The sequence below is a fragment of the Rhyacophila brunnea genome, unplaced genomic scaffold (genome assembly GCF_057557595.1).
Source record: "Rhyacophila brunnea isolate RB1 unplaced genomic scaffold, BYU_Rbru_1.0 scaffold_16, whole genome shotgun sequence".
Classification (NCBI taxonomy): Eukaryota; Metazoa; Arthropoda; class Insecta; order Trichoptera; family Rhyacophilidae; genus Rhyacophila; species Rhyacophila brunnea.
Window position 1 is genome coordinate 30,210,476 of NW_028232816.1, and position 923,345 is coordinate 31,133,820.

Genomic DNA, 923,345 nt, shown 5'->3' on the forward strand with positions numbered 1-923,345 from the left:
GCTTGATTAATTTCTGTATGTTTGTACAGATAGTAATTATTTATGAATATTTTTACAATAATATTTATGTTTCACTTCTGTTTGTACAGACTGTCGAGAGGTATAAAAGATCACTAGATAATATTACACTTTTAAACCAGTTGCCATTTTTTTTTTATCACACAATAACTCATTTAACAAAATGAGAGTAAAAATATTCTTTCTTTCGACCATGTCCGATCCTAATAGGATCATATGGGCCCCCATAGAGTGGAGGTTTGTATTAACAGATTTTATTTTTACGGGAAATGGATGTCACCCACTTGCTCAACCTATTAGGTCCATACTCTGACTCATACACAAATTGAAAAAAACAATATGTCGTCACTGTTCTGGCAGAAGACACTAATTCGAAAAAATGACATATTGAGTTAGTTATACCAAAATGTTCCTTATTTCAAACTTTAGGTACCGTCTGGAAACCTTCTTAATAAATAAACAGTCTTCATTTTAAAGTCATCCTTTTTACGATTACTTAATAAACTCACATGATAGAGTCTGATAGACCATTTCAAACATTTTAACAACTTCAAAGTCAAATGACTCAAAACTAGTATTCTCCAGTTAGTGTGTTCTGCCAGAACAGAGACGATGTGTACTTGCCAGACCCAGCACCGCGATTTCCTAACTATCGACTCGTGTGTTAGCCGACGACATGACGTAATTGTGACGTCAGCCAATACACGCTCGTGGCATGCCGCCCAGCACACAGTGCTCACCATAGATATTATTATGATGAAACACTTATATGTGTATGGTGACAATGAATAACGCCACTGTCTGACCAGCGTTATTTTCTCGAATGCTATTATCACTCCGGTAGTACGTCACAATGATGTCATATGACGTCATGTCGACCGGGCGGCTTGCACTCGCAAGTTCTAACATAGGGCCCCTGGATTCGAGCCTGGGACCCATTCGACACTATAGACCGGTGCTTAAGCCACGCGACAATCGTGGGTGTAAAAAATATGTATCTCCCCAAAAAATATACCACCATGATTGTGTTTACTATCGTCTCAGGTAGATGACTTGCGTGCAGAGCCCTTGAAGTAGGTACCAAGTTACGGAGAGTGAGGAGTGGAAACCACGCGCGTATAGATTAATTTATTATGCCGAGTAGAATAAGGCCATACTTCAGCTGATGCATGGTCTAAGTCTAAATCTAAAAAGATCGTGACTACGCGACGCGCAGATTGTGCAAACGACGCGTGCAGAACAAAACATAATTTGTCATAAAAATTCAACATGCGTCCATTTAATGTTATGTTTATTGTTATATTAGTAATAATAATAATATATTCATTGCATTGTTTTCTTTTTCGAGTAAATGCGTAACGTTTTTAGTCATCTTTAAACGATTTAAGAATATATTCCTCCTACACCATCAAAACAAATTGACGTGTTCACAGCTCGACTATCGCTCTCCGATCGGCAACGAGTCCGAAATTTCGTTCCACATATTGTTGAAAATTATTTCCCGTTTCACTGAAGTATACTCTTAAGGTTACAGTGGACACGTTAACAGAATAGGTAAAATGCGTTAAAGCAAATTTGAAATAATCACCCTTATTGCAATGAAACTTAAGTTCACGAACAATGGTATAAACGGGCATTTAGTACAAGTCGACTAGGCCGATATAAATAATATAATAAGATAACAGATGTTAAGAAGATAAATATGCCTATAGCGCTATAGCTTGAGCACGAGCCAGTTCTTTGTTTCAAAAGGTTCTCGGTGTTTGGTTTAGTTTAGAGTTAAATGTTATACGTACCAACTTTGTACGTGTGCAATTAAGTGCACACTGCGTGCGTAATAATTTACGGCTGCAAGAAAGCACACTGTCCGCAAGCTTTCGTCCCACCATTGCAGTGATACAAAATCGTTTTCGGCTGCAACACTAAATATGACTAACAATAATCATTACATAGATACATTAAATATTGGTAACTACATTAATATGTACCTACCCCGTTTACATGTGCAAGGATTTACTGTTGACAGTACCTACGTATTATCACGGCCATAACAAGAACATGCACATGTAAACATGTATTATCCTGCAAGTTGTAAGATTGAGAATCAAAAAAGTTTGGGACGTGGGAGTTGTTCTATATCTGCGCCTGCGCAGTAGAACACGGTGGCGAACTCGCCGGAAATGTAACGAACTACACCGCGCAGACTTATTTTGAGATTAACCGATTTTCACGACCTTTCAACTATTAAATAAGTACTATACAATGACAAACCTTGCGTCTCTCTTGAAGGATGAGATTGGCGAGACAGTCAGTACTTTTACGTGTAAACAGTTATTATCTCGATAGTTTAAAATACACACTATTGGTGCAAGCAAATCCATGCACTGTACAGGCGCTACAACTCTTAATTGCATAGTGTTGCCTTTCAGCAACACACTGTTAATTTATAATAAAATAACATAACAGTATTTTTTAAATTAGATGTGTTTTTTAGAACGCTACAATTCTTGCTATAAACATACCGCATAAACATGAAGTTCGATAGTTCTGACGGAAAATATGACGTAGTTAGAGCGACACCTAGCGAGAGAAAACGATGCAATTGGCTTCATACCTTTTGTAATTCATGCATAGTAGAAGAAAACACAATCTGCGACATTTCAAGGTTAACTAGTTGTTAATCTGTATCTCCATTATCGGAATCGGAAGCTTCAGTCGATTGTTTAACTAACCTACCGTTGCTGATGCCAATTGGGACTGCAATAGCTACGTTAGACTAAATTATTTCAGACATCGATAAGCCACTTACCTACACGAGGGTAAATTCAGATGGAAGTATTTTTTTGTTATTTGTTCCTTTTTTCATGAATTTCTTCATACCTAATGTACTAAATCTAAAAAAATACTATTTTAATGCTTAAATTCATTTTCAGACTTTGTTAGTAATTGTAAATTGAAATTCTAGCACTAAATGCAAATTGTGAAACTACAATCAAAAGCGAGAGTGGACTAAAGTAATTATTTTTACTGTTACTATTGTCGACTGCACTTACATTAGGCATATTACATAATGCTCTCCCTCGTTCGGCGCCCCTCCGAATATGTCTAGTTTCGTGCCAAAACTATCAAACCTCACAATAATGTGTGCAATGCTTGCCTATCACTGCTGTAGTGGGCAAGTTCATGCGGCGATTGTTTTGGTTGCGTTCGGTGCTTTAATTTCGTGAGGCAATAATGAGAGAAGTCTTCACTGCCAATAAAACTTGGCCATCGTCCAACTCCTCGCTGATAGGAGATGGTCATCTGCATCAGGTACAAGAATAATCTGATGATATAATCTTTAAATTATCATTACCTCAATAGATAGCTAGCTTAAAAACCTGCTAGGTTAATAGTTATGAATCGATTATTAATATCAATTACGAATACAAACCAATCACAATCATCACTTTGGTATAAAAAATAGTGTTCTATCTAATACCGATATGTATAACATGCCTAACAATACTAAAAACATCGATATATTTTTCGATAATGAACTTATTCATCTTCTGATCTCCAAGACAAGTTTAGGTGCGATTGTATCACCTTGCCCGACTCCTTTGCTAATATAGTAAACAACTTACGTGCTCCGTTCCCTCAATTATATAAATGGTGAACATATTTATTTATCATTATTTGACTAAAAGAGCTTTAGCTCAGGGCTACCGAATTGGTAGGGGCCCGAGATCAGAATAAAATGAAAAAAAAATATTTTTAGACATGGTACGAAGCAGCGCGTAAATGAATTTGCATGGCCCAAAAGCTCTAAAAAAGTAGGTAGATATTGTCAATACCCAAACCAAAGCCAACGGAAAAAATGTTTTCCTTATGCGCCGGCCACACGGCAACGACTTGGATGCGCGGTTTTGCCTGTGCAAAAAAAAACTGAACACTCTCGTATGGCCACACGGCACAAGTAAAACTGCGCAAACCTCATTACGTTACTCAAGTCGTCGTCGTCGTCGTGAAAACACTGTTTTTCGGAATCGCAGCAATGTCGTCAAGTGACGATTTGTTTTTGTCACAAGCGTTTTTCTATTGTTTATTGGTTAAAAAAGAGAAATAAATCCAAGTGGACCAAACAATGGGTATTGAGAAGAAACATACACTCGCATATAAATCAGCATTTTTTGCTTAAATATAATATACGTATACTAGTGGCGAAGGGTGGAGGTACGCTGTTAAGATCCGCCATAAATGGTGTACACTAAACTTTGTCAGTCATACGTAGTTGTTTTCATTGAAATAAGACTACGATTTACAGATCGTGTTGGTTAGTTTTTAAAATTCAATTAAATTCTGCGAAAACCAAGCCATAATAGATAATAGTCAAAAAATACTAATCTATCTATAAATAGTTAAATTTATGTAATTAAATCATACATAAATATGAATATTTTATAGATATAATATTTTTTTATCTATTGTGATTTGGCCTTTAGACATATTTGTATATTGGAAGCCACCTTAGTGTTTAATATTATACAACATTATGACAGGCAGAAATCACTATATTTGCATGCATAAGTTTAAAAAAATTGATTAGGTAAACATAGTTACTGCCCTCCCAATTGGTATTACCTAGGGGCGGCATGGTATATGAAAGTATGGTGAAGCCGGCAAGTATGGTGAAAAAGTATGGTGAAACAGGTTGGTAATCAATTTGCGGCAAAATTTCCACGTTAACATTATATTATATGGGTACGTTATACTGACGAAAGTAAATCCTCCGTGATGCCCTGCATTTTTTTTATCGCGTCGCCATTTCTCGTGAGTTATCGGCTGTTGTAGCCATGCTTCATTCAGTTGTATGAGGAAGCCAAATCGTTGCCTATCTCTACTTTTAATACATCTATGGGTATTACTAATGGCAGGTTAGTTCTGCACCTTAGGAGAACAAACAACAAAAACCTAAGATAAGAGACACACAATCCAATACCAACAAGAATGGCAGATTTTCCATTTACGCCGCGTGTAAGACGAACAAAATATGTCAGACTGGTTGTTTCGAGGTCCCCTTTTAAATCTACTGACGAATCGATTGCGTCATCTGCGTTAAAGAAAACCGCATATGCCCACGGGAAAGCATCTTTCACATAACAGTAATGAAGTTTTTAATGGCCGGCCCGCTTTCGATTTCGGGCCCAATGTTATTCATCTCGGGTCGATTTGATCCCTCGCACGTATCTATTACTAACTCTATCTATTGAAACAACATTACGAACGCTGACAGACTAAACGAAAACCTACTCGATGTGTTATTCAATATCTGGTAATAAATAATAAAAAAAAACGAGTTGGAATATGAATTTTGCGACCGATTTATTCAAAACGAGGTCATTTTTATTCCAATACTGTAAACAAATAATGGAGACCTTAAATTTTACATTTTCCAGCAGTTTTCCTCGCATAAACTCATCAACGCGTCGTTCGTTACAATAAACCATTAAAAAATGTTTTCAAATCATTTCTCTTTCATTCTGTTTAGGTAGGTAGGTGAGGTAACTAAAATTACATTAGGTAATAACGAGTACCTACTTTTATATTCTGAAATCTTTCGGTATGTACTTATTATTTCATTTTACCACGATTTTATTAGCTCGTATTCTTGTTTGTCCGGGACAGATTTTTTCTTGTTTGGCCAAGATTTTTAAATAACTTCCCGACTAGCTAGACATTTGAAACTTTTAGAATATATCAGAACACGACGACAATGCATTCTTTTAATATTTTTGGCCTTCTTTAAGCAGAATTGAATTCATTTTCAGATAATTCTGTTTTGTATGTTTCGGAAAAAAAACGTTAAAAGTAATATTTACTACTCACTATTATTGGTTGCTAAGTGGGTCTTGGCAACAAAATTATTAATATACACGTGCGTTAATTTGGAAATCAATATGAAATGTCAAAATGACATTTCTGTATTCTATATTATTTATTCAGTATTTCTATCAAGTACAATAAAAAGTTATTATTAATACATAGAATTGTCAAGTTTATAATATGATTCAACAGAAAATTTAAAAAAGTGGTGTATAAAAAGTAATTTTTATCTTGTAATTATTTTAAGTACATCGTTTCTTACGGTACCTACACAGAAAAGATAAATAGAATTATCATCAAACGGCAAACGTAAAAATATGATGCCGGATTTTACAAGTGTGAGTAAACCAGTGGCGAATGGTGGAGGTAGGCTGTTAAGATCCGAAATAAATATTGCACATAAAACTAAACTGACTAAATAGGGTTAATTGAATTTTAAAACATATCGACAATAGGTACTCGTATCTACACATTGTAGTCTTAGTTCAATTAAAACAAATACGTTTGACTGAAAAAGTTTAGTGTGCACTATTTATGGCGGATCTTAGCAGCCTACCTCCACTCTTCGCCACTGTCACATACATCAAAGGATGTGGGACACCACAGACATTTTATATTGCCGTATTCACAATGTATTTTGGAAATGCGACATAAATAAACTGTTTAATATTTATATAGAATGTAGATGTAGATGTAGAATGTTCACCAACAAATCCTTGGTATTCTAGGATATGTTTGTAAGATGTCATTGTCGACAGAAGGAATAAAACAACTTAATCTAGATTTTACATATTATTCAATTTCATTATGTATTAAATCTAAAAATATAATGACGTATTAATTAATAAAATCTGCAAGAATACCAACTTTGAATTGCATAAAGTGTACATGTTAATTATGTTTATTTTACGCTTTAAATTCTATAGATATATCTGAAATCCTGGTTAAATACTGTTCGTTTATATGTTCATGAAGACAGTGCTAATAGTTCAACTCCTAGGAATTTGTAAACACCAGCATCTCTACCATATCTATTTTTTTTAAATTTTACATATAAAATAATATGTACATATTTACAGATATTTATACTTATACATATATTTGTTAGATATGTACTTTTTTACATATATTTCACGATTACCGGTATTCAATAGGAAATACCGGTATTCTTATTTTCATTCGGTATTGCAATCCCTAATAGGCACCCTTAAGCCTTTAGGCTTTGCTACCATGAATATATCAATACGACTAGGTACATATTAATATACTATTTAATAGTAATCTTCAAACACGATTACCTACGTAATGTAAATTCTAAATTGTATTTAAAAAGCATCATATTTCAATTTCTCATTATACGTTCGTAATACAGTGGCGTAGAACGTATGTACACGTTTTCCGGATTTTCCCGGGCAAAATTTGATAGAAATTTTGTACTGCTTATCAGCTATTTATGATAACAATATGTATATTAGTTTCAATTATGTATAGGTAAACAAGCATGTCGAGTACCTTTATCATTGAGTAGATACAATTTCAAGTGGTCGTAAGTATTCGTATATATCTGAAAACGATAACATTGCGAGAATAATATTTACGTAGTGCAGCAAGTTATATTTATGGCAAGTATTTTTCTAGAATATAAATCCGTACCGGATAGTGTTGGTGTCATAAATTTCGTGAAAAACATTATCTTTTCAGTCGCGCCAAAAAAACTAAATTATTTTATTTAAAACACATATTATACCATTGAATATACCTACCTACATACTTTTGAAAACACTTCTGAGAAAATATATTATAGCATATATTATACTATACTTAAGTAGTTTTTCATGGTGGAAAAAAGGTTTTTTAAAGTTTTCTAAACAAATAGTTTTTAAGAATTCTATTAAAAAAGTTTAAAAAATACAATTGAGTTCTTGATATTCTATCTTTCATCGTATTTCTAGCCGAAGGCATATATTTTATTCTTCGAATATTTTTTTCCTGTTTTCAAGATTCTCAAAGAGATCGTGAACGCATTTGAACCATTCTTCTTTCATATTATCTTTTCCTTCACTCAACGTTTTTCCATTTTTAGAGATTATGTTTGAGGCAAAATAACAAGCACTTATTATATTTCAATGACGGCCGATAAGGTTTGTTCATCGAATATTTTTTTCTAATTGCCCGATCCCATGGACCGACCTATGCAATTGTATATAGGTATATGTTTACATTAAACGTAATGATTATTCTCGAAAAGGATTTTCCTGCTATTTTTTATACAATGCGATTTGTCATTTATGCATGAATGTCGTCGTTTCGATTGTTAAGAAAATACGCATGCCTATGTGATTATTTTTAAATACATATTATATAAGTACTTCCTACTTATATATTTATTTGTAAAAAAATATATAAAAACATTTTTTAAATATGTATAAAATGGTAATTTATTTTCTCTTCATAATAAAACATTCGCGTGTCATAGGTTCGCCATCCCTGGCTATAGAGTCAACAATCAAGATGGTAGGATATTGTTGCTAACGCTTGTAATTTCAGTGATCACCATCTTCGGTAATGAGGTAAAGGATGTAAAGAATGCTTACAATAAATCATATACTTGCCACAATTTAATCGTCAATTTGAAACGAATAACTATTTATATTTTTATTTTTATTATTTCATTTCATATTATATTCTAGGTACTCTCAGGTACGGAAATATTGAAATTACCAATTCTCACAGTTTTATCAGTAAATCAATGAACTTGGCGCTTTATTTGATGTTATCCGCTTCTGAAAATCAACTAAATGACTTGATTATCGGAAGAAAATTTGTTACATAATCGAAAATAGTGTTTCTGGTGAAAAATGAACGCACCCAACTACTGAAGCTTTGTTCTGCCCAGTACGGTCCCTACATTATAATAAAAATGGACCAAACCACAGGGGCGTTCCGGTTAGATCGCCATGAACTGTTACACAACATTGCAAATTCACAAACACAATATTATATTATATTTGTGTTATAGGACAGATCAAGAGATGAAGAAGTGTTTTATAGAGAGTTACATGAGCATACTAAATGGTTTACCTGTAAATTTAAGCTTAACTATCTAACTACTATCAAAAGGGTGGTAGTCATGCTAAAAATTACCACATTTTCGATCAATTTGTGCCCTTGTTTAAAAAAAAACACAGGAATATTTGGAATACCTACCATTTTTTAAATCCCGGTATTGAAGCGTTGGAATCGTGGGATTTAGATATTACCTTTTATAAGATTTATGACAAAATGTTGTCAATTAAATAAGTGTTTATTTCATAACTAAAATATGGTGAAATCTATGAAATTTATCACTAATCTACTAACGTTTAAGGAAGATCGGGAAAAATATGCGAACCGTAAGAGCAGTGATTAGATTACCAATATATTTTGTTTTATAAGGGGAACCCTGGGACATTTTCTAAAATCTCTTGAAACCCGTACCTCCTGTTCTATAGATATTTTGATCCAGATAGGAAAATTACAAAATATAAATGTGTACCTACAGCAGTAGAGAATGACATGCAGAAGCAAAGTCCGGCTCAGTAACCCTTAAAACACTGTCTCTTATTATTTTTACACTCAAATACAAATTCTCCTGTGTAAGGTCTCCAGTACCCATCAGGTTATTCAATACTCAGCACTCCAATTATTATTATAGGTTTAAATTGGTTAATTCAGGGTCCTCAGATTGATAAGTACCCAAAGTCAAACATAAAATATTTACATAAGGCTACATATGGCCAGAAACGTACATCTAAGGTTAAATCTATAAGATTTTGATGTAAATACTCGACCACTATCTACATCTACAACTCAAATTGCGACACTAGCGCCAAGGTCATGCCCAAAGTAAGTTATAAGTAGTTGATGGTTCATAATATTAAGTCTAAATTATAAGAAAAAGAAAATTCAAAAATAAAATTTAATTTTTTGCGTCTATTCTACTTTCAAAAAGTTTGAGTACTTAAGTAATGTTTATTACAATAATATTTTTAGCTTTCATACTATTGTAATTCGTAATAATGCTTGTACAATTTGTGTATGTACTCGTATTGTAAGTTACCTACCTATTATGTTTTTTAATATTTGAAAACATGCATTATTCACTGCTTTTACCTTGCACTTTCAAGGTTTGTTTACGATAATTAGCATCAATTTAAGCCTAATATCTTTTTTGGATATTTTTTTGCAATTTCAATTTGTGTGGTTGGGTAATTTTATTAAATTAATTTAATTTATACGGTAGGAAGTTAGATCCGTGAAATTACTCAATAATTAAGATAATTTTATGGATGTAAGCTTGCCCACATCATAATTTATTATGCTGTTTTAACAGTTATGTTTTATGGCATTAAATTAGTGTTATGTAACTGAATTGTAGTTGTGTAACTTCAGATGTGTTTTGGGTAGGTAATACCTACGGTATCCTGCTAATCAGGGCTTCGAACCGAAGATCACGTTAACGCGCGTGTTTGAACATGTACAGAACCGAAAAATCTGATTTTTTCCGGTTTTCGTTGACAAAAATAGCGGTTTTCCGGTTCGAAGCCCTGTTGCTAATAATAAAGCTTGGTTTATGTATGATGGATATTATGTAAATTATTGCATTTATTTACTTCGCATTGTATTCCAATGTTTTGGTTGGCTGTAAAAAGTTTTATCTATTATTAATTACAAAAAAATTAAACATTAATTGCTACTTTCTTAATTTTCATTATAGACAATTATTAATTTATTATTATCTTATATTGTCACTATTATAAAGGTTGATGTGTTATTAGCATCATTTATTTAGTTTTTGTGGCTGTGTGAAACAAGCTGAATTTATGTGCAATTATTTTTATTAATTTAATTTCCTAGTACATAAGAACTTGCTTTCTCTGTACTATTTTTATTGTTCTGTATTAACTTGTTTTCATAATTAAATATCATTTATTTAGTTCACGTTTACTTTTCATTTTATGTTGATTTGGCTAACAACATACTGTAGTGTCATAACTCATAATCTGTTTTCTAAATAAATAAATTATTAAGTATTGTTGTTTTTATTTAATAAAACGCAATTTTTTATAGTACTTATTCCACTTTTAATTAGTATATTTGGACCGGTTTCGTCCGCCTCAGTGGGACATTTTCAATGTTGAAACAGTTGAAAATGTCCCACTGAGGCGGACGAAACCGGTCCAAATATACTAATTAAAAGTGGAATAAGTACTATAAAAAATTGCGTTTTATTAAATAAAAACAACAATACAATGCAGTTCCACCATGAATTGACAGTTAACAAAATAAAAGAAATTAAATTATTAAGTACTTACCTATATAAAAACCAGAAATGTGTACCTAGCATATTTCTTAGGAATATACTCAAATCTATGCATTGTACTCAGGATTTAAATAATTCATAGGTAACCAATCCATACTGGGTAAATAAGGTATCGTTCTATTATTACAAATCTATGAAATTAATATTGATTTTACTTTATTTTTGATATATAAAGGGGCGTACAATTCTGTCAGAAAGATATTCAAATTAGATACTGCGATGGAAACAATACTATATTACAGTCGTTTTCATTGTGTGTTTAAACCAATTCTTATTAATTATAACTTTCCATATAAAGCAGTTGTACTTAATCCCTTTTCGCGCATGTGTTGGGAATGATGTGAATAAAACAAATTGCCACTAGGTAATTCATTTTATCATGTCATTAAATGTAATCCTCCTGGCCCCATTATAATCCTACTAAATCTGTAACATCTTACGACATTATCATTTGAACTACCAGATCCATGGGCTCCCAGCAAAATAACTAATATAGGTAGGTATTTACCAACGTTGAATGTACCCACATAATAATATGTTCCAGTGTAGCAAGTAAAATAAGCAATAAGGAATAAAAAATATATAAGGAAAAGACAGTTTTTACTAGTATAAATCACTTTATTTCAACTTCCTCCTTCCAAGTATATAAATATTCTATAATATCGGTATAAAATTAATTCTTTGCGATATATTTTATATAGAGAAATACATTAATTTTCTTCAGAGCAATATTTTTTAAATCCATTTAGAAAATCAATATGCCATATTTTGTTTTTATAAATCTGTGCTATTTTCTATTTACTCCAAAATATATAATTTTTTTTTTAATATAAATAGTGGATTCATTAATGGATCAGGCGAATATTTTGTAATACTTGAATATATTATTGTGACATATTTTAATTGCAAATAAGGCCTGCTAATATTTTTGGTTAATTCTTATATTTGTATAAAATACATAGTCAAAAGTGAAAAATGCATCTTTAGTACTGTAATGTTCTATATAAATTATTAATTGTAATTTGTAATGCTTGCAAAAGATTCGTAGGTAGGTATGTAGATTTCAAACAGAAATAATTTATGTATTCATTTTTTCAAGAAGTTTCTTTTGAGCGACATGTTTAATGCATGACAATGTTCATTATTCTATTAAAGTATACATGGCAACACTGGAATATGATTCCATTATAGAGACATAAAATACAGCGTGTTTTATTTACAAAATTATTACACTGCATTTATGGATAATAATTACGATTTATATGCAAGGCTAACTAGCTTTGATTGACTGATTTGAGAAAGGCACTCAATGTAGACGCAGAACTTGAAGGAAGTTAGACTTTTAATAAATATATTTCTTTGGCCAAGTTCATAATCAGCTATTAGGTATATTTATATAGGTATATTCGTAAAAGATTTTTTTCGAGATTTCTATAAGGCCAGCAATATAATATAAAGCGTCAGCTAATGTTGTTTCAATACGAAGCATCCAAAACACGTTATAAAAATGATAGAAAAAGCATTTTTCATATAAAAATATGTATTATAATATTACGAAAAATGTACAATATAAAATAAGTAAATACAGACTATCTTATAAAAAAGGTAAACGACATTAAAAGTATCTTTAACTGTATACAATACATACAAAATAACGTTATGATCACATGTGCTTTTTATAAAAAAAAAATACTATTCACAATGTTTCACATGGTAAAGACTTTTTAATCATTCCGTATAATATTATTCTTATCGGGTTGCCAGTGCTGATAATTTGACTTTTATGGCTAGTGTGATTACGATTATTATTCATAAGCAATGTTGTCGGTAACACATGGATAGTGAATAATATTAAAATACGTCATTTTTTTTGTGTAAACATTTACAGCACTGGGCCGGATTTATTAACGGCCCAATTATTAATTAACAGCGAATTGTTTTTAACAAGTTGGGAATAATTTTCCCACAAGTTGCACCACAAGAAAAGTGATTCAAAAATGGAACCCTGGCAAACGTCAAATAATAATAACAAATACGGGAATAATGTAATTTCTTAATGTGGTACAAAATAAATAAAAAAATATCTTTAATTCGTATCTCTCCAATTGCGTCGCGAAGTTTAACCCCTAGACAGCCCATTAATACAAAAAAATGACGATTCTTCGAGAGCTGTGACTAGATGCAAACAAAAACACAATGTAAAACATAAAAAAAAAAAAAATCTCGAAATATCAACAACGCAAACTTATCAAAACTTCAATGTCAATTCGTGGTCCAGGGAGCGTAAGAGGGTGAAGAGACCGAACTGTTTAGTACACTACAACTTCCAATGGCACATTCTTCTTGCAAACACGGTGAAAATTGTGATAGAACATTAATTATTTAGATTTAGAGGCACAGAATGTTCCGTTGGTAATATCGGTCGCTGGTGTCTTCTGCCAGGGGGGCTTCGATAATCGGCGGGCCGTTCAAGGAAAACTTTGCGGCCGTTAGAACAAAAAGTAGAATCGAACCGGGCGACCTCGAAACTTCGAAGCGGTTCTGTGTTTACTCAGGCACTCGAAGCCACAATATAATAAAACGTTGTTTTCGCAACCAATCGGCGTGTCGCAACTCAGACCCGACGTTTTGAAATATTAATTCGCTTCTCTTTCAATAAATATGTTGTTTCAAAAACCACATTTTCACATTTGATTCACGTATAGTTTTGCTTGTGTGACACGTCAATCGTGCACATAGTGAAATTGGTATTCTATTCAAAATTGAGCACACTCGATGCGGCAGTCCAAGGAGTCGTACGAGTGCGGGGTTCCAGCCCGTACAGCATCCAAGAGGTTCACTTCACATACGATCACCGAAGGCGGGTCGGCCTCTTCGCCGTCGGATCAGAAACCGTTCGACATGATCTGACAGCCGTTGTTGACGTGTTCCATGACTTGCTCTTTCAGCAAGCACACGTGCTCTTTTAACTTCAACACAACAGTACTGAGTTCGGTATTTTCTCCTTTCAAAAGCTTCACTTTATCTTCTAGTCTTGAGATTCTCTCGAGTTTTCTCCTTCTGCACTTGGAAGCGGCCACTCGGTTGCGCTGCCTCTTCCTTTCAAGTTTGATTTTCTCCTGACACTCCATGTCAATAGGGGAGAGGGGCGGTGACGTCGATCCTATGCTTGGAACGGTTTGAGGTTCGTCCTTGATGATGACATTGTTATCTCCGCTGAACGCGGAGCCCAATGGGTATCCTTGAGATGTGGGGAGATGGTCGAGATTTGTGTAGGTGGCATTGTTTCCTAGAACCGATGCACCTTGGTGTTCGACGGGCTGAAGGGCACCTTGCGAACTATCACTGTGATGGAGTTCATTGAGGGCATCCACGAAACCTCGCGCGTACATCTCCTGCTCTTCGGTAGGGTTGGACGACGGAAATAAAATTTGCGTCGTCGGGGTGGGCGTAACCAGGCTGTTCTGCGACATAATGAGCTTTTCCAGTTCAGGCGAGCCCAGTTTCAGCATGTTGAGGTCCGGAGAGGACAATACCGGAGCGCCCGATATCGAGGGGTTGAATTTCTGTCTCTTCATTTGAGCCCTCGCAGGGTTGAGATCCAAAGTCATGGACCTTTTCAGATGGTTGACGTTGTTTCCGAGCGGGTGGTACGAACGATCGTCGTAGAATGTTGTTTCCATTTTGGTGGGGGCACAGTTACGAACCATGTAGGTGAAATAATCGGGCCGACGGCGCGACCGCTGACAATTTCACAGATGTGTTTGTATTAAAAATGGAGGCGCGGCTGAGAAACACTCACTGCGGAAGACGATCAACGACTGTTAGCCGACCGACCGATAGCCGGGTTTAATACAGGGATGAAAATAACAACACAGATGACTCACTGACACAACTAGATCAATAGGAGACGTTAACTGCCAAAGCTTATAAAAGTGACACGCGGCGAACACGACCTCCCTCTTTCAGAGCTAAACGAATTCTGCGAGACAAACTCATTTTAACACACTTTATATGCCGTGACTCACAAAATCTATTTTTAGATATGAGCTCACTTCGCCGGCGCGCGATTGGTTCGATATGACGACATTGTAAATTTCAAAGCTTCGAGCTTTATCGCTATTGGTCGGCCGCAGTGTTGTGACGTTGTTGTATTTCACAGAAAGTGTGGTAGGGATATTTTATGATATCGTGTATTTTGCACAGAGGCACAGCTGATAGACGAAGCCAAGTTTTTATTTGAAATGAAAACTAATTTTCAGAGATAATACAAAAGCCTATGCCATAATATTATTTTGTTATCATTTGCATGAAAACATACGGAATTCAAACTACTTACATCAAATCTTCGTATAGGTACCTGTACATTTTTCATTTTAAAATTAATATTCTGGACCATTCTATTTCTATTCTAATTAGAATAGGTATTATAATAGCCGGGTTTGTAAGGTATATTCGATACCTTTCTAAATTGTTCCAAATGAAAATGAATAAACAACTACCCTTTATCACAATAATATTAATATTTTTTGCCTTTTAATGTGCCTGAAATACCTACATGCATATTATTCACAAAGTAATGAAAGTCAAAAAAATTTCAATATGTAATTAATATGTTTCTTATAAGAACATTCTATTTTGCGGATTTATAACAATCTCATATTGTTTATTGTGCAAATGATCTACCTAGAACAGCTGCAGCTGTGTCAAACTATAATCAGGTTTGGACCTAGACGTTTCCTAATTATAATTTATTTTAAAGAGTAAAGTAGGCACCCATGTCGGTACATGATCATCATTGTAATATGCGATTACCTACCGATTATGTAAGTAAATAAATTTAATGAGATCGCTGAAATTAGTAGGTACTTACGTAGGTAGTTATAACAAGTGAGTTTCCTCACCAGTTAAATCCAGAAAATTCGATGGTAAAACTGATAAACAATGGGCTGACCGAATTTGCGGTTTATTCAATTCCTACGGAAATGATATCTTACATAAATTATTGTGTACCTACCTACCTTAATAAATATTGTAATTTGTATAAAATATTCATGAAAATAGTGTATTTAGAAATAGAATAGGTACCTAAAAATTTTAAAATATTAATTTATAAAGTTTGCGAAGTACTTTTACTAATTTATTTTCGTTTTTATTAATTTTTTGTTTCAACAAAGATGCATGCAATACCATCTAGCGATAAAATAATTTTTATCGGACTCTGATAGCAGGTAATTTTACCTGTTTTATCATTTAGTATCTTATTACACCATTTTGTTGACAGATGTCAGTGTTTCAAGCTCTATATTCCTCTATATTCATTTTTTCTGATAACACTATTAAATTTTATTTTCTACTCTGCAAAAGATCGAGAAACATCCAACCAATGGGAATATTGAAAACTCAATATGTACGAAAAATATTTTTTCTTTATTAAACAACGCATTTTGGAGGTCCATTTTGTGGAGGTAGATGGGAAAATAATAAAATTATTAACAATTAATAAAAAAAATATATATGAAAATTATTTTAATTAATACATAATACTTAAATAATATATACAATGAAAATTTTGACAAAAAATACAATAAGTAAATAAATAATTTCTTTAAAAATATATGAACCTTCTGACAAACAGATAAATACCATTGTTTTATTCGAAGTATCTACTACGAGTAGAATGCAACGTGACAAGAATATAAAATTGGTGTTACCTTGGTTACTCTAGGTCAGGGTTGGTGAACCTTTTTATGTACGCGTGGCACAATTTTTCTACTATCTGACATGCCGAGCAGTTTTTCGCGGGGAAAAATAGTTTTTAAAAATTCTATAAGTATACAAACTGATGATTTTATAAATACCACTCACAGAACATAGCACACATATAGCTTTATCACTTTTTTTAATTACGCCATACACGAATTCGGTCCACCAATTTTTGTTTCTTATTTGGTGCAGTCATTTATTGCGGGTAGATTATTTTTTTTTTGTAAATGTATTAATTAGATTGGTTCTTTATGCACAAATTGGCATTCTGTCGTTACAGTTGTCTCAAGCATTGTAAATCAATCAAAATTAGAGGTTCGTGGCGCCGCATCCCCCGTCGCCTGATAATGTTAGGCTAGGTAATATGTGACGCATAAAGCCTAAGGACCGACCTCAGCAATTATATATTTACATTAAACATAATGCTTAATCTTGAAGAGTATTTGCCTATTATTTTTTATACAATGTGATCTGTCATTTATTATTATTATAGGTATTTTTTCTCTGCCATACAAAATCATCTCGCGTGCCATAGGTTCGCCACCACTGCTCTAGGCAATTATTTAAACCTTAAAGTAAACAAGGTACAACAATTCAATAATTCTACTCACAGTGGGTACTTTGGAATAAAGGCGCATGGCTCCGAATAGAGATATTTCTGCCTCAAGTTTAATCTTAAATCTGGTTTGATGAGAATACATTCAAAATGAGGCACGTTATTTATTTGGACCATCACACAACAGAATCATTCAAAAGTTGGTTGAACAGGTAATATTTGAATGACATGGTTTGTCATTCGAATATCTTTTATGCCTCAACTTTCTTTTTCTGTTTCAACTTTTACCTTTGTTATTTTTGCCTATTTCGCGAATTTTCGAGAATCTTACTGATGATATTGCGAGAGAGATGAGGATGCCCGAAATTTCAAAAAATTAATTTCTCGAGATTTAAAATTGATTATTTATCACAACCTCCACCTAGTTCTACACAAAAACAGTAAATTTAAAGATACCTTTCGATGTACAAAAATTTCCTGTAAAATTTCAGTAAAGAAACAAGTGTATAGTACAGTACACTCTCAGTAATCCGCCGCTCGATTATCCGACAACTATTACAATCCGCCGTTATTTTTACTAATTGAAAGCACAAAATCAAGCTCTCAAATTCAGTAGTCCGCCGCGTACAAGTAAACAACGCAGATGAGACGGGTTTATTTTGGAAACTTCTTCTTCGTAAAACGTACGTTCATCGCGAAGAAAGTAATGTTCATGGGAGGAAAGTGCCCAAGGACCACATCACAATAATGCCGTGCTCCAATGCAACCGGGACACACAAAATGAAGCTTTTGATCATAGGGAAAGCCAGGAATTCAAAGCCATTCAAGAATATCTGCCTCACTGAACAACTGGTTGTGTCAAGTGATTTATTGTTTAATATTTAGTTAATAAACTTAATTTATAAATATGTATAATTTAATACGTGATTTTAATTATAAATAAAACCGTAATTTTCTAGTACAAATTTCTCAAAAAAAACTATTTTTACGAAATACCTGTTTTAATTTTTACCATATTATTTTGTATGTATGCACTTTAATCCGCCGCTTTCACTAATTGGACAATTGTCTGGTTTTTGGGGTGGCGGATTACTTAGAGAGTACTGTAATTTATTAAATGTGTCATGAAATCACATACATAAACCTTTCTAGGATTTAATTCTATACGAGAATATCTGGATTGATTGATTCCGTTCAATATGGAACTGTACAATTTTATTTGTCTGAATCAAAAAAAAAACATAATTCACTCAAAAATCAAGATTTCAAAATTAAGCCAAAATTTCAAACACTCATTTTAACTAAGAACAATTTTTTTCTAGTTGTTTTTCTATTGAACTTCAATATTGTTACAGTAAAACCTCGTTAATAAGAACACGGATAATTCGAAATTCGCCGTAATTCGAAATTTTCGCAATTTCGAATTATTTCAGTCCTGGCATATAAAAATATTCAATAAAACGTAATAAAGTACACTATTTCATGAGCCAGTCATTGAAAATTGTGACAGACTTTTCTTAAAACATCATAAATTATTTATTTTAAGAAGGTAATAAGTATAATGCTGACATTTTATGACCCATTAACACACACGGAACTGGAAATTTGGTAGGCACATCTATGGATCTATGATTGAAAATCAAATTTTTTTTTTTCAAAATTTTAATGTTTTCCCATACATTTCACAGTCCCAGGTCCTGTGGAATTCGTATTAACGAGGTTTTACTGTATGTAGAATTTATAATTGCACATCTAACTTTGATGTCGATTTAGTCAACTTGATGGACCATCATTTTCCTCAATTAATCTGCCCTATTCATATCATTCATCATTCATGGATAATATTATTATATTAAATGCTCGCAATTAAAAAATATTGTAAGGTTAACATGAAATAATCAAGTTATCGCTAATGACGTATATATACATGGGTAATTAATTTATGTGACTGTCCACATAATCCTTATTGTTTATTTAACGGTCACAGAAACAATCCTGATGTCATCGTACGGCTTGTCAGTCTTGGGATTGGTCTTGATGTTGCTTATGTTTTGGACGATCTCCATGCCCTTCACCACTCGCCCGAACACAGTGTGCTTGTTGTCCAGCCACGGCTGAAAGTTTACAAAAAAATAAAATAAAACATTGTTACACTTGGAAATAATCATATGATAGTACACAATCAGATTGTACAAATCTGATAACATACAGTGAAACTCCGATTTGACGTTTTTGAAAGGAAAACTTAATAATTGATAATTTGTATTGATTGTTTAATATTGTTGCAAATAGAATTTTGAGGTAATTTCCAAAAAATTCCCCAATCCCTGATTTACGTAGAACACAATGCTATTTTTGACTTGGGACTTTGTCCGATTAAATATAATAATTAAATTAAATTTGGAACAGCCACACATTTTAAAATCCTTCCTTTTCTGACTTTCTTACAATGTAATAACACCTGTAGTACACGTGCATAGATTTACTTGCACCAATAGTATGTATTTTAAACTATCGCGATAATAACTGTTTACACATAAAGTTCTGACTGTCTCGCCAATCTCATTCTTCCAGAGTAAGCGAGACGTGATGTCGTTATTTTATAGTACTATTTGACAGGTTGTGAAAATCGATTAACCTCAAAATGAGTGCGTGGTGTTGCTCGTTTTTTTACTGGCAGGTTCGCCGCTATAGTTCTACTCCGCAGGCGCAGATATTAAAAAAAAAAAAAAAAAACTGTCGCGTGAAAATTTCGAAGTTTCCAAACTTTTTTGATTCATGCATGCAATCTTGCAACTTGCGGGATAATACATGTTTACACATGCATTTTCTTGTTATGGCCGCGATAATATGTACTGTCAGCAGTAAAGCCATCCTCTTGTACGGGCTATAATGCCAGCAGCATATTTTTGTTCAAAAGGTTTTCTTTAATCAGTATATTTCTGAGAAATGTTTGAATTATACTATATTGATCATATCAAAAAAGAATGATACATTCTTAAATTTTGTGAAATATTTGTTGAAGTAAAAATTAAAGATTATAGTGTGTACAAAGGTATAAAAATTATATTTGTGAAAAAACTATAGTACAGGAATCCTTCCAAGTTATAGTATTTGTGGCATATTTGGGATAAAATTATAGTATTTTACATTTTTCCAGGAATCAAAATAATAGTACGGTTGACAACACTGGTTAAGAATAAAATCTAGAGATATCATGACGATAGTAATGAAGGTAAGTACCTATTTTAATAGTTCCTTGATTTAAGCCACAAGAGTCAGTCGCCAACATTAGTGAAATTTAAAAAGTGCTTCATTTGCACTATATTAGTTAATTTCGTTGTAATCAAGTATGGCGCGGGTGGCTAAATTGGTAAATCACATTGGACAGAGTCCGATTGATGCAGGATCAAATCCTGTCCGGTACCATATTTTTTATAAACAGGTATGGTTTTGAATTGTTTCAGAATTATCTATTAATGGTATCGTATTTACTCAAGTATGAACCGGATGTCTGATCAAGTTGACATGATATAAGAAAGATTGCAACTCACCGTCGGAGCTAAAGTGACGAAGAATTGACTTCCGTTGGTGTTGGGGCCAGCATTAGCCATGCTCAGCGTGTAAGGCCGGTCGTGCTTTAGCGATGGTTTGAATTCATCTTCGAATTCTCCGCCCCATATGCTTTCACCGCCAGTTCCGGTTCCTGAAATAAAAGACATATTCAAACTATTAGGGCTTGAAATCCCAGATAAGTATTTTCAACTTAAAAAGGATTAAGTCATTTTTGAGAAGTACCCACCATGACTCAAGACAGGTTAAATGGTTTTTAAATGTTAATAATTATTGATAAAAAAAAATGATATCGTCAATGTCGGACTTCAATATTTTTTGTGTAATCGGAGGATGGAATTCTTGCATAAATAGGTGAGTCTTTTTTTGTACTCCCTAATATTCTTGTCATTGGCCGCCACTGGTAATAAAAAAGTATGTCAAAAATCAGTTTGACTTTCATTATGATATGATGAAAGGGAATAAAGCCAGCTACAGATGTAACTGCATACTTATGCATTTTTTTTACACAAGTATACATTAATGAATGTGTTATTCCTTTGACTGTACAAGCCACATGGAAATGTTTGAATTTCTATACTGTATACTTGCGCAAGACTGAATCAGTCCCGTATTCAATTAGGTTTTCAACACGGTTTAAGTGTCAACTGAGTATAAGACACAAATATGCAATTACGACTATGGCTGGGTTAAGGCATAGGATATTTCATTTTCAATAAAACTGTCATTAAAAATATGAATGAAATTAATAAATAATTATCTCATAAATGAAAACTTTAATGGGTTTATTAATTCTTGTGTGAATAAAAAAGATAAGTCTAAAATCACTACTTTCCAGGAGAATCAAAAATAGATTGGGTTTTGAACGACTTTTTATGGGAACTTCTATGTTTCTGTGTGAAATATAAAATATTATATAGAAATATTATATAGAAATAGAAATATAATGGCATCAATTTGATTCGTCCCTTTTCTTCTCTATGCATTATGATTAATTTGACTTACCAGATCACCTAAAAGAAAAAAATAAGTAATAATCCCTTTACGTTTTACATACAGAATTAATGTTGTAGGAGTGAAGTAAATCACAATTTTAGTTTACTGACGACCAATAGTATTCGACCAATAGACATCAGGTATCAATTTTTATATAATTTTGCCTAGTCTTTGACTCCGACCAACTGTTGTAACGCCTTGTCTCGTTTGCGTGACGATCCGTTATTCAGGCATTCTTTAACTACTTACTTTACAATTTTACAGAGGTCATCGTTTTCCCCGATTTCGTGGCGCATTCGAGTTCCTCAGTATTCTCAAATACATCTGCAAGTCGCAGCTCTACTAACTCTGTGTTGCTTAATTTGGGGCATTGTACCGCCATGTGTGAAATTTCCTCCTAAACATCACATTCATTGCAGAGCTGCGAATTGCTTCTCTTAAAATCAGTGCCACAGACGAGTTAACTCGCCTAAGCATGTATGTCGCGTCAGGCCACGGACGAGTTAACTCGCGGGTTCTAGTAAACGTCATAATTTCTGAATAAATTATTTGTGTATAGTTTCTAAACAATATTTATCATTTTAGCGTGAAAATATTCACGATTAACTCGAGAAACATGTTGATTTGGTAAGTTTTCACAAATATTTATCATTCTGTTCCTATTTCATATTTTTTAAGGGATTTGTTTTATTCCAAAAATAGCTGGCCTACAAAGTGTCCACCTAGTAAAAATTGGCTGGCAGTGATAAGGTTAATATAAGCTATATTTTCTTTATTTCACAAAAATTACAGGTGAAAATAATATGAAAACTAATTTCGAAATCTCGTGATTATGGGACAAACAAATCAAGCGAGACATTGTGATTGCAAAACCCTACCACCGCCTAGCTATGACAGTCAGCTCCGTAACAAAATGTAAAACAACTAATTCGCTGGTGGTTCATACCAATCTTGTAAGACGTACCTGTAGGATCTCCAGTCTGTATCATGAAGCCCTTGATGACTCTGTGAAATATATGTCCATTGTAGTATCCGTTCCTGCTGTGGACGCTGAAGTTCTCCACAGTCTTTGGCACTTCTTTACCAAACAGTCGGATGTGAATGTCGCCCAGCTCTGTGTGCAGGATTGCCTTGTCGTACAGTTTCTGCACACCTGAAATTTGAAGATATCGAACATATGAAGAGAATTTTATCAGGAACAAAGACCAATGGAGGGACGACAACTGTCTTCTTCAGAATTATAAGAATACTTATCCTATTACAATGCTTCAGTAAGAGGTGTAAATTGATGTATTAATATGGTCGCGAATTATAATTTTTTTATATACATAACATCATTTAAATTTTTTGGGTTTAGCAAGGACTGAACAAAAACTAACCATAAGTGCGAGTGAGAAAGCATTCGGCACACTATACTCTCCGCAATATGTATTAGATTAAGACAGAATAATCAACTTAGTGAAGCTAGAAGGGTAGCCGGTAAATATTTGTTTGACTTATTGTGCTTAGAAATATATAGTCTTTTTAATGCAAAATATAAAGTTATTGGTCAATATTTTTAGTTAATTTAGGAGAAAAGACGGTTAATTGTGTTGTGTTTAAATTTGGTAGCCATACTAAGAAGCAAGATGATGGTATAACGTTTTATAGGTAAGTAAATAATAATATAATTGAGGTTCTACTGTGCGTCAAACGCAAAGAAATCGGTTTCATATAGACGGACAATATCCTCTCTTTAGTATTATTAGGGGTTTAGTGTATAGCACAGATTAATAATATTAAGATAAATAAAAAAATAATAAGATAAGTAAAAATAAGATAAGATTAATAATATGATTACAATAGATTAATAAATAGAATTCCGATAGGCTATATTGATTTTCCTAAAAATTTAATTATATAATGTATTCAATACACTCCATTTTGACGCAGGGTTTTGAATGTGAGTGTCCTACGAAAATGAACTACGCATTATGGACGTGCAGTGTGTGTAATACACGAATATTAAATGAGCTTCAATGCATAAACAAAGAGCAGTTGTCAGTATTCTTGACACGTTTTAAGTTTATCCCGTGTTCTTTCGCACTAAGATCAGTTGCCTGCTACTCCTTAGCCGTTAGGTATTTCAGTTCCCATTATTTCTGAGTTTCCAGGTGTAGAGTGTGAGTTAAAAAGTTTCATATAATTGCCATATATTGTACTGGAAACCACAGTATGAATATATTATTATCTACGTCATAATTATTATATAGTTTAAAAAAAGTAAAATGGTTGATGAATAGTATGAACAGATTCTTTTTTACCTGACTTAAACTTAAACCATGCGAGACTTCGTAAACGCATGCGTTAGAATTTTAATTAAACATGTAAATATATCCCATCATTGCTTCTGAGGGTGGCTAGGAAATGAATTCCTTAGCCGCAACTATAGCTTGTAATATTATTGTATTACCTGTGTTTTATAATAATTTAATATTTTTTTATTTTTATTCGGTTTTATTTTAATAGTGAATTCGTTAGTCAGAGTAAATCAGAGGTCCAATTTAAAACATTATGCCAGCTGAGAAAATCAAACTGATTATCTACAATTTAAAATCCTACATTTAACACTACAGTGCATGGTTATTACCTATACCGGTAACACGCAGTTAGCAGAACACGGAAGTGAGGTATTAAAGTACTTTCATTATGACAAGTTTACATACAAAGCGGGTGGAAATGGGAAAACTTAAAAAAAATGACTATTTCCACCCATTCGCTACGGGGCCTTTGGGTATATTAAGAAGCCAATTCATCATAGAATGCTAGTAATAATAATTGTATATCTTCAACAAAAACAAAACATGACAAATTTGCTCAGAGCACATTTTTCTGTTACCACCCACTAGATGAATCACAAAATAATGTCAATGGAAAAAACTCATAGGTACAATAACATTATATTACGTGTATTTTAAAATAGTAATAAAATAAATATTATGGAGAGAAGTAATGATAATTGTATTCAAGACTCATTTAATAAACAATCTTTGAATATAATAAAGGTGGCCCAGAAGTAACTTTAACATTTTTATTGTTAATTTTTTTTTAAGTGAAACTTTTTTTAGGTAAACACGAAGATTCCTAAAAACTGTAATGATTTATTCGATAAACAAAAAATACAAATTAAAGCAATGGGTGTGATTGATTAATAGACATGTCAATTAGCAGGCACCCCACTCTGCCGATTACGCTAATCCGGCAATTTGGTGACATAACAATCTATAGGTACTAGCAAATATTACCCGTTGCCATTCTTATACGTCTTCTCCCTGTCTCTCTCTCTTTCATACGTTTACGTGTATGTTCCGTCTTACTGTCCTTGTTCTGGTGTTTCAGCCTCAATTATTTATTTGTCTGTGAGCGACTGCATCAGCCTAGCGGTATTTTTGTATCGTCTCCTGATATTGCCGAGCATGTCGCTAGCTGAAATCGTCCATTTGTCAAGCGGCGACGCTTAGCTGATGGTTCTTCCTCATCTATAATATTTCTATTTTTTGATCGATTGTGTATTGCCTAAGGTTACAGTAGGTTTACTGCACCCTATCCCTATTATCCTCTACCTAAACCTCTACTCTGTGGAGGCCCATATGATTCTATTAGGATCGGACATGGTCGAAAGAAGAAGAATCCCTATTATAATTAGTCATAAACCTCTTGGATACCAAATAATTTCTCAGTATGCTATTACCGGTTTATTATCATTTTTTTTCTTTCACGACCTCGTTAAAATAAACGATTCCTTCAATTTTTCAAATTTAGAATTTGCATTTGTAAGTTTAATGCGTTTTCTCCCTGTTTCACTCTTACTCTTACACATTTTCATTGTGAGCATTTTTATCGGAAAGAGATGACCGTAGTATACGGTCTCCAATTTCATTAGATTCAATTTTCATAGCCGATTTTGGCAAAATTCATGAATTCAAGAATGACAAATAATCCAATATATTGGCTATTTTCAAGATTTGTTTGCTGCCGGCTTCCAGTAAAGCGTAAACCGACAAGAACTGTGTTTTATTTGGACATGAATTTTATGTCAGTACTATACGACCCAAAGAGATTGGACGGTCTTTAACATACGGCCATATATTTCCGATACAACATTTCACAGTGAAGTGTGATACTGCGAACTGCATACGTACAAGTTTCCGGACACGGTTGTCTCTAGTGCATTACAGATAGTTTAAGGCAAATATACCTGAAATGATTTTCCTAAAAATTTAATTATATTATCCTAACACCACAATATATTATTATACGTCATGTCATGTGAAAGTACCAAACCTTGTTGCTGGAAATAGAATTTCTCTATAATAAATTTCCACAGAACATATTTCCAAAATCAGTATCAAAAATTGAAAAAATATTATAGTTTTTTTTGTTAAAATTTTAAATGGCAAAGTGACTTTTGCGTCACCTGTTTAATTAGGTACTTCTACATGTTTTTTGCTACTTAGACTTATCTACATTAATTACCTGGATAATTACTGTTAATTTATAAAGAAGAATATTGCATGGAGCTATTTATTTAATTAGTCAGACTGTCTATTTATAAATAATATAGTATGCAGCTGCAGACTGAATCATCGCTTCGTAGCTTCAATTTCATCATTTAGCTTATCCTGGGGTTGCTCCTCATACAGAACATTAATTATCCATACAAATGACAAGACACAATATTATTATATGTAATAAATTATTTCTTTTGTTCAATGAATAATTCAATGTAACATTCTATATATTATTGAACATACCTACATAATTTGAAAACATCCCATGCATATACCCACTAGAAACAATCTTTTTTTTTTATAAAATACGACATCCGACGGGGAAAAGTACACAGGCGCAAATCCAGCGGTTACAGGTTCAAGTCCCATCAGGTATCGTGTATTTTTTTCTAAAAAAAGATTTTTTCTAGTGGATATATGCATGAGATGTTTTCAAATTATGTATGTTCATTATTTTGTTTTCTCCTTCATTGATGGTGTTGACTATCAATTCATGGTAGAAATGCATTGTATTAACACAATGCTTACGGGCCCTTTTAATTAATTTTGTAATTAACGTGTTAATTTGCATTTGAAAAGTAATTAGCAAAAACACAATTTTGTGCGGCCCGTAAGCTATGGGTTAATAAATAAATAAAACTCAATGTTTAGTAACTAATTCCACTGTTTTTTTTAAAGTGGAATTACATAGTAACTAAACATTGCATTTTACTGAATTATTAATATGTGATTTTGCATACAGATCAATAATATGTAAAATGTTGTCTCGACAAATTGCTATGACAATTAATAATAATATAATGCAACATTACAGTAATCCAATGTTGGGAATAAAATGCTAATTGCTTTTTGTAAACCAGTTACATGTTTGAATCCTGTTTAATGCATACATATGTATGTGTTGCTTTGAAAATTGCGCCTCACTCATTTTTCAAATAAGTATTCTTGTATTCCTGTTTAATCCCCAGTCACTGAATGTTAAATGAATAAATTTGAAATATTATCTTCTTGGGGAGCGGCCGTAACAAACGCATAAAGAAAAAGATTGAAAATATTTGCGTTTCACACGATGTTAACTTATCCGGGTAAATACTGAGTCAATAAAATGTAATAAAAATGATAATAAATCCTTCACGATAAAAACCTTTGAAAGTTTACATACTTATGCTAACATTTCAATAGAAAATACTAAGAGATGTAGGCCAAATGCAAATTTGATTATTTTAGAAAATATACCCATATCATAAATTCATGACGCCAAGGATAAAAAAATGGTTGAAAAAAAATCTTACTTACTGCGGCAATATTAAAAGAAATGTTTTCTTCTAATATTGCCCTAAAGACGGGACAGTGCAGCGCAGACTACACAAGCCGACACTAAATACTCGTGCGTTATAATTAGGACCGTGCCAAGTGCACACGACCATCAATCGTGGGTGTGATTCATAAATGAGTATCCCACCCATGAACGTTCATTATCAGAATCAAAGTTCGGAGTGTCTGGGTATGGGGAATGTATCCGAAAAGGTGCAGGCGTCCTCAGTGGAAACCAGTGGCACTGGCTAGCTGTGAAATTTTCCGAACAGTGTATTAATTTTTGCCTGATAATTTACAACCATTAAGGAGTCGCAAAAAAGGGCTTCCAAGACAAGTTTTCTGGAGTATCATTATATCGTGGAAACAAAGAATAAATAACAAGAGGATTCTTATTCATTGTGAGGAAACGAAAACTTGAATTCTGTGTTCACATCGTGCGAAATGATAAATATGCGCTGTTTCAGTTAAGAGCGTACTTCAGTGAAACGGCAAATAGTGCAATGAAATTTCTCACTAGTCGCCAATCGGAGACTGACCGTCGAGTTGTCCACACGTCGATTTGTTTTGTCATGGCGTCGGATGAAAATATTCTTAAATCGTGTAAAGATGACTAAAAAACTTTATATATTAAGGAAACATGTCAATGAATATACTATTATTATTAGTAATATAACAATAAACATAACATTAAATGGACGAATGTTGACTTTTTATGACAAATTATGTTTTGTTCTGCACGCGTCATTTGCACAATCTTCGCATCGTGTAGTCACGATTGTTATAGACCGTGCCCCAACTGAAGTACAGCCTTAACCATACAGTAGAAGATAGAGGCCGAAAGAAAACCAGGAAGAAGACAAACTTCTTGGTTTAAGTAGCTATATCGGCTGCTTAAGGTCAACAGTTCTGCATCGCGCTCTCGATACAAACAATAATCAATTAATATCATAAAGTGATAAAAAAATTGTACACATCAATAAAATAAATATTGCTACACAATATTTGAAATCCAGATATCATTTATATATCGGAAACAGATTTCAGATATTTAATTTTTTTAAATTTCTAAATGTTTTACATAATTATACATGATAGAATAATATGCAAAACTAATATTGAATAGGTACGTTACATACAAATATTTGTTATAAATTTACCATATTATATAATTAAGGTTCGATAGTTTAGGCAGGAAACCAGAAATAATGGAAGGGGCACTGAATGAGGTAATCTGATACAACATGCGCGATCTAAAAACTGTCGGCGATAGCAACCAAAGGCAATAAACACATTAATCTCGCCTGCTCTCTACGCACAGGAAGTAGGCGGGGCTAATGTGTTATTTGTTTACAGTCGTTATTGCCGACGCCTTGGGTAGCTCGGTGTTCCCTGCTGTTTCTTATTCCACAAAACGGGCGTGAAAGAGTGACATATATACGAGAAGGTTTTAAATTATTTAATGCCTTCATAAGTTAACATCGACAGCATTTAAAAAAGGAATATAATAATTTTTCTATCTACTCCATGGTAGGCACAAGTCAGTAAAGCATTGTAGAATGTTATAAACTGTTTATCGGTTAAAATTGACAGCATTTATATATGAAATCGATAAGTAGGTCAAAGGAAAATAATACTTTTTCTGTCTTTTTCCAGTTCATCCAACGTGACATCCATGGTGCCCAAGTTTTTGCTCTTGCAGCAACAGCACATTTTTTTAAACATTTTGCTCCGGGAGACGAGCGTTGCTCACAAAGGTTAGTTGATCACTGAATTACCAAACTAAATTCCGCATGGACAGACAATGTTCACATCGGGTAGAATTCACTGAACTGATTAAAAATAAAAATATCACCAGTGCACACACATAAAAAAAACACGGTAGTTTTCATTCGAAAAAAAAAAACACATTAACTAGTTTGACAGTACCGAAACTTGGCAGAGAAAACAATGTTTGTGTGCCAAATAAAAAACAATACGTAGTTAACACAACGACCATCGGTTGGAGACTAATATTGGTTAGGATACATAGCAGCCAATTGCAGTGTCCTTCATGACAGTGTGTAAATAAAAACGAATTAGCATTGGCTAATGATTCAAGCAAGTTTCACTATTAAGGCCTTCTGTCATAATGAGTGTGTTCAAATAATGTTGTTTTTTTTATGTAGATGTCATCACTTATCTCGTAACCATGGCAACCAGTAAACATTGCCAGTAGGTAGAAATCTAACCATGATTAAAAATTAATAGACACATTTTTATGTGGATAGGTATGAATTATTAAAAATAATGACATCTACAACTCTGATCATAGACAATAATAAAATAATGTAATATTTATGATTATTGATTAGGCACATGAATGACTACAAGGTGTTAGAAAGTAATTGTGGCCTTCAATAGAAAAATAGTGTCATAAAAAATAATATTAAGCATTAATTACTGATTAGGTGATAATCAATTGAATTAGAATTTACTTAGTAGAATACCATTTTGCAATAGAGAATTATTCTTTTGAAATATATTTCGACAAGTTAAGGGGCTCGGAAATACATAATTAATAATAACATGAATAAGTTGTTGACTACTTATTAATTGTTCAAAAAATCATATTTTTGTTACAACCAAACAAGATACAATAATATATGTACCTAAGTGTTTTGATTCCAGGTAAAAATATCTCAATTAGTTAAGCTCAAATTACGTTGGCATATTCTCAGGCCGTTTGGCACGATCATCATGAAAAGTCACTTTGGTTGGTACCCTGGAGTCCTGACCAAATTGGAAAAAATCCTATTTATTGGGCACGGTCCTGTTGAAGATTAATGAGAATGTACAACAATATCCGAATTGACGTGATATGTCCTGTCTTGCGTTTGACATAACAACACAAATTTTACATTTACATTATGAAGGCTGCCTGACTATTCATCATTTTATCAGACAATAATAATACAAAACAAAAATAATATCCTAGTAAATACAATCAGTAACTTGTTACCTACTTGATTCCAATAGTTTCCATTGGCTTTTAAAGTAACAACATAATATGAGGGAAGACTGTTTAGTGTAGCCACCAAGCTGACCAATTGGTATATCGTTTGCTTATTGTTAACACGATCGAGTTGGTAGCTAAGTCGTTCCGTATAATTGCTAGTTAAAGTTAACAAATGCTCAAGGCGATCGTGGAATCTTTGGATCCTTTTGGAAAATTAATACTAACAACTTAGATTGAATTTAAATTCTAATCGATGAGAGTACTGCACTGTACTGCATATAAATCATCATTCATTCTTTATTTAAAAAACACTGACATGACTGAAAATGTTTAACGTGCATGATTTATGTCAGATTTCAACAGCCATCCTTCGCTACTAGTATAGAGTGTAAAAAATATGTTTTATTCATATGAATTAATATTGTTTTTGTGGTAAAACTAAGAAGTGCTAAGTGATCCACTATTACTATCATATTTTTACAAATGACTCCTTTCATGACTGTGTAATCAAAATCCGTAAACGTCACTACTTGCAGTGAAACTGGGTACAAATATTACATTGGAAATTAGACAGTGAATTGATTTTCCTATCTAGACCGATAAATCGCAAGTCAATAATTTTATTGTAATGTGTTATTTAAAAAAAAAAAATTAGCACTGAGCAATTCGGAATACCCTGTTATTTGTTTTACAGCATGTATGTATGGGCAGTTAGTATTTGTGTCAATGACAGGTACTCTAAAATATTATGCAAATTTAATGATATTCAATAAAATTTCAATTAAACCAATTGAAATTCAATGCAAATTTAACAAACAGGTGAGTTTTAGCAAATCAATAATTATGCGTTGGAATAGGACAGCAGCACTGTCATCTATCTCTTATATCCATTAAATAAATAGGTATAGGTAAATCATTTTACAGTGGCACCATGAGTACAGCAAATGCGGCTTGCAGTTGTAGTGGTATTGTTTACTAGCATTGAAACAGGCATTGTCGCAAGCAATTCAATACACGCGCGAATCGCCTATGGTGCCACTGTAGAATGATTTACCTATACCTACCTAATAAGAGTTAAGGCTTGTTTACACGAGCTTATTGCTAATCATTAGTACTCCCTACTCGCACTAATACCACAAGTCGTGACAGTAGCTTATCATACATGTTTAATATAAACTAGCGATCGCCTGCGACTTTGTCTGCGTGAAATATGCAAATAAAAAGTGGACAAATATACACAATGACATGGGCTCCTCTGTCTTTCTGTTCCATTATATGAATATCCACTACATGCCTTTAGACACGTATGTCAGTATCACACACGAGTGAGGCCGCATGATCGACGACAGTTGCATGCAATCTCGTAACCTCACCTCACCACTTCACCGCTGCTATTTGACCACTACCTATTTGTGCATTATTTTCGAGAAGTTTTATCTTGTAACTTCAGAATCTCCTGAGAGATCGAGACAAAAGTCTCCTAAATTGGAACTATACTATATACCTAGTGATAGTCTATATTATATAAGCTTTGCAAGTTTCATCAATATTGGTCTGGTAGTTATAGCAAACCGCAGAGATGTAAATTAAAAAAAACAACATTATGTGCTTAGGTATCATGGAAATAATTAAAACGTTGATAAAAAACAATATTTCAAAATGACAGTGATACAACACTTAAATTTTAATATCAGTAAAGATTGTCACATTGATAGTGAATAGATAAGGCCATTTAGAAAATTTTTTAATAAATAAATAAAAATCACAATTCAATACCAAACGATTTTATTTGGTCAAATAAAAAGAATTTAAACATGAACGGTGTAGGCAGTTCAGCGCCAAAGGGACGGAAGCCAATAAACGGACACATGCCCACCCAGCCTAGTAGAGTGGGGGTGCGCCTTCGTGAGATAAATAAACTTTACCGAAAGACCACTAAACGGCCACAGGGTTATTCTAAAACACGCTCAATCAACAAACTAGGTTAGCCGACAATATGTAAAAGAACCGAGAGAAATGGAGGCAACATGAAAAGGCCTTCATCGAGCATTGGATCGCCCTGACTGATGATGACAAATCATTTGGCTGTCGGGTCCCCTACCTTTATTTAACATGTTATTATCTTATCGCAGTTTTAACCCATTTATGATTTCATAGGTAAATAATTGTCAATAGGTTGTAAAGATTAATTTTACCACCGCTATTGGATTTCAGCACACATAATTTTCATTGCCTACCCATACAAAATAACATAAGCCTCGACGGATTGAATAATTTAAGATTGAAATTATACTGCCTCCAATGTAAGTCTTGATTGGTTTATGGCAATTCGCATCGACCCAATTCAGGAAGTTTAATACACGGAAGGAAGAAGAGAACATGAAAATCGATTATCATCCATGCCATTGATATACATATAAATACCCGTGTCTGGAAATTTGAACGCATGCAGTTTCCCTTATCACACTTCACCGTGAAATATTGCATCAGAAATATATGGCCGTATATTAAAGACCGTTCAACCTTATTCGGTCGTATAATGCTGACATAAAATTCCTGTCTAAATAAAACACAGTTCTTGTCGGTTTACAGGAAGCCAGCATCAAACAAATTTTGAAAATAGCCGATATACTGGATTATTTGTTAGGCCAGGTTGTGATCTAATAAAATTGGAACATTATTGTCTTCAATGCTCTACGAACAACGCATAATTTTTTCATCTCGGTACTATAAAGATAACCGTATAGTATACGGTCATCTCTTTCCAATAAGAAAGCTCACGGCGAAATGTAATACGTACAATTTACATGTAACTATAAATTTGAATTTAAGGTCTAGCTGATCCAAGTTTTATACTGTTCCATGAGTGGTTTTTTGCGGCCCGGATTTTGCCTTTCGGCATCTTCAAGCACAAACCGCACTCACCAATGCATACTGCCAGTGTAGAACGAATTAGAATTTTGACATACATGTACACAACATTGACTTCCAGAAAAGTCCACCTATATCAAACATTGTTGATAATGAATATGTTGTATTTTTATCTACAAAATGATATTTTCTGGTGTGTATATGCACGAGATGTTTTCAAATTATGTATATTCAATATATAGAATGTTACATTCTCGAATCTAGTGTCTTATTCGTTGAATAAAAAGAAATATGCTGCTAGCGCTATGATTCAGAGACATGGCCGGAGATGAATAGAATATTGAATTACATTGAATCAAAACAATGTCAAAATGCCATGCTACTAAACTAAACTAGCTACTACTAAACTAAAATTACAGCTGCTTAAAAATTGAGTATTCATAAATTAAGTTGGTTTATATAAACTTTAAATTATTTAATGGTTACTTTATCAGTGTTTTCATCTATAAATGCATGAAAAGTGATAAAGTATACCCAAAATGTCAAGTGTAGATTTTCATTGACACGGCACTAAATTATTATATCACATTTTGTCTGTTTAGTGCAGGGGTAGTCAACCTTTTTATACCTACCGCCCACTTTTGTATCTCTGTTAGTAGTAAAATTTTCTAACCACCCACCAGTTCCACAGTGATGGTGATTTATAAAGTAGGCAAATAACTTTAATTTACAAAATTTATAAAGCAGAGTTACAGAAAGAAATGTTGAAAATGTTTTTAAAACCCTTACCGCCCACCATGAAAGCTGGAACGCCCACTAGTGGGCGGTAGGCGACCAGGTTGACTACCCTTGGTTTAGTAGAAGCCAGCAGCAAAATTTTGAAAATAGCCGATATACTGGATTATTTGTTAGGTTATCATTCTTGAATTCATAAATTTTACCAAAATCGACAATGAAAATTGCCGCTGTTTCCACTTGGCTTCCAGTAAACAGACTTGTACCTTACTAATTTTCCTTTGTCAGAAGTAAGTAAAAGACACTATTTTTTTAATTTCTGGTTAAAAATTACACATTTTCAGGTTATCTGTCAAGTGCGTATGTCAATATTCAAAATGGCGTTTCATGTTTATGTTATTACATGCATGTTAATATTGTTTACTAGCAGGGAACACAGAATTAATGGGAACTGAAATACCTAACAGGAGTGGAGTAACAGGCAACCGATCTCGAGTGTGGAATAATATGGGATAAACTTAAACACGTGTCAAGAATATGTCATTCTAAGCTTGTCTTTCGTCTGACAACTGCTCTCGGTTTATGGACTGACGCTCATTCAATATTGGTGTATTTGATGGCTGCAACACACACTATTGCACGTTTATATTGTGTGTTTCATTTTCGTAGAACACTCACACATTCAAAAGCCGGCTTCAAAATGTAGTGTATTGGGGTATAGCCTATCTGAATTCAATTTACTAATCTGTTCTGTGTTTACTAGTGCTAATCGACTGATAAACGGCTAAATAATGTATAGAAATTTGTTATATTCTATGCATATCGGCTGTAGACATTAACTGTTGGTGATTCCAATAGTTATAGGTATTTCAGCTTAGAATCTTCAGAGAGATCTTTCGTCACACGCATACACTCCAAAGATTCTAAAGCTAACAGCAGGTCTGTATGCAATAAAACATAGTGAACAACAAAATTCTTACCTTGGCCTTCTGTTGCCGAGATAATATCCTCTTTAGACGGCTTCTCATTGAAGATATCCCTGTCTGCTTCGAGGCTCTTCAAATCATCAGGCCCTCTCCGCGAGAAAATGTAGAACCTATTCTTCTTGAAGGCAGTGCAAAAGAGGGTGGGATCTGGAGGAACCGCAGCCAAGGCTGGATTATCTGACGCTGCCATCTCAAGTGATAGGCTCCCTTTCGATTTATGGCCCCGGCCCTAAAGACAAGAGAGAGAAACAATACAATATTTTAGCCACTTACACTATTACCAAATACTCAGTCTCGAATACCGCATCAGGCATTTAACATTAATATCAAAACACCTCCCCAACTAAAAGGTTGCACAGCCCTACCTCACAAACATTATCTTCCAAAACGACGATGCGAATCTCGGGTATCCACGGTCACAAAGGGAAGTACCTGCCTACGACCAAGGGTATTTACGGTCGCCCACTCCGCACTGAAAAATACCGTAATTCGTGCGAGTTTTTGTTAAGCAACTTCATCCCTTACCCCGCGAGGGGGAAGCGTCCCTTGAAAAAATAGTTTTTGCGGACAGTTCGAATCTACCTACAACGAAGTGATGACATAAAATCAGCGTCACGCCGGCGGCGGTATCAGCCGTGCAATGGCGTGATCAACCGTGCTTCTAGCCAATTACCAAACCAATTTTTAATTATCAATAGACATTGTGATGAATATCAAAGTGCCCGCGAAATTAAATAATGTGCAAACGCGTCCATGTGAAAAAGAATGCAAAGTGAAGTGTTGTCTATTCGAACGCCGCGTGCCCGCTGGCTACCGACATACTCCGCGTGGTCCCTGTTATTTAAATGTTACTTTATCTCAGTCATGCTAAACCCTTGTATTCCTAACCTGTATAATTTAGTGTAAATAAACCGAGCCTGCGCAGGGCTATTGGATCAAAAAGTTTCTGTGTTATAATTCACCCCGTCAGTAATGACGTCACACACATCCCTCTAACCGATATGATACTGGAGGAGGTTCTACCACCGACATACATGTGAGCCCTCTCCATTCTTCCCGGTATCAACACTTACCAATTATGTTCTGGGTCTAAACATTAAAAAACAACATGAGAATTTTCCAGACCTGGGATTCAAATCCGAGACCCATCACTTCATAAGCAGATACATTACCACTCGTCTATCAGCTGTCAATAACTACTGCAAAAGGACATTCTCATGAGGCATGTATAGAATGTATTTTTTCATCTACTAAAATGAAACCATTTCTTTTCGAAGTGAAAGCATAGAGTTTATTTAATAATTTTGTGTTTAAAATTACAATTAATTGTAACTCCTTTCCAAACCACGAAAATCAATGATATATTAGGCCACATGACTCGGAAATGTGTAAATATGCAGAAAATAAAAAAACATTCTATCACATGTGAGGTTGATGGTGTGGCATGATAACCGTGAGGTGGCCTCAGTGTGGTTCTGATACATTTAAATACCAAGTAAAATGATATTTCACACTTTTTGTTTGTGGCGCGAGTGTATTGTGAGCTCATGTGACATGATTATTTTTTTGTACAGTAGAACCTCGATAGAACGGTCCAATGCGGGTGAGGTGTGTCCGTTAAAGCCGAAAGTATGTTATATAAAAAAACAAACAAAATCCTGTTTATCCGTCTTCAGATGATATATCCAGACACCTGTTGTGGAGTGACGTCAATGTTCGATGTTGACGCGCTTGCTTTCGGTAATCCAGCTTTGAAAAAAGAATCAAGTTTTGTTTGCCTTTTTGAAGTTTGCTGTTTTTTTATTATTAACTCTTTAAAAATGCATGTAATATAGTTGAATATCGTTTTCTGACGAATAGTGAATAATGTAATTAGATCATCGAGATGTGATCTGACTGGTAATGCTAATTGGGAGGGCGATAACTATGTTCAACGAAATTGCTTCGGGTGTTGATATATTCCGCCTACGTGAGAATGAGTTTAGGTGGACGTTATTTTATAAATTCTGAAAATAGGGTCTGCTTAACTCATCCGGTGTACTTCCTTGTACCTATCTAATTTATCTACTGATCTATCTCTTTTTTTATGTAATACTGTTATATTTATATATCTTCGTTTCTAAATGTCATGCTGTAAACGTCTTAAACTTATAATTTGTAATGTTCACAATATGTTAAAAAAATAAATAAATTGAAAAAATCTTATCACTGATCACTTTTGTTTATGGTCGTGTTGTTTCTTCTTCTTCACTATCTTTACGTCCATGATTATTTTCCAAGAAATCATCTGCTATTTCAATTTCAGTCATGATGTGATGCCCAGGGTCACCTTCATCTACATCCAATCATTATATACTTATTGAATGGAGTAATAAATGCATTGATTCATTTTGAGTAAACAAATAAAATTACGGTGCAGCTGTGTGAATTAGTGGCCAGCGTCGTAAACGTTAGTGCTACGGTAAGTCTACGAGCTGGACGGCATTATGACTTGAATTCGAGTACGAGAGGTATGACGTGATTATCATGCGCAGAACATAGTTTGCAAGCGGTGACACTTTGATTTAAACATGTATAGTATAACATTAATGGGATCTTTTTAACAATTTTCACATTTGACCAGATATTTTGTCCGTTATATCAGGGTTTTACTGTACTGTTATTTTATTTGTATTGTATTAAATATTCATTGTCGTTGTGGTAAACTTCCCATTTTGCAAGATTCTGGAGAAACGATAATCGCAAAATACCATAAAAAATCTTGATAAAAGAGAATCATGTTTCCACAACCTCTAATAGTGCCTAATTGAAGTTGATGTATGACCCTTTTAATAATTCACCTGTTTCATTTAAACATGCTATCTCAAAAATTTTGTATAAATAGATATATAATGTATTTACTTATACATATATATTAATTCTTTTATTTTTTATGTTACTTTTTTATTTTTCTTTTTTATCTTTTGTATATTATTTAATTATTCATTATTCTTCCTCATTTTTCTCATGTAATCTTCTTATGTAATTTCTTTATATTTATGTTATTTTACTCTCTATCTTGTTAGGCTTAACTATAATATAATGTATATATGGAAACTTTGCTGGTTGCATTAACTTTGTATTATTATATTATAAATTTCTGTAATCAATATGTAACTGTTTGTTTTCCTTAATAAATAAAATAAAAATAAGTATTTTGTGGTAATTGTTATACCTGAAATAACGCCAAGTTGAGGGGTCGCAGATTCTCTGGTTTTCCAATCATTTTCACACATCTATTTGTGACCAAATTCACCAATTTTACACCCAACAACGTTGAGTATAGAATGAAGTGACCACTTTCGTCAAACAGTATATTTGCTAAATGCATTGCGTCTGACTTCTCCAAGTCTCTCTCGGATGCCATTCTGTAAAAGAACAAAGAATGATAAGTGTCCACGTACTATATCGAGTCATATTATGAAACACTAGACTGTGATATGTTTAAGAAGGGCGGCGGTGGAGCTAGTGTTATCATGGGACTATTGCGAGAATTTTAATAATCCATGAATTAACTGTTTTGTGGCACACCAATGCATTCGGGTTGCCGACCGCTGCTCTAGAGTCTAGATAGAAGGAGTATAATACACAGTCCGTATTAGGAATTTTAAAGGCAGTTCCATTTTCGAAAAAAAGTGAGGTTATATTGGTAACAAGTACATTGTTTTCTTCTTCTATTGGCAGCCCCAAAAACAAAATGGCGGCTCGCATTCTGGTCTTTATTTACATAATCTACGTACGCATTTCTCGGTGTTTCACATGATTATTCATCTTAAAAATAATGGTCATTGTGTTGCTTTTCGCTGCCTATATACAATTGAAGAGAGAGTATCTTTCCACGGGTATTTATAGCTAAATTTTGTATTCAAATGTCTGCTTTGATATGGCAATATGTGCGATTCGTGAAATGTCAAATTGAAGTCAAATTTAATTATACACTATCAAATCCTATGAATTTAAATATACAAGGCCTATTTTGGCAATATTATATGCACATGGAATCATCTTTGTAATTAACCAATTGGTGAATCTGAAATTATAGTAGAATTTCATAGTAGAAGTGTGAAGTTATTTGTAGTTAATTTAATCAGATCAGAGATCCTTTTTATTGCTTAAATTTCATACATTTACTCTATAGTTAACGCTAACGTTTTTTTCAACGTCTTTGATCACAACATTTGACAGCAATTTCAAAACGATCTTAGTATGGAGATGAATTATTGGTAACCAAAGAATATATATAATAATACAAAGAAGATATAACTATAAATAGAGCCTATGTGAAGTTACGATAAGGACATTTCAGTATTAGTACCTTCTGCCGAATTCCATATTGGGCAACTGCTGTGTCTGATGCTGGAGTTCCGTAAACCTGGCCAGAGCCTCATCGAACACCCGCGACAATTTACCCGTCATGAAATTAAACACGCGAACTTTTCTATCGACAGAGAGAGCTGCCATCTTCTTCCCGTCTGGCGAAAAGGCCAAACCTGTGGGGAACGTTTTGTTCTTAGCAAACTCGAACAGATCCGTGTCGAGTTTCGAGTCAAACGCCACATTCCTCGGGAACTTGAACTCGTGTTTCGGGCCCGTCCAGTATTCCAAGATTCCTGCCCGGTCCACCGATACGCAGACGTCGAATTTGAGATTGTATTTGATTACTGCGATCGGCTGTCGGTGCATCGTTTCAAAAACGTGTAACGGTTCGTTACTGCTCTGAATTCCATCATAAATATATATTTTACTGGATTCTGACCTGAAATAATAATAGATAATAATTCTTTATTGAAAGGGAATTTTCATTAATAATTAGAGACCTAATTGTGTTAAAACTGACAAAATCCACATGGACAAATAATATTCTCATCGAACGCCACAGCATATAACCCAGGGAAAGTGAATGAAAAAATTAATAAGCTTCATAGATACAGAGTTCGATATTATGATATACAGTAGGTACTCGGTAATTCGGCGTTCAACAATCCAGCACGTCCAATAGTCCGGCATTTTGCAACTCAGCTTTTCTACTCTATAATCCGGCAGGTTTCACATTAAACTGCCGGATTACAGAGCGGAGAGCCATGTTTACATAAACTAATAAACTAATAAAGATTTTTACTGTGCAAATCTGTGAAAGAATTATTTCCTATAGAAATCCAATAATCAGGCATTTCCGACAATCTGGCATAGGTGAAAAAATATGGGTGCCGGATTACCGAGAAAAAAATGATTTCCACATTCGTTTATTCAAAATTTTTAGGAAAACTATAAAATTTAGAGGAAAATTTTTGATATTTCGTTTCCGGTAACGAATAAATATCTTAGTTACATTCACTAGTATACATATCATTGGTCTATCTTATAAATCTCATAAACCCACAAGTTATTTTCAGGATACAATGAAACCCCGATTTTACAGTTTTCAAGGGACCCTAACAAAACGATAAATGCGGGACATATATTTTTTTTTTAAAAAAAAAGCTCGTTTTTCTCCTGGATTTTTTTCGACGTCTTGAATTATTTTCAGTTTCTCAGCTGAGTTCTAGTTTTTTCATGGGGGGTATTTTAGTTGCGATTTATAAATATTCGTGATACGAGATGCGTGGCAAGCCTGAGCGCCGACCGACCTGTGCAAACAAAGCGACGCGAGTGAAAGGTCTGTGTGTATCATAAACAATTCTACGAAAGCGAAAGAATATTCAACAAAAAAGGTCAATCGGGATAATATTTGTGACGGGACCATAATATTCAGATGATAGATCGAGGAAAACGATAAATCGGGGAACGGTTAAGCATGCGCGGAGTCGATATTGGTCGATATCGACATGCAGGCTCTGGCACAATGCAACTCGACGCATGCGGCAACAACATATTTCTTTCATGCGTCGCAGTTGCATCGGCCAATCTGCGAAGCTCCATTTAATAAAGTTTGTTTCTTGGTTTACATGACGTCGCATCGACGAATTCGACATAAGACGCATGCGGCGAGTTCTGATGTGCGAGCCCACTAAGTGAAACAGCAAATAATTTTCAACTGTATGTAGAATGAAATTACGGCCGCGTTGTCATTCGGAGAGCAATAGTCGACGCGTCTGCACGTTGATTTGTTTTGTCATAGCATCGGATGAAAATATTCTTAAATCGTGTAAAGATGACTAAAAAACTTTACGTATGTACTTAAAAAAGAAAACATGTCAATGAATATACTATTATTATTACGAATATAATAATAAACATAACATAAAAAGGACGCATGTTGAACTTTTATGACAAATTATATTTCGTTCGGCTTCCGTAATTTGCACTCGCGACCCGCATTCCGCGCATCACCTAGTCAGGAACTTTTTAGACCATGCCTCAGCTGAGTTATAGCCTTAATGCGGGATTATTTAACATTGTTCTTATGGGTGTTTGGCGGGACTTTCAAAAATGAACGATCCGTGCGGGAAAACGATTTATGCGAGAACGGTAGATCGGGGTTCCACTGTATAGAAAAAACCATCTACCAATCATTTGAAAAAAAAAAAAATTTAAATCTTTAAAATGAAATTGAACAAAGTGTATAAGATTTATGGTGTTGACCAAGTTTGCAAATATTTTTGTTGTATGGACACGAATTAAAAGGGTTTTGTGGATTGATTTTAGAAATAATTACATGGATAATATTATGTTATGGATGTAAAAATCTAATACAAAGGTAGACAGAATATCTTATTATGAGTATTCAATTTTACTGAAACGGAATTTACGAGTTTTATAAGATAGACAAACAATATTCTACTATTCAATTCCATTTAAATATCTGAGTTATATGATACAGTAAAACATTCCAGCGACAGGGTGTCCATTATAACCGAAAATTCATTATCTATATTTAACTATTTCTTTTATTCAACAAATAATTCACAAGATTTAAGAATGTATCATTCTAATTATTGAACATACATAATTTTGAAAAACACTTTCTGAGAGAGTATATTATTATAACCAATAGATAAAATCTTTTTTGAAAAAAGTAAGCCACCCCGACGGGGAATCGAACCCTGTATCTCCCGAGTTTACGCCCCATCCGTCGCATTTACCAATATGCTATGCAGTGACATACTAATTGCGACAAATTTTAACTATTGGTCAATTTTAATACCTACTCATAGCGCTCTTCCAAATCAAGCTACTTTGGCAATCGATTTTTGTTTCGTAAATCAAAGTAGATACCTATTACTTCGATTACTAACCGACGTCGTGGATTTCTCCAATATTTTTTATGATGTAACATAATAATATTATTAATAAAAAATATTGGAGAAATCCACGACGTCGGTTAGTAATCGAAGTAATAGTGATTTAAGAAACAAAAATCGATTGCCAAAGTAGCTTATGAATAAATTATGTATGTTCATTATTATCTATATAATAATGTAGGTTTCTTAATATTATATTAATTAAGTAGTTAGTTTAAATGTTTTTAATTACACCATGATATGTATATAACTAAATAAATAAACAATGCTTCTAAACAACGCAGAGTTTAAATTGAATGAAAACACATCAGAACATCAGTCGACACACGATAAAACTACTGCAGAAAGTGACACTACTTGAACCAATTATTGCACACAACACTGTGAGATCACGAACCTAGGGGCGGCAGGCTATATAAAAGTATGGTGAAGCCGGCTAGTATGGCGAAAAAGTATGGTGGGACGGGCTGGTAATCAATTTGTGGCAAAATTTGAGTGTTAACATTATATTATATGGGTACATTATAATGACCAAAGTAAATCCTCTGTGATGCCCTGATTTTTTTTTTTATCGCGTCGCTATTTTTCCTAAGTTATCGGCTATTATTGGCCTGCTTCATTCAGCTGTATGAGAAAGCCGATTCCTTGCCCCTCTTTTAATTTAATATCTCTATGTCACGAACTAACCATGCCCCGAACATTGTATACAAACTGAATACGGACTAGAAATTTTATCTGTTAAATCCGAAGTCTGTTTTACTGTATTGGATACGTGGACATGTTTCTTTTGACGTAGACGGTTTCGTCATAGTACAAAATTAATCATAATTTTATTACTTACACTGCTAATGCATTTATGGCATCTCCAGAAGAATGAATCCATTCGGCACAGTATGGCTCGTAATCCAGTTTAATCATATTTATCATATCTAAAAAGAAAAATCAATAAATTATAATTTACAATATATGATAGAAATAATATATCTTTAAAAATAAGTGCTCTGCATAGCCCATAGACCCTAGGCCTGATAGCAAGACTCGGGAAGAAGCAAAGAGACTGGAAAGCGACGGAGATCATTTAAGCAGTGGAGATTCACAAAGAAGATGAAGATATAATACTTTGAATACAGTGTATAATAGAGCGGGGAAAATTAATATTGACGAATGAATATTTAATGTTTGCCAGTAATAAAAGTCGTTTATCTACCAATCATCTTATAATACTTAACTATAAAGCTGGGTAAAAATATAACAGCATACTTGAGCAACTATTTGGCACAAGTATGCATGACAGCCATACGGCACAATTAGTATACAATATAAAAATTCAAAGATTTGTATATTGTTTGCAGTCAAAAAAACTTATGCAATAATAATATATATGCTCATGTATACATGCGCAAAAAATGGTTAAGTATACAGTAACGTTTGTAGCTAGCTAAATAGGTGCTTAACTCTATGCCACCAATTAGTTCATTGGCGTTATTAACGTAAGAATTGGTGTAATTACGGCCGTGTAAACGCGTTTTCGGTTGTTAACCAGAGAACCAATTGGTTCAAACTCAGAACAAGTGTTCTAAGTAAATCTGCCTTTTTAAAAAGTCATGTATGTAGGTATTTAGTTTTCCCTAACAAAATAAATTATCTAAAGGTTTTTATTTATTTATGTCCTATTAGACGTCGTTGAAATTGTTAATTTCAATTGTGTATTTGAAGTTTTAGAAATTCTTATTTTTATACAATGGTTAGGCTATTTCACTTTCATCATTTAATTTAGCATTTAATAAAAAGTTGGCTTGTGCAATTTTTCAAATAATGAAATGTTTCTTTGAGATTTTAAATCAGAATATAACTTAAAAAAGCAAAAATCGTGGCTTGAGCCGACTGCCATTCAATAATTATTTTTTAGATTTTCCAGGACTCACCAAAGTTGATAACGTCAAATATCTTCACTGACTTATCGGTGGAGGCTGTACACAGATATGATCCATTACAGTTGGATGTGAGAGCAGTGATAGCTCCCAAATGACTTCGGAAATGCTTTACAAATTCAATATTATCCTCCACCTTCTTCCAGAACTTCAAATGTCCATCACAACTTGCCGTTATCACAAAATCAGTTTTGGTCACAACTACATGAGTAACAATGTCTCTGTGCATGTAGCTTTTTTCGTACGACTCTGAAGAGGGTAAATTATCCAAGTAGAGATTCTCGTATTGTAAAACTAAAACATAGAAAGAGAAATAAATAATTATTCATCCCAATGTAATTCTATGTCCTAGGTCTGATTTTGACGTTTCGTTTGAAGGTTACCTTTTCGTTTTTTAACTTGCGGCTGTACGGCCTCTGAAGGCAATGGCCCAACCCATTCATCGTCAGATTCTTCCTTTTCATCCTGTGCAGGTATTTTATTGTCCGAATCTGCCATTATTAGACGATTTTAAATGTTTGTCAGAAAACAAAATATTATGTTGGAGGTTAGGTTTACCAGCCGATAAATTGCTGTGGTATATTGTACACAGATGGCAGCTATCTCAGAATCACAATAAACAATAATGCAACGAGCAACGCTATTATTAAAGTGAAGCATCAATGAACAGGGCAACGCCGGATACAGTTTATGTAGTGATGGGCAGCAGCTGTTGTGGATATTCAATCAGGAGATTGCAAACAAAAGAAAATGAAAACCTATTGGTAGCAGGATGATTTTAATAATCAAACCACATAAACAATCAGAATTTATCAAATATTTTAAATAATCATCAAACAGCCATAAAAATGGGACGGGGGTAGATTTTTCAATAAATTATTTAGAAAATCACATACAAGAAGGATACTATTATAGTGGAATAATAATTTAACCTTGAACTTGCGCAGATGCCATCTCTTCTAGTGCGCATGACTTACACAGTCTACCATTCCATCGCTTTCAAAAGAAAGTAAAAACTCGGCGCCGCACCGACTACGGCTTATGTTCTGTTAAAACTATCAAACGTCAAGCTAATGTGGTACGGTATGTCAATGGATATTATTATGTGCACAATAATATTATAAAAATTAAATAAAGAAATAATTTTGCCTTAAATCATATTATAATATATTATACTAAGTACATACGCCCGACGCGGCCTGACACTATTACGATTGCAAATTATAAAAAATGATATTCAATAAATACAAAATAAGTATTATTCCATACCTAATAATAGGTAGGTATGTATAATAATTTTAGCATGTGATTGCAGTTTTTATTATGTTACATAATTATCATTGTTGAAACCTAGGTATATCTAACAGCATAATGAAATGTTTCAAAATATTATAACACGAAATTACTCAGATTGTCATTATTGGCTAACGCCATTTATAAATTGATAATAATTATTATGACACTTGATACAAACATGTAAATTAAAGCGATTTTTGTGATGGAGATAGGTAGGTAGTAATACATTTATACATTGTCTGATTTAGATCGACAGTAAATAATAATTACCGAACATGTAAATTTTAACGCATTCCGTATACATACACAGCTATATTGTAACTTTTGCGACTGTTTTACAAAGATTGGTTGTCAGCAGCACTCGAAATGGAAAATTTTACGAACCGGAGCGCTCGAAAATTTTACGAAAATATTTACATACTTATCTGACTTTATGAGTAGGTATTTTATAAAAATAAGTGTGTTAGATTTTGGCTATGGCCAATTTCGCTCAGACGGTCAAATTATTTTTTCCACGTGACAGTAAAAATTTTGAGAATTTTATGAACCGGAACGGCGCTCCAGTGCGTTCCGGTCCATTTCGAGCCCTGTTTGTCAGTTGTTCGTTCTACACACTGGGGGAGAGCAGTGGACTAAGCCACTTGATAACAAAACAAACTTTCTACCATCTACCTACCTATCGTGGGTAGAATGAAATTATGAAAATAATAGTGTAAACAAATCGTTACTAGAAAAAGGACAGATTCTTCTGAAATTGCATCCAAGACGAAACCACTTTGGAAAGGTGTAAATGTCATTTGAAAATAACGATACTAACACCTAAACCAGGGGGGGGTAAACTTTTTGGATGGAGGGCCAAATTCAAGAATTCAAAATGAGCGGCGGGCCGCAAGTAAAATACCATTTTTAGATATACCTACACTATTTATTATCACGAAAAATAAACATTACAAAAAAATTAATGAGAAGAATGAAACTGTTGTACATTTTTAATCATTTTTTTAAATTCAGGTGTTAATTTTGTAGTTGATATTCTCAAAACTGCTTGTAAATGGGCATCGGAGATATTTGATAGTAAAGAATTTTTATTGAGGTTCATGATCGAAAATGTTTGTTCACATAATATATAGGTTGATCCAAAAATAACGAGCATTTTTCATGCATAATCTTTAAGTCGGTCGAATTTGTCTGAATTAAGGGCATTGTAAAATTTGAAGATTTCTTCGCGACGATGCAATTCTCTTAAATCAGTGTCACACTACAGATCAATAATCTCAAGTTGTAGCTCTATCGGTACATTATCAATATCTATTGAAAATGGATCGCGTACTATTGCTAAACTTGTCTCAATTTTTCGGAAGTCACCAAATCTTTGTGAAAAATCGTCATTCAGAGCTTTAATAATTTTACCATATTCTTCAAATTTATATTCTGGTATATTCAGCAACTTCAAAGTTGGAAAGTGGTCCACGTTGTTATTCGATATTTATTTTGTCGAAGGAGTAACTTGAGTTTTAATTGAAATCCATTCAAACTTTTTACCATATCATGGGCATATATTTTTTTTCCTTGCAATGCGGAGTTAAAAGTATTTAAATGTGTCACGATGTTCAACGTAAAAAATAGTGGTTACATAGTGTGAGACGAGACGCAAGGAAGACGTACTGAGATAACACATATACGAAACAACAAATTCTTCAAATTTTAATCTATTGTCAATATTTTTTAAAAAAATTATAAAAAAGTTATTCGTAATCAGAAGTACAATTAATGAAGGCGGGCCGCAAAAAAATACCCGGCGGGCCACATGCGGCCCGCGGGCCGCAGTTTTCCCCCCCTGACCTAAACTAAATAAATGAGTTGCCTACCTACACTGCTAAAAGAATCTGACACCATTATATACATACGTATACATTGTAATGATAATATAAATAATATAAAATAAGGAATACATATTTTTAAAAATCATCAACATCAATTAATATAGAACTTAGGTAAATAATCAGATGGAGTGTTTATTTATAAAGAAATGCTACAAAATTGTTGGCCAAGAAATTTAAGCTAATTCGAAAGACAAAATCTGTGACAACGTCGAAACAAGCATCGTAGTATTTTTTAATATAACTTGCCACAATATTCTAATAGATACACTAGAATCCGTGCTTAATTAAGAGCTAAAACTACGCAACCTGTATGACGAGAGATTAATATATTTAAAATTTGTACCTACTCATTAATTTACTCGTATAATGGCAGAGTGTCAGTGACAGCATGGATATATTATTTAAAGAAAGCCACTGTGATAATACCTTCAATTAATTTAGTGGATACTGACTGCTTGAGAATATTAATGCAGGAATAGTAAAAAAGAGAATGATGTCAACGCCTTTAATCGTTAAAATTAAGTGTACAAAGTTTGAATAATGTAATAATTATGAATAATGTATAAATGCATGAAAATATTTTTGAATACTTCGATCTTAGGACCACATATATAATACTTATATTCATCGGACCATCTCTATTTCCAGTGTGGTGTTCACGGATGCGACGGGTAGAAACAGCACAGCCATGTTTGCCGCGCATTCATATGCAGTCTTCCGTCCTTTTACGATTTCGTAGTGGAAGGTAGCAGGCGGTCTTGTGAGCAACGCGTCTTTATTTCGGTGGTGTAGTTATATTAGCACGGTTATTTCACTTTTTAACCGCTGTCTTTATTATAAATCTACAAGTTCTGCCTCAGGCCGACGACTGTTTTCGGTAAGTACGCCTATTTATCTGCTTTTTGTGATCGGTGTTTCTCACCGGTATAATAAAACACGTGGTTCCTCGGTGCGTTTGTTAGGAACGCTTTATTTTTTGCATTGGTCCCTTCTCCTCGTCATAAGAGCGACTCTCGTTGTATTAAATATAGTTTGTGCCCTTTTACCATTATCGATCTTAAGTTTTTTTTATCAATACTTTGGCAATACGTGCGAAAGTCGTGAGTCATTTCAAAGTCGCGAAGCGGCCGCGAGTGCATTCCTTTGCTCGCGTTTCTCACTGTTGCATGCGTTTACTTTTTTAGTTCATTTGTGAATCCTAATGTGGACGCGCTTTCTCGACTCCATCTACCGAAGAATCGCTTATTTCTGAATTATCCGAATCCCGCATGCTTTTCGGCTAGGTTATAATTTTTTATAATAATACGATGGTCACTAATTATTTTTTGAACGTATCGAATGTAGAAAGTCTTCTAGAATGCATGCTTTTGTTTTATCACATACGTCATATTTTTCGTAGAGAAATAAAAAAATGTGCCAATTGCAAATTATACCGCCTTATTTTTCGATACATCCAAATTGCCGTCAAACTACGTATGCAATTTTCTTATCTACATAAGTAATTTATTTAACGGAAAATGTACTTATATCTATATTACAACGAATGCATATTTTTTTACTGTTAATTTATCTTACCATGTTTTATGAAAGTGACATATTTATACAATCTTCCAAGTTTCAAAGATTAATTTTATAAACAATATTCTTGTTATCTGCACATAATTCACCATGCTCGCCCTAAGAACTATATCCACACTTGGTATTTTAATCCTAAATATTTAGATTTATAAATCAAATCTCGCCATTTATTATTTTGTTAAGATCTGTAATCATTCATTTTATCCCATCTTCACATCAACAATTTACCCTTTTTTGAGAATATTGTACCAAATTTCATATCCATTACTAGGTATTTCATTAAAATATAGCGATTTTTCACCAAAATAATAGTTAATTGCCCTTTAAACATATGGTCACGGCCACATGCGTTTTTTGATAATTTGAATATTATGTCCAAGAAAGTTCACTTAAGAAAAGTCTCATTTTGAACCCATTCATTGATACATATATACCTAACCTACCTATATTTTTTTGTAATAACTAGGTTTGCAAATCGTACAAAAAGAGTGGTCAAATTAATTTCATTAATTTTGTTATCTTGAAATGTTCACAGTTCAACTATTTTGATAAAAATATTTATATGATTCATATTTATATAAATTTGAGCTAGATTAAATCTCATGTAGAGAATTTAGATAAAATGTTTTATTGGTATCTATTTAATAGCCATTTCAATATAAGAAAAATACTTCTGACTTCCTGAAGAATAAATAGTTGCTTTTTTGAACGTTGTTTCTTTTGTTCAATTCAAATTTCCCGCCAAATCTTTAATTTTGATTCTGATAACAGAAAAATCTATGTAATTTTAAGTGTATGTTTTGCTCCAAAGGATGTATTTAATTTGTAGAATGGCTAACAACTGTTTCTTGTAAAAATCTGTTTGGGAACCTCCTCGGGGTGGCGGCTAAGGTTTTATAATATTGTAGAGACAGTGAATAATAGGATTTACTGTGAAGTGGCAGAAAGTTTAAATTATATTCTGACATACTATTCAATTTAGTAGGGTAGACCATGTTTAAAAACAGGTTTTACAGCTATAGTACAAGAAAAAGTCACTTTTACAGTGCAGTAGAGGTTAGAATTATTACATATTTTATCTTATGGAGTCGAATCATGTAAAATTTATGTAGTTTCAGAGTGCTTGTCTGCTTTTTTAACTGAATTACTCTGTTGATTAATACGGAGGGGGGTAATATTTGAAGTTCTGGAGCTTTTCTGTATATAGATCTGCTGAATCTATTAAATAATTTAAAACAATCCCAAGATTCAAATAATTAAAATGGTTGATGGCCATTCAAAATTGCATTAGAATCATTATGCACACGATTTTTAAGTTTGTGGACATGCCTGCCATATAGAGTTTAGCTAATTTCACATGTAATTTGACAGTTTGTTCGTAAAGCGAGCAGGGTGGTTCACTGGCCGGCCTATTGGCATTATGCGGTATGCAGTCAACCAGGTGTCAGTTGATTGGTATGAATTGCTTTTCAGCCAATGTTTTATCTCTGTGATGGAGGCGAGCCCACACTGAATGTGGATTAAGATTTTCATTTGTAAAGACATCTCAATAGCTCGGCGAAAAAATTAAACCGCTATCGTTATGACAGTCAGGGACTGATGGCATTGTAAAAATTACTGTGTTTTTAATCAATCGATTTATATTGTAATTTGCAAGTTATTTATCCCACTACAAGTTGATGGTGTTATGGACAAAGTCATTTCCGAACACTATCTTGGTGGCTATGATAAATATTATTGAATTAGTCCTCAGTGGATAATTTTTTTTAATGTATTTTTGTGTTTTGTTTTTGGCAGGGTGTGTGGTAAATCGATATGAGTACGAGTGTTTGCTACAAGTGCGGACGTCGCGGTCACTTTGCTCGCGAGTGCTATCAGGGAGGAGTCGGAGGAGGAGGTGGGCGGGAGGACATGCCGCGTGAACGTGATGTAGGAGGCGGTGGCGGAGCCCGCGGGGGAAGTGGAGGAGGCGGTGGTGGCGGCGGCGGTGGTGGTGGCGGCGGAGGAGGAGGAGGAGGCGGCCAAGACGGCGGATACACACGCGGCAGGGAAAAGTGCTACAAGTGCAACCGTCAGGGACACTTCGCCAGAGACTGCAAAGAGGAGGCTGACAGATGCTACAGGTAATATTATTTTCATTGTAATATTATGTAAAAAAAAGCCTACGGTGGTCTGCCTTCACAGAAAAATTATTAATTAATTTACAGTTTTAGAATTCAGTTTAATGTTATGAATACACGCAACTGTGAATTGGGCCTGACGGATATGATAATTTATGTACAAAATCTACTTATTTTCAGCAAAATTGGACTTTCGATAGGCTCGATTACGATTGGTTCCGAGCTCATGGGTTGTCTTCGTCTATTTACATGACATTTTTGAACATGGTTAAAATGGTGTTTCAATGCAATGTTATGAGTTTGTTGGTTTTGACATTCACACCAATATCTCCTTCGTCACATCTTGTATCATTGTTGCAGACCCCCCCTTTGGGTGTGCCATGGATGACTCCTTATTCTGAAAATGGATTTGTATACAGTAGCATGGCAAATTTAATTGTTTTACATTTCTGTGTTTGTCCCGTTTGAGGGACAGTCTTTATTGACCAAACATGAAGGTAACCTACATTCTGGCTGTCTCTGAGGGTGTCAGTGGCACTTTGTATGAATGCAGTCAAATTGGTAGTGACAAGATGTCAATTTAACAATTGTAATTATTAACGTTTTTACTGCCGGTAGGTGTATGTATGGCGGTACCTTGCACGCTGCGAATTTTATTGCAAAAACAAAAAAAAAAAAAAAATTTAAGTACGTTTCAAGTGGTAAAAACGAATTCTGTTTTAATTCTGAGTATGTGACGATATTCCCAATACATGTCGTGTGTTCAACACATTTGTATGTTTAAGATAATTGATTTACGTTAGTAAAATCCTGTTTGAAGCGGGACGTCCAAAGACGTCATTTTTGTATGAGCGGCGTTCCGTTCACGGAAAAGTTTGCGCCTTAAGACGTTATTTGCAGCCATCCGATTAAATGGTATTTAATTGGTAGCAGGAATGTTTTTTTTGTATGATTTAGTAAAGCAGTTACGTGTAAAGTTTTGCAAAGCCGATTTTGTGGATAAAATTTTATATTTCAGTTGGGATTATGTATTACTATTGATATTTAGCTAAATTTAGTTAGTATCAATCAGTTTTTTTTTGAATTGTTCAAAACACGTCTTATAGAACCGGTTATATAAAGTTTTGCATATTCATGTAATTTTCACAGAAAATCTGAACTCACTAGATCAATAAATTGTTTTGTTTCGGACCGAGTTAATGATATATATATTTTCGTATAGGGCACAGTGAAATGAAGTTTTAAAATTACTAAATCAACAAGAATGTTTATTGTTTCGAATCGCAAATAATAGCAATATAACATGTAAAATTATAGAAAACAGTTGAAAGTTTCCATTACATCGTTTCATTGTTTACTCTAATGTAAAATACTTTCTGCAGCAGTTATGGTTAATGGTATTGATATTTTCACAGCAGAAATGAGACTGCCGCTGTAGACTTTAAAAGTTGATTTATTTCATTACTTAATGTGACTTCTTTACTCAGATGATATATTCTAACTCAAAATTTTTTTCTATGCATTCCTCGCCAAGGTAACATTTTTATTTAATAAACAAGTCAATTTTTATTATCGCTTAGCAGAAACTCGAATTAATTAATGTGATGATTTATTTGTGGTATTATCGGTGTAATCGAAGGAATCAAACACCTAAATGGTTTTTAACCGATTATTTTGATTTGAGTGAAGTAACTAATGCGCGGATGTTGGCTTTCCAGATGTAACGGGACAGGTCACATTGCCCGTGACTGCACGCAGAGCGCGGACGAGCCCTCATGCTACAACTGCAGTAAGGTGGGGCACATCTCGCGCAACTGCCCCGAGGGCGGGCAGGAGCGGGAGGGCGGCCGTGCCAACCTGTCGTGCTACAACTGCAACAAGGCAGGGCACATCTCTCGCAACTGCCCCGACGGCACCAAGACCTGCTACAACTGCAACAAGACGGGCCACATCAGCCGGGACTGCGACCAGAACGAGCGGAACTAGCCTCCGCGCCCGTCCGTACACTGTACACTATAGGGGTTCCGGTATTTCTTTTTTCAAAGCAGATCGATTGAATCAAATGTCGCCGAGGGGACGATCGATTGTATAATAATAATATAAAAATGTTTGTTTGGGAGCGGCGGCGGAGGTCGAGCGAACGAACCGCGACCCCGCCAGGAGCCGAAGGTGTATCATAAGAAAATTTCAAAGTTATGTTTTTATCATATTTTTGTGAAATAGACGGAATGGAGAACAATGTTGTACATGTTGAATTGTGCACTGCCCCCCCTTGTCCTGTATATATCCGTTGCGTATTTATATATTACTGTATATCTATTATTGAATTTTTATAAATTACGAGGTTGAGTCGGTCGGGGCGTCGATGTGAGACGGGGGATATCTTTTGTTATGTTAATGAGAGACTTAATAGCTTTACAATTTATAAAATTACAGAGTATATTTATATTTTGTACAAAGTTTTTTCAAAAGATAAAATCAAATTGATTTGTCTCCGACACTCGCTGTGTTTCACTCTGACGGTGGCAGGAGAGATGTTGAAAGGAGTTATCAAGGTCCCTACTTATTGTCTCACAACCGATTTCATGCTTCCCTCACAAACACGATCCCATATTTGGAGTTTCCTATCCCCAGAGGAGGAGTCTTCACTTTGCTTGGGTTTTGCCAAATATTTTTTTTATTAACATCGCTCTTATTTAATTTTTTTCATTTGTTATTCGAGACAATCTTGACTTTTAATATTTTTTTCTAATTGCACAGTTGTCTCTCTGACACCTGTGTTTGAACAATTTTTTTTTATTATTTATTTCAACAGTAAAATAATACAGAATCTTTGCATGGTAATAATATGCTTTCAAACCAAATAACCTCAGAATAATTCTTACACATTTCTTTCTAAAGAAAATTACTTTACTTTTTTTATTATTTTTTTTTCTTTAAATTATCATTTTTGGCAGGAGAGGCATTGGAGAGAGATCGTGAGAAGCAAGTTCCCAGCTTAGACTAATTGATTCATCTAATAACACTAGTATGTAATCTTCAATGTCATCTGACGCACCCGGTATGGGTTCTAATTCTTGATGAATAACTTTTTTAAAACTGGACATCCTTCTGGTATAATATACTTTTAACTTGGATCTTGCTTCTCATAAAGAGTTATGGTAAGTGAATGAAGATAAGTCAATGAAGGAGTAAGTATATTAACACATGGAAAGGTTTGACTACATTCATAAACAGCAAATTGCTAAATATCACCAAATCTGATTGAATTTTATCTCATGAGTATGCACATCAATAGGTTTTACATTATTTCCATATTGAATTATGGATGCGTGTCATTAAGTAGGAGATTCTATTACCTACTCTCAGAATAGCACCACACTGATCTGAACCAAATGCAATCACATACAATCAATCGCGTAGTTCACTGCTTTATAATTATTAGATCTTGTGACTGGTCGAAGGTTACATGTCAATTGTATGTACACAGTTTGCCCATAGCACAGTATGCAGCGGGCTTATATTATAGAGGACTATCGTAGAGATAACAAAAATTACATGTGCTTGGGGGCATTTTACAGTGGACTAAGCTGTACATATTGTGTTATGAAACTGTTTTGGAATTTAGATAGGATGTTTGCAGCCAGGATGATTCTATTTTATATTCAATAAACATTAATTTGTATCAAATATCTAGCACTTATGACTTTATACTTTCAAGCGCATTGAATCTAGGCCCTAGATACTAGCATACTTTTGAATCATTGAGAATTCTATAAATTTACATATACATAATTAGAATGTGATTGCATTTCTTAATTGATCTACTTATTTTTCCTTCTATTCTGGTGATTTTTATTATGTTTTATTTAAACATTAATCTGATACCAATACTAAGCGGCCATTGGTTTCTGATCGAACTGCTCATGGCGGACTGCATACTTACATTTTTCTGAACATAACAAAGATTCATGGAATCAATTTAGATTGCATTTTTTTTCATACTTAAGGCTGCAGACAGCATTGCAGTGGACGTGTACCAATACTAAGCGGCCATTGGTTTCTGATCGAACTGCTCATGGCGGACTGCATACTTACATTTTTCTGAACATAAAGATTCATGGAATCAATTTAGATTGCATTTTTTTTCATACTTAAGGCTGCAGACAGCATTGCAGTGGACGTGTCGGCGCAGGTCTTATTTGAACCTAATTGCACCGGATTCAATTGGTATCATATAAGACACTGCGTCTACTGCAATGTTGTCTGCGCCCAGCTAACTTGAGGTGGGCATTAGTTGAGTTGAGTTGCAAAAGACCAGACTATTGGATGTGCCGGATTACCGAGTGCCTACTGTACCCGAAAGAATTTTTAGTGATTTTGCTGTAGTTCATTTGTAAGTTATAAGGAGTTTGCAATTTCTAATTTTCTCAAATACCCTGGAATATTGTGTGCAATTGGAATAGTCTTGTTTATGATTGAATACTTTTGAACCTTAGCTGGTTCGCATCGATGTAATATAATTATTAATCACAAAATGCACATATAGATGGACCACACTGCTGGAATAGGCATTTTAGTTATAAAAAAATCTTATGCGACTACATCTGCAAGTTAATCACTGCTTGCGTCAGTTATGCATACGCACCTTATGAATTGGTCATTCTGGTTTAGGTATCAACATTCACGCTGTCACTGCATCCCATACATATCAACGTTTTAGGAGGTTATGTGGTCTTCATAATGCAACATTGGTGCGATGTTCCTATAAGGTTTGATTTATGGTGCGGCCGATGAGGTGAGTCAACAAGAACAGCTTGTTCAGATGATGTGTGCAAGTGGACAGCTCAATGAGGTCACATGTTCCCAGGACATGTGAGGCAAATTGCGCTATCTGTACAAGGTCTCCCAACATTGTCAAATGTGATTTTATATTGCACTTAAAAAGTCTGGGCTAGTCCAAAGCTTTGGGCTGCAGTTTTAAATTGCACCTGGCATATTTACATGTTCACATAACTAATGGGCTGACAACCATTCGTGATTGGGGTCAGCATATCGAATAAATGATGCTTGTCCATGAGAGACCTATTTCTGAAAAAAAAAAGATTAATACATTTCTGGCAACCTTACTGAATGCACATTGTACATCGAAAGCCGAGTGGTAATGTGTTTGCTTATAATGTGGGTCCCAGGACTTCCAGGTTCTAATCCTGGGTCTGCCAACAACTGGGGTGACAAACATACATTTCTTGTAAAACCTTCACTGTTGGATCATGGTAAAAGAAAAACTTTGGAAACACCATAGGGGAGGGGCACATTTTTTGTATGCTCTGCTTAGTTTTGAGGTGAATATAATATGGAATGGTAAATTTAAAAAAATAGGGTACGAATCGGTTATGGGGAAGCCAAGCGGGAACCATGCTAATTGACTAGCCAATTTTGGCAAAATTCAAGAATGAAAACCTAACCTAACCCAATGATACACCCCTGTTGCAGGCGGGCTTCTCCCGGTGTAAAATAATCATTTAGTAGTCGTATGTCGAAACGTAACCCTGACCTCTAGAAACTGCTTCATAAAACATCTAATCTGATTCCTTTCTCAACTACGTAATTTAATTTTCTTTTATTCATTAGTAAAGGCCTTCGTCCGGTGCGTGAAAATCAGTTACTGGGCGGAGTACCAACCTAACAAATAATCTAGTACCTATACAGTGCTCGAAATGGAAAATTTCACGAACAGGAACGCTGTATAATTTTCCGAAACTAAGTACTTATGCTAATCCTTTCTTTACGTACGTACGTACTTTTGATATAAAAATGCAACAATAAACTTTAAACTTCTTACGTGGATCTATATTGGGCAGGTTGGTAAGGATTGTCAGCGCCGCAGGCGAAATAATCTTGTTTTAACAAAGTATACCGTCAAAAATTGTATTATTCTTTATTTTTACTTTATCTACCACTATAACCAGTGCATGATACCTCTACCACCACTCGTCACTGATTATAACTTACTGTCTCATTTGGGATAGATAAATTTGTAATTAATTAGTTATAACAAACAACATATCCACATAAGTGCCTTATAGATTCAAATTAAAAAAATATTTACGTACTTATAGAAAATTTTACAAATTCCATTTAAATACGAGCACAGAATATCAAACATCAAGAAATAGTATTAAAATAGTGTTTAAAAAATAAAGAAATAGTATTAGAAAAAACAGTAAGTGCCTACCTATACCAAGAATTTATAAAATAGCGTTCACATAAACTCGTTCTCACGCAGGTGGAATATACGATTATCCGAAGCTATTTGGTTGAACATAGTTATTTCCTGCCCAATTATCATTAGCAATTATTGCAACTTGGCAGAACAAACAACTTAGATTATCAAGAAAGTTATAAAATAATATATAATAAAATCAATACTAAGTACCAATAATGGCAGAGTTCTCATTTGTACTGGGTAGATATAAGTTGGAAAAAGTACGTAGCCTAAATACCTAGCTCTCTTTTTAACTTTCAGAATACAGTATGTAAGCATACGTCTTGAGAAATCAATCGGATAAAACCATGGATAGTATCCACTATCCACACAGCTTTAAAGGATTCTCAAAGATTTATTTTGAACCTTCTCCACTATAAGGGGCATAAGGCCGTACCTACATCTAATAAAAGTTTCAAGTCATCCAAACAACGTAAACATAGCATTATTTGTAATTAAATTACCAATGGTGTGTCATTTTCATTTATATAAGATAAAACATGACGGAAGGTGAAACTCAGGTTGCTAAGCGCGATTCTTATAGAATAATATAAAATTGTCATTAATTAGTACCTACTATATTCAACATTATAAGGACTAATATTGTATTGTATGCATGTTATGTTACAATGGTGATGCTTTGGTTACCATTATTGTAATATACATCTACCACCGTATTTATTTAATAATCTATGACTAACACCACCTAAGATAATTAGATGTCCGCACTGGACACATAGGTACCTAATTTGTTAGTACCTACTTATTCTAAAGGTTTCAATCTATCGTCACCGTTTTAGCAAAACCATCTATGTGTCACTTTTATCAAAAATGACTTTTAAATACCAAGTCATTCCTTATTTTTTTCTCTATAGGCCAGTAAAATGATCTATGTGTTGGGTAAACTCGCTCCGAAGTTATTTCAAAAAATAAAAAACAGCTATGTGTAAGGTTCAAAAACCACGGTTCACAAAAACAACTATGTGTATATTATAGTAACATATAGATGGTATTTTGATATCGAGAGTGTAATGTTTTTTTACAGTTTGGCTACACATAGTTTGTTTCTATGTTATATGCTATGCATTATGGTCTTACACGACGGTTTGAAAGGTGCTTTCTCAAAAAGAGAGACAGGAAATATTCAATAATTTCTGGAAGATGCCTACATGGTCAATAGGGTATAGGCGAGAATTAATTTAAAAGTTGGATAAACAACTACAAACGTCTCGATGACAGTGGCCAATTGAAAGCAACAATGACAGGTAATAAAAATCTGACTGAAGATAAATAATTGGTAGTGCAACCAAAAATCAAAACGGAGAGATTTGTGGAAAAATGTTACATTATGGTTGGATCTAATTCCAAAGTTCCCAGCCATTATTGCAGAGAAAATACCTCCAGGGTGTATGTGGAATCGTGTTTCCGATCCAAAATACAAATGCATGATGAATATAAAAAATGGTCTCTGGAAAATGGTCATAAAGCAGCAGAATATACTCCAGTATATTTACCACCAAAAAATCAGTATCCACCAACCACGTAAAGATCAGTGTGCCATCACTGCCATCTGCTGTAGTTATAAAATGAAGAATGTTTCAGAAATGAAATACAATAGCCACATTATTAAAAAAAAAAAAAGATGCTAGAAGACCAAAAATGAAATGAAGGAGAGTACCAGAAGTATTACTGGACGGTTAGTAATCACAATGGATCTCCAAAGTGTGCTGCTATGTCCAAAACACAGGCACAAATGTATTATAAACAAATGCTGCAACTATACAATTTCACCATATACATTCTTCATAATGTATCTTCTAATGAATTTGTCTCATCTCATCGAAAGCAGGACAATACAATGAAATAATTCTAATATCGGATGGGTGTGGATATCAAAACCGAAATAAATTATTCGCTACTGCTCTAAGTTATATCTTTAGAGAGAAAAAATATCGAGATTCAACAGTTTTTTCTGGAAAAAGGCCACACCATGATAGAGGCCGATAGTGCACATGCCACCTAAGAAAAGTATTTTAAGCCTCCAATATATTCACCATCTGATTATATAGCACGTATGCGGCTAGCAAGACCAAAACAACCTTATAAAATTAATGTCATTGATTTTAAATTTTTAAGAATTATGGATAAGATTAAATCTGGATTAAGTTCAATCAGACCAGGAAAACGAATCGGAGATCCTGTTGTATATGATATTAAAATGTTACAGTATCTTCCAGATGGAACAATCTTTTACAAACTCAACTTTATCAGTGCAACCGTTTGACTGCCTTTGTAATATATATAATGAATCATTGCCAATATCGCAGTCGAAATACATACATCTTCAGGAATTAAAAAGTGTAATAGAGAAAGATCACCACTATTTCTACGATAACCTAACATTTAAACTAGCTAATAGAAAGTAAACGAACTTATAAATATAATATCATCTCAATATTGCATTAATAATTAATAAAATGATATTGCAATTTATCACTAACGCACTATGTAATGTATATTTCAACTATTATTTATGTAACAGTTTTTCATGAGTTTATTATTATTCACATTTTGATGAATAAATTAAACTATGTGTATTTACAAAACGATCAAAACAACTTATGTGACATCACAAACTGTATTTTTATTATTTTTGTATTAAAAATAAAAGATTTTTGTAAACAAAATAATAATCTTAGACCATTTTCTGATTATAATAAAGCATTCTTCATAATTTTAATGTTTAAATGTAACATTATTTTTTTATTCAGTTTTATCCTTCTCCTGCACAATTTGAGAAAGTGCACATAGATGGTTTTGCTAAAACGGTGACGCTATGTTGTTTGTCCTTCCCTACTCACATTATTATTGCCATGGAAATAATAATAGGTACCTACATACAATACAGATATTATGATAGTCGTACATTTTTATTAAAGGATATTCCTATATTTTTTTTAAACAAATTTACAAACAAAAATTAAGTAAAAGTTCTCTCCACACTACCTATGTATTATTTCTATTATTTTTAAAGTCACAAGCTACAATGCATGTAATAATAATTGTAATACAATAGGAACGTCCCAAATAAATAAACTCTGCAGAAGGCTATTCAATATTTTCTGCCCAAACCATCAATGGCCCAAACACATTTTTGTAGAAAAAATCATTCATTATTCATTGTGAAAATTGGGGTTTACGACTTATCATAAATATTTTTTTAACACAAGTCAAGTTGTTGAGATGATAATAATTATTGAATAACAGAACAGATGTTGCCACTGTATTGTCCACCGGAAAGAATTCCTAATGTTTTAGCAGATTTACACGAAGTACCTACTACGTAATTAAGCCTTCATTATTTTTATAAATATCCACAAAATTATCAAATTGTGCGTGTGGCCAGAATTATCTTAAATCAGTTTGGATACCAGCGACAATAGTATATATGTAATAATATAATTATGTAAAAATGGCGAATTTGTATCCCACAGGAAAGTACTTATTAAAAACGATAATTGTAAGGGTGATTATCCACTTAGTGTTACGAAGAAAAAGCGAATTTAACATAATAGACTTTTTAAAATATTATATTATAAAGCCTATTATAAGGAAAGTATTCATCCACAGGTAATTAATAAATAAATGTCAAAGGTTAAAAATTCTCCTCCTGTAATAGTATTTTGGTTAATTCGCCATTTTTACAATACACCGACGATATAAAGGTATTCGTATCGCCTGCTGAGAATTTTAGCTAACTTTTAAGAGAACAAATTGTTATTAAAAAATATGTTCAACACAAAGTTAAAATTAAAACACAAAACTTACCAGAAGCAACAAAATTCACTTACAAAAAAGTATACTCATCATGACCTATGGCAAATAAATGAATGAATGTAGTAGTTATATCACAAGATTTATTGTACTATAGTCGCAATTCAACAATAATGTAAATTACAAAACAAATGTAAACATCGTAAAAAGAGGGGTTTACGACACGTCATAAGCTTTTTTTTAACAAAAGTTAATTGTTGAGATGAATACCATCTGTTGCCACTTCAATGGTTATTGGAGTGAATTCCTAATGTAATGTAATGTGGTTTTAGCAGATTTACACGAATTACCTACTACTTTATTATACCTTCATTATTTTTATAAATAACCACTCAATATCATTTTTTAAATGATCAAATTGTGTAGGTATGTGGCCAGCGTTACGTTACCTGCGACAAAATATTTTTCAATAGTTTCGGTTAACACGTTTCGCCTGATGACATTTTTGACCAACTTTTAGAACAATTTTTTATTAAAAAATCAAGTTAAACACACAGTTAAAATTAAAACACAAAACTTACTAGAATGTAGCAAAAAAACACCAAACTAATAATATAAACAATTTTGTTTAGAAACGTATTTATATCTTAAATAATACAAAATATTTTAAAAGGCAACTAATAGGAATATTATAGCGGATTGCACGAGTCAAATTATCAAACTTTTTTGTACTAATTTAACCATCGAAAACACAATTCATTCACCCGAAAATAAATGGCGAAGTAATAATTTTTGTCACTCCGAATAAAATAATATAATAAATTAGTAGGTAAGTAAATTAACAATGCGTAAGTCAAAGGCAAGATTGTATTGAGATTTGAAATGTTTCATCCTTTAGAAATTATTAAACAATGTATACTTTATTTTTTAAGAGTTTTCAAATAGTGTCAGCAAGGCACATTTTTTTGGGTAATAAAGTAATTTACGCTTGCAGCTGGTTGTTTCTTGTTATTTAGACAATGCATTTAGGCATGGACATATCGACACAAAATAAGAAGGTTGAAAGAAATTTAGGGATGTCATAATTTTTATTTTTAACCCTTGCACGCCCGGCATAACATAACTTCGTTAATTTTTAATTTTGAGAAAAACTTTAAAAGATACATTCATATATAATTATCTCAATCTAACGAACCGCAACGCAATTTTAAATGAATCCACGAGCCGGAACGGTATATTTTGGAATTCCACGAACCACAACGGCGCTCCGGTGCGTTCCTGTCCATTCCGAGCGCTGTACCTATATCGACTATTTTAAAAATTTGTTTGTCGCTGGCTTCCTCATAACTGACTTATACGAAAAATAGTTTAGAAAAAGCAATAAGTTTCCACTAGCAAGACTAATGTCATGGGTGCTGAAGGATCTTCGCTGACGGCATAAATTTCTTGTTAACCATTGGTTTATGACTCTGGATTTAAATACTATTCGGATGTGTAATGCGACTTATAGGTGAAAAGGGAAGCTCCATAACATACAGTGCAATAATTATTATAATATCCTTATCAAGGCGACTCATGGTGCAGTGCATAAAGCGCTGGCCTTTATCAGGGAGATGGGACTCGATTCCCCCGTTGAGGACAATAATATATTTATGTGATTTTCTCAATGATTGTTCAAAATTATTAACAACCACCTTGTACGAAAGAGCAAAGGCATTGTTATTAAAAATAAATATCCTTTTCAATGAAAGGCTTCTTGTCTTCTTCAATGACGATTGATTTGAAAACCAAACAATTCAAAATATTGCAATGATTACTATCAAATAATTGATTCCACTCGTGACAATATACCAGACCCAGTATGCGGCAATGGCAAGATAAGTATGGGACAATTTTTTTTGTAAATCCACAAGTTGAAAGGAAGAGTATCAGTCACAAAATGATACTTGTGTGCGAGGGTTTTATTGAATTTCTAAGAAAAATGCAAAATTAGTATCGCCATATAAAGAAAGTATCAAATTATCAATAATTTCACAGTGCGATTTCTATACTTTTTAACAGCTTTACATTATAACTAATTCACAGATGGCTGAGGTTACGATGAATGAGGGTTACCTGTATTAGTATAATGAAATTTGAAAACTAGTATCTAAAAAAAATGTTCCTGTTATCTTGAGGAAATGTTTTTTTAATTATCCAGCTGTATTGTATGAATCACCTTCATCCTCGGTCAGGCTAGTCCTGACCGAGATACATTGGTTCATGAACAATGAACATTGTGTGGAAACTGTTTCTGAACATTAGAAAAAGTTCTGATACAATTAATGTCAATGTATTTTACAATTGGTGGAAAACATTGTTCGTGGAATAAGCTTCAGGATAAGTCAGGTTCTATTGTACCATGGAACATGTGGAAGGAGACTTGCGAGTGTCGATACCTTTTCTTTCAATATGACTTCCGTAGTTGTGACCATTTTGATAGATCGCCAATGGATAGTAAATGATGGTGTTTGCACGATCAAGAAGCCAGATGGTGAAAACAGATTCTTGGAGGAGTGGAAAACCTTCGTTATAAAGTAAATACTATTTCAAGTTTCCACTCCGTATGGAGTATACAAAAGGACTCAATTCATTCAAATTATTGGGTCTATGCCCTGAATCTAGACATCCATACGAGGCGTTAGGACTGGTTTAAGGGTAATTGAACCAATCTGGCTGCGAGCATCACAAGGGATCAGTTAGTTTTGATCAATTAGAATAAACATTTATTAGGTAACTTTTATTTAGAAAATTATTGAGCGCCGCTCCGATTCATAAAATATTCCATTTCAAGCTGTGAATACAAGTTGACACCAGATGAAGGTCTCCTACGAGAGACCACCTTAAAGGGACTGACCGAACAATCGACTGTCCCACAACCCACAGCCTACTTCTGCCTTACCCTCGGCCGAGCGGAGCCCGCCTCCCCTCTAATCCGAACTTTCAAATTCGTTCACGTTCCCCGCCAAAATTCAAACAGACTCGAGACGCAAAGCTACCAAAAACGACCACACGAAATAGCGCCGCCACTAGACAATCCGGCGGTAAAACAGAGAGGTTTGCAACCTACAGACGAACGCCATGACGCTGCGTATCCCACACTTTGATGCGCGCGGAATGCTCTCGCCTCGGACGTCGAACAGCAAGCATCTCCAGCCAGCAACACCGCGTCTACAACCCGCCTAAACAACAATACCCTGCATAACTACGATATAATAAACTCCTGCCAATTGACAACGTGCGTTTCTTTCAATTCCACTCCGCTTCTGGCCTGCTAGTGATACGGCCTTCACCATTCTCTTGACAGAGAAAAGCCGGTATCAAAGTAGTACCTACGTTTCTCTTTATATGTTTTGTTTTTTTTTTAATTTAATACCTCTGGTTCTGTCTGTCGAGCATCACGTGATCACAAAAGTTTTCTATTTTGTTATTTGCATGTATATAGAAATATAATATTATGTTTGCCATCTTTTGGTATACCTAAGCATTTATTTTTGTTTCATATTGCTACAATAATCCTACATTCAATTTAATTTGAGAATTCATAGCCCTAGGCCACCTGTACACGACAACCACTAGTGGTTGCGATCAGTGGCGCACCCAGGGGGGCAGGGGGCCCTGGCACCCCCAAAATATGAAAATCATCAGAATGATTTTACCCATTGAAATTTAAAGCCAATAAACTATACCTTGGGCTTAGACAAATAACACGGCAAAAAAATGTTTTGTAATTCTCCAGCACCCTTTTCAGAAAAATGTCTTAGATTTTAATTTCGAAACACTAATGTCGGGTTTTTTTAGAAACCCGTTCCCTAATGAACTGTCAAAAAATTCTCGGTGTCCACCCGAATTCCAGAGTGGTGTAGGTCATGGCTGGGGAGGGCTGACAGGGCTCTAGCCTGGGGGCCCGGGGTGTCGCGTTGACCAGATAAGTGAGATAAACACACATCATAAATTAGCTTTAATAGTAAAAAAAAGTCACCGCGCTATTATACTTCATGACCATGAATATTTTAAATTATATAATTGTCCAATATATTTTCTGATTATTATGGGTCGATATTCGACAGCTCCAGTAGTTGCTTAAAGTAGATGTATTGAAAATCGCCAATAATTCACTGTATAAGTATCCTTAATTTGAACTAAAACACAATTTGAAAAATGTTAATGTAAACACTGCCTTTAATCTAAGCGATGGATAGGGGGCCCGTCAAATACCCTAGCCTGAGGGCCCGTTTCAGGATGTGGGGGCCATGGTGTAGGTACACCGAGTGCAATAGACAAAAGACCGATAAATGAGATATTAGGCTGTGTTGTGTTGTGTTGAGTAGGTTGTGTATAAGTTAAATGCAATAATACTTTTTTTTGTCCGTTTTCAATTAATATTTTAGAACCTCAATATTACAAAACCAAAAATCTACGATAAATAATTTGGTTAATTTGGTAATTTGGTTCCCTGGTTATTAATTTTAATCTGAGATGCGGTTCCACACCATGAAGTCGGAAAAGGCAAGATGTATTTCAGGAATTTCTCTGTTAAAACTGGATACACATGTTGCATTTGCAACCTAAATGATGTTTAAGTACACTCCTTTTTTGCAAGAATCCGTCTGAAGCCAAAAATTCCAACAATTGCTCTTCTTCCGCATGCGATAAACCTACTAGCATGGATGTTGTATTAATGCTTGTTGCACCAGGCGCAGCCATAGCCCGGTGCAGCGCGTACCCCCACCAAACTCTTCCCGTACCCCAGGGGGTACCCGTACCACACTTTGGGAAACACTGCTCTAGACCAAGCGGGTAGCACAGCCGATATTATTTGAGTAATGTTTTAGCATACTAGGTGCACATGTCCAGCATGGTCGCTGTTAGTCACTTCCAATCCGCCAGTCGCTGATGACACGCTCAACGGTTAGCGCCACTATGCCTCCAATTTAATAAAAACTAGGAGAAACTGTACAAATATATCGCCATGTATTGTGAAAATATGTAAAAATAATTATATGAAGAAGAAAAAGAGCCTATGGGATTAATTTACATTCTCCTCATTGGGCCCCCCCCAATATTAAATCCTGGGTGCGCCACTGGTTGCGATAAGTTGCCACGATCTGAAGTTTTAGTGGTGTTTAGTGTTTATTACATAGAGTATAGACCAGTTGCCTCCAAACTCAATAAGGATGTGAGCTACTTTCAGAAATTGAAATTGTCTGATGAGATACTTATACATAATCCTTCTTTAAAGTTTTTATCATAGTCCTTTATCATACCCATGGCCCCCACATCCTGAAGCGGACCCCCAGGTTAGGATCTTTGGTGGGCCTCCATACCTATCGCTAAAGATAAAGGCAGTGTGACGCCCTACAGTAGGTGTACCAAATGGTGTACGCGATAAAATTAATAATTTAATACATCCATTTGAATTATGGAGTTGTCGACTATCGATACACAATTAAAAATTAAATCGTAAAACCACATAATTTAAAATAATGTGACTTTTTTTTACATTAGAGAGAATTTGTGACGTGTGTTTATATTACTTGTCTGGTCGACTCGCCACGGCGGGCCCTTCCGGAGCCCGGACTCCCAGGCTAGAGCCCTGCCAGTTCCCCCTTTTTGTGGGGGCATATAACTTATAATCAATATCTTTAGAATTATCTTCGTATGTGTTAATCGTGCCCATTTTTTGAATAATAAAATGCCTAATTCTTGTCAAATTTGGGATTACAGAGATTATAAATATAATTTTTTATAGTAAATATTTTTATTATCTATTAGTCAACAATTTGACTAATGGTTTTATAAATGCGTTTAAAAATTAATAAACCTAAAAAATCTTAACACCACTGCACATGGATGTACTGAAATATGACTATATTCTGAAACATTGGATCGAGAGGTTTAAAAGAATACTATTTTATGTAATAAAAATACTTTATGCAGTCATCAAATGCTTAAAATAAATTTAAAATTATATAAATAGATTATCTACAACGTTTAAAGAATGTCCAGGCTTATGCTCTGAAAATACCATAAATCTCAATTTTCACCTACGTGGCACACGTGGGCTGTTCAGCAGTTGATTTAATAAATTATCATATTGTGCACTACTGTAAGTGCACTCCCGCTTCACACATTTTGGATAAGTAGGTAAAATAACAAAACTTTTAATTTTTTTTTTTATAAAATATATATTTGAATTGGTATTTATAACATACATTCTATGTCTATATGATAGGGATCTGGATACCAGGTACATGAAAATACATACAGTTACAATCATTATGGTACCAGATGCCAATAATTTATTTAGAAATTCGCTTTATTATTCTTTTCTTTTGCCAAGAAAAGTTTTGTTAATAATTTTTTTATAATCTAAAGAATAATGGCAATAGTTGCCGTATATATAATATTATTTAAATAAAGGAATAATACGGCACAAGTAAGCTTACGCTATTTTTCTCAACAAACATCATTCATAAAAATAATTCTGTCTTGAAATACACATTTTAAATGAGTTTCAAGAATATAAATAATGTTTAATTTGAATTACAATATAATAATCTGCACACGATTTTTAATCGGCCATACAGATGACGGATCCATAGACATATATTTTTCAAATACACCAAATAAATAACACTAATTAATAATTGGACAAATAATTAATTATTTTATATCAAAATACTTTCATATTATTATTAATTTATTCCTACAATAAAAAAACGCAGGGTAGATAATATATTTTTAAAAATGAATATAATTAAGTACGGGTACCCAACCGGTTGATTTTGCAACAAATAGACAGGTGACATTTTGATTATTATATTATCAACTGTGACTAATTATTACCAATATCTCCTAACTTAATAAAAGTAAATTTAACCGGAGAGAGAAAACATCTTCTCATTGTCTGTTTTTAATAATTCGCGCTTGGGACAGTGGTTTTCCAATTTGTTCACCATGCCTTCGCATCTAAATGTTTTCTAACGGCATCCTAAAATATACTGATATGGATGAACCTGTTTAAATCCCATGCAGGCTCACAAATCTTGAAATCAAACTAGATAAACAGTGACACCTAGGCAAAGTGCCACTTTTCAGTAGACTTAAAATTTCACTCCATATTAGTTTTAGTATTAGATATACATCGACATTTACCTTCTCGGAATCTACTCTGATAAGTTGTAATACTTGCATTCCTTCTTTAATTCAGTACCTCCAAGTAACCCATGGCCTCCTAGCCATAGGGGATGTTACAGCAGCTACTCTAATTTCTCTCACATGTTGAATCCATATGAATATCTCTGTACTATCATACATCTTCCAGAAAGTATTTTTGTAACCGTCTGCTGAGGTGAGATAAGCGCTGTGTAAAACAATTTTATGTTGTGAGAGTGGGCATCAAAGGTCACAAACTGTTACTGATACAACAATGGGATCTATCATAGTGTTCGTGCATTAGTCGATTGTATTAATCCTTTCAACACGGACGGCACACCTGTTGTACACTAATTAATTGGCCATTCGATATAATTAGCATGTGATTTAAATGCGGTAATTAAATAGTAATTAAATGCTCCGCGTTCAACAAGTTAAGATTGTCAGGAATTATTAAATTCAAACTGCTTGCGGTGAGTGCTAAGATATGTTATTTTGTTTAATTTTTTTTTTATATAGATACATCAACAATTTTAAGATCTTTTAGAACATAAAAAAATTGGTAGTTGTATTAAAATTGTCAATGGTTATAAAATTACTTTTGTAAAAGATTAGGATTAGCAAAAATCGGTAGTTTACGGTTGATATTTAATTTATGCCACAAGAGCGTTTACACACTCTACAAATCCGTGCATGCATAGCCGGTCATAAAAAATGAGCATGTATACACACTTTACTTTACACTCACTACACTATCCCCGGCCGGTTGTTTTAAATAAATTAATATATTGTATACAATATAAATACTGCCATCTCTTGTAAACTTGGTGACATTCTTAACCAATATACAAGTCTTTATGATATAATTTTAATATATTTCTAATAATAATAGTGTCTCTAAGGTTTTATTTTTAATATAAATTTGTGGCCCACCGGTACCACCAATTAAAGTGTTAAAATTATCGAAGATTGTTTTGGTATTATTTGCATTTGTAATACGTACATAATTTGAGATTTTATTATGATGCCTGTTTTCAGCTGGTGTGATAATGATATTAAAATTAAATTGTTTTTTTTTGTTTCAATGATTTGAAAGAGATGTTTTGCCTCCATAGATCAATCGAGGAGCTGAGAATTGGAGAACTGGTGACCATAATTTGGGTAAATCAACTTCAAAATTAAATATGCGATTGTAAATTCTGTAAATCACTTTGAGATTAGGTAATTTTAAACTGTACATATAATATGCCTAAAATATAAGTATGTTGATACAATTTTGATAAATTTAAAAAAATAAGTGGCAGTTCACAAAAATCAAAAAGGTTGGACACCCGTGCCTTCCATAAATAGGGTTATAAAAACATAATATACAATGTTCAAAACCAAAGGTATAATTGTGAGTTTATTCTTAGCGTCATTAGCCTGACATATTTCTGAAGGTGGGTCATCATTTCAGGTTAATTTAAATATAATATTGTGGTAGAGTGGAAGGGTCTGATACAATGTGGTGATGGGGATACATTGTAGTATATCTGACGTAGAAATATCGATCGTCCAGTTCATTAGTCAGACAATTCCAAATAACTAGTTTTTAGATAATAGCAAAAGCAATATTCTAATGGTCACCAAAACATCAAATATTATTGATTTATGCCCGAATTTTATACATTTTATCAACAGGTGTTTAAAGATTAGGTACTTTTACAGACATTTAGAGAGGACATTTAGAAAAATTCTTTTAATGAACCAGACAACATCAACATTTCGTTTAATTCCTTAGAAGTTTGCATTTTTTTGGTGGCATTTCGGAGATATCTGAGTACTGAACCAGATAGTGTGTAAAATTTTACACAAAACTGCATTTATTTAACTCAAATTTCATTTTTTTGGAGTTGTCTGACTAATGAACTGGCGATCGATATGTAAGTTATATAAAATTTTATATGTAGATTGTATTATGACGAATACCGTTTACAGTAAGTTTATCATTTTGACATTTTGAAAATTACAGAAACTGACCAGAAACATCGCTAGATTTGGTTGGGCTCGGTATATTATTTTATGTTAGGTTTTCTTTGGTTTCAATTTTTTATGGCTTTCTATTGCTGATATTTTGTGTAGTACATCACACACCATATATTTAAGAAATACATCCTAAAAAACATAGCCCAAGACTTAAAAAGGTATTCATCAAAGTACTTACTTTATAAATGCACTATTGACACAATGACAAATCTGTATTTATGATGTGGCATTGTAACATGAAATTTTATAGTCAGTAGTGAATCTTCATTAACAATTTTTGGAATTGTTTTGTAATACAAAGTTTTCAATAGACTGACTCTTATATTAGTCCAATTTCTTTGGGTAGGTAACACTAATAAAAAAACAGATTCTTACTTCACAAGAAGATATGAAATGGCCAGCCCCCCTTTTATAATTTAGTTTTTATTACTTTATTATTTACGTTTTGGTTAGTATTAAATATTACATTAAAAAAAGGTTTGAAGATTAGGCAAAATGACACTAAGAACGAAACTACTAGAAAGTTACACCAATACAATAAAATAATATAATAATTATAGCATAATTTATAAAATGGTAGTCACAGAAATGTAATACGCCTCTTTCACACATATATTACGCAGTTGTAACATTAAAATGCGTGAAAGTGAAATATTACATAGGTACATGAATAAACCAAAATTAGATTACAAACCGACAAACGGGTGAAACTATATTTCTAATAATTGTACTAATAATTACACAAACATGGTACAATCTTTTGAGAATAATTTATAACACATTATAAGAATTATGTCATCTTTAAATTTTTAATTAGGTTATATAGCTACCATAAAAGAAATAACTGAAAAACAGAAACAGTATTTTATATAATAGAAATAATTATAGACAGTAATTAAAATTATAATAATAATTGTATATTATTATATTATTACATAGTTTATTTTACAAGAAAAATTGTGTATATTTAAACATCAATAATAATTTATATTTATTTTATAGTATTGTAGAACACCAAAACTTCTAAAAATAAGTACATCAAGTATGTGTGGATGTGGAAACGACATGACAATAATATGATTTCATTCTAATCCTACATTTTTAAAACATTGATTTCAACATTCGGAAAGGATTGACATTCGTACAGTAGTAATATCAAAATTTAAAATGTGTAGTGCTGTCTCATTCTACAGTTATTAGTATTATCATGAAAACATAAAAGACAAAAAGAATCCTACTTGCCCTTTAAGTTTTTAAGCAAAGTATCGGATTTAATATACATCTAATAATTCTTTGAAGACATTTTAGTATTTTCATGTTACAGATTAATTTATGAAACTGTTTTAAAAATTATTGTAAAGTATTTAAAGCTTTCTATGTACACTGCGAGGTGGCCTTTTTTTGGATACAGATTAGTTGCACACGGGGCAATGTCTTTAGGATAAAGTTGAATCAGTAAGCGCTTGGCCACAGTGACGGGCGGGCGGGCAACGGCGTCTTGCAAAACACAAACGTATAACCGTGTGTGATATGCCCCAAAAAAGACATGGTCTACGAACATTTCACACACGGTTCTACTCTTGAGTTGCGCAAGACGCCGCCGACCACTACGTTCTTGCACTAAGGCAGCCTCATAATGTGTATACATAGAAATATAGCTGGAATTCACAATTGACAGCACTCCAATAGTATTATCATTACACTGTAGTAATAATATTTTGAAAATTCTAAGCAAATAGGATTGCAAAAGGCTCACAGAAAAGCTAGAGTAGAGGAAACCAAGGTTCGGCTTGAATAATTGTAGTTTTAAAAATAAAATAGTTTTAAATAAACCTTTTTAAAAAGGTATAGTAATAATGAATGAGTAGATTTATAAAATGATTTTAAATCTATACCCCTAAAACCCCACCAGTCTTCCAACAATAATTAACGACAATGAAAAGTTACATTATTAAAATTTATCATCAATATATTATTGTAATTAGTTACACACAGTTATAATTTAGCTGAAGGATCACTTTGCTGCTAAACAAATGTACTGTGATACATAATAATTGTTTAATTAATTATTATTACAAAATTAGTTACGATAAAAACTAGCACTCCTCTTATACACTAGGCAAAGTAGGTGAAAAATAATATCATCCATTATTGGAATTTATACAAAAAGTGTTACATATTTAAGTCTTCTGTATTTTATTCTAAAATTTTAGTCTATGTTAAAAAATGTTTTCTTTCTCAAAAGCAGTTATAAGGGGAGAGAGCCTTTTATATTTTTTGAAGTTATACTTCTTTTGGGGCGTTTGGTAGAGAGTGAAATTGACAGCTGCGCGCGCACACCGTTACGAAAGTGCATGACAGTATGAAGTTAGCTGCGAATCAGTCAGCTGTATACAAACACAAGTTTGATAGTAGAATTGTTCCGAATTTATTATTGTCGGCCATTTGCAATTCCTTACGTAAACAAACGATTAAACGTCAGAGTAACAGTTGTTACTTTAAAAATAAAGACAACGAGAAATAATTATATTATAATTTAGTAATATAAGTTAAAGTGTATAGAAATAAACCAACGGCGCCTCCAATAAGCGGCCCTTTCCTTGAGTGTGTAATTTAACAAGATAATTAAGAGCTAGTCGAAGAATCTAGGTTATCACAAGTTCTGTTTTTGTTTTGTTACGCCAAAGAAGTATAACTTCTAACGCGTGTACATAAGTACACGTATCGATTTTTTTTTCAATAGTGTCGATTTGTTATAATAAAACATATTGTAAATAATACAGACTTCAAATATGTATTAGAGACATTAAAAACTTAACTATCTTCACATTGATTGTGCTTTAGCATTGGTTTATCAGTGTAAGATGGCTTGCCAAGCTGGGTTTTTATTATGTGGATAAAAATGAGACAAACAGCATAACAGAATATTAAATACTCATTAAAATGTCAATTATTGTAGTCCAGTGCAGCAAGCAAGCACGAAAGTTATACCGTCCCCCATCCATAGCTTGAGTATTTGCATGTAAACACAGATATTGTATTAATGCTAAAGTTCAAATTACATTAGCAGATTCTCACGCCGATCGTCTTCCCCAACTATCTGCCACGATCGCAACGATCATGAAACGTCACTTCGGATCATTCCTCAGTGTCGTGGCTGAAATAATTCCTATTTTTAGTGTCCAACTCACTCACCGATTGGTCGATAACGTATGACAACATCCGAATTAACTGTGAGCTTACGAGTAGGCACGATGTGTGTCCTATCTTAGTTTTGACATAACGGAAATTTGACATTGATATAACGAACAGTGCGTGATTATAATAATTATTTTAATAGACATTTTAAATAATAATTGATGAGGAAAGGTCTGTTTAGAGTTGCCACTAAGTTGTCCAATAAATATTTTTTTAACACTAAACAACTGAGAGTAAATTATGAACAAATAAAATCAAGTGTCAACATGATCGAGTTGGTGGCTGAATGGTTTCCTGAAGTTAAAGTCGACGAACGGTGTGGATCATTAAATCTGTGTCTCCTGGTGTAATTAGACCTTAAGATTTTCTTTTAGGCTATGTTCAAAATGACAGAAGGCAATGAAGAAAAGGAATACAGAGTTACATTCTTTGATGATCAATTTGATCATTTTGATTTGACGATTGATTTAGCAGAAAAACATCTGTACGTAGCAAAATACAATAATACTTCACTTTACGGCTGAGATACAGTCAGACGTCGGATCGCGAGCATAATTCATCCCAGATATATGTTTATAATCCAAAGCACTCGTATATCAAAGTGAATTCTCTATAAAAAATAATGAGATTTTCATTCTTTGTTCAAAATCAGAAAGTAGTTTTGACAAGTCCTTCAATATTAATTGTTGGCGGATTAGTTCTTGTCGCGGCATTGTTATTCGTTGAATTTTATGACCTAGGTGTTCTGACTCATTATTCTTTTGATATAGATTATAGGCGCTTGGTAATCCAACACCCATATTATTTCACCTATGCCGGATTGTCGGAAATGCTGGATTATTGGATTTCTATAGGAAATAATAAATAATCTGTCAAGGTCGGGCACCGAACTGCCGAGCGAACGGCTCTCCGCTCTGTAATCCGGCAGTTTAATGTGAAACCTGCCGGATTATAGAGCAGGAGAGCTGAGTTGCAAAATGGTGGACTATTGGACGTGCCGGATTGGTGAACGCTGGATTACCGAGCGCCTACTGTGTATGTATATTTTTATATATTGTCTAAAATATATCAGATATTTTCTATGGCTATAAAAATAACAGAAAAGATGTCTAACGACCAGCCATATAGTGAGGTAAAAAGTGTACTTTTTGACACTGTGATGTTTAAATATGTAGTTATAACGGTTAGTGTCAATAATCCATCTGTCCATAAGAAAATTTATTTAAAACTGTATAATCGTGCTTTAATATTCCTAGAATTAATAATCTGCTAATATCACAGGCAGATAAACAATTTTCCAAATAGTTTCAATGATGGACCGCAAAGTTTTCATTATTTATAAGTTGTATAATTCTTAACAAGAACTATATTAAAGTTATAGTACATATTGTGGCTTCTAGGAAACCAATCGAAAACTTGTAACTTGAAAATACAGACAATAATATTATATATTATTTAATTAGTACATTAGTAATTATTAGTAAAACAAAGGATCATGAACGTCACTGGTCCCTTTTTGTGCTCCATTTACTGTTTTTTGTGAAAACCTTAGGGAGAAAGCCCACAGGAGGCTGCGTGGAAGGGTGTTGAAAGTTCAACATGCACAAAAAGCAAATATCTACGCTTGTAGAGAAATAGTAAAATTTTTGTAAAAATTATCACAGAAAGTAAATCGACGGCATATTTTATTTTTTAGATTTGTATCTGGCAAAGATTTCGAATCGATTACAAAAAAGATAAATAGCGTTTAACCAAGCCTTGTGGTCGCACTGCTTGCAAAATTGACGCGCGTGCCGTTGCCACGCCACCTTCTGTGGGTTTGCGCCTTAAAGTGTTTTTAAGTTGAGTAGGTACATATTGCAAATATAATATTTATATAGATTATAGCAATCTAAAATTCTACACACATTTTTGTTACTTATTACGAATGCTGCTTAATAAAAAAAAACAATTAAATTATATAGAAACATTATTTTAACTTACATTCAATATGATATAATGTCTGTACTCGAGAGATAGTGTGTCTTAAGTCCAAATATAACAATTTCAGGAAAACACAATTTAATATTATTATGGACTTACGGCATGGTGTTTCAGGTTTTTCTCATGAATATGTTCAAAAGGAGAAGACACACTGGGCTCTGAGGTACAGAGTGATGCCGCTATATGGGTGGCAAGTGGGTGTTACTAGTGTGTTACTAGTCATATAAAACATAAACATTCATGGGTTTAGGATGTTGAAACATTAAGTGTGTTTCTACCTTTAGTTTAGTCAATACTACACCATCTAACAAATTAATTAATTGATAATCTTTACCTACTGATAGATACATTGATGTCTTATATTCTTATTATGGCTTACTTGAGAAATATTGTATATCTGGTACATCTGTTATGACATTTACAGAAATATAACGACGCGGTGTTATTGGGTGTTATAGTGACCTGTTGTTCAAAAACCAGTTGGGAACCGCTGCCTAGAATATCCAGTGAAGTGTGTAAGAATGACGTGGAATTTAAACAACTGTTTCATTATATTGAGTGCATGTGCCTCAGGGAATGTGTTATGGACGCAGCTGGCAAAATGAGAGTTTATAAAGTTGTCTGTCTTTACACAGGCGATACCTAATAATGGCAGCAGACATAAATCTTGCAAATAAATAATTTGAAAACATATTGCACAGAAGTCCAGATACTCTATGGTTTGTTTTTAACCTATTTAATGGTGATCTATGGTATAAACATCAATCGACTAATGTTCTTTTGGATGATTTCACTAATTTATTTTTATAAAGGAAAGAGAAAATGGTGTTTAAAGAGAGACAGGGATATTGATTTCTAAATTGACAATCAAACTAAACACCAATTTTGAGTTGAAAAACTACTTACAAATCTTTCGTGCGGATTAATTAGCCATTTTACAAATTTTATAATATTTTTGGTAAAATGTAAATGTTTCATATTGAATTTGAAGGTAAATCGCGGGTGGGGGATGAAAACATACGTTAGAGCTGTCAAATTTGAAATTGAAAAATATGGTGGAGAAACGATTTTTAGTTTAATTTTAAATAACACTTTAATATCGGATATACTACCAACAATAGACTATTCCCAAAAAACCTTTCTGACACGTTCCATGGCAACCAATAAATGTGCTCATTAAAAATAAATAGTAAAATCTCAAAGAAATCTAACATTAAATAGTAAATATCTACTAAATACGTCATACATAATAATTCTGTTGTTTATAATAAATAATTATCTACTTTTTATAATAGAACGCATTTCAATCAAAATGTTAGACATTGTATCTAAAGTAGTAACCATAATTTTTCAGTGGCATGGAATAATGATCATTAAAATTTCAATATAGAGTCATGCAAAATGGTTGTTAGTATTAATGAAACTGAAACATGTTAGGGGAATGTCATCATTATGTTTGTTCATAATGTTAATAATTTATTAAATTGATAATAATTTTCAAAGTATAACCGTAAATACACTGTAATATGTTTTATTACAAAACTATAATACAAAACAGCTACAAAACCATGTTTACAATAAATTAAAACATGGTTTCGTTCATGGAGGTGTCTATTGTTAATACGAGAGTATTTTATGTAAATATTTAAATTGGCAAAGTGGTTTTGATGTCAGCCTATAATAATGCCTAATCTACAAGTGTTCACACAAGGGAGAGAAAAATCGGGACCTCATTACTGAGGATTGTGATCCGGATGATTTGGCCATTGAGTAGCCTAAAGCTTAGACTCTTAAGCATGTATTTTACGGTTTGGTGGTGAGAATGAAAGAACACTAGCTACAAATTTTATTTTAAGTTTGTATGTAATCATAATAACAATACGCTACTCCAATTTGCAATAGCTTTTTATACCTCCATGGTTCCATTTCATATTTGTTTTGTCAGAATCATGGATTAATTATTAATAATGCATTCAGAATAAACAATAGGTATAACATAGTCAATTTTAGGTAATTGTAGATGTAAAAATAGTTAATTGGATAGGACAATTAATTTGGCGTTAGGATAAAATATTTTAAAAAACAAGTCATCCTAAAGAGGTTGAATATTGTTGAGAGATTTTATAATTATATTGTCAGTAATATTGGATTGATTGTAATCATTCTAATTTGCAAATGGTGGATTTATTTTTAAATTCGACTTGCTAAATCAGCAATTTTTAATTGTTTTATTGTATATCCTGTCTATATATTACTATGAAATTGATGTAGGTATGATTCTAAAAATAATATTGTGTGACAAACATTAAAAATAACGGTGACAGATCACTGCATTGCAAAGCGACTTGATGCAAACTTCATGTTTGACATTGTTTGTCAAATCCGGATTAACTTTCTGTAGGTATATTTATTTTATTAGTACAAACAAGCTTCTGTACTTCACTTATACTAAAATGTTGAATTTAAGGTTCTTGTCGGTTTAAAGGAAGCCAGTAGCACACAAATTTTGAAAATAGCCGATATATTGGATTATTTGTTAGGTTAGGTTAGGTTTTCATTCTTGAATTCATGAATTTTGCCAAAATTGGCTATGAAAATAAGCGCGGTTCCCGCCTGGCTTCCCGTAAACTGGCTTGTACCGAATTTAATTATATTAAAAATAAATATTCTACAACAGTAACATTAAATTATTGAATAAAAAGAATGAGTCAAAATAACAATATCATGCAAGAACAGAGTTAGTCATTCTAAATTGTCAACATTGACTGTTTTCAATAACGATCTACAGTAAGTTAGGGGTTTTAAAAACCAAATTCACATTTAAGGTTGGAAGGCACTACAGCAAATCTTGTTAGTTCATGTGATTATTACTTATAATTAGCACAATGAAGATTCCTTCACACAATATTATAGTTAGTACGCGGTAAAGACTTAGTTTGGTTAATTAAAACACTTATTTATAAACATGTATAGATCACGGTTTAGGTTACTAGTACATGAGTCGACGCGCATGGAGAGTTCCGCCATATTTAATATATATATTTAAAAAAAAAACGAGCAAAAATACCTACTTTCGGGCAGTAAAAAAGGGCACTGAATATAGTTAATAATTACCTCTACGGCCATATAAAATTTAAAGACATTTATATTACAAATATCTATTAAAATTGTTATCGGAATGTCACCCGAGTTATATAATATAATAATAATTATTCGGTGACATTTACAATATTCATTTTGAAGTATAAAATTGACCCTCATATTGTATGTACAACATTTTATACAAACATTTTCACTGGTTCTTATTATATTACGGAATAATTAAGGTAGGTATACACAGAAGTCTTTTATGTAGGATTTTGTATTTATATCAAAGGGGAAAACATCTTGTTCTCCGGTGTACGGCTACCGTGCTGGAGTCCCTCACTTTTTTAATTTTAAAGAACATTGACTTGTCCCGTTTGCCGGCCAGCCCAGGTAAATCGACGACTTTATCGTAGGGTTCGGTTACCTTTTCAAATTTATCATTGTCAATGGTGGTAGTTTCTACGTTTTGAATACTGGCATCACTGTTGCCTGACAACTTTCGGGGATAAAACGGTTCTAGTTTGTGCATTGAAGGCCGACTAGTTATAGCGGCGCTCTGGTCCGGAACGTTCAACGATAAATTCCTACTGCTAGGAGAATCCGAGAGATTAACAGAATCAGACTTGGCTTCCAGAGCTTGTTCTATTAACGGAGAAAGAGTTCTCTCCGTATAGTCATAACGACATTCTGTATTTGTATAATCCATACTTAACTGATCGAATTTTTCGACAAATATTTCAGGTATCTTGTCATTCGTCACACTTGGCGGTTCTTCTTCGAGAGTCGTAGAATCACTCCGCTCTGAATAATAAACGGTTTCTTCGGGTTGAGATTTTTCTTTTGAAGCGGTGTCACCATGTTTGGTAGATTCTTCTCTCGAAGAGTTCCTTTCAGGTGATACGAAGACAGAATCCGAATAATAACTTTTTGAATCAAAATTAGTGGGAATTGTATAATCGGGACTAGAAACGGACACAAATTTACTGGTATTTGGACTCTCGTCATCGATTGGTCTGAAATCTAAATTGGTCAAATCGAAGACCGGCCTGTTCCTATATATCAGATCTCTCTTTATTGAAGATCTTTTTGATCGGATGCCGGATGAGAAACACGGTTCATAATAATCTGACAGACTAGTTCTATCAGAGTGAGGTTCTTCATATAGAGTCAAATTTCTTGTTTCTGTAGCATCCGATGGTGAGTCATCAGGATTAGACAAATCTTCATTTTTAGATACGTCAGGAATTTCAAAAACAAACTGAGTTCCTTCTCTGTCAGGACTCAATAGCGGGGCAGACTGCGAATGATCTTTAGCATTTAAGGATTCTACTGAGTCGTCAATTTCATAATCTATTATATCTGTAATGTTAGGCGGCAATGAGAACGGTATATCGAAACTAAAGTGTGGTCTATAATGCTTATCGATTTGGAGACGGTTGCTAGGAGACCTCAAAGAAATTTCTGTCGAGTAATCGAACTGTTTGCAAGCGTGAATACCGTCCATTCGTCCGGGCAAGTTGGTCTTCCTGATCGCCCCCAAGCTGGCGTGGCTGAGAGACATTTCTCTTTGAACGCAAGACGCGCTCCTTCTTCCGGGGCTACACCGTTCATCGTGGATTATCATACTGTTCACCTGCATTGCCAGTTGAGAAGATTCTAACGATTTGCTGTATCCGTAGTCGTCTATTTCGCAACATGGATAATTACCGTTGTCGTTTTCGTGGCCGTACAAAGACACAAAATCCTCAGAGCAGAACTTCTCGAAGAGCTCTTGCGAACTGAGTCTCGCGGATCCTGTCTTATTGTAGAACGCTTCCGTGGGAGACCTGTCGAACAGAGCGTTCGCACTGGATCGTTTGGATCTCTCCAATTTACTAAGTTTATAAAATTTACCTAAATGTTTTTCAAAAAGACCTCCGGATATCGCGCCCCCGGACTCGCCGAGGGAGCTGACACTCGTCTGGTCGTGTCTCTTTTTTGCGATGATCCTATCGGACGAAGTACCTCTCATGCGCGTCGATCTGAAGGAGTTGTGTTTGTCGTAAGTCTGTCTGTCGGCGCCGTCGGCGGGCCGGGGTTCTACCGTGATCACACTGTGAGTGTCGTTAGTCGCGGACAAGCAAGATTTATCACTCTTACATCTAGGGTTAGCTCGGGGGGGTTCGCACTCATGCTCGCATTGGGATTCGAAACTGCTCCGGCAGCAGGGCTCCGCGTTGGAAGAGGAGGACCCCCAGAGGCTCTCCTTTCGCTCTCGGCAGGACTCAGGGGAGGTCGGACCGGCGGGGCCCTCGTCGGAGGACTGCCTCTCCGTCGGGTAGACGGACTGGTCGATGCGGATGGACTTTCTGAGCGGCGGGCGCGTTCTCTGGGGCGGGCCGGCTGTGAAGCGGAACTGCGGCGGGCAGTCGAGCGTGGCGCTGTGGTGGAGCATGGCGCGGTGCGGGCGGACGGAGCGGGGGTCCAGAGACACGCCCTGGCGCAGAGGTCGCCGCCTGCCGGCGCTGCCGCCTTCCTCCGGCGTGAGCGGCAGGGCCGCGCCGCGTCCGAATTCGATAAACCAAAGCTCGTCCTTGAGGTCGCACTCTCACTTCTTCTCTTTCATGTCCTTGTTGAGGTAATGCAGGACATAGTGGAGGACGAGGTCATAACAGTACTTGTATTCAGTCTGAAATCAACATCAATATAATTAGGCACCTAGTTCTTCTCAATCTCTTATGAATAATGAAAATCTCACTTGGGCTTTAGGGCCAGTCTATACTAGCTGGTGAAGGTGAAATACCGATGATGGTTACGGGCTACCAAGCGCCTCTAAATTTTGAAAACCACACGTGACTGAAAAAGTTGCTGATTTGAGCACACATAATACAAACACTGCAACAGATTGTGACGTTACTGGTGCAGCAGGGCAACCGCTTGCTAACGCCTCCTGACGCGTTCCGAGCTTCGCGCCCGCTTTCCGAACGCGTCTTTCCGCGATCGATAAAATGTTTGTGGGCTAATAACAAACCAATGGTTCTATTGTCCCGCGGCGGTTCACCTGCTCGTGTAGAATAGTCGTAGAGATTAATGAACAATTTATTTATGGTCATAAAATGGTGATTCTTTTCCCATTCTCACCATATTTTCAATCAGCTGAGGCCGATGTCTTCTGACCGTCTTCACAGCCTGGAAGATGTCCACTTCTCCATGTTGAATGACCTGCTCGATGCAGGCGTTCGCCGCGCAGTAAACACCAGCTCGACTGCGCCCGTCACTGAAAATACAATTTCGACATCCATTTATGTACGAGTACCATTATCATATTGTTGTACATTGTACCAATATAATATAGGTATGACTATCTTAGAAATCGGGGGCATCAGATGTTTGTTCTCCTGAGGAGCAGAACTCACCTGCCATGGGTGATGCCAATTGGGAGGGCAAAAACTCTGTTTTACCAAATCGCTTCGGATGTTGATATATTCCACCTACGCGAGGATGAGTAGGTATAGGTGGACGTTGTTTTATAAATTCTTAAAATAGGGTCTAATTAGCTCATTCGGTGTGCTTCCATGCTTTATAATATATATTTTTTGTACCTTTTACTTTACTTTTCATACTGTTTTTGTGATAGATACTGCATATCGATGGTGCAGATCACAAACCTCCTTAGTCAAAAAATACAATTTTACAGGGGAAGATTAAAACTGATTTATTTGCAGCATAATACGATGAATATGACATAGGAGTTTTAATTAAAAGATCAATAAACTCGGCTATTTTTCTCTTTGACATAGGAGGTAAAGTTCAACAGATCCGTTAATTTTTTGTTGATTTTTTGATACCATAAAGTCCAAAATTATAAAATTTGACATAGAAGGTTTGTGATCTGCACCATCGATATTATATTTATTTCTTGTTTACACTGTTTCTTTGTTTTTAAATGTCATGTTGTGAACGTCTTAAATTTATAATTTGTAATGTTCACGGTATGTAAAAATAAATAAATTTGAATTTGAATGGCTATTCCCAATTTTCCTTCCATATACTGTCTGAGGATGATAATGAGTTAAATTAATCAGTGAAAACCCTAAGAAATGCTGCCCCTAAGCATAAGTGTTTTACATTTACCATTTTTTTCCAAATTGTTTTTTTTTCGACCATGTCCGATCCTCATAGGATCATATGGGCCTCCGCAGATTAGAGGTTTGTATTAACAGATTTTGTTTTTTACGAGAAATTGATGTCAGCCACTTGCTCAACCTATTGGGTTCATACACTGGACTCACACACAAATTGAAAAACAATATATGTACTTGCCAGACCCAGGATTCGAACCTGGGACCCACGGCGTTATAGTCCAACGCTTAAGCCGCGCGGCCACCGTGTATCTTAATAAATTACCCACAAATTGTAGCTTAGCTAAAATTCAGATTTGGAATAAATAAGAGCTACATTACATCGTATTGTCACCTGAACTACTATGTAGTAATAATATCATGAGCTGGTCAAATTTTATAGATTAAATAACTTACGGAGAAACGACACAGACGGGTCCATAGTCAGACCTTTGCCTCCATCTCTCCACCATGTTCATGAGCTCCACCAGCGAGTTGGTGGAGGTGGGGACCTTATGTCCCATCGGCCAGCAGGTCAGCTGGAATAGTTGCACAGTCTTCGGGGGAGCTTTCACTCCTGCCATCAGTTCGGTCAGGGATACAATCTGAAAAAATGAGGTAGAAGTGCTTACGAATAGAAGAAGAAACTTATTATTTATACACAAAGTTTAAGAATTTAGCACTGTTGTTATTAAAAATACATACAATACACTTCCAACGCCTTAAGCACGGCTGGCCATTCTAAAATATCACCTAACTCCAAAATCAATGAAAAAAGTGATAAATATAATACTTATGTCGTATTCGGGTAGTTAATTATCCCAAGAGGATATCTATATGTCAGAGATAATATTTCTTAACACGGCCGTACGTGACCGCGTTAACCGCGATTTGTTAATAATTGTCGTTGAGTATCACAGTTAACACGTCTTACTTGATTCCAAATGCATCCGATTAGAATCTCCAATTTGATAAAATAAAGTCTAGTTGGAGATTCTAATCGGATGCATTTGGAATCAAGAAAGATGTAGGTAGGCTGTTAAGATCTGATTGAATGTAGAAGATACAAGAATATTTTTTATTGATTGTGGTTTGGTCTAGGCAAGGCTTAATGAAATTAGAAATTCGCACATAGAATACCTACCCAAACTACTATGGTTTGGTTTGCAGGTTTTAATTGGATTTTATAAAGTTACCAGCACCATCTACAGATTGTATTCATAGTTCAATGAAAACAAATAAATACGTATGACTGACAAAGTTTAGAGTGCATTATTTATGTCGGATTTTAACAGCCTACCTCCACCTCTCACCACTGGGGACGATATAGTGGCAAAGTTAATAATATTAGGTATATGTGAATTCTCATTTTCAAAATTTTCTCTGATCTAATCGGCTTTCCCGCGCTTATTTCATTTGTCAAAAATACAAAGGAACACTGTTCATAATAATTGGTTGCCCACCTTTTTACTAATTCTGAAGACCCACGTTTTAATGTTGGTGTAATGGTTGTGGGAAACGTGGTCAATCGTGAAAACTGGACCGTATTTCTTCGGATGCCTCGTGTCTGGCCAGAAGGATGGAAACGATTGCTGAAAACGATAATAAATATATATGTTTTTAAACATTCATATTTTTATTTCTTTAAGCAGCTAACGTAAAAGCAGTTTTAAGTCGTTAGTCGTTGCACTTGGTTCGTATTGGATCCCTCACAGCCTGTCGCAGGAGGAAGAGAAAGAGAATAATATTCTACACATATTATGTGAGTCCCCGCGCTTTAAACGGGGGCGTACAGTATGATAATAGTTTGATGATGAGTGCAGCGAGTAGGTACCCAAAATAAGACCGAACTTATTATTTTCACGACGAATGTATAATTGACTTAAGTATGTATATCTTTATGAATTTGAAAGACAAGTTTAGTGATGTTGTTAAATTTGTATTGCCTCAGTGTCCTCACCCAAATACAATACGTTTGTTCAAGTTTCCCACATTGCGCGGTTTTGACTCGCGCGCATTATAGGTAGAGTTGGGTTTCGGGAATTCTCGAGAAATTTTCGAGATTTTCCATGCCGAATCTCGAGAATTGAAATTTTTAACATTTCGGGAAATCCCGGATCTCGAGAATCTTTTCTCGGGATTCGGGATTATCAAATATTAATTGAAAAAACGATTTTGTATATTATGAAAAAAGTGGACAGAAACTCTAAACGTTCAAAGACTGATCGGGGCATTTAACACAATTAAGCCAACGTCGACTCAAAATGAGCGCAATTTTTGCAACATCCTGGAATTTTGTGTCTCAAAAGCGTACGCTATTGACAGTCTTATTTTTTTTTAAATTCTATATTAATAAGTAATGTTTTGAATTATTTTTGTTTTCCTACTTCTATTTCGTTTGTCTTCTTACATAAATAAAAAAAAACATATTTTTTTTGGAATTTGTCTGTTTTTACACTGATTTTCAGATTTTTACAGTTTTTTTTTAAATTTCCCGATATCTCGAGAATTCGCGAGAATTCTTTTCTGGAAATCTTGAATCTCGAGAACTCAAAATTTCATCATTTCGGGAAATCCCGAATCTCGAGTTGAGATTTTCTCGGGAAATACCCAACTCTAATTATATGTACATGTGACCTCATTCAGCCGTCCACAAGCTCTCCTCATTGAGGTGTCCACATTCATTTGCGGTGAGACACGCGCCATTTGGAAGGCCTAAGAATGACATTACTGCCAGTTTTGATACTGGATGGTGATCCTGGACATGCCGGCTATATGGTGAAATCAATGGTCTCACCGAACTAGTTGGAGGAACGCAAAGCACCACGACAGCGGCGCATTCATAATCGTACACCAGAGACCAGAACTCGCCGCATGTACTCTTTAATGGCCACTCCGTCACGATGTACTCCCGCGGTTTTGTGTAGCCCTGAAAGTAATTGAAAAACAAACCATTTTAAAAACATACAATATCAATTCAAACCTCATATTTTCAGTGATTCCCAATCTTATTTTTATTTAATTTTTTAAATAGTCAATCCGGTCTGGTAGCTCTCCAAAACCCCTCAAACATACACCGACTAATATAAGAGACACCTGACCAAACACTATCAACACAGCTCCGATATGAACAAACCCTAGATCCCTCTGGATACTAAGTCATACGGCGATAGTTAGATAGCTACAACAGACAAAAGATTTTCAGCTTACACATAATTATGTTACCCTAAAAAATATTGTCATCTCCGCGGAATTACTCTCAAAAGTTATATTATTCAGATTACCTACTTATTTAATTCGTCGCCCATAACATGCATGGCTTGCCTACCCTGAATTAATCAAATCTTATCATATTTCAAAATTGTCTAAAACTAATGAGCAGGCCAATAAAACACGCAACATTTTAGTTTACTAGTATATATCAGATGCGATTTCTTCTAGTGCGCATACAAAAGAGCGAATGTGATTATTGTTACGTTTGCTAATGCCTATTGCATCGCCTTCTCTAGCTGGATGCCATTCCGAGTAGGTATATTGTCTAGTTTTTCGTCAAAACTATCAAACCTCACGCCGATGTATTAAGTTTATGGCAATACACCAATCCTGTGATAGGTTGTGATAGATACTAACCTTTATTTGTTACGTTACCTTGCAAATTTCAAACGTTTCAAGCATTTAAGCAATACAATTAATGGTGCGTAGTAGGTGGCGATTTTTATTCCTGGCAAGCGAATTCTTCAGTTTTTATTCCATTATTCCTTGCTACTACCTAAATATAACAAATAAAATAATGTCAAAAGTAAAACTCTCGCTAACTAGTTAACAACTATGCCTGCGATACCCAACAATGTTAAACATTCAAAATGTTACATTGTTTAAATTCACCACAAGGTTTCCAATTATAGGTACTATTAACATGGAACATGTTTTACTCATGATTTCCAACGCAAAAGCGTCACGAAAAATAGACGTAGAATAACTATAGACGCGCAGCCAACCCGCGGCCCACGCCCCGCCCCGATTACTTACGCACGCCGATTATTTTCATTTTACGTTCAGTAGCCAACATTATGTGCGACGTATTAATTGTTCGTCTGTTATTATTACTTCTTTAGTTTTATTACTGTAATTACTTACATAATTTTCAGAAAAGTAAAGTTTGAATCCTTTGGAGTCGGTTACTTTGACAAATATTTTTTTTTCGAATTTGGACAACCAGCATTCAGAGAATCAGTAGGCAAAGCATGTTCCATGTTTAATAATTTTAGCCGTCAAAGTTTAAGTAACCCTCATCTGAGGGGCCCAAGTATTTACGAATATCTCAGATACTTAATCAATTTCAAATAATTAAGCTAGGTCTACTACAAATGACTATTTGGGATTCAGAATATTAAAATAATATTATGCTCCGAGTATAATATAATATTAAATATTGGTTTTTTATTGTTTGCTTTTTATATTATTATGAATGTCGTTTTCCAGCGTGTGACCACACATAAAAGGTTGAGAGGCGTTGGCTCGACGCTTGAGTGACAGGCGGAGGCTGCATTGAGTGAGAGAAAATAATGCAATTTTTGTTTTTCATACGCAAATGATTTATTAACAAGTTTCAATTCAAACGGCGGCGAATTTGAATATTTGAAAATTCGATTAAACTCTAGAGCGGGAATTTTCGAATAAAGATGTGGAATTTTCGAACACATAAATATTTACACACACTAGCATCATTCCGAGTATAGTCATATCAAGTAACTTAAATCGAATAAACTAACTTGACTAATACACGAATAGTTAGTATGCAAAAGCTTTCAAGCAGAGATGTATAACCTTTGAAATATGATTACGCATAAATAATTAATTCCTGAAAATATACATTCCTGTGCCGAATAAGTCACGCAAGGAAGGAAATGTCTACATTGACAGAGTTTCACAAAGAATAAATTAATGTTACTTGCATTTTTAATGAAAGAATTTTATCCACAAAATCGAAAACAATGGGTAAGTATCAGCGCTCGAAATAGAAAATTTTACGAACCGGAGCCCTCGGTAATTTTACGAAAATATTAACATAGTTATCTATCCAATTGTATGTGTATATTATAAAAATAAGTGTGTTAGATTTTTCATAATAATTATGGAATATCTAGTTCAGACGGTCGAATTAATATTTCCACGAGAAGGAGCGATAGTTTTGGGGATTTTATGAACCGGAATGGCGCTCCGGTCCATTTTGAGCCCTGGTCTAATCTACGTACTATTATATTGTTTAGTCTACACCACAGGTTCTCAAACTTATTTCGAACACCGCCCACTTTGAGATTTAAAAAAAATCTAGTGCCCCCCATATTTTTTAACTTACCTTTTTACATTACCATCTGTTGCGTATCGTAAAAATAGTTATTGCAAATATAATTTTTAAACATATATGGATAGCATAGATAGGATGTGACCCATATCCTATTTCTCAGATCAAAGAATGTTTCAATGAGAGGAAATAAAACTCATACTTAAACATATTATTATTAACATTAAAAGAAGGTTTTGAACTTAAAATTTATCTAATGTGAAGGATGAATGTGATGCATTTCAACGAGTCGTTAATATCAGGTTAGAATTCACCTAAAAACAGCCATTTTTTATGAAAAAAAATATCGAAATCACAGACAACTTTATTTAGTTAACTTAACCATGGACTACCTTACATTAAATATAAAGCTGCATCCACATTATTACATGTGTAAGCGACTCTATTTTAACAGTCTATACGGGACTCCAAGCATTCGAGTAGTAAATCGCATCTCAAGTGGTGTCGTGTCTAGATTCCGTCGGATTTTTATAGATATAATTTCTCTGCCGTCGCCCCTCTAGATTTCCTTAATGCCCCAAATTTTTTTTGAGCCTTCTACTGTCCCCCTGAAAGCCTCCAGCGCCCACAAGGGGGCGTTATCGCCCACTTTGAGAAAGACTGAACTGAAGACTGAAGACTACACTTTACAATATTTTGAATAAAGAATTATAACGGAGTGTATTAAACTATTAAAGTTTACATACAGTCAAAGAAATTTAAATAATACACGGGCGACTAAATGGTTAAATAATAATTGTCGTATATTTTTATATGTACAGCTTACAAAAGCTTATTTTGGATGAAAATCGTATGAAAGCTAATTAAAAAATTCAAGAATTCACACGTCATGTTCAATCCCGGAGTTTTGTGATCAACAAATCGAGCAGGATTGCAAACCCTAGCAATAATAGTATGCCAAAGGTCGCGTATATCTGACACAACCACGTATCTCCCCTTTATCCATTTCACAAATAGACGGAGCCTAACTCCCCAGAGTTATCGAATTACTGCAACTTGGCTGCGCTAACCCACGGAAATAATTTCGAATATGTGATAATACATTGGAGTCTGAAAGCACTGTAGGAATTCCAAGCTTTGGCGTTCCCGGAAAATTTGCAGCTACGATACCATTTACCTTGGGGCACTGAATGAACAACATTAGTATTACATATTATACAAAAAGAATGTGGGAGTAACGAAAACAGTTAGTATTACAATCATGGCCCCCACAACGGGGGGGGCAGACAGGGCTTTAGCCTGGGGGCCCGGCGTGGTAAGTCGACCAGATATTTGAGATAAACACACATCACAAATTTGTTTTAATAGTGAAAAAAGTCGCCTGCGGCGCTATTCTACTTAAATAGTATTATTATATTAAGATATATGGTTGTGTCATACAATTATTCATTGTGTGTCGATACTCGGCAAGTCCATAATTCAAATGGATGTACTAAAAATACACATTAATTTTACTGAATACACCATTTAGAAAACACTACTGTAAAGCAGCACACCGACTTTACTCTTAGCGATAGATAGGGGGGCCCGCCAAAGATCCTAGCCTGGGGGTCCGCTTCAGGATGTGTTTACAATGGTTGGTAGCGATTTCAGAACGATTTAGTGCTACCTATTTTTAATTCATCGCCAGCGCATCTATTCTATACACAAGACTGCTGTCGGATGCTATCTATCGCCAGCTATCTTCGATTTATATCGATTTATATATAAGTAGTTTTTTAAATTTATTTATTTATTTAGAAAAAGAGTATTACGGCATTACAGCGATTGGCCAATGCGCCATAATACATAATAAATACAAAATTATAAAGATATCTTAATTACAAATAACAACTAATATAACAAGTTAGACAGCATGTGTATATTATGTAAATATTAAAGAAACATGATAATATATACAATTATATATTTAACATATTTAACAGGTCGACAACATTATATAGTTCATAAAAAATAAATCAACCTTTATGGTGCCATCAAATAAGTTAATTGCACGATACACAGCATCATGAAACATAACACCTGTCCTGCGACGAGGTATCTTGAAGACCGTAGAGTTACGAGTGATATTGGTGGGAACATGAAAATTAATATTTGCCAGTATATACGGATTGTAAATGAACCCACGAAGAAGTAAAAAGAAATGCTTTAAAAGAGCAATCACTCTTCGGGTGGACAGGGATTGCATTGATAGTATACCCAGAAGAAAACGAGTCGGGAAATTCATTTTATTATCATTATCATAAGGAAAGAACCCGAATGTTCTTAAGTAGAGAAATCTAAGAAATTTATTGTGGTTATTACTTATATTATGTGTATTACTTATATAAGTATTAGTACTTATTGTAACAATTACAATAAGTTAGTTGTAATTGTTATAATAAGTGCTTTATTTTAACAGCACCTCTTTTGGCTGCGGTACAATTTAGAGCGAGAAAGACAATTTTGACTGTTTAGCTGAGACGTCTAACTTTTTGCAATATATATATATAATATTTCTATACAAACATATGAAAAACTACCAGTCTAACCAATGTGGGCATCAGGCGGCATTACTAGCTCTACTCCACAGAAAGGACACGAGCATTAAGCATTAAAAAACTACTAATATAGTATAATATACAGTTCCATGACAAAACAGAACAGTGACAAAACAGAACATGACAAAACTGAACATAAAAAAACAGAATAGTGACAAAACAGACCAACGATAAATATAACTATGACCTTTCAGGAAAAATATAAATTTAATATTGAAATTGTCCTATTTCTATTATGTTGATAGATTTTTAATAGCACAGATTTTCAATACGCCATAATAAATCAAATTGTATAAGTACCTAATTTCTGCATTCCTAATCGCTAGAAAGCCTCAAATAAACGGGACTTTTCCGGCAAGCTTAGGATATCTCATCTTAATCAATATAATATCTTCAAAATGATTGGGTGACTAGGTACAACGAAATAATGACCTAACGGTTAGGTTAGGTCCTAACCTAACCTAACCTAAATAGATTCCACAAAAATTAATGTTTCATTTTTCCCTTAACTGTTCTGTTTTGTCATGTTCTGCTTTATCCGGTTACCTAATATACGTAGGTATAACAATATTATCATTATAAATAGTTATAAAAATTCTCACGTCTACGAAAACGGCGTTGATGTAGTCGGTGAAGCTGTTCCCCTGGAAAGACGTCAAATAAGGCCGGAAGTTGTCAGCTGAAAAGAAGAAGAAAAAACATTAGTTAATATATTGAATAGGTTCTAGATTCTTGTTATATATTTAAAACTTTATACTGTCATCTATAATTTAGGAACGCGCGTCATGTAAAATAATAGGAAAATATTTCCTGAAGTCCCCTTATACAGTTGGTACAAAATTCATATTTTTTTACCAGCCAAGGAAAATATTTTGCGTATGTAAAAGTGTTATGTCCACAATTAATAATTATTAATGAAGTCAGCCATATGGCCAGAATGTTTTGCAAATTGTAGGTATACTTTAATTAATATCTATTTTTCAGTGTGTAATGGAGAATGGCAGCAACACTATTTTTGTTTGTTTTCTTCATCTGCATCATTTGAGACGCGTGCGCATTTCAGGCTTTAAAATTTGGATAATGCAGCCGCGCATGGCAATGGTGTGACCGGAGGGTGACGGTCAAATGTAGTATCATGTAACAGGCGATGTCCGGATGTGCCTAGCTACGGAGATCTAGTGCCACTGCAACCCATCGCACGCAGGAAGATATTTCTATACTCTTAGACTAATTATTATGCCCGATAGTGTCCTCTTGCATCATCCGCGCTGTACTGTCCTATCTTTTATACATGCCACACGGCAACAAACTCTGATGATAAATGTGTGTTTTTTTTTGTTCTGAGAGGCAGGGAGGGAGAGTTTGGTCTGGAGACGAGGAAAATTAATTTTGTCGGACTTTTTCGATGTAATTTAAAGCATTTGTACCAAATTTAATATGTTTGTTTTGTTGTCAAAACAAAACAATAGAGCGGAAGCGTTCGTCGGCATTTCCGCAAGCATAATCTAGATAAATAGCGTTTATTATAATTTGTTAATTGCGATGATGTCTCTTGTAATACATATAGACAGCATTTGTATAAATAACAAAGACGATCCGTAACTCGTCACTCAACTCGAGCCCGGTCACTCGACACAGTCAACCGTCTTTCCACTCGAGTCCAGTCTTTCGGTTATATTAACATCTCGGTACATCGCCATACAGCCAATCTCATCAGTACATCTGTACCCGCGATTATAACAACACTCTGTCATCTTTAACATTGTATTTATTTATTTGTGTATCGATAAATAAACTTTCTTCTCGAGTTATTCAAGCAATAACAACTTTATCTTCACACATCTCATCATCCCCGGATATTTTTATAACAATTCGAGATGTTATAAATATAGCAGGTGTATAAAACATACGAATAATATTTTACAACTAGTTTTGACGTAACTAATATTAATAGAGACCGGATTATATGCATTTGCATATCTGCATATATGCAATTGCAAATTTAGCCCATTCTCACCGGTTATTGCATATTTTACCTAAAATCTAGTGATGGTACATATTTTCGCTATATTTTATATTTCGAGGCCATCAAAGGTGTAGTAAATGACTTCGATAGTGCAGAAGCTATGGCAGTTTGTCAGTCCAAGGAGGTATTTAACGATTCTAGTACAAAAAAACATAGCTGTGATTAACACTAATTTTTCCCGCATATCTGCGAGTATTAAAAACTTGAAACTCAAGGTTTGGCATTGACTAAGGGTCGTATGGATGAGATTCCCAAATACTTTATAGGCTAAATACTGATCATTTGTATGCATGAGTGCAAATGTAATCCGCTGTTTAGCGACGTCACGATGTGACGTCATAATGTCTCATGGCGTCCATATAATGGCAAACTTATAAAATTTCATTCCCCGACCATTAATTTAAAATTTTGAAATTGTAAATGTGTCTGAAAGTGTGCGAACGGTACCATATAAATTTAATAATTATAAATGAATAATTATTATGAACTTTAAATAATTTGTCAGTTATTTTATCACATTTATTTTATAATACTACTGTACGAAAGGATATAGTATTCTCAGTAAACATTTCCATTTGGTGGTAATACATACAGTCATAATTATTATGACTAACTCACTTCAATCACTTCTATTATGAGATGTCAAAACGTAGTAAGAATAAATGACAGAATTGAAAATGGATTTAGATAATAATATGTAATGATCTCTGTATAATATTATCATTTATACCAATCACCGTATGACACTATTGATATTTGTTGTAATGAATGCATTATTAAAATGACATTTGAAAGTGACAGATGAAGCAGCCATTTTGAATGACATGTGACGTCAGATTGTTTACGTCACAAACAGTGATATACGCTAGATGGTGGAAAATCGGTTAAATAGCTTATAAAGAATTTGGTAATCTCATACATACGGCCCTAAATCTATTCAGTTAATGAATAAAATCCACCGAATGGCTACGTAAACTTTGAAAAAATTTTGAACAATAACCCAGGTTTTGGACCTTTGTATCAAATTGATAGTTTTATTAATGGGACGGGTGAACTTTTGCCAGAAACAATAAGTGTATAACATAGCACCCAAATTCAAATACTGCCCAGTTACCACAGTGGATGTGGAACGGTCCTTTTCCACTTATAAACATATTTTGAGTGATAGAAGACATATACTTACGACCGAACATTTGGAACAGTACCTGATTGTTAACGTTTACAAGAGTAACACAATGTTAAATAATTGTTAATTAATAATTATCGTCGATTTGAATTTGAAATAAAAAAACTAAAAATTAGTATCTTTTTATTATTTAATGTTACATATTTTAGACACTTTTTGATACTTTTCATGCATATTTTGAGCATTTTTCATGAATATTTCAAGCTTTTTATGTTGCATATAATCCGGTCTCTAATTATTAATAATGATACTTATTATCATATATGTAGGCTCAATACCCTACCATCCAGCATGACTTGGCAGGAAACCATTAATTTATAACTACAACGTATCTTGCAACATAATATTGTTAAAATTACAAAACAAGCGATTTTTGTGAGTCAATCAAATTTCAACAGAAGGCTAATTTAGCAAAATAATATAATAATTCAATCAATCAATAATATCGCAAATTAATAAATAATGCTACGTAAGTTTACCATGATATGCACAACAGTTGTTTGTATAAAAATCAATCTTGCGCAAAACTGCATAATTGTTCAAATTAAAATCAATTATTTATAATTTACAAAACGAATCATGCATTTCACAATAAACCTCATAAGCATGATTATCAAAAATATTCAAGGAGCCGATAGCAGCATTTTATATTGTATCGAATCAATATAAAACACTCAGTAGAAGAAAGCATTATGATCTTTCAGTCATCAAAGGTTGAACCGTAAGGTTATCGTTACGCTTCGCCCGATCGGATCTCGTAATCCATCAGAACGCATACTCGTGATTTCACTCAGCTAAATTATAATCTGTTAACTTATCTGTAATAATTAAATCAATATTTATTTGGAAGGAGATAATAAAACCAGGGTTCATTTCATTCACGCACCAAATTCTGAGTTATTCATTTGGGAGTCAAACCAACCTACCCTGCCTGTTCCTTATTTCATCTCCTAACCAAATATATATAATATCATACACACACACACATATATATATATAATATCAATAATATGATGATAATTATCACAAAGCAACTTCGCGTTCAGATGAAACATTATGTTAGCCAAGAGAGTACACAGTTGTGCGGTGCTATTTTTATTTGCAATAATATTCAAATGAGAAAGTTTTTCAATTTAACAGCCAGCAGTCCGCTAGAACTAACCTACCTGAAATTTGTTTCGAGAAGTTTTCATCATAAAACTACATTATTTAGTTTTGCAAAGCGTCGTCCAAACCAGTATACATCTGCCCGCAAATAAAAAAATTCACCGTTATAAAAATGGAAAACCATTTGTGTTTAACCCAAACGCGTATCGACACCAGCAAATATTGCTTTTGAAACATACCCATCAACTCCATTTACAATGTATGAGAAGACTGGATTTGTGGATCTATGGGAGGCTTTCATCAGTAGAACAGTAGATCCCCCCGGCTGATGGAGACGATGAATGAATGAGAAGTACCTACTTATAATATTAATACTATCGAGCGATGGTATTTGAATTTAAATTCTAATGGATTAAATTTTTGTACTATTCCATTTGAGTCGTTTTTTGTGACACGGGTTCCGCCTTTCGGCATCTTCAGGCACTATGTACACTCACCAAAAGGCAAATAAACACTGGCAACGAATACTATTAACTCTAACTTATATAACTAATTAATACAATAAAATAGGTAAAAACTCCATTACCAATCAAGTCAAGGGTCACAATATTTTTTTTTCGACCATGTCCGATCCTAATAGGATCATATGGGCCTCCATAGAGTAGAGGTTTGTATTAACAGATATTGTTTTTTACGAGAAATGGATGTCAGCCACTTGCTCAACCTATTAGGTCCATACCCTGACTCACACAAATTGAAAAACAATAATATGTGTACTTGCCAGACCCAGGATTCGAACCTGGGACCCACGGCGTGATAGTCCAACGCTTATGCCGCGCGGCCACCACAAACAAAAAAATATGAATAGTTGAAGTGTTGAAGTGTTAGTAAAATACATTAATTATTAAAAATAATGCACTCGATAAGTATATTATAATAAATCGACAAATCCTAGTAATAGATCATTAGTAATTACCTATAAACAAGAAAAATACTACCAACACTCAAGAGGTGTAAAATCGTCCATTATTACTAATATTTTTTAAGAAAATGTACCCCCCCATGTCATTTTTTTGTGTGCGCGCCACATTAATTATTATATTTATTTATTTATGTATTCATTCATTAATTTATTTATATGTTTATTTATTTATTGAAGTTATACTTCTTTTGGGGCGTTTGGTAGAGAGTGAAATTGAGAGCTGCGCGCGCACACCGTTACGAAGTTAGCTGCAAATCAGACAGCTGTATAAAACGCAAGTTTGATGGTAGAATTGTTCCGTTGTTCCTAGGCAACGAATTTATTATTGTCGGCCATTTGCAATTCTTTACGTAAACAGACGATTAAACGTCAGTGATAGTTATTACATTAAAAATAAAAAAAACAACGAGAAATAATTATATAATTTAGTAATATAAGTTAAAGTGTATAGAAATAAACCAACGGCACTCCAATAAGAGGCCCCTTTTCTTGAGTGTGTAATTTAACAAGATCATTAAGACTATTAAGAGCTAGTCGAAGAATCTAGGCTATCACAAGTTTTGTGTTTGTTTTCTTACGCCAAAGAAGTATAACTTCTAATGCGCGTACATAAGTACACACACATTTTTTTTACTATTTTAAATACATTTTCATACGACTCTCCATTTGCAGAATATATCACAGAACAAAATTACACGTTGCATTTTAATTATTAAACTCCAGTGAAAAAATTCATATTTCTCGCATATTTTTCTAGCTTTAGAAATGTGCAACATTTATTTTCTGTCGTCTGTGTAAAGCAGCGATTCCAAACTTTATCTTTATTTGGCAGAATCCTAGACGTATTTCTTACGCAATATAATATTATTTTCACATTTTAATTTACAGAAATACAGATGAAAATATTAGTTTTAGTGCCTACATAATTTATTTTCATCTAAATTGATTACTTACTTACTTCATTGATCCAAAACATGAATTCAATAATCAATCTATTAGTGAACTAAATTGATAAAGGAACCACACACATTTTGACAAAGTTGATCAATTTTATGTTGAATTAAATACAGTTAAACTCTACATTTAGTCGATTCAACTATGTATATATTATTCGAGTCGATAACGCACCGGCACGTGTAAACAAAACTTGTTTGATTTGAAAACGATTAGTTGGTGGTTATGCCTTATGAGTAGGTATGGACATTACAATGCTTTGGAACCAGTTAAAATTTAGGGAATTTCTATACTTAATATTAAGCTTTTCACATTATTTTATTGTATTAATTTATTTTATAGATGAGAATTTAACTTTATTCTGTGTCAGTGTGAATTTGCCATTGGTGAGTGCGCAGTCTGAAAAAAAGATTCAAATAAAATAGTATAAAACTAAATCAATTAGAATTTAAATTCAGTCGACAGTTTTAATTTTATTAAATACACCATTGTTTGAGAATAAGTCACAATAAAACTTTTGGCATGGAGTGTATTTGCAAACAACTCAGAAGACCTTCAGAACAGGATGCAGGAGCTTGCAAATGCAAGCTGCAAAGCAGGTTTAAAGATAAATGTCTCAAAGACAAAAGTAATGATAAACTGCTTTGCTGAACCAAAAGCAATCCTCGTCAATGGTACTCAAACCGAGCGAGTTAACAACTACGTCTATCTTGGATAACAAATGTCAATTGACAGTGGTATGTATGACGAGATTTCTCAGCATGGAGTGATTATGGGCGCCTGAATAGTATCTTAAAAAGTGACCCTCCATGGTGTCTTAAGCATAAAGTGTTCAACCAATACGTGCTACCACCGCTCACGTATACGTGTGAAACATGGTTTCTTAATGTAAGAGAAATCCAAAGAAATAGTTGTAGCGCAATTAGAGTTGGATATTTTCCGAGAAAATCTCAATCTCGAGATTTGGAATTTCCCGAAATGTTAAAAATTGCAATTTTCGAGGTTCGGGATGGAAAATCTCGAAAATTTCTCGAGAATACAATAGATAAGGAAGCAGATAAGAGTGCGTGATGTGCCAGGCGTCGCTTAGCAGATGAAATAGAATGTCGTACGGTGAGTGGAAAACCGCTAGATAATTGTCGTCATATAGTGGTACACTAACTAGTGGGAACTAAACACCCACAGGAACCCCCTGGATAGAAGAACTCATAATGTTCGGTGGATGGATGTACGTGGCATCAAAGAACTGGGGATCGGGTAGAGGGACTAGAGGAAGCAGCAGTGGGTTGACCCCAGCTGATGGTGATGATGAAAGATTTTTCACTCGATTACCAAAAAGTTTAAAGTTAAACTTTTATCGCAAGCTTTTGCGACACGGGACGCGAAACCCCGATGAGAATCACTGGTTTGTATGAGTATGGAAAGTTATGGAAAAGAGAGATTTAGTTGCCGCTCAAAGAAAATGATTTAGTTTCGAGTTTTGCGATTTCAGGTGTATAGCTTTATTGCCAGATACTATTATAGAGAACTGTGACTTTTAGAAAGAGGTAGTCTATGGAGATCAGAGAAAAAGAGCACACTTTGTCAGTAAAACGAATTTGTTTTCATTGAACTAAAGCTACAATGTGTCGATACTGTTTACTAGTTTTTGAGATTCAATTAAACCCTGCCTAAATAATAGTAAAAAAATATTTTATAGATAGAAGAATATTTTTTATCAATTATGGTTTGGTTTAGGCAGGGCATAATGAATTAAAAAAACTAACCAACACCATCTGTAATATGTATTCTTAATTCAACGAAAACAAATAAGTACCTATATGACTGAAATTTTATTTTAATTATATTATATTTTATTTGAATTTATTTCATTTTATTTTAAATAGTGTGCACTATTTTTGTCGGATCGCTCATGGTATACTTAAACTATTATGGTTTGATTTAGGCAGGGCTTAATTGATTTTTAAAAACTAACCAACACAACACCATCTGTAAATTGTAGTTTTGTTCAATAAAAAACAAATACGTATGACTAATAAAGTTCAATGTGCACAATTTATCGCGGATCTTACAGCCTACCTCCACCCTTCGCTACTAATACCTATAGATATGGTGTAAAAACAAAGTGTGAAATGACGAAATGTGGCATACGATCCCGCGACCCATGGCCACAGCGATGGACATTTAGTCACTACTCTGACGCGTGTGTCAATTAGTTGGATTGATTGTGTGTCGAGTGCTAATACGAAAGTTAAAACAACAAATTTCGATTTGACAGATAAGAAATTTGGAATTTATCGAGAGACGAGATTGAAGTGTTTTTTTGTTTAAAAGTTTTTCTTGGATATATTAAAAAAAAAAAACAATGCCGTTGAAACAAACCAAGCAGGCCATTTGTAGGGAGGCGGGTTGCTCCCATAAGCAATTGCATTTCTTGCGAGAAATAATACTTACAGAAAGAAATTCTCCATCTGCCATTTTGCTAAACCCTTTGACGCGGCGGAGGCAAATCCTGTACACGTTTTAAATAAAAACAAACTTTGTTTGCAGAGCAGAGTGCCAACCCAGAGATGGAATTTGAAGAGGGAAAAAACTTTTCGTGTTTAAGGAGGAAAATTGGTTTTACATTTTCACAGCTGGTGGGATTTCGTTAGGATTAAGTTTACTATTCCTTGGTCATACGGAAAGAATACACAGCTCATCATCATTGTCATATATTGCCCCCTCTAGTGTCTTCCAGTGATCTCAGAACTTCAACCTGGCTTGCCTGTTGTTCAAGCCAATTGGAGGCCGCTATATACTATCTATATAATGTATACGGTGAAGTTACGAGATGCTGGTTTGACCTGGAACGATGCAAGGGGACTGGCGAGCAACAGGGATTCTTGGAGGCTCCTCGTGGTGTCCATATGCTCCAACTAAGGGGCGGATATGGCCGAAGAAGATCTCTGTGTTTATGAGTTACGATGTCATATGTTTCCCAACGAACTTAATCGTAATTATGCCTGAAGCTATTCATTCATTCAATCCAGTTTCCCAGGGGCGCACACAAGATAAGGAATGAAAAAAAAATCAAATTATTTAGGTGAGTGGAATATTACTTCTTTATCACGAACTCATGAATGAGGATCGTGACCCGCATGATCTGGCAGTATAACAGTCTTTTCAACGAGTTGCCCCTCTCCTCTGGGCCATTCTACGACACGCATGGCCACAGTGCATTCATGCAATTATTCAACATTCTAAGCCATCAAATTTAATGTTTGCTTTGAAATTCTGACGCGGCACGTCTAAAAAACAAGACAGCGCGGACGATACAAACGGATACTAGCGATCCTAATCATTATGACATGCATTAGATAGCCATTTGTGGATGTGATGGGTCGCAATAACACGTAGACTATTCCAAGACTCACAGTGCGGAGTACCTAAGTTCCCACCACCCGTCATTTATGTACAGCCGTGGATATTCACGGCCGCCTTCCATGACACTATGAACGTGTCTGACAAAAGATATTTTAAGTGCTCATTCCGTTCCGACACGGAGCCGCACTACAACCATGCACCGTAGTGCTTAAATAAGAAAGTAAAAAAGGATTTTTTTTGGACTGGCTCTGCTGTCCTCTGACGGTAAGCGCCCTATGTATCCACATACTGAGTGTCATGAGTTGAAATGGATGAGTCTACAGAGGAGTCGGGACAATCCCGCTCCCCATACGATGCTGCAAATTTCTCGAATGCCGCAAAATTGGCCTCGGTTGCTATCAGATCTGCGTGGCCAATTGGGTCAGTGTGAGGACGGAACCCGCTAAGCAGCTCCGCTCGTTCAGGTTCCATAAGCGGGCAATCCCAGAGGACATGTTCAACGTCCTGATGGTTATGCCCCCAGGTACAACCCGGCCCATCTACTATCAAGTCAAACTCGTGGAGTTTGGCGGCAAAGTTGCCATGGTCGGTGAGGAACTGGTTAATCCAGCGCGAAGGTTGGAGTCTTGTCTGAGTATGCGACGAGAAGCTATAAGTAGTAGGCGGGGTAAATGCATAAGTCAGTGACACCTGCTAGATTTTCTTAACTCCGCCTCCTCTCACTGCCTTAACAAAATCGAGAGCTTTTTTAAGCTCTACCAGCCGAAAAAAAATCTTTGTGAAATTTTACAGATTTCATTCTGTCACTTTCCTGTTCTGATGTCAAAACTTTATTTTACCGGTGATTTCTTTAAGTCCCGGTTTCGGTCGGGAGCTAACCCTAGTAAGAATTTCTCGACAATCTCATTGATGATTGCGAATTTTAGAGGCGAGATTTCTCATTCACAACCTCTACTTACGGGGTACGCGAACCACCGCTCGAGGAACTAAACTAACTTAAATCATAAATTTAAATAATTTTCACTTACGTGGCACGACCAAGACATCACGATTCTTATCCCGATTGTCTCCTCGGTGCCCACCAGCGCAGTCTCCGATGGTGAACCTCGGGGTCTGTCTACAGACCTGGGCGTACTCTTTCTGGTACGAATTCAGTCTGGTGGCCGTGTCCCGTTGAGATTTTTGCTTGAGGCACTGCGACAACTCCTTGACGGGAAACCAGGACACTCCGCAGACAATGTGCTCCTCCAGGGTGTCGTAGATGAACTTGTATTGGTCCTGAAACAATTGATAAAATACACTGAGAAAATATGGAATATTTTAGGATATTTTCACATGTAAACATTATATACCTGGTATTCAATTTTCGGGCGACGTGTATTGGAGTGAGTTATTTTCAATATTGTAGCAATGTGTAATCAAATAATATAATATGTAGATAGAAGCACTTTAGGAATATTCTTGCGTAGAACCATAAAAACCAAAGTGATAAAACTAATTAGCCATGGGGCAACCTACAGCCATAACATCTCTATATATCTAAAAATCTCGTGTCACGATGTTTGTGGTCGCACTCCTCCGAAATGGCTCGACCGATTTTTATGATTTTTTTTATGTATATTTTTTAGGCATGATAATAGGTCAACAAGTATATTTTATATCGCTAGGTGATTGAGGTATCTCTATCCAGAAAAAAATTTCTTTTATTTTTTTGACAATTTTTTTTTGTATTTTTTTTATTATTTGGCATCAAAAATGCTTATAACCCCAAATTTTCACCCTCCTACCCCCACCCTTAGACTTTTTAATCGCGATTCTATTATTTTTGTATGAAGAAATTTAACCGTCGTTCGTATTTCAAACAGAACGAAATTATTTATGTTGTTGAATGACAGATGGCGCTACGTCCGAGAAGAATTCAAGAGAAGCGTCGCATCATTTTGACATTTCATTCGGCATATCACAACGCAGTGCGTGCAAAATTTTGTACGATTTATTTTAATTTATCTATTTTTGTGTGCGTGTATAACAGTGCAAAATGCCAGCAAGACGCAAGGGGGGCCATTTGGGCCGTCGAACGAATAAAGCAACAAACATGCGAAATAGTACAGCAGAAAGAACAGAAGAACAAATCCAACAAGATAACAAAAACGTGCGTGTGAGCATGTCGCAATTGCGTGCATCTCAATCACAAGAGGCGCGAGCTGAACGAAATCAACAACGAGAATTAGAACGGAGCCAAGCGCGCCGGTTCGTAGTTAAAACACGCAGAGCAAATGACTGACAACGCCAACATGTACATCGTGCATTTACATCCGCTTCGTTCCTTCGTCTCGCTTCGATTACGAGCCAACTATTGAATATTCCGCTCATCCGAAAGTGCTGATTGGTGCTATGGACAAAGAATGTCCCCATTGTCATGCGCTCAAATTCAAACATGAGTCAGCCGGGATGTGTTGCGCATCAGGAAAAGTGCAACTACCAGAAATTGAGATACCACCAGAACTGTTGAACGGCTTGCTCATCGGCACGGTTCCAAATTCAAACCTGTCCTTGAAGTCCATTCGCACATTCAATTCATGCTTCCAAATGACTTCGTTCGGAGCAACAGAAATAGTTCACAATACTGCGGTAAACAATTCCATTCTACGTTCAAAATCAAAGGTCAAGTATATACCACAAAGTAGGCTCATTGCTGCCAATGCCAAACGAACCACACAATTTTTTACAAATCTACTTCATGGGCGGTGAGGACATCAATCGTGTGGATGCACGTTGCGGCTACAATAACCTCAATTCGCCTAATGCCAGGCGCATCGTCGGCGAACTGGACGCCCTATTGAATGAGCACAATGAATTATTGAAATTCTTTAAAGTACACATGCACAAATTGCAAAGTGACAATCACGCTATTGTCATCAATCCTGATAAAACACCAGCTGGAGAGCACGTGCGTCGATTCAATGCGCCTGTTGTTGACGACATTGCTGGAATCATGGTTGGCGACCACACATCGACGGGAGAAATCGTGATTCGAAGAAGAAACAATCATCTGGAGTTCATCGCTGACACACACCGTTCATGCGACGCTCTCCAATATCCGCTAATTTTCTGGAAGGGACAAGACGGATATTGCATAAACATTAAACAACGAGATCCTGTCACAGGTAATTCATTCATTATGAACATCATTACTCATTTTGAATTGAGAAAATGAATGGTTGTTGTTTTTTTGTTTTTATCGGCGGTCATCGTCTACAGAGCTCCATTCCTCTTTCTGTCATAGATCCCATCCCACACACTTACGATACATTCGTTATTTTTTATTTAACAACCTAAAATATTCACTAGCAATAATTTATATGGCAGAACAACGTTTGCCGGGTCAGCTAGTATTATTATAATTTACGACCCATAACCATGCATTTCATGATTACTTTCGAATGTTGCTTTTATTACAAATACACGCACTACAACAGTGGCGTAGGGTGGATGTAGGCTGTTGAGATCCGACATAAATAGTACACAATAAGCTTTGTCAGTCAAAATTATTTGTTTTCATTGAACTAAGACTACAATATGTAGATAGTGTGTGTTAGTTTTTAAAATTAAATTAAACCATGCCATACAAGCCATAGTAGATACCTAATAGACAAAAAATAATCGTTTATAATAATATTTTTATCGATTATGGTTTGTAAGACAAGGCTTAATGAATTTAAAAAAAACTAACCAACACCATCAGTTATAATGAATTCTTAATTCAACGAAAACAGACAAGAAGTATGACTGAAAAAGTGTGCATTATTTTTGTCGGATCGCCCATAGCATACATAAACTATTATGGTTTTGTTTAGGCAGGGTTTAATTAATTGAATTTTAAAAACTTACCAGCACCATATGCAAATTGTATTATTAGTTCAATTTAAACAAATAAGTATCACTAACAATGTTTAGTGTGCACTATTTATGTCGAATTTTAACAGCCTACCTCCATCCTTCACCACTGCAATACAATACAATAATATTTTCGGTGACGTACTATGTATTTTGTTTTCGAAATTTAATTTTTCTGTATATATATATTTGTATTATTATTATTATTTTCTATATTCTCTTCTTCCCTCTTGTGAGGGTAATATTTGTTATAATGTAAATTTCATGTTGTGTACGTCTTGAATTTAGATTTGTTATGTCCACAGTGTTTTCTTTTCTTAAATAAATAAATAACATTACTGCAACCAACAGCACAGCTTTTATATTGTGATCATCTAAAAACAGCAGTTTGGTAAAGCTTTTTTTTAAAAAATATATCATTAAATTCTCACTAAGCATGTTTTACTTGTTTCACGAAGACACAAAGCTTAATTTAAGATAATAAGTTTTCCCAGGACTCACGGATTTGCTTACAAGCGGGCGAGTCGAGACAAATTGGCCAGTACGATCATTGTGCGCTAAGCCGTTTAATCTGCTATAACGTCTTAGCAAATTATCGAGATGCTGAGAGTCAGTCCTAAAGCTTGGGTCTGCTTGGGTCGTTATTACATCTCGGTTCTCGCTTAATGGTCGGATGCACTTTGTCATTTTTGTTACTGCATACATACCCTGTTCACATTTTCACTAAAATGTTACTAAGTGAAGAGCATTTAACGTTGTGAGAACTGATAGTAAATTGCGAGGATGAGAACCCAAATGACACAAGTGACAATTGAGAGAAAATGATTTATTTGTGGAATTGATTTGTATGAAAAGTTATAACTATGAAGAAAGATGAACTAAAAGAAGGGACAAGTGGAAGGCTGACAGGGGGCCCGGTCTTAGAGGGCCCCGGCGTAACGGGGTTACCAGATAATTGAGAAAACAAACATGACAATTTGACTGTAATAGTAAAAAAAGCTTTAATAAAACGCTTAATTTTACCTTGAACACCTTGTGAAAAACGCTAGCTAAAGGTGGAGGTAGGCTGTGGATATCCGACATAAGTGTGTATTATTTTTTTCAGATTTTCACATCACCCCTCCATTGTTATCTTTTGGTCTCGGCAGGTTTAAATTCAATTTTAATAACTAACCAATGCAATTTGTATTCTTAGTTCAATGAAAACGAATAAGTATGACTGACAAAGTATAGTGTGCTATATTCATATTGAATCTCGACAGCCTACCTACATAGTGTCAAACTGCCGTTAACTTTGGTGATAGATAGGGAGCCCGTCAAAGGTCCTGGCCTGGGGCCCGCTTCAGGATGTGGGGGCCATGGTCACAATAATACGATTAATTGCAGTCGGATACAAGAAATCATACACAGAATATTTACAGCAGAGGTTGGTTTTTGATATCACATTTATAATCAAGAAGAGAGTGGCGGGTGTCATATTTTCGTAAAGCATCATTGAATGTAGACATTGAAGTTAAAGTCCCTCCACCAAACCCGCCCCGTACCACCCTCGGTCTTAATCGAGAGTATCACGGGACCCATCAATTGGTGATGTGAAGCATCTAAGAATTGGCCTGGGAGTGTCCTGGGAGAAGATGCCCAAGACTTAGATTGCTACGCTCAAAGTGAGCTCTGACTGAGTCTGAATGTAGACAACTGAAATAATATGTTGCACGGTGAAATTATCGTCCGTCGTTATTCTGGTCCGCGCTCTTAAAAGTGGTATTAACTTTGACGATCGCCAATCTCATTAGGAATCTTCTTCTTCTTCTTCCACCCTGTCACATCCCAACATTGGGGCATAGGGCAAGCACAAGTTGGCGCCACTTCCCTCGGTCCATCGCCAACTTTTGCGCCTCCAGCCATGTCAGACCTGTAGCACGTAGGTCGCTCTTGTAGCACCGCTGCAGGGTGAGGGAGGGCCGGCCACGCCGACAGAACCCTTGAGGCTGTGCCACAAGGGTACGAAGTGCCGCACTCTTTGGCGGCATCCGGAATCGTGTCCCAGCCACGTCAAACGTCTCTTCGTGATAACTTCAATCATCGAAGGCTGTTGTGTCTACTCACGAACTCGGGTGTTTGTAACGCGGTCGTACCAATGTACCGCTAAGATTCGACGGAGACATCGATTCTCAAAGCTCAAAAGCCGAGACTCATTAGGAATACCTTTCTCAAATTTTTTGTTTTTTCTCATAAAAACATGGGTGTTTATATCTGATTGTTTTATAATACTATTGTAGGGAGGTCAATACCCTACCATCCACATGATTCGGCAGGAAACCATTAATTTATAATTACAATGTATCTTGCAACATAACATTGTTGAAATAGCAAAATAAGCGATTTATGTGAATCAATCAATTTTTAACAGAAAGCTAATTTAGCAAAATAATTCAATAATTATATTAATCAATTTTTTATAATTTACAAAACGATTTATCATGATATGCACAAAAATTGTTTATATGAAAATCTATCTTGCTTAATTAATTAAAAAGTGCATAATTGCCAAAATTAAAATCAATTATTTATAATTTACAAAACAATCATGCATTACACAACAAAGCATGATTATCAAAATATTCAGGTAGTGATAACAGCATTTTCTATTGTATCGAATCACTATAAAAACACTATTATCAGTCAGTTATCAAAGATTTAACCGTAAGGTTATCGTTCGCTCCGCCCGATCGACTTCGGAATTCGTCAGAACGCATAACCGTGATTTCACGCATCTAAATAATAATCTGTAAACGTACCTGTAATAATTAAATTAATATTTATTTGGAAGGAGATAATAAAACCAGAGTTCATTTCATTCACGCACCAAATTCTGAGTTATTCATTTTGGAGTCAACCAACCATGCCTGTTCCTTATACCATCTCACTTCCGATACTATTATCATTAGAGCTGATGGCTTGTTGTAGTGTTAAAAGACGTCAGGCAAACGACAGACATTCTTGCAGACCCCGTGTGGTGTTATTTAACTTTGAATCTCATTGAAACATCTTATTATTGAATATGTGCTCACTCTCCTAACAAACATGTACAATCTGTCAAAGCCCCCTTTGAAGAATACCTTGGAGTATTAGAAGTACCTACAGACCACACCATTGACGAACAAGAACTTCCTGACCACGTGTTAACACTGTGAACTAACAATCCCCTCCAATGAAGTTAATCGCACTACCGCTTTCAAATGAGAAACGCCCCAATATGTATCATTTCATTGTACGTAACGATCAATTTTACGCAATTTGAAGCTTTTATAATAAAAACATGTCTAACACGATCAGGAGTGTTTTTAGAATTATTATTAGTAAGCTTTTGGCATATTGCGAAGAAGAAAACGAGAGCAGATACATTATTTAAACATGCTTCTAGCACCTATTGCCGCCATGACAGGTACGTCACTGAGAACTCTTCTACATGCGACTACAGCGACTTCCCGTTATCGCCGATTTCTTGTTGTCGGACAATATATATTTAATTATGTATCGATGTGTAAGAAATCATTCTAAATTTTATTTTGTTTGCGTGAGGTTTAAAATATGTGACTTAAAAACAAAAAAATAATTACAAGATAAAAAGAACTTTTTATATACAACGTTTTTAAATTTTCTGTTGAATTATTATGCTCAACATGCTCAAACTTGTACTTGATATGAGGTAAATAAAAAAACAACAAACAAACAAATATAGAATACTGAAATGTCATTTTGATTTCCATAGCACCTAACGCACGTATATATTAATAATTTAGTTGCTAGGATCACCCCCTCAGCAAGCAACTAATAATAGTCTTTTACTTTTTACGGAATTTTCTGAAATAACTTTCTATACAAAAAAGAATTAACTGAAAATGAATTCAATTCTGTTTAAATATGGCTAAAAGTATTAAAAGAATGCATTGGCATCGTGTTCTGATATACATATCCTAAAAGCTTCAAATGTCTAGCTGGTCGGGAAGTTAGTTAAAAATCGATTCCAAGATTTGTACTGGACAAACAACCACCGGACAAACAAGAATACAAGCTAATAAAAACGTTGTAATAAACAATTATGTATAATAAATAGGCAGGCATTTCATTTATTATTAAATAAATGCCAAAAAAGTATTACAATATATTTTTTAGATATGTTTTGGCTGTATTAAAAGCAAAGTAAACTAAACAATTACGCTGGTATGTTTGTTTTTATTTTGCAGAAGAGTGCGGTAGGAAAAATGTAATAATTTAAAAAGTTTCCTTGTAAAGTAGACGATGAAAAATAATTATCCCTCGGCGCAATGTAAGTATCATCTTGCTTGAACGTGCCTTGGAGAGTCGTTCTTTCAACTCTGTTCAGTTTTCAGAGAAAAAAAACTGCAATGGGTTTATTTATATCAGCGTATTTAAAATTTAATGTGGCTTTTGCTTTATGTATGTATTTTATGTACTAACCAGTTGCAGGTTTAAAAACGTGTAGACCTGTTGCATATACTGATTTTAAGACACGCCACGATAAAAAATAAAAACCTAACAATGTTTTATATTACTTGCCTTGATAATATGTCCAATAAATCAAAATATAAACCTATTTACACAGATACCTAGCAAAAATATTCTTTCATAGAATCCTATGAAATCCCGTGGGGGTAGGTAAGTAAGTATTGCGTTGTACAGGGGTGGGCACATTAAGGGCGGCGAACGATGACTACAAATATTACAACTTTTGAGAGCAGTGGCGGTTTTCCATGAAGCAGACGATGATGTCACTTCATTTTAGAAAATATTGCCATCCAAAGATGTACCAAAAAGCACCACAGTTTGATAGTAGGCTTCGTGGAAATGCTCTAATTCTCAGTAGATGGTGTATATTTATGTAAATTTAAAGATTTTTTGTTTATTTATCTGATCAAATAAACAAAAAATAAAAAAAAAAACGTACGTAGGTTTCCAACGAGTTTTCAGACAATTTAAAACTAAAAATGAAAAGAGACGGAATTGTAAGTTTAAAGTGAGTGGTATTACCGCTCAAAAAATTGACATCCATGACGATTTTTATGGGCTTTTATAATCGGAGTTAATCAAAAAGTTGGTTGAAAGCAAAGATGTTGAAATTTGAAAACCTCCTTCTCAATATTTTTGCTAGATAGACGGAGCATAAATGTATTAGCATTTAAAGGACTACTGATATACTGATTAAATTAGTTGCAAATGACTTTCCATTGCAGATTAATTTGCAGAGAACTTCACACTACTGCTATGGCATTTTTATTTTTCAATTTGCAGGGCGTATAAAAAGACGATTCCGTCCACGATGAGTAGATAATATGCAGCCAGCAGTGGCGAAGGGTGGAGGTAGGCCGTTAAGATTTATGTTAATAGTTTAATAGTTTAATAGTAATAGTTTTCGTATGTTATAGGCGATAATGCACACTTCTTCATTCATACTTATTTGTTTTCGTTGAATCAAGAATACATATTGCACATGCTGTTAGTTAGTTTTTTTTAATTCATTAAGCCCTGCCTAAACCAAACCGTAGTAGATAAAAAATATTATTCTATCTTTATATGGTTTAAGTGCATAATTTTAGATATTTTATAGATAGACGATTATTTTTTGACTATTATCTATTATGGATTGGTTTTCGCAGTGTTTAATTGAATTTTAATAAACTAACCAACACCATCTGTAAATTATAGACTTAGTTCAATGATAACAAATACGTATACCTGACAACGTTTATTGAGAACTATTTATGTCGGATCTTAACAGCCTACCTCCATCCTTCGCCATCGGCAGCCAGTACTATAACACTTCGGCATTATTATGTGAAATATAAGAAATACAAGAGTAAGTGTTATGTAACCACCCACGGTGGCCGCGCGGCTTAAACGTTGGACTATCACGCCGTAGGTCTCAGGTTCGAATCCTGGGTCTGGCAAGTACACATATTGTTTTTCAATTTGCGTGTGAGTCAGGGTATGGACGTAATAAGTTGAGCAAGTGACTGACATCCATTTTTCGTAAAAAAAAATCTGTTAATACAAACCTCTGCTCTGTGGAGGCCCATATGATCCTATTAGGATCGGATATGGTCGGAAATTATTATGTTACGTGAATAAGAAAATCGGAATGGCAACTACGCAATGTTATTATTAGTGGAGTTTACTAACTTAACCTTTGGTTAAAAGTGTACTTTTTATGCGGCCACTAGAATATTCGCTTGAATATCAATGGATTAGATTTAATTTGAAAGATTGGTGTACGCGCAGTGTTGCTATAAGCGGCTCAATTAAAAGTGAAAACAAATTTGTTAATTCCACTCTAAACAAACAGCAATTTCAACAAGAATTCGTGGAGAATAAATTCAATAAACTCAAATTTTGAGAGAAATAAAATGGTTTTATCCCTTCGCCACGAAATTGTAGAACTCAAGTGGATAACGTTGAATAGCAACTTAAAGTAGATCGACGGTCAACGTGTTACACTTGCGATCTGTGGGTTTAGGTTCAGCGTTCACTAACTGATTGAAATTGATCTGTACGCAATCTACTCCCTCGTCCCAGAACCAATGACATTAATATGGACGAAGCATCTAGAAAATAAAATGACACTCACTTTGTGTCGGGTCTGCCGGATGGCGAAATTCATATTTTAATATCGGTACCCTACGCTCAAACGAACATTCTGCTTGCAAGCGGTCTGGCGACACCGCTGGGTCTGCCCATACAAAATTTCTGACTGTCAGGTTTCGACTCCACCGTTATTGTTGTGTTACAAAATGCCAATGTGCCTAGTTAAAAATTGTAAAAAAAATCTACTAAGCACTCCAAGAAAGATGGGATATCACTTTTCATGTGTTAGTATTATTTATTATTGATAAAATGCCATTTTAAGATATTGATGAATGTTTATTCAATGCAATGGAATGACAGAAACCATTGGACAGACGCCTGTGATGCGCTGGGCTCACATGCGTCTAATCTCTGAGAAGTCGTAAGTAACCTAGAATCTGTTTCTAACGTAATGAGTAATGACACTAATACGCCATTACAATAAAGGTTATATTACTATAAATTCTCGAAGCTTGTATCGCATAATGGAAATGGATACGTCATATGGTCACGTGACGTCTACCTATACATCTGTAAATGACTTTCATGCACAATTTCTCGTGCGCGCCGATATGAAGTGAGTTGTCCATTTAATATGTCATTGCCCAGAACGGTCGACCAAGTCGTCATAATTATTATGAATGCCAAGATAATGCTGTTTTGATAATTATCCGCTAGATGGTGTCGTCGTTTTCTATACAATATGTATTCTAGACTATCTTTATCTATTCTATTTTTTTAATTAGCTAAATAATAATAATAATATTATATTAGATATAGATACCACTGATTAATAAAAACTAAGACACCTGTATTAATTAAATATATTTAAAATGTTCACAACATGATATGAAAGAGAAATTAAGTACCTATTGAAATGATATTCTACATTTATTACTGACATCAGTGTTGCCATCTTTTCAAAGTGGAATTATAGTACAGAATCTCCAAATTATAGTATTTGGGGAAAAAGTATAGTACGCGTTGTCATTTATTGAAAGTGTATAGGTTTTTTGTTTCTCAGAAAAAAATAACGCAGAATTTGAGAAACTCCGAGACCCCTTTTTATTTAGTTAAGTATCTCTTCCGACCAAAAATACTTACCGAAGAATAATTCAAGAAATTTCATTTTAAAACAAAGTCAAGGGAGTTTTTTACGTTTTTTGAGCAATTTTTTTCCAAGTTCTTCAAATCTTCTTATATTGCGAAATTATAGAACTTTGCACTAATTTATCGAACGGTGGTTGGGCCATTTATATTCCTATTCCCATCATTAGTTCCCCACCCACATCATAAATCCAGTAGTGTTGTCACAAGAGCAATTGCGGGCAAAAGACTACCGCAATTGCAAAGAGACTGGCAGTTACGACCAACCAGCCGACGCGAGCGGGCTTCTGACAGCTTACCGTGGCTAGTAATTGATTGAAAACTCAGGAGTAACTCAAAAGATATTCGTTCAATCATACATACAAATCATTATCCTTCATCAATATAATAATCATCCATAAACTGTGAAACAAGTGCGCGAACAGGGTGACACAAAATAACCAGTGCGTGTGTGTATGATCTGGGACCAGTGCCAATGAGCGCCAGCCCTCATCTCATCAAAAGGTCAGTACCACATCTTCTTGTTCATCACCCCCTTCCCCTATATCCGGAATTCCCAGCATCATCACCCACCAATTAATACAGTCCGCTGCGAAAAGCTCAACCAAACGGAAATATCGAAATTTTAGTACTTTTTACATATTTTTTTCCGATATTCAAAATTATAGTATTTTGGGCGTACTATACCTGTTTTATATCGTACACAGTACGCGGACCAAAATTATAGTACACATACTATAATTATAGTACGGTTGGCAACACTGACTGACATATAAATAAACCACAATCTAAACATAAATATCGCGCTATATCTAGTTGCCATATGGAAAGTATTGATAGAATGAATAAATACAGAATTCCAACTCGCAATACTTGTATTATTGACTGCTGACTAGATAATTACTTTTTAATTACCACATTTAAATAGCCTGCTAATTATATCGAATGGCCGCTTTAATCGTGACGCGCTGGAGTTTTAGACACTGACTGTATAGCTTCTTACGAGTTTGTTAAAATTTCTGAATGACGAAAAAGAAAATAATCCAAAATGGCGAAAGTGAAAATATAATTGCATCTTGTATGTTGGTAAAAGCTCTTAGGTAGGTATGCCACTCCAATTAGACAAACATAATAATTTTATTAGGTAATTAAAACTCCATTAATGTAGCGACATATTATTTCGTTAATTACGTTTCATAGTTTACAGGAAAATATTGGACGAGATTGTGAAGGTGGGGGTTTATAAAATAACAACATGGGAATTTCTGTTTCACGTTAATAGGGCCGTAGTAATTATATTGTTCCTGAAAGCTGCTTATTGGAAGCCTTAGCAGCATCAATGCGTATGTTTGTTGAGTCAGGGCCTTCCATTTAATATATTCCAAATCAGAAATAAAAGATTTGTAAGCTATGCAACATTTTTGAAGTTATACTTCTTTTGAGGCGTTTCGTCGAGAGTGAAATTGAGAGCCGTTACGAAAGAAATTGACAGTATAAAGTTAGCTGCGAATCCATGCGCTGTATACAAACGCAAGTTTTTTTTTATTTATTAAGGGCGGACGAGCTCAGCGTGGGTCAAAATGGAGCTTTTTTTTCTATTTTCAAAGCATGATCCTAGACATACCTTAAACGTTGTAGATAATATATTTATATAATTTTGAAGCCTTATTATTTTTTATATTTATTTTAAACATTTGATGACTGCATAAAGTATTTTTATTACATAAAATAGTATTCTTTTAAACCTCTCGCTCTAATGTTTTAGAATATAGTCATATTTCAGTACATAAATGTGCAGTGGTGTTAAGATTTTTTATATTTATTAATTTTTAAACGCATTTATAAAACCATCAGTATAATTTATATCGACATTATTATAGTGAAATATTTACGATAAAAAATTATATTGATAATCTCTGTGATCCCAAATTTGACAAGAATTAGGCGTTTTATTATTCAAAAAATGGGCAAGATTAACACATTTGAAGATAATTCTAAAGATACTCATTATAAGCTATGTCTTTGACCATTGAAGTGTGATAAACGTCGTATTAATAATGATTGCTTTAAAATAATTATTGACCTAAGAATAAGGTAGTGTTTTTTTGAAATACGCCATTTCTTTTGGCATTCCCCAGTGGTTAAGCTACAACATACGGCCGTAGCCATAAATTGACAAACTATAATTGAAGTAGGGAGTATAATGTTGTTAACGCGCGTGTTTGAACATGTGCCGTTTAAAAAAAAATCGGTTAGGTTAGGTCTTCGCCTCCCCCTGTAGAAGGGGAAACGCGTCGATGGATATTAGATACCTACCATTTAATTTATGAATAAAATAAATATGACTTTAACATATTAGATTTTACTTCCGTAATTGGAAAACTTCTACAAGCGATCAACAATCATAGAATCGTTATAAATAAACACCAAGTATATTGATCAAACATAATTCTGAAAACACCCATGAGAAAATATAGCCAATAGAAAAAATCTTTTTCGAAAAAAGTAAGACACACGGCAGGAATCGAACCTGCGTCTCTGCGTTTCGGGCCCTGTGCATTACCACTATGCTACGACTGCCATGATTAATTGCGACAAATTTTAACTATTGGCTCTATTAATACCTGCTCTAATACCTTGTTTACTCAATTTAGAGAGCGCTTATGAGCAGGTGTGTCATTAAGTGGCCATTTACCGTTTAAAAAAAATCGGTTAGGTACATGTTCAAACACGCGCGTTAATACCATTTTACTCCCTACTTCAATTATAGTTTGTCAATTTATGGCTACGGCCGTATGTTGTAGCTTAACCACTGAGGAATGCCAAAAGAAATGGCGTATTTCAAAAAACACTACCTTATTCTTAGGTCAATAATTATTATAAAGCAATCATTATCAAAAAAATGTCTCAAATTCCAAGCTTCGCATTTTTCCGCTAGGTGCCTCTTTAAAAAAGGCTCAGTAAAGGCATCACCTTAATTGAATGTTTCATAAATCTGCTACTAGATGTCCGCGGTACTTACAACTCTTACCTTTACATAATTATTGAACGAAGTCTTCTACCATAGACAAATAAAAAAAAACAACAAATCAACAGGGATTGTTTTTCACTTTAGATAGCGCGAAAATTGAATCCGAATCATGGGCATTATTGAAGTGCTGTGAAACCAAACTGAATTCAAAACCCATTAAGTGCTGTGAAATCGAAGTGAATGCGAATCCGAACTCATTTCCAAAGCGCCATAGATCGAACCCGTTTCTAAGCCCTGATAAAAAGCTTTCGTCTGTAGAAAACATGTTACATAATTTATGAAGCAGGGAAAGGAGCTTTGGAAAGAAATTGACGTGGAATTTTTCCCCAGTGACAAATCACTGACAAATTTGATCGAAAAAATAGTTTTACTTATATTTCTCTCTTTCGGAAAAACGTGTATTTTTTCGGCAATGTAATAAAAATTCATATAACTTATACCAAAAAAAGGGAACGTGAATTTATAGAATAAGAAAGTTTATGAAGTCAGTAATTAATATAGCCGCATTCTCATTAAACCTCACTCTGTCATGTTGTACCCTTTTTTCTTTTCGTTTTAGGGAAAAACATACTAGGTATAAAGTGTGCGTAATATAATTCATTGTGGTATTTTTACTTTGTTTTTTATATCAATCTAAATAATCACTACTGTAAATTCAGTAGCCGGGTTGCAAGTCGTGGGTTCGACCCCGCATCTAATCATTTTGCTTTTCCGTCCACCACCCGCCACGTCTCCAGACCCGTATGCCATGGCGTAACGAATGTTAGGCGCTCTTCAAATTTGTGCTGAAAGTGTCCTAGGAGCAACTTCCTAAGACCTTGGTTATCGTGCACTAGAGTGTGCGTGATTCTTACTTCGATATAATGTATTACGGTCAAGAAAAGACCTTCTCGCTCGCCGTAAAATGCCGCAAACTTTTTAAAAGCTGAGAAATTTTCCATCGTGGACACCAAGTCGCAATGGACATATGAGGACACTCCCAGAAGATGTGATCGGCATCCTGCAATTCGCCACATTAGCAAGTCGGATATTCTATTAGACCAAGCTGACAGAGCTTGGAGGCAAAACCGTCCGAGTCCGGTTATGAGAAGTCCAATAGTTTGGAGTCAATCTGGTTATCTCCATGCGCCACTTTCTATTAGAAAAAAACAAGGCTCATGGATATCCAAGATCTGAAAACGGCGATATTAAGATGCAGCTAAGCAAAAAAAATGCATGTTAGACTTTTAAATAGGTTGGGCGAAAAGCTAATAACAATAATTAAAACTTTTAAATATAATATTACCGAGGCTTTGACTGGGACCCACTGTAATATAGTCCCCCTTTCACTGAGTGAAGATTCATTATTCAGACCCTCTCTCCAATTCTGTCAAAAAAACTTAAAAAATAACCTTGATTAGCTATCATCCCTGACGCCAGGGGTTTGTGCTCATTAACGTTCTCAAAGACAGGTTTTTGCAGGTCAAGTTGCAGTTATATGACTTTTGAATGTAAATATCATAAAGCCTGGTCGCATATACAAAATTTTCTCGACTGCGGTATGGTCTTAAATCAAAATTCCCGGTAATATTGAAACTCTCTTCTCCGCACATAGGCTGCGAAAGTGACTTTACGCGGCTAGCCGCAACGAATGAATGACCGCGAACAGCAGCATCTTCGTATGCGCCAATGCATCATTTCGATATTCTATACCCTATACCCAGTAGGGTCTACGACGATTCGGCGCCGGGACAACTGGGCACCACGCAATCGAATGAAATTCGAAAATAAACAGACGTTCGTGAATTATATGTACTTTTAATACACAGATTTAATATTATTATTTATATTTAAATTATTATATTATTATTTAATACTTGGTGAGAATTTAAATAATATGTAAGTAGGTACACGTAAATAATGATTTAATTATGCATATCTTTAAGTTCCAACGAGAAGAAAGTTATTTTATTTTTATATAAAGCCTAAATCCGCAATAAAACATTATCTAAATAGCAAAATTAATTAAAACTACTAAGTAGTAGATAAGAACTGATTGAAATTCCTCGTCTACTTTATGTATATAATCATAAAAAACGTCTATTTATTTCATTAGACAACGCGGCGCCCAATTGTCATGTCACCCAGTTATTCCATTCCCGGCCCAGTACGCTTAGTTACTTTTTTTTTGTGAATTTGTAATTTTTGTGAATGTGAATTTGAATGCGAATGTGGATTTGTTTTGTGAATGACAACAGAATCAAAAAAAAATGACTTGTTGCAAACAAGATGAGTTTGTATGTGCGACAAGGCTAACGTGGGTAAGTTGCCAAAGTAAAGAAAGAAGAAAGAAGAAAAATAAAATTAATTTGTATACAGTTAATCACATTTACAAACAATATTAAAAACGTCTTGGAATCACTATCAAGTATTGTAATTTGTGAAACAAACGGTTCGATAGAATCTCTTTATGTCAATATAAACTCTAGTGGTCAATTAATGTAGGTACCTACCCATGGAGAAGGCTAGCCAGGGTATAACCAGAAAGAAAAATAAAAAGATTCATCTCAAATTCTAACCATTTCATAGTTACCTGTAACGTAACCATTCTCTCAGAATATGAGCGCCCCTTACAGCTTCGTATAGTGGTTTTCAAAAGTTTTCGATTCATGCACCCTTAGGCCATCCGCTCACGCAGAAACTAAAATCTGAGAACTGGTTAGTGATGGAGCTCATAAACTGGCCAGTGACTGATGCTTCGGACACGGTGCTACTGAAACCTAATAGTCTCATAACCTCAAACTGTCAAACCCATTATCTTTCCTACTTCATTCTAAGCTTTTTCCGTAATATCTTTACGGGAATATTCTGGCAGCCTGTAGTTATACAGGCAGGAGTATTTCTCAACATATGTGGTATCGTTACATCTAACATCAATATGCGTGGTCGCAGCCATGACCTATTTTGGGTGAAAGCTGTTTCCTCATGTCAGGCTCACCAGGCACCGATAGCGAAGGCTGTGCGGCTGGTCAATGCACTCCCTAAAGATGTAGACGTTTTTAGCGATGCATTATGCATTCTATTTTTAAAATTCTATTTTATTGTTTAATTAGTATTTTTTTTTTTGAATTATTGTTGTTTTTTATTTTATTTATGTTCTATAAAATTATTTTTTTCTTTGTTTTTTTTCTGCCTTGATTTTTCTTTAATTGATTTAGTTTTTTTAAATAGATAAATAAATCTACCACACATTTGAAATTAAAAATCGGTTCGCCCATCTTTAACTTTTGACGTCTTGACTTATTATTGCTTGTTCAGTGTTACCAATTTTGGTAAGAAAATATGATTTTTCATCGAATCTACTGATAGATTGGTACCACTGTTTTATGGGTGACTGGATACTGAGTGACTAGGATGCCGCGGACGTTTTGAAACTGAGAGATTCCAGTCTTGCCGTCAACGAGCCGCCATTGAAATACATTAACTAGATACTGGAGTTTCAGTCTCGTCTTTTTTGAGTATTTACGTGAGCGGATGGCCTTAGTGGAAAAGTTTTTATCACGACCCCCTTAAAATACTGAAATAAGGGATGTATGAGTAGGGTGTAATAACACAATATCAATATTAAAGTCAAACTAGTCACAGTTAACGTCATTCCCGTTCGACGTAAGGGTTTGAGCAATATTTTAGTTTTTTTTTTCTGCTACAGTCAAAACACTGCATTATTTGTCCAGTAGTAGGTACCTAGGGAGCGAAAAAGAGGCATTTGCCCTACACGACGAGGTCTGGTCATTCTAATTTTTGGATACGTTTCAAAGTTTCAGTTCGGAATAAAAAATCCAGATTTTTTACTTTGACACACTTTTTATTGCGCAGAAAACAGTTTTTTTTAAAAATTTAATATCTCTTCATCTGTTGGTTTATTTTATATTTGAAATTTTGATTTTTATATTTATAGATGTGTAGATATTGTACAGTTGCCGCCCTATTTTACCATGTTTTTATTAGCTCGTATTCTTGTTTGTCCCGTACAGATTTTTTCTCGTTTGTCCAAGATTTTTAGCTAACTTCCCGACTTGCTAGACATTTGAAACTTTTAGAATATATCAAAACATGACGGGAATGCATTTTTTAAATACTTTCGGCCATCTTTAAGCAGAATTGAATTCATTTTCAGTTAATTCTGTTTTGTATGTTTCGGAAAAAATTTGTTAAAAGTAATATTTACTACTCACTACTATTGGTTGCTAATTGGGTCCTAGCAACAAACTTATTAATATATACGTGCGTTACTATGGTAATCAATATGAAATATCAAAATGACATATCAGTATTCTATATTTATTAATACATAGAATTGTCAAGTTTATATGATTCAACAGAAAATTTAAAAACGTGGTAAGTATATAAAAAGTTATTTTTATCTTGTAATTTATTAAAACTAAACATTGACAGACAAGTTTAAAAACTGGGAACACAAAATTAATGGGAACTGGCTTACTCTACTGGGTGTTGTATAACAGGCTAAAAAATATCTCGAGTGTGGAAAAAATATGGGATAAATATAGGACGTGTTAAAGAATATGCTATTTTCAATAGTTAATAATATGTATTTTTTTAGTTTGTCGCATTAATGTAACGTGCTATCAATCTTTGGGAACAGTCGACGTGGTTTTTTTTTGCTCGGGTTTTATGGCGGTCATAAACTACCCTGCTTCAGAAGTTTGGTTTGGCTTTTACATTTCTTTTATTAATCTATTTTGTATTTTAAAAGGTTACCAACCAGTCCTCTAACTCATATTTTTGTTTTCTTCTGTTTGAAAGTTTTCTCTATCGCACTAATATCGCGGTTTTATTCAAGTCTTCCATCGACGTATGCGAATCTATCAGTGTAGCCCGGTGCGCCGAGGAGCACACTTTGAAAACCTCTGGCTTAGCACAATAGTCAATAGATTATTAAAGGTGGGCACTTGAAAACTATTACCCGGGTCATAAATACCATAATTTTTCATTGCCAATTCTACACCCTTTTGTGAAAAATCCAGCGTCCATTCTGTGTTAGTGCCACTAAAGAAAGAAATATCGTTGCAAAAATTCGACAAGCACTTCACGCGGGACGTATTCGATGAATTTTATGACAGCGGAAAAATACGAAAGAGCACGAAAAATTACGAACGAGCTGTAATAAATTAATGACCTGTAAATACTTAAAAATAAATGTAAACATTTCATGCAAGTTAAATTAATGTTATCATTGACTTATTAAATTCTTCTTCTTCGATGACGCTACAGCTCAAGTCGAGCCCTGGCTTCCTCCACCGCCGTTCTCCAGCCGGAACGGTCCTCCGCACGTCTTTTCCAGTTCATGATTTTTAGCAGCTGGTTGGCATCTTTTGTAATGTTGTCACCCCATCGTGTGCGTGGCTTTCCCACTGGCCTTTTCCCCCCTGGGTTTCCTTCAAGGATCTTCTTCGGTATCCGTGACTCAGGCATGCGCTGGACATGGCCTGCCCAGTTTAACCTCTGGAGTTTTATGAAGGTGGAGAGTTTTGAATCTTGGTATAAGCGGTATAGTTCCGTGTTGTACCTAATTCTCCACTCCCCACCATCATTCATGGGTCCGTATATCCGCCTTAGGATCTTTCTCTCAAAGCAATCCACCATTTTAGCTGCTTTCACATTTAGCGTCCATGACTCGCACCCGTATGCAACGACTGTGCGGTTTTATAGAGCCGAGTCTTAGTTTTTTCTGTGGACATTTCTGGATTTGAATAATATGGGCAGCAATGAGTAGTACGATTTATTTGCAGTGGTTATACGGGACTTATTAAATTAATAATATGTGAATTTTATGAACGTTACACGTATACATTTAATAATTATTCTACCTGTAAATAATAATGAATTAATTACAATGTAGATGCCACTGACATCCAGGGGCGTCCCTAAAAAGTGCGAGGTCCTCAATATAATTTACTAGACATTTTGATAATTATAACAAAACTACTGACACAATTCATTTTTAATTGATATCTTTTAAAGACTTTCGAACGTATAAACACATTTATTTCAACTGCCAACTGTCATAATAACAACTTAAACACACAATATTGCCATACACATTAACCATATATATCGACTCCTATATACGGAAGAAACAATATATTTTTTAATCTGGTTTATTGATCGTGAAAACATTTACGAACTACGAGGGGGGTACTACGTCAACGTTCACTCATGCTTACTCTCGGTATCGTTAATATGCGTGGTTGTCAATATTTTTTTTTTTTTTTAGAATTATTAATAACCATGTCCTTGCTTTTTCGTACAAGGTGGTTGTTAGTAATTTTGAACAATCACAAACACCCAGGCTTTGAGAAAAACACATAAATGTTTTTGTCATGACCGGGAATCGAACCCAGAACTCTCGGGTGGAAGGCCAGCGCCTTACCCACTGCACCACGAGAGCCGCCTGGTTGTCAATATTGTATATTAATTCGTTTGAGCATCCTATTAAACGTAACAATAATAGAGAGCGCATTATCAATATTCTACCCCTTCAACGCGTAGAACATATACATACACCCTTCTTTTTTTCATGCGCGTTATGGCCAGCTTGCACATTTCCAAATCATGATGTACCTACTTCTTTATGTTTCTGATCTTCTTTATACTGGTACTTGCTGCGTACCAACATAAAATAACTACTAAGAATAAGGAACAACTCCCTACGGGAGCAATTATATTGTGGTGTGAGATTTGCTATTTGATTATGAAAAATTTAATTGGTATAGTGGAAATTTAAAGTTTGGTATTAATATTATAAACATACCACATAAGCATGAAGTTTGATAGTTTTGACAGAAATATGACGTAGTAATAAGTAGAGTGACGCCAAGCGAGAGAAAACGATGCAATAGGTTTCACGTAAGAGCAGTCGGAAATAATAACGGTAACAATAATTTAATTTACCCTATGTAGTTCGTGCGCAGTAGAAGAAATTACAAGGTTAAGTTGTTTCACTATACTTTAATGAAAATAGTAGCTATATAGGTATTTGTTAATAACATTCAGCTTGCCCACTACACACGCATTTTTATTAGGTGGCAATTTTTAGATCTATACTTGCCAAAAAACTGAATATAAAATATATAATAAGCCACCAGAGAAAATACAGTTTAAAAAATTAAGGGAAACCAAGTTGTTTCGATAGGTTTTAAATTTCGTAGCAATCAATAAACAAAAATACTTTATGATATTAGAGAATACACACCTAAGCATAGTTTGTATGCAAGTGACAGAATAGGGAATAGGTATTCATTTTTTTTAATCTTTTATAAAATGACTGAACAATATGCAAGTGACAGTATTTGCGACCTTCTTTTGTTTTTTTTTTAAATCTTGTATAAATGAATGTACTGTACGACAACATTATTTAGGCAACAACAGGAAGTCGCTCTTATCGCGTATAGAATATTTCACAGTGTTGTCATTTTTTGAGAAAACATATCCCGCGAAATTAGGTTTTAAGTTTATATCAATTCTATTCTCAGTAAGTTTATAAGTACATTAATTTATAAGTCTAATTATTGTTCAATAAATATCAATAGAATTTTTTTTTCAAATAATTTCACCTCTTAATTATTACTATTATATTAGGTTAATTATTACATCGTAATTATTGAATTTGGAAGGAAATGTATCATTGGACCCACATTAACTGATAATATTGCTGCAGGTATTTATTAATTAAATAACTAGAACACAAATTATGAGTAAAAAAGTAGAAGTGAAAGATATAACATATTCAACATTATATTGATGACCCAATCACATGTTTTATAATTTACAAAATGATGTCTTTATATCGTATTTTTAGTAAAATTGTTGTAGAAACACATACTGTGAAAATAATTTTCTATAAATTAAATTATATCCACCTTACATAAATTTTAAAACAATATGTACCTACTTATCGGTTTAAAAATTAGGAAAAAATAGGACAATTCATTAACTAACTAATGATCATTTATAATTAATTATTATACGTCTAAAAATATTAATAAAATAGATTACGATACACATAACTTTATAATATACAAACATAATTTCCAGTATTTGGGGAAATATTTCTAGTATTACAACACTGAATTTTGACATACCTGACATGACAGGAACCCGTAAAATGGGCTTGTTGAAAGTATTGTATAGGCTCACCTTTTAAATACGACTCTTTTTCTTCTTCGCAATAAATCAAAAGTTTACTGATAATAATTTGAACATCATTTCGTATTGTGTTAGACATCTTTTGAATATAAAAAGCTTCAAATTACGTAAATTGATAGATGCGTCCAATACGAAGTGTCAAAAATGTAATGAAAAATTTGGGGGCGTTCCTAATTTGAAACCGGAAGTTCGATTAGCTGTACGTAGTTCACAGATTTGCCACGTAGCCAAGATGAAGTTGCCGGACAATATATATCAGAATGATGCGTTTTGAATTTGGAATGGTTACATGTAAAAAACATATATCGGAAAATATCTCGTATGATTTTAATATTTACCTATGCTATTATAATAGATTAACTATCACAACACAGACGTCAGGATCTATTCTCGGTTTCCTAAGTGTATCGATATCTCTATGCGATCCATTACTATAATCGCCCACTTACGGAAGGCGGAAAAAAAATCAGCGAGAGAAAATTCACAAGAAAACTTTCGGGCAGGTATGAAAAATATTTCTCTGTAATCGAGAGAAAATTCTGGAGGCATTATTTCTTTCCAATCCACGAAAACATAACGTAGTTTTCGATTGTTCGGAAAAGGGCAAATCTTAACCCTTTGGAGATTGGATTTTTATTTTCTTTGGATATAGTATATTATATAGATAGATGTTCGCAAAATTGGCGGTAAAGTGGGATGTGATTTTTCAAGTCAATCTGGCGCTTAAGTGTCATTTGAAGTTATTCTACTAAAAAACAAATAAGAACCACCCCTTTAATAGTTATATAAAAGGGCCCTAAAGTGTGATTTCAGAAGTTTAAATTCAAATTTATTTTTAATTAACTTTTTCTTTTATTCAATGAATAATTCACAAGATTTAAGAATGTAATATTCTAATTATTGAACATACATAATTCTGAAAACACTCATGAGAAAATATAGCCAACAGAAAAAATCTTTTTCGAAAAAAGTAAGACACCCAAGAGACGCTGGTTCGATTCCGGCCGGGTGTCTTACTTTTTTCGAAAAAGATTTTTTCTATTGGCTGTATTTTCTCATGAGTGTTTTCAGAATTATGTATGTTCAAATTTATTTATTTAAATATATTGCACTTTACAAATTACAAATTCAAGACGTACACAGCATGACACGAAAAACAAAGAAATAGATACAATATTACTAAAACAGTAAATACAAAAAATATGAAGTACACCGAATGAGCTAATATTAAGAGTTTATAAAACAGCGTCCACTTAAATTAATCTTCACGTAGGTGACATAATATCAATATCTGAAGCGATTTGTTTGAGCACTGTTATTGGCCGCCCAATAGCAGGTTAATTCTGCCTGGTATTGCGACAATACTGAGGATTTGAGGTAGGAGAGAAATGTAGGGATGAAGGCGACCATAATTGGCCCAACCACCGTGGTTTTAACTAAAGTAAAAACAACCATCCCATATAAAACCTTCCATATCATCAATAATATCAATATAATCTCATTGACAAACAGAATCTGCAATTAGTAATGACCTGCACCTAATTTAATATTTTGTTCGGCTTCTCGTTCTTGTATAAAAGCTCTATCTGGATATTATAGGTATCCTCTCAAATAGTGGCTACAAAACATCATAAATACACCAATTGCGGCACCCCTTGTAGCGTTGTGGGAAAAGGATTCCTCGGGTCGTCTAAAGTTTTCAGATTTTTCTTCCGAGCGCCCCTCTACCCTCATATGTCACCCGACCGCGGTTAAAGTCTCATAAAGTTTCTCGAGGGATCAAAATGTCCATGGGGGAAATATAGAGACTGCCATCGGATCAAACATATTGAAGAGATACCTAATAATATTATAAGGTTTATATTCACTTCAGAATTTTTGTAAAGATTATTTTATGTGGATTCCAATATACCTACCGGTTTTATTAGTTGATCATTTGAGTGAATAAAACTGGTCCAGTGGGTCTATTCTACACACACAAGGTAGCTATCGGCGGCTATCGACGGTAGTTTATCATATTTAAGACACAAACAAAGTCTCAATCATTATTTGGTATTAGCAAATTAAATGTACAATATTAATTAGAACCATTCTGTGGTGCCCCCTACCTCGTAATACCCTAAGCACGGACTTATTTTGCGTATAGGTTAATCCAGCGCTGGTCCTGGCTCGAGAATCTCAGAGACTACAGAAGAGATTGCCAAAATCATCACCGACTTCCGATAGCAGACATGGCACAGGAAGAAGACGATGATTTTGATGTCTTCAATAATAAAGATAATAATAGAGTAAATAACTTACTAAACTACTTAAACAATAATAAAGATAATAATAGAGAAAAGATACCCATAGATGCCGCTGCCCATTGACTGGAGGTTGCAAGCGCTATGTAGACGAATTAAAATTTAACTCTCTGTTAACTCCGTAATTTTTATCTCTCACAGTCTTACAGCCAGTCAGCTTAGTCTGATTAGCTCTGACCCTTTTGATAATACAGGTTCTCTATTTTGAAACTGACCAAATTACGCTATTGAGATTCGTTTCTAGTGATGAGTGTGGTTTCTAGTTGACAAATGTGATACCTACCTGAACTGAACTAATCCTTCGCAAGTTCATCTGGTTATTTGGGCAAGCGAGTCAGCTTATCTTGTTAATCTGTTTTCGTGTACTGTTTGAAGTATTCTCTGTTATTGTTGATTAATCTCTGTGAAATATACTGAACCGGAAGTGTTTCTAAGTTATAAATACAAAACCATACTATAAAGTTTGTTAAATCACAGAACTAACGTAAGCAAAAAATAGTGTTTTATTATAATAAGTATGCTATTAATTATTCAAAACAAAATAAATATCAGTTTAAAAGATTATAATAATGAAAAAATATAACATTTTTGAGTGAAAGATAAATAGCACGTGGGTGTGTGTAACTCTTTTGTTTAGCTTTTATCATTGCCGTGCGACATTGGATTGTGGCTGAAAGCGACAGTGGCGTGGTAAATAACACAAATGTAATGTTATTTATTTCTGTGATGAATTATATACAATTAATTATTGTCTGAAATATGTTATTTGTCGGAGAAAGGGGTGTAGCACAAGAGTTGGTAGTTAAATTTAATATAGTGATATCACTATGACATTTCCATAAGCACTCCACAATTAAAATTAAATCAATAAGTCATAGCGGTAAACTCTACAACAGTGGTGAACACCATTTTTAGTCCTAGATACATTTTATTAAGCGACAATATTTGAAAGTGCCCCTTATGGATGTTATATTTTTTAACCGACTCTTTCACAAAAATTATAATATTACAAAACGTTTAAAAAATGATAATTATTAGAAAAATCACGTCATAGTTTTTGTTTGACTCTATTTATCACCGCACCAGCTATGGATGGATCGGCAAGTTAGGATGCGGACTACTTGTAGCCGTGGTCTCGAAAATTTTTATTTTTAATACTTCTTGTTTAAATAATGTTTCGGTACTATATGGTTATCCTGCATACAGCGGCAAACACATTTTGAAAATAGCCGATATACTGGATTATTTGTTAGGATAACCTAACCTAATGTCACTTCCCTCCATTTTCCAAAGTAAAAACACGCTGTCACTTTACTTCGTTGTATGGATTTTCATCTGGATTCAGGACTTGGAGGTGGACAAATAACACACCGGAATTGTGATCAGAAACGGCGAGGTTTATTTGCGTTAATATATTCTAAATGGTTACATTTTTTATACAAATTCTTTTCAATTTAATTTTGGCGGATAGCGAGGTTAACACTGCTTACTGCGTTGCTGGCAAAAATGCTTCTCCCGCTAAAACAAACGGCTGCTTACGAGCGGTACAAATGCGGCGTTACCGTTCGTATTTTTTTTAACGGCATTCAGACAATATTACCGGTCAGATATTTAACATTATTTAATTATTTTCGCAATCAAACCTTACTATTTGTTGATTTGATACCGATAAGGGCCTCTCCAGATTCACAGAGACATCCCCAAATGGGGGCCATTTGGGAATGTAACACTAACCTAACCCAAACTAACAAATAATCCAGAATATCGGCTATTTTCAAAATGTGTTTGCCGCTGAATCCAAGATAACCGTATAGTACCAAAGTTTCTATATATTTTGGGCTATAAAATTTTACGAACCCGAACGCTTGACAATTTTATGAAAATATTAATATAGTTATTTAATTTTACATGCATTTTATAAAAATAAGTGTGTTAGATTTTTTGTTATATGGCCTATCTAGCTCGGACGGTCAAATATTTTTTCCACGAGACGCAGCGATAGTTTTGGGGATTTTATGAACCGGAATGGCGCTCCGGTGCGCTCCAGTTCATTTTGAGCCATGTATATATTGAATCATATTATACGCAAAGGAAGACAGATAATAATAGCATGTCGTTCATTTCTGCAACAAATAGTCGTATAACTCGAGCTAAGATCAAATCTTTAAGACATTCTTGCACTCAACTTAATGTGTCATAATCGGTGTTTTACTAGTAGACAAGCGTCTGCGATTCTCATAGCTGCACACTAAGGCATGTAGTAATCGGATTCTATATTATTGTATTTATGATTGGCTAGCTTAGGTTGAGTTGATAATACTAACAACCAGTTTGTGTAAAAGTCCACTGTTACATCTGTGACTTCTTGGGTATCTTGGGTATAATAAATGACCCTAAATCTCAGTGCGGAAGTGTAAATGAAGATAATATGAGGGTGGGTAAATAATTCCTTAGAAAAAAGCATTAAAACAGTTTTTATTTTTGTATTTTTTTTTTATTTCTCAACATAATCTCCTTGGAGCTCAATACACTTGGTTAGACGTTTCTCAATTTTTTTTAAACCGTCAGAAAAATAAGTTTTCGGAAGGTCCTCAAAATAAGCATTTGTCCGATCGATGACTTCTTCATTTGAAAAAAAACGTTGTCCACTTAGCCATTTTTTTAAGTTTGGGAAAAGGAAAAAGTCACTGGGGGCTAAATCTGGCGAATACGGTGGGTGGTCGACCAATTCGAACTTCAATTCTTCAATTTTAGCCATTGATCGTAAACATGTGTGAACACGGGCATTGTCCTGATGAAAGAGGATTTTTTTCCTGTTTAAATGAGGCCGTTTTTCTTCAATTTTGTTTTTTAGCTGGTCCAATAAAGATGCATAATAATCCCCTGTTATTGTTTTTCCTTTTTCCAAATAGTCAACGAAAATAATTCCACGTGCATCCCAAAATACAGTAGCCATAACCTTACCAGCTGATTTTACGGTTTTCGCCTTCTTTGGACATGGTTCGCCTTTCGCAATCCACTGCTTTGACTGTTCTTTCGTCTCGGGAGTATAGTGGTGTATCCATGTTTCATCTACAGTCACAAAGCGACGAAAAAATTCATCCGGATTGCGTTGCATGAGCGACAACAGGGCTTTAGAGGCCACCACCCTATTGCGTTTATTGTCGACTGTGAGCAAACGCGGCACCCATCTTGCAGAATTTTTTTTCATGCCCAATTTGTCATGTAAAATAGAAATGACGCTACCTTTTGAGATCCCTGTAACCTCAATTATCTCACTCAACTTTAATCTTCGGTCACTTAACACCATATCGTGGATTTTATTGATCATTTCTGGTGTAGTCACCTCTACAGGACGTCCTGAGCGTGGTTCATCCTTTGTTGATGTACGACCACGTTTAAATTCATTTAACCAGTTATAAATAGTTGCAAGTGAAGGAGCAGATATGCCGTGAACTAAATCCAACTCATTTTTTATTTCCTTTGCTGTTAACCCTTTTATATTAAAATGTTTAATAACAGCTCTAAACTCAATTTTCTCCATTTTCCATTTTCCACAAGCAAATTTTTTTTTTAAATGTACGAGAAACACACAACAACCCGACCAATCTGATTGAAACTTCGCAGCATACTGAATCGGTAGTGCCGCTGCAAGAAAACAAACCGCTTACAGTACTAGTCGCGCCACCTGTCGGCTTTTCTAAGGACTTATTGACCCACCCTCGTATTAATCACATTGTTTATCAATGTCCCCATTACGATTCTCTAAGACAAAGGCCAATTACCACTAAATCTTGCGATGTTTTTAGCTCAGCCAAATATCAAAGCATTTGTGTGTATCTAATTTTATTGTTTCTGAGAGAGTGTAACCTTCAAGTGTAAATTGTAACACCATACTTTGATTAAAGCTAAATTGTTATATTATGTATCTAGTCATGATAAATGATAAATTATGTATTCTCAAATGTATAAACAGTATAATAAAATGTAAAGTTAAATAGGCAAGTCTCAGCTGAGACTTCGTAGCACAATAAGAAAAATCTGTGAACTAATGGTAAAAGGCGATAAGTTTTCGAAAAATGATTTAAATATGCCAAATGAACCATATTACATACATGGGAGAAAGAATAGTCAACATTATTAACTAAATTTCACAATTCTACACATAAATATTTTCCATACAGTTCTCCTGAAAACTAGCGATTTTAGACTTAACGTATTATTCATTTCAGTATGTTGTTACTAATACAAATTGCGCCACATGCGACTTCTATCTGTATATTATGGAAATAAGTTTTTTTATTATAGAAATATTTTTTTAAGATTAGTGTAAGAAAATAATGTGTATAGAAAAATGGAGTTTCTAAAATTATTTTTAGGTGAAACAGGAAAACATGTCCTTGTTTTGGATACCATTTATCTGGATATTGACAGTGTTTAGGAAAAAGGGCGTAACCCTCATAGAACAAATTTTACAGGAGTGGCAAAAAACATTTTTTTGAATGATTTTGGTTCAATATGTTAAAAAAAAATAGACACTGCCATTGGGTGCATGATGATTGATGATTTGGTGTAATATATTTTCGATCTAATAATAATTAAAGAAGTTATTAAAGAAAAATCATTAAAATTGAGGGTTAGTGCTTTTTTCCTTAAATTAAAACTTGATTAATACTTCATTAAAACCTGAATTCTGATAATAATTTGGCATTTGCGGCACTTTTATTTTCTTTATAATATTATACATCCTATAAAATACGATACAATATATTTGAATTCAATGTATGTTTTTTACTAATAAAAAATATTATATATTAAACTAAAGAATACGAAACGGCGCCACTGACTAGTATAGCTGATGTTTTTCAGTCCGGCCAATATATTTTACAATAAACGTCAGACCAGACAGTTGCCCGGCGATATGTCAAAAGTATCCTCTTATGATATTATGACGCGCTGAATATTTGGATGCCATGGGCCATCTATACAGCATGCCGTCCAAAACATAACTTCATATTTTTGATGAAGCGTACACAGTATCTAGATTTACGGGCATACAAAAGCCTTCTAGTTCTAGATAGAGTTGATATTATAGAAACAGTAGAAAATGAGTCAGTGTAAAATATTTTATTTGAATTTGTTATAAATTTTGCCAAACGTATGATAATAAATGACTTTATATTTTTATAAACATAGATTCACAACATTTCAAACATTATACCGATTTGTATCTTTTATCTACCAACGATACACTACAGTCGAGTTTGGTTATTACGAGTAGGGAACCTAATCCCGAGCCAAAATTCTAATCCCGGGATTTCGGGATTACAATTTGATAATCCCGGGATCTCGGGACTGGTCCCGGGATTGGCATTTTTTTCCATAGTTAATATGTTTTTTTAAAATTTACAAATACCATTGATAAAATCTGTCAAAAATAAATCTATTATAATTTATACTATTTAAGACATTTTTATTCTTAATATTGTGTACGTTCAATCTTGAAAATACACAAGTTTAATGGAGTAAATAATATTGTAATATAAATAATAATGTGAATTTAATATGAGATCGCTGTTTCTGATAGCAAAGACCTAATGAATGAATGGATGATTTAAAATAGTAAAGAAAATCGTGGTGTATGGCCTTTCCGCTTCATAAATCTAATTAGTCAGCCAAATATGAAACTGCCGTAAAACGTATGAGATCATGGTGGAATTACTGTTAAAAGTGCGAAGCATTGTTTTTTTCCAATCTTTCTCATTTTTATTAATTTATGTGAAAAAATAAAATGAATCGGTAACTTACATATTATGGGTATAAAGCAAACTTCATTCAAACTCAGTTTATTTCTAATTTAGTTATTTGTTATTAAAAGTATTTTTTTCTGTTATATTTTCGTTTTTATTTTATTTTCCATAAAAATTGTTAAAAAAATCAATCCCGAAATTTTCGGGATTATGTTTATCAATCCCGGGATTCATAGGTCCCTAATCCCTAATTACGAGAAAGATGAGACCGACTGAATTTGCTCGTTATATCGTTATATAACATTTTTCGCGCCACGTTATATTTACGCATAGAACATAATAAATCTGAAAACCTTCGTAAAAATCCCCGAAACAAGCATGGCATTCATAAACCACAAAATAAGTTGTTTATTGTAATGAAGTGCTGAGCCGCCGGCGCTGGTAGGTACCTACTGACTTCACAAAGCTTGATTTTTTACATGCAATTTCAACCATATGCGTGGATACTTTTTCAATGTTGTCGGCGAAAACACCAATTAGGTACTTAGACACTTAATTAGTGTCATAAACGTAATCCGATCCCGGCGGCGTCGGTCTATTTAATTGCCCGGTCGGATTTTATTGCTTAGGGTCGAAAACGTTGTTTTTAAACGATCAACACAAACAGCTTAGCTCGGTATACCCGACAAATAGCTCGTTATAAAAGTGAATAAATGTATGGAGAAAATCATAAACTAAAATGTCAACGAATGTTTCCTCATTACATCCGAGATCTCGCTATTTCCGTGATCGTAATAACCAAGTTCGACTGTAGTTTATATTATTAATTTGTAAAAATACTCCACCACCAATTAATAAATAGCACGCGTAAATAACACATTATTTTATAGCACTGCATACGTGGTAACTGGTAATATGTATATGCGTTGGGTCGTTTAGAAAATAGTGATAAATTTTATCATCCATTAGCGTTAAACGAAAAATTCCTGTCCAACTTTTTGGGGAAATGTGGGAACATTATTATGACGGATTGGTATTTCATCTATGCACGTCGGTTATGTTGAACACGGAGGAAAACATGCATTAACATTTATGTACGATCCATTCTTCATGAGCCGTAATTCGAATTTGATAAATTTCTGTGTTTTCATCGTGTTGATTAATTAACTTGATATTATCGGTTCAAACGTAACACTAATGATGTCGAAAAAAAACGTATTCTATTAACGGCCCACATGCTCGTCGTAGGTCAAAATTGAGTTTTTATTGTATTTTCAAACCATGATCCTGGACACTCCTTAAACGTTGTAGATAATCTATTTATATAATTTTGAAGCCTTATTATCCCTCATATTTATTTTAAACATTTGATGACTGCATAAAGTATTTTTGTTACATAAAATAGTATTCTTTTAAACCTCTCGCTCTAATGTTTTAGAATACAGTCATATTTCGGTACATGAATGTGCAGTGGTGTTAAGATTTTTACATTTATTAATTTTTAATCGCATTTATAAAACCATTAGTATAATTTATGACGAGATAATTTTAGTAAAATATTTACGATAAAAAATTATATTGATAATCTCTGTGATCCCAAATTTGACAAGAATTAGGCATGTATGAAAATACAATAAAAACTCAATTTTGACCTACGACGAGCATGTACCCCCTTGAGTTTTTTTGAATTGGACATAAGTATATAATTTTGATAAGACTTCTGAGAAAATATATTATAGTCAATAGAAAAAATCTTGGTACTGTTCGGTTATCAGAAATAGAGCGGAAAAAACATTTTGAAATTAGCCGATAAACTGGATTATTTGTTAGGTTAACCTAACCTAACCTAACCTAAACTAACAAATAATCCAGTATATCGGATATTTTCAAAATGTGTTTTCCGCTGTATTTCTGATAACCGAACAGTACCAAAATCTTTTTGAAAAAAGTAAGACACCCGGCAGGAATCGAACCTGCATCTCTCGGGTTTTGCGCCCATGCTCATAAACCACTATGCTATAGACACCATACCTAATTGCGACAAATTTGAACTAATGGCTCTTAATACTCTCTGAAGCGCTTTCCACAATGAGTAATATTCTAAAATCTTGTGAATTAATCGATGAATAAAAAAAAATATTAGCGAGTTCAAGTAGGTTACAACAAAAAATCTTGGAGTGATCCGCGACGTGGGTTAGTAATTAAAATAATACCTGCTTTGATTTAAAATACAAAAGCCGATCGCCAATAGTAACACAATTTGGAAAGCGCTTCAGAAAGTATTAAGAGCCATTGTACGAATCCTGGGTCTGGAAAATACACATATAGTTGTACAATGTGTGCTTGGAGTCAGAGTATAGGTCTAATAGGTTGAGCAAGTGGCTAACAACATCCGTATACACAAAGCAAACCTCCACTCTGTGGAGGTCCACATTGAACTGTCAAAAAAATAAAATATGATCAAAATTTCGTACTTATCTGATTAATTTTTGTTTGTGTGGTTCAGGCATTTAACGCTTTCGCTGCTGAATAGATAATGAGATTTTAATTGCCCCCTTTAAAATGCACGTTAATTACATCGATCGGCCGCCTGGTCATTACGCACCGTGTGCGTCTTCCGCGTCCAAAGTATTAATAGTTGCGAAGCAATTATTTCGTTTTAAAAATATTTTGTTACAAAACAATATTCAAAAATACGATTAGTTAGTTTATAGACATTTTTTTAATCATAAGAAAATCTAGCGTTTTTTTTCTGCCAACTAGGTTAATTTTTTACCCTATCTACCCTATATTTTTGTCAATGGCTGTTGGTATCACTGATCGGGCGACAAACAAGATGGCAACCCGCACCGTAGGCAGTAATGGGAAAATCCTTTATACATTTTTAATGTTTTACTTAAATTAGACATACAATGGATATTTACATTAAGCAAAATACTGTTTTATATTGTATTGTGCTTTATAACAATACTAATATAATATATAATAATATTTTATACTGATAAATGCTTAATACAATTCCATCACAACGAGCTTTGTAAAAGCTTTCAATAATAATACATACTAAACCGATTATTTATTATTATCCTTATAATACTAATTATATAATATAACAATGCAAAAGGAATCGATATTTCGGGTTATTATATTGATTGTATAATATTATTTTACATTGAAATTTAAATCTCTACTAATTGTAAAGGATTTATATTTTCACAAAGGATTAATAGATTCTAGGTACCCACCGACGTATTGAAATAGAATCAAATGAGGCATAATGCTTCATTATAGAATATTATTATTTGATATATTTTTTTATTGTTAATTTAAAATTAATTTAATTCACTGTAGAAATTTACTAATATTAATCCCCATGTTGCTATGTTGGGTCTACCAGGGTTCAGGGCAACGGAAGGGTGGCAACAATCATATATGTTATGTTAGGTTAGGTTAGGTTAGGTTAGGTTATGGTAAACCTGAGAACAAGTTAACTCAGAAATGATGGGAACTGAAATACCTAACGGGTAAGGAAAAGCAGGCAACCGATCTCGAGTAAGAAAGAATACGGGCTACATTTAAAGTGTATTGTAAAAAAATGTATATATATACCTACCCAAAGACAGTTGACGATTTCACTTAAAAATTTAAAAAATTTAAAATATTAATATGTACTTATTTCGTTAGTAAACTTAAGTTTTATAAATATTTAATTATTAAATAGATTCCACAAAAATGAACGTTTTATTTTTCCCATGGCTGTTCCGTTTTGTCATGTTCTGTTTTGACAAGTTGGTTCTGTTTTGTCCGGTTACCTGTATTAGCATGGAAGGCGACTTGCGCGCTGTAATAGTATGGACTTTCTGAATTACACACAAGCGACATTCATGATGTGTACTTCGAAATATAAAATTGCATGCGACCAGTGACGTCCCGTTGGGGTAGGCAGATTGAGCGTCGCTTAGGGGCGTCAGTTACTCGAAGGGCGGCCAATCGAGGAGAATCATTTGGATCATAGAAATAACTACATAAACTTAGTAATAACGAAAATACCTTTCCATTAAAAAATTCAGCTCACTGGTTTTGTCGGGTTCGCGATATCTAGTTTACTTCCGTTGTCCTTCGACGTCCTTGGTATTCAGAAACGACACGTGCAGATTTCTGAATAAATAGTCTGATATTTTGTTAGTAATGTATCCATACAACACACATTTCTTAGATATTGGACTCATGAAAGAATGATAAAAATACTGTATAAAAAAATGAGGCGGCATTTTGGCGCTGCCTAGGGGCGGCATTTCATCTAGGGACGTCACTGCATGCGACATAAGACCTGTTTTTCAACCAAACACGTTGCAATCACGCTGTGTGTAGCTTTAAATTACAAAGCATTCACAATCAATTAAATTGCTCTGACTGTGATTGGCGTAACTTTAATAAAAAAATTCTCACGTAATGTAAAAACTAAGTATGTTATAAAAACTTTTTTCTTCATTATTTGATTTTAGCAGCTCCCCAGAGATGGCAAACAAGTTGTTATTACTGTCTAAAAAGCTTGTGATGTAATAAATTACGTTTATAGTATGCGTGTACATTTACTTTTTTTCAAGCGGTCTTTTTTTGTTGGCAAGCGTGGAATTTTTCTTTCTCTGTTTTCGCAAAAGTAATTCATAAACCAAATTATGATTGATGCCCAAACTTTTTTCGGCGGACCGTTTGAAAGTTTTTTGTTTACTTATTTGCAAAACAAAGTATGTGAGTTAAATCATTATGAAATGATAAGAGTTTTAAATTTGAAATATGGTCCGATTTATCATTTGGTAAACGAAAATTTAAAAGTATTAAATCAAAATGAAACACAACTGTGGCATTTTTGTTCAAACATAATTTTACGTTAATAATAAGGATTGGAGAAAAAAATATTCATGAAGCTTATTCAATTTTTTATACCTAAACATAATGAATAAAAGACCGAGGGTTAAAGCAGTACACTTCAACATGAGCTAAAAGCAGTTTTTATGTCGTCATATAAATAATGACCCATCATTCGCGCACCTAATAATTTTTTTTCGACCTTGTCCGATTCTAATAGGATCATATGGGCCTCCACAGAGAAGAGGTTTATATAAACAGATTTTGTTTTTCACGGGAAATGTCAGCCACTTGCTCAACCTATTAGGTCCATACCCTGACAGACACAAATTGAAAAACAATATGTGTACTTGCCATACCCAGGATTCGAACCTGGGACCCACGGCGTTATAGTCCAACGCTTAAGCCGCGCGGCCACCATGGGTGTATAAATTTTATATTAAAATAAATAATAAATAATTACAAGATAAAAAGAACTTTTTATATACAACTTTTACTTTAGTTGGTTTTACTTTTACATAATAGTAGTAATGACAACTAACATCGCGTCTCGCTTACTCTTGAAGAATGAGATTGGAGAAACACTTTTACGTGTAAACAATTATTCTAATGATAGTTTAAAATAATTACAAGATAAAAAGAACTTTATATATACAACGTTTTTAAATTTTCTGTTGAATCATATAAACTTGACTTGCTAGCTTAAACGACCAAAAAAAATTGTACTTGATAGAAATAATACTGAAATGTCATATTGATTTCCATAGTAACGCACGTATATATTAATAATTTAGTTGCTAGCAACCAATAATAGTGTTTCTTCCGAAATAACTTTTCATACAAAACAGAATTAACTGAAAATGAATTTAATTCTACTTAAAGATGGCTAAAAGTATTAAAAAATGCATTGGCATCGTGTTCTGATATATTATAAAAGTTTCAAATGTCTAGCTAGTCGGGAAGTTAGTTAAAAATCGATTGCAAGATTTTTACCGGACAAACAACCTCCGGACAAATAAGAATAAGACCTAATAAAAACGCCGTAAAAATAATATATAATATATACTCACTCCTGCAGTGGCGATTATTTCAATTGCATTTTCACTGCAGTTGCAATTGATTCATTTTTTGAAGATTAAAAAGCTGCCCTTGAATCAGTTCAAATCAGTCATACTTACATTATACCAATCTCTTTCGTATTTCAGATTAAGTATAATATAATATTACCCAAAGTACATACAACGAAATTGATGCAACTAACATCAAAAGGGCCTATGGTATAAGTCACTAATATTATTATATGTCATTTTCAATGATAATTATTTTTATTAACAACATCTAATTATAGGAAACGGATGCATTGATATTTGTACTGGGTATCTTATTTTTTTTATGGTTGGTTGCCTGAAAATCGTTCAGTGCGTCGGGCCTCTACATCTCCAAACCTGCCACTGAACGTATGTGTAAAAAAATCGTTATTATTTTCACACAACCTCATTTTTACACTGTCTGATAATGACTGACACAATAATAACAAAAGATCACACAATTCATGTGATATGGATGTGACGCCACCTTTAAAAGCTAATAATCTTGGAAATGTGTATGTTACTCTCTATATAGTTTAAACAAGGTTAAAATAGATGGCGTTTTAAGGCTCAAATTTCGATATCTGTATGAGGCTTTGGTTTATCATCCGTGGTCTTCGAGTACTATGCCTAGTGAAGTCACAGTATATTCATGTGATATGTTTACTTCTACTACTGCACTACTATTTCACTATACTTCTATCGTAGAATTGCATTGTATCTTGTATTGTTAAAAAGAATATTAATATAAAAAGGAATATGGATATTACAAAAAACTGGGACAAAATGACACACTGTTCGGGAGTTCGGGACCCATGTGAAACCCGGATAATTCCGTTCAAACCGGATGTCTGGTAAATCTCTAAACAATATGTTTGAAACGCATTCTGAAGTTTTTGGACTAGTGGTTTTGGGTGGACTCCTGGAAAGAAGAAGCAGAAGAAGAGCGTCGGTGCGCTGGAGCAAACAATTGAACGAGCTGATCGGGGGCAGCATTCACTCTGAGAGTAGCAGAAGATCGAGAAGGGTGAAAAGTCCTGGTCACTCAAAAGATGAAATAATTCAAGGGTAGTAACGATTCTCAGCCATGAGAGAATGAAGAAGAAGAGAGATTTGCATTGAGAATAAATTACAAAATTGAGGCCACAAAAAAGCTAAATTGAGTCCTCTAAAATTGTGAGGCCTGGGGTAACTGCAGCGTCTGCCTCCCCCCTCTGATAATATGTCTAGGGATTGCAATACCGAATGAAAATATCAATACCGGTTTATTGAATACCGGTATTAATACCGGTATTTCTTAAACAAAAACAAAAACACAAGTAGTTGCTTATCAATAAGTATAGCTATTAAAATTTTATAGCAAAAACCTACATACCTAAATTTATTGTGTTGATATTTAAAAATATGTATTGATCATAATTGTAGAACTAGTGATTTTTTCCAAATAATATGAATATATTGATAATTGTTTTAACTAAAGCGCTCAAAAGTTCATCAAGTGCAAATAAGTCCGGCTGCAGGCAAAGCTTCTTAAATTCAACGCTTATAGAATAATTGAACATTTTTGTCACGGCAGCGCTCGAAATGGAAAATTTTACTAACCGGAGCGCTCGATAATTTCACGAAAATATTAACATACTTATCTAACTTTATGTGTAGGTATTTTATAAAAAATAATAGTGTTAGATTTTTGTGGCCTATCTAGCTTCTGAGCGGTCAAATTATTATTCCACGAGATGGAGCGAAAATTTTGATAATTTTATGAATCGGAACGGCGCTCCGGTACGTTCCGGTCCATTTCGAGCCCTGTGTCATGGATGTTTTCTATTTCGAAATACTATTATGATAATTCATCGCGACAATTACTTTTATAAATATATTTGATAAAATTTGTTTTATTATTTTTTCACCTCTGTTGGATTCACTCATTATATTTGCATTTTAGCAGCATAACTTACAATTCATTTTCAAAAACGTAAATGAGTATGCCTTCTTAATACCAAAAATTCCTGTATTTTGGATTTTTAAAACCGGTATTTCGGTATTGATAAATACTGGAATACCGGTTTTGAAATCCCTAAATATGTCATGTGTGTATATTTTTTTATTGCATACATAAATGAACGCATATAAATGGAATTGGTTGTGGTTTGATATTTATTTGAATGTTTTGCTAGGTACCTACATTAAGTGTTGTGAAAGCTTTGCATCAAATTGCTCGCATAAAGTCCACAGTAATAATCTTACCTTTATTGCAACGCAAACCTGCGCCCATTAGCGAGCTTTAAGCTAGCGATTATTTCATTTGATTGTGTGTCTTCCTGGAATTGAGAAATAAATTGAAAAGTTCGCCCTCGGCTTATATTGCTAAATAAATTCCTAAGCTGCGTCTGAGATTTTCCCGGTAGAGGTCGGTAAAAGTTTATTACTGAGCTTTCCGTTTACTTTCGAATCACCACTCAGTGGACGAATGCTTTTGAAGGCTGTCACAGGCTATACATGGCGACTGGAACCTTTCGCATACATTCATTGTAACGTTAATCATATTTGTATATCAAACCACTTTGCCAAAATGTAATATGTAACTGTGTCAATATAGTTTTAAATTTAATTTGGCGACAAGTTAATAAAAAAAACAGTATTTCTAAAACTGAAGACACTAAATAAAATAAATTCAAAGACATATGTACCAGATTTAAATTAAAAAAATAGTTAAACCTATGTGGTCGGGCTAATTATGGTCGCTTTTTCCCACCTACCTCAAATCCTTAAATTCGCAAAACCAAAACATAGATATATGAATTCTTCAAATTATTATGGCGGTAAAGAGAGGACCTTCCTACCATGGAAGTACAAATTATTTTATATAAGTTGTACAATATTTTTAATCGTTCTTCGTGGTTGATACCATTAGAGTCCAGTAGGTACGATTCTGGTATCGCATACACAATATCTACTTTCTATAAAATGTCTGTGTGTTGAGATTAGAATCATTTGTGCGGACAAATTTTAATGCTCAAATGACATTGGCAGATTGCGTCTAGCCCGATCGTCTGCCACGATTGGCAGAATCTATTTTCTATGGTTTTCCGAGATCGTGAACGATCATAAGCAAATTGGAACCAATCCTATTTCCGTCTGCCACGTTTGAATAAGATTGAAGCGAAGATGGCCGAGAACGTACGAAAACATCCGAAGCTACCGCCCACTTGCGAGTCACGCCACCGCAGATGGTCGGTCATTCTGAATTCATCACTTCGATTGTAAACATAAATTAATAATAAGTATAGAAAACTTTCTATAGGTACGTCAAATGGCTGCGACTCGCTACTCGTCAATCTATATTTTTAATAATAGCAACACTATGTTTATTTTAGGCCGACTCTTCGGGAACACCGTGTAGTGTATATTGAACTGCGTGTGCATTGAGCAAACAGCGGATACAGTTTTAATGGAACTGTACATTCGGCTAAGCCACCGTCAAATCTAAAGTAGGTATATAATGCAAAAGCCACATTATAATAAAACGTAAATTGTGAAAATAAGGATAGAGTAATTTGGAAAAAAAACTATTTCACCGTTTTGTTTAGGTCGCGGCGGTATTCAAACTGTGCACCGCGGACTCAGTAATATCCAGGGGCGTCGTAGGCTGTTTGAAAAATAGAATAATTCGAGATAATCTCAATATGAGACATAGCGCCGGTGCTTCATATTACGATATATATATTATTTTTTAAATTTTGAGATGCAATAAATAATCTCACCTGCACCAAGCAACTGGATTCAAAAATACTTCCAGGAAGAAGTACGCATGGATTCAAGATCTAAGAGGAATGAAGATAGCTGTAGTGACGTCCTGTGTGACTAGAATATCAGGGAATGGGACAATTGGGCGCCAGGACAATTAAGCGCCGCACTGTCGAATGAAATAAATAGACTTTCATTACGATGTTGAATATAAAGTAAACGAGGAATTTTAATCAGTTTCTATCTACTACCTACTTATCAGTTTTAATTTATTTTTCTCTTAACATACTTAATGTTTTTATTGCGGATTATCATATGTGAGGTTTTATATAAAAAAAGGACTCTCTTTTCGTTGAAACTTAATAAACATATGCAAATTTGTCATTATTAATATGAGCATATTTAAATTCTCATTAAGTATTAAATAATAATATATAAATATAAATAATAATATTAAAAATATATTTTAAAAGTACCTATAGTTTACGAGCGTCTATTTATTTTCGAATTTAATTCGATTGCGTAGCGCCCAATTGTCCCAGCGCCGAATCGTCCTAGGTCCGAATATCATGTGTTGCTTGAGGACGGCAAAGTTAAGAAATGCATGCGAATAGTGGAGCTGTTTAGATTAGATATTATGGGGTCGACGAGTTTTTTAAATGCGGCGCCAACAGTCGGTATATATCAGAATCTTTAGAAATCTATAGCGAAATACTGCTGTATAATATGGTGCGAATTTTTGCCTATTTATACCAGTGGGTAGCAATGTCTAGTTTGTCAATATGCGTGGATAAGATTCAGCCATGGCTCCCACAAGAGGGGGGCTGACAGGGCTGTAGCCTGGGGGCCCGGGCTCAGGGAGGGCCCAGCGTGGCGGGTCGACCATAAATACACATCTTAAATTTGTTCTAATAGTGAAAAAATTTGCCTGCGGCGCTATTTTACTTCGAAGTTATCACCATTTTTATATATAAATAATGGTTGTACGATGCAATTCTTGGTTGTCTTGTGTTGATACTCGACAACTCCGCGTGTTAAAACATCGCTAAAGATACACTGAATTTTATTTAACCTCAAACATCATTTAGAAAACGCCACTATAAAGCGTCAGACTGCCTTTAACCTTAGCGATGGGTAGGGGGTCCACCAAAAATCCTGGCTTGGGAGCCCGCTTCAGGATGTGGGGGCCATGGATTCAGCTCAGCCACCCTAGTAATTGGTATTTTTTTAGGACGCCGTGAAAAAATGTTAAGACACGAAAGGTGCCGCGAGACGAAAAAGTTTAAAAATCAGTGTTTATAATATCAAATATATTATCATAATAAAATTCCGAATAGATTTTAAATTTTGGTGTTTTTTCCCCATTCAATTTGGGCTAAATATTTTTTCGCTGTTGCTAAATTGGAAGATATGCGTACTTATCTAAATAAAAATATATTCTATCTTTTAAAGTTTAAACTTTATTTTGTGGGACCCATGTGATTTTTTTGAAATGCATGTTACATAATGCATTGGAAAAGCATTCCATTATAGGTGCATAATCATTCATATTTTTAATGTACCTAAGGGATTTTGGAAAACGCACGGATTTCTTGACTAAACGCCACATTGATTTTTTTTTACAATTTAATGCAAATTGATACATACAATGTTAAAAATCGACAATTCTTTGCAGTGACGTTCCAAGGCAAAGTTATCGAGGGGCGTTCGACGAAGAAGTTGTAATCTTACCCCCGATAATATTATATTTTGTTCAGACGGTTGCGTTGTGTGTGGGATGTGATATGGTTCGGGTCTCATTTACGCAAACACATGTGGGCGTTTAAATTGTTTTATATTTAGTACACCCACGGTGGCCGCGCGGCTTAAGCGTTGTACTATCACGCCGTGGGTCTCAGGTTCGAATCCGGGGTCTGGCAAGTACACATATTGTATTTTAATTTCTTTGTGAGTCAGGGTATGGACCTAATAGGTTGAGCAAGTAGCTGACATCCATTTCTCGTAAAAAACAAAATCTGTTAATACAAACCTCTACTCTGTGGAGGCCCATATGATCCTATTAGGATCGGACATGGTCGAAAAAAATAAATTGTATGAAACACAATTACGTATTACTCAGCGAGATAAAATGACAGTATATTATAATGTTTTACGTGTAAAGCTTTATAACAATACTTTTGACTTTATATAATTTAATGGTATGGAAGAGCTGCTCAGAACGTCTATATTTTGGAAACTCTAATTGACAATTGTTTACGTTTCCGTTGCGTCATTGTCTATGCTCTAGAAATGAGCATATGCAATAACATGTCAGTTGTGTTGTAAAGTTGTATAAAACCTCTACAAAGCACCGCATTTAGGCAAAATTAGAATGCTGTGCCCTTTTATTTTTAGTCTCAAGTAGGGAATCCAATCCCGAGCCAAAATTTTGATCCCGGGATTTCGGGATTATAATTTGATAATCCCGGGATTGGCATTTTTTCCATAGTTAATATATTTTTTTTATATATACAAATAACATTGATAAAATCGTCAAAAATAAATATATCTAGTATAATTTATATTATTTAAGACATTTTATTGTTAATATTGTGTACGTTCAATCTTGGAAATACATAGGTTTAATGGAGTAAATAATACTGTAATATAAATAAAATAAAAAATAACATATTGTGTTAAAACATTATTCTGAATAATATGCCCGAAGTAATCTCAAAAAAGACAGCCTAGGTGTAAATGGCTGAAACGTCTAACTAAATGTTTCTTGATTTATTTATTTTATTTCTCAAATTCATTTTACGGATGTTACCTGCATCACACATATTATGTGGAATTTTTAATTAATACGTTAAACTATTTACAAATCTAAACGATTTTCATTTGTAAAATTTTGTAAAATCAATACTGTGTTTATTGTTAACATATATGAGATTGCTGTTTCTGATAGTAAAGACTTAATGAATGAGTTAGCGAGATTTAAAATAGTAAAGCTAATCATGGTGTATATCCTGAAACTGCCGTAAACCGTATGAAATCATGGTGGAATTACTGTTAAAAGTGCGAAGCATTGTTTTTTTCCAATCTTTCTCATTTCTATGAATCTATGTGAAAAAATAAAATGAATTATCAACTTACACATGAGTAATAAATCAAACTTTATTCAAACTCAGTTTATTTCTAATGTAGTTATTTGTTAAAAAGTATTTTTCTGTTATATTTTCGTTTTTATTTTATTTTCCATAAAAAATGATAAAAAAATCAATCCCGAATGTTTCGGGATTATGTTTACCAATCCCGGGATTCATAGGTATCGAAAATAGTTCGGGATCCCGGAATTGGAATCCCTAGTCTCAAGTTGTAAGAAAATTCTAACCTAACCTTTTATTATCCATTTATTTACTATCTTATACAGAAAAACCGCAAAAATTTGACGTAGGTAAATATATCATTGCCTACTAAGGATTTCCACTAAACCTACTTACAAACAGTAGTGGTTTTAAGTACGTAGAGCTCTGAAGCGCTAATAAGTAGGCTATCTTATGATTAAAAAAAATGTAATATCAGTATTTTCTAACGAAGCGACCGCATCGGCAGCCTTATGACCACTATTGATATCAACAGTTGTAGTGATCGAATTCATTTCTTCATTTGCCTCCCAGTATAATGTGACAACCCTAAGCAATGCATGGCCTACCTACTGCCTTGCCCTGTCACTGATTCCTTCCGACGCCATACTTTATTTGTACCTTACTATCGTTGTATCAATAAATAATGTCTTTTATTACAGTTTTGAGGTCGAATTCTTAATCGCAAGAAGTAAGAAAACTAGTGACAGGGATTCGTATACCTAATTTAATAAAAGTCTTCGAATGAAATTTTAAAATCTGTATTCTAACCACAGAAGAGAAAAATATATTACAGTCATTTGGATTAATTTAACTACGATAAGAATAAAAAAAATAAATGCCTTTCTTACCACATTTTCAATAAGGCCCTTCCTGGATTGTCTGAGTTTCTTGAGGTAGCCGAAGACGTCGAAAGCGTCTTCTTCTTCTGCCAACTCCATATTGGTATCGATTGCCAAGTAAACTCCTGATCTGCCTCCGCCGTCACTGAAAATAAATGTAATTTTATTATATTATGAAAGATATGATACAATGTTCTATATTGATGGAGGTTTTATATAGGTATGAAAAAAGGATAGGAACTATAGATGACTCCAGGCAAAGTGTTAATAACTTAACAAGCGAAACCGTATTGGTTAATTAAAGAAAATAGTGAATTCTGATGTAAATCAGGCATGTCCAGCTTCAAGTAAACTGTGATCTACTATCCAATGTCAAAACTTGCAGTGATCTACCACACTCTCCCGTTGTCAATCTTCACTTAAATAAACGTACCAGTAGAGGAAACCGAAGCGTAAGAAATTAATCAACAATATTCGCCTTTCAACCATTACAAAGGAACACCATTCGTTATAAGTTTTGTTTTTTTTGGGTGGGTACTCATTGCACTCATCGCCAAACTATAATTCTCCTACTGTGTAGAAATCCTACTGCATGACGAAGAACATGATTAAGGGGAAAATAAGCTTCATTTTAAAGCACGGGGATTTACATCTTCCCTTTCTCTCACTCCTACGGCAGGCCGTGAGCGGTGGAAGAGGCCAAGACCAACTTTCATCTAAAAAAAAAAATATTGCGTATGCATGGCTTGTCTAACTTCAACTAGACTGTCATCTATTATCTAGTATCAAAACTGGCAGTGATCTACCACACTCTCTCGTAGTCTTCTTCAACGTATACTAGGTACTGAAGTGTGTACTTGTCGTTCATCAAGAAATACTCAATTTACCATTCGTCGTGAAAATTATAAATATTGGTCTTCTTTTGGGCACTCATTGTCAAATTATACGCCTACCGGACCCATCATTCGACGGTAAGAGGAAACTGCAGCTTAAAACGCGGTGATTCAGATATTCTCATTCTCTTACTCCTGCGGTGATATGATCATATCTGATGTAAATGGTCACACTGCCGAGCAAAAGAGAAATATTTAAAAAATACAGATAATTTTTTTAATTTTATTAATTATTAGTATATCTATACCAGGGGTAGTCAACCTTTTTATGCCTACCCACTTTTGTATCTGATAGTAGTAAAATTTTCTAACCGCCCACCGGTTCCACAGTAATGGTGATTTATAAAGTAGGGAAATAACTTTACTTTATAAAATTTATAAAGCAGAGTTAGAGCAAGTTAAGGCATATAATAATAATTACTTAGCAATAATAATAAAGACAGGCGTTTTTTTTATTATTTTGCCCTAAGTTTTCATATTCATCACTATCGAATTTATGTTTACTTTCTTCATCATATCTAATTTCTAGCAGTTCTTCTTGGCAAGTTGTATCAGCCTCTTCAATATTTGGGGTAAAAGGATTTTTCATCCTGTCATACAACTTCAAATGTTTTTAAAACCCCTAACCGCCCACCATGAAAGCTGGAACGCCCACAAGTGGGCGGTAGGCACCAGGTTTACTACCCCTGATCTATATTTATATAATAATCAGAGTATGTGCCTAGTATATTTTGGCTATTATTAATAGCATGATTTTTCATGATAGCATTTTTCATTGTCTTTATCACCCTATTTGTACAATGAACACGTCTTCAAAAAATGTGCAAACGCATTAAAATATTTGGCTGACATTTCTCAAGGATAACCAAAGAAATAAAGCATTGGTGTACCTACATACCGAATTAAAAAGGGTAAAGTTGACAAATAATTATTAGGTACACTATTAAACAAAAAATAATCATTCCTTTGTTATAATTTTCGTGGCTAGTTGATGGTAGGTATATCTCGAAAACCAGTTGTTAAAGCACGACGACTTGTCGATTGTATAGTAAAAATAATTGGAAGAGTGTAATTAAATAATCATAATAATAGGAAATGATAAATGTACGAATAATATGTCATAAAGAATAATAAATTGAAAATTAATTTCTGTTAAGAAGTATCCATTTGCCAAAAGTATAAAATTAAACTATCGGATTATGATAACTAAAATTTAATAAAAATAAGTATATATCGCAGTGGCGAAGGGTGGAGGTGGGCTGTTAAGATCCGCCTTAAAAAACCCATCTTATTATTACGTATACTTTATGTTCATATTTATTATTAAAATTTAGTTTATTAAGTACCCACGATGGCCGCGCGGCTTAAGCGTTGGCCTATTGCGTCGTGGGTCCCAGGTTCGAATCCTGGGTCTGACAAGCACACATATTGTTTTTCAATTTGTGTATGAGTCAGAGTATGGACCTAATAGGTTGAGAAAGTGGCTGACATCCATTTCTCGTAAAAAACAAAATCTGTCCAATACAAACCTCCACTCTGTGGAGGCCCATATGATCCTATTAGGATCGGACACGGTCGAAAGAAGAAGTTTTCTAAGATTCGCCTAAGAGATTTTTGACTAATTCATAGTTTTAATATTTTTATATTTATTGTAAAAAACATCGATTTTTATTAAAATATAAATGTGTAGGTATAATTTGAAACCTTTTTTATTTACATCAAATTTATTTAGGCATGGTCCCAATATTGAAGCTCGATTTGATATAAATAAAAAGAATTTCAAGTTATACACATTAATATTTTTATAAAAATCGATGTTTTTTAAAATAGATATAAAATATTAAAACTATGAATTGGTCAAAAATCTCTGAAAAGACGCTTAGAAAAATTAACAATAAACTAAATTTTAATAATAAATATGACCATAAAATATATGTAATAATAAGGTGGGGTTCGAATCAACGAATTCACGTTTTATAACATTTTTTACAATTGTAAGTTTATCTTTGACTAAAAATAAAAAATATTTTTCTTTTTAATGTTTTCAGATACATATTTTTTAACTAACACAATTAAAATTGTAAATTATCAAAAAATGTCTCAAATTGCAAGCTTCGTATTTTTCCGCTAGGTGCCTCTGGTAGGTAAAGACATCGCCTTAAATACAAAATTTGCAATGCGAATCATCAACATCAAACAATTAATTCCTCAAAACACGTGCACACCCATCAAACAAACGTGAAAATCTTCGAGATAATCCCCGATTGGCGTACCTACGCTACTGAATAGAAATGTCACTACTTGTCAGAATAGAAAATGAGGGAAAAGAAAAAAACGCTGACACTTTTGATATTGTGGCGAGGTTACATCGCATCATTATCTTGTATTTCTGTCTGTTATAATACCACAGCATTAGGGATTGCAATACCGGTATTTCAAAACCGGTATTCCAGTATTTATCTATACCGACATACCGGTTTTATAACTCCAAAATACCGGAATTTTTGGTATTAAGAAAGCACACTCGTTTACGTTTTTGAAAATGAATTATAAGTTAGGTACTTACTGCTAAAATGCAAATATATTGACTCAATCCAACAAAGGTGAAAAAATAATAAAACAAATTTCTTAAAATATATTTATATAAGTAATTGTCGCGATGAATTATCATAATATTATTTGGAAATAGAAAACATCTGTGACAAAAATGTTGAATTATTCTATAAATTATTGATGACTGTACAAGCGTTGAATTTAAGAAGCTGCACCGTGACTTATTTGCAACTTGATGAACTTTTTAGGGCTTTAGAATTACCAATATATTCAAATTATTCGTAAAAAATTACTAGTTCTACAATTATGATCAATACATATTTTTAACATAGAAAATGTAGGTTTTTGCTATAAAATAATATTTTAAAAAGATTTTAATAGTTATATTTATTGATAAGCACCTACTTCTGTTTTTTTAATGTTTAAGAGATACCGGTATTCAATAAAAAATACCGAAAAACCGGTATTGACATTTTCATTCGGTATTGCAATCCCTACACAGCATGTATAATAAATACGTTTCGGATAGTCTCAGAAAAAACTTAAAATCTAACTGGGAAGCATTTTTATTATTATTCCTTCTACAAATTATATTATATCTTTTATGTTCAATCAAAATATAAACATACCGTATATCAGTAGCGAAGGGTGGAGGTAGGCTGTTAAGATCCGCCATAAATAGTGCACATTAAACTTTGTCAGTCATACGTATTTGTTTTTATAGAATTAAGACTACAATTATTTAAAGATGGTATTGGTTAGTTTTTAAAAATCAATTAAACTCTGAATAAACCAAACCATACTTATTTTGACGCATTTTGTGCGATGCCGCAAATTGTGCACACTTTTTCATTCATACTACCTAATTTGTTTTCGTTGGATTAAGAATACATATTACACATATTGTTGGTTCATTTTTTTTTCAAAGTTATATGAGTGATTAAATTATATAATTAGATATTTTATAAAAATAGACGAGTATTTTTGACTATTATCTATTAATTATTACTTGTTTTTTGCAGGGTTTAATTGAATTTAAAAAATTAACCAACACCATCTGTAAATTATAGTCTTATTTCAATGAAAAAAAATACGTACGATTGACAAAGTTTAGTGTGCACTATTTTTGGTGGGTCTTAACAGCCTACCTCCACCCTTCGCCACTGCCGTATATTATATATACAAAACAAAATATAGATTTTTTAAACACTTACATATGAGTTATAACAGTTATTGTACTATACTAATACTAATACTTTGTACTATTTTTATAATAATTTGCATATAATTAACATTGCGCATCCAGTTCACAATGTGGGTAAAAATGAGTTACCGTGTTTAACATGATGCAACATGTTTTTTCTATGTTCTTCATAAATCAAACCGTGGCCGGAAATTTGTGTGTATGGAGTTTACCGTATCACACTTCATCATGAAATGTTGTATCGGAAATATAAATGGTTGTATATTAAAGACCGTCCAACCTCTGGGTCATATAGTACCTACTAAGATAAAATTCATGTCTAAATAAAAAATACGGTTCTTGTCAGTTTACAGGAAGCCAGGGGCAAACAAATTTTGAAAAAAGCCGATATACTGGATTATTTGTTTAGGGCAAACTTAAGTTTTCATTCTTGAATTCATGATTTTTGAAAATTGAATTAATATTCATATTGAAATATCGAATGTAATAAAATTGGATGTGTTTCCGATAAGAAAGCTCACGGCGAACTGTGCTACAGTGAAATGTAGTACGTACAATTTACATGTAACTAAATAATGGAGAGTAAAGGAGACTCCCTTCATAAAAAATGTTCCACAAACCCACAAAGAAAATTTTAATGATCGCAGAATAGTAGCTACTTACTTACAAACTTTTAAAAACATTATTTTTTTGAAAAAAAAATGTTTACTTACGTCTTAGTCTTACGTTTTGAAAATAGTGGAAATGGAGATTAATACAATTTATTATCAGATACAAAGTTCGTTCGTTGGATTAGGTAATTATTGAAATGGTGGTGTCTATAGAAGAATCGAAATCATATAGTCAAGAAACATACTTATTACTTAATAAGACGAAAACAAATAGGTGTGTATTCTTTTCGTAAAAACCTCTTACTAAGAAAATCATCGATAAGGGGCAGTTAGAAGGTTTTCTGAGGGAAATATAACACGCACACCGCGACAGCTCTAATTGACCCTCGCGCCGCGTCTCTGGCGGTGACAATCAGGACTGCCAGCGCACCCCCATTGTGCTACGGGACAAAGGGGCTTCCCGCGCAAAACAATGGGCGGCAAACGTCTCGGCCGGTTGCCGCTCTCACGGAAGACAATGTTGTCATACCAATTTTGACAGAGCAGCACCATCGACAATTCGAGTCCACGTAATTTAAAATGGGGAATATATATTCGCACAATTGAATAGACTGTTTTCACAAAGCGCTGACAACATTTAAAAAGACGTTCGTCACATCGGAAATGGATGATATTCACAAATCGACTACAACTCTCAAATGATCGATTTGCACTAAGGAAAAAGTAGTCTTCACGTATCAATATACTATTGTAACTAATTCATCGTAAAATAATACAAACACTAAGAAAATTAGATTTTATGATTTTAAACAATATAAATAATACTGTAAGTACCTATTTAAAAAGTGGCGTTAATTAATACTTAGGTAAATGTGCCGCAGATGCCGTCATGAGCTTTTATGTTTTTTTTTTACAAAAACAGTTTATTCCATCTAGACAAATTATAATAAATAGGTACCTATGAATATTTTTCTGTCGGCGCATAGGTTTTTCGATCCAATAATTGTTAATTTAAAATTTGAAATGCTCGTACATTTTGATGCATCATTATTAAAATTATATTAGGTAATATTTGGTTGGGGTAGGTTAAGTTAGGTTAGGTAGGGTTTTTTTTTTTTTTTTTTTTTTTAATATTTTGACATAAAGGGTACCTTGCTTGCTACGAGGGTGGGTCAATAATTCCTTAGAAAAAAGCATTAAAACAGTTTTTATTTTTGTATTTTTTTTTTATTTCTCAACATAATCTCCTTGGAGCTCAATACACTTGGTTAGACGTTTCTCAATTTTTTTTTAAACCGTCAGAAAAATAAGTTTTCGGAAGGTCCTCAAAATAAGCATTTGTCCGATCGATGACTTCTTCATTTGAAAAAAAACGTTGTCCACTTAGCCATTTTTTTAAGTTTGGGAAAAGGAAAAAGTCACTGGGGGCTAAATCTGGCGAATACGGTGGGTGGTCGACCAATTCGAACTTCAATTCTTCAATTTTAGCCATTGATCGTAAACATGTGTGAACACGGGCATTGTCCTGATGAAAGAGGATTTTTTTCCTGTTTAAATGAGGCCGTTTTTCTTCAATTTTGTTTTTTAGCTGGTCCAATAAAGATGCATAATAATTCCCTGTTATTGTTTTTCCTTTTTCCAAATAGTCAACGAAAATAATTCCACGTGCATCCCAAAATACAGTAGCCATAACCTTACCAGCTGATTTTACGGTTTTCGCCTTCTTTGGACATGGTTCGCCTTTCGCAATCCACTGCTTTGACTGTTCTTTCGTCTCGGGAGTATAGTGGTGTATCCATGTTTCATCTACAGTCACAAAGCGACGAAAAAATTCATCCGGATTGCGTTGCATGAGCGACAACAGGGCTTTAGAGGCCACCACCCTATTGCGTTTATTGTCGACTGTGAGAAAACGCGGCACCCATCTTGCAGAAATATTTTTCATGCCCAATTTGTCATGTAAAATAGAAATGACGCTACCTTTTGAGATCCCTGTAACCTCAATTATCTCACTCAACTTTAATCTTCGGTCACTTAACACCATATCGTGGATTTTATTGATCATTTCTGGTGTAGTCACCTCTACAGGACGTCCTGAGCGTGGTTCATCCTTTGTTGATGTACGACCACGTTTAAATTCATTTAACCAGTTATAAATAGTTGCAAGTGAAGGAGCAGATATGCCGTGAACTAAATCCAACTCATTTTTTATTTCCTTTGCTGTTAACCCTTTTATATTAAAATGTTTAATAACAGCTCTAAACTCAATTTTCTCCATTTTCCATTTTTCCATTTTCCACAAGCAAATTTTTTTTTTAAATGTACGAGAAACACACAACAACCCGACCAATCTGATTGAAACTTCGCAGCATACTGAATCGGTAGTGCCGCTGCATGAAAACAAACCGCTTACAGTACTAGTCGCGCCACCTGTCGGCTTTTCTAAGGACTTATTGACCCACCCTCGTATGTACAAGGTTTAGGATCTGGAAGGATAATGATTTTACTTTAGGGTTAGGTTAGGTTAGGTTAGGTTAGGTTAGGTTAGGTCAGGTCAGGTCAGGTCAGATTAGGTTAGGTTATGTTAGGTTTGGTTCAAAAAAGATAGGTAGTTATACAATCTCATGACGGCATCTGCGCGACATTTACCAAAATTTATATCGATGAACCGAAAAAGATATACCTAGGTGGTGTTATTTGGTTGTAGATTTACATAATATAATATATGAACGATAGCAGCACGAATATATACCTATTTATATTACTGCGTTAAACATTAATTATATTGACACCTAAGCATCATTTTTGCGATTGCCTTCTAATTAATTGTATTGCCGCTACAATTATTAGTTTGACATTTGTGAATTTCTACCTTTTATTTGTGCGATATATTATTTATCGGTGAAAACAATTTTACAAATGTGTGCAGTTGTCAAAATTGAGTGAATTTATATTTACAATGAGTGATTCAAGATTTTTGTTTTGTGAAACAAACTATTTTATGTGATTTCATCTATTTATTTGTGAAATCATTTAATATATGTGAAAACTACTTTCCGTATGTTAAAGTTTTTTTTTGTGAATTTTTATTATTGCAATGTGCGATTAATTCCCACCCATTTAAAATGTCACTTAGAGGTTTTTTAAAAATCAAAATCGCCAAATATTTCTGGATCTGTTCAATTCAATTCAATTTATTTTTTAATATATTGTGGACATTACAAATTATAAGTTAACGACGTTCATAATTTTTTAATTTTATTATTTTGTTATTTTTGTTATTTTATTTTATTTTATTTCTTATTTTATTACTTATTGTATTATTAACTCACACTTCTCTGTATTTTTATTTTTAAAAATTATTAACACTTATTTTATGTCATGTCATGAACGCTTTGAATTTATAATTTGTTATGTTGATTATATGTAAAATAAATAAATTTGATTTGATAACATGACACGATACACTAAGAAGAAAAAAAAGTAATAAAACAATAAAAATGAAAATATAAAAAGAGAACATAATATAAAACTAACATACGAAACAGGGAAATTGGGAGAATATTTAGCTAAAATAAAGATTTCTTTTTACAACGTTTATTCTCCTGCATTCATACATTATTTAGAGCTAATTATATTATGAATTTACGGACGACAGGAAATATCTGAGATTGAACTGACTACAGAGACAAACGAGGAAGTGAAGTCCGGATATTCCGTCGGGTGCGCGCTGTTTCGGTGTTGCCAGTGGTTTTTGAGATAACCGCTTATGAATTTTTGGCGGTTGATGAAGTGATCGAAGATAAAGTCGTTGTTGCTTGGATGTTGGGAGAAGATAGTTTATTTATCGTTACAATAATAACGATGACAGCTTGTGGTTATGGTCGGGGGGGGGGGGGGGTACGGATGTACTGGTAAGATCGATGTGATCGAGGGATTGATTATATTAATGAACTGAGAGACTTTATTCTAGTGGAACATCAGTTGAATACGTCGAGTGAGAGACTCGTGACAAAATTAGTGGTCACGTGATGGGCTCGATGTGAGGATTTGTGGATTGTTTTTCTTATTTATAAAAATGCAGTTCATATGTTACAAAAGATAGTGGCGCAATTAACAAATCGTAATAGACCCTACTGATCTAGCTATGATTGAGTAAATGCAGACAATTTTATTGTTTTCGTTATATTGTTTTATTTTGACAACAACGATGGCCGCGTGACTTAAGCGCCGGTCTATAGTGTCGAGGGTCCCAGGTTCGAATCCTGGGTCTGGCAAGTACACATATTGTTTTTCAATTTGTGTATGAGTCAGAGTATGAACCTAATAGGTTGAGAAAGTGGCTGACATCCATTTCTCGTAAAAAACAAAATCCTGATAATACAGGCCCATATTTTATTTATTTAGAAAAAGAGTATTACGATATTACAGCGATTGGCCAATGCGCCATAATACATAATAAATACAAAATTATACAAATATCTTAATTACAAATAACAACTAATATAACAAGAAAGTAAAAAAAGACAGCATGTGTTTATATAAATATTAAAGAAACATGATAATATATACAATTATAAATTTAACGTATTTAACACGTCCACCAACATTATAATATAGTTAATAAAAAATAAATCAACCTTTATGGTGCCATCAAATAAGTTAATCGCACGATACACAGCATCATGAAACATAACATCTGTCCTGGACGAGGTATCTTGAAGACCGTCTTCCACTCTACCACTCTTCGGGTGGACAGGGATTGCATTGATAGCATACCCAGAAGAAAACGAGTAGGGAAATTCATTTTATTATCATTAGCATAAGGAAAGAACCCTTATGTTCTTCAGTAGAGAAATCTAAGAAATCTATTGTGGACTCGATCCTACTTAATTATGTGGATGGACCTATTAGGACTCCAAACAATGCTGGCATATTCAAGAATATTCAATATTCATATTCAAGATCCTATTAGGATCGGACATTGTCGAGAAGATTTTGACAATAAAACATAGGTACATAGTAAAATGTGTCACCCATCTAATGCTGAGTGGTATGATTACTACAAATCTATTCTTTGTAAACTTGCCACATTACTTTTGAAAATATGTTATGTTCAAAATGAACATAACTAACATTCATACTCTGGCAACCCCGACGAATATTTATGGTCACGTCATGGAGCGTACGCCATTGCACAGATGTCGCTTATAGAATTTCCGGCCGCAACGGACGTCGCGAGGTGTGAAAGAAGCAACAACCCTTTTTGATTCTGCCTGTCGCCCAGTATAGTCGTGCTCCGCTTTAGTTTTACCCAACATTTATAATGGACGTCACTTAACGGAGCACGATTGCAGCCGCAGTGCTTCAAGCCTCTGTTCGTTCCAAGTTTGGTATTTTAAAACTATTATTATTTGTTTCACTACTCTTTCAATGTTTCTTTTCTAACTTAGCTGCTCGTATTTCTTTTAGTAATTCCAAATTTCAATATCGAGCCGCTTAATAACCTTTTAATGTAATTCTAATATCTTGCTTTGACGATAATATAGTTTCTGTCAAGTATATAAATTGATCTTTTATTTTTTGTTCCCGCTTTTTTCCACACTGCTATATAATTATAATCTTTCACGGTATCAAGACCGTGTGGCGTCCAGGACTTTAATATGTACCTCTTTAACTATAGATTGCACGTGCCTTCAGCCGTGTAATGCCTTCTTGTTTCCTAATTTTATTTTACAGTTGTCAGTTGCGAGGTTACGGAAGTAATTATTGTTCAGCTTGAAAAGGATGCAGGTAATCCATGGCCCTTCCTTGTTTGCTTATGTCTCATGCTCTCTTTGCTTTTAACTATACTCTATTCTAAATCCCACCTAGAGACTCTTTCTCTTTTATTTTGTAGTTGTGACGATAAGGATCACAACTACAAAATACTAATATATCAAATATTCATTTCGAAATGACGAATTGTTGGACGATTGTTATTTCTCTCAAAACGAAATGGTTAATAATAATTTCCCACGTTTGAATGTCCTGTGAATTTCAATAATGTAGTTTGATAAATTGAGACAGTTCGCCTCTTCTTGTTTATGCTGCAAGTGATAAATGATTTGGGAAGATTAAGTGACTAGCAAATATATTATATTAGGTTATGCAAAACAATGAAAGATGGATGTAATACACGGCTACTAATGGAATCGTTTTAATTACAATGTTGTGACAACAGTACTAAAGACTGTGTATTTTGGAAAGAGATAAACGATTCGTAACCAAACACAATTGCACAGTAAAGACTTCACTATTGAAAATAATACTATGGCAATGCCGTTGATGAATACACGTTTTGCGGGTCTGGTTGTTGGAGGGTGAATACCGCCGCTGTGTTTGGGGATGGCCAGGAGGTGTAGATGGAGAGTCGTCAGGAGGAGAGATGAGAAGTCGAGATTTGGTTGAGGTTGCTCCGATGGATGCAGGAGCGAGATTTATTTGCAGCGTAAACAGTTGGTACAAGAGTATGTTACAAGAGCGTTTTGTTACAATACTTATGATACCTATATTGTCCCGAGGTCCGAACTCGTGGGACCGGAGCGACTTACACGAAGCTTACTTATCAGACGGAGATTATGATTGATACTAATAGGTATTCAGACTGAGCCACTAATAAACTATGACCTGCTAATTATATGCATGAATATTCGGTAAATTGCGAGTCATTGTTGATGAAGTTTGCTATAGAGAAATCTTCTGGCCTCTGCATTATTGCACTTTGATGTCACGCTTGTAGAATATGCTGACTGTAGATGCGACTATTGTGCGATAGTTTAAATGATTTGTTAATTATTACAATGTTGAAATAGTGATGATAATAGCCGAGGTCATTGACCACTACACACGCCTTTGACAACGTGATCAAGAATTTTGATCACAATAACTCGAAAAGTGCAGTGAGTCCAAACGGAGCATTGAAAAGCATCAAATAAAAGCTTCCCTTTAAACCTGACAATGACATAAGAATCTCGTAAATCCTCGAGAATATAGCAATGATTCCCAATCAATGTTTTGGCCAGACCCTTGTGACATTTTTTTTTTTAAATATGCGCTGCTTGACTGACATATCAATTAGAAAATTGACATGCTAAACAGTCTTCTTTAATCTTCCGCCCTCCTAGAATGTCTTTCCCCAAGAAACGCATGACCAGTCTACCGATAAAGTTAGTAAACAATAATTAGTAGGTATCTACGTAAAAAAAAAATATTTTTAATACAAATAAATTCCTCAATTTTAGTTCCTCCCTTTCTAACTGTTAATGTTTTTTTTCTTCCCGAGTAGAATTCATTCTAGTAGAATAATAACTATGATGAGATATCTAAACCTAAACAAGCTGAACTTTCCAACACTCTATTTCTAAAATTGAATGCAAGTCATATTTTTGACTCCATGGTCGAACGGTTGGAGATAAGTGAGAACAGGCTCGCCGCGAATTCGAACCGTGCATTGCTGCTAGAGTTGGGTATTTCCCGAGAAAATCTCATTCTCGAGATTCGGGATTTCCAGAAAAGAATTCTCGAAAATTCTCGAGATATCGGGAAATTTAAAAAAAAAACTGTAAAAATCCTACAATCAGTGTAAAAACAGACAAATTCTAAAAAAATATGATTTTTTTTTGTTTATGTAAGAAAATAAACAAAATAGAAGTAGGAAAACAAAAATAATTTAAAACATTACTTATTAAAATAGAATTTCAAAAAACACGGACTGTCAATGCCTGCGCCTGACAATCGCGTATGCTTTTGAGACACAAAATTCCCTGATGTTGCAAAAATTGCGCTCATTTTGAGTCGACGTTGGCTTAATTGTGTTAAATGCCCCGATCAGTCTTTGAACGTTTTGTTTTTTCTGTCCACTTATTTCCATATAGAAATCGTTATCGTTTTTTCAATTAATATTTGATAATAAAGAAATCCCGAATCCCGAGAAAAGATTCTCGGGATCCGGGATTTCCCGAAATGTTCAAAAATTTCAGTTCTCAAGATTCGGGATGGAAAATCTCGAAAAAATCTCGAGAATTCCCGAAACCCAACTCTAATTGCTGCTTGCATTGATGCTGAAACTCCTCCGATGGCAGTCTTTCCATTGAACTTGACATTTGCATAAACATGGCGGGGATCTGTTATTAGGCAACGTTGAGATGTGTGAAGGTCAAGGTTGTATTCTGTAAGGACCAAAGAATGTCGTTTGTTCAACGAGTGCGTGCTACCTGTGCTCCGGTTTGATTGTGGGACATGGCATTTTACCAGGCTCCAAAGACGAGACTTTTTAGCTTGGAGAATCGATGTCTCTGCCGTATTTGGTGGTACATCGTTACAAATACTCGAGTACGTGAGCGGACACATCAGTTCTTGGTGTTTGAAGTAGTTTAGAAGAGATGCTTCACGTCACTGAGGCATGTGTTCCGGATGCCGCCAGAGATTGCGACACTCTATCTATACCTTTGTGGCACAGCATCAAGGATTTCGTCGCCGTGGCCGACCTTCCCTCACACTACAGCAATCAAAAACGATCTAAGCGCTGCAGGTTTTACTCGGTGGGAGGCGCGAGACGTGACGATGGACCAAGGGAAGTGGTGCATCCTTGTGGCTGCTCTATGCCTTATACTACGCTGGGGTGTAACAGGATGAAGTAAGTAAGTAAGTAATCATGCTCATAATTGTTTATAATATTTGTTGCAAGTGTCGTTTATGAATATAATCAATTATATATTATATTATAAATACGTAATTATAAATTTAATTATATATTATATTATAAATATTATTAATACGAATATAATATATTTTAAATCAATAAATATATCCGGATAAAATATAACTACCTAGGTACATAGAACAATCAGTATTTAGTTTTTTATTAAAAGCTTATATTTGTATATCAGTTTCAAGTTGTGTTTGTTTGCTGGAAATAAAAAAATGAGAGTTTCGTTTATAATAATGTATTGAAAATATTACATTATACTTATAGAATGCTGTAAATTATATTTAAATAGGTGCACTTTTTCCAAAAATAAAGAAAGATATTAGTATAACGTTTGTATTGATTTGCTAACATTTTATGAGAATGGAAACTAACTGATTTGTTTCCAGAGCACTCAATTGATGCACTCCGCTGTCAAAGTGACTAACTAACTGACTAAAAAAAGCGCGAATTTCTCGAAAGCGCGGGAATAATAATATGGCTGCGAGTGAAGCTTCAAAGGGGCCCGCCCCCTTTCATGCATGCAAAAACACTTTGATAATAAACTTAGCAGCGAATTAAATGGCGCCCCGGTACAAAGGCTTCATTATTGCGCGACGTTTGGTTCAATGTTAAACAAACGCTGCCTTGTAGTACAACTTTCGTCGAGATAATTTCACAGGTAACATTGTCTCGGCGCTTTTACGAAATTGTTTCCACGTCAACAGGTAAAATGACAGGGGCGTCCTGAGTTATTTCAAATCTATCAAAATAATGATTTATAGCAAATAGGAGTGACTCATTTTTCATTTTCAAAACAGCATAATATTAGCAGTTTATTGGACAAATAATAAACATGGACTATTTTTTTTATTCAACGAATAAGACACAAGATTTGAGAATGTAACATTCTATATAATGAATATTATGTAGGTACCTACATAATTTGAAAACATCTTATACATATTATACACATTATAAAAAATCATTTTGTAGACAAAAATACGATATTGTAAAAACAATATCGAATTGCGTTATAAGCATTTCATGTAACAACTAGTGCTAGTTAAAATCGTCGTAATTAACTAAGATACCCATAGCTTAACATAGTTCAAGCGCCGTCAGGTGTCTATTTTTTTTCTACAAAATGATTTTTTCTAGTGTGTATAATATGCATGAGATGTTTTCAAATTATGTATATTAACACAATGCTTACGGGCCCTTTTAATTAATTTTGTAATTAACGTGTTAATTTGCATTTGAAAAGTAATTAGCAAAAACACAATTTTGTGCGGCCCGTAAGCTATGGGTTAAATAATAACTGCATATTTTCATAATAAATGTTTTTTAATGTACTTTTCGTCGACATATACACAGAACAACACAAACATACAACCAAACCAACCCACCTCGCACCACACTTGGTCTTAATCAAGGGTATCAGGAGGCCTTACGTTTGGATGACGCATCAGCATTTTTTACGCCTGGGAGCAGACACCCAAGACTGATGTCGCCACGCACTCAGGTGTTCTTTGACTGAGTATACACAGAATAAATTAATAAGATAGCAATGCTAAAGTCAGCCGCCATATTCCAAGTCTATGAAGCCAGTTTTGTTTAATAACTCAATGACAGTCAAATCGCGCTGAGTTTTTTAAGTCCTTTCATTTAAAAAAATGTTAGCGTATTGTGCGAGGTTAAGCTTAAAATTACAAAAACGCTAGAATATAGTTTTAGGTAAAGTCTGTAGTGAGTTATATTCTACCATTTGCCAGAATTAGATATTTTGTATAGGTAGTGTTCATGTTTGTTGTTTAGTATTTCGTGACGTTTTTGGAGGTCAATTTCATGATTATGTTGTGTATACAGAGCTCCGGGAGACTATCGCTTCTTTTCTTGTATTGGGCAGTCGTTAATGAAATGCCATATGAACAGCAGTCATTGTCCTTCAGTTTAAATCTGTTTAGATAGGCTATCAGTGCTTCGTGGCCTATTAGTAATAGTATGAGTTCGTGTGATGTTTTTATGTTCCTGGAATGAGTGGTTGTAGAGATTATGTTAGGAATTAATTTCTATAGTATAATAGTTCTTTTTACGTAACTTGGAGGGAAGTATAACTATGTGAGATGAAGGCATTTTGTATGTTGTGGCTTGTTTTGTGTATTATTTGTCAGCTTCCTTATTTTCGATTATCTCTGTGTGACTTCTTATTTAGAATAATTTAGAGTTTGTTCCTATCATTTGGAGAACTCATTTGATTTTAGAACCAGTTCTTTTTAAATATTATACCCCGTTTACACGTGCATAGATTTACTGTGCACAGTAAGAAAATGTATGGGGAAACATATATTATCCTGCAGTTGGCAGGATTGCGTACATGAATCAAACAAGTTTGGAAGCTTCCGAATTGTGCTGATTTTTTACGCGCATGTAAGATCTGCGCTTGCGCAGTAAAACGATAATTTGCAAACCTGTCGGTAAAAAAAATAACTACTCATTTGAGGTTAACCGATTTTCAATACGTCCTGTCAAATAGTAGTATTACATAATAGTAGTAATGACAACATCGCGTCTCGCTTACTCTTGAAGAATGAGATTGGAGAGACAGTCAACACTTTTACGTGTAAACAATTATTGTCATGATAGTTTAAAATAATTACAAGATAAAAAGAACTTTTTATATACAACGTTTTTAAATTTTCTGTTGAATCATATAAACTTGACTTGCTAGCTTAAATGATCAAAAAAATTTGTACTTGATAGAAATAATACTGAAATGTCATTTTGGTTTCCATAGTAACGCACGTATATATTAATAATTTAGTTGCTAGGACCATCCGCTTAGCAACCAATAATGGTGACGAAATAACTTTTCATACAAAACAGAATTAACTGAAAACGAATTCAATTCTAAATGCACTGGAATCGTGTTCTGATATATTCTAAAAGTTTCAAATGTCTAGCTAGTCGGGATTTGTACCGGACAAAGAACCACCGGACAAATAAGAAGAAGAAGAATACGAGCTAAGAAAAACGTTGTAATAAGCACTCCGACAGTAATTCCATGCACGTGTACAGGTGATATAAATTTCATGTTGAGAACGTCTTCCATTATGATTTTATATATAGATCAGTGATGCCAACCGTATTATAATTATAGTACAATACTATAATTTTAATTCTGCGAAAAATGTAAAATACTATAATTTTAAAGGATTCAAGACGAAAAATGTTCCTGTACTATATATTTTTTAGAAATACTATAATTTTTACGCCTTTGTACTATAATCAGCATAGAAAAAGATAGGAACACTGATATAGATACACAGTGTTTTGTTTTTAAATAAATAATAATTATAATACGAACGGAAAAGTGATTTTGTTTCACGTAGTCGACATTGTTATGATAACAGCATTGGGAAATTCCCGCACACCAATGAGTAGACCGAGTCAAAACAGGCGGCGGGGAATTTTCCGCGATCATAAACTGTCTCGTTTTCGGCGACTAAATGTCGACATTTTTCATCCCCATGTCGACCTTACAGCTTCGCCCTAACGACTACCCCTTGATTGCGTTCCTTTCATTTACGCAGCGTATTTGTCATGTTTAATATGGACAAAAAAAAACATGGAAATTGTCAGCGTTTTGTCAAATAATTACGAAAAAACACCCTTCCACGGGTTCCAAATTAGTTATTTTTTTTGAAACTGACGATTCCACGATATTATATAATAAATATTTGTTTATCAACAACATTGATGGGTTAATTAATATCAGGAAACACAGAAATAATGGGAAGTGGGTAGTCTTTTCGGTGACAATGTAATAAGTTTTAAATCTCGAGTGTGTAGACAATATGGAATAGGCATAAAGCCCACCAAAAAAGCGCTCGGTGCGCTCACTACTGAGTAGGCCCCCTCCCACCCGCGTATTACCCTTCACCTATGTAATAAGGGGCCCAAGAAGCACAAAATAATTATTATTATCAGCGTCTCTCATAACAAAGCAATAAAAATATTATATTATTTCTCGGGGCTTGTAATTAATATTCACGATGACATCATTCTACCAGCGAAATATTGGACACGCAGCAAACTAAACAATGGGTTCACTGTTATTAAATTATGGCTTCTCGCCCGTCTATTGACGACGCTTCAAGGAGCGTGATTTTGCTTTCCGTGTTCAATGAATGGACTACGTTGTATTTTCGTTAATTCGTATCGCTGAGAAGCCAAAAAAACGATGAATCATGGGGCATGCGGGCACAATGCGTCGTCAAATCTAGTGTGCGCTGGCATATTTGATTACGTTGTATTTTCGATGATTCACATAGAATATGCGCGAGCGCCCCGCAAGTCCGCTTTAGTGGACTTTATGCCTTAAACGTAAACACGTGTTAAAGGGTATATTATTAGAGTCTGTATCACTAAAGCGAAATCCGCATCGGTATTATTTGATCACACTCGGTATAAAGTAATCCCGAATCAGGCTTCAAAACCTTGGTCTATGGCGACTGTGTTTTACATTTTTTATGTCGTATTAATCTGTTCTGTGGTTAATATAATTGGGTTGCTAACTAGAGTACCTATACGTTTTATAACTTTGCACTTTTTGTACTTTTCTGCACTGATACGCCTCTTTGCCTGATTACCTCGCATAAAATAAGAAAATAAATAGATAATATATGTAAAAAAATATTTTTAGAAAATATCATATATTTTCATCCTAGAGCCGGAGTGCAAATTTATGAAACATATACCCTAACTCTGATTGCATATCTAATGACATTTTTGACAGAAAATACATTTTTTTTATTGTTAGGAATGCACCTGGATAGTTCTATTCACAAACAATCATTCAGTTTCACACCAGTGAGATGCGATCTGTATTTTGTTTAATTATACCTATTCATTGTTGAAAATAATGGTTAAATTAAATCTGTATTATATGTCCCAATTAATCATGTAACTGTTCGTTACAAATGAAAGAATATATACTAAACCGGTCCATTAGGCGGCTCTCGTGGTGAAGTGCGTAAGGCGGTGGCTTTCCACCCGAGAGTTCTGAGTTCGATTCCCGGCGAGGACACAATATTTATATGTGTTTCTCAAAACCTGGGCGTTTGTGATTGTTCAAAAATTATTAACAGCCACCTTGTACGAAAAGGCACCGACATGGTCATACAAAATGTCTAAAATGTCAAAAACTCTATGGAGGTTGTTCTTAGAATCGAACATGGTGGTGTAATATAAATCATCATCATCAGCAGGGGCGCGGCAGCCCGGTGTGGGTCCTGGCCTCCTCCAACAGCTCCCTCCACCTGCCCCTATCCAGTGTGGCCGCTTTCCAATTCGGTACCCCCAGAATACGGCAGTCACTGGCAGCTCCATCCAACCAGCGAATCTTTGGCCTCCCTCTTCTTCTACATCCTATTGTATTGCTGGACATCACTCTCTTTGCCGGTTCATTGTCATTCATACGGTGCACATGACCTAGCCATCGCAGTCTCCCAATCTTAATTGATTGAACTGCGATGCAATCTTCGTAGAGCCGTACAGGTGTAATATAAAAACATTCTTAAATATTATTTGTATATTGAATGAATGAATAAATAATAATATGTAGTTAAACTATTATCTTATTTCAGATTCTTGTAAAAGTTTTTTTCATTTGGATCATAAAAAGTAACGTATTTATTCCTTAAGTACAAAAAAGAATAAATCTTTAAATGAAATAATATCCCCAATAGTACATTTTACAAGAGCTTATAATTTGAGTTTGACTTATCCGGGTTTATCTTGAAGTTGTTTGAAACCTTTTAGTTTTACGGCGAAATTCATCTTTCAGTTTTTGCAGGCACAGGGTTGGGAATTTCTGCTTCTGACAATAGTTCGGTCTCTCACCACTACTAAGTAAAACGTTGTTTAAATACAATCCGACATAATTAAATTATTAACCTTATCTGATATTAGGTACATATATCCAGTGGCAGTGACGTCCCGTGGGGTTAGGCAGATTGACTGTCGCTTGGGGGCTGCAGTTACTCGAAGGGCGGCAAATGAGGAGAATCATTTAGTATATAGAAATAGCTACCTAAACTTAATAGTAATATAGGTAAGTAATAACCGAAATATCTTTAATTACAAATTCAGCTCACTGGTTGGAAACAAAACGTATTAATTAACATAAAATATTCAACAGGACTGTAATTTTTTGTCCGGTTTGCGATGTCTAGTTTACTTCCGTTGCCTTTCGACGTCCTTAGTGACCAGAAACAACATATTGTGCAGATTTGCGAATAATTACAATCTGACTTATTGTTGTTGCCAAGTTGCGTTGGCATTTTGGCGCTGCCTAGGGTCGGCATTTTGCATTGGGACATCACTGTCCAGTGGCGTATCAAGAAGCGTGCAAGTGCAAGTGCAGGCGAGTTTCGTTGAATATGCAAAAATAAAAATTTAACTCAAAACTTCATCCTAAAATTACCAATTTATGAGAAAACGAACCTTTTTAATATGATTATAATAAAAAAAAATAATGTCGGAGAAAAATTTTTTTGGTGTTTATTATGATAAACCAATGTGTTTATGTAACACTATATATTATATATAACCAGCGCTCGAAATGGATAGGAGCGCCGTTCCGGTTCGTGAAATCGGCAAAATTATCGCTCCGTCTCTTGGAAAAAATAATTTGACTGTTTGACAGGAACACTGTTGTCAGTGAAAATAAAATTGGAAAATCTAGCATTAAGAAATGTCTAAAAATACCCGATATGATTTCAACCCACATGCTCCTGAAGAGCATGCTCGATCTCAAAAGACACCGGGTGCATATTGGTGCATAGGTACTTCTTGTATTTCGTAAGGGGCGCATTTTTAATTACTGCTGCGGGTGCTAAAATACCTCCCTACGCCTCTTGTAGTAAGTAAAATACTGATTGAATACAATCCAGCATAATTAACTTATTAACCTCTTCTGATATTACATAATTATACCAGTATATTACATGTACGATATACTATTAGTATTCCGATAATTTGAAGCACATTGACACAATCAGACACGCAATGTCATGAAAGATAAACAGTTTCACATCATAATAATGTGCTTCTCAAGCAAATAATATTGAGGGTAAAACAACGTACATTTCACTCCAAGCACGAAACCAAGCAAGTGCTTAATCTCGCTTCAAGTTCGTCAGGCAGTTGTCAAAACTTTTAAAATGTCGAGTTCATCAAAATTTTCCCATTTATGGTGAGACACGTTCTGAAAGGCCTCGAGTTTAAAGGGTAATTGAATAACGTAGAGCATGAAAAACTTTGTAATTATTATTGTAATTATATCTAAATTTACGAACGGGTTTGTAATTTTTTAAACGAGAAAAGGTGTGTTTATTATATTATTACGATGTTGGATTGGCCAAACAAAAATTATTGCATTTTTTTGGTTGGACAAACGCGTCATGGAATGTGACTAAATTCATTCTATACCGCAAATTCATTATGTAACTTGGAGCGATTACTTTGGATTGGTCTGAAAATTAAAATGGAGGCCTCCAAACCAGTCACATAATCATTAAATTATATAACATATTATATTTTAAATAAATAATATCGATTTACATTTTAGAGGACAATTAATGTTAAAATTGGTGATGTCCCGTGGGAGTACTGCAGGTCATGGTAAAATAAGGCAAACATTTCGAATATTATATACCTACATTTTTTATAGTAGATTGCGACAAAATTTTAAATATATGGGGATGAACAACTCAATCCGTGTCAGCATATTGATCGGCGATATTAAATACATTACCGCAATTACAAATTCTTTAACATCGATTTCCTGTAGTGTCCAATTATGGTAAACTCAGTAAATAGCTTACTGCAATTATTATTTCCGTGATATTCATTTTTCCACATAGTCAGCTATATCCGCTGACGCAAACTCCATATAAATACGCTGACTCAATTACAGTCGAACTTGGTTATTACGAGGAAGATGGGACCGATTGAATTTGCTCGTTATAAGCATTACTCATTATATCGTTAAATAAAATTTTTCGCGCCGCGTTCTATTTAAGCATAGGACGTAAAAAATCTGAAAACACCGTAAAAATCCCCGAAACAACCATGGCATTCATAAACTACAAAATAAGTTGTTTATTGTAATGAAGTGCTGAGCCGCCGGCGCTGGTAGGTACCTACTGAGTACTGACATCAAAAAGCTTGAATTTTTTACATGCAATTTCAACCATATGCGTGGATACGTTTTCAATGTTGTCGGCGAAAACACCAATTATGTACTTAGACACTTAATTAGTGCCATAAACATAATCCGTCTAGTTAACTGCCCGATCGGATTTTATTGCTTAGGGTCGAAAATGTTGTTTTGAAATGATCGACACATTAACAGTTTTGCTCGGTATACCCAAGAAGTAGCTCGTTATAACAGTGAATAAATGTATGAAGAAATTCATAAAGTAAAATGTCAACGAATGTTTCCTCATAACATCCAAGATCTCGCGATTTCCGTGATCGTAATAACCAAGTTTGACTGTATAATAATTATTTCCTAAATATTATTTTCTTCCAACCCTCGATTCTTCTTCCACAACATCATGACCCCCACAAATAATATTATGTTTGTCTAAATTGTATACAATAAAAATTATATTTTTTATAAAATATCGAAAGAATTGATTTATTTCATATATTCTAAATCAAATCGGTATCGTATATTATATCGTATACTTGACATATATATTATATATTATGTATTGAGAATTGAATTTTATAACATGCAATCGAACGATCACTCCATGTGAAGTGGAAAACAATCCAATTGCCGAGTAAAGTTTACTGTGACGGAAAACTACCAGGCTCGCAGAAATTGTCAAGAGATATGGACGATTGAATATTCTGAGTCTAGCTAGAAACAGATTGATATTGCTTGCTAGTCAAATGGGACTACGGGTGTTGCCAACATTCTGCTAGCCTGATACTTTTATATATTTGATTCACGGTATTATCCACTCCAGACGGAGCACATGGGTCCCCAATCTGATAACATTGTTGAATGAATACCTCTTCAATTTTTTTATTCCAACTTCATCAAGCAATATAGTATATTATGTTATAATGGTAGTAAATAGGGTAAATGTTGGACACTTACTTTGTGTAAAAAATAATGTATAGTTGTTAGTTATTCACTCCCATTACATCCATGATTTCGGAAAAAATACACATTGAAAAAAAACATGACTTGAATTTATTTTGAGACGGACATTTTTTCACTACTTCACCGAGGGCGCACGAATAATACAGTGACAGTAAGAAAATCTTGCTCCTGAGACATTCCCAGGCGTTAAAAACGGCTGATGCTTCACATCCAAACGTAGCGCCCTGTGATACGCTCGATTAATACTTAGACTCCGATTTTCTATAAGCCGGCGTACACGTCATCGCGTCGCTAGCGTCGCATTGACGATGAAGTTGGCGGGAGGTGGACGTAATACAGTGTTAAGATCATGGCCCCCACAAAAGGGGGGGGGGGGCTGACAGAGCTCTAGCCTGGGGGCCCGGGCTTAGGAAGGGCCCGGCGGGGCGAGCCGACCAGATAATTATAAACACACATCACAAATTCTCTCTAATAGTAAAAAAAATTGCCTGCGCCGCTATTTTTCTTCAATAATGTTATTATTTAAAATGTGGTTGTACGAGTACGATACAAATTTTAATTGTGTATCGATATTCGACAACTCCATAATTCAAATGGATGTTTAAAATTAAATTATACAAAAAAATACTAAATATGCACATTAATTTTACCGCGTACATTATACTGTACAGCGTCACACTGCTTTTATCTTTAGCGATAGGTAGGGGGCCCGCTTCGGGATGTGGGGGCCATGGTCAAGATGCTGAAGCGGTGGAATTTAGGAATTTAGTTCCACTAGTGACTAGGTCATAAAAGATCCACGATGACGTGTACGCCAGCTTATAGAAATCGGTCTCTTGTGGTCCGGGACGGTTTGGATTGGAGGGAACCATTATGTAGTCGATTCATCCGAGCCACAATCCTCAGTCATGAGGTCCTGACGAAGAATAAGAAGTAATATTCCATTTAATTAAGTAATTCCTATTTTATCTGTTTACGGGGGAGGGGTCCGGACCCGAAAAGCCTTCCCTTGTGTATTCTGCCTAACCAGACGGACGTCGCTACCCTTATGTCGCATTTAGACCAAGCAAGTGAATGTTTGTTCTTCCCGCACTACAGCGAATTTCGCTGGAGTAAGGGAAGAACAAACATTCGCACGCTTGGTGTAAATGCGGCTTTATATTTATATTGCACGCAAATTTAGTAAAAAAAAAGTGTAAATCTCCAATAAATTTAACAAGACCCCGTGTAGATAACACTGGATGGCGGCGCTTTGATTTGCGAGAAGGCGCCGCCCTAGGCCGACGCGATCGTGGGCGGAAACCGTAACGGGTCGCTCAAAAAAATATTTATACGCCCGGACACTGACTGATATGGTTGGGATTTTGCCTTTGGAATGTGATATACAAGGAGATTATCTACCATCGAAGTAGAAACACTTCGACCGAATAATTCCTGTTTTCACAGTCAATTAGTTAGTCACTTCGATTTTTGACATAAAACTCAAATACAGAATATTGAAAATCTTCAGTGTCATTAAACATATCAAAATACTAGTTATAGATTATATATTATACCTAAAAACTTTGTATTAAATAAGAGAACCTCAAAGCTAAAGGGCCAATTTTGAATTCAAAAGTACTTAATACTTACATATTTTTGAGAATTGTGCGTATTTAACTAACTTATATGTATCGGGGAAGCACATTTTTTAAATGTTAAAACATCGTAACGGAAAAACTAAAAGTGATGTTTAATATATCGTAACAATAGTAATTAACTAGGTATGCATATTACTAGAGATTAAATTGCTGATACATTGTTAAATGCAGTCTGGCCGGACAAAAACAATCTTGAGAATTTTCAAGATTTCGAGAAATTAATAAACCAATTTCTATTTCTATTTTTGAATCTTTAGAACCAAAAAGGTCTAGAAATTACATTCATGGGTGGTTTACAATAATTATGGATCTAGTCCAATTTTCATAAAATTTGATTTCAGTGACTAGATAAAACAGATTTCTATATTATTGTGCAAATTACACAGCTCTGCAATTTTCCTCATAAATGCAATACTTGTATTGATAAGACATCGAATTGAATGTGAATCATGTCCATTTTGAAAGTTCAACATTATAAAGAGGTATTTGCTAATATTAATAAAGCCTGAATATACTTTATGTTTCGACTATTTATTTAAATTGATCCATGTACTATTAAAATATAGTAAGTATATACAGTGAAAACATTCCTGAATTTTACAAAACGAGTTTTAACTTTAGGTCTTAATATCTCAGAATCCATTTTGATGGATTTGATCCATAATTATTTTGATCCAGCCATATATATATGTATTGATTGAAATTAATATTCGTCCACGGGATTCCATTTCAAATCTGTCTGAATTAAAATGATCCAAATTTGAGTAGGGTAAAAAATAAACAGTTAAATGTAATATAATTGTGCTTATTGCAGAGTAAAAAAGTATTATTGGGTTGTTTTAATCCAGCTGGGACTCGAATCAGAGGCTTATTGAACGCAAGGCGCCGACGTCAAAAGCTGAAGCAGTAATCCAATAAGCAGTTTCAATTCAAATTTAGAATGACATCTTAAGCCGGGAGGTGCTGTGTTGCCATCTCTCGAAATGAAAAGCGCAAAAAATATCGCCGCTGCGTAAAATGTTACCGAAAGCAATAAATAACGACGGGAAAAAGTCGGGGAAAAAATATTTTCCCCGCGCCGCGATTCATTGACTTTCCCGAGACGGGGAAAATCGCCGATAAATTCAATAAACATAGCCGCTCGTCCTTGTTTACTCGCAGTTCCTCAAGCAAGTCTTTGACCCAATTTCGCACCCGCGTCCGACATCCAGACATACAAAAGATTTTTTTAAAAATACAAGTTAAACATTATCTCATTAAAAAATACAATAAAAACAATCCACAGGCAAGGTTTTGAAAATTCTATACTAACGCCGCGCCAGGGCGAAAACTTTCTACTGCAAATACAATAAACTTGATAATTTTGTGGACAATAAAGGCTGATACAATTATAGTAACTTCAGAAACTATTAAATTAAAGAAATCAGTTGGATCCCCGAAGACAGCAAAAAGACATAAAAAGACCCTCAATGTTGTCCTTATCAAAAATGTTACTTACGATACGATTTATTCAAAACCTGAAGAGGTAGTGTTTGGAGAAATGCTTTAACTCTTCAATTATTTTTAATAAATGTGTAATATTAATTATCGAATTACAGCAGTGTTTCCCAAACTTTCGACATCTGTGTACCCCTTCTATAATTTTCGTAACAGTGAGTACTCCTCGTCAAAAAAATGCTTATACTTTAATAACAATCAAAATATATTTATTTTTTCCTTTTTTAGTAGGTACATAAACAAAATAAAATAAACGAAAAATAAAATTTATTCATAATAAAATATAAATAAAAGTTATAATACAAATTATTTATTGTAATCAATGAGAATAATGAAATTGTTTATGTTGAGACAGATCATCCATCGTAATTTGGTTCCCTGGTTGTTAATTTTAATCTGAGATGCGGTTCCACATCCAAAAGCCTATTCATTTTTTGACTTAATGTCTACAAAAATGATGAAAAAGGAACATCACACGCCTAGATATGAAGTTGGAAAAGGTAGGATGTGTTTCAGGACTTTCTTTTAAAACTGGATACACATGTTGCATTTGCAACCAGAATGATGTTAAGGTACACTCTTTAGGTATATTTATTTTTAAAGAATCCGTCTGAAACTAATTTAAACAATTATTGCTCTTCTTCCGCATGCCATAAACCTTCTAGCATGGATGTTGTATTGATGTCGTATTAATGATTGTTGCACCAGGCGCAGCCAAAGCCTGGTGCAGCGCGAACCCCACCTAACTCTTCCCGTACCCCAGAGGGTACGCGTTACACACTTTGGGAAACACTGCGTTACAGGTTATGAAGCTTTTTGAAATCTTTTAATAATTATTGAGCTTTCAAGGCTTCATTTGAAGAACAATTGGCTGGTTTTGTTTTAAATATATTATTAAACATACTGCCATGAGAGATAAGTTAATTAAATATTTTACATTTTTGAGAGGCTATTCATTAAAAAAGAAAGAAGTTAAGTTAAGATTAAGTAGAAAATATAAAAAAAAAAACTGCTAATGTTTACATTGCAAATTCTAGAAGCGAGTGAAGTATTATTGTTATGTTACTCCAATTATTTCATATATTTTTAATGGTTAAAATGTTATATACTGTGGAGTGTTCTTGTTTTATTTTGTTGTTTAGTATCTCATAGCGTTTTTGGAGGTAAATTTCGTAATGACATTGTCTATATAGAGTCCTGACAAGCCATTGTTTCTTTTCTAGTATTGAGCAGTCGTTAATGACATGTCACATGCTATTTGAGAGGTGTTGCCATCACATGGACAGTAGTCATCGTCAAATAGTTGGATTTTGTTAGATAGGGTCTCAATGTTCGATGACCATTTACCACAAATCGATTTTGGATAATATTCAATAAAGCAACTCAACGCAACAATAATTTAGATACAATAATTTATTGAACGTAATGCAATAAAATTGCAACGAAATGAGTGATGCATGTGCATTGTACACGGGCGACCACATCAAAGCTCTCGAATGTGTCACTGCATCAGTTACCCTTTAACTCGACGTTATTTTATGAATGACATATAAGCGCGAAATATATTATGGTGCATGTCGCGTAATATCACGTGACGTGACAGTAAGCTACCGCTACGGAAAAAAGTGTATAATGTCATGTGTTTTTCTTGGTGTTTAAAATGTTATTATACTGATGCTCTCATCCCGTAGCACATTTTGAACCTATAAACGAACATTGTCAGTTTTCAAAATCTACCGAAATCACCAGAATAACAATGAGGTCACCCCACGTTGTACTGCACTGCATCGACACATGCATGACTCAACGAAAGTTTTTTTTTTATCATTTTCTACATGCCTACACATTTTCGAATAATGTCAAAATTGCGTGTGTTTTAGATTTACCGGTTGGCACTATGTATTTTCTATAAGAATGCTAATTATCTATGGTCTGCGGGTTGGGTTCTGTTCAAAATATTATTGAATTTACAAAGACTCGTCACTAGGTTACTCCATCATTGAATTTACAGAGATCGTGTTCGTTCAAAACATTCTGCAAAATAACGAAACCATAGACTAAAATTGTCGCAGTGACAGCGTGATAGTAAGCGACATGCATCTCAATATAATCACAACTTTACAGTTAAGTATATCAGACATATTATTATCTGCGATTAGACCATTGTCAATTATGTACTCACTCATACATGAGGTTAATTACCCTGACTCATCATTTTATAGAATATTTAGATGAACAATAATAAAACATGGAAAAAAAGAATTTGTAAAACTAAGGTAATTACGCACATTTTACCACACCGCCAAAACACAGAATATTATTTTATCAATAACTATAGATTTAGCCAACCTAAACGCGTTCTAAAATCACCATCAAATATTGTAATACAAAATACCTACATGACTCCTACTGGTGATTATAGCCCCTTACTCTAAGCGTAACTCAATAAAGTTTTTTTTATAAGTAAACTGCTCGAGGCATGCTCCTTTGAATGTGTTCTAAAGGGAGACAAATTGCATTGTATCCTGAAGACCCGATCTTCCACAATAGATATCCTAAAGACCTGATCTTTCACAATGGCTATCCTTGTATGACTTTCCGTTTACCAAAGAAACGGGGTTTTTGTTGAGAAATAGTGAATATAAAAGAACGGCTCCCCTTGACTTAAAAAAAATGATTACCGTTCTCATATGTCAAAGAAAATGTATAAAGTACAAACTTTTCTAATATATTATAACGATTATTTCTGATACCGGATTTGATTTTCCCCTTTTTTGTGTGAGCCTATTTTATTTTGCATTATAGGCCTTGTTCTAAAACTAACTTAGTACCTAGTTACTTTAAAAGTTTGTGAACCATTTTAATATGTATTATGTAAATTGTAGCTTTAGAAAGTATGAATGTCCTTTAAGTTAAGCACATAATATATTGTTTATAAAACAAGGTCAAACAAAGGATTTGAACGATTGATGGACCAGGTATGCCCAACGAATCTGGTCGATTGGCAAGTCATGAAAGGTACATATATATATATAATGTTTGAGGCTTTCACGGTTGTTTTTTATCGTAGTAGATTTTTGGGTTTCCACCGTGTGTCCTTCTTACTTCTTTACCCGACGTTTCGAGCTCGTTGCAGAAGCCATTATCAAGAGATGATCTATTTATGATGAAAATGTTTTGTAGGTATGTGAATGTAAACGTTGCTCTAAGAATGTCAAAATGACGTTGCTCAGAGTAATCTGCCAATCGTTACGACCAGGGATACCGGCTCGAATATTGGATTTTGATGATAGTGCCGGAAGCCATGACGTTTTTAACCGTAATCCATCATCCCTATTAATATTTTCAGGGTTTCTATGGATTTCTATGGATTTCAGTGACCTTTTTTACCAATCGTGCAAAATACCCTTTATTCCTTTGTTACATATATTTATAATATAATTTAATTAATAATATTAAATAAAACAAAATATGTAGTACTGATTAAACTGTATTAAATATTATTCTGGACCAGTTTCGTCCGCTTCACATGAACATTGTCAACTCTTGCATATGACTTGCAATTAATTTAAGTTTTAGTTCAAGTATCAATTTATTATATTAGTTTAACTATAATATTATTATTTAGTCTAGAGGTAAAGAGAATTGGAAGAAAAGGTGAAAAACCTCGACCAATAATAGTAACTTTTACTACTCTCAGTCTCATGATTAACATACTCGTATTTAAACAAAAGAGAGCGCTGAAAGACACTCAATATTATATGAAGGAGGACTATCCACAGGACATTTTAGAAATAAGAAAAGAATTACAACAGCAAATAATCCTAGAGAAAGAGAAAGGCAATACAGTCAGAATAAAATATGATAAACTGATCATAGTAAAACCTAACAATAAAAGAACACTCCCTAAATTACCTGAAAATAACCCCATACCACAGAACGATAGAAACATTCAACCCACCAAAAAGAACAAAACGCTCCAACCACAGACATCGTTTTGAAGATCAAGTAGCTTATCAGAAGGAGCCCCAAAACCGGGTATGCTAAACTTCTTAGTCAACAAAAATACCAACACGATAACAAACAACCAAGACATCAAAGACAAGAACACATAGCAACCAACCCACCCCTCCCACGATCCCAAGATCTCATACATGAACATATTATAACAAAAAACAAAATCCATCTTCCAATACGGCCGGTCACCGAGGAAGATCACGACCAAAACCCTCCAAAGAAAAATATAACGACGCTAACAAACCTTACATCTATCTCACTAACCAAGCTCTACATAGTAACCTACAATATAAGATCACTGTCATCGTACGAACGCTTGATAGAATTGAGAGAGGCAATAAAAGATATAAAATTCGATATTATTATTTAGTCTATGTTTTCTAGAGAAGAAATCAGCTACAAACTAAGTAGGCACATATTATGATTTATATTATTTAAACATTTCAGGCTGATACAAATTAAAACGGTGTCTCCTGATGGAATAAACCCAAACACTAACCAATCAACTCGTAAGCCTTGTTTTTAATTTAAATTGGTTTTTATAGAATTTATTAAATTACTTTTTGATTATTTTTAAAGAGCTGATTTAAGAGAGATTTTCCAATATACATATATTATAACAACGTCACACAGGATCTTCGTTATGGACTTCATTTTACAGCCGATACCACTGAAAAGGCAGTACTAGTACTACACAGTTTAGGTGCCTCTGAGTTCTACTCTAACTTGTAACCTCCAAATACATTCACGTACAGTTATATTATGTATCATTTTACACGACTGTTAATCTAAATAACAATGGCTATTTCTAGTTGCAGTCTTCTTGGTCGTAGGAATGTCAAAAAAGTATCGATAGTGAATTGAATAAAACTAAAAGTGATAGCGAGTATTTTTTGACTATCATCAGTGAATACGTGTATTAATTAAGGGTCTAAGTACCAAAAAGTAGTATTGCCTGTGGTTACAAAATACTGAGTCATTGCAGTAAAATTGCATGAAGCAGACCTTTTGAAAAATGTGTTACTTATGCATTACTGCAGTGGTACTTACACCATTATAAATAAAACACGCCAACGGACTTACAACGTCGCCAGATTTAAATATTTTGCTATATTTTTTTGACTTGCTTGAGGCACTTAGACCATAGTTGACATTATTGGCGTTGGTATGTAGAACACTTTTCTATAAAAATGTCAGTTTTAATTTTTTTGGTACTTAGCGCCTTAATTAATACACGTATTCCTATTATGGCTTGGTTTTCGCAGGGTTTAATTGAATTTTAAAAACTAACCAACACCATTTGTAAATTGCAGTCTTATTTTAATGAAAACAAATACGTATGACTGACAAAGTTTAGTGTGCATCATATTATGACGACCTCCACCCTTTGTCACTGCTATAATATTATATTCTTCTTCTTTAGACCATGTCCGATCCTAATAGGATCATATGGGCCTCCACAGAGTGGAGGTTTGTATTGACAGATTTTTGTTTTTACGAGAAATGGATGTCAGCCACTTGCTCAACATATTAGGTCCATACTCTGACTCATACACAAATTGAAAAACAATATGTGTACTAGCCAGACCCAGGATTCGAACCTGGGACCCTCGACTCTATAGGCCGGCATTTAAGCCACTCGGCCATCGTGGGTGGGGGGTGGGTGGGGATTATATACATAGTATATATCGTCCCCTTAAAACAGAACAAGCCTAACTGATTTTTTGTGAAAATACCTACTTTTATTGTACTAAAAAAATCTTTTTTGGTTCTTCATGGAGTCAGAACAAGCGTATCTGAATTTTATTATGAACGTAAAAAAGGTTATCAGCTTAGATCATTCCAAGCTTAACTTCAATCTTAAAAACATTTTGGAACACAATTAACTTATCTGACGTTATCTTAAGAAATATGTAACAGAATATACTTTTTAATGTTTGTTTCACATAAACAATACTTTGAACTAATGTATTATCGTATATTTAAATCAATATTCGTATATTCACAGTTTTCAAATTAATGACAAAAAAAATTTAAGAGTGCTCTAATGTAAAATATAAAAATATCAGTTAGGCTAGTTCTGTTCTAAGGGGACGATATATATTACATATTATTATATAAGTACATATTATGTGCATTTGGCAGACCCATGATTCGAACCTGTGGCCTACGACATTATAACCCGACGCCTAAGACCCGTTTCAGACGGGACACCGGTGTCGCGCTCGTATATAATAAGGAGGTCTTTGTATTCGAATAAAAGGGCCTTTGTATTATGTTTATGAACGCCCCGAGCTAATGAGTCAAAGCGTGTCCGGTACACTTCCGGCCACTACATTCACAAGCCGGTGATACACATGTTTTTATAACCGCAGCCAGTTTTATGTTCTAATTTATATCGTGAAATTATGCGTTGACTCATTAGCTCTGGGCGTTCATAAACATAATACAAAAGCCCCTTTATTCGAATACAAAGGCCTCCATATTATATACAAGCGCGACACCGGTGTCCCGTCTGAAACGGGGGTAAGCCGCTCCAACAATGTAATAAGTTGAAATGTAATATAATATAAAATGTAATTAAAACATTTCCAGTGAAAGTGGGTTATAATATGAAACCACTAACCTCTCAAAGTCCTCGTTACATTATTGATCTAGTCAAATTTCGTAGTTAATTAACCGCACATAATAATCCAAATGAATTTCCAATAACCGACTCAATCAGTGGAGAGAAAATTCATTTCGCGTAATTTGCGCTGACTCGAACAAAACGTTGAATACTGAAAGGAAATAATAATCCCCTATTTAGGCGGATTTGTTCTGGTTATAGGAAAATGCTGCCTTGCATATTATATACGTTACATAATATAACGTTGATGAAAATCTATACGAGGCTCAAAAGTCAAGTAAATGGCTGCAATGAATATAATGAATGATTGATTCGAATTTTGAAAAAGCTTACTATCGGATTTAAGTTCATTTTGCCAGTTTCAAGTTTTATATTTTTTTCACTACAATTAGATTACCATATATGTATCGAACAATATTATTTGTAAGTAGGACCAGGTAGATTTTTTTAATTTACTTGTGGTCGAAGAATATATTTAAATCTCAGAGTAATAATATAAATAGAGTGTGTATTTTTCGGCAAAATGAAGCCGCATTTCTTGGATATAACGCACAGTAGAACCTCAATTTTATTATTATTAACTTAACTATGCAACGTTATACCATAATGTTGTTTCTCCGTACAGCTACCAAATTTAATCACAATATAGTAAACCATATTTTCTACTAAATTAACGAAAAATAATTACCGGAAACTTTATATTTAACTCAAATACAATAAAAAAAGTTTTGAAATGATTGTAGTAATTCAAATCAATATTAACCGGCGACGTGCTCAAAAAATATTTAATTGAGCTGTAGAAATTCTATCTTACTCTAACGCATATTGCTGAGATATCAACATCATCAGCCTGAATCTATCCACTGCTGGATGAAGGCCTCTCCAAACTGATTCCACTTCTCTCGGTCCGTACTTCCGCAGAACTTTATCATTTCATCGATCCAGCGGCCTCTAGGTCTACCTTGCGGACGTTTTGTACCTCTTGGATACCACTGGATGATTAGATTTGTCCAAAGATTGTCCCTTCTGTCTGTGTCCAGCCCATTTTCATTTGAGGTTTTTAGCAAACTCTATTACATCGCAAACCCTTGTCTGTTCCTTATCCACTCATTCTTCTTTTTGTCCTTTCGCGTTATGCCCAGCATACACATCTCCATACCACGTTGTGCTACTCACTCTCTTTTACTTAGGATTCATGTTTCACACGCATATGTGATTACGGGAAGCATACACTGGTTGAACACTTTGCGTTTTATGTACAGTGGGAGGTCACTGCTGAGATATAAGCGTGCCAATCACTTTCTCAGCACTTATGGTTCGTTTTTGTTCAGGCCTTGATTTGAATACTTACAAACATAGTACCTATTTAAAAAAAGAATCATAACCTAATATAGTTAACTATCTACTGTTGGCATTGTAAAATTTTGACGTATTATTTCTCTCTGAATAAATAATTGTTTGACCCAAACAGACAGCTAAATTTTATCTATTTAAAAATTCCTGCGGTATATTGTTTCTGACAGTGAGTGAGAAAAGTTATGGTTGATAGTAGGAACTACTTACTTGCAGTGCACGACCATCGGTCCACTGTCCGTGGTGCTCATCAAGCGATGGCCGACGACCGCTCGTACTCTTCGTCTAAACTCCAGAATCGCGTTGGAGAACGGACACGTGTGTGAGTGCCACTGGGTGTAGTGGAATTGGAGAATGAAGCGTTCTTCAATTACTTTCTGTAACCAAAAACAAACAAAATGTTATTCACCTTATTCTACTCATTCAAGAATGCTGTCATAAGGTCTGGCCACACTGAGAGTAGGGTTGACTTAGCGCAGTGTTTCATTCGTCCAATATAATATGTAGGTATGTCCCAATAGATTTAAAATCCGTTTATTTTCAGAATGAAAATAGAATATTACAACTTCCGGATATTCACAACACACCATTAAACATACAAGTATATTATATATTATAGTCCGGCAGCATAGCTGAACATGTTATGCATGTAAAATCATGAAAATTAGCAAGATGAATTATTGTCATATTCTACATTCCGAAATGATGGAGAAAAATCATTTTTCCATTTGATTAATTTTCAGTTTCACGTTTTTGATGGTGCTGAATACAAATAAAAATATATTTGTTTGACGTACACATGCCGTGTAAAATTTTATAAATTTCAAACATCCCGCCATTTGCATACAGTACACAATAATCTTTGCGGCAAAACTGCAGGGGTTTGGTTTGGCAAGACATGGGTCTGGTTGCTCATGTGGACACGACCAGCAGGACGCAGAGCACGTCCTGTGGGACTGTCCACTTATGGGCCCCGAACGGGCGGAGTTGTTTGCCCGGGTCCGACCCCATTCGGGCCCAATAAGACACGCGGACATGGTGACAACCGAGGCCAATTTTGTGGCGTTTACTAAATTCGCCAGAGCGTACGGGGAGCGGGACACTCTCGATTCCCCTTGCGACTCTTCAAATTAAAGTCACTCTGATAGTTGCCATATAAATTAACATCACGCATTCGCACTTCGGTGCAAGGTTGCATCACCAGTCCCGTGCGGCTCTGCTCGGGACAAAATGAGGGGTTAAATTCTTTGATCTGGCACACGTAAGGGTTATGTTAGCCGGCCGCGAATGACGTGGCTGCATAATATACCTACATAACGGGTGCGGAGGTGGGAGTTTTACACACCAGTACACAATAATGCATATGTATATGTCTGATTAAGCTAAGCGGCTGTTAATCGACTATTGGATAACGAGATACCTATCTGATCTAAATTGTACTCGATATAACATACGACATAAATCCTTGGGATTGTTTACGTCATCTGATGATCGGTCAAGATATTTAGTTAGGCTATCATATATAACTGTGTAAAATTATGTCTACAATTATTGTTCATGTAATAATGAAAAAGCTACACAAAAATCGCTTCGCCAAATATATATATTCCACCCGGGTGGGAATGAGTTTAGGTGGATGCTGTTATAATGAAAAACATGTCTACTTAGCCCATTCTACTTCCATGTACTTTTTATGATGTTTCTTTTTTTGTATACGTGTTGTTAATAGCGTTAAATATTTCTTTGCCCCCCCCCCCACATGGCACGCTGTGAACGTCTTGAATTTATAATTTGTAAATTTCATTATTTATGTAAATATTTACGCAAGCAATCGACCGTATCACAGTTCACCGTGAGCTGGTGTCGGAAATAGATGGACGTAAAGTATTTAGATTAAATTCATGTCTAAGTAAAATTACGAATTGTTGTTTTTATTTAATAAAACGCATTTTTTTGTAGTACTTATTCCACTTTTAATCAATCGATTAGGACCGGTTTCGTCCACCTCAGTGGGACATTTTTAACTGAATACATTTTTTATCATAAGTGTGACCTCTGGCTTAGTGATAGATGAAGCCAATGTTAAAAAACGCTGGGTTAAATTATGTTTCCTAGGAAGAGTGTCTGAGAATATTTCAAGAAAAATAGATAAAAAAACTTTTCAATGTAACATTTTACAACACACACAATTTGAATTCAATACTGGTGAATACTAAAGATAGATTATATACACTTAACCAAAGTGGAATTCATCTATTAAGTTGTGACTCTTGTGATGCCAAATATGTTGAACAAACGGGACGTTCTTTTAACACTAGGATCAAAGAACATTTAGCCTGTGCCAAAAATGGTAATGAATCTTCATCTTTTTGAAATCATTTAAGTTTAAATAATCACTCTTCTAAGATCAGTAAAAAATTAAAATCCTGCATTTGAATGAGAAATCTATAAAATTGGATAAACAGGAAATCCTAGAAATTAATAGGTATAAATTTTTTCCGAATAATTTTATAATACCCTATTTAATATTTGGGATTGTTATAACATAACTTTATATATTGTACATTATTTATTATTTTACTTTTTATTTGATTTTGACTCATATTTTGGTTGTATTTGTTTTTATTCGATCTCACTTCAATTGATAATATTGTTTATTTTATTTTTTATAAATTTTTATTGTAAATTTTGACTAATCATAATTATTTGTTGATATTAATGTTATTGTAAGTGTAGATTGTTTCATATTTTGTGGTTTGTTAATATTTAAAATAATTTGTCTAATGCCCCTGACGTAGTATGAAATATTAATGTCCGACCTCATTAGTTTTAAATTAATCTTTTATTGGGAAGGTATTATTGGACGGATAATTATTTGTGTACCTATTGTTATATTATTTCTATCGTTTTTTATTTTGTTTGATAAATATTGTTTTAAAAAAATGTATTCATTTGAAAATGTCCCACTGAGGCCGACAAAACCGGCGAGGCAAACAACAATACAATGCAGTTCCACCATGAATTGACAGTTAACAAAATAAAAGAAAATAAAATTACGAAATAAAAACGGCCCAAATACAAAGGAAAGAGAAAAATAGTGTAGGTTAGTAAATTAGTAATACAATCATATTGTATCAAACATCAAGTCCTACCAATAGTATTTACAGCATTATTATCAGACGTTTGATACCAATTAATATCAAATAAGTGCTATGTTGGATCTAATAAAAATTAAATATTATTAGGTATTTTTTTTTTATTTATTAGCGTTATTTTTTATCTTTTACCTTTATTACACGACGCATTCTTAAGTTCATTTTCAAAAAGCTCACTTTACTCGCACGTAAAAGCTTAGTTTAATAGAGTGAGAATACTTGGAAAAAATGTTTAACAATCTAAAGATTACATCAGTATCATATTGTATAATATTATCAAATACAATGTTAAAAGTCTATAGTAAGTACCCACCGTCTAAATATTTTTAAGGAAGGAAAAGTTTTTGCTTTTTTCTAGACCAGCGAAAAGTGTTTAAACAACTTTTTAATTAAGATTTTATGGTTCTCAAAGTTATGGCTTAATGCATTTGGTTAATTATTAACGAAAAAAAGAGCACTAAAAACATTCAAAGGACTAAGTATATTTTCTTAATTTCTCCACCGCGGGGCAACTGACAGTTACGCAATAAATCATCTAAGAATGTTATGAAAGTTCCATAAAAGATCAAAGGGATGAAAATAAACAGAAAACAAAACTGCAGGGGCGCCCCACTTTGCTACCCAAGTGATTAATATCGCGACGCAGGGGACCTCAATATTAGGGTCGCAGAAGCAGAGATGGTAATTATAATTTAATGTGATGGGGTAATCTTGCTTGAACTTTATGCGTCGGGAATTGATTAAACAAGGAGAATTAGAAACACTCGGAATAATAAGATGTTAACTCAAATTTAAAAGGAAGTCTAAATCAAAATAAATTGAGATCATTAATTATAGTATCAGAGAAGTATGATGTGTGAAGAGGTATTTGAGACGATTGAATGCAACTATAAAAACGAGGAACATTTAAATTTTAACAAGTCTTTTCCTGCAAGTTAAAAACATATGTTTTTATGTAGTTTTATGAGACTTGAATAAAGAAGTGGGTAAGAGAGGTTGTAATGACTCAAGGAGGATTGAGTGTTTTCCAGAAATAACCTAACCTAACCTAAAGTTACCTAGCCTAACTTAACCTAACCTAATGTCATTTCCCTCCATTTTCGAAAGTGGGAAGCACGCTGTCACTTTGTATGAATTTTTGTCTGGATTCAGGGCTTGGAGGTGGACAAATAATACACCGAAATTGTGGTGGAAACGACGAGGTTTATTTGGCTTATATACTAATGGTTATATTTATATGAAGCGCAAGTCCGTTGTTTACTGTTTGGCCGTCTGGCGCGTATTAACCGCCATTTTGTGTTTCGCTTTCAGCGTGGAGCGTTGTCGAAAAACGGTGACGTTGCAAATATTTTTCAACGGCCGGGATTTACAGCATTGCCGGCTTTATTATTATTTATTTTCGTAATCAACCCTTACTATTTGTCGATTTGGTACCGATTAGGGCCTCTCCAGATTCACAGAGACATCCCCAAATGGGGGGCATTTGCGAATGTAACACTAACCTAAGAAATAATCCACTATATCGGCTATTTTCAAAATTTGTTTGCCGCTGGTTTCCTATAAACCGACAAGAATTGTGCTTTATTTAAACATGAATTTTATGTCAGTACTATACGACCCAAAGAGGTTGGACGCTCTTTAATATATGATCATATATTTCCGATACAAAATTTCACGATGAAGTGTGATACGACAAACTGCATACGTAAAAATTTCTGGACACGGTTTAATTTAGGAATGCAATACCTATGTCACAATGAAAATAATTTTAACAGTACTTTTATTGCAACAAAACAAAAGAACAAGAAGTAATCGAATGCAAAATAAATGCAAACTCTAAATTCAAAATTAGAAGGATCGAAAAAACTTGTTTTTTTGGAAAATCAATAGGTAGCTTCAAGTTTGTACCTGTCTTAGTTCGAACATTAATCTTTTAAACTGCCTAATGAATAGACAAGTAAGTATTATTATGAAATTATTTTTTTAGGATTCTTCCATATTATGTATAATATAAAACAAATTTCAAGTAAGAAATTGCCAGAAAAGTATTTAATATATTCAAAACAAATATTGACAGCAAATAAAAACGACAGAACATTCTAAACTGATCTAAACTGATAAAAAGTGTACGCAAAACTTTAAAGTTTACCCTAGGCTCCTGTCGATGTAGGGGTCTCAATTCTGACCATCACTGCATAGTGGTTGACCGGTCTATCCCGTGGGAAATCTTCAAGGATAGGGATTTATTACGATGCTGCCGGAGAGAGACGGAATGATGTTAGTGGAGACCCACTGGTATACTTTTCAGAATTCTTACATAATAATATACATTGACAGAAACTCTATTAAATGATTATTTTATTTACTTGTGGTTGCATACTGGACTTTTAATATAAATACTATACACATATCAAGTATTATTTTTTTTTTATCGAAAACTGGATAAACACAAGATTTATGAATATTAGATATACTTGAAAATACACAATTCTAACGAAAGACCTGCACAAAGTGGGTTACCTTCCGGATGTGCTGTAAAAAGGTACAATTCTTGAATGTTGAAAAATATTAGATACATTTAAACACGTTTAAAAGAATATGTATAGTATATTTTTTATTTATAAAATAGAAACACTTCCGGTTTTAGTATTGATCCAGAATTAACAGAGATTTAATCAATAATAACAGAGAATACTTCAAACGATACACGAAAACAGATTAACAAAATAAGATGACTCACTCGACCAAATAACCAGATGAATTTTCCAAAGGATTAGTTCAGTTAAGGTAGGTATCACATTTGACTACTAGAAACCACACTTATCACTAGTCTACATAACGCTTGCGGCGTCCAGACAATTTGCCGCGACATCTATGGGTCTCTTTTTGAAGTCACGCCACTACATACGTTATTTTCAATGACCACGTCTGTGTTATGATATACAATATGAAAGTTTCTCGCGGAAACGAAATGCACATTAAATATTGGGTTATATTGGAGGACATCCTGTGGGCTGTCGTAATAATGATCCGACATTAATTTATTGTGCACACTAAACTCTGTCAGTCAGACGTATTTGTTTCCATTGAACTAAGAATAGAATATGCAGAATGTAGTCAGAAAATATTCGTTTATCCACAAAATATCTAAAATTATGATACTAAATCAGGGCTCGAAATGGATCGGAATGCACCGGAGCGCCGTTCTGGGTCGTAAAATCGGCAACATTGTCGTTCCGTATCATGGAAAAAATAATTTTACAATGAGCTAGAATGGCCATAATATAACAAAAAATCACACACTTATTTTTTATAAAACACATAAAATTAGATAACTATGTTAATATTTTCATAAAATTACTGAGCGCTCCGGTTCGTAAAATTCTCCACTTCGAGCGCTGTACTAAATCATACATACAGTAAGAGGGGGTCAACCACGGCGATTGAATCCGTTCTGGTATGCCATGAGGTCGTCAATGACCGTCTTGTCAGTTGACGAGCTTGAGAGTTTGTAACGTGGTCATATCAGTGTATTCAGCGGAGGCATTGATTATCAAAGCTTAAAGTTCCAAACCTTCTGGTCGTCTTACAGTCATATAGGAGTGTTTATTACATTTTACTAATTTAAGACCAGCGATTGTCAACAGTTTTATCTTATTTCATCGCTACGCACCGTACTAAATGTGGAACCAATAACAAAAGAAAAAGTAACGAGCCCCGGGGCAGACTTCGGATGTGCCCGTCGCCTAATGTCTGATGCCATAAATTGAATTCAAAGAGATTATCTTTATTCTCGGGAGATTTTTGAGCACTGGCGACACTTTGCGAACATTTAATATGGAGTGTTTCAATCATACAACAATGAATTAGATCTCTAATTAACAAAGATTGGTACAAATTACATAACTTCTTCTCTTTTCAAAAATAAAACACAAAGAATGCTTTTTATTTGAAAATAGAACAAACAAGTGGCCATGTTTCAATTTTATTTCAATCCGATTTTTTGAAAAGTATTTTAGTACTAATATTTCATTAGGTTAGGTTATGTTAGATTAGTACTGTAAAATTCTCTAAACAGTTCGCATTTAGATAATAAAAAAATTTCTTATATCAAACCTCATCAAAGACCTACCAATTGAAAATCTCTTTATATATAATGTCTCATTTTGTCTTGCAGGTTATTCTACTGCCGAGTGTTGTATACACAATATAATATAACTGTAAGGATTACAATAGGTACCGTCTCAGTATTTTTCGATACCGAAATACCAGTTTAAAAATTAAACAGCACTGATATTATTTATTTGGTATGGAAAGTAGAAACAAAATGTATTAACTAACATACACGTAAAAGGTTTAACAGGATTGTATTTTTGTCGATTTCCATTGTCATTCGAAGTGTAAGTATAACAAGTGCAATAAACTAATAAAAATAGGTGGAATTATCAGTAGGGCACATACACATCTAAGATCACTTCATAATAAATAAATTTATTGAAAGATCAGATCAAGATCTTCAGGTTGTCCGATCCGCGTCGGCCAATATGTCCAAAAAACTGCAGAATGCGTCGCAGACATATTCTCGAAAGCCGTTCCTTTATCTGCAGTCTCTAGCTAGATGATTGACTGGTTCGTCCTGTGTTCTGTCCAAGAAATACGAAGCATTTGGCGCCAACACATCACAGGATCCGTGTAAAAATATAGAGAACACCAAGGTTTGCAAAAGCATCATTTTTGTGACAATCGAAATTCCCCGATCCTTTCATATAGTGGTAAGACGTGTCATTGCATTTTTGCAATCTGTGTGCGCCTTCTTATTTTTGCTACACATCCACCCTTTCCACTAATGGTCGATCCCAGATATATAAACTCGTCCACTGTTTTTAAGTTTTGGAGTGTACTTGCTGTTGGTAGAAGGTTAGCCCGATCGACAACCAATAACTTGGTCTTATTCCTATTAATAAAGAGGCCGTATTTGCGACTCTCTTCCTCTACCCAGTGTAGCAGCTCTGTGAGTTCTCTTTCATCAGCAGCGATTAATGTGGTATCATCTGCGAATCTTAAGTAGTTTATTTTCTGGTCACCAATTGTTATTCCGCTTTGCTAATCAGAAATACCGGTATTGGAACTTTCATTCGGTGTTGCAATCCCTAAATATAGGATAGTACCTAATAATAATAATGATAAAAGAAAATTGCTTTTTCATATGCGCAAAGAAAATGATGGGAAACATAACAATTTGCACACATTGTCGCAGGAATGAAAAATGGAAATTTTCAGAAGTCAATGTTGAAAGAAAATTTGAAATAAATTGCTGTCGCGCTTGATGTATAATCGAGCGAAAAAAGCGACTGTTTTTATGTTTTGTATAATACAACAAAAACAAAGCAAACACAAATATTGTCTTTTCTGATATTTGTATAGCTATTAGTGTCAAAAGCTATATATGTACCTACAGTTAAAATCGTCGATGTGACAATTTTTTCGAAATGTTTTTTTTCTGTTTTCGTCTATATTAAACCTTTCGGTAAAACACTCAATGGTTTATCATAATAATAATCATCATCAGCTGGGGACGATTCACTGCTGGATAGAGACCTACCCTAGTTCCTTCCACTCTTCTCGGTCCCTAATTTTTCACCGTGTCCGGAAACTTGTACATATGCAGTTCGCCGTATCACACTTCACCGTGAAATGTTGTATCGGAAATATATGGCGGTATATTAAAGACCATCCAACCTCTTTGGGTCGTATAGCACTGACATAAAATTCATGTCTAAATAAAACACGGTTCTTGTCGGTTTACACTTTACAGAAAGCCAGCAGCAAACAAATTTAGAAAATAGCCGATATACTGGATACTGGTTTGGTAAGGTTTTCATTCTTGAATTCATGAATTTTGCCAAAATCAGATATGAAAATTGAATTAATGTTCATATTGAATCTAATAAAATTGGAGACCGTGTAGTATACTTTTATCTCTTTCCGATAGAAAGCGTACGGTGAACTGTGCCACGGTGAAATGTTTTACGTACAATTTACATGTAACCGTTTTTCACTGCTACTTATGTTCGCCGGACTATTTAGTAACAAAACTAATCAATTGTCGCTCATAGAAACCAGGACGTAATAGCTGATCGGCCGAACTAAAGGTTAGGTCCTTTCAAAAAACATATTATAATTTAGTGATGGGAACCGAGTCACTTAGTGGTGACTCGGAGACTTTCATTCAATTAGAATTCGTACTGATCCGTTCTGGCTAATTAGTTCATTTGAGTAAGTTGAAAACATGAACGTATTACGTCTTACTTCATCATTATTGACATCTCACTATTCTCGTAAAACCATTCGTGTCATTAAGTCATGGAATACGAAAAAAACTAGCGTATGACGTCATTTAACTGTACGTTACTTTCGCGTAGAAGCTGGTAGCTGTTTCACAGGCAACCTGTGACTTTGGAAGTATTGGTTTTTAGCAAAGACGTCAAAGTCAGTCATAAAGTATTCACGTAGAAGATGTGTACATGACAGATTAACAGGAAAGCTCATACTCATGAATCAGTCGTACAGAAACGTCGCATGTCTAATTGGAATAATCCCAGAGAATGGCATTGCCATCTTACGATATGATAAGATTGAACTACCGTCGCTTGGCCGAGTTGTTAAGAGCTAAGAAGTTACATGGATGATTTAAATTTTAACTTAAGCAATAAAATAAATTCTAAAATACAAACCCTAAGGATGCCTCAGTACTAGAGATGGGAAAACTGGTCGATTTTGAAGACTAAGTATACTTACTACCAGTATAAAAAAACACTTAGTATCGAAACTTGTTCCAAAATATTTACTAGTATTTGGAATACTATATAGAGCATTTGGCGTGCGTATGCGACAAAAGTTTCATACTCAACTGAAACTTAAACCAACTCCATATTAGTATTTGAAATACGTGTCGGCTCAGGGGACTCAGACTGTGTACTCGGCTTCAATAGATTCGCTAAAAATACGCTGAGCTCCGCTTGTCGAAAAGTCCCATTTATTATAATATTTTAAACACATTTTAACTATATGAGTTGTTTTCTGTTAGGTTACAATATTCTTGTTAACAAAAATAAATAACAGTGATTTAAAAAAAAAAATAAACATGTTTTGAGCGATCATATAACAAGCCTAAGGCTGTGCGTCATCTCACCACTGTGCTGCGACACAAAATTTATGACCTATTATTCATACATTCGAACGCAATAGACTAATAAATTAAAATATACCTATATTCAAGTGCTATCTCGTTCGCGCGCATTTAATGTCAAAGTGTTGAAAGTCTACCAACTGGCAAGTGCACAGAACAGCGACTCACGATGATATTATCATAAGTTTTTTGGAATAAGTTTATTAGGCCACACATACTGAGTATGGGTAGTTTCATCCGAAACTTGAGTACACAAACTGATGACAGTATTTCCAACTCACCCCTACCCAGTACACCAGAATACCAGCAATAGGAATAAATAAAATAATTAAAATACATATGTTTACACTTACGTCACCATCTTTTTTGTATAAGCGAAATGTCCTGATGTGGAAGTTGGCGAGTTCTTCCTCCTGAGCGACTCCTATGTGGATTCCGCCATATGATTCGTCTTTGTCTTTTGATGGAGGCCAATACTGCACGCACATAACCTAGGATCAAAGCAGAAATTATAAATTAGTTTTAGTAATGTACTGAAAATAGAAAAAAACAAATAATGTTAAAAATAATATCTTCTAATGGATTTAAGTTTTGTACTATCCCATTCGAGCGGAATTGTACAAACTTAAATCCGTTAGAATTTAAATTCAAATTCCATCAAGTAGGTACCTTCGGTCGATAGTATTAATATTACTAATATCTTCCAAAAAAGTTGAAAAAACAGCAAATGTGTGTTATGTTTTTTTTTAACAGTTTGTACCATATCTAGAGTATCGCTATCCACATTGAGTAAAAAGGAGAAGAAAGAAAATATGTATTTATATATTTATTTTCATGTCCAAAATCAAATTCTAATCTTTTTTTAATTTCTCATTGCCATTTTTTTAACTTCCAGAATCCGAGAAAAGAGCGTTAAAAAACATTTTCCTTACTAATTAAAGTACGATCAGTTTTGTTGTTAATTTTTTTCGTAAAAACATGAAAAATTTTACAAATGATAATATAAATTACTAGTATATTAAATTCTATAGGTATTTTTTCAAATCGATACATATTTCGGTTGTAACACCATTACTAAGAATACTAAAATGTAATATATAATATGTCATTTTATAACATCCTGCACATTTTACATTTATATACTGCCAAAAGGCACGTTATACTATATTCAATCTATCAGTCTATACGGGCACTAATGCATTTTGCAAAGTGGTCTATTTATGTGCTAATTTAATTAGTCTCCAATGCATAATAAGCTCGCCGGTGTATTTATGTCTGTCCATTAAAAAAAATATGGGATTAACTTTACAGTATTTTTCTACTGAGAGACCAAAGGTTTTTGCTATTTTTATTTCTGATTAAATATGCAAAAAAGTTTTGGTAAGTACCATTTAATAGACGTTTTGGATATAAATAACTTTTACGCTATTATTATCATTCAATATATTTGGCCAAATAAACAGATTTTTTCTTAATGTCGGGATGTAGGAATGATAAATATATATGTAGCGATTGTGCTACTCTGCATTAAATTAGTGACATACTTTAATATATTGTAGGTTTTGTTATTAAGGCTATACTTCAGCTGGGGCACGGTCTAAAACCATCATGACTACGCGACGCGATTTGTCATAAAATTCAACATGCGTCCATTTAATGGTATGTTTACTGTTCTATTAGTAATAATAATAGTATATTCATTGACATGTTTTCTTTTTCAAGTAAATGGGTAACGTTTTTTAGTCGTCTTTACAAGATTTAAGAATTGATTTCCCCGTCGCCATCACAAAACAAATTAACGTGTTCACAGCTCGACTTTCGCTCTCCGATTGGCAGCTAGTCCGAAATTTCGTCGCACCTATAGCTGAAAATTATTTGCCGTGTCACTGAAGTATGATCTTAAAACAAAACATCAGCAATAATATTTGTCAGCAATTCCTCTATCATAACTAGATCATTAGCGTTTATTTTAATTGATAATTACGATAATATCTATGGTGATATAATATGTACCGCATTAATATAAATACGAAGAACAATCTATTAACTAACACTCCACTCATCGAGTCCGTCACAAGACGTAGATGTTGCTATTGTAACGAGTTCTTCACTCGACATAGTACATCCGTTATTCTACTCGAATCAAGTCTCTCAGTGCATTTTTATAGTTATCATATTATCAATCTCATCAGTGGGACTTCGGAATATAAATTTATAAGTTTCGTCATATGTTTTTCATTTCTAAAAATAGTCGTAAGTTCGTCACACTTTTGGGACGTTGATGATAATCTAACATAACCTCAAACATTATTAAATTTTGTTATAACGTCCCTAACGCTCTTTTGGCTTGGCAACATCGAATATGCCGAACTGAGAGTGCTTAAAAATACTATTCAAAAACAGTTTTGTTTTACATGACTACATATTCCATCTAAATAAATTGGTAAATAGTAAAAGGGATGAAAGGTATTAATAAAAGTATGTACGTTTTTTAATAAGTAAAAAATTTGACGTTCTTGTTCAATTTATTTATATTCCTACCCGTTTAAAGAAAGTATAAAAAGGCTGTATCTCCTAAGGGATTGTGAAAATATCTTTAAAAAGAAAACAGTTTAGAATGATGAAAAGGATTTCTTTCTAATAAGAGAGGAAAGGCAGCTATTGGTCTAAATCTGTCATTCAACGTTGCCAAATAATGTAAATGTAAATCTGTGAGATTTAAATAAATAACTTAGATGAGCCTCAGAAACATAACGTCAGCTGAATGCAGAACTATTCTAACTTACAATTGAAATATGAGATTTTGAAACAGCCTACTTCAGTTATTTATTATTTATATGGACAAGTATATGCACAATTTTTTTCATCAATAGTCCTACTAAAATGTGATGCATTTATTTATCCATAAAGATAATAAATAATTTCAGTAAGTTGTTTCAAAAAACTCTCTCCTCAAAAATTTCAAATGTAAGTTAGAATAGTTCTGCATTCAGCTGACGATAAGTACAATAAAATAAAATATGGTCGCCAATATTCATAAAATTAGACGTATCACCTCGGATGCATAGTTTTGGTTAGATTTCGGCGTGATTAGTATTATAAAGGTTGCTAAATAAATTTGGTAAATGACATTGACTGAAATGCAATGTGTGTAGATTCGAGTTCCATTCTTTATAATGTTTTTCAAATATGTGTCGCTACATTTCAAAATCAGCCAAGTCCACCTTTAAGTATTTTTTACTTTTTGTGAATTGCTGAAGAACTAGCTTACTAACATTTCTGCATTATCAAAATGTGGAATTTATTAATTTTAAATATTCTATACTCGAAATAATATAAACTTTCACCCTTGTGACTGTATTTGAGAAAACAAAAAGCTGTTTTTTTCCTATTCACCTATTGACTGACTTGGCTGATTTTGAAATCTAGCGACACTTATACCTTTGGGGAGGTTGTAGGATGATGATGAAGAAGTCGTAAATGGCGTATGCAGGAGCGAGTTTTATTGGCAGCGTAATGGTCGGTACAATAGATGTTACAGCAGTTCAGATTACAATGACAGTACATAATATGATAGGTACGGAGCCGAGGGAAGCGATTTCGAGACTGCGATGGTAACAGACTAGAAACGTATCTTCGAGTGACAATTTGATAAATCATTCTTCGTTATTTATACAGTCAAAAGTAATACATAAACATTATATTATTCTAGTACATAATTATCTTGAAGGAGTCAGCAGATTAAATTCGAGTAGTTTATTTATTATTACAGTTGTAATGTAATAATATGAGACTATGGGAATAGATGTTCAAATGATTTTCCATTGCGATAGCGTATTTCATATCGCTTTTTGATATATTATGATTCGCTGGGAATGGTCGAATAATTTGACACATTAAAAATAGATATTTGATCGTTAATATACTACAGCTGCATACCTATATATTTTTAAAATAGTATGTATATTTTTGAAGTGTTCCAATCTTGATACTCCTTCGCGAACACGCGATGTGTAAAAGACTGATATAATATTGTCAACGTTGTAATTCTACTGTCTGTCACATTTAATCAGTTTCAAATCTGTGTTCATCCTGACACAGCCCTATATTATACAAAAACATTCCTCCCTTTCTCTACCGTGATCTCTCACCCTTATTTGTTCGAAGCCGGAGGACGATTTGTTAGTACGTAAGAATTCTTCAATGCGCAGAGAAAGTTTTTGTGCCTAATATGAATAGTGTGCCGTGACGAGAAAAACGATTGGAGGTACCGCCCTAGTTTATGATCAAAATATGAATATTAAGGTGCTTTTACACGGGGCACTATCGGTAATCATAGCAGGTAAATTATTCACCAATAATTAATATTTTGTTTATACGTTACTATCTTCTTGGTCGTTCTCTGACAGATTTTCCATTCTAATTGATCCTCTGCCTTTCTCAGTTCAGAGTAAAGAGTTCACGTAGTAGCCCCAGCGTACAGAAGCTCTTCCCCTGTTTCACATTCCCTGGAGACTACCCACACCCACCAGTTTCTCCAAATTATCCGACCCGCACCGAACATATGTCCAAAAAACTGCAGAATACGTCTCAAACATATTGGCGAGAGCTGTTCCTTTTTCTGTAGTTTCTGGATGATTGACTGGTTCATCCCATGATTTGTTCAAGAAATACAAAGCATTTTGCGCCAGAAAAGATTTAAAAAAATTGCCTTTCGCTTCCTTACCCTCAGGGTTCATAACTCGACACCGTACAAAAATATGGAGAACACTAATGTTTGCACAAGCACAATTTTCGTGCCAATTGAAGTTTCCCGATTGTTCCATACAATGGTAAGACATGTCAATGCATTTTCGCAATCTGTGTACGTCGTCTTATCTCTGGTCGATTCTAAATATAAAAAACTAGTCAACTGTTTCTAGGTTTTGGGGAAGAGTTGCTGATGGTAAGGTTAGACTGGTTGATAACAATTATTAGCTTGCCCTTATTTCTATTAATAAGTTGGCTGTATTATAAGGCGAAATTTTACGGTCATAGCTCGCAATAATACTATGTTCTAGTCTGCTGCTGAAAGTTATATGACATGAGACTAGCAATAACAAAAATCTAAAACTCTAAAATCGTCAAAACTGCAACCAATTTGGAAGAGCAAAAATATATCATGACAACTAAAATGAATCTAGTAAGATAAGACGGCGATCCCTGTAGAGGTTTTCACCAACTCTACAACTTACTGCCACGCCATTGTCTATGCTCATGTTTGGGGAAAAGACAGCGGCGAAGCGGAAATAAGAATCTGACAGTTGTCTAGAGACCTCGTTTATGTGTAAAGGTTATAAGGACGCTTCAGTCCTTTGCTGATTTATCAAGTTAAACGATACATGTTATTTATATAAAATTTAACACTATGTTATTTACCGTGTAATAACAAACCTGTAAATGTGTGCCATAATATAAACATTATAAAACACCAACTCGTGTATTATTCAACTCTGCCCGAATATTTGTCACACACACGATCAACCTGTCTGATATCAAACGAATAACGGATGTACATCCCTTATACCCCACAGAAAACCCTTGGTGACTCCAGTTGGGGTCGCGACCCATAAATTGGGAACCCGTAAATAAAAAGTGGACCAGGTTGAATAACATTCGTTCATTCCACATTGTGTAGTTACACACTGATGAATTTGAAAGCTTTATCCTCAACGATCATCGAAAGTGCCCAGTGTCAATGCGCCTTTAGAAAATCGACGAATCCTTTTAAATAAGTACGAAACTAAACTACGTATAAATAAAATAACCTTTTGAAGTATAGAGTTAGCTAAGAGATTACATTGGTTGACAAAGACGTCTGCGAGTAGTTCATTATGACAATCATCAAAGTGATTTCGAATTCTGTGATGTAATTTTAGTCACAAACTTTATCGCTGAGCTGATTGGCTGTCAAGGATTTATACCGTGTTATAAGACTTGATGTAGCAATAATTATTGAAAGCATTAGTGGTTGGAAAATCACGTGTCCGGAATATAAATAAATAAATTACATGCGCCGTTTCTGCTTCATAATAGAACATTATAATAATTTGATATACATAATTTTGAACACTTCTGAGAAATACGAGTATTATATTATAGCCAATAGAAAAAAGCTTTTTTTGAAAAATACGACACCCATCACTTTACGTTTCTGGCGGTTAATCAGTGATGTCCCTAGATAAAATGCCGCCCCTAAGCAGCGCCAAAATGCCGCCTCATTTTTTTAATCATCCTTTCATGAGTCCAATATCTAAGAAATGTGTTGTATGGATACATTACCAACAAAATATCAGACTAATCGCAAATCTGCAAGTGTGGTTTCTGGTCACCAAGGACGTTGAAGGGCAACAGAAGTAAACTAGATATCGTGAACCCGGTAAAACCAGTGAGCTAATTTTTTTAATGGAAAGATATTTTCATTATTACTAAGTTTATGTAGCTATTTCTATATATTCCAAATGATTTTCCTCGATTTGCCGCCCTTCGAGTAACTGCCATCCCCAAGCGACGCTCAATCTGCCTACCCCCACGGAACGTCACTGCGGTTAATTATGTAAGAAAGTCAACCGTCTGAACTGCTAAAAGGTGATATCTTTCAACAGCCTCTCTCTTGGCCGTGATAACTTTGAGAGCGAGGCAGAGTACGTCAATTTTACATATTGAGAATTGAGACGCAAGATCCGACTGTTTTGTTGCAATCGAAATAACGTGACTAATAAAATTGTATGTTATTATATGTTGATATATCTGACGTGTCAATACAAAATTCTTATGTTCGGCTCATTACCGACTGGATGGCGCTGGTTCGGCTTTATCCACTTGTGTTCGGTTTTATGCGCTTGGGTTCGGCAGCACAAACATATCCGAATTTGACCGACATGGCTACCAACCTAAATTTTCGCCGTATTACGAATTAGAGATAGTCGACGATAGATTTTTAGTATATAGGATACCTTCCGTACTAATTTGTAGCAATAAAAATAACGGAAACGTGCTAAACTGATAACCAAAGTGAAGAATAGATCTGCTGGCGCCGAATTATCCTAGACCCGGCCTGGATCACCATGTAGAGCGGCTCTCCTTTTTGAACATTTCCCACTTTCTTAAAATAGGACTTGATAACTGCATTACGGCGGACATTTTATGTACATACTTCCGTGAGATTTTAACAGATCCAGATGTTTGCGTTGTACTTTGTAGATAATTAATTCATTCAATAAACAAAACAAATTCAAAATTCCTCAGTTAATTTCGTCCAGAGCTGCTTTCACTGTCAAACAAAGTTCTATGCTCAAAAACTCTGCATCCCAATTCGGTGGTAAACAACCGAATCTTTTTTTTTCTATATTGGAGGCTCGAAAAGAAATGCTATCTATTTAAGTTTTAATAAAATAAATTAGACGGAGAGTTTGTATTATTAATGATAAGGGTCCGCTCTGTCAAAAACAGAAGAAGTGTAATGGGATTTCGTCTTTACTCTGCGTAGAGTTAAGTTTTCATAATGACCTTCATAAATAATATTACAATATACTTAAGTATATTAATATTATAGACCTACCACTAAAATGTGTTTATTGCACGAGTGACTTCGCTAATCTAATATTACAGACGGGTTCACTGAGATGACGACTTGAAGACGGTATCGACTGCAAGTGAACTCCAGATGAAGAACATAAAACTATAATATAGTAATTATTGATCTCCGTTCCCTGTTCATCACACATCGTATTCATCAGTTGAAGTCATTGATATACTACTAGATGAGCAGTTCCCATACAAGTGTCATTTTAAAAGTGTACCACAAAAGATATTATGAATATCGTCTTATAATATTTCCTTGTAGGTATAATGCGTTAAGACTGATAACATGGATTCCCGAATTTCACCCGTATTGCCCTGGCTGTAAAACTAAATTTGCGTTCTTGGAATAGTGAACCTAAGGGTGGCTGCAACGCAAAGCAGACAGAGCAAGTCGTCATGCGCTGACTATTAGTTAGAGTAAGATGCAAGCTAGATCGGGCTTACCCAGTAAGTTTTAACAAAGGGTGACTCGCTGAAGATCGGGCGTCATTTTAAGAAGCGTATGATTCATCCAGTAGTATATCAATGGTTGAAGTACGGCCTTATGGTGGAGAGAGTCCAAAAGAAATTTTTAAGACTCCTTTACTTTCGGCTGTATGGATATTATCCGTGGCTCTATCCGACTGATTTTCTCTTAAGGATGCTTACATACTGTAGCTTAAAATTTAGAAGGGATCTTTATTTAGCTACATATTTTTTCAGACTTATACGCGGCGTAAATGTGAACTCTGCCATTCTTGGTGGTGTTGGCCTGTGTGTCTCTGATAATTACCTTAGGAATCGAGGGCATCCGTTGTTTGTTCTCCCACGGTGCAGAACTAACCTGCCATTAGTAATGCCAATTGGGAGGGCAGTAACCATGTTTAATGAAATCGCTTCGGATATTGATATATTCCACTTACATGAGAGTGAATTTAGGTGGACGTTGTTTTATGAGTTTTTAAGATAGGGTCTATCAAAGTTCACTCTGTGTGCTTCCATCTACTTTTATTTTATTTATTTTCTTATTTTATAACTTATTCTCTGTATTTTTATTTTTAAAAATTATTAACAATTATTTTATGTCATGTCGTGAACGCTTTGAATTTATAATTTGTTATGTTCATTATATGTAAAATAAATAAATTTGATTTGATTTGTAACTGCTGTCAAACGTCCTAGTTATATCCGTCTAGCTATCCATGCATTCCGTTTTTCACATAGTTGATTATATTGAGAGACCCCTAGCCCAGTGGTTCGAAATCTTTTTGGCCGGTGGTCGGGGGAAAAATGAAAAATAAAAGATACACAAACAATAAAAATGTATAGTACCAATGTAGTAGATTTTTAATGAGCTAGGTAGGTACCTATATATCGTCACTGTACAAGTAGCGTAACCCTCAAATATCAAATTGTTTAGGAAGTGAAAAAAAACTGTGGGCATTGGATTTACTTATAATCTGATTTTATATAATATTTGTTTAATGTTTTATTACAAATTGAGTGGCTTACTGTACGTACGTACCATGTGGCTTCCTTTTATAGAGGGTTACAGCATCTGTCTGGAATATTTTTTGTCACGTTACAAATGGCTTTAATAATTTGGCTTCACGTTTTGTTGTGGTGTTTAATAAAGATTTTTTTGTTAAAACAATTTGAGTTATGGTGAGGTGGTGGTAGATGGAAGGTCATTGTTGCTTGGTTGTTGAGATGATAGCTTATTGGTTGATACAAGAATACACTGGATACAATAATAATGACCGTGACGTGAGATTATAATCGCGATGTGATGAAGTACTCATGAGATCGATATGATCAAGAGATTAATTATAAGAATGCACTGAGAGACTTGATATGAGTGGAATAACGGATGTACTATGTCGAGTGAATAATTCGTGACAATAGCTGCACGTCTCGTAACGGGCTCGATGAGTTGAGTGGGGATTCTTCTTATTTATATTAATGCAGTACATATTATATTACCATAGATTTTGTCGTAATTTTCAATCAAAACAACCACTACTGGTCTAATAATGATTGAAGAAACGCTGACAATTATTATTGCTAATGTTTTGTTTTAATAACACAGGGTTTCTCAAACTTTTTCTGCAATGGAACACTACGCAAACCCGGAAATTTTAACGGAATACTCGCTTATTTTGTAGGTTATTTATTAGCGCAGCTAACCGTTCTGCCAATTTTGGCAACTGTCATTGAACTGACAAGACTTGTCAGCCGGTCAGTTAAAAACAATATACCGCATATTTTTCATGCGCACGGTGTGAGAAAAGATGGTCCTCCGCCTGTACTTAGATCATGGCCCCCACATCCCGAAGCGGGTCCCCAGGCTAGGATCTCTGGTGGCTCCCTACTTATCGCTAAGGTTAAAGGCAATGTGACGATCTACAGTTGCATATTCCAAATGGTGTTCGAGGTAAAAATAAGGGTATTTTTTTTAGCGATTTTTTGTATTTTGAATACTCCCAATTTTTATTGATATGCACAATTATGGACATGTCAAATATCGACAATAATCAAAAATTGTAAGTATGGCAAAACCACATATTATTAAATGTTAGTATGCTTGAAGTGAAACAGCGCCGCAAACGACATTTTTTTTACTATTAGTGCATGTTTGTGATGTGTTTATCTCACCTGCTGGTCGATCTCTCACGCCGGCCCCCCCGTAAGCCCAGGCCCTCAGGCTAGAGACCTGTTAGCCCCCCCTTGTGGGAGCCATGACCTATCTAGATACTTGACGTCATAAACATCAGTGGAAATTGATCATCACTCGCCTTTCAATATGAAGTAGATTATTTAATTATTTTAGTTTTACTTATTTTACTTCTACTTAGTAGAAGATCATTAAATGTGTTGCAGTATATTAAACCTTTCCAAATGGTCGCGGAACACCTGTTCAGGTTCGGCGGAACACTGGTGATCCGCGGAACATAGTTTGGGAAACCCTGTAATAACAAAACCTACAAAATACTAAAGTATATCACTACTTTAATACAGAGTAGCATGATCGTTACAAATACATTACGCATTTTGCGAAACATTGATTTGTTTCGAACGATTGATGCGGTTACGTTTAGTATTAAACGTGATAGTACTCGAAATGGGTATTTGTGTCGCTACATTTCAAAATCAGTCAAGTCTACCTTTAGGTATTTTTTACTTTTTTGTGAATTGCTGAAGAACTACTGCTTTAGGTATAACAATTCTGCATTATCAAAATTTGGAATTTATTAATTTTAAATATTCTATACTCGAAATAATATAAACTTTCACCCTTGTGACTGTGTATTTGAGAAAACACAAAGCTGCTTTTCTCCTATTCATCTACTATGGACTTGGCTGATTTTGTAACACAATGTTGACACATTTGTAACAATCACAAACCTAGCTTTATTATAGGTAGATACTCTATATTATAAGATTTGTCTATAAAATTTAATTTATGCCCTGTTGTTCGTCGTCCAGTTGGCGGCTCCGAATCGTTAAAGTACCGTTATTTATGTGGAAATATAACGTGTCGATTTTTTTATTAGTTTTTTTCCGAATGTGTTGGCAACAAATCGAATCGACAAAACTATCAATAGAAATGTCCCGGTTAACTGATTGCTCTACCCCTAAAGGCTCTAAATGACTTATAGATATTATTACTTTACAATTTAGTGATCGCGATTCAATGTAACAAAATACCTAGCCGTTGGGGTGAAAAGAATCTCTCGTAGAGGGTGGTATAAAAACCTCATTCGTATTCTGGCAGAACCTCTGAGCGTTACGGGAGGCGATAGAACTATTAAGTTAACGTCATCCTTCAACGTCTCCGCTAGCGTAAAAATGGGAGAACGGGAGAACGTTTGTTGACTTTGGTATTACTCATCACTGTTCACACATAGTTGACTTCGACACTAGACTAAAAAATTCGCACAAAAATACAATTTTTAAATCGATTCAAATCATTTCACACACAATAAAAAAGTGTGCACTGTTTTCAAGCTTGATTTGACAAAATAACCCCCGTTTCACACGTATCCAGTTTTTTCGCCGCGTTACTAAAATAATCACGCGGTTGTTTATCGCGGCTATACAATTCGCTGTGTGTGAACGGGTAAATAATAATTACACTGACATTGGAAATCTTCATTCTTTGGAAAAGTAGATAAAATGTCACGCGATTGAATTTGTCTACATGCTTTATGAATGGTAAACACCGAACAGATTAATAAATATAAATGTAAAATCGTCATGGCCCAAGGTTTTGAAGCAGAGTACTTTATGAACATCTTAAATTTATAATTTGTAATGTTCACGGTATGTAAAAAATAAACAAATTTCAATTTGAATGGCGGTCAAGCCTTAAAACTCAAGTATAACAAAGCGTGCCGACTGCCCTTAAATATTGAATTCACGTTACTTTTACGTGACAAGCTTTAATTCATATTATTATCATACATACAGTGACGTCCCATGGGGATAGACAGGTCATGTGTTGCATAGGGGCGGCACATTAAGAAGGTCGGCGAATGAGAGAGCGAATACAAATATTACTACTTTTTAAAAGAGTGGCGGTTTTTAATGAAGAGGAAGGTGCGGTCGCTTTAAAGGCGGACGTGCTCAGCGTGGGTCAAAATGGAACTTTTTTCTATTTTCAAAGCATGATCTTGGACATACCTTAAACGTTGTAGATAATCTATTTATATAATTTTGCTAGCCTTATTATCCTTTATATTTATTTTAAACATTTGATGACTGCATAAAGTATTTTTATTACATAAAATAGTATTCTTTTAAACCTCTCGCTCTAATGTTTTAGAATATAGTCATATTTCAGTACATAAATGTGCAGTGGTGTTAAGATTTTTGACATTTATTAATTTTTAAAAGCATTTACGGATTAAACGCATTAAACGTACTATACGGTCTCCAATTTTATTAGATTCAATAGGAACATCAATTAAATTTTCATAAATGATTTTGGTAAAATTAATGAATTCAAGAATGAAAACCTAACCCAACTCAACCTAACCTATTCCAACAAATAATCCAGTATATCGGCTATTTTTGAATTTGTTTGCTGCTCGCTCCTTGTAAAGTGTAAATCGACAAGAACCGTGTTTTATTTATACATAAATTTTATGTCAGTTGTATACGACCCAAAGAGGTTGGACGGTCTTTAATATACGGCCATATATTTTCGATCCCACATTTCACGGTAAAGTGTGATACGGCGAACTGCATACGCACAAGTTTCCGGACACGAGTAATTTGGATATGGCGCGACTCTCGCTATGACACGTCCCGACGGGTGCTCCACGCACTACGCATAGATTTTGGGCAAACAACGTCGGTTTTACAGATCGTGCTCAACCTCCCGGCTCGCTAAAAGTCCATTTGTTATCGCAGTTGGGGGAATAATTGCCGATTTTTTTATTTGGTGTGATCCCGAGGCGCGGCCATTAGCGCCTCCATAAAATAGGGGTTGTGCGGTTTACTAGGGCAATTACGCACCCCGCAAATGCGACCTCCGTTTGTTTTGTTTGTATGTATTATTTCGTAATAATAACTATGGAGATATATTTTATATGCGTGTTTGCGATTGCGAATGCGTTATCTAGGTACCTACCTAGTAGCAGTAGCGAAGAGTGGAGGTAGGCTGTTAAAACGATGCGAAATTCTTCTGCTGTGTAATTCGTGCCCCTTAGAAGAAATGGCAATCTGCGCAAGATCTAGGTTATTCCACTATATCAGTGGTAGCGAAACTATGGCACGCGAGATGATTTTGCATGGCACGCATTTGTAGAGAAAAACATACCTATAATTATATTGAGGGACTTTAACTTCAATGTACAAAAAATAGCAGTCAAATACTCTTCAAGAATAAGCATTACGTTTAATGTAAATATATAATTGCATAGGTCGCTCCTTCCTACAATGCGGCCACTATAGAAAGAGAATGCCTCATCTGATCGGAGCAATTTTGGTGTCCATTTGTGCGTAAATAACTACAATAATTAATACAATAACAAACAATTTCATTTATACCCACAAAAAATGTCTGCACCAAATAAGAAAGAAAAACTTAGCTAGTAGTAGTAATTCTGGCAGACAGTTTCAAAATTGGTAAACCGAAATATATGACGTAATTGAAAAAGTGATAAAGCTATATGTTTGCTATGTTCTGTGAGTGGTATCTAGAATATCATCATTTTTTAAATAGAATTTTTAAAAACTATTTTTTCCCATAACTGCTCGGCACGTCAGACAGTTGATAAATAGTATTTGGGAAAATTTGGCACGCGTACGTAAAAAGGTTAGAAGATAATATATAATGCTGAGCTCTTCGGGCTGTTCGAAGATTGCAGCGCAGTTCAATCAATTAAGATTGGGAGACTGCGATGGGTAGGTCATATGCACCGTATGAATGACAATGAACCGGCAAAGAGAGTGATGTCCAGCAATCCAATATGACGTAGAAGAATAGGGAGGCCAAAGATTCGCTGGTTGGATGGAGCTACCAGTGACTGCCGTCTGCTGTTGGAGGAGGCCAGGACCCACACCGGGTTGTCGCTCCCCTCATGATGATGACGTAAAAAGGTTTGCCAACCCTGCACTAAATGTACAAATTATTATCATATTATACAATATGCCCATGTATACTTATGCAAAAAGTCCTAAAGTATACTGCAAAAGTATGCAGTTATGTTTGTACCAGGATTTATTTCCTGAACGAGTCTGTTTGGGGAGGCCAAGTTACACTCAAAATTTTAGTGTCAGAAAAGGAGAATAATCAACCGCTTCTAATGATGGTAAACCTTTGGGGAAAAATAGTTAGTAATGTCATTATCACCAGCCTGGGTCTATACACTACTGTATGAACACCTCCCTTAGCTCCTTCCACTCTTTTTGGTCCCAGTTCTTCGTTATTACTATGCACACCCACGGATCTTGGTGAATTAGTCTACCCAGCGGGTTTTAGGGGTCCCTGTATGGTATGGACGGTACTGCATTTGTACACTTATCGAGTGATATGTCCAGTTCCATTGCCATTTCATCTGATTGGTAAACTGTATCACACCGCGTACTCTTGCCGGCCTCATATCCATTTGTTTATTTTGTGATCTTTCCGCGTTATGCTCAACATGCACATTTCTATGCCACGTTGTGCTACTCGTAAAAAGTTAGTTATACACATATATGAATTTCTAAAATAATTTACACATTTTATATTGCTTTGAAAGGTTCGATTTTATGTACTAAATGTAAGAGAACATTGAATATGTGTTAATACTTTTTATTTTATAGGATAATGTAATTAATGAGTAGAAGATTTGAGGGATATTCACAATGGCTCAACTCATTGAAAGAAAAATAAATTACAAGAAATACATACCTACAAACTTGTCTGAAGAATGGATGGGGGAGCCACAGTCAAAAACTACCCAATGAAGACTCGCAACTGGATAGAATCTGACATTCGAATGACGTTTCCAATATGGCATCCATAGAGTAGTTCTTAGTTCCATTTTTGACCGTTCTTCAGATAAGTTTGTAGGACTGTACCTAAGCGGTTAGCAGTGTATTATTGTAAAATACAGTTATAACGACAGATTTCGGCGATGTGATGTATTGTTATTTTGGCGCACTATTTAATGTTCACGGTGGCCGCGCGGCATAAGCGTTGGACTATAAAGCCGTGGGTCCCAGGTTCGAATCCTGGGTCTGGCAAGTACACATATTGTTTTTCAATTTGTGTTTGTCAGGGTATGGACCTAATAGGTTAAGCAAGTGGCTGACATCCATTTCTCGTAAAAAAACAAAATCTGTCAATACAAACCTCCACTCTGTGGAGACCCATATGATCCTATCAGGATCGGACATGGTGGGAAAAAAAAATTTAATGTTATGGCTTGTTATTACCACGTTTTTATTAGCTCGTATTCATGTTTGTCAAGTGCAAATTTTTTCTTTTTTGTCCAATACAAATCTTGCAATAATCGATTTTTAACTAACTCCCCGACTAGCTAGACATTTGAAACTGTTAGAATATATCAGAACACGACGACAAAGCATTCTTTCAATAGCCATTTTTAAGCAGAAATGAATTCATTTTCAGTTAATTCTGTTTCGTAAGGAAAGTTATTATTCTTGGTTGCTAAGGGGGTCCCAGCAACTAAATTATTAATATATACGTGCGTTACTATGGAAATCAATATGAAATGTCAAAATGACATTTCAGTATTCTCTATTTATTCAATATATCTATCAAGTACAATAAAAAGTTTTTATTAATACATAGAATTGTCGTGGTATATAAAAAAGTTCTTTTTATCATGTAATAATAATTTTACTATTTTGTTACCCATGCTTTTTGTCAGATGTTAAGAATTTATGATAATTATCGTCGAGGTTGCCAGCAATTTGTTGCCAATGTGGACTCGGCTTACGCTACAAACAGCAACTCAATGTGCTTGTATTTTATTAAACAAAATATAATAGTTGGTTACCTTGATGAAGTCGAAGGTCTTCGTCAGCATGACGATGGCTGCGGCTCTCTCCTGCCACACCATTCTCCAGAACTGTGTGACGGTTTCTTCGGTTGGCCCCTGCGTCACGATGTACGCCTTGGGTTTTAATAGACTCTGAAATATAATAAGTGAACACATTATTTTATACTCCAGCGAATTAACCTAACGGAATTTGCTGCAGACATGATCGCGCCCACGCACATATACCACTATGCTAAAGGATTCATACCTAATTGCGACAATTTTTAACTATTGGCTTTTAATACTCACTGAGATGCAGGTTCGATTCCTGCTTACTTTTTTCAAAAAGATTTTTTCTATTGGTTATATTATATTTTCTCAGAAGTGTTTTCAAAATTATGTATGTACAATAATTAGAATGTTGCATTCTTAAATCTTGGGAATTATTCGTTGAATAAAACAATAGTTAAGTAATTGAAAACAAATAATACATTTGACTGACATAGTTTTGGTATGCACTATTTATGTTGGATGTAAACAGCCTACCCCCACTCTTCGACACTGATACCAGTATTGAAAATTAGATGATTACTACAAAAAATGTAAATCAATTAATGAGAACGTTTGTGTTAAACAAGTGCTGAAATTGAAGCAATTTGAATAGTTATTCATTTCATAATTTTTATAACATGATCGTTTGTGTTGTGTTGTGTTTTGTATTTCGTGCGGTTTTGAACATACTCGCTTCAAAGCTAACTGACAGTAATTTCAATACAATCGGCTCGTTGATTAATCATTGTTCCTATGTATAGACACTAACAATAATGTCATGTGCCAAACCTCAAAAACAGACTATTCTGCAACCGCAAGCCTCCTGTCAATAGTTTTATGTCATGCTACAATTTGCGGAGTTGGCAATCGCGTTAGTACAGAGGGGCTGAGGCAGGGAATCTGTTCTGAGGGCTGAGGGGTCAAGTAGGTACCTAACTGGCGTTATCTTCAAAATGTGAAGTATTATGTTACCGTAAATTCTTGATAACTGTTTAAAATATTATGTACTAACATAAGGGTGTGTTCTCTAAAGTAGGTATGTTCCGTTCAACGTTCATAAACATTGGGATTAAAGCTCTGTTGGGAATGAAATTTAATTAAAATCAGTACATAACATTAGTAGTATCTATGGTTTTGGTCGATTGGTTGTGTTATATACTCTTTCGTTCGGTCAATATAAAATACGGAAAAAATAGTATTTGATGGTCAATTTTATTAAAATATCAGTATACATGAAATCATATCGTCACCTCAAAACTACAACTAGATAACTCTGATTTGGTCAGTTGGGAAAATGAAATTTAAACTTTACTTAATTAACATAAATCTCAGCTATAGTTATTATTTAAAATAAAAATGGAAAATTGTGCTTCTTTAATTGGGAGGACTTAAATAATGTTCAATTGTATGAAAAAATATTGGAGATATATTATTTTATTTGTTTAATGCATCTGTGGTTTTAAACACAAAACTAATAAAGTTCCCATTAACTTCTGACTTACCTGATTTTATCATTTTGTAGAAAAAGGAATGGTAGAACCATTTTCAATACCTATCTCAAAAACAGTGAAAATCAAGACGATATCTAGTTGTCGTATTGAGGTGACAATATAATATAACGGATTTAAATTCTTCTAAGTAGGTTAGGGATCGTATATTAATCAAACATCACATAATTTGAATTTCAATGTCTCTACTATTCACTAATATTAATTCTAGTGATCGTATATATACACATTACATATATATATATATACTATCTTTGTATTCTTATCGAGTATTTTTTTTTTTTTTAGAATAATTAATAACCATGTCCTTGCTTTTTCCTACAAGGTGGTTGTTAGTAATTTTGAACAATCACAAACACCCAGGCTTTGAGAAAAACACATAAATGTTTTTGTCATGACCGGGAATCGAGCCCAAAACTCTCGGATGGAAGGCCAGTGCCTTACCCACTGCACCACGAGAGCCGCCCTCTTATCGAGTATTAATAAGCATGTAGGTATAATGAAAGGCTGGAAATGTATTTGATAACGATTTGTTTTATCGCACCATTGTTTTTATCAATCTTATAAACGTTTAGAATGCAATGCATCTTTATTGCTCATTCTTTCAAACTTCTTTCTGACGGATATTGTTGTATAGGTATCCACTTTTCTTGTGAAACTAAAACATCTGAGAATTCCATGCGTAATATTAATGAAGTTTGTTTTATATAGAATCAAAATATCTTTTCAACTTAGTTTTAATTCAACCTTAAAGGACGCATCGACTGCATTCAATCACTGTATGAAATCAGACTGTTAACAAGTTATTGTCTAAATCTTAGGCATAAAGCCCACCAAGAAAGCGCTCGGTGCGCTCATTACTGAGTAGGCCCCCTCTCACCCGCGCATTACCCTTCACCTATGTAATAAGGGGCTCAAGCAGCACAAAATAATTATTATTATCAGCGTCTCTCATAACAAAGCAATAAAAATATTATTTAATTTCTCGGGGCTTGTAATTAAAATCGGACACGCAATAACTAAACAAAGAGTTTGCTGTTCTTAAATAATGGCTTCTCGCCCGTCGCATCGACGACGCTTCGAGGAGCATGATTTTGCTCGCCGTTTTCCATGAATGGACTACGTTGTATTTTCGTTAAATCGTATCGCCGAGAAGCCAAAAAACGATGACTCATGGGGCAGGCGGGCATATTGCGTCGTCAAATCCAGTGTGCGCTGGCGTATTTGATTACGTTGTATTTTCGATGATTTACGTGCCACTTGTGAAATTTTGCGCGAGAGCCCCACTTGCTGCGTTAAGTGGGTTTTACGCCATAAGGGGACGTTCTACAGAATTGGCCTTGAGAATTGAAAATATGATTTTTTAACATGTGGTCCATAATATCTGGTCTACTAGTTAATATAAAAGTTCGTGTCAAAGTTGTTTGTGTCAATAAATTTGCTCTATGACTCGATCCGACTCACATTTCATCATGGCTGTCGAAGACATAAATCATACATATTTATAATTTTAATTTTTTATTTATAATATATATTATTTAAGTTTTGTGCATCTAATGCCGGGTCCACACTGGTAACAAGTTAAGTTGCTGGCAACCTCGTTAGATTTTACGATAATTACGATGATTATCGTAAAATTTCTTAAGCAATTATGGTAAGTATCGTAAAATTTAATGAGTTTGCCAGCAACTTGTTGCCAGTGTGGAAATGGCTTAATATCCACTGTGGTTCACGTAGTGGCATGGACCTGGGGTTAACTAATTCAGGAAGTCAACACCCATGATAGAATTTTTTCCAGTTTTGGTTGCATTATATTCCAAAACTCTTCTGTAAAAATCGTTTCCGATTTTATAAATGAAAATTTCTCGGTGTACATAGTAAACAAACCTACGAATAAAAAAAGACAAGAAGGAACATACTGATTCATCGCAGTAAAATCTGGCAATCAAATTCGCCATTTTGAAAAGCGACGATTTTGCGTAAACAAATATCACGTGGACTGTACGTGTGCGGCAAACTTCGAATGTGTTTGTAATTTTGTGTATTTTATGTTTGTGTATCACGCATTGTAGGCCTTTCTGATTGCCGCGATTTGTACACATCTTCTTTCCTGTCTTTTTTTATTCGTAGAAACAAACAGTATTTTTTATTAATTACTTATATGAAGTTGGCCTTGAATCTGTAATAAAATAATACACAATTAAAAGATTTTGAAATAGAAAAAAACACATTTCTAAGCTTTCAGCCGTGCTCACTCATGAATGTCATTCGTCATTTAGATAAGTATATACACATTTTGATGTTATCTTGCAAAGTGCGAATGTAATGTTTTCAAATAATTGATATGGATTAATTATACCATCGTATTATTTTCTCGAAATCGTAAACATACTATAATGGTATTTGAGTATCAACCTATGTTCAATTTGAATTGGGTTATAATAATAATATAACCGTGTATATATCAATAGTATGTTTGCTACAAAATCCACCCAAGTTATCAGTACGTACTTGCACAGGTTTGATTAAAAACTATGATGGAATTAACATTTTAAAAATATTAATTCATAATATTATTTTGACAGCCCTGTTTTCTGATCGGCGTACATCTTGCAGGTGTTTATAAAATAATAATAATGTTCAGCGGCAGACAATATCAATAATAATAATAATGTTTCTTGAAATAAAATTTCCGATGATTAGTGATTTTTGCGAAAAGATCGATTTAAATTAACGTACTTACGACGCCGAGGTCCTTTTTATACTAAATTATATTTGAATGTCGAGCTCTTCAGCCCCCCCCCCCCTTAAACATAATCTATTATATTACCTTCTAATAAAGCCAGTTTCAATATAAAATGTGTTTATATGAAGTTGATTCCGACGTTCCATTACAGAATAGTACCTAAACGTTCACATTAATTTATAAAAAATAATATTAAAGATCCATTTAGTACACTCATTATTTGACAGTATTTATTGTCTTATTATTAAATTGGAGAAGAGCTTTAATATTTGAATCTTTTGTCACATAAAAATACGTTTGTAAAAACTGCCCTTAATTATTGTTTTTTTTTAAGTAGTTGTCACTCGTATCGCTTGGGCTTTCAGTCATCTCAATCCGCCATTTGTGGATATCTTTAGATTGGAGGTTTTTAAATCTGGATTTAAAAGTAGGATTAACTGGATTAAGATAAAGTAGGTATTAAATAAAGAAATACTTACATCTACATATGATGCATTTATGTAATCTGAATCGGCTTGCCCTTCTATAGTGTTCAGTACAACTCTGTTGTAGTCATCTGAAACAATAGAGATAAACAATTAATACAATAAATTATGCTTTGTTTTATTTTTTGCACACTTGCAATAACATTATTTTATTTCTAAATTAGGTAGGTAGTAAAAGTCTGCAAATATTCGCGGAATCCTGGATGGAAATCACTGCTCCATTCTCTGATCTAGAGAATCCAAGCCCGATCCAAAATTTTGATCCCGGGATTCGATAGTTAATATTTTTTAATTTTTATTTATGTAGCTGCAGAATAATAGCGATCAGATATCTATTGTTTAATGTATCAAATTACTCTGCAGTAATATATTCCCGGCGAATCAATTTCCAGCAAACAACTCTTAGCTAGATCAGCAAGTCAATTGGCGACATTAGATACGGTATATTATTACATCATATCACAGCACATTATATCATTACGGTGTATTAGCCGAATAATCATTTTTCATGGTATCATATTTTCTTACGACTGTAATAATAAATAATATTTCATTTCGCTACTCGATTTAAAACGCTGACTGTATAATTAGTCCAATATGATTATGTAATAGAATTTAATGTTAATGTATTACTTTTTATTGTATAAATAACGAAGAATAATTTATCTAAATGTCACTCGAATCTAAGTACCTAGCTCGTAACTATCTCAGTAGATAATATATACTATCATTGTATAATATACTATTGTACCGATACGTTGCTAATAAATCTCACCCTGCTACATCGTAGACTTCATTATCATCATCCTCAACCCACACATCGAATACCACAGTAGTGACCCAACATTTATACAAACAGCATTGATAAAATCGGTCAAAAATATCTCGTAGTGTTTTCAAGTTTTGTATGTTCAACATATGGAATGCTACATTCTCAAAATCTTGTGAATTATTCGTTGAATAAAAGAAATGGTTTATTAAAAATTGTTAGCAAGTTCAAGTAGACGTTAAAACTAAAATATTTGGCGAGAGCCGGGCGTCGATTAGTAATTAAGGTAATTAGTATTCCTTCCTTGATCTAACACTCAAAAACCGATAGCCAATACTAACGCAATTTGATAAGCATTTCATGTATGACCTACTAGTTTAAATTGTCGCAATGAGGATAGGAGATAGGAGGTTCGTAACATAATTGGTCAATGCACAGTTGGCGTGATACCAGTATATATAATATTTTTTTTCGAATATTAGATTTTATAGTGGGTATATATATATCTTAGGTGTTTTCAATTTATATATGTTAAACATACTAATTGATTGTGATTGATATAAAAATCAATCCCGAAGGTTTCTGGATTATGTTTACTAATCCCGGGATTCATAGGTATTGAAAATTATCCGGGATCCCGGGATTGGATTCCCTACTCTGATCTCTATGATATTCTACTATTCAAATAGCAAAACAACTTTTGACACTTCTTTAAAGTTGTTAAACCGTCTGATGTTATAACAACGATTAAAAGTATGATATGTTAATTAAAACTTAAATTTAAATCAATATTTATAGATAATTACAATTTTCTTTATGAATTGCATAATACACATCAACTGACAAACGTTGTCTTAAAGAAAATGAGATTAAAATAATGTTGAAAAAAATGAACAATGGGATAATAATATTCTTTAAAAACAGGACGAAAATACGAACATAAAGTCCTAACAAAATACAATTCGGACTAAATTGGAGCGTATGGCAACCAGCTAAATATAATGTACAATCATTACATTGGCATATCTATGCTAAATGTTTTTTCATAATCTGCCTTATCCATCTTTTATCGTCGAGCGTTTGGGCTTAATACAGCGGCATTAAAATAAAATGGTGGACATTACTCGCGAAAGCATTCCTCGTTTATGTAAATGGCCTTTTTTGTGGAATTACAAAAATTCCAAAAAATAAATATGGCAGCAGTTTCGGGTGACACTTATTTTACTGTCAGTCGTACGCCACTGTGAGATTTCACTGAATGATATCAATATCATGTCCCTCATTAAAATATTTTAGTTAAGTTTCTCCAGCGATGCCTGTATTTCTCCGTCCGCATAATTGAAGGTATGAGACATATTGTAGCATTCTTCACTTGCAGGTCACGTATGTGCAATGTGTAGATCGCGGGGTGGATTTTGGTCGATCGTGTCATATGCCCCAAGGGCATATATATAGTCAGGCCTAGGCACTAAATTGGTAATTCCGATGGTAGTGCTAGTTATTGCGTAATCTTGAATGCAATGTAGCAACCTCTTCATTCTATTACCATTTTTTTTAAAAATATGGAATATCATCAATAAAAAAAAAAAAAATCGGACTATTAAAAATAACTGGAACTACTATTCAAATGCAGTTTTGTCCCACGGCCTAAATATAGTGGTTCTTGCATATGGCCAAAGGAATTGAGTTATGAACATCTAACAAGCGCGTAGTACATTTAATTGTTGTAATATAATATGATTTCGTTTAGAACTAGAAGCGTTTTTATTTCATTGGCCAACGAAAGTAAAATGTCATTTTCAAAGTAACCGCGAGGAAGCCTGCGTAATCTCGTAACACTTGATTCGTATTGCACCACTTACAACATGCCGCAGGAGTGAGAGAAAGAGAAGAAACGGCCCTTGCGGGCCAGTACGGGGGCTCCAAGTTCGAGCCTGGTGAGGTCAAAATACTTTAACGCAATACTTACGTGGGTTTTTCAAAACCTGAATAGAGTAATGTTACTTTACTACAATATAATAAATGTTTCTTTACACTAATGTCATTGAACCTCATGACATGTAGTAGTGCTAAAAAGAATAAAGAATAATGGAGTAAGATGTACCTAAATTACGATGCTTTAAACTGTGACGTAGTTTACTTTTACCCGTCCTGCAGTAGGCTCTTTGCCATTCACTAAAACATCGTAAAATGAGCTAAAATTCTTCGTTGCTTTGAGCATTAGGTATGCTCTAAATATGCTGACAATACGTGAATTATTATGTTTCGTTCTATAAATCTGTATTAGACATATGGTCAGCTGAATGTTCGGTATAGTAGTTAGTTTAAATGGTCTGATAAAGAAATTCCAGCGGTTTGAAACCTTTTTTTGATAACTAATAATTATTATTAGTAAAGTGTCAATGACATTGAGCTACTTTACGAGTTGCTTGTTGGCAAATTTACAATCTGCCTGTAAAGTCGCCCAGTGTCATCATCGAACAAGCTAACAAGCAGATTGTAAACAATTTACCGAGAAAAGTTGAAAGCCGGTCAACTTTATACGCTACACGCCGGCGTGTGGGCCTACTGCGTCTGCGCAGTAAAGCGTAGTAGCGACCTCCCGGTAAAAAAAGAACTACGTTCTGTCAAAATAGTCGCTAGCTTGTTGGCTTCTCAGCGAATGGAAAGTTTTGTGTGTCATCATCACAATCGCAGTAGCTGAATCGCCCGCTTTTAAGCCCGCCCAACAAACAGCTCGTAAAGTAGCTCAATATAATTGACGCATTAGAGCTTCCTTCGGTAATCTAAGGAGATTTTGGAGCCGCCTGCGGTGGAAAGAATGGCGATATGGAGCTAGAGATGCGACTACGTAGACTTCTCAACGGTGCCTGACAAGAAGCTGCTACTCATCGACAAGCAGTTTGGAGGACAATGAATGGAATACGAACCGGAGTAACTAGGATCAAGTAGGGAATGCAATACCGAATGAAAATATCAATACCGATTTTCGTCATTACAATCTGAATATCGATATTCGTTAAAAACATGGCAACCTAATTATTCTCTCAATACCGTCAATTTTACAAACGAAATGAATTAAAAATCGACCCAGAATACACAACACATATTTTTGAGCTCTGACCAAAATCGAGAATTTTTCCGCCTAAAATAAATATATCGTGGTCACTTTTATCATGTGATTGAATCATTTAAGATATAGTATTTTTTTAAATTTCTAAGCTTGGGTTGAAAGCCTATACGGTCTAAGTGCCAAAAAATTCTATAACAAGTTTTCTACTTCAATACAATCTATATGCCAAGCCTAATGATATTCTGAAGGGTTTAAGTTCCTACCATTTACCATACCTAAGTCTACCGTTTTTGTCACACAAATACATTGAAATATGGGTGAGGTCTATGTGACTCTGCATACACTTCTTCATAGAATGTTTCAATATTGTTTAAAAATTTTATTCTTCCTTTGTTTATTTTATCTTTAGAATTATGTAAATATATCATACTATAAATACTGATGCTCTTCTATAACTTTTTAAAAATAAAAATGTCACTTTTCATATATCTATGGTTTTATTCTTTTTTTTTGTTATTTTTGAATTTCGGTATAGATTAATAGCGGAATAATGGTATTGCAATTCCCAGTACCAATGACAATATGAAGAAGTGGGGATAATCCGATGATTCTTCAAAATGAGAATGTGGTGCAGAGAAAACAGCTGCACCATCGATTATAAAATTATGTTTGAAGCCAATGACGCGGCCATCAGTGTGGCCAATTCATGGTAAGGAGGAGTCTAGGCGCTTCACTCGAACGGACACGACGAAAGAACAAGAATTAATAATTTTAATTCATTACATTTTATTTGAAGGTATATTTTTCATAAAAAATTGAAATACAATTATCACGAAAAAGCGTTCATTATAAAGAAAAAGATTCTTTCTTCATTTTATAAGAAAATTCTTGGAAAAAATAATACGCTTTCATTCTACGTTATGAAACGATTTGAGCAAAATAAGTGAAGGTTTTTTTTTTGTAAAAATAATAAATTAATTAAATACATCTCCCGAGGCAATGATTACAAGGTACCAAAAAGTTATGTACCAAGTTAATATGGAATAATTCACTAATTTTTTAGTCAGAGATATTTAATTTATTTCAATCTACGGTAAGCGTATTATTTCAAAATAATAATAAAAGTTTAAAAACATATATTTCATTTAAACCTATGTTAAGAGAGGACATTGCCCATTAAATCGAAAGGTACGACGATTATGATTTCTAAAACTTTATTATAATTGTTTTATTTTATCATATTTGAGTAGGTTAATGATGTTGACAGTGGTTAACCTGTTTAACCCTTTGATTAGAGAGTTAATTATATAGAGAGAGCTTTGGGAAACGATGTCTCCGCCGAATGGGCACATCTCCTTTATGATTAAAGTAATGTGGAAGAGACGCTTCGCGTGGTTGGGATATGTGATCTGGATGCCGTCAGAGAGTGCGACACTCCGTACCCTTGTGGCACAATTTCAAGGGTTCCGTCGCCGTGCATCAGTGCTATAAAAGCAATTATGAGCTGCAGGTTTCACATGACGATAGACCGAGGAAAGTGGTGCGACCTTGTGCTTGCCCTATGTCCTACCTCTGGGGCGTAACAGGGTGAAGTACTTAGCAAGTAAGGATGATAGGCAATTGTGGCATTTATATTTAATCATTGATTTTTAACACAAAAACTATAACGATGGCAGCCCTTGTGTGTAGTGTGTAAGCCGCTGGGCTCTCATCCGAGGGCTCCGGGATTGATTACCGGTGAACTCACAAAAAAGTGTTTATGTGATCATTTCGCTTCTACTATTAAACTTCTGTCATTGGGTCTAATGGCATGTTGCAGTGCAGTATTAAAAATAATATATGTGTGTAATATATTTGTATGAGAAATCGATTGGCTAAGATTTCAGATTAGATAAGATTACTAAGAAGCTATCCATAAACTGAAACCGTATGCGGTTTAGAACTGTGTGCCATAATAAACTTATGATTTTTTCTGTTCATGGAAATATATTTTCACAAAGTATTATTATAAGAATATGTATCCGTTTATACCATACACTTACACACTTAGTGAAAATATATTTTTATGAACAGAAATCATAAGTTTAGTATGACACACGGTTCTAACCCGCATACGGTTTCAATCTATGAATGGCCTCTTAGTGTAGGTACTTTCTTCCATATAGTACTGACTACTGAATGTAACACGCGGGGATCGAAAGTGTACCGATCAGTGTACGAAAGACTAAGGCCCGTTTTAGACGGGACACCGGTGTCGCGCTCGATATAATATAGAAAGCCATTGTATTCTAATAAAAAGGCCATTGTATTATGTTTATCAACGCCCCAGAGCTAATGAGTCAACGCATAATTTCGCGTTTTAAATTAGAACATAAAACTGGCTGCGGTAATAAAAACAACTGTATCGGTGGCTTGAGAACGTAGCAACCGGCGGAAAAGTGTACTGGACACGCGTTGACTCATTAGCTCTGGGGCGTTCATATACATAATAGAAAGACTCCTTTATTCGAATACAAAGGCATCCTTATTATATACGAGCGCGACACCGGTGTCCCGTCTGAAACGGGCCTAATGGCCCAAACTATTGGAGATAGCAAGAAAAGGCCTTAATACAGGAGTGGATCGAGTGAGATTGGGACGATAATAATATGACAGTGTCTTATTGTATTGTAGTGGCCGAATAATAACTATCAAATTCATCTATTGTTTATAAAAATATCAAGTTACTTTGCAGCGATACATTCCCACTGAATGTATTTTCTAGTAAACAACATACATATCGTCAGCGAAATTAGAGACGGTGTAGTATTACATATAACAATACTTAATTAGTATTACGGCGTATTGAGCTGAGTAAACGTTTTCCATAGTATTTGCTTACAACTATAATAACATAATATCATAGCGCATTATACCATTACTATATTAGTTGAATAATCATTTTTCTCGTAGTGTCATATTTTATAACAAATAATATTTCATTTCACTATTCGATTTAAAACGCTGATGCTTATAATTAATCTAATGTAATTGTATACCTATTATATTGTGTCTTGTGTAATTTTGTGTTGACGTGTTACTTTTGTATTGTATAAATAAGGAAAAACAATTCAACTCAATGTCACTCGACTCAGAGTAATTAGCAAGTAACTATCATTGTATAAATACGCTGCTAAATAAATCTCACCATACGACATCGAAGACTTCGTCATTACTATCATCCTCTACCTACGCATCGACACCACACATCAGTGACCACCAACATTGGCGACCACCAGCCAACAGTATTAATATTATATTTTGCTCACGATAGCCAAGTGGTGGCGTGTCGGCTTATAAATTCGTGGGTCCCGTGTTGGAATCCCGGGTCTGATAAAAATCACATGTTCACACATTCATTGTATGTTTAGTAGAGGTGAGTTGGAAATACTGTCACCAGTTTGTGTACTCAAGTTTCGGATGAAACTACCCATACTCAGTATGTGTGGCCCAATAAACCTACTCCAAAAAACTTGTGATGATATCATCACGAGTGGCTGTTCTGTGCACTCGCCAGTTGGTAGACTTTCAACACTATTGACATTAAATACGCGCGAACGAGATAGCACTTGAATATAGGTATATTTTAATGTATTAGCCTGTTGCGTTCGAATGTATGAATAATAGGTCATAAATTTTGTGTCGCAGCATAGTGGTAAGATCACGCACAGGCTTAGGCTTGTTATATGACCGCTCAAAACATGTTTAAAATTTAAAAAAAAAATCACTGTTATTCATTTTTGTTAACAAGAATATTGTAACCTAACAGAAAAACAACTCATAAATTTAGAATGTGTTTAAAATTTTATAATAAATGGGACTATTCGACAAGCGGAGCTCAGCGTATTTTTAGCGATTCTATTGATACCGATACACAGTCTGAGTTCCCTGAGCCGATACGTATTTCAAATACTAATATGGAGTTGGTTTTAGTTTCAGTTGAGTATGAAACTTTTGTCGCATACGCACGCCAAACGCTCTATATATTATAGTATTCCAAATACTAGTAAGTATTTTGGAACAAGTTTCTGTATTAAGTATTTTTTTATACTGGTAGTAAGTATACTTAGTCTTCAAAATTGACCAGTTTTTCCATCTCTAATGTTTAGACCCAGAACATGAACTTAATAGCTTGTTCGAATGGCTAACATATATTTCTCGTAACTGCTACGAAATCTTTTTAAGGTTCAAATTGAATTTGAGCAAATTAAAAAAAAAACAAATAGATGCATAGTTTAATCAATTAACGATTTTATTATATGTAATAGAAACCGGTTCTGATCATTGTGAATTAAATATAACATATTTCAGTTTTAATTAATATAATATTTTTCTACCAATAATTGAGAGAGCATTTTTAATTATCTCACTGTAGTTTAGTATATAATTTTCCATGCTATGAATGAATCTCGTTAACTTTACTTAGGTAATAAAAAAAATGTGGATCTTATATTAAAATATTTCCAAATAACTTTGATATTTTTTTTACTATATAACATGTTAATTTCCTTTACATAACCCTTTTCCGAAAATGTTGATGAGTACCTACTGTAAAATTACATAATATAATGTATATCCGTTAGGTAAAGGTTTGAAGCTACCTGAGATTATACAATTCGAGGTAATCTGACCAATCAGGCTTAGCACGCAGCCTCAGCGACACAATTACCGACCATTGATGACGTTTAGAAACGTAAACAAAGTCCCCCTGGGGATCCAACGGCTCGCTAGAAGAGTTTGTTAAAATGGTCAATTAAGTGAGTCGGAAATCGACCGTGACAGGCTAGATAGGAGTAGCAAGAAAAAGTAATTCAAGACTAAATTAAGATTTCGTAAGCAATTGTAACGGTGTTGTAATTAAATGAATAAGATATTCCCGACTCGCTAAAATTTATTTCAAAGAACTATCTTGAAATATACTTGTTACTGTAGGCGGTTTTTTCTTCCGCAGTGCAGAGCTATACAGCCTTTGATAATACCAATTGGGTGGCAAATAGCCTGTATTCAAACAAATTGCTTCAAATATCGACATATTCCACTTGCGTAATTTAAATTTATCTGTAGACTGTTGTACAAATGCTCAAAATACCCAATTTATATTTATTTATATTTAGTATATGAGGTATAGTTAGGAATTATTGTACACATTGTACAAGTCAGTATGAAAGCATCACACATCCGTATATCGATTAGACGATATCGCTGGGTATGACACATGCAGCACGTGGTTACCAGAAAGCTGTGTTGGCAAGAAAGTGTTTTGTGAAAGCTCTGAAGGTCTAAAATGACTTGAACGTTCTAGGCTACGATGAGGTGTCAGTATCGATGCTAGATGTATAGGAATTTAGAATAAGTGCTTGGACGCGAAGAAACTTTGAGCATGGAATAAACTATTTGTGAAGGTTTTTATCAGGCAGGTTGTGGACCTAAAGATGATGATGATTAAGAGAAAGATTGAATAAATCATCTACTTTCATTCATTATAGAGGATCGTTACTACGTTACAACCGCATAAGGGGGAAAACTGCACATTTTATTGAGAATGAGCAAAAAAGGTTCGGAATCACTGTCTTAACTTAAAAATTATGTAATAAAACGATTGCATGATTTTCGTAAGGCAGCCGAAAAAAGAATAAAATAACACTATCACGTGATCATTATTAAAATGAGGTCGTTTTTGTCGCAATATTGGACATCTAGTTTTATGGATGTCATGTTCTGTTTTGTCCGGTTACCGTTTATTATTGTTTGGTTCTCTCCTAAAAAGTGCAGTTTCCGCTAAAAAAAAAGCTTGCATCGTCAATTATAAAGGTTGTGTTAGATAATTATAAATATTATTTAATTTTATAATGCAGGAATATTAAGGTAATTAATTTATTACGTTTTAGCGAACCGTTTGATGTAAGAGAACAACACTACTGCATATGAAGTTCTGACCTAACCTAATCAGCTGATTCCATCAACGACAAGCTAGCAGGATTAGGCTTGGTTTCACATATAGATTATTAGATAAGTAACTAATCAGTACACACAACAAATATTATCTATGCAACTATCTCCTTATAGTATATACATGTATTATGTTATGAACCTATTGTAGAGCATACATAGTGGTTAAGTTGATAGACCTTCCATCCGTGGGTCACGGGTTTGATTCCGCAGTTGGACAATAAATGCATGAGTAGAGATTAGTTGTCTTATTGGATGCCGTTTGAGTGAACGTAATTTCACCGACGTGGGATTAATCGACAAGCAGTATGTTTCCAACAAGACAGAGCTACGGTTCAAGCTTCAATGAAAATTCTTCGCCGCATTAGGTTAAAGAATAATACAGATATAGTCAGGTGATGTATTGTGACAAGAAATAAAAAAACTGTCGCCTTGGATTTTTTTCTTTGATCTTTCACCATCCCACTACTTACATTATATTAATTAAAAAAATGAATATATATGCCCAGTTCATAATATTAGCCAATCACTGCTTAGCTTAGAGTTTATGAGACAAATCAATGTCATAGTTTAATACAAAAACAACACAATAAACTTCGTTATGAGATAATTGAGTTTAAAAATTTTCATTTCAGTTTTAAAACTTTGATTTTTGAAGGAACTGTGTGTTTTTTTTATTTAGTCTAAAGTAATTTAGCAATACACAATTATTGAATTTTATAGTACCCATTCGCTGCGTCCAACACAACTGGTGCGTTGCCCATCAGGTGGCCATTAGATATAATTAGCATGTTATTGAAATGGGATAATTAAATAATAATTAAAAGGTCCGCAGCGAATGGGAAGAATCTATCCAAATATTTGCGTATATAATTGAATTAATCATTAATTTAAGAAAGTCTTTTTCGATTTTATGATTCATTGAAGACGTTTTCATTATTTTTTACTGACTTATAAAAAAAATACATTTATACATCGAATGGCATTATTAACTCAAAGCCTTGAGATTTGAAGTTGTTTCTCTTTGTTGTATGGAAATGTCACATCATTAAAAGGAAATGTATATATGCAATTAAATATTGTTCAAATAAGGGTACGGGGCCTCTAGGTATGAGGTAGAATAACTATACTTAATGAATTTTTAAGGTTTTAATACTTACATGGTATGCATTTTTGGTTCTGGTTTTTCTCGTAATTTGCCTTTTTCGTCGCATGCCGGCACGCGTGCGTTTCCACTTTAACTGCGGTCTGTAAAAAAGAAAATAAATATTTTAGTATATAGTAACTATACAAATTATTTCGAGGCTTAAGAAACTCCATGATTGATATGAGTGCAGTTTATATGGCCGAGCTCCGTTAAGGGATGTCATGATAAGGGGAAGAAATATTAAAAACAGTGGAAAACATGCATCAAATTGTCTGGAATGGTCCATGATTTTGTTATTTCTGCTCATGTAAATGGGAGATAAGTCAATACTCGAATAGGGTCACCGACGCAATTGTCACAATATAGACAGAGCGGTTATCTATTATGGTTTGGTAATTGGTAAGGCAGGGTTTAAAAGAATTTTAAAAACACTGTAAATTGTATTCTTATTTCAACGAAAACGAATAAATATGACTGACAAATTGTGAATTATTTTTGTCGTATCTTCACAACCTACCCCTATAATAAAATTATGGTTTGGTCTACTATCCGGCAAGAAGACCTAGGCAAAAACCGGAAGTCGCTAGTGCGGTTAAAAGTAGGAGGAGCTTCTTAGTTCACAGTTTTAACACGTAGCCAAGAAGATCTTGTTGGACAGTGGTCAAGGTTTAATTAAATTTTAATAATAACCAATACAAATAAATATATACAATAAACTGTGTTGACATAATACATTTAAGGGTTAAGAGGGAACGGTATCTCGTGACAGAATACGAAGAATGCAATTTAAGGCATAAAGCCCACCAAAGCGGTGGTTGGTGGCCTCACTACTGAGTAAGCCCCCTCCCATCCGCGCATTATCCTTCACCTATGTAATAAGGGGCACAAGAAGCACAACATAATTATTTTTATCAGCGTCTCTCATAACAAAGCAATAAAAATTGTATATTATTTCTCTGGGCTTGTAATTAATATTCACGATGACATCATTCTCCCAGCGAAATATTGGACACGCAGCAAACTAAACAATGAGTTCACTGTTATTAAATAATGTCGAGGCGCCCGTCCGACGTACGACGCTTCCAGAAGCGGATAAAATAAACAGCGCGCGCCTCTTTTGCTTGCCGTGTCAATGAATGGGCTACGTTGTATTTTCGTTAATTCGTCTCGCTGAGAAGCCAAACCACGGGTGACTCATGGGGTGGGCGGGCACAATGCGTCGTCAAATCCAGTGTGCGCTGGCGTATTTGATTACGTTGTATTTTCGATGATTCACATTGAATATGCGCGAGCGCCCCGCAAGCCCGCTTTAGTGGGCTTTATGCCTAATGATGATATTTTACATTTTAACTCTTTTAATTATATGAGAAATATGAAAAACCAAAATAAATATTTTTTTAATTGAAAGATAAAAATTTCGTTATAAAATATGCGTACATTGAACACTTTTATTGGTACATGTTATTATATTATGGGTATTTGTCGAGACTAAATAAACAATAAAAAATCCTACCAAAGCCTCTAAACGACCTTCCCTACATGCTAAAAACGACGACAAGCACTAATTCAATGTTTAAGTTGCATTAACTCGAAAAGTATATCAATGTAACCATTTTTAAAAAATTACATTTGGAAACCGTTTTTTAGGAATCTATAGCAAAGGTTTCAGATCGATATGCTAATTACAAATTAGTCAGTATTTTTTTAAGAATGTAGTATGTAGTTTACATGACTGAAGTAGCAAACCACACCTAATTAAGAGTATCTGGGTAAACGAAAAAAGTCAAAATAATTTTTTAAACATCAGACAGTAAAAAGTTGCAGATTTTGGCTTATATTACAACGTTTTTAATAGGTCGTATTCTTATTTGTCCGGTGGTTGTTTATCCGGTATAAATCTTGCAATCGATTTTTAACTAATTTCTCCCGACTAGCTAGACATTTGAAACTTTTAGAATTTATCAGAAAACGATGCCAATGCATTTTTTAAAAATACTTTTAGCCATCTTTAAGTAAAATTGAATGCATTTTCAGTTAATTCTGTTTTGTATGAAAAGTTATTTCGGAAGAAATCCGTAATCCAATCCACTATTATTAGTTGCTAAGTGGGTGGTCCTAGCAACTAAATTATTAATATATACGTGCGTTACTATATAAATCAAAATGACATTTCAGTATTCTATGTTTGTTTGTTTTTTATTTACTTCATATCAAGTACAAGTTTGAGCATATTGAGTATAATAATTGAACAGAAAATTTAAAAAAATTGTATATAAAAAGTTCTTTTTATCTTGTAATTATTATATTATATAGTAGAATTGCGTCTAGCGAATTTTTGTATTAAAATTATTTTTAAGTCAAGGTAGGTTTAGTATAGAGTTTTCACCTTTACTTATACAATACAGTAAAACACACATAGGAAATCCCTAATTACATTGACTGACAAGTCCTTCTGTCTTCTTGCAAAAATAAAAACTCTGGTATTTTTACACAGCAGTTCAAACGAAAAATTGTGCCAAGTGAACCGATTTAACCCTCAGTTCGCCCTTCGCTTTAGTGGTCCAATCCACCATCACTAAATTGATTCGAAAAGCCTCTCGCCCCTTATCTGTTTGAAGTTTATTATGACGCAAAGTGCCTTAACCCTCGATGGACCATGGTTGCGTTTGGGTGAATTGATTATTGTTTATTGGTACCTACTACTGAATTGAATATTGAAACCCGAGCTTCCCAAACCGGTGCGTCGTTGGATATTATTATTGCGTAAAATTCAATTATATATTCAAAACAGCAAGTGATTTTTAAAAGTAAAATTTAATTCTTTCGTAATCAACAGATAAATGCACTGTAGGTAATAACTTCCCAAGGTAAAGAACCGATATTAAACATGCTTAAATCTCTCTCTCTCTCTCTCTGTTCTATATAAACCTGAACCCTGTAGGTACATCTGTATTTTATTATTATTTCTTTTCAGACATCTTAAACTGACAAACTTGCGATAATTGTAATGCCAAAAGCTCGAAACATACTCTCAAAATTTGTAATATTCGAATGTCTACCATTATTAATTGTTGTCCTTTAGAATGTGCTATTCCACAGCAACGCAAACCCACGAGGCGTCACTGAATCTACTGACGTTGTAATAAGGGCTGTGTCCGGAAATTTATACGTATAGAGTTAGATATATCACAACTGTTGTATCGGTAACCGATGGCCGCATAATATTATAGTATTGAGATCAAATTAAAAAAAAAAAAAAACATTAAATAAACACCGGAATAAAAGTGAAAGACACAACAGCGATTTTGAGAGGGTCAACGATTTCATTTATCTGTCCATCTATTCTATACACACGACTGCTTTCGGCCGCTACGGCAGCTATCTAAGGTAGGTGTGTATCGAAGAATTTGCACTTATGTAACAATTACAATAAGTTAGCCGTCTAAACAGTCCAAACTGTTTATCACGCTCTAAAATTTACCACAGCCAAAAGCGATGTTGTTAAACATAGCACTTATTGTAACAATTACAACTAACTTATTGTAATTATTACAATAAGTGCTAATACTTCGATACCCAAAGAAGTTGGACGGTCTTTAATATAAGACCATATTATATATCCGATACAACATTTCACGGTGAAGTGTGATACGGTGAACTGCTGGACACGCCCGCGCACATCATACGGTCCTTCAAATTGGGTCACCTTAAATGGCTGAGTCATGGACACAGGATGGACGAGTCATGCTTGAGAAAAAAATGTGTTCCGAAGTCAGACAGTATATGAAAATCTGGTTGACCTCGTACAAAATGGAGGGTAATGACTTTCAATAGACCTGGATGGAAGCATAATGTTAGAGGAGGTCAAGGCCCATATAAGATTGTAACGCCCGGGAGAAAAAAAAATCCGAATAGGAGAGTGAAAAGAGAGAGAGGGTAGAAGAGATTAACACAAAATTACAACATGCTAGCGGAAAAGCTCCATTATTATTTTGAGGAAAACTACACACTACATAACTTATATTGGCTATAATAATTATCAGTAATCATCAGAAGTGGCATCAATGGATTGACGAAAAACGAAACCACATGCTTGTTCGATAGTGTTAAATGGTATTTTATAAAAGTTTGAGATGTGCACAAGACAATCAATCTTCTAATGAAACATTCACAATGAAAATTTTGTCTTAAATGATTTTACGGAGTTCATCACCTGAGTCAAACATTTGCTATATTGAATTTTAAAGATTATTTTTGATTTCCAATCATAATGAAAAATAAATACTATGCTAGTATTACACGAACCAATCCAATCAACGCTAACGTACCTACCGAAACAAGACCGCAACATGTATAAATCCCATCCGAGTCTTTGCATTGATCCGAATTCTCAGTGGTAAATAATATCATGTCTGCGGATTCAAATCCCGGCGTAATCCCGCACGTGCAAACCTGGAAATCTCCCGGGACATATTCCTTTTCATGCCATTAATCCCGATACCCGTTACACTAAACAAAACTGTATTACACCAGTGATGGGAAGCGAGGTTTACAATGTCTCATTTCAATATGGACAGAGATTGAATTTAAGTCAACGTTGAAAATGTTTGTGATCCTACTGACACCACCTCGTTTGTGTTCCAAAAAATTCACTACATTAGTCTTGATCTACGTTAGATAGGTACTCTTTGGACAGATACAATATATTGTATGTATGGTTAAACATAAACACAGGTTATATTTTGGGGTCGTTCGGAAATAAATTGATGATTAGTGCAAAACTGTTATTTTTCATAAATATAATTTGAAACGTTAACTATAAATGAAACTGCAATGTTAAATTATTATTTTTATTTAATTATTTTTTTTATTCAACGAATAATTTACATGATTTAAGAATGTAATATTCTAAGTATTGAACAACATACACAATTTTGAAAACACTTCTGAGAAAATGTATTATAACCAATAGAAAAAATCTTTTTGAAAAAAGTAAGACACCTCGCAGGAATCGAAACTGCATCTCTTGGGTTTTGCGCCCATGCACATTGACCACAATGCTAAAGGCGCCGTACTTAATTCGACAAATTTTAACTAATGGCTTTTATAATACTCTCTGAAGCGATTTTAAAAATTGAGCTACATTGGCTATCAGCTACATTTTTGTTGTTTGTATAAGATTGTCCAAATAGAAAAGCTCAGAAAACTTAATACAAATATGTTGCTAACTACTTATTTTCCGAATAACCTCAAAAACACACATTATAAAGAAAAAGTCAAAAAAAAAACAGATGGATCTTTCCATCTAACCAAACAGTTCGGGCGGAAAGTAGAAGATGTGACCTAGAATCCTGTTTGATTTAAATTAGTATATATATATATGTATCTAACTAAAGTCACGTTGTCAACGCTGACCAAATAAAGCTTCTTCAATGCATGCGTGCTACATGTGGTCTTGTAAAACTGTATAATGTGGTATCTTAACAAGGCCCAAAGGTCTCTGGTCCTTTGAACTTTTGTTTTTGCCGAATCTTAGGGAATGGGGAAGGACCGAGAAGTTCTACGTAGTATCAAAACCAGGAAACTACCTAGAGTACCTCGGCCACATTATAAGAGGACAAAAATACAGCATTCCCCAACTTGTCATTCAAGGAAAGATCAATGGGAATCGTAGCAGAGGAAGGCGCCGCATTTCGTGGCTTAAGAACCTCCGTGATTGGTACGAGTGCAGCTCCACTGAACTGTTTCGGGTAGCAGACGACAAAGATAAGATCGCCTTGATGGTGGCCGACCTCCGCTAGGGGATGGCACAATAAGAAGAAGGGATAGAGTGGTGCGACCGCGTTATTAACACTCGAATTCGTGAGCTAACACGCCATTCTTTGATTACAGATGAAGAAGCACTTCATGTGACTTGGACATAACATGCTGTGATGTGAATCCAACACGACCAGTTAGATTTTCGTCCCCCGCAAGATTTATAGAATTTTTCACACAAAGAAAGTTTGTAAATTTAATAAATAGGAAATAAAATTGTGCTACAGGACACTTTTTTCACTTGTTCATGGAATAATGACATTTTTTTTCAGAATTCGTATGAAGTTTTCATTTGTATACTATCTTATCCTAATATTTTCTATGGATGAGAAAATGGCGATGGATTGAACGTGAATACATATTCGCCAAAGGGGTGGTCATTACTTCCTTGATCACCTTTCTTTTGATGAATATGAGTAACGATAATTAAAAATAAAAAAATCTATAACTTTTTATTCTATTCTCCAGAAAACTGACTTTTTAATGTATTTTAAAATAAAAAGCACATTATTCTAAATGTAAATGTTCCATCGATTTTACATTACATTGTCCAAAGCTCTCGATAATTGGGAGCCAAAACAACGATCCTTCCGTCCGTTATAACGGCCGTTACAGTTAGCACGTACAATCCGCTATCCCGAAAGCCTCCTTCGGGCGACCCTCTCGACCGGTGTAACCCCTGGGGTGAAGGCACCCGTTCTGAAGCGATATGACCTCTGATATGTGCCAGTAAACCAACTGGGATTAGAATGGATACCAACCTGTCAAAAATATATCATCTCTACCCATGTCGAGCCTTATTAGATTATTTTTAATGATACAAATCGAAGTATCTATATTATTTGTATTTATTACAACTTTTAGAAAAATATTAATTTCTGCTAGCAATATATTACTGAGTCGTATTATCATTAATTGTTGTTAATTGATTGGTGTTGCTCATTCAATTAAGTCTAAAGTTTACTGCGGATATATTAATTGTTTATCTTGGCCCTTGTGATACTTTCATCATCATCATCAGGTGCGCGACAACCCGGTGTGGGTCCTGGGCTCCTCCAACAGCTCCCTCCACCTGTCCCTATCCAGTGTGGCCGCTTTCCAATTTGGTACCCTCAGAATACGGCAGTCACTGGCAGCACCATCCAACCAGCGAATCTTTGGCCACCCTCTTCTTCTACGTCCTATTGGATTGCTGGACATCACTCTCTTTGTCGGTTCATTGTCATTCATACGGTGCACATGACCTAGCTATCGCAGTCTTCCAATCTTAATTGATTGAACTGCGTTGAATCTTCGTACAGCCCGTAGAGCTCAGCATTATATCTTCTCCTCCAATTGGTGCCATCCCTCCTTGGGATACTTTATCTTTATAATATATAAAATCAAAATATTTTTTAAATTAAATACCTACTGAATATTTACATGAATTGAATATGTATGTTAATTTCTTTATTGAAAATACGTAATTCAATTCATTTCAATTTTGTTTTTAACATATTGTGGACATTGCAAATTATGAGTTTACGACGTTCACAACATGACATGAAACATTATTAAAAGAAGAAAAGTAATAAAAGCGATAAAAATGAAAATATAAAAAAAGAACACAATATAAACATACAAAAACAGTGAAAATACAATTATACGTCTACAGAAGTTCAAAGAAGTACACCGAGTTTGCTAAGGAGACCCTATTTTATGAATTTATAAAATAGCGCCCACCTAAACTCATCCTCACGCAAGTGGAATATATCAACACCCGAAGAAATTTGGTTGAATATAGTTATCGCCCTCCCAATTGGCATTTCCAGTGGCAGGTTGGTTCTTCACATTGGGAGAATAAACAGCTGATGATCTCTATTTCTAAGATAGTTATCAGGGACACACAGGTCAACACTGTCCAGAATTGCAGAGTTCTTATTTATACCTCGTATAAGTCGCAAAAAATTCATAGGTGAATAAAGATTTCTAAAATAACAACCTCAAAAACAAATCTGTTGGTAAAATCGTACATCGTAGTACTGGAACTCACACCATTCGCTATCTAGGTGAATGCTTTTATCCTTTAGTTGTCGATCCTTTTATGATTCATACAAATTTCACTAATATTTCTTTCAATTGAAGTGAAGAATAATTAATTATGGAATTGGAATTGTGGGCGAAGAATTTTCAGAAACCACAGTATACCACAGCAAAAAACTCAAAAATTTAACAAATAAGTATTATTCATCTCCTTGTATCATTTCCTATCAGAGGTCGGTCACTATCAGAGAGATCTTTGGTCTATCATCTGCTACCTGGAAAAAAAATCGATGGACCTCTACTCGTGATCAGATCACAGTGCTTCTACGTTTACCGTTGAATTTATAACAAGTTAGGTAATGCAGTTATTTTGACCTATAATCTTAGCGAGAATTTGGTTTGACTTCTTGGTCTTTCCGCTTCGTTTGACGACGTTAAAATGCCTTACTGTCAATACAATATTTTTTTATAATAGCTAATAATATAGTCTCAACTTTCCATGGCATTTCCTGGTTTAGTGTTCATACTTATGTATCAGAAAAAAGGATTGGAATAATATAACAGTAAACCATAATATAAATTAAGTTTGGGTCGGGTTAAATAACTAACATTTAGAAATAAAAAAATAAACTAAGCATAAACCTAACAAAATGCATTCCAAAGCATTTCTACGTGTAAAATATTTCCAAAGCTGTATGAAAAGCTCGATTTTATCATTCAAGAAATAAGCTTTTGGGTGTTGTTCCTTCAAACGATTTTACGAGACAAATGGACCAAAAACAATGCGACAGACAAGGCAAGACTAGCTGAAACATTCCACCAAACTACATTTCTTTACAATAAAATCCCTACGTTCAGTGGAAGTATATGTATTTACAGTGTGATTGTAAACGAGAGGATATTTTAAATATAATTTAACACAACGATTCATTGTACACGTCAAAGGATTAACATTAAAAAACTGCCACCCACTAAGAAAAGGAACAAGAATCACTGTGCCATTATAAAACAATAATTGTACTTACAAAGTTTTTTTCTGTTAATTCTACAATTTTTTTATTTAATTTCTATATTAGACGCTATTTCGGGCTATAAACCAACCTTAAGAACGGTCGAATACAAAGTTATTTTACACAAATATTCCTTATAAGAGTAAATAACATAGAATTAAATATGTTATAATCGATTTGATTGATTAGTTATATAATATAATATGTAGTTAGATGGATATATAAAAAAGAACGTAATAAATTACTTTCATTAAAAAATAGGCTTTTCTCACCAATATTAATTTAGGCTAATTTAGGCTAGATATATAACATAAATTTTTATACCTAAGTAATGTAGATATTTTTTGTATTTTTTTAAACACCAATAATTAATATGTCAATAAAATTGTACAACAACCAAATTTTTGTTTCCCTCTGCGTGTGATATCTATTTATTATAAGAGCAAAACATTGCAATTTTATGATTATTACCGTTAAAGTTAAAAAAAGGAAATAACCGTTTAATAAAACAAACAAGTAGAGATTATTTTAACAGACGTATCAAATATACTTTGGAAAAAATTACATGAATTTTTGGTTCGTTTTTTCACAAAAACGGTCATTGTACCAAATAGGTGAATAAGGTTTCACAATTTTTGTGATATTTGAATTAATAAAATTTAAATTCTCGATATAACATTACAAACAATATAATACTATAAAACTATAAACAAAAAAATATTTTCAATTTTGCAATGTTTTAAATTAATACTTTAAAACGAATTTTAGTTTATTTACGAAGGCATCATTATTTTGAAATGATTATTTCCATGTATGGCATTCTTAAGTCTAAAAACATAAATTCTCAGGGCAGTTATTTGTACGTTTGGCTTTCTGTGGTAATTCAGATTTTATGTTTTCGGATGTTTTTAAATTTTAGTAAAATGTTTGTAAATTCTCTATAAACTTAAATTTTCAAACTTTCACCACAGAAAACCAGCCTCACAAATAGCTGCCCTGATTTAGAGACTTGTCAACATATTCACGCCATACACGGATTTGATTTGAGAAGTCCAAAAATGGAACGTAGGGTGGAAAGGTGCATGTTGGGTATAACGCGGAAAGATCACAAAAGAAACCAATGAATAACGATAGATGTCAAATTTCGTCGTACAGTGATACCCAAAGGGCTCTAAACGAACACATGGATGCCGTAAAACCCGTTGGATTGACGAACTCATAAGCTACGTGGCAGTAAAGGTCTATTGATTGCGATGAGTGGAAAGAGGAATAGGGTAGATTTACATCCAGCAGCTTTCTCGGCTGATGATGATCAAATCAAATTTAATTTAATTTACATAACTTTACAAATTATAAAATTTAAGACATTCAAACATGACATTTAAAAACAAAGTAAAGTTGTGTTTATATTATGCTGCACGTCGCGTACTATCACGTGACATTACAGTAAGCTGCCGCTACTGGGAAAAGTGTGTATGTAATGTCGTTTTTCTTGGTATTTAAAATGTTATCAGACTGATGCTCCCATCCCGTAGCACATCCCATTAAACGAACATAGTCAGTTCCAGCCAGAACAACAATGAGGTCACCTCAAGTTGCACCGCGCTGCATCGACACCTGCATGACTTAATGAACGTTTTTTTATCATTTTCTACATGCCTACACATTTTCGTTTCATCTGAAAATCGCGTATTTTTTGTTTTTAGCGATTGGCACTATGTATTTTTAATAAGAATGTTGTCTATTATCTATGGTCTGCAGGTTGGATTCTGTTCAAAATATTTTTGAATTTATAGAGACTCGTTACTAGGTTACTCCATCATTGAATTTACAGAGATAGTGTTCGTTCAAAATATTCTGTAAAATGACGAAACCATAGACTAAATTTGTCGCCATGACAGCGTACAGTGCGGGACGTGCATCTCAATATAATACCCCGTTTACACGTACATGGATTGTCTTTTGACAGTAAGAAAATGTATGGGTAAACATGTATTATCCTGCAGTTGGCAAGATTGCATGCATGAATCAAAAAAGTTTGGAAGCTTACGAATTTTCATGTGACATTATTTTTTTTCGATCTGCGCCTGCGCAGCAGAATGATAGTGGCGAACCTGCTGGCACTTTCTAAACTAAACTTTCAGGTTGACCGATTGTCACTACTGTCAAATAGTACGAAATAGTACCATAAAATGACAACATCGCGTTTCGCTCACTCTTAAAGAATGAATTGGAGAGACAGTCAGCACTTTTACGTGTAAACAGTTATTGTCATGAAAGTTTAAAATAAGCACTATTGCCGCCAAAAATTCATGCACGTGTACATGTGCTATAACCACAACTTTATAGTATTAAAACGACCCTCTCTCAAGCCGGCTTCTAACTAGAACTAAATATAATATGGTGAATATTAAATTAAAGCGAATTATAACTATATATGTCGTTTGTTGTGTAGTCACCCTGTGAGCAAAGCGAAACAATTTAGTACAAGAAAAGCTAAACATATTTCCCTGCGAGATATATATGTTGGTACCTATATCCGAAAGCGTCTTGCGTTTCCAAGAATTGTACGCGTTCAATATTCCATCTTGTTTAAGAGCGTATCGCAATATCCGGTTGCAAATCCATTATTTTGCGGATTTTTTTCTCATTTTACCTCAGAAACGTAATTCAGTAGGACATCGCGTGGATTTACTTTAGTAATTGGATTTAAATGAAAAATAATGAATACTAAAATAATAAACTTTTATTAAATTAAACATACTAGGCATTCTAGGCACCCAATAAAATGGTAAAAAATAGAATCAACACCCTGCAGCGAACACGTTGAAGAAACCCTTATTTATATTACAGTGGTGAAGGGTGCCTGAAGAATTGTATGCTGTGGTAGTTAACTGAAAAAAGGTCTACGACTGACATATTTACTTGACTTTTGTTTCATCTTTAGTATTATACGGACCATGGCCCCCACATCCTAAAACAGCCCCCCCCCGGCCAGGATATTTGGCGGCCCCCCTACCTATCGCTAAGTGTAATGGTATGTGTAACGCACAACGAAAGCGTTTTCAAAATTGTGTTCCAGGTAAAATTAAGGGTTTTTGTATAAATTTGATTTTGAATAAATTCACTTGAATTATGGAGTAAAATAGCACCGCAGGCGATTTACCATTAGAGAAAATTTGAAATGTGTGTTTATCTCACATATCTGATCAACCCACTACGCCAGCCCCCTCCTTGTGCCGGGGCTCCTAGACTAGATCCCTGTACCCGGCCCCCTAGACTAGAGCCCTGTCAGCCCATCCTTGTGGGGCGGGGCCATAAAACGGATACAATTTACTTTTTTTAAAAGATATTTCACTAGAAAAAAGAAAGTGATGCTCAACTACGAATTATTGATCTTGGGCTAAAAAATTTTGCGTCCTCATTAGTTCAGCTTCTTATTCAATATACCGCAAGGACAGAATCCGACGTGCATAAAATAACATAGTCATAGATTATACGTGTAGATCCGTGTTACCCAGTTCTCAAATTAATATCATTTATTTTATGATTCACAGGCCATCAGCAGTTTCGTATAATGCTGACTTGATGAGAACTGTGACAAATAAGTTGTTCATTACATATATTCTATTGCATACGAAATTTATACAGTCAAATTAGGTACTTCTTACAAATAAGCACTTTTTCACCTCAGTAACATTGTTATTAAAAAAAAATCTCACCAAAAGCCTGGTATTACATTAACCGTGTTGGGTTAAATAAAAAGGCTAGAACGATTGAACAAATGTCTCACTCGTAATACTCACTACAAATAACTCACTCAATCTTTTCACTTCTTGCTAGAGAACCTAGTGTCTCGGACAATAATACCTACCTCTCTGTCATATTGTACTCGTACCATTGTATCACTGTACTTCTGTCAAACTCACAAATACATACGCAATCTACATCATCCTCAGACTTCAGTTCATCACTCCTCCATCGTCAATATCCAGCATCTTCTACATCCAAACTGGTGACTACAACGTCCCCGAATACGTAAAGGCGTTAAGTGGGTCTTGGTTGATATTACGTCTGCGTGGCCAAATTTGGCCCATGTGTGGACGAACTTTGCATTATTTAATAATTGTATGATTGATTTGAACTGTTTCGAGGCCACCTTTTAAATCTGCTGACTAATCGATTGCATCTGCATGATAAACACATTTTATTAAAACTTTTTATTTATATAAAACGACAACCTTCTGCTAGGTTTTATAATAATAATATTATATTATCCTTTTTAATTAACTATTTCTTTTATTCAACGAATAATTAACAAGATTTAAGAATGTACCATTCTAATTATTGAAGAAAATTCTTCTGAGAAAATATATTATTACCAATAGAAAAAAATCTTTACCTACTTTGATTTAATAAACAAAATCTTATTGCCAATAGTAGCTTGATTTGCAAGAGCGCTGATGAGCAGGTATTAAGGGATAATAGTTAAAATTTGTCGTAATTAGTATGTCACCTTGTAGTATAGTGGAAAATACGCATGGGGCGTAAACCTAAGCGATGCAGGTTTGATTCCTGACTGGTGTCTTACTTTTTTCAAAAAGATTTTTTCTATTGGTTATAATATATTTTCTCAGAAGTGTTTTTCAAAATTATGTATGTTCAATATGATATCCATTGATTTATCTTCCATCAAATAATTTATTCACTCATTCAATACAACGACACGAAAATATAAATCAAAATTATAATCTCTCGAGAGATGTAGTCGTATTATAACAAGCCTTCTTGTTGGTTAATCGTAAAATGCAAAACATTTCACAGCGTGTCCTCGAAGGCGGATCCTAACTAAATAATTTGAATGTTAATTGGTCCTACTAACTTTGTCTTAGGGACACTGATTGCTTAGAAGAGGATAAAAGAAAAATAAAATTGACTCTGATTGAAAATTATTACCGGAAGACCGGTTCATTTCGGAGAATTAATACCGATTTGTACAGACAAAAAGAAATTCTGTATATATAGAGTTATAAAATTAGTACTATAGATGTTTAAAACATCATAGTAGCCATTTTTTCTGATTCCCACCAAAATTAACATTTATATTCAGTGTTGTTTGGTAAAACAGCGTATACAAATTGTAAAAATTTATTACAACAATTATGAATCTATTCCAGCTACGTTTTGGTAACTATTCGTAATTTAATTGGACAATTTGAGCAAAATTGTGATGTTACGAATCCAAACCGTCAAAAATGTAAATGTACTGCTGAAAATATCGATGTTTTGTATCAAAATATGGATGTAAATCCAGAACAATTAATAACGCGTATATCTCAAGAACTTGGACTTTTTATAGCACAACATGGAATATTCTTCGTAGAGCTTTGCATTTGAAGGCGTATAGAATACAGTTAACACAAGAACTGAAAACGAATGACTATTTGGTGTTTCAAAAATTTACTGATTTGAAATAGACCCATTATTTCAAGAAATCAGCGATGAAGATAATTTTTGGTTAAATGGCTTCGTAAATAAACAAAATAATCAAATTTGGAGTAACGTAAACCCACGTGCTATTCTTGAAACACCTTTATATCCACAAAAAATATTAATTAATTACATGATTGATTTGTTTCGCGTTTCTGACCCGTTTCTGACACTGTTTCGAGGCCCCCTTTTAAACATTCTGACGAATCGATTGGGTCATCAGATTTTCTCCTAATGGCAGATTCCTGGACAAAAACCTAGCAAGAAGCTAGAAATTGAATACAATTTATCGATATGTGAGTACATTTTAAAGTTTTATAATTAATCAATATGTATTTAATAAACATATTATATATTTTAACGTCCAAGATAAAAAAAAATATTTGCTCGTTAAAGGATTTTATCTTATTATAATACAATATTTTATTATTCTTGTTTGTCCATTACGAATCTTGCAATCGATTTTTAACTAACTTCTCGACTAGCTAGACATTTGAAACTTTAAGAATATATCAGAACACGATGCCAATGCATTCTTTTAATACTTTTAACTATCTAAGCAGAATTGAACTAATTTTCATTTAATTCTGTTTTGTATGAAAAGTTATTTCGGAAGAAATCCATAATCCAATCTACTATTATTGGTTGCTAGGAGTCTGGGGTTTTAGCAACTAAATTATTAATATATACGTGCGTTACTATGGAAATCAATATGAAGTGTCAAAATGACATTTCAGTATTATTTCTATCAAATACAATTTTTTTTTGATCGTTTAAGCTAGTCAAGTCAAGTTTAAATGATTCAACAGAAAATTTAAAAACGTTGTACATAAAAAGTTCTTTTTATCTTGTAATTATTTAATTTAATTTAAAAAAAACATCTTTTGCTAAATATTAAATTGGTTATTAGTTTCGCAATTTTCCTTATACGTAATTATAATAATATATGTTCTCCGTATACGATTTCAATTGATTCAAGTGGTATTGTGGAGTCTGCTAATTGTGGCTAGTATCTCTTTGACTAGACTAAACTGAAGTACCTATGTGGGTTTGATTGGAAATCTTAAAGTCAGGGTCTGATATAGCGGTAATAGAAGCCTTTAGCACTGTTAACCCCAGGCTGAATGTTTGTGGGCTAAGAAAACAACAAGACTATGGAATTTTATTCTCAAAAATGTCTGTCTTGGAAACGCACAAGTGATTTTGGGTATACTTAAGTGGATTTTACAAATAATTAATTGATAAACATAGAGTTTTCAGTCAAGCGACGACCAGGTGCGGTACAATGGTCGGAAATTAAGAGATTGTGGTATGTTTGGCCGCTAAATATAAAAATAATGTATCTTATATCATATTGAGTGTATTGAAAGCGTTAAACGATATAACAATTAATTTGTGACAAATTGATGGAAAGATCCATAGAAGTATGGCATCGTATAAGAAACTGATCTTGAAAATGATATATCTTTGAAAATGTCAATGTCTTTAAGAATATGCTCGATTCAAATTTAAGAGATTTCGGGAATGGATGAATCGAATTAATAATCCTAGTAATAACAATTTATGTTGCAAAGCCATATTCAAGAACATTCACAGTTTCCAGATTTTTTCCTAGTAATAATGTATTTTTTTAACCATGTCCGATTGTAATAGGATCATATAATATGGTCCTCCGCAGAGTGGAATTATTTTTACGAGAAATGGATGTCAGCCACTCATGACCCCCACAAGGGGGGGGGGGGGGGCTGACAGGGCTCTAGCCTGGGAGCCCGGGCTTAGGAGGGGCTCAGCGTGGCGGGTCGATCACTTAAGCGAGATAAATATATTACACTACAAATTTGCGCTAATAGTAAAAAAGTCTTTTTTTTTATAATTATTTTTAGTGTTTCCCGGCTAATAAAAACGACCATATTATCCAATACGGCAAAATGCCACATGTTACTTGGCTACCACAAAGGGGGGTCGCGATCATTGCTTCATAATATGATACAGTGCCGACAATTCGAGTTGATTTATTTAAAAATGCCAAAAATCTCGGAAAACCCTTTATTTTACACAGAACCCTACAGTTCCGCAGAATACCATTTGGGGGTCACTATTGTATTAGTAGAAAATTACACGGCTCTTAACCTTAGCGATTGGTAGGGGGGCCCACCGAACATATAGGCCTGGGGGCCCGCTTCAGGATATGGGGGCCATGCAGCCACTTGCTCAACCTATCAGGTCCATACCCTGGCTCATACACAAATTGAAAAACAATATGTGTATTTGCCAGATTTAGGATTCGAACATGGGACTCTGCGACGCGTAAGCCGCTCGGCCATCGTGGGCGTAATAATTAATAAAGGTATTGTGGTAATTATCAGTGATATTTCATTACATCATACGGCCATCACTGGTAATAGCAGTTTTACTCATTAAGTGAATTATATGACGTATAATTTCATAAATACAATATAATATTACAATATATTCGGTAAAATTACTTTTAGTAATTATCGATTCGTTATTTAGGAGCAATTGCAAAATTCCGGGATTATTTGCGATAAAATAATTTTATGACATTGCAATATTTTATTATTTCAGCATTCATTCATTCCAATACCGATTCCAAAATAAACTCACCTATGGATCCATCATTATGGAGAAATAATTTATCTGACAAATCCATACAGCCAGCACCATCTTTAAATTTTGAATTATCTTAAAATGTGTAAATCTTGCCCATTTTTTGAATAATAAAATGCCTAATTTTTGTCAAATTTGGGATCACAGAGATTATTAATATATTTTTTTATCGTAAATATTTCACTATAATAATGTCCACATAAATTTTACTAATAGTTTTATAAATGGTTTTAAAAATTAATAAATATAAAAAATCTTAACACCATTTCACATGGACGTACTGAAATATGACTATATTCTAAAACATTAGAGCGAGAGGTTTAAAAGAATACTATTTTATGTAATAAAAATACTTTATGCAGTCATCAAATGTTTAAAATAAATATAAAGGATAATAAGGCTTAAAAATTATTTAAATAGATTATCTACAACGTTTAAGGAATGTCCAGGGTTATCCTCTGAAAATAGCATAAAACCTTCATTTTGACGTACGCTGAGCATGTCCCCCCTTTGAACACGTCATACGCGTCAATATAAGCACGCTACAGAAAAATGATGGGTTACCCATGGTCAGCAGCGGGAGGGGCAGTAGAGGTAGGACCACTCGTTGTCTGCAAGTTTCCAAATTCTTCGGCTTTTACTTGAGTCGGCTTTGATACAGCCAAAGAATGTTAGTTTGAAATTGCTATCCCATTTATATAATTATGACACGGTTCTGAAACTTCAAAGTTGTGTGTTCAAATCTCACTAGGTTCAAGATCCTTTCAATGATTTTTCTAATGGTTATGTCTCACTGGGTGTTCGACGTTATATATTATTTTCATAATATAATTTGAAAAACCTTGGAATGTATTAGAAAAAATATTTCTACCGAACGTTGTTCGAACCTGTTTTTTTTTGAATAGACAATACGATTTACTGATAAAACAATCTATATAATGCTGCATTATCAAATCTTGTATAGGTGTTATTCATTGAATACTATATATATTTATATATTTCACAATATTAGCAAGTGTAAATAATATCTACGTTAAAAAAAGAAAATTGGAGAGATCATGATGCCATCTAGGAATCAACATAATTACCTACCTATTGTTAGTACCTCGATAAAAATCACAAAAGATTGTCGCCAATATATCTTGGACGCATAGTTGTCGATAATCAGTCTGATTAGTATTTTCTTATACATATAACCCGGAATCCAATAGATGCATGTCCCGCTGGGTAACCATATTTTTCACAAATATTATTTCTAATACGAGGGGAAAAGGGCAACTAGGCGCCAGGACAATTGGGCGCCACACTGTCGAATGAAATAAACAGACATTCGTTACGATTTTATGAAATTTCAATCAGATGCTATCTACTACTTAGTAGTTTTAATTCATTTTGCTCTTAACATAATGTTTTTTTTATTGCGGATTGAGAATTATTATAATTATTATTATAAATTCAAATTCCATCAAGCACCTTCGGTCGATAGTATTAATAACTCTCATTTCGTTGGAATTTAAACAGATGTGTGCATATTAAAATTTTCACCAAGTATTAAATAATAATTTAATTATGAATAACAATATTCAATATTATATATTTTAAAAGTACCTATACATAATTCGCGAACGTCTATTTATTTTCGAATTTTATTCGATTGCATGCCGCCCAGTTGTCCCGGCGCCTAATTGTCCTGGACCGATTTCTGAGGTGTTGCAAATAATATATTTTCATTATGTGATATTCTCTATTTTTTTTTTGTTTTTTCAATATTGAATACCTACAAAAAACAATTAAATATTAAACGAACTGGACCGTATTATGTAAGGTAAACGAGAGTTTTTTTTGAAAGTCTTAAACTTACACTATTTATACGTGGTTTATCGATTGAACGAACTGTCAACATAAACAAATCGTTACCCAGCAACAGTAACTTTCAAAACTAAGTTGAAAGTTGAAGACCAACCCCTCTCGTCGTCAAACGTCCTGGACTCGATCGTAGGTCAACACTAGGGATTGCAATCACGAACAGAGTTTTTATACCCGGGATTACGATATAGTATTATACTAATTTACAATTACATTGCTAAAAACCTCTATGCTTGCACTCGAGAAATAAATCATTTAAATGAAAACTTGTGACATCACAAAAGTGACTATGAAAAAGAACAATTTATTAGTTAAAATTAAAAAGCACTTTTTTAACATATACTTTAGTATAACTTAAATAATATAAAGTGTTATTTATAGTTTTCCTTGTCCCACAATCCTTATTTCACCAGCGTGCGGATAAGTATAAGTGGGCGTTGGTTTATAAATTCCTAAAACACGGTCTACTTATACTTAACTCATTCGGTGTGCTCCCATGCTTTATAATTTTGTACCTAATTACTTTTAATACTGTTTTCGTGATACTGCATAATATGTTTCTTTCTTGTTACACTGTTTTAATACTATTTCTTTGCAATTAAATGTCATGTTGTGAACGTCTTAAATTTATAATTTGCAATGTTCACTGTGTGTAAAAATAAATAAATTTGTATTTGAATCCTATGAAAGTTATGAGGATTGTGGCAACTTATTCCTTTTTTAACTGTTTGTGTGTTGTTTGGGGTGGGGGTTGTCCCAGAAGACATCGGATACTATCAATACGAACTTCACTTTGTTTTCTGACTACAGTTCAGTGGATATGCACTCGTACCAATAACAGATGACCTTAAGCTACGAAATACTGTGTCTTTTCTGTAACTTTTCTTCGTCTACTACTCAGCTCTTGTTACCAGATGGAAAAAACTGTTTTTAGCCTCTGAATTTTAGTTATATCTGTAAATTTTTGTCAGTTAACGTGTTTCAACATGTACGAAAAGTACTTGTGACCCGGTGCCTCGACGTCTCTCCGAATACCTAACGTCCATTGTGTGTTTAGCTTGCAGTCATGTATACTCGCTTCCTTTTCGGCATTCAGACACTTCAGACACACATTCAGACACTGACACAGACATTCCTCACCGCGGTAATAATTAAAAAATATATTTATCGCCATATAAACAACTTAGACCTGCTAAATTATGTTTCATCTATTCTCAATACACGTGTGCTGCGCAGTCATTTTATACTATACATCTATGTTTTATTCTTTTCTCAAAAATCATATTACGATTATGGTATTCTATTATGATTTCAGATTCACCTAACTAGTTAATGACTCCAATGTGTGGATAATTAAAATAAATTAAATTATAATTACTACAATTTGACATTTCATATAAAATGTAGCTATACGAAATGAAAAGATACTTCCTCGTCAATTTTAAAGATGAATAATCATGTAATACACCGAGAAATGCGTAAGTGGGTTATGTAAACAAAGCCACATATGAAGCGCCTAGTTTCAAAAGCACCTAAAACGATTTTAGGTAGTTCTGAGAAAAACTATTTTAGGTAGTTTTGAAAAAAAAATGAGATAAAATCATATCTATTAAAACTGTGAACTTTATGTATTTATTTTTTAATTCGTTACATTCTAAGGAGTATTTTGGCTTTCCATTTTAGGGGTATTTGAAAAGCACACCCAACCGTTTTAGCACGTTTTAAAATTTACCCAAATTTTTGATCACATGTATTGACGGTTTTTGACGATTTTTAAAGTTCAATCTGTGGCCATCATATTGGTAACAAAAATATCCATTTAAATACATATCTAACTCAAAAATTTTCAAAAACCGTTTTAGGGGCTTTTGAAACTAGGCGCTTCATGTTTCAAAACGCGTGCCACCATTTTGTTTTTGGTGTTGCCAATAGAAGAAAAAAAAACAATAAAATTATTACCGATACAACCGCATAATATATAATTATTCGATTTGAAAATCGAACTGTCTTCAGAATACCTAAAACGAAATGCTTTTAAGTCAAATTCTATCTGGAGTCCAAATTATTGGATATTACTTCTTTAGATTCCAATAATATGTAGTTTCACTCCCGGGATTTTTGAATTATCGTAAACCCTAGTAACCCACGTAAATACACGTATATAGTTTTATTGCTAAATCTCCAGCAATATCAATTAAAACTAAATCCAATAAAAAAAACAAAAGCATACAAACTAAATGTCAGATTCAAGTTAAGAGTAGTAGCCGAGAGTAGAAATTAAATTCATGTTCAGTGACCTATATTATTCATTACATTCAATAGTAGTGATCAATCTCTATCGCTTCCGCTATCGTCGCTGTGGCCAGACGTATTCAAATATAAATGCTACTTTATATAATATACACATTATCATTTAAATATAAAATACATTTATGAAGTAGGTTTTCTTGTTTTTGTGAAGTATTTTTCCATCACCTATTAGTCCTGTGTAGGGAATCCAATCCCGAGCCAAAATTTTGGGTCTAGGACGATTTGGCGCCGGGGCAACTGGACGCCACGCAATTCGAAATTAAATAGACGTTAGGTAGTTATAGGTACTTTAAAAAAATATTTATTATTATTATTTATATTTAAATTATTACATTATGATTTAATAGTTGATGAGAATTTAAATATGAACACGTAAATAATGATTTAATCGTGCATAATATGTTTAAGTTCCAACGACAAAATGAGTTTTTCTATTTTATATAAAGCCTTAGGCATGGTAATTCTCAATTCGCAATAAAAAAGCATTATGTAAAGAGTAAAGTGAATTAAAACTACTAAGTAGTAGATAGAAACTGATTAAAATTCCTCATCTACGTTCTGTATACGTGTCTACGACAGTGCGGCGTCCAATTGTCCTGGCGTCCAGTTGTCCCATTCCCAAAATTTTGATCCCGGGATTTCGGGATTACAATTTGACGATCCCGGGATTGATATTTTTTCGATAGTTTAAGTATATTAAATTTTTATTTAGGTATAGAAATAACATTGATAAAATCGGTCAAAAACGTCTAGTATAATAATTATGAGATACGTTTTTGATTATTTCCTTAGTCATAGTATATGTATGAAGATAATGTTTTTGTGTTACAGATAGAACCGATTATAATAGTGAACAATTCTGCATACTCAACTAAAAAATGCGTTTTTTGTATATACGTTTTTGTGTTAATCACCAATCGAATTTATACTATTTTAGACGTATCTGTTGTTCATATTGTGTACTTGCAATCTAAGAAATACATAGGTTAATGGCGTAAATAATATTGTAGGTAATATAAATATTAATGTAAAAGGAAAACAGTGATTTTTATTTATTTAAAAAAATTAATCCATGAGAATATTAAAATATACATTCATAAAATTCGGCGTAGAAACAAGTGCGTGCCTGCACGTCCGTGGCAATGGCGGTTAGACGCCGTCTAGTTCCGTCCAATGACATATAACTGGTTAAACAAATGGATTTATTATTTTTCTGATGTTGTTACGATTGCATATGGCAGCAAAAATGATTATTTATTATGCGTGAGCATCCGGCGGTTCCCCCTGTGACATGTGCAGGTACATACACGTCACTAACATAATGATTTTGTACACATACCAAATGATTATGATTGATAAAAAAAACAATCACGAAAGTTTCGGGATTATGTTTACTAATCCCGGGATACAAAGGCATTGAAAATTGTCCGAGATCCCGGGGATTCCCTAGTTCTGTGGCATATATAATTTAATAATAATCTCTAGGATATATATGAATATATGGAATGGTTTAACAGGTGTTTTGCTTTACATTGTGGCAAGAAGCTTGAGTGACTTGTATTGAATCCAAGGTGGCAGGTGCTTCAACCATCTATAAGAAAAATCAATCAAAACTCCTTCACAGTAAAGTTGTTATATAACAATTGTGTAGAATACCCTTTTAGTTTCCAATAAAAATTAAGCATAAAAGATTATTATGTAGGTGTGTATTGATATAAATATTTTGTCGACAAGCAAATTTTTAACGTATCTCTCTCCTATTTGTCATTCCCTCATGGGTGAGGATCTTGATCACCTTGAAATTCCGTCATATTCTGAGCCAATAAGACTTTTCAACCTTCTCGTTCATATGCTTCTCTCATGGCAGAGTGAAGGCTGCTCCCAGTAAGCTCCTTCACTTGATAATTCCAGCGCGACGCTCTTTGTCTGCTTCGCTTTCCCTAAAGACTACCCAAAACCATCAGTATCTCCAAGTCATCCTATCCGTACCTAACGATGTGTCGAAAGAACTGTAGAATGTATCTCAGATATATTTTCGAGAGTAGTTCCTTTATTTCTAGTATCTGGATGATTTACTGGTTTGTTCTGTGTCCTGTCCATGAAATAGGAAGCAATTGGCGCTAATACCACAGTTCGAAGGCATCAATTCCTTTCCGATCCTTAGCCCTCAGGGCCAATGACTCGATACCAAACAAAAACATGGAGAACACTAATGTTAATGTGCAATACAAATTCCCCGTTCCTTCCATATGTGAGACATTACATTTTAGTCAATCTGTGTGAACCTCCTCTCCGCTTCACATCCGCCTTTTCCATTAATAAGTCGATCGTAGATATACAAACCCGTACACTGTTTCTAGGTTTCGGAGTATACATGCTACTGTTAGAAGGTTATCCCGAACGATAACCCTTTAACGAAATGGTCGAAAATGAAGAATTTAAGCCGTATATTTTGCAAGAAAGATATAGTTTTATGTCAATATAATGCTCTATCTTTTTTCAACTTCGAAATCGGCGCTGCATGCTCATATAAAATATTTTAATACAATATGAAAGTATTATTGTAAACGTTATCATTTATATTACTATTAATTGAGAGTATAATTATTTTTTGCAGATCAGAATGATGTTCTTGGTTACTTTTATAACTTAATTTTAATTATCATTTTTTTACAATTCACAATAATTCATAATATATTATACATTAGTATATTTGCCATTCAAGTTGTGTTTGAATTAGAGGTGAGTTGTAAATACTGTCACCAGTTTGTGTACTCAAGTATCGGATGAAAATACCCATACTCAGTACGTGTGGCCCAATAAACTTGTTCCAAAAAACTTGTGATGATATCATCGCGAGTCGCTGGCTAGTTGGTAGACTTTCAATACCATTGACATTAAATGCGGGCGAGCGAGGTAGCACTTGAATACAATTATATTTTAATTTATTAGTCTATGCATGCAAATTACATCATCTTATGTACGAGTATGAACAATTGGTCATAAATTTTCTGTAGCAGCATATTATTCCTTCGGAAATATGGTGAGGTGACTAAGGTGACGCAGTTTACATTAAAAAAAATCATTGTTATTAATTTTATGGGAACAAGAATATTATAACTTAACATAAAAACAACTCATAAATTTAAAAAGTGTTTAAAATTTTATAATAAATGGGACATTTCGAAAACCCCAGCTCAGTGTATTTTTAGCGATTCTATTGAAGCCGATATTTCAAATACTAATATGGAGTTGGTTTTAGTTTCAGTTAAGTATGAAACTTTTGTTGCATACGCACGCCAAACGCTCTATATAGTATTCCAAATACTAGTAAGTATTTTGGAACAATTTTACTTACTAAGTATTTTTTTATACTGGTAGTAACTATACTTAGTCTTCAAAATCGACCAGTTTTCCCATCTCTAGTTTGAATTACGTTTCTTTTTTAAATTTTGGTATAATTTGGGTAGAACTATTTGGAAACCCGACGAATCGATTGCGTCGTTTGCATCAAAGAAAATCACCGCTGACTACACATCTGGAGAATCGATGTAACTTCAAGTCGACTAGAAAATTGTTTTCCCAATTTCGTACAAAAGCGCGACTTACTTCATTGAATTAAGTGCATTTAGTTACGTACGATTGTCTTTTGTGAATTTCAGTTAAATTATATTGCTAATATTAGCGATTTTGTGTGTACGAACCAGTGTTGCCATCTTTTTCTATGTTGATTATAGGGCAAAGGCGTAAAAATTATAGTATTTCTGTGTAAAATGTAGTACAGGAACATTTTTCGTCTAGAATCGTTTAAAATTATAGTATTTTGGCATATTTGGCGTAAAATTATAGTATTTTACATTTTTCACGGAATCAAAATTATAGTATTGTACTATAATTATAGTACGGTTGGCAACACTGGTACGAACCCACATAGAAATTAATTAATTGAACTATACAGTACCATTCGTCAATTCCAAAGAGGCAGAGCAAGCAGAGAAAAAAAAATACTCACATTCTTAATAACATAATATAGTCATAGGAAATATTTAGAGCCATCTTAGATGGCTGGACTATGTACCAGTAGTGAAGAGTGGAGGTAGGCTGTTAAGATCCGCCATAAATAGTGCATATTAAACTTTGTTAGTCGTACGTATTTTTTTATTGAACTAAGACTACAATTTACAGATGGTATTGGTTGGTTTTAAAAAATCAATTAAACCCTGCCTAAACCAAACCATAATAGTTTTGATATACTTTGGGCGATACGACAAAATTGTACATCTATTCATTCACACTTAATTGTTTTCGTTATATTAAGAATACACAATATTACACATATTGTTGGTTATTGTCTTAAATTCATGAAGCCCTGCCTAAACCAAACTGCAATATATACAAATATTATTCTATCTATAAATATCCAAAGTTAGGTTTAATTAAATTGCATAATTTTAGATATTTTATAGATAGACGAGTATTTTTTGACTATTGTGTATTATGACTTACGTCATTGTATTATGGCAAGGTTTATTGAATTTTAAAAACAACCAACACCGTTAGTAAATATTGTAGTCTTATTCAATGAAAACAAATACGTATAACCAATGACATATTACGTATAACAGACATAGCGTATCTTAACGGCCTACCTCCACCCTTTGTCACTGCTGTGCTATGTACGCAGTATGAACGTGTCGCGCATAAACGCTTAACGGAAAACTGGTCAATAATTGAAAGTTTTCGAGCAATCATTTGAAATATTGCTAAGATACACACCGAGCGTTGAAATTCCCTGCCTCCAGGCTTCAACGCGGCTAATATAACTTGAGCATATCAAACACTCATCGTCAAGTTTCCACCCTACTTCAACTCCTGCCTCATCAGCCGCCGAGTTTCATTCCCCCAACAAATAAAACAAATCGAAGCGGAATTTATTTTCCGCTAATGACTATTCGAATGACCTATAACTGCTGTAAATCGAATGTAGTTGTTTATTTGAAGACAGATTATTGGAAAATATTTTTGAATATCTGAACACTTTTTACGATTGGTACACAATTCTCTCAAGAGAAAATTAGGCTAATCATCATTTACTCCACAGATGAAACAAAATCAACGGCAGTGGTCGGGATCCAGATAAACCTTTCAATTAACAAGTGCACATGCTCCCCATTATGCCACTCCTGCATATTATCTATTCTTAACGGTTATCACTTTAGCACGTATCCGTTATTTTCAATGTTCCAAATTAGCACGGAAGGCATTTATAAACAAAACAGTTATCGGCGGCTATTTCTTATTCATAATACGGCGAAAATTTAGGTTGGTGGACATGTCGGTCAAATTCAGATATGTTTGTGCTGCTGAACCCAAATGGATAAGACCGAAGACAGTCGGATAAAGCCGAACCAGCGCCATCTAGTCGATAATGAGCCAAACACAAGACTTAGTACACGCCAGACATATCAACATAACCTAAAATTTTATTAGTAATGTCATTGCGATTGCAGTACAACGGTCAAATCTTGCATCTCAGTTCGCAATATGAAAAAATTGACGTACTCTATCTCATTCTCAAAGTTAGCACGGCCAAGAGATGGGCTGTTAAAAGATATCACCTTTTGACAGTTCAGACGGTTAACTTCTTTGAATAATTAACCGCCAGAATACGTAAACATGTGATATATTTATCACAATTAGCTCTTTTTGGGAGGTTAATTAATATATTAGAATAGGGCCTGCTGGCATCGGGTAAGTGTATTATTTATATATGAAGAAAATTTAAAAAATAGTTCAATTAGTAAATCACTCAGTTATTCAGCGCTCAAAATGGAAAAGGTTACGAACCGGAGCGCTCGACAGTTTTCTGAAGATACTTACATAGTAGTTATCAAATGTTATGTAGGTATACATATTAAGTTAGTTGTTAGATTTTCTATTATAAATGGCCTATCTAGCTGAGACGGTCAAATTATTACAACGTTTTTATTAGGTCGTATTTTTATTTGTCCGGTGGTTGTTTATCCAGTACAAATCTTGCAATCGATTTTTAAGTAAGTTCCCGACTAGCTAAACATTTGAAACTTTTAGAATATATCAGAACACGATGCCAATGCATTTTTTTTAAATACTTTTAGCCATCTTTAAGTAGAATTGAATTCATTTTCAGTTAATTCTATTTTGTATGAAACGTTATTTCGGAAGAAATCCGTAATCCAATCCACAATAATTGGTTGCTAGGGGTCTGGGATCCTAGCAACTATATTATTAATATATACGTGCGTTTCTATGGAAATAAAAATGACATTTCAGTATTATTTCTATCAAACACAATTTTTTTTGATCGTTAAAGCTAGTCAAGTCAAGTTTATATGATTCAACAGAAAATTTAAAAACGTATATAAAAAGTTCTTTTTATCTTGTTATTATTTTAGCAATATTTTTACCTATTTCACGAACAAGAACGGCGCCCCGGTGCGCTATGGTCCATTTTAACGCCTGAATATCATATAATATCTACAGACAATGAAGATGTCGGAATCCAGGAATACTAAACCCCAATTGTCTAAAAACTAAAATTGTATTACCTAATGTTTTAAAAATATATGTGTACGATGTGTCAAGTGTCATAGGGTTAAACTTATACATATAATAAAATATATTAAAAAATGTAAATTAACGTTATGATTTTCATAACGATTCCCGAAGCGGATCGTCATTTTTAATTTTCCACGAGACGGAGCGGCAGTCTCGAGGTTTTTATGAACCGGAGTTGCGCTCCGGTATGTTTTGATCCATACCGACCGCTGAGTTCACGTGCTTATTAAAATTGCAACCGTAAATTATTACAATCATCATTCATTGCGTCACTGGTACCTTTATCCTTTACGACTCTTCCGATGCTCTCCAACCCTGAGCTCGGCTGTAGTTTTATTGTGTTTACCGCGTGATAAAACAAGATTGCGTTTTTTTTATGACTGATGCCTTGTTCGCTGTCTATCCGAATGGACAACGTGAGACTGAACCGACTATAGTTATTTGTTTCCCACTGGGGACAGTCAATATTTTTTTTTCACAAACAGAGATGTCGCTTCGAAACACGTAAAACATTTTATTACAGCCGTTAAAATTTGACAATTTAAAATCAAATAACGTAGAAAACAAATTTTATTGTGGAGCGATATTATTGTGGCAACAAGAATGTATATTCATATTCATATTACATGCAGTTATTGCGATAGGATATTAATTCAAATAATAAAACAGGATTTGGAGGTACGATGTTGTGGAAGTAGATAGAAGGTCGCTGTTGCTTGGTTGTTGATACGTGTGTAGCTGTAGTATAGTAGCGATCAAATATCTATTTTTTAATGTATAAAATTATTCTGCAATAATATATTCTCAGCGAATCAATTTCCAGTAAACAACTCTTAGCTAGATCAGCAGATTGATTGGCGATATAAAATACGGTATCACAATGGATTTTTAGCCGAATAATCATTTCCCATGGTATCATATTTTCTTATGACTGTAATAATAAATAAAATTTCACAAGCTACTCGATTTAAAACGCTGACTCTATAATTAGTGCAATATAATTATATACTAGAATATAAGGTTTATGTATTACTTTTGATTGTATAAATAACGAAGAATAATTTGTCTAAGTGTCACTCGAATCCAAGTACCTGGCTCGTAACTATCTCAGTAGATTATATGTACTGTCATTGTATATATACTATTGTATCGATGCAATGCTAATAAAACTCACCCCTGCTACATCTTAGACGTCATTATCATCATTCTCAACCCACACATCGAACACTACAGTAGTGACCCAACACGTGAGTTTATTGGTTGATACAAGAATACACTGAATATTATAATAAACATGATGACGTGAGATTATAAGTGCGAGGTAATGAGGTACTGGTGAGATCCATATGATCAAGAGATTAATTATAAGAATGCACTGAGAGACTTGATTCGAATGGAATAACGGATGTGCTATATCGAGTGAAGAACTCGTGACAATAGCAGTACCTACGTCTAGTGACGGACTCGATGAGTTGAGTGTACATTCATAGATTGTTCTTTTTAATTATATTAATACAGTACATATATTACCATAGATATTGTCGTAATTCTCAATCAAAACTAACACTACTGGTCTAGTTATGATTGAGGAATCGCTGATAATTATTATTGCTAATATTTTGTTTTAATTCCAAAACCTACATATTAAATTGTGTTACTAATTTAATGCAGGGTGGCATGATCGCTATAAGGACATGATATATACATATTATATATAACTGACGAAGGTTGGAGGCAGACTGTGGAGATCCGACATAAATAGTGCACACTAAACTTTGTCAGTCATACTTATTTGTCTTCATTGAACTAACAATACAAATTGCACATGGTATCGGTTAGTTTTTAAAGTTTAATTAACCCCTACCTAGAACAAACCACTTCCTGTAGCGGCTACTTACTGTGACAGCATGTGACAGTACGCGACGTGCATCATAATGTATTTACAGCATAAAGTACGTGTTAAGTCTTACAAAAAGATTAATGATTTATAGTTGGATTAGTTCTCGGAAATAAAATATAATTAATAGTTTTTACAATATAATATAATACTCTATCCAGTTTTTCTGTGACAGGGTAAAATTTGAATATTTTGGCCATAAAAGGAAAAGTTTCCGTCAAAAGTTCGGTTCAACTTTTATCATTGAACTATGAATTAGATAGTTTATGAAACACTCTGTGACTACCTACTCGTAGAATGTAAAAGTCACATTACACGAGCATGATAATAATAATATTATGTAGTATGAGATATGTAAGTTTATTATTGATTTAGAAAGTTTATTTTATATTGAATGATGTTTGAAATTTGCAGATATTGTCGATAATATATAAATGTAAGTATGTTTGAGGAATGAAATTTTATTTTAAATCGAACAATTGATTAAGTTTATGTATTATCATAATTATATTAGGACCTGATCCACTGCTGGATGAAAGCTTGCCCAAGCTCATTCCAATCATCTGTGTCCATAGATTATCAATACCATGTAATAATTACGATTGATAATAAATAACATAATCAATATTAAGTTTTTTTTTTTTGTGATTTTACCGAGGCTTTGACTGCGACTCGCTGTCATATCGCCTCTTCTCCTTTAGAAGTGGATCCGTCGATCAGGTCTTCACTCCTATTCTGTTAAATAGCTTTACAATTTTGCCTAGCTCTTTCGTCTTACCCACCGCCAGGACACCCTTCAATTCGTCGACATTCTCATAGATATCCGCAATTCGCAGCTATACTCTGTGAAGTTCATATTTAGGGCATTGCAGTGCTATATGTACAATGTCCTCTAAAACATGACATTCATCGCAGAGTTGCGATTCGCTTCTTCCCATGAGGACATAAAATCTTTTAGCCATTATTTGCCCTGTTCTTAGCCTCAGTATTAACTTAAGATCATTCCTCGTCAAAGGAGACTCTACAAACCAGGGCACCTCTCGTGGTGATGGTAGAATAGACTTACTCTATTTCCCCCTTTCTAATGATGCCCTATGGTGAAAATCTATCCACATACTTTGGCCCATTTTCTTTATAGCCTCATTCCAGTCCAGGTTTTCTGGTATTCACTGATATGGTACCCCTGAATGGCCAACTTCCTTTGCCAGATCATCCGTCCTTTCATTACCCTCAATACCCATGTGCGATGGGATCCATTGAAGGCATAGATCTCCTCCTCTATTTTTCTTGGTGTCGATCTGGTCAAGGACGTGTGGTATGCTATGGTTTTACTGTTATGTGAGCGAGTTGCTGCGGCAATATGTTGTAAAGCGCTTTTGGAGTCTGTTAATATGACAGCGGATTGCGCCGAGAAATTATCGCTTAAAGTGTATTTAATTGCTTCGTTTATCGCGATGAGCTCCGCCGTCATTATTGGTATTGCTGGGTTTAGCTTCCAGCTCTTGTTTATACTTACTTCTGGTATCACAAGAGCTGCTCCTGCTCTATTCTCATCTTTGGACCCATCTGTATAAAGGTGGATCCATCCTGCGTACTTCTCTATAAGCATTTTTTCGACGAGCTCTTTTGCTTTATCGGATACTATGCTCCGTTTTGGTTTGTCTATTCCTTTGACATCTAGTTTGATAACAGAGCTGAGGTCTTAGGTACCAATTCGCCTCCTCAGCGAATACATACCTAGGCATTTTGTATTTAATACCTCACAACTTTTTGTGGCTTTACGGATTCCTACCAGTAGTGGGAGCTTTCGTTTCTCATAGTATGTATTGTTTTCAACGAGCTCGTATAGGAGTTTCACCTTTGCCAATATGGGGTTATTTATTATGGAATTCCACTTCATTCATGTCTTGGTAGCCAGTGTCCATCTCCTGACATTCAGTGGAGGTACGCTGAGTTCCGTTTGTAGGAATGGGTGTTGTTCTGATAAATCCTCCACACATTCTTAATGCTTTGGACTGGATGCGGTCTAGCCTCACCGAATTAGTTTCGGCAGCGGAGTGGTAAAACATGCTCCCGTAATCTAATCGGTTTCTAATGAGTGCCGTGTATAACCTTCTCATATGAATGGGGTGCACGCCCCACCCACCTTCCGCCAGTACTTTAAGTATGTTCAGAGGTTGTGTCAGGCTGTTCGCGCAATGACTAATATGATGCTTCCACGTTAGTCTATAGTCCAGGTTCATACCTAAAATTTTATAAGTGTCTACTCTTTCTATTATAGTGCCGTCGATTTTTAAATTAAGCTGGTTTTGTCTCTTGCCTCTGGCAAAAAGTACCACCTTAGTTTTGTTGGGAGCTACTTTGAGGCCTCGAGTTTCCAATAATAATTTCATTTTGTCAAGACTTCTCTGCATTAACCTTTGACATTCATCTACTCTTTTTCCCCAACAAAAAAGTGCGAAATCATCTGCATATTGTACAATATTGACCCTTGTTATTAATTTTAATATGTCAGTTGTAAGAATGTTGAATAGTAATGGGGATAGGGGGTCTCCTTGGGGAAGGTCTCTTAAGCATACCATACTCTTCCGTTCATTAATCAATATTAAGTTATAATTAATTGTTTTTTTTTTTACTGGATAGCAGTTTGGCATAATTTTTTTTTAAGATTAAAAAACGAAAAATTAAGGTGCTTGTATGTCCATGGAAAGTTGAGGTGACGAGTTTCGAAAGTATACGTTTATTAAAACCCGAATAGTTTTTTTTTTATAAATTGTTAAAAAACGATTTAAACTTATGTAACTCTGGAGGTTAAAAAAACTTAGATAATCGATTAAAAATAAATATCTTAACATTGAGAAATATTTATGATTACTAGATGGAAAGTTCATCCAGGGATGTATGAAATAATATATATTAAGAACCTTATATTGTCATATATACTTTCGGAACATGCCTCATATAAAATGACAAGACAATTGGCTGATGTTGGTACTTACGTAATTCCATCATAGTTTTTTTACCACCGCCAGGGATTATATAAAAATATTATTTTATATTATCAGGTGGAAAGCCCATCTAAGGATGTAATATTTAATTTTTTTTTAAATTAAGTAGATCAAAAGCAAAAGGGTTTCTCTCTTTCAGCCGGCTCGCACATCACAACTCACGTCGTGTGCCTGACCGCCATAAATCAAAACTTCCGAGAACGGGCGGCCAGTGCTGCATGACACAACTCGCACATCTATTTAGCGACAAACGCGCGATGGATATTTCAATGCGGTGATCGGCGAGCCGGTATAGGAATAACCAATTTGTTTTGTGACTTCGACCCTCCGACTCGGAGCCCGAGAAGGATGTAACATGTCGAATGCAACAGCCAGATGTTTTTTTCAGACGAAACAGTTGCATTCGATCAATCTCCGAAACTCCATTTAGCAACACGTGTTATGTTGTTTCGTTAAATAACGATGACGTCACATCGACGTATTCGACACGTTTTTAGGCGAGACAAGTTCCAATGTGCGAGCCGACTTACAGTTACACATTGAGATCGGCGCATAAAAATAACGCATTCGCTGCTAACTATATAATGAGATTTTAATTGCCCCCTTTAAAATGCACGTTAATTAAATCGATCGGCCGCCTGGCAATTACGCGCATGCGCGTCTTCAGCGTCCAAAGTATTAATGACACTGTTTTGAAGAATTTTTAGGTACTTGCCTACATTGTAAGCTTATTATATTATATTATATTATATTATATTAAAATAGTGTAATATGTTAATTAGGCCATTGTTTAAATTAAAAATAATAAGCTTATTAATTGTTGTAATTTAGATATTAAAGGGTGACTATTAATTATTGTACATTTCAAAAAAAAGGAAAGAAGCCCCCCTACTTCTTAGTGACTCAATTAGGAACTTTATACTGGCATATATAATAATATTTTAGAAACGTGCCTCATATAAAACAATATAAGAAAATTGGCTTAAGTGCCCTAATAAAGTTGGGACTTGATTCTATTATATTTTTTTTGCCACCGCCCAAGAAAATGTATGTAAAAGTATTATTTCCGCGATTAATAATAATGAATGACTCGTTCTCTCATGCGTTACACATAACGCGACGACCCTCATAGTCCAGTGTATAAGACCTGGCGGGACCACGTGCTGCGGATGCCAGAAGAGAAATTACTCCAACCTGGCTTGTCTGTTTTTCAATCCAACCGGATTCCGGCGTCCCGGAAGGTCGCTAAATACTATATATATATATATATAGTGTCTACGTTGGAGCTGCAAGATGTTAGTATGACCTGTGGGTTTATTCTATACTTATCGAACGCTAAAGTGATAAATAGTATCAAACTTAGGATAGGTTTGTATCAAAATATTAGCACTTATTGTAACAATTACACGAAGTTGGTTTTTATTGTTGCAATAAGTGCTTTATTTTAACAGCAGTAAGATAGGTGCTGTTAAAATATCCGTGTGGTGTCTATATATTATGCTCATCACCGAAGAAGAAAAATGTGTAATTATCATAAAATATATTTAAAATTTACCGCTGCAATATTATATAATATGAAACGACAATGATTGCATTGTAGAGAGTTCTAAGAATAATAAATGCACTAAATTGCATATTGCTGACTAGTCGAGTATGCACTTTATTTTCCATAAAATGTAATTAACTCGGTGGGACGTGCCATATCTATCAAACGAGAATAGCGGGAACTGGGAAATAGGACAATGTGAAATTATTCTACTATGGCAGTATTTTTTATTCAATATGATTGTGACCAGCGTTATTGCCAATTTGGCGTTTTTCTTGTCGGACCTAGCATTTTTTGATTAGCATTTTAGCTTGGAGAACACATATGGCTTGTGGCGTTTTTAATAGCGTTTTTTGGTGCCTCCAACAGGTTTAAATGTGATGAAAAAACGCCAAATATTTGGTTTATAAATTTTTATGCATTATGTATTTAATGTTTTTGTATATTATTCCGAATCTCCGCGTCTATAATATAATAATTTCACAATAATTATTCATATGAAAGGTATATTATTTAATTATCTGTCTATCCTGCAAAAAAGAAACCTCGTCTTCAAACATGAAACGAAACTTGAAAGTCGTTGACACACTATAAGTATTTGTTGTCAATTTTGAAATATATTTTTTCCATTTTTGCACTTATTTTTCGATACACAAAAGCAAAGGAAACCCCGATTCTTCGATTTTCAATGGACCATAAAAAAACGATAAATACGGGATATATAATTTAAAAAAAACTCGTTTTTCTCCTGGATTTTTTCGACGTCTTGAATTATTTTCAGTTTTTCAGCAAGAGTTATAGTTTTGTTCATGGGGGGAATTTTAGTTGCGACTTATAAAATTCGTGATACGAGATGCTAGGCAAGCTTGAGCGCCGACCGACCTGTGCAAACAAAGCGACGCGACTGAAAGGTCTGTATGTATCATAAACAAAAACGAAAACAAAAACGGTCAATCGGGATAATATTTGTGACGGGACCATAATATTTAGACAACAGATCGAGGATAACGATAAATCGGGGAACGGTTAATGCGGGATTATTTAATATTGCTATTATGGGTGTTTGGCGATCCGTGCGGGAAAACGATTTATGCGACAACGGTAGATCGGGATGTTGAACACATGGGATTGCCCGCTTATGGAACTCGAATGAGCGGAGCTGTTTGCCAGGGTCCGTCCTCACACGAGCCCAATTGGTCATAGAGATCTGATAGCAACCGAGGCCAACTTTGCGGCATTCGAGAAATTTGCAGCGTCGTATGGGAAGCGGGATAGTTCCGACTTTTCTGTGGAATAATCCATTTCAATTCGTGACACTCAGTATGATTTCGTTCTTGGTAGAATAAGTAAATTTTCTTGAAATTTTATTTTCACAAAATCTAGCGTTTTTCCTGCCAAATAGCTTGTTTTCATACCCCGTCTGGCATGTTTTGGTCAACTACAGTTGACAACACTGATTATGTATATATATATATATATATACCAGTATATACCTGCTCATCACTAGGCACTTTATTTAACCGGTAATATATTGTATATATGCGTAGTCAAACTAACCTACCCCACTCTGTATTCTGAATACAAGGTTTTATAATATTATATGTAAATAATATTCTTTCCATCAAAATGTCAATAGTATATTCTACAAAAAATACAAAGAGTATAAACCTTCGCTTAGAAATAAGTCTCTGGCTGAAATTTTATTGCCCATAAATCGGAATAAATGATTGCTTTATCCTGAGTATTTTTTTTTTTATCCAATTAGAGATTTAATCTTTACCATCGTAAAATATATACGAAGGGTAATCACTCAGTAGTACGGCTCAATCGATATATTTCTTTGCATTGTGTCGATACAATGTTTTTCTTAAATATAAATAGATCGTGTGCAGTTCGCCGTATCACACTTCACCATGAAATGTTATATCGGAAATATATGACTGTATATTAAAGACCGTCCAACCTCTTTGGGTAGTATAGTACTGAGGCAAAATTTGTATCAAAATAAAACACGGTTCTTGTCAGTTTACAGGAAGCCAGCAGCAAACAAATTTTTAAAATAGCCGATATGCTGGAGTATTTGTTAGCTTAAGTTACGTTTTTTTTCTTTCTTGATGCCTTTATGGATACTTCGCATTTACTATCGAGGTTTCTTTAAAGATTTTAGCATGCAAACTACTCTAGTTGACGTTAGTCAAATGAAAATTGTGCCGGCTGAGAAAGATGCCTTATTGAAAACAATTCGTCTACCCGCATCGGGTATTGCTAATTTGAATTCGGCCAGGGCCTATGAAACTGCCTTGCAAAAACCCTGGAAAATTCTTTGTAGCGCAAGGCGGTGGTGATTCTGATGAATATTTTGCCGTATTCATTGAGAACTGAGAACTTAGGTTAGGTTTTTTTTAGAATTATAAATAACCATGTCCTTGCATGCTAGGAGGTTAAGTTTGGTTAGGTTAGGTTTTCATTCTTGAATTCATGAATTTTGCCAAAATCGGCCATGAAAGTTGAATTAATGTTCATATTGAATCTAATAAATTGGAGACGGTATAGTATACGGTCATCTCTTTCCTATAGAAAGCTTACGATGAACTGTACCACAATTTACATGTAACCAAATAGATATTTGCATACTGTATAATATATTATAATATTTTGAGCACAGCTTACTCTAAAATATACAATCATGTCGCCTTATACTAAACTCTCAAAAATCCGTTTGATAGACGAAAGGTAAGAACCGTGAAGAGTGAAAGGAGATAAGGAAGGCGTTCATCTAGCAGTGGGTCGACCCCGGCTCATATATCGATGGCTTAGATTTAAAATATTGTATCTTTATAAATCATAATATTGAGAAAACTGCAATTGAAAGTTTGTAAACCTTGGAAAATTAGATTTTGTGATATAAAAATAGGTATATATCTTTGAAATGGTAGGTTTAGAAGATGCAATATTTTAACACATAAAAATTTAGGCTATATTTGATACATTTCAATACTTAACTCATTTTCGACCAAAACTGGAGATACAATATTTTAGCTCTAAGCCAATCTATATATAAAATCGGGCGCGGATAATTTATACTATATACAGATTCACAAGCCTATTCACCGACACCCACGATGGCCGCGCGGCTTAAGCGTTGGACTATAGCGTCGTGGGTCCCAGGTTCGAATCTTGGGTCTGGCAAAGTACACATATTGTTTTTCAATTTGTGTATGACAACATGTCAGTGTATGGACCTAATAAGTTGAGCAAGTGGCTGACATCCATTTCTCGTAAAAACAAAATTTGTCAATACAAACCTCCACTCTGTGGAGGCTCATATGATCTTATTCGGATCGGACATGGTTAAAAAAATTCACCGACGCAGTCTAAAATTTAAGAATTATATTAACCACTTCATTTCTCACGCACTTCAATATAATTTTAGAATTAAAAAAAAGAGAATTTGTGTTGAAAAAAATATACTTAAAGTTAAATAATATTTCCTTGTATAAGCCAGGTCGCAATAGTTAATAGGCCCAGTTGAAAGTCGGATATATATGAGTAGTTCTTCATTTTCAATATATATATATAATTATATGGGGATTGAGGATACTACAAGAGGATGTGATTAGTATCCTGCAATCACGTGCCGTAGATTGTTTATGCACTGGGCCAAACAAATATTGAAAAACTTACATTCATTTAATATAGGTATAAGTATAATTTAAAAACACTTCTGAGAAATATAACCACTAGAAAAAATATTTTTTGAAAAAAAAAACGGCACCCAACAGGATTGTAACCTACTCCCTCTGGGATTCGCGCCCATGTGCTCTGAGCGATTTTTATCTGCATTTGATTAAGCAAACATTGGAAAACCTACATTCATTTAACATTATATATAATTTGAAAACACTTCTGAGAAATATATAACCAATAGAAAAAAATCTTTTTTGAAAAAAATTACGACATCCAACAGGATTCCAACCAGCACCTCCTGGGATTCACACCCATGTGCTCTGACCACTAAGCTATACGTGTCTTATCTAATTGCGACGGAGTTAGCTAGACAGTGCTTTTAATAATAAACTCTGAAACGCTTTTTAAAGTACGTTACCTTTTGGCAATCGGAGGTTCAAATGCTGCTAGGTGTCGTATTTTTTTTTGTTATAGTGGTTTTATATTTTCTCAGAAGTGTTTTCAAATTGTATAATATGTTAAATGAATGTAGGTTTTTGAATGTCTGTTTGACCCAGTGTCTGCTTGATATCTTGTTTAGCTGTGGGATTCAACCTGCGAGTTGCATAGACACCCGTTCCATCAACTATACTATATAAAACATCTTTATTTAGCTATGTATTTTTTTCGACTTATACGAGGTATAAATGAGAACTCTGCCATTCTGGGCAGTGTTGACCTGTGTGTCCCTGGTAACTATCTTAGAAATAGAGAGCATAAGTTGTTTATTCTTCCAAGGTGGAGAACCAACCTGCCACTGGTAATGCCAATTGGGAGGGCGATAACTATGTTCAACGAAATTGCTTCGGGTGTTGATATATTCCACCTACGTGAGTATGAGTATATGTGGACGTTGTTTTATAAATTCTTAAAATTGGGTCTGCTTAACTCATTCCGTGTACTTCCTTGTACCTATCTAATTTATATTTTTTGTATTTACACATTTCTACTTTTAAATAACTTATTATATAAGATGTCTATTCTGATCTATCTCTTTTTTATGTAATACTCTTTTATATTTCTTTGTTTATAAATGTCATGTTGTGAACGTCTTAAACTTATAATTTGTAATGTCCACAATATGTTAAAAAATAAATAAATTGAATAGCAGCCCATTTTTTTCTAATATTCACCAATATTGATATTTGTGTTCAGTATTGTTTGGCAAGTCGTCATGTTTGTTACGTTAAGATTCAACCAGTCAAAAACGTTAACGAACTGCTGAAAATATCGATGTAGTGAATCAAAATGTGGACGAAAATCCTTAAGAATCAATTAATTCAAGAACTCGGACTTTCTTATGGCACTACATGGGATATGATTCATAAAGATTTGCATTTGATAACGTATAGAATACAGTTAACACAAGAACTTAAGCCGAATAACCATTTGATGTGTCGAAATTTTGCTGATTGGGGTTTATAGCAACTTGAAATAAATATATATCTTATCGAATAACCCTAGATGCATAAGAAAACCTGAATGAAGTAAGAAAACTTAATGTCGTTTAATAAACTAAGTATCCACGTATGTATTGAAGGCAGAAAAATAGGCTGGCAAAGGCCAAAGAGATAATATTATAAAAATCGTTATATGGGGGCAGGTAGATGGAGTGCCGCCACGTTGGCGCCCTTGTCTAGGGGAAGCGACGGTCGGAGGGGCGGGATTTTCCGTAAGGGATGAAAACTGAGCGAAATACGGCCGGCTTGCAAGTTAAAAATATAATAATAAGTACATAAATATCATATTATTTTTTACTTTATGTATCAATAGCTACGTCTATATTTGATCATTTCATATTCCACTCCAGTTCAACTTTTTATTTCTGGTTTTAAAACAGAGTAGTTTTACGCATGGTTTATATCCCGTTTACACGTGCATGGATTTACTGCTGACAGTATGTATTATAGCGGCCAGAGAAAATGCGCGTGTAAACACGTATTATCGTGCAAATGCAAGTTTGCACGCACGGTTGAAAAAAGTTCAGCGGCTTCTAAATTTGATCGTATGTAAAAGTATGCGCATGCGCACTAGAACGATAGTGGCGAACCTGCCGGGAAAAATACGAACTACACCACGCAGGTCATTTTGTCGTTTATCAATTTTCACATCCTATTAAATTGCACCATTCAATGACAACAATGCGTCTCGGTTACGTTTGAAGAATGAGATAGGTAAGACAGTCAACACATTTACGTGTAATCATCGCGATAGTTTAATGTACACACCAGAAAATACATGCGCGTGTATAGGCGTTATTGGGTTAAAAGTATGTTCGCATCGCATAAGTAAACTGTCAGAGAGGAAATGCTCAGGTCGGTCGAACCAGCTGTTAGCCCGTCCGACCTGGTTGCTACAAAGGCCAATTATCTTGCTTTAAAAAAATTTGCGGCGTATTACTACGGGCGTGAAGATCACTTTACATACATTTTGCTGTCCATATGATTAGCTTCGTTCTTTTGATTTAATAAACCACGTAACTTAATTTCTTTTTAGTAATTTCCATGTCCTTTTTCTCTCCCTGGCACTTTGCATTAGAGTAAACTCAGTAAACTCAGTCAGAGCTCACTTTGAGCGTAGCAATCTAGGTCTTGAGCATCTTGTCCCAGGACACTCCCAGGCCAATTATTAGATGCTTCACATCACCAATTGACGGGTCCCGTGATACTCTCAATTAAGACCGAGGGTGGTACGGGGCGGGTTTGGTGGAGGGACATTAACTGTCAAGGAGAAAATGCTCAGGTCAGTCGAACCAGCTATTGGACCCATCGGCCCGTCCGACCTGGTTGCTACAAAGGCCAATTATCTTGCTTTTTAAAAAATTGCGGCGTCTTACTACGGGCGTGAAGATCTCTTCACATAAATTTTGCTGTCCGTATGATTAGCTTCGTTCTTTTGATTTAATAAACAACGTAACTTAATTTTCTTTTTAGTAATTTCCATTTGCCTTTTCTCTCCCCGGCACTTTGCATTAGAGTAAACTCAGTAAACTCAGTCTGAGCTCACTCTGAGCGTAGCAACCTAAGTCTTGGGCATTTTCTCTCAGGACACTCTCAGTCCAATTGATTCAGATGCTTCACATCACCAATTGAAGGGTCCCGTTATACTCTCGATTAAGACCGAGGGTGGTGCGGGGCGGGTTTAGTGGAGGGCCTTAACTTATATGTCAAACAGTGTTGTTATCTTTTTATAATGCTGATTTTAATACAGAGATTTAAAAATTATAGTAGGTATTTTGAAAAAACTATACTACTTAGAAAAAACAATACTGACCGCGTGACAAATGTTGAAGTTCTCAATCGAATGGGGAAGGACCAAGATGTTCTACGTAGTATCAAAACCAGAAAACTACAGTACTTCGGCCACATTATGAGAGGACACAAATACAACATTCCCGAACTTGTCATTCAAGGAAAGATCAATGGGAAGCGTAGCAGAGGACGGCGCCGCATTTCGTGGCTTAAGAATCTCCATGATTGGTACGAGTGCAGCTCCACTGAACTGTTCCGGGTAGCAGACGACAAAGATAAGATCGCCTTGATGGTGGCCGACCTCCGCTAGGGGATGGCACAATAAGAAGAAGATACTACATAGAAGATATTTCGTTTTGAATCCTTCAAAATTATATTATTTTTAGCTTAATTGTGATAAAATTATAGTACAATAATTATTATTTACTACTATAAAATTTCACGTAATCATTTGGTTGGCAACACTGAATTGTGAAGTTGAACAGAAATCCATCGGTGATGGAGCTGCGTGCCACGAAAAACGGCCATTTTTAAACCAGTTTGAGGTAAGCAATACGCAGGCTACACATGCACTGCGATGCGTTTATTTAGCAGACGAATAACGTCCAAATGTAGAAAGATTTTTACAATTAATAATTAATATATTGGTGACTTGTATTTTGATACTGCCCTATACTAGTATGTATTATGTAATTAAATCGCTGGTATTAACATTACGTTGTGTTTATTTACTTACTAGAGTTAGTCTGCGATTTCAATCTCATGAAATACAGCAATATCTGCAGACAATAAGGCTTATCGGCAAAAAATAAGTTAAAAGTATTACGGGACTTGAAATAATAAGATCAAAAATAATTTAAATATAACTAAGTATTTAAAAAAAATAACTACTAGAACGTGTACCCTATCTAAAATATTCCATTAAGTCCCTTGGGTACCTGAAGAATACCCGACGCAGCGACTACAGTGTCAAGAATACATCATACGTCGAATACTGACAACCAACGTACCCTCTAATTTTTCTATTGTGTGTGCGGATCATCAACGCATCTGAGCAGTGGCGTAATTAGGGTTGGTGTCACCCGTCAGCCGGTGCGGTAAATTTTTACTCCCCCCCCACAAACAATTTTTCATTAAAACTTATATTTTAACGTATTTAATAATTTCAGTGATTTTATATAGGTACCTAATAATAACACTAACGACGATAATTTTTTTAAGTAAAAAAAAAATAGGAAATAAAGAAAAACAGTACTAAACTTGCAAAAGTTTTTTTTATATTTAAAAGTATTAAATCTATATATTTGTATGTTGGGTTGTTTTTGTTGAGTTTTATTGTGGTTGAAACTTTTTTTACAATATTTTTGTGTGAGGACTGTGTGGGGGATGAAAACATGTGTGCGGACACATATTGGTAGGTGTGCGCGCGCACATGCGCACACCTTAGAGGGAACATTGCTGACAACTGCTCTCGGTTTATGCATTGACGCTCATTTAATATTGGTGTATTACACACACTATTGCACGTCTATAATGCGTGGTTCAATTTGTAGGACAAACCCCTGCGTCAAAATTTACTGTATTGGTATATAGCCTATCGGAATTCTATTTCTTAATCTGTTCTGTGGATATAGAAGAATTCTGGGGTATCTAAGCCTAGATAATTTGTAGACTTTGTAGGAAAGACGTATATGTCATTATGATATCTTGTCTTTTTTTTTCTTTGAAATTAACATTTAATGTCCTCATACAATATATTAATACCATTAAAGAGTATTTTGTTCTAAACGTCACCGTATTAAAATTATTGACATCAGATGTTCATGGTTATTATTATTTTTTCAACACAATATGCATTAATTAAATCTTAAATTTTCATCCAATTTATCATTATACTATACTGTAAAATGTATTTGGTACTCTTCTGCAATAGAGACATAAGTCTGGGCACTCGATGAAGAGCGATCAGGTGCTACATCATATCCGTTCTGGTCTACGGAGTCGAAGATATACCATATAGAGACTGGAGACCGGATGTAGCTGTATCAGTAAACCATAAATGTCATCGTCAGCTGGAATCGATCCATTCATATGGATAAAGGCTTCCCTCTACTATTTCAGGTCCCTAGTTAATTGCTGCCACGTACATCCACCAAACTTTATGCGTTCATTTATTCAGTGCCCATGTGAACGTTTAGTGCTCCTTAGATAGCTCTGAATGACCTTGTCCAGAAAATATCCACTAGTCAAGTGACATAACATATCCTAGGCTAATCACATAGTCAATGAGAAAGTTTTAAAACAAAGCCAATTAGCTCGCATAGCGGCTACAACGAGCTTAAAAGTTACATGCTACGGCGATATTTTTCGCAATTAGAAGTATGATTTTATTCCAGCTAATAATGGGTGATGCTGACTTTGACAGCGCAACCTCCGTAGTGGGCCAGTATCCAACAAGGTGTTAGATATCTGATCAGAATATAAAAGAAGAAGAATACATTAATTAATTCGTTGTGAATGCTATTCGGTTATTCAGTTTGGCAAAAGTTTCATATATTAATAAGTGTTAATATCGCTGTATAGTATGCATATACCAACCATGCTGGCCACAACACATACATAACTATAACTCTTTAGTTAGAAACAGACTTGATAGTAGGTCTTTTGTTTGGGCCCCTATCATCAGTTGAAGTCTTGACTCCTTTATTTTCGGCTGTATGTATATTATACGTGGCTCTATCCGACCGATGATCTCTTATATATGCTTACATACTGTGGCTTAAAGTTTAGAAGGGATCTATCAATATACTTGTACGTGGCGTAAATGAAAACTATATCATTCTTGGTATTAGGTATTGACTTGTGTGTGTCTGATAAATTATCCTATAAATCGGGAGCATCCGTTGTTTTTGGGAGAGCAATAACTATGTTCAATCAAATCACTTTGGATATTGATATATTTCATTTAAGTAGGGTGAGATCAGATGGGCGTTGTTTTATAAGTTTTAAAGATAGGGTCTATGAACCCCATGCAGAATCCAAGATTTCGATCTTAAGGATAAGTTGCCGAAAAGCATGACTTAACTATCGACTATACTGACTATAGAGTCAAGGAATCCTTAACCATAGACTACTTTTGTTATGAACACGCCCCCTTCTGTATTACCATTGACAGCTGCTGTCAAAATAATTTCGCGTGTCTATAAAACAGTCCATACACTCATATTCATTTAACAAGTTATCTCAATATGGATATTGATAATGTCAATTCGTTTAGCATGTGCATGCAGAATATTATTTTACTTTTTTACGCCAGTCCGCAGAAATACAAGATGCCAGACAGAATGACACTGGACGCTAGTGTTACCATGTTAAAAAAAATTTCTTGCGGTGCATGTGAAATCACGTATAGTGATTGATAACGGAAACATAATAGTATTATTATTAAATATTAATTATTTATTTATAGTTATTGCATTTATAAAGTGCAGTTGTCATATTTTTGTCATCGTTTAACAATTACAAAATAATTTACCTAAATAATAGGAAAGAGAATTTTGAAATATGGTATTATTTTCAATAGAAAAAACGAACGGAGCTTTTAAGACAACGTGAACCATAGACAATATGATCTTAACTAAGGACATGTTTCTGCATAGTGTTTTCTGCTAAGGAAATTTTAGTTATGATAAATGTTTCTGCATTCGGCACATCAATCTAGTTCACTCGGTGTGGCTTCCATGTATTTTTATTTTTATTATTTACTCATAATATTGCCATGTATTTTTATTTCAATACTGTAACACTTATTTTTTATGTCATGTCGTGAACGCTTTTAATGTATAATTAGTCATGTTTATTAAATCCAAAATAAATAATTCGAATTTGGAATTATTGAGCGATATAAAATTAGCTATTTCTTTTCAGTTGTTCTTTAGAAACAAGAACGATATTTTGAGTATGTACTGTATAAAGATGTTTCGTTATCTCAACTATGGATATCGATTATCTACGAGAAGGTTGAAGAATGGTATCATATACAAAGATACGTTTTCACCACCAATTGGAGCGAAGGGTATTCGGTGTTATCATTTCGGCTCTATGCGAATATTGGGCAATTCATCTTGGCCATATAGGAAGGCTGACATTATAGTAGGTGGATACTATCAAATGAGCATTTACACTTCTAACTCGAAGTGAAGCTAGCATTTAATCAATAGATTTAGAATGTCTTGTAGTATCAATGTCAATTCCCTACATTGTTTAATTCTCTACATTATAGTGCTACACCGGCGTTGATGCAAAATATTGATATTATTATTTGTTCACATCACACCATTATACATCACTATCACCCAGTAGCGAAGGGTGGAGGTAGGGTGTTAAGATCCGCCATAAATAGTGCTCACTAAGCTTTTTCAGTCATACGTATTTGTTTTCATTGAGACGATACTTTTATTTACAGATTTATAAAATTCAATTAAAGCGCGTTGACACTGTCCAAGTACGATTCAAGTACACTTGGACCGAGTGCCATTCTAATGCACTCGTATGAGACATCTTCATACTAATTATTCCTATCCAAGCTACTTGGACCGCGTCCTACTCATCCAAGTTAGCTTGGATAGGAATAATTAGTATGAAGCTATCACTTGGATGGCACTCGGTCCAAGTGTACTTGGATCGTACTTGGACCGTGTCAACGCGGCTTTAATTGAATTTTTATTATCCAATCAATTAATTAAATGTAATTGAACGATATTTAATTGTTCCCAATTAGACAAGCACAATTTTCAATATTTATTTTAAATAATAATTATAGCCTAGATTTATATTAATCAAGTAATGTTTAAATTTCATTTTCCCAACAATGACCAAATTAGAGTTATCGTGTTGTAGTATTGAAGTGACGATATGCATATTAAAATTCTCACCACAATCACTGCTGACCTGTTAATTATTATTTAATTACCACATTTAAATATCATGCTAATTATATCTAATGGCCAACTTACGCAAACAATATATATACAAATAATATGTATTTTAAAAGTACCTATAACTCACGAACTTTATTTATTTTAGAATTTCATTATATTGCGTAGCGCCCAGTTGTCCCAGCGCCGAATCGTCCTAGACCCGAAACCAGAGATATTTATTTTGTGCAGACTGTGTATAGGCCATGAAAGAGGTTTGCGATACATTTGATACAGTGTGACCCAAAAATAGTGTCAGTCGCCGAGAGGAAGTGGGTTACATAATGCGCCTATTTAACTACTACTAGAACATGGATACATAAACTAACCGTCGTCTTGTATGCACTTAAAAGAAAATTGATTATGCACATTTCATAGCAGTTCGTAACTAAGATTCAATGAATAATACAACACTGGTACATATAGTATTCCATCTTTTACTTATCCGAGACAAATTGGCGTGAGACTTTAACACTTACTCCAGTGTTTGTCAAACTATTTCGTTACATGATGCCTTTAGTAAAAAATATTTTATCACCACGCTCTTAAATGAAGTTATTGTAATATCGTTAATGGAAGGTTTTTCGCAGATTTTTAAAATCTTACAATCAAACTAGATACCAATTGTCAATAATTTTTAGCAACGAGCGGCACAACTAGGACTTTATATTATCTATGGCAGACGGTGATATCTAAAACCTTTCTGGGACTATGGCAAACGAGGCCGGAAGAAATGCCCTTTTTAATTCCTGCATTGGTGTAATAAAAAGAATCAAAATCATAAACGATGAAAAATTAATTTTAAATTTGTTATATAAACGAGAATTAACTGTGTTCAGTGTCGGGGTGCATTTACCATTGGTAAGATGCCAAAAAAAGACGAAACTTGGGTCGCAAAAAATACTCAGATGGAATAGTACAAAACTTAAATCAATTGGATAATAAAATATTATGAAAGCCAATTCTAACAGAAAGTTTACTGAATATTTATATAATATACTTATAGTATTATTTTTCTTTGAACATAAAAGTGTAAAATAAGGCTCTATAACCATGGGCATGTACGAAAATATGGCTTTATTCAAAAATTTTAACAATGACGTTTACAATAATAATCTTTTATTGTATTGATATATTTCATTTGATCATAATTTATTGATGTGCTGAGAGAAGATAGGGTATAATAATGATATTTACAACCTTTATACAAAGTGTACAGATTGTTCAGACTTAGTTTCTAAATATAATCAAAATTATCATCATTTACAGAGCATGTGGGCCCATGCAATAAGTAAATCAATCAATAAAATAGTATAGGTATCCTGTTTTTATTCTCGGCCCCTCAATTGTCTTGGATAAAATAAATACACGTGCAGATTTAAATTTGAAGGGACCTTCGTAGGACACTTAGTGAGGGCGCCAAAAATCCATCTTATTAAAATGTAATAAAAAAGGCTTATTTTTATAGACTTTCATTATTATATATATTTTATGAATCGTAATTTCTATTACTTACTGATGTTTATGTTGTAAAAATAACAACTAAAATGCAACATAAGACTTCCACAATATATTATAATATTATTTGATTTACTATCCAATTGTATGTTTTTGACTGTGTAATTGATTGCGGGGAGTTATTTCAATTTATTTGTAGGGCCCCGGGCCATTATCAATTTGGGGCCTTGAACTATATAGCCCTTAATCCGGCCTCATATAAATACTTTGATGCATATCTAAAATATTTGCGATTTCGCATTTAATTATGGATCCATGAGATTACAGTTTGATGACGCCTGCAAGCGGAAAGTAGATCAAATCGAGGCCATGTGCCTGCCAGGGGTGACATATTGTGTATTTTTTTTTCAATTCAATACACTACTCGGCGGTGGAAATGTATGAAATATATTATTATGATTATCATAATGTGAAGGGTAGATAACCCATCGCACAAAGCGCGGGAAGGAAATTTCAATTTGAATAATGGAACACGGATAATTTGAGATGTACGTCCATTACTTTTGTGCGTCGATCAATGTCAGAATTATAATATTATGTACATTTGAACTTTGAACAGTATAACAGAAACTATTTCATCATTATAATGAGATTTTCTTAATTGCACTATGGATTAAGAATTATTCGAGAAACACTTCCGGGCCTTAGAGGTAATGTGAGTTAATTAAAAATGCAATTTAATCAGTTGAAGGAAAAAAAATTGATATTGTTGAAGTTATATTGCATTTGGGGCGTTTGGTAGAGAGTGAAATAATTGAGAGCTGCGCGCGCACACTGTTACGAAAGTGCGCGACAGAATGAAGTTAGCTGCGAATCAGTCAGCTGTATACAAACGCAAACTTGTTAGTAGAATTGTTCTGTTGCATAGGCAACGAATTTATTAATGTCGGCCATTTGCAATTCCTTATGTAAACGAACGGTTAAACGTCAGATTGACAGTTGTTACTTTAAAAATAAAAACAACGAGAAATAATTATATAATTTATTAATATAAGTTAAAGTATATAGAAATAAACCAACGGCGCTCCAATAAGCGACCCCTTTTCTTGAGTGTGTAATTTAACAAGATAATTAAGAGCTAGTCGAAGAATCTAGGTTATCACAAGTTTTGTTTTTGTTTTGTTACACCAAAGAAGTATAACTTCTAACGCGCGTACATAAGTACACGTACCGATTTTTTTGTTACAATTATAACAACATAGGTTGCAGGTTTCTTATTAGCAAGGGTGTCCGGCAAGGTGACGCGATCTCAACAAAATTATTCATCACTGCTATGAAAGATCTATTCAGGCGTATTAACTGGGAGAACAGAGGGATATCTATAGGAGTTATCAAATAAATAAAAGCCGAAAAGTAGGTTTAAGGATAAATGTCTCGAAGATAAAAGTAATGGTAAACTGCTTTGATGAAACTATCCTAGTCAATGGCACTCCAATCAAGCGGGTCAACAACTACGTCTATGTCGGAAACAAATGAAATGAAATTTCTTGCAGAACCAAACCGATATAAAGCGCGTTTGGGCGTCTAAATATTATCTTCAAAAGTGACCTCCGATTGTGTCTTAACCGTAAAGTGTTCATTCAAAGTATTGAAAAGTATTCATCTAAAAACTACGAATAGCGAAACATGGCATGAAATGGTCCATCTTGCAGCTGATATCAATTTATTATTAATTGACGGTGGTAAGTATGACGAAATTATTCGTAGAACCAAACTGGCAGGAAGCGCAATTGGGTGTTTGAATAGTATCTTCAAAAGTGACCTCCCAACATTGTTCTTATTTTTTCTATGCCGATTATAGTAAAAATATAGTATTTCTGAAAAAATGTATAAGTATATGAACATTTTTCGTCTTGAGTTCTTCGAAATTATATTATTTTGTGCAGCGCTCGAAATGGGAAGTATTAGGAACCGGAGCGCTCTATTTTTATCTGAAATATTAACATACTCGTAGTTATACAATTTCATGTTTTATAAAAATAAGTTTGTTATATTTTTTTTTATTTTTCAAACGATAAAATTATTTTTTCCACAAGAAACCGGAACGGCGCTTCGGTTTGCTCCGGTCCATTTCGAGCCCTGCTTTTGTGTCAGATTTCGCGTTAAATTATAGTAGTACTAAACATTTTTCGCGACTCAAAATTATTTTATGTTATAATTATTGTTAAGTTATTATAATTAGTTGAATTTATCAATTGGGAAAATTATGTTATAATGATAATTTGTTTGTTTTTAAGTTATCACAAAGCTCTCGCCAGTAACACCATACCTACAGAATTATTTTTCTAATGTTGGCAGTGAATTTTCAAAGTGTAATATTTCCTCATTCATTTCCGGAAAAACGATTTTCTAGCGACTTTTACCGCATATAATATGGTATATAGCAGTATAATGTAGGCATATATAACAAGAAGTATACAATATATTTCTCTCCCAGCTCCCAAAATTGGGTCACACTGCCAGACTGACCGTCTGTGAGAATCACGTACCTACCCAAATATTTATATGCGGTAGCCCCCAAAACAGAACTATCCAACTACGGCTTCAGTAGAATTTATTGGCTGACACAATATAACTTATTCCATATTTGAAAACATAATCTCATTTCAATGGGTCAATTTATTTTTGTTTATAAAAAAAAAACTGTTCGAAATTCAAAATTATTATATTATAAATTTATATTTATAGTGACGTGTTCCAAATTAGATTTTAGACAATATATTATTAAACATTCTGAATTCATATCACAACCATATTTTTCGGTAGTGAAAACATATCTATTTTGTAAAGGTTTAATGAAGTATTTTATGACTATTTGTTAGTAGCTAAGTTAGAGAGGGACAATTTATTATACAGTAAGAGACAATCATATTACCCTAAGTAAAAGAGAGATCCAGAAACTTAGAGTAGCACAACGTGGCATGGATAGGTGCATGCTGGGCATGTCGCAAAAGGGCAAAAAGAGGAATGGGTGGATAAGGAAGCAGACGAGGGTTTGCGATGTAAATGATGTAAAGATAAAAGCCTCAAATGGAGATGGGCTGGATACATAGCTGGAAGAAGGGACAACCGTTGGACAAATTTAGTCATCCAGTATACCACTGGTATAAAACGGTGCAATTATTATGAGATTGATCTATTATGAAATTTTATATTATAATTCAGGCGGCCAATGCCTTTGGCCGCATGAATAATGAAATATGTACCTTAAGTAAAAGAGAAATCCAGAAACTTAGAGTAGAATAGCGTGCTATGGAGAGGTGCATGCTGGGCATAACGCGGAAGGAAATAATACGGAATGATTGGATAAGAAAACAGACAAGGGTTTGCGATGTAATAGAGTTCGCTAAAAACCTCAAATGGAAATGGGCTGAGCACATAGCTTGTCGGACAATCGCTGGACAAATCTAATCATCCAGTGGCACAAAACATTCGGAAGGTATACCTAGAGACCGCTGGACCGCTATCATGGAATGATAAAGTTCTGCGGAAGTACGTAGCAATGCAACGCACAGGACCGAGAGAAGTGGAATCAGCTTGGAGAAGCCTTCATCCAGCAGTGGATAGATTCAGGCGGATGATGATGATATTATACTATGACGCTTTTGTATTGCATTATTTAAGCGAGATTCTAGAACGATGTTAGGTATTATTGAATAATTGGTAGCTATACAACAAACAAATCTAGTTAAAATCTAGTTTTACATTATCTTTCCTCTTCCCTTTTCAATACTACATACAGCATGCCTTAAGATTTAAGTATATGAATATAGTAATAGTGGCACAGTAGTAGTATATAGTAGTTGCAGTGATGCAATCACAGAAACACCTGGATTTTAAGAATTCCACACACACACACACACACTCACATATCTCAGTGGCGAGGGGTTGAGGTAGGCGGGATACGATATAAATAATGCACACTCCCAGTCATAATTATTTGTTTTCATCGAACTAAGAATACAACTTACAAATGGTGCTTGTTAGTTTTTTTTAAATGTAATTAACCCTGGGTAAACCAAGCCATAACAGTAAAAAAATATTCGTCTACCTATAAAATATCTACGTATGTTTTAATGGCATAACTTTAGATATTTTATAGATTGAAGATGTTTTTTTTTAATCTATTATGGTTTGTTTTAGGCAAGGCTTAATGATTTAAAAAAAAGTAACCAGCACCATCTGTAATATGTATTTTTAATTTAACAAACATGCATACTTAAGGCTATACCTAAGCTGAGGCATGGTCTAAAAAGATCGTGACTAGGCGATGCGCGGATTGCGGGTCGCGGGTGCAAATGACGCAAGCCGAACGAAATATAATTTGTCATAAAAGTTCAACATGCGTCCTTTTTATGTTATGTTTATTAATATAAACGTAATAATACTAGTATATTCATTGACATGTTTTCTTTTTTAAGTACATACGTAAAGTTTTTTAGTCATCTTTACACGATTTAAGAATATTTTCATCCGACACCATGACAAAACGAATCGACGTGCAAACACCTCGACTATCGCTCTCCAAATGGCAACGCGGCCGTAATTTCGTTCCACATACAGTTGAAAATTATTTGCCGTTTCACTTATGTTCACTCTTAAGTATGATCGCACCCTAGGCTCTTAAGAACTGAGTCGTAAAAATGTATAAAGTTTGTACATTCAGTTATAACATAATAATAATACATTCTTTGAGATTTTAGAATAGGAAGCATTAACTATTCGTATTTTTTCCCTTAAACACCTTATAATGTTAAAGTCGTTGTCAAATAAACCAGAGACCAGAAAACCAGCGTGCCCTCGTATGACTAAATACGTTTTGCATCACTTACGACCTGCCACAGGAGTGAGAGAAAGAGAATATGTAAATATTCGCGCTTTAAACTGTGACATACTCGTTTTCACTTAGGTACGTTTTCCCTAAAGTCAAAAATAAATATGTAGTGGATATTTTTGTTATCATTTCACTTTTGTCGGATCATTCAGTCATTTTAGATATAGGTAATTTTTGTCAATATCTCCATTTTAATACAGATTTTTTTAATTCTTAAAACCGGTATTTCGATATCGATTAATATCGGTATTGTAATCCTTAGACATGGACACTATAACTAAGAATACAATATCCAGATGTTATTGGTTAGTTTTTTTTTTAAATGAAACGAACCCTACCTAAACCAAACCATAATAGTTTTGGTATATTTTGGATGATACGGCAAAATTGTGCACACCTTTTCATTCATACTTATTTATTTTCGTTGGATTAAGAATACATAATACACATAGGCTCGTTTTTTAAATTCATTAAGCCCTGCCTAAACCAAAACCACAGTGGATAAAAATATTATTCTAATTTTTTCAGATCATTAGATATTTTATGGATAGACGATTATTTTTTGACTACTTTCTATTTTGGCATGGTTTTCGCAGTGTTTAATTGAATTAAAAAAAATTAACCAACACCATCTGTAAATTATAGACTTAGTTCAATGAAAACAATTACATAATATATGACTCACAAAGTTTATTGTGGACTATTTATGTCGGATTTTAACAGCCTACCTCTACTCTTCGCCACTGATATGAAGACGCAATCTTAGTTGCCAGCGGTTACTTCCAAGATGTGTATGTATATCCACGATGGCGTTCGAACTTCAATGCGAAAGAAACCAAAAGAAAAAAAAGTTTTGTTAATACTAAAAAATGTATAATAATAATTAAGTATGCAAATCAATACGATGATGACATGAAAATTCAATGGCGTAGCGGTCTGTTATTTTTCTTTCTCTTCCAAAACGTCAAAGTTTTAATAAAAAGTTTTCTTTGCACACTTTACGAGTAATAAATGAAGTTTCCTCCAAAAGCGATACGCTTATTAAATATTCAAAATAAATTCTGATCGCTGTTATTTCAAAATAACATAAAAAAAAACTTTCGAAAATACCGTTTCGAAACTACGAAACATTTTTTAAATGGAATAAGTTGACGCTAAAATGCCCCATTATGCAAATGTTTCGAGTTCGCTAGTTGAATCTATTAGCGCGAGATTAGAAAAAATATAAATCTGTTTAAATTAAATTGTGGTTAAATTGAGATGCAAAGTTGATTATCTCCATTTAAGGCTATTCAGAGTAATGTCAGTTCATTTTAACTCTAAATTGCATGGTGTTACCTTTAAGCAACAAACTGTATTATTCTTTATATTTTCTTGTGTGAACGAAATTTTATTTACAAATTTGCAGTTCTCCGAAGTAAAGTGTGCTGAAAAAATATTAATAGTGTTTATTCACGTGTCCGGAAACTTGTACGTATGCAGTTCGCCGAATCACAATTCAGCGTGATATGTTGTATCGAAAATACATTATGGCCGTATATAAAAGACCGTCCAACCTTTTTGGCTCGTTTAGTACCGACATAAAATAAAATTCATGTCTAAATAAAACACAGTTCTTGTCAGTTTACATTTTACAGGAAGCCAGCAGCAAACACATTTTGAAAATAGCCGATATACTGGATTATTTGTTAGGTCAGGTTAGGTTTTCATTCTTGAATTCATGATTGTTGCCAAAATCAGCAATGAAAATTGAATTAATGTTCATATTGAATCTAATAAAATTGGAGACCGTAATATAGTATACGGCCATTATAATTTACATGTAACCGTTTATTCATAGGTGGCACTGTTAATTTATAATTACCTATCGTCGCTGTAGGATTGGTTTGTCGAATAGACCAAGTGTCAAATGTTAAATGTTTGTCAACAAATTTGATTATCCTAAATTTAAATACATGAATGTATTTAAATTGTTGTTTTTACAGCATATGAATGCTGTATTCATTACAAAGCAATTTAAAGAAAAGGATGGTTCTGGTCCATTTAGATACAAAAAATCATTCTGCATTCAAAGTTTGATTTCGACAAAAACGGATATTCGACAAACCAATCCTATACCGACGCTATATTAAACGTACAAACACCCGTTTGTCATTTTGAATGTACTAAGTCAATAATATAGTAGGTATGTCAATAATCGAACTGTAATGTTCAAAAATGTTTACTGATTTACTGTACGAAATCTTTCATATTATATTAAAATATAAATTTCCTTTGTATTTTCATACTGAATTATGATTTATAATATCAACCTACCATGGAAAAATCAAAAGCGAGTTTCAATAGAAAATATTAATATAATCCTTCGCTATGATATTCTATTAACCAAATAGCATATTATACTCACAGTAATAACTCTCTTTTTGCCAATACTATTCTCGATAACAAGCATCGTCCTCGTCATAAATCAATTTTTCACTCTTCCATGTTTTCTTGGTCGTCTACCTTGCAAGTTATTTACTCGGGCGAAATCGCCCGCTTTGTGAGACCTCACGTTCGACACATTTTTGAGATGAAACTAAAATGTTACGGGCAATGTTTGGATAGCAATTATGACCAGTTTAGATTATTCAAAACTCTCGTCAATCAGATATTTAGGTAAACACCGAAGTTTTTTGAATTCATTTCTTTGCCTTTTTCTGGTTTCCGTTTCTTTTTCTAGCTTTTAAATGCTACGAGGGTGGGTCAATAAGTCCTTAGAAAAGCAAACAGGTGGCGCGACTAGTACTGTAAGCGGGTTGTTTTCATGCAGCGGCACTACCGATTCAGTTTGAATCAGATTGGTCGGGTTGTTGTGTGTTTCTCGTACATTTAAAAAAAAAAATTGCTTGTGGAAAATGGAAAAATGGAAAATGGAGAAAATTGAGTTTAGAGCTGTTATTAAACATTTTAATATAAAAGGGTTAACAGCAAAGGAAATAAAAAATGAGTTGGATTTAGTTCACGGCATATCTGCTCCTTCACTTGCAACTATTTATAACTGGTTAAATGAATTTAAACGTGGTCGTACATCAACAAAGGATGAACCACGCTCAGGACGTCCTGTAGAGGTGACTACACCAGAAATGATCAATAAAATCCACGATATGGTGTTAAGTGACCGAAGATTAAAGTTGAGTGAGATAATTGAGGTTACAGGGATCTCAAAAGGTAGCGTCATTTCTATTTTACATGACAAATTGGGCATGAAAAATATTTCTGCAAGATGGGTGCCGCGTTTGCTCACAGTCGACAATAAACGCAATAGGGTGGTGGCCTCTAAAGCCCTGTTGTCGCTCATGCAACGCAATCCGGATGAATTTTTTCGTCGCTTTGTGACTGTAGATGAAACATGGATACACCACTATACTCCCGAGACGAAAGAACAGTCAAAGCAGTGGATTGCGAAGGCAAACCATGTCCAAAGAAGGCGAAAACCGTAAAATCAGCTGGTAAGGTTATGGCTACTGTATTTTGGGATGCACGTGAAATTATTTTCGTTGACTATTTGGAAAAAGGAAAAACAATAACAGGGGATTATTATGCATCTTTATTGGACCAGCTAAAAAACAAAATTGAAGAAAAACGGCCTCATTTAAACAGGAAAAAAATCCTCTTTCATCAGGACAATGCCCGTGTTCACACATGTTTACGATCAATGGCTAAAATTGAAGAATTGAAGTTCGAATTGGTCGACCACCCACCGTATTCGCCAGATTTAGCCCCCAGTGACTTTTTCCTTTTCCCAAACTTAAAAAAATGGCTAAGTGGACAACGTTTTTTTTCAAACGAAGAAGTCATCGATCGGACAAATGCTTATTTTGAGGACCTTCCGAAAACTTATTTTTCTGACGGTTTAAAAAATATTGAGAAACGTCTAACCAAGTGTATTGAGCTCCAAGGAGATTATGTTGAGAAATAAAAAAAAATACAAAAATAAAAACTGTTTTAATGCTTTTTTCTAAGGAATTATTGACCCACCCTCGTATAACAGATGAAACGGTAACGTCCATTATGTTTATTACACCGTTTTTATTAGGTCGTATTCTTATTTGTCCGGTACAAATCTTGCGATCGATTTTTAACTAACTTCCCGACTAGCTAGACATTTGAAACTTTTAGAATATATCAGAAGACGATGCCAACGCATTTTTAATACGTTTAGCCATTTTTAAGTAGAATTAAATTCATTTTCAGTTAATTCTGTTTTGTATGAAAGTTATTTCGGAAGAAATCCGTAATCCAATCCACTATTATTGGTTATTTTACGTGCGTTACTATGGAAATCAATATGAGTGTCAAAATGATATTTCAGTATTATTTCAATCAAATACATTTTTTCTTTGATCGTTTAAGCTAGTCAAGTCAAGTTTATATGATTCAACAGAAAATTTAAAAACGTTGTGTATAAAAAGTTATTTTTATCTTGTAATTATTTATACAAATAACTGCTCAAATTATTCAAAAAACATTTTAAAGTTGAATTATATTAGGAGCGGTCACAACACAATAATTGTCAAACAAATTATTGTACCGGACACTATTAACTACGTAATCCCAAAGCTACTCTCTCATTGGATAACGTGGAACGACCCGTCTTTGAAACCAAATGATTGTGGAATAAGCCACGTTTGAAAGTTTTACGTTATTTTTGGAATGATATTTTGTATGTAAAGAAGCCGGGTTTGAGGTTGTTATCTAAAAATTCTTTTAAAATGTTTTTTTCTTTACAAAACTACATTCAAGGTTCGTTTTTAGACAATATTGGAATGAAATAAATGAAATAGTAGCACCAATTATAAATAACTAGGAACATGGATCAATGAGAAATGTGAGCAGTGTAAAGAAATAAAAACTAGAATTTAGATCTCTAAGAGCTCCTTTTTCAAAATGAGACGCCTCCTTAACAATCGAAACTTTAACCTAGGTCTCAGACTACGTATGGTTAGTTGTTATGTTATATTATATTTTTTTATGTCATGGGAGTATGGACGTTAAGCCAAGAGTTGTCACAGAGAGCTGAAGTTTTCGAGATGTGGCTGTATATGCATCCTCGAAATTCATTGGACTGACCGGGTGACAAATGTTGAAGTTCTCAACCGAACTGGAAACGACTGAGAAGTTGTACGTAGTAGCAAAACAAGAAAACTACAGTACCTCGGCCATATTATGAGAGGAAAAAAGTACAGCATTCCCAACTTGTCATCCAAGGAAAGATCAACGGTAAGCGTAATAGAGGACGACACCGTATTTCATGGATTAAGAACATCCGTGATTGGTACGAGTGCAGCTCCACTGAACTGTTTTGGGTAGTAAATGATTAGGCTAAGATTGCCTTGATGGTGGTTGAGCTCCGCTAGGGAATAACATTATAAGAAGAATACAAATAGAGTAGGTACCTAGCTGAATTGTTAGCACATCGTTTTAAAAAAAGAAATTAAACGAATTAGTACCAGGCGTGCACACAAGGGAGGTTTACGAATCTGGACTCGCCCAGGAACAAAAAATACAAATTATGTAAGTAAAAAGAATATTATTTTTTCTAATTCTTCGTCATAATATTATGACTGAGGATCGTGAGCAGGTTTGGCTGATAACCAACCTTTTCAACAGTTTGGCCTTACTTCTCTTGGCAAAAAAGGTATATATTAATTCCAAGACATTTAAACACTTACTGGCGTATGCATATAACAGCAAACTGCATTCAAGCTATTTACTGAAAATTTGCATGCATAAACCTAATAAAATTTGAATCTGTCGAATAGTGACGTCACGTCGCTGACGTAATACGCGTCATACCGTGGCTAATGTTACCAACTTTTAAATTAAAATTTCCCGATAATTAATTTAAAATTTCGAAATTGTGAATAGGTGTAAAAATGTGCAAACGGTACCATATAAATTTAATAATTATAAATGAATAATTATCATGAACTTTAAATAATTTATTTGTTATAAAATCATATTTATTTTATACTTCTTATGCACAAAATGATAAAGTATACGTGGACTCATTGACAATATTACATACATCTCCATCGATCCACGATCTGTATACATTTTTACAAGCATTTAGCATCATCATGAATCCGATTATAGCACAACGGCACGTTTCAAGTCTCCTACTAAACGCTTGTTGTGATGAACTCATTTTAGAAGTATATTAAAGTGACACTGGCAGCTCGCGCAGATCGCCGCCATTTTAAGTTTGGTGCGCATTCCTGTACGCATCTTTGTGACGTATGCATTTTTTATAGTTTTCTTATTTGGCCGATAAACCGCTTACTGCGTTGAATGCGGTTCAAAGGTGTATGAATACGGCAGTTAATTGTTTACGTTATGATCACTGCTGTATCTAAAATTGGAAAAACGTTAAATCCACGATTTAAAAAACCAATTTCGAAAACAAATTGATAGAAATGACCGTAGTTGAAAAATGCACGTTCATTATTTTATTTTGTGCATTATTCATGTCACAACAATTCAAATAATAGATAATATTCCATGTGATTGAAACATTTATTCCGGCAACACTGCAATAAGGATGTATATTTTAAAATTGTGTAAATATTATCACAGTGTGTACGATTACGTTGCTAGCGAGGTGAACTATTACAGAGGGCGCATTCAATACGAAAGATTAATGCGAAAAAAAGAAATTTTCTGTCCAGATTTTGATATAATCCATCTTACACCTTCAGTTCCACCATATTTCCGCAGTGTTAGTATTAACCAAATAGATTCTTCATGGGTTCAACCACATGGTTGTAAGGGTGTATACACATACCGTTTCGGTAACATGAATATGGTGCACGTCGCATACTGTCATGTTGTCACGGCGAGAAATTTAGTCTATGGTTTTGTCATTCTTCAGAATATTTTGAACGATCACTATCTCTATAAATTCAATGATGGAGAATGCCAATTCTAATGTATTATTATTTTGAATGATTATTCATTTTTCATTCTAATTTCAATTAATTTTAACAGTTTATAAGTACGTGTGCGTACGTTAAAATTACTTTCGATATTGCATCCAAAGATAATATTTTGAACAGAACCTAACCTGCAGACCATAGATAATAGACTACATTCTTATAGAAAATACATACTGCCAACCGCTAAAAACAAAAAACACTCAATTTTGGCATGAGTCGAAAATATGTAGGCATGTAGAAAATTATAAAAAAACGTTCATTGAGTCATGAGGGTATCGATGTGGTGCGGTACAACGTGAGATCACCTTGTTGTTGTTCTGGTGATTTCGGCAGATTTTATGTTCAATAATGAATAAATGTTCTGATAATGTTCATTTAAAGCTTCAAAATGTGCTACGAGATGGGAGCATCAGTCTGATAACATTTTAAGCACGAAGAAAAACGACATTACATACTTTTCCTTCGTACCAGTAGCTTACTGTGACAACATGTGACAGTACGCGACGTGCATCATAATGTAATATTAATACCGTAATATAATACAGCGTAATTAAACAGATAGTCAATGGATGCGTTTTGGTGAGTTAATGTTTTTCTAATTGCCAGTTTCTTGTGGCAGTGCAGGCGATTCATTTAGGTGTTACTCGAAATATCGTTACTTTCAAATAAACAGTAACACCGTTCCAAAGTGATGTTGTTGTGGCCACAATGCCAGTAAAACATGCCCTTCTTCTACGTATTGTGGTGGTCGAACCGTGGCGCATTGGATGATTATACAAGTGGTGCATTGCATCTTTGCGCCTACTTATTCTTTTGAAGTAGGTGCCATAACTGAATCCATCTTCATATTTTCAACATCTGAGTGCTCTCAGTTCAATTCATACAGTCTTCTTGTCCATCTGACACCACCGCAGAGATCCGAGGACGTTTCTTACTGGAAGACTGTAAGCGACATTGTGTACAAGACCGCATTTGCGGCATAGCAGGCGAGGCGGATCGCCTCCCCCAAGGGGCGGCACACTTACCATTTTTTTACAGGCACCAAACTAGAAGACTCCAACCTTCGCACTGGATTAGCCATTTCCTCACCGGCCATGGCAACTTCGCCGCCAGACTCCACGAGTTTGGCTTGATAGTAGATGGGCCGGGTTGTAACTGCGGGCATGACCACAAAGATGTTGAACACATCCTCTGGGATTGCCCGCTTATGGAACTCGAATGAGCGGAGCTGTTTGCCAGGGTCCATCCTCACACGGGCCCAATTGGACATGGAGATCTGATGGCAACCGAGGCCAACTTTGCGGCATTCAAGACATTTGTAGCGTCGTATGGGGAGCGGGATAGTCCCGACTCTTCTGTAGACTCATCCATTTCAATTCGTGACACTCAGTATGCGGGTACACAGGGAGCTTAACGTCAGCGGACAGCAGAGCCAGTCCAAAAACAAAAAAAATCTTTCTTAACTTTCTTTTTTAATCACTACGGTGCATGGTTGCAGCATCAGTCTCGTGCGGCTTCGTCTCGGGACGGAATGAGCACTTAAAATCACTTCTTTCAGACACGTTTAAAGCGTCACGGAAAGCGGCCGTGCATATCCACGGCTGTGCATATATGATGGGTGGTGGTGGGAACTTTAACGTAGCCTTCTTACTCATTTTGCTAAAGAAGAAAACTGAATGCTCGCATTTATAAACCCATTTTCACTTAGTGAACAAAATGTAATGCAGATGCCTAGTAATTTAATCAATAAGCATTTTCATCCATGAAATTGATTAAAAGCCAAACAAGGTCGCAAATAACTGATTTTTTTTTGTGATTTTACCGTTAAATAACTTTACAATTTTGCCTAGCTCTTCCGTCTTACCCACCGCCAGGACACCTTTCAATTCGTCGACATTCTCATAGATATCCGCAATTCGCAACTGTACTCTGTGAAGTTCATATTTAGGGCATTGTAGTGCAATATGTACAATGTCCTCTAAAACATGACATTCATCGCATAGAATAACTGATTTAAATTCGAAGATTTTACACCAAACATTGAAAGACTGGCGAAATCTAAACGCTCAAAAGCTCTCAGTGCTCCATCCCGCTCAGAGCTCTCTCTCTTTCATCACATCCAACAACTGTGGTCCAGAGTTATCTTCACCAAACGAGACTCTCCGGCAGTTTCATTGAATTTAAAAAACTAACCAACTACACATTGTTGTTTTAGTACGTGGAAAACTATGACGTATGACTGAGAAAGTTTAGTGTGCACTATTTATGTCACGATAGCCGCGCGGCTTAAGCGTCGGCCTATAGCGTCGTGGGTCCCAGGTTCGAATCCTGGGTCTGGCAAGTACACATATTGTTTTTCAATATGTGTATGAGTCAGAGTATGGACCTAATAGGTTGAGCAAGTGGCTGACATCCATTTCTCGTAAAAACACAATCTGTTAATACACACCTCCACTCTGTGGAGGCCCATATGATCTTATTAGAATCGAACATGACAAAACTATGTCGAATCTTAACAGCCTACCTCCACCTTTCGCCACTGGTGTCAGTATCTACATATTGTTCTTTAATATGAGGTCAAAATATTCAATCTTGAGACGAATACTCCCGAGAGAATATACACAAAATCTGATGTGATTGGAACCGGATCTGCTGTATTGTTTTTCTTGCAAGATAATTCCGAAATTGAAACATGTCCGACAGAGCTTTGCGCAGGGGAGGATTGGGTTATTTATACGCCGGCCCTTGTAGTCGAGGGGCCCGAAGGTCGCCCGCGCGGTCCTGCCCGAGCAGCGGTGATAAATGACATCGTCCGCGGGTCGGTTCGCCTGTCAACGCGATCTCTCGCAGATCGCCCAGCTACGCTATTACGTTACTGAAAACGTCTGTCTGAAGGGATGCGAAGGGCTGTAGCAGGGATCAAGAATCGTAATCCCGGGCAAAACGAATTCCCGGAAGTCAATGATACTTTATCCGTGAATTTGGAAAATAAATATCTTGGTATTATTAATTACGATACAGTGGAACCCCGATCTCGCATAATCATTTTTGAAAGTCCCGCCAAACACGCATAATACCGGCGCTCCATTGGCACGCAAGTCAGACGATTTACAGTCTTCGGACTTTTTTTTCGCGTGGAGCACCCCAGGTCTGCGGACTTTTTAATCCGCAGACCAAGCTCGTTGAATTTCAAACACGTTTGATATTTTACTCTCCGAGTTGCCAGACTTCGTCTGTCGATCACTATGCAAATTCGATTTGACATTAATACGCGATCGCTCGGACCGAAAAAAAATCTGTAATTGTTTTAAACATTTTCATTGATTAATTTGTTAATTTACACATTAGAAAATGAGAGATTTATGAATTATTTTTTTATTTGTATTTATGAAATTCATAAAAGAAAACGTAAAACTTGTGTTGTTTTCACTGCTATATTATTTTATGCAAGTCTACATATAAATAACACAAAATTATAGGATTATCGGAAGACATTTGGATAATCGCAATTTTTCACTTTTGACAGCTCGAGTTTTTTATTCGTTCGTTGGTCAGTAGCAGAGCATAGACAAATCAGACGATTTATTGTCCTCGGACGCTGGCATAAGACCAACGTTAAATAATCCCTCATTAACCGTTCCCCGATTTATCGTTTTATTCGATCTATCGTCTAAATATTATGGTTCCATCACAAATATTATCCCGATTGACCGTTTTTGTTGAATATTTTTCATTTCGCTTTCGTAGAATTGTTTATGATACATACATACAGACGTTTCAGTCGCGTCGCTTTGTTTGCACAGGTTGGTCAGCGCTCAGGCTATCCTCGCATCTCATACCATAAAATGGCCCCATGAAGAAAACTATAACACAGTTGAGAAACTAAAAATAATTCAAGACGTCGAAAAAAATCCAGGAGAAAAACGAGTTTTTTTAGATTTTTTTTTAATATATCTCGCATTTATCGCTTTTTAGGGTCCTTTGAAAACCGTAGAATCGGGGTTTCACTGTATTATCATCACTTGGGCATATTATAATATGTGTATTAATACTGATAATAGATTTTTCGTCAATTTTCCATTACATAATTATAATATCAAATTGTACATCTAAAGGTGTTAATGGAAAAATGTAGACGGTGTTTTTACCTAAGTATTATGCTACATTAAGTACTATTCAAAAGTTACAGTATCAAAACTTCTTTGTAATTTACTAGTGGGTCGTTTGTTCAGGTCCAATATCCGTTGAAGTACGGCTTTATGGTAGAGGGTGTTCAGAAGAATATTTTGAGACTTCTTGATATTTGTATATTCCGTTTGCGTGAGATGAGATTAGGAGGACGCTATTTTATATTTTTGAAGACATGGTTTCTCTATTTTACGATATACATATATGATACCACATGACCACATGGCTTAAGCGTCGGTCTATATCGTCGTGGGTCCTATGTTCGAATCCTGGCTCTGGCAAATACATATATTGTTTTTCAATTTGTTTATGAGTCAAGGTATGGACCTAATAGGTTGAGCAAGTGGCTGCCACCCATTTCTCGTAAAAACAAAATCTGTTAATACAAACCTCCGCTCGATGGAGGCTCATATAATCTTATAAGGATCGGACATGGAGGAAAAAAATCATTGCATTCAAATCACAAAATATGATCGCCAATATTAATCGAATTTGAGATAACATTTCAGTAAATTTCGGGGTGACTAGCACTATAATACCCCGTTTACACTGCATGGATTTACTGCTGACAGTGAGTTACTTTTTTGATTCATGCATGCAATCTTGTCAACTGCAGGAGTACATTTTCTGGTTATGGCCGCAATGTACGCACTATTGCTGACAGTAAATGCATGCACGTGTATAGCTAAGTCCACATTTAGTCAGTTCATTACCCAATTTCTCTTCAACTTTTAAATTCTGGTTTTACACCGAGAAGTTTTGTGCATGCGCAGATGAGATGAATCCGTTTTAGTGTCTACATTCGTTCATCACAGCTTTCACTTCGTGAAGTCAGATAATATACCTGCGCTTCAGTTTGTTCGTATAATCTTTATGGGTTATATCCCATAATGCGCAATGTGCCCTATACTCTTCAATAAAGATCATTGTCATCATTTCAGTTGTCATTTTGCAAAAAATCGTAATATTTCAATACCAATATGCATCCAATATGATCAACTATTCTTAACATCGACTACCAATAGACTAAAATAAATATATTTATTGACAAGCAACTGCACGAACGACCCGAATCTTACCGAAAAAATACGAAGATGTTGGGGGTGTTGAACAGAAATCCAAGCCGGTCGGATCGCAGTGCGCTAGTACTTTCATCACAAAATGGCGGTCATTTTCAAACCAATTTGAGGGCCGATGACGCATGCCCTGTGTTTAATTCGTGAGACGTACGGAAAAGTCCCGAGTGTAGACTTGGCTTATGGGCGCTATGAAGGTTGCTTAAATGCATTTTGCCCGAAATCTGGTGGATACAGGGTCGAGTTTCGTTCAGTACAAATATTCTTTTCAAAATGTTTCTGAAGTATTCTATATTAGGTATGTCCACTAACGGACTTGAGTTTCTTGAATATTGAGTATTATTTATTTTATTAAAAATAAATTTGAATTTGAACAATGATATTCGAGATTTTATAATTGGAAAACCAGGATATCGGGATCAATTATTAATACAGCAAAATCTCGGGGGTAGAAACCCTGCATAGCAGAATTATTTGTCTCATAGCGGGGATTAAAGCGAGTCGGGTAGATTTTAAATGTGGTGGTATTGTGCCTCTCACTAATATTTAGAATTCGCTAAATTCTGTAATCTCCGTTCAGATGAAAGATTAGGGCTGTTTGTTTTTCGGTAGGTATACTATTAAAAGGCTGTCAATTTTAACAGTAGGTATGTTATGTAAACGGATTATATAAATTTTCATTATTAAGAGTATCATCATCATCAGACGGGGTCGTTCCACTGCTGGATGAAGATCTCCCTTAGCTCTTCTCACTGCCACGTACATCCACAAAACTAAGAGTTTATCAATCCAGTGGGTTTCTTTGGTCATTTAGTGCCCCTTGGATTCTGCTGTATGACAGACTTTTCTCCACTCACCGAGCGATATTTATTTATTTAGAAAGAGTATTATGGCATTACAGCGATGTGCCAATGCGCCATAACACATATAAATATAAATTATAAAAATAACTTAATTACAAATATCAACAAATATAACAAGAAAGTAGAAAAGACAGTATGTGCTTGTGTATATATTAAAGTAAAATGATAAATACAATTATAAATTTAACCTATTTAACACGTCCATAAACATGATACCTATAATTCATAACAAATAAATCAACCTTTATGGTGCCATCAAATAAGTTAGTCACACGATAGACAGTATCATGAAAAATCACATCCGTCCTGCGACGTATCAAGAAATTTGTACGTAAACAGTTCACCGCAGGACACTTATTCGTGCGCCGCAGTACGTGAAACATGAGTTCGTGTAACATTTAACCAAATGACGAGTTCTGAACATTTCACCGTGGAGTATATTTATACGTATGCTACAACATGTCGAGATGTCTTTACTAGGTTAAGTTAGGTTAGGGTTAATCTAATTGGAACAGTAATATTTGCAAACTATCGCCGTATTTTGTAAGATACGTACAAATGTATTCCACGGTGAAATGTTCAACGAAGAACTCGTCATTTGATAAAATGTTATACGAACTCACGTTTCACGTACTGCGGTGCACGAATAATGTCCCACGATGAACTGCATACGTACAACTTACATGTAACCGTCCTGCGACGGGGTATCTGAAGACCGTAGAGTTACGAGTGATATTGGTGGGAACACGAAAATTAATATTTGCCAGTATATATTATCTCCAGCCAATTGCCATTTCATCTGCTTAATGACCTCTTCCACATTGCGTACTCTTGTCCGCGTCCTTATCGATTGCTTTATTTTTTGGTCTTTCCGAGTTATGCCACGCCATTTGTAAATTTTGGATTTCTCTTACATTGAGTGGCCATATTTCACATGTATACGTGAACTAGCAGGCATATTAGTTGAAAACATTTTGCTTAAAACACAGTTGTTGGTCACTTTTGAGGATACTATTAAGACGCCCAAACACGCTCAATGTCATTTTGGTTTTGAGAACAATTTCGTCATACATACCATCGTTAATTGATATATGTTTTATAGAATAGACGTAGTTGTTGACCCGTTCGTTCAGAAAAGCAGTTTATCATTACTTTTGCCATCTTTTTCTTTTTTAAACACTACAACAGGCTTAGATGCCCAATGACAGTAGTGTAGTGAAACAGCAGTGTAATTAGTAATATAAGTGAAATAATCACAAATACCATTGAGAAAATCATATAAATAGATTGTATCCTCGCCGGGTCGAACCCGGAGCTCTCGGATAAAAGGCCAGTGCCTTACGTACTACGCCACGAGAGCCGTCATTTATACAGTTTATTAGTTATTAAACGTATTTTACGACTTCTTTTCCTTGAAAGAAAGGGCTGAGTAAACGCGTCTTCTTAATTCTGGATAGGAATATTTCACGAAAAAAATTAGCGCCCCATCAAATGAAAAAAAAAAAAAAATTATCTTCGGTACTGTTCGGCTATGAGGAATATAGCGGAAAACACATTTTGAAAATACCCGATATACTGGATTATTTGTTAGGTTAACCTAAACAAACCTAACCTAACCCAACCTAACCTAAACCAACCCAAACTAATAAATAATCCAGTATATCGGGTATTTTCAAAATGCGTTTTCCGCTGTATTCCTCATAACCGAAACAGTACCTTATTTTCTTAAGGCTATACCTCAGTTGAGGCATGGTCTAAAAAGATCGTGGCTAGGCGATGCGCGGATTATGTGTCGCGGGTGCAAATGACGCATGCCGAACGAAATATAATTTGTCATGTAAATCCAACATGCGACCATTTAATGTTCTGTTTATTGTTCTATTAGTAACAATAATAATATATTCATTGACATGTTTTCTGTTTCAAGTAAATGGGTAATGTTTTAAGTCATCTTTACACGATTTAAGAATTAATACCCCCGTCGCCATCGCGAAACAAATTGGCGTGTTCCCAGCTCGACGTTCGCTCTCCGAATGCCAGCGAGAGCAAAATTTCGTCGCGCCTATAGTTGAAAATTATTTGCCGTTTCACTGATGTATCGTCTTAATACACCAGAAAAACACTCGATCACACTTCATTCTATTTTTAACACAGCCACGAAAATTACATAAAAATAGAATTACCATATATAACACGGCACAGTGAAAACTCTTTGCATATATCATAAGGCTTGACTATCGAGGGTCTTGCATCAACAGATATCTATACTAATCCATTATTGCATTTGCGATAAGGACCACGGCAAATGTTGATTCTTATCAATCCAACCATAGATAACTCGAGATAAGTTTCCCTTTCAAATTGCTTGGTACTTTAAAAACTGACTTGGTAATAAATTCCTGTGACGTTTCTGTATCAGTAATTCCAAATCGGGGCGGGACTCTGCGAGATTCGGTAAAGCTCATCGAAAAGGGATATACCTACTAGATCTTAAAACCATTTTAGGTAATTGAAAAAATACAAATAACTTTAATTCATTTTATTGATTATATTAATATATTCTAAATACATGCCTCAATGTAGAATCAATGAAAAATCGAAGCAGAAATAAAATCTCTCATACAGAATTGAAGCAGGCTGCTTGAATAGATTAGATAATGCTTGATTTAAAAATTGCTGGTCGGTTGTTGTTTAGGGCTATACCTCAGCTGAGGCATGGTCTAAAAAGATCGTGGCCAGACGATGCACGGATTGCGGGTCGCGGGTGCAAATGACGCAAGCCGAACGAAATATAATTTGTCATAAAAGTTCAATATACGTCCTTTTTATGTTAGGTTTATTATTATATTCGTAATATTAATAGTATATTCATTGACATGTTTTCTTTTTTAAGCACATACGTAAAGTTTTTTAGTCATCTTTACACGATTTAAGAATATTTTCATCCGACGCCATGAAAAAACGATCGACGTGCAGACACCTCGACTATCGCTCTCCGAATGGCAACGTGGCCGTAATTTCGTTCCACATACAGCTGAAAATTATTTGCCGTTTCACTTATGTACGCTCTTAAAGAGGAATACGAATAAAACAACTTTTGATGGTGGATTGATTACGTGTCGTTGCTGCTTGCCTGCGGCACTGATACATTTTGAATAATTATTGAGATGTAAATCATACATTATGCATATTATATCTGTTTATAATAGTGTGGCTGTTATCGGATCCGTGTGACCCAGATCTCAATAATTATAATATTAAGTACTTATTAATATTCATTTTCGCAAGTATCCAATTATTGTAAATAACTGACCTCAATAATTATAATATTATTTCTTAATATTCATTTCAACGATCGTCAGCGAAATGTCCCATTAGTACATATTCAATAATAATTACAAGATAAAAAGAACTTTCTATATACCACGTTTTAAAATTTTCTGTTGAATCATATAAACTTTTTATTGTACCTACTTGATAGAAATACTGAATAAATATAGAATACTGAAATGTCATTTTGACATTTCGTATTGATTTCCATAGTAACGCACGTATATATTAATAATTTAGTTGCTAGTAACCCCTTAGCAACCAATAATAAGTGTTTTACTTTTTACGATTTTCTTCCAAAATAACTTTCCATACAAAACGGAATTAACTGAAAATGAATTCAATTCTGCTTAGAGATGGCTAAAAGTATTAAAAAATGCATTGTCATCGTGTTCTGATATGTTCTAAAAGTTTTAAATGTCTAGCTAGTCGGGATGGTAGTTAAACAAGATTTGCATTGGACAAACAAGAAAAAATTGTACTGGACAAACAAGAATACGAGCTAATAAAAACGTGGTAATAAAATAGCTGGCCCCACAATTTATTGAATAGTCATTCCAACATAATATTATTCAATCAATAAGTAGCGGGTCATAATTGATTGGACATGTCACTTGATTATAACTTCCCGGCCTGTTAGTATCTCAGTCTCTGTATCGGTCTGCACAGCATCTCATTCTACCGAGACTCGAACCTCGGAACAGTATCATAAGCATTGTAATATAGCTCTTGTAACACACTATTGTAACGACTATTTACTGCTGAAATAAAAACTCGTACCTACATTCATCGGAGCAACCACCAAGTTACGACTTCTAATCTCTCCTTTTGGCCATCCTACTGCCGCGGTCTCGTCCCTTTACAGATAATATCGTGGGTCCCAGGTTTGAATACTGGGTCTGGCAAATACACATGTTGTTTTTCAATTTGTGTTTGTAGTCAGAGTATGTACGTAAACACAAAAATCTGGTAATACAAACCTCCACTCTGCAGTGGCCAATGACATTATTAATGGACAACGCACTCAGTACAGTAGCTAGCAAGTAAATTCGCTCATAGCGACATTCGAACATGTATAGGTAGACGTCACGCATTTTCCATTATGCGATATCATGCATCGGGAATTTATAGCAATATCACCTTTATTGTAATGGCGTTAGAACAGTGTTTTTAGTGTCAATGTTCATTTAAGCGAACCCGTTCGAACCGAACCATTCGGCTGACCCGACAAAAAGCATCGGGATTTTATAGCAATATCGCCTTTATTGTAAATGGCGTTAGAACAGATTATGCCATTCGGCAGACCCGACATAAAACTGTAAAGAGCGGCATTTTGAGTATGTCACTGCTTACTAATTAATATATATTATAAACGAGTATGTATAATGTATATCATATAGGTATCGTGTGGGACGTAGACTATGTTGATGTTTTTTGTATATACTGTCACCAGACGAAAAAACCCCTGGCCCGCAGTTTCAAATCACAAATCCGCAACCTAATCAAACGCCTTCTAATTAGGGTTCACCACCCCTGATTTACGAAATAACATCACCACGGCACATTTCAACAGCGGCAAAAAGGGCGAGTACCTAAGCCCAGCTACTAGGAAATGGTAACTTGCCGAGAGACAAACAAAAATTTACCGTAATTTTGTTTCATCCCTTTGCCCCTCCCTCCTGTCTCATCACCCATAGATCCGTCGGAGATAATTGCAGGCAGTACAAATTCTCCCGGGAGAGTGGTAGGTGTCTAGGACCACGCGCTCGGCGTGGCCTGGCCACGCTTGTCTCAATATGATAAATTAGTGAAACTCTTTCCCCGTTATTGTGTTAATAATAATCCCTATAACCACCTCAAAACCACGCGTCGCGTCCTCGATAAAACGCCTTCGCGCCAGTTTGGCTAATGTGTTCAAACACGTGCTCCCACATAGTGACTGTGCGATAGCTAAATCTAAGACTCCTTTAAGTGTAATTAATAATGTAATCCAACCAATGTCTGAAAAGTTAATGTAATTAAACGTCCCCGCGCAGGGAAATATTCGAATCAAAGACGTGTTTTATCTTGAATTATATGTCCTGATGTCCACACAACCATCAATCAAGGTGATACTCGTGAAGAACGCTGCCAGCATACATGTGAGTTCTCCACCCATTCTTCTCGGTATCAATACTTAATAAAATTATTCCGTTTCAACTGAATGTGTAAACACATTTTTTTAAAGCAAAAAAATGCTCTCAAAGAATTAAAAATGAAGTAAAATATACGAAATCTTTCGCATATTTTACAGGTCGGCTAAAACCGAGATCAAAAAGGCTACAGTGTAAGCGAATCTCTTTTTCTATACACCTATGTTCAAAAGATGACTTATGACATAAAGAAATAACTAGTTATAATTTTACATTCAATGTTAACTTTCACGTTAGCTTTATCATAATATAACAGATAACTGAACGTGCATTATATTTTACATGGATCTAATTCATTCCTCAACCGATTGTGTTCGACACATTGGATAATATTATGGTATAATGCATATTAATTATTTAGTATTTTATTATAAGTCAAACAATCCTACAAATAAAGTAAGTGGCGACTTATTGATAAATTAAATAATTGAGCAATCTAATTTCAATAAATTGTTCATAAAGGGTTATCAAATTAGTACTAGGTTCTTACATATTTTTAAAATTTCATTGCAGTCATTTTTTTCTGATTCCTACCAAAATTAACATTTGTGTTCAGTATTGTTTGGGTAATCATCATAAATAAATACAAAGTTGTACCAAAATGCGGATAAAAGTTGTTAAAATGTATTACAACCATAATGAATCTATCGGAGCTACGTTTCTGGCATAACCTGAAATTTATGGTCAAAATAATTCAATTCAATTTATTTATTTTTAACATATTGTGGACAATACAAATTATAAGTTTAAGACGTTCACAACATGACATTTATAAACAAAGAAATATAAAACAGTATTACATAAAAAAGAGATAGATCAGAACAAACATATTATATAGTAAGTTATTAAAAAGTAGAAATGTGTACATACAAAAAATATAAATTAGATAGGTACAATGAAGTACACCGGATGAGTTAAGCAGACCCTATTTTAAGAATTTATAAAACAACGTCCACCTATACTCATCTTCACGTAGGTGGAATATATCAACACCCGAAGCAATATCGTTGAACATAGTTATCGCCCTCCCAATTGGTTTTACCAGTCTCAGGTTGGTTCTACACCTTGGAAGAATAAACAACTGATGCTCTCTATTTCGACCTACAGAGCTTATTATTCATAATTTAAATGGAAAAGTCGAGTCAAACGGTAATATTGGTGATGTTATGAATCAAACCCGCTAAAAATGTAAACGTACTTCGTACTACTACAATTATATGTCCTTCTCGATAACTTAGCCATTCTTATGTTGTGACACTACATGGAATATTCTTTACAAAGATTTGTATTTAAAGGCGTATCAAATACAGCTAATACAAGAACATAAACCGAATGGCAATTTGATGCGTTGAAGTTTTGCTGATTAGACTTTAGAGAAACTTGAAACAGATACATTATTTCATGAAAAAATCATCTTCAGCGATGAAGCTCATTTTTGGTTAGATGGCTTCATTTGCACAATGGTTGCATTTGGAGTAATGAAAATCCACATGCTATCTTGAAACACCTTTACATCTACAAAAAATAACAGTTTAGTGTGGTTTATGGTCTGGAGGTTTAATTGGGCCATATTTTTTTGAAAATGAAAATGGTGGTGCAGTAGAGAACACTACAGAAACGTGATTACTGTTTTTTTTTGGCATGAATTAAATGATTATTTGAACGATATGTGGTCTCAACAATATGGTGCAACATGCAATACAGCTCGTGAGACTGTGGGGTGAACCATCCGCACGACTTGGCAGGAAACCATAAATTTATAACTACAATGTATCTCGCAACATAAATTGTTAAAATTGCAAAAAAACAAGCGATTTACGCGAGTCAAACAAAATTTCAACAGAAAGCTACTTTAGCAAAAATAATTCAATAATTCAATTAATCAATAATATGGCAAAATTAATAAATAATGCTATTTCAGTATGCTATGATATACACAAAAGTTATTTGTAGAAAATCAATCTTGCTTAATTATTAAAAACTGCATAATTGTTCAAATTAAAATCAATTATTTATAATTTACAAACGAGCCATGCATTACAAAATAAACCTAATAAGCATGATTATCAAAATATGCAAGTACCTTGTTGATAGCAGCATTTTCTATTGTATCGAATCTGTATAAAACACTCAGTAGGAGAAAGCAATTCAGTCAGTCAGTTATCAAAGATTTAACCGTAAGGTTATCGTTTCACTTCGCCCGATCGATTTCGTAAATCCATCAGAACGCATAATCGTGATTTAACTCATCTGAATTATAAGCTGTAAATGTACCTGTAATAATTAAATAAATATTTATTTGGAAGGAGATAATAAAACCAGGGTTCGTTTAATACACGCATCAATCTTCTTATTATTGGAGTCAAACCAACCTACCCTGCCTGTTCCTTATTCCACCTCACTTCCGACAACACAATTAACTTATTGAGAGTTAAATTACATAACAATATATATATATATATATTATCTAATAACTCTCTATAACACACAGACGTGTGTTATAATGTTACATAATATAACCATAACAGTAATAATGGTATCTCACTTTTGTTGGGTTAGTCTAAGTATCTTTATATTTAAAAGAATACATTGTAAATACGTATGGTTGAAAGTAATTCGGGTTTAGTTATGCGTACCGTACCTATTGTTTATAAATTCACCAGGATTAGCTTTGCTTAAATTCGCAAGATATTCAGATTTATTCAAGCATTTGCTGAACGGAAAGATACCGCTGAGAATTATATCACTTGGAATACAATAATTGGAAGACGAGAGCGCAACGGGAACAATTAGTACACCGTTGATTGTTTTGAGAAAATTTACTCCAAAATGAATTTATAAACTCATCATATTGTGGCTTAGGTCTTGTCAAAAATATATAAGTTGCATAGAGTCATAACTCACATATTCTAAAAATTGAGTTTTGAGATAATCGCAAAAAAAAAACAACGGAGCACTGTGTTTTTTGTAACTTGAAGAAAAGTATTGAACTCCCTTTAACATTAATGAGTGAGTGAGTCGATTTACATTACTTTAAATAGCCACACAGCAAAATATGAGAAATAGAGCTCCTTGATTGGTTAGAAAGGCCTTGATAACATAACTCACATCATTCATTGAGATTTGACACCAACAGTCAACTTTGTCAACGATTTTCACATGTTTTAAAGTGACTTTTGATAACCAACTATTTTATTTTTACAACATTTTTTTTAGCTCGTATTCTTATTAATTTGTCCGGTACAAATCTTGCAATTGATTTTTAACTAAATTTCCGACTAGCTAGACATTTGAAACTTTTAGAATATATCAGAACACGATGCCAATGCATTTTTTTAAAAATACTTTTAGCCATCTTTAAGTAGAATTTAATTCATTTTCAGTTAATTCTGTTTTGTACGAAAAGTTATTTCGATACCAACTAGCAATTAAATTATTAATATATACGTGCGTTATTATGGAAATCAATATGAAATGACATTTCATTATTCAGTATTTCTATCAAGTACTTACAAATTTTTTTGATCGTTTAAGCTAGTCAAGTAAAGTTTATATGATTCAACAGAAAATTTAAAAACGTTGTATATAAAAAGTTCTTTTTATCTTGTAATTATTTCTTTACATAAATAAATGCCTTTATAACTTGGTATATTTTACTCAAAAAATGACAAAAATTGCAAAATGTGAGTTATGACTCTAATTAGGCGACTCTCATTATACACTGTTGCTACTTTATTTGGTTGTGGCCAGGCGCGCACAGCAAGGGGGGGGGGGGGAGGGTTGTAAATGGCATATTAGTTGTGTATGTACTGATACCGAGAAGAAGGGTGGAGAACTCACATGTATGCTGGCAGCATTCTTCACGAGCATCACTTTGATTGAGGGTTGTGTGGACATCAGGACATATAATTCAAGATAAAACACGTCTTTGATTTGACAATTTCCCTGCGCAGGGACGTTTAATTACATTAACTTTTCAGACATTGGTTGGATTACATCATTAATTACACTTGCACAGGAGTCTTAGATTTAGCTATCGCACAGTCATTATATGGGAACACGTGTTTAAACACATTAGCCGAATCGGCGCGAAAGTGTTTTATCGAGGACGCGACACATGGTTTGCTTTATTGGATTCGCGGTTTGCTTTAAAGGCAACTGTATAGATTATTATTCACACGACAACGATAAGGGGTGTCACTTTTTCTAAGATATGATAACTTTTGATTGATCATTTTTAACGCAAGGATCCTAACTGAAACACGCGTTAAAGGTATCCGCCGCGCCGAGGACGGGCGGAGGAATGTTTTTGTCAGCTTCAATGTCGGATTGGAACTGAACCTAACTTTCAAAAAATATCGAAAAAAAATTAACGGCAAGGGGTACTTTCATGCCCTGAGGGCGCGATATCCCAGGGGTGTGGGCGGGTTGTTTGTCACAGCTTTTAACTGTAAATTTTTGGGCGCGCATCGGCCGGAGAGGCCCTTCTTAGAAGTTATCGGTCTAGCCGGGACACTATCCCGCACGGCAGAAGAACCAAACTTTCGGTCGGGGTCCTCCTGACTTTGATTAAATTGCGGATTCGGAATTTGAAATTGTCGCGCCGGGGTCTTTCTTTCGTCTGGTAACAGTACTTATAACTGAGGATCGTGCCCCGGATGATTTGACTGTGAAACAGCCTTCTCAACAGGTTCTCCTTTCGACACGTAATGCCTGTGGCCATTTGAAAACCTGTGGCACTCATAAATTGGTGCAAATCTCTGGAGAATACACTGTTTGCTTTAATATTTATGATGACCTAATTGGACACTAATGACCCTAATAATTATAACTGTTCCATATCCACTTGTGGATGCGACAGTTCGTAATAACACATAGGCGAACACTCCTAATTATATATGCAGGTCAGGTTTTTATTACTAGAGTCAGCAGTGTGGAGTGTCTGGGCATGACGAATGTAATTAGAAAAGTGAGATATTCGGCGGTTAAATCGAAGAGAATTTATAAGTAATTGGCTGGGTAAATGTGAAAGTGACTTAAAAATTACAAATAATATTTCAAAATGTACCCCCTCCCCAAACCATTCTCTGTATGCGCGTCTGGTTGTGACTATTCTGAATAATAAAAGTAAAATACGGATGCATATCTTCGGCAGCACTATCACTTCAAAAAATATTCAAAAAATAATTTTTATAGGTACGAAAGTACTACATTATATTAGTAACAGATTAACAGAGGTATCTATACATAATACCTATAATGTAACTAGAAAAAAATACCAGTTAACATTCTTGGGTGTGGCCACCGCCATCTTTAGATTAATAAAGTCTGAGCATAACTTTTTGCACAAGCAACGAGTGGTCCACTGCCATACTATTTATTGATAAAAAAAACTTGCAAGCAGAGTTTGGTATTCTATAATGACTGAAGAGTATAAATAAGTTATTAGTTATTGTCGTTTAGAGTCGACTGTCACATTGACAAACGTCCTAGTGTATTATGATATTATTGTACACAGAGAAGTTTACTTACGTTGATCGTCACTTCAAATTATTAATAACACAGAACCACTAAATCAGATGAACTCCAAGGTCTCCAAGGTCTCCAAGATACATTAAAATAATCTGAAAGAAATCTGAAACTAAGAATACTCCGATAAGCGAACACGACAGACGCGTCAGTTTGAGCACTCTATAGACAATGACAGACAATGACAGGTCATCCATAGAGAACGGGAGGGGCGAAATGTAGGAAATGTATCGGCTTTCCTCTTCAGTCGGCAATGGTGTGGCTTATTTCTGCTTTAAAAAATATTTTCAATCTCTTCAATTTTAATCAAGATCAATTTCTATAAGAATATCTTATCGACCGTGTTTAGGAAAAAAGGCGTAACCCACACACATCAAATTTTACAGGAGAAGCAAAAAACGTTTTTTGAATGATTTTGGTTCAATATTAATAAAACAAATAGACACAGAGATTTGGTACATGATGATTGATGATTTGGTATAATATCTTTTCGATCCACTAATAATTAAAGAGGTTATTAGAGAAAAATCGTTAAAATTGAGGGTAAATGCTCTTTTCCTTAAATTAAAACTTAATTAAAGCTCAATTAAAACCTGAATTTAGATAATAAATCGGCATTTGCGGCTTACTTCCTTTTTACAGAAAGTTTATTTAATTGTATACATTGTTAATATCTAATAAAAACACTTTTCGAAAAATCGAGGGTTACGCCCTTTTCCCTAAACACAGTCGTTATAGAAATTGTCATTTTCAGAGATGTCATTTTCAAAATCGCGTTTCCTAGCCGACACCATACTTCCATGTATTTTTAAAATTATGTATATTCAATAAAAAATGTTAATAAAATAAATAGTTTATTACCAATTTAAGATGTACGAATCTTCGCCACTGACAAACAGTCGTAAGTCTATAGGTGTATGATACTTAGAAACCACATTTAATTGGTACATATGTAAGATCGCATACTGTCTCACAATGAAAATGAAAACATTGTAGGTGGGTATACGAGGAAATAAGTAGATGCGCTGATAATAAAAATGGAAGGACTATAAAATGTGAGCAATTTAGTGGTCGTGAATTTAAACAAAATTTTCGTCGAGCTTTCGAGCTTTCGAGCTTTCAGTCTCTCGGTTACATTGTAAAAGAAATAACGGAAGATTTGACGAGTTAACGAGCTTCTGTTAAAATACAAGACTTCTCAAATATATTACACTAAAACGGTTATAAGTAAATTGTACAGTATCAGTTTACCGAGAGCGTAACCGAGCAGTATACCGAAAGGGGGTGATAAAAAAAATTATTCGTTGTTCGTATTATGTAGACAGTTTGTTATATGGAAAGGCCCAAAATTAATACGTACTTACGTCAATGGTGAAGGGCATGGCCCCCACATCTCGAAGCGGGCCCCTAGGCCAGAATCATTGTCGGGCCCCCCTACCTATCGCTCGGGTTAAAAACAGACGTTTTCCAAATGATATTCCAGGTAAAATTAAGGGTATTCAGTGTATCTTTAACGATTTTTTGTATTTTTCAATAAATTCATTTGTGTTATGAAGTTTTCGAATATCGACACACAATATTCCAAATTTGCATCACTCAATAACATTTTAAAATGGTAATATTCTTAAAGCAAAATAGCGCCGCAGGCGACTTTTTTACCATTAGAGCAAATTTGTGATGTGTATTTTTCTCACTTGATAATATAGACGCGCTACGTGGGCCCCCCCCAGAGCCTGGGCCCCAGGCTAGAGCCCTGTGAGCCCCCCGTTGTGGGGGCCATGGTGAAGGGTGTAGTTAGGGTGATAATATATTAATATATTATGATAATAATATATGATCCGACATAATATATAGTGCAACACTAAACTTTGTCGGTCAAACTTATTTATTTTCATTTTACCACGAATATACATTGCAGATTATACTGATTAGTTTTTAAAATTCAATTAAACCCTACCTAAACCAACCCTTCATAGTGGAGGTTGACTGTGGAGATCCGACAAAAATAGTGAACACTTTGTCAGTAATACCTAATTGTTTTCATTGAATTAAGTAATTAAGAGTACGAATTGCAGATGGTGTTGGTTAGTTTTTTTTTAATTCATCTTACCTCTGACTAAACCTAACCAAAAAATATTCTTCCATCTCTAAAATATATATTCGCATAATATTAGATATTTTATAGATAAACAAATATTGTTTGGCTATTATTTACTCTGGCTTGTATTTGGCAGGGTTTAATAGCATTTAAAACACTATATACATGTGTTGTATTAGTTCAATGAAAACAAATACCGTTGACTGATAAAGTATATTCTGCACTATTTATTTCGGATATTAAAAGCCTACCTCCACCCTTCGCCACTGACTAACGTACTTTTATTATAATTTTCTTAACGTGTGAATTAATAACTTGTGTGCATTATATGTGTTAAACTAGTAAAAAATACCAGATGGCAGTGGCACCTGTCAAAACCATTGTCGATGCGTGCAATGGGTTCAATGTGTTCAATGGACAGTCAGCGAGAGAGTGCGTATGTATGTGTGTATGCTGTGTGCTGTGCAGATAAAAAACAAGACAAATATATAATGTAATTAATAAATAAATAATAATCCTGAAATTGGCGTATTAATAATAATATAGACGAACGGGGAGCATATTATATCATTTAAAAACTCGATATTTTTTGCTTGCCATTGGGCGTGCCTTTAGTAATATGCAGAGCAATGGATTTAGCATTGTCGTTTTTTCAAAATGGCTAAAATTCCCTAACAAACTATTTAGTAAAATGTCTGTATTAAAAAATCTGTTTATTTAGGTACTATATGAAATCTATATTTAGAAGGTTATTATCCAGCATATTTGTATCTATTTTTGTATTTTATAAGTTTTTCCAATATTTTGACAAATTTAATTACATATTATTTCAGTTTGAGAGTTAGAGCTTTCAAAAGCTGGGGTAATATTACGGCCGCGAGGAACTTCTGTGGTCTTAGTGCTTTTACTTCATAAGGATATTTTAACGATAGCTGTTGCCTGAAGGCTTAAGGCACACTTTTCAAATAATTACATTTCGGTAATTAAATTCATTTTATGTATTAAATAAATTCGACACAGTTAACAAAACATAAGCTAGTGCCGTACTATTAACAAAACGCGAGAGCAAAAACCACATATTTTACGATATTTTGCCGAAGATTACTTAGGCAAAAATAAATAATGAAATAAGTAAATAGGTAGGTACTTACAAATTGTTTGCAAATTCGTTATGTACTCATTTACCTAGGGGCGGCAGATTATATGAAAGTATGGTGAAGCAGGCAGGTTATATAAAAAAGTATGGTGAGGCAGGCTGCTCATCAACTTGCGGCAAAATTAACGTTAACATTATTAATTATATGGATACGTTATAATGACCAAAGTAAATCCTCCGTGATGCCCTGCATTTTTTTTATCGCGTCGCTATTTCTCGTAAGTTGTCGGCTATCGTTGGCCTGCTTCATTCAGTTGTATGAGGAAACCGATTTCTTGCCCCTCTTTTTATTTAATAACTCTATGCTATTTACCTATTATATTTTTATTTTTATTATATTTTTTTATTTATTTTTTGGCTAAAGAGTCTTCCTTTTTTTTGGTAAAATATGTGGAAGTATTTAAAGTTACTCGAACGGTGGAGGTAGGCTTTTAACTCATTTAGTGCTAACACCGCGACTGGTGCGTTTAGTGCAGTTGGCCGTTAGATGTAATTAACGTGTTGTTTAAATGTGATAATTAAAGGGTCAGCAGTGATTGTGTATCCTAAATAACTAGTTTAGAATAAAATTTGTCAGTCGAACGTATTTATTTTCATTAAACTGAGAATACAAATTGCAGGTGATGTTGGTTAGTTTTTAAAATTCAATTAAACCATGCCTGAACTAAACCATAATAGATAATAATAAATAATAAATATAATCTCTAACAATAATATTTTTATCTATTATGGTTTGGTTTTGCAAGGTGTAATTTAATTTTAAAAACTAACTAACACAGTCAATGAAAAAAATAAGTATGAGTGGCAAATTGTGCATTATGTTTGTTGGATCTCCACAGCTTCACCTTTCGCCACTGGTAACTTCTACATTTACATTACCAGATATTAGTATCTGGTTCTAACATCAATGTTGGCTTCAAATAAGAGAAAAACTAACACCTTTGACATTTTGATGTCAAGAAAATTGAAGCCAACCCGACACAAAAGCGAGATGAGCTCTCATACTTTAACACAGCGGTCCCCAACCGGTGGTCCGTGAGAGAATTTTGGTGGTCCGCAGAGTAATTTGAATATTTATTTGCAATTTTCGTATTTATTAAAAAGTTTCAGTATATTCTTATAATATTCTTTTTTTTGCAATTTTAGCTTTATTACGTCGTCAGTCCATATTCAATGTGTTAAAGAAGAAATAAATTGAATAAAGTTTGCTGTTCGGGATAAAATAACACTGGTTATCTTTCTGTTACTGTAATTAATCTTTTATGCACGTCTATGTCGACATAGAATTCATATTATTATAATAATTGTTTTTTTTTTAATAATGTTTTTTTTTTGCATTTTTCGTAATGAATAACTGTGTTAATAAGTTTATTTATTATAATTCTTTTATCATTATATTGACATATATGGAGAAAATACATGGTTGTGGTCCGCGGGATTCAAGATTTTGAGTTTAGTGGTCCGCGAGGTCCAAAAGGTTGGAGACCGCTGATTTATCACACTGGTGTCAACAAAGTTGGATGCGAGAGAAAACCCGTTCTATAATTTATATATATATATATATATATTATATATAAGGGATGCTGATTGTTAAATTACTTTGTCAAAACTACAAACGTTATTAGTTTGATATCAGATAGGTTGCTCGTGTGAATGTGACATGTGTTCGGGCAGTGTTGAATGATACAAGAGTTGGTGTTTTATCTCGTTCATATTATGGCGCACATTAACTTGTTTGTTATTACACGGCAAATAACATGGTGTTAAATTATACTATATCACTAAGGTTTAACATGAATCTTTTAACTTAATTAGAGATTACAAGGACTAGAGTGTCCTTTTTACCTCTACACAGGAACGAGGTTTCTAGACCACTGTCAGATTATTATACCCGCTTCGCCATTGTCTATGCTCCAAACATGAGCATAGACAATGGTATGGCAGTTGTCGAGTTGTGTAAAACCTCTACAATAGCAATACCTGCAAATCGTTCGGATGAGAAAAAAAAAATTAATAAATAGGTTTTCAAATATTTACTTTTATGATAATGTGAAATAAAACTACGATAATGTGTAATAGTGACAATATAATAGCACTTAATATATGTCAATGGAGGAATTGTCAGTACCGGCTGCTAACGGCTGTTGTCTTTACTGCATACAGCATACGCGGTATGCGATGTCACTACGAAAGTGGACGATAAAAGACACATAAAAGAGGGAAGTTTTAGTGGTCGCGAGTGACTATTACGTTAGCTGCGACAGACGATTACATATATATATTTCACACAGAGTATAATATATATAATGCGAAAGGTGTGATAGAGGAGGTATTTTAAGGATTTTTTTACGTTTAGAAAGACTTTTAGTTATAGTCTAAATTGGTTATTACGATCACGGATATAGCGAGATCTCGGATGCTACGAGGAAACATTCGTTGACATTTTAGTTTATGATTTTCTCCATACATTTAAGGGGGATCCTATATGCCAACAGAGAACCTAGCGGGAAAATACGAAGTTTGCAATTTGAGTTTTTTTTTGATAATTATTTACAATTTCAACTGTATTAATTAATAAATATGTACGAGGGTGGGTCAATAAGTCCTTAGAAAAGCCGACAGGTGGCGCGACTAGTACTGCAAGCGGTTTGTTTTCATGCAGCGGCACTACCGATTCAGTATGCTGCGAAGTTTCAATCAGATTGATCGGGTTGTTGTGTGTTTCTCGTACATTTAAAAAAAAAATTGCTTGTGGAAAATGGAAAAATGGAAAATGGAGAAAATTGAGTTTAGAGTTGTTATTAAACATTTTAATATAAAAGGGTTAACAGCAAAGGAAATAAAAAATGAGTTGGATTTAGTTCACGGCATATCTGCTCCTTCACTTGCAACTATTTATAACTGGTTAAATGAATTTAAACGTGGTCGTACATCAACAAAGGATGAACCACGCTCAGGACGTCCTGTAGAGGTGACTACACCAGAAATGATCAATAAAATCCACGATATGGTGTTAAATGACCGAAGATTAAAGTTGAGTGAGATAATTGAGGTTACAGGGATCTCAAAAGGTAGCGTCATTTCTATTTTACATGACAAATTGGGCATGAAAAAAATTTCTGCAAGATGGGTGCCGCGTTTGCTCACAGTCGACAATAAACGCAATAGGGTGGTGGCCTCTAAAGCCCTGTTGTCGCTCATGCAACGCAATCCGGATGAATTTTTTCGTCGCTTTGTGACTGTAGATGAAACATGGATACACCACTATACTCCCGAGACGAAAGAACAGTCAAAGCAGTGGATTGCGAAGGCAAACCATGTCCAAAGAAGGCGAAAACCGTAAAATCAGCTGGTAAGGTTATGGCTACTGTATTTTGGGATGCACGTGAAATTATTTTCGTTGACTATTTGGAAAAAGGAAAAACAATAACAGGGGATTATTATGCATCTTTATTGGACCAGCTAAAAAACAAAATTGAAGAAAAACGGCCTCATTTAAACAGGAAAAAAATCCTCTTTCATCAGAACAATGCCCGTGTTCACACATGTTTACGATCAATGGCTAAAATTGAAGAATTGAAGTTCGAATTGGTCGACCACCCACCGTATTCGCCAGATTTAGCCCCCAGTGACTTTTTCCTTTTCCCAAACTTAAAAAAATGGCTAAGTGGACAACGTTTTTTTTCAAATGAAGAAGTCATCGATCGGACAAATGCTTATTTTGAGGACCTTCCGAAAACTTATTTTTTTGACGGTTTAAAAAAAATTGAGAAACGTCTAACCAAGTGTATTGAGCTCCAAGGAAATTATGTTGAGAAATAAAAAAAAAATACAAAAATAAAACCTGTTTTAATGCTTTTTTCTAAGGAATTATTGACCCACCCTCGTATCTAAAAACATTTATAATAATTGTAAAAAAATGTAATAAAATGTGAATTCGTTGCAGGGTCACATCTTATTATTACATTATATTTTATGGTCATATTTATTATAAAATTTAGTTTATTAAGTTTTCAATTTTTTGACGTTTAGATTTTTGACTAATTCATCGTTTTAATATTTTTTATATTTATTTTAAAAAACATCGATTTTTATAAAAATATAAATGTGTATAACTTGAAATCCTTTTTATTTATATCTCATCAAATTTTAGTCTTGACGTACTTTCACTTGTATTACTAATATCGCTACCTCACAGCAACAGTGGGATAAGTAAAAAAATCGAGTTTGGAGATAATTGACTTTAATGTTTGTTTCATACAAATCAAATATATGTTTTTTTTTTATTATGGATGATAATGGTACTAATTTTTGTGTAATATTATTAACAGAGGGTTATATCAGATATCCCACGTTTGCTTTGAAGTTACAGGGCATTTTTTTAAAATAAATAACACATTTGTATTTTCCCTTAAAATAGTATTGCATTTTTTTAAAAAAACTCAGCAATCGATTGACATACCAACTTATCTCAAAATTGATTTTTCATTTATATCTCACAGTTGCTTTTAGGTAGCGAATCAATATATATATTTTTTATACTTAACGAATAATTCACACGATTTAAGAATGTATTACTTATTCTTTATTGAACATACACGTTTCGGAAACATCCCAGAAACATTCATTGATATTTTATATTGGTACTTATATTTTTTAGGTTTTTCCGAATTGTGTATTTTCAATAAAGAATGATACATTATTAATTAATATTGTGAATTATTTGTCAAATGAAAAATATAGTATTAAATAAATTTTGCTGTAATTGTATAATTACTAACCTACTTTAAATGATCTCACCGAAGGTGTATTATTTTAAGGGCGGTATTACAACCCGCACGCACAGAAAAACAGCTGTCATACTAATAAAATAGGTATGTCATAAATTATTTAATGGAAACTTCCTTAGCCGGGTGGTATAAATTCGCACGAAGGAAAGAAATATCACACACAAATTAGACATTAACTACAAACCAGGGCAGCACAATGTGTTTTCGAATTTAAGTTAAATTTTGAATATATAACATTCGAAACAAATGAATTGTAATTTTCTTGTAAGATCAAACAATTTCCAAAACATTTTGCTCGGATAAAAATTGTGTGTTGTAAAATGGACTGACACTCGTCATATTATATTATATCAATGAATCAGCTAAGTACTCAAATATCAAGTCCATTCGTGAGATTTTGCTTGCGTATAGGGGTAAAGTTTTAACTCTGCATGGATGGGATCTTGACAAAGTTTTAATGATATTAATACTGTCGACCGACTACCTATTTATTCCATTTGAGTCGTTTTTTGCGACCCGGGTGTCAACCCGGTATTTCACCTTTCGGCATATTTATTCATTAGTTCCTGCCATAGGCATTCATTCTAAATGTCATGTTGTGAACGTCTTAAACTTATAATTTGTAATGTCCACAATATGTTAAAAAAATAAATAAATTGAAAAATTGAAATTAGTGCCTGAAGATGTCGAAAGGCGAAACCCGGGTCACAAAAAACGACTGAAATGGAATAGTACAAAACTTAAATCCATTAAAATTGAAAGTGTTAATGATTTGAAGTGGAGATTATCATGTCAACTTCCCCTCACACACTGGTTGATTTTTTGTACAATACATTTAATAAAATGATCGTATCAGCCACGAAATACGGAACCACATTTAATGCAATTTCCCAAGAAAATCAATAATGTTTTTTTCAAATTGTAGTAATTATTTATTTTACTTTAAGATTGTCAGTCGATGGATATTGTATAATGAAAATTGACGTATTTTCTATTTAAGTATCATGTGTTGGGTATAGTCATTTTCTTAAGAATTGTTTGCCATACCTGCATTTATAGTAATTTCTTAGATGAACAGGAGTAAACGGGAATGGGACGACTGGCTTCCGGACAATTGGACGCCGCACTGTCGTAGACACGTGTGGACGAGGTATTTTAATCGGTTTCTATCTACTACTTAGTAGTTTGAATTCATTTTACTCTTAACATAATGTATTCTTTATCGAGGATTGGGAATTACCATGCCTAAGGCTTTATATAAAATAAAAAACTCTTTTTTCGTTGGAACTTAAACATATGCACGATTAAATCGTTGTTTATGTCTGCATATTTACATTCTTACCAACTATTGAATCATAATATAATCATTGAAGTATAAATAATAATATTGAATAGTTTTTTTTAAAGTACTTATAAGTACCTAACGTCTATTTATTTTCGAATTCCGTGGCGTCCAGTTGTCCGGTGCCAAATCGTCCTAGACCCGAGTAAACTATATTAGCTGTTAGCAGGGCATTCAATTAACTGAGGTAAAGGTAAAGGAAAGAAAAACTAATCGGTTAACCGTTTTAAGCCGTAAGATTTAAAAAAAATATGCTCCATGTTTATACTTTTAATTAAATGTCGATCCATAGTATATCAGTTAAAATAATATCCACCTGAATATAATATATTATCTATATCTCTATGTCCTTTCTCCGAAGGATTATTTTTTGGATTAGGATTAGTTTTTGAGTAATCAACTGTACATAAGATGTGAACCTAACTGAGTAATCGGTATTTGGGGACATTCCTTTTGCATTTAAAAAAGGTTTTATTGGTTGACTAGCTGCCACCAATAATAATAAGGATTATCAGTTTATTGCAGGGTAATAAACAAATTTAGTATGTAATATTTTAACTGTTGTCATGACGCGCTGCATAGTTGTTGGAGTGATTTTTTTTACATAATTCTAATGTTTTGTTCATACAAATGCCTAACTACTAAAAATTCGGTCGGTTAACCACGTAAAATTACCCAGTTTTCGGTTAGTTTAGAAACGCGTAGTTATCCGGTAAACCGGTTTCGGTTTAAACCTTTTTGTATGTCCTAGTTCTAGTTGTCATTGTGAATTTACGACTGGTGAGTGCGCATAGTGACTGAAGGTGCCGAAAGGCGAAACCCGGGTAACAATAAAAAAAAATTAAAACACAATTTATCAAAATTAAATAATTATTTTAACTAGAATGCCTCTCTGATTAACAGTACCGAACTGAGAATATGCTCGGTAATAAAATAAATATTGATCAATATGTAAATTTGCCGCATACTAAACGTTCAAATATGCAATACGCAGCCAGCGACAAAATCGCTCATTTGCTCCGTCGTCGTCAAATGTTTCTCTTTTAGGTCTGATGAATAATTTCCCATGGACGAGGGGTGCACAAGGGTTAAGAGGTGGCTTCACGCTCCACTGTCACCTAATTTATGCAGCCCGTGTTAACGATTAATTTGATTACCCGGTTCGCGAAGGGTTGAACAGTTTTGCCCGTTGTCGCGGCTATGATTAGTGATTACCTTGGTTATGGACAGCGTCGAAGTAGGGATTTCACCAAAGCACTTGCGCCGTGCGCCCTATTATATATGGCGTCATTTTGTTAATCAAATCCGATCACATGTCATGCGTTATAGCTACCATATTGCGTAAATCTCAGATATTAAATAAAGTTTGTGTATTCAAAATGTTTAACTTGATCAAAACTTAACCGAGACATTATCAAGCAAGCAATCTTTTATAACATCTTGTACCTTTTTACCAGTGCCAGATTTATTATTTAGATAAAATTACTGGAATTGGTATGAGCATCGGAACCTGAAAAATACATGGCAAACATGACTATGTATTTCATTAAAATAAAAAATAATTTAAACCATTTGCAAACAAAATAAATATGTATGTATGTCTTCAGGCAGTGCAATTATAAATTATTCCATTAAACCCATATTAGGTACAAGCAAGTGATCAAATAGATCATTTTGTAATATTATTATTATTATTTGGGTAATTCTTTATTAATTTGAAGCTTTTTACTAAATTTAACTTGAGACATTTATAAAAAAAATACATTCATGTAATGGATCAGCGGCATCAGCGGAAATTTTGCAAATATGGCAAATCATTGAAAAGATTTATGATAATATATATAACAGGCATGTCCAACTTTAAGTAGTACTATGCTATCTAGTATCTAAACTCTCAGTGATTTCGCACACTCACACCTAGGGTTTGCAATTATACCTGTTTTTCAAAACCGTTTTTTTTTAAATCAGACAATACCGATGTATTTGGTATTGAAAATGGAAACAAATTGTATTAATTAATATAACATGTTAAATAGGACTACAATTTTTTGTCGAGTTACACGATGTCTAGCTTACTTCCGTTGCCTTTCGACGTCCTTGGTGACCAGCAATGATACGTGCATATTTGCGAAATAAATTATTATATGTATTTTAATACAATATATTGTAATTATATTTTAATACAATTTGCAGATATTACTGGTAAAATTCAATTAAACCGTGCCTAAATTTACCTCCACTCCTCGTAACTGCGTGGCATAACTTGATTCCTATGACCTATGTGATCTGTTATCTTAGGGAGGAAGGCAAAGGAAACAGGTAGCTTGGGTTGACATGAAGGTTACGTGTCCCTTTTTATACATTTTTGGTGATATCATTTTAATTTGTATATTGACGTCTTGTGTGTGATATCCGGCGTATCTCCATAGTCCAATGACCGTGTGATGCCCTACATTTGTGTTTATCAAGTTAGAATATTCTGTAGGTACTGAATCATATTACATGGCTATTGTTTGTTAACCCTTATAAACTTTCAAAGTTTGGTAGGTATAACGTATTCTGAGACTTCGGAAGTTGTATAACAGATCGATCACAATCCATCCCGCGATCGACGCGTTGGACATGCCTGATATTCTATAGTCTCAAAAATAAAATGGTAGAATTGCGGGCAATCTGTTTACTGTGCGGCCCTGGAATAAAAGCGAGAGTAGTTGTACCGCCGCCGATCGTAAATGCGAAGAGACTCGAAAATTTCCCTTTTGTTGTTACAATTAATCGCGTTATAAAATTTGGTTTTATGAATAAACAAGTGGGCCATTTAAAATGTGTTTTGCGGACAGGCCTCGGGCTTCTGTTTGAATTTGAGATCACCCCTCAACACAAACCAGTGGCCCAACACAAACAGAATGAGCTTAATATGTATAAGCCGGTTCACTTTTAGACTATCTGACATATTACGACTTATGTATTGACCTACATAGTAGATGTAACACAGTATAAATTATTTTTAATCCATTATTATCCGTTCTTAGGAGGGGCTTAAAACGGATATGTTGACGTTTGAAGATGGTAAAGTACTAAAGCCTTCTCGCAAACGTGGCGTGTAGTGGCGGTTTTACTTAAATCTTGGGCCGCGCAAAAATCCCTGCAGCACACAACTTATGAATATTATAAAAAAATAATACAGAAAACGGAAACAATATCTCGTCGATAACCGGAAGTAGCTGTAGTCGCATATGGAAGACTTCTCGGTGCAGTGACGTAACGTGGGGGTAGGCAGATTGAGCGTCGCTTGGGGGCGGCAGTTACATGAAGGGCGGCAAATCGAGGAGAATATTTAGGCATTTAGAATAAAGGAAATATCTTTCCATTAAAAATTTCTGCTCACTGGTTGGAAACAAAATGTATTAATTACTATACAAGTTTTAATAGGACTATATATTATGTCTAGTTTACTTCCGTTGTTCTTGGACGTAACTTCCTTGGTGAATAAAAATGACACGTGCAGATTTGCGAATTGCATTTGAATTATAGGTAGATACATACCTACTTGGTTAATTTCATGTAAAATGTTTGCGACTCATTCGTGAGTTTTGGAAGTTGTCAGGTGTATGTTTTAATGTATCTGAAACCGTGGACTCGCAATATTGTCTATGGAAGCAGAATTTGTAAGTAATGTATCCATTCAACACATTTTTTAGATATTAGAGTCATGAAAGGATGATAAAAATACTGAATAAAAAATGTGGAGGCATTTTGGCGCTGCCTAGGGGCGGCATTTTGTCTTGGGACGTCACTGTCTCGGTGACGTACCTGTTATGGCGGCAACGCGTGTTTAAATAATGTATTGGCTCTCTTATTAGATGCGACTTCTTTTCTTCTTCGCAATAAACCAAACGTTTACTAATAGTAATTTTAATATCACCTCTTATCGTTTTATATGTATTTTTATTATAAAGATCTTGCAAATTAAATTAAATATTACCATCACAAGGGAGGAGAAAAAAAATTTAAAAAACATAAACGATATTATATAAGAAATAAAGTTTCAAAAACAAAATACACAGTACGTTTATGAAGTAGTTTTTCTTGTTTTTGTGAAGTGTTTTTCCATCCCTTATTAGTCCTGGGGCATATGTAATTTAATAATAGACCCTGGGAATAATGAATAAATGAAGAGATCGAATGGCTTATTAGGTGTTTTGTTTTAAATTATGGCAGGCGGCTTGTGTGACGTATTGAATTTAAGATGGTGGCCGCCGCTTCCCTCATTGATATTTATTTATTTAAGAAAACAAAACATTGTGGACATAACAAATCGAAATTCATTACATTCGCAGTATGAGAATTACATTTTCACAAATTTAATATTACTCTCACAAGAGAGAAGAAGAAACAATAATAATTACAAGATAAAAAGAACTTTTTTATGTACCACGTTTTAAAATTTTCTGTTGAATCATATAAACGTGACAATTCCATGTATTAATAAATACTTTTTTTGTACTTGATAGAAATACTGAATAAATATAGAATACTGAAATGTCATTTTGACATTTCATATTGATTTCCATAGTAACGCACGTATATATTATTAATTTAGTTGCTATGACCCTCTTAGCAACCAATAATAGTGTTTTACTTTTTACGATTTTTTCCCGAAATAACTTTCCATACAAAACAGAATTAACTGAAAATGAATTCAATTCTGCTTAAAGATGGCTAAAAGTATTAAAAGAATGCATTGTCATCGTGTTTTGATATATTCTAAAAGTTTCAAATGTCTAGTCGGGAAGTTAGTTAAAAATCTTCAATCGTACAATACAAATCTTGGATAAACAAGAATACGAGCTAATAAAAACGTGGTAAAAAAACACTGTCTATACTCTATGTCTTTGGGGTACCCATTGACTAGTCTTGCATCCCCGATAAGCTTGCCACGAGGAAACGACTCTGACCCGAAATAATTCATGGCTGCGACCACGCAGGTAATTTACAAGTGTATATAAATTCAAATTCCAGGATTGGAAAGCATCCCTCGTGATAGCATGAAAAAATGTCTCAAGAGCAGAAAAGACCTACAAGAGTCAAGATAGTGAAAAGCGAGCATGCCTTGTAGAAAGGCAGGAAAAAATAGTTAGATGTTTTAAAATAAAGATATTTACGATTTTTTTATTAAGCCAATAGAGGTGCTGTTAAAATATATAACTTATTGCAACAATTACAACCAACTTATTGTAATTGTTACAATAAGTGCTAATAGTTTTATACAAACCTACCCTGGTTAACCGTCGTATTTATCACTTTATCACTTTAGCGGTCGATAAGTATAGAATAGACCCACGGGCAGTGACGTCCCTAGATAAATGCCGCCCCTAGATTACGCCAAAATGCCGCCTCATTTTTTATCATCCTTGCATGAGTCCAATATCTAAGAAATGTGCTGTAAGGACTAAGGATACATTAGTAACAAAATATCAGACTAATTATTCGCAAATATGCACGTGTCCTTTCTGGTCACCAAGGATGTCGAAGGGCAACGGAAGTAAACTAGATATCGCGAACCCGACAAAACCAGTGAGTTAATGGAAAGATATTTTCGTTATTACTAAGTTTATGTAGCTATTTCTATATATTCCAAATGATTTTCTTCGATTTGCCGCCCTTCGAGTAACTGCCCCCCCCCCCAAGCGACGCTCAATCTGCCTACCCCCACAGGCACAGGGCGTCACTGTCCACAGGTATGATGATACTCAACCGTACTTTCCCTAATGCGGGGAAAAATTATACCATGGCAACACTTAACCTACAGAATTGACATACCAGCCATACTGGAATGTATCAAAATGACTCGCTCTATCCGAGCAGAGCCTACCCTGTCCATGGAGGAAAGGCTTGACAGAGCCGAATCTCTGCTTATTAAATGCGGCATGTTGCCCTAAATGGCTAACATACGCCCACTAAAAATAATCTCCTGGAACGCCCGCAGCATTGCTCAGCGCGATAAGCGACCGGAGTTGACTGACCTACTCCGGGTGCTAGACGTGGACATTGCTTTAATTCAGGAGACATTCCTTAAACCAAAAGCCCGTTTCTCCGTTCCCGGTTTTGACTGTTATCGTGAGGACCGCCCTCTCCCAGCGAAGGGTGGGGGTGTCATGATACTAGTCAATCAAGACTTAAAACATGCTCACATCCCAATTAAGCCTCTCATTGGATTTGAAGCCACGGCAGTTGAAGTAAACTTAAATGGACGCCTACATGCCATAATTTCGGTATATGGGCATGCCAAAGAAAAAGTGAGCGAGGCAGAGGTGGTCTACCTTGCCAACCTCAGAGGCTCAGTCATCCTAGCAGGTGATTTTAATGCACATAATAAGATTTGGAACTGCCATTCCAACAACGCCCGTGGCAATGCCCTCTTAAAGATTACAGAGAAATACGATTTCTCAATCTCACATCCTGACGAGCCGACTCGTGTCCAAGCTCGTTGCAACCCAGCAGTTTTAGATTTTGTGATAGCAAACAACTCCCCGGAAACCGGTGTCCCGAGAGTTGTTAATGCTCTGAAGTCGGATCACCTGCCAATTTATTTCGAAGTTGGAGGCGAATGCGATAAAGAAAGTAAAATCCAATTTGACTACTCTAAAGCCAAATGGCACCTATTCAAGAGGCATATTAATCGATGCATTGATCTCACGCCTAGAACCTTTCAAACGGAGGTAGAGATAGAGACAGCGGCCGTCGAACTCACTGAGACTATTCTCACAGCGAGACGTCGCTATATTCCGAAAATCAAGAAAAATCCCATCAGGGTGGATCTTAATGATGAGGCCAGAGAGCTCATCAATACTAGAAACCAGCTACGCAAGGACTGGAACAAAGCTAGACGCACAAATCACTTCATCAAACGTGAGATCAATACTTTGCAAGGTAAAATCAAGAAGATAGTATCAGAACTACAAGCCGAGCATTGGGACAATAAACTCAAGGACTGCAGAATTTATACAGACGACCCGCGGAACTCGCTCTGGGCACTATCCAGGGCGATTAAAACGGGCCCGTCTGTTATAAAGCCCCTCAGAGAGAATGCGACTAGTCGAAATTTCGTGTACTCAGATCTCGAAAAAGCAGACGCACTTGCCGATGCGTTCGTCAATAATACTAAAATCCAGTCGGACACCGATTCAGCTACTAAAGCCTTGGTGAACAACTCAATTCTTGCACTTGCGAAAGAAGACATCGATCCCGATGATGTTAAAATTGTTGAACCGCGCGAGATCTCTAGATCTATCAATACCTTGATCGCCAGAAAGGCACCCGGACGAGACAATATCACAAATTACATGTTGAAACTACTTCCCAAGAAGGCGCGGATACATATTGCTAAGATCTTCAATGCATGTCTGCTGCGCGGATACTTTCCAAAGACCTGGAAAACGGCTCACGTTGTCGCTATAGGAAACCCCAAGAAAGACCACTCTTTGGCTGTAAACTACAGACCTATAAGTCTACTAGATGGCATAAGCAAACTTTTCGAGAAAGTGATCCTTCGACGCTTTCTCCCATCTCACAATCAAGTCCTCCCGGACACCCAATATGGTTTCAGGAAGGGTCTATCAACAACCCTACAACTCTCCAGAATTACCGGGATTGTGATGGCCGATATGAGGCAGCGCAAGACCACTGGTATGGTTCTGTTGGACCTCGAAAAGGCATTTGATACGGTCTGGCATGACGGTCTAATCCACAAACTTTTTACCACGAACATGCCCGTGTACATCACAAAAATCATCCAGAACTACCTGAGCGGTCGAGCGCTTTTTGCAGTGGTCAAACGGGAGAATTCATCTCACCGCACTATCGATGCAAGGGTACCACAGGGCAGTTTGATGGGGCCTAGGCTCTTCAATCATTTCATAAGTGATATGCCAAATCCCGCCAACTACACACTGGCGCTATACGCAGATGACACAGCCATCCTTTCCACCAGCCGCCAGACTGACACGGCGATTAGGAACTTAGAAAAGGGCACCCGACAGCTAACTGATTATTTCAGTGGCTGGAGACTTAAAGTTAACGCGGAGAAGACGGAGGCGATTCTCTTCTCGCGGAGCCAAAAATCCTATAAAGGAAAAATTACTGTTTGTGACATCCCCTGTTCATTCAGTAACACTGTGAAATACCTCGGGGTATACCTTCACCATAGATTGAACTGGACACCTCACCTATTAGAAGCCAGGCGAAAAGCCTTTATGGCGATGGGGGTTCTTAGACCCATCTTCAACCGTAGAAGTTGTCTCTCAGAAGAAAACAAAAAGGCACTATATAGCATGGTTATTAAGCCAACCATGCTGTATGCATCTCCAATTTGGACTACTGACGTCACCAAATCCAATTTAAGGATGCTGCAAACAATAGAGAACAGATACCTTCGAATCGTCTACGAACTCAAGCCTCACCATAGCATCAAACGCATCAATGCAAAACACTATGGAATCGACATTGCCGTAACCATAACTAAATACAGAGAGACCTTCTTGAATAGACTGACAGAAGGGCCTCATAAGAAACCTACACTATTTGCCAACAAAATTCAAAATTTTAAGCACAAGCGCAAGGAAGCTAGGCTCCGTCACAAGATGATGCCCCCTGACTCTCCAAATCCTGATGATCCACCCCCTCCTCACTCAATTACAGGTACCTCTTCCACAGCAATTGCGGCCGGCAGTACTCTGACCCCGCCGGATCCCTTCCAGGGTCTAGCGATAGAGGTAAAAGAATGTTTGGAAGCCCTAAGAGTTAAACTAGGTAGCTTTAGAATGTACATCAGAATGAGACTCGGGCTCAAAGCCCAGATGAGAGCTAAACTTGTGGAAAACAGAAAACGGGGTATACCACCTAGGGACTGGGCGAACATCTTTGATGTTATAAAATGATCCACAAAAGATCATAATCTCAAGCCAAACATCCCGCTAAAGGATGAACTTTTTGTTTGTTGGACCCATAAGGACAATATTCGGAAGAGGGTTTTTCTTAACTGTTTTCCCTCGAAAGACTAGTTTGAAAAGCGAAGGTAAATGTAAATTCAACAGCTCAATACTTAGCTAGATTACATGCGGGAGAGGGCATTAATGTACTTACAAGACCCAACCCTAGAAATAATAGTCAGGAAACTGAGGTCTGCCTCTCAGACCTCACAAGGTTTCAGTTAGAAGAAAAGGTAGGAAAAAAAAAAAAATTAAAAGCGGAAGTTGGATTGGGTTGCTAGTTCGTAATTTATTTCGCCATAATGTCTACTAATGATGATCCTAAATTAAGTATGGATAGGTACATGTGGCAAAAGTTTATGGATGATATCAGAATCCACACCGGTTTGTCGCGCTACTGATGATGATGATTCACTATAGGTTTAAATATATTATGTCTCGATATATACATATATATATGTTGAAAATAAACTCGATAAAGAACTCGTGCTGCGCACTTTAGATTATATTTTATCCCTTTGAAATCTGCTTACCCTCTCGTTTCAGTAAAAATTTATTCGATCGAGCAAGCAATAAACCCTTCTTCTTGAAGAATTTTCATATATGACGAGATAAAACACACCGCACTATAAGTGTATGATATAACACACACATATATATCGTATAATATATATTATATATATATATAATGTGTGTGGTTACTTTGTATATTGTATCGTAAAGCAGCTATTACCAACCGTCTTGTCTACGGCAGTTGCTAGGTGTGCTAGGAAAATATTCAGTAGTTTAGTGACTAGTGAGTGCGCTGAGGACAACGCTCCAATACTTTTCATACGAGTATTCATAAATATTATGTTACATATTACAATAGTTTTGAGTTACATGAATAAAAACGATTATGTTGCTGTTATTTTAAAGTTGGAAACAATCGAGAACCAGTAAATTGAGCATAAAAATGCGAGGGAAGCGATTCAGTTAAGTTCAATTCCTAAGTGAGTAGGTATGTAATGTTTTTTTTCTCTATCGATAATCGTTGTCAATGCAATTTTCGATACATATGTGAGAAATAGTGGAGGGGGGGAACTAGTATGATTAAAAACCAGTGGCTTGGCATTATTTTATTTAGCATTACACCACAAAAAATTCATAAATTATAGGTATTCAGCGTCAATGCTGAATCTAATCTTATTGAATTTGATTATATAACCATTAAACCACCATAAAAAATAAATATAATATAATACGCCTAGTCCAGTTATTAAGATTTCACAAAGTGACACTCAAAGAAAGAAAGTGTTTGTGTTTTAATTCTGTTTAGTGGTTTTAGATACACAATATTTTTTCCGTCCGTACGTACACTAGTACCTAAATCAGAAGGTTTTCCAACGTGTGAGCAGGTCACATGGAGCTGTCCATGTGAGAAGCATGGATTTTCACAAATTTGGTAGAGGAAAAGGTGGTATCATGGCCTCCTGCTAGTAATTTGGCCCCCCTAGGATTTACGTATATCTGATAATGCCGTCTAGCGGTGTATCATGACATATAGTTCTCCTATGTACCACATGTTTAGGGAATCACGATTATTCCGCGTGAAGCGTACGCGTCGTCAGTGTCGGGAATTCTTGTCACAACGTGTACAGTGAAAGTTTATCGTCCTGCACAAAAAAATACTTTTTAGGATTCAGAGACTTTTGAAGTGATTTTGTTTGTATCGAAGGAACGTGAAATCAATATTTTCAAGTAAGTTCGCTCAGTCTTCAATATTTTTAATTATAATTAAAAAAAAATACCGTAACAGTGTGTGTTGATATAATGGCCCCCAATGGTGGTGTGTAATTTGGCACCGGGGGCCATATTGCAACCATTTTACCTTGAGTAAAAACTATTATTTTTATAATTTTACAGGCATGCAGCGAATGAATCTTTCTCCGAGGAATAAGCATAAACTAAAATTATGGAGCGAAGAGAATATGATGAGTGCAGTGGTAGCAGTGCGGAGAAAAAGATGAGCTACAAAAAAGCGGTGAACGAGTTTGGAGTATAGGTAAATCATTCTACAGTGGCACCATAGGCGATTCGGGCGTGTATTGAATTGCTTGCGATAATGCCTGTTTCAATGGTAGCAAACAATACCACTACAGCTGCAAGCCGTATTTGCCGTACCCATGGTGCCACTGTAAAATGATTTACCTATACCAAGAATGACATTGCCGAGCTATTTGGTAAGGCATATATTCAATTTCAAACAGCAAGCATACCTGTTAATGGATTCAAGGTATCTGGTATACATCCATTCAACAGAAATATATTTAATACTGCTGATTTTATCGCAGCAGACCATGAAGCTGCTGAACCTACAGTATCTGAATCCATCTCAACTCCGAATGTTCCTGATCAGCCAAATTCCGTCAATGACTCCGCAGAAACGCTTCGCTCTCCACAGTCATCTGAGAGCCCTCTTGTACTGCCTGAACATATTGTGCCAGCTCCACAGCCTAAAAAGAAGAATTCAAACAGGGGATGTAAGGCATCGTCGGCTGCTCTCGTGACCTGTCGCTGTACAAAGCTAGCTTAGAACATTCTACGAAGAAAACTGAGCTTAAGCAATCAGTAACGGAAGCTGGGCCTAGTCATGGGAGGGTTAACCAAGGCCGTAGTGGTGGTCGCGGTTATGCTAGAGGCAGGGGAGCTAACAATATAGCAAAACGACGTCGAATGAGTTCTGACTCAGAAACAACTGAAGTATCTGGGCCTCCGAGCTCTGCCTCGGATATGTCCGACATGGAAACTCCTGGTGCGCCTCTTGAAGATGCTGATGCGATATGCATGTTTTTCAGGGAACCTTATTCCATGGACCGACATGGTGAAATCTGGATTCAATGTCTTATTTGTCACTAATGGGCACACAACGAATGCACATCGTGCGAAAAACATGAATATGTGTGTGATTTTTGTTTAAATAATTAAAAATGAGAAGATTACAAATTGTTTGATCGATTCTGCGATATTTAATGCTTAGTTACTAGTCCATAGTACTCTCATTGACAAAAATATCGTGCGAATTTCGATGGGAGCCATATTACCCTCACATTTTTCAAAAGTAGGAAAACTTGGTTTTTTAGAAATACATGTTTAATATAATTAAATTGTTTTCTTTTTGGTTCCACGTTTTGGCAGACACAAACTTAATAGTTTATCTTCACTTTAAGCAAAAATTTAGAGCAGTTTGAATAAAAACTCGTATTTTATGAAGAAAAAACAAATTGGGGGCCACGATAAAAGAAGATAGAATATAAGAAGAACAAAAATATGGTTGTACCAAGGCCTGAACAAAAACGATGCATGAGTGCGAGTGAGAAAGTATTCGGCACCCTTACAATCTCTGCGACACGCGCTAGAGTAAGATAAAAGGTCTACTAGCTACAAGCCAGTTTCCAAAAGTATCGCCATCAAATCGGGGCAAAACGCTTCACATAGCGTCGATAACTTGCGAGCTCGTGTTGCTAAAATCGATATTTTTTGTGTTAAACATAAAGTCAGTGGGAAATATTTTTGGTTAATTAAGTAGAAAAGATGGTTCTGTGTGTTGTCTTAAAATGTGGTAGCCGTACTGATAAGCAAGAAGATGGTGTTACGTTTCATAAGTAAGTTGATACATGTTCGTGATAATTTATTTGTATTTTATTATATATTTTAATATCAGTGACCTAGTGTTTCTTTAAAATAACTTAAATTATGGATATCTTTATCTAATGGTTGCATTTTGACCGCTTAAAAATACTATATAACGTAATAAAAATAGAAAATTATATTTTAATTCTGAGCGTCTAGTGCGAGCACTTTGGGCGAGCACTAGTGAAATGGTCTATGGTCTCGAACATTTGTAGACGAATGCGTTCGCTCGCTCACAAACCAAACGCAAGGCACGCGGCTTCATTTAGCAATGCAACGGGTGGCGTCTAGATGTATCTATAGTCTAAGGGTTGTACTAATTCAGAAACCTCTCGGACGTGCGCACAACTTACCAAGTTTCATTAGAATCGGATGACTGGCATAGGAACGCATACGAATAAAAGAAGACAAAAAAAATATAATGAAGAAGAAGAAGAAGATGGTTTTTCTAATTCAGAAACCTTCGCGGGTGTGCACACAATTTATCAAAATTTCATCGCAATCGGATGAATGGTATAGGAACGCATACGGGACAGATAGACAGATAAACAAACATTATTTTTTTATATATAGGTATAGAGATCATTAATTTCTATAATCTACACAAAAACAACTAATTTTGCCAAGAAAATAAATTATATTGTAGTAACATTATAAATAATAATATTAAAACCGCGAAGATTTGCATATTGATACTTAATTTTACCGCGCCAAACAGCGGCGCCGTGGCTTAGTTGGTTAAAGCGCCTGTCTAGTAAACAGGAGATCACGAGTTCGAATCTCGTCGGGGCCTGCGCTGAAAAAGCGTTGTGTAGACATTTTTTGATTTTTAAAATACAAAATTGATTCTGATATATTGTACCTACTGATATTATTGATAAAATTATAAATATTACTTATATTTACATAAAATATGGTTTTTGACTAGAGCGTAATAAATGTATTTGAACAGATCGCATTAGGTATACAGTCGTATAAAAAATGAGACCGAGGTATCCAATGGAGTACCTAGGCAAATATTTTTTATTTACTAATTACAACTTTTTTATTACAGTTACTCATTCTTATGCGTTTCTTTAAATCTTCATATATAGGTATATATATTTTTTAAATACTATAAATAAATACATACATACAGAAAAAATAATATCTGATCTGCAGTTTCATTTATCTGAGCTATAAAACAAAATTACTTTATTGCCATCTATCTAGAAATGCGCGAAGCTCAATCAGTGAAACATTTATTCTACAAAATTTTCCTGATTTTTTATGTTATAAAAAACAATATTATTTACTAGGTACCGATTGCAATCGATTATATACAGTATTTTCAATTATTTATTATTATTTACACGGGATGGTAATACAATTATATGAAAATTATGTCACATATTTAGTGACATTATCTTGATGCATTGATCCCCGCAGGGGCGGATCAAGTCAAGTCGAGGCCCTGAGCGGTAAAAATTTCGGGGCCCCCATACAGAGAAACTCTCATTAATTTATTAACATAAAATATAACAAAGGAATAAAATAGAAATAAAATAAAAAAAACATATTTTTAAAATAAATTTTCTTCTTGCTTTATTTCTTGCAAATTCGTCAATTATTTTGGCAGTGTCAATTCGGTTTAAAAATTCTTGCTCTATATACAAAATGGCCATACTATGTAATCTTTCTTCTTCCATAGTACTTCTCAAATATTTTTTTACACGCTTTAAAACAGAAAACTATCTTTCACCTAACGCATTAGATAAGCGGATTGTTAAAAAAAATTCAGAAAAAATGGTCAAATTCATCTTCAGAAGTACAAACATCAATGTCCTCTTTGTAAATTAAATATCCATCATTTTTTTTATCGCGTTCTTTTTTATTCCATAGATAAATATATATAAATATTCGAAAAGGTTCTATAACTATTTCATAATATGTTTGTGTTCTTTGTAATAGTTCTGCCTTGGTCTTATCACATATCACATAAAATGAATTTATTTTGAAATCTACTAGTGAGTCACTTCTTCTCGATTATTACTGAACCAACATTCACACAACGTCAGGAAAAAGGATTAAATTCGGTGCATTTTTTTATTGTTCGGAAACTAAGACTTAAGTAGCGAGACCACAATAAAGTAAACGATGAACTGCACCCAATCACAGAAATTATCAAAATCCGTCTGTAAGACAATTCTTTTAAGACATTCCAAGATCTTGGGGTCCCTTCGGGGCCCCTTGGTACCTCGGAGCCCCACGCGGCAGCTTAGTCCGCTTACCGCTAGACCCGCCCCTGGATCCCCGCCAAGCTGGAAGGCTTGGAGCCCCCCTGCCCCTGGCCTTGTGATTTGATATAATTAATAGACTTTGAGACCCATCTGCATATTTTTAAGATCTCTGGCATTTAATCTCTAACACTTAAGGGGGATGTCATCAAAAGTTTCGTTTTTATAGAGCCATCTATTCCCCGAATTACAAAGCATATAGGTCAAAATTATATCAGAATCTAATTCCAATTACAATCCAATTCGAATGAATCTTCGAGGCATCTTATCTAGATGTCACTGTAATTATATATTAATAAAAAATCTAAAAACAGGTGACATAATTACAGTTATTATTTAAACAATGGTATATATATTTTTTGCATTTTATTTCAATCGGACTTTTTTATATTTTGTCAGATTATTATAAAAATATACGTGGACCATCGACCTGGTAGTACCTTATAATAATTACTTATGTGAGTTTAATTGGAATGGATTGGATTGTATTAGAATTTGGATTTTATAGTAATACTCGTATTAAAAAAATATATACATATAATAATATTGTGTAATGATATTTATATGTGATAACGATCTGTGAATTATTGACATTCTCATAGTAATGAAGATAATTAATTAGGTATGGAATCATTAGACCATACACACGATCTCCATAAAAATGGCGTCATAGACTATTTTACAACACATTTTTAGAAAATAATGATTAGGTTACCTAAGTAAAAATATAAATATTATCAATACATTATTAGAACAATCCGAAGATGACAGCCGGTTTGGTGATTTGAAAATAATTAAATATACCCAAAACATTGACAATAATAATTTATTCTCATCATAAGAAAATATACCTAACATCTGAATAGAATAGACCCATAGGGACTCAAAACAGTACGTCGAATGTGTTGATAATTTATTTTTTTTGGCATTCACAAAACGTAGGTAATAATAATAAATGTAGGCAGGCACACTGCAGGGTTTATTTGGAAAGCATCTGTCAGTCATGCAAGTACCTACCTAGTAATATATCAATGCTAGCTGCCATCAATGCTGGCTAAATTGGCTGGACAGGGAACTCAGAAATATTTTTTTTTCTTTTCTGTGGTCTCGGACCATCGCAAAAAAAGCAATGTTGCGCCAGTTTTGATTTGTGACTAGGTATAAATATGCCAGTCGAGATTATTTTTGGTAGGTAAATACTTCTGATTACTTATACAAATATTAGAAACTGGTTAAGTGAAACCAAATAAGGACTGATCTAATTATTTAAATCTGAATAGGTATATCCCAAATTAATTTTATAATTAATTTTGACATTATTTAGTTTGCAGATATTTTATAAGTAATGTTTTTTTTATGTAGCTACTTACAAACATTGTATCAATTTTATTTTCGATGAATATATATTAAGTAGGTATGTTAATAACACATTGACTGCTGATTAGATAATTGCTTTTTAATTACCACTTTTAAATAGTATGCTAATTATGTCGATTGGCCACCTAATCGTTACGCACTTGGTACGTCTTTAGTGTCCAAGTCGATATGCCCTGGATCGAGGGGCCCTGGCATCCCCCAAACATGAAAATTATCAGAATGATTTTAAACATTGAAATTGAAAGCCAATAAACTATACCTTTGGGCTTAGACAAATAAAAACACGGCAAAAAAATGATTTGTAATAATTCTCTTGCACCCTTTTTAGAAAAATTTCTTAGATTTTAATTTCTAACACAAAAATTTCGAAAAAAACAAACAAAATTTTAGAAACCCAATCCCTAATGAACTGTCAAAAAAATTCTCGGTGTCCAACTGAATTCAGGAGTGGTGTTGGTTATGGCTGGGGAGGGCTGACAGTGCTCTAGTCTGGGGGCCCGGGTTGTGGGGGGCCCGGCGTGTCGGGTTGACCAGATAAGTGAGATAAACACACATCATAAAGTAGCTTTAATAGTAGAAAAAGTCGCCTGCGGCGCTATTACACTTCATGGCCATGAACATTTTCAATTACTTATATAATTGTGCAATATATTTTTTGATTATTACGTGTCGATACTCGACAGCTCCATTATCAAAGTAGATGTATTAAAATCGTCAATAATTCACTGTATAAGTACCCTTAATTTGAACTAAAACACAATTTGAAAAACGTTAATGTAGTGTTTCACACTGCCTTTAATCTTAGCGGTAGGTAGGGGGCACACCAAATATCCTAGATGAATTATCTAAGGAAGTAAAAACATCTTCACGTTGACAGTATGACGCCGCAAATTTTCTAAATGCAACAAATTGGCTTTTGTGGGACCAGATCGGGCGTTTTACTTTTTTTCTTTATTTCCTATTTTTTTATTTAAGTAGGTACTTCAAAAATTATCGTTGTTAGTGTTATTATTATATAAAATCGCTGAAATTAATAAATAGATACCTACCCTAACAATATAAGTTTTAATGAAAAATTGTATGTGTTTGTTTGTGGGGGGGGGGGGGGGGGGGTGTAAATTTACCACACCGGCTGACGGGTGACACCAACCCTATTTACGCCACTGCTCAAGTGCGTTGATGATCCGCACACACACAATAGAAAAAATAGAGGGAACGTTGCTAGCAGTGTATTGAAATTGACTGATGAATGTTTGCTTTATTTTATCAATATACAAGTAAACAAATGAGAAGACGGCTTAATGTAAATGCTAACATAAATTTCTCAAATTGTTTCAGACCATTCGTAATAAAATATATTACCATGTGCATGCATACTAACCGCACGTATCTACATACGAGGTAGGTACCTATTATTCATGCGAACTAGAATCTAATACAGATGACAGTTATTTCGGTATCGCACATTGTTGCCGCTAGAGGCAGCACGTCCTTGACGACTGTATTTAATTTGAAATTAGTAAATAACATAATAAATATAAATTAAAATATTACGTTAAATATATCTAAAAAGTAAGAAAAATATATTGAACAGGCCCACGTTTTCGCTTGATGCAATTATTGAAAATTGAACATTTTTATTTTTCGTAAAAATCGATTGATTTTAGATTGAAAAAAAAACATTAAAACTATAATTAATTGACAAAAAAGATTCACTAGTTCCAAGAAAACTTATTAAACAACATTCAATCGATAATTTTGTTTCAAGAAATTACTTGGAACAATAAATATTTATTTTAGTAAAACCCTTATTTTTAGCCATTTTTTCAAATTTGTCGCTTTCTATTTGAAATAAAAAAATATATTATATTTTTCCCATTGTATTTAGATGGGTATCGATCGATTAAAATATGTTTAAAGCTTTAATTTGATAATTAATTTCTATGCCTCTCCCCCTTAAATGCATGATGGGAACCTTTTAATGTAGAAACATTTTACTTTCCTAATCGATCACATTAATTAATGTTTAATGTTAAATTAACAGTGACACCTGTGAATAAAATCCATAACTATTTTGTCAGCAGACTATGTTCCATGCAGAGAACTGCAAGTTTTTATATAAAATTTCATTCACACAATATATTAATAATAATACAGTGTGTTTCTGAAAAGCAATACCATGCAATAATTATGAGATTGAGCTATTATGAACTTTTATATTATAATTCAGGCCAATGCCTTTGGCCGCATGAATAATGAAATATGGACCTTAAGTAAAAGAGAGATCCAAAAATTTAGAGCAGCATAGCGTGCTATGGAGAGGTGCATGCTGGGCATAACGCGAAAGGAAATAACGCGGAATGATTGGATAAGAAAACAGACAAGGGTTTGCGATGTAATAGAGTTCGCTAAAAACCTCAAATGGAAATGTTCTGAGCACATAGCTCGAAGAAAGGACAATCACTGGACAAATAATATAGTCGTCTAGTGGCACAAAACATCCGGAAGGTAGACTTAGAGGCACAGGACCGAGAGAAGTGGAGTCAACTTGGAGATGCCATCATACAGCAGTGGATAGATTCAGGCTGATAATGATGATATTATAATTGAGGCCTATAAAAACAAATACAGCAAACTCCATATTGGTATGTTTTTCAGAATTCATAAAAAACTTTTTAACAGTCGGAATCATTGGTACATAAGTAAACAAAACATGTAGGTACAATGATTATACTGAGTTATTATATTATTAAACTAGTCATTTTTTATATATTATTATAGTTTCAAAATATAACTATCTTGTTTCGGATGAAAATTATTAAACGAGATATACCTATATAGTACGGAAATCTTTGAATGTCGGCACTTTAAATCTCAGATTTCAGGATTAGCAAATTGAGCGGGATGCTGGGATAATAAAGCATATTATTTACAATACCTAGCCAATAATATTAGAACTATTGTACAACGGTAATAATAATATATTTTACGGATACAGATATCTCCGGGCGACTTGACTCAATATACGTAGTCATGGTGACAATGCTTATACTCTTGTATTATAGTGTAGACCAGTGTTTTCCAAATGGGCCGCGGTTTTCAAGACAAGATTTTGTCAAATAGATTGAAGAAGACTAGCTAAACATATCACATGTAAAATTGTGTTATTCAGACAAATTACTGCCAATTTAGATACTGTACTGTACTGTAAAATACTCCGCAAAACCTTTGGACCCACGTTGGAAAATGAGAACTACAGAATAAAAATGAACCACGAGTTGGAAGAGCTGATTGAACAGCAAACAATCATAAGATACTGTAAGTCCCAAAGACTACGATGGGTGGGACATGTGGAGAGAATGCCTGAAGTTAGAGCGCCAAGGATCATGACGGAAGAAACCCAGAGGCCGTCCAAGAAGGAGATGAGCTGACGCCGTAGAAGTGGACTGGCTTCATATAGGAAGACCCGGTAACTGGAGAAGTGTGGCGAGAGACCGGAGTGAGTGGAGAGCGGTTGTGGAGGAGGCCAAATCCCACTCCGGGATGTAGCGCCGTGGAAGAAGAGAAGAAGAAGATACTGGATAAGGAGATCACAGCCCACTTGAATTTGGTAATTTACTGCACTACTATTTCTTCATTCAGTCGTATCATGAAGTCTTTGTTAGAATGTTTGAACTCCGGGAAATACTATTGGCTTATTTTCTTGATCAACTTTGCTGACACTAAATTAAACAAATTATTAAATTATGTTTTGATTACCTATCCTATCGTTTGTTTTCTTCCACGAGTCGATGATAATAAACGATTCTTCCGTTTGTCAAATTTAGAATTTGCGTTTATACGTGTATGTTTCTGTAGTAAGGCGGCAAAACATGATATGTCAAGTTTTGCTAGATTGAGTTATGTATATTGTATACCGTCAGACTCGTCTCATTGAGATCTACACGATATCAACGTATTATATGCGGAGGTCTAATTCTTTTCTTTTTCTTTTGACCATGTCCGATCCTAATCATATGGGCCTCCACAGAGTGGAGGTTTGTATTAACAGATTTTATTTTTACGAGAAATGGATGTCAGCCACTTGCTCAACCTATTAGGTCCATACTCTGACTCATACACAAATTGAAAAACAATTTGTATACTTGCCAGACCCAAGGTTCAAACCTGGGACCCTCGACACTATAGACCGGCCCTTAAGCCACGCGGCCATCGTGGTTGGGAGGAATAAGCTGTTTCAACATGTGACATTTCCATTGAAGTTTAAAAAAATTGCTCTCTTGAACAACTTAGATAAACAGACACGTCGTCTTTTGCCATCTTACTACAGGTTTAATAATAATATTGTCATCTCGACATCTCGCGCTCTCTCTTACACATTTTCATATGTGTTTTCTCATGCGTTACAGATAATTCAAGGCAATTTTGGATCTCGTGTAGAAATACAAGAATCTTTTACATAACGTTTCTTGATACTCTGAACTTGAAAAGGTTTCCGCGATTAAAATAAATTGAGAATCTCTGATGTAGACAGATTTCCTATAATAAAATGATCATAGATATGGGAGCGTCTTTCCAAGATTGTTTTAATAGAATTCAATATAGTACCGATCTGATAATGATAATTTAATAAGGTATTATTTATTGTTGTTTTATAATCTTATTGATTACTTATTGTATAGTATATATATGCTATTATCTACAATGTCAGGGTTTAAGAGGACGTTCTACAGAATTGGCCTTGAGAATTGAAAATATGATTTTTTAACATGTGGTCCATAATATCTGGTCTACTAGTTAATATAAAAAGGTCGTGTCAAAGTTGTTTGTGTTAATAAATTTGCTCTGTGACTGATCCGACTCATATTTCACATTTATTTCATCAGGGCTGTCGAAGACATAAATCATAATATATATTTATAATTTTAAATTTTTATTTATAATATATATTATTTAAGTTTTGTGCATCTAATGCCGGGTCCACACTGGCAACAAGTTAATTTGCTGGCAACCTCGTTAGATTTTACGATAATTATTGTAAAATTTCTTAAGCAATTATGGTAAGTATCGTAAAATTTAATGAGGTTGCCAGCAACTTGTTGCCAGTGTGGAAATGGCTTAATATCCACTGTGGTTCACGTAGTGGCATGGACCTGGGGTTAGCTAATTCAGGAAGTCAACACCCATGATAGAATTTTTTTCCAGTTTTGGTTGCATTATATTCCAAAACTCTTCTGTAAAAATCGTTTCCGAGTTTATAAATGGAAATTTCTCGGTGTACATAGTAAACAAACCTACGAATAAAAAAAGACAAAAAGGAACATACTGATTCATCGCAGTAAAATCTGGTAATCAAATTCGCCATTTTGAAAAGCGACGATTTTGCGTAAACAAATATCACGTGGTCTGTACGTGTGCGGCAAACTTCGAATGTGTTTGTAATTTTGTGCAAAGTGCGAATGTAATGTTTTCAAATAATTGATATGGATTAATTATACCATCGTATTATTTTCTCGAAATCATAAACATACTAGGTATAATAGTATTTGAGTATCAACCTATGTTCAATTTGAATTGGGTTATAATAATAATATACCCGTATATATATATCAATAGTATGTTTGCTACAAAATCCACCCAAGTTATCAGTACGTACTTGCACAGGTTTGATTAAAAACCATGATGAAATTAACATTTAAAAAATATGAATGCTTAATATTATTTTGACAGCCCTGTTTTCTGATCGGCTTCATCTCGCAGGTGTTCATAAAATAATAATAATTCTCCGCGCGGCAGAAATTATCAGTAATAATAATAATATTTCTTGAAATAAAATCTCCGATGATTAGTGATTTTTGCGAAAAGATCGATTTAAATTTACGTAGTTACGACGCCGAGGTCCTTTTTATACTGAATTATATTTGAACGGCGGGCTCTTCAGCGGGCCCTTAAGAGGACGTTCTACAGAATTGGCCTTGAGAATTGAAAATATGATTTTTTAACATGTGGTCCATAATATCTGGTCTACTAGTTAATATAAAAAGGTCGTGTCAAAGTTGTTTGTGTTAATAAATTTGCTCTGTGACTGATCCGACTCATATTTCACATTCATTTCATCAGGGCTGTCGAAGACATAAATCATAATATATATTTATAATTTTAAATTTTTATTTATAATATATATTATTTAAGTTTTGTGCATCTAATGCCGGGTCCACACTGGCAACAAGTTAATTTGCTGGCAACCTCGTTAGATTTTACGATAATTATTGTAAAATTTCTTAAGCAATTATGGTAAGTATCGTAAAATTTATTGAGGTTGCCAGCAACTTGTTGCCAGTGTGGAAATGGCTTAATATCCAGTGTGGTTCACGTAGTGGCATGGACCTGGGGTTAGCTAATTCAGTAAGTCAACACCCATGATAGAATTTTTTCCAGTTTTGGTTGCATTATATTCCAAAACTCTTCTGTAAAAATCGTTTCCGAGTTTATAAATGGAAATTTCTCGGTGTACATAGTAAACAAACCTACGAATAAAAAAAGACAAAAAGGAACATACTGATTCATCGCAGTAAAATCTGGTAATCAAATTCGCCATTTTGAAAAGCGACGATTTTGCGTAAACAAATATCACGTGGTCTGTACGTGTGCGGCAAACTTCGATTGTGTTTGTAATTTTGTGCAAAGTGCGAATGTAATGTTTTCAAATAATTGATATGGATTAATTATACCATCGTATTATTTTCTCGAAATCATAAACATACTATAATAGTATTTGAGTATCAACCTATGTTCAATTTGAATTGGGTTATAATAATAATATACCCGTATATATATCAATAGTATGTTTGCTACAAAATCCACCCAAGTTATCAGTACGTACTTGCACAGGTTTGATTAAAAACCATGATGAAATTAACATTTAAAAAATATGAATGCTTAATATTATTTTGACAGCCCTGTTTTCTGATCGGCTTCATCTAGCAGGTGTTCATAAAATAATAATAATTCTCCGCGCGGCAGAAATTATCAGTAATAATAATAATATTTCTTGAAATAAAATCTCCGATGATTAGTGATTTTTGCGAAAAGATCGATTTAAATTGACGTAGTTACGACGCCGAGGTCCTTTTTATACTAAATTATATTTGAACGGCGGGCTCTTCAGCAGGCCCTTAATTGAATTTTAAAAATTAACAAACGCTGTCTACACATTGTAGTTTTAGTTCAATGAACACAAATACATTTGACTGACAAAGTTTAGTGTGCACTATTTATGTCGGATTTTAAGAGCCTACGTCCACCTTTTGCCACTCAGCGCGTCTATTCTATACACAAGACTGCTTTCGGCCGCTATCGGTAGGAAAGTATCCAAGTATTAGCACTTATTGTAACAGTTATAATAAGTGCTAGGTATGTTTTAACAGCACCTTTCTTGGCTGTGATAAATTTTAGAGTGAGATAGACAGTTTTGACAGTTCAGACGGCTAGCTTATTGTAATTGTTACAATAAGTGCTAATATTTCGATACTTTCCTACCCTAGATAGCTGCCGTAGAGGCCGAAAGCAGTCTTGTGTGTAGAATAGATGCGCTGGTCTAGTATAGCAACAAAAAGATTTATAATGTGAAAGAAAAATATACATTTTATAATATAATACTGGGAGGAAAGATACCGTACTCCATTCAGTAATTTGCTGATAATTGTATTATCTTTTGCAGGAGAGAGGCCAGGCGATCGCTTTGTTTTTGAGGCCTTTTAATTTATGCCACGCGGAAAATCTCTCATGCATAAATATTGTACGGCGCCCCGTGCATATTGGAAAAGCGGGGATTTCCCATTTTCGAAATTACAGCGCAAAGCTCGCTGTTTTTCTTCATTTCACGCGACTTTAATTCTCTCAACCTTGTTTCGCTTCGGGAAATCCCGGAGCCTGTTTTTTCCCGCAATTATATCCGTTTTTTTGCATTATTGTTATTATTCCTTAAGTAAAACTTTAGTTGACTCTTTTGTATTAAATTTGGCTTTGATTACACTGAGAAATATAACTTATAAATTGTTTTTTGATTATTCGTATTTAATTCCCAGGACAACGGTAGGTACCTAACAGGAAGCCAACATAACCCGAACCAACAAAAATTCTTGAATGAAAGGATGGACGTGTAGGGCACTATTCTAACATATCACTCCAAAATCAATAAAAAACGTGATAAATATTATATGTCGTATTCTGGCAGTTAATTATCTCGGAAAGTTTATTTATTTATTTGAAAAAGACACGTTGAGCACATGACAAATTATTAATTCAAGACGTTCACAACATGACACTTAGAATAAAAAGTAAAAGTCAATCAACTAGAGAAAAAACAAGGTAGAGAAAAGAACAAAGCAAAAAAATAATTTTATAGAAATAAAAAAAAACCTAATAAAAAACAACAATAATTAAAAAAAATACAAATTTAAAAAAATAGAATTTTAAAAACAATGCATCGTTAAAATGTCTACATCTCTAGGGAGTGCATTGACCAGCCACACAGCCCTCGCTATTCGTGCCTAGTGAGCCTGACATGAGGAGATGTTTTTTGAACACGGCCGATCATGACTGCGTTAACAGCGAGCTTTCAAATGTAGTTAAATAGTACTACAAAATATTTGTTATACGTCATACTTGATTCTAATCAGATGCACTTGGAATCAAGTATGACGCAGTGCCGTGTGTTAACAATTATTGTAGATAACCGCTGTGTATATGGAATTGCTCCTAGTGATATCGTGCTATGGACGTCATGCTGGATGCCATATGTTAGAAGCCCTAAGTTGCGGTGGTTGTATGTCGTGACTGGGGAAGACGAATTGAGGACTTGATGACTTACGCCAGGGTCCACATGGGCAACTAATGGTGATGCTGGATAACGGTACCTACCATAATTGCGATGTAACTATTCTTAGTTTTCGTATATGTATGGTCATAGCTTAGTCAATCCCAGAGGAATGGATTCGCAAATACGTTCGCGCGAATCCAAAGGATAAAGATTTGAATCCCGTCGGATATCGTATTTTTCTCAAAGATTTTTTCTGGTACGTATAGGTATATAATACCTTTATCCGATTTGTTTTCAAAGTATGTGTGTTAAATAATATAGTCTGATAATATTATGCATTAATTTAAAAGTCTCACCACTCCTTTCAAGAAACGGAAATAAACCATTCAGCATTTTCTTATTGCGAAAATCCTGTACACGAAATGTGGAAAGAAAATTTACCGTGATAAGATGCAGGTAGAGGAAATAGGAAAATAGGTACATGTGACTTGTTAAGAATTCCGCCTTTGCTTATGTACGTCTCACGTTGCATTTATCTCTGGCATCAACTATAATATTACACAGCTAAAGAGAGACATCACGTGAGTGGTACAGAATCAAAAGTGTTGTTTGAACGACTAGATATTTTACGACTAATATGAAAGTTTAATAAGTGAGGTACGAAGCTGCTCGAAATGGAAAAGTTTACAAACCGGAGCGCTCGACAGTTTTTTGAAGAACTAGGTATACATAGTTAGAAGACGTAGTTAAGAAATTTTATGTGTATTTTATAAAAATAAGTGTGTTAGATTTTCTATTATATGGCCTATCTAGTTAAGACGGTCAACATATTTTTTCTACGAGACAGAATCCTGGATGAAGAATGGAACTCTTTAACACACATTTTGAATTTAATATAAAAGGCATGGATTTCGAGCGGTAACGTGTCTGATAATAAAGTCGACGGTCTCAGGATCGAATCCCGGATCTGACAAATTCAAATGATGTTTTTTCAATGTGTGTTACCTAAAGGTCCTAAAGCATGAACTTTATAAGTTAACATCCACTTCTCATAAAATAAAAATCTATCAAATTATTTCTTTTAATAAGTATAATTCACAAGTTATGAGAATGTAACATTCTTGATTGAACATACATAATGTAAAAACACCTGACATATACACACTAAGTAGAAACAATCTTTGAAGAAAATACGACGTCTAGCGGGGACTCGAATTCGCATCCACTGGATTTTCCTCAACGTGCTTTATGAATTGAGCTATGTGCATCCTATAATATAAGAACTTATCTACTTACTAATATTTACATATTGAAGCTCTCAACAAATTGGGTTAATTTTTGGTTTACGTGACTTAAATCAAGACATCAATTATAACACAATTACTTGCGCCAAATATGGCATGTTGTGAAGATGGAGTTGGTGCGACCATGAAATGTAAAGTTGTATAGGTAAGAAGACACCTTAGAGACTACTATTATATTAGCCGGAAGGATAACGAGGTAATAAAGAAACAAAACATCCATGAGTAAAGGCATTGGAAGAAAACAGATAGAAAGGAGTAGGAGATATTCAGTTATAATAATTATTATACTTATAAAGATGAAAACATATCGATTCAATGAAATTTCCATTTCTCATTTTGTTATAAGTTTAGTGTTTCGAAGACATGTTGTTTTCTTAGTCGTCGCTTTGTGGGAAAACACACATTATTATGATAAAAATACTATTCTCTCAAGCAACGATACCAGGAAATGAAACCTGGCGGAAAAAATGCGGCGGAGTAAGTAGTTTCCGTTAATTTCCCGCCTTGTTTCATATTAGGCACATCCGGTTGTGACGACGCCGGGTCGCGACGCTCACAAAGGGCGCCCCCGTAATGCTTTGACGGCGGCAGATGAAACCCGTGCGCAGATAAATATGGCAACACATCAAAGGTTTATGCTGGCGTATATAGTAGTGGATTTTATTCCGGAAAGAATAAAAACGGAATCAGGTTCAAATTCGTAAATTTACATTGTGCGTCGGTAATATGAAATTTCGCTATGTCATTGTAAAGATAGTAGAAATATCTTACTTTGTGTTCAATTCTAGTGTCTGGCATTGTAAATTTTGAATCAAGCCCTTTTATGTTTTACATCAAGGTTACGACGACGTTCTGCGTGTTTCGATTGTCTAGCTATCTCACGGAATGACGGAATGTTATATCGAATACAATGCGGTATTATAAAGCATTTTATAATACGATTTTTTAAATTAAATGTTTCTTCTTCTTTGTCCATCTCCGTTGTTCATGTCAGAGCGACCGGCTTTTGCGGTTTAAATCAAACATGGAAGAAGATCGGCTAAAATTGTATACATCAGGAGGCTACTGTTACTCAGTGGTCGAAATGGAAATATTTACGAACTGGAGCGGATGATAATTTTTCGGTTAAGGGGGGACATGCTCAGCGTAGGTTAAAATGGATCTTTTATTGCATTTTCAAAGCATGATCCTGGACATTCCTTAAACGTTGTAGATAATCTATTTATATAATTTTGAAGCCTTATTATCATTTATATTTATTTTAAACATTTGATGACTGCATAAAGTATTTTTATTACATAAAATAGTATTCTTTTAAACCTCTAGCTCTAATGTTTAAGAATATAGTCATATTTCAGTACATGCATGTGCAGTGGTGTTAAAATTTTTTACATTTATTAATTTTTAAACGCATTTATAAAACCATTAGTATAATTTATGTCGACATTATTATAGTGAAATATTTACGATAAAAAATTATATTGGTAATCTCTGTGATCCCAAATTTTACAAGAATTAGGCATTTTATTGTTCAAAAAATGGGCAAGATTAACACATTTGAAGATGATTCTAAATATACTAATTATAAGCTATGTCTTTGCCCATTCAAGTGTGGATTCAAAAGAAATGGCGTTTTTCAAAAAAATACTACCTTATTCTTTGGTTAATAATTATTATAAAGCAATCATTATTCGTAAGATGTTTATCACACTTGAATGGTCAAAAACATAGCTTATAATTAGTATCTTTAGAATTATCTTCAAATGTGTTAATCTTGCCCATTTTTTGAATAATAAAATGCCTAATTCTTGTCAAATTTGGGATCACAGAGATTATCAATATAATTTGTTATCGTAAATATTTCACTATAATAATGTCGATATAAATTATACTGATGGTTTTATAAATGCGTTTAAAAATTAATAAACGTAAAAAATCAATTATATATGTAATTAATATTATATTTGATGGATTTTGTTTTTTCATTATTTCACATCTGTTGCATTTGCATTGTAGCAGCACATAACTTATACCTACTTCATTTTCAAAAACGTTAATTAGTGTGGTTTCTTAATATCGAAAATTCCGGTATTTTGGAATTTTAAAACCGGTATTTCTATATTAATAATACTAGAATACCGGTTTTCAAATATCGGTATTGCAATCCCTAAATATGACGGTGGCAGTAACAGTAATTAATTATCTATTTAAGTTCAATTAAAATATCACTTATTCTCAAGAAAATAAGCTTTGTAGTTAAACGCACACGCATACAAAATTATTATTGAGTGAGATGCTCTTGGAAGAACGAGTCATTTAGTCTCAATGGTATTATGCCATCCATTGTAGGTACAAAGTTCACAGCCGTAATGTATTCTGCGAACTGCATACGTACAATTTATCGGATACGAGTATATCAGTATAATATAATATATAGTATAAAAGCACTGGCAAATATTGTGGTTACAACTTGTAGCCCTGTTGAAAGAAATCATTCCTTGAACTTTACTTTCGTCACTTCCAAACCGGTAGGTAGGTGAGTAAATAAAACTAAAGCTCAAAGCTCACCTGGAACTCGAGCCTGTAGAGCACAGGAAACTTTCTCCTCTGTTCGCAGAGCTTTGCGAAGTTCTTAAGCTCGACTGGCTTGTCTGGGATGGTGGCGGAAATCGACCCATTCTCGTCCGCTGGAAATAAAAGAAAAAGTAACACATTAAAAAACGTTTTGGAGAGTAAGAATTTGGCAACTTGACGTATTCGACTTTAAAGAGGATTGATGCCAAAGAACTTTGCTATTAGGGCCTGTGGGATTTAAGATTTAATAGTATATTATATTATGGTTTTATCTCTTAAATGTATACAAGGGATAACTCGTAGAATTGCTTATTTCACTAAGTTTTTTGGAAAATCACAAAAGAATAAATAATGTTTTTTGAAAGTATGATAGCATAGGTTTACAAAAAATACATAGGTATAATTTTTTAACCACATCCTTTTATTCGTCATTGATTTACAATAAACTGTTATTATAGCGATATAATTTGAAATGATTTTTAATTATATGGGATCGAAATTTGGTATTTTATTCCATACCGAAATTTGAATTGTTATAAATAAAAAAGCTACACATATTTTATGAATAAATGTTTTTTTTAAATTAAATATAAGTACTCATATAATAATAATATAAATATAATAATACATAATAAATAATCTCGCTTTGATTTTAGAAGCATAAGTTAGAACTAGATGCTATTCAACCTACATGTAGATGGTTGCATATGTGACAAATGTGGATGCAAAACTGATATCAAATGGAGAATAGTAAAACCAAAAAATGCTACGTCGAAACTGCAACAATTTGGAAAAGGAGAAATATTACTTACCGAAATTACTAAAATGCATCTAGTAAGATATCTTCTCTTCGCAAATTTGTATATATTCAATAAAGGTTTGATAGTGTAATATTATTTGTTGATATTGTCTACATTCTCAAATCTTAAAAAATAGTTTATTAAATTATTAGCAAGTGCAAGTACGTTATAACTAAAATTTGGAGTGATCCTGTCACCGGTTAGTAATTGGGATAATTGATAAATACTTTAATTTAAAATACAAAAGTTCTTTTAAAATAATCGTCATTTTCATTATTAATTCTATTAAACAAAATTACCGACAGAAAATCGTCTTTCATTATTTGCCGTTTCTGTGAGGTTATTTAACAGTCAGCAGTGTTGCCGTTTTTTTTAAATAACTCCAGTATTAAAAAGTGTCAAATATAATATTTTCATTGGGTTTTAGGATGAAAATTTAATGATAAAAAAAGCATCCGGAGCAGTGAAGAACTAGAAATTTTCAGTGCTCTGACTCCGCTTCTGCTCCGGGCAAAGCCCCATTGCTCCACTGCTCCAATGCTCTAACTGACTTGACGTATTTGATTAAACAATATTTTTTATTTCAAGAGGGAAAATCACTGTATACGTTCAATACTTTGTAACTAGGTGGGATGATCGATTGATTCAACAAGAATTTAACAATTTAAAATTGTGCGTGTTGCTTTTAATACCACGCAGTTAATTTAATTGTATAATTCTAGGCCAAGATATGTGTTCGGATCTCACTCCATAAAAAAAATTTTTTTTAGTTTTTCTTTCAAATTTGTATGTTCGAACGAAAATAATAGGTATGGGCAATTTTACTGCATATGTAGGTATTTAAAACGAAACTATTTTGACCGAAACAATTTTCCCTAATTATTTCGCGCACACAAAGTAAACACACACAAGTCAAACATTGTTATAGTTGTAGCAATATTGTTGTTGAAATGCATACAAACGACTTTACTGTTCCTATTGTCAAGTATTGATATATTAAAATAAAACTAACTATAAAGTAAAGGAAAAAAAATAACTGTTGACAGCTATCAGACAGGTGATAGATAATATATTATGTGGTACGTATCTATTTTAATAATAAACCGATAACCGATACATAATCAAAACGTATGTATAGTAGTGGCGAAGGTTGGAGATAGGCTGTTAAGATCCGCCATAAATAGAGTACACTAAACTTTGTCAGTCAAAAGTATTTGTTTTCATTGAAATAAGACTACAATTTACAGATGGCGTTGGTTAGTTTTTAAAATTCTATTAAAACCTGCGAACATCATAATATAATAAAAAAATACTCGTCTATCTATAAAATATTTAAAACTATGCAATTAAATCATACATAACTTTAGATATTTTATAGATATAATAATATTATAATAAAATTAAAATAGGTTAATTAAGTAGGCAGATACGAACAGTGAACAAAACAAAAAAAGTCCCCTATATACGTTTCTTCGATATTATTTTTTTTTTCATTTAACGTTTTAGGATAGAGATTCACTTATAAATATTAAGCAATAATAACAGAGATAGGCTACTAACTATTAACAGATTTAAATAATACATTATTACGTTTAGGAACATTTATATAGTACCAATAATTCTATCTCTAACTAACTATAGAATATTATAGTAAACCTGCTACTCTTGTAACAGTTATCCACGAAGTCTTCTTCCACTGCGCTACATCCCAGGGTGGGATTTGGCCTCCTCCACAACCGCTCTCCACTCACTCCGGTCTCTCGCCACACTTCTGCAGTTACCGGGTCTTCCTATATGAAGCCAGTCCACTTCTACGGCGTCAGCCCATCTCCTTGTTGGACGGACTCTGGGTCTCTTCCATTGGGGTAGCCACTTCATCATGATCCTTGGCGCTCTAACTTCAGGCATTCTCTCCACATGTCCCGCCCATCGTAGTCTTTGGGACTTACAGTATCTTATGATTGCTTGCTGTTTAATCAGCTCTTCCAACTTGTGGTTCATTTTTATTCTGTAGTTCCCATTTTCCAACGTGGGTCCAAAGATTTTTCGGAGTATTTTGCGCTCGAAGACAGCTAATTTGTTTTCCTCGTTTTGAGTTAAGCACCAAGTCTCACAGCCATAAGTGACCACTGGCCTTATAATTGTTTTATACTCGTATTTTAGAAGTTTACTTCTTCGGCCTAGAATTTTCGACCCCACCAGTTGCTTGCAGGCATGCCAGGATTTATTCCCATCCACGAAGCATATAAGCTTATTTCACAAATTCACTTTGGGAGCTTTTTATATAATTGTAGTAATTTTTTCAATTATTTTATTATATTTATTGTTTATGGCAACTGAGTGTTCAATTGATATTAAATTTACTATTTTTATTTATTAAATTTTCAACGAAGAGCCAGTTTTTCCTTCATTACTTTCGTTCAATTCGATTGTAAATATAGATTCATAAAAACGATTTTCCAAATACTAAATTCGTAGATATTCTGCTGTAAGTATATACTTATGTATCATAATACATAATGATATTATGATTCGTAAGAGAGTAGACTGTTTCAATTAAACCATGTTTTTACCTATAATTTAAAATTAAAAAGTGTTTGAATGCACGAATTTATTTGGAAACTTAAAGTTAGATTGTTAATTTTTATCGTAGCGGGCCTCAAAATCAGTCAGTGCATCGGGCCTCTACGTCACTAAACGCGCCACTGGTTATGCTTAGTTGTATTTCTATAATTATTTTGATTTTGACTACACACTCGGTGGCAGGGAAAGTGTAGTAGGTAACAACATCGCAACGTGAATGATTGTACGCAAGTCCTTTCAATAGCCACACCAGCTGTACTAATAAAATGGTTATTTATGACTTTTTAATCTGGAAAAACATATAAACGAGCGCATAGCCAGTAAAACACGAATATGTCAGAAATTACTTTGTTAATATACAGCGAATTTAATGCCAATGTACTAATATAATATAGTTTCAAGGTTATTTACGATGGAAAAAATACACTTCAAACAAATGGTTTGACATTTAAGTTATTAGCTCTACTGAACCACACCCGGTCTTAATCGGGTTTATCATAGGATTCTAAGTTTGATGTCAAGTATCATTTTTTTATGACTGGGAATGTCTCAGGAAGACTGAGATCGCTATGGGCTCAAAATATGTGCTTTGACTGAATTTACATGACTTTAAAATAAGAGAAGATACCTATACATCAGAGAGAGGAGCATGTAACTAAAAATTTGTGATAAGTAACAAAAGCCAATACAAAAATGCCGAACAATCTAAGTGGATATATCTTGGTATACACGTGGGTAGGTAAATTTTATAAATGCAACCAAGTTGGGCTTTGTGTCGACCAGGTCGGACGGTCTGATGGGCCCAGCAGCCGGTAGGACTGACTTGAGCAGCTTTTCTTTTCTGGACATTCCCAGATGATGTGGTTTGCATCCTGTATTTCTCCGCCACAAGGACATGTTGAATTGGTAAGACCAAGCTCATAGGGGCCACCTACAATGCCGGCGAAGCCAAGAATTGTTGTAATGTTCAGGAATCAAAGCAGTTATCTCCATTTACCGTTCGATACTTGGAAAAAAAAGTGTGTCTATCTTTGGTGGAGGCATCCAATATTTTCTGCGAGGTCTTTAAACGCCGAAACACTTCCAAATGGTTTGAAAGATCAATAAGAAAGAAATAGGAAAGTCAGCAGGCCTGGTTTATGGTTAAATTAGGCGTAAGCAATTTAACCGCAAGAAATAAAGAGTCCCACAAATGTCTTTAAATATTACCACTATTGAATGTGTGTGTGTTTTTTTAGAATTATTAATTATTATATCCTTGCTTTTTCGTAGAAGGTGGTTGTTAGTAATTTTGAACAATCAAAATACCCAAGCTTTGAGAAAAGCACACAAATATTTTGTCCTCGCCGGGAACCGAACCCAGAACTCTCGGGTGGAAGGCCAGCGCCTTACGTACTGCACCACTAGAGCCGTCCAAATTGAATGACGTGTGTTCTCATTTTTTATATAGGTTTTTATTTGGCGTAACCCTTAGGACATTTTCTAGAAACCCGATGAAACCCTATCTGACCGATACATATTAAGGTTCAGATTGGAAAATTATAGGACCTATATTAAGTATGTTTAAAATCGATGTCAGTAGGTAATTGTAATTTTAATGAAGAGGTTTGACTGTATTATGCGTTCAATTATTTATGTGTTCAACGCTCAATAATTTATCCCATACCGCGGTAAAATTCACTTTAAAATTCGCGATAAATACATTCTGGTGTTTAAATGAAAATAGCTAAAATTCCAGCGAAATCCAAGTGGCCAATAACTTAGTACAGAGTGGCCGTACAGAGTGGAAAATATGCCATACACAATGTAGCACACGTTTCAGAGTCGTGTTTTTAGGTAATGTATTGCATTATTTGTTTCAACGAGCAGTCGTGGGTAATTAAATTGTATACTTACAAATAATAGATATTTGCAAAACAGCTGTGTTAAAATAATATAAAATTAAAAAAATAACTTTAGTATGAAATTAAATGTCAACGATATACGACCGAAAATATTGTGCTAAGTAGTGTAAATAATCAAGTAAAATAATAAATAAAAATAAGTGTGAATTAATAATATAAGTGTATGTAGTTGGTTTTAGAATAGGTTCTTATTTGGGTTGAATGAATAGCTTAGCTAATAACCATATCTTGTAAATCTAATCTGTGTCATAGAAATCAATTTTCAATGTATTGTGTACTTATGGGTCTATTTTTCAATTTCAATCATTCTCACGTAGGTGGAATATATCAACACCTGAAGCAATTTGGTTGAACATAGTTATCGCCCTTCCAATTGGCATTACCAGTGGCAGATTGGTTCTGCATCTTGGGAAAATAAACAACTGATGGTCTCTATTTCTAATATAGGAGACACAAGGCGGCTACGGCTGTAATAGATGGTAGTTTATCATATTTATGTATTGATGAATTATGATTATTACAATATGTTAGCCGTCTAAACTGTTAAATCTGTCTATCTTGCTTTATAAGTTGACACAGCCAAGAGAGAGGCTGTTAAAACATAGCACTTTTTGAGAGTTTAGACGGTTAACTTATTACAACATTAATTATGATAAACTACTCTCGATAACCACCGATAGCCGCTTTGCGTATAGAATAGACCCATTGATGTAGGTATTGGTAATTCATTTGTTGCCAAGTAGTGGCCAGTTGACATTGAGTATATTTTAAAAAGTGTACGTGTGTAAGAAAAATAGATGGGAGAGTATTACAATCATAATAATCTAATGTGAATATACTTTTAAAAATTGACATATATTTGAACGTTGTAATAACGCATGTTTTATGAAGAATGGTTACTAACCAGTAAACCAAACCCATTTGATCTTTACTGTGAATAAAATACACATTAAAATTTATTTCTAATTTTGTCAGATGTCTGGCATTCGAACCTGCGTCCGGGGCTCAGAGACGAATACTCTTGTACCGCACCAACGTAGTAAACATAATTAATGATTAGGTACCTATCTACATAGACTCATATTAAATAATATAAGTGTTTGAATTAATAATAATATACCCTTTTTAAAATGTTAAAAGATAGTGTTCTAAAACAAATGACAGTCGATTGATAAACTACGTTTGACATATTATAAAACACGCGTTGTTAATCATTACTGGTTATCAAAATAAATTAATGTGAAAAAATGGCGAAGAAAAACGTATTTTATGCTTTGTTACTGTTCGGAATGAGTTATTTATCAGTGGCGGGACAGGCGGATAGTTCCGACGGGGCGCATTTACAAATTAGCCAAGGAAAACTGACCGGCAAAACGGCGCGAACTGTCAATCTGGGCAGGAGATATTTTTCCTTCCAGGGCATCCCGTATGCCGAGCCCCCGATAGGCGATCTGAGATTTATGGTACGTTTCCGTGTGATTATTCTTACACTTTTTATTAATATTTATTACTCACTTCGTATTAGAGCAGTTATGGGGAACCTTTTAAATGTTTCAGTGGCCACAATTAGAAGAAATGAGAAGGCAGTAATATTACACTGCACTTAAATGAATGGATGGCATTAGAGTTTTACTCTTTCAGACGATTTTATAATATGATGGGGGTACCTAATAAAGGTTTAAATACATTATGTTCACGTTATGTGCTGTCACGTGCTATCATAATAAGCTGCCGCTACGGGAAAACAGTGTGCAATGACGTTTTTCTTGGTATTTGAACTGTTATCAGACTGATTCTCTCATCCCGTAGCACATTTAGAACCTTTAAACGAACATTGTCAGTTAGCAAAATCTGTCGAAATCACCAGAACAACGACCTCACGCGTACCGCGCTGCATTGACACCCGCATGACTCAATGGAAGTTTTTTTATCATTTTCTACATGGCTACACATTTTAAAATCATGTCAAAATCACGTGTTATTTGTTTTAGTGGTTTTCATCTATAGAGATGTTCTATTAAATTATTATCTATTCTCTATGGTCTGCAGGCTGGGTTCTGTTCAAAATATTATCTATCGCAAGTAATTTTAACGTATGCACATGTAGTAACTTTAATTAAAATTAATTATTAATTTATTAATTCAAATTATTGATACATTAGAGATGGCACTCTCCATTATAGAATTTATAGAGATGGTGATCATTCAAACCAATTCAAACCAAACCAAACCAATTGACCAATTCAGTGAGTCTACTTTAGAGTTGAAATTTTGTATTGGGTGGTGTATCGTGCACAGTATAATTAATATACGGGCCAACAATTTTAGTAGTTAAAATAGTTAAAGGTTGCTCATGACGGCATTAGAGGAGAGTTAGGTACAAGAGAGGAATCTCCATCAATTTGTACAGAATACGTCTAAGAACGGCCCACGCAGGGTTACATGAAAAATGTACGTGAAACATTTCACCGTAGCACAGTTCGCCGTGAGCTTTCTTATCGGATAGAGATGATTGCATACTATTCGGTCTCCAATTTTATTAGATTCAATATGAACATTAATTCAATTTTCGTAGCTGATTTTGGCAAAATTCACGAGAATGAAAACCTAATCTAATGACACACACGTGATTTTCCGCCCCTGTGGGGGGCACTCCCATAAGGAGTAGTGCCTCCCAGCCGCTCGGTCTGACCCTGGTAGTCAATGTGCCACCGGTGTAATGATTACGACCCTCGACAAAGCCGAACAAAAACAAACAATATTACATATATGTATAAGTCCCGCAGTTCGCTCTGGCAGGTCCCACTACTTCCCAGGGTGAACTGTGGATGTATAAGTCGGTCACAGACCATGTACATACAAGGTAATAAGATTTTAGGATTAAATTTGGATTAAATATATATTGGATAAAGGGGTTAATTAAATTAGACTAGATGTAATATAAGATTTGATTTGTTATAATAATATGTATTGTAAATTGAATATGTAATGCAAGGGTTAACGAGGTAATAAAGGGGGACTTATGGATGGGCGTTAATAGTATATGGTAATTAAAGTAATTAAGGTGTATGTAGGTATTAATTGTATGTAAATCGATGTCACTACATATCACACATACGCGGCACGATAATTGTTAACATATGCTCATAGGCCTGTTGCGAAAGCTCCCATTTGTACATTTTGTGCGATCACAAAGTCTAGCAACACATAGGGCAATCATCGATCCGATTGTAATCGCGATCCCGCGGAAATAATTTTCATACAAATTCGATTTTTAATAGCCACGGCTGTTCCGCGCGCGACGTTTCCGAATCGGTATTCCGGCAGCTTTCCTGCTCTGACATACGACGGCGTCTCTGTCGTATGTGTTGAAACCGATTTCGCGAGCCGAATTTACTCCCTCTGCAGAGACAGAGCCCCTCTCGCTCGCGTGTATGACAGCGACACGCTCACGCGCGACGGGAGAATCGGATCAATGATTTTGGTCGATCAAGGAGACCACGTACTAGAATAAAGTGCGGGAAATCTTTGATCGACAAAGTATGAGTATGTACTAGGCAATTATTACTGCCTATATGTTTGGTTGACGGAATAACATCCGCCAACTAGACGTAAGTACGTGCCTGTGGCGACACCGAGATATATTAGTTGATAAAGTGGGAAAGATTGCGCGACCAGCACAAATATATATTCAAGTAGAGTAATGTTCCCGCTTAATATTATCAAATATTAAGCATTCATTTTGTAAAGAAATTAACGACCTACCGATTTCATGTTCTTAGACTAACGTCAAGTAGGTATTCAGGCCGTCGGGGCGCCTCAAAGTTGGACCCCCCAACGGTAGTTGGCCAAAGGATTGGTATGCGCTGTCGTAGGCCTGGTGCCTCAAATATGCCAATTCAACCACTGGGATATGACGCCTTATCATCCAGGCTAACTTTTGAGTACTCTTGTTTCTGAATGAGAGGTACCTTCGCGCCGCTAGAGCCCGTAAAGCCGGCCGCCGCGGGAACGCCCCTCCCTCAGCCATGGGAAACGCCATCACGCAGGGGGTGTGCTGTATCGATAGGCAATTTAATCACAAATCCGTCGATGCTAGGCACGCCTTCATAGGTGCGTTTTTCGTGTGGCTGGACCAGAAACAAGGTGCTATTGCTACAGCAATTGCGCACTCTCAGTACTAACAAGTGCTCGAAGTACGTAAGTGACGCGGGAGCGACGCCGCCCATTGGCAAGCGTCGCCTTACGCCTATAATTTTACTTAGTCGGCCCTTGCGTAGATGTCGCGGGTAATTAGTCATTGTACAATTTCCGCCAATCTCGTAAGGAAACCGTTAATTAATTTTGTCACCCTCAAAACGTCGGACTAAGGGATGAAATCGGGCAGATTTGCATATAAACCCCCAATTTTTAAATTCAATATTAGTCTTCTTCCGCCCTTACGACCCTGAACCTGCGAAGGTCGGCGGCGTAATTTTAATCGCGTTTCTCCATACAAGTCGACAAAGACTTGAGAGGAGGTACTCACCAAGGTTCAAATACCTACTGGTCGAGACCTACCGCCTATACCTACCGTCAAATCTGACAGTTCCGGTCGAAACGTCAGTCAGCGACTTAGCCGTTTTCTCGCATTTTAACTTTTCTTTTATTATTGTACCGGTCCTCAACCTTTCGTAACAAGGTCCCGCGCTCGTGCAATCTCGTCTGCGATAGTATAGAGATAATAATAAGAAAGTAATTCTTAAGTGTATAATAATAAGTAGTTCTGACTTTTGCTATAATTAATTAAATTAGACTGTTATAAAATATTGTGAACTTTTGTGGTTTCGGATTTATGTAATTTTTTTATAACTTTGGTGGAAGTGAGATGAAATAAATAGACTATAATATGATAAACATTAGTTTTCGTCAAGTATACTGCTGTGCCTACCTGCTCTCCAAACTTGAATGTACCTCCACCCCAGGCCCGGAGCTAGTCAAGGGTTCGGAGGCCTACACTAACCTAACCTAACAAATAATCCAGTATATCGGAAATTTTTAAAATTTGTTTGCTGCTGGCTTCCTGTAAGCCGAAAAGAACCGTGTTTTATTTAGAATGTTATTGGGAAGGTATTATTGGACGGATAATTATTTATGTACCTATTGTTATACTATTTCTATCGCTTTGGATTTTGTTTGATAAATATTGTTTTAAAAAAAATGTATTCAGTTGAAAATGTCCCTCTGTGGCGGACGAAACCGGTCCTAATCTATTTCTAAAAAAAAATGCGTTTTATTAAATAAAAACAACAATACAATGCAGTTCCACCATGAATTGACAGTTAACAAAATAAAAGAAATTTTATTTAGACATTAATTTTAAAGGGGTTGGACTGTCTTTAATGTACGGCCATATATTTCCGACACAACATTTCACGGTGAAGTCTGATACGGCGAATTGCATACGTACAAGTTTCTGGATGCGCCCACACATATCTCAAGCAGCTATCAAGACGCGTAGTACCTACGTCCCCTGAGGCAGTACTGTATTACATAATTTGATCACCTGGCAATGGTTTTGAAGTAAAACAATGTTCTAACAATAGAAAATTCTTCTTATTGTGCCATCCCCTAGCGGAAGTCGGCCACCATCAAAGCGATCTGATCTTTATCGCCTGCTACCCGAAACAGCTCAGTGGAGCTGCAATCGTACTAATCACGGAAGTTCTTAAGCCACGAAATGCGGCGCCGTCCTCTGCTACGCTTCCCATTGATATTTCCCGAATGACAAGTTGGGGAATGCTGTATTTTTGTCCTCTCATAATGTGGCCGAGGTACTGTAGTTTTCTGGTTTTGATACTACGTAAAACATTCTCGGTCTTTCCCCATTCGATTGAGAACTTCAACATTTGTCACCCGGTCAGTCCAAGGAATTTTGAGGATGCGTCTATACAGCCACATCTCGAAAGCTTCAAGTCTCCGTGACATCTCTTGGTTTAGCGTCAATACTTCCATACCATAGAAAAGAATTGAGAGAACATAACGACGTACCATACGCAGTCTCAGACCTAGGTTAAGATCTCGATTGCTAAGGAGGCGTCTCATTTTGAGAAAGGCGCTCCTTGCGATCTCAATTCAATAGAAAATAAGTTTTCAACAATGTGCACATATTTATGAAACATGGCTTCAATTTATTGAATTCTAAAAGACTGTCTACACACAAGTTCACAACCGTTGATTGAAAAGTTGACTTCACTCGGCTATTAAATCTCGGACGTAGCTGCTGTTGGCGCGGCAACCCGTTTTTTATGTTTTTATGATAATAATATAAAACATATTTTGTGAGATTGTCAACTTTTCTCAGATCCAATCAGATACGACAACTCCATATTGGCCACGACTCCAGGGAACGATCTAAATTGACATTATCCACGATAGGCGTGTAAGTATGCCAGGGGTCTAGGACGATTTGGCACCGGGACAATTGGACGCCACGCAATTCGAAAATAAATAGACGTTAGGTACTTATACGTACTTTAAAAAAAATATTTAATATTATTATTTATATTTAAATTATTATATTATGATTTAATAGTTGGTGGGAATTTTAATATGCACACGTAAATAATGATTTAATCGTGCATATGTTTAAGTTCCAACGGAAAAAGAGTTTTTTTATTTTTATATAAAGCCTTAGGCATGGTAATTCTCAATCCGTAATAAAAAAAACATTACCTTAAGATTAAAATGAATTAATACTAAGTAGTAGATAGAAACTGATTAAAATTCATCGTCTGCGTTCTGTATACGTGTCTACGACAGTGCGGCGTCCAATTGTCCTAGCGTCCAGTTGTCCCATTCCCGTCTGCCAGTATAATTTGAGCACAAAATGTGCGGTGTACATACCATACTGTAGGTTTGTTCAACATCAAGTATGCTGTGATTTACTATAATATACTGGACAGCTTGGCCCCCACATCCTGAAGTCTGCCCCAGGCTAGGAGATTTGGCAGGCCCTCCTACCTATTGCTAAGGGTAAAGGCAGTGTGACGCGCTGCAGTAGCATTCTCCAAATGATGTACGCGGTAAAATTAAGGTGTATTTGTAGCATTTTTTTGTATTTTTAATATGTACATCCATTTGAATTGCGGAGTTGTCGAGTATCGGCACACAGTTAAAAATTGCATTGTACAACGAAATATTTTAAAATATTAATATGATTGAAGTAAAATTTTTACTATAAGAGCAAATTTGTGATCTGTGTTTATCTCACTTATGTGGTCGACTCGTCACGCCGGGCCCCAGGCTAGAGTCCTGTCAGCCCCTCCCTTGTGGGGCCGCTATGATGTACAGTGTCAAAACTGCCAGTGATCTATTACATAATTATATTGTTATTATTAAATGTAAACAAATGTATTATATGTGATTGAAGAAGCTGAGGTGAAAGAGAACAAAAAATTGTCTTTCAATATCACGAAGAAATAGTAAATATCCAATTCATCGTGAAAATGATTAGTTTTGATCTTATTTTGGATAGTCATTGCACTCATCGTCAAATTATTCTCCTAATGTGAAAAGAGCATACTGCGCGACGGTAGAAGCAATCTACGCCCTAGTTTACAATACCTAAATTTAGATATTTTCTTTTTTTCACTCATGGCATGCCGTGAGTGATGCGATACGATTTCACGTAAGCTGGTTAAGGAAATAAACAAAGGATTGGTTGGTTAATCCTTTCGACGCTCGTCAATTGTTTAATAATTTGTTAATTATTAACTGTCTTAAAATTTGTTTTTATTAAACTAGCGCTATGTGCGGGTTTGCCCCCCCCCCTACAAAGTCTCAATGAAATCATCATATATTATTCCTTCTGAATGTACACGCTTTTTATGTTTTCACTAAGTACTCAATTCCTATATTTAGGTATAATCTGATCGACTAAAATCCATCCCTTAATCTTAATCGATGCGTTGGACAGGTCTGCCCTAATATATTTAGCTTATATGTGGTGTATATATAATCATATAATATACTGATAAATTTAAAAGTTGTACAAACTACCTCATTCACCTTATCCGTTGGAATATAAATAGTCGCCATATTTATTTGTGACTGCACCAAAGAATAGCCGCCTACGCTGAAAAATCTGCTCTATGACGCCAAGACGCTTTCTTGTTTTTCCGCTCAGAATTGATGTCGCTTTTTCTTCTTCTTTCCCAGCGCAAAAAAAAATATGCGAAAGCTCTCATCCTTCATAGCATTTAGGTAGGATTAATTACAACGAATCTAGCACGCATTGTTTACTTTTCTGTGTTATTCTTACAAAAACTTAAGCTAAGAAATGCCATTAAAGATACGCTTTATTGTTAAGTGAAAGGTTATGAGACTTTGATGTATAAATTCAGAATTACTATACAATTCAAAGATATATCTAAATGCCTCATTATTATGTAATTATTTAGTAACAGTACTTTATTTTATTTTTTATCATATGGGCCTTTACATAGTGAAGGTTTGTATTAACAGATTTTGTTTTTTTTACGAGAAATGGATGTCAACCATTTGCTCAACCTAGTAGGCCCATACTCTGCCGCATACACAAGTTGAAAAACAATATGTGTACTTGCTAAAATAGATTAAGTAATTCATTTACTTGCTTGTAAAAAAAAATTAGCTTAAAATTTATTACAACTACAGCCCACAAACACAATTTAATGAGAGGGGAACGATCGCATATTTTTAGATAAAAAATCAATATCCGGTACAATGTTTGAAATGATAATTCGCAGGGTTTACTCCAAAGTCACCATTGAAACACACGACCTGTGTTTATTTTTTATTACCAGTAATGATGAAAATGGTGTTTCGCAGAGGTATAAATTGGTATAATATTTTGTTTAACTTAAAAATATAAATATTAACAGATTATTTATCCATATCGGATAAAGTGGTGTGTTCGCGTGAAAATTCGACCCGAGATTTTAACTGATTTGTATCAGGTATCACATTTATATGATTATTTTTCAAATACTGAAATATTTCGCGGTTCCCTAGCGGGATCTCTAGGCTCCTCTAGGGGGCCGCGCCCCCTAGTTTGAGAAGTACTGCTCTAAATATCAAGCAGCGAATTCGATGCACCAAATTATCATTCGATTTAATTTCTTGTGTTAACCGTATTTTATACGTCCTCAAATGCAAGTTATTGAGAACGACGTGTAATAATAATTGATTGTTATTGATTTTAATCCACACTTTGATTCACAACATCGATATTTTCAGCAGTACGTTTATATTTTTGATGGATTTGATTTTCAACATCACAAACATTACTATTTGACTAATTTTACAATTAAATTACGAATAGTAAACTCTCCGGTTCAATTATTTTGACCATAAAATTATAACAATTTGTACGCTGTACAACTGTGTATCTTTCCATAATAATTTGCCAAACAATATTGAACACAAATGTCAATTTTTGTGGGAATCAGAAACAAATGATTGCTATGACGTTTTAAAAATATACAGGAATAATTTGATAACACGTATCAACATGGTGAGGGTTCTCACTACAAATCGTGTGCTTAGAAGAAATACTATTTTTTTTTTAAAATATTCATATATTATTTTGTATTACAAATTACATGTGCTATTTACAGGTTCATATTATCTAGATAGCTTATTGTGCGAATAAGTCACAATTATTACGTATTTACATAACACACAAAACATATTATATTATCCATATCATTCGTAAATTTTGCGATTCATCGTTGTAATAATTAATGACACTAAAAGGTGTCAAAAGTTTCTGACATATTAATTTGTCCGCATTCGTTATAATTCACGGACTAAAAGTGTTCGCAAAGTTTTAGAAACTGTAATAAATTCGTGGGTCGGGGTGTGTAGTCAGGTAAGTCACAAAACAGCAAAAATGAGATATGAATGCCACTATACTAGAAAAAAAATAATCTTTCGTTGTGTGTAGTCAGGTAAACCGTACGTCTCACCATTTGCGAGATGCAGTTTCAGTCAAAACATATTTTTTATTTTACGGGGTGTGTACACAGTTAAGTCACATGAGTAGTCAGATAAGTCAACGTTTTGTGTGACTTACCTTACTACTCATAGTTGGCTTACCTTCAAACGTCATACCTACTCAGTGTTGCTTTTGGTGAATCTAACGTATTTTTAAAGATATTTTGAGATTTTGAAAAAAAAATAACAACAGAACCTTAGTAAAATAGTCATATTATAATAAATTATGACTTATATAAATAAGTATGTGTATTATTTGTAAATAATAAAAAATATACCAAAGTTATCGAATTTGATTTATTTAAATATATATAAGGATATTACACAATATCCAAATAAATAATCTTGCTTCTAGGTTCAACCACATACTCCAATAACTTGTATGTTGACGATTCATTGATAGCATAAAAGATCCTGATTTTAATATTCAAGAATTATTACAGTCTAATTTACCGACATTGAAGAACCACGCCCTTCATGCTCAAATAGTGCTTCCACGATTACACATCACAACGATGTTTTAACCTGTTACCCTCGTTCTCGATTGAGAAGTAATAATCACCAAAAATTTAACTTAAGGGATGATACAAAGCCTTCAGAAATGATAAAAATGTTGCACGAAATACTGGCAAAAGTTACACAACATGTACCTATAATGGAAGTTATAAATACGAAAAAAAGTTGTGTCAGACAAAGCGAACAGGAAAACAACATTTTCGCCAAGTAACAGTTCAATATTATTTGACTGTTGAACTGTTACAGAAACCAATTTGTAAAGGATGTACACTAAAAACATTACGTGAAAGTCACATTTTTTAAAAATATGTTTTGAGAAAAAAACGTGCGACTACTTCCGGTATACTTATTCAAGAAGATGCAAGAGGAAAAATATCTCTAAAAACAAAGATAGCGAAGAAGATAGGCAAATAGCAAAGACACATATACTCTCAATTCCATCATTATGAGAGTCATTATTCTAGAAGGGACTCTCAGAAAATACTTACCGCCACATTTGACAATAACTGTGATGTATTCTCAATAGTTGAAGAGTATTTGCTCTAATCCCATCAATATTCGTTTATACGCAGAAATATTTCATGGCATGAACTTAACATTCAAACGGCCAAATAAGGATACTTGTCAAAAATGCGATAAACTTAACTTAATTAAGAATTCCACCAACGATGAAGAAAGAAATAAAAATCGTGAGGAATTGAAAGAGCATCATGACGAAGCTGACTTCGCATATTCAGCTAAAAGTTGTGATAAAGAGTACTTGCAAGATTCCTCTTGCCAAATTGTAACATTTGACATGCAGCAAAGTTCCTGGCCTTTTACAAACGACATTTGACAGTGCATGATTGTGATAATAACCAGGGATATTGCTATGTATGCCATGAGACTCTTGCTAATAGAGAAGCTAACGATATCGCTTCATGCCTGTTCAAATACCTAACCAAGGGAATACATGATAATATTAAGCATGTGATCATGTATTCTGATAGATGTGCGGGTCAAAACAAAAATAGCCACGTAGCTGTAATGCGAGACTTTAAACAAAATTGATCACACTTTTTAGTCCCTGGCCACACACATATGGAGTGCGATAGTGACCATCGTATAATTGAGAAGAAAAAAAAGACATTTAGTGGAACGATCGAACATCCTCTTGATTGGGCCAAATCAATGTGTGAGGTTGCAAAGAAAAATCCTTTTAAAGTCACTGAAATGACTCGTGCAGATTTTTTTAACTACTCGAATCGATTAAAAGGACCATTGCCACTCAAAAAAATAGACACAGATGGGAATAAGTTTGTTTGGAGAGATGTTAAGTGGCTTCAATTCAACAAACACAAACCGGGAATAGTGAAATTTAAAAGAACTCTCGACGAGACGACTGCATTTTAACAAATTTCATATATAAGACGAGACAAGACGAAAGATTTGATAGACTTACTTCCATACATTTCACCGTATTATAGAGAATTTTATGAGTCACTTGAGACATCTGAGATAGTCAGTGATATTTAACCTGATACCATTGAAGAAATCCATACTGAAGTTTAATGATAACGATGAACCTTTATAATATTCAGGTTTGTGTGCCTTTTCACTACTTAAATAACATTAAAGTAAAAAAAAAAGTTATAAAAATGCTACTTTTAAATTTATATAATATTTTGTTCAATAAACCAATAAGATTTATGTATAAAATGTGTGTTTTATTGCTAATATTAGTCGGATTAACATGAAAAAATAACAATATTACTTTGTGCGTAGTAAGGTAAGTCAATCGTTTTTTGTGCAATTCCAGTTAAGTCAATTCCCCTTTTTTTAAACCAATTAAGTTTTAATGAAACAAAATAGTTAGAATACTTCTAGGACATATAATTGAAAGCCAATTACATGTACTTTGATTTGTTATCCATAAAAAAACATAACTATAATTAGGGGAATGTGGGGAATTTTTTGAACTTTGTTTTTGCTATATCTCAAAATGACAATTTGTGACTTACCTGACTTCACATCCCGACCCACGAATTATAAGCGTACGTAATTGTCAAATAAAAAGCTTTCGACAATCAACTATCCATTATTGCTTATTAGAAGTACTTTCGTGTAATTCGAGTAGGTTATTAACATTGTGGGTAACTTTGTTTATCCGTGTATGTTTGACCCACAGTTTTTTCTTCTCATTTGTATTTTATATTGTTATATAACAGGGTTGGCGAACCTTTTTACGTACGCGTGCCAAAATTTCCCAAATATTATTTTTTGACTGTCTGACGTGCCGAACAGTTTTTCATTAAAAAATCATCTATTAAAAAATGATGATATTCTAAATATTAGTCCCTGAGCTTTAAAACTTTTCAATTACGACATAAATTTCGGTCCACCAATTTTGAAACTGTCTGCCAGAATTACTACTACAAGCTCCACCAAGTTTTTGTGTGTTATTCGGTACAGCCATTTTTGTGGGTAGAATAAATGTTTGTTACTATATTACTTAGTTTGGTTATTTACGCACAAATTTACAGTATAATTGCTCATTCATCACTCATCAGATGAAGCATTCTCTCGCTATTAGTGGTCTCAAGTATAGTAAATCGATCAAAATGTGAGGTTCGCGGCGCGGCTTCTCTCGCCGCCTAATGAGGTTAGTGCGATAATATTATATTTTACGTGTAAAGCATATGGAACGACCTATTCAATTATAATATATTGACATTAAACATAATGCTTATTCTTGAAGAGTATTTGCCTGCTATTTTTTATACAATGCGATCTATCATTTAGTATCATTATAGGTATATTTTTTCTCTTCAAAATAAAATATTCGCGTCCCATAGATTAGCCACCACTGTAATATAATATTCACAAGCTTAATAATTAGCGTGAGTCAGTGGCGAATTGAATTGAATTTTAAAAACTAGCCCGCATCATCTGCGAATTGTATTCTTAGTTCAATGAAAACAAATAAATATGCCTGATAATGTTTAGTGTGCACAATTCATGTTTAATCTTAACAGCCTACCTCTATCCTTCGCCACTGGTGTGAGTGATAATGCCACGGCTCGGCCACCACTGGATTAAGACAAATATCATTTTATCGTTTGCTACAGGTGAATTATTATTCTACATTTAATGTAATGGATCAACCAAACAACTCTACGTTTGGATGTAAATCATCAGTATTTTTTATGACAAGGAATATCTCAGGAGCAGTTACCCAAGACTGAGATCGATATTCACTCAAATGAGCTTTCATTTTACATGGGTTACTCAGTTAAGATTGCCCATGGGGGAGAGGGGCACATAGAATTGTGGTGAATAACAAAATTTGATACGAAACTGCCGAACAATCCAAGTAAATCTTCAAATTGATAGTATGACGCCGAAAATTTTCTAAATACAGAAAATGACCTTTGTGGTGATCAGGTCAGTTGGTCCGATGGGCCCAACAGCTTGTTGAACATTTTAGAATAGTCCCAGAAACAAATCGGTCTAATTAACTATTTTCTTTATTCAACGAATAATTCACAAGATTTAAGAATGTAGCATTCTTTTTATTGCATATACATAATTTTGAAAACACTTTTAAGAAAATATATGACCAATGGAAAACATCTTTTTGACAAAAATACGGCACCCAGCAAAAAACGAATCTGCGTTTCTCGGGTTTCGCAACCACGCGGGGCTTAAGCGTCGGCCAATAACGCCGTGGGTCCCAGGTTCGAATCCTGGGTCTGGTAAGTACACATATTGTTTGTCAATTTGTGTATGAGACAGAGTATGGATCTAATAGGTTGAGCAAGTGGCTAACATCCATTTCTCGTATTATCATTCATCATATTATGATCTTATTAGGATCGGACATGGTCGGAAAAAAAGATTTTTTCTATTTGTTATATGTTTTCAAAATTATTCTACATAGCAATTTGCGTGTGTATTAGATATTATTGTGTTTCAATGCAGACAAACACTACAACTGCAAGCTGCTTTTACCGTAGGTACACATTGTGCCTAAAGAATCCAATCCCGAGCCAAAATTCTGATCCCGGGATGTCGGGATTACAATTTGACAATCCCGGAATCCCGGGACTGGTCCCGGGATTGGCATTTTTTCCATTGTTAATATAAAATTTTTATATTTACAAATAATATTGATAAAATCAGTCAAAAATAAATCTAGTATAATTTATACTATTTAAGACATTTATTGTTAATATTGTATACGTTCAATCTTGGAAATACATAAGTTTAATGGAGTAAATAATTTTGTAATATAAATAATAATGTGAATTTAATTGAGTGAATGAGATTGCTGTTTCTGATAGTAAAGACTCAATGAATGGGTTAGCGAGATTTAAAATAGTAAAACAAATCATGGTGTACTTATGGCCTTTCCGCTTCATAAATCTAATTATTCAGCCAAATACGAAACTGCCGTAAAACGTATGAGATCATGGTAGAATTACTTTGTTAACGCATTCGCTGCTGAGTAGATAATGATTTTTTAATTAGCACCTTTAAAATGCACGTTAATTACATCGATCGGCCGCCTGGTCATTACGCGCATATGCGTCTTCAGCGTCCAAAGTGTTAATAGAGCGAAGCATTGTTTTTTCCAATTTTTTTCATTTTTATTAATTTAGGTGAAAAAAATAAAATGAATTGGCAACTTACACATGAGTATAAATCAAACTTCATTCAAACTCAGTTTATTTCTAATGTAGTTATTTGTTATTAAAAGTATTATTTTTTCTGTTATATTTTCGTTTTTATTTTATTTTCCATAAAAATTGATAAAAAAATCAATCCCGAAAGTTTCGGGATTATGTCTATCAATCCCGGGATTCATAGGTATCGAAAATAGCTCGGGATCCCGGGATTGGAATCCCTAATTGTGCCACTTTATAGTGATTTACTCTATGTAAATATAGTGATGAGTCATCATCACTGATTAGTGTTATTTTATCACACTATCGTCTCACGCTATCGGTTCGCTAGACGGGAAGCAGTTAAAATATCGCTTCTAATAACATGTACCAAAATTGCAAGCGGAACTTCTAAATGAATATTGTACCCTTAACCTTAAAGTTCATACGTATTGTGTGATTGTCTTGTTTAAAATGTATAAACTTTATTATAAATTAAATTCGGAAACAGTGAAAAAGCGTATTTTTCAAGCTTGCTTAAAACAATTATGATACCTACCTAGGTAATATTAGTCAATTTATTTTTTGAATCCTTATTAATGATCGTCATTTTTTCATATTCTCTTAGCATTTAAAATTTGCGAGTATAACTCGTGTATATTTTTCCAAATATATGGGACACAGACACACCTGCTTTCGAAATGACAATAAAAATATTTTTTCGGAGGTATGACTGTTATCAATGAAATATTAAGAATGATAAGTTTAACCAATAAATGACTGCCCTTTTAATTTTATTAGATTAGAATAAATTAACAAAGTTTGGATGAAATTTTCTCTTTTGCCTTTAATAATGGATAGTGGATGTACATTGAAGTTAATGGCCACTAAACAACCCGCCCCGCACTACATACGGTCATAATCAGGGTCAGTATTTTTTTTGTTTGGGAATGTGTCAGGAGCAGTTACCGAAGACTGAGTTTACCATGCACTGAAGCAGGGTTTCCCAAACCTTTTCTGCAATGGAACACTTCGCAAACCCGGAAATTTTAACGGAACACTTAGTTTATTTTGTAGGTTATTTATTAGCTCAGCTAACGTTCTGCCAATTCTGGCAACTGTCATTAAACTGACAAGACTTGTCAGCCAGTTAGTTAAAGACAATAAACCCCATCTTTTTCATACGCACGGTGTGAGAAAAGATGGTCCTCCGTCTGTACCTAGATCATGGCCCCCACATCCCGAAGCGAGCCCCCAGGCTAGGATCTTTGGCGGGCCCCCTACTTATCGCTAAGGTTAAAGGCAATGTGACAATCTACAGTTGCATATTCCAAATGGTGTTCGAGGTAAAATTAAGGGTATTTTTTAGCGATTTTTTGAATTTTTAATACACCCACTTTTATGTTGATATGCACAATTATGGACATGTCAAATATCGACAATAATCAAAAATTATAAGTGTGGCAAAACCACATATTATTAAATGTTAGCATGTTTGAAGTGAAAGGCGACATTTTTTACTATTAGTGCATGTTTGTGATGTGTGTTTATAAGTTAAGGTCAGGCCCCCAGGCTAGAGGCCTGTCAGCCCCCCCTTGTGGGAGCCATGACCTATCTAGATACTTGACATCATAAACATCAGTGTACATTGATCATCACTCGTCTTTCAATATGAAGTAGATTCTTTAATTATTTTAGTTTTACTTTTTTTCTTCTACTTAGTAGAAGATCTTTAAATGTGTTGCAGTGTATAAAACCTTTCCAAATGGTCGCGGAACACCTATTCAGGTTCCAGTGTTACCAGTGTTCCGCGGAACATAGTTTGGGAAACCCTGCACTGAAGTATGGTTTGACTGAATTTACGTACATGATTTTAAGGTGCAGCGGGGCGTTTCTTTGACGAAAAAATCGCAACCAATTCGACAAAAAATAATAAAACCAGTTTCATTAACAGTTAATATTGATATTTAAAAAAAAATGATGAGCATTTTCCACAAACTGAATGTAACATATTACTCAAAGAATAACACAATTCTTGTATTTGTTATTTGGAAAATTAAAAATAGATTATCATTTTTTTTATCATGGGGACCTTTAAATCTGTCAGTGCAATGGGTCTGTATATCATTAAACGTGTCACTGACAGTAATTAACGAAAGCTAATTCAAAAATGGCAAACATTCTGATGTTTACTGCAAACACATTTATTATTACATAATTTTTTGGTATGTAGCGTTGTCAACTACAATTATATTGAACGTGGTTTTTGGCTTAGAGGTTTTTTCTAAGAGAATGACGCGTGTAGTTATTGTAATTAAATCCCTCTGGTTCCAGTCACTCTTTCAAATACAAATTTAAAACTTTATTACAAAGTGGTACCTATGTACTTAATTCACACAATTTGACAATAACCAAAGCCGCTTTAGTTAAACATATTTGAATAATGAAAACGAAACAGAACCTGTTCTCCAATACATCATGTGAATAAGGATTATCATTTTATGAAATTATCTTATATCAAATAATATTATTGACTAATTTAACATTTAAAATTCCCTAGTAGAACTTCAATTAGAGTTATATAAACTGTAATTAATTTAAAATAGCCAAAAATATATAAGAATTTTCGGTACTGTTCGGTTAAAGTGGATACAGCGGAAAACGCATTTTGAAAATAGCCCGTAAACTGGATTATTTGTTAGTTTGGGTTAGTTTAGGTTAAGTTAGGTTGGGTTTGGTTAGGTTAGGTTAGGTTAGGTTAGGTTTGGTTAGGTTAACCTAACAAATAATCCAGTTTATCGGCTATTTTCAAAATGCGTTTTCCGCTGTATCCGCTTTAACCGAACAGTACCGAATTTTCATATAATTTGAAAATGAAAATGGACGGCATTCTAAGTCTGATTAAAGGCGCCATTTTGCCTACTGATATAACTGTTTCTGTCACGTAAACGTTAATTGAAACAGTAAAGAGATATAACTCGAAGACAGTGTAAATAAAAAATAGACGAATTTAAACATTCTTGTGTTGAAATTGTAATTTGAAATAACTGTCGTATAGTCGAAACGTACAACTATAGAAACCAGTGGCGAAGGCAGGAGGTAGGCTGTTAATATCCGACATAAATAGTGCACACTTAATTTTGTCAGTCATATTTATCTGTCTTCATTGAACTGAGAATACAATTCGCAGATGGTGCTGGTTAGTTTTTAAAATACAATTAAACCCTGCCTAAACCAAACTATAATTCTTTAGGTATGCAATGGGCGATCCGCCAAAAATAATGTATACTTTTTCAGTCACGTTTATATATTTTCTTTGAATTAAGAATACATAATATTACACATGGTGCTGGCTAGGTTTTTTAAATTTCATTAAGCCCTGCCTACATCAAACCATAATCGATAAAAATATTCTACTATCTATAAAATATCTAAAATTATGTTTGGTCTAATAATGACATAATTTTAAATATTTTATAGATAAACGAATATTTTTTACTATGGCTTGGATTAGGCAGGGTTTAATTGTATTTTAAAAACTAACACACACTATCTACACATTGTAGTTCAATGAAAATAAACACGTTTGACTGATAAAGTTTAGTGGTGTGCAGTATCTCTGTTAGATCTTAACAACCTACCTCCACCCTTCGCCACTGATAGTATATATAGTATATAAATATAATATATATTATATGATTTATTGGTGATTTTTTTAAAATTTGAAGATGAAAATGATAGAATAATGTAGTGGTGTGAAAGTATAGTAAAGTCACAATTCATTTAATATTAGTTTTTCTTATAAAACATGATATTATTTTTTCTTTTCAGCCTCCCAGACCTTACAAGGAATGGAGTGGAACGTTAAACGCAACGAAAAACGAGAAAAAATGCCCTCAGAAGGATATTATATTTGACAGCCTTCCCAGCGGACAAGAAGATTGCCTCGTACTGAATGTGTACACTCCAGCGTTAGTAAACGACCATGATCGCGAAGGGAAATACCCTGTCATGTTTTGGATTCACGGAGGCGGTTTCACGTCAGGCTCTGGAAACCAGGATATGTTCGGACCCGACTTTCTCATGGAAGAAGACGTGATATTAGTCACTGCGAATTACCGCCTTGGCGTTCTAGGATTCATGAATCTGGAAGACGATACAGTGTCAGGCAATATGGGATTAAAAGATATCGTGCTCGCTTTGAAATGGGTACAGGATAACATTAATAAATTCGGCGGGGATAAAAACAAAGTGACTGTATTCGGAAATAACGCCGGGGGGGCCGCTGTGAATTTGTTATTATACTCGCCCATGGCTGAGGGTTTATTTAACAAAGCTATCTGCCAGAGTGGCGTCGCTAAATTGCCGCAGCTTTTCGGCGCGAACGGCCGACAAAGAGCTTTCACACTCGCTAAGCTTTTACGCAAAGATCCAGCGGACTCGCAGGCTCTATTGAAAGACTTCAAAAAGATAGAGCCTTCCGAATTTATAAACGCCGCGCCGCGAACGTTCGATAGTACGGAAGTGAGGGACGCTCAAAAGAGTATATTACCTTTCGGGCCATCGATCGAAAATATAACTAAAACCGACGACGCCTTTTTAAGCGCAAATCCACACGAAAGTTTTCTGACTAATATTAGAAACGATAAAATACCTCTAATGATAGGTTATAATTCGAAAGAAGCAATTATATATTTGAGAACTTTAATTAACAGTCCAGAAATATTAGACAAACTAAATTATAACTTTCAATTTTCTGTACCAATTCAAAAGCTTAATTTTAAATACAATTCACTCGCTTATAAAAAAGTAGCTTGTGAAATCAAAAACTTTTATTTTAAAGACGGAGTATTAAGTAATAGTTCTATGAGTGCATTTGTGGATTATGTGTCTGATGGGATAGTATATCCGGTGGATAGGACACTTAGCGAACGTTTGAAGACGTCGAAAGCTCCAGTGTTTTATTATAGATTTTCGTTCGACGGTGAGCTTAACTTTTACAAGCGAGCGGTTCTGGAGCGAACGCATAGCTTGGAGGGAGCTTCTAACGGCGATGAGATTTGCTATTTGTTCAAATGTGGCAGACTGGAAGACACTTACCGACGATTCTTCGGAGCGGATATTGCCAGCGCGGAGGCGGTGGTTGTCAGAAGGATGGTTCGCATGTGGGCGAATTTCGCTAAGTTTGGGTAAGTTTTAGCATTCAACTTAATGTAAATTTTGAAAATTTTAATGTATAACCCTAAAGTCTCTATTATCTCCGGTACAAAGGATTTAGCAGATTATTTGTAGGTATATTTATCACCATCTGAATAAATGAAAGTATAGACGACTTCTGATATTATATTAATTAATAAATTGTGTATTGTAAACATGTCTCACTGCCATATTTTTTGCACTCGATTTCAATAATCGATTTGAAAGTAGCTGCATGTATTTATTTTTCAGGGCCCGAAACCTTAATCAATTTTGGGCGTCCTGGGCGATAGCCCTTTTAGCCCTTAGTAAATACCAGGGAACTCAGAAATAATGGGAACTGAAATACACAACGGGTAAGGCGAAGCAGGTAACCGACTCGAGTAAGGAAGAATCCGGGTTAAACTTACACACGAATACTAAAAACTGCTCTCGGTTTATGCATTTACGCTCATTTAATGTTGGTGTATTACACACACTATTGCACGTGCATAATGCGTGCTTCATTTTCGTAGGACACTTACACATTGAAAAGCCTGCTTCACCATGCGGCGTATTGAATATAGCCAATCGGTATTCTATTTATTATCTGTTCTGTGGTAAATACCAACATGTATTGTTAACTTATTAAATAATTTATTAACTTGGCAGCAACCCCACAAAATATAAAACAGCATTTATTGCATTCAGTGGCGGTGTGGTGGGCTTGAGCGCGCCGACCCGGGGCTTTTTTTCCAGACTAGTGCACGCTCAAGTACTTATTCAAGAAGTTGTCATCAATATTATGTTACAAACAATAATTTTGAGTGACTTGAATATATAGTTATGTCGTTGTTAGGTTGGAAACAAACTCGATTAGCTACTTATATGTTCTGTATATTGGCATGGAACTGTGCAAGTTGTGCATAAGACCACAAAATAAATCAATGGATAAGTAACCAAACAATAGTGAGCGATATTATAGACGTCGCCAAGCGGATGAAATGGCAATGGACAGAAATCGTCGCTCAGCGGGTTTCAACAAAATGACCAAAAAGCTGGATAGACGAACTCATAGAGTTCGTGGATGTACGTGGCAGCGAAGCACTAGTGACCGAGAAGAGTGAAGGGAGAAAGGTGTCTTCATTGAGTAGTGGATCGACCCCGGCTGATGATGATGATTTTAATGATACGAATATTCATAAATGGTAACCTTGGTGTGAAAATGTCAGGAGACAATTTAAATCCAATTTAAATAAAAGTGATCATGGAAAAAAGTATTGTAGGTATATTATTTTACTTCAATCAAGCATACCTACACTGTTGACTACAAAATGTTCCGGATCGGTGCAGGGACGGTTCGGACATGGATCGGGGATCCTATCCTCGTGTCAGTTCGGCGGAGAAGAACGCATCATATTTAGCGATGGCCCAGTTTTAAACAGTAACAACTCGAAAAACGTAGTTTTTAGATAATCATGTTTTATTATTTGAATATTTTACAATACACAAGATTTGACAAGTTTTAAAAGAAAACATGTCAGAATTTATCAATTCTAAATTGAAACGTTTCAAATGGAAACAATTCGAAATGGATCTGTATAACACCGGTTTTGTTTGAAAGTTTGTAAAATTTCATATGGGTTTTTTGGTTTTCAAGGTATCTAATTTTTTTTTTGAATTTTGTCTGTAGAAAACTTGCAAGAGCTCATTTTTACGAATATTTTGATACCAATATCGCGAAATGTCGAATTTTTTACTTGTTACCGTTCAATACTGGGCCATCGCTATATGATCATTGTCATTATATCATGAAAGTTTCAGTATATACTTAACGATCAAAATAATGAAACATTTCCTTTAGGAAAAGTTTGGGGGAGGTGGTAAGTATTGTAAAAAGAGTAATCCAGCACTATTTTATTTGCTGCATGGCTGCATCTTATCTGTGGGTCTATTCTATGCTTATCGACCGCTAAAGTGATAAAGTGAAAAATATTATCAAACTTAGGGTAGGTTTGTATCAAAATATTAGCACTTATTGTAACAATTACACGAAGCCGGTTTTTATTGTTGCAATAAGTGCTATATTTTAACAGCACCTATCTTGCTGCTGTTAAAATATCGCACTTATTGCAACAATAAAAACCGGCTTCGTGTAATTGTTACAATAAGTGCTAATATTTTGATACAAACCTACCCTAAGTTTGATACTATTTATCAATTTAGTGTTCGATAAGTATAGAATAGACCCACTGATATGGCAATCAGCTATTAACCCTTGTGTAACAGAAGCAGTGACGCGTAGCAATCAACACAAGTGATATGAAATTACATTACGATGCAAAAGTGATGGCCGCTTTTGTGCAAAGTTATGGTTTGCTTAAGCCGTAAACTCGTAGTGAAACAGTGGTGCTTTCTTCAAAATGGTGCAATAATATCAAGCTATATCTTTACGGTGAAGACTAGGGGAAATAAAAAAGACTACCATAAAAGCCGTACCTTAGGTGACTACCCTTCTGGGTTAAGGCTGCGAAATAAATAGCCTTATAGTAATATATTATATAGGACAGGTAATATAATGGTAAACGTACGATCCTCGGTGCGTAATAAATTTGTTATCATAATATTTGAAGCACTCATTCTGCCATTATGGATGTATTAGAATAAGTCATAAATTTAAATAATTATTTAACAATGATTATTCAATTCTGATTTTTCGTAGACTAAAATAATAGATTCGTATTATGGTTTTCTGTTACTATTTTCGTGCTGGGATATATACTAGTAATTGGATTGTTTTATTTTCTAAGTGCGAGAATAGAGTGTACAAAATCACAATTTAGTGTTTAAAATTACTATCCGGGGGATGAAAATGAATTCCAGGGAAATCGACATGGCGTCGACCGTTTCGTGAATCTAACAGACGATTGAACGTCTACGGAGTAATATTTAAATTTCAAACTGTCCCTGTGGGTCTATTCTATACTTATCGAACACTAAAGTGATAAATAGTATCAAACTTAGGGTAGGTTTGTATCAAAATATTAGCACTTTTTGTAACAATTACACGAAGTTGGTTTTTATTGTTGCAATAAGTGCGATATTTTAACAGCAGCAAGATAAGTGCTGTTAAAATATAGCACTTATTGCAACAATATAAACCAACTTCGTGTAATTGTTACAATAAGTGCTAATATTTTGATACAAACCTACCCTAAGTTTGATAATATTTATTACTTTATCACTTTAGCGGTCGATAAGTATAGAATAGACCCACTGGCATGTGCAATTATTTATATTTTAGCTATATAATTTCAAAGTAAATCATAAAAGAAAATAGAATTAGTAATAGTAAAATATGAATACTGTAATATAGTATTCATATTATAATATATATATAAAACCATAATTTGTATAAAACCAAAAGATGACCGCTTTTATTTCTTCAATATTTTGATGCAAACGTTTTATGTCTTGCCTCCGTTGGGTTTTAAGATAACATTTGAAAATTGGATAAATAAACATATAAGTATATTATTATGATATAAAGAAAAAATCGGCGTGTGTACTTATGTACGCGCGTTAGAAGTTATACTCTTTGGCGTAACAAAACAAAAACAAAACTTGTGATAACCTAGATTCTTTAACTACCTCTTAATTATCTTGTTAAATTACACACTCAAGAAAAAGAGCCCCTTATTGGAGCGCCGTTGTTTTATTTCTATACACATTAACTTATATTAATAAATTATATAATTATGTCTCGTTGTTTTTATTTTTAAAGTCACAACTGTCACTCTGACGTTTAATCGTTTGTTTACGTAAGGAATTGCAAATGGCCGACAATAATACATTCGTTGCCGAGGTAATAGAACAATTCTACTATCAAACTTGCGTTTGTATACAGCTGACTGATTTGCAGCTATCTTCATACTGTCGCGCACTTTCGTAACGATGTGCGCGCGCAGCTCTCAATTTCACTCTCTACCAAACGCCTCAAAAGAAGTATAACTTCAAACACTTTATATTTCCATAGATATATCTATATTTAGAAATAATTATTGGTTTATAATAATATGAAAACAAGTGTCATGAAAACTAGTATTTTTTATGTTTCACACGCTATTTAAAAAAAACACCATACAATTTAATATAGTAAACTGATTATTTAAATATTTTGTTTTGTGTTTTAGTGTTTTAAATTTCGAAAAAATCTGAATTCGAAAAAAATGAACAGTGTTTAATAGTGCCTATACCGTAATTACCTTTCATTTGTTTTTCACGTTTTCCACCGTTATTCAACAGGCAGACGTCACCTGATATTCACATCTGTCTAAAAATAATTGATTATCTAAAGATCTTATTTTTTTTTTCAGAAACCCTACACCGCCCAACGATGACATCCTGAATGGTTTGATTTGGGAGCCGTCTCTTCCAGGCGACCACAGATTCCTTGACATCAACAAAGACATGGTGATGGGAACTAACCCAGCGTCGAGGAATGTCGCATTCTGGGATGACATATATGCAACGTATTCCAAAGAAGAGAAGACGTTACGTGATAAAATTGAGTTTTAGTCAATGAATAGTTTTTTATATAATATAAATAAAATTACATAATACAATTTTATATTAATATTATTGGAAAATTATCAAGCGCCCCGTCTCGTAAAATGTCGATCGCTGACTTAGCTGCTTTTAATACTGTATTGTTTCCAGATTTTAATCGAATGTTATTTATTAATTATTTATTATTGTTTGAAATTAAGTACAAACATTAAATTATTTTTTTTATTATCAAAAATATTGATTTGAAGTTTTGAACAACAAATAATGTATAATGTACCTTATAAACAGGGTGTCTGGATTGATTGAATTTACATTTTGTGTCTATTCCCAACAGAAACCTGAAATTCTCAAAAGCCATAAAGCCGTAAATTCCTTATCTTAAAACCAGGTCTCGAAATGGACTGGAGCGCACCGGAGCTCCGTTCCTGTTCGTGAAATTGGTAAAGTTATCGCTCCGTGTCGTGGAAAAAAATGACCATCCGAGCTAGATAGGCCATATAATAGGAAATCTAGCACACATTTAGAAAACTGTCGAGCGCTCCGGTTCGTTAACTTTTCCATTTCGAGTGCTGCTTAAAACGCGTTTTTTCGAAAGTGTTCCAGATACACTGGCTCTCAGGTACCTACACAAATTATAACTATTGGGAATTTTGTCACCACTAATTAGAATTAGACGATATTATTGTCACTGTACCTACAGGCCAATTGTCGTAACCCTCAAATAATATCAAATTGTTCAGTAAGTGAAAAAAACTGTGGGCATTGGAATTATTTATTATTTTATACAATATTTATTTACTATTTTATATATATTATTTTATTAAAAATTGAGTGGATTACTCTTTACCTACCCTGTCATTGTACCCGTTTAGAGAGGGTTACAGCATTTGGCTAGAATATTTTTTGTCAAGTAACAAATGGCTTAAAATAATTATTTTGATATGAAATATTTTTTTGGGATTTATGATACTTGGCTAGTTCATGTAAGAGTATGCAATAAGTCCATTTCCATAAAAGTGTCACTTTGGTGAAAAGTGAGGGTTAGGCAATTAGCTTGTACAGTGACGAATATTACAGTCATATTTATTATCATTATTGCATGTCGTAATATATTATACTATTTTTTACGTGTCAAATTGTGGTTATTAAAATGTTATTTATGATTGTCATGTTTTCGTTTAAATAAATTGATTTTGTACCGCGCCAATACATTATAAAATATTTTTACAATTAGTGTTAGCACAGACATTATCACAGGTGGCTAAGCATACCCACTAGTGGCTGCTATAGAGCCATCTAGATGTTTACCCAGCAGCAGGCTTAAGGAGCTGTCGGCCAGGAGCACTTACTGAATTTGAGGCCTGCCACGACAAAGAAAATAAAACCACAAAATACCAACTACCGACGTACCCTGTAAAAATATTAATATAATATATAAAAAGATAATATCTGTTTCCTAGAATCACATTATGTACGAAACTAAAAATAATTGAAGAAAAAAATTGAAATTGAAAATGACAGCGATGAAAGATAATAATACTAGCAAATTATTTTTCTGTATACTGTTGGCAGCTTTGATGTTAATTGCAGGGATTTTGTTATGCTTTGGGTAATATAAATTTGGTATAATTTAATAATTTTATTGCATGACTGGTTTGAGCTGTTTCGAGACCCCCTATTGAATGTTACGACGAAACGACAGTGTCATCTGCGTCAAAGGTAATCGTTGCTGTGTTTCCTGCTCGTGTCCACAGCGAATAAAAAAACAAGTGGGTAGGTAATCAAAATTAAACTAACCAATAATAATTATTTATAGTACCTAGGTATTAGTTAATTTATCACATTCAGTCTAAAACTGGATGTACTTTCGCAAAAACTTCATAAAATCGTATTTAGATAAACTTACTATAAAAAGGCATTATCAAACTGTCATGAATCGTGATAATAGAGACACTATAAAAGCGATTTACTATAATAGATACGTGTAGATTCGACGCAAACCATTTGGCTGCTAAAACGCAGACACACAAATTTTTATATATGTAGCAAGGACACAAACCACTTGGCGCCTAAATGTAGGCAATATTAAGTACTTTGCACTTAAAAAGGATTGTTTAGTTTGGATGGAAAGACATACGGATATGGTAAAAGCATAAAGCTTTGTTGAATTTAAGATTTAATGTAAGGCTTGAGTTATTTGTGTGTTGTATAACTAATTGTTTAGATATTCTCAAATTACCGGCCTCGACCGACGATGCCAGGATAAATTGACGCACGTGTAACTAGAGTTGGGTTTCGGGAATTCTCGAGAAATTATCGAGATTCTCCATCCCGAATCTCGAGAATTGAAATTTTTAATATTCGGTTCGAAAATCGAAATCCTAGATCTCGAGAATCTTTTCTCGTGATTCGGGATTTTTTTATTATCAAATAGAATAATCGTTTTTTTCAATTAATATTTAATATTAATTGAAAAAACGATTATTCTATATGAAAAAGTGGTCAGAAAATTCAAAACGTTCAAAGCTCACAAACTTTCTCTAACACAATTAAGCCAACGTCGACTCAAAATGAGCGCAATTTTTCAACATCAGGGAATTTTGTGTCTCAAAAGCGTACGCGATTTTCAGACGCAGCCATCAATGGTCTGTTTGTTGAAATTCTATTTTAATAAGTAATGTTTTGAATTATTTTTGTTTTCCTACTTTCATTTTGTTCATCTACTTACTTAAATAGAGAAAATCATATTTTTTTCTAATTTGTCTGTTTTACAGTGATTTTAGGATTTTTTTAAAAAATATTCTCGATATCTCGAGAATTCTCGAGAATTCTTTTCTAAAATTCCCGAATCTCGAGAATTCAAAATGTCATCATTTCGGGAAATCCCGAATCTTGAGATTCAGATTTTCTCGGGAAATACCCAACTCTACGTGTACCTAACTATTGACAGTAAAGTTTACAAAGAAGATCTCATTATGAATAATATTAAATAAAAAAAAATGTGAATTTGTTACATATTTAATTCCTCAGTTACGTTATTATTACATTTTATGATCATATTTATTATGAAAATTTAGTTATTAAATTAATTATTAAAAAGGATTTCAAGTTATACACATTTTTATTTTTATAAAAATCGATGTTTTTTAAATAAATAAAAAATATATTAAAACCATTGATATACTACTAGATGAGCAGTTCCCATACAAGTGTCATTTTAAAAATGTACCACAAAAGATATAACGAATATCGTCTTATAATATTTCCTTGTAGGTATAATGCGTTAAGACCGTTAACATGGATTCCCGAATTTCACCCGTATTGCCCTGGCTGTAAAACTAAATTTGCGTTCTTGGAATAGTGAACCTAAGGGTGGCTGCAACGCAAAACAGACAGAGCAAGTCGTCATGCGCTGACTATTAGTTAGAGTAAGATGCAAGCTAGACCGGGATTACTCAGGAAGTTTTAACAAAGGCCGAGTCGCTGAAAATCGGGCGTCATTTTAAGAAGCATATGATTCATCCAGTAGTATATCAATGATTAAAACGATGAATTAGTCAAAAATCTACAGGACAAAAAATTGAAGGTTTAATAAAATAATTTTTAATAATAAATATGACCATAAAATATAATGTAATAATAACGTAGCTGGAGACATAAATACATATGTAACAAATTCATATATTTTTTTACAATAATTGTAATTAAGTTTATCTTTGACTTTTTTCAGATACATATTTATAAATTTATACAGTTGAAATTGTAAATTATCAAAACAATGTCTCAAATTGCGAGCTTCGTATTTTTCCGCTAGGTGCCTCTGTAGGTACAACCCCCCCTTAAGTTTTAAAAACATAAATATCTACCTGAGATTTTTCGTAGTTTTCTGACTGATCTTCCGTTGGAAGCGTTCACGATTTTGGAGGCGGTCAGGAGATAATGCGACGCGTCCATCAGGCATCGTCCCGAACCTTGGATTTTTACGCAAGATTAATTATTCACTGTCACGCCATGCGTACCCTCCCGGCGTCTGGCTCCAGGTTCGGAAAAGCTTCTCCAGAGGGAGGGCACGAAAGCTCCGGACGGCGATAAAGTAAAACATTTTTCATGCTTACATTTTAAGCGATATGTGTTGATGCGTGATTATTATCTATTTACGTAAGTATAAAAAGCTGTCTAAACATTAATGTATCAAGGATAGCATTCGTATACATATATAATATAAGACACATCCACTGAACACAACAGTATAAATCAGTAAACAATAAAGGAAAAATATAACATTATGTCAGAGGTACCTATATTTTAAGACTGTAATACCGGTTTTGAAAAACCTGTATCCCAGTATTTATCGATAGGTACCGAAACACTGGGTTTAAAAATCGGACAACAGGGCTGTAATTTTTTGTTGGATTACGTGATGTCTGGTTTACTTCCGTTGCCTTTCGACTTCCTTGATGTCCAGCAATGGCACGTACATATTTGCGAAATACATTTGCATTACAATATGTAGGTACTAGGTATGTAGCTACTTCCGTAATTTAAAATTTATCCAAATGTTTTTATAGAAGTTGTCAGGTGTATTTTTAAGTAGATATATCTGAAATCTCTTCGTTGGTGTAACCATGAAGAAAGTGTCAATAGTTCAACTACTATGTATTTGTAAACGTCAGCATCTCTTACTTCTTTACTTATTTTAAATAGTTTACATATAACATAATGTAGGTACATATTTATTTATTAAAATAAAACAATCAGTCGAGCCTCCATGTTACTAAATTCGCCACTGCACGTTAATGACCATAATATATATTATGTATATCATAATGAAATAAGCACATGGCTTATAAAGTTTATAGATTGTCAAAATTATGTCAAATTCTTCATTTTCGAGTGGTATATGGCATCAAAGTTGAGAGACTGGCAATTTTCTACTTCTTTCATTCTTAATAATGGCTGCCAGAGCACTAGCCTAGTGCCCGGGCTTACGGCTGATCCGGCGTAGTAGATCGAACAGTTAAGTGAGATAAACACGTATTTATAGTCTAAGAGATAAACACACATCAAAAATTTGCTCTAATAGTAAAAGAATTCGTCTGGGGAACTATTTCACGACTAGAATTTTATTGTATAATTATTTTTTAGTGTGTTTCCCGACTGATAAAAAATATTATTTATCCAATATAGCGAAAGGTGGCATGTTACTTGGCTATCACAAAATGGGGTCGCGATCAGTGCTTCATAATATAATGACGAGTGCTGACAACTCAAGTGAATTTATTTAAAAATATTAAAAATTGCTAAAAATGTACAGAATATCCTTTATTTTACACGGAACCGTGTAGTTTCGCGGAATACCATTTGGGGAACATTACACTGCCCTTAACCTTAGCGATAGGTTGGGGGGGGGGGGGGGGGCGGTAAACATCGTGGCCTGCATCGGGAAGGTGTCGTGAATACGTTTACGTCTAGCTACGTTAGGCCCTCCTCCCACGGCGCAACTGAAATCTGGCGGTACTGAAACTAAAATTCCAACCAGTATCTAGCCAATGTATTTCAATGGCGGCTTGCTGACGGCGAGACTGAAATCTCTCAGCTTCAAAACGGTCGCGAAGAGACGCGACTTGCTAGTCGCGAGGTCTCTGAAGTTTCCAGTCACCGTAAAATAGTGGTACCAACATCATTAGATTCGGGGGGAAATCATATTTTCTTACCAAAATTGGTAGCACTGCGAACAAGTGTCATGCTATAAAAACCATTAACAACCCAAGATGCCAAAAGTACAAGATAAGCAAAATTGAAATAACCTAATTGTATTCGAGTAAACGCAGCAGCGTGCGTGTTGTCGGTTTTTGTACAAAACAACTGATGGTCCAATTTGACAGTTTGAGGTTATGTGATTTTTATTTCAAGTGGCTTCAGTAGCGCCGTGTGCGAAGCACCACATTGGTCAGTTTATGAGTACCATCACCAACCAGTTCCGCCAGATTTCAGTTGCGCCGTGGGAGGAGGGTATTAGTGTCGTATTTTCGTGAATACAACGAGATTCGACTTTACAATCTGCGGTCGCACTTTGCCCATGGAAATCTGTTCGTCTGCTACAGTCGATGTTACGTTACCTATTTCTTGTAATTTTAGTGAAAGATCACCAAACTTAGAAAAAAAGGCTTTGAAACAGAATTGATATCGGTGTCAAATATTAAACAATTGTTGACAAAGTTAAAAAAACTAATTTACACCTTACAACGTTAACTGACTTACCCAGAGTTTATATAAGAAACTTCATTAAAGAAAGACAACACCCCAGGCAGCTAGAGATAAGAATATATTTTAACACAAAGGATTTAAAATAAAATCATGAAATAATAAAAGCTGCCATTTACTTTATTACTTTAAATCAGTGGTACACAACATGCCGCCTCCGTGCCATTAATTATTGCGGCCCACCGACTAAATGAAGGAAGTGATATTCGAACAGAAGTTCTAGTAGGTATATCTTTATAATTCTTAGTAGTAGTATTAACATTGTCAAAAATAGTGACACCAAACCAGCGGAGATTTTTGTTGACGCAAATGACTCAACTGATTCGTCGGAAAGTTTAAAAGGGGTCCTCCAGATCAGTCATACGATTATTAAATTGATATGCCAAAGTCTATAAAGAGATGTATATTAATTTCTGACATTAATTAATAATATCGATTTAGATTTCACAGAACAAACGTTCGATTATGTAAAATCAGTGATGTCCCGTGTGAGTAGACAGATCATGCGTTGCTAAGAGACAGTAAATTAGAACAGCAATTGCGTATATTGTATAACTGAATTTTTATAATGGATTTTATGGAGACGACATTATATTTTATTATCGCATGGGGTCTCAAAATCAGTCGGTGTGTCAAACGCGCCACTACACCAAGCACGTTTTGTAATTAATAGCGAACCGCTTGAACGTGTGACCACACTATAAATATTTAAGGACATGGGTCAATGAGAAATGAGACCGGTCTCAGGAAATAAAAACATGAATTGAGATAACAAGGATTGTCTTTCTCAAAACAAAACACTTCTTTAGTAATCGAAACGATTTCTCATTTGAGATGACTCTTGATCTGTGGGTCTATTATATTCTATACACAAAGCGGTTATCGGCGGCTATCGATGATAATTTATCATATATTATATGTATTGAGGTATTATAATTGTCACACATTGTTACAATAATGTCAACACAGCCAAGAGAGGGGCTGTTAAAACAAAACAATTTATGACAGTTTAGAAGGTTAATTAACCGCCTCAATATATAAATATGATAAACTACTGTCGATAGCCGTCGTGTGTATAGAATATACCAGGGATGGGCATACATAAGGTCAACGAGAGCCACATTCTTGTTTTTTTTTTTTCAATTTATTTATTTTTAACATATTGTGGACATTACAAATTATAAGTTTAAGACGTTCACAACATGACTTTTAGAAATAAAAAAATATAAAACAGTATTACATAAAAAAAGAGATAGATATGTTATTAAACAGTAGAAATATGTACATACAAAAATATTAATTAGATAGGTACAAGGAAGTACACCGGATGAGTTAAGCAGACTCTATTTTAAGAATTTATAAAACAACGTCCACCTATACTCATCCTAACGTAGGTAGAATATATCAACACCCGAAGCAATTTCGTTGAAAATAGTTATCGCCCTCCCAATTGGCATTACCAGTAGCAGGTTGGTTCTGCACCTTGGGAGAATAAACAACTGATGTTCTCTATTTCTAAGATAGTTATCAGGGACACACAGGTCAACACTGCCCAGAATTGCAGAGTTCTCATTTATACCTCGTTTAAGTCGAAAAAAATACGTAGCTAAATAAAGATTTCTTCCATATATATCAAGAGTCACACCATAATTATTACATTTCGAAAGGAAAACTCGCGAAAATACAAGTATAATAGGGAAATAAAATACCAATATTTTTATCAAGAGATATTGGGAGCCGCACTTAACCCAACATGGGCCGCATTTGCCCACGTCTGGAATAGACCCAAGGATGTCTCTGTAAACCGTAATAATTGGATTTAATTTCTAATTGATATGAGTTTTGCACTACTTCATTAAAATTAGTGACGTCCCTAGACAAAATGCCGCCCCTAGGCAGTGTTAAAATGCCGCTACATTTTTTTATACCTACATTCACACCTACATTACTTTTTATCATCCTTTCGTGAATCCAATATCTAAGAAATGTGTTGTATGGATACATTACTAACAAGATATGCCTATACCACTAAATCTAATTTCAATGCCATCTCTGCTTTAATAGACAATATTGCGAGTCTAGGGTTTCAGATAGGTATAGTTAAAAATACACGTGACAACTTCCAAAACTCGCGAGTGACTGGCAAACATATTTGGATAAATTTTAAATTAGGTATACACGTGTCATTGCTGTTCACAAAGAACGTGATGCCCAAGGACAACTGAAGTAAACTAGACATCACGAACCCGACAAAAAAGTCCTGTGAAAACTTTTATAGTAGGTACCTAATAAATACACTTTGTTTCCAACCAGTAAGCTGATTTTTTTAATGGAAATATATTTCCGTTATTACTAAAATTAGGTAGGTAGCTATTTATATAATCCTATAACTAATGATTCTGTTCGATTTGCCGCCCTTTGGGTAACTGCCGACCCCAAGCGACGCTCAATCTGCCTACCCCCACGGGACGTCACTGATTAAAATCGTTTCAAACGACCCGGGGTTCGCCCTTCGGACACTTAAAATTGATTTTAATAAAAGTATGCTATAGATTACAATTTAAATTAAATTTCTATCAAGTATCCACAGTTATGAGTTTTCTAAATAGGTATACCAATATTTTATAAATTTTGTACGATTCGTTTGCCAGTATAATTCTTCTAATAACTTCTTAGCTTCGCTAAAGTCGCTTTGAAGAGTGATGCTTGATACCAGATAATATATTACGAATTCGTATACTAAATTCTGCTCTGCATCACTGTTTTAAATCTTCTAAATTAGGCCAATTATGTTATTATTATCCGAATTACTTGAGCGAAATCGCCCTCTCAGACATTTCCTGGGAATTTTCCTTGGATTATTTCCGATTCAGCTTATCTTGTTAAATTGATTATGCGTGAAATGAATGATGAGATTTATGTTAGAAAATTCGTAGAACCATTTCCAATTATTATTCGTGATATTCTGTTTATTATATTAGGTATTCTGAAGCACCGATACGCCATAAGCCGGACGCTTATTAAAGTATTACCCACTACTCCTGACAGGTATTGTATATATTGTATGTATATCGTTTAGAAAGATAAAAAACATAGTGAGTAAAATTATGTAGTATTCTTATTCAGGGGCGTGTCTACCTTAAGGGTTCGTAGAGACCATCCCCACATTTTTATCATTGTCATAATATACCTACTTAATTGCATGATTATACGAACTATTTAATTTATTGTATCCATCTAAGCCCACCGCAATTTTAAAGAGATATTTATTATTATTATACAAATAAATAAAGCAATGATTGTAAATTTTGTAATATCATAATGATGATTACGCGGTGTTAAAATAATTATTTAATTTAAAACAACCACCACCAATGTACAAATTAAGAAAGCCATGGCGTTACAAATCTCGTTCTACAAAGGATGTGAATGCATTAGCGTTAGTATACGTATACTGGGGAGCGAATCAAATAATCCCTAGGTGAGTAAAAACGCTCGCTGTATGTCGTCGACTGATGTATTGGTAAAATTCAGCACATGAGTATAAATCATGTTGAATTGAACAAGTAATTCCGTTTTTATCAACTCGATAAAACATCTGTTTTTTGCGTATGAAAATCTTAAATTCATCTGAGAAAATACCTGTTTGGTATTGCAATTATCTGTTAGTATGCTTGAAATAATTTAAATTAGCTTGAAAATATTTTTGGCCTCCTTTTCCGGGAATAATTTGAGAAACTTTTCACAATCAGATCAATAGAAGTTTCTGCCGTATTTGTATTTGTTGAATAATTGTAAATTTAGGGGTTTGGGTCGAAATCTCGAAGGCCGGAATCCTGAAGGCCAAAATCCCGAATGCTGAAATCCCGAATGGCTGAAATCCCGAAAGCCTAAATCCCGAAAGCCGAAATCCCGAATACCGAAATCCCGAACGCTGAAATCCCGAATGGCCGAAATCCCGAAAAATAAAAAAATATAAACAGCAATAATTGCGAGAGAGAGAGAGAGAGAGAGAGAGAGAGACAAAAAACCATTTTTTGTGGAAGTTTGGGCTTACCGAAGAATTCAAGAAATTTTATTTTAAGCCAAAATCAAGGGATTTTTTTACGTTTTTCGAGCAATTTTTTTCCAAGTTCTCCAAATTTTCTTACATTGCAAAATTATAGTACTTAGCACCAATTTATCGAACGAAACAATCGAAATTTTAGTACGTTTTACATATTTTTTCCGATATTCAAAATTATAGTATTTTGGACGTGTTTTATATCGTACATAGTACGCGGACCAAAATTATAGTACAAATACAATAATTATAGTACGGTTGGCAACACTTCAAGTCCACAATAATATGATGGTTAATTATTAACCTCCACATGGCACATGAGTATAACATGGACGGTGTCAGTTAACGCTTGACCCATATCGTCAACAAACGCAAAGAAAAATTTGCGACTTGTGACAAGTCTTTGCTACATACGCCCAGTTATATTATCTGCGAAACTTATGAAACTGTTTTATTTGTGTAAGACGCATAGTAGAACCTCAATTTTATTATAATTAACTTGCCTATGAAACGTTATACCATCATCTTGCTATTCAACACGACTACCACATTTAAAAACAGTACAGTTAACCGTATTTTCTAATAAATTAACTAAAAATATTTACCAGAAAATGTATATTTCGCATAAAAAAATAGGTATTTATTGTTTCAGCAAGACGTACTTTCGGTTTTGTCCTGATGTTATCGAACGGCGGGATCAACTTCATATAAATACCTTTTATATTTAAAATGATTTTATTAGAAGGTAATATTATATACCTATAACAGATTATGTTAAGAGTCTGATTTGATACAGTGATTGAATGCAGTCGATGCATCCTTCTTTAATTAAGGTTGAATTAAAACTGAATTGAAAAGCTATTTTGATTCCATATAAAACAAACTTCATTAATTTTATGCATGGTATTCTCAGGCATTTAGTTTGATAAGAAAATTGGGTAGGTACTAATACCGAGAAAAAAGACTCACATGTAGGCTGGTAGAATCCTTCATCCAGCATTACTTCAGGTTGGTAGTGCGGACATCATGGGACATAATTATAACACAGAAACTTCTTAATTTGACGGTTCCTTTCGGTTTTTCGTTTGATAACAGTACATATTATAAAACAATATCCGTTTGAAAGAAGTTTAAAACAATGAGCGTTAAAGATGCATTGCATTCCAGACGGAAAGAACAGTGCTGCGATAAAGCAAATCTTTATCAAACGCATTTACAGACATTCATTATGCTGCCTATTAATACTTGATAATAATACAAAGATAGGCTCATTCATATGTCTTCGATATTACTCCAATGCATAAACGCATGCCGAATGATTTCTCAGTCGTATCTACTTATGGTTAGTTTTTTCAGATATTGACCTTACGAATTTATTGAGTCACCTTGTATTTTTTTAATTGATTTTTATCCGGGTTTGGAAAATAATGAGGTAAGCCTAGGTACAGGTATCAGCGAGTGGATAAGAATAAAGAAGTTACCTACATTATAAGAATTTACAGTACAGCGTTATAGTTAAAACTTCGTACCTCAGTGTTTCTCATAAAGACAACAGTTTACCAACAGTGGATGCCCAAAAGCATTCTGCGATGTGAAACTTTCCTCAACTTCCCTTGGAAGTCCTTGTCTCATTTTTAAGCAAGTTGCTCTACTATGAACATTTTACACGATAACTTTAGGCACACTCGCCTTTAAGTTTAAAACTAAACAGATTGTGCACTTACATTATGATTTTTACGCAAAAACATCGTGGCTGAAAGTATTACAATTTTAGAGACTAATAAAAAAATGGAAAACAAAGTTTATCACAAATTTCATTTTGAAGTAGTAGCTCGACTCGAGTTGGCATCTTAAAATATTGGCAACATTTCTCCACTCGTTTATTCTCAGAAAAGCCAATATGTAGAAATGAAATTATTGTCCTATTAATAATAACTAGTAGATGTAGCTGGCTACACCCAGCTGTCTCGCTAGATCTTGCTGGTGGCTTGGCGTCCTAATTTAATATAAATAAGTCTAGGGTTTTAATAAAATCATAAAAAGTCTAATCTAAAAGTCAAAATGTTTTGGGATAATAATAGTATTTATTATGTAATATAAGTGAATTAGTATCTAATAACAAAAACCAATAAATTAACAGTTCAATATTAGTGGGAAATTACGGTTTTAATATTAGTTTCTTTTTGCTATATATTGTTGTTGGTTACCAAGGAAACGACCTACCTCGTTAAGCCATTGACACGCTTGAAGAGGCAGTCGTTGATTTGGAAATCTTTGGGACAATGACGTACTTCCTTGATATCAGTGCAAATGCAAAAACAAATCTACTATTGTTATCTCTACTCTACTTCACCATGTTCGATCCTTAGAGGATGATATGGGTCTTCAACAGAATAGAGGATTTATTAAAAGATTTTGTTTTTACGAAAAATTGATGTGAGCCACTTGCTCAATCTATAAGTCTATACTAGGTCTATAAACACGCGCGTTAGCATAATTTTACTCCCTACTTTAATAATAGTTTGTCAATTTATGGCTACGGCCGTATGTTGTAGCTTAACCACTGGGGAATGACAAAAGAAATGGCATATTTCAAAAAAACACTACCTTATTCTTAGGTCAATAATTATTATAAAGCAATCATTATTCATAAGATGTTTATCACACTTGAATGGTCAAAGACATAGCTTATAATAAGTATCTTTAGAATCATCTTCAAATGTGTTAATCTTGCCGATTTTTTGAATAATAAAATGCCTAATTCTTGTCAAATTTGGGATCACAGAGATTATCAATATAATTTTTTATCGTGAATATTTTACAAAAATTATCTCGTAATAAATTATACTAATGGTTTTATAAATGCGTTTAAAAATTAATAAACGTAAAAAATCTTAACACCACTGCACAGTTATGTACCGAAATATTACTATATTCTGAAACATTAGAGCGAGAGGTCTAAAAGAATACTATTTTATGTAATAAAAATATTTTATGCAGTCATCAAATGTTTAAAATAACTATAAAGGATAATAAGGCTTCAAAATTATATAAATAGATTATCTACAACGTTTAAGGAGTGTCCAGGATCATGGTTTGAAAATACAATAAAAACTCAATTTCGACCTACGACGAGCACGTGTGCCGTTAAACGATCAAAAAAATTTGTACTTGATGGAAATACTGAATAATGAAATGTCATTTCATATTGATTTCCATAGTAACGCACGTATATATTATTTAATAATTAAGTTGCTAGGACCCCCTAGCAACCAATAATGGTATCGAAATAACTTTTCGTATAAAACAGAATTAACTAAAAAATGAATTCAATTCTACTTAAAGATGGCAAAAATGCATTGGCATCGTGTTCTGATATATGCTGAAAGTTTCAAATGTCTAGCTAGTCGGGAAGTTAGTTAAAAATCGATTGCAAGATTTCTACCGGACAAATAAGAATACGACCTAAGAAAAACGTTGTAAAATATGCCCTCCGAGACAGTGTGACATTATATTATTTTGTTACAAAAATACCTAACCGAAAAAGCTACGTGTAGAAACAGTTTTAGCAAAAAGAACACTAAATAATCGACAATGAAGTGGCAGAGTCGATAATTTTATCTTCCATCTAAATAACAAAAAGGGGTTCGCGTATCAGGATTGCATATCTCTTGAAAGGTAACGGAATTTTCTTTGGGATATATATTTTCTTTGTAAGGGGTAGCAAGTTGAAGCGTGTAAGTACATACTCACAGTTATCAGATAACAAAAGGATATATTGTAAAACAAACAATATCTTTTCCTATAATATAATATATATATTTTGAGTGTATATTATATATTTTCTGAATGGATGGTAGATATAATATTTTTTTTTGCTGTGAATGTTGTCTCGATAAAGGATTATCATGATAGTAGGTGAAAAGCTCATACAAGGATGAATGTAAAAATATTTAAATCTTTGTTATTAATTATTAGAAATTTGTCCCATGTTAAATAATAGAAATATATTACATAAAGTCCTCTTATTAAGTTGGTAACTTTTCCTATGATAATTTTTACCATAACCAAGGAAAATATCTTACGTAATATGTAACGCAGTGGCGCACCCAGGGGGGGGGCCAGGGGGCCCTGGCACCCCCCAAAATAAAAATTATCAGAATGTAATTCACCAGCACCTTTATAGAAAAATTTCTTAGATTTTAATTTCTAACACAAAAATTTCGAAAATGTCCGGTTTTTTTAGAAACCCAATCCCTAATGGAACTGTCAAAAAATTCTCCGTGTCCACTCGAATTCCGGAGTGGTGTAGGTCATAGCTTGGGAGGGCTGACAGAGCTCTAGCCGGGGGGCCCGGGTTATGGGGGGCCCGGCGTGTCGGGTTGACCAGATAAGTGAGATAAACACACATCATAAATTAGCTTTAATAGTAAAAAAAGTCGCCTGCGGCGCTATTATACTTCATAGCCATAAACATTTTCAATTTCTTATATAATTGTGCAATATATTTTTTGATTATTATGTGTCGATACTCGACAGCTCCATTATTAAATTAGATGTATTAAAAATCGCCAATAATTCACTGTATAAGTACCCTTAATTTGAACTAAAACACAATTTGGAAAACGTTAATTTAGTGTTTCATACTGCCTTTAATCTTAGCGGTAGGTAATATCCTAGCCTGAGGGCCCGTTTCAGGATGTAGGGACCATGGTGTAGGTACACCGAGTGCAATAGACAAAAGACCGATAAATGAGAAATTAGGCTGTGAAGAAGAAAAAGAGCCTATGGGACTAATTTACATTCTCCTTCTTGGGCCCATCCCAATATTAAATCTTGGGTGCGCCACTGATGTAACGTATCAATGAAGACGTTCAAAACGTTCCCAATTATTTTATGGATACATAACAACGAGACTGAAGACTATGACTATACATAATATTATTATGCACATATAATTTAATTATTTATACACGCCCACGGTGGCCGCGAGGCTTAAGCGTTAGGCTTTAACGTCGTGGGTCCCAGGCTCGATTCCTGGGTCTGGCAAGAGTGGCAAGTACACACATTGTTTTTCAATATGTGTGTAAGTCAGGGTATGGACCTAATAGGTTGAGCAAGAGTGGCTGACATCCATTTCTCGTAAAAAAATAAAATCTGTTAATACAAACCTCTACTCTATGGAGGCCCATATGATCTTATTAGGATCGGACATGGTCGAAAAAAAATAACTATTTTTCAGTACAACCGATTCTCTTTTTGCACGGTTTCGAAATAACACGGTTTAAAAAAAAAAAAAAAAGAATAAAAATACGTATGTATGTACATATGTATCAAAAATTTCGTTGTATGGACCGCACACCACTGGTGCATACATAGTAATGTTGTCACCGGATGTCGCCCAGACATAAATACGTAAATGCATGGCGCCACTAGTCAGTCACTTCGGATTCGATACGAGAGAGGCGCCGCGTGCATCGGCGTTCATTAAATATTTCCAGCGATGAGAGCTATTTTTTGCTAGCGAAAAAAAGCAGTAAGCAAGCACATTTATTGTCAAGTAGCTACACTGAATGAATATATTTCTCTATGCTAAATTTAATTGAAATCGAAAACTATGTATTTTATGTATATGTTACACCGAATGTGCGAAATTGACTATTACATGAAATGGGCAAAATTTTGGCTAATTCATGTAATAGTCAAGCCTGTTGCCTTATTCATGAATTAGGTAAATTTTCTGCTGAGTACATGAATTCGCCAGGGTATGGAATTCTTGAACTGTCAACATGACAGAAGAAAAAGTAAATTTAATACGGATGGTTTTATTAAATATAATTGGACATAATATAATATTATTATTATTAGGTTAGGTTAGGTTAGGTTTTTGTAATTCTGAATTAAATTATTCAACTGAATGTCCATTTTGAGGTTAGCTATCAAGTGTCAACAAACTATCACAAACATTCAATCGACCATTGCACGTTTGATACCCAAGCACGAATCAAATCGCGAAAATACTTTTCAATAAAATTCTTCCGTTATCATATTATAGTTCTAGATTTTTTTTGCGCATAGTAAATGGATATGAACGTCATTGTAGTTATTGATTGGTATATTTTTATATTATAATTTATAATCAATGACATTTGACACATTTGTTTAGTTTGATTAGTTGCAAAAAACACCACCGGAGCGCGATCATCTATTTTGACCATAGATAATATAATATGTACATTTTGACCAATGCATGAGCATTTGATACATTTAGTTTAGTTGCAAAAAAAACCACCATAGCGCTACTATCTAATTTGTCCAATACATGAACTAGGCAGAAAAATTACTGCCGAATTCACGCACTCTTCAGATATTTTGTCTAATTCATGAATAAGGCAACGGGCTTGCATTTATCATGATTTAGGCAAAATTTTGCACATTTCATGTAATATTCAATTTCGCACATTCGGCGTAGCATATACATCTTTTTATGTACAGATAATAAAAAAATTAGATTTATTTTTGAGTTCAAGAATTTCGTATTTTGAGTTGATTTTAAGTAAAGGAACCTATCTATCATATGGGCACCTTATCCTTTTTTACACGGTTTTGTTTTGCACAGTAGTCTTGGAACGTATCCCCCATGCAAAAAGAGGATCGGGTGTGTATGTGCCTAATGCGAACGACGACAATGCTATTTTCATTTGTTTTGTTCACCTGTCATCGATTTCAAAATAATGTTTTTACAATAGGGACTGCGCAGTAGACCCGTCGCATTTTACTCTTCAATTTTTTGAAATTGTAAATCTAAGATAAATTTCACATTCATGAACATGTTAACATAATATTAATTGTTTCACCTACTCATGTATGATTATGAAATTGGTATGTATCAAGAAAACAAGGTAAATTATCATGTTATTAGTCGCGTACTGACTGAGCGATCGGTCTCGCAAAGATTAATCATATACGTAAAAGCCTCGCGAGTTATATGCTCAGTCAGTCAGTATGCGACTCGCCCGAGGCAAACGCACGCGCCGCCACGCCCGAGCGTTGCCGCGGCCTATCCAATCGTTGTTAGTTTGTCGATGCTCAAAGGTGCTGCACGCGGCTGCCTCAAGCATTTGCTACGCGAAAATTGCTGCGCGCAGCACCTTTGAGCATCGACAAACCGACAACGATTGGATCGGCCGCGCCACGTGCGTTTTCTTCATTGATTGCCCTCCCAATTGGCATTATTAATGGCAGGTTAGTTCTACACCTTGGGAGAACAAATAACGGATGACCCCGATGCCTGAGATAATTATCAGAGACACACAAGCCAACACCACCGAGAATGGCAGAATGGCCATAAAGCTTCAAATAATGGAGTCTGACCTCTCCACCATAAGGGTGTATGTACTTCAACTGAAGCGAAAACCAGGACGAGAAAGACGTCCTTCCAGGATACCAATCCCCGAATGAAGCACTATGACCGGTTGCGCAACGAAAGCGCAAGCCTACTTCAACGAAGTGTATTAAAACTCAACCGGTAGTGTCGACTGCAGTATGGAATTGAAGTACACATGCTTTGGCGGTAGAGGCGGTTATTATTAAACGTCAGAAATTCATACGTAGTATGTTAATCATTTTTTTCTATCTATTACATAACTATTACCGCTGAAATTATTATTTTGTGTTTAAATTCTCATTTAAATTTTTATTGTGATTTTGTAATACAGAAACACACATGTTTGTTTGCAAAATACAACGGAAATTCCGTGTTGTAATATTGTTATATTGGAGACATAACTAGCTTGCTTAAAGATTAATTGGCTACGTACTTCAACAATGAATGGTTTAATAATGCAACGTTAACGGTAAGTACTGATTAAATATGAAGTCATTACCAAAATGGATAAAAAATGTTATTTAATTTCCATGAAATTGACAAGAGTTCCGTCATGACATGTTTATTTTTTATCTTACTCTAACGGATGGACATGGGGTATAAGCATGCTGAATGCTTTCTCACTCGCACTTATATTTCGTGTATCCATTCCATTCGAAGCTCTATACACACAATATCTCCTGTAAAACTAAAAATTTTACGTGCTTCAATTGAAGCGGTTCGGTGACATGTTTTGCAGTGCTTCATTCGGGGATTGGCCTCCATATTGACGGGTCAATTCAATAGTACTACGAGATTTTCGTATACGTATTATTCTCTGTATGCTGAAAAGGGTGTTTTCGTGTTGTAGAGATGGCTGTCCGATAAGCTAATGCGGGTCACGATCTTAAGTCTTAAGATTCCGACAAAGAAGAAGTAGCTTATTTTATTTTACCATTACAGCTCAATATCGCTTACATTAATTTAAAATGTATTTTTTAACGAAGAAAATAACGATCAAAGTGATTGAAGATGGAGATTTTTTGTATCAGGGCAGCATAAAACGGGTATATTTTGTGAGAGAGAAAGATAATGATATAAATTTCTTCGAGAGCGCAATAAAAATGTAAATCAGTATTGGGATTCGTTTTACTTATCGGATGAAACACAAAATAAAGCAAACGAAACTCGGTTGACTGTACGGAATGATGGATTGGCGAGTGTATTAACTGCTCGGTATCGACCGACCGTAATTTTATTGGCAACGATTGAAGTGTTATTTATGGTATTTTCAACATAGAGCTAGGTCAGGGTTAGCGAACCTTTTTAGGTAGGCGTGCAAAATTTCTCAAATATTATTCTTGAAGTTATACTTCTTTTCGGGCGTTTGGTAGAGAGTGAAATTGAGAGTTACGAAAGTGTGTGTGACAGTATGAAGTTAGCTGTGAATCAGTCAGCTGTAAACAAACGCAAGTTTGATAGTAGAATTGTTCCGTTGTATAGGCAACGAATTTATTATTGTCGGCCATTTGAAATTCCTTACGTAAACAAATGATTAAATGTCAGAGTGACAGTTGTTACTTTAAAAATAAAAACAACGAGAACTAATGATATTTTAGTCTTCTTATTGTGCCATCCCCTAGCGGAGGTCGGCCACCATCAAGGCGATCTGATCTTTATCGCCTACTACCCGAAACAGTTCAGTGGAGCTGCACTCGTACCAACCACGGAGGTTCTTAAGCCACGAAATGCGGCGCCGTCCTCTGATACGCTTCCCGTTGATCTTTCCTTGAATGACAAGTTGGGGAATGCTATATTTTTGTCCTCTCATAATGTGGCCGAGGTACTGTAGTTTCCTGGTTTTGATACTACGTAGAACTTCTCAGTCATTCCTCATTCGATTGAGAGCTTCAACATTTGTCACCCGGTCAGTCCAAGGAATTTTGAGGATGCGTCTATATAGCCACATCTAGAAAGCTTCAAGTCTAAGATATTTTAGTAATATAAGTTAAAGTGTATAGAAATAAAACAACGGCGCTCCAATAAGCTCAAGAAAAACGTTGAGTGTGTAATTTAACAAGATAAATAAGAGCTAGTCGAAGAATCTAGGTTATCGCAAGTTTTGTTTTTGTTTTGTTACGCCAAATAAATATATCTTCTAACGGGCGTACATAAGTGTACACACCGATTTTTATATGGAAAAATAGTTGTAATAATATTCTATTAAAAAAGTTCAAAAAATATAATTGAGTTCTTGAGTATCGTTGTACTACTTAGTTTGGTTCCTTACGCATAAATGGTCGCCATAATTGCTCAGATCAGATCCGGCATTCTCTCGCTACAGTGGTCTTAAGCACTGTAAAATCCTTCCCCCGCTGCCTGATGCGGTCAGTGCGATAATATTATGTGTAACGCACTTAAGGACTGACCCATGTAATTTCGTAATGTAATTCTTATTATTGAAGAGTATATGCCTCATATTTCTTACACAACGCGATCTGTCATTTATGCACGAATATAGTCGTTTCCGTCGGCTATGTAGTCCTTATTTTTTTATTTTGTATAAATAATATAACAATATATTTATTTGTAAAACTTTTTTCTAAAAAAAATATTTTTAAAATTATTATATCTAATTTAATTTCTCTTCTACATTTATAACATTCGCGTGCCATGCAAAATCATCTCGCGTGCCATAGGTTCACCATCACTGAGCTAGGCCAAATATATATAATGGTCGTGGAGTAGCATTTCTATTCGGGGATTACGGAATTTAGTTACAACTATTTTATTTCCGGTATTGACATATTAAGTATAATTATATTATATTTAATCATAATAATAATTAATTTTTCCCATAGTGCTGGTCGTCAGTGATCTAGTTCTACTACGACAAGTCTATGATAGGGAGTTGGTCAGGGCTCGAAATGGACCGGAACGCACCGGAGCGCCGTTCCGGTTCGTAAAATCCCCAAAATTATCGCTCCGTCCCGTGGACATATTAAATTGACAGTGGGCTAGATTCGCCATTTAATGTAAAAATCTAAACGTTTGTCCACACTGGTGACCTCATTAAATTTCACGATAATTATAAAAATTTGTTTGACCAAAAATTATTTTAATCGAAATTTAATGAGGTTGCCAGCAACTCGTTGCCAATGTGGATACGGCATAACACACTCATTTTCATAAAATACACGAGTAATTAGATAACTATGTTAACATTTTCATAAAATATTGAGCGCTCCGGTTCGTAAAATATTCCATTTCGAGCGCTGGAGTTGGTGATGTACACCAATTTTGTCGGCAACATTATGATAGACAATAATATCACCAAGAGTAAAAGAAAGATAGCTGTACAATAATTAAAAATTATCAATTAGGTATGTTCAGAATATTTAGTTTATTAAAATATTTATCAGTTGCTAATTTCCAACTAGACTTACCTACCTATACTAAAATGCTAAGTATGTCGCTCATCGGTAATAAGCATGGTCCCCACATCTTGAAGCGGGCCCCCAGGCCAGGATCTTGGGCGCCCCCCCTATCTATCGCTATGTTTAAAAGCAGTCGGACGCTCTCCAGTATTGTTTTTCAAATGGTGTTCGAGGTCAAATAAAATTCAGTGTAAGTTAGCAATTTTTTAACACATCGAACTATGGAGTTGTCGAGTATTATTCAACACGTCCCAACAACCATATATTTTAAAATGGTAATAACTCCGAAGTAAACTAGCGTCGCAGGCGACTTTTTTTACTATTAGAGCAAATTTAAGATGTGTATTTATCTGGTCGACCCGTCACGCCGGGCCCCCTCCTGAGCCCGGGCATCTAGGCTAGAGCCCTGTCAGCCCCCCCCCCCTCGTGGGGGCCTTGGTAATAAGTAATAACGTTACTTACGGTCTGGTTATCATATTATTAATCTCTCAAATGTCAAACTAATAAATGTTGCTTCAGTTTAGATCGATAACTATTTACCGATTTTAACAGATAATTTAAGTTATATATTATGTATGCAAGAAGAAAACTTATAGCCGTATTTAAAAAAATGACAAAATGCTATGGAAACGCCAAAACTATCACTTTTATCGGAGGTGTTGCAGGGCATATTAATAAGATAATTCCTTATAATTTGACGTTAAGGCCGGTTCGGATTCGTCGAGTAATTTAGTAACTAAACATTTATGAACAGACAAATTTAGTAGTAATTTAGTAAAATCGCTTAGTCTGGTCGATCGATTTTGTTCTTTTTTTCGGTCGAGTAGCACCCCTACCACCTTTCACTAAATACCAAACCAGCCACGAGACAAGTATGAAAACGTTATCTTTAGTCAAGTTCATTAGTTGTCGTAGAATTTCTTCCTCCAATTCTTCTGATATAGCCATTACAAATGAAATTATTAACTTATTTATTTTTGCTTTGTTACGTTGTGCTCTGTTCATTTTGACACGTCACTCACTAATATACTGCTCGAACACTTTTCAGTTACTAAATCATTTAGTGGAAATTAAATCATTCGCCACTCGACTAATCTTAACCGGCCTTTAGCGATAGTACACTGCGCAAGCGTGACATCGCATTACTTACCAGAAGATAAGACCAGCGCTCGAAATGGAAAAGTTTACGAACCGGAGCGCACGAAAACTTTCTGGGGATATTAACATGGTTATCAAATTTTATGGGTATTTATTAAACATAAGTGTGTTAGATTTTTTGTTATATGGCATATCTAGCTGAGACGGTCGACATATTTTAACCACGAGACGGAGCGATAACTTTACAGATTCCACGAACCGGAACGGAGCTCCGGTGAGCTCCGGTCCATTTCGAGCCCTGGATAAGACGCGAAGCATTATAGCCTATTGGAATTCTATTTATTATCTGTTCTATGCATGTAACCGTACCAAATAGATAAAGTGGAAGGGACCGAAAATAGTGAAAATAGCACGGGAAAGCCTGCAGACAATCGACCTTAAAAGTGTTGTGTTGTTCTATCGCAGGGGAGAGCAAACTTTTTGGATGGAGGGCCAACTTCAAGAATTCAAAATGACCGGCGGGCCGCAAGTAAAATACCATTTTTAGATATACAATATTTATTATCACGAAAAATAAACATTTCAAAAAAAAAATAATGAGAAGAATGAAACTGTTGTTTATTTTTTAAATTCAGGTGTTAATTTTGTAGTTGATATTCTTAAAACTGCTTTTAAATGGGCATCGGCGATATTTGATCGTATAGAATTTTTATCGAGGTTCATGATCGAAAATGTTTGTTCACGTCCATTGATCCAAAAATAACGAACATTTTTCTTGCATAATCTTTAAGTTGGTCGAATTTGTCTGAATTAAGGGCATTGTAAAATTTGGAGATTTCTTCACGATGATGCAATTCTCTTAAATCAAAGTTCGTATCATTGAACCTGAACTGAACGAATCAAATGGCACGTTGGATTTATTTGATTTGGAACCGTTTGGTAGAATGTCCACGGAAACGCTTTTCTGACAACTAATTAGTGTTGCTAGTACTTAAAATTAATTCATAATATATTAGTCTCTAAAACAGAAACATATATTTTATTGAAACGTCAACTTGTTACGAAATTCTAACCTCCTATCGTGGTCTACAATAATACAAATTTAACAAACTGTCGTATTCATTCATTTTAAATACACAAAATATAAAGAATGCTTCATAAATAGGTAGCCATTTAGTTAATTTATAAGATTTATAGGTATGACGAGTTTTTAAAAATTACTTTTGATTAGAGCTTTTCATAATTGACGACTTGTTCATGTCGACAGTATGATATTGTGACTTAGACGACAATCGAACAAATATTAAATTCGTTAGGTTATTAGATTATTTAGTTAAATAATAAAGATCATTCCGGGTTGATTTAACACAGTTTGTAGTTTAGAATCTCCGTTACAAAATATAAATAAAATGAAAATAAATTCTTTGTCTGACATAATAATTATAGTAATGATATTAAATCGAACTCTTTGCATAGAAAATATGGCTGGATTTTGATAAGACCGAAAGCGGCGTCTTGTTAGCGTAATATGGTTACTTATGAATAATAGGTATTAATTATTAATCTACAATATACATAATTCAAGTGAACTCCTATGGTGTAAATATCTAACATATTAATATGAACACCTCACGATATATAAATGCCGAATAATGTTTATCAACACTTTGACAGATTGCCATTAGTCTATGGATCGTCCGAATTGGTTTGACGTTTCATGTCAAACCATTTCTGATGGTCCGAGAATGGTTTGATTTTCAATGATACACTGAACCAAACGTCAAATCTCAAACCATTTCCGGTCTCATACAATTTGTATGTATATTGTCTATGGTTTAATTGGATTTGTTTCGTACAGGTTGAAAGAAACGAACCTTCAGTGTCACACTGCAGATCAATAATCTCAAGTTGTAGCTTTGTCGGTACACTATCAATATCTATTGAAATCGATGTCAATATTTTTTAAAAAAATATAAAAAAAGTTATTCGTAATCAGAAGTACAATTAATGATGGCGGGCCGCAAAAAAATACCCGGCGGGCCACATGCGGCCCGCGGGCCGCAGTTTGCCCTCCCCTGTTCTATCGGTTACATGTAAGTTGTACGTATGCAGTTCATTGTGGGACACTTATTCGTGCGCCGCAGTACGTGAAACATGAGTTCGTATAACATTTTATCAAATGACGAGTTCTTCGCCGAACATTTCACCGTGGAATACATTTGTACGTTTCTTACAAAATGCGGCGATGGTTTGCAAATAGTACTGTTCCCATTAGATTAAACCTAACCTAAACTAAACTAACCTAACCTAGTAAAGACATCTCACAAAATTCGCCACATGTCATATTGTAGCATACGTACAAATATACTCTACGGTGAAATGTTTAACGAAGAACTCGTCATTTGATTAAATGTTACACGAACTCATGTTTCACGTACTGCGGCGCACGAATAAGTGTCCTGCGCTGAACTGTTTACGTAAAAATTCCGGATATGTGTTCTATCAGTACCTATCTAAATTTAGTAAGAAACTAAAATAAAATATTGAAAAATGAAATATGATAGAGGACCAATCATTGATGAAAAAAATTTGAGCCTTCCTTGTAAGTCGATAAATTATTATACCTAATAGTAAAGTAAACTTTAAAATAGAACTGATCCTACTTAACCCTTCAAAGAACGAAGCCATTGATGTGGTCGTTAACCCATTTCAACTCACTGTCGTTGATTGACTAGTAATACCACTAAAATTCATTATTTAATCAAGTAAATTGGACGCCTGTGGATAGGTCCTTTTGGGTGACACCATTTTTTCTATTGATCACGTCGGCTATGTGGATATATGTTTTCCTTCCGACTGTCATTAAAGTTTACTGAGGGTTATTAGGGGACAAAGTTTTTGAAAACGTCCTTTCATATTTGTGACACGATAAGTGAAGGTAGCTCACGAAACTGATGGTGACATTTATTTAGTTCAAAGAGTGCGTATTAAAGGGAGGTAAATGACGGGTAACCTTAGGTTACTTTCTAATAGAAAGGAGAACATAATATGGTGTGGTGTGTTTGAAAGAAAACAGAAATTTCAACGCGGTCATCAGGTTTTGTTTATGCACGGCTTTTAAATTCTAACAGGAAACATGATTTTAGTTGGACGGTTATAAATAAAGCTAAGCTTTAGAAGCTAGGGGTGGCAGGTTATAATATAAAAGTATGGTGAAGCAGGCTAGTACGGTGAAAAAGTATGGTGAGGCGGGCTGGTAACCAATCTGTGGCAAAATTTGAACGTTAACATTCTATTATATGGGTACGTTATAATGACCAAAGTAAATCCTCTGTGATGTCCTGATTTTTTTTATCGCGTCGCTATTTCTCGTAAGTTGTCGGCTATTGTTGGCCTGCTTCATTCAGCTGTATGAGAAAGCCGATTGCTTGCCCCTCTTTTAATTTAATACCTCTATGTTTAGAAGGCATGAGGACAAAGGGCTTCACTACATATTATCTTCCCGGACATATGGGGAACATAAAATGGCGTGGTTTTGTAATTTTTTTAAAACTTCTGAGTATTTCAAATTGTTTTTATGATTTCAAATCTGTTATTCAAATATGAAATTGCCGCACACGCGATTCGCTAGACAGAAAACGATTAGAAATCCTTATCTGAAGCTGATTTGCAAACCTGACAAAACAAGCATCACTATTTATTTATTTAAGAAAACAATGCATTGTAGACATAACAAATCTAAATTTAAGACGTGCACATCATGAGATTTACATTATAACAAATATTATCCTCACAAGAGAGAGGAAGGGAATATATTATAAAATAATAATAATAATAATAAAAAAACATACTTAAGAAAAATTTTATACAGACAAATAAAATTTCGATTACAAAATACATAGCACGTCTCCGAAAATGTCTATGTCTTTGGGAAGCACATTGACTAGTCTTGCACCCCTCGCTAATGGTGCCCGATAGGCTTGACACGAGGAAACGGTTCCGATTCAGAATAAATCATGGCTGCGACCACGTAGGTAATTCATAGGCACATGTAACTTCAATTCATTCATTAGGACACCAGAATGGGAAACCATCCCTCGCGATAACAGGCAAAAGTGTTTCAAGAGCAGACGAGACCTACGAGATTCAAGAGAGTGAAAAGTAAGCATGCCTTGTAGAAAGGCAGTCGGAAAATAATCATTTTATTTGATGAATTATAGAAAGGAAAATAGTAAAATTATATGTCTTAAAATAAAGACATCGAATAAATTTCTTCTGGACGCGTTCTAAAATAAGCTTATAGGAAACCTCATAAGGACGTCAAACGATCTGAACGTCGCATAAATCACCCCTCTAACTTTAAACTTTATTAAATCATTGTGTGATTATATGTTATTAACTAGAAGATTAAAATATATTAACTTTATTGTATATTAAAATTGTTTTTAATATCCGTAAATCCACAACAGCGTGGTAAAATATAAACTGGGTGAGACAAGGTTCGGTAACTCACGCTAGCAAAATAGCCGATGAGTAATCTCTTCGCTCAATCAGAATCCCCTCTTTATATTTTTACATTATGTGCAAATGGCGAGTCATTTGAAGTTTATAAAATTTAAAATTATTTATTTTAAATATAGTGAACTTTACGCATTATGAATTTAAAACGTTCAAAACATGACAAGTAAAAACAAAGAAATATATGCAGTATTAAAAACAGTAGAAAGAGTAAATATAAATATTATAAAGTAGATACAAGGAAGTACACCGAATGAGATACGTGGTCCCTATTTTAAGAATTTATAAAACAACGCCCACCTATTTATAATACTCTTCCTCACGTATGTGAAATAATATGTCAATATCCGAAGCGATTTGGTTGAACAGAGTTATTGCCCTCCCATTTGGCATCACCAATGGTTAGTTCTGCACCTTGGAAGAACAAATAACTGATGCTCTCGATTTCTATTATAGTTATCAGGGACACACAGGTCAATAGTAAGTAGGTACTAAGAATGGCAGAGTTCTCATTTTATACCGCGTAGGTAAGTCGGAAAAAATATGTGGCCAAATATATGGGTGCCGGACGAAATCCCGAAGGCCGAAATCCCGAATGCTGAAATCCCGAATTGCCGAAATCCGAAAAGCCTAAATCACGAGAGCTGAAATCCCGAAAAATAAAAAAATACAAACAGTAATATTTGCGCAATTCAAGATAAGTGTTAAGGTTGCGCAATTATTACTGTTTGTATTTTTTTATTTTTCGGGATTCCGGCCATTCGGGATTTCGGCCGTTCGGGATTTCAGCATTCGGGATTTCGGCCTTCGGGATTCCGGCCTTCGGGATTTCGACCCAAACCCCAAATATCTATATCTATACCATATTTCAATAGGGAAATAATTAAAAAAACCTTGCTCCCTTGTGGCTTGAATTTTTTTCAGAAATTCTCATTTTAATTTTAAAGCCTTGATTTTGAGGAAATTAAGTTTTTAAAAATTTAGTTTAGTGGAATTCAGCAATGCACAATGGAATTTTACAGCTTAATAAGAAATAAATCGAAATTTCAGTAATTATAATTTGTATTAACGACTAATCTCAGAAAGGGTTATTCGATTTTATGACACATTGAAGAAATACTCTTTTTTTCTGAATTATAAAAGAGCTTTCTACATCGAATGGCATTATTGCTTAACTCAAAACCTTGAAATTTTGAGTTGTTTCCTTGTTGAAATAGGATATCGATATGTCTTCCAGTGTACCCAGCATCATGGCCCCCACATCCTGAAGCGGGCTCCCAGACCAAGATCTATGGCGGGCCCCCCTACCTATCGCTTAAGGTTAAAGTTAAAACCAGTATGATTTTCTACAGTAGTGTTCCCCAAGTGGTTTTCGCGGAACCCCAGGGTTAAGGGTATTCCGTGTATTTTTAGCGATTTTTAAATAAATCCAGTTGATTTATTGAGTTGTCAGCACTCAGCATAATATTATGAAGCACTGATCTCGACCTCTTTTTGTGGTAGCCAAGTAATATGCAACCCTTTTCCATATTGGATAAATAGCCATTTTGTAAGTCAAGAAACACACTAAAAATAATTGTCTACACGTTATCGTTTAATTTAATTATCACATCAAATTACACCACACAGTCACAACTCTTTAAATGTATAATCATTAGGGAAAATAGCACCGCAGGCGACTTTTTTACTATTCGAGAAAAATTGTGATGTGTGTTTATCTCATTTAACTGGCCAACCCGTCACGCCGGGCCCATTCTAAGCCCGGGCCCCAAGGCTAGAGCCCTGTCACCCTCCCCTTGTGGAGGGTTCCCCAGCATATTTAGGCCAAATTATTATCAGTGACAATTAATGGTTGGACACTTAATTCGTCAATTCACCCGTTCCTTCCGCGTAGTCGCATCTAAGCCTCTTGTTCTTAGAATCGACTAGATCAGCGGTCCCTACCGCCATCTAGTGGGCGTTCCAGCTTTCATGGTGGGCGGTAGGGGTTTTAAAAACATTTTCATTATGTTTTCATAAAATTATATACTTAATTATTATATAAATAATATATCCAATTATGTGGAAAATGATATTATTGAGACCTTTCCCTACCTCATATCTTGTGGAATCAGACTTTAGTGCTGTTAATCTTAATATCATGACCAAAGAAAGAAACCGCCTGAATATTTCCAAAAGAGGAGACCTTCGTTTGTTGAGAAAATTGTGCCAGTATTTAGCTTCGCAGCATCAGTCTCAGGGATCTCATTAATAATTTAATTAATTAAATTTAATTTCATCAGACTTGATGCTTAAGTATATGTAAGCAAAGTATAAATAAAAAGATAGATTTAACTACATTAAGTTGTTATATAACTGTTTATAATTGTTTTATAGCCAAACTTAGCGAAAGTTTGACATAAAGTATTTGATAAGTAAATATGCTTCAACTTGCTGTAACTTTGAACTTTATGTTACTTCCCTACTTTATGAATCACCATTACTGTGGAACCGGTGGGAGGTTAGAAAATTTTACTATGAATAGAGAAACAAAAGTGGGCGGTAGGTATAAAAAGGTTGACTACCCCTGGACTAGATGAAGTTGTTAAGCATGATAAGGTTAGTCTGATATATTCATAATTTCAGTAAATTCTGACATTCTGAGAAAGGGTGAAAAAATGTCGCCGAGTCCATAGAGATGTTGAATATAACATGAATGTATAACCCACGAAAAATCACTTAATTTATCATGGCGTGCCATGAGAAAAAAATGTCACGCGCGCAATGGCGAATTCCTAATGCAGGAAGAAGTATGGCGACATCTCGCGACATGAGCGGGCGTCACGTCGCGGTCGTCTGTCACAGCCGCTACGTGAAAGACGCGTCGTCGAGATCGCTCGAGAAATCGGCGACTATTTTGTCACGAATGTTGTGAATATTATAATAATGTCACTATCCGAGATGTGAATGTGTCAAAATCTTAAATCAAAGAAACTGTATAGCTTCAAAGTTACCCGAAGTAAAACTAATGTCAAACATTACTAGGGCTTGCACAGTGACAATCCCTAGAAAAAATGCCGCCCATAGCCAGCGCAAAGATGCCGCCCCATTTTTTATAGTACTTTTTATCATCCTTGCATGACTCCAACGTCTAAAGTGTTATGGATACATTACTAATAAAATATATAAGTACCCCTAAAACATACAAAATTAAATTTAGATATAAACAAAAACTGATAAGAAGAATAAGAAGCTTACCCAAATTACCAGTCTGAGGTTCTATTTGGTTGATATTTCTGACACATTTGGTTTGTACCATTTAGCAATACACAGATTTATTATTTTCATACCATTTCCCGAAATAAAATGTATTTCAGTATTTCCTGTTGAATACCGGTATTCGTAATATAATTGAAAAAACAGTATCTAGCAATAAATTTTAATATAATACTTATATATAAAAATCTCCTTAAATTATTAATATGTAATAGCATGTGTCATTGTTGGTCACCAAGGACGATGGAAGGCCGCGGAAGTAAACTAGACATCGCGTAATCCGATAAAAAATCATAGTCCTGTTATCCTTTCGGCATTTCCTATTGAATATCGGTATTCGTAAAATAATTGAAGTATAAATGAATATAATATACGTAAAAATCTATTTAAATTATTAATATGTGTGTCCACCAAGGAGGACGAAGGGCCACGGAAGTAAACCAGACATCGCGTAATCCGATAAAAATTTTAGTCCTGTTAAGCCTTTTATGTTAATAATTAATACATTTTGTTTTCTCATTCAAAACAGAATATATCGGCAATGTCGGATTTTTTTAAAACCGGTATCGTAAAATACTGGGATACCGGTATTGCAATCCCTATTCGTATGTATGTTTATTTACTAAAAGAATATTTAAATTAATTTAGTCTATTCCGTTTTTATAATATGTATTTTTGATTAGGTAAAATTATTCCAAACAAATTGTTACTTGGTACAAAAATCCAAGATTTTTTAAATTATGTATAAAGAAGGTAGGCTTATTGAGTTTATGGTATTGGCGTATATTCGGTGCAATCCAAGATTGAACAAACTCTTATAATACATACATTCATTCTACCTACATTCTAAAAAAACACAGTTTAATAAACATATTCATTTTTATTCGAGCAAATGATTTATTTATAAGGCCATAGTTTGTAATAATATGTATTTTTTACTGAGTACATAATATTACGTCAAATAATATTTATTTAAAAAACAAAAGAAGAGCCGCCCGAACAGGGACTTGAACCCTGGACCCTTGGATTAAAAGTCCAATGCTCTACCGACTGAGCTATCCGGGCCGATGCATTATTCGAGCCAAGATTCGAGCAGTTAGCATTTTGGTGTGATTCACGCCAATTATTTTTCAGTACGTTCACGTAAACGCGACATTTTTGCAATGTTATCATCAAACTTATCGGATCACTGAAAATTTATCAATTAAAGATATCGTATTATATTTATCAGTTAAATTATTTGTATATAATCAGAGTTTCCCAATTGGCGATCCGCATGGCACACTAGTGGAACGAAACCAGCGTTGCCAATTTTTTGCCAGATCTAGCATTTTTTTGTTTTGTTTAGTTTGTTAAATTCGCATCTGGCGTATGGCGTTAAATCAACACGGTTCTTATTCATAATAAGTTAAGTCATAATTAATTAAAATTTATTTAGCTGTAGATCGCAAATTATATAATATTTTTTTTGTGTTGCATCACCTTTCTACCCATTGAAAATAATTGTATTATACATTATTTTTATGTTTGTCTTGATTTATCTGTCTGTCTGTCATGTATAAGCTGTCTATGACGCACGTTAATTTGGAAGTGCGTCATTATAACGTGATCGCATAAATATAACACCCACGTTGCATCCCTTTCACGCGCCCCGCATTTAATCGCATCCTTACGTATATGCATTTCGTTTATACGCTTATCTCATTCACTCATAGTAAAATACACCGGCCTTATCGAAATATATAACTACCTACCAATCTGTATTGGTATTCAAATCGACGCGTTCTTTAGATATGAATATTGTTGTATTTATATCATTTTGATATTACTATTGTGTGCTAAATAGTATCATGAGCGCATAGGTAAGAATATTGACAGGTGGCACTGATACCTTGTATTTTTTCTACTCATTAAATATTTAGGAATATCAATAAAGCTATTCTAATTGTATTTCTATAGAGGGCTCTTGTCAGTGTGGGATTTTAGTCCTTTACCCGCAACCAGAATTGTGGTGAATTTGCACCTGGCCTTGAGTCATAAGTATTTTTTTACAGTATGATTGATATTTTTATGTTGCTGTCTACGTCCTTCCTCTATACCCAGGTCGCACATACAAACTCTTAATTTTGCTAGCATTCACAATACACGTGTAACCTAACGTAGGTACCTACCACAGAACAGAAAATAAATAGAATACCGATAGGCTATATTCAATACGCCGCATGTTGAAGCAGGCTTTTGAATGTGTGAGTGTCCTACAAAAATGAAGCACGCATTATGCACGTGCAATAGTGTATGTAATACACCAACATTAAATGAGCGTAAATGCATAAACCGACAGCATTTTTCAGTATTCGATGTAAGTTTAACACGGATTCTGCCTTACTCGAGTCGGTTGCCTGCATCGCCTTACCCGTTATGTATTTCTGAGTTCCCTGGTACCTACGCACATCGTGTCCGGAAATTTGTACGTGCCGTATTACACTTTACCGTGAATTGTATCGGAAATATATTGGCGTATATTAAAGACCGTCTCTTTGGGTCGTATAGTACCGAGATAAAATTCATGTCTAAATAAAACACGGTTCTTGTCGGCTTACACTTTACAGGAAGCCAGCAGCAAACAAATTTTGAAAATAGCCGATATACTAGATTATTTATTAGGTTAGGTTAGGTTTTCATTCTTGAATTCATGAATTTTGCCAGAATCAGGTATGAAGATTGAATTAATGTTCATATAGAATCTAATAAAATTAGAGACCATATAATATACACTATACAGTCATCTCTTTCCGATAAGAAAGCTCACGGCGAACTGTGCTACGGTGAAATGTTTTACGTACAATTTACATGTAACCGTTGGCAATATAATTATTATTTCACTCTATATTAAGATTTTTCGTTACCTCTCAATTATCACGACACCCGTGTAGAAACTGATCGATTTTTAATTTCAAAATAATATGTTGACTGTATTTATAGCAACGGCGACGCGATGTCACGACACTAACTAAGATTTTAGAAGCTGTTATTGTATTTTGGTATGTGCATGCTATATAAGTAAAAGAACTTGAAATTCTCCCCATGCCTTGTCTAAATAAAACACGGTTCTTGACGGTTTACAGGAAGCCAGCGGCAAAAAAATTTGAAAATAGACGATATACTGGATTATTATTTATTTTGTTAGGTTAGGATAGGTTTTTAATTCTTGAATTCATGAATTTTGCCAAAGTCGGCTATAAAATAGAGATGGCCGTATAGTATACGGTCATCTATTTCCGATAAGAAGAAAGATTATGGCGAACTGTGCTACGGTGAATGTAATGCCGGGTCCACACTGGCAACATGTCGCGCGACAACCTCGTTAAATTTTACGATAATTATCATACTTATCGTAAAATTTAACGAGGTTGTCGCGCGACATGTTGCCAGTGTGGACCCGGCATATTACATACAATTTACATGTAACCACGCATGTTGGTTAAACAAATGTTTACTTTCGCATGCAACATATTTGGAAGCATGCAGCATGAATGTCGCTTGTGTGCAGTAAAAAAGTCGCCGCTACCACGCTATTACTACTACAGCGCCCCAGTCACTTTTAAAACTAGTGCATACGATCGCCTCGTCATCCTGGGAGTAGGCTTTGCAATACCGGTATCTCAGTATTTTTCGATACCGAAATAAAGGTTTGAAAAATCAGACAATACCGACACATTCGGTATTGAAAGTGGAAACAAAATATATCAAATAACGTAAAAGGTTTAACATGACTATTTTTTTTGTCGGGTTACGCGATGTCTGGTTTACTTCCGTTGCCCTTCGACGGAGACCAGCAATGGCACGTGTTCTAAAATATTAATATGTTAAAGATATACATTTATACTGTCCGACTAGAAGATCTAGGCAATAACCGGAAGTCGCTAGTGCGGTTAAAAGTAGGTGGATCTTGTTAGTTCACAGTTTTAATACGTGGACAACTCGTCGCTAACCGGAAGGCGCTTTAATCGTAGTGCGGTTAAAAATGGGAGGAGCTTGTTAAACACAGTTTTAACACGTAACCAAGAAGAACTTGTCGGACAGTACATATATATATATATATATATATTGGTAGACACTTCTGTTTTTTCATATATTTCACGAATACCGGTATTAATATCTGTATTCAATAGGAAATACCGAAATGCTGGTATTAGTATTTTCATTCGGTATTGCAATCTCTACCCGGGAGGCCTGTTAGTGGCAGATCACGAAAGAAAAATAATCATAATGAAAATGACATTTCAAATTACGAAATATTCTACACACAATTTTATTGGAACACGGTGCATTCGTATATTTCTAATTTAATTAATGAACCTAATATTTCCGTCTTAAATACAAAATCTATTTTTTTTTATCTGGTGTTCGATGAAGTTTATTTATTTTAACTGGAAATCGCGTCACGTCATTATCAGGCCGGTGTGCGAAGAAGCGACTTGCAACATGTGCAAGTCGAGTCGACTTTCATTATGCTTTGCGTCATATGAATGAAAAACATTATTTTACCAGGCAATACATTGATAGTAAATAATATTCGAGATGAATATAACTGACGGCAAGCGTAAAATAGAACGAAATAAATAAAAATTCAAACAAATAAAATTCTGCTTTCATCATAACACATTTTTTCCGGGAGAAAAATAAAAAATACCCTTATTTTATGGGGTGTATTATACCTACCAAACGTCCTTTTTCGTAATCATGTCTTTCGAGAACTGATTATGAATGATACGAACTTATTTTCTTGAATATTTGATAATAAGAAATCGCAACATCGCATTCAAATGTTTGAGAAAATTGAAGAAAAAATCCAATTTTCCGAGTCACGCTCGTGATGCTTGGTAGATATTCGTTTATCGAGATGTCATTTCGACAACAAGATCGCAAATTCTTCGCCAGATTTCTTTTATTACCCAGTGATAACATCGTATCTATATTACGGGTATATTGCCCGAAAAACTTGATTGAGTTAAGCTAATTCTCACTAATTTGGAATTCCTATCTACCAGTATGTCATTAGGGCAGGCCCAGTTACGTACCTAGACAAAATTCCGCCCCTGGGCAGCGCCAAAATCTCGCCCCATTTTTTTTCTACAGTATTTTGTATCATCCGTGCACGGTGTCGTTTCTTGTCACCATGGACGTCGAAAGGCAACGGAAGTAAACTAGACATTGCGAACTCGACAAAAAATTTACAGTCATTAATTTATACATTTTGTTTCCAACCAGTGAGCTGAATTTATTAATGGAAAGATATTTTCGTTATTACTACGTTTAGGTAGCTATTTCTATATATACCAAATGATTCTCCTCGATTTGCCGCCCCCAAGCGACGCTCTGTCTGTGTACCCCCCCGGGAAGTCACTGGGCAGGCCTGTGATTTTTTGGCACCTCGGACCAACTTTATTTTGTCCATTTACACGTTTCCGAAATCCATAATATATAAATTAAATAAATTAAGACGGCGGCCGTGACGTAATCATATTTGAAAACAGTCAGAACTTGCATCTCAATTCTCAATATATAAAATTGACGTACTTTATCTCGCTCTAAAAGTTACACAGCTAAGAGAGGAGCTGTTAATATATAGCACTTTTTGACAGTTCAGACGGTTGACTTACTTACATAATTAGCCGTCTGAATATTATGTAAAGTCATATATTTATCACATGTAACTCTTTTTGGGTGTATTTTTTATATATAAATAACCATGCCCTTGTTTTTTCGTACAAGGTGGTTGGGAGGGTTAGTTGCATTGATGTGTAGTTAATTATGTTCCTCCATTTATATATTTAATTTTCTTTATGGCCAGATTTAAATATTTTGTGTAGTGTTCTTGTGTGGTTTTATTGTTTAATATTTCGTAAGGTTTTTGGAGGCCAATGTCATGGTTAAGCTGTCTACATAGAGTCCTGAGAGTCCATCGCTCCTTCTATCGTATAGGGCTGTCGTTGATGACATTGCACACAGTTTGAGATGTGTATCCATCACAAGGACAATAGTCATCATCCTCAATTTAAATCTTTTTGGATAGGCTCGCACTGCTCCTTGGTCTGTTAGTATCTGTGTGAGTTCTTGTGATATTTTTATGTTCCTGTCAAGAGATTATGCTTGGAATAAATTTCTGCGTTATTGATCCTGTGGCGGATGTTGTGTTCTCTAATCTATTGTTCCATAGCTCTATTGTGTCTTTGTTTAGTTTTTGTTTTGCGTAACTTAGGAGGTGTGTAGGTTGAAGGTATTTTATCTGTTGTGGCATGTTTAGCGTATTTATCAGCTTCCTCGTTACCGGCTATCCCTGTATGATTTATTCAGAAGAATCTAAGGTTTGTTCCTATCATTCGAAGCTGTGTTGATAGTATTAAAATGTCTAATCATTTTTGTTAACTACAGGACATAATTGATGGATATGGTGGTTTCTGCAATATTTCTGTAAATTATACCAACAGGAGATCGCTAAGTAAATGGTCGCTAATGCTGCTATACAGTGGTATCCAAGGGTCACTAAACGACCAAAAGGACCCAACTGGATAGACAAACTAATAAACATGGCTGCGAATAACTAGGGACTGATAGGAAAGGAAAGAGCTAGATGACTCCTTCATCCAGTTGTGGATCGATCTCGGCTGATGATGATACTAAGAACAGAAACTTTAATGTTTGAACTAGGGATGAAACTAGTGGTATAGTAAAAAAAACATGATCTAACAGTAGCGTACTGTGAGTTTAGGCAAGTCTTGCATTGCTTAGAAGAGGTTCCAAGGAGCGGTAAATCAATATGAACTCTCGAAAGAAATCATTAGGTTAATTTAAAACTAAAATTGGCAGTGTACTACAATTTTGATCCTGTTTATGGCCGACTTTTTAAATATAAGTTAAAGTAACCGAAAATAATAGAAATAGTGAAATTAAATAAAATTGATTAACTCCAATATACAATCTAATGAACCTAGATAACATTTATGGAATATTATAGGGCAGTGGTGGAAAACCTATGGGACGCGTGCCACCAGTGGCAATCTACATGATTTTACATGGCACGCGAATGTTTTATTTTGAAGAGAAAAAATATAACTACAATAATAATAAATGACAGATCGCATTGTATAAAAAATAGCAGACAAATACTTTTCAAGAATAAGCAGTACGTTTAATGTAAATATATAATTGAATAAGCCGGTCCTTAGGCTTTATGCGTCACATATAATATTATCGCACTAACCTCATTAGGCGGCGGGAGAAGCCACGCTTTTGATCGATTTACAACGCTTGAGACCACTGTAACGAAAGAATGCCTCATCTGATCGGAAAAATTCTAGTGTCAAACAGTGTGTAAAGTACAAAACTAAGTAATACAGTAACAAAAAAATATTTCTATCCACAAAAATGGCTGTACCGAATAAGAAACAAAAACTTGGTGGAGCTTGTAGTAATTCTGGCAGACAGTTTCAAAATTGGTGGACCGAAATGTATGGCGTAATTGAAAAAAGTGCTAAAGCTATTATATGTGTGCTATGTTCTGTGAGTGATATTTATAACATCATCATTTTTAATAGAATTATTGAAAACCATTTTTTTCTCCATGAAAAACTGTTCGGCACGTCAGACAGTCGAAAAATAATATTTGGGAAATTTTGTCACACGAACGTAAAAAGGTTCGCCAACCCTGTTATAGGACGTGCATTTATAGCAACATATTATAACCTGGGATATTCTGCCACATAAATGTAGGACAATAACTTTATTGGCTAAATAACGAAATAATAAATTATAACAGGATTGATACGAAATTAAAATCGTGAATCAAGATGAGTCAACTCCGTAATAATAAACGTAGATACCGGAACTAGATGAATAAAATACAAACGTCATACTAAAAACATGTGGCTTGAACGCGAGTGGAGATAGTACCTATTAATAGACTGGCGAATCGTGCGGACTTACACAATAATCTATAAAGTCGCTTATAAAACGGCGTAAGTGACTTTTTAGCGTTTTGCTAAATTAATGTGTATATACGAGTAACATCGCATTAAGATAATTTTATTCATTTTATTTTGAACTCGAGAGTTGGCTCAATATCATAATAATATTCATAATATTCATGAGTAATGACAGTTTTGGCGACAGGTCGTCTGGTATGCGGGGAGTTCTACTATCAAATCCCAATAAGGAAAATTTTACATTCAATGTTGTATAAAGCACCTGTCCTGATTCAGACTTCTTCCTGAAAAGCGACGGGTGTGTCGACAGTTTTCAATACATGGGGTTCTATGTCAAGGTATCAAGGGAGATGGAACTTTAAAAAAGGGCCCACTATCCGAACCTGACCAAATACTGCTTATTGTAGTGAATCTGGCAATTTACAAAAGGTTATTGCAATCGTCTACTGAGTTTCGAGAACAGATGTTTGTGGTCATGTCAGGAAATTTGTACGTATGCAGTTCACCGTATCACACTTCACCGTGAAATTTTGTATCGTAAATATATGGTTGTATATTAAAGACTGTCCAACCTCTTTGGGTCGTATAGTTCCGACCGTGTCCGATGCTAATAAGATCATATTATTATGGGCCTCCACATAGTGGAGGTTTGTATTAACAAATTTTGTTTTTACGAAAAATGGAATTCAGCCACTTGCTCAACCAATTAAGTCCATACTCCGACTCATACACAAATTGAAAAACAATATGTGGACTTGCCAGTCGTATTTATAGTACTGAGATTCAATTATTCATGTCTGAATAAAACATTGATCTTGTCGGTTTACACTTTACAGGAAGCCAGTAGCAAACAAATTTTGAAAATAGCCGATATATGTACCTACTGTATTATTTGTTAGGTTAGGTTAGGTTTTCATTCTTGAATTCATAGATTTTGCCAAAATCAGCTATGAAAATTGAATTAATGTTCATATTGAATCTAATAAAATTGGAAATCGTGTAGTATGCGATCATCTTTTTCCGATAGAAAGCTCACGGCGAACTGTGCCACGGTGAAATGTTTTACGTAAAATTTACAATAAATGTAACCGTTCCATGTATGAATAAAAAAGCCATTTATAAACTACGTATTTGGCACTTACAACATTTTGTGATTTAAATATAATATTCATTCGTTCAGAAAATTTGAATGAATTTACGACAGAAATGTGTACCTACGTAGGTACATCGCGTCATAGGGCCGTTTCAGACGGGACACCGGTGTTGCGCTCGAATATAATAAGGAGGCCTTTGTATTCGAATAAAAGGGCATTTGTATTATGTTTATGAACGCCCCAGAGCTAATGAGTCAACGCGTGTTCGGTACACTTTTCCGTCGGCCGCTACATTCTCAAGCCGCTGATACACTGGTTTTTATTACCATAGCCAGTTTTATGTTCTATTTATAACGCTAAATTATGCGTTGACTCATTAGCTCTGCGGCGTTCATAAACATAATACAAATGCCCCTTTATTCGAATACAAATTATATTATTTATTAGTAATCTTATATTATATCGAGTGCGACACCGGTGTCCCGTCTGAAACGGGCCATAGAGTTAGTAGGTATGCAGTGCGCAGTTAATATTGAATATTTCAACACACACACATGTTTATATAATATATATGAGACGCAGAAAAACGGATATATTCTTTAAAAAACAGCTGTCGAAGAATGCAGGATATTACTTTTTATTTTTTGAAAGGATTCGGGATAAAATTCCAGTTTTTTAGGAAAATCGGAACATTTACACGAAGTTTATTTTTATCACCAAACTAATGTTTTCAATGAATTCGTGGTTTTGGAGTTAAATTTGTGATAATGCATACAGTTTTTAAATTGCTACATTTTACGCATAGCTAAAAATGGTGCGCGATACCTCCAAATTAGTTTGAAAATGGGTTATGAAATTGATTGACACATGACTAGGGATCCCGAACTATTTTCGATACCTATGAATCCCGGGATTGGTAAACACAATCCCAAAACCTTCGGGATTGATTTTTTTATCAATTTTTATGGAAAATAAAGTAAAAACGAAAATATACATAACAGAAAAAATACCTTTAATAACAAATAACTACATTAGAAATAAACTGAGTTTGAATGAAGTTTGATTTATTGCCCACGTGTAAGTTTCAGATTCATTTTATTTTTTCACATACATTAATTAAAAATGAGAAAGATTGGAAAAAATAATGCTTCGAACTTTTAACAAAGTAATTCCACCACGATCTCATACGTTTAACGGCAGTTTCATATTTGGCTGACTAATTAGATTTATGAAGCAGAAGGGCCATACGCCATGATTTGCTTTATTATTTTAAATCTCGCTAACCCATTCATTAAGTCTTTACTATCAGAAACAGCAATGTCGTATAATATAAACACAATATTGATTTTACGAAATTTTATAAACGAAAATCGTTAAGATTTATTTTTGACCGATTTTATCAATGTTATTTGTATATATAAAAAGTTTATATTAACTATGGGAAAAAAATGCCAATCCCGGGATTGTCAGATTGTAATACCGAAATCCCGGGATCAAAATTTTGGCTCGGGATTGGATTCCCTACACATGACAATACCAGTGTGCCACCTCTGAACAATTTGTATTTCATCCAGTGTTGATTATCGTATTTTTCTACAAAATACTTTTTGGATATAAATACTATCATGTCTCGGTATATACTCATACATTTTATTTGTTTATAAAAAAGAGTTTTATGACATTCAACGAATTTTAAAAACTAACCAACACCATCTGTAAATTAAAACAAATACGTGTGATTGACAAAGTTTAGTGTGCACTATTTATGGCGGATCTTAACAGCCTACCTCCACCCTTCGCCACAGATAGGTACATTATATCAAGCATAACTTAACTTACGTATTGAAAAACTTCATAACATATAGATTCCTCACGACAAACTAAGTATTTCGGAGATTCGAAAGTTCTGAATAGGTGAATGAAATAACAATAAAAAGACATTTAACCAATAATAGTCTTTCAGAAAATATTTTTACGCATTGAAAATTTTCAGGGCTCGAAATTGACTGGCGCGCACCGGAGCGCCGTTACGGTTCTTGAATTCGGTAAAATTATCGCTCCGTCTCGCGGAAATAAATATTTTGACCGTCTCAGGTAGATAAGCCATATAATAGAAAATCTAACACACTTATTTTTATAAAATACACATAAAATTTGATAACTATGTATATTATATCCTCAGAAAATTGTCGAGCGCTCCGGTTCGTAAATTTGTCCATTTCGAGTGCTGAACATTTTGCAGATGATGTTTGATTTCGATTATTAATTTGTGACTATAGTGAAAGAGCTTAAACTTGAAATTGCGCAGATTGCGATTTGTTTTACTGCGCACGAATTACATAAGGTAAATTAAATTATTGTGACCGTTATCATATCTTACATGAAGTCTATTGCATCGTTTTATCTAGTTTTTTTTTTAAATTGAGGTATGTTATAGCACAGGGATGGCGATGATTTTGCATGGGACGCGAATGTTTCATTTTGAAAGAAAAGAAATTACTATTTTATATATATTTTAAAAAACAATGACGACATAGCCATTTGTATTTTCTTCGGTTTTTCATAATATTATGTTTACTAATCGATGCGCAAACGGAAACGACGAAACTCATGCATAAATGACAAATCGCATTGTATAAGAAATAGCAGGCAAATGCTGTTCAAGAATAAAAAATATACAATTGTAAAGGTCGGTCCCTAGGATCGTGCATTTACAAATAAAAATATTCAATCAACAAACCTTATGAAATTAATTATCGGCAGTCAATCAAATATAACAACTGCTTGTTATTTTACCTCAAACATAATCTCTAAATAATTACAAGATAAAAAGAACTTTTTATATACTTACCACGTTTTTAAATTTTCTGTTGAATCATATAAACTTGACAATTCGATGTATTAATAAAAACTTTTTATCAGCCCTCGAAATGGAAAAGTTTACGAACCGGAGCGCTCGACAAATTTTCTGAAGATATTTACATAGTCATCAAATCGTATGTGTATTTTATGAAAATAAGTGTGTCAGATTTTCTATTCTATGGCCTATCTAGCTCAGACGGTCAACATATTTTTTCCACGAGACGGAGCGATAATTTTACAAATTTCACGAGCCGGAACGGCGCTCCGGTGCGTTCCGTTCCATTTCGAGCCCTGCTTTTTATTGTACTTGATAGAAATACTGAATAAATATAGAAGACTGACATGTCATTTTGACATTTCATATTGATTTCCATAGTAACGCACGTATATATTAATAATTTAGTTGCTAGGACCCCCTTAGCAACTAACAATAATAACTTTCCATACAAAACAGAATTAACTGAAAATGAATTTAATTATGCTTAAAAATGGCTAAAAGTATTAAAAGAATGCATTGTCGTCGTGTTCTGATATATTCTAAAAGTTTCAAATGTCTAGCTAGTCGGGAAGTTAGTTAAAAATCTTCAATCGTCCAAACAAACCCGGACAAACAAGAAAAAATGTATACTGGACACACAAGAAAAAATCTGTACCGGACAAACAAGAATACGAGCTAATAAAAACGTAGTAATAATAAAATGGAAAACCGTTCAGTGATGGAGAATGTAATATGAAAGAAGAGTAGTTTATATGCTTCCATAAACTCTTTGAGAATTTTGTCTATTTGAATTAAGTTAAAATCACTTATCTCTGAAGTAAACAAATCATAGTTGGTCTCACTAATATTTTTTTTACTGAGAACCCTAAATATATTAAATTACATACCTAGGGCCGTATGTATGAGATTCCCAAATTCTTTATAAGCTATTTAACCGATTTTCCATCATATAGCGTATAGCACTGTTTGTGACGTGAGCAATCTGACGTCACACGCCATTTAAAATGGCTGTTTCATCTGTCACTTTCAAATGTCATTTAAGTAGGTAACTGATACAATGCCTCGTACCTATTTCGATTACAAAGCGCAATATTTCTCATGGAGAGATAAAATGGATTTACGTAAGATTACGATAAAATATCTCCGCTTAACGACAGCAAAAATAGGTATCTACTTCTGTATCTAGCATTAAAATATGCAATTGGAAGCATTCTTCAAAATATTATGGTACCTACCTACCTAGTTAATTATTGTAAGATAACTGTAATAAACAAGGCACAACTCTCAAATACACTGGATACATCATTAGTGTCATACGGTGATTGGTATAAATGATAATATTATACAGAGATCATTACATATTATTATATAAATTCATATGCATTTCTGTCATTTATTCTTATTCTGTTTTGACATCTCATAATTGAAGTGAAGTTAGTCATAATAATAATATGTATGTATTCAGTATTGCCACCAAATGGAAATGTTTACTGGCAATACTTTATCCTTTCGTACAGTAGAATAAAATAAATGTGATAAAATAACTGTTAAATTATTTAAAGTTCATAATAATTATTCATTTATAATTATTAAATTTGTATGGTACCGTTCGCACACTTTCAGACACATTTACAATTTAAAAATTTTGAATTATTGATCGGGGAATGTAATTTTATAAGATTGCCATTATCTAATAGTCACTAAACAACGAATTATGTTTGTACTCATGCATATACAAACGTGCAGTATATAGCCTATAAGGTTTTTGGGAATCTCATGCATACAACCCCTATATTATAATAATAAATGCAGATCAGCGGTCAAAGCCTACAAGGTTAAGTATATTACAACTCATCTTTGCGGAATATACATTTGTTAACTTCCGTCCAATTCAGTCTGCGAAGCGAATAATTTTCTTAGGCAGAGGTAGGTATTTCCTTGTCAAAACATGTTGGAGTGGTTTTAGACGGTCGTTGGAAATGAAAGATTTGACCCACATACCGACTACCTACTATGAAGCACTTTAAAATCTTGCGGAATCTGATAGAATGCATCACCGCACATATTCTGGTTAGTAATGTAAGGTTTTGATGTCATTATACTGAAAAGCCCCAGAGCGGAATGCACAATCTAAGATTTCGATCCTAAGGATAAGTCGCCGAAAATCATGACTTAACTATAGACAATCCTGAGTATAGAGTTAATGAATCCTTAACCATAGACTACTTTTGTTATGAACACGCCCCCTTCTGTATTACCATTTACCACTGACCTGCTGTCAAAATAAATTCGCGTGTCTATAAAACAGTCCATACACTCAAATTCATTTAATAATGTATCTCAATTTGGATATTGATAGTGTTAATTCGTTTGGCATGTACTTGCAGAATATTATTTTACTTTTATACGCCAGCCCGCAGAAATACAAAATGCCAGGTGAAGAATGACACTTGACGCTAGTGTTACCATGTTAAAAAAATATCTTGCGGTGCCTGTGGAATCACGTATAATGACTTATAACGGAAACATAAGAGTATTATAATTAAATATTAATATGTATTTTTAGTTATTGCATTTATAAAATGCAGTTGTCATATTTTTGTCATCGTTTAACAATTATAAAATAATTAACATAAACTATAGGAAAGAGAATTTTTAAATATTGTATTATTTTCAATAGAAATGATCTTAACTAAGGACAATGTTTCTGCATAGTGTTTTCTGCTAAGGAAATTTTAGTTATGACAAATGTTTCTGCATTCCGCTCCCATAGTCTAAGAATTTACATTACTTATTGTCAGGGGTACGCCAAGCTGGGGTGTTGAGGCTACGTAGCACCCGGGCGGAAGTTTTAAGGGGCGGCAAAACAGCCGTTTTTTTAACACTACATCTTATATTGAAATATAATAAATGTAGTTATGAAATATGAATCCCTTTCAACTTCTGACTTTGTTGTTTTTCTTTAAGTACTAATGTGCATGGTTGCTACATCAGTCCCGTGTAGCATCGCTTCGGGACAAGGAAGTGTGGCACTAAAATATTTTCATTCTGACACGTTTATAGCATCATGGAAGGAAGCCGTGCACAACCCGGGGCTGCATATACATGGCGGGTGGAGATGAGGTCACTCAAATCATAACCAAAGGGTGAAAAATCGAAGAATTAACTCAACATATTATTATATTTAAAGATACTTAATAATTATTAATCTTAATGCAGGTTTAAGATCGCAGATCAATAACTTACATTAACCTATCAAATTATATAAAAAAAAACATTCTTTTAAAGTCTCAATAGAACAGGTCAATATACTAACATAATAAGCATACAACGTGCAAACATAATACTTATTATGGTTATTTGTAACGTAAAGGGTGCCAGAAAATGGACCTAGTCCAGGGCTCGAAATGGACCAGAGCTCACCAGAGCGCCGTTCCGGTTCGTGAAATCGGTAAAACTATCAGTCCGTCTCGTGGAAAAAGTTTTTTGACTGTCTGATCTAGATTTGCCGTATAATAGAAAAGCCAACACACATATTTTTATAAACTACACATAAAATTTGACTATGTAAATATATACAGAAAATTGTCGAGCGTTCCGGTTCGTAAACTTTTCAATTTCCAGCGCTGACCTAGTCATTAACTATGGTACGAAATTAAGAAGGGATTTTTTTCTCATGAATTAGTCTCATGGATATCAAAGAATGTTTTCTTCTAAGCCATTGTTGTTTTTTTTCATACTTCCAATAAAAATACATATTATTTAGATGACAATCAAAAATTTTTTTTTGAGGGTCGACAAATTCCGTTTGGCATCCAGGCGGTAATCGCTATGGACGCGGCCCTGTGGATTATTAAATTAAAAATACAATATATTTTTTCGCAAGTATGTAGAAAAAAAACATAAATTACAAGTAGATATATTTAGTTTATACAAACATCAATTGAGGGTAACTCGAATGATCTTATCCATTATTTGAGGTGACATAGATGATTATCACGCAATTGTTAAATGTCACTAAGTACATAATTTGATAAAACTTTCTTAAGATTACTTTATGATTTTTTTTATTAATTTGTTCCGTGTATTACATAAAAGTAGCCTGCGGCGCAAGTTGGTTTGGGTATTTTTTTAATAGGTATATTTTATAAATTAATATGCTTGCACGATACTGCTATTTTCCAACGTTTTTATTACGTCGTATTCTGGTTTGTCCGGTGGTTGTTTATCCAGTATAAATCTTGCAATCGATTTTTAACTAACTTCCCGACTACCTAGACATTTTAAACTTTTAGATTATATCAGAACACGATGCCAATGCATTCTTTTAATACTTTTAGCCATCTTTAAGTAGGATTGAATTCATTTTCAGTTAATTCTGTTTTGTATGAAAAGTTATTTCGGAAGTAATCCGTAAAAAGTAAAACACTATTATTGGTTGCTAGGGGTCTGGGGTCCTAGCCACTAAATTATTCATATATACGTACGTTACTATGGAAATCAATATGAAATGTCAATATGACATTTCGGTATTGTATAATGGTCGTTTAACTCATTCGCTGCTGACTAGATAATGATTTTTTAATTGCCACCTTTAAAATGCACGTTAATTACATCGATCATCATTACGCGCCAGGTGCGTCTTCAACGTCCAAAGTATTAAGCTAGTCAAGTCAAGTTTATATTATGATTCAACAGAAATTTTAAAAACGATATATATAGAAAGTTTTTTTTATCTTGTAATTTTATTTTTAATTTAATTTTTAATTTATTATGTTTATATCATTCTGACGATTGGTTTATAGCCCGATTTAAACATAAATAGCTTAAATATTGCAGAATAACAAAAAAGCTTTATTTTAAAATCATTATAATATTTGATTTTTATTACATAAACGCCAGTTCAATTATTTTTTTAAATAAATTATTTAGCGGCACGATTTCGAAAAAAGACCCATAGATGGCGCGGCTCATTGACTTGACACCGCAAGCACTATGTAGACGGATTAGGATTTAACTCTATGATTAGTCTGATTAGCTTTGATCCATTTGATCATACATGTCCTCTATTTTGAGACTATGCACTTTACACTATCGAGATTCGTTTCTAGTGATAAGTGTGGTAGGTATCTTGTTTTCAAATGTGATACCTACCTGAACTGAATTAATCTTTTGGCAAGTCCATCTGGTTATTTGGTCGAGCGAGTCATCTTATCTTGTTAATCTATTTTCATGTACCGTTTGATGTATTCTCTGTAATTGTTGATTAATCTCTGTGAACTCGGAATAAATACTAAAACCGGAAGTGTTTCTATTTTATAACTAAAACATACTATAACTGGCGACCAACATGAGCGCAAAGTGTTTCTAAGTTATAAATAAATAAAAACCATCCTATAATAATTGTTGTTTTTACATGATATGGAGAGATAGAGAGAGAAGAGAGATCCAGAAACTTAGAGTAGCACAACGTGGTATGGAGAGGTGAATGCTGGGCATAACGCGAAAGGACAAAAGGAGGAATGAGTGGATAAGGGTTTGCGATGTAATAGAGTTTATTAAAAGCCTTAAATGGAGATGGGCTGGACACATAGCTCGAAGAAGAGACAATCGTTGGACAAATTTAGTCATCCAATGGTATCCAAGAAGTACAAAACGTCCGCAAGGTAGACCTAGAGGCAGCTGGATTGATGGAATGATAAAGTTCTGCAGAAGTACGTGGCAACGCAATGTATAGGACCGAGAAAAGTGGAAGCAGCTGGAAGAGGCCTCCATCCAGCAGTGGATAGATTCAGGCTGATGATGATGATATGACATGGTTTTATATATTAGAAAATAAAACAATAAGAAGGGTCCCAGAATTTATTGTTTCGTTACTGCTAAAATTGGACACGGATAATACTCGTTTTTGATAAAGGTGCCTCGTTCATTTATTAAATATATGACGGGACACCATATTCGACTGATATTGTAACACGACGTATATGTTTAAGTAGGCACATCCCTATTATATAATTCTACGTTCGTAATTCAAAATGGCCCTGCATTTATTTGAAAAAAAAAAAGGAACGCGAATGTCAATTTTACAAAATGGCCGACGTGCAGACAGCTGGCGGCAGCTGCCTCCGATCGACTTACTAAAATGTTAAATATATATTTCACAAAGACCTGTCAGGCTGGGATTATTATTCTGCGAAGGGACAGACAGTGTTATAATGCCGAGCTTGGAATTAATATGACATCGGATATTATTATCTGAATAAAGGCCACGGAAATTGTGGTTACGACGGAAAATGTGCGCTATAAAACTGTTAGTAATTATTTTATTATGATAAAATGTTAATTTTTCCTTTAATTATGTCATTAAAATATGATATTAACGAAGATAAACCTTGCTAATAGCAGGTTCTTATTATATCAGTTAGGACATAAAACACAGGCGGTAGTAAGTACTCATTCTTCGGGCAGGCAAACCCTTTGGGGTTATGTATCCAATATTCATGTGATGGAGTGGTAAATGATTCAATTATATAACAGTACGTATGTACTCGTAATTAAGAAATATAATTTGAAAACACCTGGTAGAATTAATATATAAGCACTAGAAATTTGGGTAAATGTACCGCAGAGGTGGCCATGAGATTTTAAAACTTTTTTTAGACCAAACCAAACCTAACCTAACCTAATCTAACCTACCCCAACCAAATATGGGTCTAGGACGATTTGGCACCGGACAACTGGGCGCCACGGAATTCGAAAATAAACAGACGTTAGGTACTTATACGTACTTTAAAAAAAATTCAATATTATTATTTAAATAGTTTTTTAATAGTTGGTGAGAATGTAAATATGCAGACGTAAACAATGATTTAATCGTGCATATGTTTAAGTTCCAACGAAAAAAGAGTTTTTTTATTTTATATAAAGCCTTAGGCATGGTAATTCTCAATCCGCGATAAAGAATACATTATGTTAAGAATAAAATGAATTCAAACTAGTAAGTAGTAGATAGAAACTGATTAAAATACTTCGTCTACGTTCTGTATACGTGTCTACGACAGTGCGGCGTCCAATTGTCCGGAGGCCAGTCGTCCCATTCCCCCTAATATTACCTCATATAATATTAGTTTGTGATAATGGTGCAAAAATGTATATAAATTTCAAATTTTCAATTACCGATTATTGGATCGAAAAGCCGATGCGCCGACAGAAAAAGGTATTTATTATAATTGTCTACATGGAATAAACTGTTTTCGTAAAAAAAATATGAAAGCTCATGGCTACCTCTGCGGCACAGTTACCGAAATTTGAAAGGAATACGACGCCCAACGGGATTAGAACCCACGTCTGCTGGATTCGCGCCAATGTGTACTACCAACTAAGCCATGGTCCCCACAAATGAGGGTCTGACAGGGCTCTAGCCTGGGGGCCCAGGCCTAGGAGTGGCCCAGGGTGGAGGGTCAACCAATTAAGTGATATAAACACATAACACAAATTTACTCTAATAGTAAAAAAAGTCGTCTGCAGCGCTAATTTACTTCAAATGTTAATGTCGTCTTAAAACATATATGTAGTTAAGCGATGTAATATTCGACGTATGGCCACCTGATGGGCAACGCACCAGTAGTCTAATATAAAAATGTCTACTGTTTTTTTCAGATTATTTTGTGGTTAAAAACATATGATAACCATTAACATATGATTATTATCTCGAAATAAGGTTAGAATTTTAAATATTTTGATTTTTTAAAAACAAATACGGAAGATGAAATGTTACGTATAAAAAATACTATTTCATTATGGCGAGTTTTTGCTTCGTTCAAACCAACAGAGTACAAGATCAAAGGCTTTAGTTCCAACTAAAAACGGTAAACGAGAAGTGCTTTTTATTCCGACTCTCATACGGGTACACCTAAGTACGTGCATTATTTTGTTTTTTTTCAGGGGACAAAACACACACTCCACTCCGCTGATCAAAGGGACGTTTTTAATTCGTGTAGCATTATCTCGGCCATTTGAACTCTTCAGTGGAAATGCGGCCGGCTGAAAAATGGCCATCGGGATTATTCTACTCTGGGAAAAAAGGTCACAGTTCGCCGTAAGCTTTCTTATCGGAAAGAAATGACCGTGTACTATACGGTCATCTCTCATTAATTTCATAGCAAAATCATGGCAAAATTCATGAATTCATGAATGAAAACCTAACCTAACAAATAATCCAGTACAATGGCTATTTTTATTTTTTTACCACTGGCTTCCTGTAAACCGACAATAACCGTGTTTTATTTAGACATGAATAAAATTTTACTTCTGTACTATACGACCCAAAGAGGTTGAACGGTCTTTAATATACGTATATATATTTCTGATACAACATTTCACGAAGTTGTGATAGGGCGAACTGCATACGTACAAGTTTCCGGACATGGATAAATAATTTTTTTCAAATTACATACACTTTATGATGTTTTTTTACATTGCTCTACTTTCGTACATTCAACATTCGTACACAATTTTAGGAACTGATTACGTACGAAAGTCGAGGGCCGCCTGTATGTTAATAGACGTACTCTTCTCACAAGGTTTCTAAAGTAAAATGTAGGAGCTTACTGAAGTCAGTAGACAAGTGCATTTACAAAATAAATGTATCAAAGAATTTAGTAATCGATGAATGCTTTGCTGAAAGAAAAGGTTTTCAACAGTGGCACTTAGCTTTAACAGTTAAAATTAGTTTATTACACATTTTGTGAGTCTCGTTGTTGAGGGTGAAGACCGCTGTGATTGGGGATGACCAGGAGGTTTAGATGGAGAGTCGTCAGGAGGAGAGATGAGAAGTCGTGATTTTGTGGTGGTTATTTGCAGCGTAAACAGTTGCTACGAGGAGTATGTTACAAGAGCGTTTTGTTACAATATTTATGATAATGTTCCGAGGTCCGAGCTGGATGGAATCGAATGCTGAGCGGGACTGACACGAAGCTTACTGATCGAACGGAGATTATGATTGATACTAATAGGTATTTACACTGACTATTTCATCAATTATGACCTGCTAATTATATACATGAATATTCGGTAAATTGGGAGTCATTTTTGATAAAGTTTGCAATTATTGAGAAATCTGCTGACCTCTACATTGTTGCACTTAGAACGTTTCGATCCCATCGGAAAACGTCACGTGTGTAGAATATGCTGACTGTAGATATGACGATTGTGCGATAGTTTAAATGACTTGCTAATTTCTTACATTTTTGAAATAAGGTTGAGAAGGCCCGAAGTCATTGACCACTACAGACATTATATATTATTAAACTACTCGAAGAAAACAACATCACTATGCTAATATATGGGTCAAGTGGTATCCAAAAAGGCAGAAAACTGTCGAACGGTAGACCGAGGAGCTGCTGAATTGACAAAGGTATTAGTTGTTAAGATTTGCGGAAATTCGTCGGAATGCAATACACAAGAGAAAAAGAAATGGTAACATTTTTAAGTGGCGTTTATCTAGACGTGGCACGTGTTGGACCAGGCGCGCACACGGAAAATAGTTTGGGGAGGGTCCAGTTGGGAAAAAAATCCTTAATATTTTTTAATTCATTTTTAAGACGCCGGGAGACTTCCACATTTATTCCGCCCACTATTTATAGCTTCTCGTCGCTTCAATCACAGAATACCTCAGTTTTCCAGACGCATTATCCATACCCAAACACTTTAGCAAGAAACACCTGGGCTGCAGGTATAGTCTACAAATTATTGTGAGTTATCGCATCCACAAGTGGTTATCGAATGCGCGTGGCTTAACGGTCATACTTATTAGGATCGTTAGTGTCTTGTATTTTAGACATGCCGCATCATCCGGGTCGCGATCCTCAGTCATGAAGTCTTGACGAAGTAATATTCGATTTACCTAAATAATTAGGATAATTTGTATGCACCTCCTGTATTGGACTAAAACAAGCACGTTCAACGCGTCGATCGCGGAATGGATTTTGGGGTTACATGTAAGTTGTATGTAAAACATTTCACCGTGGTACAGTCCGCCGTGAGCTTTGTTATCGGAAAAAGATGACCGTATACTATACAATCTCTAATTTTATAATATTCAATATGAACATAATTAAAATTCTAATTTCATAGCTAATATTGGCAAAATTCATGAATGCAAGAATTAAAACCTAACCTTACCTAACAAATCATCCAGTATATCGGCTATTTACAAAATTTGTTTGCTGTTAGCTTCCTGTAAAGTGTTAACCGACAAGAACCGTGTTTTATTTAGACATGAATTTTATGTCAGTACTATACGATCCAAAGAGGTTGGACGCTCTTTAATATAATGGCCATAATATATTATATCCGATACACTATTTCACGGTGAAGTGTGATACGGCGAACTGCATACGTACAATTTTCCAAACACGGAATTTTGGTCGATCACACCATAGGAATTGAGTCGTGAAAGTATAAAAAGCGTTTACATTCAGTTTTAATATATTATTATTTCATTGAGATTTGGAAAGTGATTAGTAACCATTTACCATTTATGATTCCTATTTATATTTCCTTAACCAGTTTATGTAAAAGCCATTTTATAAATTTTCCAGAAGGTAGCCTGCGTGACCTAGATTGGATTCATATTGCGTCAGTTACGAGCTGCCACATGAGTGAGTGAAAAAGAAGAAGAGTCCCTGCACATTAAACGAGACATATTTTTCCTTACCGTCACGCAGTAATCTCTTTGTATAGTAGAATAATAGTTTGATAATGAGTGGCCCAAACAAATCCTACGAAAACTTTGTGATACTGAACGACCAGACGTGTTGTTGTTAAATTCGGCCAAATATAAATAATACGTATATTTAAGTTGAAGAATGACATTGAGAGAGTAGATCACCACCTACTCGAAGCTTGGACGGTAATAAGTAACACCCTAGTGTAGGGTTGGTGAAACTATGGCACGTGTGCCAGATGAGGCACGTACGAAAATTTAGCTGGCATGTGAACGATTTACAAATTCATTTTTTTGTGCATAGTATATCATCTTTTCGTACCTACATTTTAAACAGTGGCATTGACATTAAATATAAATGGCAATTAATATAGCCAACAAATCTTGTTATCATTGAAAGAGAATGTATTGATAGGGCAATTAAACATACAAATATTCAATCACAAAACTAATAAAATTTATCAACAGTCATTCAAATATAACAGCTGCTTGTCATTTTGCCTCAAACGTGACCGATCAAAATGGAAAACCGTTCAGTGATGGTAAATATATGAAAGAAAGTTTTTGAAAACAGGAAAAAAAATATTCAAAGAATAAAAGATATACCTTCGGCTAGAAATGCGGTGAAATATAAGAATAGATTTTTTTTTCATTTTTCCCTACGAAAAACTGCTCGATACGTCAGACAGTCGAAAAATAATATTTGGAAAATTTTGACATGTGCATGTAAAAAGGTTAGCCAGCCCTGCAATAGTAGAAGCATCTGAAGGAGACCAGGATCTACAGCCAGCTATTGATGACGAACATGATGGTGAATATTTTTCCTAGAATACAAAGTATAAATAATAAAATGTTGCTTGTCTATTATTTCCAGTTGAAGAAATAAGTGATATTACAGACATCTGCAGTAGATAATAATCTTTTATGAAAACGACTCCCGTTAAAGTGTGAAGAGCCATCTTGAAATTTCTGTTAACATAATTAAAAACATTGTAGCATTTCTCGCCGTCTTATTTTTAATTGAATATTTCATTATCCAACTTAATGTTGCCAATTAAAAAACATAATAAAATTCAATTACGATACGGCATTATGTTTGACAGATTCGAAGAAATCTAAGCTTTCTTTTTTTACTACTAGCGCCACTGCCGGAAGTTTACAGCGAAAGCTTTTAGCGAATTTAATTAAGTATAAAATCTCCCTGGATAGGTAATTTAATAATAAAAAATGGCGCGGATTATAAAAAAATGTAAGACTTTTTAATACGCATTACCGAACATAAAGAGAGCTTTTAAAATGTTTAACCTAGAATCTAAGAGGAAATGCGCACCTAAACACTCATGCTAATTTTATTTTATGTTATTAGTAAGATTGCTTATAACAACATCGACTTAAGACTATTTAATGTTTGGATTAAAGATATCTTTATAAAATACTACCCTAATATAAACATTTCTCCTACACAATATATTAGACAGTATGTAGTGTGACACCCCCGTATGGTCCCCATTTGGAGATGTCTTTGTGTATCTTGAGAGGCCCGAATCGGTATCGAAGCCAACAAATAATAACGACTGATTGCGAAAATAATTAAATCATGTTTAATATCAGCTGTCTAATAAATATCTGACCGGCAACATTGTCGAAAAAAAAAATACGTATGGCAACGCCGCATTTTGTGCACAGCTCGCAAGTGTGTTTTTTTGGCGGGGAGAAGCTTCCTTGACAGCACGCAGAAAACACTGCGCGCGCGCGCTACGCATATTTCGTCATCCAAAAAAAAAAAAAAAATTATATAAAATGTAGTAATCTAGTATATATTATCATCAAATAAACTCGTCGTTTCCGAAACAATTCCGGTGTGTTAATTATCCACCTTCACATCCCGAATCCAGAGGAAAAAAACATACTAAAAATAAAAGTGACAGTTTATTTTCACATTCAAAATGGAGGGAAGTGATAGTAGGTACATTATTATCGTTTATAGAAGAACTGTACATAAAAAAACAGTAGGAGACTTACGTTTAGTGGCCGTTGTAAATTATTATGGATACACAAACATAATTTTGTAAACACTTCTGAGAAAATATCGTCGGTGTTTTGTAAAAAGGACGAATCAACCATTTTGGCGAAATCGAGATTTTAATGAAAATACAACGTGTACCCCATTAGCTTTGTTGTGTAAAAACGGCGAATTTGTATCTCCACAGGAATGTACTTAAAAACGATAATCGTAAGGGCGAATATCCATTTAGTATTACGAATAAAAAGAGAATGTGACATATTAGGCCTTTTAAAATATTATATAATAATGCCTATTATAATGACAGTATTCTTTCTAAGCTTTATTATAAACTTGTTAGATATTTTAATCTTCCACAGGTAATAAACAAATAAATGTCAAAAGTTAAAAATCCTCCTCCTGTAAAATAACATTTTGGTTAATTCGCTCCTTTTACAAAACACCGACGATATATTATGACCAATAGAAAAAATCTTTTTGAAAAAAGTAAAACACCCTGGTGTGTTTTCAAAATAATTATGTATGTTCAATAAGTAGAATGTTACATTCTTAAATCTTGTGAATTATTCATTGAACAAAAAAATAGAGAATAAGAAAAATATAGAAATAGAATAGACACCCCGCAAGAATCGAACCTGCATCGGGTATCGCGCTTACGCACATAATACAACTATGCTAAAGGAGTCATACTTAATTGTAGCAAATTTTAACTAATGGCTTTTAATACTCTCTGAAGCGTTTTCCAAATTGATCTACTATTGGCTTTGTATTTTAAACCAAAGTAGGTGTTACTTTAATACCATATTGGATACAATGGATACCATATTTTGTAACAAGGCGTTTTCAGTCGTCATGATATTAACAAACTTAATAATTTAGTTCGAATCAGGCTTGATTTATTTGAGTCCAACATTAGAGTTGAAGTACGGCCTTGTACTGGGGAGGTTTTAAAAGATATTTTGAGACTCCTTTATACATGAGGTTGTATACATACTGTAGTCTAAATTTAGAAGAGCTCTAGGTGTATTTGTATTGTGTATATTATAACTTATTTGCGGTATAATTAATGAGAACTCTGTTATTATTTTTAGCGTGTATCTGTCTGTCCCTGATAACTGTCTTATACATTGGAAGCGTCAATTATTTTGTAATCACCAGGTGAAATTAATAAAATCTGTTGCCAACCAAACAATTTTGGATTTTGATTTATTCTATATATATACATGAGAGATAGCGAGGTCGTTGTTATTTTATAGATTCTTAATATATTGTATATTATAATTATACTCTTTTAATACTATGAACGTATTGAACATATTTTTTTGCAATCATACAAAAAAAAATATTGCCATCTGTTATTACCAACACAAACTAGTATGTACCTACTTATTTAACATTTAAAAATGGGTTGCGTCAATAATATTGGTTTTCTTCTATAACTATATCAAATGGAATAGTACAAAACTTAAATCCATTAGAATTTAAATTCAAATTCCATCAAGTACCTTTACTCGATAGTTTTAATATTATATTGTATAAATATAAAAAAAATGTCACTGCCCGGAGTAGCGTAATCGAAAAGTATATGGCGGTCTAGTTCGTTCCCTTTGGTTTTTATTTAGTTTCGTAACAGTTTTTTTGTTACATATTGATGGGATTTAATATGTTGGGATTATCCCGCATATAAAAAATTACTCTCTTCCTATGGATAGTTTGATTGAAAAAAAAACCAATACATGGGTTAAAAATTCTGTCTGGATTGTAGTTCCTAATATGTACCGAGTGTGATAATATAATATTAATACTATCGACCGAAGGTACTTGATGGAATTTGAATTTAAATTATAATAGATTTAAACCTTGTACTATTCCATTTGAGTCGTTTTTTGCGACCGGGTTTCGCCTTTCGGCATCTTCAGGCGCTGTGTATACTCACCAAAGGCAAACACACTGACAACGAGCACTATTATATCTAACTTTTACAATAAATCAATACAATTAAGTAGGCAAAAACTCCATTACCTACCTATCAAGTCAAGGGTCACAATAAAAAAAATAACAAACAATTTTACACCGCTTGAGTATAGTATTTTTATTGTTTATAAGTACTAATGGTCTATTATTAGGTTTTGACGATTTATTATAATATGCTTATCGAGTGTATTATTATTAAGGTTATACCTCGGTTGAGGCACGGTCTAACAAGATCGTGGCTAGGCGATGCGCGGATTGCGGGTTGCGGGTGCAAATGACGCATGTCAAACGAAATATAATTTGTCATATAAATCCAACATGTGTCCATTTAATGTTCTGTGTATTGTTCTATCAGTAACAATAATAATATATTCATTGACATGTTTTCTTTTTAAGGTAAATGGGTAACGTTTTTAGTCATCTTTACACGATTTAGGGATTAACACCCCCGTCGCCATCACGAAAAAAAATGACGTATTGACACCTCAAAGTTCGCTCTCAAACAGCCAGCGAGTCCAAAATTTCGTCACGCCTATAGTTGAAAATTATTTGCCGTTTCACTGATGTATCACCTTAATAAGATAGTTTTTACTAACACTTCAACTATTCATAATTTGATTTGATTTGAATGAAGATGCCGAAAGGCGAAACCTGGGTCGCAAAAAAACGACTGAAATAATATGTTAAGGAATAGCAAAAGGCTTAAATCTATTAGAATTTAGATAATATAACAGTTTACTGCGAATTTTCTTTAGTATGTAGATGAAAATAGACCGTTGCCTGTTGCCCAATGTTCCTTGGCAGATTTCCTTTCTCCAACCACAGCCTGGAAAATGTTTAAATTAACCAAAACAATCCGAACGGAAGGAAGGAAAATAATATGAAACGGCCCATATTAGGCGGCGAACCGGTAAAGGTGAGACGGTTTCGGCTATCAAAGGAATATCGTCCCTGTTTACCGAATCATAACTGGATGTAACTTACATGCTAGAGAAGTTTTGCGATGTAAGATTGTATTATACGATTATTAGGCAAAGGAAATAACCGTTTCGATACAAAACGAAGCACAGCGAAGGTATCTTTTTTTTAACATAAATGGAAAATTTTACGACCCGGAGTGCTCGATAATTTTCCGAAAATATAATGTATATCATGGTAAATATATTAAGTATATTTTTTTTTCAAATTTGTGCAAATATATTTATTTTTACATACCTACCATGAAAATTACAAATTATAAATTTAAGACGTTCACAACATGTGATTTAAACACAAAGAAACAGTGTAAAGAAGAAATAAATATTTGCAGTATTACAAAAACATTATGAAAAGTAAAGTAAAAGGTACAATAATTATGTAAATTATAAAGCATGGAAGCACACCTAATGAGCTAAGTGGACCCTATTTTAAGAATTTATAAAACAGCTTCCACCTATAATACTCATCCTCGTGTAGGTGGAATATATCAACATCCGAAGCGATTTAGTTATTGCCCTCCCAATAATTAAGGTATAAAGTCATACTTTTTACATTTAAATCTTTTCAACTTTGCAATAAAAACAACAAAGGTCCATAAATTGTGTAAAAACAGCAAATGTCACACTCATTCTTTTTTAAATATCTATTTAACCGAAATAAATTTAATATTTTTTTTACATTCATATTGTGCATATAAGGTTTTTCTATAATTCCTCATTGTCAAATTAATAAAATTTCTTTTGACAATCAAGGTAATATCTATCATAATATGATTATGTTTTTACCAAGGCCTGAACAAAAACGATGCATGAGTGCGAGTGAGAAAGTATTCGGCACCCTTATAATCTCTGCGACACGCGCTAGAGTAAGATAAAAGGTCTACATATTATGTTTTAGTTAGTTTCCAAAAGTATCGCTGACAAATCGCGGTGAATCGCTTCACGTAGCGTCGTAGCTCGTGTTGCTAAATTGCTATTTTTTGTGTTAAACATAAAGTCAGTGGTAAATATTTTTAGTTAATTAAGTAGGAAAGATGGTTCTGTGTGTTGTATTAAAATATGGTAGCCGTACTGATAAGCAAGAAGATGGTATTACGTTTCATAGGTAAGTTGATACATGTTCGTGATAATTTATTTGTATATTATTATATATTTTAATATCAGAGACCTAGTGTTTCTTTAAAATAACTTAAATTATGGATATCTTTACCAAATGGTTGCATTTTGTAAAAAAATAGAAAATTATATTTTAATTCTCGTAATAAATGGTCTATGGTCTCGAACATTATTGTAGACGAATGCGTTCGCTCGCTCACAAACCAAACGCATGGCACGCAGTTTCATTTAGCAATGCAACGGGTGGCGTCTAGATGTATCTATAGTCTATGGTTTTTACTCTTTCCTGAAAAAAAAGTGTTTTGTGACATTTGCTGTTTTTATGCCAAGATCTTCAATTGGTATCACCAATGGCAGGTAAGTTCTGCTCCTCTGAAGAACAAACAACCGATCTACCAAATCAACCACGCTTAGGTGGTCAAATGAAATAACAGTCTTGAAAGTTGTAGTATGTAAGGTTAGAGCAAGAAATTGTTTCTGGCGGTATCAGCATAAATCGGGGTTTAAGACAAGTCATAAATATTATTTTTTACCAAACTTCTGGTAAGATTAGGTATATACTTATAATTATATGTAAAATAGCATTTGAAATTTGTATTCTTAGTATATCTTAGAAAAGAAATAAGTATAACTGGCAAAGTTTAATTTGCAGTATTAATGTCTAATCTTCACTGCCTACTTTTTATATACGTGACTTTAATAACCGTTTAATAGTAACTGTAATGCAAAAACTAAATACATGCCTGTCTATGTCACACCACGAGAAGTCGCACCAAAGTTAGATATTGTTGCATACAAGTTTGATACGGTCGACAGTTTCATATACTTTGGATCTCCTGTAACTCTACATAATGATATTACAGAAGAAATCAACAAGAGAATCATGTCTGCGAATAAATGATACTTTGGGCCTGTTAAGACATTTTAAGTCCCGCATACTAACTCGCCGAACTAAAAGCAGTTATTACAAAACACTTGTAAAGCCAGTGCTCATCGGAAACCTGGACATTAACTCTGCGAAATGAACGAGCCCTGAACATCTTTGAAAGAAAAATTATCCGCCGTATATATGGACCGATCAGGGATGGCACCAATTGGAGGAGAAGATATAATGCTGAGCTCTACGGGCTGTACAAAGATTGCAGCGCAGTTCAATCAATTAAGATTGAGAGACTGCGATGGCTAGGTCATGTGCACCGTATGAATGACAATGAACCGGCAAAGATAGTGATGTCCAGCAATCCAATAGGACGTAGAAGAAGATGGAGGCCAAAGATTCGCTGGTTGGATGGAGCTTCCAGTGACAGCCGTATTCTGGGGGTACCAAATTGGAAAGCGGCCATACTGGATAGGGACAGGTGGAGGGAGCTGTTGGAGGAAGCCAGGACCGGGTTGTCGCGCCTCTGATGACGATGATGATGTAATGCAATATTTATTACTTCCACAAGACAAAGTGATATTACGTCTCGGAGATATTACGAACCGGGTTTCGGTGCTTTGTCTCCATTTCGAGCCCCGGTTAATATGTTCTAAAAAGTGAACATAGAAAAATCGCGATAGATATTCCTTAAGTTGCGCAATAGGTATAAAAAATAACCTTTGATTTTTAATAAATCTTCAATATAACGTCCAATTTATAACTTTTAACAAGTGCGTAATTTAAACTCTAAAAACACATAGGAACATTAGTTAAGAGCTGGACCTGAGTCAGGTAAAAAATATAGTACAAATGTACAACTTACGCTGGACGTCTTATATAATATAGTAAAACACAAAAAAAAATAAAGGTACTAAAACCTATGTAGGTTTCAAAACTTTTTTCAAACATCGGTAAAGTGTTAAAAAGAAAATTGGTTTAAAATCCGAGTGTCCCCTTCGAGCGAAATTCTATGTGTAAATGTCTGATTGGGAAAAACCCCAATTCCAAAAAGGTTAAAACAACGTAACAAAAAAGGGTAGATAGGTGGAAAACAATACAAGCAGAGTTTCTTAAGAGTACATAAATTGTATATTGTTGCGTTTATTGCTTATTTTGTGAAATCTTTGTGGTTATATATTTAGGCTCATATACATAGAAAGTTGCATTTGATCTAAAATAATCTCAATATAACTAGGGATTGCAATACCAGTAGTCAATTATTTATCGATACCGAAATACCGGTTTCAAAAATCCAAAATACCTGTATTTTCGGTATTAAGAAAGCATACACGTATTTACTTATTTTTTTTTCAAACATGAATTTAATTTCAATCTTTCATTACTAACCACTAGGTATATTGTATATTATTAAATATAATTAACTATTTCTTTTATTCAACGAATAATTCACAAGATTTAAGAATATATCATTCTGATTATTGAACATATTATATAATTTAGAAAAATACTTTCTGAGAGAGTATATTATAACCAATAGAAAAAATCTTTTTTGAAAAAAGTAAGCCACCCCGGCCGGGAATTGCACCCTGCATCTCCACGGGTTTACGCTCCATCCGTCGCATTTAACCAATATGCTACGGCGTGACATACTAATTGCGACAAATTTTAACTATTGGTCAGATTTGGAAGAGCGCTGATGAGTAGGTATTAAAAATGACCAATAGTTAAAATTTGTCGCAATTAGTATGTCACGCCGTAGCATAGTGGTAAAATGCGACAGATGGAGCGTAAACCCGTGGAGATGCAGGGTTCGATTCCCGGCCGGGGTGGCTTACTTTTTTCAAAAAAGATTTTTTTTATTGGTTATAATACACTCTCTCAGAAAGTGTTTTTCTAAATTATATATGTTCAATTATTAAATATATTGTACTTATAAGATTTATGCTGCCAAAACGCAAATATATGAACTGACATCAACAAAAGTTAAATAATAGGTATTGAAACAAAATCCCTCAAATATTCTAAAAATTATTGTCGCGATGAATCAACATATTATTTTGAAAAAGAAAACATTCGTTGTAAAAATTTCCAATTATTCTATAACTATTGATCTAACGTTGATAGTACATGCAACAAACGTTGAATTTTAGAGAGATTTTTCTGTACCCGGACTTATAAAATTTGTAAAAATTATCAGTTTTAATATACTATGATCTACTTATACTTATTTATAAAGGTAAACATAATACATTTAGGTAGGTTGCTATAAAATAGTGTTTAAATAGATTTTAATCTGGTCTAGGCAGGGTATAATTGATTTTTCAAAACTAACCAACTCCATCTGTAAATTATAGTCTTAGTTCAATAAAAACAAATACGGATGACAATCAAACTTTAATGTGCACTATGTATGGTGGATCATAACAACCTACCTCCACCCTTCGATACTGAGGGATCTGGTAGGTTGAGCAAGTGGCTATCATCCATTTATCGTAAAAACCAACACCTGTATACACACTCTGTGTAGGCCAATGACATTATTAATGGACAACGCACTCAATACAGTAGCTAGCAAGTAAATTCGCGCATAGTGATATTCGCACTTGTATAGGTAGACGTCACGCGATATCACGCATCGGGAATTTATAGCAATATCACCTTTATTGTAATGGCGTTAGAACAATGTTTCTAGTGTCAATGTTCATTTGAGCGAACCCGTTCAAACCGAACCATTCGACAAACCCGACAAAAAGCATCGGGAATTTATAGCAATACCACCTTTATTGTAATGGCGTTAGAACAAATTATGCCATTCGGCAGACCCGACAAAAAGTGTGTCATTTTTTTCCAGATGATTCGACCATATTAATGTCATTGGTGTAGGCCCATAATTATGATCTTTTTAGTATCAGAATTCTTATATGGTAAGAAAAAATAGTATTTATTATTGAGTGCATAAATATAAAAATGTTTCAAGTTTCAGTTAAGTTCAGTCAGAATCTAGTTTTACAAATAATGACTAATTACTTAGGTATTATGGAATAACAGAAAATCCAAAAAATTGAGGATATAAAGCATTTATTTAAGAATTAATTGTATAAAAAAACATCGAAGCTATATATTTCAATATAGAATGATTACATTAACGTACAATGACTGTATAATCTAATACAATTTTTCATTATAAATGCTGAGTGATGAATAATTAAATACTTATGTAAAAATCCTGAATTAAATTTTCTATTTTTATTCGTTGATTTCTCGATGTAATTCATTATTAATAAGATTTAAAGTACTAATAAAAGAATCCTTCTTTAAAAGACTTTCTTTGCCTTTTTTTTTCAACTGCTAACACTTTCAAAGTTCAGATAGAAAAGAGCTTTTGAAATTGCATTTTTATTCTCAATAATTATTTTCTCTTTAAAAGCGCTTTGAAATATAATACTCGGCAATTGTTTTTGTAAAATAAATACCATGGTATTTTAACATCATATTTTGTGGAAAACAATACATATTATTTTGTTGTTTGTTTAATACTGTTTAGGCGTGCTTTACTAACCTAGATGAAATAATAATAAAGACAGGTTCAGGTTACACAAAACATCGAAGGCAAAAAAAAAAATATAATTTATCCGACTATTTCTTATTAGGTATATGTATAGGGTTACCAAATTAGTAATATATTATTTTTATAACGTTATGGAAGCCATTTTATTTCTGATTCCCACCAAAATTGACATTTGTGTTCATTATTATTAGGCAAATCATCATAGAAAGATACACAGTTATACTGCGTACCTATACGAATATAATCAGGTATTCGAGGTACGCTTCGGGCATTACGTGAAATTTATGGTAAAAATAATGGATCCACAGAGCTTACTATTCATATTTCAATTGGAAAATTTGAGTCAGACTGTAATGTTTGTGAACGTCAAAAACGTAAACGTACTGATGAAAATATCGATGTTGTGGATGAAAATCCAGAACAATCAATTACACGTCATTACACGAGAACTTAGACTTTATTATAGAGCTACATGGAATATTCTTCATAAAGATTTGCTAATTGAGCTTTAAAGCAATTTGAAACAGACCGATTGAAAAAATCAACTTCAGCGTTGACGCTCATTTCTAGTTAAATGGGTTCATAAATAAGCACAATTGTCACATTTGGATTGATGAAAACCCACATGTTGTTCTTGAAACACATTTCCATCAACAGACATAAACAGTCTGGTGTGATTTATGGTCTGGAGGTGTGATTAGAACCGTATTATTAAGGAAAATAGCAATGTAGTTACTGTCAAATAATAGAGAACGCTAGAAACATATTTAGTGTTTTCTGGCATGAATTAGACGATTTTAATCTAGACGATATATGGTTCCAACAAGATGGTTCAACAAGACATACAACTCCTGACACAGTCAACTTATCGAGAGAAAAGTTCAGTAAGTACATATATATATATATATTATGTGATTACTTTTTACATACGTATGTACGGTACGTGCCCATATTTATTTGAGGAATATATAGGGCTTTTACGATTTGTTCAATTCTGAGGTATTATTATCGATTTAAGGCGCCCGCAAACATGAACTGACGAACTCAGCGTATGACCCCCGCTCGCCTGTCAACCCTTTCGACGTAGCCAATGTGGAAACCGCTGGGGGAATAAAACATCCGGAAGGAAGACCTACACATAACATAGGTATAAAGTTATAGTGAAATGCGGAAGTGCATGGTAACACAACGTACATAACCGAACTGAATGGAATTAGCTTGGAGAGGGTATCATCTAGCAGTGGATTGATAAACTCTGATGATGAATTATTAATGAAAATTTAAAGTATTAAGAGACAACTTGTAATATAATAAAAATACAAGTAGAGTGTCCACTAGTAAAGTTGGGAAAACTATGGCTTGCAAAGTCTCACGGAGATGGGATAGCGATTTTTATTTTCCTTTTCTACAGAAACCACATTTCAGATAGCGTCCGTACATCGCTAACTCTTTCTCTGCGGCGAGCTCTTATGTGTGCTCAGAGCTTGCATGATGACCACTCTAGGGAAACATGGTTAAGGTGTTATCGGTACTCTAAGGTTGTTGCTCTTGGAGAAATAGTCTGCTTAAAGTAGTTGAAACATTTTTAAACGTAAGAATAAAAAATAAAAGATTTTATCACACTAATTGATATTAGCAATTATTTAATTATTATTTTGTAATTCAATACTAAAGTATTATATTGGTAACATGTATATTGTACGTATTACATTTCACCGTTCACAGATCGCCGTGAGCTTTCTTATCGGAGCACTGAGATGAAAATGTTACGTGTTGTTCGTGGAGCATTTCAGACAATAATGTTCCCATTTTATTAGATTCAATATGAGCATTAATTTGATTTTGATTGGTTCCAAATATCTGATAATAACGCTATCATTGAATTTAAGTATGAAAACCTAACCTAACCTTTGCAAACCTAAACAAATTTTGAAAATAGCCGATATACTGGATTATTTGTTAGGTTAGGTTAGGTTTTCATTCTTGAATTCATGAATTTTGCCAAAATAAGCTATGGTTGAGCTTTTTAAGTGGACTGTAATTATTTTAAGGGAAGATTAGGGGGTTGGAACTAGGGGTGGAGGCGATGGAACAGAGTGCCAGACACTGACCTTTGTGATGATGTATGATGGCTCCCTGGTCTGGTTTCAACTTTCGCTCGCGCGGTATTGATGTTTTGGGTCACCCGGTTCGTACACTCCCGCACTTTGTGACACAGAATTTTTATGGATTATATGTGAGGGTGTATGAATGATGATGATTATGAATGAGTCTGTATCTATGGAGTCAATCACTTAAGCGACGGAAAGCTATTAGAAGCCCGTACGCGTCTGCTGTCGAGATGCAACTGAATGTCTCTTTGCAACACGATCTCTCATGACGCATAATTGTTTATTGTTTCTCTGGTGACAATAACACTGGAGATTAGGAGGTGGGGAAATAAATGAATGGAATGGGAATATAAATGGCAAAACCAAGCTATGAAAATTGAATTAATGTTCATATTGAATCTAATAAAATTGGAGACCGTATAGTATACAGTCATCTCTTTTACTTACAATTTACATATCGTAACCCTGTAAATGCGGAGCATGCCCAGATATAATAGGCATAATAATATTAAGTAGGTATTTATTGTTCAATCGTATAATAATCTAAAGTTTCTATATCATTAACTATAATATTATATATAATACTAGTAAATATTCTGTAGAATATATCAGAGCTACTACCCTAAATAATACGAACCACATACTTCATCAGCTGTCCACTAAGATTAGTTTAAAAACTTTACGTTGATAATATGTAGCCAAAAGTAATTATATAATATCGACTGTAGAAAGGAAAAAGGGCGTAACCTTCAGTTTTTTCAAAATAGGTTTTATTGCATAATAACATTGTAGATGATTAAAAATACACTTTTTGTCCAAAGGATGTAAGCTGCAGATGCCAATTTATTATCTAAATTTAGCTAACAATTAAACAAAAGAAGGAAGTGACATGGGAAAAACGACTTAACCATCATTTTTGGTGTTGTTGTTGTTTTTTTTTTAATTAACTCATTAATTAATATCAGATTAGGAATATAAAAACCAAATTATTTAAGGTGATGTCTATTTTGTATTTTAACTTAACTAAGTGTTATTACTAAGTATGCTATGAAAAGTGATAAAGACAAAAGAAAATTAACGGAATGTAGGAAAAACAAATAAAACGGATAAGATTTTGACCCCGAAACCTTTCATTTGATAGCAAAAGCTAGACTTGTTTACTTCTAGTGCGAATAGTGGCAATAGTGCATTACTTACGTAAAGAGAATCTAGAAAGGAAACAAAAAAAAACTAATTTCCTCTTTCTTTCAGTATAAATTTCTAACAAAGAGATTCGCACCTAAGATATCTTGTCAGAAAAGACAATGTATAAATAATATTAAAAAAACCTCTGGAGACAAACAAAAAATATTTTTAACAAACGGTAGGCATTTAGAAATATAATACGGTTGGAAATATCAGTAGGTACTTTCAAATTCGTTGACATTTTTACTGAATATTTTTAATTGAATTTGATGACTTGTCGTATATTTTATTTTATTTAACTTTACGCAGTTGAGCACACATCACCCATCCCTCATTTTTGTGAAATTGGTTGTTAATATGATAGAAATTTATTTATAAATAGACATTTTTTAGGTGTTGAAGGTATCGAAACTAGATGTTGTGATCGAGAAATCTTGTCTCATGAATTCTCAAGAAACCAGAAAGAAGAAATCAGAAAACACCAATCTCGAATATCGAGAAATCGATAAATTATCACTAGGTTGAGCTGGCTAAGAAAAAATATCAAGATATAGGTAGATAGGCCGAAAAAGCTCAATTTTTTATTCTGAACAGATTTTTTAAAGTTTCCCGGTAAAAACTTTTAAAATTTTATTGTGAAATTTCTCAAGAAATCAAAATCAACCTATTTCGAAATCCCAAGAAAACAAAATAATATATTCTTAATTTCGAGAATTATTGAATTTCGAAAAAAAGTACCTAACTAATAAATTATTATTATATCGCCGTCCGGTAACCAGACACCAGGATAAAAAAAAACAGTTTTGAACTATCCATATTTTATCACTATGTATTCAATCCTCTATCTATTTTAACAGTAAAACTAATATATCGAACTTCAATTTTATTCTGGAGTTATTCGCAAAAATGTAATCTTAATTTTAATGAAATTATGCATACGCATTGGAGTAGACTGTAATAACATAATTCTTAATACTTTTAATTTGCAACATCTACACAACTGTTCTATCAGTATGGTATCTGAAGTCTTTGATTTTATTTTACCAATAATTATCTCTATCTCTACCAAAAACTCTATTCATTGTTTTATGGGTTAAAGCTAAAATCAGCTATGGATTCAAGTATCTCAAATGATTATTCACATATTACAGCCTGGTAACGCCCGGCACGGCGATATATACTGTGTAGGTAAAACTTCACTGGTATATTATATTCATTGTAACCAGAAGTAAAATCCATAGTAAAAGATAGTTACAGAAGTAGATCGAACCGTCGAATTGTTTTTGTTGGAACTCGTCCCTGGTTTCAGAATTGCCTGTTTGAGATTTACATTACATTCATGCTCGTGTGTAATATAGATTCTGGTGCTGCTTCGGTACATGTTCAAACACGCACGTTAACATGATCTTATTCTTCACTTCAGTTTGCATTCAGTTATAGTAGGTATTTTGATACCTACGACGACCGCGCGGCTTAAGCGTCAGCCTATGACGTTGTGGGTCCCAGGTTCAAATCCTGAATCTGGAAAGTAGGTACACATATTGTTTTCAATTTGTGTAGAGTCAGAGTATGGACCTAATAAGTTGAGCAAGTGGCAGACATCCATTTCTCGTAAAGACAAAGTCTGTTAATACAAAAACCTCCACTCTGTGGAGGCCCATATAATATTATTATTATCTGATATTGTCGATATGATATATATGTTGTAGGTGTAAAAATTAATCACTCGGAGCTAAACCGAAAACAGAAAACCGGAAAAACCGTTATTTTTTTCGGAACGGAAACCGGAACCGAACCGATATATATTTTCTTACCGGAACCGGAACGAAAACCGAAACGAAAAAAAATAACGGTTCGAAGCCCTACTAAATACTATCCACTATCATCAGACATCACATGATTCCTGGAGGCGCCGTGTGATATCGCTAATGGAGTACGAAGATTAGAAAAATAAAAACAAATGAAGTTAAGTTCGAAATTTTTGTCGATATGATCGAACTGAGGAGCGGACTATGAATATGAAGGAATATGAACTAAGAAAATGAAGAAGATTCTCTGATAAGGTGAAGAAAATATATTATTTTTTGTTTAGTTTTATTTTTACAAAGCTTGAAAACCGTATCTACATATTTTTCGAGTTAAACAGTACGAGAAAATTCATTATGTAGCAACAGAGTTGATTGCTATTCTCAGCACGTTTCTCACTCATTATTAGGAGTGAGTAAATTGAACATTTACAACAAGTACTCTCCACAAAAAGAGTGTGATACAATATTAAAAAAATAATTCTAGAATAAAAAAAGAATTTTATTTTTGAAAATAGTTTCTTCAAACGTTTCAAATCTAATGTAGTTTCAGTTTTGAATTCGTAATTGAAAACAGACAATGTCGTTCCAGCTCAATCCAAGGCTGATTATTCTCATGCCGTGTCAGTGAAATACTAAATAGGATGGTAGTGCTAATTATTGATTATTTTCGATTGCATATTTAATTCAAATTATTACCATTTATTTCAATAAGCAAAAATCATAATTTTCTACACACAGTTAACCATATTGCATTCAAAGCTCGAGTAGTAACTGGCATTGTATTTATTTTTTAATTATGTAATTAAAACACACTTTATCATAAAATTTCAGTAAATTTAATTTAACTGCATGAGAACTAATTCTGTCACTATATATATATTGTAGAATGGTGTCGGATACTTCAGGCAGTGCAGTAGATTTATTTATGTGTTGGTATCGTTTGAAAGTATTAATTATAAAATGAGTAAAACTATTATTATTTAGCTATTCGCTGATTTGTTATTATTAATTGGCTGCATTCTGAAGGGGTGGAGCGAATGTGATTTGCTAATCTTAGCATTGGTTTAAAAATTTTAAACAGGAAAATTTAGTACCGTCGGTGCCAGTGGCGCACCCAGGATTTAATATTGGGGGGGGGGGGGGGGCACAGAGGAGAATGTAAATTAGTCCTATAGGCTCTTTTTCTTCTTCACAGCCTAATTTCTCGTTTATCGGTCTTTTGTCTATTGCACTCGGTGTACCTACACCATGGTCCACACATCAGGCTAGGATATTTGGAGGGCCCCTTATCTACCGTTAAGATTAAAGGCAGTGTGACACAATATATTAACGTTTTTTAAATTGTGTTTTAGTTCAAATTAAGGGTACTTACTTATACAGTGAATTATTGGCGATTTTTAAGACATCTACTTTAATAATGGAGCTGTCGAGTATTGACACATAATAATCAAAAAATATATTGCACAATTATATAAGTAATTTAAAATGCTCATGGCCATGAAGTATAAAAGCACCGCAGGCGACTTTTTTACTATTAAAGCTAATTTATGATGTGTGTTTATCTCACTTATCTGATCAACCCGACACGCCGGGCCCCCAGACTAGAGCCCTGTCAGCCCTCCCCAGCCATGACCTACACCACTCCGGAATTCGGGTGGACACCGAGAATTTTTTGACAGTTCCATTAGGGATTGGGTTTCTAAAAAAACCTGACATTAGTGTTTCGAAATTTTTGTGTTAGAAATTAAAATCTAAGAATTTTTTCTAAAAAGGGTGCTGGAGAATTATTACAAATTATTTTTTTGCCGTGTTTTTATTTGTCTAAGCCCAAAGGTGTACTTTATTGGCTTTCAATTTCAATGTTTAAAATCATTCTGATGATTTTCATTTTTGGGGGGTGCCTTGCCCCCTCCCCTGGGTGCGCCACTGGTCGGTGCAATGTGATAGATAAGTCATTTGAAGTTTTTACTATTCATTTGATTACAATATTACGTGCAAACAAGTTGTTTACAATATAGGTACTTATATTAGTTTTAAAAAAAAAATGCATTCTCTGGTAAAATTCATATTATGAGTAGGGAATCCAATCCCAAGCCAAAATTCTGATCCCGGGATTTCGGGATTACAATTTGACAATCCCGGGATCCCGGGACTGGTCCCGGGATTGGGATTTTTTTCCATTGTTAATATAAAATTTTTATTTTTTAATTTTAAATAACATTGATAAAATCGGTCAAAAATAAATCTAGTATAATTTATACTATTTAAGACATTTATTGCTAATATTGTATACGTTAAATCTTGGAAATACACAAGTTTAATGGAGTAAATAATATTATGATATAAATTAAAAATTAATAAAAAAATCAATCCCGAAATCCCGGGATTATGTTTATCAATCCCGGGATTCATAGGTATCGAAAATAGCTCGGGATCCCGGGATTGGATTCCCTAATTATGAGCAAAGTGACGGTTGCATCAAGAGTAAAAAAAAAACAACATTCGAAAATGATTTTGACAAACGAATTTTACTAGTTTTACTATCTAATTATTATCAATACAGCGGACACTATGCACGACGACAATAATGTCAATTAAATTAGTTTAATATGTTTCCACTCACACATGACTGATTTAAAGCTCATTTTGGAATAAATAAAATGTTAAAATAATAAATTTATTTGTTGTTAGAAAATTCATTTGCACCCTGTTTACAAATACTTTAAAATGACACTTACAGCACTCTATATCTGTACCTAGTAATACTACAAAATCCACTAGGCAGACATTAACCGCAGTAATTCGAAATATTTGGCTCGTCGATTATTATAAAAGTCAAATAATTTGGCATCCCAAGTCGGCTATCTTAGATTAGTCACGGATACCGAAGAAGATCCTCGAAGGAAACCCAGGGAAGAAAAGGCCAGTGGGAAAGCCACGCACATGATGAGGTGACAACATTACAAAAGATGCCAACCAGCTGCTAAAAATCATGAACTGGAAAAGACGTGCGGAGGACCGTTCCGGCTGGAGGGGCCAGGGCTTGACTTGAGCTGAAGCGCCATCGAAGAAGGAGAAGTCGGCTATCTTCTATACAAAATGGTACTGAAAAAATTGGAATATAATATATAATTAACTATTTCTTTTATTCAACGAATAATTCACAAGATTTAAGAATATATCATTCTGATTATTAAATTATTAGCAAGTGCAAGTAGTTACATCTAAAAAATATTGGAGAAATTTCACGACGTCGGTTAGTAATCAAAGTAATAGTAAATAGTTACCTACTTTGATTTAAAAAACAAAAATCGATTGCCAAAGTAGCTTGATTTGGAAGAGCACTGATGAGTAGGTATTAAAATTGACCAATAGTTAAAATTTGTCGCAATTAGTATGTCACCTCGTAGCATAGTGGTAATGCAACGGATAGGGCGTAATCCTGGGAGATACGGGGTTCGATTCCCCGTCGGGTTGGCTTACTTTTTTACAAAAAAGATTTTTTCTATTGGTTATAATATATTCTCTCAGAAAGTGTTTTTCAAAATTATATATGTGGAATATAATAATATATATATCAAGAATAATATACAATTTAACTATGTAGCAAAGGTGTTTAAATGAGAACTGTCCTATGTACATATAGCTCAAGATGAAAATTGACTATATTCCAAGCGGATGTTGACTTAGGTCAAACATTTTGGCTCTCGTACGCACTCTGTCAATGTTTGTATGCCAAATTCATGTAAAAACATGACGTGCCTACGAAAGGCATACAAGCCTACTTAAAAAGACGGTAAGTAGATACATTTACCTACATTTGATGTACTTGTGAGCTGATGTAAAAATACGATACACCTGTGCGATACGTACATACGAAGTGTTAAGTTAACACTTATGTAAGACTGCTGTAGCTTATAAGTGGCTACGTACTATAAGGGTTTTGAAATCCCGGATGGCATTTTAATCCCGACTTCTTAGAATAAATTTGTAATTCCTATCCTGATCTTGCTGTTGGTAAAAATATGTTAAATATTTTTTTTTCAAATAAATATGAATATTTCCAATGACTTAACTATTATACTAATATGAAAAATATAGTAGTCATTACCGGCGGGGAATGGGACAATTGGACGCCAGGACAATTGGACGCCGCACTGTCGTAGACACGTATACAGAACGTAAACGAGGAATTTTAATCAGTTTCTATCGACTATTTAGTAGTTTTAATTCATTTTACTCTTAACATAATGGTTTTTTTTATTGCGGATTGAGAATTACCATGCCAAAGGCTTTATATAAAATAAAAAAACTCTTTTTTCGTTGGAACTTAAACATATGCACGATTAAATCATTATTTACGTGTACATATTTAATTTCTCATCAACTATTACATCATAATATAATAATTTTAATATAAATAATAATACATATATTTTTTTAAAGTACCTATAAGTACCTAACGTATATTTAATTTCGAATTGCGTGGCGTCCAGTTGTCCCGGTGCCAAATCGTCTTACACCCTTACCAGCGTTGCCAGCTGAGCGTTTTTATTGACAGATCTAGCATTTTTAAATGTACATCTAGCTTGCAAAATACGCATCTCTCGTATGGCGTTAAATCTAGCGTTTTTTTCGGCAGCGCGAACAGCTTAAAATTTTTGACAAAAAAAGCTAGAATATCACACTAATTCTAATGAAAATGAACATACTGGCTCATATATAATACTAGTATCTAATGAATTAAAGGTAATATAGCACCATATTACGATATTTAAATGGTGATTAAATCTAGTACCTACTTATCTGATTATTTGTTAGTTTTGTCAAGTGGATGATATGCACATGCACACAGCGTAGTGCATAAATCCAATGAAATTTTGGTCTCCTGTGCTGTGCGCGCATCGCACGGCTTCTTGCAGTGTGCAAAAAGAAACAATTACTTATCCTTCAATTTGGTTTGTTTTCCCAAAAAAATGGTTAAAATTATGACTTATTATTTTTTGAGTAGGTAGGTACTAGTTTCTAGACATTTTTTTTTATTAAAATAAAATTTTGCGTCCTTTTCTTCTAAATAGCTTGTTTTCTTCGTCTCCGGAAAACTGTACGTATGCAGTTCACCGTATTGTACTTCGCCGTAACATGTTGTATCGGACATATTTTTGGCCTTATATTAAAGACCGTCCAACCTGTTTAGGTCGTATAGTACTGCCATAAAATTCATGTCTAAATAAAACACGGTACTTGCCGGTTTACACTTTACAGGAAGCCAGCAGCAAACAAATTTTGAAAATAGCAGATATACTGGACTATTATTTCAGGTTAGATTAGATTAGATTAGGTTAAGTTAGGTTAGGCTGGGTTTTCATTCTTGAATTCATGCATTTTGCCAAAATCAGCTATGAAAATTCATACTGAATCTAATAAAATTGTAGACCTTATAGTATACGGTCATCTCTTTCAAATAAGAAAGCTCACGGCGAACTGTGATACGGTGAAATGTTTTACGTACAATTTATATGTACCCTATTTTCTTACCCTATCCGGTATATTTTTGTAAATGGCAATTGGTAGCACTGGTCATTATACAATTAAAGAATATTATTTAAATAAACAAAACTCATTTGTTTTTTTAAGCTCCATAAATTTTTCGTGAACTATCTTCAGTATAAATAAGTTTTTCATTGGGAACGATAGATCCGTTTTCATTGGAAATGTGTAGGTACTTACCTTTCTCGATATTTGACATTGAAAAACTTATTTCTAAAATAGTGGAAAAATCTTTTTGTCGAGTACGATTAAATCATGGAAATATTTCTGCTAAAATTTTCCACGGCGGGGGATGGGCCCCTTAGTCTGGCGTAAGCTTTTAATTATGTTTGGGGTAAGTCAACATCTTATATGTTTTGTTGTAATTTTTGCCAAATCTTCTATTAAATGTGGTAACTTTTGTTGTTTTAACTTGAAATATTGTCTTATGTACATCTGCTTACAGCGAAAAATAACTGTGAAGTTGCAAGGCTTATAGTAAATATAAATGATCAATGACTGGGCTTCAATTCATTATTTTAGGATAATATCGTAAGGTTACTGCCAAAAGTTGGTAGGTAAATCTCGAAATCCTGTTTACTTTTGACATGTCGTCTAAAATCAGGGATAACTCTAATTTCTTTATGCTTTATGTGCATGGTTCATATCGTCTCTGTTCTGGCAGAACACACTAACTGGAGAATACTAGTTTTGAGTAATTTGACTTTGAAGTTGTTAAAATGTTTGAAATGGTCTATCATGTGAGTTTATTAAGTAATCGTTAAAAGGATGACTTTAAAATAAAGACTGTTTATTTATTAAGAAGGTTTCCAGACGGTAAAGTTTGAAATAAGGAAAATTTTGGTATAACTAACTCAATATGTCATTTTTTCGAATTAGTATCTTCTGCCAGAACAGTGACGATATATTAGATGACCTTGATTTTTTTTCTAGCACACAAATTTTTAGGGCTGAAGGTGTAAAGATAAAAGCTTTTTTGGAGTGGCTCGAATGAATCAAGGAGAGGGTTTTATTGCTGAAGAATAAATAAGCACAATGGTAAAATGTCAGGAAAAGTTATGATATAGTATACTGATAAGACTTACTATGTTAAATGGCTGAGATTACTGAACGGACTGAAGTACATAAAAATTCGGTAAATTGTGAGAGTCATTGTTGATGTAGTTTTTAATTGGAAAATATGGTGACCTCCGAATGGTTGCAACTTCGAAGCGTTTCGATGACCAAGCCCGAGGCAGTCGAATTCCATCAATGAATGTAGAATATGCTGATTGTAGATGCGACGATTGCGAGATAATTAACTGATTTACTGATTATTACGTTGTCGAAATAACGCTGACAAGGCCCGAGGTCATTAATTCTAAATACCTAAATTATCAACTTACTAAATTTTGGCAGCAATCGTTGGTTATAATTTTCATTATCTCTTTGATATCAAGCAGGTGAAAATCGTATACGCACTTTACAATACAATACACTGGCCCAACTGTACGTCGAGTATCAGCATAATTATTACTTCAGCATTTAATAAAAATTCTACGTCTTTTACAGCCTCGCTGAGTCGTGAAAAATAACATTATTATCTCGGCATATCCATCGATTGCTTGAATGACTTTTTCAAGCTTTTCAAAAGCCCGAGTGTCAGAGAGTGTTGCCTTATCACATTTCGCTACTGCCATCTTGTTTTAATTGACTTTAGTCATTTGAAAAAACGAAAAAAGCCTCGTTTGATAACTTGACACTTTAGGAAGTAAAAGTAAATGGTATAAAATATTCAAATATTATTTTACAGTCTATCTATTTGTGGCAATAATCAATACAGGGGCGCCCACAAGATGTTAAAGAAAGCCTTATTCATTAGATTTAGTATAAATATAATAGGGCGGACATGCTCAGCGTAGGTCAAAATGAAGCTTTTATTGCATTTTCAAAGCATGATCCTGGACATTCCTTAAACGTTGCAGATAATCTATTTATATAATTTTGTAGCCTTATTATCCTTTAAACATTTGATGACTGCATAAAGTATTTTTATTACATAAAATAGTATTCTTTTAAACCTCTCGCTCTAATGTTTTAGAATATAGTCATATTTCAGTACATGCATGTGCAGTGGTGTTAAGATAGTTAAGTAAGGAGTAAAATGATGTTAACGCGCGTGTTTGAACATGTACCTAACCGATTTTTTTTTAAACGGTACATGTTCAAACACGCGCGTTAACATCATTTAACTCCCTAATTCAATTATAGTTTGTCAATTTATGGCTACGGCCGTATGTTGTAGCTTAACCACTGGGGAATGCCAAAAGAATTATTTCACTATAATAATGTCGACATAAATATAAAATCTTAACACCACTGCACATGCATGTACTGAAATATGACTATATTCTAAAACATTAGAGCGAGAGGTTTAAAAGAATACTATTTTAGATAATATTCTACTATAATAGATTATCTACAACGTTTAAGGAATGTCCAGGATCATGCTTTAAAAATGCAATAAAAGCTTCATTTTGACCTACGCTGAGCATGTGCCCCCTTAAGTATAAAAATAATGCTAAAAAAATGACTACTGGTCAACTTTTAAAGTTAAAACTTTCGAGTGTAAGTATACAATTTTATAAAAAATAGTTTGTTGAAACTTTAATCGTTTTTTATCAGTTATTTCATTGAATATGTACATGCATACTCTGCTCACATCCATTGTAGTAGAATTGAAAGCATTTTACAGCAACACTACTGTAAACACGATTCCTTTGACACGTGCGATTTAAAAATTGTCATACTGGTTTCAATCGTTTGAATATTATAATAGGTCACAGCCCCCACAAAGGGAAAGCTGACAGGGCTCTAGCCAGGGGTTCGGCATGGCGAGTCGACCAGCTAAGTGAGATAAACACGCATCATAAATTTGCTCTAATACTAAAAAAGTCTTGCTCTAATAGTAAATATATGTGGTTGTACGATACAATTTATTGTAATATGACGATTGATATAGGTACTTAAATAATTCACGTGTAGAATTTGGGAAATGCTACTGCTCTTAACTTTAGCGATATGTAGAGGAGACCGACAAAGATCTAGGCCTGGTCTGCTTCTAGAAGGGGAGGTCATGCTATAGGAATACCATCTGTAAGGGATCTTGGCATTACGTTTGACAGTAAGCTGTCATTTAGTGGTCATATAGCTATCATTTGTAAAAAGGCGCTACAAATGTTGGGCTTCGTCTTGCGTACTTCCCGGGTCTTTTCGGATGTTACTGTATTAAAAATTCTTTATAATTCCTTAGTGAGAAGCCGGCTTGAGAGTGGGTCGATTGTTTGGGCCCCGCATCAGTTGAAATATGACCTTATGGTGGAGCGAGTTCAAAAGAAATTTTTGAGACTCCTTTATTTGAGGTTATATGGATACTATCCGTGGCTTTATCCAACTGACTTTCTCTTAGGTATGCTAACATACTGTAGTTTAAGTGCTAGAAGATATCAATATTTGGCCACGTATTTTTTTCGACTAATACGTGGTGTGAATGAGAACTCTGCCATTCTTGGTAATATTGACTTGTGTGTCCCTGATAACTATCTTAGAAATCGGGAGCATCAGTTGTTTGTTCTCCCGAGGAGCAGAACTAACCTGCCATTGGTGATGCCAATTGGTATAGCAATAACTCTGTTCAACCAAATCGCTTCGGATGTTGATATATTCCATCTACGTGAGAATGAGTATAGGTGGACGTTATTTTATAAATTCTTAAAATAGGGTCTGCTTAACTCATCCGGTGTACTTCCTTGTACCTATATACTTCATATTTTTTGTATTTACACATTTATACTATAGAATAACTAAATATTGCATAATTACAATATTACATAATACTTTTTTAATAATAATTATTTGTTTCTAAATGTCATGTTGTGAACGTCTTAAACTTATAATTTGTAATGTCCACAATATGTAAAATAAATTAAAATTGAATATATAATTGAATATAGTTACATAGTAAGCAACATTATTATTTTGGACTTCGTGTTTGCTTAGATAATTAGTGCTAACACATACATATCGCGAACAAGTAAACGACATTGAATTTTTATGAACGAAACGATGAATACGTTACAATTATTGTTGACTGTCACAGAGTTCTCATTTTTTCTTTATTTTACATGGCTGTCCATATGTCATTTTTTGAGCATGTCCGTTCCTGATAAGATCATATTATGGACCTCCACGGAGTAAAGGTTTGTTAAGATTTTCTGTTTATACGTTAAACGAATGTTAGCCACCTTGTTCAACATATTAGATTCATATTCAGACTCCAAACACAAATCGAAAATCAATATGTATATTTGCCAGTCCCAAGATTCGAACCTAGGACCCACGAAATTATAAGCCGATGCATAAGCTGCTCGGTCATCGTGGACGATTTATCAAATACTCCAACATAAATATTTTTGCTAGCATCTATCAAAAACCGCAAGAATTTCAACTAAATTTTAAATAAAATTTTGGATTCACTTAAGTCTTAAATTGTCAATTCAACAAACAGATACTTGTAAAGAAATATACAGCCTGAAATAAAATCATAAAAAATATTTTTTTATTGTGCTACATGCCTTGATAAAAACAAAAAAAATAATATTATCATACCTTTAGCTCTCGCGTCGTGCTTTATCGCGTAGTTTTTCTTAATAAGCCTCTTGCTGCATCCAATTATCGAAAGCTCTCATTAAAATTTTTCCGCTGAAAAGCTCAAAGCTTGCCGAGGTAGCTTTTACAAGTGTACACACAATTATTACAGTACGATACAAAGTAAACTTGAAGACGTTCCATAGAAATATAATAATATTATTCAAAGTTTTGTATATTGGCCTGATGTTTTCGTTACAGAATTTATTCTGCAATGTAGAAAACAGAATTGCAAAAGAAAGATGAAAATTATATTTCCATTGAAGAAAAGATATAATTGTCAACTTTTGGATAAAAGAAATTCAAAATATAATAGTTTTATAGTAGTTTACATTGAAGCTCGGGGATTAGGCCGGAACCAACTTCTAGCTGTCTTATGTCTTTATAATAATGAGTAGGTTTTATATGACGTGTACCTAAATATGATTTAAGATTTGATAATTATATTAATGTCCACGAGGACCTAATCAGGCTTATAATATCGTGGGTCTTGTTTTCGAACCTCGGGTCTGGGGAATTCACAATATGTTGTATAAAATGTGTGTTTTGGCCAGGTTGCGCAAGTGGCTAATATCTATTTCTCGTAAAAACGAAAATCTATTAATACAACCTCCACCGCGAGGAGGTCCATATCATTTTGGGATCGAATATGATAAAAAAAATGTATGTTGTATCGTTGTATCGTATACAATACAATGTATGTCTATGTACAGCGTTCGTTTAACAGAATTGCAACCTCCGCCCTTGTCTGGAGTTTTCTTATTATCCACGTTCAATAAAGAGTGTTACATTCTTAAATCTTGTAAATATTGTTGTATACAATAAATATAATTTTGTGATAATTAGATACGATACACATAGGTGAATTGCTAGAGCACATTGGCGCGAATTGAGAGGAGGCGGGTTTGAGTCCCATTGGGCGTCGTATATATTTCTACTAGTTATATATTTCCCTGAGATATTTTCAAATTATGTATGTTCAATCATTCTCAAACCTCGTGAAATATTCGTTGAAGGAAAAATAGTTAATTCAATGTATATATTATTATGAATACTAGCGCATCTATTCTATACACAAGACTACTATTGGCCGCTATCGGCGATTAACGAGCGTAGATTATCATATGTTTGTATTGAAGTATTATAAATGTTACAATAAGTTAGCCGTCTAAACAGTTAAAATTGTCTATCTCGTTATAAAATTTAGCACAGCCAAGAGAGGTGGCGTTAAAATATAGCACTTATTGTAATAATTATAACTAACTTATTGTGATAAAAATATAAAAAAACTACCATTGATAGCTGCCGACAGCGGCCCGATAGGAGTTTTGTGTATAGAATAGAAAGATGCGCAGATGATTATTTTGCAAATTATTTTAGTTAAATTTAATGCGGCATTTTTTCGCACAGAGGTGGCCGTAGCTCTCGCGGTGGCCCTGATTGAAATGCGTGTATCCATATTAATTTGAATAATTTGATAAATATTCAGAGCTAATACTAGACCAATGATATAACGTTTTATTACAGCTCTAACGTGTCATCTACACAATGAATTGGATAGTTAAAATTACAAATGGTTGACAAGGGAACAATAATTTTAAACGTAATGTCTTTTATTGTAACATAGTTGTATTTAAATTTGTAATTATTACATGTATTTAGGTAGGTACTCTATCATATGATAGTTTGCTGACATTTTGGTTATGTTTAAAACTGTAAATTCAATTTTCGACTGCACATAACTCTTGAGTATGCTTCAGTTTTGTATCCCCACTAAATGTATGAATACTATTAATAGGTACTATCATCGCCTCTACTAGGGGCGGGGGGCTGACAGGGCCCTAGCCTGGGGGCCCGGGCTCAGGAGGGGCCCGGCGAGGCGAGTCGACCAGATATGTGAGATAAACACACATCACAAATTTGCTTCACTAATAAAAAAAAGTAGCCTGATACCTTGTCGCTATTTTCCTTCAATAATATTATTAATTAAAATTATGTGGTTGCACGATACAATTTTTAATTGTGTAAGTATCAGTACTCGACAACTCCATAATTCAAATGGATGTATTAAAAATTGATTAAAATATACAATAAAACACTGAATATACACATTAATTTTACCGCGTACACCATTTGGAAAACGCTACTGTTTGGAAAGGATTATACTGTGCTTATCATTAGCGGTAGGTAGGAGGGCCCGCCAAAAATCCTAGCCTGGGGGCCCGTTTCAGGATGTCGGGGCTAATATTGGGGCCATGTGTACTATAGACTGAAGGTACTTGATGGAATTTGAATTTAAATTCTAATCGATTTAAGTTTTGTACTATTCCATTTGAGTCGTTTTTTGCGACCCGGATTTCGCTCTTTCGGCATCTTCAGATACTATGTACACTCACCAAAAGGCAGACAAATATACACTGTCAAAATATGGAATAGTATAAAACTTAAATCCATTAGAATTTAAATGTATGAAATATAAAAGATATTGTAATCGATTTCATAAAACCGACATATGCACAGTCGTTGCATACGAGTGCGAGTCATGGAGACTAAATATGAAAGCAGCTGAAATGGTGGACTGCTTTGTAAAAAAGATCCTGAGGCGGATATACGGACCCATGAATGATGGTGGGGAGTGGAGAATTAGGTACAACACGGAACTATACCGCTTATACCAAGATTCAAAACTCTCCACCTTCATAAAACTCCAGAGGCTAAACTGGGCAGGCCATGTCCAGCGCATGCCTGAGTCACGGATACCGAAGAAGATCCTCGAAGGAAACCCAACGGGGAAAAGGCCAGTGGGAAAGCCGCGCACACGATGGGGTGACAACATTACAAAAGATGCCAACCAGCTGCTAAAAATCAGGAACTGGAAAAGACGTGCGGAGGACCGTTCCGGTTGGAGGACGGCGGTGGAGGAGGCCAGGGCTCGACTTGAGCTGTAGCGCCATCGAAGAAGAAGAAGAATCTATTTCATATTGTTTTTTTAGAAAAAATAAAACATCTCAATGCATTATTCAAATATCAAGGATTCATTCTCTTCAAACAGTTTGCTAATTGATATATTATATTATGTTCGATACTTTTTTTTTTACGTAATATTTTATTATACTTTTTTACTGTTTTAATATTAACGAGTTTATAATGTCATATTAAACCTATGGTATCAACGAGTTAATTTAATTTACCCGAATCATTACATATATTTTTGCAAAATTTAATTATATTAAAAATTTAAAAAATTAAATTGCTAAATTTAACAAAATGAAAGTGACTACTGCAATTTGAATGTATTGTTGCTATAATTAAACATAAAACACAATTATTGCGTTTTATGATTGCAATAACAGAAATTCTTACAGTTATTTGTTAGACGTCCATCATAACCTTTTTTGGAAAAAGTAGCAATTTTTGTGTACGAATTGTATATCCTATACATAACAGCAATACATAAGTTAATAAGAAATCTTATTGAAATCAACAATTAATTGTTACCTGGATTAAAATATAATACAGCGAAAAACATTTAAATAAGAAATTAAATTATTTTTTAAGAAATTAATAAAAAGAGTGTTGATTTTATTTATAAGGTGTGTAAGCACTTTATCATTGTTTGAAAATAACATTAATACATTTAAGGAAGAAACACACAGTAATAAGCTTTAACAACAAATTATAATAAGCATGGAGCCTAAAAGCTTCTACATTGCGTTATGTATAAAACTATTTTAGCTGTTATATTATTATAATACAAAAATACTAAATAATATGTACAGTAGATATTAAACATATTGTTAAATGTAATCCTTGTAATAAGGATACAATCTAATGTCGTGTACACACTAGAGTTGACAACATTATAAAAATAACAAATACACTTATTTGATGTCAAATTATATCTGATTTCTATGAAAATATAATAAACGTTGTATTGATAAAATAGTTAATCTAGAGGTTGCCATATTTTTCTCTTGTGTGTCTACAGTTTTAGATTGCATGCTTACGAAATGTTGTATACAAAATATACAATAGTTTATGTTAGTATTAAAATGTATGAAATAATGAATGTCACAATAATATGTTTTAATGTTGTTCGATACAAATAAATCATCCTCCTTTAGTTTTATATCAGTAAGATATTAAAAAACCTCCACTACCTAATTATTCAAAGTTTAGAACCAAAAATGTTATTAATTAAACTGGCATCTATGTTTATAAAATAATAGTTATCAAATAAAAGTTTTTGCTAACCCTACGATTATTGGTGTTGACATATGCTGGTATATGAGGGCTATAAGCCCATCCATTGGATATATTTGGAACGTAATTATCTGAGGATGAGTTTAAAGCACAAAACAACAAATACATCAATCACAATAATTATTTCAATTATAATAAAAACTTAATTTTAGAGATCATTAATTAATATTGAAAAACATTACCCATAATATAAATTTCACATACACACTTTGTTTAAATTGTTTAAAAAGTCAAATAGGTAAAAAATAAATTATAATATTTGATTTATTAAAAAAATATAGAGAAAATAAAACCGATTTCTGTATTTGTTGTGGAGGCATCATACAATATGATTGAATGTTAACCATTTACTCATTTTTTGGGGGTGCCGGACGAAATCTCGAAGGCCGAAATCCCGAATGCTGAAATCTCGAATGGCCGAAATCCCGAAGGCCGAAATTCCGAATGCCGAAATCCCGAATGGCCAAAATCCCGAATGGCCGGAATCCCGAAAAATAAAAAAATTCAAACAGTAATATTTGCGCAACCTTAACAAGAGAGAAAAAAACCCATTTGTTCTAAAAAAAAGATTTTTTGTCTCTCCTGTAAAATTTGTACAATTCAAGATAAGTGTTAGGATTGCGCAATTATTACTGTTTGTATTTTTTTATTTTTCGGGATTCCGGCAATTCGGGATTTTGGCCATTCGGGATTTCAGCATTCGGGATTTCGACCCAAACCCATTTTATGGGTACATATTACCTGGACACATTGACTAGGTACCTAATTGAAAAAAAACAAGATTAAATTTGACCAAGCTCAACTAGACTTAAATTCGAACATAGCAAAAGGCATAGTTACAATATTGTAATGAAATAATTATATAAATACGCAGGCTTGGTAAAACCATAAAGTTGCACTGTGACTTCCACCCTTTCTTAGAAATCTAACCCGGAACCTCCGATATGATATTCCGATACCTTACGAATTTAACCACGTAATATAATATTATATTTTAGAATGGTGATAATAGTAATATATCTGTACAATGATAAGTAAAGCTTTAGGGCCATTCTTCATGAGTAGGTAAAATGCCTCAGTTTACCAGCTACCGACCGCGCTATTAAAACATAACCATGGATGGTACTGTTCGGTCATCAGGAATACAGCGGAAACACATTTCGAAAAAAGCCGATAAACTGGATTATTTGTTAGGTTAACCTAACCAAACATAATCTAACCTAACCTAACCCAACCTAACCTAACCTAAACTAACCCAAACTAACAAATAATCCAGTATGTCGGGTATTTTCAAAATGTGTTTTCCGCTGTATTCCTGATAACCGAACAGTACCCCATGGATTAAGAATTAGCCTGTTTAAACGAAAGTTTTTCTGGGTTACCAGAGGAGGCGTTGGAAACCGGGCGGCGATCAGAATGCATCGGGAGGCGATCATTAATATTATCATGTTACACACAATAACTTTGAATTACGTGAATATAGAAATTATGTGTACCTTTTAATAACCTCTGTATTAAAAAAACGCATGTGCAGAGAAAATTATGCTAACAGTAAAGTTACCGGTATAAAAGCTTACTGCAGTAATGTATTCGACCAACTGCATACGTACAATTTACCGTAGGTAAAAGCCACTAACTAACCTATCGATATTTTTATCATGCTGGTATAGTGTTACCAATCCCAGTATAACACATAATGTGTACAATATATTATAGTGATTATTCAAACAGCCTTTATAGTCTTATATATCAAGGCTTCTACTTCGCACTTGTTCTACTCCTGAGACAATTAATTAACCTCCAACGTTGTGGAAACATGGCAGGTGTTTAAAATCTCAGACACGTTTACTGAATAAACGTGATGTTAGCACAATAGGCCGGAGCTAACACAGTGGCTGTTGTCTGAATCTGAATTACTACTAGCTACCTGCTAAGTTTTAAATACTGATTTGTGCGTGAAATGATGTTGAAGTTTACAGAAGAAAACATAGGGGCAATTTTCTTTGACGCAGATAACACCATTGATTCGTTAGGGGCCTAAAAACAGGCATATAATATTGAACATGCATAACTTTGAAAAGACTTCTGAGAAAATATATTATAACCAATAGAAAAAATCTTTTTGAAAAACGTAGGAATCGAACTTGCACATAGAGCACTATGAAAAAGGAGTCATATATACTTGTGATAAATTTTAACTAATGGCTTTTAATACACACTGAAGCGCTTTCCAAATTGAGCTACTATTGGCGATCGGCTTTTGTATTTTAAATCAAAGTAGGTATTACTTTAATTACTAACAAACGCCACGGATCACTCCAAGATGTTTTGTTGTAATACCTACATTGATATCTCATAATGTGGTCGAAGTAATGCAGTTTTTTAGTTTTGATACTTTGTAGAACTTCTCGGCCCTCTCCCATTCGATTGAGAACCTCACCCGGTCAGTCCAAGGAAATCATATTTTGATTCAGCCTGCCTAATGCCTGGATCTATCCAAAATTTTGTCATAACGTACTTACACTTGTTAATAATTTACTAAACTATTTATTATTCAACGAATAATTCACAAGATTTTAGAATGTAAATTTCACCTTGCTCCGATAGATACAGGTTTGAGTCCTTTCCGTTCCCATATTTTTTCAAAAGTATGTTACCGAGTTATGTATGCTGAATAAAAAATATTACATTTTTAAATCTTATGAAGTATTCGTTGAATAAAACAAAATGTTTAATAAAAAACAAGGTTAGATAATGACACTTGAAGATGAAAAAAATCGAGTAAGTAAATAAAATGAAATATTAAATAAACAGTATTAATAAATAAAATGTAAGTATGTCAGTATTATATTGTGGTGTTATTTCATTTATAGAATGTTTGTTGCACACAAATTTGTTTTTATTAATATCTATATTGCCTAACTATAATGCTCTAAATCCATATCATATCTAAACTACAAGCAAGCATTTTTTTTGCCAAATGTATGTTCTAGACACTAGCCCAACGCAGCAACTACTTTGCGTGTAGGTATTTTTGTTTCACTTACTTTCCTCTCTGAATTTTACGCGGTCTGAAACACACAAAACATTATTTTAAGACACAGAATTAGAAAACAAACACATTTTTTAATTACAATTATTGGACAGAAACAAAAGTATAAATTTGACAAGAAAAAAAAAACAGACGTAATATTACAAATAGTGGGGTTATAAACATATTTTAAAACACAATCGATTTAGAGTAAATTCATCATATTAGGGTTTTGGGTTGTCACATTACCGATGCCAAAGCAACATCGTTGAAGGTCAGAAATATTTTAAAGACCAATAAAATACTTCTAGTTTATCATATATTATAAGATATCGCAGATGTCAGAAAAAGTATGTAGGTCAAACATCATGAATGATAAATAAGCGTTCAATGCACATTTTCAGAAATTGCCGAACAGTCGATAGACCCAGATTACAAATTTTAAATTTGAGACCAATATATTAGGCAGGAATAATGGATATTTTAGTTAGGCGTTTAGTAAAGGAGTAAAAAAAATTCAGAGGAACCATGAGAATTTGAGATTTAAAAAAAATCAATATCCGATCTGGTATCTTTGGTCATCGTAACTGACACAGTATACCATCACCCCCTTTTTATTAGATTTGCTCTCAGTTATACAGACCATATTTCAACACACTTAGAGCAGCGTTCGAATTCATACACCTAACTTTAAAGAGTTTAGTATTATAGTCATCCAGCCCAAAATGTTCAACCCAATCAAAAGACATCCCAAAAACAGAATACAATAATAAACAATATATATAATATATATATGTTGTGAAAACTCAGTTAGGCAATTAAGATAAGATAACATGGAACATTTCTGACAAGTTTTAATCATTGGCAGCGTTATGAAATTGGAGATAATGCAATAATATAATATTATGTACTTATATTAAAAACAGTTTTATAAAACACAACTGATAGTAACCACAATTAATAGCTAATTTTTGTAATAAGATGGAGAAACACGATAAATGTCCGTTTTTCTAAATTGTTCGGAAGAGCAATTTTAAACTTAGAAAGACAGTCAAACAATGGATATATCACAATAATATATTGACACATATTATTATTTTTCCCAGCCTATAAGACCTAGGCATACCATATTTTGATATTTTGTAGATCTCATTGAGACGAGTCTGAAGGTATACATAACGCAATTTACACCGTGTTTTGACACTACATAAATGTTGATTCATATTCTTTTAACATAGTTATGAATGAATCTCAATTGCCCTGATGGCATATATATATATTTAGTCATCTCTGTTGCCCATATTTAACCCTTATATTATATAAGTACGCATATATTGTAGACGTTGCGAAATGAACACAATCTTTTTGTTCATTATATCGAATTACCGGAGTGTAATTGACATAAAATATTGTTTGAAAAATTATAAAACCATCTAGCAGACGGTTATCGAAGCTAATATGCTAATAATAACCCACTGAGGTGGTGATTTTATAGGATACGGAAAAACTAATAAAACTATTAAAATGTGACATCTTATGGTTCATAGATTAAATTTTGTTCTTAATTAGTCACTTTGTCAAATAAAAATGTTTTGTGTTCAATATTTTGTCAAACCAACAATATAATTAAAAAAATACACAATTAAAATCATTAATTAGGTACTTCACTTTATATGGTTGTAGAAGTTAGCTTTATTATAACATGAAATATATTAATTACATTAAAAACACAAGTAAATCACAGTAAAATAGTATTAATACAACGTACTTAAATATAATAATTAAATATACATTAAAAAGAAAAATAAAACATGTTAAATTATTTCACATTTCACGCAAAAAAAATCTTTTTCGTACCCACTTTTTTATTGATCAATTTTGCTCCCGAGCAAAGCATAGTAGTTCCACATTGTTGAAGTTATATTTACCAACCGATTGTATACGATCAATCACTGTTGGTCATTTGTAAACTATATAGGTATCGTTCTGAATCACACGCACTCTGGAAAAACGATATGTAATTTTTGCTGAACGGGGTTAAAGAAAAGGCCCCCACGGTTTCAGAAACTGGCGCTCTCCCACTACTCCGCCGAGGGTCGTAAGACATGCTAAAAAACGCTATATAACGCATATTAAGTGCGCGTACGTCATGTAGTAATCCGGACGAAATAATTGTTAAACGTTTCCCATAAAACAACGATTATTTGCTAATGTAGATAACACCAACGCTATTGACTGTACTTGGTATTTTATGGATATTGAATTTAACTTATAATTATTGATACAATTATTTGGTACTATTCTATTGGAATCAGTTTTAACTACTTAGCACATCTATTCCAAAAACGTAACACCATAACACCTTTTCGTTATTTTTATAGAGCCAAGATAACAACATGGTGTTAAACATTTATTCTGTAGGTATGTAAGATAGTTATCTAAAAAAAATGATAACACGGCAGTAGACTGCTTCGTGGAAGTTCGCACCTGCTTCGTTGTGAACTCGCACTCGCATATTTGTTTTTAGATATTTTGTACAATAATTATTATTATTATAACCCACCGACTTACTGCGGTCAACAGAAATGATAATAGCCGCGTACTGACTGAGCGACCTCGCAAGGCTGCCTTGGCCATTTGCTTCGCAAAAATCGCTGCGCGAGGCAGCTCGCAACAAAATTAACGTTACGCAAGGCAGCCACGCGTAGCACCTTTAAGCATCGACAAACCGACAACTATTGGATTGGCCGCGGCAACGCTTGGGCAAGGCGGTGCTGCTCGCTCAGTCAGTACGCGGCTATTCAACGTTATTTTTGACATTTACAACGCCGAGATACTTAACGCTCAGAATACAATAATAATATTATATTTGTTATACTTTTCAAATCTATTGGTGTTAAGTGTTACATTGGAATAGATCTGCTGGCTTCACTTTTTGGTATCTCCAGACTATATGTTATTATATAAATATTAGTTAAATACAATACATATTATTATAATTCATTAATGGGAGGCTTTTTATTTTCAGGAACATACAATATTTAAAACGTTTCAATATCTTTATAATTATAAATAATGAAATTATCACTGTCGATTATTTAGTTAATTTTGTAAGTAAAAACAGACAACTTTAGTCATTGTGAATATTTGTATACATACCATAGTTCAATATATATGGAGTCAGTGATGACGAATATTTTAAACCGGGGTTACTAAAACCGGTTCCTATGGAATAGTACAAAACTCTCATGGTAAAATATAAAGTATTGAAAACTGAAAGAAGTAGGTTTAGTTCATTTGTAAATAATCAATCAACGCAATATTAGGTATTTATTGCATGTTTGAATAATTTGTCTGTTACTTTTAGTAAATAGTTTGGTGTTAGTCTCTCCGAAGATTACGATAGATATGCGTTACCACAAAAGTAACAGGTTTTATGTTCAATATAACGGCTTGAAGATGAAGCAATCAGCAAGTATATTTTAACATAACACTTAAATCCAAAACGATGCAAAAATGCTATAATTGTATTCTATGAGTTTCGTATGAAATAATTAATAATTAGATAACTTAAACGTTGAAAACTGTTTTGCATACAAAATACACCTATAACAAATTTGGGGTTATCTCGGAAAGATAACAAATCAGTGTTATTGGGTGTTATGGAGTTATATAGTTGGAATAGACCAGAAGGTGGTAAATTTCCCATTTTTCGAATATTTCATCACTGCCGGACTGGCGAGCATACGATATCCGAGCGTTTCAATGGCTGATTGTCTTAAGGCCATGGATTAGTTGAGGCATGGTCTAAAAATATCGTTGCTAGGCGATGCGCGGATTGCGGGTCGCGGGTGCAAATGACGCCTGTCAAACGAAATATTATTTGTCATATAAATCCAACATACGTCCATTTTATGTTCTGTTTATTGTTCTATTAGTAACAATAATAATATATTCATTGACATGTTTTCTTTTTAAAGTAAATGGGTAAAGTTTTTAGTCATCTTTACACGATTTTAGAATTAATTGGCCCGTCGCCATCACGCAGCAAAGTGACGTGTTTCTGGCTCGACGTCCTCTCACAGAATGCGAGCGAGTCCAAAATTTCGTCGCGCCTACAGCTGAAAATTATTTGGCGTTTCACTGTTGCGTCACCTTAATTTCAAATGCACAAATATTGAACATCAAACTTGCAACATCCAGCGGTATGTTATATCTACTTCACGTCTATGCATCGTAATGTGCGACGAATCCTATGTCTAATAATTCTAGAAATCCATAACTTAGAGGCCATCCATGGACTGAAACCGTATGCGGTTTAGATCCGTGTGCCATACTAAACTTATGATTTTTGTTGATGAAAATATATTTTCACTAAATTTGTAAGTGTAAATGTATGATATAAACGAATACGATCAGATGCTTATAATAAATACTTTAATATCGACGTACAAAATATAAATATTATACAATATTTGAACACCTGAAAAATAAAACATTACGCCATATTAGTGTACTGAGAAACGTAAGAGATTAGTATTACTTATTTAATATACCTAGATTTACGTACATTTATCTTGATTCTAGAGTACTCCAAATGAATAAGCTTTCTGTGTATACAATTCATAGAACTCATTAACCTGTAGTACAATACTGTAGTATAGTTGAATATTCGTGTATAAAGAAAATACGTATATACACTCTTTACGTAAGATAGTTATCTAAGAAAATATTTACGACGTATTTTACACAGCTATATACTGAATAGCTTTCATGTTTGCCTGATACTAAATAAACTAACATCATACAATAAAATAATAATCAAAACGAAATCTAACAAAGGCATACGTACACCCTTTTGTTTTATGTTACCCTAATATATTATAAATATTAAACTATAAACATATTTTGCACAGGTGAAATATGTACATTATATTAAAAGATAGTATAAACCAGTATCTGCATGGTTTTGGAATATTATGATGAAGAAAAAGTTGATTATTATAAAAATAAATACTAAAGTCAAATTCGGTATCAGCGCATCTCTTCTATACACAAGACTGCTATCGGCCGCTATTAGTGGCAATTGAGGGTAGTTAATCATATTTTTGTATTGATGTATTACAATTATTAGAATAAGTTGGCCATCTAAACAGTCAAAACTGTCTATCTCGCTCCGAAAGTTAGCACATACAAGAGAGGTGCTGTTAAGACATGGAACTTATTGTAAAAATTATATTACATCAATACAAAAATATGAAAAACTACCCTCGATAGTTTATCATTTATGTATTAGGGCATTTTGTTGTAAACTGTCAACACTATCTATCTCGCTCTAAATGTTAGCTCAGTCAAGAGAAGGGCTGTTAAAACATAGCACTTTTTGACAGTTCAGACGGTTAACTTATTGTAAAAATTAACCGCCCCAATACATAAATATGATGAACTACTCTCGATAGCCGTCTATAGCCGCCGATAGCAGCATTATGTATAAAATAGATGCGCTGGAGTATGTCATGCACTGTGGCCACAATCCGGTACTAGGTAGGTACAGAATGTATTTTTTATCAAACATTCAGAATGGCCAAGCGCGTAATGCATCGGCTTGTAATATCGAGGGTCCCATATTGTTTTTTAATGTGTGTTTGGAGAGAGAGTATGGACCTGACAGGTTGAGAAAGTGGCAAACATCCATTTCTCGTAAAAACAAAAATCTGTTAATACAAAGCTCCCATATTATGAACTTCTTAGGATCCGATATGGTAAAAGAAATATTAATAAGTTTGTATAGAAATTCGTAGAATATGAGTACTTTTTTTGTTCACTATTTTTATGTTAAATGTATTTTTTTGTTCAGGATTTGTTTTGGCTTCATTATTATAGAAGACGATTTTCATGCGGAATAATAATCATGTTTGCCTGATACATTTAAAAAAAAAAAAAAATTATGTGGTAATACGATACAATTGGCGATCATTGTGTGTCGATACTCGACAACTTCATAATTCAATTAGATATTTCCAAAAATCCAAAATATCACTAAAATTACACTTAATACCCATAATTTTACCTCGATTATCATTTGGAAAATGTTTGTATAGCGTAACATTGCCTTTTAGCGATAGGTAGGGGGGCTTGCCAAAGATTCTAGCCTGGGGGCCATGGCCCAAAGTGTTTCTAAGTTATTAAAATAAAAAACATTCAATAAATTTTATATTTTTATTTAGGTAAGAGAATTCAAATAATATTATTTCGGAACCGATTAATTATAAAACAAATACGTCACAAAAAAAATCACGCTTCAATAAACAGCACTGCCAACATAACAAAATGAAATAGATGACAGCATTAATTTCCCGCGCATTTTCATGTTAGCCTGATACAAACGATAAATTATAAAAAAAACAATATCATTGTAGATCACATTTTCGTCAATTAGGAAACCTTAATGGTGTGAAATTCATATAGCCCGTTATTATTTACGCTCGCTGCGGGAGGGTACATTTTTTATCTCATGTGCCCACGATCGTTATCATAGAATACAGCGCCGGCGTATGTATTTCCCTTTCACATTTTCTGTTCGCCTAATACCTACTTGTTATTCCAATCCGTATTTTCCTCCTTTCACCCAATTTTTTAAGGTTTTATTGCTTTCCATATTTTCTTTCGCAAGGTGAAATCCGAACGGAGTGATGTTATTCTTTCTTGTTTTTTTTTCCATAGGTAGAATAGATGAATACGCGTGTATGTTTTGTATTATTTTTGTAAATATAAAGTTTATTTTAGTCATAAGAATATAATAATATGAAGAACAAAATGCTTAGTATAGATAGCTACATAATTGACAAAGACGTTGAAAAAAAATATCTCGCCCGAGGGCGTTTATTATAATATTATCTACGTAGGTATGGAGAAAACTTTTAACAATATTATGCCGATTATCGTGGAAAACTATGGAAAATCATGAAAAATAGGGCCGGAAGAGATGCGCTTTTTAATTTCTGTACTTACACAACCAGAACCAAGACAATTATATTAATACAAAATGAGGTTATATACTGACTTCGAAATTAATAGGCCCAATTCGTCGAATTATTCGCAACATCCGCCGTGTTATTTTTATTAAGTACTCATTGATTTCATCGTAAATCTATTCTAATATTATATAAATAGTCTACTGCGTGACTGAAGAATAAGTTTAAAGCACCTTTTTTTCTTTTCACTCCTGCGCAGCTATTCTTAAAAGTTAACATTTCAGCACGTTTCCGTTATTTTCATTGGTCCAAATTAACATGGAAGGTATTCCATACCCAAGTCGGTTATCTAAAATAGTTGGTAAATTCGTAATACTGCGAAAATTTAGGTTGGCAAGACATGTTAGTCAAATTTGGATATATTCGTGCTAACGGATACGCTCGAAGACAATAGTTTTGTAATGAAACGTCGACATAATATCAGCATAAACTACACTTTTATTAGTTATGTCATTGCGATTGCAACATAAATGTAATTGCAATAAAACAAATATTATGTTACGTTTTGCTGCTAGTAGCCACTCGATATTTGACAGTTAGCAGGGAACTTAAATTAAGACGATGGCCGTGACGTAATCATATTTCATAACAATCAGAACTTGCATCTCAATTCTCAATATATAAAATTGACGTACTTTATCTCGCTCTAAAAGTTAACACAGCTAAGAGAGGGGCTGTTAAAATGTAGCACTTTTTCACAGTTCAGACGGTTGACTTATTTACATAATTAGCCGCACGAATATGTCAATTAGTCATATATTTATCACATGTAGCTCTTTTTGGATGTATTTTTACCATGCCCTTGCTTTTTCATACAAGGTGGTTGGGAGGGTTAGTTGCATTGACGTGTAGTTAATTGTGTCCTTCCATTGATATCTTTAATTTTATTTATGGCAAGAATTAATATTTTTTGTAGTGTTCTTGTGTTGCTTTGTTGTTTAGGTGATATGTTAGAATAGCTGCGCTGAGGCAGGCCGCAAGTGATGCGATACGAATCAAGTGATACGACGACGTCACGAGGGATTACTCTTGACTAGGACCGTCACGTTGAATGAAAAAGTATCGAAACTTTTTAATATCACAAAAAGCAATATTTTCTTGATAAAAAGAATAACCATGCTATAATACTAAATTTCTATATGCTTACCTATCACTTTCTAACAAAATTTTAGGTGAAAAATAATAAGTAGGTGCAAAAGTTTTGAAAAATGATATCTGAATCATAATATGTCTGAACTTGGTCTCTCTAGTTTATGGAAAATGTTATTTATTTAAAAGTTTTAATGTAAATATATATATTATAAAAATAGTTATTCATATTTTATGTTACGTTATAAATAAGTACCATTATTTTGTATTAATTTTTATCATCATGATATTATTAAATTATGTATTAATGTTAATCAATAGGTAACATAATTTTAACCGAAGTATATTGAAATACGTATTATTATAAAAAATTGCATCTTTATCACCTTATCACTAATTTAGGAATTGTGTAGTAACACAATATTAATTTTTTTGAGTACGTTGAATCGTTTGTTTTACAGCGATTTTTACATCGAGTTTTACAGCATACTGATCACGTCGGGGTCACCACTTTCGGCAGTGAGATGGAATAGGGAACCGGAGGATAGGTTGGTTTGACTCCCAAATGAATAACTCAGAATTTTGTGCGTGAATGAAATGAACCCTGGTTTTATTATCTCCTTCCAAATAAATATTAATTTAATTATTACAGATAAGTTAACAGATTATAATTTAGCTGAGTGAAATCACGAGTATGCGTTCTGATGGATTACGGGTTCGATTGGGCGAAGCGTACGATAACCTTACGGTTGAACTTTGATAACTGAATGACGATGTTGCTTTCTTCTACTGAGTGTTTTATACTGATTCGATACAATAGAAAATGCTGCTACCAACTACTTGAATATTTTTGATAATCATGCTTATGAGGTTTACTGTGCAATGCATGATTCGTTTCGTAAATTATAAATAATTGATTTCAATTTGAACTATTATGCAGTTTAAATAATTGCGTAAGATTGATTTTCTTACAAACAACTGTTGTGCATATCATGGTAAACCTATATATCATTATTTATTAATTTGCGATATTATTGATTCATTGAATTATTATATTATATTGGTAAATTAGCTTTCTGTTGAAATTTGATTGACTCACATAAATCGCTTGTTTTGCAATTTTAACAATATTATGTTGCAAGATACATTGTATAAATTAATGGTTTCCTGCCAAGTTATGCTGGATGGTAGGGTATTCACCCTACATTACATACATATCTATTTTATTAAACCTATTAAGAAAATTGACTTACACACTAAAAACAACTTGCCATATCAATGTTTCAAAGATTTATATTAAATAAATATAATTATAATTATTGTTAATACATTTTTAATCTCTCCCTATTTCATGTTAGGTACGTATTTACTTCATTATGTATTGAAACACAGTTCGTGTTACTGACCACACTGCGGGGTTTGATGTTTTCAATACATCGACTCAAAACAATTACCGTCAAATTATTATCACTTCAAAACAATTCAGTGGATTTTTACAAGGCGGCAACCGACGGTTAACGTGATAAATATTATCACTTTGTCATATTTTTATGTATTGAGGCGGATAATTGTTATAATAAGTTACATAAAACATAGCACTTTTTGACAGTTACCGTCTAGTTAACTTTTTGTAACAATTAATCGCCTCAATACATACATATAATAAACTCAAAATCTCAAAATCCCTAAAACTTCAAAATCAATATCACTTGTGTTATACGACAGATAGAGGCGCGATTATGTAAGAAAGTCATTGAAATTGTATGTATACCACCAGAAAAAGTCAGTGTGGCTATTTAAATAACATCGTATTTTCTACATAATGGAAAAGAGGATTCCTTTAAACCAGTGATCCCTAACCTTTTTATCGCCGCGGACCGGTCAACGTTTGATAATTTTGCCGCGGCCCGCTGAGGGGGGGACGTTCATTGTTTATATTTTAGATTGTTTTGATTTAATAATTTTAATTTAATTGTATTTAAACATGCCTCCAAAAATGAATATAAAGTGATTTAACATTAATTTAACTCACTAGGACGCTAAATCAATGAGAATCCCGAGCTTGTTTCTTTACAACGAGATGGTTTGATCTGGGCGTAATAGGAGACAATGACACCCGAAGTGTGTTGCTTATGTCCAGTTTATTCAGTTGTTTTGTTTTGGTTGCTGTCATTTCAGAAAACCCCGCTTCACACAGATAGGATGTCGGAAATGACAATAGGGATTTAAGTGCTGTGGTGGCAATCTCAGCGTATTAAACATGAGAAAGCACCGGTGGATAGAAAGAAGAGCGAAACACATGGAAAGTCGCACAAACCCAAGAAAAATACACCACAGTAAATAAAATGGAAATAATTTAATGTTCCTTGGGCGGCCCGGTACCATTTGAACAATGGACCGGGGGTTGAGGACCACTGCTTTAAACCAACAAAGAAAAAAATAATTCATAAATGTGTGTTTTATATAAATTAAAAGATGAGTGGGACATGGATGGTCAAGCCACGAATCATTGGTGACCTCAAAATCAATATCACTCATGTATATCGACAGATAGAAGCGCGATTATATTATAAGAAAGCTATCGAAGAAAGTCATTGAAAATTGTATGCAAACCACCAGAAGAAGTCAGTGTGGCTATTTAAATAACATCGTATTTTCTACATAATGAAAAAAAAAGGTTCTTTCAAATAAGCAAAAAAAAAAAATACACCATAAAATGTGTGTTTTATATAAATTTAAAGATGACAGGTTATTAATGAAAAATTCTATATATTTTACAATGTTAAAAAATGATATACAAAAGACCCAGTCTCGCAATGGAAGAGTGGGGTTTAGATAATTTTTTACAAGTGTTTTTGTCGAAAATCATTGTTTACTGTTAACACGATCAACTTTGTGAATAGATGCCAGAGAGATCGCAGGCCTGTAAAGTGATTTAAGGCACTTTTGCCTTTTTTTACAACAGAAGATAAAAACGATGGCGTTTTCCTTGAATAAAAACGGATCGAATAGAAAATTTTCTTAGTGGAAATGGAGGAAAACTCAATTTTATAAACCCGCCTACAAAGAATACAATATATTAATAATGATATTTGTACGAGGCTTCTCAAATAAATCAAATTGTTTTTTTAAAAACATCACAGTTTTCTGTCAGAAAGACTTTCGTTGGTCTGATGGAGCACCACCATTTTTTTATCATATTTGTATCTAATAAAGTATTTTTTTTTATTATATAACTAATAATTAAACAAGATTTAAGAATGTGACTTTCTTTATTGAAGGTGCATAATTTGAAAATACTCCAGAGAAATATATATCCACTAAAAAATATTAAAAATATATTATATTATTATATGAAACCCAACGGGATTCGAATCTATACAGTGACGTCCCTAAATAAAATGCCGTACTATTTATATATATATTTTATATAATCCTTTCATGACTCAAATAGCTAATAAATGTGTTAAATGGATAAATTACTAACAAAATATATACCACTAAAACATATAAAATTAAATTTCAAATATTTTTCCTCAAAGTTGGGGTTTTCTTATTTACAAAACTTGGCAACATTTGTAATGATATTTTTATCCTGAGATCGGAAAGATTTAACTAAGCATTATTCACACCCACGATGGCCGCGTGGCTTAAGCGCCGGTCTATAGTGTCGAGGGTCCCAGGTTCGAATCCTGGGTCTTGCAAGTACACATATTGTTTTTCAATTTGTGTATGAATCAGAGTATGGACTTAATAGGTTGAGCAAGTGGCTGACATCCATTTCTCGTAAAAATAAAATCTGTTAATACAAACCTCCAGTATGTGGAGGCCCATATGATCCTATTAGGATCGGACATGGTCGAAAGAAGAAAAAAAAATCGCTAAACGATACAATGACGGAGCGACGGTTCGATAGATACTAAACTCGTGAACCATGACTGGTAGGTGGGACGTTCTGTAGGAGGGGGATGCATCTTTAGTTTTGACGGCCAACTCAACTTATGTGTGCACTGGTTAATAAGTCATACTATTAAGTATTGACTAATAATTATTCGAAAATCTGCACGTGTCGTTTCTAGTCACCAAAGATGTCGAAGGGCAATAAAAGTAAACTAGTCATCGCGAACCCGTGAAAAATTACAGTCTTATTAAACCTTTTATGTTAAATAATACAATTTGTTTCCAACCAGCAATCTTACTTTTATAATGGAAAGTAATGTTCGTTATTACTAAGTTTAGGTAGCTATTTCTATAATATGTGCCAAATGATTCTCCTCGATTTACCGTCCTTTGAGTAACTACCGCCCCCAAGCGACGCTCAATCTGCCTACCCCCACGGGACGTCACTGAATCCACAACCTCTGGGAGTCGCACCCATGTGCTCTATACTACTAAACTATGTGTGCCCTGTATAATTGCGATGAAGTTAACTGGTAGTTATCAAAATTTAGAAAGCGCTTCAGTGAACATTGTAAAATTACTTGTCTACGATCAGCAAAACAAGATAGGTGGCTGCTTGTCTAAAGCCTACAAGATTAAGGGTTGAAATGCGATAGCCGTTTCCGGGCGCGACCCACTGTGCCGGGTGTCTTCTTTTAAGTTATTCATCGCGAAATAAAATAAAAAATAAAAGTTTCAGAGCAGGGGGCGACAATGATATTATTTTTGTGACGGTTATAAACACGTGCCTTCGCGCGAAAACATCGTTAACTGTTATTGGGGACGTAACAGAAGCAGGCAGCCTTTTACAACACAAGAAATGGGTACTCGCAAAGCTGTATTTATTATAAGGAAACTTATTGTGGTGTAAAAAAACAATATTATAGATTTGATTTTTTTATCTTGACATTTCAATAGTCATCGTCATAACATTCAGTACTGTTACGACTGAAGGGTGGTGACTCCGATAATCAATAATCAAGAATTTGAATACTACACTACATTCTGCGTGCATCGATACAGGTTCGACTCGATTCCATATGCACCTAATTAGAATCTCCAATCGGGTTGAATCAAGAAAGACCTGTGTGTCGGATAGCAAGCTCTCTCTGCAAAATGCCATCGCCCGTGATGTGTACCGCCAGGCACATGAAGCTGTCGACCATGGCCCCCGTAAGGGGGGCTGACAGGGCTCTAGCCTGGGGGCCCAGGCTCTGAGGGCCTTATAAGTGAGATAAAAACACATCACAAATTTGCTCTAATGGTAAAAAAGTTGCCTGCGGGCTATTTTACTTTGAGCATTTTAAAATATCTGATTATGGGATGCAAATTTTGATTATTGTGTGTAGAAATTTGAAAACTTCATAACTCAGGTGGATTTATTGAAAAATACAAAAATCGTTAAAAATACACTGAATACCCTTAATTTTACCTGGAATTTTACCATTTGGGAAACGTTTCTGTAGAATGTCTGTTTTCCACCCTAGCGATAGGGAGGGGGACTCGACAAAGATCTTAGCCTAGGGGCCCGCTTCAGGATATGGGGGCTATGTTGTCGATGCTCTCGATGCTTTGCCCTTCGCTAATCAGAGGGAAATCTGGATTGGGACAGGTGCTGTTGCATAAAACGTTGTTGTTTTTTTTTAAGAATTTCTATCTTAATCTAACGCATATTGCGGAGATATAAACGTACCGAAAGCTTTCTCAATCGTACTTATGGTTCGTTTTTGTTCAGTCCTTGGTCTGAGGTGTTTTCAAAATGAATGATGAATATTAAAAATAAAAAGTTTGTTATTCAATTTAACTTAGTTTCGTAGTAGTAATGATGTGTATGGAAATTAATTTATTGACGTTGTCAACTGAAATACGTCAATCAATGTTCGTCTCTCGTCAGCCAAATGTTTTATTTTCCTGTCGCGCATTTTCTTGTTAGGAATCGAATGACGACTCCTGATTGACATTGACATTTCGTTTCAATTCAATTTGCAGGCGACATTACATGTCGCTTCATCCCAAATCAATCGGATATTTGGCAATTAGTCTGAGAGTGTTACTTGTATACTATTTAAGATTCAACTGAAGCCCCTCAAGAGACAAGAGATTTATTATTAAATTATTTACTGAAAATAATGCTGGTGAATAAACACAACTGTGGTTTACAGATACCTACATACATTTCGGATAAAGCCTTTTCTCAAAGAAAATTATTAATGGGGTAAATATTGTCAAGTACCTACGTATACTTGATTAATAAATATAATTATTTTATTTCACGACTATTTTCAAGTTGTCACTGTCACGTAAATGTTTAACTATTAAGCGCAATTACACTGGCCGACTTCAATCCGATCAGATCCAACGATTCACGCAAATCGTTAGCCCGGCTACACCTTGAAAATTATCATAGAGACATAGTCATAAATTAAAAATGGGCGCATTATTGCAACATTCTTCGGTATGCATAGGTGAGGAGTGACGTCACGTGGCTAGCCGTAATGAATGAAAAAACAGTTCTTGTATAGGTGTGTGGTGATATATTTTGGATTTATACCTGCGCTTCATATTGAGTAAAATTTATTGCTTGCGATACTGCGCTGTTTTTTTTTCAAACTAAAATGTCGCACTTGAGCTGTGTGCGCAGTTACATTAAATTATATATATTTTGTGAAAACCAACAAAATCACATCGATGTTCGACGTGTTGCTGTCGAGATGCATTTAAATGTGCGATCCGGTTACGCCTTCGCACATGTAAAATCATTCCGATTGTGACATTGTCATAAATGAAAAATGCCGGACAATGTTGCAACCCTCGTTCGCGCACATATGATGACAGGAATATGGCTTTATTATAAAGAAAGGTTCATTTTTCTCCGTAAAGATAAGTCTTATAAAAATCCGAACAAGGGACGTGATCATTTTTTCTTAGAAATAAATGTCTAATTGCAATACCTCGTGACTCGGATAAAAAATTCCTGTACTCTACCATATTCAAGGAACACAGCTGTTCTGTGACCATATCATGCCTGTACCTATTCTAACAGTTTACATATATTTACATAAATGTTATATATTGACACATGATGACAGGAATAAGGCGTTTTTGTAAAGAAAGGTTCATTTTTATCCGTACTAAAGATAAGTCTTTTAAAAATTCGAACAAGAGACATGATCATTTTTTTCTTAGAACTAAATATGTGCGATTGCAATATCACGTGACTCTGATAGAACATTCCTGTACTCTACAATGTCCAGGGAACCTATTCTATCGGTTTATATTATATATTGACATATTAAATTTATGCCATATAATATATGGCATTATTTTTGCTATAAAATAATATTAATATTATAAAGAGATTTTTATATTTATATTTTATTGGTATTATATTGATATTTCACGAATACCGGTATAAGTATTTACATTCGGAATTTAAATCTCTATGAATATTCTAGAATAACGTAACATTCCTGCCAACTAGGGATTCCAATCCCGGGATCCCGAACTATTTTTGATACCTATGAATCCCGGGATTGGTAAACATAATCCCGAAACTTTCAGGATTGATTTTTTTTATCAATTTTTACGGAAAATAAAATAAAAACGAAAATATAACAGAAAAAATATTTTTAATAACATATAACTATATTAAAAATAAACTGAGTTTGAATGAAGTTTGATTTATTACCCACGTGTTGCCAATTCATTTTATTTTTTCACATACAATAATAAAAATGAGAAAGATTGGAAAAAATCAATGCTTCGCACTTTAAACAAAGTAATTCCACCATGATCTCATACGTTTTACGACAGTTTCATATTTGGCTGGCTTATTAGATTTATGAAGCGGAAAGGCCATAAACCATGATTTAATTTACTATTTTCAATCTCGCTAACCCATTCATTAAGTTTTTACTATCAGAAACAGCAATCTCATATAATAAATGTAAACACTACACACAATATTGATTCTACGAAATTTTATAAATGAAAATCGTTTAGATTTGTAAATAGTTTAACATAAATTAAAAATTCTACATATTATGTACGATTCAGGTAACATCCGTGATATGAATTTGATAAAATGATGAATAAATAGATCAAGACACATTATTTATTCCATTAAACCTATGTATTTCCAAGATTGAAAGTACACAATATTAACAATAAAATGTCATAATATAAATTTAATTATACTAGATTTATTTTTGACCGATTTTATCAATGTTTTTTGTATATATAAAAATTTAATATTAACTATCGAAAAAATGCCAATCCCGGGATCGTCAAATTGTTATCCCGAAATCCCGGGATCAAAAATTTGGCTTGGGATTGGATTCCCTACTGCCAACTGTATACTATGTATGACGTAAATTAAATTATAACAGCGTAATGTATTGTTATATTTTAGTTTTTATAATCGTTTATATATAGCCAATAGGTACACGAAATTATGTTTATTTGGATCTAGCATTATAAAAATGAACAAAATATTTAACACTTTAAATATGTATAAGGTCACAATATGAATGTTTGACATCCACAACGTGCTAAGAAATATAAAGCAAACATGTCTTATTCACGTTCCGGCATATTATGTGTGTGGTGCTAGCCGCTAGGTGAATTGTTTTAGAAAATTATTATAGCCAACCCGTTTTTTGAGTTTTTAGGGACACCACTGCATATTTAGGCTTTTCGAAATAATAAAACGAACATAGTGTACGTTGAGATACTTATTTTCAAGAAAATATTTAAACTGAAAGCCATTGGATAAACAAAATTATTTATTCTACATTTGTTGTTAATTTTATCATTTATCATAATATTATATCAAACTTTACATTATTATCGCCCGCATTTGTCAAAATATATTCAACTACATTTTAGGTTAACTAAAACAAGCAATTATATAAATTGGACATAGTTATGCAGAAAGTGGCCAGTCCACAAAAAATAAAAAAATGAGATATGATATAGATCAGATGCGAGAAGGTTTTCTCTACGTTCTGCTGAAAATAGCCAAGCCTCAAAAAAAATATTCTTGAAATAAAATACTATTTACAATTTTACATTCATTTTTAATATCATGTTGTTGCTAAAGTGCCATTATCTCAGCTCGACATTATTGTGGACTGGCTACATTCTGCATAACTACGTTCAATTGTCATAATATGTAGAAATCGAACAGAATTGGAAAATTACTGTTTGCAAACTTCTATCGCATTTTGTAACATACGTACAAATGTATTCCACGGCGAAATGTTCAACGAACAACTCATCATTTGATTAAATGCTATGCAAACACATGTTTCAAGGACAATGGCTCACGAAGAAGTGTCATACGGTCAATTGTATACGTACAAATTTCCGGGCACGATCAATTATTACCTATTATAGAAAGGTAAGAATACATACTGAACTATAATATTTATTTTATATGAACAATCACAAAACATATTGAATATATTCCAAATATTGTAGCTATAAATAATACTGCTGTATTTCAAGATGCCAAATTATGAAAAAGAAATATCGAAGTTGTTTATGGTTACCAATTAAATCAACTTTCCATATTGTAATATGCCACCAACTGAAAATTAATAAGATTCTTTTAAATTTTAAAAGAAGTAAGCTCAAGGGCAAGTGACTATGACAATCTAATTGATTTAATTATTAGTGACTCTGATTTGATACAAAAATATAAAGGTCAGCCTTTAAATGATTTCTGGGCGAGTTTGAAGAATACCCCAATTTATAAAAACAAGCTATTATTGTTTAATACATTGGACGCTAAAGACGCGCCTAGCGCGTAACGATTAGGTGGCCATTAGATTATAATTAGCATGCTATTTAATTGTGGTAATTAATTAGTAATTATCTAGTGAGCAGTCAATGTGTTTCCGTTTTCTACAACATATTTGTGCGAAGCGGGATTTTTTTTATGCTGCAACATCAAAGTGCAGTACAAGTGTTCCATTGCAGAAAATGTTTGGGAAATCCTTTAATTTAAATTATAGTTCAAGCTGTTTGGGCTGATATCAATTGATATCACCGTAAAAATAGGATATATAGGTATGAAACACGAACTCATTTTTACTTTTTTGAACTCATAAATCTTTTTTTAATATTCAAGTATTGCTACCACGTTTGGTATCTAAATCATTAATAAGTCGTAACTTATCCTTCGATATAGCACCTTTGGCCTACAGTTAATCGCCGTCCCGAGTTTCATTTCCGGCGGCCGCCGCCAGCACCGGTTTCGCCGGAAGCGGCGGGGGGCGGCGGCATCCGACGCCACGTCCTGAGCGACGCATTCGATCAGCGCCGCCGGATATGCCGTGACGACACACTTCAGGCAGCGTCTGACGCGTGCTTATGACTGAAAACTTCCAACGTCTGAAGGAAGCTGTTCAGATCAGGAAGTCGGCACTGTACTTATCTCGAATGAACATGCTAATATTATGATACTGTGATCATTAGGATACATTTTCATTTTAGTGGAGGCTCTGCATGATAAAATTATTACCTACGTTAACTACGTTAACCTATATTAACTACGAATGGGGTGACGAGACTTTAACCCAAAACTATCGCGATTTTACAAAGTTTTTCTTAGCTCGTATTCTTATATATTTGTATTATATTTATATTTGTCCAGTGGTTCTTTGCCCGGTACAAATCTTGCAATCGATTTTTAACTAACTTTCCGACTAGCTAGACATTTGAAACTTTTATAATAAATCAGAACACGATGCCAATGCATTCTTTTAATACTTTTAGCCATTTTTAAGTATTGAATTAATTTTCAGTTAATTCTGTTTTGTATGAAAAGTTATTTCGACACCATTATTGGTTGCTAGGGGTCTGGGGTCCTAGCAACTGAATTATTAATATATACGTGCGTTACTACGGAAATCAATATGACATTTCAGTATTATTTCTATCAAGTACAAATTTTTTTGATCGTTTAAGCTAGTCAAGTCAAGTTTATATGATTCAAGAGAAAATTTAAAAACGTTGTATATAAAAAGTTCTTTTTATCTTATAATTATTTGACTTAAGGCTCGATGACCATAAGCGAGTTTACTAGCTACTAGCTGGCAAGTTTACTAGCTACTAGCTGGCGAATTCACTATCTGCTAGTAAACTCGCACAGTGTAATTAGCTAACCAGCAGATTGTAAACAATCTACGAGAAAAGTTGAAAGCCGGGCTACTTTACTCGGTACTGGCTGGCGGGTGGGCTTGTCTATGATGATGCTATGTGTCATCATAGTTGCTAGTGAACTAGCTGCGAGTAAGACAAAAAATTAAAGAAATAACGCATGGTTTCAGCTCTCTAGCTAGTTGGCTACTGAGCGAGTGGAAAGTTTTGTGTGTCATCATCACTATCGCACTAGCTGACTCGCCCGCTTTAAAACTCGTCAGCTAGCAGCTAGTAAACTCGCTCAAAGTAATTGAGGCTTTAGTAATTTAGCTATCGATGCAATAAAGATACCTTGATTTATAGATAGCACCAGAAACTTACAACTTTAGAGTTTTAACGTAATTGTATTTCCTAATATATTTTTAATTGTTTAAAGTCCAGCGAGTGACCTGAACAGACCTAATTTAAAAAAAAGAAGTCATTATGCACTCTCATATAAATGGCTTATATCGATATACGTAATTAAATTAATTGAAAATTGCGTTGCTGCTCATTTAATCATTAATCTTAATAGAATTTTGAGGCTTCATTTTCATATACTTGGGTTTCATCTTTTAGAACAGGGGGGGGGGGCAAACTTTTTGGATGGAGTGCCAAATTCAAGAATTCAAAATGAGCGGCGGGCCGCAAGTAAAATATCATTTTTAGATATACACTATCACGAAAAATAAACATTACAAAAATATTAATGAGAAGAATGAAACTATTGTACATTTTTGAACATTTTTTTAAATTCAGATGTTAATTTTGTAGTTGATATTCTCAAAACTGCTTCTAAATGGGCATCGGAGATATTTGATCGTAAAGAATTTTTATTAAGGATCATGATCGAAAATGTTTGTTCACATATATAGGTTGATCCAAAAATAACGAACATTTTCTTGCATAATCTTAAAGTTGGTCAAATTTGTCTGAATTAAGGGCATTGTAAAATTTGGAGATTTCTTCACGACGATGCAATTCTCTTAAATCTGTGTCACACTGCAGATCAATAATCTCGAGTTGTAGCTCTGTCGGTACACTATCAATATCTATTGATCTACATACAATATCTACATCCAGAGCGAGATTACAATCCGAAATTTCTTTCCATTCAGTCCCAATCGATGTTAAACGTAGAAAATAGTGGTTACATAGTGTGAGACGAGACGCAAGGAAGACGGACTGAGATAATACATTTACGAAACAACAAATTCTTCAAATTTTAATCTATCGTTAATATTTTTTAAAAAACTATAAAAAAGTTATTCGTAATCAGAAGTACAATTAATAATGGCGGGCCGCAAAAAAATACCAGGGGGGCTACATGCGGCCCGCGGGCCACAGTTTCCCCCCCCTGTTCTAGAATCTAAAAACATTTTATTCATCTTTATGGTTCAGAGCAAATTTATATTATGTCATAAACTCATAACCAAAACGATCTGTGCTGTCTATCGCTGTATATGCGATCTATCTGATCAAAGTGTATTTAATATTTAATTTATTTAATTTAATTATGCTTTTTTTCAAATTTAAATTTAATTTATTTTTACATACTTATAGTGACCACTACAAATTATTAATTCAAGATGTACACAACATGACATTTAGAAACAAAGAAATATTATTTAAACAGTATTATATAAAAGTTATTAAATAGCGAAAAGTGTAAATACAAAAAAATATATATTATATAAATTAGATACAAGGAAGTACACCGAATGAGCTAAGCAGACCCTATTTTAAGAATTTATAAAACAATTCCCATCTGTACTCATTCTCACGCAGGTGGAATATATCAATATCCGAAGTGATTTGGGAGAACAGAGTTATTGCTCTCCCAATTGGCATTACCAAAGGCAGGCTAGTTTTGCATCTTGGGAAAACAAACAACTGATGCTCCCGATTTCTATGATACTTATCAGGGATACAGGTCAATGGCAGAATTCTCATTTTCACCGCGTATATGTAAAATACGTGGCCAAATATAAAAATATCGTCTAATGTTTAAGATACACTCTACAGTATGTAAGCATACCTAAGAGGAAGTCAGTTGGATAAAGCCACGGATAGTATCCACACAACCTCAAGTAAAGGAGTCTCAATAATTTCTTTTGAACTCGCTCCACGATAAGGTCGTATTTCAACTGATGCGAGGCACAAACAATCAACCCACTCTCAGGTCGGCTTCTAACTAAAGAGTTATAGAGAATTTTTAATACCATAACATCTGAAAAGATCCGGGAACGTGTGTGCCCGCCTGTTATTGGAATCATCATTTTTTTTTTTATTTTACATCTCATATTTTTAATATTTTGATTGATCCTGTTCGTTGACCTAAAGAATACCTAATAAACATTGATATACATATACGAGTAGTGTCACTTTAAATCTTGTCATAAAATATTTTTCTTGAACGCTCTGCGCGTCATAACTACTCTGTGGTCGGAAGCTTTTTAAAGTATTTATGAAAAAGCTTCTAGATAATATGTGACGTCGCAAAGGCTTGAGGTCTACATTTACCGCGACATTATTTTTAGCCTTTTTCGCTGTCTGTGTTGCCATCATTTACTTGCGTTAATGTTGCTTACTTAGCCCGGAGAAATTTCCACAAGCCGACGAAAAATACTACAGAATAATAATAATATTATAGTCCTTTTAGGGAAATGCTTGAGTAAATATATTCACAAGTTGTATTTTAATTACAGTATTGTGTAGATGCCACCAGAACACGGCTGATGATGACAATGTAAAATAATGTTTGATTTCATTATTAAACCTAAAGTCTTGTATATTATAAATTAATTCGGTACTGTTCGGTTATCAGGAATACAGCGGAAAACGCATTTTGAAAATACCCGATATACTGGATTATTTGTTAGTTTGGGTTGGTTAAGGTTAGGTTAGGTTTGGTTAGGCTAACCTAACAAATAGTCCAGTTTATCGGCTATTTTCAAAATGTGTTTTCCGCTGTATTCCTGATAACCGAACAGTACCAATTATTCTTACATCTAAACTATGTAGCAGTGGTCCTTATTGAATGTAGGTAGGCTGTAAAAATACTAGGCCAGACATATTTACAGCACTTGATTTTGAATTTTGTTCATATTTAGTATTTTACTGAACAAAAAATTATATATTTCGGTACCCTTTTACAGTGGATATTACACGAAAAAAGACAACGGGAACTTAAATATATATTTAAAAAATGTACTGCCCAACCACGATAGAACTCGGGCTAAGTCACGAAAGTTGTGGATTTTGAGTGCAAAACAATTTGGCATGAGTATGAGTTCAGCGCACTTAAATGAACGTAAGATATATTTACAAAAATTACATCGCTATAAGTCGGTAGGCTTAAATACCTACAGCCTCAGGGCATGTGATAGTATGAGGCTGGTTTTAAATGCGTGTGTACTTTTTTTACAATGCGTGTGTAATGGTATGTGTGTGTTGTATGCGTGAATTGTTTAAAATTTTTATACTCCGATAATGAGATGGTTATGTTGCTCCACTGAAACTAATGGGCTTAAAGATAAAAATATCCAAGACGAAATTAATGGTCTGAACATCGTAATAATACTATGCCGCAACCCATTCTGCTGTTGAATGAAATAAAAATGTTAAGTGAATGTGGTTTTTAAAATGTAGTGCTGGAGGCGGATGCTGAGAATCCTCAGTTCGCCGGAGGAGATAGTAACCTAGAAAAGCTCATCATATTATTGGGTCATAAAAACCGCAAGGGCCGATGACAAGCTCCACCTAGATGGTAGACCAAACCAAGAATGCTACAGGTTTTACATCGATGAAAACTAATAAAAAAAATGAGTAAACCCCTGAGGAAGTCAGACGACAAAATTACACGGGTAAAAATTATCAGTCAAGAGTTCCCGACAAATAAGAGACCGTAATAATTGTCAAAACCTTATTATTTAAGATTTATAATATTTTTCATGTAACGTAATTCATTCTTGTCTTCCTTTTATAACCTTCCAATAGCTAACATACAGCATTCGTTAAAAATGTATCTGTTTTTGATAGGTTTCCAAGTTCCATCGCATAAACAACATGTCAATCAACGTATCTGTAAATACTAACTTGTGGTAGGTATGTTTCTGAGACACATACTCGTTGAATAATAATATTACATTCTTCAATATTGTATGTATATAAATAATGAATAAAAACATTCTTATATTCTTCTTAGTTATTTAGTTTAAGGGGGAGCATGCTCAGCGTAGGTCAAAATAGAGCTTTTGTTCTATTTTCAAAGCATGATCTTGGACATACCTTAAACGTTGTAGATAATCTATTTATATAATTTTGAAGCCTTATTATCCTTTATATTTATTTTAAACATTTCGATGATTGCATAAAGTATTTTTATTACATAAAATAGTATTCTTTTAAACCTCCCGCTCAATGTTTTAGAATATAGTCATATTTCAGTACATAAATGTGCAGTGATGTTAAAATTTTTTACGTTTATTAATTTTTAAACGCATTTATAAAACCATCAGTATAATTTATATCGACATTATTATAGTGAAATATTTATGATAAAAAATTATATTGATAATCTCTGTGATCCCAATTTTGACAAGAATTAGGCATTTTATTATTCTAAAAATGGGCAAGATTACCACATTTGAAGATAATTCTAAAGATACTAATTATAAGCTATGTCTTTGATAATTCAAGTGTGATAAACATCTTACAAATATTGATTGCTTTATAATAATTATTGACCTAAGAATAAGGTAGTGTTTTTTTGAAATACGCCATTTCTTTTGGCGTTCCCCAGTGGCTAAGCTACAACATACGGCCGTAGCCATAAATTGACAAACTATAATTGAAGTAGGGAGTAAAATGATGTTAACGCGCGGGTTTGAACATGTACCGTTTAAAAAAGGTTAGATTTCGGTTAGGTACATAAAATCTTAACACCACTGAACATTTATGTACTGAAATATGACTATATTCTAAAACATTAGAGCGAGAGGTTTAAAAGAATACTATTTTATGTAATAAAAATACTTTATGCAGTCATCAAATGTTTAAAATAAATATAACGGATAATAAGGCTTCAAAATTATATAAATAGATTATCTACAACGTTTAAGGTATGTCCAGGATTATGCAGGAAATGCAATAAAAGCTCCATTTTGACCTATGCTGAGCATGTCCCCCCTTAATAAGAAATAACGTAATACCGGTATTGATATATTCATTCGGTATTGCAATCCCTAATTGATCGCGAATGAAACACTGTGGTATGCTATGCAATGTTCTACACCAAAAGGGCGTTGGTTAGATTAAGTTATTTGTGTGATTAGTCTATAAACTGTTTTATGTTAATTATTATTTCATCGGTAGCATCATTTATGTTTATTACTCTTTATTACTGGTGAATACTGCACCTACTAGATACACCTAGTGGATATATACGAAGCTTGCAGCTTAATACATTGTTTTGATAAATTACATTTTTAAATTAATTAAAGAGTACGTTAAAAAACATTAAAAACTACATTTTTTATTTAAAGTCAAAGATTACAATAATATGAATATTTAAAAGCATGGTGCTTTGAAAATAGAAAAAAAGCTCCATTTTGACCCACGCTGAGCACGTCCGCCCTTAATATTGAAACTAAAAACTGTAATATTGTTAATAATTGTATATTATAATATATATACCACAGATAAAAATACACATGTGCCAAAAGGTAAAACCTGAATTGCTAAAACTGATTCCTATGGAGTAGTATATAACTCCTATCAATTACAATGTCTTTTCATAATGTATTTTAAATTCGACGCAATGGTGCTTTACTCAAAACCTTCTCAAATGAACATGAACTATAATAATTTATATTGTCGCCTTGGTGGTGAAATGACCTACTCCACATTCATAATCTTCACAGACAAGCATTTGAAAATTGTGCCTTATAATAATTATCATCACGTAGATATTATCTTCAGTCGGTACTATTAAACTTAATCACTTTAAGGGAGGACGTGCTCAGCGTGGGTCAAAATGGAGCTTTTTTTAGTTTTCGTAAAATGATGCTAACGCGCGTGTTTGAACATGTACCGTTAACAAAAAAAATCGGTTAGGTACATGTTCAAACACGCGCGTTAACATCATTTTACTCCCTACTTCAATTATAGTTTGTCAATTTATGGCTACGGCCGTATGTTGTAGCTTAACCACTGGGGAATGCCAAAAGAAACGGCGTATTTCAAAGGTCAATAATTATTATAAAGCAATCATTATTCGTAGGATGTTTATCACACTTGAATGGTCAAAGACATAGCTTATAATTAGTATCTTTAGAATTATCTTCAAATGTGTCAATCTTGCCCATTTTTTGAATAATAAAATGCCTAATTCTTGTCAAATTTGGGATCACAGAGATTATCAATATAATTTAATATCGTAAATATTTCACTATAATAATGTCGATCTAAATAAAATTATACTGATGGTTTTATAAATGCGTTTGAAAATTAATACATGTAAAAAATCTTAACACCACTGCACTTTTATGTACTGAAATATGACTATATTCTAAAACATTAGAGCGAGAGGTTTAAAAGAATACTATTTTATGTAATAAAAATAATTTATGCAGTCATCAAATATTTAAAATAAATAGAAAGTATAATAAGGCTTAAAATTATATAAATAGATTATCTACAACGTTTAAGGTATGTCCAGGATCATGCTTTGAAAATAAAATAAAAGCTTCATTTTGACCTACGCTGAGCATGTCCCCCTTAATGTTACCATTCTTGATGAACAGATATTCAATTGATTCAAATAAAGAACAATGTTTAATATAGATAAATTATTTAATCAATCGATGTTTGAGTGATAGAATGTTCATTAGATTATGGACATTCTTCAAAAGGAGTTTTATATTTAAATTTATTTATTTGGTGTAAAATGTGTATATAGGTATTTATATCAGAAATCAATGGTAGATTAATTTTCCGGTATTTTCTTAATTAACGGGAACAAACAGTTTCGCTATAAATTTAATTAAATTGTATTGGAAAATATGCGCACACACAAATACACATAAAGACACTCAGTTACCAGCAGGAAGAATAAAAAATCCTTTGAGATACTAAAAATAAAAATAGGTAGGTGCAGACCTACAAACTTATCTGTAGAATGGCCAAAAATGGAACTACGAACTACCATATGACGCCATTTTGAAAATATCATTCGAATGTCAGATTTTGTCCAGTTACGAGTCTTGATTGGATAGTTTTCGACAGTGGCTCCCCCATCCCTTTCTTCAGATAAGTTTGTAGGTCTGTACTGTTTTTAGAAAATGAATGTGCAGCAATTATACCATGTCAGCATTACATGGTGTTTGTAATCAAAACAAATCGAAGTTGAAATAGGTGGTTGTCAGCAGATTTCTCAATCATAACCTACATCAACAATGACTATTATAATTTATTAAATTGCAACCTAGATAAACGATGACTCTTATAATGTATTGAATATTCAATTGTATAATATATAGCAAAGGACGATAATGGAAACAATCATTCCTCACTCTCACTCACTCACGGTCACTTATTCTTAGTCTCTCGAGATCAGTCACTCGACTACCGTCACTCCGTCATACACTCTCAGTGTTATCATTAACAATAGTTTGGTAGTCGTCACCATCAGATCGCGGCTCGGTCTGAGCATCAGCTCACCGCGATTACGTTGTAATGTCATCTTCACTCTCTTATCCATAAAATAAACTCTAGATCTACCTATGCTACCACTGTCTGCAATCGACCCACTCAACTTCATCTCATTAACCCCAAAAATGTAATATGCTGGAAAAGCAGGATAGTCCCTAGTTTGAGGTGATAGGCGTGGTAATTAAATGAAACACTGATTGTAGACTATTCAAGTGAATTGAGATTTGAGAAATTAGTATTTATTGACGTAGGTATACATAATTTGTAGTAAAAAATATGTGACGATCAAATAATTTCAGATATGTGTTTACAGTTTGAAGCGCGGCGAGAGAATAAACTGTGGCATTGATGTAGTCTAGAAACGTTGGCGCATCGCATTCCAGCCTGTTGCCTGCATTCCTTACGATTTGAGGTATTGTCCGAGTGCATCAGTCCCTACATTGCAATGCATGCAGTTTGAATGGCATTTACTGATAAGGCTTTTGTATGTATGTGAGTTGTTGACTCCCACATGTTTGACAGTAACTAACAGAAAACTCAAATGTATTGTTTGCTTATTAAAAAGTAGAAGAAAATTCAATATAAAAAGTGTAATACTCTGTAAGCAAACGAAGAGTAAAGTGAATAAAAATGCATTTAAATGTAGATTATATGAGAGAAAAATATGTGTTTGCTTTTGCAATGATTATTTACTTCTTCGTGGGTTCATTTTTCAATCCGTATAGGTATACTGGCAAATACCTATTAATTTTCAAGTTCCCACCAATATCACTCGTAACTCTACGGTCTTCATGATACCCCGTCGCAGGACGGATGTGATGTTTCATGATGCTGTATATCGTGCGATTAACTTATTTAATGTCACCTTAAAGGTGGATTTATTTTTTATTAACTGTATCATGTTTGTGGACGTGTTAAATAGGTTAAGTTTATTATTCTATTTATCATTTTACTTTAATATCTACATAAACATACATATACTTTATTGTTATATTGGTTGTTATTTGTAATTAAGTTTTTATTAAATTTCTATTTTATTATGTATTATGGTGTATTGACAATCGCTGTAATGACATAATAATCTTGTCTAAATAAACAAATAAATAAAGCACAGTAAAATTCTTCAGTATTTTAAAATTACTTTGTAATACAAAATGTGGCAGGTTACTTGTCAATACAAAAATAGGTCGTAATTCGAAAAATGTTCTGATTCTGCGATCAAAATAGTCAAGGGTTATTAAATTTACTCATAATATGACCTTCAGAATATATCGCATTCGTTTTTATTTACGTTATTAATGCCGTAAAGTAATTAAAAGTACAGTTTTGGTTCGGTAATGCCTTGCTCAAGCTATTATGCCGTGATTGAAAGTACGGCTAAATTTTATAGTCGTTTATCAAACCCCAGAGTACTAAAAGGCTCCCAGCTCGCACTAAAAGCCTTAACCGAAACATCTGACACCCAAAGTAAACTTCAGACGCTCCACTAAATTTATATTTTACTGCCACTGGAAAAAAAGATGGTTCATTATCAAAAAATACAGTGTTATTTTTGCAAAAAGTTCTTTAAAATTTAAACAAGTAAAATTAACCAGCGATAGCCCACGTCTTAAATCAAAAGTTAAATCGGGGTGAAAGCAATAAATCGCAAAGTTTAATATCTGTCATAGACAAATGTGTAAAATGTCATTAGCTTCATTTAGTAAAGCAAATTTTAAAATAAGGAATGGTCAAGCTTACGAATGCAGCAGGACATATTATTATTATGCAAGTATTGACAAACTATTTGAAGAATTAATAGATTAAAATACATAAAGTTAACGAGCCCCAGTGGCGAAGGGTAGAAGTAGGCTAATAAGATCCGCCATAAATAGTGCACATTAAACATTGTTAGTCATACGCATTTGTTTTTATTAAAAAAAAGTCTAGAATTTACAGATGGTGTTGATAAGTTTTTAAAAATCAATTACCCTACCTAAGCCAAACTGTAATAGATAAAAAAAATATTATTCTCTCTATAAAATACCCAAAGTTATGTATGATTTAATTGCATAATTCTAGATGCTATAGATAGTCGAGTATTTTTTGATTATTATTTATTATGGCTTGGTTTCGCAGTGTTTAATTGAATCTTAAAAACCAACCAACATCGTCTGTAAATTATAGTAAACAAATACGTATGACTGGCATAGTTTAGTTTGGACTATTTATGGCTGATCTTAACAGCCTATCTTCACCCTTCACCACTGACGAGCCTGCATGTCATTCGCATCGAAAAAGAATAACAAAGAATACTTATTAATAAGTACTAAAATCTCATAAGGTTACTTCATGTAATAATCAAAGTTTTTGGTAGGTACACGAACAATAGTCATACATAATACCTATATAAAATATATTGTATTGATTTAACTGAAAGTTGAACTTATAATATGAAAAAAAATCGCGGTGACTGTGATCGAGGTCACAGCCGTTTGGGTCTGTTGGTGTGATCGGAGAAGAGAGTGAAGTTATTACAAAAGTGATGGTTGAAATAATTTTATTAAATTTATAGTTGTTACTTCCGACTAAATGACCTTGGTGATGTATTAATTGTCGCTGTTAGCGCGAGCGGTCTCTTTTTTCTTTAACTTTTTACAAAGTCTTTATACTATTTTTCTAATACTGCTTATATTTATTTGTTTTTTTCATAAATCATAATGTGAACATCGTGGATTTGTAATTTGTAAAGTTCAGTATAAATAATTGTGAATTTTGAGAGTTTAGAACGGCTTGCAGGAGTGCGTGGTGTATTTTTAAATTTATTATTCTCCACTCTTTTCTATAGGATACATTTTTATTTTTATTTACGATTTTTAAAAATATCGCCAACGATACGTCTTACGTGAGCGACGTCGGCGACGCGATGAGCGGCGCGCGCAACTCAAACGTATAGCCGTATAAACGTACAACCAAAAAAAGACTGTTTACGAACATTTTCACACACGGATATACGTTTGAGTTGCGCGTGCCGCTCAACGCTTCGCCGAGTTCGCCCACATAAAATGCCCCGTTAGAAATCAGTCAGAACAAATCGTTTGATAACTAATTTGTTTGTTGCAATACACGGTGCTACGCGAGCTGATTGTTGGGCAACTGACGACATTTTTTCTCTCCGTATTTCTCTCCGTCGCATATATTATTACATGGCGACTATTATTAATTTGTTAACAATAAATAATGCCATCTTGCTCATTGCGATAGCTTGAATTGTTTTGAAATTATCAGGGTTTTAATAATTTCGCCAGTTTCGTCGGTCATGAATGATACCCATACTTAGTGAAAAGAAAGCCGTAGTTTTACGTAACAATTGTATTGTTTTAATAATATTGTGTTAATATAGCAGGGATTCATAATAATAGTAGATTTTTATCCACGTAACGTGTTGGAGAAATAAAGAAAATATTAAAGATTAAGGGGGTTTCCCAAATAAAGTTATCATCCTCCGTTTTGCGGTATGAAAGTATTAGGCGCACAGCATGCCGCGGAGGTTAGAGCGCGGCAAGCTCGCGGGTTCCCATAGCAACAGGTGGCGGGCGGGTGGGGGCGGCTTGGGGAGAGGGCGGGGCAAGGTCGGCACACCCGGCGGGGAACGGAGGCGAAAATTTTAAAATGGAACACATTTTCAATATCGGTAGTATGAAACCTTTGTTACTCTCTGATGCCCTGATAATGAGCTGTCAGATTTGAGCAATTGGGGATGAAATTATCGATAGTTTGATAATTTTTTTATGAATATTGCAAATCGTAAATCATGTTTAATGGAACTATCCATTTTTCTTCTCTGGGTGCCATCTTTTATCGAAGATTGAAGATTAATTTGTGTGATATTAAAATTAATTAGAAATCGACTATGTATTGCGGCTAAGATCAAATCCATAGCACTATTGTCGAACAAAAACTTCCTGTCTACGTGTTAAAACTGTGAACTAACAAGCCCCTCTTAAGCGTCAATTATATTGAGCTACTTTACGAGCTGTTTGTTGGCGAATTTACAATCTGCCTTTAAAGTCGCCCAGTGTAATCATCGAACAAGCTAACAAGCAGATTGTAAACACTCTACCGAGAAAAATTGAAAGCCGGTCAACTTTACACGCTACACACCGGCGTGTGGGCCTACTGCGTCTGCACAGTAGAGTGCAGTAGCAACCTCCCGGTAAAAAAACGAAAAGACGTTCTGTCAAAATAGTCGCTGGCTTGTGGCTTCTCAGCGAATGGAAAGTTTTGTGTGTCATCATCATAATCGTAGTAGCTGAATCGCCCGCTATTAAATTCGCCAACAAACAGCTCGTAAAGTAGCTGCATTATGCAGTTAATTCTACTTGCGTTTCAAATGAGGAACTCCCCTAAATTTATCATTTCATTTTACGTTTCTGTGGTGTAAGGGTCTATCAATTTACGTAATTTGATGGTTTTTATAATACAAACAGATATAAAACGATCAGGAGTGATATTACAATTATTATTAGTAAACTTTTGGTTTATTGCGAAGAAGAAGACGAGTCTCATCTAAAGAGAAAGCTGATACATTATTTAAACACGCGTTGGCGCCATGACAGGTACGTCACTGAAAAGTTTTCTATATGCGATTACAGCGACATCCGGTTATTGACGAGCTCTTGTTGTCGGACAGTATATGCATTGACGCTGACACTGCTCTGCGGGTTTACGGTCTGCCCGTCGAGCTGGTGATCAGGTTCAACGATGGTGATATTTCTAATGAGTTTGGAATCCGCATGGGTATGGCCGGTTCATTTAGTCATCTTGGATTCGCATGGAGGTCAAGGCTGTATTCTGTGAGGACCAAATAATGTCGTTTGTTCAACGCGTGAGTGCTACCTGTGCTCCTGTATGGTATGGCATCTTCTAAGCTTCAAAGGTCTCGGGTTTTGAGCTTTGAGAATCGAATTTTTGAAAAGTTAACAGTATGCATCATAACTTTACGGAGATCACAAACGTATTGCAATACATTGAGATGAAGAGGATTGAACAAAAGTGGACTACTGACCAAGTTTATTGTAAAATATGCGTTTGTAAATTCTACATAACTAATTTCAACACTGTGTGAATTGCTTGTTTTTGAATGATCCATTTATAACTGTAATAAAAACTTAACTTTTTTGACTTTATTTTTTTCAGTATTTTAATTCCAATTATATTTTTTGTCCCTACAGACACTTCTTCTTTCCTTGACTCCAAGAATCCATATCGCTTGCCAGTATTCTTGCATCATACTAGGTCATGCCAAAATTTTGTAGCTCCACCATTTACCCACTTCCACTACATCATTTGGATGGTATTTAGCGGTCTTCCAGGACACTGTGGATAGTAAATTAGTTAGTAGCCAGTTTCAACGTCGTTTTTTCATTAAGAGACTGAATGATCTGATCTCTTATTACTTCGTTACTCCTAAAACCATTATCTTCATGCGATATAACCATTTCGTTGGGAATAAAATGCTTATAAAATTTGTGTGGACCAGAACCAGACTTGTCTATCCCACAATTATTCAGTTCTGAGATAATTAGTGTTAATGTTATAGATTCATTGAAAAAAAACTGAATATTGTTTCAGCAAAATACCAGAATGAACAACTTAAAGACTTGTATTCACTGTTATCTGTTGAAAATTCTCCAGCATTTCACGAATGTCAGACTTGTCCGCCATTTTTATGTGGAACAGACAAATATGGTACTCAATGAATTCTTTTATGTGATTGCACGAAATGACTATAGATGGTAGTGTCATACGACGACAATTTTTAGTGATAGTCCTATTAATTGATCCTGACAAAAATGAATATTTAATAGTGATGAGATGTCTAACTCAGTTTTTCGTTTTTGTAGATTGGACAAGTCTAGTTCTGATCCACACATATCATATACAGCAGTTCGATACATTTTCACGTATCTATGAAGTGTAGTAATATGAAAACTGCTACTATTTTTTCAATTAAATTATAAGACACTTATGATCTTACGGTAGATGACGTCTCTTCAATAAAAAGATTTACCTATACACAATAAGCTCAACGCTTTGGTTATAACTACGGTGAAAAATGTACGAATTTTCAATGTGTTTTTCTGTTTCAATGACCTTTGAAAGGATGTTAAGCCTTAATTAGTACGTGCTCGACTTATTATTAAGCCAATGAGTGACAATGGGGGTCGTATGCCTTATAAATTAGCTTCTAACCTTCACGGAAGGTCATGACATGTATGTGCGCAATTTAATGGAGTAAATAAATAACCTTACCTCTCAAACCTTGATCCTTATCAACATGTTATTGATGATAATGAAAGACAAACTTTTTTTTGTCATTTATTATGGCTACATTATTATGTACATACTGAATATATACAATCATTTTGTATTAATATATATATATATTTTTTCAAACTTTTTTGTGTTTCACCACGGAAAACATGTGCAAATATTCTGACAAACAAGCAAGTAAACAGGGCAGTAGAGTTATTAAAACTGAAGTTGAGTTAATATATGGTTTTTGGGGCAGGCAAGCTATGTTCATAGCTTGTGATGTACCTACAACTTTTTTAATCAGTAAGGTTTGTTTATTTATATTCAATATTACAGTATTTAATAAAGCACAATGTATTAAATTTATTTATATAGGATATAATTAACTATTTCTTTTATTCAACGAATAATTCACAAGATTTAAGAATGTATCATTCTAATTATTGAACATAAATAATTTTGAAAAATACTTTTTGAGAGAGTATGTTATAACCAATAGAAAAAATCTCCTGTATCTCCCGGGTTTACGCCCCATCCGTCGCATTTACCAATATGCTACGCAGTGACATAATAATTGCGACAAATTTTAACTATTGGTCAATTTTAATACCTACTATATTACCTACTATATTTTAATACCTACTATATTGGAGAAATCCACGACGTCGGTTAGTAATAGAAGTAATATGTATCTACTTTGATTTAAGAAACAAAAATCGATTGCCAAAGTAGCTTGATTTGGAAGAGCGCTGATGAGTAGGTATTAAAATTGACCAATAATTAAAATTTGTCGCAATTAGTATGTCACTGCATAGCATATTGGTAAATGCGACGGATGGGGCGTAAACCCGGGAGATACAGGGTTCGATTCCCCGTCGGGGTGGCTTACTTTTTTCAAAAAAGATTTTTTCTATTGGTTATAATATACTCTCTCTCAGAAAGTGTTTTTCAAAATTTTATTATGTATGTTATATAGGATAGTTATTTTAAAAATTGTTTCCTGTTGTTATGGATGTGCGTTTTTAGATGGTCTGATGTATAATAATTCTATTATGTCTTCCGATACAAATATAGACCTCTCCAAACCAACCCGCCTAGCACCACATTCAGTTTTAATCGAATGTACCAAGAGGCCCTACGTTTGTATGTGATGCATCAGCATTTTTTATGCCTAGTATTGTCTCAGGAGAAGATACCCACGACTGAGGTCACCACGCTCTCAATCGATCTTTTAATGATTTTTACTGATTGATATAATTTAATAAAAAGTGGCCGCACGGCTTAACCGTCAGCCTATAGCGTCGTGGGACCCAAGTTAGAATCTTGCGTCTGGCAAGTACACCTATTGTTTTTCAATTTGTGTATGAGTCAGAATATGGACCTAATAGGTTGAGCAAGTGGCTGACATCTATTTCTCGTAAAAAAATCTGTTAAAACAAACCTCCACTCTGTGTAGGCCCATATGATCTTATTAGGATCAGACATGGTCTACTGGAGGTCACTACACTCTCAATTGATCTTTTAACTGAGTTTTACTAATTTACATAATTGAATAAAAAGTGACAAGGGAGAGATAAGCATGGAGAGTAAACATAAAAAATGAATTTATTGGTAATAGAAAAAACAAAGCTAAAACAATACGGACATACACAAACTATGTGAAGAGATCTTCATGTCTGAAATAACACGTCGCAATTTTTTTCTAGCTATCAGTAAAACCTATTTTGTTTTGCGGCATACTAAGAGGACATACCACGCCACGGCACACCAGATTTATATGACGCAATGTGGTGCATTTGGATAAAGTTATAATACTATAATACAGACAAAGACGTCAATCGCGTGTACCACAGGAGAGGAAGTGTAAATACCCACGTTTTAAGCTAAGTTATAGTTTACCCATACCATCGTGCAGTAGTATCTTTACACTCTAGGAAAATAGTTTAAAACTCATTTAATGCTGACACCGCGACTGGCGCGTTTGAGTTACCGTGCCATAAGATATAATTAACATGCTATTTAAATGTGGTAATTAAAAATTAATTAACAGGTCAGCAATTATTGTGTTAATGTTATTAATGCGATGAATCCTCAAAAGAGGACCGATGATTATGTATGACGAATAGACAAAATTTTTAATATAATACGTTTGTTCAAGTTGAAGAATGACAACGAGAGAGTGGTAGATCACAGCCTACTTAATGTTGGAAATGCCTGGTGATGTGGTTAGTGACTAGGATTCGGTCTCTAAATACATGAGTGTTGGATTTGAATCCAGTGTCTGGAAAATTCACATGTTGCTTATCAATGCATGTTTGAGTATTGAAAATATAGATAATAACTGAAAAATGGCTAAAAATCATTTAATAAACTATTTCTTTTATTCAAAAAATAAAACACAAGATTTGAGAATGTAAAATTTTATATATTAAACATACATAATTTGAAAACACCTCATGAAAAAATCTTTCTGTAGAAAAAAAAACGACACCCGACGAGACGAACTTGTATCCGCTGGATTCGCGCCAGTGCTACTATTAAATTATTAGCTAGTCTAAGTACTAAAAACTAACTAATGGGTCATCCGCGACGTCGGTCAGTAATTAAGGAATTAATTGATACCTACCCTAATTTAATATACGAAAACTGATTAACGAAACCAACATTATAACGCAATTCGATAAGCATTTCATGTATACTAAGTATAATATAACTGAATAAATAAATAAACAAAAACTACTACACATACAATTTTTATGTTTGTCTCAGAAAGCAAGGATTACAGTACAAATTGGTAGATTTGTAGGGTTGTCAAGAGATTAAATCGCAATAGAGATGGTAAACAGTAGTAACAGGCTATGGTTACCTAACAAAGTCAAAAATATTAAAATAAGAATATATTGGTTGGTTAAAAGTTTATTTTTACCCATCATGGTAAATTTGGATTACTTTTAAATTGTAGAATAAGGCAAAGCTTCTATGTTTTATATAAAATTTATGACTTGGCTGCTATCTCAATAAATATAGATATTTAATTATTAATTGTTGGATCTGTCTGTGCTTTATGTTATAAAAAAATATATAGGTTAGGTACATACTAGTTTACAACAATAAAATTTAATTTGACAATAATTACACGTTCGCAACGTTTTCAAAAATTCTCATTGAAAATGGTTAACAATTTTCATGAATTACCATGATTTTATTAAGAAAAAATCCACTTAAGCGTCCAGAAGCCTAGTCAAATAAACTTATTCAAAGCCCCGAATCAAGAGGTCAACAAAGCAACCTTCAATGAAAGCCTCGCCTTCTAAATATCATCCCTTAAATTGCTACACGCTATGTACATAATGCAAACAACTGGAAAGCCTTATTTCCTTGAGCTTTCGCATCTCTCCCTGGTCAGCTGCTTTGGGAAAATACGGTTCTTAAAAGCTCAGATGTCTAATGGTGATTACGAGGCTCGTGATAAAGTAGCTTTAGTTTCGGGCATATGATAAATAATATGTTTGAGTAAGTATTTAACCAAAGCCTGAGTAGTTCGTGGCTTTTGTTGGATGTACAGCCATTTATCAGGATTTCATTTAATCATTATGACATAAGTACTTGATATTATATTGTTAATAAAAAAGAAAATAGCTGAATGCAATGTCAGAAAATATTTTTTGTACCTAGTGAAATTACTCTAGAAACGGATGTAACTAAGTTCGTTTAATGGAGAACGAAGTTTAAAAAAAATCAAATGGCTAATAGAGGAAAGCGCTTTATCTCTATCATATTTGCAATATCAATTAGTTGAGGGAGTGGCTAACGTCTGTATTACGCATTGCGGATCAATTGCAACCTACGTTTTGTTTGCTATGGATTGAACGAGGTGGATTCCAATTGACGCAGTATTTTTTATATATTTATAATGACTTAAATACAATATTTTACTTATTGTAAGTCAATAATTTAATTATAAATTGTTATAAAATATATAAGTAATTATATATTTATACTAAATATATAAGTAGTTTTCAATTATTATTCTTTACGACATGCGCGAGATAAAATGTTTTAAAGGTCATTAGTAATACTAATTTATTTCTATTCTTCTATTACCTACTATATTACTAGAAAATATGTGGCAGTACCACCTGTCAACACTCATACGTCTTCTCCATGTCTCTCATACATTTACGTGTACGTTCAGTCTTACTGTCTCTGTCTTGGAGTTTAAGACTCAATTATTTGTCTGTGAGCTGATGCATAATAATGATTTTTTTTTTGATTGATTGTGTATGATGCCCAAACTTGCAGTAGGTTACAGCATCTCTAATATAATTACCCTTAAATCGACACTGATTTCTGGATACTCTAATCGCTCGATATTCTAAAGTATTATAAAGTGTCATTTGGTTTCTTTCACGACCCGATTAAAATAAACGATTCAACTAATTTTTCAAATTTAGAATTTGCGTTTATACGTGTACGTTTAATATGTTTTGTCCGGGTACCATTTGCATATTATGTTTTCTCTTACGAGTCACATACATATAATTTAAGACAAATACTTTAATATTACAAGATAAGCAATTAAAATACAATAATAAAAAATCAGATTTGGTAATTAGCACTTTTTGACTTATAATTTCGTTATAGGGCAGTTTATGTATCATGGAATTACGCTCTGATGAACTACGGAGGTCTGATGTAGTGCAATGATTTCTAATTAAGAAAATACGTGGAGGTTGTAAAAAATAATTTTTCATGATATACTAGAGAACTAGAATTAAGAATAGATTATATATTATATCTAAATAAATATATTTGAGAAGTGCTTTTCACCCACATGGCATTATAATTATGCTTAGCTTTAACTCACAACTGACAAAGATTAAGGTATGATTTTTTTTATTATACAGGTACCTACAGGTAATCGAAATATTATAGTATAATTATTTATAAATATAAAGGAATATGTATGTACCGCAGGCAATCATAATATAAACCTATAATAAAATTCATTGTAGTTATTCAAATATTAGGCGTAACTTGTTAAATTTATCAGGCGTTGGAAAATTCAAAGTACTTTTTTAAATATTGTTTAATGAGCTTTCTATTAATGAGATTGAGATACAAAATTGGCAAGCTTTTAATAATTGGAAAATCTTGATAAAATTATTTAATCAACACTATTATAGACGTTAATGTTGTGTAGGATTATTAATTAGCAACTTTCACAACTCGCTGATAGAGGTCGCTAAGCAGATGAAATGAAATTTGCTGGATATAATGAGTGGACAACTGCAAGATAAATGCCATCATACAGTGGTACCCATGGTACATTAAACGTCCGCAGGGATGCTCTAAAACCCGCTGGATGGACGAACTTATGAAGTTCGCTGAAAGGATAGAGGGAGCTAGAGGAGGCCTTCATACAGCAATGGATTGACCCCGGCTGATAAGGGAATGGGACGAATGGGCGCCGCGAACTAGCCACGGGCGATTGGGCTCCGCTAATTATTGGCCGCTGGGACGATTGGACGCTGGCATAATTGAGCGCCGGTACAATGGGGACACCGCACGGTCGAGTTAAATGCGTAACGGAATAGACGTACGCAACGATTGTACCCACGTACCAACGCCCAATTGTACCAGCGTCCGATCATCCTGGCAGCCAATTAGCGGGGTACAATCGTCCGTGGCCAGTTCGCGACGTCAAATCGTCCTAGACCCGGCTGATAATGAGCTGTTGAAATATTAATTGAATATTGTTTTTGTTCATGCTTGAATTGGCTTTATTTCCTATTACATAGTTATAAATATAGACATATTAGTTGCTTACGGTTAAGAACTTTAGTAGTGATTAGTGAGTAATTAATATATCAGTAGCTTAGCTTAAACCGGCAGAGCATTGGTTATAGGTACTGTTTTTATGTCTGTATGCTATTGGTAATAAAATCATTCGGTAATGGGTAGGCAATACTCGTAACAGACGATTTGTAATTGCAAAATATTTTCACCGATGCCAAACGCAAATACAGTAACTGACTTATAACCAAACTCAATGTATTGTTGTGCACCCATATTGATTCACAATAGAAATCATCTAAATATTGAAGCATTTATTTGGCATGAATGAAAAAAGCGCTTGAAGCTTTTTGTTTAGACGTTGACATCATTTCAATTTGAAACTGGGTAGAGCTTTTAATGAAAAAGCCCAGTATTTCTTTTCAAGCTTTATGAAAAATGAAAAAAAAAAATAACTGAACTTTGCCTCGTGGTTTTTTGCGCGATAAAGGGGAAACTGGCATAAAATTATACATAAAAGTAAAATCATTCATGAGCACGTCATTATTTAAAGCACTCATCATTTTAATAATTATGTCATAATATTATATAAGGTTCTATAAACTTTTCCAGATGAAAAAATGCTACACACTACTTTGTTGCTTTACGAATCCACTTAATAAGTTATATTGCAAAATTGCTGTATTTTATTTTAATTGGTGAAAAGTATCTCATAAAAAACACTTAAGGGGGTACATGCTCGTCGAAGGTCAAAATTGAGTTTTTATTGTATTTTCAAACCATGATCCTGGAAATTCCTTAAACGTTGTAGATAATCTATTTATATAATTTTGAAGCCTTATTATCCTTTACATGTTCAAACACGCGCGTCAATATCATTTTACTTCCAACTTCAATTATAGTTTTTCAATTTATGGCTAAGGCCGTATGTTGTAGCTTAACCACTGGGGAATGACAAAAGAAATGGCGTATTTCAAAAAAACACTACCTTATTCTTAGGTCAATAATTATTATAAAGCAATCATTATTCATAAGATGTTTATCACACTTGAATGGTCAAAAACATAGCTTATAACAAATATCTTTAGAATCATCTTCAAATGTGTTAATCTTGCCGATTTTTTGAATAATAAAATGCCTAATTCTTGTCAAATTTGGGACTACAGAGATTATCAATATAATTTTTTATCGTGAATATTTTACAAAAATTATCTCGTAATAAATTATACTTATGGTTTTATAAATGCATTTAAAAATTAATAAATGTAAAAAATCTTAACACCACTGCACAGTTATGTACCGAAATATGACTATATTCTAAAACATTAGAGCGAGAGGTTTAAAAGAATACTATTTTATGTAACAAAAATACTTTATGCAGTCATAAAATGTTTAAAATAACTATAAAAGATAATAAGGCTTCAAAATTATATAAATAGATTATCTACAACGTTTAAGAAGTGTCCAGGATCATGGTTTGAAAATACAATAAAAACTCATTTTGACCTACGACGAGCACGTGGGCCGTTAATAAACTGTTGAATATGCAGAGTGATTATTAAACATCATGTTGATTTTCTCTTTTTGTCTGTATCATAATATACATTAAAGTTTGTCAAGTAAACGTAACGTGCATTCAATGCTGATAATAATAGTAATATTTGAGAATATTCACATATGACGTAGATGGATCAATTGGCAAAGCACATTGGAGCGAATCCAAAGGATTCGGGTTCGAGTAAATCCGGCATCGTATTGTTTAAGATTAAGAATTATGACATAAGATTTATGAGGTGATTTTATCGGTTATGTATGAAAATAAAAAAATGACAATTATAGCGGCGTGACCTCGAAAAGAGACCCATAGATGGCACGGCCAATTGACTGGACGCCGCAAGCGCTATGTAGACAGATTAATGCTATACCTCAGCTGAGGCATGGTCTAAAAAGATCGCAACTATGCGATACGCAGATTTTGCTAATGACGCGTGCCGAACAGAACACAATTTGTCATAATAATTCAACATGCGTCCATTTAGTGTTTATTGTTATATTAGTAATAATAATAATATATTCATTGACATGTTTGCTTTTTCGAGTCCAGACATAACGTTTTTTAGTCATATTTACACAATATAAGAATATATTCTTACGACGCCATCACAAAAAAATCGACGTGCTTCCACGTCGAATGTCGCTCGGCGATTGGCATCTACTGCGAAATTTCGTCCCACCTATTGTTGAAAATTATTTGCCGTTTCACTTATGTATGCTCTTAAGATTTAGCTCTATATATAGCTGAGAGAGACCCATAGATGGCGCTGCCTATTGACTGGACGCCGCAAGCGCTATGGAGACGGATTAGGATTTAACTCTGTGTTGACTCCGTAATGATTGATATTTCTCGCAGATCTCTCACAGTCTTACAGCCAGTCAGTCTAATAACGTGGGCCCAAAGTATGTCTATTTTATAAATAAAGCCATCCTATACAATGTAATACTCAGTGCGTACAGGCTTATTGGTATCTGTTGTTATGTTTCTGTGCGTGTTTTTGTGTCGTATTTTGCATGTTGCCACCATACGAGAAGAAGATTGTTATTGATTTTGTGAATAGTGATTGGTATAAATCAGTCGTTGTAATAAACCACATTGTAATAAAGCATATTTGCAACGTAACAGGGCAGCTTCCCCCATCTCAATGGTAATGGCCACACCTTTGTGTTGTACAGGTTAATTGAATTTTTGTAGTACGATTGTCTCACATAAAGCCATCATGATGATAATAATACCGCAAAGAACGAATGTCAACTGATAAATGCAATCCAACTCCTCTGATACTCTTCCGAAGGACGAATTTTTGTCTCAGTAAATTGGTTTTTGTTTACACAGATGAAAATAATCCCACAACCGCCTATAAAGAGGAGAATAAACAATTTAATTAAAAAAAACTCGGCTTTCGGCAGAAAGAAATACAATTATTTCCATAATGTAAACGTTACTGAAGATTTATTGCGATGGGTAGGTATTTATCGATTTGTATTCCTTAGAGTGTAACTACAAATTAAATTTTGAGAAACTTTTGGCAGTGGTGTAATTAGCCGGCTCGCGGATTAATGATACGGATTTTTACGTTTAGTTGTTCATTTATACGATTGCGCTAAGTACATGTCGCATTTATATACATACTACACCCGCATTATAATGTATCTTAACACTTCAGAACTAATAAGTGTATATGTGTCGCTACATTTCAAAATCAGCCAAGTCCACCTTTAGGTATTTTTGACTTTTTATGGCTTGGTTTCGCAGCGTTTAATTGAATTTTACAATTAACTTACACTTTAAATTATAGTTTTATTTCTAATGAACGCAGATTGTATGCAGGTGATATAAGAAGTGATGTTCTTTTATATGCTATTTAAAATCTCGTATAAAATTATAGTATATCAGAATTATGCATATGGAATGGTTTATGGAATATTTAGTATATAATATGTAAATTCCTCAAGCCTGGGAGTTTTACCACTATTATTAGGCTTCATGGCCTATTGTGGTGTTAAATAAAGAAAAAAATGTATCGCTGCATTTCAAAATCAGTCAAGTCCACCTTTAGGTATTTTTTTTACTTTTTTGTGAATTGCTGAAGAACTACTGCTTTCTAACATTTCTGCATTATCAAATTGTGGAATTTATTATTTTAAATATTCTACACTCGAAATAATGTAAGCTTTCATCCTTGTGACTTTTTTTTTGAGAAAACAAAAAGCTGTTTTTCTCCTATTCATCTATTATGGACTTGGCTGGTTTTGAAATCTAGCGACACATAATAAACTATTTTTTTTATTCAACGAATAATTCACTAGATTTAAAAATGAATATAATATGTAATTAGAAAACACTTCTGAGAAATATATAACCATTAGAAAACATATATTTGAAAAAATACGACACTCGCACACGAGAAAAAAAATTATATATTGCGGTATATTTTACAAAAGTTTTTTTTACTACTGTAGTTGAATATCTACAGATTGCGACGTCTATAAATTCCACCTGATAAGTATAATATATTGAACAAATTGTATATACTAAAACCCATTATTTGTATTTTTGATTGAAAATAAGGTATCTATAATATATGTATCTATACATAGTTACATTTATGGTATTTTAGCGACCTAACAAATTTATTTCGGTACTAATTTACTCATACGACAAAGCACATTTAAATTATAATTATACACAGTTATGGAATTGAAAGGGTCTCGAGATTACAACACGATCTCTTGCCCCAAAAAAGAAACAATACTAGGAAAATTACGTTTTGAATAGGATATTTGTGTCGCTAGATTTCAAAATCAGCCAAGTCCACCTTTAGGTACCTATTTTTGACATATTTGTGAATTGCTGGAGAACTACTGTTTTCTAACATTTCTGCATTATTGAAATGTGGAACTTATTAATTTTAAATATTCTATACTCAAAATAATATAAACTTTCACCCTTGTGACTGTGTATTTGAGAAAACAAAAAAGCTATTTTTATTCTATTCACCCATTATGGAATTGGCTGATATTGAAATCGAGCGACACATTTGTGCGACAACTACTTTCTTTTCAGGTCCAAAGCGCGTCTTACTAAAAAAGGCGTGAAGTTAAAATAATATTCAAACAGGTTTTGCTTTGGTCAAACAATCACAATATTACAATAATATATCGGTTCATATGTGATACCGATGTATAATTACAATTTAACACTAAACTTTATAAGCAGGTATACGTGCATAAATATACTATAATTTAAACAGAACACTCAAATCTAACTCTGTAATCCGGGTTCTAAGTTTTGCTTAGATCCCGGAACCAAACTTTAAAAAAAAGTGAGCTCTATCAGGTTCGCGGCTCTCGTGGTGTGGTGCGTAAGACACTGGTATTTCATCCGGGAACTCCGGGGTCAATTCAAAGTAACAATATATTTATGTGATTTTTCTCAAAGCCTGGGTATTTGTGTTTGTTTCATTCTATTACTAAATAAACTGCTGTTTAACTACACTACTGTCATTGGGCCTCTTGGCCTGTTGTATTGTTATAAAGAATGTATTTATATTTTTAATTCTTATAAAATTCTATACTTGAAACTAAAAAAGAATAATATTAAATTATAGTATAAATAATAATATGAACACAGTGAAAATTTTGTGTTATATTTTTACGTTTTTTTTCAGGCAGAAAAAAGCTTTTTGTAAATATTATTTGATAATCGATAACCCGACCGCTTTAAGGTTGGATAATGTTAATCCACGTTTCTCATTTCGTACGTCTAAACACGTCAAATTAAATTTTAGTATACGTACATTTTTTACCCTTCTACAACTAAGCTTTTGTTAAAATTATACGATATAAGAAAAGCTCTGGTTTCAAAGCCGACAAGAAGCTTATTAAAAAAAACAGGTATTTATTTTAAAACACAGTATTATGCCATGAAACTAATTGGTTAATGCGTCAATTATGCAATAATAATAATTGGAAAAATGAAGAATTTAATGATACTCGTATAATAGACAAAACAGTCACTTCCTAATTATTGCCAAGACAATTAATCAAATATGACGCAGATGGTGTACCTACCTAAATACTTTTTTAATCTTCCCTTTACGATGCAAATAAATTTCGACAGTTCCGGTGATGTCACCTTTAGTTGCCATTTGAGATTAACACTATTACACTAGATTACAAAATAACTGTATCTAGGCATACAATGTACAAGCAGACTTGAGAGTGGGTCTATCGTTTGGGCCCCGCATCAGTTGAAGTACGGCCTTATGGTGGAAGAAGTCCAAAAGAAATTTTTGAGACTCCTTTACTTTCGGCTTTATGGATATTATCCGTGGCTCTATCCGACTGATTTTCTCTTAGGGATGCTTACGTACTGTAGCTTAAAATTTAGAAGGTATCTTTATTTAGCTACATATTTTTTCAGACTTATACGCGGCGTAAATGTGAACTCTGCCATTCTTGGTGGTGTTGGCTTGTGTGTCTGTGATAATTACCTTAGGAATCGAGTGCATCCGTTGTTTGTTCTCCCACGGTGCAGAACTAACCTGCCATTAGTAATGCCAATTGGGAGGGCAATAACCATGTTTAATGAAATCGCTTCGGATATTGATATATTCCACTTACGTGAGGGTGAATTTAGGTGGACGTTGTGTTATAAGTTTTTAAGATAGGGTCTATCAAATTTCACTCTCTGTGCTTCCATCTACTTTTATTTTATTATTTTGTTATTTTTGTTATTTTATTTTATTTTATTTCTTATTGTATTATTAACTCACACTTCTCTGTATTTTTATTCTTAAAAATTATTAACACTTATTTTATGTCATGTCGTGAACGCTTTGAATTTATAATTTGTTATGTTCGTTATGTAAAATGAATAAATTTGATTTCATTTGATTTGAATACCGATGTCAAAATAAAAATGTATGTTTTAATTTTTTCATTGAAACAAACAAATCCACAATTGAATAGCAATCGTTAGAATCTCGATATTTTTTGTGAATTATTTATTCTATTGTGATTATTGTCAACACAATAATATGTTATTTTTTATTTTAATTGATATTGTACTTGTATTTGTTATTTTTTTTTAATAAATAAATAAAACTGTTTTAATTCACATTATCATTTATATTACAATAGTATTTAATCCATAAAACCTATGTATTTCGAAGATTGAACGAACACAATATAAACAATAAATGTTTTAAATAGTATATATTTTATTATACTAGATATTTTTTACCGATTTTATGAATGCTATTTTTATATACAAAAATTTAATATTACCTATCGAACAAAAATGCCAATCCTGGGATCATCAAATTGTAATCCCGAAATCCCGGGTTCAAAATTTTGGCTCGGGATTGGGCTCCCTCTCTACATACGACCAAGGGCCATAAACTCTTTGTTAAGGCTATACCTCAGTTGAGGCATGTTCTTAAAAGATCGTGGCTAGGCGATGCGCGAATTGCGGGTCGCAGGTGCAAATGACGCATGTCAAACGAAATATAACTTGTCATATAAATCCAACATGTGTCCATTTAATGTTATGTTTATTGTTCTATCAGTAACAATAATAATATATTCGATTGTGCAGATCACAAACCTCTTTAGTCAAAAAATACGATTTTACAGGGGAAGGTTAAAACTGATTTATTTGCATCATAATACGATGAATATGCTATAGGAGTTTTAATTAAAAGATCAATAAACTCGGCTATTTTTCTCTTTGACATATGAGGTAAAGTTCAACAGATCCGTTAATTTTTTTTTGATTTTTTGATACCATAAAGTCAAAATCATAAAATTTGACATATAATGTTTGTGATCTGCACCATCGAATATTGATTGACATGTTTTCTTTTTAAAGTAAATGGGTAACGTTTTTAGTCATCTTTACACGATTTAAGAATTAATACACCCGTCGCCATCACGAAACAAATTGACGTGTTTCCAGCTCAACGTTCTCTCCCCGAATGGCAGCGAGTCCAAAATTTCGTCGCGCCTATGGTTGAAAATTATTTGCCGTTTCACTGATGTATCACCTTAATAAGTATATAATTGCGAGTCTTAAATATGAAGAAGATTATAAATATAATAGAATAGTATTATAATATGTGGTGCGTAAAACCTGGCGATGGCAAAAAGTGAAATTCGGGTCTCAAAAAATATTTAAATCGAATAAAATATTAAAAAAATTAAATCAATTTTCATTTGAAATCAAATTAAAGTATTACCCTTAGTCGATAGTATTATTTTTTTAAAGTAATTTCAATATACCTACATAAAATCAATCCGTAACAAATCTTTCATTTTACTTATCGGCAGCTAAGCTTATCTGAATATTTGATTAATACGTGATTAGCTTTCTTGCCATGGAACAGAAAGCCGACAGCAATGATTTCAGGCATATAATATCATATTATATATATATATATAAGAAGACGATTTTTTCTCTAGCACAGTAGCCACGTAAAATTACTCGATAATTTTAATAAAAAGAATATTCCAATATACCTACGTAGTGAGCTTATCCCACGAAGTATCAACCGAAATCGAAATCGAACATAAGTAGCACTCTTGTAAATAAAATTAAATAAATTGTACATATTAACAATATATACTGGTATGTAGGGATTTAAATATCAGTATTCAATTATTTATCGATACCAAAATACCGGTATTTTCGATATTAAGAGAGCATAAACGTAAATTATGTTTTTATATTATAATTTCTTATTATAAATTCTTGCGACTATATTGAGTATTTAAGGCAGGAGGGAAATATAGGAATAAAAGCCACCATAATTGGCCCAACCATATAATGTAGATATTTAAATCTTTTAAAATGTTTGGATTAAATGTACTTTTATTATATATATTATTATATTATATACTTCTGTTATATTCTTGTTTTAATATAAATTTACGAAAGTTATTGGTTGGGCCATTTATATTCGCATTCCATTCTTATTTCTCACATACCCCGAATCCAGTATTATTGCCACATGACAAAGTGACGGGCAGTTATGGGTCACTAATCGATTGCAACAGCAATGAACAGTCAGTCAGCTAAAGTAATAGAGATCAAACAGAGATCAAGCAAGTTGTTAAGCTTTACCGTCATTTCCCAGTTACCCCAAGACCGCCGTCGCGCGGGAGCTCAAGGATACGGCGTGTTGCCGCGCTACGTTAACTATAGAGTGATTCAAAACATTCTGTAAGACTTTCGTTGCATTACGTCTGTTAAGGCTTAAGTGAACCTCTCTTCCTCTTCAATCATACAGATCATCATTATTCATCCACCCTCATATATCATTCAAAAACCGTGTACCAAGTGCCGCAAACCGGGTGACCCAAAACAAACAATACCGCGAGAGTGACAGGGAAACCAGACCACGGACCCATCATCAAAATCATCAAAAAAAGTCAAGGTCTGGTATTCAGTTAAATCGCCCCCACCCCCTAGATCCAGACTCTTCATCATCCTTCCAATTATACAGACCACTTGCGAAAAGCGCCACCAGCTATTTTCTAAATACTAAATTGATGGGTATACGGCTTTATGTACTTTTGTATCATTGAGATTTGTAAGAAAAATGATTGTTTCAATGTTGTGGTTAAGTATTATCTATATAAAATAAAATAATCAATTGTTTTAATGCATGCAATTTATTTTGAAAATTAAAATAAGATAGTTATTTTTTGTCGTAGGTGCGTCGAATTTCAGCATAAGATGTCTATGGGTTGAAGAAAAAAAAACATATATTATAAAAACAGAATCTTTTTATTTAATGTTTTTACTTGAAAGCCTCGAAATGGTAACACCGTAAAATGATAGACGTTCATATAAAATAATATATACGTGTATAGAACACATAAATTTTAATGCTGGCAGATATAATATGCGGCTTTCAGATATAACATAATAAGTGTATTATTTTACCCGTAATCCATGAAATATAACATACCTGTATTATACACGTAGCTCTATATACCTACGACTTATACAGGTAAAATCCAGCAATGCTTTAAAGTCTCACTCGCGCTACTGGAATAAATACTTTGGTATATTATTTTTATGATTTTCTTTTTTTTATAGGTTTCCTTTCCAAATTACTGGCGGCTGGAAGCCATTTTATCCCATTTTGAACCCTGTACAATGTACAAGTATAAAAAGTACCATAATTTATGAAATACTATCGTATATCGTCGGTGTTTTGTAAAAAGGGCGAATTAACCAAAATGGTATTTTACAAGAGGAGGATTTTTAACTTATGACATTTATTTGTTTATGACCAGTAGATGATTATAAATAAATATCTAAAAAGTTTATAATAAAACTTAGAAAGAATACTGTCATTATAATAGGCATTATTATAATATAATATTTTAAAAGGCCTTATATGTCACATTCGGTTTTAATTAATTTAATTTTAGTCGATTATCGTTTTTAAGTACTTTCCTGTAGGGATACAAATTCGCCGTTTTTACACAACAAAAGCTAGTAGGATACAAATTGTGTTTTCATTAAAATCTTGATTTCACCAAAATGGTTGATGCGCCCTTTTTACAAAACACCGACGATATGTATACAAATATTTTTTATTTTGCAAAGACGTTGAAGGAAACCTTATTTAATTTTACTACACGGAGCCTATATACAGGGATGTTTTAAGACCTTCATTATGACAAATTAATACTTTAAAAAAATTGGCATAATGGAAGATCGAATATTTACAAAATTTTCCGTACTTCATAGTGTCATCCTAATTCCGTGGTATGATGATAATGTTAGTAAGATAGTAGCAGTGGATTTCTGTATAAAGTAAATTAAAAAAAATAATTACAGTCTTGCCGAACAAATTCCATGCGCAGTTCTGTTTTAACTTAGTTGTAAGTAACTGCAGAGGGACCTAGCTGAAATTATATATTACACGTTGCCAATCCGTAATTTGAAGTGAATTTTGTACATGTAGATTGCGACTTGGTGCATGATCAAAATTACGAGAATTCTGGAAACTTGTGAATGGAAGGTGTTCCATGGTACAGTGGTAAAGACTCCACACTATACGGTTTTTTAATGCATATACTCTTAATACAAATAAATAAATTGGACATAGTTATGCAGAAAGTAGCCAGTCCACAAAAAATAAAAAATGATATATGATATAGATCAGATGCGAGAAGGTTTTCTCTACATTCTGCTGAAAATAGCCAAGCCGCAAAAAATATTCTTGAAATAAAATACTATTTACAATTTGACATTTTACATACATTTTTAATAATCATGTTGCTACTAAAGTGTCATTATCTCAGCTCGACATTATTGTGGACTGGCTACATTCTGCATAACTACGTTCAATTGTCTATTAACGTATTTAAATAATAAATTCATTATTTTATATTTCACAAAAAAATAGAATTTGCCAACGACATCTGTACAAAGGTAGGTATGTATTATAAATGTATTGTCAATTTGTATGTAGAAATTTTACTAATACGTTTCAAGTTATAATAAAAACACAATTTAAGAAGGTAAAATATTATAATAGATTTTGTTCAATAAGATACTGAAAATGAACAAAATTCAAACTCAAATCCTGTAAATATGACTGTCCTAGGACTTTATTTCAGGTCTACTACAGCCTACCTACTTTCAATAGGCTCCATTAGCTCTTGTTATGGTATTTTCGAACAAAGAAATAACGATCAGTTGAGATACAAAAGGTTATTATTATTATTATTAATAACCATGTCCTAGATTTTTCGTACAAGGAAGTTGTTAGTAATTTTAAGCAATCACAAACAACCAGGCTTTGAGAAAATCACATAAATATCGTCTCTGTTCTGGCAGAACACACTAACTGGAGAATACTAGTTTTGAGTAATTTGACTTTGAAGTTAAAATGTTTGAAATGGTCTATCATGTGAGTTTATTAAGTAATCGTAAAAAGGATAACTTTAAAATAAAGACTGTTTATTGATTAAGGAGGTTCTCAGACGGTAAAGTTTGAAATAAGGAACATTTTGGTATTACTCAATATGTCATTTTTTCGAATGAGTGTCTTCTGCCAGAACAGTGACGATATATTGTGTCCTCACCGGGAATCGAACCCAGAGCTCCCAGATGGAAGGCCAGCGCCTCACACACTATAATTACCACGAGAGCCGCCTATATTATTATCACGTTGGAAAAATAAATAATAAATAATGACAAAATTTATTCATAGTTGTGTTGAATTAAAAAACATATTGTATTTAATTTTCAAACAAATTTACTTCATAATTAACTATTTTTTTTTTCAAACGAATAATTTACAAGATTTAAGAATATATCATTCTGATTATTGAACATTATATAATTTAGAAAAACACTTTCTGAGAGAGTATATTGTAACCAATAGAAAAAATCTTTTTTGAAAAAAGTAAGCCACCCGGCCGGGAATCGAACCCAGCATCTCCACGGGTAAACGCCCCAATCGGCGCATTTTATTCATTATACTACGGAATGACATACTAAAAGCAACAAATTTAAACTATTGGTCAATGTAATACCTACTCATGAACGTTCTAATTTTTTCAAAAAGATTTTTTCTATTGGTTACAATATACTCTCTCAGAAAGTGTTTTTCTAAATTATATAATGTTCAAATTTACTTCAGTTATTCAGTTTTGAACGGAAATCTGTTATAATATAAAAAAATATGTCGATTTTTTTTACCACACATATTTAATGTGAAATACCATCTGCGAATGCTTTTAGAAACTAGATTATTTCATAGCCGCCAAAGCGTATGCCTAATACAGTTAGGGGTATGTCTGAAAACCCATTAAGCCAACGACCAACGTGATCTGGTTTGGATGAAATACCCTTTGCTGAACCTGACACCTCATATAACGATGGGTTAAATAATATATAGGTAACTAAATAACATCAGCTGATGTAGAACTTTGTTACTAATTAGGGATCAATCAAAAACATACAGGTGTTTGAGATCACTTTTCATATGTATATATTATATTATCAGACACCCAGTCTTATACCTGTAGAGATATTATTGAAAATATAATATACATTGAGAGATAGATTTTCGTCTGAAACTACGAAAACACGACGTGTATCTGAAAAATTCTTCGCGGTACATTTTGTTTCATATACCTAGATAAAATGAATGGCACTTCAAACGAGTGTATATTCAATAAAGCACTTTTATTTTATTCAACGAATAAATCACAAGATTATTATTATTATTTGTGAATGACCATTCAATATTATTGAACATTTCTAAAATAGATTTTTTCTAGTGAGTATAATATGCATAAATTATGTATGTTCAATGCGTAGAATGTTACATTCTCAAAATTTATGAATTATTAGCAAGTGCAAGTATGTTATAAAAACTAAACACTTTGAGTAATCCGTGAGTTCGGTAAGTAATTAAGGTATTTTAATTGGTACCTACTTTGATTTAATATACACAAACCGATAGTCAATATTATTGGGGTCTAGGACGATTTGGCACCGGGCAACTGGACGCCACGGAATTCGAAAATAAATAGACGTTAGGTGCGTATAGGTACTTTAAAAAAAATATTTAATATTATTATTTATATTTAAATGATTATATTATGATTCAATAGTTGGTGAGAATGTAAATATGCAGACGTAAACAATGATTTAATCGTGCATATGTTTAAGTTCCAACGAAAAAAGAGTTTTTTATTTTATATAAAGCCTTAGGCATGGTAATTCTCAATCCGCAATAAAGAATACATTATGTTAAGAGTAAAATCAATTAAAACTACTAAGTAGTAGATAGAAACTGATTAAAATACCTCGCCTATGTTCTGTATACGTGTCTACGACAGTGCGGCGTCCAATTGTCCGGAGTCCAGTCGTCCCATTCCCTATAATTGACGCAATTTGATTTCATGTAAGAACTATTCGTTAAAATCATCGTAATTAAGTAGAATGCCCGTAGCTTAATTGGAAAGCACACTGGCACAAATTCAGCGGTTAGAGGTTTAGTCCCGTCGGGTCTCTTATTTTTTTCTAAAATAGATTTTTTCGTAGTGAGTATATTCATGAGATGTTTTCAAATTATGTAATATGTTCGATTGTATATCTGTCTAATAAGGCTGCTTTGTGTACATTTCTATTTTTCCTTTTCTTATTCGGAGCATATGAGTCTCTGCTAAGGCTCAATATATTCAGGCCGCAACAAGAAACCGTGAATTTCAATCATACTGTAGTTGTAGTTATTGCTTATAATAATAATAATTATAATACTTCGAATGCAATATTATGGTTAACATTTATTTTATAAAAAAAATGATGATTGTATCACGTTAAAAAAATGGTAATACGTAAATAATTAATAAAAATTAAATATTATTATGTAATCGAAAATCTACATTTATTGAAAACAGGTTGCTATATTGCATCCAAAGTTATGCAATAACTAGTATGTAGGTACTACTATATAGTATTATTTATAAAAGAATTGTCACAAATAATACGTTTAACTCTCTCCTGTTATTTTTTTAAAAAAAAAGACAGAAGGTTTGCATAGTAAGCCAACGATATGTCAGTTCTTTGGCTAATAACTATTATAACACTAATCTTACTAGGCGGCGGGCAAAGCCATAAACATCTGATTTTGATCGATTTGAAATGTTTGAGACCAGCAAGGGAATTATCCAAAAATATGCCTTGGGCTAGAAACACGATGAAAGATTGTATCTCAAGAACTTTGTAAGAAAATTGTAATTTTTAAACTTTTTCAATAGAATTCTTAAAAAGATTTTTTTCCGAAAGAAAAATTGCTCGGCACGTCAGACAGTCGAAAATTATTATATGGGAAATTTTGGCACGCGTAAGTGAAAAGGTTCGCGAACCCTGACAGTGGACTGGTTGTGATTTTCATTATAATTAAATTTATTATTACCTAGTAGAAACGTATCATGCATAATTCTGAAACAAAAACAATTTTGACATGGCTCATTGAAGATTATTATGTATGTATAATTGAAATTTAACAAAGCGTTGTTTGAAATGTTTTTTTTAAATAATTTGGAGCGGTACGTCAAATGCAGATAAAATACGAGGAAGTTAAATTAAAAAAATAAGGTAAACGACCTAATATAATATAACAGTATAATATTAGTAGAAATAATAAATTAAATACATAACATTCACTGGTAGGTACAATTATTAGGAAATTCTATTGCAATATTTTAATTCAACAAATTTTTCTATTCTTTCGATTGGAACCCTTTTTGGAACGCATGTTTCGCATTTAGGCATCTCCTAGGGGTTACATGTAAATTGTACATAAAACATTTCACCGCGGAACAGTTCGCCGTGTGTTTTCTATCGAAAAGAGATGATTGTAAACGATACGGTCACCAAAATTATTAGATTCAATATGAACATTAATTCAATTTTCATCGCTCATTTCGGCAATATTTATGAATTCAAGAATGAAAACATAACCAAACAAATAATCCAATTTATCGGTTATTTTCAAAATTTGTTTGCTGCTGGCTTCTTGTAAAGTGCAAACAAACAAGAACCGTGTTTTATTTAGACATGAATTTTATGTCAGTACCCAAAGAAGTTGGGCTGTCTTTAATATACGGCCATATATTTCCGATACAACATTTCACGGCGTATATAAATAAAAAGAATTTCATTATACACATTTTATATTATTATAAAAATCGATGTTTTTTTTAAATAAATATAAAAAATATTAAAACGATGAATTAGTCAAAAATATAAACGCTCACAGATTAAAAACTTAATAAAATAAATTTTAATAATAAATATGACCATAAATATGTAATAAATTCGCATTTTTTTTTACAATAATAATTGTAAGCTTATCTTTGAATTAAAAAAAAATCTGTTTAATGTTTTCAAATATATATAATACAGTTGAAATTGTAAATTAAATAATCAAAAAAATGTCTCAAATTACAAGCTTCGTATTTTTTCGTTAGGTGCCTCTGCTGGAATGCCTCTCCCCATTAAGGCATTGGCCGTGACATATTTATTTTTCAAAACAGTCGTATCTTGCACCCCAATTCACAATATGTAAATTTGACGAACTCTATCTCGCTCTAAAAGTTAACACAGTCAAGAGAGGGTGTGTTAAATGATAGCACTTTTTGACAGTTCAGACGGTTAATGGGTATCGAAACCCTGACAATATTAACATGAACGATGGGATATGTCTAAAAATATCATGTATCTTCGAAATACTTCGTATTTCTGGTCGTCGAAATGAAAAAAAATAAATGGTGATAATCAAAAACCCTCAGATAATAACCGAAAATCGCGAACGTCTCAAGTAAAATTCAGTATGACTTATAGTTACATTATTATTTATTGACCTTCTAACGGGAAGTCTTGACAGATTGTATTTTTAAAATCACACAAAACAAAACTCGAATTCTAGATGCTTTAGGATACGAGGAAAATTTAATTTCATCGGGTAGTTTTCCTTGTATAGTGTTTCAAAGTCTTCCGTGATTTACAAACTTGATCGTCTGTCTACTGAAGGCATGCTTGGTATACTAACTAAATATACACAATGCTTTACTCCTCACGTATATAAACTTTGCAATGCGGGAATATAATATAAAACTTAGAGTGATATGCCCATATGAAATGTTTATGATTGTGCTGTGTTTTCTGTTGTATTATTATGGTCTAACTCTAACTAAATAATTGTTTGACCTAAACAGACCCAGTTTAATTGTATTTATTTAAAAACTCCCGCGTTTTGACCGTCGCTAACCGGACGTCGCTATAATCGAATTGCGGTTAAAAATGGAAGGAGCTTGTTACAAGTCAACGGGTTTCGCACCCACACACATTGACCACAATGCTATAGTTATCAGTGGCGAAGGGTGACTTTTGGAAAGAGGTAGGCTGTGGAGATCTGATAAAAAGAACACACTTGTCAGGTATACTTACGAGAAATAAGAAGATAATACGATATTAGATTATACGATAATAGGTACACACTAATGAGGACACACTAATTTAATGAAACTTCAAAAACTCACTGACGACATAAAATTAAGCGATCAGTTTAAATTACGTATTTTTTCAAAACATTTATACACATCAAAAATCGTTAAATAAAAGTTCTTTTTATTTAAAAAAAAACAGTCTATATTCATTAATATTCGATTAAACACCATAGAAATTATTTGTTTTTCGGTTTTAGCTTTAGTTTTTTTTTCTGCGATCGGAACTTGCCTTAGTTCATACAATTCGATAGACTGGGCGGGGCTACGTGAGGTAAAGTCCATATGAAAAAAATGAGAATTATTTGAAACATAATCTGACCTTTATTTACGTCAAGACAGATGGCGAGCTGTGGTATATTTTTAAAACCTTTTCAGATTGTTTTGTAATTATCTGTGTAATACATTCCTACACATACGGTATCTCTCGTTGGCAAAATAAATGATTTTATAGAATATATAACCAAGCAATTATATAAATAAGTCAATATGCAATTAAAAAATATTTTTCTTAAGAAGGTAGGCTTCAAATAATCGCCTAGTATGGAGTCTTCGCCACTGATAGTTATCATATCCAATTGCGAAAAATTCTAACTAATGGTTCTTATAATACTCTCTGAAGCGCTTTCCAAATTGAGTTACTATTGGCGATCGGCTTTTGTATTTTTAAATCAAAGTAGATAATTACTTTAATTATCAATCGGAAAAAATCTTTTTTTAAATATAATATGATATAATATTATGATATGCTCAGGACAGGATTAAATTAACATTTCCCATATCATTTCAGGGCACACAATAATACAGTGTTTCACCAACCATGATGTCTGTATGCTCCACCTGCTATTATGCAATACCAATACCTATAGAGTTATTATACCAAAGTGAAGTCATGAACTACAAGTAAGTGCTCTAAACAGTGTGTATGAATCTGGTCAAAGTAGTACAAGCTAGTGTTCAGAGTGTGAGGCGTACTAGCCACATTATTATCACCAAGTCACTCCCTGTAGTCCCTTATTCCTGCCATCCTAAATTAATATATCAATGGTTTCTCAATACGTCACATTGCTTCAATGTTCTAGAAGTAATTATGATCGTTGTGAAGTTAGTCTACGAGGAAAATTGTTTTCAGTGCAACTCGATATGGACGAGCTTTCAAAACTAAACGCAGAGCTTTCAAAGCTCGAATCTGCATAATTTGAATTAGTTAAAGCCCATTTCACTCTGAAAATTAAGGTAAATTTCACGTTCACCTTTAATTTCAAGCTATTATATAGATTTATTAGGTTGAGCGAATGGCTAAATATCATTTATTTGTTATCTTATAACTGTATAGACCAAGAGATGTCACGGAGACTTGAAGCTTTCGAGATGTGGCTGTATAGACGCATCCTTAAAATTCCTTGGACTGACCGGGTGACAAATGTTGAAGTTCTCAATCGAATGGGGAAGGACCGAGAAGTTCTACGTAGTATCAAAACCAGGAAACTACAATACCTCGGCCACATTATGAGAGGACAAAAATACAGCATTCCCCAACTTGTCATTCAAGGAAAGATCAATGGGAAGCGTGGCAGAGGACGGCGCCGCATTTCGTGGCTTAAGAACCTCCGTGATTGGTACGAGTGCAGCTCCACCGAACTGTTCCGGGTAGCAGACGACAAAGATAAGATCGCCTTGATGGTGGCCGACCTCCGCTAGGGGATGGCACAATAAGAAGGTAACTGTATAACATAACTGTTAAATATATTTTTTAAATGTTGTCGTTTCATATTTGATGGTAGTGCTAATGAGAAAGAATATAAAATAATGTCAGCTTACGATTAAAAATTATAGAACAGTAAATTTGACGACTAGATGCGAGGACAACTAGACGATGGTCACCGCATAGACTTGTTTGTCGACTCGCTGTTGATAACCATAACGTAGATAATTGTTTAATTTATTTGCGCGGTGATCAGATGTATGCCGCCAAGTTAACATGTCATCCAGTTGTCTTCACATTATGTCGGCAACACCAAACCGTTCTTGGCCCGAAAAGTAATGTTCGTTAATATGAAATTGTAAATCATCCCACAAATTACTAACTTACTTAAGCTGTTGCAATAGACGTAGACCATTCTAGTATATGCCTGACTGCATAATGATCATACACGCATTAATATCTGGAGCTTTCTCTCTCCCTTGTCACGTTGTAATGCCCATCTCTTGCGGGGGTAACCCGGAGACCGAGTGCCCACTGGAGTTCCAGTTTACACATTCTTTCGCCCCGAAAAGAAAAAAATGCCCAGGAAAGTTACATTTTGAATTGTATCTTCGGTACTGTTCGGTTATACCGGAGGCAGCGGAAAACGCATTTTGAAAATAGCCGATAAACTGGATTATTTGTTAGGTTAACCTAACCAAACCTAACCTAACCCAACCTAACCGAACTTAAACTAACCCAAACTAACAAATAATCCAGTTTATCGGCTATTTTCAAAATGCGTTTTCCGCTGCCTCCGGTATAACCGAACAGTACCGTATCTTCATTTTGTGTTCGCAAGGGCGAATGGAAACTGACTTTTTTCAGGTATCTGAAATGTTTTATGAAAACTATGTTGGGTATTTATTTTTGTCACAAGGCCTAGCTAAAAATGCACTAATTTTAAATAAAATTAAACTAGCGCTGCGCTTTTATTAATGCATCACAACTACTATAATACATAGATTCGATCGAGTTAACATAATATACCATGAGATCTAATGACATTAGTCAAGCATAACGATCCAGTTTTTGAGAAAATCACATACATATATTGGAATCAAACCTAGAACTCTTGAGTTAGAAGCCATTGCCTTACATACTGGATAACAAGGGTAGTTCCTTCATATACGTCATAAAAAGCTGCATATCCATCGCATCTAATGATGTGGCCGACATAATATTATATTCTGTCCTTTCACGCTGTCATGTTATAAACATGCCCACACTGTGACATTCGTAGATCCTAGGCTGGCAACTCCGAAAATCATCTATGTGCCAAGATGGCGGCCGAGCGCAGAAAGGAAGTGACGCAATGTTTGTTGATTGGCGAATCAGTGAAATTAATTTAAAAAGTATTAAGAAGAGGACAGTTTTTTTGTGCAGCGCTTACGTGTGGACTTCAGGACAGGACGGACGTACCCGAGTCGGTCCGCAACTTGTGATCTTTTGATCATGGCGGACATTCGTACGAGGACCAAATACGTCAAATTTCGTCGGCGAATACCTCGGCCCTCCGCATCTCCGCATTGTGAATTAGTAAGCTGTGTCGTGCCTTTTATTTTGTTATTTTTTATTCATGCCTTTCCGCAAGGTTGCAAGAGCCGCATGCTTTCTCAGTTAGCTGTTTGATTCCACCCTCAACTTCATACCATGTTGCCTCAGTGCGAGGCGATCGTATATCAGCTGTCAATCTTAGAAATGTCATAATATAACCTCCTTTCTTGAATTTTAACCTCTATTTTATTTGCTCCTGTTCCATATTTATCATTACTCCAGATTTGGAGTTGGCGCCCATCTGATTATCTATATCTTCTGTTCATGGTTATTGTCCACACAAGGTATGTATTCCGCCGGAGGATGGGAATTTCTAGATTTAGTGGTACTCGAGAAACGTCATGGCCCGAGATAAGAGTTCTTAATATTAGCTAGTCGGCACCTATTTATTGTTCATCACATTATGTTTTACTCCATATTTATCTAGCTCACGTTTATATGTGACAACGCCTATAAGATATTTACTACTGTACCTATATACTATAACCACACAAATTTCAGCTAGAAATCACACTTCGGAGGAACAACGATTGTATTCGCTCTGTACGAAAAAAACATTTGGGAAATTGTCATAAGGAATCAGTATATATGTGCTTAAATACAAAAATGTAAGAAAATTGATCAATATTTCACTCGTTTATAAATGCTTTGCTACACATAAATAGTCGAAAGTATTTTTAAAAGTTAACTGTTGTAATTTTTATGTGAAAAGCCTGGTAGGTAGTTCATTAAGCCGTAGCTGATTTAACTTTACATAAGCCAACCTGTCACGCAGAAATCTTTAAAAGTTCCGCGAATTTTCTTTTGCAATTATTTTCACAAGGAAACTAAACAAACTTCCGCACTGGAGAGCTTTTGATGGCTTAAATCGATTCGAATTATCATTTAGCGAAGTGTTTTTCGCTAGGAAAGTTCATCGGCGAAATTTTTAATTGTTGACAGAGCACATTATAATTAATCTGATCAATAATATTAACTTTTTACGTCGCCAGCTATTCCTATGACCTTCACCCGACGGCTTAACTTTTGTAAAAATAACACGAAAAATATTATTTTCTTCGGTATCCTTAGTTTCTAGAATAAATGTTTGCGGTGGATACTGAATGAATGGTGGAGTAACGAGGAGATAAGAGAGCGGACCACCCAGCCTCTTATCACACTGAGTGTGATAATAATTTCGACCTGGTTTGTTTGTTCTTCAAGCCAACTGGATTCCGGTATCCTGAAAGGCCGCTAAATACTATTCACAGAGTTTCTACGGCAGAGGTATGAGTTGAGAATATATATATGCTCCAACGATAACGATTTTATATGGCAGGTGAATTAGGTAGCTTCGTAATAGGTGTAATAGGTTTTTTGCAAATATCTCTTAAAGTATTTTTTGCGACTATTTTTGATCCTTATGCTTCAATTAATTACATTATGATGCACGTCGCGTAATGTCACGCTGCCACGGCGATAAATTTAGTCTATGGTTTCGTCATTTTGCAGAATATTTTGAACGATCACGATTTCTATAAATTCAATGATGGAGAGTGCTAACTCTAATGTATTAGTATTTTTCATTTTTATTCATTATTTATGCTAATTTCAATTAATTATAATAGTCACTACGTGTGCGTACGTTAAAATTACTTGCGATATTGCATCCATAGATAATATTTTGAACAGATCCCAACCTGAAGACCACATATAATAGACAACATTCTTAGAGAAAATACATAGTACCAACCGCTAAAAACAAAATACACGCGATTTTGACATGAGTCGAAAATATGTAGGCATGTATAAAATTAAAAAAATATATATATAACGTTCATTGAGTCATGCGGGTGTCCATGCAATGCGGTACACGTGAGGTGACCGTATTTTTGTTCTGGTGATTTCGGCAGATTTTGCTAACTGACAACGTTCCGTTGAGCATGTCCACAAAGATGTGTCATACATATTTACAAAAGTGTTATATGTTTATACCTATCAATTTTTGCAATACTAATTATCTATTAAACTTTGCAAGTTTAATAAGAGCTTTTAAATAAAAACATTGTAATATGAATAAATACATACCTACATAATATGTCAAGATAAGACATCCAGATTCTTATACATTTCGGGTCCATATCTAGTCAATAAACTGATGATAGCATTATAACTTCATGTAAAAGCTTGACTTCATGACATTCACGATTGATTGAAAGACTGACAATGTTCGTTTAAAAAAGGTTCAAAATGTGCTACGGGATGGGAGCATCAGTCTGCTAACATTTTAAACACCAAGAAAAAAGTCGTTACACACTTTAATATTAACACATCATAATATTATATTTGATGCTTTATCGTTTTAATTATACGTGCCAGCGTAGCACTCGTAGTTGTTATTCAGTATTACTTTCGCTAATAAAATTTCTTTCCGAAATATTTCACTTTACAAAGGTTGATAGAGAGAGCCAAGATCATCTCATTTTCCTGTGATATAAGATTCGCTGGTTGAGTGTAACTGCCCCACTTTGTTAACTTGTTTATAATTCAAAATTGCCTGATTGCGACGTTTATTAAATATTTGCAGAATCAATGAAAACCTGTGATTACTTATAATATTGAATTTCATAATGAGAGAAAGGAAATGTTTTTCTTTAAGCGAATCTGAAATATCATATTTAAGAAGTAATTGAATATTATTTGTGAAATGGTGAATAAAATTAATTTTAAATCTCACTGAAATATTGAAATTTACGCCAAATATTGTATTTTTGTAAAATAACATTTTAACAAGCATCTGTAGGTAGGTACTTATTCTTTGTTAAAATAAGCAAGATTTATTATTAATTAGCTAAGTGATTTGTTTTATGCTTTCTGTGATATTTGATCCATGTTTTGCCAGTAATTATTTAGAATATAATAATTATTATTAACAATATTTGGTTTGTATTTGAGTAAATACTTGGATCGCGTAGAGATGTGAATATATCATATAACTAAGTAGAAAGGCACTACAAATGTTTCATCTTGCGTACTTCCCAGGTTTTTTAAGATGTTACGGTATTATAAATTCCTTAGTTAGAAGCCGGCTTGAGAGTGGGTCGATTGTTTGGGACCCCCATCAGTTGAAATACTACCTTATGGTGGAGCGAGTTCAAAAAAAATTCTTGAGACTCCTTTACTTGAGATTGTATGGATACTATCCGTGGCTTTATCCAACTGACTTCCTCTTAGGTATGCTTACCATGGCCCCCACAAAGGGGGGGGCTGACAGGGCTCTAGCCTGGTAGCCCGGCGTGATGAATCGACCAGATAACACATCACAAATTCTCTCGAATAGTAAAAAATCTTATGACAAAGTTTTATGACAAATTATGTTTTGTTGTGCGCGCGTTGTTTTCACAATATTCGCGTCGCGTAGTCACGATCGTTTTAGATTTAGACCATGCCCCAGCTGAAGTAAAGCCTTAAGTATAGAATGCCGAAAGGAGTGAGACCAAACTGTTGAGTAAAGGCTGATTGTGGTCAAATGGTCAAATTATTCGGGTCACGATCCTCAGTTATGATGTTTTGATGATGAAGAAGAAAAACTTATGTGACATTTAACTAAATAATATGATTTTTTTTCTCGTTTCTGGAGGGGTCCGGACCCGAAAGCAATCTTGTTTATATTAAGTACATATAATAATAAAAAAAAGAAAATATTTATATATTACATTTAACGTAAAAAAATAACGTCTAACGATATATTTTACGGTAGGTAAACAATAAGATAAAGGTTCATGTACATTAATATTTTATGTATGTGAGGGATAACACAAAATTTTGACATACTTTTATAACTTAAATAGCTGACAGAAAGCTTCTGCGAAATAGCACGTTGCGAAAATATGTGAAAATTCCTCAACTTTTACTGCGCTAACTTTCAAAGGGTTACATAATAATCCTTCTACAGCATCAGCGATGAATTTCCCTTGATGAGAATACTCAGGATTCTGGGGACATTTTCGAAATAACGTGGAAAATGCTTATCATTTTTACTGTTGTCGAGTATAGTTTGCTCTCATTTTATTGTTTATTTGCAAACAAAGCACTATCATCATCATCATCAGCCGGAGTCAATCCACTGCTGGATGAAGGCCTCCCCAAGCTTCTTCCAACTCTCTCGGTACTGTGTCGTTCGCTGCCATGTATTTCCGCCGAACTTTGCCAGTTCGTCAATCCAGCGGCTTTTAGGGCGACCCTGTGGCCGTTTCGTGCCCCTTGGGTACCACTGGATGACAGCATTTGTCCAGCGGCCGTCCTTTCGGCGAGAAATGTGCCCCGCCCATCTCCATTTCAGCTGTTTGGCAACGTCTATTACATCGCGTACTCCTGTCTGCTTCATAACCCATTCGTTTATCTTACGGTCCTTTCGCGTGATGCCCAACATACACCTCTCCATGCCTCGCTGTGCGACTCTTAGCCTTTGGACGTTGAGGGTCCACGTCTCGCAGCCATACGTGAGCACGGGTAGCACACATTGGTCGAACACCCTACGCTTAAGACACAATGGTAGGTCATTCTTGAAGATACTATTCTGACGTTCGAAAACAAAGCACTATATTACTATGATATTTTGTTTACATTGTTCGATCCTAAGAAGATCATAACAATGACCCTCGACAGAGTGGAGGCTGTATTAACAAAATTTTTATTGTACGAGAAATGTATGTTAGCCATTTGCCAAATTAATTATGTCCATACTATAGGTATAAACTAAATAAACATTAAAAAACATGTATTTTTTTTCTAAACGCGGGATTCGAGCCTTGGAGTCACATTATCGGCCGAGATGTTACCGCTTAATTATCGTGAGTGACATTATAGTATACCTACATAATTGATAAATATATATTTATTTATGCGAAATAGAATCAATAAAAACTGTGAAATTAATATTTAATAGTTTTACGCCATTTCCGGACAAACACAGTATGTGTGGAATGATTATTCAATTGACAGATTATTTATGAACTACTTGATTGAAAGGTTTGATATCGACTAATAATTATATCTATTGTAATATGATACGTTCGAGTGACGAGTGCTTAATTGTATGTTGATATATGTTAGTTTCTATATCTGAAGTTGTTACGAATCACTGTACTATATTTGTCTAATATATTTTGGCGCCAATGTAATTTAAATCACACTATTTCCGCTATTAAGTATTAATTATTAAAATTGAGATAAATTGTTCAAATTTCAATAATATTATTATTAATTTCGGCGTTCAATATTCAATATTCACCACACACACGAATTGTACACAAAGCACATAAAAGCTTTTATAGTTGTACAGTTGGAATGCAAAATCTAGTGTGTGGATATTGAACAAGTTCTGATTCCGTTCGGACAATGTACAAGCGTTTTAATTAATAATCGAGAAATACAATTCGCTCGGTTAAGTCGACTTTCATAATTGCACATATTCAAACGACTGCGTCTAGTTTATTTATACGTTATACTAGAACTATAACGGTTACTATGTGCAGCGATCATGCTACTCTGAATTAAATTATTAACAAACTTTAATATAGCTTGGTTTGGAAAGGCGCTGATGAGTAGGTTTTAAAAGTGACCAATAGTTAAAATTTGTCGCAATTAGTATGTCACGCCGTAGCATATAGGTTAAATGCGACGGAATCGGGTGTAAACCCGTGGAGATGCAGGGTTCGATTCTCTGCCGAGGTGGCTTACTTTTTTCAAAAAAGATTTTTTCTATTGGTTATAATATACTCTCTCAGAAAGTGTTTTTCTAAATTATATATATGTTCTTATAATTGATCTCTTGACCATATCGATCTCATTCGCGATTATAATCTCACGTTATAATCTTTATTATTATATTCAGTGTATTTTTGTATCAACCAATAAACCCACATCGCAACAACCAAGCAATAACAACCCTCTATCTATCTCCAACATCATAATACTTCCAAATATTTGTATTATCGAGCATTGGATAATAACTTTGATTCTATAATACCTACTGTTTATTTTTTAATACTGTTCATAAAATATAAAATATTTATTTATAGTACTTATTCAGTACACAAAATTATCCATTATATGAAAATCCAAATTATATTACCTGTGTCAAATGTGTATTATTTCGAAATTGGTCTTTATTTAAATATAAATTTTGTAGTTTATTTCACGGTCAGTAGGTACTTACTATATCATTTTAAGCCACTTATACCGGTAGAGAATGTGGCACAGCTTCAAGGGTTCCGTCGCCATGCCTGGCCCTCACTCATCCTTCAATGGTGTTACAAGAGCGATCTACGCGTTTCATGACTGGCGCAATGAAAGTTGGCAATGGACTGAGAGAATCTTCACGAACTTGTGCTCGGTCAATGCCGCAATGCTGAGACGTGACAGGGTGAAAGAAGAAGAATTAGTACCCTAAACAAATTTCCTGACTATCACAAATTGGTTGAAAGACTATTATGATTTCGTCAAAAATGAATACTGTAAGAGTTTCGGGTTCGTTTTATTCGTCCATGCCTTATTTATATATACTAGCTGAGCCAGCTGGCTCTCGCCAGTCTGTCTCGCTAGGTCTTGCAGACGGCTTGGCGGTGTTGGATTTTAATATAATTGTGAAGTATGCATAGATGGCGCCATAGTTTTCTCTTCGGGATGGGTTTTTTATTCACGTCAGACAGTTTGACATTTCGCTGATAGTAGTAGAATGAGGTTGCGGAATCCTTCATCCAGCAGTGGATTGATCCTAGTTGATGATGATGATGATAAATATATGAGTATGTAGACAAATATAATATCACCAATTATAATATAGCAATTATAAAATAGCAAATACAGCAATTCAAATGACAGATAGGAGTAGAATATGGGTAGGGAGGCCTTTATCCAGCAGTGGATTGGATCAGGTCGATGGTGACGATAATGATATTAATATGTAGATAAATATAATATCACCGATTTTGATAAATACAGCAATTCAAATGACAGAAAGGAATAGAATCAGGCTAGGGAACTCTTCATCCAGCAGTGAATTGATCCTAGTTGATGATGATAACGATATGAATATGTAGATAAATATAATTTCACCGATTTTGATAAATACAGCAATTCAAAAGACAGAAAGGAGTAGAATCAGGCTAGGGAGGCCTTTATCCAGCAGTGGATTGGTTCAGGTCGATGACGATAATGACAATATGAATATGTAGATAAATATAATATCACCGATTTTGATAAATACAGCAATTAAAATGCAGAAAGGAATATAATCAGGCTAGGGAGGCCTTAATCCAGCAGTGGATTGGTTCAGGTTGATGTCGATTAGGATGATATAAATAGGTATAGTATCACAAATTCGTTTAACTGCTAGTAGTAGAATCAGGTTGCGGAACCCTTCATCCAGCAATGGATTGATCCTAGTTGATGATGATGATGATAACGATACGAATATGAGGATAAATATAATATAATATAAGTTTCATTGGTTTAAAAAGTTATCATTTAACAGCCATAAAAAAAATTTTACGTTATCAAATTTTGAAATAATATTCTATGGTTGATCCAGTGTTGCCATGTCTACTGAAATTTTATGTAGATCAACTGATATTTTTTGCCAATATACTGAATTTTTGATTTTTTTTCGAATTTCAAGAAATTTACTGAAATTTGTGTTTCTCCATAATTGTAAATTAACTGATGATTCTTTTAATAATAAACTTGAAATGATTTACGCATGACCTTTTTTGATGGTATACACTTCTAAATTGACATAAAAAGCATTGTAACTCTACCCAAGAGCGCCATTTCACCCATTAATATCATCATTGTTTACAATAAATTAATATTATTAGTTATTGTTATTCTTATTAGTTTTAAATCATATCTAATAAACCACATTTTTCAAAATCTACTGAATTTTTTGTCAAAATCTACTGAAAAAATAAATTTTGACTTGGCAGCACTGGGTTGATCGCATAGTCAGTGTTGCCATGTCTATCTACTGAATTTTTAAATTTTGACTTGCAACACTGGGTTGATCGCATAGTCAGTGTTGCCATGTCTACTGAAATTTCGATCTACTGAAATTTTTGTCAGGAAAAGAAGAAATTATGATTATGAGAAGACACTTGTGAGATTATGTCAATATGCACGCTTTCACCAAACACAATCGTTGAATTTCATACATTTTTGTCAATCTGCTGATATTTTGAAGAAAAAATCAAAAAATCTACTGAACTTTGAAAATTTTAGTTGGCAACGCTGGTTGATACCTTTTAAATATATGTTTGGGTTATAATGAGCTAATTAAATGTATATATTATGTTTCATTGGTTCAAAAAAAAAATCATTCAACAGCCTTACAAAAAAAAAACAAAAGTGACATAAAATTTTAAAATTTTATTCTTTGCGTTGAAATGACAATACGTGCGCGCCCGCGTTTCAATGAAATGATCAGTTTTAATCGGAATTCGTATAAATGTTATTGTTTATTTGAATAATTATAGTTATCTACGGGTACTTGTTATAAATGTGAGTTATTACATAGTGCTGTGCATTTTAAAATCATCATGAGACGTAAATAATATCACCTGTGACCTGTGAAACAACAAATGACGGGTGGTACCTAGTTTTTAAAAGTGATTTTTTTGTGACTGTGTTAAGTATTACAAAATTGTGGTCACTTCAAATTGTAGTTACTCGAATGCATCTGATAAGTATACATGTGGTGAGTAAATTGGAATAATGTAGTTGAGTATACATAGCGCGATAAATACGAAGTGTCGAAAGACTTGATTTCCGTCAGAGGTGTAGAAACTTAACTTAAAACAAAGAACTTTATTCACAAAAAATTAAATAAATCAGTTCTAATATGTTTATCGGTCAATCTTATTATGATTAGTTTGTGAAAATCGATTGTAGATATCGGTTAAAACGCATTTTAAATTTAAAGCGGCCATCTTTGGTGAGCCGGTTTGAGTGTTGCAAACATTGTGAAAAAATTAATTCCCGACATAATCAGTTGTCAATAAAGTGGCGTGTCGCTGGAAAATGTATCGGGAAATGAATAAAAATCACCGATTTAGGGTGGTATTTCGTCAAACGGCTGTCAACTATGGTTTACCGATATTTCACGATCCGAGAGCCGATTTTTCATTTAAACCTATTGGACATGACGAATAAGGCACACAATCGCTCGCAAAAACGGGCAAAGCTGTAGGATAATAATATATAGGAGATAAATGTATGCTTTTTCATACACAGCTCAATCGAATAACTCGCTTGTCTCAGTTAAGGCTTATTGAATACAGCATATCCGTTTTCAGAGATCAATAAAGGCTAATGTACTGGACTAAGTTAGCTAGATAATGGACTGAGCTGAACTCAATGATAACTGAAGGTCAAGTAGTCCTTTGTATAGCGCTTCATATTATATAATTCCAAAGTAGAAAGATACAGCATTGTGTATTTATTTCTAACATTTGTGGTTGTGCCAATTAAATTGGCTGTCATTCCTTATTTATCCACCTACCTCAAATCCTTATTTATTATTGTCGCAAGATCAGTTACGGGTCATGAGACGACCGTGATTGCGAATAACATTCAGTTAGCTCGAATGACATTAAGAAAGCGGTCGCGTGCAAGCTTGTTATAGCTTAGCAGTCGTTAACCATATAATGACTCAAAACGCATAATATGTTCGACCTTCGTTGCGCTAAATCTCACACGGTTTGAGTGAACGTCGCGTCTATCATCCATTTTGAACTTGTCATCATCATTAATCCTAAAACCAAGTGAAACCGCGAGAGTGACATTTCGAAATAACTCTTACGATGGCCGCGTGGCTTAAGCGTCTGCCTATAGCGTCGTGGGTCCCAGGTTCGAAGCCCGGGTCTGGCAAGTACACATATGTTTTTCAATTTGTGTATGAGTTAGAGTATGGACCTAATAGGTTAAGCAAGTTAGTAGCTCACATCCATTTCTCGTAAAAACAAAATCTGTTAATACAAACCTCCACTCTGGAGGCCGATATGATCATATTAGGATCGGACATGGTCTAGATCCGTAATCCATCCACCAGCATCTTGAAATTACAGCCCACTGAAAAGCGCCACCAATTTGTCTACTTATAATAATATAACCAGTGGTATAATTCGAAATGTGCGAATTGCCACTAAGGTAAAACACCTCCCCAATATTTGTTTTTCCTTCCGTAACGGATTTTCTTAAACTTTATTGTATCAATTGTAAAAATGTCTTTATTAAAATGTGTTTTGTAAAAAGGTGCCGTGCTGTGTGATGTTTTTAAGACGTCTTTGCAATTTACGAAAACTGCTGACGGCTCAGTAAAAATAATATTATTATGTAGCTACAAATGCGAGTATGTATATAAACACGTTGACAATGTCTTAACAGATAAAACGTATACCTACACCTGTCTTGATTTTGTTAAAATAAAATGTAAAAAAAAAAAATAAACAACCAACATTACGTATATCTTTTCATTTATGGTATATGTGGTGTATAAGCGAATTTATCACGTAATTAATTGGAAAACTCATCCAAGAATATACTATAAATATCTAAGTTCTTATTAATCATTAGAATCATTAATTTAAGAACGTAATTAAAGTATTATAAAGCTCTATAAAATTGGTAAGTACCTAATCCCATCATAATGTTTTTACCACAACAAAGGAAAATGTTTTGCGTGTGTAAAAGTATTATTTCCATAATTTTATTATTAATTAATGAAGTCATCCAAACGGCCAGAATGTCTTCTACAACCAATGGCATTATTAATGGACAATGCACTCAATACAGTAGCTAGCAAGTAAATTTGCGCAAAGCGACATTCGCACATGTATAGGTAGACGTCACGCAATTTCCATTATGCATTTTTTAACAATATCACCTTTATTGTAATGGCGTTAGAACAGTGTTTCTAGTGTCAATGTTCATTTGAGCGAACCCGTTCGCACCAAACCATTCGGCAGACCGAAAAAAAGCATTCGGAATTTATAGCAATATCACCTTTATTGTAATGGCGTTAGACCATTCGGCATACCCGACAAAAGAGTGAGTGTCATTTTATTTCCAGATGCTTCGTCTATATTAATGTCGTTGTCTACAACCATTCAATATAAATATGTTTCATGTTTAAAAAAAAGGACAATGCCCGAACAAAAATGAACCATTAGTGCGAATGAGAAAGCATTCGGCACGCTTATATCTCCGCAAGATGCGTTGGAGTAAGATAGAATTTCTACGGCTGAATTAAATACTTTTTTTGGAAACGTTACCAGTAAATGAGTACCTTGGTATCAAAGTGGGACATAAGCCATTTACAAAATTTTACAGAAGACTCACAAACATGTGTGAAAAGTGTCCGTTTTTCATATAATATACCAACTTTAAACTCATAAATCTCTATGAAAACTACTGTTTTTGATACTTTTGGAAAGAACTTTTGAAAAGAGCATCACTTGCACTACCATAATCAATTAAAACATGAATTTAGTGGGAGGTGGCGTTTGTCCCACTTTGATACCAAGGTACTCAAATGTCGATTTGAATGATTACATTTATTTAAAAATTGTTTTCGTGTTAAATATAAAGTTAGTGGTAATTATTTTTAGTTAATTTAGTAGAAAATATGTTTAACTATGTTGAGTTTAAATTTGGTAGTCGTACTCACAAGCAACATGATGGTACAACGTTTCATAGTTAAATAAAATTAATAATAATAAAATTGAGGTTTTACTGCGTGTTATATGCGAGAAACACGGCTTCATTTTGCCGAACAATAACCACTCTCTTTATATTATTACTCTAAGGTTCCCTATTATTTTAAGGAATCACCACAATATAATACACCTAATAATATGCGTGTATAATTATTTAATTAATAACAATTATTGTTGACGAGGTTGATAGCAAAGCTAGTTCCATACGTTTGTTCACCTGTCATCGACTTCAAAACTATGTTTTTAAAATTGGAACTCTGCAAAAGGATCGTGCGGATTTCAGGCTTCGTTTTTTGGATAATAATATTAGCATTTATATAAAAGATAAACATATATTAAAATAATATATCATAATAATATAGAGTGAAGTCAATTGTATTGGTCACTCTGGATTTCCCCTAATATCGAGTTATCCTGTTGACTACATTATTAAAAAAAATGGATATGCCAAGTTCATATTATTAACCAATCACTGCCTAGTTTACATTACGTGATAAATGTCATATCGATCAAAAGGAGTATACTATATTATATAAAATTATATACTTATAATATAAATTTTATTTATATGATAAATATTACTGAAAGCTGTTGGAATTATACTTCTTTTGGGGCGTTTGGTAGAGAGTGAAATTGAGGACTGCGCGCGCATACCGTTACGAAAGTGCGCGACAGTATGAAGTAAGCTGCAAACGCAAGTTTGATAGTAGAATTGTTCCGTTGCCTAGGCAATGAATTTATTATTGTCTGCCATTTACAATTCCTTACGTAAACAAATGAAACGTCTGAGTCACAGTTGTTACTTTAAAAATAAAAACAACGAGAAATAATTTAGTTATTTAAGTTAAAGTGTATAGAAATAAACCAACGGCGTTCCAATAAGCGGCCCTTTATCTTGAGTGTAATAGTTAGACGAAGAATCTAAGTTATCACAAGTTTTGTTTTTGTTTTGTTACGCCAAAGAAGTATAACTTATAACGCGTGTACATAACTACTCAGACCTATTTTTTATTTTTTATTAAATGCGCTTTTGTGTCTAGCGTTGAAAATTCCTAATTTAAATTTTATTCAGTGTTCGCAAAAATCTATTGTGGCGAAAATAGGTCAGCGGTAGCTTTCAGCTAGAAAAGCTAGCCAGTGCGATGCGTCGTAGTGACGTTGCAAGAGCTTTTAAAGCACAATCATAAAGGGAGAACTATATACCAAACAAAATAAAAAATATTAATACTATCGACCGAAAGTACTTGATGGTTTAAAACTTTTAAATACTGGTATCATAGATATATCTCATCTAATACATTACGATTGTTCCCAGAATGGACGATTTTGAACCTCTTGAGAGTAGTATTTTTATTGTTTATTACAAAGTACTAAATGATCTATTATTAGGTTTTGACGATTTATTATACGCTTATCGAGTGTATTATTATTGATAAGGTAAGGGGCTTTTACAAACACTTCAACTATTCATAATTTGTATTGTATCCTTGACTTAATAGGTAGGTGATAAAGTTTTTACCTACTTTATTGTATTGATTTGTTATATAAAGTTAGAGTTAATAGTGTTCGTTGTCAGTGTGTGTTTGCCTTTTGGTGAGTGTACACAGTGCCTGAAGATGCTGAAAGGCGAAACCCGGATCGCAAAAAACGACTCAAATGGAATATTTAAAGACTTTAATCCATTAGAACTTAAAACAAAAAATATCAATAATATTTAACTATTGAGTCAATATATTTATAATACAAAACAAAAATCACTTATATATGATTCCAATTATACACCATCATTTTAAATATTCGATACAATTAATATGCAGAAGGAAGTTGTTTTTTTGTCTTTTGTACAGGCGTTAGTAGTGAAGGTGGCTATTGAAGGAAGACAGTATGTGATAAGTTACTTATAAAAATTCCGGATAAGTCATATTTAAGGGACTTCAATTTAAATCTTGTTACAAGTTACTGATTTTAAGTATTTTACCTTTTTTATAATATGTATCTCACTAAAAATACAATGCGAATACTGGGTGTGCGGTGGACGAGGAGATAAGAGAACGCGCCAAGCAGCCTCTCATCACGCTGAAAGTGAAGAGGCGACGTTGGACCTGGCTCGGCCACGTGTTGCGGATGCCAGAAGAGAACTTTAACCAGGCTTGCCTGTTCTTCAAGCCGACCGGATTCCGGCGACCTGGAAGGCCGCTAAATACAATCTACAGAGTGTAGGTATACGTCGGAGCTACGGGATGCTGGTTTAACCTGGAACGAAGCAAGAAGACTGGCGAGCAACTGGGATTCTTGTAGGCGCCGCGTGGTGTCCATATGCTCCAGTTAAGGGGCGGATATGGCCAAAGAAGAAGAAAAATACAAAATAAATACAAAAAAATGAATCGAGCGTGTATTAAAAATGTACGGCTTCATTATTTGACCTTCTTATGCAATAGGCTACCCGGGGTGAGTCCACTGTGCCCAAAGAACATTTTTTGACAATGTACGATCCTTCACAAAGTAGAGGTTAGTATTAACAAATTTTTGTTTTTACGAGAAAAAGATATTAGCCACTAATTGCTCAACCTATTAGTTCCATACTCTGACTCTAGAGACACATTGAAAAACAATATGTGTATTTACTAGATACATAATTCGAACCAGGGACCCACGACATTATAAGCCGCTGGAGCTGGTTCAGTGTTCACACACTCACGAGCTGGTAAACGGATGGTTCGGAATGACATTCTCACGGTTTCTCTTAGGTTTTGGGATAAATGCTGTCAGGTTCAGGATAGATGATAGACGCGATGTTCACTCAAATCGTATCAGATTTAGCGAAACGAAGGTTTAGCTTTAACAAACTGACACAAACAAAAACGCCGACCTTCAGTTAGTGTTTATGGCAGAGTATGGTTTAACGACATAACTATACAAATCTAGCCTTGTAGTCAATTCTACTTCTCAAATAGCCGTGCGACAACCTCACGACGAGGTACAAACAGAATATATAAGTCCCATGGTCCTAAACTATGGAAGAAGCAGAGAAGAAATGGTCGAAAAAGACCATGAACAGGTAACCAGTAGCGTAATCGTTTAGTATTAGGAAGTAAAATGTATGTTGTTAACCTTTTCTTTGTAAAATGTAATAAAATTTTACGTAAAAAATTTCGCCTCGAAGAATCGAGACTGTTCAAGTGTAATTGGAACGCTGTGACCGCAGACCTCGAAATGACACGCCATGAAATTTCAAATCGATCTATTTCGGAAATAATTTCCGGGAAATCTCCATTAAACTTAGAAAATAAGTTATGGGAGAGATTGTTTACGTAAAATTAAGCAGGTACATGCTTCAATAACTTTTATAGCTATAATGGAAGTGTATGAAAATTGGAAAAGAAAATTGAATATTTATAAATTTATATACTGTATAATTGTAAATAAAGAATTTTAATACTAATTTTATCAATACAAGATAGGAGTTAACTACCGTTATAAAAATATTGTAAACGCGTATCTATATCTATAGACGCGTAATTATAATTATAGATTTTGTTAATGCTATAACTTGCTGACTATAATGAATATTGTAAAAGTAACAATTGGAAAAACTTGAGATTCTGGTATAGATGGGTTTCTACCCATAAACAATAATAAATCTTAATTGCCTCCTAAGTAATAAAAGAATCAAATACTGCGACTAAAAACACAAACTGGCGCATGACCTTGAACCTTAACTGAATTCTGTTCGACTAGAATTTACGGCCCGGCTGTGTTGAGTTGCCGGATAAAAATAGATTCAAGGTTACGTTTAGATTACTATGGAAAAGCCACTATTAAAGACGAAATAAATTTGTAGTCGCTTGTAAATAACATCTTGTTAGGATTAAGCATTTATATATTTAAGTTGAAATGTTAAGTATAATATTATAGTGTTTTCACGTAATAATGTTCGTCCGAAAGGTAAATATCGAATGAAACGTTTTCTGCGGCTCCAAATAGTTTTATTAAAACTTAGTAAAATTCTATTGGCCTAAAAAGGCCAAGAGTGGTGGAAAGGACTAGTACGTGGGTGTCAACCTTTCATTTTGACATTTTAAATTTAAAGACTGCCATTCCCTTATTTAGTACCCGAATACTTATTCCGATACCTCGATGGAAAGCTAGAAACTTTCCCCTTCGTTCGAACACGAAAAATCATATAAAATCAACTATTTTGCTTACGTCACCGCTACGGCGTATTTAAAGGACATGTTCTAGAGGGTGCTTAAAACACCCCTATTAAGTCTTAATTTTGCGGAAATAAAGTAGAGTAAATTTAACCCGATTTAATTAGAAGATATCTCTATTAGAAAGTTACCAGGAACGGGAGATATACGTAAATTTATCCCGTAAGAGAAAGATATACATCTGCTATCCCTTACGGACTGTTTCCTGTTAAACCTCCATCCCGAGGGTATAAAAGGTGACATCCTTTTTCCGTAAAATCATTAGTTTCTACACTTCTCACCGGCGATCTTCAGTAAGCAGCAGACCTCTCTGCGAGCTTGTGGGACACGGTTCTCAGTACATTCGCGATTCATACGTACCAGTAAGTCCCCTTCGACGGGCAAAACGTAGCGCGAATAACTCGTATCTGTCGGTAGTGACGTCGGCCGCCAAAACGTAGCACGAATACTACGTATCTGTCGATAGTGACGCGCCGCGGATTAATTTTATTTTTCATTACTCATCATACGAGGTGACGTAATCGAGATAAATTACGCGATCGAATTTGTTTTATAAAAACAAATTAATAAACTCAGTCTATAATAATAAATTTTACAAATCTTTTCGGGATTATAAAATAAATTTTTGAAACTTTATTAAGTAAACATAATTATAAAATAAATTTTTGAAACTTTATTAAGTAAACATAATTATAAAATAAATTTTAGTAAACAAATTTTAGTAAATAAATTTGTAAACATTAAGCAAACCTTTTGTAAACAAGTCTGTAAACACAAATAAATATTTGTAAATACACTGTGAACATAAATAAACTTTATAAACAACAATAAAATAATTCTATTCTTTTATAAACCTAATACTGTGTGACCAAAGAATAATTTATATTTTCTTTCTTATGGGAAAATATTTCATGAATTAAAAATATCCAAAGAATATCTGCGTATACATTCTCTGAATTAGGTGTGACTTTTCGGGAATTTGTGAAAGATTTCACAGAGATCCTATAGTGAACAAATAAATAGTTTGCTGATACTTTAATGAGATTTAATTACGGGAACAATGACAGTTAATCTTATTGTGTGACCGTGAACTCTAGTACCTGAATAAATTCGGCACCACACCAGCTGAGAGTTTTATTCGGGAATTCAAAAGTTGTGATACTACAAAGGAGATCCACCTCTCCTAATTCATCACTAGTCTCCTCAGTGACGGCCCGGTAGCATTATTGAGCTAGCCGTGAGCCGGGTCATGTCATTATGGCGCCCAAATGCGTGCGGCATCTTCAGGTTGCGAAAACCTGAACGATCCTACAACTAAGATCTACTAAAAGATTTTAAAAACAATATATTGTGAAGTGTATCAATGAATTGTGGTTACCTGAGAGGTTTTAAGAACCTTATACCGGAGCTACAAGAGCGATCTACCTCAACTTTATAAATGTGAGTACAATGAAATAAAGTGTAACTCGCATTAACGAGGAACCAGTGATGAATACTTTTGAAAAATATAATTTGGAGAAGAATATATACGTAAAGGCAACTATATATAGAATACTTTTCTTGATATACTTGGAAAAGGAAAGAATAAATAAAATAAATACTTTTGGTAATTTATTAGAGTCAGATACCGACATTAAGCAAAAGTATGTCGATGAGACTGTCCAAAGGATCTTTCTGACCCTTTTAAGCCATAAAGAAAGTATAAAAATAAATTGTGTTACTCACCGTAACAGAAATAATAGAATTAAGAATAAAATGCACAATAAAAATTTCGTGTGAATTTTTAAGCTTTTTTTCTAATATAAAGTTGAGTACCATACAAGTATAGGTACAAGAACCCAGACAAAGAAAAAAATTTTTGAAAAAAATAAATTTATACTACTTTGTATATTAAAATCTCGATAATTATCATAACTACCGTGACGTCATGGGTATAGGTACATGAAGGCCCGTACCTATTACAATATAAGATTTTAAACGGAGAAGATTGGACGCTTGTAACAGGAGTTGCAAGCCTTCAGGGTTATCAGCGACAAGCAGCGCATGCCCTCAAAATACTTTAAACGTCGATTGCGGACGAACGGGTGGTCGTAGGAAGCTGAAAACCGGCGCAATCGATAGCTGAATTTTTATATGAATTTACGGTCGAAGGTCCGCTTCTTCCAACTCCAGGGGACGGAGGAATTCGAAGAAATTATGCCGAACCCTGTTCCGGGTCCGAGTGTGGAAGAAGACTTCATATTGGAAGAAGGCTTGCAAAACGCGCAAGTATTCCCCGAAGAGGATTCATTTTTGCAAGTAAGCACGTCGGATCCCAAACAAAAAATGGCACCACCAGAACCAGCCGTGTGTACCCCGTGCCATGTTAAGCCGGAACTCCATTCCACCTATGAGGGTAGCCCAAAGCAGAGCGTTGAACTTTTTCTCCGACGCTGCAGAGAATATTGCGAAGCTGTGAAGTACCCAGCTGAGAATTGGACAGAGTTGGCTATACGTCAGCTCAGAGGAGAGGCCAAGACTTGGGCCAAGAATATTGACACATCGGACAGTTGGCGGTCGTTTAGTAACGACCTGAAAGAGCACTTCGAATCGCCTTCAAGACGTCGTGCTCAACGAACGGAGCTCGAACATAAAGAGCAAGGACCTCAAGAGGGAGCTTATGGTTTCCTCCTGAAGAAGATGGAGTTAGCCGAGGTACTCCTTCCAGAGATGAAGTCGGAAACCCTGGCTTCGACCTTTTATGACCTACTCACTGTGAGCGATCAGATAAGGGTTAATCAAGAGAAATGGAAGACGATGGACGAGCTGCTTGAAGTAGCTCATACACTTCGACCATTGAAATCGGCATTGGCTTCCGTGCCATCTCCAGCAAATGCCGTCAAGGCGAATAATGAAAAGAGGCCCGCTCAGCAAAATACTTGGCGCGAGAAGCCGCGTTCGGTACAAGAGACTAACGCGAAATCTGATAAGACCACGGAGGCTGTTGATAAAAGGCCTCCACGGCAATCAGACCGGCAAAACGATTCAGAAAGACCTGCGTACCGCCCACGTCCTCGCGTTGAAGAGCGAGGCAGTGCCAGACAAAGGCGTTGTCAACATTGTCCTGGCTTCCATGAAAACAAGGATTGCCCAGACAGGCAAGCAGCTCAGCAGACCAGAAAGGAGCCATGAAGACGGCTCGCGGGCCGGGTTGATCGTCGATGGCTCCAAGACGACGAACACTGGCGGACCGCCGAAGAGAAGACTCAAGAAGGTGACACGAACGTTCCTCGAACGCCGTTCAGCCGAGTTCTAGCTAGTGACATAGACGCTCTTCTGGCGAATAGGGTTAACTGTGAAAGTGAACTGAAGGACACCCTTCCGGTGAAATCATTTAACCCTAAGGTTCACTGTGAGGTCGAAGCTGGCCCCAGTAACCAAGTTAATCTTTGTACAGGTCCTCTTGTAAAGGATAGCAGCGTAAGACCGGAGAATTATCGCAAACGCGATATTAATAATTCTGCTAGTAAAATAGTAGAAAATCTTAATAAAAAGAATAGCGGTAAGACGTTGTCCAATGTTGAGACTTCGCGAGCTAATAATTCTTTTACCGGCGGCGAAATAGAATATAAAAAGTTTTTAGATAAATTAGAATTAGGGAGTTATGAAATAAATGTTGGCAACAAGGAAGAAGGTTATCAAGATAAGCAGTTAAAGACAGCTAGCGGTGGATGCGGCGAAGGCGTAAGCAGTGGCGCTCTTGGTGTGCTGAGAACATCGGCAAACGTAAGTAACTGTAGTCTCGTCGATACTGACGACAGATCTCTTGTAATAAATAATTTAACGAATTATTGTGCTTCCGCTAACCATTTGTGTAAAAATATTAATAGTACTAACTATACTAAAGCCGAAGCTGGCAGTTTACTTGATATTAATAGCGATGTATGTAGTTTAGATAGTCGATCGTCGTTGCAATCGAGCAACGAAACTTTAGGAAGGGACTCACCTTTTAAATTAGCGAACAGACCCCACGAGGCTGACGTTAAGAATATTATTAGGAAGAGTCGAACTAATCGTCGACTACAAAACATTAATACCTTCGGTAAATTAAGGCGAAATAAACTTAATGAAGAAGAGCTCATAGCATTAGATGACTATAATCGTTATCTTAAACAAAAATCAAGTAAATGTAAGTCCTTTAGTATTAAGATTATTAAAAATAAGTTACGTAAGCTTAATAAGATTAATTTTGATAGCGTTAAGTTTGAATTAAGAAACATGAACTTAATGTATATAGATAAAGCTAGATATAGTGACGAAAGAGTTGTTGTGTATGATCATCGTCTCAAAGGCGGTGCTATACTCAATAACGGAGAACAAGAGTTATGGGACTCAGCTACGGCGGCCCATGACCAACAAAGCAAAATATCTACGGATTTTCTCGGTTCTGTAAATATTTTAGATCCTAGGGACAGGTGTAGTCGGGGACAGAATTTTGCGGCGTGTCAAAAGACACTACCATCTGTAACGACTGCAGACCGTCCAAATAGCGTAGTCAGAAGTACGTGGACAATTGTAGGTAGTACGTTGGATGCGTCGGGTGAAGAGAAATTGCCAACTACTGCAATTGCACGTAATAAAAATAGTTTACCTCCTAAAGATTTAAATATTAAATTTGATAAAAATGTTAGTAATAAGAGTGCTTTAAATGCTAGTGATAAGTTTGAAATATTTAATAGTGATAAGTGTAATATATTTGAAATTAATAGCGGGTCGAACGCCGCCGTGTTGAATGGTATGCCCTCTGCGGGAGTATACAGTGCATGGGGTAGGGGCGCACCGAAATTGATCGGAGGTCACCTCCTCACACTGCCCTTCCGTATCTTCGGAATAGAAACAGACTATGAGGCTGTCATCGATACAGGTGCGACGCACTCCTTGGTGCGTAGTGACCTACTTCGCCCTCCAATTGAGCCGTGCGGGAGGCCTCTGACTTTGACCACGGCCGGGGGTGGATCACTGTGCACTGAAGGCGTCGTCAATGTGAAGGGTTTTCTTCGAGACACACCGATAGAAATACCGGCTTATGTTTCGAAAGACCTTCATATAGACCTATTAATAGGTCTGGATTGGCTAGAAAAGCAAGAAGCAGTCGTCGATATGAAGCGTCGCTGTTTACATTACGGCGACGGCATAAGGCAGACATTGTACTGTAAAACAACGCGGGAACCACTGCCATGTGGTCCTGTAAAATTAGCAGAGCTTGCGCCCGGAATCCCAGAATCGGCACGGATCGCGTTGACTGAAGTCATGGAAGACTTTAGAGACCGTTTTGCTGAAACTGGACCTCCGTGCCGCACAACTGAGTTTCGCATCTTCTTGAATAAGGAGACTCCATTCCGTCTGGGCCCTTATCGCCAGTCGGAACAGAAACGAAGACAGATTCAGGAAGATGTCGAACAAATGATGGTCGATGGAATAATCGAGCCGAGTTCGAGTCCCTACTCCTCACCCATCGTTTTGGTGCCGAAGAAAGATGGGACCTCGAGGTTCTGCGTCGATTATCGAAAGCTTAATACTTTGACAGTGGATGAAGCAACTACCTTACCTCTGATCTTGGAAACATTGAAAGATCTGGGAACGGCAAAAATCTTTAGTTCATTGGACCTTAAAAATGGATACTGGCAGGTGAAATTACACCCTAGCACTAAACCCTTAACTGCGTTTACGACTGCTGATGGTGGTTGTTACCAGTTTCGCGTGTTGCCGTTCGGTTTGAAGGGCGCGGTGGGGTCGTTTCAAAGACTCATGTCTCAAGAGGTTCTCATTGGACTCGTCAACAAGATTTGCCTCGTCTACCTCGATGATATTATCATTTATAGCGATACATGGGAAGAACACGCGCAGCACTTGCGAATCGTGTTTGAGAGGCTGCAGTACCATGAACTTCGCGTCGCGCCAAAAAAATGCCAGATAGGGAGACGAGAAGTAGACTATCTGGGACATCATATTACGGCCACGGGAAATGAACCGCAGACTCATCATCTAGCAGAAGTAGAAGCTGCGGCGGTGCCAAAGACTCGAAGGGAGGTGCGTGCCTTCCTCGGCCTTTGCAATTGGCTGAGGGAGTATGTAACTCGTTTCGCTGAGATGGCGGCGCCATTGACGAGATTACTCCGAACCACTGTACGATTTCAGTGGAACGATGAAGCTGAGGACGCCTTTCGTAAAATAAAGCGTGCCCTATCACAGCCTTTGAGATTAGCCCGACCCGACTTTACTAGATCCTTTTGCCTTCAAACGGATGCTAGCGGACATGGCATTGCGGCCGTTTTATTCCAGCCAAAGGAAGACGGTGGTCGTGATGTCGTTTCCTTTGCGAGTAAGCGCGTTAATGAGGTGGAAGCTCGTTATCATATTAATGAATTAGAAACAATGGCTGCCGTCTGGGGAATCACTAAGTACCGTGGTTACCTGGAGGACAGGAAGTTTAAATTAATAACCGACAACCAAGCCTTAACGTGGTTAAATACTGCAAAGAATCAGAAGGGGAAGTTGGCTAGATGGGCAATGCTGTTATCGGAGTTCGATTTCGAGACAGAACATTGCCCAGGAAAGGAGAATCACCTCGCTGATCATCTGTCAAGATTTCCCCAGAACCCTGCGGGTGCGACTTTAAGCCCAGAAGTAGAGTGTGCTCGTATGGCAGCTCCGACGAGACGACCGGAAGTAGCAGTACTGTTGCTAGAGGCGGTAAACATTCGGGAAGAGATAATTACGAAGCAAAGGACGGATCCACAGTTTATTGAACTGATGGCGTCTCTCGATTCTCCCGCTCATGTGAGGAGGAGGCCTACTGGACTGACTGTACGCGACGGGATTTTAGTACACGTTGACAGCGAATTAAACCCTCGATTAGTAGTACCGGAAAATTTAAGAAGAACAGTAATAGAAATATATCACGATCAGTGTGGACATCCGGGTGCCACTGAAACTGACCGATCAATAAGAGAATGGTATTTTTGGAATAGGCGACGATGCGATGTCCAGAAATATGTGCGCGCCTGTAAGATCTGCGCGACGCGCAAGCGAGGAGCGTTGCAGCCTCCTGCCCCGCAGACCTCGCATATCGAGGCTGTGAGACCTTGGGAGATACTCACGCTAGATCTAATGGGTCCATATCCCGTTACGAAGAAGCGTAACAAATACGTACTTGTCATGTCCGATATGTTCTCGCGATGGGTGGAAGCGTTTGCCATGCGTTCTGCAATGGTTACTGCAATTTTACCGCTTGTGGAAGAGCAGGTCCTCAAAAGGTACGGGTACCCTCGAGCTATCCTTACAGATAACGGCACGCAATTCGATCATCCGAAATGGCTAGCAGCAATGGAGTCGTGGGGGATTAAACACTGGACGACGGGTATTTATCACCCTCGGGCAAATCCTACCGAACGCCGGAATCAGGAGATCAAGAAAGGACTCCGTGTTCGTCTGGAGAGCGATTCTCACGACGAATGGGACATACACTTGAACGACATTATGTACGACCTACGTTGCAGGAAGAACGCCGCGTCTGGCTTCTCTCCTGCGGAAGTATTGTGGGGATATCCTATTTGCCGACCGGGGCATTTTAATAATCCCCTACGGCCAGAGAGCGACGATCGAGTTAGGCTTGATCGCGACGAAATGAATATAGCGGTTTCGGCCCATCAGAAAGAGTATTTCCGAAAAATGGGTACCAACTCTGGCGCTGAGCCGCTGGCATATGAAGTGGGGTGTAAAGTTTATACTAAAGAACACCCGAAGAAGAGGCCCGGAGCCTGCGCCGGCCTCGACGCCCGGTGGTCAGGACCTCATACCATAATCATGAAAGTGGGAAAGACCCAATATTTTGTTAATCGTCGCGGAAGACCTTATAAATTCCACGTCGATCAGATCAGACCTTACATTCCGTCAGCCCCGGCTGAAGGGAATGTAACTAGTGAAAGTGCGGACGACCCAGTGGAACCGCCTGCACCGCTTTCCGAAGTTACCAACGACAGAGACGAGGGAGTGCACGCCCTGTCAGAAAGTCGTATGGATGCGCAGGAATGTGCGCGGGAAGAACTACTGGCGAGTTCAGGAACAGATTCCGAACTAAGCGATGGAGGAGCTGAAGTGGAAAGAATTGTTGACTCGACAATATCTAATGAAGAGATGACCCTTGGCGAGAGGCTGGATGCGTTGGACGCAGTCTTGCAAGACGCCCCCATCAAGATAGCGCCCCCCAAGAGAGAATTTAGGAGAGTGGGACGGTTGGGAGGGCGGCGCCCTGCGAGGACCAACTTCCCAACGCCCTGGAGCAAAGATCAAGGTACTACCTTTGGCGAGTGGCGGGATGCGTTGGACGCTGTCTTACGAGACGCCCCCATCCGGAATGCGCCCCCCAAACGTCAGTATCAGCGTATAGGCCGATCAGGTAAGCGTCGCTCAAAGCGATCGCTACCGCCATCGCCTGTAAGCTAAGTCTCTAACTAAACCGAGCTATAAGTCTTCGAGAGGAGCGATAAAGAAATAAGTCTATTATCGAAGCGAGCGATAAGACTTCGAGAGGAGCGATAAAGAAATAAGTCTCTGATCGAAGCGAAAAACAAGTCTTTTCTCGAAGCGAAAGAGAAATAAGTCTTCGGGGAGAGCGAAACGAAGAACGTGTTGCTAATTAAGGCGTGGGGAAGTCCGTGACTTTCACGCTAAGTCCTTATTAGTATTCGGAGCTGCGAAACAAACAAGTCTTCGAGAGGAGCGATAAAGAAATAAGTCTATTATCGGAGCAAACCACAAGTCTTCGAGAGGAGCGATAAAGAAATAAGTCTATTATCGGAGCAAACCACAAGTCTTCGAGAGGAGCGATAAAGAAATAAGTCTATTATCGAAGCAAACAACAAGTCTTTGAGAGGAGCGATAAAGAAATAAGTCTATTATCAAAGCAAACAACAAGTCTTCGAGAGGAGCGATAAAGAAATAAGTCTATTATCGGAGCAAACCACAAGTCTTCGAGAGGAGCGATAAAGAAATAAGTCTATTATCGGAGCAAACAACAAGTCTTCGAGAGGAGCGATAAAGAAATAAGTCTATTATCGAAGCAAACGAGTCTTTTCTCGAAGCGAGAAAGAAATAAGTCTTCGGGGAGAGCAAAACGAAGAAAGTGTTGCTAATTAGGGCATGGGGAAGTCCTTGACTTCCACGCTAAGCCCCTAATAGTATTCGGAGCTGCGAAATGAAGACGTGTTGCTAATCTAGGCGTGGGGAAGTTCGTAACTTTCACGCTAAGTCCTTATTAGTATTCGGAGCTGCGAAATGAAGAGAGCGTTGCTAATTTAGGCGTGGGGAAGTTCGTAACTTTCACGCTAAGTCCTTATTAGTATTCGGAGCTGCGAAAAATAATTCTCTTGATTGGGATTGATTTCAAATTCTTGTAGAATGAAATATATAGCTAGGAGTATTGAGCGTTAGATTGAATAGGTTTAAATGACCCTATGTAATTTAATGTTAAAGGTATTGTCAGGGGAGTCTCCCTGGCATATCATGGTACTATGCCGTATTTTCTAGTAAGCGGGAACGTGATTCGCGACGGGAAGTCGAACTCTACTTCTGTCCATGGGTCGTAAAGGGAGCGTCTCCGTGAGTCCTCTTCCTTGCGGTTGTCCCTCGGCAGGAAAAGCAGTAGTCGTCCCATACAGCACTCACCGTCCTCAAAATAAAATTTTTAACTTCAGAATTATTGAATTATATAATTTTCTTTTATTAATTAGAATTTTAAGACCTGAATCTGGGCGAATATTAATTATAAAAAGTAAAAGAAAAACTTTGTGTGCATGCGCAGATTTTGTGTATTTTATTTTGAATATGCTTTACTGTTGCTTTATCGCTTTGCATATTACTGAGTCCTGAGGTGTGGCAATGGTGAATTGAGACTAGACATATACAGTTATGTCTTTATTAAGGGTGGGCATTTGACACAAACAAAAACGCCGACCTTCAGTTAGTGTTTATGGCAGAGTATGGTTTAACGACATAACTATACAAATCTAGCCTTGTAGTCAATTCTACTTCTCAAATAGCCGTGCGACAACCTCACGACGAGGTACAAACAGAATATATAAGTCCCATGGTCCTAAACTATGGAAGAAGCAGAGAAGAAATGGTCGAAAAAGACCATGAACAGGTAACCAGTAGCGTAATCGTTTAGTATTAGGAAGTAAAATGTATGTTGTTAACCTTTTCTTTGTAAAATGTAATAAAATTTTACGTAAAAAATTTCGCCTCGAAGAATCGAGACTGTTCAAGTGTAATTGGAACGCTGTGACCGCAGACCTCGAAATGACACGCCATGAAATTTCAAATCGATCTATTTCGGAAATAATTTCCGGGAAATCTCCATTAAACTTAGAAAATAAGTTATGGGAGAGATTGTTTACGTAAAATTAAGCAGGTACATGCTTCAATAACTTTTATAGCTATAATGGAAGTGTATGAAAATTGGAAAAGAAAATTGAATATTTATAAATTTATATACTGTATAATTGTAAATAAAGAATTTTAATACTAATTTTATCAATACAAGATAGGAGTTAACTACCGTTATAAAAATATTGTAAACGCGTATCTATATCTATAGACGCGTAATTATAATTATAGATTTTGTTAATGCTATAACTTGCTGACTATAATGAATATTGTAAAAGTAACAATTGGAAAAACTTGAGATTCTGGTATAGATGGGTTTCTACCCATAAACAATAATAAATCTTAATTGCCTCCTAAGTAATAAAAGAATCAAATACTGCGACTAAAAACACAAACTGGCGCATGACCTTGAACCTTAACTGAATTCTGTTCGACTAGAATTTACGGCCCGGCTGTGTTGAGTTGCCGGATAAAAATAGATTCAAGGTTACGTTTAGATTACTATGGAAAAGCCACTATTAAAGACGAAATAAATTTGTAGTCGCTTGTAAATAACATCTTGTTAGGATTAAGCATTTATATATTTAAGTTGAAATGTTAAGTATAATATTATAGTGTTTTCACGTAATAATGTTCGTCCGAAAGGTAAATATCGAATGAAACGTTTTCTGCGGCTCCAAATAGTTTTATTAAAACTTAGTAAAATTCTATTGGCCTAAAAAGGCCAAGAGTGGTGGAAAGGACTAGTACGTGGGTGTCAACCTTTCATTTTGACATTTTAAATTTAAAGACTGCCATTCCCTTATTTAGTACCCGAATACTTATTCCGATACCTCGATGGAAAGCTAGAAACTTTCCCCTTCGTTCGAACACGAAAAATCATATAAAATCAACTATTTTGCTTACGTCACCGCTACGGCGTATTTAAAGGACATGTTCTAGAGGGTGCTTAAAACACCCCTATTAAGTCTTAATTTTGCGGAAATAAAGTAGAGTAAATTTAACCCGATTTAATTAGAAGATATCTCTATTAGAAAGTTACCAGGAACGGGAGATATACGTAAATTTATCCCGTAAGAGAAAGATATACATCTGCTATCCCTTACGGACTGTTTCCTGTTAAACCTCCATCCCGAGGGTATAAAAGGTGACATCCTTTTTCCGTAAAATCATTAGTTTCTACACTTCTCACCGGCGATCTTCAGTAAGCAGCAGACCTCTCTGCGAGCTTGTGGGACACGGTTCTCAGTACATTCGCGATTCATACGTACCAGTAAGTCCCCTTCGACGGGCAAAACGTAGCGCGAATAACTCGTATCTGTCGGTAGTGACGTCGGCCGCCAAAACGTAGCACGAATACTACGTATCTGTCGATAGTGACGCGCCGCGGATTAATTTTATTTTTCATTACTCATCATACGAGGTGACGTAATCGAGATAAATTACGCGATCGAATTTGTTTTATAAAAACAAATTAATAAACTCAGTCTATAATAATAAATTTTACAAATCTTTTCGGGATTATAAAATAAATTTTTGAAACTTTATTAAGTAAACATAATTATAAAATAAATTTTTGAAACTTTATTAAGTAAACATAATTATAAAATAAATTTTAGTAAACAAATTTTAGTAAATAAATTTGTAAACATTAAGCAAACCTTTTGTAAACAAGTCTGTAAACACAAATAAATATTTGTAAATACACTGTGAACATAAATAAACTTTATAAACAACAATAAAATAATTCTATTCTTTTATAAACCTAATACTGTGTGACCAAAGAATAATTTATATTTTCTTTCTTATGGGAAAATATTTCATGAATTAAAAATATCCAAAGAATATCTGCGTATACATTCTCTGAATTAGGTGTGACTTTTCGGGAATTTGTGAAAGATTTCACAGAGATCCTATAGTGAACAAATAAATAGTTTGCTGATACTTTAATGAGATTTAATTACGGGAACAATGACAGTTAATCTTATTGTGTGACCGTGAACTCTAGTACCTGAATAAATTCGGCACCACACCAGCTGAGAGTTTTATTCGGGAATTCAAAAGTTGTGATACTACAAAGGAGATCCACCTCTCCTAATTCATCACTAGTCTCCTCAGTGACGGCCCGGTAGCATTATTGAGCTAGCCGTGAGCCGGGTCATGTCAAAACCTAGGCGTGCCCGCTGTCTTGAAGTAACTGAATGTAAGTTTATCACGGTCGACTGATGACCCTTGCCTGGTGATCGCCTGGTCTAGCGACAATCATTGAGGAATTGGGGTAGGTGGGAAGAAAGGAATGAGGGCTACCATAATTAGCCCAACCAGTATTATAGCATATGTCTGGAAAATTTCAAATCTTCGGGGTATACGGGAAATAGACGAAAATTGATTAACTTTTTATATTGATATAATTATGTTTTTTTATTTTTTTCTATGCTCAATAAAGAATAAATTTTCAATGATATGCTGTGCATTTTGCTTATGAAAATTTATTTTACTGGTTAAATTTGTTTATGTTTTTTTTTATTTATTCTTCTTCTCTCTTGTGAAGGCAATATTTTTGTTATAATATAAATCTCATGTTGTGAACATCCTGATTTTTGATTTGTTATATGCACAATGTTTTGTTTTCTTAAATAAAGATACATTAGGTACAGAAGTTTATTTTTTTTCCTAAAACAAAATTATACAATACGTGTGTATTGAAAAAACAACGGTAGAGAAAATATTGTTGAAAATAAATGTGAGTTTTTTTTAAATAAACATCTTTAAGCTATTTTAAATTGTGACATAGCTGAATACCTAATCTTTTAAACACATATCTCCTGTCCGCGAGCTAGACATTGTTTCAGACACTCTCCGTTGGAGTATAACATAACCTAGAAAGTCTTCTACCATAAAATATGATAATAAATCTGTAAGGGAGTGATGAACATTTTTTACGGAGAATTACGTTTTATGTTGTCCTGTAGAAAATATGCTGATGTCAGTAAACGGTTTAGTTTTATTTTTATTTTTTTACTCAGTTCGTTATTTATTAGGGTTTGTGATTCTGAGATTATTACATGATTTCTAAACCCCGAGATTAACAACGCTGTGATACGGTAATTCTATTGTTTTAAAATAATTACAATTTTTAAAGAAATAGGTGAAAGTGACTTATTTCTAAATTAATACTTAATATGGTGGCAAAGTGTAGGTAACAACATACTTACTAATGTTCTGTGAGACTTTCACGGTTACATGAATATATTTACTAATATTTATACTACTTTTACTTATACTACTACTATATATTTATATATTATTATATTACTTATTTTATTATAAGGTTACTTGATACTATTTATAGATTTATGGGTTTTCACCGTGTGTACTTCCACCTTCTTTCCTTGAAGTTTCCTCACGACTTGTGAAGGAGGCCATTGAAATAGATAGGTTCTATGGTTAAAAACGTCATGGATTCCGGCACTGTCAGCAAAATCCAACATTCGATCCGGTATCTTTGGTTGCCACAACTGATACAGCTCATTACTCTGAGCATTGTTTGCTGTCAGCTAATCGTATTCCTTTTGACACTCTTAGAGTGGCGTTCGAATTCATAGACCTACACTACACTTCATCATAACATATCTCTCCAGAATAGCTTCTGCGACGAGTCGGAAAGGTCGAGGAAAAAAGGTAGAAGTACGCAGGGTGAAAATCTAGAAATATATAAATATTCAAATAAACCACTGTCACAAATACATATTGTTACAACCCTGAGTGGTCCCCATTTTTTGGACGTCTCTGTGGATCTAGAGAGTCCCAAACCATTATCAAGCCGACACCTAGTAAAGGTTGATTGCGAAAATAAATAATAATAAAACCGCCAATGCTGTAAATTCAAATACGTCAAAAATAAAAGTTACTGGCAACATTGCATTTTGAGGATCTTGGCGCGCATAGGCAGAAGATAGAAAGCATTTTGACAGTCAAATGATAAACACGTATATTTCGATCTCCGCAAAAGTTATTGAAATATAAAATGTAGCCCCAAGTATTCTCCAAATAAAAATCGCCATTTCCGACCATTCCGGTGTATTATTGTTCACTTCCAAGTCCAAATGACAGAAGATGTCAAATACCACCATACCGAGTGAGAAGAGAAAGCATCTTCTCGCTCTCCGACTTGGCGGGAGATGACAGGTACGCGGGTGTATCCACGTTGCTCCTAAAAGATGAGAAGGCAGTTGTTGGTGATTCTCACCTTGACCCACCGCCAAACCTTGACGCTGATGAAGTATCACTGAGGAAGTGGGCAATACGTCAAGTGACGCTGGATGCCGCGTCAAAGACCTGAGAGCTTCATACTTTGCCTCCACCAAGGGCGGGCACAGATTTTTCCAGATCCGGGATTCAAACTCGAGGCACACGATGGAATAAATCGATACGTTACCATCGCGGGCATGACCTCTTAAGTAAGTACTAAATATTTTGTAATGATTTTATTATACTTAGTTATTTTTTCAGGACGGAGCCAAGCTATCAACAAACAGATATTATTATCATGTCATAAAAATTTCCTTAAAAGTTTAAAAGTTTTTCCAAAGTTTTCTCGAAGGCAATTGAGTTTTCCCAATAGGCATTTGTTACGTCGCCTTAATCCGGCAGTTATCGAAAAATAACAATCGCAACGCACTTCCAGGGCGGTTAGGCACCGACGACTCGGGGAATTTGCCAGAGTCCGGGGAAAGGGGAAAAACTTTTCTGGCCCGGGAAAACCGACAACGCTTTCTTAAAACATGACTATTATTATTATCTAACGTTCTATAAATGAATTTACTTATAATAATATTATACATTCATTAATATGTTACAAACAGTGGCGGCTCGTCCATAATATGTACTGCGGACTGCAGCACCACAGAGCAAATTGAGAAAAATGTTAAATTATAATATACATAAATTTGTGTATATTATATGAAAATATCAACATTAGTTAAGCGTGTATTTAGCTTGCCCGCGCACCGATACATCCAATGATTATTATCATACACTGCGGAACTAATATCAGAAAGTGACATATCGCATGATTTTGTGCAGCACTGTTTTCGATGGAATATGCTCGAGTGTGCGAAGGAGGGGCGCGAGGAGCGGGGCTTGCAGCTAGAAACTTGGTCTGGTACTGCCACTCCGGCAGTATTTCGAGTTGCGTGCGGGTGCAGCGACTATGAGCGCTACAGCTGTCGAGAGAAACGAAAAGGCGATAGACTTATTTTCAAGGAAAAAAGACAGAAGAATCAATTTTATAATGAAATAAAACCACATGTAATGATTAATTTAAATATATTTGATGTTAATAGTAAAATATATTCCAAATAAACCTTTTTTTTCAATCAACCGCAGCACCCCTAGATATAATATCCACGAGCCGCCACTGGTTACAAATATAATTTATATACCTAACGGTGTTTCAAATAGAGATTTACAAGTCTAATCGCTTGAAAGATAGACTGAGGAATAATAAATGCTTTTGTGCTTTCTTCGAAAATAGGCAGATCTATGAGCTAGCTGTGGCGATCAACGTTCCCCTCTAATTTTTATATCATATGTGTGGACTCTAAACTCATCTGTATGATGACACGGTTCCGTTATTTTTCTGGATCCAAAATAACATGGATATCACTCAGGTCAAATCTGTATATAAAACGGTTATCTAAAATGCAAGTTAATACTCAATACTTAACGCTCATGCGCTATGCCACTGACATTTTTATTATTATGTCACATTGACGTATGATAAACTTTAAAATACTTGAATTATCTTTGTGTAAAAAAAAAAAAATCGTTTTTTTCGGTTAGGTACATGTTCAAACACGCGTGTTAACATGATCTTACTTCCTACTTCAGTTATAGTTTGTCAATTTATGGCTACAGCCTATGTTGTAGCCTAACCACTTGAAAATGCCATAGAAATTGCGTTTTTCAAAAAAATACTACCTTATTCTTAGGTCAATAATTATTATAAAACAATCATTATTCGAAGGATGTTTTATCACGTTTTAATGGTTAAAAACATAGCTTATAATCAGTATCTTTAGAATTATCTCCAAATGTGGTAATCTTGCCCATTTTTGAATAATAAAATGCCTAATTCTTGTCAAATTTGGGATCAAATATAATTTTTTATCGTAAATATTTCACTATAATAATGTCAACATAAATTTTACTAATGGTTTTATAAATGCGTTTAAAAAATAATACATTTAAAAAATGTTAACACCACTGCACATGGATGTACTGAAATATGAATATATTCTAAAACATTAGATCAAGAGGTTTAAAAGAATACTATGTTAGATAATATTCTACAATAATAGGTTATCTACAACGTTTAAGGAATGTCCAGGATCATGCTTTGAAAATACCATAAAACCTCCATTTGACCTACGCAAGTGGGCCGTTAAGTGTGTTTGACACAGTGAAATCAGCGTTGCCAAATAATTCGACGATGGGCACCTAGCTTGAAAAAAACGCATCTAGCTTGTGGCGTTTTTACTAGCAATTTTAATACCTCCAACAGTTTTAAATATGTTGAAAATACGCTAGATGTTTAGTTTATTTATTTTCATGCGCATGACATCAGATAAGTCGGTAGGTACCTATTTTAGTAGTGTAAGAAATAAGACATCATAATTTAACACCTGAAACAATATGGGCATTCGTGAAGTTATAGTGAAATGGTGTCATATAATTTAATGTGTGCTTAGGTGACATCAGAATAACACAAAACGAAACTTGAATGCCGTTGACACAACAATATAGGCATTTGTTGTCAATTTTGAAATACATTTCTGTTAAAATGTGTAACACGTATATTTTTTTTTTGATTTTTGTACTTTTTTCGATATGCGTAAATGCAAGCGGTTCTCGTGGTGCAGTGCGTAAGGCACTTGCCTTCCACCCGAGAGTTCCTGGGTTCGATTCCAGGTCAGGGGCTTTATGTTCTAACTTGTGACATTAAGCCACCCGACGACATGACGTAATTCTGACGTATTGACGGTATTGACGGTCGAGGCAAGCCGCCCAACGCACTCGGCTCAAACATGCTGAAACACCTATTTGTGTATGGGGACAATGGATAGCGCCAGTGTTTGAGCAGCGTTAATTTCTCGAATGCTATTATCACTCCGGTAGTACGTGACAACGATGTCATATGACGTCATGTCGACCGGGCGACTGGGACTCGCAAGTTCTAACATAAGGCCCCAGGACACACAATATTTATGTGTTTTTCTCAATGCTTGGGTGTTTGTGATTGTTCAAAATTACTAACAACCACCTTGTACGAAAAAGCAAGGACATGGTTATTAATAATCTAATATATAAAAAAAGATATGCGGAAATGAGGAAAGGTATTTTTAATAAAAGTAAATTTACCTACATACTTACATTTTTATTTTGATAAAATCTAGCGTTTTTCCTGCCAAATAGCTTGTTTTCCTACCACGTCAGGCATGTTTTTATCAATGACAATTGGCAACACTGAGTGCAATATGGTGATATTAAAACTGCTACCTTGACAATTAATATTAAATTTATTTTAAATTAAAATGTAAATTCAAGCATTACCATGTAGATTAGTTACTCCTGTTAACCTAATTCAAGGATGTAGGTATGTATACGTTTTGTCACTTATCATGCTTCCTTGCCTTTTCAAACATGCCCTTGAGCCCATGTTCAAGGGTAAACTCTATTTTGTAAACAAATATTAAAGTGTTAAGCTTTTGAGTAGACATGGGCCGTATTCAATGTTCATCTTTGTTTGTTCAAGCAAATTAGAGGTAATCGATTTGTAAATACTTACTCAGCAGTACTTTCACAATAGCGAAGAGAGAGTTTGAAATAAAAAGCTTAGTGAAAAATCTTGTTTATGTTATTTTTTTGTACCCCATTGATGAAAACACAGTCGTAAACAGTAGATTAAAATACTCATAGATTATTGTTAATTGGACAATTCAAGCACGGAGCACAGCCGATTTTAATCGAGGGATTGTTTTGTATGTCATTTTGTGCCTTTATGTAGGACTTACTGTCGGTAACCTTTAGGCCCGTTTCAGACGGGACACCGGTGTCGCGCTCGATATAATATAGGAGGCTTTTGTATTTGAATATAGAGGCCTTTGTATTATGTTTATGAACGACCCAGAACTAATGAGTCAACACGTGTCTGGTACACTTTTCCGTCGGCCGCTACATTCTCAAGCCGCCGATACACTTGTTTTTATTGCCACAGCGAGTTTTATGCTCTAATTTATAACGCGAAATTATGCGTTGATTCATTAGCTCTGGGGCGTTCATAAACATATTACAAAGGCCCCTTTTGTCGAATACAAAGGCCTCCTATATTATATCGAGCGCGATACCGGTGTCCCGTCTGAAACGGGCCTTAGTCTGTCAGCGGATAACGTGACACTGAGCACAATCCAAGATAACTAATACGTTTTGTATTGTCCAAATATGAAAAATGATTACTTATGAAGGTTCAAAGACGCCAATTAGATTGGGTTAGTTACCACTCGAAAGTAGGACTCAAATGATATTTATAATATCGTCTCTGTTCTGGCAGAACACACTAACTGGAGAATACTAGTTTTGAGTAATTTGACTTTGAAGTTGTTAAAATGCTTGAAATGGTCTATCATGTGAGTTTATTAAGTAATCGTAAAAAGGATGACTTTAAAATAAAGACTGTTTATTTATTAAGAAGGTTTCCAGACGGTAAAGTTTGAAAAAAGGAACATTTTGGTATAACTAACTCAATATGTCATTTTTTCGAATTAGTGTCTTCTGCCAGAACAGTGACGATATTCGCTTTGAATAATGTGATATTTGTCTCATAACCAAGTCAATTTGTGAGCCAAGAAGTGATTGGCTAATATTATGAACTCGACTAACTAATTTTTTTAATAACGTTGGCAGGGTAATATTATACTACACAATAGTGTTAAGTGTTCTAATTGTTGGAAGACTATTTCTTAGTCTGAAACACAAGTTCTTAAACTTATTTTGACCACCGCCCACTTTGAGATTTAAAAAAAATCTAGTGCACCATATTTTTTAACTTACCCTTTTACATTACCATCTGTTGCGTATCGTAAAAACAGGTATTTCAAATATAATTTTTAAACATGCATTATTATTATGGATAGGATAGATAGGGTGTGACCCATATCCTATTTATGAGATCAAAGAATATTTCAATGAGAGGAAATAAAACTCATACTTAATCATATTTATAAGAATGTATGTATTTTTTATTAATATTAAAAGAAGGCTTTGAATTTAAAACGTCTCTAATGTGACGGATGAATCTGGTGCATTTCGATGAATTAATTAATATCAGGCTCGAATTCACTTAAAAACAGCCGTAAGTCGATGCGTTCAGTAACTTGCAGCCGATTTCTCTTTTTAGTTAACAACGTTGCTATAGCACTAAATCCACGTTCATACAAATACGACGATGGGAATGCTGTCAGAAATATAATTTGATTTAATTTGGATATATTTTAAGATAAAATTTGTCTGCCGTCGCCCCTCTAGATTTCCTTAACGCCTCCTAATTTTCTTTGAGCCTTCTACTGCCCCCCTGAAAGCCTGCAGCGCCCACAAGGGGGCGTTATCGCCCACTTTAAGAAAGACTGATCTAAAATATTGTCAGTTTATTATGATTGCCGTCATTAATTGCTATTTTTGCATAGTTGACAAGATAAGTAGTCGCAGGTTGAGAAGGTGACCAACATCCACTTTTCATACAAAAAAACCTTAATACCTTAAGTTTTGGTTTGCATATATTAGTAGAAGATCCGATAGACTTGTATACAGTATACACTATACAGTCTCTGTCTTTTGTTTAATTAAATTAATATTTATAAAGGATAGACTGTTGCCTGGTATATTATGTAGTATTAATTTTATTATTTATATGAAATTATTATTAGGATATATTTTTAGAACATTTTTTTTCGATATTTGAGACAATACTGTACAATTATCTTTACTTTTAATTACGCAAGTTTCACATTATTTTACTAAGTATCGTAGTAGATTTTTTGGGTTTCCACCGTGTGTCCTTCTTTCTTCGACGTTTCGGGCTCGTTGCAGAGGCCATTATCATGAGATGATATGTTTTATGATGAAAATGTAGTGTATGTTGATTTAGTAGGGAAATAATCATTACATTTTTTATGGTTATCAGTAAAGTTATAAGAATGACGAAAAGCGAAACACGGGTTGCTAAAACTGATTTCTATTGAATACCATAAAGCTCGTATAAATTTAAATTTAAATTAATCTTTCATAAAATATCCGCAATTTGTAGAAGTATTGACTGTTTATAGATAGTATGTTTTATGTACTCATGCTTCCTGGTTTCGACGCTTGTTTATAGTACTTGCAATGTTGCCGAGTTTGACAGCGGCAAACAGACATAGCTCGTGAGTGAATACAATTTTCGCCGCAGGCCACTCTCAACCCAGATCTCATTCGTTCATTTGCCTATCCCTATCCAAACAAGCTTTCAAAAGCTGCAACTGTCATGTTTCGAACGCCGAGACTAGAGCTTTAAAAACTGACGAATGTTTAGTCTTGCAACTGTGTAATAATCATAATCTAAAAATATGTGATGTTAGAAATAATTTTTATTTATCGTATTTATTCAACAATTATTATATTACACTCATGTCTCAGAGTCTATAACACGTACGCATTGAACTTTTGAGCTTTTTTTTGTGATTTTACCGAGGCTTTGACTGCGACTCACTGTCATATCGCCTCTTCTCTTCTAGAAGTGGATCCGTCGATCAGGTCCTCACTCTTATTCTTTTAAATAACTTTAGCTTTTAGCTAAATTTCTAAAATTTGCCCACGTCTGCAATATGGTAAATGTTTATAGAAATGATGATTGGTACATATTGAAATAAATGATAATAATTTGAACGAAATATGCATTAAAAAATCTTAATATATTGTGAACATGGTACTTCATTGTATTCGAATATAATCAATAACGAGCACTACCATTCACTACAACTACAATTCAGTTCCACAGTCTGGAAGGAAAGGTGCGGGCCTTCTTGGCTCCACCACACTATTGCGTCTAATGATACTAATTCAATCACACAGAAAACATTTCAGAATCATTCAATATAATGTAAACAATTCGTAATCCTTCCTATAGTTAAAGTCCACCCACTTAAAGATATACTTACATAATTTGAAAATACCTCAGAGATATATTACATAACCACGAGATTTTTTTTTTGAAAAATCTATCGGTCCCTATACGAACCCACTCCCATGTGCTTTAAAAACTAAGCTATGCATGTCCTATCTAATTACGACGAAATTAACTAGTGTTTTTCGTCTAGTGTTGTTTGTTGTCTCACAGATGCGATTTCAAAATTGCATTATTGTTTGGCAGTCGGGTTTTGTATTTTAAATGAAAGTATTAATAATTACTTTAATTATGTACTGGCACTTGCTTTTAATTTAATAAAAAAAAAATTTATTCAACGAATTATTTGAAATACCTATTTATGAATGTACTATTATTTAATATACTATTTACTTTATATATTAAACTAATAATTCACGAGAATGTAACTTTCTTAATTGAACTACATAATTTGATAACACCCAGAGAAATATATAAGCACGAGAAAAAATACGACACCCAGCAGAATTTGAGCTTGCCCATATGCCTCGACTACTAAACTATAAGTGTCCTATCTAATTGAAACAATATTTACTAGTGGTTTTCTAATATTCTCTGCAGCGTTTTCTAAATTTCGGTATTATGGCAGTCGGTTTTTGTAGTTTAAATCAAAGAATTAATATTAATATGTAACTTAATTATGAGCCTATATCAGAATCATGGCTCCCACATCCCGAAGCAGGTCCCCAGTCTATGATCTTTGGTAGGTCCCCTACCTATCGTCCAGGTTATGAGCAGTGTGACACTCAATAGTAGTGTTTTCCAAATAGTGTTCCAGGTAAAACTAAGAGAATTCAGTGTATTTTTAATACATCTACTTGAATTATGGAGTTGTCAACACATATCAACACAAAACAATCAATAATTGCATCGGACAATCTCATATTAAAAAAAATATTAATAATCTTGAAGGATAACAGGCAGGTGACTTTTTTTACTATTAGAACAAATTTGTATTGTGCGTTAAACTCATTTATCTGGCCGACCCGCCACGCCAGGCCCCCAGGCTAGAGCCCTGTCAGCCTTCCCTTGTGGGGGCCATGGTCAGAATCACTCCAATTTTTTGTTATAACGTATTTGCACTTGCTAACAATTTAATTATTTATAGTATTTGTTTTTTATTCAACGAATACCTAAAGATGCTAATGGTATTCGCACGTATAGATTAGGTAGGTACAGTGAATTATTTTCAAAGTTATTTGCACATCGCATGACTGAAAAATAGAATGAATATTTCACAAAGGCCGTATATAATAAAATGTATATGTATTATATTCGATTGAAGGGAATTTCCCTCTTTTAATATTCCAGACATACCCGAGTTATCTCGACCACGTACGCTCGCATGTAAGGATATTCCGCACAGAACAACCTTACTTGTACGGAGAGTAAAGTTTTTCTCGATGTAATTTATTTAACTGCGTGAAAAATATAAAAACATTACGCACGACTTCGCAGTGATCGTTTTTGTATGATTTTTATGCTTTATGCGGTGGTATCAAATAGATAGGACTTGATTTTTAAACCACGACCCCACCACGCGCCGCAGTACGTGAAACATGAGTTCGTATAACATTTTATCAAATGACGAGTTCTTCGTTGAACATTTCACCGTGGAATACATTTGTACGTATCTTACAAAATGCGGCGATAGTTTGCAAATAGAACTGTTCCAATTAGATTAACCCTAACCTAACCTAACCTAACCTAACCTAACCTAATCGAACCTAACCTAACCTTGCCAAAGCGGACGAAAAGGCTCGAGAGGCTACTCTTAAGAAGACGGCCCCAGATTTTGCCAAGTTTCCGCTCAGTTTTGCCAAAAGGAAAATAAAAAGCAGGACTCTTCAACTCTGGAATGATCGATATTTGAAAGAAACGACAGGAAATATTACTAAAATGTTTTTCCCAACAATTTTCTATGCCTTTGATTTCAGGAGAATGCAGGAATTTGGCTTTGAACTCACACAATTCCTCACGGGTCAAGGTGGGTTCATGAGCTACCTGCATCGATTTAAGCTCTCCGAGATCGACAGCTGCCCGTGTGATGATATGACTCCGCAAGATGTCCCTCATCTTTTTATGCATTGCCCCATTTTCAGCTTCCAAAGACAGCAGCTGGAGGCGCGATGCAGGAGTCTAGATGAGGACCTATGCGACATCGGATCCGTGATAGTTCACAAGGAACTATCACGAAAGGTAGTATCAAATATGATTAAAATAGTGAAGGATATTGGCAAAATAAACGAAGCCAGGACACAAAATGCCGAACACTCTTCAAGTGAAACGGAAGGCCTGGTGATTTCTGTCAACAGTCCGTCTTCTCCTGAAGAGTTTTCTGTGGTTTCAACTTCACAAGAGCAAATGCGGAGAAGTTCCTGTTAAGACCCACAGTAGTATATCCCTCCTGATCCCAACACTAAATAGTAAAAAAAGACTAATACATAAAGAAAACTCCAATTGAAGATCTACAAACCTTGTACATAATAAGCAAGGTCAATAATAAATGCAACTCCCATATAAAAAAAAAACCTTACCTTACCTAACCTAGTAAAGACATCTCATAAAATTTGCCACATGTTGTAGAATACGTACAAACATACTCCACGGTGAAATGTTCAACGAAGAACTCGTCATTTCATTAAATGTTACACGAACTCATGTTTCACGTACTGCGGCGCACGAATAAGTGTCCTGCGGTGAACTGTTTACGTACAAATTTCCGGATACGATCCACGTTATGCGGATGTTACAATCGTTAAGAAGAGGTTACTCTAGCGAACCGCAAACAAATCACACTGTTTCGACTTACTTATAATAAACATCTTATGAATGAAATAATAAGTATATAATTTAAACATATACAAAATTTTGAAAACACTTCTAAGAAAATGTATTACCTACCTATAACCAATTGAAAAAATCTTTTTGAAAAAAGTAAGACACCCCGCAGGATCGAACCTGCATCTCTCAGGTATATTAGACCCACCGCACATAGACCACTATGCTAAAGCTGCCATACTGATTACGACAAATTTTAGCTATTGCCTCTTATAATAATTATTCTCTGACGTACTTTCCAAATTTAGCTATGCTTGGCTATCGATTTTTGTATTTTAAATCAAAGTAGGTAGGTATTACGTTATGGATTACTCCAAGATATTTTAGTGTTTTCTATTGGTTATAATACAGTTTCTCAGAAGTTTTCTCAAAATTGTGCACACTTTTTTATTCATACTTATTTGTTTTCGTTGGATTAAGAAAATATATTTTTTTTAACACATATTATTGGTTAATTTTTTTAAATTCATTCATCCCTGCCTAAACCAAACTCTAATATATTATTCTATTTATAAAATATCTATAGTTATGTGTGATTGAATTGCATAGTTTTAGATATTTTTTTGACGATTATCTATTATGGCTTGGTTTCGCAGCGTTTAATTGAATTTTAAAATTAACTTACACTGTGAATTATAGTTTTATTTCTAATGAACGCAGATTGTATGCAGGTGACATAAGTAGTGATGTTCTTTTATATGTTATTTAAAATCTCGTATAAAATGAGAGTATAGCAGAATTATGCATATGGAATGGTTTATGGAATATTTAGTATAATCTACTATGTAAATTCCTCAAGCCTGGGGGTTTTACCACTATTATAAGGCTTCATGGCCTATTGTGGTGTTTAATTAAGAAACAAAATTGTGTCACTACATTTCAAAATCAGCCAAGTCCACTTTTAGGTATTTTTTTTACTTTTTTGTGAATTGCTGAAGAATTACTGCTTTCTAACATTCCTGCATCATCAAAATGTGAAATTTATTAATTTGAAATATTCTATGCTTGAAATAATATAAACTTTCACCTTGTGACTGTGTATTTGGGAAAACAAAAAGCTGTTTTTTTACTTTTCATCTATTATGGACTTGGCTGATTTTGAAAGCGACACAAATATTATAAATAAATTATATCTGAAAAACCCCTTATATAACATATGGCCAGAACAATGAACAGTGTATTATAGTTTAGAGCTAAAAAAAACTGGTGGGATCTTTTGTACAATGAAATGTAGCGTTTAAATTTTGGCTGAGAATACTATATATATTATATTATTGAATTTTCCATACAAAGTATCAATTGCAAAGTTAAATTTGTCAAAATAATTAATACGTTAATAATAAACCACCACAATAGACCATCGGTACTACGAAAATCTCTCCCTGTTATTAAATTAACTAGGGGATTTTTGTGTCGGGTTAATAATATTATTCAAATAGAGCAAGTTAGGATATAATTAAATTTTAATTTGTGTAAAATTATCAACTCCCATGAGGGCGGATGTAATTATACGAGAATTTAATTTTACAAAATGACAGCGGCCTTTTTGTAACTCAGATATAATTACTAACTGACCGCATTAAATGGCTTTCCGTTTCATTTTTTTTTATTCAATTGTTTCACTGCTAGTCGAATATTTTTCTGTACAATTTAATTTTGTTTTGAAATTCGTTAATTACAATAATGACTGCTCAAGTACCAGGGAAAATCGGGATCGTGTAAAGTAGCAATAATGACTCTGGACTAGTAAGGTAATCTGTCACATGTATCTTCCAAACTATGGAAAATGTTTTATTCTTTGTAAATATACAGTTTAGTTTTTCTGGTTATGCGGAAAGGATTTATCATTATCTGTCTGTTAAGGCCGGTTCGGATTAGTCGGGTAATTTAGTAACTAAACATGAATGAATGGACAAATTTAGTCGGGTAATTTAGTAAAATCATTTAGTCGAGTCAATCCATGTTGTTCTAATTTTTCGGTCGGGTAGCAACCCCACCACCTCTCACTTTATACTCAAGCCACGAAACAAGTCTGAACAGTGTTCTATTCGTTTTGACACGTCATTCACTAATTTACTGTGTTCGGACACTTTCCAGTTACTAAATCATTTAGTGGTAACTAAATCATTCACAACTCGTCTAAATTACTCGACTAATCTGAACCGGCCTTTACTGACAGTTTTAATGTAAATCGAATCTACATTCTATCAATTCTACATGATATATTATAGTAATGTCAAATTTGAGACTATTTGTTACGAAGTAGATTTAGTCCATTAGGAGATAATCGCAAAAAAACTATCTAGTTACTAATACATTTTTGACTGAAAATGGTATACTTTCTTTTTGCAAACGTATTAGTTAAGAATTATCAGGACGAATTGCGAATTACATTGTCCATAACGTTATTAAAATCAATAAAAAATCATGTTTAAAGTTAGTTTTATAATGAACATGCAGTTCCACTATGAATTGACAGTTAACAAAATAAAAGAAGATAAATGACTTTGCAGCCAACCTATAGTTTTATTATATTATTAAAAAATAATAACAAATTAAACATACATAACTTGAAAACACCCACTAGAAAAAAATATCCTGGGTCTGGCAAGTACACAATATATTGTTTTTCAATTTGTGTATGAGTCAGAGTATGGACCTAATAGGTTGAGCAAGTGGCTGACATCCATTTCTCGTAAAAACAAATTCTGTTAATACAAAACCTCCACTGTGTGGAGGCCCATATGATCCTATTAGGATCGGACATGGTCGAAAGAAGAAAAAAATATATTTGAAAATATTACGTAAATATATACCTACGTCATAAAAAATAAAACAACGTACAAGGAATGATTTGTATTTAATTTGTAAAATAATTGGGTTAATTATTACTTGGTTAATTCCATTCTTAAAGGATTTTATTCTGCTCCACTGGAGATAAATATTCATGTATTAAAATCGATTTATGGTATCGCTTCGAATCAGAGCTTCCCAATGTGTGTGCTGCAAGATATTATCGAGTACAGTACAGCTCAAGTGATTAAACGTCGTGTCATTCGTTGCATTTTAATAAAAAAACAACCAAACGAAGAAAATATACTAACATGTACCTACAACTGACACCTATTCTTTATGGAGCCTCCGAAAACAAACTAGTATATCTGCATGTGAAAATACGCTTCAGGACTAACAAACAACTGCGTAACGAATATTGCCGACAATTTCCGAGAAGGCAACCGATACCTGCTAATCTGATATACATTTTGAAGAACTTTCATTAATTGGACAAAGACCGCTATCTGGGGTTTATTTTCAAACAACCCACTTAAATAAAATAAATGTGTTTATGCCTTAGACTATAGATACATCTAGACGCCACCCGTTGCATTGCTAAATGAAGCCGCTTGCCTTGCGTTTGGTTTGTGAGCGAGCAAACGCATTCGTCTACAAATGTTCGAGACCATAGACCATTTCGCTAGTGCTCGCCCAAAGTGCTCGCACTAGACGCTCAGAATTAAAATGTAATTTTCTATTTTTTTACGTTATATAGTATTTTTAAGCGGTCAAAATGCAACCATTAGATAAAGATATCTATAATTTAAGTTATTTCAAAAAAACACTAGGTCACTGATATTAAAATATATAATAAAATACAAATAAATTATCACGAACATGTATCAACTTACCTATGAAACGTTATACCATCTTCTTGCTTATCAGTACGGCTACTACATTTTAAGACAACACACAGAACCATCTTTTCTACTTAATTAACTAAAAATATTTACCACTGACTTTATGTTTAACACAAAAATATCAATTTTAGCAACACGAGCTCGCAAGTTATCGACGCTGTGTGAAGCGTTTTGCCCCGATTTGATGGTGATATTTTTGGAAACTAGCTTACTCAAATGTAGACCTTTTATCTTACTCTAGCGCGTGTCAAAGAGATCGTAAGGGTGCCGAATACTTTCTCACTCGCACTCATGCATCGTTTTTGTTCAGGCCTTGGTTTATGCTGTAATGTGAATATTTTAAATAAACACCGTTACCCGTCAGACATTGTATGCTTCCTGGGTCTGTTTGGCACCGCATCGTCATAATAAATGCATACTGTCTCAGGGTAGTGTCCTACAGACGTAACACTACCGATAAAATCAATGGATCTAATTAATATAAGCTAATTCGTTAAAGTACATAATTAATTAAAATACTCAAGGTATTTGCCGTGCCGTGTAAAAAAGCGTGCGGTTGAAAAAACTGAAAACGTTTGAAAGCACAGGCTTAAGTTATATATCTATACGATTTCGTTGCAGTTTATAATGCGCGAAAATTTTAAGGAGGTCAATAAGCATTGATACTGACACCCTCTCCCCTTCTTAGTTTTCTTTCGCCGGGTCAAATTTAATATTCGTCAGAGTTTTTTTTACGAAAACGTGAATAGCATATTTTTTATATTTTACCGGAAGACTCCACATTATATTTTGCATTCTACTTATATAAATAGCGAAGGGTGGAGGTAGGCTGCTAAGATCCGCTATAAATAGTGCAAATTAAACTTTGCTAGTCATACGTATTTGTTTTTATTGAATCAAAACTACAATTTACAGGTCGTATTGGTTAGTTTTTAAAAAAACAATTAAACCCTGCCTAAACCAAACTATAATAGTTTTGGTATATTTTGGGCGATGCGACAAAATTATGCACATTTTTTTATTCATAAAAATTTGTTTTCGTTGGATTAAGAATACACATTACACAAATTGTTGGTTCATTTTTTTTTAAATTCATTAAGCCCTGTCTAACCAAACTATAATAGATAAAAAAATATTATTCTATCTATAAAGTATTCAAAGTTATGTATGATTTAAATGCCTAATTTTAGATATTTTACAGATGGATGAGTATTTTTTGACTATATGGCATGGTTTTTGCAGGGTTACTTGAATTTTAAAAACTAACCAACACTATCGATAAATTGTAGTCTTATTTAAATGAAAACAAATACGTATGGCTGACAAAGTTCATTGTGCACTATTTATGGCGGATCTTAATAACCTTCCTCCACCCTTTGCCACTGACTTATATCGTTATTTATTTATTTTTATTTATTTGAAAAAGACACGTTGAGTACATAACAAATTATTAATTTAGGACGTTCACAACATGACATTTAGAATAAAAATTACAAGTAATCAGCTAGAGAAAAAACAAGGTGGAGAAAAAAAAGAAAGCAAAAATAGTTTTATACAAAAGAAATAAAATAAAAAAAAACAACAATAATTCAAAAAATACAAATTAAACAATAAAATAGAATTTAAAAAACAGAATATATAATGGATCGCCAAAAATATCTACATCTCTAGGGAGTGCATTGACCAGCCGCACAGCCCTAGCTATTGGTGCCTGGTGAGCCTGACATTAGGAAACAGCTTTCACCCAAAATAGGCCATGGCTGCGACCACGCATGTAATTGACGGGTGCGTAAAAATTCAAATTTTCTAGAATATCGGGATTGAAAATGATACCACGTGAGAGCATGGAAAAATGCTTTAAGAACAGAAATGATCCACGTGCTTCAAGAGAATGAAAGGCGAGCATGCCTTGAAGAGAGTTAGTCGGAAAAGACCTCGTTTGAGAAGGTGTCAAAAGGAAAATAATTATAAACTTTGAAATAGAGATGACTAAGAAATTTTTTCTGAACACGCTCTAAAACAAGCTAATAGGAAACCTCATAAGGACTCCAGATGATGGAGCCATACTCAAGAATACTCCGTATTAACGACACATAGAGTGTACAATGTGTCGTTAGTGTGTTATGTAAATCAGTATGTATATTAAATCTTATTTTATCTATGTCGTGTCTTTTTTTTATTTTAATTGTAATCATATTATCATAATAATAATAATAAAGAATTACGGAATAATATGGTCAATAATATAATATTTTATTTTGGTTGGTTTCATTGAAACACGAAAATTCATGTTATTTTTCCTTCATTTTTTTTTTTAAAGGAGATCATATTTTTTCATAACGAGTATAAAATATTACACAAAGCATAATAAAATCCCTCCAGCCACTTGAAACAAATACGTACTTGGACATATCACTGTCATCTTCAATAACAATTGGATAGGGAAGAGATAATATAATGTTATCTTACTAAGTATATTATATATTTTTTTATCAAAATCAGTAAATTCCTTGGGCCCTTAGACTCTAAAAAGTCTAAACCAGAGGGGGAAAACTGCGGCCCGTGATCATTAATAATTGTACTTCTGATTACGAATAATTAAAAAAAAAAAATATTGACATAGATTAAAATTTGTTTAGCAATAGTACGCGATCCATTTTCAAAATAGATATTGATAGTGTACCGACAGAGCAACAACTTGAGATTATTGATCTGCAGTGTGACACTGATTTAAGAGAATTGCATCGTCGTGAAGAAATCTCCAAATTTTACAATGCCCTTAATTCAGACAAATTCGACCAACTTAAAGATTATGCAAGAAAAATTTTCGTTATTTTTGGATCAAACCTATATTTGTGAACAAACATTTTCGATCATGAACCTCAATAAAAATTCTTTACCATCAAATATCTCCGATGCCCATTTACAAGCAGTTTTGAGATTATCAACTACAAAATTAACACCAGAATTTAAAAAAAATGTAAGTACAACAGTTTCATTCTTCTCATTAATTTTTTTGTAGTCTTTATTTTTCGTGATAATAATAATAGTGTATATCTAAAAATGGTATTTTACTTGCGGCCCGCCGCTCATTTTGAATTCTTGAATTTGGCCCTCCATCCAAAAAGTTTGCCCTCCCCTGGTCTAAACCCACCGCTGAGTGTGTGACATGATGATTTAAAAAATCTTATGAAAGATCATGAGAATAAATAGATATTTTTATACCAAAAAAATAATAGGTACCTACAACTTTAAAAAAAAAAAAAACAAATAATTATTCTTATAGGCAGTTCAACAAAGATGGACTGAAATTTGGTGAATAGAATTTTCGTAGAATTCCTATGTCAGATTTTCTTTGGGTGCAATGAGTAATTTAATTGAAATCAAAGGAATTTGGCCTTGCTTTGGTATTTGGAATACTCATTAAGTATACCGACCCAGCATCCCGTTAATGCGCACAAGTTTATTTCAGTATGTACTAAATCCAGATGCGAAGGAATGTTCGGAATCTGTTTTTATGTGTTTACAGTTAGTACATTTTCACTTTTATATCAGTTCTGAGTAATAAAAACACCTCTCACGATTTTATCGAGTTGGATATTTGAATAACGCACATACTCGTTCGAGATCGATTCAATAGTGAACCTATAACATATTTTTTATGACAAGTAAAAAAATATATATATCTTAATTCAATCAAAATACAATTGTAACATTTTTACTAAGATATAAAAACGGTTTTAGACAATGAAATTCGTAACGGAGGACACAAAGGGATAAAGGCAATAGGTGTAACTACAAAATTTCCATGTTAGGTTTTTTTCTTGAGTGAGTCGTATTAATTTAGTGGTACATTATTTATATTGTTGTTACATTCTATTTATGCAATATTGATGATTACATTATACAAAAAAACCCTACATCATATTATTGATAATGGGTAGGTATGTAATATTATAATTATGGTATTATAATAAATTTAAACTTGCAGATTACATTCTCTCAGTAACATTTGGATACGAAAAAATGATTTCATGTTTGGTTGAGCTATAAACATCTCAAGATTAAGTGTTAATTATTGATTATTTTTACTTCTTCAATTATAAATCAAATCAAACTTATTAATTTTACATATAATGAATATAACAAATTATAAATTCAACGCGTTCACGACATGACATAAAATAAGTGTTAATAATTTAAAAAAATTAAAATACCGAGAAGTGTGAGTTAATAATACAATAGGTAATAAAATAAGAAATAAAATAAGAAAAGAATTATAATAAAATAACAAAAATAACAAAGTAAAAGTAGATGGAAGCACACAGAGCGAACTTTGATAGACCCTATCTTAAAAACTTATAAAACAACGTCCACCTAAATTCACCCTCACGTAAGTGGAATATATCATATCAATTTCATTAAACATGGTTATTGCCCTCCCAATTGGCATTACTAATGGCAGGTTAGTTCTGCACCGAGGGAGAACAAACAACGGATGCCCTCGATTCCTAAGGTAATTATCAGAGACACACAAGCCAACACCACCAAGAATGGCAGAGTTCACATTTACGCCACGTATAAGTCTGAAAAAATATGTAGCTAAATAAAGATCCCTTCTAAATTTTAAGCTACAGTATGTAAGCATACCTAAGAGAAAATCAGTCGGATAGAGCCACGGATAATATCCATACAGCCGAAAGTAAAGGAGTCTCTAAAATTTCTTTTGGACTTTCTCCACCATAAGGCCGTACTTCAACTGATGCGGGGCCCAAACGATAGACCCACTCTCAAGTCTGGTTCTAACTAATGAGTTACAGAGAATTTTTAGTACCGTAACATCCGAAAAGACCCGGGAAGTACGCAAGACAAAGCCCAACATCTTTAGCGTCTTTTTACAAATGGTATCTATATGACCACTAAACGTCAGTTTACTGTCAAACGTAATTCCAATATCTCTTACAGATGATATTCGCGAGAGAACTCTGCCATGCATCGAATACTGGAAAAACAAAACTCGTGAGGCTTTAGTAAACGATAAAACATTGCATTTATCAATATTGAAGTCCAGTTTGTTACGCCTGCCCCAATCTAATATATTATTTATATCAAGTTGGAGTTAACTACAATCGTCCAAGGTGACAACTTCCATGAAGAGTTTCAAGTCATCAGCAAACAACAAAAACATAGCATTTTTAATTACCAATGCTATGTCATTTATAAAAATCGTGAACAGCAATGGCCCCAAGTTTGAGCCCTGATAAAGGAGCTTTCATCTTTGTCCATCGTAAAGCGAACATTGTCAAACAACGTAATTTATATTGTTATTGTCTCTTCTGCATTGATATTCAGGATTATTTGTTATATCCAAGTGAGTTAGAGATGTTGCAAGATTGTAGAACTGTACTTGTAGCAACAATATTGTTTTCCTAACAAGCATTTTATTGGCGTACCGGGGCATAGTTTTACTACTGTAAAGTACTGTAAAAATGTTAGGTTATACAGAGTAATCAAAGAATATAAACCATGTCCAGTAATCTATACAACACGTAAATAAAACATTTTATAACATTAAAAAAAATACTGTGCAATCTTTTTCTTTTCTTTTGACCATGTTCGATCCTAATAGGATCATAATATGGGCCTCCACGAGGTGAAGGTTTAAATTAGTAGATTTTATTTTTACGGGAAATGGATGTAAGCCATTTGCTCAACCTATTAGGCCTTTAAATTCAAATTGAAAAAAAAAAAATTATCCAGACCGAAGATTCGAACCTGGGATCCACGACATTATAAGTCGACGCGTAAGCCGTTCGGTCATCGTGGTTATTTATATTATTTTTATTAAAGGTATTTTTTTTGTTTATGGACGTACAAATGATTGCTTTTAAGCCCCCCACGATAAAAAAATAAAACAAAAACCTTAGTTCACATCCTTCAATCCAAAAAGTGTTGCTAAATTAAGCCGCATTTTGACCAAGCTAGCGAATGTTTGTTCTTCCCTCACTCCAGTGAAATTCTCTTCACGTAAACGCTTTTTGTTGAAGGAGCATAAAAATTTCCCTGGAGTGGGGGAAGAACAAACATTCGCTAGCTTGGTCTAAATGCGACTTTAAATTTCCGATTCGAAATGACCGATCGTCGAGGTGTCCGCTCGTCAATTTGTTTTGTCATGGCGTCGGATGAAAATATTGTTAAATTGTGTAAAGATGTCTAAAAAACTTTACGTATGTATTTAAAAAAGAAAACATGTCATTAAATATACTATTATTATTAGTAATAAAACAATAAACATAACATTAAATGGACGCATGTTGGATTTTTATGACATATTATATTTCGTTTGGCACGCGCCATTTTTACAATCTGCGCATCGCCTAACCACGATCTTTTTAGACCATGCGTCAACGCCCTCAACTGAAGTATAGCCTTAATAGTTAGAGTGATTTCGTTGTGCTTTGGGTAATATTAATAATTAATAAAATATGCGTTTTGATGTTGGTATAATTTAATAATTGTATGGTTACCTAATTTAAACTGTTTCGATGCCCCCTTTAAAATCTTTTGATGAATCGTTTGAGTCATTTGCGTCAAATCAAATTGCTGCTGTTTGTAATTTAGTGTGTCTGCAATCCGATGTGAATTTTGGCTGCTTTCTGTGAAACCGCATATATTTTTATGAATGGAATAGTCGTCATTCATACATTCATCACGGCTATTTCCATACAAACCATTTACAAAGTTTCGCGGCAAAATTTTGTGATCGTTATTACACGTTTGAAACATACATTTTATTTTAGAACTTCCGCCAAAATTTGAATTTTCTGCTGTGTAGAATTGAAATAATATTGCTAAAAGTTCGATGATGCTTTTTTTACTATCGTCATATTGATAAGTATGCAAATATTATATATTTTTTTGCAATAGTTTCAACTCACTCTCAATTTGTGTTTTCTGTCATGTGATTTAATAATGATAAAAAATGTATGGCTTAAAAATCATTTTTAATTCGATAAATACAGAGCAAGACAATCAAGTTTTGATTCGAAACTATGCACGAGGCTTCTATAATTATTAATTGTAATATAAAATGGTCGTTGTCCAACAAAAAAAATATCTCTCATGCATATCTTCAATTGTTTTATTGGTCACAACTTACTGGTCTCATCATACGATCTTTTATCACTTACTAGTATAAATAATATTCTTAATATTATGTCAATCATAGTCATTACTCATTAGTCGGGGTCGATTCACTTCTGGATGAAGGCCTTCCCTAGATCCCTTAATCGTTCTCGGTTCCATGTACATCTACCGAATTGTATGATTTTGTCTTTTCACTTTGGGTACCACTGTATGACTGCATTTCTCCAGCAGTTTTCCACTCGCCGAGCAATATGCCATTTCATTTCTTAGCGACATCTATCACATCGTGTACTCTTGCCTGCTAATTATACCTACAATGGTTTATTTTATGGCCTTTCCGCGTTATGCCCAACACACAAGTTTATATACCACATTTCACTATTCCTAATATTTGGATTTTTCTTACATTAACGGCCTATATTTTGTATACATACGTCAGCATTGGTAGCACAAATTGGTTGAACATATTACGCCTACGACTCGTCAATGAGATGTCACTTTTGAAGATACTATTTAGGCGCTGAAATGTGTTCCTTAAGCGTCAATTACATTGAGCTTTTTTACGAGCTGATTATTGGCAAATTTATAATCTGCCTGTAAATTCGCCCAGTGTAATCATCGAACAAGCTAATAAGCAGGTTGTAAACACTCCACCGAGAAAAGTTGAAAGCCGGTCAACTTTATAAGCTACACGCCGGCTTGTGGGCGTATCGCGTCTGCGCAGTAGAGCGTGGTGGTGGAAAAACGAACTACTCATTTTGAAATTTACCTTTTTGACGTTTAATGGAAACATTATTATGGAGCGTAGCGACCTCCCGGCAAAAAAACGAACTACGTTCCGTCAAAATCGCTCGCTGGCTTGTGGCTTATCAGCGAATGGAAAATTTTGTGTGTAATCATGAAATCGCAGTAGCTGAACCGCCCGCTTTTAAATTTGCCAATAATCAGCTCATAAAAAAGCTCAATGTAATTGACGCTTTAAGCGTCAATTACATTGAGCTTTTTTATGAGCTGATTATTGGCAAATTTATAATCTGCCTGTAAATTCGCCCAGTGTAATCATCGAATAAGCTAATAAGCAGGTTGTAAACACTCCACCTAGAAAAGTTGAAAGCCGGTCAACTTTTCACACTACACGCCGGCGTGTGGGCTTACTGCGTCTGCGCAGTAGAGCGATGGTGGTGGAAAAACGAACTACTCATTTTGAAATTTACATTTTTGACGTTTAATGGAAACATTGTTATGGAGCGTAGCGACTTCCCGGTAAAAAAACGAACTACGTTCCGTCAAAATCGCTCGCTGGCTTGTGGCTTATCAGCGAATGGAAAGTTTTGTGTGTAATCATGAAGTCGCAGTAGCTGAACCGCCCGCTTTTAAATTCGCCAATAAGCAGCTCGTAAAAAAGCTCAATGTAATTGACGCTTTACCAGTTTGGTTCTGCGAGCAATCTCGTCATACGTTATGTCAATAAATTACATTAAAACAATAAGTTCAAACAAAATCACTTGGTTTGTCTAAAAATACAAATACCGTAATCAGGGGAGTAAAAAAATGGTCTGGGATTCCAATACCTACTTTATTGTTTACACTATACAATTCTATTTGATCTACTAAAATAAATTTATAAAATTGATATTTTATATTATATTGTAGAGATACATAATATAAGTAATAAACTTATTGTACTGATAGTAAAATGTAATAAGCAAGCTCAGCAGTAAAAAGCTTCTTGTCAAGTTAAAAACAAGTGGGTATATAGAAACCTTCCTTAAAAGCTCCATGAATATTTTATGAGGCAAGACAGGCTTTGGATCATCACCAGTATATATATTTTTTGCAGCGCATTCTGATACCCACTTACTTCACTATCAGTAGCGAAACTACATTGCGCAAAGCCTCGTAGTACAGGGGACTGTATTCACGGGGGCCCTTTTTAAAATAGAGTGACATAAATTCAAAGTACATCATCGTTATTATAATACTATATAATAGTTTGTTGAATTATGTATTGAGGGTAACTCAGTAACCATTCTATTGTTTGAGGTAGCTAATACAGATGTTTATTCAAAAGCTTTTATATGATATTCGTAAGAACACAGCAAACTAGATATTTCAGTGAAAGTGTTTTAATTAATCAATACGTATCTAAAACATTAAAAAGAATATTTTTTATTTAAAGTGAAAGATAAAATTACAATAAAAAGAATGTTATAAAATGTGAATTCGTTAAAGGATCCCATCTTGAAATTTGGTCTATTAAGTTTTATTCAATACTTTCAGCAATTTTTTTTTTTTTTGAAAAAAAATGTATTTTATAATATGTACCTACATACCAGGCCAACCCAGACAAGACGAACACTTAGCTACGAAATCAAACGGGTATGAAGAAAGAATCCAGAGAGGCCAGAGATTAACACTTTGGAGGAGGCCTTCACCCGAAGAGGGGTTCTTACAAACCAAACAAACTAATTACATACCATTGTTCAATTTATAAACATTAACCAACAGAAAAATCTTTTTTGAAAAAAATACGACACCCAAATTAAAGTATAAGCAAGTTCAAGTTAGTAACAATAAAAATCTTGGAGTGATCTGTGACGTCGGTTAGTAAATAAGGTAATTTAATACCTACTTTGATTTACAACACAAAAGCTGATTGTCAACCGTAACGTAATTTAGAAAGCACTTCAGAGACTATTGTAAGAACTATTGGTTAAAATTCGTCGCAATTAGATAAGATTCCTATAGCATAGTTGTCAATGCACGAGGGCGCGAATCCCGAGAGATGCAGGTTTGCATCCTGCTGGTAATCGTATTTTTGTAAGAAAAAAATTCTATTGGTTATATATTTCTTAGAAATGTTTTCAATAAAAAGAATGTTACAGTCTTAAATCTTGTGAATTATTCGTTTGAATAAAAAAAATAGTTAATTATTTTAAATAAATTTAAAAATGAGTATAATTTGAAATCATTCTTATTTACATCATATCTAATTTTGGTATTTTTTAAATATTAAAACTTGTTACAAACACCTTAATCAATTAATTAAAATATGAATTTATCCAATTTTTACCTAAGTCTGAATTTATTAGTAGATAATACATTAAAATGCTACGAAGAATCGATTAGTAAGGATTTCGAATTTCCAATTTCAAAATTTTCCACAAGGAAATAAATGGGGTAGGCTTTAGGTCTGTCGCTTATTATTATTATTATATTTTTGAAGATAATAGTAAATGAACCTTATCAGAGAATAGCGAAATTTCCATTCGATACATTGTCATCGAGCATGTTGTATGTCAAATGTTAAGTCTATAGGGAACATGGAAAAGATGACTAAAAATCCATTGATCGTGAAGATGATATATATTTATACATATGGCCACCATACGTCCGGATTTGACCAGGATTATCCCGGTTTAACCCGAAGAACAAGCCAGTTTGACATTTTGTCACGGTTTATAGTACGTATTTTCTGATCTACACGCAAGATATCGATAATTTAAACCCTAAAACGCCGTCTATTGTATTGTTTTAAAACAATATAGAGTATTTATTAATAGCAAAGATTATTTATTACCTTTTATAATTAATGTCGTCACCCCATAGCAAATAAATTGTCTGCATTTTTACCACGTTTTTATTAGCTCATATTCTTGTTTGTCCAAGATTTGTATTAGACGATTGAAAATTTTTAACTAACTTCCTGACTAGCTAGACATTTGACACGACGAAAATGAATGCTTTTAATACTTTTCGCCATCTTTAAGCAGAATTGAATTCGTTTTCAGTTAATTCTGTTTTGTATGGAAAGTTATTATTGTTGGTTGCTAAGGGGGTCCAACTAAATTATTAATATATACGTGCGTTACTATGGAAATCAATATGAAATGTCAAAATGACATTTCAGAATTCTCTATTTATTCAGTATCTCTATCAAGTACAATAAAAAGTTTTTATTAATACATAGAATTGTCAAGTTTATATGATACAACAGAAAATTTAAAAACGTGGTATATAAAAAGTTCTTTTTATCTTGTAATTATTGTCAGCCATTGCCAAAGAGTGTAAAAACGAATCGAAAAATTTTGTATTCAAATTCAAATTTATTTATTTATTTTACATAATATAATGATCACAACAAATTATAAATTCAAAACGTTCATAACATGACATAAAGTCAGTGTCAACAATTTTTCAAATAAAATCCCAGGATGAGTAAAAAATACAATAATTAATAAAATAAGAAATAAAATAAGAATATTAAAAGTACATGTAAGCACACATAGTGAACTAGGTTGATAGGCCCTATCATACATCCTTATAAAACAACGTTTACCTAAATTCACCTTACGCAAGTGGAATATATCAACATTCGAAGCGATTTGATTAAACATAATAGCAGAGACAAAAAACCTTTTACAATTTAAACCTTTTATGTTAATTATAAATACATTTTCAAAAGCGAATATATCGATATTGTCCGATTTTTAAAACCTGTATTTCGGTATCAAAAAATACTGAAATACCGGTTTAGAAATACCAGTATTGCAATCCCTAGTATCAGCGGTCTAATGTACATTTTTGTTAATGCTTAAAGAAAGAATATCCGTTTTGTAAGTTCTTTATTTTGTACCTGTTTGGAAAAAAATAATTATGGTAATCCTGAATACATACATAATAGGTATAATTATATGAATTTAATATTATAATGTAAGTATAAAATATTTCCATCATACTTAATATTAAATGTAACTATTAAATTGATTGATATTTTTGTACAAATAACAAAATGTACGCTTCTATTACGCCCACAGTAGACATAAAAAAGATGGTTAAAATTGATAAAAACTGATACAAACTATTATTGATCATTCGTAAATAAGGAAGACGGCATAAATGAAGACATGACATATATCAATTATAATTTTTATTTCCCTTAAGGGGGAAGGTGTTCCATGTCAGCTATTTTCTGGTATTTTCGGAGGTTAAGCCTGAATCTTACGTAAGATTTATAGAAAAACTATTTATATAATTATGAAGCTTATTCATCGGCAAATATTTATGTTAAACATTTGATAACTGCATAAAGTATTTTTATGACGTAAAATAATATTCTTTGGAACCTTGAAATGTAATAATTGATAACGAAGCCATATTTTTGTGACATTAATAGACTGTGTTGATAACCGTTTTTTCCACTAAATATTATGTCAAAACGTTTATTATAGATAGCTTTAATGTTATCAAACATAATGTAGTAAAATATATTCAGTATAATTATAATATTTGCAGTTTCTGTTCCCTCTAAATCTAACGGAATCGACTAGACATTTTGTTATTAAAATATGCTATAATTATAGACATTCCAAATAATCTAAAGCTACGTATCAGAAGGGTTATCATTAATCATTGAATAAATGATGAAACATCTTGTTAATTATAAATTTATAATACTAAATAGTGAAATATTTTAAACGACAATTTCCGTGAAATTTTCGACAAGCTAATCTTCCATTAGAATCGCCTACGAACTGGCGCATGATGTCTAGTATTTATAGCTCGTATTATTTTCACTTTATATGTCCAAAAAAATACGCCAACACACTAGTATTGTACACAAATTTGTTTGTAACACTAAATGCTACAAATTGAGCACAAAAATAGGTTAAATAAACGGATATTCAAGCGTATTATAGCAAACGTAAAATCATTTTGACAGAAGGATCGGAAAGCAAAAAAAATCTGAAGAAATTTGTGTTTGCGTAAATTCTACGTAATGTCATACTAAATCATACATTCTAATTTTTAACACTGTTGCAATCTATTTTGCCTAATATTGCAACATAGCAGTTAGTTTTCTGTCCCTTTCTACAACTATCTCCCTCTACATTCAAAATAATTATGATTGTAGTAGGTATGTATTTTATAAATTGTGATAGATTTTATTTTATTTCAGTGAAATATATCGGGTCGTCCAGTATTGCCATATCTACTAAAATATTATTGGATTGATATTTTAGTAAATAAGTGAATGAAGTTTTTCACCATTTGTATCTACTATTAGTTTTACTATTTTTATTTAATAAATAATACACATGAGGTTTTACGAATTTCACATTTGTTATTAAACATACTTACATAATTTAGAACACCCCAAACACATCGCGAAGTAAAAATATCTATATTTTTTACTTAGCCAAATTATGAATCTACCTAGGTTAGGTACCTACTGATATTTATATTACAGAAAATTTAACTTTTACTAAATTATGAATTTGCGAGATTATAATAATACAGATGATTTTAAAGAATACTTTCATCAAATAATAACATAATAATGGATGCCTGTACTTACATAATATTTTCCAATGAAATATTTTTTTCTTTTAAATTAACTTTAATTTCGAAAGTTTAGCCTGGCAATACTATGAACGTCATTTATTTCAGCGGGAATGCGAAATTTTCATCCTCGGTTTTTGACATAGGTACCTAACAATATTATCACAATTATTTATATCGATTGTACTTACAAAAAATGCCACGAACTCACTATCCGATGGCTGGAAGTTCCAAAAAAAGACGTAGGAGAAAAGATGGAAATATTAATACATTAAAAACACAAAGGTTTGAAATTATTATTTTATAATTTTACATAATTATACATAGTTGAAAAAACCACATTTCACAGAAAATTTTGGTTCACAATATTTATTTATCTTGCAAAAGGAAGTTTTGCGTATTACTTATTAATACACACAATTAAGTATAATGATCATTTGTACTTATATTATGTTTGTGCCATGTCTTATTCGAAATTAGTGTGTCTGTGACAAAAATTATAATCTGGTACAATAATTAATAGCAGCTATACATTTTGTTTTCTGTTAACTATCTACTAAACTAATATTTTTGAATGTATTATAGTATTGATATATTGCCGAAGACTATGCCTGAGCATGGAAATCCTCAAAGCATACTACCTGAACCAGAATTTCATCCCACATTTGAACACGAACACGAAGAATTTATTATAGAAAATGAAATTGAAGATTCAAGCCCTAAATTCCGTGTAGAAGGCCGTAGAATTATAGACTTTTCATATTTTTTCCAACAACTTCAATTAATTAGCCACCATGATTCTCCATTTAATTGTAATTTATCACATTTAGAAATTTTTGGGGAAAATCGGGATAACTTTAGTAGTACATTTTTTATCCAATGTAAACTTTGTGGTAAAAAATTAAAATTATATACCACTGAAATGAACAAAAACAAAATGAATCTGTGTGACGCATTTGTATCCAGTATAATCAGTATCGGCAGTGGATTTTCAAATCTGGAAGAAATGTGTTCAGCAATTGACGTACCATCGATTACAGCAAGAACATACAGAAAGAGTCAACAGAAGGTGTACGAGTGGTTTGAAGAAACCAAAAATAAGAGTATGGAAAACGCTGCGAAAGAAGAGCGACAACTTGCAATCGAAAATGGTGACGTCGATTCTTCTGGTATTCCCATGATATCAGTTGTTGCAGACGGCTGTTGGTCGAAACGTTCATACAGATGCAATTATTCCGCAGCATCTGGCGCTGCCACGATCATTGGTCAAAGAACCGGAAAGATTTTGTACATGTCAGTGAAAAATAAATATTGCGATTTGTGCGCCAAAGCTAAAAATAAAAATATCCCTGCTCAACAACATAAATGCTTTTTAAATTACACCGGTCCGTCAGCTGGAATGGAATCTACAGCAATATTAGAAGGCTTTAAAGAATCTAATAATACACATGGATTGATTTATTCAAAATTGATTGCTGATGGAGATTCCAGCACATACAAAAAAATTCTTGATTGTCACCCATATCCGAATGTAACTGTCGAGAAAGTTGAATGTAAAAACCATTTAATTAGAAATTATTGTGGCAAAATAGAGGCATTAACCAAAGACACAAGATATCCCTTGAATGTAAGAAAAATCATTGCGTCAAGAAAAAGACGTCTGCGGAAAGCCGTCATAGGTGCAATCAAGTATAGAAAACTACAAGATAGTACTTTCGAAGAAAAGGTTATCGCTTTGAAAAAAGATTTAATTAATGGACCGCACCATGTTTTTGGAGACCATACTTCTTGTCTACCAAATTTTTGTACAAATGAACCAAATACAGAGGACATGCTTGATGTAAATTATGTACCAGCATTAAAAGAATGCAGTCTATTTTCTCAATTAATGATATATAATTCTCGTTTGGTGCTAAATTCAAAAAGTTTAATTTATAATTTTTCTACTAATATTTCAGAATCTTTTAATAACATGATTGCAAAATTTGTAGGCGGCAAGAGAATTAACTACTCTCAAAGACAATCGTACATGGGACGATGTGCAGCGGCGGTAATCGCATTTAATACAAATAAGTTACATTGCACAATTCAAAAACAAGTTTATAAAAATAGCCCAAAAGCCTTCATAAATCGCTTAGAATCAAGAAGGTTGAAAATAAATAAAAAGAAAATAGGAAAACCTTGGCGAAAACCAATACATTCTGTTCCTTTATCTAATCCAGATTATGGATAGAGTTGCCAAAAACCTGATATGGACAAAAATCAATATCAATAATTGTTAAAAGAAACTTTTTTGAAAAAACTCAAACTAACAAACTATGAGAGGAGGGATATAGAAAGACGCACTGTATTACAATCTGAATGTGCAGAATGGCTAGAAAGGCGACGAAACCTTCTTACTGCCTCTGTTTTTGGAAAGGTGTGTAAGCGGCGAGAAAATACAAAATTTGGGCCTTTGGTAAAACGTTTATTATATAGCCAATCATTAGCCAACGTGAAAGCGGTAAAATATGGTAAAGAAAATGAATCAATAGCTTTACAACAGCTTAGTGTACAAGAACGAATTAAGATTGAGAGATGTGGATTGTTTATCGATGATGTGTATGATTTTATCGGTGCAACGCCAGATGGCATCAGCGATGATGATACAATTATTGAAATAAAATGTCCTTTCTCAGCTGCTGGAATAAGTGCAGATGAAGCTATTGTACAGAAAAAAATTAAATTTTGGAAAGTAGATAAAGACAGGAATATGGTAATAGATAAAAATCACGATTGGTACTTCCAGATTCAGGGGCAGCTTCATATTACTAAGAAAGATGTCTGTTTATTTGGAGTTTGGACGGGACATAATTTTCCTGTTAAAATAGAATTAATCAAAAAAGACGAGACATTTTGGATTGAAACGATTGAAAAAAAGATATATCACTTTTATATGAATTGTCTACTGCCAGAAATAGTAGATCCCAGAACCAGTAGATCTATGAATATTAGAGAACCAGAAAGGCTGAATTTCTAAATTTTTATTTTAAATTTTATTATGCTTAATATATTTTCAACAAGTCTATATTACATCACTATTTTATAGTTCATCAAGATATATCTAATTTACTAATATAGTTTACTGTTACGAGACACCTAGAACGAGTGTAATTTTATGAAATTCAAAATAATATGTATACTTACATCTAAATAATGATACCTACAGATTTTGCTGGCGATTCCACTGTGCCATATTTTGTATAAGCATTCGTCTCTGCAGCCGTGGGGTTTGGTTCCGTGTAAAAAGTACATTTTGTTCTCAAGGTCAAAAACCAAATTGGTTGTGCCAATGGCTTATAACCATTCCTCATAAATGATTATAACTGATATCACCTCATAACTGATCAGTGCCACGCACGAGTTAACTCGCGGGATCTTTTAAACGTCATAACTTCTGAATGAACTGTTTGTGTATATTTTCTTAACAATATTTATCATTTTAGTGTGAAAATATTCACGTTAAACATGTTGATTTGGTAAATTTTCACAAATATTTATCATTCTATTCTTATTTCATATTTTTTAAGGGATTCATTTTATTCCAAAAATAACTGACCTACAAGTACCCACCTGGTAAAAATTGGATTTGGATTGGATGGAATTTCCTAGTAGATTTTCCAACTAAACAACATGACGCTTTCTATATATTATTTACTGTTAGTTTTGAAATTATTGTATTTGAAATAAATAATGTATCAATAATACACATAGAAATCAATAGATATATAAAATAGATATCACAGTTTAAAAATCAGAAAGATCAATGCATATTACCATTGTTTATGTTACAATATAAAACAACATTTATCATTGAACGTAGGTACCAAGAAAAATAGACTTCATTAAAATGTGTCAATATAGTATATACCCGATATAATTATATAAATTATTATATTGTTAATTACTCTGTGGGGTCCATATATACTGCTTCAATTGTAATTTAATTTTACAGTATAATTATTTATGTTAAGTACTTGATTTACTTATTATATGTACAAATGTAATATACTTACCTACTTATTAGGATATATCTTGGTGAATTTTAAAATAAGAGGAAATTAAATGGAGTTCATCGTGTCTAACTAGATGTCAGCCGTTGTTAAGTCTTATATAAATATTTATACATTATTAAATTGTTTTTCTGTTTTTTATTGATGTAAAGACATGGCATGTATTCAAAGTAATAACAAATTAGCTGTGTACTATTTATTTAACTTATATTAAAACCCCAAGATTGATTTCGTCTTACGACATATTTTATTCTTCTAAGTTTTACTATGACATTGTAATATGAACCATGGATATAGTATAGTACTTAAAAAAATCAAAACTGGTAATATATTATTTCAATATTTAATTGTCAATTTTCATTTGAAGTCAGCATTTAATTACTGGTATAACACATAATTATTAACTGATATCTACAACTTCAGATGGACAAATTAATTGATATATCATAATATCAGTTTTCATTTCCTTTCAACAATGTATTCATTCTAGCAGCTATTTTAAATATCTTACTAGTTTTTATGTCATGGCACCTTACAAAGGCTCCGAGCAACCGTATACTGAGCTTCGAGAACAGATGTTTACGACGGATACTGGGTGTGCGGTAATTTTAGAAGTAACGGGAGATAAAAGAACGCACCAAATAGCCTCCCATCACGCTGAGAGTGAATACGCAACTTTGTACCTGGCCCGGCCACGTGCTGCGAGTGCCTGAAGAGAATCCCAATCTGGTTTGCCTGTTCTTCAAGCCAACCGGATTCCGGCGTCCTGGATGGCCACTAAATACTATCTATATAGCATATCTGGCGGAGTTACGGGCTGCTAGTATGACCTGGAACGATGCAAAAAAACTAGAGTGACAGAGATTCTTGGAGGCGCCGCATTGTATCCATATGCTGCAACTAAGATGCGGATATAGCCGAAGAGAAGAAGTAATTAATATACAGCATCTAGAAAACTTAAAGCCTTTGAAATGTGTGTGTATAGATACATGCACCTTTCATTGGTGTTGGAAAGACAATTTTTCTAATATCAAAGTGATATTGAGGCTGAAAAAGACAAGACTTGGAGAGTAAGCTCTACCAAATGACATACCTAATATGATACAAGTAACTGATATGCACAATTATATTATATTTTATATTACGAATCAAAATAGCAACTTTTATATCATTATCGATAATAATAAATTTAGTGCAAAAATGTTTTTATAAAATTGTTTTATTTTTTAAACATTAGTCACTTTATATTTACCTTGTGTAATTGTACTATTAAATCTATAAAATGGGTGTATATGCTTGATGGTCGACGTCATAAATCACGCCATGTTCGAAACGTACGCCGAAAGTTGGATTTATTTCATTATTAATTAAAAGATTTATTTCATTCCATCTTATTCATATGAAACCGTCGACAAGCAAAGATCTCGGTAGACATTTTCTCCATCTGCAAAAAACATAACATAGGAACTGTTAATAGTGTGATTTTTAATCTTTTATAGTTGGCGACTGTTTGAAGAGTGGTAATTAAAACGGATTAGTGATAATACAAAGCATCAAAAAAGATTGATTAACTAAAATAAAGTAATCAGGTAGGTAACATGTTTAATAACAACTAGAACGCCTTAGATTATATCAAACAAATATATATGAAATCACAGGTTTTATATAATTCTGGAATGAATGTAACTAACCTCAAAAAAAGGATTGTATTACGTCGGAATTATGAAACATTGAAAGTATGTATAGACTAAGAAAACAATAAATAAACACTTGAATAATATATGCAAAACACACATAATACTACGATAGTAATAAATAACATAATATTGTACTTACAGATAGTGTTTCTTATTCCTGATATAAAACACAATTGTTTTAGGTACCTTGCAATTTGCAAACATAATATTTGACAGGAGAGAGATTTTTATATTAGTCTATGGCCAAAAATACGGATTTATTTGGCCGGCTAAAAAAAAGATTTTAATATAGCAAGAACATTTTAAATATGCGACAAATAAATAAAAGTATATATAATATAGTTGTTAAAAAAATCTGTGTACATTATAAAATATATTTAATATTATAAATACATATATTTTTTAAATTTATGTTATAATTTGTAAACGACGAAGCACGTCAGCTAATACGCATAGTAAATGTTGAAACTTCGGTAATCAAATTCGAATGTGACAGAAAGAGAAAGAATAACTTTTTAATCATATTAGCATGCGTAAAAGAGATGTAACATAATATCACTTTCACTTTAAAAATCATACCTAGTATTCAATGTCATAGTTCAACTTTAAATGAAAAAACAGAAACTCTAGGTAAGCATGTGTGCCCTTAATACTATGCGTGGTATAGTAAATTAAAGTGCTCTCTTTGTGTGAAATAAATGATATAATAAACTCTGAAAAGAATGTAATCAAAATCAATATACATACTGAATAATATATTATTTTTAACGACTTAATTTCATCCAATTATTCAATTTCCATTAATACTTAATATTAATGGAAAGCAATGTCTATCTTAATATTTTATTTTATATAATAAATTACGAAAGGTGCCTGTCGAAAGATGGTAGGCTGTGGTTAGAGTTGGGTATTTCCCGAGAAAATCTCAATCTCGAGATTCGGGATTTCCCGAAATGATGACATTTTGAATTCTCGAGATTCGGGATTTCCAGAAAAGAATTCTCGAGAATTCTCGAGATATCGGGAAATTTAAAAAAAAACTTGTAAACGCAGACAAATTTCAAAAATTTTATGTAAGAAGACAAACAAAATAGAAAAAAAAAAAAAATAGTTCAAAACATTACTTATTAAAATTGAATTTCAAAAAATACAGACTGCCAATCGCTGCGTCTGACAATCGCGCACGCTTTTGAGATACAAAATTCCCTGATGCTGCAAAAATTGCGCTTATTTTGAGTCGACGTTGACTTAATTGTGTTAAATGTCCCGATCAGTCATTGAACGTTTTGTGTGTTCTGTCCACTTTTTTCGAATAGAAAATCGTTTTTTCAATTAATATTTGATAATAAAGAAATCCCGAATCCCGAGAAAAGAATCTCGAGATCCGGGATTTCCCGAAATGTTAAAAATTTCAATTCTCGAGATTCGGGATGGAAAATCTCAAAAATTTCTGGAGAGTTCCCGTCGGGATATTCTCGAAACCCAACTCTAGCTGTGGTCAATGTCATATAATAGCCGTATTTACGGGATTTGAATTTGAATTTTTATTTACGAGTATGTTCAGTATTTTACTGAATAATATGTTTTACTTTTTAAATAAAAGATAATTACACTATAAAAAGACAATATGCACTAAAATAGATACCTACTTATTCAACACTACTTGCTCTATTAATCGTTTTATTCGTCAACCCTCTTATCCAGTAGGCTGCTGGGAACTCAGATCACTGCTTCAAAATAACAGCCAAACACAATATGAACAAATTTAGGCAAGTTTTATTGTTGGAAGCATAGGTCATTTCATATTATATTAAATTAGAAAGCTCTGAGAACTCGAACAAATCTGTACAAATTCCATACAAAAAAAAACTTTGGAATATCCCTCTTAGTCTTTGTTTGCACGTGTAAGTAGAAGATTCGATAGAATTAGATAGATTTTTTCTTTCTATAAAATTATTTTTTGCTTTGATTTTTTTTCTCTACCTTGTTTTTTCTCTAGTTGATTTACTTGTACTTTTTATTCTTTAATATCATGTTGTAAACGTCTTGAATTAATAATTTGTTATATGTACTCGTATAAATAAATAAATAATAGTAATAAATAAATGTGTATGAATAAATCCTAAATGATACTAAATACTTAAAGACAGGTGGCTATGTTGGTTATTTTTACCTTTGGAATGTCTTACGAGTCTCGTGAGAAGCAGAGGAACAAAAGTGGTGGAGAGTCTTGGTCGCTCAGAAGATGACTGATTTTCAGGGTAGTCACGATCCTCAGCCATGAGGGAACGACCAAGAAGGGTGTAATATAATAATTTTGAAAATATTTATTAAATTGAAAAAAAAAATACTTAATATAAAACTAAATCTTGGACATGATTGTTATTTATAATAATAATATGTCGTTTCATTAAGAATAAACAGTCAAACAAACATAAAACCAGTAATCGAAATATATTGAAACAAAGGGCATTAATCGAAATGAAGCACTTTTAGCCGGGCGAGGTAAATATTTTTCACAGGTGTGTTCAGCGTCTATTTTGTATATTTTTGTGAAAATTCAATAACAGTGTATTTCCGTGTTTTTTAAAATAAAATCCCATCAATTCGATAATGGAAAACATTTAAATCCGCAATTTCCAGACTGTTGATTTACGAGAGGTCAACACTGCACTATTTACAAAACATATTCCAAGCTAATGGCCAATACAACTACAGTATTTCCAAGTATCATTTACAATAATACCAAATAGGGTAAGATAATAAGCTATATGGTAGAAAAAAAATGCTAGTGTCAAGCTTTTAAATTAAATTTCTTTCCATGTCCGATCCTAATAGAATCATATAATGGGGATCCACAGAGTGGAGGTTTGTATTAACAGATTTTTGTTTATACGAAAAATGGATGTTAACCACTTGCTCAACTTATTAGGTCATACTTTGATTCCAAACACAAATTTAAAAACAATGATTTGTGTATTTGCAGACCGAGGATTCGAACGTGGAACCCATGACATTATAAGCCGGCGCATAAGCCGCTCGGCCATCACTATCTTCAGATTGATTGATGCAACTCCAAGTAAGAAACACTGTGCGAAAGGTATCGACTTACGAACGCTGCGCGGGGAGAAGCCACAGTAGGTAATGTTTTCAAGAGATTTACTTTGTATCAACTTAGCAATTCATTATAATTAATCGTCTCTGTTCTGGCAGAACACACTAACTGGAGAATACTAGTTTTGAGTAATTTGACTTTGAAGTTGTTAAAATGTTTGAAATAATGGTCTATCGTATGAGTTTATTAAGTAATCGTAAAAAGGATGACTTTAAAATAAAGAATGTTTATTTATTAAGAAGATTTCCAGACGGTAAACTTTGAAATAAGGAATATTTTGGTACTAACTCAATATGTCATTTTTTCAAATTAGTGTTTTCTGCCAGAACAGTGACGAATATAAACTGAGTTAGTCACTTGGTATTCACCACGTGTAAAGAATATTGTTATAAGATATTTTCATTTGATGATAATACACAATTCACCGTTCGTCATGAGCTGTCCTAAATTACCGATACTCCAATGGCGGCTCGTAGTAGGTAGGTATATACAAAGTCGGACGATTACGCATTAAATTTGAACTTCTGCCAAATCTCGCGCACCTGTCTAAACGGGCTTTTTAATTACCCGCAGGCCACGTCATGCCCATCAATCCGGACGAACTTAATACTTAGATGAGTACGCCACTGTACCGGACGGACTCTACCGACATTATACAAAATATTTTTTTTTTTTGATAAATCATGTTATTTTGGAAAATTCATTTCCGCTATATTGATAACCTTTCGGGGATTAGGTCGAAACCGACTTCGGGTGTACGTATAGCTTAAATTTTATATGTAATAATTTTAATTGTAGATATTTTATATTTATGTTATTAATTGTAAGATTACGTCATATAACATACTTTTAACTGAATGTCTGTTACTGAACCATTTCTATAAAGATCAAATGGACGTCAGCCAGCGAAGGCATTCACGTAAAAAGAAAACCAATGGTTAGTGAGAAGGAGTGATGATGAAATATTGTTGTCTTGTAGGTTGCAATATAATTTCACTACTCTTTTTTAAACATATTTTTGTATTCAAAATGTAACTGTTTGTTTCCTTAATAAATAAAATAAATTTCCCCAGCGATGCCAACCGTACTATAATAATTATAGTGATGTACTATAATTTTGGCCCGTGTACTATGTACCTACGATATTAGAAAAGTCAGAAAGTACCATAATTTTGAATTTACGGGAAAAAAACTTGGTAATACATGAAATAAAGGACCAAAGGACCTAGGGAGAGCAAAAAAAGCTCTCGGTAATCACAATTGAAATTCAATTCAATTCAATTCAATTTATTTATTTTTACATATTGTAGACATTACAAATTATAAATTTAAGACGTTCACAACATGACATGCAACGTTATTATAAAGAAGAAAGAAAAAGAAAAGTAATAAAGGGGATAAAAATGAAAATATAAAAAGAGAACATAATATAAACATACAAGAGCAGTGAAAATAAAATTATACATCTATAAAAGTTCAAAGAAGTTTACACAAAGTTTGCTAAGGATAGGTACCATAGACTATAGATACATCATAGGTACCCTATTTTAAGAATTTATAAAATAGCGTCTACCTAAACTCACGCTCACGCAAGCGGAATATATCAACACCCGAAGCAAATTGCTTGAACATAGTTATCGCCCTCCCAACTCGCATTACTAATGGCAGGTTGGTTCTGCACCTTGGGAGAATAAGCAACTGATGCTCTCTATTTTACAACGTTTTTCTTAGCTCGTATTCTTATTTGTCCGGTGGTTCTTTGTCCGGTACAAATCTTGCAATCGATTTTTAACTAACTTCCCGACTAGCTAGACATTTGAAACTTTTAGAATATATCAGAACACGATGCCAGTGCATTCTTTTAATACATTTAGCCATCTTTAAGTAGAATTGAATTCATTTTCAGTTAATTCTGTTTTGTATGAAAAGTTATTTCGACACCATTATTGGTTGCTAGGAGTCTGGGGTCCTAGAAACTAAATTATTAATATATACGTGCGTTACTATGGAAATCAATATGACATGTCAAAATTACATTTCAGTATTATTTCTATCAAGTACAAATTTTTTTGATCGTTTAAGCTAGTCAAGTCAAGTTTATATGATTCAACAGAAAATTAAATGCTGTATATAAAAAGTTCTTTTTATAGATAGTTATCAGGGGCACACAGGTCAACACTGCCCAGAATGGCAGAGTTCTCATTTATACCTCGTATGAGTGGACAAAAATACGTATAGGTAACTTTACCTTTACCTGAATGTATGTTACATAACCATTTCTAGAAAGGTCACATGAACATCAGCCAGCGACGGCATTCACGTAAAAAAAAAAAAACAACGGTTGGTGAGAAGGGATGATGATTAAATATTGTTGTGATTTGCGGTTCACTTGAGATCGCTGGAAAGGAGGGCACTCTACTCCTGTCCCTTAACAAGTCGACATCTCGTTCCTTTAAATTTTGTAGTAATTATTGTAGCACTGATCGTCCTTTTCACAGAAATGATTAATTTATAAAATTGCGATAGGCTATAAGCCAACACACGCAGGGTTTTGAATGTATGAGTGTGATATCAAAATGAACCACACATTATAGACGTGCAATAGTGTGCAATGTGCAATTGCAATTTAAAATACACCAATATTGAATATGCGTCAGTGCATAAAACGAGAGCAGTTGTCACAATGAAATACGAGCATATTCATTACACGCGTTTAAGTTTATCTCACATTCATCCACACTCGAGATCGGTGGCCTGTTTCTCCACACACGTTAGGTATTTTAGTTCCCATTATTTCTGAGTTCCCTGGTCGTTTTCTTCTTAGAAAAATAGTGAAGAATGGAAGGGAACATGTTAAAATTTAGGATGGAGTCTAGTAATCATTTTTAGAATAAAGCTTATATATTAATTAAACGTAGAGAATTACAATTATATTCAAAATATGTAGGCAGGTATATAAAGTCGGGAATAAATATAATTTAATTGCTATTAAATTATATATGTACATAAATAATATAATTATTATCAGTTAGTATTAATACACTGGTTACTCAATAAATGCATTTTGTAGCTTCTTGAACCCCGCTTTGTCGTCAGTATTTTGCTGCCCAAAAATTCTGAAGTACTTAATTTGTATTGTGATGAATGAATGGATATTCTGAAAAAAATATACGTACGCAACGTGGTGACTATACTATATTAGTATATTACTACGAATATAATATGTTTTGAATCAAAATAAATTATTCGGTACACCCTATAGTTCCATTTTATTTATAGCCGGTTAGTTTACTCTAAATCTACATACATTGCAATATTGGAATCACCCAATATGCTATCGTTATTAGCTTTACCAGTTCAGCACACAAAAGCTGAGTTAATGTAGTAATTTTGGCTTTAAGTGCTGTCAAGTCATTATGTATGATATTGGCCACAGTGTTGGCAATTGTTAACTAGATGGGGTGTTTTTTGTTGTTGATATCATTGGCGAATACAAAGCATCGTTATAATCATATGCCAATGCCGGTGTCCACGGACCGGTGGTGGTTGACGAATAGTTACTCGTTTTAAAATTTATATTATGTGAAAACATCCAAGCAAATCCTCATTAAAAAAAATAAATTAGTTCATGGAAGATGTTAATCCATGCGTAATAATTAATACTAGAGAATAATGAGACCATACCAGCCTTCCCTCACACACTGTCCACACATAAAATCATGGTACCCACAAGAAGGGGGGGGGGGGGGTTGATTAAAAGAATTCGCCTGTGGTGCTATTTCACGAGTAGAATTTTATCTTATAATTATTTTTAGCGTGCTTTCTTAATCAGAGCGGAGCGGAGCTCGAAGTAGCAGCACGGATCAGTACATCAATGGGGTTTTACCTGGAGCATCGAAAACTTGTAGTGCTCCACTACACTACTCCGGAAGTTTTTTTTTTATTAAATTTTCGTCCTAAAATCTAATGGAAATATTATTTTTGACACTTAGCAACACTGGAGTTTTTTGATATACGGCAACACTGCCGAGTGATACATTAAATAATAACCTCATTTTTTTGACAAGAGAGGCAGGTAATGAAAGACGATTTGCTGTCGGGCAAATTTTGTTTAATATAATGATGAAAATGACCCCTTTTTGAGTTGATCCGCTCCAGCTCTGCTCCGGGACCTAATACTTGCTCGAGCTCCGCTCCAGGGTCTGCTCCGCTTCGGGTAAAAAGTTTTAATAGGTATTATATGTATACAGATGTTAAGAAATTTAAAAAATAAATAGTTTTAAAACAAGGTTTATTATTCATCATTTTCATTATTAAAAAAGTGAAGTTATTTATCACTCGGCAGTGTTGCCGTATTTCAAATAATAATTAAAATAATTTTCATTAGATTGAAAGGACGAAAATTTAATAATAAAAAAAACATCCGGAGCAGTGGAGCACTAAAAACTTTCGGAGCACCGGGAAAAACCCCATTGCTCCACCGCTCTAGTTATGAGTGAAATATGAAAGATACCTATTCCCAACTCGCTACAGGACCAAGTAAAGAATAGGTACCTAGTTTCAGAATTAATTTAATTCGAATAATAATTTATTTCAGGTAATACGTCGCCTTTCGTAAATTCTATTCTATTAACCGGCACTATAATATGTAATTAAAAGTGTCTACTCCTGTTCATAAGTTTGATGATTTTGGGAACATTCACTGGGAAATTTACTCAATAATATGTATGATTTGCGAAGTTTATAATGATATTAATGCCATAACCCTGCTTGAGTAATTGGGTTACTTCATGAAGAACTGTTTGTTATAAATTATTAATACGAAAATTGATGCCAACAGTATAAGTTAGCGAAAACGAAATTATAGTTTTGATCAATGCAAATCCTGGACAAATAATGGAGGAATAGAAGATAACTCTAGTAGGTGTCAGTACATATTATGTTCATGGAACACAGACGATTTTAATCGAGGGATTGTGAATTGTCCCGTGGGGGTAGGCAGATTGAGCGTCTCTTGGGGGCGGCAGTTACTCGAAGGGCGGCAAATCGAGTAGAATAATTACGTATATATAAAAATAGGTACATAAACTTAGTAATAACGGAAATATCTTTCCGTTAAAAAATTCAGCTCACTGGTTGGAAACAAAATGTATTAATTGACATAACAGGTTTAAGAGGACTGTATTTTTTCGTCGAGTTCGCGATGTCTGGTTTACTTCCGTTGTACTTGGACGTGACGTCCATGATGACCAGCAATGACACGGGCAGATTTGCAAATTATATTTATAGGTACTTAATTAATTTATCCAAATATTTTTGCCAGTCACTCGCGAGTTTTGAAAGTTATCAGGTGTGTTTAAAAATGTATCTGAAACTATGGAATCACAATATTTTCTATTGAAGTAGAGATGGCATTTAAATTAGATTTACTATTATTATTATATATTATTTAATACAACACATTTCTTAGATATTTGAGTCATTAAAGGATGATAAAAATATTGTATAAAAAATGGGGCGGCATTTTGTCTAGGGACGTCACTGAGTGAAGATGGATCAGATGCAATTAGTTATATCCAATAGTTATTGTTGGTAAGTATTTTATTTAAATTCTCATGAAATGACATTTATTAATTATTTCATTTCCTATTTTAAATTAATGGTGTAGGTACTTACAAGTTTCGTATTTCAAAAAAATAATCTGGAGGTACGATTTTCAATCATTCACGAAAGTATTGTAGACCTTATTAGCTTGATGCCAAAATAAAACCAAAATTATGGTAATCAAAAACATACAATTTCAAATAAATCTTACTTTCATTATAGATAGGTCTTTCAATCTCTTTGTAGGTAGCACATTCTGAACCAAAATAGGGAAAAAAGTCTCCTAATATTGGCAATCCTTTCATAACATATCGCAGCGCCACAACGGCAGCCATGACACTTCAAGTTATGATTATCGCAGTTTCTTTTAGAACATACTGTCAGTTATTAGAACGGAAGGCAATTGATCCCTTTGAGATGTGGTGTTGGCGCCGAATGCTTCGTATTTCTTGGACGGAGCACAGGACGAACTATTCAATCATCCAGAGACTGAAGATAAAGGAACGGCTCTCAACGATATGTCTGAGAAGAATTCTCCAGTTTTTTGGACATATTGTCAGGCGCGGACCAGACAACCTGGTGAGACTGGTAGTTTTGGGTAGCCTCCAGGGAAGGCGAAGCAGAAGAAGAGCGTCTGCGCGATGGAGCGACCAAGTGAAGGAGCTGACTGGGGGCGCCATCCATTCTGTCTTGAGAGAAGCGGAAGATCGAGAAGGATGAAAAGTTGGTTGCTCAAAGGATGGCAAAATTTAAATGTGGTCACGATCCTCAGCCATGAGTGCACGACCAAGAAGAGAGAGAAGAGAGTCAGTTAATAATGTTAATCTGAAATACTGTTAAAGATGCTCTTAAAGATAAAAAACCGATAGTACCTACAAGTTACCAAGTGGATGTATGACACAAACAATATTGTTTTCTATAATTAATATATGTCACGTACGGCGTCAATTTGTAAGCTAAGGAATGATTGGATAATATTATGAACTGGGCATGAACATTTTCAAATATTTTAAGTCAGCAAGAGCACCAGTGGTTTGTTCTCTTAATATGCAGAACTAACCTGCTATTGGTGATGCCAATTGCGAGGGCAATAACTCTCTTCAACCAAATTTCTTCAGATGTTGATATATTACATACACGTAAGAATGAGTATAGGTAGACGTAGTTTTATGAATTCTTAAAAGAGAGTCTACTTAGCTCATTCAGCATACTTTCATGTCCCTACTATATAATATATTATTTATTTACTATTTTTATACTGTTTTTCTAATAGTGCTTATATTTATTTGTTTTTTCGTGTCATGCAATGGATGTCTTAAATTTGTAATTTTAATAGCATAGTGTCAGAGAAAAAAAATGAGACCGAAGAGTGTTATGTATTGTCCGAACACACGCCCTCACTCCATCTGTATTACTAAGCAATCTGTAGTTATCAATATGATACAATTTATTATAAAGCAATCTCCAGATAATATTTACTAATTTTAAAATATTGTCAGTACAATAAACAAGCCGGGTCCAGATTGATGATTCCCAACCGGGTTCCTTGGAGATCTGGAATTCCAGATGACGTGAGAATTACTAAAAAAGATTGTTAATAGGGGAAACTTGAAACCTTTATGGTCCGAGAGGGAACGGGACATGTTTAAACTTTATTATTAAGTCGAGAAAACGCTGAAATATAATGTTATTTTCATTCTAACATCTAACATAATATTTGTTTTAAATATAAAGAAGTACCCAGGTATACACAATAAATTAATTAATTATGCACATCTTTAAATTCTAAAGAGGGAAGAATTTTTTTCTTTTTATAACCATCATAAGGCATAATAATTCTATAGGTATATAAGGCAAAACTACTAAGTAGATAGAAATAGAAATATTAAACTGACTTGTCTACACTCTCTACCAAATCGTTACGTACGTCTATTCCGTTGCGCATTTAATTTGACCGTGCGGCGTCCACTTGTCTGGCGTCCAATTGTTCCAGAGACAAGTTGTAACGGCGGTTAATTATCCCGGCGTCCAATTGTACCGACGCCCAATTGTACCGGCCACCAATAAGCAGGGGCCAATCGGTCGTGGCCAGTTCACGGCGCCGTCCGATATGGGTAGAATTTCGACTTCCGTTACTATACTATATTATAATAGTTACTATACTATAATAGCATGCATTTACTAAAATACAACATCTGAAAATTTGAAATCAAAAATCGAATTCTACAGAGGTATCGTCATTGAAAAGTAACGAAATTTATATTTTTATTATAGAGTGAAATAATATATTTCAAACGGTTACATGTAAATTGTACGTAAAGCATTTCACCGTAGCACAGTTCGCCGTGAGCTTTCTTATCGGTAAGAGATGACCGTATACTATACGGTCTTCAATTTCATTAGATTCAATATGAACATTATACAATTTCATAGCTGATTATGGCAAAAATCATGAATTAAAGAATGAAAACCTAACCTAAACTAACAAATAATTTAGTATATTGGCTTTTTTTTAATTTGTTTGTTGCTGGCTTATTGTAAAGAGTGTAAACCGACAAGAACCGTATTTTATTTTGACATGACTTTTATGGCAGTACTATACTACCCAAAGAGGTTAAATGGTATTTAATATACGGCCATATATTTTCGATACATCATTTATTTTCATCATGAAGTGTAATACGGCGAACTGCATACGTACAAGTTTCCGGATACGATTGCTAACAAGTTTCCTGTTCAGTGACTTTAACCAAAGCTTGTACAGTTATTATTTTGTCTCCTGAATCGTCTCTGACGTGCAACATAGTTAGTTGGTTAACTTGACGTCGAAACAAAGGCCAGTCTTACGACCCTCTAATTAGCCTCAAAATGGCTGTCGATATTCACCAAACTCGCGCCTGCCTCGCTTTTGTATGTTTAGCTGAGGATTGGCGCTGGTTTAAAATGAGCTAGCGTTAGACGTCAAAAATAAAACAGAAGCAAAGATATCGCAGAAAACATCGTTGAGCAAAAAGAATATCAATATTCTTTCAACAGAGCTTATTTTACCACGTTTTTATTAGCTCGTATTCTTGTTTGTTCAGTACAATTTTTTTGTCCAAGATTTGTATTGGACGATTGAAGATTTTCAACTAACTTCCCGACTAGCTAGACATTGGAAACTTTTAGAATATATCAGACCACGACGACAATGCATTCTTTTAATACTTTTAGCAATTTTTAATAAGAATTGATTTCATTTTCAGTTAATTCTGTTTTGTATGGAAAGTTATTTCGGAAAAAAATTCTTAAAAGTAAAACACTATTATTGGTTGCTAAGGGGGTCCTAGCAACTAAATTATTAATATATACGTGCGTTACTATGGAAATCAATATGAAATGTCATAATGACATTACAGTATTCTATATTTTATTCAGTATTTCTATCAGGTACAATAAAAAGTATTTATAAATACATAAAATCGTCAAGTTTATATGATTCAACAGAAAATTTAAAAACATTGTGTACAAAAAGTTCTTTTTATCTTGTAATTATTTGTCAATGCTTTCGAAATACCAAAAACTAATTAACAAAATACAATATTTCTAATAAACTAATACATACCTACATACTTGGAAAATGGAAACTTGTACGTATGCAGTTTGCCGTAACATACTTCACCATGTTGTATCGGAAATATACGGCCGTACATTAAAGACCGTTCAACCTCTTTGTGTCGTATACTACTCACATAAAATTCATGTCTAAATAAAACACGGTTCTTGTCGGTTTATACTTTACAGGAAGCCAGCAGCAAACAAATTTTGAAAATAGCCGATATACTGTATTATTTGTTAGGTTAGATAAGGTTAGGTTTTTATTCTTGAATTCATGAATTCTGCCACAATCAGCTATGAAAATTGAATTAATATTTATATTGAATCTAATAAAATTGGAGACCGTATAGTATACGGCAATCTTTTATCGATAAGAAAGCTCACTGCGAACTGTGCCACGGTGAAATGTTTTACGTACAATTTACATGTAACCAAAAATTTTAAGCTCACTTAATAGGCTGAAAATAAAAAAAAGGTATCTCTAAGCATGAGAAATTCGTAAACTTGCGGAAGTCTTGTTGTAGAGGGATGAGACCGCTGTGGTTGGATGGCCATGAGTTGCCGATGGAGAGTCGTCAGGAGGAGAGATGAGAAGTAGTTATTTGGTAGTTGCTCCGATGGACGGAAGAACGTGTATTTATTATAGCGTAAACAGTCGGTACAAGAGTATATTACAATACTAAACTTATGATACTGTTCCAGGGTCCGAGACTCGGTAGAATGAGATGCTGTGCGGAGCGATACAGAGACTGAGATACTAAAAGACGGACAACTTATACTCGATTGTCATGTCCAATCAATAATTATGATCCGCTATTTATTGACGTATTCACAATCAAGATAATATCTTGAAAATAATATTTAGGAAATAATTATTATAATAATTGAGTCAGCTATTTACTGAGTTTGCAATAATTGAATACTACGGGAAATGGATATAAGGGAGTGTGGATATTTAAATAATTGTGGTCAATTATTTAATATCGGCGATCAATATGCTGACACGGCTTGAGTTATTTATCCCCAAAAACTATCATAAACAATAATATTCTATTTTATGCTAAAACCACTTTCGATGCTGGGAAGATATTATGTTTAGGTTAATTGGTACAAACTCCCACCAAAATCCATTCACAAAATTATATATATGTAGGGCATATCTAATAAATTCTCTTTTGATACAGTGCGTAAGACACTGACGTTTCATACGGGAGCTCCGGGTTCGATACCCGGTGAGGCCACAATACATATAAGTGATTTTTTTCAAAGCCTGGGTGCTTATGATTATCTCAATACATTACTATCATTGGGCCTCTTGGCCCGTTGTAGTGTTATAAAGAACACATAATATGTATATATATGTTTTGTAATAAAACAAATGTTATATCGACGGCTACAAGACAAACAATTCAATTTAACTTCAAAACCATAAACACTAAAATTATAAAACAACAAGGTGACCGGGCGCCTGTATGCTCAAAAGCGACGGAAGTGAAGTTGTGACTATAAACTAAACAGTGTATCCGTGAGTGACTCGGGAACAAAGAGTGCGGGACTTTATCTACCTATCAATGACTAAAGGTTAGTGGCGCGAGTTACTCAGTCCACCATACCCATCTAAACTTAAATTATCGTTCATTAAAATATCGCAATGTTTTTAAACAATATGTTCTATTTTTGTTCATTTATCCTATTTCTATCCTATTTTCCTATCCTATCCTATTTCCATCATATTTTTATCCTAATTTTTGTTCATATACATTTATTTTTTGTATATTATTAAATAATAAATTTACCTTATGCGGGGGTGTCCATAATATGCTCCAACTAAGGGGTGGACATGGTTAAAGAAGAAGTGACGGTGTGAGAACCTAGTACGTAGGTACTTTGCCCATTTGACTACAAGGGGTGCCAAATATGATATCATGACTTGTCTTCTGTATGTATCTAAATCTTCTCACAATGTTGCCAGGCAGCATTAAGATTTCACCGTTGTTCCACGCTATAATGAAGCAAGTTCATTAACTGAGAAAGAAAGTTTGAAGCCTCGTCCGCTGAATTTTACTCCAATTAAGCGCGAAACGTATACAACAGAGCACCGCTAAATATCGCATTTAACTTAACGATATCAGCTAATAAATGTCAGTGGGATTTTTAGTCATAAATATAGAGAGAAATTTTGGGGAAACTTAAAATAATATTTCGTCTATGGCTTGTTTTAGTTATGGCGAACAATAAATAATTACGTTGCGAAGTACTTTTGACATTAAAGCAATTTACGCAATCAAAAAGGTTAACTTTGGATCGCTACTGACTTACTGAGAGATTCATTACATTACGTTACAGGTCACGTTTGGGGATCGCAATACCGGTATCCCAGTATTTTGCGATACCGAAATCCCAGTTTTAAACATCAGACAATACCGATATATTTGGTATTGAAAGTGGAGACAAAATTTATTAATTAAGGTAAAAGGCTTAACAGGACTGTATTTTTTGTCGGGTTACGCGATGTCTGGTTTACTTCCGTGGCTATTCACCATCCTTGGTGACCAGCAATGACATAATGCTATAAAATATTAATATTTTAAAGAATTTTTTACGTTATATTTATTGGTAAGTAGATACTTCTGTTTTTTTTGAGAATTCTTTTACGAATGCATCAATAGGAAATACCGAAATACTGGTATTGGTATTTTTATTCGGTATTGCAATCCTTTGTCATGTTAGATAGATAAATAGGTTATAATATCACACTATACAATATATTATAAAAATCGTAAAATAAATGACTTCTTTTTCAATTCTCTTTCAATTTAACGATAAATGATTGAACTGTTTGTAAATATGATTTTGGACGCTTTTTTTTAATATATCCACTACTCATTTACTAAGGCCATCATAATATTGCATTTGCGATGACTTTTTTTTGAAGTTACTGTGAAATATATTATTATCATTGTAAATGATATAGGTATTTTCACACTATAGTGATATGATAATTTACGGTGAATAACAGATAACTCGTCATGATTTCGTTTTGAGATAGAGTGGTAAATCATTATTAATATTTATAGTAATTCTAATAAAGTCTTTCTTTTAATCAACGAATAATTCACAAGATTTCAGTATGTAACATTCTATATATTGAACATACATACACGTCGGTTAGTAATTAACGCAATTAATGATTCTTTGATTTAAAACACAAAACCAATATGTAGTAAAAAAGAACGCAGTTCGATAAGCATTTCATGTGGGGCATACTAATTAAAATTATAGTTAATTAAGTGGGAGGCGGTAGCTTAATTGGTTAAAGCATATTGGCGCGATACCAGTGGATATACGGGTCAAGCGTCGTATTTTTTTCAAATGCGATTTTTTCAACTAGTGTATAATATATCTGAGGTATTTCCAAGTAGTTATGTATGTTCAATATATGGTAATTCATTTACGGCCATATCCAACTACACAAATTTTCAAATTCGTCAATTTTTATACACAATAATTATGGAATTAATTTTTACTTATAATACGCTATTTTGCCTTTAAAAAAGCATGCGGAAGTAACATTTTGAATCAAATGCTTGCTAATACGGTCGGAGTAGACAAATAGCCTTAAGCAGTTATGTTGACCGCTATCTGACGCTTTCATCTTGTTCTTTTCGCTGAAGCACGGGACGCATTAACGTTACGAATTTCAAACAAAAATCAAACTGCCCCTGCTTTGGTTATTTAATTAAGATAACAATAATACATCGATTATAATGTCTTTTTATTATTTTGATAGTAATAGTATGTATTGGACCAATTGGATCAGCATAAGGTAATATAATATCGCAAAAACGTAAAACATATGGCCGAATAAATTCACTTTTAGACGAGCTGTCACCCAAGAGGAAACAATATAATATTATCAAGACTAATGTTGATATTGATAATACGATCGAATAATAATTAAGATATGTAGCTGTACCAAATGTTTGGAAGGTTTATTTCTATTATGTGACGACATGAATGTCTCAACCGAGCTTTGTTTGTCGTGCGCGTGTGGCTCTCTATTTTAAGGGTCGAGCGAAAGCTTTCTACGGGAGAACATTCAACCCCCTTTCACCGTCAAAATCTTCAAAGTCAAATTAACAATGTTGACAAACTTGACAAAGTGGAGCTTTCAAAGTTCAATTTGATTACGGGCAATGTATAAAAGTTTATTAAGAGCAGGGTCTCCAAATACACTCACTCTAGAAATCTTTAACATACCATAAATTACATAATATTATTACTATCATACTATTCAAAGCGCACGTGAAAAATGTCAATTTATTAAAAGACTAAAATAAATATTTCTCAAATTGGTTACCGCTGTTCTTGAATTCATTAAATTTAGGATTGAACTTCAATTATTTACAGCTACAGATATTTAATATTAGGTATACACCTTTGCCAGGAATATAAAAAAAAAACATCACACTAACTTACACAAATTATAATAACATGTCAAGGAGCAGTGGGAAGTTCGATCCAATGTAAAAAAAAAATCAATATGAGGTAACTGTGTGATGGCAACATCTTTTAAACAGTACACTACATATAATACGAGGGTGGGTCAATAAATCCTTAGAAAAGCCGACAGGTGGCGCGACTAGTACTGTAAGCGGTTTGTTTTCATGCAGCGGCACTACCGATTCAGTATGCTGCGAAGTTTCAATCAGATTGGTCGGGTTGTTGTGTGTTTCTCGTACATTTAAAAAAAAAATTTGCTTGTTTACAAAAAAAAGGAGAAAATTGAGTTTAGAGCTGTTATTAAACATTTTAATATAAAAGGGTTAACAGCAAAGGAAATAAAAAATGAGTTGGATTTAGTTCACGGCATATCTGTTCCTTCACTTGCAACTATTTATAACTGGTTAAATGAATTTAAACGTGGTCGTACATCAACAAAGGATGAACCACGCTCAGGACGTCCTGTAGAGGTGACTACACCAGAAATGATCAATAAAATCCACGATATGGTGTTAAGTGACCGAAGATTAAAGTTGAGTGAGATAATTGAGGTTACAGGGATCTCAAAAGGTAGCGTCATTTCTATTTTACATGACAAATTGGGCATGAAAAAAATTTCTGCAAGATGGGTGCCGCGTTTGCTCACAGTCAACAATAAACGCAATAGGGTGGTGGCCTCTAAAGCCCTGTTGTCGTTCATGCAACGCAATCCGGATGAATTTTTTCGTCGCTTTGTGACTGTAGATGAAAAATGGATACACCACTATACTCCCGAGATGAAAGAACAGTCAAAGCAGTGGATTGCGAAAGGCGAACCGTGTCCAAAGAAGGCGAAAACCGTAAAATCAGCTGGTAAGGTTATGGCTACTGTATTTTGGGATGCACGTGGAATTATTTTCGTTGACTATTTGGAAAAAGGAAAAACAATAACAGGGGATTATTATGCATCTTTATTGGACCAGCTGAAAAACAAAATTGAAGAAAAACGGCCTCATTTAAACAGGAAAAAAATCCTCTTTCATCAGGACAATGCCCGTGTTCACACATGTTTACGATCAATGGCTAAAATTGAAGAATTGAAGTTCGAATTGGTCGACCACCCACCGTATTCGCCAGATTTAGCCCCCAGTGACTTTTTCCTTTTCCCAAACTTAAAAAAATGGCTAAGTGGACAACGTTTTTTTTCAAATGAAGAAGTCATCGATCGGACAAATGCTTATTTTGAGGACCTTCCGAAAACTTATTTTTCTGACGGTTTAAAAAAAATTGAGAAACGTCTAACCAAGTGTATTGAGCTCCAAGGAGATTATGTTGAGAAATAAAAAAAAATACAAAAATGAAAACTGTTTTAATGCTTTTTTCTAAGGAATTATTGACCCACCCTCGTATCTAATAGTGGCCATAAAACATAAATAAATAAACGAAAGAACATAATTATACCATGATACTCAATGTGGTACTTATGGCAAGGGATTATAATATTATATTAAAAATATCATCACTTAATAAATGCCAATACTTATCTATATAAAAATGAATATTTGTTTGTTTGTTTGTTCCGTATGCGTTCCTATACCGTTCATCTAAATGCGATGACACTTTGGTGAGTTATCATACGCACTCCCACAAAGGTTTCTAAATTAGTACAAACATCGTATTCTTCTTCTTCTGTTCTATCTTTTTCTATTCGTATGCGTTCCTATACCAAATTTGGAAAATCCATGAATATCACATGGACAGCTGTACTGCCCTCATAAGCAAAAACACAGTTAATGGGAAAAAGTCAATTTTGAGAAAAGAGCGGTTATCATGTTTTTCATTGCTGCTTCATTAAAAGTTAATCAATTTTAATAAATGTTTCGGTTTATAATAGATTATTTAAAAATTGATATTTTGATAACATAAAAATTGCAAAATTACAAAAATATTGATTATAAAACTTCACTATTGTCTTTTTATTTATGATTTTGAATGGAATAATGTCAGTTTCATAAGGAAAAAACAGTAAATATGTTTTTTTGCTTATAATTTAAATTGTAATGGATATTTTTGAAAAATGAAATACTTATATTTTAATGTAATGGTATTTTATTTATTAAATAATATTGGAATGACAATACTTGTCCTTCACGTAGGGTCTACACCAGTGGTTTTTTGGTATTTATAAAATTGGTTGAATACACATGACTTGTCTTAAATTTCTTTCCACCCTCAAAAATGATCCATAATTTGTTTTCCTGATGAGATTATATGTGAAATAGTCCGTTTCTGAAAATAAAGTCAATTTAAAGAGTTGGCAACAATTGCTTTATTAACACAATCACTGCTGACCTGTTAATTATTATTTAATTACCACATTTAAATATCATGTTAATTATATCTAATGGCCAGTCGCAGTGTCAGCACTAAATGAGTTAATATTGTCAATTTTTCCTACTACTGCATACTGTGAAAGATTATTCAGTGTAATGCACTTTATAAAAACGAATATCGAAGCCAGTTGACAGATGTAAACTTAGAAGCAGCCATGCGGCTCGCATTGGAAAAAAGACTATTGGGGAATTTCCGTTTGCATTATTTTTAAATATCAAATGTTCAGAGACATAAGTACAAATATCATTAATACCATTAAAACCAGATAGTTAGAAATGTGTTTTATGATGGATAAGGATTAAAAAACTAATTTAGTGCTAACAACGGGACTGGCGCGTTTTCAGTAGTTGGCCATTAGATATAATTAACATGATATTTAAATGTGGTAATTAAAAAGTAATTCACTGGTCATTAACATTTTACTTGACATTATAATTTCATTGGATTTTGCAGCATTTTGATCAAGTTTATCCAATTGCATACTCTCCAAAACAAGGTTGAGAATCTTTTTTTCACGATTCTTAGTCCAATTTTGAACCTAATCACCTTTGAGTCTTAAAATGTCGTTAAAAATGTAGGGCGATTTGAAATTAGTGAATGATTAATTTGAGGTTATCTCACTATTACCAGTTACATGCGGTATTACGTTTGTGTAAAAATTCTAGAATCATAAACAAAAAACCAGTAAGCCAGCGTTTTTAAGCAAAAAACGCAGCAAATCTATAGATGTGCTGTGTTTTTGCTTATGAATCATTATTTACTGTTTTATTGCTTCGAAAAGCCTAACATTTTTGCAAAAGTAACGAACACATTATGATTTGTATATTAAAATAAATGATTTTCTGTTTATTTTGTTATGTAATTATGTTTAGAATTTTATCTAGTATGTCACCTCATACTTACTTTAATTTTTCATTTTTTCCCATTAGCTGTGTTTTTGCTTATGGGGGCAGTGTATGTGGCCTACTCACGCGTTGTAAAATCTTCTGATTTATTCGTGTACGCACCAAATGGGAAAAAAAAACAAAAAAATATTGTGTATCCATAAGCACTTCAATAAACAGAATTAAAACACAAATATTTTCTTTCTTTGGGTGGCATTGCAACGCATGCCGGGTATAGTTCATTCTTCATAACTTTGCACTCCTGGCTCTAGGATGAAAATTATGTAATTTATTCTAAAAACATTTTTATACATATTATATTATCTATTTATTTTCTTATCATTACATTTATTAATATAAGTGAATATCATTATTATTGATCTAATTTTGTGCGAGGTAATTCGGTAAAGAGGCGAATCAGTGTAGTAAAAAGTGCAAAGTTATGAAACGCATACTCTACTAGCTAGTTATTAATATTATATTTTTTAACATCTTGTTCGTTAAAGTAACGTTAAAAAAATAATGGAATATGGAAATGAAAGAAAGACAACTACATTTTAAAAGTCTATTTGAGAAAATGCTATTTTTGACAACCCTGATTACACTCGTATACAACAATAGAGGGCGTACATTAAAAGGCCTGAGAGAGCTTTTATAAATAATTGTCAATTTTCTTTAAAGACCAAGTCAACTAAGTGCATAATTATTCAAAACGATTATAACTTAAAAAGTGTATTTATCTTCCCAGTTCCTGTGTGAGTTTCTTCTTTATCAACAAGATAGCCTTCATTAAAATATGGGGTTTATAATAATTTTTCAAAATCCAGATGTTTAAATAAATCTTAGTTTGCTGATGTAGGTATAGATAGTATTTCTGGCAGTTATAGTTATGTATGCATATATAAATACGTTATGTGCTAAATTTATACATATTTACGTTCAATATTATTTATATTTTAGCGCCTGTACACGTGCAAGGATTTATTTGCACTAATAGTGTGTATTATAAACTATCGTGATATGTACTAACTGTTTACACGTAAAAATGGTGAATGTCTCGCCAATAGCATTCTTCAAGAGTAAGTAGTACAGAATAGTAGACAGCGCTCGAAATGGAAAATTTTAAGAACCGGAGCGCTCGATAATTTTACGAAAATATTTACATACTTATCTAACTTTATGAGTAGGTATTTTATAAAAATAAGTGTGTTAAATTTTGGATATGGCCTATATCGCTCAGACGGTCAAATTATTTTTCCACGAGACAGCGAAAATTTTGAAAATTTTATGAACCGGAATGGCGCTCCGGTGCGTTCCGGTCCATTTGGGTAGTATCCCTGGTAGTAGAGTAAAATAGTACTATTTGACAGTCGTGAAAATCGGTTAACCTCAAAATGAATCTCTGCGCAGCGTAGTTTGTTTTTTTCCCGGCAGGTTAATTACATAGTTAAATAATTTATTTAGCCTCGTAGTTTGTTGTAGTAGTAAATAAGATAAGCAGTTAAATAAAATATAAACATATAATAAGCGAGATTTATGTTCGTTGTAAAAGCTCATATTATTTCTGGTGAGCTTTTTATTTCCAGTAGTGTACTGAAGTACATCAATACACAATTCATCTGTGTAGCACCCAGATGTCCTGGTGTCCATTTAGCGACGTTAATTGTCTAATTATCAGGAAATACTCAATTAATATTTTTTTAGTACCAAGTTAAATTTGTTGGGATATTTATATTTTTTAACTAAACTCAGCACATACTTAAAGATAATAATATCATATCATCATCATCAGCATCCACTGCTGGATGAAGATCTCTCCTAGCTCCCTCCACTATTCTCTTTCCTTAAACACATAACAAATACATCCACATAACTATATGAGTTTGTCTATCCAGCATGCCTGTGGGCATTTAGTACCCCTTAGGTACCATTGTATGATGGCATTTTTGCAGCGGTTGTTAACTTGCCGAGCGACATTTCCACCCCATTGCCATTTCATCTGCTCAGTGACCTAAATCACATCGCATACTCTGCTTTTTTATATTAATGATATTTATAGGCGGCTCTCGTAGTGCAGTGCGTAAGGCGCTGACCTTCCATCCGGGAGCTCTGGGTAAGATTCTCGGTGAGGACACAATATATTTATGTGATTTTCTCAAAGCCTGGGCGTTTGTGATTGTTCAAAATTACTAACAACCACCTTGTACGAAACAGCAAGGACATGGTTATTAATAATTTAAAAAAAAGATATAAAGTACCTCATTTACCTTAAATTCATACCTACCATAAATGATAATATTAAATATATTTTTGATAACTCATAAAACCAAGTGTAGCATTCGAGTTTGTGTTATAAAATTTCGCTTACAAACCAAATACAGTTAATATTGTGAGCATAACGAGGTTCCAACTCCACATTCATCTATATCAGGGGAGGGCAAACTGCGGCCCGCGGGCCGCATGTGGCCCACCGGGTATTTTTTTGCGGCCCGCCATCATTAATTGTACTTCTGATTACGAATAACTTTTTTTATATTTTTTTAAAAAATATTGACAATAGATTAAAATTTGAAGAATTTGTTGTTTCGTTAATGTATTATCTCAGTACGTCTTCCTTGCGTCTTGTCTCACACTATGTAACCACTATTTTCTATGTTGAACATCGTGACACATTTAAATACTTTTAACTCTGCGTTGCAAGGAAAAAAAATATATGCCCACGATATGGTGAAGAGTTTGAATGGATTTCAATTAAAACTCAAGTTGTTCCTTCGACAAATATCGAATAAGAACGTGGACCACTTTCCAACTTTGAAGTTGCTGAATATACCAGAATATAAATTTGCGGAATATGGTAAAATTATTAAAGCTCTGAATGACGATTTTTTACAAAGATTTGGTGACTTCCGAAAAATTGAGACAAGTTTAGCAACAGTACGCGATCCATTTTCAATAGATATTGATAGTGTACTGACAGAGCTACAACTTGAGATTATTGGTCTGCAGTGTGACACTGATTTAAGAGAATTGCATCGTCGCGAAGATATATCCAAATTTTACAATGCCCTTAATTCAGAGAAATTCGAACAACTTAAAGATTGTGCAAGAAAAATGTTCGTTGTTTTTGGATCAACCTATATATGTGAACAAACATTTTTGATCATGAACCTCAATAAAAATTCTTTACGATCAAATATCTCCGATGCCCATTTACAAGCAGTTTTGAAAATATCAACCACAAAATTAACACCTGAATTTGAACACTTTCATTTTTCTCATTATTTTTTTTGTAATGTTTATTTTTCGTTATAATAAATAGTGTATATCTAAAAATGGTATTTTACTTGCGGCCCGCCGCTCATTTTGAATTCTTGAATTTGGCCCTCCATCCAAAAAGTTTGCGCGCCCCTGATCTATATTATAACGAATGAACAAGTTAACCGCGATAGAAGAAAGTTTGCCCCACAGCATGTTTGTTTGTTTATAGCGTTAGTGCTAAACTCTCTTAATGTGTTGTGTGTTATGAATTTATAATATACTGCGAGATCCTAGTGTAAGTTTAATTTAAATTTAGTTATTTTTTAATGTTGGTATACATTAATGTTAATGATCCCACCAAACCACACACACTTCACACTACACCCGGTCTTAATCAGGCGTATCACGAGACCATGCATTTGTGTGTGAACAATCATTTTTTTATGACTGGGAATGTCTCAGAAAAAGTTACTCAAGACTGAGGTCGCCATGCACCCAAATGTTCTTTGACTGAATTTACATGACTTTAAATTATGATTACTCATGAGAGAGAGGAGCTCGTGGTGTTATAGAACGGTGTAATCAACTTCATATAAACACTTTTTATATATTTTTTTCGAAAATGTCTGATCCTAATAAGATAATATGGGCCTACACAGAGTAGAAGTTTGTATTAACATATTTTGTTTTTAAGAAAAATGGTTGTCAGCCACTTGCTCAACCTATTAGGTCCATACTCTGACTCACACAAATTGAAAAACAATATGTATACTTGTCAGACCCAGGATTCGAACCTGGGAACCACGACGTTATAGGCCAATGCTTAAGCCGCGCGGCCATGCGGGTGTTTATATGTAAACTGTCTTTATTAGAAGGTTTTTATATAATAGATTATGTTTTAGACAATAACTTGTTAACAGTTCAATTTGATACAGTGATTGAATGCAGTCGATGCGTCCTTTTCTAGGATTGAATTAAAACTGAATTGAACAGTTTTTTTGATTCTATATAAAACAGACATTATTAATATTACGCATGGCATTCTCAGACGTTTTGTTTGATAAGGAAAGTGGATATCTATAAAATAATATCCGTTAGATGGAAGTTTGAAACAATGAACGATGAAGATGCATTGCATTCCAGACGTTTATATGATTGATAATTACAATGGTGCGATAAAGCAAATCTTTATTGAACGGATTGATTCTGAGTTTTATAATCAAACTCGCAATCCACGGCTTCGTATTTATACAAAAGCGATTGTTCTACTCATTGGACTAACGTGAGTATAAGTAATAGACATATTTTATAAACTATAATGGATTAACTGCTCAATCTTTCGAAAATATTACATTTGTAGCGGGAAACAACCTCGGGCCTTGTCAGCATAATTACGACAATGCAACAATCAGCAATTCATTCATTAAACTATCGCACAACCGTCGCTCGATGATCTACGATCACATTCTACAGGTGTGACACAACACTCTGATAGTTGCCATATAAATTAACATCATGCATTTGCACTTCGGCGCAAGGTTGCATCACCAGTCCCGTGCGGCTCTGCTCGGGACAAAATGAGGGCTTAAATCCTTTAATCTGGCACATATAAGGGTTATGTTAGGCGGCCGCGTATGACGTGGCTGCATTTACATAACGGGTGCGGAGGTGGGAGTTTTACACACCATGTCCCAGGTGTGACATAATTCGATGAGGGTCGACTATTTTGGGCTTTGTCATCAAAACGCATCGAAGATGCAACGATGGGGCGGTCAGCAGATTTCCCAATTGTAAACTACATCAATGATACCAAATATTCATTTATATAAATAGCAAGTCATGGTTGATGGGTTATCTTAAGCCTCCGACCAGTGCAATCTTTCGCCACGTCTCACCCACAAGCATTCTCTGACCGTGCCTGGGACTCAAGTATGTATCCCTTCCACCGAGTCTCGGACCGCTATCATCTGTCCTGCGGTATTTATTCTTGTACCATCTATATACTGTTTACGAAGCAATAAGCTCTTGCTCTTCTATTCATCCAAACAATCTCCAGCCAGTCTATTTTCATGTCAATATCTTCACCCCCAAACATTATTGTATTTCCTGCGGTAATACATTGTTTGTCTCAAAATGACTGGTCATCCAATTGTCTACCTCCAACAAATAGAATTAAAAGTCGTGACAGTATCAAATTTATTCTATCTATTTATAAAGGTGGAAGCTTTTCCTTAGCCACAACGTCTTTTGCTCAATATCGCAGTGCAAACATTCCAGGAGTTAATAAAGTTCTAAACAAAATATAAGCTCTTTCGTACAATGTTACGTATCCAGGATGAAGCTTAAAGCTCTCGGTGGATATATTGCATACCGTGTACTGTATTATTCTCTACACGAAGAATTCGAAGGTATTATATACTTAAGACTTTGTATATAATATTATGTTTTTTTAGTAAATTCCTAGAATAGTATAAAATTAAACATTTCGCTTAGTTAGTCACTGAGATCAAGTTAATTCATTGTATAGCTTTTCTCATTCTGAGAATAATTGTATGACAGCTTTTATTTTTGAACATATTTTAAAAATTACGAAATATTTATTATATTGTACTATCATACGAGTATGATATTAACCCAATGCTTACGGGCCGCACAAAATTGTGTTTTTTCTAATTGCTTTTCAAATGCAAATTAACACGTTAATTAAAAAATTAATTGAAAGAGCCCGCAAACATTGGGTTAAGACTATGTTGTAAAATACATTGAAACGTACAAAAACTAATAAATAAAAAGGATTTTAAGTTATATATTTGGGATTCAACTGTTGACTGTGGTGGATTGAGATCTGCTACTTTGTTACCGGTTAAATAATGTACAATTGGTATCAGGACATGTGCGACAGTTAAACAGTGCAAAGGTGAAGCTTGGCGAGTAAATGTTCAGTTCGAGGCGCGATGAGAAACTCAATATCCAATCAATTGCGACAAACTATTTATTGACCTACGCACAATTGAATAATGCGTTGAAATGAATATTCAATAATTACTTGTGTAAGAGTATGCAATAATTGAACATTACGCTGACTAGATGTAAATATAAATATTAAAAAAATAATATTATAATTGAGGTCAGCTACTTTAATTAGTATACAATAATTGGATCCTGGTTGACTGTAAATGAAAATGGATATTTTAAATTGAGGTCGGCTATTTATTGACGTGTATGATAATTGTATACCGAGTTGACTGTAGGTGAATATTTGATAAATTGAGGTCAGCTTCTATATCGCAGACCAATATGCTGATAAGCGTGGTAACATGTAATTTGTACGTATTACATTTTACCGTAGCACAGTTCGCCGTGAGCTTTCTTATCGGAAAGAGATGATCGCAGGTATATTATACGGCCATCTCTAGACCACCGAGATGAAAAAAATTTGCGTTTTTCGTTTTTTGAGCATTGCAGACAATTAAAATAATGTTACAATTTTATTAGATCCTAACCTAACCAAACCTAACCTAACTTAGCAAATAATAATCCAGTAGGTATATCGGCTATTTTCAAAATTTGTTTACCGCTGACTCCATGTAAACCGACAAGAACCATGTTTTATTTAGACATGAATTTTATCTCAGTACTATATGACCCAAAGAGGTTGGATGGTTTTTAATATGCGACCATAATATATTTCCGATACAACATTTCACGGTGAAGTGTGATACGGCGAGCTGCATACGTACAAATTTACGGAAACGGATAAGGCTTGGGTTATTGGTTCCCCACAGACACATTTTTTTTTTAATAAAAATTGATGTTTTTTTAAAATAAATCCTATAAAATAACATTACAACTATGAATTAGTCAAAATATTTACTGTATATACGAGAAAACTTATTACAATCAATAATTATAATAATAAACATAAGCCATAAAATAATATACAATAATAAGTTCCTTTAACGAATTCACATTTTTTTTTTAAATATTCATATTATTGTAATCTTTGACTTTAAATAAAAAATATATTTTTTAATGTTTTTTAACGTACTCTTTAATTAATTTAAAAATGTAATTTATCAAAAAAATGTATTGAATTGCAAGCTTCGTTTATATCCGCTAGGTTTATCTAGTAGGTGCAGTATTCACCTGTAATAAAGAGTAATAAACATAAATGATGCTACCGATGACATAATAATTAACATAAAACAGTTTATAGACTAATCACATAAATAACTTAATCTAACCAACGCCCTTTTGGTGTAGAACATTGCATAGCAAAGCACTGTGTTTCATTTGCGATCAATTAGGGATTGCAATACCTAATGAATATATCAATACCGGTATTTCTTATTAAGGGGGGACATGCTCATCGTAGGTCAAAATGGACCTTTTATTGCATTTTCAAAGCATGATCCTGGACATTCCTTAACGCTTTCGCTGCTGAAGAGATAATGAGATTTTAATTGCCCCCTTTAAAATGCACGTTAATTACATCGATCGGCCGCCTGGTCATTACGCGCCGTGTGCGTCTTCCGCGTCCAAAGTATTAAACGTTGTAGATAATCTATTTATATAATTGTAAAGCTTTATTATCCTTTATATTTATTTTAAACATTTTATGACTGCATGAAGTATTTTTATTACATAAAATACTATTCTTTTAAACCTCTCGCACTAATATTTTAGAATATAGTCATATTTCAGTACATGAATGTGCAGTGGTGTTAAGATTTTTTACATTTATTAATTTTTAAACGCATTTATAAAACCATTAGTATAAACTATAAATTATGTCGATATTATTATAGTGAAATATTTACGATAAAAAATTATATTGATAATCTCTGTGATCCCAAATTTGACAAGAATTAGGTATTTTATTATTCAAGAAATCGGCAAGATTAACACATTTGAAGATAATTCTAAAGATACTAATTTTAAGCTATGTCTTTGACCATTCAAGTGTGATAAACATCCTACGAATAATGATTGCTTTATAATAATTATTGACCTAAGAATAAGGTAGTGTTTTTTTGAAATACGCCATTTCTTTTGGCATTCCTCAGTGGTTAAGCTACAACATACGGCCGTAGCCATAAATTGACAAACTAAAATTGAAGTAGGGAGTAAGATCATGTTAACGCGCGTGTTTGAACATGTACCGTTTAAAAAAAAATCGGTTAGGTTATGTTATAGCAACCTAAAGTACCTACATATATTTATTATGTTGACCTTTGTAAATATGTATAAATCATATTTTAGAACGGCTAATTTTTACAAATACCATAAGTCCGGGTACAGAAAAATTTCTCTGAAATTCAAAGTTTGTTGGATATACTATCAACCTTGGATCAATAGTTGTAGAATAGTTTATTGGACATGTTTGCCATGAATGTTTTCTTTTTAGAATATGTTAATTATTCATAGCGATATTTGTATACTTACTTAAATATATTTGAAAATTAAAAAATATAATATATTACTTAATTTTTATTGGTTTCAGCCAATATATTTGCATTTCGGCAGCATAAAACCTTAATATAAGTGACATTTTGATAGTAATGGGCTTATTGCATACTCTTACACGAACTGGCCAAGTATAATAAATCCCAAAAAAATATTTCATATCAAAATAATTCAAAACTATTGTTTAAGCCATTTGTAACTTGACCGAAAATATTCTAGCCAAATGCTGTAACTCTCTCTAAACGTAAGCCACAGGGTAGGTACAGAGTAAGCCACTCATTTCTAATAAAATAATAAATAAATCCAATGCCCACAGTTTTGTTCATTTCCTGAACAATTTGATATTTGAGGGTTACGACAATAAAATTGGTCTGTACAGTGAGGAATAATAGTAAGTAATGAAAAAAGAAAATTAAATATCCGTTTTGAAATACCGATATTACAAGCCCTAGTTTACCTGGAATGAAACATAAAATGAAATTCGTTAAAAATACTATAATATTAATTTAAAAAAAACCCATTATCTTATCTTTCATTTTATCTTGCATATAACATGTTTTTTGATGAATGTGTATCTTTATTATTGTAAACATTTTGACAGATAACAGAGTCAAACCGTACACCGTGTCTCGAGCAAATCATTATCAATTTTTTGATAGCGACTTATTACGTAATAGGTACACGTCATGTGTCAAGTGTCACAATGTGGCATGCATTTGCAGCCGGTAAACATTAGTGTTAAAATATATATTGAGTATTCAATTAAAAATGTTCTCACGTAAATATTTTCAGGTGTGCCTGTTTGTTGTGCTGCACGTGATATGCCACGTGGAATTTTCTCAGGCTCAGAACACTGAGGTGAAAATTGAGCAGGGAAAACTATCTGGAAAATATTATGGGACGGTGTCAAAGTTAACGAAGTACTATTCGTACAAAGGAATACCTTACGCAGAGCCGCCTGTAGGCGAATTGAGGTTTCAGGTTAGTTTTTTTATAGTTTATTAGTATTATAGTAAAAGATAATAATACCATATTTCGTTGTCATACAAGTAAAAGTATCCAACTGTATATTTCGTGAAAATGCACTAAATGACTATCTGACAACGTTGCAGTTATCTGGAAAAAATGCCCAGCTTTTACAGCCTGAAAACATATTAACCCGAGTTTGTAAAAATGGCTATCTGCTTTAAGATATATTTTTTGTGACAATTTTAGAGGAAACATTAAACGTATCAATTTTCGTCTCACATAAAATAAAAATAAATGTTTATAAAATGTCTCATAGATATCAATGAGGGAAATGTGTCAAAACCAAGCAAGAGGCGATTTTAAATATATTTGTTTATTAAAATACGAGTACTTTATATTTGATTTTAGTAGAACCAGAATGCTTCTTTTCTTTGTTGCATTATTATTATTGAATAACTACATTACAATTCAATGTTTTATATCTTGAATATTTTTATTATTAAGTGTACCGTTAAAAACAAAGTAAAATTTTGTTTTATTTCTAATGATCGTGTTTACTAAACTACCTAATTAACAACATATTACGAGTAAAATTGACCAAGTGACTTTTTTTTTCTCATGAAGTAAATAAATTTATTAAGTTATGAAAATCATACCTATGCCTTAATCCAGGGTTCCCCAAACTTTTTCTGCAATGGAACACTTCGCAAACCCGGAAATTTTAACGGAACAGTTTATTTTTTAGGTTATTTAATAGCGCGGCTAACCGTTCTGTCAATTTTGGCAACTGTCGTTAAGCTAACAAGACTTGTCAGCCGGTCAGGTAAAAACAATATACCCCATCTTTTTCATGCGCATGGTGTGAGAAAAGATGGTCCTCCGCCTGTACCTAGATCATGGCCCCCACATCCCGAAGCGGGCCCCAGGCTAGGATTTTTGGCGGGCCCCCTACTTATCACTCATATTAAAGGCAATGTGACGATCTTCAGTTGTATATTCCAAATGTTGTTCGACGTAAAATTAAGGGCATTTTTAGCGATTTTTTGTATTTTTAATACACCCACTATTATGTTGATATGCACAATTATGGACATGTCAAATATAGACAAAAATCAAAAATTGTATGGAAAAATCACATATTATTAAATGTTAGTATGGTTGAAGTGAAACAGCACCGCAGGCGACATTTTTTTACTATTATTGCATGTTTGTGATGTGTGTTTATCTCACTTGGCTGGTTGATGTCTCACGTCGGGCACCCCGTAAGCCCAGGCCTCCAGGCTAGAGGCCTGTCAGCCCCCACCCCCTTGTGGGAGCCATGCCCTAGATATTTGAGGTCATAAACATCAGTGGAGATTGATCATCACTCGTCTTTCAATATGAAGAGGATTCTTTATTTATTTTAGTTTTACTTATTTTACTTCTACTTAGTAGAAGATCTGTAATGTGTTGCAGTGTATAAAACCTTTCCAAATGGTCGCGGAACACCTATTCAGGTTCGGCGGAACACTGGTGTTCCGCGGAACATAGTTTGGGAAACCCTGCCTTAATCATACCTATTACATATTAAAAAAAATATTATGTAAAATTTTACATAATGGAACCATGCTAAACAGAAAATCGGCTTTACTGTAAAATGTTGTTATTGCAGTTGTTCACTTTTAGTTTCTATGACAACGATTTGTTTAATTCGCTTCATAATAAGATTAAGCTGTTGAATGCCTCATGAAGAGGTTTCTTAAGTATTTTGACGTAAAAAATCGTACATATCGATTTATAGGGGGGTCACTTCAACGCTCGCAGTGTTTGACTGTTGTATTAACTATTTACGTTTAGTCACTGTGCTCTCTTCTACATTAATCTAGAGTAGTGAATGATAGATCGTTTGAAAGGCAATGCATATTCCTACATGCTAAACAATAATCGAAAATGGTGACCATATCAAAATCAAATATTTTATTTCTAATACGATGTACGAATATTGACGTTTTAACTAAAATTTGCGAGTTACCTTATATGTCATAATATAACATCGTGGGTCTCGGGTACGAATCCCGAGTCTAGCAAAAAATGTTTGCTGTTTTTTTTTATGTGTATTATTTGGACCCAGAGTGACCTACTAGGTTGAAGAAATGGCTATCATCAATGACATTAATATGGACGAAGCATCTGGGAAAAAAATGACACTCACTTTTTTGTCGGGTCTGCCGAATGGCAAAATCTGTTCTAACGCCATTACAATATTGCTATAAATTCCCGATCTCTTTTGTCGGGTCTGCCGAATGGTTCGGTTCGAACGGGTTCGCTCAAATGAACATTGACACTAGAAACACTGTTCTAACGCCATTACAATAAAGGTGATATTGCTATAAATTCCCGATGCGTGATATCGCATAATGGAAATTGCGTGACGTCTACCTATACACTATGTGCGAATGTCGCTATGCGCGAATTTACTTGCTAACTACTGTATTGAGTGCGTTGTCCATTAATAATCTCATTGGCTATCATCCATTTATCGTGTCTAGTTGTCTGCACCTGATAATGTCTCAGGAGTAGATGCTCAAGGTTGAGATCACCACGCACGCAAGTCTGCTGTGACTGAGTTTACTGAGGCTTAATTTAATAAAAAAGTGCCCATGGGAGAGAGGAACATGGAGAATTAAAAAAATAAATGATTAAAAATAATTTATATAAATATATAAAAATAAACCTAACACAATACGGATGTACTAAACTATGTGAAGAGATATTTGCATCGGCAGAAAAAAGGCGCATTTTTAAAAAAACGGAACTGACCCTACAGGAAGTCGTAGCAGCTTTGAAGCAGCTTTTCCTTTATTATTTTAGACCAAAGGACACAAAGCTCTCCGAATGTTCTCAAATTATAATACCCGTTATGTTTACGTGACATACTATAATTGATATTATGAGGCAGGCGTAACTATTCCATATTTTTCCAAGTTACATATAAATTGTACGCAAAAAATTTCACCGTGGCACAGTTCGCCGTGAGCTTTCTTATCGGAAAAAGATAACCGTATACTATACGGTCTCCAAGTTTATTAGATTCAATATGAACATTAATTCAATTTCTATACCTGATTTTGGCAAGATTCCTAAATTCAAGAATAAAAACCTAACCTAACCTAACGTAACAAATAATCCAGTATATCAGCTATTTTCAAGATTTGTTTGCTGCTAGCTTCCTGTAAAGTGTAAACCGACAAGAACCGTGTTTTGTTTAGACATGAATTTTATGGCAGTACTATACGACACAAAGAGTTTGGACGGTCTTTAATATACGGTCATATTATATTTCACGGTGAAGTGTGATACGGCGTACTGCATACGAACAAGTTTTCGGACACAGTTTCTCCACACTCGAGATTTGTACCCTGTTATACCATACCCGATACGGCCTCAAGGCTATGATCAAAGTTCCTATTAATGTAGTTATGGTGGGTTTGGGTCGAAATCCCGAAGGCCGAAATCCCGAATAGCCGATATCCCGAATAGCCGAAATCCCGATCGGCCGAAATCCCGAATGCCGAAATCCCGAAAGCCGAAATCCCGAATGGCCGAAATCCCGAATGGCCGGAATCCCGAAAAATAAAAAAAATACAAACAGCAATAATTGCGCAATCATTAAATGCGCGCCATTTGTTCTATTGGTTTTTTGTCTCTTGTAAAAAATGTGCAATAATCCCGGCCATTCGGGATTTCGGCATTAGGGATTTCGGCTTTCGGGATTTCGTCCAGCACCCAGTTATGGTGTAATTCTTTTTCCACAATTGAAACTGACAGCTTACGATGCACTATCAAAATATTGCATTATAATACGATTCCCCAGAAAGTAATCCAACGCAGAAAAAATATTACAATATTGTAATATTCTCAGTATCTTCTACTTTGAATTTATACAGTTTGTGTGTGAATCTATGGTGAATTAATGTAATTACATTACTGAGATTCTAACTTACCGGATGGGTTAAACATCTGCCAACTCTAAGATAACTATTTGTATTATTTGCGGTTCAGAATATTGCGGTACCTATATCTAAAACTTAGCTCAAAATATAACCACTGTTGCGGTTAAAATCCTTCTAAATAGAATAAGAATTGTTTAAATTAAATTATGTATAAATTAGTCTAATTCCATTATTATTATAGTCCCAGTATTATCACGAAAATGGCTTCCGGCTAGATTATATTATAATCGAATAATTATATCGAAAAATGAATTCTAAAGGCTTTATTCATATAATATTTTTAGAAGAGGCGTGCGGTGACCTTTTGTTGTAGGGATGCTATAGAGCTAGGATTTGTTACTCGACCAAAATGTATGTAGGTAAATACAAAATTCAAACCACATCCTCTGGGAATATATTGAAATATATCGTCGGTGTTTTGTAAAAAGGGCGAATCAACCGTTTGGCGAAATCGAGATTTTAATGAAAATACAATATGTACCCCACTAGCTTTGTTATGTAAAAACGGCGAATTTTTATCTCCAAAGGAAAGTACTTAAAAACAATAATCGACTAAAATTAAATTAATTAAAATTACGAAATAAAAAGCAAATGTAACATATTAGGCCTTTTAAAATTTTATATAATAATACCTATTATAATGACAGTATTCTTTCTAAGCTTTATTATAAACTTGTTAGATATTTATAATCATCTACAGGTAAAAAACAAATAAATGTCAAAAGTTAAAAACCCTCCTCCTGTAAAGTAGCATTTTGGTTAATTCGCCCTTTTTACAAAACTCCGACGATATGCGGAGAGGGAAGAGATGCTCAATCCGACCAGTTGTGCGCTCATCTGACCTTCCAACCTGGTCGCCATGAAGGCCAATTTTATTGTTTTTTTAATATACCGTTATGAATTAGCTTTATTTTGTATTACTTTTTTGTATTATTATTTATATTTTTTTATATTAGTTAGTTCTCCATACTCCTTTACCATGGACACTTTTTATTAAAAAAACATAACGGTTATGAGGAATACAGCGGAAAACACATTTTTTAAAATACCCGATATACTGGATTATTTGTTAGGTTAACCTAACCAAACCTAACCTAACCTAACCCAACCTAAACTAACCCAAACTAACAAATAATCCAGTATATCGGGTATTTTCAAAATGTGTTTTCCGCTGTATTCCTCATAACCGAACAGTACCGTACAGGAACATTTTTCGTCTTGAATCATTTAAAATTATAGTATTTTGGCATATTTGGCGTAAATTACAGTATTTTACATTTTTAGCGGAATCAAAATTATAGTATTGTACTATAATTATAGTACGGTTGGCAACACTGGTACCAATATAACTTAAATTCAGTCAAAGTACCTACAAATAATAACTGCTCCTGAGACATTATCAGGCATAACAAACGGCTGATATTTCACATTAAACAAAGGGCCTTGAGAAACGCTCGATTAAGACTCAAGTGTGGTGCGCTGCCGATTGATGTCTTAGGTATAAAATATGTAGGAATGACATTGAAAAAATACACATATTCTATCATTTACTATAATATATTATCTAAATTCTAATTGATTTAAATATTTTATTAATAAATTTGAGATTTTTTCTGCGACCCGGGTTTCGTCTTTTGATATTTTCAGGCATTATACGCACTCACCAATGCTAAATGCATACTGACAACGAATACTGCTAATTCTCGTATATACAATACTGTATAAAATGAATACAATAAAATAACATAAATACTTAATTACTATATAAATGAGCAGTATAATTATTTTATTTGAGAGTAATTTTATTAAAAAGTGGCAGTTAATTTTTTTTTAAATTACGCAGATAGTTAAATAAACATTTTGTCAAAGTTCTCGGGGGGAAGTACTGAGAAAAGATATTTTCAAAAAAGGGCGATTAGGCGTAAGAGTTTGAGAAATTATGTTTTAATGGACAGAACGCTCTGTAAAATTTCCATTCATTTATTCAGTTATATCTTTATTCCAGCCTCCAAAACCTCACAAAGGATGGAAAGGCACTCTAGACGCCACCAAACATGGAGAAAAATGCCCAAGTGCAGAGTACTACGAAGAAGATGGTCAGAACGGCAACGAAGACTGTCTATTTCTCAATGTATACACACCAGCATTGAAGAAAGACCTTCACGACAAGCCACTCCCAGTAATGTTCTGGATACACGGTGGATTTTTCAGAACAGGGTCTGGTAATGCAGATTTTTACGGTCCAGATTATTTCATGGACGAAGACGTCGTCTTAGTGACAATAAACTATAGGCTTGGAGCTTTAGGATTCTTGGATTTAGAGGATACTATTGTATCGGGAAATATGGGAATGAAAGATATCGTGTTAGCTTTGAATTGGGTCAAGAAAAATGTTGCAGAATTTGGGGGTGATCCAAAAGAAGTTACCATATTTGGAAACGGGTCGGGAGGAGTTGCAGTGGATATTTTACTTCTGAGTCCTGTAGCCAAAGGATTGTTTAGTCGAGCAATTATGCAGAGTGGCTCTGGACTAATGGCGGCGTATTTTAATTGGGGTCCAAGAAATCGGTCGTTTGAGTTAGGAAAACAATTCAAAATCGATGTAGACAATTCTAAATCTCTGATAAAAGCGTTCGAAAAAATCAAAGGATCCGATTTGGTGGGTAATGCATCAGGAACTATAGATATATACGAAACAGTTAACAAACAATATGGAATATTACCCTTTTCTCCCAGTGTGAGTGGTTTTAAAAACGATGCCATATTAACAGAGTTACCAGAAGAAATATTTAAAAACAATGATGTGGCTAATAAGGATGTCCCTATAATGATTGGATTCAATTCTCAAGAATCAATACTTCAGTCTCAGTATTACATTCAAAGACCACATTTTTTGAAGACACTCGAAAAGAATTTTGATTTTTTAATGCCGATACGGGGGTTTTATTCAAAGTTCGATTCGGATTATTACCATGAAATAATTTATAGGTTAAAACACTTTTATTTTACGAATGGTACGGTAATCATTGCAAATGATACAGCTCTACCGGAATATTTAAACTTTATGAGTGATTTACACGTTTATCCCATAGACAAAACTGTTAGAGAATATGTGAATTCTAACAGTGCCCCTGTGTATTATTATCGATTTTCATATGAAGGAGGTTTAAATTACTTCAAGAACAAAGCTACGGAACAAATTTTTGACGATTATCCAATAGATGTCGATGGTGCATCGGAAAAAGATGAATTGTGTTACCTTTTTAAATGTAATGTCATCAGTGACGAATATAGGAGACTGTACGATGAAGATGAAGACAACGTAAATGATTTGGGGATGATCGAGAAGATGGTCAGACTTTGGACAAATTTTGCCAGAACTGGGTAAGATTTTATTTTAATTTCAGCCTTTTTACTAGGATTTCATTGTCTGTTTAGTTTGGCTTATAATATAATGTATACAGCAGTGGCGAAAGGTGGAGGTAAGCTGTTAAGATCCGCCATAAATAGTGCACACTAAACTTTGTCAGTCATACGTATTTGTCTTCATTGAAATAAGACTATAATTTATAGATGGCGTTGGTTAGCGTTTGCGAAACCAAGCCATAAGCAATCGATAATAGTCAAAAAAATACACGTCTATCTATAAAATATCTAAAATTATGCAATAAAATTAAACATAACTTTAGATATTTTATAGATAAAATAATATTTTTATTTAAGTATTATAGTATGGTTTAGGCAGGGTTTAATAAATTTAAAAAAATTAACCAACAATATGTGTAATATTATGTATTCTTAATCCAGCGAAAACAAATAAGTATGAATGAAAAAGTGTACACAAATATTTGTCACATCGCCAAAAGTATACCGAAACTAGTATGATTTGGTTAGGCAGGGTGTAATTGATTTTTCAAAACTAATCAACACCATCTGTAAATAGTAGTCTTGGTTCAATAAACATATATACACGTATGATTAACAATGTTTAATGTCTACTATTTATGGCGGATCTTAACAGCTAGCCCCCACCCTTCGCTACTGGTATACAGTGATAATCTCGACTAACTGAGGCTCTGTTAGAAAAAAAAACGTCCACGCTCAATAACCTTAAAGACTGGTTTGAGTTCAGCATTATTGTTTTTTTAAGGCGGCGAGAGGGCGGGATTGGTTAACCAAATCTAGCAAGTGCTACTTAAATGACATCCGTATTAACTTCGCCTACTACTTATAGCTTCTCATGGCTTTAGTTTCTGATCCCCCACTTTTTCGGGTAAATTCTCCATACTCAGATACTCCGCACCTGGAATGCAGCTATACCTTTACAACGCGTGCTCACCTACGAGTTATTACGACATGTCGTATTCACAAGTGGCTATCGAATGGGCGTGGTCTAACGATCATGATTATTAGGATCGTCAGTGGCCATTTGTGACGTCCGCGCTGCCTTGCTTTTTAGAAATTTCACGTCAGAATATTAATGCAAACATTGAATGCCTCAGATGGTTGTACTAATTCAGGAGTGCCACAAGTATTCCATTAACTGTGTATCGTAGAATGCTGATAGGTGTGGGGCCGATACATTGAGAAGGCTATTCGATACCCAAACCACTCCGATTACGATCTTTAGCAATGGAGTTGTGGCAAAGGAATCCATTCACTTTTACTTAAATGGCTACTAAGGGTTTATATCTAATTATGATATTTGGAACCTAATATGAAATGGCCATGTAAGGGTTTTTTATGATTTTAAAAGACTTCACAAAGGTTGGGAATCACTGCATTAACACATCAGTGGCACAATTATTGCACTCCGCTCAAAAGAAAAACAATAACTCACATATTTCAGGGACGTAGGTATTTAATTATTGATTGTTTATTGGATTTTCACATAGTTTTACTAGAGAACCAATGCTAAACAATAAAATTGGCAAAGTATAAAATATTTCGTATTTTTCTATAATTCTAGCTCAACACATGGTGGTAAATACCTACTTACATCACTTGGTAACTTCAATTATTAATTTATTAATGATGTATGGTATTTGTACAGATTTTAATTTGAAAGAATTGTATCGGAAATTTGGTAGGCACATCTATGATCGTAAACGAAATTAATGAAAATGGAGTACGTGTAGTTAACATAATAAAAATATATCTCCCCACTCTAAAACTAACCAATGTTTATCTCCCCCAGAAACCCCACTCCGGATGAACACGACGATGTACTGAACGGCGTCATCTGGCCTCCCGTTACCAAGGACCACAAGAACTTTTTAGATTTGGATGAAAACTTGGCAGCGGCAGTCAATCCTCATTTCAAGAATGTCGAGTTTTGGGACGCCATGTACGAACACTACTTACCGCTGGCGACAGATGGCGTCCTAAGCGATTGGCCAAAAGACACGAAGGACGAACTGTAGATGACTTAATATTATTGTATTTATTAAATTAACGCAAAGACGTTGAAAAACAGATAACGACTAAACGCAAGATATGAGGGTTTCGAGTCACATTTTCGTATAGCAATCATAAGATTTAAAAAAAATAGTTTAGTTATCTAATGAGTTATCACATTTCATTTAACTTTTTTTTTTTTTTTAAATATATTTCTTGATTCTGACTCTTTAAGTGGGTAGTTTTTCATCGTATGTATATTCAACATAGATAATTCAAAACAAAACAAAAAACTACATACACCTACTAGAAAAAGTCACATTTGAAAAAATACGATGCTCGTCGAGATTTGAGCCCGTATATCCACTGGTATCGCGCCAATATGGCTTAAGCGTCGACCTATAATGTCGTGGGTCCCAGGTTAAAATCCTTGATCTGAAAAATACACTTATTGTTTTTTTAATTTGTGTCTTAGTCAGACCTAATAGGTCGAACATGTGGGTAATATTCATTTCTCGTAAAAACAAAAATCTGTTAATACAAACCTCCACTCTGTGGAGACCCATATGGTTTTATTAGAATCAGATATGGTAAAAAAAGATAAAATGAGTGGTCGATATCAAACCTTTCAATTCAGCAGTTCGCAAATAATTTCTCAACCGAATAATCATTCCTCGTATACTGTTTGTCCGCAATAAGACACTAAACTACCAAAATAATATAACCGTAGGTACTATCATGTAAATAATTAAAATATACGCGAAACAATAAACAGCCATAAAAAAACTGTTCTGTGTTTATTGATCAATTAAGTAACCATATCTGCTTAATTTGCAAACCGGCTAACTCCAGTTGTCAAATTGTTCAGGAAAGAGAAAAAACTTAATAATTTAACTATCGAGCGGAATTTAACAATTACAAAAAGCTACAATATGAATTAATACACTATATTAACTTCCCTTTTATATATAAAGAAAAATTTTATAAAGAGCGGAATTGTTCCATTTACGATATTAGAAATTTGGCACCTGCAGTTGGTTGTTTTGTGTAAAGAACGATAGCGCATTTGTTTATAGGTTTAGGAGAAATTTTGTGTGAGCATAGAAAACAAGTTTTATAACAACATGACCAAAAATTCTCATTTTTGGTCAGAAGCGCAGTTAGCTAGTTTGTTGATTAAGCAGTCGATATGGACAAAAAAAATATTCTAGCTGACAAGTTTTAAATTGTTTGATGTGTCGGAATAGACAAGACGCCATATGCCAGATTATGCGAGTTATGTAAGATAGCTGATTATTCAAAAACACTAGATCTGGCATGAAAAACAGTTGTGTATGCTGGGTATCCAGCAGTATATAAAATAGTATTGTGATTTGTGATCATGGCTTGGTAAGTTAGTATACTATTTTTTTTATTAAATTACTTATTCGTAAAAAATACTACGTATGAATTTAATTTATAGCTAGGGCAAAATATACACGTAAAAAGGAATCAACCTTCAAGCGTTAATATAGTTTTTCGGAAAACAGGGGTGATTTTTTTTCCATTACCTATTCTTCGCCTCATAAATCCCGGGTCAAAAAACGCTTCCCGGTTGAATGCCTTGCGGGCCTTTTCAAAATGTTTCGATTACAATTTAACGCGAGGCCCCTTAACACCCAATGCTCTAAACACCTCTATCAGGGTTGTATACACCAATATTCCCGGTTGTCTATCGGTTAAATATACAATTCGCCAGAGGTTATCAAAGTGCAGGGAGTGATAAATATTCTCAAGGGCGCTAGAGATTTTTTTTATTACCTTCAAGCAATATTAATTGAATACGTCTTCTTCGGCCATATCCGCCCCTTAGTCGGAGAATATGGACACCACGCGGCACCTCCAAAAATCCCTGTCCCTCGCCAGTCTTTTTACTTCGTTCCAGATCAAACCAGCATCCCATAGCTCCGCCGTATACACTCTATAGATAATATTTAGCGGCCTTCCAGGACGCCGAAATCCGGTCGGCTTGAAGAACAGGCAAGCCAGGTTGAGGTTCTCTTCTGGCATTCGCAGCACGTGCCAGGCCCAACGTCTCACTAATTGATTCATAGAAATTGTTTTTTTGGGCTCTAACAAATTCGTAATCCGTATTCGTCTTCCACTTAATTTAGTCATAGACATTATAAAGATAGTTTGGTGAAAATTACATTTTATGGATTGGGCTGTTTAAAATAATTCAGATATTTTTGACGATCAATGAAGTTACGATTGTTGTGATATAAAAATGTTATTGGAAAAAAAACCATCTTAGCTTGACTGTTTCAAAACCACTGCCAAGTAGCTTCAAGGCTCACTATTCTCTATTTAATCATACGTGAGCAAAGAATTCCAGTCTAATTGAGCTGTTTTTTGACAATACTTAAAACAATAAAAAGAATGATTTTTTTATGGCAGCTGTAATAAAAATTAAATAACCTATATCTCAACGGGTAACAGAAAATATACTCATCTATCTGTAGCTGTTTGATTCCAAGATTTAAACATTATATGGGAAACAAAAAGCTCTCCTTTCCCAGTAGTTGGTATTTTAGGATGGCGTGAAAATATTTTTGTACACCGTGGGGCACTGTGAAATGGAAATTTTGAAAACCTCTACAATACGCTATTATTTTATAAGACCTATTTTAGGTTTTTGGTTTTTTTAAATTATTATAAGTGTGCATGATATTTCGTTAGGTACCTTATTTAAAAAGATAAAACAAGATATGAAATGCCTACATAAATAATACATATAGTATTATAATATTTTTGGATCTTGACAGGATAAAGCACCAGAATCCGACATAAATAGTACACACTAAACTTTGTCAGTCATATTTATTTGTTTTTATTGAACTAAAAACACATATTGCAGTTGGTGCTGATTAGTAAAAATCAATTAAACCCCGCCTAAACCAAACCATAACAGTTTAGGTAGGTATGCTTTTATGAGCGATCCGATAAAAATAAAGGACATTTTTTCAGTCATACTCATTTATTTTTGTTGAATTAAAACATACATTTATTCCAGATAGTGTTGGTTAGTTTTTTTTTAATTATTTAACCTTGTCTAACCAAACCATAAGAAATAAAAAAAATCTTATATACAAAAAAAAATATGCAGGGTTTAATTGAATTTATAATTTAACCGACTGCATCTTTAATTTTTCAATGAAAACAAATACGTATGACTGACAAAGTTTATTGTTCAATATTCATGGCTGATCATAACAGCCTACCTCCATCCTTCGCCCCTGATAAATATTATATAAATATTACATCCTTGTTAGGTAGGTTTTATTGACATAATAATTAGATGAGTTCATTTATCTAAGGAAATATGGTGAAAAGTTTCGCACATATTTTTTGTGAAACGTTTACTGCTGAGATGAGTTTATAACCGGGGTACACACAATGGAAAAATTAGAGGAAACGGGTTAAGTTATAGTTAGGTTAGGGTTAGGGTTAGGTTAGTTATACGAGACAATCTGTTGGTGTGAGTTTTAAAATTGAGAAATCGATGCCCGGATCCTAATAATTATTAATGTTTTATATGTCCTTTGCGTTTCTTAGTAACATTTTTAAATAAACGTTCTCATTTTGAATTGATATCCTAAAATATCAGATTTGTTTTAAACCCACCCGTGACGGTATTAAATACTATAAAATTCCACCCCTGTGCGAGATATGGTTATACTAGAACCAGGAGCGAAACCTTAAATCACGGAAAATGTTTACAAAACATCGTGCAATATAAAACGCTCTTTATTTTTGCTTAGCAATAGAGCCTATGCTGAGGTTTTATGATTTTCTCTCAGTCGGGATTTAAGGTAAATTGGGTTTTCCTGTTACATAAAAGTGCCGTTTCTATGACGAATGGTTTCACATAAAAAAGATTTTTCAGATACATTTATAAATTCGATTTATTAATAATATAGAGAGTTACTTTTAATAATCAGAAACAATTCTCAAAAAGTACATTTTGAATTCATTTAATATTATTTATCAAATTATGTTTTTTAACTAGGAGAGAAAAAGAATTATTGATGTTAAGTCTGCAGTGAACCATGGCACTTTTAATTACGCTTGTTTACTCAATTCGATCCTCCGTTATCATAAGTCAATCAGTAACTCCAGCACTCTATCTATCCTACGTAATACTCCCTTCTCCTCTAGGGGTAGCCCTGGGGCCAATGTCGTCTATAGTCAGGCCACGGTACTAAATTTAGGCGGCTCTCGTGGTGCAATGCGTAAGGTGCTTGCCTTCCGCCCGAGAGTTCAGGGTTCGATTCCCGGTCAGGACACAATATTTTTATGTGTTTTTTTCAAAGCCTGGGTGTTTGTGATTGTTCAAAATTACTAACAACCACCTTGTACGAAAAAGCAAGGACATGGTTATTAATAATTCTAACAAAAAAAAATCAGGGGACGAAATGGTGAGTTGTGATGGTAGTGCAGGTTATTATTTAACTTTAAATGCAATTTGGTAATTTGGTCGCCGAAAATGAAGGTTTTCATTTGAATATTTTTGTTTATATTAATTAACGTTATTATGAATATAAATAAATCATAATTTTCTACAAACAGTTTACCTTTACCATATATTACTACGATCGAAATTCACCGTTTCGTGCCGTGGCCTTAATATAGTAGGCCTTTGCCAGAGACGGATTATTTACTAGTATTCCTTCATACATATTATCATATTATTATGAAGTTATCTAGATTCATTGTAGATAAAAACGGTCACGTTAGCCAGTCCAAGAGAGAATTTTATTATCGAAAACCAACTAAAATAAACATAACCTAACCTAACAAATAATCCAGTATATCAGCTATTTTCAATTTTTTTGCCGCTGGCTTCGTGTAAACAGACAAGAACCGTGTTTTATTTAAACATGAATTTTATCTCAGTACTATACGATCCGAAGAGGTTGGACGGTCTTTAATATACGACCAACATATTTCGATCGATACGGCGAACTGCATACGTACAAATTTCCAGACACGCTTGGCAACTTAATTATTAAAAAAAAAAACCATATAATATGAGAAAGAAGAAATCATTTTCATTTGAATTCACTTACAATTTATAGCTTGTCTTTATAATGCATTAAGAAAACATTATTAACAAGTTGATATAAGACTTCTGAACAAAAAAAATAGGACTTGAACTCGTAAGCAATATTTTAGATTTAGAGCATCGCGAAATAATTGTTTTAATTTTTCTCTTCGTGGGAAAAAATGCTCGCGTCTCCAAAATACTTTTGGCCAAACTCAGTGTGTAGTAGTAAAACTTGGAAAAATTCCAAAAGTCGATGATTAATTTCTTTCAAATCGACGGTCTGGCCCTCCGACAGATTGTCTCGCAAGACAGCGCAAATCGAATAAATCATAAAAAAACGTATAACTACCTACATACTATTTCGACGCAAATAGCACTACGTTCATTGAAAGTATCGTCAGATATTTTTTTGGTTCGGTTTTATTGACAAAAAAATTGCGTGTCTGTCATTCAAGTTTGAATATAAAAGTCTTAACATTCTTTTATCGTTTCGTTTGATTTTGTGTAAGTAACAGCGTGCTTTTTATAACACTTGAAGCAAACATTAACTATAAAACTACCAGTCATCATTAATTGTAGTGCCACACCCTCTTACAGGTTTAACCTGCTTCAATTTTTTCCCATTCTGACACCTTTCAGTTACCTTGACCGAGCATTGATAAAATATCTAAAAAGCCTTATAGAAAGTTCTCAAGTTTTTCAGAAGCTTTTTGGAGATGTCTAACACGGCAATGCAAGGGTGGAGAGAGCGCTGTATGCTTACTACTGTAGCCATAGTAAACTCACAAGCACACGGTGTCATACTTTTTAATCGGAGTTAGTTTAATATTATTTACAATCGGGAATGACCGAGAATGTTTTCCGAGAGGGAAGAGATGCCTAAGTCGGTCCAACCAACTGTTGGGCCAGTCGGGGGCGTCCGACCTGGTCACCACAAAGGCCAATTATATTGCATTTAAAAAATTGCGGTGTCTAATTGTGAACGTGAAAATCTCTTCACATAGTTTTATTTGTCCGTATTGTTTTAGCTTTGTTTTTTTGTATTGTAAATGTCATTAAATTCATTTATTTTTGTCTCAATTTAAGTCTCCGTGCCTTTCTCTCCCGTGGTACTTTTTATTATATTGCGTCTCTCAGTAAACTCGGTCAAAGCTCACTTGTGAGGATGGTGATATCAGTCTTGGGTATCTGCTCCTGAGACATTCCCAGGCGTAAACAACTGCTGATGCTTCACATCCAAACTTAGGGCATCGTGATATGCTTGATTAAGACCTCGAGGCACTACGTTTGATGTGAAGCATCTGTACAGTTGTTTACGCCTGGTAATGTCCCAGGAGCAGTTACTCGAGACTGAAATCGCCACGTTCTCAAGTGAGCTTTGACTGAGTTTACTTATTTTACTCTAATGCAAAGTGCCCGGGAGAGAAAAGGCACAAGGTAATTTTTAAAAAAGAAAGGAATTTAATAAATATAACACAATATGAAGCTAATCATATGGACAGCAAACATTATGTAGAGATATTCACGCCCACAGTAAGACGCCGCAAATTGTTTAAATGCAAAAACAGTAGTTGGATCTTGCATCTCAATAATATATAAAATTGACATACTCTGTCTCACTCTTCAAGTTAACACATACAAGAGAGGGGTTGTGAAGCTCTAAAGGCTGCAAGAAATATGAATACGTAAAGTGATAAATAATGTGATATATTTACCACAATTAGCTCTTTTTGAATGTTTAGTGATATGTTACAATGGGCCTGCAGACGTTTAGAAAGAAGGCAATCGTGGTTGAAGGATCTAAGGACACGGTTTCATAAATTCACAACCACGATGTTCTGGTCATCGGTTTCAACGGTGGATGTCGTTTTGATAATTAATAAACTTCGTAGGAAGATGGCAGAAAAGAATAAGAATAATGTGATATTGATAAAATAGTATTATGGAAACATGATTTATCAATAAAGAGAAGAATTAAAAAGCTTTTATTAATCTAAGTAGATAAAAACTTCACATATATTTATTGCAAAATCCCATCTTACAACAAAAAGCTTTTTTACACGATGCATTGGATTGGATATATGCTGTATGGAATCTCACGGCAATAAATTTCAGTCTGTTTACATACGAGTCGAACCTAAGACACTTCGAAGATCATAAATAACTCCCGAGTTGGCTTTATTGCAGGCTTCGATATCAAACACAATCGCGCCCCATTGTTTCTTTGTGCTTTTCCACAATCAGAGCTTTTGAGCTTACGTTACAACCGGAGCTTTTGATTTTCAATATTTACCTTTGTATAAATTACATTGTACGTAATTTATTATCGAAGGCAATCATTTTCTAATCACATTACAAAGGGTAAGTTCTGAAATATGCATTGCTTATTATTTATTAAAAACGTATTGTCATGAAGAACAATGTAATAATATTTAAAATTGAGTTTCTCTTCTATTTTAATACACTCTGTGTATATTTATTGTCTTCATAACAGGTAGCTATTTTGAACATCTTCTTCCATCCTAATAGGATCATATGTGCCTCCACATAGTTGAGGTTTGTATTTACAGATTTTGTTTTTTACGAGAAATGGATGTCAGCCACTTGCTCAACCTATTAGGTCAATACCCTGACTCACACATAAATTGAAAAACAATATGTGTACTTGTCAGACCCAGGATTCGAACCTGAGACCCACGGCGTGATAGTCCAACGCTTAAGCCGCGCGGCCACCGTGGGTGTATTATATTTTGAACATACCTGTGATAATACCAGTTGATACCTTGATTTAAAACACAAAAACCGATAGCCAAAATCAACGCAATTTGATTTCGAGCATTTCTTGTAATACATACTAGTTAATTTCGTTTGAATTGGTGTAGCACATTAGCGCGAATCTAGTGGTTACAGGTTCAAAGTGCTATCAGGCCTCGTATTTTTTCAAACAAGGTCTGAAGTGTTTTCAAAGTTAGGGTGACCTAACAGAAAAGAAGCCCAACTAATGAGACGTAGAATTTCTTAGCACAAGTTCCGGCGGACATTACTTTCTTGTAAAATATTTATTTTGACGCATGCTGTTCTTTTTAGTGAAATATTGTTCTTATAAAATAGTAAAATATTATAATTTTTATATAATTGACATCCCAAGGAGTTCCTTTCTCAAAATGCGATGCCTCCTTAGCAATCGATACCTTAACTGAGACTTCGTATGGCACGTTGTTATATTGTTCTCTCAATTATGTTCTATGTAAGGGAAGTATGGACGCCGGATAGTTGAAGCTTGATGTGGTTGTATAGACGCATCCTCAAAATTCCTTTGACTGACCGGGTGACAAATGTTGAAGTTCTCAATCGAATGGGAGATGGCTGAGAAGTTCTGCATAGTATCAAAAACAGGAAACGAAGAAGATTATAATTATAAATTGTATCAGTAAAATACTGAATAATATATAAAAAAAATTAAATTCAAGTCTCGTAACTATGGATATCGTAGGGTTTTTTTTCAGTTACATCCGCAGCCTACCTTATTTCAATGTACACCTTTCACCACTGGTATATTTATACTATACTTAAGAAGTAGACATGAATAATAGAGAAAAAATAGCTGTCCGGCTAGCCCAAGTAGTTTAGAGTAAACATCTTTTTTTTTCCGATCATGTCCGATCCTAATAGGATCATATGGGCTTCGACAGAGTAGAGGTTTGTATTAACAGATTTTGTTTTTTTTTTTACGAGAAATGGATGTCAGCCACTTGCTCAACCTATTAGGTCCATACCCTGACTCACACACAAATTGAAAAACAATATGTGTACTTGCCAGACCCAGGATTCGAACCTGAGACCCACGGCGTGATAGTCCAACGCTCAAGCCGCGCGACCACCGTGGGTGTCAGAGTAAACATCTATTACATAATAATAATATTATATACATAGCCAAAATTCGAATGCAGAATATATTTTCTGTTTGTGTGTAGAAACGAAAGTATACTGCCTACAAAGTTTTATTTATTTCTTTATTTATTGAAACATTGAGTATATAACAAATTATTAATTCAAGACGTTCACAGTATACATTTAGAATAAAAAGTACAGGTAATTCAACTTAGCAGAGAAAAAAATAAAGCAAAAATAATTTTGTAGCAAAAGAAATAAAATAAAAAACAACAACACTTAATTCAAAAAACAAAATACAAATGTCTATATCTCTAGGGAGTGTATTGACCAGTCGCACACCCCTCGCTATTGGTGCTTGGTTAGCCTGACGTGAGGAAACAGCTTTCATCCAAAATAGGTCATGGCTGCGACCATGCATGTAATTGACGGGTGCATTAAATTCAAATTTTTCAGAATATCAGGATTGGAAAATATACCACGTGAGAGCAGGTAATAATTCGTTAAGATCAGAAGTGATCTAAGAGCTTAAAGAGAATGAAAGGCGAGCATACTTTGAAGAAAGTTAGTCGGAAAATACTCGTATGAGAAACCGTCAAAAGGAAAATATTTATATACATTAAAATAAAGAAACTAAAAAAATACACGTGTAATAACTAGAACTAACTAAATAAATGATTCTATGACGCATTTAGCGACAGCTTTTATGAAAACCACTAGAGTATTTAACTTTTACTAAAGAAATTACTGAACTTATTTTTAGGGGAAGTCCGGATAATGAAATACTTACTTATCTACTACAAAACTTTTTCATGTGATTATTATTTACACATCTACCGATGTTTACAGCTAGTATCATACTTGCCTACTTTTTAAGAATGACATAATACCTATTATTTGATTAATGTTAGCATATTATATTTATGTTAAGTATTAATTTTATTGTATTAGTGTCACTTTTAATATCGTCTCTGTTCTGGCAGAACACACTAACTGGAAAATACTAGTTTTGAGTGATTTTACTTTGAAGTTGTTAAAATGTTTGAAATAATGGTCTATCATGTGAGTTTATTAAGTAATCGTAAAAAGGATGACTTTAAAATAAAGACTGTTTATTTATTAAGAAGGTTTCCAGGCGATAAAGTTTGAAATAAGGAACATTTTGGTACTAACTCAATATGTATTTTTTTCGAATTAGTGTCTTCTGCCAGAACAGCGATGATATTGTAAGTGTTTTCTAAAACTTAACGTTATCACAATAAAAATATAAAAATGGTAAGTGAATATTCGTGGGATTGCTGCCAAAAGTTGGTAAGTTGATAATTTAAGTATTAAGAGTTGACAACGGATTATGTGTAAGTATATAAAAAAATATGTATGATATAAAAATAATTCAAGGTCATCTGATATATAGAGCATGCACATAAAACACAAAGAATTTTGCATTATGCCTGATTTTAGTGGGTCAAACTTCAAATTGCAATTACTCCGCAACATGATTTTGAGACTTACTAACTTTTGGCAGTATCCCCACGATTATTTTATTATTGTTTAGAGTAGTTTGAACCTTTCGAGCCATTGTGTGAAATGAATTAATTAAAAGATGTAAAAAAAATCTCTATTACTATTATAATGGGTAATTCTATTACGATATAAATAACTTATAAACATTTGTTAATTTATTAATTGAACTGGTGTGCGTGCAGTAAAATTAAATCAATTTTAATTAATTATCTAAATACTCAAACCGATCACTGGCAACTCCAAGTCATGACAGAAAGAGAGTTTGTATATTATTAAACCTATCTGCTTCCATTTAAAACAGTAGCATAGTTAAATTTTCGTTCTTCATGTTTTATTATTATTTATTTCACTAGAAGGATTTACATCTACGGCATTATTGAAACACTAACTGTGTATTACACAGCTTCACATCTACATTAATTAGATAATCTATGGTTGTCTTACCCTTGTCACATAGCATTTATGCTTATATTTAGATAGTTTTCACTTTGAAAATGATTATTAGAAACTATTATCAATGACTTTGGTTTACTCTTAATATATATTGAAATATTAGGTTATTCGTACTTAAATTAAACTATGTTATTTTTTTATTACTTACTATTATAATAAAAACATGTATAATACGTTCGAAACCGTGTTAGTCAAAATTCACACCAACAAAAAATATTCCAACATAATATAGAAAATAGTTTTCATATTAACTAAATAATAGACAAGAGAGGAAATTCACGAAGCGAAACAATATTTACCGAGCAAAATAATCCATACTCGTGGCTAATGTCACTATGGTCAGAAAACAGCATTTTAAATATTGTACCATCCTTTAAAATATCGTGATGGCAAAACTAATACTTATAAACAAATACATAAGAAGCCCAAAATTGAGCTCCTAGTATTTGTAGTAAAATAATCATATAGTACATTATTGTGAGTAAAATTTTTTACCATATATTCGATAGGTTTCGTATTTCAACTTTAAGAAAAAATATATTATAGTAATTTATGAACCGGAACGTAATTTTTATTTTTTCTAAAAGAAGAAGCGTTTCGGTCCACTTCTAGCCCTGTCGATGTCGTCTGCCGTTTTATTCGATTACTTTGATAATAATTCTAAAAGACTTTATAATAATATATTGTTAGAAGACTGTCATTGTACGCAGATGCGTAATCTCCTATATTATTATTCTATCATTGAACTGAAGTGAATTTCCCATCGGAGTTTAGTATCGTAGCGTGTTTTGCGCCAGGGATGTATGATAACATTGTAATTTACTTACATTAAAATACCGTATACTTATATTAAATTGAGTCTAACTTGCTGTCAACTGTTTCAGAAGAAGTTGCCGCCAAAAGTTGGTAAGTCGATAATTAAAGTAGGTAGGTATTTAGAATACCACAACAGGTCAATTCTGAATGACAGTAGTGTAATGAAATATTAGTGTATTTAGTAATTATACGTGAAACAATAAAAAACACCCAAGCTTTGAGAAAAATCACATAAATAATATATTGTGACCTCACCAGGTATCGAGCCCGGAGATCACCAATGAGAGATCAGTGCCTTACGCACTGCACCATGGAAGTACCCACCGGCCGTTGGGTCCCCGTTGCAATTTTATAGATATATTTATTAATATTATTATTATTATACAAATAAATAAAGCAATGACGGTAAATTATCTAATAACATAATGATAATTACTTAAGTTAAATACGCTCTATTTCTCGGTGACACCTATGTACAAATTAAGAAAGCTATGGCGTCTATTTGTCACTGACCGGGGTCATTCAATACCAGCCCGTCGCTGAGGTACAAATATTGTTCTACAAAGTATGTAAATGCATTAGCGTTAGTATACGTTACTATACTCCTAAAAAGCGTAGGCTCTTAAGCGTCAATGACATTGAGCTACTTTACAAGTTGTTTGTTGGCGAATTTAAAAGCGGGCGATTCAGCTACTGCGATTGTGATGATGACACACAAAACTTTCCATTCGCTGAGAAGCCACAAGCCAGCGACTATTTTGGACTGAACGTAGTTGCATATCATATACAATAGATAATATACGTAAAAAAACATAGATAATATACACAAGCTAGCGAGTTGAAATCATAATATTGTGTTGTTTATTTTTATCGGACTCTAGCGCTATGAAGTGGAACTTAAATGAACGTAAAATGCTTGCCGAATAATGTTTCCATTTTAAAACGTCAAAACGGTGAATGTCAAAATGAGTAGTTCGTTTTTTTACCGAGAGGTCGCTAACATCGCTCCACTGCGCAGACGCAGTAGGCCTACACGCCGGCGTGTAGGGTGTAAAGTTGACCGGCTTTCAACTTTTCTCGGTAGATTGTTACAATCTGCTTGTTAGCTTGTTAGATGATGACACTGGACGACTTTACAGGCAGCTTGTAAATTCGCCAACAAGCAGCTCGTTAAGTAGCTCAATGTCATCGACGCTTTAGTGTAGGTATTATGGTAAACAATGTGTACGGATTGTGAAGAGCTGCTCAAGTCGTAAGTGAAGATCTCTTCACTTACAAAGTTCGTCAGTTTTGTATTAGCTTTAATTTCTTACTAAATACTACAAAATTTTAATATTCCCTCTACGTGCTCATCTCTCCCATGAGTACCGTAACTTAAAGTCATGTAAATTCAGTCAAAGTACATTTGAGTGAATGGCGACCTTAGTCTTGGGTAACTGCTCCTGAGAAATTCCCGGTCATAAAAAAAATGATCACATCAAAACGTAGGGTACTGTGATATGCGATTAAGACCGGTGTGGTGCGGGGCGGGTGAGGTTTGGTGGGGAAATTGTGTGCACAGTACTTAAAGATTTCAAAAGGCGAATCCCGGGTCTTGAAAAACAATTCAAATAGAAAAGTACGAAACTTAAATCAATTAGGATAATATAACTATTTCGCTAATAAAATAAAGCTATATCAAATTTATTAGTTGAGAAAGTCAGTGAATATTCTAACTTCGTTTATATTGTAGTTAATATTCCACCATAACTTTGTTCAAGTGAACTTGAATCAACTTGGCCTATAAAAGCACACACCGTTTCGTACAATACGAGAGAGGCACGCAGTTTGTCGCCCGAGGGGTTAGCTTCCGAAACAAGTCGGCCCACAAGTGATATAAGTAAAGTTGTGAACGTGTATTGGCTGCCTTAAGTATTATACCGCGGAAAGTGGAACTAAAAATAACCGATTTATATGATAATGGAATTGGAATAATCACTTCGTGGTGGATAACTACCCTCTACGTGTATCAAGATAAAAAAAAATTATATAATACGGAAAATTACAAGCGTAAATGAAAATTATAATTTAATATTGAGCGTAGATCATTTGAAAACGCCTCAGATGTATACCTACTAGAAAAAAAACGCCCGACGAGAAATGTACACGCATTCACTGGATTTACGCCAATTTGCTTTACCCATCTACGTTCGTCCAATCTAATTACAACGAAATTAACTAGTAATATCGAAGTATTTATCAACTCATATTTTTTCAAAGTTTTTTTCTGGTCGGTATAATATACTATAGGTGTTCTCAAATTATGTATGTTAAATGATATAGAATGTTACATTCTAAAATCATGTGAATTATTCGTTGAATAAAAGAAATAGTTTATTATAATTAAATATTACGCGTATCTCTTCAACATTGTATTGTATGGATTATTTGCTGGTATTGCTTTTGTATTGAGTTTATGTCACGTAACCTCAAGATGTCTTTAGTAGTCCATAGAAATCGATAGGCTGCTGAAGCAGCGCCTTTCACATTTGCCCATCATATTAATTAATATCTATTGCTGCACGTTTTTTCAATATAATTAATAATAAGATAATTTACAAAAACAATTTTTATTGGATTTAATCACATAGTATAATCTGATTGTTGTTAAAAATAAAAAAATAATTTATGTCGTGATTTTTATTTATCTGTTAGTTCAGTCATAGACTGAGATACTTTATTCAGTCAGTTATGTCAGTTAAGATCTGATATTGTACCTTAGTCATTCGTCAATATTTTAAATATAGAAGTATTTTAAAATGTACAGTTTTACAGGTGAAATTATAAATTGTTATGGAACAGATACACAATAATGGACAATACACAAAGATGACAATATATTTTGAGCGTATGTTACGTTTATAAATGTTCAGGAAAATACATAATTCAAACTCATTGCTTAATTTTATATCGTCAGTGAGTTTTTGAAATGCCATCGATTTAGTGTGTCGTTGTTATTAGTGTGTACATATTCATCAGTAGTAATATCGGAGTATCTTTTTCCCGTAAGTATACCTGACAAGTGTGGTTTCTCCACAGCCTAACTCTTTCCAAAAGTCACCCTTCGCCACTGCTGCATACTATCTATCTAACCTAACCGAAAAAAAAATCTTTTTTTTTAAACGGTACATGTTCAAACACGCGAGTTAACATCATTTTACTCCCTACTTCAATTATAGTTTGTCAATTTATGGCTACGACCGTATGTTGTAGCTTAACCACTGGGGGATGACAAAAGAAATCGCGTATTTCAAAAAAACACTACCTTATTCTTAGGTCAATAATTATTATAAAACAATCATTATTCGTAGTATGTTTATCACACTTGAATGGTCAAAGACATAGCTTAATAATCAGTATCTTTAGAATTATCTTCAAATGTGTTAATCTTGCCCATTTTTTGAATAATAAAATACCTAATTTTTGTCAAATTTGGGATCACAGAGATTATCAATATAATTTTTTATCGTAAATATTTTACAAAAATTATCTCGTCATAAATTATACTAATGGTTTAATAAATGCATTTAAAAATTAATAAATGTACAAAATCTTAACACCACTGCACAGGTATGTACTGAAATATGACAATATTCTAAAACATTAGAGCGAGATATTCAAAAGAATACTATTTTATGTAATAAAAATACTTTATCCCCCCTTAAGAAGGTAGGCTTTAAATAATCGCCTAGTATGTAGTTTTCGCCACTGCTCTCTATATAATAGAATATATTAATGCATTCTGCTTCTGATTTTTCTCACAATGCGAAAAAAAACATAATAATAATGAAATTGAATGGACGGGTATGATTTCGGTGACCGGTTTAACAAAATTCAATGGGACAATAAACCCAAAGATTGTTCGCAATATGCTCGACGAAGAGTCGTAGAAATCTTCACAATGAGGGCATAATACGAAATGAAAGATGGCGCCATCGACCCGGAAATTCTTGACCGATATCATATTATCTGCTATTTGTTTGGCACTGTACGTAATAATCAACAATGCCATCATAATATTGTGTTTAATATTAGTATATATTTCATTAAAAATCAGAATAATCGGATTAATAATAGTGATTGACTAATGTACCACGATACACAGTAAAACTATGAAGTAATCAATAATTATTATTGTATATAGTAGATACCGATAATAAGGAACTTTTTATACACCATGTTCTTAAATTTTCTGTTGAATCATATAAACTTGACAATTCTATGTATTAATAATTTAGGGCAAATAAGGCAATTATCGACAAATCATTTTTTTGCTATTTTGCAACAAACAAATATAGAATACTGAAATGTTATTTTGATTCCCGTAGTAACGGACGTATATATTAATAATTTAGTTGCTAGGACCACCGCCTTAGCAACCAATAATAGTGGATTGGATTACGGATTTCTACCGAAATAACTTTTCATACTTAACTGAAAATTAATTCAATTCTACTTAAAGATGGCTAATAAAAGTATTAAAATAATGCATTGGCATCGTGTTCTGATATATTCAAAAGTTTCAAATATCTAGCTAGTCATAAAGTTAAAGATCTGTACTGGATAAACAACCACCGGATAAACAAGAATACGAGCTAAGAAAAACGTGGTAAAATGATGACCTTTTTGAGGTGAATACTTCACCTACCGGATGCACATTGCGGACAAAATATGAAGCTTAAAGTAAATTTACATTTAAAACACTTTAAAAATGCAAATTCATTACAGCACATCTATTCTATACACAAGACTGCTATAATATGCCGCTATTGACGGCTATCGAGGGTAGTGTGTGCGATGTATTTATGTATTGAGGTATTATAATCGTTACAATAAGCAAGCCGTCTAAACTGTCAAAACTATCTATCTCGCTCTAAAAGTTAACACAGCCAAGAGAGTTGCTGGTAAAATATAGCACTTATTGTAACAATTATTATTACAACTAACTTCAGCAAAATGCTGGCCGAAACTTTTCTGCCACTTGCAATGGGTGTGTTTTCGACTATAAAGTAGAAGTTCAAATATTTTCGTATAATTCCGGACATGTATTCGGAATAAATGTAGTTACATTTTAATTGTACGTAATACAATAATAGAACCTATAATTGTCTTATAGGAGAGAGACGACCGTATAGCATTTAGATCAAATGATACGCGTTGTTAGTTCGACATAAAATATAACTTACTATCTCAGTTGACTAACTACTGTGATTTTTTAAGATAATAAATTTATATAAAATCAAAACGGAAATATCATGTTAATTAAATTTACCCGTTTATTACAGTCGAACTTGGTTGTTACGAGGAAGATGGGACTGACTGAATTTACTCGTTATAAGGGTTACTCGTTATATCAGAGAATAGGTATTTTTAAATGAGCGGTCACATAACACAAAAAGTCGAAAAAAACTCGCATATAAAAAATCTGAAAAACATCGTAAAAATCCCCGAAACAAGCATGGCATTCATAAACTACAAAAGAAGTTGTTGAGAATGAACGCTGGTAGGTACCTACTGACTTCACAAACCTTGGATTTTTTACTTATTTCAACCATATGCGCGGATACTTTTTCAATATTTTCGGCGAAAACACCAATTAGGTAGGTACTTAGACACTTAAATAGTGTCATAAATGTAATGCGATCCCGGCGGCATCCTGTCCGGTCGGATTTTATTGCTTAGGTCGAAATGTTTTTAAACGATTGACACATTAACAGTTTTAAGAAAATTTTTGACGATATTTTAGCTCGGAATATCCGATGTGGAGAAAATCATACACTAAAAAATTACGACGAATATTTCCTCATTACATCAGAGATCTCGCTATGTCCGAGATCGTAATAACCGAGTTCGACTGTATATTCAATTCACTTTTTGCAAAGCGTCTTGGTAATATTTCCTAAGGGTGGTAAGTGCATAAAAGGAAAAGAAAACAAATTGAACTCCAACTATATAAAAAAGAATAATAAGACACCGATAGTGCGAGGCTGACCTTAGGGGTGGCCTTTCTATTGTACACGAAACCCGGTACCAGCTCGCGACGAGGGTCACCCTCACTCGGCCAACTGTAAGATAAATCGCAAATCCACCCTCGGGTAACTGCGAGCTGAGAAAGCTTTTTCCGTCCGGGAACTAAATAATTGGTTTGGCTTTTTTCGCGTGCCATAGGACGAGACATAGTTTACGCATTTAACGAACCATATGGAATCCTCTTTAACTCTTTTCTAATGTAGGAATCCTCTTTTTCGGCCATTTGCCGAAAAGCTAAGCATACAATTTAGCAAAGGAGTATACCCACAATACATAATGAATCCAACAGTTTGAACTATACCTAGATTGTTTCATAATATATATATTTTATATCACAGAACATGATTGCGATTCTTTGAAGTTTTTGCGAAATTTAAAAGTGGCAACTGCGGGGCGTGGGAGGAGGAGTGGGGTATTGACGACAATTTAAACTAGTAGGTCATACATATACTTATCAAATTGCGTTATTATTGACTATCGATTTTTGTGTAAACCATTTCTTTTATTCAGCGAATAATTGACAAGATTTGAGTATGTACCATTCTATATATTGAACGTTCATAATTTGAAAACACCTCATGCTAAACATTGATAAACATTTCATGTACGAACTGCATACTAAGTTAAATTGTCGTAAACCTTTTCACCGCTGACGGCACAGCTGTTGTGCTCTCATTAGTTGGCCATTCGAAATAATTAGCATGTTATTTAAATGTGGTAATTAAATGCTCCGCGGTGATTAAGTAGGATGTCCGTAGCTGTATTAGAAAAGTACACTGGCGCGAATCCAGCGGTTCAATACTTTAATTAATTATATTGACATTAAAAACAAAAATACATATTATATTTTTTAATATTCATCTATTTTTAAAGTATTTTTGAAGTTATCACGAAGAGACGCTTTACGTGGCTGGGACACGTATTCCGGATGCCGCCAAAGAGTGCGGCATTTCGTACCCTTGTGGCACAGCCTCTAGGGTTCTGTCGCCGTGACCGGCCCTCCCTCACCCTGCAGCGGTACTACAAGAGCGACCTACGTGCTGCAGGTCTGACATGGCGGGATGCGCAAGAGTTGGCGATGGACCGAGGGAAGTGGCGCCAACTTGTGCTTGCCCTATGCCCCAATGTTGGGACGTGATAGGGTGGAAGAAAAAAAGAATTTTCACTACCCCACAGGGATGCGAATATAGATCTGCTATAAGATCTTCAGCTTTACCATTTTCAAGATCGTCGATAAGTGGCACAAGTAACACAGCCTTCAAGAGGTGACCCAGTTAAATGAACAACATATTATGGCGGATCTAGGGTATATTTTTTAATATGATAAATAAAGGTAGAACTCATTGCCGACGTCCATTAATGAATATAGCACGAAAAGAAGAAGAATGTACTTAGACTTAGGACTTAGTAGAGACTCCATTATTTTGGTTTATATATTAAATTTCATCATTTTCTAACAAAAATGTTTGATTTAAAAATAATATGTAAATACCTAAAAATGTAGAAAAATTATTCGGATAATATATCAATATCAAGACTTCATCTTCATTATGTAATTTGTATCATTAGTTTGATACTTTCCGCTTTAAGTTGTTTTTTTGTTTTTTTTTCCACAAACTAGTTCATTAGAAGTCAAAAAATACAAACACTATTTTGGAGAAATTCAAAAATTACACCCACAATTTTATTATCAGTTCAGATGGCGATAAATTATTCACGGATTAGCGGTGAAAGAAATATTTTTGAAAAGGGAGGTGGTGAGCTTAAAAAAGTTTGAGAATCTATGCTTCACAGTGAACAAAATACTGTCACATAAATAGTCTTATCATTACTTTCACTTTGTAAATTTAATATTTCTCTCATTTGAAAGTATGTTACGAAAATTTCACGTTTCTCTTGCGATCAGTTTTATGAATTTTCAAAAAGCACAGAAAACTCACTTTGACTTATCCTTGGGGATTTTCCTTTACATTTATTGTCGTTATTATGATTCCTTGATGTTACATTTCCGATCTTTATCATTCCTTGATCTCTTTCCACTATTGTATAATTTTCTTTCAAGAACATTTGACGAATGTAATATTTACATCAAAGTCTTCATAACGGCAATGAACTTAAATCAGTATCGTCATACCATCCATGAACAGTAATTCCCAACCTTTTTTATTTGGTGGAACTCGAGATATTTTGTAAAATTTTGATAAACCCCTGCCTGACTGACACATAATTATAATACAAACTCTCAAAATTCACCTAAAACTGTGTGAACATTCATTATAATACTATATTTGGGGCAATTAGTTTCAGAGTTGGTTACCTCCATTTTAGGTATAAATAATTATTATATTTTTCTTGATTCTTCTGGGAAGAATAGCAAACTCGGTTATATTCGTCAGCTCGCATTTTTTATAATTATCTCATGTTTACTCATCAGAACACATCGTAGTCGTTTAACATTGCGGTCACTTCGTTTATCAATATTAACCTAGATAAACAATGGCTCGTATAAGATATATATTTTTTAATTATTAATAACCGTGTCCTTGTTTTTTCGTACAAGGTGGTTGTTAGTAATTTTGAACAATCACAAACACCCAGGCTTTGATAAAAAAAACATAAATATTGTGTCCTCACCGGGAATCGAACGCAGAACTCTCAGGTGGAAAGCCAGCGCTTTATGCACTCCACCATGAGAGCCGCTTCGTGTAAGGTATTGATGGCTTTTATATAAATAGCGAAGGACGATAAGATAGGAACTCCACTCGAGTCCGTCACTCAACACAGTCAACTCTCACCTGTCACTCGTCATTTGACATTCATCTCTCGAGCACAGACTCTCAAGCTCGTTCTGATCATCATCACAATGGATCGCGGCTCGGTCTGAGCACCTAGCTCACCGCGATACTCTTTACTCTGTATTGAGACAATAAACATCTACATCCATCTCTACTACCGCTGCCTTTATCAGCACATTGCCTTCTCCCTCAGCTAAATATATTCACTAATCACTAATAAGCAGGGTCGATTCGATACACGAGTAATTCCAACACTTTTTTCCGAATCTAACAGACAGGCCAATATACCACATTTATCTACAGTGTAAATACTTTTATGATATGCTGTAACTTTAGTTATATAACCGTGAGAGCTTTAAGCGCGATAAATATAAAATAAGCAGGTGTAGTGACATTCATTACTGAAAACTGAATTCTTTCATTCCATACAGCTACAAAAATTCATCTCACATTAATACTATCGCTAGGTATATACCGCAGTAATAATATTATTGATACGATATCTAACTAACCTATATTTTCAATATGCTTCATTGCTAAAAACTAAGTTACGTTAAATATTTTTTCTGTATTTATTATCCAACATCATTTTTTGAAGACATTTTTCAAAAGTTTTTGCAAATCCATGCGGGACTCCGTTTGGGAATCACTGTTAATAATTAACGTGTATATACTTTGCCATAAATACCATGAGGATTAGCTTTTCAGTTCATTCAAAAGTTATACATATTGTTTATTAACTTGTATATAAAATATATTTTCAAAATATTACAATATAACACATTGGCGAAGAGCGAATTTAAGCTGTAGAGATCCGTTATTAATAGTATACACAAAACTTTGTCTGTTATACTAATATGTTTTCATTGAATTAAGAATACAAATTTTAGTTGGTGATCGTTAGTTTAAAAAAATCAATTAAACCCTGTGTAAACCACACCTTCATAACGGAGAGCTTTACATTTCGAGGTAGTATTAATTAAGTCAAACAAAAGCTTTTAAACAAAGCTTTAGCTCTAGTTTTCCAATTTAAGCCCAAAAATAACTTATACTAATTAATAACGTTTACAAGTTTCATCTAATAGAATAAGTTTGAAAATTTAAGGTTAAATGATATACCTCCTGGAACCACACATGGACATGGTGTAAAAAAATTGTATATTATTAGACTAAAAATTCAGAAAATAAAACTTGGAATCTTTAAGGATTACACAATTAATTGACTGTAGAATGGTATAGGATATATTATTTGCGTGAAAATTGGTGCAAAAGATCGTCGATGACATAAAATCATGTAATGTAAATTACCTCTAGTAAAATTTTTTACCCCGGTCTTGGCCGGCATTCTTCCACTTTAACTGCATAATATACAGGTCAGTGGTGCATAAACGATGCTCTTAAAAGTCCAGGAGGCCGTTGTTGGTGACTTTCACCTTGCCCAGCCTCCTCGGCTTTTTGCTGAAAAAGTAACCACGTTGAAGCAGACGATACGTCTTATGATGCTTGACGCGGCGTGGAAGACCTGGCAGCGAAAGTGGAATAAATCTACCAAGGGCCGGCACACATACATGTTTTTTCCAGACATAAAATTGGAGATAACCAAATTATTCACTCCTGACCATCACACCAGTTAATTTGTGACTGTACGCAGTGGGTTCGCTGGTAAGCTTTTCAAGCTTTGACTTGCAAACCGTCCGACATGTCCTTGCGGAGGGGAAATACAGGATGCCAACCACATCCTCTGGGAATGTCCGAGAATGCGCTCCGAAAAGGAAGAGATGCTTACGTCGGTCCAATCAGCTGTTGGGCCCATCAGGCCGTGCGACTTGGTTGTTACAAAGGCCAATAATCATGCTTTTAAAAAAATTGCGGCGTCTTACTGCGGACGTGAAGATCTCTTCACATAATTTTTGCTGTCCGTATGATTAGCTTCGTTTGTTACATATACCTTAAATTCTTTTTATTTTTGTAATCTCAGTCAGAGCTCACTTAGAGCGTAGCAACCTTAGTCTTGGGTATCTGCTACCAGGACATTCCCAGTCATACATACATTAAATAGATGTTTCACATCGCCATTGTAGGGACACGTGATGCGCTCGATTAAGACCAAGTGTGGTGCGGGGCGGGTTTGGTTTGGAGGGATTAACTTCAATCTTAATTATTTTGCTTCAGATAATTAATAGGATGAATATTTCTTTTATTTTGTTAACTGTCAATTCATGGTGGAACTGCATTGTATTGTTGTTTTTATTTAATAAAACGCAATTTTTTTATAGTACTTATTTCACTTTAATTAATATATGAGGACCGGTTTCGTCCGCCTCAGTGGGACATTTTTAACTGAATACATTTTTTTAAAACAATATTTATCAAACAAAATTCAAAGCGATAGAAATAATATAACAATAGGTACATATGGGAAGGTATTATTGGACGGATAATTATTATGTACCTATTGTTATATTATTTCTATCGCTTTGAATTTCGTTTGATAAATATTGTTTTAAAAAAATGTATTCAGTTGAAAATGTCCCACTGAGGCGGACGATACCGGTCCTAATATATTAATTAAAGTGGAATAAGTACTATAAAAAAATTGCGTTTTATTAAATAAAAACAACAAAGGATGAATATTATTTATTTTATAAATAAATCTTTGTACCAACGTATCTTGATGATATATGAAATTTCTCCGACGATTGCTTTTTTCTAATTATACATTTTATTTTTCTCATTAAAATTGAATTAGGGACCAATTCTCATAGAAACTGACTTTAAACCCGTCTTGCTCTAATAAAGGTTTTCGGCAAGATGACTTGCGGGCGATAAGGATTCTTGGAGACGCCGTGTGGTATCAATATGCTCCAGCTAAAGGGCGGACATGGTCAAAGAAGAAAAAGTAAGGATCGTCTCTGCTCGTTGTCCAACCTCAGAGGCCCTACCACCATTCAAAGACTCCCCAGAGATACCAATCGCTATACGCGCAGAAAATAGAGGTTTTTTTCCTGTGACACAATACTTATTTAAAAATAAGTAAAGTATAATATTAACTAAACAATAATGTCTACTTACAGATATCAAGAATCCATTTGTTTTCTTATAAGTATTGTATATAATATTAATATAATATTTATATACAAATACGCCTTCTATAATTTCTACTTTGAGACAAGAGATTGAAATATTTTCTTTGGGTACCTAATAATAACATTCTTTACTAGCGGAAAAAGTTTGGATTAGATTCTGAGAAATGTAGGTTCATTAAAGTGACAACGCTGGAACAATTTGTGGAATTCCAGTATTCTTATTTCAAGTTTATATACCAATATTAAACAACAACAAAATCTAAAATAACAACTCTTAGGTATATTCGTTTCAGAGTAATAAATAGTAAGTTACAACTAGGTGAAAAACCTACCCAAGTATGTGGGAAAACAACATATTAATCTATACAAGTCCGTTTGGGGTTTGGGTCGAAATCCCGAATGCCGGAATCCTGAAGGCCGAAATACCGAATGCTGAAATCCCGAATGGCCGAAATCCCGAATACCGAAATCCCGAACGCTGAAATCCCGAAAAAAAAAATACAAGCAGTAATACCGTTAAAAAAAAAATCGGTTAGGTACATGTTCAAACACGCGCGTTACCATGATCTTACTCCCTACTTCATTTATCGTTTGTCAATTTATGGCTACGGCCGTATGTTGTAGCTTAGCCACTGGGAAATGCCAATAGAAATGGCGTATTTCAAAAAAATACTACCTTATTCTTAGGTCAATAATTATTATAAAGCAAACATTATTCATAGAATATTTATCACATTTAAATGGTCAAAAATATAGCTTATAATCAGTATCTTTAAAAATATCTTTAAATGTGTAAATCTTGCCCATTTTTTGAATAATAATATGCCTAATTCTTGTCAAATTTGGGATCACAGAGATTATCAATATAATTTTTATTGTAACTATTTCACTATAATAATGTCGACATAAATTTTACTAATAGTTTTATAAATGCTTTTAAAAATTAATAAATATAAAAAATCTTAACACCACTTCACATGGACGTACTGAAATATGACTATATTCTAAAAAATTAGAGCGAAAGGTTTAAAAAAATACTATTTTATGTAATAAAAATACTTTATGCGGTCATCAAATGTTTAAAAAAAATATAAACGATAATAAGGCTTCAAAATTATGTAAATAGATTATCTACAACGTTTAAAGAATGTTCAGGATCATGCTTTGAAAATAGCATAAAAGTTCCATTTTGACGTACGCTGAGCATATCCCCCTTAACAAATCATTGTTTTTGCTATTTTGCAACAAACAAACAAAAATATATAATACTGAAATGTCATTTTGATTTCCATAGTAACGCACGTAGGTATATATTAATAATTTTGTTGCTAGGACCACCCCCTTAGGAACCAATAATAGTGGATTGGATTACGGATTTCTAACTTTTCATACAAAATAGAATTAACTGGAAATGAATTCAATTCTACTTAAAGATGGCTAAAAGTATTAAAAGAATGCATTGGCATCGTGTTCTGATAATATTCTAAAAGTTTCAAATGTCTAGCTAGTCGGGAAGCCAGTTAAAAATCGATTGCAAGATTTGTACTGGATAAAAAAAACCACCGGACAAACAAGAATACGAGATAAGAAAAACGTGGTAAAATAGAGTTTTTAGTTTATTTTATATCTTGGACGTACCTCAAAACCAGAACGTAGATCAAGCATCGACGATCATACATTTGTCACTGATACGGACACAAGAATATATTTTATGAAAAAATACAATATAGATTAATATACAATATCAGAATACAATTTGTTGGTAACAGTCAAGTGGTAATATAAACAATCCAACTGTAACTTGATTTGGAAAACTCAATAAATAAATAAATAGCTCGGTTTCGTCTGGCCAGAACCTAGATGAAAAGTAATGTCTAAAATGTATTTTTTCTCTTATCAACAGGGGACTAGGAAAAAAACTCTCAAGTTTATCGTGACCTATAGAGATTTTATCGATGGGGAGGGTATTGAAGTAAAATGTTATTGGCGGCTTCCTTAGAGGTCATATATATATTTGTTTTTAAATATTACATATTAATATGACCTGAAATTAAAGCAACCGAATTGCATAATAAGAAAGATAAGGCGTATTACGAGAAAATGAGCTTAACAACTCAGTTATATTTAATATCAGTTTGCAGCTGAATACAGTAGTGCGCTTTGTGATGTAGAGACTCGACGTACCTACTGACTGATTTTGAGCCACCTACGAGAGAAATAATAACAATCTAATTTTTAATTTCCAAATAAATCAATGCATTCAAACAATTTAGTTCAGCCAATTATGGTCGCCCTCATCTCAATATTTCCATCCTACCTATAATCCAAATTATTGTCGAAAGTCCAGGCGCAACTCAATCACGAGTCATCATCAGTCGACCGTTAATCTATATATATAAAACAAAGTCGGGTTAGTTACACCATTTATAACTCAAGAACGGCTGGACAGATTTTTATATACTTTGTTTTGTTGGATTTGTCTCCGCTCGGAATAGCAGAATAACCATTAAAATATCGGATAAATCACGGAAAAAATAAATTATGAAGAAAATTAATTTTCTCATACATTTTGACATTTTGAACAATGAACGCGCAATCGAAAATAAAAGAAAATCACAAAAAATTTAAATCCATATACAACGATACATGACAGAAAGAATAAACAAGAAACAAATGAAAGGCGTTGTGTGCATTATCTATCCTTTGACAGTTGATTCAGTTCAGCCTCAGATAATCCCGAAAGACTTTGTTGTATACTCCGGTGAATTTTGGAGGAAGTTGTCCTGTCTGAATCTTTTTTACTTCTTCGACAGCGTCCAAAAATAAAGCCAAGGATAAAATTACATGATCTCATTGCTGGTATTGCTCATTATTTACCTACCAATTTCAAAATCCATCCTTCGAACTTCATTCGACAATCGATCTACGTGAATAATCGAGCCGATTACCAGCTAGGTGCGCAAATAGCTATTTCGATCGTGATTTTCAAACGGTAAGTTGCCTTCGAAGATGTTGACTTTGTGAGGTTATCAAATTTGTGATTGTATGTGCATCGATAACTGCTTCATTATGTAATTATGAATTATGTGATTAATTTTCCAGTGTTTATCATTTGATGATTCGTCAAAATGCTGACAACTATTTGCTGCGATTTCGTCGATTGCTTAAAATCGAGACGGAGCGCCTCACTTTCATTCGGTTGAACCAAGCCAAACTGCGATCGGAGGAGTATATTCATTTACGCGATGCAATCAGCACCGTAGGAGATGCAGCTAATGTTGGTCGATTGACTATTCTATCGGCGATGTACATTGGCAGCCCACGTCATATGCATGAAGATGCAATGAAATATGTTCGTCATTACGGTCGTCCAGATCTATTCATCACCTTTACATGAAATCCGAAATGAATAGAAATTGTTCAACTGCTACTCCCCGGACAAACATCAAATGATCGGCACGTGTCTTCAAACAAAAAATCCTGTCGCTGATGAACTACATTGTTAAGCATCGCGTCTTTGGGAAACTCGATGCTGGATGTATTCGATTGAATGACAAAAACGAAGCTTGCCGCATGCACACATTCTTATTTGGTCAGTCGAAAGAATTCGACCAGACCAAAAAGATGACATCATATGCGCCGAGATTCCTGATCCCGAAACCGATCCAGACCTACATGATGTTGTAATTACTTAAATGATTCATGGACAGTGTGGCGCCATCAACCCCCCCCCCCCCCCAATCAGCGTGCATGGTCGACCGCAAGTGTTCCAAGCGTTATCCATGAAGTTTAACGGCGGAGACTATCACTGCCAATGATGGTTATCCACTGTATCGGCGTCGATCACCCAATGATAACGGTAGAACTATCACAACGAAAATGAAGTGAAACGATATCGTGGTCGACAACACTTGGATTGTTCCGTATTCGCCACTTTTTCCAAAACATTCAAGGCGCATTGCAACGTGGAGTTTTGCAATTCAGTGAAATCCATCAAATACATCTGCAAATATGTCAGCAAAGGCAGCGATATTGTAGTTTTTGGCGTTCAAACTCCCAATACCAACGATGAAATCACGCACTATCAAGTTGGTCAATATGTGAGCTGCAATGAAGCAATTTGGCGTATTCTCTCATTCCCCATTCATGAACGTCATCCCACTGCTGTACATTTGGCGGTGCATCTGGAGAATGGTCAACAAGTTTATTTCAACGCATCGAATGTTGCTCAACGTGCTAAAATATCTCCAGCGCCAACATTGACCAGTTTCTTTTCGATTTGCCAAAGCGATCCGTTTGCACGAACGATGATCTACTCTAAGATGCCACGTTATTACACTTGGAACGCTTCATCGAAGAAATTTCAACGTCGGAAGCAAGGCGATGCGGTTCTTAATCATCCGGATGTGCATTCTACTGATGCTCTTGGTCGCATTTACACAGTTCATCCGAAGAATGGCGAATGATTCTACTTGCGGTTGTTGCTGGTAAATGTTCGTGAGCCGACATCATTTGAATCACTTCGTACTGTCAATGGTATAGTGTGCCCAACATTTTTGTGCTGCATGTCAAAAGTTCAATTTGCTTGAAAATGATACTCATTGGGACATGACAATCGCTAAAGCATTTGTTTCTGCATCTCCAAGTCAGATACGCACATTATTTTCTATCATTATTTCGACATGCTTCCCATCGAATCAGCCTGAACTGTAGAAAAACTACAAGGATGACATATCAGAAGACATTTTACATCAAATTCGTGTCATTTCAGGGAATCCTGATCTCGAGGTGAATAAGGAGATACATAACCAGGTTTTCCTTTTGAACGAAGACATGTGTTACCTCATGTGCGGCAGTTTGTTAGTCAAGTTAGGAATGCCAATGCCACATCGTGGAGTGAATTACGCTTTCAATCTAGAATTGGAACGTGAACGTGAAAATGATCGAGATGCATTGAACTAATTAGTTCGAATGAATGTACTAATGTTGAACCCCCGACAGAAGGTAGTGCACGATACGTTAATAAAGGCAATTGATGATGGAAATGGTGGCTTATTTTTCCTCGATGCGCCCAGTGGAACTGGGAAAACATTCCTCATGTCATTGATTTTGGCCACTGTTCGTGCGAGATCCGAAATTGGTGTAGCAGTTGCTTTTTCCGGGATAGCGGCCACGTTGCTAAAAGGATGCCGAACGGCTCATTCAGCGTTGAAATTGCCGTTAAACCTTCAAACGACTGAAAAACCGATATGCAATATTGCGAAACATTCAGCAATGGCCACAGTTTTGGTAGCAAGTAAAATCATCACCTGGGATGAATTTAGAACAAACGCGCATTGTGAGAGATGTTTTGGAGGCGCAATGATTCTACTATCTGGCGATTTCTGCCAAACACTACCAGTCATTCCAAGATCGACCGCTGCCGATGAAATAAATGCTTGCCTCAAATCATTGACTCTGTGGCGCTATGTGAAGAACCTTCAGCTGACGACAAACATGCGAGTTACATTGCTAAACGATCCGTCTGCCGAAGATTTCTCTAAGCAATTTCTGACTATCTGTTACGGCCGTGTTCCTGTCGACGAATCAAATGGATTGATTTCGTTTCCGCTGATTTTTTGCAATTTCGTGTCAACAATTGGTTGAGTGAACGAGCAATTCTTGCGGCAAAGAACAAAGATGTGGATCACTTAAACTTCACAATTCAAAATCAAATCGTTGGTCTACTGCATTCCTTCAAATCTATCGACTGTGTTAGTGCTCGGCCGTAGTAATTTGGTGGGCGTGGTGCGGCGGCGTCTTGCGAAACTCAAACGTATAGCCATGTGTATTATGCCCGAAAAAAGACACTGTCTAAGAACATTTTACACACGGTTATATGTTTGAGTTTCGCAAGATGCCGGCGCGCCACCCCCGCGCGACCACTACGTTCTTGCACTAACAAACGAAGACGAAGCAACCAACTAGCCAACTGATTTTTTAAACTCATTGGAGTTCCTGGCTTGAAACCGCACAACTTACAACTGAAGGTTGGCTCGGTAGTCATCATGCTTCGAAATCTGAACCAACCAAAACTAAGTAATCCATTTCATTTTGGTTTGATTTTTGCACATTTATTGAACTTAATTCATTTGGAATATTCATTTTAACTTAATAAAAAAATTAATTTAATTCAGCTAATAAGTTAACACAAGATTATTGATTCTGAGGCGGTACGAAGTTCGCCGGGTCAGCTAGTAATAAATAAACTTTAGTTACATCAAGACAATGAGCGCTTCGAGTAATTCAAAGCGCATACAGAGTGACTAAAAAATATATGCAGACCACGAGCGTGTACGGTGTAACCGTCGTAGAAGCATTAATTCTATTCGAGTCTCCGTGCAAACTCAATAAATCAAACGACCTGTTAAGCCGTGTTACCGGCACAAGGTGTTTCCTCATTTATCATGTAAACTCAAGTGTACTATGCGAGTGCCTACTAGGACGTGAGGGCATGCACCAGCACTTCCCTGGACTAGCTCCCGTATAACCACCCCCCCAGCATCCACACCTATCATCACAATCATACAAAAAAAAACACAGTCTACTAAAAAGCGCTACCACATTATTTTAATTTTCAATTGATTAAATTAGTCTTCATTGCTATAAAACACAATACATCAGTACACGCGGCCGTATAGCTATCAATTTAGTATTTGAAAAATGGCTTTCATGAATTTATGTTTAAGAAAAACGAATCACACGGAAGTAGATTACTTACTTGAAATGAAATGTTCATTGAAAATATATGGCCGTATATTAAAGTGACCGCGCGGCATAAGCGTTGGACTGTCATGCCGTGGGTCCCAGGTTCGAATCCTGGGTCTGGCAAGTACACATATTGTCTTTCAATATGTGTGTGAGTCAGGGTATGGATCTAATAGGTTGAGCAAGTGGCTGACATCCACTTCTCGTAAAAAAAAATCTGTTAATACAAACCTCTACTCTGTGGAGGCCCATATGATCCTATTAGGATCGGACATGGTTGAATATTAAAGACTATCCGACCTCTTTGGGTCGTATACTACTGATATAAAATTCATGTGTAATTAATAAAAAACTCTTCTTGGCGGTTTACACTTTACAGGAAGTCAGCAGTAAAAAAAAATTGAAAATAGCAGGTATACTGGATTATTTGTTAGGTTAGGTTAGGTTTTCATTCTTGAATTCATGAATTTTGTCAAAATCAGATATGAAAATTGAATTAATGTTCATATTAAATCTAATAAAATTGGAGACTGTGTATTATACAGTCATCTCTTTCCGATAAAAAAGCTCATGGCGAACTGTACCACGGTGAAATGTTTTACGTACAGTACAGTGTACATATAACCGTTTTTCCAACGGCGATGAAGTCATGTAGGCCTAGTCATGGGGTCGTCGTATATGTTTGGATATGCTACTTTATAATATTATGACAAAAGTTCCAAAGCCAAGATAAATATTAGAGTATTGGATAGTCTTAAAATCCCCTCGCTTGTGGCGTGCCAGCCCAGAAATTTCTCATCGTATCTTTGTGCACGTTCTACCAAACTTTGCAAAAAAGTAACTTCGTTGAAGCAGAGAATACGTCTTATGATGCTTGACGCGGCGTGGAAGTTTTGGTAGCGAAAGTGGGACGAATCAACCAAGGGCCGGCACACATACATATTTTTTCCCAGATATAAAGTGACGAATGGAAATAACCAAATATCTAACTCCTGACCATCACACCAGTCAATTTGTGACTGGGCACGGTGGTTTCGCTGGAAAGCTCTTTGAGCTTGGACATGCAGGCAATCCGACATGTCCATGCGGAGGGGAAATACAGGATGCTAACCACATCCTCTCTCTGGTAATATCTGAGTATGTGCTCCGAATGAGAGGAAATGCTTAAGTCGATCCGAACAGCTGCTGGGCCCATCGGCCCGTCCGACTTGGTTGTTACTAAGGCCAATTATCTTGCTTTAAAAAAAATTGCGGTGTCTTACTTACTGCGGGCGTGAAGATCTCTTAACATAATTTTTGCTGTCCGTATGACTAGCTTCGTTTTCTTTGCTCTATACACAACGTAACTTCATTTTCTTTTCGTAATTTCGACGTGCTTTTCTCTTCCTGGAACTTTGCATTATAATAAACTCATTAAACTCAGTCAGAGCTCACTTTGAGCGTAGCAACCTAAGTTTTGGGCATCTTCTCCCAGGACACTCCCAGTCCAATTGTTTCAGATGCTTTACATCACCAATTGAAGGGTCCCGCGATACGCTCGATTAAGACTGAGTGTGCTGCGGGTCGGGTTTCGGTGGACGGCGCGAAACTTCAACGTTTCCCGAATCATCAATCATTTCGCCATCTAAAGGTTAAATACATCTTTGAAGGTAAAATACCTTAAAGTTACCTTCAAGACGACGGTCTCTAAACGTAAGCAAATATGAGTATTATTTAGGAGTTCCACAGAAGTCCAATCTTTGGTAAGAAGACATAAGGAAGGATAACATCAGAAAACCATATCAGGTTTCTGCCAACTCAAGTTACCTGTTTCCTTTTCCTACTCACCTGAATGGTATAACAGTATGCCTATACAAACACATTTCAAAAGTTTTGTGATTATGTCTAAAAGCTTTATAGCAGTAGGAGTATTAATTTAATTCTAGACTCCTGTAGTGTAATAAAATTCTATTTTGAAAGATACACACAAATAATGTATAAAATAAATATTTAGAAAATATTAGGGAAAACTTAATATTGTTTTATTAATAAAAACAAAATTGAGCATTATTTTTGATTTTGTTCATAATATTATCTTGTATGTAGGTTCAAAACATAAATGCGAACTTTATAGCTTGGAAAAACCAAAAATTGTTGTTGGTTTTAATTTGCATACGGCTAACCAATTACTTCATGGTGAATTTAACCCTATTAACATTTAAAGGGTTTAAAACAAACTCCACGAAACGCGTACCCGCTGAAGTAGGATGGTAGGGTTTCGCGTATCGAGATTAAGGGAGCATACCGGTAATTCTATTGATTTAGGTCACCCCAAAATACCGGTATTGTTTTCTAACCAAAGGGTTAAAACAAACTCTATGAAATGCGTACTCACTAAAGTATTGCGTATCGAGATTAAGGGATTACACCGGTAATTCTATTCAATTTAGATCACCTCAAAATACCGGTATTTTTTTAAATGTAAATTTTGTACTAAAACCTCCCATGCTCTCTAGTTTCGATTCATTACACAAATATCGACCGGGAGAGATTATTAAATACAAAAAAGTGGTTTCCCAGGATTTGATTATCCATCATCTACTATGTTCAACTAAATTTAAAAAAAAATTCAATAAGAGAGCATAAACCATATTTAATGAAAACGCTTCGGAAATTTATATAATACACTTACGTGAGAGTTGATTTAAGTGGACGTTGTTTTATAAGTTTTTAACATATTATTATGGTCTATCATTAGTTAACTCTGTGTGATTCTATCTACTATTATTTATGTTATTTAATTTCTTTTCTTATTTTATTCTCTGCTCACACTCAACTCACATTGTTCTGTATTTATATTTCAAAAATTGTTAACACTCTTATTTTATGTCATGTCGTGAATGCTTTAAATTTATAATTTGTCATGTTCATTATAATAATGTAAAATAAATAAATTTATTTCATAGGGTGTGCGTATGTATAACTGTAACTCGGATGGCGTTCCACTTGCAGGCTGCGTCGCATGAGATCTATTGCAAGCAACGCCGGTTGTTTTTTTTTAATTTCAGCAGTGTGATAAGGTCCATAAGATAATGTATTTTTTGAATGACGATTACGTCACAAAGACATATTCGACATGACATAGCAAGCCATCTAAATGTATGTCTCGTTCTAAATCCATAAGATTTCCTCTTTTTCTCCGTCATAGCTTTGTATATAAAAAAACCGAATTTTTATTTAAAAAAAAAACCGGTACCGAATTCCCCGGCAGCTGCACGTTTCACTTAAATCTAATGAAACGAAAAAAATAAAACGTTTCGATAAACAAATAAAATAAAAGCGTGTAGGCTCTTTCGACCCGCCCTGTGAAGACGTGGCTCGATAACTTTTTATTCGATTATCGTTAAACTCGGATGATCGTGGCGGCTTAAAAGATTTCTCGGGGTCTGAAGCCTTCCAACGAAATCCAATATTATCAATAAAATTATCCGGTTGAGTCTGCGAAAAATGTTTTGTATTTACGCGTTTAACGCATTTCAAGTTAATTTACGAAAAACCGTAATCAATAAACAGACCTGGGAAAACATTTGTAGGGCAAACGCCAGTTGCAATTTTCTCAGGTGTCGCGATCCACCACCTATCTATCTATATATTAATTACATATTTTTTTATTCAACGAGTAATTTACAGAAGTTAAGAATGCAACATTCTAATTATTGAATATACTTATTCGTCGGCTTAATTCTAACATATCGTAGGTCATTTTTCTTCAGATTTCATGTTTTGGTGATTTCGATCTACAAGTATATGAACGCATCTATTTCATTCGTTTAATATCCAAATATGCAAGTGGAAGGGAAATATAATGATGTAAACATTGTAAACTAACATAACGTATCTCAGTAGTGTCGTATATTATCAATGGTAGTGTCTCGACAGCCAGTCGAACATCAAATTATGTCAAAAAATTCTTTAAAACGCCAATCTGAGGCGAAAGATCTTGGGATAATTTTTGATTCTTCATTATCCTTTCACTCGCATATAACTTCCACGGCTCTACGTGCGAGTAAGCTTCTAGGATTCATCATGCGACAATCCAAACCATTCAAGAATCCTAATGTATTACGTACACTCTACGTCTCATTAGTGCGTAGCATTCTTGAATATGGGTCGATTATCTGGTGTCCTTATGAGGTTTCCTATAAGCTTGTTTTAGAACGCGTCCAGAAGAAATTTCTTCGATGTCTTTATTTTAAAACATTTAACTATTTTCCTTTCGATAATTCGTCAGATGATTATTTTCCGACTGCCTTTCTACAAGGCATGCTTACTTTTCACTCTCTTGAATCTCGTCGGTCTCTTCTGCTGTTGAAACACTTTTGCCTGTTATCGCGAGGGATGGTTTCCAATCCCGGTGTCCTAATGAATTTGAATTTCCATGCGCCTGTCAATTACCTACGTGGTCGCAGTCATGATTTATTCTGGATTGGAACCGTTTCCTCGCGTCAAGCCTATCAGGCACCATTAGCGAGGGGTGCAAGACTAGTAAATGCGCTCCCTAAAGACATAGACATTTTCAATGATGTACTTTGCATTTTATTTTTGAAACTGTATTTTTCTGTATAAAATTGTATATTTTCCGTTCTCAAAAATTATATTTTTCTGTATTAAATTATACTTAAGTATGTTTTGATTATATATTTTTTTTTTGTTATTATTATTGTTATTATATATATATTTCTTTTTCTATATTCTCTTCTCTCTTGTGAGGGTAATGTTTGACTTATAATGTAAATCTCATGTTGTGTACGTCTTGAATTTAGATTTGTTATGTCCACAATGTTTTGTATTCTTAAATAAATAAATAAATAAATAAGTTTGCAAGCTATAATGCCAGTAAGTTAGCTGCGTTTGACTCGATAACAACACGTAACTCATACGCTTGATAGTTCTAATAACATGTAAGTCCTGTAGATACATTATATTTACAAATTATTAAATATTTTGTTTAAAGTATAGTTTAGAATAGTGAAAGATTATCATATAACTAAAAAAGTATATATATTTGATTCCGTAAGTTGAAATATTTAGTTTAAACTGCCTCCTGAACACTTAGGTTAAACTGACTTACTATATGTTAGAATTAAGCTGACGTCTTGATTAATTTAATAAAACGCATTTTTTTAAAGTAGTTATTCCACTTTTATTATTTAATAAATTTGGACCGGTTATGTCCGCCTCAAAGAGACGTTTTCAACTGAACATTTAAAAATGTTCGTTTGAGGCGGACGAAACCGGTCCAATATTAAATAATAAAAGTGGAATAAGTATGTACTGAAAAATTTGCGTTTATTAAATTAATCAATAATACAATGCAGTTCCACCATGAATTGACAGTTAACACAATAAAATAAATTATTTAACCAACAAAATTTTGAAAACACTTTAACAAAATAGTTAAGGTTGTACCTCAGTTGAGGCACTGTCTAAAAAGATCGTGGCTAGGCGATGCGCGGATTTCGGGTCGCGGGTGCAAATGACGCATGCCAAACGAATTATAATTTGTCATATAAATCCAACATTCATCCATTTTATGTTCTGTTTATTATTCTATTAGTAACAATAATAATATATTCATTGACATGTTTTCTTTTTAAAGTAAATGGGTAACGTTTTTAGTCATCTTTACACGATTTAAGAATTAATACGCCCGTCGCCATCACGAAACAAAGCGACGTGTTTCCAGCTCGACGTTCTCTCTCAGAATGCGAGCGAGTCCAAAATTTCGTCGCGTCTATAGTTGAAAATTATTTGCCGTTTCACTGATGTATCACCTTAAGTAATTAAAATTATTAGCAAGTTCAAGTAGGTAAGTTACAAACAAAAAATCTTAGAGCGATCCGTGCCGTCGGTTAGTAATTAAAGTAATACCATCTGTAAAATTATTATTGTAGTTTTAGTTCAATAAAAACAAATACGTATGACTGACAAAGTTTAGTGTGCACTATTTATGGAAGATCTTAACATCCTACCATCATCCTTTGCCACTGCTACAATCTGTTACTGATACAACCTGTGATAATGTAATCGATATACTACACACGTACAATTTAAATAAAACTAAATTTATTATAATATTAATTCACCACAACAACTGTGTCTATGCGTAGATAATATAGATGTTTACAATAAAATTCAATATGCCATATACAAATAATAATACAACGGGATCTCGGCTTTTAGAAACACTTAAAGTGTACCGTTGTAACCTAAAACTGGCCCTGGGAGAGTCTCTCAAAATAAGGGTTGTGTTTTGGTTAAAATAAGCGAGGGCACTAAGCAGTCTGCGACAGTTCCCATGGGTATTAATTACGCCCTTTGACAGAGGCACAGGCTCCGCTAAAAATCTTACGATTTGTTTTGTCTGCCCCGAGTTTGCGAACTACTTGGCCACTCCTCGTAAGGTGCGACGTCATCAATCTACAGTATTACGCACCTGAAATGGATCGTTGTTGATCAGGTGGATTGATTATGCGAATAACCCCTGTTTTAAGAGGATTCTAAGAAAGGCTTCGCAAAGATTAGTATATGAATAATGTATTTAATCCAATAGAAACAAATCTCAACCGATTAGCACAGTGAAAAAGGTTTTCGCGGTAAGAAGAAATTAACAATATTATAAAATATTTATTACCTCATATATATTTAATTAATCTTGCATAATGAGAGAAAACATATGAAAATGTGTTAGAAAGAAAGAGGCAAGGAAAAAATGTATTAAATATACACGTATAAATGAAAATTATATATTTGAAAAATCGGAGAAATCACTACTCACTTTAGTCGGATCGTGAATGAAATTAAATGTCACTCTCATAAGAGTTTGATAGATTCATAATGTCATTGCGGTAATAGCATATTGACTGATTAGAACTAGATTATCGAGAAACAAGTACGTTATCCAAGAAATTTAAGTGAAATTATAATATGAATATGGTACTGTTAACTACTGTTACTTTAAGCGATGTCCACATTGGCAACAAGTTGCTGGCTACTTCATTGAATTTCGATTAAAATAATAATTTATGGTCATATAAATTAATAAAATATAGAAACATTATCGATGATAAAGAACCATCAACTAAGCATCGCCGCTTGATAAATGATCAAGTTCAGGCTGATTCAGCAGGTCACAGCCAAATAATTGAGTTCGAAACACCAGAACAAAGAGGGTATGACAAAATACACACGTAAAAGTATAAAACAGAATAACAGAACTGCCATCTGGAAATATTTTCTACTTATAAATATTATCAGTGGCAAATCTAAAAAAAATCGGTGTATGTACTTATGTACGCGCGTTAGAAGTTATACTTCTTTGGCGTAACAAAACAAAACTTGTGATAACCTAGATTCTTCGACTAGCTCTTAATTATCTTGTTAAATTACACACGTAATAAAACCAGTCGCTTATTGAAGCGCCGTTGGTTTATTTCTATACACTTTAACTTACATTACTAAATTATATAATGGTTTCTCGTTGTTTTTATTTTTAAAGTACCAAATATCACTCTGACGCTTAATAGTTTGTTTACGTAAGGAATTGCAAATGTCAGACAATAATAAATTCGCTGCCTAGGCAACGGAACAATTCTAAACTATAATATTATACTGTATAATCGTCACGATTGCAGTATCATACTGTGACGTAAAGGTAGTGCGTTCGGCTGATAACCGAACAATCGGTGGTTCGAATCCAATCGAGTGCGTTTTTTTTCTGTGAAAAAATAAATTATGTGTTACATGTCACACGCCAAAAATACACTCTGATATGATCTTTCAATCGCGCCTAAAGAAGTATACCTTCAAAAACAGGGTTTTAAAACAATCCTGCTTTAACCTCTCAAAAATTAATTTTTGATCACTTCACTGTTAGTTAATTTCATTATAATTAGATAGGGCGTACAATATGGCTCACTTAGTAAAACACATTGGCGCGAATCCAAGTTTACCAGGCACCGTATTTTTTTCAAAAAATATTAGGTATTTATATTTGGCATAAATATTTGATGTGTTTTTAAATTAGGTATTGAAGATAATTAAAGGCTAAAAATATGGCATACTTTGACCACATCACGAGACATACCTACCGAGAGATCCGATCAGGAGGGCTGGCTGAAGAAGAATGTCCTGATTCAAGAATCTCAGAAACTGGTTGGAGCTTAGCACCTAATCCCTACTTAGAGAGATGAAACACATGAAAAAGATAGCCAACGTCGGATATGACACAGAAAGAAAAAGATGTACCAACACAAGTACTTGCAGAAGACAAACAAAATAATATAAAACCTCTCTAGTAAATATTTCTCAATCTCTCTGGTTAATCAAGAAGATGTTTAGGTACTGATATAGGGTATATTATTTAATTTGCGACCAGAATCAATCTCTTTACCCCTTAATTTGATTATTTTACTAGCGGAAGCCTTATTTTCGGTTGTCTTATCGTATACCTATATCGCCATGGGGAAAGTCGTGTAATATGGAACAGTGGCACTGGCGGAACTACATTATCTACCCAAAAATACTGTACTGGGCATGATGGCCATTTTTAAATAAAAATAATAATTTAAGTACATTTGTAATTGGTTTTTTGAGTGTGGACTTACTCACCCGATTAACATGTATATGAGGCAGATAATTATTTTCCGACCATGTCCGATCCTGATAGGATCATATGGGCCTCCACAGAGTAGAGGTTTGTATTGACAGATTTTGTTTTTTACGAGAAATGGATGTCAATCACTTACTCAACCTATTAGGTCCATACCCTGACACACACAAATTGAAAAACAATATGTATACTTGCCAGACCCAGGATTCGAACCTGGGACCCACGGCTTTATAGTCCAACGCTTAAGCCGCGCGGCCACCGTGGGGCTTTAGATAATGATTATAGGACGCAAACCATATCATTTGGGAATGACCAATAATGTGCTTTGAAAGGAAAGATATGCTCAAGTCGGTATGATCAGCTGTTGATCCCAATCGGGCTGTCCAATCTGGTCACCACAAAGGCTATTTTTGTCATCATTATTTACTATATAATATTAATTATTTTGTTAGCTCACTTTTACAGTAGAAAGTGTCTTTAACCTCAGTTAAAGCACATTTGAGTATGTGGTGACCTCAGACTTGGTTATATACTCCTGAGATATTACCAGGCATATAAAAATACTGATATTCACACCCAAACATAAGGCCTCGTGATACGCTCAATTAAGACCGAGTGCGGTGCGGGGCGGGTTGGTTTGGAAGGGTTTATGATTGTGTTGGTCGGTGGACTAATCACCAGATGTTTTCGACAAACAGTTTACCCCCACATGTAACTTTCTTTGCCTTAATATTTCCACAGCAGCATCTTTGTATTAAGTTTGTTGATTCACCGTGTTCATTGGCACTCTCCCATTGGCACTTTTTATTAGAAAGTTTCTGTAAGCTCAGTAAAAGCACAGTTAAGTATGTGGTGACCTCAGTCTTGGTTCTCAAGAGTACTTATATCTTTTGAGACATACTAGATATTATATAAAACTACTGATATTCAAACCCAAATATAAGGCCTCGTGATATTCTGAATTAAGACCGTGTGCGGTGCGGGGTGGATTAGTTTAGAAGGGTATATGCTTATGTTGTTGAATATCGTGATTCCTATTAAATGGCATAGTGATGTCAGGGTAGAATGATAGGGTATTATTATACGTCAATTGATTATATAATAGTTGGCTTGGCTCGGCTTGAAATTTACTCAAGTATAGTCTCTCAAAACATATTTTATCATTTAGCATCGATATATTTGCAGAAGGTATAGTTATGTGATTATTTTACTTCAGATCCGGTCATAATCTTACTGAGAGTTTGTTATTTATTTGTCGGGTTTTTCGATATAGTTGAAATATTCAAGATGGGTTTATTGAATTCTTGAGACTTTGTGAAGTTACTTCAAAAAAAATCTGTTCAGGTTCGAGTTCGAAAACTTTTAGCTCTTCGGGGAAAAATTACATTCTCAAATTATTTAAGGCACTTCAGCTGAGGCATGGTCTAAAAAGATCGTGACCAGGCGATGCGCGGATTGTGCAAATGACGCGAGTCGAGCAAAATATCATCATCATCATCATCATCAACCGGGGTCAATCCACTGCTGGATGAAGGCCTCCCCAAGCTTTCTCCAACTCTCTCGGTCCTGTGTCGTTCGCTGCCACGTATTTCCGTCGAAATTTACCAGTTCGTCAATCCAGCGGCTTTTAGGGCGACCCTGTGGCCGTTTCGTACACCTTGGGTACCATTGGATGACGGCATTTGTCCAGAGGCCGTCCTTTCGGCGAGCAATGTGCCCCGCCCATCTCCATTTCAGCTGTTTGGCAAAGTCTATTACATCGCGTACTCTTGTCTGCTTCCTAACCCATTCGTTTCTCTTGCGGTCATTTCGCGTTATGCCCAACATGCACCTCTCCGTGCCTCGCTGTGTGACTCTTAGCCTTTAGCCGGGTAGCACACCTTGGTTGAACACCCTACGCTTAAGACATAATGGTAGGTCACTCTTCAAGATACTATTCAGACGTCCGAAAGCACTCCGTCCCAGCTTTGTTCTTCGAGCAATTTCATCGTGCATGCTTCCGTCTATGGACACCTGTCCGAGATAGACGTAGCTGCTGACTTGCTCGAATTGGGTGCCAGATAGATGTTCCAAAGACAAAAGTGATGAGGAACAGTTTTTCGGACCCTGCGATTATCTGTATTTCGAGCAAAATATAATTTGTCATACAAATTCAACATGCGTCTTTTTAATGTTATGTTTCGTTCCGCCTACTGTTGAACATTATTTGCCGTTTCACTTATGTATGCTCTTAACAAATTCCATTCAGAGTCTAAATCTCAGAGTAATAATAAATAGAGAGCGCCTATTTTTCGGTTTAATTAAGCCGTGTTTATTGCAAATAACGCACAGTAGAACCTTGATCTATTATTATCAACTTATATAACGTTATATTATCATCGTGCTACTTCTCAGTACGGCTACCAAATTTAAACACAACATAGTTAACAATATGTTTTACTAAAATAACTAAACATAATTACAACTAACTTTATATTTAATACAAAAAACAATAAATATCAGCAACATACGCTCGCAGTTTTTAAATAAATGTAATCGGTCTAATTTTTACCGGCAAAGTTTTCAAAACATATTTAATTCAGTCTTATTCTAACGCAAAGTGCGGAGTTTTAAGCGTGCCGAATGCTTACTCACTCGCACTTATGGTTCGTGTTTGTTCAGGCCTTGGTCTAAATCGATAGTTTTTTTTTATATTAGCTCTTCCGGTGTAAATTTTCACCGACAATACTCTAAAACTTTAGATCCTGGCAAGAAGGCCTTTCGAGTAAAGATAATATTAAATTTTGAACAAAAAAAAATCTCGAGAAACAAAAACCATTTAACAACGTTAATCTTAGGTCGTTTTCTTATTTGTCCGGTAAAAATCTTGCAATCGATGTTTAACTAACTTCCCGACTAGCTAGACATTTGAAACTTTTAGAATATATCAGAACACGATGCCAATGCATTCTTTTAATACTTTTAGCCATCTTTAAGTAGAATTGAATTCATTTTTAGTTAATTCTGTTTTGTATAAAAAAAATATTTCGATACCATTATTGGTTGCTAGGGGGTCCTAGTAACGCACGTTACTATGGAGATCAATATGAAATGACATTTCATTATTCAGTATTTCTATCAAGTACAATTTTTTTTGATCGTTTAAGTTAGTCAAGTCAAGTTTATATGATTCAACAGAAAATTTAAAAACGTTGTCTATAAAAAGTTCTTTTTATCTTGTAATTATTTTCGAATTATTTCTAGAAAATACTCAAGACGAGAGATTTTTATAACAACCTCTAGCCTTACCCCACAAAAATTTAAATTGCGAGGAAATTATTGCTTACATTTACATCAAATATACATATTTTATAATATAATAAGTTAAATAATGAGATATAATCATTTTTTTGACATTATGTAGGTTTTAAAATTAGTGAGATTTATTTTTGTGGGCACCCCCGATAGTGTGCACAACTTATGTTCCGCCACTGAACAGTGGTCGAATAAAGTATAATCTGTCTCTGAAATCTTATCCTAGAAGAATACCATGAATAGTAAAGGCTCCAAATTTAATAATTTGTATATGTGGCATGTTTCTCCATGTAATTTCTTTATATCTATGGACATAATGTAATGTGGTTTTACCTGTTTCAAACCAATTATGCATATATGATTTGACATGTAGGTAATAAGAAAATACGACTTGAACGAAATAATTCACATCGCATGGACAATGATAAAGGTCCTCTCATATTATACATACAATAATATTAAGTAAGTTGAAATATATAATGTAAATTTCTTCTTCATCGAAGTTAAGTCAAGACTATTTCTTTAAGGCCACAGTTGAGTCATGGTCTAAAAAGATCGTGGCTAGGCGATGCGCGGATTGCGGGTCGCGGGTACAAATGACGCATGCGGAACGAAATATAATTTGTCATATAAATCCAACATGCGTCCATTTAATGTTCTGTTTATGCACTGGATTAGCCAGTTCCTCACCGGCCATGGCAACTTCGCCGCCAGACTCCACGAGTTTGGCTTGATAGTAGATGGGCCGGGTTGTACCTGCGGGCATGACCACCAAGATGTTGAACACATCCTCTGGGATTGCCCGCTTATGGAACTCGAACGAGCGGAGCTATTTGCCAGGGTCCGTCCTCACACGGGTCCAATTGGTCATGGAAATCTGATAGCAACTGAGGCCAACTTTGCGGCATTCGAGAAATTTGCAGCATCGTATGGGGAGCGGGATAGTCCCGAATCTTCTGTAGACTCATCTATTTCAATTCGTGGCACTAAGTATGGGGGTACACAAAGCGCTTAACGTCAGCGGACAGCAGAGCCAGTCCAAAAAACAAAAAAAAATCTTTCTTAACTTTCTTCTTTAAGCACTACGGTGCATGGTTGCAGCATCAGTCTCGTGCGGCGCCGTCTCGGGACGGAATGAGCACTTAAAATCACTTCTTTCAGACACGTTTAAAGCGTCATAGAAAGCGGCCGTGCAAATCCACGGATGTGCATATATGACGGGTGGTGGTGGGCACTTTCTTTGTTCTATTAGTAACAATAATAATATATTCATTGACATGTTTTCTTTTTCAAGTAAATGGGTAACGTTTTTAGTCATCTTTATACGATTTAAGAATTAATACCCCCGTCGCCATCATGAAACAAATTGACGTATTCAGACCTCGATGTTTGCTCTCCGAATGCCAGCGAGTCCAAAATTTCGTCGCGCTTGTCGAAAATTATTTGCCGTTTCACTGATGTATCGTCTTAAGTACTATAGTACACAGTTACTACTACATCATGATTTGAGTTACCCCATCTCCACCCGTCATGTATATGCAGCTGCGTGTCAAAATGAAAAGATCTTAGTGCCACACTTCCTTGTCTTAAAACAAAACTGTACGGGACTGATGTAGCAACCATGCACCTTGGTGCTTAAAAATAGAGTTTAGAACATTAAAAAAAAATTGACTTGCTCTGCAGTCATTTATTTTTAGTGACATGAAGTATCCGCTGTAATCGTGTACTGAAACTCTGTCGAAACAGAGAAGTCAGGAGTTGAAAGTGATGAATCTAAGGAGGGATCGGAACAATTCCGTCCTCCATATGATTCAGCAAATTTTTCAAATGCCTCAAAGTTGGCCTTAGTTGATATCAAGTCATCGTGGCCAATGGGGCCAATTTGTGGGCGGACCCTGGCAAAAAGCTCCGTTCGGTCGGATCCCATCAGTTGGCAGTCTCAGAGAACGTGTTCAGCGTCTTGAGGGTCGTGCCCGCATGTATATTTCGGCCCATTTTCTATCAAACAAAAACCGTGTAGCGGGGCTTCGTCTCGGGACAAGGGAGTATTTATAGCACTAAAATCTTTTCATTCATATACGTATAGTAGTTTTTTTTTACATTTTTGAAGCGCTTCACAAATTATGCTAATTTTTGACTTTTTTTACTTATTATCAGTGTTTGCAAATTATTGAATATTCAGTAAAGAATGTTAGATTATCAAATACTGTGAATTATTCATGAAATGACATTTATTTTATTGACAAGATCTTGGTAGGTACGTATTATTATATAAACAAGGTATAAAAGGGCCAATAATTTGGTATAGGATTTAGAATTCAAAAGTCGATCGCCAATAGTAGATCACTTTGGAAAGCGCTTCAGAGAGTATTAAGAGCCATTAGTTAAAATTTGTCACAGTTTAGTATGACGCCTTTAACATAGTGGTCAATGTGCATGGGCGCGAATTTTCTATTGGCTATAATAGAAGTGTTTTCAAAATTATATATATTCAGTATTCTAGCTGTTTAAGGGCGGACATGCTCAGCGTAGGTTAAAATGGAGCTTTTATTGCATTTTCAAAGCATGATCCTGGACATTCCTTAAACGTTGTAGATAATCTATTTATATAATTTTGAGCCCTAATTATCCTTTATATTTATTTTAAACATTTGATGACTGCATAAAGTATTTTTATTACATAAAATAGTATTCTTTTAAACCTTTTGCTCTAATGTTTTAGAATAAAGTCATATTTCAGTACATGCATGTTTATTAATTTTTAAACGCATTTATAAAACCATTAGTATAATTTATGTCGACATTATTACTCCATTTTGACCTACGCTGAGCATGTCTCCCATTAAGGCTTTTTCTGGTGTCCAAAACCATTCGATTTATAATCATAATATGCCAGATGTGATTTTTTCAATGTTTTAAAAATACTAGATCTGGCAATAAATACGTTATGTTAGAAACGCCGTACATAAGTTATTTCCCGCCTCACATCCATTATAAAAACATCCACGAGATTATTAAAATAACAATTGTTACTTTACAATGTAAGTAAGTAACAATCTTATCATTTTATCTTATACTACGACAACATACTTATACTGGAATGCAAAGCGGTATATAACAATTTCCGCTATAAGCAAAGGTCGTCGCGAAGCACTTTGCCTTCGTTCAGAGACACACTAAAACCGGAAAGGGTATTTAGCACAGGCGTGCACAAGGGATGACTGTATACTGTATGTACCTTTACCGAATTTTCTCTCAGGTGGAGCATATTGTGGGATTACTGCCAAAATTGTCTTAAAAGTAAGTTATTAAGTTATGGCCATTTTAAAGTTCAAACATCTTCGATAAATACAGTCTTAACCATAGACTATAGATACATCTAGACGCCACCCGTTGCATTGCTAAATGAAGCCGCGTGCCTTGCGTTTGGTTTGTGGGCGAGCGAACGCATTCGTTTACAAATGTTCGAGACCATAGACCATTTCGTTAGTGTTCGCCCAAAGTGCTCGCACTAGACGCTCAGAATTAAAATATAATTTTCTATTTTTTTACGTTATATAGTATTTTTAAGCGGTCAAAATACAACCATTAGATAAAGATATCCATAATTTAAGTTATTTTAAAGAAACACTAGGTCATTGATATTAAAATATATAATAATATACCCATAAATTATCACGAACATGTATCAACTTACCTACGAAACGTAATACCATCTTTTTGCTTATCAGTACGGCTACCATATTTTAATACAACACACAGAACCATCTTTTCTACTTAATTAATTAAAAATATTTACCACTGACTTTATGTTTAACACAAAAAATAGCAATTTTAGCAACACGAGCTCGCAGGTTATCGACGCTATGTGAAGCGTTTCACCACGATTTGCTAGCGACATTTTTGGAAACTAGCTCACACATCTTACTCTAGCGCGTGTCGCAGAGATTGTAAGGGTACCGAATACTTTCTCACTCGCATTCATGCATCGTTTTTGTTCAGGCCTTGGTCTTAACCTAAACGCCCGAAGCCCAATTGAATTTAGACTTTTATAATAGATTGTAATAAGCTATTTTTTTTTATTCATCGAATAATACGCAAAATTTTAGAATGTAGCAACATTATATTATACTAAATATACATAATTTGAAAACATCTCATGCATATACACACTAGAAACATACGAACGCGCATCCAGCAGATACAGGTTCAAGTCCCGTCGGGCGTCATATTTTTTTTCTACATAATCGATTTATTCTAGTATGTAAATGCATGAGATATTTTTAAATTATGTATAATAATATATTGTATTATATTCTATTATTTCATATGCCCGAATTATATTAGACTTATAAAAGGTCATACTTAACAACTTTTGGCTGACAAGATATTTCATAGTTTTTTCAGTAAATGAGTTAGACTTAGAAGTCAAATGTGACACAAGTAACGTGATATAATAGAATATTATGTATTCACAAATTAAATACAAAACGTATGTGTAGAAACAAACCTACCATCGTGCAATACCAAAAATATATTAATTACTATCAAATCATGGTTATTATATTAGATGTTATTATTATATCAGAAAAAATACCAGGTGGTGGTATTGCTACATGTCAACATTCGTGTATTATTTAACTAGGTAACAATAATATTTCAAGCGAATCAATATAGGATAACAATATGCATCCAGGGTTTCCCAAACTATGTCCCGCGGAACGTGAATAGGTGTTCAGCGAAGTTATCAGAAGAGTACCCAAGTGTGTCAAATCGAGCAACTATTGTCTTATTTCTGTTTATTATGACATATTTATGCGAAGCAGGATTTTCTTATTTTGGTAAAATGAAGTCAAAGTCCAGGAACAGGCTCAACGCCACACCAGATAGTATAAGAATTCAACATTTTAATATTGTGCCTGATATCAAGAAGATTTGCAAGGACCCAAAATAACCGAAGTCATTAAGAACTTCACTCACTTATATTTTTATGTGTTATGTTTTAAAAATAATTACTAAATAAATTTATTGTACTTACTTAATAATTGTTAATAACAACCAATATTATACAAGAAATAAGAAGAGAAAGTAAGTTATTATGTAAATATTGAAAAATATAAATTTAACACGTCCACAAATGTCATAATATAATATGTAGTTTAAAATAGGTTAACAGAGATTAATTGCACTATACACAGTATCATGAAACATCACATCCGTCATGTGACAGAATTCATGAGTGATATTGGCGGGAACATTGAAAATAAATACTTGCCGGTTAAATTTCAATAAGAATTGCCCCATAGAGTTAAATTGACGATTAATCATCCTAAAAGGTCATTAAATTTTATGACACATTCGATATATTATTTTTTACTTATTTCATCGATTGGCATCACTGTTTTACTCTTTCAAGTTGATTTCGTATGGATAAATTTTTACTTAAGTATGTAAGTAAATAAAATAATCTGATGTGATGTTCACTTGGTATTCAATACAAGTCAATAAATTGCTCAAAGAATAACACTCATATATATATATATATAAGTAACTAGCGGTACCTATATACTAAAATTTATTTCTATTGTATATTAATTTAAAATTCTCACAATCTTATATACCTATTATTATTGATTCAAGAAGTATTGGTTAGGTTTAGTTGAGCACAGGGAACTCAGATATAATGGGAACTGAAATACCTAACGGGTAAGGTGAAGCAGGCAATCGATCTCAAGTAAGGCAGAATACGAGATAAATTTAAACATGTGTCAAGAATACGTCATACGTCGAATACTGACAACTGCTCTCGATTTATGCATTGACGCTCATTTAATATTGCACGTCTATAATGCGTGGTTCATTTTCGTAGGACACCCACACATTCAAAACCCTGCGTTAAAATTTACTGTATTGGTATATAGACTATCGGAATTATATTTATTATCTGTTCTGTGGTTCAGCAGCTTCTGTTTTCTGACGTTTTGGTCCCTTCGTAAAGCCCGTATTCGGAAATTTGTACGTAAACAGTTCAACGCAGGACACTTATTCGTGCGCCGCAGTACGTGAAACATAAGTTCGTGTAACATTTAATCAAATGACGAGTTCTTCGTTGAACATTTCACCGTGGAGTATATTTGTACGTATGCTACAACATGTGGCGAATTTTATGAGATGTCTATACTAGGTTAGGTTAGGTTAGGTTAGGGTTAATCTAATTGTAACAGTACTATTTGCAAACTATCGCCGCATTTTTTAAGATACGTACAAATGTATTCCACGGTGAAATGTTCAACGAAGAACTCGTCATTTGATAAAATGTTATACGAACTCATGTTTCACGTACTGCGGCGCACGAATAAGTGTCCCACGATGAACTGCATACGTACAACTTACATGTGACCCGTAAAGCCAATATTTTAAACACCTATTTTTGTGAAATTGGTGTATGCTACCGAATAAAACTTGAATACTTGGTAAAATAATTGTGATAATTTTTTGAAAAACTAAACCATGATTGTCTTTTATTAAAAAAAATATACTGTAACGACACTGTCCTATACGCTGAGTGTTTTCGTAAAAAATGTGGAAAGTTTTTCCAGGAAAAACCATAAGCGCAAACCGGAAAAGGAAGAAAAACTCGGCGGATAAACAAAAGCTCAAATAAAACTATGAGTAGACAAGATTGGCATACAAACGTTGCAAAATGTTCATTTTTTTAAACACACAGAGATTAACAATCTGGAACCAATATTTTATTTGTTTCATAGTTCATTCAAGTAAAAAAATACGGTTTTTTATTAAAATATACAATAGGTGCTTATATTAATTATTAACAATGCCTTTTATAGTACGTATGCAGTTGAGTGAGATCATAAGCATAAATTATCATCGTGTCCACATACTTGTCTTTCTTCTTCTTTTGCCATATCCGCCCCTTAACTGGAGCATATTATGGACACCACGCGGCGCCTCCAAGAATCCCTGTCGCTCGCCAGTCTTCTTGCTTCGTTCCAGGTCAAACCAGCATCCCGCCGTATACACTCTGTAGATTCTATTTAGCGGCCTTCCAGGACGCCGAAATCCGGTCGGCTTGAAGAACAGGCAAGCCAGGTTGAAGTTCTCTTCTGGCATCCGCAGCACGTGGCCGAGCCAGGTCCAACGTCGCCTCTTCACTTTCAGCGTGATGAGAGGCTGCTTGGTGCGTTCTCTTATCTCCTCATTGCTCCTAAAGTCATACCACATTCGTCGCAAACATCTGTTTTCGAAGCTCAGTATGCGGTTGCTCTGAGCCTTCGTAAGGTACCAAACTTGTACTAAGTATGTTATATTTATTAACTACATTAATTTATTTTTGTTGATTCACCGTTTTCCTCTCTCCCATTGGCACTTTTTATTAGAACGTTTCTGTAAACTCAGTGAAAGCACAGTTGAGTATGTGGTGACCTCAGTCTCGGCTATCTACTCTTGAGTCATTACTCTTCTTCTTCTTCTTTCACCCTGTCACGTCCCAACATTGGGGCATAGGGCAAGCACAAGTTGGCGCCACTTTCCTCGGTCCATCGCCAACTTCTACGCCACCCGCCATGTCAGACCTGCAGCACGTAGGTCGCTTTTGTAGCACCGCTGCAGGGTGAGGGAGGGCCGGCCACGGCGACGGAACCCTTGAGGCTGTGTCACAAGGGTACGAAGTGCCGCACTCTTTGGCGGCATCCGGAATACGTGTCCCAGCCACGTAAACCGTCTCTTCGTGATAACTTCAATTACCCAAGACTGTTATGTCTGCTCACGAACTCGGGTGTTTGTAACGCGGTCGTACCAATGTACCCCTAAGCCGAGACTCTTGAAGCTTAGTAAGATGCCATGTCTCACAGCCATACAGGAGCACAGGTAGCACGCACGTGTTAAACAGACGACATTTGGTCCTCACAGAATACAGCCTTGACCACATAATTGACATTACTAGGCATAAAAACAACTGATATTCACATCCTAACATAATGCGTGTCTGGAAACTTGTACGTATGTAGTTCGCCGTATCATACTTCACCGTTAGTTGGTGTATCGGAAATATATGGCCGTATATTAAAGACCGTATAACCTTTAACCTCTTTGGGTCGTATAGTACTGACATAAAATTCATGTATAAGTAAAACACGGTTCTTGTCGGTTTACACTTTACAGCAAGCCAGCAACAAAAAAAATGAAAATAGCCTATATACTGGATTATTTGTTAGGTTAGGTTTTCATTCTTGAATTCATAAATTCTGCCAAAATTAGCTATGAAAATTGAATTAACGTTCATATTGAATCTAATAAAATTAGAGGCCGTATAGTATATGGTCATCTCTTTCCAATAAGAAAGCTCACGGCGAATTGTGCCACGGTGAAATGTTTTACGTATAATTTACATCTCACCAGTACAAAGACGGCGCAAAGCTCGTAAAATATTATAATCTTCAAACGCTTTTATTTAAAAATCAATGCTATGAATAGGTACACAAAGCAAATAAAAAAAATCTTACAATTTTCATTGAAAATATGAAAACCAAAATTAAATTTTGACTTTGATTGAATCTGCAAGTAAAAATCGCTCACCACAAAATATCATTAATTCAGGCACACGTTATAGTCAAAAAGTAGGTACGCTTTTCTATGTCTAGACTGGAAAGCTCTTCAAAAATATCCAAATCATGGGTTCATCGACCAAAGCTTTTACTTCGGAGAAAATAAACGAAGAAAAAAACTCATACTGATGCCATTATAGAGAGGATCAGAGCTTGTCATTATTTTGTTCTCAGAAGACGTTTATAGATAGAATGCGTAGTTTTGTTTCAATTGATTTAGGAATAAATTTTCCCAGCATTTTCTCTATTGTAAATGGTTGAATTATTCATGATGGAGTATTCATTTGTGAAGTCTCGTATAAGATGGGGGCTTGTTTATATTGGATAACGTCTAGTAAAATAGTTAGTCTTGGAGTTTAGTCATATTATTCGTATTATCATATTTGGCTCTACAACTCAGGTCAGATCCTTGCCTTGTTATCAAGCAGACTCCAAGCCTCATTAATCTTAGCCCAGTCGCACGTTGAAAAGTGTCTCGACTGAGATAATAGTCACAAATCAAAACTGACCGCATCATGCAACTTTCTTATGTGCGTATAGCAAGGCCGTGCGAGGATGACGTCACTCGGTAAGCCAGAATGAATGACGAAGTGCAACATTTCGGGATTATACCTGCGCTAAATGTCAGGTGAAAATAGGCCTCCAGATGTTTTTTCAAACTAAAACATTTTATTCCAGCAGCGTACCAAGGTCCATGCGACCTCGTCGCAGGACAGATGTTATGTTTCATGATGCTGTGTATCGTGCAATTAGCTTATTTGACGGCACCATAAAGGTTGATTTGTTTTTTTATTAACTATAATGTTTGTGGACGTATTAAATAGGTGAAATTTATAATTGTATATATAATCATATTTCTTTAATATTTACACATGCTGTCTTTTCTACTTCTTGTTATATTAGTTGTTATTTCATATTTGTAATTAAAATATTTTTATATATTTGTATTTATTATGTATTATGGCGCATTGGCCAATTGCTGTAATGCCGTAATACTCTTTTTCTAAATAAATAAATAAATAAATAAATAACGTGTGTTTTGTGAATAACGATGACGTCACATCGACGTATTCGACACGTTGCAGACGAGACGAGTTTAGATGTGAGAGCCGACTTAGAGACCAGAAGCACTACTTTTTTCAATATCGGCATCACTACTTTCATGTATACCATTTATACGTGAGCATTGGTAGCACATATTAGTTGAATAGTTAAGACATAATGGGAGGTCACTTTTGAAGATTCTATTCAGGCGGCCAAATACATTCCATGTCAGTTTGATTCTCTATGTCCAAATACCCCCTATTTATTTAAATATTAACTATATATAAATAACAGTAACGAAGGGTGAAGGTAGACTTTGGAGATCCGAATTATTATATAGTGCACAGTTTTTTAGTCATACGTCTTTTACTTTTTTTCATTGAACTAAGAATACAAAATATTGCAGATAGCGTTGTTAGTTTTTATAATTCAATTAAACCCTGCCTAAATCAAACCGTAATATATAAAATATTAAAAATCATGTATAAACATACATATTTTTGATATTTTATAGATATAAGAATATTTTTCATCGATTTTAATTTTGGAAACACTTCTGAGAAAATATGTTATAACATAATGAACAGAAAATATTTTTTTTTTGAAAAAAGTAAGACACCCAGCAGAATCGAACCTGCATCTCTCGGATTTCGCGCCCATGCATATATACCACTATGCTATATGTGCCATACTTAATTGCGACAAATTATAACTAATGGTTTTGAATAATCTGAAGTGCTTTCCAAATTGAGTTACTGTGTTAAAAAAAAAATTGTTTCTATTGGTTATATTATATTTTCTTAAAAGTGTTTTCAAAATTATGTATGTTCCATAATTAGAATGTTACATTCTTAAATCTTGTGAATTATTCGTTGAATAGTCTGGTTTACGCAGCTTAATTGGACTTTAAAAACTAAAAACTGACCAACACAGTCAATAAAAAGTAAGTACCTAAGTATGACTGACAAAGTGAGCACTGTTGTTATCGAATCTCCACAGCCTACCTCCACCCGTTGCTATTGATATAATATAGCACGTATTCTACATAAAATTTCTAACTTTATTTCATTGGTAATAACAATTATATACCTAGTCTATAATATTACGAAATCACCGAAAGACACTTCAGTTTTATTATTAGAAAAGATTTATGATTTCGGTGTAACACAGTAAAGTTAGAATAAAATTATTTAGGTCAGAATATTTTCATTTCTCTTAAAAAAATGGTTATATCACATGTAAGGTAAAACTTTTTCCGTACATTGATAAATTTGAGAGGCGAAGTTTTTATTTCTACGTACGGTAAATACTTGGCTGATTTATTTCATCAAAATGAAAATATTTAAGTACTTAAAATAATTGCTGTAAAACCTATTTAGATACTGATTCCAAGAACGACCTTTAGGCAACTCGTAATGATTCTCCATATATTATTCCGAAATCCAACGTATATCATTGAGCGTTGTAGATGTAGGTATTAGATTTGTGTCACTTATCTTATTATATGTATAACTTAACATTTTACAAAAATAATTACAATATAAAAAGAACTTTTTATATTCAACGTTTTTAAATTTTCTGCTGAATCATATAAACTTGACTTGGCTAGCTTAAACGATCAAAAAAATTTGTACTTGATAGAAATACTGAATAATGAAATGTTATTTCACATTGATTTCCATAGTAACGCACGAATATATTATTTAATATTTAGTTGCTAGGACCCCCTAGCAACCAATAATGGTATCGAAATAACTTTTTATACAAAACAGAATTAACTGAAAATGAATTCAATTCTACTTAAAGATGGTTAAAAGTATTTAAAAAAATGCATTGGCATCGTGTTCTGATATTATATTCTAAAAGTTTCAAATGTCTAGCTAGTCGGGAGGTTAGTTAAAAATCGATTGCAAGATTTGTACCCGACAAACAACTACCGGACAAATAAGAATAGGACCTAAGAAAAATAGACATGAAATACGCAAGGATCTTGCACAGTTCCAATTTTAAAAACATTATTTTGATATCGACGACAGATGAACGCAGATTTATTTCTAACTATTAATTCAATTCATTCACAATATGACATTTTTTAAGCGTCAAATACATTATCATCAATTAATAAATACTATCGACTGAAGGTACTTGATGGAATTTGAAATTAAATTCTAATGGATTCAAGCTCTGTAGTTAACTCCAATAATTATTTTTCTTAGAATTGACGATTTACACCTCTTGAGTGTAGTATTTTTATTGTTTAAAAAGAATAATGATCTATTATTAGGTTTTGACGATTTATTATAATAATATGCTATCGAGTGTATTGTTATTAATAATATAGGGTTTTTACTAATAAGGTTTTTTACTGACACTTCAACTATTCATAATTTGTTTATTGTATTTTTTGTGACCTTTGACTTGATAGGTAGGTAATGGAGTTTTTACCTACTTTATTATTGTATTGATTTATTATATAAGCTAGAGTTAAGAGTGTTCGTTGTCAGTGTATTTTTGCCCTTAGTGAGTATATACAGCGTCTGAAGATGCCGAAAGGCGAAACCCGGGTCGCAAAAAAAGACTCAAATGGAATAATACAAAACTTAAATCCATAAGAATTTACATTATCATCACGTTATGCGCTGTCACGTGATGCCACAGTAAGCTGCAGCCGAGGAGAACAAAGTGTGTAATGTCGTTTTTCTAGGTATTCAAAATATTATCAGACTGATGCTCCCATCCCCGTGCTCAAGTCGGTTCAACCAGCCGTTGGATCCATCGTGTAGCCTGACTGAAGGCCAGTTTTATTGCTTTAAAAAAAAATGCGGCGTCTTACTGCGGGCGTGAAGATCTCTTCACATACATTTTGCTGTCCGTATTAATTAGCTTCGTTTTTTGTTATATACATATATAATTAAATTCCTTTTCGTTTTGTTAATTCTCCGTGCCTTACTCTACGACGGCACTTTGTATTACAGTAAAATCATTAGAATCAGTCAAAGCTCACTTGGGTATCAGCTCCTGAGACATTCCCAGGCGTAAACAACTGCTGATGCCTCACATTCAAACGTAGGGCCGCGTTATACGCTCGATTAAGACTGAGTGTGGTGCGGGGCGGATTGGTTTGGAGGGGTCTATGTTTGTGTTATTGTGTTCATCTATCAACGACTTCAAAATAAAGATTGAAAATTGGTACTATGCAGAATTTATATATTATAAGATTTTTCTATCGGCAAACATTTTTCAGTTGATGTTATCATATTGTGAAAAATATGACAGAAACTTTTGAATAATTATCGTGACAATAAATTAATGAAGCATATAAATTTAGAATGTAGTTAGAGCTATTATGTATTTCAAAACTCAGAAATAAAAAAAACACGGGAACGCATTGTGTAAATTCTCGCGTTACAAATTCATTTGAAACTTTTTGGCAACATCCGACCCGGTCGGATGAAAACAAGGACATTTCCGTATTTTTCTGGCCCGTATGGCTACCGGCCAGCTACGAATATAGGTAGGTACCTACTAACCGGCCACTGAGATAAAATTTAACTTATGGCCGTATAAAACAGGCACTGCGATAAAAGAACGCATGTACTTATGTACATTTTATGAAATACGGAAAATAAACCAATCGTAAGGAATGTAATACTAAAGTAAATCAATGAAATGTTTATATTCTATTCGTCCTGTTAATTCGCCCATGTGAGGACAGGCTGTCAATAACAATTAAAATGAAAGGAAGCACAATATGATCGAAGATTTTCAACAAATTTGTAATATGTACATTTCTCTAGTCTCTACCCTAGTTTTAGCATCATTAAGTCACCAACGCCGAGGTTTGTCATAACTCATATTTTAGTTTTTACGAGAAATGATCGTTAGCCACTCGGTCAACTTGATCTTCTCTGACTCAAAATACAAATTGAAAAATAATATGTGTATTTGCCAGAATTAGGATTCAAACCTGGGACCAACGACATTACAGGCTGATACGTAAGCCGCTTGGCCATCGTGATGACTCATTTTATTTTACCCACCAGTAGCTTTGTTTGAATTAAAAAAAAATATTTATATATTCAATACTGTTAGGAATCCTAAACTTCTCGAACTCTCACAGGAGAAAGGCATCGATGCAAGAGACATTCAACTGATAGCTAACTTATATTGGAATCAAACAGCGAATATTAAGATTGAAAACGAAATCAGTGGAGAGGTAAAAATTCGTCGCGGTGTAAGACAGGGGTGTATATTGTCACCTTTGCTATTTAACATGTACTCGGAAGCTATTTTCAAGGAAGCCTTACAAGGTGAATCGGTGGGTATTATGGTTAATGGCAAACATATTAACAATATACGATATGCCGATGATACTGTGCTGTGTTCCTTGGACTGACCGGGTGACAAATGTTGAAGTTCTCAATCGAATGGGGAAGGACCGAGAAGTTCTACGTAGTATCAAAACCAGGAAACTACAATACCTCGGCCACATTATGAGAGGACAAAAATACAGCATTCCCCAACTTGTCATTCAAGGAAAGATCAATGGGAAGCGTAGCAGAGGACGGCGCCGCATTTCGTGGCTTAAGAACCTCCGTGATTGGTACGAGTGCAGCTCCACCGAACTGTTTCGGGTAGCATACGACAAAGATAAGATCGTCTTGATGGTGGCCGACTTCCACTAGGGGATGGCACAATAAGAAGAAGAATTTATATTTATTTGCATTTAAATAGGTAATTATTGGCTGATTCAAACAATTAATTGTAAATATAACATTTTAGTACATAACTAAATAGTTTTGGATTTCTTGTTTCGTAAATGGATCAATGGTATTGTTATGAAATATTATTAGGTATAAGATGTGAACTAATATATATATTTAATATGTTACAATGTAAGTCAACTTATCAGATTCCCACAGTGATATGTTATATTATCAATATCGCAATGCATGTTTTTCAATCAATAAATAAGGGATATCTCTTAGAATAAGTACCGATTATAGTTAATGTTTATTGTGTGAGGTTTTTAAGAGTACCTAGGCATGTTTTTTTTAATTAAACTAATTTTTAAATTGTGATGTTATATCCTGGGGTCGATATTTAGGATTCATTGGGTAAAAATCTTTTGATCAAAAAATGAATATAATATCACAGGTACAATAAAATTTCTATTGTGAAACTACTATAATATAAGATGTGCGCCATGCTATTACGACTGACATTTTGTTACAGATTTCATACCGAACTTACGTATGTTAAATACCTGTTAATACAATTGTCAAATAAATGAATCAAATAAAGTATTTTAATTAGATAAATTCGTTAACTACTTATTTTGAACGAACTACAGCAGCCTGGTCAAACCGTGATATAACAGTATATCCTTAGTTCTTTAAATGTGGATGTTTGTAATAAAATCGTACAGATTTGTCGTATAATTCACCGCCATCAAAATGACTTTAAAATACTCTACTAAACAAACAATATCAAAGCCAACGTAAAGAATGACGCTTGTTCAAAGCTAGCGACTGATATTACAGGGCAGAACTAATTACATAAAGCGCCATGCTTGCTCTGCGCTTGTAAACCAATCAATCAAAGCTCCACTCGAATATTGACAGGGAGATCAGTATTAGAGACGTGCGAGGGGTGTTATTAGATGGTTTAGCCCTGGTGAAATATTATTACTGTCAATATTCTTAATAATAATAATACGTAAGAAAGGTAAAATTATATTTCATATACACTAAGAATATAAATCAATCACATGCCAGTTAACTACAGTGACGAATAGTGTAGATTCGAGGCTGCGGAGATTCGATATAAATAGAGCATGATAGGCCCGTTTCAGACGGGACACCGGTGTCGCGCTCGATATAATATAGGAGGCCTTTGTATTCGAATAAAGGGGCCTCTGTATTATGCTTATGAACGCGCCAGAGCTAATGAATCAACGCATAATTTTGCGTTATAAATTAGAGCATAAAACTGGCTGCGGTAATAAAAACAAGTGTATCGGCGGCTTGAGAATGTACCGGAGACATGTTGACTCATTAGCTCTGGAGCGTTCATAAACATACTACAAAGGCCCCTTTATTCGAATACAAAGACCTCCTATATTATACCGAGCGCGACACCGGTGTCCCGTCTAAACGGGCCGTACACTTGGTCAGTCATACTTATTTTGTTTTCATTAAACTAAGAAAACAAACTGTTGAAATTCGTTACTTTTAAAAATTTAATTAAGCCCTGCCTAGACCAAAAATCACAATAATAAAGGTAGGCTGCGAAGATCCGACAAAAAATACACATTTTTTCATTCATACTTATTTGTTTTCATTGAACTGAGAATACAAATTGCATATTATTATGATTTTTAAAATACGATTAAACCCTGACTAAAACAAATCATAATAAATCGAATAATATTTTTATCTGATATCTATTATTATGTTTTTTAGGCAGGGTTTAATTGAATTATTAAAACTAATCAATGTCATCTGCAATTTGTATTCTTAGTTCAATGAAAACAAAATAATAAGTATGACTGATAAAGGGTAGTGTGCTCTATTTATGTCGAATCTCCACAGCCTATCTCCGCCCTTCACCTTTATCATCTTTAACGACCCGATTAAAATAAACGATTTCTTTATATTATGCACGGTATTTTTTTAAATATCAAATTGTATTGTATGAAAATAATGCACCGTCGCAGAGAAAATAATATATCCTCATAAGTGACAATATGACGTGACGCGGCATGGGGTTATTTGATCATACAACATCGTCATTTTCGTGCAAAATTATGTTTGACAAATAATAACGATATTACAAATTGCCTGAGCCCTGCTCTGCGTATTTTACATATTGTTGAAATATCAATTTGATGAAATATAGAAAAATGTATTATATAATATTATGTACCTATGTTTTCGGTATGCTTATTATTTATTATTTCGATATGGTTCAGGTAAAATAATATTTTGTTAAAAAGAATCTTGAAAAAGAAAAAATATTTGGTATAGCATAGCAGGGATATCCAACTTCCAGTAGGCTGTGATCAACTTTACTATCCATTATCAAAAATGGTGGTGGTCACTCTTTAACTTGAAAAAACGTATGATATTTCAATAAATACACCGAGACGTTATAGATTAAAAATAACACCACTATTGTCTTTAACCACTGGGTAGACAAATACTCAATTTTTCAACCGTCCTGAAAATTTGCAAAGAGCCTACTACGCGACGGTAAGAGAAAATTATGCCATAGGTTAAAGCGTGGGGAATCATATCTTCTCTTTCTCTCACTCCTGTGACAGGTTGTGAGTAATTCAATACAAATCAAGTCATGCGACGAGATCGCGAGCTTTCTCATTATTTGAAAAACAACTTTCAAATAAGTTGATTAGGTAAATAAAAGTAGGAATATTTAAAGTTTTATTAAAATTAATTAATCAACCTAGTGAAGTCTTTGTAGAGTTTCCTGCCGAGCACGCCATTGCTGAACTACTTCATTTCTCAAATGGGAACGTTTATTTGATGGTTCTTCCTCATCCATAAGGTTTCTATTTATTTTATTATTTTGTATAATACAGTGGTTTCCAAACTTTATGTTACTACGCCTCCCTTTAAAAAAATCTAATCTTGGCGCCTCCCCCCCCTTTATTTCATTGAATACATCTTTACACTAAATTGATTTTTTCTACTAAACGGGCTCGATATATGGATTTCATTGCATCTAATGCAGAAAATTCCGTTTCGCATAAATATGATGTTACGAACGGTAGCAGTGCCTACTTGCATTGCTTTTCTTGACACAGTATTATATTATTCTTCAGTTCGATTCAACCAAAATTGAACAAAGGTTTTTGTTTCCATATAGCCATTTTTATTAGTCAGAAAATACATTACAAATAATTATAAAATAAAATTCTACATATGAATTATCATCAATCACACACACCACAAATCAGATTGAATCACACAGACACATACACACATAAAATGTCAATATTCTGTAACCAAAACAGCACCGCAGACGACTTTTTTTTTACTAATAGAACGAATTTTTGGTGTGTTTATCTCACTTAACTGATCGACCCGCAACGCCGGGCCCCCAAGCTGGAGCCCCCCTCTTGTGGAGGCCATTCACAATAGTATAGAAATGAGGTATACTTAATTAAATTGGTCTCCATATCTTCATACAGGTTTGCAAACAACCTAACTTTTATAGGAATGTTTTTTATGTAGTTTATAACTAGCTGCCATTTTATAAACACTGCACTTGAAAACTGCAAATCTGTGCGCCCTGTGGATACATTACTGTGTTAAATTTTTCGCGCCCCCCCAGTTTGGAAATCGCTGGTATAATATATTGCCTAATGTTACATTAGGTTACAGCACCATATCCCTATTATAATTAACCTTATTCTATTGGCTAACATACTAAGTTCTTATTTAAACGCCACTGATTGATTTTTTAATACTTTATGTTCGATGTATCCACTCCGAAATCTCTTTAATTTGAATCGAGTTAGTATATTGTTATAGAAATTAACATTATCAGGGATATATAATTTTTAAAATCGTGTTTACGATTCAATACCATATTATACTTCGTTATATAATTTCGTCAATCTATCACACATTGATTGTGGTTGGGCCAATCATGGTCGCTTTTCCCACCTACCTCAAATCCGCAGATATTGTCACAAGACCAGGGGCCTTATATTGTAACTTGCGAGTTGAAGTCGCCCGGCGACATGACGTCATATGACATCATTGTGACGTACTACCGGAGTGAGTCAATAGTATTCGAGAAATTAACGCTACTCTAATACTGGCGTTATTCATTGTCCCCATACACAAATAGGTATTTCAGCATAATAATATATATGGTGAGCCGTGTGCAATGGGCGGCTAGCCTCGATGCGTGTATTGAGCTTACGTCACAATTACGTCATGTCGTCGGGTGACTTCATGTCACAAGTTACAATATAGGGCTGCAGGCGACTAGCAGTCACAGATCATGAATCGATGCGTGATGACGTTACATTAAGATAGCCGACGCGCCTAGGATACGATACGGTAACCACAGATTGACTCATCTAAAATGCATCTATTCAATCTTCTTTCGCGCCAAATCTCTCGCACGCCAGCCCTCTCAACATGAAAGGTCAGTGTCTGGCATCCTGTTTAAACCAACTCCCCTAAATCCGTAATCGCCGAGGCCAACTTTGCGGCATTCGAGAAATTTGCAGCGTCGTATGGGGAGCGGGATACTCCTCTGTAGACTCATCCATTTCAATTCGTGACACTCAGTATGCGGGTACACATGACGCTTAATGTCAGCGGACAGCAGAGCCAGTCCAAAAAACAAAAAAAAATCTTTCTTATCTTTCTTCTTTAAGCACTACGGTGCATGGTTGCAGCATCAGTCCCGTGCGGCTCCGTCTCGGGACGGAATGAGCACTTAAAATCACTTCTTTCAGACATGTTTAAAGCGTCATGGAAAGCGGCCGTGCATATCCATGGCTGTGCATGTATGACGGGTGGTAGTGGGAACTTTAACGTAGATCCGTAATCCACCACCAGCATCTTAAAAATTAGAGTCCACTGCAAAAAGCGCAACCATATTGTAATGTCGTTAAATACTTTATATATATTCGACATATTGTTATCACCGCATTGTAAGTATCTGTCAAATTATTATGCCAGCCTGATTGGTATGTAGGTATATTTATTTTATTTACTTATATACCTGAAATTAAGTTTATATAAGGTAAGTAAAAAATACCTAACCTTACTTAATAATATGTACCTATTATCCTTACAGCTTTATTTATCCGAGTAGATCATCGGCCTTCATGTAGGAAACACCTTTTACTGTGACATTACACAGGGAACGGCTAGTTAAGTGCGTTGTTAATGAATAAGATATTTACTTTAATTTAAATAATCCCGGGTCACACCCCACGTTAGGGCCCTAGCAGTGGCGTAGGAACATTTTTTTTACTAATGTAACAATAACTGAGTGTACTTAAATACCTAAATAATGTAAGTACTTGTTGTATGTGTTACGCCGAATGTGCGAAATTGACTATTACATGATATGGGCAAAATTTTGGCTAATTCATGTAATAGTCAAGCCCGTTGCCTTATTCATGAATTAGGTAAATAATTATCTGCCGAGTATGTGAATTCGCCAGGGTATGGAATTCTTAAACTGTCAACATGACAGTAGAAAAAGTAAATTTTATACGGATGGTTTTATTAGTTACTAGCTGAAGTACCCGGCTTCGCACAGGGTCGCTTCGTGGTTATATTTATCTTAGATATTTAAAAAATAATAAGAGGTAATTATTTTTTTTAATATTAAAATATCTGTGTAATACAATATATCAATATGAAAATAATTCTAATAGGAGTAAAGGTCAAACAAAAGAACACTAAATTAAAATCGAATCCAAAATACGCAAACGTTATTAATGTTATTAATATGCACTAACAAACCAAAATTGGATTAAACGAACTTAAAGAAACTTAAAGAAACCTTTGCAGGTGTGCGCACAACAACTTACAAAAATTTCATCGCAATCAGATGAATGGTATAAGAACGCATACGAATAGAAGAAGATAGAATAGATGAAAAAGAAGAAGAAATGTTTGCCTCAATTCAGAAACCTTGGCGGGCGTGAGCACAATACTTGATCAAAATTTCATTGCAATCGGATGAATGGTATAGGAACGCATACGAATAGAAGAAGAAGAAGATGGTTGTACTAATTCAAAAACCTTTGCGGGCGTGCGCACAACAACTGGTCAAAATGTCATCGCAATCGGATGAATAGTATAAGAACGCACACGAATAGAAGAAGATAGAATTGAAGAAAAAGATGAAGAAAATAGTTTTATCAATTCATTAACCTTTGCGGGCGTGAGCACAACACTTGATCAAAATTTCATTGCAATCAGATGAATGGTATAGGAACGCATACGAATAGAAGAAGATAGAATATAAGAAGAAGATGGTTGTACTAATTCAGAAACCTTCGCGGGTGTTGGCACAATTACTGACGAAAGTTTCATCGCAATCGGATGAATGATATAGGGACCATACGAATAAAAGAAGAAATAATGAAGAAGAAGAAGAAGAAGAAGAAGAAGAAGAAGAAGATGGTTGTACTAATTCAGAAACCTTTACGGGTGTTACCACAAAAACTGATAAAGGTTTCATCGCAATCGGATGAATGGAATAGGAACTCATACAAATAGAAGAATATAGAATAGAAGAAGAAGATGGTCGTACTAATTCAGAAACCTTTGCGGGTGTTATCACAACAACTGACGAAGGTTTCATCGCAATCGGATGAATGGTATAGGAACCATACGAATAAAAGAAGATATAATGAAGAAGACGAAGAAAATGTTTGTACAAATTCATAAACCTTTGCGGGTGTTGGCACAACCACTGACGAAAGTTTCATCGCAATCGGATGAATGATATAGGGACCATACGAATAAAAGAAGAAATAATGAAGAAGAAGAAGAAGAAGAAGAAGATGGTTGTACTAATTCAGAAACCTTTACGGGTGTTACCACAAAAACTGATGAAGGTTTCATCGCAATCGGATGAATGATATAGGAACCATACGAATAAAAGAATACATATATAATAAAGAAGAAGAAGAAGATGGTTGTACAAATTCAGAAACCTTCGCGGGTGTTGGCACAACCACTGACGATCGGAATCGGATGAATGATATAGGGACCATACGAATAAAAGAAGATATAATGAAGAAGAAGAAGAAGAAGAAGAAGAAGAAGAAGAAGAAGAAGAAGAAGAAGATGGTTGTACTAATTCAGAAACCTTTACGGGTGTTACCACAACAACCGATGAAAGTTTCATCGCAATCGAATGAATGGTATAGGAACAATACGAATAAAAGAAGATAGAATGAAGAAGAAGAAGAAAATAATAATTTTTCTAATTTAGAAACCTTCATGGGTGTGCATAAAACCACTTACCAAAATTTCATCGCAATCGGATGAATGGTATAGGAACCATACGAATAAAAGAAAATAGAATGAAGAAGAAGAAGAAGATGATGATTTTTCTAATTCAGAAACCTTCATGGGTATGCATACAACCACTTACCAAAATTTCATCGCAATCGGATGAATGGTATAGGAACGCATACGGGACAGACACACAGACAGACAGACATACAGACAGACAGACATTCATTTTTATATATTAGTATAGCCTATACTCTTTGCGAAAGTGCAAGCAATAAGTTGACAAAGTTTTATCGCAATCGGATGAACGGTATGGCAGTGCATTCAAAACGAACAAACAAACAAACAAACCCACAAACAAATATTATTTTTTATATATTAGATTATTATTAGGTTAGGTTAGGTTTTTTAATTCTGAATTCAACTGAATGTCCTTTTTGAGGTTAGCTAATAAGTTAGTGTCAACAAACTATCACAAACATACAATCGACCATTGCACGATTGATACCCAAGCATGAATCAAATCGAGAAAATACTTTTTAATATAATTCTTCCGTTATCATATTATAGTTTTAGATTTTTTTTGGGCATAGTAAATGGATATGAACGTCATTGCAGTTTTTTATTTGTATATTTCACCACCGGAGCGCGACCATTTATTTTGACCATAGATAATATACGTAAATTTTGACCAATGCATGAGCATTTGACACATTTAGTTTAGTTGCAAAAAACACCACCGTAGCGCTACTATCTAATTTGTCCAATGCATGAACTAGGTAGAAAAAATATTGCCGAATTCACGCACTCAGCAGATATTTTGTCTAATTTATGAATAAGGCAACGGGCTTGCATTTTTCAAGATTTAGGCAAAATTTTGCCCATTTCATGTAATAGTCAATATCGCACATTCAGCGTAACATATGCACTTCAAACACATCTTATTTTAAGATATTTACAAAAAAACTATCTATGATAATTTAGGCACTGAGATTTCAACCTATCCTCCAAGTAAATTGACTTCCAATATTCAAATGTAAATTCTACGAACATCCCTCAATGTAAAATAAACGAAGCCTTGTTCTGTTTTTTTTCATTAATATAAGATCATACGGGGCTTCACAGAGTGGGGGGTTTGTATGAACGAGAAATGAATGTTAGCCTCTTGCTCAACCTATTAGGTCCATACTTTGACTCAAAAAATAATGAAACATTGTCAGACCCAGGATTCGTACCTGGGATCCACGACATCATAAGCCAACGTTAGCCACTTGGCTACCACAGTTTTGAAATGGTCCATTATTACTAATTAGAAAAACATATTTTTTGTGTTGTGTTAATGTTCGTGTCCGGAAACTTGTACGTATGCAGTTCTCCGTATTACACTTCACCGTGAAATCTCGTATCGGAAATTAAATAAGGTCGTATATTAAAGACCGTCCAACGTCTTTGTGTCGTATTATATACTGCCATTAAATTCAAGTCTAAATAAAACACGGTTCTTGTCAGTTTACACTTTACAGGAAGCCAACAGCAAACAAATTTTGAAAATAACCGATACACTGGATTATGTGTTAGGTTAGGTTAGATTAGGTTTTCTTGAATTCATGAATTTTGCCAAAATCAGCTATGAAAATTGAATTAATGTTCATTTGAATCTGATAAAATTGGAGACCGTATAGTGTACGGTCATCTCTTTTCAATAAGTAAGCTCACGGCGAACTGTGCGACGATGAAATGTTTTACGTACAATTTACATATAACCTTTAGGATAAGTGCCTACCTAATCCACCCCCATCAGACAAACATTTAATTATAAACCAATACGGGGTGAGCGTGCGCGAGAGTGAATAAGTGCCCTTCCAACTAAACATAATATAACATAGCACTTGTGCGAATGAGTAGTTCAGCTATTCAGGAAGTCTTTCTCTACCCACTATCACCCGCCTGCCCGTCTAGCTGGTGTCCAGGTTCAAATACTTGGGTGCCACGGTTGCCGACGATGGTATTCTGTGAGGACCAAATGTCGTTTGTTTAAAGCGTGCGAGCTACCTGTGCTCCTGTATTGTTGTGAGATATGGCATCTTACTAAGCTACTAAGGTCTCGGCTTTTGAGCTTTGAGAATCGATGTATCCGCCGGATCTTAGAGGTACAGCCGTGTTACAAATGCCTGAGTTCGTGAGCAGATACAGCAGCCTTCGGTGATTGAGGTAATCACGAAGAGACGTTTTACGTGGCTGGGACATATGTTCCGGATGCCGTCAAAGAGTGCCGGCCCTCCCTCACCCTGCAGCGGTACTACAAAAGCGATTTACGCGCTGTAGGTTTGGAATGGCGGGAGGCGCAAGAGTTGACGATGGATGGAGGGAAGTGGCGCGAACTTGTGCTTGCCCTCTGCCCTAATGCTGTGTCGTGACCATTGATATACTACTAGATGAGGAGTTCCCATTCAAGTGTCATCTTAAAAATGTACCACAAAAGAAGATATTATGAATATCGTCTTATAATATTTCCTTGTAGGTATAATACGTTAAGACCGTTAACATGGATTCCCGAATTTCACCCGTATTGCCCTGGCTGTAAAATTAAATTTGCGTTCTTGGAATAGTGACCCTAAGGTATCTGCAACCCAAAGCTTGCAAGCTACCAAAAATTCATGTCTGAGCGGACAGAGCAAGTCATCATGCGCTGACTATTAGTTAGAGTAAGATGCAAGCTAGATCGGGCTTACTCATAATTATTGCCAGGTCGTTTTCGAGACAAACATTATGTGAGCTTATATCGAGTTAAGTCCGCTGATATTAAAACAGTAAGTTTTAACACTGGCCGAGTCGCTGAAAATCGGGCGTCATTTTAAGAAGCATATGATTCATCCAGTAGTATATCAATGGTCGTGACAGGGTGAAAGAAGAAGAAATATAGTGATTTTTTTTAAACGTGACTTATTAATAGTCCTTCATGCACTTCACTGCGTGCCACCACCGCAAGTCTAGTAGACCCTCACACCACACGATATTCAGACGCGTGGGCTTTTGCCGTGTGACCGAGATGTAGCCTCGCCCCTCACCCACTCTGAATAGTAATAGTTCATTAGACTTGGGGTCTGTGGGACCCGACATCTAGCCGGGGCCCTAATTAAATATAAATTGAATTGGGGAATGCGGCGGGGCTGCGATGGGGGGGGGGGTGAATTGTCGCGGGGCTGGGGTGACATTGCCGCTTTGAGGTGATGCGTCTTAAATCTATTAATTGAATACTACCTCCCTTAAACAATTCGTATTATATTCATACGTATTGAATATTGTTAGGTGTAGGCTTTTGTCAATTTGCTTCCTATCTATGCCAACTATCATAGGTATTGTTACTTTTAAAAAGATTTGTAGTTTTAAAATATTTATTTTATGTTTCCCAAAGTTGAATTACATTTGCGAATTCGATACAATTAATAATATGAAATTTATAATAAATTATTTTTCCACAAGATTTTAGAATGTAACATTCTTTATTGAAAATATACGGTTAGAGAATATGTGCGCGAATCTCAGAGAGCGCGGTTCGAATCCTCCTGGATGTCGTAGTTTTTTTCAAAAAGATTTTTTAGTGGTTACATATTTCTCTGGTAAGTACTTCATTGACTATGAAGAGCCAGCGAAACGATGCGTGGTATAAATAATTTTAAAACACTTCAAAAACACACTTTTAGAAAATTTTAAGCCTGACAGAATTCGAAGCTATATCCATCGGATTCCTGCCAATGTGTCTTACCGGTTTAACAATCTGCGAACTACCTAATTACGAAAAAAATTACTAAATATCATGCAACTGTCATAATATTTTTTTCAAGTGATATTTCTAAATAAAAATTCTATAAAGAATGTTGCATTCTTAAATTTGATTAACAGTTAAATAAAAAAAATATATTAAATACATAGTAAATGTTGGCAAGATTCTACCTCGAACTGATTATTATATACTCAGATTGGGTTTGTATAAAAACACTGTTTACAAACATTATTCGATCAAATTCTTGGGTGCGGTACATCACTTATTAGAGTTCATTATACTCGTACTTTGAGAGTTTCAACAATCCATTGCGATCACCTAATAGAAGTTGTTTACTTCAAAAATATTCTAAATTGTTTTCTAACTGCTATTATCAAAAAATAATTTAATAAATATTTTTTTTGATTTATACTCACCGTGGGAGTATTATTTTAAATGGAGTACGTATATAGGTAATACTAATAAATAAATAATAATGGTTATAAAGTATTTTTTTGTTCAACGATTAATTCGCTAGATTTGAGAATGTACAAGTAACATGCTTTATTGAACAAACATAATTTGAAAACACATTAAAATATAATTTTGTGTACCTATAATAACTACTCGTGATATATAGACAGTTAATGGGTCACCAAACCACACTCAATCGGACACGGGACCATGGCTCCCACAAGGAGGATGCTGACAGGGCTCTAGCCTGGGGGCCAAGAGTTAGTGGTGGCCGGCGTGGCTATTCGAGCAGTTAAGTGAGATAAACACACACCACAAATTTTCTCGAATAGTAAAAAAAGTCGCCTGTGGCGCTATGTTACTTAAAGTGATACATCAGTGAAACGGAAAATAATTTTCAACTATAAGCGCGACGTAATTTTGGACTCGCTGCCATTCGGAGGGAGAACGTCGGGCTGGGAACACGTCAATTTGTTTCGTGATGGCGACGGAGGTATTAATTCTTAAATTGTGTAAAGATGACTAAAAACGTTACCCATTTACTTTAAAAAGAAAACATGTCAATGAATATATTATTATTGTTACTGATAGAACATGGTGTGTAAAACTCCCACCTCCGCTCCCGTTATGTATATGCATGCAGCCACGTCATACGCGGCCGGCTAACATAACCCTTACGTGTGCCAGATCAAAGGATTTAAGCCCTCATTTTATCCCGAGCAGAGCCGCACGGGACTGGTGATGGAACCTTGCACCGAAGTGCGAATGCATGATGTTAATTTATATGGCAACTATCAGAGTGACTTTAATTTAAAGAGTCGCAAGAGAGTCGAGAGTGTCCCGCCCCCCCATACGCTCTGGCAAATTTAGTAAAGGCCGCAAAATTGGCCTCGGTTGCCACCATGTCCGCGTGTCCTATTGGGCCCAAATGGGGTCGGACCCGGGTAAACAACTCTGCTCGTTCGGGGCCCATAAGTGGACAGTCCCACAGGACGTGCTCTGCGTCCTTACTGATAGAACAATAAACAGAACATTAAATGGATACATGTTGGATTTATATGACAAATTATATTTCGTTTGGCATGCGTTATTTGCACCCGCGACCCGCAATCCGCGCATCGCCTAGCCACCATCTTTTTAGACCGTGCCACCTGAACCTGCCACCTGACCGCGTCAACTGAGGTATAGCCTTAAAGAGTGTGATGGTGGTTGATTTATTATTAAATGATAATTCACAATGTAGAATTTCTTTTTATAATTATTTTTAGTGTGCTTACTGGCTAATAAAAATGGCTATTTATCCAATATGGTGAAGGGTTGTATGTTACTTGGCTCCATAAAAGGAGGTCGTAATCAGTACTTCATTATATGATAACGAGTGCCGAAAATACATTATTTCAAGTGGATTTATTAAAAATACAAAAAAATATTAAAAATACATGGAATACCAAATATAGAACATTACACTGCCCCTTAACCTTAGCGATAGTTAGAGGGACCGCTTCAGGATATGGGGAGCATGCACTGGACCATAGTACATCTGGTGTGAAACTTCAGTATTTTTTATGATTGAGAATGTCTCAGGAGCAATTACTCAAGACTAGGGTCGCCTCGCTTTTAAATGTTTTGGCAGATCGAATATCAGAGGGACGAAGAAGAGTTAGTTCTCTGCAAATACATGGACTAAAGCAGCGATTTCCAAACTGGGAGGCGCGAAAAGTTTAACACAATTGATGCAGCCACAGGTTTGCAGTTTGCAAATGCATTGTTTATAAAACGGCCGCTAGTTATAAACTACATAAAAAAACAATCCTATACAAGGTTGTTTGCAAACCTGTCTGAAGATATGAAGACTAATTTTAGAATATGATTTTAAAATAGGCGCTACTTTTTTTCAGGACTATTAAATACTTTAAATATGTGGTTGTGCGTTGCAATTTCATGTGTTACCTATATGATGATTGATATACTTAAATGATAACATTGATAGCTCCTATGTATAATTTAGGAAACATTAGTTTATAGCACCACATTGCCCTTAACCTCAGCGATAGGTGGGCGGCCCCGCCAAAGATCCTCGCCTGGGGGCCCGCTTCAGGGTGTGGGGCCCATGACGGAATCGATTTGTCAATGAACGGTGATGAATTTAGATTGAAAATGAAGAACTGGTCGAATTATCATGCGATAATTCATTGAAACAAAAACCCTAGTTCAATTTTGTTTGAACCTAAGTGAAGAGTAGGTAATAATACTTTGTCAAGAAAAGCAATGTAAGTTGTAAGTAAAGTACTGCTAACATTCGTAACATTATAATATTTATGCGAAAGGGGATTTTCTGCATTAAATGCAATGAAATCCAAATATCGATCCCGTTTAGTAGAAGAAGAGCGCTTTGTACTAACAAGCACATTCATCGCATGAAAAACAAATTTTATTTAAATTATAACAACCTTGTCTATTTTTATACTTATATTTTTTTAATTTTTGTATTTGTACATTTTTAACTATTTAAAAAAAGGGGGGAAAGCGCCAAGATTAGATTTTTTTAAAAGGGAGGCGTAGTAATATAAAGTTTGGAAACTAAATCAAAAGTGTTACGAGTTTTCTACTGACACAAACTTTGCGTGGTGCTAAATGCTGCTGAATTGGAGCCTAGCCATGGAGGAGTCTGTCAGATAGCAAGATAATCAAGATCATAAACCATAAGATACCGATTAAAACACAGAATCGTTTACCTCCATTCAAAAGATGGTCTTCGCCACTGACTGATGTTATTCGGTGAGTTCTTCCGTCTGCTAAAATATTAAAAGCAGTGATGTAACTAGGGAAGTGCAGCTTTGTTCCGGTATTACCGGATATGCATATTTAATACAGCGCAGATAAATTTTTCAGTTATTTAAATATTTTCAAGGCACCGCGGCAACTGGGGAAATTATTTTTAATTTATTCCCTCATTTCTATTCCTAGAATTTCCATCAGGGAGCGATTTTATGGGAGCAAAATAATATGAAATGTTATTTCTAGTTTGTGGAATTTAATCATCTACATTCTCTTGCATAATGGTTAAATTGCAAGCGTATTCTGAATAATAAAGACGTACTAAAATGAATACAAATATTCAAAACTACCCTACTAATTGTAAATGTAAAAGGGGTAAAATCGTCAGAAAATGAATATATGGGGTTCGTCGGAAGTCGCCAATGTAGGATTCAATGTGGAGATTGCCACTGTAGGAGTCGTGGACGTGTCGTAGGTCATGGTTTTGAGGATGATGATGAAGAAGTCGAAGATGGATGCAGGAGCGAGTTTTATTAGGCGTAACGGACGATACAATAGTATGTTACAATACTTATGATACGGGTCCGAAGTCCGCATCTCGGTAAAATGAGATGTTGTGCGGGACTATACGGAGATCGAGATCCTAACAGCCCGGGAACTTATATTCGAGTGGCATTTTCGATGAAGTATTATTGCCTATTTATACAGTCAAAATAATATTATTTTAATTATAACTAAGTAAATAATTATATTGATCGAGTCAGCGACTAAAATGGCATTTATTAATGAACATCCGAGTAGCTGACTATTCTATAAAATATAGATAACGCGGAAGTAACAATAAATTAAAATTTATTGATTTTACTATAATTCGACACTACGAAAATGGATAAAGAATTTATAATATTTGAGTTACAATATTCAATTTCGCCGATCAATAATCTGCTGACAGCAATAGATATTAACCCAAGAGAAATTATTAGTCGCAAATGTTTCCATAGGAGAAAATGGACTGTATAGATTGAAGTATAATTAAGATTACAGTGAAAAGGGGTACGGAAGAGTGTGGTATAACATATTGACGATGGGCTTGCACTACCCTTGAGGATGAATGGTAGCTTCCATAAATCGCGATAGTATGCACAACCGCATTACCCCATTTAAAGTTTATTGAGTCACTGCTCTGCGCCCAAAATAATATGGGGATGAACAGGATATAATATATAGGCTCAAATCAGGGTACACAAAATTAATGGGAAGTTTCTTACCTTATGATTGTGGTTGTAAGAAGGTACGATTGCCGAGTGTGGAGAAATATGGGATACACTTAAATGCGCCTTTATTTTTTGCGTCTATAGTCAATAGAAAAAATCTTTTTTGAAAAAAGTAAGACACCCGGCAGGAATCGAACCTGCGTCTCTTGGGTATCGCGACCTGTGCATTACCACTATGCTACGACTGCCATGCTTAATTGCGACAAATTTTAACTATTGGCCTTTTTAATACCTGCTCATAAGCGCTTTCCAAATTGGGTTACGGTAGCGGGTAGGCGATCGGTTTTTGTATTCTAATTTTGTATTTTAATTCAGATAATGAAAGACGATTTGCTGTTGGTTTTGTTTAATATAATTCATAACGAAAAGGACGAATAATAAACTTTATATTTTCAAAAATATTTTTTCTTTTATTTTTTTAACCTTTGTATATTATAATAGGTACCTAAACAACTTTTTTACCTGGAGCGGAGCTGGAGTAAGTATTAGGTCCCGGAGCAGAGCAACTCAAAAAAGGGTCTGCTTCAATCCTCTGGTTTGAATGGTTTGGACTGTTTCAAGGCCCCCGTTTAAATATTCTGACAAATCGATTGCGTCAAAGAAAATTGCGGCTGTCACCCAGTTGTAAGATCACTTGACGCCGGTTCCGGCCTGATCCCGGGTGAGAGAATCAACACAGTAATACTGTCAATAGGGATTTATACAGTATGCCGATAACTCTCTACAAAATGAATGAAAATAATGACGTAAGATGGATTATCACAGTGGTCGCGTTGTACTCCCATCAGTCTCTCGTGACGTGGCGGATTAGCGCGACCGAAATGTCATCAAATTAGCGACACGACGGATCGAGAGGAGAGTCTCGTGTATGTGACGTCACTGGCTCATCAGTGCCATGTTTTCTCCGACCCCCACCCAATCCGCCACCCCAGACGATTTAATCAACTAAAGTGGTAGTTTGCGGAAACGTTCGAGGTAAGGCGGACGTACACGGGCTGGTTTTTTTTTTGCAACGCGTGACTTGATGAGATTTTTTTTGCGGCTCAGCTGATAAATAACTCATACTCATTGTGTTTTATTTTAATTAATACAATCTATTTTCATCATTAATTTATTGACAAATAACGCTGGTGGCGCTTTTTGCAGTGGACTGTAATTTGAAGGTGATGATGGTGGATTACAGATCTACGGGGTAAGGGGGTTTACATAGGATTTCAGACATTGACCCTTTATGTCGAGAGGGCTGGCGCACGCTGGAGCCGGTTTGGTGTTCACGCACTTGTAAACGGACAGTTCGGTTCGGCACAACAGCGCTTTTGATTAAATTTGAGTAAAGACGCGTGCTAAAATTTCCCAAAATATTATTTTTCAACTGTCTGACGTGCCGAGCAGTTTTTCATGAGGGAAAAAATGGTTTTTAAGAATTCTATATAATAAATAATTATTAGGTTCTAGGTACCACTGACAGAATATAGCACACATATAGCATAATCTCCTTTTTGAATTCCGCAATACATTTCGGTCCACTAATTTTGAAACCGTCTGTCAAAATTACTACTCCACCAGCTTGTTTCTTATTGGGTCCAGCAAATTTTTATTGGTAGAAATGAAATAATTGTCTGTTTATGTATAAATTAGCTTGTTTTTTTAGCACAAATTGATACCAGAATTGCTCCGATCAGATAAGGCATTTTATCGCTACAGTAGTCTCAAGCATTGTAAATCTATCAAAACTAGAAATTCGCAGCGCAGCATCCCCTGCCGCCTGATGACGTTAGTGCGATAATAATGTATGTGACGCATAAAGCCTAAAGACCGACCTATGCAATTATATATTTACATTAAACGTAATGCTTATTCTTCAAGAGAATTTGCACGTTATTTTTTATACAATGCGATCTGTCATTTATTATTATAGGTATTTTTCATCTTCAAATGCGTGTCATGCAAAATCATCTCGCGTGCCATAGGTTCGCCACCACTGATCTAGGTCCTCCATTACTTAACAGCGAGAGTAGCATAGAAATTGAAATTTAAAGAAGTATTGTGAACAGAGTTATATTGCTCTCCCAATAATTAACATCACCATCGATAGGTTAGTTCTGCACCTTGGGAAAAAATAAACAACGAAATACCTGGATATGACTGTAGCGCCAGGAAGAATAAGTAGAAAATTAATTGTCAAAAAGTTTATAACTAATAAATAATATTTTTTGGTTTGTATTAATTAAGGACCGTGTAAGTCTACCTTAATCTGTCACCATACACTTGTGGGGTTTTGTTTTCGGAACCAATTATGATAGCCGACCGATTTTAATAAATGAGCGCAGACGTACTGTGAAAATATATTGATTATTGCAAAAAAATACCGTTAAAAGCAGCGGAGACACGCAGAAACTACGCAAGAGTGATTGTGTTTTATATTTGATCGAAAATATATTTAAATTAAAAGTTTCTTTTGTGATTGACGTTGTATGGCAGCGCTCATTTACGAAAAGTCTTCATTTAGGCGTCGATTTATTGTTTACAGTGTTTGCGCGACGCCTCAAGTTTTCAATTGACGCATGCGCGCTGAAACTTAAGACTAAGTCGGTGAAAGTATGAATAATGTTTTTAACACTTTCTTGTGACGTCTTCTCGCACCTAGACAAATAAGTAACCATTAATTTCCATAACCACTGTGTGCTGCTTACCGGTTGCGAAACATGACGCCATACCATGGAGATTTGAGGATATAAACCGTATGCATAGAACGGATACTTACGGCGAATACTATTAAAAAATTGAGTAGGTATTCATAAAATAATAAACTACTTATTTATTTAATTGAATAATAATAATTACAAGATAAAAAAAACTTTTTATATAAAACGTTTTTAAATTTTCTGTTGAATCACATAAACTTGATTTGACTAGCGACCAAAACAATTTGTACTTGATAGAAATACTGATTAAATATAGAATACTGAAATGTCATTTTGATATTTCATATTGATTTCCATAGTAACGTACGTATATATAAATAATTTAGTTGCTAAGACCCCAGACCCTAGCAACGAATAATAGTGTTTTACTTTTTACGAGTTTTTTCCGAAATAACTTTTCATACAAAACAGAATTAACTGAAAATGAATTCAATTCTGCTTAAAGATGACTAAAAGTATTAAAAGAATGCATTGGCATCGTGTTCTGATATATTCTAAAAGTTTCAAATGTCTAGCTAGTCGGGAAGTTAGTTAAAGATCGATTGCAAGATTTGTACTGGATAAACAACCACCGGACAAACAAGAATACCACCTAATGAAAACGTTGTAAAAATAATCTATTTCTTTTCTTTAGCGGACAATTCACAAGATTTGAGAATGTAACCTTCTTTATATTGTAATATTTATTTATTTTATTTTTTTATTTATTTATTTGAAAAAGACACGTTGAGTACATAACAAATTATCAATTCAGGACGTTCACAACATGACATTTAGAATAAAAATTACAAGTAATCAGTTAGGAAAATCAGAAAAAACAAAGTGGAGGAAAAAAAGAAAGCAAAAATAGTTTTATACAAAAGAAATAAAATTTAAGAAAACAACAATGATTCAAAAAGTACAAATTAAACAATAAAATAGAATTTAAAAAACAGAATATATAATGGATCGCCAAAAATATCTACATCTCTAGGGAGTGCATTTACCAACCGCACAGCCCTCGCTATTGGTGCCTGGTGAGCCTGACATGAGGAAACAGCTTTCACCCAAAATAGGTCATGGCTGCGACCACGCATGTAATTGACGGGTGTGTAAAAATTTAAATTTTCTAGAATATCGGGATTGAAAATGATACCACGTGAGAGCAGGGAAAAATGCTTTAAGAGCAGAAGTGACCTACGAGCTTCAAGAGAATGAAAGGCGAGCATGCCTTGAAGAAAGTTAGTCGGAAAATACTCGTTTGAGAAGGTGTCAAAAGGAAAATAATTATAAACTTTAAAATAGAGATGACGTTCTAAAACAAGCTTATAGGAAACTTCATAAGGACTCCAGATGATGGAGCCATACTCAAGAATACTCCGTACTATCGACACATAGAGTGTACGTAAAACAGTTGGATTCTTGAATGACTTGGCTTGTCTCATGACGAATCCTAGAAGCTTGCTCGCACGCAATGCCGTAGAAGTGATGTGCGAGCGAAATGATAAACGTGAGTCAAACAATATGCCAAGGTCTTTAATTTCTGATTGACGCTTCAGTAATCTATTTGACATATTGTAGTTGAAAATAATTGGAGATCTTGATTTCGAAAAGCTAATACACACACATTTGTCAGTATTAAATTCGAGTTTATTTTTTTTCGCCCAAATTTCAATTGAGTTGAGATTATTTTGTAATATGTGATAATCTAATTCACTGTGAATTGACGCATATAATTTTAAATCGTCTGCAAAGAGTAAAAACTGGATTCCATTTATAACATTGACAATGTCATTAATGAATATAAGAAACATAATTGGACCAAGATTTGATCCTTGGGGGACACCTGAATAAGTTTGAAAGACGTCGGATCTACACCTTGCATACTCCACATATTGACAGCGATGCGAAAAGTAAGATTTGAAAAAGTTGATAAAATTTATAGATCCACCTACTGCACTTAATTTGTTAATGAGAATATCATGATCTACCCGATCAAAAGCCTTTGACATATCTGTATAAATTGCGTCCACTTGACAATTTACGTTCAGCGAATGAGATATGTACTCAGTATACGTCACAGTGTTGCCATCTTTTCAAAGTGGAATTATAGTACAGAGCCTCCAAAATTATAGTATTTGGGGAAAAAATATAGTACACGTTGTCATCTGTTGAAAATGTATACGTTTTTTGTTTCTCAGAAAAAAAAATAACGGAGAATGTGAAAAACTCCAAGACCCCTTTTTATTTAGGTACCTCTTCCGACCAAAAATGCTTCCCGCAGAATTCAAGAAATTTCATTTTAAACTAAGTCAAGAGATTTTTTTACGTTTTTCGAGAAAATTTTTTTCCAAGTTCTTCAAATCTTCTTATATTGCGAAATTATAGCACTTTGCACCAATTTGTCGAGCAGAAATATCGAAATTTTAGTACTTTTTACATATTTTTTCCGATATTCAAAATTATAGTATTTTGGGCGTACTATACCTGTTTTATATCGTACATAGTACGCGGACCAAAATTATAGTACAAATACTATAATTATCGTACGGTTGGCAACGCTGATACGTCATAAGGTTTGTAACTGTTGACCGAGCTGATCGAAATCCATGCTGAGCGTCAGTCAGTTGACCGTCTACATGTTTATAAATATACCTATGCAAAATAGACTCAAATAACTTAGCTGGTGCAGATAGAACAGCCACCGGGCGAAAATGTATTATTTCAGAGCGCGAGCCTTTTTTGTGCACCGGACGAATACGGGTTAGGCTCCAACAATCTGGGAAGACAGAAGTACTTAGGCTGAGATTAAATAAATATAGTAGGCGGTCAGTTAACAACTTATGACAGCCCTTTAAAATCCAAGGGTGGATACCATCAGGACCTACTGAGGATTTTGGATATAGTCGGGAGAAAGCATACACCATGTCAGTCTCATCCAGAAGACCAATATCTAGTACCGGCCAGGAAGATGAAATACTATCCGGGTGAGGTGTGGGCAATATCGAAGGAGCTTTAGAATATACAGACATAAAATATTGAGCGAAACCGTTAGCAATGGACTGGGAGCCACTCAAAACATTCCCTTCCAGAGACATAGATGATAATTGAGCAGAAGAGTCGCGCGTTCTTCTAACGTAATTCCAAAATGATTTAGGATCTGAGTTGAAAGTCTGGAAGTAACATATTTAATATTTTGCATGTGAGTAGTTTTAACATAGTGAATCTAATTTAGTTAAAATACTCACTCGCGTTCAAAACACCGTATGTTGGACTTCCGCACTTTTGTAATTAATAATCTTTTTGCTATGGCTTTAAGAAAAAAATACTTGAATTGGACATTCACTCTTTCAGCTCTAAAGTATAATATGTTGGACTTCCGCACTTTTGTAATTAATCTTTTTGCTATAGCTTTAAGAAAAAAATACTTAAATTGGACATTCACTCGTTCAGCTCTAAAGTATAATAATAATTGGACTACCGTCGTTTTAGAAGTATTTTAAAAACCATCTGACATCGGACTCCCAAATTTTCACCATTAAGAGAACATGAATACACATTTAAATCTGCATACTTAACTCAAAAATGATTAAAAATGTGACTTTTATAATAATTTTTTTTATTAGAATAAAACAAAAATATTAAATTATTAGCAAGTATAAGTACATTATAAAAACTAAATAATGGGGTAATCCGCGACGTCGGTTAGTAATTAAGGATATAATTGATACCTACCTTAATTTAATATACTAAAACCGATAGCCAACATTATGACGCAATTCGATAACTTTTCATGTATCAACTACTAGTTAAAATCGTCGTAATTAACTAATATGTCTGTTGTTTAATTGGAAAAGCATAATGGCGCGAATGCAGCAATAAAAGTACAGGTTCAAATCCCATCAGATATCGTATTTTTTCTGGCTTGTGGCGTTTTTACTAGCGTTTTTGATACATCCTACATGTTTATATGTGTTGAAAATACGCCAGATATTTAGTTTATTAATTTTCATTTTTTGTTTGTAGTCTCCTTGACGAAGAATGAGCTTAAATTAATACTGAGGCTAAAAACAGGGCACACAATGGGCAAAAGATTTGATGTCCTCATGGGAAGAAGCGAATCGCAATTCTGCGATGAATGTCATGTTTTAGAGGACATTGTACATATAGCACTACAATGCCCTAAATATAAACTTCACAGAGTACAGCTGCGAATTGCGGATATCTATGAGAATGTCGACGAATTGAAGGGTGTCCTGGCGGTGGGTAAGACGGAAGAGCTAGGCAAAATTGTAAAGTTATTTAACAGAATAGGAGTGAGGACCTGATCGACGGATCCCCTTCTAGAAGAGAAGAAGCGATGACAGCGAGTTGCAGTTAAAGCCTCGGTAAAATCACAACAAAAAAAAACAACACGATGAAATAATATGATCATTCACGACCTTATAGCGAATGGTATCATATAATTTAAGGTGTTTTTAGGTATGTGACATAAGTTTGACGATTATCGGGGATTCTACTCTTCTATATCGTCGGTTTTGGGTAGAACTGCATTATTTAATGTTTTTATATTTTATTTTGAATCTCCGCATAGGTATATAAAATAATAATTTAAGTAATTAACAATTATTCATCTAAAAGGTATGTCTTTTAATTATATATGTCTGCCATACAAGAAAGAAGCTCTCGTCTTCAAACATGAAACAAACAGACAGGTACCTATTGCTTGTCAATTTAAAATTATATTTCGCTAAAAATTTATGGTTTTTACAAGAACTCATAGACATTTTTTTGATTTTGCACTTTTTTTCGATACGCGAAAGGAAAGGTATTACATTCGTTATTGGTAGAATAAGTAAATTTACTTGCAATTTTATTTTAATCAAATCCAGCGTTTTATTCCTGCCAAATAGCTTGTTTTCGTACCGCATCTGGCATGTTTTTGTCATTGACAGTTGGCTACACTGCTGCGAACAGGATATTTTATTGCATTTGAAAATAATCTATCATCGTAACACGTAAGGCCCGTTTCAGACGGGACACCGGTGTCCCGCTTGTATATAGTAAGAAGGTTTTTGTATTCGAATAAAAGGGTATTTGTATTATGTTTATGAACGCCTCGAGCTAATGAGTCAAAGCGTGTATGGTACACTTTTTTGTCGGCCGCTACATTCTCAAGCCGCCGATACACATGTTTTTATGATCGCAGCCAGTTTAATGTTCTAATTTATATCGCGAAATCATGCGTTGACTCATTAGCTCTGGGCGTTCATAAACATAATACAAAGTCCCCTTTATTCGAATACAAATGCCTCCTTATTATATACGAGCGCGACACTGGTGTCCCGTTTGAAACCGGGGTAACTCACTCACGTAAGTTATTTAATGCCCCCCCCCCCGGTATGTCAATTAATATTCGGCCTTGATTCTAGGCACATTTATATACTACTAACTACATAATCATTCATTGTACTAACGTAGATACATATTATTACTAAACCGAATTTTCCAGTGACTGAATTATAATTGGCTTCAGCCTTGTACATATTATGTTATGTGTATGTAGTACATATTGAATAAAATAATATTTATTCTGCATAAATATTTCTTCATTATAATCTTCACGCGACAGTGCTTAGGCAGAAGCGATTAATGTGTTAATAATACAGTACTATACGACCGCTTAGCACCGGTGACGTCATCGGTGAGGGTATAAATAACATACGTAATGAGAAAATTAAGAAAAAAACAAATGTGTCGGCACTTTCCGAATAATAGATTAGCGAGAGAGAGGGAGCGACAGAGTTGGCAGAGAGTGAAAAACGAGATAGATCGTTTTGCCATGGTATAATAGTATAAGTAGGTACCGCGTTTCCCAAATACGTTTAGGGCTTGCGCAGACAGAGCGCGGTCAGGCGGTCTGCGTTCCGCGTTCGGAGTTCGGCGTTCTTTGTACTGTATGGACTTCATACTGTATGGGTACACAGCCGGTGGTCAGACCGCGCCGGTCAATTGGAACGCTGGAGTTCTGGAGTTCTATGCCCGGAATTACAAAGAACGCCGTACCTCCGCTGAGCAGTCACACAACATAGAGCGAAACCACACGGGGGAGTGAGTACGCAACAGCGGTGCTTTCTCACTTCCACTCGCAGTCGGAATATAGCGGTCAAGCATTATGCAGCGCTTGTGTCAGTACAAGGTTTGTAAACAAATGGAACGCTTATTGTTGACCGCCACCTGTCTGCTGTCCCTGAACGTTAGCGGTCAACGGTCGGTTGAACGCAGAACTCCGACCGCTCTCTGTCTGCGCAAGCCCTTAGAATAATTAATAAATTATCATTTGTCATTCATATCTGCTGTTCTATGGAGCATATGGTCTTTATCACGGTAGGAAGACGTTACATTTTAAAATTTGTATTTTAACGGTCAAATTAATTGTACAGGCTTGGAATGGGACAAAATAAATAATATAATAAAAGTGCATTTTAATTATTTGTATTGCTTGTAAAGTAAAGGTGGGAAAACTGGTCGATTATAATAATATATTAGGTCGTATACTTACTACCAGTATAAAAAAAATACTTACGAGTAGTATCGAAACTTGTTTCAAAATACTTACTAGTATTTGAAATATTATATAAAGCGTTTGGCGTACTTGACTTTTTAAAAGCCATTTTTACACAAATTGTTTATATAATTATTATCCATTTACACGATCACGTATAAAATTTGAATTCAGTTTATAAGTTCCAATTATAACACTAAAAAATCGAGATACTCGACGTGACGAAGCCAGATAAACGCGTAAATACTTATCAGAACTCGAGTACTAGTACCTGTTCCGAGACTTGAAACTGATGATAACTCGATATAAGTCTCATACTCAACTGGAACTAAAACTAACTCCATATTATTACTATAAAACGAACATGTCACCATTTTTGTCCTTCACTATAATAATATCAACTTTACAACTGGGGAGAAAGGGAGAGCAATGACAGCTGAGTATATCACGGCTAGACATACGTGTATTATGCTATCTCGCTCGCACGCATTTAATGTCAAAAGTATTAAAAGTCTACTAAAAGAACCAACTAGCGAGTCGCGGCGATGATCTCATCGCATGCGTTCGAATTTCAAACAAGTTTCTTGGAACAAGTTTTTTGGACCACACGTACTGAGTATGGGTAGTACATACCGAGACTTGAGTGTGCAAACTGGTGACAGTATTTCTAACTCACCTCTTCAAGACAGACCTTTTCTATGGGGGAACTTCTATGATAGAAATACCGGTATCCGGTACCGGTGCAATCCCTACCCGTAAACTGGTGTCGGTTTATTATCAAACATTACATTTAACATTGCCTTTACTTTTAAAATAATAACAGGTAATATATTTTGTTTCACTTTACTAGTCTCCGTACAACTCAGCAGTGACGTCCCGTAAGGGTAGGCAGATTGAGCGTCGCTTGAGGGCGGCAGTTACTGGAAGGGCGGCAAATCGAGGAGAATCATTAGATATATATAGAAATAGGAAGATTCCTAAACTTAGTAATAATGGAAATATCTTTCCATTCAAAAATTTAGCTCTCTGGTTGAAAACAAAATAATGTATTTAACATTTTTACAAAATGTATTTAACAAGACTGTACTTTTTTTGTCGGGTTTGCGATGTCTATTTTACTTCCGTTATCCTTGGACGTCACGTCCTTGATGTCCAGCAATGACACGTGCTGATTTGCGAATTATATTTGAATTATAGTATTTATCCAACTATTCTTGAATTTTAATGATGTCAGGTGTATTTTTAAATATATCTGAAACTGTGGACTCGCAATATTGTCTAATGAAGTAGGATGGCATTACAATTAGATTTAGTGGTAAGTATATATTTTGTTAGTAATGTATATGGGCGGCATTTTGTCTAGGGACGTCATTGCAACTCAGTACTGTCAAAAATATTATTATCATTGGTTTTACATTAATGCAATAATTTTAATTACTGAATTGTAAATATGATACCACAAAGTATGAGATCGTTTTGATACAAATGTATGTATAGCATAACATTATGACGCTATTAATCAGACTAAGTTATGATTGTTTTATTCAACTCTTTGACAGAGAAAGATGATCTTATATGTCATATTATTATATATGTTTACATGAGCAGTACTTATTAATTGTTAATTACTTACATCGAATTGTTTGAGTCAAGTAAATCACGCCTAGTTTCGAATCATGTAAAACAGTGGCGTGTTAATACTTATAATATGTTTAAAATAATTAGGGAATAGAATAATTTACATATAAAAATATAATTTTATATTAGTATCTATATTTTTTTCATCGGAAATCTGTGGACATTTAGATACTTTCACACATATAAAATCGCGTTCCAGGATTATCCATATTTTATACTAGAAATTGATGTTTTCATTTAAAAATTAGCCTTTAATGTGAAATAAAGGACCTTCCGTTAATAGCACTAAAATGTCATAAAATACACGTTATATTATGGCAAATACAAAAAGCAAAATGTTGCAATTTCTTCAAAGTCAATTACAAAGTTTTTTTTCCGACCATGTCCGATCCTAATAAGATCATAAATGGGCCTCCACAGAGTGGGGCTTTGTATTAACAGATTTTATTTGTTTTTACGAGAAATGGATGTCAGCCACTTGTTCAACCTATTAGGTCCATACTCTGACTCATACACAAATTGAAAAACAGCATGTGTACATGTCAGACCCAGGATTCGAGCTTAGGACCTACGACGCTATAGGCAGATGCTGCCTATTACAAAGTTTACCGAATATATTATATTAGTTACTGTATAATGTGACAAAGTAATAATTTGAAAAGTACTATAACGACAGACATTTATTTTATGTACCAAATATGGATTTATTGTCTATTATAATACGACAACTCTTTTATTGTATATAATATATATTATCTTAAGTGATCAGGAAATATTAAATTATAACATGAGAAGAAATAAGAATTCATTATGACTATTATGAGTAGATGATGCATTTATCAATATTATTTCCTACAAAGTCCTAATATTATTCATGATTACTCGCAAAGATACTCTAAAAAATTTGTTTTCAATCTTTACACGGCACCTGGACCCTTATTATAAAAAAAATGTTAGCAATCATGACGCCTGAATTTACACAACACTTTATAGGATAGGTCATAACCAATGTTCCCTTAAGGTGTACGCGTGTGCGTGCGCACACCTACCAAAATGTGTCCGTACACATGTTTTCATCCCCCGCACAGTCTTCACACAAAAATATTGTAAAAGAAAGTTTCCTTTGCAAGATTTTAGTAATAACTACACGTGTGTACAGTGTACGTAACAAACAATTCAAGTGAACAATACGATTGCTTGCACAGTTACATTATATTATATTTATTAATTATAGAAAACTTATCCCTAAAACTGTCAAAAAGGAGTGGATGTGATATTTCAAATGCGATCATTAAGAAGAAATCCTGCGATAAATTTAAATTGGAATGGCTCTCTGAGGCGGCTCTCGTGGTGCAGTGGGTAAGGCGCTCGCCTTCCACCCGAGAGTTCTGGGTTCGATTCCCGGTCATGACAAAAACATTTTATGTGTTTTTCTCAAAGCCTGGATGTTTGTGATTGTTCAAAAATTACTAACAACCACCTTGTACGAAAAAGCAAGGACAAGGTTATTAATAATTCTAAAAAAAAAAAAAAAAATGGCTCTTTGAAATCGTTGAAACAGAAATGTCATCTTCAATGCATTCGCAAAAAGTAAGGATTGGTGATATGTATATTTGTTTATTCGGAAACAGATGATTATGTCAAATGCATCATATGCTCCGCACCAAAAAGGTTTGCAAGGAGAATTCACGTCTGGAAAGAAGTGGATTGATTCGATTGAATGGAGGGTGTATCTTTTAAGAAGGAATTTAAGTAAAAAAGTACACCGGGATGCTATTACGAAATTGAAAAACTTGAAAAGAGGTGGACTTTTTAAAATAGAAACACCCGAAGAACGAAAGAATAGGATTGAGATCGCTGAGGGCAAAAATCTGGTTGCAATCTAGTCAAAGTGTTAATAATTGATAATGTACTATTGGCTATAAAAATAAATGCTGGCATGAAAGTATGGATATATCTGTGCAATAATATGCTAATTTTGTGCGTTAATTACGAAATTAACGTTATGTGTTATTATGTGTGTTTATGGACGGGGGGGGGGGGTGAATTTACCGCACCGGGTGACGAGACACTGGTCAGATGCATTGATGATCCGCACACACAATAGAAAAATTAGAGGGAACGTTGTTCATAACCCCTTTAGTTAATAACATAATAGTACAACAATAAAGTTAAGACTCCGTGCCATCTACATGTTGTGTAACGAACATCGTGAAAAGGCGCCTTTGTTTGAGCAAAAGCATGACATTAAACGTTCGGAAGTATGGGATTGCTTCAAACAATCAGAATAACTCACCTAACTGCAATAATACCCCACCCCAATAAGGCAACTACTAAAACAAGATTTTTGGTTGTCTGTTAGTCGGCTTGTCAAGATTCTCTCGTATCAGGAAAATATTCCATTGTAAAGCACCACATAATATGGTTCAAGTTTAAGATTATCGTAAGTAGTCATAAATTCTTAGAAACAATTCGTTGTACCTAATTGATTCATTGAGTAACCGTTTCATTGAGTAACATTATTTCAAAGAAATTTTAAGAATGAAGGACAAACGGTGATAACCCAAAAATTTATTAAGATATAAAATAACTGCGAAAGTCTCAAACATTGATGTTTCTATGTTTATTTATTTTATCTGACATAATATACGAGGCATTAGTCTATTGCAGTGCTCCGCAACCTTTTCTCACCCATGGCACATCAAAGGTATTCCCAGAATTCCGCGGCACACCACATGTAAACCAATTTATACATCAAAATATGGACCCCACATGCTGAAGCGGGCCCCCTACCTATCGCCATGGTTAAAGACAGTGTGATATTCTAAAGTAGGTAGTGTTTTTCAAATGGTGTTCGAGGTAAAATTAATGGTATTCATTGTATTTTTAGCTATTTTTTGTATTTATTAATACAAACACTCCCCAATCGCATATTTAAAAATATTAGTATCAGCGTAGTAATATAGCGCGACTTTTTTTTAACCATTAGAGAAAATTGTAATTTGTGTTTATCTCACTTATCTGGTTGATCTGCCACGCCCTCCCTGAGCCTGGCCCCCCAGAATAGAGCTCTGACGAAAGAGAAACCCGAAGTTCTTATCACCCGTCAAGTATGACTGCTTATCATTTTTAATTATAGCTTGAGTTGAAAAAAGTTGCTCACATAGGTATATGTCGTATAAAATGGGAGCTGAACTGCGATAGCCTTGTCGGAAACCCGAGGATATTCTTTATTAACCGAAATCCAGAAAATACCCGATGGGACATCGGCGAAATTCATTTTTAGCGTCACGTCGTTCCTCAATTAAACAAAATTCCTCACGAATATAATTATAGTGCTTCTATAGAATTTCCGGCATTGGTTGCAAAATGGTTTCGAATCCAGTCGTATTGATTGTATGAAAGTATTTTAAGTTATAAGTTTTTGGGCCGGACCCAAAATTCATTGCTTGTTTTCAATGGTAGTGAATTTATTTAATATCCCTATGGTAGTGAAGCATATCAATATATTTTCATTCTGACCTTGCATTTTTTTATTAATCTTATTCAAGTGCTCAAATATATTACCAGCCATGCACGCAAATTTGGCCATTAAGTAAGTATTGTATAATATACAAAATTATTTGCATTTTTTGACACAATGCGCCGCGGCACACCTAGCATAGTCTCGCGGTACACCAGTGTGCCGCGGCACATCGGTTGCGGAGCACTGGTCTATTAATTGTACCCAGCAATATTTCATGACTACGGTCATATAGTTTTTATTTAGTAGGTAGGTAAATAAATTCAAAATTCATATTATGTTAGATAATAATATGTCAGTGTTGGTCATTTAAATTCAGTTTATTTTTACTATTTTCATACGAAACTCTTAGGACACAAGAATATCTTAGTTTTCCAATCAAAACTTCACCATTTTAAGAATATGATGCCTATACATTTGCGTATTTTCTAGGAATGGATATTTATAAAAAAGTTTTTGACAGTTTTTGCGACGCCGTCCAACTATATATTTTCGTCATGTGTAGAGTTTTTTCATATAAGAAAAAAATGTGTTGAAAAAGAAAAACTTCTTTTCAACATGTTGTAACCTACAAAAATTCAAATTTTCGGCGTCGATTTAAAGTCACTTCATATTATCATCATCAATCAGGGCCGATCCACTGCCGTGTAAATGCCTCCCCTATCATCTTCCACCCTTAATGAATTTAATACATTAATTACAATTAAAATAGGCCAATATGTTAGGAATCAAAAAGATCTTTTTTAAATTAATTTATCACCTACGAATCATGTCCTTACTTTTCAATACAAAGTGGTTTTGCTATTACATATGTATATATAATTAATTAGATGAAGTCGATAGTGAGTTTTTTTCTTTCATTTATATTTTTATTATTTTAATAATCATACATACCAACATATTTTCTGTAATGTTCTTGTGTTATTTTGTGAGGTTTTCAAAGGTAAATTTTGTGATTATGTTGTCTACATAGAGCTCTGCAAGCGTAATGACATACGACACTTTTTGAGATGTGTTGCCATCATATAGGCAGCAGTAGAGATGGGAAAACTGGTCGATTTTGAAGATTAAGTATACTTACTACCAGTATAAATAGAATACTTAGTATAGAAACTTGTTCCAAAATACTTACTAGTATTTGGAATACTATATAGAGCGTTTGGCGTGCGTATGCGACAAAAGTTTCATACTCAACTGAAACGAAAACCAACTCCATATTAGTATTTGAAATACGGCTCAGGGAACTCAGACTGTGTATCAGCTTCAATAGAATCGCTAAAAATACGATGAGTTCCGCTTGTCGAAAAGTCCCATTTATTATAAAATTTTAAACACATTTTAAATTTATGAGTTGTTTTTCTGTTAGGTTACAGTATTCTTGTTAACAAAATGAATAACAGTGATTTTTTAAATTTTAAACATGTTTTGAGCGGTCATATAACAAGCCTAAGTCTGCCTATGCGTCATCTCACCACTGTGGTGCGACACAAAATTTATTACATTCGAACGCAATAGACTAATAAATTAAAGTATACCTATATTCAAGTGCTATATCCTTCGCGCGCATTTAATGTCAATAGTGTTGAAAGTCTACCAACTGGCGAGTGCACAGAACAGTGACTCGAAATGATGTCATCACAAGTTTTTTGGAATAAGTTTATTGGGCCACACATACTGAGTATGGGTAGTTTCATCCGAAACTTGAGTACACAAACTGATGACAGTATTTCCTACTCACCTCTGGGCAGCAGTCATCGTCTCTCAATTAGAATCTGTTAAGATACGCTCTCAATGCTCTGTGGCCTGTTAGTATCTGTGTGAGTTCGTGTGTTGTTTTTATGTTCCTGACAAAAGTGGTGGCGGAAGTTATGACATACAAACATTTTTACACTAGAAATATTTATTTAAATGGACTAAAATAAGAGAATGTTAGTTTCAATGTCGGTAATAACCAGCTATTTTGAGATAATTGCAAAAAACTGTCAAGCACACTTAGGACTACAAAATACAATATTTTATTATTGCAAAGATATTAGAGAATATAATAGGTATGGATATGAAAAAGGTATGATTTAATTTAACTATCTGCCTCAATTTTCTGTCCAAGTAGTACATGGTCTGCTCCGTGCCATGGGATGTCACTGATTTTAACATGATTTAACAGTGAAATCTAAATTATTCATATATTTAACAAGCAAGTTGCAAGGTTTTCCTTATTCAAAATAAAAGGTTACGTACTTTCTTCCCATCTGTAACTACTAACTAGGTACCCGTTTTTAATTACAGCCGATCTGTAGAAACACTGTATTTTAAATATATTTAAGGTTCGGTTCCGATTCTATAAAATATAATATATATTTATATAGGAGCAATATGCACACCAGAATTTATAACTATTCAACTGCTTACAAAAAACATGTAAAACAAAACTATTTTTGCGTTAAGAATTTGTATGGGTATCTACTTAAAAAAAATATTGTATGTTCGAGGCCCCATTTAAAATTTTGTGACGACTCAATTGAGTCCTGTTGCGTTACGGAAACGCGCCACTGCATACAACACCGACCTCTCAGATAAATTGATTTGTACATTTTCACCATAATGACAATGACTTTTACATGGAATACGAGATATCATTTGAATATAAAAATGATGGCAATCATTAAGAAGGGCATTTATTATAAACTGATGCAAATCTGTGTGTTAAATTATTCGGAGAAACAAACTAAAACGGGCGTCATAATCGCTGGTGTTTTCCATAATGTAGCCAGTGATGTCCCACCATTGTTGTGTCTTGTATCATCGAATAATATTCTTTTTCTAAGTGTATCATCCCCTAGCGGAGGTGGGCCACTGTCAAGGTGATGATAAACCCGTTTCACACGGGACACCTGTACCGGCGTGGCGAGATTCCGCATTTACACATAACTGAATGAGCATGTTCAGACGGGGACACACGAGTGTCGCGTTCATTTATATATAAATGCAGAATCGCGCCACGCCGGTGGCGCCACACAGGTGTCCAATATGAAACGGCTGTTATTAGTTTCATCATATGCTACCCGGAACAGTTCAGTAGAGCTGCACTCATACCAATCACGGAGGTTCTTAACTCATTCACTGCTGACTACATAATGTTTTTTTAATTATCACCTTTAAAATGCACGTTAATTACATCGATCGGCCGCCTGGTCATTACGCACCAGGTGCATCTTCAGCGTCCAAAGTATTAAACCACGAAATGCGGCGTCGTCCTTTGCTACGCTTACCGTTGATTGTTCCTTGAATGACAAGTAAAATTGTGGAATGCTGTACTTTTGTCCTCTCATAATGTGGCTGAGGTACTGTAGTTTCCTGATTTTGATACTGCGCAGAATTTCTCGGTCCTTTCCCATTCGATTGAGAACTTCAACATTTTTATCACCCGGTCAGTCCAAGAAATTTCGAGGATACGCCTAAACAGCCACACCTCGAAAGCTTGAACTCTCCGTGAGATCTCTTGGTTTAGCGTCCATACTTTCATACCATATAAAAGAATTGAGAAAACATAACAGCGTACCATACGCAATCTCAGACTATTTAAAGTAGAATAAGTACTAAAAATGCGTTTTATTAAATTAATCAATACCTAATATTATTTTTTTCCAGACAATATAATTATATTATTTATCATTTTACTATAATTCAGATAATATATTGACATTTATTATTACTAATTTAACAACCGGGTCGTGCCAATCACAGTGACATCTCTAATTGTATCCACTCTCTGACCGAGAGAATCACAACACAATGATGACGATAACAATTGTTGTTATATGACTGAATATATATATACAATATATAAAACCATAATATATCTATATTATGATATAAAATAGGATGAAACACGAACCATAATGGCGTTGGGGACAATCAGTGTTAACTGCGACGCCTACGCGAGCGACATCTATGAATAATAAATGACAAATTTAAATGGAAATGTTGCCAGTAGGTTATACGGAAAATCGGCAGCGTAATATATTTTACGTGCACGTTCTAAATTTGATTTTGATCTATGGTAGATGTGTCCATGTTTATAGTGCATTATTGTACGCAATACATTCGTAAACCAAATTTATACGTAGGTACTTACACATAGGTGAAGTAATTTGAATTTGGAAACACTGTTATTTTGTAAATTTGATAGGGGTGTCTGGTTAAGTAGGTAGTCCATTTGAATTGGTATTATGCATTGTCTGTATCTGGGATGAGGAACTCCCACCTGGAAATAAATAAACATGTTGCCAGGAACATAATATTCCCGTTCAAATGCATCATAACCATGACCCCCACAAAGAGGGGGCTGACAGGGCTCTAGCCTGGGGGCCCGGGTGTAGGAGGGGCCGGGAGTAGCAGGTCAATCAGTTAAGTGATATAAACACACTGTAAATTTATAAGCTCTAATAGTAAAAAAGTCGCCTGCGGTGCTATAAGACGGATAGAATTTTATTTTATAATTACTTTTAGTGTGTTTCCTGACTAATAAAAATGACTATTTATCCAACATGGCGAAGGGTCACATGTAACTCGGCTATCACAAAAAAGGGTCGCGATCAGTACTTCATAATTATGATGCTGAGTGCCAAAAATTCAAGCAGATTTATTTAAAATACCAAAATTCGCTAAACAAATACACGGAATACCCTTTATTTTCATTTTCGCATTAAAAAATATACGGAGTTCCGCGGAATATCATTTGGGCAACACTACTATAGAACATTACACTGCCCTTAACCTTAGTGATAGGTTGGGGGGCCCGCTTTAGGATGTGTGGGCCATGATCATTAATTATCTAAACAAATTGGAGGATCTATTGTTTATTCTCTCGAGGTGCAGAACTAACCTGCCATTTGGGTAAGCAATAACTATGTATAATCAAATCGCTTTGAAAAATGATAAATTCCATTTACGTGAGAGCGAAAATGAATAAACGTTTTTTTTATTTATTTAGTTTACTCGGTGTGCTTTTTTACTCATATTACTTTGTTATTTATTTTTTGACGTGTCGTGAACGTTTTGAATTTGTAATTTAACATGTTCATTTTATTCAAATTAACTATTAATGTATTGCAATCAATATTCACGATGTGTAACAGAATTGAGAGAAAGAAATATCAGTGTTTTAAAATAAAGCGCAGTTTTTTCTTGCAGTCGCGCAGTAGGCTATTTGCACAATAGGAGAATAGTTTGGATATGAATGGAACGAGTGCTCAAAAGAAGATCAATACTAATAATTTTTTACGACTAATTTGAAATTTAGTATTCCTTCGTGATGGACAGAGACAATAATTAGTGTTGTTGTTGTTTAATTTGTAATGTCTCAGTGTTCTCAATCAAAATAATACGATTGTTAAGGTTAACCACCGACAATATGGTAAATTGGAATAGATGTGTAGTCAATTAAGTCAATTACTGACAGTTACTGATTTAAGACAACACAATATGCCAGAGTTACACCATTCGATTTCTATTTTTACCCATTCCAGCTAAAACAAAGTAAGCAAAAAAAAATACTTAAAACATCCTGGATTAAAAAAAAAAAAAAAAAACAGCTTTATCACATTTGCTCAATAATTATACGTTACCATTAATTTTCCATAAAATCAACCATGTCCATTGCGGTTATATACTACGCATAACTGTGGATTAAAATAGTATAATAATAAAAATATAGACGTGGACAGGGTATAATAATGTATGCCTTTCCTTACGAAAGTTTCTGTCATCCGATACGCAGATCTGACTGGTTTGACATAGATTAATGTCATACAACTACAGAAACTGCAAACATTTCTGATATCATTAAAATTTTGCGTCTGCAAGAGTAAAGGAATTTCAATAACAAGAATTGCGGTACGTACGGAGGCCCAAATCAAGGGGCAGAAATTCTGTAATAATTTGTCTTTCTACACCGGCCGCTTGTTAACTTTTAACCAATGCGAATTTGTGTTATTGTTATTTCACTATATTTGATTTTGTGATAGTTTAAAATGTGGTGACTGATATCATACGTCGTCAAATCCATTAAATGCCAAACTAAGGAAAACGTAGTTTTATCATATCTTGTAATAAAAACGGTTGCAACATCTGAGATATTGAAAATACATAATTTTGAAAAACACTTTCTGAGAGAGTATATTATAATACTATACCAATAGAAAAAATCTTTTTTGAAAAAGGTAAGCAACCCCGACGGGGAATCGAACCCTGCATCTCCCATTTTAGTCGCATTTACCAATATGCTACGGAGTGACATACTAATTGCGATAAATTTTAACTATTTGTCAATTTTAATACCTACTCATCAGCGCTCTTCCAAATCAAGCTACTTTGGCAATCGATTTTTGTTTCTTAAATCAAAGTAGGTATCTATTACTTCGATTACTAACCGACGTCGTGGATTTCTCCAATATTTTTTATGATGTAACTACTTGCACTTGCTAATAATTTATAATTAACTATTTCTTTTATTCAACGAATAATTCACAAGATTTTAAGAATGTATCATTCTAATGATTGAAAATACATAATTTTGAAAAACACTTGTGTTTACTAAGTGTTAACTAAGTGTTTTTCAAAATTATGTATTTTCAGTAATTAGAATGATACATTCTTAAAATCTTGTGAATTATTCGTTGAATTAAAGAAATAGTTAATCTGAGATATTGTAAGATAATTGAATCTAGTATCTACGATGGCTACAAAAAAGACCTGAAAGTAAAAATATTTTTATTGAAGTTATATTCTTTTTGGGCGTTTCGTAGAGAGTGAAATTGAGATGTTACGAAAGTGCGCGACAGTATGGAGTTAGCTGCGAATCAGTCAGCTGTATAGAAACACAAGTTTGATAGTAGAATTATTGTTCCGTTGCCTAGGCAACGAATTTATTATTGTCAGCCATTTGAAATTCCTTAAGTAAACAAACGATTAAACGTCAGAGTCACAGTTGTTACGTTAAAAATAAAAACAACGATAAATAATTATATAATTTAGTAATAAAAGTTAAGGTGTACAGAAATAAACCAACGGCGCTTCAATAAGCGGCCCTTTTTCTTGAGTGTGTAATTTAACAAGATAATAAAGAGGTAGTCGAAGAATCTAGGTTATCACAAGTTTTGTTTTTGTTTTGTTACGCCAAAGAAGTATAACTTCTAACGCGCGTACAAGGACACCCACCGAGTTTTTTGGACTCAAGCAATTTAAATAAAATATAGGTGGACTTTAATGGTTTTGATAAATTCTTGGTTGGACTTACAGCAATTTGATAAGCAATGAATGGACTTAATGCAGTTTATTATGTATCTGGGCGGCTATGTTTTGTTATTTTCAAAGGGACGTAGAAAATTTAATATAAAATACGTTTTCGAATGCTGTCATCGTAATGGCCACTGAAACATGTGTCACAATATTTCTAATAGTCAACATAATAATAAAAAATGTCAAGACTACTGAGGTAGAAATCAAATCACGTTTATTTTTTGTGAGATATGTATGTATTTTTCAGATGGTTTGTTGTAATTTTTTTTCATACAGCCAATTTTGAATGTTTACATTGATATTATTTACTTGACATTGTGGTGTGAAAACTATATTTTATTTATTGCAATGCGCATGTTAAAGATTGATAACTTGGCTTGTAGGGAAACAATGAGGACGCTATCAGAATGCAAGTAGGTAGCTGCAACAGTATTTAATTCGATGTAGAATAGCTGGAAGCTTTTGTAAGCTCAAGGTCATGAGTATTTATCAGTGACGTCCCTAGACAAAATGCCGCCCCTGGGCAGCGCCAAAATGTCGCCCCATTTTTTTAATACAGTATTTTGTATCATCCGTGGACGTGTGATTTCTGATCACCATGGACGTCGAAGGGCAACGGAAGTAAACTAGACATCGCGAACTCAAAAAGAAAATTACAGTCCTGTTTAAGCTTTTATGTAAATTAATATAAATACATTTTGTTTCCAATCAGTGAGCTGAATTTTTTAATGGAACGATGGGTATTTTTGTTATTATTTTATTATTTAAGTGTAGGTAGCTATTTATATATATGCCAAATGATTCTTCTCGATTTTCCGCCTTTCGAGTAACTGCCGCCCCCAAGCGACGCTCAATCTGCCTACCCCCACGGGACGTCACTGGTATTTATTGATTTACGGTATGCTGAAAGTTTCATATAATTATTTTGGTTCGTTTTATATACTGGGATTAAATGGGTTACTTCGCCGTTTAAAATTTATATTGATAATTTAAACATCAGATTTATGTAATGAATAATAATTACAAGATAAAAAGATTTTTTTATATACAACGTTTTTAAATTTTCTGTTGAATTATTATGCTTAATATGCTCAAACTTGTACTTGATATGAAGTAAATAAAAAACAAACAAACAAACAAATATAGAATACTGAAATGTCATTTTGATTTCCAAAGTAACGCAAGTATATATTAATAATTTAGTTGCTAGGACCACCTCCTTAGCAACCAATAATAGTGGATTGGATTACGGATTTCTTCCAAAATAACTTTTCATACAAACATAATTAACTGAAAATGAATTCAATTCTACTTAAAGATGACTAAAAGTATTAAAAGAATGCATTGGCATCGTGTTCTGATATATTCTAAAAGTTTCAAATGTCTAGCTAGTCGGAAAGTTAGTTAACAATCGATTGCAAGATTTGTACTGGATAAACAACCATCGGACAAATAAGAACACGAGCTAATAAAAACGTTGTAAAAAGTTGAAAAACATAATCAATATTTCTTGTGTTTTCCTTTTGTTCAAATCCAATTTCCATCAATGTTTCAGTAGATTATTCTGAATTTTTATTCACACACAATGACACAAGTGACAGAATCACTGCTAACCTTTTAATTACCACATTTAAATAACACGTTAATTATATCTAATGGCCAACGACTCCAAACGTGCCAGTCGCGGTGTTAGCACTAAATGAGTTAAATAAGTGTGCTGCAATTACCAGTGGCGAAGGGTGACTTTTGGAAAGAGATAGGCTATGGAGATTTCAGAAAAAGAGCATACTTGTCAGGTAGGTAGGGAGATAATACGATATTATTACTAATAAATAGGTACAAACTAATAACAATTCAATGAAACTTCAAAAACTCACATAACACTGGGCGATGAGTTTATATTACGTATTATTTATTCAAAAATCATTAGGTATATACAATTTCTATTTATTTGTGAAAACAATCTATATTTACGAATATGCGATTAAACGACATAGAAATATTTTTAAAATTATCTAATTATTAATTATTTTGGACAAGGTGCAGGAAAATACTAGAGCGCGATGCTCAATCGTCTGTCATAACTAAAATTTCCTTAGCCGAAAACACTATGCAAAAAGCCTTTCATAGTTATGATCAAGTTGTATATGGTCCACCAGATCTGCAATTGTTTCTGAGACTATTTTCTTCTCTATTTTTGAGATTGTCCATTATCGGCATTTTGCGCAAATTCTACCATGCGTACATCATTGTTCGCAATAACTGCAAACTGTGTACATGCATATTCTGCATGTATGTACATGCCAAATGAATTAACACTATCAATATCCATATTGAGATCAAATGTTAAATGAATTTGAGTGTATGGACTGTTTTTAGACACGCGAATTTATTTTGACAGCAGCTGTCAGTGGTAAATGGTAATACAGAAAGGGGCGTGTTCATAACAAAAGTAGTCTATGGTTAAGGATTCCTTAACTTTATAGTCTATAGTTACCAGATGGTTTTTGGTTACTTACCAATTTTTCCGTAAGTACGAATTGAGCATCGGGCTCTAAGAATACAAATTGAAGGTGGTTTTTAAAATTCGATTAAATCCTGCCTAACCAAACCATAATAAATATTCATATACCTATAAACGAATATATTTTTAGTGATATCTACTATGGCTTGGAATAGGTAATAAGGTAAGGTATAATAATAAGAAAAATGTTTAATTGAGTTTTAAAATCTAACAAACTCTATATACATAATATTGTAGTCTTAGTTCAAAGTAAACAAATATGATTGACTGACAAAGTTTAGTGTGCACTATTTATGTCGGAACTTAACAGCTTACATCTGCCCTTCGTCACTGTTGGGTACATAACTTATTTGATTTTATTTTTATTTTGAAATATTTATGGAGATGTATTGACTAGAAGACATATTATTTGTGGTGTGTCGCTATTTAAAAATAAATGTTAAGAACACCTGATAGAAGAAGAAGAGAAGATAGATTATATCTACATTGATCACTTTTTTTACTATAACCCACCAGACAACGTCGGTTTTTAGCTTCATACATATTATTTTCAAGGAGTTTTATTTTATTTAATTATTTTTTATTATTTATTGGTCCAATATTAAACGTATAAAACACCCAATAGTCGCACCCGACTTGAGTGACGCGGCCGACCTTCGCCGGCGAAAGAATCTGTCAAAACTCCAATCCCTCCGCAATTGAGTGAAAAAATTTGAGGCTTTGCAAAAAGTTTAATCCTTCGAAATAAAACTTTCAAAAGCCCCTTCCTGTATAGGGCGACGAAAGCTTGCCTCGAAACGGTTTTTGATAAACGTCAAAGTATTGAAAGGGCCCTACACACAAAGCGCTCCCTTTGTTGAAGATAAACCCAATGAAAATATTTCCAAATTGTGAGATTTACACTAAGTTGTATTAAATAAATTGAAAATAAATTATTTACTAGGGGTTTTAATCATGCTGATACAGAAGTTTCGGGATTGCAAATGGTAGAATCTCAGGATTGTGGAATTACTTATTATAAACACACTGTATAGCTATGTCTACGATGGCCGCGTGGATTAAACATCGGACTATAGCGTCGTGGGTCCCAGGTTCGAATCCTGGATCTGGCAAATACACATATTGTTTTTACATTTGTGTATGAGTCAGAGTATGGACCTAATAGGTTGAGCAAGTGGCTGACATCCATTTCTCGTAAAAACAAAATATATCAATTCAAACCTCCGCTCTGTGGGGTTCCATTGGTTTTATTATGATCGGACACGGTAAAAAATAGCTATGTCTACATTCTGATCACTAATTAATTCATATTTAAAGTTTTGGTTAACTATTTTTTTTATTCAACAAATAATTCACAAGATTTACGAATGTAACATTCTAATTATTGAACTTACATCATTTTGAAAACACTTCTGAGAAAATACAAAGTAAGACACCACGCAGGAATCGAACCTGCATATCTCGGGTATCGCGCCCACGCACATAGTCCACTATGCTTCAGTGAGTATTAAAAAGGCCATTAGTTAAAATTTGTTGTAATTAAGTATGACTCCTTTATCATTTTCATGAAGAATCTGAAATTAAGTATTTAGTGGTAAAGGACAATATTATTATTAGTAGTGAATAATTGTTAAATTAAAATTTTATATACGCAAAGATTCGGAATAATATACAAAAATATTAAATAATGCATGAAATTGTTTCATCGTGTTTTATTTCTCACTTCAGAAATTGGATGTGCATGAAAATACATGAACTAAAATATTATTATCTAACGTTTTTTCAACACATTTAAAGCTGTTGGAGCATCAAAAAACGCTACAAGATTGTGCAAGCTATTTATATACCAATTGAAAAATGCGAGATCTGACAAGAAAAACGCTAAATTGGCAACGCTGAGCTAGTGTGAAGTTCTGAGATTCATATTAAATTCAATAAACCAAACCATAAGCAGTTATATTCTATATAATGCCCGCCTTCAGTATTGTTCCTTCGACATTAAGCAACACGATATTGTGATTTTAATGAACCGTAAACGTGCCTCCCTGTATTATAATCACTATGTGTCTTCAAAATTAATATTATATATGAATAAATTAATAATACGACGTGATGTCACCTCCTGTTTGTTTATGTCACGGGCACCCAGTAGCGAACTTAAAATTTTGCCACCCCTTGTAAAAGGCTGTGTAAACTTAAAACATATAACTATTTTTCGCAATAGTTTTATTTTATATTATAACATAATGCTTTTTGGTTACTTCAAGACGAATGCCTACCTACCAGAGCTAAGGGAAAAATGCGAAGTTGTTGAGACATTTTTTTGATAATTGTGAAGTTTTTTTTAAAAAACTAAGACTAATAAATCCATATTAGCACTTTTTTATGAATCACTATTTTCTATTAGAGACACTTAAAAGTGAAATATGCAACAAAATATTAATGCATTATGATCGGTACTGTACGTGTTTACTTGTTCTGAAAATTTTTGACTGGTCCAGATAATAGATCAATACTTATTTATTTAAGAAAAAAATAATTTTAAAAATTAATTTTATCAGAAAACTGAATTTCCCGGAAATGGTCAGTTTTGGAATATAAGAATTTGTAAGTTTAATAGAAGTCTTATTATTTTGGTATGGTATGATGGGACGGTACCTACATACAAATAATTGTAGTATAATAAGAAAAACCTTTGCATTTTATGCAATGTTGAAATTTTATTAGGAAGAAATATACAAAAATAAATATAGGTAATAGTTAACTTAGAAATAAATCTATTGTCTACGCTAAGGAAATAGTGCATTATGGAATAAATCGCATGCTCCACTGTTGCGGTTTAATAGTCGATTTTGGCTACAAATACAAAACAGTCGGCTTTGAATAAAAATGAAATCTTCACACAGGAAATAGTTAGTTTTGGAAAAAACCGCAACTTTTAAATAGCAAAATCACATGTATTTCGATCGATTTGGCAAAAAATAAAGATACCAATTGCCCCTGACACAAAAAAATACAATCTTGCATATAATTTTTGCCAATTTTGGAAATAGTGAGTTTTAGAAAAGATCTCCATAATTTACATTTTAACGTGGCTTAATTAATAAATAAGTATCTAAAAACGTTATAAAGAAAAATAATTTAATTTCACTGTGATCGTATAGAAATTAAGTAGTACGTATATCATTATCATCATCATCAGCCGGGGTCAATCCACTGCTGGACGAAGGCCTCCCCAAGCTTCTTCCAACTCCCTCGATCCTGTGTCGTTCGCTGCCACGTATTTCCGCCGAACTTTACCAGTTCATCAATCCAGCGGCTTTTAGGGCTACCCTGTGGCCGTTTTGTGCCCCTTGGGTACCACTGGATGACGGCATTTGTCCAGCGGCCGTCCTTTTGGCGAGCAATGTGCCCCGCCCATCACCATTTCAGCTGTTTGGCAACGTCTATTACATCACGTACTCCTGCCTGCTTCCTAACCCATTCGTTGCTCTTACGGTCCTTTGGCGTGATGCCCAACATACACCTCTCCATGCCTCGCTGTGCGACTCTTAGCCTTTGGACATTTCTCGTGTTGAGGGTCCACGTCTCGCAGCCATACGTGAGCACGGGTAGAACACATTGGTCAAACACCCTACGCTTAAGACACAATTTAACATTTTTATAAAAATCGGTGTTCATAGGAATTTCTTAAAAATCTTTTCTGTACGACTTTCTTTCGACTTTCGACGTTTCTGTAAACTAAGTCTTAATAATAAACATGACCATAAAATAAAATATAATAATAAGATCATTTATTTCATTCATCATTTAACGAATTCACATTTTGTAAGGATTTTTTTATCTTTATCTTTGACTTTTTAAATGTACTATAACCCTCATCATAAAATAGGTCTTTCGTGAAATATATATATTAAAGTAGTATACCTACAGTAAAAAAAATACAAACTAAATAATGCGTATGAAATATTCCGTACATATTTTAACATAAAGCTTTGATTTATATTGGGAGCAATATAACCCGCTGGGGTGTGAAATACTACCGACCCGAGAAAACTACATTAACATAATCTGTCATTTTTCCTTACCTATCTAACCATATAGTAACTTAAACATACATTTTCTAGATTTATCTCCCTGATATCATAATATTATAGTGAATTTACAGGAAGATATCGCCTATTTCATGTACCTAATACTATAGTATTGAACATACCGTCACCGTTATGGCAGAACACACTAACTGGAGAATACTAGTTTTGAGTAATTTGACTTTGAAGTTGTTAAAATGTTTGAAATGGTCTATCATGTAAGTTTATTAAGTAATCGTAAAAAGGATGACTTATGTTTATTTATTAATAAGGTTTCCAGACGGTAAAGTTTGAAATAAGGAACATTTTGGTATAACTAACTCAATATGTCATTTTTTTGAATTAGTGTCTTCTGCCAGAACAGTGACGATACGTAACTTGAAAAAATCTCATGCATATGAATACCCACTACAAAAAAAAATACGATACCCGACGGGTCTTGACCATGGAACTGCTAGATTCGTGCCAATGTGCTTTTCTAATCAAGCTACGGACATTACGACGATTTTAACTAGTAGTACATAAGAATTTTTATCAAATTGCGTTAATAATGCTGGCTATCGGTTTTGTATATTAAATCAAGGTTATCATTAATTAAATGTCACGGCTTACTCCAAGTATTTAGTTTGTGTAAAGTACTTGCACTTGCTAATAATTTAATTACACACTTCTTTTATTCAACGATCAGTTTACAAGATTTGAGAATGTCTCCTTCTTCTTCTTGGCCGTACACGCATGGCTGAGGATCGTGACCACATTTGAATTTTGTCATCGTGTGAGCGACCAAGACTTTCCATCCTTTACGATCTTCCGTTTCTCTCAGGGCAGAATGTACATGTAACATTCTATATATTGGACATACATAATTTTAAAATATCTGATTCATACACCAATTAAAAAAAACATTTATAAAAGACACGACACCAGACGGGACTAACTTGAACTTGTAACCGCATGATTTGCGTCAGTGTGTGTAAGTCCTGTGGATGTCGTATTTTTAATGCATTTTTTCTAGAGGGTATATGCATGAGATGTTTTCAAATTATCCATGTTCAATATAAAGAATCTTACATTCTCAAATCTTGTGAATTTATCGTTTATAAAAGAAGTAGTTTATGGAAAGCAGTGGCGAAGGGTGACCTTTGGAAAGAGGTAGGCTGTGGAGAACTGATAAAAAGAACACACTATTGCAAGGTATACTTACGAGAAATAAGTAGATAATACGATATTACTACTAATGAATAGGTACACACTAATGACAACGACACACTAATTTACCGATACTTCAAAACCTCACTGACGACATAAAATTAAGCGATCAGTTTAAATTACGTATTTTCTCAAAATATTTATAGACACCAAAAATCGTTAGATAAAAGTTTTTTTTATTTTATATGTCTATATTTATTATTATTCGATTAACCACTATATACATATTTTTTTTTTAATTATCTAATTATTAATTATTTAGTTTTAGGCTCTGCGATCGGAGTTTACCTTAGTTCATACAATTTGATAGACTGGGCGGGGCTACGTGACGTAAAGTCCATATAAAAAAAATTGAGAATTATTTGAAACATAATCCGGCCTTTATTTACGTGAAAACAGATGGCGCGCTGTGGTGTATTTTTTAAAACCTTATCAGATTGCCTTGTAATTACCTGTGTAATACATTCCTACACATACGTTATCTCTTTTTGGCGAAATAAATTATTTTATAGAAAATTTTAAATCAAGGGATTATATAAATAAGTCAATATGCAATTAAAAAATATCTTTTGAAGAAGGTAGGCTTCAAATAATCGTCTAGTATGGAGTCTTAGGCACTGATGGATAGTATAAGTATATACTTAAATATTTAAAATAATGTAAACGTTTTTGTCACTTTATTTCCTGTTGCCTTAATATATTCCACTGAGACTTTTTAGTGAATACATAAGACTGTAACATTGCACTAGATTATTTTATTAATGGAACCGTTTATTATTATTAACTAATTAACGCTACTACAATATACCGATGTGGGCTTCGATATTGTTTAACACCATCGGCGATTTCCTTTGTTGCAGATGATGCTATCAATTTGTTAAATGATTTTAAAAGGAAAGTTCAAACCAGTCATAAAATTATTAAATCATGCCAATCATAAAAATATGCGTATTTTTGGAAAGAATAAAAAAATCCCTGCAACGTCACTGTTATATTCAATAATAATTATGTTCATTTCAGGATGTGATTCTAGGATAAATACGGTTTTAATCAAGGCCTGAGCAAAAACGATGCATAAGTGCGAGTGAGAAAATATTCGGCACCCTTATAATCTCTGCGACACGCGCTAGAGTAAGATAAAAGGTTTACAGATGTGTGAGATGATTTGCTGCAGTGTCGCCGCCAAATCTTAGTTTGTTGCATAGCTAAGCGTCGATAACCTGCGAGCGCATGTTGCTAAAATTGATATTTTTTGTATTAAACATAAAGTCAGTGGTAAATATTTTTAGTTAATTAAGTAGAAAAGATGGTTCTGTGTGTTGTATTAAAATGTGGTAACCATACTGATAAACAAGAAGATGGTATTGCGTTTCATAGGTAAGTTGATACATTCCGAAATACTAAGTATTGTATAAAAATTTCTGAATAGTTGCAAGTGTCAAAGAGAGGGAGGATTCTACTTTTTCCGTGATTTAAACATATAAGTAAAGCCATTTTTTATCAGTATAGTCTTAATAATGATGTACAAAACGAAATCGATGTCGACTAATAAAACAACCTATCGAATTTGATGTAAGAATTTGAATTATCTTATAAGATGTAATTCTAACAACTAAATGTTAACTCAATTAATAAACCATAATAATATTTAAATTCTGAAGTAATTTTACCATAAATCAAATTCATTCATAAAATGGAAAATGCAGGCAAGAAATCAGAACTGGAAAAGCATCGGAATTTCCTATTTAAATAAAGCACGGATTCCCGAGAACCTGATCCAGCTGACTGCCAACTCGATTTAAAACAAACAGACAGTGCCCTGTCCGGAAAAGTAAGCATATCAAAGGGCACCTTAAATGATACTATGTGATAGAGATATGCCTAGAAAATGATATCTTGTGATCAATTATGAAAAAAAAAAAATATATATACATAATTTGAAAATACCTCAGATATAATACAGTATGACTTTTGTGTTTACTACCCAACTGCAGATACATATAACAACAGACATTAAAACTAACCCAGCTCTCACATCTAAACTTGCCTCGTCTGCCGCACAGCCATAAATCAAACCTTCTATTAACGTTGATCCGGTGTTGCATATGAAGACCGCGCACATCTACCTAGCGACAGTCGCACGTAATATGCGGTGATTGGCGAGACAGTATAGGAATGACCAATTCGTAGGTGTTCGTATGCGTTCTAGTATCTTTGACTCGCAGCCCGAGAAGCATGCGATTTGTTGATAACAGCACTATTTTTTTTCAAACTAAAAAGTCGCATTCGACCAATCTGCGGAGCTCCATTTGGCAACGTGCGTTTTGTGAATAAATATGAAGTCACATCGACGTATTCGACATGTTGCAGACGAGGCGAGTTTTGATGTGAGAGCCGGCTTACAGTCTAATAATTGTCATCCATTTACACAGAACAGAAAAACTCATATATCTATTAGTACACATATTATATTGAACATACATAATTTAAATATACCACCTAGAAAATATCTTTGAAAAAAATACGATAAGTAGTTGTTTTGAGCTTTCAACCCATTCTCATGAAACAAGAAGATAAGCGAAGAAGCTAATAGCAGAATTCCGGATTCGATTCCCTATAACAGGGTTTCCCAAACTTTTTCTGCAATGGAACACTTCGCAAACCCGGAAATTTTAACGGAACACTTAGTTTATTTTGTAGGTTATTTATTAGCGCAGCTAACCGTTCTGGCAATTTTGGTAACTGTCGTTAAACTGACAAGACTTGTCAGCCGGTCAGCTAAAAACAATATACCTACCCCATCTTTCATTAAAAGATGGTCCTCCGCCTGTACATCCCGAACCGGGCCCCCAGGCTAGGATCTTTGGCGGGCCCCCTACTTATCGCTAAGGTTAAAGGCAATGTGACGATCTAAAGTTGCATATTCCAAATGGTGTTCGAGGTAAAATTAAAGGTATTTTAGAGATTTTTTGTATTTTTAATACACCCACTTTTATGTTGATATGCACAATTATGGACATGTCAAATATCGACAATAATAAAAAATTGTATGTATGGCAAAACCACATATTATTAAATGTTAGTATGTTTGAAGTGAAACAGCACCGCAGGCGACATTTTTTTACTATTTGTGCATGTTTGTGATGTGTGTTTATCTCACTTGGCTGGTCGATCTCTCACGCTGGCCCCCCGTAAGCCCAGGCTCCCAGGCTAGAGGTCTGTCAGCCCCCCCCCCCTTTGTGGGAACCATGACCTATCTAGATACTTGAGCTCATATACATCAGTGGAGATTGATCATCACTCGCCTTTCAATATGAAGTAGATTCTTTAATTATTTTAGTTTTACTTATTTTACTTCTACCTAGTAGAAGATCTTGAAATGTGTTGCAGTGTATAAAACCTTTCCAAATGGTAAACATAGTTTGGGAAACCCTGCCCTATAAGATCACAATACAATGATTGTTTTACTGCTAAACTATTAAAGCACTTTAATTAAACATCGACATTTAAAAAAAGCGCCCTCATGAAAGTCGCAGTTGTTATTTAGGAGCACTATACCTAGTTAATAATGTACCTATTATATAAATTATATTTTTTTTTCGACCATGTCTGATCCTAATAGGATCATATGGGCCTCCACAGAGTAGAGGTTTGTACTAACAGATATACCTACATAAAGTCGTATCTCTTTATCTATATAAATAAGCTCACTCTATATCATTTCAGGCACACTTATTAAGGTACCAGAGCTTTCTCGCTGGGCAAAATCAAAGTCATATACATAAGAAGTAACATTGTGCTTACAGCTCAAGGCCTACTTACGTGCACTTCTTTCGTACATTTTCCATTGTTGTGATTCAATGGTGTGATTGTTGCCTTTCAAAACGTATGAAGTAACGAACGAGCTTAATTAGATAAACGCTTTTGTAACTGTTTTCACACAGCATAAATAACTAAGCGTTTAAATTTATTATTAAGGTGGAATGATAAGAAATTAAAAAGTTTTTATGCTTAGACAAATATAATATTACGTTGATTTAATCGACATGTTAATCCTCCGATGGCCAATAAGTAGACTGCTTGCTTATGCAGTCGTGGATCATGGGGTTTAATTACCACGTACGTGAAAATACATGTCTTGAACCTAATACATTGATCGAAACAATTTGTCCAGTGGTGGTCCACTCGACGAGAAATACATCTAACCCATTGTCATTTCATCTGCTTGGTGATATCTATTACGTGTGTAGCAACCATACCACTAGGTGACACTCTTTAATATGTATGTTTTGTTGTAAAAAAAAAAACAATAGAGCGAAAATAGTCATCAGCATTTCGTCAATCATAACTAGATCAGTAAGGTATGTTATGATCTGTTAACGGCCCACATGCTCAGCGTTCGTCAAAATGGAGCTTTTATGCTATTCTCAAAGCATGATCCTGGACATTCCTCAAACGTTGTAGATGATCTATTTACATAATTTTGAAGCCTTTTTATCCTTTATTCCTTTATATACATATATTTATTTTAAACATTTGATGAATGCATAAAGTATTTTTATTACATAACATGGTATTCTTTTAAACCTCTCGTGCTAATGTTTTAGAATATAGTCATATTTCAGTACGTCCATGTGAAGTGGTATTAAGATTTTTTATATTTATTAGTTTTTAAAAGCATTTATTAAACCATTAGTAAAATTTATGTCGACATTATTATAGTGAAATATTTACAATAACAAAAATATATTGGTAATCTCTGTGATCCCAAATTTGATAAGAATTAGGAATTTTATTGTTCAAAAAATGGGCACATTTTTGGGCGATTAACACATTTAAAGATAATTTTAAAGATACTGATTATAAGCTATGTCTTTGACCATTCAAATGTGATAAACATTCTACGAATAATGTTTGCTTTATAATAATTATTGACTTAAGAATAAGGTAGTATTTTTTTAAATACGCCATTTCTATCGGCATCTCCCAGTGGCTAAGCTACAACATACGGCCGTAGACATAAATTGACAAACGATTAATGAAGTAGGGAGTAAGATCATGTTAACGCGCGTGGTTTTTCAAAAAGATTTTTTTTATTGGTTATAATATATTTTCTCAGAAGTGTTTTCGAAATTATGTATGTTTAATGTTAATAATAGAAAATTAACCACAAGATATAATTACGAAAATTGCACACATATCTCGAAACAACTAACTTACTTACTATCTTTTCAGTATCATAATTTGACCAAATACTACAGTTATCTAATACAAAACTCCAATATTTTATAATTAAAACCACTTTCAACTGTTATTAGATTTAGTTTAACCATACTTAAATTATATTATGTAATCAAAATACTTCGCAATTAATTTAAACCAATGTAAAGCTTCATTCATTGTGAAAGCTTTACGAAAAATACCACTGCTACTTCACGTATATATTATGACGTAAAAAAACTTCCATAAGCTTACTGCTACGTCACGTGCCTAAAGCTCACGTGGCACCGGTGTCGTAAGCACACAACTTCCGACGGCCGCTGAAGAGGCTTTGGACGACGATAGAATTTCCCTCACGTAATTTACGGTGGCATAGAGTTCGGCACCACTTTATAACTGATCACCTACGATTTCGTGGCTCGCAAGCATGTACTGTAGGGAATTATTGTAAGCTCTTTCGGGAGCTTTTACAATTATAATTGCAGACCAAAATGCGGTAGGTATTAAATTATTTCGTAATAAAATGAATAAGTAATATGAATATGCTTTGCTATCTAACAAGGGATTATATCTTTACCAGAGAACCTCTGTATCTTAAGAAGACAAAATCCACTATAATACAGTCTACAACAGACTTGCCGAACCTTTTTACGTAGGCATGCCACAATTTCCCAAATATTATTATACGACTGTCTGACGTGCGAGAACATTTTCAGGGGAAAAAAATAATAAAATGTTTTTAAAAATTCTATTAAAAAAGTTTAAAAATTACAATTGTGTTATATTTAATTTTGAAGTTATACTTCTTTTGGGAAATCAGATCAGAGTGTATTTTTGGCGTGTGACATGTAATACATAATTTATTTTTTCACACGAAACGCAATCGAATGGATTCGAACCACCGATTGTTTGGTTGTCAGCTGAACGCACTACCTTTACGCCACAGTATGATATTGCAATCGTGACGATTATACAGTATAATATTATAGTTTAGAATTGTTCCGTTGCCTAGGCAGCGAATTTATTATTGTCGGCCATTTGAAATTCATTACACAGTAACTTTTTACAGACAGTTGGTACTTTAAAAATAAAAACAACGGGAAACCATTATATATATAATTAGTAATATAAGTTAAAGTGGATATAAATAAATCAACGGCGTTCCAATAAGCGGTCCCTTTTCTAGAGTGTGTGATAAGTTAAGATAATTAAGAGCTAGTCAAAGAATGTAGTTTATCACAAGTTTTATTTTTGTTTTATTACGCCAAAGAAGTATAACTTCTAACACGCGTACATTTATGTACACACACCAATTTTTTGAATATATTTTTACTTGTTTTAATTTTTTTAAAGAGATCGTGGAGATCGATAAACCTTTTAACAACGCTTCTTTCATACTTCCCTGCCGCCTGATGATGTCAGTGTAATAATATTGTGTGATGTATAAAGCTAAAGAACCGACTGATGCAATTCAACGTAATGCTTATTCTTGAAGAGTATTTGCCTGCTATTTTTAGACTACAAAGCGATCTGTCATTTATGCACGAATTTCATCGTTTCCGTTTCCGCATCGATTGGTAAATAATATTGAAAACCAAAGAAAATACGCAATGCTATTACGTCATTATATTTTAATATTACATACCTATGTTTTTATTTGTAATTCTTTTTTGTAAAATAAATAATTTTTTAATTATATAATTATATTCAAAATAAAGCATTCGCATGCCATGCAAAATCATCTCGCGTGCCATTGGTTCGCCATCATCACTAGTCTACAACGTGTTCCTCTTCTTTGTGTTGTTTACTGAAAGTCATGTCGTAGTCCCGTTTCTAACTTGTTGTACGAGAAATATCCTATTTTTGAATTGGCATCAATATTGACACGAATGTGTGTAGTTTTGCAGTTTGTGCAGTAAGTATTGGCATATTTTATCAATACACTTACGTCAATGTTATTCAGAATTCAGTTTTCTAAAAATCGTGTCAGCAAGAGTCAATCCGTAACGAAGTTACAGCATTTTAATAAACTCTTCTGTCAAGTTAAAAATAATTATTGCACCCTGTCCTATTTTGATTTAAGAGCGTACTTCAGTGAAACGGCATATAATTTTCAACAGTAGGTGCGACGGAATTTTTCACTCGTCGCCTGGACTCGCCAATTGGAGACCGACAGTAGAAGTGTGCACACGTCGATTTGTTTTGCCATGGCGTCAGATGAAAATATTTTTAAATCGTGTAAAGATGACGAAAAACCTTTACGTATGTACTTAAAAAAGAAAAAATGTCAATTAATATACTATTATTATTATTAGTAATATAACAATAAACATAACATTAAATGGACGCATGTTGGATTTTTATGACAATTTATATTTTGTTCGGCACGCGTCATTTGCACAATCCGCGCATCGCCTAGCCACGATGACCATGCCTCAACTTAAGTATAGCCTTAACGCATTCATTAAATTATATCAAAGTACTTAATAAGTTATACGTAGTTGTTCGTTATTTCAATTATATTTTAATTTGATATCACGTTAAACTACGAAGCTTAGTTTTTTTTAATATATATAGGTACATATTTGATTAATAAACACAGAACTGTTGTTATGGTAGTTTATTGTTTCATATCTATTTTAATATTATTACATTGTAGTGTGGCTTTATTGTTTTGATAGTTTACACAAAAAACACTATGCGTGGAACGATTAATAAATTGAGAGATTGTTATTTGTGAACTGCTTAATTGAAAGGTTTGATATCGACTACTCTATTTGATATCTACTAGTTATCAAATGGAGCTTCGCAGATTGGCCGATGCAACTGCAACGCGAGACGATCCGCAGATGCAACATGTCGCATGTCATACAGCCTGCATGTTGGATCTAAATAAAGTCGACTCCGCGCAAGCGCACAGCTGCACAAACGGCCATTTCTCTCCAGACTGTCGCCGCGTTCGGAGCAGCCACGATGCGGCGAATGTCGATATCGCTAGGCAGATGTGCGAGGTTTTATCAAGGAACACCGCCTGCCCGTTCTCGGAAGCTTTGATTTATGGCGGTTTGGCACACGAGGGGAGTTGTGATGTGCGAGCCGGCTTAGTTATATTTTATGTCGGTAAATGTTACTATATTTAATACAGATAATGATCAGGGCTGGTTTCATCGACTGAAAATACCTACATTACCAAGAAGTTTTTTCAATTGTGAAATCTTTCTCAATATACATAAATATTTATTAAACTATTTTTTTATTTATTGAATAATTCACAATATTTAATGTTTTTAGACTCTCTAAAAAAATGTCAATCCCGGGACTAGTCCTGGGAACCCGAGATCAAAATTTTGGCTCGGGATTGGATTCCCTAGATATTTCGATATATTATTTATAGAGCAAATATTTTAGCTAATTTTATTTAAATTATAAAAGCAATCATACCTCTAAAGCATATTATCATAAGAGTAATGCCATATTAAATATTCACTTTAATTTATTATTATTCTAATACGCGGGAAAAGTTTTCTGTGTTTTATGTTGTTTGAATTTACCAAGTATGAATACACCGTCGTCTGTCTTGCATCTCTTTCTGGTGCGGTTTAGTAGAAGTCGTCAAACTCTCTTAATTGAAGTCGTGAAATACATTAAACCTGCACTCCAAGGAATTAATCAAAACGTCTTTGACGTTGAGTTTACTATATTATGATTATATTATTATTATAAAAGTATTTCACTTTTGATATTACTTAATATTATATATTATGTTAGATGTAAATTTACAATTCATCTCGTGTTGATACTGATTGTTATTCAGTTTAGTTGATTAAGTACCTACAGTAACCTTTAGGCATAAAGCCCATTGACGCAGCGAGTGCGGCGCTTGCGCAAAATTTCTACAAGTGGCGCGTAAATCATCAAAAATACAACGTTATCAAATACGCCAGCGCCCACTGGACTTGACGATGCCTTGCGCCCCGCTTGCCTCATGAGTCACCGTTTTTTGCTTCTCGGCGATACGATTTAATGAAAATACAAAGAAGTCCATTCATTGAACACGGCTACCAAAATTACGCTGCTCGAGGCGTCGTCGATCGACGGGCGAAAAGCAATTATTTAATAACAGGGAACTCTTTGTTCCGTGTCCTATATTTCGCTGGTTGAATAATGTCGTCGCAAATATTTATTACAAGCCCCGAAATAATATAATATTTTTATTGCTTTGTTATGTGAGACGCTGTAAAAATAATTATTTTGTGCTGCTTGGGCCGCTTATTACATAAGTGAAGGGTAATGCGCGGCGAGAGACGTGTGATTATGGTTATGAATAAACACTTAATACGCCGACTTCGCCCGCTCGATGCGTTCTATGGGCACCATCGCTTAGACATCCAGTTATCTTTCAATGAACTGTAAAAATCGCTGTATTGATTTAGTTTGAACGATTAGAGTGGTAAAATGATAATAAACAATTTTACATGGCTGGGTTACTGATAAACGTATTTATTTTACAACGTTTTTATTAGGTCGTATTCTTATTTGTCCGGTGGTTGTTTATCCAGTACAAATCTTGCAATCGATTTTTAACTAACTTCCCGACTAGCTAGACATTTGAAACTTTTATAATCAGAACACGATGCCAATGCATTCTTTTAATACTTTTAGCCAACTTAGAGTAGAATTGAATTCATTTTCAGTTAATTCTGTTTTGTATGATAAGTTACGAGATTTCGACACCATTATTAGTTGCTAGGGGTCTGGGGTCCTAGCAACTAAATTATTATTATACACGTGCATTACTATTGAAATTAATATGACTTGTCAAAATGACATTTTAGTATTATTTCTATCAAGAACAAATTTTTTTGATCGTTTAAGCTAGTCAAGTCAAGTTTATATGATTCAACAGAAAATTTAAAAACGTTGTAAGTATATAAAAAGTTCTTTTTATCTTGTAATTATTTATATTATAACTTTTATTTATATTTTATTAGAATTTTTTGTTTATTATTATTTTGTTTATGTAGGTACTAAAAAAGGAAAAAAAATAGATATATTTTGATTGTTATTATAGTATAAGCACTTTTTTTTACGAGGGGTACTCAGTGTTTATATTATTATAGAAGGAGTACACAGATGTCGAAAGTTTGGGAAACACTGGTCTAGTGGTGAAAGACTATAAAAAATACATGACCGTAAATTAAATACATCATAATTATCAACTATTACGACTCAAATCATCGAAACGAAATTTATGACTAATAGCATCCTGTCATTCATCGTAAAGTACCATAATAATTAAATACCTATATTGTAGAGTATGAATTTTCTATGGGGACAATAAAAAAAAACGTTGAATATTGTACCCAAATCATTCTGTCCCCGGGCTAATGGATTGGGTTCGGAAGCAGTCACCTTAGGTTAGACGTTTTAAATTGGAGCAGACAAAATAGAAGCATCCTAGACCTGACCTATTACATTCTATATCAGAAATAGGTCAAACATAAGACGTGATTATTTTGCTAGACCAAGTCGCTGTATTTATATGTACTAACATGTATTTTTACGTGAGTTTATTACTAAGTATATTACGTATTCTACAATGTTCCCTCTACCTTTATTTTACCGTGTTCGGAAACTTGTACGTATGCAGTTCGCCGTATCACACTTCACCGTGAAATGTTACATTGGAAGTATATGGCTGTATATTAAAGACAGACCAACCTGTTTGGATCGTATAGTTCTGGCATAAAATTCATGTCTAAATAACACACAGTTCTTGTCGGTTTACACTTTACAGGAAGCCAGCCGCAAAAAAGATGTGAAAATACCCGATATACTGGATTATTTGTTAGGTTGGGTTAGGTTAGGTCTATACCCCTATAGCGTCGTGGGTCCCAGGTTTGACTCCTGGGTCTGGCAAGTACACATTTTTTTTTCAATTTGTATATGAGTCAGAATATGGACCAAATAAGTTGAGCAAGTGGCTTACATCCATTTCTCGTGAAAACAAATTCTGTTAATACAAACCTCCACTCTGCGGAGGCCCATATGATCTTATGAGGATCAGACATGGTCGAAAAAAAGTGGTAAAAATGGTTAACTATGTTGTGTTTAAATTTGGTAGCCGTACTGAGAAGCAACACGATGGTATAACGTTTCACAGTTTAATTGATAATAATAAAATCGAGGTTCTTACTGTGCGTTATACGCAATGACATTAATATGGACGAATCATCTGGGAAAAAAATGACACTCACTTTATTGTCGGGTCTGCCGAATGGCATAATCTGTTCTAACGCCATTACAATAAAGGTTAAAAGGACGCATGTTGAATTTGTATGACAAATTATATTTCGTTCGGCTCGCGTCATTTGCACAATCCGCGCATCGCCTAGTCACGATATTTTTAGACCATGCATCAGCTGAAGTATACTTAAAGTTTTTGAAGTGTTTTATACGTATCATTGTTTTTTTTTTAAATATTTTGTTTTCTATAAAAGTTTTATTTGCTATTCACCTATTATATGAGCTAAAAAATAAATTGAATTATTTGTACAATGTATGAATTTTCTTTACCTTATGAATATTAAGTCATTCTTACACCTTTGTCCTCTTATATTGAGTATCGAACATAAATAACTTGAACACACCTAAGATATATACCTACCCACTAGAGAAAATCATATTTGAAAAATAATACGATGCTTGACGGGATTTGTACCCGTATAACCGCTGGTATCGCGCCAACTGTGCATTAACCAATTATGCTACGAGCCTCCTATCTAATTCCGACAATTTAAACTAGTAGGTCATACATGAAATGCTTATCAAATTGCGTTATTATTGACTATCGGTTTTTGTGTATTAAATTATGAATATTAATTACCTTACTTACTAACCGACGCCCGGCTCTCGCCAAATATTATGGTTAATGCACAGTTGACGCGATACCAGTGGTTACTTGAAAAAGAAAACATGTCAATGAATATACTATTATTATTACGAATATAATAATAAACATAACATAAAAAGGACGTTTGTTGAATTTTCATGACAAATTATATTTTGTTCGGCTCGCGTCATTTACACCCGCGACCCGCAATCCGCGCATCGTCTAGTCACGATATTTTTAGACCATGCCTCAGCTTAGGTATAGCCTTGGTATATCAAAATAGGTACCTATTAAAACAAATAAAATGTAAAAATACATTAATCCTGATTGATAATGGTTAGTAAAATGCAACGTAAATTATTCCTTAAGTGTTTAAGAGAATGTAAAGTGCTTTTGGCAATTAAACTTTTCCAATTTAAAGTTTAGTCCACACTTGAATATGTTATCTAAGGATTGATTATGGTTTCAGAAAGTTTTGTCGTTTCTTTTAATATGAACTGTCTTGCTGAAAAAAATAAGATTACTATCGAACACGATTATTTTTTGGTAAGGTCTAAATTAACCGATTAACATGTATGACGTTGATTTTGGATTTTGACTCGAAATCAATAATATATAATATTATAATCAATGTTACAAGTCTTTCGTATGCACATAGAAGATCACGACAGTGATGTCACGTGAACTTCTGACAAAACGGATAAAGTTGTAATTATATGGAGATGCACGTTGCGTGTCGTCACGCTGTCACGGCGACAAATTTAGTCTATAGTTTCGTCATTTTGCAGAATATTTTGAATGATTACCGTCTCTGTAAATCCAACGATGGAGAGTGCCAACTCTAATGTATTAGTATTTTGAATTATTATTCATTATTCATGCTAATTTCAATTAATTTTAACAGTTTATTAGTATGCGTACGTTAAAATGACTTGCGATATTACATCCATATATAATATTTTGAACAAAACCCAACCTGCAGACCATAGATAATAGACACATTATTATAGAAAATACATAGTTCCAACCGCTAAAAACAAAACACGTGATTTTGACATGCGTTGAAAATGTGTAGGCGTGTAGAAAACATTGATAAATTAAAATTGAGTCATGCAGGTGTCGATGAAGTGCGGTACGCGTGAGGTGACCTCATTATTGTTCTGGTGATTTCGCCAGATTTTGTTAACTGACAGTGTTCGTTTAAAGATTCAAAATGTGCTACAGGATGAGAGCATTAGTCTGATAACATTTTAAGCACCAAGAAAAACGACATTACACACTTTTTACCGTATCGGCAGCTCACTGTGACGTCACGTGATAGTACGCGACGTGCATCATAATATATTTGGCGCTTAAACGTCATTGTACATCCGACAAAATAATCAATGATTTATATTGGCGTTTAATATAATATTGAGTATTATATTCATTTTCAGTTATCAAATATACGAATGCAAAGTGATCCAATTTCTGGAAGGATATTATTTCTTGTTCTGAAATATCATTTCATTATAATCGCCGTTATACATTGTCATTTTTGCTCATTCATAAACGAGTTTGACAGGCCCCCGCATTCGCGCGGCGATCATGTGTACTATCTTGAAAGGGAACTAGCACACTGTAAAATAGTATGAATTTCATACGAGGTAGTGGTGACTTTTTGAACTCCACAAAAGCGACAATTATGCCGTGTGTTTTCAATTGCATGCGACAGCAGATATTTTTCAACCAAAAATGTTGCCTACAAAATCACATCGACAAGTTCGACCAATTGCAGTCGAAACGAGTCTGTATCTTTGATCCAGCTTACATTTTTATTAGTATTTATATTACATCTAAGAACCAGCCGATTTTTACCTTTATAAGGGATGTGTAGATACTCAGGGACGACTTTAATTTTGGTAAAACTGTTGGTAGTATATAATGCTTGCCAGTGGCGAAGGGTAGAGGTAGGTTGTTAAGATCCGCCATATATGGTGCACACTAAACTTTATCAGTCGTCCGTATTCGGTTTCATTGAAATACGACTACAATTTATTGGTTAGTTTTTAAAATTAAATTAAACCTTGCGAAAACCAAGCCATAATAGATAATTATCAAAAAATACTCGTCTATCTATAAAATATCTAAAATTAAGCAATAATTAAACATGCATAACTTTGAATATTTTATGGTAAGAATAATATTTTTTATTTATTTTAATTTGGTTAGGCAGGACTTTATGAATTTAAAAAAATAACCAAAAATATGTGTATATTCTTAATCCAACGAAAACAAATAAGTATGAATGAAAAAGTGTGTCCAATTTTGTCGTAAGTATCGCCCAAAATATATCAAAACTATTATGGTTTTGTTTAGGCTGAGTTTAATTGATTTTTAATCTGTAAATCGTAGTCTTAGTTAAATAAAAACAAATACGTATGACTAACAAAGTTTAATGTGCACTTTTTATGGCGGATCTTAACAGCCTACCTCCACCCTTTATTACTGACCCATAATCCGTTGTTCAGTGTACTGTTATGACATGAAAAAAATAATTACTCTTTCATTGTGATCTTGTATCAACAAATTGCATTATGATCACCTGGAATCTATATTTTTTTCGAATATACTCCAGTGTAAACCTAAATTAAGATGGTTACAACCATGTACGTAAAAGTTGTTACAGTATTATTGGAGCTGACGTAATGGGGAGATTTTGTAATGTAGGGGAGACGAGAAGTGACGTTTCTTGAAGGCTGTCAGGACTTGGGTGACAGGGCTAACAATATCAGTGACATGTGCCTTGTGTATAAAATTAATGTTGTTAATGTAAACAACACAACACAATATTAATAAAAAATATTATTTATCGTGGCTGTAATATACCAATACTACGAATAGTAAAGCATAAAAGTCATGGAAAACAACAACATTTTCATTGAGAGAAAAGTCAATTAAGTCTAATAAAGCCTTCGGGTGGCAGTTAAATAATTAACGGCACGCTATCCCATTGCTTACGACGCTGGCTCGAAATGGAAAAGTGTGATCAGGCATTTAATTTTACGGCCCGGGTATTATTAGTGGCTGTTATGGCATTCGTGGCACCAAAGATCAATTTGGCGGGGCGTCAGATCGAAGGGTGGGTGTAGCGGGCAATACACAGGACGATATTAGGCCCGTTTCAGACGGGACACCGGTGTCGCGCTCGATATAATATAGGAGGCCTTTCTATTCTAATAAATGGGCCTTTGCATTATGTTTATGAACGCCCCAGAGCTAATGATTACGTATAGACGGATTAACGGAAATATAACATACGCAAGGACCTGTGTATTGTCACTTTACATCACAGAATAGACAAGGTTAAATAGATGATAATAATATAGAACTATTGTTAAGTTAGCATTAATTGAGCCGTTTTAATAATAATAAACAAGTTGCTTATTTTTGTTTTACTTCTGCTTAGCCTCTAATATAATATGTGGCATACGGTTAAAAGCGCTGCCTAATGCCACTACACATCTGACCTTAAGACCAGGGGCGGCTCTACCTTAAGGGTTCGTAGGGACCATCCCCACATCGTTATGTCAAAAATAAAAGTTCGATATTTTTATCACTGTCGCAATATACATACTTATTTACATGATTAAATTAACTATTTAATTTATTTTATCATTCTGAGGAGCGAATCAAATGACCCCATGCTGAGTTAAAACGCTCGCTGTTTGTCGTTGTTCAAAACTGATAATGGTAAATCTATAATAATTATTAATAGGTATGTATTAATTAAGTTAATATTTTTAAACACGCTTTTTAAATGTGATTAAGTGACGATTCAGATAATCATATTATTTATTCTGAAAAATTACTCATTTCCTCATTAATAACGTCATATTATTATAAGTATCATTTGTATAATATGAGAAAATATGTAGGTATGTATGTATATTTAACAATTAATGGCTAAACCCCACCACCTAGAAAGTCGTCGAGCCGCCACTGCTTAAGACTATAAAATATGCTTCACGCAATATACTTAATATCAATAAAGATGTTTTAGTCTTTTAGTGGATACCTAACTATATTAAATTTAAAAGAAATTTTGTATTGTTTTTACACTATAAAACAATGTTTTAAACAGCTGCATATTTTTTTTATAGAAATCTGGCAATGTTTGGAGAATTTTTCACTATAAACAAAACTGTTGACACATATTTATTATGCGAAGTTGTTTTCGTAATATATAACTGTTGATTAAATAAATGTTATACATAACATAATTGTCAAGAAGTAGCACCTATGTGTTTCTTATAAAATTGATAACAATAATAAATTTCCATTTTTTGTATAGTAAATAATCGTTTAACAAATTTTCTATGAACCATACTAGAATAGCTTATTCATTGGCTTACTCTCGTGTGTATTTATTTGTTTACGTACTCATGCAGAAAGAATGTTGAAGTATTGGCTAAATATATAGTACAAATTATTTATTCATTGCTTGGAGTACAGTTGCTGAAAAGTGTGAAATGGACTTAATTACAATACATTTGTTAAACCGATATGACAATGTTGCTATAGTACTGTAAGGCAGTCTGTACACAGGGTATCGACGCAACCTCAAGTTAGTTTGAGCGCTTTACCAATTTTATACAAATGCGCGTTATTATACTCAACTGTATTCAAAGTGAAGGCGAAATATTATTGAACAAAACTTTATAAGATCAAGAAGTAGGTACCGAATGAGTTTGATAAATAATCAATTTAAAATATTGGTAGCATTGATCAATTAGAGAAAACAAGTTATATTGTTGAGAAAATAGCCTAAGGCATAAAGCCCATTGACGCAGCGAGTGCGGCGCTCGCGCAAAATTTCTACAAGTGGCGCGTAAATCATCGAAAATACAACGTAATCAAATACGCCAGCGCACACTGGACTTGACGATGCCTTCTGCCCCGCCTGCCGCATGAGTCACCGTTTTTCGCTTCTCGGCGATACGATCTAATGAAAATACAAAGAAGTCCATTCATTGAACACGGCTACCAAAATAACGCTGCTCGAGGCGTCGTCGATCGACGGGCGAGAAGCAATTATTTAATAACAGAGAAGTCTTTGTTTAATTTTATTCCGTGTCCTATATTTCGCTGGTTGAATAATGTCGTCGTAAATATTAATTACAAGCCCCGAAATAATATAATATTTTTATTGCTTTGTTATGAGAGACGCTGTAATAATAATTATTTTGTGCTACTTGGGCCGCTTATTACATAGGTGAAGGGTAATGCGCGGCAAGAGACGTGTGATTATGGTTATGAATAAACGCTTCATACGCCGACTTCGCCCGCTCGACGCGTTCTATGGGCACTATCGCTTAAGCTTCAATAGTACGTATGAATCTTCAATTTTCTTAGTGTATGGTGAGCTACTATTTACTTTTACCATTGTTTTATTTTTTTAAATAAAATTCTTCTGCACTCATTTCAATGCTTAGGTAAGTCATTCAAGCCATCATACATCGAAATAGTTTCAGCAGTCTTATAATACTTTGAAGTACAATACGGAATTATATTTATACCTTCGTACAATATCAGCAATTTCAGTCGAAAGCGACAAGCATGCGAAGTCACTACCAATTTAGTTACACTTGTAAATATTTTATCTTCATTAAAATTTTAAAATTGTTGAGTCAACTTCATGTGCGTCATAGTTAAATTTGAGTTGTGAATGTCAACAAATTATATTAGATAAAGTTGACGAGTTGTGGTTGCGTCGAATTTGTGTGTGAGAGTCTACTTACGCAACTATGTATATCTAGAGAGGTATCTAATAATAAAAATGTAAACCATTTTATTCTAACGATATTATTTAAAAAAAAAAAATAGAATAAGTATAAAAAAATTAAAATGATGTCTCACCAAAAGATATGAGACCGCTATTCAACATGCTCAGCTTAATTGTGTTCGGTATTGATACCAAACTAGTCGCCCCGCTTAAATTCTTCTTCTTCTTCGGCTTCTCCAGGTCGGCATATCTGGTTGTGGACCTGGAGCGATGTTTCCTCTGGCTGGTGGCCACAGACGAACCCCCAAGGGTCGTCCGACCTCCACTGCCGACACCCGTCGTTCCCGTACGGGTGGACATTATGCCGGTTTTGAAACACTCAGAATTATCAACGCACTTTACACTAGTTGTTTGATTTTTTTAACAACACTTTGTAGTGTTTAAATCAACAACTCTTCAATATATCACTACATAAAGCACATACGATATCATTTTTTAATGTAAGCAATATTTTTATTGGGATATAGTTATTAGATATTTAAAAAATATTTATTATTTTATGTATATTGTATTAAGGTAATTGCTACAATAATTAACGAGTCATGATTGGAAAATATATTTTATTATAATACTCAAATCAGTCTGTTTACTGTTAATACTTTATTTTGTTTCACTTTTAAACTAAATTTATAATTAATTTTGAGACTTTAGTTAAAATGGTCAAACAACGAATTTATACGTGGCTGCAGAAAACAGGAATATCTGTAAAAAAGAAAATAATAAATTAGACATACGAATATATAGTAATATATAGATTTTTGATCTAAGCCAAAAGGACACAAAATAAAAAGGAATACAACAATTTCAAAGTAGATAAAAATATACTAAATGAGCTGAGAAGGCCATATTTTAAGAATTTATAAAACAACGCCCACATTAAACTCATCCTCGCATAGGTGGACTATACCAACATCTGAAGCGATTTGGTTGAATAGAATTATTGCCCTCCCAATTCGTATGACCAATAGCAGGGTAGTTGTGTACTTTGCGAGAACAATCAACTGATGCTCCCAATTTATAATATAGTTATCAAAGATACTCCAATACAACCAAGAATCGAAGATGGCAAAAAATACGTGGTCAAATTATAGCGTCACCTTACAATTAAGACCTCGTAAGTCCGATATTATGGAAAAATTAAGTTAGTTTGTTCGACAAAATTTAAACAAAAAATCATTTTAAATCATATTAAAACCTCGTATTAAACTAGTATTTATAGACAAATTTTAAAAACTCGTAAGTCTCGTGGTTTCAAACATGGAATTAAAACCTCGTATTTCACAACCAGCGGCTCTCGTGGTGCAGTGGGTAAGGCGCTCGCCTTCCACCCGAGAGTTCCTGGGTTTGATTCCCGGTCATGACAAAAATATTTATGTGTTTTACTCAAAGCCTGGGTGTTTTGATTGTTCAAAATTACTAACAACCACCTTGTACGAAAAAGCAAGGACATGGTTATTAATAATTCTAAAAAAAAAAAAACCAGTGTTCATCAATTAGAGAGGTGCTTAAAATTTCGTTTTTTCCTTCCCCTCTACATTCTTCTCAAACAGACTTACGAGGTTTTAATAGTAAGGTGACGATAAATATCTTATAGTAATTGTATGTAAGCATACCTAAGAGAAAGTCAGTTTCTATAAAGCCACGAATAGTATCCATATGATCTCAAGCATGGCCCCCACAACCTGAAGCGAGCCCCCAGGCAAGGATGTTTGGCGGGCCCCCATACATGTCCCCATGATATTCTACACTAGTTTTCCCTACATGGTAGTCCCCTATGGAACCCCGGGGTTCAAGGTAAAATTAAGGGCGTTCCGTGTATTTTCAGCAATTTTTATTGTTTTTAAATACATCCATTTGAATTATTGAGTTGTTGGCTTTCTATTATGAAGAACTGTTCATGACCCTTTTTTATGGTAGTCAAGTAAAATGCGACCCTTCAATATATTTGACAAAGAGACATTTTTATTAGTCTGGAAACATACTAAAAATACTTAAAATAAGTTTCTACAGGTGAATTATCATTTAATTATATCAATCATCATATCGCATAAACACATAATTGTAAATGTTAATATTCTTGATGTAGAATAGGCAGGCGACTTTTTTACTATTGGAGAAAATTTGTGATGTGTGTTTATCTCACTTAACTGGTCGACCTGCCACGCCGGGCCCTCCCTAAGCCTGGACCCCCAGGCTAGAGCCCTCTTAGCCCCCCCTTGTGGGGGCCATGATCTCAAGTGAAGAGCCTCAAAAATGTTTGTTATGAAATCAAATGTCTTGAAAGTTCTCGTATATTGTATTATACGATTCACGATAATAGTGTGAATTTAAACGAGTCAATGTGTCTTTTTTTCGGCTTCACTTTCTTATAATTTGGCTCCATCTAGTAAAGCTTTTATTCAACGTCTTTGATTACAACAAAGGAAACTTTCCACTGCTGAATCCTGACACTTGATATATCTATTCGAAATATAAGTACCTCGCCAAATTGAATAGTAGAAAATGAGAAAAGCCGAGTACAAAGCTATCGTCGGGGAAAACCAATAATGGAAGAAAAACAGTCAATGGAAACACATTTGAATTGGAAAACTTTTGCGTAATCACTTATACAATTAAATTGAAGTGTAAATTTACTCCGACGGCTACAGTCGTTTGATAAACATAGATTATTTAAAGTGTATAAAAACCACATCCGCTTCATTGTGGAAAATAAAAGTTTGTCTACTTAGATTTGATTTTGACTATATTAACATTAAAATCACTCACACAATGAAAATCATCTTGAGTGAGATATGTAGTAATCATAGCCACTCAGCATTAAAAAATGAATGATACACTATAATAATGTAGGTTTTGTTATTTATTAAAACAAAACAATAGCAATACCTATTAATTGTAAAGCGCGAACCAAATTGAGGTGCATGTCGCGGACTATCACGTGTCACATGTCATAGTAAGCTCCCGCTACGGGAAAAAACGTGTGTAATGTCGTTGTTCTTGGTGCTTAAATGTTATCAGACTGATGCTCCCACCCCGTAGCACATTTTGAATCTTTTTAAACGAACATTGTCAGTTGGCAAAATCTGCCGAAATCACTAAAACAACAATAAGCTGGTCACCTCACGTTGAACTGCACTGCAACGACACCTGCATGACGTTTTGAATGTTTCAATGTTTTCGAATGTCATGTCAAAATCACGTTTTTTTGTTTTTAGCGGTTGGCGTATTTTCGATAATAATGTTGTCTATTATCTATGGTCTGCAGGTTGGCTTCTGTTCAAAATATTATCTATGAACGTGATGCCGCAAGTATTTTAACGTATGCACACGTAGAAACTGTTAAAATTAATTGAAATTAGCATGACTTATTAATAACAATTCAAATTACTAATACATTATAGTACGCACTCTACATCAGTGTCATTCTTCAATGAATTTACAGAGATGGTTATGGTTCAAAATATTCTGCAAAATGACGAACCCATAGACTAAATTTGTCGCCGCGACGCGTGACAGTGGGCGAAATGCACCTCAATTTGATTCGCGCTTTAGCGTTTTCTTAATCATAACTAGACCAGTAGGTATCTGTTTTGATTGAGAATTGCGACACTATCCATGGTAATAATATATTATGTACTGAATTGATATACATAAGAAGAAGAATCTATGAATCTACACTTAACTCATCGAGTCCGTCACGAGACGTAGGTACTGATATTATTACGAGTTCATCACTAGGCATAATACATCCGTTACTCCGCTCGTAGTAAGTCTGTCAGTACATTATTATAATTAATCTCTTGATCAAATTGATCTCACCAGTACATCATTCAATACCCCGCGATAATAAATTACTACACGTTCAGTATTATTTCATTATTGTACCGAGGTGATTTGTTTCCACTTCATCACACCCCCAAAGATATAGTCATAAATCAAAACTGAGAGCAATATTGCTACATTTATTAGTCTGTGCGCATATGCCATAAGAGTGATGTCACGCATAAAGACGAAATGAGTGATAAAGTATGTAGCTTCTGCACATCTGGAGGTGCGACAATTTGTTATTATACCAGGGGCCTTATGTTATAACTTGTGACATGAAGTCACCCGACGACATGACGTAATTGTGACGTAACCTCAATACACGCATCGAGGCGAGCCGCCCAAGCACACGGCTAACCATAGATATTATTATGCTGAAACACCTATTTGTGTATGGGGACAATGAATAACGCCAGTATTTGAGTAGCGTTAATTTCTCGAATGTTCTCATTCTCGAATTTCACTCCGGTAGTACGTCACAATGATGTCATATGACGTCATGTCGACCGGGCGACTTCAACTCGCAAGTTACAACATAAGGCCCCTGCGCGCCCAATGTTGGGTGAAATTTGTTGCTTGCGACACGAGTTGTTTTTTTTTCAAACTTAAATGTCGCATTCCACCAATGTGCCGAGCTCCATTTGGCAACGTGTGTTTTGTGAATAACGATGACGTCACATCGACGAATTCGACGCGTTGCAGACGAGACGAGTTTTGATGTGCGAGTGGCTAATTTAACGAAAACAAATAAATATGAAACGTGCACTATTTTTGTCGTATCGCCCATATGAAATCTAAACTATTATGATTTGGTTTAGGCAGGGTTTAATCGAATTTTAAAAACTAACCATCATCATCTGCAGTTTTTATTCTTAGTTCATATGAGTATGACTGACAAAGTTTAGTGTGCACAATTTATATCGGATCTTAACGGCCTACCTCCACCCTTTGCCATTGGTGTGCTACAAATGCGCACGTATCCGTGTGAAATATGGATTCTGAATAATATAAAATACATTATACAAAAAGTTCGAGTTGGATTATAATATAAGTAAAGTTGAAAAACACCCGCGATGGCCGCGCGGATTAAGCGTCGGCTTATGGCTTCGTGGGTCCCAGGTTCGAATCCCGGGTCTGGTAAGTACACATGTTGTTTTTCAATTTATGTATGAGTCAGAGTATGGACCTAATATTATGTTGATCAAGTGGTTGACATCCATTTATCGTAAAAACAAAATCTGTTAATATAAACCTTCACTCTGTGGAGGCCTAAATGATCTTATTAGAATCGGACATGGTCGGGAAAGTTGAAAATAGCATTGATTTATTTTTTGGCCCTTGTCATATTATTTTACAAAGACCTTGACCAAAACGAAATATAAATAACTGATGTATTTACTTTAGGTCATTCGATTACAAAATTTAATTCGATAAGCCTGATTAAAAAGCTAACCGAGTATATTACTGAGGTTTTTTTAATACTCATATTTCACAAGCAAAACGAGCTGTATATATATTATAATATAATGTTAGAAGTAGATATAGTTGTAAGTAAGTACACAGCACATTTGTTATTGGTCCACTCTCCAAGAAAATAAAAGGATTTTCCTCAGCGCTGACGTCGCCGGCAGTCCTGTGGAATTCTTCCGGGAAATCTTTAGTCATTTTTCCTGAGGTAATAATACTATGGACATTTCCAATTATATTATTATGAAAAAATAAATAGAAAATCATAGGAAAGGACTACATATTTTTCAATATAATAATATGAGGGTAGGTATGTAGCGTATATAAGTTATGATATATTATTATGGTTATCAAGAAATATTATCAAGTGGATACGGTTTCATAATTTGGATTCTACCTAATGTATTTTTTTTTAATAATTTACTAATGACTTCGAAAAAAATGTGAAAACGTGAAAAAAATCTTTTTGGCATAAAATAATATGATAACTTATTTATTCATCTAAATAATGGTAGTAAAAAAATGTTCAATTATGTTTGTAAAGTTTTTGTTAATATTTAAGTGCGTCTCTTTAAAGTAATAGCGCCTGTACACGTGCATAGATTTACTGACAGCAATAGTGTATATTTTAAGCTATCGTGACAATAACTTACTGTTTGCATGTATAATTGCTGACTGTCTTTCTAATCTCATTCTTCAAGAGTAAGGCCCGTTTCAGACGTAGATAATACTCAGTATTTGAATAAAGTTACCGAGTATGCACGTGTACAGACGCTTTAAAGTGTCAGATCACAAGTGTGAAGTTTTTGACAAATGAACCTATAATGATATTTATTAGCTTGTAGTTAGAGATGTCATAAAAGCATGATACTATTTGGCGGATACTTTGGTATGGATAAGATACTGGTATATTATTATCTATATCAAGTTAAAACTGACGACAATCATCGAAGGTGACAACTTACAAAAAGAGTTTCAAGTCATCATCACCGTCGGCATGAATCGGATTATATGCGTAACTGATTTAAAAATGAATAATTTGACCCTACTGATAAAACAGTTACAAGATTTATACGGTTAGCGTTCTGAATATTTATTTCCATTTTTTTTTCACCTGAATACATAAGAAATTGGTAGTGAACACTGTACACGCTCAGGGTATAACATGGGGTTGTTTTTCTTGTGTTTATGACGGTCGAATACACCTTGCTTATAGCGCATCAAAAATAGCTTTACCAACCCTTATACATACAGAATCACTTTTCACTTAATACCTGGCAATACCTGGGGTATCGTTGATGGCCCGGCGTAGGTAAATGACATCATAAAAATCTTTACGACGCATATACGTCGTTTTCATATCGAGGATCGAGATAAGTTTAATATGGGCGCCGAAGGATTCTTTTTCCCGCGTAAAACTAACAATGCTATCTAGAATATTTTACGATATTTTAAAACGACAACAAACGAAATAAATAAATATATATTTACAAAATAAATAATCTATAAGTACTATAAAATAGAAATATTGTCAGGAATTTTAATGTTCCAAAATGGCAGCGCGCTGACATTTTCATTGAAGATCCCTTTGTCAAAATTTCTATTAACGCAAGAAAATTGAGACGAATTTGTGGTTTAATTTACAAGTTATGAACATTTAATTTTCCCATACATTACCATTATTTACATAATAATAAAAAAGAAATGAAATTAAATATTACAATTAAAAATGAATTATTAAAAAAATCCTTTCTTCATTGAATGGCATAAATCAACTCAAAAACATTAAATTTTGAATTGTGTTCGCTTATGATGTCGTAGGTTTTCATTGATAATCCCGGGTCAGGACAATTTACGTCATGTTGTTTATCAATATATTGTTTTTCAACCAGGAAATTTGACCTAATAAGTTAAGTAAGTGACTTAATCAATGTATCATTAAAAAATCTGTAGATAAACTTTAAAATACTTACAGTTTATAAAAAAAAAATAATTATTGTTTATTTAGAAATGTGATAATTTTAATACCAACATAAACTGTATATCGTCTCTGTTCTGGTAGAACACACTAACTGGAGAATACTAGTTTTGAGTAATTTGACTTTGAAGTTGTTAAAATGTTTGAAATAATGGATAGACCATCTGAGTTTATTAAGTAATCGTAAAAAGGGTGACTTTAAAATAAAGACTGTTTATTTATTAAGAAGGTTTCCAGACGATAATGTTTGAAACTCAATATGTCATTCTTTCGAATTAGTGTTTTCTGCCAAAACAGTGACGATATTCTGTACCAGTTTTGTCTATTTACCATCGGTGAATGTGCATTTACTTGAAATGGTAAAACAGATTCATGGAAAAATACAAAACGTAAAGCAATTGAAAATTATTATCACATATTACTTTGAAACACCTGAAGAAATTATACCACTCAGCATTACAAGGATGACACACTTTAATATGTATGTTTTGTTGTGAAAATATACACACGTACATACATAAATACATAGTATACACAACATCAAATTCCATCAAGTACCTTCGGTCGATAGTATTAATACAAAAATTGTACCTATGTTGTTTCAGTATTAAACATTTTTTTTACGTCAAGTTAAATGAAATGCGTCTGTACTCTTCGATGGCTTGAATGAAAGAGATATCTAATCAAAGCGACAAGCAATATTAAATTTACTTACTTATCTCATTAGGTAACTAACAATATCAGACAATTCCTGTTGTAAATATAGAATTCTATTTTGTATTGCTTATTAATATAGATTGTAATAGGCATTTGCTATATTATACTTACCATGTGTTTCATAAAACCACTGTTAAACTACACGCGCCTTAGGCATATTATATTGTATTGTGTAGTCATTTGGAAAGTTTTCAAAAATACAGAACCTTGAAAAACAGAATAGTTCAAAAGTTCCAGGTAAAATAGGCAATATGTGAAAATTATTGAAAAACTTTAAGTATTTGATTCAAGGCTATCAGAAGATGCATTAAAATGGGGGCCACGGGTGCAGCGTAAAAAATAAGAATTTGGGATTATCTGACATTTGCGCATATTAGCCCGGTCGTACATACGAAACCGTCATGACTGTGACATGGCCATAAATCAAAACGGCCGGGAATGTTGAACTCTCTTCCACGCACACAGGCGAGACCATGTCGGGACAATAACGACACGCGGCTAGCTGCATTTGTAAATGCACCGATGCAATATTGTGCTTCGTACCACGGGAAATTTGTTACTTCTACCAAAAATTTCGCACCAATGCTATGTGCGGTAGTATATTAAATTACATATTATAATTATTATGTTTTGAGAATGACAATAAAGTTAGATCGACAAATTCTAACGTGTTATTCGACAATTCGACGTGTCGCAGTCGAGACGGGTTTGTATGTGCGACTGGATTTATGCGCATGCCGAATGTTTTCTTACTGTCAATTAAAGGGCTAATCATTAGTAATCACTCTTCGTACTAATACCGCGTATCGGTAATATTGCTAGTAACGAGTATACAACCCGTGTAAACAGGCGCGTATACTTAGATTTGGTTCAGACCTTGCTAAAAACAGGGCTCGAAATAGACCGAAACGCATAGGAGCGCCGTTCCGGTTCGTGAAATCGATAAAATTATCGCTCAGCCTCATGGAAAAAATAATTAGACCGTCTGAGCTAAATAGGCTAAATAACAAAAAATCTAACGCACTTATTTTTATTTAATACCCATAAAATTTGATAGCTATGTTAATATCTGCAGAAAATTGTCGAGCGCTCGGGTTCGTAAACTTTTCCATTTCGAGCGCTGGTTAAAACCTTTCTTCGGTTAATGGATTTCTTTCATAAGTGCTATTAAAACGTAATCAAGTGTCATTCCGTTATTAATGCGGCATGCTGATTATGACACTATTTTTACAATATCACAAAGCCCGGGGACAATTGCGGGTACACAATTGTTGTGTCACTTTTTAAATACATTCTGGCGCCAATTCAAAAAACTTGGCCCCCGGTCGCGGGAAATTTTGGCATCCACGAGACTACCATACGACAACAGGACACTTTCAAGTTTAGTTTTCGTTCAAAGAGTTGAGTCATACTAAAATGCTCTAATATATATTATAAAAAAAACTAAAATCTGAAATCTTTTTGTGTTACGTTTCTATATCACGTTTTTCTCAGCTTCTAATGTGATAAAAATATCGATAGATTACTAGTAGACTAGACAGAATGATGTTTTTCAAGATTAGTTGGTATGTTTGATAAAATCGAAATTCATAGATACGAATCGATAGAAAATCTAAAATGAAATGTACATATTATTGTGTATTTGGATGAGACAATTATATTGTAATGAGATAATATCTTCTATAATACTTGCTATCTCTTCTATTCTATTTTAATGTTATAATAATTTTTCCAATTTATGCTTTTTGTGTCCGCCTATTATTGGGACCATCACATAATTTTTTTTATATATTGGATTCATTTGTATCCTATGTTATTGATCCTGTTGGTTGACCTAAATAAATTAAAAAAAAAAAAAGAAAAAAATACTACTTTAGGCGCAGGTTCAACATTTTGTAGAGCATAAGGCCATTATGCAGACAAGCGTTTTATGTAATAGTAACTCAATTTCGGTTAAATACTGGGCCAAAAATATCTGGATAATAACCCATCAATATACTCTAATAAAATTTGAGGGCGGTCCAGTACTTCAAACATGACGTCTCCATACCAGAGGGTTAGAGCGTACCCTTTTTTGAGTTGCTCCGCTCCAAGACCTTATACTTGCTCCAACTCCGCTCCGAGTAAAAAGTTTATTATGTAAATTAGGTATTAGGTTTAAAGGTATTATTTGTATACAAATGTTAAAAAATAAGTGGTTTTGAAAGTATAAGGGTTATTATTATTCCTTTTCATTATTAATTCTATTTAATAAAATACCGACAGCAAATCGTCTTTCATTATCTGCCTCTTCTGTCAAAAAACATCCGCAGCAGTGCAGCACTACACAGTTTTTATGCTCAGGCTCCGCTCATGCTCCGTGTAAAACCCTATTGCTCCACTGCTCCGCGCTCCTTCTCCGAGCTCCGCTCTAACGCTCTGTTCCATACATACAATGCTCTTAAAAAACATTTTTTCTTTATTAATAATCCCATCCATCTGAAACCCTTACTAATAGATTCATCTTGGACGGCTTCTGGATAAATAGTTTAAGCAGCATATCGAAATTTTTCCCTATCAGGATCAGAATATGTAAGAGGATTTTTCTTCGTGTTAATCTATGTGCAGTAAAATTAAGTTACAAAAGAAACGAAAAATAACGTCACGAAAAACGGAAGACTTTTTAACATCGACTTACCATGCGAAATATGTTTTTTACGTTGACTATTTAGATCCACTCATTCAAATATGACGAAATCAGCCGCACAACAATCGAAAGGGTATAGCGAAAGAAAACGAATGAAAGCATCTTATAGAGTCAATAGAAATTTCATCTAAACACACACACACACTAAATATCGTTCTATGTGCACGAAGACAGCTTTTCTTTATTCCGCGACGCCTCGTTTGCTGAGACCCGGTCCAAGTTGGTCGAAATTCGCTCTAATATGTTTATTACCTTGGAACTGTATTCCGGTTACACGTTCATGCTACATATTATTATTTTATTTTTTGCGTCAAATTATTTATCGAGGGAAAGTAAAATACTTTAAACAAATTTCGTTGACACATAATGTTGTTTGCTACCTCGCTGTCATTGCCTATTAATTTTATACGAATAGGTGCTATAATAAATTTTATTTTGCATACATTTAAAACGTCGTACGCGGGTTTTAATTGATTTTGAGAATTGTACCCAGTGCGTTTTTCTGTAATTATCGTGTAAGCTTTCCGTGTTCTGCATTTTTGCTAAAAGCTTTAAGCTTAAATATGCATAAACGTAATCTCGATAATACAATAGAGGCGTAAATATAGTTCTCCAGTAGTACTGAAAAGCTACCACCACTTTAAAACTGAGACGTAATTATCCTTATTACCAGTATAGTTTTTGCACAGTAAGCCGGCTCGCACATCGAAACTCATCTCGTCTGCAACGTGTCGAATACGTCGACGTGACATCATCGTTATTCACAAAACACATGTTGCCAAATGAAGTTCCGCATTTTGGTTGAATGGGACTTTTTAGCTTGCAAAAAACATCTAGAGCGATTTAGACGTTTTAGAAGTTCAATTTGAAAAGCGCTTCAGAGAGTATTAAAAACCATTAGTTAAAATTTGTCGCAATTAAGTATGACTCCTTTAGCATAGTGGTCTATGTGTGCGATACCCGAGAGATGCAGGTTCGATTCCTGCGGGGTGTCATACTTTTTTCAAATAGATTTTTTCTATTGGTTATAATATATTTTCTCACAAGTGTTTTCAAAATGATGTATGTTCAATAATTAGAATGTGACATTCTTAAATCTTGTGAATTATTCGTTGAATAAAAAAAAATAGTTAATTTAATATACTAATACACTAAAATTATGAAGTTGAGTATTGGACACAATAATAAAAAAAAGCATTGTACACATCACATATTTTTAATTTTTAAGAATTTTTTACTTTCTTTTATAGTGTTAACTGTCAATTTATGGTGGAACTGCATTAAATTATTTGATAAATTATTTGTTTAATTAAATAAAATAATTTTTTTGTATCAATTCCACGTTTTTAATTAAATTTTGGACCAGTTTCGTCCTCATTAAAAGGATAATTGAGGGAAGAGTTGTAATGTCCTTTTAAAGAGGATGAAACCGGTCGAAAATTTAATTAAAAAAGTGAAATAAGTACTATAAAATTGTGTTTTATTTAATTAAACAAATAATTAATCAAATAATACTTTTTTTACTATTACATAAAAATTCTCATGTGTGTTTATCTCAGTTGTGTGCGTGTTTATCTGGTCAACCCGTCACGACGGGCCCCAAGGCTAGTGCCCTGTTAGCCCCCCCTTGTGAGGGCCATGCATGTACCTACTATTTACTAATAGTCCCGACTCTTTTGTAGACTCATCCATTTCAATTCGTGACACTCAGTATACGGGTACACAAAGCGCTTAACGCCAGCGGACAGCAGAGCCAGTCCAAAAAAACAAACATTGTCTTTCTTAACTTTCTTCTTTAAGCACTACGGTGCATGGTTGCAGCGTCAGTCCCGTGCGGCTCCGTCTCGGAACGGAATGAGCACTTCTTTCAGACACGTTTAAAGCGTCATAGAAAGCGGCCGTGCATATCCACGGTTGTGCATATATGACGGGTGGTGGTAGGCACTTTAACGTATTTACTAATATATTTCTCAGTTCATCAATTTATCGTCTCATTTTGTTGATCATGTTAATTGTATATAATTTAGCCAAAGTTAGAGATAAATAATGTACTAATCGGTACAACTAATTTTACCAGTGTTTGAGATGGCGTGACTGTCAATATTATAATAATAATTTGTTTGTGAAGTTTAGTTTCTCAGTGGGAAGCGATTGACGCGCCAAAGAAAATTGTTATTGTTTGTTCATTCTGACAATCGATTTATTTTCATTTGACAGTTTTATGATGGAACGGTTTTATATCCGGGAAGGAGGCAGTCTTCGCCAGATACAAGTCGGTTTAAGACGCGAATGTTGGATAATATTAGCATGGAATACAGTAAAAGCAGATTTAATATTAATAAGCTTACTTGGAAAGAAACCCTATTATAATGGGCTATACATACCCACATTTTAATCAAGTGCGCACACCGCATTAGAGAGTGGCGTACTTACGTAGCTGTAAATGCAAGCTTCAAAAACATATTTAATATTCTTTGAAAAATTGCCTACAATGATAAGTCAAACTGACAATGTTTCTATGTTTCTACATCTTTCAGGCGCTATAACCTAATATACAATACGCCCAATCAGCGTTGCCAATTTACCACTTTTTTGCCAGATCTATCATTTTTCGATACGCATCTAGCTTTTAAAAAACGCATCTGGCTTCTGGCGTTTTTACTAGCATTTTTTTATGCCTCCAACAGCTTTAAATGTACCGAAAATGCACTAGATATTAAGTTTATTTATTTACGCATCAAATTTCTACCATATTATACCTACTTAATGCAGGTAGGTTGGTACCTATTTTAGTATCGTGAGAAATAAAAATGACATAATTTAAGCAGAAGTATTCAACTTGGTTCCTACCGCCCACTAGTGGGCGTTCCAGCTTTCATGATGGGCGGTAGGGTTTTTAAAAACATTTTTATTATGTTTTCCTGAGTTTCTAACAAAAATTGGGCAAGATATCCAGTATTTAGCTTTACAGCATCAACCTCAGGGATCTCATTAATATTTTAATTAATTAAATGCAATTTCATCAGACTTCATGCTTATATGTATGCATAGTATAAATAAAAAGATAGACTTAACTACAGTAAGAGCTGTTTTATAAAGATTTATTCTGCCAAACTTAGCGAAAGTCTGACATAAAGTATTTGGTAAGTAATTATTATTATGAGCTTTAACTTGCTGTAACTCTGTTTTATAAATTACATAAAGTAAAGTTACTTTCCTACTTTATAAATCACCATTACTGTGGAACCCGTGAGTGGTTAGAAAACAGAAATACAATAGTGGGCGGTTGGTATAAAAAGGTTGACTACCCCTATAACACAATGAAACAATGTAGGCATTTGTTGTCAATTATGAAATATATATTTCTGTTAAAATGTGTGGTTTTTACGCGTACCTATAGACATGTTTTAGGTTTTTTTCACTTTTTGTCGAAACGCGAAAGGAAAGTTCTTAGTAGAATATAAGTACCTACTTGGAATTTTATTTTCACAAAATTTAGCGTGTTTTCCTGCCAAATAGCTTGTTTTCGTACCCCGTCTGGCATGTTTTTGTCAACGACAGTTGGCAACACGGCGCCCAATAAACTTGTAGCGAGGTCAATACCCTACCATCCGCATGACTTAATTTATAATTATAATGTATCTTGCAACATAATATTGTTGAAATAACAAAACAAGCGATTTATGTGAATCAATCAATTTTTAACAGAAAGCTAATTTAGCAAAAATAATTCAATAATTATATTAATCAATTATTTATAATTTACAAAACGATTTATCATGATATGCACAAAAATTGTTTATAAGAAAATCAATCTTGCCTAATTATTAAAAACTGCTTAATTGTTCAAATTAAAATCAATTATTTATAAACGAGCCATGCATTACACAACAAAGCATGATTATCAAAATATTCAAGTAGTGATAACAGCATTTTCTATTGTATCGAATCACTATAAAAACACTAAGTACATGAAAACAATATGTCAGTCAGTCATCAAAGATTTAACCGTAAGGTTATCGTTCAGCTTCGCCCGGTCGATTTCGTAAATCCACCAGAACGCATACTCGTGATTTCACACACCTAAATTATAATCTGTAAACGTACCTTTAATAATTAAATTAATATTTATTTGGAAGGAGATAATAACACCAGGGTTCAATTCATTCACGCACCAAATTTTGAGTTATTCATTTTGGAGTCAACCTACCCTGCCTGTTCCTTATATCATCTCCTAACAAAAAACTTAACCTCTAATATCACAACATGAGCAGTATATTCCGTAAAAAGCGTACACATTATTCACATTTTTTTCGCGTTTAAACGTACTCATCAAATTACTATGCCGCAAAAAAGGAGTTACATATCAAGAGACGGTTTTCAGTATTGCAAACCATAATATTACATGATATGTTTGTCTTAATTTGTCTGTCTGTAACGCATTAGAGAAAACATTAAAATGTGTAAGAAAGAGCGAGGTAGGAAGAAAACGAAATAAAATAACCTAACCGCAACGAAATTTTTCTTTGACTCAAACATCGCAACCGATTTCTCAGAAATTTTAAAAGGGGGCCTTAAAACGATTCATAAAAATATTTAATTATACAAAAACTAACTTTTTAAAGACTGATATCATAGATATATCTCATTAGTTAACGCTATTAAATTCCCAATACGTTACCATTGTTACCGGAATGGACGATTTTACACCTCTTGAGTGTAGTATTTTTATTGTTTATAATTACTAATGATCGATAATTAGATTTTGACGATTTATACGCTTATCAGTGTAGGTATTATTAGTGATAAGCTGATAAGAATATCGTCTCTGTTATGGCAGAACACACTAACTGGAGAATACTAGTTTTGAGTAATTTGACTTTGAAGTTGTTAAAATGTTTGAAATGGTCTATCATGTGAGTTTATTAAGTAATCGTTAAAAGGATGACTTTAAAATAAAGACTGTTTATTTATTAAGAAGGTTTCCAGACGGTTAAGTTTGAAATAAGGAACATTTTGGTATAACTAACTCAATATGTAATTTTTTCGAATTAGTGTCTTTTGTCAGAACAGTGACGAGATAAGGTAGGTGTTTTTTTTACAAACACTTCAACTATTCATAATTGGTTTGTTATATTTTTTTATTGTGATCATTGATTTTATAGGTAGGTGATAAATTTTTTCAATACTTTATTATATTAATTTGTTAAATAAATTAGAGTTAAGTGTATTCATTGTCAGTGTGTATTTGCCTTTTGGTGAGTGCACATAGTGCCTGAAGATACCGAAATGCGAAACCCGGATCGCAAAAAACGACTTAAATGAAATAGTACAAAACTTAAATCTATTAGAATTTATCAAGTACCTTCGGTCGATAGTATTATCTAAAGATTTTTATTAAAGTAGTAAGATTTAGATTTATTTTAATTGTTTTAAATATTAATAATTATTGACTATGTTATCGAAATACTTAAATAAAATGTACATTATAAGAAAAAAATATTAATTTATATGTTTCGTATTCTGTCGCTGGATTTCTCTAGTAGCATTACGATGCCATTTTTAATATAATTTACCGGGATTATATTATTTGACCCCACTTCAAACATTTGCAAAAAAAAAAAAAAACAAAATCTTTTCAACGAATGAACGCCTTTCAAATAAATAATTAAAAGCCCTTCTTGGCTCATAGCTCACGTAACATGAGAGGAAAAATCTTGAAGGACGTTGCACACTTAACATATTCAACGGGAGAGCGAACGAAGCATTTCACTTCAAACAATGCTACAAAGTTAAATATACCACATACAGTTCTCATATTGTCATTATGTGTACCGGCTCTGGAAAGAAGGTCAGGTATCTTCATCATTCTTCGCCCCTTCGTTACTTTACATAATATTCGAGCGGCTTGAGTTAGAGGCGAGTAACCCCGTTTCACACGCAGCGAATATTATCGCGCGATAATATTCGCTTCGTGTGAAACGGGGGTAACATACATTACTTACTTGCGGATAATATTCAAATTTTCAAATTTATTGAACATACGTAATTTTGAAAACACTTCTGAAAAAATATATTATAACCAATAGAAAAAATCTTTTTGAAAAAAATAAGAAGGAATCGAATCTACATCTCTCGGGTATCGCGCCCATGCACATAGTCTACTATGCTAAAGTAGTCATACTTAATTACGACACATTTTAACTATTGACTTTTTAATACTCACTGAAGCGCTTCCCAAATTGAGCTACTTCAGCTTCTCAGAAGTGTTTTCAAAATTATGTAAGTATGTTCAATGATTGGAATATTACATTCTTAAATCTTGTGAATTATTCGTTGCAAGAAATGAAAATATAATTAATATTGAATTCTACAGGTTTTTAAAAGGTTTGTCGATAGCTATTTCGGTTGTAACACCATTATCAAGACTATTAGGTAGATATAGTCTTGATAATGGTGTTACAACCGAAATAGCTATCGACAAACCTTTTAAAAACCTGTAGAATTTAATATTAATTATATTTTCATTTCTTGTAAAATGGAATTCTACCAAGTAAATGCTAACTCAATTATTAATAATTATTCGTTGAATAAAAAACAGTTAATTCCAAATTTATAATAAAAAAAAGAACTATAATGATTATAAACACATCGTGAATACATCATCGTTATAGATGTTTTCTTCGACCATTGCATCGATGTAATTTTTTTAAATTCAGACACATAAAAACAATATAACTCGATTGAAAAAGTAGAACTACCTATTGATAACAAAAACCACGATTGATAATAAAATATTGACTACATATGAGCCATGAAATTATAATAAATGTATAAACAAATATATGGGGTTTGTCGATCTAATTTTCGAGATAATTCAACTTGAATATTACATTATCGCTCGTGTTTTTGCGTTTTCAATTGACAATATTTTTTTTAAACAAGTAGGTATATTTTAACGTGTCTATTATTAAAAATACCACAACTCTATGTCATATTAGTTGACATTGATGCAATGAGCAAAGAAAATACCCTTATCGATGTAAATCATGGACCCACGATGTATTGATGATTGTGTTAGGTACATTTACAATGTTTTTTAATCTTGATTGAGCTTATTCTGACACCATAATAATATTGTAAGTAAAAACACCTCTACATTGAAACTTTAATTTTTTTATAATGTATTTTTTTGAATAATTAACTTTCTTGATTTTTTACCACGTTTTTGCTAGCTCGTATCCTTGCTTGTCCGGTAGTTGTTTATCCAGTACAAATCTTGCAATCGATTTTTAACTAACTTCCCGACTAGCTAGACATTTGAAACTTTTAGAATATATCATAACACGATGCCAATGCAGTCTTTTAATACTTTTAGCCATCTTTAAGTAGAATTTAATTCATTTTCAGTTAATTCTGTTTTGTATGAAAAGTTATTTCGGAAGAAATCCGTAATTCAATCCACTATTATTGGTTGCTAAGCGGGTGGTCCTGGCAACTTAATTATTAATATATACGTGCGTTACTATGGAAATCAAAATGACATTTCAGTATTCTATATTTGTTTGTTGCAAAATAGCAAAAAAAATATTTGTTGAGAATTGCTTTTTTTGTCCTAAATTATTAATACATAGAATTATCAAGTTTATATGATTCAATAGAAAATTTAAAAACGTGGTATATAAAAAGTTCTTTTTATCTTGTAATTATTTATACATAAGTTTGTGATTCTTATCCTACAAATTATTATATAACATACAAAGTTTTTTCTGATTATATTTTACCTATTATCCCAATATTTCTGGGTAACTGGCAAGCATGACATTATTTGAAGATAAATTAATATTCGATTCGATTGACTAATGCCAAATGCATTTTATTTCTATTGTTCTATGTTTAAAATAATAATGCATTTATTTTTTTCAGTTACAATTAATAGCCTCGAATACATTGAGACTAAATCAAAATTCTTAAAAGATAAAAAGAACTTTTTATATACAACGTTTTTAAATTTTCTGTTGAATTATTATGCTCAATGCTCAAACTTGTACTTGATATGAAGTAAATAAAAAACAAAAAACAAACAAAAATAAAGAATACTGAAATGTCATTTTGACATTTCATTTTGATTTATATAGTAACGCACGTATATATTAATAATTTTGTTGCCAGGACCACCCCCTTAGCAACCAATAATAGTATTTTACTTTTTACGGATATTTCTGAAATAACTTGCTATACAAAACAGAATTAACTGAAAATGAATTAAATTATGCTTAAAGACGGTTAAACGTATTAAAAGAATGCATTGGCATCGTGTTCTGATATATTATTAAAGTTTCAAATGTATAGCTAGTCAGGAAGTTAGTTAAAAATCGATTGCAAGATTTGTACTGGACAAACAATCACCGGACAAACAAGAATACAAGCTAATAAAAACGTTGTAAAATATTCGATCATTGAGATATGCGAAAAGTTTTCTAATCGATTGTTGCTAATGTCAAATACATTAAAAATATTATATTGTTTACTTTTACTTCAAGCGATGCCGGGTACTTCAGCTTGTTGATATAATAATATATTGATATATACTTTTATACTTATTTGTATTTTAGTAGAAGGACAATATTAAACTCGCGTCCGGAAACTTGTAAGTATGCAGTTCGCCGTATTACACTTCACCGTGTAATGTTGTCTTGGAAATATTATGGCCGTATATTAAAAACCGTCCAACCACTTTGGGTCGTATAGTACTGACATGAAATTCATGTCTAAATAAAACACGGTTTTTGTCGGCTTACACTTTACTTATATGAAGCCAACAGCAAAAAATTGTGAAAATAGCCGATATACTGGATTATTTGTTAGGTAGGTTAGGTTTTCATTCTTGAATTCATGTATTTTGCGAAATCTAGCTATGAAAATGTAATTAATGTTCATATTGAATCTAATAAAATTGGAAACCGTATAGTATACGGTCACCTCTTTCCGATAGAAAGCTCACTGCGAACTGTTCCACGGTGAAATGTTTTACGTACAATTTACGTGTAACATATTCAACTATAGCTCGTACAGCTATAAGATGTATAGTATGTTTGCAAATAAATAAATATTGTTCTGCTGCCTTAAGTTTTTGACACCTGCTATCTAGTCTCTGAAGTCTAAATGTATAGCATAGCACACTTCTCGAAACTATCCAACCCACCCAGTACAATATTGTGACCTCGAATCTCTATTCAAGAAGATAGATGACCCTTAGTATACGCTTGGCATATAAAAAACACATTTATTTTTTTCCCCCGTTAACCTTTTTGCGAATGGAAAATACTAAGGGATTAAATTTGATTATTTTGTCGACTTTTTTGTAGCCATGTAAATGAATTCGTTTAAAACAACCCGTTTTTTTATGTAAAAAGCTTTTGGTTTTATACAAAAAAATAGCATATATGCTGTCATCATTAACAGCCGTAGTTTTTTTTTATTATAGTTATCTGTAAGTTATTAAGATTCCCAACCTTTTTATTCAAAATTGAAAGCTATATATAGACGCCAAAAATCATGACCAAATGGATCCCACAGTGGAAACGGTCTAGGGGCAGACCAAAGAAGAGGTGGGTTGACTGTATCGAAGAGGACTGGAGAAAGATGGGGAGGGCTGGAGACTGGAGAGGAGCAGCCAGGGAAAGGAGCGTGTGGAGGACAATTGTAGAGGAGGCCAAATCCCGCCCCGGGATGTAGTGTCGAGAAAGAAGAAGAAGAAGATATAGTGCCTTGGTGCTTTTGTCAGGTGTATTCACAATTTCATGCTAAGCTGCCTGACTACATAATATGAAAGGAAGTAAGGCAGCATGCAATAAGTATTGACAATAATAATATGTTTCCACTGTGCATAACGCACTAGACCAGTGGTTTCCAAACTTTATGTTACTAGTTATTACGCCTCCGTTTAAAAAAATCTAATCTTGGCGCCTCCCCCCCCTTTATTTCATTAAATAATACAGACACCTTTTTAAATACTCAACAATGTACTTATACAAAAATGGTAAAAAATATATAAAAATAAACAAGTTTTTACTACTTATATTATATTCATTTTTAAATTAATTTGTTTTTCATGCGACGAATGTGCTTGTTTATTAACACAATCAATTTTAATAGTAGTCAATCCAAATTCATCATCGTTCATTGACAAATGGAATCTATCATGGGCCCCACATCCTGAAGCGGGCCCTCAGGCCAGGATCTTTCAACCACATATTTAAAATATTAAATAGCCTTGAAAGAAAGCAGCGCCTTTTTTTACTATTAATAAAATAATGTTAAAAGTGCATTAGCAAACTAACCAAGAACTCAGGAAATAGATTTTTGTTTGCTTCAATACATATATCTGGCGTAGAAATCATTTAAAAGTGGAGACATGGCGAACTTATTTTTTTTGTAGGTAATTTTAATTTCCAAAGCTCCAATTTCTTATGAATGCCTTTTTAATCAGTGAATATATTAGTGGTCCTTGCATTGATTTATTCAATCAGTTTATTTTAATTTCAACCAAATAGACAAGTTTAACAACAAAATTTTCGTTCCTAAACAAATTTGCCTTAAATTTCAAAATTATAATTTGACTCTTTTATTTCATTATTTTCACGAGATAGCCAGCGCGCTTCAAAATAGTATAAAGGTGAGGTATTATAAAATTAGTCTCTATATTTTCAGATAGGTTTGTAAACAACCTTTTATAGGACTGTTTTTTTGTGTAGTTTATAACTAGCGGCCGTTTTATAAACTGCATTTGCAAACTGCAAACTTGTAGCTACATTACTTAATTGTTTTAAACTTTTCACGCCTCCCTTTGCAACACTCCGCGCTTCCCAGTTTGGAGATCGCTGCACTAGACAAAAGGGTTTCCTAGATTGGTAACAATACGTGAAAACATATTCGCATGCACCCATGTATTCACGTTTGCAATCATCTTTCATCCACTGCACTCTTTTATGACAATGGAGATCTCGACTGTGTTTTGTACAGTGGCGTGCAAAAAAACAAGGCTACAAAACTTAGTATTGTCGATTTAATATTTTTCAATTAAACTATTTTTTATCCAACAAATAATATAAGTACAGGATTCAAGAAATTAGCGTTTGTTATTGAACGTATATAATTTTGAATACTTCAAAACAATTGCTACTTATCTACGATAATAATAATGTAAAATAACCCAATAACGAACGCTACGTTCTTAAACTTGTATATTATTCATTGAATAAAAAAAATATATAAATATAATGCAAGTGCAAGTTGTTAAAACTAAAATTTGGAGAAATCCTGATGCCATCTAAGAATCACTTCAAGTACCCATGTTATGCTTAAGCAAATACTTATTGTAAAATATTAAAGACAAGTTGAGTAGGTACTAAAACAAAAAATGTCATTTAGTGCCATTCTTAAGTGCCTGAATGGAGGTGTTTAACATTAAACATGTCAATAGATGAACTATTCTAACGGTCATGAATTATTCACAATGAATAAAATGCACTAAAAAGTTTGATTTATCAAATTAGCGTGAAAAGTCGTCGAGTCACAAAACCTGCTCTGGCAACTTATACTTCACAAAAAAAAGGTCTATACCATACCGTTGGAGCAGAGCTCGGAACGGGAGCACGAAACAGTGGAGCAATGGGGGTTTACTTGAAGCAGGAGCACCGAAAATTTGTAGTGCTCCACTGTTCCGGGTGTTTTTTTATTATTAACTTTTCGTCCTAAAATTCAATGAAAATATTATATTTGACACTTTTGCAACATTGGAATTATTTTTAATATGGCAACATTACCGAGCGTAAATAAACCTCCCCTTTTGACAAAAGAGATAGATAGTGAAAGACGATTTGCTGCCGAAATTTTGTTTAATAAAACCTAATGAATAGGACGGAATAATATACGTTATTTAGTAACTACTTTATTTTTTAATTTTTAACATTATTTTGTATATTATGTACATATAATACATATTAAAACAATTTACCCGGAGCGCAGCAGACCCTGGAGCGGAGCTGGAGCAAATATTAGGTCTCGGAGTGGAGCAACTCAAAAAGGGTCCGCTAAAACCCTCTGGTTTATACTTCATATTTACTAAGTAAATATATATATATATATATATATATACTAATTTTATGTCCTCCTCTTATACCGATATAAAATGGTGATGGAAAATACCCAAATTTGCAAGGACACGTAATATATTTTAGAAAAAAGAAGGTTTTAAAAATGTCCGCAACATAACACAACTGGATCATATTATTCAAAAGCTAATAGCTACATTACTAAAATCGTCCTGAGATCTCTGGTTTACATATTATATTATAATATTTACAGATCTAGATAATATTAAATACTTATGATTATATCCGAAAAAAAAATTTAAATGTAAAAATACATTATTTACATAAACGAAAAATTCTGACCGTCCCTGGATTGCTCCCTGAAATATGGTCTACTTTCCGTAGTACGTAGTACGTTGCGGCGCACACTTGTCGTGTTGATTGGGCCATTTGTGATGTCAAAGTTTTGTGTGCGAGGGTATTTTTGTAAGCAGTCTTGTGGGACTCGAGGCAATTGTCAAGGAACAGATACTATACCTATGTACAAAATTGTATGCGAGGTGTATAAAAACTGGCGACATCATAATATTATGTGTTATGGTCAAAGGTAGTCTTATAATAATTATGATCTTCGTCTTTTCTTTCTACTGTTTTGCATAATCTGCAGTGGCGGGCTTAGGGGATTACAAGCCCGAGGCACTGAGTGATTTTAACAGAGCGTTGGAGCGGAGCTAGAGCACGGAGCAGTGGAGCAAAGGTGTTTTACCCGGAGCAGGAGTGGAGCCGGAGCATCAAAAATTTATAGTGCTCCACTACTCGTAAATTTTTGTCCTATAACCCGATGAAAATATTATATTTGACACTTTGCAACACTGGAATTATTTAACATACTGTGATAGAGTGATAAATAGTCTCACTTTTTTGACAGAAGAGGCAATGAAAGACGATTTGCTGTCGTTTTTGCTAAATAGATTTAATAATGAAAAGTAGGTACTTACCAATAATAAACCTTATTATTTCAAAACTACTTATTATTTAAATTTTAGCATTTTTATACATTTAACACCTATTAAAACTTTTAACCCGGAGCGGAGCAACTCAAAAAAAAATCTGCTCCAACGCTCTGGATTTTAAGGGCCCCACAATAAAAAATAAAATATAAAACATAAACTATAACTACCAATACACCTAGTAAACATAAGAGTGTATCTATTTCCTATACATTTATTACTGAAGATGACAGTATACGTATTTGAATGGTTATTATATATTTTTTGACCATGTCCAATCCTAATAAGTTCATATGGGCCTCCACAAAGTGGAGGTTCGTATTAACAGATTTTGTTTTTACGAGAAATGGATGCCAGCCACTTGCTCAACCTATTAGTTATATACTCGGACTCATACACAAATTGAAAAACAATATGTGTACTAAGGGATTCCAACCTGGGACCCACGACGCTATAGTCCGACGTTTAATCCGCGCGGCCATCATGGTTGGTTATTATATACCCTTTTATATTAGTTGCAGGGGTTTTGTTATGCTTTGTGTAATATGTTTAATTTAATTTGAAAACTATATGTGAAATTTGTAGTCTTGGAGCGGAATACAGAAACATTTGTCATAACTAAAATTTCCTTAGCAGAAAACACTATGCAAAAACATTGTCCTTAGTTAAGATCATTTCTATTGAAAATAATATCATATTTAAAAATTCTCTTTCCTATAGTTTAGGTAAATTATTTTATAATTGTTAAACGATGACAAAAATATGACAACTGCATTTTATAAATGCAATAACTATAAATACATATTCATATTTAATTATAATACTCATATGTTTCCGTTATAAGTCATAATACTTGATTCCACAGGCACCGCAAGATATTTTTTTAACATGGTAACACTAGCGTCAAGTGTCATTTTATCACCTGGCATCTTGTATTTCTGCGGGCTGGCGTATAAAAGTAAAATAATATTCTGCAAGTACATGCCAAACGAATTAACACTATCAATATCCATATTGAGATACATTGTTAAATGAATTTGAGTGTATGGACTGTTTTATAGACATGCGAATTTATTTTGACAGCAGCTGTCAGTGGTAAATGGTAATACAGAAGAGGGCGTGTTCATAACAAAAATAGTCTATGGTTAAGGATTCCTTAACTATATACTCAGGATTGTCTATAGTTAAGTCATACTTTTCGGCGACTTATCCTTAGGATCGAAATCTTAGATTGTACATGCCGCTCTTAGTTCAATGAAAACAAATACGTACGACTGGCAAAGTTTAGTGTGCACTATTTATATCAAATCTTAATAGCCTAACTCCACCCTTCGTCACTGAGATATACCTACTAATATAATTAGGAATTCTGTATAATCGTTTGCCTAGCTTGATCGGTTTTTGATCACTGTCTTTTAAATCTTCTGGCGAATGGATTGTGTCATCTGCGTCGAAGAAAGTCGCCGCTGCAAATCCAGCATTACTAGAACAAAACTACACTTCCTAAGTAACATTTGCTTATAATGTTTGAACAAACGAACGAACTATAATATAATCAGTCGGTGAAGAAATATGTCTTTGGACGAAGGTAAATAAATGATTATTCTTGTTTCAATTGATGGACGAAATGACTGAAAATGAAATTAAAAAAAGCTCTCGATTTTTATTACTAAATTTATTTTATACTTATTAACACACATTAAAATATAACAATATGTGTATCAGACCCATGATTCAAATCTAAGACCCACGTTGCCATCGTGGGCGCCTGGAATTATTTCGCAGAAAATATTGACAACTAACATTTCAACTGTTTAGTACAGATAGCATTACCTAACATAAGTCGATATTCGATTAAGTTAAGTACCTATACAGCAGGGGTGTAAATAAGGTCGATCGCGAAATGATTTTTTATCGATCGCTAAAAATTTTGAATTTATTTACTTATAATTTGGAAGTATAATGTGATTTAAAATATTTATTATAAGTATTTCTATTATCCAAATGTTTAATTATCTAATTCTAACACCATAAAACAGATGGCAGTAATCATATATTTGGTAGCAATACTGCCATCTATTTTTTATTTATTTATTTAATATATCATTACTTAAGGTAGTGACTCATTTCGTCTGAGTGGTTTCTAAGAAGATATCACTACAAACTGTCAAAATTGACATGTTTGTTAAGCCGTTAGCTATCATTTGTCTGAATGATTATCAATTTGTGTATTTGCTAGCAGATAAGTATTCAAATCAATTAAAATGTGCTGAACATTTGTACGCCTGTTTTGGTTCAACATACTTGTGCGAATCAGTGTTTTCGCAAATGAAAATTATAAAATCGAAGTACAGAACCACTTTAACGGACGAACATTTGGAATCATGTTTGAGAAATGGTTCGAGTAATTACACCCTTAATTATACTAAAATTGTAGACACCAGCTTACAATGTAGGGTAAATAATTCAAGCTCTGTAGCATCCGGAAGCTCAAAATAAAATTTATGTATTCAAAATAAAATAAATACAGTTTCAACAAAAATTTTCTATAATAATGTACAACGCTTTTAAATTTAATTTTCTTATTAAGATTCTATTTTGGTTTATTTAAGATTCTATTTTGGTCGGGGTCACCAATGTGGGTCATCAATGTGGGTGTCATCGTGTGATGGATTATGAATTCGTCAGAAGGAGAGATGAGAAGTCGAGGTTTGATGGTTGCTCCGATGGATAGAGAAGCGAGTTTTATTTGCCGCGTAACGGTCGGTACAATAGTATGTTACAGTAGTTATGTTACAATACTAAACTTGTGATACGGATCCGAGGTCCGCATCTCGGTACGATGATTTGTTGTGCGGGACGATGCGGAAATTGAGATAGTAACAGATCGGAAACGTGTATTCGAGTAATATTTCTGATGAATTAGTATTCGCTATTTATATAATCAAAATAATATTCTTTTTATTGAAATAATCGAATCGAATCTAGTGTTTGCGTCAATGGATAACTGGCTGGAGTGAAAAACGGATATGCGGAATTTTATTTTTGCGGTTAGCTCCTTACCGAGTTTGCTATAATTTGACACTACGGAAAATAGATATTTAATTTTTTATTCTATATCTCTATATCTCTATAAATCTAAAAATTTCTTTCTTATCTTTCTTCTTTAAGTACTACGGTGCATGGTTGCAGCATCAGTCCCGTGCGGCTCCGTCTCGGGACGGAATGAGCACTTAAAATCACTTCTTTCAGACACGTTTAAAGCGTCATAGAAAGCGGCCGTGCATATCCACGGTTGTGCATATATAACGTAGTACGTATCTCTATAAATCTATTATTATACTATACTTAAATTTAATGTTTGTCCTCAATTTCAGAAAAATAGATCGCGGAGGATTTTTCTTCTCCAAAGTAGATCCTATGTAAAAATTAGTTGGCACTCCTGCTATACTGTATTCTAGGGACAATGTAACAGTAGTTATGGCATAAAATACATTAAAGCCGACTATAAATAGACAATATTATGTCACTATAGATGAGTTTATTCATACAAGAAAAGCTCGTATAAGACGATAAGGTCACACGAACTACTCTCTATAAATATTGTCATCCGCTGGGAAACATCAATCGAGGTCGCCTATTATAATAGTGTTTCTGCGTATATTTACGACGACGAACCCGTAGGGACAAAGATAAATTGGAAAACCCAAATTGAGAATTGATTGACAGCGTGAACGGAGAAGCCAACATACTGGGTTTTTGAAACTGAAGAATGAGTGCAGACGGCAGTCAGGGGTCGAGAGATATCTTGAAGACGGCCAAGATCCACAATTGATTGTTAAGCCAATGATGAATGATTAATCTACATATGGGTGGTTCAAAATAATTATGAATCAAGTCCATCAAAATGGATCCTGAGATATTTGGACCTAAAGTTAAAACTCCTTTTGTAAAATTCAGGAATATTTTCCACTTACCATATTTTGATAGTACATAGATTAATTAAAATAAATAGTCGAAACACAAAGTTTATTTAGGCTTTATTAATATTAACAAATTAATGTTAGCAAATAGCTCTTTATAATGGTGAAGGAACTGTCAAAATGGACATGTTCACATTCAATTTTATGTCTTATACTACGATACGCTACGATGAATATAGCTACATACTATGTGACATTAACACACAATATAGAAATCTGTTTTATCTTGCCACTGAAACAAAAAACATCGAATTTTATGAAAATTGGACTTGATCCATAATTATTGTGAACCACACATATATTATATCAATCTAGGGGCTCTATTTCACATTATATTTATTTAAAACCAAAAAATACTCTCTAACCATAGTTTATAATATGACAAAAACCACTAGCAAAACAAATAAGCAATGAATATACATATAAGCTTATTTGGTTACATGCAAATTGTACGTATTACATTTCGCCGTAGCACAGTTCACTGTGAGAAGTCTTACCGGAAAGAGATGGCCGTATAGCATTGAAATAAAAAAATATATAAGTACGTTGTTCTTGGGTAATTGTTACTGTAATGTGCCAATTTTATTACATTCAATAATAAAAATAATTAATATTCATAGATACGACTTAATACTTACGAGCACTTGCCATAATTTTATATAAATGATACAATATGGTTGTGTTTATATATATTAACTTATCGTATCTACCTTTCTTCTGTCTTTCCCTTGATTTCCGGTTGTTATTAATTAAGTGATTTATTAAGATATGAATTTCATCTTAATTTTATACGGCCATCGGTTTTTGGTGCAACATCTTACGGTGAAAACTGTGATACGGCCAGCTGTATGCGTATAAATTTTGTTGCCGAACACGGTTTCATTATTTGATATAGGTACATAATAAATGTTGTAAAATATATTTGACAAAGTAAAAAAAATTAGGCAGAAGAATATGGATAATTTTTAATATCTAAATGCTCATTTTAGAGATAGAGAGAGGGATAAAAAGTAATTATAGACTAAATATGTAAATTTTTAGTATAATTATAATAATATACTTAGTTAATCATTATTATTTAAAATCATAATCAGTCCAAAAAATATTTATGATTGATACAAATAAGTTCACGTGTTGAAAAAATCTAATTCATTGGTTATTATATTATTATGATCTAATCTACCGATATTGAAAATGAGGGAAGTTAATTATTGTCTAGGATTTTTTTTATACGAAGTCAATGATCAGAAGGTTATTATTTACAAGGGGGTATATATATTATTCAGGGGGTTATTGATTTCCGAGGGGTTTTTGTGTAGGGGGAAATTGTTCTGTTACCGTGACCATAATTGGAATTTAATATTTATAAACTAATCAGTTGAAAAAATTCCAAATACATATACCAGGGTTGGGGAACCTTTATACGTAGGTTCGCGTGCCAAAATTTCCCAAATATTATTTTTGACTGTCTGACGTGCCGAGCAGTTATTCATAGGAAAAAAAGAAAAAAAAATAATTATAAGCATTTTATTAAAAAGTTTAAAAATTATAATTGAGTTCTTGAATATTACTCTGATCAGATAAGGCATTCTCTCGCTACAATGGTATTAAGCATTGTAAATAATTGTAAATCGATCAATCGATCGGAGCTTCTCCCGCCGCCTGGCGAGGTCAGTGCGATAATATTACTTGTGACGCATAATACCTGCTCATCTAAATCGATTTAGAAGAGCGCTGATGAGCAGGTATTATGGGGCCAATAGTTAAAATTTGTCGCAATTAGTATGTCGGCTCGTAGCATAGAGGATAACGCGCGGACGGGACGTAAACCCAAGAGATGCTGGTTCAATTCCAGCCGGGTGGCTTACTTTTTTCAAAAAGATTTTTTCTATTGGTTATAATATATTTTCTCAGAAGTGTTTTTCAAAATTATGTATGTTCAATAATTATAATGGTACATTCTTAAATCTTGTGAATTATTCGTCAAATAAAAGAAATAGTTAATTATAAATGCATTAATTAAATAAAATAATATATCTACAACGTTTGTTCATAATTAATTCTTTCCAATTGGAAAAGCACAATTTTCCATTTTTATTTTAAATAATAATTATAGCCTAGATTTATGTTAATCAAGTAAAGTTTAAATTTCATTTTATCAACAATGCCCAAATCAGAGTAGTTATCTAGTTGTAGTATTGAGGTGACGATATACTATTTTTAATCAATTATAATTATTACTTGAAACGTTTACCCGGTGTAAAAAAAAAAAAAAAAACTAGAAGTTACATGAAACGCTTCATGTAAAAGAGTTTCTATCTATATTGTGTTTTAATGAATCTTCTACGTAATGATCACCCCGAAATGTACTCAACATTGCCAAGGGGACGCCGATTAGATGTAATTTATTGGGAGCTATTGAGCTTTCATTGACAGCGCGACGCCTAAATTATTAATTGTTTTCGGCCGAATGAAAAGCTTTTTGCGACACGTCGACCGACGCCCTGCGCTACAAGCTTTACATGAAAAATAGGATCGTATAATACAGTTTACTGCAGTAATTCTCAAACTGGGGGGCGTGACTTTCTAGGGGGCCTTGGAGCTCCTTCAAGGGAGCCGCGAAATATTTCAGTATTTGAAAGAAAATCATAAAAACGTGATCACTGGACGTCATAATATTTCCCAAACTTAAATGAAGACCAAAGTACAATTGGATAAGAATACAATTTACTAAATTCTTAAAATATGATCAAATTACGTGGGCAGCTCAAGAAAATTTGATTGATATTCGATTAGATAATTCCCCTGAAGTCGAATTTATTGAAATAAGTCTTCCAGAATTTGGATGACTAAGAAATGGATAAGATGTAAGATATAAGATGGGTCAGAATATCCATCAATCGCAAAAGCACGAATCATAATTTCTTTTGGACAACATGCCTATGCGAAATAGCATTTTTATCATTACTGGTAATAAAAAATAAACACATGTCATGTTTTTCAACGGAGACTTTGGAGCAAACAAACCCTGCGAATTAGCATTTCAAACATTGTACAGGATATTGATTTGTTATGTAAAAATATGCAATCACACCCCTCTCATTAAATTATTTTTGTAGGCTGTAGCTGTAATAAATTGAAAGTTAATTTTTGCTTTACTAGGAAGTAAATGAAATGTTCTATTATTTTCAATAAAAATGTACCTACCAATAATAATAATTAATGGTAAATAAAGAACTGTTGGTCACTAAAGACTAGAATTTTTGGGGAGGGAGCCTTGGATTTTTTTTTCTGATTTAGGGGGCCGTGATATGAAAAAGTTTGAGAAGCACTGGTTTACTGGATTGTGTCCATAAAGAAAACGTTCCAAAGCTTGCGGATAAACCCCCTCCATAGAACAGTCGTAACTGGCGCGTCATAATGGGTCAGATCGTTTTACCTTGAAATTAGGCACAATTACATAAATTTAGGGTCGTCATAAAAAAGAGCTAGTTTCAGTATCTTAATATCGGTATCGTAACTAATGAAAGTATTGATGTAGAAATATAGACACCTTATTAAATACGATCAAATCGAAGTATTTTTTTTAAAAAATTATTATTATCTAATATTTACTAAATTTGTATATTCAAACGAGATAGATTAATAAACCATTTCTTTTATTCAACGAATAATTCACAAGAACAACATTATATGTGTCGCTAGATTTCAAAATCAGCCAAGTCCATAATAGATGAATAGGAGAAAAACAGCTTTTTGTTTTCTCAAATACACAGTCATAAGTGTGGGTGGAAGTTTATATTATTTCGAGTATAGAATATTTAAAATTAATAAATTCCACATTTTGATAATGCAGAAATGTTAGAAAGCAGTAGTTCTTCAGCAATTCACAAAAAAAGTCAAAAATACCTAAAGGTGGACTTGCCTGATTTTGAAATGTAGCGATACATATATATTGAACATGGCCCCCATATCTTGAAGCGGGCCCCTAGGCTAGGATTTTTGGTGGGGTCTTACCCATCTCTTATATCTATACCTATCATCTATTGTATATCTATATCTATCTTACTTATATCTATACCTATCTGTGGTCTTGGGGTGGGATCTTACCTATCGCTAAGGATAAAGGCATTGTGACGCTCTACAGTAACATTTTCCAAATGGTGTACGCGGCAATATTAATGTGTATATTTACTGTTTTCTTCGTATATTTTAATCCATTCATTTGAACTATGGGGCTGTTGAGTATTATTTTTACTAGTATAGCAATTTGTGATCTGTGTTTATCTATCTAATCTGGTCGGCTCGCCTCGCCGGGCCCCTCTTGAGCACGGGCCCCCAGGCTAGGGCCCTGTCGGGGGATTGACCTTGTGGGGACCATGATATTGAACATATATAACTTGAAAACACCTCAGATATATACCTACCAGAAAAAATCACATTTGAAAAATATACAGGTACCTATATAATATTATCTGAGGTGTTTTTAAAGTTAAGTTTTAATATTGGCTACAAATAGCCAAAAACAGAGTCCAGTGGGACTCTTTGGAGGAGGCTTTCACCCGAAGAGGGGTTCTTGCAAACCAAACAAACTAATAACATATCACTATTTAATTTATAAACATGATCTAATAGTGTTATTTACAAAATAAAAAATCTTAATACATATATTTATGTATTACACAAAAATATAAAAAAAATAATATTAAATATTATATAAACTAGAAAATATGTAGATAATACAATCATAGATAGATATATTCATAGGTTATATTTATATATATTCATTAGATATAGTCAATTAACTGTCATTTACTTTTTTTTGTAAGAAATTTATAATTATAAAATGTTACATTATCAAATCTTGTGAATTATTCGTTGAATAAAAGAAATGGTTTATTAAAAATTGTTAGCAAGTTCAAGTAGACGTTATAACTAAATATTTGGCGAGAGCCAGCCGTCAGTTAGTAAATCAGGCAATTAATGATTCCTTGATTTAAAAACATAAACATCGCTTGTCAAAAATAACGCAATTCGATAAACATTTCATGTGTGACCTGCTAGTTAAAATTATCGTAATTAAGTAGGAGCCCCGTAGCGGGTGCTTTTTTTGCTTAGATATAACTACTTACAAAAGGGTTTATTATCAAACCATTGATGACATTGATTTGGACGACATGTGGTTTCAACAGGATGGTCTTAAGTGTCATACGGCGATAGCAACTAGCGAATTATTGAAATCAAAATTTGGCGATAAGTTGATTTCGAGAAATGGACTTGTCAATTGAACTCCGAGGTGCTATTTGCTATTTGAGACCTTTGGATTATTTTTTATTGGGCTACGTAAAGTAAAGAGAACTACAAGGTTCTAAGTGTCGATTTTTGTCCAAACTAAAGTCATAATGAGGCAGTCTTCCAAGTCACATTATCTACATACTATATCAATATGAGGTCAATATTTCTTATATTTTTTCATTAAACCCCAATACTACCGAGTTCTATGTGCACTTTACAAAATATCTGTGGTATTACAGAGTTCTATCATAATTTAAAAAGATCCGTCGTTCTACAAAGTTCTATGTGTTTTGACACTTCAAGGTTGTGAATACATTTAAAGTTGTTAAAATGGTTTAAATTGTAATATGAAGAGTAAAATCTTGTTGTTTTGTATTTTAAATTTATTATTAAGACTTCATGCAGTGTATTTAACAATAAACCACGAGTATTTACATAAACTACTATAGCTTTGAGATACATAACCTCAAAAAACGTTTCGTGATATTTGATATCAATAGTAAATTGTGAACTCACTAATAGATGAATACAATTATAATATTATGAAGCGTAAGTAAGATTTAATTATATTATTGTTATTTTTTCATTACAAACGACGTAATATTTACATATTCACAAACCGTTAATTTTAATACCTACATAATTGATTATTTTAATAATGTGAATGTCGAACGAACATTGTACACTTTATTCTTTAACCTTTTGTTATTAATAATGTCTAAATATTGAGAGTATTTTAAGGCTATTTCATTCATTGATTTAATGTTTTCGGTTTAAAAGTCTTCCTGGAAGTGATATAAATGTTTGAGATGTTTCAAAGCAGGTGAAGAAATGGTTAAATTGCATTCTAAAATCCCTATACCTGAGAATTTCCACACTATAGAGACTATCATTATGATGTTATGGTGGATCTGAAAGATATGCCTCTTGCTGGCTTGAAGTTTATTCTAAAACTGAGCCGAATAATTTAATAGAAGAATTTTTACACAACATTCCCTCAGCCATTAATAACAACAATCTTGAACACACAATTACAATAAATGTATCTGATGTAGGTGAAGACAACAAGCCAGTTGAAATTGAACAATACACATTGGGGTTGTTGCATCAACAATAGTTTTATATTTTTAATAAATTATATTTTCAACATAATTTTCATTTTAAAATAGTATAAAACAAAAATTACAAAAAATATTTAAGTTTTTCCGAATTTCCCATTTTCCCATCAATTTCCATACATTTTCTCCGGAAAAAAATATTATATTAGGTAACTTTCAAAATTTTTATTTATTTTAACATGAAAAGTGAAACTAACTATCCTGAATCACCAGGATTTCCACACAAATTTCAGTTAGAACCTTGTTGTAAAGGCGATTTGTTTAAGTTTCAGGTGGACAAAGTTCTAACTAAATTCATGATATATAAAATTAACTATTAACAACTAGTTTTAACGTAGTTTTATTGATAGTTACAAACACAACAGTACCATCATTGATATATTCAATCAAAAAAAATTGAAAACATTCACAATTAACAAAATACAAGCGTTCAAAACTTCAACAGCCCATAACTTTTTTGCTGCAGTTGTTCACTTAGAACCCTGTAGTTTTCGGGTCACGACTGGTGTATCTTTGATGCCATGGAAGCCAACATTCTTCGTGATATTCGTGATATACGGCCAGCAGTGCTCAAAAATGTGGCCCAAAATTGGACGTACATAACGCGTTTCGTCATTAGCAATCACGGTTACCATAATCCAAAATGGTTCTTGTCGGTTTAAGGGAAGCCAGCGGCAAAAATAAATTAAAAACGCCGATATACTGGATTATTTATTAGGTTCGGTTATGTTAAGTTAGGTTAGGTTAGGTTTTCATTTTTGAATTCAATGAAGCAGAGCTGGACCTCACTTTCTCACTTTCCTAGAGTCAGTCTTAAGCACCGAGGTGCATGGTTGCAAATAATCGGTCCCGTGCGGCTCCGTTTAGGACGAAATGTGAGCAATTAAATATTCATTATGTCGCAATACAACGCTGTGGAAGGCGGCCGTGCATAATCCATGGCTATACAGACACGTCGGGTGGTGGAGGGTGTATTGTTTTTGAATTCATGAATTTTCTCAAAATCGGCTATGAAATTTGGCGCGATTACCGCCTAGCTTCCCGTACACCGACTTGTACCGAAATCATTTCAAAATGTTAATGATATGCAGCTTACAAATAAAAAAAAACGATGAGAAATTAAAATTCTATCGGGCTTAAAAAATACTCTTTAAATATTATATGCTCCATTTGGAATAAAATTATGCTGAAAAATGTGATGGCTAAATATAATAAATAATAATGATTACCAACCAAAAACCTCTTCACCGCGGAGCATTTAATTACTATTTAATTACCACATTTAAATAACATGCTAATTATATCGAATGGCCAACTTATGAGGGCACCACAGTTATGAATGTACAACAGCATAATCCAACTGGGGAAATGTATCGATAGGTACTTTTTGATGACCCTATCTACGCTTTACCACGTCATTATGCCCGATACATTCGAGAAGGGAAAGAAAAGGCAGACACATAGTGACAGCTCATAATATACTAAAAAAATATTTTAAAAGGTTTTACTAATGATATGTTTCTTCCTACCAATAATGCATAAACCTATGTTGTGTCGTGAAATTTTTGTACAACTTATTAGATAAGATAAGAAAGCTTAGCAGATAACGCATAGGTAGTTGTATAAAAGCTCACAGTAATAGGCAATAACGATAATGCTTTATGGACATTATTGTAATGAGAAATTTATAATGTAGATGTTCAAATTGAATTCGAGTGATTATATTAAATTTAAGGACATGCAAAACATGAAAAACTTGAAAAAGTGAGTGTTTTTGTCTCTAAGCCACCGAATTATTTCTTAAGACTACGTTGTAGGTACTAAGAGGTAATTAATTAACTGAGGTAATTCAAATTTCACAGGGGCAGTCAATAGTATGGGATTTGTTATCAATAGTTAGATTATAGTGAAAAAACCAATGGATATATATATTATAGTTATATGTGCGATAGTTTATAAAGATATAACCACGATAGATAAACATTCTTCTTCTTCTTCTTTCACCCTGTCACGTCCCAACATTGGGGCATAGGGCAAGCACAAGTTGGCGCCACTTCCCTCGGTCCATCGCCAACTCCTGCGCCTCCCGCCATGTCAGACCTGCAGCACGTAGGTCGCTTTTGTAGCATCGCTGCAGGGTAAGGGAGGGCCGGCCACGGCGACGGAACCCTTGAGGCTGTGCCACAAGGGTACGAAGTTCCGCACTCTTTGGCGGCATCCGGAATACATGTCCCAGACACGTAAATCGTCTCTTCACCGAAGGCTGTTGTCAGTGACGTCCCTAGATAAAATGCCGCCCCTAAGCTACGCCAAAATGCCGCCTCGTTTTTTATCATCCTTGCATCAGTCCAATATCTAAGAAATGTGTTGTAAGGACTAAGGATACATTACTAACAAAATATCAGAGTAATTATTCGCAAATCTGCACGTGTTGTTTCTGGTCACCAAGGACGTCGAAGGGTAACGGGAGTAAGCTAGATATCGCGAACCCGACAAAACCAGTGAGGGAATTTTTTTAATGGAAAGATATTTTCATTATTACTAAGTTTAGGTAGCTATTTCTATATATTCAAAATGATTTTCTTCGATTTGCCGCCCTTCGAGTAACTGCCGCCCCCAAGCGACGCTCAATCTGCCTACCCCCACGGGACGTCACTGGCTGTTGTGTCTGCTCACGAACTCGGGTGTTTGTAACGCGGTCGTACCAATGTACCCCTAAGATTCGGCGGAGACATCGAGACAACTTGAAGTCGCATGGAGGTCAAGGCTGTATTCTGTGAGGACCAAATGTCGTTTGTTTAACGCTACTAATACTTTAATGCTACATGTGCTCCTGTATGGCTGTGAGACATGGCATCTTACTAAGCTTCAAGAGTCTCGGCTTTTGAGCTTTGAGATAAACATAAATAACGTAAATAAATAAATCATAGTACATACTATTGATCTAGGTTATGATTGAGGAAATACTGACATTCGCCTCCGCTACTTTGTTTTTTTTTGACAACAAAACATATATATATTGAAGTGTGTCACACTTGTAATGCTGAGTGATATGATTGCTTCATATATATTCTTTCGACCATGTCCGATCCTAATAGGATCATATGGTCCTCCACAAAGTAGAGGTTTGTATTACAGGTTATGTTTTTTACGAGAAATGGATGTGAGCCACTTACTCAACCTATTAGGTCCATACCCTGACATACACAAATTGAAAAACAATATGTGTATTTGCCAGACCCAGGATTCGAACCAAGGACCCACGGCGTTATAGTCCAACGCTTAAGCCGCGCGGCCACCGTGGGTGTTTCATATATATACCTTTATTATATAAATGCTTGCAATTATATTGATAACATGTCTGTTTTTCGAGATAATCATGTTACTCAATGCAAATTTATTTATTTACATATAATGAACTTTATAAATTAAACATTTATGATAGGTATTCACAGGTTGATGATAGCCGAGCGGTTACGTGTCAGACTTATAATGCCGTGGGTCCAGGGATCAAATCCCGGGTCTGGCAAAAATTCACGTCATGTGTGTTTGGATTCAGTGAATGGACTAATGAACTAATGGAATAGGTTGAGCATATGACTAACATCCATTTCTCGTTAAACAAAAATCTGTTAAGTAACCTCTTCGTGAGGCGGTCCAGATCCAGGATTGAAAACACCATAATCGATGAAAAATATTCTTCTATTTATAAAATATCTGAAATTATGTATGGTTTAATGGCGTAATTTTAGATATTTTATAGATAAACAAGTATTTTTTTACTATTATCTACTATGGATTGAATTGGGCAGGATTTAATTGAATTTAAAAAATTAACAGACAATATCTACACATTTTAGTCTTAGTTCAATGAACACAAATACGTTTGACTGACAAAGTTTAGTGTGCACTATTTATGCCGGATCTTAACAGTCTACTTCCGCTCTTCGCCACTGTCAGGCACACACAGGTCAACACAACTAATAATAGCAGATTTCGTATATATACTTCCGGAAACGTACGTAGCCAAATATAATTATATAGGTATATCTAGTGAAATTTAGATTACAGTATGCAAGGCGTATGCTTACATAAGAGTAAGTCAGTTGGATGAAGCTACAGACAGTATCCATACAGCATCAAATAAAGGAGTCTGAATAATTTCTTCTGAACTCTTTCCACCATAAAGTCGACTGTTGAGGTGTCTATGCATTAGATCTATTCTTAAGTCAGTTTCGAACTAAATAAATATAAAGAATAGAACAGTTGTAACGACTTTTCACAAATGGTAACCATATGGCCACTAAATATCGGTTTACTATCAAACGTAATGCCAAGACCCCTTTTAGATGATATAAGTAGAAGAACTCTGCCATGCATCGAATATTGGAAAAATAATATTCGTGAAGCTCTAGTAAATGGTAAAGATTATATTTATCAATATTAATGTCCAGACTGTAACATCTGCCCCAATTAGCGTTGTTTGTCAGATCTAGCATTTTTCAATAGAAATCCAGCTTGCAAAAAACACATCTAGCTTGTGGCGTTTTTACTAGTCTTTTTTGTTGAATCAAACAGCTTTAAATAGTTTGAAAATACGCTAGATATTATTTAGTTAAATTCGTATATATTTGTTATATATTCTATTGAATGTATACAAATAATAGGATAGGACAGAATATTTTAAATAAGTTCCTGGGAAAATGTAGTGCGATTTTTCCTCGCAGATATAATAATATAAACAATTATTTTTCGAATTTCGCTTTTTTTTGATAGGCGAAAAAAATGAATTTGTTGTTAATAGAAAAAATACTTGTAAATAATTATTATTTTTACAAATTCTAGCGTTTTTGTTACTACATTGTTTTTTTAACCTGTCTGGGATGTTTTTGTCAACGACACTTGGCAACACTGGCCTCAATGTAATATAATAATATCTACGACAATCATTCAAGGCGACAAATTCCATGAATAGTTTCAAACAATCAGCGAACAACAGAAACAAAATATTTTTAATAACCAGTGCTTTGTCATTTATAAAAATTGTGAACATTAATGACCCTAAGTTTTAGCCCTGAGGAACACCAGAAAATATTTTAAAAGTTCGTGAATGAGAGAGGCCGTACGATACGTATTGTTGACGATTCCTAAAATAACTCCCGAATAACTTCAGAAACCGATCCGACAATCCAATAAGTTCAGGATGTCATGATCGACTCCGTCATATGTTTTCAAGAAAACAAGGTCATGGTTATTAAAAAAAAAACTATGTTAGATTCTTCATTATAGAAAATACATATTTTCGAAAATCCGTAAGTAATTAATGACGGTTAATTTTTTTCAAAATGGTAACCCTGAAGTGCTTCTGTTTTATTTTGACTAGTTGACTGTCGCCTACACCATCCTGCCAAACGATTGAATAAATTTAAATAAAAATTAAAACAATTTAAAATTATCTCTGAGAAACACTTAAATTTTCTGCTATTATTTGAAGAGCAAATATTATTAATATATTTTCCCCCCAAAAATCATGCTTTTTTCTCAATAATATTCTTTATTCTCATTCTATTCCAATACATTTTGATCAGCATTACTTTGAATAATATGTTCTATATCTGTTTGTAGTCAACAAACAGTCCCATCATAGATACAATAGAATTGATATAATGAAATTATTATAATATATTTTTTCGGCTTATGACGTTGTGGGTTCTAATTTCGAATCCTGGGTCTGGCAAATACACATTTTGATTTTCAATTTGTCTTTGAAGTTGAGTATGGACATAATAGGTTGAGCAAGTGGTTAAAATCTATATCTCGTAAAAAAAATCTGTTAATACAAAAACCTCCATTCTGTCCACATTATTAATGTAAAGGCCCATATTATGATCTTATTATGATCGGAAATGGTCAAAAAATAAAAGTGTTGCATATCGGATTGTACGAGTTTATACGGTGGACACTTAACGGACTTATTTTTTTCTAAATCCACTCTGAATAAAAGATATATTAGAAAAAATACTTCTGAATATACTGAGCGCGGGATTCGAACACACATCATAAAGGCAGAAAGTATGCCAATACTCCATCGTAGGTATTTTCGCCTTTTTGAATTATTTTCATATGAAAATATAACGAAAACAGTCATTTGTTTCTGTTAACAGAAACACAGAACGATTAGATTAGACAGTGAAGCTATTTTTTGAAAATAGAACAATGTCGCAATTTAACAGTGATACAGTGTATTATTTTTTTATTAATACAGTGAAAGAATAAAATTTCTATGATAGATTGTAAGATAGGTGATTTTATCGATAAATACCCAATATAACGAAGACTTGATCGCGCAGAGCTGGTGAACGAGATCGCTGAAAAATCCCAACAGCTGTTTCAATACATTGGATCCTTCAGATATCTGGCAAGCCGCACAAATCAGCCGAGAGAAGAACGACCACGGCTAGGAGCATATTAGCACTATTTTTAAACACCTACACCTAACACGAAACACATAAACACACTATCAAACCGATCACACATACGAACGCACCGAAAACAGTGTACATAACAATAATACACGCTCAAATCGCACAGAAAACAAACTAATAATCAGCCGTTATTAACGCGTGTTCGATAATTAATTAAAAACTTTAATTAAATCGCGCCAATCCGCGAACATACGCGCGGCGTAAAGAACTTGTCTGTTATTTTTTCCGCTAATGCCACCTTTACGTTGTTTAAAAAAGTTTCGATGAAGAGAGCGAAAAAGCTCCCGCTTGCTACGCGTCGCTTTGAACACTGACGAGATGAGCTTTCCGGCGTCGCTGTCAAAGCTCTCTACGCTGAATCTACAATTTCTCTTCTCCCTCTGTTTCGTCTGATTTTCCCCCGATAAAATGAAATGGGCGAACTTTTTGTATGTTTAAATCTTCCGGCGTTTCCGTGAGTAAGATATCAGAGGGGGCGTGATCCGGAATGCCGGTCAGATCTTGGAGTGATGCTGATTTTTCATCAGATGCTTTTCTCGGTGACATAAAATACCTCCAGGCTTTTCTTTTTCATTCCATCTGAAGACATTCATGCTCATTAATTAATATGATATTTATAAATCGGTTATTGGAACACATTACACTCAGAAAATAATATAAACAAAACATACATACTTATTACATACATTTTTTTTGTTAATATATTATGAACTTGTTTTTCGTACAATGTGGATCAAAGATATAATTACATATTATAGTTATGTATGTATTCGCAAGTTGTGGTTAAGATGTAGTAAAAAATTCTTTATTATAGTTTTAGATAAAGTTATATTCCTCCATTTATTTCTTTAATTTTCCGAAAGAATTAAATACTTTGTATACGTTCATATGTTATTTTGTTCAGCGTTGCCAAGTTAGCGTTTTCTTGCCAGATCCCTATAGGAATCATAGCGTTAAATCTAGTGTTCTCTGACACAACAAACAGCTTTATTCTAATAAAAAACTGGAATATTATACTACATAATATATGTATTTGCTTTGAAATCAACATGCTGACCTAACTTAGCAGTACAATAAATACGATATTTAAGTGATGTTCAAATTTCGTACATGCTTTAGTTGTTGTGTGGAGTATTTGTTAGGCTAAAATACTAGTTTCTTTGTTTTGTAAAAATCTAGCATTTTTTTCATTCAACTAGCTTATTTTCTTATCCTATCTATGAATGACAGTTAGTAATAATGATTTTGTTTATTATTTATTTCGGGATGTGTTTAATGACATTTTCATGGTTATGTCGTCTACACAGAGCTCCAAGAGTACTCTTTTATAATATTGGGCAGTCGTTGATGACATGCCACACTGTTTGAGACGTGTTGCCACCATAGTGACAGTTGGCACAGTGTGACGTTTTTGTGACACGAATACCTCAGTCACATGCGTTTTGCAGACGATATCGCTGTCTTTGTAAACAACCCAGAAGACCTCTAGAATGGGATGCAAGAGCATGCAAATGAAACCATCAAAGCAGGATTAAAGATAATAATGTCTCAAAGACAAAAGTAATGACAAACTGCTTTGCCGAATCAAAATCAATCCTCATCAATGGTACTCAAATCGAGCGAGGAAATAACGACGTCTATCTTGTGCAACAAATGTCAATTGACGGTGGAATGTAATACGAGATTGCTCGCAGAACCAAAATGGCGTGGAGTGCATTTGGGCGCCTGCATAGTATCTTCAAAAGTGACCTCCCATTGTGCCTTAAGCGTAAAGTGTTCAACTAAAATGTGCTACCAACGCTCACGTATGCTTGCGAAATATGAAAGAGAAATACGAGTAGCGCAATGTAGCATAGGGAGGTGCATGTTGGGCATAATGCGTAAATATCACAAAATAAACCAATGGATAGAGCACGAGATGTGATAGAGATCGTTAAGCAGATGAAAATGGCGTTCGGAAAGTAGGCAACTTAAGGGTCACAGAACGCTTATGTCCGCCGGATAGACGAGCTCATAAAGTTCATTAGATGTACGTGGTAGCAAATAACAAGGGACCGAGAAAAGTGGGAGAGCTATGGGGAGCCTTTCATCCAGCAGTGGACCGACCCCGGCTGATTTGAAATGTTTCGATAACCCCCCCCCCTGCTTTAAATTTTCTGACAAACGATAGCGTCATCTTCGTTTCGCTGCTCTGCACCTCAATTGTTCTAAAACTAAATAACGTAATTATAAAACGTGTTAATTCGCATCCTTAAATAATATTATAAGCAGATTGCATTAATGGGTTTTGTTTAAGCTGAAAGTGTAATATAAAATATCTAAATGAAATTATTTTCGTATCTCCTCATCTTAAAGGAAACAAATTTCATGGCAAATGGATTGAATTATAAACCCCGTTAAAAAGCGCAAAAAGAATAATTTCAAAGTTTTTCTGTAAACAGGCTTAACCCAATTAAAAACATTTCAGGAATTTTCTTTTTATAATAGGCGTTTCCGAGAAACAAACAAAAAATACTAATTTGTCAGTAGATAGTATGACCAAAAGAAAGCTCTGTTTATTTTTAAATCGTTCATCGGCTATTTAATAGCGAAAAAATGAAAATAAATGTGATATGTATTAGAAGATTCACGCAAAGCTCACTGTAGTGAAGCCATGCCACGATACTGTATTTATACCGTTTATACTTCGAATTCAATATGGTAAACCGTTTGTAGAAAATGATGTTTGTTGTTGCATAATATTAAAATAAAATATGGTAATAATTTGAACGAAAAATGCAACCGAAAATCTTCATTAATTAAAAACCGGTTCATTTATTGCTTGAAATAGAAAAGTTTATGGACCGGAACGCTGGATAATTTCCCGAAAACATGTGGGAGCTTCGTTGTTATATATGTTACGCCGAATATGTGAAATTGCGTATTACATGAAATCGGCAAAATTTTTCCTATTTCATGAAAAATGCAAGCCCGTTGCCTTATTCATGAATTAGGCAAAATATCCGCCGAGTCCGTGAATTCGGCAGGGTATGGAATTCTTAAACTGTAAACATGACAGTAGAAAAAGTAAGTTTAATACGGATGGTTTTATTAGTTACAATTGGACATAGTATATTATTATTATTATTAGGTTAGGTTAGGTTTTGTAATTCTGAATTCAACTGAATGTCCATTTTGAGGTTAGCTAACAACTGTCAACAAAATATCAAATTAGGCAAAATTTTGTCGATTTTATGTAATATGCACTTTCACACATTTGGCGTAACATATACATTATAGACTTACCTACATACCTCAGACGGATAAATACAATACCAGTCTTTGTATGTCTGATATGCACTACTACTAAGATTTATGCAAAAAATAATGTTTTCAGCGTCGCAGGTGAAATAACTATATTTTACGAAATATGCTGTCAAAAATTATATTATTATTTTTCTTGCAGTGCATGGTTTGTCTAATTCTGCAGGACATCACTGTTGTGTACTTATAAAATATTGTTGAATTGGTTAAATTAGTAATATCATTCAATATCCACAGACATTGAAGATGTCGGAAGACGAATCCTGGCATGCTAAACCCAAATCGTCTGGCATGGTACAAAACTCTCATTAATCAGTATTTATGTTATATTAAGATTATATTAATAAAAAGTTTGTAATAAAACAACACGAAATCTTATTATCGTTTGTATAAATTGGTGTGTAGGTAGGTACATGTCAAGTTTTCAATTTCAAAAAATGCGAATGAATGTACCGATTTTATTTATTTATTTATTTGAAAAAAGACACGTTGAGTACATAAAAAATTATTAATTCAGGACGTTCACAACATGACATTTAGAATAAAAATTACAAGTAATCAGTTCGGAAAATCATAAAAAACAAAGTGGAGGAAAAAAAGAAAGCAAAAATAGTTTTATACAAAAGAAATAAAATTTAAAAAAAACAACAATGATTCAAAAAGTACAAATTAAACAATAAAATAGAATTTAAAAAACAGAATATATAATGGATCGCCAAAAATATCTACATCTCTAGGGAGTGCATTGACCAACCGCACAGCCCTAGGGCGCTATTGGTGCCTGGTGAGCCTGACATGAGGAAACAGCTTTCACCCAAAATAGGTCATGGCTGCGACCACGCATGTAATTGACGGGTGCGTAAAAATTTAAATTTTCTAGAATATCGGGATTGAAAATGATACCACGTGAGAAAGCAGGGAAAAATGCTTTAAGGGTAGAAATGACCTACGAGCTTCAAGAGAATGAAAGGAGAGCATGCCTTGAAGAAAGTTAGTCGGAAAAGACTCGTTTGAGAAGGTGTCAAAAGGAAAATAATTATAAACATGACAAAACAGAACTGTGACAAAACAGATAAATATAACTATGACCTTTTAGGAAAAATATAAATTTAATATTGAAATTGTCCTATCTCTATTATGTTGATAGATTTTTAATACCACAGATTTTCAATACGCCATAATAAATCAAATTATATACCTAATTTCTGCATTCCTAATCGCTAGAAAGCATCAAATAAACGGGACTTAACTCGGTATTGCCGGCAAGCTTAGGATATCTCACCTTTATCAATATAATATGTTCAAAATGATTGGGTGACTAGGTACGAGTACAACGAAATAATGACCTAACCTAACCTAACCTAAATAGATTCCACAAAAATTAATGTTTCATTTTTTCCCCTGGCTGTTCTGTTTTGTCCGGTTAGATGACTTGACTGAGAGAACAGATGGATCCACATTAACAGTGATAATAATATCATTTTCTATTTATATTAGATAAGTAGGTACCTACTTATGTATTTTTTTTTTTTTTTTTTTTCAATTTAAATCTTAGGTACGTTGTCTACGTCTTGAATTCTGATTCGTTATGTCCACAATGTCTTGTTTTTTTAAATACCCACTAGAAAAAATCACATTTAAAAAAAATATGATGCTCGACGGGATTTGAACCAGTCCAACCACTAGTGCGATACCAATTGTGCGATGCCAACTGTGCAATAATTAATTATGCTACGAATCTCCTATATAATTGCGACAATTTAAATTAGTAGGTCATACATGAATTGCTTATCAAATTGTGTTATTAATGACTATCATTTTTTGTGTATTACATCAAGGAATATTAACTTCCTAATTTAAGGTGTTTTCAAGTTATGTATATTCAATATATGGATTGTTACATTCTTAAAATCTTGTGAATTATTCGTTGAATAAAAGAAATGGTTTATTATAAATAAATTTGTGCTTTGCAGATAACTTTGTTTGCAAAAAACCCAAAGACCACCTCCAAGATTGTGGTTACATGTAAGTTGTACGTATGCAGTTCATCGTGGGACACTTATTCGTGCGCTGCAGTACGGAAACATGAGTTCGTATAACATTTTATCAAATGACGGGTTCTTCGTTGAAAATTTCACCGTGGAATACATTTGTACGTATCTTACAAAATGCGGCGATAGTTTGCAAATAGTACTGCTCCAATTAGATTAACCCTAACCTAACCTAACCTAGTAGAGACATCTCATAAAATTCGCCACATGTTGTAGCATACGTACAAATATACTCCACGGTGAAATGTTCAACGAAGAACTCGTCATTTGATTAAATGTTACACGAACTCATGTTTCACGTACTGCGGCGCACGAATAAGTGTCCTGCGGTGAACTGTTTACGTTCAAATTTCCGGATACGCAAGGTTGTACGTAGTAACTATTGTGATTTTAAACAAAGGTCAACGTTTTTTTCAGAGACAATTTCGGAACAAGTATAAAATAAATTTGGTTTCAATAGCGATTTCAGTTCTGTTAAAAAAAAAGCTTTTACTCTAAGACGAGAGCTTTTTTTATTTTAGCTTTTCCTCCCATGTTTTCCGCAATACGATCAGGTTTTCAAGCCAAAATGAAAATTCCTTCCACAATCCGGGTCGCTTTTCTTAATTGTGAAGCCTCGTTAAATTCAGTCTTAAATCCAAATCGGGACTCTTTTCCGTTCGTGCGGTTTTGCGTTTCTATAATTTTCCTCTCTGTCAGATTTAATAATTTTTAGATTATGTCAGATGTTACGTTACAACCTACTTACCTGTTTTGAAAAAAAAGGGTTGGTGGGTTATAAAATTTCTGAATATTTTTCGAGTGGCTGAAGATTCACCCATGATCTGGGGGGCAAGGTTATATATTCTGTTACGATCAACTGGTAACCCTAGTAATGTATAATGTTATAAGTAGGGAATCCAATCCCGGGATACTGGACAATTTTCGATACCTATGATTCCCGGGATTAGTAAACATAATCGTAAACCATAAACATAATTACGCGAAACTAAACTTTGTACCATATCAGTCGTAGCGGTTCTAATTATGCACAAAACTCTTTTATTCGGCGCTCTTGTTTAAATTATAATATGTATTTCTCCACCGTTGATCCTTTTAATAATTCACCTGTTTCATTTAAACATGCCATCTCCAAAATTTTGTATAAATAGATATATGATGTATTTACTTGTACATACATATATATATATATATATTCTTTTTATTTTTTATGTTACTTTTTTATTTTTCTTTTTTTCTTTTGTACTTATATCATTTAATTATTCATTATTCTTCCTCATTTTTCTCATGTAATCTTCTTACGTAATTTCTTTATATTTATGTTATTCGTACTCTCTATCTTGTTAGGCTTAACTATATTATAATTTATATATGGAAACTTTTCTGGTTGCAATAACTTTTTATTATTAAATTTTAAATTTCTGTAATCAATACGTAACTGTTTGTTTTCCTTAATAAATAAAATAAAAAAAATAAAATAATCCCAAAACCTTCAGGATTGATTTTTTTATCTATCACAATCAATATGTACAAAATTATGTTAGTGAAGTGTATGTACCTGCATATGTCAGAGGAGGAATTGCCAGATGCTTACGGATAATAAATACTTAACCATTTTTTGTAGTCATGTGCGATCGTAAGAACATCAGAATAATAATAAATTTGTTCATTTAACCAGCAAGACGCCACTGACGTTCTGGCACGCGAACGACGTCTAACTGCCAGTGCCACGGACGTACAGGCAGGCACTTGTTTCTACGCTGAATTTTATGAATGTTATTTTTTATTAAATAAATATAAAAAAAAATCTGTTTTACTTTCACATTATTATTTACTTCATTAACCCATATTAACATTAAATATCTTAAATATGTAGTATAAGTTTTATTATAATACTAGACATTTTTGACCGATTTTATCAATGCTTAACTAAAAAAATAATAATAACTTTAGAAAAAACGCCAATCCCGGGATCGTCAAATCGTAATCCCGAAATCCCGGGATCAAAATTTTAGCTCGGGATTGGATTCCCTAGTTCTAATTTATATCTATCTAAGATATAAAAATATTTCATATTGTGAAAACTTTAAATGTAAAACATTAAAGATTTTTCTTTCTGTTTTTCCATACTGCGAGCTTGTACAACTAACAGTTGGCTTTGTTACACACCAAGTGCAAAAATGGTGGGTGATTTCAAAGGCATCCAAGGCAAGCAATAAAAATATGTAAAATATTATAATATATCCAACACCTCTTTAGAAGACGTCCCATAGTTGGCACTGTATCTACACAGAAGGCGTTCCAGCCAGTCTATGTGTTTCGGCGATAGAAAAGCATTTTTCAGTACGATAAAATTAATCACAATATTATCAAATGATTCGATAATAATAGTATATACCTACTACTAGAATTTAATTGGCGATGCGTTTAAATAGTATTTAGTTAGTTAAGAACGCGTCAAAAACACTATTCAAAATTAAAATGAGGGTGAAAGGAGCCTCTGAATCCGGAATAAGAGCCGTTTCATACGGGACACCTGTGTCAAGCCACCGGTGTATCGAACGGCTGCATTTACACATAAATGAACGCGACACTCGTGTGTCTACATCTGAACGTCCCCATTCATTTATGTATAAACGCAGCCGGTCGACACACCTGTGTTCAGCCACCGGTGTGTCAAAATGCCGCATTTACAATTAATAAATGAACGCGACACTCGTGTGTCCTCGTCTGAACGAGCTCATTCAGGTATGTGTGAATGCGGAATCTCGCCACGCCACACAAGTGTCCCATGTGAAACGGGCCTAAGAATCAAACAAATACGTGGCGAATTGGTTTTATTACCGATAGCGCACGGGGAGCGTGTAGATGGCTGCTGTCACCAAAAAGGGTATAAGTACCTACTTAACACATAACAAAGGTCAACATGCGTATATCATAATACTACACGTACGGAAGTGGATGCGCACACGCGGTACCTTTCAATTACCAAGTTAGCGTGTACCGTGTATACTATCGTCTCAGGTAGACGAATCACAAAGAAAACCGCGTCCCAGATATTATTATTAATACTCAATTACCCGAATCATCGAGTCGGGACATCATCTCTAAATCGACATCGGGAATGATAACTTTGAAACCCTGGGATTGAAAATCCTGATTACTATACCTAATAACTACACAGTGGTGGATTGTGTAATACAGGGTTTCCCAAACTTTTTCTGCAATGGAACACTTCGCAAGACCCGGAAATTTTAACGGAGCACTTAGTATATATAGTAGGTTATTTATTAGGGCAGCTAACCGTTCTGCCAATTTTGGCAACTGTCGTTAAAATGACAAGACTTGTCAACCGGTCAGTTAAAGACAATATACCCTATCTTTGTCATGCGCACGTTGTGAGTCTGTACCTAGATCATATACCTCAGTCTGTACCTAGTTCATTGCCCCCACATCCCAAAGCGAGCCCCCAGGCTAGGACCTTTGCCGGGACCCCTACTTACCGCTAAGGTTAAAGGCAATGTGACGATCTACAGTTGCATATTGTTGATATCAACAATTATGGACATGTCAAATATCGACAATAGTCAAAAATTGTAAGTATAGCAACACCACATATTATTAAATGTTAGTAAGCTTGTATTGAAACAGCGCTGCAGGCGACATTTTTTTTACTATTAGTGCATGTTTGTGATGTGTGTTTATCTCACTTGGCTGGTCGATCTCTCACGCTTGCCCAGACCCCCAGGCTAGAGGCCTGTCAGCCCCCCTTGTGGGAGCCATGACCTATCTAGATACTTGACGTCATAAACATCAGTGGAGATTGATCATCACTCGCCTTTCAATATGAAGTAGATTCTTTAATTATTTTAGTTTTACTTATTTTACTTCTACTTAGTAGAAGATCTAGCGCTGATAATGTGTTGCAGTGTATAAAACCTTTCGAAATGGGCGCGGAACACCTTTTTTAGAATTATTAATAACCATGTCCTTGCTTTTTCGTACAAGGTGGTTGTTGGTAATTTTGAACAATCAAAAACACCCAGGCTTTGAGAAAAACACATAAATGTTTTTGTCATGACCGGGAATCGAACCCAGAACTCTCGGGTGGAAGGCCAGCGCCTTAGCCACTGCACCACAAGAGCCACCCCTATCCAGGTTTGGCGGAATACTGGTGTTCCGCGGAACATAGTTTGGGAAACCCTGGTGTAATACATAGATAAAACAAATTGACTGTTTTAGTGCAGTTATCATAGGGGATTTTTATCATTGTTATCACATCTTATCGGTTATACCTCACTGTTATCATCAGTCAACACTGGTCACAATGATCACTGATCAGTGATCACTGATCAGTAATGTAATAATATCACTAATGACTAATAATAATATTATTATTGATTGTCCTGCGGATAATAAGTAGATGGTAGATGGTAGATTATACGGTTTGACATGGGGGAACACAGGGAGACGGTTTCGTGTCTGGACCCTTCCCTTAATATCGAAAAACATACCTACAAATTATTTAGCTGAATCGAATATTACTTCTTTTTCGTCAAGATCTCATGACCGGTTGATTTATATTTAGTTATCAAACAACCTTTTCGCATGCTACGACACGGAATGCTTGCACTAACAGAATACCCATAGCGTTCATGAAATGGTACAACCATCTGCAGGGCTATTCTAACTCGTAACTAGTTAAAACCACGTTTCTGTTATTTTTCTTGATCCAAAATAATATGGACATAACCAGGGCTCGAAATGGACCGGAACGCACCGGATCGCCGTTCCGGTTCGTGAAATCTGTAAAGTTATCGCTCCGTCTTACTGAAAAAATAATTTGACCGTCTGAGCTAGATATGCCATAGATATAACGAAAAATCTAGCACACGTGTGTTTATAAAATACACATAAAAATTATTGATAACCTTGTTAATATTCTCAGAAAATTTTCGAGCGCTCCGGTTCGTAAACTTTTCCATTTCGAGCGCTGGATATAACTCGGAGGCAATTACGCACACAAGGCGGTTGCATCTAACTATTCAACGCGTGTTCATTCCAGTAGTTTATCACGCAACCGAAACACGCGTTCAATATTGGTAACCTTTAATGACATTCTGGAGGCCTTGTATTTCAATAATTGTAGGTTTTCGCCGTCATAATAAAAAAAAGCTTTCAAAATTTCGATTGAATATGGCGCTTGGTTTTGCATTTCTACCTTATAAATATCTATAATAAGTAATATTCTATATATACTAAGTATTAGATACCTGCATATTATTATCGTCTCTTATTATTTAGTAAAGTAATAATATTTTTTAAATCGTGAAGTCAAAATAATATAATATTACCTACTATGGTCTCCACTTGGGGATGTCTCTGTGAATCTGGAGAACCCCAAATCGGTATCAAACCAACAAATAGTATGGGTTGATTACGAAAATAAATAATATTAATGCCGGCAATGGTGTAAATACCGGCCGTTTAAAAATATCTGCAACGTCGCCATTCTCGCCTTTTCGACAACGCTTCTCGCTGGGAGCAAAACATAAAATGGCGGGGAGAAAGCGGCCGACTGCCAGACAGTAAACATTGTTAACTCGCGCTACGTATAAAATAAATTATAGAAATATAACCTTTAGTATATATTAACGTAAATAAATCTCGCCGTTTCCACCACAATTCCAGTGTGTTATTTGTCCACCTCCAAGTCCCGAATCCAGACGAAAAACCATACAAAGAAACAAAGTGACAGCATCTTTCCACTTTCAAAAATGGAGGGAGATGACACCACTTATATTTTACCACGTTTTTATTAGCTCGTATTATTGTTTGTCCAGTACAATTTTTTTCTTGTTTGTCCAATACAAATCTTTCAATAATCGATTTTTAACTAACTTCCCGACTAGCTAGACATTTGAAACTTTTAGAATAAGTATATCAGAACACGATGACAATGCATTCTTTTGATACTTTTAGCCATCTTTAAGCAGAATTAAATTCATTTTCAGTTAATTCTTTTTTGTACAGAAAGTTATTTCGGAAAAGATTCGTAAAAAGTAAAACACTATTATTGGTTGCTAAGGGAGTCCTAGCAACTAAATTAGTAATATACCTATGCGTGCGTTACTATGGAAATCAATATGAAATGTGAAAATTACATTTCAGTATTCTATATTTATTCAGTATTTCTATCAAGTACTTACAAAAAAACGTTTTTATTAATACATAGGATGGTCAAGTTTATATGATTCAACAGAAAATTTAAAAACGTGGTATGTAGAAAGTTCTTTTTATCTTGTAATTATTTTAATATTAGTTTCCTGATCATACATTATTAAATTTGTGATGCCACCTTTACAAAAATGTGAGAGTTAATTTCACTATCACAGATTCAAACCATTTTCTGATATGGTTTTGCTACGTAACAGTAATGTAATGTACAACTACGCAAATAGATGTCGGGCACTAATATTATAAACGAGAATGCCAAATTAATTATTAGTTTCTACCGAAAGCGTATTTTTTGTTAATTTGGGCTGATTATTACTCCGCTACCAATCACCGTGTGATCACCGCTACCATTCAGCGATTTACAAACCTGTTATAATACCCGATAATAAGAATATTGTATTATTTACATATGAGCCACAAATACTGATTTTAAATTCAAGCGTTCGCCAACGACCATACCATGTTGAAAGCACCGGTTCTCGTCCGATCACCGAAGTTAAGCAACATTGGGCGCGGATAGTACTTGGATGGGTGACCGCTTGGGAACACCGCGTGCCGTTGGCTCTTTTTTTTGCATTCTCAAGATTTATATAATATTTTATACTTATGAACGCAATCAACACGTCAACAAACCGATAGGTAGGGAAGTATAATTATCGTAAATTGGTTATATTTTTTTTTCAAAGGGCTGATGGAGAAGACCATTAAAATTGTACAGAGCCCACTTTCAGTTCGACTTCTCAGCTCCAGTCTTGGGCAGCTGCAGTTGGCTGCAAGCCTCTCCATGCAAATAGGCCGATATCTCACTGGCAGCAGTCTAATATCAATAACCCGACCAATAAATAGCTTCGATTGCCTTACGAAATATCAAACCTAAGTTTAATTTATTAATTACGCCAATATTCGCCAATTATTGATTACGTACCTGTCGTGTGCTCATGTCGGTGAGCACTCTTAGTCAAACGCCGCCATCTTGGAAAAATGACGACCAGAAACAGTTTTTAGGTAGGACCTAAAATATTCTCTACAGCAAATTTATTATAGATAGGTATGATCAAATAAAGATCGTTCCATTTTTACATAAAAAATTCCGGGCTATACAATATAGGGCTCTAACCATATTATACTATTATACTATAGGTATATTATAATCTATACTATAATTTCGAAAATATATTTGGATCTTTGTACAGTCGTGTCGGTTTTTCTTTATGAAAATCCACACGCGCAGTCGGATTTCGACAAAATTTGGACAGTGGTCGGAGGGCGACGAGCTGAAGTGCGTAGTCTCGAATTTCAGATTTAACCCGTTGCACCCTGGGGACAGTTTTACGGTTTTTGCGGAAAATGCCGCCACATACAGGGCCTTGAAACGCGGAATTTAATGTTGCAACTCCCATTTTTTATTGAACATGTCGCTAGAATGTGTACATTTAAAAAAATATTGGCGTTTATTTCAGCTCGATCGGAGGTCAAATGGCAAAGTTAGATGCAAATAATTGTGTAATTAGAATCGGTAATCGGCAGGGAGCCAACCGAGCCGACGCGGCGCGGGCGACGCAGTGCTGCCACATTAGATCGGAATGCTTCACTCACGGACAATTGTATGTAGCGGAATCAAGAGTGGGGAGTAGTAAAAATCTATATATTTCCGCACCAAATGGAAAAGCCACAAATATTGTATATCGAATAACCCTGGAATGATGGATTGGATATTTATATTATGGATGGAATTCATATTATATAGAAAAGCCTTAAAATAATAAATTGAATATGTACTACTTTATAAGATATTTAAATGCAATATTAAAATATTAAGCCATTCCACTCCCGGGCAGCGCCGGGTGATACTGCTAGTATTATTTTTAAGTTTAAGTTTTTATAAGTTATATTAGTGGCGTGCGGTGACTTTTGATGCAAGGCATGCTGTGAAGGGGAGAAACAAAAACAACATTTTATATCAAGTTTTCGAAATGCAATTTCCACTAAGATTTTATATTAGTCTTGACAATGAAATTTTTTTTTATGGATTTATATATAAATCGTGATGAATTATATAAATTGTTATTGTATTTGTCCGTCTGATGAAATAAGGTATATAATAAAAAAAACTCACATATTTTAATTATTTCGGAAAATTATCCAACGCTCCGGATCATATTTTTTTCTATTTCGAGCGCTGATAATTTTTATTTTATCAAACCATATTCATGTCGGTGTTATCTGTGATAAGGAACTTAATTAATGTGCCCCACTTATAAAAAATGTCACTCTTTAAAGATAACTAAGAAAAAATAATTATTCTTTAAATGAGTAATCACTTTAATAATAATTATCACCGAAGAGTACAGTGTGTGATTTACTGTATTTGATTTTATTTTTAGTAATTCGTTAAAAAATTATTTTACTTTTGAGTTTTTTAAACACACGTGATAGAGTGATAGACCATTCATACTCATTGTTAGAAAATTCCAAATATCTTCAATTAGATATTCCTATCATTGATGCACGATAACAAAGAAACACAACCCAGCCTACAGATCATCCTGGCCATTCACCAATCCACAATTACGGACAACAGCTGACGGTGAATTAAACCAAACAGGTATGTAGGTATCTAACGAATAAATAATAAGAGCGGCATGCACAATCTAAGATTTCGATCCTAAGGATAAGTCGCCGAAAAGCATGACTTAATTATAGACAATCCCGAGTATAGAGTTAAGGAATCCTTAACCATAGACTACTTTTGTTATGAACACGCCCCCTTCTGTATTACCATTTACCACTGACAGCTGCTGTCAAAATAAATTCGCATGTCTATAAAACAGTCCATACACTCAAATTCATTTAACAATGTGTCTCAATATGGATATTGATAGTGTTAATTCGTTTGGCATGTACTTGCAGAATATTATTTTACTTTTATACGCCAGCCCGCAGAAATACAAGATGCCAGATGATAGAATGACACTTGGCGCTAGTGTTACCATGTTAAAAAAAATATCTTGCGGTGCCTGTGGAATCACGTATAATGACTTATAACGGAAACATAGGAGTATTATAATTAAATATGTATTTATAGTTATTGCATTTATAAAATGCAGTTGTCATATTTTTGTCATCGTTTAACAATTATAAAATAATTTACCTAAACTATAGGAAAGAGAATTTTTAAATATGGTATTATTTTCAATAGAAATGATCTTAACTAAGGACAATGTTTTTGCATAGTGTTTTCTGCTAAGGAAATTTTAGTTATGACAAATGTTTCTGCATTCCGCTCTAACAATACAAATTTCTCTCCCGAGATTGAAAATAGGTAGGTAAGTTTATTAGAAGTACAATCATGTCGTATATAATATATTTATATAATGTTCTGAATGGTTCAAAAGTAGGTTAACAAGTGAATGCTTGTGATATTCTCTACAAACAACGCGTTATTTTTTTTATCTCAGTGCAATACAGCCATCTGTTCCCATACAGTAGCTCACGGTGAACTATGATACGGCGAACTGCATGCATACAATTTACGTGACAATAGTGGGTAGAGTCAAAGAAAATGTTTTAGGTAATATGTATTTATTGTATAAGTATAGATCAATGACATTAATATGGACGAAGCATCTGGGAAAAAAATGACACTCACTTTTTTGTCGGGTCTGCCGAATGGCATAATCTATTCTAACGCCATTACAATAAAGGTGATATTGCTATAAATTCCCGATGGTTTTTGTCGGGTCTGCCGAATGGTTCGGTTCGAACGGGTTCGCTCAAATGAACATTGACACTAGAAACACTATTCTAACGCCATTACAATAAAGGTGATATTGCTATAAATTCTCGATGCGTGATATCGCATAATGGAAATTGCGTGATGTCTATCTATACATGTGCGAATATCGCTATGCGCGAATTTACTTGCTAGCTACTGTATTGAGTGCGTTGTCCATTAATAATGCCATTGGTATAGATAGATCAATGGTACTTGACATTTTTTTAGAATTATTTATAACCATGTCCTTGCTTTTTTGTACAAGGTGGTTGTTAGTGACTTTGAACAATCACAAACACCCAGGCTTTGAGAAAATCACATAAATATTGTGTCCTCACCGGGAATCGAACCTAGAACTCTCGGGTGGAAGGCCTTGCCTCGCCTTATGCACTGCATCACGAGAGCCGCCCTGATACTTGACATTGGGGGGATGGACAGGCGCACACACAGAAAAATAGTTGGGTTAGGTTAGGTTAGGTTTAGGTTTTGAAAATTTATCCGTAATTTTTTTTTTTTAATTTTTATTAAGTCGGGGTAGGGGTTAACAAAATCTAGCAGGTGCCACTGACTTCCACATTTACTCCGCCTACTATTGTACCATCTACTCTCGTCGCTACGACCGCGGAATACCGCATACTTCCAGTTACGATTACCATAACCAGACACTCCACACTTTGAGTCTAACGATATTAACAGTCAAAATGATTAAAATCGTTAATTTCCATTTGTATTATCCGCGCTGTCTTGTTTTATCTTTTAAATATGCCGCATCAGAATATCAAAGCAAATATTGGGTGCTCCAGACATTTGCACCAATTTATGAGTGCCACAGAGGAGTAGATCATTAGGAAAGCTGTTTGACAGTCAAATAATCCTGGTCACGATTCCCAATTATGAGTGACGAAGAAGAAGAAAAACTAATATGATATTTGGCTAAATAATTCGTATTTTTTCCGTTCCTGAGGAAGGGACCAGACCCGAAAACCCATGTTGTTTGCGGCCTGGGGACGGAGCATGGAATGGACTAATAATATACCTATATTAATTAATATACCTACGTTGAATGTGCCGAAAACATTGTACCTTCCCTAAGAGTAGGAATAAATAAATGGGAAGAATTGGTATTGGAGGATTCTAGTAATGTAATTACCTACTCGACGTGTAATTAAATCAAAAAATACCATTAGAGACAAGATGAATTTATTAATGTTTTATAAAACAATTAATGGAATATACTTTTCCAGTAGATGGGATATTATTAACTGCTTCAGACAATTATAATTGTAATGGTTATATAAATAAATTAGAAACAACATTTATATTATATTTGTATAGCTGTCAGATAAAATAGTACAAATATTGCTATCTCAACACGACCAGAGAAAAATTTATCTTAGACTATAGATACTGTATTTTTTTATACATGGGTATTTTGCGTGGTCTCGTTGTTGAATGGAAGAGACCGCTGTGATTGGGGATGCCCAGGAGGTGTAAAAAGTGTCATCAGGAGGAGCGATGAGAAGTCGAGATTTGGTGGTTGCTCCGATGGATGGAGGAGCGAGTTTTATTTGCAGCTTAAATAGTCGGTACAAGTGTATGTTACAAGAGCTTTATGTTACAATACTTATGATACTGTTCCGAGGTCCGAACTCGGTGACTAACACGAAGCTTACTGATCGGACGGAGATTATGATTGATACTTAGGTATTTAGACTGACTAACTCATCAACTATGATCTGCTAATTATATGCATGAATATTCCGTAAATTGTGAGTCATTGTTAATAAAGTTTGCAATTGAGACATCTGCTGGCCTCTGCATTATTGCACCTCAGACGTTTCGATCCCATCGAATAATGTGACGCGTGTAGAACATGCTGATCGTAGATGCAACGATTTGCGATAGTTTAAATGACTTGCTAATTCTTACACTGTCGAAATAATGCTGAAAAGGCCCGAAGACATTGACCGCTACAGGTATAATAATTATAAACAATGTATTTATCAGATTAGGGATATTAAAACCAAAATATTAATTATCACGAACTTCAAGGTTGTGTCTATTTTGTATCTTAACTTTGACAGAAAACCATAACAAAAACGATTTTGTGCCTCTTGTAAAATTTGATTTGTGTGGATTACGCCCTTTTTCCTTTCCATAGTCGATATCGATTCCACTAGGGCGTCCAATGGGTTAGGAAGCCGTGTCCTAGAAAATATTCACAATATTATTACAAAGTGGTCGAAATGTAAGAAATAGTCCGGAACAGGGTTCCAGTCTGTGACATATTATTATATATTTTTTACGTTGGTAAGTATTTTCCTGATAAAGATTTGACGTGTTCGTTGTAGAGGGATAATTTTTGAAAAAAAGGTTTTCCATAATAATTGTGTAATTATAATCAATTCCTATATAAACTAATGTTGTTGTGTTGTTATTTTAGTAAATAGGAAAGTATGTCTTCAAAATGTGAAGATATTTTACAAGAGATTCCGGTTGATGTTTGGCCGTCATTGAAAAACGTTTTCAAGAAAAATTGGCCATCTGAAATCTATGCCTATTACGTGATTCAAAACTATATGGAGTGGACCAAAAAAGATCCAACTGTAGAATGTAAAATATTTTCACCGCATGGGAAATGGGATGACGGCACCGTCATCATTGAAGCAGCCATGGTAAACTTGATAAAAAATAAAATTAATTAAAATTATTATTTTGTGGTGGTTTAAGATGCCTGAAGGGTTCAGGTGCAAACCGGCTTTGAGCTCTCTTTAAGACAATGATCATCCTGCGATAAACTACTGTTAAAAGTTCAAATACAGCAATAAAATTGTAATGTTGCGTAGTATTTTTACATTTTTACTTTCTAATGAGTGATGGTACCAGGGATTCGATCCGTTATTTTTTTTCGATTCGGTTTTCATTTCAGTTCGAGTAAAATATATATATATATCAGTTCGTTTCCGGTTTTCGTTCCGAAAAAAATTACGTTTTTTCCCGTGTTCAGTTCAGCTCCGAGTAATAAATTTTTAAATGCTTTTATTTGTATTAAAAAAATATTTTCTACTGTATTAACGAATGAAATAAAGTACAATATGGATAGTAGTGAGTGACCCACGAGTCTAAGAATCCAAGGGCCAAGACCGAAGACGTAATACGTGTTACACCTACGTCAACTAAACGACATCTAAAGTGGGAATTAAGATCATGTTAACGCGCGTGTTTGAACACGTACTGAACCGAAAAAAATGATATTTTCCCGGTCCGGTTCCGGTTTTCGATTAGATGAAAATAACGGTTTTCCGCCTGTCAGTTCAGTTCCGGTTTGAAGCCCTGGTTAGTACTTTCTGATGCAGCGACTGCATCATTAGCTTGTCATAAAGCTTCCACTGATTATTAATAATGATTGCATTAGTAATTTATTATAGTTTTAGTGTGTATTTGAATCAGTGGCGCACCCAGGATTTAATATTGGGGGGGGCCCAAGAAGGAGAATGTAAATTAGTCTCATAGGCTCTTTTCCTTCTTCTCATTTATCGGTCTTTTGTCTATTACCTACACCATAGTCCCCACATCCTGAAACAGGCCCTCAGGCTAGGATTGGCGGCCCCCTTACCTACCGCTAAGATTAAAGGCAGTGTAAAACACTACACTCACGTAAAATTGTGTTTTAGTTCAAATTAAGGGTACTTATAAAGTGAATTATTGGCGGTTTTTAATACAGTACTTTAATATTAGAGCTGTCGAGTATCGACACATAATAATCAATAAATATATTGCACAATTATATAAGTAATTGAAAATGTTCGTGATCATGAAGTATAATAGCTCCGCAGGCGATTTTTTTACTATTAAAGCTAATTTATGATGTGTGTTTATCTCACTTATCTAGTCAACCCGACACGCCGGGCCCCCCACAGCCCGGGCCCCCAGGCTAGAGCTTTTTCAGCCCTCCCCAGCCATGACCTACACCACTCCGGAATTCGGGTGGACACCGAGAATTTTTTGACAGTTCCATTAAGGATTGGGTTTCTAAAAAACCTGACATTAGTGTTGCGTTAGAAATCAAAATCTAAGAAATTTTTCTAAAATGGGTGCTGGAGAATTACAAATCATTTTTTGCCGTGTTTTTATTTGTCTAAGCCCAAAGGTATAGTTTATTGGCTTTCAATTTCAATGTTTAAAATCATTCTGATAATTTTCATGTTTGGGGGGTGCCAGGGCCCCTTGGCCCAACCCCTGGGTGCGCCACTGATTTGAATACATACTATTGTTAATTACCATTGGAATGGCTATTAACTATTTTACGTAAGAAATATAAATACCCTAGAAACCATCCCAATATAGTAAACCAGGCATGTCCAACTTCGAGCAGTTTGTCATCTATTATCCGGTATCAAAACTGGCAGTTAGTTACCTTCGACAGTCTTCCATTGTCATTCTTAAACTAAAAAATTATCTCTCATCAACACAAATAAAAAAATACCTATATAATTTTTCATTCATCGGAAAACTACAAGTTTTTGTCTTATTTTGGGCACTCATTCCACTCATCGTTAAACTATTTTTCTACTCTTACAAAGAGCCTAATGTGTGACTGTGAGGGGATCTCCGCATCAGTTTAAAGCGTGTGGATACGTATCTTCTCTTTCTCTCATTATTTGGTAATGATATAATATTATTTTATGTGACAACAAAATGTAAATTTATAAGATGAAAAAAAGAAAAGGACTCATAATGACATAAGTAGGGCCCGGATTTGTATGCACCAAAAACATGAATATATGCATGCACATATGCGCTTAAAATCATTAAAAAATGCACTAAAAACTAAAAAAATATGCAGTTAAAAATTGACAGTTTTTTATGGAAAACATTGTAGATACACCCTCTATGGCCAATATTACTGATAAAAATCGAACAACAAATTAATAATTTTAATAAATAATATACAATAACAAAAAAAAAACACAAATAATCAATATAAAGTTACATACAGTTTTATTTTCAAAATAGTTTTTTTTACAAGTACCTAAGTACCTACAATTGAATAAGAAATGCAATATAATTTAAATACAATTATTCAAAAAAAAGAAAAAAACAGAAACGACATAGACTAATATAATGTGACGATGTTGTCGGCTATCAATTTGATTTCATAGAGTCTATTGTCTCTATGGCATAGACAATGAATAAACTCGGGGATGCCATTTAAAAAAAATGCAAGTGCATTTGAACTACCTACCTACCTAGTTTAGTTATATTTCGATAATGATAATTTAAAGAAACTAAAAATATAAATGCAAAAGCCCTAAAATATGCACTAATCTCCGAAATATGCTCCAACGTCTCAAATATGCATTTATATGCACAATAAAATTTTATTTTTGGATTCTGTGTATTTCAAAATGGATTTCTGTGCAACTCTCGTAGCTGTGCATACACCCTAACAAAACATGCACTAGCATATAAATCCGGGCCCTAGACATAAGTACCAATACTTATTACAATTTCCTACAAAGTCTAAAAATTATTCAGAATTAGCTGTCTAATATACCCAAAAATGGTAATATTCTACGAACTTCACACAAAACATGGACCTTTAACGAAAAACAGTTTTAACAACTTACCATCTAAAAAAATGATGTTACATACTAACTTTGCAATAATTATTATGAATCTTTGTTTGTTTAGACCAGCCTCCCAACTCTTTACATATTTACGACCGAAAATAATTGCGAGTTGCTAAAACAGAGTCTCACGGAAACAAAACACATCGATTGGAGAAAAGGCCATTTCTTATACGCAGTCCACTCCGAGCACTGGAAATACGTTGACCAGTCGTTGAGGTCAATGGGTTTGAAATCTGAATATCAAATTACAAGTCATTATTATTGGATTTCGAGTGACAAAGCACGATTATTTAACATTGAGTGAGTTTTTTTATGTGATTAATATTTTGTATACATGCTGTCATATATGGATTTTGACAGGGGTATTTAGGAAGGATGGGATGGGGATGTAGGGAATAGGTGGGAATGGTGGCAATTGATCGGATTGTCACGTAGGGAAAAGAGGAGTGGATATGGGATATGGAACGGGATAGGATAGGGACAGCATGAGACTCGCGGGAAATGGAGCAGGGTCGTGGGTGGTTGACTTTTACCTCTAGGACCTCAGTTACCTGTCCGGTTACTTCGCTCATTCGTGTGATGTTCCTAGATTAATAAAAAGGCATAATAAATATGGAAGTAATAATAAAATCTCGGTTTGAGCGCCACTCTATGATGATGCATAGAGACAATAGTGATAAGGATAATTAAATAAAAAGCAAGTAGAGAAATTTCAACAAATGTATAATTAATAAAGGAGTTTATTTGCGGGCTACAGTGTATAAAGATGTATAATTACTCAAGTGAATCACGAGCACCTAATGCGATATAATATTTAAACAAATTAGAACAAAAAACCCAAAAGCTAGTTCGGTGGACCGTAACGTAAATACCAATTACACAAAAGGCTCTTCAGCCTCTTCGCTGCCCTCGATTCCTTCCAGGACGGAATCGAGGAGTGCGTCTTCAAACGTGTGGGGACCGTGGAGTTCCTCCGATCTCCTGGCGTGGGGGGGACGTCCTTCGGATGGCCATCGTCCTCGTCTCCAAAACGTCAGGAAATCGAAAGCCCTGTGCCCCCGGGTCCGAGGCTCGGAACTGGCCAAGACGTCTGCTTCCTTCGAACGATCAAGACTGAGAGCTCGACTCCTGCTTCACCTTCATGTACAAAGCCCGCTATCTCGTATAGCGCCGGAAATAGTATCACGAACTCCGTACAAACTATCCCGTGCGCAGGCGTGGTCCGGTCGATCTTTTGCGTAGTGTTGCCGTCGTAAAAATAGTGTGTAATGTTATAAAATAACATGACAATGCATGAACATTGGGATGATGAATGGGCATATACTAAGGGACTTTTCTAAAATTTTGCCGCTCAGTAGGCGAAAAGGGTGGGGGAAAATAAGACTCAATGACTCCGTTTCGGCGGACTTTTTATGAGCTAATCTTTGTAAGATCTTCAACGATCCGGGCAAACCCAAGGGGGAGGGGGAGGTTCCTACTAACCTTTCCAGGCGAACAGAATATCGAAAGAAATGTAAAACACAGGATAAATAATGGAAACTGAAATATCTAACGAGTAAGGAGAAGCAGGCAACCGATCTCTAGTAAGGAAGAATACGGGATAAATTTAAACACGTGTCAAGAATATGTCATACGTCGAAGACTGACAATTGTTGCTCTCTGTATATGCATTGAAGCTCTTTTAATATTGGTGTATTACACACACTATTGCACGTATATAATGCGTAGTTCATTTTCGTAGGACACTCACACATTCAAAACCCTGCATCAAAATTTACTGTATTGATATATATATAGCCTATCAAAATTCTATTTATTATCTGTTCTCTGATAAAACATGACTCAGACATAGAGGACAATCCCCCACTGATACGTAGTTCGTAGTCTCGAGGTATTAGGTATATCATTTTTCGGCCAAGACAACCTTTGCAGTCCTCCTTAATACGATATATCTAGCTTTTTCTTGGGTCGTGTTGTCCACTAAATATCAGTGGCGAAGGGTGGAGGTAGGTTGTTAAGATCAGCCATAAATAGCGCACACTAAACTTGTCATATGTATTTCTTTTCATTGAAATAATAACAATTTACAGATGGTGTTGGTTAATTTTTAAAATACAATTAAACCCTGCGAAACCAAGCCATAATAGAAACTTAATAGTCAAAAAATACTCGTCTATCTATAAAATATCTAAAATTATGCAATTGAACCATACATTAATTTTGATACTTTATAATATGTTTTGTCTATTATTGTTTGGTTTAGGCAGGGCTTAATGGATTTAAAAAATGAACCAACAGTATGTGTAATAGGTATGTATTTTTAATCCGACTAAAACAAATAAATTTTAATAAAAAAAAGTGTACAATTTCGTAGTATCGCCCAAATTATACCAAAACTACTTTGGCTTAGTTAGGCAGGGTTTAATTGATTTTTAAAAACTAACCAATATCATCTGTAAATAATTTATTTCAATGAAAACAAATACGTATGACTGACAAAGTTTAGTGTAGAGTACTTATGGCGGTTCTTAACAGCCTACCTTCACCCTCCGCCCTAATGCTATGGTAGAGAGATGTAGGTACCTACTACAAATTTGTCGAAAATCTTCGATCTCATTGTGTTACCTTTCCTTTAATTGTCATTGACAGCCTGCCGTCACATGGGTGAATTAACATGACGAATAGAATATTGATATACTTTAGTATTACTACTTGTAGTCAGTGACGTCCCTAGACAAAATGCCGTCCATAGGCAGCGTCAAAATGCCATCCCATTACCTATACATGCAGTATTTTTTATTATCCTTTCATGACTTCAATACCTATCTAATAAATACATTATTAACAAAATATAATATCCTACAAAATTTAACTTAAATGTCATCTCTACATCAATAGACAATATTGCGAATCTACGGTTTCAGATACATTTAAAAATACACCTGACAACTTTCAAAACTCGCGAATGACTGAAAAAAATATTTGGATAAATTAATTAGGTAGGTACCTGAGTTTGTACCTACCTATAATTCAAATATAATTCGCAAATCTGCACGTGTCATTGCTGGTCATCAAGGAGTGATGTCCAAAGACAACGGAAGTAAACTAGACATCGCGAACCCAACGAAAAAAATACAATCCTGTTAAACCGTTTATTCAAACTAATACATTTTGTTTCCAACCAGTGAGCTGTATTTTAATGGAAAGATATTTCCGTTATTACTAAGTTTAGGTAACTATTCCTATATATATTTAATGATTCTCCTCGATTTGCCGCCCTTCGAGTAACTGCCGCCCCCAAGCGACGCTCAATCTGCCTACCCCCACGGGACGTCACTGCTTGTAGTCGTAGTTCAATAAAAACAAATACGTATGACTAACAAAGTTTATTGTGCACTATTTATGGTGGATCTTAACAGCCTACCTCCACCATTCGCTACTGGTAAATACAATATATCATACTATCAATTAATAAACAACATTTTTTTCCAGATGTCCTGATGATGCATACGTGTCCCCACTGAGAGTAGAAGACATTGAAAGAATCAATTCAGTCTGGCCACATCGTTATTCTGGGTCCACTGAATTTCTTCGACAGATTATCACCTACAATGGTGGTTTTGGAGTCTACGAGAAATCTACCAATACTCTTTGTTCGTGGATATTAAAAAATCAACTACTCGGTATTGGAATTTTGCAAACGGCTAATGAATACCAAAGAAAAGGATATGCAAAAATACTTATAAAAGCTCTCAGTAAAAAGATGGCGTCGGAAGACAAAATAGACGTTCATGCCTAGGATTTGAGAGGTTAAACGAAATAGTTTTTGAGCAGATTTTGAAAACATTGTGAATATCTTGTGGTTGTGGAGAATAGTGAGAAAATAGAATTACTTAAACACGTGTTAAAGAATTTGCTATTTTTAATATTTACCTACGTCTGTATCATAATATTATTATGCATTAAAGTTTGTTACGTAAACTAAACGCACATTCAATATTATTTCAGTCAATTCCAATATACATAATATTATTATTATGTCATTATCATCGTCATCGTCATCATCAGCCTGAATCTATCCACTGCTGGATGAAGGCTTCTTCAAGCTGCTTCCACTTCTCTCGGTCCTGTGTATTGCGTTGCCACAAACTTCCGCAGAACTTTATTATTTCATCAATCCAGCGGCCTCTAGGTCTACCTTGTGGACATTTTGTACTTCTTGGATACCACTGGATGACTAGATTTGTCCAACGATTGTCTCTTCTTCGAGCTATATGTCCAGCCCATCTCCATTTAAAGCTTTTAATAAACTCTATTACATCGCAACACACGAAAATGGCAGATGATTTGTAGTTTTTCATCTACATCTCATTAATGGCTGGAAATTGGTTGTTTACACTACTTTATTCCTACCCTACAGTTCCGTAATCGTTGCAAACAAGATAAGTATAATTTATATCTACGTTTTTATTAGCTCGTATTCTTGTTTGTCCGGTGGTTGTTTGTCCAGTACAAATCTTGCAATCGATTTTTAACTAACTTCCCGACTAGCTAGACATTTGAAACTTTTAGAATATACCAGAACACGATGACAATGCATTCTTTTAGCCATCTTTAAGTAGAATTGAATTCATTTTCAGTTAATTCTGTTTTGTATGGAAAGTGGGTGGTCATAGCAACTAAATTATTAATATATGCGTGCGTTACTATGGAAATCAAAATGAAATGTCAAAATGACATTTCAGTATTCTATATTTGTTTGTTTGTTTGTTTTTTATTTACTTCATATCAAGTACAAGTTTGAGCATATTGAGCATAATAATTCAACAGAAAATTTAAGTATAAAAAGTTTGTAATTATTTTTAATTTTCTTCAAATTTTAGTAAAAACAATTTTTGATTTTTTTTTAACTGTTAGTAAGGTGTTACGTAGCTAAACACTAAAAATAGTTTGCAATTTTCCAAGATGGCGGCCGTAGCAGATCTTGTGTGATAAAATACCTACTCGTCTTAGAAATTATCAAATAATATATCCTACATGAAAATAAAGATGTCGGTGTAAATAATTATTCTGGACACGCTCTAAAACAAGCTTATAGGAACCCTCATAGGGACTCCAGATAATGGACATATATTAAAAAATATTCCGTACTAACGACACATAGAGTATAATATATGAAGCGCCTAGTTTCAAAAGCCCCTAAAACGGTTTTTGAAAATTTTTGAGTTAGATATGTAGTTAGATGGATATTTTTGTGACCTATAGGATGGCTAACGATTGAACTTTAAAAAACGCCCAAATTCGCCAATTATACGTATCAATCAAAAATTATGGTAAATTTCAAAACCCGCTAAAATGGTAGGGTGTGCTTTTCAAATACCGCTAAAATGAAAAGCCAAAATAATCTTTAAAATGTAACGAATTAAAAAATAAATACATAAAGTTCACAGATTTAATAGATATGATTTTTTCTCATTTTTCTCAAAACTACCTAAAATCGTTTTTCTCATTTTTCTCAGAACTACCTAAAATCGTTTTAGGGGCTTTTGAAACTAGGCGCTTCATATTATATACACGTATAAATGATAAACACTGCGTTATAAAACTTTTTTATTATCAATTGAAGATACATAGTACATAAAATTAACGTGAAAGTGACTAACAACATTTAGTGTTTGATATTTCTCACATAAATACTGCATTTAATTACTTAAAAAACCTACTTACTAAAAGTACCTACTTTAAATTCAATTATTCTCGTATCGGAAAATAAAATATTTACATAATGGTATACTTTGTATTGGCTATTAAATATTTCTCGTGAGGCTACTAAATGCAAATACAGATATTGTCTTCGTATTTGTTATTTCGTGTATCGTATAGCATATTTCTTATTGAATATTTTATTATAATAAATTTTAATAAAAACAAAATAAAGTGATCCAGTCATAAGAATTCTAACTTGTTGCAAGTGCTGTTTATTAGTCAATTGAGTTTGAATATTGATTACAAATCTATGTTATGTTATACCCCGTTTACACGTGCATGAAATTACTGCTGACAGTACGTATTATCGCAGCCATAACAAGAAAATGCACGTGCAAACATGTATGGGTTTTAAACTCATACACGCTAAGCCCAACAGTCCCACGATGGCCGCGCGACTTAAGCGTCGACCTATAGCGTCGTGGGTTCCAGGTTGGAATACTGGGTCAGACAAGTACTTTCCAATGTGTGTATGAGTCAGAGCATGGACCTAATAGGTTGAGCAAGTGGCTGACATCCATTTCTCGAAAAAACAAAATCTGTTAATAGAAACCTCCACTCACACACAAGTTGCAAGATTGCATGCATGAATCAAAAAAGTTCAGAAGCTTCTGAATTTTCACGCAACAGTTGGGATTTGTTCGATATCTGCGCCTGTGCAGTAGAACGATAGTGGCGAACCTGCCGGTAAAAAAACGAACTACACCGCGCAGACTCATTTTGAGGTTAACCGATTTTCATGACCTGTTAAGTTAAATAGTACTATAAAATGACAACATCGCGCCTCGCTTTAAAGAATGCGATTGAGAGAGAGAGTCAGCAATTTTACGTGTAAAAAGTAGTTATTATCGCGATAGTTTAAAATACACACTATTGCTGCAAGTAAATCCACGCACATATACAGGCGCTATTACTTTGTATACACGACAAAGTAAAATTCCGAGTATTTGATAAGACATAGCAATTCAAAATGGTAATTTTCTTCTAACAGGGACTTACCAAATTATTTATCTTTTCATTTTACGCTCCCGTTGTGTACTGATCTGTCAATTTACGTACTTTGAAGTTTTTTATAATAACATTATCTCTAAAATGGTCAGGAGTGATGTTAGAATTATTATTAGTATATTTTTGGTTTATTGCGAAGAAGACAAGGAGTTGCATAATATGAAAGAAGAACCGATACCCTATTTAAAAACGCCTCTACCACGCGTTGCCGCCATGACAGGTAGGTACGTCACTAAAAGTCTTATTAAAATGTTATCGCTGAATTTATTTTTGTCGTACAATATATACTAGGATTATCAGGAACAGCGTAAATATTCTTGTACCATGAAAGATGAGAATAGAGAATAGAGTAGACTTTGCAGCTAATACCATCAAAATTAATAATAATAAAAAATGCAGCCAAGACCAGGAATCAACTACAGAAGGTTATCAATTGTGCAGTTATCAATAATATATATAACTGGTTATTTAACCTCGAATATTTAAAGTGAAAACTGCTATTTAGATATTAAATACTATTCATTGTGACACAATTGAAGAGTCAGTTAACATGTACTCTGATCCGCTAGTGGAGATCGATTTAAAAGAATGGCCGACGATACAAACTGTGTTAATGAAAGACTGGCCGAGAAGTGCTTCGATGTACAATTGGGTTAAAAATCGACTTAAATGGATTAAGAAGGAGCCAAATGCTAATATATTTCATATTTATTGTCCAGAGGGAGATATAAACAGTGGAATAGTGGCCTTTGGGAAAACGGTAAGAAAGTAATGTATACTCTATCTGAACTAATAATAAAATTATTTAAATATCTAACTGTTATTTTCAAAATTTTACGTTGTATCAGAGAGTTGACTCTTTTTTTATCGTTCCCTTACGGTTGAGGATCGTGACCACCTTGGAATTCTGTCAGCTGTCTTCTGTTTCTCTCAGTTAAAAGTGAGTGATGATAAAACTGACGCTCTTCCTCTGCTTCGCCTTCTTTGGAGACTACCTAAAACCACCAGTCTTTCCAGGTTATCAGTTAAACCAACTGAAAATGCTTCCTAGATATTCATAAATAATTGGTGGAATTATTAATTATTTATATCATTAATTTCTTCTTTGTTTTCAACTTTTAATAACATTCCTAATAATAACCAAAATACTGAGTGTTCATGTGTTACATTTATGTGCCCTTTTTTGTTTCATATTGCTACCGATAGATATACTGATAATTTTTTCAAAACCTGTATCTTGAACCTTTCATAATAATAAAATATCCTATTTCAGAATAATTCTTGTTGAAACGTTGTGTTTTTTGTCCGTGAAAGAACCTACGTAATTAAATCACTTCATAATCTTGCACTCCGGCTCTACAATGAAAATGATGTTATATATTCTATTTTTTTTTTACATATATTATGTATTTATTTTCTTATCACTACATATCGTCGCTATAGGATTGGTTTGTCGAATATCCGTTTTCGTCAAAATCGACCTTTTAATGCAGAATGATTTTTTGTATCTAAATGGACCAGAATCATCCTTTTCTTTAAATTACTTTGTAGTGAATACAGTATTCATATACTGTAAAAACGACAATTTAATGTATTTAAATATAGGATAATGAAATTTGTTTTTCGTCTTCTGAACATTTGACATTTGGTCTATTCGACAAACCAATCCTATAGCGACGATATACTCGTATTAAAACAACTGAATATTATTGATCTAGTTTTATGCGAGGTAATCGAGGAAAGAAGCGTATCAGTGTAGTTAAAAATTATAAAACGTATACTCTACTTGTAATTCTATCTATACAATATCGTCAACAGTTCGATACTTTTTAGAGTTTTTTTTATCTACTCTGGTAGTAGGTGGTAGGTGGTACATTTAGAAAAAAATTGAACATCAAATATTTTACAAGTGGACTTTAGGAAATCTTTATCTGTTATTTTACATGAGGCATATTCCTAAGTTATAGTGATGCGAGTATAAAGTTTTTATAAATTACAAGGATTTTTTCTTAAAGGTTTTTACGTAATACTTTTGTTTTGTATAAGATTTTGGTAAATATTAAAAACCAACTAAAACCCCCATTAAATTAAAAGAAATAAATCTGACTTACTAATTAAATGTACTATTCTTCGTTTCACCATAGCCTATTCAGGGATGGCAAACATATAGCATGCGTGCCACTAATGGCACGTGAGATGATTTTGCATGACACGCGAATGTTTCATTTTGAAAAGAAAGGATATTACTATTTTACATTATATTTAAAAAATAATGACGACATGACCATGTGTATTTTCCTCGGTTTTTCATATTATGTTTACCAATCGATGCGTAAACGGAGACGATGAAATAATTCATGCATAAAAATGACAAACCACATTGAATAAAATATAGCAGGCAAATCCTGTTCTAGAACAATCATTGCATAGGTCAGTCCTTAGGATCGGGCAACTAAAAATAAAAATATTCAATCAACAAACCTTATGAAATTAATTATCGGCAGTCATTCAAATATAATAACTGCTTGTTATTTTGCCTCAAACATAATCTCTAAAAATCTGAAACGTTCAGTGATGGAGAATATAATATAAAAGAAGAGTGATTTAAGTGCTTCCATGATCTCTTTGTGAATTTTGAAAACAAGGATAAAAATATTCAAAAAGTAAAAGTTATGCATTCGGCTAGAAACATGGTGAAATATAGAATATCAAGAATTCAATTGTAATTTTTAAACTTTTTAATGGAATTCTTACAAAACTTTCAAAAACTTTTTTTCGTCTGGAAAAACTGCTTGGCACGTCAGACAGTCGAAAAATATTATTTAGAAAATTTTGGCACGCGTACGTAAAAAGGTTTGCCAACCCTGGCCTATATCCATCCAAAAGTCACTATCCGCCACTGCAATAATCGCACCGTGAGTGTAAAACCAAGGCATCTGCAAATTTTTCAATTACGAGATTAAATGCAAAACAACTGCAAAAGTCGTCAACTTGATAATGTAAAAGTGAATTATTAACTGAAAGAACATGCAATATAATGTAGATATCAGTGACGTCCCGTAGGGGTAGGCAGATTGAGCGTCGCTTGGGGGCGGCAGTTACTCGAAGGGCGGCAAATCGAGGAGAATCATTAGGTATATAATATAGAAATAGCTACCTAAACTAAGAAATAACGGAAATATCTTTCCATTAAAAAAACCAGCTCACCGGTTGGAAACAAAAATTATTATTTTACATACAAGGTTTAACAGGACTGTATTTTTGTCGGGTTCGCGATGTCTAGTTTACTTTCGTTGTCCTTGGACGTCACGTCCTTGATGGCCAGCTATGACACGTGCAGATTTTTGAATTATAGGTATGTGCATACTTGCCTAATTTAAAATTTATCTAAATATTTTTTCCAGTCACTCGCGAGTTTTGGAAGTTGCCAGGTGTATTTTTAAATGTATCTGAAACCGTGGACTCACAATATTTCTATTGAAGGAGAGATAGCATTTAAATAATTAGATTTGATTGGTAGTTTATATATTTTGTCAGCAATGTATCTATACTTACAACACATTTCTTAGATATTTTAGTTAGATTGGTAATGAAAAATACTGTATAAAAAAATGAGGCGGTATTTTGGCGCTGCCTAGGGGCGGCATTTTGTCTTTGGACGTTTCTGGTAGATATAAACTTATTATGGTTTTTTTTAGAAAATCTATTTCTCCTAACAAAACGAAGACTTTAAACCCTAATATATCCAAAATATGTCTTTTGCAGATACCTTTGTATTACACTCACGGTGCGATATAATATGTATAATATAATGAAGAATTTATTTATCACAATTTGTAGGGTCACATAACAGTATATCTTACTATCTACAACCCAAGTAATAAATTGGACAAATTAAAAAATGCTCTAATAAATACGAAACTAATCGACTGGGACGAAAAACCGGACGTATGTCTACCGGCAGAAATAAGTGCATGGTTTTTGGATATAATGGACACATTGGGACATAAGTTGGTGGACACGTTGACGACCAGATTCTTTCAGCTGCCAAGAGAAAAGGCGATAGCTATTGATATAAAGTAAGTATTCAATTATTTACCGCTTCTCATCTATTTCCCGTGTCTCAACACCATTTTAGACTATTATATTCCGCATTAGACTATCAAAGATCCTTGACAAATCAATACCTTAGTTCTATAGAGAAACAATTCAAAATAACTTGTTCTAAGAGATAATGATGTTTGAAAATTTTGCACAAATTCCCGTTTCAATATTAAAAGCCTTGATTTTTTAAGTAAATGTGATAACTTTGAAAAACACTTTCTGAGAAAATATATTATAGCCAGTAGAAAAAATCTTTTTGAAAAAAGTAAGCCTCCCCGGCAGGGTATCGAACCCTGCATCTCCTGGGTTTACGCCCCGTCCGTTGCATTACCTCCATGCTACAAGGTGACGTACTAATTTAACTATTGGCCTTTTTAATACCCACTCATCAGCGTTAGAAGAACATATATTAATTACATACATTAATACATAATTGATATATTTTCTCAGAATTTTTTTTTTCAAAATTATGTATTTGCAATAATTAGAATTGTACGTTATTAAAATCTTGTGAATTATTCGTTGGATAAAAGAAATAGTTAATTATAAATGTTTTTAATTGTTACACACGTATGGGCGCTAGCTACGTATTTATTATTAAACGTAGATATGTTTAATTATTTATTTATAGTTTACCTGTTTCGTTTAAACGCGTCTAAATCTCCAAAATTTCGTATAATTGACATTGATCGAATTTTAAATGTATATTTTTTCCCTTTCTTATTATTTTGTTTTGCTGTTCTGTCTAAGATCACTCATATTATGTATAACTTTCAATAATTCTTAACACACATATTATAATATATTATGTAGGTACATATTATTATATATTACTTATCTAAAAAAATATTACTTTTTTGTCTATGATTATTCAACATTTTTTCTCATTTTTGTTATGTCATTTCTTTATATTTATGTTCTTCTTACGTCCTATCTTGCTAGGATTTACTAAGTATATTGAATATACATAATTTGAAAACATCGCATCCATAAATACTAGAAAAAATCATTTTGTTAAGAAAAATACATCCGACGGGACTTGAACCTGTATCTGCTGAATTTGCAGCAGTACCTATGCTTTTCCAATTAAGCTTCGGGCATCTTAGTTAATTACGACGATTTTAACTAGTAGTTGTTACATGAAATGCTTATCAAATTGCGTTATAATGTTGGCTATCGGTTTTAGTATATTAAATTAATGTAAGTATCGATAAGCATATTTAAATATGTAGGTATGTCAGTCTTTCCAAATAGAACTACCAAGTAAATGTTTACTTTTGATGTAACGTTATGTTTTTATTCTCTTCAGATGCCCGCCAGATGTCTACATAGCCCAGCTCAAACCTGAAGATATCCCAGGAATCGATGCAGTCTGGCCACACCGGTTTGAACAGTCAAAAGACTACCTCACAGATCTTGTCAGGTTAAATTTTGGCCTAGGAATATTCTCAAAGGCAGATGATTCTTTGAGGTCATGGATAATCCAATTCGAGTACAATGATCTTGCCGTGTGTCAAACCGAGAAGGAGCACCAAAGAAAAGGATATGCAGATATTCTCATCAAGTCTTTGTCAAAACAGATAGCCCTTGATGGAGATGGCCCATTGTGCTTTATTCTAATCGGAAATATAGCTTCGGAAAATCTTGTAAGAAAATCTGGCTTCGAAGTTGGTGGTTTTTGTAATTGGTTACTCTATAAATAGAAACTACTCTACACCTACCCCTATAGTTCGACAACATAAACGTTAACTTTTTGATGTTCGGTTGGGTTCGGCTGTTTTCGGCCAGTACGTCAGCGACTAAGAAGAGAACGGCCCATATTACAAGTAGAAAATCGTCAAAGTTACTTTCAATCTGAATAATTATTAAACTACTGTCCACAACTGCATCTTCCATAATGCCAATGAGTTTATTTTGATTGTTTTTAAATAATTGTACTGGATAGCTTTATAATAAACACGTAGTTGTCGATTTTTCACAAAAATGTATAATTCTACTGAATAAGGGCCTCGCGTGTTTTAAAGCTTTAAAATAATAAAAAAAAAATAATTTACAGTTTATTTACTTTATTGTGACGAACAAAATTACTTAGGGCACTAGGCCTCCCAAAACACAAAGCCTTAGACCTGGCCTACCTGTGGTGTTCTTCACTTGGTCGAGCCATCGTGAAGGCGACATCCTTCTGATGATAAACCTTCCTAAATTATTGTTTTCCTTACTGCTATGTTACCAAAAACTCCACAACTAACATTCACATTAGAAAACTAGTCTGTCACTTTATTTCTTTCAGAACAAATAATATTTATTCGTCGTCTTCACAGTCCAATGAATCACAACTCAACTGTATCAATCAGATTATTGTAAAATTAAATATATTTTTGCGGTATAGTACGATACTCAGTGGCGAAGGGTGGAGGTAGGCTGGTAAGATCCGCCATAAACAGTACACATTAAACTTTTTCAGACATACATATTTGTTTTTATTGAAATAAGACTACAATTTACAGATAGTGTTGGTTAGTTTTTAAAATTCAATTAAACCCTGAGAAACCAAGCCATAATAGATAATAGTCAAAAAATATATGTCTATCTATAAAATATCTAAAATTATGCAATTAAAACATACATAACTTTGAATATTTTATAAATAGAATAATATTTTTTATTTATTATAGTTTCGTTTAGTCAGGGCTTAATGAATTTTAAAAAATAACCAACAATATGTGTAATATGTATTTTTAATCCAACGAAAACGAATAACTATGAATGAAAAAGTGTGCACAATTTTGTCGTATTGCCCAAATTAGATCAAAACTATTATGGTTTCGTTTAGGCATGGTTTAATTAATTTTTAAAAACTAACTAACACCATCTGTAAATTGTGCACTATTTGTAGCGAATTTTAACAGCCTACCTCCACTCTTCGCCACTGACGATACTAGAGGCAGTGATGTCCCAATGCAAAATGCCGCCCCTAGGCAGCGCCAAAATACCAACGCAACTTCCGTGCGCACAGGTTAATAAGTCAGATTGTAATTATTCGCAAATCTGCACATGTTGTTTCTGGTCACTAAGGACGTCGAAAGGCAACGGAAGTAAACTAGACATCGCAAACCAGACAAAAAATTACAGTCCTGATGAATATTTTATGTTAATTAATACGTTTTGTTTCTAACCTGAATTTGTAATTAAAGATATTTCGGTTATTACTTACCTATATTACTATTAAGTTTAGGTAGCTATTTCTATATACTAAATGATTCTCCTCATTTGCCGCCCTTCGAGTAACTGCCGCCCCCAAGCGACGCTCAATCTGCCTACCCCCACGGGACGTCACTGACTAGAGGGTATATAACTAGAGGGATGAAACCGCTTTATGGAGTGGCAGGTGCAGAGGTGAAAGGCATTGGAGGTTCCTAAGATGAAAGAGCAGAGTTTATTGCTGCGTAACGGTATACAATTACGGTAGCGGTCCGAGCAGTGTTGCCATATTTTTCTATGCTGATTATAGTACAAAGGCGTAAAAATTATCGTATTTCTGAAAAATACATAGTACAGGAACATTTTTCGTCTTGAATCCTTTTAAATTATAGTATTTTGGTATATTTGGCGTAAAATTATAGTATTTAACATTTTTCGCGAAATCAAAAAATTATAGTATTGTACTATAATTATAGTACGGTTGGCATCACTGGGTCCGAGGCTCGGTGGAAGTGATGCTTGAATCCCAAGCACGGTGAGAAAATGATTCATGGCGAGACGTGACAAAAGAGTGCGCTGATCCGAGGACCGGTGGAAGAGATGTTGTGCGGAGTGATACTGAGACTGATATTATACTGCAACTGAGATGATTAGGTAAATTGCGAGAGTTATTGTTAGTGTAGTTCGCAATTGGGAAATCTTCTGGCCGCTGCATTATTGCAACTTCGAGTCATTTCTATGACCAAGCCTTGTGTAGTCTAACCCCATCGAAGTATGTCGCTTCTGTAGATGCGGTGATGGCTCGATAGTTTACATGACTTGCTAATTCTTACATTGTGGAAATAGTGCTGACAAGGCCCTGAGGTCATTGCCCGCTACAATATACACCGCTACATTAAAAAAACAAAATTATAAGATAATGACTTTGATTGATAAGGTTCAGTGTTGCCAACTGTCGTTGACAAAATTATACCAGATAGGTTGGGTAAAATAAGCTAGATGGAAGAAAAAATGCTAGATTTTCTTAATATTAAAAAATCTAATAATTACCTCTTCCAAAAAAATAAGTCATAATTTATTTTTTTAGCGAGAGTAAAGATTAAAGAATAATAATTTATTGTTTCTCAACTAATAAATAAGTCACAGTTATATTATGTTACATTTATTTATATTTGTTAAAATATAATATACAAAAAGCTCCATGATTTCCATCGATTTTAAGAAACATTGCGATAATACCTGTTCTTATTAAAACTTTTTACTGTGTCGAAAAACACTTGATTTAAGGTGAACGCCAGCCTACTATAGGTTACTTACATAAAAATATAAAGTTTGCAATTTGAGACGATTAATAAAATTGATAAAATTGACGTAGGTAGAGTATACGTTTTATAACTTTACACTTTTTACTACAATGATTCGCCTCTTTGCATAATTAATTCGCATAAAAATAGACCAAATAACGATATTCACTTGTATTAATAAATGCAGTAATATGAAAATATTAAATAGATAATAATATATTATGTAAAAAAATATTTTTAGAATATAATATTACATCATTTTCATCCTAGAGCTGTGAGTGTCAAGTTTTGAAGAAGCAAATCTACATAATATTTAAACATAATATTATTAAAAGTAAATATAACCAATATAAATAAAAAAGGATTTCAAGTTCAACTATGAATTGTTCAAAATTATTCTCTATACCAGGGGAGGGCAAACTGCGGCCCGCGGGCCGCATGTGGCCCGCCGGGTATTTTTTTGCGGCCCGCCATCATTAATTGTACTTATGATTACAAATAACTTTTTTTATATTTTTTTTAAAAATATTGACAATAGATTAAAATTTGAAGAATTTGTTGTTTCGTTAATGTATTATCTCAGTACGTCTTCCTTGCGTCTCGTCTCACACTATGTAACCACTATTTTCTATGTTGAACATCGTGACACATTTAATTAACTCTGCGTTGCAAGGAAAAAAAATATATGCCCACGATATGGTGAAGGGTTTGAATGGATTTCAATTAAAACTCAAGTTGTTCCTTCGACAAATATCGAATAAGAACGTGGACCACTTTCCAACTTTGAAGTTGCTGAATGTACCAGAATATAAATTTGAAGAATATGGTAAAATTATTAAAGCTCTGAATGACGATTTTTTACAAAGATTTGGTGACTTCCGAAAAATTGAGACAAGTTTAGCAACAGTACGCGATCCATTTTCAATAGATATTGATAGTGTACTGACAGAGCTACAACTTGAGATTATTGGTCTGCAATGTGACACTGATTTCAGAGAATTGCATCGTCGTGAAGATATATCCAAATTTTACAATGCCCTTAATTCAGACAAATTCGAACAACTTAAAGATTATGCAAGAAAAATTTTCGTTGTTTTTGGATCAACCTATATATGTGAACAAACATTTTCGATCATGAACCTCAATAAAATTTTTTTACGATCATCTTCGATGCCCATTTACAAGCAGTTTTGAAAATATCAATCACAAAATTAACACCTGAATTTGAAAGATGTACAACACTTTCATTCTTCTCATTAATTTTTTTGTAATGTTTATTTTTCGTGATAATAAATAGTGTATATCTAAAAATGGTGTTTTACTTGCGGCCCGCCGCTCATTTTGAATTCTTGAATTTGGCCCTCCATCCAAAAAGTTTGCCCGCCCCTGCTCTATACGTTAGAAAAGACATAACAAGTTAATTTGAGGCTATTAGTATCATAGTCGGTGGTATACTAAGTTCTTTTCCATCGTACCTATGTATGCATATATATTCATAAAATATTAAACTCAGCTCTGTCTGTTATAATATAAATAGAACTAAACCATTGGTTGGTTGTAAAGACGTTTATATTCCAGTCGGTATTTCTTATATGTTACGTGATGATTTTTGTTAATTTTATTGACTTTAAGACCTATTTGCTTTATTCTATTGTTTTTAGTTCAAAACATGTTTGACCATTATCTCTAAACGTCGGACTATGGGGGTTACCGACTTTGAAGCTAACCGCCTCAATTTCAATGATAAACATTATCACAAAATACGATGTGTTAGCAAGGCGAAGGATCTTTTTATATTATATACCTACCGTTTTATCTTTGACTTATTTTTTTTTTTTATATTTTACGCTAGATATCTCAGGTCGGTAAGAATTCGCTTTAATACCAAATGCCTAATAATATATATAAATATATTAATTTTTAAACCTAACCCAAAAAAAATATATTTAAAAAAAAAAACGGTACATGTTCAAACACGCGCGTTACCATGATCTTACTCCCTACTTCATTTATCGTTTGTCAATTTATGGCTACGGCCGTATGTTGTAGCTTAACCACTGGGAAATGCCAATAGAAATGGCGTATTTCAAAAAAATACTACATTATTCGTAGGATGTTTATCACATTTGAATGGTCAAAGACATAGCTTATAATCAGTATCTTTAGAATTATCTTCAAATGTGTTAATCGTGCGCATTTTTTGATTAATAAAATGCCTAATTCTTGTCAAATTTGGGATCACAAAGAATATAAAATATAATTTTTTATCGTAAATATGTCACTATAATAAAATGTTAACATTAATTTTACTAATGGTTTTGTAAATGCGATTAAAATTAATAAATCTAAAAAATCTTAACACCACTGCGCATGGATGTACTGAAATATGACTATATTCTAAAACATTAGAGCGAGAGGTTTAAAAGAATACTATCTTACGTAATAAAAATACTTTATGCAGTCATCAAATTTTAATATTCAAAATAAATATAAAGGATAATAAGGCTTCAAAATGATATAAATAGATTATCTACAACGTTTAAGGAATGTCCAGGGCTATGCTCTGAAAATACCATAAATGCTCCATTTTGACCCACGCTGAGCATGTGGGCCCTTAAAAGTATATGGTGGATGTGATATGATGATGTGGACATTTTACTTTATAATTATTTTTAGTACTATGACGAGGGGTCGTATGTTACTTGACTACCACACAAAGGAGTCGCAATCAGTGTTTTGTATGAAGCCGAGTGCAGACTAATCAATAATTTACGTGGATGTATATAATGGTTAATACAAAAATGCAGAACTCTGGGGATACGCGGAATACCATCAGTAGATAGAGAGAGCAGCAGTTGTTTATTCCCCCAAGGTGCAGAACCAACCTGCCACTGGTAATACCAATTGGGAGGGCGATAACTATATTCAACCAAATTCCTTCTGGTGCTGATATACTCCACTTGCGTGAGGGTGAGTTTACGTGGACGCTATTTTATAATTTCTTAAAATAGGGTCTCCTTAGCAAAATCGGTGTACTTCTTTGAACTTCTATAGATGTATAATTGTATTTTCACTGCTTTTATATGTTCATATGATGATCTATTTGTGTTACTTTTTTTCTGATTTATAATAATGGTTCATGCCATGTTGTGAACGTCTTAAACTTATAATTTGTAATGTCCACAATATATTAATAAATAAATTGTATTGAATCATTTGGAAAATGCTGCCCCGTAACCATGGCTCCCGCATCCTAAAGCGGGCACCCAAGCCAGGATCATTGGCGGGCCTTCCTACCTATCTCTAAGGTTAAAAGCAGTCTGATGCCCTACAGTGACATTTTCTAAATGGTTTTCGAGGTCAAATAAAATTCAGTGCAAATTTTTTAACACACAACAACCAAAAATTGCATCGCACAACCATATATTTTTTAATTGAAATAAAATAGCGCCGCAGGCGACTTTTTTACTACTTATAAGAGCAAAATTAAGATGTGTGTTTACCTCTTTTATTCGGCCGACCCCCCCCCTCTGACCGGCCCCCTAGGCTAGAGCCCTGTCAGCCCCCCTTGTGGGGGCCATGCCTGTAACCTTAGCGATAGTTATGGGAGTCTGCCAAATATCCTAGGCTGAGGGCCCGTTTCGGGATATGGGTATTTTTCAAGCTAGATGCGTATTAAATAATGCTAGAACTAGCAATAAAAATGCTAAGTTGGCAACGCAGAAAAGGTTATCACAATAATATTTTAGATTATATAATTTCTCTATGAATTAGCGAAATTTATAATTCAGAAATTAATGTCATCTGTGTAAATATTATTGTGTGAATAACATGGATTGTAAGGATTCTTTGGTGGAGATAGATCTAAAAGAATGGCCAAGATTGCAGACCCTGTTCATGAAAGACTGGCCTCGGAGTGCTGCAATGTACAACTGGATTAAGAATCGTCTTAGGTGGATGAAGAAGGAACCAAACGCAAATATTTTTCATATATGTTGCCCGGAAGGAGACGCTAATAGTGGAATAGTGGCTTTTGGAAAAACTGTAAGAAAATTTAATATTTATTAACAGTTGTGAACAAAATGTTACTATTGAAGTTAAATTTAAGGCGATACATCAGTGAAACGGCAAATAATTTTCAACTATAAGCGCGACGAAATTTTGGACTCGCTGCCATTCGGAGAGAGAACGTAGAGCTGGGAACACGTCAATTTGTTTTGTGATGGCGACGGGGGTTTTAATTCTTAAATCGTGTAAAGATGACTAAAAACGTTACCCATTTACTTTAAAAAGATAACATGTATATGAATACATTATTATTGTTACTAATAGAACAATAAACAGAACATTAAATGGACATTTTGGAATTATATGACAAATTATATTTCGTTTGGCATGCGTCATTTGCACCCGCGACCCGCAATCCGCGCATCGCCTAGGTACACCACCTTCATCAGGATTTTTTACACTACAACAGGCCATAAGGACCAATAACAGTAGTGTATTTAGTAAAAGAAGAGAAACAATCACAAACAGGCTTTGAGAAAATCACATAAATATATGGTTACTTTAAAGAGAATCGAACTCGGCCCCCCTGCGTGAAAGGCTAGAGCCTGTGCTGGGCGCCTGGGCCTGGGCATGAAATGAATCAATGGTGAAAAAATATCAATAAAATTAATATGAAGAAGTTTCGGGTGAAATCAGGAAAACTACATAGCATTAGCGATGGGTGGAGATAGGCTGTTAAGATTCGCCATAAATAGTTCACATTAAACTTTGCTAGTCATACCTACGTATTTGTTTTTATAGAACTAATACTACAATTTCTAAATGTTGTTGGTTAGTTTTTAAAAATCAATTAAACACTGCCTAAACCAAACCATAATAGTTTTGGTATATTTTGGGCGATACGATAAAATTGTGCATACTTTTTCATTCGTACTTATTTGTTTTCGTTGGATTAAGAATGCGTATTAAACATATTGTTGGTTCTTTTTTTTTAATAATTCATTAAGCCCTGCCTAACCAAACTATAATAGATAACAAATATTATTATATCCATAAAATATCAAATAAGTATGATTTAATTGCATAATTTTTGATGTTTTAGGTATAGATGGATGAGTATTTTTTTACTATTAATTATTATCTTTTATCGTTTTGCAGGGTTTAATTGAATTATAATAACTAACCAACATCGTATGTAAATTGTAGTCTTATTTCAATGAATACAAATACGTACGACTAACAAACAGTTTAGTGTGCACTATTTGTGTCGCTAGATTTCAAAATTGGCCAAGTCCATAATAGATGAATAGGAGAAAAACAGCTTTTTGTTTTCTAAGTACACAGTCACAAGGGTGAAAGTTTATATTATTTCAAGTACAGAATATTTAAAATTAATAAGTTCCACATTCCGATAATACAGACATGTTATAACGTAGTAGTTCTTCAGCAATTCACAAAAAAGTGAAAAATGGACTTGGCTGATTTTGAAATCTAGCGACACATTTATGGCTGATCTTAAAAGCCTACCTCCACCCTTTTTCACTGCTACATAGGCTATATAACTTTCTGCCTTATTTACAGGGCAACATGACAATCTTTCTCACGATTTACAACCCGACTAGCCAACTGGATAAATTGAAATACGCCCTTTTAACGACAAAAATCATCGACTGGGACGAAAAAGCGGACGTGTACGTTCCTGCCGAGTTAACCGCTTGGTACTTGGGCATAATGGAGGCTTTGGGACATAAGTTAGTCCAGAATTTAGTGTGCCGATTCTATGAAATGCCAAGACAAAAAGCGATTGCCTTTGATATCAAGTAAGCGATTTTCTTTAGCCCTTTGCGGCCCAAGACCTTAAATTTTTCAAATAAACCAAAATTAAAAACGGTTTTATAATTACATGTATTTATTATAAATAAAAAAAAAATACGTAGTTTTTAGAGTGGTTATACGTTTTAACCACTAGAACAAAAAAACATATATTTAACACTTAGAAAACAGCAACTAATTGTATAATGAATTATATATAGTTCATATTCGATTACATAATGATATAAAGAATACTTAGAAAGACTCATCAGACATTATTTTGATGTTTTAAAAATAGTGTAATTTTGCATGAAATCTCTTCATGTGACAGCACTCAAAATATCTAACTTCGGTACAATCAGTTAAGCATAAATCAGTTCTAACAGATTGTAACGGTTTTTAGATCATGAAATTTATTTTTAATACATAGACGATTGTACAGTTTGTTATTATAAAAAAATGTGTCTACTCACAACTAGATGGCAATGATAGCACAAGAATTTAATAGCGAGTGGTTTCTCAGTGAAACCACTGGGCAACAAAGGGTTAGGTATTATTAATTATATTAATATGGTGTATACTTAAGAGCATACATAAGTGAAACGGCAAATAATTTTCAACAGTAGGTGGGGCGAAATTTTTCACTCGTCGCCAACCGGAAACCGATAGTCGATGTGTGATCACGTCAATTTGTTTTGTGATGGCGTCGGAGGAATATATTCTTAAATCGTGTAAAGATGACTAAAAAACGTTACATACGTACTTGAAAAAGAAAACATGTCAATGAATATACAATTATTATTACTAATATAACAATAACATAACATTAAATGGACGCATGTTAAATTTTTATGACCAATTATATTTCGTTCGGCTCGCGTCATTTGCACAATCTGCGCATCGCCTAGTAACGAGATTTTTAGACCATGCCTCAGCTGAAGTATAGCCTTAAATGGAGTTTATCATGTTTAAACTACTGACTTGATTAAAACCCAGCTATTTCCTTAGATGCAAGAATTTATTTCACATCAAAACCATGTAAAAGTTAATTCTGATATCCCATGATTTTAGCATAATATTATTCAATAATTTAATACTGAGAAATGTACATATTATTAATTTCATGCATTCATCTTTTCTTTCTCAGATGCCCTGAAAACGTCTACATAGCCCAACTTAGACCTCAAGATGTGCCAGAAATCAACGCACTTTGGCCGCACCGTTTTGAAAATTCCGTAGATTACCTCACAAGCCTTGTCAGGTTAAACCATGCGCATGGTCTCTACATCAAAACAGACAACTCCTTAATTTCTTGGGTCCTACAATTTGAGTACAACGGCCTCGCTATCTCACACACCATAAAGGGACACAGAAGAAACGGATATTCAGAACTGCTTCTGAAGTCTCTGGCGAAACAGATAGCCCTAGATGGAGACGATCTTGTATGCTTCGTTGCCATCGGGAATACGGCTTCGGAAAATCTTGTACAAAAAATAGGATTTAAACCTACAGGATTTTGTAATTGGTTAATGTATAAGTAACAATATTCTATAAAAACCAGGTAGGTAGGCCACTGAAATTATGGTTGACGTATAAGCCAGTTCCTGGCAGGCCATGGTGACTTCGGAGCGAAGCTACACGATTTTTGTTTTATAGAACACGGGCCGGAGTGCAAATGAGGGCACGACCATTAAGACGCTGAACACGTCCTCTGGGACTGCCCGCAGATGGGAACCAACAGACCTGAGTATGTGATAAAGTTTTTACCTACTTTATTCAGCGCTCGAAATGGAAAATTTTACGAACCGGAGCGCTTGATAATTTTACGAAAATATTAACATAATTATTTAATTTTATATGTATTTTATAAAAATAAGTGTGTTCGATTTTTGTTATATGACTTATCTAACTCAGACGATCAAATAATTTATTCCACGAGACGGAGCGATAGTTTTGGGGATTTTATGAACCGGGACGGCGCTCCGGTCCATTTCGAGCCCTGGCTTTATTGCATTGATTATTGGTAACTTTATTCGTTGTCACCTTTTGGTGAGTGTCGATAGTGCCTGAAGATGCCGAAAGGCGAAACCCGAGTCGCAAAAAACGACTCAAATGGAATGGTACAAAACTTAAATCCATTAAAATTTCAATTATTAATTATTTAAATATATTTATTTAAGTACAATTCAAATTTCATACACAAGAAAAGGTACTTAATTAAGACAATTTGACTTACAGATGCAATGCTATACCTATAACCTTGGTTTTAAAATATCGGAGGAATTTATTAGCAATTGAAATATCTTATAAATGCACAAAAAATAAAACCAGGGGCATACAAAATAAACACGCATACTGGGCATATCAATACAGGAAGAAAAGCACTAACCCACAAAAACTGTCTAGTCATTCTATGTTTAGTACTGGGATTAATAATATTGTAGAGATAATAATAATAATGTTTCTTCATATGCGAAAGAGAAGGAAAAAAGAACATATCCATACAAAATAAGTGAAATTACGTCGCATCTTTATAAGTCGTCTACATACGTCATTTGTGAGCATACTTGCGCAATATTTTTGCATACGCACTAATGAACACCGCGACGGATGAATCACGTTTTTGGGTTCGAATCCCGAGTCTGGCAAAAATTTTCATGTAGTTTTTCGTTATTTTAATTATATATTAATTTGGTCATATGTCCAACTACTATGTTTCTTTTTATTCAGATACATATTTTAAAAACTATTTTTATTGTCTATTTTAATATTACATGATACGAGTAGTATATTATTTTGGTATTTTACCACGTTTTTCTTAGCTCGTATTCTTGTTTGTCCGGTCGTTGTTTATCCAGTACAAATCTTGCAATCGATTTTTAACTAACTTCCCGACTAGCTAGACATTTGAAACTTTTAGAATATGTCAGAAGACGATGCCAATGCATTCTTTTAATACTTTTAGCCATCTTTAAGTAGAACTGAATTCATTTTCAGTTAATTCTGTTTTATATAAAAAGTTTATTTCGGAAGAAATCCGTAATCGAATCCACTATTATTGGTTGCTAAGGTCCTAGCAACTAAATTATTAATATATACGTGCGTTACCATGGAAATCAAAATGACATTTCTTTTTTGAATGATGACATTTTCGTTTGTTGCAAAATAACAAAAAAATGATTTGTTGACAATTGCCTTATTTGTCCTAAATTATTAATACATAGAATTGTCAAGTTATATGATTCAACAGAAAATTTATGTATATTCTTTATTATTATTCCTATTACTTTTTTATGTGTATTCAATTGAGAGATTATTTATGAACTGCTTGATTGAAAGGTTTGATATCGACTACTCCGTATAATCTATTTAGTTCGGTAAAAGTCAGTTTATGTCACTGTTTTTGCGACAACTACTTCATTATCGACTGAGATCATTAGCACTATTTTATGTCGATAGGTGTTACTATCCCTCCACTCTGTAGAAACCCATAATAATCCAATTCATAAAGTGTGTATGATAATATTGCACAGATCTTGTGACTCTAAAAGTGATATATGAGAATTTTGATAGATTTTCACAAATGTAGCGGAAAATTGCGCAAGTCTGAACCAGTATTTTAGGTTACTAGGCCGTCATAATAAATACTTGTGGAAAAATGGGCAAGTAACTTTCTGCGTTAGTTGAATAAAATTACTACAAGAATATAAATCAAATTGTATTTGTGAAAATCGATTGAATGAGTTGTATTAATTAAAATAGATCTATCCATAAACCCAATGATATGTTTTTAGTAATAATTTATGTTTGCTATATTACTTTTTTAATTAAATTATCTAATATATAAAAACCAATATTTGTTTGTTTGTTTGTTTGTTCATATTTTATGCGCTGCCATACCGTTCATCCGATTGCGATAAAACTTTGTCAACTTATTGCTTGCACTTGCGCAAAGAGTAAAGGCTATATCTTATATATAAAAATGAATGTCTGTCTGTCTGTCTGTCTGTCCCGTATGCGTTCCTATATCATTCATCTGATTGCAATTAAATTTCGGTAAGTGGTTGTATGCACACCCGCGAAGGTTTCTGAATTAGAAAAAATCATCGTCTTCTTCTTCTTCTTTATTCTATTTTCTTTTATTCGTATGGTTCCTATACCATTCATCCGATTGCGATGAAACCTTCGTCAGTTGTTGTGGTAACACCTACAAAGGTTTCTGAATTAGTACAACCATCTTCTTCTTCTTTTTCTTCATTCTATATTCTTTTATTTGTATGGTCCCTATACCATTTATCCGATTGCGATGAAACCTTCGTCAGTTGTTGTGGTGACACCCGCAAAGGTTTCTGAATTAGTACAACAATATTCTTCTTCTTCTGTTCGTATGCGTTCCTATACCATTCATCCGATTGCGATGAAACTTTTGCCAGTTGTTGTGCGCACACCTGAAAAGGTTTCTAAATTAGTATTATATAAAATTTAAAGTTTGTTGTTTGTTTGTTCCATCCAATTTTGATTTTTTTTTTACTACATATTAATAACATTAATTACGTTTTCATATTTTGTATTCGATTTTAATTAAGTGTTCTTTTGTTTGACCTTTACTTCTATTAGAATTATTTTCATATTGCCATACTGTATTACACAAATATTTTAATATTAAAAAAATAATTACCTCTTATTATTTTTTAAATATCTAAGATAAATATAACCACGAAGCGACCCTGTGCGAAGCCGGGTACTTCAGCTAGTATCCTATAAAAATAATGAAAGACTAAAATTATATACAACATTTTCATTCATAGCTCATGATAGCTGAGAATCGTTTACGCCCTAGACAAATTCGTGGTTAACTACTTCTTGACGACTGAAAATTTGTACACAGCCTCATATCTCGCTTGTGATGCAATTATTTAAGTGAGTATCTATTTAAAGTGGAATTTGAAGTAACTGCATATACTTAACTGAGTACATTTATCATAATAAAATTAGTCAAAAAAATCTATTCACACTTTTTTTCGTCAACTAATAATATACAAGTATTGTTGTTATAACAATAATACGCGGTGTGAAATTCATTACACACCTTCTTAATAAGCTGACAAGAACTCATACCATGAAACATTGCAATATCATATTAGTTTTAAAATATCAATTGCTAAATACCAAAGAAAATAATGAAAGCTAATACTTTATTAACATGACGTGGGGATGATGAGTGGGTGTGGTGATAAAGTCGTAGTTGCTTGGATGTTTTGAGGTGAGGGTTCATTTAACGTTAGACGAATAAATAAATAAATGATAAAAATAACAAAGTAATGTTATAATCACGGATACGGATGTACTGATAAGATTGATTATATTATTGAACTGCCTAACGATGTACCGAGATGTTATAACTGAGGATTCGAGTGTAATATATTATTATAAACTTATAATTTAAAAAAAAAATGATAAAATGTATGTTCGTTCGAAGGTTTGTTTGAATCGACTCTCCACTCCACTCCACTGGATAGTTTTACAACATTTAACTAAGCCATATATCAAACAATATAACACACTTATTTTTATAGAAAATACGTGAAATTAGATAAATATGTTTACGTTTTTGTAAAATCTTCCATTTTGAGCGAGATGTATTAAGAGCATACTTCAGTGAAACGGCAAATAATTTTCAACTATAGATGCGATGAAATTTCGGACTCGCTGGCAATCGGAGAGCAAAAGTCGAGTTGTGAACACGTCAATTTGTTTTGATGGGGGAATTAATTATTAAATTGTGTAAAGATGACTAAAAAGATTACCCATTTACTTGAAAAAGAAAACATGTCAATGGATGTATTATTATTGTTACTAATAGAACAATAAACATAACATTAAATGGACGCATGTTGGATTTTTATGACAAATTATATTTTGTTCTGCACGCGTCGTTTGCACAATCTTCGCATCGCGTAGTCCCGATCGTTTTAGACCGTGCCCCAGCTGAAATGTAGCCTTAATATAATATGTATATAGTTTAAAACGTGGCTTAGAGATACAATCCAAAGATTAACTACGTACAAAAACAAAAATTGAAGCGCCTTGTTTCAAAATCCCCTAAAACGATTTTAGGGAGTCTTGATAAAAATGAGAAAAACTCACATCTATTAAATCCAATGACATTAATATGGAGGAAGCATCTAGAAAAAAAATTACACTCACTTTTTTGTCGGGTCTGCCGAATGGCATAATCTGTTCTAACGCCATTACAATAAAGGTGATATTGCTATAAATTCCCGATGCTTTTTGTCGGGTCTGCAGAATGGTTCGGTTCGAACGGGTTCGCTCAAATGCACATTGACACTAGAAACACTGTTCTAACGCCATTACAATAAAGGTGATATTGCTATAAATTCCCGATGCGTGATATAGCATAATGGAAATTGCGTGACGTCTACCCCTACGTGTGCAAATGTCGCTATGCGCGAATTTACTTGCTAGCTACTGTATTGAGTGCGTTGTCCATTAATAATGTCATTGATTAAATCTGTAAACTTTATGTATTTATTATTTAATTCGCACGTTCTAAAGAGTATTTTGGCTTATCAATTTTAGGGGTACTTGAAAAGCACACCATGCCATTTTAGCGAGTTTTGAAATTTCCCTAATTTTTGATCATACGTATTGATGGTTTTTGGCGTGTTTTAAAGTTCAATCTTTGGCCACCATGTAGGTAACCAAAATGTCTATCTAAATACATATCTAACTTAAAAATTTTCAAAGACCGTTTTCGAGGATTTGAAACTAAGCGCTTCAATTATCAAATCGTAAAAGCTAATTTAAATCTAAAACTCATCAAAGTAAAATTATTATTATTTATAACTAAAGTTCCATACAGAATAACTTTAGCGATAGTCACCAGCAGCGGATCTTGCATATGTCGAGGATTTCTTTTTTTTGCGTCGTAATGTCCAGAATTTCACTCAATACATGAAAATGGAAAACACCTTGAACCGTACCAGCCATTAATATGGCCGGTATATATTATATTATGATAGCCATATAATATTAACTATGTATTTCGTTAGATATTCCGAACTCTACTTATAGATGACAGTCAAATGTTTTCCATATTAACTTCGGAATTGGACTGATTATTCGCTTATCTTGCATTTTACAGTCAGTTTACCAGTAATGAATAAACAAAATAATATAGTTGAGTCCAAATACATAACAAACAAGAATTCTCAAAAATATCGCCGTCTGTATTAAGGGGGAGACGCATGCCAGCAGAGAACCTAGCGGAAATATACGAAGCTTGCAATTTTCAGATTTTTTTTTGATAATCCTACAATTTCAACTGTATTAATTAATAAATATGTATCCGAAAACATTAAAAAGATTTTTTATTTTTTTTTAAACTTAAAGATAAACTTACAATTGTAAAAAAATGTAATAAAATGTAAATTCGTTGCAAATAAAAAGGATTTCAAGTTATACACATTTATATTTTTATAAAAATCGATGTTTTTCAAAATATATATAAAAAAATATTAAAACGATGAATTAGTCAACAATCTAAATGACAAAAAATCTAAAACTTAATAAACTAAATTTTAATAATAAATATGGCCATAAAATATAATGTAATATTAAGATTTGACCCTGCAACGAATTCACATTTTTTTACAATTCCCAGTTTATCTTTAAATTTAAAAAAAAAATAAAAAATCGTTTTAATGTTTTCAGATACATATTTATTAATTAGTACAGTTGAAATTGTAAATTATCAAAAAAAAACTCAAATTGCAAGCTTCGTATTTTTCCGTTAGGTGCCTCTTTTCGCCTCTGATAGTATAAGCATCCCCCTTAATTAGCACATATATATATTTTTTTAAATGGTGAAATCCGGTAAATTAATAAGTAATGTTTTTGTTTGTAAAGTGGAGTTAGTAAGCTTTGATTAAATATGGATAATTTAATTCATATTCAACCTCTGATTTACGCTAAAGAAATGAAATAACTACTAATTGTAAAGACTTATTAAATTGTAAATATTATTTTAATAAAGTAGGTTGAAAGTAATAATTTAATGCCTCATTAAAAACCTTCTCTGATTATTTTTTTAAGTTTAGTCAATTATTTAGCAATATGACGAATCATTTAGTTTAAAACGATATAAAGATATTATTGAGGAATAATTTGCTCAACTATTATTATAATACAAAGAATTTTATGTATTTTTATATTATACAATATTAATCTATCGCCGAATGATAGCGACTTATTAGAAATTTATTAAAATACTTGTGCGGACGATTTTGAGATGTCGCTAGTAGGTACAATGTATCGACAAAAAATGATATATCATAAAATATGACAATCTTCTATATAATTTTACATTTTCTAACAATGAAGCCTGAACTACAAGCAAGTTGATTATAGATAAAAAAAAACAAATAAAAATAGATTGATGTCAATTGCATTACGCACTGGTAAAATATTTATTAATTAAATTATATGTGAATATTGTAATATATTGTGGTGTTCCTTAGAATAATGGGAAATATTTTAGAAATTTAAGAATTAATCAATCCGACGAATAAAGGGGAATGGGACAACTGGACGCCAGGACAATTGGACGCCGCACTGTCATAGACACGTGTATAGAACATAGACGAGGAATTTTAATCAGTTTATATCTACTACTTAGTAGTTTTAATTTATTTTATTCTGAACATAATGTTTTATTTATTGTGGATTGAGAATTACCATGCCTAAGGCTTTATATAAAATAAAAAACCCTTTCGTCGTTGGAACTTAAGGGGGATGCTTATACTATCAGACCCGAAAAGAGGCACCTAACGGAAAAATACGAAGCTTGCAATTTGAGATTTTTTTTGATAATTTACAATTTCAACTGTAGTAATTAATAAATATGTATTTGAAAACACTAAAAAGATTTTTTTTTTTTTTTTAATTTAAAGATAAACTGGCAATTGTAACAAAATGTAATAAAATGTGAATTCGTTGCAGGGTCAAATCTTATTATTACATTATATTTTATGGCCATATTTATTATTAAAATTTAGTTTATTAAGTTTTAGATTTTATGTGGTGTAGATTTTTGACTAATTCATCGTTTTAATATTTTTTATATATATTTAAAAAAAAAAAAAAATGTGTATAGCTTGAAATCCTTTTTATTTATGTTATATTATGTTTTCGGATACATATTTATTAAATAATACAGTTGAAATTGTAAATTATCAAAAAAAAATCTCAAATTGCAAGCTTCGTATATTTCCGCTAGGTTCTCTGCTGGCATGCGTCTCCCCCTTGCACGATTAAATCATTATTTACGTGTTTACGTTAAATTCTCACTAACTATTAAATCATAATATAATAATTTAAATATAAATAATAATATTACATATTTTTTAAGTACCTATAAGTACCTAACGTCTATTTAATTTCGAATTGCGTGGCATCCAGTTGTCCGGCGCCAAATCGTCCTAGACTCAGAATAAAGTATCGTTACAGTAAAATGTTAGATAAGCACAAACAAAGACCCCGACAGACCAACCGCCCCGCACCATTCTCGGTCTGAATCAAGCATATTACTAGTTCGGGTATGAAGTGCATGTGGCGGAGAACAACAGGATGCAAGCCACATCCTCTGGGAATGTCCCAGAATGTGCTCCGAAAAATTCTCAAGGCTATTGGGGCGGGGCCATCGGGCCGTCTAACCCAGGGGGAGGCAAACTTTTTGGATGGAGGGCCAAATTCAAGAATTCAAAATGAGCGGTGGGCCGCAAGTAAAATATCATTTTTAGATATACCTACACTATTTATTATCACGAAAAAAAAACATTTTTTTAAATTCAGGTGTTAATTTTGTAGTTCATATTCTCAAAACTGCTTGTAAATGGGCATCGGAGATATTTGATCGTAAAGAATTGTTATCGAGGTTCATGATCAAAAATGTAGGTTGATCCAAAAATAACGAACATTTTTCTTGCATAATCTTTAAGTTGGTCGAATTTGTCTGAATTAAGGGCATTGTAAAGTTTGGAGATTTCTTCACAACGATGCAATTTTCTTAAATCAGTGTCACACTGCAGATCAAAAATCTCAAGTTGTAGCTCTGTCGGTACACTATCAATATATATTGAAAATGGATCGCGTACTATTGCTGAACTTGTCTCAATTTTTCGGAAGTCACCAAATCTTTGTGAAAAATCGTCATTCAGAGCTTTAATAATTTTACCATATTCTTCAAATCTATATTCTGATATATTCAGCAACTTCAAAGATGGAAAGTGGTCCACGTCGTTATTCGATATTTGTCGAAGGAATAACTTGAGTTTTAATTGAAATCCATTCAAACTTTTTACCATATCATGTGCATATATTTTTTTTTCCTTAAAACGCGGAGTTAAAAGTATTTAAATGTGTCACAATCTTCAACGTAGAAAATAGTTGTTACATAGTGTGAGACGAGGCGCAAGGAAGACGTATTGAGGTAATACATTTACGAAACAACAAATTCTTCAAATTTTAATCAATTGTCAATATTTTTAAAAAAAATATAAAAAAGTTATTCGTAATCAGAAGTACAATGATGGCGGGCCACAAAAAATACCTGGCGGGCCGCAGTTTGCCCCCCCCTGGTCTAACCTGATCGCCGAAAAGGCCAATTTTATAGATTTTAAGAAATTTGTGGTGTCTTATATGTATATTACGGACGTGAAGATCTCTTCACATAGTTATCTAGTTTTTGTATATCCGTATTTTTTAGCTTTGTTTTATAATTATGTACCCATACCATTAATACGTTTATTTCGTGATTTTCTCACCCATGGCATTTTTTATTAATTATGTCAATCGGTAAACTCAGTCAAAGCTCACTTGAGAGACCTCAGTAATTGGGTAACTGCTCCTGAGATATTCCTAGTTATTAAAAAATGATGCTTCACATCCAAACGTAGGGTCCCGTGATACGCCCGATTAAGACCGGATGTGGTGCGGGACGGGTGTGGTTAGGTAGGGCCATTAACTTTAAAGTCCTCTATGAAAAGCGCAGCCAAATAATTTAACATTTACCTACGTATTTTTTTATTGATCCAATGATATTGAAGAAAACCTCATTCTATATAGAGATCAGTGGCGAGGAGTGATTAGTCGAGATATAAGTCGATATTTTTTATTTTAATTATATATTATATATTATGCGTATTGGTTGTCTTCGCTGGCGCTACATCTTTCAATCAAACCTTGGCATCATCAAAAGCCTTCGCCCAGCCGTCCCGGACTTCCGGAAGTATATTACTTTATTTTAAAATATTTCATAATAACAACATGAATATTATTATTATGTTTTTAAAGTGTTTGTTGGTCACTAAGCACTACTGACCTTGTTGAAGAGGTGATAAAAACTCAGTGGAGATGACCCTTTCAAAACATTGTTCAATAGTATACGCTATGTTATAAGAGCCAGTTATAATAACAACGTCATAATTATTATGACGTGTCTATGTAGCAATCATGGAAATATTAATATTAAACGTTTTTATTTGTATTAGACTATTATTAGTAATCAAATCAGTAATTTCAAAAATAATAAAATAACTAACTAAAAGAATAAGCCAAGTGTTGTGCTATCGATTTGTTAATAATATATTGTTAGACTTCATAATATTTCATGACGTGATTCCCGCGTCTGGCAGATTTTTCAAAATAATGAAATGTGTTTGGACCCGGAGTATTAATTATAAACCTAATAGTAAAGCAAGTGGCTACCTTGTGTATAAACAAAAATCTGTTAATACACTACCTAATATTATCCTCTTTGGATCGAACATTAGGTAATATTATAATGTAATGTGATATTAATTCCTCTATAATAAACAATTAAATTATTTTTTTCATAATAATTTATATATTCTACCCTTGTGGCCAGTAATGCTGCCCCCTTTGCAGATCTCTATTCTGTCTACTTTGGAAAACCGTGATCTACCTCGTTCACTAACTTTTTGATTTTTATTTTTATCCGACTAGCTATTTTTTTTATTCCATTATAACTCAAAAACTACTTGACCAATATTAATGAAAACTACAAAGCTTGTAGGTATCTCTACTACTTGTCGCACGAATTCAATATTATAGTTTCATCTCGATATCTCAAAATACCTACATACAATTAATACAAATAATTAAATACAACTTCCTGCTAATAATGCACTTGAAACAATAAATAATAAGTACGTAAAGTAGTCAAATAGCAACGATGGAGTGGTGAGGTGAGGTGCGGGTAAAATACACCTTTTTTATGGTATTTACCCGCCGTCTATGACGCCGATAGTCTGTTGAGGTGAAGAAAATGCAGGAATATTGAGACAAAAAAAAATTAAATTCAAATTTATTTATTTTACATATGTACTGACAACATGAAAAAATACAAATTTAATGTGTTCACAACATGACATAAAAAAACAAAAAAAAATACTAAAGAAGTATACCTACCGAATGTTGTTGAATATAAAATAATGTAGTTATTGTTTAAATACGTTAAAAGACAAATAAAATATATTTTTCTTATGAAAGTAGGCTCTAAATAATTGCCTAGTATGGAGTCTTTGCCACTGATGCAGTATATTAATATGCTACCTACATGAATAAACCAATATTATGAAATATTAACAAAATCGTTTGTGAAAAAATCACCTTGTTTTTTTAATTATATAAATAATATACGTATCCTCACCTTTAAGCGTTTGATTTATTGTCTTAATTGGGACTTGTCTAATTAAGTAATTAAGCAAATGGCAATAAATTACATTTTTTTTTGTTTTCCTTGAAACGTTCAAACACTGACAACAAACTGCATACTTAATAATAATACGATATTGTAAAAACATGAATAGTAGATATATTTAATAATTTTTTCATGGATTACCAAATCGATTTTCCACGCACCTATCCGATTTTTGTAATTTTCACACCGATTTTTATAGATAATCACTTAATAATCCATCCGCCTTTAAAAAGACATTCTTCAAAATAATCCTGTTGTTATTATTTTCAGTAACATGATTATGATCATGGCCCCCACAAGGGGGGGGGGCTGACAGGGCTCTAGCTTGGGGGCATGGCGTTTCGAGTCGACCAGATATGTGAGATAAACACACATCACAAATTTGTCTTAATAGTGAAAAAAGTCGCCTGCGGCGCTATTTTACTTCAATAGTGTTATTATATTCAAATATAATGGTTGTGTGATACATTTTTTTATTGTGTGTCAATACTCGGCAACTCCATGATTCAAATGGATGTATTAAAAATAGACCCTAATTTTACTGAATACACCATTTAGAAAACACTACTGTAAAGCGTCACACCGACTTTACCCTTAGCGATAGATAAAGGGGCCCGCTTCAGGATGTGAGGGCCATGATTATGATATATACAGTGACGTACCGTAGGGCAGACAGGGCACGCACAGCGTTGCCAACTTAGCGTTTTTCTTGCCAGATCTTGCATTTTTGATAGGCATCTAGCTTGCAAAAAACACATCTAGCTTATGGCGTTTTTATTGTAGTTTTGTTATACTAACAACAGCTTTAAATATACTGAAAATAGGCTATATACTTAGTTTATTTATTCATATATTTAATTAAGGTAGGTCGGTACTTGAGCATTATTGGCGTTATATTGTTATAATGGTATCAGTTATTATATATTAATGTGTGCTTAGGCATGTGGCATCGGATTGACGATTATCGAGGATTCCACTGTATGGTATTACCTAAGTATTACGTATTATGGTAGGTAGTTAGAATAATTAAATATTTTTTGTCAATTTTGAAATGAGTTTCTGGGAAAATATGGTGTGATTTTTTTGCATTTTCCACAAAATCTAGCGTTTTTTTCTGCCAAATAGCTTGTTTTCATACCTAGTCTGGCATGTTTTTATCAATGACAGTAGTTGGCAACACTGGTCATGCATATCGGCGGCACATTATAAAGGGCAGCTAATGAAGGAACGAATACAATTAATATTACAGCTTATGCAAGAAGTGGCGGCGCTGTTCCATGAATCAGACGATGCGGTCGCTCATTGCCCACTGAAGAAGAAAGCCGATACATTACATGACTGATCCTACTTTTCGCCCCTCCCGTTGTCTATGGATGACCTGTCTATACTCTATAGAGTGCGCATACTGACGCGTCTGTCGTGTTCATTTGTTGGAGTATTCTTTCAGATTGTTTTAACGTACCTTGGAGACCTTGGAGTTCATCTGATTTAGTGGTTCTGTGCTATTAATAATTGAAAGTGACGAGCAAAGTAAGCCTTGACTCAGGGAATGGTTTGATTTAGATAGATGAGTTAAATGATAAATAATACACTAGCATTAATACACTTTCTACAAATGTAATGCATAGATCAATGCTACATATTTTTTGTAAATCGATATTACCACCGGTTTTTGCGTGAAGGACTAGTCTGATTTTGATAGCTGATGAATAACAGGAATGTATATTATTTATAATAGATAGTTAATATATTTGATTTGAGAATTTTTCATTATTTAATTTGAAACGAGAAAGGGCGAATCAATATGTCAAGCAATCTGGGATCTGATTTTGACAGCTGAAAAGTCGACCACTCGTTGCTTGTGCAAAAAGTTATGTTGAGGCTTTATTAATCTAAAGATGGCGATGGTTCGCTTCATTAAAAATTATCGATAGGTACCTACATCATTTCACGGTTTAAAAAAATAATCGAAGCATAAAAATAATCTTAATATCATAACTATTGTTGTATTGAAATATACATTGCAAAATATATTATTGTATGGCAATTTATCATACAGGATTTTTTTTGCAAAGCTGCTTCCAAACTCACCAGTGCCACAGACCTCCTCATATGTCATTGTCCTCATATCTAAAACCACAGCTTTTTTGAGTAGGCATGTTCCGTGGCATTGCTGTAATTATCCATCAAGGTTTGAAGGCGGGGCAAGATGATCACCAGATGTCACCAACAACGGCCTTCTTACCTTTGAGGAGCATCGTGCAGGTTAAGAGGAAGGATTCCGGCCAGGACAGGGAGCGCTTCCGTGGAAGTTGTGCGATAGGCCTTTGTGATAGATAACAATGTACTGCGCTGCCCACTTAAAGAGTAATACCACTATTTTTTACTATTGGAGCAAATTTGTGATGTGTATTTATCTGACTTATTTGGTCGCCTCGTCACGCCGGGCCCTCCATGAGCCCTGTCAGCCCCCCATTGTGGAGGCCATGGTCTAATTGAACGTATTACCAAAGCGGTTCGTGGGAGGCCGCGTACATTTATGTCTGGTCCTTTTAGGACAATGGCTTCTGTTTTGGAAGGTGCGAAGGTTCAGGTTCATGCGTTCAAAAAACTACATTTGGTCTTGAGAGAATACAGCCTTGACGCGACTATGCGACTCCAAGTTGACTGAATAAAGACCTCGGCACACCCATGCGGATTCCAATTTCACTAGAAAGACCACCATCATCGGCAACTGTGGCGCCTAAGTATATAGTAATTGACTTAAAAAAATTGTGTAAGATAGGATAACTTTGAAATAATTGATTAAAAAAGTTACTGGTATCCTTATTATCAATATTATAATTTTATACAATAAAATATTAAAATATCATCATATTAATAAATTATTTTTTATTATCTAAAATGCATAAGCATTAATCATGTTCACGACTGGGGATATGTAAAAATATAAAGTAAATGTTGCCGAGTGAAGAAAAAAAAACAATAAACAATGTTTTGATTGGATTAAAAAAATATGGACCTCGCAGTGTATCGAAATTTATCTCCCTGACAAATCAATGAATGGCCGATTAGTACGGCAATAAATTATATTTTACCTTAAAAAAAGCATAATATTTCCTCTAAGCAAAAATTTGCATGTGACTTTTAATTTTTTGTGTGTAATAAAAATTATTTTTTTCGTATAAATTACATTCTTTCGAATTAAAAATTATAATCGTTTGTATTGTAATATTATTTGACGATATCCGCCCCCATATGACCATTATGGACACCATTGATGTTGATGGTAAAGTACAATTAATTTTGTTTTATTTTATTTGCTATTACTATTACGAATCAAAAATAATATTCGAAAAATGGAAGACAAGGGAGTAGGCGAAAAATTACGAGAAATGCTTTGCGTAGAATCAACGTACTTGATTCGCGCATAAGCATTATCAATGGAATACACCAGCGAGGCTATCCTAACATATCACTTAACATCTAAAAAGAGCTACGTGTGATAAAAATACTACGTTACATATTCATGCGATCTTTTAACAGCCCCTCACTTGGCTGTGTTAACTTTTAGAGCGAGATAGAGTATGTAATACTATATATTGAAAATTGAGATGCAAGATATGTATATTTTGATAAATAATTACGTCACGGCTGCCCGCCTTAATGTATTGTTCCCCGCAAGCTGTCAAATATCGTGTGGTTAGTAGTAGTTTGTAGTCACATAATATTTGTTTTACGTATCTATAGTCTAAGGTTTTACTATATGCTGTTACCAATTTACTATTCTTCTTATTGTGCCATCCCCTAGCGGAGGTCGGCCATCATCAATGCGATCTTATCTTTGTCGTCTGCTACCCGGAACAGTTCAGTGGAGCTGCACTCGTACCAATCAAGGATCTTCTTAAGCCACGAAATGCGGCGCCGTCCTCTGCTACGCTTACCGTTGATCTTTCCTTGAATGACAAGTTGGGGAACGCTGTACTTTTGCCCTCTCATAATGTGGCCGAGGTACTGTAGTTTCCTGGTTTTGATACTACGTAGAACTTCTCAGTCCTTCCCCATTCGTCTGAGAACTTCAACATTTGTCACCCGGTCAGTCCAAGGAAGTCTGAGGATGCGTCTATACAGCCACATCTCGAAAGCTTCAAGTCTCCGTGACATCTCTTGGTTTAGCGTCCATACTTCAATACTTTTTATATACTTTACATAATTTACTATAAATTTACTATAATGACTATATATATATTTATTACTAATTATTTTAGGTAACCGCCGATAGTCGTTGATAACCGCCTTGTGTATTCAATATCTTTTATGTTTATTTGGACCAATGAAAATAACGGAAACGTGCTAAAGTACTAACTGTTAAGAACTGCGCAGGTAGGTATGTCCAACGAGTCATTATGATTTTATTAAAATCTTGAAAGAGAAGCATTATCCATTTCTATTTTTTATTTCCTCAACCAGCTTACGTGAAAGTCATTTTCAAATTAACCATGGGCGAAAGCCCACGTGACATTGTCATATCACATGATTCGAACTGCATCACTCATGACCTGCTGCAATGAGGGTAAGAGAAAACGTCAATTATAGCTTACAGGTTCAAGTCCCGTCGGGCGTCGTATTTTTTCTTTTTTTCTAGTACCTAGGTATATCTGAAGTGTTTTCAAATTATGTTATGTAATATATATAATGTTACATTCTGAAATCTTGAAAATTATTCGTTAAATAAAAGAAACGGTCTTTTATATTTTTTAAATTATAAATTAAACACCTAACAGGTAAAAGGTGTTGTATTTCAGCTTTCAAATTCTGTCGCTAAATGCCTTCAATCAATTCACAGTAGCACAATTTGCATTAATAGCACGGATTTAAAGGTCAAAAATTAAGAATATTTATTAATAACACGAACATTTTGATGCTCTAAATATGGCGATCTAAATAAGCGATTTCGTAAGCACGTCAATTTTAAAGCTTACTGTTATGATTTATCTAATTCTATTTCGACCACTGCAACTTTTATGGTACCATCTTTGGAAAGTCGACGTTCTATATCTGATTAATATTTTCTTTTTGACATTATCAATTGTTTTGTTGACTCGCCAAACCTACTCGAAAGGATGGATTTCCATTGTCCATCAAGATTTACGCGAAACCAAAATTTGTACCATGTCAGTCGTAGCGATTCTAATTACGCACAAAACTCTTTTATTCGGCGTTCTTGTTTAAATTATAATATGTATTTCTCCACCGTTGATCCTTTTAATAATTCACCTGTTTCATTTAAACGCGCCCTGTGTGTCCCTGGTAACTATCTTAGAAATCGGGAGCATCAGTTGTTTGTTCTCCCGAGGAGCAGAACTAACCTGCCATTGGTGATGCCAATTGGGAGGGCAATAACTCTGTTCAACCAAATTGCTTCGGATGTTGATATATTCCATCTACGTGAGGATGAGTATAGGTGGATGTTATTTTATAAATTCTTAAAATAGGATCTGCTTAACTCATCCGGTGTACTTCCTTGTACCTATATACTTCATATTTTTTGTATTTACACATTTATACTGTAGAATAACTTAATTATGCATAATTACAGTATTACATAATACTGTTTTAATAATATTTCTTTGTTTCTAAATGTCATGTTGTAAACGTCTTAAACTTATAATTTGTAATGTCCACAATATGTAAAATAAATTAAAATTGAAATTAAAATTGAAATTAAAATTGAAAATATTTATTTTTTTATGTTACTTTTTTGTGTATAATTATTTAATTATTCATTATTCTTCCTCATTTATCTCATGTAATTTTCTTATGTAATTTCTTTATATGTATGTTATTCTTACACTCTATATTATTAGGCTTAACTATATTATAATGTATACATGGAAACTTTGCTGGTTGCAATAACTTTTGTATTATTATATTTTAAATTTTTGTAATCAATATGTAACTGTTTGTGTCCTTAATAAATAAAATAATAAAAATGGCCTTGTTGTCCATTTAAATCGACATGTTTACATGTATAATACCAACACATATTGTTATAAATTGTAAAATCGAATAGCCACTCATTAAATTAATCGGCACTGTTCGGTTATGAGGAATACAGCGGAAAACACATTTTGAAAATACCCGATATACTGGATTATTTGTTAGTTTGGGTTAGTTTAGGTTAGGTTAGGTTGGGTTACGTTAGGTTAGTTTAGGTTTGGTTAGGTTAACTTAACAAATAATCCAGTATATCGGCTATTTTCAAAATGTGTTTGCCGCTGTATTCCTCATAACCGAACAGTACCAATTAATCTTTAGCGACGGTAAGACGGCCGTTAGTAGTTGCCCAGTTGTTTTCAGATGGCGGCGCCAAATCGTTCTAGACCCACTATTCGTAATACTAAAAAGAAGATGTGTAATAGATACCTATATTATAATTCGTGCGTTCCTATAATTTTCATATAAAAGCCACTCATTGGCTATTTTATGGTTTTTTAAATATTAATTCAAAATTAGCATAGCTGATTTGTATTGATACAATAAAAACACAACGTAACTATTTAAAATTCCTTTCTGTTTTTATTTTCGCACGTACGAATTGGTTGTATATCATAAGATAACAATCTAGTTGCATACTAATATTTTTATAAATCAAAATATTACGCAAAAGAGATAAAATTACAATATTATTTTTATACCGTTTATATTTTAAATACAAATAACAGATAAAATTTGTAATGAACTATTGAATATCAATAGAAAAAAAAATTCCGCCATAGTAAAATGAGCAATGGGCGATTTGGTATCACAGATCCTGGTTTCAGACAGCCAAGTTAAAACCACGAGTATTTTTGATTTGTTGTGTTCATTTCTCAAGGATAATGAATGATTATTTTTCAAACAATACATATAATAAAGTGTGTTATATATTTTCTTTCCGGCCTTTCTAATTTTCTAATCTTCTTGTGGCACACAGCTGGTGTGTCGCGAATGAAGAAAAGATATCATTAAATTCATAGGTAAATTAAAATCTTTCATCGACACCTTAGAACTGTGAACTTAGAAAACGTTTTGTTATCCGTTCTACATATCCATATGGCGGAGAAATACAGGATGCAAATAACATCATCTGGGAATTTCCTAAAATGTGTACGGAAAGGGAAGAGCTGCTCAAGTCGCTTGAACCAACTGTTGTGTTCATCGGACCGTCCGGCCTGGTCGCCGCAAAGGTCAATTTTGTTGCATTTATAAAATGTTTGGCGTCATATTGCCAAAATGAAGATCTGTTCACTTGGTTTGTTCGGCAGTTTTTTATTGGCTTTTGTTACTTACTACAATTTTACAACGTTTTCATTAGCTCGTATTCTTGTTTGTCCGGTGGTTGTTTGTCCAGTAGAAATCTTGCAATCGATTTTTAGCCAACTTTCCGACTAGCTAGACTTTTGAAACTTTTAGAATATGTCAGAACACGATGCCAATGCATTCTTTTAATACTTTTAGCCTCTTTAAACAGAATTGAATTAATTTTCAGTTAATTCTGTTTTGTATGGAAAGTTATTTCAGAAAAATCCGTAAAAAGTAAAAGACTATTATTGGTTGCTAAGGGGGTGGTCCTAGCAACTAAATTAATAATATATACGTGCGTTACTATGGAAATAAAAATGGCATTTCAGTATTCTATATTTGTTTGTATGTTTTTTATTTACTTCATATAAAGTATAAGTTTGAGAAAATTTAAAAATGTATATAAAAAGTTCTTTTTATATTGTAATTATTTAAATTTGCCCCTATGTGCTCGTCTCTCCCATGTAAATTGGGTCAAAACATATTTGAGTGCATGGTGACCTCAGTCTTAGGTAACTTCTCCTGAGATATTCTCAGTTAAAAAAATATTCTTCACATCAAAACATCAAAAAGTCCCGTGATACGCCCGATTGATACTGGGTGTAGTTTGGTGATGGCTTTAGCTTTGGTGTACCGGAAAAGTTAAAAACCTACAGCTTGATTATTTCCTTTAAAAACTATCTAACTATGACCAACTGGAATTTTTATTCTTAGTTCAATGAAAACAAATAACATGTGACTTACAAAGTTAAGTGTGCACGTCGCATGTCGGATCTGCTCAGCCTACCTTCACCTATCGTCACTGACCTAGTTACAGTTTTGTGGATATTTCGTTATAAAGATATTCATATTACATAAAAATTAAAATTGGTTCAAGTTTAAAACATAATCGACATGCTAAGTATGACGTAAAATAGTCACAACTAATGCTATGTAAATTCATCGAAACAGTGATTAAAATACTATGAATACATTGCTAACTCGGTGACTTTTAATAATTGAGTGGAAAGCAATTAACCTCTGACACTGGTTTATATTAATACTTAGCTGTAATTTCACATCATCAGGATATATTGTCACACTCGTTTGATATAGTAATGGAGTGGCCTTTATTTAATGACTATAGGTAACATGAAATATATTTCTTTGTATTGTTTTTTTATAATATGTTTGAATTAATATCATATACGGATATATATGAATGTAGAGCCGTTTCACACGGAACACCTGTGTCCAAGCCACCGGTGTGTCGAGCGGCCTCATTTACAACACATAAATGAATGGGCGCGTTTAGACGGAGACACACGAGTGTCGCGTTCATTTATATGTGAACGTGGCATCTCGACACATCGGTGACTGGACACCTGTATGGCGAGATTCCGCATTTACACATATCTGAATATGCGTTTTCAGACGGAGACACACGATTGTCGCATTCATCACCTGTGTGGCGCCAGTGAAACGGGTCTTATACTCCTCATCATCAGCCACTGGATGAATGCCGTCGTCAGCCGCCTCCACCATTATCCGTCATTAGTTTATCCTCATCCGCCATACCAGGAATATCCGCATAAATTCTACAATTTCCATGTGCTTTTTCTCTCTCCGGCACTTTGCATCTAAGTAAACTCAGTCAGAGCTCACTCTGAGCATGGCAACCTAAGTCTTGGGTATCCTCTCCCAGGACACTCCCAGTCCAATTAATTCAGATGCTTCACATCACCAATTGAAGGGTCCCGTTATACTCTCTACTTTGGTGGATTGCATATTTTAACTTCATTGTCCACAACGAGTTTTTGGCAGTGTTGCCAACTGTCATTGACAAAAACATGCCAGACTGGATATGAACACAAGCTATTTGGCAGGAAAAAACGCAGATTTTTTGAGAAAATACAATTGGATGTAAATTTACTTATTCGATGAACAACGAAGTCAATACTTTTGCTTTCACATATCGAAAAAAAAGTGCATAAATCTAAAAAATGTCAATATGTGTAAAAAAAAAACACATTTTAACAGAAATATATTTTTAATTTGATAACAAATACCTATATTGTGTCAACGGCACTCAAGTTCAGTTTCATGTTTGAAGACAGGAGATTCTTTTTTGTAGGACTGACTAACATACAAAAACATTAAATAATGCATAAAATTGTTTCATCGTGATCTCACTTAAATATGTATCGACTTACCTGCATTAAGTATCCGATAGTCAGAAGTTTTATGCGCATGAAAATATATAAACCAAATATCTAGCGTTTTTTCAACACACTTAAAGCTGTTGGAGGCATCAAAAAACGCTAGTAAAAACTACGCAAGCCAGATGCGTTTTTTGCAAGGTGCCTATCGAAAAATGCTAGAAGATCTGGCAAGAAAAACGCTAAATTGACAACGCTGGTTTTTGGGTGGCCCTGTAATAATTGTTCAGTGGCGCGTTTGGCCGAAAGCACTAGCTAATTTTGCGGGCCCGATATAAAAATTAAGTAAAATCCATATATTTCCACTATCATTCTAACTAGTAAACTTATCAATGAAGGTACGTCTTTCTCATCATATTCTGTAACTAAACAATAAAATGTCCACATGTTGTTTTTTTTAATATGTGCTTGGACTTGGAGTACATATATATGACCTTAATAAGTTGAGCAATTGGCCAACATCCATTTCTCGTAAAACAAAAATCTGATTTTTCTGAAATTTGGTAAAAATATATTTCGCCAGCTGAATGGAGAACTATTCTAACTCACAATTGAATTTTTTTAGATGGGAGTTTTTTGAAACAAAATAATAAAAATTATGTATAAGTAGGTTACATAACATTTTTGTAGGACTTTTGACGTAAATAATGATAAATGTGTATATTAAATAAGTAAAATAATAACTTAAATAGGATGTTTCAAAAAACAATTTATACACAATGTTTCAAATGTGAGATAGAATAGTTCTACATTCAGATGACGATTATATTATGTGTATATTTTGTGTAACATTTGTATTATATGTAGAAAGGGCAAGCATAATAATTTTTGAGCTAACTTAGTTTTGTTAAGAGACCATTTAACCTATTAAAGACGCATTATCGCCATTTTACAACGTTTTTATTTTTTTTTTTCAACATTTGAAGCTTTTAGAATATATCAGAACACGATGCTGATGCATTTTTTTAATACTTTTAGCTATATTTAAGTAAAATTGAATTCATTTTCAGTTAATTCTGTTTTTTTACTGTTAATTTAATTCTGTTATTTCGGAAGAAATCCGTAATCCAATCCAATATTATAGGTTGCTAGATGGGTCTGGGGTCCTAGCATCTAAATTACTAATATAATATATTACGTGCGTTACTATGGAAATCAATATGAAATGTCAAAATGACGTTTGATCGTCAAATTCGTTCGCAGATCGTCAAATTGACGTTTAAGCTAGTCAAGTCAAGTTTATATGATTCAACAGAAAATTTTAAAACGTTGTATAGTTATTTTTATCTTGTAATTATTTTTGTTTTTATTGGTAAGTGTTAAAAGCTGATGATTTTAAGTTATTACTCTACTAAATGTTGCAACGGATTAAATCTCAACGTACACTGATTATCGTAAGTGTGTAAATTATTATCGATACGCAATTCGAAAAACCAGAAAAGCACTTTTATATTTTTGTATTTTTTCGGGCGGTTTTGTCTTGACGGATTTGTCCGGGCGGTATTGACGAGCACTGGTACTGGCGGATTTCGTTTGACGCAAATGTCTGGACGGTTTTGTCGGGGTGTCGGTAAGTCCCATTCATTATCTAAATTGTTTTCTTAAAACAAATCTTTCGGAAGTTTTTCAAATTATCAAAATAAATATTATTCAATATAAACTTCAATTCTGGATTATTTGATCATTGGATAGTGTTGTAAAAGGCCCTTGAAACACAATTTTATTATTATATCAAATTTCATGTCTTATTTGAATATTTGTATTTTGCAGACTGATTTGGCCGTGTATTAGTTACAATGCTGGAGGCGTGGGTACATCATTATATGCTTGAATTTTACGCTAATATCCAAATATGGGACTGTACGCTAAAACAAATGGAGATTATAATAAAGATCGTTGTGATTATAACAAGTCCTGGATGATACAACTAAGAGATTTTCAAACTATTTATACAGTTTAGAGCATCTATAGAAAAAGATACGATATAAGAAAACTAGATAATAATGTTTGAGACTTTTACGGTTGTTTTTTTATCGTAAAAGACTTTTGGCTTTCCACCGCGTGTATTTCTTCCTTCTTTCTTCGACGTTTCGGGCTTGTACAGAGGCCATTATCAGGAGATACCTATATGTCACGATGAAGTGTAATGTATGTGTAAATAGCTTGATGTAACAATAGCGGTCCTCGTAGTTGAGTGCAAAAGGCGCAAGGCTCTCATCCGGTTGCTCCAAGTTCGATATCGCTGACGTCACAATATAAGCCTCGGTGTTATTTATAATGATAGTTTCGCTTCTACTACTGCACTACTCTTTCACTAGACTTTCAAAAAAACATTTCAGTACCTATGTAAAATGATATATTGTTGATATAATGTTATAGAAAACGCAGGTTTTAATCCAAAAACCAATTCACGAGAAAAATATCTCCATGATGTATCTCGTCATTTCGTCCATATTTCATATATTTTAACGTAAGATTAGGTTTATATTAGAAATAGAATTATATATATTTTATTATTAACTATTTTTTTATTCAACTAATAATTCACAAGATTTAAGAATGCAACATTCTAATTATTGAACAAAAGCCGGTCGCTAATAGTAGCTCAATTTGGAAAACGCTTCAGAGTATTCAAAGCCATTACTTAGTTAACATTTGTCGCAATTAAGTATGACTCCTTTAGCATAGAAGTCTATGTGCGTGGGTGCGATACATATATTGGTTATAATATATTTTCAAAATTATGTAAGCATGTTCAATATTTTTTTTATATTTAAAAAAAATGTTTTATCGGGTATTTTGCCACCCCCTGAATCATGCCGCTCGTGTGCTCACGCGAAACCTCCACTTAAAGGCGGCTCTACGGTATGACGATATGATCGTCTTAAATTTATATTTCTCATTTTAATAGATGATTGTGAATGTTTGTAAAATTTTTGTGAATTCTGCTTTAAGACGGTACTTCATCGAAACGGCAAATAATTTTCAACTATAGGCGCGACGAAATTTTGGACTCGCTGGCAATCGGAGAGCGAACGTCGAGTTGTGAACACGTCAATTTATTTCGTGATGGCGACTGGGGTATAAATTCTTAAATCGTGTAAAGATGACTAAAAAACGTTACCCATTTACTTGAAAAAGAAAACATGTCAATGAATATATTATTATTGTTACTAATAGAAGAATAAACAGAACATTAAAATTTATATGACAAATTATATTTCGTTCAGCATGCGTCATTTGCACAATCCGCGCATCGCCTAGCCACGATCTTTTTAGACCATGCCTCAACTGAGGTATAACCCTCATTAATGCGTCAATTACATTGAGCTACTTTACGAGCTGCTTGTTGGCGAATTTACAATCTGCCTGTAAAGTCGCCCAGTGTCATCATTGAACAAGCTAACAAGCAGATTGTAAACAATCAACCGAGAAAAGTTGAAAGGCGGTCAACTTTATACGCTACACGCCGGCGTGTGGTCCTAATGCGTCTGCGCAGTCGAGCGCATTAGCAACCTCCCGGTAAGAAAACGAAATACGTTCTGTAAAAATAGTCGCTGGCTTGTGGCTTCTCAGTGAATGGAAAGTTTTGTGTGTCATCATCACAATCGCAGTAGCTGAATCTCCCGCTTTTAAATTCGCCAAGAAACAGCTCGTACAGTAGCTCAATGTAATTGACGCATTAGTGCAAAACCGCGAAAGGTGCGTTTGGAGTACTTGGCCATTAGATATAATTAACGTGTTATTTAAAAGGTAATTAAAAGGTCAGCAGTGATTGTGTAGTAGAAAACGCGACGTGTCAGAGATTAAAATATTTTGAAAACCAGCGTTCGGTTAGGTATCCATATCGAAAGGTTAACACTCGCGCAGAACAAAGTAATTAAAATTGATTTAATTCGTTAGCGATAATCCGATGATATGGGCGATAACAATATTTGAAAATGGCCGCTTGAATTATTTATTTCGATTTTGGGAAGCCTACTTAACCTATTGACCCGAGCGTCCGGCATTCTTCGACGGTTTTGCCGCTAAAAAAATAAAAGTATTTTTTTTAAATATATTTTAAATGTGTCGAACCAAGGTCGGCGATGGTCTGTCATCGGTGGCGGAATCACACAAAAATAACAACGTACGTATTCAAATCAATTCGTGGCGGATATACCTACCTACAACGAAATATTTTTTGAAATTGGAAAACTTTCGTTGACAAAAAAAAATCGGTGTGTATACTTATGTACGTGCATTAGAAGTTATACTTCTTTGGCGTAACAAAACAAAAACAAAACTTGTGATAAACTAAATTCTTCGACTAGCTCTTAATTATCTTGCTTAATTACACACTCAAGAAAAAGGACCGCTTATTGGAACGCCGTTGGTTTATTTCTATACACTTTAACTTATATTACAAAATTATAATATAATGGTTTCTCGTTCTTTTTATTTTTAAAGTGCCAACTGTCACTATGACGTTTATTAGTTTGTATACGTAAGGAATTGAAAATGGCCGACAATAATAAATTCGCCGCCTAGGCAATGGAACCATTCATACTGTGTAATCGTCACGATTGTAGTATCATACTGTGGCGTAAAGGTAGTGCGTTCGGCTGATAACCGAACAATCGGTGGTTCGAATCTAATCGAGTGCGTTTTTTTTTCTCGTGTGAACATAATAAATTTTGTGTTACATGTCACACGCCAAAACTACACTCTGATCTGATTTTCCAAACACGCCAAAAGAAGTATAACTTCAAAGATGATAATAGGAGTGAGAACATAAGTTTTTTTTTGACAGAAGCACATGATTTTTGATATATAAAAGCCGATCGCCAATAGTAGCTCAATTTGGAAAGAACTTCAGTGATTATTGAAAGCCATTAGTTAAAATTTGGCACAATTAAGTATGATTCCTTTGGCATAGTGGTTCTATGTGAATGAGCGCGATACCCGAGAGTTGCAGGTTCGATTCCTGCGGGGTGTCTTACTTTTTCAAAAAGATTTTTTCTATTGGTGATAATATATTTTTTCTCAAAAGTGTTTTCCAAATTATGTATGTCATAAATAAAGAATAGCTTGGCGTACGGTGTAAACACATGTGTTTGCTCTGCTTATCAAAAATCGTCGTGTGAATCTAAAATTTTCCTCCTAACAAAAAATGTGTGAATCGTTTAATGAGACAAATCTAGTCACTTATATTTATTTGTGCTTCAAAAAATATTATAATTATCAATATCAGGGTCCGACGACATACAATATATTTTTTAATTATTTAGGTCGACCAACAGGACCAATCGTAGAATAATAAGTAGAATATGAGATAAAATAAAATAATAAGGGATGGTCCCAATAACAAGCGGTCACAGGAAGTATATTAATTTAATCAAAGTAAATCAATTATTAATAACATTACATTGGAGAGCTATTTGAAAAGATTAATAGAGAAAAACATATTATACTTAGGTAGTTATTATTAGAGATTGAAATGACGAAGTGATTCAATCAACTATATTTTGAGAATGTGACATTCTATATGAGGATTCGTAACAGTTGGGTTTTTACAAGGTGGGGTTGTTAACTCCACAATCAACCCCCTTTTCGGAGGCCCATTTCTTCCTTCTCCGTTAGTCCTGACCACGCCTTCCACCAGGGTTGACTACCTGATCTTAGATGTAGTTGCTCAGGCTTCCAGGGTTCACCACGTGGAGGTGGAGAGGAATTGAGTAGGAGAGGCTATGCGACACTATCAGGATACAGTGTCGTGCGGTACGCATGCACTACTCCGTTAGATACCCCAAAGAGGAGGAGGCCAGGGCCCGACTTGAGCTGTAGCGCCATGAAGAAGAAGACATTCTATATATTAAATTTAATATACATGATTTAAAAACGCATGTACCCGCCATATTTGTGCCAATGTGTTTTTCCAATTTATCTACGGGCATCCTACTTAATTACGACGAATTTAACAAGTAGTTCTTACATGAAATACTTATCAATTTGCGTTAATAATGTTGGCTATCGGTTTTTGTACATTACATCAAGGTAGGTATCAATTAAATGCTTTAATTACTAACCGTCATCTGGATCTCTCCATTTTTTTTTGTTATAACGTACTTGCGCTTGATAATAATTTAATAATCTTTTTTATTTATTCAATGAATAATTCACAAGATTTGAGATTGAACATTTATATAATTTGTAAACTTCTCATGCGTATACCCACTAGAAAAAATCTTTTTAGAAAGAAAAAATACGACACCCGACTGGATTTCAACTTGCAACCACTGGATTTGCGCCTTTATTATATCTTGGGGAGGTTCAGACAATCATACAGGGATGGTATTTTTTTATATGTCACCCCATACAACAGTATCCAGAATTATTGCTTGGCAGCGGATGACTGTCGAGAATGGAATTTGCTATTTGAAGAGACAGAAACCCACCCTGAATTGTTAAGGCTATACTTCAGTTGAGACATGGTCTAAAAAGATAGTGGCTATGCAATGCGCGGATTGTGCAAATGACGCGTGCCGAATGAAATATAATTTGTCATAAAAATCCAACATGCGTCCATTTAATGTTATGTTTATTGTTATATTCTTCTTCTTATTGTGCCATCCCCTAGCAGAGCCACCATCAAGGCGATCCTATCTTTGTCGTCTGCTATCCGGAAAAGTTCAGTGGAGCTGCACTCGAACCAATCAAGGAGGTTTTTAAACCACGAAATGCGGCGCCGTCCTCTGCTACGCTTCCCATTGATCTTACCTTGAATGACAAGTTGGGGAATGCTGTATTTTTGTCCTCTCATAATGTGGCCGATGTACTGTAGTTTTCTGGTTTTGATACTACGTAGAACTTCTCGGTCCTTCCCCATTCGATTGAGAACTTCAACATTTTGTCACCCGGTCAGTCCAAGAAATTTTGAGGATGCGTCTATACAGCCACATATCGAAAGCTTCAAGTCTCCGTGACATCTCTTATATACATGTTATATTACTAATAATAATAGTATTTCATTGTCATGTTTTCTTTTTTAAGTACATACGTAAAGTTTTTTAGTCATCTTTACACGATTTAAGAATATATTCCTCCGACCCCATCACAAAACAAATTTACGTGCTTACACCTCAACTGTCAGTCTCCGATTGGCGACGACTACGAAATTTCATTCCACATACTGTTGAAAATTATTTGCCGTTTCACTGAAGTACGCTCTTAAGACGATACATCAGTGAAACGGCAAATAATTTTCAACTATAGGTGCGACGAAATTTTGGACTCGCTGGCATTTGGAGAGAGAACGTCGAGCTGGGAACATGTCAATTTGTTTTGTGATGGCGACGGGGGTATTAATTCTAAAAACGTTACCCATTTCCTTAAAAAAGAAAACATGTCAATGAATATATTATTATTGTTACTAATAGAATAATAAACAGAACATTAAATTGACGCATGTTGGATTTATATGACAAATTATATTTCGGTCGGCATGCGTCATTTGCACCCGCGACCTGCGATCCGCGCATCACCTAGCCACGATCTTTTTAGACCATGCCTCAACTGACGTATAGCCATAAGCCAATCATGATGACAACGACGAAAGTGACATTTTATATTCAAAGAAAATAAATATGTTTTGTGAAACTTGAGAGTGATTTAATGAAACGGCAGCCGCGTATTAGCTTTATTCGTTCAATTTATTCATTTATTATGTTAAAACGATAATAAATTTGTAGCTCGAAATAGCGAAAATATACGTCAATTATTGGCAGTGTCAAATTATTCATAATATTAACATCGTTTAAGTAAACGAGAATTGCGTAAACGATTACACTTCAAAGAATTAAACTGTTCAAAGAAAACAAGTCCAAAATCTAATATACTGGTATAAATAACATATTAAAATTTATTGAGTATAATTTTATTTGATAAAAAAAATCATCCTGCATCAATAACTCACTAATGATATTCCTTCTAATGCCATGAATATTTTCTAAAAAAAAACATTTAAATAAAGATATTCTATACTTAGGAGATAATTTTATTTATTTCGTTTCATCACTTAAAATTTGCAACTATGTAACTTGGTTTATTCTGTTTTCTTCCTGATGCTACAATCACTATTTTTGACGCCAGGACGCCAGGTTATGTCTAGATTGTGTTACCCCCGCCGTGAAAATCGATAATAAATTATTATATTATGGATATTGTTTCATTCAATTCCACCCCCCAATTCATTTTCCAGTATGCGCCCCTGTTGGACGTCACTTCATATTTCAACGCTATCCCTATAAATCTTGTACGAGGTTGATAAAGTCTTCGTTTGTCTACCAGCTTTACGAATATTGTCAGTTTCTTTGCCATCATAATATAATAAAATGTGTATTATCACCTAACTGCCATATGCATATATAAATAAGTGAGTATTAATTGAATACAACATAACACATCATGGACCCCACATTCTGAAGCGGGCCCCCTACCTATCGCTAAGGGTGAAGGCAGTGTGATGCACTGCAGTTTGGCGTTTTCAAAATGGCGTACGCGGTAAAATTAAAATGTAGGTATTTTTAGCGATTTTTTGTAGTTTTAATATGTACATCCATTTGAATTATGGAGATGTCGAGAATCGGGACACAGTTGAAAATTGCATAGTAAAACCATTTTTTTTAAATTATTAATATTATTGAAGCAAAATAGCGCAGCAAGCGACTTTTTTTACTATTAGAGCAAATTTGTGATCTGTGTTTATCTCACTTATCTGGTTGACTCGTCACGCCGGGCCCTTTCTGATCCCGGGCCCCCAGGCTGTCAGACCCCCCTTTATGGGCGCCATGTAACACATATCGCGTAACGAGTAACTCCCGCAAACTGTAAAAAAGTGATCGCTGTCAAATCACTACGTAGTAAACAGAAATTAAATAAAAAAAATCGGTATATGTACTTATGTACGCGCGTTAGAAGTTATACTTCTTTGGCGTAACAAAACAAATAATTATTGTATTGGACCAAAACTCATCTTTGGTATACAGCGGTTATAATCGATTCAGAAGTGCCCATGATGAATTAATAAAAAATCAAATTTTATTGGCGAGTTATTATGATTATTTTCATTTCGATCTCAATGGTATTTTATCGATATAGGTACCGTCAGCAATAATATTATGTATGCGAATAAAAAATATTATTGCAGAATGTACTTTGGAAGAAAAAAATCTCAAAACCTGTGTTTGAAAAATTTAGCAAACCGCTATTTCAACCATCTTTGCTTAAACAGATGACTGTACAACTATTTTCGTTAGGTAACAATAATAATTTATTACAAATCAAAAGTAAAACATAGCCTATTTAATGGTTTAACTGAAACGTGATATTGGCTTTTGTGATGAAACATAATAATTATTGTCTTCAATTATTATAAACCGCTAATAAAGAAATTGACATGGGATATACGACAAATATTATCCTAAACTGTAAAAATATGTATTTTTGTGTATGAAGTGTCTAAATATTGTAAATTTACAACATACCATTGTTTGAATTATTTACCAACTCAACATTCACAAAATTATTTATTTATTGATATATAATTTTACTCATAAATAATACTTACATAAATATAGCCTCAAATCTTGATGCACAATCTTTATAATGAAAAAAATATATACACTACAATATAAATAAAGTGTTATGAATATAAATTAACAGTGTAGAATGTTATAATAGTTATAAGAATGAATAATCATTATAATAAATTGTGTTGCAACTTCCGTCACACGCCAAACGCGTTACATCGGTGTCACAACGCCAAATGCGTTACATCGGCGCGCGCAACTTTGTCACACGCCAAAAATACACTTTGATCTGATTTCGCAAATGCGCCAAAATAAGTATAACTTCAATAACATTATTAATTTCGTTTACTCGTTTCGGATAAATCAAAATTATAGCGAGTGCTGATTATATATGGAAACACGAACCAAGAGACCATTAATATAACAATCTTCATGCATATTTTGCAATATTGTGAGCTGCAACTATTTTTTTTAAACACTTGATGCAGTTTCAGGCAAACTTATATTCACTCTAGTTATAATAATATGCACTAAACGAAGTTCAGGACAATATAAAAATTGAAGTTACCCATTGATAGTATTGAGATGTCGATTTCATTATATGTAATTTATAATTTTGTAATAATAAATGAATCACAACTTAACTTTAAATTATCGACAGATATTATAAATATAATATAAATTTATTTTTTTAATTTTAAATCATTCATAAAAAGAATGACTGCAATAAAAGAAGGATTGGCAAAAAAAATATTCAACTCTTATCTTCATGAGATCATCCCATTTTTATTTTACCGTAAGGGAAATTATATTTGCACCTACATCTTTATAAGATTTCGCAACAAGGTGTAAAGCACAGTTTTTATTTAAATATATAAATGAATTTAAAAGCAAATATATTATGTCATGGTCATGGTTTACTAATAACACGATATATTAGTAAAATTAACACGATAGATGACAAATTTATTAAATTTAGTTTTCATGTCGAGTTTACATTTAAGTGCCTACTTAAAAACATGTAGTTTTCTTTGTAACATACATTATAAGAGTAATATAATTATTTAGATTTGTATTCGCTATGCAACCATACTGTATAAAAACTGTATTCTGATAAAACAGAACTAAATAAACATTTCGTAAATATGTTATCACTGTTATCAGCTTTTCCAACATAGCGATTTTCATGACAGATATGGTATTTTTTAACAAGCATCTCGCTTGCAAAATTTATATCTGACGTATAGTGTTAAGCCTAGTGTTTTTTGAGCTTATAATTTCTCATAATAAAACTCAATGAAAAAATGGTCTTTTATACCTATAAATAAAATAAATCTTACATACAAAATGACTGACTTGCACGATTTTTATTTTTATATAGCGCAAGCTACCATTTGGTTTTCAGGACTGCCAATATAAAGATAACAATATGAACTTCTTACCGAAAAAATCAGTACTGTTCGGTTATCAGAAATACAGCGGAAAACACATTTTGAAAATACCCAATATACTGGATTATTTCGTCACTGTTCTGGCAGAAGACACTAATTCGAAAAAATTACATATTGAGTTAGTTATACCAAAATGTTCCTTATTTCAAACTTTACCGTCTGGAAACCTTCTTAATAAATAATCAGTCTTTATTTTAAAGTCTTCCTTTTTACAATTACTTAATAAACTCACATGATAGACCATTTCAAACATTTTAACATCTTCAAAGTCAAATTACTCAAAACTAGTATTCTCCAGTTAGTGTGTTCTGCCAGAACAGATACGATTTGTTAGTTTGGGTTAGTTTAGGTTAGGTTAGGTTGAGTTAGGTTAGGTTTGGTTAGGTTAACCTAACAAATAATCCAGTTTATCGGCTATTTTCAAAATGTGTTTTTCGCTGTATTCCTGATAACCGAACAGTACCAAAAAATTACATGTATAGTTGTTCGATTAGAAAATTGAACTGTCTTTAAGCTACGTAATAATAAAATTTGTGTAATTCTCCTCCTATCAGGAGTGCAAATTCTTTAATAAGGCATGATACCAGATACATTAACTGAACAAAATCAATCAGTTTATATTAAACACAAAACTTTTTCCTTTCTTGAATTGCTCATGAATTACGGATTTTCGTTGCTTTTTTTATCAGGGAACATTAATTAGTATTAATTTGTTCTATATTTAAAAAAAAAATAATATGTAATCTGGATTCTAGATTTACTTTTAGAGAATGAACACAGAATCAATGGGCGATTATATTGCAAACATTATACTATATATGCAAATCGTTCTTTAAAAAGCAATTAACTTATAATTAGTATTTATAAATTTACATCAATTAAAGCTATTAAGCATATACAGAAGATATTAAATTTCCCACGCAATGATTTTTATTTATATTTGTTAATTATTTAAATAATTTATGACAACGCAATCAGTTTGTATACTATTTTGGAGTTTTTCTAATCGCACTCTGAAATCATCAATTTTATTGACCAACAGTCTAAATTTCAGTCCATTCTGAGTATGTTTTCTGTCTGAATCGAACAAATAACTGTGGGATGTCTGTTAGCTGTGATTGGGTTTTTCTTCATCCTCTACTTTGTAGCAGGTTTAAAAAAAATGTAAAAAGGCAGGAAATTTGATTAAAAAACGTAAGTCATAAATTAATTTAAAACTATTAATGTTAAGCCCACCTTCTTAAGAAAAATAAATTAAAATAACCTAAAAATGGTATAAAGATATCGACAAAGATAATATAGGTAGTTATTCTCTAAGTAACCCCCCACTATGCCCACGATGGCAGAGTGGTTAACGCATCGAGTTATAATGTCGTGGGTCCCAGGTCTGGAAAATACGGTTACATGACAAAACAGAACAGTGACAACACAGAAAAGCCAGGGGGAAAATAAAACATTCATTTTTGTGAAATCTATTTATTAATTGAATTCAAATGGATTCAAGCTATCTACTATTCCATTTAAGTCGTTTTTTGCGACCCGGGTTTCGCCTTTTGGCATCTTCAGGCGCCGTTGTACACCCACCAAAGGTGAACACACACTGACAACGAACACTATTTACTCTACCTTATATAATAAATCAATACAATAAAGTAGGTAAAAACTCCATTATCTACCTAATAAGTCAAAGGTCACAAAAAATACAATAAACAAATTATAAATAGTTGAAGTGTCAGTAAAAAACATAATTAGTAAAAACCCTATCTTATTAATAACAATATACTCGATAGCATATTATAATAAATCGATTCGAATTCTATTTAGTACCTTCAGTCGATAGTATTGATATTATTAATTAAATACTTATAAAACTTAAGTTTATAAACGAAATATATTTAAAAATTTAATATTTTAAAAAATTTCAATTTTTATGTGAAATCATCAACTGTTTATTAAGTACTTATATATTTTTTTTTTACAAAACCGTTATTTCCAACGTTTGATTCGTTCGATTCAGTTTCAATGGTACAAACCTTCGACATGCAGCGACATTCGGTTTACGCCATAATATAATGGTCAGTCAGTATTCTTCATCATTCTCTTGCCTCCACCGTGTACGATTCATAGGCATATAAAATCTATGAAGAGAAGACCATAGATCAGCTCTCAGATTCTGAAAGGACTATCAAATACGCAGTTAGGCGTTGATCCGGTAAATGTGACAGAATTATTGCTTGTCATAGTTTATAAGACATTTTTCTAGCATAATAACATGTCAACCGCTAGATCTTCATAATAGTTAAGTATAATGTCTTATTTAATGCATAAATATTTATATATTTTTACATCGTTCATTACGAATGCAAAGAACAGAGCAATACATCTTTTAATTTGCATTTGTATTGCTTCCTGGACGGATTTATATTTTAATAGTCGTAATATTAATATGAAAATGAAGGACACTGTCGTTTTAAGATCATAAGATGGTGGTGCACCTTAATTATTGTATGACATAACATAAATATAATAATATGTACACATTCTGTAATACATATGTATTAATTATTATTAATTATAACCACTTTCCTTTAAAACTGTTTTACTAAAACCAGCTGTTGAACCCACGGGGCCGTCCGAGCTTGTCGCCACCAGTGGAGAAGGGTGAAGGTAGGCTGTTAAGATTCGACATAAATAATGCACAATAAACTTTATCATTCACACGTATTTGTTTTTTATTGAACTAAGACTACAATTCACATATTATGGTGTAGGTAGGTAAATTTTAAAATATCAAATAAACCATACCTCAACCAAACCACAATAGTTTTGGTATGCTTTTGGCGATAAAATTGTGGATACTTTTTCATCCATTCTTATTTGTTTTCGTTGAATTAAGAATACTAATTACACATGTTGTTGGTTAGTTTTTTAGAATTCATTTAAACCCTGCCTAAGCCATACCATAGTAGATAAAAAATATTATTATATTTATAAAATAGTGTAAATTGTAGGCTTAGTTTATATTTTTTAAAAATTAAAAAATAAAGTTTTTTATGGGTACGTACCAATTTAACAATTAAAACCGTCTTATATTAACTGTAAATTATAAACACAAAGAAAACACAACCCTCGTATTTTTCCGTTAGGTGCCTGTGACAAGCGATACATTCACTTACGCAGTTCCGTTATGTTGTACAATAAGGGTTCCGTGATTAAAATTAATCGAGGAACACTATTAATATTTGTTGACTGTTTTATTTTCGTTATACTCAAAGCGTTAGAGCGGAGCTCGGAGCAAGAGCACGGAGCACTGGAGCAATGGGATTTTACCCGGAGCAGGAGCGCAGCCGGAGCACCGAAAATTTGTAGTGCTCCACTGCTCCGGATGTTTTTTTTTATTAATAAATATTCGTCCTAAAATCCAAGGAAAATAATATACTTATTTTGACACTTTGCAACACTGGAATTCTTTGAAATATGGCAACACTGCTGAGCGATAAATAATCTCACTTTTTGATCTTCTTCTAATTGTGCCATCCCCTAGCGGAGGTCGGCCACCATCAAGGCGATCTTATCTTTGTCGTCTGCTTCCCGGAACAGTTTGGTAGAGCTGCACTCGTACCAATCACGGAGGTTCTTAAACCACGAAATGCGGCACCGTCCTCTGCTACGCTTCCCATTGATCTTACCTTAAATGACAAGTTCGGGAATGCTGTATTTTTGTCCTCTCATAATGTGGCCGTGGTACTGTAGTTTCCTGGTTTTGATACTACGTAGAACTCCTCGGTCCTTCCCCATTCGATTGAGAACTTCAACATATTTTGTCACTTGGTCAGTCCAAGGAATTTTGAGGATGCGTCTATACAGCCACATCGCGAAAGCTTCAAGTCTCCGTGACATCTCTTGGTTTAGCGTCCATACTTCCATACCATAGAAAAGAATTGAGAAAACATAACAACGTACCATACGCAGTCTCAGACCTAGGTTAAGATCTCGATTGCTAAGGAGGCGTCTCATTTTGAGAAAGGCGCTCCTTGCGATCTCAATTCTAGTTTTTATTTCCTGAGACTGGTCCCATTTCTCATTGACCCATGTACCTAAATATTTATAATGGGTCACACGTTGGATTGGTTCGATGTTAATGACAAAATTTGATAGAAGAGGCAAAAAATGAGAGACGATTTGCTTTTGGTTTTGTTTAATAGAATTAATAATGAAAATGACGATTATTTTAAAACTATGTAGTACTTATTTTTTTTAAACATTTGTATACATATAAAACTTTTTACCTTGAGCAGAGCAGACTCTGGAGCGGAGCCTGAGCAAGTATTTGGTCCCAAACACTTCTTTCTGCGGTATAATATTCGTTACTACTATTTTATATGTCGTTAGAATTTTAAATGCGATAAATTTAAAATGTAAACGCCGTTAATCCGCGATGTATCAAATTTACAGAAAAAAGAAATAAGGCATGCGATTGTATTACGTGATAGAAAAAAAAACATAACGGATCCTCCCACAAAATAAATAAATACATTTTATTACACCATTTTAGAGTCAATAAAATGATCATTAAATTCGAGAAAGAATTATTGAATTGGATTTTAATCTGATCTTTGATTGATTTAAAATTTAGATAGGTCAATTAGGTGATTTATTTCTATACTTGTACCGATACCTGGTTTTAGTCGAAAGGTCATTTGTCGTTCGGCTTTGCTTGTCTGGGGAAATCAATTTAATATGAAGTTTACGAACGATGCAAATTACGAATACACATGTGTTGGGTCACTAGTGTGGTGTCGATGTGTAGGTAGAGGATGATGATAACGAAGTCTACGATGTAGCAGGATGAGATTTATTAGCAGCGTATCGGTACAATAGTATATTATACATGATAGTTACGAGCTAAGTACTTGGATTCGAGTGACATCTAGATAAATTATTCTTCGTTATTTATACACTAAAAGTAATACATTAACATTCAATTCTGTTACATAATCATATTGAACTAAATATAGAGTCAGCGTTTTAAATTGAGTAGCGAAATTAAATATTATTTGTTATTACAGTTGTACGAAAATATGGTACTATAAAAATGATTATTCAGCTAATACACCGTAATGATTTATAATGTGCTGTGATATGTAATAATATACTGTATTTAATGTCGCCAAACAACTTGCTGATTTAGCTAAGATTGTTTGCTGGAAATGGATTCGCTGGGAATATATTACTGCAGAGTAATTTGATATAATAGATATTTGATCGCTTATTATTCTGCAGCTACACATGTACGAATTAAGGTATATTTTTCATTTAATGTGAGAAAAATAACAAAGCCAATGAGCAAAGTTAAGAAGGCGTAGTCACGAAAGCGTTACCCGTTTCATATAATTAAGAAGAGGCCATCTTAAGGACAAGGACAAACACCATCAAAGATCATACAAAAAACTTGTGTTCGCATATGTTAGTAGAAGATTCTGTAGACTTAGATTGAGTATTTATATGTGTATATTGAATCCTGAATTATTGGGAGATACTTGGTTTTGTTTCTTATAGAATAAATATATCTTAAACTAACTATTTTTTATTCAACGAATAATTCACAAGATTTAAGAATCAAGTAAGTTACAACCAAAAATCTTGGAGTGATCCGTGACGACGGTTAGTAATTAAAGTAATACCAACTTTGATTTAAAATACAAAAGCCGATCGCCAATAGTAGCTTAATTTGTAGAGCGCTTCAGAGAGTATTAAAAGCCATTAGTTCAAATTTGTCGTAATTATGTATGATGCCTTTAGCATAGTGGTATAAACTCCGATTTTTATAAGCTGGCGTACACGTAATCACGTCGCTAGCGTCGCATTGACGTTAGCCGGCTCGCACATCGGAACTCGTCTCGCCTAAAACGTGTCGAATACGTCGATGTGACGTCATCGTTGTTTAACGAAACAACATAACACGCGTTGCCAAATGGAGGTTCGCAGATTGATCGAATGCAACTGTTTCGTCTGCAAAAAACATCTGGCTGTTGCATTCGACATGTTGCATCCTTCTCGAAGAAACACCTACGAATTTGTCATTCCTATACCGGCTCGCCGATCAACACGAGGCGAGTTGTGATGTGCGAGCCGGCTTAGACGCTGAAGCGGAGGGGATTTAGTCCCACTAGTTCATAAAAGAACCAAGATGACGTGTACGGCAGTTTATAGAAATCGGGAGATTTAGGAGAGAGAGACGCAGGTTCAATTCCTGCGGGGTCTTACTTTTTTCAAAAAGATTTTTTCTATTGGTTATAATATATTTTCTCAGAAGTGTTAAAATGTCAAAATTATATAATAAGTTCAAAATAAATATATCTTTGTTGGTATTTTTATAATTTTTTAATCTTTAGGATATTTAAATTTATTTTTCTTAAGAAGGTATTCTTTAAATAATAATCTTTGAGTCTTTGCTACTGATATACGACGGTACCATTATAAGCCTCCTGTTCGGGTATACAATCTAGATTGGGGCTATTGCCCAACGGAGCGATAGTAATGATGTCATCTGACGACGGCCCTGTGCTCTGAGAAAAGGGTATTTACCTAATAAATATTTTTTATAAGTGAAGACGAATCGGCCATGTTTCAACAGGCCCTAATTTGAATGATAAATAATATTATAAAATTTATATACGATTATTATGACAAGCAGAGTTACGATGTGTAAACAGAAAAAAACATATTCAATTCTAAATATTTAAAGTTTACGGATTTCATTTTATTGACAAATCGGCTCAAAGCGTCAAATTTATTTTAACGCTGTTTTTTTTTTTTTAAATAAAACGATAAAATTAATTTATTTATGTGTAATAAATCATGTATCGATCCTTTTATCGGCCTATAGAAATTCTTCGCTTACAAAATAATGTTGGTTTATCAGTACAAGAATAATTGACTGAGGTATTTCGATCGTTAAAATATACACGGTGTTTAAAAAAACTTTGATAAACGAAACTATTTTAAAAGTTTTGTTTGGTAATATTTTTGTTGTTTGAAAAATCGATACTCCTCATGGTGATCTCCGCCTTAGCCGGCTCGCACATCACAACTCGCCTCGTGTGCTTGACCGCCATAAATCAAAACTTCCGAGAACGGGCAACCGGTGTTCCATGATACAACCTCGCACATCTGCCTAGCGATATCGACATTCGCCGAATCGCGGCTGCTCCGAACGTGGCGACAGTCTGGAGAGAAATGGCCGATTGTGCGGCTGTGCGCATGCGCGAAGTCGATATTGGCCGATGTCGACATGCAGGCTCTGGCCAACGCAACTCGACGCATGTAGCAGCGTCGCAGCGTCGCAGTTGCATCGGCCAATCTGCGAAGCTCCATTTGATAACGTTTGTTCTTGGTTTACGATGACGTCACATTGACGAATTCGTCAAACACATGCGGCGAGTTCTGATGTGCAAGCCCTCTTAAAGTCGCGGAAGTTAGAAACAAAAAACAGCTCTTTTTGAGGAAACCATCAAAGCTTGCATCATGAGAGCAATCTGAATTTTTCCCCTAACGGCCCACGTGCCCAACGTAGCTCAAAATGGAGATTTTATGGTATTTTCAAAGCATAATCCTGGACATTTTTTAAACGTTTAGATAATCTATTTATATAATTTTAAAGCCTTGTTATCTTTTATTATTTTAAACATTTGATAACTGCATACAGTATTTTTATTACATAAAATAGTATTCTTTTAAGCCTCTCGATCTAATCTTTTAGAATATAGTCATATTTCAGTACATCCATGTGCAGTGGTGTTAGGATTTTTTGGATTTATTAATTTTTAAACGCATTTATAAAACCAGAAGTAAAATTAATGTTTTACAACACAAAATTATATTTTATAATCTCTGTGATCCCAAATTTGACAAGAATTAGGCATTTTATTATTCAAAAAATGGGCACGATTAAGACATTTGCAGATAATTCTAAAGATATTGATTATAAGCTATGTCTTTGACTATTCAAATGTGATAAACATCATGTGAATAATGATTGTTTTAAAATAATTATTGACCTAAGAATATGGTAGTATATTTTTGAAATACGCCATTTCTAATGGTATTTTCCAGTGGTTAAGCTACAACATACGGCCGTAGCCATAAATGATGATGATGGTGATTTATCTCTATCAAGAATTAATTAAGTTAACACTACTAAAAAAACAACCATACTAATACCCCATTTACACGTGCATGGATTTACTGTTGACAGTAAGAAAATGTATGCACAAACATGTAGTATCCTGCAGTTGGCAAGATTGCATAAATAAATCAAACAAGTTTGGAAGCTTCTGAATTTGCACGTGATAGTAAGATTTTTTCGATCTGCGCATGCGCAGTAGAATGATAGTGGCGAACCTGCCGGCAAAAAAACGAATTTGCAGGTTGACCGATTTTCACTAGGTTACAAATAGTACGAAATAGTACCATAAAATGACAACATCGCGTCTCGCTCATTCTTAAAGAATGAATTGGATAGACAGTCAGCACTTTTACGTGTAAACGGTTATTGTCATGATAGTTTAAAAATATATAAATAATCACTATTGCCGTCAGTAAATCCATGCACGTGTACACACGCTATAACTCTAAATTTTCATAAATGGTGAACTCAATGCCTGCTTTAGATACTGAACTCTAAACCTGCTTTAGATACTGTTAATTACAAATTAAACAGTCATAATATTATATCGTAATAATCGCGCCACATTGTTATGCAGAATCCTAAGCGTATTTCCGTCAGGTAATTTTTTTTTCAATAAAAAAAAACACCTAGAAAAAAGTTTCACTTTATTATAATATTATAAGTTTAGCATGGGACAGTGATATTGTAACCACCGTGTTATTTGACTTATCCTGTTCTACGAACATCCTGGTCGGTACGGCATAATCGTATAAGTGCTTATTTTTAGTAGCCTTATTAACTCGTGCGCAGTCCGTCGCTAAATATTCCGCATCGCTAATGTTGTGACGAGATGGTACATAATAAAATCAAAGATGTCGTCCCGGACAAGGCAAGGTCGCCCTGCCTTGCGACACTACCAAAAACGAAGTCCTTGATGACAAAGAACAGGGCAACCAAACGGATTAAAAAAAAACACTCACTACTCGATAACTATTATAATATTAGGATTCTTAGTTATTTAAATATTTTTTTTGAGTGGCCCCACAATTATCCATGACTGTTTCAGACAATTTTGAAACATTGACGCCCTATTTGTTAGCACCTATTTTTAATTATTTTTGGATAATTACATATTTTAGGTTTAAGCACATATTTTCACATAAACACACAATTAATTAACACAATAACACTCTAGTAATCACAATTGAAACGTTCGAAGTAGTGGAGCAAATTAATATTTTAAACAATACTGCTGCTAAAATAAGAAAATGTTCCTGGACCAATTGGAATAAAAATAGGTACAAAATTAAATAGTGTTTTAAATAAAAATACTGGACTTCAAACGCTGTAGAAAGCTGTTTTGGAAAATCCATCAGATGCCTCAGATGTTTCAATTTTTTCCACTTCAGAAATAGTTTCATTTACATCCGCAATATTAACATCTGTAGAACCAAGTGGAAAGAAGTTTTTCCATGTACAAAAAATTGCTAGGATCAAATGGTCAAAGATCCACTTTCGAAAATTTGAAGCATTATTTTATTATTTATTGTAATAAAGCGTTTTCTATAAGTGAATAAATAATAAATTAAACTGTTAGTTAGTTTATTAAGTTTTTAATTTCTGAACCTTTTAGATAGTTGACGCATTGCCTATCTAAAGCTTCAAAGATAATATTTAGCCCGTCGTCACGGCGTCCAATCTCCCCGACGGCTAATTAGCGGAGACCAATCGCCCGCGGCCAGTTCGCGGCGTCAAATCGCCCCATTCCCAATATTTAGTATCATATTTACCATAATATGTATATTATATATTTCATCCTAGGTTGCCTCAGAAACTACATTTTCCGCTATGAAAGTTCAGCCAGGAAAGTGTCGATAGCGATCGTGTTTTCCTGGACGATATCGGGTCTAGGACGATTTGGCACCGGGACAACTGGACGCCACGGAATTCGAAAATAAATAGACGTTAGCTACTTATTGGTACTTTAAAAAAATATTTAATACAATTATTTATATTTAAATGATTATATTATGATTAAATAGTTAGTGAGAATATAAATATGCAGACGTAAATAATGATTTAATCTTGCATATGTTTAAGTTCCAACGAAAAAAGAGTTTTTTATTTTATATAAAGCCTTAGGCATGGTAATTCTCCATCCGCAATAAAGAATACATTATGTTAAGAGTAAAATGAATTAAAACTACTAAGTGGAAGATAGAAACTGATTAAAATACCTCGTCTACGTTCTGTATACGTGTATACGACAGTGCGGCGTCCAATTGTCCCATTCCCTCGATGCCGGCTGCATTTTGCGGTTAGCTTATTTTATTTAAACCTTAATAATTCGTTCCGCTATAAGTTTACAAACTTACAGACACCCTGAGCGGTCATTTCTAAGTTACAATTTAAGTACTATCAATATGTAAATGTTTTTGCGCAATTATCGAGCGCGATAAATTTTGTCAAAATATCCCCATTGTAATATTTTTTTTAGCATAGAAAGTATTTATTACACGGTCGAGTGTCAAAAATTTAAATTCTGATTTACGGCCACTCGCCAAAAATCGAAATCACAAACTCACCGCTTGGATCAGTGACCTTGATTTTTTTTTATTTAGAATCTTCTTGCCAACTTAGTATCTTACCATGCCAATGGCGTCAATTTTAATATATTTTTTTAATAATATAATGGTTATCAGGAAATCCGTCAATATGTGAAGAGATTATTTTTTTTTTGTTTATTAAATACGAAAATTTGAATTAGTCAATTTTAAAAATATCATCATTAGAGAAATTTATTGGGAATTGTCTAGAATGTAAGAATGTGTTTATTGCAGAGCGTTGTAGAGGAGCTCGGAGCAATGGAGCAATTGGATTTTACCCGGAGCAGGAGCGGAGCCGGAGCACCGAAAATGTTTAGTGCTCCACTGCTCCGGATGTTTTTTTTTATATTATTAAATTTCGTCCTAAAATCCAAATCCAAAATAGTATATTTTGATACTTTGCAACACTGGAAATCTTTGAAATATGGCTGTTGTAATAACACTGTTGAGTGATAAATAATCTCACTTTTTGATAGAAGAGGCAAAAAATGAGAGACGATTTGCTGTCGTAAATTTGTTTAATAAAATTAATAATGAAAATGACGATTATTTTAAAACTACTTATTTTTTATTTTTTTTAACATTTGTATACAATAATACTTATTAAAACTTTTTATCCGGAGCGGAGCTGGAGCAACTCAAAAAAGGGTCTGCTCCAATGCTCTTTGAAGCTTTTTTTATTCTTGGCTCATCTTCTATCGGAGGTAGATCTGATATCCTCAGGGTGATCTACTTTTTGCACTTACCACTAATACTAGTGCAATTTCTTCAACCCTCCATCATGATATTCTTTTATTATTTTTTTTCCGTCTTTATATGGGATATTTTAATTATATTTAACTAAACAGACCTGCCCAACGCGTCAATCGCGGAATGAATGTGATTTCACAACTATTTTTAACAACACAAAACCTAGCCGATCTTGTCATTATGTTTAGATTTAAATCACAAATTTTATCATCTAATAGTAGAACCGCCCTCTGGCTTCGAACGAATGAGGTGGGAAAGAAAGAGGGATTGGTTTATTAGGATAAAAATAATGATTTATTGTGACAAATAGTAAAAATTATAAAGTTATATATATATTAATCGCGTGTACAGAAAAGAGTATATTCCTTTTATTACTTAAGCAGAGAGACCGGCAATGAATCTAAAACCCTTCATTTAGGAGGAATGCACTACATCGAACTCTATGACCTTATAATCTTATGCCATCTGCGTAACGTCACAAGTACTTGGTGCATTAATATACAAGGCATATTATTAAAAGACCTACAAGGTTATCGAAAATTCTCTAAATCAATGATATAGTCAAGATACAGAAATGCGTGACAATTAAAGACTAAGGATTGAGAATAGTGGAGAGAGGAAGGAGAAGCCTTCATTCAGGTGTGAATCGAGAGAAGCAAAGATAGTGATGAAACTATAATAAGTTTATGAATAGTAACCTTGTAAGTATCCTTCTATTTCAGGGATGGCGAACCTATGGCACGCGTGCCACGAGTGACACGCGAATGTTTCATTTTGAAGAGAAAATATATTACTACTATATATTATATATTTTAAAAACAATGACGACAATGACATATGTCATATGCATGTGTATTTTCTTCGGTTTTTCATATTATGTTTACCAATCGATGCGCAAACGAAAACGAGGAAATTCATGCATAAAATGAAAAATCGCATTGTATAAATAATAGCAGACAAATCTTTTTCAAGATAATCATTACGTTTAATGTAAATATACAATTGCATATGTCAGTCCTTAGGATCGGGCAATTAAAAATAAAATAATTCAATCAAAAAACCTTATGCAACTAATTATCAGCAGTCATTAAAATATAATAACTGCTTGTTATTTTTACTGAAACATAATCTCTAAAAATGGAAAACCATTCAGTGATGGAGAATATAATATTAAAGAAGAGTGGTTCAAATGCTTCTACAATCTCTTTGAGAAATTTGAAAACAAGACAGGAATATTCAAACTTTTTTTTTAAACTTGTTTAATGCTTAAATTCTTAAAAACTATTTTTTTAGAAAACTTTTCAAAACTTTTTTCGCCACGAAAAACTGCTTGGCACGCCAGACAGTCGAAAAATATTATTTGGGAAATTTTGGCACGCGTTCGTAAAAAGGTTCGCCATCCCTGTTCTATTTACTTCTCGAATATTTTCTAATCGATAAATTAGCCAAACTTTTTCTTTATGTCAATAGATAAATGTAAACGTTTGTTAATATATGAAAATTATTGCGATATTTTTTAAAACGTTTGATATTATAATTCTTTATTTGGCAGTAAATTAGCAAACGTTTACTATGAAAAAATATTGACGGATGAGAAAAATAATTCAAACGGTAATAAAATTCATATAAATTCAGGCGAAATCGCAAATAAGTGTCATTCGATCAAGTTACATGGGCCATTGTTAGTTTTGACCACCAGCTGGGTTTCCTATTGTGATCATTCGGTGTTGCTGGCATAAAAAATTTAATATTATTACAATAACATCTTCATTGTATCACTTTTGCGTTGCCCACTGAAAAAATAAATAAAGTTCAGTTGATTTTTTTAGCAGTATAATAATCGTTCACTTTGCGATACAATCGCGGACGCTGTGTGTAATAAATGAAACAGAAATCTAGGTCAGCCAGTATTATCTACTACCTAATAGCTCCATCCAAGCCAACCCGCCCCGCATCATACTCGGTCTTAATCGAGCGTATCACTTTGGATGTAATTTATTTTGGAATGGTCATAAAAACACTGCGTTGTAGAGAGTCCGGCGATCGCCTGCATTTGTCACGGGACAGATGTCACGCCGTGAGTGCACGTGGACGACTCAATGAGGTCACATGTACCTGTAATGAGGGCGAGTCAAATCGCGCCATCTGGACAAGGCCTTTGGTATGTCCGACGCGTTTTGGACACGCCTAATATAATTATTATGTCATTCTCATTTGCATATATTATTTTTGTCAATTGTTTTTTTACGCAGCACCGTTTATAAATATATAAATGAACGATACGGTGAAAATCAGTAGCTAGTAAGATAGATTTTTAGATAAATCTCATTTGTGTTCTATTACGACATATTATTATTTTATTGTCGAATGACCTTTTTACACGCGTGCTGTTTTGTAATGATAATTTATTATTGGATAATATTTCAACTCTTTTTGGCTCCCATCGTTTTATTTCGGCTGGTTTATGGACCATAAACAATTCGCACAAAGGCGATCGATGAAGTTTTTCCAAAAACGCTCGGCGAATCTTTCTATTGTGGAGAGTCATAGATTAAATACTAAAAAAATAGAATATAATTATTCTTTTACGGGCAAGGTAAATGAGTGGTTCTGAAAATCATGATATTGGGACAAATGTAATACTATAGTGATGGTGGACGAGAATCTGTTTCCGATTGGACATCTCACGGTGAACAGTGATACGACCAATTACTGCACGTGTACCGTTTTTCAGACACGGACAAAATAATCAGAGCGTCTTGGAGCAGGAGCACGGAGCAGTAGAGAAATGGGGTTTTGCCCGGAGCAAAAGCGGAGCCGGTGCATCAAAAATTTGTAGTGCTACACTGCTCCGGATGTTTTTTATTATTAAATTTTCGTCTTAAAATGCTATGAATATATTATAGTTTGACACTTTGCATTGCATATTTAACATCGGAATTATTTGAAATACGGTAACAAAGCCGAGTGGTAAATAACCTCACTTTTTAGATAGAAGAGGCAGATAATGAAATACGATTTGCTGTCGAAATTTTGTATGATAGAATTCATAATGAAAAGGACGAATAATATAGGTACCTTATTTCAAAACTATATTATATCCCTATTAAAACTTTTTTACCCGGAGCGGAGCAGACCCTGGAGCGGAGCTGGAGTGGGGCAACTTAAAAAAGAGTCTGCTCCAACCCTCTGCAAAATATTACAATTATGTACGCCATACGGTTTCTATGACATTGATAGCCGGATTATATACTAATGTGAAATATTCTGTAAATACTGTTTATATTATATTTTTATACAAAGCGCATAACCCACTTTATTTGAAGAGATGTTTTAATTTTTCGTAAAATGATTGACAATGATTATCGATGGATATTCAATAATTGAAACGATGGGATGCTGAAGATCAATAAATTTTCCTATAATTACACAGGAATTGAATTGAGTAATTGCTTTCCTCGCATTTTTACGTACAGTTTTTACTGATGCTCGATTATATCCATTTTTTTCTATATTCTATATTCAGATTACTCAAAACTATTGAATGTAACATAATATTGTTGAAAACTGTCAGGAGATGCTTCACTACACCACTGATCTTCGATAGGAAGAAGAAGAAGTCTCTCCTAATCAACAAACAGTACCTAGTCACATGCAGACTCTAGTTCAATAATATCAAGCCTTTTAGAATCAGAAGAGTAGTTAAGCTATTTTAAAACCTTTGGCAGGACCCTTCACTATAATCCTCTTCATCGAAGAAAATGAAGTCTAAAAAATGCATTATTATGCGAGTATGTTAGTATTATTTTAACCAAACTAAACAAAACCGCGCCGCTGACGATATTTTTTGTAGAGAGAGCTAAGATTATAAAAATATGTCTCTGGAATTTTATCAATTGAATCAACTTTGTTCAAAAGTGCCTTTAAATACATTCTCGGACTACCAAGCGCCTGCGTGATACCGGTGGACACCACTGCTCTGGTGCACGCTATTCACAACCAGGGAATTGATATTTTTTCCTGGAACGGTCATAATATAACTTTGACCAGTGACGTATTTAGGCATTATGCCGCCCTTATGCAGACTTAGAATGACGTCCTCTTTCATATTTAGTTTCAAGTTATATAATTCTTTTTAGAACCATACATATTATCATCTACTGAGGATTAGAGAATTTCTACGAAATCTACTCTCAAACATTGGTAGTCTGAAGCACTGACTAGTTGAGAGGCCCCTTATTATCTTTTTAAGAAAAAAGAACTGCCGATATTTTCTAATGGGTGACGTCATCTCTGCTTCGTGGAAAACAGCAACTGCTTTTTTATTGTTGCAAAGATGTAATAATCGTATCCGTTCCATCATTTGCCACCCAAAAGCAACGCATGACCTGCTTACATCCACGGGATATCACTGACTTGACGTTTGAATTTTACACTTCGGTATTCGCTTAAAATATGTGGAACATGTCCGGAAACTTGCACGTATGCAGTTCGCCGTATCACACTTAACCGTGAAATGTTGTATCGGAAATATATGGTCGTATATTAAAGACCGTCCAACCGCTTTGGATGGTATAGTACTGAGATAAAATTCATCTCGAAATAAAACACGGTTCTTGTCGGTTTACAGGAAGTCAACGGCAAACAAATTTTGAAAATAGCTGATATACTGGATTATTTCTTAGGTTATGTTAGGTTAGGTTTTCATTCTTGAATTCATGAATTTTGCCAAAACCGGCTATGAAAATTGAATTAATGTTCATAATGAATCCAATAAAATTGGAGACCGTATGGTATACTTACGGTTATCTCTTTCCGATAGAAAGCTCACGGCGAACTGTGTTACGGTGAAATGTTTTACGTGCAATTTACATGTAACTTATGTGGAGGTGTAGTAAGTTACGGGCGGAAGTATATGTTCTTAAATTTGTTTAAAGTACTGCGGTATACCAATAAGTAAAAAAACACTATCCACGACAATTGCTAAAAAATTCCGAAAGATGTTCCGAATAAAAAATATTTTAGTGTCTGTGGTAGGTGTTAAGTATAAATAAAAATCAAATAAATGCCGACCACTTGCGCTACAATAAAGAAATCACCGGTTTATGTTTATTTTTGGCAATTCATTAAATACTAATCTTGTTATAAAGACTAAGTTAATTACGTAATTAAACAATACATTACAATAGTTTTATTAGCAACGTTTACCATAATACCTAACGTCTACCACAATCACTACACTATGCATCTGTGTATATATGGCCATATAAGTATTTTAACCGGTGTGCCATGAGCATGACCCACACAAGAGGGGGGGGGGCTGACATGGCTCTAACCTGGGGAGCCCGGCGTGGCGAGTCGACCAGATAAGTGAGATAAACACACATCACATTTATGTGGTTTCAGATACAAATTTTAATTGTGTATCGATATTCGACAACTCCATAATTCAAATGGATGTAACTATTAAAATATACAAAACACTAAATATACACATTATTTTACCGCGTACACCTTTCAGAAAACACTACAGTAGAGCTAGCATCACACTGCATATATCCTTAGAGATAGGTAGGGGGGGCCGCAAAATATTCTAGCCTGGGTGCCCGCTTTAGGATGTGAGGCCCATGACCACGAGCATCCCCCCTAGTGCGAGGATGGCACCTTGTCCTACAAGTGTGTCAAATCATAATTGCAAGAATTTTGAAAAAAAAATTTGCGTGTCAAATAAATAAAGTTAAAAAAAGCCAACATACTTAATATAATTATTATAAATTCATATATTTAATTTCTACAGAATAGTTATTTGTAGATTTAGGGAATGTTTGTTGCTTATCTGATTTCAATTCATTTATTCGCAGTTTATAATTGAAGACATTTCAAAGATAATTGAAATCACTCGAATCAGAAAAAAATATATTTTAGCCGCCATCTTGGTATTGTCTTCCAATTGATAAAATATCAATTTATTTCAACTTCGAATTCAGCACCATAAAAATATACGTCTCAATTTATTTTATGATGTTAATTGACAATGTATGGTTGAAATCCATTGTAGTATTAATTAATTGAATAAAACGCAATTTTATAATACTGATTCCAATTTTTCTATTACATATTAAGCTGGGCATTGTCAACTACAGATAATGTCACTTTGAAGCAGCCAAAATTGTCTAAATACTGAAAATCAATAAATCAAAGGGTAATTATTATGGACAATTTTATTCTTCCGCGCCACTTTGGAAATGGGGCTCGTGCTTAAATTTTGAAGCGACTCAATATCTTAACCATATGCCTTATATCTTAGGATATGCATATTCGTTGGATTTTTCAAGGCATGACGCCGGACAATAAGCACTAATTTTGCATTGATTAATAAAACTAATTTTTTCTACACTTCATTAACTTCAAGATAAAATTATCATTAAAGGAGTTTGTTTTTTATTTTATTCTCTTATTGGTTATTCTCGTAGTTGAGAATCGTGACCACCCTGAAATTTGCCAAGATTCTCCATGAATCTTGGCGAGTTAAGATTGATTCATATTAACGTATTTTTAATTTGAATGAATTATTATGAATGAACAATATTCAGCAATGATATTTTAAGAAAATAATAATGAAATGGATATAATATGAATGGTTGATTCATAGTATGTATCGTATTTTTGAATGAATTAATTAAGTTCAATGAATTGTTAGGAATAAGAAATAATCAACAATAGATATAGTTGCAGTGATGGGTTAAGAAAATAATGATAGAATATAACATAAAATGTAAATTTGTTGTGATGTATTTTAAATAATATGATTAAAAAATATATTTTCGATGTATGTTTATTATTATATTTGAATCATTAAGAGTCATATTCATAGCTCACGTATTGCAATTTTGTAATTTTTGAATTCTATAATATAACTATTGAAGAGAAATTACTTCTCGGCAATTTTATTCTCTCACGGCAAAGTAAAATCTGTTCCCAGTAAGCTTCTTTACATAGTCTCTCGATCGCTCAGACGTTCTTCTTCTAATTCACCTTCCCGGAAGGCTACTCATAACCATCAGTTTCCCAAGTTTATCCTATCCGCGCCGAATAATATGCCCAAAAACTGTAGAGAACCGTTCCTTTAACTGTATTATCTCGATGATTGACTGGTTCATCATGTGCTCTATTCAAGAAATCCGAATCATTCGGCGCTAATACCACCTTACCCTCAGGGTCCATGACTTGACACCATATAAAATATAAAGAACACTAATGCTTGCACATGACATGTTATCTCATTTCTCGCAATATGTGTGCGTCTTCTTATTTATGTTTCACATCCACCTTTCCCAATAATGGTCGATCCCAGATAATATACAAACTTGTCCCATATTCGGAGTATACTTGCTGTGGGCAGAATATTATCCCGATCGATACTTATGTTATTAGTATTAATAAGGAGGTCGTGAGGCTGTATTTGTAATTCTATTCCTCTATATCAGTGGTTCTTACGTGAATTTTAACAGTGGCCGCACAATTATTGACATTGACAGTTCTATAGACACGTCTGGTGGCCGCACCAAATTTCACTTTTGTTGTGATTGAAAAATTAAAACTAAATTTAATTTACTAAAAAAATGAATCAATTTATTTATAGACAAGTACATTTAAAAAGACATTAAAAAGTTTTGGTACGTATCTATTAATTTAAAAATAATGCAAATGGAAAATCCTCAATACTCCTTTCTTCCAATGCGAGCCGCATGGTTGCTTCTAAGTTTACATCCGTCAACTGGCTTCGATATTTTTTATGAAGTGCATTACACTGAATGATCTTTCACGGTATACAGTAGTAGGAAAAATCGACAATATTATTAAAGCAATTGTTGCCAATTCTTCGAATTGACTTTACCCTCAGAAACGGACTATTTTACACGTCATGATCTCATCACAAAAACACATTATTGATAATTTGAGCGTGGAAAGAAATTTTAGGCAAGTCATGTATATGCAACCAATTAAATAATTATATAAATATAAATTGTTGAAATATTATTCTGTAAAGCGCTGGTGGCCGCACATGAGAACCACTGCTCTGCGTGGTGCAGCAGCTCTGTGAGTTCGCTTTTATCAGCAGCAAATAACAATTCTTCTTTTGCCATATGCCATATCCGCCCCTTAACTGGAGCATATGGACACCACGCGGCGCCTCCAAAAATTCATGTCACTCGCCAGTCTTCTTGCTTCCTTCCAGGTCAAACCAGCATCCCGTAGCTCCACCGTATACACTCTGTAGATTGTATTTAGCGGCCTTCCAAGACGCCGGAATCCGGTCGGCTTGAAGAACAGGCAAGCCAGGTTGAAGTTCTCTTCTGGCATCCGCAGCACGTGGCCGAGCCAGGTCCAACGTCGCCTCTTCACTTTGGAGGCTGCATGGTGCGTTCTCTTATCTCCTCGTTGCTCCTAAAGTCATACCATCCGCACACCCAATATTCGTCGCAAACATCTATTTTCGAAGCTCAGTATACGGTTGCTCTGAGCCTTCGTAAGGTGCCATGATTCGCTACCGTAAAACAGCACCGTCAGAATGCAAGCGTCGAAAAGGCGGCATTTGGTTTTGACTGAGTACAATCGTGAGTCCCAGACATTCCGCATCGAGTTGAATGTTGCTCCAGCCATTCTCATTCGGATAGCAAGCTCTTTCTGCAAAATGCCATCTCCTGTGATGAGTACCCCCAGGTACTTGAAGCTGTCGACACTCTCGATGTAGCATCCAATATAATAGCAATCGGCGGAATGTTAATCGTAAGTTCTTTATTTATTGTTATATTGGTTTATCTTATTTTGATTATTATGATTTCTTTTCAGAATTTACCTCTGCCAAGTATTTATTTTGAGACACGGGAACTATTGTTACTCTAAGTAAAAAATACTTTTTGAATAAATTGTAGACAGATATTTCACTTTATATGAATATTGATGTATTGTAATTTTATTTATACTGATAGTAACACATGCTTGCTTCAAACAGGATAGGTTTTTTTATGCATTGCTTGTAAATTGACAATAATTATGCAACACTGTGGACGACATCTTTTTTCTTATTAAAAATTCAGTATTTTAATAAAAGGGGACGCAGCGCAGTAACAGCACGGAACATATTAATTATTTATTACATTATTTAAATAACTAAAAATAAATAAAAAACAAAATCAGGGTTGCATATAAAAAAATAAAAATATGTAAATTACTTTTCAATGTACTTAAATATTTTATTAAAACTAAAATTATATCACAATTATTATTGGTAATTGTGCTGCAGAGGTGGTCATGTGCTTTTATATTTTTTTTATTTACGAAAACAGTTTATTCTATGTCGACAATTATAATAATTACCTATTTTTGTCGGCGCATCGGCTTTTCGATCCAATAATCGTTAATTAAAAATTTGATATTTTCATACATTTTGATGCACTATTATCACAAACTAAGATTATATGAGGTAATATTAGTTTGGGGTAGGTTAGATTAAGTAAGGTTGGGTTAGGTTTGGTTTGGTCTAAAAAGAAATACTGATAGAGAACCTGTAGAAGAACACTTAGCAATGAATAAATAACTCATTTTTGCATAAAAATGTAAATTAGCCATTTTTCGCACTAGAACACCCTTTTATATGCAGATAGAGCTTTTATAATATAAGTTTGATATTGAAGATGAAAAAAACTGTAACTCATTTCGCATTGCAGATTAAAATCCACATTTAAGCTATCAGGATTATTTGTCAATGTTGCATTGATATAAATGCCTTACAAAAAAACACGCCTACAATAAGTATATTATATAGTTATATCGTGTATTTTTACCAAGTATATTGGAGTTTGTGATACAGCTTTAAAGGGATAGCCTAGGAGCAGTTGTTAGTTTCTTTAGTTATATAGTTCACATTTACAATAGGTATCTAAAAATGTGTATAACAATCACAGAATAGACAATAAATATAATTCCGATAGGCTATTTATTACCAATATACCAATACAGTAAATTTTGACGCAGGATTTTGAATGTGTGAGTGTCTTACGAAAATGAACCACGCATTATAGACGTGCAATAGTGTGCGCAATTCTCCCATATTAAATGAGCGTCAATGCATAAACCGAGAGAAGTTGTCAGTATTCGACGTAGGTATAACGTATTCTTGACATCTGTTTAAATTTATCCCGTATTCTTCCTTACTCGAGATCAGTTGCCTGCTTCTCCTTACCCGTGAGGTATTTCAGTTCCCATTATTTCTGAGATCCCTGATAACAATATTTGGTACTGTTCGGTTATCAGGAATACAGCGGAAAACACATTTTGAAAATAGCCGATAAACTGGATTATTTGTTAGTTTAACCTAACCAAACCTAATCTAATCTAACCTAACCTAACCTAACCCAACCTAATTTAACCTAAACTAACCCAAACTAACAAATAATCCAGTATATCGAGTATTTTCAAAATGTGTTTTCCGATGTATTCCTGATAACCGAACAGTATCCAATATTTTAAATAGAAATAAACTTTACGTCTCACCAGACAGCATCTCACCTTTTAAACTTTAACCATTTCAATCCTAATTATTATATTTTTCGATTATCTTTCTTAACAAATAAAATCATGAGATTTTATCAATGCAAATTAATTTATTAAATGGATGTAATTAAAAAAAGATCTTATCGCCACCGGTGATGTAGTAATGTCGTTGTATTCTTAATAGACTTGTCAACAATCTAAAAATGGCGCTAGCAAGAAACTAAAAGTCAAACTGACGATAATTGTTTATTTAAGTAAATTATATTCAATTTCATTTATTAATTAAACTTATTTATACTCGAATGAAGGTTTTATTTACACAATCTGGATTATAATATACTACATTATATTAAAAAGGTATGTGATATCATCATTATATTTTGTACATGTCATGTTCCCCATTTCTCAATTACGTATTATTGTAACCCAGTAGCGAAGACTCCATACTAGGCGATTATTTGAAGCCTACCTTCTTAAGACATATATTTTTTAATTGCATATTGACTTATTTATATAATCACTTGATTATATATTCTATAGAATAATTTATTTTGCCAACGAGAGATGCCGTATGGAATGGAAAATTATGGAAATTATAGGAATGTATTACACAGATACTGCAAAGGTTTTAAAAAATATACCACAGCGCGCCATCTGTTTTGACGTACATAAAGGTCGGATTATGTTTCAAATAATTCTGATTTTTTTTTTCGTATGGACTTTACGTCACGTAGCCCTGCCCAGTCTATCGAATTGTATGAACTAAGGTAAGCTCCGATCGCAGAGCCTAAAACCGAAAAAAAATAATTTCTATAGTGTTTAATAGAATATTAATAAATACAGACTGTTTTTAAAAATAAAAAGAACTTTTCTCGAATGATTTTTGATGTGTTGAATGTTGTCATGTTTTGAAAAAATACGTAATTTAAACTGATTAATTTAAGCTTAATTTTTGTCGCCAGTGAGTTTTTGAAGTTTTATTAAATTAGTGTGTCGTTGTCATTAGTGTAATATCGTATTATCTTCTTATTTCTCGTACCTGACAAGTGTATTCTTTCTAACAGATCTCCACAGCCTACCTCTTTCCAAAAGTCACCCTTCGCCACTGTTGTAACCTAAGGTTTTTTTTATTGATTTAGGCCAACCAACAGGATCAATCACAGAGGATAAGAGGATATTATAATACTTATAGAAAAAAAAATATGTGATGTTCCCAATAAAAGGCGGACACAAAAAGCATAATAAATCAAATTAAATTAAATTAGATCAAATATTAGGTACATCTGTAATGAATATAATAGGAGAGTTAAAAAATCGTTAAAACTACTAAGTGTATTCAATTACGAACAACAATTATAAATTACAATATACAATTGGTTCTACATCCTATATTGCAAATTGTTTTTTGTATTAACAGACACAGCAATAGCAATCTAGCTACATAATATAGAAGATTTTAATGAATACAAGTCTTTTCTATGGAATTATTTTATGTCGGGAAAATTGTACGTACATGGTTGGCTGTATCACAGTTGACAGCGAGTTGATGTAATAGAAACCGATGTCCGTATATAGTATACGTACAAGTTTTCGAACATATTTCGGATAAATCATAACGTGTAAAAAATTTTAAAGACAAGATTCAAACTCACGAATTGCTACGTCTTAAGGGGGATCCTTATGCATACAGAGAACCTAGCGGAAAAGTACGAAGCTTGCAATTTGAGATGTTTTTTTTGATAATTTACAATTTCAACTGTATTTATTAATAATTATGTATCTGAAAACATTAAAAAGATTTTTTTTTTAATGTGAATTTGTTACATATTTATGTCACGCATAACGTTATTATTACAGTATATTTATGTTCATATTTATTATTAAATTTTAGTTGATTAAGTTTTCAATTTTTTACCGTTTAGATTTTTGATTAATTTATCGTTTTAATAGTTTTTATATTTATTAAAAAAAATCGATTTTTATAAAATATAAATGTGTATAACTTGAAATCTTGTTCAGAAAATCAGCAATTTTGAAATCAGCTTCAATATTGGGACCATACCTAAAATAAAATTTGATATAAATAAAAAGGATTTCAAGTTATACACATTTGTATTTTTATAAAAATCGATGTTTTTTAAAATAAATATTAAAACGATGAATTACTCAAAAATATAAATGGCAAAAAATTGAAAACTTAATAAACTATTTTTTAATGATAATATATGACCATAAATATAATGTAATAATAACGATGTTATGCGTGACATAAATATGTAACAAATTCACATTTTTTTTACAATAATTGTAAGTTTATCATTGACTTAAAAAAAATCCTACATATTTATTAATTAATGCAGTTGAAATTGTAAATTATTAAAAAAAATCTGAAATCGAAAGCTTCATATTTTTCGCTAGGTTCTCGGTTAGCATAAGGATCCCCCTTCAGAGACGAGGCTCTAGCAATACTCTACAATGGGTGGTTTTTACTAATATTATAACATTTTAAAGGGTTTAAATACTATTGAATTTGATTAAGACTTGTTTTTTTTAAACATAGATAAATACTAGCAAGTTTAAATACGATTTACAAACAGCAGACATAATTGTTGACAGTAAATTTGCGTATACTAACGTTAAATAGCCCGTTGCTAAATAAATTTTTCCAAATTTCGCAAGAAATCACCATTAAAACCATTCGGTAATGTCATTTATATTTTTTAAATTGCAATAAACGTTTCGTCGACGTTCCCAGCACTATAAATTAAGAATTCAAATCGGCCAATCGAAATTCAGATAATCTTCTACCGAAATGTCAAGTGGACTACGTATATATAATATAATGTATATGCTAATACCAGAAAATATGACAGAATATGTTGGCCATTGTCAAGGCGTATATCAGTAATTCTCAACTACATAGGTGTCGCGAGAATCCGCAAAAGGTTGCGAAAAGAACACGTTGAAACCTTTTTGGTAATACCTAAGAACAAATGAAATCTGTCTCTCTCTGACGCATGTAAGTTTGCTTGCGAAAGAGTTTGCGTCTTTGTTGTGCGATTGCACACATATAACACACCCACGTTGCATCACTCACATGCGCGCTGCACTTGATCGCTTAATGCCGTTTCGGACTGGTCGAGTGATTTAGTGATTTAGTATATAAAAAGTGTCCGAACACAGTACATTAGTGAATCACGTGTCAAAATGAACACAACATAACAATGCAAAAATGAACTATTTTTTTAATTCAACGGATAATTCACAAGATTTAAAAATATAACATTCTTTTTATTAAATTTTTATAATTTAAAAAAATAAATAAGTTGATAACTTCATATATTAGAAGAATTGGAGGAAGAAATTCTACAACAACTAATGAGCTTGACTAAACATAACGTGTTCAGACTTGTCTCATGGCTTGTTTAGTATTTAGTTAGAGGTGATGGGGGTAGCTACTCGACCTAAAAAATAGAATAAAATGGATCGACTCGACCAAATGATTTTACTAAATTTGACTGTTCATATACGTTTAACTACTAAATTACTCGACCAGTCCAAACCAGCCTTTACTCACGTATCTATGTGCATTTTTCTCACATGCTTACTAACGTAAAATATAGTGGCTTTGAGCGACCAAGACTATAGATCCTCTGCTGCTCTTACAGCAGAGTGAAGACTACCCCCAGTAAGCTCCTTCACTTGGTCTATCCATCATTCCAACGCTCTTTCTATGCTTTGCCTTCCCTGGAGGCTACCTAAAACCATCAGTCTCTCCAGGTTATCCAATCTACGCCAAACTATATATCCAAAAAACTTGAGAATGCGTCATAAGACATATTGTTGATAGCAGTTCCTTTATCTGCAGTCTCTGAATGATTGAGTGATTTTTTCTGTGTTCTTTTCAAGAAAAATGAAGAATTTGGCGCCAAAACCACATTTTAAAGGCATCAACTGCCTTCCGCTCCTTCACACTCACAAGTCACACTCGAAAAAATACCAATAATTTGCACAAGCATCATTTTCGTGGCAATTGAAATTCCTCGATTCTCCCATATAGTGGTAAGACGTATAATCACATTTATCGTAATCTGTATTCTTTTCCACCAATGGTCGATCCCAGATAAGATATATAAGCTCATCCACTGTTTCTAGGTTTTGGAGTATACTAGCTACTGGTAGAAACAATGGCAGACTCCATACTAGGCTATTATGTAAAGCCTACCTTCTTAAAAAAATATTCATATAATCACTTGATTATGTTATATTCTATAATAATAAGTTTGCCAACGACATATTATGTCGTATATGTAGGAATATATTATACAATCCGCAAAGGTTAAAAAAAATATACCACAGCGCGCCATCTGTCTTGACGTAAAAAATATCGGATTATTTGTCAAGGAATTGTGATATTTTTTCGTATGGACTTTACGTCACGTAACCTCAGTCAGTCTATCGAATTGTATGAAATGTTGTAGGCTCCTATCGCAGAGCATAAACCTTCGCGCATAATATTGTTGTCATGACTGCACTTTGTCCAAAATAATTAAAAATTAGATAAGCAATTTAAAAAAAAATATTTCTATGGCGTTTAATCGCATAGGTAGGTATTAATAAATATAGATTGTTTTTTAAAATAAAACGAAAGTTTCTCTAATATTTTTTTAAGTGTACAAATGTTTTGAAAAATACGTAATTTAAGCCCATCGCTCAATTTTATGTCGTCTGTGAGTTTTTGAAGTTTCATTGAATTAGTGTGTTAGCTATTCATTAGTAATAATGTCATATTATCTTCTTATTATAGTATACCTGACAAGTGTGCCCTATTTCTCAGATTTACACAGCCTACCTCTTTCCAAAAGTCACCCTTCGCCACTGGGTAAAAGATTAGCCCGATCTATACTAGGTCTTTGTCCTATAACAAGAAAGAGGAAACAATGTAATTGAGTGATCACTAATGAACTTCGATGTTATTAGTTGAATGTAATTAATTATATATTAACCTTATTGGCAGTGATGTCTCGTGGGTATATACAACTTTTTCATCTGGGGCGCTAACATATTCAACATGTTTATAGATTATATTATCAAACGGTTATAATACAATTGCACACGAAAATATTAAGGGATGGGTAGCACTTTGGTAGCATGCCACTGCTTACTACTTTACAGGTGTATATTGTAATTTATCTTTCTGTACCTTAATCTGTGATAAACAGGCAGAAGTTTCCAGGGTACTGTTCGGTTATCAGGAATACAGCGGAAAACACATTTTGAAAATACCGATATACTGGATTATTTGTTAGTTTGGGTTAGTTTAGGTTAGGTTGGGTTAGGTTAGGTTAGGTATGATTAGGTTAACCTAACAAATAATCCAGTTTATCGGCTATTTTCAAAATGTGTTTTCCGCTGTATTCCTGATAACCGAGCAGTACCGTTTCCAGATATATTTATAAAACACTAACGCCAAACAACAAAAAAAATGAGAGTCACTGGTATTTGTGGGCTTGCCTTTGGTATATGAAATATATGCGATCACACTGATCACTCATATAACGGTTTAGAAAATAATATACGAATTACAATAATATTTATACGTAATGAACATGAACTATAGAATAAGGAATGGATATTATCAGACTAGTGATCTTTTCAGTTCTTAACCAGACAACTCAAATAATGATAATGAAACCTTATTAGACCTATGTGTGTTACAAAAATATGTACTTGCCTTTTACCTACTGTAATATTGTCGATCTCGTACAGTAACCCAAGGTGCCATCATCAGAACGGATGGAATTTAATAGCATCGTAAAGGAAAGCTTAATAGCATTAGCGAAGACTACCTGTTGAAAAGATGTAAACGATTATTAAATTATTACAAAAATCAACAGACATGACCAGTAAAAATATACCTACGATACTATTAAAAATAATAATGTGACACTTAAGTTCAGATAATTATTTTTAATATATTGACATATTTATACAATCACTTGATTATTGTTTATTCTATAAAAATAATTTAATTTTCCAACGAAAGATGTCGTTTACGTATGAATGTATTACATATACAGATTACAAAAAAATCTGCAAAGGTTTAAAAATATACTACAGCGCGCCATCTGTCTTGACGTAAATGAATATCGGATTATTTGTCAAGGAATTGTGATATTTTTTCGTATGGACTTTCGCGTAACCTCTGTCACTCTATCGAAGTGTATGAAATATGGTTAGCTCCTATCACAGAGCCTAAGACTTTCGCGCATAATATTGTTGTCATAACTTCACTTTGTCCAAAATAATTAATAATTAGATAATTAAAAAAATATATTTTTATGGCGTTTAATCGCATATTAACAAATATATATATATATTGTTTATAGTAAAAATATACACACGATAGGTACTATTAAAATAATGCCATGAGACTTCAGAAAATTAGTATACGTTACAATACTCTTATTTAATTCTTTAGTTCGAAGCAGACTTGAGAGTGGGTCTATTGTTTAGGCACCGCATCAGTTGAAGTATGGTCTTATGGTGGAGAGGGTTCAGAAAAAATTCTTGAGACTCCTTTATTTGAGGTTGTACGGATACTATACGTGGCTTTATCCAACTGACTTTCTCTTAGGCATGCTTACATACTGCAGTCTGCAATTTAGAAGAAATTTTTATTTGGCTACGTATTTTTTTCGACTTATACGAGGTATAAAAGAGAACTTTACTCTGCCATTCTGGGCAGTGTTGACCTGTGTGTCCCTGATAACTATCTTAGAAATAGAGAACATCGATTGTTTATTCTCCCAAGGTGCAGAACCAACGTGCTACTGGTAATGCCAATTGGGACGGCGATAACTATGTTCAACGAAATTGCTTCGGGTGTTGATATATTCCACCTACGTGAGGATAAGTATAGGTGGACGTTGTTTTATAAATTCTTAAAATAGGGTCTGCTTAACTCATGCTGGTGTACTTCCGTGTACCTATCTAATTAATATTTTTTATGTACATATTTCTACTGTTTAATAACATACTATCTATCTCTTTTTTTATGTTATACTATTTTATATTTCTTTGTTTCTAAATGTCATGTTGTCAACGTCTTAAACATATAATTTGTAATGTCCACAATGTGTTAAAAATAAATAAATTGAATTGAAATTGAATACTATGACATAGGATATCTATGAACCAAATGCTCACAGTATATAATATTATACTTACAATTAGTTATGTACTTTTTAAATGCATAGATGCTAATGATATTATATTAATGGTATAAACTCATAAGTAAGCTATCGGTGGTTATAAAAAAAACAAACATTCCTACTACTTTATGATTTAGACAAAGTTGCCACCGTAATATTTTTACATAAATAAAAATATATTTAATTTTATCAATAATTTATAATACCTATACATTTTGAATCATTGAATAAATTTGGTGGTTTTTACTTAGATACTTTATTTGCGAATATAGGCTGTGGTCAATCACGCAATATCTCGAAAGGAATGTGAATATACATATTTTTTTGTCAACATTTATTTTAATTTTAACATAAATTTTACACCATTTTGACAGGTTGATAATGACAAAATGATCAATAGAGTAATGAGCTTCAGATATAGTGTTACCAACCATTGTCGACAAAAATATATTAGATGGGGTAAAAAATAAGCTATTTACACAGAACAGGTTAATAAATAGAATTGCGATAGTCTATATTCAATACACTACATATTGAAGCTGGGTTTGAATGTGTGAAAATGAACCACGCATTATCGATGTACAATAGTGTGTATAATACACCAATATTAAATGAGCGTCAATGCATAAACCGAGAGCAGTTGTCAGTATTCGACGAATGACGTATTTTTGGTACGTGTTTAAGTTTATCCCGTATTCTTCCACACTCGAGGTCGGTTGCCTGCTACTCTTTACCCGTTAGGTATTTCAGTTCCCATTATTTCTAAATTCGCTGGCTATTTATAATAAATACTTTATTTTCAAGAAAAAATGTGGTTTTCTGAGATATCTGTGAGAGTAATGGACAGTAATTAATAATGTGTAATTTAATTAATAATAATAATGTGTAATTAATGTGTAATGTGTAATTTAATAAAAACACTTTTTGGGTATTCTCAAGGCCTAATATAGTCAGGTAGTCACATAAAGCAGTAGATAAACTTCGATGATAGTGAAAATATAATTAATATTAAATTCTACAGGTTTTTATAAAACGTTTGTCGATAGCTATTTCGGTTGTAACACCATTATCAAGACGATAGTCGATAATCGATAATCGACAAACCTTTTTTAAAAGCCTGTAGAATTTAATATTAATTTAATATTTTCATTTCTTGTAAAATGGAATTCTACCAAGTAAATGCTAACTCAATTAATAATTCGATGGTAGTGTTAGTTATTGTTCATACTTCGAATGTAATACGGTAACTGGTCGCCACAAAGGCCAATTTTGTTGCATGTATAAAATATGCGGCGTCATATTGCCAACGTGAAGATCTCTTCATATTTATATTGTAAAACAATTTTGTGTTAGCTTTTTGTTGGGTACTGACTACATTTTTAATTTTGCCTTAACGTGCTCCATTCTCTCATGGGTACTCTTAACTTGCAGAGTCATGCAAATTCAGTCAAAGAAAAAATAAGCGAATGGCGACCTCTGTCTGGGGTAACTGCTCCTGAGACATTATCAGCCATACAAAATGATTTTTATCAACAAACTGTTATTTAGAGCATAAACATAATATGTAGAGGTTTACTTAGCTCTACAACTGACGTATTATTGTCTATGCTCAATTTTTAATATAATATTATATAGCATAGACAATGATACGAACAGGAAAATGACAGTCGATAAAACAGTAAGTTGAATTTTGGCCTTTCAACAATGTAGTCAATTTACGCGCGCAACTCCACGTAACATTCAACCTAAATTCAAATTATAATGTAAACCTCCCAACTCACCATAAAACCAATGTGATAGTCTTTTTTTAGTGCCGTGTTTATCCAAAATTTATTTCCATAATATAAAACCAAGAAAATACTAACACCGTGTGTATTCAACTATGTCCTGAAAATACCATATCACTCACATCCAACGCAATCTTCCAGACTAGATATTAATAATTATCGGGGGTAAGAACAGCACATACGTTCCCCCCCCGATACGTCATATTATTATTATTTCTATTGGTATTTTTGTACATTTGAAATGTCTTTAGGTTATTTAAATTTATGTAGGTATATTAAGAAGGTAGACTTTAAATAATCCCTTAGTATGAAGTTTTCAACAGTTTAGTCTCGGTGAGACATCATGGTTCTCATTCGATTATGGCCTTTACACGATTAGTACTAGAATGGATGGGATTTTTTTGCTGGTCATCTATTCTTATTAGACTTCCAGACTAGATTATAGCTTGACCCCATGGCCCCCACAAGGAGGGGGGGGGGGTTGACAGGGCTCTAGCCTGTGGGCCCGGGCTCAGGAAGGGCCCGGCGTGACAAGTCGACCAGATAAGTGAAATAAACATAGATCACAAATTTGCTCTAATAGTAAAAAAGTCGCCCGCTATTTTACTACATTGATATTAATAATTAACAAAATATTTGGTTGTACAATGCAATTTTTAACTGTATTTTAATGGATGTACGTATTAAAAACATAGAAAATCGCTAAAAATACACCTTAATTTTACCATGTGCATTATTTGGAAAACGCTACTGCAGCGTGTCACACTGCCTTTACCCTTAGCGATAGGTAGGGGGGCCAAGCTTGACTCTCTTCGGGTGTAATAATCAAACGTACTGTTGTCACTGTGAAGAGTATCCTGGAGAATAATGTTTAATTATAACTACAATATTACTCTCAGTATTTTGTTCTCAAAAGATTTGCACGAACTATTTTTACAATCATTTTTCAAGGTCTTTGAAAATCTAAATAAAGTGATTTCTATATCGCCCATTACTTAAAACTTAATCCGAAAAATTTAAAATTCCGAGGTGTAAAAAAGTGTTTAACACAGGTAGCAACGTTTTTTTCAATAATAATGCATATTTTTATTATTACGATATTTATTGTAATAATAAAATTAAGAATTATAAAAAATACAATAAAAAAAACATTGTCTATTAACACCTGTAAAAGCTTAAGAAAAACTCGTTCGTGAATAATAACCTATTGCAGTGATTGTAAACTTTACTTTCAGTGATTTTAATTCAAATTTAAATTTAAGTGTACGTTTATTTATTTTATTACAAATTTAAATCGTTAACAGTATGACTTAAAAATAATTAAAAGATAAAAAGAACTTTTTATATACAACGTTTTTAAATTTTCTGTTGAATCATGTAAACTTGACATGACTAGCTTAAACGATCAAAAAAATTTGTACTTGATAGAAATAATACTGAAATGTCATTGTGACATTTCATATTGATGTCCATAGTAACGCACGTATATATTAATAATTTAGTTGCTAGGACCCCAGACCCCTAGCAGCCAATAATAGTGGATTGGATTACGGATTTCTATCGAAATAACTTTTCATACAAAACAGAATTAACTGAAAATCAATTCAATTCTACTTAAAGATGGCTAAAAGTATTTAAAAAAAATGCATTGGCATCGTGTTCTGATATATTCTAAAAGTTTCAAATGTCTAGCTAGTCGGGAAGTTAGTTAAAAATCGATTGCAAGATTTGTACTGGATAAACAACCACCGGACAAATAAGAATGCGACCTAATAAAAACGTTGTAAAATAGTACTGTCAGTTGGACGTTAGCTTTTATAATAAAACAACAAAACAAGAAGTTCAATATCAGTAAATATAATACAGATTTTTACTTTTACTGAACAGAGGGTGAAATCCCATGAAGTAGAGGTGTAGGAATTCGCTGAAAACTGGGTAGTACCCGCCGTGTACTACCACCCGCCGTAAGCTTAGCCAAGGTTAGGTTGGGTTAGGTTGGACGCAGCTCATTCAAAATCTGATGGAATTATAGATTGATCACGATTCCTTAAGACTATACCTCAGTTGAGGCATGATCTAAAAAGGTCGAAATATAATTTGTCATATAAATCCAACATGCGTCCATTTAATGTTCTGTTTATTGTTCTATTAGTAACAATAATAATATATTCACTGACATGTTTTCTTTTTCAAGTAAATGGGTAACGTTTTTAGTCATTTTTACATGATTTAAGAATTAATACCCCTATCGCCATCACGAAACAAATTGACGTGTTCACAGCTCGGCGTTCGCTCTCCGATTGCCAGCGAGTCCAAAATAATCGTCGCACTTATAGTTGAATATTATTTGCCGTTTTACTGATGTACCGTCTTAATAATGAAAAGGAATTGAGATGTGTCTGCCGGTTGTAAATAGAGTTTCTATAAAATATTCTTATCTAAGCCATTCTATCTATATTGTATCGAAGTAATAGTTGTATGGTGTGTTAGTATTATCATTTGATATAAATATTGTGTTTTTAGTTTCATTTCGAAATTAGATCGATAATACAACAATTATTGCATTATTCTGGGACAATAATGACAAATGTAATCTCTAATAGTTTGCGGTATTATTTGGCGTCAGGGATGCACGGAAAGACTTCTAAAGAGAATTTAGCCACTAAATTGGTCACTAGAGAATATTTAGTTTACTTATAGTTTTTAATACTCAAATAAAATAACGATTTTGACTCTATGTCATTATTCTCACTAATGACATGATCAAAACAACCGCCGATACAGTGTGTCTGCTCGTATAACTAGAGTATAATACTCGTAATATTAATAACCCATGACACTGCGACAAAATCACTGTCAGTTTTGATACAGGATGGTAAATCACCTCCTACTTAAAGTTAGATCCCGGTATAAGATATTAAAGAATACATCATTTAGTCAAATGTGTCTTTATAGTAATTATCTAATCACAATACCCGATTCCCAATTCAGCTAACGTAATGGTTTCAATACCTACAGAAAAGAATTTGGAATGATTTATTTCAAAACAATTAATAATACAGAAACTGTATTTAGAAAAATTAGTTATATTCGATCCAGATTTTGAAAAGAAGCCATTAGATTAATAAGATGTATTTTTACGTTAAAATTAAGGTAAAACGGATGGATATTATGTAGTGGATATTAGGGAATCCAATCCCGAGCCACAATTCTGATCCCGGGATTTCGGGATTACAATTTGATAATCCCGGGATCCCGGGACTGGTCCCGGGATTGGCATTTTTTCCATAGTTAATACATTTTTTTTTTTTATTTACAAATAACATTAATAAAATCGGTCAAAAATAAATCTAGTGTAATTTATACTATTTAAGACATTTTTATACAACGTTTTCATTAGCTCGTATTCTTATTTGTCCGGTACAAATCTTTCAATCGATTTTTAACTAACTTCCCGGATAGCTAGACATTTGAAACTTTTAGAATATACCAGAACACGATGCCAATGTATTTTTTTAATACTTTTAGCCATCTTTAAGCAGAATCGAATTCATTTTCAATTAATTCTATTTTGTATAGAAAGTTATTTCAGAAAAATCCGTAAAAAGTTAAAGACTATTATTGGTTACTAAGGCGGTGGTCCTAGCAACTAAATTATTAATATATACGTGCATTACTATGGAAATCAAAATGAAATGTCAAAATGACATTTCAGTATTTTATATTTGTTTGTTTTTTAATTAATTCATATCAAGTACAAGTTTGAGCATATTTAGTATAATAATTCAACAGAAAATTTAAAAACGTTGTATAGACAAAGTTCTTTTTATCTTGTAATTATTATTGTTAATTATGTTAATTGTTCAATCTTGAAAATACATAAGTTTAATGGAGTAAATAATATTGTAATATAAATAATAATGTGAATTTAATATGAGATTGCTGTTTCTGGTAGTAAAAACTTAATTATTGGGTTAGCTAGATTTAAAATAGTAAAGCAAATCGTGGTGTATGGCCTTCCCGCTTCATAAATCTAATTAATCATCCAAATATGAAACTGCCGTAAAACTTATGAGATCATGGTGGAATTACTTTGTTAAAAGTGCGAAGAATTGTTTTTTTCCAATCTTTCTCATTTTTATTGATTTATGTGGGAAAAAAAAATGAATCTGCAACTTACATATGGGTATAAATCAAACTTTATTCATACTCAGTTTATTTCTAATTTAGTTATGTGGTATTAAACGTATTTTTTCTGTTATATTTTAGTATTTATTTTATTTTCATTAAAAATTGATAAAAAAAATCAATCCCGAAATCCCGGGATTATGTTTACCAATCCCGGGATTCATAGGTATCAAAAATAGCTCGGGATCCCGGGATTGGAATCCCTAGTGAATATGTATATACTTTATAGTGTTACATTTTATATTTCTTCTAAATATTTCAAATGTGTAAAACAGCAAAATATAAAATATCATTTCAAGTTTCATTATTTTTAGTCATATGAAAACTGTAACTGTAAGATGTAATAATCTTATTTATTTGTTTCACTTAAAATATTGCATTGTTACTTCACGAATAAATTAAAACTTTAATGACACATAATAAAATTATCTTCTTATAAACTATCTATTCCACAGTTATTTAAGTCCTAGTCCATACCAAATTATGAAAAAAACTTGATAATAATAGTATTATGTCAGCTAAGTGCTCGAATTTCATTCAGGAGAATAGGTATATGTCAATTTTTAGACAAATTACTAATAAAAATGCAAAAAATATGCAGATTCCATAAACATATTTTTTTTTATAATATGTATAAAATAAAAATTCCATTAAAAATATAAATATCTGATTTCATATTCAACTTTTAAGTTTAAAATAATTCTTCTGCAAAATAACACTTTTGTTACATATACCACTTCTCCTTTTGACCACGGATATTATGTTTACTATTTACAGTCAAATTACGCGGCCCGTTTTACTAATGGCAAGTGACTTTGCGTATAAAGTTGTTCGCGTGCCGTTGATTAAGAACTGCTATCAAGTTGGTCATAGTGGACGTCGCTTTGTTGACCGTATTCGTATTTTTTTTGCATAAAATACTCGAAATTCTTTCAAAAACTATTTATAGTACCTAATTGTAGACATTTTTACTAACATTAAGAAGGTAAGAATTTTGTTTATAAAAGTTTATTTTATAAAAACACTAAAATAAAATATAAAGTGTGTAAAAAACATAAATAAATTAGCATATTTACTCCTAAACGGAACATTTGGGCATCCATAAAGTGGAAGTTGTATACCTATAGAAGGAATATAATATTCGCCAACCCATTGATTTTTAGCACTGGATCAAATACACATGAAAATAGCATGTATTTTTTAATCGTAGATAATTGGTCGCAATCAATGATTAATCGTATTGTTATGTCCTTCAGGGAGGAAGGCAAAGGAAAGAGGTAGTTTGGGTTGACAGGACCTGATATGGTTTGATGGTGTTATCCTTACCAAAGACTGGACTTCTGTGCAACTTCTGAGTAGTATTCACAGCTGTTACGTTTAAAGACCGTCGTGTTAAAGGTAATTGTAAGGTGATTTACCTTCAAGAAGGATGTATTTATACTACATGGCAAAAAGATGATCGGGATAAAATAAGCTTTCACGAAAGTTAAAACATTAAAGTTTATTCAACGGAAATGCGAGTAGGACAAGATAAACGCGTTACAAAGATTTAAAAATAATAGACGAAGGACGCAAGGTGCGTGTCCCTTTTTATACATGTTTTATGATATCATTTTAGTAAGTTTATTGACGTCTTGTGTTTGATATCCGGCGTAGGTCCATAGTTCTATGACCGTGTGATGCCCAACACATATGTTTATCAAGTTAGAGTAATTCTGTAAGTATCGCATCATATTACATTATTGGTGATATAATTTTAATTAGTTTATTGACGTCTTGTGTGTGATATCCTGCGTAGGTCCATAATAGTAGTACTATGATCGTGTGATGCCCAACACATGTGTTTATCAGTGGCGAAGACTCCATACTAGGCGATTATTTAAAGCCTACATTCTTAAGAAAAATAATTTTTATTATCATATTGACGTATTTACATAATCACAAATAATAATATATTCAATATTCCCAAAGACATCTATCGTATAATTGTCATAATTTTACGATCTTTTCCCATATTTCAATAAGCACCATCTATGTCATCTCTCGAAAGTTTAAAAAAATAGAACACACCGCGTTTCGCTTCACATATTGTATAGGATTATTTTCGCGTGAATCGACGGGTTTTTCAATATGAATTTTTTTTCTCATTATTTCAAAATGTCTGGCATCCCGCATACAAATGTATAAGCTGTATCGTTAGCGCTTACGTCGCGAGAGCACATTTATTCAAAATAATTAATAAGAAGATTATTTAAAAAATAATTTCTATGGGATTCAATCACATAAATATGTATTGATTGTTGTTAAAAATATAAAATAATTTATCTCATGATTTTTATTTATTTATGAGTTCACTCATTAGACAATTTATATATCTGACATTATACCTACCTAAGCCTGTGTTTTAAATATAGAAGTTTTTTAAAATGTCCAGTTTTACGGGTTAAATTATAAATTGTTATGAAACATAATATATTACACAACAACGGATATTTTCATATTATATGATAGGTAATATATTTTGAGTGTATGTTACGTTTATAAATGTTTAGGAAAATACATAAGAAATTCAAACCAATTGCTTATTTCTATAAACTAATTATAACAAACCAATTAAGCTTTTGAAATTTCATCGATTTAGCGTACCTATTCATCAGTAGTAATATTGGGTTCTTCTTATTTCCCGTAAATATATCTGACAAGCATGGTTACTCCCACAGCCTGCCTCTTTCAAAAAGTCACCCTTAGCCACTGGTGTTTATCAAGTTAGAGTAATTCTGTATGTATTGCATCATATTACATGGCTATTGTTTATTAACCCTTATTAACTTGCAAAGTTTGGTAGGTATAACATAATCTGAAACTTGGGAGTTCGTATAACAGTATGATTAAATTTCCTTGCATCACCTCTGGCACTAGGTAGTATTAGATTTTAATGTCAAACAAGCTTATTTATTATAATATATATTTTTATTATTTCCTAAAAGAAAAGTCAAAATAATAACACGTTTTTAAAATCAATATTTTAGAGTTTTACACTTTACACAGACGTTTTCCGTAATAAATTCTCTTCGCGGAAACAATAATTATTGATTATTAAAAAAGTATTGATTTCAAAAAACAAAAATTTAGCCAGTCATATTTGGTTAATTATCTGAAAACACGCAAAAAAATAATTTTCATATTATATTGAATTAAAAGCAATTAACAATTATGAACGGGACATTATTTTAATATAAAGTTATAAACAAAAGGATTATATTATTATTAAATGCCACTTGATAAATTAGTCATATGTATATTATACTGAATATTTTAAACATAAAAATGTATAGAGAAGCAGATGTCATTCCATAATATTTACCATATTTCAGCTATGGTTTACTATTTTGTTTTTTTTTCTCTAACATAACCGATTTTTTTAACGGTTCATGTTCAAACACGCGCGTTAACATGATCTTACTCCCTACTTCAGTTTTAGTTTGTCAATTTATGGCTACGGCCATATGTTGTAGCTTAACCACTGGGAAATGCCAAAAGAAATGGCGTATTTCAAAAAAGCACTACCTTATCACAGCATTTTCATAGCATGGTTCTGGACATTCCTTAAACGTTGTAGATAATCTAGTTATATAATTTTGAAGCTTTATTATCCTTTATAATTATTTTAAATATTTTATGACTGCATAAAGTATTTTTATTACATAAAATAGTATTCTTTTAAACCTCTCGCTCTAATGTTTTAGAATAAAGTCATATTTCAGTACATGCATGTGCAGTGGTGTTAAGATTTTTTACATTTATTAATTTTTAAACGCATTTATAAAACCATTGGTATAATATGTCGACATTATTATAGTGAAATATTTACAATAAAAAATTATATTGATAATCTCTGTAACATAAATTTTACTAATGGTTTTATAAATGCTATTAAAAATTAATAAATATAATAAATATTAACACCACTTCACATGGACGTACTGAAATATGACTATATTCTAAAACATTAGAGCGAGAAGTTTAAAAAATACTATTTTATGTAATAAAAATACTTTATGCAGTCATAAAATGTTTAAAATAAATATAAAGGATAATAAGGCTTCAAAATTGTATAAATAGATTATCTAGAACGTCTAAGGAATGTCCAGGATCATTCTTTGAAAATAGCACAAAACTCCATTTTGACCTACGCGGCGCACGTCTCCCCTTTGAGCATTTCATCTCTATATATTTTCTTGTATTGATTTTTTATTAATAATATTCATAACTTAATTATATGCATACACGGCTTGCGTGTGAAGATGCCATACAATTACTATAACCCATCATTTTTTATCTACTAATATATTTAATTACATTTGCTATAAAAAAATTAACTACTATTTCGGTATTGTTTTCAAAAAACCTGTGAATTATTTAGACACGCGAAAGCTTTATTTAATTACATAGTATTTGTTTTATATTTTATATGTAAAATTTAACATTTTGTTATAAATGAATTATTATAATATCATATAATAAATTATTATATTTAAAATCGTAAAGGATATTTTTCAAAGTTGTTAGAAAAATCTTTCTATAGAGATAGAGCCTGAATGTATAAAATTAAAGCAAAAAATAGATCACCGGTCCATGTATGAAATTAGCTACACGTGACTTCGCATTGCAAGCTCATTTATATATTCTATACTTCAGCTGAGGAATGGTCTAAAAAGATCGTGACTAGGCGATGCGCGGATTGTGCAAACGAAATATAATGTGTCATAAAGATTCAACATGCGTCCATTTAATGTTATGTTTATTATTATATTCGTAATAATAATAGTATATTAATTGATATGTTTTCTTTTTAAGTACATGCGGATCGTTTTTTAGTCATCTTTACACGATTTAAGAATATATTCCTCCGACGCCATCACAAAACACATTGACGTGCTCACACATCGACTGTCGGTCTCCGATTGGCGACGACTGCGAAATTTCGTTCCACCTACTGTTGAAAATTATTTTCCGTTTCACTTATGTATGCTCTTAAAGAGAACTTCATACTTATGCTATGACAATTTTTATTTACCAATTTTCAGGGCGTATAAAAAGTCATTTCGTCACGGTGAGTAGCTAGATAAGCAGCCATTTTTATTTAGTTGAAAATCGTGTAAAATTTGTGTAAAACCATTTATGACTGCACTGGAATAGGTAAGTATTCACAATGAACGTAAAAATGGCCGCCGTTGAGCATGTAACAAAATCAGAATGAAAAATGAGCGATCTTAAAATTTGTGAGGTTTACCAACTTTATCATATTGTTTCGTGCGTTTGCAAAATATATTCAAAAATATCATAACAGAAATAACGTATAAGACTCTAGTAAGTACCTTTCGTAAGTAAGTAATTTTCTAGTAAGTATAATATGTTTATTTATACTGGTAACTATATGACTAGTCTTTTCGGATTATGCTTAACAATCAAGGCACATTTATATGGCACGTTACGCTAATCGTATATATTTTTTTTTAATTTTCTGACATTAAGGGTTCATATTTCACATGGATAGGTGAGCATTGGTAGCACACATCGATTGAACACTTCACGCTTAAGATACAATGGGAGGTACTTTTGAAAATACTATTCAAACGCAAAATACACTCCACGCAAGTGGGTGAGTGGAAGGCGCTAGAGGGGCCCTCATCCCCAGCAGTGGATCTATTCTGGCTGATAATGCTGATATTATAATATTAAAATCATGAGGAGTTTTTCCGATAAGTAATATTATGTTTATATATATTATTATATTTATATACCGTAATATACAAGATTTATTAAACAAATGCATTAACATTTTCTGTTATTCACACTACGCATTGGCAAGGTTAGCTGGTTTTTTTTTTTAATTTCCACAACATTAATTTATTTTTTTATTACCAAATAGCAAGCTTCACAACTTAGATCACATTAGATCGCAAAGGGATCAGTGGCGGGTACATAGTTAGTGACTTTGAGAGTGAGTGTGGCTACTAATCTAACCACCAATAGTCTTAACATTGAGAGTGCCACGAACGAGTTAATTCGCTAAAGTTGTTATGTATTAAAAGAAATGAAAATATAATTAATATTAAATTCTACAGGTTTTTTAAAAAGGTTTGTCGATAGCTATTTTGGTTGTAACACCATTATCAAGACTAGTTGTTAATAGTGTTGATAATGGTGTTACAACCGAAATAGCTATCTACAAACCTTTTTGAAAAAAAACCTGTAGAATTTAATATTAATTATATTTTCATTTCTTTTATAATGGAATTCTACCAAGTAAATGCTAACTCAATTAATTGTTATGTATTGTTAAGCCACAAGCGAGTTAACCCGCGGCTTCATTCTCAACAGAGCGTATATTTTCTGTCGATTTATGAATACAATATTTAAATGCTGACTCAATGAACAATATTTATCATTTTCCTACTGAAAAACTCGAGAAACGTGCGTTTTTCATTTTTATTATATTTCAAACTGGCCTACCTTCTACCTAGTAAAATTTTCTTGGCAGTGAAAAGCATAATATATTATGAAATATATCGTATATTGAAAATGTATAAAACAACGTACCTACGCCTAAACTAAGCTCCCTCACTTAAATGGAATATGTCGATAGCCAAAGCATTTGGGAATTACTATCCTCTAATTGAGACGTGAGTTGCGTTTTAAACAATTGATTTTAAATTTAAAGAAAAACTCTCATTCTTTAATGATTAATAATTCTAAACATAATAAAGTATTAACTGAGGCTTACCTTAATTTAACATATTGGAATGTTTTATAATTATTAAAACTACTGATTTAAAATTTTAGCTTCACACATATATTATTATAGGCGTCTCGTTTGACCTATTGATTATTAATGATTTATTATGTAGTCTGTTTATTTATTAAAAAAATGTAATTTAATTTATTTTTATAGTTACATACCGAAACACAATTTTATTATTTTGACAGATACTCGATATATAAATTAATTGATTTAGAAATGCTAACTAAATTATAATGTTTCCAATCATTTTGAATAAATAAAATAATTAACCATCACATCGACTACACGACGTTATAAATAAAGATTTTTTGTAACCGTATTCATTTAAGATAATTAAGTATATCAATTTATTATTATTCTCAACCGTTCATTTTTGAAAAGTTTTTTTTACCTGTACATTATATGTTATAATTCAAAAATGAATTGGTATCAAAATAATATTCATCACACATATAACATTATTTGATTTATAATATGACTTGATAATAAAGAGCGCATGACGATTTTTCTTCGTCGATCTTTTGGCAATTTGATACTTTCAGACATGTAAAATCACGTTCCATTATTAAGCTCTGTTTTAAACTAGGAATTGATAATTTAATTTTAATTTTATCATTTTTTTGAATAGGAAAGAATGGACAGATAATATATTCAACTGTCTTGAAATATATTATATATCATGAGAAATACAGGACGCGAAATGTTGTATCTTGTTTTTCGGAAATTACGAGTCTCATATAAATATGGATACCATACGGTACTTTAAAGAATCCCAGAGCAAAATGCAGAAACATTTGTCATAACTAAAATTTCCTTAGCAGAAAACACTATACAGAAACATTGTCCTTAGTTAAGATCATTTCTATTGAAAATAATACCATATTTAAATATTCTCTTTCCTATAGTATAGGTAAATTATTTTATAATTGTTAAACGATGACAAAAATATGACAATTGCATTTTATAAATGCAATAACTATAAATAGATATTAATATTTAATTGTAATACTCTTATGCTTCCGTTATAAGTCATGATACGTGATTCCACAGGCACCGCAAGATATTTTTTTAACATGGTAACACTAGCGTCAAGTGTCATTCTATCATCTGGCATCTTGTATTTCTGCGAGCTGGCGTATAAAAGTAAAATAATATTCTGCAAGTACATGCCAAACGATGTTACACTATCAATATCCATATTGAGATAGATTTTTAAATGAATTTGAGTGTATGGACTGTTTTATAGACATGCGAATTTAATTTGACAGCAGCTGTCAGTGGTAAATAGTAACATAGAAGGGGGCATGTTCATAACAAAAGTAGTCTATGGTTAAAGATTCCTTAACTCTATACTCAGTATTGTCTATAGTTAAGTCATGCTTTTCGGCAACTTATCCTTAGGATCGAAATCTTAGATTGTGCATTCCGCTCCCAGTCGCTCGCCAATCTTCTTGCGTTATTCCAGAAACCAGGTCATGCCAACATCCCATATTCCATTTGTCGGCTTCCAAGACGTCGGAATTTGGTTGGTTTGTAGAACAGGTGAGCTATGTTAAATTCTCTTGTAGCATCTGTACCATATTACCAAGCAAGATTTAACGTCGCGTCTTGAGTAACCTCTTGATGAGAGGCAGCTTGGTTTGCTCTCTTATGTCAAAGTTACTCCTAAATACCGTACATCCAGTATCTGCCTTAACATCTATTCTCGAAGCCCAGTATACCGTTACTCTAAGGCATAAAGCCCACCAAAAAAGCGCTCGGTGCGCTCACTACTGAGTAGGCTATCACCTATGTAATAAAGGGCCCAAGAAGCACAAAATAATTATTATTATCAGCGTCTCTCATAACAAAGCAATAAAAATATTATATTATTTCTCGGGGCTTGTAATTAATATTCACGATGACATCATTCTACCAGCGAAATATTAGACACGCAGCAAACTAAACAATGGGTTCACTATTATTAAATAATGCCTTCTCGCCCGTCTATCGACGACGCTTCCACAAGCATGATTTTGCTTGCCGTGTTCAATGAATGGACTACGTTGTATTTTCGTTAATTTGTATCGCTGAGAAGCCAAAAAAACGACGAATCATGGGGCAGGTGGGCACAATGCGTCGGCAAATCCAGTGTGCGCTGGCGTATTTGATTACGTTGTATTTTCGATGATTCACATTGAATATGCGCGAGCGCCCCTAAAGCCCGATTCTATGTGCACGACGCCTAAGCCTTAGTAAAATGTCATGACTAGTTACAGGAAACAGTACCGTCAAAATGCAGGCGTCAAATAGGCGGCATTTAGTTTTAATCGAGTCTTGAGGGTCTCGTGATATTTAAACGGGTATGATTAAGAGGTCGTTAAGTTGATTACAAACAGAATTCTGATGTATTTTGATCTAGATTAGGCATGCGAAGAGATCAGCATACTATCAATTAAATATTACTCCCTGCATAGGCTACTTCACAAAAATTAAACTTTTTAGTTTTTTGTAAAGTACACTCATTGACACCAAGACATCTCGTGAGAATTATTTACAATACTATTTATTTGTGCGGTAAACTTTACAATATGTACGTCTTGCAGTTTAAATCAGTCGAAACTCAAGATATTTTTCCCGTCGCTAATCAGGGAGAAATCTGGATCAGGACAGGTGCTATTGTACAAAACGTTGGTTTTTCTCGCCGGTGTCCTGCCAAGAAACTTTTGAATGTCCTCGATTGAGTTGTTGAATAGGTCAGCCAGGGAACTCAGAAATAATGGTAACTGAAATACCTAACGTTTAAGGAGAAGCAGGCAACCGATCTAGAGTAAGAAAGAATACGGGATAAATTTAAACACGTGTCAATAATACGTCATACGTCGAATATTGACAACTGCTCTCGCTTCATGCATTGACGCTCATTTAATATCGGTATATTACACACACCTTTACACATCTATAATGCGTGGTTCATTTTCGTAGGACACTCACACATTCAAAACCCTGCCTCAAAATTTACTGTATTAGTATATAGCCTATCGGAATTGTGTATTATTTGTTTTATGAGGACAACGTTATCAGCATATTATTCCAGGTCGAACATCTTCACTATGGGGATGACAGCTGGACTTCGGTCAGGTGGTAGTATGAAGTCAAAGAGGAGAACAGCACACTGGCAATTATGTAGAGAGTAAACAGTATTCGTAACTCTTCGACTAAAAATATGTAAATACAAGAATTGTATACGTTTAAAAATACGTAAAACTTTAGAGCAGTCATTTATTTTTATTAGTATGTACTATTTATACATTTAAAGAGAAAGTGTTTATAAATGTCAAATTCTACTTATTGGTGTTTATTTAATAGGATTTATAGTTATCAGTTTTTGTCACATTCTATCATCGCTATTTCATTAATTAGAAATAAAACGAACGTAAATACCAAATAAGATCGTCTATCACCGATTAACAATTTTTAATTATGACTTTATGCTTTGAATTTCTTATTTACATGTCAGCGGGGAGTTAAAACATGGCTGCCATTACCGTGTTCGTAAATTCCACGATGATCTTAATGGTATTTTTTAGCAATTAAGAACACACCGCACGTTAATCATTCAAAGTTTATATTATTATTTTTAGATGAAATGTCAATATATTGGGTGTCTGACAGCGCCATAATTTGTGTATACCTTTTAGCTGCTTTGATGTTTTTAAAATTCCTTACCATTTATAATAAAATTATTGTTGATAAAAATTATGACATTATTTATAATGAGTCTACCTTTTTATTGATTGTGAGACATCAGAATATTATTTTGAACAGATTGCGTGCGGGAGACTAATAACAACAACAGTACTCAGTAATAAAAAATACTAGTAATATCAATCCAAAGTTTTTACCTATTGACAAACCATAACACAAAACACAACAACATGGACAATTTTTACAAAAGCATTTTTATAATACTGAAATATTGCTTCAAAATCGAATAAGATAAGCATTTGCGGAACTATTAGATTGAACAGAGTGTTGCCTAATTACCTGAAAACTTTCCAATTGATGGGAGATAATTCCACATTCCCTGTTCACACTTCATAATATGCTGTTTTTATAATTTGTCAAACATGCATTTTTTTCATTGATCGGCTTTAAACGTTTACGACTCAGATCAATCTTTGGTGATGATGAAGGAAACGGTAGTGTGGATATTTACTTTGGTGTTGGATGATCACGTCGACTTTGTTTACATCACGTTGGGGTCACCACTTTGGGTATATTGAGGTGTGTAGAGATAAGGTTGTAGCTGCTTCATGTTTCGATAAAAGAGTGTATTTATCGATACTAGAATGAAATATAAATAAATATAATAAAGATGATGAGAGTAATGTTATAATCGCGGGTACAGATGTACTAATGAGATTTACTATATTATTGACCTAACTGGCAATGTACTGAGGTGTTAATATGACCGAGAGAGTAACTCGAGTGGAATGACGGTTGACTGTGCCGAGTGACCGGACTCGAGACGACTAGTGAGCCGAGTGATCGACTCGAGTGGAGTGACGAGTTATGGATCGTTCTTGCTATTTATACAAATACAGTTCTACTTCCAAGATACATTGTCGCAATTTAACACATCATAATAGACGCTATTGATCTAGGTTATGATTGAGGAAATGCTGACGATCGCTTCCGATACTTTGTTTTGTTTTGACAACAAAACATACATATTAAAGTGTATCACCCTTGTAATGCTGAGTGGTATGATTGATATAAATCTAATGGTTTTGCCAGCGGAACCAAATAAAGTTAAAAATAAATTGCTAGGGGTATAATAAATTGCAACCGTTATACAGATTATTTACTCTTGATAACGTTATTTCTTCATGTTTTGATTGTATTATATTCAGAATGGGACACAGTAATTAATAATGTATGGTACAATTAATACCACCAGTGGGTCTATTCTATACTTATCGAACACTAAATTGATAAATAGTATCAAACTTAGGGTAGGTTTGTATCAAAATATTAGCACTTATTGTAACAATTACACGAAGCCGGTTTTTATTGTTGCAATAAGTGCGATATTTTAACAGCAGCAAGATAGGTGCTGTTAAAATATAGCACTTATTGCAACAATAAAAACCGGCTTCGTGTAATTGTTACAATAAGTGCTAATATTTTTATACAAACCTACCCTAAGTTTGATAATATTTTTCACTTTATCACTTTAGCGGTCGATAAGCATAGAATAGACCCACAAGAGACCATTCAGTGTGCGAAATTATTTTTATCGTTTTATTGACAATTAAAAGTTTTTATAACGAAGTAAATACCTAGTTTTATTTGGCTATTATATAAATAACTTTAAAATTTCCAATAAATAAATCAGCTAATTTACAAAATAAATAAAATAAAAAATAATTTAACGATTGTGCAGTATGAAGTTCCCAAAATACGATTTTAATCATTACGACGTTAAACAACGATCGTTGTTAGCATTTCTCGCTGTTATTGTGAACAACGATATATCGGGGTTTAGCATTCAAAGGGTTTAAACAGCAATATCTCTCCATAAATACATAATATAATACAATATATTTTTTTATTGACTGATTATTTTCTTCCGCTTTTCACACTTTATTGCTATTCCAAATCCGTGGATTACCTAAAGAACCTCTTCAGATCTCAATTCAAGTAGAATGGCCTCGCCATATCCCAAAACATTAAGGAACACAAAATAAAATTACTTTTAAGTATTCAAAATTATGTATAAAGTTTCTGGCGAAACATATACTCCTGGATCCGGCAGGATAAAGAAGAACTCAAATGCTGTTTAATAACCATTGGGAAATTCGTCTTTGAAAAGTCTTTTACAAAATGGGTTAGTCTATCATACTAAATAGTTCTGCCTATTACTCGATTTATTTCTCATATATTCTTTATACCAATTGATTTGCTTAAGATAGCTATAATGGGATTTGTAGCGCCTAGTTTCAAAAGCCCCTAAAATGGTTTTTGAAAAAGTTTGAGTTATGTAGTTAGATGGATATTTTTGTGACCTATATGATGGCCAACGATTGAACTTGAAGTCAAAATTTGTCAATACGTATCAATCAAAAATTAGGGTAAATTTCAAAACCCGCTAAAATAGTTGGGTGTGCTTTTTAAATACCGCTAAAATAGAAAGCCAAAATACTTTTTAGAATGTAAATAATTAAAAAATAAATACATAAAGTTCACAGATTTAATAGATATGATTTTTTCTCATTTTTCTCAAAACTACCTAAAATCGTTTTTCTCATTTTTCTTAGAACTACATAAAATCGTTTTAGGGGCTTTTGAAACTAGGCGCTTCATTTATCCACTGTTGGATAAATATTTTCGCTAGCTCCTTCCGCTCTTACCAGTCTCTAGTTCCTCACTGCCAAGTACGTCCGGCGAAATTGATGCATTCATCTATCCATCGGGTCTTAGGCCCGTTTCAGACGGGACACCGGTGTCGCGCTCGATATAATATAGGAGGCCATTGTATACGAATAAAGGGGCCTTTGCATTATGTTTATAAACGCCCCAGAGCTAATGAGTCAACGCGTTTCCGGTGCACTTTTCTAAAGGCCTCCTATATTATATCGAGTACGACACCGGTGCCCCGTCTGAAAAGGGCCTTAGGACGGTTCGGATACCACTGTATTATTGTATTAAATTATACTCACCGAGCGATATGTACGAGACATTGCAATTTCAAAAGCTTGGCGATCTCTATCCCATCACTATCAAACTACATAAGACTACCGAATATATTTTTATAAAATCTTTTACAGTGTAAGAAATAATATGTGTTTCACAAAATATCATTAAAGATTAGTAAGTATAATAATATGGTAAAGAGTGTTTTGCAGTGCTGTCAGATAAAATTTTCAAAATTCAATGGATTGATGAAAAGTAAATTTCTGGCATTAAAAGCATCATATTGTTATAATCTCACAAGTATGTTCTAAAAAATCATGCGAATGTGACCTTTAATATAATATATTTTATTCATATTTTTATCAGTAGATCTACTGAAACACTGAGGCCAGTGTTGTTTTAACAGCTAATTACAAAATATAAAATGGAAGCTAATGGCAAGAAATTAACCAACAAAATTATTGATTATAGAACGCGAAAAATATTAAATGGTTTATAATAAACACCGCCCAGATTTCAAATGTAGAAATAAAAAAACTGGAAACGTACACATAAACCATTTTTTAAACCCAACTTTTATAAAATATTTTACGCAGTGTGATATTATATCCCTCTCAAAGATATTATTTGATTGTAATATAATACCGGACGATGAACCACCAAGATTGTAGGTATCTAGTGCCAGAAATGATATTATGTATGTTTTATAATCGTGAGTTGGGTATGATTTAATTCAGTCAGACTGTATTAAACAATAAACGACATTACTTATAGTTTTGTCCTGAATCTATATATATAGATTTTTTTTAAATAGTTTTGGTTATTATTAAGTAATTATAAAATCAAATCGTCACCTCAATACTATAACTAGATAACTCTGATTTGGTCATTGTTGGCAAAATTAAATTTAAACTTTACTTGATTGACATAAATCTAGGCTAAAATTATTATTTAAAATAAAAATGGAAAATAGAAAATTGTGCTTATCTAATTGGGAGCAATTATTTAGTGTTCAATTATATGAAAAAATATTGTAGATAATATATTATTTAATTTATTTAATGCATTTATGGTTTTAAAGTTACAAACACAATATTAATACAGTTCCCATTAACTTCTGACTAACTTAGTTTTATCATAAAATATATATGTCAGAAAAAGAAATAATGTATAATAATATTCAATAGCTAACTCAAAAACAGCGAAAATAAAGTTATCCAGTTGTAGTATTGGGGTGACGAAATATAGTTATTAATTAAATCGAAAAAAAATTGTAGAGTATCAGTTTCTTTGCACCGATTTTCACGTAATTTAAATTCCAAGTAATATGAAACTTTGTCTATAAATTTGAGTAAATATTCTCATAGTTAAATAATATGTATACACATAATTAAAATACTTATTATGAAATAACCAATAATTATTCGACATAAAGTAATGTTAAATATGTTAAATTTTATTTTATCACATGTGAGAAATCAAAAAAGCATTGTTAAAAGAAAATATTTAAACAAATAACAAGACCACAATTTGCGTTCCTATGTATTTTTTTCTCATTTATTAAAATACATTGAATTTGTCATATTATTTATTAGACGCAACATCAATATAGAATCAGGAGTCGTCTAAACAAGAAGATGAATTTTAGACATAGGCGGTTTTACGTGAAGCAAATAAACAACCCGATTCGTCACAAAGTTTGCAAGGGGCCATCAAAATTTTCCAAATATATAATATATCACAATTACACAATACATGAAACAGATAAAAAAATATCTTTTTTGAAGTTATACTTCTTTAGGCGCGTTTGGAAAATCAGATCACAGTGTATTTTTGGTGTGTGACATGTAACACACAATTTATTTTTTCACACAAAAATAAACGTAATTTATTGGATTCGAACCATCGATTGTTCGGTTATCAGTCGAACGCACTGCCATTACGCCACAGTATGATACTCCAATCGTGATGATTATACAGTATAATATTATAGTTTAGAATTGTTCTGTTGTCTAGGCAGCGAATTTATTATTGTCGGCCATTTGCAATTCTTTACGTAAACAAACTATTAAACGTCATAGTGGCAGTTGTTACTTTAAAAATAAAAACAACGATAAATAATTATATAATTAAGTAATATAAGTTAAAGTGTATAGAAATAAACCAACGGCGTTTCAATAAGCGGTCGTTTTTCTAGAGTGTGTAATTTGGCAAGATAATTAAGAGCTAGTCGAAGAATGTCGCCCACGGTGGCCGCGTGGCTTAAGCGTTGGACTATCACGCCGTGGGTCCCAGGTTCGCATCCTGGGTCTGGCAAGTACACATTTTTTTTCAATTTGTGTGTGAGTCAGGGTATGGACCTAATAGGTTGAGCAAGTGGCTGATATCCATTTCTCGTAAAAAAACAAAATCTGTTAATACAAACCTCTACTCTGTGGAGGCCCATATAATCATATTAGGATCGGACATGGTCGAAAATCGAAGAATCTAGGTTTTCACAAGTTTTGTTTTTGTTTGTGTAACAAAGATGTATAACTTCTAACGCGCGTACACACGTATAAGTACACACACCATTTTTTTTTTAAATAAATAGTTTGATATAGGCAGCGATTAATTGAATTTTAAAAACTGACGAACACCATCTGTAAAATAATTGGCTTAGTTCAATAAAAACAAATACGTTTGACTAACAAATTTTAATGAGCACTATTTATGGCGGATCTTAACAGCATACCTCCACCCTTCGCTACTGGTGTCACGTATCATAACATTGCATTAATTATTAAAAATCGATTACGCCTATATTAAAATTATGAAACCCCATTTACAATAAGATTGATCTAGTGTGACTAATGTAATATTGAAAAATTACAACTTTTTATAGTGTAGCAATTAACGAGAAAATTCTATTATAAACAAAGCATTTGTTTACCTATCAAAACATATTGCAACAAAATGTCGCAATGTGCATTACTTTTCCAACAAGTTTTTCATATAACCAGATGTTAGTCACGTCTTGCCAACAATAGCAGCATATTATGTCGTTTTTCCGTGCGAACCTATTATTCACTATATTGCAGTAGTAAATTCCCATTGCATTGATTTTCTTATTTATCGATTGTTAAGTAAAAGTGAATGATTTTCTCTAACAGCTAAAGTAAAACAAGGGGACTTTGTTGAGGCAAATTATTTGTTATTTTTCAATTCAATTCAATTTATTTATTTTTAACATATTGTGGACATTACAAATTATACGTTTAAGACGTTCACAACATGACATTTATAAACAAAGAAATATAAAACAGTATTACATAAAAAAGAGATAGATCAGAATAGACATATTACATAGTAAGTTATTAAAAAGTAGAAATGTGTACATACAAAAAATATAAATTAGATAGATACCTACAAGGAAGTACACCGGATGAGTTAAGCAGACCCTATTTTAAGAATTTATAAAACAACGTCCATCTATACTCATCCTCACGTAGGTGGAATATATCAACACCCGAAGCAATTTCGTTGAACATAGTTATCGCCCTCCCAATTGGCATTACCAGTGGCAGGTTGGTTCTATACCTTGGGAGAATAAACAACTGATGCTCTCTATTTCTAAGATAGTTATGAGGGACACACATGTCAACACTGCCCAGAATGGCAGAGTTCTCATTTATACCTCGTATAAGTCGAAAAAAATACGTAGCTAAATAAAGATTTCTTCTAAATTGCAGACTGCAGTATGTGAGCATGCTTTAGAGAAAGTGAGTTGGATAAAGCCGCGGATAGTATCCATACAAACTCAAGTAAAGAAGTCTCAAGATTTTTTTCTGGATCCTCTCCACCATAAGGCCATACTTCAATTGATGCGGTGCCCAAACAATAGACCCACTCTCAAGTCTGCTTCGAACTAAAGAATTAAATAAAAGTTTTAATACCGTAACACCCGAAAAGACCCGGGAAGTACGCATGACTATTGCAGACTGCAGTATGTAAGCATGCCTAAGAGAAAGTCAGTTGGATAAAGCCACGGATAGTATCCATACAACTTCAAGTAAAGGAGTTTATAGTAACATAGTATTTATAATATAGACGTCTCAATTTAAATTGTTGATGGGTACCCGTTTCCACGGATTCCACTCCATTGTCGTTGACACTGAAATAGGTCGTATGTCGTAGATTCCAGACACACAGACAAAAAAATGGCGGCCCATTTTGATAAAATAACAATAATAATTTATCATTGATTTTTATCATATAAGTATTCTGCAATTTGAGTCTAGGAATGAACACCTGGCCTGTAGCTATAATTACGTGTTGTGGTGACCTGTCGTTATCGAATGTGAATGGCCTACGGTTATAATTAATAGGATCGTTAGTGTACGTTTGTGTAGTCTGCCCTGTCTTATCTTTAGACATACCCCGTCAGAATATTAAAACAAACACTGGATGTCTCGGATGTTTGCACCAATTCGCGAGTTTCACTGACAGATACCTTGCGTGAAATAAAATTCAGAAGAAAGAGGGCCCAACCCATAATATATTTTAATAAACCATTTCTTTTATTCAAAGAATAATATTTCATAAGATTTCAGAATGTAACATTCTTTATCGAAGATACACAAGTTGAAAACACCTCAGAGAAATATATAACTAGGTAAGTAATTGAAAAAAATTGAACCCGCGTTAGCTGGATTCACTCCAATGTGTTATATAACTAAAATTTTGAGAGATCCTAATAGTTATTAATATTATAATAGGTAATTAGTATTTTGATTTAAAATACATAAGCCGACTACCAAAATTAATACAATTTAAAGCAAAGTGCTTTAAACATGTAAAAACTACTACTTAGTTAATTTCGTCGTAATCAGATAGGACGTACATAGATTAGTTGGTAGAGCACATTGACGTGAATTCAGTGAAGGTGAGTTTAATTATGTCTCACTGGGCGTCGTATTTTTTTGAAAAAGATTTCTTCCAGTAATTAATTTTTTTTCCCTTGCTTTTTCGTACAAGGTGGTTAGTAATTTTGAACAATCACAAACACCCAGGCTTTGAGAAAAACACATAAATATTGTGTGTCCTGACGGGGAATCGAACCCAAGAACTCTCGGGTGGAAGGCAAGAGCCTTACGCACTGCACCACAAGAGCCGCCTCCAGTAATTATATTATATGTATGTATATATTATAAGTTTTTAAAGTATTTTATTTTGATTTGACTCTACCTACATTAAGATAAATTCTAACTGAGGCAAAAAACTGTAGAATAATTCTTATAAGAAATATACAAAATACGGCTAACCGATTGCCACAAATGGAGACATAATAATATCAAATCCGGATACGGCATCATACCTGATTAAAAAAAAAGCTATTGGTGACATCTTCGACAGGTGCCCACCTGTTCTTATTAATAGGTTCAATAACAGCGCCAATTTAAAACAAAAATAGGTTTATTTATGTATAAAAAACTTGTTTTTATGACCAAAAATATTGCAATCGGACAAATAATTATTGTTGGAATTAAGAATGAATGTTATGATTACAATAATATAGGTCAAGAAGAGATTTAAAATGGTAAGTATATTAGAATATTTACTAATTTAGACTATTAAACAGGTGATATTTGCGTAGTCACATATGTCAACAATTACATAGTCATAGTATATAAAACTAATCTGACATTGTGTCGGACTTTTTCAAAACTAACTACGCGGCCAGGTTTTGTTTATCTGTCCATCGATCGATTTTTTTCTCTCTTATAGACCAGGCATCTCCAAAATCAAGTAGGCTGTGAGTAGGGATTCCAATCCCGGGATCCCGGGATCCTGAGCTATTTTCGATACCTATGAATCCCGGGATTGATAAACGTAATCCCGAAACTTTCGAGATTGATTTTTTTATCATTTTTTGAGGAAAATAAAATATAAACGAAAATATAGCAGAAAAAATACCTTTAATAACAAATAACTACATTAGAAATAAACTGAGTTTTAATGAAGTTTGATTTATACCCATGTGTAAGTTGCCGATTCATTTTATTTTTTCACATAACTTAATAAAAATGAGAAAGATTGGAAAAAAACAATGCTTAGCACTGTTAACAGAGTAATTCCACCATGATCTCATACGTTTTACGGCAGTGTCATATTTGGCTGACTAATTAGATTTTTGAAGCGGAAACGCCATAAGTACACCATGATGTGCTTTACTATTTTAAATCTCGCTAACGTCTTTACTATCAGAAACAGCAATCTCATATTAAATTCACATTATTTAAATTAAAATATTATTTACTCCATTAAACTTATGTATTTGTACTTATTGTATTTCCAAGATTGAACGATACAATATTAACAATAAATGTCTTAAATAGTATAAATTATACTAGATTTATTTTTGACTAATTTTATCAATGTTATTTGTAAATATAAAATTTTTATATTAATAATGGAAAAAAATGCCAATCCCGGGATCAGAATTTTGGCTCGGGATTGGATTCCCTAGCTGTGAGCTATAGTAACACCTATTAACATAAAATTCTGGCACCCAACTCGAGCAAGTCAGCAGCTACATCTATCTTGGACAGCAGGTGTCCATAGACGGAAGCATGCACGATGAAATCGCTCGAAGAACAAAAATGGGATGGAGTGCTTTCGGACGTCTGAATATTATCTTCAAGAGTGACCTACCATTATGTCTTAAGCGTAGGGTGTTCAACCAATGTGTGCTACCCGTGCTCACGTATGGCTGCGAGACGTGGACCCTCAACACGAGAGATGTCCAAAGGCTAAGAGTCACACAGCGAGGCATGGAGAGGTGCATGTTGGGCATCACGCGAAAGGACCGTAAGAGGAACGAATGGGTTAGGAAGCAGACAAGAGTACGCGACGTAATAGACGTTGCCAAACAGCTGAAATGGAGATGGGCGGGGCACATTGCTTGCCGAAAGGACGGCCGCTGGACAAATGCCGTCATCCAGTGGTACCCAAGGGGTACGAAACGGCCACAGGGTCGCCCTAAAAGCCGCTGGATTGACGAACTGGTAAAGTTCGGCGGAAATACGTGGCAGCAAACGACACAGGACCGAGAGAGTTGGAGAAAGCTTGGGGAGGCCTCCGTCCAGCAGTGGATTGACCCCGGCTGATGATGATTAACATAAAATATAACTAATGATCTCTGACGATAATTTTAAGTATGCATTATTCAAACTCGATGGATGTACGTATATTTGATGAAATTTTTCGCAGAGTAAAGCTAGGCTGGAGTGCTTTTGGCCGCCTAAATAATATCTTCAAAAGTGACATCCCACTGTACCTAATGCGCAAAGTATTCAAACAGTGAGTTCTTCCCGTAATCACATATACGTGTGAAACATGGACCCTAAGTAAAAGAGAGATCCAGAAACTTAGAGTAGCACAACGTGGTATGGAGAGGTGCATGCTGGGCATAACGTGAAAAGACAAAAAGAGGAATGATTGGATAAGGAAACAGATAAGGGTTTGCGATGTAACAGAGTTCGCTAAAGGCCTCAAATGGAAATGAGCTGGAGATATAGCTTAAATAAGGGATAATCGTTGGACAAATCCAATCATCCAGTAGTACCCAAGAGGTACAAAATGTTCGCAATGTAGACCTAGAGGCCGCTGGATTGATAAAGTTCTGCAGAAGTACGTGAATCGGCTTGGAGAGGCCTTCATCCATCAGTGGATAGATACAGGCAGATGATGATGATGATGATGATGTAATAATTAGTCGATATCAAACCTTTCAATCAAGCTATTCACAATTAATAATCTCTCAATTGAATAATCGTTCCTCGCATACTGTGTTTGTCCGAGAATGACGTGAAGCTATTATTAATTACTAAATTTATATATCAGTCGCACAATGCTTAAAGGTCCAATGACATAATTATCAATTTTTGGCAAATGCAGTTGAAAGTTTGTCTGATTGTGAAAATATTTTTCTTTTGTTGAAAATAAACGAAAAACTTTGTACGTATCATTGTTAAACGTTCCATTTCAATATTGTGATCAGATTAGAGCACTTTTTATTTAGTACGAGTATAATATGTATGTAGGTAAATATTTATTGACATTGGAAGTTTTTGTATACAGCTAGCTTTTGAAGGGACAGTAAACTACAGTGGATATAAATAAAACTATAAGGTACAGTATCAATAATTGAAATTTTAATTATTAAAATTCTATTTGGAAAGGAAAATTAAACATAAAAGTGATGTTTATATTATATTTAAAAAAAGCCATAAAGGCGGTTTGTTAAGCAATTTATAAACAAGAACAAAAAACGAGTACTAGGTATGCCGTACAATTAATAATAAAATAATTACAAGATAAAAAGAACATTTTATATACAACGTTTTTAAATTTTATGTTGAATATGCTTAAACTTGAGAAGTGAATAAAAAACAAACAAAATATATAGAATACTGAAATGTCATTTTGACAATTCATTTTGATTTCCATAGTAACGCACGTATATATTAATAATTTATTTGCCAGGATCACCCCTTAGCAACCAATAATAGTCCTTTACTTTTCACGGAATTTTCTGAAATAACTTTCCATACAAAACAGAATTAACTGAAAATGAATTTAATTCTTCAAAGACGGCCAAAAGTATTAAAAGAATACATTGACATCGTGTTCTGATATATTCTAAAAGTTTCAAATGTCTAGCTAGTCGGAAAGTTAGTTAAAAATCGATTGCAAGATTTGTACTGGACAAACAACCACCGAACAAACAAGATTACGAGCTAATAAGAACGTTGTAATAAAATGGATAATTTAAAAAAAAAAAAAAACTATCTGTGGTCGCTATACCAGTGCCGTATAGATTTGTTTCTGGAAAAGAAAGTGTGGCACTATTTTTTTTTCATTCTGACACGTTTATAGCATTATGGGGTATTTCAAATCATTGACTATTATCTTTCTATGTTCAAGGTATGCAGGGGATGAATAACTGATTGAATAACTGTACTTTTACCATTAAGCCAAAATTCGTATAATCATGTAGGTACCCATGGACCCCACATCCTGAAGCGGGCCCCCAAGCGAAAATTTTTGGCGGCCCCCCTACCTGTCGCTAAGATTAAAGACACTGACGGTTTACAGTGGCGTTTTCTAAATGGTGTTCGAGGTCAAATAAAATTCGTGTATTTTTAGTGATTTTTTAATACATCGAATTATGGGGTTGTCAAGACAACCAAAATATGCATCGCATAGCAATATATTTAAAAATGGTAATGTCGAAATAAAATAGCGCCACAGGCGATTTATTTCACTATTAGAGCAAATTAAAGATGTGTGTTTATCTCGACCCGCCACGACGGGCCCCCCTTGAGCCCGAGCCCGTAGGCTAAAGTACTGTCAGCCCCCTTCCCTTTTGGGGGCCATGCATGTACCTATTGTTGCATTTTGGTGGAACAATTTCTTCTTCTTCGATGGCGCTATAGCTCAAGTCGACCCCTGGCCTCCTCCACCGCCGTCCTCCAGCCAGAACGGTCCTCCGCACGTCTTTTCTAGTTCCTGATTTTTAGCAGCTGGTTGGCATCTTTTGTAATGTGTGCCCACAGTGTGCGCGGCTTTCCCACTGGCCTTTTCCCCCCTGGGTTTCCTTCCTTCGGTATCCGTGACTCAGGCATGCACATGGCCTGCCCAGTTTAGCCTCTGGAGTTTTATGAAGGTGGAGAGTTTTGAATCTAGGTATAAGCGGTATAGTTCCGTGTTGTACCTAATTCTCCACTCCCAACCATCATTCATGGGTCCGTATATCCGCCTCAGGATCTTTCTCTCAAAGCAGTCCACCATTTCAGCTGTTTTCATATTCAGCGTCCATGACTCGTACCGGTATGCAACGATTGTGGGTATAACGGTTTTATAGAGCCGGGTCTTAGTTTTTCTGTGGACATTTCTGGATAATAATTTATTTCCTCCCAATTCTTACAGGGTTTTCGATAGATGTTTAAGCATTTATAAGATTAATTGGTATTAGACTACACAGCCGGATCTCGAATGCCTCAACTCTTCATGATATATCCTGTTTTAATTTCTATCTATAAATAGGCATGATTCTCTAAAAGTGTATAACTCTAAAACGTGTCCATAATTGAAATAACTGCGTTCAAAATAGCAACACAAGTCTTTTTTAACGAGTATATTATCGAATTATGTATAATCTTAATGGACAGCAAATACTTATGGTGACACGTACTTTGAATATTTTGATAAGTCCGCTCTGCGAAACGTAGTAGATTAACATAGAATTCGTTTTAAATGAAAATGCAAGTGGATATTCTAATAATGAGTAAACATTAAATGTCCAGTAAAGAAAGTGGTAGATCGATTTAGATAATAAATTTAATTTATTTAGACTTTAACTTCTTCTTTATTGATCATAAATAATGACGCCCAAACAGTAATCCATCTAAAACAGACCATAGACACCAATGGCGAAGACTCACACCTTCTTAAGTATTTCCTACTAACGTATTTAAATTATAACTAAATTATTGTATATTCCACAAAAATAATATAATTTTCCAACGACATCCGTTTGTATGAACTTCAGTATGTATTTTCTTTTGTGTTAACTATCAATTATTCATGGTGAAAATGCATAGTATTGATTTAATTTAATAAATAAATAATAAGTTAATATTTTTTTAGTACTTATTCCACTTTTAATAAATAAATCTGAACCAGTTTCGTCCGCCTCAGAGGGATATTTTCAACCGAATTATTAATCAAATATATTATGTTATCAAATATTGATTAATCATAAATCTTTTTTTGGTGATATATTGAAATGTTATTTATAGTAAGTGCTTATTGCTTTATATTTTGTTTTATGTTAAGGCTATACTTCAAGCTGGGACACGGTCTAAAACGATCGTGACTACGCGACGCGAAGATTGTGCAAATGACGCGTGCAGAACAAAACATAATTTGTCATAAAAAGTCAAGATGCGTCCATTTAATGTTATGTTTATTGTTCTATTACTAATATTAATAATACATTCATTGACATGTTTTCTTTTTCAAGTAAATGGGTAACGTTTTTTGGTCATCTTTACACGATTAAAAATTAATTCCCCCGTCGCCATCACAAAACAAATTGACGTGTTCACAGCTCGACTTTCGCTCTCCGATTGCCAGCCAGTTCGAAATTTCGTCGCACCTATAGTTGAAAATTATTTTCCGTTTCACTGAAGTACCGTCTTAATAATTTAGAATATTTTGTCCTTAATAATGTAGTATGAAATATTAATATCCAATTTCATTCATTTTAATTTAATTGATATTGGAAAAGTATTATTGATTTTTTGATAAATACCTGTTTTATAAAGACTATTCAGTTGAAAACGTCCGTCTGAGGTATCGTTATTATGAGAAGTTTTAAGCTGATTGTCGTTTCGAAAAACGATACATTTAACTCCATACGACAGATGCAAATTTTGGAAACTACGGGCCATTCCGAAATTCTTTATAAGCTATTTAACCGATTTCCCACCATATAGCGTATAGCACTGTTTGTGACGTAAGCAATCTGACGTCACACGTCATTCAAAATGGCTGCTTTATATGTCACTTTCAAATGTCATTTTAATAATGCATTCATTACAACAGACGTTTGCTTGAGGCCCTCGTTCATTTTGTAGACTCTGTAAAACATTTTCGAACTTTAAAAACAGTTCCTTGTCGTGCTGTTTATTGATTTCATTCATTTGTTTAATTCATACATTTATTCTTATTCCGTTTTGACATCTCATAATAGAAAATAGAAGTGATTGAAGTGAAGTTAGTCATACTCATAATATAACTGTATGTTTTGCCACCAAATTGAAATGTTTACTGGGAATACTTTATTCTTTCGTACAGTAGAATTATAAAATAAATGTGATAAAATAACTGATAAATTATTTAAAATTCATAATAATTAAAATTAATGATCGGGGAATGAAATTTTATAAGTTTGCCATTATATGGACGCCATGACACATAGTGACGTCGCTAACCAACGGATTACATTTGCACTCATGCATACGACCCTAAATGCCTATTCAAAAATGCTAAATCTGGCAAGAAAAATGCAATGTTAGCAATGCTGGTTCTGTAAGGATACGTGTTAAGAAATTCAATCAAACGCATCGTAAATATGTATTTTGTAATACATAACTTTGACGCACTGCATGCATGTATCGTTTAATTGATAGGAGTGTCATCTTCCATTACGGAATAAACTCATATACTTCATTTAAATCAAAACAGTGCGTGTTGAGATTTTTAAATTAAGTTATTTGTTGAGTTTTCTAATATTGCACATTGGTTATCTAACAGTATGTTTACAATGCCGTAACTAGGCATGCCCTATCTGTGGTTCTAATTGTTACAAACTTCTTATTTAAAAAATAATAATAAATGGAATACGATCAAATATTAATTATTGTCTACACACAGTTTTTGTATATAACAACCTCAATGCTGGCAGAACGGGCGTGGTAAAACAAGCCTCAATAACTGAGTTCCGGTAGCCGTTTTGTATACACAACTCCGCGATATGTACGTTGTATTTCGTAAACTGTAACTGTAGTGGTCCAGTCCATAAGGTGCTGGCCTATCATCCTGGGGCTCCGGGGTATCAGACCCGGTGAGGTCACATATCTAATATATTTATATTATTTTCTCAAAGGCTGTGTGTTTGTGATTGTTTCACTACTGTAATTGGACCTCGTAGTCTGTTGTAGTGTTGAAAAGAATATAAAATATCAATGTAAGAAATATGTAAAAAAAAAAATGTAGGTAAGTACACACAGAATCCTTCTCGCTGACATGCCAAATTTTGCATATTATTTATACTCCTCGGCCAATTTCGATATTTTTATATGAACGCTGAATATTCATAAAATTTGTGAAAACAGTAATTAATTATAAAAAAAATAAATAAAATAACTTCGTGTCCGGAAACTTATACGTATGCAGTTTGCATGCATACTTGACCGTGAAATGTTGTGACGGAAATATATGGCCGTACTAATATTAAAGACCGTCCAACCTCTTTGGGTCGTATAGTACTGACATAAAATTCATGTCTAAATAAAATACGGTTCTTGTCAGTTTACACTTTACAGGAAGCCAGCAGCAAACAAATTTTGAAAATAGCCGATATACCTACTGGATTATTACTGGATGGTTAAATTATCTCTCCTTCTCGTGGAAAAAATAATTTGACCGTTTGAGTTAGATAGACCATATAAGTGCTACGGTTTAAGCAAAAGTGCTTTGTTTTAACAACCCCTCTCTTGATTATGTTAACTTTTAGAGTAAGGTAGACAGTTCTGATAGTTTAGACGGCTTACCTATTGTAATAATCATAATAACTCAATAAGTACTTAAATATGGTAAACTACCGTCGATAGCCGCCGATTGCCACACTGTGTATAGAATCGTGTCCGGAAACTTGTACGTATGCAGTTCGCCAAATAACACTTCACCGTAAAATGTTGTATCAGAAATATATGGTCGTATATTAAAGACCGTCCAACCTCTTTGGGTCGTATAATACTGACATAAAATTCATAATTCTAAATAAAATACGGTTCTTGTCAGTTTATACTTTACAGGAAGCCAGCAGTAAACAAATTTGAAAATAGCCAATATACTGGATTATTTGTTAGGTTAGGTTTTTGTTCTTGAGTTCATAAAGTTTGTCAAAATCATTAAAATTAAATAATTAATGTTCATATTGAATCTAATAAAATTGGAGGCCGTTTAGTATTCGGTCATCTCTTTCCGATAAGAAAGCTCGCGGCGAACTGTGCCACGGTGAAATGTTTTACGTACACTTTACATGCTACCTACTAAATCTTTCGAGCATATCCGATCTTAATATGATCATTATGGGCCTCCAGAGAGTGGAAGTTTGTATTAACAGATCTTGTTTTTATGAGAAATTCTGACTTATACACAAATTTAAAAACAATATATTATGTACTAGCCAGACCCAGAATTCGAGCCTGGGACCCACAACGCTATAAGCCGACGCTTAAGCCGCGCGGACATCGTGGGATATACTTAATTGGGTGTTTGTTATTTTTATTTCCATCGACAATGAACAAAGAAAAAATTAAATAACACATAAAATATAATGTGTAAGACCTCTCGGAATAATACATAAACAAACGTATTAAATATTTTAAAATCTATATCCGATTCACTAATTAAGATAGAACCTTGAGAGATAATCCTGTTGAGTAAATTGAAGTCGGGTTAGATCACGGATGACATTTTGAAGTCCATTCTTACATTAAAATGTTAATTAGATGCAAGAATCACTTAGCTCCGTTTTGAATCCTGTAAGCTATCTTAATGGCTTTGCCGAGAACATGATAAGAAATAATAAAAACACGTCGAAGGAATCTGACAATAATTCGAATTCATAAATCTCTTGACGCATTAATTTTTAGATAGAGATACCTAAGTGTAAAAATATTTTCACACTGCCTTGATATTTTATTCGCGTTATCTGTTATTAAAAAGTAGTGGCAGACGGTTTGGGTCCATCGTTTCCAGGCACAAAACAGAATTATCTGTTAATAATTGAGTCGTATAATATCAAAAGTAGATCTGCGCGTTATTCATCATTTCGAGAAAATGACTAAAAACGTTTTGTTGGGTTTTTTAGTGTTATAATAGCATGAAATATGTTTCTACCTTTAGAAATTAGAAATTCAAATTCAACAGTTCTACTTTTGATTCCAAAGTATTGAACAGTTCTAATTCTGATACCAAGCCCTATTTTCCATCACAATTTTATACCACACAGATATGATTTTGATTCGAATATTATATCTATTGCTAGTCGTACATTGTGGTCAGAAGAATAATTTGGCATACTTAGTTAAATTTCGATATATTTGCGACAGTTCTACTTTTGATACTATACGACTCAATTAAGGTATCATTTTTTTTTTTGAAGTTATACTTCTTTTGGGGCGTTTGGTAGAGAGTGAAATGGAGAGCTGCGCGCGCACACCGTTACGAAAGTGCCCGACAGTATGAAGTTAGCTGCGAATCAGTCAGCATCTATTCTATTAACAAGACTGCTATTAGCAGCTATCGAGAGTTGTTTTTCATATGTTTGTATCGAAGTATTAGCACTTATTGTAATGATTACAATAAGTAAGTTGTACTTAATAGTTACAATAAGTGAGATGGACAATGATTTGAGTTTCCCCATCTCCACCCGCTATGTATATGCAGCCGCGGTTTGTGCACGGCTGCCTTCCATAACGCTATAAACGTGTCAGAATGAAAAGATTTTAGTGCCACACTTTCTTGTCCTGAAGCGATGCTGCACAGGACTGATGTAGCAACCATGCACCTTAGTGCTTAGAGTTTTAGAAAATAAAATTAATCTTGACTTGCTCTGCCGTCATTTATCTTTAATGACATGACAGTATAAAGCTAGCTGCAAATCAGTCAGCTGTATACAAACGCAAGTTTGTTAGTAGAATTGTTCCGTTTACGAATTTATTGTTGTCGGCCATTTGCAATTCCTTACGTAAACAAACAATTTAACGTCAGGGTGACAGCTGTTACTTACCGCCGGCTCGCACATCACAACTCGCCTCGTGTGCCTAACCGCCATAAATCAAAGCTTCCGAGAACGGGCAGGCGGTGTTCCTTGATAAAACCTCGCACATCTGCCTAGCGATATCGACATTCGCCGCATCGGAGAGTCTCTCGTCTGCCATTTTTATTGTGTTGATTGTATGAACAAACGTCAAACGCGGTGACCAGCGATGAGCGAGCAATGACAGTGTAGACAGAGATAGAGACAGAAATGGCCGATGGCCGCGGGCTGTGCGCTTGCGCGGAGTCGACTTTTTTTAGATACAACATGCAGGCTGTAGCAGAATGCGACATGTTGCATGCAGGATCGTGGCAGCGTCGAGTTGAATCGGCTAATCTGCGAAGCTCCATTTGATAACGTTTGTTTCTTGGTTTACGATGACGTCACATCGACGAATTCGTCGTAAGACGCATGCGGCGAGTTCTGATGTGCGAGCCCTCTTAAAAATAAAAACAGCGAGAGATAATTATATAATTTAGTAATATACTTAAGTTAAAGTGTATAGAAATAAACAAACGGCGCTCCAATAAGCGGCCCTTTTTCTTAAGTGTGCAATTTAACAAGATGATTAAAAGCTAGTCGAGGAATCTAGGTTATCACAAGTCTTGTTTTTGTTTTGTTACGCCAAAGAAGTATTTTCGCGTACATAAGTACACACACCGATTTTTTTTAGAATCATTTATAACCATGTCCTTACTTTTTCATACAAGGTGGTTGTTAGTAATTTTGAACAAACACCCAGGCTTTGAGAAAAACATATAAATATTGTGTCCTCACTGGGTATCAAACCCAGAACTCTCGGGTGGAAGATTATTCAATATCGTGGGGCTACTGCTAAAATTTGGTAAGTTACGAAATCATGATATGTTCAATATATTATTATCTAAGCATCACACATAAATTTTAAAAAACTAGGGAACGATGTCTGATTATTACTCTATGTATCTACCATTTAGGTATTTTCTTTCGCGGTATACTTATTTTACAAATTCATTTATCTATCCAATAATGTTGCATATTTACGCATATTTTTTGTAAACAATTAACTGCTCAGATGAGTTTAAGATGCAGATAGAAAAATTAAAAAAAAAAACGCTGATCAAGACAGAAAAACAACCTTAGAATCCATTACCAGTGAAAAGTTCCAATCCATATTGGTTCAATTTTTTCTTATGAGTATATTTTTGAGGTTTTTCAATGTCATAGTGAAATTAATTATATTGGTGTTTCTTTCAACTGGCATAATAATTATACACGGCAAAAATAATAATGCTATAACATATTCTTCTTCTTTCACCCTCTCACGACCCAGCATTAAGGCATAGGGCAAACACAAGTTCGCGTCACTTCCCTCGATCCATCGCCAATTCTTGCGCTTTGTAGCACCGCTGCAGGTTGAGGGAGGGCCGCCCACGACGACGGAATCCTTCAGGCTGTGCCACAATGGTACGACGTGTCGCACTCGTTGGCGGCATCCGGAAGACACGTCCCAGCCACGTAAAACGTATCTTCGTGATTACCTCAATCACCGAAGGCTGTTGTTTCTGTTCACGAACTCGTGTGTTTGTAAAACGGTCGTACCAGTGTACCCCTAAGATTTGGCGGAGACATCGATTCTCAAAGCTCAAAACCTGAGACATTTGAAGCTTAGTAAGATGCCATGTCTCACAGCACGCGTTGAACAAACGACATTTAGTCCTCACAGAATACAGCCTTGACCTCCATGCGACTCCAAGTTGGCTGAATTAAATGTACACAGTGAAATGCAAAAAAAAATCAGTGGCATAACGTCTCTACTACTAGGATACGAAAATGATGAAATAAAGCCTTAATAGGTTACATTATCACCTCGGTATCAAAATGAGAAAAGTTGTAAAAAGGTTAGAATTCGTAGTAGCCTTCTTATAAAGGCGTTTATATGACCATAAAATGATTGTGTAATAATTTTATTATAATAGAGGGGCTGAAGATTACAGGAAGTCACGTGATATGCATATAAATAAAGAAATAGGTCATGTTAGGTTGGGTTACCATGAATTAAATGAATCCAAATGTGGCTTGCTTGTACAGTCGCAACCTGAATTATTAAAAAAAAGAATTTCTCTGTCAAAAAATAAGGTCTCGACTAGCATTTCCAACAGAGTTTTCTTGCCAGATTTAGCTTTTCCGATATCTGGCATAATAAAACGTACCTACTGAAGGAACGTATTTAAATCGAATAGGTACTGAAAGAGGTAATTTTATAATAATGTCGAATTCTCGAGAAATCTCAAACTATCGATAAAACAAATATTATTGAATCTCGAGAAACGAAAAAAAATCGAGAAATCACAAGCTCTATCTTATTGTATTTTTTGTTTGCTCAGTTACTTAAACACTGATAAACATTAAAGAAATACCAAAATTTATTATTGGAATCATTTGAGAATTAAGCTACATTAATTATTACAGAATGATCAAAATTTGCAGTATTTGTCCACATATTTAAAATTTTCTAGACATTTACAGTTTATATAAAAAAAACTTATTCAAAATAAAACAAAACAGATGCGAAATCCACAGATAAGAATATTGTTAACGCGTTCGCAATATTAAGAATAAAAACTTACCTCATTTTCGAATTGTGGGTCTATTATCGAATGAGTCACATCTCACAAGGATTTCGCGTTCCGTTGAGTTTCACAAGACAAATTGCTTTTATTTATATTGTGATATTATGTAGAGGTCCTAATTTATGGCCTCATTAGTGGATTTCAGTGTAATATTATGTCAATTTAGAGGTTGTAAAAACATATTGTTTTTCTTTTCTCTTGTTATGTGTGTTACAGAGATAATGCTACATTGTTTATTGCATTTTTGACCTGAAGGCTAATTGACGACAACATCACATAATTATGAAAATCAAGTAAAGAATTGGCTTCGTACACATGTTGGAATTTTCCAATACACCCACATATTAAACATTCCAGTTATAATAAAAAAATAAAACAAAAACAAGTTCTCAAAACACTGACTTTAAGAAGAGGCCGAAATGTTTTAAAATAGAGAAAAACACAATAGAAAACGTCTGTATATATATATATTTGGAATATAAATACTTAATTTTAAAACACCTCAAACACACACTAGAAAAAATCGGTACTGTTCGGTTATCAGGAATACAGCGGAAAACACATTTTGAAAATAGCCGATAAACTGGATTATTTGTTAGGTTAATCTAACCTAACCTAACTTAACTCAACCTAACCCAAACTAACAAATAATCCAGTATATCGGGTATTTTCAAAATATGTTTTCCGCTGTATTCCTGATAACCGAACAGTACCTACCAAAAAATATTTTTTAATGGATTTTTACTAAATTCCTTCCAATGTGCTTAAACCAATTGAACTAGGAGTATCCTACTTAATTACAACGAATTTGTTGTTTGATTTAATAAAACGCAATTTTTTTTTGGTAGTGCTTATTCCACTTTAATAAATAAATTTGGACCAGTTTCGTCCGCCTCAGAGGGACATTTTCAACATTGTTAACAAAATAAAAGAAAATACGATAAATAATTTAACTAAATAATTAAATAATTAGTAATTATAATGAAATGCTTATAAAATTGCGTTAATGTTAACTGTCGGTTTGTGTTTTTCAATTAAGGTATCATTAATTTCCCTAATTACTAACTGACACCCAGATCTTTCCATTTTTTTAGTTATTACTTTCTTGCACCTACTAATAATCTAATAAACCATGTATTTTATTCAATGAACAATTCACAATAGTGAATAGTTATACATAATTTGAAAAATTAAATCCAGTGGTTACATGTTCAAGTTCCGTCGGACGTCGTATTTTTTTGTTCAAAAAATATATTTCTATTGGTTATACAATACATCTGAGGTGTTTTCAAATTATAAATATATTCAATATATAGAGTATTACATTCTTAAATCTTGTAAATAGTTCGTTGAATAAAAGAAATTGTTTATCTTGTTAGAAATAAGAAATTAGTAAGAAATTATTAGAAAATGTGTCTGCGCCTCCGGGGATTCACGCTGATGTGCTCTGACCAATAAGCTATATATGTGTCCTATATAATTGCGACGAAGATAATTTATGGTTTTTGCAATACTCTCGGAAGTGCTTTCGAAATTGCGTTACTCAAATTCTAAGTTATTAAGTTATAAGAATTACAAGTATTGAATTTTGTACACACCTTAATTACCATCCGGTGTCAGGATCACTCTAAATTTTTGTTATAACGTACTTTCCGTTGCAATAGTTTATTAAACTATTTTTTTATTTAATTAATAATTCACAGGACTTGAAAACATTGAATAGAGGCGTGGTCACTCATAGGAACTATGCTCAAAAAATTTGAAACTTTTAAAATGTAGGTGTACAGATATAATATGCTCGGTATCAGCTGGAAAAACAAAGGTACAAATGTCTAGGATGAAAAAGACCAAAGAAATATACAGAGAAATGAAAACAAACAAGAGAGATGGCATACTTTGGCCACATCAATCGCCATGCCGAGATATTATATCAACTTCTGCATGTTATCATTGGACGGAAGATCTTCGTTTAACAAAACCCTGGTAAAATCTTCAGAAACTAGTTTATGTTCAGAACTCCATCCCTATTTAGAACAGCGATGGACAGGGAGAAAATGGTGCAATTCATCGCCGACACCCGATAACGGATACAGCACGAAAATACGAAGCATAAGTAAAGTTATCTCCGTACTAAGAATCCTTATTAAAAACATCTCTAACCAATCATGGAGTATATTTTCCTATTTTACAACCCTTCATAGCTTTATCACTCATTTTAATTTAATTCAGTTCAATCATGCTTTTTTTCAAACTATATAACTGCTGACTGCCAAAAATTGTGTTTTATTTTTTTTATTTCATTCATTATTTTATTTTACAAAATGAAATAGTATAAACAACAGCTATACATTTACTGTAAATAAATGACGTCTGGCCATCTTATTTATGTCAAAATAATTGAGAAAAATATAGATAACATACCCGGGGAATGAAGAAAAATCTAGACGACTCAATTTGAGATGACTTGACTGCGTTAATAAAGACACGCCCCCACTGGTTCAGTAGCGTAATTAGGCGTTAGCGAGCGGGGCTGTCGCTCCGGGCGCAGCTCGGATAGAGGCGCAGTAGTGGAGTTTCGTTGAACGTACATTAATAAAAAAGGAATGGAAAATTGTATCCTAAAATTACCAAATTGTGGAAAACAACCCTTACGATTTTGATAAAAAGTAATATTTTATTGTAAAAAAAATCTCTTAATTATCTTTAAAAAAATATGTTAATGTTATATTAGATAAAATATAACGTAGTCGATTATTGTTTATAGATTGTTTAGTTTTTCGTCTAGTTAATATGAAGCATATGAAGAATTATATTATGATATTTCATAGTTGCGGAAAATCGGTGATTTTAAATTTTCTTCAGTTTTATGTTTCTTAAATCACAAATTAAATACTTTTACTAGATATTTAATCCGTATAATTTAATTATATTAATAGTATCTTACTTAGTATTTATAGGTTGTTAGTAAATATGCAATGGTAACTACAAGTTTTGTAACACATAAGGGGCACATTTTTCATTACTACCCCGGGCAGTAAAATACCTTGTTACGCCCCTCAACTAGGTCTTTAAAACTGTAGAACTGTTAGCCGGCTCGCACATCACAACTCGCCTTGTGTGCCTGACGGCCATAAATTAAAACCTTCGAGACTGCCGGCGAATGTTGCACGATCACAACCTCGCACATCTGCCTAGCGCTGCTAGCTCTAGCTCTACCAAACGCAGCGACAGTCTGGAGAGAAATGGCCGATTCGCCCGATTCTGCAGCTGTGTGCACGCGCGGAGTCGATATTGGCCGGACGTCGACATGCAGGCTTTGGCCAATGCAACTAGACGAATGTCGCAGGGTCGCAGAGTTGCAGTTGCATCGGCCAATCTGCGAAGCTCCATTTGATAACGTTTGTTTCTTGGTTAACGATGACGTCACATCGAAGAATTCGTCGTAAGACGCATGCGGCGAGTTCTGATGTGCGAGCCCTCTTAGAGAGGCGTGGATCTTTGAAGCAGTAAAGATTTATATAATATAAAAATCATATTATGATTGTAGGTCCAAGGGTGATGATTATCATTTTCTTGAATTCTTTGCAGAAGATGTATTAATAATTAAAATAAAACACAATATAATATAGTACCTTAGTGTAGTACTTATTCCATTTGATTTAATATTCATCATGAACGGTTGTCAAAATTGTTAACCGATTTAGTTTTCCAATTGAACCGGAAGAAATCGGTCTTTACTACTATTGATACCAAATAATATTTATTATATTATCATAATGCCTAAATCCTCCATCAAAAATCGTCCAATCAACAGAGTTGGAAATATAATGATATTATTGTAACTTTAAATGAGTCAAGGCTAGACCAGGACGCACAGCGAAACAAACAAACAAAAAGAAAGTTACCGTTATCTGTTTCTGGGCGGACGAAGTGTCGAGAGTAGGTAGTACGGTCAGTCGGTAACCTACCCTTGAACCTTAAACGTCGCCTCTAAATACAATAATTTGCCACCTTTCGCGCCAAAGCGTGCGTTTGTAAAATAATGTTGCTAATAATTAATTGTTACTTGTCAAGCAAAATATACTGACGTAATACTTAATGTCCCTGAATCAGTGTTTTTAATAAGTGGAAAGTGTAAATCAACACCCTACGTAAACCCATACCTATCACTATCTACTTATTAGGTTTTATTTTAAATAAAGATTATTATTATTATTATCATGGTCACGCCAAAGCTAGTTGCTGCCCGGGTACAAGCCCAAAATTCCCCCTCCCCCACTCTCAAAATGTAAAAATATATTTTAATGGAATTTTAAAAGAAATTGAAAAACTTTAAATAGCTACGTAATTATTTTATTTTGTTTAAGATATTTATATTATGAGATAATATAAGATTATATAAATAAATAAATGAATCATCCTAAGTGCTAAGCAAAGTTGTATATAATATACTCGTACCAGTCGTACCTAATGTATACTGAAGTGATTTTAAATTATCGATATGTGTGTCGCTACATTTCAAAATCAGTTAAGTTCACCTTTAGGTTTTTTTGACTTTTTTGTGAATAGCTGAAGAACTACCGACTGCTTTCTAATATTTCTGCATTATCAAAATGTGGAATTTATTAAATTTAAATATTCTATACACGAAATAATATAAAATTTCACCCTTGTGACTGTATATTTGAGAAAACAAAAAGCTGTTTTTCTCCTATTCATCTATTACGGACTTGGCTGATTTTTAAATCTAGCGACACATGTATTGATAAAGGGATTGACGGAATTGGTCAGGCTATTACGTATATTTAAAAAAATGTTTAATGACATGAATAAAAATTGCGCCGCATGCGACTTTTTTACTATTTATGAAACTAATTCATGAGAAAAATGATCTTTCGATTATTATTCGTTTCGGTTTTAGATTCCTATTGACGATTCATTGTGAAATATTAATATTCAATTTATGCATTTTAATTACCTAAATGTGATTGTAATAATATTGTTTTATACGCTAGTTAATTGTATGTACACCCACGATGGCCGCGCGGTTTAAGCGTCGGCCTATGGTGTCGAGGGTCCCAGGTTCGAATTCTGGGTCTTGCAAGTACACGATATATTGTTTTTCAATTTGTGTGTGAGCCAGAGTATGGACTTAATAGGTTGAGCGAGTGGCTGACATCCATTTCTCGTAAAAACAAAAAATCTGTTAATACAAACCTCCACTCTGTGGAGGCCCCTATGATCCTGTTTGGATCGGACATGGTCGAAAAAAAATGTATTTGCGAATGTTATATTCTATTAGTTGAAAATGTCTATAGGATGCCGACGAAACCTGTCCAGTTATATTTAATAAAAGTGGAATCAGTACAATAAAATTTTCGTTTTATTTGAATTAATAATAGTATTGTTTAATTAAATCTCGGGTACATTTCGTAAGGATTTCAACAAAAAGTTTTTTGGTGGTGACATCCCTAATACTTCGGATTAGTGCGGCCCTGATTATTATTATAAACCAATCATTGTATATATATACATTAATAATCAATATTTACATTTAAGTCTACAACTCACTAGTTAAATCAAAAATTGACAATTATTTGCGTGTCGGTATTCTTATTTAATGTGAAATATTGAATAAAACCGG

General features: G+C 33.9%; 9 protein-coding genes, 1 long non-coding RNA gene and 3 other non-coding genes across 30 annotated transcripts; 8 read left to right on the plus strand and 5 right to left on the minus strand.

Moving 5' to 3' along the window:
- Positions 1 to 12,926: 12,926 nt before the first annotated feature.
- Jra (Jun-related antigen) lies at positions 12,927 to 15,225 on the minus strand. The gene has a single exon (XM_085943597.1). The coding sequence runs from the start codon at positions 14,953 to 14,955 to the stop codon at positions 14,131 to 14,133; it is 825 nt and encodes a 274-aa protein (XP_085799723.1). The 5' UTR covers positions 14,956 to 15,225; the 3' UTR covers positions 12,927 to 14,130.
- Positions 15,226 to 19,259: 4,034 nt separating this feature from the next.
- On the minus strand, positions 19,260 to 45,443 carry LOC147074625 (peptidylprolyl isomerase domain and WD repeat-containing protein 1). The gene is made up of 9 exons (XM_085943596.1): positions 45,185 to 45,443; positions 44,796 to 45,095; positions 43,712 to 43,799; positions 39,945 to 40,385; positions 38,805 to 38,997; positions 35,585 to 35,819; positions 23,101 to 23,289; positions 21,122 to 21,273; positions 19,260 to 19,681 (listed from the first exon to the last, which is right to left on the minus strand). The coding sequence occupies exons 1-9, from the start codon at positions 45,297 to 45,299 to the stop codon at positions 19,538 to 19,540; spliced, it is 1,857 nt and encodes a 618-aa protein (XP_085799722.1). The 5' UTR covers positions 45,300 to 45,443; the 3' UTR covers positions 19,260 to 19,537.
- A 3,259-nt stretch (positions 45,444 to 48,702) lies between these two features.
- On the plus strand, positions 48,703 to 54,178 carry CNBP (CCHC-type zinc finger nucleic acid binding protein). Its single transcript, XM_085943838.1, has 3 exons — positions 48,703 to 48,857; positions 51,356 to 51,681; positions 53,397 to 54,178. Exons 2-3 carry the CDS (start codon positions 51,374 to 51,376, stop codon positions 53,662 to 53,664), a joined length of 576 nt encoding a protein of 191 aa, XP_085799964.1. The 5' UTR covers positions 48,703 to 48,857; positions 51,356 to 51,373; the 3' UTR covers positions 53,665 to 54,178.
- Positions 54,179 to 81,189: 27,011 nt separating this feature from the next.
- Positions 81,190 to 734,807, minus strand: Ptp36E (protein tyrosine phosphatase 36E). Its single transcript, XM_085943740.1, has 16 exons — positions 734,526 to 734,807; positions 453,075 to 453,098; positions 337,008 to 337,126; positions 221,976 to 222,063; positions 210,980 to 211,056; positions 206,214 to 206,348; positions 190,449 to 190,586; positions 179,962 to 180,128; positions 145,452 to 145,587; positions 101,865 to 102,114; positions 91,818 to 91,894; positions 86,108 to 86,239; positions 84,774 to 84,902; positions 83,728 to 83,915; positions 82,331 to 82,466; positions 81,190 to 81,878 (listed from the first exon to the last, which is right to left on the minus strand). Exons 1-16 carry the CDS (start codon positions 734,749 to 734,751, stop codon positions 81,798 to 81,800), a joined length of 2,103 nt encoding a protein of 700 aa, XP_085799866.1. The 5' UTR covers positions 734,752 to 734,807; the 3' UTR covers positions 81,190 to 81,797.
- Positions 321,381 to 321,454, plus strand: TRNAT-AGU (transfer RNA threonine (anticodon AGU)). Its single transcript has one exon. It is a non-coding gene; the product is annotated as a tRNA-Thr (tRNA).
- LOC147074629 (juvenile hormone esterase-like) lies at positions 342,345 to 368,389 on the plus strand. Of its 16 annotated transcripts, none has more exons than XM_085943545.1 (4): positions 342,345 to 342,418; positions 343,098 to 343,763; positions 361,308 to 362,665; positions 367,028 to 368,389. In XM_085943545.1, the coding sequence occupies exons 2-4, from the start codon at positions 343,548 to 343,550 to the stop codon at positions 367,227 to 367,229; spliced, it is 1,776 nt and encodes a 591-aa protein (XP_085799671.1). In that variant the 5' UTR covers positions 342,345 to 342,418; positions 343,098 to 343,547; the 3' UTR covers positions 367,230 to 368,389. The 16 variants fall into 16 exon arrangements, with proteins under 16 accessions (XP_085799671.1, XP_085799668.1, XP_085799660.1 ...); XM_085943542.1 differs by having other exon boundaries at positions 342,346 to 342,418; positions 343,276 to 343,763; XM_085943534.1 differs by having other exon boundaries at positions 342,349 to 342,418; positions 342,981 to 343,763.
- TRNAK-UUU (transfer RNA lysine (anticodon UUU)) lies at positions 398,214 to 398,286 on the minus strand. The gene has a single exon. It is a non-coding gene; the product is annotated as a tRNA-Lys (tRNA).
- On the minus strand, positions 573,880 to 575,637 carry LOC147074631 (uncharacterized). Its single transcript, XR_015070254.1, has 3 exons — positions 575,573 to 575,637; positions 574,989 to 575,180; positions 573,880 to 574,566 (listed from the first exon to the last, which is right to left on the minus strand). It is a non-coding gene; the product is annotated as an uncharacterized LOC147074631 (long non-coding RNA).
- LOC147074632 (venom carboxylesterase-6-like) lies at positions 604,899 to 615,369 on the plus strand. The gene is made up of 3 exons (XM_085943525.1): positions 604,899 to 605,214; positions 611,200 to 612,578; positions 614,392 to 615,369. The coding sequence occupies exons 1-3, from the start codon at positions 605,002 to 605,004 to the stop codon at positions 614,615 to 614,617; spliced, it is 1,818 nt and encodes a 605-aa protein (XP_085799651.1). The 5' UTR covers positions 604,899 to 605,001; the 3' UTR covers positions 614,618 to 615,369.
- A 52,339-nt stretch (positions 734,808 to 787,146) lies between the features above and the next one.
- On the plus strand, positions 787,147 to 787,265 carry LOC147074633 (5S ribosomal RNA). Its single transcript, XR_015070331.1, has one exon. It is a non-coding gene; the product is annotated as a 5S ribosomal RNA (ribosomal RNA).
- Positions 787,266 to 788,917: 1,652 nt separating this feature from the next.
- On the plus strand, positions 788,918 to 800,098 carry LOC147074634 (uncharacterized). 3 transcript variants are annotated; one of them, XM_085943757.1, is made up of 4 exons: positions 788,918 to 789,306; positions 792,920 to 793,151; positions 796,231 to 796,409; positions 799,602 to 800,092. In XM_085943757.1, the coding sequence occupies exons 2-4, from the start codon at positions 792,933 to 792,935 to the stop codon at positions 799,906 to 799,908; spliced, it is 705 nt and encodes a 234-aa protein (XP_085799883.1). In that variant the 5' UTR covers positions 788,918 to 789,306; positions 792,920 to 792,932; the 3' UTR covers positions 799,909 to 800,092. The 3 variants fall into 3 exon arrangements, with proteins under 3 accessions (XP_085799883.1, XP_085799880.1, XP_085799882.1); XM_085943754.1 differs by having other exon boundaries at positions 788,929 to 789,306; positions 796,171 to 796,409; positions 799,602 to 800,098; XM_085943756.1 differs by lacking the exon at positions 788,918 to 789,306 and adding an exon at positions 791,895 to 792,070 and having other exon boundaries at positions 796,171 to 796,409.
- Positions 800,099 to 803,471: 3,373 nt separating this feature from the next.
- On the plus strand, positions 803,472 to 808,690 carry LOC147074635 (uncharacterized). Its single transcript, XM_085943993.1, has 3 exons — positions 803,472 to 803,525; positions 806,724 to 806,962; positions 808,297 to 808,690. The coding sequence occupies exons 1-3, from the start codon at positions 803,472 to 803,474 to the stop codon at positions 808,688 to 808,690; spliced, it is 687 nt and encodes a 228-aa protein (XP_085800119.1).
- A 6,633-nt stretch (positions 808,691 to 815,323) lies between these two features.
- Positions 815,324 to 818,853, plus strand: LOC147074636 (uncharacterized). Its single transcript, XM_085943994.1, has 3 exons — positions 815,324 to 815,536; positions 817,082 to 817,251; positions 818,460 to 818,853. Exons 1-3 carry the CDS (start codon positions 815,324 to 815,326, stop codon positions 818,851 to 818,853), a joined length of 777 nt encoding a protein of 258 aa, XP_085800120.1.
- The last annotated feature ends 104,492 nt before the right edge of the window (positions 818,854 to 923,345 follow it).

Excerpts from the sequence above, each read along its gene's own strand:
- LOC147074629 (XM_085943545.1), top strand. The coding sequence starts at position 343,548 with ATGGCGAAGAAAAACGTATTTTATGCTTTGTTACTGTTCGGAATGAGT. Across the intron at positions 343,764-361,307 it reads TAGGCGATCTGAGATTTATG|CCTCCCAGACCTTACAAGGA; the intron begins GTACGTTTCCGT and ends TTTTCTTTTCAG. Across the intron at positions 362,666-367,027 it reads GCGAATTTCGCTAAGTTTGG|AAACCCTACACCGCCCAACG; the intron begins GTAAGTTTTAGC and ends TTTTTTTTTCAG.
- Jra (XM_085943597.1), bottom strand. The coding sequence starts at position 14,955 with ATGGTTCGTAACTGTGCCCCCACCAAAATGGAAACAACATTCTACGAC.
- LOC147074635 (XM_085943993.1), top strand. The coding sequence starts at position 803,472 with ATGGCCGACGATACAAACTGTGTTAATGAAAGACTGGCCGAGAAGTGC. Across the intron at positions 803,526-806,723 it reads TGGCCGAGAAGTGCTTCGAT|GGTCACATAACAGTATATCT; the intron begins GTACAATTGGGT and ends CACAATTTGTAG. Across the intron at positions 806,963-808,296 it reads GCGATAGCTATTGATATAAA|ATGCCCGCCAGATGTCTACA; the intron begins GTAAGTATTCAA and ends TATTCTCTTCAG.
- LOC147074634 (XM_085943754.1), top strand. The coding sequence starts at position 792,933 with ATGTCTTCAAAATGTGAAGATATTTTACAAGAGATTCCGGTTGATGTT. Across the intron at positions 793,152-796,170 it reads TCATCATTGAAGCAGCCATG|ACCAGCCTCCCAACTCTTTA; the intron begins GTAAACTTGATA and ends TTGTTTGTTTAG. Across the intron at positions 796,410-799,601 it reads GCACGATTATTTAACATTGA|ATGTCCTGATGATGCATACG; the intron begins GTGAGTTTTTTT and ends ATTTTTTTCCAG.
- LOC147074625 (XM_085943596.1), bottom strand. The coding sequence starts at position 45,299 with ATGGCAGATTCGGACAATAAAATACCTGCACAGGATGAAAAGGAAGAA. Across the intron at positions 45,096-45,184 it reads GCAAGTTAAAAAACGAAAAG|TTTTACAATACGAGAATCTC; the intron begins GTAACCTTCAAA and ends TCTATGTTTTAG. Across the intron at positions 38,998-39,944 it reads AATATGGAATTCGGCAGAAG|AATGGCATCCGAGAGAGACT; the intron begins GTACTAATACTG and ends GTTCTTTTACAG.
- CNBP (XM_085943838.1), top strand. The coding sequence starts at position 51,374 with ATGAGTACGAGTGTTTGCTACAAGTGCGGACGTCGCGGTCACTTTGCT. Across the intron at positions 51,682-53,396 it reads GAGGCTGACAGATGCTACAG|ATGTAACGGGACAGGTCACA; the intron begins GTAATATTATTT and ends TTGGCTTTCCAG.
- LOC147074632 (XM_085943525.1), top strand. The coding sequence starts at position 605,002 with ATGTTCTCACGTAAATATTTTCAGGTGTGCCTGTTTGTTGTGCTGCAC. Across the intron at positions 605,215-611,199 it reads TAGGCGAATTGAGGTTTCAG|CCTCCAAAACCTCACAAAGG; the intron begins GTTAGTTTTTTT and ends TCTTTATTCCAG. Across the intron at positions 612,579-614,391 it reads ACAAATTTTGCCAGAACTGG|AAACCCCACTCCGGATGAAC; the intron begins GTAAGATTTTAT and ends TATCTCCCCCAG.
- Ptp36E (XM_085943740.1), bottom strand. The coding sequence starts at position 734,751 with ATGTCCACCCGTACGGGAACGACGGGTGTCGGCAGTGGAGGTCGGACG. Across the intron at positions 337,127-453,074 it reads CGTAAAATTCAGAGAGGAAA|CGGACGAGAATGGGTCGATT; the intron begins GTAAGTGAAACA and ends TTTTATTTCCAG. Across the intron at positions 81,879-82,330 it reads CTCAGCTGATTGAAAATATG|ACTGAATACAAGTACTGTTA; the intron begins GTGAGAATGGGA and ends TGTTGATTTCAG.
- LOC147074636 (XM_085943994.1), top strand. The coding sequence starts at position 815,324 with ATGGATTGTAAGGATTCTTTGGTGGAGATAGATCTAAAAGAATGGCCA. Across the intron at positions 815,537-817,081 it reads TAGTGGCTTTTGGAAAAACT|GGCAACATGACAATCTTTCT; the intron begins GTAAGAAAATTT and ends CCTTATTTACAG. Across the intron at positions 817,252-818,459 it reads ATGGAGGCTTTGGGACATAA|ATGCCCTGAAAACGTCTACA; the intron begins GTTAGTCCAGAA and ends TTTCTTTCTCAG.